Genomic DNA, 1,153,433 nt, shown 5'->3' with positions numbered 1-1,153,433 from the left:
AATTTACCTTCTATATTGTCATCTTTTTTTCTAACTCTTCAACCATATTAACATAGTAATTTTAAAATCTCCCTCAACTAATACCAGTATCTAAATCATCTTTATATCTTTTCCATTTGTGTATTTTTTCTCTTGGTTTTCAGTCATGTTGTCCTTCCTTTAACAAGAATAGTTTTATTTAATTGAGTGACAAACAGTTTGCATAAATAATTGCAGAAGCTTCAGAAAAAAGGATAGCAATTATTGTTTTGAAGGCTACATACTTTGGGTCTCTATCTCACATATATATTTTTTTCTTTTTCTTTTTCTTTATTTTTTGGAACAACATTTTACCAATGAAAAACACTTTCACCTGTGGCCTTATAAAAACTGCCCAAAGCAGATTTGTCTCAGTGACCATAGTTTACCAAGCCCACGATGATTGGCACTAGTTCAATACTGTGAAATATCGGAAGGCTGGACTTTCAGAGATGGAAACCAACTATTATGTAGGTAATAGGATGCTAGTTGTACAGGTATAAACATCTTTCTGAAAACAGAGTTAAAGGGAAGACAGGAAATGAGGCAGCATTAAGTAATAGATTGCTATCAAGATAAGATAAGACTATCTTTTTCAAGAAGATAGTCTAAATCAAGGTCAAAGTTACAGGTAGGGTTGAGCAAAATGGGAATCAGGGTTTTTGTTGTTATTTCTTAGAAAAATATATCTGAAAAAAACTTCTATAGAATATATATTGGGGCAGTAAATCATATTTTTTAAATAAATTTTTAACTGCAGAATATTAATATGTTTGAAGCTTACTACATGTGAATACCCCATGTGACCTCAGAACAGTACTGAGAAAATGGTGCTCTTTTAACATACTTTGGTACAAAATCAGCCAAATAATTGTGTGCATTTTTTGAAATGACTAAGTATACACTTGCATAGAGGACTATTCAAGGTCATTATAGACTACTAAGTAAATAGTAGTAATATTCAAAAGTCCATAACTACACATTCTGTAATAAATAGCTGTTTTCTTTAATAGAACAAATAACGTTACTTTCCCACCATGATCTTCTACCAATATCCATAATACCTTACATAGATTATTTTTTAATCTAATCTTGAATATATACAGAGAGAAAAAGTCTTTATTTTTCTTATATAGAAGTTCTGATTAATATTTAGCAATTGTTTATAAAACATTTTGGCATCGAATACTATTATAAAATATTATTTTATTGCCTTACTCTAAAGATTCTTAACTTCCATTATAGAATCTTCCTTCTGGTTGCCACATAGAATGGTGGTTGATCACCTTAATATAAGCAGGGACCGTGCTGAACTGAAGCTGATTAAAAGCCTGATAATGTTCTGTCTACCTCTGCCATACTATGACCCTTCAGCATTTTTATTAAGAATGTGGGTGTAATCTCCAAATCCCTCCCTCTACTGTGTCATCAGTTCTAACCACCCTCTTGTCAGAATTCTAACATTTCCACTCTGCTTTCTAAAGGCTTTCTGCTCAAATTTTTAATCTCCTACCCTATGCATCTCAATATTTGGAAGATATCCTGAGGGCAAAAATGGCCCTATACTTGAAAATTGCCAAGCCTCTGGTGTCCACCTTGAACCATCCACACCACAGTGGCCTTCCTCCAAGGATTCCCACCAAACTTAAATCTGGATTTTCAATTTTCTGCCCATTCCCAGAATTGGTATATGCCCCTAGGTTAGGGTTCTCTAGTTGGTTCCCTCTTTGTCATCTTAGTCTATTTTTCATTGCTTCTGTAATTTTCCACTTCCTTCCAACAGATGATGTCTTTATTTGAGTTGGTTTTCCTAGCTTTTCTAGGAAGGAGTGCTGTCCTGCCATGAGCTACTATACCTTGTTGGAGGCAAAGAAATTTAAGATGGCTTAATATTTTTTTTTAAGATTTTATTTATTTATTTGACAGAGAGAGATCACAAGTAGGCAGAGAGGCAGGCAGAGAGAGAGAGAGGAGGAAGCAGGCTCCCCACTGAGCAGAGAGCCCGATGCGGGATTTGATCCCAAAACCCTGAGATCATGACCTGAGCCGAAGGCAGCGGCTTAACCCACTGAGCCACCCAGGTGCCCCAAGATGGCTTAATATCTAAGCAAAAAATCATCAGCTTAGCCTTCTACATTCTGACCTCAACCTATATTACAATCATGTGTCTACATATCTACCACATGCCTGAATGTATGTAATGATTCAGTCCTAACTTGCTGAATGTTCCATATACTCTCCAAATATTCTTTTTTTTCAGGTCTGCAAAGAAAATATTCTTTTTTTACTATAATTTTTTATTTTTATTAACATATAATGTATTATTAGCCCCAGGGATACAGGTCTGTGAATCGCCAGGTTTACACACTTCACAACACTCACCATAGCACATACCTTCCCCAATGTCCATATCTCTAAATATTCTTGACTGGAATTCCTTAACCTAACCTCTCTGGGTCTTGGCCTGTAGAAGTCATGTCCACTTAACTCCTTTCCATGGTCACATACTCCTTGAAGTTAGAGATTGGGTCTTGCTTATATTTGGATTCCCTGGTGTCTAACAGCTCAGAGCTTTGCACATAGCAGGAACTCAATAAATATTTGATGATCTTTGTTGAGTATCCTTTATTTAGTGTTTTGACACCCTTTGGCCTTTCTTTCTATGACCTCCTAATCTAGGAAAGTTCAGTTTCAGATAAGTCTTTTATTAGCTATTTGATTTTTTGGTTTTTTCTCCCCTGGTGAAAGCATCACATTTCTAGCTCACTGACCTTCAGGTTAGCCACATAGAACCACATGTACAGAAAATCTGATATCTAAATGAATTTTAGTAACTGAACAGGCTAGTGAAATTGAAATCTTTATCTTCAACATATTCTGAATTTAATGACTGAATATAGTTTGGAGTTTAAATTCAGATACATTGTTCTTTAAAATGTCCATAGGACCCCAGATGGCTATTTCTTATCATTCAATAAAAATAGCCTTTCTTATCATCATTTTTATCTGTTCTTTTCTTTTATGAGTTTTTATTATAGGGGCAACAATATGTCTGCTGGTGGAAAGTCTGCCATTAAGAAAAGACTTTGGTTGGAGCAAACCAGGTTCACAAAAAGTTATTTTATCCATACCATGGTTTTGGCATTTTTCTTTAAAGAACAAGTTCATCTTGATACCCTTTTGTCAAATTGATTCAGAAGGGGGAAAATATATAAAAGAAACAACAATATGCAATAACAATAACTATTGCTTCTTGGAAATTTGCTATATTGACATAACGGCGCTGATCATTTATCCAGAATCTCTCTCATTTAAAATTCACAGCAACATTACGAGGTGAGTATTCTATCACCCTCATTTTGTAACTCAGGCTTGGAAAAATTAACTAGTTTGTCCAAGAGCAAACATCTAGCAAGTGCCAGGATGAGGGATTTACCAAATTTTTTTCTGAATTCCAAATCTTATACATTTAATATATGGGTTATTAGCTCTCTACCATGACATAGAAAGTCGCCAATAATGATTTATTAGGGAAAGAGTCCAATTAAAACAATGCAGTATGAACAAATGTGATTTCAAGTTGACCTAGATTGTGTTAACAGACTATAAATGAATTTTTACTATTAAACCGGTATGAAGGACAACATTTTGTCTACAAAATTTTATGATTTAATAAATTAGAAACAGACTCCTGAAATAATCTCTACCAAAAGGTGTCCATCATTAGGAAATAATATGTCACAAATACAAGAATTCCAAGAGAAGCCTAAGATGTGTACACTGTCGTAGTTCCTACATATCTGAGCGTGCATACCTGAGGAACTAGAGAGGACAGTTGTCAGAAGTCTATTTTATTTAGGACTAAAATATCTTATGGGAGCAAACTTATAAAAGAAGCTTGATCTCATATTAAAACCATACTTTTCTGAAGGGAAAGGGGATTCTAAATATACAGTGGGGTCTGTCACCCAGATTTATCTCCTGGCTCATTTTCTCCCCTATTCTTATCTGCAAAGGGAAAAAAGAAGCTATTAAACTATGTAAGACAGCATATCAAAACATGAGAAATAAGAAAAGCGAGACAGTATTATTAACTTTATGTCTACTGAAAGCCAACAGGCCTTCGAGGAAGGGGTGCTCTTGAGAACGAGGCACATTGTTGGTTCAACCTCTGATAAATGTGGCATATCTTCTGTGAGGAAACAGCATCAGCCATTCACAAGGTTCAGAGGTATACAGGTGGAGAATCAAGAGCCCAGACAGGAAATACATCTGGTCACTATCAACATCATATTTGATGAGAGAGAGTATAATGTGAGGCATTATACTTAAGAAATAATTAACAGGAACTTAGCACTAAATTATTACATATCACACATAGAATAGAGTATTTAAAATAATGGTTATTTAATAGAGCATCACAATGGGGTAATTATTTATTAATATGTAATATGGATATAATATACATATGCAGATAAAATGTACATATAGGCATGTGTATCAGATATGTGTGCATGTTTGTGTGGTATGTAAATACTATATGTATGTACATACATAGATGTAAATATATATATTTACATATGTTTACATTTATGCATACATAACTGTAAGCATGTATGAGTATTTCACCTCTCAGGTGATATTTATATATGTTTTATTTTATGGGCAAATGTACATAGAAAACAGTGATTTCATATGTTTTACATAATACTAGGCAAAAATTTGAACATATTAAATTAGTAAACACGTAATCCTTGACTGGATTGCTCTTTTCACCACTTTCTGCCAAGCAGACTCTACTTTTCCTTTACTTGATAAGGTGGTCTTTGCTTTTCATTCTAGGTTAGATTGCTCTGCTGTAGGATCATCTTGTACCCTGACTACCTTTGTCATAGCACTGATTATACTTCTTTGATATGACAATACCTATGTCCTATTATTCAGCATATATAGACTAATTATGTATTATTCTAATCCTCAACCCAAGTAGAGTGCCAGGCACTCCACAAAAAAGTTCATTTGAACTATATGTTCTCCCAAATAAAAGCTTCCCTCAAATGAGTATTTATCAGGCTTTTACGCTAAACCTGATTTATTATTGGGTCACCTTTACAATCAATATTTACGCTGTAGACATCATAGTTTAAGTAAAAATATTATGTTCAAGTTAGATTTTCCCATCCTACAAGGCAGATGGGAAGCATTTGAGGGTTCAGAAGGGTCTTCCCTAGCCTCCTAAATCCAATCACAGAGAGGGCTACATGCTATGCATAAAGTATATTTACAACATGGCATAGCACAATTTTCTTTTTTTAATAGCATAATTTTAAATATGGATTTTTTAAAGCATTGTACATTTTCCAGTTTAGTCTTATTCGACTGGTTACCAAAAAATAAAGGATTTTTAAAATTTCAAAAACCATGATTCATTCAGTAAGCCATAAATAATGATTTTTTTTAAGATTTTTTATTTACTTGCCAGAGATAGAGAGAGAGAGTACACACAAGCAGGCAGAGAGGCAGGCAGAAGCAGTGAGAGAAGCAGGCTCCCTGCCGAGCAAGGAGCCGGATGCGGGGCTCCATCCCAGGACTCTGGGATCACGACCTGAGCCGAAGGCAGCGGCTCAACCAACTGATCCACCCAGGTATCCCATAAATAATGATTTTAAAGAGGAATTGAAAATCATTACAACAATTCATTTAAACACACATTAAATGATCATTAATTAAATCTCCCAGCTTTGAATTATTATTTCAAAATGGCTTATCTTTTTCTCTGAATCACCTTTCATTATCTGTGAAAGTTGGCCTTTGATCTTTTAGTTTTGTCCAACATTTGCTCTAACAATTAGTAAAGCAGTACTCAAGTGCCTTGAAGAAGATATCCATTTTTTTTTTAATTTATTTATCTGACAGAAATCACAAGTAGGCAGAGACGCAGGCAGAGACAGAGAGAGGGGGAAGCAGGCTCCCCATCGAGCAGAGAGCCTGACGCGGGGCTCGATCCCAGGACCCTGGAATCATGACCCGAGCCGAAGGCAGAGGCTCTAACCCACTGAGCCACCCAGGCGCCCTGAAGATATCCATTTTTTAAAATGTGAATAAATTCCTTTGTAATATAAATATTTATTTTGTCCTTTATTACATAGTGAAAGCATATTAAATAAATTTTTATCTATATATGATCCATGTTCCTGTTTTATAAGAGAATTCTATAGTACGTTATTGGTATTTCCATTAATCTACTGCAGCCAGTCTGTCTGTCTGTCTGTCTTTCTTTCTTTTTTCTTTTTTTCCTTTCTTTCTTATTATTTTTTTGTTATTATTATTATGTTCAATTAGCCAGCATATATTACTGCATCCTTTCAACCAACTTTATAAGATCTGCCACTTAACTTTATTTCAGTCTTGCATTGAGCTTTCATGGCAACCAGATATGAGTGTCATCACGTTCATTATGTAGTGCCTCATTAAGGTTCAATCCTTCTTTTGTAGCAAATGTCTACCTGTCTAAACCTACAGGTAAAATTAGAGGCTTGAGTAAGGAACAAATAGATAAATTAAATTATTTTAAAAAGTTTCCTTAAATGTATCAGTCAAAAACTCTCTGTTCTCATAACTATGGAATATTTTCATGTATATATGACCCTAACTATACTGGGGCCACTTTTCCGTTTATTATTTCTAAAACTAAATTGTGCCCTTTGCGTTAAGCAGGAAAAACATATACAGACTTGAATAGTAAACATTTTAGATTTATAACCTCATCTTTGAATGTCAAATCAAGTTTAGGTTTTTTTTTTTTTTTGTAAGATCTCTTGAATTTATCTGAGTGGGGGGGATCGTGTGTGCACACTATTGGGGGTGGACAGAGGGAGAGGGAGATGCAGACTCCCCTGTGTATAGAGAGCCAGATACAGGACTCCATCCTAGGACCCTGCGATCATGACTTGAGCAGAAGTCAGGCACTTAACCATCTGAGCCACCCTTTAAATTTTTAATAGTATAGTTCAGCTTAGCAGTTTTAAATATTTTTTCATTTGTATATTTGGTTTTCCCTGACAACATGCTTTAGGAGAAAATGAACTGGACCCCACATCAGAAATCCTTGTTTCTAGCACCATGTTTTCACCATTTAATTAGAAAAGTGATCTTAGTAAGCATCTACTTAAAAGAAGCTCAAAATCATCAGATGTAAAATGGGGATTGGATGACTTATCTTAGCATTTACTCCCAGCTTCAATATCTACAATGTGTATGTGTGTGTGTGTTTTCTCAGTATAAATCATGTTAATTATTTTTATCTCCACACACATATAACACTGTCTGGTCCCTACTGGTACTGCATGTTTTTGGTTTTTGTTTTATTATTTTTTTTTCGCTGAGAGGAAGGAGGAAGAAAAAACAGAACAGAGATGAGCAGGAAGGAAGAAAAGAAGGGACCGAGGGAGGAAAGAAGGAGAGAAGGAAGAAAGGAGTGTTTTAAAATGTGGCATAAAAAATAATCATTGCCTATTTAGTAGACTTTTCAACTTGGTCAAACAATATCAAGAAAAGATGTGGAGAGTTACTTGCTTTTTACATTTGAGCCCTTCCCCCACTTCTGGAATGACCGTTAACTCACACTCAGGTGCATCATTTTTAAGTTTCACAGCTGCTCTATCTAGGTCTTGTCATCATTTCCTAATAAGAGACAATTTTATTAGATTATTAAAACTTTGCTTCTGAGTGTCTCTGGGTTTTATTTTCTCTGTCCATTTTTTGGAGACATCATTTCCATTCAGAACCGATATTTTAGAAGAGAGTTAAGAATCCTCTTTGTCTCCTTTAGTAAGATTTGTCTTTCAACAAGGTCTAATGAGTGTGCCCTTTGCCAATCCTGCAAAACAGGCCCTTCTTTATTGTTCTCTTTGAAGGGAAAATGGATTCCTGGAGTATAACCTTCATAATATGCGGAGGATGGTATCATGAGAGTGAGCGACAGATGTGTACTAATTATGATAGAAAATGGTGGCTCACTTCCCTAGCTTCTATTTTTCTGAAATGTAAATGATCTTAAATTATTAGGTATTCAAATGATAGGTGAAAGTTAGGGTAACATTTCCAAAGAAATTTAGAAGCGATTTATATGGCATCCAAGCAATTTCTGCCTTAGAGTATACTCAATCTTTTATTTTAATGCTGACATTTCAAGCTGAAAGTCTTTCAGTTACTGTTGAAGTTAAAATAACACAACAGAGGGAGGTGAGTAAACTGTTATAAAATACATGATGAATGTTCAGAAAACATTGTCTATTATATGCAAGAGGAAGCCCATGGAAGAGGAAAAAATGAACTTGCAAAATGAATCAAGAAATAAAAGATGGGTGATATACAGAAAAATGAATACAGACTGGAGAGGGAAAGAATTTTATTAAAGAAAAACAAGGACAGAAACTTCTTCCTTAATTACAGTTTGTAAGCTCTAGAAATATTCTCCTTGCCTTTTAGCAGTCATTTGTTAGGCTTCAGTCTAGATGAATTTACATGTTCAAGTTGTGAAAATTATTTTTGAAATGGAGGATTCACTGTGTTGATAAGCATTGAACGTACAAATGTATTCATTTGGCAGGGAGGAAATTCTAAGAAAATATTTTTCGAGTTTAAGGGAACAGCTACTGTGATTACTTATTTGGTTTTGCTTTGTTTTTATGAATTATTTTGAGGGAAAGAAAAGCAATTATTTAATGATGGAGAACCTTTGTGACAGTGAATAGAGTAGTTTGGTGAGCTTTGTCAGATTATAGTTAGAAACTGGTGTTACAATCCTTTTATTTTATTTTATTTTATATTTTCTAAAGATTTTATTTATTTATTTGACAGAGAGAGAGATCACAAGTAGGCAGAGAGGCAGAGAGAGAAGGGGACACAGGCTCCCTGCCGAGCAGAGAGCCTGATGCGAGGCTTCATCCCAGGACCCTGAGATCATGACCAGAGTCGAAGGGAGAGGCTTAACCCACTGAGCCACCCAGGCACCCCTACAATCATTTTAATGGAAGAGTATGCTTCTCTGATATTACACTAATTGCCATGCTTTCTTGGTATCTATAATGAGACATTTATTCAAAAAATAATTGTTGAGTGCTATTATGTGGCAGGTGTTAGTTTACACACTGAAGATGGAAGAGTTAAAAGAAAAAAATAAGCAGAATTTTCTCCATTTCACAGCTGATTTTCAGGTGAGAGAACATAAGATAAATGAATACATACACAGTATGCCCTAAGTGCTAGAGAAAAAGAATAATGAATAGTAAGGGCACAGCAATTGCAGAGGTGAGGGGTAGATTAGGATTTTAAATAGTCCAACCAAGTCACTGAAATACATCTAAATAAATATCCAAAAGCCATAAAGAAATAAGCTATATGGAAACCCTGGGGAAACTGGTTCAGCCTCACAGAACAGCAAGCAGTAGGACCCCAAGGCAAGGGCCTGTTGAGAATGTCAAAGGAAAGACCTATAAGCTGCTTTTAAGGGTCTGGCTGTGAAATGGAGAATCTGTGGAAGGTTTTAAGCAGAGAAGCAACACTATCTGTTTCAGGTTTGTACAAGATTATATTGGTTGTCCTTTAAAAATAGTCTGTTGGTGTGTAAGAACAATGAAAACAGTTAAGAGGTATTGCAATAATCCAGGCAAGATACAATAGTGACTTGGACCCAAGGAGTAGCAATAAAAAAAAAAAAAAAATCAAAAAATGATTTGATTTTGGGCGCCTGGGTGGCTCAGTGGGTTAAGCCTCTGCCTACTGTTCAGGTCATGATCTCAGAGTCCTGGGATCGAAGCCCACATTCGGCTCTCTGCTCAGTGGGGAGCCTGCTTCCCCTCCCCCACCCCCTGCCTGCCTCTCTGCCTACTTGTGATCTCTCTCTGTCAAATAAATAAATAAAATATTTTTTTAAAAAATGATTTGATTTTGACTCTGGTACTGTTTGCTGCAATGGTGACCCTGGTTACTTAGATTAAGTCTAAAATAAAGCTGCAGGGAGACAAAAGTAAGAATTCTCGTTTGAGCGCTTCAAGGAACTAACCAGATAGCAAAAAATCTCCGAATAAATCCTTAAACAAAGCCAAATTCCAGAGATAAAATAGGACTCTTAAGAGTCACAGGCCCAGAATATTTGCTGGTACTGCTACAGTAGCTACTGTGATGGATTTTCAAAGGAGGTAGCAGAAATTAATGCCAGGGGGTATCAAAGGGCAAGTATCCAATGTGACACCATATGCACTAATGTGCAATGATGAACGGGAAGAGCCAGAGCAGGGTGAGGAATACCGGAAGTAAAGTCAGTCCCACTCACCCTCTGGGGGATGAAGAGAAGAGCAAAGAGGTAGAAGGAATAGAGGTGGAAACAGCTCCGTCTCACTAGAGAGGTTTGGAAACAAAAATATATTTTTGACTAAATGAATTAACTCATGAGTTAGTTTACTGTATGAACGTTAGTTTGTGCTTTGGAGTTGTGAAATAAGAGCATTTCTGTCTGTAAATAAAGATTCCAAAGGAACCTTCCCTTACATGAAAGAACCATTTCTGGAGAGAAATATAACATTTCCATGATCACAGTTTGTTTTTTTAGCCATGTTTTTATAGAAGTTTCATAAATGTGATGTTTAAGATTGAACTAAGGAAATATTGTATAATTTCCAAAATATTAGATATGAAAAATTTGAAGGTTTTTTTTTTAAGATTTTATTCGTTTATTTGACAGAGAGAGAGCCAGTGAGAGAGAGAAAATAAGCAGAGCGAGTGGGAGAAGAAGTAGGCTTCCCACTGAGCAGGCTTCCCACAATGCAGGGCTGGATTCCAGAACCCCAGGATCATGGCCTAAGCCAAAGGCAATGGCTTAACCAACTGAGCCACCCAGGCACCGCAACTTCGAAGGATTTGAAACAACTTTCTGATCTGTATAACTTCTGTGATAAAATGAGGGATCCTAGGTGGCTCAGTTGGTTAAGTGTCATGGTCTCAGGTCATGATCTCCAGGTCCTGGGATTGAGCCCAGCATCTGGCTCCCTGCTTAGAGGGAAATCGGCTTCTCCATCTCCTTCTGCCCCTCCCCTGCTCTCTCTCATAAATAAATAAAATCTTTTAAAAATAAAAATGAAAGTAAAATGATTTGACCAAGAAATACTGGAAGAATTGTTTTAAGTCTACTTTTAAAATTTATACATATATTTATATTGCTAAATGAAACAACTGCATAGATCACTTCATAGTATTATAGCTTCCAAAGGAGCCAAAGAACCTTCATTCCTCCCATGAGAAGGAATCAACATATATATTACATGGTTACTTTCAATAAGAAATTGTCTTTTATTAAGAAAATAGATGAACTGAAGACTGTTCTTACATAAAGCATTTTCAATTTCTGAAAATCTGTTATCTTTTGTTATTTATCTAAAATGAAGATTTTCCTCTCTTCCTTTTTTTCCTTCAGATTTTATTTAAATTCCAGTTAACATACAGTGTAATATTAGTTTCAGGAGTAAATTTATTGATAAACCTCTGAGTTGGAAGCCAGAAATTATTTAAATATCGATCCCTTAATTTATGACTAGAATGAAGCTATTCAAGACTTAACAAAAACAAGCACACGAAAATGTATAGCTGGCTTTGATGTATGACTTCCTTTTAAATTTTTTACAAATACTGAAGGGATATCAAGTTTGGTGTCTTCTGTGAGAAAGAATATTTAGGACTAGTGGAATCATGCAGTTATATCAATTTAACCATGTATTGTAATCAATTAAATGTATTCACATAAAAGCCTATCAAAATATATAAATCATGTGAGAATATTTCGCTGGGCAGCTATTACGTTTCTGGCAATAGGGATCTTAAACTTTTCCTTTGGAAATAATAGCGGGTTTAGATGGGCAGAATCTAGGATATATAGAACTATCAAACTGTAAAACTGGGCAAAAATTTGAGAAATGTTTATCTGGGACTTATACAACATTTTAGTTATACTCTCTTCCTGCCTCAACCCAAAAACAGGAAGTCTGTCAAAAATTCCTACTATTCTTTATCCCACCCATCTCTTAGGTATCCTTCGGGTATTCACACCTCACGTTCACCCATTCACTGACACGTATCCTAGGTTACATTTCCGTCTTTCAACACCACTACCACTGCACTAGTGAAAGACATGTCATCTCTCTCCTGACTTTTTCCTGAGGTCCTGGATTCATTTTCCACACTATGGCCAGAAGTCTCTCTCTCTCTCTCTCTCTTTTTTTTTTAAGGTTTTTATTTTAATTCTACTTAGTTAACCTATCGAGTAATATTAAATTCTAGTGTGCAATGTAGTAATACAGTACTTCCATACAACATCCAGTGCTCATCACCCGTGCACCCCTTAATCCCCATCACCTATGTAACCCATCCCCCAACCACTTCCTCTCTGGTAACCAAAACTGTGTTATTTAAGTTAAGACTTTTCTTGGTTTGCCTCTGTTTCTTTTTTTTTCTGTTTGCTGATTTATTTCGTTTCTTAAATTTCATATATGAGTTGAAGTCGTAAGTTATTTGTCTTTCTCTGACTAACCTGTTTTGCTTGGAATGATACCCTCTGGCCCATGCAGTCTTCTTCGCAAATAGTAAATTTCATTCTTTTTTATAGCTAGGAAATATTCCATTGCATATTTATACCAAATCATTGTTTCCCCTCACATGTAGCATTAGGGTTTGGTTTAGGGCCAGAATAAGGATTGGGGTTAGAGTTAAGGCTAAGGTGATGGTATGTGCTTAATGTCCTCCATTCCAGAGACCTCTCCAGAGGGATGAGATTAGGGCTTGTGTTATGGTTTGCTTTAGGGTTAGGGGTTAGTTGTTAGGAGTTAGGGCTATTGTTTGGGTTAGGAATAGGTATTCACCTGGAATAATACTCTCTACCTACAGCCATGCCAGTGCAAATTCCAAGATTTCATTCTTCTTTCTCACTAATATTCCATTATTTATATATAACAAATGTTCATTTTTTTCCAGCTCTTGGATTAGGGTTCATTTTAAGGGTTGAATAAGGGTTAGGCGTGGGTTTAAGATAAGGCCAGGGTGAGGGTGTTTGCTTACTATCCTTTAGATCAGAATCCTCTCCTGAGGGATAAGTTTCATGTCAGGGTTATGCTGGGGTTAGGGTTAGGGGCTTATGGTTAGTGTTTTGATGTTAAGGTTAGAATGTGGGTTAGGATGAGGTTTAAAGATAGCGTTAGGGTTGGGGTGAGAGTTTGTTTCTCATATCCTGCAGTTCAGAGACTACTCCAGAGGTTAGGAATAGGGTTAGAGTTAGGGTTAGAGGTAGAGTTAAGTGTCACTAGTTAGCGGTATTGTTAGTTTTAGGGTCAGGGTTAGGGTTAGGGTTATGTTTTATGCTTCCCAACCTGCAGTTTGGAGATCTCTTCATCAAATAAAACCCCTCACTTCTGTTTTGGTGAGAATAAACATGGCACCCATCCATCAGTCTCGGGTAAAGGTGGTTTTGTGCCCTAAACAATCTTTAAATGGATATTCATTTTTTTCTTCTGTTGATTTTCCTTAAGATTTTCTTTAAATTCCAGTGAGTTAACATACTGTGGAGTATTAGTTTCAGGTATACAATTTAGCAATGCAACACTTACATAAAAGACTCTGTGCACATAACAAGTATACTCCTTAATCCCCATCACCTATTTACCCCATCCCCCTACACACAAACCCTCTGTAACCATTATGTTTTGTCTATAGTTAACAGCTCTTTCTTGGTCTTCCTCTTTTTTCCCCTATGATTAATGTTTTGTTTTCTTGACGTCATAAATGAGTGAAATCATATGGTATTTATCTTTCTGTGACTGACTTATTTTGCTTAGTACAATACTCTTTAACTCCATCCACATTGTTAAAAATGGTAAAATTTCATTGTTCTATGGCTGAATAATATTCCATTGTGTATATACACCACATTGTTTTATGTATTTATCAATGAATATTTGGGCTCTTCCATAATTTAACTATTGTTGTTAATGCTAATATAAACATCAAGGTGGGGGCACCTGGGTGGCTCAGTGGCTTAAAGCCTCTGCTTTCGGCTGGAGTCATGATCCCAGGGTCCTGGAATCAAGCCCCGCATCAGGCTCTCTGCTCAGCAGGGAGCCTGCTTCCTCCCCTCTCTCTCTCTGCCTGCCTCTCTGCCTACTTGTGATCTCTGTCTGTCAAATAAAAAAATAAATAAAATAAAATCTTTAAACATCAAGGTACCTGTATCTCTTTGAAATAGTGTTTTTGTGTTCTTTGTGTAAATACCTAGTAATGCAATTACTAGATCATAGAGTAGTTCTATTTTAACAGTTTTGAGGAAACTATATGCTGTTTTTCAGAGTGGCTGCACCAGCTTGCATTCCCACCAACAGTGTAAGAGGGTCCCTCTTTCTCCACATCCTCACCAACACCTGTTGTCTCTTGTGTTGTTGATTTTAGCCATTCTGACAGGTGCGAAGTGATAGCTCATTGTCATTTTGATTTGTATCTCCCTGATGAGTGAAGCTGAGCATCTTTTCTGTGTCTCTTGGCCATCTGGATGTCTTCTGCCCATTTTTTAACTGAATTATTTCTTTGGGGATATTGAGATTCCAAAGTTTTTTCACATGTTTTTGATAATAACCCTTTCTCAAATATGTCATTTGCAAATATCTTTTTTCATTCTATAAATTGCTTTTTAGTTTTGTTGATTTTTTCCTTCACAAGGCAGAGGTTTTTGTTTTTACGTAGTCCCAATAATTTATGTTTGCTTTTGTTTCCCTTTCCTTAGGACACATACCTAGAAAGAAGTTGCTATGGCCAATGTCAAAGAGTGTTCTCCACTAGGATTTTAATAGTTTCCTGTCTCACATTTACATCTTTAACTCATTTTTAGTTTATTTTTGTGTTTGGTGTGAGAAAGTGGTCCAGTTTTGTTCTTTTGCATGTTGATATACAGTTTTCCCAACACCATTTGTTGAAGAGACTGTTCCCCTTGCATATTCTTTCCTGCTGTGTCAAATGTTAATTGGCCATACAGTCATGGATTCAGTCTGCATTTTTCTATCCTGTCCTACTGACCTATGGGCCTGTAACATACTGTCTTGATCCCTACAGCTTTGTTACACAACTGGAAATCCAGAGTTGTGATGCGTCCAACTTTGCTTTTCTTTTTCAAGGCTGTTTTGGCTCTTCTGGTATTCTTATATCAATGCGGTGCATCACATTGATTGATTTGCAGATTGAGCCCCTTTGGCATCGCAGGAATAAATCCCACTTAATCCTTGTGAGTGATTCTTTTCATGTGTTCTTGGATTTGGTTTGTTGGTATTTTTTGAGAATTCTTCATCCATGTTCATCAGGGATATTAGCCTATTGTTCCCTTTTTAAGTGGAATCTTTATCTGGTTTTGGTATTAGGGTAATGCTAGCCTCCCAGAATAAATTTGTAAGTTTTCTTTCCATTTATATCTTTTGGAATAGTTGGGAAGAATAGGTATCAAACTTTAAATGTTTAGTAGAATTCACCTGTGAAGCCATCTGGCCCTGGACTTTGGTGTGTTGGGAGTTTTTGGTTACTGATTGCTGGTTTTCTGTCTTGCTTTTGGTTTTGTTCCTGTTTCAGTTTTTGTAGTTTATATGTTTGTAGGAATTTATCCATTTCTTCTAGGGTGTCCAATTTGTTGGCATATAGTTTTTCATAATATTCTCTTACAATTGTTTGTACTTCTGTGGTGTTGGTTGTGATTTCTCCTCTCTCTTTTTTGTGATTTTATTTACTTTGGGTCTTTTTTCTTGATAAGCCTGGCTAGAGGTTATCACTTTTATTAAGTTTTTTCAAAGAATCAGCTCCTGGTGATCTTTTTTTTTTTTTTCCAGCTCCTACATCATTTATTTCTGCTCTAATCTTTATTAATTTCTTCCTTTGGCTGGCTTTATGTGTCTTTGTTTCTTGTTCTTTTTTCTAGTTCCTTTGGGTGTAATACGGGATTTTTCTTGCTTCTCGGGGTAGGCATGTATTGGTATATGGTTCTCTCTTAGGACTGCTTTTGCTGCATCCTAAAGGTTTGAGACTGTTGTGTTCTCATTTTAATTTCTTTCCATGAATCTTTATATTTCTTTGGTTTCCTAGTTGACTCACTCATTGTTTAGTACCGTGTTCTTCAACTTCCATGTCCTTGTGGTCTTTCCAAATTTTTTCTTGTTTTTGACTTCAAGCTTCACACTGTTGTGATAAAAAAAATATACATGAATAGATTTCAGTCTTTCAGGATGTGTTAAGGCCTGATTTGTGACCTAGTATGTGATATATTCTAGAAAATATCCCTTGTGTACCTAAAAAGAATGTATTTTTTACTGCTTTCAGATGAATGTTCTGAATATATCTATTAAGTCCACCTGGTCCAGTATGTCATTCAAAGCTATTGTTTCCTTCTTGATTTCCTGTTTACATGATCTGTCCATAGATGTAAGTGGAGTGTTTATACACACACACACACACACACACACACACATATGTATATATATATAAAGGTATGTATGTATATATATTTACTCTTGTGTTGGCACATAAATATTTCTAATTGTTAGATCTTCTTGTTGGATTGTCCCCTTTATTATAATATAGTGGCCTTCTTCATCTTTTGTTACATTCTTTAGTTTAGAGTCTAGTTTGTCCTATATAAGTATTCTAGGTTTCTTTTGATGCCCACTAGCATGATAAATGTTTCTCCATCCCCTCACTTTCAATCTGCAAGTGTCTGTAAGTCTGAAATGAGTCTTTTATAGGCAGCATATAGATGGGCCTTGTTTTTTTATCCATTCTGACATTTTATGTCTTTTAATTGGAATACTTAGTACATTTACATTCAGAGTAATTATTCATAGATATGTATTTAGCCATTTTATTACTGATTTTGACATTGTTTCTGGAGATTTTCTCCCTTCCATTCTTGTCTTTGTCACTTTTGATATATCCTCTCCACTCAAAGAATCCCCTTCTACTTGGCTACCATCTTAGCACCCCCCCCCCCATTTTTAAAACATTCAATTGGACCATATTAAGGTCCAACTTTAAGCCATCAGTAAATCTATCTTCTGGGATAAAGTTCAAAATCTCTAATTATGTCCATAATATTACAAGATTTCAGGGTGACCAATCACTTCTTTAGCCACCATGGCTGCCACCCCTTTTCTTTTTGCATATTGACTTCTCTTAACTTCATAGCATGTATTCCCTGCTCTTTCATCATTTAAGTGCATTTGTTTTCTTTCTGGAAACCTTTCCTATCTTTTATCCTAATCAACACTTGCTCTTCATTCAGGTTTAGCTTATAGTTTACATTCTCTCAGAAAAGCCTTCCCTTCACCCAAGACTAGGTCACACTTCACAGCACTCTGAATTCTTTTCATGCATCTAATTATAAGTTCATTCTCTATCTTTTGTATTAGAATTTCTAGGAAGTGGGAGATTCTGCCATTTTCCCTTCGTACCTAGACTATAATTAGCATTCAATAAATGCTTGGTGAATAAATGAATAAACTAATGACCCGATAAAAGTAGAGTAGTAACCCTTATACTATAATCCTATCTCAGGATACTAGCAGTATGTCACTTAGGATGCTATTGGCTTTGTCTTCAGATAAGCCTCTTTCTACCTTACAAAATGGTTATCATAGTTCTGGGCATGACATACAGAGAGGATAACGTCCAGTGGAGGAAGAGCAACTATTTTTTTTTTTAATACAGCAACTATTTTTTACAGGTGTCTTTTTTTTATAGCAAAGCATTTTTCCCCAAAACCTATTATAAGACTTCCCTTCATTTCTCATCGGCTAGACTATCAAATTTCAAAATCTAAATAACTGTAGCTCATCCATTAATTGTTTTTTCAAGTAGCAATGGCATTCCATAAAGAAGCAATTAGTTCATCTCCCAAATGATACAATCACCTAAATACTTTTCCTCCAGACAATCATCCTACTTCAGCATGCAGGCAAAATGCTTTATGCTTGATTCCCATTATGTCACAAAGAATACTAAAAAGATGTGTACTCAAATATCAAGCTTTAATAAAATCAATAATTTCTTCTGCTTCAAGAAGGACATTCTTTAAAAAAAAAAAAAAGATTTTATTTACTTGTTTTGAGAAACAGAGAGTGGGAGAGAGAGAGAGCGAGCATGATTTGGGGGAGAGTCAGAGGGAGAGAGAGAAGCAGACTCCCCACTGGGCAGGGATTCCAATCTGGAACTCAATCCCAAGACCCTGGCACCATGATCTAAGCCAAAAGCAGATGCTTCACCCACTGAGCCACCCAGGTGCTCCAAGAAGGACATTTTTAAGTAGACCTGTGTGTGTGTGTGTGTGTGTGTGTGTGTGTGTTGTTTTTACTGGAAATGTGTCATAGAATAGAGGTCAGCAAACTATAGCCCACAAGTCAAACCTAACCCACAACTACTCTTTTAAAGATAGCATTTTATGGGAATACAGCCATGCCCATTTATTTATATATCATCTGCTGGTGATTTTGCTCTTCAGCTGCAGAGTTTAGCAATTGAGACAGAGACTACTTGGCTTTCCAGTGCCTTCAAAAACTTTTAAATATTGGTCCAGTTTTCAGTCAATTAGTCTACCATCACTGGAAGTAAATTCTGGATTAGGACATCTCTACAAGGGGCGCCTGGGTGACTCAGTCATTAAGTATCTGTTTTGGGCTCAGGTCATGATCCCAGGGTCCTGGGATCAAGCTCCATGCTCAGCAGGAAGCATGCTTCTCCCTCTCCTACTCCCCCTGCCTGTGTTCCCTCTCTCACTGTGTCTCTCTCTGTAAAATAAATAAAATCTTAAAAAAAAGAAAAATAAAAGAGAACATCTCTGTGATTGCCTATTCCTCATATCACTCTTCATTACCTCATTTTTTTATACATTTTTTTCTCTGGAGTAATACATAGGTCATATCCTATAATATTATGATATGTTTAATTTTTAGTATCGTGGATTTCAATAACAATAGCAAAGTTTTCTTAACTTTCCATCTGGAAGTGATATTTTCATGCTTGAAGAAAGACCTTATCATTGCACTTCTATGTCTCAATTATATTCTAATCTTAATCACACAGAATTGCCCAATAATAAAAAAGCAGTTTATAAAAGACATTCCATAAAATAATGTGCTTTTTGAGGAAAAGTATTTTTCTCTTTGTGGCATTACAATTTATTATGATTTGTCCCTGGATTGCATTCTGGATTTAGTTTCTATGTTGAATCTAAAAAACATGCCTAATCAAGCAGTATTTCTTGGACTCCATAATAATTCTTGCCAGTTATCTTCAATAATTTTTTTGCCTTCTTGACTACGTCATGTACAGATTACACAATTAAATATACCAATGCCCTGGACCCATTGTGGTTTATCTAAGGATTGGCTATAAGAAAAAACATAGTTACAGGATGATTATTATGTTGATGATTATTTGTGAGTTGTAGAAAGAGATTTAAGCAAATTACACACCAGATACTGATCTGGAAGGTGAAGAATAGTGAAGAATTTTAGTGAAGAATAGTGAATTTTAATTGAAGTATAAAAAGACTGTAACAGCAAATTAAAAATTAAAAATCTGGTATATATATTCCCTAGAGAAGTAACCAGAACTAAATGCTTTATTAAGCTCTATGATAACATGATTGTAAAATGGAAGCTAAAGAAAAACATATTTGTGCAAATAGATCTAAAAATGAAAATTTATTTCTTATTCTATAGTATTCTAGCTTTAACTTGTACCACAGTTGTTAAACTTAAACACTTGGAAATAATGATGTAATATATATGTATAATTAGTTATATTAATTAGTTTTATAATGTATGATATATAACAATATATTAAATAATACTAAGAAAATATCATTTATATAGCAATATAATATGTAAAATATATTTAATAACTACATATCTAAATAAATGTGTATTGATATGTATATATGAATGCATATTTTTTTTAATTCAATAAAATTCTTGTACAGATTACCTCATTTATGCCTCACCACCAGAGAACTGAGATCAGGAGACTCTTTACAGAAATGATTCAGCCAGTGAATAGTTGAAATGAGATATGAACCCAGGCTTATATGATTCTTCAAACCATGCTTTTTCCACTACATCATAGTGTAAAAGTAGGAGGAAAAAGCTGTAGAGTCAGATATTTGTTTACAAACATATATAATCTATGAAATATTGTGCAAAGAATTCTGGTTATGACTGGGATGGTAAATTGTAAAAACTTCCTTAGGAAATAGTCACTTCTTTGAATTTTTTTCAAATTTCATATTTTGTCAAGGTGCATAAAATCTCTTAAATTCAAGATTTATATGAATGATAAATAACACAATTGTTGCATGAAAATTATTGAACCATATCTGAGATGCTAGCCTGCTTAGATTATTATCCTGAGAACAGGCTCTCCCATTTAGTAGCTCTAAACTATCCCCCAGGGAAACAGACCAGTAAAAACTATAGTACTTTTCCCTTGGCCTGAGAAGAAAGCTACATGTAGTGTTAATATTTTCAGCAGACTCCTTTAGCAATTACGGTCTATAATCACTCACCTGGGACTGAGCATATGTTGTGCCGAATTGTCATTTGTCTTTCTAGATTAAAAGCAAGTAAGTATCTTGCCTGCAATAATCACTCAGGATACTGGTTGATGAGAAATCAAAGAGCTCCCTCTTGTCAGATCTGTGCATGCTACTTTGATCTTCCGACCTCTATCCTTCCCTTACTCCTTCTATCATTAGTAATTCCCTGCTCCCTTGTCCTGGATAGCATCATGTCTTAACACATCTCTTCATTCCTTGCAAGAAAAATAAGTTATGGAGAAAATAAAGCAGAAGTTTATTTCTTACAAGTTCAAATAAAAAAGGATCTTTTTGTGCTACTTTTCTTTTTTGTTTTTACACTTGTTCATCATTCTTTTTTTTTTTTTTCTTTTTAGTCTTTACCTAGAGGCTCACTTGAGGTCACTTCAAGGTCACTTGGAGGCTAAGGAAAAAAAACCTGATTCTTCAAGTTTGTAATTTTGCAAACCTGAGATTTAGTCATTTCTTCCCTGTATTCTAATTCTATAGGTACAACTAAAAACTATTATGCATTTCACATATCAGAATGGTATCTAGTTGCGAAAAACATGAAGAAGGTCTATATGTGATAATATAAATAATTTACATGTTTCATTGTTAACTAAAAAGGACTGTGTGAAGAGTTTAATCTCATTTGAAAAGTATGGCAAAATTATTTGAGTATGTACATAGATACTTTTATATGCATTAACTATGAGTAGACTTACTTGAGAGTAGTTTCTGAGTTCTGTGATAAAAATGGAGACTTACCTTTTACTCTTACACTTTTTTGTACCATTCAAATTTTTTTATGAAATGCTCAAGGTAATTTCAACTCAAAAAAAGTTAATAAAGTGACACAATTCAAGAGCTTTCAAAATATGATTATATAGACTATAACACATCCATCCATCCGTTCAAAAACCACTTATTAAATCTCCATAATGTGCTACCTTTCAAACTTGAGTTGTTTGGGGAGGAGCAGAGTAGGAAGAAGGGGAGTCAATGTGCCTCCAGGACACAAGCAGAGGGGTGGTATCAGCATTTCTGGAAGTTAAAAATGAATGCTTGTCTGGTCAAGGCGAATTTCACAGTCTGTGTCCAGGTTGTCCCAGTGCTCATTAGTTGACTCAGCTGAAGGGTTTAATTGCTCATGTTGGGAAGTAATGGAGAGCTTGTTGAACCTTGGTAGTAACTGTTTGATTGAATTAGCTAGGACCCCAGTTCACAGGGAGCAAACTAGAGATTGTGGAAATAGAGTTGTGAGACATGGAGTGGCATTACAAAGCGTAGCTGCTAGGGGCACCTGGGTGGCTCAGTGGGTTAAAGCCTCAGCCTTCAGCTCAGGTCACAATCTCAGGGTCCTGGGATCAAGCCCTGCATTGGGCTCTCTACTCAGCAGGGAGCCTGCTTCCTCCCTGTCTCTCTGCCTACTTATGATTTCTGTCTGTCAAATAAATAAATAAAATCTTAAAGCAAAAAAACAAAGCATAGATGCTAGATGAAATAATCAGAATCCTACCGCAGAGAAATCCTTTGAGACTGAGATCATCCTTTTTCACTGGCCACCTTTATGTACCTTAACATGGCAATGTGTGAACCACTTTCTGTCAAAAATAACTACAATAGCAGGCATGCTGGTGTGCATATAAACTACTTAACATACAAATAAACATTATAAAGAAGCAATTAGCTTCAAGATAGCTAAGAATTAGAGCTAAAGCTTGAAAACATGCTATGTGTGAAAATTACACTTACTCTATCACTAACCTAGATATATTACTATGAACAATTTCATTGTAAATCTATCATTTAAAATGGTGAAGATACCAATTTTTTTTAGATAGAATAAATTTGTAATATATGCTCTCCTTTAATCTCCATTTAAAAAAAAAAAAAGCCGTCTTCAGAAAAATCAGGAAGACAAAGAGACTACCAACTCAGTTTTCATTACACACCTTCTCTGGTTTGGACTTGATGTACAGTGTCAAATTCCCTCCACCCCCAATTCCTGTCTCTCCACAGGATATAGCAGACTTCGTTTAAGTAGATTTTGTGTTTCAAGTGAATTATTTTTTCCTTTGAGATTGAGGTCTTATTCTTTACCTCCTGAGCCATTTTATTTCAATATATATATTTTTTATAACTGGCCTGTCAGACAAAAGATTAATTCCTATAAATAAAAAGAATAATACCCTTTGGATTTTGCCTACTGCAGTCTACCAGATTAACTTTTTATTATTATTACTTTCAAAGAAAGAATTGTATCTTATTTTGGCACAGTACTTGGAGAATTGGCTTTTTTTTTTTTCTTTTCCAAATTGAAAATCATTAGCTATGCTATCTGAAGAGGATAATGGTCTATCACAGACAAAACTTGTTTTAGCTTTTCTTTTTTTCTTTGCAGTTGCTCTGTGCTATTGGCCTCTTCTGGATTTGCACAGTAAAATCTTTCTATATTTCTTACCCAAACAGGATTTTCCAACAAATCTCGAGATTTAGGAAGTCACTGCTGCTTCCAGGAATTTATGTTGCCCAAAGCCAGCAAACAGACTTAGCCAATATTACAGAATGCTCTGGGCTACAGGAAAGCTGTTATTTGACCAGATGTTATTACAGAGTAGAAAAACAGATTACTCTTTATATTTTGGTTCTACAGAAACCTTTCATAACATAGTTATACCTAAGGAAATACAGAAATTCATTTGTCAGAAAACACTTTAGCTAAATGGTGTCAAACACTAGCTGTGTCCTTGCCTAGCCATATAAAAACTCATGCTTATGACTTCACTTTTAAGAAAAAAAAAATTAAATGCCAAGGCCAAAATGTAGCTAACTTTAAATGTAGCTACCCTTATCACTAGACTCTGTTAAGCTGCTGCATTATTACTAGCACAAATTATTGTTTTTCTCCCCTCATCTGTATTCCCCTTTTGGGCCAGCCTATACTCCTAGTCAAACCTTGAATGCTATAGCTATTGTTAGGGATCCTTTAGAATTTCTCTTATAAAGTGTTCATTTGGGTTTTGCATGAGAACAAAAACTAAGTTACCAGCCCACCAGCTGACATGAAATGATACTCTTCTATGATTAGTTCTTAAAACAAATTGTCATTTATTCTCATAGTTTTTCTCATGAAAGTTTTTAGTATTTTTACTTGTTTTGATAATCATCTTAATTTTTGCTATAGAATTTACCTGAGTATTTTTCATGTATCATTTTTATTTTCCACTTCATTCATTTTAAAATTAGTGAAGAAAAAATGTCCTGGCAAAAAGTTTAAAAAAAATACCGGTGCATATAGAATAAAAATTATAAGTTCCCCTTCACACTTTTACCAACTCTACATAACAATTTTATTCCTTCCCCCAATATAGCCACTATCCTTGCAGAATATTCTCAATTTACATTTATATACTCTTACAGATTCTAATTTTCCACTTCTAACACATCAAATAACCAAGCTATTTGAAATTTTTTTCTGAAGTAAAATTAAATGAATAAAGTAATGACCTGAATCAAATGCTTGTGCTATATTGTTTGAACTTAGTGACATTTCTCGGTTTCTTAGAAATATTTATTTGTTTTTATGTGCCTTTCTGAGTTCTTAATAATTGTAGTTGCCAATTAAGTAACTGCTGGGTAAATACTGTGTTTTTGTGGTTTTATTTTAGTGTTGCTTATTTTATTTCTTCCTACTTGAAATTGAGTTTTTGTTATCAGTAGTGTTAGGCATATGTATGAATCAAGTCAGTTGACCCACAGTCATAGTCATGATGGATTTATAGCAGCACAGCTACCTTCAATTGGCTTTCTTGATCACTCAAAATGCCTCTTTATAATAACATTCAATTGTCCTTATTCTGCATCTACCTTTTAGCTCATTTAAACCTATAGTCCAAATGATGAAATCATCCACTATAACTGTTTACTAACTGTAAAAGTAAGTTCCTCAACTATTTTTTGCTAAATTGATCTATGAAATGTTAATATATTTGAATAGCAAAATCTACTTTTTTAAAAATTAAATTATTTTAATTAGGGAAATATATTTGATGAGCAATACATGATCTATACAAGGTTCATTTCAAATGCATCACTATTGTTTTGTCTTTTTTAATTTAAACTCCCAGTTAATTAACATACAGTGTAATATTAGTTTCACGTGTACAATAGAGTGATTATCATTTCCACACAAAACCCTGTGCTCATCACAGTAAGTGCACTCCTTAATCTTACCACTTATTTTACCAGTCCTCCCACCAACCTCCCCTCTAGTAACCATTTGTTTGTTCTCTATAGTTAAGTTGAAAAGAACACAAATACATGCAGGTTAAATAACACGCTACTAAATGATGAATGAGTCAACTGGGAAATCAAAGAAATTAAAAATACCTAGAAAGAAATGAAATTGAAAACACAACAGTGTCAAACCGTTGGGATGCACCAAAAGCCGTCCTAAAAGGGAAGCATATAGCAATATAGGCCTATCTCAAGAAGCAAAAGAAATCCTAAATAAATTACCTAACCTTACACGCAAAGGAGCTAGAAAAATACTAAGAAACAAAGACACATAAAACCAGCCAAAGCAACTGGGGGGGGAAAAGATCACTAGAACAGGTCAATAACACCAGGAGCTTATTCTTTGAAAAAAATTAATAAAAGGGATAAACCTCTAGCCAGGCTTATCAAAAAGAAAAGAGAAAAGACCCAAAGTAAATAAAATCACAGAAAAAGAGAGAGGAGAAATCAAAACCAACACCACAGAAATACAAACAATTGTAAGAGAATATTATGAAAAACTATATGCCAACAAATTGGACACCCTAGAAGAAATGGATAAATTCCAACAAACATATAAACTACAAAAAGTGAAACAGGAACAAAACCAAAAGCAAGACAGAAAACCAGCAATCAGTTATCAAAAAACTCCCAACACACCAAAGTCCAGGGCCAGATGGCTTCACAGGTGAATTCCACCAAACGTTTAAAGTTTGATACCTATTCTTCCCAACTATTCCAAAAAGTATAAATGGAAAGAAAACTCAAAAATTCATTCTGGGAGGCTAGCATTACCCTGATACCAAAACCAGATAAAGACTCCACTTAAAAAGGAACTATAGGCTAATATCCCTGATGAACGTGGATGCAGAATTTTCAAAAAATACCAGCAAACCAAATCCAACAACACATGAAAAGAATCATTCACAAGGATTAAGTGGGATTTATTCCTGGGATGCCAAAGGGGCTCAATCTGCAAATCAATCAATATGATGCACCGCATTGATACAAGAATACCAGAAGAGCCAAAACAGCCTTGAAAAAGAAAAGCAAAGTTGGAGGCATCACAATTCTGGATTTCCAGTTGTGTAACAAAGCTGTAGTGATCAAGACAGTATGTTACAGGCCCATAGGTCAGTAGGACAGGATAGAAAAATGTAGAAATGAATCCATGACTGTATGGTCAATTGATGTTTGACACAGCAGGAAAGAATATGCAATGGGAAGAAGACAGCCATATATATATATATGTAATATATATATCCCTTAGTGGTTTTATATATATATATATATATATATAAATATATATATATATATATAATATATATATATATATAAATACATATATATATATATATATATATATAAAACCACTAAGGGATATTACTCAACCATGAAAAAGAATGAAATCTTGTCATTTGCAACACCATGGATGGAACTAGAAAGTATTGTGCTACATGAAATAAATCAGTCAGAGAAAGACAAATACCATATGATTTCACTCATATGTGGAATTTAAGAAATAAAACAAATGAACAAAAGGACAAAAAGAGAAGGAGGAGCAAATAGACTCTTAGCAAAATCTACATTTTATTAATAACTAATTACCACAAATGATTTAGTAAATTCATTTTTAATTAGGCTTTATTTTGAGAAAATTATAAATTTATACACATTTGGAAGAAATCCTAGAGAACCTTCTCACCCTTTACCGTGTTTCACCCTAACAGTGAAATCTTGCAAAGACTCTAGTACAATATCACAACCGGGTTATTCACATTGGCAAAAGATACAAATTATCACCTTCACTACATAGATCCTTCCTATTCATAGTCACATCTACTTCTACCTCCTCAGCCCTTGACTAATACTGATCTGTTCTCCATTTCTATAATGTCATTTCAGGAACGTTCTATAAAAGGAATCATGCAGTTTGTAACCTGCAATTGGCTTTTTCATTCAGCATAACTTTCTGGTGATCCATTCAAGTTATTGAATATATGTGTAAATAGTTTGTTTCTTTTTATTGCTGAAAACTGTTCCATGATGTGGATCTACCTGTTTGTTTAACCATTCACAAGTTAAAGGATGTGTGTTGATTGCAGTGTTGGCCTATTACAAATACAGGCACTACAAACATTTCATGTGCAGGTTCTTGTGTGAACATATATTTTAATTTTTCTAGGACCAATGTCCAAAAGTGCAAATGTTAGGTTGTATGGTAGTTTCATATGGGGGGAAAAACAAAACAAAACAAAACAAAACAAAAAAACCACACCTGACAAATATTTTTGAGAATGGTTGCACTATTTTATTCCCACTAACAATGTATAAAGGATCCAGTTTTTTGACATCCTTGCCTGCCCTTTTGCTGTTAATACTATCTTTATTTTGACCCTTCTGATAATGGGTTGTGATAGTTAAGGAGTTTTGGCTTACAGTTCCCTGATGGCTAATGACATTGAACATATTTTCATGTACTTGTTATCATCTGTATATTTTCTGAGGTGAAATAGCTCTTTGTGACTTTCACCCATTTTCTCACTGAATTTTGGGTTTTTTTTTTAATTGCTGTTGGATTTAAAGAGTTCTTTATATATTAGATACCAGTCGCTTGGCATGCGATTTGCAAATGTTTTCTTCCATCTGTTGTTTGTCTTTTTACCCTCCTAACAAGGTCTTTAGTTGAACAAAAGTTTTTAATATTGATATAGTCTAACTTATCAGTGTTTCTTGTGTGGTTCATTATTTTGTGACAAGTCTAAGGACTCTTCAACTAATTCTAGATCCTAAAGAATTTCCCCTATTTTTTTTTCTTTTTTTTAATTAACATATAATGTATTATTAGCCCCAGGGGTGCCCTATATTTTTTCCTAAATGTCTTATAGATTGTACATTTTACATTTAAGTCCATGATTTGTTTTGATTTAATTTTCATGTAAGGTGTGAGGTTTACCTTGGGGTTTTTATTGTTGTTCATTTCTTCGTTTTTGCCTACTGACATCCAGTTGGCTCCAGTAATTGTTGAAAAAGCTAAAAGCTATCCTTCCTCCATTAAATTGCTTTTGGACTTTTGTCAAAAATTATGTGGGCATGTTTGTATGAACCTTTTTCTAGTTGTATACTCTGTTCCATAAATCTGTGTGTCTAACTGTATTGATTACTGTAGCTGTATAATAACTCTTAAAATCAGGTCGATTGCTTGGCCCCATTTTTTTTTTTTAACAAAATTGCTTTAGCTATTCTGATTTCTTTTATTTCCCTACCCAAGAATAATCTTGTCTATAACTACAAAAAATGCTCTATTTTCATAGGAATTTGTTAAACCTGTCCATTATTTTAAGCAGAACTGGCATCTTGGCTAAGTCTTCTAAATTCTGAGCACAATATGTCTTTCCATTTACTTAGCTCTTCTTTTAGCTCTTTCATCAGTGTTTTGTAGTTTTAAGTGTCTAAGTACTGCATGTAGTTTGTTACATTTATACATGAATATTTCATTTTTGAACAATTAGAAATCTACTCTTTTTTTTTACTTTATTGTCCAAGTGTTCATTGCTAGTATAAATAAATTCAATATTTTTGTGCATGTGTATCTCATATACTGTGACGTTGCTGAACTCACTTTCTAATTCTGAGAGATTTTGGGTAGGTAACTGGGGATATATTATGTAGACAACCATGTCATCCGCAAATAAGAACAGTTTTATTTTTCCCTTTCCGATGTGTATGCTTCTATTTCCTTTATTTGCCTTTTGTATTGGCTATAATTTCTAGTATTATCTTGAGTCAGGCCAGTGATAGTAAACATCATTACTGTGTTCACCATTAGTTTCATGTCAGTTCTATGTTTTTCATAGATGCTTTTTATCAAGTTGGGGAAGTTCCCACTTTATATTTACTTCTTAAGATTTTTAATCATGAATTCATGCTTAATTTTGTCAAAAACTTTTCTGCTTTAAATCTTATGATTCTAAGATTTTTCTTCTTCTACCTATTAATATGGTAGGTTTCATAGATTGATTTTAGAATTCCAAATCAACCTTGCATCCCTGTAATAAACTTCACTTCTTTGTGATATAAAATTCTTCTATTTACAATAAATTGTATTTGAAAATATTTCAGGAATTTTGATAAAACATATTTATGAGGATTGTTGGTTTGCAGTTGTTTTGTTTTGTTTTTCTTGTTACTACCTTTGTCTGGTTTTGATGTCACTATAGTAACAGCTTCATAAAATGAATTGAGAAATGTTCCCTTCTCTTTTACTTTCTAAAAGAGATTCTGTATGATTTGTACTAATTCTTGTAGAAACATTTGGTAAAATTCTTCAGTGAAACCATTTTGAATTTACATATTTCTTTGGGAGGATTTTTGAATTACAAATTCAATTTCCTTAATAAGTACAGAGTCATGAAAAACATATATATTTCATGCTGGGTCGATTGGGTATTTAGTGAATTTCAAGGAGTTAGTACCTTTCATTTAAACTGTCATATTATGTAAGGAAAGATGAACATAGAATATTTCTTTCTTATCCGACTGATGTCCACAAGGTTGATAAGGAGTTACAAATACATAGATGGAAATCACAAAGATGAGATTACTTATAGGTTTAGAGAGAAGAGAGCTATGATGGAACAAGAAAGAAATCAGACAGAGTGGCCAGAGAGATAGGAGAAAAATCAAGAGTACAGTGTCAGAAAAGCCCAGGGAAGAAGATAACTTCAAAAGTAAGAAAGACCCCAGAGTGTTAAGAGAGTTAAAGACTGAGACAGGTCCATGGATTTAAACAGCAAGGAGGATACTGATGGGATCGACACCATGGGAAGATCGATACTATGAATCAGTAGAAGCAGAGGCTGAATTGGGGAGGACTGAGGTGCAAATGAGAAGTAATGACAGGGAGGTTGTGGCAGTGGACAGTTCTTTCAAGGGCTTTTACAGAGGAGGAATAAGATAGAGAGATCTTAAAAAAGAACCAGGACACTATGTCAAAAAATAATGATGTATTATATGTTGACTAATTGAACGTAATAAAAAAAATTGTATTTGAGAACCAAAAAAACAAACAAAAACAAAAAAACAAAACAACAACAACAAAAAAAAAAAACAGGAGATGATTGGGTTTTTCTTATTTAAAATTTAACATTAGATAAACATTACCCTGTTGGAATGTTCTCTGGGAAGAATCTAAAAACTGGAGAGAAATTATAAGTATTTAAAATATAATTTTTAAAAAGACAAAATCATAACAAATGAAAACATGAAGTCAAAAATTTTTATATAACTCATTAATTAATAAAGACAGCAGTGAGATATTATGACCTGTTCCTGCGCCATCCAAGAAGCTAAGATATTTAGAAGCAATACAACAAAAATGCGTTAGGATAAGATTACTAGGTTAGATCTAAAACTTGTTTATGTGCAATAGGCCAGAAATCCCTATGGTTATCTGTTCTACCAGCCAGAAATTATTTGCATCTCTATCCAACAAAAATACACATATTAAGATATGTCTCTAAATCTTGGTCTTTGGACTTTTTTTTTTTAAAGATTTTTATTTATTTATTTATCAGAGAGAGAGAGAGAGGAAGAGAGAGCGAGCACAGGCAGACAGAATGGCAGGCAGAGGCAGAGGGAGAAGCAGGCTCCCAGCCCAGCAAAGAGCCCGATGTGGGACTCGATCCCAGGATGCTGGGATCATGACCTGAGCCGAAGGCAGCTGCTTAACCAACTGAGCCACCCAGGCATCCCGGTCTTTGGACTTTTGATGAGTAGTAAAGGCACAAGGTGGATTAAATGCATTCCACACTGATTTTACCTCTTAGATAATTTTTTTGATAAGATACATTAGAAATGCCAGATAACTATAAAGTAAGATGCCCGAGATAACAAGAGGACAGTGTTCTGAACTTGGCTGCACATTGGAATCTCCTAAAAAAGTTTTTTTTTTTTTTGAAGATTTTATTTATTTATTTGTCAGAGAGAGAGAGAGAGAGAGAGCACATGCATGTGGAGCAGCAGGCAGAGAAGGAGAGGCAAGCGGAGGGAGGAGCAGGCTCCCCACTGAGCAAGGAGCCAGATGTAGGACTCGATCCCAGAACCCTGGAATCATGACCTGAGCCGAAGGCAGGTGCCTGACTGACTGAGCTACCCAGGTATCCCTCTCCTAAAAAAAGTTTTAAAAAGTAGTTAAACCCTGATTCCATACTGAGGGATTCTGATTTAATTTGTATAGAATAGAGTCCTACAAAAGCCAAAGATGAACAGTGGCAGAAGGTGTGCTAATAAGAGTGCTTGTGAGAGAAATGACCTTAGAGAAAAGGATGCTATCATCTATAGGAAAGAAACAAGGGTGGACTGTTGATGCAAGTTCATAGATTTGGAGGAAAAAAATCATGGCTGTTTTGTTTCATCTCAGTGCGAAAGCAGATACAATTTCTTTGAAATGGAGCAAAATTTTAATTGGGTCAAATAGAGTCACCTCTCTAATTTCCTATGTGCACGGACAGAAAGAACATTTTAAGGTAAATTTAACGGTCTTCATAGAATATTAGTTGTTAAATTCACCCTGTTTAACTTAGTTTCTTAGGTGTTCTCCATTTACAAATGTGATTTCTTTTCTTTTCTTTTTTTTATTTTGAACAATTTAATTTTTAATTTTTTTTAAATTAAATAAGCTCCATGCCCAACAAAGGGCTTGAACTCATTGCCTGAGATTGAAATTCGCATGATCTGTTGACTGAGCCAGCCAGGCACCCCACAAGTGTGATTTCCTAAATAAGAACCACTTTTGAAAGCAAAAACCCAATGACAAATGACTCTTTCAACTCTTGATGTGAGACTAAGTAGTCTCCATGGCCTCATTTCTAAATGCATATGATAGATGGTAGTCATAACAATGATGCTTTTTCCTAAGTGAAAAACTCATGGTTTTTGGTGGGTTTTTTGGTTTTTTTGTTTTGTTTTGTTTTTTGCTGCAGTGTTTGGACTTGTACCCTTTCTCTGTTGAAACAGAGTGAAGGTGGAGTATACGTTGCCCACTTGCAGAGTTCAACACTTACGACTCACCGTGTCCGCAGACCATTGCCCTGGCCCATTGGTGCTTTTGCCAGGCTGTGAGCTCTTGAAGGACAAGCTCTTGACTGTTCTTTGTAAAATCTCAGTATTTGACAAAGTTCTGGCATTTGTTAGGTGCCCAATAATATTTGCTGAGTGAACAAATGTATTATGGTTATGATGCCCACAATTGTTGCAATGTCTACAGAAATCATTACAATTCAAAGCACACAGGTTCAGAGTTAAGAAGATTGAAAATTTCTTAATATGGCACATGCTAAAGTTCAGCAGTTTATTTATAGGACAATTTTGTTTCTCTTGTCTCCCACATTGCTGTAAATGTTAAACATCAGTCTGTCACCCATGCAAAGTACTGATCTAATTGGCCTATAAGAGCACTGTGTTCTCTTTCAGCATCATAAAGACGTGATATGGATAATCCACTCAGAGCCTCCCATTCTGTGCTACTATATTTAAAATAGCTTGTCGTATTGTTCATGGGGATTTATAAAATGAGTTTCTGGGAAATGAGAAATCATTGAGTGCTAGGGTGCTTTTCACTTTCTACTGAGCCTTTAAAAGGATTTACCTCAGTCGCTGTGGGGCTGATTTCCCTTGACATTTTGTGACCATCTGTAGTCCAGTAATGTGGAAACAGGAACTCTCTCAGGAAAAGCTTTAGAAAAGATGAGGTCCTTTCTGTACTTCTTCAGTGCCACTCCATGAACCCTTTCTCTCAGGGGCCATATCTGGCTTCCTCGAGCTCCACATTGTTATTTCTAGCAGAGAGCACAGTCCCCAAGGAGGGAAGGACTTCAGAAAGCTTTCTCTGCCATCTGTTCCTCCTTGGTGCTGAGTGTTATGTTTCCTAAGAACAGCAAATAACTGTGTTAGAGTGGGCAATACTTTATTTCATGAGTCTCAAAATTTCTATGCCTTGATTCAGTACAATTCTAACTCTGAATGAGAGCACACTGCCTCCAAGGCATGTAAGGCATTTTATAAATGTTGTTTTAAGTAATTATTCTCATTATTACTACAGCAGGTAATGATACTCATTGCCCTCATTTTACAGTAAAGAAAAAGAGTTAAAGGGAGTTTATATTTAAGTTCCCAATTGCTCTTAAGAAATGAAAGAAGATAAAAACCCATCTCTCTTTTTTTTTTTTTGATAATTAGAAGACTCTGTCTTCTATAAAATATGGACAGCCAAAAGTTTCATAAAAGCATGTATATCAGGCTCTTTTCTTACAAAATCTCAACATGGCATAATTAGCCCATGAATATAAATATATATACCTTATAAGGATCACATTTTTCTTGGATATTCAATTTAGTGTCAGAAGAGAGTTCACAGCCAGAAATCAAATAAAATCCTCAAGAAATCTCTTAAGTGTCTCTTTGAATTTAGAAGATTTAGTTTTCTGCTTCGCATTTCACTGGTAATTGTTACAATTTTGTATTGAAATGTTGATGGAGTAGCCATCAAGTATTGAATGCCTACTGTACCAAATGCCATATTTAGTATGGCAAAGTGAGTGATATTATCATAATATTACAGATGAAGAAATAGAAGCTGACAGAAATGAAGTAATTTTCTCAAGTTCACTAAGATGGAAAGTGGTGAACGTGGGATTTAAACCCAGGTCTGACTGACTTCCACACATTTGCCAATATGTCACCCTGACTCAGCACAATTATGTGAATGTTTTACCTGTAATCCTCAGATAAACAGAACTGAGTCAGTGTGAGAATTGTTAGATCACCACCCACACAAATACACATTTTTCACTTTTGCATCTTTAGTATGAGAGCTTGAATGCAGAAATTTGTTTTTAACTCATTCATGCCACTCTAGGGAGTATCACTGGGTTATCTCATTTTCAAAAAGTTAAGGGGAAATGAAATAACAAATGAGTGTAAGAATAGGAAAAGAAAACACTTTGCAAGCTAACACCTAAATCTCAAATGGCACATCAGTTTGAAAATGTGTTAAAGTAGATTAGCTTTAAAAGGTTCAGCCATTAGGGATTTTTTCCATTGCCAGTAATATGGTCAATTGAAACTAGTTAGAATATTTTAATAGAAGTTTTCTTTTCATTAGAATTATTTCAAGCCTGGATATAGTCTCCAACTAATAAAGATAATCATAAAATACTTTAGGGCCCTATTTAAGAAAATGGGAGTGAGTAGGGCAAGTTGCAGATTTTATTCTTGACTGAGGAGGGAAAGAAGGCATTATTTCTGCTTTATATGGAAAATTAACTGTCCAATTGTGATGCCAGCATGAAAATAAGAGCACAGAGCAGTAAAAATCTGCATCTTATGGGGAATTTGTGTTCAGTTCTCCCTGAGCATAAAATGGCACAGGCTTTCTTTGGCACACAGCAAGTCAGAGGAACGTGATCTCTGAAGAAGTGAAAAACAAAAGAGCATAACGATACACTCAGCCACTCAAAGCTCAAATAGCAACGTGATTTATCTTCGTACATGGGAAACCTCAGTGAACTTGAAAACATACCTCTTTCAGTTTTGCAGCATTCTTTCTGTTAGGTCAAGAGCAGATAGCAAAATGATGGTGTACATGCCCAGCTTCTAAATGAGACCAGTTAATCTAAAGAAATTAGGGAATGTGCACATGTGACTTGAATCAGCTTTTCTTCTTTAAGTTTTTCTTCTGAGAATATTAAATAATGTTGCATGCACACATGCAGAAAATCTTCTTTCAAAAAATTAGGACGTATAAATTATAATTTTGGACCCAACTAAAAATGGGTTGTGAGCCTGGACGCTAATTATGACACCTTTGCCTTTAATATCCTCGACCTAGGAAATAGAGATGATGACATCTCACCATAAAGGACACACTACAAGGTTTTGCAGGTGACCATGCGCTGAATGGTTTTAACCCACCTGCACATTCTAAAAGTGAGGAGGAACAGGCTCGTTCTGCAGGGAAATAGGGTAACAGGAGTCTGAAGGGTTGGAGGACTCCCCATAGATAATAGTGACATTGTTTCCAGCCCCAGAAGTGAGGTTTGTGTGATGGTGTTGGCCTGGATGTCTGGGCTCACTGGCCTCCCTGGCTATGGCACTGGCACCAGAGAACATCCTCTGAAAGCCCCTGGTTCTGCCTCTGTGGGGATCAGAGGTCCCTGTGGCTGAGTTCCCCGGAGTCTGCAGCCACATGGCTGCCCAGTAGCTGCATTTGCGAGCAAAAGGCTCTTTTTAAAAAATAATATGTCTATCAAATGCCTTGACAATATCGTAAGGATTGATTGGTGCATCAAACTGGATGATCTGAAGAAACTCAAGAAACTGTCTTATTTTGAGAACACTTTTGAGTGCATGCCTTCTCCATCCCTAACCCCCTTTCCTATGTGGGAAAGGTCCAAGACAGAGGAGATGTAGCCTGGTTCCTGAGGACTATGGCATCCATTCTAAGAGTCCTACAGAAGAAATGATGGGGTGGGGTGGGGGTGTGGATTGTAGTGCACATCTCAGGTTTAGGGATCGTATGCCAGAGTGATAAAATTCAGGATGTCTTTATATCATTCTGGAACCAAAGTCGGGTGAAGAATGACCTTAAGTGGTGAGTCAAGAATTAAATGAGAAGAAATTAAATGTAGCACAAAATAAAACATAGAATGACCTTGATGGTCAATGCTATTTATGCATTCATACTTTTTTTGTTTTCGGTCTTTACGCCAGGAAATTCTATGAGACACTGTGCCTTAATTTGTGCTGGCTTGTCAAGGGCCAGATGGTACTTGTATTCATTTCACCCGAGGACCTAAAAATCTGTCAAAATTTAATAAAGTTGACTAGAATGCAGGCAGAGTTACAGTGAGAATGTGTTTGAAAAATTCAGCATTGTAAGACTGTATCTCACTTTGATCAGGAGGTTATAAAATAGCTAGGCTACCTTTGCCTGTGGCTTTGTCTCAGAATCTACAGCCTGCACACCTTTTAGCACACGTGAGCCTTAAACCCAATGCAGAATAAACATGGTGGGACAAATGTGCATTCATATGAGTGTGCAACCACTTTGATTTTGTTGTTTTGTTATTTTCATCTAGTAATGTGCAGCAGAATCAGTAGCAGTTAGCAAGGAGTTTTTAGTCTTGCTGATGAGATACAATCAGTTAAATATATCTATTGATTTAAAGCTACTGAGGAACTTATAATTTAGTAGATATATTCCGTGCTGGTTTATATAATTAGTCCCTCCAGTCTGAGTGGAGCATATTAGTTTGGTGGGGTTGCCATAACAAAATACCACCAGTGAGTGGGTTTTAAGAAGAGTTTATTTTCTCACGGTTCTGATGTCCACAAGTCCAAGATCAGTGTATCAGCAGCACTGGTTTCCTCTGAGGCCTCTCTCATTGGCCTGAAGATGACCACTGGCTTGCTACCCCTTCGCATGGTCATCCCTCTGTGCATGTGCTCCCCTGGCATCTCTTTGTGGGTCTCAATTTCCTCTTCTTGTAAGGATACCAGTCAGATTGGATTAGGCCTGCTGAAATCGCCTTGTTTTAACTTAATCACTTCTTTAAAGGTCCTATTTCCAAATAAAGTCACGTTCTGAGGTTCCTGGTATTAGAGCTCCAATATACAAATTTAGGGAGAGAAACACCATTCAGTGCATTACAGTAGTAAGTGAAATGAATTAATTAACATGGCTGGATATGCTGAGCACGTGGGAATAGAAACAGGAAACTACTTGGGGAAAGTGCCTCTTGGAGTGACATGTATGGTGTTGATTTTATGGCCACAGAGTAAATAAGGATTGATAAAAGCAATATGAAAATCATAAAAATTGTTGATATATTTTCTTCCCTAGAAAATGGTAGCTTCTATTTTTTATTCAATATTTAAACCCATTCTGGAAGGGGTAATAGAAATATCATGAGAACTAATGAATCAATATTTTTAAAAAAAGGAATTGTTATATAATGCTTTACAAAAAATGCATATTTTTCTCATTTATAGATAACTTTAGTATTCCTATTATTTCTCCTGTATATCATGGATTTTTGTTTGTTTAAACATTTAAAAATTACGGTAGTTATTTTGTATTTCAGGTGCTAAGTTCTATCTGAAGGGACATTTAAAAGTATTGGCAGTAAAGTTTCGGTTCATCATGTGTAAATTTTGTTTTCCTTCTCTACCCAAGGGAGTTAGCCTGTTTCTTTTATGTCTGCCCCTTTCACTCTTTGAGACATGTCTTCCCCATCTTTGGACATTTTTAGATTGTATTTTCTTCTGAATGCTTTATGTGAATATAGAATCCAAGTTACTTGAGTCCATTCAACAAACATTTAGTAAGTATCTGCAGTGTTCAAGGAAAGCAATATGTTAGATTCCATGTGGGCTATAAAGATGAATAAAGCATGTCCTTAATGAGCTGACAGTGTAATGGGAAAAACAAGATGTGTCAAAAATGACTAGAATACAAAGCAGAATGGAAAAAATGCACTAAGGAGCCTGCAAATGCTTGAGGAGTTTTGACATAGGAGGGATTGATTACTCTTAGCTGTGGCATTACAGGCAGGCTTCCTAAAGCAAGTGGCCCTTGAGCCTCATGGGAAAAGACAGTGGTAATTTCTGTAGAAAATCATGGCAAGTGGGGTCATTGGAGAGTGCTCTTTAGACAAGTACACATGAGCACAGGAGGAACAGAAAGTGCAGAGATGATTCAGGAAACACTAGGTGTTGTTTGAGAACAGCCAGAGGGATGGTCCCTCACACCAGTGGGACCTGGCAGAGCCAGGCTAAAAGGTTCTAAATGTCAAGTTATTGAGAAGTTCCTGGGAAATGAGGCAGCCCAGTTAACCCAGCAGCTAAACCCCACATCAAAATTCTTTATCAAGTGTGGTTAAAATGAGGGAGTGGTTTCTCTTGCCCCTTCTTGGGTGACATGCACCTAGAGTGTGATCATATTTGTGACAATCATTATGATCTCCCAATCTAGTTATTGTATTGGCCTATTTCCTTGCTTCTGGTCCTGGATGCTATGCAAATATAAAATGTCATGAGATTTTGAAAATTTAGCTCAATGTTTCTTAAATGCTCATTGTGTATAAGGCATAATGCTGAGAGTTATGAAGAGGAAGAAGACACACTTAAAACAGTTACGGAGCTGATACTTCACCTGCCATCCAATTTTAACCCATATTACTTCAGTTTCCAGGACAAATTACACTAGATAAATCAATAAATTACACTAGCAAGACACACTGATGTGGCAATGAAAAATACTGATTTAGAGCCAGGCCAGCTTTTGAGACCTAGGTTTATCTTTTTCTATTATATGGCCTTTGGCAAGTCACTTAGCTCTCCAACCTTAGTTTCTTCACTATAAAACGGAGGTAACTGCCTCAAGGTACAGTTAGAAGTATTAAATAAAAACAATGTACGTAGAGCAGAGCAATCGCCACAAAGTAACATTAAAGAAATGCCTGCCTTGGGGCACCTGGGTGGCTCAGTCGGTTAAGCGGACAACTTTTGATTTTGGCTCAGGTCAAGATTTCAGAGTCCTGGGATGTAACCCCATGTCTAGCTCTGTGCTTAACAGGGAGTCTGCTCCCTATCCCATTGTCCCTCCCTCGTGTTCTCTCTTTCTCTCAAATAAATATGTAAATATTGAAAGAAAGAAAGAAAGAAAGAAAGAAAGAAAAAGAAAGAAAGAAAGAAAGAGAAAGGAAGGAGGGAGGGAAGGAAGGAAGGAGGGAGGGAAGGAAGGAAGGAAAGAGAAAAGAAAGAAATGCTATCCTTTATGGTTTCTTCAAGGAATATTTTTTCTTCATTTTCTTATGTCCGAGTAAAAAAATGAGGGCCACACAAGCTGAACAATAGGATATGAACTGTGTAAGGATAATATTTTCTGGCTATTTTTTAATTACATAACAGGTCACTCCCAAAATTTGGTGACCTAATACAATTTATTTGTATTTCTCCTGGTTGTGTGGGTTGCCTTGACTCAACTGGACAGTTCTTCCTGGGGATCTTCCCTGCAGTTTCCATCTAATGTGAGCTAGGGCCATAGTTCATAGTTATCTGAAGACTCTACAGGACTGAACAGCCAAAGTGGCTCACACACCCTGAGGTTTTGATGCTCCTTTCACCTGGGAAATCAGTTGGGACTATAGAATGAAGCACCCACAAACGATCTGTCCAAGTGGTTTGAGCTTTTCAAAGCACAGTGGTGTTTCTGAAAGGGAGCATTCCACGAGACTTGGCTGGAAGCTACAAGAATTCTTCACTTGCATATCACATGTGCTGCCAGATTTCTCTCCTCACTTCTCCTCTCCTCCCCTTCTTCAGGGCCTTTACTCCATGGTAGCCAGTTGTAAGCACACCTGCTGTACTCATTAGGGAAAGCCGCCAGAGGGACTACCCTGATTCAAAGAGGTAGAGTACTAGACTACTTCTCCACAGGGGAGTGGAAGGTGACATTGCACGTGAGCATGTGAGTGAGGACTACTGTTGTTGCTTTGCAGCAATTCCTGTAAAAGTCTGTAAACAGGAGTAGACAGTGGTTGTCTTCATTCTTCTGATGAGGAACCGGAGTCTCAAGGATGTTAAGAGTTGGCCAAGGTGAATTTGTTATTAAATGGAGTGGCTTCACCTTGAACTCTGGCCTTCTGAATCCAAACTGGGTCTTATGGGAAAACTACCCTCTACCTTTCCTCACATGACTCATCTTGAGCTTTCCTCAGAAATGAGAAAGACCACTAAGGCTCATAGCACTGATCTCGTTCCCACTCCGTACACATCTCCATATCACCTTCACCTTCTATGCCTTTGTCCATCCCCTTCTGTGAGCCTGAGTGTCATCAACTTTAAAATGGGGTAATAAGACCTTCTTGTAGAGTTGAAATGATGATTACGTGAGTGTAATACATGAAAAGTGCTTAAAACAGTGCCTGATATGTAACGAGTATTCAATATTCTCCTGCTATTATTATTATTATGAAAATTCAAATTCCACTGGATTAGGATTATTTATATCATTGTTTCTGTTCATTATCAGTCCTTTCTAGACGAACTACCTTATCTAGTTTTCCTTCTATGGTTTTTACCTAGGTCACCTCATAATTGCCCAAACCAGGGGATATGGTTGGTTCATTGATTATTTTCCTCTAAACTCCCTGCTGTCTTTAAAATGCTCTACATCCTTGGTGTTCGTGGTGTTTACTCTTCCTTGAAGAGGGTACATATACAGTTGTGCAGATTGTAAACTACCCAAGATCACACATCTGAGGGAAAGAGGTGCGTGTCAAAAATAAGTAGTGGCACTTCTATTAGAGCAATCTCCAGCAGGTGGCAGTAACATGTTCTGATCTAACAAAATCAGTCTATTGTGACAACTTTCTGAAAGACAAGGGTAAATAGTCTTGAGGAAGAGGCATCTTTTTACTAATTCACACAGGGGTACCGTGTGGGCTGGGAGTGGTCCTGTTTCTGACTCTTCCTCCTCATTGCCTCCCCAGATACTCTTCCTCTGCCTGTCCCTTGAATGCCATTGAGCTGCTTTTCTCAGCTCGCTGCACTTATTTTAAATGCTCTAATTGCGTAATTTAATAGACTCTTACTATTATAACTATCACCTTCTTGCTAATGAGTCCCAAATCTTTCACTCTGACACAGACTTCTCTTTTGAGAAATCTAACTGCCTCCTGGGTGACTTCATCTAGATGTCTCATGGAAAACTCATATTCAACGTGTCGAAAACTTCATTTACTGCCAGACCCTCAACAGTGAAACCCAGGCATCATTTTTAAACCAAGAGAATGTGTTGTTCTTTATCAGTGTTTCCAGAAAAAGGTTCAGCTTCACCTTCATGTGTGAAATGTATATTGGGAGGAACAGAGGACTATATGTTTGTGAGACTCCTCCCCCTGTGACTCTCAACCAGAGCAGTACTGTCACAAGACTGATGTCCCAGGGTCCCTGCTAGATCACCTCGTGCATTGTCATAGGTCTAAAAGGGAACCTGAAATTGACTTCACTCACTGAGGCTCTGATTGTTTGAGGGAAGAGATTCATCTTTATATATTAATTTCAAAGAATCACCAAATTAGAACATCTATGAGTTATGTTAGAATTTTTCTACTCCTCCTACAAATTACTAATTTTTGCTCACATATTTTTTAATGTGTTCTCTCTCTCTCTTTCACTCTTATTCTCTCTTCCTTTCCCTACTCAGTATTTGTTGTAGGCTTTTTCTGTTTCTTCATTGGAAATTTTAATAAATTCCTTACTACACTTACCTCTATACGATTTGCCATCTTATCCCATTAGTATATAGTTTTCGTATTGCTGACAAATATATCTATCTAAAGTATAAACATAACCCTGTCACCCCTATTTAATTCATGTTCAAGGTTTCCTGTTACAGGATGGAGTTCAACTCTAGCCCATGATTCAGCTCTGATACAACTTTCCTCAGGAAGTTTTCTCTGACCCAGAAATCCTCCTTCTGTGTGTCCGTGTCTCATTATTGTATGTATGTCCATGTTTCCTTATTATGTGCCTATGTTTCCTTATTATTACACACTCATTTTTGTACTATAAGGTTCCGTCGGTACATCTGTCTCTGCCACTAGACTATGAGCTTCTTGAGGACCCAACGTGCACCTTAATTATCTTTGTATTCATGGTGCCTCAAGCAGTGCTTGAGACATATTAAATGTTAAAAAAATATATTTTGGGGGTGCCTGGGTTGCTCAGTGGGCTAAAGCCTCTGCCTTCGGCTCAGGTCATGATCCCAGGGTCCTGGGATCGAGCCCCACTTCAAGCGAGCTCTCTGTTCCATGGGGAGCCTGCTTCCCCCCCTCCCTGCCTGCCTCTCTGCCTACTTGTGATCTCTGTCTGTCAAATAAGTAAATAAAATCTTTAAATATATATATATATATTTTTTTTTTGAATGAATGAAAGATGATTATAGAATGAAATGATTGGAAGAGCTTCATAGAGGAGGCTACACTGGGTTATGAAAGAAGGGATACTTTGAGTACGAAGAGGGAGGAGGCAAAGTCTTCCAGGAAAGGGACTGGGAAGAAGGAAATATAAAAGTCTTCTTGGGGTGCCTGGATGGCTGTCAGTTCAGCATCTGCCTTGGGCTCGGGTCATGACCCCAGGGTCCTGGGACCGAGCCCTGAATTGGGCTCCCTGCTCAGCATGTCTGCATCTGCTCTCTCTCGCCCACACACTCTATCTCAAATAAGTAAATAAAGTATTAAAGACAACAACAACAATCTTCTTGTCGTTCATGCATTGTTCAAGCCATGATTGGAGTCCTCCTTTTCCCCACAGTGTAACAGAATTCATTATGAAAAGATCTCTTTTCTTGTACCTTGTATTTTGGTAATTTCCCTTTCTTTCTGTCTTTCTTTCTGCCCTTCTCTTTATATCGGCATAAAACTTCCTGCATTTGCCTCGTTCAACATTTTTATTTCTCTAAAGGCAAGAATGCACTGAGTTTGGGAATGTGCATGAACTAGCTCAGCATTTTAAGTATAGACAAGTGCAAAAAGTTTCATTTTATTAGTCTGTGTTCATCTTTCACCTCCTCCCTCCTCAGTGACTTCTTCACTCAAGGATCCAATCTAAGATGAAAAAAATATAAGGTAATAAGGCAAACCGTTTTCTTTTGTAATTCCTGGTAAGATGTTCTGAATATTTTAGATGATCCTACATAGCACCCTGATCTCTTGTGAAGTAAATGGTAGCTCATAATTAAAGGTTGTCATTTTCCATTCTCATTTTACAAAAAAAACACATAATTTATCTTCTAAGATTATAATTATACATTATGTTAAAGAGAGAAATGTACATAAATAACAAAAAAAAAAGGTATCTCATTCTCCTTTCAGCTTAAGTTTTCCATATCTTCCTGGATTCAAGATGTCTTAAAGCTAGAAAAAATTATAGACATTATTGAGAAATTGTATTTATTTAGATATTATTCAAGCCAGAGCTTCTACCAGTGCTTCTGGTATTACTTCTCCATAATCAGCAACTTCTTTTGTACCCTCCAATTCTTTTCTAAGTGCTTCTTCTACCTTCATGCTTAAGAGAAACATGGCTATCCCTAAAAACCTCACTATCCCTGAATCCTCATGTTATTTGAGACCATTGTCCTCTGAGTTTTTAGCTTTTCTCCTATTTAATGACTTTCTCCTCTATCCTCTCTGCTTCCATTTTAGTGGTCACAACCAGATCCTAGCCATTATAACTGTTCTACTACTCAAGTCACCAAAGCAGACATCTTGGTTTCCTCTCTTTCCAATTTGCTTTGCCAAGTATTCACAGTACCAGCAGTCTTTAAATTCACCATGATTTCACCCTGTTGATCCTTTTACTGTCTTCCAATCTACCCTTCCTTTACTTTCTTCCCTTTTAATCCATCTTACATTCCGTGGTGTATCATTCCCAGTCAGTCTCTCAATTGTCTTAACAGGAACCTACATTCTCTTGTGCCTGTCCTCCCATGTGGACCTTAGCCTACCCTGCAGCACACATTTTCTTTTCATTTTTTCCTCACAAAACCTCTACCTGGCTGAAGTCAGCTCCCTACTTCGTCATCCCCTGAAGTAAAACTGTGGAGAATTTTCAGACAAAGTCACTCAACAGGATCTTCGTGTAGCCCTGTAATTTTAATATCATCAACTCCAAATGAGTTCCCAGTGCAGCTTTACCCATGGTCATCTCTGTCTGCTCATCTCACTTCTCCATTCCCCACAGCAATGAAATTAAACTTTCTTTATTCTTTACAAATACTCCTCCCACTTTCATCAGACCTCACACCCTATCAGAGAAAATAAGTAATGTCAGACAGGAGTGTACTTATCTTGAGGCTACTAAGCATACAGATTATATATATACATTAATGTAACTTTCCTTCCCCTCAGTGATAACGAGAATGCCTTATGTTCTCTATCTTTGGGTTATATGTCCATCTGTGCTTTGGGTTCCATCTTCTTGCCCCTCTCAGGAGTTTTACATTATTATTTTTCCATCTTTCTTCTGTATAGCCAGAAGTCTGTTAAAATTTAGTCTCACCAAATCCTTCCAGTTGGTTTTTCAACATATACAGCCTCTCCCTTGAAAATGAAACTATACAAAATATGTCTTTCAAGTTATTGCTCTATTTCTCCTTTCCACTTTAACACTAATTTATTCAAGAGCTTATCTACACTCACTATCTCCCAGTCAATCCTTCACCCACTGCAATCTGCCCTCCAACCTTTTTACTTCCCCCAAATCATTTTGCTCAAAAGTTTATATCCAAATTGTTAAATGCAAAGGACATATTTAAGTCCTTACTGAATTTACACTCTTAATAAGAGTTCAATATTGTTAAAGATATCCTTTCCTTCTGATTTTCTTGTTTCTTCTTGTCTGCTTTTGCTCCTCTACTATAAAATTAAATGTCAGCAGTTTTCAGGGCTTGGTCCTGGTCTTGTTTCTCATCACACTCAAAGCAAGTTCATCCATATCTGGTGTTTCCATTACCACTAAGAGGCAGACAACTCACAAACCGCTTGTTCAGTTAGGACCTTACCTCTAAGCTCCAAGGCTATACATCCAGATGCCATTTGGACCTCTTGATGCCCATTTCATGATCTGTCTTTTATCCCAAACCAGCCTTCTTCCGGTGCTTTGAGTTGTTTAATAATACTAGAATCCCTTTCATTGTATTTGCCAGAAAGAAAAATGAAATTCTTTCCCCTCAGACTTAATCCATTAGCTAACCTTGTCAGTTTTGCATCATAGCTTTCCACTTAGTTCACTCCCCTCTATTTTTATCACTACTCTGTCCAAGATGGGTATCACTTGCCTGGAGCACTGTCAGGCTCCTCACTGATCTTCCCATGTATAATTTGACCTTCCTCCAGTCTATCCTACTCTAGCACTATCCTCAGACAGGAGTGATTTTGCTCCCTGCAGAAGATTTGGTATGACTGTGAGGGGTAATGCTACTGGCATCTACTAGGTAGAACAGGAAATGCTGTTAAATATACTGCAATGCGCAAAATAGGCTCCCATAACAAAGAATTGTTTGTTTCAAAATGTCAATGATGCCAATGTTGAAAAAACCTACTCTAGGAAAAGACTGAACTTTTCACAGTGCAAACTTAATTATTTCATGTGTGCATATGCATGTGTGCATGCATGAACACACACATGTGTGCGTGCACATACTTGTTTAAAATTCTTCAGTAATTCCCCATTTGATTAGGACCACAATAGTTAATTTGGCCCTCCAGATCATACTCTAACCTCTACCCACCACTGCAGGTCATCCCGTGTCTTGGTCTCTTTCAGGCTCCTTGCTTCAGTCTCATCTCTAGCCACTGAGCTTCCTCCCACCCAGGACATTTGCACATTTTGTTCTCTCCACCTGAAAAGTTCTTCACTTAGTTAAGCCCCACTTCTTCAAATATCAGCTGCAGATATTTTCCCCAAGGGAGTTTTACATGACCTTTCTCAATAGGTTAGTTCCCCCAGTATAGACATTTACTGTTTATATACCTCTTTTTTCTGATCTGTACATAATTGCATATTTACATTGATTAATGTGCTATATTACTGTCTCCCTCACTAGAGTAGAAGCTACAAAAGATGAACAATAACCTTTTATTTTGTTTATTTCAGATAAAAATGCACTACAAATGGTTGGTTGATGAATGTTAGATATTTAGTCACTAAATCTCTTTACAAAGCATATGAGACAACTTAGTTCCAGATACATCAAGGAACCCAAACAAGGTCACACAACTTCATAAATATTGAGAGGGCTTGAATCCAAATTTCTCATCATCAAGTGCTGTATATTTTCCCTCTAAACTGGTGTTTTGTGCATTTGTTTAAGCATGTAGATTTTTACTTGAAGTAAGTCTTTATGTGGAAACAGTACGTAAAACAGATTAAAAGAGATTAAAGCAGATTGCTGCTGTAATTAGAGACAACCCAGTTCAACCTTATCTAAGATCCTTTCTGTCCCTGCACAAACCTTACCTCCTACTTGACTTAAGGAATTCACTCTAAGGAACTTGCCACAGAATGACTTGGATCTGAAGGTCAAGGCTTGGAAAAAAGGTCTATCATGTTCATATGTGGACTATAGGGTCTTTTACCACGTTGGTATATGATGTATCGTTGGCATTTGTGAATTTGAAGTTGAGAACACCAATATAGCGTAAGTTAGTGTCATCACTGGCTGAGATATTTTTTTGAACAGTTTCACCAAATCACATTACCATATTTCTATATTAAACAGAGAGGTGATCTTTTTATGTCAAGAACTAAGTCTAGGGACCATATTTAGTATTCCACCCTTTGTCAAAACAAAATTTTCTGAACAGGAATCACTGCTTTTTAGGCATCTTCATTTTCTCTTTATCTTCTTTTATTTTTGCTGGTGCTAGGAGTTGGGTTAAATTGCTGAAACAAAGGCAAATGAATACTGCATCCATTTCGTAGCACTCAATTTACATGACCGGGAGAGAGGATACCAGAATGAACCTAGGTGAGGATTCTGCATGTTCACTAGTTAAAGAGCTCACACTCCCATGCCAGGCATATCTGACATTGTGTCTCAACAGCGTAAACGTCACTACTGTTATGGAACTTTGGGTTTTTTATAGTAGTTGCAAGCACAAATGTTAAGGGCAATGCCCTGAAAAAATGGAAACCCCCTTTCCTCTGTTTTTCTCCTGTAAATGTTTTTAGTTCCAGACCAAGTTCACAGTAATGAAGATAGTACATATCATGTATTTGGAGGGTATTTGAAGATTAGATGATTAAATGCATACCACTATTTTCTAATTATGTATTGATATATACATTTGATATGATGATATATGTAAATGGATGTGAAAATTAGAAAACATAAGCATGCTAAGAAGTTATTTTCCAAAAGCCTTGCCTTTCCCTCCTATCATAGACATAGAAAGTGTATATCTATTCTAAGAGATATTCTGGAGTTTATAGCAGTCTCTTAGACTTAACTCATTCCTTCCAGTATATTTTAGATATAATGAATGGGAAGAGCAATTTGTCACATCATTGTTCGAATTGCTGTTGTTTAGAAAATATAACTTCATATACAAAAATCTAAAATGTATGAGTAGCTATTGAGACAATTTTCACTATATTACTTGATTTTTAAAAATATATATATATACTTTTAATTTTCAAGCTGTCTTAGCTCATTTACAAGCTTTTTACAGTTTTTTTATTTGAAATGATTAATCTGGATTGATGTGGTTTGTTTTATTAGATTCTATTACTTAATCTATAAAATAAAGAATAGTAGATTCCCTTTATTTGAAATATTCTTTATCCTTTTTGGGTGGGGGGACTTTTATCGCTTGGATTTGAAGCCACTATCTTGAAGAAGTAATTTCGCAATCTTTATGAATTGACAGACTTACTTACTTACTATATGGTGGCTGAATGGATTTGTAATTTGGGAGCTCTGTAATTTCTAGGATTATTATTACATGGTAAGCATGACATTAAAAAAAAAAAAAAAAACCTCATTTCCTTCTCTCCTAAGCACTTAATGTCAATATATTGCTATTTTTTTGAAGTCCCTCATGGACATTTCTCATGTCTTGGGAAGTTGCATCTATTAACATATATTACATTGTATTGTGACCCTTATTTCCACTTTCTCTCCTTTATGAGAGTGAAAAAAGGCACATGAAAGAAAAGCTAATTCAGAAGTGGAACTAGTGGCAGAAAAGTAAACTCAGTGTCAGATATGTGTTTGCAATTCTTGGCTAAGTTCTAAAAATTTTACCCAAAGCATATTGGAAAATATCAGTCATGGGACCCCCCCCCCATTCCTGCCTCTAAACCCCTTGAAAACCACATCTGTTTCCCACTGATAGCTTTTAATATGCATCCCTTTAATGTCTTCTAACAGGAAGTGGAAATTGAGAGAAGTTTATGTTCACCAACATTTAAGAGTTACCCTGGGAGCCAGTCCGATGATTCTGTGAATGATTCAGACAAGAAAGGCGAGGAAACATCCTTTGACAAGATGTCACCTGAAAGTGGTCACAGCCACATCTTTGAAGGTTAGCACAATATTTTGATGTGATTTCTTGGGATTGTATATTGTACAACATGAGTGCTTAATAAGAAAATACTTAAGGTTTTGTTTTCAAAATTAAGAAGAAAAAAATGAGGAATATAGCTCAAGAAACAATTTAGGAAAAATAGAGTTAGATTTAAGTACTTCTATCCCTATTATAGTTACGGTAATTTTTAAAGCGAAATAAAATATATTTTAATTGATTCTAAACTAGCACAATAAGCATTTTCAGTATTAGACTTTTTGAACAATCATTTGGCCATCATCTGACTGTTTCTTTTGTGAAAAGAAAGGAAACATATTTGTCTCTCTTTGTGGGATAATAAAAGGATAAAATATAAGCAACTGTCAATGGCAAAATTAAAAAAAAATTAAAAATGCCTTCAGCATCTCTTTTTTCAGACAATTAAACCAAATGTGCCTAATGAATTTGGAATAAAAAGTGACATGAGAGTGTCACAATTTAAGAGAAAACCTCATAAATTTGATTAATCTTTTACAAATGTCGTTAAAAAGTTAATAGCTCATATGTTAGAAATTACACTGTTAATAAAATTTTCAACTATGACAGAAGTGCAAAATACAAATAATTTGTTGGAAATTATATCATTTATTATTTCTGATTCGTCACATTTTGCTTTCTTTTCATTTCAGCCAAGTAATTCATATTAGAGTATTTGTGACATTTGTTAAAGGTCCTAATCAGTACGACTTTTAGGAAGTCAAGTTGCCAATCAGCATGGACAGGCAGTTCACAATTTGGGAAAGCTAATAATGCTCAGCTTTAAACATTTGCTATTCAGAATATCAGCATCACCTGGGGGCATATTAGAAATGCAGAACTCGGGGCCTCAGACCAGTCCTATCAAACCAGAATCTGCATCTTAACAGGATCCTCAGATAATTCATGTGGCACATTCAAGTCTGAGGAACTTTATGCACTTCTGGATAATTTTATATATTATTCAGCCTATTCTGATGCTAATTGATTGAGTATTGTAATTTGGAGTGGGAGGTGGGTGTGGGAAGACTAAAGGGGAGTTTGCCAAAGAAGAACTGGACAGACATGGATTTCTAAATACAGGTGATTTGGGATCTCAATTTCTAGCTTTCATTTTAAGTTCATTTATGTATGCCCATTTGATATCCTCATATGATTAGTATCAGTTTTTAAGGAATTTACTCCACGTATTTTGGGCTTGTGATTCAACTTAATGTGTACTTGGCTGAATGCAATAGAGTTAGATTAGAAGAGGCCAAAAAAGGGAAGCTTTAGGAATGATTTATGTTCAGATGCTGCCCTGTGGAGATCTTAGCATAGGGAGGCAAAGATGAGGTTGGCAAACTGACCAGTGTCTCATGACATAAACACCTTGAGTCAGCCTGCCTTGCTTCTCTCCTCTGTTTTCTTAGATCCCATGCAAAGATTTTTTCAAAAGCCTCTTTATTTTACACACTTAAAAAGGTGTTCTGGAAGGTAACCATTATTGAGTGTCAATATATGACTTAAATTTAAGAGTAACCTCAGGTTTCAATTTCCCAGTATATTGAAAATATCAAGAGCTAAACTGAAAAACACTGGGTGGGAAAATGGCACTAGGGATGAACATGGCAGCTAACTTTTATTTTATCTGCACAATGCACAAGCACTGTAATTTCTACGTGTCACTGCTTGTAAAAGAAAGAAACTTCCTTCATTATAGGATCCTTTTTACTCTTCCAAGGTGCCCAAAATTCCTATCTTTGGTGGGACAAAAATATGGGCCCTTTTAATACTTGTAGCTTTGACAGGCTTTGACAGGCTTGACAAAACCTACACAACTGAAGAGTACACTGATGTTGCTGTTCTGCTGCAAAGAGAATTTGTTCCAAGAAGATAAACATGTGTGTCTGAATAAAAAGTGGGAACAAAGATGTCAGAATGTAGGATCAGATGAGTAATTGTGATAGCTCACATGCTAAACATCTTAAGTAGTCTCAGGGGTTTCATACTTGAAAGCAATATTTATTTATAGCTCTTTCATAAACAGTAGAATCTTAGAAAGAGACTTCAATAGATCATCACAATGTAGCTACCTAATGACCTGCGTTCTTAGAATTAAGTAAAATCAATGCAAATGGCTCAAAGGATGCATCTCAGGACTCAGGAATAGCAATGGCTGTTGGATTAGTTCCTACCGCTTATCCTCAACCACAGGTCCTGGGTAGCTGCACAGAAAGGCACTGGGAACCCTCCAGATTTCTTTCTATGCTTGATAATCCATTGACTCCCAGGTTGTGTTTGATTGCTTCTACTACCTTCTATTGTGTTTGCTCCATTTTCCTTACAGATACACATGTGTCAAAAAAAAATCATAGTGCTTCATGTGAACATTGGTGCATTCCATTCACATTTTCTTTGGGATGTACTCTAATTGTTAGTTGTTCCAGTGATTCTAGGAAGACTCAGCTCACTTGAAATTAAATGTCAAGCATGACAAATCCATAATTTGACAAATCTGAGTGATGTAATAGATACAAGAGAAACAAACAAATTCATATAAATGGTTTGACTAACTGTACCACAGTGATATAAAATCTTATCTGTAAAATTTCTTTTAGATATTTTAAAACCAGTAAGTTGGAGAGTGACTATTGGGAGTCTTAGATAAATAAGTATCTATCTTATTTAAGTATCTATCTTATTTATATGGTTTGATCTACTTCAGTTTGATCTACCTGTATGTAGAGTGAGACATTTTTTTTTTCTGCAGAAAAACTCTGAATCAAAGGGTGCTTCAAAGAGCATAGGTGATTGGGTAATGTCCATCAAGTTTAAATGTTTTAATATGATAATTACCTGCTTTTCACTTTTAGTCCCTAAACCATAATTTTAATATTAATCTTCTAAGTCATCAACATGTAAAATGCTAACAGATAAAATATACAAAGTCCCTCTTTCAAGGCTTTTGTAATAAACCTTAGAAATTACCTGTTGTATTTCTCTTTTTATTCTGCTCCATTAAAGCAGATTCATTCTTTATTCTTAGAATGGCCATTCATCTTCTCTGATAGATTTTACAAATCAAACTGAGGGCTCTGGTTTTTCTTTTTTTAATTTTCTACTGCTCTATAGGTGGTGGGATCCTTTCAGTTATCAGTGTTCTGAAATACTGATATATATGCAATATATGTGTTTATGTCTGTTACTATTTATATATCTTTTCACTTAAAATCATTTAAGGACATTTTAGAGAAATGCTTTTATATTATAGAAGTGCTCCATATGTTTGCTGTCATATATGTGCTAACCACTAGCCACTAGCACACTGTGGCTATTAAGCGCTTGAAAAATCACTAGTGCAACAAAGCAACTTGTTGATTTTATTGAATCCTAATTAATTTAAATGGTCACTGTTTTGGACAGCCTGCTCTTTGCAGATGTCATTTCTCCAAAGAACTTGTCCACCCTTTTCATTGGAAGGGATTCAGATGCTAGTTGTTGATTTTAAGTTACCCTTTCTCTGAGATTTACCTTAATTAAAATGTATGTGGATATGTGTAAAGATAATCCATGTTTGTAAAATAAATCGGTATCAATAATCCACATATTAAAAAGATTGCCTTCAAGAGCTGTGATGGTCTCCTCTCTGTAGTATTTCCTAGTGATAAAATGAAAGAAAAAACCGTTTTACCTGTGTTTCCTTTTTAGCATACTGAAAAAGAAGTTTTTACCATTGGAACAGAAATATCTACTGTGAGGTTATGCATTTTTCTGTAATGTCTTTTCTAGGACTTAATTTTCTTGGGAATATGAATCCTCTCAGGTCAGGAAGCAAACCATGTTCTAAATACCTAAAGTCAACAAAATTAAAGGAAATGCAGTAATGGGATATTTTAAAATTAACAGAAATATTCCTTTACTAAAAAAAGGACTTTGTTTGGAAACATAAATAAATCAGACATTTAGTCATAGAGCAGCTCCACTGAAGGCCATCGGCTCTGACTGATTTGTTCTGACTAATGAGACTCAGACAACAGGCTTTAGACCTAATCTCCATACAAATACCACAGTGGACCCAAGACTCCCAACACAGGCTCCATATCTTCTTTCATGCCCCAGACAATCTCCTATAAAACACCCTTGTCATTTTAACTCACATAGGAGACTTTTCATTAGTAAAAATGTTCTCAGTGAAGCATAATTTAAAATAATCCTGAGGGGGTGCCTGGGTGGCTCAGTTGGTTGAGCATCTGCCTTCAGCTCAAGTTGTGATCTTGGAATCCGGGGATCAAGCCCCATGTTGGGCTCCCTGCTCAGTGGGGAGACTTGTTTCTCCCTTTTGCTCTGCCCCTCCCCCTGCTTGAGCTCTCTCTCAAATAAATAAATAAAATCTTAAATAAAATAAAATAATCCTGAGATAACACCCTTTATAAAATGAAGAATCCTTTTGTCATATCATAAGTATTTGGTATGTTTCATGTGTTTATTTAGATGGTTTCCCCCACCCCCCTCTTTCTTAAAGTGGGTTTTACCTGAAGTTTTTCAATGACTCCCACATGTTCCTTTCAGTTGCTTTTATAGTCTGTGAGTCAAAACAAATTCCAGAGTTAAATCATGGGCTCCACTGGAAGGGGCAGCTGGGAGTTTGCTATTCTGAGGAAATTGTAATGAAAGGTCTATTCATGAGGTCTTTCACATGGAGGCTATAAATCAGCACCTTGGAATGCTGGATAATTTCCATTGATTAATAATCAAAATCCCAGGACCTCATTTTGAGCTTGTGTATGGTCATACTTAATTTTAAAACATGATGCCACCAAAGAAAGAGAACAACAAATATAAATATCCCTCTTAAAACTCATTCATTCATTTTACCTCCTTGCAGCTGGAAAGAACTGTTGTTTTTAAATATTCTGATTATAGAGTCAGAATGTATATCTATTCCTAGAGAACATTTTTGATGTGGTATTTTCATTTGCCCATTTATTCTTTCACTCGGTAAGTATTTTTTGACTGTCTAAATCTCCCAGGTACTAGTCTAAGTGATTGGGGACATCAATGAATAAAACAGACCAAAAAGAAAGAGAGAGAGAAGAAAAGCCCTGCTTTTGTGTGACCTGTATTATAACAGGCAGAGACACACCCTGAACAATAAAATAATGAAGAAGTAAATTACACACCAGAAGATAGTAAGTTCTATAGAAAATACAACTGTGATAAAGGGAACTGGGCATGGTGAAGATTTGCATTTTTTTATTGGAATGGTTATGATCAGCCATAACACAAAGATGACATTTAAGCTAAGACTTGAAAAAAAATATTTTCCCTTTTCTTTCATTCTTAAAAGCATACAAAGTTTTATTTTGATGATAGTCAGGAAGATTTGGAGCAGAATCCTCCCTAGGTGATCTTCTTTCCCATCAATAGAGCAACTATACTGCTAGTTTCTACCTAGTAACTTGAAGCAGAGGAAAGATATACATCAATAAAACCCTTATACTTTATCACTATTGCCAATGCGAAGTGTATGGAACTACTTCTCCCTTTGATCCTCAGTTTAGGTCTTGCATATTTGAGGTATTTTTTGCTCTCTTGTGGTCTCCAGAGGACAGATCCAGATAGGAGGCAAGGAGTACAGGCAGAATCACAGAGCTGGCTTGAAGAGGTGGAGTCCATACATGGGAGCCAAACAGGAATTGGTTATTCTAGGGAAAGGGACTTGAGAATTACCTAATAGTTTGGAATTAGAATATTAGCGCAAAGGTGAAACACAAGAACCCAACATCTTAAATTGAGTTTATGATTCAATGTGTTTATCCAGGTTGGCACAGCTCAAATAACCATCAGTGTTCCAAAATAAAGGCAACGTTAGAGGTTCATGAATGCAGAACGTCCATACTGGACACATTTGGTGACAGGTGTTGGTGATGCAATCCTAGTTGGGTTTAAGGAAGAAAAGCTCTGTCACTAAGGATTAGCACATGACTAAGAGAATGCATTGGTGCAATAGTTTTTAATGAAAGGAAAGAAGGAAAAAAGAAAGGAATCAAGAGTGAGAGGGAGAGAGGAGAGGACAAGGGAGGGAGGAAGAGAAAGAAACAAAGAGAGACAAAACAAGAATGGAGAGAAAAAATTGAGAAGAGAATGGGAAAAAAAAAACAATAAAACAGTTTTATGAATCTTTTGAGAAGTAGCTAGAGTCCAGTTATTAAAGAATTATTTGTCGTTGTTGGGGGTGGTGGTGGTGTCAGAAAGAAAGACAGAAAGGAAGTAGTAGCAATATCCATAAATTCAAGAAACATTTACTGAGAAGGAAAGGTGAAAATTCCAGGTAGATCTAGCAAAATCATGAAGGAGCATTGAAAGTAAGAAATCTGAGATGAAATAGGGATGCTTTTATATATTTGATGCATAGCAATTCAATAAATGTCTTTCTATCCCCATGAGGTAGGGCAAGAGAAAGTTCTAGATTCTAAGCTTATAGTAAAACAATTCAGGTTAATTATACTCAGCTGTCAGATTAACAAGGATATCAGGTTTAAATGAAAAGGGAACACTTAACTTTTGTGCTTTCAGGGTTGATTAAAATGTTCGTTGACATGTTTTAAAAAATGTTACAAAATTAAAGAAGTGCAGTATTTGGCTATTTTTCATTATGATAGAAACATTCTAGGGGCAATCCTAAACTCTAGATATCCCCAGATATGTGAAGAAGGCAAAAAGCCACTAAGAGTATTCACTAACTAATGATTTTTTTAAAAAATCCATTTTTCAAAATATATGAAATTTGTGATGTAATTGTATTTTCAGATTTTGGGCCAAATATATTTATTAAAAATGTGTATCTTCCCTGTAAAATTTGTATGGATATTTAATATTAGAAATACCTTATTTACTTTAACTTAAAATTAATTACCAGTACTTAACTTAAAACTTCTTATTCCTGGTTAATGCAGATTCATATGCCCTTTAAAATATATAGAGTCTATGATGAATTCTAATAATAACAACCTATTAATAATAAATGTGAAACACAAATAATAATAGCACATGAAACTTTCTCTTTGTGAAGAAATACGTGATTCTATATTTGACTCTTTTTCCACATCTATAAATATGGGGATGGAGCTAAAATAATATTCTATGAATAAATTCTGCAGGTCACAGTTAGGATTCTTTATTTGCAATACAAAACTGATGAAATAGTATATGAGGCCTCAATTAGAAGAGTACACAAAGTCCTAGCCAGAGGGTCTTGGAAATTCTTAGAGAATACCATAAACTTTGTATTGCCTAAGATAAAGAACCAGTTGTTCCATTTGTTTAAAAAAACAAAAAATCCTTTCTTGCCAAACTCATTCTGTTTAATAGTTATTTGGTCTAGTATTTCAGCACTTAAAATTCTAGATAGTCCAGACTTATTAGAGGATATATAATCACTCTCTTGTGACTTGGTAGGACCATTGCTTTTCATAAACATCAGGGAAGAATTGATACACCACCTTCAAACTTATTTTATACCAACAAGTCATAATACTTTCAACTCATTGCTTAACTATCTTCATTCTCCATTCCTAAGGCTGACATATTGTACTATGGGAGATGGTATTAGAACAGGTAGTCCATTAGTTTTATATATATTACAGACAGGAAACTATTAAGGAATTTTAATATTAATTTATAATGGATCCAGTTTGGTAAATGACTAATAAAAGCAAAATATAAATCCTCTCTGGAGAAATGTAGCTTCAACTGTGGCCTCAATAAAATCCCAAAGATAAAGTTCCAATGAACATGAGCTCACAATCAAAAGTCACAATATAGATAAGAAACAGGGCTACGTAAGAGTCAAGTAGGGGCTCCTGGGTGGCTTAGTGGATTAAGCCTCTGCCTTCTGCTCAGGACATGATCTCAGGGTCCTAGGATTGAGTCCCGCATCAGGCTCCCTGCTTGCTTCCCCCTCTCTCTCTCCCTGCCTCTGCCTACTTGAGATCTGTCTCTCTGTCATATAAATAAATAAAATCTTTAAAAAAAAAAAAAAGAGCCAACAAGTATAATAAAGTAGAACTATACCTACATAGACATCAGGTATGAATCAGAGATTCCAGAAGGGGAATCCTGTATCCTATGGAATTTAGTTTGTAAAACATTTAGCATTCAAGTTCTTGAAAATGGATAGACTAGCACGAAATAGGACTTGGATAATTGTCTGTCTAAATAAATAAATAAATAAACAAATAAAATCCTGCATTTCATCATACACAAAATCCCTTCTAGATGTTTTAAAGTGCCAAACATAAAACTCAAAACTCTAACATACATTAGAACAATTATAGAAGGTTATATTTATTAAGCCTTCAGAGGGGGAAAAATAATTTGTAAGAAACACTAAAAACAGAAACCAGAAAGAGAAAATATGAGATTGACATCACAAAAATAGTTAAACTTCTGTTCTATGAACAATATATTAATTAATTTTAAAACTAGAAAAAAAGAAAGAAAATAATATAGCACATATAAGCAACAAAACGTTAATGTCCAGGATATATAGGAAGCATATAGAAGACACAAGCAAATTTAAAATTGGAGCAAAGTATGTAAACCAAAGCAAAACTATAAATGGGAAATAAACATGAAAATGTGAAAAGCGTTACAAACAATTGAAAAAATAAAATTAACATAATAAGCATAATATTTTTCATCAAAATGAAAAAAAAAGTTGTGTAACAATTCACATTTGTATCATATATAAGAAATAGACCCTGTCATATGTTGGTGGTGGTAGAACAGAAATGGTATGCGCTCTTGGAGGGACAATTTAATAGTTTTTTTTTTTAATTTAAAGATTTTTATTTATTTATTTGACAGAGAGATCACAAGTAGGCAGAAAGGCAGGCAGAGAGAGAGGAGGAAGCAGGCTCCCCGCTGAGCAGAGAGTCTGATTCAGGGCTTGATCCCAGGACCCTGGGATCATGACTTGAGCTGAAGGCAGAGGCTTAACCCACTGAGCCACCCAGGTGCCCCAATAGTTTTAATTAAAATTCAAAACATCAGCCAAAAACTTCCATGTCAACTTTTATCTATTTATGTAAAAGAAACATTATGCATGAGTACAACCAACAATGATGGAGGGTATTTATTGCAGTATTGATTTTATAAGAAAAAATTGGACAAAACTTGTATAACTATTAATAGGGGAATGAGTAAATTGTGGTTTGTTCATATCACAAAATATTATACAGAATTTTAAAAAAGGGATAGTTCAGTTGGTACTGATATAGAGAACTTTCTAAGATGTATCATTTAGGTTGCGGTACTGTTATAATTCTTAACAGCAAGAAAACATTGTTCATGTATTACTAACAAATTTTAAAATAGAAAAATCTCTAAGAGTGTGACAACTTTCTAAGTAAATGTGTACTCTGATACTAAAAATTTTATAGCCTATATATCCATGAGCTTAAGAACTGTAAAAAGCTATAAAAAATTTTTAAGTTTAAATTTTTTAATAATAACATGAACAAAAACTATCATATTAAAATATGGTCACTGGGGCAGTGAAACTGTCCTTTTGTTGTTCAATTGCACATATTTTTAGATACCAGTGTTTTAATTTCTGTTCAGTTTTGTGAAAGATTATTAGAGAGTCACAATTTTAAAATAGTAGTGAATAAAGTATTTTAGGAGAGTTAATATAAAATCATATAACTTGAAATAAAATTTATTTTTAAGAACATTTCAGTTTATCACATTGCATTATCTGACAAACAAAATCTAGATTCTTTTTCTGGTTTGTAAAAGAGTGAATTCAATTTTTATTCATTTGTTACTAAGCAGTTTGGATGGGTCCCAGTGGCTATAGGACTTTGCCTAAGTTTATGTGTTCAACTGACTCTCAATAAACAATTCAGATATCTTAAGTGACATTGGAAGTTGTTAATGGTGTAAAGAAGGCTCTCATTAAATATAAGTCAATAGGTTGAATTTCTATTGTGGCCAAGCCAAAGCATAAGGCAAGAAATAATAGGAACTGAATTCTGTGGCGGAAAGAGTTTAACAAAAGAAGATATATCATGAAAAAACAGATTGCCTAGGGAGCATAGACATCTACATTTTAAGGGAGGTTGTAAACACCAATTATGTGTCAGACGTAGGCACTGACAGTGCAAGGTTGCATAAAACATCCTTTTTAGACTCCCAACTCATGATCTGGCTCAGAGGTTCTCAAATCATCCTCCTAGCATGATTATTAAAATTCAGATTTCTCTTTGATAAGTCGGGCCAGGGGTTTATCAATTTTATTAATTCTTTCAAAGAACCAGCTCCTAGTTTCGTTGATTTGTTCTATTGTTTTTTTGGTTTCTATTTCATTGATTTCTGCTCTGATCTTTATGATTTCTCTTCTCCTGCTGGGCTTAGGGTTTCTTTCTTGTTCTTTCTCCAGCTCCTTTAGGTATAGGGTTAGGTTGTGTACCTGAGACCTTTCTTGTTTCTTGAGAAAGGCTTGTACCGCTATATATTTTCCTCTCAGGACTGCCTTTGTTGTGTCCCACAGATTTTGAACCGTCGTATTTTCATTATCATTTGTTTCCATGATTTTTTTCAATTCTTCTTTAATTTCCCGGTTGACCCATTCATTCTTTAGAAGGATACTGTTTAGTCTCCATGTATTTGGGTTCTTTCCAAACTTCCTTTTGTGGTTGAGTTCTAGCTTTAGAGCATTGTGGTCTGAAAATATGCAGGGAATGATCCCAATCTTTTGATACCGGTTGAGTCCTGATTTAGGACCGAGGATGTGATCTATTCTGGAGAATGTTCCATGTGCACTAGAGAAGAATGTGTATTCTGTTGCTTTGGGATGAAATATTCTGAATATATCTGTGATGTCCATCTGGTCCAGTGTGTCGTTTAAGGCCTTTATTTCCTTGCTGATCTTTTGCTTGGATGACCTGTCCATTTCAGTCAGGGGAGTGTTAAAGTCCCCTACTATTATTGTATTATTGTTGATGTGTTTCTTTGATTTTGTTATTAATTGGTTTATATAGTTGGCTGCTCCCACATTGGGGGCATAGATATTTAAAATTGTTAAATCTTCTTGTTGGACAGACCCTTTGAGTATGATATAGTGTCCTTCCTCATCTCTTATTATAGTCTTTGGCTTAAAATCTAATTGATCTGATATAAGGATTGCCACTCCTGCTTTCTTCTGATGTCCATTAGCATGGTAAATTCTTTTCCACCCCCTCACTTTAAATCTGGAGGTGTCTTCGGGCTTAAAATGTGTTTCTTGGAGGCAACATATAGATGGGTTTTGTTTTTTTATCCATTCTGATACCCTGTGTCTTTTGACAGGGGCATTTAGCCCATTAACATTCAGGGTAACTATTGAGAGATATGAATTTAGTGCCATTGTATTGCCTGTAAGGTGACTGTTACTGTATATGGTCTCTGTTCCTTTCTGATCTACCACTTGTAGGCTCTCTCTTTGCTTAGAGGACCCCTTTCAATATTTCCTGTAGAGCTGGTTTGGTATTTGCAAATTCTTTCAGTTGTTGTTTGTCCTGGAAGCTTTTAATCTCTCCTTCTATTTTCAATGATAGCCTAGCTGGATATAGTATTCTTGGCTGCATGTTTTTTCTCGTTTAGTGCTCTGAAAATATCATGCCAGCTCTTTCTGGCCTGCCAGGTCTCTGTGGATAAGTCAGCTGCCAATCTAATATTTTTACCATTGTATGTTACAGACTTCTTTTCCCGGGCTGCTTTCAGGATTTTCTCTTTGTCATTGAGACTTGTAAATTTTACTATTAGGTGACGGGGTGTGGGCCTATTCTTATTGATTTTGAGGGGCATTCTCTGAACCTCCTGAATTTTGATGCTCGTTCCCCTTTGCCATATTGGGGAAATTCTCCCCAATAATTCTCTCCAGGATACCTTCTGCTCCCCTCTCACTTTCTTCTTCTTCTGGAATCCCAATTATTCTAATGTTGTTTCGTCTTATGGTGTCACTTATCTCTCGAATTCTCCCCTCGTGGTCCAGTAGCTGTTTGTCCCTCTTTTGCTCAGCTTCTTTATTCTCTGTCATTTGGTCTTCTATATCACTAATTCTTTCTTCTGCCTCATTTATCCTAGCAGTGAGAGCCTCCATTTTTGATTGCACCTCATTAATAGCTTTTTTGATTTCACCTTGGTTAGATTTTAGTTCTTTTATTTCTCCAGAAAGGGCTTTTATATCTCTCGAGAGGGTTTCTCTAATATCTTCCATGCCTTTTTCGAGCCCGGCTAGAACCTTGAGAATTGTCATTCTGAACTCTAGATCTGACATATTACCGATGTCTGTGTGAAAATGTCTATGCTACCTAAAGCAATCTACACATTTAATGCAATTCCTATCAAAGTACCATCCATCTTTTTCAAAGAAATGGAACAAATAATGCTAAAATTTATATGGAACCAGAAAAGACCTCGAATAGCCAAAGGGATATTGAAAAAGAAAGCCAACGTTGGTGGCATCACAATTCCGGACTTCAGGCTCTATTACAAAGCTGTCATCATCAAGACAGCATGGTACTGGCACAAAAACAGACACATAGATCAATGGAACAGAATAGAGAGCCCAGAAATAGACCCTCAAATCTATGGTCAACTAATCTTCGACAAAGCAGGAAAGAATGTCCAATGGAAAAAAGACAGCCTTTTCAATAAATGGTGCTGGGAAAATTGGACAGCCACATGCAGAAAAATGAAATTGGACCATTCCCTTACACCACACACAAAAATAGACTCAAAATGGATGAAGGACCTCAATGTACGAAAGGAATCCATCAAAATCCTTGAGGAGAACACGGGCAGCAACCTCTTCGACCTCTGCCGCAGCAACATCTTCCTAGGAACAACGCCAAAGGCAAGGGAAGCAAGGGAAAAAAATGAACTACTGGGATTTCATCAAGATCAAAAGCTTTTGCACAGCAAAGGAAACAGTTAACAAAATCAAAAGACAACTGACAGAATGGGAGAAGATATTTGCAAACGACATATCAGATAAAGGACTAGTGTCCAGAATCTATAAAGAACTTAGCAAACTCAACACCCAAAGAACAAATAATCCAATCAAGAAATGGGCAGAGGACATGAACAGACATTTCTGCAAAGAAGACATCCAGATGGCGAACAGACACATGAAAAAGTGCTCCACATCTCTCGGCATCAGGGAAATACAAATCAAAACCACAATGAGATATCACCTCACACCAGTCAGAATGGCTAAAATCAACAAGTCAGGAAATGACAGATGCTGGCGAGGATGCGGAGAAAGGGGAACCCTCCTACACTGTTGGTGGGAATGCAAGCTGGTGCAGCCACTCTGGAAAACAGCATGGAGGTTCCTCAAAATGTTGAAAATAGAACTGCCCTCTGACCCAGCAATTGCACTATTGGGTATTTACCCTAAAGATACAAATGTAGTGATCCAAAGGGGCACATGCACCCGAATGTTTATAGCAGCAATGTCCACAATAGCCAAACTATGGAAAGAACCTAGATGTCCATCAACAGATGAATGGATCAAGAAGATGTGGTATATATACACAATGGAATACTATGCAGCCATCAAAAGAAATGAAATCTTGCCATTTGCAACAACGTGGATGGAACTAGAGCGTATCATGCTTAGCGAAATAAGTCAAGCAGAGAAAGACAACTATCATATGATCTCCCTGATATGAGGAAGTGGTGATACAACATGGAGGCTTAAGTGGGTAGAAGAAGAATAAATGAAACAAGATGGGATTGGGAGTGAGACAAACCATAAGTGACTCTTAATCTCACAAAACAAACTGAGGGTTGCTGGGGGGAGGGGGTTTGGGAGAAGGGGGTGGGATTATGGACATTGGGGAGGGTATGTGATTTGGTGAGTGCTGTGAAGTGTGTAAACCTGTTGATTCACAGACCTGTACCCCTGGGGATAAAAATATATGTTTATCAAAAATAAAAAATTTAAAAAAAATTCAGATTTCTCTGTGCAACCTATAGTTTAGAGCAAAATATAGCTTACTCTCAGTGATTTAGACTCTCTGAGTATCAGTGCATTTTTATAAACTTCCACAATGATTTCTTGCACTATAGTCTAGTAAGCTATTATCTTGGATTTTTGTTTGCTAAGGGAAAATACCACTGAATTCTCATTTGTACCAAGATATAGCCTGTGTTTGGAGAGAGGCTGGAGTGGGGCTGGAGTGGGATCAAAATTTCAAGATTTAGGTACAGGTCAGTCACCATGGAAGTGACTAACAATATAAAACACATAAACACAGAAAAGTACTATAAAAATTCAAATTAACAAAAAGTTTCTTTAGATGGAAATAGACAAAACTATTTTCAGTAAGTCCTAGGATCTTCCCTCTCTCTCCATTATAGTCATTTGATGAAGTTTTGTCTTGGAATGATCTGCATCAGTGAAGCAATGTTGCAACATCCGGGGGGAATTAACTCACCAAACCCTAAATGGTTGAGTATCTCTTTCAGAAGACACAAATACAAGTTAAGATTATAATCTGGTTCTTACGGATGTTCTCTTCTTTTGGAGAAGAGGGACATGTATACAAAAATATTGAGTAAATATTAATAGAACTATAAAATCACTCTTCATTTTTTTCAAGCAGCAAATTCATGGAAAGACCCTGTGTATCAGGCACCTGCTAGACCATAGTGAACAAAAACATGTCTCCTGCCCAAATGGGATTTCATTCTGGTGGAGAAGGTAGACAGTAAATACATAATCCTGTACAAAATAGGCAGTTATGAACTGTGAGAGTAAAGGAAGAAAACTAGGTCCCCTGAGTGGCTATGAGATTATTAGGGACAAGGGAACCACTTAAACATAATTTTTAAAATTGAATTTCTAACTGGGTTTCCATAGAGTTAGCTCTTGAATCTGGCAAGATATTTTCTGAATTCTTTATGTGCTAGTAGACTGTCAGATGATTGTAGAAGTGATATCAATCCTCTTTTCCTGTTGGCATATTTGTAAATCAATTTACAGCAGTTCCTGAAGAAGCTCCTGTGCCTGATACTTCTTTCTGTAATAGAATTGTTCCAACTATCTATTTTCATTTCATTCAGCTCAAGCTTACTTTTTTTAGTCCTGCTATTATTGCTTTTTTTATACACTTCATTTATATATTTATAATCGTTTACTTCCTCACAACAATAGATTTGGTATGTCTTCTATGCCCAGCATATCCTGGACTCGAAAAGCAAGACAAGTCAAACTATCATTAATCAGGACTGGAACGACAGTATGGTAGAAACCTCAGCTCTAGATATGTGAGTAGCTGTTTTAATAAGAGACATTAGTCTGTGGAAAATTTTTCACCTCTTTGATGTCCCCCTATGTAATCACTTTGAGAAGTACAGGATTCTACAAAATAGAAAATGCTGAGTGGCTTAAAGGGAAGTTGGTGTCCTGAGCCACTGGCATTAGAGTGACAGATGACGTGATCCCAGGATATCTCCTTCTGATGCTCCCCCAAATGCAGGCCCTCCTTCAAAATAGCACCGTCATCCTCTACATATATCTATATGATGATTCTGGTATGTTCGACACTGTTATGATTTATTGTCTGTGTTATTCACAATTACATTACAGTATGTGCCCTGTGTGTAGTATACATTCAGAATACTTAATAAATACATTACTTAATTTTGAAATATTGGGAATCACTGAACACAGCTATAATTTGTGAACATATGAGAGTATCCTTTTCATATACAGACTCATGTGATAAAATTTTTGAAAATATATTTTGGTGGGGCGCCTGGGTGACTCAGTGGGTTAAAACCTCTGCCTTCGGCTTGGATCATGATTCCAGGGTCCTGGGATTGAGCCCCACATCAGGCTCTCTGCTCAGTGGGGAGCCTGCTTCCTCTTTTCTTTCTGCCTGCCTCTCTGCCTACTTGTGATCTTTCTCTGTCAAATAAATAAGTAAAATCTTTAAAAAAAAAAAAAAGAAAGAAAGAAAAGAAAAGAAAATATACTTTGGTGATAGGCAAGCCCAGGCTAAATCTTGTATTTGGCATGTAAAAATTGTGCAATCTAAGAAAGTTAGTTCAATACTCTTGGCTTTAGTTTTCTACTTTTTAAGATAATAAAGTTATTAGTAGTATCTCTTGGACATACTGTGAATATTACCTGGAATAATTACATGAAAAGTATGCTGCATAGCATTCAAAATGGCAGTAGTTTTAATAGAAATTTAAAACAAGAGTTTTTGTTTGCCAACCAGGGCAAGTGCATTCTGTAAAACCTCTATAAGATAGATTTATAATCAGAGTGAACTATTTTAAAACATCTCTGTAAGATGTTTGTTTCCAGGGGTGCCTGGGTGACTCAGTGGGTTAGGCCTCTGCCTTCAGCGGGTCATGATCTCAGGGTCCTGGGATAGAGCCCTGCATGGAGCTCTCTGCTCAGCAGGGAGCCTGCTTCTCCCTCTCTCTGCCTGCCTCTCTGCCTACTTGTGATCTCTCTCTCTGTCAAATAAATAAATTAAATCTTCAAAAAAAAAAAAAAGTTTGTTTCCAGGTTCTTTGAATCAGTAAACAACCTTAAGATCATCAAGTGCAAGACAAGTTGTACTTGCCTACTCTATGCCTAGCACACAGGCAAGGAATGTTGTTTGTGCGAATCCATGATTTCCCACTTTGAGGCAAGGTGATCAGCTGTGGACTGTACTTCTAATACAACTGAAATGATGAGCTCTGAAGAAATTTTGTGTTAAACAGAGCTGCCAACGCCCACGTTTTTATGACCTGTCAATAGCATATTGTTTTTTTAAATGACTGAGGCTTGAAGAGTAAGAGAAACTGACCTATCAACCTAAAATGATAATTGAAGCAAAACATGACCAGCTGTTTGGCTAGTCAATAAACACAGATGAGAAAACTATGTTTAGTTAAAGCCTCAAAGACTATGACACCAGCTGTTCTGGATTTCCCTCTTCCATGCCCAGTGACTTTTTGTTTAGAGTTTTATTTCTTCTTGCTTATTTTTTCAATTCACTGTCTAAAATGCCTATGCTAAGCCATTCTTACATATTCTCCCAATTCCCAATAGAAACAAACCAAATGTTACTTAGAAATGTTGACTATGCTTTGTTATTTATAATAACAAATGTAATGAAGGATGCAAACATTCTTAATAGACACACAAAGCAGTGACATTCTTGAAAAAAGTGGTCAATTCATGAGAGGGCCCAATGTTCCTAGTTGTGTACTGCTAAATCTGTCCCTCAAAAACTCTCAGCTTCCATTTATTCATCCATTCATTCATTCCCTTATCTATTTATTTATTACATATTTCATAAGACAAATATGTGTTTCAGGTGTGTTTTTGATTTAATTCATTATTCTTGTTCGGGATAGCATGAGATTCTAGAACATTCAGTGGGATGTTGTTAAATCACAAAGTCAGTATCTACTTTATACAGATGTTGTTCTTAATTTATGTAAAGCAAAAGGGAAATGTCTACACATATAGTACACTGTGTAAATATAAGCATATAATGGCTCAGAGGTTTTCCTTTGTCTCCTTTCTTTTTAGAAACATCACAGACACACACACATACACACACACACGAAGTTTCCTAAAAATAAGTAATTTTTTATTACTTTGAGAAAAAGTGTTTGCAATCCAGAATCCTTGCTTTTCTTTTTCTTTATAATCTGTGCAGCTTGTGAAATGTTACTAATTCTATACTCTTAGGGAAAAAACAAAGAACAATGAAAATCCTTGACAAAGCTACTGGAGATCATTAAGAAAAAAATGTTACAATGGAAGGAACAAACAGTGTATATGTACACAAGCCCATGTACTGATGAAAGAGGGAAAAATTATACTATGGCTTCCTCTTGGCCATAGTGACATATTTTAGCTTGATATCTGTCTAAAATTTTTGGTGAAAATATTGTAGGAGAGACTATTGAGAGTGAAAAACAATTTATAAAAGTAATTTCTCTTCTCCCTAAAAATAAAGGGCATCAAATCTGAAGTTATTTATCCACTTAAAAAATACCTTAAACAGTTTTCAAGGTATGCCATAATATAAACAGTTAGCCATCAGAAACTATCATTTTCACTTAAAGATAACAAAAGAAGAATTATAGTCAATTATATGTGTCTTATCAGGTTGCAAAGAGTGAATAACATTACAAAATGCACCCGAAAATAGCTAATTAAATTAAACAGTGCACGAAAGTTTTGGTCTCTGATCACATAGTTTGCTCCATATTTTCTATCTTTGTTTATAACAACATATATGTTTGAGGCAAGATTCCAGAAGACTTTGGGATATAGTTGAATAATATTATGTATATTTTATGATATAATATTTACCTTTTGCAAAGTTGAAAGCAGTTGCTTTATGTGACATTTTTGAAATTCAGTTCAAATAGATCTAACAAAAATGAAACGAAGTAATAGAGATGGGTTTATACACACATCTGTCTAGCAAACCAACATGTAGTGAGTACCCACAGTGTGCCGAGCCCTGTGAGAGACAGTGGGTACCAACGAATGGCAAGATAGAAATAGGCCCACTCTCACAGACGTTACTCTCTCATAATAATAACTTGCATTTCTATTGTGCTTTCACACCATGGAAAGTATTTTTACAAACATTTGTATTATCTACTCCTATCCTTGAAGATAGGTGTTGCTGTTTCTAGCATATAAATAAGATTATTGAAACTTGGACATTTTAAGACTGGGAGGTTCAGAAATAACCACAAATACACATACAGATATTCAACCACGAAAATAGCCATTTGTATTTTATAGAATTTAATGCGTTTTTTTTTCCCAGTAAGAATTCAATGAGGAGACAAGAAACATAGAGTAAATCTAAAGGGGGATGTTTAAAGAATCATTAGCTGTAACAGGAGATAAGAGTAATGCGATTGGGTACAAAGACCTAAATAGAATTTTAAGGAATGTGCAAGAAGCAGATTACAGGGAGTAGCTATGACCTCTAGGGAAACACCAAGTACCCAAGGAAGAACCAAATATGGAAACGGATCCCTAACCTGTAAGTCTGAAAGTCAGACTGCACTGGAGAGGACATTCCTGTGCCCATTGGATGGCGGACATATTCACTGAGGGGCTCCACTGAAAAACTGACCAGGAAATCACCTTCTCGGGTGCTAAGAGAGGTCCTGTGGAGAGGTGCCATGTGCTTCTGGCCACAGAGCACTACAGGAGCCTGCCAGTAGAGAGGATGCGTAGAAACCAAGAACAGTTTCTCCTCCAGGATCCCTCCAGGGTCCTCCACTGATGAAACTTACTGTCTTGCCAGCTAGCAAGGGAGAAATGTTCCATATCCCAAGCAGTGCCCACAGAGGGTAGATCTGCAGCTTAGAGGAATAGAGTGATAAATGGCACACTGGTACAGCAAGAATATTGAGATGAATTATATCACATCATTTATTTGATACGACTACACTATGGGGATGTCTATTTTATTCTCATATCATGGGTGAAGTCATTTAAAAACATTGTATGAATTATTTGTAAATATTATTTCTAAAAGATAAAGAATTTTGATATTAAATGTTTTGCCCATTATTGTAGAGAACAAAACTTACAGCCTCGCAATTCAAAGCACTGAATTTGGCACCAGACTGTTTGGGTCTAATTTCTGACTGTTTGGGTCTAATTGCTGACTGTTCAGGAAAGTACGCTGGGAAAATATTTAACCTCCCTGTATCTCTGTTTCTTCATTCAAAAATAAACAAAACCAATCAAAAATCAAAAAGTGGGCCTTTTTTCATATGTTTCTTATGAATACATTGGAGGATGTTTGAAATGTGTTGGAATTTAATTGACTTATACATACACATACTTACATATACTTATACATATACTTACACATACTTATTTGTAGACTACTGTTGTTATTATCATATATTATATACTTCTTCCATTAAAATATCTGAAATATCTAGGATAGAGAATAAAAATCTACAAGCATCCTGGAAAGAAAAATCAGTCATGTACAAAGCAACAAAAGTTAGCTGCCCAGACTACTTCTCCAACCTATAAAAATGCTAGAAAATAGTAGAATGACATGTGCAGGTTTGGTGGAGAGAAGATTGTTAATAAATAATCCTGTAAACAATCTAGTTGTTTCTTATGTATATAGACAACAGAAAAACAAGACATAAAAGTCTCTTGCCACAAAGTTCATCTACTTATAAATACATATTGTCTGATGGCAAATGATATTCCTACTTAGTGAGAAACAGGTGTTTTTCCTCCTAGTTTTTTGCTCTACATATGGACCTGCATGTGAGCATACAGAAATACTCATTTTTAAAAAATGGTGTGCTGCTAAATGTGTTGTAGTATTCTACATTCTACTAGATGTGTGGTGGTATTTGATTGTGCTTCTACTAATTATAGTAATTTTGGGAGTGTTTAAAATACATAATTTTGTTAATTATGAATAATGATAATTGTACTCCCTTTCTCATGATTATGCCTCTTATTTCTTTTTCTTGTCCTATTATACTGGCAGAACCCTCCAGTACGATGCCAAGATAAGGGAGCAAGAGGAGACATTTTTGTCTTTTTGTCTTCTCCTCCTCCTCTTCCTCCTCCTCCCCCTCCTCCTCCCCCTCCTCCTCCCCCTCCTCCTCCTCTTCCTCCCCCTCCTCCTCCTTCTCCTTTCTTCTTCTTCTTCTTCTTTTTTTTAAATGAGCTCTACACCAGGGGTTTAACCAGGGGTCAAACTCATGACCCTGCCATCAAAAGTCACATGCTGTATGAACTGAGACAGCCAGGTGCTCCCATATCATTCTTATTAAAGATAAAGCATTCAATTTATATCATTAAGGGTGGTATTAGCTGTAGGATTCTCTGCACATGCTGTTTGCGAAGTTTATAGTTTCCTTTATTCTTAGTCAAAAGTTTTTAGTCATGAATAGGTGTTGAATATTCTCCAGTTATTTTTTTTAAAGATTTCATTTATTTACTTGACAGAGAGAAGGAGAGGGAGCACCAACAGGGAGAGCAACAGGCAGAGGGAGAGGGAAAGCAGGCACCCCGCAGAGCAGGCAGCCTGATGCAGATTCTATGCCATGACCTGAGCCCAAGGCAGATGCTTAACCTGCTGAAGCCACCCAGGCTTCACTTATTGAAATGATAAATAACTTAAACATTTTTAAATATTTAATTATGGTGAATGACTTTATTCAGTTTGGTGATAGAAATGGATTTGCATCATTATTCAGTAAAAACTAACACTGGGTATATAATACTCCCATTTGTATAAAAATGAAAAGTATGGTTTTATATATAGACATATATGTATACATATGTTTTATGTACATATAACACATACATGTGCTTTTATATACAGAGAACATTTCAGGATACATAAAAAATTTAACAGCAATCTGTTTTGCATATGAAAAAAGCATTGTATGTCTGGACCAGGAGAAAGTTTTTATTTTATGCATACTCTTATGCTGTGTGAAATGTTGACTATATATAACTTTGAAAAGCCATACTTCTATTTCTTATTGATATTTGTTGCATTTACACTTAAGCATTTTATTAGCTTGGAATATGTTTTGAAGTATAAGATGAGCCTTTGAAATGATTTTTTCCCTTAATTATTTAGTTGAGTTTCCAAACTCTGGGGGAAAAAAAAAAATTTTTTTTACATTTACTAAGCACTAATTGTTTAATTCAGGATGCTTATTTTTATTCCAATAAAAGGAAAGTTGATTTCAATGGTAATTTCACTACATTTGAATTCATGTAGCTTTGTAAATTATAATTTTTGTTAGAGTTAGTATGCCATATTGGTTTATCAAGTCCTTTGCCTCATTCTTTTCATTTCTTTTTTTACTGATGAAATTTAAAATTTGTTCAGCACCTTAAGGTGCTTACCCTGACTACTCAAATTAAAGTGTTCACTTTTCCTTTTTGTACCACTGATTTCTTCTCCTTCATAAACTTATCCCACTTTATATATATTTCTGTGTTTATTTGGGCCCATGAATAAGAAACATTCTCATGGGCCCCGATGTTGTATGTTACCTTATTAAGACTGTATCTAGCACAGACCTTGACATACAGGTGCTCCATAAATATTTGATGACTTATTCACTCAATGAATGAATGTATGAATGTTTAAATCCATCAAACTCCAAAAAAAAAAAAACCCTCGGTTTTATTTCCCTTGCTTTTCTTCACTTTCCACATTTACATAATCTATTTTAATTTGTGATTAGAACCCTGAATTATCAATTATTAAGATAAGATAAATGTCATAAATATCTGTAATATATTCTTTTCCATATACATTTTTAAAGTTTTTTTTGCATTTACATTCAGTTTTGCAACTACATTTATGATATTAGTTTGGTTTTAATTCAAATAATAAGCCTTTTTATAAAATAAATTTCCTATTCTATTCTTAATTTGGAACCATCTTTTGCATTCAGATGCAAAAGGCATAGTATCATAGTTTCCTCCCCAGTGAGGATATATCAATCATTTTTTTATCTAAGAATTTTTTTTCATGTTGAAAAATATGACTCTAATCCCACATACATAAATAATAGAATCTTGTCTATAAAGAGAATTCTTCATTCAAATTTATGTCCATCATGAAAACAAACAAAAGTAAAACACCTTATACAGAATATTCTACTCTATCCCAAATACAATGTCTTGGTGAAGAACTTTGAGATCAGCTTGTCTTTTTTATTATTTGTTATATTTTTATCTTTAAAATTCAAAAATTTATAAGGGCACATCCAGGTATCTTGATGCGCCTTTGGTTTTGTCCTCTCAGATCCTTCTTCAGCTTGAAAACTTTTCTTTTAAGTTTAATTTTATATGTCCTTGCTCTTTTTCCCTTTCTTCCTTTGAAGCAGTTATGTTCCTTTGATCATATCTCTATCCTTCATACCCATCATTATTTAGGTCATCGTTCTCATCTTTTGATTTTGTTCTTGTGTTACAGAAAGATTTCTCAGGTCTTTCCCCCACTCCATTGATGGAATTTATTTTTTTCATAAGTGCCTGTTACTATCTCAAATTCCATTTTAAGTTTCTCTTAACTTTTATATCTTCTTGCAACCTATTTTAGCCTTTTTTCCCCTTTCTTTTATTTTATCTTATTCATTCTTTAATAACACCTATAACTGTTCTGTAGAAGTTTCTTTTCCTGAATCTTTTTGCGCACATCAAGAAATATAACACGTAAATTTTTCAACTATTTCAAAAATGAACTAATTTTAAAAGCTATGTTATCAGTTTGCCTCATCAATTCAGTGCCCCTTACCATCCTCCAGCAGTGCATTTTTATAATATCTTGACTTATTTACTTTACTTGCATTATGTTGAAATTGATTCAAGTGTGGCATTTCTTTTGGATAAGGCAGGCATTCTTTTTTCTTTCTTTCTTTCTTTTTTTTTTTTTATTCTACCATCACTGAACACTTGGCTCTTATAATTTCTCTCAATGTTTTAAGAATTTTTTTTTCAGAACTACATCTAAAGTCTTTAATTTTTGATCTTATCCAAATTTGCTGAGTAGAGCTTGAAACTTCTAACCCATACCTTACAAGATTAACTTAGGTTGTCAGATATAACGTGTAAACTATCTTTTGTATAGTACGAAGCATTAAAAATTATACAGAGTTCCACCATGTATCTCTAAAGGGCTTTGTTAAGAACCCAAGGGCCCACCTCATCTTTTCCCTTCTGTTCTGAGAGGTGTGGTACATGGCTGAATACATACTGAGAGGGGTAGGAGTGGAGATGAGTTAGGACTAGAGCTTGGGTGGGTCCCAATGATATCTCACATGGTACTGAGGGAAGACCTCATAGTTTTGGTCATAGTAACATGAGTCAAAGTCTTTTTCTGTTATTTGGGAAAGCTCTGTGCCCCCTTCTGATTCAGAGGGTGCTCAGTGCAATGTGTCATCCAAAAGAGATTCATGTTTGTTCTCAGTGATAACCACTATTGGAAATTCTGTAAAAATTTCAGCATATTTTCTCCTCCCCCCCCCTTTCTCCTCTTCTTTCCTTCCTCTTCCTCATTTTCTTCTTTGTGTTCATCTCTCTTATACAAACAAAAAACATACAAATTCTCTCTCCCATTATTAGCAATTCATACTATTTTATCCTGCTTTTTCCTATTTATTTTCTTATTTTATTAAAATTTAATAATAAGTCTATCAGGAATATATAGTCCTCTGTCCATTTTTTAAATCAGGTAGTTCCCTAATTATAACTTACTTCTCTTTTTTTTCTGGATCAAATTTCATAGGTTCCCTGGAGTTCGTTAATTCACTCCAGTCTCTGTTAAAAGGGACAGGTTTAATCCAAATTATATTTAAACAATAGGAGTTATCCAAACACTGAAGTACCTTGGAAAGAACTTTTTTTCTTTTTTTCTTTTTTATGCTGGAAGCCAGGTCACTGAAAATCTCCCTATATGTGGACACCAATGGTGAGTCAAGAGAGTCCATGTTTGGCTTATTGTTGGGTGATTCCACATCCCTGTTTTCCCTGGACTGTCCTAGATTGTGCTAGGATGATTATTATTAGTGTTCCTTTCACTCGTACAACCACCTGGTTTGCATGACAAATCATATGATCACCCTACATAAGATTATGAGATATGATTTAAATATGAGTCTACATGCCTGAAGGCTTTATTCATGTATCCTTAACATCATGACACAGTTTTAACAGAATTACACTTGAGCAGGTGAAAATTACAGTTAATTAAATTCAACTACAATTCAGTTACTAGTACCCCAATTCTGTTTTCATGACAACTGAATGGGCTATATCCCTAACTGTCCAAAGCATATTGCTCAACTCTACCTGGGGGGACTTAGATAATAAAGTAGGATTTGAATATTTATATATACAATTTCTTTAATTCTAAAAACTCTAAAATTTTTGTTCTTCAAAGATTGACCCCATTGGTCCAGGGATTACATCTCAGATGACTGAAGTTTAGTTGTCACAACTTTAAAGCCCTCACTCATCCATTCGTCTTGTCTCTAGAGTGTCCACTCATCATTCACTTTGTTACCGTGTAAAAGAAAGACCTTATCAGAGCCTATATACTCTAGATCTACCCTATGCCTAGCCATAGGATTCATTAATATGTAAAAGAGGTGATCCCTTTCAAAGTATATCAATCAGCATACATAATAGTGATTGGATGGAATTTTTTTAGATTAAGGTCATGATATATAATATATCCCAAATAATCCAAACATTTAGAAGCAACAGAATTGAGTCCAATCCCCATTTTTGCTGATGATCAACTTTTGTCTTTGAAAAGTTTAACTTCACTCGTCCTCCATTTCTTTATATGAATTGGGGATAACACCAACTTTTGGGGATTACTGTGACCAAAAGAGAGAGCAAATGTAAATCACCTACTTAAATCCCTGGCAGAACTCTTGTATATATATAATTGTTAAGGGAAAATTAAAAAAAAAAGAATATTCATTAGCTTTTCTTGGAAAGCTTTAATATTAATGAACAAGAAAAGAAAGTAAACCAAATGAATTCTGAGATCATGTCTATACTTTATGTCAAGGAGAATAGGCTTTCAGCCCCAAATGGTAGTACCAGCAAAAGTAGGAAAGGGAACAAATTCAAGATGACTGATGACCTAGTAAAGAAGCACATAGAATTTTGAAATCCCTTAACTAGATATGTCTTAATTCATGTTATCAAGAACACCTACAAATGCAGACACATAAGTAGACCTAAACTCATATATGAGTTTCCCCTCAGAGGGAGGTCTTTAGGAGTAGCCTGACTTTATATATGTTAGAGGCTCTCTTCTGTTCAATATCTTTTTTCACAGACTTAGATAAGACATATATTGCAACCTGGGAAGAGACCAACAATACTGGATGGCAGAAGCAAGCTGTAATAAGGGGGTGGCACTATTACCCTTCACTCAGGCATAAACTAAACAAATATAAGAAACTGTGGATGTGACTTTCAGTAACATATGCAAAAAAGACCTAGATTTTAATGGACTGTAGCTGTATGATCCAACAGTCTTATATTGCTGCAGAAAATCTGGTGAGCACTTTTTGATATTCAGTATAAAATATACAAATCAAATCTTTCTATTCCTTAATCATCTGTTTTCAAGATTTCTAATCTTGTCTTTTCCTGTCTCCAATCTACTGTTAAAATTTCCATTGAGTTCTTAATTCCTGATAATTGTATTTTTTAAATTCCAGATGTCCATTTCAATATCACTTTGGAATTTTAACTTTTAATTATAAAATTATATAATTTTATATAGTTTATTATATTAATATAATATATAATTGATATTATATTAATTATAAAATTATATAATTTAATTATAAAATTGTCCATCTCTTCATATATTTCTTTAAGATTTTATTTATTTATTTGACAGACAGAGATCACAAGTAGGCAGAGAGGCAGGCAGAGACAGAGGGGGAAGCAGGCTCCCTGCTGAGCAGAGAGCCTGATGCGGAACTCCATCCCAGGACTCTGGGATCATGACCTGAGCCAAAGGCAGAGGCTTTAACCCACTGAGCCATTCAGCCACCCCAATACCTTCATATACCTTATATGTTATTTCCTATATTTTCTAAAATGTATCCATCATTATTATTTTGAAGTTTTTATCTGCAAACTCATATATCTACAACATCTGTTTCTTTTCCGTTTTTTTTTTCTTCTCCGTTTCAGTAACAGTGCTCTCTTTGTATGCTTACCCTGCTTTTTTAATTGAAAATCAGACACTGTGTTTCCAAATACAAAAATGAAAAATTTCCAGGTGATATTATTTTCATCAGAGAGGTTCAGCCTTTCCTCTGCTAGGCAGATGGAGTAGAGGGGGGAAGAGGCTGACTACCTTAATTTAGGGTTTCATTGAGAATCTGTCAGATCCTATTTTTGTTCTACTTTTCAGAAGTCTTCAGCTTGGATATTTAGCCTCACACCCTGTGAAACTTCAGAATTTGATAAATGTCTCGAGGGGGAGACTGGTTGTGTTTGAGTGTACTCAAGCCACCAATTTTATCACCCGAAGCCAGATCAAGTTCCAAAATCTTTGCTATTTCATCCCCTCTCTTCCAGTAAAAATCCTCATTCCTCCTCTAGCTAATTCCATACTATTAAGCTCCTGCAGGGACAAAGCAGTTATTGCAGATTTCTTTAGTCATTTCTTTCCTTTGAGGTATTTCAACTGTCTTGTTCTCCTCGTAGATCTTGTTTCCGAAGTAACGTTAACATGTGGGCTATTCCTTCTTTTTTTTTTTTCTTTTCTGTATTTGGGCTTATGATGATATGTGCTATCCCATGAAATGTTGGAATTTAGCAGGTATTTTGGAGAGAAAACCAAATTTGAGGTCCCATTACTCTCTAATTTTGTCATTCCAGTTTGATGGAACTGCCAAAAGTTGTGTTTTCCTGTTCCCCAGCAGCAGTGCTTTTCCTGGCCAAGCATGGATGCTCAGCCTCTAACTGCATCCAGATCAACAAATAACCGCCAGGGGCGCCTCACATTCAAAGTTCTCCTCCGCTCACATTCAAAGTTCTTGCCTTTCTTGAATTGTACTCCCTCTGGTCCTTATTGTTTGGCTGATCCCTGATGATACATACATATGTGTATGTATATGTATGTATATATGTACATATATATGTATGCATGTACTCACAGACATAAACACACACACATATTTGTAATTGATCCAGCTTTTAAAATTAGTCTCAGTGAGGGCATTGGTCTGATCCTAAGAAGCAACAGTCTTATATAGGTTTCAGCTGAGTACCAAAAGGTTGTAACAGATACAGGTATCAGGCACTATGAAGATAATTTAAAGTACTTTTGTGTATTGGACAGGGAGCAAATATTCCACTTCAACTTTCTAAAATTTTTGATACAAGGAAACACCTTATGAATCTTTCTACCTGCCTATTTATCATCTATCTACCTACCTATATATCTATCTTATAATCCACCTACCGAACTATCCATCCACTCATCCACCTATCAGATGAAGAATGAAAATCAGTGTCTGAAACAACTAAAATAATAAATGGTAAGGAAATCTGGGTGCTGATGTTTTCATTGTCTTCATGACTAAAATGAGTAAACCAAATTGTATGATAGCTAATCAGTTCTGTAACTGCAAACTTTTGCTTTATCTTAGGTCAATTAATTTATGCATGCTACTATAGAGCTGACATTTACTGCTCTTAATCCATTACCAGTTATATCATGATGTTCCACCAAGTTTTCTTTTCCTATCTGTTTTTTTTTTCCTTTTAGCAATGTATAATCATTGAATTTTTGGATGATTATGAACACTGGAAAATTTATAATGAGAAAAAATATGAAAATAAAATTTTATTTATGTATATGTATTTAAATCAAATATATTTCCTTCCTGAAAGGGTAAAAACAGGAGGTTTGAAGAAAGGTTATCTTAAGTGAAATTAAAGAACCAGTTGAAGAAATCTAACACACAGTGGAATGAGAAAGCAGGTAGTTTTGAATAAGAAGAGAAAATGAAGGAGCTATCAGTCAAATCTTTGAGTAATTGACAATATGTAGAAAGAATAAAACCACTATAAACATCATTAGCATCTGTATGCAAATATAAGAGTAAAGTTGACTGCATACATATTATAAGATATTATAAGATTGATCTTCATAATTTCAATCAAATTACTGTGATTTTAGATCTAGTGCCATTTTAAATATATAGCAAGATAACATAACAATAATCATTTTAAAATAAACATTTTGCCCTAGATTTAGACTGAATATTTTACATATATTATTTTATTCTATTTACAGTTTTTTTTTTTATTTGAGATAGAGCATGAATGGCAAGGAAGAGCAGAGGGGGAACCAGTCTCTCTACTGAGAAGGGAGCCTGAACCGATGCAGGGCTGGATCCCAGGACCCCCGGATCATGAGCCAAGGCAGATGCTTAGCCGAATGAGCCACCCAGGCGTCCCTATATATTACAGCAACCATTTAAAGTAATTAAACTTAGTTGTGTTTAATCGCAGATGAGTGAAGTGAAGCTTAGAGAACATAGGAAACTTGCCAATCCAAGAGGTTAGTTCGTATCAAAGCTGTGTTGAAATGCTGTGCTCTCAATCAGCATTGTCTCTAGAATCTTCTGAAACGTGCTATATAGGCACTAAGGCATTGCCACTAGCCACAAGTGGCAATAGAGTACTTAAAATGTAGCAAATGCCACAATGAGGAACTGAATTTTTAACTTTACTTAACTGTAATCAATTAAAATTTAAATAGCCACAAGTGGCTACCACACTGGACCTCACAGTCTAAAATAATTAGACTATACTGGCTCCTGGCCCTGAAAGATCTCGTCAAGTGTGCAGGAACACCATTTTTGAAGGTTTTTCTTAGAGTTGATCAGCTGGGATATCACTCCTTGACCTACTTTTAAAAGAATTCAATATTGTATATGGAAAAATGTAATTTTACTGGTCTTTCTTAGTAAGTGATATGGGAGAGAGCTCGCTTGTAAACATTTTGTGCAAAAGAGAGTATAAACATATGTCAAGTCTTTTCTTAAGTCAAAGGGCAATTTTCTTGTTCCCTATTTGGGTTTGCTGTGAGGCCATAAGCATACACACCTAACGCTACATAAAGAAAATAATACAAGAGAGGACAGATAGGGAAAGCTGGTTGTTTTTTATTTACTTAGGATGTATTAGGTCTTGGCATTGTGGAGCTAAATAACAATTCTTAGGGAGGTCTACCTTCTTCTAGGTCAGGTCATGCTGAGTAAGTAGGGTGGCAGCACAGGACATTTAATATTATGACCCCAGGAGCATGTGAGGTGACTTTTTCCCCTGACTGCTCTTCCTCATGCCAAATAATTTTAAGCTAGAATGCCTTCTTAACCCCTTCTTTCCTCGCTTCTTTAACCAGAGCTCGCTCTTTACTTTATAAACACTACAATAATGTTAATCTTTGCATGTGAAGCCTCAAAAAGCAAACATTTCCCATACCTAAGCACATTTTCTAAATAAAAATAATGCTTCCTCTTTCTGAGAATCCAAATTCCACCGGGATACATTAGAACTCTTTCCTACGTGGTTTATCTTCGTATTCTTGACTCTTAAAAGATTGAAGTTTTTCAAAGAGATAGGAGAAATTCAAGGCCTTTAAGCCCTTTTTTTCCTTATCAGTGCTGGTTGTCGTTTAGGCTTCCTTTCGAAGTTGAGCGCTGGCTCGATGGTTAGTTATGGCTTTAGAAGGGGTTTGATTGACTGCACATGTGTTAAGGCCATGCATACATTACTGAGGACACTATGAGGCAGAATGCCCTCAGAGGCACACTTCTGAAAAGAGTGGTTGACTCAGGCCCCACCTATACAGAGCTCAGTTCCTAAAAATAGGTGCCAAGTTGCACCCTTTGGACACAGGGCTAAAATAAATTCAGCCGTCCCATCGACTTGCTTGATAGACCCTTCAGTGGAGCCGGCCTCCACGCCGATTGTTTTCAGGGGACTGGGAAATTTGCTGTACATGAAACCAGGGAGGAAGCTCACCAGTGAAGAACTATAAAGATATATGACATCTTCACTGACTCGGAGTTAGGTCTCACTTTTCCAGAAGGTATGTGTGATGATCGTCATTGAGACATATCTGCTTCCTGGGTGTAACGTGTTCTTACTGATTGCTTGAAATCAGTGAAGACCATAGATCAAATTAAAATTGTTATAAAAGAAAATATCCAATCAGATTTTGTTTTTAAAATCATATTTGGTATTACCTTATATTATGAAATGTAAAGCTTTGTATATTAATCCCTGCGAGATAGTTAGCATGTTTCGTGTTCAGTGTTGAAAAATAATGAACCAGACTCTAAGCTAGAAAGCCGTGAGTGAGAATTATACTTCAGCTTATAGCTAAAAGAGAAAACTGAAAAAATTACTGTATCTTCTCTGACCATAAATTAATACAATATACAATGAATATAGTAAAAAAAAAAAAAATACAAGTTGTGTTACTTGGAATTTGGTAAAGGAAAGGAAGAGTTTAAAATATCTTCAGCTGTCGCAACCTGCTCAGAAAAATGTATTGAAAATGATTCTTTCTCCAGCCTCAGTTTGATTTTGTACTTCTTGCCCCAGCCACAGTCTCATCTCCTTTGGGAGTATTACTGGAGTAAGGATTAAAGAATCAGGTTCTTAGATGTTTTGCAGAATTAAGAAAACCACCGCCAGTTGGATCTGCCAGCCCTAATTATAGTAACTACAAACTTAAAGAGAGAAGACTGAGATTTTACTTTAAAGGTATCATGGCCTATATACTGTTTCAAATGGATTTTTTCTGTCTTCGATTGCCTGTGAACACTTTAATTTGATCCTGTTGTGCCTGAAGTGTTTAGATGTTAGAGGCTGAAGTGATTTGGGACAGGCATTATAACAGAATATCTTAAGACACCAACTAAAGCAAGGACACTTTAAGATTACATAATACAGGGTTTAAATATAGCCAGCTGGTGCTGCACTGAAAGATAGTTATTTTTACCAGAGCTCCATTTGGTCACTGACGAGCTGTAGGTTGTTTAAATTGTTTTAAAATTTCATGTGCAGAGTACCAAAGGACGAGTAAAATATTTACCTCAGCTACATTCAGAGCCATGAATTTTAATATGAAAGAGCACCTGTTTTGAATTTTGAAGATATTACCATTGAGTGGCAAAATATTGGATCAGAAAGGAGGGAGTTTTGAATTCTATGCTTAAATATTTTCTACTGCTCTGCCTAATCTTTGAATATTTTACCTCCTTACTATTAACATGTAAATGCACAACAAGTCCCATTTTTTGGCAGCATTTTGGATGTCTGCAAATATAGCAAAATGCCAGGTGTTTGGGGAAAAACGTAGTCTGGAATAAATGTTTCTGCTTTCATCCGATGTTGGGCATCTTTAAGATACTGCTTCCCTCCATCTCCTGAAAAATAAAAGTAACATTCTTTAATGATCACAGAGGGTTTTACTTCAAAAGATGCTCATGTAAAAATGTCAACGCAGGCCTCAAGTCTTCGGTGAATACAGAGGAAGAGAGGGTTGGTTGCCTTTCCTTTGGTTTATTTTTGGGTAAAAAGCCCACAGAGTCAATAGATCATTTCCAGTTGTCTACCATTGAGAGCTATCGCTAGTAAGCCAGCTCTCTTGTTCTGTCTCTCAAATTTACCACAACTGAACAACTTATGTACATTAGTATTCTTTCTACTCACTTGGTAAAATATTATTTATGTTGAGGTGATTTGGAGTTGGACTTTCCTTATAATCTTGGTCCTGGAAACTATTGCCTTTCCTCTCTGTTTCTCTCTGTCTTTGCCTCACACAGACACACAATTCTGGACCCCAAAGACCATTTTGTAAGACTTGATTCACAGACGGGAGTTATGTCTAGATTCAGTAATTTATGGAGCAGGGCAGACAAAAAATGGTTGGCAGTGTAATTGCAACATGTTTGATTGAACAATCTATGGGGGACAGAGCCTAATTGACATTACATTGTCCTTTTGATTTGTTTCCCACCTCTTATTTTAAAAGCATTCAAGTTACACTTTGAAATTCAATTAAATTGTAATTTGTTTTTTGTTTGTTAGTTTTGCTTCTGATAGAGACACTTGGTCATTCAAATTACAGGCTCATCCCTTGTGGAATGGCAGGGTAACTTCAGCTTTTCTGATTCAGGAATAACTTTTTTAGAGCATTGATTTATTCCACATAAGTGCATGGTTTTTTGTTTTGTTTTGTTTTGAAGATTTTATTTATTTATTTATTTGACAGAGAGAGATCACAAGTAGGCAGAGAGGCAGGCAGAGAAGGAAGCAGGCTCCCTGCTGAGCAGAGAACCCGATGCGGGACTCGATCCCAGGACCCTGAGATCATGACCTGAGACGAAGGCATCGGCTTAACCCACTGAGCCACCCAGGCACCAGACACCCAAGTGCATGGTTTTTATAGGACTGTGGGATATGTTGCATTGTTTTTTCCTGACAACAGATGTGTGGTGTTTTCTGGCACTAACCAATTCTCCAATTCTCTGACACCAGTTGGGTATACAACTTAATTCAATTTTCATACTCATTCCCAGAGTTAGAGCAAACAGCACAGATTGTCCCCATTTCAGCCACGAATTCAAGAAGAGCCAAATAGAAGAGATGCATAGGGCAAAGCGGGTTGAGGAGAGTGGCACAGAGCCCCCCACACTCTCTCTGGGCTCCATACCTATCAATGTGTTCACCAACCTGGAAGCCTCCCAGACCCTGTTGTTTAGGGTTTCCATAGAGATTTCATTACATAGGATGATTGACAAAATCATTGGCTACTGGTCATTAGATTCAATCTGTAGCCCTTCTCTCCCTTTCCAAGGTGGGAAGTGCGGTTGAATGTTCTAACTCTTTAATCACTAGGTTGTTTTTTCTGACAATCAGCCACCATCCTGAAGCCATTTCTACTCCTCCTTAATGCCCACAAGAGACCAGGAGTCGTGTCATTAACATACCATAGACACTACCCAACAAGAGATTCCAAGAGTTGTAGGAGCTGTGTGCCAGGAGCACATATGTCACATATGTCTGCAAAACCTCTTCTCTGAAATGCTACCTAGGAACTCTAGAGTAAAACTTTCATACTATTTATTTTCCTAATCATTAGAATCCTTCTTTCACAAACATAACTAACCTGGGTATTTTTGATTTGTACAGTATAACCAGTAAAAGCACAAAGGACAATAACAATTTGGCGACAAAAAGAGCAGAGATTTTATTTTCTTAAAAATGATGAAAATCGGCAAATTCAATGAATTATTTGTATCAGTTTAGATACAACAGATGATGGTGTGGCTATATTTAATGAGGTTTTTTTAGCATAAATGGTGGCATAAAAATAATCTACCAGTAAGCAGTGCAGTAGGTAATCCAAATTCTTGGTAGAGTGGCTGGACTTCTTAAAATATTGCCAAGAATAAAAGGAATTTATTACACAGATAACCCAGAAAACCTCAGTGACTATTTGGTATAACGCTTTTAAGTTCTAGATAAGAAAACCGAGGCAAAGGAACATTAACTAGTAACTCTTACTAAGCACAGAGAAATAGAAGCCAACTCTCTTGACTTCTATTTCAATGCTATATGTCATTCTACAAAGATTTATGCCATGACATCAACCCAATCCCATTCTACTCCCATGAGTTACAACACCTTTTTAGGTATACCTTAGTAAAGTCCTTTTTTTTTGCCAGTAGTAGGCTTTTGATACTTTTCGTTGTGTATGTCCTGTTCTTTTAAAATTATAAAAAATTGTGTGGGGTATCTGGATGGCTCAGTGGGTTAAAACCTCTGCCTTTGGCTCAGATCATGACCTCAGGGTCCTGGGGCCATGCCCTGAGTTGGGCTCAGCAGGAAGCCTGCTTCCTCCTCTCTCTGCCTGCCTCTCTGCCTCCTAGTGATCTCTGTCTGTCAAATAAATAAATAAAATCTTTAAAAAATAGATGAAAAATAGTGGAAAAGGAGACCTGATCCACGTATTCAGTTAAAATGAAAAATATGATGATTACTTTATTTTTTTTAATTTTACTAAGCATGTAAGTTTGCTCATCTTCTGTGTTAGATGAGCTTTCCCCATCCCCCACTGTCTTCTCATTGGCACATGCTTTTTCAATACCTTTTCTGGCAGACCTTCAAGTAGATTTGTCTTTTCCATTTTTCTACTTGTATGTAGGATATATCCTGCTGCCTGGTGAACTGAACACTTTAGCTATATCTGACTGTTCAAAAGTAAGTAATTGCCAACTTGCTCTAGGCATACACACGATTTAAAATAAATATAATATGCAAATTTATTTTGGGAAATTTCTCTGTTTGTAAAATATCCAATAGCATCTTCCTAAAGAATCTGAATATATCAGCATGTATATTTCTAAATGTATTAACTTGGTAGTTACTACCATTGAAAACCTAAAAAAAAAAAAAAAACCATTAATTTTACAAGCAAAGTCCAGCATTATAAATGGTTTCCAAACACATTCTTCATTTAAAGTTCAATAAATGCGGAATGAATTTAAACTAATGTTTGAATATCATTTACTGGGGTGCCTGGGTGGCTCAGTATTCAGGAGTCTGCCTTTGGCTCAGGTCATGAGCCTAGGGTCCTGGGTTAAAGCCCCACATCAGGCTCTCGGCCCTTCAGGGAGCCTGGTCCTCCCTCTCCCTCTGCCTGCCACTCCTTCTGTTTCTGTTCTTTCTCTCTGTGTCAAATAAATAAATAAATAGAATCTGAATATCATTTACTTTAAAATTTTTTAACTCATAGGAACTTAACTGCATTGAAATAAAATGTGGGTACAATTTACATTATAAAGAGACTGGGTTTTTTAACTATATAAATTTTGATATGTAGAATCACATTTCCCTGTTGAATTGCATTTAACTTCATGGGTGCTTTATCACTATCTCTGTTGCTGATGATAATTTTGTTTGTCTGTACGTAGTCAATACTGTCATAATAATTTAGCTTTACCTTATCTAACCAGTAAGCCTTTCTGTCAAATAATTTGTGGTTCATAGGTAACATAGTAAATGAGTGCTCCAGGGAAACAATGAGAAATCTTTTCATAAAACTAGGGGTCACCTTTTAATGTACCTGTTTTATAAGTTAGAATTTTTGACGTCCACACAAGGGATTTATTGCTAAATTGGAATATTTCTGGGAAAGAGACAAGAATAAAGTGAGTTAGTTCACGTTATTAAAGGTTGTCAACTCCAGCTAACAGTGCCATTTAAAATTCACTGGGCCTTCTTCTGTTGGATCCCAAGCCATTTTCCTGAGTGCTATATAGAGTGGAAGTCGGCTGTTTCACTACCAGGGGTGATGCCCGGCAGCAGTTTTCCTTTGGAACACAGACAGGGGCTAGAGCGGGGGATACCAGTGGAAGAGCAATGGATGGCAAGCAGCAGCTTGCTCAGTTCCTTCTGTCCTCTGGCCCATCCCGGGATGCTCAGAGTGAGAGCAGAACCTTATCACCGCCCTGACTTCTTCAGTAGAAACTATGCTAACTCCCTGAGTCCCAGAAGATGAAAAACCATGTATTCTTAGGAACGTAACTGTATTAGTCCATGTCTGCTTCAGGTCCTGACTCATCCTGGAATGGGAATAATTTCAGGATTCAACACTCATGTGTCATCCAGAGCCTGACAACAGCCCCACCTTTTACACTGTAAAATATCAGAGAAGTGAAATTGAAAAGAAAGGCATATGTTTGTCTTTAAGCTACAGACTCTTCTTTTCCTGAAAAGATCTAGTCTAACTATTACAGTTATTGACTCAAAGCTACTATTTATAGTTTCTAATATTCCATCCTTTAAATAGCAGCTGTAAAATACCACACACTTCAATGCTCACCTCTTTTCACTTACCTCACCACTTCAACCCGCTGGTCCCAGCTTCTTGACTATGTCATTATATTATGTTATTACCATTTCTTCCCATCATGTTCCATTATGCTCATATATCTATGTGTATACATACACATATATATGTATGTGTATATTCTTTTCTGTAAAGAATGGTGTTACTGATGCCTCTGTATTGTTTTCCATTTCTTTTACGTTCTTGAAGTGCATCTGCATGTTCAGTTAAAGAAGAGTAATCTTCAGACCAAAGCCAATAACCACAATATAATCCAGAATGACATTTCTTTTTACTCTTAGCAGAACATTGTGTGGAGAATGTGACACAAAATTTTGTAACCATTTATATTGAGAAAGTGCCAAACGACATTTTTACAATAACAACAACAGCAGCAATAATAATAATAAACATAAACGTTTTCTTTGGGATTATTCTCCCTTGGATAGACTTATTTTAAAATTTCCTGGAGCTGATGTATAAAATTTCACTATCGATATCATCTTTACAGTTTAATCATCTGAATAGTTCTTGAAATCAGATGTAACATGTTCTCCCATCTTGTCTTTCCTCTTCCTTCTTTTTTATCTCATTTCTATTAAAGACCTCTGAAATATATTCCTTAACCTTGAGACTGAAATTATCCTTAATGTATATGCAGTGTCCTCAGTTTATCAGAATCACAAAAACACCATCTGTTAGGGCCAGAAGAGGTTCCAAGTGAATTCCAGATAACACTTTATTGGTTTGGAACCAAACTGCCTGGGTTTGAATTTGACTCCTACACTTACCAACTGAATGACTTCAGGCAAATTATTTAATACCTCTGTGTCTATTTCCTCATCCGATAATGGAGATACTCTTAATATCTATTTCATAATGTTGTTTGGAGGATTAAATAAATTCATAGTTGTAAAATGACTTAAACAATAATCCTGGTACATAGTGTTGTATAAGCTTTTGCTATTATTGCCATTATTATTATTAATATATGAGGCCTTACAACATAATAATCATTATCTCTTTCTCAGAGAACAAGATAAGAAAATAAAGTACCAAGTTTTCCTAGACACTGACCATTCAAAAAAACTACCACACTAAAAACTGTTGAAGAGAGAAAATCGGCTTCCTGATTTAATAAGACTTTCTGTTGTTAAAGGCATCCTTACCTTGCAGAGATGCACTTTTCAGCTCAAATTAAATTTCTGTCCTCTCCAGAGTTGTAGAAAGCTATTAAGTGCTCTCTTTCTATTATAATAATTTCAACACTTGAAACTAATAACCTTCCTGTTATTCTCGATGTCAACATCACATTACTTCAAGGAATCAAACTCTTCAACTACCCTCAAACCTAATGACTCTGTTTTCTTTCTGATGGAGCTGCTCCCAGCCACTTATTGGACCTTGTCATTACTTTGACTTAGTTCTTGGACTCTTGACATATAGACCACAGTTTTCTTTATTTTCTACTAAACCTGATCTTGGCCCTCAGCAACACATTCTGCCCATCAGCTTCTCTGCTTTTATTTGCCTCATTGCTCTGCATCTTGGGTCCCCTTGCAGTGTCTGAGTGAAGATGGAAGAACACTCATTCAGGAGGGAGGCACAGAAAGATGGGGCTGTAGGGAATCTGATCAGCAAAGGGAATCTGATCAGCAAAGGCAAAGAAGAATCCAATAACTGAAAAGAAAGCAAAAAATTGGGACTCCTGGGTGGCTCGGTCGGTTAAGCATCCAACTCTTGATTTCAGCTCAGGTCAGGATCTCAGGGTCGTGCAATGGAGCCCTCACCATCAGGCTCCCCACTCAGCAAGGTTAACCTCTCTCCTTCTGCCCCTTTCACTCGTGCACACACGGACTCTCTCAAATAAATAAACAAATCTTTAAAAAAAAATAAAAGCAAGAGATCATGAGCCAATGAAAGGTGCAATGCATCATATTTGGGGGATACAGATAAACTATAAACAGGAAAATAAATGCCAAGGTCAGAAATAAGGAGGACTAGAAATAAAATAGTATTAGAGCCTGTGATAGACCCAGGTATGCATTTCAAACTAAGACCAAGAACAATTCAGGAGTACTGGAGGCCTGAAGTTAAGGGACCCTGTATCCAGGCTTCAGGGATGGGTATAATAGTTTAAGGGAACCATACTAGACCTAATGCCCACTCAGCCACGACCCCACTGTCAGCTACAACAGTACAACTTCCACTGACACCTCCCCCTGTTTCATTTGTCCCTATGTTCTTGAGCTAAATTTACCTCAACAAAAACCAATTCAACATTTTCCCTTAATGTATGATCTTTGCTTCCATTCAAATATATATATAATACATATATTATATACACATATATTTTATATGTATATATATTATATATGTTATATATGTTTTATATATATTATATACACTCCTTATCACATTCAACATTACTCCTGACAATCCTAGATGTTGTCTATTCTAATTTACAACTGGAAAATTTGAGAATGGAAACAAGTTCGTGGGTAATACTTTAAAAAAAAAAAAAGTCCATGTTGAATTTTGAAATGTTTGGCAGTGTACAATCAGGGCTTAAATAGTCACCAGAGATAGACACTGGGTATAATATAGATGAAGCCGAGAGCTGATAGGGTGTGTGTGATAAGACAAAAACAGAAGACTAGGGATGGAGCCCAAGAGATTATACATGGTTGGGTGTCAGAGAATTTTTCAGGAGACTCGTCATGATACATGAGTGTTATTTGTATCTGGTCTAAGCTACTCACCAACTCCATAATCAGGTTTGAGATTTTTTATAAAGAACAATGCAAAGAGTGCTGCAAAGCGTCAGCATTTTTAATTCCTCCTTCTGAGATACTTTCTGTAATGGCAAGTGTCAGGCTTGGTCAGGTTTAAGACATTTTCCTCAGGCCCTGCACTGCTGGTGAATGAGACCTAGGGCTTTCTGTCACATCTGCTTTCCTTGGCAAGCTTCCAACTCGGAAGTGCACTGGGACACCCTGAAAACTTTCTGAGGCCCTCCTCCTAGCTCTCACAAAACAAATGGGATACTACTTGTGATTAGATGGTCCTCCAAGGAAAAATGCGTGTATGTCAGTGTTTGCATTGTCTGCCTATACTCCTGTGCTTGGCCCACTGGACTCGGGAGGCTAGTATTTTCTTCTGGACCAAACTGTAATGGAGACATGAATGTATCTGGAATTTTTTTAGCTATAATATTTTTCTAATTGCTTTCTGAAGATATGTAATAACAGGAGAATTTCTGGCAGAGATTTAATTTGGCAGAAAGCCCAAAGTTGACTGGTTTCACTTTTCAAGCAAACATTTTTGTGTGGTTCTAATTTTCACTTGCTCATGTGGTATCCTGTGGAGCATTTTTGGTGATGAGCTGGATTTCATTGTGGGAGACTCACAGGTTCACAGGCAAGAAGTTTATTTTTGCTCCCTCCGAGAAGCTCTAATCCCAATTTTCACATCTCCGGGCTGCTTAAACAACTTCTGTTGCAGAATTTGGAATTTGTTTTCTACCCTTTAAAAAGAAGTAGGAGAGAGAAAGTAACAATATCTGTCAACAGGAACCATCAAAAGATGGGTCTTGGATCTTGCACTATTATTTCTAGACAAATTCATTTGATAAATGCTTCATGGTCATCCACTGTGTATCAGCCATGATGTCAAATGTTAAGGAACTATGAAGTTGGCTGTCTGACTCTCAACTGTCCATCTAGAATTTTAGTTTTAGATGACAATAAAAATTTAATAACTGCTCCAGCAAAAATGTTAGGAAAGGCTCTGCCACTCATTGTTGGGGAAAGCACAAGCATATCATTCTTAGACATGCTTTATATTCTTCCTACTCTCAAATGAGAGCGCATGAGGAGCTTTGGGGAGCACTCAGTGATGACCATCCTTCCATATGCACAGTGTATGTGTTGCCATTTTGTAAACTGATGAAGCTAAGAGATTCTTTGACTGAAATCATGGTAGATACGGTTAAGCAAACAAGACTTAAGAGATGGAAACTGATGCTGAGCTCTTGGCTAGTGGCTGATAACCTGCAATTGTCTTTCTGTGTCTAAAATTTTAAAAATAATATCTGAAGACAAAGAGATGCTTAACATTACATCTGAGTTCTTCCCTTTCAGGTGAGTTGTCCTGATACTGTAGCAGGCTACACTAAGTTGAAATGCATTGTCCCTCTGCCCAAGGCTTTTGATACCTAAAATGAAGAGTCTAGGGAAGTGATTCTATTTTAAAGCTTCATATGGAATTTTACAATGAAGCCCAATATCTAATTTTTAAATTGCTTTTTTTACATTTCACTCCCCCCAACTTCACTCTTTTTACCTTCTTTCACACTTGAGTTTAAATACCATTGGTCTAAGAAAACTTTTGTTTGCAAGTTTTAATTGAATTCTTTGTTGTTCACAGTTGTCACTGTCTTAATGTGCATGGAAAGAGCAAGTTTTAATCTGAGTAACATTTAAAGGGTGATTTTTACACTTCACCCTTTAAAAACAGGAGTGAAATAAGCAGCATAAAGTGATGGTGCACTTACAGGATTAGGTTTTGAATCTGAGAAAAGAAACAAATGTCAGTGCCAAATTTGTAAAGATAAATAAGTATAAATAAATTAAAGGATGATGAGACTGACTAACTATGTACTTCATGGGTATCTTCAGCAGGGCAGACTATTAAATTACGTCCACTCTTTGGACCAATCCTAGTACCGACATTTCATTAGGAAACTGACATCATCTTTTTCTTTTGAAGTTACAGTGTGCATTTATATGCAAAGGGCATGGAGGGCACAGTAATGGTGACAGGGAGAATAACCCAGCACCTGACTGAATCTAAGTTTTGATACATTAACATTATTACACTTTAACTTATAAACATACCAGTTCTATACTTAAAAGACTGTTTAAAATGTACAGAGCATTTTCTAGTGCCCCCTACAATAATGGGGACAATAACCAGGAAGTATACGGGAGAGTACAAACATGTGAAAAAGATGCCGATTACCTTTCATTTTAGAGCACATTAGAAAAACCTATAGCTTTGGTAAGAAAAATAGTATTCTACCAGATTCTTAACATTTCTCCTGAACATTAGCACTTTTGTCTTCCTACCTTAAATGATTAAAGAGCACATTGTTTTGAAAGCATTCATTCTCTTAGGTGGAATTTTTCTAAGTACATCACTGCTGTGGAAAGGTGAACTTACTTCCGGAAGAGTCAGGTATTTATTGAGCAATATGTTACATTATTTCAGCATTTTCTCTTTCCCCTCAATTGCTTAGTTTTTCCAAAAAACGTTCAGTAAAGAAAGTATGTAGAATCAGTGTGGTTTCCCTTCTTTGATCAAGCCTATGAGCCATTAAGTTCAAAAGAAAAAAAAAGATATCAAAGGATCTGGGCAGAGAAAGCACTTTAAACAAAGACTTAAGGTCTTTGAAAAGAGTTTGTGTAAATTCAGGGGCTGACTTTCTGTAAGACAAAAGGCCTAAATTAAATATATTTTACTATCCAGAGGAAAAGGGTGATTAGTAGGTGAAAAGCTGCCACAGCTTCAATTGCCTAAATTGGTGAGAGTCAGAATCTGATGGTTTGGGCTTTCTTTTAATATCCTTTGTCACCTGCTAAGGTGAAAAGTTGGACAAAGGGAAAGTATCAGGGAATTCTGAAGGAATACTCAATAAAGAAGAATATCTATATTCAAAACTAAATGAATTTAGCAACAACTTAGTTAACACCTAAATAAAGGTACTTAGTAGAAGTATTTAGCAGTAGTACTTAGCGGTGCATAGGTACTTAACAGAGCAAAGGTGGAATGGATCACAGATGAGGAAATCTAGGACCCTTCTTGCCTGTGGTAGGCAGCCACAGGACAGCAGAGACTAGGGAGGGCCCCCATCCTTCCCATCTGGCTGGTCCAGACCAGGGTTTGCCGTGTTGTGCCCACTGCTCAGAGGCTGCAGAGGGAAATGAAAACTGTTAACTGAGAGATGGTTTCAAGATTTTACCTAAATTATGTAGAACAGGGGAAACCACAAGGAATATTTTTTTAGGGGGGAAGAGAATCAATCTGTCCCTATCACGTGATACACTAGGGTGATTTTCATGAACTTCACATTTTCAGAGTACTACCTTGTTGCTTTCTGGTGAAAAATTCATGATTCATCAGCTAGCGCCAAGACATGCTTTGGATATCATAACATTAAGTTAGTAGTTTCACCTCCTTCATATATTTTCTTTGTCTCTGTGGCCAGATGAGTAGGACTACGCCAACTTCTTTGTCTCAATCTCAACATGTAGTTGTCCATTCCTTCATTATTGTTGTGTTTTCCTTCTCTCGGGAAACATGGTGGATACCTGATTTGTAAAGAGGAATGGACTATCCTTACAGAAAGCTTTAGGTTTAGGTGGATCAGAGTCGAGTCCTGTCCTTTCCACTTATAGCTTTGAGCCTTGGGAAATTTCATAACTTTTATTGTCCCGACTTATATCAGCTCGGATTATCTGGATGATTACACTTGCAGGGGAGAGATGATAACACCTAGAGTGACTGGAAGCTAGTGATCATTTATTATTTACTATGTGCAAGATATTCAGTAAACTCCACTTTTGTAAGATTTCCTTCAGTCCTCACAGTAATCCCTAGGTTCTGTTGTCATTCTTAAGACATAGAGAAGAAGGAAGAGGCTCAGAAAAGTTAAGCAATTTGCCTAAAGTCAAAAGTGAGTGTTGGAAATAGGTTAAATAGTGGGCTTTCTGGGTCCAGAGTAGATAGTTAATCCACATGTGGGTCTGCATCCTGCTGGATAACAGCCCAAGACAGAGGCTGGAGCAGAACAGGTTTACAAAATTAACTTAGCTCTGCCCTGGGCTGGAGGGATGTGCATTTTGGTGGAAGGTGACAGAAGTGGGGATAGGGCGGGGGAGGGGACTCAAAGATACACCACAAAGTAATGTCATACAAATAGAAGTATAATTTTTTTTTTTTTAGAAGTATAATTTTTAAGTGATAGGAGGGCACAGCAGAGGGAGCTACTCTCCGTCTGGGTTAAGTGGGGGAAATCTGAAGGGAAATGGAGCCTCACGGCAGGCTACCTGTAAGGGGCTTTTTAATCCCATCAAATATGATTGGGCTTGATCCAGCTTAATTTATTTCATCACTATATAAATAAATGTGGTTTTGGGGGTGGAGATATGGAGTGTGTGCCACCAGTTTCCTCAAGATACCCTTCTAGGAAGGGCTGCACTTGGTGTGTCTCCAGACAAGCCAACTTCCTTTGCAGGACCAGTCATCTGGGAGCCTGTTTTATTCAGAAGTCAGCATGTTGGGGGGCCTGGGTGGCTCAGTGGGTTGAGCCTCTGCCTTTGGCTCAGGTCATCATCTCAGGGTCCTGGAATCGAGCCCCATATCAGGCTCTCTACTCAGCGGGGAGCCTGCTTCCCCTTCTCTCTCTCTCTGCCTGACTTTTTGCCTGCTTGTGATCTTTGTCTCTGTGTTAAATAAATAAATAAAATTTTAAAAAGAAAAAAGAAGTCAGCATGTTGAAATGATGCAACCTGTTGTATTCCTGTTTTTAGACATAAGACCAGATCAACACTTCTTAGAATACCGTATTTCTTGAGGATTTCTCTGGTGTTTTCCTTTTCTTCTCTCTTCAAGCAGACCAGGGTTCTATATAATTTGCGCCCAGCCTGGAGCACTGTGCTTGGCTTACAGTGAAAGGGCAATAGCTGTTTACTGAATGCATGACTGAAGCCTTAAGAAGAGAGATTATCAGACACCTTAATTGTATATCTGACAAGCAGATTTAACAGGAGGACACTGTGATGGAAGCATGACACCAACTCTTATGCCGTGGAGCACAACAGATCAAGAGAAAATTAGGGCAGTGGTCCTTGCTTTGCATCTCTCTTCCCTTAGAGTGAAGTTCGTCCCTTTCCCTGCTTGGTCAGATGGCTACCTAATCCTGTCTCAAGTTTGAGCTCTGTAGTGACCAAGGAAGTGTAATTGAAAAAGTTGCTTCCATTTCCAGTTCTAAACTCAAGCTTCTGAGGATGAAAAAAGAGCCAATTAGAGTCAGAGATATTCAACTTTATTGGTCTCCCTTTGACTTATCCCTACATGCACTCAAATAAATGTTCAGAAAGGATTTGTGGACAGATGTTTAGGAAGCAGAAAGGAGGATTCTATACAGCCTCAGTTAAAAATGGACTTTCTAATAAAACACTTTATTTTGATTAAAAATATTTGCATAGGGGCGCCTGGGTTAAAGCCTCTGCTTTCGGCTCAGGTCATGATCTCAGGGTCCTGGGATCGAGCCCCGCATCGGGCTCTCTGCTCCGCGAGAAGCCTGCTTCCTCCTCCCTCTGCCTGTCTCTCTGCTTACCTGTGATTTCTCTCTGTCAAATAAAAATATATATATATATTTGCATAGGAGACTCCATAGAGTTGAATAGGTAGTTTGGAAATACCTGAACTCAATTCCAGGCTCAGACACTTACTATATGATTTTATCTTTTGAATGCTACTTTCTTCATTAGCTAAATGGAAATAATACCACCTATCAGATATGGTTCCTATAAAAATTAGATGTAAAGTATACATGTAAAATGCTTAACACATAATCAGTACTCATTAACAGACAGTTATTGTTATAATGAAATATAAATTTGATTATGCTAGGGAAATGTCTAACAAGGGACTTGGCTGTAAAAATATGAACCATCAATAGGCATTTAATAGTTCTAATTTATTTGACCATTCCAAAAATATTTAAGTCAGTGTATTCAATTATTGATTTTTGTAACTGGGCAATTCTTTAACTAAATTAAACAATTAATTTAAAAATATGTAACAGCAATATGATTAAATTTCTGAATATGCCCAAACTGGCAATATTACTTTACTAATAATTATCTAATTTCTGACTAAATTCTATTCATTCATAACTGCTTTAGTATAAGAAGTACTTTTTGTGAGATGACAGGAGCTGCAGGAAACAGGATGAGTCTATCTGCTAGTACATCATTACAATTAGAAATGGCAGTTCTCTTACTCAGAGAGATTAAAATCTAAATAGACATCTAAACTCAGTCTTATCTTTAAGAAGATGGATATTTCTTTAGGGGAGCATGAAGAATAACTTCAAGGATGTTTCTATTGCAAGGTGGTTTGTATATATAAATTGGAGTGATTTGGGGGAGCTGGAACTAATATGATTTAGAGAGGATCTACCGTGTGGTGATCTCTGACTTGGAGATGTGCACGAATGTGTACTGTGGATGTTCGTGTTAGTTTCCTATTGCTTCTCCAGCAAATTACCACAAAAGGAGTCATTTACAATGACACAATTTGTTATAGTATTGTATGGAGGTCTAAAATCCAAAATGGGTTTCCCTGGACCAAATCAAGGCATTGGGTGGGCCAAGCTCATTCCAGAAGCTCTGGAGGCAAATCTTGTTTTCTTGCCTTTTCCAGCCTCTGGAAGCTGCCTGCATTCATTAACTGGTGGGACCTTTCCTCTACTTTCAAAGCCAGTAACATAAAATCTGTACTGTCCCCACCCGCCTCTCTTTCACCCCTACCTCTGCTTCTGTCCCCACCTTTTCTTTCTGTGACTCTCCTGCCTCTCAGTATCATTTATGAGCACCCTTGAGACTATTACATGGAACCCACGTAGATAATCCAGGATAATCTCCCCATCTCAGAGCCCTTAACTTAATCACACCTGCAAAGTCCCTTTGCCATGTGGAATAATACAGTCACAGACTCTGAGAAGGATGTGAACATCTTTGGAGGACCGATATTTTGCTTCCAATGTTGCTGAATCTTGTCCTCTTCCTCTAACAGGCAATTGGAAATACAGCATCTCTTCCAGTATCTGGTGAACTGGGAGAGTACTGGTTAGGGAAGGGTGAGTAAGGAGGCAAGAACTAATTCTTTGTATTATCCTGAGAGAGTATCTGTTTTTGTTAATGTAGAAAGCATGGTGCGCAGATGAAATCAGATGAAAGAATTGATTTGGGGGAAGGTGACAAGCGTACACACAACAACACAGTGCATTGGGAGGGAATGGGACTATAGGGAGGTTAGTTCAAAAAATGGAATCTGATTCACTCTGCTCACATGCTGGATGGATACCAGAGCCAAGTTTATGTGTGGAAGTGTGGCATACACGTCCACTCATTTTACTTTTTGCCCTTCCTCCCCATGTTTTTTTAAGAGCTATAAATGCAAGATTGTACTATATACTAACTCTTTAATTTTAGTCTCCATCTATTTAATTTTATAATATTCAAATGGAGTAAAATATATAAAACTCAAGTTGATTACAAACTTAGGGGTGCCTGGGTGGCTCAGTTGGTCAAATGCCCGACCCTTGATTTCAGTGCAGGTCATTTGATGAAGCTCCGCCATGGGCTCTGCACTCGGCACAGAGTCTGCTTGCAATCCTCTCCCTCTCCCTCTCTCTCTCTCCATTCTTCCCACGGCTCTCTCTCTCTAAAATAAATAAATAAAAATCTTTTTAAAAATTGATTACAAATTTGACTTAGCAATAGTGTTCTAGATGTTTAAGAGAGATGAATTTTATTATCAGCTGAGGAATATGAAAATATTAATTATTCTAGAAATCTTATTCATGCTAATGGCTGTGAGCCAATGCTATGTCCATCAGTATTATATCCTGATTCACAAATTCCAACTGGGTTATAGATCATATATTTCGATTTGATGGAATTTAGTTCATCACTCCCCAATTTAGTTCTAAATCAATTTTTCAAGTACTAAGCAGTTGACTTCTTTATAACCCATCCAAAATACAATCACGAGACTATCGCTGTGTCACCAGAAGTGTGTTTGCCCGTTTGAAGCTGCTCTCTGTGTTCGCCCCAGCCTCGTGGGCTTGGGGGCATGCCAGCGTTCTGTCCGGTTCTTAGTGTGGACTAAATAAAGATTTCTTGGATTGACTTTAGAAAAGTTCAAGGAAAAAAATCATTACATTCTCATTTATTTGCTCAAGAGTTCAAGTTACTATTAAACCTTAGGATTTCTTTTGAGTCATGATTATACACTGCGCTAGCGATCTAGGACTATTTTTTCTGTTTTTATGGTATACGTGATAGGAGTCAGTTGACCCCAGAAAAATGCACCGGTTTGTCGTTTGAAGACTCTGGGAAGGTGATTATTTGGGTTTGGCTTTGGTTTTTGGACACGTGCATTCCTTGAGAAGTAGCGCAGAATTGGAATGTCACAGAACCCGGAGCCAGACTGCGTGGCTTCCCCTCCCAGCTCGGACACTCACCAGCCCCCTGTCCTTGAGCAAGTATTGTAACCTTTCTGTGTCTTTGTTTCCTTATCTGTAAAATGGAGATAAAAAATAAAAATAGTCTCTACCTCATAGGATGGTTGAGAGCACTCAGTGGATTAACGTCTGACACACAGAAAACACTTCATATATATGGGCTCTTACTTTTTTACTTGTGAGTCATTCTTTTGAGTCCTTTATTGTTCAGTAATGTTTGCAGTTTTATTTCTGATATGTCCATGTTCTTTACTAAAAACATAATACTTTCGGCCTATTTATTACAATTGCCCCCTCCACTTTTCCTTTTGTCCTATAATTATTTTTGTTTAAAAGGTTTCTTACTTCACACTATTTTTTAAGCTTAGGAACTCCAACTGAAATCATTTTCTTCTTCTCCGAAGATTTTTCAACATTTTAAAAAGCATTTAGCTCTTTACTCCATCTGATACTCTGTAACGTGCTTCGAGGTGAGGAACTGTTGGATGTTTTACACAAAATCATTACCCAGTTTCCCCAACATGCCTTGTTGATAATGCTGCTGTCTCGTCCTGTTGCTCATCTACATACTCATGTGGCCAGCTCCTTCATGATTCAGTGCAGATGTCCTACTTCTCAGGATACTTTTCCTGACACCTGCTCGTTGACACACCCGAGTGGATTATGTCCTCCCTGGGAGGCTCTCCACTCACCTGGTACAAACCCATTAACTCTTGGGTTATAATTGCCTATCTTTCTTTCCAACTAGTCTGATAGCTGGAAAGCATAGTGAGTGCGTCATATGCTTACCGTAGATAACCCACAGTTGTTTAATGGTAATGAATAAATACATTAAAGGAAGTCATATTAATTATATAGTATGAATCATTTCCTTTTGAATTTCATATAGCAGGGCGCCTGGACAGCTCAGTCAGTTAAGGGTCTGCCTTCATGATCTCAGGTTCCTGGGATGAAGCCCTGCATTGGGCTCTCTGCTCAGTGCAGAGTCTGCTTCTCCCCTGATCTTTCTCTTACTATCTCTATCTCTCTCAAATAAATAAATAAAATATTTTTTAAAAGAAATGTCATATGGCAAAGATGGAGGGAGATACATGAATGTCACTCACAGCATTTAAATTCCCATAGAGTTCTCCTTTTTCGTTTTTTAGAGTTTATTTGACACAGAGAGAGAGAGATCACAAGTAGGCAGAGAGGCAGGCCGAGGGAGAGGGAGAAGCAGGCTCTCTGCTGAGCAGAGAGCCTGATGCGGGGCTCGATCCCAGGACCCTGAGATCATGACCTGAGTTGAAGGGAGAAGCTTAATCCACTGAGCCACCCAGGCACCCTGCAGTTCTCCTTTTTCTTGTTATTGATGGTGTTTACATGTTTCTGTACTATGCTAGTCCGCATGTAGAGGTTTACAGTGTTAAAGCTTCACAGTGGGATTAGTATCTTCCAACTGTCAATGGCCCTGCTATCTCATTTAGGACACTTTGTCTTTAATGTAATTTTGCATGAAAAGAATATAGCCACAGTGACTTTTCTTCATTTTATATTTACCTGTAACATTTTTACCCAATATTTTCTTTTTGAATTTTGTGTCTTGTTTTAGATTGATGTCTTGTGAGCGGCATATGGTTGGATTTATTTGTTTGTCTTTCAGTGTGGAGTTTAACCTGTGTTTATTTTTATGACTATTACAACTGATCTTATTCCTACCTTCTTGTTTACGTTTTTAAAATGTAAAGACCTTTGTTTTCTTTTCGGATGTCTTTTGTTGTATGGACTGCCTTTTAAGTTTGATGTTGACGCCACACCAGTACCAACTTGGATTCATACAGACTGTAGTTCTTTGAGCTACAGTAACCAGTAACCAGTAACCAGTTTAATAATTCCTTTTGGTTTTCAATATTATAAGAAAGGCATCTAAGGATGTCTGAATTTTGTTTCTTCATCACAGAAATGCTTCATAATTTTAAATAATTATAGAATTTTTCTCTTTCCTTGCAAAACTTGCAATGTTTTAAAAGAATTTACTGTTATACTGATGTTTCAAACTTAATTTTATTTCTGGATTATAGTACATATTTTAAAACCATGCCCAAATTTTATTTTCAGTAATTTTTCTTCAAATATATCTTTTTGTTCTGCCTCCCACTCTCCCCATCCCAGCCTCTCATTGAAATGCTATCAATTTACAGTTTGGATTTTGCTCTCTGTTTTCTGTCATTGCCTTTCACATTGCTGTTAATGTTAGTGATTTTCTTTTCCACAACATATATTACACTATTTACTGCCCCCAGTGGGTATTTTAACTCTTCTAAAAACTTTAACACCCCTAGTTCTTTTCTCATCTCTGGCAGCTTTCTTTTCTTCTGACTTTATCTCAGCCAGGTGCCTGCTGTAATTCAGACACAGCTAATACCAGCTTTGCAACACTAGCAAGTGGTCTGTCAATGAAATGTAGAGGTCAAAGTATCTTACTTTATTCTACAGACTTCCGCATAATCCATATGAGGTAGGCAAAAGAGGAAAGAAATAAGGTGACTCACAAAAATTTAAACAGTATTTGTGTAAGCCAGTTTTGAAGCCCTGGGGTTTAATACCTACCTTTCATCCAATTTTGTCCATTATAGTATTGTTATATGGTCCTCTTTTCCATAAAACTTTATCAAGTTCAACTACAGTTTAGAAATGTGCCTCCCATATTTTGAAAGTAAGAAATTACATTTAGAAAATGTGCTGAGGTGGAATCTTGCTTTAGAAATAAGATCATGACAGAGCACCTGGCCTTGTGAACTGTGCCACACTGGGTATTTTCTAAAGAGACATTTTTCTGCCTTTGACCATATTTTTGAGCAAGGCACTGACCCCAGCACTATCATATCAAACATTGACCTTGACTTCCAAATTCTTACTCTATGAAGATCTTAGGATAATATATATAATTTATTACTCCAAATTTCTAGACAATTATTTGTTTAATGGAAAATGAAGAGAGATGTTATTTCTTAATGTTGTAAGAACATATCCTTTTATAGACCACTGAATTCCAAACTTAAATTTTCCTGAACAGCTGGTTAGAAGAATGGTTCATAATAATGAACCTTTTTTTTTATTTGACAGACAGAGATCACAAGTAGGCAGAGAGGAAGGAGGTGGGGGGTGGGGGGGCAGGGAGTGGGAGGGAGCAGGCTCCCCGCTGAGCAGAGAGCCCCCGATGTGGGGCTCGATCCCAGGACCCTGGGATCAGGATCTGAGCCGAAGGCAGAGGCTTAACCCACTGAGCCACCCAGGCGCCCCAATAATGAACCTTTTTGAAATGTCTATTAATACTAATCTGTGCATATTTCTAAGAATTCTTTCACTGATAATAGAAGTTGTGAAATGAGAAGAAAATCCCAGAGTGTATTAATTACATTGACTATTCCTCATTGTTTTCCATATCTGACTTCTTAAAGCTATTATTTTACTCCATAGAAACACAGAAGGATGTCTACGCAGTCCTTCTGTGACTGACTACAGGCAGGTGAATAATTAATTGGTCAGGAAAGGAAGAGCATTCTATCTTCTATTATACTACTTTGCATTTTAAAAAATGTTTAAACATGGACTCTCCATAAAAAGTAAAATTCAGGAAGGTATGAGTTTTGTAACTAGGCAGATTTTATTGGTTAATTTAGTTATCTTGTTTTATAAAACTGCAGAAGAAAAGCACATATTTCAAGCCCAAAAAAATAGATCTGTAGTCATACAATCTCTCATGATTTAAGGAAATAGTACATGTAAGTGTACACTTATGTATGCTTATGTATGTACATGTATGTATATTATAAATATGTATACATATGTACATACATAAGTATACATAAGTGGACATAAGTTGGATGTATGTGTAGTATATTACAAAAAAAATATAAAAATAATAATATAAATCTTTTTCCTAAGAACCTCAGAATTCTTATAAAAGACATTCTTATCCTTGGCATATAATCATTTTCGTAACAGCTTGTATTTTTTAGTGTTTTATTTTCTTTCAAAGTGCTTGCTTTATATGTTCCTTCTGCTTTATAGGATTTATTCTATTCTACATAGAACTATTTTGGGTGGGTTAGCAATTATTTTCTCATCAGCAAACAAAAGAGAACAGTTGACATTTAGGGTGCAATGGATTCTGTGTCCAGCTAAGCCATTAATTCTGGAGATTTGGGAGAATTCACTGAACTTCTTTGGATTTTCGTTTACTCATCTGAACAATGAATTGCCACTAAGCCCCGGAGACAAGTCACTGCTAGTACAATGATTCTGTGTTGTTAATATTTATAATGATTTCTAGCAGAAATGGTCATTTGAAAAGTTTGTTTTCCCTTCCTTTTTCACAGACCACTTTAGCTTTGTCCCATATTCTTTCACAGTCTGATTTCTATACCTATAGGTATGCAAATCTCCCCCTATTTTTCCATAGGTATTTTATGAGCATCTTTACTTGTTCTTCTGTGTCACCCCTCTCTTTAAAGGTTCCCTAAACTCATTTCACGGTGTTCTCCAATCTCAGTTGCATTCAAGCCTTCTGAGATGGCACAGTAAGAGGTGGGGGGACCAATGTCCCTGTCTTCTTCCTCACCTATCCCTAAGAAAGGGGCTGGCTAGGGGTACTTGGGTGACGCAGTCAGTTGGGCATCCAACTCTTGGTTTTGGCTCCAGCCATGATCTCAGGGTTATGAGATTGAGCCCCAAGTAGGGCTCTGTGCTCAGCATGCAGTCTGCTCAAGATTCTCTCTCTCCTTCTCCCTCTGCTTCTACCTACCCCAACTCTTCTCTCTCTCTCTCTCTCTCTCTCAAATAAACAATCTTAAAAATAGGGGGCTGTCTGATCAACCTTAAAAAGTTATATCAGGTGTCATCAACATCAAGATAGGAGCAGATAGATAGAGCGTGTTATAGTACACTGGGCAAGAAAAATCACTTATCAGGTGAGGAAAGGATAAACATTGAGTTAGAAGGTTAAGAAACTATGGACACAGCTTGTTAACTCAAGGTAAGGTTTCTACTCTATGACTATCTGTGTAGGCAAATACTGATGGGAAAGAGAGAGAAATTAAGATGTAGTGTATTTTCTGTGATCAAAATGAAAGCCCACAAGGCAATGGAATCTGAATCTCTTAATAATCAGGCCATTGATTTCCTGACCATTAATCTTGGGCCTTTCCCTGTAGGATGAAAAATGATAAAAGTCAAATATCTAAAAAGTAAATATCATCTGTAAATTTTAACAAAAATAAATCGCTGACTTTCTGTTAAGATAACTAAAAGAATGACATCTTTTATGAATAATATACAAAATGAAATTTATATTTTAATGTGGAAAAACTTTATGGAGTCAAGTTCAGTAAAATCTATATAGTGATCATTCATAACAAAGTCATAGTACAGTTGAATAGAAAGTGAATTCATCTGTGTAGATAGATAATCCACAGGGGAAAATAAAGATATACTTTCTTTACATGTGAAAGACTTTCAGTAGCATGAGAGAAAGTCTTTTTATCAGAATCAACTGGAGGAATGTACTTTTGTATGGATATGAGATTTTGAATGTCAGGTGAATTTCACAAATAACTGACATTTGTTATGAAAAAATCAGTGTTGATCAGCGTTGTACAGTCATGGTGTGCATATATCACAACTTCGTATTCTCGTATATTTTGTACTTATATAAAGTAAAATATATTTACAATTTTAATTAAATATGTGAAAATGTTTATTTGAATAAGAACTCCCTATGGAAAATCAGATACTCAGGGAGCCAAAACAAATAATTATTCATTTTTTCTGGATCACAGAAGTTGTTCTCATCTGTTGTGTACATAAACCTTAAAAGAAACTAAAAATAGAAAAAGCAAACAATTCTATAAGATGGTTCAGTGTGGGAGCTGGGGAAGGAGGTAGGAAGAACAGGAAAGGGAAGAAACAGCTTGGTTATCTTTTACCAGGAATTGTTTGGGTCTTGGTTTACAGTGATTAAATTAAACCTATCCAAATAACAAAGTACACTGAAGAGCCCTGCTCTGTGAGTTCCAGAAATTACCAGTCCAAAGGTGAATGGCAGGGGGTGCATGAACGAGTAGTGAATATTCATGATACAGGCGTGCATGCACACATGTACATGTGTATCTCTATGTAGATAGGGACCATACACCGAATGGTCCCAGAAAAAGCCCTTGCAATGATATTGGAATTAGGGTTTTTGAAACTGAACAGCAAACCATCAAGCAAAGTGATAACAGCGAAGAATACTAGATTAGGAAGAAAATCAAGTTTTGAGTCCAGCTCTGGCACATGTAACTGAAGAACCATGGAGAGTCCTTGTCTTCCTTTCACATAAGGAAACACTTAGACATGTTTCCATATGCCTAAAAGGAGCTGGTTAGAGTAGGTTAGACTGCATGCTCTTGAAGACCTTTCTGTTTCTAACCACTGTTATTCTGTGATCATGCAGTCAATCTTTTGCTGTGTTTCCAGGCATGCAATTCTTGTTACCCTGTATTTTTGTCAGATAGATGGCGTAAATGGGAGAATATCAGACCATCTGAAATGGGTGACTGACAAAGCTTTTTCTAAGAGTACTATTATTTCTTTCTCACGTAACACATGTCTCTGTGAATAAAAGAAATAAATCCACAGTCTATAATTCTCATGGCAATCCTTTATATTAGCTAGATCCATCTCCTCGAGTGTTAAGGGGTGGAGAGAGAGAAGCAAATTTTAGACTTGCTAAAGATTTAGTCCACCCATCAAATTAATTAATTGTGTGATCATGGGAAAGTTTTCTAACCACTGTGACTCTCTACGTTCTTATCTATAAATTTCAGAAAAGAATAGCACCTACCTCATGAGGTTCTTAGAGAAGTAAATGAGATCATGCTCTTCACAGCGTTTAACCTAAATTCAACACACGGTGCCTCAGGAAGGTTCATTATTAACATTATGGAACTCTTAATAACTGTTTTTCATCAAAGTAATCACAAGAGTAAGAGTGGAGACAATATTTTTGTTTGACGTGTGCATGACCATATGCCCCGTATAGGCATTTTGTAGCTTTGCTTGAAAGCTTGAAGAGGGTGACTGTGGGACATTGAAAACACGGTACTGTGAAATGTCGCAGTCTGTTTTATAAGAGCAGATATTTAAAATGCCTTTACTGTTCATAAGGTGCTGCTATTTTCTTTTCAAATCCCGAAACACATATCTGAGTGCGCTACATTTGCTTTCAGTGACTGTTGGCCCTAACAAACCTGCGAGTGGATTTGCGGAAGACGGTGGTGCACAGAGCGAGGGCACGTCAGACCTCCAGGAAGTGGTAACCTTGAAGGAGCGGATGGAGAGGTACCAGGCAGCTGTTTCCAGGGGTGACTACCGCAGCTTCTCTGCCAATGTAAGCTGCTCCCAGTGGTTCTGCACGAGGCAATGGGCTCACTGAGGTCTGCGCTTCACACACCCTCCTGCCTTCGCAGTACAGGATAGGGCAGGGCAGTGGGATATAGTAGAAAAAGCAGACCTAGTTTGAATCAAAGTCAGAAGATAATGAGTTTAAGCTTCAGAGCTGCTACTTCCTCACTGTGAATTTGGGCCACTATCCTAACCCCTCTCTGAGCTTCAGTTTCTTTAACTGCAAAATGGGACTAGCCATCCAGCACAGAGGGTCTTAGAGAGAAGTCAAAGAGATAATTTACGTGTAAGCCATAAGGCAGGGTAGAAATGTGTTATTATTGCCATCATTATCATTTAACCTATAGCTATTCTCCTCAGGAAGGTTGGAAATTAATTTCAGATTTTAATAATGTGGGTCTGCATGCTGCCCTCCTCGGTCTCATGGATAGTTCATTTAAATTCACTGGCAGTATCTTTTTTTTTTTTTTTTTTTTGCTTTTCTCATTTCTCTGTATGCACTAAATCCATTAGGAGTAGCTTAATCAACATAGAAATGAGGGAGATTAGCAATGTAGGCACTCTGATAAACCAATTATGATTATAGGAAACAGCAGGATTCAGTAGGACCACCAATTTTTAGAGCCAAAGCATAATAAAGTCATATTCAAAAGAATTTGTTGGGTTCCATCATCTGTGGCCTTCAATTCACAGGGTTTGATGAGTCATTTTATTAGTAGCAGCTTTATAGCTTAATGGAATGTAAGGATACTCTTTTATAATCATAATCTCCAAATTAGCAAAGTTGTTCATTTAACCAAAAGAGAAAGAGAAAGAATAGCCAAGAAGAGTGGTGTTCTAAAATAGCCACTCTTAACATTCTTCTTTACAAATTATTTAGAGACAAGTCTAACTGTGCCAAACTCATTAACAATATTGTAATTCCAAATGACATTTAAGTTTCTACATAGTCATTAAAATCCATTTCAGATGCAGCATGGATTTTGAATGAATGTACAGAAATCACAGAAGTAGCTTGAGCTCTTCCAAAATAAGCAGAATCACACCAGTGCCTCCTGCCAGTCTTCTTAGATAGCGCCCCCTGCTGGATCGTCAAGAAACTTTACTACAAATTAGTGTTTGAAATTGGAGAAAAGACTTTTGGGGAAACAAACAGATTTTGAAAGTACCCAGTGAGAGAAGGGTTATTCAGTAAACATTTTATGTATATATATTTAGGAAGACTTTTATCTTTACAGGTGCTAGGAAAATACACCGTAAGACAAATTTGTTTTTATACAAAAGAGAATATTTAAATCGGGCACTAAGAAAACTTGATTATCCCACTATTTAATGCAAAAATGAAACGTTAATTATATCGTAAAGGTAGCCTACATGTAAAGAATTTAATAATCCTTTCTTCTCTGCCCATGTATAAGCAAAACAAACTGAGGGGAAGTGATTTATGGGAGATCACGCATTAGAGACAAAGCCAGACTAAACCCCGGTGTGTGGACTCCCGTGCTCTTTTAACTGAATTCAACTGCCTCCTCTCACACAAGAAAGCACCTGTGGCCCAACAAATGCCGTTATTTGGTTCGGCCCTAAGTTAATATTATGCAGATGTTGGGGAGGAAGAGCCCATATATTATCTCAGAGAAATCCTGGTAAATATCTAAAGAAAAACAAAGGAACTGCCTTACTGCCTTATCTGGTCAGACATATCAAATGTCTGTTCAATTACAAAATCAGGGAAACTGCCTTTAACAACATTTCTGTCTATACACATAACTGAAGTGTTTTATGTGTAAAATCTGGAGGTCTCTGATTTGGCCCCAAACTGAATCCATTATGTTTCAGTCACACTGAGATCAGTTTCTCCTGGTCCTTGCCTTAGCCAGATGGCTTTTGGTGGAACCTAAATAAAAGTCATGCCTGTGGAAAGGCAGTGGTCTGCGGAAGAGTCCCAGAAGAGAAAGGGGAGGTGACATTTGTTAAGCGATGAATTAAAATGTCAGATTCTGTGCTGTGAGATTTTATTTCTGTTATCTTTTTTAATGCAAGAAATATGTGGAAAATATATTGTTATTCAGTTTATAAGAAATAAAACTTGAATTCTAGTCTGAGATCATAAGTGTCAGAACTTGGATTTATCCAACCCCCAAATTATGTTATTTCTACTATGCCCAAGGACCCAACAATAGTTCTTTGTAAAGACAATAGATAATTGTGTAATATATTAACCCAAGTAAGTGTCAGGTAGTTAAAGTACCCTATTATTTTTTTTTAAGATTTTATTTATTTATTTGAGAGAGAGCATGAGAGGGTAGAAGGTCAGAGGGAGAAGCAGACTCCCTGTGGAGCTGGGAGCCCAATGTGAGACTCGATCCCAGGACGCCGGGATCGTGACCTGAGCTGAAGGCAGTCGCTTAACCAACTGAGCCACCCAGGCACCCAAAGTACCCTATTATTGAAAGGAGTTAATGTTAAGTAGGTATTTAAATTAACTGGTTAATAAAATGATTTAATTATTATGGGCATACCCATTAGACTCCGAATCTTATTTCCGAGTCCAAGAATAAGAAACATTCCATAAGGATAAGCATAAAAAGGTTTAACACAAAACAACCTGTTAGGTAGTCGCTTAGAATACCGTGGATGAGGTGAACTGTGTAGCATGCGGGGCTAAACAAGGCAAAGTCACAGGCATGTTCTTCTGAGCAAGAAAGCATCACTGCAGCTCGTGCCCACAGACGGCTCCTTGAGCAAGTCCAGCCAGATCACATATATAAATGTTCACTTACAAGTTGAGCTAAAAAAAGAAACCACATCACCACTGCTCAATTATAATTCAAAAGACTTTCTCACTTAGGTGGGTGAGCAGCAGTAACAGTGTAATAGAAGGACTACGGATAAAATTCATTAACTATATGAATTTTTGCACCTGTAATATGGTCTGAATCCAAAGCACAATGTTAAAGAAAAGAATGGATATATTGGATTTTTAATCCATTTGGTAGATGAGAGGCAACATGTTCAGTATAGGAACTGATATTTTTGTGAAAATGCACTTATTAGGAAAGTATTTAGTCATTAGCATGATTACTGAGGCTTAGTAGATTAATTTGCACATGATTTGGACCTTGTTTATAGTTGTTGGAAAGAGTAGATTTTTTTTCTTAACAATAATTGCCTTAATTTTCATAATTTAATACTCATATATTATCTATGTTTGATCAATCACGGAAGGCCACTTATGTACATTAAATGTCAGGGAAGGGTATGAGAAATATTATGACCTTAATTCACCCTTTCCCTTCTTTATCTTAAATTTCAAAATAGATGACACACTTTCTCATGACCTTAACATGTATCAAATGGCAGTAACTGACCAGGATTTCTATTTGAAGTTCGTTGCAGAATTCATCAGAATATGTATCTAAAACACCGAAGGATGCATTCTTTTATTCCTTCTTCCCATGCAGCAAATATACATATTCTTAGAAAGCTTATAAATTTGTTAAAGCATCCATTTGGATTTGCTAGTAATTCTGATAATGCCTATTATTAATTCATTCTCTGATATTTTGGAATATGGGAAACCCCAAGATTACAGTTGTGTTTTTAGTATCTGTTTGAGAAACTGCATATGGGGTCATGATTTCTGGATCCCAGCAGTCCACAGTCCATAGTAGGGGAACTTCAGCTCACAGACATCAAGTTACTTCCAGGTCTCAAGGGTTCAGGGTTATGTCAGGACTGGGCCAGACCTCAGGAAACCTCCTGGGATTTGAAGGGTTGCTGAATCCCTTCCCAGTTTGAAGCAGTCCTGGAAGCTTCTTGGAGGAGGGCTGGTTGGCATGGGGCCTGTTTGCTTGAGAGTTGTCATTCCATCTGGGCTTGAGTGCCTGCTGGGCTGGGGAGTGTGTTGAATCATCAGAACCAAAGCCCTCAAGTTACCGCACTTCCCACAGGGGCATAAGATCTGACAAGGCTCCTCAGTGTTTTTCAAGTTGCTCCAAATGATGTCTGTTGAATAAGGCTTTCTGTTCTGCAAAATGCCTGTAGTAGCCTAGAATCTTTCTAAGCTTAAACCTTCCAAACTAAGTCCTGCAGTATGCCACTCCCAGAGTAGTTTTTCTGCCTGTCCTTTCGTACTCGGGATTAAGACAGACAGCAGTCATTAAGACAGATATGGTTTCAAATTCTAGCTTCTACTCACACTCCAGCAATGAGAACTTAACAAGCTGCCTTACATGCTCAAACCAGATGTCAATTTCCCCATTTTAAAATGAGAATAAATGCCCATGTCTCACAGAATATGGAGAAACATCAAATGACAAGATATATGTAAACACATACAAACCACTCAAACCACTCAGCACTAGTATTTTTTTTTTTTTTTTTGTCACAGAAAGCGTTTATTTACCACAGAGGAAACCAGGAGCTGCCGGAGCCCATGCCCGGCAGCCTGAGCAATGTGAGTAATCAGGGAGAGGGAACAGCAGGCAGGAACCCCAGGAAATCACATCTGGGTAGTCTCCAACCCGCAGGTCTGCTTGGGACAGGAGATTCTCTGGCTGGGCTCTCGTGTTATAGCTCAGGGAAGTCAGCTTTGACAAGCAGGCTTCAGTATTAAGTAGCTGTTACTATGACTGATATTGACATTTTTGCATAAGAGAGGCTTATTTTATTCATCTTTAGTGGTTTGAATACATTTTGGAATGAGTCAAATTTTTTAATATTCTTAATAATGCGTTGTTTATGTAGATGTTTGGGATTTTAATGACAACCTTACTGTGAGTTAAAATTGAATCCATTATTCTAATTTCTTCTAGTCTGTGTATTATTAGAGAAATACATCCTACAATCCTATAGGTCTCATCTCCAGATATCAAAATCTATCTGAGATAAGGAGAATTAACTCAATATTTTGAAGTTCCTTCTGACTTTATATCAAACACTGATAAATGAGAAAACAACATGGAGAGATTATTTTTTATTAAGGTTTTCTGTAAGGTCCTACTGAAATAATTGTGCGTGTTCACGTTTTTTAATATACCACCCATTAATAATTGTCAACTATAAAAAATAATAACTTATAAGTCCCATCTTGAGCAAATACAAAGCTGAATTTTCCTTTTTTCTTAAATTGTCTTAGATGATGGAAGAATCTGGAATGTGCACAGTGCCTGGTGGTTTGGCCAGAGTGAAGAAACAATTTGAGAAGGACAAATTTGCTTCTTCTTGTAATACCTTGTCTCAGTACCAATACCAGCACCACAACAGATCTGAGCAGGTAATGTGACTGCAGGTAAATGGATAGAACACTTGTGTTCTCATTTCTGTGCCAAAGCAGAAAGACTCCTGTTTGCTGGTACATTTATTTTCATTACTCATTAACAAATATTGTAATTTTAAGATGCTTTAGAAAATCATCTTTAAAGCATATCAATGTATTGATTTGCTTTCTTGGAGCATTTTTTCATATTTCTAGGAAACCATGCTGGAATATTTTTCTTCTCCACTTCTCATGTTTCAAACATAAATGAAAATTAAATAGCCTGGGTTAGTCAACAGGTAAATAGAAATGTTGAAGGCCACGTTTATATTGAGCCTCTGCTTCTAGGTTATAATTCATGATAAACTATCCACTGGTTGTTTTTATAGATTAAATATGAAGCATTATTTAGCTGATCGTTGTGGTTAGTTTTCTGTTTTCTTTAAAATCATCAAAAATTGAGTAGTAGAACCCAGATGTTACATAAAACTGCATAATGCAACTACTATATTTTATCTTACATAAAAGATTTTCCCCCATTTCATTCCTCCATTATCATAGATCACCAAATATTGTCATGGGTTATAATGATTTTTGAATGTGAGAATCTCAGTAATAAAACCCATTAGACTGAGCTCGGCACTTTGAAAAATAGTAATTGCACTGTAAACAGCTGTATTTAGGTCCATGTTTTCCATGAGGAAGAGAGTAACTGGGGTATTTCTAAAATTTTGTAGTGGAAGATAAAAGGTGGGTTTTTGTTCATTTGGTTTTTGTTTTAAGAAAAATCTTTAGGATATTTGGAGTTACCTATGTTTTTAAAATTAAGGCAATTGTATCATATAATGTGGGTGGGGGAGGGAGGGGAAGAATATATCAAGCAGAACGATTAAAAATCTGATATGTGAAATAGTATTTGTTCTCTTTTTCTGGCTTTGTCTGAGAAGTAAAAATTGCACAATATAAATAGCTCAATGAATTTAGGGGAAGAATTAACTTTGCCTAAAGGAAACAAAATGTAAATAAGAAATTAAGACTAGATATATTTGTGGTCTAATATATAGCTGTTGCAGCAACACAGGAGTCTATAAGTGAGTCAGTTGTGTGTTTGCTTAAAACGGGTCAACAATACAAAATGTTGTTAGTTATCATTAATAACTTAAGTAACAAATTCCAGATGGAAATCTGTGTATGGACAGATCTTTTGTTTTGTGAGGAAACATTGTGAAAGAGTGTAAGAGCTATGGGATTTGTAGATCTGACTTTAGAGCCCCCCCCTACCCGCCGCACCCCTCCACCCCGCCACCTACCAGCTGAGTGACACTAACACAAGGACACCTTCACCGTCATGGCGCTGGGGAGTCCCTCAGGGCAGCATTCTCAGAGGCGAGCGGCACTTAGCTTAATGCTTTGCTATCATCATCTTGAAATTCTTAATACTTTTAGAAAAAGGGATCTGGGCCTGGCATTCTCATTTTGCTCCAGGTCTGGAAAATTATGTAGTCAGTACCACATAGACCAAATTCATCCCCTCTCAACTCTCTGTTTCTGATTAAGATGGGGGTATCTGAAGAAGGATTTGTCCATGTCATGTGGAGGTCTCATATGACAAAGAGCAGTTTCCATAAAGTATTTCATTATCCATGAAACCTGAAGTCAGTTAGGACTCCTTAATATTGCAAGAGAGAGAAAGCCCAATCAACATTGGCTTAAGCCAAGTGGAACATCATAGATTCACAAACATGCAGTCTTGTGGAAGGGAGATCTGGTATCCACTCCAGTGATATATTGGAGCAGCTGGCTTGTACCAAGCCTGTGGTTATTAAGTGTTTAGGAATGTTGCAAACCAGATAATGTCATGTTAATAGCTTGAAATCCGCCACAGCCAGAGTATTTGAAATAGAGAAATTGGCAAATACAACAAATCAGGAATATTCTTTCTTTCTCTCTTTCTTTCTTCCTTTCCTTCTCTCCTTTTTATCTCTTTTTTTCCTTAAGAACCCATTGTTAAATATGTATTTCCTTACTATTAATGTATGGTCTCAACAATGTCCCTAGCATAGTAGTTAAGAGCATAGAAACCGGAGCCAGATTACTTGCGTCCAAATCCATACTCCTTCATCTATTAGTTGTGTGACATTAGGCAAGTTCCTTAGCTTATCTGTGCCTCAGTTTCCTCAATTATAAAGTCAAGATTGTAATAGTTCCTACCTCATAAGTTTGTTAAGTGGATTAAATGGATTATATTTGTAAAGTGTTTAAGGCTATGCCTGGCCCATTGTAAGCATAACACAGTGTGTATTAAAAAATAGTAAGTATCACCTTCAACATATTTCTTTACTTTTCTTTCTTTCTGTTTTTTTTTTTTTTTTCTTAACCTCACTTCTTCTGGGCTGGTCCCATTCTCACCCAGGTTTCCCCCAGATAGTAGTAAAAAAGATGCAGAGAAAAAGTGAGATCTTTTTCCCAGAAGTTTTGGGACCAAGCCTTACTGCATCTAATTGACTATAAATGGAACACTCCCATTCTTCCTAGAACTAATTGCTACAGCTGGGGGACACTGATTGGCTGAAGCCCCTGTACCTGTTGACCTAAGTGGAAGTTCTTGGCATTCAGTTATCAAGGGAAAATAAATGGATACTGGGTAAAAGCACAACCCACAGCAGCAACATATAAATGTTACACACAGACACACACACACATACACACACACACACACACACACACACACACACACACATACTATAAGCTCCTTGAGAATGGAATCTATTATCATATGCGGTAGTCCCTCCTCTGGAACATGAAATATTAATGCCTATAAGTATAATAAATAAAACCATGCACTAGAAGTCTGAATATCTGCAGGACCCTGGGCAAATAGTGACCTCTCTGAACTTCAGTTTCATTATCTACTTGTAGACATATTAATAATACGCAAAAATTCCATGGGGAACGACTAAGCCTTGGTCATGATGCCATGTAATATAAATAATATATAAAAGAAACATGTTAGAATAAACTAGTAAATATCTTTTATTGAACTGTATGCTGAACTCTGTGGGAAGATGAAAGAAAAAAAGTCATCTGTACTTAAAAAATAAAATGACTAATTTATAATCCTTATTACAAATTTGAGACACACATCAAATTTGATTATAGAGGGGAAAACATAGAAAATCATGTCTTAGCTATTCACTTAAATTTTTACAGCTATCTAATGTATTCTAAAAATTGCTTCTCTTATCAGTGGGGATTGAGGATCTTTACAGGTAAAGGCAGATAGTTAATTCTGTCTTCCCAAAGATGTTGTCCACCCAGATGGTATTTTCAGTCTGCTTGTTGAAAGTACTTGAGATTCACCTCTCTGCTAAGTCTGCCCTGGCAAAAAAAAAAAAAAAAAAAATTGTTAACATATAAAAACTAATACTAATTTGAATATCAAATTTAATTAGACTTAAGAAAGAGCGTTTGTTTTGAATTTCTGACTGTGTTTGATGTCACAATTACTAATAATCTTACAAGGTGTAATAAGTTCAATCTCCCTCTCTCCTTTCTAATATACTAAAGTCAGATGTTTCAGGGTAATTAGCTATTTGGTAGTCGTTTGGGAGATGAACAACAGGGCTAGACAAGTTTTGGAAATTAAGCTATCTCTCAGGTTAAAGATCCCTCTGTCTGCTGATTGATCAGACTATATTACCAGACTGCCTTTTATTCAAAAAGGGATTCTGAAATAGAAAAAAAGAGGGGGGGAGGTATAAAATATAGGAACTTTATTTATGCCATCTGGGATAATGTCCTATTTATATATTCTAGACTTGTCATGCTTCATGGTTCTGCCTGTTTCAGTTTCACCACTGCTAGCCTGTGGAGAATCCTTATGTAAATTAGAAAAAGCGGCCACTCTGGACCATCAGAGCCACTGGGTGAGGGAGGCGTGGGGTGAGGGTTCAGCTTCTTAAAAGAATGTGTTGAGGAAATGTTATTTAATCTTTTCCCGAATTCTTTTTTTTTTTTTTTAAGATTTTATTTATTCGTCAGAGAGAGAGAGAGAGATTGAGCACAGGCAGACCAAGTAGCAGGCAGAGACAGAAGCAGGCTCCCCAGCGAGCAAGGAGCCCGATGTGGGACTCGATCCCAGGATGCTGGGATCATGACCCGAGCTGAAGGCAGCTGCTTAACCAACTGAGCTACCCAGGTGTCCCCTTTTCCCGAATTCTTAAAAGGGTGCCTTGAAATACGCTGCAGAAAGTATTAGAATGCATGTGTTATTGATGTGAAACGACCATCATCTCTTTTCTGAGTTCATTTTCACTTGCCTATACTATGGTTTCCGTGTTTTCAAGACTTTCCTTTCCTTCTTTTTTTCTTTTTTAACAGCCTTATTGAGATAGAAGTGGCGTACCGTAAAAGTCACCCATCTTAAGCATACAATTCGGTGGCTGTGTAGTGTCTTTACAAAGTCATACAGTGTCACTGCTATCCAATTTTATGACATTCCCTGTCACCCCCAAGATAAACCTTGGACTCATTAGCAGTCTCCAACATTCCTTTTTGTGCCATATTTTCACACTCAGGATTTGACCTTCATCTTCTCACTGGAATGTCTTTGTTTTCTTTCCTTCATACTTAAACCATCCTGAGTAGCTCTTTGCTTAATTTTGGAGTCCTGGAAGCCTGTACTCTTCTGAGGTTGCTTGGTTTGGTTTGGTGTTTTCTTTTCTAAGTGGCTTAAGTGGGAAGGAGAAGATGGAGCCCCCCAAATTTTGGAAGTAATCAGTGCAACACAGCACTTAGGCGACTGCTTTTATGTGAAAATGGCTACACCAAATCCATGTCAAGAATGTGAGGTCTTCCTGACCGCTCCTGCGGCTGCCCTTCACGTGGGCCATGAGGAAGCTGCAGGCCAGTACGCATCTTTCTGTATCTATCTGCTGTCTCAAAAACCCAAATGCAAACATTAGCACTCTGTAAAGTTACATGGATTTGAAACAATCCCTAGACAATTTTAGGTTGATAGAAAACATTTTTGACAGCTTGTAACAGATATAAGCTGACATCTGTGTGTTTTAGACTCTTTAAAGGTGACCCATCATTATTTTCTAGCAGACTAAACATTTTTCATCAGGGAAATGTCCACATTGCAAAGCATTTCTCATATAAGTGCTTTAAACCTACCTTTAGCTTTCTGCCGTGTACGTAATTCTTCAAAGTCGTAGATTTCTATTGACAGCCCCAATCTAACCTAAATCTCTATCAACAGATAAGTTTATAATCAAAAGTGTGTCTCATATTGTATTTTAATTGTGTATGCTATTTTTTAATAGTATTTTTTAATGACTCTTACAACTTAAAGTAGCATCATGCAAACAGGAATCCAGAGTGATGGGCAGGCCTGCTGTCTCCAAAGCCAGACAGCCCAGGTTAGAATCCTCTGTGTTAGCCTCCTGATCTCTGTAAAATGAGGATGAAGTAGCGAGTGTGTTTTAAGAATAAAATAAGGTGCTCCATGTAAAGTTGTTAGTAAAATGTCTGTCATATATGAATTGTTCAATAAACACCAGCTATTATCATCAGCAATATTTCCGCTAAAGCTAAGAGAGCATAATCAGGTGCTAATTATTCTCAAAGGAAAATATGATTCATAAACATTTTATGTATATGTAAAAAGACAAAGAAGGATAACATTGCTCTATGCCTCACAACTCACACACTTCAAATTTTTTTTTTCCTAATTCTTTGGCCCTTGGAGACAGAATCATTTCCTAGGAGCTCATTAAGTAATTAAAGATTAGTTTAAAATTAACATCTCTCTGAATGCTTTGGGCATCTGTTGTTCTGAAGTAGTCAGTAACTTTAGTGCATATTTTAAAAATTATAATAACAGGTCTCCTTCTGAGGAAAAAGTGATTATCCCCCACTCTAGGTAATGACAAGATGAGGGCGATCTCTGGGAAAGCCAAAGAAGGGAATATGCATAGGACATACTTTACACAGGTTCACTGCCGCCCTGGGATGCCGTTATGAGTAAAAGCATGTTTTTTCAAGTGGGAGCAAATGAATAACATAGCATTCGCTTTTGAAGACTGCTTTATTCACTGCTTTATTGTGACATGATGTACTGAGAGGAAAATATAATTAATATATGAATTGAATCAGGCAAGAGAGAAAAGAGCCTACCCTGCTTGAATAAATGAGGAAAAGAGAAAGAGTTGAGGCAGTGTTGATTTTTTCCATCTCTGCAAGGGCTATAGTCTCTCAGCTCGTTTTAGTTGATATGTGGAAGGGAGAGGAAAACATTTGTAAGGGGTAGAACCTACCTTGTGACATTTTCTGGTTTGTGCTTCGAAACAATGAAGTTAAAATACATTCCACCAGTTGTCTGAATAAAATATAGTAAGTGCTTTTTTCAACATCAATGCTAATATGTACAAATAATAAGAAATAAGGACCCCTATTTGCCAGAGAGCCATTTCTTTCCTTGACACCAGCCAGGCTATCAGCCTGACCTTTCTCCAGTGAATGCACATAAATTTCCCACTGGCCAAACCATTTAAACCATCTTATACGACTCTTTCTCAGTGCCTATTGTGAGTGAGCTTTGGTACTGAAAAGAACACAATAAGATTAATTTTTGAATGCTGAGTTAGAATCAGAAGACCAAGAGTTTGCTAAATAAAGCAAGCAATAAAACAATGGCCTCGACCAACTGAGGTCTATAACCCACTAACCATCAGGCCTGTACAAGCTGGTTTATGCAGAATTTGGTTCACTCAAGTTATTTATTAATCAATACATCCTAGTTCCTGTTACCATACAGCAAACCAGCTTTGCCCTACACTAACAACTCAGTTTCCTTTTTAATTCAACAAGAAGTAGAAATGGAAACTTTGATCCAGTTGTGGGTTCGGAGATGCACACTTGATAAACTGAATTTTTCACCTCTACCTTTACATTCAAAACTATCTGTGTTACGTTCATGATTGGACATTTCATTATTGCTTTCCGCACCTGTGCCCTGGCTGCGGCTGCCTTGCCATCTTGCCACCTGTGACCTTGCCATTAACTCAATCTCCACCTGTCTCTTCTCTTCCTATCCATGTCTACCTTCCTCTGGTTCTGTAGGTCTTGACAGAAGCCCATACTTTTTTCTAGAGATACCAAATCGAAAAGAATTCTATTCTGTAAAAACAATTCCTTGCTCAAGTTGCAAGGTAAATTAACCACAGTTAGTACTACTCACACCAATCACAATGAAGACAAAGGCAAAAACACAAACTAAACTCTGTAAGAAGTTGTATTTCTCAGGATGTAAGAAAGAAAGGCTTTTCCTATGGGCCCCCCAAACCCTGATTCCATTATGGCCTGCATGAGCCTGGTTCATCTAGAAGTATGCCCCACCCTCCTTATGAAGCCCCTATTCCATGCTTCTACCCGAAGCTTCCTGTTTGGGGGTGCAGCAATGCAGTGGTGGTGGGTCTCCAATGGGTCCTCTGTCCATCAGTTTCTGCATCACCCCCAACCTGAAGCAGGATGGCTTTTCAGAGCCCTTGACTTGTCCCCTACCACCTCTTTCTTCTCTGAGGAGATAAGGATTTAGAATGAAACCATTCTCCCTGTGAGGCTGAGACAGCGACGGAGTCTCTGAGGGAGCTCAGGTCCCCTGAGTCACTTCGGCCCTCAGTAAGGTTAGACCCTTAAGTGTAAATTAATAAAGGAACTCCCCAGGCAGCCCAGGTCATTCTGATTAAGTTGTTCTGGCTTGCGGTCAGGGATGGGGGAATGGTACTGCTCTTCGGGTCTGTGGAGAACAGAGAAAACAAAAGCATAAGGAAATCATGGTGAATAGAATAAATGTCAGTCAGCCAAACAACCAATTTACCTGTACCCAAACCCTGTTAGCTCCTTTGTTAATTTCAGACACTATTGAAATACTGTTATTTGTATATATACAGTTATATTTCAATATTAAAATTAAACTAGATAATGGTATAAATGAACTAAGGAAAGATACATCCAAATTCTTAAGGAAAACCAATTAGAACAAAGATAAACTAAAAAGTGAATGAATTTATTAGTTTAGGCCACACTAATGTACCAATAATTAACTAAAACTGATACTTAACTTCTTATTATTGTAATCTTTTATCAAAAAAGCTTTAATTTTATAGGATTATACAGTCTGTACACCTAATGTCTCTTGAGTTTGTACCTTTGATATTTCTATACAGTTATTATTTTCTGAAAGACACGGGATTTAATTGCAAAGTGATCAACTTTATTAAATAACATAGTAAACTGGCTCATAGTCATTTGGCCCTTCACATAACTAAAGCAATGTGTCCACTTCCCCCAAGACACGAGGTATGCCCAAAAAGTACAATTAAGACTAATGTCTGTGATCTACCGACATCAACAGCATTACTTTCGAGCCACACACTGTAACTCTCAACGGCGGCTGTCCCCAGATGAAGTCGATGGTAATTACTAACTGCCTGCTGAGGTGTGACCATAAAGCCTTCGTCATGGTCCCTTTGCAACTTCCAATTTCAGCTACTTTCTGCAGAATCGGTTGGTATGTGAGTTCTCCCTGCTACTGCAGAGAGGGATTCACTCCTACCTCCCCTGGACAGCACTGCAGGACAATCCAGTGCATCATTAAAAAGGGAAACTCTTAATCTCACAAAACAAACTGAGGGTTGCCGGGGGGAGGGGGTTTGGGAAAAGGGGGTGGGATTATGGACATTGGGGAGGGTATGTGCTTTGGTGAGTGCTGTGAAGTGTGTAAACCTGGTGATTCACAGACCTGTACCCCTGGGGATAAAAATATATGTTTATAAAAAATAAAAAATTAAAAAAAAAAAAAGAAATTTAAGCAATACAAAAAAAAAAAAAAAAAAGGGAAACTCATTCTAACCCCTGGCAAAATGTTTGCCTTGGTCCTTTGTGGAAACTCTGTCCTCTTGATGAAATAACGCAGTCCTTCTGGTGTGTGCAATCAGCCTGGGCTCCTTTCCTATGCCATTAATAATTAAATGAGCTAATCTGCCTGGTGACTTGGAGGGGATGCGAAATATTATCCTACAAAGGGTGCCCTGGCACTATTTCTCAGGCTGTCAGAGCCTGGGGGTTAGTAGAAAAACCCGCTAAGTAAGACTGAGTTGCAAGCACAGACATAAGTGCTTTCAAAAAATCCCGAACTGGTTGCTATTCTTTCTAAGATTCATCTTACTTGTGCTCCAAAATAGAATTTGTAGGAGCAATGTTTACCCCAATTATTGGAGTACCACTACCACAGCTTTTCTTCTTAATGGTATTGTGGGTTTCTGTAAACCTATTTGTTCTTATAGAACCCATTTTCAATTTCATTTGCAGAAGACAAGTGCACTTACAGATACACCCTTCACTCCTTTCAAGGAAAATGAATTGGGATTGCTTTCGGGGAAAAGGAGTGGTATTGTTTGTTCTTATCTCAGGGCCCAGGGATGTTGAGAGAGGGTCACCAGAACCCTTTCCCACAAAACACAAAATCACTGCCCAGAGTTTCCTGTTCCCAGGGATCCCCCAAAGTATCTGATGTTGATGAAGAGGTAAAAGACAGACATTGGGACATGATGGAATTTTAGGTCATCGTGTACTTACAGGAGGTGGGAGCCGCAGAGGGAAAGCTGGAGGAAGGAATGTGTTGATACAGCCTCTCCTTCAGTTTGAAGTCTCATATTAGTTTAAAAGTGGAAATGTGCTCTTTGTATAATTATACTTAATAGAATTCTCAAATATAGAAACAATACATTATACTAATTAAAGGTGCTTTATTTTTGAATTGTTAGAATGGCAAGCTACGGGATTTTAAGTTCACAGACTTTGCTAGTTTTTGAGGAGCTAGGAAAATTATAGCAAAAGAAACCTTAATGTAACAGAATTATTATGCTTATAAAACTTGTAGAAGGGGCAAAATATTTTTTCCACAGTTAGTTTTATGAAAATGGGTGTTTTCTGTAAGCACTTGACATAAGAATATTAGCTCTTTCTGCTTCTTCTGGATCTAGTATTTCTCTAAATAAACCCATCCTCATGGGTCTTTGAATATGATTAGATCGAGATACGTTTGTCTATTCTTTTAATGTTCATTGATTAGTTTGCATAATTACAAACAAATTAGCATACTCCCCTCCCCACCCCCATCCCCACCCCCAATAACCTGGAGAAAAACAAGGCCTGAGAAAAGGAAGCGATGTTAAAACATTCTGTCTTCAGAACCATTCTATTGCAGAGATAACTGTTTGGGATATTGCTTGGGAAATTTATTTTTTGCAGTTTCTATGCAGATCTCAAGATCACGGCACAGGGAATAAGATCACATCTTCTTCCAACAGCCTTGTTCTTTATCCGTCTCTGTCCAGAGTCATCTACCATGGAAAGGAGCAAGTTATTATCTCTGTAGGAACCAGCTGAGGCTACTTCATTTCCTACCCCATCAGGACAAAACACATTGTAGACCAGCCACCAAACTGATACCAACAGGGGGAGCCAAGTGCTCAATCTATCTTCCTTCCCCCTGGGGGAAATACCAAGAGTGCTAAAGACATCATCCTGCATTTGAAATCCATTTCTGTCTTCAGAGTACAAATCACAAAAATTTAATACTAGAATTCATATCACATGGTATTCAGACACATTTTGGGGAGATCTGGGGGAACTTTGATGAAGTCAGCCCTTTAGGTTGGGGTTCAGTTTGTGAGCCTTTTATCATAAATATTTTGTGCCATTATTCTACAAATATCAACAGCTCCCCCCGATTATATTGTTTTATTTTTTTTTCTTTTAGAGGATTAAAAAAAGGAGTTTTCCTTTTTTCCACTCAACTCCTTTTCCTTCATGCTCTTATTTTTCTAGACCTTTTCCATTACAGGAGGAGTTATGATATATCATGACAAAGTGTACCATCAAGTCTGGTTATGGAAAACAGACAAAGAAAAGAAGCAATAATTTGCAGGGAAGAAGGAATGTGAAAAAACTATACATGAGAGAATTACAGACACATACAGATCTACCTTTTCTATATCAGAACCAAATGCAAATATGTTTGTATGTGTGTGTGTATTGTTGTTGTTGTTTTTCAAAATGTGACGTCGCTGTGAACACTTTCTGCCACAAGGCAGTTATCCCTGTGGTAACTTTTCTCTACACCTCCTGCTTAAAACCTAAAAAGTAAGAAGGATCACGAGGCCCCACTTTCATGGTTCGTATTAGTACTGAAAATCAAAATCAAGAGAGCTTTGACCCTTCTGCTCCACGGGAGGTTTCTGTCCTCCCTGAGCTCGCCTTAGGACACCTATGTTACCATTTGACAGGTGTACTGCCCCAGCCAAACGTAAATATGTTGATTTCTTCCTATAAAAACAGTGGTGAGACAGAGAATATCTTTTCACACAAAATGCAAGTTAAATCATTTAATAATCATGGGCTCTGTGTTTGACACTTATGTTCAATATAATCTCTCTTCTTATCATCTTGAGATAGGAGATCAAGTATTTATCTGAATATTTGAAGTAAGTTGTAAAGACCTATCATTCCTTTTTATCAATGCCTGTTTGAATCTCATCTGCTCTGATCCATCCTTAAAAACAAACCTGATCTTCAGTTATGAGCCTCCAGCAGGTGGGTAGGTTTTCTGTCATTTACAGTGCATCGGTATTTATTAGCTTATTTGGGAGGACTTCTATTACAGATCAGAGAGTATGTCCTTAAATGTCACCTGATTTTTTTTATAAGTCTGTAGGAGTTAAATAGCTCAATTTTTTAAATAATTGTTGTTTTTTTAATGTAAAATGAAACTACATAAGCACGTACTTAAAGCAAATAGTCCTTGGTCCTTTTTAGTAAGAACCTCTTTGCGATTTTGAGACCTCTTAAACTTCTGGCATTGATTTTTTGTATTTGTCAAACCTTTGCATTGATGACCAATATTAAATTGATAGAAAAGATGTTTCACTGAATCACCAGCCCTAAAAGAAAGGAAAACAAATGTGTAGTTACCTGGTATAGCAGTGAAAAAGATATTGTAGCGAAAGACCCAGTGATTTTTCAAGAGTTAAGATACAATACAAATTAGTGTACATGATTATTAATTTTGGGTTTCTTTGAAGGACTCTCAGAATTATGCTGTTCTTCAAGGTATTTAACTGGTTGAGGATAATGGCTTTCCTTTTCTCTTGTCTCTACCTTAAACACACTCTAAGCATATAATAAGTGCACATAGAATATGTCATTTACTGCCTTTAGGTGTTAAGAACATTGGTTCAAAATAGCTGGCTGATGGAATTCTTATGAAAACATTATATTCGTGGTGTATGTTTGGTGTTTTTAAAATTGTGTATCATTCTTCCTTCCATCCCTTTTGTGTATAATCAGCATGTAGATTTTAAGAACAGTAGAGTTCTAAGGAAATGAGGTTTTATACAAATGTGAAGTGCCTTGTACATTTCCTGACACGTACAACACTCAATCCATGGTAGCGCCTCATCTCTATCTCCTTCAGTGCTTCCCTACTTTCTGTCGCAGCAAATTACAAATGAGGATTCTAAGTGAGGCTGAAATTAGTTGTAACTTATTTACCTGATTTCTCACTTGAATTGATGACAAACTCCAGCTATAATCTAATATCCCTGTCTGCCACTTCAATCTCTTTTCATTCCCCGTGTTGCTAGTAGATACATTCACCAGTGAAACTGCAATTAGTTAACCTTTTATTTTCCCCCATTTTTCCTTTTTCCTTTTGAAGAAAACCCAAGTGATCAGAATAATTCATTTGTAGCTGTAATTGATAATTACACTCCCTTGTTTGCACAGATAATCTTGAAATGTTTGCATCGGAGCCAAATCCACTTTATTGTGTTTCTTCCCTCTGTTTGGATTTTATATAAAGATTTAAAATGTCATTCCTCCCAGTGAACAAGACTGATGTTCACAGAGACAGAGAGGGACAATAAAAGGAGGAGGAAAGTTTGTATAACAGGAACTCTTTCCAACCTCTTGGCAGGCCAATTGTACTATCTCTAAGTCTTCCTATATGTCCTTGTAGTATCACATGGAACATATATGGCCAAGAAATGGGCCCAAATCAATTCCATTATAAGACATGAATAGTGTTTCCTACTATGTTATCTGTTGTCAAAAATAAACACCTTTACTTAACATTTTTAGCTGGTTTCCGTTTGGTTAAGAAGACCTCAGTGTTCATGAATTACATTATTATAACAAGGGTAATAGCCACTTTTCAATCTTTTTGACATTCGAAACTCCTTCTTTACTTGGGAATGCCTCTTACCAATGAGGCAGAACCAGCCTCCATGAGGAGAAGCTGCAAATACCACACACTTAATCTCCTAGGCTTCCTGGCAACTAGGACTCGGATGTATGAACTAGATTGTACCAATCAGATACCCCCAAATCAGACTTTGCATAAAGAAATGAAGAAATGACATGAGAAGCAGGGACTATGTGGAATTAATCTTAATTATGGCTGGTGGCAAGAGATTAACAGCATCCAATCTCAAGAAGTAACTATTCTAGAAGCAACATCCATTATGTAGTTTTGATAACTTCAGCAATGAATGTGTCTGGTGTTCAGTGACAACAGCGTGGGGTGCGTTCACCAGATGGCTCTGCAGCATTATTCAGCTCTGTTACTGACTACAAAACCTCCAGGTCTTGTTTTCTGAAATCTGGAGATTCCATGAATTCCACTCCCCACCTCTGCCTCTCAGTTTCTCTTTAACAAATTATCTTTCCTGTTTAAATCGCTCAGATTCTGATGTTTGAAACTGGGAGCTGTGGCTGGATAAATATATATATATATATATATATAGCTAATACATAAATCTTAACATTCTTAATTTATTGTCTAAATGATAGTCATACAGTAGGATCTTTAGGAAAGAGCAATTGTGAGAAGAAACACATAATTGTGGATTAAATCACTGTGAACTGACTGTTCACTAGGTATGAGTTCATGAAAGATGGACTGAATAGGTGATCACAAAGCCACAGTCTGGCCATGTCTCTGTAGAGTATTTCCACGTCTTAGCAACGAGAATGATTTGGAAGAGTCCTAATGTGCACAGGCAGCTTTTTGTTTCTTTCTCTTTGAATAAATCCCCCAAATCCACTACATCTCTGGTGGAAAAAAAAAAAAGTATATATTAGAGCTTGTTTCTTCTTTAGTTTCTGGGCTTAGTTCTATAATGAAAAATTCATGGTAAAATTTCAATAGTAAAATTTATAGACAGAGTCATAGACAAAATACTTTCATCCAATTTTTTTTTTTTTTGCCTTTCTTACCTTGTAAATAGCTGACACAAAGTAAGTGTGCAATGGATATCTGTTACGTAAAGATAGCAAACACTAATGTAACACTTATGAGTCAGGTGTTCCCTTACTTCCTCCTCATAACAACCTTCTGACATAGGCACTATTATTTTTCCCTGATTAATCCTTTTTATTGGTGGGGGAGGGTGGAGAGGACGGGAAATGGACATGTTGGAGGGTTAAGTAACTTGCCCAAAGAAAGTGAGCAGAAATGATCCCAACTCAAGAAGGTTGCTTCTGGAGTCTATGCCTTGTATTTTTTTAATTCGACTGATAGTCATTAAGCACCTACCAGATGTCAGGAACAAAAATTCAGTGATGTGTATATTATTTTGCCCGCAAGGGGCTCACTATATCAGAGAAATAGACATATAACAAATAATTAAAGCGCAATTATTCTATGATAGAAAATATAAATGAGAATTGTTGGGACACCAGGAAGTGATAAACCTTACTCTGAATGAAAGAAGGCCAAGGAAGACATCTAAGCGCAGAGAATGCTCCAGCTGAGACCTGAAATAATTTTTCATGAATACAGAATTACATTCTAGGCAAGAGGAGCACCTTATACAATGGGTAAATAGTATATCTGTGAATACAATGAGGCAAAACTGTGGTATGAAGCTGGAGATATAAGCAAAGCCCAGATAATAAAGAAAACTCTGTGTTATGTTAAAGAACTGTTATTTTATTCGAAGGCAATCACTTAAACAAGAGAGTAAGATGAATAGATCTGCACTTACAAAAGATGTTTCTGGCTCCATCGTGTTGAACTAAAGGGGGTCAATTTAGGTGGAAGAAGGAGAGTTAGGAGACGACTGAAATAGATTATACAAGGACTTACATGGGTCAGAAGTTTAGTGTAAAGACTGCATTGACTTGAGAGATAATTAAACATAGAATTAGTAGGGCTTAAAAATCTATTGGATATTGGCAATATAGGGTGGTAATAAAGAGGCAGAATTCTTCTGTTTCTCTATTTCGGTTTGCATTAATTAACATAAGATACATGTAGCCTCTGGTTTTCTTTTTCTTTAAAATATCTTTATTCTTCTTATAAGCTTTTTATCTGTCATTTCAGTGTTCCTTGAGACTCAAAGTTTTATCCTTTTTTATTGTGCTTTTATGTTTATTTATATCCTTGTGGCACTTTGGTTTTAAGATGCTTTATGTCTATGTTGGATTGAAATATTGTATACGTATGTGTATCTTTAACACACATCTACATAAAACTTCCAGAGGGCATCCTTTACTGCAAATTGAATGTTTTTATGTATCCTGCTTTTTTAGTTTGTCAAATAAATATTGTTATTTATATAACTAATATGTTTGATGGCCCAGTTGAGAGTACATCTTTTATATGTTCTTTTTATGGATCTTCAGCATTTTTGGATGCAGGGATATGGCTCTATAAATAATATTTTTTGAAATGAAGAGGACAGTCAGAGTTCTAGCATTAAAGCTGGCATTGTTTATTCAGAAATCTCTCTTTGAAGTCAAATATTTCTACTTTCAAATCAAGTATTTTTTATTAGAAAAGATAAGTTTTGCTCTTAGTAGCTAAACATGACCAAAGCCTAATTATTTTCAGTGAAAAAAAAAGTTGTAATTAATTGAATGATAATACTTCTCCCAGAGATTTATGTAATAAAACTACATAATTCATGTACCTTATTTATTACAAGTCTTGCCTCAAGAGAATTTCAAGCTGAGCTTTTTTATTCCATTAAATATATATGAATACATTTTTCTGTATTGCAGAAATACAGAGATAGATGGATAGAGAGATGACTGATAGGCATTTAAGTAGATTGAAATTTAGTTGTAGAAACTTTTATTAAAACAATTCTGACAATGCCTCACACAATGTGATGGAGATAGTTGTTTGGTACTTAGGAGCTGTTGGTTGAATAAAAGAATAGGTGAAGCTGTATAGCATCACTTATGTTTAGGGATGCAATGGTTTCAAAGGAAAATGTCACCACCTTACGTTTTTAAGCTTCTTTTAATGTTTTGCACCATCAGTCTCTTTGGATCTGACAAGTCAACTAGTACATGCTCATAGATTTACTACTGAGCCAAATGAAACTGGAGGGTTCACTTCTGAGTATATTGAGTTAGACAAAGAATCGGGACTTACAATTGCTTGATTCTTCTTTCCACTTGATATCTTTCCCTATTTGTATAAATTAAAAATTAAGATAAAGTATTGTCTTTCATTGTCATCATAAATATCTCAACTTAATTTATGTCATAGTAATTCTGCTTAATGCATTCTGCTGTTTCTAGATGATGCTTGACAACACTTCAATTTCATCAACTCAATGAATACTAATTCACTAAAAAGAAATACAAACTAGTCTGTTTAATACCATGAAGAGGTTTTTTTTGTGTGTGTGTTTTTTTTTAAGATTTTGTTTATTTATTTGAGAAAGAGAGACAGCAGGAGCAGGGAGGAGGAGCAGAGGGAGAGGGAGAAGCAGACTCCCCGTTGAGCAGGCCTCGATTCCAGGACCTTGGGATCATGACCTGAGCTGAAAGCAGATGCTTATCTGACTGAGCCACCCAGGCACTCCAGAACCATGAAGATATTTTTATAAAAGCCTATTTGAAAATATATTTTTCTATTTTGAAAGGTTCTTTCCCTTTGTGTATGTTTGTTGTCTTTGTGCATGTTTTGGTTTCTTGGTACAGGCTTCTCCTCCCTCTAATGATGCCAGTTACTCCTTATAGCATCACTACACTGCTCATATTCATTCAAAGATGTCCTGATCCCTAGCAATGTCTTCAAGAGGGCTCTTTCTGAGAACTTTGTAAAGTGATGGACATGTTATTGTTATACACATCAGCTTCAGTAATTTCACCAACCAATTATGAAATGTTCAGTATCAAAGACTGTTAGCTAAAATACTAAAAACCGTAGAATTATGCAGGAAAAATTTAGACTCTCAATTTTTAAACTAGATTTAAAATTATAAAATGTTCATACTCTTGGAAAAAAATATGACTATTTGCCCATGCACTTACTCCTTGATATTTAAGGCTGGCGTCAGGGAGGGGGGGCGGCAGTCATCTAGTATCTGCCAGGATGCTAAAACTGAGATTTGAGGATGCATGACTTCAGTTAAATGAGAGATTCATATTGTCAAATAATGACTGTGAAATGTGATAAGTACGTAATAAAGATTTGTACTGACAGAATGGAAATACAACAACAACAAAATAAGCAGGAATAGATGACTTAGAAAAGTCAGGAAAGGTTTTATTTTATTTTTAAGATTTTATTTATTTATTTAACAGACAGAGATCACAAGCAGGCAGAGAGGAAGGCAGAGAGAGAGGAAGGGAAGCAGGCTCCCTGCTGAGCAAAGAGCCCAATGCAGGGCTCCATCCCAGGACCCTGGGACCACGATCCAAGCCAAAGGCAGAGGTTTTAACCCACTGAGCCTCTCAGGCGCCCCTCAGGAAAGGTTTTAAACAGAAAACAGTTTTTGAGCCATGATTTCAAAAATGTATAGTAAATGTAGAAAAGCCTTAACCTGAAGCTCAAACCCTAGGGAAATCAGACTGTGTATTGTAAATTTTTAAAGAAAATTTTTTAAAAATAAAGAAAGTCCATGGCCAAAGAAACAGGTTTTAATTTGAATATATCCAAATCTAGAGAAACACAATACAATAACCAGAAATAGTTATGTTCATCACTTAAAAAAAATGGCTTATTCTTTCAAACCTTGAATCTGCTGACAGTTTTGGTAACGTAAATAGCACATTTTTGGTATTGTTTATGTCTGTTTGACAAAGATGCAAATAGCATTAATACATCATAACTATTCCTAGTTTTATTAAAAATGAGATTAGTGATAGGTAAAATGGCTGAATTATTGGCATTGAGCATGAACTGTTTTTTCCACTCTAGGGAGGCAATTACTCCATACTATTCTACCAGATTTTTATCATATTTTTTTTTTCTATTGGGTATACTTCCAAAAGTCACAATAACAGTGAGTCACCATTTAAAAAAAAAAAAAAGGGTTCTATTCTTTCCTTACTCGTTATGCTACAATGAGTTTGAATTTTTATTGGTAGGAATATACAGTGCCTTTTCCGGTACTGATAATAACAATGACAAGTTGGATAGGCAGAACATGAAGTCTTTTCTGTGCTGGAGAAATCTCCTTAGAAGTATATGTCAAGGACACCTGGATGGCTCAGTCAGTTAAGCATCTGTCTTCAGCTCAGATCATGATCCCAGGGTCCTGGGATTGAGTCCTGGATCAGGCTCCCTCTTCAGCAGGGAACCTGCTTCTCCCTCTGCCTGCTTGCTCTCTCTCTCTGATGAATAAATAGATAAAATTGTTTAAAGAAAAAGAAGTATATATCGAGGATAGATTTTTTGTAAGATACTTGTCTAACATATGAGCCGACATCAGATTGGTAAGAACTATATAAGCATCATATTATTTTGAGATTATGCCACATTCTCTTTGTTAGACTCCATATTAGAGCACATATATCATCTGTTTCTCTTTCTATAAATGGGTGAATGAGATGAAAAAAAAAAAAAGTTTCAATGTGATTTAGTGACTTACCCAAGATTACAACATACCTCGTAGAGGAGCGAGTTAATATAAAATCTTGTTTCTGACTCCTGGTTGATCCAACTTGTAAACAAGACTGCATTTTGTCTCTTGCAGCCTGAGCTATATTTGAATTTAATATTCAAGAACCAATTTTATTAATATTTTTGTGTGAATTTATGTATAGTGTTCTTGCCAGAATTTTTATTACATCTTATTTGTGTAATTTGATTTCTCTTGAGCATTATGATGATCCATCCTTTTACCTAACCCTGTTCTTTTTAGACACCAGCCACTGAGAAGAGTGAAAGTCAGATTTAAAATCCAAGCTCACTCATCATATGGTTTTGCTTATTTGTGGAGCATAAGAAATAACATGGAGGACATGGGGAGATGGAGAGGAGAAGGGAGCTGGGGGGGGCGCCTGGGTGGCTCAGTGGGTTAAGCCGCTGCCTTCGGCTCAGGTCATGATCTCGGGGTCCTGGGATCGAGTCCCGCATCAGGCTCTCTGCTCAGCAGGGAGCCTGCTTCCGTCTCTCTCTCTCTCTGCCTGCCTCTCCGACTACTTGTGATTTCTCTCTGTCAAATAAATAAATAAAATCTTTAAAAAAAAAAAAAAAAAGAAGGGAGCTGGGGGAAATTGGAGGGGGAGATGAACCATGAGAAACTATGGACTCTGAAAAACAATCTGAGGGTTTTGGAGGGAACAGGGGTGGGAGGTTGGGTGAGCCTGGTGATGGATATTGTGGAGGGCACATATTGCATGGAGCACTGGGTATGGTGCATAAACAGTGAATTCTGGAACACTGAAAAGAAATTTAAAAAATAAATAAAAACTTAAAAAAATAAAATAAAAATTTTCACAAGTTCAAAAAAAATATTCAAGCTCAACTAGTTGCAAAATATGAAACACCATAACAATAGAAATAAAATCTTGGCATATTTTAAGAGAGATTTTATATAAATTACAGCAACCTGGGGGCAGTAAAATTGATATGTTGACACTAACATACCAAACTCACATAGCAATTACAGTTCTATTGAGTAATAGCACAAGTAGAAACGCTAGCTAAATTTATGTACCCTGTTACTGTTCATGTTGTGTCATCTCTTACAAGAAAATATATTTAGATAGGATAGGCATGGATTGTTTGTACTGAAGTAGATACACATTCAGTATAAAGTGCCCCAAAAATAACTTTCAAAATATGTCAAAAATACGTTTATTTACTGTTTTTTACTCCCAACGTTTGCATTTGTCTTTCTCAATGTACAGATTCAAATCACTAACTCTAGTCTTTCAGTCTGATAATAAGCAGCAAGTATAAGAAACTAGAATTTCTATAGGTTCCAGGCAGGCTTTTTTTTAATACCAACTTGTGTTACTTAGCAAATGATGGGAATAGTGACCAGCTTAAAAGTACATGTCCCAGGTAAAAAAGTTGGCCATTACTTTGTTCCAGCAAGAAACTGACTCACATGTTGGAATATGAACCCAGGACTGTCAGATCTTTAAAGTTTACAAAAGCAGGCAGAAGTCTTAATTTTTATAAGTAATAACTTATTTAAATTTAACTTATTTAACTTATAATTTAAATTCTAATTTAAAAGCACCAACTGGACCAAATAAGCATGTCTCTGTGCCATAGCTTGTCCCATGGAACTGTAAGTAGAGGCATGATTCTGTAGTAATGATCATGGTGCACTTCATTAAGAACCTTCATACTGGTCAGGTTCCCACTGCCCTTTGTCCTTTCATTGTCTGTTTAATCAGCATCATAAGAAAAGGCCATAGAATATTTCCATCATATCTTTATAGATGGAAAGGCTTCTCACAGTTGTAAACAGTTGTCACGGAAAAAATTATTATTTGTGCTCATGCATTTTCAGTGATTGTTATTGTTCCCTACAGTCTAATGTTACTGATACCCTTAAGTAAAATTTGATTGTGCAAAGCTTCCTATTAAATCAAACTTTGGTTATTTGAACTTAAAGGAAAGGATATGGAGTATTTATTTTCTGTACTCCCTCTTGAGAAAGTAAAGTACACGACTTGCTCATTGTTTCATCTCATTTCTAGGACATTCTCCAACAAATAGAAGATTCAATGAAAATAATTTATTAATAGAAGTTTGCTAATTTAGTAATCCACTAATTAAGTAAATTTTTCCTTGGCACATATGTATGCCAAGCATATTATTAAAAATCATTTTATATATGTGGATTATTAACTCAGGCTAGAAAACCATTCTGCTTCAAGGGGAAAAAAATTACACTGGTATTCAATTTAATGAAATACAGTCTACATTTTTTCAGCCTTATTGAGGTATAGTTAACAACATTATAAGACATTTAAAGTATACATTATGCTGATTTGATATATGTATACATTGTGAAAGGATTTCTAGTTAACTAATACATCCAATGAAATATAATCTACTTTCTAAAGTATAAACATACATTTTGCCTTCAATTCTCTGTAGAACTTTTAGGAAGATGCCAACTGTTTTTCTTAAGTCTCCTTCCTAGAAAAGTATAAGATCAGATCGAACTATGTATCTCTAAGCAGATGTTTTACAGCTGCTTGGTTAACCAGAAATTATACCCTGTATACTGAATACTTTTAGGGGGGGAAGTCACACACTACAAGCCCACTAAAAAAATAAAATAAAAACAAAAAATCAAGGTCTTGTTAATTAATTTTAAATTTATTGTTGGTTTAAAGGACTAGAATTTGACAGCTCAAAACTTTAACTTTGTGTAAAAAAAATTAGTGCTCCTATATGATGAATAATAATGGACATTTTCTCACCTGACTATTCTCTACAAAGGCAAATTTTTAAAAAATCATATCTCAAAAATAGTGTTTGATGGTAAAGCAGATGAAAGTGAATGCCCAACTTCAAACAAGTTCAGTTTCATGGGTTCTTGAAGAGTAATCTCTTCATATCCTTATTTTTTGATGTTAAGATTTTTAACAATATGCCAAGTGACTCATCACATCAATCAATCAATCAGTCACTCATATACTTGTATCAGATCACAGTCTCTAGTAACAGCAGGACTGGATCACCAAAATAAAGAGGAGCTTCAAAGCATCCAAATCAGCCAGGGTCACCTGTACTAACTTGAATAAAATCAAAAGTAGCCCCATGTGTGAAGAGAGGGAAATACACATTAACATAATATGGTCTCTTTATGTTGGTTATAGTCTTCATTTGAACTCTGGATGTGTCATCAAACTAGATGGCCAAGTTGAAGACTGCAGGGTCTTTCTGTAACCTGAAAAGTTGGCTTGTAAATAACAAAATACATTTTTTTCATCAAGGATTTGCATTTTTGAGGTTCATCTTTCTTACATTGCAGCTCACTAAGGGTAGTGAATAATGATTCCTAAAGATATTTATGTCCTAATTCCCAAAAATCTATGAATATGTAAATTACAGGCAAAGGAGCATTAAGATTGCAAATAAAATTACAGCTGCTGATCAGCTGACCTTCTGACAGGGAGAGAATCCTGGATTATTCAGATTGGCCCCATGTAAACACAAGGTTCTTAAAAGTGGAACAAGGAATTGGAAGAGAGAATCAGAGATGGCAATGAGAGAAAGCCTCAGCCTGATAGAGTGGGGTCATCAGCCAAGGAAAACAGGAAGTCTTTCAAACTGCAAAAGACAAGGATTGAATAGATTCTCCTTTAGAGCCTGCAGAAAAACATACAGACCTACTAACACCTGTCAAAACCCCCAGTCAGAGCTTCTGACCTACAAAGCCATAAAATATTATGTTTGTGCAGTTATAAGCCACTAAGTTTATGATAATTTGTTACAGCAGCCAAGCAAACTAATACACTGAGGAGCTTCCATTTTTTAATTAATTTTAATTTTATTAAGTTTTTCCATTAATTAAAAAAGTTAACATTTTCAGACTTTTCTTAAAACATTGTATATTTCTTTATTCATTTATTTTCAGGAGGTAATCCATAGTAGCCAGGTCGACATTTCAAGAAACAGCCAGGAGACGGAAAGAAATGAACAAGAAGTTTCCAAAACACACAAAAGTGATGTTCTTGGAACAGAAATGGTAACTACTTAGAAAGACAATACTTTCCAAACAGATTACAAAGCTGTGTGGAAATTCTTACCTTGTTGTAAGCAATTTCTTTTAATGTCCTTTATGTGTTTATTATCAATATATATCAATGTTTATTTCTGTACTTTGGAGTTGACATTTTTTAAAAAATAAAACGAGCATCCTATAAATATGAGTGCACTTTAGATGTTAATTCATATATATTATTTTACAGCATGTGCCCATGCATAAAAATAAGGAATAGAAGTTTAATTAGCATCTCTCAATGTTCACTGAAGTCTTGAAAGAAAATCACTGTGAAATGAAGAATATATGTATAGTACTAAAATAACTGACTTCTTAGAAACAATTATTGATTTAAAATTATCTTTAAACATAGGCCTCTCATCTTAAAAAGCACACTGAGGAAATAAGCCAAGCTTCTCAGCTCCATCAGTATGTTCAAGAAACAGGTGAGAATCTGTTATTATTGGTCCCCAATATACCTTGCTCCTGCTGATGTGTCTGTGTTTGAATGGAAGCCTTCCAAAGCACAATCCCTCCCACTGAGTACATTTAGTAACTATGACTCATGGTCCCAAAGGGGACAGAGTAGTATTTCTATATATAATTAGGTTCTGTGTGTGGTAATAGATGCAATAAGCTTCTGAAATAGTTCACTGCCCATCAGTCTTATGAATTCATCCTAAAAGCCTAGAAGGTGGTATGCCAGCCACCTCTGAATTGCTTTTTGCCTCAGGGACCTAGAATAAAACTTAATGTTTATCAAGCTCCCTGGGAACAGAAATGTTATCTGGATTGTATTGCTTCTAATAACGGATTTAAACACTTCTAAATTCAGTTTTGAGACCTACAGATATGACATTAAACTACAGACAAATCTGTGCAAGTTTGCATAAGACCCAATTTGTCTTGCCTATAAAAGGGGAATGAAAAGCTTTGTTGCCTTGAAGAGCTACAAAGGATGATTTAAGCCAGTTGTGACGCAATCATTACTTGACTCTATCTATTTTGGCTTTATTTTGGTTTTCCTAAAAGGAAGTAGGTCTTGAAACTTGAAAAATATATACAATTAAAATAAGTAACAGTTTCATCACTTATGACTTCCTATCCAGATATAACCATCACCACTGTTCTTCCTATATTTCTTGACATATATTAACTTGTGTACATATATTAACCATATATACCTTGAACCTTTTTATTTAACATATATTGTGAGAAGCTTCCCATAGTATCATAATTTTCTTCTCAAACGTCATGTTTATTTGTTATGTAACACCCCTGGTATTATTTTCTGTTTGTAGTCATTGATACACCTGAGGACGAAGAGATTCCGAAGGTTTCAACTAAGTTTTTAAAAGAGCACTTTGAAAAGTCTGCCCAGGAAAAGGTCCTTTATTCTGACAAAGAGATGACCCCAGCCAAGCAGAGTAAAGTAAGACAATTTCTCTACATAGAAATATGTTAAGTGTAAAACCAGATGTAGATGCTTAGCACTTTCAAATTATTGAATGTTTGATGCAGTTTTTGAAATAAATCCTGAGCCAGTACTCCTCTGTTCCGAAGGAGGATATTAATCTACATGAGAAAAGCAGTAGAGTTAAAAACTTTCTTCACTAGAGAAAAATGGAAAAATTATATGCACTCTAAAGTTTAATAACTAGCATTAGATAAAATAATAAAGTCAATTTTAAATGTCAGATACTTTGCTTAAAATTCCAAGGAAAACAAAACAACCCTCAAAAGTACTTTAAGGCTTTTATTGTTTCCCTCTAGATTACTCAGCATAGCATATTAAGCAAAGGAGGAAGAATACTCAAGATTATGTGTGATTGTTAAAATACTGAACTGCTAATGTCTCGAATGGGGAATATAACTCTGAAAGCGCAATGCATTATAGGAAAGATAGTAATAAACACAAAATATTGCTGCTAAGTAGGTCTCTCAAAGGAGTCTGCCACTTGTTGTTTCCAATGGAGGTATCATAGCACGTGAACAGGTGAGGGGCAATGCCTAGGAAGTCTTCACCACTACACCCATTTTTATAAGATTTGACTTTCTCTCCCTTAAAGATTGGAAGTGAATATGAAGAGACTTTAAAAGCATCATCAGTTGTGGATACCTCTTCCACTTCCTGCATGTCGACCTGCCAGAGGAAGGAAACATCAACCACAAAACATAATGACCACAGTGCCACTTCTTCAACTCTGGTACAAGTTAATGCCACTGCTATGGGAAAAACAGAAGAATTTCCTCCTCCCCCACCTGATATATTTCAAACTCCAATAGATATGGCAGCATTTTCCCAGTCCCCTGAATTCCCCAACCCTCCTAGAATACCACCAGTACCCAAAGAATTATATTCTAAGCAAAGAAATTTGTACGAATTAAACCGTTTATATAAACACATGCATCCTGAGTTAAGGAAAAACTTAGAAAAAGATTATATCAGTGAGGTTTCTGAAATTGTCTCTAGTCAAGTGAACCCAGGGAGCTCAGTTTCAGCAGATGTGCAACAAGTCCGGTATGTTTTTGAAAATACGAATGACACTTCTCAAAAAGCTCTGAACTCAGAAAGAGAACACTTGGAGTGGGATGAAATTCTGAAGGGGGAGGTACAGTCCATGAGATGGATCTTTGAGAACCAGCCTTTAGATTCCATCAATAACGACTCTCCAGATGAAAATAATATCAACAAGGGCATTGCTGATCAAGAAATCATTGCTGGTGGTGATGTGAAATATACCACATGGATGTTTGAAACCCAACCCATAGATACACTGAGGGATCATTCTTCTGGCACTGAAGAAAATGCTGAGAAAATTCCTGAGCTAGCCAGAGGAGATGTCCGCACAGCCCGGTGGATGTTTGAAACAACGCCATTAGACTCAATGAATAAAATGCATCAGGAAGAATCAGGGGTAACTGCTGTAAAGGACATAACTGGTGGGGATGTCAAGACTGTGAGATATATGTTTGAAACTCAACATCTGGATCAGCTAGGACAGCTTCATTCAGTGGATGAAGTTCACTTATTGCAACTCAGGTCTGAGCTCAAAGAAATTAAGGGAAATGTTAGGAGAAGTATAAAATGTTTTGAAACCCAACCATTATATGTTATTAGAGATGGTTTAGGTCAAATGCTAGAAATTAAAACTGTTCACAGAGAAGATGTTGAAAAGGGAGATGTGAGAACAGCACGCTGGATGTTTGAAACACAGCCCTTGGACACAATTAACAAGGATATCACGGAAATTAAAGTTGTCCGAGGAATATCCATGGAAGAAAATGTCAAAGGTGGGGTGAGTAGGGCAAAGTGGTTATTTGAAACTCAACCTTTGGAGAAAATCAAAGAAGAGTCAGAAGAGGTCATCATTGAAAAGGAGACAATAATAGGTACAGATGTCTCCAGAAAGTGTTGGATGTTTGAAACTCAGCCATTAGACATTCTAAAAGAAGTTCCTGATGCAGGTCCTCTAAGATCTGAAGAGATAATAGGGGGTGATGTACAAACTACTAAGCATCTATTTGAAACACTTCCAATAGAGGCTTTAAAAGACAGCCCTGATGTAGGAAAACTTCAAAAAATTACTGCCTCTGAAGAAGAAAAGGGGGATGTTAGGCACCAAAAATGGATTTTCGAAACCCAACCTCTGGAAGACATTAGAGAAAATAAAAAAGAGTACATACGAACAGTGAAACTTGAAGAAGTTGAAAGAAGAGATGTAAAGAATTACACACATATCTTTGAATCAAACAATTTAATTAAATTTGATGCATCACATAAAATAGAGGTGGAAGGAGTCACCAGAGGTGCTGTAGAGTTAAACAAATCACTCTTTGAAACAACACCACTATATGCCATTCAAGATCACCTTGGGAAATATCATCAAGTCAAGACAGTCCAACAAGAAGAAATCCTAAGAGGTGATGTGAGAAGTTGTAGGTGGCTTTTTGAAACAAGGCCCATTGACCAGTTTGATGAAAGCATTCATAAATTCCAGATAATCAGAGGAATATCTGCTCAAGAAATACAGACCGGAAATGTGAAATCTGCTAAATGGCTATTTGAAACCCAACCTCTTGATTCGATTAAGTATTTTAGTAATGTGGAAGAAGGAGAAAGTAAAACTGAACAAGCGACAGACATCATTAAAGGGGATGTCAAAACTTGCAGGTGGCTTTTTGAAACCCAACCAATGGAGTCTCTTTATGAAAAAGTTTCATTAATGACTGGCAGTGAAGAAATTCATAAGGGAGATGTCAAAGCCTGTACCTGGCTCTTTGAAACTAAGCCACTTGACACCATAAAAGATGACTCTGAAGCAACAGTCAAATTGCAAACTGTAAAACAGGAAGAGATCCAAGGTGGAGATGTTCGTACAGTGTGTTTTCTTTTTGAGACAGAAAATTTGGACAGCATACAAGGAGAAGAAGGAAAAGAAATTAAGGCCGTGGAAATGGATATCCAAGCTGGGGATGTCTCCAGCATGCGGCATAAATTTGAAAATCAATCTTTAGATTCTATAAGTTCCAGTTCAGAGGAAGTTTTGAAAAAGATCAAAGCCCTAAAGACTGAAGATATTCAGAAAGGTAATGTTTTAAATTGCAGGTGGCTTTTTGAAAACCAACCAATTGATATGATAAAAGAGAGCCAAGAAGGTGATGAATTAGTTAAGACAGTGACAGATGTACAAGGTGGGGATGTAAGAAAGGGGTGCTTTATTTTTGAGACCTTTTCTTTAGACGAGATTAAAGAAGAATCTGACTGTCTCCGCACCAAGAAAACAATTGCTGAAGAAGTAATGAAGGGTGATGTAAAAAGCTACAGAATGCTCTTTGAAACCCAGCCACTCTATGCAATTCAAGACCGAGAAGGGTATTACCATGAAGTGACAACAGTTAAAAAGGAAGAAGTAATTCATGGAGATGTACGAGGAACTAGGTGGCTTTTTGAAACAAAACCACTAGACTCAATTAATCAGTCAGAGACTGTGTATGTTATTAAGTCTGTCACACAGGAAGACATTCAGAAGGGAGATGTTAGTTCTGTCAGATACAAATTTGAAACCCAGCCGCTGGATCAGATTTCAGAAGAATCACATGATGCTATGTCCACTGTGGACCACATTCAAGGTGGGGATGTAAAGACAAGTAAACAGTTTTTTGAGTCTGAAAATTGTGGTAAGAATACTTATATAAGAACAGTAAGTGTCAACGAAATACAAAAGGGCAATGTTAAAACATCTACTTGGCTATTTGAAACCCACACCCTAGATGAGCTGAGAGGAGAAGGGTCAGAATTTGAACATATCAAAACGGTCATACAGGAAGATACGCAGAAAGGTGATGTTAAGCAGGCAGTGTGGCTTTTTGAAAATCAAACTTTGGATTCTATTAAGGAAGCAGATGAAAACACCACAAAAATTATCAAGGAGGAAATCCCCCCCTCTGATGTCAAGACAACTACATGGCTCTTTGAAACTACACCCCTTCATGAATTTAATGAAAGTAGGGTAGAGAAGGTAGAAATTATTGGCAAGAGCATTAAGGAAACGTTAGAAGAACTCTACTCTCAAAAAGTTATTGCGGCTCCTGGAATCATCATTGAAGCTGATGAAGTTGGGGATGTTCGAATGGCAAAATACAAGCTAATGAATCAAGCATCTCCCGAGATACAGAAAGAAGACATTATCAGGGTTGATCTTAGAAATATAATGGTGAACCTGCTTTCCAAAAGAGACTGTACAAAAAAGGAAATTTGGGTTAGTGAAGAAGAGAAGGGAAATGTTAATTTGACCAAAACTCAATTATTAAACAGATCAACGGAATTTCATGCTGAAAAAGAAGAAATAGTGAGTGGTGATGTACAACAAGCAATAAAAAACCTGTTCTCCGAAGAAAGATCCATAAAGAAAGGCATTTTAATTCAGGAAGATGAAAGAGGAGATATTAATATGACTATCTATTGTCTTCTTCATGAAAATGCTGGTGACAAAGTTGAGCGTGAAGAAGTAATAGGGGGTGATATAAAAAGTACCATTCATAATTTGCTATCTTCCATATCAAACAATAAAATATCTGAAAGGGCTAAAATCGATGCCTCTGAGAGGGGAAATGTTCAATTTTTCACAACATGCATAGAAATTGGAGCTTTGGATTATCTTAAACAACTCCAGATGGAGTCAAATGAAACACTGACAGCTAGGAAACAAGAAAGAGAGGAAGAAATAATTGGTGGCGATGTGGAGGGTACAAAACTGTTACTAAAGAAAAGGCAGTCTCATGTTGAACGTACTGTTTGTGAAACTGACGTCATCCCAGGAGATGTGCAGAATACAGTTAAGGTTTTTATGACAGAGCCTCAGACAACATGTTGCAAGACCCCCAAAGAAGAAATTATAAAAGGTGATTTGAAATCAACTCTAAATTCCCTCAGCCAGGCCACAAATCAGAAAACAGTGGCAAAAACTGAAGAAATTATAAAAGGCGACATGCTGACCACACTCGAATCACTTAAGGAATCAAACCACCAATGGAAAGAATCTAAACAGCCCAACGCCATCCCTGGTGACATTGAAAAAGCGATTGAATGCCTTGAAAAGACCGCGAACACAAGAACAGAAATCCTGAAAAAGGAGCTTATCCGAGATGACCTTGAAATATCATTAAGGAATCTGAAAGAAGCAGAGAGAGCTTTCAAAGAGGTAGATAAAAGAGCTGTAGTAAAAGAAAATGTGAAAGGTGTGATGGGAGGATCCTCAGAAGATCAGAAAACAAAGATTCATCAGGTGGCTGTCCAGAGGGACACAAGAAGTGTTCTTCAGCCAAGACCAGGACCATTTGAGCCAGCAGCCAGGTGGCAAGGGAGAGCAGACGTTCCTAATCAAACTACAGGCAAATCTTATCATGGGAATTTAATTGAAGAAAGAACTGAAGTTACTCTCCCCAAAGCCCCCAAAGGCACTGTAAAGATTGTCATAGATCGTGAACAGAACAATGATGCTCTTGAGAAAAGCCTTAGAAAACTATCTAATTCACACCACAAAGCTATTAACAATGTGCTGGAATCAGGGGACAAAATAGGCATCTGGACTGATACCACAACAGAGCAGCGTCTTAGTGATGAACATGTGAGCAGACAATTGACTTCAACGGTGTCAGCTAAGGAAAATCTAAAAACTAAGAAGTCAGAGACTGTGACAGAACAGAAGAATGCTGTCTTTAACTCTATCCAATCTGTCGATAAAACAGTGGAAAAGCAACAGACTCAAACTTGCAAACTGAGGAATGACCACCAGAGGACTGAATCTTTCTCTGTAAAGAGTTCTAAAAATACCAAAACCACTAAAATACCAACAGATAAACAAAGCCTTAAGCCCAGCCCAACCCAGGGTCTGGTCAACATGACAGTCGGGGAAACTTGTAAAGCTTCTGAGGACTTGCAGACACAAACTTTGTTAAAGCAAGAACTACAATGTTCTAATAAATATATAAAGAAAAAGAACATGAACCCTCAACCGACTTTGCCTACAGATCAAGACGTATCAGATGTAACACAAGTGAAAGTCTCCCCCAAAAGTCATAGTAAATTTAAGGCAACTGACAAGAAGCAGGCTGATGTTCATCTGAAGAGCCAGGACTTTTTAATGAAGACAAATACTTCCACAGACTTAAAAATGGCAATGGAAATGTCCTTTAATTCAATCAACGGCAACCCTGCAAATAATGGAAAAGAAAGTGAGTGCTCTCTTCCACCTCCATCTCCACCTCCTCCTCCACCTTCCAATGCGTCATCTGAAATTGAATTTCCTCTTCCTCCTCCACCTCCTTTAATGATGTTGTCTGAAAAAAATGCCCCAGAGATGATAAAGGCTGAATTTGAAAGTTTCCCGGGCCTCCCTCTTCCTCCACCACCAGAAGTTGATAAATCTGAAAGAGAATGTCTATCAGCCTTTCTACCACCTCCCCCTCCTCCAACTCCATCTCTTAAACCAGCGCATCTCCTTTCCTCCTCTGTTCAAGAAAAGCACAGGGGAACATTCATACAATATTCTCAAGAAGCCTCGAGTTCTCAGCAAACTCATTCTCAGGCTAAAGTCTTAATGGGAAAATCAGGAGTACTTTTACCACCTCCCACACTCCCTAAACCCAAATTTCCCAAACAGATAGAAGATAAAAAGAATTGCGGTTCCCCAAAAGTTGAGTTGGAAACTTCCCTGCCAGATACGGAATGTAAAATTACTCCCTCAAAGGGTCAGGAAAGAGTAATAATGGCGACTAGCTATGAACAGACAGAGATGAAGAAGAACATGTCTAGAAGAAGTCTAGATGAAAGAAAATTATTTATGGACACTAGGAGGTCTCTCTCACAGACAGTTCCAGAAACTTCACTACCCAAGGAAAAAACAATGGCACCTCTTATAAAATCTCATTCATTCTCAGCAGATTCAGGACAACAAAGTCCAAAACCGTATATGAGAAAATTTAAGACACCTTTAATGATAGCTGAAGAAAAGTACAGACAACAAAGAGAAGAGCTTGAAAAACAGAAACTTGGGAGTTCTTGCTACAACATAGTCAAAAGAGAAAGCCCCAATCAAAATATGCCAGAGCTACAAAAGGAAGTACTGTTACAAAAAACAAATGAGGAGGCTCCCCTACCTGGACTGGATTCAGGGGTTACTTTGGTTCAACCTAACCCAGACTGCCAAAGTCATTCTCAAGCCCGAGGAGTGTGTACGGATAACCAGCTTTCCACAACACAAGCGGGGATGGTCACCACCGAGGGGCTCCAACATGTTCTAGCAGCCTCAGAAGAAAAAGCTACCATGAAAAAGGAAGTTTTACAGAGCTCGTGGGACACGTTACAATCTATATCAGCTTGTGAAATTAAACAGAAGCACCAGGAGTATAGTGCACAAGAAACACAACAGAAATATCTGGAGGACTTGCATTTGCCCCAAAGAAAACCTGTTTCCCCAAGTTTCAAAGTTAAAACTATCAAGCTTCCTACTGCAGATCACAAATCAAATTTAGCAGACCACATCTATGAAAGCCACAGAAAGCAATCTGACGTTGATGTTCAAACCATTAGCAAAGACCAGTACCAGAAAACCGAGAAAACTGAAGCAAGTGCTGACTATAGTAACAAGCAATCTGCAGCTGAAAAGTATTACCAATTACCTAAGAAGGAGAAAAGAGTAACAATAAAACTACCTACGGAACCCACGGAGAAAAGCCATGAAAGTAAACTCAATATAGTTTCTGAGAAGCAAAGAGAATTTAGAAAATCTGAGAGTGGGAAACCTCCAGGAAGTGGCAGAACAAATCAGGAACCATCAACAATTGGTCCAAAGGAAGAGAGACTAATAGTTGAAAGAAAACAAGAACATTTGCATAAATCATCACAGAAGGTAGTCAAGCAAAAGGTTACTGATGTACATCTTGATTCACAGACCCAGAATTTTCAGCAAATGCAAATACAGACTTCTGGAAGTCAAGCTGAACATAAAACATTGCCCCAGCCATCTAATAATCCGCAGGAAGAAAAATGTCTGGGAGTCAAGGGCATACCACAGAAACAAGTCTTTTCTAATACTAAAGATTCAAAGCAGGAGATTACACAGAACAAATCTCTGTTTTCCTCCGTGAAAGAATCCCAGCAGGATGATGGAACGTGTGCTATAAATATAGTGGAATTCTTGAGAAAACGCGAAGAACTACAACAGATTTTGTCTAGGGTAAAACAGTTTGAAGTGGAGCCAGATCACAACGGCTTTAACACATTTCAGACCCTGCTAAATATGATTCCGGGGTGGCTATTAAGTGAAGAAAAAAGACAATATGGTGTGTGCATTGCTATGGAGAACAACACAGAAAAAATCAAAGAAGAAATAACGCATATTAAAACGCAAGCAGAGGAGATGCTTGGGTCCTGTGAGAATATAATTCAGACAGCCATGATGTCCTCCCAAGCAGAAAAGCAGAGAAATAAACCCACGGGCCTTAATGAAACGTCATCTGAACGGTCGAACGTTCGTGAACGGCGAGAAAATACAATCATAGCAAAGACAGAGCCCCGCCGGGGAGCCGCTCAGCACGAAGCGGCCGCTCGCCATCATGTGAAAACCCATCAGGAAATCCGACTAGAGGACTGCAAGGTCCCTCCTCCGTCCTTGAAAACACGTCCACCGTCGCCAACTTTTATCACAATCGAGTCCACTGCCCGGCGGCCAGAAGCCTCTCCTAAGGACGAGCTCTCTCAGTCCCCGAGAAAAGATGGTTTTGTGCCGGCTTCCCCGAGAAGCCCTGCGCCACAAACATCCGGAGCTGGCCCTGCAAAAGCGTCCCCTTCTCCACCCAGGAGCCGCTCCGAGCAGCTCGTCAGACTCAAGGACACCACCGCCAAGCTAGCCAGAGGGGCCGCCCCGTGTCCATCAGGGACCCCGGTTCCCCTAGTGGAGAGAAGATCTGAGAGCATCACGTCTCCTGCAACACTTCGGCGTCAAATTAAGATAGACACTCGTGGTAGGGACTCTCCCCCCACGATCACCATCCCTATTAGTGTAAACCCTGTCGACGGCGGGTCCTTCCGAGGCTCCCGGGAAGCTCAAGAGGAAATCAGGCAAGTCGAGAAGATGGCGACCTACGTTCACCACGACGCCGGGAGCTCGGCGCCGCGCCGCCTGCCGGACGCGGAGAGCTTCGACTCGGTGGAAATCGTCCGCACGGTGCAGGGGCCGCGGCGCGCCGAGCATGCGCAGAGGCTCGACGCCGCCAGCCGCGCGGTCGGCCTGGCGGACAGTTTCCTGAGCGACCGCGAGGAGGAAATAGACAGGTGGTTCCGCGAGTTCGAGGCTGGCCCGGTGTTCGAAGCGAAGTCGACCAGGAGAGTTTATACAAACGGAGAGGCCGACCACAGCATTAAGCAAGAAAGTCGCTCGTTCTGTAAGGAGGAATATGGATCGACGTCTGTAGAAAACTCGAGTTTTACGGGCTTTTCTTGCAATCGTGCTGGAGAGCTGCAAGAAAGCATTCCCGTGAGGCATCCCAGCGTCCGCTCCGAAACGAGGTCCGTCAGTGAATGTTTCTCGGGGGTGGATGCGTTTGAGGATCGCGTCGTGGGGTCGACGATGACCACGGTGTCTTCGTCACATGGCTCAGAGGCTGGCAAATCCGGCTTTGACTTCAAACATGCCCCGCCGACCTACGAAGATGTCATCGCTGGCCATAGTTTAGATATTTCTGATTCACCTAAAGAGCTCAGGAGGAACTTTCAGAAGGCATGGCAGGAGAGTGAAAGCGTGTTTCAAAGTCTGGGGTTTGAAACCTCAGATGCTTCTGCCACTGAGATGAGAACCACCTTCCAAGAGGAATCTGCATTCATAAGCGGTAAACCAGCTGGTGGAGTGTGGAGACTAACCCATTTAAAGGCACCTGGTCCCTAGCTGGGGTGATCTGCTGTTCAAAGGGTGTTGGGAAATAACCGAAAACTAACAGCGTTCCCTGGCTGTTACAGCCTTCTCTTCACAATGCTTGCTCTGACTGCTTGCTTTTTACAAAAGCACCTAATACAGGATTCATCTGCACTGTGTGAGAATAACAAACGCTATTACATAGATTAGTGAGATCTGGATTTGTCAAGTTAAATAAGACATTGGATAAAGCAGCAGATATAATAATTGTTATTGTAATAGCATTAATAATTGTATCTAACTGTATATTTAATAATGGTACACCCATAGCACATTAATATTTTTATTAAAAGTTAATGTTTTATCCACTTAAGACAATATTTAATAACATCTATTGACCTACTATTGACATAATTTAACTACCAGACTTAAGTGGTGTTTGTGTTTGAATTCAATACAGCCTGGTAATAGTCCCACAAACAATTTACACCCTCCATAGGTGCTTTAATGATTTTTATTGATTGCTATCTTTGACAAAAGTATAGGTATGGAATTAGATTTTTTGTATATTTAATTATTGTTTTTAAGTCGTATGGAGTTAGCATTCTCTAAGGCTGCTAGGTTTTTTTTCTATAAATAATTTCATTTCAACTGTCTTAAATTCCAATTGATAGCTCAGTTGGCCTCATTCACAGATGAATATGAACAATACATTAAAAAAATTTTGACTATACATTTAGAAGGAGGGAGATTCAAAACACATGAGCTTAGTATTTTTTGAACATCAGAGAACAGTTTATTTCTTTATATTTCCCCACTTTTTATACTTAATGAGGCTTTACAATAAAAGGATTTGACATAATTAATGTGCACCTTTAGGGTAGTCCATTCTTCTAAACAGATTGAAGGAAGTATCAAGCTCAAAAATAAAAACTGCTGAATCTAATAATCTTGCCTCTATCATATTTGCAACATATGTGTCTAGTTTATCAGATTAATATGATTTCACAATGTGTTTGCTTCTGGCATAATCAAGCAAAGCTGTCTAATTTCAAATGCTCAGTTTATGTTAAGATGGCTAAAAGCATATAGAAAATACAAAACAAAAACAAAAACACCTGGTGTTAAATATAGAAATGTGTGTCCTAATGGAACCAGATAAACAAAGGAGATCACTTAGTAGCTCAAATCAAGCATCAAAGCCCTAAAGGACATTCTTATTTATAAAAAGAACCCTGAGCATATATGCTCTTATATATAACTAATATGAAATCTTGTTCATTAGTTTCATGGAATTGTGGTGAGGATCAAAACAATACTAAAGTAAAAGTTCTGTGTCCGTTTGGAACCACTGTCTAAACTTGATTATAGATAGAACCACTGTGAGTCCCAGGAGCCAGTTTTCACCTGAGCATAGCAGCCTGGGGCCACAGATCAAGGGAAGAAGTAGGAAAAATGTAAAAGGCAAGCATGAGAATCCAAAGCGCCCTAAAATGGAAAGCCATTTAGACTGGGGGGAAATGACCTGGAGCATCTCAGTGTATTCACGAGTCTCATGTATTTAAGTTCAGAAATGATGTCACAGAGCCAACACGAAGTCATCGAGGAAGTATTTAAATAAATACAATATCCTCAGCTTTAAAAGATGTGTAGGTACTATAGAAAAATCTCTCCAGAATGCTTTAAAAAATGAAAACTTTGGTTGTTGATTGTGCTGAAACCCCAAATCTGATAATTGGCCTATGTCCCGAGAAGAGGACAACCGTCTTGAGGTTTGACACTAACTGCATGGCCAGTCGATGTGCTGTGATTTTGTTTTGGTTTTACAATGTGAGTGAAAATAGTATCATGTAAACTTCGGCAAATTTTTATTTTTAGAAGCTGCTACTCCAAGACAAGGAAATATGTATACTCTGTCAAAAGACTGTTTATCCAATGGAGTGCCTAGTAGCAGACAAGCAGAGTTTCCATAAGTCCTGCTTCCGATGCCACCACTGCAAGAGTCAGCTGAGGTAAAATGTGTAGTCTGGGGCACAAATCTTGGAGGAATCTGCAATGTACACATGTATCTAGAAGATACACATGTGTCTAGATCTTGTTGTCATTCATTAAAACAACTATAAAGGGGAATGTGGCCAGGTTCTGTTATGTGTTTTCAGAATAGCCATGACTTTTTCCTATTGAAATTTTGCTTTCCTGATTAAATCCAGAAGGGTCCCTTTTGTCCAAACCTGGAGATCACGTAGATAAGAAAAATCAAGAAATGCTGTGCAGATCAGGATTTTTAAGTTATTAGTTTAGTCTAAAGTTTAGACTAAACTTTAGTTATTTTAAGTAAGCCCAATGTGGGACTTGAACTCAAGACCCTGAGATCAAGAATTAGCATGCTCCACAGATGGAGCCAGCCTGGCACCCCTAAAAACTAGATTTTAAATCAGGAGTCAGCAAGCTTTTTCTATAAAGGGCCAGGCAGTAAATATCTTTTACTGTATAGGCCATACTAGTTCTGTTGCTACACAACTTTCACAGATAACTAAACAAACAAGTGTGGCTGTAAACTAACAGGCCCAACTGTATTCCCATTAAACTGTGTATACACATTCAGGTGGTGTGCTGGAGTTTACCTCGGTCTGAATGTTCCATCTAAGTAAAAACTAATAATAATAATTTAGAGTATTGTCAATGTCAGGTTAAATACCTGACTCTCCCCCAACACTCTCCCCCAACACTCTGGTGCCACAGAAGCACCATATCAACACAGTTACAAATGAATTTTAGTGAATGTGGCATTTGGTGTGGCTAGAACCTGAGATGCTGAAATTGTCATTATTTTGCTAAATCTAATGTGTATCAGGCTATATCTTTCCTGGCTTTAACTGACAATGTCAAACACTCCTTACTGAAACATGTTTTTTCTTGGTTTCCATCACACCAGAGTATAATGGTTTCTTCCTACCTCCTGGGTGTTCCTTCTCAGACTCCTATGTGGGTGACTCTTTCTCTGTCCATTATTAAAATACCATAACAGAGTTTCTTAGAATTCTGTTACGACCATTTATTCTTCTCACTGTCAATATTCTTTATCAAAATATGGGTTATTGCATCCCCTCCCATGACTTTAATCATCATCCATGTGGATTAACTCTGAAATCTGTATGGGTCGCCCAGTACTGTCCTCTATCAGATGCTTATCTCCTAATTACTAATATTTATCTCCAACTACATTTCTCATAAGAATACCAAATTCAACATGCCCCATTATCTTCTCTCTACCAAAATTCCTTCCTTGACCCATGATCTATATGATACTCTCTCAATAAATTAACATTAACTTTAACTCAATGACAGAAATATGAAGTTACCTTTGACTCCTTCCTCTTCTTCATTCCCCATGTCCAAGCAATGACCAAGTACTATAATTGAGGTCCTATAAATGTACTTTTCTCCATCCCCACAGACCAGGTATCCTCCAAATGTCATCTCTCACCTGTACTAATGCAATAGTCTTTCTAACAAGTTAGTCTCCCTGCCTCCACTATCTCTTACCTCCATCACCACAGACAAGAACTTGTCCCAATGCCATGGTCCATGCTGTAGTGAAAATGATTTTTCTAAGATGCAAATCTGAGATCACTGCTGTGTTTAAAACATATTGGTTTTCTCTATCAAAGTCAAATTAGCATCTTAATACGAATTAACAGGCAATAGAGAATCTTGTCCCAGCTCCTTTCCCAACACCCCTTCCTCCCATTGTGTGTTATTTTTCATGAAGACTTCATTTCTTTCAGTTCCTTAAAATCATTATCTTTCTCTCTCATATTTAGCTGGTCCCATGTATCATTTCCACTCCTTGTAGGAATTTTCTTGTTTCTCTCCTCCAGCTCTCCACCAAGCTAATATGTACTCATTCTTCTGACCTCAACTGAGAGTTCATGTCTTTGAAGAAGGCTGCTTTGAGCCCCATATAGGGATCAGGAGTCCCTCCTGTGTGCTCCCAGAGCACCCCCTGGTGTGCCCATTCTTAACACAATCTAATGTAATTGTTATCCAGCTGTAGGAAATGTGTTCATGTTTGCATATCAACACCTAGTAAAGGCTGACTTTCAGTAGGGACTCAAAAGTATTTTATGACTGATATTTTTAAAAAATCATTGTACAAAAAGCCACAAATACAGAAAAACAAAGCAAATCTATGATTTAAGGAATGATTAGAAATTGAACATTTTGTAACCTGTACCAAGTTCAAGAAATAAACATTGCTAGTAGTTTCAGAAGCTCCTTCTATGTGCCCCACGCAAACACCACCTCTCTGTGAGTGAACAGTATTCTTTTTCATCGTTGCTTCCTTACATTTTTATATTTTTTTAATCCAAATATACTCTCATAGATACTATAGTTTTGCTCAGTTTTTTAAACTTTGACATTTCTTTTAAGTCTTTTAAAGGGTTCCTGTCCATTTCTTTCATTCCTTGCAATTTATTTGTGAAGAGCCCAAGATACCTGACCTGTAGAATTTTCTAGTCTGGATTTGCTGGTTGCACACTAGCCATGCCATTCACATACTCCTTTCTCTCTTGCATTTCTGAGAAACTGTCAGCTGAATCTAGATTCTAGTGTAAAGATTCGATAGGTTTTGCAAGAACACAGGGAATGTTGGCAAAAAGAGAGTAAGCACAGTGTCTGCTCGTTTCTCGGTTTGTGATCATAGCAGATATTGAAGCTTAACACATATCCATTAATTGACATTTGCAAAATGTTGACATTCTCACTTTAGTCTTCCTTTTTCATTATTAGTTTGAGTTCTTTTACAGAAGATGCTTCCCCTCATCTACTATTTGGTTACTTAGTGGTATCCTTGGTAGAGGAAAGGCAGAAGAAATACATAACTTCTTCCCTTTATCTGGTTTGCCAATGTATCAGTTATTTATTTAACAATGTAATGATACGGTTCCTTATCATCCTCTAGAGGTAACCAATTTTAAAAATATTTGTAGTATCTTTATAACTTCATAGATTTGCATATGTTTGACTGGCTCCAACTGGATGCAGTTATTACTACTGAAGTTCAGATTATTCTATCCTTGGCCTCTTCGTGTTGTTTCCCAAGTCTTTGATAGTTTCCTCACTACCTGATAGGACCAGATGTTACATGTTCATTTGGCACATTTACTTCCCCAAACCTGGAATCGGTCATTTCCTGAAGCCCCGGTTTCTTCACATGAGAAATAGCATTTGAAGACTATAATCTCCATGCTCTTTTCAACTGGGTGGGTCACCATTTTGAAGCTCTCTTGGTGTTAAGAGCTAGCAAATATTTATATATAACCAAAAAAATACATCATGAATTTGTAGGAATATTTCCAAATTGAATTCAAAACTAAATTGCTTTTGCTTTAGCCTCTTCTCTATTCCACGTCTGTCTCCTTGCTTTCACGTCAGGACTTCTGGTCCTTAAAGACAAAGGAGATGACAGAATTAGAACATCCCATATTTGTTTGAATAAAAATTTTGGAATAGCAAAACTATCAGCATCCCTAATTTGATTATGAAAACTTTAAAAAGTGGCATTTTCTCCCCACTCATCCACACCCCATATTTTTTTAAAAAGTGTGCTCTGTCTTTGGTGTCATATGACATAGCCATCATGTGTCACACCATCTCCCTCATAGTCCTCATCTCATCAGTTTATAGATGACAATATAGACAATGCTTGCCACCGATCTATATGAAGATGTTTCTGCAGCCCATCTGGCTATGCAAGCTTATTTTCTAGTATCTCCCTCAGAAAAGTCTGTCCTGTGATCTTGATAATGGGAAGCCCATTTTGCTGAAAGTAAAATCTTTGACTTATACTTACTTTCACTGAATATCTTAAATGCATTATTCCATTTTGGGGGGCATAAAATGTTGCAAATGACTGATAATCTAATTTTCTTTCCCTTATAAATCATATACTCTCTTTTTTTCTTTTTAGATAAATACAAAGGAACTTTTTTCTTTTATTTAAAGTCCAAAAAAATAAAAAATAAAAAGTCCACTAATTTGACTAGAATAGTTCTTGATGTTGGTCATTGTGGGTCAACAACATTAGTTGCCAAGTGTGCTCTATCAGTATGCAGTTTCAGACCACTTTATATCAGGAAACTTTCCTTAAATTTTAGCTTTTTAATATTAAACCTATTTCATTGTTTTATTTTCTACTTCAGGAACTCCTCTTATCCCTACATGGTTATTTTGTGCCTATCTTTAATATTTACCTTTCTCTCAAATCCTTCTCCTTTTCTCTGATTGTCAATTTTCATCTTTTTATTCCCCCAGTTCTTCTTAAAATACTTTATTTTGTCTTTATTTACTCTTTTATTTCTTTTAGTTTTTATTACTGACTTTCTCTCTTTTACTTCTTTTTTCCCCTTATTTCTAGCACCACATTTATGATGTTTTCTAATTATAATTCATGTTGTTCTTTCAAGTCTCTATCATGTGTTAAGGTCTCTTAGTCCATTTTTTAAAATTTTGATATTGAAAACATGTTTCACTAACATGTTTTCATTGTCTGTGGGGATATTAATGAAAGCTCCTTACTCTGTTTTTTCTTACAATAACATTATATAATATTTGGCCTCAACACTCTCCTGTTACTTATTTTTTTATTGCATTTGTTTTTCCAAATCTTAGAAAGAGGCAAAATTAAGGATGGTTTTCCCAAACTTCATAGAACTACCTCTTCCAGTTTTCATAAACTGTCCAAAAAAATATATGTTTTGATTTCTGGGTTTTCCTGCCTTGATTCCTCTCCCTCTGTTAGTCAGGACCTTGTCTTTCTTTGCTGTCATCATTATCCAATTACATTTTGATTCCACTCCCACATTTTTTTTGGTCAGTGTAAAGTCTTGTCCTGAAAGGAGAATCTTAATTTGTCAGCTTTGAGAGTTTGACTTCTCTATCCTCTTCATATTTTCCTACCACAGGGCCCTTGCACTCACTGGCTAATGGAGAAGGTAAAATCCCTCCTTGTTCAGCTACTATTCTCTGATTGGTGTATGATATTTTCCCGGAAACACTGGCTGGCTATTTTGTGGTCTCATATTTGCTGGTCTTTCATACAACCTCCTTACTCTCTCTGCTATCACTCACACAGATGCCACTATAGCTGTTAGTTTATTCCTTCCTCCTTGTGTCTTGGGGTTGGAAGGGGAACCTTGTCACTTAATTTGTTTATAAATTTTATCCATGGGTTTAAGTTTTACTATCTAATTGGTCTATCTGATTGTATGTGGAGATTCCGAGATATTAAAAATGATGCCTTTGACTAAACTGACTTTAATTTTAACTGGCACTCTATTTGTTAATCTTTCCAAAAGAGGCCAAATAAACAATTGCATGGGCAAGCTTTCCAATTCATTCAAAATCTTGTTAATGAGGAAATTTAAATGGTTGATTTCTGTGTGTGTATTTGCTATTCAGTATTTGTTGAAAATTGCAGCCCCTCACATAAATCACTGGGTTAGTAGAGATTTAGTCCTATTATTTTTTACCATCTATAACCACACATACATTACACTATAATACCTATTATATCAATACTTGACATCTAGCATGAAATTCTAAATACTATAAGACATGCATCATGTGGGGTATTAGCGGTAACTGTTACCTAACAAGGATGTTCAATTAATAAGCACATTCTTATTGCCAGTAAGTTAACTGCACTGAATCTCTGACTCATTCTTGAAATAATTAATTACACAATTCCCTGTGAATTTGCAGTGTATATATGGAATGTTAAACATTTTTTTTTCTTTTTGGCAGTTTGGGAAATTACGCATCACTTCATGGACAAATATATTGTAAACCTCACTTTAACCAACTTTTCAAATCTAAAGGAAATTATGATGAAGGTTTTGGACACAAACAACATAAAGATCGATGGAATTGCAAAAATCAAAGCAGCTCAGTAGACTTTACTCCTAATGAAAAAACAAATACATGTAAAAGTAGTGCAGAAAATGCTGCCATACTTGGAGATCCTCATAAACATTTAGACGATGGTCTTAGTAAAAGGCAAAGAGATGATTTGAGAAAATTCAGGGAGAGGGGAAAATTAAAAATCATTTGGCCCCCTTCCAAGGAGATGCCTAAGAAAACCTGCCCCCTTGAGGAAGAGCTCAAAATGAGTAAACCTAAGTGGCCACCGGAAATGACCGTCGCTACATCTGCTGAATTCAAAAGTCAATCACTAATAGAACACGTTAAAACTCTGGAAAATAAAGGACCAGCTCAAGATAACATTTCTTTCCTGCAACCGTGTCTGCAGTCCATCCATACATGTCAGAAGGAGGATGTTGTAGGAATCAAAGAAACGGAAATGTACGAAGCAAGAAAAGAGGAGAAGAAGGAAGGAAATAAGAATGTGCAAGATAAGCTGAATGAGGCTGAAGATACAAAGTATAAAAGGAAAAGTGAAATGGATCTTAATGACAACAATAATGTGATTGTGCAGAGTACTGAGAAGGAGAAAAATGAGAAAACTAATGAACCTGATGGTGCAGAAGTTTTACAGGTTACTAACACTGATGGTGAAGCGGTACCAGAAAGTCGTAAGGAGAATTTGAATAAGAATAATAACAACAATTATGTGGCCGTCTCATGTCTGAATAATTGCAGGCAGAAGACATCTATTTTAGAATTTCCTAATCTATTACCACTGTCAAGAGAAGCAAACTACACTGCAAATGAATATCAAATTGAAAGTTTAGAAAATGCATCTAGAATCTCAAAATTACTTGGCATATTTGAATCTGAAAAGGCATACTCGAGGAACATACTCGGGATGGCTCTCGGAAAACAGGCTGACAGAGCTACTGTGGGCAGTCCCGTGCAGTCTGCTCCCAAACCGGGCCTCGGTGGCGGGTTAATAGTAAAGGAAGAAAGTTCTGTAACCTCTTCTGATAAAAATATCTTAATCAAAAGAAACCATGCAAATAACAAAAATCTACACTTCTTCTTTTCTAATACCATGAAAATCACTGCTTTTTCCAAAAAGGATGAGAATATTTTCGAGCATGACTTCATAGATTCTGTAGACCACGTGAAAAATATGCCATGTTTGTATCTAAGAGAACTGGGGAAGGATGTCAAACACTGGCATGATGAAGCCATAGGAATAGCCCCCATTAATGGGAATCCAAGTTTTGGTCCACAGAGCAGTGAATGTGCAGCTAAGCCTTCATTTCCCAGAGTGGAGGTCCAGCCTGAACAACTCACTGTGGAAGAGCAAATTAAAAGGAACAGGTGCTACAGTGACACTGAGTAAAACATCTCTAGAGGGCCACTTATAGTCCACACTCAGGCACTGAGAAACCTGGATGTCATGAAATAAGATGAGAGATTTTGATAACATTTTGTTGAACTTGTTGTAAACTTGATGTTCAGAAATTTCATGTCTGTCACAACAGGATTTTCCTTATTAAGCTATACAATGTTTTCATAATCGGTTTGAATCTACTTTTATTCTGAATGGAATGAAAAGATGAAACAGTATGGCTCTGTTTTCCTGTCAAATGACACTTATGGATATCGCTCTGTTTTTCACGATGCTGGATAACAACACAGGCAAGATTCTGTACTGCTGATATTTATCACAATTCTTATACCTTCTCTATAATTTCTGTTGAAATAAAATGAAATTACCTGGGGTGCAACCAAATTACTTCTGTAACTTTTTTCCAAATATATTGACATCTTATTATGTTTTCCATAATTTAGGAACTGTCTTTTCAGGGGCATGTATTTAACACACACACACACACACACACACACACACTTGGAAAAAATAAAATACTAAATCAAAGCCACGGTATTATTAGAAAATATAAAATTTTCCTTTTTTATTATGTTCAGTTAGTCTCTATATAGTACATCCTTAGTTTTTGATGTAGTGTTCAGTGATTCATTAGTTATGTATAACACTTTGCTCTGTATTTTTTTAAAGATTTTATTTATTTATTTATTTGAGAAAGAGGGAGTAAGGGAGAGAGAGCACAAGAGGGAGGTGCACCAGAGGAAGAAGGAGACTGCCCACTGAGCAGATGGAACTACCCTTGGGTTCCATCCCAGGACTCCCAAGATCTTGACCTGGCCAAAGGCAGAAGCTTAACTACCTGATTGTTAACTTACTGAGCCACCCAGGCATCTCATTTGTTCTGTATTTTTAAAGATACGATGATTATTATGTTTTTAAAATAATAACCTATATTAAAGTATCATGGAATATATCTATTAACATTAAATGAAAAATATCAAATTTTCTTCAAAATAATGTAAATTAAATTACTCGGAAATTAAATGACAAAGATTTTGGAAGTTACTTAAATGAAGTAGGCAAATTGCATTTTTACTGCTTACCATATGTAATCAATAAATCTACGAATTATATTACTACTACATTTTTCAGGTTTTTGTTGTGTTTGATGGATATTGAGTTTTTCCATTACAACAATAGTCCAGAAAATTTGTCTTCTGAATTTTCTGTAGTTTGCCTTCTTGCAAATACATTTGATGGTTTTTCAAGGAAAAAATGATGTGAATTTAAATGAGTGGCTTCTCATTCATTTGGAGTGTACATACATGAAAACAGATCTTATTTCCTATTCTCTAATATAAATACAAACCACTGAGTTTCTATTAAGTCTGAAAACACAATATAGTGTTGCAAACTATTTCTCCTTAGAAAGTATAATGAATTCTTGCTAGCAGGTTCTCAACAAATAGATCTAAGACTCATGCTACTACTTTTTAGAGCTGCCATATCAAATGCCTTGAACTGAGTGGATTAAACAAAAGTTTAATAAAGTTGTTTTCTCACAGTACTGGAGGCTAGATGTCCAAGATCAAGTTGGCGAGTCAGTTTCTTCTGAAGCCTATCTACTTCACTTTTTGATGGTCAGCTTCTCTCTGCCCATGCACATTCCTTCTGTATGTGTCTGAGTCCAAAGTTCTTCCTCTTATGAGGACACCGGTCATATTAGATTAGGGCTCACGTTGTGACCTCTTTTTATTTTAGTTACTTCTTTAAAGACTCCAAATATAGTTATGTTCTGAGATGCTAGGGATTCAGATGTCAATATATTAATTTTAGGGCAACACAATTCAACCCATAACATCAAGAAACCACATTTTACCTTTAGGTTTTTTTGTGTGTTTTTTTTTTTTTTACATGTTAATGTTATGAAACAACATCTCAATTATTTTTTACTTGAGATTTAATCACAGGTTAAATCTATATCATATCTATATTTATGCTATAAAAAGTAATATTTCCAGGAAGAGAATTCTCTTTCAAAGGAGTCAAAATGGGTCCATGATAAACCAAATGTTTTACCAGAGGAAGCTGTGTGATGGCAGAGCTTGACATGTAAGGGCCTTTGCATTATTTACTTGAGACTGGGCCTTCCAATGAATCTTGTAAAAATGTTTTATCCCCCAGAAAATTGTGCTGAATTGTCTTTTGCAGCTTCCACACAATCAATCCTTGTGACAGATTTGGGGCTCTGGGAAGCACATTTTTTGGATTAGAACAATGGTTTTCCCACAGTGCAGTAAAACTATGGAATGCAAACCTACCACCCATTCCCTAATGTGCAACCAACATGTGCATCTGGCATATTTTTCCCCAAACTAACAATTTTCTGTAAACATCTCTAGAGTAATTTCTAAAGGCACATCAATTTTTTAAGGAACTGGGAGATAGGAAAAATACTTTCTCTGCTGTGTTTTGATAGTTACTGACTATTGGTTACTATCCAATTGAGGAGTAGAAAATTTTCCCATTGCCAAGGAAATGAACTTAGAGAAAGATAATCACAGATGTTGAAGTGAAAGAGAAGTGCAATACTTCTCTCTCTCTCTCTCTGTCTGAAAAATGTTATTGAGAACCAAGAGTGATTTCCAAATCTAATGTAAAAGTTTTGAAATCTGCAGGTATTAACAGTAATGTGAAATCTAATTTTAGAAAAATCAAATTTGCAGGGGGATCAGAAATAGGTCATGGACATGATACTCAGTTTCAAAATAAGAGCTTTGAGAGCATATGAGAGGTGGTGATCAGTGCAGAGCTTCAATCCCCTGGAAATTAACTCTAATAGAAGATAAAATAAATTTTTAGATAAATATAATCTAAAAGTAGTTTAATCTCAGCTTTGATAGAGGCCTTTGGAAAGACTAATTCAATCTATTTAACATGGTCCATTTACTGTAGCTGTTTTTCCCTTAAATATCATGAAAAATTGTAAAACTTTAGGTATGCAAATGAAGTAGTAGAGGAAAAATAGTAATAGTAGAATATCTACAGTGTATTCATTATCTTTTGATATACTACCTTTTTGTAGAAAGTAGAGTAATGGTTAGAAAGTCGGACAAATAAATACTGTGGTATCTATCATCCTGTCAACAGCAGCTCAACAAAATGGAGTCCTTGGTATTTGCTGGCAGAGTGACTTTTTATTTTTTTAAGGATAACTCATGGCATCTTCTACACAATCTCTCTGACTAGAAAAAGGGACATTAAAAAAAAAAACTAATTGAAGTTGATATTTATGTATGTAGAGGGAATCAACACAGGAAAATATATCGCCACAAAGAGTTCTCTTAAATTAGAAGACTTCAGAATAATAGTAAATAGGTGAAAATTTTTGGTTTAAAAGCTGAACTGTCTTCCATGTGTCATAGTCATAATTTACTTAATGTAATTATGTAGTTGAAGACTCAAGATCCTCCTTCAGGAATAAAGGTATTCACCAGATACTGGAAGTGCTGCCCACAGAAAACCTTCAACTTTCAGCTTTCAGGGTTGCTTTAGCTGGAGAGTCACTTCCTCCACATGGGCTATGCTCAATAAGTGATCGGTGAAGAAAAGCTCCACAGAACTCAGAAGGGTCACTCCAGTGTCAAATACCCTGTAAGGTTGGCCGAGGCCTCCACTGAGCCTCCATCACCATCCCACTTCTCCTTATGTCAACCCTGCTTTGTTGACACAACCCTGCTTTGTTTGTCCCTTCCTTTCCTTTGATATCAAGAGAATATCCTGGTAAACCTCCTCAACATTAATCCCTGTCTCAGAATCTACATCTTTGAGAACCCAACCTGGAAAACCTTATGCTAGGAGTGGCCCAAGAAAGCAGACACTGGGATGATATTTTAAAGCTAAACTATTTGCTGCTGGCTGACAAGGGGCACAAGATGGCCGAGCAGTTGCTAAAATTCTCAGCAGTAGTAAACAAGGATGCCTATAGTGGTTGAAGCAAATGCATAGCTGGTACCATGTATCAAATATCTGAGACATGGCGGAGAAATAGCAGTCACAATGAAAACTGAATTGAGTGCTCATTGCTAACCCCTGTCACTCTAGGAAAAAAATTAACACAAAGCTGGAAGTGTCAATCAACAATTTTAAAAGTAGCTGACACCCCATGAAAGGTTAATTTTTGCCAGGGTCAAGGACTTGTTTGGAAAAGAATGGGATCCAGAGCATGGATGAAAATAACTTTTCAACAAGAATGTTGAAACCCCAGAGTTCTCCAGGCCCTCTGAGGCTATAGAAGTGGGATGTTCCTATATATTAAAGGTTAGTATCCATACTTTTGCTCAGAAATGATGCAGACATCTTTCTTCAGCTCAGTTGGGGGTTCTTGATGGTCTTGGTTGGCCTCACTCAATCATCAGCAAGTATTCTGGGAATTATGTTCTAGACTTGGTTGGGGCACATTAGCTAGAATAGCTCTGTATTAGATTGTTATTGTCCTCTTCCTGTGACCAGTTAGCTGTTTCGAGCATGCCCTTCTCATGGTGAAGACAGAAGTAAAAGAAAAGAAAGGGAGAGTTGGGCTCACCAGTAACTCTGCCTCCTTCTAATGGTCAAAGCAAGTCTTGTATTCAAAGATTGAGAAATATTCCCAGAAGGCTCTAGTGGCATAGTGTTTACTTACAGCAAGAAGAGCCCAGTTCACAAAATCCATCCCCTTGTAATGCATAAGCTCTCCAAGGCCAGTTATCTACTCCATCCAATGTGGACATTGTGGCTATAGGCGCCCCATTTCATGCTGCAGGTGGACCCCAACCCTTACTCCATGGAATCTAGAACACAGAAAACTGGGTGAGTGCCCAAGAGCCATTTATTCATTTTAGCTAAGCAGTTCCAAGAAAAGTTTACATGTGCCAGATACATAGGGAACAGGGATGTACTGGTTTTGCTGTGAGCTCTTTGCATTTTGATTTGTGAGCTTGTCAGCTTGTCCTTTAGCAAGCACAGGTTCTTTTCAGGAACAAAAGGAAGGTGTCCAGCTATACTTGGATCCATCCATCTCATTATCATTTCAACTTAACCTGTTTTTGATGAATGATTATTTAAAAGGTTCAAAGAGAAAGTAATTGGTAATGACCACTACTGTGTCCACCCTCTAATTTACTGCATGTTTCATAAGATGGTGGCAGATGTTTATTTATTAATTATCATGATGTTCCTTTCATCCCATTAAACCATTTCCTTTAGGAGAAGGACAAACTAGTTAAAGGATATTTCTGTTGAACATACCTTTCTACATTATCATTATTTGCCCATATAGGTATTTCCCCAAACAAATTAATTAAAAAGCCAATTTAAAATTAATTTATTATTTCCTGAACTCTTGCTGACCTAAAACATTTATTGTTCAATAAAAGTTTCAGTGATTTTGTAACTGAGATGATATATAAAACACAATTAATGCTGGCAATGTCTAAGAACAAATAATGAAAAAACTTATTAAATGCTCTGCCCTACCTCATTAACTGATCTCTTTTAAGTCTCAATTTCTACATTTCATATGCTAAGTGCATATGTTCGTGTGACTGTTAGCGTGTGAATATGTGTTTAATAGTTAATGTCCAAATTATGAAAACATCAATATCAGCAGTTTTCAATGCTGTTCAGGCTGTTTTTAGCAAGCCAACATGTTCAGTTTTAATGCCATCAAAATCACCAACTCTGAATACATAGTTGTCATAAGTTAATAACATTAGGTAAATAAATATTAATTATCAAATGGATAATATTTATGTTATCAGTTGTAATATTCAGATTATACATCTTACTCCTGAATTTTGTTAGTACCTGCGTCAATTTGTTGTTGTTGACATAGATAACCATTTACAGTTTCTCAAAATGTTTTGCTAATCTCTCTTACTTCCTTGTCTATACTATTCCTAGTGATTTTATACATGCCCAAGGTTTCAATTATCTTCATAACACCAGTGACTCCCAAATGTATATCACCTTCCCTGAACTGTCCTCTGAATGCTAGAATCATATAGATAACTGCCCTGCTTGATAGTTTCTCTTGGATGTTTCAATGGCACCTTAAATCCAACATATCCAAACCCAAGTATCACTCACGTCTCACCTCCAACCTCAACCTTGGTATTCTTCTAGCAGTTCACATCTCAGACACCATTATCTATCCAGTTACTAAAACCAGAAAATGAAGAGTCATATTTTATATCCTTATTTCTTTAACGCATTCGCAATTAAAATCTGTCTCCAAATCCAGTTGATTTTTACTACTTAAATATTGCTCTCATCTTTTCTTCCTAACACATAACCACATTTACAATTGTACACATTTTTGTAAGTTATTGAAGAGTGCCCATGGCACTCTCTCGCGTACTGCTCCCCATACTGACTGGAAGCTTTACAAAGACAGGAACTGGGTCTGATTCTACTCTCCAGATTCTCCAGTTCCCAGCACAAAGTCTGGCATAGTTGGGCATTTGGTAAATTTTGTCTGAAGAGTCAATTACCATACAAATCTAAAACTTGAGCCACTGTACATGGAGTAACCTGTGAAAATTGATAAGGATATATCCTAGAGTGATTTTTGGATTATATGCTAAGTATCAACCACAGACCATGTTTATACCATGTAAAAATAATACTTTCACAAGAGCTGCCATTATGCTCCCAAATTGCATATCTAGATGCCAGAGACACCACTGTTGGATAGAACTTTAGAACAATGGCTTCATGAGTAGATTTCATTATTACAAATAGGGCTAGGCAGATGTTACAGGAAAACATATTATCTTAAAGATTGCCAAAATGAATCCAGTACCTAAAGATAGATAAATTCATTCATATAAACACACACAGATACATGGACATGAAATCTCTACTAGCCTTAAAATGTAAAATATACATTTTCCCATACCTTGAAATTAAAGTTTTATGCACAATAATTTTTATAGAACATTTAGGTTGAATAGTTAAAAGCAAGATTTGTAGATATTGAGTTGTCTGAGATCACATGCTAAAGTATTGTGACACAAAGACATGAAAAAGAAATTTTGTTTTAAGTCCCATACCCTACTCTCTACCCAAGCAGCCTCTATGAAAGTGTTATGATTTTTCTATCGTGAATTTAATTCTTATTCTCTGGTTTAACTTTATGCTTTTGCATTTATCATTGTATATTATTGTACTGTATATATATGCACATATCTTATTTATGCATATTTGTACATTTATGTGTGTGCATATACATGTATATGTTCTAGAACCACATGAAACATCCATTGCTTAATTAAAATCCTACTCATGATTTGGCTGAAAAATATAATTTATTAGATTTTGTACATCAAGCATAATTTCAATACATTTAGAAATTTAACACATTGATCATTTTAGTAAACTCAGATAATCTGTAGAGTCCATTGGTTTGGGAAGATTCTTAACACGAATTGAAAAAAAAAAAAGGTCTGGATTAACCATTCTTTAACCAGAAATTAGAGTTAGGCAGGGAACCAATTATCATTACCTAGAGAATGGCTATTCATGTCTGTACAAAAACAATATAAATTAGTAGCAGGGAACATTCATCTTTTGCTGTATTCTAAGCTCACAGCAAGGGTGAGTACTGTGGTCCTTGATTTTATTTAATATTCACAAATACCCCATGAGCATATTAATAAAACCTTACCTCTTATTAACTCTGGTGAAGAATATGTGGGTTAGGGAGTTAAGTTACTTGACTGAGTTTACCAAGTAACCCAGCTTTTAGGTGTGGAGACAGGGACTGAAATTAGTCCCAACTGACCAGAAATATTAAACATGGTTTTCTACATCCTTCTGGCTTCCCAACACTTCAATGTGTGTCTAAAAATATATACATGAAATGTTCACATGTGTGCATATAAATATGAATCAGTAATTTGCCTGATTATATACATTTTTATATTATAGTGAAATTATATATTTTAAAAGATATTTTATTTATTTATTTGACACAGAGAGAGAAAGAGACAGCAAGAGAGGGAACATAAGAAGGGGAGTGGGAGAGGGGCGCCTGGGTGGCTCAGTCGGTTAAGAAGGGGAGTGGGAGAGAGAGAAGCAGGCTTCCTGCCGAGCAGGGAGTCTGACCCTGGGCTTGATCCCAGGACCCTGGGATCGTGACATAAACCTAAGGCTGATGCTTAAGGACTGACACACTGAGCCACCTTGTGAAATTACATATTTATAATGTTTGTACACATTGTATTTTTCCTGTGTGAGTACATCTCTGTGTATATGTATGTTTGTACAGACACACAGGTGTGCATGTAATAGTGAGTAAAACCAGGTATCTATGCCTGTACATTCCGAAGACATTTATAATGCAAAGTAGAGAACAAAAAAATAAGATTATTTATTGAAAATGTCACCAACCGCAGGGAATGGAAGTGAAGGAAATACATCAATCCTCCCGCCTACCTTAAAGGCAAGCAGAAAGCAGAACTGCTCTTTTTAAAATCGATGAAATTAACAAAAGCAATTGAATGTGGCAGAGAGGAGATGTCCGGTAAGAATAGGCACATGTGGGACCTGAAGATTGTGAATAACTTAGAGGAAGACATCAATGCCTCTGCTGCTAGTGATTACCTCACTCTCTGTGTAGCTGTAAAACATGGCAGCATTTGTCCCTGTGCCAGGAAATGTCAGGATATTAAAGGTTCAGCTCTGGTTACGTGAAACGGGACAGGGACTATTTGCCCTAAATACTAAACCTTTTAATTTTCAAAGTTCTAAAATATTTAAGCTAGAAATACTTCCAACACTGGAAGATGTTTAAATGGCTACTTTATAAAGAATAAAGGAAGAGCATGTGCCTATTTTTTAATTCATAAGAAAAGTATTAAATCACTAGCATTTCAAAGAGCCCACTTTCAATTACCCATGAAGAGATTGCCTACAGAAAATATTAAATTCCAGGCTGGCGTTGCCAACCTACCCAGACCACTGCCTCCCTTCCACCTTCACCTGTGTCCTCAGGGAACAAGGACGAACTTCAATATCAGAAGTAAAACATAATGGCCACATTTACAGAATAATTTCCACTGATATTTTTATTCCAAGGCAGGAGGAAGAGAGTTGTGAACAGAAATGGCATACCCTGAATTTTGGCGGCTCCTGCTTTCAGTGGCAATCCTCTACTAAGATCCAGCTGAAGACTTGCCCCTGGGGCCCTCCCTTTCATCCCCCTCCCGCCTTCTGGGATACACTTACTCCCCCACCAGCTTTTCTAGATTTTTTTTTCATTAGCTATGGCAGCCTGCTTCTGTCTTCCTTAAGGGAGCAAATGATGGGCACTCAATGAATACTTGATAACTGAATGAATGAATGAATGAATGTATAGGTTCCTGTGGGCAAATGATGGCACTTTGCAGAAAACGTGTTCAGTCCTTTGTCCCCAAACATAGCTAAGAATATAGGTTTAGGGGAAAAGGAAGAAGGAAAGAAGAAACTTATACCCCGATGTTCATAGCAGCAATGGCCACAGTTGCCAAACTGGAAAGAACCAAGATGCCCTTCAACGGACGAATGGATAAGGAAGATGTGGTCCATATACACTATGGAGTATTATGCCTCCATCAGAAAGGATGAATACCCAATTTTTGTATCAACATGGATGGGACTGGAGGAGATTATGCTGAGTGAAATAAGTCAAGCAGAGAGAGTCAGTTATCATGTGGTTTTGCTTATTTGTGGAGCATAAGGAATAACACGGAGGACATGGGGAGATGGAGAGGAGAAGGGAGTGGAGGAAATTGGATGGGGAGAGACTGTGGACTCTGAAAAACAATCTGAGGGTTTTGAAGGGGACGGGGGTGAAGGGTTGGGTGAACCTGGTGGTGGGTATTAAGGAGGGCACGTATTGCATGGAGCACTGGGTGTGGTGCATGAACAATGAATTCTGGAACACTGAATTCTGGAGCACTGAAAAGAAATTTAAAAAATAAATAAAAATTTTTAAAAAAGGATGCCTACATTTTGCCAAAGTTCAGGTTTTTTGTTTGTTTGTTTGTTTGTTTTAAATAAAGACCAGTTAATATCCATTTGATACTTATATTAAAATATATGAAATACCTCTTAGTGTCGTGATTTGGTAATCGAGTTAACTGACATTCATCTGGTTTGACAACATAGTTCTGAGATGTTGTCATCTCTAGGTAAAGAACTTATGTTTTGAAGGGCTTTAACTACTTTCCCAAGGTTACCCTTAGGAAACCACTTTCGAAAGTGGCAGATCACAGTAAGTTGTGAGAGACCATGGGGACGCTGGCCAAAAATTAGTGTGCCTAAATTAATCTCAGGGATTTGAGAAGTAGAGTTGTGTGGGAAGGAGTAAGGGAGAAAACTATCCAGAGAAAGAGTTTAAAAGGATATCTTGATTCTTTGTTTGTTTTGTTTTTCATTTAAATGAAGGTGGTAATGAACGGATGCGGGAAAAGTAAAGGTCATAACACCATCACTGGTGCTCCTTCAGTGAGGATCGGTTACCAGATTGGTTCAGATTCTAGCACTGAAAATTTAGAAGCAAAGAAAGTATTTAAATGTAATATATTGGTAACAGTAGCTCCAGGTGTAATTGATACACCCTGAAACTTTAGTGGCTTAAGAAAAGAAAATGTTAATTCTTGGTATATCACAATCCGCAGTGGGTTGGTGAGGACTCTGCTCCAAAAAGTCGTACAAAATTTCAGTCCTTCCTTATGGCAGTTTTGTCATTCTCTGAAGCCCTGGAATACCCTCAGCTGGAGGACAGAGAGGGAGAAGAGAATAAGGCTCCCCAGCAGCAGGTTTCTATGGACTGGGCCTCCCAGTCGGGGGTCTGTGACTTTTGCCTAAACTTCATTTTCCAGAACTCAGGAGCATGGCCACGCCAACCTGTAAGGGACCTGGGAAATGCAGACAATCTCAGACCCAGGAAGAAAATGAAAACATGCATGTTACTGAACCTCTGCCACCATAAGATAAAAGGAAGACTTTGGGTGCCTGGGTGGCTCAGTCGTTAAGCGGCTGACTCTTAGTTTTGCCTCAGGTCATGATCACAGGGTCATGAGATAGAGCCCGAGTCTGGCTCCATGCTCAGTGTGGAGTTGGCTGGATTTTGTCTCTCTCTTGCCTTTGCCCCTCCCCCTGCTCACTTGTTCTCTCTCCAAAATAAATAAATAAATCTTAAAGAAAAGGAAATCCAGACTTTCAGATACCCAAACACATCTGGTTTTCCGTAGCTTATTATTGGAAATGATTCTTTAAAATTTGTACATGTATGGTTTAAGCCTTTAACTTAGAAAGCCTCCCTAGATATTTTTATATGTATTAATGAATCTAAGTTAAAGCACATTTGTAAGCAATATCTGGGGAGTTGAGCAATTAGTTCAAGGATATCCCAAAAGTCCAGCAGCACTCAGACTCAGGAGTTAGCATCAGGCTAACTTGGAGACCAAGCAGGCAGACACTTCACATTCCAGAACTCAAGAATTCAGGTTGGGAGATTTCAATCAAACTTGAAGCCTATGAAACACCTGAGAGTTCAAAGCAGCCCCCCTCCAACCATAGAAGGGTAAGGAGGCTGCCCAGGTGGGAAGCTTGTGGTCAGAGAGAAGCTTCGATATTGATTCAGCTATGAGAACTTAGAACAAGCTGAGAGCCCAAGTGAGAGCCCTGCGGATATGGCTGACTTGGTTACTATTTCCAGAGTCGTTTGCAGGAGGTTTTCAAGATGCCATGCCGGAGACTGCGGAACTTCCGCTAAACCTACAAGAATGTAGAAAGCAGAGAAATGGTGAGAATAGAAATTACCAATGGGTTGGCAAAGATATAGCTCTAGCGCCAGATTCTGAGGGAAAAAGGGACAATTTCCAAAAGTCGATCATTAGCATTTTTAGATAAATGTGCTGGGCACAAAACATTCTAAATCCAAACACAAATGGTTTGGTATTGGCAGTAGCTACTGCTTTGCATTAGCTGTGACCTCTTTCTTTTTGCTAGAGAAGATTATGGGAAATTCCACATTTTGGGAGGCAGGCAATGGTATATGACACACCCATGGATCCCATAACATGGCTCTGCCCCCTCTTCCTGCAAGGATACTTCTGAGTACTTGGCCACCTAAAACTATTTAATTTAGCCCTATAGTTTTCTCTGTATGCTTTGTGTGTTCCCTCATATTTTTCTTGTGTTTATTCAAATTGGGTGCCTATTTGAGCTTATGGATGCAAAAATCTGGGAATACTTTGGCAAGTATGGTCTTTACTTTCAATCCAGGCCTTCTTACATGTCAAAAGATGATTCAGACTCTGTTCTTGATAAGAGGACAAGAAAGTGGTCTCTTAGAGCCCAGATGCATGGAGCAGAATATAGATAATGTTAATATATAAATGGATAAATTATTTTTTTTCAAGTATTGAAATGCAATTATATTTATAGAGAAACCTGGCTTAGATGCCTAATCAGACACAGGTGTCTTCTAAAGCTTATTTGAATTCTAATTGTTGAAATACACTTCAAACATATTAACTAACAAGTTAATTCAATTCTATTGAACATGAAATTACTAGCACCCACTGAGTAATGTGTTGAAAGGATTTAGGTAACACAAAGGAACACATTCTGCCTATGAAAGAGGAGTTGTTTATTTTCCCCCATCAAATAAATAAGTGACTTATGGTGCACTAAATAGGATATATAATTAATAGATTCAGGTGTCACCTTATTATAGAGTTGGCTTTTTCAAAGCTGATTTTAAAAATAAACTGTTGATCTGTCATACTAAATGAACTTAGACTTTTGAAAAGTGTGTGGTGCTGTATCTATAGGTATAAATATGTTGTGCATATACTTCTCTAAATGGTGCAACAAGGCTCTCATACTACACTTTTACATTTTATTTAACTTCATCATTATTATGGACAAAATACAGGAAGCACAAGTTTCTCTTTTTCTATTTTCCCCAATATCAGAAATCTCAGAAGCTAAATTATTGTTGAACTTTCCTCTTCTCTTCTGGATGCTTTGCCTCTTCAGGGATCTTGCTCCATAATTATATTTCCTGTTTCCCAAAACTTCTACCTGCCTGTTTTTCCATGTTCTGATCATTTCTATCTTAAGGGGAAACCAGGCTTTCTAATTATGCATCCTCCATTAGTTACAATGTGTCTTCTCTCTTTCACAATGAAGCTTCCCAAAAGCATAAATAAATATATATATATACATACATATATATATGTATATATATATATTAGTTGCAGTTGATTCTCCCTCATCTTTCATAGGCAGCTCAGTCAACTATAACCTGGAATCACCAAGCTATTCCTAGTGACATCCTCTTAGGGAGCCTAAAGACCACTTTCAATCTGTTTGTCTCTGATCCTTGAAGCTCTAATACTGCTCTGTTTCGAGGTCCTATGAATTCTTTTCTTTGTCCTTGTGGCTCTATAACTGCATTTTCATACTTTTATTGACCTTCCTAGATGTGGTGATGTTTTTTATTCTTCCCTTGGCTTCTGGAACCTTGGAGCCTTTCATGATCTTTGGTTTTACCTCCTCTTTTGTGGTGGAGATCCTTTCCCTCACACAAGGAACCCTGACCTGATCCCCCAACTGTGGACCCTCAAACTCTTCCCAGAGCTGGTCACTTCAAAAGGGCCCCTGAAATAAGAGGGCTGGCCCATTTCCCTTCAATTTTTCACAATATCTGACACTGTTGACTACACCCTTCTTGAAAACAATCTTTGACCTTACCTTTTTGATACACATCTCTCCTAGTTCTCTTCCAACTCTCTAGTGGTTCATTCCCTGCCTTTTCCATGTGCAACTTCACCTCTATCTCTCTGGAATTTACACTTTTCTTTTCATCCCTCTCTCCTTCTGTTTGTTTGTTTGTTTGTTTGTTTGTTTTAAAGATTTTATTTATTTATTTGACAGAGAGAGAGATCACAAGTAGGCAGAGAGGCAGGCAGAGAGAGAAGGAAGTGGGCTCCCTGCTGAGCAGAGTGCCCGATGCGGGACTCGATCCCAGGACCCCGAGATCATGACCTGAGCCGAAGGCAGCGGCTTAACCCACTGAGCCCCAGGCACCCTCTCCCTCTGTTTTTAAACATTCTCCATGTTCACCTTGTATGAACAATCCCACAGCTATGTCCCTAGCTCTAGAGTCCAGAACTTCCTCTTGAGCTCTGGCCGTTTGTTTTTAATTGTTTGCTTTTTCACAAAGACCTTAAATACAGCAAGTTGAAGTTCTCCACAAGCATTGCCGTTCTGTATGTTTGTGTGCCACATACTGTGATCTGTTACTTGAGTGGGATGGTCACAGACTTAATTCAGCAAGCTCGTCATCATCCTTATTTTTTTCTCTATTCTTTGTCTGTCTCATCGCTTTCTTTTTCTCCCCATTTTTCTCTTTCTCTTTAACTTGTGCTGTCTTTTCTTCCAGGAAACCATTTCTCTAGGTTGATTCATACTTCACATGTTTCTCAAGATCAATTCTAGCATCATATCATTTTGAAAAGATCCTTTTCACCACCCTAGACTGACTTAGGTACTGTCCTCTACACTTCATATTACCTTTGTGCATGGAAATACAACAAGTTGTCAAGCACCCTGAGGCTGGGAAAATGTGTCTTTATCATGTCTGTATTCTCAAAAAAAAAAAAAAAAAGGGGGCACTGACTTAGGGTTCATCCACACAAAATAGATATGGATATGGATATAGATATGGATATGGGTGAAATTGCCTAAGCAGAATATATAAGGACTGATGAATTGAAAATATCAAATTGTACATGAGCATGACAGTATGTTTAGTTTTCAAAATAAATGACTGAATTTTTATGCAGTACCTATGAGCCCAGGATAAGACAACATTTGATGCTGCAACCTAATAAACCACCACAACTAAATAAAATAGAAGCATGAATATCAACACTCAACAAGTAACATAAGTCAAAAAGAATAGGAGCAGCCCCAAAGCTTTCAGATACTATAGCTCTAGTTTCACTCTAACAAAATGAGAAGTAATATTTGGGGAAATATTTAGATACCAAGAAGAGGAGAGTTAGATAATATACTGGAGAGGGGAAATAATGCTAAGAATATGATTATGAAAATTGGAATAGGAAATCACATAAAGAACAAGTATGCTGAGGTAAATGTGCCCAAGGCATGTGGGACCAGGATTAAGACAAGAGTAATCTTATTTCCAAGTAATACAGGAAATACGATATTGCTTGTGGTATGCTTCCCTTTCATTTTTAATGTTCAGACTCTGCATATTGTGAAGATGCATTAGTTTTCTCTTGCTTCTCTAACAAATAACCAAAAACTTAATGGCTTAAGACAACACAAATTTATAATCTTATATTTCTGGAGGTCAAACTCCCCAAATGCAGATAACCACAGGAGAGATTTCCTCCTAGTGGTTCTAGGATAAAATCTGCTTCCTTGCCTTTCCAGCTTCTAGAGCCTCGTAGAACCCTTGGCTCACATAAGTCAGCAGAGTAGCAATCCAGGATAATAATGCCATCTTCACATCTCACGTGTGTAAAGTCCCTTTAGCCATGTAACATAATCACAGGAACTGAGGATAATATGTTTATCTTTGGGAGGACATTAATCAGCCTAACTCAGTTGAAAGGCAATAAAAAATGGGCAAATGCCTGAATTTCATTCATTCATTAACATTTGAGAGTCTATTTTTTATTGAAAAATAATCCCTTACATTAAGAGCATCGTGGTTTTTGAGGCATTATCACGCTCATAATCATACCTGAACCTTAAAACAACTATCTGAAAGATAGGGGAGATAATATATCCATTTTATGGATAAGTTTATGCATGTGTTCATAAGATTTCAATGCCTTGTCCAAAGAGACACAGCTAGTGAATACCACATCCTTGTTTTCTATCTATAAATCTAGTGTTCTTTCCATGATTCTGTAATTTTTCCTTGTGAATAAAAAAATAAAGAATAATTCCTGGATTCACCAGACATTTCACATTTCATAGAGGGGAAAAAGTAATTTAGATGCTGACCCATCATTATAATTTTTCCTAAATATATTGCTCATTTTGAATGAAAATGCAAAAGTTGAACACATTTCAATCCCTTTCAAATTTCAGATTTATGACTGAAGCACAGAGTAGTCTAGAAGGCACAGGACATAGAAACTGGTGTAGACTTGGTATACTGCGTGTTTCTCTCCTATAGGTCTGAAAATACACAATAAGGGGTAGCAAACACAAATGCCCATCAAGTCAAGCAGGACTTCTAAATAAGATAAGGGTTGATTTTAGAATGTAAGCTCAGTCATAAGTAGTAACTAATACTCACCTTCCACGACAAGGAAAAGGGAGCAGCAGGACCTGTGGCAACTCGAGTGTGCTTAGCTCACCAGAAGGGGCAGCTTCTTGTCAGTGAGAGACTACTGCCATTTTGGAGAATGTGGGCACAGGTTGGTGGATAGTCCTCTGTAAAAAAACAGATAAGCCAGAAATTTGAATTTTTATGTTAAATCTCCCAAATGTTAGGGTGTTTTAAGACACTGAATGACCAGAGCAAACATGTATGAAAACCAAAGAGAGTCCACAGTGCGTTTCTACTTTGCCTTATCCTAAGACATTAATAGTACTAGCCTTATCTGTCCAAAAGAGTTTGGAAATTAAAGGATGAAAAGTCACTGAGTGCCAGCCAGGGGAGTAAAAAATGGAATATTATATAGATTACCCTTTTTGCATTCCAAAAAAGGCATCTCCTTCATATCTTCTTTTCTAAATGTTATTGATGGAAACCCTCTTGGTAATATTCATGATTATTTCAAAACCAACCAAAAGAAAAAAGGATGTAGATACAAAAATAAGGTAATTTTTTTCTTGATAGTTTTCTAAAAATATACTCATAAATAAATGACAGATTTACCAAAATATGTTTTGGTGTTAAAGATGGGATAAACAATTCTGGAACAACAAATCCTTCAGTACAGTAGGGGTGTATTGTAATATTCCAACCCCAATTTGTATCATTTTTAAGAGATAAGAGCAAAATAAAAGAGAAATCAAGTGAATTCTATATAATGTAAGCTTAGTGTACATTTAGAATTAAGTGAGGATCCTCCCTGCCAAAACTCCTGGGCAGTCTGGGTAGATCAGAGCAGGGAGACGTCCAGCAGCTCAGGTGCCAAGGAAAGCATGGATGACCTTGGCAACAGCTGTTTGCTGCTATGCACCAAAAAGCAAGCTAGGAGTCTAGTAAGAATTCACTTGGTGTAAGTGACAATGGCAATAACCTCAGGTGGTAAGAGTTGGAAAATTGTAAGAAGACCATTTCCTGGTATGTTAACTTTTGGAGATGTAGACAGAAATGAGTGAGGTGTGCAGTGGTTCTAATAGTGGAAACTGACTAGGAATGTGTTGGTCTTAGTAAGGGAAGTGTTCCAAGTTCTATACTTGAGTAATAATGGGGTTGGGAGAAGACTCCATAAGCCTGAATTTTGAGTAGTGGAAGTGTATGAGCCAAGAAATCCCTAAGACAAGATTTAGAATTTATATAATGGTGGCCACCCCCCCCATTTTGATATAATTAAATTTCTTTTAAAAGTCAATGCAATTTCATAATTAAGAGGTAATTGTTATTTCCAGTTATGTATTTATAGAATTTTCATCCTGAGATTCACCAACCCCCTAAATGATTTCTTTCTAGTTTAATATATTAAGGTTTGCTTTTTCTTGTATAAAGGTCTATGAGTTTTTATAGGGGACAAGTTGATGGTTACCAGAGGGGAGGTGGGTGTGGGGATAGATTAAACAGGTGATAGGGATTAAGGAGGGCACTTTTGTGAAGAGCACCAGATAAGTGTTGAATCACTATATTGTACACCTTAAACTAATATTATACTTTATATTAGCTGAAATTAACTGAAATTTAAACTGAACTTTAGGGGCGCCTGGGTAGCTCAATGGTTAAGCCTCTGCCTTTGGCTCAGGTCTCAGGGTCCTGGGATTGAGCCCCACATTGGGCTCTCTGCTCAGCAGGGAGCCCGCTTCCCCCTCTCTCTCTGCCTGCCTCTCTGCCTGCTTGCGATCTTTCTCTCTTTCAAATAAATAAATAAAATCTTTTAAAAAATAAATAAAAACTTTTTAAAAAGTTCTATGAGTTTTGAGAAGCATACTGTCATGTATCCACCATTGTAGGGTCACAGAAAGTAATTTCAGCAACCTAAATTTCTTCACCTATTGAACATCACCCACTTTGAACTGCTGGCAACCACTTATCTGTCTGCTTATTGTCTCCATCATTTTGTCTTTTCTAGAATATCATGTAAATGGAATAATACAATATTTTAACCTTTGCAGACTGAGTTCCTTTACTTGGCATTATGCATTGAAGATTCACCAATGTCTTTGTATATCTTGATAGCTCATTACTTTTACTTTTCCTCTCTGAATAATGTTCCATTACATGGGTTACTGTAGTTTACTCACTCACCTATTGAAGGACATCTTGGTTGCTTCCAATGTTTGTGATTAAAAAATTACTATTAATGTTTGTATGTAGGTATAAACATGTTGTGTGAGCGTAACTTTTCAAATCGGTTGGGTAGATTTCCAGGAGCATAATTGTTGATGGTGTGGTTTATCGATACCATCTAGCAAAGCATAGCAAGGTTTACCTTTCTAAGAAACTTGCCACACTGTTTTCCAAAGTGGTTGAACCATTCCTTATTTCCATGAGTAATAAATGAGAGTTTAAGTTGCACCACATTCTCACCAGCTGTTGGTTTGGGGATTTTGGCCATTGTAATATGTGGGTCTTCACAAAGCCTACAATAAAGTTTTCTTGATTGTTATCAACCTGTGTCCCCTCAGTATCTCCCATAATTCTCATTTCTAAGAAGGTAGTTTTTAAGTGTGCCATTGTTCACTGGGTTTGGGGATAGTAGATAACCAGTCTTTTAGTTTATAGTTTATGAGAAGACCATGCAGTACACATATGTCTTGGTTTTGAGCCAGATGCAGTATCTGGTTGGGAATTGATTTATCTTTATGATCATAGTGAGGATTGAGTAAAACTAAAGAAGGGCAATCTGTGGGAGAAACTGATGAGCCGTTTACTAAAAGCATTTCTTTTTCCTCTGGGTTCATAGTTAGATTGCCATTCCCATACTCCCTTGCAACTGATGGCCATGGTATTGAATTTTGGCAAATAAAATGTCTATAGAAATGGCAGGTGCTACACCTGAATAATCCTTCCTGTCTCATATTCTATCTTTCATCTGTATGTTGATTCCCAAAATTGTATACAGCATTTTAAAACTATGTGTTGAAGAGGAAAGACACTGAATGACTGGGTGGAGCAAATCCCTTTGTTTCTCCTCTTCTCTATACCAACACAATGAGAATGAGTGAGAAATAAATTTCTATTATAGTAAGCCATTGATATATTGAGGGTTTATGTGTTGCAGAATAACTATCCTAACAAATACTTTAAGAAAGACTACTTAAGACTTCCCAGAAGGAAAAAAAAAAAAAAAAAGGAAAGAAACTGATAGGGCTCCTGAAATTCACATGCGATGAAGAAACAGATCTACTTTAGTGGGGAAAGCATGAGCAAAGAGAATGACTGGATTGATCTTTGAAAGAATGGATGGAAATTGAGGTAAGTCAACCACCTCACTTTTATGATAATAATGCTGATTTGATAATAATAAGGATGTTACAAATGTATCATGTTAGGGATCTGATCAATAATGACAGTTATCTGTACAGCTAATATATATTGATCAGTTATCTTCCAGTAGTAAACACTCAGAATCTGTTCTCATTTAAATTTCAAAGTCTCTCTAAGAACTAGATATTACTATTATCCTTATTTTATACAATAGGGAACTAAGGCACAGAGATATGAAGTAACTTGCCTGGGTAACACATTTCATAAGAGGTAGAACTAGAATTTCAACTCATTGTTAGTTGTTATGCTCCTAAAATCTCCATTCTTAATTGCTTCATTTTATTTCTTAGGAAGTAAAACACTTCAGATTTCCCTGCCATTACCCACTTGATATAACTGAAAACGTGCATGGGATGATTGAGATTTTATGGTTAAGTTTTCCAAACTGATCTGAACTGTGCTTTTGTTAAACACATTTTCCTTTGATCACCAAAACTGGCATTTGTCTTGTCATACCACTATTACTTAATGTCCAGAAACCCCCATAAAAATCTATAACTTATTTGTGTTTATATCATTGTATACTAACCACTCACTTCTAGTGAATATTGACATAATGTATTAAAGACTTTATGGTTAATATTCATTAGTTTTTCATTAAAAGTCAAGCAAAGAATGATACTTGCACATTTTTTTTTGTTCTTTCTTTTCTTCTTTTAGCTGATGTAAAATTGTGTTTCATGTAATTATCCTATTACTCTTCAGAAAATCATGATGTTCTTCTCCCAGAGGCTAAAGCCCAACAAAAAGGATCTATGGTCTAGTGCCAATACCAGCTGTTGGAAATTATCTTTCAGCTCAAATTCGATCTGTCGCTTTTAGATTCCAGGGTCTCCTGTTTAATTCTCAGAAATAACAATGTTTTCAAAGACTAAAAAGACACTAATTAGTTACATTAAAGTACTTGATTTAAATGTTCTGTTAAGGGATTTCCAAGTTGCTACAATTGCTGAGACTTTATATAGCATCTAATAGGTTGTCCTGTTACAGTATCTTTTGTATACTTGACCAGAGGATGTAACCCTGGGTGCTGTTAGAAGGGTTTAGGATGGCATGTGGCTTAGCGCTGGATTTATTCAGGGAGATTTATACTATAGACTTAAAAATCATAGGTCAGTGGCTTTATGAGAGTCGACCACCCAGGAGGGTGGGGGAGATAGTTAAATACAAGCAAAATAAAATACATTGTCATCTATCTTTCTTAGACATACTAACACTAAATTTAATATAGGATATTTCTAGAGTACCTAAAAGCTAACAGAGATGTTATAAATGTATCATGTTGGAAATCTGACTTATGTTACCCTGTGCACCCATGTTTGGCAATGTCCTTGTTATAAATATTTATAATTAATATCTCAGTGGAGAAGTGTTTGATACAGAATCAGAATTGCTTCTCTAAGAATGAAGTCCTCAAGTCAAGTACTAGACTGGTCTAACTGGTGAGTTTAATGTAAAAAAAAAAAAAATTGACTACATAGTATATACATAAAATCTAAGTCAAAGCACTAAAGGATACAAACGTGGAAGCCATTATCATTATAAGTTTTTCAAATTAAAAGAGTTATTTATTCAGAGACATTCACATAAACTGTTCACAGTTCACATTTTTGGGGTGAGAAAAGTCATCTGTAGATGAATAGAGCTGTAAGTATTTTAGAAAGGATTGTAGGCCTGGAACATAAAAATTGAGACTACAGAATTTCTAATATATATGTAAGCTAGATTTTAAGAAAATTTTGAAATATGAAACCAGAGTTTTGCTTTATGATTAAATGAATGCCAATAAGGAAATTCGTGTATTTTTTAACACTTAAAAAAATTTACTTCTACTTTTTTTCTCTAATCACATGTAAAAGTACTTTCTGCTGGCAGCTAAGGGCAAATGGTCATGACTGTGTCTACATGCAAAGTTAACTTACATTCTGTAGTGTTAAGCACACAAACACATGCTCCCAACTTTTCAAAGCCTCAACAATTATTGGGATACCTGGGTGGCTCACTCAGTTAAGCGGCTGCCTTTGGCTCATCAGGTGATGATCCAAGGGCCCTCTGCTCAGAGGGTGGTCTTCTTCTTCCTCTCATTCTTCCTCTGGACTCTCCCTCTCTCTCCCTCTCTCAAGTAAATAAATAAAATCTTTAAAAAATAAAAATAAAGCCTCAAATATCTTGACGTAGTGAGGGCATAAAATATTTTCTTGGCTATTTTTATAAGGTCTTTGACACTGAGAGATGCAAGTCTATTTCATTTTTCCCTGTGAATGTAAATGTGTTCCATTGTTCTCACTTGTCTTTTGTAATCAACATGCAATAAAACAGAAATAGGGCTGGTTTGCATGTTTCACTTATCAACTAAACAACATAGCCCACCTATCCTTAGAATCACCAGGTCAACAGTCAGTATAATAGCAGACTGCAAACGAAATACTAAAATATGCTTGTGACTTAGCATTGTAGACAGTCAGAGAAGTGGATTTAAAATATCAATCCTGTTATGAGATATTATCCCACTGTTAAATACACACCAAAGGTTACTGAATATAAAGTATGCATGCAGCCAACCTCCATAGTAATGCAAATCCAAAAAAAAAAAAAAAAAGATTGCTAAAGGAAAACACTTTAGGTTTCTCTTACACTATAGTTACAAAGACTAAGGCAGGCTTTCAGAATAAAGACTAATTTTTTTAAGAAAGGAAAAAAGCTTTACAAACTTAATTTCTAGAAAGTAATTATCAAGCTGCATGGTAGCATAAAGTCCTATTGATCGAAATTTCTCTTTCTGTATGAACTTCACAGACTTGCATGACTTGGCATCAGTAAAAGCTAATGATGATTCATGCTATTAGCTTCAGCAGCCACAGTCCCTAGGAACTCAGCTCTGACCTTTTATTAGCACTTTTTCTCCCAAGCAGATAGGATCCTTCTCCAGGCACACTTCCTAATCACCTTAAAACACCTGGAGAATTAGTTAAAAGCCTGATGGGGAGGGACTGAGATGCTAAGGGAAAATGAAAATTCAGTGTGAGGACACATTCTATTGTGCAATCTGACCAGAAGCCCTGGAAAATCCTGGAAAATAAAATTACATGTTGAAATTTCACTTATGTAAAGTTAAAATAGCCATAATCACAAGGACAATGTTAAATGTTACCAGTTGGTTTCAACTGTTAGCTGCAACCCCACCTTAACCCCTAAAAAATTCCCATGCAACATTTATGCATTCATTTTTCCTTGATTAAACATTTATCGAGCTCCTAGCACTACACTAGGCACCTAAATAGCATTTTGTTGTAGTGATGTAGAAGTCATTAATTTTTTAAAATTAATGTTTTAGTGTCCTCTGCTTTAAGTGGCTTCTGAAAGAAGGATTGATTAATAAAACTGTGGAGAACTGCTCTGCAAATTACTTGTAAACTTTGCTCCTTCTCTCCTTAGTTGTCCTAGTCCCTCCCTCAGCCACCTACCATAGCTCCCCCACACATTCAACACACATGCACTTGTTTCCTTTCCACTTTTCTACTACATGATGGACCAATGTAATAGGCAGCTCCTCTTTAGTGATTAAGGCCAAAGGAGAAAAAGGAAGCTCATTATGATAAGAGGTTGGAAACAAACTGAGAATTGCTGGAGGAAGGTGGATGGGGATGGGGTAACTGAGTGACAGGCAGTAAGGAGGAGGTGTGAGGGGATGAGCACTGGGTGTTATATGCAACTGATGAGTCTCTGAACACATCTGAAACTAATGATGAATTATTCTGTGTTGGCTAAATGAATTTAAGTAAAAAAAGAGGTTGGATTCTCTTGTTCAAGCAAATAACCTACTTCAAAATCACAATAATTGAAGATGGACTCTATAGGGTATTTAAATAAATACCTTTTATTCAATTTTGATGATGGTTTGATTCTATAACATACATCCTCCCGAAAGGGCTGCAAATCTGCAAATGACTTTAATGATAACAATAAAGGCTCAGTAATTTAAGACTTTAGGTCAATCACGCTTCTTTATACAGCCTTCTGCATAAATCAACTCTACTGCTATTTCAAAATACTGAACTTAAAATCACATAATGTAATAGAAATATATTTACTTGAATGACCGTTTCCCCATTCTTTGTGGACCAAATGATTTTATCCTAATCACCCTACCATAACTGTCCTTTCAAAAGAAACCAAAGATCTCAATTAATCCATGATCTCTTGTCGATGTTTACAGTTAAGGTGATATATTCAACTTTCAGTCTTTTAACAAACTTACCTTTTATTGGAGTCCATGATACTAAATTACTTTTTATTGTCTTCCTAAATATCAGATTAAATTTTGCCACCACCCCCTAACCGAAAAAAACCCAAATCCTTATTTTCTTTTAACTATGAATGGTCTCCTAGGCTTGTTGATTTGTCTACATTTTATCCTTGAATATCTTTTTATGTTCTCTTAGTTTTCAATGACAACATCTCTGTTGATAACTCCCAAATCTCAAAAGGAAGGTATGATATGATGGGAAGACTGTTGGGTTAGGAATGTGAACATTTGTTTGGTATGGCGTCCTGTTGCCTATAAAATTTTGATGAGTGACTTTATTCCACTTAATGAGTGTGTGTGTGTGTGCCTGTATGTGTGTATGTCTGTGTGTGTATGAGAGAAAACGCACTGGTTCCGGTATGAAGTATATTTAAAAAAAAAATAGTTATGATGAACTAAATAGAATCTAATTCCATTTGGGTGGTTTTGCATCTTGATTTTGGTTCAATTTTTTAACACAAAAGACTTAAATAGTAATCTTTTAACATAAGTAAGAGCAATATCCATTGTGATAGATGTTCTAGAATTTAAATATGAAAACAGGCTTTATGTGGCAAAGTTGTCTAATTAATTATATTATTTGGGGAAACAGCTTTATCCCAGGCTAAACTGACCTCGAATATTAAATGAAATGGTTTGTCCTTCATTTAAATTAAGGTGACAGACTTGAAACTTGCATATTTCAACCATATTGGAAGTGGCATAGTGAAAGAACCATGGGAAAAACATTTCTGCTGGACAACATCAACAAATAAATGAATGTACCTGATAGTCAATTTATCACAAAATTGATAAAAGAACCTCTTTGGAACTTAATATGTTTCTTTGTAGAAATAGGTATCACATGTCCTCGATGAATAGGTCATCATGAGAATGAAGCTCAGCCCCACTGGAGGGAGGATAATAACATCATGAAAGTCCAGTGCTCTACCTACCAGGAAGGGCTTTTCTGTGGCTTGCTGTTCCAATTATAAATTAATCCTCACATCTGGGAAAAGCAGCTATCGGGTTGATTTTATTGTTAATCTCTATTTTACAGACATGGAATGCTGGGAAACTTGAAGTGACTTGCAATCACTCACCCAGTCATAACCGGAGCTGGAACTAGACTGATTTCTTTCCTTTTCTTCAGTTTTCTGCCTGCTAGATCTAGCTTTTTTCAGAACTGATTCCAGTGAAGTGTTCAGTTTCTATTATTGATAAATATATATTTCAGCACCAATTAATATAATTTTTTTTTTATTTTTCAAGATTACGTAAATGGTTATTGATTTAAGGAGTGCCTAAACAAATTTCTTTCTCCACTAACAAGATGAGTGAGTTCTCTCATTGCATGGGGAGAAAAACACACAAATGTAAGCAAGCAAAAAAAAAAAAAAAAAAGAAACATCATTTATTTAATTCAATATAACTAGCTAATTAAATACTGATATAATTAACACTAGACTCTCTATCCAATACATCCCGTGAGATTTATAGTAATACATAAACTAGCATAGTATGCATATTTTCAGCAACTTTAAAATTTTTAAATTTTAAAGTGACTTTCTTAATTTTTCTTTATTGATTTGAAATATTACATGATTTTCACTGTTAGTAGGTTCTTAATTGTGCAGGTTTGTTTTACTCAGAGCTGCTTATTCATAGCACTAGTGATATGATAGATTACTTTTATATCTGTGTGCATGCTGTTGGTTTTAACTTTTTTTGCTTCTGTAATATGGTCATTTCATTATCTTAATCACTAAGGAATATGGTATGTAGAACTCATATGTTTTCAGGATTAATATTGCAAAATACCAGATAACATAAAAAGATAGTATATCTGAAAAATAATATACTTGTCAGGGCATGGAGAAGCGGTTAGAAAAATTATGTAAATACTGCCTATGCATATCGCAGTTTCTAAGTAGCATACCACATTCTGGAGTTTGATAACATCTTCACATTTAACATTCTTTAGTCAAGATTTTTCTTTTGCTTGAAGTTAATTCTTAATTTCTATTAGAGATCTAAATTGCCATTATGGTATAATTTTCTAATTTTAATACTTATTTAATATTTCTACTTTTTTCAAATATCAACTCTTTTCCCTATGAAGTTTGAATGATAAATCATTTTTTATTTTTTTTTCTACCACACTTAAACTCCATTGCTTTATGGATCACCTCATGTAGATGAGGGTATTCACTGTAAGTTACACAATAACAAAAATAAACTATAAATAATAATTAGAAAAAACTAAATGACAACAAAAATCTTTTTTAAAAGCATATTTTTTAAAGATTTTTAATTTTTTAATTTATTTGACAGAGAAAGAGATCCCAAGTAGGCAGAGAGGCAGGCAGAGGGGTAGAGGAGAGAAGCAGGCTCCCGGCTGAGTGGAGGGCCCAATGTGGGGCTCTATGCCAAGACCCTGAGATGATAACCTGAGCTGAAAGCAGAGGCTTAACCCACTGAGCCACCCAGCCGCCCCTAAAAATCTTCTCTTCATTAAAAATTCAAAGTGAGGGGTGCCTGGGTGGCTCAGTGGGTTAAAGCCTCTGCCTTCGGCTCAGGTCATGGTCCCAGGGTCCTGGGATCGAGCCCCACATCCGGCTCTCTGCTCAGCAGGGAACCTGCTTCCTCCTATCTCTCTCTGCCTACCTGTGATCTGTATCTGTCAGACAAATAAAAGAATCTTAAAAAAAAAATTCAAAGTGATATGTTACATATTTCTGGTTTTAGCCTAAAAAATAAACATCACTACCTCTTTTAGCACAATTGGTTCCTCAAGAAGAAATAGTCTAGCTCCCAAACTAGACTGGTCAAATGGCTGAAGGTGGGGGCAAGAGGCACAAGAACTGTGCTCATATGCATGCATTTTTGGTATACTAAAAGATGGCAATACACAACTCTATTTGCAATTAAATTTTCCATACAGTGCTCATAAAATTTAGGCAGGATTTATTTTAGATATCACAGGATGCAAGGAGTTATCTTAAAAGGGAGGTAAATGAAGAAAGAAGTGATTATTGCCAGAAAAAAAGATCACTTAAAATATAATTAGAAACAGCAGCAACAGCATAGCTAATACATACTGATTCCAATTGTCACCCAATCCTGTAGCTAATTCATGTACTTGGGTTTTGACCTTCAGGACAACCTTGTAAGAGAAGATAGAAAAGATTACTTGGGAAAGATCCACACCTCTTTTAAGTCTTCATGCAGAACTTAGTTTACTTTTTTTTTTTTTTAAATGCAACATGAATTATAGATTTCGAACCCTGGACCATTCTGATGCATTTGCTTCACAAAGAAAGATCATTATAGTTTTGGGGAGAACTGGTGTGGAAAAAGTTTCCCACATTTGTTTTCTTTTCCTTGCCTTGCTAAATCTAAATGACATCACTTATCTGGTGTTTGTGTCACACACACGCGCGCACACACACGCACACACACACACACACACTCCTACTGTATTATTCAGAAGTGATTCGCCAAAGGTGGGGGGCGGGGAGCAAACCAGGTAGACTGACTGCTTAAACTATCTTTCCGCATTGGTTCTTGAGGCGTTTTTGTTTTGTCGAGCGGGGTGAAGGGAGGACAGTTTATTTGGAGGGAGGGTAAGGGAGGTCCACTCTGCCTACAACTTTGAGAACACTTCTCCATGTGCCTCTTTATAGCTCAGACACACTTCTGGGCGGATCACTGAGTGGTCCTGGAGTACCACTCTGCCGCTACCAAAACTGCCAAAGGGAGAAGGACGGGGGCGCTGTCTGGTGACTGCTCGCAGGATTCCTTCAAGGCGGCGACCACCTCCAGGGATCCGTTCTTCCACATCGCGGGTCGTACTTGGGACCCACGACCGCTCCCCAGGGCTGCCAAGACTGAAGCGCCGGGCCGAGGCTCTGGAGACAGAGTCACCGCGGGGCGCCCTTTGCAGCCAAACCGCGGGCTCCTGGCATTCAGAAAGCGCCCCAGGCCCACCTCGGCGGGCCCGGCCGTCTCGCCGCACCTGGGGCTCCCGAGCCGGGAGTCCCCCACCCAGCTCCGCTCCCGCGCCCGCGCCTCCCCCCATCCCAGACCCCAGCAGCGTCGCCGCCGCTCCCGGAAACAAGCCTGCTGAGCAAAGGCGGAGGAAAACCTTGGGCCTTCCGCTCTGATTGGTCTCCCCCCGCCGCGCGGGGCGAGGCAGCGATTGGCTGCCGGGCGTTGTCAGTCGCCGAGGCCGGAGCCTTCGCCGGGGAAGCGCAGGCGGGCTCGGGTGCTCCGGCTGCCGCCGCGGCTGCTCGAGCTGGTGCAGCTGGGCGAGCTCGTGCGGGCGCCGGCGCCGCCGCCGCCGCCGCCTCCGCTGCTGCCCACCCCGCCGCGCCGCGCCGCGCCGCTGGCGCTGCCGGTCTTGCTGGCGGCCGCCGGGGAGGGGCGGCCGAGAGAAGAGCACGAGGAGGCGGAGGCGGCGGAGAAGTGATGCTGGCGCGGGGGATCCGGACAGCGGCAGCGGAGCAGCAGCATCTCCGGGACCCCGGCTGCAGCGTCCCCGTGGCCCGCTGGCCAGCTGAGCGGCGGGAGACCGCGCGCCCCGCGGGTAAGATCCGGCCCGGCGGCGCCCGCGCGCTCCCGGGACCGCCGGTGTTGTCTTTGGGGGTTACGAGGCTTGTTGTGCCCGGGGCATCCTGACAACGGTGTTTGGGACCCGGACAGCGAGTCCGGACGCACGGCGAGGCTGATGCCCGCGCCGGAGCCGCTCCTGTTCGTGCGTTCTCCCGTCGGCGCTGCCCGACTTTGATAGCGCGGAGATGGCATTGTGTGGGTATAAGCGTGTGTGGGCGCGCGGCTTGGGGCACTTCGCAGGGAGCGCGGTGGGTCCCCTCTGACGTGAGCCGGCGTCCTTGAGGGATTCAGGCTGCGCTGGAGTGAATAGGTTTGCCTCTTAGCTCAGCGGGAGCGAGAGCACGCGGAAAGCCCAGGGAAGTCCGCCGTGGCTCGTGAAGAGCCGGGCAAATGGAACTTTACTGCTTTAATGAAAAGAGGGAGCTGTGCATCCAGCGCGCCAGGGGACAGGCGCATTCGCCGAGGCTCCCCAAAGTCCCACTTTGCGCCGGGGACTTCGGAGAGGAGAGGAGGGAAGGGAGGGGAAAGTAACGGTTAGTCCGCCTCGCTGAAGAGAAAGACTAAAGGAAAGGAGGAGTGCAGCTAGGCTTGGGGAGTGGCGGCTTTTTGTCTGACGCGCCTGGTGGGGAGCTCATTCCACTTTTCGGGAGCGCAGATTTGGGGATAGAGAGTCCCGCCTTGAGGGGCTGTCAGAGGCCGCTCCTGGACCGCGCCGGCGTGGGACACGCGTGTCAGCGACCCGACCGAGGGGCCGAAGCGGGGCGGGGCTTGAGCGGGCGTCCAGGTGGAGCCACTGCCTCTCAGGGCAGCGTCGGCCCGGGTATCTTCCGGGGTCGGGACCCGGCCTGCATCCCCGGGGCAGCTGCGGACTGCGGGCGGCTCTGCTCCCCGAGAAAGTTCCTGCCAGCTGGGGTCCGGGCAACCCAACCTAGGGCACGTTGACCACCAAGTGGAACCAGGTTTACGTACCCAGCTTCCTCCAGTGCCGACGCTGCTTTTATTCTGTATGAAATTATTTTCCCTGTAAAGCCTCTGGGAGTTGGACACGCGCTGCAAACCTTTCTGCAGAAGGCGGATTTTATGCGCTGCTGTAAATGGATCGTGCTGCCGGGTTGAGTCCGAATCTCGTAGCTCAGTGGAGTGGTTTCTCCATCCCTCTTCAGGACGCACAAACTTACTCTTGGCGGTTGTTTTTTTTTTTTTATGTGACCTGTGTCTCCTTAGGAGTCTCTGCTAGGGAAAGTTCCTGAAATACCTCGGCACTAACGAACTGTCCCTACTTAGGCGCAGATGGAGAGGGACTGTGGTCTTTTACAGAGACGACGGGGTGGCAGCGGGAAATGGAAGTGGAGAGGGCAGCTCCCAGCTTGCCAGCTAGAATCTTTGGAAACCCATAAATTGGCTCAGTACAGGGAGCCGGAACTGAGAACAGCACTTTCCCTGTTACGTAGCTCCTTAATCTCCTTTCCCTGGAAGAATCTTTCGCCCCCAAACACAACACAACACAACACAACAAAAATAAAACCCAAACCCAAACAGTAGAAACCACTTTGGTCAGGCTCATTTTGGATTTGGTAAAGGCCAAAGAAATGAAAGTGAGACACCTAATAGAAATCCGGGGTGGTGGTGGTGGTGGTGGTGGTGGTGGTGGTGGTTGGGAATCAGAAGGGAGCTGTCCAAAATGTCAGCATTTTTCACGTTTTTGATTGTAAAGGTTCAATTTTCTCCCAATTTTGTAATGTAAATTATTCTGTAGCGATGAATAACTTACTGGTAAACTAGCAGTGATATTAGTTTTTTGTCCGAAGATGGTTGTACGTTTTTCATCACTTAATTCGTGAACTGTAAATGGAATTTTTAATACTCTTTTAATTGAACACTTACACTATGCATTCGGGCTGGCAGAAAATTGGTAGTAAATGTTTTTCCTTTAGTAGTCATCACATGTGTCTTAAAAGTTGAGTTTTCTGATATAATTAAAGAGAGTATAGCTTGTGGTTGTTATGTTTCAATACCTGCTGCCAGGTGATTAATTTAATGTTGCAATATTTTAGTCATTCTAACTTTCAGGACTTTATTAAGATTATTAAACACATTAAGCAGCTGACTTTAGTTTTGTGTTCCATTTGTGCAATGCTATGAGATGGTAAAATAGTTTTCCCCTATGGATTGATATGGGGAATTTAAATTAAAATGTGTTTCAATAATTAATAATTTAAAGATAAGATTAAGTTAAAATCAAGTTATCAGTGTTAAAAGTGGAAATTTTGAGGAATATTTTAACTACTTAGCAAAGAAAGCGGTTTTTCACATGGCTGTAAAGTAACATCTTGTAAATCCACTGCATTATGTATTGGGCTAAGCCACAAGTCTTTAAACAGAAACAGAGCTTTTGTACTCATTTTAAGGAGTGTGTGGGTATTTTTAACCAGGGAAACTTTTACTTGGGGAGTTTTTTTTTTTTTTCAAATAATTAAATACATTTTTAAAACCATATCGGACAGATGTATTTATCAAATGTAATGAAATACATCAAAGAACATAAATATTAGGGTAAAGCAGTAAGATCTATGACTGAAAGCTGATATGAGGCAGGATGTGTGTGTGTGTGTGATGGAGGAGCACAGGCTTAAAGGAGGTAATAGTGCCAGCCATTTAGTTTATATGAGCAATTCAAGTTCTGCCAGTTCTGCAAATTCACTTCAGTTTTGACTTGTTTTGCTTCAGGGCAGCCCAAGAGCTCAGACTGCCATATTTTCTATATGGATTTTAGTAAATGTCAACTTGTTAAGTCTCTAGGCCACTAAATTCACTTTTTGACCTATACCAGATTTTACTTTCAACACTGAATAACTTTTCCAAAGATATCACCTTTACTATAAATAGTACAAAAATATTATGATCTTACCAAGTAAACATTTAATTTGTCAAATAGCCATGATTAGAGTTTCTATATTATTAGGTCAGGTAGCGAGGTTTATTTAATTTTATTAATAGCAGCTTGTTTTCATTTAAGTAATGACCAAATCAGTTTTTAATTGAAAACTAACACACTTAGGGGACTGGAAAACCTCAGCCAGTTTAGTGTATCAGAAATTCATTGTGTTGTCTCTCTGTCTCATGCAAACATACACACATATACTGGAAAGTCTCTCAGGATGAGTGTAAACACCCTCCATTAGAAACAAATTCACCAACCCACCCTGAATGATGAAAGTACTTTATAAGGCAAAAGCTCATCATCTTAAGTAATCTGTTACTAATTAATTATGATACTGGTTTGTTTAAAATTTAACAAATTCTATGTTTCTGTGATGTACAAGACACTCTTCAGGTTGCTTTGACTATATCAGAGAATAAATCACAAAGGCCCTTGCCCTCATGAAGCTTATATTTTATTGGGGATGAAATAGATCATAAACAAGAAACATAATAAGTAAAAAAGTACAGAATATTTATCTCTCTTACTGACCAGTTTTTTCTAAATCTCCATCCCATGGCCCCATCTCTTTGCATCTCATTTCTTTCCAAGTAATATTCACCTATCCACACACCCCCATAAATGTACTCAGTCTAAGAATTGGAAGGTAATCATGGTGATAATCTAATACGTGTTATTCATGAAGCAATATATCTGAACAGTCACAGCACTATCTAAGATGAAGGTTAAAGGTAAGAGAGGGACGCAAAGGTGATTAAGCAATGAAATAACCGAATATCTGCCCTTTAAAATGCTTTAAAATCAAATTATATTTTTCAAAGGAACTGAAATGGGAAACATTATCTTTAACAAATTTGTTTCAAATTAACAGTATTTTAAAAGGCATTTGTAACTATCCAAGTTCAAATCTATATAACGTCATTTAAAGAGGATGAGTGAATTAGAAGTAGAAAGATCCAAAAGCATAATTTTAATGAAAAATTTTCTTCTTCCACATTGAGAGTGACATACTCATGTACCTCTGTGAAAGTTGATCAAAAATTCTAGCATCTGAGGTCAAAGTTTCCCTAAAGTTGATGCATCAGAAAAAAAGACTCGTGATCCAATTCTCTAATAAAAAAATACCAAAGCATTTCAAATATTTCAAAATAACTTTGCTTTTATTTCAAAATCAACTTGGTTATCCAGGTAGTCCAATTACAGATAAAACATTGTGATAATTTCTCAGGTTCTATGATGCATAAAAGAGAGTATAACTATAATTCCAGTTTTACTTTCTGTACTTTCATGTCATTATTTCCTTTAGGGGCTTGAGCTTACAGCTCCAAAGTTCTTTTTTTTTAAACCCTCATATGAAGAAAATCAAGAATCTAGCTTGACTTCCAATAATTGGTTTGTGAACAATATTTTCATATTAGAGGAAAGCTGAAATTGTATGCTTAAGAAGCTGTACTATATAATGAACTAATGCCAACGTATTCACAAGTTCTATTATGACAAAATATTAACACTAACACAATGCTAACATTCATTTCTGAGTGGATTTCCATCATTTAAGAAAAAATCTTCAAGATTGCTGCTTTATAATCCAGTTTTAGGAGATGGAGAAAAGTCTTCTGATAATACTATCACAATATTTTATTTATTTAGATTTAAGAATGTATATACTGTCAGCTTAAGCCTTTAATTTTTTTGCCTGTTTTTGTTTGTTTATTTGTTTTGTTCTGTCCCAAATGCAAAACCTTAGGAAAACAGTGTTGTAATAAAGCAAGTAAACCAACAGTAATCATCATGCCTTGCATACAAAGTCAGCTCTGGCTGATGATGAAAATGTTAGATGAGAGCTATGTAGGGGCCAGATATTTACACCTGGGAAGAATTTCGGTCATTTAGACCAACCTTCCCTATGTGTAAGGGAAGAACTTTACTCTTGGAAGTTGATAATTGCCCGAAGTCCGTTGAAAGTAGAGCCAGATCTAGAAACACTGCTTGTCAACTACTAAATGTGTAAGTTAACTCCATTCCAGTTGCTTATTAAACAGCTCTACATTTTATAAAATAGTAATGATAAGAAATAACTGCATCCACCAATTTGCACATCTAAGTATTTTAATAACTAACATAATACTGCATTGTATTAATATTACGTTGGGATCAAGAAAATGATAAATTGGGATGCATTTAGAAATATCACCTAAGATTTATAGGGCTGGAGGTAAGTTTGTGTGTAAAATACTTATAATTAATTCAGCTGTTAAATATTTATGTCTCTAACATAGGAATTTTTGTTTTTTTTCTTTTAATTTCCAAAGGTCTTTGGACTTCAAAGTAATCAATAGGTGAGCTTCAGGGATTCCAAGAAATACCGAAATTGTTTCCAAACTTTTTGCATTTTTGAATGTTCCATTGTAAGGAAAAATTTTTCAGAAAAGCTTAAGAGCTACTGCTTTAGTTAGCTTAAAACAAAAACAAAAATCAAACACAAAAGCAGGCAGAAAGGGGAACATGTACAGATAGGGAGAGGGCTTTAAAGAACTAGTACTTTTCTGACTCAAGAAGAAAGAAAAAGATAAGGAAACCCTCCTGCTAAATTCCATTAGAAAACAGCTCCTACAGTGGTTGGAAGAGCTGCTTCATTGCCCTAAAATTCAAACTTGCAACTGAAGGAATGGTTTAGTTCTTGTAGTTATAAAACTGCACTTGGTTTTGAGTTATTGTAGTTAGCATTTTGTTTGGTCTTTAACTATGAAATATTTTCATGACATACATAGATGACATCAAGGACTGAATCAGTTCCTCATGGGACAATAAAATTTGTGGGTGATTTCATCAGGGCCCTTAGCACTCAGTCAGAAAACTGCCAGAAATAGAGTTTGGTTGTTAACATTTACTTGTAATTTACTTACTATTAGACAAGAAAAATTACACTAGATGTACACAGTGCACTATGAATAGGCTTTATGAATAGAGCATACGAACTAATAGCTAGATTCCACTCTACATCTGTCTGTGCCAGTCAGAGTGCTGGTGAGTTCCCATCATAGCCCATCACTACTTTAGTTTCTGTATCGGTAAAATGATGATAGCATTACATACATGCATACATGTATATAGGCATTCATATACTTAGACAATCCAAATTTATATCTGAAGAGATTGTTGCAAAATTTAGAGATTCTGAAGTTCCCATGAAATAACCAATAAGCTATAATGGGCAAAAAGTGTTTAAATAAATAAAGCATTGAGACAGAGTTGAGCTATCAACTACTAAAAGATATTAAAAACGTCAATAATTAATACAGTGTATCAACATGCAGACAAAGAAGATACAAAGTCTGAGATATGTGAGAATAAAGTGTAATACGCAATAATCAAAAGTCTGTGAGAAAATAAAAAATGATCAATATATGGTGTTGGGGAAACTGAGTAATTATTTGTCAAAAACATACACTCCCTATCTCATATTGCATTCCAAAATAAATGTCAGATGAAGCAAAGAGTTAATAGAAAGAAACTCTGATTCAAGTTAGAAGAAAATAGAGACCTCATAAACACAAATACAGTGGGACAAATATAAAGATATGACCTTATTAAATTTAACAGTTTTAAGTCAGAAGTGCCAAAAGTAAATAAAGGAAACATTTTCAACACAAATTGCTAATAACAGTTTCATATTCACTGTTACAAAAACCTTTCAGTGTTTTCTTCTATTAGTGGACTTATCTCAAAATATTGTCATTCCCAATTTATATCCATTCCCTTTACTATCTGAGAACTTCTTGAAAAAGAGAGATTTTTTTCATCATTTTCCCCAGTGTCTTGAACATAATTGGGGAGTGAGAGGCCTTGTTATTGGCTACTAGAAAATTATAAGTATACCAATACAAAAAGAGAAAAATAATCTACAAATCCCAGAAATATATAAGGCTAATATGCATCTAAAATTTTAAGTTAATGATGAAGAGTACTACCACAGATTTTTAAATGGTAGTACTTTTTAGTCCATTAAAACAACAAAGATTACAAGTGAAGGTTGATTCATTAAAAAAAAAAAGTTAATGTAGATGTTGAAGATGAAGGTAAACTGCAGATTCTCCCAAATTTCTGGTAAGATTATTCATTGGTTTTTACAGAATTCTTCCCTTGCATGCTCCAGAAATTACCTGTGACTAATGTAAGGAATAAGATCCACACTAAAAGAGGGTATTTTGTAGGTTACAAAATAAAAAGAAAAGAAAAACAAATTAATATCAACAGAATAGCTACAGAGATCATGGGAGAAGGTGATGAAATCTTTGCCAGGTACCATCACTGGGATGAATCAGCCTCAGTCCTTTTCTGCCCACGTGTCAGTTTGCTTCAGGACCAAATTCCTGGAATGAGAGATATGACCTAGCTCAGGTTTCATGCCCACAGTTTAGTCAGTGAATCATTGGGCAGTCTTATCAAGAACACATTCAAAGGAAAATCAAGACACTGTTACCAGGAGAAGGGAAAAAGAATACTTGACAGGTAAAAACAACAGATTTCCACTGTGTGATTCAAAAGCCTTAAAAATGTTCCCTTTGTTTCATTAATACCACTTCTAACTAGAAATACACACAGTGTCATTAAAAATTTGTTTGTAGTAGATTAATAGTAAAAATAATTTATTTGGCCAATAATAGAGGAATGATTAAGTTATGGTGTATAATATTAAATCATAAATTTGAAAGGTTGAATTGGAAAATGTTGATGAAATAATTGTGAAAAATGCAGAATGCAAAATTTATTATGCAAGAAGAACTGACATTTACGTATATAAAAAGTCCTGAATAAGATATTAACGTTTGGGGACGCCTGGGTGGCTCAGTTGGTTAAGCGGCTGCCTTCGGCTCAGGTCATGATCCCAGCGTCCTGGGATCGAGTCCCACGTTGGGCTCCTTGCTTGGCAGGGAGCCTGCTTCTCCCTCTGCCTCTGCCTGCCACTCTGTCTGCCTGTGCTTGCTCTCGCTTCTCTCTCTATGACAAATAAATAAATAAAATCTTTAAAAAAAAAAAAAAGATATTAACGTTTGTTTTGGGGAAAGTACTGGGATTATGGGAATTTTACTTTTATGTGTAGAAAAATATTCTTTGCCAGGAGCAGGCACTGCTTTAATAATCACACAAAAATCTATATTAAAATAAACAAAAGAATAATTAGAGAAATGATAGTGGTTTAGGGCTTCCAGACAAATGTGTTGGAAGCAAAACATTGGACTCCTATACTTAATTTTGAAAGGAAAGGAGCGAATTATACAATATCCTTTTTTTTTTCCATATTATAAGTTACTGTAAGTGAAGTTTGGCTAAGTTTCCTACTTTGAAAGTCAGGAGTCATTTTGGACTTTGCTTTTCAAGTCTTTATCTCAGTATAATAGAATTGGAAATGTGTTTGCATTTTATGGTTCAAATGAAGATTTTTATTGGCATAAGAAGTTAAAAAAAGAATAAAAGTGATTACATGTACTGATATGTGTGTGTTTTTCATTAGTTACTCTGCTAATACTCATTAGCTCATGCTTAAATTGAGGCAATATGAGCTACTATATCTTAAGAAGATAAATTATAGTCTGGTCCAGCTATTTGTTAAGTACAATTAAGTATTCTGTTAAATTTCATTATCCCAAGACGGAAAACCAGGTGTCTTTATATAAACTAGAGAGCAAATATAGTTGAATGGTTGAATTTTTTTTAAAGATTTATTTATTTGTTTATTTGACGGACAGAGATTACAAGTAGGCAGAGAGGCAGGCAGAGAGAGAGAGAGAGAGAGAAGCAGACTCCCCGCTGAGCAAAGAGCCCGACACGGGGCTCGATCCAGGACCCCGAGACCACGACCCGAGCTGAAGGCAGAGAGGCCCAACCCACTGAGCCATCCAGGCGCCCCTAAATGTTTTTTTTTTTTTTTTTGGTTCATACCTACCGCTTAGAAATTACACATACTGAAGAACAAAGGGGTCTCGATATAGCAATGGGTGGAATTTTCCTAAAAGCACAAGTATGCTATTATTATAATACATTTTTCAATAGCAGTTTACTCTGGCATATTGGCTGAGCTCTATACAGAATGATTTTGATGATCTTGTGACTTATACTTGAACAAGTAATGCATTAATTGGAAAAGAACAGAAGAGGAGAAAGAAAATTGGCTGATCATTGGTCCCTCTAAAAGCCACCACTTTCTTGTGACTCATGGAGATGAACAATCTGATAGCTAGTTCCATTCCAGGCTATAGGATAGGGCCAATTTTGTTGTTATTATTCACTTATTAAATTAATGTATACAGTTTCCAAATGGATAATATATACAAAAAATACAGAGTAAAAATTCTCTCTCCTCTATCCTTGTCCTTTACACTCAGTCCTCATGCCCCCCAATAGGTAACCACTCATTTGTTGCTTAGTGTATTTTCAGAGATTGCCAAGCCCATACAAACACTAAACTTTGAAACTTTCTTTTCCATTTCTCAGCTTCTATACAGATGGTAACATTTTTTTACATACTTTTCTTCCTGCTTTTTAACCTCAGCAATCTTGGGCAACAGTCAAAGTAGGTACATTAAGTTTCCTCATTTTTAAGCTCCATGGTATAACATCTGTTGAAACTACCGTAATTTATTTGTTATTAAACAGTCCCCTCCTGATGAACGGTTTCATTTTTTCAAATATTCTGGCTAACACAACCAATGCTGTCATTAATAACTTTCTGTACATTATTTCACATATGCAAGAATCTGTAGGACCTAGACATAGAATCACTGGATTTAGATATATATGTTTGTTTACTTTGAAAACGAATGTGTGTTTGTTTTCTTATTCGATTATCTTGCTTTTCTTGTCTTCAGTTGCATGATTAATAATGCTGAATGAGGGGCGCCTGGGTGGCTCAGTGGGTAAGGACTCTGCCTTCAGCTCAGGTCATGATCTCAGGGTCCTGGGATTGAGCCCCGCATCGGGCTCTCTGCTCAGCGGGGAGCCTGCTTCTCCCTCTCTCTCTCTGTCTTCCTCTCTGTCTACTTGTGATCTCTCTCTAATAAACAAATAAAAAAAAAATAATGCTGAACGAGACTGGACCCAAGACTTCCATTCATCCTATTTCCCTAGAGACTCCTGTCCAGGTTTACACTTCTCTATCAGCATGCTTTGTAGGTATGCAATTTATTGTGAACTAATTTTGTTTGGTGATCTTCCAGCATCTGCTTAACCATCTTGGCCACAAATATAGCTATGAAAATAGGGAAATTTTGTCAGATTGTTTCTTAATTTCAAATCTTCTCTTTTCCTATCCTCTGGCCTACTAGACTAATAAATTATATGAGCATTGTGAGTGCTTGATATTCATCTACTAAATGACAATATTAAAAATAATCATGTCCCATGTTGGCAAGGATGCAGTGAACTGGGTGCATTCAGAAACTGTTTGTTGCAATTAAAATTGGCACAGTCCTTTTGAAAAGCAATTTGGCAGCATATTGGGGAAAAAAACTACAAAATATTCATACTGTCTGATCCATTAATATTCCTTCTGGGAATCTATCCTAAGGAAATTGTATAAAATATGGAAAAGGTCTTGTGTTTGAAGATGTTGATGGATATATTATGTAAAATATAAAATCAGAAGCAACTCAAATGGCCAATAATATATCTAGGCATGTAAAATTGAGGATAACATACAACAATTAAAAGTAGATATGAGAATTATAATAAAATAAAATACATATGCTATAATGTTTCTTGGAGAAAACATGGTACAAAATTACATATTAGTCCTACCATAGCTGTATAAAACCTGCATGTAACAACACTGAAATTACAAATGGCTTGTAAAGTGGTGGGAAAACAGGTAATTCATTCCCTATCTTTTTATCCCGTTTTCTAGAATGTTTTACAACATTTTAAATTAAAAAAAATTACACTTGATTTTTTCCCTTTTGTCTTTGATATTTTGCACTGAATATAAATCATAGTGTTTGGTTATGTTCTTTACCACTACTCAGTGATGTGTGATTTTTTTATCTTTTATATAAAGGTGAGTTTATCCTGGACTGTGCAGTGCAATGCATGTTTTCTTCATAAGTGCTCTCTCACTTCCTTCTATACATCTAAAGACATCTTAATCACTGAACTTCTTTTCAGTTTCATTCCTTGTGATAGATATTTTTTCTCTTTGGAAGAAAAATTCAGATATTTTGAACAGTCCTGAACATGCCTTTTGCCTGCTTCTTAGACTTAATCTCCCAACTTTCTCCCCTCTGCTCACTAAGCTTCTATCATGCTGATCTTTCTCCTTATCAAACACTCTAAGCCAAATCAGACTGTCTCCTAATTCTTAATTAAACTCTACATATTTCATTAAAATATATGCAGGGAAAGTTAATAACCTAGCAAATATATCATGCACATAGGATTAGCCTGTGGAATAGATGGACACTAGATAAGCTTGCCCATGACAGTTGTGTATCTTTAAGAAAAAGCAAATAACTAAAATACAATGAGAAAAATACCCCCCCCCCTTTTTACATATGAGTTAGTTTGTTAAGTTGACATGAAGTAGGAAGGGAAAATGTGAAGTATGTTTTTCCCCCACTAGCTCTTTGGAAAATGAATGTGGTGGCATTATCTCTCTTTACTGAAGTGCATTTTGTATTGTAGACTATCTTGTTATCTTTGCCCAGTTGATTATCACATTATCTTCAAAGTGTAAAGCTCACAGTTAATTTCAAGGAGACTGCAATGAGAAGAGTGTCATCTCATGTTTGAAGCACTGTTTTACAGTTCTGTCTACTTATCTTTCCTGTCAAGTGAGCTGATTTTGAATTTCTTCATAATAAAGATGTTATTTTCTGAGATGGTACACCAGTGATAATGGGATCATTTTGAAGTCACAGTGGAAAGAAATGCTTTCTAGAGGACTTGCTTTGGACAATGCCCCATCTACGGCCGGCCAGGACTATCATCTGAGGCTTGGTCACATTTTAAAGAATACATCATGTTGTGCTTAATTTTTTTAAAGACTTTATTTATTTGAGAGACAGCAAAAGCAAGACAGACCACAGAGGAGGAGAAGGAGAAGCAGACATGCCACTGAGCGGAGAGTACAATGTGGGGCTCAATCCCAGGACCCTGAGATCATGACTGGAGCTGAAGTCTTTTTTTTTGTTGTTTCTTAAAGATTTTATTTATTTATTTGACAGAGATCACAAGTAGGCAGAGAGGCAGGCAGAGAGAGAGAGAGAGAGAGGAGGAAGCAGGCTCCCTGCTGAGCAGAGAGCCCGACGTGGGACTCTATCCCAGGACCCTGGAATCACGACCCGAGCCGAAGGCAGAGGCTTTAACCCACTGGGCCACCCAGGCGCCCTGAAGGCAGGTTCTTAATCTAACTGACTGAGCAGCCCAGGTGCCCCTCTGTTTTGCTATAAGTTCAGAAACCTTCCTCCATTGTACATTTTAGCCATATCACTGCCAAGATCTTCTCTTTCCTTGTCTTTTCCTAGACACACTCAGAGATTTCACTTTCAAATTTCCCACCGACACTGGATAATAGCTTCAACTTGTGAGTATTTTTATTAAAAAAACTTTGAATAGCTTGAAGGCTCTAAAAACACATTTATTTAAAATTAAGTTTATAAAAAATTAAAATAAAATAACATTTATAATTAAATGTTTAGTCCATGATTAGGAGTAGGGGTGACATAACAAAATTGGAAAATAAAGTTAAAATATCATTTTAGTAAATGGGACAATAGTTCCTGCCTCATTGAGCTTTTCACTGAGAGCTTTTCAGAGTAAATAACTTTGGAAGTGTTACTATGTGTTAGTACTAGTGTTACTATATGTTAATCATTTTATTGACATAATATGACTTCAAACTTAGCAAAACCTTAGGAGGTAGGTTTTCCATTTTATAGATGTTGAAACTAAGAACAAGATAAAGGTTAGGTAATATTTCTAAGATTTAAAAGTGTGTTTTGGAGAGAGCCAGGGATCCAACACCAGAGTTTCGAACAAAAAGTGTTCTATTTTTGTTAATTGACTTTTAGCATAAAGTGATTGAATTTTCAACTTTTCCCTCTGCTGAACAAACTGAATAAAGGAAGTGAAATTTATGATATACATACATACACACATGTTCATAAATGTGCTTATGTATATGTATATATGAATATATGTGTATCTAAATCTATTTATATCTATTGCAAGAAATGAGATTTCAAGAAAACAGGCCCAGGTTAGTCTAATAAATGGAAAAACAAGTCCATCTTCCTCTAACTTTGACTATAATTTCTGTCTTATTCATGTTCTTTGTCATATAGTATACTATGCTGTTTTACTATTTCACATTGCAATTTAAAATGGAGAAATGAAGTGAGGGATATTTAAAAATCAAATTTGAAAAATCCTCCAATAAGATTCCCTCCAGATAGTCAGTTTAAAAATAAAATTAAGAGATTTGGCTGCTAACCAAACCTTTGGTTGGTGGGGAGGGAGAATGGGAATGAGGAATTGAGTGCATTACTACTATTAGACTTTTTTTTTAAAGCCTCATTTTAGGGTGATAGTTTATTTCATTTTTTTAGTTGGTGATGGGAAAATGATATCCCCTACTTAATTTTCCCCTATAACTCAGATAGGATTTCAAATCTATATTTTGCCCTCAGTATTTCATATCACTATTTATGATGGCTGATCATTTTCATGTATATAAAATTCTGAAAAATATCCAAAAATATCTAAAGCAAAGATTTTAGTATTCAGAAACTCAGTGATTAACTCCTGTTTGAACTGATGACTTATACCTGAAGCCTTGTTTCCTAGCTCTCTTAAAGTCATATTCATTGTCATATTTATATCTGCAGCTTTACCACTTGCAAAAGTAATTTACCCAGCAGGACCTAGCTTAACATCTGAGGGGCCATGAATCACAATCATGACTTTTTTAAAAAAATTAAACATATTAATGTTGTATTTCAAGAAACTGACTTCTCATAGCTTCTGACTGAAGACTATTAAGTGTAACTTGGTCTATATTTGATACTAGATGCTCCAGAACAGAAAAGGTAGATTCAGCATTAATCATTATTATTGTTTTTCTTTCCTCACATTTGTTTTGCTTTCTTTTCAGTTACTTTTTATACATACAGTGCTAGCTCAAAACTAAATTATTGTATTCTAAGATTTCCCCCCCACAAAATAGCAAGATTTTCAGAGTTCCTCAGAATGAAGAAATAGATAATATGAAAACATAAGAAAGATGGAGACTCAAGAGTTTATGTACTTTAGAATCATATATCCATGTCTTGGGTATTACTTCATATTTATGAACCACTTCTTATGTGTGGCAAAATTAGTGTAGGTTATATGTGTAATTGTATGTTCTAGTGGTCATAGTGACATGGACCTTCCTTTTAAAAATTATTTAGGTTGCTTTCTAATCTTAGTCATCTAATGAATTAGAAAATAATGAATATCCATGTTATCTTCAAGTCACATTATAATTCCAAGAACCCAGTTCATTAACAATGAAGGGTGAAAAGATAATACCTTATAAACCAATTTAACTTTATGATTTTGAAAAATTTAATTTGGAAAATACATATATAGCAAAGTTAGTATTATATTTTCATTTTTCAAATAGGTATACCATAATCAGAAAGAAGTATATAGATTCTTTTCTCTATTTATGTATTTTACTCACATTTTGTTTTTCAGCAAATGCTGTTGTCCAAAACAAGCGTGAACTACAATTCAACTGAATGAATAACTAGTGCATTAATGAATATTTGGATATCATACACAATGCAATAAGTATTAGTCTTAACAGAAATCATGTGCGTACCACAAAAACAATGAACAAGAATATATACAAAATTTTCTGTGTAGACATAAAGAGTGAACTGTTTTCTTTTTAGCAATGTGCAACCTTGTTTATGATTTAATTTTTTTCAGTGGAATGCATTATTTTCACTGAGCAACTCATATTTGTCTAGTGAGCCAATATCTTCATTGCAGAGTATGTATGTATGTATTTATGTATTTATTTATTGGCTAGCTTAAAAAACTAAAAAATATTTAGCCTCAATTATAGTTCTGTATTCAACTCTAGTTTTAGTCCCTTTTATGTGCCAGATTTTGTTCTAAGGGCTGAGAATGCGAAGTCTCTACATTCTCATGGAGTTTACATTTTATTTGGTGAGGAAGGTAATAGACTGGGGGAGGAGGCAGGACAGGGGAAGGAGGAAAGAGGCAACATAGAAGCAATAGAATAGCATATCAGGAAGTGTGAGTGCTATGAATAAATACAAAATCAGGAGCTCCTGGGCTGCTCAGTTGATTAAGTCTCTGACTTTTGATTTAGGCTCAGATCATGATCTCAATCAAGGTCATAGGATGGAGACCCTGCCACACCCCATGTTGGGCTCTGTACACTCAGCCAGAAATCTGCTTGTCTCTCTCCCTCTGCTCTTCTTCCTGCTCACTTCACTCTCTCTCTCTCTCAAATAAATAAGTAAATAGAACCTTAAAAAATAATAAAAACAAAGAAGAAGGGCATAGGCACTAATAGAAGTATGAACTTTAGGTTTTAGGTAAGGTTAAGGTTTTAGGTAAGGTTAAGAAAGGTTTTTCAGAAGATGTGATATTGAGCAGAGACCTGAATTTAAAAAAGGACCATGCCTTGTTCCTACATTACTATTTGGGAACAAATCCTCCAGGTAGAGATGCTGTGGAAGGAATAAGCCTGGTGTGTCAGAAACACTTTAGTCAACCTAGTGCTACTAGAGGGAAGGAGTAAGGAAGAATGGTAGGTGAGATTGGAGAGGTAAGGAAAATAAGCCCTTTGTAGTCTGTAGAAAGGATTATACACTTGGAAGTGTCAACAGATGGAGGGTTTTGACTAGGAAGATGGGTTGATGGGTTTCTGGCTGCCAGGTGTAGAGCTCACAATAGGAAAGAGGAGGCCCAGTAGGAAAAGATTTAGAGCTATTTCAGAGATCCACAGAGAGAGAATGGTGGTCTTGGAAACAGGGAAGAAACACTTCAGCTATGTTCAAGCACTTTGAGTATGAATTATCTTGTTTGCTAATGTCTGGCTTTTGATTCTACGTTCTATATGAGGATAATGGCAGAAACCAAAGTGCTGTGGACTCACTGGGGAACAGTATTGGACACTTATCATGTATGTGCATTTTATATTTCCTAAGGCAACTTATCAATAATAAAAACACCTAAAGATTTGACTATGTGAAAGCTAAATGTGCTATTAGCATTTCCAACTTTTCTTCCATTTAGATTTAATTCCTACTATACAATTTATCATTTTATATGCTTTCTCCTCCTCATTTGGTTATTGCTTACTGACCTGCAACTTCTGAGAGGAGACATACTCTGTAGTTACGCAGAGAATTTTACTGTGGACATAGAATTTAAAATGTTTTAATCAGTCTGAGCTATGAGTTGCCAGAGGCAGAATTCCAATTCAAAATAGGTTAGAAAAATTTATTGGTTTGTATCACTGAGTGACCTAAGGGGTAAATTCAGTTGTGGCAGGATCAAAGTTTTCCGACCAGGGGTGTGGAGGTATTCTGTAGCTCTGTTTCATTGTATATGGCTAGCTTCCCCTTGGTTTCATTGTCAGGCAGTTTCTCTTTCTCCTCCTCACATCTCACATCCCCCCTTTCTCACCCCAAGGTTGGCAATCTCCAAATTAAAGATGTCAAAAATGGAAAAAAAAAAAAGAAAGAAAAGAAAGAAAGAAAGAAAAAGGAAAAAAAAAAAGAAATAGCATGAAGCTCTTGTCCCATAACTCTGGGAAAGGTCACAATTTGGGTGACGTGACTGAATCAATGTGATCAGGAGAAAAGAGTACTGACTCACATGCCTATACATTTCTTCTCTGGAACTACATATAAGGACTGATCATGAGCCTAACAAAAGCTGTTGAGGATACAAAAAGAAATTGCATCCACTTCATTTGACTTGCTACAAATAAACTTCAGCTTTCTGAATTTTTTGGAAGCTGCCATTCCTTATTTCTGGGTTAATTTTTGTGAGAAAAGATGTATAGACTCCAAGGGAACAGAACAAATCTCATTAGCATTTGGGCGAATGCAAAAATTGCCCAATGGCCATTAGATAACAGATCATTTTCTGTTAACCATAACTTCCAGTGATGATGCACATATTAATTTGAACCATATTTTCCACCACCAACAAAAGTTGCATGAAATTGAGAAGAAAATGAAAACCTTAAAAGTAACAAAGGTAATGAAGGATTATAGTGCTGAAATCTGGGAGAGAGCTGCGTCTACCATTGGAGCATATTTTTACCATCCAAAAGAAAAATGAGAGACTGAGTTGTAATCTTGGTGATCTTGTGGGTCTGGGTGGAATCCTCTATAGGGGGATAACTAACTATCCCTCTTTTGGGACTGGACTTTTAAGAAGCTGAGCCTTAAAGTAAGTTTATTGGAAGCCAACTTTTCTTTGCATCAACTTGCAATCCACCTGTATGTTATATAGGTAGCCTGGAAAACCACAAACCTTGAAATCAGATTAAGGTGGTTCAAGCCGGTAGCATCCTGAGTGTGTGGCAGAAGAAAATGAAAATCCTCTCTGAAGGAAGTATCATTTGAGGCTTGAAATGTTTTAGTGAATAATTTTTCATGTGTAATACTCAGTATACATTCAAACCAAATACACATTGACAGGTCATCAAGATGAACATTGTCGATGAAGGGCAGATGGTCATCACATGCCTCTTGATATAATGTTCTGACAGGGAGACAGTATCATTTATATAATAGGATGGTTCAGAATGTATAAATTAATCATTGAGAAACAACAGATGAGCCTTAATGAAAGGTCATTCTATTTAAAAGAGGGAGAGCAAGACTATGTTATTCAAGTATGTCAGTGTTATAAAACAAGACAGAGGTTGTGGAAATGTCCCAAATTAAAGGAGACTAAAGAGTCATCACAACTAAATGCTATACATGATTTTAAATTAGATTCTGTACCACAAAGATAAATATGGTATAAAGTAACATTACTGGGGTGCCTAGATGGCTCAGTTAGGTAAGGGACTGACTTTTGGTTTGGCTCAAGTTGTGATCTCAGGGTCCTGGGATCAAGCCCCACATCGGGCTCTGCATTTGGTGGGGAGTCTGCTTGAGGATTTCTCTCCCACTCCCTTTGCCCCTCTCTCTGCTCTTTCTCTCTCAAATAAATAAATCTTTAAAAAGAAAGTGACATTGGGGCATATGGGTGGCTCAGTAGGTTACCCTCTGCTCTCGGCTCAGGTCATGATCTCAGGGTTCTGGAATCGAGCCCTCCATTGGGCTCTCTGCTCAGCAGGGAGCCTGCTTTCCCCCCTTCTCTTTCTGCCTGCCTCTCTGCCTACTTGTCATCTCTCTCTGTGTGTCTAATAAATAAATAAAATATTTTTTAAAAAAGTGACATTATTGTCTCAATTCATAAAATAGAATCCTGGATGGAGGACTAGATAAGAATATTTGTTTTAGTCAGTTTGGTCTGTTATAACAAAGTACCATAGAAAGGGTAACTTATAAACAACAGAAATTTACTTTCTTGGTTCTGGAGTGTAGAAGTCTGAGATCAGAGTGTCAGCATTGTTGGGTTCTGGGGAGAGACCTCTTCTAGATTGGAGACTGCTGACTTTTCACTGTATCCTCACTCACATGATGGAAAGAGCTAGCAAGCTCTACGAATTCTTTTTATAGGGGCACTAAACCTGTTCATAAGGGTACTATCCTCATGACCCAATTACCTCCCAAAGGACCCACCTTCAGATGCCATCACATTGGGATTGGGATTTCAAGATAGGAATTTTGGAGGGACACAAACATTGAGTCATTGCAGTATTATAATGATGTTAAATTAGCTTATTGGTAGCTGTCTTGTAGTTATATAAGATAATATTCTCATCTTAGAAACTGAACACTAAAGATTTTATGAGTAGAATTTTGTGTATAACTTACTTTAAAATTGTTCAGGGAAGAATTATACATAGCATTTATTTAAAGGGAATTACACATAATATTTATTTAGAGACACTTACATGTATTACATATATTTATAAATAGAACAGTAGAGCAAAGAGTCAAAATGTTAACAGTATTGAATCAAGGAAAGGTTATGTGGATGTTCTATGTATTACTTTTACTCTTAGAAATTTATTGTAGCTTTGAAATTATATGAAAATGAGAAGTTGAAAAGAAATATTAGGCCCACGAGGACCTAAGATATCTAAGTTATCAGATGCAAACTGCAATGCCACTAAATAAAAAAATAAATATATTTTTGGTATTTTCATTGAGGAAAAGTACCCATACTTTAAAATCTATGCAAGGGTGAAATAGCAGAATTGAAAAATAATCATATTGAAATTATGAATTGAAAATACAATAACTGAAACTAAGAATTTACTGAATTAGATACAAAAGAAGAGGTACTTACCAAGTTGGAAGTTGAGGCAGAAGAATCAATTGTGATTGTCAGGTTAAGATAAAGAAAGGAGGACAAGAGAATAGTGGGAGGACTTTCCAGGCATTTAATAGATAATAGAGTTCTAGAAGGAAAGGAAAGAAGGAAGCAGAAGCAATATTTGATAAGATGATGCCTACAGAATTTTCAGAACTGATTAAAAATTTTAATCCAAAGATTTAAGGAGTCCAAACAATCCCAAGTAAATTTTTTTTTAAAGATTTTATTTATTTATTTGAGAGAGAGACAGTGAGAGAGAGCATGAGTGAGGAGAAGGTCAGAGAGAGAAGCAGACTCCCCATGGAGCTGGGAGCCCGATGCGGGACTCGATCCCGGGACTCTGGGATCATGACCTGAGCCGAAGGCAGTCGTCCAACCAACTGAGCCACCCAGGCGTCCCACCAAGTAAATTTTTAAAAAGTAGACCATATTTGGACACATCACAATAAAATTACAGAACCAGTAATACAAGAGGGAAAACACAGCTTTCCTTCAAAAATTAGATAGAACATCTGCAACACCAGGGGAAGATAGAAGACAGTGAAATGTTTTATGCAATGTATTGGATGAAAATAATTGCTTATCTATAAATTTATACTCAATGGAAATAATCATAAAACAACAAAGTATAAAAAATGGGAAAATCAGACAAAGGAAAAGCCAAACAAAATCTTACTTTATCACCAGCAAACCTGCACTAAAAGAGTTAATTTGTGGATAAAAAAAATGATCCCACAGGTATAGGAAACGATAAAGAGCAAAAAGGATGATAAATGTGTACATAAATCAAAATGAAATTTGGCTTTACAAAATAATAATGAAATTTAATAAATTGAGTTGAGAGAATTAAAATACACAAACAAAAAAATTATATGAGTCAAGGGGAAGTTAAATGAACTTAAATTGGCCTTTTTGGTCCTTGAATTATCTGAAGAGGGAGGAACATACGACTTTGATAAATTGAGAATGTGTGCTATAATTTCTAGAGTAAATCTGGGAGAATAGAAAACTGTATAATACTGGACGAAAAAGTGAAATGCTAATTAAAAGCACAGTCAGTCTAAAAGGAAACCAAAAATTAAAACTTAAAAAAAAATTGTGAGTAGAGTTGGAACAAATAGAAAGGATGAGATGGCCAGGTCACAACCAATATTTTGGTAATGACATAAAATGGAAAATGGTCAAATTATCTCAATCTCAAAGACTGTTGGACAGTGTTAAAAAATATAATAATGTAGTGTTTTCAAAGGAACCTGCAAAACATTAGGATGTGGAAAGTTTGAAAGAAAAAGTTACCACTACTGACTGATTCATGTGTGGGTAGTAATGGCTTTTTCAAAGATAGCACATCAATTCAGGCATAACTAATGGTAAGGATTACAAACCTATACGTCTGAGAGAAATATACCAGTATTGATAATTAAAAATTATTTGTGATATAATCATCACAAATAAAGCCGTAATGACATATTACTGCACACCTGTTAGAATGACTGTCATAAAAAAGAGATAACAGCTGTTGGTCAGGAATTTGGAGAAAAAAAGAACCTTTGTGGACTGTTGATGGGAATGTAAATTGGTACAGCCACTATGGAAAATTGTATGGAAATTCTCCCCAAAATTAAAAATTGAACTATCCTATGATCCAGCAATCTGACTTCTGGGGATATATTTGAAGGAAATGAAAACAGGATCTCAAAGAGGTATCTGCACTCCCATGTTCATTGCAGCACTATTTAAAATAACCCAAACATGGGAACAACCTAAATGTTCATAAATGAGTGAATGGATAAAGAAAATGTGGTGTACATAGACACACACACACACACACACAGACACGTGCGCACACACACAGGGCCATCAATCCAGTCATTAAAAATTAAGGAGGAAATGCTGCCATTTGCACCAATATGGATGAAACTTGAGGGCATTACGCTGAGTGAAATAAGGTAGAGAGAGAAAGAGAAATACTGTGTGATCTTCCTTATATGTGGATTCTACGAAAGCTGAACTAAAAAAACAAACAAACAGAAAGTAGAGTTGTGGTAGCCAGGGGCTATGGATGGAAGAAATGGGGAGATGTTGGTCAAATGTACAAACTTCCAGTTGTAAGATGTATAAATTCTGAGGATGTATGTCTGCTATACTTAACAATACTGGATTATATACTTGAAAGATGCCAAGAGACTAGCTCTTCACTCCTCACTACACAGGGTGATTATGTAAGGTGATAAAAGTGTCCACTAATGTTATTTGGTAACCATATTTTGCAGTATGCACATGAGTCAAATCAACATGTACCTTAAATTTACACAATATTACATGTTAATTTTACCTCAATGTACCTCAATAAAGCTGGAAAAATTCTTTATGATACAATTTCAACTTTTAGGTTGTATTTCCCAATCCAAAAGGACTCTAAGAACTCTGGTCCTTTGATAACCCTAGGGTAGGAGGTCAGATAAAGTTCCCCTCCAAAGCAAAGCATCCAATTTTTTTTTTTTTTTTTTTTTTTGCCACAGTTAAGGCAAGGAGAGATAACAGTTCTCTGTTTAGTCCAGCATTTGGATGCTGTCATATAGAATTTATTTGAGACTGTCTCTCTGTGAAAACTGGTCTCCAGTCTTATTTCCCTGAGTCAGTTTTTGCAAAAATAATTGATTTGTTGATACTTATCAGGTGACAGTTGGGATAATTGTGTATTTGATGGACAATACAGCAAGTTAATCTACTTAACAAAAATATTCTCTTTTTTTCAGACATGTCAAAACCCAGGTCACTTGTAGTCACTTAGATTTTCTTTGCTAGCGCTTCCCTTTGATGAATTAAGAGTGTGCTTATATCTTTTGATTGCATATCTTCAGTCCTGAAGTATGTTAAGAGTATCTCTTCTCATGTTGCACCCATTAAGAATAATGTGGCTTTGTCAATAGGTTAAAATCCTCAATAAGATCATATCCTATTATGAGCATTGCTGCTGCCTAGGAGATTGGAGCGTCCCAATCCTTCACAAAAAAAATTGTCAACAATATTAGCCTGATGTGCTTTTGAACTGAGCTTAGCAGTAAACTTTTTAAAATACTTCCACTCAGTATGTAGAAATCCTGCTTGACATTGGTTTTCAGATTTAAAATGTGGAAGAATAAAATTTTTTAAAAAGAGGTTTTGGAAAAATTGGCTTAGATGCTGAAGAATCTAAGAGTCCTTTGGGAGGGGAGAAAAAAATGACCAGATGATGTCTTTGACCTAATAATTTAACCTGGCTTCTTACCAGCACCAGACTCAAGTCTGTCACTGTGATTAGCATATACAATTTTACTTTCACTTGTATGAACATTACGATCTAATTGGTATGTTGCCAGTGTGTCTTTAACAAATGTTCTTCTGGTCACATATGTTTGCTAGCTCTTCTAGTAAAGACACAGTTTGTGTCAGGAGTTGATGAATCATTTGTGGTTTTATCAAATTGTTTGTGTAGAATCAAACTACAGAGTTATTTTGTTTTAAAAATATTCAGAACTATTAATAGTGATTTATTTATCATTCTAAATTATCATTTTTATTTCATTTTTATTGAGGCATAATTGACATACACATTTTTTAAAATTTTATTTATTTATTTGACAGAGATCACAAAGGGGCAGAGAGGCAGGCAGAGAGAGAGGAGGAGGCAGGCTCCCTGCTGAGAAGAGAGCCTGATGTGGGGGGCTCGATTTCAGGACCCTGGGATAGTGACCTGAACCGAAGGCAGAAGCTTTAACCCACTGAGTCACCCAGGTGCCCCATACATTGTTATTTTTATTAAAAATATATTTTTTTTCTTGTTTGCAAATATGATACTTGTTTTTTGGGCACTTCTTTTTTTCTTGAGTGTGATAACACTGTTAACTTAGGCAATTGAAATATTTTGGTACACTTATATCAACTAAAATAATACTTTTGTTTAATATTTTAAAGCCCTTCAAGATTCGGGACTATCCTTTCTTATAAATAAAGGTTATAAGAGATGTTTTGCATAAATTATATGGATGTATAATCTTATATCCTAATAAAACTCTTAAATTTACATAAATGGGTTGTTACATATTGACTATCTATTTCTAATTAGAGAGCTGATTCATGACTCAGTTCAATGTGTCCGTTAGATTGCAAAATAGCTCCAGAGCAGGAATACTTAATAAATTATATCTCTTAAACATTATTAAAACAAATCATGCATATTTAGTAAGAACTCTGTTAAAGTGGTAATAGTGATACATCCATTGAATCTTGAAACTTAATTGAAATATTAGGTAACCTTTTAAAAATGAAGAGCTTGTTCTACATAATAAAATATAAGCTACAGAATAATAAACTATGCTTTTTTGCTGTATGTCAACTCATATTTAAAAGTCCCAGTTTAATATCATAGTGACTAAGTATAAATCCATCTACTGTGAAGAGGCTTCTAGAATGGTTGGTAATCTCCATACAAAATGAAGTGAGGATTTTTTTTTTATAGTCTTGCTATTTTCTGCTTATATGTCGATGAGAAACACTGAACTTTTCCAGTCTTAGAAGGGATTCTTTCAGAGTGCCAGTGGCCTGTGGCATGATATTTGGTTTTCTGCAACAAAGGTAGGAGGCGTCATGGCAGCTACCTTCATCATCCCCTACCTTCTAGCTCCTTGCAAGGCTGGCAGAGAAATCTTCAGTGCTACCAAATTTTCTATTTAGAAAATGGAATGAAGCAGCACTTTACCTCAGAAAAGTTTTATGAGGATGAAATATATGTAACTTGAAAGCTCAGACTAACATAATACTGTATAATTGCTGTGAAATTTCAAAATGTTCCCTCCCCCCCCTTATCCTTCCATTGCCAAACAATCCCATTTTAGCTCAGTGAGTTGAGCAGAATTAACTCCTTGCAGACCTGACTTCACAGCTTTTCTGTTTACTCCCAAGGTTTACGCTGAGACATTTTGAAAATGTAATGATAGTTTAATGTCCATGTGGTAGGGAAATGCTTCACTTGGCTTGATAAGATAGGGTATGTTTTGAAGCATTTCTACGTACTATATCATATTTAACAATACATTTATTATTTTACCTATTCATAAACTGCAAGTTTTTATAGGTTTTCCAATACCTAGTCCATAATTCCTAATAGCTTGAGAATAAATATAAGGCTGTTGAGCAGGATTTTCTTTCACTTTGTACCAGGCCTTGGAAATAAAAAGAAAAAAGTCCTGCTGAAATTCTAGCATCGTTGCGCTTTTATCAAGAATTTGAAAACTGATAGAGATGGATGGGAGGGTGGGAGAACTAAGGTATTTGGTACAAAAGATTCCCTACCAGCCTCTTTAGGACTTTTCTGTTTCTGGGAGGAAATGGTAAGGAATGCTTTATGCACACCTAAGTGTGAAAATCTGTAAGAACAGCAAAAAACTCAATGAGAATGGGCGTTTGATTTGCAAAAAATTTTGTGATAGAACTCTAGCATAGCACAATGCTTTCTAGCCCATCATAGGCAATTGAAAAACTATTGTTGCATAAATAGCAGTCTTGTTAAATCCGTTAAAGTATAACTTGAAATATTTTGACATTACTTGCTATGTAAAAGAGAGTGGTACCCACCCTTTATTTTGTTTCTGCCCATAACCCTCTCAACCTTGGCCATACTAGCACATGTCATTGCTGCAAGTCTTGTCTCTCTCTAGCTGAGGGCTTCTGGACCTCATGCAGGGCAGGTGGGGCGTGCCCAGAGGATACTGTGACCAGGAGCATCCTCAGTGAATAACATATTCAAGTTAGAAGTAAGTTTCCAGCTTCTTGTTTGCCAGGTGGGATAAGTCTGAGGAATATTCTGTATTGTCTCCCAGCATTCCCTAGCATGACAGTTGCTTAAGGCGGTAACCTACTCAGCTACGTACCTATCTTTATCTCACTTCTGTACTCACTTATTGGTGCTTCCTGAGATCAGCTTTCAACTACATACTAGCACTCAACCTCTCCTCACTAATTCTGGGGGATCTAATTCTGGCAGAATCCAAACTAACATAAGTACCTTCCATAAAATTCTGTGAACACTAACAAGGGAAAAATTATAGCACAGGTACTGAAGGGATAGACTGGTCAAGTGTTTTGCTTATTTGGTTGTTTTACCAATTCCTAGTTTATGTCATTCCCCTTAGACTTGGTAACTTAACTACTCCATTTCCCCAGGCTAGTAACGATTGCGTGTGGTGGATATCTTAGAATAAGATGAATAATCAAAGACAACAGCTATAATTATTTTAACTGTGAAACAACATAAGCATTTAGAGGACTACATAAATAATGTGTGTGTGTTAGAGGATAGATTTGAAACATGTGTGCTATTCCAGTATTGATCAAAACATAAATGAACATTGCAACATGTTAGAGTCTGGATAATCAGCTCAGCTACCTGGGATAGCCGTAGGACAGATAAATGAGTGGACAAATCAAGCTTTAAAAGGGAGCATTTGCTAATAAGACTCAGCCTATTTCCAGTTCCTTGAGGGTATGGAGAAGAAAAAGCCAAGGTACTTTAACTCTTCCAACACAGTACAGTCACATTGTTGCTGGGAAAGACTTGAAGACACACTTAATAGTATGTGAACCTCTTGAGCACCCAGACTAATAGGAAACCATACTAAGGAAATCATAATAAGGAAACCTACTCTCTTCTTTGAATTTCCAAAAGAAAGCATTACGTTCTCCTTATGTAGCATCACCATGGTTTGGGGTGGATATAGATTTCATACTTAATAATCCAGCATATTTACAAATTCCTGTTAAAAAAATCAAAAGTCAGATGGGACACCTGGGTAGCTCAGTGGGTTAAAGCCCCTTCCTTTAGCTCAGGTCATGATCCTGGGGTCCTGGGATCAAGCCCTGCATCGCATTGGGGTCTCTGTTCCATGGGGAGCCTGCTTCCTCCTCTCTCTATGCCTCTCTGCCTACTTATGATCTCTGTCTATCAAATAAATAAATAAAATCTTTTAAAAAAGCAAAAGTCAGATAATTAAAGATTGTTTTTGTCATAGCAATTATAATAAAAGAAATCAATACATCTTGTAACTTTAATGCAAATGATTGCTGCTTGTGTATAAGGAAAATGATAGGATTTTTTTCCTAAACAAATTGCAGAATTTGGATTTGAGATTATTTCATTTAAAAATGTAAAAACTTTCAGAATTTCTGGAAGTTGAGTTTTCACCTTGCAAATAGACTCAGTTCCAATATAAAAACCTAAAATTCAATATTACAAACCGAATAAAACGTGATAAAAATTTGCCAATATACTCAAAATTAGTTGGTTAGTTATATTCAATACCAAGATTATTATCATATGTGTTCGATTCTTTTGTAATTTTAATATTCTGAGGTTTACATTTTAAAGAATCCTGCTGAAAAAAAAAATCCTGCTGAGACCCAAATAGTAACTGATATTTACCCAAGTTTCATTTCCTAAAACAAATCTAGGTATAAAATAGGATTTCCTTACTTTAATAGGACAAATTTCTTTGTCAACTTTCAAATCTAGTCATTTCTAAACAGTTTCTACCATTAGTTTCCTCTCTCCAGTAAGGCCCTTATCCTCCTTATCCTATTAAGGAATCTGAAGTTCGGGAAGGCCAAAAAAAAAAAAAAAAAAAATGGCCAGCTTGTGTTACTGCAGTTATTTTCTATAAAGGGTTATGTTATTTTTTTAAATGTTCAGTTAAGATTTTATAATTATTTAATTTAACATTTGTTGATCTTAATTATCCAGTTTGGGTTCAGAATTGCAAGCCAACTGCACTCCTGTCTAAGGAGAGGAAAAATTCCTTCTCCAACCTCCTGGAATCTCTGAGGTACCTGGGCTTTCCGCCAGCCTCTCTGGGAGACATGCTCAGCTGCCGTGGCAGATAGACTCTGGTGTGCATGGAGGCTGAGGAAAGTTTCTCTGACAAGCCAAAAATCAGCCACAGAAAGCAGCGGCAAATGGGACAGTGGGCCCCTGGGCAGCCCGGAGGGTCCAGCCTATTGTAGCCTGAAGGGTGCCATTCGCTGTTAGGAACACCTTTTCTGCCACCTTTGCTCTCAGGGAGCTTGAGCCACTTCTATTTATAGCTGGGAAGAAGGATGATTTCCAGAGGTGCCTTAGATGAGTCAAACTGGTGTTAGAGAATTCAGCATTAGATGCCACCATCTTGCTTTGTGATGGGTTTTAGGACTCTTTGTGAGGAATAATAATAGCTAGAGCAAACTGAAGGTTGACCTGTTTTTGCTCATGATGTCTGTCTTGAGCACATTAGGGGTGAAGCTCCCATTAATTTCCATGCCCTTGATCTCATTTCTACAATTGGCAAGTCTGCACGCAAACACCTCTGAACTTTTGTGAGAGCTTTCTAAATCTTTCATGTTTTCCTCACTGGAGTAGTTTACCTTTAGTAACTTACTTCTCTGAGAATTGAAGTTTCTTTCCAGGAAGCTTAGAATGGGGTCTTCTCACCTAAAGGTATGGAGAGGGTACTCAAGCACAGATGCACCAAAAGCAAAGTGGTTTTCAGTTATCAAATACCTGTGAAAAAAGATTTTTTGAAACAGTGGCCACTGTAATGAGAAGATAGAAAAGCATAAAGAATCTCTATGTCACATACACTGAACTTTCTAAGAATTCTTTTACAAGAATAACACACCACTGGCCTAATTACTTTTTTACACGAGGGACAAAAAAAAAAAAAAAAAAAAAAAGCACATTCTCCTAGTTCAAATAAAGGAACTTATCTTTGTGTCATCTAAAAGGGGGGCATAACAAATCGTAGTATAGATGGTGTTTGCAATTCATCAAGTAGAGTTACTTAATCATACATAAAGAAAAGTCTGTTCATGAGGGATAATTATGCCTAATGCCACCAAATTATTGCCTGTGTGCCAAGGCCCTGTTTTTAGTCCTCTGTTATGGTCACCCATTTGATCCCAACATGCTAGGTACTACCGCCTAGCTCCCCTTTCAGATGAAGGCACTGTGACTCTGTGGTTAAGTGACTTGGTTACTTGTATGCTTTATATTCCATACCTTGGAAGTGATCAAGTTATGATTTGAATCCAGATCTATTAGAATCCTGTATTGGTGTGATGAATCACTGTCCTATACTGTTTGCCCCCTTTTTTAAAGGTGTACAACGTGGTGATTTAATATATGTATACATCATGAAATGTTTACCACCATCAAGTTAATTAATGCATCTATCACCTTATATCCTCATATTGTTATGTGTGTGTGTGTGTGTGTGTGTGTGTGTGCAGTTAGAACACTTAAGCTCTGTTCCCTTAGCAAATTTCAAGTATGCAATAGGTATTATTAACTATAGTCACCATATTGTACATTAGATCCTTATTTATCTTATAACTGAAAGTTTGTACCCTTTTGCTTGCTCTCTTTTTGAAACACAATAAAATTTGCATTTTATAGTGAGGCTGAAGAACGTTCTGGTATTATGAACTGTTTTAGTGTTTTTCCACTTATGAAATTCAACATCCTGAGTTATTTTTTAAGATTTTTTTTAAAAGATTTTATTTATTTATTTGACAGAGATCACAAGCAGGCAGAGAGGCAGGCAGAGAGAGAGGAGGAAGCAGGCCCCCCGCTGAGCAGAGAGCCCGATGCGGGGCTCGATCCCAGGACTCTCAGATCATGACCCGAGCCGAAGGCAGCGGCTTAACCCACTGAGCCACCCAGGCGCCCCTATTTTTTAAGATTTTGCCTCTGTTGCTCTGGATCTAGGCTTTCAGGTTCCTCCTAAAGCTGTACATTGCGATGCCTGTGTTAAAGAGTGAAATCCACTTTCCATTATCATCTCTTTGTATTTCCTCACTTTAGAATGTCCTTACTCCAACACATACAAGCATAAAAACATTTTCAGGGTACTTTAAGTAATGTTTCCTATATAGATTATAAACTGAAATTAAGTAGCTATATTTTTTAGGAAACAACATTTAAAAAAAATCAATTGAAAATATTTAAGTGGATCAGTGGGAATCAAGCAATTCAGAAGAGGGCCCTAGAGCTATATAATGGCTCCTTAAGAAAAATGTTCATCTAACATCTGCTTTTTAGGTTAAAAGGAAGATATCCAAGTTTAAATCCATTAATCATTATAAAACAGAACCCTCCCTCTCAAATATCCTAGGCAATGAAAAATGTTAACTCCAAAGATTTTATTTATTTGAGAGAGAGAGCGAGCACAAAAGTGGGGCGAAGGGCTGAGGAAGAAGCAGGATCCTTGCTGAGTAGGGAGCCCGATGAGGGACTTGATCCCAGGACTCTGGGATTGTGACCTGAGCCGAAGGCAGATACTTAACCCACTGAGCCACCCAGGTACCTGTAAAGTCACATTTTTAAAGGAATTTTGATAATCAGGGCAAAAAGCAAATCATTAAAAATATTGAAGAGAAAACCAAGTTGAAAAGCTAGTATGCATTAAAAATAGAGAAGAAGCTAAAACAGGAGAATAAAATTAAGCCAAGGCATTTATATCACTTTTTTTAAAAGACTATGTTTTTTAGAGCAATTTTAGGCTTATAACAAAATTGAGAGAATGGTAAATACATTTCCCACATATCCCCTGACCCCCCCACCCCCATGCATCACCTTCTCCAAGTTTTTTTTTTTTTTTTAAGACTTTATTTATTTGAAAGAGAGCAAAAGGGATAGGGAGCACAGAGGGAGAGGGAGAAGCAGACTTGTCGCTGAGCAGAGAGCCCAATATGGGGCTCAATTCCAGGATGCTGAGCTTGGAACCTGAGCTGAAGACAGCTGCTTAACATACTGAGCCCTAGCCTTCTCCATTATTAACATCACTCACCTAAATGGTACATTTTTTCAAACCAAGGACAAACCTACACATCATAATCATTCAAATCTTAGTTTACATTATGGTTCACTCTTGGTATTGTACATTCTTTGGGTTTGGATAAATGTATAATGACATATACCCATCATTATTATATTATACAGAATATTTTCCTGTCCCCAAATCCTCTATGCTCTGCCTATTCATCTCTTATGAACCCTTTTCCTGCAACTTCTGATTTTTTTATTATCTCTATAGTTTCCCCCCGTTTCTGGAATGGCATATAGTTGAAATCGTAGTGTATGTAACCTTTATCAGATTGGCTTCTTTCACGTAGTAATGTGCATTTAAGTTTCCTCCATGTCTTTTCATGGCTTGAGAGCTCATTTCTTTTTAGCACTGAATAATATTTCATTGTCTGGTTGTACCACAGTTTATTCATTCACCCACTGAAGGACATCTTGGCTTGCTTCCAAGTTTTGGTGGTCGTGAATAGAGCTGCTGTAAACATCTGTGTACAGGTTTTTGTATGTATATAAGTTTTTAACTCCTTTGGTTAAATACCAAGGAATGTGATTGCTGGATCATATGGTAAGATACATTTAGTTGTGTAACAGCCCACCAAACTGTCTTCCAAAGTGGCATTTTGCATTTCCACCAGCAATGAATGAGTGTTCATATTACTCCACATCTTCATCAACATTTGGTATCAGTGTTCTGGATTTTGGCCATTCTGTTGGTGTACAATGGTATCTCACAGTTTTAATTTGCATTTCCCTGAAGACATATGATGTGAAGGATCTTTTCATATACTTATTTGCAATCTGTATATCTTTTTTGGTGGGATGTCTGTTAAGGTTTCTAGCCCATTTTTTAATTAGATTGTTTGTTTTCTTATTATTGAGTTATAAGAGTTCTTTGTATATTTTGGATAAGTCTTTTATCAGATGTGTTTTTTGCCAACATTTTTTCCCAGTCTGTGATTTGTCTTCTAACTCATTTGATCATTCTCTGATCAAATGGAATTTGAAAGGTAATTGATACATACCATTGTGTAACTTTAAGGTGCACAATGTGTGATTTGATACACTTATGTATTGCAATATGATTACCACGAGAGTGTTAGTTAACCCCTTCACCATGTCACTCTTTTAGCAGCTTTCAAGGATAGAGCACAGTCCTGTTGTCTGTAATCAAATACTGTGCATTAGATTCTCAGGTCTTATTCTCTAACTGGGAGTTCGTGCCCTTTGACCAACATCTCTCTGTTGTCCCCACTCCCCAGCCCCTGGTAACCACCATTCTACTTTCTGTATCTATGAATTTGACTTTTTTTCTAGATTCTACCTATAAGTGATATGAAACATTATTTGTCTTTCTCTGTTTGACTTAATTCACTTAGCACAATGCCACCAAGGACCATCCATATTGTTAGGATTTTCTTCTTTCTCATGGCTGGGTCAGATTCCGGTGTGTGTGTGTGTGTGTGTGTGTCTGTGTACATATACACATCTTCTTTATCCATTCATCCATTGACAGACACTTAGGTTGGTTCCGTATCTTGACTATTACAAATAATGCTTCAGTAAACATGGGGGTGAAGATAACTCTTCATTATCCTAGTTTCATTTCCTTTGGATATATACCTAGAAGTGAGATTACTGGTTCCTATGGTAGTTCTATTTTTAATTTTTTGAGGAACCTCCATACTGTTTTCTATAGCAACTACACCAACTTATAGTCCCACCAGTACACAAGAGTTCCTTCTCTGCCACTTTCTCACAAACACTTTTTCTCTTGTCTTTTTGATGACAGTCATGCTAACAGATATGGGGTGATTATTATAGTTTTGATTTGAATTTTCCTAATAATTACTGATATTTTTTCATGCATCTGTTGACCATCTACCTGTATTTCTTCTCTGGGAAATTTCTGTTCAATTCCTCTGCTTATTTTTATTTTTTTAATTAAATTAAATTAAATTTTATTTTAATTAATTTTCCAGTTTAGGATTTTGGCATCAAGCCCATTTATTATTATTATTATTCCCATCTTTAAATCAGATTGTTGTATGGTTGTTGTTATTGATTTGTATGTGTTCCTAATATATTTTGGATATTAGCCTATTTCCACATATGCAGTTCACAAATATTTTCTCTCATTCCATATGTTGTCTTTTCATTTTGTTGATTGTTTCTTATGCTGTCCAGAAGATTTTTAGTTTGATGTTTTCATTGTTGTCTTTGTTGCTTGCATTTTTGGTATCATATCCAAAAAATCATTGCCAATACCTTTGTCAAAGAACTTTTTTCCTATGTTTTCTCCCAGGAGTTTTATGGTTCAAGTATCTCATTTAAGTCTTTAATTCATTTTGAGTGGTGTAAGATAGAAGTCCAATTTCATTTTTTCTCTATGTGGCTATCCAGTTTTCCCAATGCCATTTATTGAAGAGACTGTGTGTTCTCATTGAATATTGTGGGTTCCCTTGTCAAATAGTTGTGTGTATATGTGGGTTTTATTTTTGGGCTCTCAATTCTATTCCATTTGTCCATATATCTACTTTTATGCCAGTTCTATTCTGCTTTACTCTAGCTTATATTACAGTTTGAAATCAGAAAGTGTGATGACTCTAGCTTTGTTTTTTCTCTGGATTGCTTTAGCTGTCAAGGTCTTTTGAGGTTACACACAAATTTTAGCATTATATCCTTCACTTTCTTCATTAAATTTATTCCTAAGTATTTTTTAGCTTTTGATGCATTATCTTTAAATGTGATATTTTCTGTCATAGTCAACATATGATGGTTTGATACCCATTAATGTATACAATACTTATAAAGTTAAAGAAAAAATGAAGAAAGGATATTCACTGAAGTAAAGTAAATAAATGCTAAAAAGTTAGTACTTACAAACCTATTACAGAAAATAAATCTCAGGAGTGTGTAGGTGGCTCAATGAGTTAAGTGTCCAACTCTTGATTTCAGCTTTGACCTTGATCTCAGTGTCATGAGTTTAAGCCCTCCTGCATTGGGCTCCTTGGTAGGTGGGGAGCCTACTTAAAAAAAAAAAAAAATCCCTGAAAAAAACCTTTGAAAAAAGTGTTCTAGTATACATAAAGTTATTGGTTTTAGTATGCAAACTATTAAAGTACCTATATTAAACACTGAAGCTAAATATTTACTATCTATGATGTCTATTTTTTCTCTTACATCTTCTGCTTATATAGCTTTGAATCCCATCTCCCCACCATTCTCAACCTTTAACATCTCTTGTCAATGCACAGAGAAAATCAAAGGAACAAAGTTAGGAACAGAATCAATACCCTTACATCACATTTACCAAGTCATTGATCATTTAATAAGGTCAGGGTAGAAGAAGTATACTTCTACTTTGCTGTCAAGCTTTTTCCTTTATATTATTAAAAATAGAGCTACCCTATGACTCTGCAATTACATTTACCCCAAAGATACAGATATATTTACCCCAAAATACAAAGATATTTACCCCAAAGATACAGATGTAGTGAAAAGAAGGGCCATCTGTATCCCAGTGTTCATAGCAGTAATGGCCACAGTGGCCAAATTGTGGAAGATGCCCTTCAACAGATGAATGGATAAAGAAGATATAGTCCATTTATACAGTGGAATATTATGCCTCCATCAGAAAGGGTGAATACCCAACTTTTGTATCAACATGAACGGGACTGGAGAAGATTATGCTGAGTGAAGTAAGTCAAGCAGAGAAAGTCAATTATTGTATGGTTTCACTTACTCATGGAGTACAAGGAATAACATGGAGGACATTAGGAGAAGGAAAGTAAAAGTGAATTGGGGGGAATTGGAGGGGGAGACAAATCATGAGAGACTGTGGACTCTGAGAAATAAACTGAGGGTTTTGGAGGGGAGGGGGTTGGGGGGTTAGGTGAGCCTGGTGGTGGGTATTAAGGAGGGCACATATTGCATGGAACACTGAGTGTGGTGCATAAACAATGAATTTTGGAACACTGAAAAAATGAAATAAAATTTAAAAAAAGATGTGTCCTTCATATTTTATTAGAAACCTTACCTCCTGCTTTATTGATGCCTCTCTTTATATGTTTAAAGATTTTCTTTCTATCTTTAAAGCAATAACAGAAACAAAGTGCTGGTGTATCCTTTGTCCCATTTTAACAGCTACCGTTTCTCTCTCCCTCTGCTTATAAACATTTCAACATGGTAATAGTTACCCAATTCCTATGCACTTCTCAACCGATTATAATCCAACTTTTGTAGTTACCACTCACTTGAGATCATTTCACTGAATGTTAATGTTCCATTAACATTCAAGGGGCTAAATATGCAGGGCAATTGGTCCGTTTATTGCTTGAAATCTTGGCATCACCCAATATCTTTGGCCACTCCTTCCTTACTCAGAAACTGTTGCTTGATATTTCAGACACTACAACATGCTGGTGTTCTTACTAGGATTTGGTTGCTCAACCTCAGTTTCTTTTCTACTGTCAATCCTTTAAATGACAGAAGTGATATTTTAATTTGCTTACTCATGCTTTTATTCTGCTGGAATTTAGGTATCTACCTCATAACCTGGCACTCCCATGGCTTGGTTGTCTATAAGTACCTTTAAAATGTTAGGACAATTTCTTCCTTCCTTCCTTCCTTCCTTCCTTCCCTTTTATTTATTTCTCTCTCTCTTCTTTCTTTTCTTTTCTTTTCTTTCTTTCCTTCTTCCTTCCTTCCTTTCCCTCTCTCTCTCCTTCTCCCTTCCTTGCTCCCTGCCTCCTCCCTTCCCTACCTTCTCTTCTCTCTTTCTCATTCTTTTGTTTCCTCCTTCTTTCTTTTCTCCTTCCCTTTCCTTTTCTTTCCCTCTTTCTTTTTCTCTTTCTCTCTTTCTTTCTCTGCCATGTCTTACTTAGAGCCTCTGACTCAAAATCTGACGTTCAAAATAATTAAAATGCATCACTGTGCTGTATTTTTCCTGTAATAGACAATTTCACAGCTTTTCTATTCACATTAATATTGACTAGGTAGCAGAAGGTTGAAAAAATAATGGACGAAAAATGGAGAAACTAAAATCGTGTCCTTGTGTTTTTAAGGGCATGGTCATTTTTTCTCCTTCCCTATTTTTATGGAAGCATTTACATTGTTAGAGGATGATAAAATGCTATTTTATAAGTTAGCATTTTCTGTGAAAGGAATGGCATGCAAAACTATTAGCTATTTTATTATAATAGACTTGAAAATAATAAAAGAAACACACTTTTAGAACAAAATAACAAGGAAATTATTACTTCTATCTTTTTTATTTTTCAAAAATTAAATTGAATGATTTCCATTTAAAGTTTTGTTGTATGGTACTAAAAATTATCTAACCCTAATTAATACCGCTCTCCCTTCCCAAGAGCAGAAGTACACTCTGTATCCTGAGATGTTTGCTCTTAAAAAGAGATGGTTGCATAAAACATTTCAAAACGAACTGGGCATGTCTTTCAAAGGCTCCAGTATAACAAAGACCTGTAATAAATCCCATTAGATTTAGCTATCTAAGGATAACTTAATATATTTAACAAGTTCAAAGATATGGGCCATCTAATATTTATAAGGTTTTTAATAAAAAAGAGAACACTGATATTGAGTGGGAAAAATTACAGGGATATTTCATTTGAGAGATGAACTATTTCTAAGGCAGGGGAGTCTAATTTTTAAAATAATAACTTTTGAATGGCTCTAAGAATTCAGCTGATGTCTTAGTTGTTCTGGTGAGGTACTGAAAGCGAAACTTTCTCTTGTCCATTACCTATATGAAATAAGACGTATATTTGCAGAAAGTTAGAATCTGGTTATTTTGAACATCTAAACATTAATTTAATACTTAAAATATTGCTTAATTTCTACAAGGAGAAATACTCCTATTAAATTATAACTAATTTCTATGAAAAGTTCTTCCCAAACATAATTTAAAGGAATTATCCTGGTTTAAGGTGTCACTTACCTCCAAGTAAATACGTTTCTAAAAAATGTTTTTGGTAGTTGAATACCTGAAAGAAAAACAGTAGACTCTCATAAATGAGGTTCCATTTCCAGAAAGTTAAAAAGAGATAAAATCTATAATTATTATGTAATTACTGAATTTTAATGATGTATGGTTTGTAGCAATTTTAAAAATTAAAAACCAGGTTATATCCTAAATATAGACAAATTTATCTCTAAAAGGAGAGTTTACCTGATCTACTTAAAACACATGAATGTGCAATATTTTTCCTATAACTTAATTAGCTAATTTCACAGCTTCCTTGAATGACATTTAGAAAAACTCAGGTAAGGTACCTGAATAGTGAGAAGTATTTAATGATGATTGTGCAAGGAAAAAGAATAGGAGATTCTGCTGTTCACTTTGATGGCTGCAATATAATGATCTGTAAGAAATATATATATTTGGTCTTCATCCACAGTCCCTGAAGAATGCTTCAGAACAACAACAACAAAAATGACACGGATGTTTTGTTATTAAGGAAGGTAACTTTAGACCCCACCCAAGGTTGGAGGCTGGTTGCCTGGAGGACCAACCATGTGATTAGAGGGTTAGAGCTTTCAGCACCCCACTCTTTGCTACCAGAGGCGTAGGAGGTTGAATCCTCCAGGAGACAATAACTAACTTGGTCAATCATGAGTGTGCAGTGAGGGCTCCATAAGACCCCCAAAGGACTGGATTCAGAGAGCTTCCAGGTTGACCACTGTTTCCCCGTAGCTTATCTTGTGTATCTCTCTGTCTGGTTGTTGATTCATGTCTTTTATCACATCCTTTAGTAAACCATAAATGTGTTTCCTTGAGTTTTGTGAGCTAATTTAGCAGATTAAAGAACCTGAAGAGGATTTCTTGGAAACCTCTGATGTATGTAGCCTTGAGGCTTGTGACTGGCATCTGAAATGGGAGATAGGGGCTGTCTTGCAGGACTGAGCCCTAAACCTGTGGAATCTGGTGCTGTCTCATGGTAGGCAGTGTCAGAAGTGGGTTAAATTCTTGGACATCTGCAAGGTATCTGGGAATTGTTTGGTATTGTGTGTGGGGAGCCGGGGGGGGGGGGGGTTGCGGAGAACCCCCTCCTCCACATTGGAATTGGGTCTGGGAACCCAAAAGGTGTTGTATGGGGGGAATGGCTCATCAACTTCCTTGAAGAGTTTGTCAAAAGAAATGTGAACTCCAAGTTTTCTTCTTGGTAAAGGAGCCTATAATGACTATCGCTGTATTTCTGTAGGACTGTAAAACTCTCTCTGAATCCAAATTACTGGTGAGCTTTTGAACCTTTAGTTTTAAGCTTATCATTTAAAATGCTTATTTATTTTATCTATCACTAAATGGAGGCTTTCAGACAAAATCTTCAGTGATAGCAGTCTGGCAGTTCTTTTTCGTGATTTTGGATTGTGCTATTTTCCTCACAATTGAAAACAGAGCCAATCAGCTTAGGATTCATCACTTTTGTCATGACTAACCATTTTCATCTTGTCTCAATTGTATTATCTCTAAAACAATGCCTTCTTTTTCTATTTTCTGGGTCATTTTTTAATAAAATGAAGGCAAAGTGCAATAAAATATTATTATGATTGTTCAAACAGTCATTGTATAGACAAAGTACATTTTATGTGACGGCACAGCCATGCAAAGCTGGTGATCAGGTAGTCCCACTGTTCAGTAGCTTGACATATTTGTTCATCAGCTGAAGTTAGAAAGGTTATAATTTAGCAAGGGGAAGAAATTTAAGAACGTGAGCAAATAAGGCTTAAAATGGTGTGTGATGTGTATGTTGGATAAGTGAAATTCATTTTAGATGATCAAGTATATCCTAAGTGCAAATTGGTTTCTATTCTGGGGATAATCCCTTGGTCAGGGTCTCTGTATTCTTATTTGTATGGGGCGCTGCATTTTTTTATCACTTTGAATATGTTGGTGCTCAGAAACTGTTTATTTAATGTATGTATGATTAAATGGTTGAATAAATGGCTACTTTGTTGAAATTTCAGATTATTAAGAAAATAACTGAGCAAGATAGCCACATTAAATACAAAGGGGGGTGGGACGCCTGGGTGGCTCAGTTGGTTAAGCAGCTGCCTTCAGCTCAGGTCATGATCCCAGCGTCCTGGGATTGAGTCCCACATCGGGCTCCTTGCTCGGCGGGGAGCCTGCTTCTCCCTCTGCCTCTGCCTGTCATTCTGTCTGCCTGTGCTTGCTCTCTCTCCCTCTCTCTCTGACAAATAAATAAAATCTTTAAAAAAAAATACAAAGGGGGTTTAACTATGAGTATGTAGAGAAAGAGGATGGAAGATTAATAGAGCTGTTTTAGGAGAGCCTGATAGAAAATACATTGTAGTGACGCACACTGATGTTCAGGTTCTGTTTACGACATTTCAAACACTGGAATCTCAGCCCATTACTTAAACTCTATGCTTTCTCACTCATACAACCGAGCCTCAGTTTTCTCATTCATAAAATGGGAGTAATTACATTTTTCTCATCAGGTTCTACATATAAAACTCTTAGATCACGTGCTTCATGTTTGGTAGATGTCCAAAAACTATAGGGCTCTTGCTTTATGTGAGAAATTGTACTCGTCCTTTGTCTATGACACCTCAGACCTAGTGCTCTAAAGTTATACTTTGCATCCAGAATTTAACTTTGGCTCAGTTGCATGATTTCTTTTTGAAATATGGCCAATTATACCGTCTTGATAGGGGGAGCTTGATAGAAGCAACCCAGGCCACCACCAGTCTCCATGGGGGCTTATTGCTTCCATGGCTCATATAAAACTGTGATTGATTAGTGTTTCAGCAAGTACAAGATTTAGCAATGTTATTCTGGTTAGAAATGCACTGGTGGGGAGCCTGGGTGGCTCAGTGGGTTAAGCCTCTGCCTTCAGCTCAGGTCATGATCTCAGGGTCCTGGGATTGAGCCCCACATTGGGCTCTCTGCTAGGTGGGGGGCCTGCTTGCCCCTCTCTCTCTGCCTGCCTCTCTTCCTACTTGTGATCTGCTCTCTCTGTTAAATAAATAAATAAAATCTTAGTGGGGGAAAAAAAAGAAACACACTAGTATCTTCAGAGTGAACACTAACCTTGATTCAAAATGTATTTCAAATGATCACTGTGGGTTTTGAAATTCCTATGGATATGGGCCAGAATTACCACAACTCTGATCCCTTTTCCTTTTTATTAGCTTAACTGCTGAAATTAACAACAGCAGTTCGGTTCAAAATTCTCAGGTATGTTGATGGAAAATCTGTATCTATGGAATTCTCTATATATTCTGACTCCTTAGTTCATGACATTAAACTCACAGTACAAGGTGCATTACTTCATAACAGATGATGGTGTGTGTTAGAGTGTAAATGATGAGTAATCAATTATTTATACCTTATCCACATGGCACGAAAAATGTGCTTAACTTTGCTGCCTGGTGCTGGTTTTTATTTTTTATTTTTTATGTTTTTTTTGTTTCTTAAGCCTCTGTTTGTTTTGAGATTAATTATTGGCATGTTTTGATTTACTCATACCTGAGGCTTTTATTTTATTAGGACCTGAAGCCAATAAAAATTATTTTTACCTAGTAAATATAGCACATTAATTTGTTGTACAGAAATTACTGAAGCAATATTATGAAAATGTAAATTATGAGAATACCTGTTGCACTAACAAGGGCAGTTAAATAATGTTGGATTATTTAAGAAGAGTCACCGGACCCAAAATAAGGATACATACAAACCTACAATTTATTTCAGGAAAAATGATGAAATAGAGGAACAGCATTTAATTAAGGAAAAGCATTACATCCAACAGCTGTTTCACAGTCAGGACTCAAGAAGTGGCAGAGGCCAGCTCCAATTGCCCTCCTTAATAAAGACCATACTGAATGCACTTTCTCTCTCAGATCAGGAACCATGGAGATGTACACAAAATTCCTTAGAAGCAAGAACCCCAAATGGGGTCTCAGCCCAGAGCTGACTCTGCTGGTCCATGTAGACAGATTTATGCTACATAACCAGCCCTAACAGCAGGCCCTATAGGGGTCTCATGGAGACCAAATGCAAATCATCAATGTCACTGTTACCAATAAACAATGCTAACTGTTACAAACCTCATCCAAACTCTTTGGACCTGTGGTTATAAAGCAACACTATTAATCAGTACATTTCATGCCTTAACCTGGTGTCATTGCTGTGCAGGTACATTTCTTATTTTAGTAACATAGCTCAGGCCAATTATAGGTCTGCTGAAATTAGCCCTCACAGCAGACCTTTTCTGAAACAAGTTTAAGAAAATTTAATTCTGAGTAATGATGTCAAATCAGACATGTGCATTTTATTTCACTCTTCTGAAATTCTGTTAAAAGGATAGAGTAACTTTTTTAAAGATATGAACCCATACAGAAAAGAGAAGAGAAGACAAGAGCAGCATAATCTTGGAAACCAAAATGTGGATGGACAGGTGATAGCTAATCTAGTAGTATTAAAAAAGTTAAATCTTAGGGTAATTGCACAGAAAGCCAAGAAAGTACAGAGCTTATATCCTAGATCTCTCAAAGGCTTCATTGGGTGCTAAGAGATACTTTTGGAAGTAAGTGTAAAACAGGGCGAAAGCCAGGAGAATTGGTCAAAATTCTGTTTTAGAATAAGTGAAGTCCTCAGATCTGCAACTGCTTTCTACCTGCCAAAGTTCTGTATAGATGCAGAATTTTACAATCTGAAGATCAGTATTAGATTGGCCTAATGTGCCTTCTTCAAGCTCAAATAGCTAGTGATTGAGAATACAAAAACTGGATTATGAGCTCCTTTCTACCTACACAGAAACTATCTGATAACCCAGAATGATTCTGCAAAGGAATGCTTTGGAGGTGGGTAGATTCTATTGGTAACAGTATATGCAACTCAAGATTTGGACCTGGGCAATGTCATGAGAAATAATTAGTTGGTGGTTTGTAGAATGCACAGATGAGAGTTAGATAGTATAAAGGGAAATAACTTTTTAAATTTTTTATTTTAGTTTTTAAATTTAAATTCATTTAGCCAGCTTATAGTATGTCATTCGTTTCAGATGTAGTGTTCAATAATTTATCAGTTTCATATAACAAGTGCTTGTCACATCATGTACCCTCCTTAATGCCCATCACCCAAGTACTCCATCCCCCACCCCCACTCCAAAAGGAATTGATTTAAGTTTTGCGATATTTCAGAGAACTTAACTAGGTTAGTCCAAACTATGGTAAAGTTACTGGGAATGCACAGGTAAAGACATACTTAAAAGACTTAAAAAACACCCTCTCTTCTCAGAGTTGCATTTGGTGGTGCTGAGAAATCTTACTATCTAGGTTTAAGGAGCTTTTTTTTTCTTTGTAGTGTGAGAGCATTGCACTTTTTTTTTATTTTCTTAGTTTCCAAATAATAGTTTACTAAAACTTTTATTAAGGTACTTATCTTTATTTTATTACCTATGTCAATTAGTACAATTATTATATTATAATTAGATATATGTTTAGCATATGACCCTACTTATATTGGATAATAAGTATGATGCAGTGCAATTCAACAACTGTTTTTACCTACTTACTATGATTAGTCTACTAGTGACCCTCAAAAATGACTCACACACTATGCACAAAAGAACTTAATGGTAGTATGGATCATTTGACATTTGACTGCCTTTAAGATTAGTATGGATGGACAACTAACCATCTGGTGTCTTCTCTTAATCTTCCTCAAAGAGGAGTAATAAGTTGGAAAGTAAAGGGACTCTATTCACTTTTAAATAGTCCCTGCAAGGTGATTTAACCATGGCTTATAATTCATTATGTTAAAGACAGTTGATGAAGCATGAAGCAGTCATTTCTGAAGTTAGTCTTAAAGGAGGTCATGAGCTGATTCATTCTGGTTTGTAATTCCCCCTGAAGCCGGCTTTGAACCAAAGATGTTTGGAGATATATATATATAATATATATATATATATGACATATAATAATAGTACTGAAAAATAATCTCCACTGTTACATAGATACTTATGGAAAGAAGAGGAAAGTGAAATGGCCAATAAAAAGAAACTTGCAGGGCACCTGGGTTGCTCAGTGGGTTAAGCCTTTGCCTTCGGCTCAGGTCATGATCCCAAGGTCCTGGGATGGAGCCCCACATCCAGCTCTCTGCTCAGCAGGAGCCTGCTTCTCCCTCTCTCACTGCTTGCCTCTCTGCCTACTTGTGATCTCTCTCTGTCAAATAAATAAGTGGAATCTTAAAAAAAAAAAAAAGCACAAATATAACTATATCTCAAATTAAAAAAAAAAAAAAACTTGCAATCCTTAAGTGAAAGATGGTAGTGTAATTTCTCTTCCTTCACAGTAGTATTTTAGAGTATCTTTATAAGGAGTTTTAAATTTTATTTACAAAAGCAGATGAAATATGGTGAATAAGGTGAATACGGATATATTTCAACAATTGGGAATACTTTAGGGGCACCAGGGTTGCTCAGTTGGTTACGTGTCCAACTCTTGATTTTGGCTCAGGTCATGATGTCAGGGTCATGAGAGTAAGCCCCTCCTCAGGCTTTGTGCTGAGCTTAGAGCCCACTGAGATTCTCTCTCCCTCTCCTAGCCCCTCCCCTCCACTTGCCCTCACTCTCTTTCTCTCGGGGGTGGGGACAAAAAATAGAAATACTTTAGTGTAACCAAAAGTTTATTTGCACAGACTGATTTTGGAATCATCTCTTTAGAATTATGTTATAGAAAGGGGATTGCTTTTCTTGGTGGCAAAATAATTTTCTTAGGTCTGTTTTCTCTTAAATTGCAGGGGATTATATTCTGTAATTTTCTTTATTTTTAAAGTATTGGTCCTTCCTTCCTGTTCCTTGCTTTATTTCTTGGATTTCCTGCTGAAGCTCTGCTACTATTGCTCTCTTACTAGGATATTCAAGCTTCCTTTCCTCTTTTGTATTTCAGCTTTAGGTGGAACTTCTGTCTTTGTATGCATACCTGAATCTCCAGGTGAAGCTCCATTCTCTTTAAAAGCCTAGGTTACTTCTCTTTAGCTCTTGCTTGGTTCATGGTCTGTTTTTTCCAAAACCTCTCAAAAGAAGAAGAAGAAGAAAAAAGGCAGCACAGCTTATTTTATTCTAAAAAATGAATAAGCTTTTTGTCTTTCTAATAACAACAGGTATATTTTTGGTTGACTATTCATTTAATATAAAAGTCTGATTTGTATAACAATAACCACTTACAGGATACTATCCACCTTCTCCAGCTCAGCACCTTAAAAATAACAGACATTCTTTACTTAGCTTACAGTTATAATTTTGATAGGCATAATGGGAAGCATATAATTCCAGTTTACTTTTAAGAACTATAAGGTTTTAGTGCTGCATTGATTTGTAGAGATCACCTAATAATTTGACACCTTCATTTCAGAGATGAGAAATTGAGGACCTAGGGAAATTTGGGATTTTTACCAGAGTTCCGCAGCTAAATGGTAACTAACTAACTAATTCGTTAGTTTATTGGTGACTATATTGTTGGGAGAATTTAAAATTTTTGTTAAAAAACAAACAACAAACCGAAATATTTTGCATGTGTTATTGCTTGTTTTTCCCTTACCTCAACTTATTTGCTAGTCAGTGAACTGTTTGTTAATAATATATTGGTGGGAACCCCAGAGGAAAACCTGACAAAGTTTACTCTATTTCCACAAATTTATGGCTACAGATTGAAGTCAACTTTTGCATACCAGCCAGGTTCCCACTGTTTCAGGCCATCAAAAACCACTGGTAAAGTAAACATAATGAATGGAGTCCTTAGAAATCATCCACATTTCCTCCACACTTTCAGAGAGCAGGTATTGGGATCATGTTTGGTGAGTATTTTAGGGCTTACCATCCAGAAGCACTTGCTCTAATGGTCATCAACAAAGATGCTGCTCATACTCAGTAATTAGGTGGCATTCAAATTAATCTCTGAAAGGTGTTGCTGCTGTTGGACTGTGGGCACATTGTAAGGTCCACTAGGTCATTCTTACATAAAAGCAGGTTGGATTTGTCTAGCAAGTCTGGTGGTTTTTCTCCATTTCTTCTTTTCTAGGTACTTGGTGCTATATTTGTTCTAGTCCTTTTTACAAGTATAGAAGTTAAGTTAGATGTCTCTATTTCCTAGATCCATTCTTTATCTCCTTTAAAATATACTTATTAGTAATTCTTGTTTTTTTTAAAGTTTTTTTTTTGTTTGTTTGTTTATTTGTTTTTTAAGCAGTCTTCCATGAAGTCTCTAAACTGATGGATACAGGCTATGTAGTGATTTGGTTTTTTCTTAAATCAATAAATGCCCTACAATAATTTTAAAAGTTTTAAACCTTTCCCTCAAGGGTCTGTATCTTGAAATTTGTCCTGAATTTGGCCCAGCTGATTGGAACTTCAGTTGTAGCCATGATTGAGCACAGAATCTACCTGGAAATCCCTTCTTCATCTACTAGGGCTAGGTGGGAATATTGAACCTCCATAACTCTTCTCTAGCTGTCCAAGGTTTACCTCCCTCCTTACTTGCTCCCTTTCAATGGGTAGGATTTAAGATGTAGAAAAGCTAGGGCTGGTTAAGGCAGGATGGGAATGTTGAATAATACAAATATTACAATAGGGCTACTTCAAAACTATAGTTAGAGGCAAACTTGTCCTTTAATTTTCACTGAAAAATATATTCCTCTACAGAAAAGCCAAAGGATATCACTTTGGTGGCTTCTTACAATGCAGGTGCTTACCAGGAGATATAGGTAATATACTGTGAAGTTTGGAGTATATAAAATTATTTCTGGAGAGAGCATGTCTGTCTGTTATCCATTTCTTTACTACACTCCTCAAGGACGCACGCACGTACACACACACACACACTCACTCTCACTCACTCACCACACCTATGCATACATGCACACACACCACAATAAAACTTTTCCCAAAATACATTTGCTTTGTGAAGAAGCATCTGACCAGCTGGGTCTCCTGTATAATTTATTTTCTAGCAATAACTTTAGCATTTGGGGTATATAATTAATTCTTTCAGGCTGCTGAAATAGACTTGAGTATTCATTTGCTAACTGTCATCCTAGCAATTTAAAAAATAACAAAGAATGCACCTCTTTTAGTTTCAAATGTCCTCTCTTTGAGTTATTTATTCCTAGAGACAATTTTGTTAGTACACAGTTGCTGCATGGGATATCTGTATTTAAATTCTGAACTTTGGGTACTTACAGCTGTGTAAAACTAAATATACCTTTCTATTTGATGACTTTTTAGCATTTACTATGTAAAAAGCATGAAAAGTAGTTAAAAGAAGCAATCATTCATATGCATTTATTTTCTCAAGTTACTATTAATAAAGAATAATAAAGGTTATTACCCTCATTGGACCAATTCTCTGGATTCCCAGGAACTGATTAGAGGAAGCATCTCAAGTGCATACTGCCTTCTTTTCACTGCCATATAGAAAAAACTCTGAAATCTAAGCAGACAATGGGTTAACAGCTCTTGTTGCATTTTTCTACATGTGTAAGAAAAACACTGAATGTTATGGACCAAGATGGTGATAAAATTGCATATTTTCAAGATTTTTGGAAGAAATAACCTAAATTTTCATCTTAGGGAAAATGAATAAGGCCAACATGGTTATACACAGTAGGTAAAATCTGTTATTTCTTAGATCACAAGGAATGTATATAGGAGTTATCAAAAGTGCTAAGCTAGAGTAAATAGGATTTTAGTCATCTTAGTTTTTGGTCTTGGCACACAGAGCCAGCCAGATAGTAGATGGACTACCAAAGTTTGTGGAGGGAATGCATCAATGTGCAAAGTTAAGTCATCCTACTCTCACATGTCTCTATAGCACTGTAGCCAGTTCCCCTTCTCTATAAGTGGGAAGTTTTCTAAAAAGAATCTAAATAAATTAGAGGATACATACTGCATTTATAAGCAGAAATATTCAATAATGGAAAGATACCAATTTTGTTTCCTTTAACCCCTCCTTTCCAACATTATATTGGAAGTTCTAGCAAATGCAGTAAGACAAGAAAAGGAAACAAAAAGTGCACAGATTTAAAGGAAGATATAAAACTGTGTTTTTGGATAACAGAACCATCTATTTAAAAACACTAAAGAATTTGCCAAAAAACTCCTGGAACTAGTGAATGTTTACAGCAAGTTTGTAGAATATAGGGTTAATATACAATAGTCAATTGTTTTCCTATATACCAGCAATAAACAAGTGAAATTTGAAATTAAAAACATATTATCATTTATATTGGCATCCCCAAAATGAAATTCTTAGGTATAAATCTAACAAAATATGTGAGGAATAATTCATATATGAGGAAAACTCCAAAATGCTGATGAATGAAATCAAAGAAGAATGAAATAAATGGAGAAATATTCCACATCCATGGATAGAAAGACTCAATATTATAAAGGTTCAGTTCTATCAAAATTGATCTAAAGATTCAATGCAATTCCAGTCAAAATACCAGCAAGATATTTTGTGGATATCAACAACTGATAGTAAAGTTTATATGAAGAGACAAAAAGACCTAGAATAGTCAATATTTGAAGAAGACTAGAGTTGGAGGACTGACACTGCCTGACTTTGAGATTTATTATGAACCTGCAAAAATCAAGACAGTGTGGTGTTAACAAAAGAGTAGACAAATAGGTCAAGTCAAATTAGAAAGCCCACAAATAAACCTACAGAAATATGGTCAACTGATATTTGACCAAAAAACCCCCCATACAAACAAAGGCAACACAATGGAACAAACATAGTCTTTTTAACAAATGGTACTGGAACAACTAGACATCGATAGGCAAAAAAATGAATCCAGACACAGAACTCACACCTGATAGAATACAGAGGATTTTTAGGGCCATGAAAATATTCTGTATGACACAATAATGATTGATATATGTTAATATATTTGTGCAAACCCATAGAATGTATAATACGAAGAGTGAACTATAATGTAAACTATGGATTTTGGATGATTATGATGTGTTATTTTGGGTTCATTAATTGTAGTAAAGGCACTACTCTGATAAGGGATGTTGATAGTCTTAACTACCATGAGGAAAACTATGCATGTGTAGGGGCAGGGAGTAAATGAGTAATCTGTATAGTTTTCCCTCAATTTTGCTGTGTACCTAAAACTGCTCTAAATAATTAAAGTTTTAACTTAAAAAAATTAATTATCTTAAATTTCATCTATGGATGCAATGAAATATAATTAAATTACAGCAGATGTGCATAAATGTTTATGCATATAGCAGAAACTGTGCACCTCTACATTTCCCAGCTTTCCATACAGTTGGTTTAGCCAGGTGATTAACACTAGTCAATGGAACAGGAGAGGAAATCATATGCATCTAGGTGACCTTGAAGCCACTGAGATGGCCAAGAAGTTACAGATGAGGTAGCCTAGATCCCTGTTTCATCATTTGAAGGAGAGTCACTTTTTTAAAAGTCATTATAATTTTGTGATTTTTTTTTTTTTTTTGCTTAAAGAGCAGAATCTTACCTATCTAGATTAACAAAACTATACAAAGAGGAAAAATGCCCAGAATTATACAAAGAGGAAAAATGCCTAGAATAGGCAACTAATTTTAAAAACAAATAAATATATGATGAAAGAATAAATATGAATGTAACTGAATAGACATTCAAAAAATAATACATGCATACCTGAAAAGTTAGCAGCTGATTAAAGTAGCATTGCAAATCAGCGAAGGAATGTTGAATGCATGGGCTATGTATATGAAAGAAATAAAATTGGATAGTTACTTCATACCTTTTTCAGCTATTATAGATGAATTAAAGCCCAAAATATTTAAGATGAGCATTTAAGTGAATACATTGAAGTTTTAAATGTCTGTACATTAAAAGACTCAATAAAGTAAAAAACAAAAAAGCTCATAGATTGAAAAAATGTTTTGTAATACATATAATTAAAAAAACATTAATGTTGAGCATATGTAAAAATTCCTCAATAAATAAGAAAATATAAAATTAAAAAGTAACAAAGTGAGATATTCATGCCACCAGATTGGCAAAACTATAAAGGCCAAATAATGTATTAGTGAGGATGTAGAGAAACAGAACTCCTATAAAATGTGGATGGCATTTAAATTAATATTGTCACCTTAGAGAGCAATTTGTGCAATTTGTAGATGTACATAACATCTGACCAGCAATTGTCCTTTTAGGTATAAGCTCCAGAGAAATTCTTACATATGTGAAAGAAGAAACTGCATAAGGATTTTCATAGCTGTATTGACTGCAATGGCAAAATATCAAAAAAATCGAAATGCTCAGGAAAGCATATAACAAGAATTACCTTTGTCAACACAAATTTCAAAATAAGAATGTTGAATTTTTAAAACAAATTGTACAAAATTATACAAATTATACAAATCAATGTATGATACCAACTATGTAAAGTTTAGAAACTTACAAAAATACTAAGTAAATTATGAATTTGAATGCATATGTGTGGGGGTTTGGGGATTCTGGATGTGGTTGTGGGTGAGTGTAAATAAAAGGCATGAAGATGTGTATAAGAATGATAAATATTAAATTTATGTTAATGAATAATTTTTTTGAAAGGAATTGTATACATGGACCTTACTGTACTTGCAGTAATTTATTAAGTTGGGAAGAGGATAGAGTTGCAAACATTTACTTCTTAAGCTGGGTGGAGGATTTTCTGTGTGTCTTTTACTGGCCTTAAAATTATAAGCAAATGAGGGTTTTATTTGCATAATGGGAATTCTAAACAACAGTAGCCATCCATTTCCAAGAAGGATAAAATAGTTTATAGTAGGCCAAAACTCTAATTAAAACAAACAGAGAAGCCAAATAATTACTATATATATATATATTTATTTATTTAAAGGCATTAGTGAGCAGTGGAAACAATGAGAACTAAAATGAGTAAAATAAGACAGGGAGAACCTTTCAAAAGTGAGTTTTGGATCTGCAGTGGTCACTGGGGACAGTTACTGGATCTATACAGAGGCTGTAAATTGCAAATTTGGGTGAGGCTCAGACAGAAGGTTACTGGTGGAAAGGCAGACTAGTAGAACTTTTTACAACATTATTGGGCTGGATTAACAAAAGTGGAATTTGGGAAGTCTCAAACACATGTACAGTTTCCAACTCTGACATTTCCTAAATTTTTAAGCTATACAGGCTTTGAGCAAAAACTTTGTAAAAGTATGAGTTACTAGTATTTGTATATATTTGGAAAATAAAGATTTATTGATGGTGGAGGCAAGGAGAGGTACATGAGAATACCAGGTGAGAGTTGAAATCTCTTGAGGGAGTGGCAAAGTGGCTTTGATGATCTCCTCAACCTCCTTATCCCAAGGAAGGAAGGAAGGAAGGAAGACCACAGATGTCAGACAGAAACAGAGACACACACAGACACACAGCTTTTGGACAGTGGAGCAGGGCTGATGTTATAAAATCAGGGACTTAAGGAGCCTCAAAACAACATGCAATCTAGTGAAAAGAAGGGCAATCTTTTCTGAAATCTGAAATCTGAAAAGAAGGGGCTATGAACCCCAGTGTTCATAGCAGCAGTGGCCACAGTCACCAAACTGTGGAAAGAACCAAGATGCCCTTCAATGGACAAATGGATAAAAAGATATATGTGGTCCATATATACTATGGAGTATTATGCCTCCATCAGGAAGGATGAATACCCAACTTTTGTATCAACATGGTTGGGACTGGAAGAGATTATGCTGAGTGAAATAAGTCAAGCAGAGAGAGTCAGTTATCATATGGTTTCACTTATTTGTGGAGCATAAGGGATAACATGGAGGACATGGGGAGATGGGGAAGAAAAGGGAGTTGGGGGAAATTGGAGGGGAAGATAAACCATGAAAGACTGTGGTCTGTGAGGAATAAAGTGAGGGTTTTGAAGGGGAGGGGAGTGGGAGATTAGGTGAGCCTGGTGGTGGGTATTATGGAGGGCACTCATTGCATGGAGCACTGGGTGTGGTGCATAAACAATGAATTCTGGAACACTGAAAAGAAATTTAAAAAAATAAAAATTAAAAACAAACAAAACAAAAACATGTAATCTCCCTTAAGACATTTGTCAAATGATGATGACAGCTTTGTAATAGAGCTTGAAGTCTGGAATTGTGATGCCATCAAGTTTGACTTTCTTTTTCAGCATTTCTCTATTTGATGTCTTTTCTTGTTCCAAATAAATTTTAGGATTATTTGTTCCATTTCTTTGAAAAAAATGGATGGTATTTTGATAGGGATTGCATTAAATGTGTAGGTTGCTTTAGGTAGCATAGACATTTTCATAATATTTGTTCTTCCAATCCATGAGCATGGAATATTTTTCGATTTCTTTGTGTCTTCCTCAATTTCTTTCATGAGTACTTTATAGTTTTCTGAGTACAGATTCTTTGCCTCTTTGGTTAGGTTTATTCCTAGGTATCTTATGGTTTTGGGTGCAGTTGTAAATAGGATTGACTCCTTAATTTCTCTTTCTTCTGTCTTGTTGGTATATAGAAATGCAACTGATTTCTGTGCATTGATTTTATATCCTGACACTTTACTGAATTCCTGTTGAAGTTCTAGCAGATTTGGAGTGGAGTCTTTTGGGTTTTCCACATAAAGTATTATATCATCTGCAAAGAGCAATAGTTTAACTTCTTTGCTGATTTGGATGCCTTTAATTTCTTTTTATTGAGACATTTGTCAAATGAAATGAAGCTTTACAAGTCAGGAGCTAAACAGCTAAGTCATAAAGATCTTACAAAAAGGTGAAACGGTCACTGAAGAAACGAAGATTCACAAAGATTTCCAAGCAGAGTCATGAAAGACCATCCTGTAAGAAGGAAGGAAACCAGAGGTAGCCTGGGTCCATCAAAGTAGACACCTCACCTTGACATCATTCTCTCCAAGACTGCATTAAGATTATCAGCTTTCACTCACCCCAACTGTCCAGCAAAAGAAAGAGTAAAACTTCTTTAGTTGAAAGTATCATCATCCATAACCTCTACCATTTTTAAAAAAAATATGCAATGTCTACCGTACAAACAAAAATTACTGACAATGGAAATTAAAAATACAACCATGCTATTGATCACAAGAAGGAACACACAATAGACAAAATAACCAAAAAAATCCAAGTTAAAGTTTTTGAAAACATTCGAAAGATACTGCTTTACTCAATAAAGAATTGTAAGATTACGAGTCACTTACGGTTTGTCTCCCTCCCGAGAGGGTGATGGGGTTATGGACATCGGGGAGGATATATGCTATGGTGAGTGCTGTGAAGTGTGTAAACCTGGCGATTCATAGACCTGTACCCCTGGGGATAAAAATACATTATATGTTTATAAAAAAAAATTAAATTTAATAAAGAATTTTAAGGTTTTTAAAAAAATCTAAGTCTCTGAGGAGAATTAAAAAGAATGATATGAAACAAATATTAGCCAAAAATAAAAAGATACATCTTGAAAATATCTAAGAAGAGAAGAAAAGTCTTGGAATCAATATTTCCTAATATAAGATGGAATTTATTAATAGGAAATAACTTATAAAATACTGCTGGAAATGAGCTTATTGTACATTCTCTGGCTATTTAGTTCTTTTTTTGTTTGTTTTTTTCCTATTGTAATCTTTTTTTTTTGAGTTTATTTCTTTAACGGTAAGTCTACTTCCAGCTGTACCTAGCCTGGTATGTTACTGCACATAAAGGGTTTGACTGGTCATGGGACACCATTTTATGTGTCTGTTGTCATAGTACTTAACACCTGCTTTTACTGCTTTCTTTTTTATTATCTAGAAAATTGTGCTTCTGGGTTAGAATTTTCTCAAAGGAGAAAGAATAACAAAAGAAAATGAGCTCCTAAGGTGGCCCAAACATATGTCACCTCAAGAGGCATTCAGGAGTTATTAATCTTTTCTTTCTTGAAAGAAGTTCTTTGTCCTGCCTACTATATTGAGTGTCTGTGAATATTATAAAATTCAAAAATTCTGTAGTGGTAAGAAATAGCTTTCTATTTTTTTCTATCTTTTCTCTGGTAATGTTTGAATCGTAAAACTTTTAAGTGTGAAGTGGGTTGAGTGAAAAATGAAAAGTGTGAAGCAGTTTGAGTGAAAAATGAAATCCCAGGGAAGGATCAAAAGAGCAAATTTACTTTATGACATTAGACAGGTTTGTATCTAATATATCCATGTTTTTGCAAACATGTGATTGACTTTGTCAGTTGAAACTCAGTTTAGGTGGTTTTTATTCTAAAGCAGTCCAGTGATACAATTGATGATAAATAAACATAATTCAATGGTTTGAATTTTTTTTCTTCCTGAATTTAGCAATCTGAAACACCAAGGGAATGTCTACAGCTACAAACATTAGAAAAACAGTCAACAGTGCCTTAGATAAACATTAATTCATTTTAAGCAGTCTAGGACTGACTTGATGGCTCAATGATATTAGGACGAACCAGGCTCCTTCCATCTTCTGATCAGCCATTTCTATGATGGTGGGCAAGAAAACTGCTTTTTCCCTTCTCCTTCTTAAGATGGTGTTCTGCACTTCATCTATATATACTAATGGTTCATATACCCTAAGAAAGTTTGTTATCACATTCATCAACTAGGAAGCCCAATTTTTATTTAATCCAGTATGTTCTATCAGTGATGAAAGGAGAAAGAAAAAAATGTGTGGCTTATGAGTATATGGTCAACATTATGGCCTTCTTCATTATGGTTGCAAGATGACTTCTGTATCTTCAGGTTTCAGTTGTCTTTTTCAGGTTGGATTAGATAGGGGAAGAGGAAAGAAATTAAATAACAAAGGATTAAAGAGGATATACTTTTAGAAACAACTGCCCAAGAACTCCCCTCGCATATATCCCATTATTTTTAATTACATAGCATTGCCAGAGCTGGATCACATTTCCAAGTCTTGCCTTTAGAGTAGAGGAAGATGATGAGGGAGAAGAGTGGATGGCCTTTTGGTGGTCAGTTTCTAATGTCCCTCAGTTATTTTCATCTCTTTTTTAATTTTTAAAATCATTAGAGAAGTAATACATAAACTACAATTGATGAATATGATTAATAAATTGTGTAACAGGTAAAAATTATGGTCTTTTTTTTTTTAAAGATTTTATTTATTTATTTGACAGACAAATCACAAGGAAGCAGAGAAGCAGGCAGAGAGAGAAGGGGGGGGAAGCAGGCTCCCTGCTGAGCAGAGAGCCCGATGTGGGGCTCGATCTCGGGACCCTGAGATCATACCTGAGCTGAAGGCAGAGGCATTAACCCACTGAGCCACCCAGGCACCCCAAAATTATGGTCTATTAATGTAATTGAAATAAATAAGGATTTAACCTATAAAAATAAAACTCTTGAGCCACAGCTTGTTCCTATCAATAGGAATCATTTTGCAATTTAAAATATACAATATCAATATGCTGTACATATTAAATTCATATAATGTTAGATGTCAATTATGTCTTAATAAAGCTGGAGAAAAAGAAATAACTTGTTTACTCAATGCCCAAAAAACTCATCTTTATTTCCAAAAGTGAAGAGAAAGGACAAGAAAAGCAGTATAATTGAGGAACTATTACATATCATTTAAATTCATTTAACATCTTATTGCACCGGTATTTTATTTTGATCATGTGGTTATAATCAACATCTTTTTTTCTTCCTTCTCATACTAATCAAACATATTCTGAAATTAAATTAAACTTGGGGCTTTGGGTAGGTGAATGCAATGACAATCGACAAACTCTCCTTGGGGATGTTAATCTATCTAGGTGTATAACAACATGCTAATAGAAAAAAAAAAAGAAATGTTTTGATCCTCTGGATAACAAATCTTAAAAAAAAAAAAAGGCTCTGATACTAAGTGAAAGACATTTAGGTCATAGAAAATGCTTCATTCTTTGTGTTTCAACTATTATTTCCTTTTAAGTGGAATCAATTCTTACTACATTAACTATAAGCAATTTTAGTGAAACCTCAGTGGGAGACATAAAAATACGATATCAAAACTGATTAAGACAAATGTATGAGAGGTTAGAAATTTATTAGAATACTTTAGAGGTTACCTCCAAAATCATATTTGAACAATAAATATGGGTGGAAAAGGAATAAAAATCTTGCCATTTTACTTGGAAGGACTTGAAAAGATTAAGAGATAAGATGAAGTTTAAGTTCAGTGAAATATTTACATTGATTTCAATAATAAGGTAGTTGTGAATTTTAATAAGAAATGTGACATAATTTTTAAAATACAAATTTTCCATCATGCCTTAAGGTTTAAACAAAAGACTTTTCCTAAAACATTGACACTATTTAAAATGATACTTTGAGTTCCTAAAATAAAATTCTGAATCTCTCTCTTCTGTTGTTGGAAAATATAAACAAGAGTATTATTATTCAATTTTTGCATAAAAAAAATCTTGTTGAAGGAGGTCTTCAATATTTAAATCACAAACAGGAGTAAACAGTTAAGTCAAAGTCTTTTGGGATCCTCCAGTTGTAATTTAAACAATGTAGCCATCCTGACTGTAGTTTATTCTAATATCTTAGTCCATTGGGGCAGCTATAAATGAAAATAACATAAATTAATTTCTATTTCTAACAATTCTGGAGACTAGGAAATCCAAAATCAAGGTGCTAGAAGATTTAGTGTCTAACGGTTTGTAGACAGCTCTCCTCTTGCTGTGTCTTCACAAGATGGAAAAGGTGGAGGAAGATCTTTGGGGTCTCTTCCTGTAAAGGCGCTAGTCCCATTTATGAGGGATCTACCCTTATAACACAGTCAACTCCCAAAGGTCCCACCTCCAAATACCATCACGAATACACTTAGGAACCCAGAGAGGAAAGGGGTAAGCCTGACTGGGTGAAATTATATGAAGCCTTTTTTACCTTAATGACCATTAGGAATTCCTAAAGCAAATTCAGTTCCGTGAGAAATGTCCTTTGCGGAGGGGGCTTCTCACCAGTGTTACACCTCTGATTATCAGATCATCTTCCCAACTGATTTCTAGGAATTGTATTGGAGGTTCCGCATCAGCAGTTTTTTTTAATATAAGAAAATTAAATTTTATGTGTTCTGTATCATCCTTTAACTTCTGTGTGACTTGGGATTCACAAGAACTGATTATGCTTGAAATTGACTTGACATTTTTAAACATCAGTTTTGGTGCCAATAGAGTTTCTATAAAAGTGTGAATAGAATAAATTCCTGCAGAATCAGTAATTCTGTCTTGTCTTTGCTCCAGTATTCATTGGGCTTGTTGCTTTTCCTTAAAAATATCATTTATTTCTGTGACCAGGTAAAAGAAGAACATAGAAAACAATTCACTTTTTTTTTCTTTAATCCTATAAAAGTTGAGTTAGTATCTGGAAAACCTAAAGGTATTAGTATCTTCAGAGATCAGGTTTACTTTTAGAGATACTAGTTTGGTGTTTAAGATGGCAAAAAGAGGGCGCCTGGGTGGCTCAGTGGGTTAAGCCGCTGCCTTCGGCTCAGGTCATGATCTCAGGGTCCTGGGATCGAGTCCCACATCGGGCTCTCTGCTCAGCAGGGAGCCTGCTTCCTCCTCTCTCTCTCTCTCTGCCTACCTCTCTGCCTACTTGTGATCTCTCTCTGTCAAATAAATAAAAATAAAAAATCTTAAAAAAAAAAAAAAGATGGCAAAAAGAAATGACACCACTAGTGTAGCAGCTTGGCTGACCTAGGAAATCATCCTGTGTTCAAAAGTTATATTACTATGTGATCTTGGGCATTCCTGAATCTTAATTTCATCATCTGTAAAGTAGTGTTAGCAATTCCCAAATTATAAAGCTGCTGTCAAAGATAGTGTATGTAAACCCAACTTTTGTATAACACCTGATATATATATTCAGGAAAGATTAACTCTTATTATTGCTAGAAACAGTAATTGATTTTTTAAGACAAAAATTCCTGTACACTTAATATAAGTTTTAAGTCATACTGGCATTAATACATGTACATTTAGCCAGGTTTTTTAATGATGCTTTTAAAATAATGTTTATATTGTTTCTTCTGTATTATATGAAACATGTTACACTGAGGCAATGTTTTAGTAATAAGTTTATTTCTTTATATTTTTAATGGACACTACTACCTTTAGTTTCATCAATTATCTTCATGAATAGATAGACCTCAGTAAGACAAATGTTACTGATTAAGACCTTAGGGCTGGGGCGCCTGGGTGGCTCAGTGGGTTAAAGCCTCAGCCTTCTGCTCAGGTCATGATCCCAGGGTCCTGGGATTGAGCCCTGAGTCAGGCTCTCTGCTCAGCAGCGAGCCTGCTTCCTCCTCTCTCTCTCTGCCTGCCTCTCTGCCTACTTGTGATCTCTGTCTGCAAATAAGTAAATAAAAGTCTTTTAAAAAAATAGACCTTAAGAAAAAAAAAATAGACCTTAGGGATTATAATTTGCCGAAAACTTAAGCAATTGATAAAACCTGGTATGCTTGACCATATTAATTACCTAAATACAAACTTTTTTGTCCATCAGTCAAAGCCTTCAATGAACTGGCTCCTTCTGTTCTGAACTTACTTTCTATGAAACCACTTTTTAATATATAGGCTGAACTCCACTTTCTGGTTTCACAAATTATTTTTTATTCACCCAGGATATAAAGTATTTCCATCTTACTTAGTATACTCACATTTCATTCAAAGACTTTTCTCAAAGTCTTATTCCAGGAAACCTTCCCAGACTTCCTTACTAAATATATTATTGTCTCTCTAAATTATTGTCCCTCTAAACCCCACTGTTATTTTTCTATGGAAGTTTTATATATCTGTCTTTCTATATCGTAATATAATCATATTACCTATATCTCATCTTTTATAATAGTGAAAACTCCTTGAAAGTGGGATCAAGTGAATAAAGAAGATGTGGTATATATATACAATGGAATATTATTTAGCCATCAAAAATTTGAAATATTATAATTTACAACACTGTGGATGGAACTAGAGGGTATTATGGTAAGGGAAATAAGTCAGTCAGAGAAAGACAATTGTCATAGGATTCACTCATATGTGGAATTTAAGAAACAAAACATAACCATAGGGGAAGGGAGGAAAAAATAAAAGTAGACAAAATCAGAAAGGGGGACAAACCACAAAAGACAAAACTATAGGAAAAAATGAGGGTTGCTGGAGGTGCGGGGGTGGAGAGATGGGGTAATTGAGTGATGGGCATTAAGGAGGGCACGTGATGTAATAAGCACTGGGTGTTACATGCAACTTATGAATCACTAAACTCTATCTCTGAAATTAGTAATATGCTATATGTTAGTTGAATTTAAATTTTAAAAGATTTAATTAAAAAGAAAGTGAGATCAAAGTTTGATTAATCATTGTGTCCCTGTAGTAGGTGAGCAGAGGACTTTACCTCTAGTAGGTATACCATACATATTTGTTGAACTGGCTATAATTAAGTTTTCAGCTCATGATATAGATATTGAAACATCATACTAAATGATAAGTGATGAGATAAATAACTGCATACTTAGCATTCTATAAAGAAGGATCCTGTAACAAATTCTTATATTAATTTTTAAAGGAGCATATCCATATCTCTAGCAGTTTAAAACTCTTTTCATGTCCCTCTATAAATGATACTGAACAACTGAAGTTTACAATTAAACTTAAATTCCAATCAGTATATTCCATAAATTAAATATAAAAATAAAACCCCAATCATAAAATCCTTTTTATAAAAAGATCTGATATCAGTGCAAAGACCTTCAAATATATCTTCATAGTTATAATTGCCAATAAGGACTAATCAGCATTTCCACAGAGATAGCAAAGCATTATCATTTCCAATCTTTTAAACCTTTAGTAAAACATGGTAGTTGAAATAGATATTAAGTGCATACCAAATTAACCAGAATCATTATGTTAAGTAATCCCACCACTCATTTACAGTGGGCTTTTTGGTAGATTCCTAAATCTTTTTAAATTATAGTTTATTCTTCATTTGAAAATGAGGATTATTAAACATGGCCAGCCTATTCTGTGGGTTGTTGAGAAGATCAACTGTGATTATATAAGGACTTCTAATCTCTGAGTTGCTTATAAAATGTAAGTATTATAATTGATTACAATTATTATAGTCTTTTTTTTTTTTCAAAAATGGTTTCTATCGATGTGGGTAGGATCCAAGTTCAGCTGAACACCTCCTCTGTGTTCCCAAGAAGAACTTTGCACTTAATAAAGGACATGCTGGCGAGCTTACAGATCACACTGCATGCAAAGATTTCAGAGCACAGCCAGTACACACATCCCTGTTTCCTCTGTATCTGGCACCGGCAAACTTTTTGGTTTATCTATATATGCTGCTATGGACCTTGGGCATGCCCCCAGTTTTTTTGTATTATAGGACCCACAGAGTGAGGATTGGGGTTCTTCTGCTGAAGCATGATGTGGAGTACATACAGCTGCAATGACCATGTCAGCTGCAGAGAGAAGCCAGCCATGGGGGACCAGCACATTGCAAGGAGCTGGCTCTTGTGTACTCATTTCTCTTGCTGTAAATAAACACTGTACCACTTGAACCTGGTATGCATGTTTTCTGTTCTGAGGGATCACAAAGCATGCACTGGTCTTTTCCCTGGGTGGCACTTACCTGCCTTTTAACCTTGGCTGTACTCATATTCTATCCTGGGGCATAGCTTGACCACTTAGTGAAACAATATTATTTTAACTTTTATTGTCATGGTGGAGATAATTTTATACAGGCTGTTACTTTATGTTTTTATAGATAAAGATGATATTTATGTAGTTTCCTCTGGAGCAACAATGAAATATATCTTGTGACAATAAAACTCAACCTTGGTAATTTTGTATTAATTTTTATTTATGGCATATACAATAGAAAACAATTTTGCCTTGGAAAGTGAACTTGGCTTTGTGAAAAGAGATTTGGTGTGGCAAACCAAATAAACAGTGTGTGTGGAGGAATGGTCAAGATAGAAAGATTGCTTAGTATTCAGGAATATTTTTGTATTTCTGAATTTTGCAAGTGTATTGAGTGACATACTAGGAAAAGAAAGATGGTGATCAAGGGTACTGAAAACTTTGAGGAATATAAAATGATCCACTTGAATTTCTCCCTTACTTTCCATGCCTCCCTCCATTGTTTAAAAGTATTTTTTATGTTCACAAACATGGGTACAAAGACATACACAGCAAACACTCTATTTGATTTTCACCTTTGACATAGCTAATAAACCTATATGGTTATGTAATAGTAGCTATGACTAGAGGTGACAGGTAAAATCTCCCAATACTGTGAAATTAGAAGGCTCTTTCTGAGTTATTTGAAAAGTCCACTGTTACTTGCTTCTCAACAGTATCATTTTTTTTTTAAGATTTTATACATTTATTTGAGAGGGAGTAAGAAAGAGCAAGCAGGCATGAGTAGGAGAGGCAGACTTCCCGCTCAACAGGTAGCCGACATGGGGCTTGATCCCAGAACCCTGGGATCATGACCTGAGCCGAAGGCAGCCACTTAACCTATTGAGCCACCCAGATGCCCCACAACAGTATCATTTTTTAAGAAATGTATGAGTAGTGTTTTTTTTTTTCTCTATTTGGGGCAGACACATCTTTTTTTTTTTTTTTTAAGATTATTTATTTATTTATTTGACAGAGATCACAAGTAGGTAGAGAGGCAGGCAGAGAGAAGAGGAAGCAGGCTCCCTGCGGAACAGAGAGCCCAATGTGGGGCTCTATCCCAGGACCCTGGTACCATGACCTGAGCTGAAGGCAGAGGCTTTAACCCACTGAGCCACCCAGGCACCCCTGGGACAGACACATCTTTAGAGTTTCTCTATGAGGGCACAAACCAGAGCACGAAGAGAAAAGACTAATGGAATGATAAACACCAGTGGTCACACTCAGTAAACTGGCATAGAGAATCCAAAAGAATGTCCAGAAGTGTTGGATTACCCAAAAGCCTCAAAAGGAAAATCACTATTGAGCAGATCTCTCCCATTTTTTGGGAGAGTGAATCCCAGGATAACAACATCATTATAATAATTTGATAATGAGGCATACTGCTATAAATAATAAACCCATTGGGTTTGGGGTATCAAGTGTTTATTGATAATGGAAATTGAAAAAAAAAAAAGTCCTGCAGAGAAAAGCTAAGAGTGAAGAACCAGAAATAACAGAGGTTGTATCTCTGGAGTATGAGTACAGATTTTCATTGGTTTATCAATCTTGATTAAGCTGTGACAATAAATGGGTTTCCTTCAGAGGCTAGGCATTTCACTAAAATGGTAATAATAGTAAGAGTAGTTCCTCCTCCTTTATTTCCTTTCTCACCTGGGGAAGAAAACTGATTGTATATGAGAGAACTAGGAAGCAGTTCTTAGAATTTAATTTGGGGTTGGTGATTTGAGGTCTTGAGGTTGTGTCTTTTAGGTACAAGTTTATTGATAAAGGTTCCAAGCATAGAGACAACAATTTGTTCAGTAGTGTCCACTGAAACTCAAGCCGTTCTGCAAATTGGATGACCTGTGACTTATTGCTTCACAGCTTTATCAAATATGGCTTGAAGTTGAAGCTTAATACTGTTTTTTTTTTTCCCCAGTAATCACTTTTTCAGGTAGACAGATGGCTGTTTTGTGGTGTTCAGCTATTTTTATACCATTGCTCAAATGTTGCCAGACAGGATATTTTCTAAGGTCTTAGGATATCTTCCCCATTCAACTTATTTATACAGCTCAGCTAATAGCAAATACAAACATCATGAAGGATAATATATTTTTTATTACTGCAGCTTATGTCATTGTAAAATCTGAGTACATCAAATAAATAATTTATAGTATGAAGTCTATTTTAAATTCTGAAATCATATTGAAGTATGTCAGTTTAGGAGACTTCCATGGTATTTCAATCCCTTGTTTTTTTATTGTTTTGTTCCTGGCTGAGTCAATTGGAATGCCAAGTACCTGCCGGATAGGTGCTGTCTTTGTTGTTCATCTCACACCTCCTATAGGTTTGGGGAAGAAATTTAGTGTTGTAGTTTTGAGTGATGGAATGTCAACTCTCCTTTTATTTCTTGTGATAATAAAGGATGATTGAATCATAAATATGGTACATCACGAAGCAGTGAAATCTTACAGAGCTAATTCAATTCATGAAAGCATGAAATTTGGATACAAATACAGTTTTCTAGTATTTTCCTTGTTTTGGAGAGATGCTACCATCTTGACATACTGTGTCAGGAGGCAAAAAGTCATGAGGAGGCTCTCCAATCTTTATGTCAGTTGTTTTGCCTGATAGGCACATTCTACACCAGTGCCCTCTCCAAGTGGCCAAATTGAATAGTCTCTCTCAGTTTTGTATACATCTTTTCCTGACTTATCATCAAACCATAGTGCTATTATCTCTTTAAAATAGCTAAAGCCTCTTCAAGCTATTGGCAGGTTTTCTTATTTTCTTCCCTCACATAGTAATAAAAGTATAGTAGTTTTTCCCTTTATTAAATCTTTTGTGTCTCTCCTTTTTGTTCTGCTTCCTTTGCTAAGACCCTTATAACCTACTATTCCCCCTTATTAAGAGCCCATTAACAGGGTTTATACTTCAGTTTATCATATTCCATTCAAGTTATTCCTTGCTTCACAATCCTTCAGTTGTCTTGAATTGCCTGTACTACCTTTACTGTCTGTCTGCCTAGTCTAATTCTAACTTATTTTTCCACCTCTGTCTCTCATAATGACATTATACAACTACTGATTCCCAGCAAATTGGTCGACTAGAACATGCCATACAGAGTCAGAGTCCCCATGCTTTTGCTCATTCAATACCTTTCTCTCTTCCTCTTTCTAAGATGTCTTAATTCCTTGCATTCTCCATGGCTAACTTCAAGTCTTACCTTCTCCATAAAATCTTGCTAAATCTATCAGGGCTGGCCCAATAAAAGCTTCATTTGTCTGGGTTTTAAATAAAAAAAATATATAGGAGAATAGATGAAATTGTTACATAGAATGGGGTCAATAAACATGTTTCTTTGCCTCCTCTCTTTTTACAATGTCTCAAGATGATGATGAATTTCCAGTTTAACCTTCTAGGTGATTATCTCAAGGGCTTAGAAAGGCTATCAGAACCCTATAAGTAATTTGCAAATTATAGTTACTGTAAAAGTAGAAACTGGATTAACATTGCCATTACATGGGTAAGGAAGGGAGGGCTGAGTGGACTCGTGCTCTCTCACGAGACGCTGAGTGGTCATAACTCAGAAGGTTGAATTTGATGAATAATTGTCAAACACATACCTATGCGTTATATTTAACAACTCTAAAGAGTCAATAAATAGATGAGATTGTCTAGAAATATCAGTCTTTTGCTTTCAAGTAATCTGAGCTAAATATGATGTTAAGAAGTGATGCCATTTTATGTACAGTCTTAGATATATTGTTCATTGTTAGCCTAGAATTTGTCATGAAAAATATTGATTAAAACTAGTCTCTGTCCTTGTTTTTTATATTTCTGAAATTCAGAGCACTTCCTCCTTATAATGATGTCTTTTTGGTCTATTGTGTTTTTTAGACCAAGTGATTTTCTCAACCACTGTGGTTTTTTTTTTTTAAATTTTAGATTTTATTTATTTATTTGAAAGTGAGAGAGTGAATGGGAGAACATGAGCAGAGTGAGAGGGAAGAGCAGACTCCCCACTGAGCTGGGAATCCTGTGTGGGGCTCGATTCCAGGACCCTGAGATCATGAGCTGAGCTGAAGGCAGTCGTTTAAGTGACTGAGCCCTTCATGTGTTCCTCAACCACTGAATTTAAAGTGGGTGCAGTGTTTGAACATTTTTACTAGATTCCAGATACCAAAGATGGACATTTTAAATGTAATAAAATGTAGAAAATTAACATTCGCACCTTTCCTTTTTTTCCAAAAGGATAATTCATGGTGAATATACTGAGACAGGTATTTGGGGTGTATAGGTGGGTGGAGTATTTTTGTTTTTATTGTGGAAGAAAGAGATCAGGTCCTAGTACTGAGAATGATTCATAGAGTACAGTGTTTCCAGGGGCGCCACAGGAATGTTTATAGAAACTGAGCGTATCAAGTTTTCCAAGGAAAAATGAGAAACTAAGCAAAACTAGTGGAGTGTGAAGCCCAAGATTTGTGAACTCTCCTCCAGCCATAGCATTATTACCGTTAACTCCTCTCCCTGCTCACTGTAGGAACTATTCTCAATTCAGTGGGAAGGTCGATGCCTCCTTTATAATACTTTATGAACAGTCGTGTCTGAAAGGGAGATATTGTGCTCATACCTCAGTACCCACTGTTACTTTGTTTTTATACCAACTATGCCAACTGGTAAACATGAAATCGACCCTCATTCATATATAGGTCTTTGGGCAAAATTTGGGAGAATGAAAGATGGATGAGGATTTAGACTGGAGTCGGGTATTTCACATTTTTTTTTTTGATGTTTAAAAGTATCGTCTATATTAATACATAAAAATGTATTAATTGTGCTCAATTATCTCTCTCCGTCTGTTATTCTAATTTTAAATTCCTGGGTCTGCTAGATTGTGAATAGAAGGTGGTATAATCAATGGCTGCACAAAATTGGGAGTCTTAGATTTAAAGGAAGCTGGGTTTGAATCTTTTTGATAATCTAAAAAACACAATTTATTTAATATGGTCTAGAATATTAGACTTTTCTAATAGATTTGCTTAAGCCTTGGTTCTAAAGTAATTGCTAAAGGTTGGATTGAATAAAATTTACATAGATGTGTGTATTCATTAAATACATACATTTAGACAGTAACTTACTGCTAGTTTCCAAATAATAACTTATATATGATCAAGCGTTATTAGGGTGGCAGTTCACTTATAATTACACAGCAAATGACTCTAAAATGTATTCATAATTTAAATGTAAGTAAGGAAATCATAAAAATAACAAAAAATAGATACATTGTTAACCTTATGCTTAACATGACTGTTGTAAATAATTTTCCCAGTTTAAGTTGTGTGCATATATACATATGTATGATCATAAATACATACCTGTGAATATACATGTATACAGAATTACTTTTGTAGTGCTTTCTAGAATTTTGCAGACAAGTTATGTGAAAACTGAATAATAAGCCGTATTTATATTTAATACTATTTTAATATTTGTCTTGAGACTTAAACATTCTACACCTATTCAAATAACCTGCATTTCTCTTATGATAAAAAAATGAAGTAGAATAAGTACAGAATGTTTAATTAATTAATGATGCAAATCCAGGAGAAAAATGTGTGGTTTTAAAAAATCCCAAACATTTAGTTAACTTTTAAACATACTTTTCTTTTGGAACTTCACTTTAATATTATTGCTATTACTGTTGCTATTATTATTATTATTATTTAAAATGCCAAGAATAATAGTGCTGGTATTTATCTTAGCTTCACTCTAAAATAGAAATTTGGGGTATTGAATTACATGTGGATACAGTTTGTCACAGCGGTAGTTTGTTAAAGAAGAATTTTCTTCTTTTTTTTAATCTCTGCCACTACAACTTTGTGTCAAAAAGCCAATCAATTCTGTCAGGGGCCAGGATGGTGCTTAAGAAATTGAAAACATTTCTGCTGACAGGTTCACTATTCATTTCTGACACCTGGCTGGTACAATATTGAGCACTTTAATTTATTGAAGTTGCTATTTGGAAAATAAAAGCCATACATTCTCTACATGGAACCTATTTCAACATTTCCTTATATCTGTTTGGACACAGTTCGTGGCTTTTTAATAAAACATTGCACATTCATCTTTTCAAACTACAATATAAATGATAGGTAAAACTATTAACTAATTTGAATCTAGAATAGATTTTTTAACATCTGCAGACCTCATGGGATACCAGACTAAGAGCGTTTTAAATATATGATAAATTTTTGTTTGGTGAAATCTTCAAAATGTGGGTATTTTGAATAGGATTTAAAATGTAGATGCCTGCTTTTTTTTTTTAAGCCCACTTATTTGACATTAAAATTTTTGTGTTTTATTTTTGTTTTTGTTTTGTTTTGTTTTTGCAAAGGGTTGAGCAAAATCTAATGCTGACCACTTGGATGAATGCTGGGAACCAGGGCTAAGATGGTCAGAAATTAAGCCTGAACCATTACTTTAGGAAGAGCCAAGGTCAGGGCAGGGGAACCAAGATAAATCCATAAACCTGAAGTCCTAGAAAAAGATGCCTTCATGAGGAGTAAGTAACATTAAAAAAAATGTGTGAAGGAAGAAGAGTTCTGGTAATTTTAATAACCAGTATTGAAGTTTAGGACTAATTTTTATAGGCTACTCATTAGAGACACAGGGGTAGAATAAGCTGGCACAATGGCAGAACCTCGGGCACATTCTACTTGGTGGCTTTTGTTTTGTTTCTGGAAATATTATATGCAGATTTTTTCATTACAGTTTTCTATTTATAAATAAAGCTAAGAAAATTTTAACCTATTTTGTAGAACAGGTTGGTGAACTTCTCTTCAGTAAGGACTTGAAAATTTTACAAATGCCTCCATTTGAAATTGTCTACCCTTATATTCACTAAATCATACACTAACAATCCTTTATTTTGATGTGGTATCGGAATCATTAACCCTATATACTATTACGTGATGGGATTTTAATAAATTTTACCTATATGGGTTGCTAATTCCTAGTAAATGAGACACTACAGTCCTTATTAAGGTAATGATTTAGCAATGATCCTATAATTCACACTTTACAAACAAAGATCTATTAAGAACATCATCCTTGTAAATGAAATAAAGTAACTCAAAGAGTTTTGTTAACGTTATTAGGGTCCTCTTCAAATGCATCCTGGGTCTGCATAACAGATTTTAGAACATGTGAAGGCAAAAACTCCATCTGTTGAATTTGTATTTAATACCCTCCTCAAACACAGAATACTAGTGTCATACTGCTCCCTTCTGAGTACCTGCAGTAAATCTTCTCTTCCCGTTACTCACAACTTCAGTGATTCTGAAATTTTAGGGTATAGTCTTTCAGGTGCAGTTTTAAAAGTCCCTTCCTGAGGTAGGATACATACACATTGTTTCCATACACCCTGGCTGATTCTGATACAGAAGATCCACAGACTGCATTTGAGACCATCCACAGTACTGGCTAGAGACAACAACTAGGGTGTTGCTTGTGAAGAGTATCTCCTGGTAACTGACAGTGAGAAAAATTTAGCTTGAGTTTGAACTTGTAGGACCTCTTTCTTTTGGCCCATTTGGAAATACCACTTGCACACAATCTGCAAAGAGTTTGGCTAAATCCGTCTCGAGGAGTATATTTGTTGGTTCATCTAACTTTTGTCTTTTGTGTTTTATAATCTTTGCCTTGTTGTTAAACATTACATTCTCCTAATTGCAATGATAAAAAAAGAGAAGCAACACTTACCACAACTGGAAAACATAAGAAGTAGTATTCAAATTTTATTAGGAAAAAATAGAGACTTCTATCTTGAAGTGAGTTATGATGACAATAAGGAAACCCTCAAAATTATCTTTTAAATTTCCATGAAGGTTTATACCTTCTCCATGTATATCTGCTTTTCTTATAAGAAACTGAAAATAAAAGTTAAAAACATTCAGTGATTCTTATCTAATATATAAAAGTTTTTCCCTTTTATTTAAGCCCAAATCAACTGGAGTATTAGAGGGTTGCATAAGAGGAAATGTATTATGAAGTGCAAAATGTTGGGTTTTACATATTTTGATATACAGAATTTATACTTAGGAACAGAATTAGGAACGTTATATACTGCCAGATACAAATAAGTATGTAGAAAGCCACTATTTTGTTATTAATAGAAGCATTTTATGCATTCCTTTCAATTAATGAGTACAGAACATGTTGCTAATCAAAAGACTTTAAGTTCAATTGCTATCATTCTAGATATAGGAGCAGTCCTTTGAGAAAATCTTTTTCAGGAGGAAAGATCAGATCTACATCAGCTGTTCCCCAGATGTGGTCCCTAGACCAGCAGTGCCATCATCACCTTGCAGCTTCTTAGAAACACAAATCCCAGGCCTCACTTCCACCTACTGAATCACAAATTGCAGGTGGGGCTTGGAGATACTGATGCATATTAAAGTTTGAAAACCCACTGATCTGCATAAACGGAGATGTCACTGACAGTGGGGAGTATATGACAAGTTGTACCATGAGAGCAAGAAAATTCTCAATGAATCATCTGTCCTGACTGATGCAGAGAAAAATCATCATTAAGGAAAAAAATCAAGGGATCTAGCAAAAACTAACAATGCACAGTAGTGTGGAAACCCCAAGAGGCAAATGGAACAGAGATAAAAGTCAGGTGTTAAACAGGGTATGCACACATGGCAGGTTGTGATCCACGATCAGCAATCCAAGAGGACGAATGGAAAGAAAAAAAAAAAATTCTCTGCTTTTCCTTTGTCAGAGCCTCTTACTGCTCAGCATTCTCCGTGACTGTTCATCTGTTTCCTTCTTGTCAACAAGCTGACAACCAGCACCAATCAACACTTATCCTGTTTCCTTGTTTTTCTCCCTCCTTTGTTTTTCGTCCTGAAACCTTCTCTGTCCCGCATCAGAGTTTTAGACTCTAAAAAAATTACCTGTCACTGTTGCAGGGATTTAAAAATAAATAAATGCGTATTCCACAGTTTTGAAGCTAAATATTGTAAATCCTCCAAAAAACTGCTTTTCCACTTTTGGCCTTAAAAAGCCTTTAGACACTGAACTATTGAGAAAGATGTAGTCATTTGGAAGAATATGAATAAAATGTAATTAGTGCCACGCAATATATTTATATCTTGGCCTCTTTTTCTGTGCTTTTCTCCCTTTCTTCACATCTGCCTTTTTGCACACATTTACCTCTGGCAACTCCAGGATATCCTCTTTCATTTTCTCTCCAGTATCCTGCATCTTCCAGCTTGCCTGTTTTAAAATGAGCATTTCCCCCAAATCTCCAGTGTAAGAGTCTTTTTCGATTCATCGCCTCATTTGCTCATTCACACATTCATTTTCTCTTTCACCAGGTCCTGCATCCCCGTCCCTGCTCTTTCTTCCTCCTCCTTTAGACTCTGCCATGGCCCAGCCTCCTCATTCTGCCGGGCCTTACGCATCTATCTCTTGATCTTGTCTTTCAGAGCATCCTCTATATCTTAGTATTTTTCTTTTTATTCATTTTCTTCTCCGTTTCCCTCTTTTTAAATAAAATAGTTAATACTCTGAGAAAAAAGCCATACTGTATATGAAGAGCTCTAAATGTATACTCAGACTAGCAAGGTGACTAGGGCAGGGTTCCTGCTCACAAAGAAGGCCACAGTCACAGGCTTCTGGCGCATGTGTCTGCACGTGTCTGAAATGTATCCTGCCCATGGTTGGCTAAGCCCTCCGATTTTACTCGTTCTTAACATTTTCACACTTGTCTTTTCTTCCCTGAAGCCCTGTCCCAGTGTCCTCTACCATTAGAAGATGGCCTTTCCTCCAGATTCACAAAAAAAATTAGATCCAGTTTCTTAGATTTTCAGGTCCCTCCCCTTTTCTCTCCTCAAGCCCCACACTTCACTTGCTAAACCATAATTCCATCTAAAGTTGGGTGTATCCCTACTCCATTTTCTATTATTTTGCTGGAAGTGGCCTACCTTCTTCCCTGGGTTGTATTATTACCTAGCTCATAAGCACTCAATAAATATTTGTGGAACCAAATTAAAGTACATTTTCTCCAGCCGCTTTCTCCGTAACATTTCCTCCCATCCTCTCTGTCCCATGCACCTACTACTGTCAAGTTATGTTTTACTTGATCTTTTTTTTTTTTTTTTCAGTTTTTGGGGGCAGGATTTCCATCTCTCACTCTCAGCATCTTAATATCCAGGACATAGCAGAAGTTCTCACTGATGAAGTTCTAGAACCTAGGTGAGGTTCGGTGGGCTGAGGTCTGGAGCCGATGACCAAGAAAGAATTCTTGAGACATCTTTGGTGCAAAATGATGGTTTATTAAAGCAGGACCCTTGGGCAGGAAGAGCTGCCGCCCTGGGTTGTGAGGGATGGCAGGTTGTGTACCCTGCGGTTGGGGGAAGGTGAGGGGAAGGGAAAACTCAATGGAGTTTTCATATGCTAAAGAGGGCCTACAAGGTGCCTGGAGGTCCCAGACCTACTGGAGGCCTTGCCTTTGTAGCTGGATCAATGTTGTCTTTAGACCAGCCATTACCATTAAGATAGTTGGGAGACTTTTGGTGGGTTGTCACAATCCTGCTATCAATCGTCTTTGTTAGTGAGATTTAGAACATTTGTAAGCCAAGGGAGACTCCTGTCTAGCAGAATTGTGAGCTCTGCAAGTTAACTATTTGCTTATTGTTCATGGCAGTCAGGGCGGCCTGAGGGATGCTATACATATGACTGAGGGAGAGCGGATGGAGAGGGGGGTGCAAGGCGCCAGCTTTTGCTTTGTCTTCATTCAGCCTCCTGCTCCCTCATCATCACCACTGTTTTACGAAAAGAAAGAATAAACATGGAGTGGATTCATCGTTTGCTTGCTCTGAAAACTGAAGGCAGATCTACCCAGCTGCCCTGGTGGCACGTCTGCCATTCTGCCCTTTCCCCCAAGGTGATGTGGAACGAGACTGAGATATAGTTCGCGTGGGCTTAAAGACAACGGCTCATGGCTGGTGCTCTTTTCCTGTTTTTATATGTGTGTACACTTGGACGGCGGTTGTGCCTGGTGTTTAGGATAAGTGTTGATGTAACTCATCTCTTCATATCCTTTCCTTTGTCACTTCCAGCTTATATTCCATGTACACCAATAGATGAGGCAGAATAAACCCGCTGTTATTTCTGGGAGTACTGGGTATTACTTTGATGGACAATTTAGATGGCCTTAAAATTCTTTTTAAAACTGCCTCATCCGTTGGCTCTAAATGCTTGAAATGTGTCAACAACAAGGAAAATAAAACGTGGGCTGTATGAATTAGCTTTTCTTTTCTTTTTTAAAGATTTTATTTATTTATTTATTCGACAGAGAGAGACACAGCAAGAGAGAGAGAATACAAGATGGGGGAGGGGAAGGGGGAAAGCAGGCTTCCCGAGGAGCAGGGAGCTGCATGCGAGGCTCGATCCCAGAACACTGGGATAATAATCTGAGCTGCAGGCAGATGCCTCATGACGGAACCTCCCACGTGTCCCTGAATTAGCTTTTCTGATGAGTGTTGCACTGTGTCTTCTTTTTGATATTAGCCTAACAGCAGGCTCCAGAACAGCTTTGGACTTTCTTGACAACAGGTAGTTTTGGGGGCTTCAGAGAGTGAATGACGGTTCAGGAGTTAGAACCAGAGACCGGCCGGCATCAGGATCTCAGCACACCTCCCTTCATAGATTAGGAGCTGAAGTCTGAGAACAGTCTTGGAGTGGGAAAAGATCAGAAAGAATTATGTTCTTCCTGCCCTTTCAGTTTGAAGCATTTGGTAAAGCTGCCAGGAAATCTGGCTTCAAAAACTCGGCATAAGACTTCACGTTATGTTTCATTTATTCTCACTAAAATATGAAGAGCGTATTCCACTGTGAAGAGATCAGAGACACAGGCTCTTGCATATCTGATCTTACTGTTGTTGCTGCTACTGCTATCATAATGATATTTTTCTTAATCACCCCTAGTTCGCAAGATGCTGAAAATATAAGAAGATCATATCATTTTCTTTAGGTAGCTCATATTCGTAGTATGAGATATACAAACACACATACACACACACACTTGCATAAATAAAATGCTTTCTGCCAAATTCTCAGCGAAAAAAATTCAACTTGTTTTTCTAATTTTTGAATCTCTTGTTTTATTTCTTCAGAGGAAGGATACAAAAAAACAGATTGTGGGCACCTGGGTGGCTCAGTGGGTTAAGCCTCTGCCTTCGGCTCAGGTCATGATCCCAGGGTCTTGGGATTGAGCCCCGCATTGGGCTCTCTGCTCAGCAGGGAGCCTGCTTACCCCTCTCTTTCTGCCTGCCTCTCTGCCTACTTGTGATCTGTCTGTTGAATAAATAATAAATAAAATCTTTAAAACAAAACAAAACAACAGATTGTCCTAAAAATCTCTAAATCATAAAAATGAGGCCTACTACTAATACGGCATACAAAAGAAATCAGGGTGATTTCAGCGATAATAGTGACAGTAATTATTGACTACCATTTATTGAATGCCTTTGAAGTGCCTCTAAGAATAAGTACTTACACAAAACAGCAAGGAAGAAATAGTTATCATTAATTTGTATAAAATGAAATTGAATCTCAGAATGATTAATTGATTGGCTAAAGGCTACCCACATGCAAGATTCCCATGTTCTTTTTGGAAAGCATCAGAAGAAAGAGCAGAATTGTTTGCAGAGAACAATATTGGGAAATATCAAAGACAAATGATAAAGTTCGAGAAACATTTTTGAGATACTAATAATTTTTAAACACCTCATAATTGCTTCTCTAAAATGAAAGTCACCCCACTATGAGTACAAGTATAGCAACGCCTTGGTTGGAAGTTGTATAAAATGTTGGCAACTGTAGCTCACCAATTTGACATCATGTACAAAATCAAGTATATGGATACAAAAAAAAATTGCTACAGCTTTATTTCCAAAACTTTACATTTATGTAGATTACAATACATAAGGTATTAGAGTTGAGACTTAAAAGTTACATGCTAACAGTGAACAGATTCTGTTCTGGAAGCACTATGGTATGTTTATGTCATTCACTTTGTACACAATTGTGTGCGATGGTCAGAATTTATACACGTGGACGTTAAGCATATGAATAGCCAAGCAACAAGACCATAAGAGGAAGACCTAGAATAAGATTCTGGATCTTTTGATAGCTGCTTGTTATGTTCTTCAAAAAAATATGATGACCATGAGCCATTGAGAAAAGATGGACCACAGTGCTTCAATTGTCTGTTATCCGAAAACATAGTGGCTTAGGACAATAGTAATTATTTTTTTGCTCATATGTCTGAAATTTGGGCTTGACGCTAGGAGGTAGCTCATCTCTGCTCTGTGGGATATCAGGTGGCTCAGGTGAGCTGGGGAAGAGCCCCCTATGAGGTGGTTCACTCATGGGTCTGGCAGGTTGTTTTTGGTGACTGGCTGGAAGCTCACCTGGGGCTGTCATCCAGGGTTTTCAGACCTCCTCACTGTGGGCTCTCCTTGAGGCTCAGGGTAATTGGACTTCTTCTAAGGTGTATGGCTTCCTCTAGAGGACAAAAACAGAAGCTGCCAGACCTGCCTGAGTCTTAGGCCTAGAACTGACAATTTCATGTTTGCCACATTCTGTTGTTTAAAACCAGTCAGAGGACTAGTCCCAGACTCAAGGGAAGAGACAACATAGTGCATAAATAATGGGAGGTGTGGTCCATTAGGAGGCACTGATGTAGCTGACTCTTACATTATAGAGAGTTTAGAATATTCTGCTTAAGAAAAACAAGGACACAGTATACATTTTCTGAAAGATTTCCAATTCAGGTATTTACAAAAGTAAGTTTTAGTTAATGAGAATTATCCTTTACCTCCTGCCATGAGCCAGATAAAAGAATCCACTGTTATTTGAAAAGGATCCGAAAGTAATATATCTCACCACTTTTTTTTTCTTTTAGCAGTTTGGTCATCTGCCTTCAACTAGGTGTTTTCAGTGAGAATGTGATGGATTACTCATTGCTTTGTTTTGCATCTTCTTTGGGAGAGTGTCCAACATTTACTGGATATAGAGCCAGGAAGATAACCTCCCATTCATATTACTGTGCTACCTTGGAGAAATCACTTACAGTTTATAGAGGACACATTTTTGAAGAATAAGCTAATAAGATATCTTAGAGATGAGATGTAGGTCTGTTCATTATTGTAACTGGCTCTACTCAGCAAGAGGAACCTGCAGTTTTAATAGGAATTGAAAAATCAACTATTGTCATCAACTTTACATCTGGGAAAGGCAATGAAGTTCTTTCCGGTTAAACGTCTAAACTGGCCATGAAGGAGTCTGATCAGGAATTTGAACATTTATTTGCCAACTGAATAAAAATCCACCCTCCTTTCCCCTGAGTCAGACTAGCCTCCTTCCTGGGATATTTATCAAATGCTATGTCTCCCTTGCTAACATCCCCTTACAGTGGTCTAGTCATTCTTTAAATCATAAATAAGAATCTCTGGAGTGTTTCAAGGCATAGCAAATCAAATATAACAGGACTGCAAAAGCAAGAATTTGGCCATTTATTCTCCCCCCAGTCTTGTGAGCAGGAAAAGGAATTTTCTGTCCGTTAACACCAAGCTGTAGCACTCTGCTGTGAATGTGCCTTCCTTTAGCAGCCAGACTAAAAAAGCAAGAGGACCAAATAGCTATAAGGAACACTTTTTTTTCCCCCTAAGAATGAGAAAGTATGACACCTTCATCTCAAGTAATCTATACCAGAAAATGTGAAGATGCTGGAAGAAGTTAAACGGGAGCCAAGAGGAAACTAATTTCAGGGAAAAATTGTCTTCTGGACTCTGTGACCAGAGTGCTTAAGTTCACACCAGTTTCATCCTTGGGTGTCTTGAAGTTTTGTCCTGACTTTTTTTTTTCCTTATTGCTTTATTTAACACTAAAACACATGCAGTTGAAGCCCCAAAGCTACTAAAATGAAAAATAAAATTCTGTCGAGTCATTATTTGTGTGGAAACATAAATAAATCCCAAGGGTTGTATTTAAATTTTGGAAGCCTAGAATCCCACTGTCCCCACACCATGATTTCCATGTGCCTTATCCCTATTCCCTTTACCTGGTTCCTCAGATGGCAGGATTAGCTAAAACTGCTATGATCCCTTCATGGTTATGCAGAAATTATGTAAGTAAAATAAAATTCCCAGCCGGTCTTTGCTGCACTTGGCTCAGACAGTCCTCGTTTTCCAGTTCTGCAAAGGTCTGACACTTCTGTGGCTCGCTATTTAAGCAGTTTGCCGAGACAAATCACGTTTACCTGAAACATCTGATGAGGAAGCGTTAATTAAGACTTTATGTGATTCACAATTAAGCCTCCAAATTTAACCTTGTGTATGTTCAAATAAATGTTATCCTTACTGTCTGGCCTCACTATTGATAATCCTGCTGTGAATCCATGGACTTTTGAATCTTAGGAATGCAGATATCCCCTGGGCCCCAATGAAAAATGTTGCAGTATTTTAGTATACTCCTTATTTATTGCTTCCCCCAACTGTATTCCCCAATTGTATTCCCCCAAAGAATACATCAGTATTCTTTAAAAAAAAAATAAAAAAGATTTATTATTTGAGAGAGAGAGAGAGAGAGAGAGAGAGACTGTATGTAGGTGCTTGTGTGGGGGAAGAAGCGGAGGGAGGAAAACTTTAAGCAGACTCCCTGCTGAGTGTGGAACCCCACGCAGAGCTCCATCCCATAGCCCTTGAGATCATGACCTGAGCCGAAATCACCAGTTGAAGCCTTAACCAACTGAGCCACCTAGATGGCCTTACCCCATCAATATTCTTAATATAGTAGATGGGATGTAAAGCAGGCAGTTTAAAATGAGGGATTTAGTCAGTAAGGCAATTATTTATGAGGAATTATCTTGACTTTTTATCACAGAATTTACTTTTTTAACCAAAAGTAATATTTTTTATCGGATAGATACGACACATATCTTTTGAGTGTGTATATTTGTCTGTGTGTCTGTGTACGTGTGTGTACTCAAGTATCTTTGAACAGGAGAGAGAGCAGACTGTTTTTGTATGTGCTTAGCTTGCACACAGTGGGACTTTTGTGTGCTGATATTTTGGATGGTGCTGGGGTAATGATGTTTTGGAGGCCTTGCCTTTTACTTTCTCTGTATATAGAACCGTGGGAAAGAGTGAGGAGGAGAATATTCTATGACTTCGAACCACAATGTGGTAAAATCAAATAAAAAATTCCTAAGAGTGATAGTGTTTGCAATATTTGTATTTACCCGTTGTGTGAAAGATGAAGAGGTCTTTTAGGAAAAGGTGGTAGTATCGATGCTTTCTTTTAAATGCTAACAGACAAGATTAAAGTTTGAAGTATTGCATTGAGTAAACTAGGGATTGGAAAATATTTTATATCTGCTCACTACCAAATCAACTGAGCTGTGAAACAATTGAGTAAAAATATATACTTTACAAAGGTAGTGATAGTAGTACTCAATTTTATTTTAGTCACCCAAGCATAGATTAGAGTACATTAAGTGGAGGAAATGAGGCTAGGGTGATTTTGTAGGTCTGGAACAGGATTGCTTTTAGCTTTAATACTGTATATGCTGTAGCTAACAAGGAAAGGAATATGGGATATTAAGTATAATAGGGGTTATAATTAAAAACCAAGTTTTAGAGAGTTTCTTAGCAGGATCACACTGAAGAAAAGTGAAATTTAGCATACTACAGATAGAAATATCTTTCATAGCAGTTTTTAAAATTTATGTATTCATTTTTGGGTGATTCTAAAGATTTTTTTTTAATTGTACAAGTCCAATTAATGAAATAGACCAGAAGACTTAGTTCCATTAATAAGACTTGGTAATCCTCTATGGGTTTTATGTTGTGGGTTTTTTTTTGTTGTTGTTTTTGTTTTCTTTTTTTTTTTTTACATAATGGATGCAGTGAAGTTTGAAATTAACTGTAATTAAATGCAAAGCAGGTTAGTGTTAGGTTTTTTTTTTTTTTTTTAAAAACAAAGTTTCGATTGCTCTACAAATGTTAGTGCATTTCCATTGCTTTCATTATGAGATTTTAATATGCTTTACAGTGATTATGAGAACACCTCATTACTGTATATACATGGAAGTTTAGTTTAGATTTCCATCTCTTAAAAGGCCAAGATTGCATGCATTTAATTGCCGAGTCTGTGCACATGATTGTTCATTTGGTTAAGCATATTTCTTGCAGAGGCATATATTATTTCTAATGGCAACATCTAGAGGGAATGGATGACAGAACGACGAGTTCCTGTAATGCTTTCATTCAGCAAACATTACCTAAACACATACCCAGTGCTAGCCAGGCCCTGTTGGGAGAGCTTGCCCTCCAGTAGCTCATACACACACACAGGCTCTGTTTTGGTGCTTCTAAGACGGGAAGATTCGTCAGCCGGAGGAATTAAAGGATGGCTACTTCTGGTTGAGGGGCTTCAAGGTAGAGTTAGGGAGTGAAAAACGACTGGATAAAATTGGTAATATTCTAATTATTTGAGATGGGCTCTATCTCTGTGGTGTTTATTATTTTTTTGAATCAAATAAAATACCTAATGGATCAATTTCATGAAACAATAATGAAATGGTATCATCGATTGTAAATTACAAAATATAAATTCTGTGTTCCAAATATCCTTATCAGTGAGTTTGCAGTAATGTAATAGAGATTGAAAAAAGAGAAGGCATAGTGATCAATGGAAAGGGCTTTGTAGTATTTCTGCTGTGAATCAATGTCTGAGTTAATTCACTGGTTTTGTTTTTATTTACATTATAAGAATATTTGCTTTATGAGGGTTTTTTGTGTATTTTTGTTCACTGCTATATCTGTGGTGCCTTGTACATAGTATTTGTTCAGGAAATATTTATTGACTGGTAATATAATAAATCGTAAGTTTCTTTAGTCTTTATAAGTCACACATCTTTAATTTTTTTTTCAAAATTAAAAAAAAACATGTTTCTGTACTAAAGAGTGTGTATTTCTAAAAGGGCAACATTTAGATCTTGAAGATATTGTTTGACTTCTAATAGCAATGTGATTAGATAGATAATACTGACTTTGTACTCCCATATATAATGATAAAGTCCAGAATTGCCTACAATGTTCCTGTGAAATACTTTAGAAACTCTTAAAAATAGATTTAATTAAGATTATTGGCAGGCTAAATTTATCTGACCTTTAGGTAAAACATTTAACACCTTATCTGAGGAAGGTAATAGCATAATTTGGAATTAATAGGATATGTAGCTCAGTGAATTCTTAGAGATTGTTTAATCCAATCCTTTCATTTCATAAGTTAGAAAACTGAAAAGGAAGATAGAAGTTATGAACTGCTAAATTACACATTTTTAAGAGGAGAAATAATTTCTTTTCACATATTCTTTTGGCTTAATGCTGAATCTCTAATAGAATAAATAAATAATGTTTTTGTAATATTCTAAAATTTCTAATCAGAGGGGAAAGTTTTAGAAAATTAGAAACTAGAACATTTGCTAACATAAAGTGGAATTGATGATTTAACTTTTAGTTATAAATATATTTACAATAATTTTTTTTTTCAAAATTGGTGGTCTGTAAAAACTGGTTAAAAGATATGATTAAATAAAGTAAAATGTTGAAAAATAAAACAGTATCTATTGAAAATTAATTTATAATGAAAAATATTCCTACTGAGTCTGGATAGATTCATCAGTTAATTCTCTTCCACATTTAAAAAGGAAATAATACCAATTTTACACAGACTCTTTCATTCTTTAATGAGGGCAGCATTAAAACAAAGCATGACCAAGTCATTAAAAGAAAGGAAAAGAAAGAAAAGAAAGGAAAATTATAAGCCAGTATCTCTCATGACTGTAGATGGAAAAAACCCTTAACAAAATCTTAGGAAATTGAATCCAGCATTACACAAAAAGTAAAAGTTTATGACTGAGTGGGATTTATCCTAGAAATGAAAAGCTAATTTAGCATTCAAAAATAGCTTGCTATAGTTAACTGTTTTTATGGAATAAAAGAGAAAAATACATGATCATTTCAATAAGTGAGTAAGAAGCATTCCACTGAATTCTATACCCATTTATGGGTCAAAAACAAAACTGCTAGAAAACAGACTAGGTAGAGGTGTCCTTAATCTTTTAAAGGGAATCTATGAGAAACCCATAAACTAACATCATATAAAATGGTGAAATATCAAGTGGTTTTTCTATGTTTGGGAACAAAGCAAAGAAACTCACTTTTATCACTTCTACATTTTGTGGAAGCACAAGCCAGTAAAATAAGGGAAGAAATAATAATAAGAGGCTTATAGAATGGAAATGAACAAGTAACAAAACCATGAATGTTTAGCTAGAATATCTTAGAGTCTAAAGAATAACTTTTAAAATTAATTAATTCAAGGAGATTATATTAATAAGTAAATGTACAAAAATCAATATTTCTATATATCATATTACTTGAAAGTAAAAATTTTAAATGTCACTAGTATAGAAATGCAAAAACATGGTTAGAAAAGATTTAACAAAAGATGTGAAAGGCCTATAAACTAAAAGCTATGAAATATCACTGAGAGGAATTAAGGAAGTTCTAAGTAAGCAGAAAGATCGAATATATTCATGATTGGAAAGAGTGTTAAGATGTCAGTTCTTTCCAAGTTAGTTTACAGACTCAACACAGTCCCAGGCATTATCTTAGCAGATTTGCTTGTAGAAATTTATGAGTCTAAAATTTATTCGGAAATCCAAATGACCTGACCTAGATTAGCCAAAACAATTTTGTAAAAGAAGAAAGTTATAGAATTCATGCTACCTGATTTCAAGATTGACCTAACGTTACAATAATTAAGACAGAGTGATATTGGCATAAAGATAGACAAATACATCAATGGAATATAATGTGGAACCCAGAAATAGACCTACACGAGTATGACCACCTGATATTTGAACAAGGTTCTGAGGTAATTCCATTGCAAAAAAGAGCATCCATTCCAAGAAATAGTTCTGAAATCATTGGATAACTGGGTGAGAAAAAATAAGCCCAAGTCTGCTACACATCATATGCAAACACGAATTCAAAATGGATGATAGGCCTAAATTTAAAAGCTGACTGAGTTGAAGCTTCTAGAAGAAAATATAGAAGAATGTATTTAAAACGTTTGGGATATTTGGACACAAAGCACAAACCATGCAAGAATATAGTTAATAAATTAGATGACACCTGCTCTTTGAAAGACACCATTAAGAAAAAAATGAAAAAGTAAGCCACAGGCTGGTAGAAAAATATTCTCAATGCATATATCAGGCAGACAACTCAATACATACATCAAAGGGCTGACTGGTATCCCGAATATATAAATAATTCTTATAAATCACCAAGAAAAGCAAACAGGCAAATAAAAAAAAGGGACAAAAGACATGAACAGATACTTTGTAAAAGAAGGAGATTAATGTAATCATGGTGTGAGGAAGAAAAATGATAAATTTAGTATTCAGGTGTTGATTTCTAAATGCTTTTGTTTTGATGTATTTTTTCTTTCAAAAAATACATTATTAGAAATATCCAAACTAACGATTTTCAATGCTGGTTGCATGTTAGAAGCACTTAGGAGCCTTGAACAACACCAGTGCTCAGGTTGCTTCCCTGACTGGACTCACTGGGGTGAGGGTCCAATAGATGTCGGTATTATTAGAAAGTTTTGAGTGACTATAATGTGCTCTCAGAGCGAGAACCAATGTGCCAACACATGATGTGTTATGTCCCTGACTTTAGGTTTGAGAGGAGCTTACATAAACTGTGCTGAATTTGTACCATGAAAATCTGATTTACTACTGTCAACTTTCGGAACATCTATTAGGTGTTATGCAACAGGAGCCCATAGGGAGCAGGTAATACTGTTAGCTGGAGAGGGACTGTTGTTTTAAGGATCATGGAAAAGCCTTTGTGGTGTTGAGGCTGTAAAATTGGCAACCAGCATCTCATTTAATGGTTTATTTACCTAACATTTTGATCAATTTATCTTTCTTACTCTGATGATGTAGACAGCAGGATCCTTTTAAATTTGGACCAAATACTTTAGGCATAGCCTATTACCTCAGTAACTGGTGCTGCCAACTGTGTTTTATTGGAGGTTGATGGTGTGAGCCAAAGGTGGCTTGTTGGAACAGCAGTGGCAGGAGTACGTTATTGGGCTTAAATTGAGGCTGTTCGTTTTAGTTGCAGGATGTCATTTCCTCCTATCTCCATTTACAGACTTATCAAGTCGCCTTTTAAGTCACACTGTCACACTTGTATAATGTCAGTGATTCCACCATTAAAGATCTTTCTTTCACATGGCAAAACTTCATTGCTGTTATTTAGAATTGGTCTAATCCTAATGGTGGCATTAAAACTCTTCATTTCCATTCTGTCCTCTGCGGGAGTCTTTTCTCCCTTCTTTTTCTTACCTAAAAAAATTTAATGATCTCTTTCTTAACCTCTTCACTACTTCTCCATTCTTTTTTTCTCTTATTAAGGATGTTGCTTATGGTTAAAGATTATATCTGAGTTGTATTCCTTCCTCGTTCCCTCTGTCTTTCCCTTCTTTCCTCGCATCCCCTCAAATATTTATCAAAACCTCTCTGATGAGGATCATTCAAGAGTTAAATGGACTTTTTAACCTTAGAATGGAAGTCAGGAGTTTTAAAAGCCATCGCTGTTCAAATACAATAGGCAAAAGAAACTGTAGGAAGCTGTATATCTAGAAATCAATATGGTATATGGTATATGGTATATGGAAACCTAACAGACCTTCTTTTCAGGTGAAGTGAAGGAAAAGCGAGGCCGGCAGGTGGAGAGGGAGAAGCGAGTCATACCTGACTTGGCGTGTGCGCCAAATACGGCTTTTAATAAATCGTCGGGGAGGATGCGTCTATCCCAGTCTTAGACTCTGTACTCTAGATTTTATTTATCAACACCTCCGAAGTTCCTAGGTTCCTGATATAGTACACTAAAAGGATTGAATTCAATTCCCTTTCAGCTCTAGCAATTTGTTATGCTATGTGCAAGGCCTTGTTTAGACCACAATTCATTTGGTAACCTCTTTACCAAGGTTTGCCACCAGAGGACAGGAGAAACTATGGTTTAATTTTGAGTAATTTCTAAATTATAGGTGTAACAGCTCTTCTACAAAGGTATTCTAAAGCAAGTCAGTATGAGGGGTTTAAATCAGAGATCTGTCCAGGAAATAGGACATCTCCAAGGAATGGGGAGTAGGCCTTGACAGATTCCGCTGTTTAATAGTATACTTGCCCTGCTTTTATCCTGTTTGATTCCTATATATCCTTCAGACTCATGTCACTTCCTCTGCAGGCCTGCCTTACTCTAGAGCCTGCCCTAGGAGCCATTCCTCTGAATCTTCCATCATAACATGGAATGCATGGTATTACAATAATAATCTCTTTTGTATTTTTCTGAGTTTTCCACTGGCCTGGGATCAGGGATCATATTTTCAGCTCTGAAACACCAGAGTATAATATAGTATGAAACACATTGTAAATGCACAATAATTTTCTTAAAGCAAATGAATGAGTATCCAGATATTTTGTCTCCATGGTATAATCGTCCATAGTTCTCTGCTGGTGGTGGCTTCAGTACTGGAGAGACAAGCGCTTCATGGCCCTTTGCAGTATAAATCATCAGTCATTGACATTGGCAGAGATTTTCTACACATTTTTCTAATATAACTTCTCTCGGGTTTCAAGTTTTATAACTAAAGTTTTACATTTTATGGCTAAAGTGTTTAATAAGTGTTTTAAAATATGACACCACTGTAACATTTTTAAAAATAGATGTCATACATTTAAAATACAAAGTACTTATATGTACATCCTTACATGTATGTTAAATATGTAGCTATGGTTAGAAACAGTATGGATTAATGTAAAGAGCACCATTTCCTTTGGTAACCAGCTATTGGGACTGAAGCAAACCTTTCCATTTAGTTTTAAAATAGCTGCAACAAAATTCGGTCCCTTTAATGGGTGGAATGTGACAGAGCTTGCCTCCAATAAGGAATCTGGAATAGTTTGAAAATGTCCGTCACACATAGTATTAATAAAACGGCACTCTGGATGATCTTTACTAGACCCTTTACGATTTAGAACAGTACTGGAAAGCATCTTCCTCCCTGGAGAGTACATGCATGAGCTTGATAAACCTTGTTTATTGACACGTTGCAGTTTTCCTTGAATAACATGTGGTAAACATATGTGCTCTCAGGGGATGCTCAGGGGATCCTGTAGGAAGCTGGGGCAGTTTCAAGTCTAGACTCTTATTTTTTTGAAACCCTTTCTTGCCTCCCACCGACTCTTCAAGTGCACACTCACTCCTAGGTGGCCTAACTTACCTATCAGAAACCATTACCCGGTCAGCTGCCCAACCTAGAAACCTCCGATCTGTCTCCCTTCCCTCCCGTGAGCTGCCAGTCACTTGTTCCTTGAAAGCGTCTGTCCTCCTATCTCCCCCCCACCCCGCGCCCCCATGTGTGCTGCTGCTACTCGAAGGCCAGCCCTCCACATCTCTTTCCTGCTCTATTGCCTCAGCGGCTTCTCCTCGGCCATCAACTGTGCTTCACATCCAGCACATGTGTGGAAAACTTCCACCTCACCGGTTTTGGGGAATTGAAAGCCCAATTTTCTTTATTTGGCCCAAAAGGAACTTTTTAGTTTTTCAGCCTTGTCTTCCTCCAAATCGTCAGCATTGATACCGAAAGGCTCCGTATCCTCATCATCGTCATTCCCACCACCAGCACAGGAACGACTTACCACATGCCAAGCCCTGTGCTGAGAACAAGAGTCTTCTCAATTCATCTTCATTGCGGTTAAGTTTGGTGGTGATGAGAAAGAGAAAATTGAGGCATGAGAAAGCTCAGTAATAGGTAGGAAGCAGGAACCCAACTTGGGACCCCTGGGACTTCAGAGCCAGAACGTTAAACCGCTACTTCCTTGACATTCGCCTGAAGAGCAAGCACCTTTACTCCCCTTCTGTTCATCCATGCTCTTTCCTCTTTAATACCTATCAGCCTCCAACTCATCTCTTACGATGCTGCCCAAATCCTACCTTTCTCATGGCAGAGAGGTTGTGGAAGATTCCAAAGGCTACAGCCCTAGGAAATAACATAATTGAAATAAAAAATGAGGCCATACATCCAAAGCTTTTCTTTCATCAAAATAGTTGCTTTGATGGACACCTCTAGCACAGGCTTAGAAATTTATCCAAGACAGCTTACACATTGCACTTTACAGCCTAGGCTCAGATTCCTTAGAAGATGACCTTTAAAAGAGTTCTATCAGCCCATCTCCCAAATTTTCCATCCTGCAAACACAGAAACAATTGCAAGGGGAAGTGTTTATAAGTGTTTATTTGCATTCTTGGGGAACATAGTCCAGGTAAAGCAAAGATGCCCAGTTTCTTAGTTCTCTCTTACAGATGCAGCTGTTAAGTCAAACAGGTTGGTCTCCTACAAGGAGACTAAGCCTTTAGTGGCTTCTGCTAATTGACATAGACTGGAATTGAAATAGATACACAGTGGGAAGTCCAGTTACCTTTTCATCAGCAGAAAACGAACACTGTTTTTCCTTAGAAGATGCTAATAAAGTTCAGCTAGGTTTTGAAAACTCTCTAAACGCGTGGGCAGGCCATTTTGTATATGATCGCACAGCTCTTTATGAAGAAAATTCTTTAGTATTAAATGAATATTCTGCTTCCCAGATATTGTTGATTAAATTACTGCAACTGATGGTATTAATTTTATGGTGGGAAATCAGATAGAATGCTAAGGAGAGAAAACAATAGTGTAGGTAATGGTTCTTAACTGAGGGTGAGCAGCAGAATAACTTGGGAAAAGGTTGCCAAGTACATATGATGACAGATTTCCCATTTCCCTCAGATTCTAACTTAGTACACCTGCGATGTTGCCAGATAGTCATCCCCCCCCCCCAAAAGCTTTTCAAGTAATTCTGATGTACTTAGACTGGATTATAAGTGGGAGTGATGGTTTCAAACCATGTTACTAGTCTTACACAGCCTTAACTTTTCATCCTCTTATATGAAAATACAGTAAAATATCACTGTCTGACATGCAAATTCAAATTTCTAGTCAGAGGCTTAGGACACATGACCTAGGAGCTTAGATCCTATTATAAAGTGTTTTTCCCCTTCTGGAATTAAACATGAACTTTAGCCAATTTTTACTTTAATGGTGTTACAAACTAGTTTTGGAAACTGAAACCCTCTTTCCCCCCCTAACAAAAGTAGTCCAGACTGTAAGAACAGATGAAAGATGAGACTCCTTGGATGAAGTGAGGGCTGCATAACTGCTTTCCACTTCCTCTGGGTTCGTGCGACTTCCTTGATTCCCTTGGGGCTCCATAGTTATAACCACTGGTAGGATAATCACCACATTTCACAGATGAGGAAACTAAGGACCAGTGAAGTGAAGAGCCTTGCCTTGGAAACCGTTGTTAGAATGTGACTCCTCACTGCCAGTTGAATGCACTTTCCATTATTGCATTTATTTACTTTGCTGGGAGACAGTATTAAGAGATATGGGGCGCCTGGGTGGCTCAGTGGGTTAAAGCCTCTCTGTCTTTGGCTCGGGTCATGATTCCAGGGTCCTGGGATCGAGCCCTGCATTGGGCTCTCTGCTTAGCAGGGAGCCTGCTTCCTCCCCTCTCTCTCTCTGCCTGCCTCTCTGCCTACTTGTGATCTCTCTCTGTCAAATAAATAAATAAAATCTTAAAAAAAAAAAAAGATATGGGCTCTTGTTATCCTAATTAACATTTTGAACAACAATGCCATTCCTAATCTTGGACTTATGATTGCTAAAACAAATGGAAAAATATGCGTAAAATTAAATTAGTTTTATTATCCCATTAAAGGAACCATTTGGTTTTGTCTGTTGGGAAAAATCTAATAAAATCAGATGTTATATTAATTAAGTAGAGTAAAATAATGAAACTTCAAAATTATAAAATTGGATCTGGATAGGGCCCTGTAGAGGAGGTGATATATTATCTCATCATATGAAATCTCGTGGGGTTTTCTCTATTATACATACAACGGCAAAATGTAGAAATTAGTTGAGTCTTTTTCCATCTACTCAAGAAAAGATTAAGAGGCATTACAAAAGGAAATTATGGCGGTAGATAAAAAACAAACGATTTAACTCAGTATGATCTTCTTACTTTAGCAACTACTGCGTTTATCTTAAAAACTTCCTAGGAGAGGTGGATTCAATTTGTTACAAAACCTGCATGTTTCATTTTTTTTCACATTGCATTTTTTTTTTTAAAGATTTTATTTAACCCACTGAGCCACCCAGGCGCCCATCACATTGCATTTTTAAATACACCTATTAACTAGTTTAATCATAGAATGTGTTGATTTACATACATTTTATTTAGGTTGAATAACTCTAAGCCATATAATTATGTAGACATTTTATTTGAAAAAGGAAAAAAATCTCCACTGCCAACTCTTCCCCCAAAACTAATAATGCCTTATTTTCTGCAGGTGACAGAATATAGAACATTGCATTTCAAAATTCAATTTTCTTTATTTCGTGATAGCATTAAAGCATATTTGAAAGGAATGTATGTAACTTAATGGGATGCCACCTATTACATCACTAATGGCATTTCCTAAACAGCAAAACTTGAATAAAAATACAAAACAAATAAAAAAATACAAAATAATACAAAACTGAATATTTTTGAATAGCAGGTGACATTGGGCAGAAAGATAGCTTTCCTGTCACCAGCATTGAACATATTTTTTTAAAGGGAATATTTTAGATGGAAGAGAACTTCTGAGACACTAGAATACTAAATCCTGTGTTTATTGGGAGATGCAAATGATGAAATAAATAGATAACACAAAATAAGGGAATGGACTTGGTGCTAAGTTATTCACTGAGGAGGGTAGAATAAGCTTTACTTGGTAGGATTTAAGATTGCCACAGAAGCCTTCTATGAAGTATGAGGTGAGTGTCTTCTCTTAAATCACCAAACAAATTAAAAATAGCAAAAATTTTGGTTAAAAGTTTATTGTACCTAATCCATCCAGAACAGACTTGAAGGTAATACCCAGAATTAGAAAGTGAAAATACCAGGGATCAATATTTTATTGAGGTAACCAGGATTCCAGGGCTCAGGAACAAGGGAAACCAGAGACAAACTGACCCTGTAGCCATGGTTCCCAGGCTGCACAATAAAATTGCCTGGGGAGCTTTGGGAGGGAAAAAAAAAAAAAGAAAAAAGAAAAGAAATCCCACTGCTTAGGCCCCTCCTAGGTCATTTAAATCAAAGCCCTTGAGTAGGTGATTCATAGGCATGACACGGGTTTGTTAAAAACTCTGCAGGTGATTTAATGTGCAGCCAACCTTGACAACTTCTGTTCCGTAATAGGAATACAATAGCAATACTTCCCATAGAAACAGGCAGAGTCATTTCCCTAATAAAACCATAAACTGGTATTTGGCAAATTTGGTGTCTGTAAATCTAAGAGAAAGACTGGAGTGTCTTGTCCCTTAAGGGGGAATGCATCTGTTTCTTTTGTGGACAAAATAATTTCCTAGAGTGTAAATTATCTTTAAAAAAAATTCTGTAAGAGACATTTCCAAGAATATATCAGCTTTTTGGCTGGCAGGAAGAAGTCACAATCTGGTTACAGAGAGAGCCAATATATTATATAAGAACATCTTGTCATAGACTTAATTCTGTGATTCTGGTGTGCCCATGAATATTTTCGATGGTGAAGACAAGTCTTAAATTATTTTTTCCTAGCACAGAAGCATCAAATACGAGGAATTTGAGATTTTGTCTGTTAAGCGTTCTAGTTCTTCTGTTTGTAAGTCAGAGAGCAAATTCAAATGTATAGACCTTAGTAGTTTTATTCAGCAGAAAGCAGAGGGAAAAAATGTCAATGAACAACCACTGAGGGGACCCAAGTGATTTTGTTTTTTTAGTGTCAGTTCGAGTAAGAGTCATGACTGTAGGAAGCGATAAGAAGAACTACCATGAAGAGTGTCTGCTGCAGATGGTGTGAATTAATCAGGTTGCTGATGCTACCTTGAGTGAAGGCCATCAAACACTTTAGGACATAAGAGGGGGCAACATAAATATCTCATGCATGAATAAGACCCAGAAATGGGAAAGTCTAGGTGACTGTACAGTGAACTGGAGTTTCAGGGTAGTTGTAGGAAATTGGCTTATTTACCAAAGAACCCTAGTCAGAGATCAGAGGTGTAAAAAGGAAAGTCCAGCCACCTAGGAAAAGGCAATGACCAGGTGAGATACCAAGAGAACAACCCCAACAGAGGAGATTCTGGAAATAGCTCCATTCTGAGGGGGATACTAGTCATATTGAGGAAGGATCAAGGCAGAAGCCAGATCTATAGACTGAGCTATTGTGGAGGAAATGGATATAATATAGCTAAGGAAGACTGTAGTATTAAGACATTGCTGTACTCCATCCATAGCCTCCAAGCCCCAGTAGGCGGCAAGTATTTGAACAGCCTTGAACAACAAGTATTTGAACAGCCTTCAAATACTGTTCAAATACTTGTTGCTCCAGCTTGGATTTTTCCTTGGGACTGGAGCTAGGCTGGTGTGCAGGTTGGACTAAATGGTTGTTTTCAGTCTTGGGGGCTACAGAGATCTGGAAGAAATGAGGTAATACCTGATCAAAGGTTGCTCCCAGTGAACATGATTCAGATCCTGCCACCTCCAGAAATTGCCAGTAGTGGTACACCAAGAAAATGAACTCATTGTCACCTATCAAAATGATCACTTCTTTCCTCTCCTCTTCTCCTCTTTGCTAATAGAGACAGGACACAGGATGCAATTGGGAGATAAAGGTTCTCTTTAAAGCTCTCAGACTTTGATCTAGACTCCAAGCAAAGGTTTTCAGTTGGAATGTGTCATTTTTGGAGCTTTTTCAAACTAAACATACCACTACCTTCTCTTCATCTCTATATTTTTCTGGAAATTCTGATTATGTTCTCTCCCTCTATCTCTCATCCTCCCTACCCAGGTATGAACAAAATGCAGAAATCTTCCCTATTTAAGGTCCTTGTTCAGTGTCATTCATGACACTTGTAGTTATGTATTTAATGTATTCCCTACGAAGATATGAGCCATGCTCCTGACATCTATGTGGAAGGAATCTGCTTCTGAAGTGGAGAAAGCAGTTAATAAATATCTAAGTAAATGAGTACGAGAAACCACTTGCTCGTCTATTTATGTTTAATTCAACATATTTCATTGATCTTCCCTCCTGCTTTAACAATCATTAACAGTGAGAATGTCCAAGCCTTTTTATTTATTTTTATATCATGTTATTTTTTGATCATTATTCTCATTTTAAAAGACTTTAGATATACGAAGATGAAACAGTTCTATATTTATATATCTATTTATTATATTTATGTATTCTGAAGTATACTACAAAATGTGCTTTTAGACAAAAATTTCTCACCTCTTTTTCTCACCTCTTTCTCACCTCTCAAATTATTAAAGGGAGAGGAATACAGATATAATGTGAAGGAATCTGGTGGATGGCCTTGCAGAGATGGCAGTTATATTCTTTGTCCTATTATTCACCATCACCAGCATGGCTAAGTTTTACTGTATCATAAAGTCATGTCTCCTCAGAACACAGCAATACTATGCAGAGGAGTGAGTGAACTGGATAGCAGTAGATTATGTGGCAATTTTATAGTTCCATGGTTACTGTACTATGATTATTTTTTAACTTTGTGAGCTCTCTGGAACTTGTTTCTTGTTTTTTTTTTTAATTATAGCTCACTTATTATTCAGAAACTTTTACATAATAGTTCCACTGCTTTGATAAGACTTGGAATTACCTTATAATATTGGATTTTAGGCCGAATAAATCAGTTGATGAAGAACACTTGTGTGAATCATGGGAATAACTGATGAAAGAATAATGAATGCTCTTACACCCACTGCTTTTTGCTTTAATGATAGCTTTCATTAGGTGGGTGTAATTTTGCTAAAGCTCAGTCTGGATTAACCTGATCTAACACATTTTTATGGCAAACGTGAGTTTCAAAGTTTCCTTCTAACTACCATTACATTTTTTGGCTCTTTGTCTATGAGAACTTAATCCCTGTTACCCCTTTTAATTCCAGTTTTTAAATTTATTTTCTACCCTACTGTAAATGGACTAGAAAGACATGTTGTCCACTTCTTCTCAACTTTTGATATCTGGCATCTAAAGCAGAACCCAGGGCAGTGAAATCCTGTAATAAATACCTGTTGGATCATGGAACCTTAACTTCCATCCTACTTTGAATAATATGAGGGTAAATCTGATTAGCAAGTGCATACATATTAAAAGTAACTACATATTGACTCTATCCTACGGCCTTATCCAACTTGACTTTTTGGTGTCTGTAGAACGGCCTGTTCTTCATCAGTCTTATGCAAGTGATGCTCCTCTGTGGCCCTGGCACTGTCCAGGCAGTTGTTACTACTGTTGTTACTTTCCTGCGATCTTAACTCTTCTCTTCTCCCCTTTCGTCCTACAAGTAAACTAGACCAGAAATCTCTCTTCTTTTCTGCTCATCAAGCTGTTCTTTCGAATTACTTCTATCAAATTTTTAACAAGTACCTGATTTAGGAAGCTTTTTCTCAAGGATAAAAGGGTTGAGAATATAGAAGAATCTAAAAAAAGGCCAAGCCTCCCTTTGTCCTCCCCAAATCCCCCAAATATGGTGGCCTTTCACTTTAGGGATGTATACTTCTTTTTAACCCGCAGCTTTGCTTCTTTCTGATCTCTTATTTAGAATGTAAACTCACTGGGCACAAGAGTTTAGTCCATTATATTTCAAACCGTTCCAGGCAATTTTGATCTTCAACTCAGGGTGGTTTCGGTTGTCAGGGCTTTAGTATTATCTGTGGTACGAAAGGTCATCATTAGCAGAAACATTATAGATACGACTTTTTAAAACTTATATTGAGATGTATTATTGCTGTTTTAAAGTTGAATCATTTTTAAAATCAACTAGGATACAATTAAAATTACTTGGCCAATAAGTATTTTTAAGTAGCTACTCAGTCTTAAAAAACTTTGTTTTTTTGGGGGGGGGAAAACAGCATAAAATAATCTAAAAGAACATTAAAACTTAAGATAACAGATAGTATTTTAGTATATTTGTTTGACTCAATTTATTATTTTTTATCTTAATTCAACAAAAATCAGCCATGCCAGAAAATATTTCTAAGCCATGTGATATAGATGGAATATACACTGGATATACACTGGATAACACACTCATTTGCCCTTCTGAAAAAGCCGTACATTTCTGAGCTGAAAGTGAACCGTTAATAAATATTTCTGTTATTTGTGTGTGTGTGTGTGTGTGTGTGTGTGTGTTCTGTTTGCTTTATAATCATATATGTGACCTTGTAGAAGCCCTTCTAAGCACCAAGGTTTGTTAAAGAAGATTTGGGCAACACCAAGATGTTCAAAGCCAAGGAGATTATGGGTGCCCAGAGTGGGGATCTGGAGTTGGAGGAGGGCATTACAAGTAGCATGGGTCTGTTGCATGTTTCTCTCCTGACTGAAACACATTATGAAACAAAGACATAGCTGAAAACAACTAAAGGTCAATCTACATAGTCCTTCCTTCTTTTCTTAAAAATAATGCTACTATATAAGACTTTTAAAAAAATACATGATCATGAAAATAATTTAGCTTTCTTCGTTTCTCTTTTTGAAACTGGGGATTATTTTATCTCAGAAGATGCCCTACTTTCAATGAGACACAAATCCGCTGTGTAACAATTTGGAGGTCATCTCAACAAAATCTTTCAATATAATGTATATTTTTCAACTGCAGGCCTACATATGTCGCCTCTTAATTCTCATTATACAGGGCAGGAGTTTAAGGCAATAAATGGACCAGAACACGCCTCATGTTTTAGAGCCCTTATCGCTTGTCTGACGTTGTTCTAATTTATTCTAAATTGGATATAGAGTGAACAATATTGTCCTTTATTATTATATTTCAGTATAATAATTTAATTTTTATACCTTATTGCTCTGCATATGTCATACGGCCAAATTTAACCCTCCATTATTGGAGCTATCTTGTATTAGTGTTAGAGATGGCTCATATTCCAAAGACATCATGGACTTTGTTCTAGTTAGACTTCTTATCTAAAACAAACAAGCTGTTCTTAATATTCAATTTTAGCTTTGAAGTTAATCCAAAGTAAGTAGCAAAATAAAATGTTGCCTTAGTGTGTACCTTTTAATAATGCATCCTCCATCTACCTCTGAATTATAAAGATTTCCAATGAAGTATTTGACAAAAATTTGGGGTCTTGAAAAAAATTAGAACTCACCAGTTCATCTACTGATTTAAAAATTTATAGTTTTAAGTCAAATATACTTTGTTTTCTGTATCTTATGCAGAAGAGGTTTGGCAGTTCTAAATTTTATCTGTTACTACAGAAGCCAGATTATCCCAAAATAATCTCTGCATTTAGTTCAGAAACAGAATTAAAACCTAATGAAATGTTTCATTACACAAGGTGTACTCTGCTGTATTTCTGAAATAGCATAGTTAACTGTAGCAACAGAATTTTTTACATATTACTCCAGATGTGTACCTGATGTTTAGATACTGCAGCTTTAATGAAGCCCTACTGAAGCAAGTGTCTCTCTCTCTCTCTTTTTTATTTTAGGGATACTTTGAAGTAGTCTGTTTGCTAGGAGCAATTTGATGTAGGGACACTTATACAATATACATTTTTAAAAAAAAATCATTATTTTCATCATTTCATTACTAAGTGCTAGGCAAAATAGATATTTAGCATCCAACCTTGAAAGTAAATATTTTCCACCAAATACTCACTACTTATCAACCATGGAAATTAGGAATGAGGTGGTTTAAGTGTGGAATAAGGTTCCAGAGGGCTGAACTATAAACCAGAGAGGATTATTCCCAGGCATTGAAGCCTAACAGAGTTTACCCAGTTGGATTTGACATTACTTAGGACAAGTTATTCCTGTCTTCCTTCCGTTTTCTTCCTTTGGAATGGGAATGTCTACATCTTTTATCCTATGCTGCCTCACTATTTTATTTGGGGAAGCAGATCACTTATTCTCTAATTTAACTAGTCAGCAGATAGAGAGGAATTTTGCCCTGGAATTGCTAATACTCAGAGCCCCATCCATACCTGACTTAGATTAATGAGGTGTTGAGATTTGGGACTTTTGAATTGATGGTATTTAGGTGAAAGTTTTTGCTTTGAGTTGATGTTGTAATTGTTTAGACTCTAGGGGATATTGGGATGAGGTGAATGTGTTTTGCATGTGGGGTAGATGTGAATCTTTGGGGACAAGAGGATGGACCATAGTAGGCTGAATAATGTCAGGTATGTCATGTCCTAGTGCCTGACACTTGTAATGGTTTTTTTATAAAGCAAAAGGAACTTTGGAAGGAATCAAGTTAAGAATTTTTAAATTGGTAGATTATTTTAGATTATCTGGGTGGCCCGATATAATCACAAGAGTCCATATAACAAGGGCACAGGAGGAGTCACAGTTAGAGGAGAAAATGATGTGATGATGGAGGCAGAGATTGGAATAATACATTTTGAAGATGGAGGAAGTGACCACAAGCCAAGGAATACAAGTAGCAATAAGAATCTGGAAAAAGTAATGCAACTAATTCCACCCTAGAGCCTCCAGAAAGAATGCAGTCCTGCTTACAGCTTAAATTCAGCCTCATGAAACTGATTTCAGACATCTGACCTCCAGATTTCACAGATAATAAGTTCATGTTGTTTAGGCCACCCTGTAAAAATTTCTTACGATAGCTTTAAGAATCTAATACTGAGGGTCCATGTGAATCTCTTTTTATAATGATAGATTCTGGTAGAAAACTGATGATACCTTGAGTATTAAATTCATACTTCTTTAAAAAACTCAAACAAATAAAAAAATATAGTTTTGTAATGGGAGTGGGAGTTGGACATGAAGTCAGTCAGGAATGTCTGCTGCACCCATTCATTACTGAGCAATAAAGAAAAGGAATTTTACAGTTTGGCAGGGATATATTAACTAGTGTCCAAAAAACTACATCAAAAAACATTTTTATTTTGGTTTTCCTGGATATTTTCCCTCCTGTCACCCACCCCCGCTTTTCTAGAGCATTTCAAGTTGGACCCGCAGAGACACTTTTGAAGGTTAAATGAAGTTCAAGGGCTTCAATTCTTAGTTTCCCTGCTGAGACAAAAGATACACTAATTAATGGCTTTTATGAAGACTTGGCTTTTACTGGAAATAAAACCAAATAATTCCTCTGAAGAGTTTATAACTAATTGCTATTTAGCATAATTTGATTTGAATTTCTCATGGAAAACAGTTGAATGGAAACAGGGTTGATTATTATGAATCCAAAAGTTTCTTCATCTTAAGATGAGTCACCCTTAAAGCTAATATATCATTATATATTTTATTCTGCAGTACATTTTTTTGTTTTGCTCTACTCTATGTGTTGGATTGAAATGAACCTTTGGAGGAAAAAATAATTTATTTCATTAAGTAGTCTAAAACCTTTACTACCTACAAATTTCAGAAAAACAAGTTGCTCTAGATTGAAACATTTTCTGGATAAAATCTTTCCTTTTAATCAAAAAGCCAATATTGGGATGGAGGGGGTGGATTTTTTATATATATATGTATTAATATATATATATATATATATAAAGATGTGTGAGTGTCTATACATATGTATTAGTGCCATATATACATATTTGCATTTTTAAAATTTTAAGCATCATTGAAAGAGTTATAGAAATCATACTTATTTGTGATTTTTAAAAAATTTTTACTTTTTTAAAAATTTTATTTATTTTTTTGACAGAGATCACAAGTAGTCAGAGGCAGACAGAGAAAGAGAGGGGGAAGCAGGCTCCCTACCAAGCAGAGAGCCCAATGCCGGGCTTGATCCCAGGACCTTGAGATCATGACCTGAGCCGAAGGCAGAGGCTTTAACCCACTGAGCCACCCAGGTGCCCCATTATTTGTGATTTTAATTACATATGTAATATAAATTAACTTTTCCTTAGTATTATTGTGCTTGCAATAAGACCTTATTTCTTTGGGCCGAAGTAAAGAGCAAAGCTTGCTGAGATTTGTAAAACATGAGTGTACATAAGGTCCAAGACATTCCCAAGAAGGGTCACGGGTCTGGCTGTGACCTTTCTAAAAAGTAGTGCAAAAAAAAGTAGTATCGTTACTTACATGATTTAGTATATATGGAGAAAAAGGTAAAATACAACTTGTTACTATGATATAAAGAAATTCCTTCGGAAGATCCTGATAAAAAAGGCATGTTTTAATGCAATGAACAAAGTCATCCACAATATCTTTATGGTTATTACTATAATGATTTTATAGGACCTTTTCAAATAAAGAGCTTTCATATTTGCTAATGATATGAAGCCAAAGTAAAATTTGAATAAAAACAATCTTAATGAGAATCTGCCAAGTCTTCCTGAAAGACTTTGAAACTGTACTCTTTTTAAAAGACAGTATGATGTTTAGAATAAGATTTATATTTATTACAACGGTACCTAAAATCTGGTTGTTGTATCATTAATCATCTTTTAGTTAGTTAGACTGAAGTTTATTCCTTCATTCCTCTCTTTTTATTCCTCCTCTCCCATTTTTTTCTCCCTCTCTTCCTTCTTCCATTCTTTTCCTTCTTTCTTTGCCCTTCTATCCCTTGCTTTCTTCTCTTCTTACCTCTCTTCTATCCTTTTTTTCCTTTCTTCTATTCTTCCTTCCTTTTACTACCTAAGGGCAAAAATCAAAGTTGAATCTAAAATGCTGAGCACATTTTCAGGGGCAAATATGAAAAAACTTTTAAAATAATTCTCAAGTTCTTGAAGAGGTGAGGATAAAATCTTCACCTCTGAATTTAGAAGGCACTGTATTGAGATGTCATTAGTATAGTGGGAAAACCTCTTGAAACATCTTATTCTCACTGGCTCTGTAATTGTTCTGACCAGCTCTCAATGCTAACAGACTCTTGGACACTTAAGAAAGGGGCTGGAAAAGAATTTGGGGGTGGTGGGGCTCCTGCGTGGCTCATGAGTTAGGCCTCTGCCTTTGGCTCAGGTCACGTTGTCAGGGTCCTGGGATCAAGCCCCGCATCCGGCTCTCTGCTCAGCAGGGAGCCTGCTTTTCCCCTCACCTCTCTTTGCCTGCCTCTCTGCCAGCCTGTGACCTCTGTCAAATCAATAAAATCTTCAAAAAAAAAAAAAAAAAAAAAGATTGGGGGGTGGTGGTTATCATCATCTACTCAAATGTTCCATATTGCGTATATAACAAGTGAATTGGGAAACGTTTTATTTTCTTATGTTTTCTTCATATTTTAGCTTTATCACCTAAAGAATGATAAGGTGTTTTCCCCTGCATGCTTTTGTGTTTTCATGTTCTAGATATTGTTGTCCCATAGGTGGAAAGAACTTATACTTATTTCATCAAAGAACATCTTAATTAAAGATAGCAGATCAATGAGCAGTATGTCTTCTCTCCCATTTTCTGGGCAGTATAATTGTAAATTCTGCCACAATCTAAGAAATAAGGAAAGAAGATATTGGACTTAATGATAAACTAGTTGTATGGCTTCAGCCCTAGCTTTGATTTGTTCAAAAGCAAAGTAATATGATATCTCTTGCACCTTGAATGTTGTGGAATAATTAGTCTTTATTGCCATAGAAAATAGTAACGGGTAACATTGTGATATACTTCTGTGTTTGAAATCCAATCCACTGGTTTATAACTTTGGTTTTTATATATTTATTTTTTTAAAACATTTTTTATTTATCTACTTGACAGAGATCACAAGTAGGCCGAGAGGCAAGCAGAGAGAGAGAGGAGGAAGCAGGCTCCCTGTTGAGCAGAGAGCCCAATGTGGGGTTCAATCCCAGGACCCTGAGGTCATGACCTGAGCCAAAGGCAAAGGCTTTAACCCATTGAGCCACCCAGTTGCCCTGTTTTTTCACTTTAAATAAAATCTTTTATTCACCATTTTGAACAAAGTTTGCGTGGTTCAGTCTTTGAGGAGGAAATCAAAGGTGGTTCAAGTTAGTAGTAGTTATGTAGTTGAATGGATTTGGTTCCAGGGAATGACAAAAGTTTTAGATCTTCACACTATTAGTCCAGGCTTAGCAGTTATAAATTCTTAGGCAATGAGAGAAATATTTGATTTGATTTTGCCTTTCTAGTCTCTCTCTTCCCTCTCTCTTCCACCTCTCTCCCTCTGTTACTAGTGCTATATTGCTCTATCTCTAGCTCAATCTTTATTTCTATTTCTCTCTATTGTGCTCTAACTCTTAAAAAAATGATAATATTTAATAGTTAATCTTTATTCAATATTTAATATGCACCACATATAAATCTTACATGTATTTTATATAGATTTGGAAGAATGGCAAAGTATAAATCTTACATGTATTTTATATAGATTTGGAAGAATGGCAAAATGGAGAGCAAAGCAATTGTTACACTTTAAAGTGTTATGAAAAATAAACTTCAGTATGCATTTTAAAGTGCTAACCACTCATGCAAGGAATACCCACTAAGGATATTCATGAGAGAAAAGTTCACTAAGTTTACAGGTTTGACTAAACTAACTGGTCAGAATATTATTTCCTCAATCACTTACTTAATTTATCTCTCCTCCTCCTTGTTCAAGCATATCTTGGGTCCCTACTGTATAGAAATACTAATAATTGTGCCTACAAAACAAAGAAAAGTGGGTTTTCATCCACAATAGTCTGTGCCCTATAATAGGTGTTGAATTTCCATGCTGGAACTCTGTCTTCAGAAATCTCTGTTCTGAAACCAGTACATCTAATGTCAAGGTGACGTCTGCCAACACAGGCCTTCATATACTATGACTTTGCTGACTGTTGTCAGTCAATAGGGTTCATAGCTCCCAGAAGCTTGAACAACTCTAGATGTGGCGAACTGCTATGGCCATGACTGGTAGAAGCATTTGTATAGCCATCACAGGTCAGGCTTTTCATTTAATTGAGAAGCCCTGAATAGCAATGGTACAGATGATTTCATTAGGTACATTACAGAACACAGTCAGCCACAGCTCTGTGAAACTCTGGAAACACATGAGCCAGCAGAAATAGGACATACTAGTAATTGAGTTGAAAGCATCTCAACAGGAATCATCTTTAAAACAAGTACCTGGTGTCCCTTAGAATGAATCAAATGTCTTCTATTTCTTAGAAGTCAGAGTGTTTGCTTATTTATAACATAAGTATAAATGAGTTGGATAAAACAAAGTTCAGACATTTTTTCCCCTCTCTAAGGTATAAATGTAGCAAAGTAAGGTGAATGTAATGGTGCCTATTTCACTAAGTACATATTTCTGGCATCAAGGCCAGGTGATTCATATTCATTCTCTTACTCTTTCTTCATTCTATTATCTTTTACTTCTAATTGTTTTACAATTGTTATATAATTGTTTCATATTTTAGCATCTATTGTTTTGCTTTCAATTTTTCCTGAGATTTTTTATTGCCTTTGTTTTTGCTAGCTCATAGAATCAATATATTCTATTATTTATTCTACAGGTATACTTTTTCAATTATACTATATAAGATTCTCTTTCTTCTCAGTGAGATCCCTCTCATAGCCCTTGATCTTCTGCTCTATAATGAGTTATTTGTTTTCTAGGTAAGCTTCACAGATGTCATTATGAGACTTCTTTTAGGTGTTCTTCTGTGTTAGAGGCACTGTTCTCTTGGATTTTATTCCTTATTCTGTCTATTTGGACATCATTTTGCTAGAATACATATTTAATTTAGCTTCTCAGAAGCAGAAGGTGAAGAGGAAAGAAATAAAAGTTTGCTCTCTCTCTCTCTTTCTTCTCTGTCAAATAGTCAAATAAATATATATTTTTTTCTTTTTTAAAGGAAGTTCCTGGGTGACTCAGTAGGTTAAGCATTTGCCTTCATTTCAGGTCATGATCCCAGGATACTGGGATCATGCCTCACATGGGATCTCCATCAGTGGGCAGCCTGCTTCTCCCTTTCCTTCTGCCTGCCATTCTGCCTACTTGTGCTGTCTCTTTCTCTGTCAAATAAATAAAATCTTAAAAAAAAAGAAGACAAGTAGTTCTTGCCACATCTACTCAATATTAAATAAAATAAAATGAAATTTTGATTATTACATTTCAGAAATTTTCTCTATGTTTTATCCTTCATTAATAACTTCATTGAAAATAAGATTTTCTCTCCAAAATAATTTTCCCCTTGATAATTTTTAATATTTAAAAATAAATAGTTTTCCCCTTAAAATCTGAACATGTCGGTCAATAGTATTTAACATTTATTTGTGTTCATCAGAAGTCAGACACCAAAATGATTCTTATCCTATTACAGGATATCTAATTTTTAGTCTTTGTAAATTTTGGAATTTTCTCTTTTTCCTTGGAGTTGTGAAATTTCATAAATATGTATTAGAACAGAACTTGCCTCATCTATTGTCCTTGCAAATAGGTGAGCTATTTCAACTTGCTTTCGTTAGTGCTGTATAATTTTGGGGTCTTCTACCCCCTCTGTTTCTTCTGCCCAAAATCTTTTTAGTGAAATATCTGATCTTTTATATGAAGTCTGTATTTCTATATTTTGTTCATGTATACTGGCTCCTTTTACATCTTGATAAAAATCCTAACATTATGTTGTATCCATCAGCAACTTATCTATCTAGTTTTAATTTGAGTTATTGGTTGAATCTCTGTTAGCGTTTTTCAAATGGGATTGGGGTTGCTATACCTTGGCAGACCCTGGAGGTACAAAACCTTCAGAAATTTATTATCAACTCATTCACTAAACATCTTCTTTTCAATTCTATTTTCTTCCCTGTTGTTAGATTTATACTCTTTTTAAAGCATCTTCACTGTCAATTCAGTGGGATTTGGAAAGGCCTAGAGGGAAACTTGAGTAGCAGTTTGGCCACCTTGAACCAAACAGGATGCACATTTTCAATATCTTAATTGGATGAAGAGCCTACTAGAAAATCTGGCTTTGTGTAGGAAATTTATCCCCAAAGATTGCCATCACAGTCAGGAAACAGAAAGTGCTACCTGAACTTCCATAGACCTGAATTAAATAGGAAATTCTCCTACTCTATCTAATAGCTAGGATTTCTAGCAGACTTGCCAATGACTAATATAGAATGAGAATTTTATTTTGCTTTAGTCTATTTTTTAGAGTTTTTTTTTTTAATGCATACATATGCAATCAGTTTGAGTAGGCAAGTCTCATAGGATATAGTTAGAAATCACCATTATTTTTGTCTTCTACTCTCCCCTTAAATCTGCTTGGTGGACTTTTCCATCACTGGAAAAGCCCAGGCCAAACCAAAACTCACTTTAAGTTGTCAAGTTTTGATTAAATAATTAAAATTGCTTGGTCCAGATAATACAAGGAATTTCAAGCCTTATTTAAAATTAGTCTTCCATTTTTTCCCCTCTTTTCTCAGCAGGATAACTTATTTTTAGCCCAACTGGAGTTAGAAGAAAGCAAGGGAAGGATGATGCTGTATATTCTGCTTTAGCGGATGTGTAAAGTTGACTTTCTTGGGGACTTTCGTGAATTTTGTGACAAATCCTCTGTTGGATTCTTCTCTCTGCAACTGTCTTGAGATGGGCCTTGCCCCTCCTTTGCCAGACTTCTCCTGAGCTACCAGCTTGGTCCAAGCTCTTACCATTGGGGTATCTTAACCTGGCAGTTTGCCTTCCTTAGCAGGATTCTTTCAACAATGACCCCTTCACTATGCACTGCATTCAAAACTGCAGGACACGCATGTCAAGCTCTTGGAGTGATCCTTAGAATTCTCTGTTGTTTTTGCTTGAGGTTAGAGGATAACACTTTGTTGGCCTTTCTGCCTCATGTGATGGACTACCCGCCCAGTTCTCTTCAAATAAATACTCTCAAATGTCAGCAGTCTTAATGATCACTCAGAATTCTCTTTGCCAGCATCACCTATGGCCTTTACACCTTAACATGGAAAAGTTACATTTTAATAGTGTGCTATGCATGGGTTAATACTTCTTTGGATGAAGTATTGAGAACAAGTTTGAATGACTTTTGGGAAACTCTGTGAACTAAGGAAGATTATTTAGGCTTGAATTTTGTAACTGGAGTAGAATCTCATTAAAAGCAATGAACTAAATGGAAATGAATGAGTTGTTGCAATAAATGGCTTGAGAGAGTCACTCATTTGGTTACAAAAAGTTCTGAGTGGAAGTTAAGAATGTACTGGTTTTTAAGAAATTCTGACAGCATAAATGTGAGTAAGAATTACTTAGGAGGTAAATTAAAGAATAAAAATACTTATAAGCAATTTCATTAGGGGAGCTAAATGGAAGGCATTGTTAAAATGCCTACTAATTAATTTTATCACTGATATGGTAAAATAATTTTAATTTCTAGAAAAAGATCATAAAGAACCATGCTTGATTTTGATATTTATATATAATGGAAAATCACCAACTTAAAATATACAGAAGCGTAACAAAAAATATTTATCTCAGTTGTCTTAAAGTGCTTATATGTCCTACTTAAAAACAAAACAAAACAAAACAAAAGAACCAACAAATCAGATGGAACTTGGAAATACACATTTAAGGAAGGTGATTCATAAGCATAATCATTTCTGAAAAACTACTGTCTGATAGAATACGTTGTTGGGTCACCATTCTGGCCTCAATTCTGACAAATGGGTTGCAAATTAACAGGTTAACACCCGCTATGACTTGCTGTGAACTAGAAGCTTTCCTTAGTAGCTAATATAGTTTATTAAAAGAATCCTCATCAAAAACCCTATGTGTTAGATATTATTATCATTTTCATTGTACAGATAAAGAAATAAGACATTAAGTGTTGAACTCCTCACAACTGAGAAGCATAGAATTTGAATTAAAAATGAGGCCATCTGGTGCCAGATCTCTGTTCTTAGTCATTACGCCACTGGAAGTGACCAGACCTTTGTGAAAACAGAAGTTATTATGAAGTTTAAGTTGGACAATACATAGGGATCAAAAAGTCAGATTTCTGAATTTGCAAATATTGGGTAACCTCTTCAGGTAGAGGTGGGTGGTGTGGGCAGTGGAAGAATTTACCTAAGGCAGAACAAAGGAAATAGAAGTTTACTGAATATGCTGAAGGGGAGCAGTGGGCAGGACAGCAAAGGAGAGACTGTTAGCCAGTGTTACGGGATTTTTGTCCTCTTAGTGCCTGCAGTTCTTGGTCACGCTGCTTTTGAAGAATTAAGTGGTGGACGAGACAAATAGTGGTGGGCAGCAAAGCAAAGTTTACTGTGCGAGAGTATAAAGGTCCTGGAGAAGGAGGGGGGCCAATGAGTTTCTAAGTTTGGGGATATTATGAGCTCTTTTGCAGAACTTTCTTAAGCAATCAGGGTGTGCTGAGTCGTGCCAATCAGGGCTTTAGTCACCTATCTGTTTACCTATTAGCTTAATGTCTGTGCTGACAGTCTTCTTTTGCTGACATCTAGGGACTTATGTCCTGACTCTCTCCCATGTTTGTGATAGTGGCCAATGCTTTGTGGTTAATTCTCTTATTTTAGGACATTTTGCAGAAGTCATTTATGCAAAGGGCTGCAAAGCAGAATGTTCGCGCAGTCCTGGCTAAGCTACAAAACAGGATGTCAATGCTGTTTTATTTTAGTTGTCCTGACTCCATATTTTCTTGTTGGGAACCCTGGCCCTGACTACCAAACTGTGTAACTCCTAACCCCAGGAGGCAGTGGAGGGGGGCTATAGTTAAGGGGGAGGAGAGGAGATATGAGAAAAAGGAATTTTCCTTTTTTGGTGCCTGTGTCTGATTATAAAGTAGGCCATTGGACAGCTAGGATTTATGGATATTTCCAGGTGGATCGTTAAAGGGCCTGTTTGCAATCAGCCCAGTGGTCACTGTGGGCCCTTTTTCGTTACTCAGCTTTCCATTTTTCAAAGCTGTTGCCTAAAAGTGGCCTCTACACAAAAGTTAGTCGCATTTTCATAGCATGGGATTTCAGAAGATAATTTGAAGGTATTGGGAAGCATTTAACAGTGCAATTCTGATATTGCAGTTGAAATGAAAAGTATTCTAACGAGCACAGGATGGAATAACGGGAAGCCCTCCTTCCCACTACATTTAACTCTAAATAATAAACATGAAGGATGTGGCTAAATAATGTTTTTTGGGGAAAAAAAAAGGACTCAGATTGGCTTTGGTTGAGTCTGTATGAGGCCATAGAGTGATGTGATCAGTATTATGATGTGGCCAATGTAATCTGATGATGGCTATGTAAAGAGTAGCTAGAACCAGCATGTAGAAACCCTGCTTAACCTGTCCTGCAATGGCCTTACTGGAATATTGCACACCATTATGGACAAACTGGACATATTCATAAGGGAAACAAGTCAGTGCAAAAAAAGTTAATGAGGAATAGTTGACTGTTATCTTAGGAAGAGGAGAATGTGAGGGGAAGACATAATTTATTTTATAAATATATAAAGGTTAAGGTCTGTTCATGAAAACTGACTATGTTCCCCCTTGACCTCAAGAGGCAAGGATGGGTAGATATAAATGAAAAGTTTCAGAGCAATATAAGTATTTTGTCACAGTATTTTTGTCACAGAATTGACAAAAATAAGACTACTTTGAGAATAGTGATTATTTAAGTATTAAACTACAAAAATTTTAGTTAATTAACAGTTTGTTCTATTTTATTATTTTGTTTCTTCACTATTTAATACATCTGGTATGTCTAGTAGTTTTTGGCTGATATGCCCAACTTGACTAATTATTTTGAAATTGTGAAGATGCATCACAGTCAGTATGAATATGTTCACTATAATGTAAGTCTTCTTTTCATAGTGAAAATTGATGTTAGATGGCACAGTCATTCCTCATTCAGTGTAGTTTGCCCAAAGACATCTCCATTAACAAGAATGTCTTACCTTAGCATAGATTTCAAATGCTTTGGTGATTTGCACTATGCTTAAATAAAGCACATTCTGGCATGAAAATGAATGAATGCCTCTTGGCACTCTGTTCATGTATTCCTCAGAGTTTATGTTAATTAGGATGCTTGTTTAATTGCTGTCCTTTTATTTCCACTGGGTTGTGGCAGCTAAAGAGCAGCTTTCAAACCGTGTGTGTTGCATACACAGGTAATTTATAAACTCATTTTTGCTGTTACGAGCAGAGGGGAAAAAAAACCCTGAATGTCAGTAAGTCAATGTTTCAATCATTTTGCGCCCACTAGTCTTAAAGACACATTTGTTCTGCTCCTTACACAAAAAAGATGACCCTTTGAGTGACTGCATTTCATGACTGTGTCATTTTAGCCTTGATAAAAAAGGATCATATTACTACAATAATTTTGGGGGGTTCATATTTAAAAAATATTTTTTTGCGGAGCTCCTTAACTTTTTAATTTATTAAATCTTATTTTATTTTTTTCAGTATTCCAAGATTCACTGCTTATGCACCACACCCTGTGCTCCCTGCAATACGTGCCCTATTTTTATGGAATAAGAACTCTTGAGATTTCTTACGGATGCAGTTTACAAATTCAGTTACTTAAATATCTGGAAGTATAAAGTTGCTTTCTTTTATATTAGAAGCAAATATTTTATTCTAAGTCAGTGTTACTAAATAATTACTCTCACTTAAAATGACTATAATCTTATAGTTCCAATTTATTACATTAGGAATGCTTAAAAGATACTGAATTTCTGAGGGTGGTTAATTTTAACTATTACAGTGTAATAATTATTTTCTAAATACTATTCTTTTTTTTATTTTATTTTTTTTTAAAGATTTTATTTATTTATTTGACAGAGAGAAATCACAAGTAGATGGAGAGGCAGGCAGAGAGAGAGAGAGAGGGAAGCAGGCTCCCTGCTGAGCAGAGAGCCCGATGCGGGACTCGATCTCAGGACCCCAAGATCATGACCTGAGCCGAAGGCAGCGGCTTAACCTACTGAGCCACCCAGGCGCCCCTCCAAATACTATTCTTATTATAGTAATCATTTTTTAAATTATACTGAGTCTAGTTTCCTGGGGTGGTATTATTGGGGGTCACAAGGGGTCAGAAGCTGGGAAAGTATTATTCCTTATAAGGAAGTTATTTGCAAGTTCATGTTAGAGGCCAGGATGAGATCAAAATCAAGAGAATCTGACTGCATTATCAAAGGATTTTTTTTTCATGTGTATGTATATTTGAAGCTATAGAATTACTTAATCGTTAGATTCTTCATGCCTTCCCTTTTTGTGTGAAAAGTAAGATATTAAATATATTGTGTGGTTTGATTCAGTCTCATTTATTTTGAATCTTACTTTGTTTTGGCTGTGACTTAAATTGAACTTCCCCATAAAGACCATGAAGTAAGCTTCTCTTTACCCAGAGAAGCTCAAGACTGCAATGGTGAATTACGCATTCTAAGGACTCGAATAGTGGATTTATATTAAAAAACTATGATTGAGGGGTGCCTGCATGGCTCAGTGGGTTAAGCCTCTGCCTTCAGCTCAGGTCATGATCCCATGGTCCTGGGATCAAGCCCCACATCAGGCTCTCTGCTCAGCAGGGAACCTGCTACCCCCTCCCTCTCTCTGCCTGCCTTGATGACTACTTGTTATAAAACAAAAACAAAAACAAAACCAAAAACACAAAACAAAGCAAAACAAACAAACTATGATTGAATAAATGAAGTATGTAAACATGTATAGGTAAGTAAGTAGAAAGAAAGAAAAATAAATAAATATTGCAAAATAAAGCAGCTGTTGTGCAAGGATGGGTGGTATTTGGGGAAATACTTTTATTTTGTTAAGTTTTAACATAATTGAAATGTTTTAAAGTAATCATTTAAAATGGGTATCCAAGGGAGCCTGGGTGGCTCAGTGGGCTAAAGCCTCTGCCTTCAGCTCAGGTCATGATCCCAAGGTTCTGGGATCGAGCCCCGCATCGGGCTCCCTGCTCAGCAGGGAGCCTGCTTCCTCCTCTCTCTCTCTCTCTCTCTCTCTTCCTGCCTCTGTGCCTACTTGTGATCTCTATCAAATAAATAAATAAAATCTTAAAAACAAATAAAATGGGTATCCATTACAATATCTTCCTTTAAGCAAACAAGATGGCATAAAAGTATTCAGGAGAGAAAAAGTTAGAATTGGAAGGAAAGATCTTATGTAAGAACCTGGATTAAAATCCACACATGTTGTGGCTGAGAAGAATGATGTCTAGAGACTGATTTCCTTCTATTCTGGCAGCTGTGGTCAATGAAAAATCACCTGATTTCTAGTCTTGTACACTTCAGCATGTCATTGTTTAGAGAATAACATTGAATTCTATGAGAACATTTCTAGATTAAGCTATTTTTTTAAAGTTATTTTACATTGGTGGTACTATGCAGTATTTGCTTCAAAACTGAAGATAATATTTAAAGATATGACCCAACTTCAGAAAAGATAAATTTTTAAAAAAGAGGTGCATTGACTATAATTAAAAAAAAAAAAAATCCAGGTGCATTGTAGAAATAAATGTGAAAGGCAAAACAGTAAGGCTTTCTAAAAAAAAACAAAAACAAAAACAAAATCTTAAGGAAATCTTTTCATGATATGGTGTGTTAACAAAGATTACTAAAATAGCATATAAGTGGCACTAACCATGTAGAAAAAATGAAGAAAAATAAAGTAAACAAAGTAACATTTTAACTACAAATTTCTACTCATTGAATGATATCAAGTAGTGGAAAAACCCAGCCATAGAATTGGAGAATGTATTCACAATACTTTCATCTAGCAAAGGTCTTGAATCCATAATATATAAAGAATTTCTACAAATCAATAATCAAAAGACAGTTAAATGTAGAAGTGAACAAAGGTCTTGAAAAAGCACTTTGTAAGAGAATATCCAAATGATCAATAGAAATATGAAAACAAATTAATTTCATTATAGAAACAAAGATTGAATTTGTAACAAAATACCAAATATCACCAATGGCTACTATAAAAAAGAAAAACCATTCCAAGTGTTGGCAAGGATGCAAAACAATTGAAACCCCTTGTACATTAAGAATGAGTATGTAAATCGATACAAGCACTTTGGAAACTTTTATTTACTAAAGTTTAATATATGTATACCTTATAACTTAATTTAATATATGTATACCTATAACCTACATATAACCAAAAGAAATGTGTACATTTCCTCACAAGAAGATGTGTACAAATTTATTCTGTGGAAGCCCAAGAACTGAAAATATCTTTAAAAACTAAGGTGTCCATTAATACATTGCAATATTTGAATACCTTAAAAGTGTAAGAAGAAAATAAAAGAAAAAATAAAAGCTACTAACTGGATAAAACTCACAGCATAATGTTGAACAAAGGACATCATACAAAAAGTACATATTATATGATTCCACTATTAGAAATCACTTGTAGTGAGGTATCACTTGTAGTGGGATAACATCTAGAAGAGTATAAGAAAGGAGCTTTTTAGATTCTTTGTAATACTGGTCATACTGATTTGTTCACTTTGTTAACATTAACTAAGTGTACAATTATGATTTGTACACTTTTCTATATGTAGATGGTGCCACAATGAAACTTACAGATAGAGTAAAGGAGTGAGGGACAGAGCCTGAGGTGGGGGGAGGGAAGGAAGAAAGAAGGGGTGGAGAGAAAGGTGGAAAAATAAATGAGAACAGAAAAAAATTGCAGAATATCGTTAGCAGGGTGTGGATCCTTTGAAATTTATTAAGAGATTCTTTTGACCTAATAAATGACCAATTTTGTAACTGTTTATACGTACTTAAACAGATTGTACATTCTGATTTGAGAATTTCATATATGTATGATGGCTTAAACCCAGCAATGGTTGTAAAGTTGTTTGTTGTTGTTATTGCTGTTGAGGTTTTCTGCATAATTGCATTTTTTGGTATGATTTACATTTTCTGAAAAGGGTATGACAAAATATTTAATCCAGATTTCTCATATATCACTTCCTTCCTCTTGTTTTGTCAGTTAATCCTTTATATATTTCAAAGATTTATTGTTTGATATACATGTATTTATGATGAATGCATCTTGTCTATCTATTGCTTATTTTTAAAAGTATATAACATTTTTGTACTCTATTTTTTAATATTATTTTAATTAATTAATTTATTTATTTGCCTTAAATTTTGTGCTTTCAAGGGTTAGTATTACTGGAACTTTCCTTGGGCTCATATTTGTCTGATTTATCTTTTTCCATACTATTAATTTCATAGTTCTTTGTCTTTCTATGTTCTGTACATATATTGCAGTTGTTGTTTTATTAGGACTTAGCTTTGTCTTCTTGTCCATATTTTCAATTTTATATATCATTTTGTTTCATTTTGATTGACTTTTCTTAGAATAGCTCAAATAGCTCAAATCTTAGAATAGCTCAAAAAAACTCAAGGAGTTATTTTCCTGATGGTTTGAAAATTATGTATCCTAACTTTATGGTAATAGTTGCCGTAAATTTAAGAACTATATTCATTTTTTTTTTACTTCTGTTGTTGTTTTTAATTTGTCATTATCTTTCTTCTAATAAGACAAGCATTTTTATAGTTGAGGGAAAGTATTGTTTGATGATTTAACATTGATACATATGCATGTTGGATCAAGATATGAGATGTATTTCTTATTGTAGCTGTTGATCAAAATGTTAATAGCCACAAATCTATTCTGTAATCTCTTTTTTAAAAAGGTTGACATAGTTCTTTTGGGTCTTCAGTTTACTTCTCTGCCCTAGTGCATTACCAAGATCATTTTTATTCAGGTATTTATTGCAGCACACTCCCAGCAGGAAATGGTTCTCTGAATGATTGAAGAGCGTTCAGGTATAAAACTTATATTAGGAATGTCTCAACAATCAATCTTTTATATTTCTTTAACCAACCTCTAGATATTCCAAGCATAATAAGTTATTTTAATCTTGAGAAATGGCTTCAAAAGAAACAATGAAAACAAAGAAATGAAGAAAAGAAAATTTATTAAAAATTAAAATGGTTTTACTTTTTATGTTTCTTTTAATAAAAATAAATCTGTATGGATAATCTGAGAGAGTGGAAAAGATACAGCCAACCTCCTCCTAAACAGTTATGATTAATAAAAACCATTCAGATTAGGAAGTAGTTTGCTTCTTTCTTTCTTTCTTTCTTTCTTTCTTTCTTTCTTTCTTTCTTTCTTTTTAATATTTTATTTATTTATTTGACAGAGCACAAGCAGGGGGAGCAGCAGGCAGACAGATAGGAAGAAGCAGGCTCCCCGCTGAGAAGAGAGCCTGATGTGGTGCTGGATCCCAGGATCCTGAGATCCTGTGTAGACACTTAACTGACTGAGCCACCCAGGTGCCTCCAGAGAATAGTTTCAATGAAGGAAAAATGAGAACTACTTACTACTGATACTTAAGCATTATACTTAACATTGATTTCTCATTTTGCAACATCATTTTAAGACCTTATCTTTACATAATAAGTTATTGCATTATATAAAATTCATTGACTTTAGGAATTGGGACCATTATTTAAAAATTCGAACAAGTAAAGTTTTTATTGATAGATAACAAATTTGTTACTCATTCTCTTTTTGTTTTGTATTGCCAGTATCTATTTTGCTTGGTCAGTATTCTTGTTGTACATTATTTAAAATATTTTTATTGGGGTGCTTGGGTGACTCAGTCAGTTAAGTGTCTGCCTTTGGCTCAGGTCATGATCCCAGGTCCTAGGATCAAGCCCAGAGTCATAGGGCTCCCTGCTCAGTGGGGAGCCTGCTTCTCCCACTGCCTGCCGCTCCCCCTGCTTCTGGTCTCTCTCTCTCTCTCTCTTTGTCAAATAAATAAAATCTTTATAAAAATAATAAAATAAAATATTTTATTAATCTGAATTTTGTAAAATTGGCTCTAGAAATTAATTTCATAATACTATATGATATAGGTTAAATATAAAATTTATTTACTAAATAAGGGAACCAAAGAAAAAAGGAGAGATCCAAGTTTACAAAGAAAAGGCTTACTTTTCAAAAGGTAATACAAACAATAAAGACAATTAACTTTTGACCAAACTTAGGTTGATAAGTGTACTAGCAACTTTCATGAAAAGTCTGAATACCACTCATTTCTTCTTACTAATTCTTTAAAGAACACAGTAAATAGAATAAATAGTAATGGAGAAGACTTGAGCTTAAATGTTGACTTGGCAATTGACTGACTGTGTAATTCTGGCCAAGCGACATAACCACTCTGAGATGCAAAAGTATCTTTTTGCTAATTAGCTCTAATTTATAAGGTGCAAGTAACCAATTAGGTTATAAAGTACACTTTACAGAAGTCATTTTTGTTCACTGTGTGGTACATTTCTTCTAAAGTGACACATAATTAACCATGTGTCTTCTTGGTTCAGTGCTTTTTATAAGATCCACAATAAATTAAAGATGCCGAATCTTAGATTTCAATGCAGAAATTTTTTTTTTCCACAAAAGCCATTTCTACGAACTGTGGAATCTTAAAAAGATGAGTTATGTTAAAGATTCATTACATTTGAAATGAATGCATACTCCCTCTTATGAACCTAGGGTAATGGCCATTGTAATCTCTGTTGAAAACCATCATTCAGCAACCTCTTTTAATTACACTAATAAGTTGACAGTGCCACGGATTCATTCAAATATGATTTCACCTTTGATCAGGATCTCACAAATATTTTAGAACCATTTCAACAGCCACAGGTATGTCGATCCTGAGGTATGCTTCCTTAGGTGTATGCAATAGTTCAAACTTCTGTTTGAACCATAGTTTCATTCTTTAACAGACATTATTCAAATATAAATTTAATGCTTTTAAATTTAGGAGGAAATCCATATTTACTGAGTGTTAATTACATGGCTTACATGCATTATTTCATTTAATTTTATAATAACTCAGTGATATATATGTATTTTATTCTCCCTTTTGTAGAGTAGAAACTACATATTAGAGTTATGTCACTCAGCCATATCTACATGGTTGGTCAACTGCTAAGTCAAGATTTATGCTCTCTGAAGTAGTAGTTAAAGGAAACTATGTAGTATTATTAGAGTTTTCCTTGAGTACCTCTAGGACTCATTGGCCCACCATTGAAAGGTGACCTTAGGAATAGCGGTTATTCTGCAAGTGAATAGTCATGATTTTACTTAACAGAGTAGGCCTAGTAAATCACAAACTATCATGGTTGTTGAAAGTATTAATTACTCAAAAAAAAAGCTAATGTTTTCTGTTAAAATTGATGGTTTTCCTATTATAGTGGTTAATGGGTGCTATAATAAACATTTTACAGATGTTGGTCCAATAATTATACAATATAGTTTTATCGCATAGATTGTAGTCAATGTATTACAATAGTAATCGGACATATTCCTGATGTTAAGCACTATGTTGTGTGTTGAAAAAGTTCTATTGTGTTTTACAGTTTATTTAAAAGAGTTTCCTAGCTCTTGAAAATTCCATATTTGGTCATAGTTTAATATTCCTAAGGGAATATTTTGCAAGAGACTTATTTTCATTTTGAACCTCCATTTTGTGGCCTCTTTATGTTGCTTCGATTGAAAGCAGTCTTAGAAGTTTGTATTTATTTCCATTGTGTCCCTGACTCCCATGGTGGAACACAGTTCTCAGTCCCCAGTAAGCACTTCTGGAAAGCTCAGATCTCCAGGTATCTGTGAATTAACTTTCTGACTACTCCCATTTTCTTTTCTTGGGTGTGGGTTAAAAAACAGTGACTTACCTTATGAAAACAGCTTGTTGCAAAAGTCTAATGTACTTCAGTACACTGAAGTGAGCAAAGGTAGGGGTGTAAGACATGAGTATAAGAAAAGGATGATGGGGCGCCTGGGTGCCTCAGTGGGTTAAGCTGCTGCCTTCAGCTCAGGTCATGATCTCAGGGTCCTGGAATCGAGTCCCACGTAGGGCTCTCTGCTCGGCAGGGAGCCTGCTTCCCTCTCTCTCTCTCTGTCTGCCTCTCCGTCTACTTGTGATTTCTCTCTGTCGAATAAATAAATAAAATCTTAAAAAAAAAAAAAAAGAAAAGGATGATGAAAAAGGAAAGGTAATTTTTTTTTCTATGGTGTTGAAAGGAACTTAGTAGAAGAGAATCCAATTGCCTCAGTGCCATAGAGAATTTTCCATTATCTTCCAATACCTTAAATGATACTCCAGAACTTGCTTAGACTCCCGACGACTTTAAAGGCAGTTGTGGAGTAGTTTGTACTTGGTAGTGATTATCCAGCTTTTCCTCATAAACAGGGCTGTTATTTTAACAAAGGTTACAGCTGAAAACATTTTCCCAATGTCTTTCTTTCTTCTACCTTGTCTCTTTTCCACCCATCTGAGCGAACGGATGCAGGATGCTTGACGGAGAGGTGAAGTTGCTGTGGTGGCTCTTATTCCATTGGAGAGTACTGTGTGTTTGCTTTTGATAAATAGCATAGATCCCACCTAACCCCTGGGTGCTGTGTGTCTTCCTCTGTTAGTGTTTCACTGTAGGAATAAGATGGTTCTGTGTGTTAAACAATTTTCTTCCTTTTCCAGGAAAAAAAATAATAATTAAGAAAGAGATTCTGTGCCCTCTGGTTTAGGGATACTACAATGAAATGGGGGAAAAAAACCCAGCCTGATCACAGCTCAGAAAAAATACATCTAAAAGAAAAGGAGAATCATAGTCTTATCAAATAATGAACTAATAAATGAGCCCCAGAACTTAACCTTTTGGGAGCAAGTGTACTTTCATATATGATCACACAAAAAGACAATTGCAAACTTATTTAAAGCACAGAGTACCTTAAGACAAAAACAAAACCAAACAAAACCAAACACAAAGCAGAGTACTTTACCTGAGTATATGAGGTCTTAGTGCTTAATCACTGCAGTAAATTAATTCTAGTTTCTCCTTGCCCCAAATGGTTGGCATTATACTTACTACAAACAAAAAAAACCAAACATTTATTATATGTCTTCTATTCCCATCATCATACTAAGTGCTATGAAAAATTTAGAAAATATTTGAGTCATGTCCTCGTCCATAAGCACAAGGTGGTACTAGAAGAAATTAAATTGCCAAATTAGGTAATAGCAGCAAGTACCATAAGATTCTGGAAAATGTAAAAGACATACAAAATAAAGCAGCTGGGATAGTCTTTAGGGAGAAGTTGGAACAGAATGTTTTTATTCATGTCATGATTCATACTCAAGGAATGAAGAATTTTAAATCATACCTGTATTAAAGTGCTTTAATGTACCAACATGTGTATCTGATAGCTTCTTCAACTCTAAAAGTCTGCATTGATAATTGATTTACTATTTTCTGTGGCTGTTGACTTCATTCACCACCTTTAGTCCAAAATAGTACTATGGACCTGATTATGTCAAAACCAATGAGTCTATCATATGATCTCCCTGATATGAGGAAGTGGAGATGCAACATTGGGGGGTTAAGGGGGTAGGAGAAGAATAAATGAAACAAGATGAGATTGGGAGGGAGACAAACCATAAGTGACTCTTAATCTCACAAAACAAACTGAGGGTTGCTGGGGGAGGAGGGCTGGGAGAGGGGGGTGGGTTATGGACATTGGGAAGGGTATGTGCTATGGTGAGTGCTATGAAGTGTGTACATCTGGCGATTCACAGACCTGTAGCCCTGGGGATAAAAATATATGTTTATAAAAAATTAAAAATTAAAAAAACCCCAATGAGTCTGATAATAATATTATTTCCCAGCAAATTCCAATAATACTATATGAAGTTACTGGAGTGGATTAAAACCACTACAATCAGAATAGTTGGTGTCCAGGAGCAAAACATATTTTTTCCTTTAGAATTTGTTCTGAGGATTTAAAATCTTGATGGGTTATCTCCTCCTATAGGATTATTCCCAGAAAATTGATATCTGGTTTCCCTCCATCCCTTAGAACGTAACTTCAAAGTGAAGTTCTAGAACAAATGGAAGGTTTTTGCAGTAGTCTAAAGGGTTGTTGGAAATTTACAAATGATTCAGAATACACATATGATTTCTATGCATTGGCATCAGTATTGCTTCTGTGCCACCCATTGTTTCAAAGGACAGAATTAGTAACCGACAAAATCTTGGCATGTGCTCGTAGCATATGCACTGAAGCTCAATGTCAATGATATTCTACTTAAACTGGTGAACAGTGGATAGATCCGGGATGTTTCAGCAAACTAACAAGTAGAACCTACACACACACACACACACACACACTCACACACACACACACACATAGAAAAACTGTAAATCTAGATTAAAAGTAACATGGAGGCACCTAGTAAATCTCAGGAATAGCCAGTTGAATGTAGAGTACAGTTACCAAAAGAGGTATGGTTTTGTTTGTATAAAGACATTGTACATTGCAAGAAGCAAGGACAGATCCATAAAACAGGAAAATTCACTGCACGCAGGGAGTTAGCCTGAAATGAGTAGTGAGCACTGCATGACTTAAGTATGTCCTCTATTCCTTTAAAGTGTTATGAAATAGATATAAACTATCTGATTCCCAACGTGGCCACTGCAGTCCATCTTTTCCATGAGGATTGGCCTTGGAAACCATATGAACTATTGTATCCTTGTTCTAGCAGCATTCAGTCTTAGATCTTGTATAGTCATTGTTCTAAAGCTTCTTTGAAGAATAAAGGATGTACACTATGTCAAGTCCTACCTTCCAAAATCACGTTATGCATGAAGTAGAGAAGGGCATAGGCATAGTGGCAGTAACAAAGAGAAAGGGACATCATTTGGTATTGGAATATTATTGCAAGTAAGTGACTTTTTCTAATATCACCAACTAGACATATTTAAGTCCTAATTTTGGCTATGTGAATTAATGAAATAACACTCTTTCAGCATTTACTGAGTAGAAAAACATAATGCCCTATCAGTGACACATCATTCTGGATATTTGCTGTATAAGGCAAAAGAAAAAGAGATCAAAATTTTGGTCATTTGGTACTATACTATCTGATAGGTAAATCCTAAATGTATGTGGCTATTTAAATCTAAAGTTAATTAAGTTTTTAACCTAATTTAGTGTAGTTTAATTTAAATGAAAACTTAAAGTAAATAACATTAGAAATTCACATCTTTGTTGCATTAGCCACGTTACATATACTCTGTAGTCAGAGATAGATATTGGCTACCATATTGGACAGGGCAGAATTTTCCATCATCACAAAAGGTTCTATTGGACAGGTCATTTATTCTAGAGCTAGATGATTTTTATATGTGAAAATACAGGGAACACAAAACAATAAAAATGCAAATAGGAGACAAACAGTATTTAAAAGAAAAGACAAGGCTCTATAAATGAATGAGGTTAGTTTTTTAAGCATTCATGTATTAAAAGGGTGTTCAGACGTTATTCTTCCTTTCTCAGGATGGCTGGGGAATTCACAAAACTGATAAAAATGAGCCTAACTACCCCCACCACAAATAGAGTCCTTAAATTTTACAAGCAGATCTTCAAAAGGGGTGACCAAAGATGGTTTGGAGGAGAATTGGCACATCATCCTCTGTTATGGACTGAATTGTGTTCCCCCAAAATTCATACATTGAAGCCCTAACCTCAGTGTGATGATTTTGGAGATGGAACTTCTGGACAGTAATTAGATTATAAGGGGGGAGCACTCATGTTGGGAATAGAGACCTAAGAGACACAAAGAAGTATGCTCTTTCACTCTCTTTTTCTCTCCACCCCCACCCCCCGTTACTTCATGTGAAGACATAGCAAGGGGACAAGCCATCTGTAAGACAGGAAGAAAGCCCTCACTAAGTACTAAATTTGGGGGCACCTGACTAGCTCAGTCGATAGAACATGTGACTCTTGGATCTCATGGTCTTTAGTTCAAGCCCCACATTGGTTGTGGAACCTACTTTAAAAAAAAAAGAATAACTAAAAGAACCAAATCTTCTGGTACCTTGATATTGTACTTCCCAGCCTCTAGAACTGTGAGAAATGAATGTTTGTTGTTTAAGCCACTTCGTCTGTAGTATTTTGTTATGGTAATTAGAACCAAGACAGTCTCCATTTGGCTTATGTGTTGATGAAGTGTGATAAATGGGATTTCTTCAGAGACAAGCTAGATGGAATAATGTAGCATTTCCCATCTTCGGTGCAGAGGAAAGGGGTTCTTTCTCCTTCACTTCATGCCAAATAAGGGAAAATTCCAAAGTAACCTCGGGCATGCTTCACTTGAGTCTCCTGGAGGATGAGGTTGTATATGGGTATCTGATTCACGCCTATAAAAATATTAAGGTCAGTGGCTGTCAGGGAGGTGGCAGGAGAGCTCAGCTTTGAGAGCAGAATCAGAGCACCATTCCAGGAATGGCCTCTCCTTCTAGAGCTTGTCAGTGCAAAGGTACATTTTCCCCATGAACCTGATGTGGACTCCATAGACGCGTCCCAGGCTTAGGTCTGAAGGAGACACCAGCCAAGAGTCATGGGGATAGATCACCTTTGAGGGTGAGGTGATTTACTTGGAAGTTGTGTGAGGTAAACTACTGCAAAAAAGGATTGAGGAAAGACACAGAATCATTACCCAGAATCCATAGGGCCCCAGGGTTAGGTTATACCTATACCAGTCAAGTCAGACCTGTCTACTTTTTTGCTTCTCCTTTGTCTCCTCTGTCCAACCTGATGAATCAAGAGGCAGCACTGTGAATGGGGGAAAAGCCCAGAAGAGTGAAGTGAGGATTAAAGAAGTTGGCTCTAGCCCCTGCTCATATGGGTGTCTTGAGTCCAGGCTTCAGCTGGTAAAAAGAGAAATTTTCAACTGAATGAGTGATTATGTTAAACTGGACTAGTCTTTGAAATGCCAAAAAACAACTTTAAAAAGAAGAAGAAAGGAAGGAAGATGTTACAGTGATTGTCTGAAGGGGACTCAGTGAGAAAGAATCTCTTGTTTTCTGCTCACAAGTCACTAGGATCAATTGACACAATAAATCTGATACATACAACAAAAGTATTTTTCCCCAGTGCAATTAAAAATTTCAAATCCTTTAGAGAGCCTATTTAAAGTTCGCATCCTATATTGTCAAGCACAAGCTGAGGGTTACCATTCAAATGAACAAACTGAATATTTCCACTCAGGGTTTGTCATCATCGTACTTTGCAGTAATTAGCACCAATCGGGAGAAGTGTTACAAGTAACCTGGAAACCAACATCTTACTCGGGGTTAACCTTTAATTCTTAGAACTTATGTTTCCACAATTGCAGATTGGCAATGATAACCTCTAGAATAATATCCCCCTTCCTTTAAACAGGGAAGTATTGTTTATTTATTTTGCTATCCCTAGTGCCAAGAACAGTGCCCGGCACACAAGAGATATTCAGTAAACATTGAATGAATACCGTTCCTGCCTAGTTTACAAGAATACTGTGAAGATCGGATGAAATGGTAGACATGACATGTTTTAAACACCACACCAAAGCCAAAGGCATATACAGTGACATTATGCAGGATGGAAGTGATTTGAAATGTCCAGATGCCGTATTTCCCAGGCACACTTGGCATCTCCAATCATTCAACTACAGTTTATTAAGTTTCTAATGTTAAGTTTTTTTGTTCTGACATGTCTATTCCAATGTCTTGAGTACTACACATGCCATAGGTTTAAGGGTCTTAAAAGAAGCAAAGGGTTAAAGAAAAGTAATTTTGGAACAAAAATGTTTCCTTAAGAATATAATATAAAGGAATTTGGAATTTGGAATAACTCTCATGCTAGAAAATGAGGGAAGGTGCCAGAAGACCTGGTTTTTATAGGCATCTAAAAATGATGGTGACAGTAATGTAATTCTAGATCAGTGGACTGGCAGACTAGCATAATATACAAGGAAGCACAGATGCCAGAGCTTCATTGATCACTGAAATGCCACCTGCTAAAATGCCAGAAGGAAGACATAATTAAAATTATGTAACCCAAGGAAGAGCCTTTTTTTTTTTAACTTGAAACTTTCAGAAGTGTGCTCTACAGTAATGTGGGCACACATGTGTGTGTGTAGTGATTTCCAAAATGATAAAGCAAAAATAGTTTGCAAGCCATATTTAGATTGAGGCGAGTCTGTAAGTCCTAGGGCTCTCTCATCCCCTGCTCATTTTTCTGTAGCCGACAATGAAAATACACACTTTTGTAACAGCCATTCCCTTTTATAGCCGTGGGGGTTGTTATGAAGGATTGTAGACTTAGAGCAATAATAGAAGACTTACATATACTATACCTGATTTCCAGCAGCAGACACAACAATGAAATTTGAAAGTATCCTGTTTAGATTCTGTGCCTTGGGGTGAGCATAGGAGAAGGAAGAGAATTCTTTTCCCACCATTTTGAAGTCAACATTGCATTTTAACCAAATGCACATACATATGCCTGCACTTCTTTCCCCAGCTGCTCCTTTGGGTTAATTTGTTTATTTCTACAAGCTACATCTTGCCAGTGGTTTTATAAGCCTCTCCTGCTACTATAAATCTACCCTATTACTTAATACGCTGTAGTAAATAATTTGCATTTGTGACTGTAAACAGTACTGGCAACCACTCTGAAGGATGAGCACTTGACAAAGTCTGCACAGTCTTTTATTTGTTGATGACAGAAAGAACCCTGCTGTTTGGGTCCTGTATCGAGCGCAAATCTAAAACTATGAGCTTTACATATTCTGTTGGCAGTTACCATTTACACGAAGGCTACAATTGCTTTGATTGTTGTTTTGTATGTGATTCATGCTTTTTTAATATTTTCTGAAGTTAATGCAGTGACAAGTTGCATAAAATATCAAGACATTCTGCAAGGGTTTAAATGCCCACCAAAGACTACTTAAGTGAATCCCACCAAAAGAAAACAAAAACAAAAACAAAAACAATACCTATTTAAAAGAAACATTTATCTACAAATCATATGACTTTTAAAGGATTAAGAATAGTGTAGAGTAATATAATTGAGAAAAATCCCTTTTTCATACATCTACAGATGACATATAATTCTCCAGTTGCATGCTATGTGGACCACTGCCAGACTTGGGTCACCAGAATTAACTCCTCTGGCAAATTAGTGTGGGAATAAGAGAATTGCTATGCTGCTCAGTCTTTTACTTGATATTCAATGCCAGATTTTCTCAGGTTCTTTTTCTCTTTTCTTTTCTATATTTATGCACACAAATGTACATTTGTATCTGAGTACCAATGCTGTAATGATTCAGTGACTTTGTACATGATTTAAATGCACTGATTTTGTAATTATGAGCACAGTAGATGCATGTGCAAAAACAGAGGCACTCAGAAAATTGTGTCCATTGAATTTAAATGAAATAAGAGTTCCTATTTAAAAACTGAACTGATTGAATATTATTCTGAAATGAAGCACGATATACCATTTGTTGCTGCTTTGAAGCATCTTTTCTTCATTCCACCAGTAATTTGTCAAACTAAGACATGTAACCTATAACCTCCAAAGCAACAATACAGGAAATTATTTCTTGTGACATGAAAGAAAAGTAGTCCTCAAATAAAATGCACATATCAACCCAGTAGAGTAGAAGTGAAGCAACTTGAACTGCTATTAAATATGATCTCTGACTATTACTGGGATGATGCAGGCTCTAGGTTCTTTACCTCTGCAGTAGGATCTTTATTGAAAAATCATGTTCATAGTGGGTTTTTTTTTTAAAGATCATTTATTTATTTGACAGAGTGATTGAGAGAAGAGCATAAGCAGGCAGAGGGAGAGGGAGAAAAAGGCTCCCCACAGAGCAGGAGTCCTGATGCAGGGCTTAATCCCAGGACCCTGGGATCATGACCCCAGCTGAAGGTAGATGCTAAAACAACTGAGCCACCCAGGCACCCCAAGTTCAGAGTTTCCTTGACCCACTGGAGTGCTGGTGGAAATCTGAATCCTGAGGGGCACTTGGGATTTGTTTATCATTATTTCAGTTTGGAATGGACACAGTGAAGTGTGTCTCTTGTATTTATTTTCAAATTCCCAGGGCCTGCCACACCGACTAAGACATAGAAAATCTTGAAAATTATTGAATGAATGATGGATAGATGAGTGAACGAGTATAATAAAGTAACTTGACAAATTTACTCAATCAGATAGTGACAAAACTATCAGGGATGTTCAAGCACTGCTGGTAATTATGTAAATTGGCAAAACCACTTTGCAAAATGGTGTAGCATTATCTAATTAAGTTGAAGATATGCATATCCTGTGACCCTGATTTCCACTCATAGATATATATATATATAATTTCCAAGAGAAAGGCATGGTTATGTGCTGCATAATAAATATATATTATGTTCATAGTGGTATTCTTTAATATATCCCCAAAATGGATTCAAACCCAATGTTCTTTACCAGTGAATGGATTTTAAAAAGTGTGGTATAGTTGTATGATAGAATATTATACAATTGAAATAAAAAATCTGCCATAGTTCAAATTTCTGAACATTATATTGAATAAAACTGGAATTTTTATTCCAGTTTTGGATGGCTCAGTTGGTCTGGCTTTTTATTTCAGCTGAGATCATGAACTCAGGGTCTTGAGATTGAGCCTTGTATTATTGGCTAAGTGTGGAGCCTACTTGAGATTTTCTTTCTCCCTCTGCCCTTCTCCCTGCTCTCTCTCTATCTCATTCACTCTCAAGACTTCTTTTTAATTAAAGAAAAAAAAGCCCTGAAAATCACAAAGGAACACAAAATACAATTCCATTTGTACAAAGCTCAAAGATAGACAAAGATAAATTAAGTAGGGGTAACATGATTAAGATAAGGAAATCAGTGCTATAAAGTCGGGATAGTGGTTACCTCCATGTGAAAGAAAGGGCTGTGGTTCGAAAAATTTAAATGGGTTGGGAAGGGCATCTGGGTGTAATGATGTTCTGTTTCTTGACCTGATTGACTGTTATGCCTCACTTTATAAATATTGATTAAGTTTTTTGTATTCTATAAATATAGTTCACAATAAAAAGGTAAAACAGGTAGAAGTTTCAATCCAACTTATATTTACCATTAAAACTGTTGGACAATATATTGATCATAAACTCCTCGTGCAAGGAGCTGTTGGCAAAAAGTAGCATTTTCCCTCAGTTTTATTGAGATATAATTGATATACAGCATTGTATAAGTTTAAGGTATACAACCTAATGATTTGATATGTGTATATGTTGCAAAATGTTTACCACAATAAGTTTAGTTGAGGCACCCGTCACCTCACATAGTTACCGTTTTTCTGTGTGATGACAACTTTTAAGATCTTGTCTCTTAGCAACTTTTAAATATACTATATGGTATTAGTAACTTTAATATACCACTCACAACAGATTCCTAATACTTTTCTTCTGATAACCAATTCAGTACTTACCAAGTCATCATGATCACCTTTAATTTTGGAATCACAGAATATTAATATCAACAGTCAAGTAGTCCGACTCTTTGCTTTATGTCATTATCCAGATGAAGCCATTGAAACCAAAGGGAATTGGTTAAGTTTAGATAAATCTCAGAAGTGCCAGCCTTGTTTCTTTCTAATACTGCGGCATGTTATCCCTAAATTTCTCTCCAGTCAATAAAGTTAAGGGAAAAATGCTCATTCCTCTGTCCTGGTCTGATTTCAAGTTTCTTCTCTTTCAGGTCATTGGCTATTCATATCATAATACTTCTCAATTTTTCTAGCTTCCTACCCTCTGTAGTCAGCTGCAGTAGAGCGCATAAGATGGGGCCATGGCTTAATAGTATTAACTGACCCTAATATGAGCTAAATTGTGTGCAAAATAAATCATTAGTATTTCATGCAGAGAGGGTCAGATGGAGGTTTTGATTTAAGAGTTTGATGCAGAAGTTCTTGAAAGCCCATTAGACTAAACTCATTAGATAAGGTTGGATTTAATAGATTGAGATTAGACCCTACAAATAATCCTTCTTAACAACTTCTTAAAATTGAAAATTGTATCAAAAAATTTTATGAGGTTACAGATTGACCTTAACCTGAAGAACTTAGCTTTTTCTTTTTTAGTGTGAATTTTTACTTTCTTTTGAATCTCAAAAAATATATGACATTATAAATGTTAACATTTATAAAAGGCACATACCATTGAAACTATAAACAAAAATTCCATTTTTTACTGCAATAGCTCCTTTAGAATGTCTGTGAATAAATAAAAGAGTTGAGGCCTAAAACTTTAAGCTCTTTGGAAGTTTTTATAAAGCCTTTATATAACATTAATTAATCTTTAAATTCAACTATCTAAAGAAAACTAAATTTTAAAAAATGACACTGTAAACTACCTGAGACCCTATTTATTTTAACATTTTTTTACAAACTGGAAATCATTTGGATATTTTGGTAGTACTGTACAAGATAGTAGATCTTGTATTTTTCTTTAAAGAGAATTATGGGCACCAGTAAGTGCATGGTACCATAGAAATTAAAATTTGCAATCTTGAATCCCTACAGGAGCTCAAGGACTAAAGGCAGATTATCCTGATAGAACCACTGGAAAAAGCGGTTTTTATCTGTGAACCTCCATTCAAGGAATATGCTCTTCCTGCTTAATAGAAGTGGTCCAGATTTAAGACATAGCATCCCAGAATTATGCTGGAAGTGGAGCTGGAAAGGCACTAAAAAGGGTCCTAATGAGTTTGTAAGATGTGTTTGTTCTACACATTTAGATGAACAATATTTTCTTGACTACTTTAACGGTAAAATGCACATTAACTGAGAACATGATGTGATTATTATTATTCAGTTCCCCATGTTCTGTAACTACTTTTCAAAATTAAAAGAAAAGAAAAGAAAACAAATGAAGGGAAATAATACCTGAAGATCACATTTTAAGTTCAGAGTACAGGACTGAAAATATATAATTAATAAGAGTAACAACTATTTACCAAGGACTTAGATGAATAAAGTACTTCACATTAAATTATTGGTTATTCCTCACAACTGCATTAAGATGTGTAATGTATTTTGCAGGAAAGAGAAATTTGATAGAACAGATTTTAATTCAGCCTTCAGGATATTCAATAGAAAGATCATTTGAATATCATTTAAAGGTTATACTTCAAATCTTGAACATAGTATCATTCTAACTCTGAATTCTTTCTTTCATTTATATCTCTTTATTTGCATGTTTTCTTCCGGGCTTATGTATTCGTATTTTGTTGGGTTGTTTGGTGAGTTTGGACTGGGCCTGGTTCCAAAAGGAGATGAAGCAACTTACATATATGTGGGCTCACAAACACCGTGAACAAAGCAGGTCAAAATCCCTACTTATTGAGAGTTTGCATTAAACTAGGAGGAGGCAGGCAACAGTCAAAATATTGGAGCAAAATGTATAGTATGGTAAGAGACCATAAGTGCAAGGAAAAAGTAGGAGTGAGGGGAAACTGTGTCAAAGATGAATGTGGATGGTCTCAGTTTTCAGTAAGATTGCTGGTTAGAGTTCTCTCCTAATGGGTCAGTGAGAAAGAATGACTATATGTGAACAAAGGCATGCCAGGCAAAGGGAGCACAATGGCTATTCATAAATGTTTGAGGGATTACAATGGGACTAGTTTGGCTGAAGCAAAGGAATGAGGACAGTGACAGCAGGTGAGGTCCAGTAGCTAATGAGGGGCCAGATTGGGAAGAACCTTGTAAATGCTTTGTTGCTTTCTGCATGTGATGGGGGTTACTGGAGAATTGGAGGAGTGATTTGATCTGACTTAGATTTTAGTGAGGTCATCTGATTCTTCTGGCAGGAGGCTTTTGGGTTTATCCAGGTGAGTAGGAATCATAGCTTATATGATGGTGGCAGTAGAGATGATGAAAACTAATTATCATCTGGGCTTTCTCTTTTTATTTATTTAATTATTTTTTTTTTGAGAGAAGAGGCAACAAAATGTGATGGAGGATTATGTGTGGAATGTCAAAGGAAAAGAGGAGGCAGTGATAGCCCCAAAGTTTTTGATCTGAGCAAATGGAAGCACTGATACCAGCTGGTTAAAGACACAGAGGGGTGCTAGGGGAAGACTGTGGGAGTACCAGTCTCAGCAAGAATAATATTGGCATCAAAATTACCACTGTTATTGTCAGCACTGTTTTCCTTGGAGCAAAATGAGGGCATAACCCCAAAATGTAATACAGAGGAAGCACTTCAGTGAAGATCTGAGAGAACATAGTGTAAGTGTGCAGCTTTTTGATGGTCTAACTAATGCAAGGATAAAATTTGCGATATTAGGAGGAATTAATGAACTGCTTATTCTTTAGGCAACCTTCCAAGTTATTTCTTACAACTGTAATGTTGATAATATTTGGACAGCGGAGAATTCTTGAAATTATGAAACTGCCATGTTCTTGAGAAAACCCATGTGCTTTGATGGCCAATTGTGTGGATAGTATAATTAATTATCTACAATGAAAATGAAAAAAAGAGTTGTAGTTGAAGAGATGATCATCTCACCTTCACAAAAAGGAAGGTGAAGGAGTAAATGGTTGGGGTCAACATTTTCATCAGACAACAACCTAAGCAAATTGGAAAATAAAGACCCTCAAATTCTTTTCTCTGAAACATTGCTCTAATAACTTTGACCTGGCAAAATTTCAAAGCAGTATTACCAATCATCTAACAGAAAATCTTCATTAACAGACCCACGAGAGTTTTAATTTTAAAGTAATTTGAATTCTTGATGAATTCAGCAAGACTAATTAAGGTGCAACAGTGTCTCTCTGAGTAGCTAAGTGAGCTAACCTTCTATGAGATGTTCTGTTTACAAGACAGTTTAGTGTTAGAAGACATCTAACTCAAATGAAGGTTTGTTTGTTTGTTATTTGTGTTTTGCTTTTAGAGTACTAGTCCTTAAGTCATTTTTTTCCTAGCAATAATTGAGCATCATGTTTAGTTTTCTATTGAGGCTGCTCTTTGAGATAATAAAAACTTATCCCTGGCAACTTTCTGTTTATTGTGGTAGAGGTGTTTGCATTGAAATCAATCAAAAGGAGTTTCAAGGATACCTATTAAGAAAAGACAGGTAAAGAACACTGCTTTTTCAGAGCACTTAAAATTATTATCTGAAATGTGGCTATTCTTTCTGGAAAGGATGTTTGCTTGAGGATTGGGGAGGGGAAGTATCCCTTTCTATTATAAGAAAAATATCTAGAAAATATAAAAATAGAGGGAAATCTGCACCGAACTGGAAACTGAGGAATAGCTCCATAAAACTGCCACTAACTTAAAATACTTTATGCTAGAATCAGTGTGGGCAGGGCATGACTAAAGAAGAATCTATTTGTAAATCACTGGATCTAAAGAGGATTCTCTCAGAGAAAATATGCAGTTGATACCCTGGAGGACATAGCCCTTTCAGGATTTGGAGAAGCAGGGTGAGAAACTGAGCAATCAAACCCCATGTAGGGCCATATTGAGTCACGTGGTTGCCTTATCCCGTATGTCATAATGGCACTGGAGCTGGGAACTCAGAAAGGTAAAAGGAACAGAAAAGCTGCAGTAACAATGACTGCAGTGAGTTGGCAGAACACTCCAGACACTTCCAAGATGAAACTGAATTGGGGGTTTCAGGACCTGTTGATCTAGAATAGTGGGATCCTGTTACAGAGTGAGAGGCTCTGTGACTGGAACGTTGGTTTTGTTGACTGGTCCAGAATAATAAGACTGTTGTTGTACCTGGAAGAAGACTGGGTTTCAACAAATCTAGCTACTGAACCAGAGGCTTCTTTAAAAACAGAAAAGAAGAAGCGCCTGAGTGACTCAGTCGTTAAGCATCTGCCTTTGGTTTGGGTCATGATCCCAGGGTCCTGGGATCAAGCCCCGCATCAGGCTCCTTGCTCAGAGGGAAGCCTGCTTCTCTCTCTCTCACTTCCCCCCTGCTTGTGGTCTCTCTGTCAGATAAATAAATATCCTTTAAAAAAAAAAGAAAAACAGAAGAGAAAGCATGCAGAGGTGAAGTTAGCCTGTTGAGGTCATTCATAGCCCTAGTGGGCCTCCCTGCTCTTATACACTATGTTAACACATAAGCAGCATGTCCTCTAGTTTGAGCTTTAAATGAATTTCCTTAAGGAGCACCTGGGTGGCTCTGTTGGTTGAACTCTTGTTTCAGCTCAGGTCATGATCTCAGGGTTGTGAGACTGAGCCTGGGGTCTGGCTCTGTGCACAACATAGACTCTACTTGAGATTCTCTCCCTTTACCCCTCCCCCTACTCATGTGTGGATGCTCTCTCTCTCAAATAAATAAACAAAATCTTGGGAAAAAAGGAATTTCTCTAATAGCATACAAGTAAAAAACAAGGACGCCTAAAAAAATCCCCTTGGCCTGTTTTTGTGAAGAAATGCTAGACATAGATGGTCTTGCCATCTTTGAAAAATAAGGAAATTTGAAGAGAGACCTATGAAAAGACTTCATAATAAAATTGAGCATGAAGTGTTCAAGATGCAAAGAGAAGAAAAATTCATGAAATAGACTTTATTTTTTAGGGCAGTAAAATTGAGCAGAAAGCATAGAAACTTTCCATATACTTCCTGCCTCCACACATGCATAATCTTCCCCATTAACAACACTCCCCACTAGAATAGTACATTTGTGACACTCGGTCAGCCTACAATGACACATTATTATCACTGAAAGACCATAGTTTACAGTATTCTTGGTGTTGTACATTTTGTGGGGCTTGAAGAAATACATAATGAATAACATGTATCCATCATTAAGATACCAGACTATTTCCACTGCCTTAAAAATCCTCTGTGTTCTGCCTATTCATCACTGCCCACACCCCAGCATCTCCTGGCAACCACTGATCTTTTACTGTCTCCTTAGTTTTGCCTTTTCCAGAATGTCATAAAGTTGGAACCATATAGTATGTAGCCTTTTCAGATTGGCTTCTTTCACTTGGTAATATACACTTAAATTTCTCCATGTATTTTCTTGGCTTGATAGCTGATTTATTTTTAGAGCTGGATAATATTTTATAGTCTGGTTGTACCACAGTTTATTTATCCATTCACCTATGGAAGAACACTTTTGGTTGCTTCTAGTTATTGGCAATTATGAGTAAAGCTGTTATAAGCATCTAAAACCATATTCTTGAAAAAGATTTTATATATACAGCAAAATATTTCAGATTCTATTTGCTTTTAACAAAAGAAGAAAAAAAAGACTATGTAAGGTGAGAGATAAAAGGGAAGAGAAGAGAGACTATTAAAATGGAGCCATCTGAGAGGCAAACAGAAGTTTGAAGAAAGATCAGTAATAGAAGGAAGGTTATGAAGTTGCAGAAGAATTTTAAATTGTTTTAAAACCAATTAAGAGCAGAAACTATACAACAGACAACTGAATGAGCATTACAGATCTCAGAATGTGGAAAATAATAATAAAAACAATTTAACAGAGAAGAAAAAAGATGAGTGATGTGGAAAAGAGTGTAGAATTGTTGAAGAAATCAGAACATACAAAAATGATACTAAAACATGAAGAAGAAGATATTTTAGAGCTAAAGATATAATTTGATAGTTAACAAAATTTATAGAATTAGTTTTAAAAGACTAAGAGATGAATATAGTAAAACTATTGAAATTTAAGTGAAAGGAATCCAACAAGCATTCCAGCAAGAAATAGTGAATAAATAACACTTTTCTTGCCAAGGCAACAGTATATCCAGATCTGTCTTCCACACTTATAGAAAAGAGTAAACAATAGCTAGCCTTTTTTTTCCTCCTTCTTGTTCCATTATGGAAACTTTCAAATATATACAAAAGTGGGAAATTCATATACTAAAAGCCCATCCATACCCTTCCTCTAGCTCAGCATTTATCAACTCATGACATCCTGGTTTCTGTATCTCTACACATTCCCTCCTTCCTCAATCTTGGATGCACTTCTAAGACATTGTATCACACTGTCCACAAATACATCATTACCTATCTCTAAAATATAGGTATTCTTTTTTTAAAAACCACAAGTACAAACCATTACCATACCTTAAAAAATATCTTTATGGTGTTATTTAATAGCCAAACAGTGTATAAATCTTCCCCAATTTTATATATTTACTTTTGGTTTGTTCAAATCAGGATCATAAATATTCACAGAATTGTTTGGTTTAATCTTTAAAGTATAATTTAATCTGTAAATGTCTCCTCCCATTCTTTTTTTCCTTATAATTTATTTGTTGAGGAAATAGTTACTTTTGCATTCTATGGAGTTAGAGGAAAAACACTGTGATGTGAAAACTCTAAATTTATCACCCATGTATCTTTCCCAAAATGCAAGCAACCAACAAAATCTATGAAAATAAAGAATTTCAAACTGGAAATGTTGTGCTATAGAACTGGCAATGAGAGAGGATTAAGCCTTAAAATTACAAATGTACCTTACAAAGTAGAATGAAAATGTCATGACTCATTCTTAAAATCAAAGATATGTAATGTCTGAGTCTGTAATCCTAGGTGATTTCAATAAAAAAGAATTAAACTGATTTTTTCTTTTGTAGTAGATAGTCAACATGTTTCTCCTTCATGCTTAAAGTGGATAATTAGAAAAGCAAAGATTAAGAAACTAAGAGCAAATTTAAGAGATAGATACTTTTTAAAAAGTGTTTTTGAAACTTTTTTTTTTAAAGATTTTATTTATTTATTTAACAGACAGAGACCACAAATAGGCAGAGAGGCAGGCAGAGAAAGAGAGGAGGGAGCAGGCTCCCCGCTAAGCAGAGAGCCGGATGCCGGGCTTGATCCCAAGACCCTGGGATCTGACCTGAGCCACCCAGGCGCCCTGTTTTTGAAACTTTTGCCTGATACTATTCATAAATACAAATATACTGAAGATTTATTTAGTTGTTTACTACTTACCAAATGGTGGACTCAACATTTCCAAGAATACCTATCTTAGTCTGCACTTTTTTTCAATAATACATCATTCAGCAGAAGTCTGAGTTTTTACTTTGGTTTGTTCCAGTAGTTTACTTTTGCTTCTGTTTCCCTTGTCTTGAGGAGACATATCCATAAATATACTTACTAAGGCTGATGTCCAGGGGATTACCACTAATGTTTTCTTTCAGGAGTTCATGCCTCACATTTAGGTCTTTAATCCATTTTGAGTTTATTTTTGCCTGTGATGGAAGAAAGTGGTCTGGTTTTATTCTTTCCCATGTAGCTGTCCAATTTTTACAGCACTATTTTTTAAAGAGACCATCTTCTTTGTCATGGATTAATTGACCATATAAACTTGGATTTATTTCTGGGTTTTCTATCCTGAGCTGTTGAGTTATTTGTCTGTTTTTGTGTCAGCACCATACTGTTTTGATTGGTTTGTAGTATAGTTTGAAATCTGGGATTGTGATAACTCTTGTGCTATTGGTATTTTGATAGGGATTGCTTTGGGTAGTATGGACATTTTAACAATTTTAATTATTCTCAACTGTGGGCACAGTCTAGCTTACCATTTGTTTGTGTCATTTTCGATTTCTTCTATCTGTGTTTTTTTGTTTTCAGAGTATAGGTTTTCCACCTCTTTGGTTAAATTTATTCCTAATATTTTATTCTTTTAGGTAAAATTGTAAATGGGATTTTTGGTCTTAATTTGTCTTTCTGCTTCTCTGTTATTAATGTATGAAAACAACAGATTTTGTTTATTAATTTTGTACCCTACAGTTTTACCAAATTCATTCATTTTAATGATTTTTGGTTGAGTCTTTAGGGTTTTCTCTATATAGTATGTTATCTACAAATAGTGAAAGTCTGACTTCTTCCTTACCAATTTAGATACCTTCTATTTCTTGTTTGATGGCTGCAGCTAACATCTCCAGTCCTATGTTGAATGTAAGAGGTGGGAATGGATATTCTTGTCTTATTCCCCATCTGAGAGGAAAAGATCTCCATTGAGTATGATGTTAGCTATGGGTTTATCATCTACAGCCTTCATTGTGTTGAAGTATGTTCCCTCTAACATCACTTTATTATATCATAAACAGATGTTGCATTTTATCAAATGTTTTTTTCTGGAGCCATTTAGATGATCATATGGTTTTTATCTTTCCTCTTCTTAAATGTGATGTTATCACATTGATTTATGAGCATTGAACCATCCTTGTATCCTTGGAATAAATCCCACTTAATTGTGGTAAATGACCATTTTATTGTACTATTGAATTTAGTTTGCCAGTGATTTGTTGAGGATTTTTGCATCTGTTTATCAGGGACATTTGCTTATTTGTTTTCTCTTTTTGTAGAGAAAACTAGTTTTGGTATGAGGGTAATGCTGACCTCATAGAAGGAATTTAGAAATTTTCCTTTCTCTTCTATTTTTTTGAAATAATTTTAAAATAAAGGTTTTAATTCTTTTAAATGCTTGGTAGAATTTACTATGGAGCCATTTGGCCCTGAACTTTTGTTTGTGGGGAGATTTTTGATTAATGGTTCAATTTCATTATAGTAATTTGTTCAAATTTTCTGGTATTTTTTTTTTTTTATTCCATTTTGGAAGATTGTGCTCTAGGAATTTATCAGTTTTTCTGAGTTATCCAATTTGTTGGCATATAATTTCTCATAATATTCTCATACTTCTTTGTATGTCTGTGATGTCATTTATCATTTCTACTTCTTTATTTCTGATTTTATTTCAGTCCTCTCTCTTTTTCAAAAGAACCTGGCTAAAGGTTTATCCATTTCATTTATCTTTTCAAATAATCAATTCATGACTACATTATTTTTTTCTATTTTTTTAGTGTCTATTTAATTTATCTTTAATTTTTTTTTTTAATTTTTTATTTTTTATAAACATATATTTTTATCCCCAGGGGTACATCTTTATCTTTAATTTTTATTATTTTTTTCTTCAAACTCTTGAGTTTTGTTTGTTCTTATTTTTATAGTTCGTTTAGGTATAAGTATAGATTGTTCATATGTGATTTTTCTTGTTTCTTTAGGTGGGCTTTATCTGTAAACTTTCCTCTTAGAACTGCTTTTACTGTCTCTCAAAGATTTTGGACTTTTTTGTTTCCATTTTCACTTCTCTCCATATATTTTCTGATTTCCTCTTTTTTGACCCATTGGTTGTTTAGTAGCGTGTTGTTTAGCCTCCATGTATTTGTGTTTCTTCCAAGTTTTTCTTGTATTTTGATTTCTAGTTTTGTATTCTTATGATTTGAAAAGATGTTTGATATGATTTCAATCTTCTTAAATTTATTACCTGTTTTGTGGTCTAACTTGTGATCTGTCCTGGAGATTGTTCCAGGTTCATTTGAAAAGAATGTACATTCTGTTGTTTTGGGATGGAATGTTCTACATATATCTATTAAGTCCGTGTGGCCTAATATGTCATTCAAAGCCATTTTTTCCCAGTTGATTTTCTGTGTGGACAACCTAGCCATTGATAAAAGTGAGGTGTTTAAGTGCCCCATTATTATTTTATTACTGTCACTTTCTCCTTTATGTTTGTTTATATTTGCTTTATGTATTTAGGTGCTTCTATGTTGGTTATATAAGCATTTAAAATTGTTATATCCTCTTGTTGTATTGATACCTTTATCATATGTATATACCCTTATTTTGTCTCTTGCTACAGTCTTTTTAAATTTAAGGTGTTTTTTTTTTTTTAAAGATTTTATTTATTTATTTTACAGAGAGATCACAAGTAGGCAGAGAGGCAGGCAGAGAGAGAGAGGGGGAAGCAGGCTCCGCACTGAGCAGAGAGCATGATGTGGGGCTCAATCCCAGGACCCTGAGATCATGACCTGAGCTGAAGGCAGAGGCTTAACCCACTGAGCCTCCCAGATGCCCTACTACAGTCTTTTTTTTTTTTTTTATTTTTTATTTTTTATAAACATGTATTTTTATCCCCAGGGGTACAGGTCTGTGAATTGCCAGGTTTACACACTTCACAGCACTCACCAAAGCACATACCCTCCCCGATGTCCATAACCCCAACCCCCCTTCTCCCAACCCCCCTCCCCCCAGCAACCCTCAGTTTGTTTTGTAAGATTAAGAGTCACTTATGGTTTGTCTCCCTCCCAATCCCATCTTGTTTCATTGATTCTTCTTCTACCCACTTAAGCCCCCATGTTGCATCACCACTTCCTCATATCAGGGAGATTATATGATAGTTGTCTTTCTCCGCTTGACTTATTTCGCTAAGCATGATACGCTCTAGTTCCATCCATGTTGTCGCAAATGGCAAGATTTCATTTCTTTCGATGGCTGCATAGTATTCCATTGTGTATATATACCACATCTTCTTGATCCATTCATCTGTTGATGGACATCTAGGTTCTTTCCATAGTTTGGCTATTATGGACATTGCTGCTATAAACATTAGGGTGCACGTGCCCATTTGGATCACTACGTTTGTATCTTTAGGGTAAATACCCAGTAGTGCAATTGCTGGGTCATAGGGCAGTTCTATTTTCAACATTTTGAGGAACCTCCATGCTGTTTTCCAGAGTGGCTGCACCAGCTTGCATTCCCACCAACAGTGTAGGAGGGTTCCCCTTTCTCTGCATCCTCGCCAGCATCTGTCATTTCCTGACTTGTTGATTTTAGCCATTCTGACTGGTGTGAGGTGATATCTCATTGTGGTTTTGATTTGTATTTCCCTGATTTGTATTTCCCTCCATATCACTTGGCAGTGATATGGAGCACTTTTACATGTGTCTGTTGGCTACAGTCTTGTTTTAAAGTCTATTTTGTTTAAATATTAATATCCTGACTTTTTTTTTTTTTGCTTTCATTTGCATGGAATATCTTTTCTTCTTCTATCCCTTCTCTTTTAGTCTCTCTGTGTCTTTAGGTCTGAAGTGAGTCTCTTATAGGGAGCATGTATATGGGTCTCTCTCTCTCTCTCTCTTTTTTTCTTATCCACTCAGTTAACCTGTATCTTTTGTTTGGAGCATGTACCCCATTTACCTTTGAAGTAATTATTGATGAGTACATACTTATTGCCATTGTGTTAATTGTTCTATGGTTATTTTTGTTCTTCTTTCTTCCTTTCTTCTTCTCTTGCTCTCTCCCCTTGGGTTTGATGGCTTTCATTAATATTATACTTGGATTCCTTTTTCTTTATTTTTTCAAGATTTTATTTATTTGTCAGAGACTGAGAGGCCCAAGTAGGGAAAGTATCAGGCAGAGGGAGAAGCAGGCTCCCTGCTGATCAAGGTGCTCGATGTGAGACTCAATCCCACATCTCTGGAATCATGACCTCAGCTGAAGGCAGATGCTTAGCCAACTGAGTCACCCAGGTGTCCCCATTTATCTTTATTTTTTGTGTATCTATTATTTTTTCTATTTGTGACTACCATGGGTAATATATAATTACCTACGTGTATTGCAATCTATATTAAGTTGATGGTCACTTAAGTTCAAATACATTCTAAAAGCACTAAACTTTTAGTCACCCTCCATGTTTTATGTGTATGATGTCTGTTTTTTACATCTTTTTACTTTATATATACCTTGACTAATTTTTATAGATATAATTGATTACAACTTTTGTGTTTAACTTCCATATCACCTTTACAAGTGATTAATCTACTACCATTACTATATGTTTACTTTTAGCAGTAAAGTTTTTCTTTTCATAATTTTCTTACTTCTAGTTCTCTTTTCTTCCCACTTAAAGAGGCCTTTTTAACGTATCTTATAATGATGGTGTCATGGTGATTTCACTTTTGTTTGTGTGTGAAACTCTTTAGCTCTCCTTCAGTTGAATTATAACCTTGTGGGTGAATATTCTTGGTTGCATTTTTTTTTCCTTTAGTACTTTGAATATATCATTCTAATCCCTTCTGGTCTGCACAATTTCTGTTAAAAAATCAGCTGGTAACTTTGTGGTATTTTCTTTGTATATGACTGTTCTCTCTTGATTCTTTTAAGAATATCTCTTTATCATTAATTATTGAAATTTTAAGTATTATTGTTTTGGATCTCCTTGGGTTCATCTTGTTTGGGACTCTCTATGTTTCCTGGACCTGTATGTCTGTTTCATTCCCCAGATGAGGGAAGTTTTCAACTATTAGTTCTTTAAATAAGTCTTGCATCCTTCTTTCTGTCTTCTTCTGGATGACAGTGTTATTATGCAAGTGCAAGTGTTATTATGCTTGATATTGCAGAGGCATTTTAAACTATACTTCTTTTTTATTTTTATTTTTTTGTTTTTGCTGTTCAGCTTGCATTTCACTATGTTGTCTTCTAGATCATCCCTCCATTTTTCTGCATTCTCTAAATTGCTTATACCTTCTAATGTATTTTTCATTTCAGTAATTGTATTCTTCACCTCCAGTTGTTTTTTTGTTGTTGATGTTTTTTGTTTTTATTTTTTGTCTTTTGGTTGAAGTTGTCACTGAATTCATTCACACTTTTCTCAAGTCAAGTATCTTCAAGATCATTACTTTGAATTCTTTATCAGGTATAATGCTTAGCTCCATTTCATTTTGATTCTGTGTGTGTGTGAGAGAGAGAGAGAGAGAGAGAGAGAGAAAGAGAGAGAGATTATGTCTTATTCTTTCATTTGGGACGTAGTCCTCTGTCTTTTCATTTTGTTTAGTTCTCTGTGTTTTTTTCTATGTATTAGATAAGTCAGACATTTCTTCAGGTCTTGAAAGTACTGGCTTTGTATAGAAGAGGTTCTGTTGTCCCTTGTAGTGTAAGGCTCCTGATTACAGAACCAGGCACTCCAGATGTGACCCCTGTGTGGGCTGCATGTGCCCTCTCCTTGTGGCTGAGCCATGATTGCTGTGGGCACACTGGTTGATGGGACTGACCTTTAGCCTAACTGACTGTTAATAACTCACTTTTCCTGCTTAGATACACTGGGCAGGGTTTATTCCCATGATATTGAGAGGCATGGCTGCAGCCACCATTGGTTTGCTTGTGGTTGGGGCCAGCAGTCAGCCTAGCTGTATGCAGTTAGTTTTTGTAACAGCTACACATGCACCCAAGGGCAAGGCTTCGGCTTCCTTCCTGAGCATCCAGCTAAGAGGCCTGGCTGCAGGAAATGACAGTACCTTTTATGTGAGATTACCCCGTCCCTTTCCAGGACAGGAGTCACTTTGGAGGGCCACTGGTCTCTCCAGGGCTGCCCATCGGGTGTGGTTGGATAAGAGCCACTTTGGAGGAGGGATACCTGTCCTGGCAGGTAGATTGAAAGGGGCAGATCTGCTGGGGAATGCTGCAGGACACACCTCACTAACAGGGTAGATGGAGCACATTAGAACTAGCTCCCATAAGCATCTGGCTATCTAGGCTGGGGAAAGGCAGAAAAATAGTGCTCATCAGCACTTTTGTTCCCAGAGAAATTTCCTGCAAATCCCTGCCCCTCCAGTTTACAATCTAAGATCAATCTATAAATCCCCTTAAAGTATACTCCAGGTACTTTTCAGATTGCTGCTTCTGTACTCTGTCTTCAGTGACGTTATTTAGCATGCTCTTTAAGGGTGAGGTTTCAATTTTAGACATTATAGGAACCTGTCTTCCCAGTGCAGGTCCCTAGGGCCAGAGGTGCCCTGTGTGGAGTCTAATCTTCTTTCTCCTCTGTGCTTACAAATGCCCTTCCATTTGTAGTTCTTTATATCTGGGGTTTGGTTCCTGACCACATCTTTGCCCTTCCTCCTCTTTTGATGTGACCTTTTCTGTATGACCAACTGTGGAAGATCTGTTCTGCCAGTTTTCAGGTCGTTTTCAGAATCAGTTGCAATGGATGTAGGTGTTGTCGCAGTGTCCGTGGGATGAGGTGAGCTCAGGATCCTCTGACTCTACCATCTTCCCACTTGGACTCTGAAGAGTTATTTATTATCTTCCCAGTGTAATATTCTGATATGAACTCCAACCATACTTTTTACCCTTTTACTTTAGGAATGTTATAGCCTCAGTGTGAGATTTTTAATGTTTATTAAAGAATGAGTGATCGTTAAAGACACACTTGATTGGTGACATGGAGAGTCTTTTATGAAGTAATAGATTTCCAGTGTTTACTTCACTGAATTGCTTCATGAAATACATGCTGTTTGCCAAGAAGATTCTCTCTCCTGGAAAAAGAACTCACATGGGAGAAAAAAACAAAACAACAACAACAAAAAAAAAACTTTGTAGTCAGTGTGGTGCAGCCTTCCATGGTAATTCATTCTTCAAATGCCATAAGTAAGTTCATACTCACTCATGAATGGAAACCATACAAGTCTCTGTAGGAAAGCCTTTAATGCCTCCTTGTCCATAGACAACATCAGAAAGTTTATAGCAGGGAGAAACCCTATAAATAAAAGTGGAAGAGCCTTCTTCTGGAGTGCTCACCTACATAGACATCAGAGAATTAACACACAAATATAATGAATGCAGGGTAGATGTCAGCTAGAGAGCTAAGCTTCATTCATACCAAAGAACACATGGTAGAACAACTCTATGTCTGAAATCCATTTGGAAGGGACTCCATTCATAATTTTTCCTTTAAAAACCGTGAGCAGATCCACATGGGAGAGCCACCCCCTTTCTGTAATCACTATGGGAGGAACTTCAGTTAAACTCCAGCCTTGGTGTGCACAAGAAAACTCTGAATTATGATAACATATAAGATTGGAATGAATGCAGGAGGGGCTTTACTGAGAGATAGGCCCTTTAAAAATGTACTTACAAAAAAAAATAGATTATGATTTTTAAAACACTGAAAGATAGGGTATGGGGAGAAATCACAAGAATCCCTGGACTCTTGGGGGAAAATTGTAATAAAACATGTATCTTAGAAATGTAAGCCTCCCAGTGTTGCATTCTGACTCTGTGCCTAGGCAAACAAAAAGACTCAACACATTGATCCCAGTTTAATAAAGACTGTCAGGTAATAAGCTAAAAGTTATACGGAGGCTTTAGTATATTTCCGGTGAGTTAGATTTGTTGTCTAGTCTGTCATGGTTAATATTTAGTTTAATTTCATTGTGATTGAAGAATGTTGCCTGTTTTCAGTCTACTTTTTAGGATTGATTGAGTTTGAATTGCTATCTTACTAAATCATTTGTTTTTGTAAATGTCTCATAAGTACTTGAAAAAGAACAGGTAGGCTCTGTTTGAAGGATATGAATTACTTTGTTTTTCCGTTTTGGTTTCTGTCTCTCCCCATCTCTTACACACACACACACACACACACACACACACACTCTCTCACACTCACACACTCACAAACAGGCTCCCTTAGTCCAAGCCACTGTTATGTTTCAACTTGACTCCTGCAATAATACTTAAGCTCCCGGCCCAACATTTGACCCTTTGTATTCTACACGGTCAGAATAATCCTTTTGAAAATGACTCATGTCATGTCACTTCTCTGCTCAAAACCTTCATCTCACTCAAAATAAAATTCAAAGTGCTCAAACAAGGCCTACAATGACTTACACCATCTGGCCCCCGATGACTCTTCTGACTTCTCCTGCTTCTTTTCTCCTTTTGCTCACTGCTCTACTCACACTGGCCTCCTTGCCCTTCCTTCACCCTGCCAAGAATAATCTAACCCCAGGTGTTTGCCTGTACCACTCCCTCTCTTCTACACTGTTCCCCAGACATGTGTAGGACGTGCTTCTTCCTTATAGATCTCTACTAACACGTGTCCTTATTCAGGAGTCCTTCCTTTGCCAACCAAATAAAAACGCCTCCCATCTCTCTACCCTGATTTAATTTTATTCATTGCTCTTAATCACCACCCAGAACACTATATATTTATGTGTTATCTACGTATTAATTTGCCATTTATTTAATATATTTGCTTATTAAATGTCTCCCTCCACTGGAATACAAACTACATCGCTGTATCCCTGAGTCCAAGAGCTGTGCATTTACTCAATGAATACTTGGTTAATGAATGTAACCCACTGTCATCTTTCACTTTGTATACAGGTAAAATCTGCAATACCCTACTGTGAGATACAGTGGGGCTTATAATCATCATCCATTTTGCTTTTATCTTGCAGTATCCTATTCAGGAGCATACGCTCTTCAGTACTATTGGCTAAGTAACCTAACTACCACATTGATAGTTGAAAGTATTATTCCTGAAATTTGTCCTTGAGATTAGCTGAATGCTTGTTCCTGGATATCTAGTCTTTATCACTCACACTATGCAGAAATAAAGACAGCTGAGGTATGTTCTCTAATACGTAAAATGCGGGGAAACAATGGCATGGTTCTAGCATGATTATGGCATAGTTCTCCATGATTATGGAGGAAAACTGTACATGTTCTTTTCTCTTGGGAAATGTATCCCCAGGATATTTAGTAGATTTTCATTTAATCTCTTATTGAGGGTCTCTCTTATTGAGGGTTTGAAGGGTCTGGATTTCTGAACTCCCACTAGGTGGAGCACTTTCCACGCCAAGGGGTTCTGGAAACCCTCCCTTGACTCACTGGCTCCTACAGTTGTAAGTGCGTATTCATTGGTGCCCTCTGATCTTGGGTAGGATAAATTGGGCCTAAAAGATGAAGTGTTCCGCCATTGCAAGTACATTCCCTCGTTAAGCACAAAGGTCTATGAATACTAATTCTGGCACTTCGTGTTTGAATTGTCCTTAAGTTAAGCTGCCTGTGTGGGTAGGGCATTCTGCTAGAAGCAAGAACAAATTTTCCATTTGGATCTGGTAACTTCTGCAGTTGCAGGGAAAAATAACTGTCTAGATTAGTTTTAAAATGTATGTCTCCATTCAAATATCCAAAGTCATCATATGATGTTCTCAAAATCAGGGAGATACTCATGGAGTAAGGCCAATTCAATCCTCTGACCTTGAACTGAGAGAACCACACTTTATTTATGAACAACATTTTAAGGCTTGGAAGTAGGCCTGGACCATCTGTTCAACTAGTTTTTGCCCTGCTTCTTTATCACCTGACGTGATGGAGACAATGTAGATTTTCCTAGTGCCACACATTTCTCAGCCATAGCTAAATCTTCAAATGCTTAGCCATTTCTTCTTCAAGGGTATTGTATGCCACCATTGAATCCCAGATTGCCTTAACTCTCATAGGAAACAATTTCCATGACTTGAGCTAGAGAAATTCACATCTTTATTGCTGATACCTGATTCATAATAGACATTGGAAAATTATAGTCTGAAAAGGTAGATTCGTTGTCCTTAATGCCAACTCACTGTGAAATAGGATGTTTAATGGGATGTTAGCAGTAGTGTCCAATGAGGCCAAAATGGCAGGATAGAAAACAATAGATGACAGTTTCTCCCATGTTCTAAAGTAAATCGTTAGACTACCTGCACATGCCTTGCATAAGGGTTTTTCAACTTCTGGCTGATTGACCACCTGTAGAAGAGGATAGAGAAGATGGAAGGAAATTGGAGAGTGCAAAGAAAATGTCTTTGTAAAAAGTTGCTGAAATGCTGTGGCATATCCCCACATACAGCATGACAGGGGAAGAGAATGAGGAGGGTTTCAAAGAGATCATTCAGATGCCTGAAAAAAACAAAGGACAAGAATGGAAATCACTTGCAGCAGCCCAGTAGAAGGCTATGATTTCAAGAATAACTGCTTTCTCAAAGATTGTTTAAAAATGCATGTTTCCTGAGGATATATTCACAGAGAGAGTTGTGTGGGGTTGTCTTACTGGGATTATTCCTAAGAGTACAACCTGGAGTTATGGTAAAATTACAAAAGTGATCTTTTCAGCTGGCTCAGATCATGAGCCCAGAGTCCTGAGATCGAGCCCTATATCAAGCTTCCTGCTCATGGGGAGTCTACTTCTCCCTCTCTCACTACCCCTCCCTCCTGCTCATGCTCTCTCTCTCTCTCTCAGGCTCTGTCTCTCTCAGATAAATAATAATAAAAAAATATTTTCCTAACATGTTAGTTTGCATTTCCTTATTTTCAAGTTTATGTTATTTTGTTTTAGGTTGTTGGATTTGGACATATACATAATTTCTGCAATCTGAGAATTGATATTTAAAATTACAGATATGTCTTGTTTCTGCCATCATATTCTTATTTATTTCTCTAGTGATAAAAACTACCCTTAGTTGTTTTTATGTTTTTTTTAAATTTTATTTATTTATTTGACAGAGAGGGGTCACAAGCAGGCAGAGAGGCAGGCAGAGAGAGAGGGGGAAGCAGGCTCCCTGCTGAGCAGAGCCTGATGCAGGGCTCAATCCCAGGACCCTGAGATCATGACCTGAGCCAAAGGCAGAGGCTCAACCCACTGAGCCACCAAGTGCCCCTACCCTCAAGTTTTTAATAGACATATTTAGATATATATATATTTGGTTATCAAAGAACACATCTAATCAGTAATCTCTCCTGTGAATGAGCAAAGACATTTAGTAAATTCTTTATTTCTTTTTCCTTTCTATTAGCCTTTCAGATTTTGTAGCAATTGTGCATGATTTTAGTTGCAGTATGTTATACTATATTTTCCCATTATGAATCCTTTTGTAATAAAAGCAGTATATTTCATAGCTACAATATAATTATTTGGAATTAATAGCTTACCTTTCTTTTATCTCTTGGATTTTTGTTTTATTTTGATCAGTATTAACAAGAAAAACTATTAAAGTTTCATGAATCATAATATTTTGAGGTTTTAAATACATTACGAATATGAATATGAATGAATTCAAAGTACTGGACATAAGAGTTGGGATTTGTATTCACATCATTTCTCATACCTTATAGATATTGCACTATGTTTTTTTCTAAAATTTCATGTTTTAGGTTAAAAGTGTAATGTAAGTATGTCTTTTTTTTTCCTTAGGAAAGAACTTTTTTTTTTTCATTTATATATGGTTTTGATGATTTCTTTATTTGGTTCTTAATTTTAGGTGTTTTCTTTTCTTTTCTCTCTTTTTTAAAATATTGACCTTTATGTTTTCTGATTGTTTCTTATCCATTATCTCTGTTATCTCCCTCTGGAATGACCATTTTGTAGTTATTAGGTATCTTAAATCTATTCTCCATATCTCATAGCTTTCCTTTTACAATTTTCTTTTTTTCTTTCCCTTTGCATTGTGTTTTGACAGAACTTCGCATTTCACCTTTTCAGAGCCCTAACTTAATCTTTTTGTTTTGCTTTTTTTCTCTATTTTTTCCCTCCCAACCATAACTATTATTTTATTCAACATTCTTATTGATCCTTTGAAAACAATGATCATGATTAATTTTTGAGAATTCTAATCGAATATGATTTATCATTGATATTATGAAGGATAGAGTCTAGATTGATCTATACTAGTTGCTAGACTGGGTTTATTTATCTCAAATGGCTTAAGGATAGTACACATAGATTAGGATTATAGGATCCCTGGCTGTCATGGTTTGTATTGGGATGTATGTAGTCAAATGGATTCTAGTATGATATGTTCTACATAGTTGAATTTCAAAGCTTATGAAGAGATCCAAAAGTTGCCTGGAGCATGACTCTACTTTTGACTTTGTTCCTAATACTCAGAGTATGAATTTCTGGTGGCAGATTGTTATATTGTTTACACAGAGGGCTGTTCTTTCATTTTTAGCTGGATCAAACTCTGAAGCCAGCAGTTCTGAGAGCAGGGGAATTAAACAGATTTGTACAACATTTTTATTAATGTGTCCACTGATTGCTCCTAGTTCCTACCCCCAGTTCCTGCCGCCTCATCTGATAATATAATAAGTGTCTTTAAAAAATTCACTTTTTGGCAGTTCCATTTTTACAGTATTGTGATTTCTTAAATTCTGCATGGTTTTCCCACCAATCTTATATCACACATATGTTATTTTTCAGAAATTCTCCAAAATTTGATTTGATGACAGTATTCCTTGGTAATCATTTGGATACTGGATTTATTCTTACCTTCTTTTATACTTTAACATTTCAGTGGAGTTTGGAAAGAACAAATATACAGATACCATTCTGGTTTTAGTAACCCAGGTTATTGGATTTGGGTATCTGATTATTAAAAACAGATACATTTTTATATTAATGTAAGGTGTTGTATAATATTTATAGTATAATCATTTGGGACAGTTGTGATTCTGATATCCAGTTCTCTAAACTATTTTACTTGCAAATAGTTCAAGTAAGATGTTTTGTTATTTATGACTTCTCATTCTCACATTTGTTAACTTTTACTGAGGAGACATTGAAAATCTGCCAAGATAACACATTCAGAAGCAGAAATACTCAGGAAGAATATCAGCTGCATTGCCTTTGCTTCCTGAATTCCAGATCAAAATATTCAGTCAGATGCTTTCCTCCTACTCAAACAAAGAAGGTTGCCAGGGTGTATAAGGGGAGAGAATCAATGTGGGTTTTTGGATACTATTAACGAATAATGGCAGTGACTTCTCATATCGGCATCGTATAATTTATTAAAACAAACAAGCATTAAAGATGTGATTTAAGGTGTGTATTCTACTGGGAAATGGGCACAGCACAGCACCCGAAACACAGTTATTCTGTCACCAAGCAATTGTGTTTGGGGCAGTCGTATCGGCAAAGCTTGTTTTCAAGTCATTCTCAAGTGGTGGCTTTTCTTTCTGAGGTACTTTGTGGGTCAGGATCATGGACTCTTATTGATAACCGGGTGTTTTCCACCTTTAACTTTTCCCTTAAGTAATAGAATTATTAAAGAAGAAAGAAAAACAAATGTACACAGGGTAATTTCTATAATATATCATTCTTTTCCTGAGAGAGACTCCCAGCCATGCAACCTTCAGAATGTAAACAGAAATGAATGAATGATTTAGCAGTAATATTGTTTTCAATTTTGATGTGAGTTAAAAAGTGAAAGTTATTCAGAATATTCTTTCATTCAAATTAATCTTCCCTGGATCCTTCATACATTATTCAGAATGCTGTGGTAGAATGACCAATTCCACATGAATGCTGGATGGTTTATTTTCTTCTAAATAGAGCCTCTGCCAGCTGCATGAATAACCATAACTCAGTGACAAATTTTTTAAGTGTAAAATATTTTTTAAAAATATTTTTCCTATTCCTTTTTAGTAACTACTTTTATTGCCATGCTGGTTTCTAAGTGTCTGAGTAACAGCATTGATTTATCAAAGAGAGAATTGCCACTATCCTAGTATTTTTAGACTAGATTAATTTTAGATAGTTCATATTCATGGTTATCTCTGTCTCTGAGAAGTATTTGAAATATTTATTGATGATGAGAGACAAAGAGGTGACAAAGTAGTCAGGGTGGAAAGCTGCCTAGCTGCAAAGTCCAAACCCATTGTATTCAGTCTGGGTGGGACTCAGAAATGTACATTTGTAAGATTATTCAGATATAAAGGTGTAAGAATCGTACTTTGAGAAACGTTAAGGCACAGTGCTTCTCTAACTTAACTGGGAAAAAGAATCAACTAAATTCTGATTCAGTAGGTCTTGGGTCTTCTCTGAGATTCTGAATTTCTGGAAGAACTCCCAGATAATGCCAATGCTGATTCAGAAAACAACTCTTAGAGTAGCAAAAGGTCTAAAAACTGGTCTTTAACTTCACACATCCAAAATCTCACTTTTGCCAATTCATAGAATTTGATCATGAAATCACAACACACAAAAACCACAGAGATGTATATCTCTGCTGTATAAGACAAATTGCCAGTTTAACTATTGCTCTGGTTCCTAACACTGAGTGCTGTGAGGTTCAGGTAGAGAATGCCAATACATGGGGGCACCTGTGTGGTTCAATGAATTAAGTATCTGACTTAATTTTGGCTCAGGTCATGATCTCAAGGGCATGAAATGAGCCCTGCATCAGGCTCCACACTGGACGTGGAGTCCGCTTCAGATTCTCTCTCTCCTTCTGCCACACCCACACCCCCACCCCACTCCCACCTGTGGTCTTTCTCTCTCTAAAAAAAAGAATGTCAGTGCTTGAACCCAGTTCCAGGGAATTCTGATTTTATTGGTCTGGAATGATACTGATATCCATAGTTAAGATTTCCCAGATGATTCTAATATTGAGCCACATTGAGGATCACTGATAGACATTGTGAGTTATAAAGACAAGTAGATCAAATACCAATGTTCGTTGATCAGCACATTCTTTCCTGAAGAATATCTACATAAGGAGCTAATATGAAGCTAGTGGCTCACCTGGGGAATGTAGAAGTCACAAAGGAAGGGGATAAATCACCTGAGCAGCTAACCTCAGCAAGTCTTTGGTATGCTCTCATGAGAGTATACACCTGAGAGAAAGGGAAGGGTGTACAGGGAGACCCTTTGGTGGCCTTCTCCAATCACTATATTCTTGCATTCTGAGCTTCTACTTTCTGTACTAAGGCAGACAATTCCACCTCTGTTATTTTCCTTCATCCTTTTAAAACATATTTTCAATATTATCTCACACAAAGACTTACACTTTATTTACTTTTTTCTGTTTACTTTATCATATCTTTCTAGCTCCCCAAAATTTTTAGTCTTCTTGATTGAAAGTGGACATTCCAACATTACCACCATGTTTCATGAGTTAGGGTGGATTTTCTTTGTATATGACTAGTATGAGAAGTATTTTCTATTTCCTTCTTTTTGGGTTTCTTCTTTTGAGAGTAAACTTTATTTCTAACTTGTTGGACACTGCTGCTCACTTTATATTGCCTAAATGTTTTGTTCAGAATCCATTAGATGAATATATGAAATGCAATGTATATATTCTGCTGATTTTCACCATGTTGATAGAAAATCTATAATATTTGAAAAAAAAGTTGAAATAAATTAAGTAGAATATATTTCGGTTTAGGGTCATTGAACAGTACTACATTATTCTGTCATTTAGGAAAAGTGTTTAACATAAAAGTGAAATGATATGTACAAAGGCCCTTTCTTACCAACCTGTACTTCAACCTGAACACTGGACAAGTGCCAGCGGCGTGTTTGACTTTCTATTTTAAGTTGGAAAATGGTTGACCAAGAATGATTCTTTTGGGGAGGGGGTAAACTTTTACTACCATTAAACTCAATGGAAGTTTTAACAGCCCATCATTTTGAACACATACAAAAGGAAAGAGGTAATAATCAGAATTTCTTTGTGAAGTTCTGTCAGACTAATTGAATTTTCCTCTCTTTCAGAATGATAGGACTGATCTATCAGTTGAAGTAACAGATGTAATTTACCTTGACTTTAAATGAGCTTCAGCTTCTCCTTGTTTGGCATACAAATCACAGATTTTTAAAAAGCAGTCTAGACTAGAATCTTACATGGTTAGAGTTTTGCTTACACTGGATTCTTATCCAAAATTATCTAAGATTTTTGTATCTGTCTCTGTGATATATGTGTATATTCTTGACACACAACTACAGATGAACCTCAGCTATCAGATAGAGTAATAGCAGGAATATTATATGTGTGTGTGTGTATGTGTGTAAATCACAAAGCCAGGAATCTGCAAGTAGAATGTTAGTTTGGCATGGGATATCAGTCCGGACTTTCTGGAGAAGCCATAACATGACTATATAGCCCAGAATGGATAGTGTATTAATCAGGCTTCTCCAGAAAACAGAACCAATATTATACACATATGATGGAGTGATGGCATTGCTATTTCCCCCACATCTTTTTTTTTTTTTTTTTTTTTTTTTTTTTAAGATTTACTTATTTGAGAGTGGGAACGTGCATGAGCAGGGGAAGAAGCAGAAAGAGAATCCTCAGGCAGATTCCCTGTTGAGCACAGAGCCCAATGTGGGGCTCAATCACAGGACCTGAGATCATGTCCTTAGCCGAACTCAACAGTTGGCTGGCTGTTCAACCGGCAGAGCCACCAAGGCACGCTGTTTAGCCCCCCCTCCCCCAAATTGAGGCCCTTCAGAATCAACAAAACTAAAATATATGGCTCATTGGACAGTGGAGGTGAAGTCTGAATGTGGCCTGGAAGGTGGCAGGCATTCTATATATGTTTGTTACATTGGTTGTTTTAGCATAGTAAAGATATAGATAGATAGATAGATATACTTATCTATCTTTGTATCATATGTATATATATATCTTTATACCGTGTGTATGTGTGTGTGTGTGTGTGTATAGGAATTGGCTCATTTGATGATTATGGACACTAAAAAGTCTCTCAATCTACTGTCTATGAGCAGAAGGTTCAGGAAAGTCAGTGAGGGTGGTTCAGTCCATGTCTAAAGATCTGAGAAACAGGAGAGAAGATGCCATAAGTCCCAGTCAGAGGGCAGAAGACTGATGGCATAGCTCAAGCAGTCAGGCTGAGAAAGTGAATTCTCCTTTTCTCTTCCTTTTTTTTCTATTCAAGTTCTCAGTGGATTGAATGATGCCCATCTATGGAGGACAATATGCTTTACTCAGTCCAGTTTCAAATGCTTATCTCATCTGGAAATACTCTCACAGACATATCTAGAAATTTGTTTAGAAAAATATCTGGGCGCCTCATGACCCAGTCAAGTGGACACATAAAATGGGCCATGACAGCCATTTCTACCCCAGCCCTCCCCAGTGTTCTTCCATTACCTGCTAAGCCCTGGAAAACCTAAAATCAACATCATCATTTCAAAAAGAAAAGAAAACAAACAACCAAAAAAAAAAAGAAAAGAAAAGAAAAAGAAAAAGGAATCTAGGGAGCTATATGGAAGGAAAAACACTTTAAAAGTTCAGAAACCAATTTCCCAAATATAATTGATATAGCATAAAGATGTGGTTCAGACTTAGGCCTCATGTAAATATCATCTGCTTATTTAAGTGTCAACCATGTTCTCCTAGAAAACGAAATATGCTAAGACAGGAAAGCAATGTTAGAAATAATAACCTCTTTGAATAGGATTCTATAGTAATAAACAAAAGTCCCATCTGTTAATCTCATTTACTACTCAGAGCATCTCTCTGAAGTGAGATAGCAGTTGGTACTGTAATGCCAAGTTTTCATATGAGAAAATCAAGGTTAATAAATGTTAGTTTTTATTGTGCTATAAACAACCAACTTAACATACATATGCTAAATCCCTGATACTTTATAGTCAGTATTCTGGCCTCACCAACCCCTGAGATCCACAGGGACATACAGGGGCCTGCAGGTTATGCATTCCTATACCTAGAACCAAATTAAAAAACAGCAGTAGACTGGGGAATCTCCACTTGGAGAACATGTTTCAAAATACCAAGCCTTTTTAAAAACTTACTAACTACATTTGCAAGAGTTTTATGTACCTAAGTTTAACATTTGCCAATCAAAACTTATTTTGATCAAAACTCACATGGGGGGGAGCACCTGGGTGGCTCAGTGGGTTAAGCCTCTGCCTTCGGCTCAGGTCATGATCCCAGGGTCCTGGGATCGAGCCCCGCATCGGGCTCTCTTCTCAGCAGGGAGCCTGCTTTCCCCTCTCCCTCTCTGCCTGCCTCTGTGCCTACTTTTGATCTCTGTTTGTCAAATAAATAAATAAAATCTTTAAAAAACCCCCAATAACTCACATGTGTTTCCATGTATGGGACATTCCATAATTTTTTTATGCCCTATGTTTCTCTTAGATTGAGAACATCTAAAAAATATGCTCATACATTGGACCTCTCAGAATGGTGACATTCACTATTAGGGAAAAATTCTAACTGAATCAAAATTAGCTTTCAGTGTTTTCCCAAATTAAAATGCGAGTTTCACTAGATTTAGAAAAATATACATAATATCATTGGAGGATAAGGCAAATTCTTATTTTATTTATACAAAATATATGTATTTGCTGATTTTGGTGGGTTTTAAGATAGGAGAGCAAAATAAAAATGCTGTTTCTCCATCATCTTAAAGCAGAATTTAGTCCTGTATTTTTGATTGTTCACTGTATGCTGTACTCTTTTTTTTTTAAGATTTTATTTATTTATTTGACAGATAGAGAGAGAAAGATCACCAGTAGTCAGAAAAACGGGCAGAGGGGGAGGGGGAAGTAAGCCCCCTGCTGAGCAGAGAGCCCGATGAGGAGCTCAGTCACAGGACAGTGAGACCATGACCTGAGCCGAAGGCAGAGGCTTAACCCACTGAACCACCCAGGTGCCCCTGTATGGTATACTCTTAATAAATACCTGTAGAATCATAGAATGATTCTTAAATCATTCCCTTAAAACCATGATCCAACAACAGATATTTGATCACCTGATTTATGGCAAAGCAACCATACAATAAATTGGAAAAAAACTGATATTTTCAATAAATTGTCAATTAGATATAAGAGAAATGAATTTGACCCCTAACTCACACCATATATATAAATAAACTGCAGATAATTTCGGATCTATATCTGGTAAGTAAAACAACAGAACTTGCAGAAGAAAACATACAAAAGTTTCCCTAACTGTAGACTAGAGAAGTATTTCTTAAATTGGAAACAAAGAGCACTAATAATTAAAGAATAAAAGAAGATAAACAGGACCATATTAAGATGGTTCATCAAAGTACATCGCAAAGAAAGTGAAAAGGTAAGGTCCAGACTGGGAGAAGATTATTTATTTGGGCTGTGGGCTGTAGTGTGCTAATCCCTGGTCTAAAAAATGTAAGTCGATGAAAGAGAAGGCTAAGAGACAGAAGCATTTTGTCAAAGAAAGGTGTTTCCCTACTAAACCATTAGAGGAGTCAGACTACAGAAGGACTGACTCATCAAATACAAGCCCATTAGGTATCTCAATGGAAAACAAAACTCAAAATTTCTGTGGTTGCCAATTTTATATCAGGTCTGTTTATGGTGGGAAAGTATCATTTTCCCCCTCAAATGAATATCATATCTGCAAAGAACAGGACGTATCTTAAGAAAAATCAGCATTGTAAAATTCAGGGTTAAGTTGTTTTGTTAGAGTATAAAATACTTCAGTTTTCATTATTTGAGGGACTTCCGTTATTTGGGTGATTTCATCTGTTTTTTTTGGAATGCAAAATGCAGATTCCTAATTGGAACATGATAGGCACACTTTTCTTAGTGGCAGCAAGACAAAATGTCAGTTTTGCATTCATTTATGAAGGGTCCCCACAGCAATATGTCAGTTCATAGAGATTATTATAAAAGGCATAATGGTTTTAGGTATATTTTTAGGGATTTTTAAAATACTTTTCTTCATCAAGTATATAGGTATATTCATTGAGATGGTTTTCATTATAAAGAAAAGAAAATCCAGCTCAAACCACTTTAAACAATATTGAGAGTTCTAGATGGCGTCACTACTAACAGAATAAATTCAGAGGTGGTTCAGGAAGCCAGTTCATTTCTCTGTTTTTCTGCAGATCTGCCTCTTCTGTGTGTTGGTTTCATCATCCGTCTCTACAAGATGGCTACTATACCCCTTGTTTCACATTTATAAGTAGATCAAAGGCAAAAAGAGTAACTTTCAAAGTTGGGTCCATAATTGAAGCTGCTATCGCAGGAGCCATCATCAAACCTACTCTTACATGTCTTTGGCTGAAATCAATAATTCACCTATTTCTTATTACAAGGGGAATGGCCCTGGTATAAGCTGCCCATCTTGAATGAATCACTGGGCTAGTGGACTGCAGTTACCTGAGTACCTTGGTCCATTGCTTCTCAAAGTGTGATCTCTGAACAAGCAGTGTCAGTAGCACCAGAGAATTTATTAGAAGTATAATTTTCAGGGCATCATTCTAAACCAATTGAATTAGAAGCTCTGAGGAAGTACCCCAGCAATTTATATTTTGTTGATCCCTCCAGGAGAGTCTATGCAAACTAAACTTGAGAACCGCTGTTTTTGACTAATCAGAGTCTATATCTAGAACTGGAGTCAAAGCATCAAACTGCACAGCTACTAATTAATTGGAGAAATGTTAAATGTATTATAGACAGAGCCATAAAGTCAACCATACACAAAACATATAAAGTATATTTATTTGGTATGAAAAATTTTCAAAAGCTATAAATAGTTATTGAAGTTGTAAAATGTCATCTCTTGGAGTGTATATAAATATTTCTATTTAATGTTTATTTGGGGGGGGGTGAGAGACAGAGGAAGAGGGAGAGAGAGAATCTTGCAGCATGGACCCTAATGCGGGCCTCTGTCTCACAACCCTGAGATCAGGTCCTGAGTGGAAATCAAGAGTTGCGTGCTTAACTGACTAAACCACCCAGGTGCCCCTTTAATGTATTAGATTTAATAAAGGGAATAAAATAGTAGAAAATAGAGTATGGCAATTTGAAATTTTGGTTCGAATGTATCTCTGCATGTATAAATATGTATATGCTACTAGGTTGTAATATAAGCTATTTAACAACTGAAGGCAAATTGCTATGGTTTACAGTTTTGCCAGTTTGCATAGTATAAATATTATTATCCCCCCTGCCCATAACAGATGTCAGGCTATCAGTGTGACTCCACTGAAGGTAGATTTGGACAAGATGCACAGTGCACAAGATTATAATGTATTTCAGCCATAAAGGTACATATAAATAACCTCATGAGCATGTAGTAAAATGTAGTATTTAGAAATTAAAACTTAAATTTTAAGTATTGATTCCCTTTATTTTTAATATATATTTGATTTGAAGTTATATAATTTAATAATGGCCATCTTTAACAACATTCCTGAAAAGTTAATAATGAGCTCTCATGAGCTGAGAGGAGCCATCTCAAGTACACAATTAGGCCATGCCGAAAATTTGAAAGCCAGTGGTTTAGGCCATTCCCCATGCTTTCTGCTGACTCAAAATGTTGAGAGAAAATGGCAAATGTAATAAGCTATTTCAAAACTTTTATCCTTTCTCTGGACTACCTAAACTTCTCTATTAAAAGAAGAAAATCTGATTTCCATCCACTCCTCTTTTCCATGATCACATTATTTTCTCCCTAAAAATTGGCAACTGTATCTATCTTCAAACTAATATATCTGAAGAATTGCATTTGGGCACTGAAGGGAAGAGAGGAGTTGAAAAGCATCTCATTTCCAAAGACTGGTGTAATTTTGTGTCATTAATTTCAATGCAGAGACAGGAATAATAATAATTTAAGTTCAGTGGGCTGGATCATGTTTGCCATTCTAAGGATTCCTTCAAAATCAGCTTCTCTCTTAGTAATCTTTAGCTCATGCTGATATGTTATATAAAGAAATAAATACTAATTAAATCCATTCTGCCTCCATATTGTCTCTGGTATTTCATGTAAAGATTATTGAAGGAAGTACCTTATTCAGGAAACAAAATTTCAAATAGAACAACAGAATAATTGCCATATAAGTTTTTTCTGTAGTACTTTTCCTTGGAGTTTTTTTGAGCATGTTAGTAATAAAATGAATGCAAATTTATTTGTGAATGAAATTTAATTTCCACTTAAGCTGCTGGAAAACATCGTAAGACTTTTCCTCAAGGCACAACTTAAGTCCTATCTTCTTTGCAAAATCATTCCTAATGACTTGCCCCAGTTTATCTACTTTTTCTTTGTCTGATATCTGTTATACATATTTTTCTTTCTGGCAAAAATCAGAAAGCTATTGTTCCCTCAATCTTACCTTCATTAAATCTTAAGATCCATGAGAACAGACTCTTTTACTCTATTTTTATCCTGTTGTAACCTCTACCAGCATCAGGAACGTAGTGTAGTATTCAATGCCTTTTAAAGTTTATTAGGAAGAAGGGTAAGGTTCTGCACATGGGTCTACACAGTCAGCTCCCACTAATAATATTAATAATATATTAGCATTATTACTTAGTGTTTAGTAGTACTAACACTATTCCAAGTATTTTACACAGATTATTCATGTAATTCTTATCACAAACTTTAGGTAGTAGAAAGAAAATTAATCTCATGATCATAAAGTGTAAGAACTAGCATCTAGGAAGTTTGGGTCTAAAATCTGCACCCACAGTCATTTATTCTACTGTCTCAGATATAGAAATGATTAGGCAGAAGCAGCATGATTCAGAAATCTGCCAACAAAAATTCCAACACTGATAGACTTCAATGCTTTTAAGATTATATCAAAATGAAATTCAAAGTTTTGGAAGTTCTCTAAGTATAATCCAGTAAATGATATGAGAATGGCAAGTGTGAGATCAAATACATGAGTAGGTATGAGAATAAAATAAGTTTGATCTGAGCTCCTCAGAAAGTAAAAACCAGGAGATTCATGGTCATTCATTGAAACTTTACTATGAAGACAGGAAGCATTTGTAAGATTGCATGTGACATTTTAGAACTACAGTTCATGTCTTTGGCAAGGCCTAACCCCCCAGAGGAACTGAGCTAGAGCTAAGATACGCTGAGCTTTGTGTTGGACAATTATTTTAAGGCTTTTCCTTACTCAGGTCTGAGAAACTTAATTATTCTATCTTTAATCTTTAATATAATTTCTAAGAAAAACTGAAAGAAAGAGGCTTTCTGAAACATAGTTAAATGATTTATATGAGGAATTCAATACTAGAAACCAAGAGTTTTGTGTGATTTTTTGGAAAGGATATCTCTTCATTTAAAATAATGATTTGGGGGGCACCTGGGTGGCTCAGTGGGTTAAAGCCTCTGCCTTCGGCTCGGGTCATGATCCCAGGGTCCTGGGATCGAGTCCCACATCGGGCTCTCTGCTCAGCGGGGAGCCTGCTTCCTCCTCTCTCTCTGCTTGCCTCTCTGCCTACCTGTGATCTCTGTCTGTCAAATAAATAAATAAAATCTTTGGGAAAAAAAAAACAACTTTAAAATAGTGATTTGAAAATCCCATGGGATCAGGGTGATAGTCATATAACACATTATTGTACTGCTTCAGCTAGTTCTTAAAGGAGATAACCTAAAAATAAAGACACTAGAAATACAAATTCTTAACCTCAATGAAGTCATCAGTTTAAGAAATATATTTATTTATCTTTATTTTAGAGACAAAGTGGGGGTGGAGGGGCGCAGGGAGAGGGAGAGAGGGTCTTAAGCAGACTCTGCACTGAACACAGAGCCCATTGTGGGACTTGATCTCATGACCCTGAGTTTACAACCTGAACCAAAACCAGAAGTCAGATGCTTAAACAACTGTGACACCCAGATACCCCATTATTTTTCATATATTATTATATATATTCATATATATTATTATTAATATGTGTTATATACATATTATTTAGAATAATTTAGAATATTTATATAACTTAGAATAATTATTTAGAATTATTTTTTTCTTGTAAGAAGTTAAAATTGTCATTTCCTGCCACAAATTTTATTGGGTCATCTGAAAGTTCTATGACATTCCAAATAAGAAGACAAATATAATCCAACCTCTTTCTGAAAAAAAAAAAAAATTTGTGAATGCTATTAATGTCCAGTCCTTATCTGTTAGGAGAATCAGAACTCATCCATTATAGTGTAAGGCAACACAAGATAGTGCCGGGGAGCAGTGGGAGCTGGAGTCAGGCAAACTTAAATTAGAAACTCAGCCTTTCTGATTTTAGTTGAGTGACCTTCAGCTACCTAATTTTCCTAAGCCCCACTTCCAAATCTCTGACATGGATATGAATGGAAATATTTGTACAGGGGATCATTGCAGGAAATAGGTGCTCTAATAGACACAAGGTGCTAAGTGAAATAAATGGAAGTTACAAGTCAACAAGTCAATGTTCTGCTTTTCATTCATACATAATTCACAGTGTAAGTGATCACAGGAACATATTTCAAATTTGAATTGGCATGGTGGTTATTTTGCTCAATTCTTTATGTGTTGACATCAATAAGATAGTATTTTAAGGTACTCAAATGGTTTTTCAAAGGGACGGTCTTTTAAGCATACATAGATAGACCTTGTATTTTCCAGACTACATATTCCCACAGTTACTTAGGAGGCAACGGCTAACTATTCTATTTTAGTCCTTTGTATAAACCTAAGATTTTCTTTCCATTCTGGAATGTGAAGAGAAAAGAATTTAAGAAACATTTAAGTATTAAGAAGGGGGAAAGTATTTAAGAGAAGAAATAAGTCCATTGAACTTTGTCTTTGTGGGTGTTTTTAATGTGGCATAAAGTGTTTGTTCATAAGAAGATCAAAGATCGGTCTGCTCAAGTATGCTTCAAAAAGAACTCCAAAAAAGCAAATGTACATTATTTTTAATTATCTAAGACATTTCCCAATAATTGAGATTTAAGTGTAAACAGAATGGCAGCCAGGGATTAAACAATAACTTCATGTCACCAAAAGGGACAGTGGACAATTTAATGAAGATGTGACTGGATTTTCCCCCCTCCTTTCACTGAGATTCTTTCTGTCTCTAAAGGCCTTTCCTCACAATGACCTTTGTGAAAAAAAGCTCAGTGACTTTGCCTGCAGAAATCATCTGCTGCTTCTGAAGTCAGTCATAAGTTTTGCTTCAAGGCAAGAAAACACGCTCTCAATCACACCTCAGCGTGTGATCTTCAGAAAGCCTCACCTTCCTATAAATGCAACCCCATCTCTAATAATCAGACGGAAATACAGACAGCCCCCAACTTCATATAGCTTGACTTGCATTTTTTTGACATTATGATAGTGCAAAAATAATATACACAGTCCATAGAAATTGTACTTTGAATTTTGATCTTTTCCCAGGCTAGTGATACGCATTTTGACTTATGATATTTTCACTTTACACAAGGTTTATCAGGATATAATCTCATTGTAAGTCAAGGAAGATTTGTATTTCAATGAATTCCTCAAAGGAAATGTTACTTATGGCTCTAGTTTCATTGATGTATTCAAGGAACTGTGGGGGTTTTGTTGTTTTGTTTTGTTGTTAGAAAAGAAATAGGGGGGCGCCTGGGTGGCTCAGTGGGTTGGGCCACTGCCTTCGGCTCAGGTCATGATCTCAGGGTCCTGGGATCGAGCCCCGCATCGGGCTCTCTGCTTGGCAGGGAGCCTGCTTCCCTTCCTCTCTCTCTGCCTGCCTCTCTCTCTACTTGTGATCTCTCTCTCTGTCAAATAAATAAATAAAATGATGCCAAGATACCAAAAAAGGAAACAATAAATTTCATAATTACATGTAGATATATGCAGCATATATTAAAATATGCATGTTATTTATAAATATCTTAAGTAAGATGATTTTACAAAATCTTAAAAAAACTATTAACTTGGTCCCAGTAAGTTATGTGTCTTATTTGTATAATTATTAACTACTGTCATGTTCCTTTATATTAAAAAAGTGATACCACTTTGTTGTGGCAATAGGTCTTTGAATGGATGCAAATTCATCTACAGTTCCATTTAGTACATCTAATGACCAATAGAGATAGGAAATATTCACATTCCGTAGATGAAAAGGCAGAATTGAAGGGAAGGGAGGGTATGCTTAGCAAGGAAGGGAGTAAAGCCCACTGGCCCACTCAAAGCATCATTAATATTATGTATCTTTATCTGAGCTAATCTACAACTATGCTTTATTCTCCTGGGGGGGAAAAATAAAAAGAAAAGTACAGAAACCCAGGTATTTTCTTGGCTTACTACTTAATGTAGGGCCTCTCCCAGACATTGTGTTTGATAACATATAGTCCTCGGCAACCATGTTGAGCTATATTACCTAGCAGAGCAAATAGTAAAGAACAAAAATGTCTCATTAAGATTCTCGAAAAGATCTTTATTTCTTTGTTATTATTCCTGCATGTTCATAAACCCTATATTATAAGCTGATGGCTGGTGAGTCTTTGTTTTGTCCTGTCATCCAGGGTTTTGACATGATGACATATGACTGGCAGGGTTGTGTTTCTTGTAAAGGATGGGGGCAGAAGGCCATTCCAAGATAAAGATAATGAGGAGATTAATACATTGGCTTTTAACTCAAAATGCCATTTCATGTACATTTGTATTTTGTATTTTGTCAAAATTATTCATTTTACACAACTAGAAAAAAATTAAGCAAATTAATTCAGCACACTGTATTAACTTGATACAATAAGCATATATAGACAATCTAGAGTATATATTATGTATCTGTTATTTCAACAAATATATCTTAAGTGTCTAGTTTGTGTTAGACACTGTTTATGGCATTGGGGTAAAACAAATATCTACTTCATACGTTTTAAAATCCAGTGGAGGAAAATAGACATTTAATAAACATCTAAACAAATATACATATAATAGATTAATTGGTGATAAGTGCTTGGAAGATATATAAAATATTAGTAAGGAGGTAGAGAGGGACAAGTAGTGATGTTATTTCTTGCTCAGTAGAGGATTCAAGGGCTATAGCTTTCTGGAATGATGCCTATCTGGGAAAATTCTGAGACTATGGATTTTCACAAGTTGAAGGACTATAATGTTATAGAAAAAGATTTTAAGGAATTTGGCCTATGATAAACAGTTTTCAATATAAATTGCTTTTGAGTATAGACTATATGATGGCTTTGTAATTAAATCTAATCAAAGTCTGCCAGGGACATGGTAAGATATGATAATTACAAACTACTTTTTCTTATAATGTAAATATAAAAACTCTTACCCAAAATATTAGCAAACCAAATCCCATAATATATAAAAAGGATAACACAAATTATCAAGTTGGATTTATACCAATGATGCAAGATTTGAAAATTAAATCAATATAATATCACATTTACAAAATAAAAGAAATGAAATGTTCATTACAATAAATACAGAAAAGGAATTTGATAAAAATAATTTCTTCATAATTAAAAAATAAAACTGTTAAACTAGTAATGAGATTTCCCTAGAATGACAAAGTAGTTCTGACATTATAATTTAATGATTAGATGCTTAGTATTTACCCCATAATATCAGGAACAAGACAAAGATAGCACTATAAACACTTCTATCCAATATTGTATTACAGAAACTTTCCAGTGAATAAAGTGAAAAGAAATGAATGTGAAGATATTTTTAAAAAGGATAATATATATAAATGGTAATATATGAAAGTAGGACAAAAGATGTTACAGAAAAATTATTAGGTTAGTAAGTGAATTTAGCAAGATCTCTGGACCTAAAGCTAACATTAAAAAAAAAAATGTATTTGTGCATATCAACATTGGTGGATTTAAAAAAAAAAAAAGGTGACCAAATACTTATATTTTGACATGTAAATCAAAAGACATATAACATGTTCAAAAATTTTGTTATGAGTTGAATTATAGCTCATAAAAAATATGTTAAGTCCTAACCTTAGTACCTCAGAATGGGACTTTATTTAGAAATAGGGTCTTTGCACAGATAATCAAGTTAAAGTGAGGTGACTTTAACTTGGGTGGGCCCAATCCAATATGACTGACTGGTGTTCTCATAGAAAGGGGAAATTTAGACACAGAGACAGACATGCACAGGAGGAAGACAATATGAAGAGACACAAGAAGATCTCCATGTGACCTGAGTGACCCATCTACAAGTCGAGGAACAATAAAGATTGCCCGTGAACCACCAGAAGCTAGGAAGAGGCAAGGAAGGATTCCCTTAGAGGTTTCAGAAGGAGCATGGCCCTACTGATTGCCTGCAAAACTGTGTGATAATACATTTCTGTTTTACGCCACCCAATTTTGGGCATTTTGTTACAGCCCTAGGAAACTACTGCAGTTCATATCAATATTATTATCAGTATTATTTGTTATTTCTAAATTGTTTGGAAATGACCCAAATATCCATCAAAAGTAAGATTTTTTTTTTTTAAACTTGGTACATTCACATACTGGAATAGGTGTATTCACGTGTTGAAATAGGAAAAAAAATGAAGAGATAGATAGATAGATGTTAGGTAGACAGATATGATAAATCTGTACTTAGAGTTAAAGAATAGTTAAACTGATCACTGGTATATGAAGTCAGAACAATAATTACATGTTTGGAAGAAAGAAATAAGGGGTGATATGAGGAAATACAGTTCTCTCAGATGTAGAATGGGTTTGGTACTGCTATTCCTGAAATAGTCTGAAACACTCCTACAACTAAGAGAAATGTAGAAGCCAAATCTGAAAGACAAGCTTCTTAGTATCTGAGAAGCAGCATGGTATCATTGTTAAAACTGTGGACTCTGGATCCAGCCTACCAAAGTGTAAAAGCCTAAATCTACCACTTGATAGCCAAGTAATTTTGGGTAACTTACTTTTCTGTGCTTCTGTTTCTCATCTGTGATATAGGGATATTATCTGTCTTAGGAGATTGCTTTGAGGATTATATAAGTTAACGCTTCTAAAATATTTTAATAGTACCTGAATATTTAATATGTATTTATTTAGTATATGTTTATTAAGTATTAATATGTATATTTGTTTGTTTTATATTTATTGCATATTTAGTTTGTATTTATTAAATAAATAATATCTTTGAAAAAGACAAAATTTGAACTATGGAAATCTGAGAATTCATGTTTAGAATTAAAATGGGGGCACTTGGGTGGCTCAGTCCATTAAGTGTCTGCCTTCAGCTCAGGTCATGATCCCAGAGTCCTGGGATTGAACCCCACATCAGGCTCCCTGCCCCGCGGGAAGCTTGCTTCTCCCTCTCCCAGTTCCCTTCCTTGTGTTCCCTCTCTCACTGTGTTTCTGTCAGATAAATAGATAAAATCTTTAAAAAAAAAAGAATTAACATGGTTTTCTCTTTATACTAAGTCTGTATATGCCAGTACATATACATACTTAAGCATTAAGCAATTCATGTGAACAAATGTGTCCACGATAAGAACACATTCTAAATCTTAATAAAATGCATATTTCAGTCACTATAGATACTTTTATATCATGGTAAAATAAAACAGCTAAAAATATTATCTGTAAGAGACTTTGATAACATACTGTCAAACTGCAGTTGTCTTTCTAGAAACATCAAACTAGACTGGAAAGCAATTTCTAATTATCATTCACATTTTTAGATTTCAACACATGATTTTAATTAATATGTCTGATCATTAAAAATACATAACATGTAAGAAAAAATCTATTGTTAGCAGTGACTGGCCTTCTATATATCCAAAACCTATGCAAACGGTCAAGTGTTCTCTATTTCCTTATTAATCGCAAATTATATAAAATTATTTCTGTGAGATTTGCAACAAAAGATTGTCTTCCCAAAGTGTTGATTCTCGAGAATTAAACTGTTATTTTTTTCTGAACACTCAATTTGTCCACTTTCAAAAATAAACTCCCATCACAGTAGCTTTCCTCTGAACTATAATCCTGATGTATATTCATGAGTCCAGAATGAAGGGCTCAGCAGTATATCTTCCAACTTCAAACCCAGTGTCTCTTTATTTGACTCCTGCTCTATCCCAAAGGGAGTTTATTTGATACCATCAGTTTCATAATACTAAGAAGGTCCACCTTGTTCACTGATGTGGTCATTCCTGAGAATGGACCCACTGATCACTTTCTTCTGTCATATCAATCCAAGAAATAAAGAAAATTGGTTTACTCATTTTTCTGGGTCCTAGCATTTAAATATTAAACAGAAATAGATATGTTCTACCTTCCTTTTCTTTTATTGAGTAATACATTTAAGTCTTAGCATCTTCATTTTAAATTGTAAATGATGTAGATCCAATGCAATTTATTGGAATGTTGTAAAGATTTGGATTTTAAATAATACTTATAGAGTATCAAGTTATTAAGTATTCCATTTTCTTTTCTTTTAATGCTGATACCTAGATAGCAGTTGGAAACAGAAGGAGCTGGAGAGGGATTGTAACCCACTTTATGAGTTGAGATTGTCCCCCACCACACAATAGCTTGACCAATTTCATTTAACAACACAGTATCATGTTCCATTCAGCCCTTGTGGAAGACTTTACCATATTGCCCAAGATTGTATTCACCTGTCTTTTGATTTTACTTTGTGAGATACAGAAGTCCAGTTTCTAGGAGCTTATTTCTATTTAAACAACATTGAAAAGCATTGAGGAAATATACAATTAAAACTGAAATATGTACCTATTTTCCCTATAGCTTGACCAATTTCATTTAGCTATTGTAAGGGAGCATTCAGAGCCTCTGTCCTAAGGATTCATTATTCTACATAGAAAATAGGCTTTGTGGCTTTTGGCAGCTTGATATTTTGTTATCCTTTATATAGGTAGAAAAGAGCAGGCTGATTGAAGAGATTCATTATGCTGTAGTTTCAGTTCCTTGATCCTGTCCAATTGGGAAAAGTGAAGAAGAATCTGCTAAAAATAGATAAGCAGAACGTGGGATAAACACAGTGAAGACACCCTTTCTTGTTTAGGTTTCTTTACCGAAAAAGCCTGTGGAAACTGTTATTTCTAAACAGGACCTAATAATTAATTAGCACATATTAAATGACTGTGCATTTTGAAAATAAAAACTGACATTTGGTTCATTTCTGCCACATAAACAGAATTAAGACTTGGTGGGAAGACATATTCCTAGATACAAATTATTCTTTCATAGATGGAATAGTTTTATTCCTTCGAAGTTAGCTGAAAAGGAAAAAAAAATCAATGTATCAAACCTCATCTTCTAAATTACTCCCATTGAAAATGGAAGTTGGGTTTTAGAGTTGAAGATTTAAAAGAGCAGATGTAGAAACTGAGATTTTGGCATCTCTGTCAGAAACTAATGAACTTTGGGGAAATCCAGCTGATACAGTGTTTGGATAGATTACTATCAAAACTATAGGGTGTCTAACACCTACAGTGAGCTGGTTTCAAGGTGGCACATGGAAACTGACCAGAGGTAGTTTTTCCCAATCACTTAAAAATTATTCAGTACTACAAAAGACTTTCCAGTGTAGTATTATTCCATATATTTAGAATTACTGTTGCTATTAATGTATGCATATATATATATATTTTTTTTTTGAAGCAGGAGTAAAAGTTCATAGTACTTTAAACCCTTGGTGGGCATCTTACCTGGTTCATTAGTCACCATAAAGCTATGAATGGTCTTTGTTTCATGGTGGCTGTCTAGGGCAAGCCTGTGGTTAATATCCAGTTTGAGGGGTCCCAGAGAGAGGTCCAGAGTCTTCAGCCAGATGTTAGAAGAGCAGAGGGATAGTATGGACCACCGTAGTAGGAGAAAGTGCAAGCATACCATAAAAGTTCAGGGTTCCTATACTCCTTGGTAGGGAACTGGTTTTTGTAATTGGTTCTCCTAGTGGTTTTGCTGTTGGTTTCCTTGCTATGATTGGCTATGTACTAGCTACCTAATTTCAGAGTGTTTAGTGTTTCAGTGTGTGTTTCGGTATGTTTTCAGTGTATAAATATAATTAGTGCATATTTGACTCTGCTATTCCTGCACATCTGGCTGTAGATTTTATAGGATATACAAATTAGGCAATCTTTATATGTTGATGCTGATAAGATGCTGCCATGGGACTTCTAGTCAGAATTCATACATACGTATTTTTCAGTTACTCAGTCCTGCTAATCAGTGTGTACATTTGGAAGGGTGTGGAGTAAGAGTGGAGGTGGAAGATATTAGCATGAGTGAACAGGAATCTCTGCCAAAGACTATTACCCTCTAGAACTTTCCAACCTATCTGAGCACCCTTCCAACTCATTGGTCTAATCTAGTGTTTCCCATAATAGTTAATCTCACTGTAGCCTCCACTCCTTGGGTCTAGTGGATCCAGCTTGGTGCCTTACACCCTCCTGAACTTTTAATGACTTCTCATTAAACTTTAGAATAAAATTCAAACCTCTTATCATAGTCTGAAAGATCTGATACAGATTTAGCCCTGTCCACCAAACCCTCTCTATATTCTGGGAAGCTGTCAAATATCCTTGCTCTTTTCTGGATTTTCTAAGCACCTCCTATTTCAAAGCCTTTACCTTCTTCCTCCCTCTGCCGCTTGCTATTCCTCACTGTTCATTTTCATAACTGAAGTAGAGCCTCTACCTGGTAACATCAAAGGAATGGAACTGTCAAGTGTTAAGTGAAACATGGTGAAAACTGGCAACTATCTACAGTGATGTTAGTCTTTCCATTTGTTTAGAAATCTGTGTGACAAATTTATATATATATTTATATATATATATAAATACACACACACACACACACACACACACATATATATGTATATGTGAGGGAGGTCTAAATGTCCTTAATTTCTGTGAAAAAAATAAAGGATGGCTAAGTTATTTTCGGTTAATTAATAAATCTATGTCAGGCACTTTCTGGGTTCAGAAATCTGCAATGAGTTCTACTTAGGACCAGAAAGCCTATTTACAGGGGTTAATTATTCACAAACTCAAATCTTGTAATTATTTTTTCAGTCAATTAACATTTATTGAGAAACTACTATATGCCAGTCACTCTATAAGATAGCATACCACATTTCCAGTTATCCTGTTGTAAAGAAACATGGCCCAAGGAATAAACACATTGGGAATAACCTGTAAAGATATTTTACTTTATTATAAACATTACCTGAGAATGTATTATGTCCCTATTACTGTGCTAAGCACTGAGAATATTAGAACCCCTGATTTAAGAAGTTTTTACTCTTTGGCAGAAATAGACTTAAACATAAGTACAATTTGTTAAAGATACAGAGGTTTGGGGGGAAAAAAAGGAAGGAGGACTAATGAATTAGTAGTGGAGAGGGTTGCATCTTGGTACCTCAGTTGGTTGAGCATCTGACTCTTGATTTCGGCTCAGGTTATGATCTCAGGGTTGCGGGATTGAGCCCCGCATGGGACTCCGCACTCAGCGCAGAATCAACTTGAGGTTCTCTCTCTCCCTCTGTCCCTCCTCTGTTTCCTTTTCTCTCTCTCTATCTCTTTTTCAAATAGAAATAAGTAAGTAAGTAAATAAATAAAATCTTTAAGAAAAAAATAGGGGTTAGTGGGTCACTAGGAAGGTTTTCCTGGAGTCTCTGAGAGTATTAGAGTTTTGAAAAAAGAAGGAACACGTATTTTCACTTTCATTCAACCTAGAGTGTTCCCCATCTTCCCTTCTACCTGGGGGTAAAGGTGTTTTTAAATTTCCTTTCCCCACACTGTTCTCCTAGAAAGATTCTGCCTTTGGCTGATCATTTATTTGATTATACAGATCTAGAGAAGGAAGAAAGAAGTCCTGAGTGCACCATAACTGGATGAGATGTTTGAAGATAATTTAGAAAGAATATGAATAGAGGTTGCTGTTGTATGTGAGGGAAATAAATAGGAGAGAAAGGTAGAGACTTTTACAAGTATGCCTCTTCTTTGAATATGTATCACACTTATGGGTTCAAGAGCATAGCTATCCAGGAGTAATAGAGGGTAATGTAAAGAAATGGATGCTCAGCCCATTATTTTAAGGTGTAGGGCTAAACCACATAGACATTTACTGGGAAGACAAGAGAGTGAGGATAACCAGACAGAGGAACTATAGTGGACAGGGTCATAAACACATGCCATAGCTCAGGTTCTTGAGATGATAGTAAAAAGCTTGGTACTGAATACTGTGCAGAGGGAAAGGGAATGTAACAGAATGGAGATGTCATTATATGAAGCTGTGTCTATGGGATCTACCCCTGGAATACGGAAAATTTCTAATCAGTAAGTTGGTTCATACTTCAATACTATTTTGACTTACTACTAGCATTAGACTGCCAAAATGGCCAGCTTATTAATCTGACTTTTCATTGACAAAGTCCTACTCGTTGTCTATACAGTGCAGTTGCTTGTAGAGAAAGACTGACAGGAAATTAGACAAGACTGATCTGTCAAGGACATTTGCAGTATCTTTCAGCATCATTGTCCTTCCCCTGTGTTTCTACTTCTTTTTCGCAGTTATAGGCTAGCAAAATGGTGTTGATATAAGCATCACTTCATCTCTGTGAATCTGATTGTATTGTTTGGGGGTTCTGTTGTCATTGTCTTATCAACAGAGGTGGATTTCAGGTGATGTGAATCAAGACCAAGCTTCAGGGCCAATTACTTACATGGGCTCATTCCATATGAATCTAATTTTTAATTTGTAATCTTGTCTTCTTTTCTTACATAGGGATCCCAAACTTTTGTAAGGTGCAGGCCACATAAAACCTGGATCTCCTCCTGCAGTAATCTCAGCTACAAAATATGAGGCACAGGTTGAAATGGCCATGAAGAGTACTTTAATCAGTTCTTGAAGCTACGTTGAAGGTTCTTGTTATCACTGTTTGGTAGACTCCTAGAATTTGATGTGATTTTGACCCAGATGTTAAAATGTAAATTATTCATTATGAGGCTTACTCTCCAAAGGAGGATATAAATGTGATTCAAAAGTGATTCTAAAAGTTTTGAATTGCCAATTCAGATATAATTACTGGATGATGGAAAATTTTATCTCCTCATAATCACAAATAAATATACATGCTATGTGTTGTGCATATCACATCAGATTTTATACACCTTCTTATTTAAAACTGTATTAATTTGCTAGGGCTGGCATAACAAAGGGAGTCACAAATTGGGTGGCTCAAACAACTGAAATTCATTGTCTCAGTTCTGGAGGCTAGAAAGTCTGAGATCAAGGTGTTGGCAGAGTTGGTTCTTTTAGAAGTTTGTGAAGAAGAATCTGTTCCATGCCTCTCGTATAGCTTCTGGGGTTTTGCTGGCAATCTCTTGCTCCTTGGCTTCTGTTGCCTTGTGCTGACCTCTGCCTTCATCTTCACATGGGGTTCTCCCTGTCTGTGTCTCTGTGTTCAAATTTCCCCATTTATAAGATCACCAGTCATTTTGGATTAAGGGCCTACCCTACCTCAGTGTGATCTCATTCTTTACTAATTACATGAACAACAACCTTACTTCCCAATAAGATTCATTTCTGAAATACTGGGAGTTAGGACTTGAACAGAAGAATTCTGGATGAGCACAATTTACCCCCTAACAATTCATAATAGTAAATAAATCCAAAGAATACTGACATTTATGCCGCTGGCTTCCTTCTACTGGACAGTGCTTAGAATTCAAGTTATCAGCTCTAGGTGTTTATCTTGAGTAAGCACAATATCTTAAGTAAGTATTGAGCATTTTTCTAATGTCAGTGGACAAAGTTATGTGTTGTTTTTATGGTTTAGAGTTCAGAAAATATCATAACTTGCCCATAAGCTGGTGGCCTCAAGTCACATATCAATTCTGGGGCCTGCAGCTTTACAAAAGCCACTGATGTTGAAAGATACACAACATGATCTTTCTTGTCCTATTAAACATTGACAGCTTTTTGGGTTTTTCCTTTAAAGGGGGAATAGTATGGACAGTTTTGAAGTTCTGTGAACTGTTTTAGGGTTGTGGTATCTTAAAAAAAAATTCTATGCAAAAATCTACCCACCCCATTAAAAAAACATAAATATCCCATCCAAAACAAAATTTTGGAATTCCAACTTTTATGTTGGACTTCTTTTATGAAATAATGGCATCCTTAGTTTTTGGAGCAATGTTGAGCAATTTATTTCATCACTAAAATCCACATTTAATTTTAATTGATGAAATGGAATTACGGAAAATGAAGGAAATCTAAGATGAGGCGAAGAAGAAAAAGAAAAAAGATAAAGGGAGATGACGATATGTGAAGAAAAGAAAAAAAGAGAAAGACTTTCTTCTGAATTTTCAGAAAGCCTCTCTTAAGTGACTATTGTAGTTCTGTAAATAATTCTGTCTGCAGAAGATAAAAGGAGCAGATTGGCCAATTACTTTCAAACTGTTTGATCATATCCATGTTTTCATTAATTATTAAAGCTTTAGGACTCATCAAAGAATCCTAATGCATAACTCAAAAGGAGGAGCAAAAGCTAAGACACTGGCAAATGCTTTTTATGTTTAAGATTTCTCCCACTTATGAGCACATGTGCTTTTGAATGCTGGTCTGATTTTAACCTTCTATGTGGTAAGGAGGTTGACAGTTTAGCCCTTTGGAAAAAGGGAAAGAAGGACGTAAATTAAAGGTGCTTAAAAAGTCATCATGTCAGGGAGTAGACCTAGAGGTGAGGATAAAATGATATCCTTGGTGAAACTACTCTCAGGTTGTCCCCATTGTGCCCACATCCTTGGCCTGGCTTCACATTCGTTGCTACAGGCCAAGCAATCGACCATGTATGAAAATGGTACCTGAGTCTTTTTTTTTTTTAAAGATTTTATTTATTTATTTGACAGAGAGAAATCACAAGTAGATGGAGAGGCAGGCAGAGAGAGAGACAGAGGGAGGTACCTGAGTCTTTACCTGAAAAATAGTTGCAAGAACAATTTAAGGATCATAAGAAAAATGAAACGAGAGGATTAGACAGAAGAAAGGAAGGATGATACAGTGAGATCCTATAATAATGTGAGAGTAAGGTCCAGAGAAACATTTTTATGAAGTCTGTAATGTATTACTTTGGCTTTATCCCGATTGTAAGTTATCAGACCATTTTATGGGCACTATAATGTCACTAGAAGTGCATGTCTAACAAAATAATAGAGTGCATTACCAATTCCTCTGTGGTGACCACTGCAGAGAGACTATTAGACTCATTTGTCAATGTACTTTGGTGTCTAATAGGTTTAAAGAATGGGTGGTTGTGAACCCTATTCAACATTTTAAAGATATTGTTTCTCCTCATGCACAGTCCATTGAATCATCAATTTTGAGTACATCTATTTGTCCACCCACACCTTTTCAGTAAGCTGATTGAAAAGTAAACAACAAAAACACATTTTGATTGACAGACTAGAAAACACTAACTGTGTGAATGGCATTTGGTAGGTCTATGTAGTGTTTCAAACAGAATTGATTTTTTTTTTTCATTTTGGGTATTATGCAAGTTGGCCTAGAACATTAAAATAGAATATATACAAAATAGATCTTCAAAATAGGAAAATCTGCTTTGCAATAAAATAGCTTAGAGGTCCAAGATAGTAAAATTTATGCCTTTATAAAGAATTCCTTTACAATGGATGGATTTAGCAAGCTCTTTAAAAGCAGAGCTTTATTTTAACTTTAAAGATTTATTTATTTGTTTATTATTTGAGAGAGAGGGAGAGAGAGGAGTGGCAGGACGGGCAGAGGGAGAGGCTGATTCCCCGCTAAGACCGGATCCTGGATGTGGGGCTGGATCCCTGGACCCTGGGATCATGGCCCGAGCCAAAGGCAGATATTTAACTGACTGAGCCTCTAGGCACCCGAAAAACATAGCTTTAGATATTGTTTATTGTACTGTGTTTATGCAGAGGGGTTTGCTCTACCGATTTTAACTTCAGCCTTCATTGACTGATCTCATGCTCCCAATGCCGTATACTCCTAAATACACTGCTCTTCATCTTTCTAGCTCTTTTAACAATTATTAAAATGGGTGAGAAAAATAAAAAGAAAACATCCAAGGGAAAGGAGTAGAGCAAGAGAGGTTTTTCCCAAAGGAAGAGCTACTGGTTTTCTCTATGTCCTTGAATGAGTCAGTTCCGTCATTTTTTAAGTAGGAGACTGAACCACTAAACTGGGTGATCCGTCAAGTGTCCCTGCTCCAGATCTACAATGCTATGTGTGAGGGCACTAAAACAAAAACTGTAAATAACAAATAAAAGCAAAGGGTAGTGTGGAACCAATTTTCCAAATTGCTTCGAATCATCAAAAACAACTTTTTAAATCAAGATTCAGCATTGCAATATTTTGGATTACATACCTTTAAATACCCAGATCTGCTACTTACTAGCTCTGGGACCTTCGGTGAATTATGTAACTCCCTATAAGCCACAGTTTCCTACTATCTACTTTTTAAAATAAGAATAATGATATGACTATATAGGTGAGGATTCAATAAGGTGGTACAGGCAAAGTTGAGTAGGAACTAAGTGCTCAGTAATGTTAACATTTATTCTTATCCAGATGTGTATTGACAATGATTAACTTATTCTTCAATTACTTATTAAAAAATATCCATGTGTATTTTATGTCAAGAATTATGCCAAATACTGGGCATCTAGTAGTTGCAGAATAATCTCTTCTCCTACCTCTTGATTATTAATGTGGACTGTTGTGCACTTGTACGAAAGCATATTTTTATATGGATTAGCTTTGTCTGAAGAATATATGACTGAGAAGGAAATGTAACAAGTCACAGATTCAAGTACATAAAAAAATAATTGTGATTTGTCTACTACTAAGTATAAGTCAACGCTCTGGTCCTTCTTTGATTGACAGCAGAAAATCTAATCTTGCTAGTGGAAGGTAACTTTGTCCCCTCTTGTCTCAAGCTCATTCACTTTTGGTTCAGTTCAGGATTTTCTATAACCACTTTTTTTCTACCCGTTGCCTTCTTCCCATTGAATTCTTACGTATTGTGCTAGAATCAGGATGTCTGATCAGTGGTTGCCTCTCTGTCATCTGCCGTCTTGGTTGTCATTTGACTTCTGTCCTGTAGACATTGAAAACATGGAAGTTGTTCTGTGGGACTACAGAGTGCTGCCACTGAACACCTAGACTCTGTTGGGCTTTTACCGACTTTGTGGTCCTCTGCGATTTAGAACTCTCCACCCCATCCCTAGATAGAGCTGCCCATCCTGCAGACTTTTGTTTACCTACGGAATCCCCTCCCTTCAAGCTGGAGTAACAGTCGAGGCTCACTGATCCTCAACGTTTTACTCTCGTTTGTTCCTCAGTCATGGTCTTGGGAATTTCTTTTATTTCCTCCAGACCTTATGAGAGCGAAAGAAAGCTTGGGTAGGATAGGTGTTCACCTCAGGCCTTCTCGCTCTCTAAGTATTTTCTTAAAAGATTAATTTTAGAGAAAGAGAGAGAGAAAGAGTGAGAGAGAGAGAGAGAGCATAAACACAGGCAAGAGTGGGGAGGGGCAGAGGAAGAGAATCTTTAGATTCCCTGTTGAGCCCTGAGCACAGACCCCCAACACAGGGTGCAGAAGGGGGACCTGGATCTCAGGACCCATCAGATCATATGACATGAGCCAAAACCAAGAGTCAGAGGCTTAACCCACAGAGCCACCCAGGTGCCCCAGCCTTCTCTTTATTTAGATCTACCCTGCTGACACTTCTACCTACTGCAGCCAACTAGTTCAATGGAGGGTAAATAACAACCACCAGTGTTGTTTTTTTGTCAAGTTCTAGAGTAGATGTGGAGGAGTCACCAGTGCAAGAGCTACTAAATATTTGGGGGAATTTCTGTCACCGAACTCTAGAGTTTCAGTTCCCACATACGTTCAGGGAAGAGGCCCACCTATACGTTTTTTATTCTCCTTTCCCTACCTCTCCTTTTCTAGTCCAAAAAGGATTTTTATCTTCTCTCTGTTTTATAGGAAAATTGCTTCTAGGGCATCACTTATTTTTTCCCCACTCTTCCCCACTTTTTTCCCCCCGAACTCTTGTTCCAAGTCCTCTAGGATTTGGCTCTTGATATTTAAATCCATGCTTTTGGACTTTTTTTTTTCTTCTTGCTGCTGGTATTTGAAATTCAAAGCCTTGGTTTTAAAGACTATTGTCTGCACTGTTGACTTACAAAGGTCAAATTAATTGCTCAAAGGCCAAAAATGTGATTCTTTGTTCTCTCTGAATCAACCATACCCTGAGGCATAGAGAAAGCACTCTTTTCTACTTATATATAGTAGAAAAACAGAACTAAAACAAATTGAAAAAAGTCAACACTTAGTTTAATAGCAAAATACCCTACTACAGAAGGACATCCACTAAGAAATAAAATAGAAAGTGTACTAGTGCATGGTATATTTATCAGTGTTTTCCTAGCTCCATAAGACAAAATAAAAACAAAACAACAAATGTACCATATATATGCATATATATGTATATATGTGTATTTTATATATATATAGTATGAAATATATGCATATTTCATATATAATGTCTTTGAGCTGCATATATTATCACTGACTCTGTTTTTAAAAATCTTTGAACATGAGCATGCTGTCTTGGTTGAATACTTCTAGCTATAAACACCATTAATTCATATACTGAATGCCTACTGTTGCAGAATTTCTTTTCTGCTGCTTCTAAGAATGAAGAGATAGACCAAAGAGTGATGGGCAGCAAAGCAGTTTATTGAGCTAAAGTACAAACCTCCTGAAGAGGGAAGAGTCCCAAGAGGGTTGCCAATTTGGATTTAAATCAAAGGGTTTTTATGGGCTCTTTGGGTGGGCGGTTTTGATTAATCCTTCATGTGCCTGCCACCCAATTAGAATTTTGTCCACTTCCTCATCTACCTATCAGATAGTTGTTCACTTGGGAAAGGGTGAAGGGTTCCTTCCAGGGTCCTGTAGAATCCTTTTAAGGTTGGTTTCCTCTCAGGGCAGGGCTGGAGGCTGTGTGGTTTTCCCTGCCTGCCTTTCTTCTGACTGTTCTTCATTTACTACTGTATGCCAGGAACTAGGGATAAATTAGTCAAAAAGAATGATGTATGTGTCCCTGATCTACTAAATGCTGGGAATTTCTCAGTCACCAAGTGAATATCAAAAGTCTTCAAGCTTACATCCCACACTGTAGAACCTCCGATACACCTGCCAAAGCGTTCAAAGCCACACCCAGAATCTTCCCTTGCTCTGTCTGGTGGTTGAGTTAAGTGTATTTAGCATTTTCTTCACCACTACCAAGAGTACTGTTAGATCCCCAAAAGAGTTAACTCAGGTACACAATTTTAAGGCTGATTTCTAAAAAAAGAAGGCACTTTTAAATGAATAATATGCAGAAAGAAATGTGTTTTTTAAATAATTAAAACTTCCTTCCCACTTAATAACTATAATTTTTCAAGGTGCAGCTGGTTTTTAGAAGACTACGAAATGACTCCCATCAGTTTAAACAACAGAAATTTGGTATATTTCCTTTCGGTTTGGGTTTAAAATTGGATACAGCATAAATTCATCTCTCCTTGCAGTCTTTTGCAAATAATCTTATAGTCTGATTCTAATATTGCTAAACTGAAATTAATAATATATCAGACTCTGAAAAGATGAATGGTATTTTGCAGCTATACATCAGAGCTTTCAAAGCTCCAGGAGGACTGTTTTTTTGTTTTGTTTTGTTTTTTGTTTTTAAACAATGCCGTTTATTTTAAGCCTTTTTATTCTTTTAGTACATCATCTGATGGGAAGTCAGGATGAATTAAAGATGATCATGAAATTTAAATAAATTAACTCATTCAGGACACAGAGCTTTATCTTTTTGATAATACATTTCCACAAATACAAAATTCGAAATACACATTTTCCACAATCTTTTAGGTCAGTTTTTCTCAGACTTGCATAATATATAGTATCTTTTTAAGGGAAAAGCAAAAACAAGGACAAAAATCTTCTCTTTGAGCCCTAGGTTTGAAATCATTTTTATTACATTGTTACTTAAAAATATGCAAACATGATACCAGTATAAATGTCTTATGCTTATACCTCTTACAAAACGTAATTACAAATAAAATACAAACAAATCTACAAATGTGAGAAATTCAATTTCACAATATTGGTTTTTAATGTAGCAGGTAAAGTTTTGTTAAAATGAAATATTTGTTCACTATATGAATATGGCACATACAGATTCTTGTATCCAGTATGACAATATGGTGTATAGTAAAATGACCATTCTCCTAATGTTTTGCTTGTGGAAACTTTCTTGGTTGAGTATCATCATTGGCTTTCTCTCTCTCTCTCTTTTTTAAGATTTTACTTATTTATTTTGAGAGAGAGAGAGAACACAAGTGGAAGGAAGGGGCAGAGGGAGAAGGAGAGGCAGATTCCCCACGGAGCAGGGAGCCTGACATGGACTCAACCCCAGGACTCTGGGATCATGACCTGAGCCGAAGGCAGATGCTTAACTGACTAAGCCACCCAGGTGCCCTCTAAGTCTCTATTTTTAACATTTCCTGGTACCATTCTATTTGCAAACATGAATACTGGGTTCATATGAGAGTATATGACTATAAATATTGGTCTAGAAGATCCAGGAACAACTTAGGTTATTTTTTTTTAATTACTGTGGGAAATAAAAACAAAAACATAAAAAATAATTGTAAAAGGATAATTTTTAGAAGGGTGGACTCAAAATTATTAAGTATGAAAAGAAAAAGAAAATTATTTCACTCAGTTATTTTTTAAATTTAAACTTTATTTTATTTTTTCAGTGTTCCAAGAGTCATTATTCATGCATCACACCCAGTGCTCCATGCAATACGTGCCCTCCTTTATACCCGCCACCAGGTTCACCCAACCCCCCACCCCTCTCCGCTCCAAAACCCTCAGTTTATTTCTCAGGGTCCACAGTCTCTCATGGTTGGTCTCCCCCTCCAATTTCCCCCAACTCACTTCTCTTCTTCTTCTCCCAATGTCCTCCATGTTATTCTTTATGCTCCACAAGTAAGTGAAACAATATGATATTTGACTCTCTCTGTTTCTCTTATTTCACTCAGCATACTCTCCTCCAGTCCCGTCCATGTTGATACAAAAGTTGGGTATTCATCCTTTCTGATGGAGACATACTATTCCATTGTATATATGGACCACATCTTCTTTATCCATTCATCTTTTGAAGGGCATCTTGGCTCTCTCGATAGTTTGGTAACTGTGGTCATTGCTGTTATGAACTTTTGGGTACAGATGGCCCTTCTTTTCACTAAAACTGTATCTTTGGGGTAAATACCCAGTAGTGCAATTGCAGGGTCATAGGGAAGCTCTATTTTTAATTTCTTAAGGAATTTCCACACTGTTTTCCAAAGTGACTACACCAGCTTGCATTCCCACCAACAGTGTAAGAGGGCTCCCCTTTCTCCACATCCTCTCCAACACTTGTTGTTTACTGTCTTGTTAATTTTGGCCATTCTACCTGGTATAAAGTGGTATCTCAATGTGGTTTTGATTTGAATCTCCCAGATGGCTAATGATGATGGACATTTTTCATGTGTCTATTAGCCATTTGTATGTCTTCTTTGGAGAATTGTCTGTTCGTGTATTCTGCCCATTTTTTTACGTGATTATATGGTTTTTGAGTGTTGAGTTTGAGAAGTTCTTTATAGATCTTGGATATCAGCCCTTTGTCTGTGGTGTCATTTGCTAATATCTTCTCCCATTCTGTGGATTGCCTCTTTGTTTTGTTGACTGTTTCCTTTGCTGTGCAAAAGCTTTTGATCTTGATGAATTCCCAAAAGTTCATTTTTGCTTTTGTTTCCTTCCTTTGGAGACATATTGAAAGAAGTTGCTGTGGCCAATGGTGAAGAGGTTACTGCCTATGTTCTCCTTTAGGATTTTGATAGATTCTTGCCTCACGTTGAGATCTTTTATCCATTTCGAGTTTATCTTTGTGTATGGTGTAAGAGAATGGTTGAGTTTCATTCTTCTATTCATAGCTGTTCAATTTTCCCAACACCATTTATTGAAGAGACTGTTTTTATTCCACTCTATATTTTTTCCTGCTTTGTCAAAGATTTTTTGACCATAGAGTTGTGGGTACATATCTGGGCTCTCTATTCTGTTCCACAGGTCTATGTGTCTATTTTTGTGCCAGTACCATGCTCTCTTGGTGATCACAGCTTTGTAGTAAAGCTTGAAATCAGGCAACATGATGCTCCCAGTTTTGTTTCCTCTTTGCAACATTTCCTTAGCAATTCGGCGTCTCTTTTGGTTCCATACTAATTTTAGGATTGTTTGAAAAAATGCCAGTGCAATTTTGATTGGGATGGCATTGAAAGCATAGAATGCTCTAAGCAGTATAGACATTTTAATAATTTAACAATTTAACAACAATGTTTATTCCTCTGATCCATGAGCACGGAATGCTTTTCCATCTTTGTGTCTTCTTCAGTTTCTTTTATGAATGTTCTCTAGTTCCTTGAGTCCAGCTCCTTTACCTCTTTGGTTAGGTTTATTCCTAGGTATTTTTATTTCCAGGTATTTTTAAATAATTTCACTCAGTTATTAATAAAGAAAGGAATAAGATGTTATCAACTGACTCAGAAGGGAAGTCAAAATACCACACATGCACAATTGAGTCAGGAATGTTGAAATGAATCTACAAATAGATGCAAAACTGGCCTTTTTCCTTTATGGGAGATATGGCAAGAGAAATTAGTTTTTCCTCCACTAAAAGGAATTTGTAGGTCTTTGGATAAGTATCATTTTAATTTTTAACAGTAATCTAGAATTTATAGCTTTGTAATGCAGCTCAAATTGCCCTCCAGAAGAATCAGATAGCCAAGAAGTGGGTGCTGGTTAATATCTCCATTCCATTAAAGTTGCTCAGTCTCCTTTTGGTCCATTTCAGTCTTTTATAAAATATCCATCCAATATAATTAAGAGGAATATACAGATCCAGAGAATTTATCCTTGGATCTCTATGGAAACCTTGGATATCTCTTTAACTCAGCCATTTCTTTTGAGAAATGACTTCTAGCTACAGATGAATGCCCCATGTGAGCCCTTAGTCTTAAAGGAATTTTTAGTTCTCCCTTCAAATATAAATACCAAGCAACCTGTTTAGATGAATGGGGTGACTTCTAAAGGATGAAAAACTGTGAATAACTAACCCCAAATCTTTCACATGAAAACTTTGCCCAAAGGCAAAGTTAACAATGATAAGCCAAATCTTCAGTAAGAATGATTGAGCTTTCGGGGTGCCTGGGTGGCTCAGTGGGTTAAGACTCTGCCTTCAGCTCAGCTCATGATCCCAGGGTCCTGGGATCGAGCCTCGCATTCAGCTCTCTGCTCAGTGGGGAGCCTGCTTCTGCCTCTCTCTCTCTGCCTGCCTCTCTGCTTACTTGTGAACTCTGTCTGTCAAATAAATAAATAAAATCTTAAACAAAAAAAAAAAAAAGAAAAAATGATTGAGATTTCTTTTCCTTTTTTCTTCCTCTCTTCTTTCTTTCTTTCTTTCTTTCTGTTAGGGGAGGGCAATACTGTATGCCAGGTACTGCATTAAGTATTTTATATATATTATTTCATTAAATATCACAATAAGCCTATAGGTATGTGTATTTCATGAGTGAGAAAAATCTGCCTGAACTAATCACATGTTAAATACTCAAGAAAATGTTATTAGAAGAAAAACAGGGCAAAATCAAATGTATATTTGATGAGATCTGCAATAATAATTAGGACAATTTCTTAAGAACTTAGGTGACACATGTTGTCCCAAAGTTAGAATCTTAGTCACTATTTATGGGACACACCCTACTCCTTCCCACCTCATCTGGGAAACTGAGTGTCCAACTTACATTTTTTTCCATAGGGCTGTGTATGCATTTGTCACAGCACTTGCCAAATGGCATTAAATTATCTGTTTATGTGTTTATGTCTTCTTACCATCAATGGCTAAGCTATGAGTTACTTTTGAAGACAGACCGTGTTTTATTCAAGTACATATAGAGACTTGCACAGTGAAGGGCATATACTAGGAGCTAAATATACAACTAAGGGATGGAAAGGTAAGCTAATTCCTATAACTGAGCTTCTAGAATAATTCAGTCATAATCACTAATTCCTAAGATTTTATGTCCTCTTTCAAAATGTTTCAGTGTTCTTATATAGATGTTAGTACTTAATAAATCCATTGAGTTTGGAGCTGCTTAAAATTTACCTTAAGAAAAGGTAACACATGAAAAATCTTGTCTATCATTAGATACAAGCTTGCAGACTGAATGTCATGATGTGACATCTCATGATGTCACAAGGAGAGTTAGTGGGGAAGAAAGCTGTGACAATATTAAAAAAAAACATTAAAAATCATCTAGAATTTTACCACAATTATGTATCTAATGGATTGAGATTGAGAAAGTCTTAAGTGCCAGTATTTATAAGGTTCCTCAAATCTTACAAACTCTACACCACCTTTCTTCCTTAGAGTATTTCTTAAAACACCAGGGAATATCAAAGAATGACTAAGACACTGGCAATGCAAGGAGCTGATATTTACATTGGCAGAAAGAAAGGACAGAAACCAAGCTAAAATGAGATTGGTAGAGTGAAAATTAGGGAAGGAAAAATTACAGTAAAATGCTAGGAAAATGTTTCAGTGTGTTAACTATTCTAATCATCAGCTATTGGGTTGGGAATAAAAATAAAACATGAGATTTAAAAAATGTATTATTTGGTCAAAATATATATTTTTCTTAAATATTAAATATGTTAAAACTACATAAACAGGAACTGTAATTCCTAACTAACAATAGATTTCTTTTGAAGTTATCACTGACCAGAGTTAGAAAGTAATAAAAGTGCCATCTGACAGTTTGAACTGCAATCTGATAATATTTTCTGTTGATACATGGAATGGTTCTCACGTTTGAGAGAATTAGATTTCCAATTACTTTAGAGTTTTAGTGGCTATTTTTGGTCCTGCCAGAAGAATGCAACCCAAACCCTAAATTGTCTGGTCAGAGACTAGGAAAGACAGTAGAAGTCACTAATAGACAGTGTTGTAGATGTCTGTTTGATTAAATACAAAGCATTCATTACCCATCATGGTCTTGGTTTAAAGCACACTTCTCATTCCAAGCTAATTTTTTAACTACTCACTATTTCTAACATATTTCCTCTTAGAGCAATCTACAAAATCATGTTGGTTTTCTTCTAGATAGTTTCACAAAATAAACAACAGCATATTCCTCTTATTTAAAAGGCTCAGAAATCCAGTAATTATATGGTTCATGTTTTGTTTGTTTTTAAATTATATTCTTTCACCTTTTTGATTTATAAATGCCTCCTCCATTTTGGAAAGAATTTTCGACAAATAGTTTAGAAAGCCATAAAAAGAAACAAGGTGATTTTTTTTTATATCAGTTAGATAAAGGACAATTTTCATGTGCTTTAGAAATTGGACTGCCCACAGAGGGACTTCATTTAAAAGTGTGTTGGGGTGGCAGTGAGGGAGTTGTTATTTACCTAAAAGTACTTTATATTGGAATGCTGGTCCATTCGTGGTTATGCTTTGTTTGTATATCAAATACTGTACCTGTCACAAGTTTGGATTTATTGTGAATATGCACAATGTTGTTGTTGGGAAAGCCTGCAAATCCCTCGTTGGCAGCAGAGTCACCAGAAGTAGATGCACCTGTCTTCCCAGCTGGGATTTGCTCATGGGAAAGAGGGTCATTTAACACCATGTTGTCCTCATGGACAGCTGTATATATAAGCTGCCGTAGGGTGTGGAAGACCTAAATTCTGTTTTGAAAAAAGACTTCAATGTTCAAATGAAATTTGACATGAATAGTATTTTGATGTTTTTATTCATTTGATTTGGAGAATATTTAGGCTTGGTTTAATAGAAAAATGTTATTTAGTTTTCTTTAGTCTGATCACTCTAACAGCTTTTAATGACTCAGTAAACACCAATATTTTCAGCTCAGTTTAGCCTGGGGTTTAGCATAAAATAGTTCATTCTGTTTTGATGCAAACCCTTAGCTAGAACGTGGGTCTTCTCTCAGTGCTACAGACATAACTCTTTGTTTTTGTCCATTTTAATTGTCTATTTTCCTCCAACAGACTTTGAGCTCCATAACAGAGGCTGTGTTTCTTTTGCTAACCATCATTTTTTTTTTCCTAGCATGCTATCACTGTGTTTATCCTTGATACATTTGTGCTTAATAAGTCTTAAGTGGATACATAAATGAAAGAATGAAGAATTATTTTTCACTGGCCAGGAAGGAGGTAAATGCTCCTTCATAAAGACTAGGTGATTTCTGAAAATCATTCCAAAACTGAAAAGTCTCTTTGAGTCCTTTTTTATTTTTTTTTATTAAGGTATTTACTCACAATTGAATTTACTTACAATAAAATGTACTTTTTTATGGGCATAGTTCCAGAGTTTTTTCAAATGTGTCTACTTATATAATCACTGTCCCAATCAAGATGCAGAATTTTTGAAGCACTGGGTGGCTCAGTCAGTTGAGCGTCTGTCCCACTCTTAGTTTCGCCTCAGGTCATGATCTCAGGGTTGTGAGAACAAGTTCCACTTTGGGCTCTGCACTCAGTGCAGAGTCTGCTTGTCCCTCTCCCTCTGCTCTTGCTCTCTCTCTTTCTCTCTAATAATAAAATCTTTTTAAAAAAAATCTAGAAATTTTCCATTTTCCCAGAAAGTGCTCTCATGCCACTTTCCAGTTAATCGCTCACAACATTGTTCTCATTATTACCATAGCCTCTTTTTCTTTTCACCAATTCTAGAACCTCACAGAAATATAACCATAACCAAATAAAGTATGTAGTTGTTCTGTCTGTAATAATGAAATTAATAGGAAAGGACTATATTTATTTAAAAAACTGCTGTATACCTCTCCTTGAAGGATTTGTTGTCCTGTCTTCCCCATTCTTTAACCATGAGCTCTTTTTTTTTTTTTTTAAGATTTTATTTATTTATTTGACAGAGAGAGATCACAAGTAGGCAGAGAGGCAGGCAGAGAGAGAGGAGGAAGCAAGCTCCCTGGCGAGCAGAGAGCCCGATGTGGGACTCGATCCCAAGACCCTGAGATCATGACCTGAGCCGAAGGCAGCGGCTTAACCCACTGAGCCACCCAGGCGCCCTAACCATGAGCTCTTAAGAATTTCAAAGATGGGGGCGCCTGAGTGGCTTAATTAAGCGTCTGCCTTCGGCTCAGGTCATGATCTCGGGGTCCTGGGATGGAGGCCTGCTTGGGGCTCCCTGCTTCTCCCTCTCCCTCTGCTTGCTGCCCACCCCCCCCCGGCTTGTGCTTGTTCTCTTTCTTAAATAAATAAATAAAATCTTAAAAAAAGGAATTTCAGAGATATATGGAATAAGATTCTTAGAAGTAAAGTTCCGAAATACCATCAAACTTCTATCTTGTACTGTGTGCCTCCATACACAGTCAATGGACAGGTCCAGCCTATCAAGAGCAGCATATTTTAGAGTTGGGAACACAGCCTTGTCTTCCTAGCGTCTCTGAGCTTGACACAGCACTACACCATTGGTTTCACTTATCAGTTCCATGGGTAAACAGACGTTATGTGTAACAAATTGGGGAAGTTAAGAAAGAGCTCCAAAATTAGATATTTCCAATAAAAATCTTCTTTAAAATGTGTTTTCAGTAACATATAACTCTTTGTGATGTAGAGGGTGGTGTTTGGGTAGAATTGCAAAGGAGGTTTGCAAAGAACTGTAGTCAATTTGCAGGCAGTGGAAAAAGGCTTGCCAACTAAAGCCTGTAGAAAATGGATTCATCGAATTAGAGCAGTCCATGATCAACTGCCAGAGCCAGCTTATTTTATTTGCTAGTTCCAAAAAAAAAAAAAAAAAAGAATGCCTGAAACTTTGTGGTGATGGAAGACTATCTTATAGAACATGCTGGCAGAGCACACTTTTTCACTGTCTCAGGTCAGTATTTTTATAGACTTGATGGGGTACTTAGGGCTCTGGTAGAGATTTTTAGGTCAGAAAAAAAAATTAGGCATAGGAGATTAGGAAGCAAATGTGTTAGTTTATTTCATAGAAGAGCAGAGCAATAAAACAGTCTTAGCAAAGCCACAGACAGGACTGGCTAAGCCTAACAATTTTTAACTTCTTTCGCAGAAAAGATTTGCTATTACTAATGAAACCAAAGAATAAAATTGTGATCTAGGGAAAGGAAGTAAAGAATGATGAAAAATAGTTAATATGATGTTGTAACAAGGAAAGACACCATTCATTCAGACGTGGATGAGGGGGAGATTATAAATGATTTAAAGGAAGAAAATTCTTTCTTCAAGTTAAGTGTTCTGTAAATGCTGATTATTTTGTACAAGATGGTTTGATGCAAGATATGTGGTAATTTAATGAAAAGGCAAAAAAGTAATCTGAACAACTTGAAAAAGAATGTTAATGTTAGCTGAAGCATACCAAGGTTATTTATGTATTTTTCTTTCCCCTCAGACCCGGTAAAGACACTTCAAGAACTGCTCAGTTCCGGAGTGGAGGGATTGTGTGAAGACCCTGACGCTTTATCCTGAGACAAGGTGCAGAGGTTTTCCTTATAGGGTAAGAGACAATTCCTACTTTTGGTTTTGTGGTCTTTAAAAATTAACGGAACTGTGAGGTAAAATTAGGTGATATTATGTGAATACCACCAATGCTCTGAATTGTTTATAGCTTTGTAGCAGCCCATGCCTTGTATGTTTCATGTGAAATATGTTCAGAAATAATTCCTTGGCAGATATTATCGTTATGTTTAAAATAGGACGATATGTAGGCACAATGGAAATTGCAAAGCACCAATCAGACCCTTTTGGATTAAACCATCTTTAGTGAAGATTCTCTTGTCGGGTGCTTCTCGGCCTTTTTCTTATCATACCCACATAGAAAAGGACAATCTTCCCGTGATACACTACAGAGGCTGTTTACTACCAGAGACCGCTGGCACTGGTAATCAGATGCAGAGCAGCTCCAGGGCTGAAGGGCTTGAATCCTAGTACATCTCTAAACCGTTATCAGGGGAGCTCTGCTGGAGAGCAATAGAAACTTTCCTTTCTGAAAATGCTAAGTTGTCCCCAGCTTTGTCTGCATCTCAGTGATTGGAGTCTGGGTTTAGAAGAGTTTTTCTTAAAGGAAAAAAAAACAAAAAACAAAAAAAACTTTAGGTCCCAAATGTTCACATGAAGTGAATTTGACTAAAGATTGACCAATATCTGTGATTTTGTATCTAGAAAATTGAACCTAAAATATCTTCTCCATCCTTTCTATGAGTACAATGATAAAGAAACTCTCTCCTAGAGAACCCACGGTTACATTTCAATTCTGGCAAGGGTCCTTGTTGTCCTAGGGCTCTGAGGAAGTTGGCATAAGACAAAATCTGCCCTAAGAGTCACGAGGGCTCCCCATAGTCTGACGTGTGCATAGCTTAGGTCAGACTTCAATATTTGGTCTAGGTTGGGTAAATCCAGTTAGTTGTCTTAGTTATCATTTAAAAAAGCAATTAAGTGTTCAACAGATTTTGGGCCCTGATTCAAACCCATACCGAATATTACAGAATTATAGGTTTCCGGCTAATAGGACCTAGATATTCTCTGGTTATTTCTTCTGTGCCTTATTCCAATATCAGAGGTACCAACATAATTATGACCTTAAGAATAACTGGTAACAAGAGGGATGGGATGCTCATTTCTATGCCATCAACGACTGGCATAAAATACCCTTTGGTCACAATTCTAGAAGTTGTCTTATCTTACCCGGCTTTTTGTCTTGTTTTGGTTTGGCTTGGTATTAGGACCTTGGTTCTTAGGTTTAGTTAACAATTTTTTAAGAGCAGTTTTAGGTCTACAAAAAAACTAGGTGAAAACTATGGAGAATCCCTACATATCCTCCCTCGAAACAAACATAATTGCCCCTATTACTAATATCTTGTATTAAATGTATTAAATGTATAGTACAGTTGTTATAATTAATGAACCAGTATTGGCAGGTGCCTTATTATTCATTAAAGTCCATTACTTATGAATTTATTCTTTATATTGCACATTCTTAGGGTTTTGAAAAATGTATAATGACATATTCCCCTTGTTGCTGTATCATATAGTATAACGTATAGTACTGTACAGTGCATTTTATGGAAAATACAGAATACTTTGACCACCCCCAAAATTTTGTGTGCTTTCCCTATTTGCCCTTCCCTCCGCTCACTGAAACCCCGGCCACTTCGGATCCTTTTGCTACTTCCGGAATTTTGCCTTCTTAAGGATGTCTCATAATTACAATAAATCCAGTTCCTACTGGATTCTTCCACTTAGCAATATTTCACTTAGCTTTTGACTTTCTTCCAAATGTCTTTTTTGTGGCTAGGTAGCTCATTTCTTTTTATTGCTGAATAATACTCCGTCGTATATGTGTACCGTCGTTTGTTTATCAGGTTGTTATTGAAGGACATCCTGGTTTCTTCCAAGTTTGAGAATAATGAAAAAAAGAACTGCTCTGAACATTTTTCTACAGACCTTTGCATGGTCTTAAGTTTCAGCTCATTTGGGTATATGTCCAAGAGTGTGATTACTGGATCATATCGGTATGAGTACCTTTAGTTTTGTAAGAAACCTCCACACTGCCTTTCAAAATGGCTGTGTCATTTAGTATTCTCAATGAATGAGAGTTCCTGTTGCTTTGTAACCTTACCAGAATTTGGTTTTGTCAATGTTTTGAATCTTAGCTATTCTAATAGGTGGGTAGTGTTTTCTCATTGTCTTAGGTTTTTAATACAATTGCAAAAGAGACTGTGACTGCCCAGAATACTCTGGACACTTAGCCACTAGAAATTTCTTTAATATTTACTTGGTAATGAAAATGATTAGGAGTATGGGTTTTCCTATGATAACATCCACTGTGATAATGCATTTTTATGAGATAAGAGTGTGTGTACGCCTAAGTGTGTATTTATGTGTGTCTGTGTATCTGTGTATGTCTACTATTCTCTATTATGCAAAGATAATAGGCAAAGGCTTTTCTAGTAATAACACCATTGAAATGGAATTAGGCAGAATAAATCAAAGATATTTTTGTTTCTAAAACTGAAATATGAGTATTCTATAGATCCTGATATTATAACAGGCTGTGCCTGATGTCGTATAAGTCTAACTTTCTGGCATGAGTAAGCCATTTCAAATCAGGTATTCCTAGTCTTTGTATTCAGTTAAATTCACCCATGTAGATAGAGCTAGAGAAAGGAATTCTTCATTATCATTCCAAGTTACAATTTTTCGATAGGCTTGGTTCATGTTTCTGCTTTAGATTTGATTATATTGCTTTATTTAAATATGTATGATGAGATAAACTTCCATTCTAGAGGGCTACTTTCTCAAGAATAAGGACTACTCTCATAATTCTAACTTTAAAACATACCACAATGCCTGTGTTAAAGAAAAAAAAAATCTCATGATACTTGTAAAGTAAGGAAGACTTTATTCGAGAGGGACTTTTTTTTTTTTTTTTTTTTTTTTTTCAGAACAGAAGAGAGAAAGAGCTCAACTCCTAATACAACAAGGACAAGTAGAGATTTAGAACCAAGGATCAGGGTGTGGGATCAGTGGATGGAAAATTACCGGAGCTAGGGGAATTCTCACTAGACTGATTCAACAGGATTCTTACTAAGGCAGGCCAGGGGGATAAGATATGGAGGGTGGAGAATGAAGAATTTGATTGAATATCAAGGACAACCATATACCTAGGAAAGAGGATTTTCCCTAAACTAACTCAGCAGAATTCTTGCTAAAACTGGACTAAGCAGACCAAAGTCTGAACCCAAGGTCAGAGCTTACTTGAGAAGATTCAGAGGAGCCTGGCATAGATTTGGTCCAGAAGAGAGTCATTGTCACCTGACACAATAGAATTTTAGTCAACACATATTATGTGATTATATAGGTGGATTTCCACCAGATACTATAGAAATCTATTAACATATTCCTAAAGACACAGGCAGGTATTGTGTCTTTAAGGAAAAAGTAAAAGAGGGAAATTACTCTAAATCTTGTAAATAATTTTGTGTAATACTCAAGACTAAGCTATAAGCAGAGCATGGGTCTGGTTAAAAAATTAAACAACTAATGTGTATGAACAGTTTCTAAGTGCAAAACAATCTCAAATGATGACAGAAATGCAGAGATAAAGTAGACATGTTCTTACTTTCTAAAAACAAGTTACTTTAGTGGGAAAGGGTTGGGGGAGAAGGGAAGGGGAATTGTATTAGTGATAGAGATTAAACATATATACAAATTTAATAGGGAAATAGAACAAAATGTATCTTAAATCTAGGATGTACCTTAAATTGGACTAAACTTTAGGTTGCAAATTCATTGTATAGTATCATAGTATAGGGAAGCCTGGTTTTCTAAATATGAGCATGCATAAAAGTTACCTTGAGTCCTTGTTTAAATTTCATGTTCTTGGGCCCTATACCTCAGTATCTGAATAGTTTGAAGGATCAGTGATTTTCCACCTCTTTTCTTTTTCAAGATTTATTTATTTATTTGACAGAGATTACACATAGGCAGAGAGGAAGGCGGGGGGGGGCAGGCTCCCTATTGAGCAGAGAGCCTGATGTGGGGCTCCATGCCAGGACCCCAGATCATGACCTGAGCTGAAGGCAGAGGCTTAACCCACTAGGCCACGCAGGCACCCTGATTTTCCACTTTTAACAGGTAATCCAGGTTGTTCTATTACAGAGATCTGTAGACCATGCTTTAAAGAACCCTGATCTGTACCCTTTATATTTTCCTCCCTGTTGTATGGTAAATATCATAACACATATGCTATGATATGTTAGAAAGTACTCCCTGAGAATAAAGTGATAGGGAGATGAACCCAAATATACGAATCAAAAGAATATGCCAACAAGATTAACTTCATGGCCCCTTACAGTGGTGTATTTGGAGGAGGATTGTCCTACAAGTCTAAAAATGAGAAAGCAAACAAATCAGAGAGACCAGCACAAAAACTGAAGTCAAGCTTAAAACATTTTAAGAAAGAATGAAATGCATATTTTGTAAATAGAGTAAATATTTTCTAAATAGATAAAATATATAGTATAACTATATCAATATTCAATGAATTGTTTATTTTAAAGATATGTGTTATGATATTTATAACCATAGGGGAAGTGATAAATACCCAAGAAGTCCAAAAGTGGGGGAATGACTAAGTTAAATAGTATCACTACCCCAATGTAATATTATTTTCACTGTTTTAAAGGATGATGTTATTTAGAAAGTATCTGATATAATGTGATATAAAAAATGAGAAATGATATGACTGTTTCTGCATAATATATGTAGGTATATATGGTGAAATTTCAGGTGTTTTGAATTCTAAAAATTTTGTCAATATTAATATGGTGTTCACAAAATCAAATACTAGAATCTGAAACCTTGAAGAGATAGATCAATAATATCTGGAATTGGATGCTTTGGTGATGAATTTTTAATAGTTAAGAGTGAATAATTTTTCCTTTTTGCCAGACCCACCATCTTCCAGTAATTTGCCAAAATAACCAACACAGAGGGAAGAGGAGAGACATGCACCATATATTCTCTAGGTCTTTTAGAAAACATGGGGTCATTCCTTTGGCTATATAGATGCCAATCTGCAAGAAAGGCGTTATAGACATAGGAGAAGAGCACTGTTCAAAAAGGAACATCCTACAAATGCTACCATGTGTTACCCAGCATACTGTTGTCAATGTTGTAAACACACAAGGGCAAGATTCTTGTCAAGAGAACTAATGTATGTCCTGAGCATATTAAGCACTCTAACAGTCTAGATAGCTTCCTGAATCATGCGAAGAAGGAAGTCAAAGAGAAATGTTCCTGGGTTCAACTAAAGTGCCAGCCTGCTCCATCCAGAAAAATACACTTCGTAAGAAAAAGAAGACCAAGCTGCTGGAATCCATTCCCTGTGACTCCATGGCTTGATAAGTGACAAAAAAAATTAAAAGGCCCTGGACTATAAAAATGTTACTTTTAGTTGAGAAGAAGTGTGGTATGCCTTCCCCTAAAGAAATATTTAAGACCAAAGAACAGTGACAACAACAACAATTTTTAAGAACACACACACAGAAAAACCTAAATAATTTTTAAGTAAAAAGGTGTTTTGAAATTCTGTTGTTATTATTAAGCTCCAGGTAAACTGTAAAGCAGTGATACCCCATCTGGCAATTCTTAGAATCATTTAAAGGACTTTTTGAAAATATGAATTCCTTAGATAAGTAGTTAAGGTTTTGCAAATCTGAGTTTAGCTTTGGAATCTGAATTATTGAATATTATATTGATGGCTTTATTGATTAGCAAAGTTTGGTGACCACTATTGGGGGAAGACCATTTGTCTTCAGGAATTTCTACAATGATCAATATAGGCCAAGAAAATTCAAGTAAAAAATAATGTCAAATTCTAGAATGTTTAATGTATACGATATAGCAAATAAAGTAGAAGTTCAGGGGAGGGGAAGAATAACAAGAGGATTTTTGGCAGAAAACTTCTTGAACAAGAATCTCATAAGCATTGGAGAGGTAGCCTAAATGCTGGATAAATCGTTATCATCTTAGCAACCTTGATGTTAAGATGAGGAGTGATGACACTGCGGAACACTTAGAGATGGCAGTAATGCATTTTGCCCGTTGAGGATGTCAGCTCTTTTACCAATCCGAAGTATAAGCCCTACAACCTTTTCCTGGGCCTCTAGGAAAAGGCTAGTCAGGATAGTCAGGCTTTCCTCTCAAGCTGGCTCTTGGTTTTGAGGCAAGGGCTGACTCCTGGCTGAAGAAGATTTTCAGCACTTTAGGGTGGGAAGTCACGTGAAGTCTGTAAATCATTGTTTCCTAAGGTGAGGAAAGGCACACCAGAATATTTGTGCAAACACAAAATGTTTATTACTTACGTTTATTAAAAGGAATTGTGGCTTTTAAAAGACAGAGAATCAATCACAGAGTAAGTTGAAGTTGAACTGTTATAAATAGATATGATTTGCTTTCCCAGGGCACAAAAGGTACAAATGAGAGTCATTTCAGTGATGGGGACCTCATACACCTAAGTCTTTCTTTTGTGGACTCAATTTCTTCTTTAAGAACAAATGCTGTTGTTTAAACTTACATTCCTTTAGCTTTATGTTTCCTAAACTGACAGTAAATTCATTTTATTCCACATGGGACCTAAGAGTAGGAGGTCAACAAATATTTTGTAAAAGAAAAAAGTCAATAGCAGCTTGACTAGAGTCGACAGAGGAATGGGCATAGGTGAGGCTGGACGTGACTGATAGTCATACTGAGCAGGACGTCAAGTCCCACTATGAGATATTTTGACTTGGCCTTACAGTGAAGGTTTCCGAGAAGGATAATGAGAAGATAAATGTGAGTTTTGAGGAAGAAAATCAGCCAACAGTAAAGAAGATGGATTAAAGAGAGGAGGAACAGGAAATGCAATTAGCATGTTAATTAGCTAATTACCATGAAAGGAAACCTGGATCAGGCTGTTGGCAGTAAAAAGAAAAAGAAGGTAGATAATAGTGAAGTTTTTCAACTCAATTAGAGTAATATTGATTAATCACCTACTAAGTGCCAATCACTGTTCTAGGCTACTGGGACATCAAGTGAACAAAATAGAGCATATATTCTGTCAGGAAAACGAATATAAGGCGCAATAACAAATAAATATAATAAATAATAAGCTTATATATACATGTATATGTATATATATTTGAAATTTTAAATGCTACAGAAAAATTAAAATTTGAACAGAGTAAGGGGGGCAGGAGTTTGTGATGTTACATTGGATGGTCAGGGAAAGCTTCCCTGAGGAGTGTTAAGTTGGAGGATGGTGAGAGGGTGAGGCTATCCCTGAGGGAAGAGTCTTTCAGGTAGAAGGAAAAAGAAAGGCAAATACCCTAAGGTGGGGATATGTCACTAATAGCCACATTTTGAATTTAAAATCTATCCCAAGGCAAGATGCTCAATTGGACCACTCACCAAGCACTGAAAAGGAAGATTTTGCTGGGGAAAAGTATCTTCATCCTTTGCAGTTCTGCTTCAGGCCAAATTGGATTAAGTTTCAAAAGGAGAAAAGAAATAGAGTGAATTAGGGAGTCAGCCTTGGGCCATGCCCACAGTGAAAGTCAGTGAGAGAAAAAGAAGGTGATAGGAGAAGTCAAGAGAGAAACCAGGATCTTGTCTGTCCTTATGTTGTAGGAAAGAACATTAGGGTTCAAGACTGATAGCTAAGAAAGAACTCTTGAGATGTCTTTGCTGCAAAAAGATGATTCTTTTATTAAAGCACAGGGGACAGGACCCCTAGGCAGAAAGAGTTTCAATGGGGTCATGAGGAGTGGCCCTTTATATACTTTCAAGTTGGGAGGGGTTAGGGATAGCATAGTCTCTAAAGAATTTTGGAAGTGAGGTTTCAGGGACCTTGAGGGGGCTAGCTATTGTTGGGAAAAGTCATTTACTATGGTCTAATAAAACCTTAGTCATGAATCCTTCAGATGTATATTGGTGGGCCATATGCTTGGGAGGCGATTGCTAACATGTATCTTGGGGGTTTAGAAATAAAGGAAATTTCCAGAATAATTTTTACATTAAAGTAAACTTACAATATCCTGGAGGGGTGGGGGAAACAGGCTAGGATTGCCTTTTGTACATAGCAAAGTATGTATGTCACTCTGCCTGTTTCAAGGACTTGTCGATGGGCTAAAGGTAGAAAAGAAATTTAATAATTTTTCTTCTGCCTTTGTTTCTCACATCATTTATAGTTGTATTAAGAGGGATTGGCTAAGAAAAGCAGACCCCCAGGTAATAAATGCTGCAAAAAGATTAAGGAGAATACAGACTACAGAAACAAACAAACAAACAAAAAATAGTGGGGTTCAAAGAAAGGGTATTGGGGTTACTAAGTCCATTGATGACCTTGGAGGGAGAAGTTTCAGTCTTCTTTGTTAGCATGGGGTTATAAAATACCCAACTGATCATGTTTCCTATGCTAAGAACAAGGGAAAATCTGTGTTCTTAAGAATTGGTAGTATCCTAGGTGAGCTGATTTTCAACAATCCATTAAAGATATTTTAATAATGTTCTGAAGTTTATCTTTGATAAAAAGTGTTGACAAGTTTGAAAGAGCAAAATGGAAATGTGTTAGGCTTCAAACTGAGGATGTATGTAACTTCTCCTTCCCCTTTGCTCTTCCAGTCTGCTCTGATTTCATAACAAGGCACAGTATTGACATGTTAAAGAATTGAGGTCTCCGCATGCTTTGCTGGGGAGATGCTGCAATACTTCTCAATTTGCAGAAATTCTCTGGTCTGAAGTATAGCTTTCCTCAGGTCTTCGCCAGAGCTTGTATTTTATTAATGCATCAGGTCTTTTTCTAGGACACAGTGATGTGGTGGTTTTAAAAGTCTAACAGAAATATATGGTTATCCTAGGGTTAAAAGGGGAGTCTGTCAATATTTGGTAGCCTTTTCAGTAGCTTCCTTATTGGAATTTATTTAAAGATTATAAGCATTAAAACTTAGCAATAAATAGTGATTCAATACACTTATGTTAAATGTTAATGAAAATGTATAGATGTCAGGGGTTTATAAAATTGGTACGGTCAGACGTGCTTCCTGGTTCCTGTGCTATGACCTAGAATTCATTCTTTAAGACATCTTTTTATGTTACATAGTGAGCTTATCAGAAAAAGTGCTTTGAAAGCAGTGGGAGATTAGCCATTTAAAGAATGGGAAAAACATCTTAATATAAGAAAAAGGGATGGATTTGTTATTCCAGAAAACAAACAAGAAGTGTGTTAAAGTTGATGTGATAGGTGGTGGAAGTAATTTGGAATATCAGGGTCAATGGTAAGGAATTCTGAACATCAGGTTCATATTTAAAGTCAGTCTCTTTGCCCTTGTTCTCTTATTGCCTCTTCCTTCCAGAGTCCCATCATCCTATGCCTATTAAAACCTGCTCTGGAGAGGCACATGGGTGGTTCCGTTGGTTGAGCAGCTGCCTTTGGCTCAGGTCACGGTCCTGGAGTCCCAGGATCAAGTCCCACATCAGACTCCCTGCTCTCCTGCTGACTTCTCTCCTTTCATGCTCTCTCTTTCGCATTCTCTCTCTTTCTCTCAAATAAATAAATAAAATCTTTTAAAAATTAAAAAAAAATAATAAAACCTGCTCAGGAAAGGGCTCCCTGTCAAGTATTTTATAACGTCATATGAATTTAAATCAGTGTGTTACTTCTTCCAAGTGTATTTACATTTTCAACAGGAAAGGAAGGCTGTGTCTCCATTTTAAATATTTACAAATCAACCTGCTTGGATCTGTATGAAAGACCTGAGAGATTATATGGGTCATTTTTTGACTTGGCAGTTGCATTTTTGTATATATTTTTGTTAGCATTTTATAGCAAAAGAACTGTATGTTTCCCAAAATTGAACATAATGAGATTTTCATTGCTTTTAATTAACCTGCCTTTTCCCCCCTAAACTCCACAATTAATTTGGCTAAATTGGTTAACAAACAAAATTTGTAACTATACTAGTTGCATATTGCTTTTGCTTTGTGCTGTTTGTTGCTTCCATCATTATTTTCACCTTAGAAAAATCTTAAAATCTGCATTTTATATTCTGTGATAAAAATCACCATTTTGTCCTTGAAGGCATTTTCCCAGAAATGATTTTTTAAAAGGTAGGACTATTGGCTTCATTTCTTGGAAGAGAAGAACGTCACTTAGAGTAGTAGTAAGATAGTAATCTAGTATATTTGGTACTATGAGACTCAAGGATTTAGCAATAAAAAGAAATCTTCACTGAAGAAAAAAATTGGCATATTTTGTTAAGAGGAAAAGAGTTGAATTGCTATCTTTGACTGCAAATCTGGCAACACTAAACGTAGTTACTTAGAAATAAAAGTTTTCCTAAAGCTTTTTACTTAAATTAGTTATTGTAATTGCATCAATAACAGAATTCTTAATTTTTTTATGCACAGAAGTATACAGGTTTTTTAAAAAATCATATAATATCCCCAAATACTTAAGACATATGCTTTATAGAAGCAGTGCCAAGAGTTCAGAAACACCAGAAGTAAAACCAATGAATCACCAAAGTAGTAATTAGTACAAGTTTATTGTAACACACCAAAAAGACAGTCTGCAGACTGGGAACCCTCAAACCAAGACATGGAATGAGGCTCAGGGGGATATAAAGCAATTTATATAGTGAGAAAGCACTGACTGTTTATTCATCACTGTGATTAGTTATCATATCAGGGTTTTCTTAAACAATAGGGAATGAAAATGGGTCAATGCTTGCCACATAACATCCTTGAGAAACAGTCTACGTTTTGCTTGTGATTTCCCAAGATATAAGGAAGAAAGGACCCAGGTCAGGTTAGTCTTGTGAAATAAGCTCAATTAAGCTTTACTTATATGACTAACTGGTTTTGTCTGTTCAGGAAATCTTCAAGATTAATCTCTGCCTTTTTGTACTTGAACCATTCCCCCTTTTGGTTATTCCCTGAGCAGGCTGAGAGCATGACCAAGCAGCATAGCATTATTCTCTGTTACTACCTACCCTTGATGTAATCAGATTGAAGAATCACACATCCCTTGTTTGCATTCATCATGCCGGAAGACCTTGTAGTCCCCGGCTTCATCACTCGTGTGGCTTTTGTTGATTTGCTCTATTTCTCTGATCCTGATGGATGCCATTAGGCAAGTGAGGGGCTGCCAACAGGCATTTAAAACCCTCAAGGTGATACAATGCTCTAGAGAGTTCTGTATGGTGAGTATAAGGAGAAAAATAGCAAAAGATTGAAACATTCACCAGAGGACAGCTTCTCACCAGATAAGATTTAACTAATTAAATGTCTCAAATGGGTTATAATGTTTGAAAAAGTGATTTGTATAGGCACAATGTGATGTGTTGGCAAGCCTCCTTATGCTTACTCAGGACAAGATGAACACTAAGGTTTCTTAATTTTAGGAGATATTTTGCAGTGAGCTTCTGCCTAAATTAGGCCTGTATATGAGAGGAGCAATCAGGTATTTTAATGAGAGATGTTTTTTATGGAAACAAAAGAAAAAGCTTTATAGTCTGAGCAATTTATAAATACAGTTTCTGAGTTTGGAGAGCAGCCAGTTGAGATTTCTAGACGTGTGGTCCTAAAGCATCTTCAGATGGGCTGAGAGCAAGCAGGGACGATCAGACAGATTTTCCTGGTTTGCAGTGTGAATGTCTCTGGTGATCTTTCTGAGTGTCTGCATAGCAACAGGCGTGAAGATTGTCCACACCTCAGCTGTTATGGTGATTTCTCAGAAGTTTATATCAAGTTGTCCAGCTTTAGCTTACATGGCTTCAAGAAAAAGACAGTTTTAGTTTCATAGTGATTCCAAGTTGAAAGAGTGGGAGAAAACTGGAAATGTTAGTTTGAAAGATTCTAGCCAAATATTGGAGGAAACTAGAAGTCAGGATCCTGTCCAGTGTGTAGGAGAAAACAAAACCTCAAGAAATATTAACAGCAGTAGAATCTGATATCCATGAAAGTGCATTACTGAAATATAATTTTTCTCTTTATAATCATCCCCATTTCTATCAAAGATAATCATAGTAAGACTAATTTTTTCCCCAAAGATTTTATTTATTTATTTGACAGAGGGAGAGATAGTGAAAGCAGAACACAAGCAGGGGAAGTGGGAGAGGGAGAAGAAGGCTCCCGGCTGACCAGGGCGCCCTATGTGGGGCTCAGTCCCAGGACCCTGGGATCATGATCTGAGCCAAAGGACTGTGCCATCCAGGTGCCCCAAGATTAATTTGTTTGCAAATTAAGACTGATTTCAGTAAACTTGCCCAGGCTACTATTATTAGGGTGCAAGAATAGCGACTGACCATATAGTGCCTTAAAATGTACTTTGCTAGCACTTTTCATAGACTATCTCAGATTGGAATCCCAAATCCTCTCAAGACTAGGAAGCCACCCCAAGGATTTGCCCAATTGTGCCCTGTTACAAGGAGAACAGATTCATATTGAACTTACGTATATGTATCTATTGTGGTAAAAAATAAGAATACTTAATAAGAGTTTCTGAATTCTGGAGGGATCAGGTAAGGAAAAAAGATGTTTTTCAATCTTTGTTACAAAGATACACTTAACCAAATTGCTGTCAGTTATGGGTAAATTAACAGGGAGTAGAAAAGGCCTAATGAAAACCTGATTTGTTTCCAGATCTGGAAACAAAATATTAAAGAACTAGTAATACTTTAAATGTGGCCATCAAATTTTCAATCATTTTCATCAGTTCAGTCAATGTTGTATAATTTTTGTTTTGTTTCATCTTGGCCTGGCAGCTTTATGAATCAATCAGGTTTTCATTAGAATTTTAGAAATTCTTAACCAGTTGAGAATATGACCTTAAAGTTATAAACCTGCGATTTAGAGTTCTTACTGGGGTCTTTTCTAAGAATCTTCTTGATGATGAAGCACTTCTTTTTTTCTATTTAAATTCAATTACCAACATATAGTACATCATTAGTTTCAGATGTAGTGTTCAATAATTCATCAGTTGCATACAACACCCAGTGCTTTTGCCAAATAGTTGATTGTAAATGTATTCAGAGAAGTAAAACAATAACTCATTATGAGTGACAAAGGACTTTTAAAGAGCCATGGTTGAATATCTAGTAAGAGCTATATCTAGTAAAAACTCTCTCTCTCTCTCTTTCACACACACACACACAATGTGTAATTGCACACAATGCAATTTATGAGTAAATTTGTTTTTTGTGTGTGATTTACAGTAGTGTAAGGTAATAGCTGGAATTGTGACTAATGACATCAAATTTTTTAAAGAATTTTATAGAATTTTGAATTACTTATTTTAATGGTATATATGTCCCATATAAATATGATCTAAGAAAGTTAAACATTACTTATTATTTGACAATGTTCCTCATGCAATTTAATATATCAAATAAGCTTAAATAAACTAACTTTTCTTTTTTATTTCATTCAGATTTGATTTGAGGAAGTTTGTTTAAAATGTCAAATGATTTTTTGAAATGTCAAAAGATGTAAAATACTTCTCAAATAGGATCACAGGTCTTTGGGAGACGATACTTCCATTATCCATTCAACCAAAGTGAAATTAAAAGATGTCAAAGGCAAATAAATTTACATAGTTATATAACTAACATGGACAACTATAGAACTTAGCTCTTTTAATCGAGAAGACTTAATGTTGTTCCTTAAGGAATCTAAGAGCCAATAAAGGCAACATGAAGCGTAGGAAATTATTTTCATAAGGCACAGTACCTTTGTTTCCTAGGCAGTTTACATTAGAGGTAAAGAAAAATTTTTGTTTACAGTTTCTTGTTAAGAGCAGACTGATGATCTAAAATAAACTTTGTCATCTTAACAGAGAGAAAAGCAAATTATAATTTTGTATCAGTATATTTTGTTACTAAGACTCCCCTCTTCCTTTTTATCTTTTTAACTTAAATCCATTCCCATCTCAGCTTGACTACATATAAATTCCCTTCTGAAGATCTGTTTTTCTCAAACCTACAACTTTCTGTATCTTTGCAGTTTTTGTCTTATTTTTTTCTTTTCTTATTCTGGAACAACAATATCACTTTAAGGCAAAATTACTTTCTTTTTTCCTTTACAAATAAACAAAAGAAAAACAAAAAAATTCCATGTCTTTCATATCTTCCTTACCCCCCAGTATGCCTTATCCACTTTTCACGTACATTCATTTTCTTTCACCCTTAAGTAAGCAATTGTGGATTGACAAATTTATAATTATATTTCATAATTTCTGAATTTATATTCTACCACCTAGTAAATTCTTCAATGTGGCATAAAACATGTTTATTAATAGACTCGACTATCTTTTAGCTATCTAAAAAATTAAAAAGCCAAAAGTAGAGGTACTTATGTTTATCATTTAATGTTTATCTTACTTGGAAATTATTTAGATATTCAATGAATATTCATTATTTAGTTTAATTTAGTATAAGCTTTTATTTGTATTTATTTAAATTACCTACTTTTAACAGTTTTGCTTGGATTAGATATTGAACAGCTGTTATTTTCAGCAGTTTTTCTTGTTGACCAATTTTGAAGACATAGAGATAGCCTGAGCTTATTTGATTAGAAAAGCTAGGTAGAAAAAGTTGTGTGTTTCTATTGCATTTAATATTTACAACTCTGAACTCATGCCTGTTTATTAAACCCACAAACTTAAACTAGTTTTTATTTATCAGAGATTACCCTAGATCATTTAAACTTGAAAAACATTTGGGCTAGTTTCTATATTTTTGAAAGTTTTAGGAATACTTAATTTATAAAAGTGCTCTCTTTTTCCTTTATGCCAATTAAATGGATCTCTTTACAAATTAGTTCAGCAGTATCATCTGGAGGTAGAAAAATATCATATATTTACAACATACATCAAAAAATATCATATATTTTGGGGCACCTGGATGGCTCAGTGGGTTAAGCCATTGCCTTCGGCTCGGGTCATGATCTCAGGGTCCTGGGATAGAGCCCCGCATCGGGCTCTCTGTTCAGAAGGAAACCTGTTTCCCCCTCTCTCTCTCTGCCTGCCTCTGTCTGCTTGTGATCTCTGTCTGTCAAATAAATAAATAAAATCTTTTAAAAAATCATATATTTACAACATACCTCAGGTAGACTAAGTTATAGTTACCTGCTCAGATGGCCAAAGAGTTTTTACTTAAGATTTTTTATTTACATGCGGCAAGAATCTTTTCAAAGCTATTTTCAAAGTAATTGTTCCGTTAGAAGCGTCTAAATACTAATTAAAGAATGCACTCCATTATCTCAAAGAAGTTTGGAATCCTCTCTTTTGAGGCTGCCCCTTAAGGTAGACTTATCTAAGTTAAAGTTTTTCTAACGTGGCCGCTACAGTTTCAAAAGTTCATTCATTTTCCAAAAAGGCAGAAGATGCTGATCTATAGGCCAGGTCAAACTCACTTTGCCTTTAGATTCCCAAAGAAATCTCACCTATGAGAAGCCATGTTTTCCATCAGTTTTCTCAAAAAACAGAGAGTTACTTACTTTTCCCCCATTTTGAACAGAATAGGACCAAGAATCTTCATTAAATAAGACACAGTTATGCACAAGAAAGTCAGAGAGCCCAAAATGCAAAGAAAACAGAGTATGGATCCAAGAGAGACCTATTCTGAAATTCCAGGGTTGGTAAGAAAGCAGAGGGCTCAGGGAGCTCAGTTAGGTACCAGCACCCGTTTGCTTACAGGCCTTGGAGTCATTGGGCATCTTCTATGGATCCCACTTCTTATGCCATAAAATGTCAAAAGTTCAGAAATAACAGAAGTAAAACCAATGAACCACCAAAGTAGTAGTTAGTACAAGTTTATTGTATATACACCAAAAGGACAATCTGGAAGCCCTCAAACCAAAACACGGAATAAGACTCAGGGGAATATTGTTGTAAAGCAATTTATATAGCGAGAAATCAGTGACTTATTTCTTCACCATGATTGGTTCTAATATTAGAATGTTCTTAAACAATAGGGAATTCTTCAGTGGTAACCTCATACCAACTTTGAGAAACAGTTTAAATTTTGCTTATGACTTCCAGAGGTATTAGGAAGAAATGACCCAGGTCAAAGGGAGTCTTGTAAAATAAGCTAAACTAAGCTTTGCTTATATGACTAACTGGTTTGGTTTGATCAAGGAATTTTCAAGGTTGATCTCCATTTGTTTCTCACTTTAACAGGAGTAAGAAAGAAAACAACGTTTTATTAAAATATTCCAAAACTTGACATTAAAAGATGAAAAAAGCTATGTTTTCCCTTCCCTAGCAAAGAGCAGCGAAGGAACATTTGGGTAGAAGAAATAAGTGAACCAAGTGAGAATGCATGACTGGGTTGGAACTTAGAGATACCCTGATAAAATTCATTTATTTGCCCTACTACTAGAGTAGTTTAAATAAAACTTTGGGGATGCTGGGGTAGGAGTAAGAGGAGGAGAGAAAGAGACAGAGACAGAGACAGAGAGAAAACGTGTGTGTTTATGTGTGTATAAGAGAGACAGTCCAGAAACAGACACAGAAGCAAGCTCAGAGGGAAGAATTTGAGTTCCAAGCAGAAGAAGATATTTGATTATCTTTCAAGTTTATGGTTTGACACTAGAAATGGCTTTTGTTGCTTTGGAAACATCATTTCACCTCTTGCATCTGAATTTTTCTGAGAAAAACATCCACTTAATGTCACAATAGCCTCGCAGGAACAATTTAATAGTTCCTGCTAAAAGCCTGTAAGAACTCTCAGTATAGAAGAGGCAGTTTTGCAAAGGCATTTGCAGCCTCTGTCAATCTTAATTTAACAGATTGAGAATTTGATGGATTTATTACCAAGCCATCAGTTGTACAGAATACAAGGCAAGAACAATTCTTTAGAAATTGTTAAAATGCTAGTTAAATAACGACCAGAAAATTGCAAGTTGACCTTCTTCAGTGGCATTTCTAAAATATGGCTTCAATATGCCCGGTTTTATTCCCCCACTTTAAATGATAGCTAATCAAAAAAAAAAATTCCCATGGGGTGCCCTTGATGGGGTCTTTGGAGAAAATTCCCATCCTCTATATTTTTTTATGAGCTGTAGAATCTTCTCTTGATTTTATCTTATCTCAAAAATCTGGCTGTACCCATTACTAGAGTGACTGTAAGCATTTTGAGAAGTCCTGTGTCACACTAGGACCCCTGAGAAAACTTGATTTAAGAGAGGAAAAATGCCTATATTGTGCTTGGTATGAAAGCAGTATAAAAGTGAGAGTGTCTGTCTACAACTTCATTTTTGTAAGCTTCCGTAATTCTATAATACGATGCTCATACATGGATCTAAAGATGAATATGGCTGACAATCCCTTGGATGATGTTATTGGAACTTTGAATTCATTTGCTGATCCTAATTTATTCCTGGGGTAAGAGTAGAAATATCTTTTGACTAATGATTCAAAGGAAGGCATTGATCTCAATGAGGTAATTATACGATCTTTAATGATAGTTGATTGTTTGAACCACAGTCCTTTTCTGATGGTATAGGTCTGTCATATTATCTGGGATAGTGAAACTGTTTCATGAGTTTGCTGCGAAATTCCCAAAGTAGAATAAAAATAGGACACCCTTTAAAAATTAACATTTAAGGAGTCAATGAGGTAAAAAAACTTTATGATATATTTTAATAAATTAAAGTGCAGTGATTATAAAATTATTGTCCTTCTAAATAACTTTATAAGATATTATGTCATAGATGTAAATGAAAGTGGGCTTTGAATTTATAACACTGGAAAACACCTTAAACTGGATGTTTTGACTTATTTTTTTCTGATAATATATCTATTTATTAGCTCAAAATTTAAAAATATTTATATTAATATTACTTTATAGCTATAGTTAATATTATATTTTAGTAAAATTAATACATAAGGGCCAATAACTGTTTCTAGCTTTTAAATCTCAAGTTCTCCATCTTTTCCATCAAGGTTTTAAATATGTTAAAAAATTTCCTGATTTTCCTTTGAAGTTCATACTTTAAAGCAATAAAAAACACCGATACTTTTTATTTATAAAACAAAACCAATGTTTTAAACATTTGTGAAATAGATTACAGTTTCCTTAGTTGTAATGTAAATATAAAATTAATTAGCTCTTTTCTAAATTTGGAAAACTTTTGCCCCTAAAGACATCTCTCAGAAGTATTAATTCATTCATCCGCAGCAGCAAAAGAATGTCAATGAAGTTGAGCCACTAGCGTGCTACTTTTGCAGTAATTACATGCCTTCGACTTTACCTTGAACTGCTTGCTTATTTGTTGGCATTTAGCCTTCAAAGTAATGTTGAGCTTGAGTTGAGTACATGAATGAATTACATATGACATTTATGGCAAGATTCTAGAGTCTCATTTCCTCTCTAAACTCTTAAAAGTGTTAAATCCTTTGAAGCTTTAAGTGTCCTAATGAGATAAACTTGTCTTATATCATTTGTACATTACATTTTTCTTACTAGTTGCGTAAGATAGGGGCTATAGGTGGTTTTCGTTCATTCATTCAAGGAACATTTACTGACAATCTTTTTTGTTAAGGAGTGAACATGGTGATAAAGGCTTAAAATTTAGTAGTAGAGATATACACTAAACAACACATTTCACCTATCTATCTGTAGATACAGTTATGAGAAACACCACAAAGAGAACAGAATGAAACAAATGCATATAATGGAATAGCTTAATATAGTCAGAGGGGTCATAAATCTCCAGAAGATAGGTAGTTAAAGAGAGGGGGAACATCCCAGGAAAAACAACCTGAACATTCTAGGGATATATGCCTTAGGATATTTCCTGGACAGAACTGGACAAAATTGTAGGGCCATAAATGTAATTAAATAAGATTTTAATATCTACTTTATAACATATAGATTAGTTTATGATAGTTTTAAAGTTAAGATTATTGACATACTGCCCACTAAAACTTCTTTTTTTTTTTTAAGATTTTATTTATTTATTTGACAGACAGAGATCACAAGTAGGCAGAGGAGGCAGGCAGAGAGACGGGGGAGTAGGCTCCCTGCTGAGCAGAGAGCTTGATGTGGGGCTCCATCCCAGGACCCTGGAATCATGACCTGAGCTGAAGGCAGAGGCTTTAACCCACTGAGCCAACCAGGTGCCCCTGCCCACTAAAACTTCTTAAATTTTTCTTCACAATCCTTCATCCTACCCAACCTCACGGATTGACTCTCAGCAATTACAAAAGTATTTACAAGAACTGAATAGATCTGATGTGTGTTCATGGGTGATTATTTGTGAAAAATTCAAAGGTGTGTATACTTCAAGTCATGATCTACAGAGTATCTACTGCCACAAGGTTTCCCTTCACTTGACTGCCACCCAGGCTACTGCTGGTTCCTGAACACCTGCAAAAAGTAAAAAAAGCTTACTGCTTAGTTTTATTATGTTAGACTATTTAAAGCTTCCAATAGCTGATGTATTTTATGTGATAATGTCAAAATATAGTAGCTTAGCTTTAAAAACTCTTTATAGTCAATGTGATCTCCAACCTACATTTCCAGCATGTCCCTACTTCCCGACACAAATTCTATGCTTTGGCCAAAGTAGTTCATTTACTTTTCCCCTTAGGTACCCTAAGTTATCTCACTTCTAAGAAATCCCCTCCATTTAAAGTGTCTCTCCCCCAATTTCTCTTCTGCAAAAGCCTACTCAATCTTCATATTACTAACCACTTCATCCAGAATTATTTTATTTGAATTCCAAGTTTAGAAATTATACACATTCCCTAGTAACATTGCATATTCCTGGATGCCTATCTGTTTGGTAACGCTTACAAAGCTATAATTGTGTTTTTTGTGTTAAAAATTTTTTTTAAAGATTTTATTTATTTATTTGACAGAGAGAGATCACAAGCAGGCAGAGCAGCAGGCAGAGAGAGAGGAGGAAGCAGGCTCCCTGCTGAGCAGAGAGCCTGATGCAGGGCTCGATCCCAGGACCCTGAGATCATGACCCGAGCCAAAGGCCCAACCACTGAGCCACCCAGGCGCCCCCCTTGTGTAAAATTTTAAGTGCATTTTGTTTTCTTTATTTTGTACATAGTTTCCATTTACATAACTGTCCTATATTCTATGATAGTTTATCTTTAAATCGTTGAAGGCAAGGTGCTTTTCCCATATTCAGTATTCAATAAATGCATGTTGCTGTGTTGATGAAAAAGAACAGAGGCTTAGCAATAAATACCAAGTAAAAGAACTACTGTATAATCATCACCAGCACTCTCTGGCTCCCTAGATTAAAATGCAGTAGGTACAATTTCATAACAGATTAATTGCTTCCAATCATGAAGAAGTTAAAATACGATCAGAATTTAGAAGCTATGCTGGAATCATAATGAAGTTTCCTAATTCTGTTCCAAGCCCACACATAGATTGTCTGCCATTGTTTAGCTTCCCTAATTTATTTAGTGGTAATCATTGTCTGAGATGGTGTAGAACATTGAATTGGAAAGGATGTAAGTCTAGCCTAGAATCCATGTCCTAGTATTAGTTATAGGTAGCTCAGCATTAGATATTGTGTGCAATTATATGTCAACCATGAAGATAAGCACCAGCCAGTTTTCAGGACTTCAAATCATCTCAAATTTAAAGGCCTACTTTTTTTTTTCTGTTATTACTGTGATTGGTTTTCATGGGAAGGCAAATTATAGGACTGTTTGCTGCAGACAGATACCTCTTTTCTCTTGAATTATTGATAAAGAAAAAAATAGGGAAAATGGCTTATCAGAAAGGAATAGGTTACTTCAATTTCCATTCAGCTCTAAATACCAGTTCACAGAAAATTTAGGGGATTTAGGAGCAAGTTAAATAACATGTGAAGAAGTGATTAACAGTGTGTAAAAACAGAACATTCAAAAGATAAACGACCTTGGTTTTTTCCATCATATTTAATGGTGAAAACTGAAATCTTGCTGTCACAGCTTTTATTTCAAATTGTTCTTTCTACCACCTTGTACAGAAAAGAGGGAATGAAGGGAGAAGCAGTTAGTTACAAAAGCAGGCATGGGCCGTATTTGAGTTTTGATCTGAACAAATGAACAGCAAGAGACGTTGAAACTTTAACATGAAGTGGATATTAAAGGGCATTAAGAATTTAAGAATTTTTTAGAGCTACTATAGTTTTAAAAAATGATTGTGTCTTAGAGAGACATATTGAGTGATTTCAAGTGAAATTGTGTGATATCTGGGATAAAAAAGCTTCAGAAAAAAGTAAATAAAGTTAAAAAAAAGGAGAAGTTGGATAGATGAACCCAAGTTAACAAACTTGTTGAAACTAGATTATATGTAATGAATAGGCTCATTATAATAAACTTTTTTTTATGATTGTGTATATTGGAAATGTCTATCATCAAGAGTTCAATTTTTTTTTTTGTAAAAAAAGAATTAAAAAGATATCATTAGCTTACAAATGTATAGTTTTTGCTTCAGTCTTAGTTCTACTGCTGCTACAAACTGATATGCTTTCCTACTATGCATGGTTTATTTTAAACTTTGAGAAAATTTTCAAAATTCATGTGTATTTTACTAGCTACTTTTTAAAGATATTTTAACCACATTTTAAAAAGGGTATCAATTATACAATTTTGGAAAAAATGTTTGAAACTGAATGAGTAAAATCATGGCAGTTTAAAAAAATATTTGTTTTTGAACATTAGAGGATTGTCAGCCAGTAACAGTTCCCTGTGGGAAATAGGATGAAGGGCTGTTTTTTTCCTTTTCTTTCTGCCTTCCAATCTCTCTTTAATGTGTCCTATTGAACAAATCTAATTGGAAGCCATGGGGCAAAGGGGAAAGTAAGTTCAGAGTCCCAGCACCAACTTCACAGAGTGGAGTATAAATGAGTAAATTTCAGGCTAAGCTATAATAACAATAATTGGCCAGCAGAGTATCTGTTATTTTATGTGGTAAAGTTTAATCTGTATTATTTTTTTTATTTGTAGTCAAATAATGTAAATGATATAGAATAATGATTAATAATGTAGACTTATAAAAAGCAGCCAAACCCCGGCTCCTCCCTGTGGAAATGTGGGTAAAATTACTGAAACTCTCCAAGCCACCATCTTTTCATCCATAACATGGGAATAATCATCATATCTACTTCTTAAGGTAGTTTCTTCCCCTCTGTGATAAAAAGTTCATGAAATGTAAATGAGTAGCCTGGTTACATAGTACCTGGAAAATAAATGTAGAGTGCTATAATTTTTTAATGATCATCACCTTGCTATTGTTATCATCATTGTGACTTTTGTTTTTCACTTAAAATACACCAAAAGCTATTTTTAAAAGTGAGCATGAATATTTTGATAATTTAGCAACTGATTTGGTATTTTCGATATTGTCATCCACACAGTCATTTTACAAGTTATCACTCTTAATGCTGTTGCATTTACTAATCAAAATAATAACTGAGGATAAAAATTATCAATGTCTTCAGCCTGCGCTAACCTAATATAGATTGGAAAATCTCAAGATGCATTAGAGCTTTTCCTCCAGAGGTAAGAAGATGCATGGATTTTGGCTAAATACCTCTAAACTTAATGTACATATCTACTTCAAAGGTTATTATGTCATTATGCTTAAGGCCAATCAAGCATCCTAAAAGAAACACACTTGAGATGGAGAAGGTGCTCACTTCAGATTGTCCTCATATTTATGTTGGAGTTTACTATAAATTCTTAGTGACATGTCACTGAATAGTGTTAGTTAACACAGTCCTACTGATCAAGCATCATCTGAACAATCATCTGATGATAGTGAAGCACAAATCAAAATACTGAAAAGTGCCTCTGCAAATAGATTAATGTCTCAAAGATGATGTGAAGCTCTTCATTGTTTGGAGGATGTGAAGACACCTCCATTTTTGTTCCTTAGGATGTTGGCTTTATTTTTGATCTTATACCTTCAATTACTTTGTTTTTCCAGGGAAATTAAACCCATCATAATGCAAGTTCACCTAAAAATTTTATTCTAAAATACATGATGTAATTGCCTTAGATTTTTGGATATTCTTTAGGATATATTTATCTAGTGAATGTTTTCAACTTTTCTGGGCAATCAAGGTTTTTTTTAATTATAAAGTAGCTTTTATGTTATATGGTTAAAGAATATTCTAGTCAAACAAGTGACTTTTATTTATTTATTTTAAAGACTTATTTGCATGAGCGAGAGAGCATAAGCAGAGGGAGCAGCAGAGGGAGAAGCAGACATCCCACTGAGCAGGGAGCACATAGAGGGGCTCAATATCAGGACCCAGAGACCCTTACCTGAGCCCAAGACAACCACGTACTCAACTGAACCACCCAGGTGCCCCAAATGACTTTTAAAAATCAACTTTCTTAGGTCAAAAGACGACAACATAAATTTCCCAGACCCACCCATGTATATGTTTAACATAGTCTAGCAATTCCTATTCTGAAGCAAAGGTTCGGCCGAACATGTTTTATCTTCTATTTACCGTTAATCTTAATCATATTTGCCCATTTATAGTTTTTCCCTTTTGCCCTCCTTATGTTATTATATCCACCTTGTGTAACTGCCTATGATACTGTGCAGAACTAGAAGATTCTTTTTACAATGCTGAAAAACCCAGTAAACCCAGTAAAACTTTTTCTGCCATCAGAGAACATTTGTTGTGTCTTCTGCCTTCTCTCGGGCCCTTACTTCTCGTTTGGACTGATGCAAGAACTTTAACGACTGCCCTGGTGGGGTCCTGCTTCCTTCCAAGTCATCCTCAACACTTCTGCCTGAGAAAGTTCTCTAAAACATAACTCTGATTTTTAAACTTTTTTTTTTTGCTTTAAATTGTTCAGTTTAAATTTTGCTTTAAATTATTACCTTCAAAATTAATTTCAAACTTTACTGTGCTGTATAAGGTGATGCTTACCACTTTGATCTTGAATTCCAACCGAAGTGTCAGAGTAAGCTTAAATTCCAGCTTTATAATTGGGTAGCTGGGTCACCTGTGGCAAGACTTTTAATCTCTGTGGGCCTCTGTTTTCTGGTTTGTGCAATGTTGGTAATAATAGTACTGTCAATGAGAAGTTATTGTTGTTGAAGAGATTAAATGAATTAACATATATAAAATGATTAGGACAGTGTCTGGCACAAAGAGAAACTATATAACTTCAGCTATTATTATTTTGTTATTGCTGTAACTTTTTAAAATTATTTTTCCTGGGGCACCTGTTTGGCTCAGTTGGTTAGGCAACTGTCTTCAGCTCAGGTCATGATCCAGGAGTCCTGGGATCGAGTCCCACATCTGGATCCCTGCTCAGTGGGGAGTCTGCTTCTCCTACTGACCTCCCTCCTCTTGTGCTCTCTCTCTCTCAAATAAATAAAAATCTTTAAAAAAAATTATTTTTCCTATCCCAGCCTTAAAGAGCCATGTACAAACAGCGTTAGACTGCAGCCACAATGATTGAGTCCTACTCACTGAACCCTATTTTATCTATAATTTTCTCTTACTCTTCAAGGTTTATTTCATTTTCTTATTTTGTGACCACTCCTCCTATGAGTTACCTGCTTGTCCTAGATGCCATTGATGTATTTATTTGTTTTTTTAAGTTTATTTTTTGAGTAATCACTACGCCTAACGTGGGGCTCAAACTCAAGACCCCGAGATCAAAAGTTGGCGTGCTCTTTTTGACTGAGGCAGTCAGGTGCCCGCATGTATATATATACATATAAAATTCATTCTTCTTGTCTATCTGTACTACAAGATTATAAATACTTTGAAGGCAGAAATTGTTTGTTTTGCATTTTTAAAAAAATCTATGTACTACTAATAGGACAGGGGTCAATATACATTAAGTGCTTGATAAATAATTGAATAATTGTTTTTGTGAAACAGAGACAAAGAAGAAATTTCTCCTTAAATGGATCTTCCTCTCTTTGTTAAAACATGAAGTTACCACTTTCTACATTGAGATGTTATTATTGATGTTTTTTCTGTGCATTTAAAAATAAATAAAATTGGGGCACCTGGGTGGCTCAGTGGGTTAAGCCTCTGCCTTCAGCCCAGGTCATGACCCAGGGTCCTGGGATCGAGCCCCGAGTCAGGCTCCCTGCTCAGTGGGGAGCCTGCTTCCCTTCCTCTCTCTCTGCCTGCCTCTCTGCCTACTTGTGATCTGTCAAATAAATAAATAAAATCTTTTAAAAATAAATAAATAAATAGATAGATAGATAAAATTACACAACATGCAGAAGCTGTTTTTCCCTTCGAAGCTAACATATGAGTAGCAGCAACCCTTGGTCATCTACAGAACAAACTTTTTTGTATTTTCTAAAGGAGATACAAGTTGTTCATAGGAATTACAAGAAAATCTTCTTAAAGCAAAATAGTTTTCAGTCTAGAAGGAGTTAAAAATACTGCAAATTTTATACTGAAATAATTTCCACTGTTAACCAATTCCAGCCAGTTAGTATACTGCCCATATGATCAAGAATGGTTTTTCTGAAGTTTCATATGCACTTTTTATTTTCTTTTTAGAAGTAAGCCTCTTACTTTTTCATTGATTTCCGTTATAGTGAGAAAAGCAGTGGTCCAGAAACAGTCCATGAATTACATTATCTAATTTAATTAAGGTGAACTGGAAATTTCTCTAAAGATTCAATAGTCACCAGGCAACTAAAAATGAAACTTAACTAGCTTTGTAGTAGACACAAGCTTCTGCCATTTACCATCATTATCCACTCTATGTTCCTTGACAGAGATTTATGAATAATTCTACAGACACCAAGAGGCTGGATTTACATAAGCAAGGCAGGCATTTCAAGATGTTAGTCTATTGCTTAGTCCCAAACAATCTTAGGAGAAAATCATTTTCTCTAATTTTATGACCCATACCTCTGATTGTGTGGCACTGAAGTCTATAAAAACTATTCTGTTGTACCAATATAATCTCATTTGATCCAAATATCTGTGAACTCTTTTTGCCATGGGTTTACCAGTCAGAGGATACAATGTGCTACCAATATAATCTCATTTGATCCAAATATCTGTGAACTCTTTTTGCCATGGGTTTACCAGTCAGAGGATACAATGTGCTTCCATCAATAGAACTTTGATCCTAAGTGATTTTGTAGGAAAAGATAAGTTCCTGGGGCAGGGAGAAAGGTTATGTCTGTAAGAAGAGAAAAATCAGGCATTAACTATTTGCTTTTAAGTGCATCATACCATGTTGGCACACCGGGAAATCCTCACAAATGGAAAGTGAGAAATTGATTGACTGCAAATCATGAGATTTTGTTGTGGATTTTCATCTGAATATAACAGACACCCATCTTTCAAATAGAGATAAAACATTGTGAAAACAGTTCTCAAGTTGCTGTTGGTATCAACTCTTGAATGCTGAGCTGTTACTAATCATTTGCTTTCTGTTACTGAGACAGAGCCAATATTCAATACTCAGTACTTGCTTCATCTTTGTCACATTTTACTCTAATTTCCCAAAGATTTTTCTTTGCTTATTCAGTTATTCTTTAAATAAATTTGTGCCTTTAATCCTTGTAAGACTCCAAACTGTATGTGAAAAGGTCTAATAAATTCAGTATCTTTCATTATTATAAGCTTTTTGCTGGAAAGGATAAAATGAGTAATATGAATTTACATTAAGCTTAAGAAAATAATTTTCCATTTGCTGGTTTTTGAAGAAGTAAATAGGAGACAGCTAAATTGGTTAGAATACAGTGCTAATGAGATTAAAATTGCAGGTTTGATTCCCATATAGACAATTAGTCTTCTATGGAAGAAAGTTATTCTAAGATCAGAATTTTGATCCCCAGCAGCATTCTTATGAAAGAAGAACAAGATATGAGTTGTAAAATGTTCATGGTAAAGCAAGTTTGGGTTCCAAAAAAAGGAAAGACTTAGAAAAGCTTAAAATAATTTAGAGCATGTAGCTTGTCAACTGAACAATAGCATCATCATTTTCTATAAGGCTATGTATCATCATTTAAAGGGACACTTCAATGGAGTGTGGCCTCAGCTCATTTCTCCTTTGGCTCTACGCCGCTGGAAATCACTTAGCATCAACGGGAATACTGAGCACGGATCAGAGCTGCAGAATGCAGAGAATAATTGAGAAATGACCCCCTACTAGAATAATTATTGAGAATTATTTGTTAATTACTGAATATGTTCTATCAAACTGAGTAATATCAACCTGAAAAATACTTGTACTTTCATGAGATATAGATACTAAGATAAACACTTATATTGAATGTTATTTTACCCTGTTTGTTTCTGATATGGCAAATCTTAGATAATCAACATGAATATTGGGAGTGTATTTTATATGTGCCATGTGTTTTCTGTGTATTAGCCAGCTTTTGGGGTATTAACAGTAAAATCGAAACACCTAACCTCATTTTAGGCTTGTTATGAATATTTTAAATTAACTTGCAATTATTGGATTTTTAAGTTAAAAATCCTTAGTTTTATTTTAACAGAAATATATGGTCATTTTTAGGGAATTTGGAAAATATATAGAATTTCAAATAAAATGAATATATGAAGTATTCATAATCCTGACCAATAAACACAATTATTATCTTTTATGTTTCTTTTCCTTTTTATACAAAAAAGTATCAATATGAAAAACAGAATTAAATCTACATGCAAAACTGTAGTCTTTTATCAGTTGTTCTACAAAAGCTCCACTTTATTGACTATACAGTCCCTCTTAGTTATATATTATAATTTTACTATTATTCAAACCTTAGGATGTATGGTTGTTTATATTTTTTCATTACTAGAAGTAAACTTTAGTGAATATTTTTGTCTACAAATCCAGCCAATGTAGATGAGATAGTCTACCTTGGTTCTTTAGATAGTCTTAGTACTGAGGTTGTTAATAAATGGTTTGAATATTTTCAAGTCTTTTATCACAGATTGCCAAATTTTTTCTCTCCCCCCTTAAATTGCCGCATTTATCCTGCCACCTGCAGAATACAAGGGCACCCAATTTTTCATAGTCTTACTACATCTACCGTTACAATTTAAAGTCACCAATTATTATAATTTTATGTAATTCCTAGAATCTGCTTTCTGTATCCTCCTTTATTTGTAGGCCAATTTATGTTTTTAAGAGGCATATAATTCAGGTATATTTATTTCATTGCACAGAAATCATACAGGTATCATTTAAAAGATCTAGTTTACCCACAAAGCAATATTGGATTTATGTAAATCGGTGAATATGGATAAATTATCCAGATGAGATATTTGTCTGAGAGTTTTCAAAGGTAAAATTGTTTAATTGTTGACCACGATATATTAAGTATTATTAACATGGCCCTTTACCACAAAAATGACAGATTATAATGTGATTTCTACTATAAGATTTCTAGCAAGGAAATAGCAATCTAACTTTTATGAGATAAACTTTTGGTATTTTTACTAAAGAATAGAGTCATTAAGCATACTCAGCCTCTTGGAGGCTAGGTCTGAAAAATCTATTAAGATTCTTTGAGAGGGCAAACTAAATGTACAAATTATTTTGTAGAGTTAGTCAATCACGTTTCTCAGGTTTGCCTCTTTTACTGCCAGTTTTGCTCTCTTGTGGTGAAAAGTGTACTCCATTAAGTATATGTAATTAGTGGATTCACAAACCTTCCAGATTTCTCTAGAATTTTTCATAGTCACACCTCAAAATGCCCATAAAACTTTCAATGTTGGGATAATCTTTCACCATCCAAAGCCATACTTGATCAAGGAAGAAAGACTACCCAGTTCTCTAGTGTTCCTTGTGTATTAAATTCACAAATTAAAATATATTGCCAATTAGCAATTTTCTAAAGTTTCTTTCAAATGAAACCAAACTTATTTTTATTTATTTTTTTAAAGATTAAAAAAATTTTTTTTTAAAATTTATTTGACAGAGAGACATCACAAGTAGGCAGAGAGGCAGGCAGAGAGAGAGAGAGAGGAGGAAGCAGGCTCCCTGCTGAGCAGAGAGCCCAATGCGGGACTCGATCCCAGGACCCTGAGATCATGACCTGAGCCGAAGGCAGCAGCTTAACCCACTGAGCCACCCAGGTGCCCCCAAACTTATTTTTAGAGTCTAAAATCAGACACACTACCACCACCTTGCATTTGTTCCTGTAGGCACTGTGTTTTGGAGAAATTTTCATATTAGTATGTGTGAAGTCGTATCATTTTTTAGACAGTTGTGTAATACTCCACTGTGTGAATATGTTCTAGTACATATTGATGAATATGTAGGCTATTTGCAAACATTGGATATTACCAGAAATGCTACAGTGACTTTTCATGTGCATACGCCATTTTGCACTTGTACAAATACATACAAAAAATAACTTACAAATACATACAAAGAATAAGTAGACCAGTTGGTGCATTTTCAGTTGGCATATGTTGCCAAGTTGTCCTCCATGACACTCTATGTCAATTGTACTTCCATGTACACACATAACTAGGAGCATGTCTATTTCTCTAGACTCAGAACAACTTAGGAACAGACAGTCTAGAGTCTATTCTCTAGACTCAGAACAACTGAGGAATATCAATATTTGGACTTTTGTCGGTCTTAGAGAAAGGAAATCCTGTTTTTCTATTGTATGTTTGTTTCAGTATATTTTCCTTTTCATTTTCTGTATTGGAATTATATTGTTTATTCGGTTTTTCAGTCTGCTTTTATTTATTTGGCAAAATAATGAGAACATTTCCAATGTATTAAATATTATTTATAAACATTTTAGATAAGTTTATTATTTTGAAATAATTTTAGACTTAACAGAAACATTGCAAAGATAGTACATTTCTCTTTTGTCTCTCATTCATTTATTCAGTGATCTGTTTATATCGATATAGAGTTATGTATATTTCATATTTTGGGATGTAACCCAACAGTACATTATTTGCTTTTTACTCAAATTATTCCAGATTTAGTCATCGGGAGCTTTCTCAGTTTGGCTCCTCTGGCCTTTTGACATAGCCCCAGCCTGATACAAAAGGTACTCTGTGATCACCTTGTATTTTCCTTGCCCCAGCCTCAAAACAGTCATTTCTTCAGGGAGTCTTGGTTCCTTCAGTAGAGAGTACTATCTAAAAACAAAGGTCTGATCATAGGGTGTGTTCCTTGCTACTGGAGTCTCAATACTTCAAGGCCCTCCCAGTGTCCCTTATTAGGTAATATATATATGTCCATATATCTCTAATTATTAACTGTCTCTCTGTACATCTATTAAGGTAAACATGCGTTTGTGTTCATGTCTCCAACTCTATTCCGGCAGTGAAGGGTTCATTCACGTCTTCCTTTCTGGTTTGTCTATAACTCCGCTCTCTGACAGTGTGAATATTCTGGCTCCCACTAGCCACCATCTATTTACTTATTTGTTCAGCCCCGGGATACATGTAAAGCAATTTCAGAATTATTAACTTATATCCATATGAAACAGAAATTTACCAACTAGAATGTTTGCTGTCATCCCAATCTGCATTTTTTTGTGTTATTCACAAGATTGAGTATCTTTTCATATGTTTAAGAAACCTTTGATTTTGCTTTTCTTTTGAGTGCCTGTTATATTCTTTATGCATTTGAAAATTGAGTTATTACAATTCTTAGCCATTTGTAATTACTTTTTACATTAAGGAAATTAGCCTTTGATCCATAGTATGAGTTTCAAATGCTTTTATAGTTTGTTATTGGAATATAATTGTGTATTTTATATATATATATATATATATATATATATAAATCCATGCAAATGCTTTTATTTTATGAAGATGAATATATCAGTCTTTTCTTTAATGCCTTCTGGAAAAACTTTTTCTTAACTTGACTTATTTTTTTTTATTTCCGTTTGGGGGATAAGTTTATACACAATCCTCTGCATGGTTGAGCATATACTATTTCTTCAAACCAAATAATATAAAAGGATATTTTCACCTATTTTGTAGACCCAAATCTTTTATTTTCATGTATGTGTCAAAAAATCTCACTTAAATACTTGGGAATTGGTATTTGCCTGTATTTTGGTTTTTTTATTGACTCTGTTCCTAGCAGAATATATCCTAGTAAGAGTATAAATTACTGCAGAACTATTTTAAAGAAACCTTCCACCAGTATATAACCAACCTAACTTGAGGCATGTAATGATATAGTCTCATTTCTACAGGGAAAACATCTGACATTCTTCATTTGTAAAATTTTCTTCTACTCATAATTACTTAATTCTCAGGGCCAACCACAGTATCTTCTGCAAACTAGTTGCTCCTCAATCACATAATGCAGTTACTGCGCTATAGCACAGGTCCTACACCTGTTATGACACTGCATTTTTGTTGTAACGGGACTAAGCTGTGGTGGAACAAGGGAGATTTCTTGTTTGACAAGTATCTTACTACATATTACAAATATATCTTCTACAGTTTTCATTCCATAGCTATAATAGAATTTTATATAAATGAAGTTTATTCAAAATAATGAAATCCATACTTTTATATATGAAGGATATAAGCTTTTTTACCTTAGACAACAAACAATTTATGGTGATATTTTAGAAAATAAAGAGAATGCCAATTATTAATATTTCTAACACCTACAGATAGCCATTAATTAACATTTTATTGTAATCCTTTCCAAAATTTTTTCTTTGAATATACATTTGGATGCTCTTTATTATATTATAAAATTTCTAATTGATGGTAAATAAAGAATACTTCTCTATTTTCTTCTAATATATTTCCTTAACATTGGATTTTATTATATCTTATGAACTTATCCTATGATGTGATATTTATATTCTTTTTACTTTTCTATTTCTGGTTTCCTGGGGAGAAATTCCTATAGTAAATTGCTATAGTCAATTGTGTGAAAGATTTATGTCCTTTGATAAAGCCTATAAGATTTTATTCCTCCAAAAATTTCAATTTGGAACCATACTAATGGTTTTTAAAGTTGTCCATCTCACAGTACTCCCTTAATGTTATGATCTTGAAGGAATCTAATATACATTTTCTCACTTTTTCCTACTAGGGCTTCAGTGTTTGGTTGATTTTAATCTTTTTTCTTCATATTAAGGATATTAAATCTCCATCCACTATGCTTGATATGTTTCCCCATTTTTTTATTTATACCTTCACTTTATAAGAGTAGAAAAGGCTAATAAATTTATGATTACTTTTCCAAACTAAAACTGAATATCATGTTTTGTCATTTAGTTATAAAAGATTCATTTATTCAGATGAGTTTGACAGGTAAACTAAATTGACTTCCTTTTCACAAAACCATAAATAATGGAACTTTATTTCCAAACTACAGGCATACTCACCCAAACAAAATTGGTTTGACCCCATATTACATAATGCTTTATAACACAATAATTGTAATAGTGTTCATTTGTATATAATTTAAAAACCAGTTTCTATTCAAAACCCATCCTATACCCCTACAACCCTGTTTTGCTTTTCATGACTAATAATTGAAGAAATCGAGGCATTATAAGGTCAAGTGGCTTTCAGGATTAGTTGCCTATGTAGTGGCAATACCAAGTTTAGAACCTGAAGTCTGCCCACTCTAACCAGAAAAATAATATTTTAAAAGATTTCTGTGTGTGTAAGTTATTCCCAGAATTGTTTTTATAAAGAAAGGAGCTCAAGAAATTTTTCCTTTTTGATTTTAAGTTAAGGAGGAAATTGGTTGGGTATGAAAGATAAGATTAAGTCCGTTTAGAAAAAGAAAAAGCTTGTTGTAAAATACTACATCCTGTGGACAGATGGGCCATACATTGTGTTCTCCGCTTTGTAGCAGGCTGCTCAAAGACATAAACATGATCGTTCACCTGTGCTGCCAACAGGGACACACTGCTTGCTGTGGTCCCTGAGGCCAGAGGGGACCCAGCCCTTACCAGTCTCCCTACCCCGATTCCTTCCACTCCTACTGCACCATCACTGCTTTAAGTTCCCTGAGCTGGCTTCACTCTATTCAAAGAAAACATCAACTTTTTCCTGTGTTAGGGCTCTGCATTTGCATTTCTCCTATCTAAAGAGCTCTACCTTCAGGCCCCTATGTATTTAGCTCCTTTTTATCCTTGGATCTGTTTTGTGCCTCCCGAGGCTCTGGCCACCCTATTTAAGGGAGCCTCTCCTCTTGCCTCTTGTTACTCACTATCACATTGCCCTGCTCTTGTCCTTCACAGCACTTCCTGTCATCCGCTGGGGAGGAGCCATGGTCACTCCTTCTCAGAGACAATATTGATTAGTGTCAAGGGTGTGTGTACACTACAGCCTGACAACGTACTTGGAATTCTCTGCTGCTTGGAGTCTTACGCCGTTAGACAAGTCACTTCCTCTCTCTGTGCCTGAGTTTTCTCACACACAAAATGTCCTTGACCAAATACTCTCGCGTAAAATAAAACTACGCACCTTGTGGAGCTCTTTCCATCGTTAACTCTTCTTTCGTTAATGCAGGTCTGTGGAATAATGGCAGAGTACAAAAGAGAAACGTCAGTCTATCAAATAAGGTAGTAATGGTTGGAGTACCTTTTGTTACCGTTTTGTTTTGTTTTCTAAACATAAAGTTCTACAATTCTTCGGAAGTCTCCTGTTTTCCAGCCTTGTGTTCATGACTCAACCTGCTTTTTTCTATTCTCTGACCCCTTTTACAGTGAAACGTTTCCAAAGAGTTGTCTACTGCCCTGTTATCTGCCTTTATGTCTTGATCCCATTTCAATGGGATTTTCTTTCCTACCTTCCATTGAAACTGCTTTAATCAGTGTCTCAGGTGGTCTCTGCCTCCTTGAAACCCATAACATTGCTCAGTTTTCAAGCTACTTGACCTGTCAACAGGATTTGACACATTGATTACTTGATACTTATTAAACTAGTCCTTTCCCAAGTCCCCTGGACACATACCCTGACAGCTTCCCTCCTCTTTCCCAAGCTGTTCCTTTTTCATTTTCGTTACTAGCTTTTCCTCATCTCCCTAACTCTAAATGCTGGCATATCTCAAGGGTAAGCTTCTGGTTCCATCTGTATCTGCACTTACTTGCTAGGTGATTTCCTTGTCACATATCTTAAAATACTATCTACATACTGGCAATCCCCGAATTAATACTTCTAACCCAAACATGCACAGATGCCACATCTCTAACAGTTGCCTCCTTGACATCTAATAGAAGATTTAAACTCAGCTCATGATTCGAACCTTAACTCATGATCTCTCTCCTTCCAAATGAGCATCACCAAGAGGGGCCCCCCATCTCAGTTCGCTAGCAACTCTATCCTGGGAGCTCAAGCCAGATCTTGGAATCAGCCCTGATGTTCTTTTTCTTATCTGGTCTTTTGATAAATTCAGTTGATTATACCTTAAAATATGTCTAGAATCCAAGCACTTCTTCCACTTTGTTGCTACTACTGTGGTATGAGTCACCACTATTTCTCACAGGGATTATTTCAGTAGCCTCCTTTTTTTTTTTTTTTAAAGATTTTATTTATTTATTTGACAGACAAAGATCACAAGCAGGCACAGAAGCAGGCAGAGAGAGAGGAGGAAGCAGGCTTCCCACTGAGCAGAGAGCCCTATGTGGGACTTGATCCCAGGACCCTGGGATCATGACCTGAGCCAAAGGCAGAGGCTTTAACCCACTGAGCCACCCAGGCACCTCTTCAGTAGCCTCTTATACAGACTCCCCGTGTCCACCCAAACTCCCAAGTCCATGCTTCATATAGTGGCCGAAGCATTCTTACATCACAAAACAGATTACGTCACTCTCCTTCTCTCAGCTCTCTAATGGAGTCTGTGATACCCAGAATCTTTACTGTGCCCATGACAGTTTATTTGCTCTAACCCCTCCTTACTTCTGCTACTGGTCTCCCTGTCCATTCTGTCCTTGAACATGAAAGCCCCTCTAGTCTCTGTGACGTTGATTTTGCCGTTTTGTCTGCTTAGAATAGTCTTCCTTCAGTTTTTTGCCTAGCTTGCTCCCTCCCATTTTAGGCGGGTCTCTGTGCAGGTAACCCCTCTCAGATGGGTTGCACAGTGCCAACTACAGTGGTACTCATGTCCCCCTCTGTCTCTTATCGGAGTTTACTCTTGTTTACTATACTTAGCAGTACCTGATATATTATGAATTTTTGTTTCTCTTTTGCTGTTTGCTCCACTAGAGTGTGCATTTCATGAGGACATAGGATTCCTAGGACTTCCCAACTCCTAGATCAGTGCCTGGCACCCAAAGGGGCCTACAAAACACCTTTTAAAGGAAAGAATGGAAGGATGAATGGCCTCTGTGCAAATGTATAAGATACATGCTGCTGTAATAATTCCTCAAGTAAAATTTTAACTTTTTTAGTAGACTGATCCATTTTCTTTGCTCTCTGATGCTGGTTTTAAGTGAGGCTATGAAATAGCTACTAAAATTGTGAGAACACGGGTGGACGAAAACCCAAAAACTCGTGTGAATCAGCTACCACCATCTAGCCTGCACAGCACTCAGGCAACTATCTATCTTTATTGAATGTTTGTCTTATTTTTACTACTTTTTCAGCATTTCACAACCTTGGTAGGAAACTTTTTCCAATATTTAATTATTCTTTCATTGAACATCTATTATTTAAGTCAAATCAGATTTGATCACAAAAGTTTAAGCTCTTTTTTGGGGAGATCTTCTGGGAAAATAGAAAATTAATTTTGCATACAAAATGCTTAAACAGATTAGCCTACTTATTCAGTGTAGGCATACAAGTAGGAAAGGCTAATGCTCGAATGTTGTTGAATTCATCATATGTAAACAAGAAAGAATTTTTTAGCCATTTTAAGTACTTCAGGGTTTTTATCATGGCATCTGTTTTTATTCATTTAATTATTTTTGTAATTCAGCTTTACATTCTGTTTCCTTCTCTTATTAAAAACACAGACACCAGAAGTTCATCTAGCAAATGAACAACATTAACTTTAAAACAACAATCCTAGGGTTTTGCATATCAAAAAGATAGTGGCTCTCAATGTCCTGTTACAGTTTTAAGTAATAGCTCTTCTATTTGGCTGGTGAGGTGCTCACCCTAAATGTTTGGGGTGAATTGGGATGGAGGTGACAGGTAAAATGAAGGGGGTCAGAGCAGAAAGAAAGGTCCTGTCTGGAAATTGATGGTCCCTTTCTATGTTACCTTGAAAAAGATTAACAGAGGGTGGAATCTCTTTATAATTCAGTCATTTTATTTCTACTTCTCCATGATATGTTAAGACTAACCCAAAAAAATGATCAAGCATCAAGATAGAAGATTTAAGCCAACAGTGAGAATAAGGTTGCTCTTTGGGGACTGCATTATTAAAGCCAGTCACAAAGACATATTTTCAGGATGGAAGTCTAATGCAATTATTTTATCTTCAAATTGTGGATAGCTTACTTCCAATAAATTAAAAATGCACTGAAATAAGAATATTATTTGTTGCCATAAAAATTTTTTTAAAAGTTTTAAAAAAAGGTAAAACACCATGATGCTACTATCTAGATAGGACTGTTATGAATATTTTCGTACTTCCTAGCTTTCTTCTATGCATATTTTAATATGCTAATGAGAGTATAATATTAACTATACCCTATAATTATGTAGTATAGTTTTAATTACTATTACAATATATGCCCATTTCTTACAAATGCCTAATTTTCATGATCACATAATAATAGCTTATAACTTACTAAGGTATGTTAATTTACTTAGCCATTTACTTATTGTGAATATGTTGGTTACTTCTAACATTCGATATTATACTTTCTTGCGTAAAACCTTTAAATTACCTTTTTGAGATAAATTCTTGTTTCTAAAGAATGTGGAATAAATGTTCTAAAAACGTGTCTAAATATATAAAAACTTATCTTCTAACCAGTAAGTGAATGTTTTGATCTCATCCATTCTTCATGATTTTATTTTAAATTCCTAATTGCACCTCATTGTTATTTTCATCTTCGTGTGTGTGTGTGTGTGTATGTATATTTTATTTTATTTACATATAGTTTTGCTTACTACTGAACATTTTCTCAAGTTTATTAGCCATTTGTGTTTTTTCTTTGGGATCTTTTTCATATAATATGTCAATTTACTATTTGGGCCTAGTATTTACATTCTTTAGTAAACAGTTTCTGTAGTCAGAACAAGACTAACTAGTCCATGATCCATGTTATTTTTCTGCTTATCACTTTATCTTAACATTACAGAATGGTAAAGAAATGTTCGAGTCCATGTACCAAATTATCACCTAAACAGAGGATAAGAAAATAGCCTCTTTTTGGGCCCTATCCAAACATTTTCTAAATAAAATATCATGAATTGTTTTATTTATGGGCAACACTGATCTATTTAGATTTATCTAAAATTTTTTTTGTCTGCATGGTTCTTTGTCCACAATTTTATATATTTTCTTAATACACTGTGTTCTGATTTATATACACAAACACACACATAAATTTCCCATTCATTTACTTATCGTTTTGTAAAAGGGGAAAAATTAAAATAACATTCATACTTGTGTGTATATTATGCTTATATGTAAAATACATATATGTAGTGTTCTTTTTTAAAATAAGGAGATTATGTTCTGGGGAGAAAAAGAGTAAAAATGAAGATAATGAAATTTTGCAGGATTAGGAGAATAGAAAGGAATTTCTTCAGGATTTGCCTTATTTTTTGAAGATTAAATACATTATTTGGAAATATTTATGTAGGTGTACATTTTTAATAAACAAAAAACCTTTATAAGCTATGGTTAAATTAAAACCATTGTTCTAAATTGAGAAGGTACAAATAGAATGAATATTATAGGGAACAGTTCAAAGAGAGACCCCAGGATAGTAACCGAGCTGAGTCATGAGCTACTCTAAGGACCCTCTCAGTGTCTCTGTCAAGGCTCCTCTGACCACAAACACACAGAGAAAATGGATATGTTTTAGATATTTATATTTGGGGGGGATATAGTTAAATTGGGTGATCTTGGGGGTAATTTGTAAAGTGTTATTAGTGCTTCATTTTCCTACATTTTTAATTATCAAGTCTAAACTGGCAAATGTGAGAAAGCAGGGAATCAGTATTTCCTAAGGATTTATGATAGTCTGTGTTAAGCACCATATACACTTAACACATACAATGGTTCTGAGGAGGTTTTGTTATCCTCATTTTACAGAAAAAGAATCTCAGATCAGCGTAGACACTGTGATTACAGAGTTAACATTTGGCAGAGCCAGATTCAAATCCAGGTCTGACTTCAAGGACCATGACCTTTCACAAAACCATGCTATTTTATCATACATCCTATTGCACACATCATCAAGGAAACACAGGAACAAGGGGGGAAAGATTATCCTATTTTCCCAAAATAAGCAGCTATAGGGTGTGAAGAATCAAAACAGGAAATCATAGAGTTATAGATATTTTTTGTGTTGGAGGAGACTTCCATCTACAGTAAGGATGTATTGCTCTCTGGCCCCAGAGTATGGCTGCACAGATTGAATTCTGTACATCTCTAGAGATGTGATGAAAATGGTGCTTCCTTGATTTCTCTGGTCTCCACCCTATACAGTGCAGTAGCCCGCTGTGGGAAAATTGTGACCATCTGGTCTTCAGAGCTGTGACATGCAACCTGCAATGTAATTCTAGGAAAGCATTAGAAGAGGGGATATGAAAGCTCAGGGAAAACAGGTTTGGCCAGTTGAGTGAATTAATTTAGTGCTAGAACATTTTACAGGCCCAGTCTTAATGAAAGAGGTGGATCTATCTTTTTTTTTTTTTTAAGATTTTATTTATTTATTTGAGAGAGAGAGAGAGATCACAAGTAGGCAGAGAGACAGGTAGAGAGAGAGAGGGGGAAGTAGGCTTCCTGCTGAGCAGAGAGCCCGATGTGGGGCTCGATTCCAGGACCCTGAGATCATGACCTGAGCTGAAGGCAGAGGCTTAACCAACTGAGCCACCCAGGTTCCCGAGGTGGCTTTATGTTTTGAATTTCTGCAGTCTCAGAAGAGCGTAGAAACAGATTAAACAAAAAGCATAAGGCTATGAAGGAGATGCATCCTTGTGGTCCCCGCAAATTTAACTAATGCTATGTTACTTCTCAGGAAAAAATGTTTAGCATAAATTACATTTTCACAGAAATTATATTAGGGAATTTCTCTTCTATATTAAAAAGGGATGTTGCTTATATCACCTCCATAAGACAACTTTTATTATTATATAGAATGGAGTAATAAGAGCCATTATACGTCAAAGTGTATTTGTATTTTGTATTTGTATTTTAAACAGTATACAAGGTCAAAAAGTCTAGTTTCAAAAGTGTCTTACCTGACAAAATTTGCTCAGTGTAACAGTATTACAATTAGATATTGCAACTCATTCCAGATACATAGTTTCTAAAGTATTGGAGGAAAGAAAGGGAAGGAAGCAGGGGAGCAAAAGAGCCCATCTTGCTAAACTTGGGTTCCCAAAAGCCTTTAAAAGTCCCAGATCCCTGATGCAAATAACTGATGGTTGACTTAATGATGAAGAAGATGGGAAAAAAATTATAATATCTATTTATGCAGTGTGTCTCTGAGAGAACTGATGAAGATATAGTAGGAAGAGATCCAATCAAAAAAAGACTTAAAATCTAAAGAGATGGTAGTTAATTATATACATTCCTCCTTCAGTTACCCTTGCCCCCATTTCTGTGAATGGAACAGTGATCCACCCAGTGGTTGAAACCAAAACATCAGTCCTGGAATTCCTCCTTCGCAATCTCAGGTCCCTCCCCTATCCCATTACCAAGCATCAACAAATCTTCTCTGTTCTACCCCAAAACCTTTCTGACTTCTTCTCACCGCCTATCTAAACTGTTTCCCTGGTTCTACTCCTAGTGGAGGTCCAACGAGGTCCAAAAAATCCATGATTTCTAGCAGTTGGAAGCCCCTTCCAAACATTTTTCTTTCAGTCCCTGGATGCTTGTTCTGAAGTCAGCTATGCCCCCAGCTGCTTGTCCTTGTGAATGCTTCCTCCGACCCATGTCGAATTAACTCAGATGTACTAAGATTTCTGCTGTATCTGTATACTAGAGAGCGAGCGAACAAAAGGTTTTAAAAACTGTAAATAAAAAGACTTGGTGCAGCTGAGTAAACCACAGAGATACATGTATGTATATAAATACATACCTATATGTTTTTAAACTGTATATACATGTATACATGTATGTATGTATATACATGTATGTATGTATATACATGTATACATGTATGCATGTATGTACATACATGTATATATGTAAGTTTTGTCTATGAGTGTGTGAACACATATGTTTTAAAGACATGTATCTGTTTTTACAGTCTTGCAAATAGTAGGGTGGTTGAGGACATAAAACCTGCAGTATTGGTGAGAATACATGAAGGGTATCACTTTCATGTTTGTAAATGCTGTCTCTCCTTCTGCTCTTCTGTAACAGAGTTGACTGCTTAAGACTAACACATCAGTGAGCACCTTCCCAGTGAGTCACCCTGGGGGGAGCACTGATCTTATCACACTGTTCACAGAAGGCAGCTTTGATTATTCTCTAAACTGGGTTTGCTATGCTCACCAACATGAAAAATGAGAAAAGAAAATAACTTCAGTTCATCCTTGTATAACCCGAATAGTATTTTAGAACATTATGTAAATCATAGAAACCGCTGAACTAAATGTGAAACTAAAGAGATTTTTAGCAGGGACTTCTTAAAAATACTTAACCGAGTTTTCTTAGCTTTCATGAAAAATCTGTACCTGCTTCTAGAGCACTGATAGAAAATACAAATGATATTAGACTAAAGAAAAGCTAGTTTATTCATCAGACCTATTCGTACCTCAAAATCTACATGATAAATGTGCATTGTACTCCAAATTATTGCCTTACTATTGTTAAGAAGATTCTAAAGGCAACAGATCTAATTATACTTAGTTTATAATTGTTAATGTAAAAATGGTGAAAAGATAAATATACTTTTTAGGTTTGGTTTGTTTGTTGTTGTTTTTTTCTGTTTTTTCTTTTTTTGGTTAATTGTTAAAGACACTGTGCTAAAAATTAATGACAAATGAAAGCAGTCCAATAAACGTAAGGAAAGTAGGTTAATCTCCTTAAGTCCACATAAATTATGGTAGCCTCTATTCTTTCCCCAATAATATAAACATGACTGGAATTCTTGAAAAGAGCTTAAGTAGAACATAGTCATTCCTTTGTCTATTTAAAAAAGATTTAGACTAGACCAAAGTTAGCTTAATCAATGAAAAAATACTTTGTACTGTAATACAAAGTAGAGAAATGAGTCCTCCAAGGACAAAACAACAACAAAAAAATCCAAGTATGCAAATATTTGTGATTTCCCAGAGTAGTGCAGGTATACACTTCAAGCATAGGTTAGACAAAAATTATTCATTATCCCAAATAAACCACAAAAATGCATTACTTTGCAAAGATAGGTTGCCCTCTTGAAGCAAAGTGACGTATTTTGAACCTCAACCTGATATGATTTATGTTACTGCTAAAGTTTGTGAAAAGACAGGATAGGGCTGATTACTCTTTGACATTATAGCATAAACTGGAGGTCATACAAACGTGCAGAAACTGAATGATAGTGAAATCACTGGCAGAACTGTACCCATTCTCTTCTCATAGAACTCTGCTCATAGTTAACAAAAATAACCTTCTGTTTTTTACATAATTATTTTTGAGGTGATCAGAAGGTAAACTGAAACAGATAATATAATTTGGTTTATACAAAATACTAGTTAAAACAGGAAATCATCAGATATAATTTTGGTTTTGTCTTTTTTTAAAGATTTTATTTATTTATTTATTTTAGAGAGTGAGGGGGGGTGGTTGTGGAGGGGCGAGGGAGAAGGAGAGAAAGATCCTAAGCAAATTCCCCAATGAGCAGGGAGCCCAATTGGAGGCTCAGTTCTAAGACCCTGAGATCATTACCTGAGCTGAACCCAAGTCAGATGCTTAAACTGACTGAGGCACCCAGGCACCCCGGATATAATTTTAAATTAAGTCAAAATTAAACAGCTTTTTGGAAATCCTTTAATTTTCTTGTTTTCCAGACCTTGGATCCTACTTAAATTAATAATGAATTTCCTTTCTTCCAACTATTAAAAAACACCTCTTTTCCTTAAAGGAGAAAGGGCATATTGAATATGACTCAGATGTTATTGTGTATTAGGAACAAGTTAAATCCGTTGGAACAAAGCAATCTAAAGCGATCATGAAATGGTCATTTCCCCAGTCTTGTATTTGATAGAACACTAGTCATTTTTTCATTTCCAAGAGAAACCTGCCGATTTTATATTTGTCTAGTGGTGCTCCAGTCACCCTAGGATGATAGCATTAAGGAAGAGAAGGGTTTAGGGCAGAAGCTGCCCAAATTGCCTCAGTCCTGGGTTAACCCTTTCAACTCATGGGCCAAGAAAGGTCCCTGCACCTATTCCTACTACATGCAGCAGTGCCCTGCTATTTCCAAACCAGCAGCATACTTCTCTCTTGGAGGCTTGTTGGAGACACAAAAATTTCAGATCCCACCCCAGACCTATTGAATCAGAATCTATTATTTTGACAAAATCTGTAGATGATTCACATGCATGTTAATGTTTGAGAGGTGATCCTCTAGCCTACTCATTTGGTGCCTGAGTATTCTTTTTGGTAATTATCCTAATGCTCAGTGGTTTTAAGTATTGAAACTAGGTATCATGCCTTTTTAATTTAAATTATGCCAAAAATCAAATGCTAACTTCCGGTTACATTTTAGAGATGGCAGCTAGTGTTAAACTAACCTATCTGGCTTTCCTGGTTGTTTTATTGTCCTTGTGCCTCTGGCTGTCTTTGGTGGACAAGTGGTGTTTCAGCTCACATATCTGTTATTTCTAAAGTACTATTAGATCTATTCAATTTTATCTTGCTCCCTATTACATCTAATTCTGGAAAATTTAATTATTTTCTTTCTCAAACCTTGAGAGAGAGGAGGCAGAGATATTGATAATATGAAGTGATCTCATTCCAACAAGGTTACCAACCAAGTGGCAACAATGGATATTAATATAAAATCATTGAAATCATTACTTTTCAATCTTGGCACATGCAAATCAGTCATTAAAATAACTCCATACAAAAGCATTAGTTATGCTTTGTTTGGGTGAGATGCTGAAATTATTTTAAAACAGAATTATTTTTTTCCTTCCAAATGGAAATATTTTTATAATTAATGGCTTGCTCTTCTTTTTTAAATAGACTCTTCATGCGTATGCCTTTTTACTAACGAGTAAATTCTGAGGCCTTGGTTTTCACATGGCTACTCATTTTGCTGCTCATTTTGCATTCTTACCCTGTACTCCTCCCTTTAAGGTAGAAAAAAATCTGTATTCCCCTTTCTGATTTTACTCTGATTACATGATCAAGAGGATAGACTTCTTAGCTTTTCTGACTTATTTTGATTAAAGATGTCGCTGCTTGCTCAATCCATGTTTCTTCCATTCTATTCTCTTCCTCGTCTTGAAGTACTAATTCATTTTATAGCAACCAAGTTATATGTAAGCAATTATCAGATCAAAATTAAACACAGTTTTTAGGTAACTTGAAGTCATCAACATTTTGTGAGGAGCCTTTTCCTTGTCCCACCTCGTGCTTAGAGGTATTTTAAAATGTCTCACAAAGGGTTTAAACTATTTACATATAGTGAGGTAGATGAAGATTTGAAGGAACTCAAGTGTTTTTAGAGTAATCTGGATATTGTAGTTTTGGTATTTGGAAAGCCTGAACTAATCAGAAATCATCTCAGTTTGCTGCCTCCTTTCTATCCCTACTAACAGATTGTTCTACAATCACTGCAGGAGTCCTGCAGAACATTTATTGAGGTCCTATTAGATTTTTACATGTGATGATTATGTCATCCTCCATGAATGTCTCCCAGCTCACCCAACTTCTAGCTGTGGGTCTATAAGGCATAAATATATAGCTCATTATTCCTAATTAACCTATGCTTTGAATTTCCATAGTGGTTAATCTCTTTAATATGACCTATTACCTTAAAAGACAAATCATCTCCTGGAAATGGAATTGAGTTTAGAGGTCACAACATGAGGCTTTTGGTCCTGAATCTGCTGTGTGTTGACTGATATCCCAGAAGGGGCTACTGAGCTCCATTATTTAATGACAGTATTAATACTGACCCTGAACTTGGAGGAATGTTTTGAAAACACATTAAATCTTTTATTTTAAATCCCAAGTTCTTCTGAACTAATGTTTTAATACATCCAAACTGTTCACTGGGTCGTACTGATTTTATCAGAACTCTTTACCTTTGTCTCTATACCCTTTTAAAACGTGAGACAAATACATTTCACTCATTCTCCTGTATAAATGATGTAAGTAATTTTTCTGCCTGCTCCGATAAAAGAGAAAGTGAAGGATCTGTCCTTTCATAATTTCGCTGTATTCTTTTTGTGTTTTCAACAATTTAACTCAGTTGTATTCAATTTTCTAAGATAAGTTTCAAATTTAAAATAAGCCTTAAGAAGCGATTCTGCTGTGAGGTATCCCACCAAACATATAACTGCGATGGGGAACCCAGATGGTGGTTTTGCTGCATGCTTGTTCTGTTAAGATGTGGGCAAGTCAGGGTCTATCTTTCCACCTGAATGTCTCCATACTTGGAAGAAGGAAAAAGCACTGGCACAGTTTCTTCCTTATGGACTAAACTATATATAGTGATTTAGAAGCCTTTACTTGTTTTTATGCCATAAAATGAGATATAAATTCAGCAGAATGCTTTTTACAAAGGAATAGAAGAGTATTTGAAAGGAGTCCAGTAATCACTGGTCTACTTGTATAAACGTACTTTATTCTCAAAGATGTGACCAGGATGTTGATGGAAAATCGACTCTGCAAAGTGGAATTCTGCTTCTCCTATCTTGTTTTTAAAATGTGTGGGTTATATAGGGTAGGCAGAGTCTTTCAGTACTGTAGTAGTCTGGAGATCTGTATATGATTTGATATTAATGCTTTTTGTTTTGTAAGATGAAAGTCTAAAACGGACAGTGACATTCTTTACATGTATACTGTCTTAATTTTTACTCTCTCCTTTTAGAAAACTAAATAGAGTAGAATATTTTGAAGAGGGAGCTTAAAGTTCTCAGTGTGTGCAGAATGCCTCATGGCTCAGTCAGTTAAGCTTCTACCTTTGGCTCAGGTCATAATCTCAGGGTCCTGAGATCTAGCCTCATTTTGGGCTTCCTGCTCATGGGGGGGCCTGCTTCTCCCTCGGCCCCTTACCCCACTGATGATCTCTCTCTCAAATAAGTAAATAGATAAAATCATTTAAAAAAATAAAATTCTCGGTGTGAAGACATATTTTCTCACTGGAAATAGTCTCGTTGGAGGTTTCCTAATTAAACATTAATATTAAGGATTAGAGAGACTCAGATGTGATTGATTTGTTAGTTGTTATTTAGTTCAGACATTTTGGAAGGAAAACATATACTAATTATGCTCTCAGCTGGGTCAATAGCTGAGATAAGTTTTTATTCATGGGACTCATCCTCTAGAACTGGGGTCCTAGTTTTTGTAAATAAACAACATGGTTGAAGAGGTCTCCTTAGTCATTACTTAGAAAAGCAGTGAATTTAATGTTTAATATTTAAGTCAAGCAAGAGATAAATTTATTTTGAATGAGGACTACATAGATGCTTTTAGTCAGCTGAGATCAGATTAATAAACTTTTTGAAGTTCTTTAAAATTATTAATGCCTTGGTGGATGGGATATAAAGTAGTTTTAATATGAATGCATAAACAATGATTATGTACCACATATGAAATCACTGGGGATGTTGAGATTGGGAGTTGGTAAAAGTCAAGGGAAAAAAGATGTACTAAAAAGATAAGAAAATAAAAATTATGAGAAAAGCAAATTGGTCATCAATTTTTAAGGTCTGATAATGGAACATTGAACTGTATATAACTTTAAATTATGATTCATAAGATAAGGGGCAAAACAGGGAATAAAGGAGTATTGAGGAAGGTGTTTGGGATGGAAGTAAGGGGAATAGGGCATAGCCTAGGTGCACCTATGACTTTGAACATGGTAACTCACCTTCTTCTTTCTATGGGAATCAGTAACTTATAAATGCATTTGGGTACAAACAACAGAGAAGCAGATATATACAGACTGTAAACAAATACAAATGTATTTTCCTTACATAGCAAGAAGTCCTGAAATAAGTAGCTGAAGGTGATTGCAGAAACTCAAAAATACCATTAGTGCTCCAGGCTCAATCCAGCTCTCTTAATCTTGTAGGTTGATATGGCCTAATGACCCACATCCCCCGGCATTATGTCACATGCAAGGGAGACAAACCAGAGACAGGAAAATAAGCTATATGCACCCTCTCATCAGGAAGGCAATGAGAGAGAGGAAGTATTCTCTCCCAGAATACTAGCACCCCCAGCAGAAACCTCTTTAGAGCTCAGTGGTCAGAACTGGGTCACATGGAGAGTCATACATTAAATGGAAAGCAGAAAACAGAATTGTCCTGATTGACTTTGACCAAATTTGATCCAATACCTGGCCCAGACGAATACATTAACTGCCCTTAAAATGAAATCACTGGGATGGGGCACCTGGGTTTCTCAGTGGGTTAATCCTCTGCCTTTGGCTCAGGTCATGATCTCAGGGTCCTGGGATCAAGCCCCACATCGGGCTCTCTGCTCGGCAGGGGGCCTGCTTCCTCCTCTCTGCCTCCTCTCTGCCTGTGTCTCTGCCTACTTCTGATCTCTGTTTGTCAAATAAATAAATAAAATCTTTAAAAAAAAATGAAATCACTGGGGAAATTGAGATTGGGAGTTGGTAAAAGTCAAGGGAAAGAAGATGTACTAAAAAGATAAGAAAATAAAAATTATGAGAAAAGCAAATTGGTCATCAATTTATTGTTTTAAAGGTCTGATAATGGAACATTGATCTGTATATAACTTTAAATAACTTTCTCTAACTAGGTTATTTTATTTACTATATGGAATAGTATTTGGAATATTAAGCTCATTATGATTCATAAGATAAGGGGCAAAACAGGGAATAAAGGAGTTTTTTGTTTTTTGTTTATTTTTTTAGATAGAGAGAGATCACAAGTAGGCTGACAGGCAGGCAGAGAGAGAGGAGGATGCAGGCTCCCCGCTGAGCAGAGAGTCTGATGTGGGGCTCAATCCCAGGACCCTGGGATCCTGACCTGAGGCTTAACCCACTGAGCCACTCAGGTGCCCCAAGAAATAAAGGAGTATTGAGGAAGGTGCTTGGGATGGAAGTAAGGGGAATAGGGCATAGCCTTGGTGCACCTACGAAAAGGAGAAATAGGACAATAGATTTTGAATGGTCAACCAATGCCAATCAGAGGGGTCCAGCAGACCCAAAAGAGAAAGGAGCTTTTAGATGAGGGGTACTCAGACTTCTTCAAACTCGTGGGTAGGGACACAGACCACAGATTGCCAGTTTGACAGAAGACATCAGACAAGAGCTGGAATGAGTTTGGCAAACTCCAAGTCTGAGGACACAGCCCTCCACAAGATTGCTCTCATGTAGGACACCAGCCACAAATTCAGAGATCTTCAGGGACACTACCCTCGCTTTACCCAGAACAGTTCGCTACAAGTTTGGATTCCTTGCCGAATCCCCTGGGTTCAGTAATTCACTAGAACGACTTATAGAACTAAAAAATAATAATAATAATAATAAACCAAACTACAATTTACATTAGTTTTATTATAGTAAAAGGATACAAATTAAAACCACCAAAAGGCAGAGATACTAGCAAAGCCAAGGAGGTGTCAAAATATAGAGCTTCCTCATCTTCACCTGTAGAATAATAGATGGTGTTACCTTCTCTCAGCTAGGATGCATGACTCAATGTTGAGACTCAGTAGCTCGGAGTATTGCCAACCAGGGAAGCTCGCTGCAGCCTTTGGTATCCAGAGTTTTTCCTGGGACTCAATCACATACTGACGACATGGCTGACCTTTAGTTTCAACCCCTCCTGGAAATTAGGGACAATACCCTCGTTTGTAGTTCCTTCAGAGGCCAAAACTGATATAGCAGTTTCTAAGTATCATATATATCATGTTGTTAGACTGGTGACCAAAGTCCCCAGGCAAGCAAAGAAACTCCTATTAGGCAGGACATTCCAGGGGCCTAGAGATTACCCCCAAGTAGCGAAGAACAATGGCCAGACTTCTCTTTGGGTTGAAACAAATCTTCCACATAGGGAATTGAAAAAGCAGCTCTGATTCAGCTCTCCTATAATTCTGTACCACAAATTTACAATGTTAGATTCCTGTTTAATATAGAATACCCCTTTCCACATCACTGCTATAATATTTCTTAACCTTAATTTTTTTCTGCCACCCACATTTTCCCTGTGGTACCAGTGAATATCTTCTCAAACAGCAACCTTCTCAAACAAAGAATACAGGAAGCATTCTTAGCACTAGAAAGCAAATGTCATTGAGCCAAACCTCTTCAAGGTCAAGATGTATCCTCATTCTTCATGTTCCTCCCCCCCACCCCCTGCCATGGCCTCTGGTTTCTCCCCAGCATTCAGCATCACATCCTGGATTCTGCTACTCAGCCTCCATAAGGTGGGCACACAAACTACTGGAAATGATCCTTCACTTGCTCAGAAAGTGGGGCTCTTCAATCCCACCATTACAACACATCCCTTGTCTCAATGCCATAGAGAATTGCTCTGCTTCAGACACCATCCTGCTTTTTCTGGAACCTTTCACTTGGGGAGCAGCCATGTGTTTCACCAGACTATTTGGTGGTCATTTTTTTTTTTTTTCCACATGGCCAGCTTAACTGGCACATTAGTACATTAACATCTTTGTCAAATCTTTGAGTGGGAGGGATCAAGACCTCTGGGTCTCTACCTTATTTTTTTGGAATACCTACAAAAACATTGCATTTAGTAAAACTGAGACCCAAAGATATTATATGATTGGCTGAAAGTCCCAGTGGTAGTGAGTGACCAAGCCAGGACAAGAATTACGGTTCTCTAACTTCTTACCATGCTTTCCTCAGGCTGCCTGCCAAAAAGATTGGATCCAGCAGACTTTGCTGCATGAAATTTTGTGCTTGCTGAGGTTCCTGAAGTATCAAATCTACAACCCTTAAATAAGAATTTCCATTGGTTCTGTGTACCAGGACCAAAATCCCTGTAGAAGGAAACCCCTTCTTTTATGACTCTGAGACTATAAACCTTTTTTCTAGTTCAGCAAACTAATCTGATCTTTTAAGTGTTAACCTCTTGAATGTTTCCCATTTTGTGAAGTCACTGGGTCCAGCTCCATCAGTCTGATTTTACCCATGATAAAATTAGAGAGTTTCAGATCTGTTACAGGACCTCGCTTTTATTTTACAGCTGAGAAAGGAAATAGAGAGAGAGGTACCGCACTTGCCTAGTTAGCGAGAGTGCTGGAAGGGGAGCATAGGTTGACTCCTTGCCCTCTCTTCTTCTAGGGGCAAATGTTAGTTCTCTGACTAAAGGAAGAAAAAGGAAACAGAAATAGAAAGCCTACTAGAGGCTTACTGTCTCTATTTCCCCCTGACTCTGCCACCCATGCCCTTTCTTTTTTCTCTAAAAAATGCTTAGAATCCAGTTTCCAGAAGCCTTGTGTCTCAACATGGCCACAGGACCAAGTTCTGAAAATGGAAAGTGAAAGGAAACATAGTTCATATCTAGAATGTCTTCTTCTTCTTTATCTTTCTCAAAGACTTTATTTGAGAGAAGGAGAGAGAGCACAAGCAGAGGGAGCAGCAGGCACAGGGAGAATCAGCCTTGATGTGGGAAGCCCGATGTGGGACTCGATCCCAGGCCTCTGGGATCATGACCTGAGCTGAAGGCAGATGCTTAACCAACTGAGCCATCTAGGTGCCCACAATGTCTCTTAAAAGAGGGGAGTGAGCCCTCCTTCCCTTCCTGCTGCCTGTAAGGCAGATATATGGCTGCAGTCCTAGTAGCCTCAGGACCATGGGAGTAGATGCATTTAGACAGAAAGAACCTGAAGTCTGACTCAGAAAATGCTGTAGCGGCCTGGGATTGTCTACCCAGATGTGTGGGGAAGGGGTGAGGGAAGTGGGGGAGAGAGAGAAAGAGAGGTAAACTTTTAACTTAAATCAGGAATTAAATCACTCTCATTTTGGTTTTCTGTCACATGCAGCAAAACCTATCCAGCTAAATTTCTAGGATTAAGATAAATCTCAAAGGTGTTAAAATTAGATCTTCTTTCTCTTTTTTTGGTGTGTTTTGCTTCTTAACTAATACTTAATATTCAATAACTATTAACTATAATATTAACTATATACTATAATATTAACTATTAACTATAATATATAACTATTAACTATAATAACTATAATAACTAAAAACTATTTAACAACTAATATTCTCCTATTCAGGAATATATTTAACCCAGTTCAAGGCCTACCTCTCATTTTGTATTATTCATCCCCTAAAAACCACTTTTACTCTTAATAGCGTATGATTTTGTATTAATGCTTATTGCTTCGTCAGTATACCTTGACTCCCCAAATAGTTGTATTCTCCTTGAGACTAAGATCCGATCCCTTCTTAGAATGACTTCTAGTTTCCAACTCAATGCTGAGAACACATAAGCCTCTCAGTAAGTACTTAGAGGACTATATTAAATGAATTAGTGGTGTTTGTTATCAATGTAGTTATTTATAATAATTAAAACCACCAACATGTATGTGTGCATGTGTGTATGTTTATATGCGTAGCTCACAAAGTTGTGAGGCATGTATTAGTGTCACTATCTTCCAAAAAAAGAAGTTTGTAACCTGCATTATAACCTTCCTAGTTCGCTCATCTCAGAAGAGATTGAACTAGAACCAACCCTGGCCTTCAGAACACAGATAGACTTTCCACTGCATCCTGCTGCCTTAAATTCACAAATTACTTTATGCTCTTCAGTGAGTTTTGCATACTTTGATGGTGTTCCTGCCATCCAAGAGCTAACCCTTAGGATTACTAATAGATAGTTCCTTCAAATTAGCAAAGAATTATCTCTTTCCCCTGCTATGCTCTGTTTTCAGCTATATCCCTGGGGATGGTGGCAGAAGTGACTTAACTATACCTAACAAGCAAGCTCCATTCCCCTCGTGTGGGGTGGTCACTGGAGGCTGGAAACAAGTGTCTCTACCTGCCTATGATGCCATCTTGTCATTGGGGTTCCGTTTCTCTGAGGGACCAAATGGTTTCCGGGACCTCACAGTTGACCTACATGTCAATCGGGGAGTGTTTTATATAGTCAGATAATATGAATCTGTATAATATAAAAACCTTACAGAAACTTGCTGTCTTCTCCTAATCTAATTTTAGCCTCAAAAGTATTACTGTTAAAAGCTTATAATTTCATTTTCCCTTTTAGTGTTTATATTAGCTTTTTCTAAAACAGAAGTCATTCCAAGGAGGAAGTACCTCAAAAATACTCTATGTTCTTGAGCTGTGCTCTGATGAACAGCTGTGCCAGACCTATCTTGCAATTTGATGTATTTGCCACAATATTTTTTAAGATTTCTGGTTTTCAGGTCTCAATTTTTTACCCTAGTCTTTGATTATCAATAGTAATATTTCCTTCCATTTTCTTCTTTGTTGTGAACCTACTTATCTTACCACCAAGTTGAAATGAATTATAACAGGTGGTTCTAATCTCGAAAGTAAACATCCTTGTCATCTCTTTGCATTACTATCCACTAAGGGAATAGGAGAAAGCAAATGGAATATGCAAGTTAATCTCAGATAATGAGGTAAATTTGTGTGGTGCATACATTTTTAAAATAATTAATGACCTTTACTATCCTTTAAATGATAGCCTGAGTATTGGAGGGAAATTTATAGAGCTAAAACATACATACTGGATTTTGTGATCTAAATTGCAGCAAGTCTCTGGGAAGTTACTTTTCTTTCAAGAGTGGCCTGTGGTGGTATGACTAAGAACAACCAAATTCTATGTGTTCTTTTTTAATCATAGAGAAGGTGTGTCAAACCCAAAAATCTGAGTCAGGTCTGTAATATCAGCTTGGAAGCTGAGAAATTATTGATGTTCTCACAAGTTTGGGTAAGCTGGAGGCTTACCGTTGTCCTGAAGGTTTGATGTCTTTGAAAGTAGGGTGAGAAGGCATGTTATCATTGAATTTCCTGTGCCACATAAAGGATGGCTACCTCTAGCAATGGTCTGATTCTTCACTAGAGCCTGGCAAATGGAAAGTGGTACATTTTGCTTTGGACTTTGGTGGCCTAGTATAAAAAACAACTGCCAAACTCAGTGACTTAATAAAAAAAAAAATGTATTCATTTCTTTATAGTCCAATGAGGATTGCAATGAATGGTCCATTCTATAGTTACTTAGGGACCAGGTTTCTTTGATATAATGACTCTACTACCTCCGAAGGCCCACACACCTCTACTGCATCTTCTGTCCTTGAGAAATGATAGAGAACATGGACGATTGTATAAGAAGTGTTGTAGGCTAGACCCACTTGCAGCTGATTTGTTTTCATCCACTTGCCCATTTGCCAGATCTTAGTCATAAAGCATACCTGACCTTAAGCAAGCCTGGGATATGTGGTCTATAATTGTGCCCAGGAGGAAAAGGAGAGTTTTGGTGATCAGCTAGCTGGAATAATTATAAACAGGAAAGGAGTCAAGATGTAGAAAAAGGTGAAGATAAATAAGCAAAAAATATGCTGCTTGATTGAGTTAGGAGGAGATGATGGAAGGCATTGGTAGAGAGAGATGTGGCCTTTAAACAAGAGGTAGAAGAACACATCCTCAGACTAGAGAGAATACAGTGTGTTAATAAATACTCAGTGGAGGACTCTACAACCATGACATTTCATTTTAACCTCCGGGGGAATTCATGAGACAGCAGACCCAAAAGCTAGACCACCACATAGAGTTGTGTAGTTTGTATATTGTGCAGAAGTGCCCTCCTCCCAAAAGAAGGAAGAAATGCAGAAGAGCCATTGATTGACTCTCTAAGCAGTGTGCTCTCAGGACTTCTGCATCCTCCTGGAGGAAGGTACATTTTCTTGGCACAGAGTCATCTTGTGCCTGTAGGGCCCAGGCCACCGATATGAGGTAGCTTTTTCTAATTCCATCATCCAGAGGAAGCATTTTTTCCTAAATTCATTCAAAGCACCGTATGAGCTAACAGTGGCCCTACGAAGATCAGGGGTGACTTGGACAGATATGTGAGGTATGTATCATGTCTTGGCTATCTAAGAAGAAGTTCTGTGCCTCCCCTCTGTGCAGGTCTGGAACACACTGGAAGGAACACTGGAGAAGGGTTCTCAGCTCCCCAAGCCACGTTCTTATATTAAAACTTTGCTAGTGTATTTGAAATTACTTTTTTCCCAGTATTTTAAATAGACTATGGAACATTTCTGTCATGTCCTAGGGTTTTAAAAACTTATTGTAAAAGGCTTTTTTTTTCTTCTTAGAACTTTGCCTTTATTGCTAGTTACTGCTAAGTGTGTAGCTACATGGATTTTGCTGATAGTGGAAAGTTTTCAGCGCTGGAAGCAAAGAGAACTGGATCTGACTGGATGAACTTGGAAGTCTTTCACATCTTCGACCCTGCATTATCTCAGTTGTAAAACGCTCTCATTTGTTTGTGCTGATGATTCCTTGAATATATGATTAACAATTTCTCCTTTAGTTCTGACATTTCTAGATTCTAGGGAACATATTAAGCACAACAGTTTAGACAAAGATATTTTCATATAAACATTTAAGAAACCCAGAAATGTACAATGTTACATTTATCAATTGTAGTGAAATTAAACAAAACTACTTAGAATACAAAAGTTAAATATCTTTTTTTAAAACTTGTAAACTACTCAGTGGGACTATTATAAAGCAGATAAACAGTAAAATAAATGTATAACATGAAATTTAATGTGTTTATATATCTATATGAACAGTATTTGTCACATAGTAAACAATGTAAGTATATGTTGTCATTATCATTTTTGTTATTACTGTTATCAACACTCTTCCCTCACTGAGATTAATATTATGAGTAGTCCAATTGTAATAAAAAAAAATTCTTCAAAATCGAAGTTGTGTTTTAGTGAATTTAGGAATGTGTTTCCAGGCCCCCTTATTCTAGTTGGCTTTGGCCTTATTTAAAGACACTAACGAGCCTTTACTGAAATATTTTTGAGGAAAAGCCAGTTAAAATGGCAAAGAATATTAAAATGGCCTGGATTTCCAAGCGAGGTTGTTTCTTTTTCAGTCATATGGTATTTCACATTTTGCTGGTTTTTGAAATGTGCTTCAAGTCCTCGAATTTCTCCATTGATCACCTTTATCTTCACTCCTTATTCTTTAAAAGCAATTTTTAAAAAAGATTTTATTTATTTATTTGACAGACAGATATCACAAGTAGGCAGAGAGGCAGGCAGAGAGAGAGGAGGAAACAGGCTCCCGGCTGAGCAGATATGGGGCTCGATCCCAGGACCCTGGGATCATGACCTGAGCCGAAGGCAGAGGCTTTAACCCACGGAGCCACCCAGGCGCCTCTAAAAGCAATTTTAATCAAAGCTTTAGTACTTGAATGTATTGTTAAACATCTTCAGGGATGTACATTTTATCCCTGATTGTATGACCAAAATATATCATCAAATATTTATTGTATCTTCATTATTAAGATATTTAGTTCCTGTACAGAGACGACTTTTTAAACTACTCTAGTAGATATTTTTTAAAGACTTCAAGGATAACCAAACCCAAAACAAAAATCTTAGCATAAAATCTCTTCATATCAAAGGAGCAAATGAGGGCAGTATTTGCATTGGGAATTAGAATGGTGGTAGACTGACACACGAGTGGATAATGAACCGTAAGAAAACTCAGGATAATAAAAGGTTAGGAACAAACTAAAAAAAAAGAAAAATCACAAAAATAAGAAAACCCTCAGGAAACTGAGACTCAAAAAGCATAAACGACTGCCCACAGAGAGCATAGCCATTTAGTGGCAGAACTTGGATTTGGGGGACCCTCGACTCCAGGTCAACTTTTTTGCTTTTATTTTTGCATCTTCAGAAGAACATGTAAAATCTTATGTCTGTGTTCCACTCCGAGCGCTGCTAATGCTGGGACCTGGGGATAATCAAGGACCCTCTGGACCTTCCATCCTCATCTGTAAAATGATAAGGATGGGCAAAACAAGGGCTTCCATCTTTCTTGGCCCTAAATTGCTCTAATTCCCTTCCATGGTTTATTTTTCTTAGTAATATAAACCAGATCTTTTCCTCAGGCCCAATTTAAACTTATAATTTTGGAACTATAACTATGGATATGAGGCTCTTAATCATCAAAGCCTTTTTTCTGAACACTTAAGCTGATGCAATTTTCTGAAATTCAGAAAACAAATTTTGCAATCACTTTTCCTAGTGATTGAAAAGAAGGTAAAAGGACAGATATGAGAGGCATAATTATATGGTACATTTAGTCAACAACCATGCAGGAAAAATGTCAAAAAGTAAGGGCACCTATCAGGCAAAAGCGGTACCATGACACACCATAGTACAGATTTTCTTCCATGGGATCTATGTCACTGGCCTGGATTCTAATTCTGGTCTCTCTACATGGAAATGATATGACTTTGAGCAAGGTATATCTCTAACTCTTAGTTTTCTCCTATTTGAGATGGGGAAAAGAGTAGTACTTAGGTTGTGATGGTTGAGGGAATATATGGTGATAATGTCTATAAACATTTAGCATCATTCCTAACATGTAGTAAATGCTTAAGAAGCATCCTTTCTGAATAGTTATGTCCTACTTGGTACAAGTTGTTAAATAATTCGTATAGGTCTCCCTGTCTATAATGAGTCTCTAGGAGTGATTGGGAAGAATGACAGTATCCTTAAGCAGGGAAGCACCTGGCCTGGATGGCGTCAGCTCACTGAAGCTGTGCTCAGCGAGTAGTGGCGGGAAGAACCAAGAGTTTGTTGATTGGATGACAGAGCAAGATAACACCAAGGACTGTGTCAAAACCAGAACTCTTAGGAACCGATATAATGCAAATAATCCTCCTACTGTTGGCCTCCTTAGTGTAAACACCCTTAGTTTTGCTCTTTTCCCTCCCTTCCGTTATAAGGCTGGTGTAAAGAAAATGAGTGCATGAAGTGAGAATATGTCATATTTTAGAAAGTTAGATGTCGCACTTGATTCTCATTGCTAATCCATGAAGCTCACAGCAAACCTTTCATGGAAGCCTTTGTTTATTTACTTGAAGATGACTTTAAGTCTTGCCTCTATTTTCTGCTCATCAAAATGCAGAACTATACTGCTAATCGAATTATCTTTTGACTTACTTGCAAGGTACTTAGTACCTTCAGTGCACTGAGCTAATTCCTTGTGTTCTTTCATAATATTTCTTTACGTGTCTTGCCGTTTGGTCAGCAAACAAAGCATCATGCAACTCATCATATGACTCTGGTTAAATAATTACACACATGGTACAGAGCAAGGAAACATAAGGCAAGAAGCTTGGACCTATCTTCTGAGTCTTCTACCTTAACATAGGTGACATGATAATAACGTAACAGGCTGAGTGACAGACAAACTCCTATTTGTATGACAGACTCACATTTTAACTGGCTGCACTATGCCATGACAGTACATAAAGGGCTTATGTGTCAGCTGCGGTTTTCAACTTCACAGTTTATATGTGATCTATCTGAGAAATTTCAGGGAAGCATGAGGGGGTTTAGAAGGTATAAGAACAAGGCAGCTCTTAAATGTGGTAAACTTACATTTTGTGCCATGGTTCTGTGCTTTGGGAATTTTACGTACATCGTCTTACAGAAAGTTCACTGCCGTGTCATGGAGTGAGTGTTCTGATCTCCCTAATTTCAGAACTAACACCCGCCCCCCAGGCCCCCCAACTCACACAATGAGTCATAAGCTGAGATAGAACTGCAAAGTCCCTGTTGTTTCCACTACACTGTGTTTCTAGGATAAAGTCAAATTCAATCTTTTATGGGCACTTTTTTCTTACCAGAGTATAGCTCAACTACTTGTCACTGAATTACCACATCTGGAGCTATTTCATCTTTTTGCTTACATTTTACTTTTATACACTGTTATAAAAAAGCTGCATTTCAGGAAGAAACACAGGCTTTTATTCAGACATAAAAATAGGCTAATAGCAATGACAGGGATGACTATGAAAGGGGAAGAAGCAAGTGCTATTGCCAAATCTATATTAGGAGTTACAGTGTTCATCAGAAAAGAACTTGAGCATGTCATATTGTAAAATAGCATACGATAGAAGATACAATGTGGTGCTGTGACTGATTCCATTTACCATATGGTGTGTTGATACATCCTATTTCCTTGGGGAACGTATGAAGGATGAAAAGAGAGAGGAATCCTTCGAAAGTGTATTGACTAATCATCTGAGTCTGAATGGATTTTGATTATACCACCATGCACAAGGACTCCATGACAATAACCAAATACCAGACTCTGAATGCATGTTGAGCCATTCTCCAGCTATTCACATCAGTCAAATCTGAACAGGTTGGAATTCAACAGGATGGGATCTCCAAGGGTTATTCCATGGATCCCAGGGACAGTGTGGAAGAGACCAAGGCCAAATCCTGATTATTTAAAATTGCCCTTTTTAAAAAGCTTTTATATTTTCATTGGTAATCTGAAGGACAAGTAATGGAAAGAGAAATCTCTCCAGGTGGAAGGATTTGGCAACATTATCTAGAATATATTTTAAATCGTCATTATGGAGCATTCACCTCCTCAGAGGTTAGAGAAAAAGAATACTGGTTTAATCATGAGGCTTAAAATTTAGCACAAATGAGGCATTGGGATAGAAGAGGCTAAACACTCTTATAAGAACTAAACAAAACACTTAAAATTCTTTGATGTGAAAAAGCTCTACTTCTAAATTTATCTATCTATAGTGCACGATAGTGGGGATGTACAGTTTTTTAGAAGCAATTATTGTCAAGCATGCATGTGGAAGTATTAAAAATGTAATATAAGGATGCCATGGGGAGATTACTGTAGCATAAGGAGGTCTTTTTAGAATCTTTCATAAATTCCTATCTTTAAAAACCTTTATTTCAATAAAAATGGTTTTATCATGATCAAAATATTTAAACTGAAAAACCTTGCTGCTTTATTAAAGTTTGGAGGTAAGACAGTGGGGGAATAATAATCAAAGCATTACAGAAATAGACGGTGAGTAGACTGGATATCCTCATCTTCATTAATCCATGATGTTCTCACTTGCGACGTTTTCCTGTGTTGCAGTTTCAATGAGGAATGGCTATTATAGGTATGCTTTCCTTCGGTCTCCTACTTAGGAATAATTGTTTTCTTGTGGCAAAATTGATTTACTCCTTAATACATGCAAGGTTTCTGTAGGTAATATTGTGCCAGTTTTACAGGTGAAGTTTAAAGAGGTAAAAGGCTTGGAGAAATGAAGAAATGCGCTCTTGAGTTAATCTAGGGTTCAGTTCTACCTCTCTGTAATTCCAGAGCTCATCCCTTAAAATGAGCCATCTGGCTATAAAGTGTAGATAACTTTACATTATGGAAAAACACTGTATCTCTACTTCGAAATTACTGGTGATACAGTTAGCTATCTATATGACACATGTAACTTTTTTTTTTCCTTTTTTCTAATTTTATTTTTATACAAAGTAAATTATAAAGTGACTTTGGAGATGGATTATGTGATTAAAGACATTTTAAACACCTTATATTGTATACATTTATGAATTAGAAATATTGACCAAATATCCTTTGTAAACCAAGAATTTCATCTTTTCTAGTAAAAAGTTATGGATATTTTTACCTTCTATCTTAATGCAAAGTAAGAATATATTTGGCTACAGAATATTTGGCTACCCAACTGAAATTTTAGATGTGTTATATTTTATTTAATATCTAAACTGTTTAGTTCTAAAATTTTAGTTAAATGGAGAAACATTGTATCTTGGATATCAAGAACAAACCAATACTTGGCAGGACACAGGGTGGCCCCTGTTTTGTTTGTTTGTTGGGTTTTTTGTTTTGTTGTATTGTGTTTCATTTGGTTTAGAGGGCAGAGTACTGGAGTAGAGAAGCCTGTGTTCTAGCCATAGCCCTGCACTGATTATCAAGGTGATCACGGACAACACTTCATCCCACAGGCAACAGATGCCTGTTGTTTTCCCTTCATAGCTGGTATAGAAGACAAAGGTCGTGTGTTGCTTTAACTCAACCAAACCAAATGAATATTATGTACTTTTCTGTTCCACAAAAACAGAGATCACTGGCTTGACTGGAGACGAAGAAGAGTATGTGTTGAAATTTTCTCTTCAGGAAGAATCAAACCTTTTTGTCACTTTCACAACAGTTTTATATTCAGTCTATATCTACATTCAATTACTTTGCCAGTTTAAGAAAAAGGTGGGGGTGGAGGAATTCTGAATGCTTTCACTTTTTTTTCTTTTTTAAATGTTTGATGCTTCAGCATACAAACCTTTTTGTCTGGCCCAGTGGATTTACCAGGTGGGGTCAAAAGGACTACTAGTGAGCTCCTGATAAAGTCACAGTGCTCTCAAATTTTTTACTTCTTCTTACATCTTATCTCTGAAAGAGAATGGAGACAATGTGTGGTATTTTGATAAAAGACGAGTCAGGTTATTAGGAAAAAAAATTACCCAACTACCCTTAAAGCTCATTTTTAAAAAAACAAAAACAAAACCAGATGAGATCAAATAACATGGAGAGAAAATAAACAAGAAAAATCAAAGTTTACTAATTCACAGGACTTTGAAACTGATTGTGATTTTTGGAATAATGCAATGTAATGTACTATTTGAATGATATGAAGTAAAGTTATGGGATTTACTAATTGAGCCAAGTAATTGGTTAACAACATTGCTGCATCTAGAACCCACATGTCCATGCTGAACAAAGTGTGCTGCTTAAGTATGGATGGAATGAGATTTAAGAGGGTTTATGAAGCAAGGAAGGGTGGGCATTTCTATGCTGAAGCCCTGAGTGACTGTAAGTCCTTTCCCAAGTAGTGCTAGTGGCTTTGCCCTCTTGGACTGGGAAGGAAATTGAGTTTAAGTACAACTAAAGTTTGTCTCTCATGGCAACATGCTCTTCAAAAGCAATTTTTAAAATATAGGACCATAGACCACCGTCTAAATCACTTGGGATTAACTATGGAGATTCCAGGACTCATGCAGTCTTACTGGATCAGACTCTGGGAAATGGCCCATGGAATCTACATTTTTAACAAGCTCTTTGGTGATTTATGAGGACACAGATTTGAAAGGATACTTTTGAATATTTTATTTATTTATTTGTTTGACAGACAGAGATCACAAGTAAGCAGAGAGGCAGGCAGAGAGAGAGGAAGGGAAGCAGGCTCTCTGCTCAGCAGAGAGCCTGATGCAGGGCGATCCCTGGACCCTCCCAGGACCCTGGGATCATGACCTGAGCAGAGGCTTTAACCCACTGAGCCACCCAGGCGCCCTGTTGAAAGGGTACTTTTAAAGAAGCTGAGTTAAAGGGGAATGATGTTCCCTTCCCTGAATAAGATCTGATTTTTTTTTTTTTAACTGAGAAATGTGGCTAATATTAAATCAATAGTAAGACAGTGGCTTTGGTGATTAGGAAACTGTATTTTACAACTTAAAAAAATAAGAAATAGAATTAATCTGCAAGACTGTAGATAATAATACCTGATTATTTTTCAAATAGTGTTCAAATGAATGTAATCCTGTGATTTAAATATAGGAGTTGTCTTTTATTATGCATGGAATTTTTATTTGGTTTTGATAATCCAAGGCCATCTCAAGGATGTATGAAGCTCTCTGTATCCCTTGAACAAAGGGATCAGATGTTGAAGTTTCATATTTTAAATAAAGTGAAATGATAGTGGCAGTGATGAGTAAACTGATTTTTGAAAACCACTGTCACTATGCTTGTTTTTCTCAGTGTTTTCAATAATGCTATAAGTGTTAAAGTTTCATGCATTTATACTTTATTGCTTCCAAGATTGTGTAGTGGATAACGATGAGTGTTATAATTTTTAATGAGATGGGGGAATTATATTAACTAAAGAGTTGTTTTGGATACTCTGATTGACTGGTATATTTAGCTTTGTGCTTCTTAGCAGTTAAGTCAAAAGGAACGCAAAAAAAAAATTTATCCTAGCATTCAAAAACATGTTCTTTAGATTTTTCTTTAGTTCTTTGGTTATGTGAAAAGATTTTTAATAGCCTTCTGAAAACAAGGGTTATATCTTTCAGTGAGCTGGGAACCATGTGGCTGTTAAATCTCCCTCTTAGAAACTCGCAGTACACAGGAGCAAATCAAAGTCTTGAGGACATCCTACAGTTAAAAAGAAACCTCTTCAATTTTTTAATCTTGGTTCAATTGTTAAACAAATTTAGTTTCACAGGCATAGACTTTTTCACTTTTCATACATAATAACATCCTCCACAATAATTTTCTCTTAAAACTATTTTGGAAACTGTTAAGTTACATAATTCTCATTCTGGTGAAAGGAAGCTTTCCATTTCTTCAAGAGAGGCATTTCTCCTAGGTATCAGAGCGTAAAAGAAATTTACCATGGAGGGAAATGAGACTTTTATAGGAGACATTAAACAACATAGCAGATAAGAACTTCAACAGAAAACATGGAAGAATTCTTTTGTGTAGTATTTCTTGTATTTGCTATGTTATTGCTGTACGTTCACATTTAAGTATAATTCTGTATCGGTGATTCTACAGTGGGAGAATCACATGTCACTCAGTTGTGCACTTTTCCAGTCATGGAACTTGATACAAGACTGGAGCTCAGACCAGATAGGGAAAGGATTTCCTTTAACTCTCTTTATTAAATACCACTTTTGGCAGTCAGGCATTTGATAGGTCTGGAGAGAGCAAATAGAATGTTCTACTGTGAATGTTCTGTGTTTCTGACTGAAGGGCAACAGGCAGACAAAGACAGGATTGATACTTAAATGGGAAAGGAGAGAAATCTCACTTGGATCTTACCCAAAGCACCTCATACAGAGGTGTGCTGCAAAGTTTCTTCTAGAAGCATATGGGCTCTGAGCATGTACTCAGACTGGGTTCAATTCAGATACCAAAGCTCCAAGCTATGCAACAGGATTTTTAACCTGAACTTCTCAAGGATCAAGAGCAAATTGCAATTCTAATCAACTGAAAGAATCCCAATACTGTTCCTGTTGCACTTCTGAATTTAAGCAAGTTTTTTTTTTTTTTGTAGGAAATCTGCCAGCATGAGTTAGCCGAAACATACAACTCCAGACAACTGAAAATAATTGACCCACTCCCTGAGTAGTTTGACATTTTATAGACACTTGAAATTTTATAAAGTTACAATTAGGAAAACAACAGGAGAAAAGGAAGAAGAGAAAGAGGAGAATCCAAAATCAGAGTAGAACTTAAATAACTTTTGAAAGAAACGAACAAAAAGATGCCAAAACCTAGCAGCGTCAGGACCATAAATAACAAGGAAGAAAAGGTCATTTTATATTGAGGCAGCTTTCAAACAGCATGGAATCTAAGTCTTGGCCATTGCCTCTTTATATTAATATAGGTCAATAACGAGCATAAAAGCAATTAGTAGAAAGAGAAATTAAGGAAAAAACAGAATAATTAAAATAAGTTCATTCTATTTACATTATTAATAAGTGTAGGTAATTAGTATAATGTTCTTTTCTAAGTGTCTGCTTGCTAGTAAGTTCTTTACTAACATTTCCTGAAACATATATAAATGCTATGCATTTAGAAATATTTCTAAATAAGTAACTTTGCTCTGTCTACTCAAGTTTTTAATTATAGCACATAAATCCTTTTTTATTTTTAAGTTGTTGGCATTTTCAGCTTTATGGAAGACCCTTCCAGAAAACATTTTTCAGATTTGGAGCTTAGAGTGAACAGATGCTTTATTTCTTTTCTTAGTTTATTGAGGATTAACTATCTCAGTACATTAAACTTGCCACAAACTGTAAGCATGTAAAATGAAACAAGACTTTTTCTTTGTAGACATGTCTCACTGAGCAAACAAGAATTGGGATTCATGAATATTGAATTAAGCCTGTGTATCTGCTTGAGTATCTGGTAGACACCTGCCTTTGAGGTCACAACCTCCACTTCACCCCAAGTGCTTAATTTATCTGGGATTGGATCTTTTGTTGTTAATACTGCCCTTGAAGTGATTATCTAGTAGATGACCTTGCTTGGTTTGCAACTAAATACATTACTGTGTTTCAGTCCTAAGGTCACAATGTTGGTGCCAAAAGGAACGTTCCAGTGACTTTGAACAGATCAGGTTGGGGTAGACAATGCTCTATATGGATGCAGTGGGTTAGAGGGAAAGAACATTGCTAAGTTGCCCTGTTAATTAGAAAAAAAATGAGGGAAAGGAAATTAAATCCTGCTGCCTCCTTTCCCCGACTCAAAGAGACATTGATCAATTGAAGCTTCTAAAAGATCGCTCTCAAATTATCTGAAGTCTTTAATGATGCTTACTAAAGTTCCTGCTCCCAAGTTTCTCTACATGTGCAATTTCTACAATGTCCAAAGGTGATCTGTGAGTCAAAAAGATGTGCTGAGATAATGCAGGTGGGTGTGGGGGATGAGAAGATTTTCCTGGTCTGCAAAAAACCACAGACCTATGCTGAAAATAATTTCAGAAGAAAAACAAAAGCTTTTTATACTAAGAAAATGCAATATTCATATTTTACTAGGTACACTTTAGGTACCACTTGATTATTCCAGGAAACTGTTTTTGGTTTCCATTAAGTGAATTGAAACATCAAAGGTATAAACTTTTAAAAACTATTTAGAATAGTACTGAATTTTGTTTGACACCAGAGATGACAGCAAATGTGATTAATTGCCAGTCATAACTGCAGTTTCATTCCAATGGTTATTGCTTGTCAGTATCAATTAATAGCTCAACCAAAACCTCATTCATTCCAGAATATTAAAGAATGATGGCTTGTGGGAATTATGCTAAACTAGCACTTTCAATTAGATTTTGAATTTTATAGGGTACTGAATAATAGTTTATGAGTTTATAATAGTAAGTACCAGTGAGTTATTGTTGAGTTGTAATTACTGTAATTATGTATGTTTATCTGGAGAATTATAATTAGTATTGTCTTCATGATTAAAAATAGACTATTGTACTTGATTTTTTTCACTTAATGTATAGTTTCTGAAGTTCATTATATAAATGAATGGGCTTCAAAAATAACCAGTTCCAATAATCTGCAAGATGTGTACTGAACATGACTATTGGCTTATCAGGGGGGAACAAAGACCGAAGGTAAATAACTTGAGGTACGATTCGAGAGATGAAGCTTCTGTACATCCTGTGAGTAATCTATGTTTGAGTTTTCTTTTCCTATTGTATAAATATTTGTCATTAGTTTCTAAAACCAAAGATATATAGAAGAGTAGCAAAATGGATTGTAGTACAAATTTCTTGTCAAAAAGTTTGAAACTTCAGTTTTATTTTGCTTCCAGATCTTTTTAAATTTACTTCCAAAATTATTTTGTTTACAGGATCCAAGCCTTCATCAATCCTCAGACCATTAGAGAAAGCATAACATTTCAAATTTGATGCCATAAAATATAAATATTTTATAAAAAGTCTACAAGAGCATTTTTAACATTAAAAAAAAATCTTTAAAAAATAGATCACAGAGAATTTAGAAATCTAGCCCTGAATTTAAAATTCAAATTTAAGATCTGATAAAATTGTTAATCTGTAATAATTAGAGTAGATGGAAGCCAACTAAATGTAGATCCAGTTCCCTTTTTCTTAGCATAATTGAACTAGTAGCATTCAACTAAAAAGAAGAAAAAAACAGTGACTATATGATCAAATGAAGTGAATGTTAAAGTCTGGTTAGGGGCACCTGGGTGGCTCAGTGGGTTAAGTCTCTGCCTTCGGCTCAGGTCATGGTGTCAGGGTCCTGGGATCCAGCCCTGCATAAGGCTCTCTGCTCGGCAGGGAGTCTGCTTCGCCCTCTCTCTGCCTGCTTTTCTGCCTCCTTGTGACCTCTCTCTGTGTCAAAGAAAGAAAGAAAGAAAATAAGTAAGTAAGTTAAGTCTGGTTATTTAGGAAACGTGAAGGTCATCCCATTTGATCCAAATGACTATGTGGTACTTGCATGTTAATATGACTGAAAAAGGAGTGAATGGGCTAGTTCACAGGCTTCCGTTTCACTCATCTAGATTGCTATCTTCATCAACTTGATTTATTTACTAATTGCTCAGATTTTCTCAAAATTTTTTTATTGAGCTCAAATTGTGCTATATTTTGTTTTATATTACTGTTTCTTCGTTAATGACTCAAGTACCTTTATCAGTGTCAATATAAATGCAGGAAGTGCGGAGGGCATAAAATTAGATGATGGATGATTTTGAAGCAGGAAGCCACCATATGGAAGAACAAGAATGTTATTTCTCTTGATCTAGATAAATTTCTCCACAAATGCTGCTAGAGATACCATTAACCATTCTGGCAACACGGATGCCTCATGTTGAACTCTGTCACAGAAATCTTTCGCTTATGGACTGTTAAACAGTGTCTCCTCTCACAACCTGTGCTTGTGTAGTTGGCTTTTGAAATCTAAGAGCAGGGGCATCTGGGTGGCTCAGTGGGTTAAAGCCTCTAACCTGTGCTTGTGTAGTTGGCTTTTGAAATCTAAGAGCAGGGGCGTCTGGGTGGCTCAGTGGGTTAAAGCCTCTGCCTTTGGCTTAGGTCATGATCTCAGGGTCCTGGGATCAAGCCCAGCATTGGACTCTCTGCTCAGTGGGGAGCCTGCTTCCTCCTCCCTTTCTGCCTCTCTGCCTACTTGTTATCTCTGCCTGTCAAATAAATAAATAAAATCTAAAAAAAAAAAAAAAGAAAAAGAAAGAAACCTGGGGGCAGCATTTATGATACAGTGCATCTCAGGTTAGATGGCTTGTGCTCTCCATCCTCACTTCCTCTGCAATTACTAGTTCTATGACTTACAGAAAGTAGTTTTACTTCCTTGCTTTCATTTTCTCATCTGTAAAATGGGAATGACAGGAACTATTTCATAGCCTTATTTTAAGGATCAAATGTACAGGTACACACATAGAAGGGCTAAAATAAAAGTTGTCACTATTATTATAGACTGTATTCTTTTCATATTGGGATTAGATGGTCAAATGCTGACTATCCAGTTTTGTCTTCAGTCTAGATATGAACTCCCTCAGGACACCAATCCAGTCCTGTTAGTTTGCTCATTCCAGCCTGTCTGTTTGCTTTATGACCCTTATGCTGTTTTATAGGTTTTAGTTCTGTGAGATCTGCAAATATGACAGGATTTTCTTTACATCTTTATACAAGTCTTCATAATAATGTTCAGCAAGACATGGCTGAGTACAGAACTCTTTGGCACACCAACAGGGGTCTTCTTGCCAGGGTGAAACTGATTCACTAATCTCACAGTCTTTATACAGTAGTTCAACCAGCTTTGCATCTGCTTAACCATATTATCATTCTGCGCACATATCTCTGTTTTGAGTATGAGAATATCATGGGAGGTACTGTGGAAAGTTTTCTGAAATACATTTTTACAAAGCTAACAATGCCTATCTCCAAATCACGTCTTAATTGAAGTTTTATATAGGCAATCTGTGGGCTTACTCAATTATGTCACTCAGTGCAGATTATCTATATCTCCCATGTACAAAGAACAAAGGTGGGTGAACCAATGGAATAATTCATTATCATCATCATAACTTGACTTTAATGGCTTCCCGAATGTTTTAAAAACAGGAGTTCACATTTTTAACTTCTAATTAATTTTGAAATATATCTGTACATCTCTTTGGTTTTTCAGTTACCCCTTCAACCATATATAATTGTCTCTAAATTCCTAGACTTCTAATAAACCCAATAAATAAAAACTCCCTTACTGTCCTTGTATAATGTGTGGTACCTATCCTTAAACTCCAAATCATACAGTTTGTAAGGAGAAATTACTGGTGAGAATGACAACAAAAATCCCAATTTGATTTTCCTATCTACCACTATCCCAGGTCTCCATGAGCACTAGGCTTACTGTACGTAGGGACTTTCTCCATGTCGGTGACTGCTCTCTCCTTTCCTCTCCTCTCCTCATATACTGAGTCCTCTCTTCTTGTACAGGCAGCCACTTGGTCATATAAACAGCATGTGAAACCGATGGCTCTTTTCTGTCAGTGAATATGAAATCTTAATAACCTCAAAAGATAATTATGAAATCTCCTTCTCTTTTTATGATTATAATACTTTCACCACCTTCTGCATCCTCCTCACCCCACCACAATATTTAGTAAATGCCTGGCACATAAAAAGACTTTTATGATGGGAAGACAACTAAATCGAAACCAAGGAACCAGAATTCTAATACTGGTGCCAGCAGGATCTCAGTTACATTGAAAAGGTCCTTGCTTTGTGTCTCAGGATACTCATTTATAAAAGGAAAGATGACACTAGATTAACAATGGTCTATCAATCAATTAAAAACAAACACCTTTATTTTTATTCTGATCATCAGCTTTTGTATAAAGTGACAGAATGATATGCTGAAGTTTAAGACTGGGGAAACAGTAAACTGTTGATTTCAATTAGTCCATATGCATTCATTGATCACTTAATCTATATTTTGTGATGCCTTTAATAATGAATATATTTCTTTTCCTGACTCACCTGTACCTCTTAATTCAATCATATTTCTGATTTGTATATAATGTAGGGATTTTCTTTCATATTAAATATGGCTTCAGGGATTACACACATTGCAATGAATTTCCTACAGGTCCTGAAATGTTTTGAAAGAAATATCAAGCAGCAGTATAAGGTTACTTCACTCAAGAGCATTCTTAATTAGCAAAATTAATTTAGAATCCCCATAGTAATTTACTGAAAAATGTTAAGAGAAGTCAAACAAGATGTTTCCTACTGAACAACAACAACAAAAAAATCTGCCCTATAACCCTATTAGACATTTAACTTTTCAAACTGTCCTTTGAAAATGAGTATATAAAAACCCAGCATAAATGAAGCAGTCAAGTGTTTTCTCTATCTCACATAATTCTAGTCAGGGATTTATTATCTACCATAAACCTTAAGCAACAGAAATGTTAGTGAATTCATTTTGTTATTGTTTTTTTCTGCTTATGAGTGTTCGGCATTATATTGGCATTGAACAGTCTGTCTTGTTTGCTTGTAAATCCCAGCATTGAGTTATGGAAGGGGCCATTCAGAAATTACTTAGCCAACTTTCCTGGCAAGAAGAGGATACCCAGATCATCTCAGTGGAATAAAGGAAAATTTTTCCTATTATAGTTGCAGAAGCTTGGTTAATGAAAAATTCTAAATTTGTCCAAGGACAAATCAAAATGCAATGCTGGTAACCCCACACTGTGGGGTCCCCAGATCTACATTCTCTCTGTTAGTGTTACTTCTCTTAGGAGAAATTGAATTTTAAAGTGCCACCAGAATAATGTCTAAATAAGCATGAGGCCAGGATTTTCCCCATTTGCCTCAATATACTCAAACAAAATTTTCTTTGCAGTGCTTTATGGGAGAAAAAAACTCAGCTTTGAAAATCAAGCATAGATATCTTCTCTAATAAATGTATTTTCTCCACAGAACAGAGAAACTGCAACAGATGTTCTTATAAGAGTTCTCTTAAAATCCAAACAGGTGTCCTGATAGAGGTGAAGAAACAAAAATAGGCTGGGTCAGAATGTAGGTATGCTCCTGCACTTTAGCACAATCTTTTTTTCTTGCTTCCACGTGTTTCAGGGAAATCCCAGAAGTTGAAAATCAGGGATGCTGTGGAAATTAACAAGTATTGAGAGTCATGAGGACATTTGGAGGGCAAATATGCTGCTTTTTTCTTGCAAAATTCTGATATTCAAACCACAGTATGGGATGTGTATAATAGGAAACCTAATAATATAGTGGGAAGCATTTCCTTTCAGCAGAAAGAGAGGAACGTACAAAAGGAACAGATGGTGATAAGTTTGTGGCAGTAGGGCGAAACACTAAATACTCTTTGACAGAGCTTGCCCCCAGATAGAATGGCAGTGGCAAGACTTAAATCATTTTTTACATTGCTCATTGACTTTCTTTGCCTGCTTATAATAAGTCTTCCAGAGAATGAATTTAGTTGCAGCATGACATTGCCTTTCCCTATTAATGTTACATGTCCTTTGCTGAATTTGTTTAACCTCATGACCCCAATTTTGGTTTCAGGACCCTCTCCTCAATCCTTTCCTCCCTTAAAACGAAATTTTATAGGAAGCAACTCTAGCCCTCAATGATTCTCTTTTACAATTTTGCATTAAAAAATCAGGAAAATCTGGAGAAGGATCTGGTTCTGAGCCTTAACTGCACAGCAGAAACAGTTGGCAGATTTTTTTTCTTCTTTAAATGTTGGTTCTTTGTCTCCACCTAAGAACAATTAAAATTTCTAGAAATCTCTAGATTTCTGCCTCTCCTGAGCAGTTTGGACATAGGTACATTTTCAAAACATCCTCAAGAGATGCTGACATTCAAAAGAGTTGATAACCTCTGCGTTCAAGTCCTCAGAAATAGGAAGCTTTTTACACAAGATGTAGTAACTGGCATTTTGATACACTGCTGAGAAAAAGAGGAGGTTAGCTGAGTTGGAAGCCGTTCTTCCCTGATGCTACCATACCTTGGGCTTCTTTTATCATAGTGCTTATCCTATTTTATCATAATTGTTGCTTTCTTTGTCTTTCTCCCACTCATAGAGGGCAACATCTCTGCCTTTCAAGTTTCTAGCCTCTACATAATACATTGTTGAAAACCAACTCCTGAAGGGCAGAGGCTAGGGGATTTTAAAATATATATATATATATTTTCTTTCAAGTGCCTAGCTTTTATATAGGAGATGGAAAAATAGTGAAGTTCAACTTTTTAAAACTAAATTTAGACTGTTGCATGTATCAGATTAGTACTTCATAAACGTTGATCATTTTTTGCAGCATCTTCACAACTTGGGGAAACACAGTATTGAATAAAATTAAGAAAGTTTGATGTAGTTCCTCAGTATCATACTGCATTTTCTTCTGTGGTTGGGCAAGTTCTCTGGTAAGCCACAGACGGGCTCGTGAAAAGATAACTTTTAAAATGGGTTTCTGCCTTTACTTAGATTAAGTATGATACTAAAATGTGTAATGTTTTTAGATGATGAAATTGAAACAGAAATGCTTTTATAAACATATTTTGCATTAATTCCTCAAACAACCCACTTGTTAAAAGTGGCACGTTAATCCAACACTTACTTCTCTTACCCAACTGGGTGTTTACCTGTTCTTCTTCCTTCTCTCAGTCTTCCAGTGAAAGCCAGACTCCACCCTTACCTTTCCTTACCCTGTTCCCCAGCTTTGGGACCCCCAAGGAGAAAGCCACTGGAGCCCCAGTGAGAAATTATATCTGACTTCTCAAAAGAGACAGAAATACAGGCAGCCTCCTACCAACCATCCTGTAGAAACACAAAGTACCCTTTGTTGAACCTGTCTCTACATCACCATATTAATAAGCTTTTGAAAAGTTCCTTGCTTTTCAATTAGGTCAGTTTCACTTCAACTGGTTAAAAAAAAAAAAAAAAAATTTGCTTCCTAACATCCAGGGAGGGAAGTAGGGAGGGACTGGATTTTTCCCTTCAAATCTCTGCAGTGTTGTTTGGAGAGTGCAGTAATGGTCCCAGATGAAGGTAGAAAGAAGACTTCCTTTCCAGGCGTCTTCTAGCTTTGTAATGATGGAGCAAAATGAGGGAGGAGGCTGCAGGGGACTACAGAGGAAGGTCTGTAGACATTGAGTTATGTTCACTACAGTTTCTGTTATAGATCTGATTTTTAAAAGGGGGAGGTGATCAAAATGGTCTCTTAAATCGCTTTTTATAAATTGTACTCTTCTCCGTTAATCCCATTCTAGGCTCCAGCCCAAGAATACTATGTTTTATTTATCCCCAAACTTTTTAAAATTAATAAGCTCTTAAAATTATTCAGTAGTAGAGGCACCATCGTGGCTCAGTCAGTTAAGCATCTGCCTTCAGCTCGGGTCATGATCCCAGGGTTCTGGGATAGAGTCCTACATGGCATCGGGCTCCCTGCTCCATGGGGAGCCTGCTTCTCTCTCTCCCTCTGCCTGCCACTCTGCCTCCTTGAGCTGTCAAGTAAATAAATAAAATCTTTAAAAAGAATTATTCAGTAGTATTCCGACTTGGTTCATCTTCAGTGTTTTCCATTCTGACAAAGTTTCATTTGTTATCATTGAATAGCTTTGAGTGCCAAACAGCATTATAGTAAGACTGTAAAAGCTGTCCCTGTCCAAAACATGCCCACATTTACCTATAGAAACAATTTTGCAATATATAATTTCAATATAATATAGTATTTGCTCTAGTAAAGGTACATACAAAATGTTTTAAAAAATTATGCCTTGGAAATGCTAGGGTAAATTGCTAGTAATCATTAGAATCGTACTTCTTCAACTATTTTTTTATTAATTTAGTCAACAATTTATAATCATTCCTTTATTCATCTTTGAGATTTTTAATCCCCTGGAAAATACACTTGCCTTGAATACAACTGAAACAGACTAAATACCTTTGCTGGATTGTTTGTTGCTTTAAAAGCAGATACATTTAGACACCCTTATATTGCATGGTTCTCGTGACCCAGGTATTTATTATTCCAGTCCTGCCAAGTCTCCTGTGCCATTCATGCAGTTATATGAAGTGAAAATCATGAGTAACAAAGTAATGACAGAGAACTGTATTGCAAGACCAATGTAACATCCATTAAATCAGGACGTTAATTTCAGGAACAGAGGCTTTTGAAAAACCATAAAGGAGTTTGTAAATTGTTTGAGGAGCATTCTCCAAATATTTCCAGAAGGTAGCTTCCCTTCCTATTTATGTATTTGTCTGTTAAGAGTCAGGGGAGTCCTGCAGAAATAATTTCTTAGGTCTGCATTATGGTTGTGTTTGTTAATTACCATTAAACTCAATGTGCTTGCTCCTCTGTGTCTACGTGTCATGGTGATACAGCAGGGCTCCCTCTCTGCCACAGGTTATCAGCAGCTTGCAGAGTGACAGCACTAAGATAGAAGGATAGCTCTTCTCCCGTGAACAGATTTATAATGAAAGGAAAACCAAGCCCAGGTTTTTTGGTCCATCTCCCAGATTATAGGATCTGACTATCTCATTAGTGATTAAAACAGCAGCTGCTAATATCTTAGAGCTGGTTGATCAGTTTAATTATTTTGGAATCCGGCTAGATTTCTCTTCTTTTAGCTAACATGGGGATTTCATTCTCTCCATACTTACCCCAAAGCAAGAAAATTTGAAATGGTTCTGAAAACTGAGTGCCACTGCCTACCACCCGTTTTCAGAGTTGGTATGTTTTAGCAGTAGTAGTAAGTGTTATGCAACTGGCTTTGTGGTTAATACTGCAGTGACATCACAGACGTCCTCACAGTATATTCAGATGTGCCGAAAATATAGTGCCATTATTCTATAAAACAGCTCTTATCTCTTTCCCTATCCTCTGCATACTAAGTAGTAGAAAGTAGAGACAAACTAAAGTTAGTCCAAACATGGCCAAGCCAATAATTTAGTGTCTCTAGATTTACCTGCTTCTTAAAAAAAAAAAAAAAAAAAAAAAAAAAAAGTTTCCTCATTTTCTCTCTTACTTTGACCCTTCCTAAGATAGTGTTTGGGCTATAGAAGGGTTAGGGGTCTAGTACATGGACCAGGAGGGGTTCTCCAGGCACCCTGCTGATCCTTAAGTTTGCATCAGCAGGAAGAAGGCTACAAACAAATCATCCATGTGGGGTCATCTCTGGATATTATATGGGGACCTCTTGCAGAGCTTAGAGTGGTAACCCTCCATCTAACCTCTCTTGTCGTTATCATGGCCCAGAGATGATGGCTAGCTCTGTCTCATATTCATGTTGAACTTTCCTTTTTTTTTTTTTTTTTTTTTTCAAAGTGCCCCACTGGCTCTCAACCAGCTTTCCTGCCTTGTAGGCATGGAAAGAGTCATGAAGCTAGAGCGCTCTCTATGCTCAATGGCCTGGCCATTCCATCCCACCCTATGACTTGATTGTGGCAGCTTCCTGTTGGAAAGAGTTTATTCCACATGACGTTCTTTTCTCAGGGCACCATCAGAGAGAGAAAAAAGAATTCCTCTTCTCTCAGTGTTGCCTTAAACATCTGTAACACACTTGTAGCTTCAGCTAAAGAAGCAAGATTTGGGCTCATGAGTCTGACACTCTACCATTTTTATCTTATTATTGTTTTGTCCATGTTTTTTTGTTGTTGTTTTGTTTTTTTGGGTTTTGGTTTTTTTTTTTTTTTTTGCTATCCCTTAAATGACAAGAAGCAGTCTTTACTTCTATTTCCCTATGTCATTTCTTCCTCCTACAATAAGACTGCAAGCTTCATGGTGTATTTGCAAAAGGAACATCTTCTCTTCATTAAGGAAGAAATTCTATGGTCACTTTCGTGATTAGACATTCTTGTTCATATGGTAAAGAAATTTTAGAAATGTATTCTCTCCTTTCTATCCTCCTTTTCCTCTCTCTCCCTGCTCTCTCTCTTGCTTGTCAAGGTCATTATTTTTGTTAAAAGTATCAAAAAGCTGCCTCTTCTCTGAGACGTTAGAAGGCTAAAAGATGTTTTTTAAAAGGTAAATTGCAGTGCACCAATATATGTTACAAATATTGTATCTGTCACCTTACTCTGTTTTCAATAACCATCTTAATGTATCAATACCTCAAACTACTGTGCATTTTTCCAGATAGTGTGAACATCATCTCAGATTTCTCAATATTTTAAAACTTGCTATCTGTATACTTGAAACACTGTGTTTGATATTGTAGGGGAGGAAAAATTCTCTCTCTACCCTACAAGATTCTCCAACTGAAGCTCTGGAAATTAGACTGATAAAAGCAAGATTAACAAGAGAAAAAGAGAATCTTTTTAACATGTACAGTGGAAGAATTAAGTGATGAGTAACTCAACAGGGTTGTTAGATCTTTATATAACATCTAAACAAAGAATAAATTTTTAGAGAACTGACAAGACAAAGGAAAAGGGGCTTAGGCTCTTAAAAGTGGCAAACTGTGGGAAGATAAATGCAGAGGGAAACTAATGGAAGATAAGGGTTGTTTTAGTAAGGTTTGTCATGGAGATTCCTCTCAGTGCTATCTCTAGGCTGATAAGAGCCTAGAATTGTCTCCCATGATTAAAAATCACCCTTCCCTTTCTGGTAGAGAAGGAGAGGAGAGCAAGAGAGAGAGAGAGAGAGAGAGAGAGAGAGAGATTGAGATTGAGATTCTGTATCTTCTTCTTTTCATTTGCCCTTAACTCAAAATAATTCTTACATCAGAGTGGCATATTTTAGGGTAGGAAACTTAAAACTCTTTCACTCCCCCATTTGAAAATTTAAGAAGCTTTGTATATTAAAAATCATGTTGGTAGCTAGGGAAAGAGATCTGAGTTAGAAAGTTATAAGATAAGAGATCTGTAAAGGAAGAGGAAAACATATATGGGGGAAAAAACACAGAAAAGAACAAATCGAAGTACATTGCACTGTGTGTTCCTGAATCAGTCTCTGGGTCCTGGGAATAGGTCAGTCCAGATCAACAGTTGTGTCTCATTTCTGGAGGCAGTGGTGCAGTAGGAAAGAGGGTGTCCAGCAAATGAGGCCTCTATTTGGTGTGAGCATTCAGACATTTAATGAGGGGCATTTCTGTGAAAACAAAAACAAACAAACAAACAAAACACCAAAGCTTAGTGGTTAGAACACAATATAAACCCAATGTTTTAATCCAGAGGTCAGTGAATCAAGGTTTCTAGATGTTGGGCTTGAAACATCCTTAGATGACAGAGCGAGAACAAGCAGTGGCCATCAGATGAATCCTATTTTGTAGTTTGAGTGTCTCTGCTGATGACATAGACATCAGTGTCACAGTCATGGTTCTTTTTTCAGAGCAGAGCATGGAAGCTTCAGCTTGCAGGCCTTTTTTAGATAAGGATCTGGGCAGCTGAGTTTTAGTTCTCACTGACACCAAGCCAAAAGGGTGAAAGATAAATGAGAAACCTTAATTACTGACAAAATGCACAAAGATGCAAGGTCCAATTTACAAAGAGATGAAAATGGTATAAAGAATGTATATATATTCTGAATATATATATATATAAAGATAGGTTATAATTTTTCACTGAAACAGAACTTTTCCCTATAAGCACCCCCCTATTTCTATCAAAGATAACCAAAGTAAGAGTTTGGTTTTTTTTTTTTTTTTTTTTTTACTATATGAGCCTCCTCTCATTAAACTTGGTCTGGTTATTTCTGAAAGTGCATTAAGGGGATCCTTGGGTGGCTCAGTTGGTTGGATGTCTGCCTTTGGCTCTGGTCATGATCCTAGAGTCCTGGGATTGAGCCCCACATTGGGCTTCCTGCTAAGGGGGGAGTCTGCTTCTCCTTCTGCCTCTCTCCTCTGCTTGTGCTCTGGTGTGTATGCTCTCTCTCTCTCTCTCTCAAATAAAGAAATAAAATATTTAGTTAAAAAAAAAAGTACATGGGGCACCTGGGTGGCTCAGTGGTTTAAGTCTCTGCCTTTGGCTCAGGTCATGATCTCAGGGTCCTGGGATTGAGCCCCGCATCAAGCCCCACATCAGGCTTTCTGCTCAGCGGTGAGCCTGCTTCCCCCTCTCTGTCTGCCTGCCTCTCTGCCTACTTGTGATCTCTCTTTCTATCAGATAAATAAATAAAATCTTAAAAAAAAAGTACAATGAAAATAGTGATTGGCTATAGAGGCTCTTTTTTTAAGTTTGCTTTACTGGGAATTTTTTTTATTAGATTTTTAATTTTTTTCCAAAATAGTTAACATCCAGTGTTATAGTAGTTTCAGCTGTACAAATAGTGATTCAGCAATTCTGTACATTACTCACTGCTCATCATATGTACACTCTTTTTAATCCGGTTACCTATTCTACCCATCTCCCCCACCTACCTCACCTCTGGTAATCATCTGTTTGTTCTCTATAGTAAAGGGTCTGCTTCTAGGTTTGTCTCTACTTTTTTTCCTTTGTTCACTTGTTTTGTTTCTTAAATTCCACACATGAATGAAATCATGTGGCATTTGTCTTTCTCTGACTGACTTATTTCCCTTAGCATTACACTCTCTAGCTCTATCTATGTTGTTGCAAATGGTAAGATTTTATTCTTTTTTATGGTTGAATATTCTTTATCCATTCATCCATCAACGGACACTTGGGCCACTTCTCTAATGTGGTTATTGTAAATAATGCCGCAGTAAACATAGGGTGCACATATCCTTTCAAATTAGTGTTTTTGTCTTCTTTTTGGTAAATACCTAGTAGTGCAAATACTGGATCATAGGGTAATTCTATTTTTAATTTTTCGAGGAACCTCCATATTATTTTCTTTTAATGGCACTTTTAATAGGGAATCTCAGACTAGACTTTTAAAAGCCTCTTGAGACTGGGAACTCAAACTAAGAAGTAGCCATGAGACTTTTCCTTTAATAATTGTAAATTCAGCAAATTTCTCTCTTCCTAAGGTCCACAAAATATTTTAAGATTCCTGGGCCTCCTAGGAAGTGAACATTCTTACCTGTAAATCTGCGAACCCTGTAAGTCAGGCACCAGACCAGTTTTTTTCAAGAGGCCTTATAAATACTGGCTCTATAAAATAAATCTTACTTTATTAAATATGTCTGGTCATATTTGGTTCTATGCACATCATTCTTAAATATGAAATTCCAGTTAAAGCTTTGGTAATATAGACAATGTTTTCAGTGGTGTCCTGTCTCAAGGAGAACAGATTCTAGTTCTGTTCTAGTTCTGTTCCATTAAACTAGTAATGTTTTTTAAACAAAAAGTCACAAGGAGAAGGAATTCGGGGACATATTTGTTTATTATCAGAAATCTAGGGCAACTGTTTTTGAAGTTTTTCTTTCCCCTAAATGTAGACAGTCCAGTGAATTCTTTGTGGTGGGAGATCCAAAATATATTTGCCGAGAGTTTTGTATGAAAAGTTCTGAAGTTGTTGGAGTCTGATTATAGAATAAGAGACAGTTAACATAGGCTTACTGTATGTTCCCAGGACCTTTGCTAAAGCTATTTCCTGGCTATAAGTATTGGCTTGTCTCACTATTGCCTGATTATCTTTTGCAGTGTTCTTTTTGTTTTATTTTGCTCTAAACCTGAATTCCACTTTCTACTAAGGGCAAGGAAATGAACTCTCCCATTTCTTTCCTTTCTTCTTTTCCCTTGTGTTTAATATGATCTTCCCGTAGATACCAATAGGAGATTTATTTAAGACGAGAGCTCTCAGAGCGCCTGGGTTGCTCAGTGGGTTAAGGTCTCTGCCTTTGGCTCAGGTCATGAGCCCAAGGTCCTGGGATCTAGCCCCACATCCAGCTCTCTGCTCAGCAGGGAGCCTGCTTCCTCCTCTCTCTCTCTGTCTGCTTCTCTGCCTACTTGTGATCTCTGTCTGTCAAATAAGTAAATAAAATCTTTAAAAAAAAAAAAAAAGGATAAGAGCTCTCTAAAAATCCTTGTAGATATTTTTCAGATATATTTTTCCAAACTGAAGATCCATTGTCAAGCCTTCAACACATAGGATCACCAAGACTATACCCATTCTAATTGCAACACAAACCAGAAACCCTTTCCATGGAAAGACTCAGAGGTAACTTTCCAGGCTTAGAGCAAATGCTTACATGGATGCAAGAGGCATCCCTGGAGTGGGTGCAGATGATGTAGGCCCTCGTAGTTCAAAAAGATCACTTCCAAAGATAGTAAAAGAAAGCAAAGACTTCACTCTCTCAGACAGTAAGAAAACCTCAGTCTCCCACAAAAATGAGATACCTCAATCACAGAGCCATTAATCTGTGAAATGCAATAGACTATTTAGGCATGGGATCTTCTTAGCACTTGACAAGGCAATGAAGGGAAAAGGTGATAAAAGTATTTATGGGCTGAGACACCCTTATTTGGAAAAATTCCTCTGAGAGCTGGCACAGACCACAGGGACATGTCTCAGGTCCTCATCTTGACAGATGGCTGTCTGCAGATGCAGGCCCAAGAACCCCTATCTCCCAGGAAGCAGAAGAATCAGGGAACACACACTTTCACTGGATTCAAGCCAAGTTCTCAAGACACAAAACAAGACAGAGGGAGAATCTCATCTGGTTTTTTTAATTGGTGACTCACAGCAAAGTTTGTCATCCAAACAGACTCTGGTCTGGTGAGAACTATAAACTGACCGGGCAGCGAAGCTAGCTCAAACAACAGGCTTATAGAATTGTATGCTTGTGTTTTACCCTATGAGTTTGTCTCCCTTATGACAAATGACACAAAAGACAGAGACAAAAGGAAATTGTGGTTACCTGAGAGAGAAATGGCCAAAATGCCACATACCCAAGGAAGTAGTTCACACAAACATTTTTTCCTGTTAAACTTCATTTGGAAAGGAGAAATTTTTACCATCCTTTTTTGCCTGGACCCTACAGACAGAAATTGGAAAGGCTGATTTGGGTAAGAATTATTACCTTTGCTTGCTTGATCAGTTGTCCTAAGATTTACGGTAGTCTCTGGGGTAAATGGGGTGTCCCAGGTGTCCTCATCTGCATTGCCAAAACTACAGAAGGAAAAAAATTCCTGTACTCTCTTAGGTTCAATAGCTGGGGATTCAGAATAAAGTGATGAAAGACAGCTTAACAAGAGAAAAACAAACATAGTCTATTAACACGCGTATCACACATGCATGTGGGGGAACTCAGTGATGAGTATCTCAAAAGCATAGTTAGAACTCGGAGCTTCTATAGTATAGGAATAAAGAACCACACATTTTTTTAGAGAAGTGCCGAGACAAAGGAAAAGTTTTGGCTCTTAGGGATGGTAGACTGTGAGAAAGTAAATATGTGAAGAACTAATGGAAGGTAATAGCTAGTTAGTAAGCTTTGTTAGGCTGATTTTGCTGGAGCCATCTGTAGTGGAGGCTAGAGTTGTCTCTGGTGATGAAGAATCAACCTGTTGCTCCTGGTAGACAGAGGGAGGGGGACAAGTTTTTTGTGTGTTTCCTTCTTTGCAATGCATTCAACTCAAAATAACCCTATGTCAGAGTGGCATATTTTGGGGTGACATACTCTGAACTCCTTCAGTATTATAGGGGAGTAGATTTTGCTACCCCAAAATATGGCTCTTTGGCATACAGATTATTTTGATCTAAATGTTTTTAAAATTCAGCAGATTCAGGAAAAAACACTTCTTCCCCACCGCTCTCCCACCACCCACCTGCCTAGATTTATACTGGGAAGGGGGTCTGTCCTAGGAAGGAAGCTCTTACTAGAGAAATCTCTCTCTCTTTTTTTTTTTTTTAAGATTTTATTTATTTATTTGTCAGGGGTGGGGTGGGGGAGGAGCACAAGCCCAAGCAGGGGAACCAGCAGGGGGAGCAGGCAGAGGGAAAAGCAGGCTCCCTGCTGAGAAAGGAGCCCAAATCAGGACTCAACCCCAGGATCATGGGATCATGACTGGTAACTGTCCCCCCCTCCCCGCCCCCGCCACCAGCTGAAAGCAAAGGTTCAACTGACTGAGCCACCCAGAGAGAAAAATCTCACCCACAAAGAGAAATCTTTGTTTTACCTAAGAAACTTATCTGTATAACAGCACACTTTTGTTTTCTAAACACTGTCCTCTGCCTTCCTGTGAATGGCCTTTCCCTTCCTCCTCTTTGGGTCCCCAGATTCCCACCTCTTTCCTTGGCTCAGGATGTTGTTACATAAGCCTCAATCATCTGGCTGTTTTGGCATCTCATATTTTTATGGGGCTCCCATATATACAACATTTGTTTGCTTTTCTCTTGTTAATCTGTCTTAATCAATTTAATTATTGGACCAACCAAAGAATCAAGAATAAATGAAGGGAAATTTTTCTACCCCTACAGTTTTGGTCATTTATATGTAATCTTTTGGATTTTGATGAATCACTTGAAATATCCACAACAGTGGATTCTTATTTTTTCTACCTCTTGCCAATCCCCAACATTTTTTTAAAATTTTTATTTGTTTATTTATTTGACAGACAGGGATCACAAGTAGGTAGAGAGACAGGCAGAGAGAGAGGAAGGGAAGCAGGCTCCTGGCCAAGCAGAGAGCCCCATGCGGGGCTCTATCCCAGGACCCTGGGATCATGACCTGAGCCGAAGGCAGAAGCTTTAACCCAGTGAGCTACCCAGGCGCCCCTCCCCAACATTTTTAAGTCTCTTTTGGGCTCCTAGAAATTAAAGCAGTGATAGAATTTTTTTTTGTCATATTTTTAAGAATGATAAAAAATCATGCACTCCCCCCTTGCCAAATATTTTTATACACAAAATTCTGCTTAAATTTAAAAAACAAATCTAGGTGAGTTCAACATGTAGAGTCAGCTCCCAGATATGACAAAACAGCTTATATCAAACTAACCATATCTCTAAAAAGAGCTACAATAGCAAAATAATGATTAAAAAAATACTAAGTTGTCTGAGGTAACAACTGTGAGATCCTACAGAGAAGGATAATGCATCGAAGTGAAATTGGAATTTATTCTGCCTTTCAGCCCCAAATATTTGCCATTCCTTAAATGACATGGGTTGAGAGGCCAAGGAGAATGTGGTGACCTGGAGTTTTCAGCAACTTCATAAGGCTAGGGAGGTGAAAATTAGAATTAAGAGTAACAGTGATGCCAGGATTTCCTGGGGAAGGGGGAAGAGAGACATGAGCCCTTGTTCCACTGAGGAATTTGCCGTGAACTAAGCTCAAAAACTGAGCATTGCTCTTAGTAGTGTCTTGGCTGTAAGCAAACTGAAATTGGGGTTCAGGGCCCATAATCAGAATGGACAGAAAATTCATGTCCTAAATATCTTAGTAGGTCCTATAAATCAATTAAACAAAAACAACAGAAAGCTCCTTTAAACATTGGCAACCAATTTGACTAAGCACTTCACAAAAGAGACTATCCAAACACAGAGGTGCACGCTCCTCATATTACTTCCTTGGTCATTGGGTAACTGCAAATTAATTTCAAATTAGATACACTTACACAACTACCAGAATGTGACTAAAATTTAAGAAAATGACAAACGTGAAAAACTGCTACTTACAGGATGCCTGGATGGCTCAGTCGATTGCATGTCTGTCTTCTCAGGTCATGATCCCAGTGTCCTGGGAACAAGTCCCGCATCGGGCTCTCTGCTCAGCAGAGAGCCTACTTCTCCTTCTCCTTCTGCAGTTCCCCCTGCTGTGCTCTCTCTCTCTCTCTTTTTTTCTCTCTGACAACTAAATAAATTAAAAATTTTTTTAAATTGCACACTTACAACTGATGGAAATATAATTTGTATCCACTTTGGAAAACCCATTTTTGCCAAATCTACCAAACTGAATATCCATCAGTATGATCCAATAATTCTACTCCTAGATTTTTACCCAATAGCAATGAATAGTTCCAAAAGACAGATGTAAAAAACTATAACAGCATTCCTTATAATATTTTTAAAAAGTAGAAACAACTCAAATATCCATCAATAACAGAGTATATAAATTTGGGTATATTCATACTGTAGAGGAATATGTTATCATAAAAACAGTATGGGTGCTTGTCTTGAACACATGGTGTTGTTCACCTTGAGGAGGCACAAAAGAATGCATAATATATGTATGCATGAACTCAAAAACAAGCAAAACTGATCTGTGGTGAGAGGTAAAAATTGGGGGAAATAATGCCTAGGACAGCACAAGGGAAGTATCCACGTTCTAGACCGTTTCTTGAAGTGGGTGATAGTTACCCAAACATATTCACTGGGAGTGTTCCTCAATTCAGTGTATATCTTCAATTTGCACATTTTTCTGTATTTACGTTATTATTCAATTTTTTAAAAGTTTTCTTAAAAGAGTGATTCAACTTATGGGAGACTATTTGTTTTGAACAAAATCCTTTAATCCTTCCTTATTCCAGGAAGCAATGAGCAAAGTCCAGAAGGCCCCTTGGGGGCATCGAGCACAATAATAAAAAAAAGTCATATTTTCATAGTTACCTCACCTACACATTTAAAGCTGGTCATGACTAAGAGCCCAGTGCTTGAAGTTATATGCTAATGAATCCATGACATGGAATAAGAATGTCGGAATACTGATATCCAGTTTGAAGCTGAGTTAAGGAAGATGGGATTCTTCTACTTGTGTGTAAGCTTGAAATTTTCCTGAAGTTTTTTTAAAGAAGAAAAATATAGGGTCTGCCTATTCAGTAACAAAAAACAAATTATATTGCATATGTATTCCCACAGAGGAGGACAAAGTAGAGTCAGAAAAAGAAATAATGTACAAAATTGGATAATAAAATTTGGTTTGCTTCAGCTACAAATTTTAGTTAAAACATCTCATACTCCTACCTTTTCTCCAGCAAATTTAATCCTACTTTTATTTCTAGGGCTTATTTTTTTTTAAACATTTTTATTTATTTATTTGACAGACAGAAATCACAAGTAGGCAGAGAGAGATTGGAGGAAGCAGGCTCCCCGCCGAGCAGAGAGCGGGATACAGGGCTCGATCCCAGAACCCTACAGCTTATTTTAACCCCACCTTCCCTAAGCAGCTGTAACTATCACTCTTGCCTTGACCTCTAATTATTCCTTTAATATTTTTTATCACTTGATTGATCTTCATTATATTATATGCTATGCAACCCCAGTTTTTGTGCTTCTATCCATGTTATTTTTCTTAAAAATATTTCACTGCCTGCCTGGGAAACTTGCCATGTCTGGGCAATATTAATTAATAATATAACAATTCAATATGTTTTATTTTATAATTTATAAAACATTGTCATTTTATTGATAGTTTATTTATTGGATACTTATTATTTGTCACAACCTTTTAAAACATGGCTTGTTCGTAGATGCTACTATTAAATAGGATCACTCACTAATTTCCTCTTTGTAGATCCCATATGGGCTTGCTATTATCCTTACTTTATGAGTCAGATAACTAAGGTGCACAAAATATTTATAGGGTATCACACAGTAAATGCAGGAGCTACTGGCCTAAGTTTTAAAGTCTACCTAATACTACCTCCTCATTGTTTATTGGGCCCAGCATAACGCAGTAGAAAAAAGAAAGCTTCCAACGTGCTTCCAGAATCTAAAGCATTTTCTATAAATTATTGACTTCTTCTTAATTAAAACAAAATTTTCTTTACCTCAGAAGCTATGGGACATGAAATCTGTTCTCACTGAATACTGAATTCGTATATTCTTCACAAGACTATTTGAATTATATTATTAAAATTTAGTCCTAAATTTCTGTAACTGATGTTGAACCATTTACCATTAATTAATCTTTTTGCAAACTCTCCAGTCTAGTCCACTGCTATATATTTATGTTATCTTAGAAAAAAGTCTATAACCTTTTGAGTGTAATTGAAGAGGGAATCTTAACTAATTCTTTTACTGTCCTTTGGAAACAAAATTCAGGTCCCTTCGTGGAGTCAGCCAATAGCTGCTGTGTTGTTACACAAAGTCTCATTAGATGGAAGTATAGTGCACTGTTAAATAATTTGAGGATTAGAAATTGACTGGCACTGATGAGAATTTGCTCACTGGTCCTGATGAAGTCATTGCACCTTTAAACACACTTTGCTCTTCTTTGCTTCTGCATAATAAATGTGCTTAGGAACCCCACTGTGCTTCTGAAAATAACCATCTCAGGACGGTACACAGAGATGTACGCTTCTTGTTTCCAAATTGGGACCTCTAGTCAAAACATGGGCACACAAATAGAAAACTAATTTAAATTACCTGTGATCTCAAAAACCCATAATTGCCACTGATAACATTGTGGTATATGTTTCCCATCTACTCTTCCTAACAAATATGAACCTTTATGTAAATAAAACCAAAAGAAAAAAAAGGTACCAATATAGATTCCACATGTATTTGTGTAAGCGACCGGTATTGTATGTATTAAATGGTAAAAGATATCGTAGAGCAAATGCTATTTTAGACTTTTTTATACACACTGTTAAATTGTTTTCTTGAAATTTTGAACCAATTTACACTTCCCACAGTAGCATATAGGAGCACCAGTTTTCAAGATCTATACCTACAATGGTTGTTATTTTTTCGATTTTTATCAGGTTCATTGCCATCTTAATATTTTATTTGCTTTCATTTGATTTCTCTGGTAGTTGAATGTTTCCATGTGTTCACTGACATTTGAATTTCTTTTAGAAAGAATTGTTTCTACATGCCATTTCAACCCTCTTTATGCTATTCAGGTTATTCTTACTAATTTTAAGCTCATTTTCTTTTTCTTTTCTTTTTTTTTTCCCAAAGATTTTATTTATTTATTTGACAGAGAGTGAGCGCAGGCAGAGAGAGTGGCAGGCAGAGGCAGAGGGAGAAGCAGGCTCCCTCCTGAGCAAGGAGCCCGATTCGGGACTGGATCCCAGGAGGCTGTGATCATGACCTAAGCTGAAGGCAGCTGCTCAACCAACTCAGCCACCCAGGCGTCCCTTGAACTCATTTTCAGTTGCAATCTCCCTCTTTCTCCCTCTCTCTCTCTTTCTGTGTATACACACACACATACATCCATTTATATGCATCTGTATACGAATTCATATATATATACATATATCCATTTTCTAAATATTTTCTAAATTCCTAAATTTTTTTCTTTTTACAATGTTTTTGATATATAGAAGTTTTAAATCTGTAAGCAATTAGACTTATCAGTCTTTTATGGTTTTGGTCTTCATTGTTATGCTTAGGAGAGCCTTCCCTACTCCAAGTTTTGACAAAAGGTCATGTTACTTATAATTGTTTTATGACTTTTTTTCAAAACTTAACCTAAAATGTATTTTGTTACAAAGTGTAAGGTAGGGATCAAAAATTTTTGATTTTTAAAATAACAATCTACTTATTCTAGCATTATTTGTTAAATAATCTACACTTTGCCCAGAAATGTAATATTGCAATTTTATCACACAATTCTGATATAATTGGATCTCTTTCTCAACTTTTATTTCATTCCATTAATCTGTCTTCCTATCCTGACACTAGTACCACTCACTAGGATTTTTATTAGATCGCGTTAAAATTATATATTATGTTGGGGGAAAAATCATTGTAACCTACTTTAAATTTTTATTACAGATACAATAAAACACAGGCAGTTTTCTAATAGCACAGTGTAGGGATGTTTTATTTTTATTTCATTAACATTGAAAGTCATAATGATCTGAATAATTAGCGGCTCAGCAACAAAGCTTGGGTCCACCTCCAACAAATCTATGGGCTTTAAGGGAAACATTTTGTACATCAACCCTAAACTTCATCATTCTTCCTATTTTTATTTCCTCTCTGTCTCCATTGCCTATTGTATTTTTAACTTCTAACCACCTAATCTTGAGAAATGACTTTTTTGGAAATGACTTGAAAGTGTAAGTAAAAGCTTTCAATAGATTCTCAAAGAAATATGTGATTAAAAAGATTAAGAACTACTGTTCTAGACCATTTAAAGTGACTTATTAGTGGCTACATTGAATGTAGTTTTATGAATTTCCTGACACCAAGCTATTTGAAAAATCCATGTGACCCAAAAGGCATTCCCATTATTTGAAGAAATACAGGTGAAATGAAAATGTTAATATTTAGAAGGTGGGGGATGCTGAAATAAAGTACCCACCCCTGCACAGAGTCCATGGCAAGGCTTGTGTTTCCTGTCAACTGCTAAAAAACTTTGTTTTCAGAGGTTTTGAGTGTAAATGTCAAAATTTAGATTTTGCTACTTCTCGCATAGGTACCATTAGACTAGTGGAGGCAAAGCACGTCCTTAGTACATGATGCTCAGTAAATTATAGATTATTGGCTTTTACCGAATATATATTGTGTATTTCCATATATTTATTTTTCAATCAGGTTTTTATCATTATAAATAATATTCTGGATTAATGGGTTGACCAAAATGTCATGACTTTATAGTAAAATAATGCACATATTTCCCAATAACATAGCGTAATCAAATTATGATTTGATGTATTCACAAGAACCCGGTTTATTGTCATATCAAGACATTTTTTTTTCAGCGTGGTTTATCAAGTTTAGCCACTTAGTCTGCTCTGCCTTCAGAGCTCTGCCTTACAAATTTGTATGAAAAATTTGGGTAATGGACAAAGTTGTAGGCATCTACTTATTCTGAACTTTAATGGTGGAGCTGGAAGTCAGGCATACAAAAGGATGCAGCAGGTTGGAAGATAGAGGGAGAGAGTAGGAAGATAGGACAGGGTAGCCACATGTGAGGAACAGAGTAAAAGTCATGGTGGAGATGACAATGAAAGATCAACACTATGGAACTAAAACTGGTTGTAAAGCTCCCTAGAGGTCATAGAGTAAAAATGTATACGAGGGGCACCTGGGTGGCTCAGTGGGTTAAAGCCTCTGCCTTCAGCTCAGGTCATGATCTCGGGGTCCTGGGATCAAGCCCCGCGTCGGGCTCTCTGCTCAGCAGGAAGCCTGCCTCCCCCTCTCTCTGCCTGCCTCTCTGCCTACTTGTGATTTCTGTCTGTCAAATAAATAAATATTTTTAAAAAACCTTTAAAAAAAATGTATACGAGTAAGTCACACGTGTAGCTGTCTGTTTTAGACCACCCACCGACATCATCTGTTGTCTCATTAATTTGTTTCACCATTGTATTCTTCTTTAAACACTATTTAAACACTATTAGAGAAAAGATGATCCTGTTAAATCACAGGCAAGTATGACCTGCAGATTGTCTAAGAATATTTTGAAATGTTGTGTCTTCATTCACATGTGTATGTAATTTATTAAAATATTCTGCTTTATATTTTAAAAAATAAGCTGGAAAGTCACTGAGTCTCCCAAACTCAAAACACCATGGATATTCTTTAGCACTGGCCAATGGCTTTCACTGATGACTTCACCTTGAAGGAAAGGGACAGATATTAATCACTTTAGAAATATAATTTCCAACACTAATCCACCAAAATGTAAGGAGCACACAACTTAATACTGATGTGAATTGAAGTGTAAGCTTATGTATTTTGGTAGCATAAAAATGAAAGTCATTTCTTGGTCCTAAAATATCAAAGACCAAGTGAGAGAGATTAAGAGGGCTGTTTTGTCTATTTCTGTGTTGCTATATGCACATAATGCTTATTACTAATTCTAGAGCAATTTAGGCTTTTCAATTCTTCTGACTTTATCTTCTTACATTCTAATACTGTTGTTTTGTAAGAGAAGGAAATGGTGCTAGGAGCCCTCCTAGGAGAAAATTGTGCGGGGCTCCCTGGTCTCCTTCAGCAGTGTAACATACGTCAGTTGGTAATGGTTAATTAGTTTGTGCACTTGCAGTTTGGTCTCTTGAGGAGGGAAATTAAATTTTTCCCTTTTAGCTGAAAAGAGCATAGGTAGCTGGTGAATGTGCTCATTGTATTTAGGCCATGCCTTAAGCATCCATTGAGGGGAATGGAATGAGAACAACCTAAACTCAGAGAATGGCAGGTCATTTGCTGAGAATACCAGTTGTAACAGGAAGTACCTAGGATGTTAAGTGTCTTATTTAACGGTGCCTGTTAGATTTAACACCACCGGGCTGTATATATATTTGCATTTTTACATACTTGTTCGTTTTATTGAAAGACAGAGGTTATTGTGGAAGTGTCTGGGTGGCTCAGTCAGTTGAGCATCCAACTTTTTATTTCTGCTCAAGTCATGATCTTGGGGTCATGGAATCGAACACAGAGTTGGGCTCCTTGCTCAGCTGGGAGTCTGCTTATCCCCCTCTTTCTCTCCCTCTGCCCCTGCCCCCACTTGCATGCATGCACACATGCGTGATCTCTCTCACTCTCTCTCTCTCAAATAAAATAACTAAGTCTTTTAAAAAAGAAAAGAGAGAGAAATGCAGTGTGCTGTAGTGGAGAGAAAAACCATCTTTGGAGTGATTTTTATCTAAGTTCCAAACATGTCTCTACCATTTACTAGTTACACAACTATTTTGATGTACCTACATTCCAAGTCTAATTTATTTTCATCTGCAAAACAGGGATGATATTGTGACACACTTGAAGGATAGTTGAATTAGAAATAATCTGTATGTCACACTTATTATAGTATATACCACATAATAAATGTTCAATAAATGATCAAATTCTTGTTTATTGAGATTCACCTAATTTTTCTGCCCTTTAGTTTTATCCCCTGTAATAGACAATCTAAAAATATAAAACAGGAATATTGTAGAAAACCATGATACACTTAAATAATATGCATTAAAATGACCGCATTAGTGCCCTCAGCAGTTGAATAATATTAAAGGGAACTTGGTTGACACATTTATTACATGTTTTTTGTGGAGCGGCCTCAATGTAATTATTTATAAAATAAGAATGGCATAAATAACCAACATAGTTGTGTGAATTAAATGTCATAAGATTTGTGGAAATATTTTGTGTGTTGTAAAAGATTATGTAAATGTCAAATTGGTTATGGAAGGCATTTGAGAGTCCATCCAGATCTCTTATTTTAAGGATGGTAAGAATTAGAGAATGTATGACTTATCCGGGAGCATGCAAGTAGTGAGTGGCAGAGTGAGACTATAGATTTAGTGACCACTATTCCAGAGTATTATCCACTAATATTGGTAATGTGTGTCTACTGTCAAGTTTTAATGGGTCATCGATACCCTTCTACTTCTCTAGTGTGCCATTGCTATAGCTACCACTCAGGGGCAGAATGTATAAAAGGTATAAAATCGCTATGAAATAGAGGCCCCAATTGACGATGAAGAAGATCTGGTCCAGTAGGATTTCCATATATTGCCACATCACCTGTCTTCGCTGAATTAGCTCTAGTTTGCAAAGCCATTACCAGGCATTGTCTGTTACTTTCTAGAACGAGGTGTTATTGGAGCTAAAACCTTAATGTTCTGTAGTTTCATTCAGTGGAAGAACTTGATTCCAAATCTAGGCATCCATTTTTTAGGTGTATGTTGAGGTCATTTTTCTGCTGCTGGGGGAAAAACATATAAAAATGAAAGTCCAGTAATGCCATCTTTGAATATTAGGAACAATTTTGCCTCTGCCCAAATAGTTAGCATCTTTAAACTATGTTCAGAAACTTAAATCTCATTAGATTTCTTGATATTTATATGAGAGACTAGGTAATGGTAAGACGTTAGCATCTAAGATAGTTCTGTTTTCTGCTGTCAACACAAACTAGGCAATTCTAACAGTTATCATTTGGGTGTATACGGACAGTGAAATAACATTTGTTCCATTATTGAAAAATTTAGGCAAAGCTAAAATAACCAAATAAATTAATGTAGATCAATTAATGTAATTTATCTTTATGTTCTAATGCTCAGTTCTCTTTTGTGCATATCTTCTCTCTATATATATATACATATATATAATACATATACATAGGTATTTATATATGTCTGAATATATGTGTATATATATTATGTATATAGACACTCATATATATGTATTTGAATTTACATACTACATATTGTAGAATATATTCCTTTGCTTTAATATTTCAAGAAATTGTCTAAATAAACTATTAGTTCTTCAAAGTTAGGAGACAGCCAATATGACTGGCAAAAAGATTCAGTGTAAATTGCCTCACATACCAGATGTTATGCAGAATTGAAATTTTACCACAAATAAAGAACAGTACTCATAAAATGGAGAGAAAGTTCTACCCCCAAAAAACTTCATAAGCAGCATTTAGAAAAATGTTATAGCAAGAATCAGATATAGACTCAGGTATAATCTACTTACTCTACCCCAAAGAACTAAAGTAAAATGTTTTTCCCTGACACGTTCTCAGATGGCATGTCCACTATTAGTGTCTTGTAGAATAAGGTTTCCCTTATTAGCTTTAGGTGTTTATTACATGTATAATAGGCATCCTTGTAACGGTATCTGAACTGGATTCAATCATTCCATTTTATTGACTTAAAATCATAATTGCTTAAAACTCTTAGCAGACAGACTTTGCTATAGAGGTGGCTTAATGAAAATGTGATAGAAAAGGATATGCATTCTCTTCTCTGTTAGTCTTTCAGATTGTCCAGTCCCATATCAAACAATCATAAACTGCCAACGCTTAAAAAAATGTTATACAGATAGAGGTCATCTGGTCCCAAAGGCCTTTTCTTTACAAATGGGAAGAATGAGGCTCAAAGAATGATTGCTTGCTCAATGTGAGCCACACAGCAGGTACAATTAGGGTCCTCAGCTCACAATTCTCACCATTATCCCAAGTTCCCTGTAACTGCATTGGCTTTCGAGATAAGTTATTAGATGCAAAATATTCAGTTCTCTCTGATTCAGAAATTATTATAACTAATAATATTTTATGATGAATCGGATTTCATTCTTTTTCATTATGTTTTGTATGACTTTTAGAATCTGGAGTATAACTCATCCATAATAGAAGATAAAATAATCAAAGAAGGGAAAAATAATGAGATTCCATTTTATGAAGATAACAAATCCAAAAAACAGACAGATCGCATTTCTGCTTTTGGTTTTCGATGATATTATCAAAATCCCCATCTGTACAGCACATTTAAGAGCCCATTACAAGCCTTGTTATAAATTAGACTTCACATTACATAGGTGGCAAGAGACAGGCAATTTTTCGAGATGCATGTGTTGAAGAAAGCTGTGATTTTGTGGGTGTTTTTTTTCCCACATGTCATAAGAATATCCCCAAATTAAATATTTTTGTTGTGTATCACCAAACTGTGTGTCAGTTTGTAGTAGAACATTTCATTTTACATCTTACATATTCCTAACTTTAGATAAATGTAGACTGACATCAGATCCTTTATCACAATGTGCACTGCTTTGTGGCTAAAATTGTTATTGCTACAGAATTGAACAATTCTGATACACTACCAACTGCACATGTGTTTTTTCCCATTTCTGACAGGTTATTTCTGTAGAAAAGTTAGTTGTATCTAGGGTATTAAATACTTGGTGGTTGATCATTAATTATAGATATGGAAAAAGACAGCAATAAGCAAAAAAAGAAAATGGGACAATTTTATCTCATTTTTATCTATATGTAGCAGAAATGTGTCTCTGTATGATGCATGCTTTTGCAAGCATTTGATGTTATACATTACCAATCTACTTTTGTGTTACTCGATGCATTATTTATTTCTCCCCTATATTGAGAGAGCCAGCTCAGAATAACAAAAATCCTTAAAGGAGGAAAATTCTAAAAATATCCAGACTGCAATGATCTTCAAAACCAAAGTAGGACAAAAATTTGGCAAAAAATTAAGAAATACCCACAATAGCAACATCCCAAAATCAATTTGGGAGAGCACAGGCCCACGAAGTATTAGGGCATCGTAGCTTTTATAACCTTTCTCAATGTTTAGTCATTATTTTACAACTTTCTTAGAATATAATTCACAAATGATATAATTCACCCATTTAAAGGGTACTCTGTAGTTTATAATATATGCACAGAGTTGTGCAACTATCAGCATAATCAAATTTCAACTATTTTCCTGATCTCAAAAAGATACCTATACCCTTTCAGTATTACCCAAATCCCTCCAGTTCCCTGGCCCTAAGTAGTCACTAATCTACTTGTTATCTCTACTCATTAGCCTATTCTGATCATTTTATATAAATGGAATCATATAATACATGAACTTTTGTGACTGACTTCTTTTACTTAGCATAATACTTTCTAGGTTCATCCAGGTTGATCGACAGCATGTATCAGTATTTCATTCCTGTTCGTAGCTAAATTATATTCTTTTGTGCAGATATACCACATTTTGTTTATCCAACCCGATGTTTATTCATTCTAAAGGTATTGTTTCCACTTTTTGCTATTATAAATAAAGCTGTTATAAACACTCATGTTTAATTTTTTATATCAACTTATGTTTCCATTTTTCTTGAATATTTGTATACCTAGGATTTGAATTGCCGGATTATCTAGCCACTTTGAAGTTTTTAAATAAAATTTATTTTTATATCTAACTAGATTCTCTTAACTGTCAGTTTAAGCTGTTTTGACCTCTATGATGGACAACTAGATTATAGTTGACTCTTAGGTCATAGAAGTTCTTATCATTTTGTTTCAATTCCAGAGTGAATTCCCTACATATTTCAGATTTTTAAAAAAGATGTATTTATTTTAGAGAGACAGAGAGAGAGTGAGTGTGTGGGGGGAGGGGTAAAGGGAGAAAATCTCAAGAAAGCCCCCACTGAGTGCAGAGCCCATTGCCAGCTTGATCCTGGGACCCATGAGATCATGACCTGAGCTGAAACCAAGAGTTGGACACTTAACTGACTGAGCCACTCAGGGGCCCCTACATATTTCAGATTTTTAAAAATCATTTGCTGTGGTCTCATTTACTTTAAGCTGAAACTACTCTAATATCTCCATAATTTTCCTTAATACTTCTTATAAACCATCCTTCCACTGCTAGAATTATAGTATCCATATACTGAGCACTTTCTATGCCAAGTGCTTTACATGCATTTCTCTAATCCTTAAAACAGCCATGTGAGATAAGTATTATCCGAGTGTTGCAGGTGAGGAGACTGAGGCTGAAAGAAATTAAGTGACTTACTCAAGACCTGCAACTAAGCAGATGTAGAAACAGATTCGAAGCCAAAGGCCATCCAGCTCAGAAGTCTGTGTTCTTCTCACATATCAGGCTGTCCCATATTGAGAAGTCTTTGACCAGTGACAAATAAAAGAATTTTTTTCACAACACTTATATAATGGTTTCAATTGTCCAATATAGATGTATCCCACAGTGAACCTGAAAAGCTTAAGAGTAAAATCTCAAATATTTGCCAACAGTTAGATACCTACTTTTATACATTAAACAACAAAGAAGAGTAACTTTCAAAGTTTTTAAAATCATGATCCAAAATAAGAAATATGCCTTATATTAAAACTTACCAGTTACCAGTTATAAACACAAATCTCATTCACAGTTTAAGATTCTATTCCGGTTTCAGGACCTGTAGGTCTCTAACCGCAATTTAAACAACATTGGCATAGAATATCTGCAACTGAGGCAGATTATTTTTCTATCACTGACTGATCTGAAAGTTACTCCACTTTCTTGGAAATAGCCAGGAACGAAGAAAGCCCTTCCCATTGCTGTAGGACCCTGAAGCAGCTGAGTAAAAGACAGGAGGCAGATTGGAGAAACAGCAGTTTACAGAGGCTACAGCTAGCATTTTCAGAGCTAAATGAGCTCCCAGCAAAGAGAGCATACAGAGAGGCAGAGCTGTAGTGCCACACAAATGGAGAGCTCCATAGTAATCAACAACTAATCATGGGCAATTTGTGAAGCATATTTATGGAAAGAAAACCACTTTAGGAATATGGCTAAGACTATTTTCAAATAACTGCAAACTGAGAAACAAAGAATTTCCGGATAATCTGCCATTTGTGATAAAGGCCTTAATATGAGGAAATAGCCTTCTACTCTTGATCAGTCTAAGCTCGTAATAAGCAGAAAGTAGATCAATGTTCAAGGATAAAAGCATAATACGAATACTAGTCTTGATGATAAATATTTCTTTTGAGTACATTTCTTTAAATGTTTCCATAATTTCTAGAGAATATTTTGCTCTAACCATGGACATATTACCTATAGTTTGTTGTAGACTCAAATTATATTTGACACTTTACTACAGTTTGCAGGCATAGTAATCATTTGTTCATCTCAATTTTTCTGTTGCCTTCACAAAATCCTGAGTTTAAAAAAAAAGAAAATGTATTTTATAGCGGTTGCTTGCCTGGGTGGGAAGGTCCCAAATGACAGCTCCAGGAAGTAGGCAGATAAGGTAAACAGCACCTCTACATAATATTCTTAAAGCTAGAATCTTGTTTGGCTCTGCACCACACCCACATGAGTGAGGTCACCACATTAGTGAATAATTAGCATATCAAATAAAATGGTACTTTTTACTGATTTCCTGTTAGAAAGCTTCTTTAGCTTTCCTTATGACAATAAACAGGAATTCCACACAGATATAGTTTCAGTGCATATATCAGAAAGATTTTTAATAAAGAAGTATATACTTAACATACATCCTATTAAGATAACTAATTCCAGTTCTTCCTCAGCATTGGGAAGATGTGATCTTTCATGTGCTTTCTAAACTCATCTATTACTACTCACAACTTTATGTCTCAAAATTTGAGCCATAGAATGATATCGTCAAGGACCCAAGCCCAGCAGTCAGAAGACACAGATAATGACAACTCTGTCTTATTAGCTGTCTTGGATTACCTAATGAAAGTAATAATATTAGGAAAGTCTTCCATCTTTTTGGAATCTCGTTTCCCTTAAGTAAAAAAGGGAAAAACATTACTATCCAGGCCTCCATCACATGTTTGTTGTAAGAACTGAATGAGATAAAGGGTGAAGATCTTCTTTGTAAATTGAACATGACTATACAAATGTAAAAATGAAAGGAACCTCATTAGGCGGCCCCTCCCATCATGCCCATGATCCTTACATGCTAGTCATCTAAATATTTCTATCCATGCCACTAATAAGTTGTTAGATTTGCTTTTTCTACATTCTTGTTCAAGTCCATGTTGGACAGGCAGTGCTTCTAAGTGTGATCCTTACTTCTTTGGCTTTCTCGATCTCAGCATGAATCCCCGCTTCCCTTGCAGTCTGAATTATCCATGCCAGGAGACCTACTCTTGTGAAATATCAATGGTTGTTACCATGTAGATGGAGGTAGATCGAGGCAGCCAAGAAACACATAGCTAAAGGGTAAATATATAAAACATTTCTTCAAAATGAAGTTTTTAGAAGAAATTTTTTTTTTCAAATCCACATAGAATGAAAACTGCTGCAATTTTGAATACTTTCAAATTTCTGTGGTTTAATTGAGTTATCTCAATTATAACAGCACAGTGGGAAAAATTGCCAGAGAAGAAATTATTAAAATAATTACTATGTTTAAGAGGAAATTTCCTGAACAAATTATATTATTCATAGTAAAATCTTAAATCACTCTAATCTACAATAAGCATTTTCTTCACATTGTAAATACATAGTAAATACTCTGTTCTCAAATTGGTTGTGGCCTCTTCTGGTAAAGGAAAGGTGGCTTCCTTAAAACAGGACAGCTTTAATATACTCATGCCAAGCATGTCATAATAATTGCTCAGCTGCCCCCATGTTATTATATTTGATTACAGATCCCACCAAAGATGGCAAAAATTTGCTCCCCTGGAAGTAGAAACTTTCAAGGAATTCAGGAGCTTAGTTATATATTGAAAGCAAAGAATATGACTCGTCACTGAATATGCAGTTTTATATTTTGATACTGTCACCTCTATTAGGAAATTTACCTAGAATCACATAACCATTTTGTTTTGTAGATTACTATAATTTTCATTCATGTGTGCCCTGGGGAAAGAAGACATTGTGCATGTATATACCTGCAATTAAGGTAATACCATGTCTAGTGCCTCACTGGGCATAGCAATAATGATTCAGTGTAGGACAAGAAAGGCCAAGACTGGAAATCTAAAAGTAGTGTCCATTATATGTGATAGCTCTAGGGAGATAACTATTCAAGGTCAAGGGTAGGAGGAGAGAAAGACATAGTAAGCCTAGGGAGAAGCTTAAAAACCTCTATAAAGAAGGTACAGAATGTCTTTAAAGGTAAGAAATGAGGACAGATAAGCAAGTTAGGTGCTAGGTCTATGATGTCCAAAAAGATAGATGGGACAGAGAGCAGGGAGGCAAACAGAAGGTACATCTTGGAAGGTGATGGGCAAAGAACAATGAGTGAGTCTTTTGAGAGCTGCACCCTTTAAACAGGCCGTGATGTCTGATTTCAGGACAAGCATATTCTCTGTCCTATCATTTATAGTCACTGAAGAACTCACACGTGTGTGATAAAATGAGAGGGCTCACACTATAGTCAAGGATAAATGGAGAGAAAATGCTAGTCCTTCTAGAAATATTTTATATAAATGAAATTTTCCTTTTTTTTTTTTTTCTTGGCAAAGCACCTATATTTTATTTCCCCAGTGCTTTGACATTGGGTAGCAGTACGGGATATATTGACCTTCAAGTCTTCAAGTAGAACAATGAAATACTAGCATTTGTTATTTTCCCTCATCATTAGAGAAAAATAATAACTGCTCCCTTTATTGAACATTCTCTTGGCTATCTATTGCTATGTAACAAACTTAAGAATTTAGTGGCTTAATTTAGAATTTTGTGGCTTAGGAAAATAAAACTATGATCTCTTGAGTCTGTGGGTTGACTAGGCATGGCTGGGTGGTTATCTTTTTCTGTGTAGTATTGCCTAGGGCTACTTTTATTTGGAGCTCTGACTGGCCTAGAGCATCCAAGATGGCTCACTCATGTGGTTGGTGCATAGGACTCACTGACCCTCAAGTGCCTTGGGTCTTCTCCATATGGCTTTTGTATGTGGCTTGAGCTTCTCATGGCTTGGTGGCTGTGGTCAAAGAAGGAGCATTCCTAGCATGATAGGGAAAGTTGCATCTCTTAAGGTCCAGCTTTGGAATTTATATGGCAACATTATGGCTGCATTCCTTTGATCAAAGCAAGTCTCAGAAAAGACTCATATTCAAGGTAGGAAGAAACAGAGTCTGTTGGTAGATGGTAGGAGTAGTAAGTGTTTAGCCATCTTTAGTTCACCACAACCACCTACTGTATTCCAGGCACTCTGATGAATGTTTAGTACCCCTTATATCTTATATAAATCTCAGAACCATGGAGCCAGTGAAATATCATTATCCTGTTTTTCAGCTAAGAAACTTGATGATCAGAGATATGAAATTACAGAGTTAAATAAAGGGAGAAGGTAGAATTTTGATCCAAGTCTATCTGTCTCTAAAGCTCCAATAAGCCATAGGGAAGGAGTATGGCAATGACAATTGGTTATGCATTTATTAGGTAAGTTGTATTACTCTAGTAGTGGATCCTAAACTGTTGGTTGGGTTCCCTCCCCCATTCCTATTATCTTAAAGTCATTAAGATTTTTTTAAGCCTATAAAGCTAACTTGATTAAATGGTCTAAAAATTTCCATGGTACAATTTTCTATCCAACTCACTTTTCTTCTCTTGTTTCTTACAAATAAATGAGTGTGTTGGGTTATTACACTTGGATAGTCACAAAGATAGATTAGGACAAATATGCGTCTAAGTTTTTCAATCATGTCCAGTTCTGGCCTGATCAAATATACTTAATAGATAGAAACCTATGGGGAATGTGCCTAGCTGAAATGAAAATAGCTATTATTACAACTAAATTAAGCCTAAACGAATTGTACTGTAAAATATGCATAGACATCTAACACTTTAAACCCATAAAAAATTATTGCCTTAAGCTCATTTATTACAGTTTTCCTTGAGTATTCTGTCCATTTCAGATTCTGTTCTTTTAGGCTATAAAAACTATTTGAAAAAAAGGAACATGCAATCAAAAGTAGTTTTTTCTGTATAAACAGCTGGCTGGATGGATTTCTTCTCTGTATCAGTTTACTTTTCCACCAAACAGATCAATTATGTGACTGTGGGTTATGAAAAAAGATACAGAAGAGTTGGAACTGCTTGAAATTTGGACACTCATTTGTAAGGAAAGATTAAAAGGCCAGTGTGATTTAATTTAGCCCAGAAAAGCAAAGATTGGGGAAAACAAAGTAGAAGAATTATGCTCTATTGAAAGTAAAACAAATACAAATGTGTTAAAACAACAGTTATGGGTGGTTAGACTTGTTACAAGTAAGTTTCACCAAGAATAGTAATATAAATGCCATATAAGCTCTGGAATAATGGTACAGACTATTTTACCATAAGTTCCTTTAAAAATAGTTAAAATTCTCATATAGTATATAGCATTGAGGGGACAGATCCTTCATGAAGGCGGGAAGATGGTAGTCTATTGGAGTTTGACAGCAAAAAGTCCTGTAGATTATAATTTTATAAAATGCTTGAGTATATAGCCTTGAGTTAATGATTGAGAATATGAAGCCCAACTAAGTTAAGTAGCTTAAAGTCATTGACTGAATGAAAATGAAACAAGTATTAGAAGATGATTTTCTCCCTCTTTCTTCAGTAGGTAGATTTTACCCTCTGTAGAAAGGTTTTGAAAGGAAAGAATAAGGGGTGCCTGGGTGGCTCAGTGGGTTAAGTCTCGGCCTTCAGCTCAGGTCATGATCTCAGGGTCCTGGGATCGATCCCTGCATCGGGTTGTCTACTCAGAAGGAAGCCTGCTTCCCCCTCTCTCTGTACCTGCCTCTCTGTCTGTGATCTCTGTGTGTGTGTGTGTGTGTGTGTGTGTGTCAAGTAAATAAATAAAATCTTAAAAAAAAAAAAGGAAAGAAGACATAAAGGAAGAAGAGAGTCATGATAATCTAACAGCATTGCAATCACTCCTATATTCTCTGAAACGTAACAGTATAGTTTGGGGGTTTTGTTTTGTTTTTTCTCACTCATTGGTCAGTATGGATATTCAGCAAGCATCGGGTTTTGGAATCTTGTCCTGGGTCTTTCATTTTATGCAGATAGAATGTAAGAGACTGTACAGAATTGTGGAACAGGTTTTGATGGCTTCTGCCCACTGTCATTAGTCAGAACTCGGTCATATGGCCCTACCTTACTGCAAAGGAGACTAGTACTTAGCGATATAATTTAGCTTTGTGCTCAGAGGGTGTGTGTGTGTGTGTGTGTGTGTGTGCGCGTGTGTAGGCAGGAGAAGAACAGATCCAAACAGATCTTCTTTCATAGGTTATTTAGCATGAACTATGGTACTGGAAATGTAATACTAGACTGCATTACTGCTTCAAGCACAAGACCATTTTTAATCCTTTAAAAAATATACTTTAAGGACAAATGTTGAATTTTTTTTTTTTAGTGTGGTTTCCTATTATAATTTCACTTGAAAATCAAACTTGCTGTGACTTCCACTAGAAATTCTTAGGGCTGAGCAATGAAATAGTGCAATTTTTAGCAAGTGCCAACAATTTCCATGTGAATGGGGCCTTTATTAAACATATTTTAACACTCCTGTGGATTAATAATGTGTTAGCAGAAAAAGACATGTTGAGCCTAGTGCAATTATCCTTCCATCCCAATTATACTGTGACATTAAATCTTGTGACATTTAATAAGAAAGGCCATTTCACCCATGGCTACCTCTAGTGCAGACGATTTATGCAACACTGTTCCCATAGACAAAATTATGAAAAGAAGGCATTCCAACATGCTGATATGTCTAACTGCCCATGTAAATTAAATAAGGTGTAACAAAATATATAAATTGTTAATATTATGATTACCTGCTACCTGAGACAAAAGAAAGAGAAGTTAACAACACTGGCTTTTCATCCATCAAAACTCAACAAATGTAAATGGAGAACTAAGAGAAGAGGAAGTTTTGTTTCATGCAGATAGGATGTAAGAGACTGTACAGAATTGTGGAACAGGTAAATAGGTATTTGGGAAGTTATTTTTCCCCATGGGAGGCATGGGGTTTTGGGTTTTTTCACAATATCTATCTATCTGGCATATTTGGCTTATAATATAGTTTATTATTTGCTGAGACTTAAATTAATTTGGCGTTAGAGTTATAAAATGATTTAATTACTTTAGAGGGTTGAAACTTGTATTTGAGGTTGAACTTCTGCTTTTAAACTAGTGTTTTAATAGCTTAGATATCTAAATTTTATTTTTATGTGAATGAGTGTGTTTAATCTGCCAATGATTGTATAACATATTCCCTTCCAAATTCTTCATATGTCTAACACCAATTTTGAAATTACTGTGAATTTTACCATTAAACTATTCATTTGGCATTAAGGAATAAGGAAGTGAAAGCTGTAAGAGGTGATGATGAACTATTTAAGTAACATATTTACTGTTTATTTCCAATCTTCACACAATTGACATGATAGAAAACATCAAATGTAATAGAAAACAAATAATCAAATTGGATTATTTAGAGACCTACATTAAATCTCAAATGAACAGAATGAAGTTCTTATTTACACACACTTCCCAGTTTTGATTTGAAATATTGAAACTTCAAGTTTTTAAGAGAAACTTCTAGATTTACAAAGAGCCATGGTTTTGGTAAACTGAGAGTTAGAGTGGAGGAAAGATTTATTTCTCTCTGCTCTCTTAGGCTCTATGACTGGGCCTACTATTTAATGACAAAAGACAGATCGGCAGGAGAAAAACATGTAAATTGTATTCGTTAAAATTTTTACATGTACACAGATGCCTTCATGTATAAGAAATGAATACCCAAAGAAGCAGATAGACCTGAGAGTTTATATAGCATTTTAAGAAAGAACAAAAGGTTGTGGAGGTGTGACAATTTCTATTGAAGATTTGGGCTGGGACAGTAAATTGTGGGAAAGTGACTAGGAAATGCATGGGGGAAATAATGGAAAATGACGGTTATTTTAGTAGGTTTGTTTGTACAACTTCCTCTTGGTATCAGCTCCCCGTCTCTGGTGATAAGAATGTTTTCCTCTTGCTGGTGCAGGGAGGGTATATTTTTCATAGGGAATTTGTGCCCTGCCTTTAGGTAGAAAGGGAGAGTTCAGAGAGCCTGTCATGAATCTGCTATTTCTCAATGACAGCTCAAATGAATCAATATGCCAAAGTGGCACGTTTGGGGATGACATGTTCTGATTCTCTGCAGAGTTCTATATTAGTCATGTAGTATCTGTATCTGCATAGTTATACATACATACATATAAAAAGGTAGATAGGAAAGAACAGCTAGTTGAATAAAGGCCCATCTTAATCAAATGGTCTGAAAATTACTACTTTTGAATTTAAAGCCGTTAAGAATTTTAGGCAGTGTTCAGATCCACAGACAAGAAATTGCCTTAATCCCAGAAGACTGGATTTGAAATAGTCCTGATGGCCCCAAGGATGTTAAATATCTATGATAGAACTAAATTTAAAGGACCGTAATTTTGAGATTAAAAACTCCCCCCTAATATCTGTACCATTATTACAGTCTCTTTTGTAAATATAAGTAATCCTCTGTAGTCTATGTGGATTTGATCTCATGTAGCAGGTGAGAGCCCCTGGAGGACTGGCTTTTAAGGATCCTAGAGTAGTTCATTTGAGCAACAGATACATAGTTACTGATGCTGATCTGTTGTGACCCTAGATGTTGCTTCTTGAGTAAAGGACCCATGACTTACTCATCTTTATAACTTCATGGCTACTGCCTACTTTGTTGGTGTCAGCCTAGCCAGGAGCTGACCAATCATCATGATCATACAAATATTTTTGGATATTCAAGCTGTTTAGACATAGATACCAATAATAATCTATTCTCTTCTGTGTTTTGTGTGGCTTAGATTTAAAGGAAAACTATGAAGAAGTAAAACCCTAGCTCCCACTGGAGGGCTATATTTACCAATGTGATAGTTTTTACTGTTAAACTAGTAATATACAGATCAAAGTTTGTTGGTTTGGGTCCTTTGGGTGACAAATAGCAGAAAAGCCAACTCAAGCAGATTTAAACCATGATAAAGCAGAGTGAAGATGGAGTGAGTCCAGGAGCTCAGTAATGGTCTCAGGCCCTAGAATTTTTCTGGACTCTTTGCTCTGCCATCCAGAATATAATACTTATCCTGAGGCTGGTTCCCCTTTGATTAGAATGACTTCTAATCCCTGCTATATAACTCCATGTTAAAGTCAAGATGAAAATTGCTTAGTTTCAACTATTCTCTACTAAGAGGGAGAATGTTCTCAGAGGCCCCCAACACACATCTGTCTGGACTTCATTGTCTGTTATCATGTCACACACAGTTCTCTTTTTTTTTATTTATTTATAAATGTACACCTTATGCTATGCTCATGGCAGCTGTAGCTATCCTTTGTCCCCATTACAATGCTATTACAATCCCGTCGACTATATTCCCTATGCTATGCTTTTCATGCCCAGAACTTACTCATTCTATAACTGGAAGGCCGTACCTCCCACTCCTCTTTTCCTCTTTGTCCATTCCGCTATACCTCTGCCCTCTAGCAATCCTCAATTTGTTCTCAGTATTTATAGGTTGGATTCTACCTTTTGTTTATGTATTCCTTTGTTTTGTTTTTTAGATTCCACATATAACTGAAATCATATGGTGTTTATCTTTCTCTGACTGACTTATTTCACTTAGCATGGTACCCTCTAGATCCATCTGCCTTGTTATAAATGGCAAAGTCTCATCCTTGTTTTGTTTATGGCCTAAGTAATATTCCATTGTATATATCTTCCTTATGCATTCACCTATTGATACACATTTGGGTTTTCCACATCTTTGCTATTATAAATAATGTTGCAGTAGAGGTGTATATACCTTTTTGAACTAATGTTTTCTTTTTCTTTGGGTAAATACTCAATAACATAATTATTGGATTACATAGTATTTCTGTTTTTAATTTTTTGAAGAACCTCAGAAATAATTTTAATTTAACTTTAAAAAATAATTTTACTATTTTCCACAGAAAATATTTTTACTATTTTACTATTTTAAAATTTTATTTATTTAAAATTTACTATTTTAAAATACTATTTTACCAGCCTGCATTCCCATCAACAGCACAGGACAGTTTCTTTTTCTCCATATCCTTGCCAACACTTGTTCTTTCCTATCTTTTTTATTTTAGCCATTGTGACATGCATAAGGTGATATCTCATTATGATTTTGATTTGCATTTCTTTAATGATTAGAATGTTGATCATCTTTTCATGTGTTTGTTGGTCATCTGTGTGTATTCTTTAGAATGTCTATTCAGATTTTCTGTCCATTTATTATTATTATTATTTTTTATTTGTGTTGTTTAAGTTCTTTATATATTTTGGATATTAACCCCTTATCAGAAATATCATTAGCAAAAACCTTCTTCTATTCAGTAGGTTGCTTTTCTCTTTTGTTGATGGTTTTCCTCACTTTGAGAAAGCTTTTAATATTGATGCAGTTCCAATGACTTATTTTTTATTTTGTTTCCCTTGCTTGAGGAGATGTATCTAAAAAGATGTTACAGCTGAAGTCAAAGAAATTACTGCCTGTGACCTCATCTAGGATTTTTATGGTTTCAGGTCTCACATTTAGGTCCTTAATCCATTTTAAGTTTATTTTTGTGTGTGGTATAATAAAGTGGTCTAGTTTTAGTCTTCTGCATGTAGCTGTCGAGGTTTTTCAATACAATTTGTTGAAGAGAATATTTATTTTCCTTTGCATATTCTTGCTTCTTTTTTCAGTGATTAATTGACCATATAGTTGTGGGTTTATTTCTGGGCTTTCTATTCTGTTCCATTGATCTATCTGTCTGTTTTTGTGCCAGTGCCATAGTGGTTTTGGCTAGTGTAGTTTTGCAGTATATCTTGAAATCTGAAATTATGTTAACCTCTAGCTTTGTTCTTCTTTCTCAAGATTGCTTAGAGTATTTTGGGTCTTTTGCCGTTTCATGCAAATTTTAGTGCTATTTGTTCTAGTCTTGTCACATGGTGTTCTTGAACTAATTACTGCCAAAGAGGATGGAATGCCCAAAGGCCAATCACACTAAGGTTCATTCCCCACATTGTACTTTTGCTTCCCCATGGGAAAGGAATGGAAGAAGTGTTGAGTGACAAACCATAATGTTTACTACAATGGGATAAGTGCAAGGGAAATAAGTAGATGTGGGAAGAAGACAGTGGAGGCTGACTGGTACCACCATTCACCATAGAGAAATAGATAATACAAGCCAAGCAAAATAACGAAGTTAATGGGAAGGAGAAATGATAAATTAAAGTAGGTGAGAACTATTTCATAAGAGGGGGGATGCTAAACTTTTGCAAAAATACACATATTTGTTAACAGACAATATTGTATTTTTCTAGAGGAAGAGGAGGCTATAGTTAAAGAGGATAAGAGAAAAATAAGGATGTAGTACTATCTTTTAATGTTAACTCATGATTTAGGATAAGGGTTACATATGAGAAAGACTAACCTATTGATCTTGATTCTATGGTTGTATTTTGTTTATTTGGAAAGATTTAACCACATAAAGGTTGACATATTGCATGCTTTGTTACAAATCGGCAGAGCATAGATAATGAAAATTTCAACTTAAAATCGATAGGCTTGTCTTTGTGATGGGCTGTAATGAGCCTTCGCCTGTGCAGATTGGAAAATGTGTGTTCTTGACAGAAGCCTCTCTCTAGATCCTTTCGAGGATTTCTGTTTCCAGGGAAAGATTTCCCATTTCATATTCAAAATTCTGTGCTGGCACCAGCTCCAAAACATACAGTAGAACTCTCCAAATTTGTCAATATATAGTCCTCTGTGACTGACAAATTCCCCTGCCCAAAGAAGGAATTTCTAAGCCATAGTGAAATATTGGTAACTGTAGGTTTCCTCTAATCATATTTCAGGTGGGAAATAAAAACCACAGCTCGTAGTGGTAATCATTTCAAAATATTTGCCTCTTTAGCAAGTTTAATCCTGAACCAGTCCAGACCTCAGAATCGAGGTGACAGAGTAGATCTCTGTGTTCAGAACAAGTATCTGTGGCTAAGAAAGAGAACGAAGAGGAAACCGCATCAGATTCCCAGACGGAATCTAAGGACCAAAGTCTGTGTCACAAGCCAAGTGAACTGTAAGATAGCGAGGGTCATAGAGCCAACCTTAGGGTGAAGTTTTTTAGGAAGTTCTCTTCCTGGTTCATTTGTACAAAAATAGAAAGCCTGGTACTAAGCCCTTAAGTATCTGATTTTATGTCGATTGGTTGGCACTTAAGAAATTACCTATTGCATTGCCTATATAGAATAATCCTAAGCATATGTACAATGTCTCGAAATATGTTTGTTTCTAAAAACTGGGCTTTTATGATATAACATATCATATTCCTTTTAAGTTATAACAAGCTGTCCTTTCTGGTCCTTCATCATTTTCTTTCATTTTCTCAGAATTCTCCTTCTGGCCAAATCCAGGCTGCATGTTGGAGTTTCACTTCTGAAAGTGTTGAAAAGTCACATGAAAAGTCATTTTTGCATTAAGGCCCTGGCAAGATAGCTAGTTTCTGGAGAAATACACATATGTAAGGGTTATTTATGCTATAAATAGACATTGCCAGGGAAGTTGGAGTTAAGAAATGGGTGGATCTGCAGTGCTCAGTAAGAAGGGTTTCTGTGAGAATTTCAATGTACCAAGCAAATTTGGGGATAGAGGAATGCCCTTGGGTCACACATTCTGTCTTGGTCAAACAATCTAAAGCTCTGTGGAAATGAGTTAACGACAGCATCACAGATGCACAATATACCATGAGGCCCTTTTCTTTACCTAGTAAAGCCTAATCTCTGAATGTTTGAAACTTGGGGTTTCCAAAATGAGCATCTACTATCCATCTCCTGGTTCTCTCTCGTGTTGCATTGCTGCAGTGGGGAATTGGGCTTGTGCTCCCTGTAGCACATCTACTTTAACCTCACGGATGACTTTCCCTGATGAAAGTTCTTTTCCCCTTTGTCAGGTTTAAGCAGAAACATTTCAGACAAGAAGACTCAAAAATCATTTACAGTCTGGGAAATAGAATCCATCATATTTCTTCTCTGATGGAAAAGAATATCTAACAGATTGTTTAATTTGAAAAAAGGGAATGAGTGGACTGTTGATGAATTGCTTTAGTTCCTGACATTACTGGGAGAGGCTGATAAAAATGTCTTTATATATAATCATTAACAGTGGGACTTTCTTAGGGGATTCGTGATAGCCTGTGGATAAACAAAAGAATTAACTTACTTCATTCTAAAGCTGTATGCAAATCCATCTTTCATTGTTAAAGGGCAGTTAAGAAAATTACCAATTTCTTTGAATGATCTTGTTTGTAGCTTTTATCATTGGACAGTTAATTTATGTATAGTGGACCTAAAAAAATTCAATATTTTCTTCCCTGTGGTAATATGTTTGCAATAAAGGAGACATTAACCTTTTAAACTCTTTGCCTGAAACCAGGAGTCAGATAGTTTTAATAGACTACTGGGGTGGTTTTTCGTTGTTTTTTTTTTTTTTTTTTGTAGTGGTGAACTGTGCTTCCTACTATAGCTTGATCACTGTGCTTTTGCATTATGAATCAGCACAGAATTTCACAATGCAATCTAATCAGTTCTCTGATAATCCTCTATATTTTAATTCCCAGTAAAACATTAAATCCACTGGGCTCTATGCTTGCATTTGCATAAGGTAAGTGATCCGGTTTTCTTTAGATATTGAAGTCTGATAGTCAAAATTTAAATATCCTTTTCATTTGCTTTTCAGAAATGTTAAATTTTTTTTGCAATTTTTCAGTTATTTTGTAATACTTTCATGTGAATTTTACAACGGGAAAATTTTAAAAATCCTACTTAAATTAAGGAGTAACAACAGGATTGATAATAATGCCAGCTACTAACAGTGGATCATGGGAAATTTTATGAAGATTTACCAACTCAAACAATCCTGAACCTTCTTTCTGTACTTTCTATCTAACTCTTATTTTTAATCCTATTTAAAAAGCAGGACATAAAATTATAACTCTATTTTAATGTATTTTAAACATTAGAGGAAAGAAAATATGTGAAAAATAAATACCAAATATTGACTAGTAATTATATTCTGTTTATGAACATATGAGCTTTTGATATTCTTTTGTCTTCTTTAAATTTGTAAATTAAAAATAATGAAGACATGTTACTTTGTAGGAAAAAAAATGTTTTACAAAACATTTTTAAACTCTTTTCCTCTGAGGATGTCTGTTCAGATACGTTGGAAGGGAAGCCCAGATTTGATAAAACCAGTAATTGGCCATTAACTAATTTTTGCAGTGTGTTATCTTGTGGGAAACACAATAAAAGTAGGTCAAGATATTGCAAAATATATATATATATATATATTGTTTTTGTTTTTTATAGTATTTACTATATTGAAAAGGTCTTACATGAGTTTGAAAATGTTTACACTTCAACATTTAAGGTTTTTTGTATTTTTCATATTCTTCATGAAGGTTCAACTTCAAAAATTTTTTAACTTTTTTTTTTTACATCATGCATAAGTGTGCTCTTTAATCCCCATCCCCTATTTCAAAGTCAACCCACCTCCCCTCTGGTAACAGTTTGTTCTCTACAGTCAAGGATCTGTTTCTTAGTTTCTCTCTCTCTCTCTCATTTTCTTTGTTCATTTATTTTGTTTCTAAATTCCACATATGGAGATCATATGGTAATTGTCTTTCTCTGACTGACTTGTTTCCCTTAGCATTATACTCTGTAGCTTTATCCATGTTGTTGCAAATATCAAGATTTCATTCTTCTTTATGGCTGAATAATATTCCCGTGTGTGTGTGTTTGCGTGTGTGTGTGTGTGTATGTATGTATGTGTGTGTCTGCATGAGTGTGAATGTGTGCACCTGTGGAGGCCACACCTTCTTTATCATAATTATATAACTAATATGACGATTATAATATATTATCCATTCTGATAGGTGTGAAGTGATATCTCATTATAGTTTTGATGTGCATTTCCCTGATGAGATGAGTACTGTTGATCATCTTTTCATATGTCTTTTGGCCATCTGGACGTCCTCTTTGGAGAAATAACTGTTCATATCTTCTATACATTTTTTTAATTGGATTATTTGCTTTTGGAGAGTTGGGTTCTATCAGTTCTTTATATATTTTGGATACTAATCCTTTATCAGGTATGTCCTTTGCAAATATCTTCTCCCATTGAGAAGGTTGCCTTTTAGTTTTGTTTATTCTTTCCTTCACTCTGCAGAAACTTTTTATTTTGATGTAGTTCCAATAGTTTATTTTTGCTTTTATTTCCCTTGCCTCAGGAGACATATCTAGAAAGCTAATGTCAGAAGAATTACTGCCTGTGCTATCTTAAAAGATATTTATGGTTTTATGTTTCATGTTTAGGTCTAATCCATTTTGATTTTAGTTTTGTGTATGGTTAAAAAATAAAAGTGGCCAGTTTCATTCTTTTACATGTGGCTGTCCAGCTTTTCCAACACCATATGTTGAAGAGACTGTGTTTTTTCCATTGTATAGTCATTCTTCCTTTGTTAGAGATTAATTGACCTTATAATTGTGGGTTTATTTCTGGGTTTCCTGTTCTGTTTTATTGATCTATCTGTCTGTTTTTATGCCAGTACCATACTGCTTTGATTACTACCACTTTGTAATATATCTTGAAACCTATAATTCTAATACTCCAGTTCTGTTTGGCTTTTTCAAAATTGCTTTGGCTATTCAGTATCTTCCACGAAAATTTTAGGATTCTTTTTCTCTACTTATGTGAAAAATACTTTTGGTATTTTGACAGGGATTGCATTAAATCTGTAGATTGCTTTGAGTACTATAGACATTTTAATAATATTTGCTCTTCCAACCCATGGGCACTAATGACTTTCCATTTCTTTGCATCATCTTGAACTTCCTTTATCAGTGTTTTATAGTTTTCAGAGTATAGGTCTTTTACCTCTTCAGTTAAGTTTATTTCTTGGTAACTAATGCAACAGGTTTCTGGTATCAGGGTGATTCTTTCCTTACAGAATGAACTTGGAAGTTTTCTTCCTGCTTGCATTTTTTGGAATAGTTTGAGAAGAATAGGTATTAACTCTTCTTTAAGTATCTTAAAGTGAAGGTGTCTTGTCCTGGACTTTTTTTTTTTTTTTGGCAGTTTTTTGATTATGGCTTCAATGTCACTGCTGTTAATTGGCCCGTTTAAATTTTTTATTTCTTCCTGATTCACTGTTGGTAGATTATGTTTCTATGAATTTGCATCATCAAGGATATTTTAAAATAATTATTAAAACATCCACATTTGTTGCCAATAAATTTCTTAGTAAACTAGAAAGAGAAATATTTTAATCCACCAGAAACTGAGAAACAAGGCAATATTGAAATCATGTTCTTCAAAGGTGAGGAGACCAAGATTCCACTAACACTATTATCATTCATTATTTTTCTGAAACTTTTAACAAATGAAATAGAACAATAATGATAGATAAATGTAAGAGTATTGAAAATAAAGTATTGAAAAATATAGAATTTCCAAAATTATTATTGTTTAGAGATGAAATGAATGTCCACTGAAGAAAACCTAAATATACCAGCAAATAAATGCTTACTAAAATTATTTATAAAGTAAGTTGACTGTACTTGATTACACAAAAATTCAGTGCCTCCCTATGCATGTTATTCACAATATCAGTAGCAAAAAGAATGAAAAAAATAGGGATGCCTGGGTGGCTCAGTTGGTTAAGCAGCTGCCTTCGGCTCGGGTCATGATCCCAGCGTCCTGGGATCGAGTCCCATATCGGGCTCCTTGCTCCGCAGGGAGCCTGCTTCTCCGTCTGACTCTGCCTTCCACTCTGTCTGCCTGTGCTAGCTCTCGCTCGCTCTCTCTGACAAATAAATAAAAAATCTAAAAAAAAAAAAAAAGAATGAAAAAAAAATATATATATCCCATTTAAAATAACCACCAGACCAGGGCATAGGGGAGGGTAAGATGGCAGAATATTCGGAGGACTCTGGGCTTGCCTCCTCCCTCAAACACAACTGGATAAATAACGAATTATTCTGAATACCGAAGAAATCAATCTGAGGACTGACAGAACAAAATGCACAACTAGAAGGAGAAAAGAAGCCACACCGTGGAAGGTGGGAGGTGCAGAGATGTAATTTAGGGGAGAAAGGATTGCTTCAGAGGGGAGGGAGCCCTGGCCAAAGAGAGAGGTGAGTGAGAGAGAGGAGTGCATGGGGATCGGACACGGAAAACACTTCCCCAAAGGAACTGACTGGGAAAACAAGAGGGGCTAACTTTCATGAGTTTTTACAACCAGTGGGGCTCAAAGACCGGAGTTGCAGATGTCTGTGGCACAGTAGATGTGAAGCCCTTGAGTGCACTGCAGAGCTCCTATAGAGAAGAGGGGCAGATAGTTCTGAAGCAGATGGCACTATCTGAGGATACCCTGGGACACATTCGGAGAAATGGTTATCCCTTCTTGGAGCACATCTGGGAGAGATGGCATTGCCTCTCCAGGGAAAACAGGGCCAGGTGGGTGGCAACATTACCATCTTCCGCCCCTCAGCATAGAAATCGAGACACCTGTTGAGGGCAACTAACCTGGACACTGGCTCATTGCTGCACTTTACTCCAAAATCCACCCCCTTACGCTTTGGTGTGACTGACCTTCTGGGACAAATCTGCATTGGTCCCAGGTGCCAAGACCCTTCCCCAGAGGACCAGCATAAGTCTGCACCACACCAGGTCCCTAAAGTTTGGAGTTTTAAAACTCACCTGGCCTGCCTGGGATGGAACACATGTGCACCGCACTGCCTTGGGGGGGGGGGTGGATGGCAGATGACCTGGATGAAGAGTGAAGGCAGAAATCCAAGGGAAGCCTGGGACACACAAAGGGAGATTTTTTGCCCTTCTGGGAGTACTTCCTGGACAATGGTGGGTATAAACTTCCCTCTCCGGAAAGGGGAAAGGGCTGGTGCTATTTCTCTCTGCCACCCCTCAGCATAAGCTGGCTTCACTGAGCAGCACAGTGCCAACAGTGGTGGCCTAAATCACTTCCACCAAGCCCTGCCCTCCCTGTGCTCATCAGGTGCTGCTTTTCTAGAGCAAATGTGCCTGAGAATCTGAGCAAGAGGCCCCTCCCCCAAAAGACCAGCACAATGTCCCCATTGCCCATCACCCCTGTGTACCAGATCTGCTCACCATAGAGTGCTGCCAAGCTTCAGCTCTCCTGGAAGTAGCATCAGACCTCTTTTAAAAGCACAACAGAGACCACCTAGTTAAGACTTGCCATACTTCGGCCAAGGTCCAAACACTCCCTACTGCAGGCATGGAGAAACTCTGCAGAGGACTGACCTGAGGAAAAGAGGAGCCAAAACACAGCAGTAGAGTGCACACAGCATACCCTAGAGACACTTCCTAAGGCACCAGGCCCTGGACAGTATATGACCTCTTCTTTGTAAAGCCATTGCTCTCAAGAACACGAAACACAACAGGCTTTCTTAACACAGAGAAGAAGACAGAGACCTAGATAAAATGTCAAGACAGAGGAATTCATCTCAAAAGAAAGGACAAGAAAAGGTCACAGCCAGGGGTCTAGTTGAAACAGATATAAGTAATATTAAGTAATATTTTTGATCCTGAATTTAAAGCAGCAATTGTCGGGATACTAGGTGGGCTTGAGAAAAGCATAGAAGACACCAAGGAGTCCTTCGCTGTAGAAATAAAACACCTAAAAACTAGTCAAACTGAAATAAAAATGCTATAACTGAGATGCAAATGCACTAGATGTAATGACCACAAGGATGGAATATGCAGATGAATGAATAAGGGATACAAAAGATAAAATTATGGAAAATAATGCAGCTGAAAAGAAGAGAAAAAGAAAATATTGGATCAGGAATGTAGACTTAGAGAACTCAAAGACTCCATTAGCATAATAATATTTGTATCATAGGACTCCCTGAAGAAGAAGAGAGGGAAAAGGGGACAGCAGTTTTATTGGAGGAAAATATAGGTGAAAACTTCCTTACTAGGAAAGGAAACAAGCATCCATATCCAAGAGGCATTAGGCCTGTCAAAATTAACAAAAGCAGGCCAACACCAAGACATATTAAAGTTAAATTTGCAAAATATTGAGATAAAGAAAAAAATCCTAAAAGCAGGAAGAGAATCTCTCCTAGGAAGAGATAAAGATTCTCCCAGAGAACTAAAACAAAGGAGTCTTTGACCACTAAACCCACCGTGCAAGAAATATTAAAGGGAACTCTTAGAATGGGAAAGAAAAGCCAAAAGTGACAAAGACTAGAAAGGCACACAGAAAATCTTCAGAAACAATGACTTAACAAGTAATACAATGGCACTAAATTCATATTTATCACTAATCACTCTGAATATAAGTGGACTAAATGCTGTAATCAAAAGACATAGGATGTCAGAACGGATAAAAAAACAAGGCCCATCAATATGTTGCCCAAAAGAGACTCATATTAGACCTAATGACACCTGCAGTTTGAAAGTGAGGGGATGGAGAACCTGGTATTATGCTAATGGACATCAAAAGAAAGCCAGAGTAGGCATGCTTATAGCAGACAAACTAGATTTTGAACCGAAGACTAACAAGACACAAAGAAGGGCATTATATCATAATAAAGGGGCCTACCCAACAAAATGATATAAAAATTGTAAATATTTATGCCCCCAACTTGGGAGCACCCAGATATATAAACCAATTAATAACAATTATGAAGGAACTCTTTGATAATAATATAATAATAATAGGGTACTTTAACACTCACTTACAGCAATGGACAGATCATCTAAGCAGAAAATCAACCAAGAAAACAATGGCTTTAAATGACACACTGAACTGGATGGACTTAACAGATACATTCAGAACGTTTCATCCTAAAGCAGCAAAATACACATTCTTTTCGAGTACACACAGAACATTCTCCAGAACAGATCACATACAGAGTGACAAATCAGGCCTCAACAAGTACAAAAAAACTGAGATCATACCAAGCATATTTTCTAACCATAATGCTATGAATAAGAGTATCAACGAGGAAATTAAAGAAGAAACAAACAAACAAAAAAAACCATAGAAACAAATGATAATGAAAACACAACAGTTCAAATCCTTGGGGATGTGGCAATAGCAGCCACAGGAGGGAAATAGTAGCAATACAGGCCTACCTCAAGAAACAAGAGAAATCTCAAATACATAACCTAACCTTACACCTAAAAGAGCTAGAAAAAGAACAACAAATGAATCAAAAGCCAGCAAAAGAAGGAATAAAGATTAGAGCAGAAATCAATGATATAGAAACAACAGTAACAACAACAAAACAGTAGAACAGATCAATGAAACCAGGAGCTGGTTCTTTGAAAGAATTAATAGAATTGATAAACCCCTAGCCAGACTTACCATAAGAGAAGAGAAAGGACCCAAATAAATAAAATCATAAACAAGAGAGAAGACATCACGATCAACACTACAGAATTACAAGTAATTATGAGAGACTATTGTGAAAAATTATATGCCAACAAATTGGGGAATCTGGAAGAAATGGATGGATTCGTAGAAACATATAAACTACCAAAACTGAAAAGGAAAAAAAAAAAAAAACTTGAACAGACCAATAACCAGAAAAGAAACTGAGTATGTAATCAAAAATCTCCCAAAAAAGGAAAATCCAGGGCCAGATGGCTTCCTAAAGGAATTCTACCAAATATTAAAGAAGAGTTTAATACTTATTCTTCTGAAAATGTTCCAAAAATTAGAAATGGAAGGAAATCTTCCAAACTCATTTTACAAAGCCAGCATTACCTTGATTCCAAAACCAGACAAAAACCCGAGGAGAAAAGAGAATTACAGGCCAATATCCCTGATGAATATGGATGCAAAAATTCCCAACAAAATACTAGCAAATTTAATTCAACAGTACATGAAAAGAATCACTCACCACCATGAAGTGGGATTTATTCCTGTACTACCAGAGTGGTTCAATATTCAAATCAATCAATGTTATACACCACATTAATAAAAGGATAAAAATCATATTCTCCACTCAACAGATGCAGGAAAAGCAGTTGACAAAGTATAGCATCCATTCTTTATACAAACCCTCAACAAAGTAGGGATAAAGGAAATATATCTCAACATCATAAAGGCCATATACAAAAACCCACAGCTAATATAATCTTCAGTGGGGATAAATTGAGAGCTTTTCCTCTATAGTCAGTAACAAGACAGAGATTTCTACTCTCACCATTGTTGTTTAGTACATTGTTATATGGTACTGGAAATTCTAGCCTCAGCAATGAGACAGCAAAAAGAAATAAAAGACATCCAAATTGTCAAGGAAGAAGTCAAACATTCACTCTTGGTAAATGACATAACCTCTAGGTAGAAAACCTGAAAAGCTCCACTGAAAAATTACTAGAACTGATACACAAATTCAGTTAAGTCACAGGATACAGAATCAATGTACAGAAATCTGTTACATTTCTATACATCAATAATGAAGCAGCAGAAAGAAAAATCAAAGAATTTATCCCATTTACAATTGTACCCAAAATCACAAGATACCTAGGAATAAACCTAACCAAAGAAGTAAAAAATCAATTTTTTAAAAACTATAGAAAACTTATGAAAGACATTGAAGAGACACAGAGAAATGGAAAAACATCCCACGCTCATAGATTGGAACAACAAATATTGCTAAAATGTCTGTATTACCCAAAGCAATCTACACATTTAGTGCAGTCACTATCAAAATACCACCTGCACTTTTCACAGAGCTAGAACAATTCTAAAATTTGTTTGGAGCAATAAAAGATCCTGAATAACTAAAGCAATCATGAAAAAGAAAACCAGAGCTGAAGGCATTATAGTTCTGGACAAAGCTGTAGTGATCTAGACAATATGATGCTGACACAAAAACAAGTATATAAATCCATAGAACAGATTAGAAAGCCCACTATATGGGTGATTATCTAGATGACTATATGGTTAACTGAAATTTTACAAAGCAGGAAAGAATTTCCAATGAGAAAAAGTTTCTTCAACAAGTGGTGCTGGAAAAACTGGACAGCAACATGTAGAAGAATGCCACTGGACCACTTTCTTATACCACACACAAAAATAAATTCAAAAATGGATGAAAGACCTAATGGATGGATGAAAAGACAAAATGGATGAAAGACCTAAATGTGAGATAGGAATCCATCAAAATCCTAGAGGCAAACACAGGCAGCCACCTCTTTGACCTTAGCCATAGCAACTTCTTACTAGACATGTTGTCAGAGGCAAAAGAAACAAAAGCAAACATGAAGTACTGGAACTTCATCAAGATAACAACAACAACAACAAATCTTATGCACAGTGAAGGAAACAATCAAAGTAACTAAAAGGCATGGGTGCTTTGGTGGTTCAGCTGGTTAAGCATCTGCCTTTGGCTTGGGTCACAATCCTAGGTCCAGAGATCAGAGCCCTGCATCAGGCTCCTTACTCAGCAGAAAGTCTGCTTCTCCTTCTGCTCCTTACCCCTCTCATGCTCTCTCTTTCACTCACTTTTTCTCTCTCAAATAAAATTTTAAAAAACAAAACAAAACTACTAAAACTAAAAGGCAGCCTAAAGAATGGGAGAATATATTTGCAAATGACATATCTTATAAAGGATTTCTATCCAAAATCTATAAAGAACTTACAAAATTCAACACTCCAAAACCAAATAATCCAGTTAAGAAAATGGGCAGAAGACACAAAGAGATACTTTTCCAAGGAAGACAAGCATGGGGACAACAGACATATGAAAAGATGCTCAGTATTACATGTCATCAGTAAAGTACAATTCAAACCACAATGAGATACCACCTCACACCTGTCAGAATGGCTAAAATTAACAACAGGATATAACAGATGTTGGTGAGGATGTGGAGAAAGGGGAACTCTGTTACACTGTTGGTGGGAATGTCAACTGGTGTAGTCACTGTGGAAAAGAGTAAGGGATTCCTCAAAAATTTAAAAATAGAACTACGTTATGATCTAGCAATTTCACTACTAGGTATTTACCTGAAGGATACAAAAATACTGACTCGAGGTGGCACATGCACCCTGATGTTTACAGCAACATTATCAACAATAGCCAAATGATAGAAAGAGCTCAAATGTCCATCAACTGATGAATGGATAAAGAAGAAGTGATATATATATATATATATATATATATATATATATACACATACATACATACATATACACACATACATACATATATATACACTGGAGTTAGAGAGTATTATCCTAAGTGAAATAAGTCAGCCAGAGAAAGCTAAATACCATATGATTTCACTCATATGTGGAATTTAAGAAAAGAAACAGATGAACAACTCTTAACTATAGAGAAGAAACAGAGGGTTGTCGGAAGGGGGAGGTGGACAGGGAGATGGGTTAAATAGGTGATGGGTGTTAAGGAAGGCACTTGTGATGAGCCCTGGATGTTGTGTGTAAGTGATTAATCACTAAATTCTACTCCTGAAACTAATATTACACTATATGTCAACTAAGTAGAATTTAAATAAAAGCTTGAAATTAATTAACTACTAGATATATGAAAAGTCAAGGAAGAAAATTAAAAAAAAAAAAAAAAAAGAATAGGGAAGGGGCTCCTGGGTGGCTCAGTGGGTTAAAGCCTCTGCCTTTGGCTCAAGTCGTGATCCCAGGGTCCTGGGATAGAGCCCCGCATTGGGCTTTCTGCTCAGCGGGGAGCCTGCTTCCCCTTCTCTCTCTGGGCCTGCCTCTCTGCCTGCTTGTGATCTCTATCTGTCAAATAAATAAATAAAAATCTTTGAAAAATAAATAAATAAAATAGTAAAAGAAGGAAAGCCTCTTTGAAGGAAATGTCAAAATCTTGAGGACAGACATTAAAAAACAAAACTGGGTGGAAAGTTTAAGTATTTAAGAAGTATCAATTCTTCCTGAATCCACTTTTAAATGTAAAGACATCTTCATGGATATCTGGTAGACTTGTGAAGATATATAGAGTTCTTTAAAATATATCTAAAATTCATCCAGCAAAATAAATATCAAAATAGTTAAAAATTTTTAAAAACACAGTTAATGTAGATGAGCTTGTTAAAATGCATTCTGAAATTCTAATAAAAAAAGATTAAAAAGCCTTGACAACCAAATGCAATGTGTGATCCTGGATTGATTATGAGTAGAAAAAAATTTGTCTTATCTAGAATGATTCCTTAGTCTTTCTTTCCTTTTTGCTTTTGAAGCTTACAGGTCCTTTGTTTCGAAGAATATCCTTCAAATTTAGTTTGCCTGTGTTACTCATGATTAGAATAAAATCAAACATTTTTTATAGAAATACTAGAGAAGTCAAGTTGAATCTTTTCCAGTGCATCAGGAAGCAACTTTTTCCTCTGTGGATGATAACATTGATCATTTAATGAAGGTGTCTTTCCAGGTCTCTCTACTCCAAAGTTACTTTTTTTTTCCTGTCTAATTAACAAATATATGAAGGGGAGAGACTTTAAGACTAGGTAAACACTGTTTTTTGCCTACCACAACCACTACTTTTGCCTAAATCAATTGTTATTACAGTGGTTGTCAAATGATTTTCTAACTGCATTATTCCTAGTGCATTTATTAGTTGGCGTTTTACTTCAATAAACAACTTACCCTTTGCTCCTATTTATTTATTTGTGTGTGTTTGTATATTTATATATATATATGTTTATATATTTATGTATACATATATAGGTATTCAACACTCAAATTATCTCAGGTTTTTTCAAGTGGGAACCCCTTCAGTCTGGATTCTGCATTCTTCCCATGTGTTTTAAGTATTCTCTGAGTTCTTCTTATATTCCCTCCCAACTTCGAAATCAGCTATTGTCAAGGACCCTTATTCCTTTTAGTAGAGAGCAGTATTTAGAAACCAATAGCTATTAAGTAGGTATGTTCATTGTTGCTCAGTAGTTGTTGCTCACAGTACAGTTTCAAAGTATAACATACCAACAGAGAACCAACCAAAGTTCTTATAATTGTATACATGCTTAAATAAAAGTACTCAGGGCAAAAGTCACAATGAATTAAATGAGAAAAGTAATGTGCAAAATTTTATTTGTACACATTTCTATGGCACAACACTTTAGAATTCCACAAATTCCATCGAATAAAATCACAGGATAGAGGATAGAAGGATAAATGGATGGATGGATGGATGGATGGATGGATGGATGGATGGACGGATGAACAGATAAGTTTTATATGCCTTAGTTTGGAAACATTATTACTGATTCAATCCCAAGCACTAAACTTAAGATATTTTCCAGTTCTTCCCCTTTTATTCACCAGCATGAGGATCAAACTGATAAAACTTCTATCTTAATGTCCCTCTTTTGTTTTCGACTTTTCCAGTGCTGGTTTAGAACTGCCTCCCTTTGGGACGCCTGGGTGGCTCAGTTGGTTAAGCAGCTGCCTTCAGCTCAGGTCATGATCCCAGGGTCCTGGGATCGAGTCCCACATCAGGTTCCTTGCTCGGCAGGGAGCCTGCTTCTCCCTCTGCCTCTGCCTGCCTCTCTGTCTGCCTGTGCTTGCTCGTTCTCTCTCCCTCTGTCTCTGACAAATAAATAAATAAAATCTTTAAAAAAAAAAAAAAAAAGAACTGCCTCCCTTTATTACTAAAAATTGGATAAGTAAATTGTTTTTAAAACTTTAATGTTAAAATGCACCAGAGCTTCAGATGAAAAAACTTTTTTTATCCTTTGCATTACAGTAAATGATCTAGCAATGATTTCAAATATAGGAGGCTCTAAATTCCAAACCAATTAAAATATACCTATGTGATAATTAGATATTTATTGTTTAAGATTAGGAAAAATAAAATTTCATGAATAGTTGAGATGGGTAGGGGGAACACCCTACATAGATGTCCTCATTCTAAAGACACTTCTTTTTTTTTTTTTTTAAGATTTTATTTATTTATTTGGCAGAGATCACAAGTAGGCAGAGAGGCAGGCAGAGAGAGAGAGAGAGGGAAGCAGGCTCCCTGCTGAGCAGAGAGCCCAACGCGGGACTTGATCCCAGGACCCTGAGATCATGACCTGAGCCAAAAGCAGCGGCCCAACCCACTCAGCCACCCAGGCGCCCTAAAGACACTTCTACAGTAATATCTTTTAGAACTGATTTAGGAATTCTCAACATTGCAATTTTGTTGAAATCTTTTAACTTAGAGGTACTGAACTGTAACTATAAAAGTGCTTCTTCCATGACACCTTTTAATAAAACCTCAATTTCATAACACTTGATGATGATATGTAGACGGTTATAAGTTAGCACACATGTGCATACACATGCACACACATGCACATACACCAATAGGAAAATGACAGAAAATCTCAATTTTTGGATGATTAATCATTTATTGTGCTTACTGAAGATAGTGGGTTGTGCTATTTGCAGGAGATGGATTCCTGTCCCTGCTGTACATTTCGCTGGCTATGTAACCTGGGGGTAAATTACTTAACTCCTTTAAACTCCAGAGTCTTCATCCAAATTATTAAAATGATTCAATGTGTATGGCACGTAATACTGTCTCAAAATACCAAACTGAAATAGGACTGCCACATGAGATATTGCATGTAAAGAGCTGGCTTTGAACTTGACTCATTGTAGATGTTCAGTCATTTTCATTGTTACTATATACCAAGGATATTTCTATAAAAAAGAGATGGGGATTAATGAAAATTTAGCTAAAGAGAGCAAATCAATTCTTTTTTTCTTCCTCTCCATGTGCTTGTGCACAGAGTTTTAGAACAAAACAGTATTAGAATAATGCAATCCAGTTGCTGGATGTTTAACAACATCTTCCCTTGGGTACGTTGGAGAATTTTTTTTTTCTTTAATTCTGTTCTGTCCTACATATTTATTTATTTATTTATTTATTTTAAAGATTTTATTTATTTATTTGTCAGAGAGAAAGTGAGCGAGAGTGAGCATAGGCAGACAGAGTGGAAGGCAGAGTCAGAGGGAGAAGCAGGCTCCCTGCGGAGGGCAAGGAGCCCGATGTGGGATATCACCTCACACCAGTCAGAATGGCTAAAATCAACAAGTCAGGAAATGACAGATGCTGGCGAAGATGCGGAGAAAGGGGAACCCTCCTACACTGTTGGTGGGAATGCAAGCTGGTGCAGCCACTCTGGAAAACAGCATGGAGGTTCCTCAAAATGTTGAAAATAGAACTGCCCTATGACCCAGCAATTGCACTATTGGGTATTTACCCTAAAGATACAAACGTAGCGATCCAAAGGGGCACATGCACCCGAATGTTTATAGCAGCAATGTCCACAATAGCCAAACTATGGAAAGAACCTAGATGTCCATCAACAGATGAATGGATCAAGAAGATGTGGTATATATACACAATGGAATACTATGCAGCCATCAAAAGAAATGAAATCTTGCCATTTGCGACAACATGGATGGAACTAGAGCGTATCATGCTTAGCGAAATAAGTCAAGCAGAGAAAGACAACTATCATATGATCTCCCTGATATGAGGAAGTGGTAATGCAACATGGGGACTTAAGTGGGTAGGAGAAGAATCAATGAAACAAGATGGGATTGGGAGGGAGACAAACCATAAGTGACTCTTAATCTCACAAAACAAACTGAGGGTTGCTGGGGGGAGGGGGTTTGGGAGAAAGGGGTGGGATTATGGACATTGGGGAGGGTATGTGCTTTGGTGAGTGCTGTGAAGTGTGTAAACCTGGTGATTCACAGACCTGTACCCCTGGGGATAAAAATATATGTTTATAAAAAATAAAAAATTTAAAAAAAATAAAAATAAAATAAAAAATTAAAAGAAAAACAAACAAACAAAAAACAGCAACAACAACAACAATAAACTTGGGTAGTAAATTCCAGGACACTAATCATAGTGACGATTTTTTTTTATGTGACTCCAAAAGCAAAACAACAAAAGCAAAAATAAACATGTGGGACCATATCAAACTAAAAAGCTTTGCACAGCAGAGGAAACCATCAAAAAAATCAAAAGGTGGGACGCCTGGGTGGCTTAGTTGGTTAAGCAGCTGCCTTCGGCTCAGGTCATGATCCCAGTGTCCTACATATTTAAAACATACCTTCTCCCATGGCTTTAACACACACCTGGATTTTGATGATTTTCACAAGTACCACTCCAACTCAGAGATAACTTCGGTATCCCATATTCCCTCACCATTGAACATCCTCTTAGCTGTCTTACTTTAATCTCTAGCACCTACTGTAATTTTCAATTATATATTTAAACATAATCGTAGTATTCCTAAATGCAAGAAGGTTATGATGTGTCTATGGAGAACATACATGAGTTGGGTAAGTTTCATTCTGCATGTGTCATATTGCTGTACCAGAAATTCAGTGTTAATAAGATAGCAAGGTATATTAAACAAGAGGTCTTTAAATAGAAACACACGGGGTGCCTGGGCGGCTCAGTCGGTTAAGCGTCTGCCTTCAGCTCAGGTCATGATCCTGGGTTCCTGGGATCGAGCCCCGCATCCGGCTCCCTGCTCAGCGGGTAGCCCGCTTCTCCCTCTCCTCTTCTCCCTGCTTGTGTCCCCTCTCTTGTTGTGTGTCTCTCTCTGTCAAATAAATAAATAAAATCTTTAAGAAAAAAAAAACAACTTAAAAAAAATAAATAGAAACACACATAAAACAAGGTTACGTGTTGTTCAATTCACAAAAAATTGTGACCAGAGGCTCATAGTAACTGAACACCTTATGTCCTCAAAGAGCAGTTGTTCAGTATTTGCTAATTCAATGTTTCCAGCAATGTCACAGACCTCAGCTACTATGGATATGATGAATTGACTGTATTTGTTGAAAAGATTACACTGACAGCAGTATGGGATATGGAGAATGGACAAGAGTGGAAGTAGGAAGCCCTATTAAGGAATATTTCAGTAGCTAATGTGGAAGATGAAGGTGAGATATACTGGGATTATGGTGGTTATGGATATAGGGAGATAAATTTGAGAGACTGAGGTTGATTTGAGGTAAAGTTCCAGGGTAAGTTTGTATTTTTTGTTTTGTTTTGTTTTAAGCTTGTCAGTTTTTCTTCTTTAGGTGCCCGGAATACTCATGATTCTATCAGCCCTTTCTCTCAAGGAAGTTCTCGTTATTTAATAATAGCTATTATGTTATAAGCTAATTGGATTCATGCCTGTTATTTAACTAAATATTAAATTTTGCATTTAAATATGATTCATTTAAAAATCCTTCAAAGAATGTTACCAGTAATGACCATTTCATAAGACTATGTTTGATATCATTTTTTAATTAGCATGGACTTAATTTATTCTTTTGACATATATTTAATTACTACCAAATCATTCTCTATAAGGGAATGTCATCTTCTTCGACTTGTAGTATTGGTAGTAACCAGCCTATAAAAGCTTTTTTTTTTTTTTTTTACCTTATCATCATCTAGAGTGCCTCAGAAAGGTACCCATCTCCCTTCACCATAGTTGAAGGTGGTTTTCTCTCCATAGTGGAAGGTTTGTCATATTAGGCAAAATAGTGAGTGCTAATTACAATTGTGACATTTATGCAGTGTCCATCTTCTATATATTTATGAGTTATCAAACAATTTATTTTTAAATTTAATCTACTTGATCAGAGGGGTTTCTGAAAGAAAAAAAAAAAAAACTGAACATAAATCACTGAATACCAGCAGTGACTCTTATGTAACAGAAGGTTTTCACTGGAGGTAGGGAAGGAATCTACTAACTCATAACACTTTAGGGATGATAAAACATGCATACAAGTAACTATAACACACAGCAGTGTATCAGTCTTGATATCAAATACTACCTGAACACCAATGAAGTAAACAGGTATATGTACTATGGTATTGAGAAGTATTTATGGAGAAGGATCATTTGAGCTCAGTTCTGAAATATGCATGTAATTTAGATAGGTCAGAATGCAGTGGGACAACAATATTCCAAACAAAGAAACTTGTCTAAGCAAACTCACAGTACCTGCAATGGCTAGAGTGTTTTCCAGGGAGAGTGAGGCCCACCAATAAAATGTTAAAATGGATAGTGTAATGGTAGACAGAGTTTAACAGGTAGGCTGAGGGTAGATGTATATATGTTCATCACCAAGTTCTTTCTCCTAGGTCATTTAGAAAAGCTGACCAATGAAATTCTAATCTTCAGCCCCTGACTGTTCCTACCTTCCTGCTCACAGTTACGTTGGAATTCCTCAAAACAAGATCTGGCCTTCAACTTTCTTTAATATGTTTCCTTATGGCTTTCCCAAGAAACTTAGTACAGTACAGAACCAGAAAGGAATTATGACTAAACATTCATAGTCATTGTAATTAAAATGAAACTCAGAAAAATTCTCCAGCACTGTGCTAAACAGCTTTTGTATTATTCAGTGTTCAAAACAACCTTGTGACGTAGATGTGATCTTCCTTTTGTTTGTGAGAAGACTGAGTTTGAGTACCTTGCTCAAGTTCAAAGAGCTATTAAGAGCCAGAATTGGGCTCCAGGTCCATCTAACACTAAAATTTAAATTTATATTCACTAAAGCCATACGTTTATTTACTTCCAATCTCTTTTCAATCATGGCTTTAATTAGGCAAAATTAGCTCTGTTGTTTGTCATGTTGGAGGAATTTTTTTCTCTTTTAGTTAGGGCTTTAGAGGTTTTTTTCTGTTTCTTTAGTTTATTCATTCTTCCTGCAAAGTCCTGTTTGGTTTCGTCTGCTGTTTGCATTAAACCTTATGAAGAATGTTCATGAGGAACATCTAGTATTTATTAGTAGGAAATAACCTATAATTACCTATTTCATTAAAAAAATTACTGAATAGCTGTCCACAGATTGGTCAACCCCAACTGATCAACCAGCTAGTGATTTTCTATCAGCTTAAAGTATTTACTGTTCCCTTGGACCAAATTTCATTCCATAAGGAATAGAGGGCCAAGCCTAATTGAAGAATAAATCTCAGGCATGAATCATGAGGAATATAGATTTTATTTTATTTTCTACAAATAACTTGTCATGGAGGTGCCTTGCACTTCGGAAAAATTTTGTAGTACTGCACGTTAAAGTGTGAGTGAAATAGAAAAGTATGAAGCCTTCCATCTTTTTTCTTTCAAACAATTCAAAAGCCAAGTCGTGTACTTTGTTTTTTAAATATAGACCAGTCTGCAACTTTAAAGGCCACAAATGCCATAGAAAGAAAAATGGATGGCTAACCTTTGAGACAGTTCCTACCTGGCAACAATCATTCTGACCTTCACCAGTTTATTCCTTTTGTAACAGCTTTGCTATTCCTTTATTTGAAGTGCTTTTAAATATTATACAATAGGCTAAAACTTTTTTTTTAAGCAAACACTGGTATTTAATGGAACATTGTAAAGCAAATATCTTTTATATAACATGCTTATTTGATCAGTAAAATAAAAACCCAAAAAGCCTAAATAGTAGAAGAAGAAATGGGTTATTAAACATTAACCAAACCTACCCACATACTGCTTTGTATTTTCACATTCAGAAGGAAAAATCCACTAATACCTGTCTATTTTCTATGTCAAAGGAAAGTTTTAAAGAAGTGTCATAATTAACTGTATAACATGATTCATTCCAAACTATAGTTTCTCTGCTCTTTGCTTATAATTAATTTTCTTCTTTTTAATCTTTGGAAACTGGTTTGTTTACTTCTCCCTATTTAATTTCTCTGTCTTGTGTAATGGCTGTCTATTGACTTCAAAATTATCTCTGGGTGTGACAAATTAAGGGGAGGCTGTAGAAATCAATGAATATAGAGATATTTGTAATGTTAGCTTTCTGCTTGAAGCCAGGTCATATAAATTGGAAACCACCCAGATGACAGAAAAATCAACATCTAGGCTCTCCTTTATACTTTTTTTTTTAACTTCAGAAATTTCAAAATCCAAGCCATGGCAGTGGTTGCTGAAAACTCCAAAAACAATTTCACTTTGAAGGGAACAATTTTCAGCTCAACTGAAACTACAGCAATGGGGTTAGGAAAAAGAAAAAAGAAGGTGATTTGAAAAGAAACATAAAGCTGGTCATGAGTAGAATAAGAAATATTTTAGTAAATACCATTTTTTGTGTGACAGTGGCCCCTACCCAGCCATAGCAAGAATTTTTTTTATTATAAATTCATAATGATAGCTCTAATTCTAATTTAAAAGATTCTAATGGATCTTTTCTGCCTTCCCTCATGAAGTATTTAAATCTTCTTTAGCTTACAATAAGAACATTTGCATTCAAAAATATCAATATATTAACTCACTTGTTCCATCCCGAAACATACCACTAGGACAAACCGGGTAACTGAAAGTCAGTATTCCTTTATAGTTCTCTGTCAAGTAGTTTGGTGTGAATATTATATTTGGAAGCTGAAAATGTTGCCAAACAGGCAGACTTTGTGAGAAATCGATCTGGAGAAAGCAGATCTTTTTAGTTCCTGATTCATTCTCCTACCCAGATACAGAAAAACAGCAAAATAGTGGGAAAAAATTGTATTTTTTTCCTCGTTGGTGATTTTGGTTTACCTTCCATCTTTCTGTTAGTATCCCTTTAATGAAGAAAGTTAGAATACTTGAAAAAAACGTACTTTGAATATTTATTCCTGTGTCTCTTTCAATAGAACATCCTGTGAGATACTAATAGACAAATTATTCCGCAGACAGATACATTTGGTATAAATTCAACTAAACATACTTCTAGTCACTGCAGAGATTCTTGGGCTTCTTAGTATGTTAATATATTAAGAAGGGAGGAATAGAAAGGATTGCGTATGTTATATAACATCCCCTAGACTTATTTGATTACAGAACACTTTCTTCATACAATTTTTGCTCAAAACATAAAGCAATTATTGCAATGTATGTTTTTACATTCATACAGCTACTTGGTTAATATCTCTCCTCCACTAGATGAGTGCTCCAGGGAGGCAAAGACTGTGTCTGTTTTTTCTCATCATTTTATCTTCGGTGCCCAGAAGATAAAATACAGAGCACGTGTATTTTTAATAACTTCATGATAGAACTTTGCAATACCCACTACCTCCATACCCCTGTTCTCTGCTTTTTCTGTTTCCTCTATCAAACTTGTGACCATCTGACATAGCATATATTTTATCTAGGTGATTGTTTATTTTTGTCTTCTCTAATTGAAAATCTCTTCCAACAAGAGCAGAGGGTTTTGACTGCAGTTTCATTCCTCCAACTAGCATTAAAGCAAAGCCTAGAATGTAGTTTGTCCCAGTAAATATTTGTTTAATTAATAAGACATCCTCAGGTTTCATCCATTTGGCAAGAAAAAGAACCTTAAATATTAGTAACGTTCTGTGAATTCCTTTTTTTAGCATTAAACAATAGCCCTCCCATCGACCAGAAAATAGTAAAATCTCAGGCCAGAAATAACATAAGATGCTGTTGGTCTAGTAATGGTTTGGAGTCAGTAATGTTCAGGCCTAAATAATGCAAATCTATCTATCTGTGATGTGTGTATATATATATTTGTGTGTGTGTGTGTCTGACAAACCGCATTTGTCAGGTTTTTTAATGTATACTTTACATATAATACTCTTCCCTTTTTAATATATAGTTGTATGAATTTTGACAAGATATAGAATATTTTCATCACCCCAAAACGTTCTGTCATATTCTTTTATCATGAATCTCCCCCTCTCCTCCATTGTACTGCCCAAACAACCACTAACTGATTTCTTTCCCTATCACTTTACCTTTTTCCAGAGGATCATTAAGATAGAATTTCAGATAGGATGTGGCCTTTCTGGCTTCTTTTTTCTTGCATAATGCCCCTGAGTCTCCTCCATGTTACTGCCTATACCAGCAGTTTAGCCTTTCTAGTGTGGAGTGAAGGTACCACAATGTGTTTATCTGTTCACTAGATAACAACATGTAAGTCATTTCCAGTTTGAGGCAATTATGAGAAAAGCTACTATTAACGTTTATGTATGGATTTTGTGTGGCTGTGTCTTCATTTCTCTTGGGTTAATACCCAGAAGTGGAATAGCAGGGCCTTATGATAAGTGTATGCTTAATTTAAACTACAAACTGTTTTCTGATGTGGCTCTACCATTTTGTATTCCCACCACTAGCCAGGCATGAAAATACTAGTTGCTCTGCATCCTTGCCGGAAGTTGGTAAGGTCAAAATTTTTAATTGAGACCTAACAGGTGTGGGGTAATACCTTGTGAAGTTCCTCTAATGACTGATAATTTTGAATAACTTCACAAGCTTATTTTCCATCTGCATCTACACTGGGGTGAAGTTTCTGTTTAATTTGTTTGCTCCTCCCTCTTTTTAAAAATTAGGATGGCTATTTTCTTATTACTGAGATTTGATAGTTCTGTATGTATTCTGGTGAGCAGGCTCTTTTGATATAGGTGTTTTACAAATATTTTCTCCCAATTTTGCAGCTTGACTTTTTATTTTCTTAACCATATGCACTGTGCTTTTTGTCCTAAATTATTTTCCCAACATGATACTCTGTTGCGAATTGGAGAGAATAAACCAAAACTCTTTCAGTGAAGGTGGCCCTTGATATGTCAATACACATATTGATCAATTCCACCTTAACTTCACTTAATTCTATGAGAATAAACTTTTGGGGGACAGACTTGAGATAATTGCTTCCTTATATGGAAATTTAGCTTGCTGTAGTATTCACTCAAAACCCCCAAATATATTCCTAACCCCTACCCTGAACATGGGTGGATATGTGGCCAACCTTTGAAGGTGAATGTACCTGACCTTCAGGTTTCATATGGATCCACAGCAGCCAGCAGCGTTTACCTAGAATGGAAAAAATAAGACAAACTCGGTAGTAGACTTAATAACCCTCATTTTTAGGTCCATTGAATGAGTATACATAGTGATGAGAAATCACTCGAAATCCTCTTGTTACTTCTATTCCTGAATTAGGTAAATGTAGCAAAAAAGTGGAGAAAGGAAAGATAGCCAGCAACAAATTATTTAAGCTTTGTGGGACTTTGGTAGCAAATTACCATGTTTCCATATTCACTGTATTTATGATAAGCAGTAAGAGATTGTATTTTACTTATTACATATTTTAATTACTACAAATGTGTTCAGAGTGAGATGCTGATCTTATGTGAGGGATTTTATAGGTTTCAGATTCCTTAGTGTGGGAAATGTTATTTGTTCCTAGAAAATTACTGAGTGCTAAGTGGTGTAGAAGAAAATGCATGGGCAAGGAGACAAGAAGCCAGCAGTCTAGGCCAACACCGCTAACAACAGCTGTTAGTGTTTGGAGCCCACCATGAATTAGACATAAGAGAAGTAGCAATAACCTCTGATTTACTTTATATATCCAACAGAGGATGGATTGGAGCAGAGATAGTTCATAGTTCCTTTAAAAGGCAGAATAAACTTTCAGACATAGCTTTCCAGTAACCCTTTCAAAAATGAACATATCTAAACAACCAGAAGAGAGAACTGGTCATCTTGTAACATCTAGGAGATAGGTAATTTTGGACAGTGAAGCTTCAGTGTAAAGGTCCCATTGACAAAGCTAACACTGTTCTGAAGATGAGTAAACCCAACATATTTGACCTGAAGTTATTAAACCCAAGAATCATTTAAATAGCTTTCCTTCTTTTAGTTTTGAGATCTGCCTACAGGCAGATAATTTACTTGTCACATAGATGAGTGTTTCAATACACACAACTGTTTTATTTCTCATTATGAATTAATACATTTACACTCTGGTCTCATACATGAATTAGGTTAATGTGACCTCACCCTAAAAGACAGCTCCTCTTTGGACTCATTCCCCTCCGTCATTGTGATCTTTTGGCCCTAACTATATGCCCTCTATCCCATTATTTTCCTAATATTTTTCTTTAAATTTACTTAAATTAACACGCCTTTGTTTTTAACTGCGTCTTAGGCTAAAAAATATTTGAGGCTAGTGTACTAGTTACAGTATTTCCCTAAAATGCATAAAAATAAATAACTGCAAATATAAAAATTACTTACGAACGGGCCTAAAATTACCTTACCTATCACACTTTATAAACACTGCTCTGTACCTTGGCAGATTTACAAATGTAATGCCACCCCATGAGAATCCAGCTGACCTTCCTCAGTGACACCAGCCCATTAAAAGCTTTTAACATTTGAAAATTATGTGTTCAATAATTACATGACTAGGAATATCACACAACTGGTCTCTCTGATGCTCTTTTCTTCTATGTAAAATTAAGTCTTTTCAACTCTAGATGGTATAGGTCTAGACAAAACTCTGTGACACACATAAAGAACAGAGAAGAAAACACAAATGATATGTGACCTTAGAGAATTGAGTTAATCTCTCTAACTTCCATTTCCTCATCAGTCAAATAGATGTACTAGTATTATTAATGTCTTGGGGTTGTTTTAAAGATTAAATGAGATTAAATGCACAAAATGCACTTATTGCAGTTCACGAAATGTCAGCATATTGATTAGCTAATGAAGAGAATGAGTGAGTAGGGGAACAAGTAACACCCTAAAGAAACGACCAAACAATTTTGATCAGTCTAACTTTGTTTAACGTGGAGTGGAGCATTGTTTTAGATTATAAGAGATTTAAAAGATTTGACATCCACGTTCAAAGTGTGATCTTTAATTAAATACAAGTTCCTCCAAAAATCCAGTAATGACACTTGGGAAATAATCGGAGATACTTTAGTAGTCACTGGATATTGGATTATATTTGAGAATTATTGCTGATTTTATTAGGAACAACAATAGCCATACAGGATAATGTTCTTGATTTTAAGCGATGAGTCCTGAAGTAGTTGGGAATGAAGTGTTACAATACCTGCAGTTTACTTTGAAATGATTCAGCAAAGAAATAGAGACAGAGATGATTGAAAGATGAAATAAGCAAATTGGGCAAAATGTTAGCAATTTTAATTGATGGGGCTGTACCCATCTTGTACCAAACTATACACTCTTCTGTATAAAATGATTGAAAATTCCCATAATAAAAACTTTTTAAAAGTGATCTAAATAAGAAAAGGGTACAAGGTATACTATGGAACAAATAAAGCCAAATGCTAAAGAGTATACAGGATGACCCCATTCTATATATCTTTCTTATTTCTTCATTCCTCCCATCCTTCCTTCCTTCTTTCCATTTTCTTCTTATTCTGGAAAACTAGATTTAAAAAACTGTACCTCATAACCTATTTTACTGAAGAGAACTAGAATTGGAAATAAAAGAAAGGAGATTTTACTTTTCATTTTTTAGTTGTTTGAATTTTTACCACATTCATATATTGATTTAACTTCATTTCCTAATATTTAAATAAAGTCAGACAAAAATTTTTAAGCAATTATTATTATCTATTTAACCAAAATCATTAGTGATTCTCTGAATTAGAATCATCCCTCAAGTATGTCTGTGTACCATATTCTGAAACCAATGTGGCTGTGCAGTGTACCAGCTGGAGTTAGTGATTTGGCCATAAAGAAAATGAAGGTTTGATCAGGATGCAAAGATCTGAAGAAGAAAACCTGTTAGCCTTACAAACTTGTCATTGATCTGAATAGAAGAAATATCCAAATACTTGCTCTTTATTGTCTCCAAATTGCCTTTAAAAATACAGATTGACACAGCAGTCGCACTACTGGGTATTTACCCTAAAGATACAAATGTAGTGATCTGAAGGGGCACGTGCACCCGAATGTTTACAGCAGCAATGTCCACAATAGCCAAACTATGGAAAGAACCTAGATGTCCATCAACAGATGAATGGATAAAGAAGATGTGGTATATATACACAATGGAATATTATGCAGCCATCAAAAGAAACAGAATCTTGCCATTTACAATAGCGTGGACGGAACCAGAGGGTGTTGTGCTGAGCGCAGTAAGTCAATCATAGAAAGACAAGTATATGATCTCCCTGATATGAGGAAGTTGAGAGGCAACATGCGAAGTTTCAGGGGTAGGGAAGGAAAAAATGAAACAAGATGGGATCGGGAGGGAGACAGACGGTAAGAGATTCTTAATCTCACAAAACAAACTGACGGTTGCCAGGGGGTTGGGGAATATGGGGAGGGTGGTTGGGTTATGGACATTGGGGAGGGTATGTGCTATGGTGAGTGCTGTAAGCCTGATGATTCACAGACCTGTACCCCTGGGGTAAATAATACATCCTATGTTAATTTTAAAAAGAATAAATATATGGTAAATACAATAATCTCAAAAAAACAAAACTAAAAAAACCTCTTCATAAAAAAAAGTACAGATTGTTTGGATTGTCATTTTCACTATTAACATGTAACTTTTAAAATTACTCTCGGGATATATTCTCTTGGCTGTTTAAGTTGAAGATCACTTTGTTTAGAGAATGCGAGCTTACACAGATTCTTAAGCCTTTGTGTCCCTTTCCCTTACCTTCCTCTCCCTTTCCGAAATGAAAGAAGACTAAGCTGTGAAGTAGCAGGCAGACCAAGAGCAGCTTTGTCAGCTGAGAAGATCAAGACTCTCCAGGCAATATTAACTCTCCGTCCTCACTGGTTCTTCTGTCTGCTCTGAGTGTGACGGGGCAGGAGCAGGCCCCTCTGGAGCCATAGATTGGAGAAACTTAGTCCAGCCCACTTGGAACATGGAGAGGACCCTCTTCATACGAAACTGAAGGCATTCTCTGTGGCAAGGGAGTATTCAACACTATGCCACTCTTGACTGCTCTCACCCACCCCGATTGGTTAGTTCTCGGGCTATTGCAGCTTGTTCCATATTTGCCACTCCCCCTCCATGCAGGAATCACATGGGAAACATAACCAGACATGCACTCACATACTGAATCAAGAAGGATTTCCGTTGTTTCTCTTTTCAATAGTTTGTGGTGCACGCAGTGATTAAGTGGCAGAGACAGGCCTAAAATTTCAGGAAACTGAAACATTGTAGGAATTCTTCCGTCACCAGCATCTTGGTGGCTACAGCCACTACCACCACCACACTGAGGCACAAAGCAGTCAAATGCCTCCCCCTGTAATTTGTTTCTGGGTCGCATGCCTACTCTATACGTCTCTCTCTACAATCTCTACCCATGGTCATTGGGCCAATAATCACAGCAAGAATATCCAAGGAGAAGTCGGAATCATGCAAACTACTTCCTTTATCAACCCGTGACGAGTATTTATGATGCACTGGACACTATGAAATATTTCTCTGGATACAGGAATAGAGCAGTGGTTAGTATACCTGTAAATTCCAGACCTGTAGATATGCTGCCAAAGTGGATACATAGATAGAGCTTGGGGTTTTATTTAATCAATTGCAAAGATAAGTTTGGGGATCTTTAATTTCATAAATATTTCAGCACAATGTAAATATAATGTGTTTTGTGCTACTGCAATAAAGAGACATTTTCATATATTCACTGCACAAAGAAAACAGCATTGACATGGCAGTCATACTTCATAAATGAAAACACATTTTAATGAAATGACATTTTATGAACTTAAAGCAAACTGATTTTTAAGTGATCTTATTTACAGCAAGCTGCCATGCTCTTTGGCTTTCCATAGTCAGCAGCTGTCTTGTTTCATGTTTCACTGTACCAAGCAACGAGATTTGTGTTTGAAGCCTCGTAAGTCAAGGAGACAAGAAAAAAAAAAGCAGGAGACACATGCTCCTATGGCTCAAAGGCATGGTGTGGTTGTTACAGGTTAGTGTAGAATAATTTACCCATCTTCCAAAATAATGGTGTTATAAGATCCTAAACACTTGCTTTTTTGATCTATAATTTGAAATTATTACTGGATCCATGAAGTTTTATGATTTTATTTTATATTTTTGTCCCTTCATTAATAAGAATGGTTGGGCTAATGTTCATAGCAAATTTAAAAATTAAATTAGAATCTTATTTGTAGTTCCCAAGTCTTTTTTGAATATCATTTATTTTTTTTAAAAGATTTTATTTATTTATGAGAAAGAAAGAGCATGCACAAGTCAGGAGGAGAGGCAAAAGGGAGAGGAAAAGTCAGCCTCCCCACTGAGCAGGGGGCCAGATGTGGGGCTCAATGTGGGGCTCAATCTCAGGACCCGGAGACCATGACCTGAGTCAAAGGCAGATACTTAACCAACTGAGCCATGGGCACCCCTTGAATATCATTCTTTTAATTATAAAAGAGTCAGTTAATAAAGTAAAGGAATCCAATCTAAGATTCTACTTGCAAATCTCTTATTGATTAGCTATAGAAACTTAAGCAAGTTACTTTTTGGCCTTTGATTTCGTGGCCTGATAACTGTGTTCTAACATTCTATAGTTTTTTAATTCCATTGGCCTGCCTGAGGTGAGAACAAGGAGGTATGCTTGGTTAATATTTTTACAAGCTTAAATTTCTAATTAAGACGTAAGTCTTACATGTGCTTGAAATGATTAGATGCAAGAAGTATCCATAGGAACCCAAATAAAAAGTTTGTATGTATTCTGTCTTCCAGGACAGAATGTTATCTCTGGAAGAGATAATATATAAAGTTACATATTGTGAACATTGACGGGCCATTGTATATAATATTAGACCTAAGAAATGTCATGTTGCAAAGTTTCTTATTTTCACAATATCTTACTAAGTATCTAATACCTCGTATCTATGACACAAGAATTGATCTATATTATAGTAAGTTTTAATTTTTAATTTAAACTTTAGAGGCTTACTGAACTAATTTATTTTTCAATATCAAGTAAGAAACCTATAAAAACTATTCAGTCAAAACAGAAACATATTAAAGAAAGCTTATTCTTTTGGGTAACTTCTTCAAGCATTATTTATTCATAAAAATTATAAGTAAATTGACATTTCATGTTTACTTGCTCACCTACTATTATTGGCTCAATTCAATCTGGGAAATATATATTAAACAATTACTGTAGATTTAGATAGACAGAGGAATAGATAGCATTATGGTTATTCAGCTTTTCGCTAACTTATTCTCATGTACTAATACACCTTAGAAGTCCAGTACTGCTTTTTTTTAAAAAAAAGTTTATGTTACATAATCTTTCTTTGGTCTAACTGTGTATAAAATGATATATCATTCTATGGATTCATACAACAGAGCGCTCTGCTGCCTTGTTGATTAAGAGAAGTAATTTAGTTGACAACCAAATCAGCGAAGAATTAGCTGATCCCTACATGTAACACTTGAGTTCCACACTCTCTCCATATCAAACCCCCAAGACCACATTAGGAGAAATCGTGTGACATGTGAAAAAGAATGAAAGAAAACTCTTGTGAGGTTACCTAGGAGACAGTGTAATATGATTTGCTAAGAAAATCATTTAAGACTAAATGATGGATTAGAATATTATTTGTCACCATTGGACAGGCAATAGTTTTGTACAATATAATGTTCCACATATCTCTGTAGATGCATTCTTTTGATCTAAGCAGTATGCTATGAGATGTGCCAAGAGGTTATAAAATATTTACCTGACTGTAGAAGATATTTTTTCCCTTAGATAAAGTTGACCTTATACCCTCCACTTCTGTGAATGCTGCCTCCGGCTGTCACCAGAACTGGACAAAAGATCCACCATACCGGGATCCTCAGAGCCATCCCTGTGCATCTAGATCTTCCTTGGATCACACAGTCTGGAGGGCAGATCTGCTTTAAATACTAATTATGGCAGGTTGCCAACTCTTTTCTTTTCTACTCTCATTGAAGGCCTTGAAATATTTTTGAAATATTTTTTCTCCTATGGTTTTATTTTTAAACTATCAGCTGTCCTGCTATACAAAATTCTGATACACTATGTCAAAAAGGTCTTTAATTCACATGTTTTACTATAAGTTTGATTGATTTCCCCCCAGAATCAACTCTCTTCATTAGCTGGATTGACATTGAGACTTTTGGTCTCAAAAGTCATAAATTAGTGCCCTTTGGACCAGTTGCATCCCACAGATGTCTCCCCCACCCCCACTTAAGAGTATTATAAAAAAATTGAATTAGATGCCTGCATTACAAAATGGAGATTTCATATAAAAATTCCAGATTTCTGTCTTCTTTCCAATGTGTCCCAATCTTCTTATTCCAAAGTTTACAACTGACTTGGTTTTCTCATTTCCATTGCAACATGGTCTCCATAGGTTTTGAGCTTCGGACCTCTGATCTAGACAGACCTATTATCCCATAAATGAACATTTTGGACAAATTATTAACCTAATATTTCATGAAATTTTATGTAATGAACTCAGCAATAGTCTGAACTTCTTTGGTAATATTATACCTGACCTTTCTATCTATTCAAATTCTACCTATCTATAAAGCGATTTCAAAATGAATTTCCCCCATTAACTTCTTCCTTATCCTAACCCAAATCAACACTAATTGAACACTTCACAAATGAGAGAGATTGGAGTAAGGGCTGAAATACAAAGATAAAAAATACAAGATGTGCCCTCAAAGAGTGCTCATAGTTCAGCAGAAAAGACAGTTATCCGAAGGAATAATTGCAATAAAATATCATCAGTGCTATTTTAATAATAACCATCAACTACGGAATATTCTAAGTGCTAGGCATGCTGCCTGCGTGCGTGTGTGTACGTATCCACTGTCTCTCCTTTGCCACTGCCACTTGATCTTCAACCCAGTCCAGTCAGTCCAGAGTCTACACTACTCTACTGAAACAACTCTGTTTAAGACTATCAGCTGACACCATCTACTTCAATCAATTCCTAATCAGCTTATATGGCCAGGTCATTAACTTGCTGTTTCACAGTCTCCTCATCTGTAAAATTATGATACTATCAGTACCCACCTTTTATGATTGTATGCGATCATTCAAGTGAGGATGGATTGTATGGGATATTGCGAGGCTTCTATGGGTAAATCCAGGCAAACTCTTAAAATAATGTTTGGCAGATAATAAGAGTACAAACACATTAGTTTTTATTATGATGATGATTACTGTTAAATTACAACTCTCCTACAATTGCTAGTCATTTTTGCAGCAGTATTTGATACAAATGGGCGCTCCCTTCTTTTTGAAATATGTCTCCCTTGGTTTGCCTTTCCTCAGGTCACACTCTCCTGGTTTCCCTGTAATGTGATTGGCCTTGGTTTTCTTTGCTGGTTCCTTATCCTTGTGAGACCTGCAAATATTGGAGTGTTCCGGAGCTTGGTTTGGGCCTCCTTCTCTTTTCTATGTATGCTTCTCCATTGTAGTCATATCTAATCCATGGCATTAGAGGCCGTCTATGCTATCATGACTAGAACTTATCACCATCCCTGACTTTGTCCCTAAGTTTACATAATCCAAGTGTCTTCTCAACATATCTAACAGGCATCTCCAACTTGAACTCTTGATTCCCTGCACACATCTGTTTTCCCATTTTGACTCTTTCTCCAGAGTGTCCATTCTCCATAAAGCAGCAAAATGATTTATTTTTTTTAAGTTCAGATCGTTCAGTGCATCTCTGTTGGTTGACTGATTGCTGTGAGCACCGTCTAGTTTGCTGACATCCCTGCTGGCGTGTGACAGCTACTTACTCACCGCGGACTCGGGGAGACGGAATTCAGCAGCAATCACTGCTTCCAGCTACTGCCTGGATTTATCACTTGCTGCCAGAATTCCAGAATAAGAAAAGAGTGATAATCACCAAAGATGATTCACCATCAGAGGCTCTAGGGATTTTATTTTGCCCTGAGGATTAGTGAATCTAAGGCTATATCTTATTTTGTATTCATGTACCATAAAAACAGCTGGTGTAAAGAGTGAGGAATTCAGAAGACAAATTGCTTGTTAGATTGTGTTTATTAGACTAAGTAGTTGATTTAGTATTATTTTCTGATTGCCTTGTTAGATTAGTGTGGTGTGAATGTAGCCCATCAGAAGCTCACCCTTCTTTCGGTGACTCTCAAACTTGTCCTCCTGACACCTTCTTTCCAGTCTCCACTGTCCTTGACCCCTGATCTGAAATGGCACTCACCACGTTGTGCCTGTTCTCCCTGTTTTATTCGTCTTCTTATTTATTGTATATTGATTTGTTGAGCTGTTTGTCACTGCAGTTGTGGTGGTGGTGGTTGTTATCTGTCAGTTTCCTCAAGAATAGAAGCTCCACTGGAAAAGGGGCTTCATATTTTGTACTCCCGTGATATATTAGGCATGCAATAAGTAGATACACAAACACATAAATGAATGAATGCTATTAATGTGTAAAGTGAATAACCAAAGGAGTGATGCCAAAAGAGCTCATCCTGCATTGTTTCTCCACATAAGACTCTAGGGCTGTAGTTATGTGTCAGGATATAAGGAACCTTCCATTATAGACTTGGTTGGAGCTGCAATTTACTTACAGTATATTTTAAACATGTCTTATAAAACATGGAATGGGTTAAGTTATATGAAAGTAATTCCTTAGCTAATAATCTTTGTGTATATACTGTTTCTAAAATTCTCAGTTACAAAGAAAACATAAAACAAATGTACATTAAACCTGTCTTTGAGATGTAAGGAGAAATGATTTATCTACATTAAGCATAAGAAATTCAAACTTATCCTCTACTCCTTCTTGGTGACAAAAATACTATTGGTATATTATTTCTTTATTTTGGCTGCTATTAATTGCATTTATAAGTGGTATGTAATACAATTGGGACTGGATCCAAATCCACGATATCCATGGTTTATAACATTGCCCATCTGTTGGCATTGCTGGTCCGGGGGTACACTGGCATGACTTGCAATGTCATGTCCCCTTCTCTTGTAAAACATTAGAGGCAAGAAAAGAAAAAGTGTAAAATCAAAGTCGCCTATGGAGAAATGGGGTGATCATACTGAGGCCTGAATTTGGAATGCTGACCTAGGCAAGTGTCGACAGAAAAAGAGAAAGAAAGAAAAAACCAACAATGCCCAATTACTCACGTTTTATGCAAACAAGCCATTCTTCATAGTTATTTTGCTACGTGAAAGAGATCCCCACATATACCTAACTCTTCCAAACATACCACATTCTCCCTTTCATTAGGTTCATATGATTGAACTTTATCTGTTTACAGGTATATAAGGTGTGGGTAACTGGCAACATATTTACATAGTTCTGAGAACCTCAGGTGCCATGTGTAGACTAGTCTGTATTATCATAGAAGTTATCTATGGTTCTATATATAGTATCATGTCATCTGCAGATAGGAAAACTTTTACTTCTTCCTTAAGAAGAAGTAAGGAACTTCTAACTTTTTACAGTTCTTGGCGCAAAGTGAACTAGAAGACTGAAGCAGTTGTTTTGAATTGTCTTGTCATTACCTTCATGTCTCTTTCATGTATACACACTGCCAATGACTGTAAATTGAGTGGGCTTATCTGTGCGGGGAGAAAGAGAGGAAAGGAGTAAAATACAACCTAAAACTGAAGTGTAAAATAAAATAAAAGAGCACAATATAACCAGTGGAGTCCAAGGTTCACAGTTCTGAAAGTGGTCTTTAGAACTGTTAGCAGTAGTTTTTATTATTTTGTTCAGTTTTTTTTTAAGTTTCAAAGTTATTTTATTCAGAATTTTGTGTTTGTTTCCTGGGTCAATAAATAGCATACAAAACAATGTAAAAATGGCTACCATTTTCTCTCCCCTGCTGCACCTACCTGGGGACAATCCCCTGGGCCATTTAACCCAGGGGTTCTCCAGATTTGGTTCAGCAAATGAGATGGAGTGACACTATACCCCCTTGAATCAAATAATTATTTTTTATCATATTGATCATTTGTTTTGATACTGACAGGAGGAGGCAGCCATTGGAATGCCAATTTTGGAATGAATCCGTCCAAAGTCAGAAAGTCAGATCTAAAGTAAAAATATATATGAATGAGTTTAACTGAAGTGTTTCACATGAGAGAACAAGTTCTTATTGGTAGAAACCAAACAAACGAAAAGGCCTATTATCTGGTTAAATAAAAGGAGAGGGAGGAATATTTTCTAGAAGACTTGAAAGGAGTACCACCATTGATTTGACTTACATCATTCTCTGAAGACCCTGCCTGTACCCCGAGTAACTAAAAGAAATATCTTTTAGGATCACCTAATGGGCCGATCTTAAAAAAATTTTTTTTTTTACTGGCTTTTATTCTGACTAATATATTCCTAATAGATTTTTCCTTGCACTTCCACACAGGAGCCTTCTTTCTAGAATTTACCATATTGATTTTGTTATCTAAGCCTTAGCACCATTCAGGATCAGAGCCATGTTCACCTAAAGTGCTTAATTGCAACTGAATACTTATAGGAGAAAGTTTGAAACTTCACTTTCAGAATATTTTCCAATATGTTTCTCATTTATTCTGAGTACAGAACTACAGAAAGCCGTAGGCCAACAGTTTTCACTATCTTCTGCTATAATCCACTCTTCTTGTTATGTTAAGCAAACTCCTATTGAAGCAGGTAAGGTTTAAGGGGCTGACTGGAATTGGACTCAGCCAACCATTGCTGTTTAGGAAAGGCAGCCTGCAGAAACGACCACGGAATGCTCCTCACCCTCATTTATTTTTCATGGTTCTTCTGCATCTTTTCTAGCAATATTCAAAAAAAGAAAAAGAAAGAGAAAGGTGAGAGAAAGAAAGGAAGAAAGAAAGAAAGAAAGATTGATTACCATAATGAAACATAATGTTTAAAATTCCTAGCAATGTTTTGCATATGTTCTTCTCTAGAAAGTCACTAACAGCTTTTTGGAGAAGCAGGGTGATGCAGACAAGATATAGTATTTAACTATCAAATTGTGAGCTCAGAAGAGGAAAGCTGTGGACATTATCAGCAACAACAGCCACTGCTACACTGAGAACTAAGCTGTCAACAAGTTTCATAATGCTTCAGTGGTTTTAGAAGTGTTTGTACTCTTCCTACCCTCGGCCACTACCAGTTAAAATTTATAGTTGGGGGCTTGTAGCAGTTGTGAAATATCTGCATGATGTACCCTCCGGAGAATAGCTTCAAAAACTATAAATGAAAATGCAGAAATGTCTTGTGGGTAAATTGCATCTGCCTGGATTCCATTCCTAGCAAAGAATTTTCTGTATTTTCTCTGAAGTCATGAAATGTTAAAGTTGGAAGAAAGCTTAGAGATTATCTCTTTTGACTCCTTCTTATTACAGAAAGGCACCTGAGGCTTGGTGAAAAGAAATGGTTTGATAAAAGAGTGCATTAAATTTCCCACGGATAAATTTTGAGAAGCTACTACAAGCGTCACCACAGGCCCTGTTAGCAGTTCTAAGTGGACCGGGCAGGTGGGGTAAAGAAATAGAAGGTCTCCTTGCTTCAGACTCTTGGGTATCTCATGGGCAGGACCTGAGGTATCCTGCCTGAATCAGTTCTCTTGCTCAGAAGAGGAGCTCTTCTGCCGGGTGGAGGGAACAAGAGGGAAGTATTTTACTATTACTATCCGCCCCCCCAACCCCCATCTTCTCCTAGTCCCTGACCACCGCTCTTTCTTTGTCTAACCCCCAGTATAGTTGCTGACCCAGCTGAACCTACCTTTTTGTGAGTTCCCATTTTCTGAGTTTTTTGCTTTGTTTCCCAATTCAACCTCATCCACCAACACATAATCCAACTGAACCTATCACCACAGCAGTAGAAAATCCGATACTTGTAAAACTGCATTCAGGAAACAAATCTGAATTGACATAGTTCTTGAAGCCATTCCTTCACTGAGGGTCAGTGATCATTTGTTAGCTGAATGTCACACTTTTCCAACAGTGAATTGTGAAAGGTAGTGGATTTTATCAACAGATTTGTATAGCATCATTTTCATCGTTGATAGGAGCTTAATTTCCAAACTTGATTTTTTTGTCTTCTCTTGATTCACTCGATAGGAGCTGTTGTACCACTGGGTGTCATGAAATTTTCTAGAGGTCTCTTCCTTGAAAGCATAACTGCACAGTTCATTTGTCTTAGATTAGTTGGTCTTGTCATGTTGCTTTTGATACTCAGAGTCCTAACCTCATGTGTTATACTGGAAAACTGCCTTTAATGGAATGTATTTTTCTCGAGACCCCTGCCAGATAAACCAGCTTACAACTGGACATGAACCTTCTCAGTTACATTCAACGTGTACCTCTCAGGGAGAAAGTGGTAATGTTCTACTGGAAGGCACCCCACACAGCTTGAATAATGGGGCAAGTAGGGACCACAAACACATCTACCCATAAATTTTCTTGAAAATTCAACTAGACTACATGCATTTAAGTTTATATTTCCTACATGACTCTCATTTCTTACAGCACCAAGCACAGTCTTACACAGAAGACCTCTCGCAAGTCCTCAGAACAAAGCTGAGCATGAACAGGAAGGAAGGGAGGCAGAGGAAGAGAAGCATTCAGGAGAAGAAGCAGCTTACTCACTGGGTCATACTCTGTGGCAGCCCTCCTCAGCATCTCATTGCACATCTCTCTTCATCCTTCTAGTTGGTGTACACAAATACAAGAGGAAAGGCCAGGAGTCCCTCCATTAAATAATGATTTAAAATACTATTTAAGTCATTTCTCTACAGCTCTCTGAAACCCTTTGGGGGAGTACTAGCAGTGGTCAAGAAATGACTTGCAAAATCTGTATCTCCTAACCTGGATTCTCCCTTAACATCCTGTCCTGGATATTTGCCTTACAGGAAATCTCCACCCTGATATGCTCCTGGGACCTCAAACTCTGTACCCAGCTACACTCCTTGTTCATGCCCCAAATTTGATTCTTCTTCCCCAGTCACTCCAATTTTGACAGTTTTTCCACCATCCTTCTTGGAATCATCTAATAATTTTTCAGTTCTAATTCACCTTTCATAGTTACTGGCCACTAAGTTTCATGTCCATATAATCATCTTCTTTCAATCTCAGTGTAACCATCCTATCCCCATGATAATCTTGCCTAAATTACCACCAAAACCTCACAACCAGTCATCACTCTGTTTTGTTCTCTCGTGTTTTCAATTCATTGTGAATACAATTAAACTTATCTTCTAAAAATCTGCTTTTCTAATGTCATAGCCTTACTCACTGTCCTCTAATGAATCTCATCTAGGGTAGTATTCAAACTTTTCACATCAGCATTTAAGACCTTCATTTGTTTGGTCCTAAGCTAGATATCCAGTCTTAATCTCTTTCCCCATATAACATAAACTATTACACCGAACAAAGTCATCACTGTCTCATCTATCCTCTCTGCTCTGTCCAATCTCATTCTGCTCCTTACTTGCAAGTAATGTCAACCCATCTGTGACCAGTGCCTACCCATTACTTAGAATACAACATAAATCCCTTTTACCAGGTAAAATATTCTCACTCATCTTTAAGCCACACTAATTCATACATTCTGCTTATATTCACCAGTGAAGACATCTGACCTTGGCTTTTTCTTTCTTGGGAGGTTTTTGATTACACATTCAATCTCTGTATTTGTTATAGGTCTATTCAGATTTTCTACTTCTCCTTAAGCTAAGTTGGTGGTTTCCCTGTTTCTTGGATCTCTTACTTTCCTTAACCACAATTTATTTTTCCTTCTATCTTCAGAGGTTAAATAAAGCTGAAGGGCAGAGGAAAAATGTTCCCCTTTTGAAAGTAAATCTAAATGGAAATACATTAACTAGAGTGAAGCCAGAATCCTCACCAAAACTAACTAAATGAGACCTCCCATCTAATAAATTACCCTTCATTATATATTCCTATGTTTTGAAACAAAATTCCTAAGGAAAACAGGTGATGGGTTTGACCTCTCAAACCCTTTCCAGATCTGTTCTTTTCTAGAAAGTAAATTGCCCTGAGACAAAGTGAGAAGGATACTCAGCATCTTATCCAGTAAACTTTTGCTAGGAAACTCATAATAAAAGTGGTCCTGTCCTGTTGTCATATCACTTCTCCTGGAGATTGTGTATCAGCTTTCTATGCATTTTCAAACCTATTACTAGAAGAGCAAAAAAGAGATGTGTGGGTGTGTGTGTGTAAGAAGAAAGGGTAAAATAGTCACTTTATTTTTGATTATTAGATATGCTGATAGGAGATCGCATTTAGTCAAGATAGTATTACCCACAGCCCAAAATGGCTTCTGATCTAATCTATATCTTTATTGCTTTTTCTATGTAACTATTACCTCTTATAATCTGATCACCTAAATTATCTTTTAGTCTGGGTAGTCAGCACAGATAATTATGCCCTTCCGGGGAAAGAGGAACACTGCTGAAACACACACCACGTGCACATGTGTGTGTACACCAGCAGCTTCTCCACGTTCATTACTCAATAAGCATTTATTGAACACCTACTATGTGTGATGCATATATTGTTTGGGACTACAAGTACTTAGTTTGAACACAGCAGGCTTGTCTTGTCAAAGATTCAGGTCATGATTCCTTTTGTCAAAGATCCAGTTCATGAGAATCCTACTTTTATCACATGCAGAGTTCAGCAGTGCAGTTGAACAAAACAGTTGGAGGCTCACATCGCAGTAGAAGTTAAATGGTAATTCAGCAATGACCCCAGAGCTTCTGCTGCCCAGGAAACATTTAATGGTATTACCCAGGAAGTATCATGACACTGTACAAAGGGGCATCTGTTTGCAACTCTAACCTCAACAAAGAAGCAATTCTTCTTGCCAAAGGGACTAGAATAAATTCCTTCCCTTTGCCCCAGCATGCCCCACACCACTGATTCAGCAGAGAATGCTGAATGCTCACAATAGACAGAAGCCTGCAAGACCAACCAAACCAACAAGAGCCACACCAGGGGTTAACAAGGAAAGTAGGAAGCCAACACTTTGTTGAGCATATTGGGGGGAAGCAAAACCGTGAAGCCATTGATGCAGTCTTTTCCCAACACAATCTCCACAGCCAAGTGTAAGATAATCTACCAACAGCTCAAAATGCAGAAATGAGGAAGCAGCTGATCTCAGAACAGACACCCTGGGAAAAGAGTGGCCTGGGCTACAGAAAAGAACATCAGTAGAGCCAAGGCTAGACAAGCTTGTTCTTGCTTTAGTGATGTGAAATTGTGGCTAGACCCAGCATTGAATTCCAGCTTTGCTGCTCTCCTGCTGTGACATTGTGTAAGCTTATGAAGCTTACACAACACCCCCTGAAGCTTGGATTTTTTGCCTGTAAAACAAGCTTCCAAGATTGTGAGAATTAGAATGGATATAAAGTGGGCATTCAGTAAATGGTGGCTACTTTTATTTTGAAGTGTGAATTCAATCATCACAAATGAATCCCTCGGTATTCTTCTTAAAGTCCCAACAGGTCTTTTGCTGTTGAGTTTCAGGTCATATATGGATGCCTGTATGGCAGATGCCTTTTTTAAATGGCATAATGTGCCTAAATGTGGTATAGAGGATGATGCCCTTATCACGTATTGGCCATATTTTTCTGTCTCCTTCACATCTTCTATCTCAGTCCCCGCCATACTAGAAGCTCTTTGGAATCAGACCCATATCTCATTCATCTTTGTTCCTAGTGATATAAAACTTCTTACACATAGCAGGTACTTGATACAATTTAATATTATGTATGCCTCTCTTCTATCATTTTGTGCCATATTTTCATACATTTTTCACTTGAAAAGCCAGATTATAAGAAAAGCAAAGTAGTTTATATGTGCATGTGTATATGAACATGTGTATTTATGTACGTGCCTGTGTATGGCTCTGTGTATGGAAAATGGGAAACCGCCTCACCACCTTCATTAATAGCTGGGTGTCTGCAATGCTAAGGATTTGTAGAGAATACTTTTTCTATTTATTGAAGGGAATGCCTACAAATGGAACTTTTTAAAAATATTTATATATATTAAATGGTATAATAGTATAAATGTATATGAAGAAGACTGCTATGCTTCAAAAATAAAATGCAGCTATTTAATCTCTGCAACTATGTATGTATTTATGTCCTGAGAAGTATTTAATACAAGTCGGTCTAAAAAGATTAGGATTCAAAACAGCAGACAGTTACTCAATTGTGGCCAATATGGACATTCACCATTGTGCCTCATTTTCTATTCATTGTTGCTAATTTTAGTCTTCAGGCTCACATATAGCAATTTAAAAACTCTGAAAATTCCATGAGCTCTTTTGTTAAAACCCAGCCTCACTCATGGTGATCTCACTGTTAATTATTTTTTAATAAGTAGCTTTACTGCAGCATCCCAGAACCTGGTTGAGCTGCCAACATTAAAAGATAGAAACTACAGAAAGAACAGCAATATCTCTCTGGAATTACAGAGTTATCAAGCTTCTGAAATACAAAGGCTTTATAAGTCAGCAGCCTCCGCTTCCCTCCCCAGTGTCTCACATGCTTTTCCAGGTGATTCACAGGAGATGTGATCGGCTCAGCCTCCTTTGTCCCCCGTGGCTGACCAACACTTGTATGCAGTATTGAGAGCCCATGCAAGAGTCTCCTTGAAATTACATGAATGAAAGTATTGATACTATTTGAGTAACCAAAATCTGTGTGTGCCACTGCTTCCATTGCCCTTGTGGGATTCATCAGCTGCCTCCCTCTAGTCCCTCCGTGCCCAGTTCATCACTACCCCCAGCTTCCCACTGTCCCCGCCATGCATTCTTGGGGGCTTTTGAGTGATTATCCTGAGCCACTGAAATGAGCGCTATCTATAGACGGTAAATACAACTTAAGACTTAATCATTTGTCTGTGGGGTTGGTGGGCAAGTTCTTGGGTAGCACTCCTGCTGGACAAAAACAGGTGATGCACGGGCTGGTTACTTGGATGCGCAGTAAGTGGTAGTCAAGGATATGGTCTCCAGAGTTAGTTTGGCTGGTGGGCATCCTGGTTTCAGCACTTACTGGTTGTGTGATCTTAGACATTTCACAAGTTGTGCCTTGTTTCCCTTTTCATAAAATGGAATTATTTTTTTTTAAGATTTTATTTCTTTATTTGACAGAGAAAGATCACAAGTAGGCAGAGGGGCAGGCAGAGAGAGAGAGGAGGAAGCAGGCTCCCTGCTGAGCAGAGAGCCCGATGCGGGACTCGATCCCAGGACCCTGAGATCATGACCTGAGCTGAAGGCAGTGGCTTAACCCCCTGAGCCACCCAGGTGCCCCATAAAATGGAATTAATAATAATAGTACTTATTACAGGATTCTTGTGAGGATTAAATGACTTGCTTCTCATAACTCATGTAGACTACATAACCTTTAAGAAATAATAACAATACTAGCTGTATTAACCTCGTCAAATAGAACAGACAAGAACAAACCATATAGCTCCTTATTATCAGCTTCTGCTCTGTTGGCAAGTTGTAATGCTGGCTTTTCCAGCTGAACTCTGAGGTCTGACCCTGGGAAATCTTTACTAGTCTCTCTCTGTCCTACCTCTCCCAGTCCAGGAATGAGCTAGAATTGGGAACTAAAAACTGAGTTAGTGGGAATGGACTCTACAAGTCTGCATCACAATTTCCTCTCTTCTACCTAGACCAACTTTTTCTTCTTTTTTTTCCTTTTTTAACTTAAGACTTTGTTATTTTTTTTACTCTCAGGTCCTGTAATGGCATCTGTCATTTTCCTTCAGCCCCAAGTAACTACCCACTAAATTAATGATTAGTGCCTCTAATTGTCTGGGGAGAATACGAGAAGACTGCCATAGTAGAATGATGAACAAATTCCACGAACAAAGGAAGGCAAAGGAAATTGGTTCCTATCCTTGGAAACAGTGTTCTGTCATATATATCTGGAACTATATTTCTTTATGCTAATATCTTATTCAAACTTACTTAATCCTAAAAAACTTTACCAGACTCAATGAGATACACAAGTCCCATCTGAATGCTACTGAATGATTGATTCTATAGACGTTTTTAACTTAGAGTTTAAAACAAGCAAGAACACTAACAAAGACTACTTAGCTCTGTAATCTAGAAATCTCAACATTCAAACCTAAGGCAGGCTGGTGTGTATTATGATTTCATACTATAACTCAGGAGAGTAGAAATTATAAAATCAATGGAAGAAGGTGAGCCTTCAAAAATTCACAAGAAAACTGAAAGTCGAGAAGTATCCCGTGCATTTGATCTGGCCAAATCACTGTCTTTTGTTTCTCAACCACAAACTACACTGACTAAATCTGATTATTCAATCTTAAAAAAATAATAATTTAGGTCCTAAAAATCAACATAATTGTGACACATGTCTAGAAATTATAGAAGCACATGGAAACAAAATACCACCTTAGCAAGGGAGCTCAGAAAATATATTTTGGGCAGTGAAATTTTATTTTGGGATGAGAACATGAGAATACATTTAAAATTGTTTATTGACAGTTGGTAAATCATTTTTTTCCATTTTTTTCTCTGCGTGGTACAGATGGGAAGCTAACATCTTCCAAAATCATTTCTCAGTTATACATATGTGTAAATTAGCCTGTGCAAATTACAAGTTTTCTTTGTCTGCTTTATTAAATCCTGTCAAAGCTGTTATTAAGACTGATTTTATATTGTCTAGTACTTGTGAAAATCGACAATGTAGGTTTGTGAGTTAGTCATTCCAAAAGACTTCTAAATATCTGATCAAATGTCAGCAAAGTAATGAAAATGCCTGAGTGTATAAATATCCATGCTCACACACCATTAACATTTCCATTCATATAAATACATTACTCATTTTAGAAAGATTCCCTATATTGGGACAGCTACTCTGGAGCTCCTGTCCCCCTGATAACACAGACAGTGAATTTCACTGTAAGTTTAGATACGATAATGACAGTCTAGTGGACTTAGATAACCCTGCTGTCTTCCTCTATTCCCATCCCGCAGATGCTTTCTAGATTTATGTGAGGGAAGAAGGTTGGGTTTTCTAAAACAGTAAAGATCTTCAGACTGAAAATCCACTTACCATAATTTCCCCAACCAAATGGCGTCCTCTCCAGGTTATAGTGGACCCCAGTTTGAATTTGAGAGAGTAATCATGTGAAGGTCTTGCCCATGGTTCAGCTCATAGGTCTAATCACACAGTGGGCCCATGGAGACCTTATGACAAAGAGAAAAATCAAGCCAAGTAACCACAACAAATGTAAGTAGAAGGCTCATTGTCAAATAGAGAAATTTTCATGGTCTGACTTTTCTTTTCTTTTGGAATTGCACTCAGCAGAGTTGAATTTGCTTGTGAAGTATTAACAGCTTTTTCAGTCCTCTTCTATATGCATTTCCCTTAAAATTCTAAGGAACTTAAATTTAAACCTCTATGATATTAAGGAAAAAGAATTGTACTTCAGTGTGTTGTGCTTCAAGCATGTAATTGCCAAGAAAAAGGCATCAAAAATGAGAATAATGACAAGGCATTCAGGCATTGAACTGGCATATTTAAAAGTTGTGACTTATACTGGATTAGCCATCCTGACACTTCTTATTGGTGCAGCAAAGGGAGAACTGATTATGGTGTTTAATCTATACAGAATTTGACCACATTCCCTTAATAAACACTCAATTTTGGCACTTCTCTAATAGATGTACTGTCTGGATTTTAGAGAGGGATGGAAGCCTAAAATCCATAGATCTTTTCTTTAATACCTTAAAGAAAAATGAGCTTTGATAAATGCTTACTGAGAACCTGTATTTGTTAAGTACAGCGCTGGGTGCTGGAGATACCACAGTGAAGACGGTGGAGCTCACCCTCTCATGAAGGAGGTAAGAAAGGGTACTCAGAATAAGTACCATAAAGATCTATGATAGGGGCGAAAATGATTTTCCAGCTGGATGGAGGGTGGTTTCATTCATTGAGATAGCCAAAGTTGGTAGATAGAAGCATGCTTAGGTAGAACGGGAGGAAGATTGTTCAGTTTGGAATAGTCAAATGGAGATGTTGGGTGAACAACTGAGTCTGCAAATTTCACAGCTCAAGAGACACATTTGGGCTGGAGAGTAATCTTGGGGAATTGTCAGTTTTCAATCTTTGAAACATCAGGACTGGCTGAGATCAGGAGGAGAGAGTATGCAGAGAGAAAAAAGGAGAGAGCCCAGGGAAGAAACCTGAAAGGTCACTATTCTGTAAGGGGTGGTCTAGGGTGGGGAAGCCTGCACAGCAGCCCGAGAGGGGCAGCATGGATGCTGAAAGATGCAGGCCATCTTTCAGGGATCATCTTGATGAGTTACATAGTCATCTGCTACCAAAAAGGTTGGAGAAAGACCATCTGCTTAGAATTCATATAAAATTTTTATCAGTTAAATTTTGTCTACAGTGTGAAAATATATATTAAACTTGGACAAATATCTTATGACTCACTTACCAAGAGTTATAACCAAGGAACACTATCAGGGTTTTTAGAACACTTCCTTAACATTAGTGGCCAGGACATTTACCAATAAATAGCAATTTAAAATAGTGTGGTGTACTTTATATGTGTGTATAAGAATAAGTAAGCATATATTTTATTACTTTCAAACTGATATGATGCCTTCAGGTAACTGATTAAAATATTTTGATGATCCATGCATACACAATCACACAAACTTAATAATCAGTACATAGCTGAGATCAGCAGGTAGAATTAGAAGGCTCATCCCCACCAACATGAAGAGGAAAAAAAAATTTTTTTGTAAGATTTTATTTATTTATTTGAGAGAGAGAAAGAGTGAGAGAGAGCATGAACAGGTGAAGAGGGAGATGGAGAAAGAGAGGCAGACTTCCCTGACGAGAAGGGAGCCCGATGAGGGGCTTGATCTGGGATCATGACCTGAGTCGAAGGCAGATGCCTAACCCACTGAGCCAACCAGGTGCCCCATAAAGAGGAAATTTCTTTCTTTCTTTTTTTTTTTTTAAGATTTTATTTATTTATTTGACAGACAGAGATCACAAGTAGGCAGAGAGACAGGCAGAGAGAGAGGGGGAAGCAGGCTCCCTGCCAATCAGAGAGCCGGACGTGGGGCTCGATCCCAGGACCCTGGGATCATGACCTGAGCCGAAGGCAGAGGCATTAACCCGCTGAGCCACCCAGGCACCCCAGAGAGGAAATTTCTAACAATAAGTGCTATCAAAGCCCAAAAGCTATACAGTGAAGTTTCCTGTTGTTTCCATAAATTGCTGTTTTTTGAGTTTGTATAATGTGGCTGAAACTATTTTAGGCCCTGAAGATAAGTTTGTGGGCAAGATTTAGAAAATAAAAAAGAATCCTAAACTTGTAAGGCTCCCATTCCAATTGAGGGAGACAGAATATAAATATAATTAAAAATCTAAACATACAAGGAAAACTACCAAATAGTAAGAAGTCCTACTTAAAGAATTAAAAAAAAAAAAAAAGAGTGTTGTGATCATGCATACCATGTTAGATGATTTTAATAACTTGACTCCAGAAGTGGATAAATTGATGATTTAGGAGAAAGGAGGTTTAGTTGTAAGTGAAGTTTTGAGAGAATAAGATGGAATTGGATTTAGAACTAAAGTTGAGGGGTTGATCTTTGATAGGATAACCTCATCAAAGTTACAAAGGGAACGACTGTTTTGCTTATGAGAATAGATTATGAGCATCTCTTTAGAACTCCACTGTCATAGGACCTGGCATTAGTATTTACACCATGGAGTCAACGTATGATATAAATCAAGGGTTTTATTTTTCATGGACTAATGCTTGTTAAACATTTACCAGCACATCACTTACAAAGTGTAGGAATAGACTAATATATTTCATCTTAAGAGAAGGCATTTGCCTGTGTGAAGGATGAAGCAGATTCCTCCACAGAGAGGTACAGAGATTTGAGGCACTTAAATAAAACCTGAATGGCTGCTGTCATTTCGCTGTCAATGTGAATGAGATGATCCTGAAAGTCCACCCAGCTCTGTAAATCTATTATAATATTATAAAAGTGTTGCTAAGGAGCAATAAATTCTAATTTACTAAAAAAAAAAAAAAATTCATTTATTTATTTATTTGATAGAGAGAGAGGTCACAAGTAGGCAGAGAGGGAGGCAGAGGGAGAGGGAGAAGCAGGCTCTCCGCTGAGCAGAGAGCCTGACGCAGGGCTTGATCCCAGGACCCTGAGACCATGACCTGAGCCGAAGGCAGAGGCTCAACCTACTGAGCCACCAGGTGCTCCTAATTCACTTTTTAAACTAGTTTTCCAAATTTTCTCCTAGAGTTGTAGATATAAGACTCACACCATTTTTTCTTATTTTATTTATTTTTTATCACTAGTATTCAATTGCTTGCTATGTTTCATTTTGAAAAATCTATAATTCTATGATTTAGAACTTGATTGCAATTTAGGAGAACAAAAGAACCAAATCAGAGATGGGGACAAAAGGTATATCTAAATGTATGAAATTGTGAAACTGGTATAAAAGCCTTAATTAGAAAAGGATCCTAGGGCACTTAGGTGGCTCAGTTGGTTGAGTGCCTTCGGCTCAGGTCATGATCCTGGAGTCCTGGGATCTAGTGCCACATCAGGCTCCCTCCTAGGCAGGGAGTCTTCTTCTCCCTCTGACCCTTCCCCTTCTCATACTCTCTCTCTCATTCTCTCTCTCTCAAATACATAAATAAAATCTTTTTTTTTTAATAACGCATCCTAGGCTAATTCCATATGTTTTTTTGTCTATAATTTATTTTTTTAATATTTTAATTTTTGGCCATTGTTAACAGTTGTTCTGTTGTTCTTTGGCTTAAAGGTGCAATGCAAGTACTACAGTGTAGTTCAATATGTATAAGTAGACTTTTGACAAGTGACGAATCAGACGAAAATTTCAATAGTGAAATCATAAGAGATAAAAGTAATGGAATTTTGTCAAAATAAACCACAAGGGAAAATTTAAAAATTGAAACTATGCATATTAGAAATTTTCTTATACCAACTGTAGAATATTTATTTTACTTATTTCTTCAACACTATCTAGAAGACCTTGGTTTCATAGACATTTGCATAATTGTACAGATGCAGGAAAAAAATGTAAAGCAAAATAATGTTTTTGGTGGATTGTAAGGAGTGATGCAGATACTGGAAAGTGCACTTGTGCCGGGTCTGTGTTCTCGCTCTCTTCCCAGCTTATGGTAAAGGCAAAGGACCATTTCTGAAGAGAACATTTTAACTTCTCCAAGTGGAAAATACCTCTGTAGTCTGATGTGCATTGCTTAGGTGAGGGCTCTTCTACGAGGAGACACTAATGAGCTGATAAGCCTACCAGATCACCAATAATTAAGTCTTGGGGCATTTCAGAGGAAGATAATCTCTCTTCTCCCTCAGTGGAGAAAAAAATTCAGTCCTATCCTAGAATCAGAGCGTCAGCTGCTCTTTCTTGTGAATAATGACTAGTAGTGATGGTTCTTCAATTCCAGAAGTGAGTGGTACCCAGTTCTAATTTTTATCAGGAAGTCTGTCTTGCTCTGAGTCTGGTCTTTCTGAAGAAAGTTATTTTTTGGAAAAAGTCCTTGGCACACCACTGCCCTCCATATCATTGGCCCATTTCCAGGTAGAAGGTCCTCCTATTTGTAAGCTAAGTGACATTTCATAAACAGAGCAGTGCTCTTCCACAGGGAAATTTGAAGTTTGGGTAGCATTTTGAGAAATGCATTTTGTCACTTGACCATTTGGACCTTTCTTTTCTCATAGCTCTTCCTAAGTCATAACAAAGATTCCAACGCTGGATGTTATTACAGGACACTGCCTCTAATGTTGTTTTGTTTTCTCTCTTACTTGTGTGGTTCTCTACTATATGGAAGTAACGGTGGGTACTATGGAGTATACCCGGCCTGTGTTTTTAGGGATCACAAACAGTCCAGTAGGTCAGGGAAAAATTTAATACAATTCAGATACATTCAAGTGAGATTCAGTAGAAGGAACAAGCCTGCTGTTCTTTATTTACAGTTCCTGTGGTATCTTGAGAGAACATTTTATTATTGTGATTTGACTTTTCTGGTCTCAGAAGCCCGAGTACTTTCCATATTCTAATTGCTCGCATACTATTTCTAGAATAATTCATGAAAGAAACTGTGTGAATTAATAGCAATGAAAAATCTTTCAAAATACAATTTGTGAGGGTCTGGATCTTCTTTTTACTATTCATGTGAGTTTCTGTGTGGCCAAAAGGTGTTGGCTATGCCTCTGTTAGCAGACTTCTAGGGACCTACCCTTATTTTATTGAAAAAGGAAACACTGGTGGTAACATTATCTTATCAGAAGATTTTTATGTAACTAAAGCATGACCACTACCCGGCTAAATGTGACTGCAGGACGCTTTGCACTTGTAAGGTACACTTTGTTTCAGAAATGTTAAAAAGTGAAAATATGTGCACCTGACAATTGATGAAATAACATAATGAGGGGGAATTTCCTGGATTTCTCCATCACATTTACAGATTTGATAAATAGCCTTTGAAGAATTGTTCCTGATAGTTAGTCGTTGTTAATGCAATTTGTAGTTTTCAGATGTGTTTGATCAACTGGAAGGAAAAGAAAGAAGGAGAGGCTATAATCTCTGGATTTTCCTCATCATGCAATGGAGTTTAGATTATCAATGCAGAATGGACATTTACCATCATCACTCAAGCTACAAAAGAAATTAATTGAATAGGTGGGAAAATATTCCTTTAAATCTGGGAAGCAATGTTGTCACCCTCTTATCCCTCAATTACAATGTGTGAAATCTCACTAGTATTTTATTGCAGATGTTTTTATAGCTCTTTGTGTTTCATTAAACTCCAAAGCAATTCTCTATAATATAAGATGGCACGGGCTGAACTGCTACTTGAATTCCTCTGTGGTAACTCTCTCTAGCCCCAAGAGGACCAATCTGCACAGTTTGATTTCTTCAAACGGATGAAAAGTACTGTCTGCTTGGAATGCGACTCACCCCATTTAGGTGCTTCTAAGCTGTTGTTCTCCAGCAGGATTTCTCAGTCTCTCTGCTGCTGACATTTGGGACCATGCCGACGAGAACTATCCAGTGATCTGTAGGATGTTTGGCAGAACATCTTAGCCACTAGGTGCTAGAAGTAGAACATGTTAGCCACTAGGTGCTAGAAGTACCTTCTCTACAAAAGTAACAGTCAAAAATGTCTCCTGACATTGCCAGAGGTCCCCTGGGACTCAAAATTGAGCTGGTTGAGAACGATTGTTTTAGAGTGCTCTTTTTAAAGCTAGAGATGCTCTGGAAGGAAAATGTCAGATATTTTCAGAATTTGTTCATACCCATATAATTATGATGATCAAATAAAACCAAAGGATGGACTAGCCGGGACTTATATAAAACCAGTAAAACCGATGCTTTCAGCTTGTGAATACAAAATTGCAACATGAAGCTACATTATGAGATAATTTAGTTTCAAGGGTGGGTTTGAAGACAGGCAGGATGATGGCATATATTTTTCTCTCTCACACACAATTTCTGTAAGGGAAAAACTGAAACTTTCAGATATGTGAGGAAACAGACAAAAGTGCACCAAGTCGGTGTCACTCATCATAGACAGTTTTGATCCTATATATATATTTTAAAGAGGCAGTAAAAAATTAAAACTTTTCCATAAAGAGTGAAGACAAAGAAGGAAATCGTATTATTCAAATGAAAATGTTATTAAAATAAGGTTAGTCCTACCCCATTAGTGTTTCACTCCCATCCACATGAAAATATTTGTCACCCAGATGCTTCCCCAGAAATACATCTCTTTGTTATAAATGGCCTTATTCTTTAGTATTCTTTAGTAATTCAGTACCTCGCTATCATACCATGATTGCTCATGGTTTCTTTTTAAAATAACTGTTTTAAAAATATGTCCAAACAAAAACTGCATTCATTTTGCACATAGAGAAAGTAATCTCCAAGACATTGCCTAAGAAAAGTACTGTTCCTAAGCTATAGTATGAAAAGCCAAGTAACTCATCCCCTGCAGTCAATGCTAACAGTCAATGCTAACTAACATGGAATGGAATCCTCTCTCACATGAATTATTACACTAGTGCATTTACTAGTCTCCTTGCTTCCGTCTTGCCCCTGAATGTTCATTCTCTTCATTATAACAGAGCAATCCTGTTAACCATCATGGAGATTATGGAAATCCTCTGTGCAAAGCACTTCAGTGGCTCCCCTCTTACTAAAGGTACCATCTCTCTGGTTTCATCTCTTTCTCTCCACCTTGGTCACTCTACTCCAGCTACATTGGTCTCCTCAGTGTTCTGAAATCACCAGCTCTGTCTCAGGCATTTTATACCTGCTGGCATTTTTGCCTGCAGTCCTTTTCCAAGAACTATATATGCATTTCCTCATTTCCTTCAAATCTGCTTTAATGTCACTGTTCCAGTGGGGTTTCCTCCAATATTTAAACTTGTTATCTCGTGTCCCTCCCCAAGCCACTACCCTTCTCCTTCTCTGTTTTTTATTTGTTTGTTTTTCCCCATAACATGTGTCTTTCTAATATATTAATTTCTTTTTGTTTTGGTTTGTATTCTCCACTCCTCCCAAGAACAAAAATAAAATTCAACGAAGACAAAGATTTTTTAACTATTTGATCTCCTATTATATCACAAAAGCCTAATAAAGGCTGTTGATATATATGAGTCTGATCTATATTATAAAAATAAGTAGTAGGAATGAAAATAAAAATAATTTTCAAAGTATAAATTTGAAGACCAGGAGGTTTCAGAATTTCTTGACAGTCAGTTTTTTTTGAAGGATGGAGTTTCAAATTATATTTGATATGGTCTGTTTTTAAACCTTATTACCCTAAAAAACAGCAATCAATCATGGAGAGGAATAATTTATAATTCAAAGAATTTCTCATTATGAAATATGAAATGTATTCAATGTTTTCTAAATCATCGTATTTCTGAAGTGGATATAAATTTTGTGGAGAAATGCAAATGATTAGATTATTATCACTTGAATCAAGTTGAGAAAAAGGGATGGAGCTAAAATGTATTGCTTTAAATATTTTATTTATTGAAAAACACACTGTGAGAGGATAGCTAATTTATTACTAATATGATCCAAATGCAGGAAAAGATAAGTGTCCCAACTCAAGCCATCTGGCAGAAGGGGTCCCCTCTTACTTGAGAGAGGATTGGTCTTTTTGATTCTATTCAGGCCTTTAGCTGATTGGCTGAGTACCATCCAAAATAGGGAGGCAATCTGCTTTACTAGTCTATAGATTAAATGATGTTCTCATCGAAAATTACCCCCACAAACACGCCAGAATAATGTTTGACCAAATCTCTGGACACACTGTGATCAGCCAAATTAACACAGACTGGACTATCACATTGTGTTCCAAAGTTCTTATTGAAGATTTTTTTTGCTAATAATGACTTTAGGATCAAACTATATATGTCTTCATTGTCCTCAAAGGTAAAAGCAATATGTTTTTTTGTTGTTGTGTGAAAGAAATTGTTAAAAAACTTCTTGAGATAGTATAAAAATATTTTTTAAAATATCTCTAAATCTTTCTCAATGTAAACTCCCCATTTAAAGAAGAATGTACATTCAGAGGAGGTTTGTGACATTTCTGTTTCATTTTTTAAAAATGGTATAAGTCATTTCTGTTTCATTTTAAAAAATGGTATAAGTCCCCTGGGAATAGAAATATATGTTTATAAAAAATAAATTTTTTAATTAAATAAATAAATAAGTAAAATTTTTAAAATGGTATAAGTGTAACATTTCTTTTCAAAGGGGAGCTTCTATATTAAACATTATTTTCGTTTTTAGACAGTGTTGGAAAGGAAATTATACACATCTCAGAATTACCTTCTTGTAAGAATGACCATCAAATATGTAATGGCCCCAAAACAAATACATTGCCCCAACTCTGATTTTCTCAGAACTCCACAAATCTCAACTTCTCTATGAGCATATTTTCTTCAGTGCTCTATTTGTTCAACTGAGAGGTTTTTACTTTTTTTTTTAATCTGTTCTTGACTTTAATCAACTTTTTAAAAAATTCCAGTGTAGTTAACAGACTGTGTGTGTGTGTGTGTGTGTGTGTGTGTGTAGTTTTGGGTATACAATACAGTGACTCAGCAGTTCCATATATTACTCGGTGCTCTTCAAGGTAAGTGTCCTCTTATTCCCCGTTACCTATTCACGCCTTGCTTTACCTACCAGCCCTCTGGTAACCAACCATCTGTTCTCTGTAGTTAAGAGTCCGTTTTTTTGTTGTTGTTGTCTCTCTTTTTTTTTTTTTTCCTGAGAGATTTTTTTCATGCAATCCCTTGGTGTTGGAGTCATTATAATCTGTTTTTATTCATTTAACCCTACAGAGAAAACGGGGTCTTAGTTTCTTTTCTGTATTTTTCTCAACTATCATAGTGGGGAAAGAGACCTGTGACTTGACACTAAAACAAGAGTTGATCTATATGTGGCAGTACGCAAACTGCTCAAGAGCTGGTAAGTCATAGGTTCCAACCAATCAAAACACATGCCATAAATGTCACCACATGGATGCGCCTGAAGTTCTCAGTGGAATTTTGGAAGCTGTTGGCACCAAAAATGTCTACTAATTTAATCATGCCTATATAAATGTCACACTTTCTTTGGTATGTTTGGTTGGTTCTTATAAAAGGTTCTAATAAAGGTACACAATAAAAGAAGCCCAGCCCTCAGGAGCATAACAGTTAACATTTGGGAAATACACATACACAAAGAATTAAAAAACTAGATCAAATATGGTGATTTCTGTAAAGAGACATGGGAGGATGTCTGGAGCATCTAGGGGGAAAGATCCCTTTGTACTGGAAGACCTCAAACAATGCTTCATGGGGGGCGCCTGGTGGCTCAGTGGGTTGAGCCTCTGCCTTCAGCTCAGGTCATGGTCTCCGGGTCCTGGGATCGAGCCCTGCATCGGGCTCTCTGCTCAGCAGGGAGCCTGCTTCCTCCTCTGTCTCTGCCTGCTTCGCTGCCTACTTGTGATCTCTGTCAAATAAATAAATAAATTCTTTTAAAAAAAAATGCTTCATGGACTAAGTGATGACTTAGTATGAAAGGGAAAGAGGGAAATGAATGAAAAAAAAAAAGCAGGCTTTCATAAGTGGTTAAATAAATATGTGTTAATGTGAAGTACAAAGAAAACTGAAAGATAGAAAAAGTGCTATCCCAGGCAGAAAATAATTAGATCTTAAAATAAGAGAAACTGATACTAATTCCTATTGGAGATTAGAGTAAAACTTGCTAGAGTCTGTGATCCTGAGATAGAGGAACTGTTGTTCTCAGATGACGTTCTGTAATCCCTCCCATTTCCTCCCAATAAGCCCAGCACTTAGGGATCTTCTTGAACAAAATTAGCACCTTGCACACTGTCTTTCTCATAGTGAATGAATATTTTCTAAATACACATTTCTAGAACCAAGACAGAAATCCTTGTATTGAGAATCCAGAAAGGGTCTAGCAAATATTTTTTTTCAAGATACCAAATTGTCCAGTTAGAATTCTTAATAGCTACAAGAATAATCCACTTCAGAATTATCTAGTTAGATTTTTAGAATATAATTAGAATGTAATTAGGTATCATGATCTAGTTAGTTATCTAGGAAAGCCTTTTGAGGTGAACCGTTTCTGAGGACCCCCAAATAATCAGAAAATGTGTCCCCCATATGGCACTGCTGAACAAAAGTTAAAAAATAACGACGGATTATTGTAACACTTGCTTTGCATGATTAATCCTAATAGGTAAATTAGAAGTTAGATATTAACTAGTCCTGAATTAAGCTTTGCTATTCTACCTATTCATGGAAATTATTGTTTTAATTAAAGACACAGCTGCAGTAAATAGCAATAAGTGGTCTCAGGATCCACATGAACTACCAATTACCAGGATTTAGTATATATTGATGTAACTAATATTGGTGTTAAAAGAGGAAGGAAATTTACATTCATATTCAGGGCCTCTAGAACTGTGAATCAAATATTTTTACTTGTTGTTGAGATGGTGCCTGCCAACAAGCTGTTCAGAAATACCCATTAGAGTTATAAAGTAAGAATTTATCTTAGTTTATGAATGGAAAGTTAATGAGTAGAAAGCATGGCTTATATCTCTCCCTCGCCCTCCTATCCCATTATAAATACACATCTTTTCTTCATTTTCTTTACAAAAAATTAATAAACATTCCAATTTATTTTATGTCAGCAAAGACTAATACTTAGAAATGTACTTGTAATATAAAATGATCAGTTAGCATGGGGCCACATCTGGACTAAAAAATATTTTGATGGCAGCCTCTAGAGAAGCTTTTCCCAAATAATAACTATAAAGCACATGAAGTAACCAAGTAGTCCATGCTGAGTTCAATTTCTTCAAAGTTATATAGACCCAGGTTGACTCAAAAGAGTCTACGACATTTTGCTTTGGACATATGTAAATGATATGCTGGCAAATGCATTACTGATAAACTGGCACAATTTGATGAAAACATCAGCCCAAAGAGATGAAAGAGCAGAGAAGAAAATCAAGGTTTGTCTGTTTTTTTTTTTTAAGAAATTACATTTTTTTAGAAGACTTAGTGTTTTGACTGTTTGTGATGGCAAATTTGGAATATAATGAGTCATTGCATTTTTGTTATTATATGTACACAGAATATATTACGAAATTATTAAGAATCAACTGCCTCCTATACTAAAAGGCAGAGTTATATCACTTTCTGAAATACTTCTGACTGCATGTCAAAACAAGCAGCTTAGTATGGGAGCTGAGGCTGGAAATGTATTTTCCCAAATTGCGGACATGCAATAACCTCAAGCATCTTGCCCAGGACGGTGGTGTGGACCTGCCCGGTGAACCCCCTGCACCTTGATGACTGGGGCTTTGTGTGGCACGCACACAAGGCTCTTCTTGCTTTTGGAACACTATATCCTCACAGCATGTGAATAAAAATGGCCTCTGCTTGGAACAGTTAAAGTCAAATCAAGAAATGAAATTGATTCCCGATCCAGTATAGTGTAAGAGAAACTGAGTGGTTTGAAAATGCTGTTGTGTTACTCTGACACGTTGACCCTCAACCCTGTCATACTCCAAGCTCCATTTTTATAGCAAATATTTTATGAGACAACTTTATTTGCTTCAAAGAAATTTCAATATAACCTCCCCGCACAGACTATTTCTCAAAGAAACAAATACAATGCCCTAGATATAAAGGGGAAATATATAAATGCCCTGAAGCTCAACTTCAGTGGGTGACATAATGAAGTAATCAAACACCTGCATGTCTCCCAAGGTAGACTCACCATGGGCTCATGGTGAATGTGGCAGCTACAAAGGCTGACGGATACAGGTGAGTGGATTGGAAACTCAAATGCCAAGAGCAGTGTTACTGCCTTGTGATGCTATTTTCCAAAACAGTGAACAACTCCTGGCGAATTAAAAACCTGAACAAAATCATTTTTCCTCCATACACACAGTAGTTCCATTCCTGATAAAATTCAGTGTATATTAAAACGGTGCCAAAAATGCTATGTGTTTTACCTTGTATAAAAGTGTTGGGTTACAGGCTTCTGCAGGTGTTTGATGTTCATGCATAAATGACAGTCTTGTAAGATGGGCAACTGCTCTGTAAATGATAGGGTATCTAGTGTACCTGGCCTCCGCCCACTAAATTCCAGCAGCACCCTGTCTTCATGACAACCCAAAGCATTGGCAGAGGTTCCCTGAACACCCACTAAGGGGTGGTACCGATGCTCTTTGAGGGTTGGGCCTGGCTCTCATCACAGGACGTGATCATTCAGTACTTCTGCCCCCCCCATCCTGGGAATGCCTAAACTATGCCAATACTGACTTCCTGTCCAGCAGAATAATGCTTAACAAGCCCAACATGTGAAGTAGTGAAAAAAAAAAAATTATCCCCAACTCTTTAAAAGTTTGTTCTCGCAACTATGTGAAGAAAATGTAATTTTTAGAGGACGCAAATAGTACTGAGAGTGAAAAGCTTGTTTACAACTTGAACATATGAGGCCTCTCAGTGCTAAAGGTGCTCAGTTGTTGGAGAAATCCCTTGTCTAGCTTTTTCATAGCCTCCTCCCCAACTTCCATGAATTAATATCTATACAATATTTAGAACAGTTTCTATTTATGTTGTAAGTGATGTGTAAGCTTTGTATTCCCAATGTTATTCCAAAAGTCAGATCCGATCATATTTCTTCCTGATCAGAAGCTTCAGTGAATCTTTTTGTTAAAATGCCAATAATTTGGGGGGAGCCTAGGTGGCTTAGCAGGTTAAAGCCTCTGCCTTCGCCTCACGTCCTGATCCCAGGTTCCTGGGATTGAGCCCTGCATCAGGCTCTGCTCAGCATGGAGCCTGCTTCCCTTCCTCTCTTTCTGCCTGCCTCTCTGCCTACCTGTGATCTGTCTGTCCAATAAATAAATAAAAACTTTAAAAAATAAATAAAGTATTTTTTTTAAAATGCCAATAATTTTTAAGGAGCAGATCTTTTTCTTCAAACAAAAATCTTACATGAAAATACAATGAAAGAAAGTGATAAAAGCAGTTCTGCTCTGGTTTGAACTAGGCAAGGGCCAGGCACTGTGCCCAAACCCCCATCTTCTAAGGGCAATCATCTCTCTGAGGTGTTTCCTTCACACAGCAAGATTATCAGCCTCTTCATCCTTGGTGTCCCCATAGCCCTCTGTTCTGCCACCCATCACAGTTTTCATAAAGGCAGCTGACATGGGCTGATGGCTTGCAATGGACCAGGGGCTTTTCTAATCCCTTTCCTGTTGGAACACAAATCTTTCTTATTATAACCTGATGATATAAGTGTTAATAGTGTCCCCATTTTACAGAGGAGGAAACTGAGCCCTACTACCCCCCCAAAAACTAAACAACTTTTCCAAGTCTGTTTCTGGCTAGGAAGTGGAAACACCACAATCCGAATTTAGGAAGTTAGCTTGGTCAGATTACCACACCTTTTTTTATTTTTCTTACATTCTCTGTCTTCTACACCAGCAACTCCCTGAAGCTTCTGTCGATAAACCTCAGAATACGCTGTTGAAAGAATCAAAATGAGTTTTTTCTCCACGTGAGAGAGTTTAACTAAAAAATTCATGTATTGTTTATTGGCCTTCCTAGAACGATTTCTCTTTTCCCCCGCTTTCATTACTTTCTCATAAATGACTAAAACTAACAGTGTTAGACCACAGTACAGCACCATGCAGCTCAAATGGTAGCAGAAATGGAAAATATTTAAAAGTAATTCAATTAGTAGATTTATAATTGTTTCCTGAACCAACTTTATGTTAATATATTCAGCATCTTCATTAAATAAGGAATGTGTTTCATGTGATACATAGTTTTTGTGTTGCTATATTAAGTGATTTTTCCCCCATCCTAAAATATGGAATCGGGGTCCCTGGGGAGCTGTCTGTTAACCATCCAACTTTTGATCTCTGCTCAGGTGTTGATCTTGAGGTTGTGAGTTCAAGCCCTGCATTGGGCTCCATGCTAAGAATTAAAAAAAAAAAAAAAAAAAAAAAAAAAAAAGGTAAAATAAGGAATCAATGCTCTTTGGGGGGCAGGGCTCTCTATATCTTTTTTTATTTCTTTTTTTTTTTAATTGGGATATGACTGGTATATATCATTAGCTTCAGGAGTATAATGTAATGATTCAATATATGTATATATTGTGAAACAATCACAACAGTGAGTCTGGTTAACGTCCATCACCACACTTTGTTACAGTCCTTCCTTTCTTGTGATGAGGACTGTTAAGATCTACTCCCTTAACAATTTTCAAATATACAACACAGCATTATTAACTATAGTCACCATGCTATACATTATATCCCCATAACTTACTATTTCTAAGAAGTTTGTGCCTTTTGAACAGTTTCACTCATAGGAATTCATAAAATATATATTTTTATATATTCTTATGGGGATATATATTCATTAGAATGATTATATTTCTGCTTTTCCAAATACTTATTTTTAAATTTTTTATCTATCGTGTATCATTTCAAACATTTCCAGCCTTTTTCTACTCATTCTTCTACATACCCACTAATGCAATTACTTCCTTCTTCCCAATCTGTCTTCTTAAATGAGGCCTATGTAGAACTTTTTTTTAAGATCTTATTTATTTATTTTACAGAGAAACAGCATGAGCAGGAGGGGCAGAGGGAGACAGAGTGAGAGAATCTTAAGTAGACTCCACGCTGACATGAAGCCCAATGCAGGGCTTGATCCCATGACACTGAGATCATGACGCAAGCCAAAACCAAGACTTGGACACTTAACTGACTGAGCCACACAGGTACCACTCCTCTGTAGAATTCTTCAAGTTTTCCTGAGCTTGAAATGTCAGATCTTCCTGTAGTTATGACCATGGGCCTCAGGCTCCAGCAGCTGTTGATTCTGCCTTTGAATAGCTGGATGACTCTGAACAAAGTTACCCATCATCTCTGAGCACTGCTTTTCTCACCTGTAAAACCGGATAATAATTGTCGCTAACTCAAGATCTTTAAAATGCTTATCCTCAATGAGTGGCTCAGTAAATGTATGTTAAATGCTCAGTAAATGTTAGTTATTTTTAACTTTCATATTTATCTTGGGGGGAGAAGCTGTTTTTTAAAAGTATCTCAGCTTTCTATTAAACTGAGTATCCTTTGTCACTTCCATTGTGGCAAGTAGCATATATTTCTTTTTAGTTTCCTTTTATTGATGGAATATATTTTCTGAGATTGGTCTTGCTAATTCATAAGCATATGAGTTCGTTCTACTTAATAAACCATATAAATGTCCAAATTACCTTTTTTTTCTCCTCTGTTCTTTGGTGAAATCTTGGACCTGGCATTTTCTAAATGCTAATTGCTTTCTTTTCTCACTCTGGTAATTCATTTCAAATACAAACTTTTAATGAAGAATTGGTTTTACATAAATATTTTGTAAATGACAAGTATCATATAGGAAGCTAAGCCTTTTTTGAATGCAGAGAATAGATTTATATATAAGCATCCGTGATTTAGAGTTGCCATATTGTAAAAAACTCAGGAGGAAGGTATTTCTGTTTCTTCAGTTAAGGAGGCTGATGTGTAAAAAGTTATTCACAACAAGTCAATCTGTTCAGATGTTTTGTGTTTCAATTCAGAAATAAATATTTCAAAACACAGAGAGTGAAAATAAAAGGGGGTGAGGGAGGGGTTGCAGGGGGATGGCACTTTGTGTGCTCTCAGAAGCACACAGCACACTCTGATAGTGCTTTGCATGTTGCTTGGGAACAGGCAGGAAGGCAACCTTTCTTCTGTCTTAATAACTAAATAACCAGGTCTCCAAAGCATTTGGGTCACAGGATGAGGATATTTTTAAAGGGGTGGGGGGAGGTGGGGGAATTGAAAGCCTATTCGCTCCATTTTTATCTTACACATTTTTATGTTGTTTATGTATTTTTTCCAATATCCTCCAAATTTATGGATTGTGAAAGAACTAGGTATTTATGATTCATGTGATTTTTATTTTTTTGATGAATGTGATTTTTAGTGAGTGAAATAGGTATCTTGAGAGGTGAAGGGATTTGCCTAAACTGAGGCTGTAGAAAATGTCAGGGGCAGAGCTCAAATGCACACGTGGAGACATTTCTCATATCTTCCCTGATTATTGGTGCATAGTTACTTCTTTCCACAAATTGAAAACGTTAAGAAGTGTTTCTCATTATACCTCTGGTAAAATAAAATATATGAAATAAAATGAAATACAGTGCAAAGTAAATTGTAAATTGTACATATTTGCAGAAATCCGATCTAATATGTAGAAATAAAGTGCTTTGTTGTTTTTTTCTAATTGTTTTCAATCCTATAAAAATTCTAAAGCTAAGTAATTAATTTTAAGATTAATAATCGCAAGGTTGTTACTGTTGTTTAACCTAAAGTCACCAAACATGACACCAAGGGCTATGACATAAACAAGAGAGACCTGAGGAACCAGAAATGAGGTTAGGTAGCGAATGGAATGAAAATGAGGAGAGGAGGTCTAGACACCTGCACTGTGGCAAGCACACAGCTGGGGAGCGGGCCACGTGCCGTGGAAATATGAACCCCAACACAGCATTTGGCTTTCAAGGAGTGAAATTGCAGCCACCAAGTGCAGTGTTTTCCCACTATCCCAAAAATGTTTTTTACATTGGCACTTTCTGCTGGATAAGTTTCTGCTGCAGAGTTTGAGTCAGATGATTTTTCTCTCTGTTTTAATGACCCAAATAGTCTGGGAAACCATCTCTTTTGCAAAACACCTCCCAACCCTCTCACTATTCCATGAATTTTGTTGACCCTCTGGGAGAAGATTCACAAGGCAGCTCATGGGCTTCTCAAGAGTCTCCATGAAGGGCTGTGGTTCCAGACAGGCTCTGCGACTTTTTAGTGGTGCAACTGCAGCAATTTATTTAATACTTCTGAGCATCAGTTTATTACAGTGTATGGTGAGGGTAACCTTACTTACCTCTATGCTTCACCATAAACATTAAATACAAAGATGTGAAAACCTTGGCACAGTAGTATTAACATTTAAACAGTAACCACAGTGCTTTTCACTAACTGAAGATCAGACCCACTGGACCATAGGATTTTCTTTATTTCATTATATACTATGAATGTAATTGATTTACATAGAAATGGACTTGGTATCCATCAAATAACCAATAATGATATTTTCTGGTTTATATTAGGGCTATTCCATTTGACTGAACTTCATTAATCACAAATTCTGGAGAAAATATAGAGAGAGGGGCACCAAAGAAATAGAAGGAATTTAAGAGGACATGGACCATAGTTGTAAGGGGGAGAGTAAAATAAGCACTTAGTCAAAATAAACTTGAAGCAGAATCCTTATACATTCATCAAACTACCACAAAAAAACTGGATTCTAAGCCTGGGTGACATTCATAAAGTCTTTGCCAATGAGCCACAGACTTTATAAATGTCACCCTGCGTGTGTGGGTCTAAGTTTCCTCATTTATAAAGTAGGGACTAGACTAAATCATTTCCCAGCCCCCATTCAGCTCTAACATTCTAAGAATTGCCTTGAATTGGGGAATGTCAAATGTTGAACTGGGTCATTTTCAAGACTAAAGTCTGGAAAGCAAATCTAAAGCTTTAAAAATTCCATTTTTAAAAAATTCTATTAAGCAACTGTAACTGTAATATTTACAAGTAGCAGTACTTTTACTCCTTTATGCAGAATTTTTGTAGAATTTTATTTGAAAGACCAGGGACAAACCCTAGTCACCTCTGCAAAGTCAAAGTGATTGTAGCTGTTAGCCAGGAAAAACATCTGGAAAGCCATCTGCTGAGGTTCACGCAAAAGATCTCAGACTCGGGCTATTCCCTCCTAGGGCATAGAGTCTCCAAACTATCCCTGTGACTGAATGGAACACCTTTCATTTGGATTTTCCAGGCTCGTGAAAACTGCCGGAGGGCAGGGTAGGCTTGTTGCAGAGGAGAGGCACACCCGATGGGTTCAATGGGTTCGATGCCGTTCGCTGGAAGTCCTTCTAAGCCAAAAAGTGTTACTTGCAGTCAGCACTACAATTAATCAGTTCGTGTATTTAAAAACCAAGTAGGAGGACGCCTGGGTGGCTCAGTTGGTTAAACAGCTGCCTTAGGCTCAGGTCATGATCCCAGCATCCTGGGATCGAGTCCTGCATCGGGCTCCTTGCTCCAAAGGGAGCCTGCTTCTTCCTCTGCCACTCTGTCTGGCTGTGCTCACTCTCTCTCTCTCTGACAAATAAATAAATAAAATCTTAAAAAAAAAAAAAATAAAAAAGTAAAAACCAAGTAGGAAGGGTCTCCTGTGTGTGGGTCCCTGTAGCAATAGAAGAGTCTGAGTCCTACTGGTGACGTGCTCCCAGCACAAGAGGCAGACATAAGCACGTCATTGGAGCACCATGTGGTGAGGCCCAAAGCAGAATAGTGAGTCTTAAATCCAGAGATGATGCACACACTCTGTCCTCATGCAGCTATGTTCACAACAGTGAGGGATGATGCCACGCATCCCACCAGAAACCACTTCCATAAAGTGAACTCATTAAAGTAAATTGTATCGACTCAGTTCCATATCCAGTAATTACAAAATAATGATTTTTTTTTTTTTAAAGTCACAGTTATTTGCTTCTCATCTTTTCCATCCGTTTGGAAACCAGATCCTTTCATTTTGCCCTTGTGGTGATATGACTCCCTCCTCCCCATCCTGTTTCTTTTTTTTTTTTTTAAAGATTTATTTATTTGACAGACAGAGATCACAAGTAGGCAGAGAGGCAGGCAGAGAGAGAGAGGAGGAAGCAGGCTCCCTGCCGAGCAGAGAGCCCGATGTGGGGCTCAATCCCAGGACCCTGGGATCATGACCCGAGCCGAAAGCAGAGGCCTTAACCCACTGAGCCACCCAGGCGCCCCCCATCCTGTTTCTCTAGCCAAAGCTTTTGTCTTCTCTATCTCTTGCTTAGCCTAGAGCAGCCTCCCTGTCTCTCTGCTTGCTTAGCTCCAATTCAGTGTCACCTTCCTCACCTGATATTTTAACTAAGGCATTTTGATTAAGTGGAATATGCTTTTGCAAAAAGACAAATGAAATATTAAACTTTCAACTAATTAAGATTATTATATAACATGTGAAACTAATTCTTCATTGAAATCCTAACTTTATATCATCTCTGTGCATGACCCCACACTTCTCTGCCATATCTGGTGTCATATTATCAACATGGTCTAATTTGCATTACAAAAGTAAAATGCCCTGCTTCCCTCCATACAGCTACCGAAGTACCTACTTGTGTGCTTAAAACTCTTCAGTGACCACCCATTGCCAAAGCAAAGGTTCTCAAAATTGAATGTGTGTGGGAATAACCTGAGCAGTTTTATTTTGTTTTGTTCTTAATGCAAATTCTCGAAGCCAAGCCCTCCCAAGATTCTGTTTCAGTAGTTCTGGGCACAGGAGCCCTCTTTTCTAGTGTCCTTACTGGCAGCTCCTCTACCTCTAAGCCTTCCTCCAGTCTCTCCCTCTTGCTAGAAATTCCTTGAAAATAGGAATCTGTGTTCCTAGTACCTAGCAGAGTACTTAGGAAATGGATCACTCTCCATACTTACCTTTAAATGAAGGAAAGAAGCCAATGTATACTCAAAATCATTCTGTCTGATTTGATAAAACTAGAAACATGTAAGATTTGGGCAGATATCTGAAATGAGAGCCTGATTTGGTCAAAGATTAAAAGAAGGCATTCAGCTTTGGTTTTGATTAACATCTATTTCTGATTATCCTTAGAGGAGGAAATTCTGATTTATGACTTTTATAATTATTGTGAAGATGGTTCTAAACATGTAGATTTTTAGGAAAACAATTCACTTGCTTTTAATTCTCAGAGTTGTTGATTTTACAAAGGTATAGATCCTTAAATGCTTCAAGGCAGTTAGCCCAAGAATAAAACTCTCTTGGTCATTTGTGACAGTGTACTGATATCATCAGGCTCAGTGCCACCTTAATGTGTTGATTTTAAATTACACAGTGGTGGTCGACACTGAAGATTTTCCGAGATCGGTGTAAGTGATCTAGACAAAATGTGAACCTGGCCTTCTTCAAAGCTCATAAAGCCCTGGCCCTCGGCGCTTCCGGCCAGTAGGGTGTCACCATAGCCCACTTTGCCAGGGTGTTGAATCTGTTATAAAGTGATTGTCCAGATGAAAGCACATCTGAGGCAATCCAGGTATTGGAGTACTGTGTGTGATTCTTCACAAGGAGATGCGTTTCGAAAGATCCAGAGGAATAAGGATAATCGTGATTTTATTTTTGTGTTTTGGTCATGGTGGATGGGAAGATGCACTAATGCATCCACAGTGATGTGCACACTCCTCTCTACCTGAACATCTTCCCTCTTCACACAAAGAGTTCTTTCTCATCCTTTAGATCTTAGCTTGGAAACTATGTTTCAGGAACTCTTCTCCTCTGCTACCATCTGGATTAGCTGCCACACCTCCGTGTTCCCCAGTGCTTGTGTTCATGATAGCACCTAATGCTGTGGATCAAAATTGCACTTTTCACATGGGCTCATCTTCCTGTTTGACCATGAGCTCTTGAAGAGAGACTTGCCCTCATATTCTCCATTAGGCTCCTTATGTCTAGACTTGACCCTACACTAACATGGGCATGGAATAAACATTTGTCAAGTATATCAATGATATACATGTATTTACTCAGTACACATCCCTGGGTATCATCATACTGATGGAGCCCTGCAAATTACCCAGTGTCTGATTTAATTTCAAAAGGGACATAAATCCTACACACTGCAAGGCCTGGAAGGGCAACAATCATCGTTCAGTCCTAGCTCCACCACTAAGTAGTTCAGTGAGCTTTTACGGATCACTATCCTTTCTGTTCTTTATTTTCCTCACCTTTTTAAAAAAGCTCACTTCTAGTCCAAAGATTCCATGAGTCAAAAAAGAAAATCTTCATATTTCAGGCAAAATACCTTCTCCGGTATAAGTCTTGATTGTTCTCCTGGGGTGTGATAGACGTTTTCATGGTGATTTTTTTTTTTAAACACCAATAAAGATCCAGTGGATTTAAGCAATAGCATTCATTTTCCTTTATTCTAAGCAGAATTAATATGCAAGGAAGAAAAAGTGACTTTGTGCCTATGGTGGTAGCAACAGCTTGGTGGTCAAATCAGGTAGCACTGAAGCCAAATGTGGGTAGACTGGTGAACAGAGTCCACGTGGCTATTTGTGATGCGTGTGTTGCTGTCCCATCCTTTAATGCCAGCCACCTGGGGCTCACAAAAAAATGGAGAAATGACAGTGCAGGACATAATATCAGCGTCAACCACAACACTTAAATCTGGATATGAGTCATAATGTGGCCACTTTCTACTCTAAATTGGAAAGGAGGACAATATCATCTCACCTTAATTCCCTCAGATTGTATAAAGGTCTAAGAATATGGTGAGATATTGTACATGGAAATCTTCACAAGTTGTAAAATGATACTGCAAATGTAAGTTCTTAGACAAAATTAGACTGTCACAGAACCTACCTTTGTAAAACCCAAGGGTCATTTGGTCCATAAATATTATTGGGCACATAATAGGTGTCAGACACAGTTCTAGACATGGTTCTAAAAAAAGCTTGTCCATTATTCTAGTTAGACTAAACAGAAAACAATAGCCTCAACAGAAAACAAACATGTAACTAAATACACAAATGAACTATTAAAATAATTTTTAGGGCATCTGACAAGGCTACCTTCGCAGGGAAGCTCAGGAAAGACCTGAAAGGTAATATTTGATTGAAGAGCTGTGAAGGTCTGAGGAAGAGTATCCTAAGCAGATCCAAAGGCCCTGAGGCATGAATGAGCTTAGTATATCTGAGAAATAGAAACAGGCTGCTGTGGTTAGAAAATAGAAAATGATGCACAAGAGGTGGAATATGAGTCAGACAGAGAGGTGGGGGCCCAGAGAAAGAATTTGGATTTTATTCTGTACGGTGGAACACCACTGGAAAATTCTAAAGCAATGTAGCATGTGCTCAGTACTCCAAACTACTGCTCCTTAAGCTAATTTTTCTCCTTAGAAGAAAAGGCTAAGCAGACAAGGATTGTCTCAGGGAAATTTAAACCAAGTAAGTTCATACACTTTTGTTTGCTTTCTTAAACCTGTTAAATATTTTCCTCTACCTGCTTCACTTAAATGAAAAAGGTCACTTTTCATTTATTTGTTATTGGTTTGCTTTACTGAAATCCAAAATAAGACCAGGGGTCATTTGCAATAAGTAGTAACTGTGAGTTTGTGACCCTGGAATTCAAAGTGAAGGATTATTAGAATTCTTTCCCTGCTTTGACTTGTTAATTATTTTTAGTATTCTGTTTTGAGAGAAACTGGAGGCAGGAAGATTAGACAGTGCATTAGGATTTATGAACAGCTCATTTTAATAAAAAACTTTTAATACTTTATGCAGAATTAGGTTTACTAATAAAAACGTATGCTGAATGTCATCCCTCCCAGTATATTTATCCACAATTATTTACTGGGCATTATAGTTTTACAGTTATTTAGAATTCGATCTTACAGTTTTCACCTAGGCAAAAACCTCATCTTAATAGGTTTTTAGTAGTCAGAGAATAAAACATAATATTAGAAAATTTAGCAATTTTTAGTAATTCCTGTGAATTACTATCTGAGTACCCATTAGAAGAATCTAGATATACTTGTTGCATTTTTATTATTATATATAATAATAACATTATTATATATAATATGTTACATATTATTATATTATAATATATATTATTATTATTTAAAGAAGTATCATTTTAAAGATCAAGTCTAAGAATCAGGATCAACCAATTTTTTTCTTTGTTATACTGTTACTTAAAGATTTTGTTTTTGTTTTCAGTTAGAACAGTATTTCAATAACATCAGAGTCCTCAAAGCTAGTCATGTTTTCAAAAAAATAATAGTATTTAAGCAATCTGGAGCATGCAGAATTATGCAGAATTATGTACTGGTCCTATACCGTGCTTATTCTGACACATGCACACACGCGCAGAATAATTCGTACCTTCATTATCTAACACATAAGGCTTCTGGAAAAGAGATAGCCAAATGTAAATTTTCGGGGACTATTTTTCACTTAGGTCCACTGCTTTCTTTCTCTGCAAAATTCACCCCTGAGTAGCAAGTCCATGTGGGCTCTCGCCAATGTGCAAAAATCACACCTTCACCCAGAGCGGGGCTGAAAGGGGCTCTATCTAGACAAGCATTTCTAAAGCAGCCAGGAAAAGACCTTTGTTGTCCTTTGAAGGTTTTCAAGTATTCTGGTGTGGGGTTGTGGGTATTTTTAAAGAAGTTCTGGTGTCAGTGCAGACATCCTGTAATTTAGGAAAAGCTTTCTCATTTATTTCACAACATTCATAAATTTTGCTCTGTACCTAGGTGGCAAATTCCTAGATAGATCTTGAAAATCTCTCCTACACAAGCATTGTCCTTCTCTTTTTAACTGCCTTTGGAAGAATTATGAAACAGAATAGATGCTCTCCAGCCAGTAACATGCTAGCATTATTCTCACCGATAGAATGAACTTGAGACTTACCGTAAAACCAATGTTTCAAACAAAAATTATAGAGTATCCCAAATTGCTTAAGCTACATCTCTAATTTAACAGTGAACATATTTAAATGAAGATGAGCTCAAGGGTTTGGTAGTCATGGCAACATAGTATGAAAATATACCATGTCACTCAAGTCTATTAGACAAAAATATATTATCATTCCCAAGGTTTTTGTTGCTACTTTAAATATGATAGAGGAGGAAAGGAAAGGATGAGAGAATGGCGGGATCATGGGATATATTCAATTATTTTCACTATTAAAAAGTGCTGGTTTGAAAATAATCTGATTTAAATTTTAAATAACTTAATTCTAAACAAAATTGATATAAAAGACTATGAGAAAAATAAACAGAAAACGAGTTTTCTGCCTTAACAAAAATACGTTAAATCTCCTTCCTGCAAGTAAGAGTCTAAAAGTGAAGAGTAATTTTGTATTTTTTAACATTTAAATAAATTGCTTTTAGTGTACACAATTTGTGACGATTCATATGAGAAATAAAACCTCAAAAAACGCAACTTTAAATTAGTTTAAAAACAAATATGCAAGGTATTCAGGGCTTTATTCAAAATCATAAAATGGACAGGTGATTAAATTGAGATTATTGAAGATAATTTAAAACACAGAAGACAAAAATGGAAATCATCTACATATTATATTCATTAAAAATGCCAGCTAAAATTTTGAAAGCTATTCTTAACCTTTTTCTATGCCAGAAATTCATATCTAGCTGTACATTTTTTTCTTATAAAAATAGAATTTCACTATACATATTTTCCTATAATTTCATTCTATATTTTTCTATAATTTGAGAGCTTAAGAGCCTGGCTTTGATATCAGACACACTTGTACTCTGGTTTCAGCTCCCAGTCCCATTTTGAAAGTTCTCTTTTAGGGCCATCTGAACCTTAATTCCCTTATATGGAAAAAAAAAAAAAGACATAATCAAAGCACCTCTAGCAAAGCACCATTGTTGGACAAGGAGATATCAAACTGAATTTAAAAAGACAATCAATAGATGCCAAATCAGATCTGACAGAATGTTAGAATTTTCTGCCAGAGGTTTTAACACAACCATCACAAAAATGCTTTAATAAGCAATTATGAACATAAAACTAATGGAAAAAAATAGTCTCAGCAAAGAAATAGAAAATATAAAGAAGAACCAGATGGAAAATTGGTTTATTTTAGAACTAAAAAGTAAAATAACTGAACTTTTAAAACCTCAGTAGATGGACTTAGCCACAGAATAGAGGAGGCAGAGAGGGAAAAAAATCAATAAGCCTAAAAAATGGAACAATAGCAATTACTCATTCTGAACATAGAGGAAAAGGACTAAAAAAATTAAAATGAGCAAAGCCTCAGGAACAAGTAGGACCAATACAAAAAATCTCTAATGCCCATATCATCAGAATCTCAGAAGGAGAAAAGAAAGAGGTCAGTACTAAAACAGTATTAGAAGAAACAATGGCCAAAAATTTCCCACTTTTGACAAAAAAACATACAACAACAAAAACACTATAAACATATAAATTTAGGAAACCAAGCAAGTCCCAAATAGGTTAAGCTTAAATAAATCTACACCACAAACCATCATAGTCAAACTGTTCCCTTACTTTCATGGGGAAACAATTCGAATGACAGGGACTTATCAGAACCCGAAGAAGCCAGAAATAAGTGGTACAACATTTTTAAAGTACTGAAAGAAAAGATTAACTCAATATCCTACATCTAGCAAAAATATCCTTCAGGAAGGAAAGGGAAATCGAGGCATCTCAGATGAGGGAAAAGGGAGAAAACTTGTCACCAACAGACCTGCTTAAACAGAATGATTATAGGAAGTTCTCTAAACAGAAAGATAATAATAAAAGGGAGAGTTTGGGAGCATCAGGAAGAAAGAACGTGGTAAACAAAAATATGAGTAAATAAAATAGACTTTCCCATTCCTCTTGAGTCTTCAGCAAAGGGGGGGGTGAATCTCCTGGTAAGGACATCTGGACTCGTAAAGTGATGGAGAGCTTTTGGAAGGTCTGGTGCAGATGAGAAATGTGATTGGATCTGAAATTAAAGATAAAGTTCCTGGGAGCTGTAGGGACAACAGAGTAATACAGAATGAGATGGTGGAGACCTTAGACCAGTGTATCTATGGAGAAGATGATAAGTGCTCTATATCTGAAAATATTCTGACAGTACAGTCAACAGGACTTGCTACTGATGATTGTATAGCAAGAGGGAAGGAACACCTTCATCAAGGACAATACCAGGATGTTTGTTCTCAACAACTGGAAGCATAAGGTTGCTATCAACTGATAGAAATGGCTGATGGTGGAGCAGATGTGGGGAAAGATCATGAGTTTACTAATAAGCCAATGAAAATTAAAATTTCAGAAAACTTTAACTTCTTGGTCATCTTCTACAAACAATCCAAAAGCTGCATTTATCTGTGTGTATATATTTGCACCATCCTTAAATTTGAAGATTTGGAATTATCACATATATGATTTGAGCAACACGTACACAATGATGCAATACAAGAAAAAATGACAAAACTGTGCATTTAAAAGTGTTTAGAATTTAAAACATTGGAAGTATGGGGCACCAGGGTGGCTCAGCCGGTTAAGTGTCTGCCTTCAGCTCAGGTCATGATCCCAGGGTCCTGGGAATGAGCCTGGAGACAGGCTTCCTGCTCAGGTTCTCAGTGGAGAATCTGATTCTTCCTCTCCCTCTCCTCCTTCCCCTGCTCAGGCTCTCTCTCTCAAATAGATAAAAAAGAATCTTTAAAAAAAAAAAAAACCTGTGAAAGTAAATATTTAAAACAGTTAAAATATGAAAATTTATAAATTTTATGAAACATCAAGTAAAAATTAACTGAAATATGAATGATAGCATACATTAACATTCCAGTGAAAATAATTAAAGCAAAAGTAATTACAATAAAGTGCTCAAAAATTACAAACTATTTACAGTATAAAAATGAATTAAATTCAACCAATAATTTTTTAAAAGGAAGTAAAATAGTATTTATTTATTTATTTTTAAGATTTATTTATTTGACAGAGAGCGAGACAGAATGAGAGTGAACACAAGCAGGAAGAGTGAGAGAGGGAGAAGCAGGCTTCTGGCTGAGCAGGGAGCCCGATGCGGGGCTCAGTCCCAGGACCCTGGGATCATGTCCGGAGCTAAAGGCAGACACCTAACGACTGAGCCAGCCAGGTGCCCCTAAAATAGTATTTATGTTTCAAAAAGTGAAATCCTTAAGAAGCAAAGGATATTAAGGATGCCATTGTTGAGGGTTTTTTTTTTTTTAATTTCTATTTACATTCTAGTTAGCTGATAGTGTAATATTTGTTTTAGGAATAGAATTTTGTGAGTATCACTTCCATATAACACCCATATAACTCATCAGAGCAAGTGCCTCCCTTAATATCCATCATCCATTTAGCCCATTCCCTTCCCACTTCCTCTCCATCACCCTCAGTTTGTTCTCTATAGGTAAAAGTTTTTCATGGTTTGCTTCCCTCTCTTTTTCTTCCCCCCTTCCCCTGGGTTCTTCTGTTTCTTAAATTCCACATATGAGTGAAATCATGTGGTATTTGTCTTTTTCTGACCTAGTTTGCTTAGAATAATGTATTCTAGCTTACACCCATGTTATTACAAATGGCAAGATTTCATTCTTTTTGCTGGCTGAGTGACGTTGTGTAGTATACATGTGCCACATTTTCTTTATCCATTTATCAGTCAGTGGACATTTGGGCTCTTTCTGTAATTTGACTATTGTTGATAATGTTGCTATAAATATCAGGGTGTATGTGTCCCTTTAGTTCAGTATTTTTGTTCCTTTGTGTAAATATCCAGTAGTACCATTGCTGGATCGTAGGGTAGTTCTATTGTTAACTTTCTGGGGAACCTCCAGACTGTTTTCCACAGTGACTGCTCCAGTTGGCATTCCCACCAACAGTGTAAGAGGGTTCCCCTTCCTCCACATCCTCGCCAACACCAGTTTTTTTCTTGTGCTGTTAATTTAGCTATTCTGACAGGTGTGAGGTGGTATTTCATCATGGTTTGATTTGTATTTCCCTGATGAAAGTGATGTTGAGCATCTTTTCTTGTGTCTCTTGGCCATTTGGATGTCTTCTTTTGAAAAATATCTGTTACTATCTTCTGCCCATTTCTTATTTATTTTGTGGGTGTTGAGTTGGTAAATTATTTATAGATTTTGTTTACTAACCCTTTATCAGATATGTCATTTGCAAATATTGTCCCATTCCATAGGCTGCCTTTTAGTTTTGTTGATTGTTTCCTTCATTGTGCAGAAAGAAGCTTTTTATCTTGATGAATTCCCAATAGTTTCTTTTGCCTCTGGTAGCATGTCTAGTAAGAAGTTGCTATGGCTGAGGTCACAGAGGTTGCTGCCTATGTTCTCCTCTAGGATTTTGACGGCTCCTGTCTCACATTTAAGTCTTTAATCCATTTTGAATTTATTTTTGTATGCAGTGTAAAAAAGTGGTCCAGTTTCATTCTTCTACATGTTGCTGTACAGTTTTCCCAACACCATTTGTTTTTTTCCCCCCATTGGATATTCTTTCCTGATTTGTTGATGATTAGTTGACCATATAGTTGTGGGTCCACTTCTGGGTTTTCTATTCTGTTCCACTGATCTGTGTCTGTTTTTGTGCCATGACTACAGCTTTGTAATATAGCCTGAAATCCAGAATTGTGATGCCTCCCGCTTTGCTTTTCTTTTTCAGAATTGCTTTGGCTATTCAGGGTCTTTTGTGGTTCCATATAAATTTTGGAATTGTTTGTTCTAGCTCTGTGAAAAATAATGGTGGTATTTTGATAGGGATTGTATTAAATGTGTAGGTTCCTTTAGGTAGTATAGACATTTTAATGATTTATGTTCTTCCAATCCATGAGCATGGAATATTTTTCCATTTCCTTATGTTATCTTATTTTTTTTTAAGTGTTCTATAGTTTTCAAGTATAGATCTTTTGCCTCTTTGATTAGGTGAGTTTTGAGTATACTTTTTGTATACTTTTTGCACACATTTTTTAGCTCTTACCAAAAATAAAAAAGTTTCTCTGAGCCTTGGTTTTGGAAAATATAAGGACTTAATAATTATAAACCAACTCCAAATATTTTCCTTTGACTCTTTCATTTTCAAACAATTCTGTGCCTTATTTGATACTTTTGAAGGCTTTTTTAAACAACATTTGTTATTTGCAAGAGCTGAAATTTTTTATTGAGTGAAAGTTGCAATTTGTGTTTCAAAGAATATATTACCAATTTATCTTCTTTTAGTTTTATCACTTACAGATGGATATTCTACTTTTCAGAAAGTCTTTGAACCAAAGGAAGAATTATTTGTGCAGTAGAAGCTTTGCTGTGTCAATTTTCATTGTTCCCTTCCTTTTGGAAATTATTTGCATATGGAAGAATGTTTTCTAAGCAGGTATACCTTGTTTATGTAAAATTTTATTCATTTTAAAACTGGTTGAATTGTAAGAAAGAAATGATTCAAATTTCAGATTGTTTAGAAAATCTGAAATAACCGTCCCAACAAAAATAGAAGTATTTCAGTTCTTTAAAATGACATAAAATACCAGAATACCTGAATGTAGAAAATTGGTATTTAAACTCCTTAATAAATAGCTTTTTGTTATAGTGTCTTTTAAAGTAATTACAGTTAAGTTTTTTTTTTTAAGATTTTATTTATTTATTTGACAGACAGAGATCACAAGTAGGCAGAGAGGCAGGCAGAGAGAGAGGAAGGGGAGCAGGCTCCCCAATGAGCGGAAAGCCCGATGCAGGGCTTGATGTGGGCTGATGAGAGGCTCAATCCCAGGACTCTGGGATCATGACATGTGTGAGTAGAGGCTTTTTTTAATTTTATTTATTTTTTTTATTTTGATAGACAGAGATCCAAGTAGGCAGAGAGGCAGACAGAGAGAGAGAGGAGGAAGCAGGCTCCCTGCTGAGCAAAGAGCCCGATGTGGAGCTCGATCCCAGGACCCTGGGATCATGACCTGAGCCAAAGGCAGAGGCTTTAACCCACTGAGCCACCCAGGTACCCCTACAGTTAAGTTTTAAAATCTTAAAGTCCTTACAGTGGTTTAAGAATATGTTGCTGTTTCATTTTATTTCTTCTTCAGTGCTAGTCAGAGTTTACCTTTTTATTTGTATCAGTATCACTTTTGTTCTAAAGTGTAGTGAATTTAAACTGGCTTTGAAAGGTCCATTTAATCCTTCCCATGTGGGGTAGGGTTTTTGGTTTTTTGGGTTTTTTTCTAATCACAGTTACATATACATCTGCAAGTGTTGCATTTTCTTATATTGCCTACAGGTCATTTTGAACAGTCACATTTTATTTTAACTGTGCCATCACTTTGTTTTCAAATGTGCTCAAAATGTAATTATAGGCTTACTTGTATGAGTAAGCCTATTTTTCCATATTCAGTAAAAATTAAGACAAACAAAATAAAGATCATTACAAGAAAATTTTTTAGATATATATTGCAGCAGCGCCATGAATAAGAAGTTCTGACCACTCAAAATTCTCAAAATTTATTAGAAGTTTTTGTCTCTTTGTTCTCTGCTTAAAAAAGCAGATTTTTTGGTTTATTTTGTTCTCTGCTATATCACCAGCACTTGAATTTTGCCTAGTACATAGTACCTGTTCAGTACACATTTGCTAAATAAATGTTGTGTAATATATGTTTCCTGTATTTGAGACTATTTAATCTGCTATGGAAGACAAGAAAATGGGATGGACACGTTAAGCATAGATAGTCAGTAACAGTATCTTTTCAGGTAGAGGCAAAATTCATAAACTGTGTTAGGCAAAGAGAATGAGTAAGCAAGTAGCTTATGGAACATGGGCAGAACTTAAAAGAAGCAGACAGACGTGACTGTGGATATGCATATAGACAATAGTTAACTATGAGACAAATTGGTTATGGATAAAGTAAGTAAAGCATGTATGTACTAAGCATCTAATAGGCATCGTACGGTAAATGTACTTGAGGTATATGGGGCACTCAATATTCAGATGCATTAAGTTAGCCACCTTTCAATGACATACATTTTGACAGATAAAGCCTATTACTGTTCATCAGGCTAATTGGTAACCTTTTACTGTGGCCAGGTGTACTTTCTTCTGTTATAAAAGCGTGTATGTGTTGGTACAGACACCTTCCATCTGCCAAGCCCTTTTGCTCAAACATCACCTATTCTCTTCATAACCACAGCAGCAGCAAGAGAAAGATAGTATATAACATTATGTAATTCAGAATTCAGGCAGAAGACTCCTGCTGTAATTTCACATTTCCTATCACATCTTTTGTCTCTTTCTTCTTGTTATGTGTTTAAAATGATTTAATGGTTAGAGCGATTCGAGCATCCTATTTTGGTCTGTGAGCCTTTCTGTTCCATGGTCTTTGGGGTAATTTACTTAATCACATACTTAGAATCTACCTTGCTTCGTATCCATATGGCATAATTTTCAGAATATTAGTATATATCACTATGTATTACTCTATAATAAAAAGAGCATGCATACTCATTTTTTTAAATTTTAGAACTGAGCAAAATTCCCTCTTTTTCTTCCCAGTAAGACAGTTTGAGAACCAAAGTGTGTTTATTATGAATGTAGTTGGCACAAGATTTCTAAGTGCCCTGTAGTTTAAATTTTATGTCTTTCTTTGCACATAAGCAGATATTTTCACTTTAATGGCTTGGGTATATTTCTGATTAGTAAAAATTTAAAAATAATAGAACTTTTCCAGCACTTTAAAATTACCCCAAATCATAAAAATCAAATGCCAAGTGTCATCTGGTTGATAACATAACTATAAATAAATGATACTAAAGAAAATATCTTGGTTTTTTTGTTGTTGGTATTTGGGTGGTTTTTTGTTGTTTTTTAATGATTTGGCTCTGCTATTTTAAATTAGTAAAGACATCATAGCCTTTGGGTAGTCCAAGAGAAAACTGATGAAATGAGCTCTTCTTTCAGGTTTTCTAGATATGCAATTCAGGCCAATTTCCAACAAGTTTGATGAGCCAAGAAAAGGAAGGAAGTCTGCAAGAGCTCAGACTGACAGCATGATAAGTGAAATTATAGCCCTTAAGGAAGCAAGAGCAACATACGGGGTTGCTGAACTTGCGATTGAATTGTCTGGGGCTCTCAGTGGGCACATTGAGATGTTGGTAAGCCAAATGAGAATTCACAGCACAAGAGTGCCCAAGGTCCTGGTGCAAAATCCCGTAGAGAGTATGGGTAAATGCTTATCTAATCTCCGTCATTTCGAGAGGCTTTTTTTTTTTTTTTTAAGAGCCAGACTCACAGTTGAATACTAACTTGAAATCAGCGGGAGATAGAAACAAACAAACAAAAAAGATATCAGTAGATGTTGCACCAGATGCTAATGAGCATGATAGTCTATAAGCAGAGGAAGCAGAAACCTGGTACTTAAAAAGCACAGACCCCTGGGCTTATGCCTTGGTTAAGCCGGTAGTGGAAGACTAGGAGTGCACTTCAGCAACCTTGAATCGACAAGGAAATCCATAGAACCCTAGGCTTCATCCAGCTTTATGAAGAGCGGCAGATAAGGAAAAGGACTTTCTGCTGTAGGATGTTCTAACTATATTCTCTTTTGAAAACAGTATTATAATTTGGGAGAAAAATTCTCACAGCGATGCTTCATTCAGTAGGTGAAAAAAAGAAAAGGCCCCTTTTACAAATGGACTACAGTAATGAGAAGTTCACGTGTGTGACTTTGTTAATTGGCACCACAGATAATGTATATCATTTCTAAATGTGAGATGCTGTCTGGTAGCTTTCCCACAGTCACTCCTTCAGATTGACCCCTACTTGAAATGGTGTTTTTCCTTGGCTTCCATAAGACTATGTGATTCCAATTTATGTTCACCTCTCCTAGATTTTAGTTTCTTCTACTGTAGCAAGTAGCTACCCCCAAACACAGAGACTTAAAACAAGAATTTATTCTTTCTCACAATACTGTCAGTTAGCTGATCTAAGCTGATTGGGTTTTTTTTTTCTTTTTCTTTTTTTTTTTTTTGGTTTTTTGGTTTTTTTGTCCATGTGGTGTTGGTTGGGGTTCCTTATGTGGCTATTTTCACTAGGAACTCTGCTGAGACTGGAACATCCAAGCTGACCTTACTCACATGCTTAGAATCTCATCTGTGATGACTGAAACTGAGTAAGGCCAGCTAAGCCATTCTTTCCATAAGGGTGTCAGGGTGATGGAGTCAGCCTCTAAGATGACAAAAATGGAAGCAGTGAGACCTTCCAAGGTCTAGGTCTGAAAATCCTCCAGTGACATTTTCACCACATTCTGTTAGTAAAAGCAAGGCACTGGATTGAAGGGAAAACAAAGATTCAAGGTAAGGGGCCATGGGCTGTAACTTTTAATGAGAAGAATGGCAAATGTATATACATAAATATATATATATATATATATATATATATAATACAATATATATATTTAATACAGCCATCCATTTATTCCTCACTGTGTTACTAATCAGTAAGTATTCCTATTGCTGAAAAGCTGGACCTTAATTCTCCCTTCTCTTTTTCTAAGTTTCTTTATTTGAGGAATGCCCTATGAAGGCTTTCTAGTACTGCCCAATACTTTCTATATTCTGACCCAACTGAATTACTTTTGTTCTCAGAATGAGCCAAGCTATCTCACATGACCACTCAAAATATTCTTTCCAATTCTTCTCTCCTCATCTGATTGACTCCTAATCACTCTCTTGGTCTCAAATTGAGCATTATTTCTCTTATCCTTGGTTCTCCTACTAATTGAGTTCTTTCAGATACAGGTCCCTGTAGTATGAAAGTATGAGAGGACAGTGACTTAAACAAGCTATTTCTTTAAAAGAAGCTATTTCTTTCTTACATAATGACAAAACATAATGATTCCAGGGCTGATATTGCAACACCGGTGGTGCTGGAAACCTCTCTTTTTCCCACTATTCTCCACATGAAGCTTTCATTTCATGACTCAGGATGGCTTCCCTAGCTCCAGCCATCACATCTGCATTCCAGCCAGGGGAAGGGATGCAGGGGAAGTGAAGGTTGTGTACTTACTCATTTAAGAAATTGCACACATTCAAGAAATTGCACACGTCCTTTAGCTCATGCCCAACTGGCTAAAATACAGGCACATAGCAAAGAAACAAAAGAAACATAAACATAAAATACAGGCACATAGCAAAGAAACAAAGGAAAGTAGAATTTAACTGGTATCCATGTGTTCAACTGCAATTTGAGATTTCTATCCCTACAAGAGAAAATGGATATCAGGAATAAAAAGTTGTCTCTGGGGCACCTGGGTGGCTCAGTGGGTTGAGCCGCTGCCTTTGGCTCAGGTCATGATCTCAGGGTCCTGGGATCGAGTCCCGCATCGGGCTCTCTGCTCAGCAGGGAGCCTGCTTCCCTCTCTCTCTCTCTTTCTCTCTCTCTCTCTCTGCCTGCCTCTCTGCCTACTTGTGATCTCTGTCAAATAAATAAATAAAATTAAAAAAAAAATTTGTCTCTGCCCACACTTTTATTTACATATTTCAAAACCTGCCATATTCCGGAGTAGGACAGAGCAACATTCAAATCCCAGCTCTGCCTCTTGCTAGTCATATGACTTCAGGCAAATGATTTAACCTTTCTTAGTCTCACTGGCAAATGTGAAAAATGGTATATACCTGTCAAAGCTTGTGAGAAGACTGTGCATATAAAATACATATCACCCTTTTGCCTCCTTGCATCCGAGAGAGCAATATGGGTCACCAACAGCTCTACTGAAGCCATCCAAGGAAATCTGGCCAGGGTTCTCATTCTTGCCACATCTGCTCAGATTCACACAGTCTGATCAGGAAATACAGCCTCAGTGTGTGCTGCCAGTGTTTCCATCGATACGGAGAATGTAGGCTGCACTGCATTAAGTGCACCTCCTTGAATGGGGCATCCAAGATACCTCCTTTAACTGCAGTATCCAAGATACTTACCTTAAAGCTAACTCACTGTACATAAAAATACTTCAGTTATGAAAAAAACCTACCTATCACAGTATCTGAAATGTGGTAGGTGTTCAATACATGACAGTTACTATGGTGATTATGTTGTACTACTTCCTTCATTGAAACTTCCTAATGTCTCAGTCCTCAGAGCGTCTCTTGTCCTTACATTAGGTTTCACACGGATAGTGACCATTTTCATGCTATCGAACAGATTTTCCATTGTTTCCTATGTAGTGTTTGTCTTTTCACTAAGAATATTGTCCTTACATACACCATGTAATATTTTTGTTCTTAGATTTTCCCCACATTGCTCAACCCCACATATAATAAAATAATGGGCCAAACTGTTTTATAATCAAGGTCAACATTGAACCACCTATGATCAAGAGAACAAGAATATCCTCTACATTATAGGTTTTCATTTAATACTGAGAAACAGGGGCACCTGGGTGGCTCAGTTGTTTGGGTGTCTGCCTTCAGCTCAGGTCATGATCCCAGTATCCTGGGATCAGGCTCCACATCAGGCTTCCTGCTCAGCAGGGAGTCTGCTTCCCCCTCTGTCCTTCACTCCTCTCTCACTCTCTCTTTCTCAAATAAATAAAAATCTTAAAAAAAAAATACTGAGAAACATATCAACATCATGATGTAAATGGGAACAAAAGTAAAAACAATGTTGTATAATGGGTTTTCAGAGACATTAACACTTTTCAGGAAGGCTTGTCCATCTCTTTTATCAAGAGATGAGAAATCTTGGCAACAACGGTTACCAATATCTCTGCATCTCTGTTTTATAAACTACAAAATCAGGTATACTGATTACTAATGCACTGGGTTATTATCAGGATTAAATGAGATAATGCACATAAATTACTTTGTATGATGTCTTGAACACAGTAAGGGCTTCATAATATGGAGCAAGTATTGCTGTTCGTGGTGGTGTTCCATGCATTGCTCTCATAACAGATACTGTCTTAATTGAGTGATTCAGGGGTGATCGATTCTAAAAACACTGCGAATTGTCCCCACTCAAATCGAATTGAACATATTAAGCGGAAATTAGTATACTATGTAATTAGTTATGACAATTACATGCCCCTTTGCAAAGTTTATGACCATCAAAGTCATGATCAAAGGATTGATGGAGATGAGTAAGCAAGGAGTCAGTCATCTGAGGAAAGCAAACTGTGCTTTGAATGGCCATGCCATTGTGAAGGACCAGCTAACTGTTCCCTCCTAGCAGCAGAGCTCCACACCTGGGCCGGGATGGTTGTTTGCACTGGAGTGTGATAGCTGCTTGGTGATCACATTTGTGGCCCTGTTCAGTGAGGTAACCCACTGTCCCTGGTTTCCTATTTGAGAAATGCATGAAGTCCCCAACACTGACTGATTCTTCCAAATAACATAACAAAGTGCTGTGTGTTACAGTGCATTTCTCACTGAGTCTTAGTTGATCTCCATGTCTGGTTACAAAGGTTCTATTTGTCATTAAAGCTAAGACCTAATTCCTGCCACCAATGAATTTACAGATGTTGTAATAGAGGTAGGTACTTGTTAAGAAAGTAAAAGGAATATCAGAGGCAAGGTGCCCCACATTTTTCCCAGGAGAGCCTGATTCAAGAAGGAGAAAAGTCAAGGCATTGATTAGAATGACACTGAAAAACAAGCATACTCCCCCTCCCTACCCCCAGTCCAAGTGGAAGTTAGCTTGGTGGTCATTAGGAAGATACACTTTGCCACTGAACTTTGCCACGTTGTCAATATATGTTTTGGAAGCACTTATGTTGTTCCATCAGTCTTGCTTTACCTTGTACGGAAAAGCTTTAAAAAAATCTTTTTAGATCAGAGAACATTGAAAATATATTTAGTTGCCTGGAATGGTCATGATTGTACCTCACAACTGAATTTTTTAAAAGATCATGGTTATTCCTGCTTTGAAGTTCCTGGGCTGATCACAGAAAGTTTCACAGCTTTGTAGGGAAAATAAAACCATATGGTTTTGTAAATTAATAGTTGTTATGCAAATAAGGAACGTATTTTGAAACATCTTGATGATTGTGGATATTTTGTTGGTAAGCAACTTAAAATTTTCTGGTTTGAATTTTATTTATGGCTCATTAAGCTATGCTTTCAGGTTCAAAAATGTTCTGAGAAATAAAGTTAGTGAGAAAAAAATAGAAAATGATTTTCAAAGCACTTATTTTAAGGTCATCTGCTTCCTATTCTGCAATCCATTAGTGTATAAATGGATTTAGATTAAAAAAAGATATTCTTAAAAAAATGGGACATTAGAGATTATGTCCCTCTAAGTCCCTCATTTTACAAATTACTTGAGCAATTCAAAGTCAAGGGACCTACCCAATCCAGGCAGAGGCAGGAACTGAACAGATCACTGCCTCCCAGTCTACTGGGTTTTTTTTTTTTCTCCGCACTAAATCATCATTCCTGTTTAAGAAGGAAAGATAAAGTAAAATGACTATTGTTTTAGAGCTTCTGAAAGCTGTATGAAGGACAGGACCTTAACAAGTTCATTCAAGGGTAAACCACTCAAAGAAAATCTTGTCAAAATGTAAATGTTAATGGATGATTATTCACAATAAAATAACTAACAAAGAAAACACTGATAGTCAATAAATCTTTTGGCCTTTGGAGATTTTGCATTTGCAGTTTTGACGCTGTACGCCCATAACATGGTCTAAGGCAGGAATTTGGGCCCATTCAGTATGGTTATATTTTTCTCCACTTATCTTTGAATAAACAATAAATCTTCTGAGGATATTGTTTGGGGAATTACCAATAGCAAAGGGAATCCATCTTCAATTTTCAGAATGAAAATGGAGAGTAAAGAAATCTTTAAAAAATGACTCTTCTTAGCATTAAAATAAATTTTAAATTGTTCTATTGTGCATTTAAAGAATCACCCAAAGCCAAAAGGAATCACTAATATTTTCGGTTATGGGGGAAATAACATACCATAGAGTTAGTGTGAATTTACAAAGATCTAGATTTTTTTTTTCCTTTTAGATAAAAGCATTCACTGTGTTTTTAATGGTATTAAAATAATTTTTTTTTTTAGTTTTCACACAACTAAACAAATGACTGCTTAATAGAGTCATATGTGTATAAAGATTAATCTGTAAGCATCACTTATGTAATATTGCCTTACTGAAATTGTTGCCAGGATGGGCATAATACATTGGTGTTTTGTTGTTGTTGTTTTTGGTTTTATTCCTAATTTTTAAAACTTCTATTATCTAAAACTACACTTAAGCAGAATATGATCCAAGTGCTTTTAGTGGAAGATAAATGACTAAAAAAGATGAATAGGAAACTTTTGCAAAAATTTACTAAATTTCTTAAATATACCATTACAAGAACACATTTAATCTGCTAAAATTTCTACATCTAAATCTTTAAAAGTAAGATAAAATTTTACAAAAAATTTGCTTCTTGTCACTTATAACATCTTGATAATCAATAAAGTATTAGGGAACCTTCAGTCCACTTAAATTAGGCAAGATTATGAGACAATGTATTTTCGACAAATGTTACTGGAATTTAATATAGTTATTACTGTCTAATATTTTATCAAATCTTACATTAATCAGCATAAAAATTAATATGGGAAAGTTAGTTTTTTTGATCATTTAGACTTTTTGTTTTCCTAGTTCCTCATCACCTTAGAAATAACCTAGAAAAAAAATAATAACTCCTCTTCATTTAAAAGGAAAAGTATATCTTTATTGTCACCCAAGTACAAGATATGATCTCTGAAATAACAACTCTGGGAACTGATGTGCTTAGAAAAAAATATGCATTTTTCTAAGATTTAACATCTAATTCTTAATGGATGAGTTACTAGAATTTATTTGGGTCATAAAAATTTATCTATTCAAAGAGAAACATAGGGAATAAATTAATAGAACACTTGTTCACTGTCATAACTCATGTAGGTTCAAAAAGCATGATGAATTCTTAGTAGAGAGTCAAAAGGACCATGATCTACAGGCCAGTCAGGAACAAAGCCTGGTCCAGTTTAGCACTGATATCCCAGGGGTTCACCCAGGGGTAGGGGTAGGAATAAAGAGAGGCTCAGAAGAAAGCATCTCCAAGAAAGTGTGGCATTAGTAGTTACATGGGTTACGTTTATCTGTTTTTCCGTGAAAATGGTCTTTACTGGAAAATAGACAACTAGAACTTTTTTGATGACATATGTCATGCAAAACAATTGACCTCACACACTGTTATTTAACTGCTCATTTTGACATATTATTTTTTGAGATGACTATAAATTTTAGAAGGTACAGTGGCTGAAGTGGCAGAAATGATTCAGGAAAAAAGCTCTAAATGAAGCAAAACACCATGCAGCACTGTGATCCAACTAGAATCAAATCCTAATACCTGTCTTCACAGTAACTTCTTGAATGTTTACCATGTACCATGGCTTGTGCCTTGCACTTAAATAAATTTAATATTCCTGGCAACCTAATGAGACAAACACTATTGTCTTTATTTTTCTATTTTTTTAATTAATTTATTTTCTATTAACATATAATGTATTATTTTCTTCAGGGGTACAGGTCTGTGAATTGTCAGTCTTAACATATACCATAGCACTTACCTTCCCCAATGTCCATAACCCAGCCACCCTATCCACCCCTCTAGCAAATCTCAGTTTCTTTCCTGAGATTAAGAGTCTCATGGTTTGTGTCCCTGAATGAAGCTAGTCCCATCTTGATTCATTTTTTTCCCTCCCTGCCCTCCACAACCCCCCACCCTGCCTCTCAAATTCCTCATACCAGAGAGATCATATGATAATTGTCTTTCTCTGATTAATTTATTTTGCTTAACATAGTACCCTCTAGTTCCATCCATGTCATGCAAATGGCAAAATTTCATTTCTTTTGATGGTTGCATAGTATTCCATTGTATATGTATATATATACCACATATTCTTCATCCATTCCTCTGCTGATGGATATCTAGGTTCTTTCCATAGTTTGGCTATTGTGGACATTGCTGCTATAAACATTCGGGTGCACATGCCCCTTCGGATCCCTACATTTGTATCTTTGGGCAAATACCCAGTGGTGCAATTGCTGGGTCATAGGGTAGCTCTATTTTCAACTTTTGAGGAACCTCCATACTGTTTTCCAGGGTGGCTGCACCAGCTTGCATTCCCACCAACAGTGTAGGAGGGTTCCCCTTTCTCTACATCCTCACCAACATCTGTCGTTTTCTGACTTGTTAATGTTAGCCATTCTGACTGGTATGAGATGGTATCTCATTGAGGTTTTGATTTATAATTTCCTGATGCCAAGTGATGTTGAGCACTTTTTCATGTGTCTTTTGACCATCTGGATGTCTTCTTTGCAGAAACGTCTGTTCATATCTTCTTCCCATTTTTTGATTGGATTATTTGTTCTTTCGGTGTTGAGTTTGATGAGTTCTTTATAGATTTTGGATACTAGATGGCAAACAAACAAACAAACATAAAGGACAGAGAACCACCTTGAAGGAGAGGAGTGAGCAAGTGTCACACTGGTTGGCAAGGTCCCACTAGTGCGATGAATTCTGATAAGACTGGGACTAGGTGGAAATTCAGAAGTGTCTGGGGACCGGGGAGCATGGAGGTAGCAATACTAAAGCACTAAAACCTCACTGTTGCTCGTGGGAGGATGAGAAGCCTGGCTGCCAGAGATGCTTGAATGAGAAAGAGATCTTTTGGTGTGGTTGAGTGACTAACTGAAGGTTTCCAGTGCAGCAGCCTAGGGACAGAGACCAAGCACTGATGCATATAGTAGTCAAAGCCAACAACATCTTCCTTAAGACAATTAGCAGCTTTCTATGAATGGTCATAAAGTTTCCTAAGAGTAATGGATGCTGGGTTTCATGACAATAAAAATAAGTTATGTCATGAACTTCATTTTTTCCCTAAGGGTTGTTAAGCTGAAAAGAGTTTGAAGATCTTAGGACTTCTTTATGTTCCTCTGTATAATTCTATGGGTTCTAATCATTGCAAATAACATGCAGTATGCAAGGCTATCTTTTTCTTTGACTAAAATTCAGATACACTTTTAATTTGGCATAAAGTGTTTCAGCCAGGCATTTGAAGGACAGGTGCTAATCAGCAGGCACCAACACACCATACCAAGCCTCTTTCGGTCCTTTGTGAAAGCATTGGTACTTTACTATTGCATCACATTTGGACCTAACGCCAATGATAATTTCTCATCCATTTCAAATTATGTCCACTAAAATTTGGCATGTCGGCTATCATCCTGAGTTATGACTGAGTTGAAAAGGGGTTGAGACCTTTTAGGATTCTTTGCAGAATAAACATTTACATTCATAACATTCGGGCCTATGGTTCATTGAACTGAACTTCATAGCAGAGGCTTTTAAGAATCTCTCTATAATGCAGTCCTCTTTTTTCCCAGAAGCCCCATCTTGGTGGCTCCCTGAAGAGTTCTTAACCCAGTGACTACCCCAACATGCCAAAAGCCCAAAGCTTGGTCACTTACCAAGCAACGGTGAAAAAGTAACCAGGGCAGAAGAGAAAAGATTTCCCTTGTTAAACCGAAGTCAGTTCCATTCCTTTATCCACCAAATATTGTATATTATCTCTGTATTATATTATTTATTCTGAGAAATAGTCTACTCAATGAAGCAATATTCTTCCATTGTCAGTTTCTGGGAGGGTGTGATTAAACTAATGTGCATATATGTTGAAGGGCAGGAGGAGGTATTGCACAATATAGATGAAATAGTCATCAGTTTGTTTTACATTCTATGCATTTTTAATAAGAAAATTCCCATTTACAGGAATTAAATGTTCCAGATATTGATTTCAGAGGGATAATATATAATATGAAAATAAAATTCGGTAACATTATGTGATGATGTGTAATTCAATATAGCTAGAATCCTGGAAAGTGAAAAATGATGCTATTCCTGTTGAAATATTTAAAAAATCAAATTCCATTCCCTCAAGTACATTATAATGAAATTGAAACAATGTTACAAGATTTATAATCTTCTAATTCCAGTTTCAAAGGGATTTTCATGTTAAAAACAAAGGATTCTTTACCCTTTTTTACTCAGTCACATTTATGTTCTATAATGACATAAGAAAAACCTACAAAAGAAGTATCATAAAGCAGTTGTGACTTTACACAAAAGAGTAATGGAGACAGCCAGATTTCAAACTCGGAAATCAAAGGGTGTCCTCTAACTGCCAGACCACTGTCCTCACCATTAGACACCCAGAAGTAGCAGGAGTGGCGAGACTAACTTCCATGAATGGTCATGAATTGGATTTATGAAATCTTGGCACATGCTCAAGTGACCCAGGAGGAGTCTACTCCTGGAAAATTTGTGTTTTGTAATTTTTTCTGTTGGAGAGTTGGTACTGAAAGACTGAGATTATTTTAAGGTAAAAAAAGAATCAGGTGAACAATGCAAAAAAGAGTTTTTACTGTTAGAATATATCACGTGTTGCCTGGCTACATTTTAAGATGACACAAAATGATGCTACAGAGACCACAGAGCTTTCATAAGAAAGCAGAAGCTCTTGGTCACTTTTCTTTAAGTGACTTCTCTTTAAGAGAAGCTGAGCTCAATCTGGAATGTTTAGAAATGGCTGCAAGGGCAGATCATTTTAGAATAAGAGATATATAGAAAGGGATATATATATATATATATATATATATCTTATGTATAAGAGATATAGAGAAATAGAGTAAGAGATACATAGAAATATATAGATATAGAGTAAGAGATATATAGAAATTTCTTTATGGAAAGAGTAAGATATATATAAGAGAGTAGAGAAATACTGAAGAAAAACTAGAACTAGAGCAATACAAAATACAATCTCCTACTGAACCCTGAAATACTCTTACTAACCCCTTAAAAGCACCCCTCTCTTTCTCTCCTCCTCTGAAAAGGTAACAAAATTAGAAACTTGTAAATAATGGAGATTTGAAGTTAGTTTCTAACCTGCCAGCTGTGACAGCTTGTCAAAATATTTGAAGTACAATGGTATGTTTTTTATTTTTAACAACTTTTTGTCATAAAAATAATACCTGCTTACTGAATAATAATCTAACAGACACTGGTATGTGAAGTAAAAAGTGAAAATGAGACATCACCACCTCTTCCCAGAGGTGACATAGCCTTCCTGATCTCTTCTAAGCACATATAAACACAAATATTTTTATATAAATAATATCACTCTGTCTTTTTTTCTTACCTCCTTTTTAAAATAATAACATTTTAATATTAAAGATTTGGATTCTAAAAATTTCGAATGGTTTAGACCAAGCTGGAGTTATATTAGACAGATGCCATAGAGCTCCAAGTGGGATAGCTCCAGAGAGATTGGGTACTAAATTGTTTGGTTTGCTTTTAACTGAATGAACACCAAAGACTTTAAGAAAAAGAGAAAAGGTAACAAAACTGATGTACTGAGACTAATTCTTCTATCACAACACATATAGAATATCAAATAAGTTATTAAAGGCACAATTAGGAAATTAGTTTCCAGATAATGAAATTTGCTGATATATTTGCCATAAAAAATGTGATTTTAAAAAACTTTCCCAAACAAAGAAGTAAAAAGAAAGGAGGCAAACATTATCTTTCCGGGTATGAAAAAGGCTTTTTAAAAGCATTTTTTTTTATCACTAACAAAAGTGTGTGTGGTGTGTGTGGTGTGTGTGGGTGTGAGTGTGTGTGTGGAGGGTGTGAGTGAAGGGGAGAGAGAATGAGAATGAGAGACTGAGTCTAATGTACATGTGGTAAATTAAATGGTCTTAATTCTTCACTCTCATACAGTAGTATTGTACCCATACCTCTCCATGGCCTCTTAGTGGGATGAGTGTACCTCCAACCTTTTGACTCTTGGCTTGCTTATGTGACTTGTTTTGGCCAATAGAATGTTAGCCTATGTAACCCAATTGAAGACTTGAAATGTGCTCGCAAGGCTGGGCTTTCTCTCTTGAGTTTCTAACATCTCTATGAGAACATGTTCTAAAATACATAAAGCAGACATGCACCTATCCTGTAGCCTGCAGGCAAGCTCAGCTGTGCTTAGCCTATATCAGCAGAACCCAGCCAACCTATCCTTGTTTGTATTGTAAGCCACCTAGTTTTTGTAATAATTTGTTACACAGCATTATGGTTGCAATAATTGATTTATTGGTAATTATAATTGACTCCAAATAAAAACTTGTCTCAGCTTTAAGCCCCCAAAGAACTCTTTTAGACTCTCTGAGCTATTGGAAAAATTGGGAGAAAGATGATGCTGACCTGAGGCAGACTTTGCCAATGTTAGAGCAAGATTTTGGGAGCTTTGTGAGAAGAATCAGGATGCTCTTTCTAGTAAAAGCAGCCGTGATATGCATGACCACAAGATAATTGGCATGACTGTGTCTTTGGTGAATGTAGCTAACCTTATAAAATAAAACTATTGAGGGGTAAAACCAGAATCCAGTTGACTCCTCAGTGTCACAACTAGAGTTATAACCATATGTAAAAACCTTACATGCTCCCAAATCTGACTGGGGCTCTGATTTATTCAGACCTCCTTCCTCAGCTATGAGGACCTTATAGAAACTGAGGACCTAGAAATCACACTAGGATTCCATCATTTAGAGTCATACTAGCCAATATGGTTATTGCTAACCACATGTGGCTATTTACTTTTAAATTAAATAAAACTAAAAGAAATTTCAGTTGCTCAGTCACACTAGTCACATTTCAATGCCTAATAGCCACATGTGGCTGGTGGCTACCATATTGGACAGCTCAAATATAGAGCCCTTTCATCACCACCAAATATCTATTGGGCACCACTAACTGCAAGCAAGAGGACCAATTCACTACTCATCTCTTACAGTCAGGAGGCTGAAATAATTTGGGATTGGGGCAAAAATTTTGTAGGCCCTAAGAAAGGGGTAGCCATAAAGTGTGGGGTCACCATATGAAAGCTACTTTATTTGATATTTTAAAAATCACCTGATTTTTATAATAGACTATAATATAGATAATAAAGATTGTAACAGCAGTCGTTTTACCTATTTTATCTGTAATTCAACCATGTACAGTCTTTCAGATAGGAAAGACAGAACTAAAGATTTTGTAGCAAAGAAGGCAGAAGAGACCCTAATCTTTGTAAGTACCAGTCAGCTGAGATGGTATGGGATCATGTACCTTGAGTAGTTTAGATTTCCAAAGGCTATTCAAATCTTAATGCTACTATTGTGAGTACAAGCCTAACATATATACTTCTGAGTTTAACTAGGTCTTGACTTGCGGCATTCCATTTGCATAAGAGACTGAGAAGCTTCTTCAAAAAATAGTGTCCTATATGGAACACCAAAAACAGAGAGAGCAAAAGTTGACATTCCTCTTCTGCTACAGCCAAACATACACATTTGGCTCCTCGAGAGTGATAGAATAACAAAAAAACAACCATTATCCAGAAGGCATAGCTATGCTGAGAAACAAGGGTTGGAAGCAAGAGAAGGAGAAAAAATCTGGTAGTAAATACAAAGCTTATTTTTAAACATATATGGGAAACGTGCTGTGATTTTCCAGAAATAATTTTGGGAGATAGTGCACAAAGGGCTCAGATTTCACACTAAATGAGCACTGCACATCATGTCTTTCAGAGAGGGCCTCCCTAGTATCTTCTGCCTCACATGTACCACTAGAAACTTGCCCCTCCATGAGAAGAGAGGCGAGTCTATGCCCTTTTCCATGGAGCCTGAGCAGGAAAATAGAGTGTGGCAGAAGATAAATGATGTGACCTCCCAGCCTCAGTCATGAAAATGGCATGCACTTCTGCCTTGTTCTTCTTCCTCGCTCTTTTGGGATGCTTGATCTTGTATCACACTGTGAGGAAGCCCAAACAGCCTGTGTAGATACTCATGTGGGAAGGGAATGAGTTCCCAAGCTCTCGGCCCCAGCTGAGCCCCTAGCGAACTCCCAGCTAACAGCTAATACTTACTCAGCCATGGGAGTGAGCCATCTTGAAAACAGACTCTCCATCCCTCACAAGAAGTACCAAATTGATGGTATATAGAACTGAGACAAACTGCCCTATTCAGGCCTGACCAAATTGCAGATTCACAAGCAAAATAAATGATTATTGTTGTTTAAGTCACTGATTTTCAGGTGGTTTATTATGTGGCAACAGACAACTCATACAGATATGCTTTTGCTACCATAGCAAACTTAATGGCTGAAAACAACAAATTTATCTCACCCCCTCTCTAGGTTAGAAATCCAACATGAGTCTCACTGAGCTAAAATCAGGATCTTAGCACGGCTGAGTTCCTTTCTGGAGGCTCCAGGGAGATAATCCATTTTCCGGCTTTTACCTCCTCTAGAGGCTTGCCATATTCCTTGGCTCATGCCTCCTTTTCCCCATCTTGAAAACCAGAAATGGTATGGATTTCTTCTCTCAGAGCATCACCCCGACCCTTGCCTCTGCTCCCCTCTTCCACATTTAAGGACCCTTGTGATTACATTGGGTCCACCCAGAGAACCCAGCATAATCTCCTTATTTTAAGGCTGGCCGATTAGCAAACCTAATTTCACCTGCAACCTTTAAACTCCTTTGCCCAACACATCTACAGGTGTCACCCAACACATCTACAGGTTTCAGGGATTAGGGTGTGGGCATCTTCAGCGGGGGCATTACTCTGCTACCCCAAGTATGGACAAGAATCGATGAAATCTATTGTATCTATGAAATGATGGATGTTAATTGTGGTAATAATTTCACAATAATGTAAATCAAACCATCCTACTGGACACCTTAAACTTATAGAGTGATGTATGACAATTATTTTTTAATAAAACTGGAAAAAAATAAGAAATTAAAAAAAAAGAATCGATGAAATCCGCCTTATAGTTTTAAAGTAACCATTGCATTGGTTAATGGCCTCTGAAGATAAAAGCTGAGGCACCCCATCCATTGAGATCTAAGTGCAGTTGGTTCAAACATCATGTTTGAACATGATTCACATTCTTTCTAATCATGCCAGGAATTCTGGTGGAAGACAGGATGGCTTACATTGTTCATAGTCACCTCTATTTTTATATTCCCTTGGCTCCTAAATTTGTCAAGTTTATGAATTTTCTCACCATCCCACACATAGTGTCCCTGCTCTGTACTATATCTTACTTAGATACAGCATCCCTCCTTTCCTGGATTGTCACAAAAGAGCAAAGCAAATCAAACCAAATATGATGTTTAAAAAAAAAAGTGAAGCATGCAGAAAGATTTTTACTGAAAGTGTGAGGTGATGGAAGCGGTGCACATCACAAGAGAAATTTCAAGTTACACTTTGCACATTCTCTTCAAATGTCAGTTCTGCCAACTCAGGTCAGCCTCCCCACATGGCACAGCTCTCTCTTCCAGAGCAAAATGAAAGAAGATCTAATCATCTTATTGCTTCAAGCAGAACGAGGCAACTCCCTCCAGCCTCTGACCCCAAGCTCTGCTCCAGGCTTCCTATTATATACACGAAGTTCATTGATGTGCCCCATTTCTCAATTCTCCTTCCCTCATCAATCTCTGTGAGAGGAAAAGAAAGAGAGAAGTCTCTTTCCAGAGTAGGGTAACAGTACAGGTTTTCCCAGTCATCCAAAAGTAAAGTGTTCCTATGAAACCTTCACTATAAGCTGAAACAGGGCAAAAAAGCATTTACCAATAATTGATAGGGAAAAATATATGAGCATTCCCAGACCCAACAAATCAGCTTTCTCCCATCCAAGTACTAACCAGGCCCGACCCTGCTTAGCTTCCGAGATCAGACGAGATTGGGCGCGTTCAGGGTGGTATGGCCGTAGACACAAATCAGCTTTCTTAGGCTTTTCTGATGTCTTAGGACACATCATGCTAACAGATGCACAAAATAGAGATCAAGCACAGGTGCTCACAGACACAATTCAAAGCTGTGGTGGCTTGATGCTGAGAGGCTGAGTGTGGTTCCCTGGAAGGAGCTTGGGGGGACCACTCACCACTCAACGACTCTAACCACTCCCTGCAAATAAACGTTGACAGCTATTGTCACTTTTCACCTTTTTACAAAAAGAAAAAAGAAAAAAAAGGACAAAAATCCTCTTTGGATTTCTTTCAGCTAACAAAAACAGGTCCTAATGTAGGTCTTTCATAAAAGCAAAATGGTATGAGCAGACTTGCAAACAGCAGGAGATGCCTGCACTAGTCTTTCTCTCTACCCTCTTAGAAGACTGCAAAGCTTATTGTCTCTTTTACTTTAAAATATATTTCCTCCTAACCTTTAGTTATGTGAACATGAAAGAAATATTTATGTAACACTGATATTTAGGAAAGCTCGTGAATTTAGGGATCTGGGGAATCTCAAGATAAATTTATTTTCCTGGGTTTTGTTGTTGTTTGTTTGTTTGTTTGTTGTGGGTTTTTTTGTTTGTTTGTTTTTTGGTTTTGGTTTTGGCTTTTTTGGATCCTCACCACCTCGTGCCCTGCTGTGACCCAGAGACCAAATTGCAAAGCAAGCCAAGCAAGGAGGCTGCTAATCAACAGGGCAAAGTACTTGGTAATGTGTGCTTGAAAAACAAAGGGGGGAGTTCTTGCCAGGAGCTGGCCTCAGCCCAGAGCAGTGTGATGCCAAAGGCAGGAAAGGATGACAAGCCTAGATGTAAGCCAGAGTCTGCAGAACACTTCAGACTTTCCAAGGAAAATTAAAAACTAATAACCAGATAATACATTCTGAGCTCTGTGCCCTGTGGACTTCTGCTGAATTTTGGATAAGGTGAGAAAGAGAGAGAAGGACAGGTGGCTAGGGAAAGAAACAAACCTTGTGCAAAGGCCACAGGTGGAGCGTAAACCGTCTTCTAAAGGGCGCCAGAGGGCTCAAGAAGTCACTGGCGTTGCGCGTATGCTAAAATTGTGTTAATATTTGTTTGAGGAGAGGTAGTCCGCTTTGATAGAAAATTTTAGTGGGGCAGAGTTTTGAATAATTTGAAGAACTTAGAAAGACGGAAGCCTCAAATAGCATAAAAGGCACAGTGAGGGCTGCACGGTAGGATGCAACTGGAAACAGCTGGGGAAACCCGCTTTAGAGGGATGAGCCGGGGCCAAGGAGTCTGGCAGAACTGGCCTGAAATCCTCCTTCTACCACATGCCAAGGTTCAATTAACTCATTTGTGAAAGGGGATAAATCTACAGACCCCTTCTTGTTGTGAGGATTAAATAAGATCATACATGAAAAATCACTTAGCACGATGCCCTGTGTGACCCAGAGCCCATGCTCAGTAATAGCAAATGTATGTTACATGTATATGTGTGTAATTATAGATAATAAGTATTTTCCATTCACGGGAGTTGATCCTACAAGGGAAAGAAATTGTTTACTAGGATAAAGGGAAACATTCCAACTAGGTTTGCTCTATCTCGGTAGAGTTTTATCCCAAATACAAAGGCTAGACTTAATATTCAAGCAAAAGGAACTAGACTTGCTCTCAGTTCAGAAGGACTATAAATACTAAACCAAAACAATTTTTTCCCCAGAATTAAGTGTAGGAATGAAACAATAAATAACAGCTCAAGTATCTTTATTACTCTAATTTACTTATTGTGTATGGCTTATACATTCAAAATCCCTGGAATAGACCCAGCAGGGCTTTAACACAGAAATTTTATTTTATTTTTTTTTATTTATTTATTTTTAATTTATTTAGTCAGAGAGAGAGAGCGAGAGCGAGCACAGGCAGACAGAGTGGCAGGCAGAGTCAGAGGGAGAAGCAGGCTCCCCGTGGAGCAAGGAGCCCGATGTGGGACTCGATCCCAGGACGCCGGGATCATGACCTGAGCCGAAGGCAGCCGCTTAACCAACTGAGCCACCCAAGCGTCCCAACACAGAAATTTTAAATTGGAAGCAACCTAACTCCTGGCTATCCACCAAAGCTACCCATGAGGTGGTGAAACTTCTGGGAGTTTCCATTAGGAGCTTGCCCGGCTGCCTTTTCGAACTGGCTGCACTGCTCCAAGTGTTATCTGCAGGCCCCTCAGCAGACAGCAGACCAGGCTCCGGGGCCTTTAATGTCTAAAATGAAACGCATATTACCTAATATGATCCAGATACCTCTTCGCTAGAATTTCCTCAAGTGCAGCTCCCTATTTCTCATTAGTTTTGGAAAGTCCAGGATATTTTTGCTGATTTTCTTTGAGGTTTACTTAGCATGATCATCCTTGAACCTCTTCCTTTTGCCTCTCATCCCATCGAATCAACGAGCAGGCCCCACTGAATCTGTCTTTAAAACAGATGACAGGGGGTGCCTGGGTGGCTCAGTGGGTTAAGCCGCTGCCTTCGGCTCAGGTCATGATCTCAGGGTCCTGGGATCAAGTCCCGCATCGGGCTCTCTGCTTGGCGGGGAGCCTGCTTCCTCCTCTCTCTGCCTGCCTCTCTGCCTACTTGTGATCTCTGTCTGTCAAATAAATAAATAAATAAAATCTGAAAAAAAAAAAAAAAACAGGGACGCTAGGGTGGCTCAGTCAGTTAAGCATCTGCCTTTGGCTCAGGTCATGATCTCAGGATCCTGGAATGGAGCCCCACATCTAGCTCCTTGTTTTGCAGGGAGCCTGCTTCTCCCTCTGCCGGCCACGGCCCCTGCTTGTGCACTCACTCTCTCTCATTCTCTCTGACAAATTAAATAACCGAGCTGTTTAAATCATACATACATACATACATACAAACACAGGGCAAATCCATCCACTCTTCTCCCAAGTCCTCAGAGATCAGCCACCCAAATCAAAAACATCATCATTTGTCATCTGGGCTAAGGCAATAGGCTCCCAGCTGTTCTCTTTACTTCCATGTCGTCTCCAAAATGGCAACAGTCTTCTCAGTGTAGAGGTGTAGATCAGGGTCTGGTGGCGTTGTGTGAAGCCCTCCAAGGTTTCCCTCTGCATTTACAATAAATATGCAAATACCCCACACTGCCTGTACTGCCTACTCCCTATGTAATCTGGCCCCTATCTCCCTCATCAGACTCACCTCGCATCCGTCTTGCAGTCAGTCCTATGTTCCAGTCATTCTTGCCATTACTCTCTTCCTCAAATATCCCCAGCTTATTCCCACCTTATGGCTCTTGTACTAGGTGCTTCTATTTGGAATGCTGTTCTCCCAAAGTCTCCCTTCTCTAATTACTTGTTTCCAATCACGTCTTCCTTTACATGTCCTCTCCTCAAAGATGCCTTCTCCTAAACAAGACCCTAGTCCACTCTGCCCCATGTTTCTTGTCATTTTAGAATTTGATATCTGTAGGTTTTATTTATCTGTTTTGCTTATCAATGTAGTCCCAGCACTATCTGACAGTATCAGATGTTCAGTCAATGTTCAGTCAATAGCAAGAGAATGAATGAATGAATGAATGGCAGTACAGGGTTTTCCAGGGAGCCTGCTTCCTCCTCTCAGGATATTTTTAGGTGGTACGTGAAAGTCCTCTTAGTCACTAAGGGAGCTTACAGACAGACAAGAGTGTGTGAGAAAAAGACTTGGAGCACTAAACTGTATTCTGATTTATCAACTAAAATGAATTCACTCCATATTCTTTCCTAAGCAGTTTAACCTACTCACAAAATTTCCAAGTGGCAAGAAATTTTATCACCACCAGGTCTAGATAAGTAGCCTAAATCTTGTTAATAAAAATAATAATTTTTAAAGTTTTAACATTTAGTTGGAAATATAATGTAAATCCTATTAGCTCTTCCGTTCAGAACTTTTCCCCCAATGTTCAGCTTATATTTTCAGTTTTGGCTTTTATCTCTCCCTTCCTTTAAACCTTTCAGAAACATTCCTTTCTGGTTATTGATGGCTCTTGATTGTGGGTCAATTCTCAACTTTCAATCCAAACTTTTCATAATGGGGTAGTGGGAAAACAGAGAGAGACCAGGAACTAGGATCCCAAACATGGATTTGTCTCCTTGGTTTAACCTATGTGTATTTTATTTTATATATTTTTTTAAAGATTTTGTTTATTTATTTGACAGACAGAGATCACAAGTAGGCAGAGAGGCAGGCAGAAAGAGAGAGGAGGCGGAGGCAGGCTCCCTGCTGAGCAGAGAGCCCGATGTGGGGCTCAATTCCAGGACCCTGGGATCATGACCTGAGCCGAAGGCAGAGGCTTTAACCCACTGAGCCACCCAGGTGCCCCTAACGTATGTGTATTTTAAAGAAGGCCTCCCAATATGCTACATAAGTAAATAACCATGATACCTACCGAATGTTTCCAAAGTACAAACCAACACATGCAATTAAGAAATGAGATGAAGAAATGGGCATAAAAATGATGAGGAATCCGATGAGTCCATCTACCTGCAAGTAGTACCCCCACATTCAGAATTTCACAACAACCAGTCCTACCACAGAGTGCAGGCACAACACAGGTTTTTTGCTAGCAATTCCTCTGAGAAGCATGAAGCCTGGCTTGGCTCATGCTTAAAACAATGCTTCTTTAGTCTTCAGTTTTACAAGTTTCCTTTTTCTTTTGCTTTTTTTAAAGAATCGACTTAATGTTTTTTAAGAAATCTTTTAAGTTCAAAACAAAATTATGGGGAAGGCACAGAGATTTGTCATATACTCCCCACCCCTATACATGCATAGATCTGCTCCATTATCAATATCCCCAACCACAGTGGTATCTTTTTTTTTTTTTAAACAATTGATGAACCTATGTTGACATATCATAATCATTCAAAGTCCATAGTTTACATTATGGTTCACTCTTGGTTTTGTATATTCTATAGGTGTGGACAAATATTTAATGACATGTGTCCATTATTATGGAAGCATAGAGTAGTTTCACTGCCCTGAAAATGCTCTGTGCTCCATCTGTTCATCTGTTCACCCGAACTCCTGGCAGCTAGCTACTAATCTTTTTATCATGTCTATAGTTTAGCCTTTGCAGATATGATATAGTTGGAATCATACACCATGCAGTTTTTCCAGATTAGCTTCTTTCAACTTAGTAATAAGCATTTGAGATTCCTCTGTGTCCTGGGGCGCCTGGGTGGCTCAGTGGGTTAAAGCCTCTGCCTTCAGATCATGATTCCAGGGTCCTGGGATCGAGCCACATATCATATCAGGCTCTCTGCTCAGCAGGGAGCCTGCTTCCTCCTCTCTCTCTGCCTACTTGTGATCTCTGTCTGTCAAATAAATAAATAAAATCTTAAGATTCCTCTGTGTCCTTTCTTTGCTTGACAGCTCATTTCTTTTGAGTGCTGAGTAATATTCCATTGTCTGAGTGTACCATAATTTATTGATCTATTCACATGCTGAAAAATACCTTGCTTGCTTCCCAGTTTGAGCAGTCATGAATAAACCTGCTGTAAACATACATACATATGTGGGGTTTTGTGTGGACATAACTTTTTAAACAACTGTGGATAAATACCAAGGAGTACAATCCCTAACTCGTATGCTAAGAGTATATTTAGTTTTCTAATAAACTGCTTGTCTTCCAAAGTGGCGGTACCATTTTGCATTTCCATCAGCAACTAATGAGAGTTCCTATTGCTCCACATCCTCACCAGTATTTGGTATTATCGGTGTTCTGGATTTGAGCCATTTTAATAAGTATAGAGTAATATCTCACTATTGTTTCAATTTGCTTTTTCCTGATGACATGATGAGAGCAACTTTTTATATGCTTATTTGCCATCTGTGTATCTTCTTTGGTGAGGTATCTGTTAAGGTCTTTGGTCCATTTTTTAAAAAATCAGGATGTTTGTTCTTATTACTAAGTTTTAGGAATTCTTTGTATCTTTTGGAGAACAGTTCTTTAACAGATGTGTCTTTTGCAAATAATTTCTCACGATCTATGGTGTGTCTTCCCAGTCTCCTAACAGTGTCTTTTGCAGAGTAGAAGTTTTTAATTTTCTTGATCTGCAGCTTATCAATTACTTCTTTCACGGATCATGCCTTTGATGTTGTACTGAAAAGTTCATCATCATCCCCACGGTTGACTAGATTGTCTCCTATGTTATCTTCTAGAAGTTTTATAGTTTTGAATTTTATATTTAGGTCTGATTCTTTGTGAGTTCATTTTTGTGAAGGGTGTAAGGTTTGTGTCTCAAAACATTTTTTTTTTCACATGAATTTCTAGTTCTTCAAGCACCATTTATTGAAGAGACTATCTTTGCTCCAATATATTGCCTTTGCTCATTGTCAAAGATAAGGTGGCTATATTTGTATGGGTCTATTTCTGGGCTCTCTATTCTGTTGCATGATCTATTTGTTTGTTGTCTGCTAATATCACTCTGCCTTGATCACTGTAGCTTTATAGTAAATCTTGAAGTTGGGTTGTGTCAGGCCTCCAATTTTGTCATTCCCTCAATATTGCATTGTCTCTTCTGGGTCTTTTGCCTCTCTCTATAAACTTAAGATTTATTTTGTTGATACCCACAGAATAACTTGCTAGGACTTTGATTGGGATTCTACTGAATGTATAGATCAAGTTGGGAAGAACTGATATCTTGGCAATATTGTTTTCCTATCCATGAACATGGAATTTCTCCTCATTTATTTTGTTCTTAGGTTTTGTTTATTCAGAGTATTATAGTTTCCTCATATCCTGTACATATTTTATGTTTGTACCTTAAGTATTTCGTTTTTATGGTGCTAATGTAAATAGTATAGTGTTTTTAATTTCAAATTCCATTCATTCAATGTTGGTATTTAATAATTGATTTTTGTATAGTAACCTTACATCCTGCAACTTTGATATAATCACTTATTAGTTCTAGGGGTTTTTTGTCAGTTCTTTCAGTTTTCCATGTATAGATGATGTCATCTGCAAAAAAGGACAATTTTATCTCTTCCTTTCAAATATATATACCTTTTTTTTTCCTTCTCTTATTGTATTAGCTAGAACTTCCAGTATAATGTTAAAAATGAGTGGTGAGGGGAGGATCTTTGTCTTGTACCTGATCTTAGTGAAAAAACCTTCAAATTTCTCACCATTAAGTATGATGTTAGCTGTAGTTGTTTTGTAGTTATTCTTTATCAAGCTGAAGAAGTTTCTCTCTATTACTAGTTTCCTGTTTTTTATTAATGGTGTTGGATTTTATCCAATAGATAAGATCTATTGATATGATCATGTGATTTTTCATTTTTAGGCAGATGATGTAGATTACATTAATTGATATTTCAAATGTTGAATCAGCCTTACATGCCTGAGATAAATTGCACATAGACATTGCATAGTATCCTTTTTATGCTAAAGGTGACTGAATACAAATTCACTAGCCATGTTAGACTAAATCTCCAGGAAATTGGATAACTCTGTGCTTACTTGGGAAAATCTGGACTTGAAACAAAGCCCTTTTCCTTTTGTTTTCCAGATCCTATTTATCCAGATTATATTGCATATGCCTTTCTTTGAACCAGGAAGATTGAATAGGTTGAGCGGTAGGGTTGTCTCCATTTCAAACTCTAGGAAAAAGTGTTGCTTCCTGTTGGGAGTGACCCCATATCTAGTAGCAGAGATTTAGGAAAATACTGTGTTCAAAGTTAGATTTGTTTAAATAACTGCAGTGAATAATTTCTCTGCTATTGATAGAAAAAAAAAAACATATCGAGAGGTGAAATTCATAATCATTTTGAATAGAGCATCTCCATATGAAAATATTAAATAATACTTAGTCATTGAAGAAGGAGGCCTCACAAATTTTGCAGGTGTACACACAGCAATTAATACCTCTTTTGACCAGAATATAAAAATGCATATATACATCCCCAAATTTTCATCACAATTCATACAAATAATGATACCCAATATCCATTTACAAACTCTAGGACCAAATTGACATACAGCTTATTAACTTATTACAAGTCAATTGATATTATAATGCAAGAATACAGATAAATTCCAAAAATAAGATGTAAATTAGGTGCTATGAAAGTTTTCTTGGAAGGGGTCTATTTGAACTTGGGGATTAAAAATGAATTCTAGTTATTGTTATCATAAAATTACATGAGACTATTATAGAGTGTTTTAAAAATATATTCGAAAACACATAATTCCATCATCCTTACAAACCTATTATCTACATTATGTCTTTCAAGCATGTTTTTACATGTGCAGATTTTTATATATTGATATTTATATTATATATATACTTCTCAAAAACTTTTAAACTTACTTACTGAAAGTCTTTTTCTTTGTTGCCATAATTGTCCTCATAATTTTCACTTTTGGATTGCAACATAATATTCTATAAGGTAGCTTTACCCACAATTTAATTAATATTTCCACTATTATTTGACATTCAATTTCTTTTCAAGATCAAAAATGATATTGGAATGGGGCACCTGGGTGGCTCAGTTGGTTAAGCATCTGCCTTTGGCCCAGGATCCCAGGATCCTGGGTTTGAGCCTTACATCAGGCTCCCTGCTCAATGGGGAGTCTGCTCATGCTCTTTCTCTCTCTTGCTTTGTCTCTCTCTCAAATAAATAAAGTCTTTAAGAAGTAATACTGGAAGTAGATATCTATACAGGTAAGATTTTTTTTTTTCTCATCTTCTGGTTTCCTTCCTTAAGATAAATTTATAGAAGTGGGATTTTCAGATCTCTGCTTCCAAAATTTTTTTACAACTCTTAATATACTATCAAGTTATTTGGCAAAAGCCAAAAAATCCTTTTCCAGCCATGTAAGAATGTTCCAGATTCCCCTCAACATCACCAGCAAAGAGATAACTATCAATTTGTCTCTCTGAAATTTAATAGGTAAAAATTATATTTTATTCATGCTTTCATCTCCATTCTTTGATTACTAGTAAGATCATTTTAACATGTTAAGTAATAATTATGTCTTCCCCCTTTCATATGATCTATTACAGTTTTTAAATGAGTTTTCCCATTTATAGGTAGATTTTTTTTCAACAGAAAACCAGACTGGTGAAGGCACAAGCACATAATAAACACAGAGTACATGGATTTGTTTGGATTATAGAGTGCACAAGGGGGCAGGGCAGAAAACAAGACATATATCAAGCAGGGACCGAATCATAGAGGTCAGGGAAAGGAACACAATTTCCTCAACAAGACTTAAGTATCCTTTTCTTGGTAGATTTGTGTGAGATGTGAATTAACAGTTCTTAAATGGGGTTTATCCATAGTGGTTCATCAATTACGACAAAAAAGTAATAAATCCCCAGTTTCCTCATGACTCATAAAACAATTAATTATGTTCTTTAGTCTTCAGGACAAAGGTGTGATAAAAACATGTTCATGTCTTTCTGCATATGGTAAATGTATTCTTACCAAATATTGTTTTAGAATGCCCGTGTTAGTTTCTGCAATCATTAAAATTTAAATGTAGGATAAGTAGACAAGAATTCTAGCTTCCAGTTGACAGTATAAACTGAATTATATAGCATTTGTAATACAATGTCATCCTTGTAGTTGATTAATTATCAATACACAAAGTAACTTTAAAAATAGTACCACTGGTTACAGCTATCAAGGTCAAATAAAACAGTGTCATTTCAATATAACTACCAAAGCCCTCCTACTCAGAGAGAGTTTGAAATTATCCCAGGCTATCTGTCTATTCTTTAACTTGATTTTAGTCATTCTCTCTGTTTTCTCATTCTCTGTGTGTCTGTGTGTGTTAGTTTTGAGATGTTTTTAAATAACATATAAATAAGCTTTGCTACTTTGGTTATTAATTTTATCACATAATACTTTTGATGTACAGGCAGATTCAGTGAATTTGCTCTTAATGTGCTATAACAGTAAGGATAAACATTAAATGATTACAAGTACTTTTTTGTACTCAAGTTTATATAATATAATTTACCATAAGCTTATCAAATCTATAGAAAATAGGATTCATTTCTGTGATTACCATCTGTTACAGCAGAATCCTAGGCAGTACCTCTTACCCACAGAGGGAAGACTTGTTATTCACTTAACACTGCTTTGTTTGAGAGGCTTGGTTCTTTATAAGAGCGCAGTGGATGTTAAAGGTGATAAGAAAGTGTAAGAACTCTGGCTTAGTGACAATTTCCTAAGTGATTGAGAAGAAGCAGCCATTGCTCTTGAGGAAAATGAGTTGTACTTTTGCTCTTGGTTTTTGCCCAGTAATACAACTATCAATACAACTGTATTATTGAAAGTCATGCATCAAAAACAATACTATTATCCCATGTCTAAAATTCTAACTCCTTATTTCCTTTGTCCATCTTATAGTTAAAATGTAATTTTTTTTTCAAATAGGTTTTTCTTGGTAATGTACCTCCAGAGATATAGCAGGATAGATCATTTTGATAAAAATAGTATTTGGGGGCGCCTGGGTGGCTCAGTGGGTTAAGCCACTGCCTTCGGCTCAGGTCATGATCTCAGGGTCCTGGGATCGAGCCCCATATCGGGCTCTCTGCTCAGCAGGGAGCCTGCTTCTCTCTCTCTCTGCCTGCCTCTCTGTCTACTTGTGATCTCTCTGTCAAATAAATAAATAAATCTTTTTTAAAAAATAGTATTTGTTTTGTCTCAACATTTGCTATTTAGGAATTGGTTTTTGTAGTAAAATTCAGGTTTTTTGTTTGTTTGTTTGTTCTTGTCTATTTTTGTGGTTTTTATATTGGCTATTTTATTAATTTGCTCATTTATTTGATCTTTGCTGGTAGAAGGTATGTGTGTGATGCACATACCAACTTAAACATCTGAACAGAAGGTAAAGGTTCAATTATCTGAATGGCCCACCTACATCATGCCACGTATCTGGACACTGGAAATTGTTCTCGATTTCTCTTCAGATGATTATAAATGCTCCCAAACTCAATCATTGTCAATAGACACCACTTGCATTATAGTATTAGGGTCATTCAACTCATAAGTCATCCATGAAGTGGATCCCTTTTGGGGAGTTCAGCATAAAAAAAAAAAAAGGGAAAAAAAAGCTGCTAAACAGTTATAGAATCACTAAGGAAGAATTACAGGGACAGGACATGGAATTCTATGAATTCTTGGCTCTCTCATCCCATTCACTCACTCATTTGCTTACTTGCTCACTTATCCAGTAAATATATGCAGTGCTATTGAAATCAGACATTGGTTTTGGAAATGCAGTAGAGTGTCATCATTTAAATATTCTCTTAGAGAAAGTTCTGCTGCTGCACGTTTACCCTCCTTATTACCATTTTTGAACTTTTGGGTTGATTAACTGTTGACTGAATATATTATGTAGGGCTTTCTGACTGGCAGGTTCCTGCACTTTATGCACTGAGAATAAGTACATCATTCTAAAAGTTATCTAGAGAACAGGAGCAAAGGGTGTATCATGCACTTGGAGGGTGTATTGAGGACTTCATGTAAGCCATCCTATCCTGCAGGATTAACTTTGTATTTTGCTGTTTTTATTTTTGGGCATCCTCTCTCTCTTTCCCTCTCCCCCTCACCTCCTCTCTCTCATTTCAACCAGAAAATGCATGCAGGTGTTATTCATCATTGAAAATACACTATGTTACAGACAATTTAGTTTATGGGCTAGAGCAAATACACAGTTACAGACGATTTATTTAATGCAACCAGGAAGTTTTGGTATCTGATCCTAGCTCCTAGTTGGAGCAAGAGGAGCTAAGGACAACAGGAAAAAAAAAAATAGCAGGACTTCATGCAGTTAAAGCAGAAGATAGGCAAACAATTTGTGAGCAGCTAAAGCAATACAGGAAAAGAAGAGTTTTTCTGTCTCATGGTCTATATGTAGTGCCTTTGATCATCCTCCATTGTAGAATTCCTCTTTTAGACAGATAAAGACAGAAGCAGAAGATAGCACCAAAGGAAGTAGAAGTTTTCCCCCTGTCAGAGAACAACAGATATATTTTAAAAGAAGTAGAACAGTGTGTGTTTTCTGGATGAGCAACCTATGGGAAAAAGAACCCAGGTAGCAGCTGGGAGTTGGTAGGACAAGAATCAGACCTTAAAATGGAGAAGGGAGGAGAAAAGGCCATAGTTTTGCAGAGTTTCAGAGCTCAAGCCAAGGTTGCAAAAGAGGAAAGATCCTACTGAGGACAGAAGAGGAAATCTAATTACAATCTCAGGGATTCACATGAGGCTGACACATCTCAGGACTCTCAGCTGCCCAAGGCTCCACACTCACACACATTGGCCATCAGCTATCAATGGCTCTAAATCTGGACCGGACTGGTGGTGTAGAGAGATGAAGTCCAGTCCAGCAGTGAAGAGTAGGCTGGGACTAACATTTGCTATATTAGTGCTATTATTTTCTTTTCAATTTCTTTTTTATTGTTGTTATTTTTTGGTTTTGGCTTTTGGGTTTTTTTAATTAACATATAATGTGTTATTTGTTTCAGGGGTACAGGTCGGTGAATTGTCAGTCTTACACAATTCACAGCACTCCATAGCACATACCCTCCCCAATGTCCATCACCCAGCCACCCTATCATCCCCTGCCCCACCTCCAGCAACCCTCCGTTTGTTTCCTGAGTTTTTCTCCCTCCCCAGTCCCATCTTGTTCTCTTTGGGAGTAGGCATATGTACCACTGATCTTTCTCTAATGATAAATCCTATCTTTTTCATTCATTTTGATTGTCTTCTTCATGAATGTTACCCTTGGCTGTGGTATTCTTTCTCTGTTGCTTTTGATAAAAAAGAAATCCATTCGATGTAAAGAGGATAAAGGAGGCAAGTAATTACTCTTCTCAAATGTTCGTTGTAGTTCCAGTACTCGTTTACTTGGAATCTTCGTATAGTAATCATAGGCTTTGACGTAGGCTACCATATTAATGTAGTACATTAGTTAATACTAGTACAGTATTAATACATACTAGTAATAACAATAATATGTATTAGTAATAATGTAATAATACTATATAAATACGTAGTCTAGTATTAATGTACTGTAATGTAAATATAAATTCTACTTGTATTAGAGAATTCCTTGCACAGATACTCTGAAGTTAATGAATCTGTGCTATACCTTATAGACTGAGTATTTCTTCTTCTTTTCGATATGAGTGGATTGTGTAACATAAATAATTGATCCCTCTTCTGAAAGTCAAGAGCCTGAAATTACTCCAAGAGAAAGACTTTAGTGTCTTTTACCTGACATTGACCACGGTTTCCAACTTTCTAGATGTATTGGATAAGTAGAGAATATCAGATATTCAAAAATCCTCATTCCTTTTAATTAGCCTTTAATTAGCTTTCTATGTTCTTTAATGAACATTCAAGTTTTTATAATCATACAGAGTTCATGACTTCTGCATATTCTTAAAGCCACTGAAGTCAGAATTTTACATAATAATTGGTTACTTAAAATGCAATAGCATGGTAGATAAGCTAGAAGCTGATGACTTTGAATTAGTGTGGTCTTTGATAAGAGTTTTATTCCACTGCCTTGAGAATCATAAACTTAAAAAAAAAAAAAAAACGTTGTTTAGAATTGAATAAAATGCATAAGTAGTAAAAACTGAAATTCCTAAATCAAGTGACACAAATTTCAATGAACCAAAGAAATAATCACTGAACTGGCCCAAGGATTATTCTTTGCCTTCACCTCTATCTCTACCCCATTCCCACCATCAGCAAGACATGTAAAGGAAAGATATACTCAATGATCAAGTGAATCCAAAATTATCTTACTGAAATTCTTTAAGGGTAAAAATTCCACTCTTTTTTTTTAATTTTTTATTTTTTTAATAAACATATATTTTTATCCCCAGGTGTACAGGTCTGTGAACCACAGGTTTACACACTTCACAGCACTCACCATAGCACATACCCTCCCCAATGTCCATAACCCCACCCCACTTCTTCCAACTCCCCTCCCCCCAGCAACCCTCAGTTTGTTTTGTGAGATTAAGAGTCACTTATGGTTTGTCTCCCTCCCGATCCCATCTTGTTTCATTTATTCTTCTCCTACCCCCTTAACCCCCCATGTTGCATCTCCACTTCCTCATATCAGGGAGATCATATGATAGTTGTCTTTCTCCGATTGACTTATTTCACTAAGCATGATACCCTCTAGTTCCATCCACGTCATCGTAAATAGCAAGATTTCATTTCTTTTGATGGCTGCATAGTATTCCATTGTGTATATATACCACATCTTCTTGATGGACATCTAGGTTCTTTCCATAGATTGGCTATTGTGGACATTGCTGCTATAAACATTCGGGTGCACGTGCCCCTTCAGATCACTACGTTTGTATCTTTAGGGTAAATACCCAGTAGTGCTATTGCTGGGTAGTTCTATTTTCAACATTTTGAGGAACCTCCATGTTGTTTTCCAGAGTGGTTGCACCAGCTTGCATTCCCACCAACAGTGTAGGAGGGTTCCCCTTTCTCCGCATCCTCGCCAGCATCTGTCATTTCCTGACTTGTTGATTTTAGCCTTTCTGACTGGTGTGAGGTGATATCTCATTGTGGTTTTGATTTGTATTTCCCTGATGCAAGTGATATGGAGCACTTTTTCATGTGTCTGTTGGGCATCTGGATGTCTTCTTTGCAGCACTGTCTGTTCATGTCTTCTGCCCATTTCTTGATTGGATTATTTGTTCTTTGGGTGTTGAGTTTGCTAAGTTCTTTATAGATTCTGGACACTAACCCTTTATCTGATATGTCGTTTGCAAATATCTTCTCCCATTCTGTCAGTTGTCTTTTGGTTTTGTTAACTGTTTCCTTTGCTGTTCAGAAGCTTTTGATCTTGATAAAATCCCAATAATTCATTTTTGCCCTTGCTTCCCTTGCCTTTGGCGATGTTCCTAGGAAGATGTTGCTGCAGTTGAGGTCGAAGACGTTGCTGCCTGTGTTCTCCTCAAGGATTTTGTTGGATTCCTTTCTCATATTGAGGTCCTTCATCCATTTTGAGTCTATTTTCTTGTATGGTGTAAGGAAATGGTCCAATTTCATTTTTCTGCATGTGGCTGTCCAATTTTCCCAACACCATTTATTGAAGAGGCCCTCTTTTTTCCATTGGACATTCTTTTCTGCTTTGTTGAAGATTAGTTGACCATAGAGTTGAGGGTCTATTTCTGGGCTCTCTATTCTGTTCCATTGATCTATGTGTCTGTTTTTGTGCCAGTACCATGCTGTCTTGATGATGGCAGCTTTGTAATAGAGCTTGAAGTCTGGAATTGTGATGCCACCAACTTTGGCTTTCTTTTTCAATATTCCTTTGGCTATTCGAGGTCTTTTATGGTTCCATTTAAATTTTAGGATTATTTGTTCCATTTCTTTGAAAAAGATGGATGGTATTTTGATAGGAATTGCATTAAATGTGTAGATTGCTTTAGGTAGCATAGACATTTTCACAATATTTATTCTTCCACTCTTATATGAAATACTATAATTTTCTATGAAGATGGTCTTGAGGTCTACAAAGTGTCACTAAATAGTGTCACCATTTACTATTTTGTGATCATTGATCTAAGGTTGTGATGAACTTTGCTTTTGAACTTTATAGTAAAAATAGTGTATAGGGTAAACAGAAAAAATATAAAACAGCAGATGACATGTTTTACTACCTGAAAGAACAAAATATGCTTCAGAAACCTACTTGGTTTATGGCCTACATATGGATGAATGTTAGAGCTAGTGATTATTGATACACTCTCCATATTTAGTAGATGTGAAAAAAATTAGAGAATAAATAATTGGCTCAAAAACACAAAGGAATAGTTTTGCTTTCTTCAACATAAACTCAATAATATATGTATTTTTTAAAACTTCACTGTGTATTAGGTGGGAATATGACATATATTCCAAAACATTAAAATTTTATCTTTTAGTGTTTTATTTGAAATTATTTCCATTCTAAATTTATTTTCACATATTTTGTTTGGACTTCATTTTAATGAGCCTAGTTTACTGAGGTTTGCCCATAGTCATAAATCTTTTTGCTCTAAAGGTAAAGCTTAGCAGTATAGTTTATTGTTTTCTGTAAGCCACACTCCAGTGAAAAATTGAGAGACAATTTTGCATCTGATATTGTCTCAGTGATGAAACGTCAACCAGCTACCTAGAGATAATATTTTCAAGTGGAATTATTTCTCCCCAACATCAAGAGCTTTTCCTTATATTTATGCTTCGTTTCTCTTCAATCAGTTCAATTATGTCTGGTTGCAGGACACTTTCTTTCATCACTGGGTTATTCTAGAGGATGAAATATAAGTGAATAATGTGATACCTATTAATATTATCTGCTAAGCTCAAAGCCAGTCCAAGGTGGAGAGACTCAAAGCCATGAAGGGGTGACCTCTCATGGGTTAAGCCACGTAAGCCCAGGTCAATAATCTAAATGTCCTGAGGGGAGCCTCTCTATTTCCGAGACATTGGAACATCTCATAAAAACTCAGAAATCAAGTTTTTGCTTAGTATTACTCTGTTATTAAAAGACTATTCAGAAAAACTTGAATCCTGATGCTTCTGCAACAATAGTTGTCAAATATTTTTATCTCTTTACACTCTTAAGAATTACTGAAGATGCCCAAAGAATTTTTTATTATATGGATCATTTATATTACTATTTACCATATTAGAGATTAAAGCTAAGAAATTTACATTTTTGTTTAATTTTAAGATGCAATGAAGTCTTTATATATTAAAAATAAGTAACATCTTTTTTAAAGACAATAACTACATTTTCCAAAACAAATTATTGAGAACAGTGGCACTGTTTGTTATTTTTGCAAATCTCATTTCTGTCTGGCCCAAGAGAAAACAACTGGGTTCTCATAATTGCTTTTGCAGTCAATACACTGTGATCCATTATTTTGGTTGAAATATAAGAAGAAAATCAGGCCTCATGGGGATACGTAAGTTGGAAAGGGGAGGATATGAGGCCTCCAAAAATGGTAGCAGAGACACACAGGGGTCCAAAAGCTATGCTTTTGAGAATCACAGTTCCAGAAAATACAAGGCTTTATTCCATCTAGTACTTAGAGAACACAACAACTTAGGAGCCCCAGTTTCATTATTCAAAAATGACAATGAGACTTCTTTTTTTCCAAGAAAACATGAAAGCCCATCCACAAAGCACTGCTTTATTAGAAGAGCTCCTATAATTCAAATCCTGTATGTCTCAAAAGAGTCATTTTAGCCCACAGCTCCCTCCTGTATTCTGAGCCACTCCTCTTCAGACATTTTGGACATTAATAAAACCTTGCATTCTGTTATCTGGAGGCCTTGAAACTTGGAGGAAAACTGTCCACAAAGCTATAATGTAAAGCTTTATTTCTACCAATTCTTGGTATAGAAGATTTGAGCGGCTACTCTACCCTCGTTCCAGTTTTAAGACACCATATTATTTTGCAGCCAAGCACTATGGTTCCTTTATCCCCTTCATTTTTTTGTGGCCACAGAGGGCTTGGCTGAGTCTCAATTCTACATACCTTTATAGCTATTTTGGATATATTTTGCATCTCTGTAGTCTCTGAGCTAATAATTTTAAACCAAATACTGAAAATTATTTTGTCTTTTATAATGGAACCTCTTATCTTCACCAACGATGTTATAGTTCAGTTTCTTTATCTTTCAGATAAGAAAACTGACACCAAGAAGGGCCAAATGGTTTTCCTAAGGGTACACAGAAAGTAGAGCAGAATTTATATCCACCCCTTTATGGACTCTAACAGCAGTGTGGTTAGACTATCTAATGGACTAGAATTAATACGGACCTAGAGCAATACTCCTGGGAACCCTTTCCCACACTTATGACCTCACATAGTTGAAACATTCTACAGTTGACCCACCACTAACCCTAAACTTCAACATGGCTTTAGTGTTCAGGGAGGCAAGGACCTTCCTGATAGAACCATCACCAAGAATGAAGAGCAACCTTAAGACAAACCAATTAAGCTCACATCAGATCTCCTTTTCTCTACAGGGAGAACCAGTTTTGAACAGTTCTGTCCAGATATTATGCTATTGCTGACCGATATTTAGAAATATTGAATGGAGAAAGATTTCCTCTGGTGTGGGGGATCCAATATGCCTTAATAGATCTTGGTTCTTTAAGGCAGAAGAGATGTTGGCTTCTTCATAAAAATGGTTTAAATAATGACCTCCTTTTCAGGGAAGAAGAAATGGCTTCCCTTGGAGCTATCCATAGTGCTCATCGCAGAGCATCACTTTTTAGCCTGCTTTGCCAGCTCAGATCTGCCCGACTTCCAGGTATTTCTGGAACACCAAGCTCCTTTGTGAGACCCACTATGATTATTTATTGACACAGTGCTGTTATTTCTTATACCCAGAGACTTTACACTGCAAGTTAATATTGCCAGACCTATGCCCTACATGTTCATCTCCCTCTTTTGGAAAGCTTTATATTTTCAGGAATCTGCTCACCTGCCTCTGCTCCTGGCTTGGACTCCATTGGTCCAGGTACATCGCCCTTCCTCAGACAGAGCAGTAGCCAAGACTCACCTTAAGAGTAACCAGTAAGAATGATTTAAGGATAATGAGAACAGCTGCCTTGCCCCAAATCATCTCTCCTCTATAGACTTGCAGTGTGACAAAGCTCACATTGGTGATGTAGCATCAAAAAACAATAGTAACTGGTTTTACATAAGGCACTGGATTAAATACCTTAGATACTTTATCGTGGTAACATTCATGACATCCCCTTGAGATAGGTATCCCCCAACTTACAGTTAAGAGATCAAAGACACAAAGAAGTTAATACCATATCCAGTTTAGTACAAATAGTATGTAGCAGAGGTAGTTTCAGGCTTAAGTCTGTATGACTCTGCACTCAGTGCATTCTGCCTTGCAGAATTGAATCTAAAAGGACCTCAGGCATCCTAAAATTCATTTTATTTATATATAAGCAACATTTAGCTTCTGGCCTTTAATATCTCTTGGATTTAAACATTTTATCATTTCTATGTCACATGGTCATTCACCCCTGACGAAGGGTAGGGAAAATTTATGTTCTTTACAAACCAACTGATTGAGTGAAGGTACAAAACTATGTCATCATAAACATCTAATCCCTTCCTCTGTACTAGGTAACAGGCAATTAAATCAGAGTGATTTGTTCCAGGCCAGAAGCTCATTGACCAGCACAAGACAGCTGTACTTTTCTTGAGCTTAGAGATACCATTAACACCACAGAGCCCCATGAAGGAAGGTTTTGCAAGTGATGGATTTAAGCTTCGTCCTTTGGGAGCTAGATGTGATTATCTCCATCAGCTTTTGTTCCCACTTTTAGAGTTCATTTTTTTAGCTTCACATAATCGTCGGCTTCTTCTAATTCCACAGTCCCAAGCCTCAGAGAACTAACTCCAGGCCAAGCACTCACTTGATGAGTCAGGTAGTATTTTAACCCATGAGAGACACCACTGAAGAGTTTTCCTCCTCCTTCTGTTAAAATTCAACAAATGGTTTTTGGTAGATATATATAGAAACTTCTTTTACTTCATTTTAGAGGGCTTCTATTTTCTTTTTTGTACTGTTTTTCTTTTCTTTTTTTTTTTTAAAGATTTTATTTATTTATTTGAGAGAGAGACAGGGAGAGAGAGCATGAGTAAGGAGAAGGGCAGAGAGAGAAGCAGACTCCCCATGGAGCTGGGAGCCCGATGCGGGACTCCATCCCGCGACTCCGAGATCATGACCTGAGCCGAAGGCAGTTGTCTATCCAACTGAGCCACCCAGGCGTCCCTGTACTGTTTTTCTTAAAGTATTGCACATTTACTATAAAAAAGTGTGAAAAGAAGCATCCTCTATCCCAGGTTGAGAACCTCATTTTAAGTGCCAAGTATAGCAGTGAGAAGTTGTCTTCCCCATCCCAGGACTCAGAGAGCCTCTTTGCTCTTGAAGTACGTGAGGTGGTTGCTGGAGGGTAGGAGGAAGAGGGACATTTGGTGCCTGTTGAGCATGGCTCCCACTCTTACAGTAAAGTACCCCCACCAAAGATCTTATAGTCTGGTGTCTGGACCTGACCTAAAATGCCCCAAGCACCGTAAAACAGTGACTATCATCATACCACTTACTGGGCTCCTTCTCCCTTTACCTTTCTTCCTTAGCCTTCCTCTCTGTTCATATTTCCATCCCTTCAATCCTTCCTATCAAAGTCCTGTTCTCTTACCACTGTTGATTCCTGGGCTACCTGGAAATATTTAAAAAGCTATCAGAAAAAAAAAATACTTCCTTTTCTTTAGGGCGATGAAGTCTTTCTTTTTTATTCACGCGAAGTAAGAGAATTGCCCATGTTCTTTGCCGGAGCATGTCATCTTTCCCACTCTAAATGGGCCACTTGATCAGCTCAAGAGAAAGAGTTCTTTTCATAACAACAATGGCTTAAAGATTTGTATCCCCTTAAATACATATAGCAGAATATGATAAAATATCACCTAAACTCTCTCTCAGTTACTCTGTTACCAGAAATACCATGTTACAGATGGTGTTATAGACTGACTGTGTCCCCCCAAAATTGATATGTTGCAGCTCTAACTCCAAATGTGATATTCTTAGGAAGCGGGGCCTTTTGGAGGTAATTAGGATTGGTTGATGTCATGATAGTAAGGTGTCCCTAATGGGATGAATACCTTCTTAAGAAGAGGAAGAAAGGTCAGACTCTTTCTCTCTTCACCATGTGAAGACACAGTAAGAAAGCTGCAAGCCAGGGAGATAGCTCTCACCACACCCCAATCATGCTGGCATTTTCAGTCTTCAGAACTGTGAGAGGAAAAAAAAAATCTGTTGCTTAAGCTCCCCATTCTATAGTATTTTATGATGGCAGCCCAAGAAGATTAAGACATATTATCTTCCAGATATATCTCTTTATTTTTTATTCATGTATTATGATTTGACGCTAAAATAGCATTATGCTGCAGTGTATTTTTAAACTTTTGTAGTTTATCAGTCCCAGTAATGCCATACTATACTATTACAGGCCTCTGTCTTCTGCATACGTTTTGGGGGGCTGCTGAAACAAATTACAACAAACTTGATAGTTTAAAACAACAGAAATTTATTTCCTCTCAGTTCCAGAGGCCTGAGGTCTAAAATCAGGATTTTGGCAAGACCGCACTTTCTCCCGAGGTTGTAGGCTGAAACTGCCCCTTGCCTCCTCCCGCTCGTGGAGGCTACAGGTGCTCCTTCATTTGCGGCTTCATTACTTCAGCGTCTGTGTCCATCTTCATCTCGCCTTCACCACTGTTACAGCCTGTGTCTACCTCCAAACACCCTCTACCTCTTTCTTACAAACATACTTATAATTAGACTTAGGGCCCACTCAGATAACCCAGACTAAATGTGGACACGCAAGATCCTCAATTTAATCACACCATTTGCCCTACAAGATAATATTTACATGTTATGAGGATTTGAAAGAAAATAAACTTTGGGGAGGAGTGGCATTTTTTTTTTCAAAGATTTTGTTTATTTGACAGAGAGAGAGAGAGAGATCACATGTAGGCAGAGAGGGCGGGGGTGAAGCAGAGCAGAGAGCCCAATGCGGGGCTCGATCCCAGGATCCTGAGATCATGACCTGGGCCCAAAGCAGAGGCTTAACCCACTGAGCCACCCAGGCTCCCCAAGCAGTGGCATTCTTTTATCCCACCAAATCCATCTTAGGTTTCCTAAAGATTCCCATCCACCCCATGTGCATAGTATCTCCCATCCAAGCATCCTTCCAAATCTCAACCCCTTAGACTATCAGCTGAAGCCAAAAATCTCATGTCGATATTACTAGGTTGGAAGTCCTAAATCCCATCATGTAAATCAAGTATGTGTCAGACTGGGTGTGTTCCATCATGGGACAGATTTTTTTTTAGCATCTATAGATTTGTGAAACTAGGAAAAAAAAAACAGCTATCTATTTCCAAAATAATAAAGTAGTAGGACAGGTATTCCCATTCCAAAAGAAAAAAAATGAAACTGCAGTCTCTACCACTTGTAATCATAAGCTTTTGCTTGCCATGCTGGCCACCAACAGTTGCACATTGCTTCCTAGGGACGTGTCACTTCTCATAACACAGGATCTCTATTTTGACATCTTCCCACCTTTGGGGTTGTTTTTTTAAATCTCGAAGCAAATCAAAGGGCCAGAATAGCCTCAGAGGTTTTGGAGGGGGCAGAGGCAGTAGTGCTAGATTCAGTTTGGGGTTTTTGGCTTAATTATATTAAAAATGGATGAAAGTTAAACAGCTTCTCTTGAAAGGCAGCCAGAAGCTTTTGATATGTTGGTGTCTGGGTGAGAGTCTTTCATGATGTATGAATCAGTCACACTAGCTTCTCCTGGCTTTGAAAATCCTGTAATCTATTCCTAGAGATTTGGCTATTTCTAGTGTGTTAATTGCATTGTCTGGCATATGACAGACACAATCTTTTGCATACACAATATTTTTCATGTCAAAGCTGTATCAAAATGTATTTTAAGACAATTAAAGTGACAATTAAAATGACATAGAAGTAGAAACAAGTTAAATGCAACGTATATGTTCCTACCATTACAAATAACTCAGCTGAGGTAACATATAGATAAACCAAATCCTTTCTCTTTATGTATAACTACATTTGCACATGAAGGCAATATCTTAAGTCACAACTCACTCATCTGTTTAGTAATTGTTTAACTGTTTCAAGATTGCTTGTGAGAGACCTCCCAATTTCAAAAATATTAAAAAGCAAGCCATGATATCTTAGACTTAAGGTGATGTGTTATTTCCTGATAATTATTCTTTTACAATATCAGTTTCAATGGCTTCATATTATTTTATTATATGAATGTATACAATCTGTCCTTCCTATTAATAACCACTTAGTTTGTTTCTGGTATTTCTCTAATTGAGGTTTACAATAAATATTCAGGTACTGAAATGGAGTTCAGATATTCAACATTTTTTCCAAAAGGTATCTTAGTGGGAATTAAGGAGGTATCCTTGATAAGGATTCGTGTGCAAATGAAAATACCATTCTTTTCTCAATTCCTTGTTTGTTCTCTTCTTCACCCTTATTTTAACTTTCCAGTGAATTCCTTGTTTGAATCAATTGATTAGGGAGCTCTTTAAGTCATTATCAATCATTAATACTTATCTACCCACCTATCCATCTGTCTATGTATGTATTCCATTGGTTTTAACGTACTAGAAAGACCCAAGGAAAGGGATCGGCAGTGGTGACAGTGAGAGGGGAGAGATTAAAAGGGAAGGCCTGCACCATGAGTGAGTGTCAGTGGAAGTCAGCCTTGCCCACTCAGAGGGCCACCTGAGAATCTCTAGGGGATAACCTTCTTAAATGGGCAGGTGGTGACAGGTGCCAGCAAGAACAATGGAGAATGGGGGAAGGCAAATATTGCCTACTTCTTAATATACACTAGGGATTCAACTGAACAGGGTGCAAGCTTTAACATACGTAACCACTACCATTTCTCTTGTTGTAAAATGGTAGGTGGAAATAGTGAACATAAGAATGACGTTAGGGTGGGGCGCCTGGGTGGCTCAGTGGGTTAAAGCCTCTGCCTTCAGCTCAGGTCATGATCCCAGGATCCTGGGATCGAGCCCCACATCGGGCTCTCTGCTCAACGGGGAGTCTGCTTCCTCCTCTCTCTCTGCCTGCCTCTCTGACTACTTGTGATCTTTGTCTGTCAAATGAATAAATAAAATCTTAAAAAAAAAAAAAAGAATGATGTTAGGGGATTACGGAGGAGCTTTGGAAAAATGGAACGCACTGGCTCAGTCATTGCATTCCTAAATACGGGAGGAAAGCGACAGCCTAGAATTATGCACAGGGACACACCTCACCAGGGCCCACCATGGAAACTTCTACTAAGAGGAAATATTGTCAGATCCATATATTTTCTCCCTCTCCCTATTAGGTAAAGCTTTAAAAAAAAATCTTTAATAAATGAAGTCTGGGTTTTTTCTTCAGCATGTTGACGTACCAAATGTTATGATTTATTTTTATCGATCACCCCATCCCTCTACCCTTTCTGATGTAGTTTGTGTTCCTTCCTACCTGCTTCCTATACGCTTATACTCAGATCAGATTCAAACAGATCCAAAGGAATCATATGCCAAGGTGAAGTGGACAAGATCCCTGTGGAAAAAACATGAAAAGAGCTAAAGGGCATTCCACTGATCCACAGAACTGTAGGTGGGGGTGAGGCCCTTCCAGGTCTTCCTCCTCCAAGTAGATCCACTTTTCCTTCATAGACAGAATCCCAAGAGAGGCGGGGGCGGGGAGTGGTGGTGGTGGTGGTGGTGGTGGTGTGTGTGTGTGTGTGTGTGTGTGTGTGTGTTGTGGATGAGGCATCCTGGCCTGACAGCTGACCTGCAGTGCCCAGAAGGGTGCTCGGCCAGCCCTGTACAGGCTCCAAAAGGAAGAAAGGAGCCCATTGTCTCTTGATAAAAGCCTGAAATAGAACTTCCCTTTTAAATCCTGACTGACACTGTAAAAGCTCAAATCTGTTTTCTGACTTCCTACAACCACTGGGTGGCTGGGCCACAGTGCTGCTCTCTTAAGTTTCTCTGAAATCCGTTTCAGAGTCTTTTCTTCACGCATACCAAGTTATATTTTTTTCAAGGTTGGATTGCATTTCACTTTTTTGGTTGTTTTAAACTAAATGTAATATATTGTGTCTCCATTCTTAATGTTATCTGCAGCAATTCCTAAATTAGACAGTTCTTCAAACTTCACCGGTAATGCGTTGTTTTCTTGCTTTTTTTCAAAGCTTCACACTGTGCTAACATAATAATTAATATTTGTACAGTGCTTTACAGTTTACAAAATACTTTCCAATTCATAATCTCGTGAGAGGGAGGTATTATTTGGAAGTCTTGCCAATGCAGAGACTAAGGCTTAAAGCTATAACCGGTTTGTCAAAGGCTACACACCTACTAACAGAGTTGTAATTGAAGTCAGTCTTCTGGCTCCAAACATCATGACCTTTCTGTTCTTCAGTGCTGCCTCCCCAGTGCCTGCCTGTGTGTTTTCACACAAGAAATTATGACTAGCAAATATAAATATTATTATTTAGCAGGTAGAATAAATCTCAGGGTCTAGAAAGATGTTCCTACTGTAGGTTTCGATTAAAATGTGTCATTTTGTGCCTGTTAACATGAAAACAATACAAAAGCAGTAGCTGGTGCTTTTAAAAGATTTTACAAAACTTCACCAGTAATGCAGTAGCTGGGGCTTTTAAAGCAGTAGCTGGTGCTTTTAAAGATTTTAATAGCTCACGCTTACCACGCACCATACCCTATATTCAGGGCTTTCCAAATACTCTGTCAGTTAATTCTCATAACAAAGAAAGTGCTAGTGTCTTAGCTCAGAATGCTGTAACAGAGTAGTATAGACTGGGAGCCTGAAACAAGGTACTTCTCACAGTTCTGGAGGCTGGAAGTCGGAGATGAAAGGGCAAGTACGTGGGTTCTTGCTGAGGGCGGTCTTCCTAATTCACAGATGACTGTCTTCTAGCACTCTTCTCACCTGGCGGAGACAGGTCCCTTCCTCTTCTTGTAAGGACACATCCTATCACGGTGCTCTACCCTGATGACTTTATCTAAACCTAATTACCTAACAGAGGTCCCACCTCCAAATACCATCATATCAAGGATTATATATATGGAAAATCAGCTGTGTGTGCCAGACTCTTATTTCTCTGCAGTTTTTAGAATCTCTGTTTCTCCTGTACCCGCAAGATCACCAATGTCCAAGGCTAACCAGGCCCTTTCCCTCTGTGCTGCATTGGGAAAATTCAGGCTGAGCCCGGTATTGTTTCAAGTGTTTCAGCTGAGCCTGTAACACCAGCATCTTCTGTTTCGCTCCGGTACTACCATTCAGTCTCCTCCTATTATCTCCTTCTTCAAATTGCCAGCATGTGTCTGACTCTTTTCTAGGGCTGTTTGAGGACACCCTCTCTGGTGCATGAAGGAAACCAGTGTGTTTCGCAACAGACATCTCCCATTTCCACAGCATGATTTTAAAATCAAAAGCTTCCATCTCGATGGCCCATCTTTTGCTCCACTTTGTTTTCTGCTTATAGACTGGATCATGGGCTGATGCACAGAGTCAGAAAAGCAGAGCCTGATGTTCTCTACACGTAAGTGAATTTGTTTCTGGGCATCTTTGCCCTGACTATCAAGTGTCTTTTCCCAAGATACTGTTTTCCCCGTTCATCCGCCCACAGAAGATACTTGGCAGACTTTCACTCAGAAGAGCAATGTTTTATACACAGTATTGCAACTTATATAATGGTTTCCTATATGAATTTGTCCAGAAACAAAAACTCTAAGCTCAATGTCAAATCTGATGCCGTTGTGCTAAAACAAATGCAAAATGCCTTTAATTGGAAGAGACATTTTATGATCTGACTATTTCTGTAACCTCAGTCTGCACAACCAATGTAACAAAAAGCAGAATCCATTAAGATGCATAAAATTGTAAATTGGACATGTGGAAAGCTTTATTGATATTATAAAATATCATGGTAAACTTTCTGTCAAATCTTCTCATTCGGGGGCATCGCATTAAAAAAAAACAATAAAAGTTGTGAGCAGCACTGACGTAATTAGAAGTTGAACCTATTTGGATTCACAGCACTCACTAGATACAATTACAGTTTTAAACTTTTAGCAGGTGGCCAGAATTAAGTCCTGGTGAGCCTTTTCCACAGCACTGAAGCCGACATACAGTAAGATCTACTACTGGCAAGGATTTAACTTCACCTGGAAATAAGCTAGTGGGGTAGAAACTGCTGAATCTGTTAGTGATGTGGCTATAATTTCAGCAGGACGGTGGCTTCCATTGAAAGTCCTAGTGTCCCTGTGTAAGACTGAACCAATGGTCAGTTTGGAGAGACACCCATAACTGAACAGAGTAGGGAAAGTGATAGAGAAGGAAGAGGAATGAATCTGTTAAATTAGTTACTTTGTGTGAACGCATCAGAATGTTCTTTAATGGAAGAGATTGCTCTTAAACATGTACTGTTCGTGCTCTGTGGACCTAACCATGATCCACCACAGCCAAACATTGAAGATAATGAAAGGAAAGGGAAAAGAGGGAACAGAGAATATTCACTGGGAGTTTATGCTGTGTCAGCAGCCAATATTTTTTTTTAATTATTTATTTATTTTTTATTTGAGAGAGCGAGAAAAAAACACATGAGCGTGGGGGGGAGAAGAGGAAGAGAGTGAAGTAGACTCTCTACTGAGTGGAGAGCATAAAATGGGGCTCGATAACACAGGGCTTGGTCCCAAGACCCTAGGACCATGACCTAAGCTGAAGGCAGAGCTCAACCGACTGACCTACCCAGGAACCCCGCAGCCAACACTTTTTAAGTGTTTATTGTGTTTTGGAGATTGTGTAGGCTCCTTAGAAATACTATGTTTTTAAATCTTTATAACACCTTAGGAAGTAGATATTGCTTTTTAATACTTCTCTTTTCAAAATAGGAGTTTTAAAATAAAAATAGTTTTAGATTCACAATAAGGAGTGAGCAGAACGTTCAGAGATCCCCCCTATCTCCTCTGTCCCCCCACCAGCACAGCCTTCCCCACTAACATTCCCCACCAGAGTGGTACATTTGTTGCAATTAATGAACCTACATTGGCACACAAGTTAAAAATCCAAAATCCAGGCTTCATTTTTCATGTTGTGCATTCTGTGGGTTTGGATGAATGTATAACAGCTTATACTTAAATTCTGGAAACTATTTGTATTTCCATTTTACACCTGAAGAGAGTAAAGCAAAGGGAGGTCACATAGCTGGTATGTGGTAGACCTAGACTGAAAAAAAGTCTGCTAGATCTTGCCATAAGGAGGCTTATCTGTGAGCCCATGAGGACCGTTTTAGGAGAGTTGTTGGTGGGGTAGGAGGAGAACCTGATTTTCTTATTAGCAAGAGAGAGGCACATGAGGGGTGTCTATTATTTCTGGAGAGAGGCACATGAGGGGAGTCTATGGGCACCTACAAATTCAGTTAGATGGGTGATATCATGGATGTTTCTCATCCACGAGGTTTGGCTCCAGTATGCTCTTAACCATCATAGTGACCTACCTCTTGGTGCCTCATTTATTTAAATAATTCCTAACTTTCTAAAACCATTTCAATCAACTACAAGTTGACTGACATGACATTTCAGTAAGACATAATATTCCCATTTTACAGACTAGCAGCAGAGCCCAAGGATTTCAACTGACTTGCCAAGAATGCAAAGCTGGTTGCTGATAAATTCAGTATGAGAACTCAGGAGCATTCTACTATTAAACTTAATAGTCTTCAGAGCCATTAATCTTTGGCTTAGGTTTCCACAAGTGTGGCTGATGGGGATGTTTCGTCATGTTTCTGATGGTCTTGTGGAGAATTTCTTTGGTGATTGACAGAATCCATGAGACCTTGTCATCCCCTCTGCTCCCTCCTATCCCATGTGCTAGGCAAAGGTCATGGACATGGTGATGTTATTGGACTAAATTCACTTGAAAGTGCCAGGAACTTTGCCATTTCTTGGTTTAACCTGATTAATATTACCAGAAAAATAAGAAGCAGGCAGCATAAGTTAGAGTGAGTCAGACAGAAGAGCCAGACTGCTCAAGTCCTTAAGCAACATGTCACTGCCCCTTTTGTGCACAGGCAGAACATTTCACACATCGGTTTACTGACATATGAGAGCCATATTTTATGGGTCTATAAAAATTATTTTACTACAAAGATTCAGAAACATGTGTCCAGGGAATGATCTGCAGAATAAACTCCCCAATGATATTTTCTAGAGCCAATCCCAATCACTAAGAAAGTAAACATATGTTGATCCAATCATTAGTTACCACCCAACCAGGATATAAAGAAAAGGAAAAAAAGAAAAGGTAGCAGTGGTCTTTGATCTCATTTCCTACCAGTTTACAAGCTTCTTTGCTTGTGGCTGCTACTGTAACACCAAGTTAAAGCAATTTCCAGGCTATTATTGCTCTAAGGCAATAGCAGTTTTCCAGATGCTGTCAACATGGCCTGAATGTGTTGAAAAATTTAGAGATTATTCAGACATCATCACAAAGTGAATTATATGAATGAGAGTCCCATGCACCATGTGAGTCCTTGGCCAAGAAGCCAGCAGCATGATCCATTTTTTCCTGAAGGCACTCAAGTTTTATAGGCAATCCCAACAGCCACACTGGTCACTCTTAATGTAATCAACCTTGGGTCTTTGAGAACTGAGAATGAATTATGAAAGACTTTCTTTAAAATTTTCTTCTCTTGGGGCACCTGGGTGGCACAGTGGGTTAAAATTTTCTTCTTTTTAACAATCCAGTTCCTGGAATCCTTTCTATTAAATCAAGCAGATAACATAAAGAAGAGACCGAAAGATGTACACAGTCAGTTGACTTTTTTCAGCATGTTGTTTTTGCATCTTCGATTCTTCCAGTTTTTTCTTCATTCACATGTGTTTTTTCATCCATCTTTCTTTGTTTGATTTTCAACTGTTTGCAAATACCTCATTAATGATTGCCACTTTTCTGCCCCTTCTCATTTTTAATATGTTCAGTATTTTATTTCTCTTCCCTTGTTGCTTCTGCCACCATCATCTTCTCATTCTCTCTTCAAGTAACTGAGTTTGCACATGGTTTTTATATTTTTAAACAATCACCCCAATAAAAGGATGTGGCAAAGGTGAAAAATGATAGTATAAAAAGCCCCTGGTTATATCAAATTTTGCTTTTTATTACCTTGGACTTGCCAATAAATTCTGGGAGCCATATATTTTTTGGTCTCTGCTAACTCCAGCATTTGGCAGATGAAATTCCAATAGACTGTCTAGAGACCTCTTGCCCCAGTGGCAGCTGAACATCTCAGTGGGTCATCCACAGAGCAAAAGCAATGAGAGTGTAAATTCCAGTCTATTTCTACTCTTGCCATCTTAGCAGAGACTGCTTATATTTGGTAATATGTAGCATAATATTTGAGAAACATGTTTCCTGGCTCAAAGCAAGTTATGCAAAGGCAGGAAAACAAATAGATCTCTCCTAAATATATTACTACAAATATAAATAAATGCAGATATAGATATATATATTCATGAAGAATAAAGAGAGTTGGAAACAGAAAGAGAAAGAAGTAATGCATGATGATTCTTTGAACCTCTACTCTATCCCAAGTGCTTTAGATATACTACTTCATTTAATCTTACAACAATCCTATGAAGTACTTAGAACTATACGTTTTTTAAAAGTTAAGAAAATGGAGACATTAAAGAGTAGAGTAACTTGCCAGTGGTCACCTAGCAAATGGTAATGTGATCCTTGAATCCAGATTATGATGACGATAAAGAGGAAGAAGAACAAGATGGAACGTTTATTGAGCCAGACCCTGTGCTGTAGAAGCATTTCATATACATTATTTCATTTACAGCAACTCTCTGAAGTAGATAATATTACTGCTTCCATTTTATTGATATGATCTGAAAGGGTAACATAGGTAAAATAATTTGTTCAAGTCACAGAGCTAGAGGGTAAAAGCTCTAGGATTTGAACCATAGCCAACTGACTTTAGATCCCTCACCACCAACTCCAAATTCATATTTTTCACTGTATAACCATGTCTTTTAAGACATTTTAAATGGAAATTCAACTTCAAAAATATTTTAGTGCCATATATTAAAAAAATTAAGACTGTTTTAGATAAAACGTGAATAGCAAGCTAATATAGCCCAAGTACTGAAAGGGTTATGTCAAAAGATAATTCAGGATGTCTGTAAAGTGTTCATCAACATCTTGTCATCACTGCAATGCAGGTAGGACCCTTTCTTCAGAATCCATTGGGAGTTCAAGGTAGTATTGGTGGTAGGAGAAAGTGGTCTAAAAATTATATGGTCAGCACATCCAGTTAATTCTATTGCTCATACAAAATTAGCAGGTTGCTGATGAACTGGATTAATAAATTCAAAGGGTTGCATGCACTCAGCTAGAATAAATTCCAGATGTTATGGCTCCAAACTGAATGAAACCAATTAACTCATTGTAATAAATCCCTTTTACAGGGTTAAAGCAATTTATGAAGCTTACCCTTTCCTTTGATAACTATCCTAAGTAATGCAGATTTTAAAAAATATTATTCTAGTAATCATTTTCCCCCTTAACTCTTTAGATCTCATTGTCTCTCACACTGTTAACTGTGAATAGGTGGGAAAGTATAGATTTATAGATTTATAGGAACTGACACTGGTCGAGTATTTACTATGTGCCAAGCCACTATGCATTCTGTTATTTGAGTTGGTACTATGTAATCTCTATTAAATGGATGAGGAAACAATGGCTTAATTAGATTAATTTTCCTGTGTCACATAACTAGAAAAAGCTCAGCTTCAAACACAGGTCTTTCTGGCTACAGAGTCTGAGCTCTTAATCAGTATTCAGTCGATTCATAGGTGGTCAGGTGATCATGCTTAAAAGTGTAGATTAATAGATCATTGTCAGCATAGAAGAGCTGTGTATTGTTCAGTTCTGGGTCTTACCGTTTAAAAGAAATACAGATCAATTGATATGTGCTCAGAAAAAAGCAACTTGAAGGGCAGAGGGTCCACAAGCCCTTCAGTTAAAAAGGGATCTTAGGAGCCAGCAATGTTTAGCCAGGAGAATGGAAGACTTAGTATGGTCATGTGTTCAGATATTTGAGGACTTGCCCTGAAGGAAGTGAAATGAGCCTATGAATGGAGGGGCCCAGAAGAGATGTTTGCAAGGTTTCTTGACATTCTGTGATTCTATGATATGTTAGTCATGAATCCAAGGAATATGTCTTAGTCATTTCAAGCAGCTATAACAAGATATCATAGACTATACAGGTAAGAACAAACATTTATTTCCCATGGATCAAGGCAACAGCAGAATTGGTATTTGGTGATGGCACTCTTCTTGGTTTGCTATAGTCCATCTTCTTGTATCCTCACATGGCAGGGAACAAAGGAATAGTTCTCTTCTTCTTATATAGACACTAGTTTTTTGGTTTTTGTTTTTTTATAATTTTTTATTTTTTATAAACATGTATTTTTATCCCCAGGGGTACAGGTCTGTGAATCAGCACTCACCAAAGCACATACCCTCCCCAATGTCCATAATCCCACCCCCCCTTCTCCCAAACCCCCTCCCCCCAGCAACCCTTAGTTTGTTTTGTGAGATTAAGAGTCACTTATGGTTTGTCTCCCTCCCAATCCCATCTTGTTTCATTTATTCTTCTCCTACCCACTTAAGCCCCCATGTTGCATCACCACTTCCTCATATCAGGGAGATCATATGATAGTTGTCTTTCTCTGCTTGACTTATTTCACTAAGCATGATACGCTCTAGTTCCATCCATGTTGTTGCAAATGGCAAGATTTCATTTCTTTTGATGGCTGCATAGTATTCCATTGTGTATATATGCCACATCTTCTTGATCCATTCATTTGTTGATGGACATCTAGGTTCTTTCCATAGTTTGGCTATTGTGGACATTGCTGCTATAAACATTCGGGTGCACGTGCCCCTTTGGATCGCTACGTTTGTATCTTTAGGGTAAATACCCAGTAGTGCAATTGCTGGGTAATAGGGCAGTTCTATTTTCAACATTTTGAGGAACCTCCATGCTGTTTTCCAGAGTGGCTGCACCAGCTTGCATTCCCACCAACAGTGTAGGAGGGTTCCCCTTTCTCCGCATCTTCGCCAGCATCTGTCATTTCCTGACTTGTTGATTTTAGCCATTCTGACTGGTGTGAGGTGATATCTCATTGTGGTTTTGATTTGTATTTCCCTGATGCTGAGTGATATGGAGCACTTTTTCATGTGTCTGTTGGCCATCTGGATGTCTTCTTTGCAGAAATATATAGACACTAGTTTTATCATGGATCTTTATCCTCAAAACCTAATTACCTCCCAGTAACTCCACTTTTCAATACCATTTCATTACTGTTTCAACATAGAAATTTTGCAAGGGGCACAGACATTCTCACTCCATAGTAGAGTAGAGCTGGTGGAAATTTCATGTTCGTGTAGGCTGAGGAAGAATTTTCTACTAGGGCAATCTAATGGCAGTAGCAGTACCTTAGACTTAGCCTATCACTGTGATTTCTAGCATAGAAAAACACTTGACAGGACTTTTGGAAAGGAAATTTAAATATAGGGTGATTGGTTAAACTAGAGGTCTTTTCTAGACTGGAGAATCCGTGACTGACACATAAAGTTTCATGATTACAAACCCCCAAACAATGTGCTAAGTTTCCTGAGCCTGAGATCTCATGTTTTCCCTGCTCATCTCAAGTAGCCTCCAGTAGAAAGAGAAGACTAGAGAAATTTTATAATGACAGTAGCCTCAGATCTCAAGTTTTGTATCTGAGTTCTAAAAAAACATAGACAGCGTTGTAAGAAAATCCATGCAATTATTCACAATAACGAAGAGGCAAAAGCAACCTAAATGTTCACTGACAGATGAATGGATAAATAAAACATGGTACATATACAATGCAATATTATTGTTTTTTTTTAAAAAATGAAATCTTGTCATATGCCACAGCATGGATGAAACTTGAGAACATTATGCTAAGTGAAATAAGCCAGTCACTAAAAGACAAATATTTCATAATTCCATTTGTATGCATCATCTCCAGTAGTCAAAATCTTAGAAACAGAAAGTAGAATGGTGTTTACCAGAGGCTAAAGGTAGCTCTTGAGAAGAGGGGGAATTATTAGTCAATGGTTAGCATTTCAGTTTTGCAAGATGAAAAAGTCTAGAGATATGTTACACAACAATATGAATATACTTGACACTACTCTACCACTTACTTAAAAATGGAAAAAATGGTAAATTTTATGTTATTTGCTTTATTTTACCACAATAAAAAAATCAAAGAAAATCCAGGTAAAACGTAAAATAATGAGATAAGTCATAAAACATGCTTTGAAAAAAACAAAATTCCATTTGAGTTTTAGGGACTATAAATAATATCGACAAGTTAGAGAGCAAAATTCCTAATTGATAGGGAATCTTTCCTGGTTACATGCAACTATATATGAATGTGGGTTAATGAGTGAAAAGTTCAAAATAATTGATAAGATCAAATTCACTTTTCAAATTCAGTAAAATCAGTGTTGGGGTGCCTGGTTGGCTCAGTCATTGGAGCATGCAATCTTGATCTCAGGGTCATGAGTTCAAACCCCACATTTGATGTAGAGATAACTTGAAAAAAAAAAAAAGCCCTCCCTCAAAAATTAATCTAAATGATGAATATAATGAGAATGACAGAACCCATTCAGCAAATATCCTCAAACTGGGGTCAATTTCATCTTAAGCTTTTCCCAAATGATATTTTCCTGAAGAAGTCACTGTAGTGGTGTTCTTTCTATATTTTTTCTTCTTCCAATCTCAAATACCCTTAATATCTTCTAAGTGAAACACATGCATGGATACACAAACACAGAAAATAGTGTAGAATCCCTCTCCAGACAAGGTTACAATTCAAACCTTTGAAAAGAAAGATTTCAGATAATACCTTGAGATTTCTTAGCCTTTCAAAATAGCTAGAAGTTTCAGAGAAAAGTCAAAATCACCCTTCTGATTGACTTGTTGTTTGTATACTTTCCAATGTGAGACAAACTCTTGTCTATATTTGAAATCAAGAAACAATTGTCTTGAACTCCATGTATCCTTGATATCTTCCATTTTTTGATATTCACTATCTTTCCAGGTTTCCCTTGAGATGTATTGAAATGTATAATTCTTTTTTTTTTTAAAGATTTTATTTATTTATTTGACAGAGATCACAAGTAGGCAGAGAGGCAGGCAGAGAGAGAGAGAGAGAGAGAGAGAGAGAGAGAGAGGGAAGCAGGCTTCCTGCGGAGCAGGGAGCCCGATGCGGGGCTCGATCCCAGGACCCTGAGATCATGACCCGAGCCGAAGGCAGCAGCCCAAACCACTGAGCCACCCAGGCACCCCGAAATGTATAATTCTTAAGACAGTATTAAAAGCAGTCATTTATTTATGGTTATAGGTGAAATATTCTTTTTCCTTAAGCTCAACCTGCCCTAATTTTAAGCTTCATGATGGCTAATTCCAGTCCAGAGTCCATTTCTCCTGCCGTTCTTGCTCTTGCTTGGATTGATTTCTTCTCTGCTGCCTAAGCTGTAGCAACTGAGGAAGTGTGTTGAAGGATAAAAGCTATCATTCTAAATTTTACTTTACCAAATGGAGTTTTTTTAATTAAGTTGTTTTAACTTTTTTCCTAAGCAACTGTAATTTCTAAATTTATGTCTCACATTAGGTCTGTTATAACTTATAAGAAAGCTTGTAGTGATGGAAAATTTAAGTAATACTTTAAAATTTTAAAAAAATCAGAAAGCTGTCCATAAGATGTACTAGCTTTCTTGGTCCAAAGAAGGAAAGCATGAGGGAAGACAGGGGATGGACTAAGGACTATTCCTAAATGCTGCAGTTGGAGATTGTGGTCAAATGGGTTTATGTCTCATGTCTAGAAAAGTATGGGGAAATTATTTGTCTTCTCTTCAATCGCATATTTTGTAAGTATTTAGCATTTTCTCCCTTAACAGTATATATTTACATGTTTTTTATCAACTTCCATAGCAATAGACTATAAACTCCCCATCATTCCAAAGATTAGCCCAAAGTAAGAGTTCATTAAATATATGTGATGGCCTTTTTTTATAATTTTTTTAAATTTTAGCCTATTTATTCTTTTTATTACAATCTTTACTACATTAAAAGCAATTCTATTGGAAAAACGTAAAATATGTGTTCGGTACTTGTCAGATTAGGGTAAATAGAACACATTTAATAGCTTCTCTGAGAGGTCCACTTTTTGCACCAAGGAAAGATGGATGGTACGTACAGCTCTCTTATTGCATGCCAAAAAGTGAAGCATATATTTTAATGTATAAGTACAAAATGTTCAGGGTTCTTTGGTCCATTTCTTTCTAGGAATGTTAGTACATGTTGCTTCGAACACCAGCAAAAACACCATATGGCAAGATGTCTTTGGCCTGTCATTCTTGACTTGGATGCAAAATAATACTCAATAAAATTTTTGTGAACTTATTTTTAATCTGGCAAGTAAAACAATATTATTATAGCATATTAATGAATAACCTTATTGTGTTTTTAGATACTTTTCAAGAACATTACAGTAATAGCCCACATAGTAAGTTAGAATAAAAAGTGTCCAGAGTAGAACTATCCTTCCTGGTTACTTCTCTGAAGGATAATACCACAGTACAGATAAGATCATCCTTATGCAAATACTCTGAAAAGTAAAACATTAGCAATGCAAATAACCAAACATATAAATAATAGAAACTTTCCTAGAAATGGTTCATATACATTTGATCATTTTTTAGGTTGTACCCAATATCATGAATCCTTTTCCAAGTCAAAACCTTCTTCCAGACCCCACTGTGCAACCAATTATACTTTATTCTTTCAGCAGGCACTGTGATGGCCTCACAATTTCCATTTCCCTCTTTACCTGGACAGTATTCTAGTTTTCCTTTGCATCTCTGGAAGAAGCTCTCTTCTCAAACCCTGGCTCTAGAAGTCATTGCTCCAGAGCTAAGAATATGACCCAGGCCAGGGGAATGAGAATGGAGAGCAATACTGAGAATAGAAGCTTCCTTGTTTTTGTGAGAATGCTTCTGGGTTGCTCTTCTTATTTCTCTTGGTCATGGACAGGGACTTCTGTGGCCTCTTCAATCATATCTGTATCAGTGATCTGACACTCCAGAAGGTAGACTGGAGAAGCAAAAAGAAAGTGGGTGTTTGACCCAACGTTGTTGAGTCACCAAACCAAGTTTTTCTCATGAGTCACTGTATCTGCTTCATTGTTAGTATCAGTGTAAATTGGGTATTTGTCACCAAGCACATCCTAACAAATGAAATTCCTTTCTTTGACAAACATCTGCTAAGAATCAACTAAATGTTGGGGTTTTGCCATCCAAGGGCAATTAAGATCTCTTTCACACCTACAAAGAAGTTACAATTGCCAAGGGCAATTAAGATCACTTTCATACCTTCAAAGAAGTTACAACCTTCAAAGAAGCTGGTAACATGGTAAGAGTGGTTCATCACAGATGCAGACAAGTAAGGGGGTGCGACGTTTAAAGGGAACTTTAAAAATAATACAATTGACTAAGCATTAGTCTTTTTGTGATCACCCTGCACTATCAATTCTAAATAATGTCAGTGCAGTGATCAAATTCTCCTCTCTGCCAGGAAGACCACTCCTCCCACTGTCCTCAGGTCCCCAAACCTTGTATGCCATAGTTGAATGACTACTGATGAATCACTAACTAAATCAACCTTGTAGCTTGAAGTTCACCCTTTACAGAATGCTGCTCTTGAATTGATGGGAACCAAAATGACAATAACAGAGAAAAGCTATCTGACTATAACAGTGTTGGCAACAGGGAGTGTTCAATTCACTACTGTATGAAGGCAATTTAGGAACTTACTGAAACTATATGAAGGTATATAATGGGATAAAGAAAATTATATCCCACAATATATTAATGCTACTGAGTGGAGAGCTGATATATACTTCCAGTTTGTCCCTACTGAGAAACTGACGACATCTCTCAGCCAGGTGTGGTTACGAAAAAGACTATCATGACTCTGAAAGACTCTAGAAGTTCCTACTAAGGTAGTTTAATCTACTAATATTCTGTGCATCTCCCATTCTGACTATAATCTGTCAATCTGTTCTTGTCCTAGTACTCTATCAGTGCTTTGTACTCTCACTTTCTGATGAATGCTTGCTCCAAGACTGCTTTAAATGAAGTCTTTTTCCATTATAGTATGACAGTTGCTTCACCATCACAGTTTGACTATTTCCTACCTAATGGATGCAGATTACACTATAATGTTGGTACAAGTAATCCAGAGTGGGAGAAATGACACTGGTTAAATCAGTTCTCACTGAGGAGATGAGGAAGAGCTAGATGCTGACAGATGAGAAAGATTTGTATAATCAGGGGAGAAACATTGAAAGCTGAGGGAAGAGTTTAAGAAAAGATATGAGAGTATGAAGTGTATTGTACCTCCATCAAAGGACAAGTAAAGCAGCAGCATATGTGGCAGTATATGTGAGGGAAGGAAATCTGTGCTAACATTGCTGGAAGATGACCTAACATAGCAAAGAGAAGTTGCATCTAGAACATCATGATAATTGTGTGATACTTTGATAAACATTAAGGAGGCATAAAAGAAGTGTGACCACAGAGACGATATAATTCTGTGTTTTGATTTTTAGCTCATACTATTTGAACATTCAAAAAAATTTTGAAATATATATGTAAGTTATAAATAACAATATAACTAATATCTATGAAACTATCAACCAACTTAAATAATTAAAATAATCCTAATACCATTGCATATGTACTTTGCCTTTTACTTTTACTGCCTGCTCAGAATTCTCTACTGTAATGAATTTCGTTTTATCACTTTTTGCCATTTAAAAAGGAAGAAATATTTAGCATGTTATATCCCTAAATAACACGTTGCTTGTTTCCTTGGTTTTGAGTTTTATAGAAATTGTATACTATAAATAGTCTTTATTGCTTGCTTTTTCTGTGAATATTATTTTTAAACGTACCAGTGTATAGTTGTTATTACAACTGTAGTTCACTCATTTTCATCATTTTCTAATATGCCAATGTGAATATATCATATTTTTATCCATATTTCTGCTAATGAACATTCCTAATTTTCTGATATTATGAGCAATGCCTTCTGATGCACTAAGCAAGATTTTCTTTGGTCTACCTAGGAAAGGAATAGCTGAAATTATGTTTCTGAGGTTTGATTTTACAAAATAGTGCCAGTATTTTTTTTTCTTTTTTTTTTTTAAGATTTTATTTATTCATTTGACAGAGAGAGAGATCACAAGTAGGCAGAGCAGCAGGCAGAGACACAGAGGAAGCAGGCTCCCTGCTGAGCAGAGAGTCCGATGCGGGGCTCGATCCCAGGACCCTGAGATCATGACCTGAGCCGAAGGCAGAGGCTTTAACCCACTGAGCCACCCAGGTGCCCCCAGTATTTTTTTTCTAAAGCAGTTATAACAGTTTAAACACTGGTCACTACCAAACGACATCAGCAGCAGTAGCACTTAGTAGAGTCAAACTTCTTTCTGAGAAATGAGGAAATAACAAAATGTTTGACATTTAGTATTAATCTGTATTTCCCTGGTTACCAATGAAATTGAGCATGCTTAATATATTTATATAGGGTTATGTCTCTTTTAAGGCTTTTCTGTTCTTTTGCCTGTTTTTCAAATGAAATGTTTTCATAACTATAAAACATTTTGGTTTTCTATATTTTATTTATTTTTTATTAAAGTATAGTTGACATACAATGTTGTATACATTCGTTTCAGACGTACGACACAGTGACTTGACCGTCTATATGTTAAGCTATGCTCACTACAAGTGTAGCTACCATCTGTCACCATACAGCACTATTTCATCACCACTGGCTATATTCCCTGTACTGTGCCTTTTATTTCGGTGACTTATTCATTCTATAACTGGAAGTCTGTATCTCCCACACTCCTTCACCCATTTTGTCAATCCTCCCACTCTATACACCTCTGGCAATCATCAGTTTATTCTCTGTATTTATGGGTCTGCTTCTGGTTTTTGTTTGTTTTGTTTTGTTTAAATTCCACATATAACTGAAATCATATGGTATTTGTCTTTCTCTAATTTATTGCACTTAGCATAATATCCTCTAGGTCCATTCATGTTGTTACAAATGACAAGATCCCATCCTTTTTCATAGCTAGATAATTTGTGTGTGTGTGTGTGTGTGTGTGTGTGTGTGTGTGTGTGTGTAATACATCTTTTTTATCCATTCATCTGTCAGTGGATCCTTGGGTTGCTTTCATAATTTGGCTATTGTAAATAATGCTGTACTAAACACAGGGATTCATATATCTTTCTGAATAACTGTTTTTGTTTTCTTTTAAGTATATACCCAGTTGTAGGATTACTGGATTATCTTGTTTAGTGTTAAATTTTTTAATATTTTTAATTTTTTAAGGAACCTCCACTGTTTTCCGCAGTGGCTATACAACAAGGAGCGAGAGTTCTTTTTTCTCCGTATCTTTGCCAGCACCTCTGATCTCTTGTCTTGATTCTAGCCACTCTACAGGAGGGAAGTAAGATTTCATTGTGTTTTTGCTTTGTATTTCCCAAATGACTATGTTGAGCATATTTTCATGTGTCTGTTTGCCATCAGTATGACTTCTTTTGAAAAATGTCTATTTAAGTTCTCTGCCCACTTTTAATGGGATTATTTGGGGTTTTTGGTGTTGAGTTATATACATTTTTATATATTTTGGACATTACCTCAGTGCTCATCATGATAAGCACAATCCTTAATTCCCTTCACCCACTTCACCCATCCCCCCACCATTTCCCTATAGTAACCATTGGTTTGTTCTCTATAGTTATGAGTCTGTTTCTTGGTTTGTGTGTGTATATGTACGTATATATCCACATCTACTTTATCCATTCACTTATCAACAGACACTTAGGCTGCTTCCATTGTTTGGCTATTATAAAAAATACTGCAATAAGCATAAGGGCACCTAAATCTTCTCAAATTAGTGTTTTTGTATTCTGTGGGTAAATACTCAGTAGTATGATCACTAGATTGTAGAGTAGTTCTTTTTATTTTCTTCTTTTTAAAAAGTTTTTATTTTAACCCCATTAGTTAACATGCAGTGTTATATTAATTTCAGATGTATAATATAGTGATTCAACAATTCCAAACAAAACCCAGTGCACATCATGACAAGTGTTATCATTAATCTCCATCACTTACCCCCCACCAGCCTCCCCTCTAATAACCATCAGTTTGTTCCCTCTAGGTAATAGTCTGTTCCTTGGTCTCTCTCCCTCTCTTTTTTAATTTCTCTTTTCTTATTTGTTTTGTTTTTTAAATTCCACATATGAGTGAAATCATGTGGTATTTGTCTTTCTGACTGATTTATTTCTTTAGCAATATAAGATATAATTGTATGCTCTAGCTCCATCCATGTCACTGCAAATGGCAAGATTTCATTCTTTTTGATGCCTGCATAATATTCCATTGTATAAATATACCACGCCTTCTTTATCCATTCCTCTATCAATGGACACTTGGGCTGCTTCCACTGTTCAGTTATTGTAAATAATGTTGCAGTAAAAGTGCAGGTTTATGTATCCCTTTTAGACTTTTTGTATTTTGGGGGTAAATACCCAGTAGTGCAATTGCTGGATCATAGGATAATTCTATTTTTAACTTTTTGAGAATTTCCAAACCATTTTCCACAGTGATTGCACCAGTTTGCATCCCCACCAACAGTGCATGAGGTTCCCTCTTTCTCCACATCCTTATTTCTTGTGTTTTTTATTTTAGCCATTCCAACAGGTGTGGGGTGATCTCATTGAAGTTTTAATTTACATTTCCATGATAGTAAGTGATGACAAGACTCTTTTAATGTGTCTGTTGGCTATCTATATGTCTTCTTTGAAGAAAAGTCTGTTCATGTCTTCTGCCCATTTTATTTGGTTTTTGGGTGTTGAGTTGTATAAGTCTTTTATATATTTTGGAAACCAGTCCTTTATAAGATACATCATTTGCAAATATCTTCTCCCATTCAGTAAGTTGTCTTTTAATTTTGTTGGCTGTTTCTTTTGCTATGCTTTTGTTTTAGTGTAGTCCAAATAGTTTATTTTTGCTTTTGTTTCCCTTGCCTCAGAAGATATATCAAGAAAAAAGTTGTTATGGCTAATGTCTAAGAGGTTACCACCTGTGCTCTCTTCTAAGATTTTTAATGGTTTCAGGTCTCATTTTTAGGTCCTCAATCCATTTTGAATTTATTTTGTGCTTGGTATAAGAAAGTCATCCAGTTTCATTCTTTTGCATGCACCTTGTCTAGTTTTCCTAGTACCATTTTTGAAGAGACTATCTTTTTCCCATTGTCTATTCTTGCCTCTTTTGTCAAAGATTAATTGACCATACCGTTGTGGGTTTATATCTGGATTTTCCGTTCTGCTCCATTAATCTATGTGTCCATTTCTGTGCCAGTATTGTACTGTTTTTATTATTTGAGCTTTGTAATATAACTTGAAGTCTGGAATTGTGATACCTCTGTTTTGTTTTTCTTTTTCAAGACTTCTTTGGCAATTTTATATGTTTTAAATCAGTTTTATATATTTCCTGTCAATTTTGTCTAAATTTCCAACTTATTGCCATAATTTCTCTGAATATCTTTGCATTATTTTTTAAGTCTCCAATATATCTGTAGTTATGTCCTCATTTATATTCTAAATATTTTTATTTGCATCTTCTCTCTTTTTCACTTAATCAAGGTGGCCACCATTTTATCTCATTTAATGGTTTTTCAGAGGAATAACTTTGACTTTCTTGACCGTCTATTTTAACCTGGTTCTTATTTTGCTTATTTAAAAAAAAAAAAAAATCTTTGTTATCTCTATTCTTCTGTTACCTTGGAACTTATTCTGTTTTCCTAACTTCTTAATTTGATGGCTTAGCCACAGCATATAAGGATGCAGTTTTACTGAGTACCATTTCACTATAACATTATCATTCCTTCTAAATATTTTGATTTACATTAGAAGTCTTGATTTTTGAGTTACCCACAAGTGTGTATGTGTTTAATTTTCAGCTACATGGAGACTTTCATTAATTTTTTGATTAGCCTCTAATTTATTTACATTGTAGTTAGAAAAAATGGCCTATGTGTACTGACTTGCCAACACTGAGACTCACCTAATGGCTTAGTGTGTGAATTGTTTTTAAATGTCCCATGTTTCTTCAGGCGCCTGGGTGGCTCAGTCTGTTAAGGCCCGACTCTTGATTTTGGCTCAGGTCATGATTTCAGGATTGTGAGATCAAGCCATCTGTTGGGCTCCACACAAGCATGGAACATCCTTAAGATCCTCTCTCTCCCTTTCCCTCTACACCTCCCTGCCCTGCTCACATATTCTCATTCTCTCTCTCTCTCTCTTAAAATAAATAAATAAATACCCCATGTTTCTTCATCAAAATGAAATATCACTAAGTGTATACAGGGCTAAATTTTTAATCAAGATTGTCACTGGGTGTTGAATAGAAGTGTTGAATCACTATATTGTGCATCTGGAACTAATATTACACTGTATATTAACTAACTGGAATTTAATAAAAACTTTTTAAAAATTTTAAATAATTATAAAAAATTAAAAAGCTTGTAAACTGTATTGATCGTCTTTTTAATATATTCATTATTCTGATCTGCTTTTCTATTAATAATTTAAAGAATTGCATTGAAATCATTTGTTACAGGGTACCTGGGTAGCTCAGTTGGGTAAGCATCTGCCTTTGGCTCCGTTCATGATCCCAGGGTCCTGGGATTGAGGCCCACATTGGGCTCTCAGCTCAGCAGGGAGCCTCCTTCTCCCTCTCCCTTTGCCTACTTGTGTTCTCTCTCTGTTAAATAAATAAGTAAAATCTTAAAATTAAAAAAAAAAAAAGAAAGAAAGAAAGAAATCTTTTGCTATAAAGATAGATTTCTCTTTGTAGTTCTAAGACTGTAGCACTAACTAGAACTGTAGTTCTAGTCTTCACACACAAGTTTACAACTATTATGATAGCTCTGTGGTGCATTGGCCCTTTTTGTCATTATATGGTAACCCTTCCTATTTCCAATGGCTTTTAATCTTTAGGAATATTTTATATTCTCCAGCCTTTTCTTGGTTATTTACCTGGTCTGCCTTCTCCATCCTTTCATTTTTAATTTTTCTGTTTTCTTATGGGCATGTCCCTTATACACCGAAGGTGGCTAGTTTTGTTTTCATATTTAATCTAATAATCTCTATTTTTAGTTTAAAATCTTAGATCATTTACATCTATTATAGTTACTACTATGTTTGAACTTTTTTTTTAATCATTTTACTTTACACTTTTCCTATGCCTCTTTATTCTCCTGCCTTTCCAGTCTTTATGTTTTGGATTAACAGAGTATTTTTTTCTTATTCCATTGTTTTCCATCTACTGGTTTAGTAGTTATTTTATTTATATTGTTTTAGTGGCGGTCCAAAATATTTTACCATTCATACTTAATAAAATCTAATGTTAATCAGTATGTTAAACCATAATGATGCTTATGGTTATTTATATAAAGTGTTTATTTAGATTTATCTGCTTATTAAATAGTCTGTTCTCACCATTGCTCCTTGCATTTCTGTCTCTTTGAAATCATTTGCCATCTTCTAAGAAGTATAAAACTTCAATATTCCCCTCATCATCACCTATTATTAGAAACTTTGTTTTGTTGTTTGTTTTTTAATGTAAATGTAACTATTTTATCCTCATTCTTAAAAGGTAGTTTTCATGCTTATATTGAAAATTATTTTTCTCAGCATTTTGAAGATTTTATTCTGTTGACCTATGGGTTCCATTATTGTTGGGAATCTTACTGTTAACATTTATTCTTTATAGCTGTTCTGTCTTTTCCTTCTTAAAGACCTTTTCTTTATCTTTGATATTCTGCAGTGTCACTGGATCAGTCTAAGTGTATATTTATTAAATTTATTCTGTTGGCATATTCCATGTTTCCTTTATATGTACAGTCGTGTTTTTCATCAGTTCTGAAAATTTTTCAAGCAAATATTGAATTTAATTATTGTATCATATTCATTATCTCTAGTCTAACTGAACTACAATTGTATATGTATATGATTAATATTCTAATATTATTCTCTATGTCTTTAATTCTCTCTAATAATTTAATTATTTAATTTAATTCTCTTTAATTTAATTTAATTCTCTCTAATAATTTCCATCTTCTTGTGTATATACATATATGTATATATATATCAGATCTAAGTCTTCATCTGCATTTCATCTGCTGAGTCTCATAAACTGTTTACAGATGGAAATGGAGAAGCAAAGGATAATTCAAGAAGTGTAGAGTCATTTCAAAGATACAGGAGACAGATTAGTTTTTTCCTGAATAACTTAACAATCATTATTATTATTCTGTTTGCTTTAGAATTTCTATAAAACTCATGCTGTACAATTACCTGAATTTTTCACTTGAGAGGAAATTCTCTTATCTTTCCAATTGCTTCATTAATTTTTCTTTTTAAAAGATAAATAAAATGACATCTTTATAAAGCTTCAAAATTTAGTTAAGAAATGTAAAGTAATACTCAGCCATAAAAAAGAATGAAATCTTGCCATTTGCAGTGATGTAGATATGAATGGAGCTAGAGTCTATTATGCTAAGTGAAACAAGTCAGTCAGAGAAAGGCAAATACCATATGATTTCACTCATATGTGGAATTTAAGAAACAAAACAGATGAACATAGGAGAAGGGAAGGAAAAATAAAATAAGATGATTAAAAATAAATAAAACAGAGGGAGGCAAATCATAAGAGACTCAACTATAGGAGACAAACTGAGGATTGCTGGGGGCAGTGGGAGGAAGGGGTAATTGGGTGATAGGCATTAAGGAGGGCTGATAGAATGAGCACTGGGCATTGCATACAACTGAAGAATACTAAATTCTACCTCTCAAACTAATAATACAATATATGTTAATTAAATTAAATTTAAATTAAAAATTTTTTTTAAGGAAACCTAGGAGTCAGCACAGTAACACACTCGAAAACCCATTGCATTGATTTCTTTTATGTAGGTTCATCTCTCAAGCCCTCTCCTGACTTTTACCCACATCTGTAAGAGGGTGTGCATGAGCTAACACAAGGCCAACACCATGTTCTACAAGTGTATGACTTACTATTTTCCAAAAAGATCATAAAGTCATGTGTTCAACAAATACAGCTGAATTCTCTTGCTATCGAGCAAATTCACTTCTTACTGATTTTCTTCACAAATATAAGACTGCAGAACTCCTTTTCCACCATTCTTACCAATGACAAATTGACCACTCACTTCAGTTAATAACTATTGGGTAAATAGCCCTGACACACCTGTTTGTCAAAATTAGTATTCCTTCTTACAAACTAGCTTAAGATACAAAGCTACAATTATGAAAATCATTTTAAAATTTTAACACATTACATTTAATGGCCCTTAAATCTGTTGTGTCTTTTAAGTCCCTCTTCTCCACCGATGGTAAATCAATCTCTTTTTATTTCACAGAAAATTGGATTAATACATACAATTTAATTTCGGAAGTGTATTAAAAATACATGCATTCTAGTAATATAGTATAGTTAACATTCATATTAAAGAGATACTTCTTTCATTCCCTGTTAACAGTACTTCTCCTCTCCTGCCTTTCTCTCTCCCTGCTTTCCTTTCTTCCCCCTCCTCCTCCTACCAAATCCAAAACTTATTTGGACCCACTGTGTTGACATTTTTCCCTTTTTAATGAGTTCAGCATTTGCCAATGTCAGCATTTGGGACTTACATAGAATTTAATTTCTTGATTTTTCATGGTGATAAAGGGGACTGCATTGTGGGAGTGGAAGTCCTCTGCACTGTTAGAGCTGGCAGCCAATATGATAGGGCTGGAAGGTTTTCTGACCCCTTGATGCTGTCTCTGAAGACTTAAGTTCTACCATTAGCAATTTCATCCTTTGGGTTAGGGCATTACCCCTTATCAAAATGCAAATCCCTCTGGACCAGAAAAATGCCTTAAGCTGCTATCATTCATTAACATCATATGACTAATTCATATATTGGAAACTTTCCAGCAGAACGAGACTAAGCACATATTTTGTAAGGAGAGTCTAGAGAGATTCAGTTTGAGATTTGGGACTAAAAGAGGTCATAGAACATCCAAAGAGCAGTAGAAGGCCATTGCAAGCAGAGAAAGAATACCTAAAGGTTGAAGAAGCTTAAGAGAAATTCAACTAATTCCCACTTTGCCCAACCTTATTACCAAGTATAATTTTTTTTTAAATAAAGAAAAAAACATCCACATGAACACCCTATGAGCCTAGACTAGGAACCTATAATTTCATCTGGGATCACATTAGGGAAGTATAATGGAAGTGGGAAGCACCAACAGAAATTGACCTGTAGATAATCAAAAGTGTGAAAGAGTGTGGGTGGAAGGAGGGGTGGTGGATATTATTTGTTGCCTCTACAGGATTTTAGAACACATATATAATTCTGATAATGACTATTAAAACTAGGCACAAAAACTAATCAAAATCTCATTTCAATCTAATAGTTAAATATTCATTTCACCAAACTAGAACTGGATATGTTTGCATATGCTTTCATTTTCTCATCTTACATTTAGTAGGCATTTCTAGTGTCCTTATTTATACAAGTTTCATTGTTTATGTTCTGGGAAATACAGTGAGTAAGAAAAACAAATGAGCTATCCTCAGTTAGCTACCAAAGTACTGCAAGAAAGAAATAAAACAATAAATATAACATAAGGTAAGCAGTGATATGAGCTCTTTGGAAAGTACAGATGAAGCACAATGTGGTATATGAAGAGTTAAATAACGCTAAACACTTTAGTGATAAATAACCTGTTCACCTATTGCTATAAAGGTTGGCAGTTGGAAGTGACATTTTTCATGCAGATCACCTAGGAAAAGCCATCGGTTATCCATAAGATGGGAGTTAACTAGAAAATTCTGGGTTTTTATCATTGAAAAAATAATTTTTGCGCTTGCCTTTGCTAAAAATTTTCAAAGGTCAGCAAAGCTTTAAGGAAGAAAACAGAAATTAAAATATCTGTTGAAGTTTTTCCTGAGATTATTCCTTTCAGGCCAGGTTCCCTCCTTGTTGTGGTTGACCAGGATGGTGGGGGTCAGGGGGTGTCAAAATGTTAGATGTTAGAGCAGGGACTTTTGAGCTTAGAAGGTACCAAGGCTAAGGGAAGGTTCAAAGTGAACCACTGTGTGGAAGTGTATGATCCAGAATTTCCAAAGAAGAAACCTAATGGACAACAAATTAAAAGGAGCCAGAGGCAGTATTGAAGTCAGTATGAAGCCTGAATTCTGTAATAGGCTAGTCACATTGAACCCTACAGTAAATAGCAGTGTTTGTGACTTACTTTTATGGAGCATATGGGAGAAAGTTTTGAGGTCAAACTTATTGGGCCAGAGGTTGAGAGGATATTGGCAACCAAAGCCTGTCTTCCTTAGACAGGTCACTCTCTACCTTTGTGTTTTCACACTGCTTAACAGTAAGTGCTGAGAATTATTCTTGCAGTCATGTAGGCCACATGCATTTATTAAGTAGAAACTGTGTTCCAGACTCCATGCTGAGTGTACATGGAGAGTCAAGTGGAAGTAGGTGGTGCTCCAGAGCCTGAAGTCCAAAGAACATGAATAAAACACTGGTGAGCCAGACAGAGCAAAACTGTAAGGCTGGCCAGGGCCTGGCCTTGGAAGACCAGCTTCAACTTCTAAATAGTCATGATTAAGCTTCCCACAGAACTCATAAAAGTCCTTAGGTTCACAACTGTTTTCATAAACGGATGTATTGCAAGAAGTGAATTTTGGAACACATGCCTTTAAAGAAGTCATGAGCAGAAAACAAATGGGCTCTTTTCAGGTAATGCTCAGGATACTTGTGGATTGTCATATCTGTTCTCTTGCACCTACATATGCCATCCACCTGCCCATCTGTTCCTTTCATTCAAGGTCTGGGAATCCTACACCATGGGCAGGATTTTCACTTCTCAATATAGAACCATGTACCTTACCTCATGGTCCAACTGACTTCCTGAGAATAAATCATGGTCCTTGTATTTTGTAAAAGACAACATTGACTTTGTTGTAAACATGTGTGAGCCTGCGTTCGTTCAACAAACTATATGTTTTCATTGCAAATAAGTGTCCTAAGATTATAGATTATAATGCCCTGAAAGACCAACTTTTAATAAATTATTGATCACAGCTTGAGCTGCCCTGTGTCCAGACTAAATGCAGCGTGACTTATCCTATGGTAAGTAACTCCTCTTCATTCGCAGTCTTGAAGTTGTTTTAAATGCCTTAAACCAAGTTTCTCCAACAGCAGTGTCAGGATTGTGACATTTTATGCTAGTTTTACAGCAAAAAGGGTTTTTAGCAATGTGTTGAAAGGCAACGTGAGTTCACTTTGAGTCTTTGATTATGTTTAATAGCTTTGCTGTCAGACGGTGAGTTATGATCTTTCTCTTTTACCTTACAGTTTGTATTTACACCTCTTTGCATTTGATAAAAGCAATGTAACGGGCTTTGCCCATTGACATGACGACTTCTTTATTTTAATCAATGCAGAGGAAAAAAAAAAAACTTAGCACAATAGAGTGTAAAACCCTTCCTTTCTTTCAGCCATTTTAAATTTTAGTAGTCATATGTATAACCTTGTAGAAAGACTACTTTGTGAAACAAAATGTCAGCATATCTAGTCATTTGATTTACATTTGCTTTCTTTCTATCAGATTCAATTTAGCAGATGAGCTTAAGGGAGAAGAAATGTTTATCTTGTCTATTTGTAAGCCTTGGTGATGTAATCATTTATAAGCATGCCTTTGTAATATTTTATTTAATGGTAGAAAATCAATGCTAATTCTCTCTCTAAAACAGTAAGGCTGAATTTGTCTAGCAGCGGGGTGTGGTCAGAGGAAATGTACTGCAAAAAGAGCAGCAGCTAAGGAATGGGACTAGTATTTTCTGAATTCCTAATGGACTGCAATAACTGTTAATAATTTATCTCAAGTTTGCCTCTCTCTAGGCAACATTTTTTCAAAGTAATTTCTTCTAGAAGTGTTTGAGCTAAGACTTATGGGTTTGGTTTGGTTTGGTTTTGTTTCCTCTACATATACTAATGCCTTTAGCCAGATGTCACTAATTTGAAAATAGGTTACATCCCTTTTGTTGAAAATAATTTGTAGTTCAACCAAGTTGGTACCTGAGAAACAGTACTTGCCCCTCAGGTAGGATTCTATTTAGGATTCAAGCAGAGAGATGAGGTAATTGATGAACATAAGGTGGAAGTTGGCAAACTTTTTTTAATAAAGGGTCAGATAGTAAATTTTTTTGGCTTTTTGAGCCATTCGGTCTCTGTCATATCTACTCAGCTCTGTTGCAGTAGCAGGAAAACAGGTAGAAATATCATGTAATAAGCAACGATCATGGTTGTGTTCAAATAAAAGTTTATTTACAAAAACAAAGAATGGGGACATTCCAGAGTTGGTTAAGTTCCAAAGTTGGTTAAGTGTCTGACTCTTGGTTTCAGCTTAGGTTGTAATCTCAGTGTCCTGAGATCAAGCCTCATGCTGGGCTTGGCACTCAGCTTGGAGTTAGCTTGGGATTTTGTGTCCCTCTCCCTCAGCCCCTCCTGCTTGTGCTCTCTCTGTCTCTTTGGCTCTAAAATAAATAAATAAATCTTAAAATAAAATAAAATAAAATAACAAGGAGAAGGACAGATTTGGTCTATGTGCCATAATTTGTTAATGCTTGGTATAAGGTACCAGCCCCCTGCGGATCGTGTTTTGGGGCACCTGACTTCAGAGTGACCACTGACCACAAAAATCTGCACTGCTTGTCCATCCAGAGAAAGTGTTTGGAATTCCTTTGGATACTAATGAGTCATTTCAAATGTGTCTTTACACTGGCAAGCCCTTAGTCAAACTTGTGGGGCTCTAGGTAGAGTGCTTGAATAAAGGGCAAGAGAGGACCATCTGAGACCTGAGTGGAGGTACCTGACAGTCAAACCCACCCAGTATGTTTTCCCAGGTATTAATAATGCGGGGAAGGGTGTGCTGAAGTGGGAGTAGAGGAGAGAAGCTGGCCAGGGGAAAAGTTCAGACTAAAAACCGTTCTTAACCATGTGTCCATTCCAAATAAAAATCCTTCCAAGAGCTTAAAAAGCAGGAGTCCTCAATATAATGGTGCTCCTACCTAGTAGACCACAGTAGTCAGTTCAGAGAGAAGAGCCAATCCCAGTAGGGATATTGGACTGTTTGGTAGGCACCACTTTGGACTGATAAAAGATACCTGTATTGTGGGAGTGGAGCTGTTGGGGTAGGCGATGGAGGTGAAAGCAAGGGAAGAAGCAAGAAATGTTTGATGAGATATTCAGAAAAGTAGAAACTTGTGTGATTGAGCAGCTCATTTAGTCACCCAGGTTTTCCCCAGCAACTTAATTCCTGGAGTATTTTGCAAGATTTAATTAAGACACCATGGGAATGTGAGACCAAGTTTCTGATCTACAGATCAGGTAGATGTCTACAAACAGCACAGCAGAGGCCAGAGAAGGCGATTGTCAAGACCCAGGAACTAGACAGCTGCTGACTGGATTAGGGCCATAGGCATTATGCTTACATTGGACAAAAGCTACAGAGTCCAAAAATGGATGCTTTCTTTATGAAGTCTGTTTTCTACCTCCGCAGGAAAATCAGACACTGTACCTAACATTGTATTGTTCCATGAGAGTCTTAGTTACTGAAAGTCATATTGTCTACCTTTTTTTTTTTTTTAATATATAAAGAACTTTTACATTGTAAAAAGATTTTAAAAGATGCAGTGAGGATTTTACTTAAAAATGGAAGCATTTTCAAGATGAACAGTGGAAACAAAGAATAGCATAATAGGTATTATGTTCGGTAGACCTTTCAAGTTAAGATGGGTTATTATATTGTAGAAATTTTTTTAAAATAAAGGGAGCAATACTTTTAACCTTTATGTGTATATTTAAACACTCATAAAACATTTCTACTTTTTATGACAAGAATTTCAATGTACTTACAGATGAAAGCGAAGAAGAATGCTTGATATTAATCGTGTAAAGGCAATGTAAATGTAAAGCATATTGCTTTTATAGTCGTGAGGAGACCCATGTGATTTTGTATACCTTTTGTGTAGCTTTATTTCCAGAAAAAGATTGTCTGTTTGTTCTTTAATAAACTGTAGGCTTTGTCATTGACGGAGAATAATAGCTACCTTTTAGTTTCTCAGTTAGTGTCTTCTTCTCTAGATCAGGTTTGCCTGAGAGGGAAGTACATTTCAGTTCTAAGAAATTAACATCTCATGCTGTGAAGTGTGTAAGCCTGACGATTCACAGACCTGTACGCCTGGGGCAAATAATACATGATATGTTAATAAAAATAATTTTAAAAAAGAAAGAAATTAACATCTCTTGAACAAAACTCTAAAAACAAAACAAAACAAACCATCAAACAAAAAACAACTCTAGTTGAGAACCTCACGATAATCGGAAACAATAAGACTGACACCTTAGTCACATGGCTTTTCAGCAACCGCATCTGGGAAGCCACTGTTTGACAGTAGAGTTGCTGAATTTTAGATGAACAGACCTGAGATGTTTTCTCAGTGACCCAGAAGAGATGAGACAGCTAAATGCAAGCAGCACCAACTGTATTTAGCACTCTCCACTCCTAGGATTAATCCACATGTGAAGAGTGGGGTCTGGAGCCGTGTTAGAGTATCTACCTTCCTAGGCACCCAAGCTGATTCTGGAAAAGAACCATGGTGGCCTACCAGCATTGATGAAGATCCTACTGCAGACGGAGCCTTGGAGAGAGGGGGGCCATTTCATGGAAACTGAGAGCCAAAAATCTAACTAGAGACCTGAGTTTGAAACTAGAGTGTGAACTAGCACTCATTTGTATAAAGAAAAAAAAAAAAAATAGGAAAGCTAAGGTAATAGCAAAGGCCATTCACACATGTCCAGACTAGAGGAATACCCAGAGTCACAGCCCTCTACAGAAACTGCTAGCGAGTCCCGAGTCCCTCATGGGGACTATTGGTCTAAAACCATGCATGGTTAGGGGAATCGCTGACCAGCAGGTGGAACCCTACCATGTGACCTGCTGAGAAGTAAAATCTGTGCCTAGCTTCAAGGTTCCTGGTCCCAAAGGCACTTGTTTAACCTTCCATTTTCTATGCAGAGTGGAGTTCAGACACTGAAAAAGCCTTCGTGAAGCCTTTTTTTTTTTTTTAAATCATTTATTTGACAGACAGATCACAAGTAGGCAGAGAGGCAGGCAGACAGAGAGGAGGAAGCAGGCTCCCCGCTGATCAGAGAGCCCGATGCGGGGCTCGATCCCAGGGTGCTGAGATCATGACCTGAGCTGATGGCAGAGGCTTTAACCCACTGAGCCACCCAGGCGCCCCCATGAAGCCTTTATTCATTTCGAGGAGTGCCTGTGTCTCCACTGAGCTAGCTTTCAGAGAAGTTCTGAAATGCACTCTGTCCCCAGTCTCCACATTTCTCCTCCCCCTCCCGCCTTTGCCAGGAAAATATAGGAGAAATTCATTTATCAGGTGGTTAATCCTGATGCCAAACAACTCACTTGGTAATTGGTTTAATAGCAATAAATTAGCTTATCAATGATTTTGGAAGAGTTATAGCTTTATAGTCTAGACATTCTTCACTCAAACTGCTTCCCCACAGACCAATTTGGGGGCTCTTAGAGAAGATGAACTCTTCTGGTTGTTAATCGGAGGGGGTACCCATCTGATTGCATTTTATTTAGCCTCTCTGTTCAGCTTCTGCTGTGATAAACTGGGTTTAGGCTAGTTTTGTGCCTGCTCTACACAATAGGGATAATGGAACTAAAATGAATACTTCAGAACAAAAGCAATAAAGTATCATTATGGCTAAAGAAGGAATGATTTGTTTTGAATGCCAATTGCTTAGAGGCAAAGATTTTGTAAAAATCAAATAATAAATGGTTACCGTATTAGCAGTGTAAATATTCCCCTATTGATCTTCTATGGAAATCAGATTTCAGACAGAAAAATGCCCAATATACCTAAGAATAGATTCTAGAGCAAGTATCTATATGAAATGTTATCAAGTTCCTAACTTGCTTACATTACATTTTCAGAAGCACCCGGATACTTAGATTTATAACTTTTCCACCATCACTTAGATTCCTACATTCTATAGACGAATAAAATTGAAGAGCTAAAGTTTCGTGAGCCATCGTAATGAGAACAAGGTTGTAATGCAGCAGCTCTCCTAAGTCTGCACTGGACTCACCTAGAGAATATATTTAAAAGACCGACTCCCGGTACATAGTCTCCAGAAACTTTTGAGGTGGAAGAGCTAAGAAGGCCTATGAACCAGGATTTACACTAAATATCCAACGTATTCCTATGCTTGTGGCCCTGACTGTATTGGGGGGAAAACTGTAATAGAGTACATCCTGCTTTTGAATTAGATTTCACAGGACACATATAAGAAGGAGGACAGAAAGTGAAGAGGCTTAAAATAGCTGAAATCAGAGCTGAGATCAAGCCTCCGATCCAGAGTAGAGTGCCAAAAGGGAGGGAAAGGATAAAAAGGAATATATATAGCCGGGCCACTCACCTTGCTCCCCTTTACCTGACCCACACCAAGTCCACATCTTACAAGACTACCCAGAGCTAGTCCCCCCCAGTCTTTAATGCACCCACTGAGTTCAACACCCCCAGCATCTCAGGAATAAAGGCACGATTTAGCAAGCAACACTTCAGTTACAAAGACTAGGGCTACTCATCACAAAAAAAAAAGAAAACAAGTAAAAGGTAAAAACGTCAATCACACAAATGTACTGTCTGCCCTGCTAATGATTTTAAAACATCTGGATAGCCTCCTTAGTCTACAGCTCATCCAGATGTTTCGGCTTTGTGAACAGAGCCATGCACTGCATTCAAGCCTTCTGCTTTGATGTGCATTTCCATGCGTGAGCAGTCAATGTCCGATGAGTGTGTTTAGTGTGCCGTGGGGTGGAGGCAGGCACAGACAGTCCCCACTTTCAAGTAGATTTTGTTCCAAAGGCTGGTTTGTAACTTAGGTGTTCAACATTTGAGGCAGAATTTTCTCTAGAAACCATGGTACATGCATTGGTTAACTGCTTAAGCCAGTCCACAGAAGGCTTTTTAATCCATGGCATAGTGAAAAGCAGGGTCTGGATTAAATCACCTAACTGAATTGCCAAGAGAGGATGCCCACCCCACCCACCCCTCTGAAGCTCTCTAGAAGAGGAGGAAGAGAGGATGGATTTCCCTCTTTCCTACATTCAGGAATGACCCAGTGCTACAAAGTTTATACCTCCCCCCCCTCAGCTAAAACTCACATTCCTCAACTCAATTTTTCTGAACTAAATGAAAAGAAATTTGGACAAATTTGATTAAGTAGATACATGACCTATAACCCCCTAGCTTTCCAGGAGATAGTTGCCTTTTAAAAGACGCTGTTTAATTTTTTTTTTTAAATAAAGCACTAATTGGTAGAAATGGCAATCAGTGTAGCATAGTATTAGAACTACATGAACATAAGAGAAATATTCAGATTCTTTCAGGGAAAGGAAACTCTAGGCAGGCTGGACTTGCCTAGGAATTTTCTTTTAGTCTGTCTCCCAGAAGGGTTCCCACATTTATATCAACAATTTTCACTTCTCCACCACCGAATATTCAGATTTTCTAAAGGTTACACATTATGTTTTGAAGCAGCCAAGTAGAGGCAATTAGGCCATCAGTGGGTGTGGTGGGCAGGGGTTGGGGAGAGGCAAAAGGGATAAGCCTTTGAACATATGGGTCATTTCCCGAGGTGAGTTTTGCCACTATGGAAAAATGTATTCGTCTATGTGGACAAATACCCATGCTGATTGTATTTAAATATACTGAGTGCTGAGGCAAATCACGTTAATTAACACAGACCAACACTTCTCAGCGATATGTTACGATCAGTGCCGTTCTATTATGATATTCATCTCTAATTAATTTGGCTCGGCAGGCTCAAACTGCAGACTGTGTCTACTCGGGATGGAATTTGAAATATGCTTTGCTTTGCTCGTGGACTGAACTAGTACCGGGCTAAGCTCTGGGAGGCAAAAGAAGTCATTTCACATCACTGCTCTCTGTCAATGAGTTTCAACCAGAAAACCTCAGCAGAGGTTGGGGTGGGGTGGGGGGGCCAAAAACAAAAAACCATAATCACTGCAGGAGAATTCCAGAGGTGGAAAGAGAAAGAAATGATGTAGCTATCCAAGAGAATCTTGGGTCCTGAGTAGAAATCAGCCAGAAGAACCAGCCTGTTTACTGGGGCTTACTTCAGGAGGCAGACAAGGGTTTCACTCCATTCTCTCTGGAAGGGAGTGAAATACTCTTTTGAATGCCAGAAAGCAGTGTACTGAAGCCATAAATAGAGCAACGGCTCAAGTCCAAATGAGTAGGTTCAAATCCCATCAATCCCTCCCTTATCAACCGTGTTGTTTGGGACAAGTAACTTATTTTCTTAAGTAACCCTCTTCTCAACTGTAATATGGGACTAATAATAGTTATTATCACCCACTACCTCAGAAGAAGTGGTAAAGAAGAAGACATACCTTCAAGGGGCCTGGCTCTCCATGAGCATTCACAAAGTGTAAACTGTTATTAGGCTGAAGGACATAATTTGCTTTTGTGGCCGTTTAGTTCAGGGTAATAATGGGCTGTGTGTAACAGCATCTAGTCTACCTATCCAGACAGAATCATTGCACTATAGGCCAGCTCTGCAAGCCTATGACCCTAGAAGTCTAGAGGGGCAAGATAGACTGCTGCTCAAAGCTGGCTTTTGTTGCCCTGCATTGTATAGGTAGCTTGATCGTGGGCTGGAAATGAATGACCAGTTAAGTTTCTGGAAGGATGTGGCCTTCTCCATCATAGTTTTGGGACTGGACTCACCACAGTCTGAAAAAGAGGGAAGGACCCCTTCTTATCCAGGTCTTGTATACAAAGGGCAGCCTGTGGTTGATTTGACTTGATGTCCTGTTTTCTTTGTAATGAAGGACCAGGTCTAGCGCTGGGACGTCGCACATGCACATTAGAAAGCCAGCTCGTAATTCAGATGAAGGAGAGGAGTGAATTCCCCAGCTCAGGACTGAGCGTGTCGGCACAGCGCCCCTCGTCATTATGTGGTGCTGTAACTCATTTGCTAGTTGTCCCGCACTCTAATGAGCACCCGACTCACTCAAAATATACTAAGAGAGAGTTTTTATTAAACATGATATTAAGAAAAAGCTTAGGTTCTCTTTTAGCACTGCAGGCAATTACTGAAATATGTGAATTCAAGTGGGAACGGAATTATCATAGGTTTCTGCTTTTTCAGTCTTCCCAGTTTCCACCCTTTCTCTTCCTCTCCTTTCCCTCCATCCCCAGCCTGGTCAGTTAGGCCTGTAGTGAGAACATGCGACAGTGTCCCAGGAGCCCCTTTTAGAAAGCGCTTTGATATAGTGTTCAGCCCCTCCAAGCATATTTAGTCTTGGATTATAATCACCTATGAACACCAGCATCTGCCTCATTAGATCATAGTTCCTTAGAGATTGAGATCTTGGGTTTTCACCATTTTTTTACCCCCCATGCCCACCCTTCCCTGCCTCAGCAGTGGCCTCTTGGACAGCGATGGGGATACAATGGAAGGAAGGAAACCCAGGAGGCGGACTCGGCAGTCTGCAGGCTGGTGCTTCCTGGGTCTTCACTGGGGACACTCCAGCCACCTTGGTGGTCCACTCAGTGACCCCACCCTCCTCACTTACTTGGCTGCTTCTACTCCTGGCTCTCCCCTCTGCCCAGACTTCAGCTCCCTCCCGTGTTCTGTTGTCTTCGGCCCTGCTTCTGGTGCATTTTTCTATTGTATGACTCTTGGTAGGAGTGCCTTCTCTGTGTCACATTCAGATTTCTCAGGGAGAGGATGTGATTCATATAACTATTATACAGGCCTCTCACATTGATTTATCACTTAGGCCACAGTCCAGCTGATGGCCAGGCTTAGTCAGCAGTGGGCCAGGATAAGTGTGTTTCCTGCCCCAAAACATGTCCACCTGAGCATAGTATACTTGTGGACAGACAGTCTGGAGATAGAGAGCTTTAGGTGTGAAAGGACCTCAGCCTTGCAGCACCTTTTCCCTAAGAAGAAGAAGAAGCCCTCCAGAAATGTTTTCTAAATGGCCAGCTGGCTCTGGGGGCTGGGCTTTTGCATTTAGCAAATAGTAGGTCCTTTAAAAAGATGAGCATATGCGTATAGTGTAACTGCTAAAATCCAACATTGTGCAAAACTCAAGAGAGAGAATGATTGACTAAAACCCTGTGCCCCATCTCAAGGTGTCCACAGACCAGTAGCAAAAGACAGAATGTAGGCTGCCAAGAGCAGCAGCATATGACGATGGCTGAGAGTATGGGCTTGAGATACCAGTGTAAATTATAGTTTGGTTTGGTTTGGTTTGATTTACTAGCTTAGTAAATTAACTTCCCTAGGTGTCAGCTTCCTTGTTTATAAAGTACCGCTTTGTGCTGAGAAGACAGAGGGAAGGAAAGACGTCCTGGAAATGGGCTCAACAGCTACACAGCCTGGTGCTCTGTTGAGAACTGGGGCGGGGGCATAGTAATTCTTTACTTGCGGGATGTTATGACACATAAATCACACAGCATAGTGCCTGGCACACGGAGAGACCTGATTGAAGAGGAGCCATCTATTTTCTAATGCAACCTAAATATTAAAAGGAAAGTATCCCTAATGTACCATGGAAAGCAAAAAGGTGAGAAAGTGGAGGTCAGAGAAGCCCCTGGCGAGAGCTCATTGTTCTACACAAGTTGGAGGGTGATGGCTGCAACCCAGGAGCACAGGGGCGGCTTCTACCTGCTTCAGGGCCCGAGCTGCTGCGGCTTTGCTCTCTGTCCCCACAGGGAGCTGGAGGCAACCCCACGGGGGGAGACTGAGGCATGCCAGTGCACGAAGGGGCATCTGCAGCCCAGTCTGTCATAGGCTGCTCTGTTATCTTGCAAAATACGTATCCTTTTATTATGGGAGAGTGCCGAATTTCTATAGATTTGCATTGATTTTGTGTTCATCGAGACCTATGAGGATGTTATTGTCGCAGAGACACCCTTTTGAGGGTTTGTTTACTTAAGTTTAACTGCTCCTGGGGAAAGCCTAGTATGAAAAATACATGACTACGCTCTTGGATTTATTTAGCTCAAGTTTTTCTATCATCGCTGGAGTCCAACCCCAGGTACTAGTTTGAAAGTCTAATTAACAGCCAGGAAGGTCATTAAAGAAGGACTGGAGAGTTCATTTAAGGATACAGCCATACTCAGTTTACTTCACATGAAAAATTAAACACAAAAGTAATAACCACAAAGATTTGTTTCCGCTACATGATTGTTTTAGACCAGAGGGGGAAAATTTATACTTGTTTAAGTTTCTGATTAAAGTAAGGGATCCCATTTCATACTAAATGAAGAGAACTAATTTTTGACTAGAGGCCGTAATTTGTAATATTAGCATGCCTGGAATGACAATGACGGGGGCGCTTCTGTGAATCACCGAGAGTAGAAGGGCCCCGGGTACGGGTACGGGTACGGGAAAGTGAATCATTGCTCTGATGAATGGAGAGAGCTGACTGTCACAGCAACCACTGTCCTCAGTAATAATCAGGCCAACCTACTACCTGCAACATGCTGAACAAGGAGGGAATTAAGAACAGTGCCATGCATTAAAATGACAAGAAGGACCAGCTGAACATCGGGCCGCAGCATCCCAGTCACCCTTCTCGTTCTGACAGAAAATGAAATGCTGAACTTTTTTTCAGTTCTTGTGCTCTTCCTTGCAGACATAAGGAAAATTATCTTTTATTACCAGATTAATTTTACCTTATGAATTTATTAAGACGTAGGCTGATCTAAAGAACAGCCGTTGACACTTGCATGCCTCTGGCTTCTCCAGTAGCTTCTTAAGCGACCTCATAAGTAGAACTTATTTCTTACCATCAGTGCATTAAGATGCCTAAGAAATATGTGATAATAATTGGACATCCTATAAAGAGAAGAAAAAGGGGATAAAGAATGTCACGCCTCTGACACTCATGTTACAGGGTTTATAATATTCTCACTGTTTATACCACTGTGTGCACTGGGGACAGGGTTTGGGATGCAGTGCACTTGAACCTAGAGTGCAGCAGAGGGCTTTAAAATTCAATGTTATGTGTGCCTATTTGACCTTCAGCTCCCTGCGGGCAGCCTCTTATCAGCAAGGCATTTCTCGGCCGTATTGTTCCAAGACTCTAGATAACGTCTCCAAATGAAAAAGTGTACAAAAGAGTGTGAAATGGTGAAATAGTGGTCCCCTAGTGACTGGTTAACCTCTTTTCAGCACCCTTTTTGTAATAATCAAAACAAATTCAAGTTTGAATTTTAGTAGCAGTTTTTTTCTTCTGCCGAAGAAGATGGATTTTCAGAAGATGATGCTGGATTAATACAAAGCACCATTTCCCTCCAAATGCTGTCATTATCAGACCCCTGTCCCCCACCCCTATGCTCCATCCTTGGGGAAAGGGCACACATGAAAAAAAGAGTCCATTTATAAAAAGTTACAAATACAATTATGAGTTAGACAGGTATTCCCAGAAAGAAGAATCTCAAGTCCATGGATTCAAAGCATGTCATTTTCTTTATGTATGTGCTTATTTATATTGTAGTCATTCTTGAGCTATTGTTTGGTGACTCTAAATCAGGCTCTTTTTTTTTTTCATTTATACATTGCATGTTTAAGGGGACGCAGAAGTGTGAGAAGAGCAGAGATTGTTTAAAAGACCTCTTAAAAGGGTGTGTCTGAACGGCTCACTCAGTGGAGCATGGGACTCTTGGTTTTGGCTGGGGTTGTGACCTCAGGGTGGTGGGATAGAGCCCCGCACAGGTGTCCACTCAGTGGGGAGTCTGCTTGAGCTTCTCTCTCTCTCTCCCTCTGCCCCTCCCTTCTGCTCCCTCTCTCTCAAATAAATAATCTTTTTTTTTTTTTTTTTTTTTTAAGAGAGAACCCTGATATGTTAACCTAGGGCCGTAGATCAGGACCTCACAGATTTGTAACTGGCCAGGGTGCGTGGAACTCCTGTACTATCCTAAGCCTCCTTACGGTTTTCTCTTCAGAGGTTCAGTCTTTCCAAAGCAATGAAGTCCAGCATCTGGAAATAGAGATAAGAAATTGAATCTTTCTCACCCCTAACATCTCCATAGGTTAAAAAAATCTGACTCCTACAAATACATTCAACCAAGACATTTAATCTACACATTGTTAAGAACAAAGTCAAATATTATAGACTCTCACGTCTGTTCAATAGCCACATTCTGAGCAATCTGCCTCTTTTCAGCAATGACCCCTCTCCCCCAAGATGCCTGGGATATATAGTAGGCACACTCAATGTTAGTTGGATCAGTTTGGAACTTTGAGGAGTGAAGAAGCCCACATTCGAAAAGGAAATGATCAGATTCTGACTTCTCTTTTCCCCTTTTCTAGTTAAAAAAAAAAAAAAAAAAAAAAAAAGTACATTGAGAAAGGTACATAAAATACATACGTACTGTTTAACAAGTAACTTTAAAAAGTGAAACCCTCATAACCACCACCTAGTAGTTTTTAACCTCTTTGTTTTGGATTCAAAATGGGTTACTTTTATTCCCTATAGTCCGTAGCACAATGACATGTCACTTGATAATTAATTGAGATGAAAATAAACCTTAAAACTATTTTCATGTAAATCTGTGAAAACAATACTAATACTTATCAGTGCATAAAATTCAGATGACTTGATCAAGACTATGGCATTTCAAGAGAACTGCTTTTTCCTCTACTCTGATTCCTTTGCAGTTTCAATTCCCTTTTAAGAGAAACCGTGCCCATCCCCATAACAAAGCTGAGAAGGTAACTTCAGAAATTTCAAAAGGAAAGAAAGAAAGAAGGAAAAAGAAAAAAAAAGGAAGGAAAGAAGAAAGAAAGAAAATGCGTCTCCTTCCTCTGGAGCAGACCGCTACTCCTGCCAGTTAGGGAAACCAAATGCCCCAGGAGGTCTTAAGAAATTTTTAAAAAAGAAAGTGTTTTGTGAATACAAAGGAAATCTGGACCAAAAAAAAAAAAAAAAAAGAAGCTTAATGAAGTGAAAAGGCAAAATTTAAGAAGACAGCTGTTTCTTGTTAATGACTTATTTACATGCTGATAGAGCTGACACCCCTTCACACTTAGAGTTTGGGATGTGTCCAGGCTCCTTTGTGAATAAAGAATGCCACGAAATTTTCCCTGAGAGGCCAGAGAAGAATTAAGGTTGAACATTTTATGTGATGGATTTCAAAAGTGGCTCAATTTAGCTAAGTTAAGGTTGAAATAGTGAGAAAACCAATACTATCCCAAAGGCAAAATTCTTTCTTCTGTAAAAACTAATCTTTTGCCAAAAATGCTTGCTTTAGAGCACAAAAAGAATTCTGTTGGAGTTGTGATTTTAAAACAATTGCTATCACTCTTGCCCAGAGGGTGAATTAACCTGAAACTCATCAGCCATGCAGTAGAATTACATCTGTTAGTAAAATGCATTTTTTTTCTTCATAGTAGTACTGACATATATTCTGTAAGCGACCTCTAGGTTTCATAATAATTAAGCTGTGTTTATGGTGAAAACAATGAACACTTATCAAGTACCTAGGTTGTATGTAGAAAGATAGTAAGTATTCTGAAAATGTATTAAGTGGATAACTGTGCAGACTCTGCCTTGAAATATAAAATAAATGCTGAAAATCTTCATGAGAGTAAAAATTGTGGAAACTAATGTTTTCTTTCAATATTTAGTTGGCTTTTTTTTTTTTAAGTAACGATTAGAAGGGCATAAAGGAACAACTTTGATTTAGTGAGGTCATCAATAAAAAAGTAAATAAAGATTTTGGAATGTGTATAAAAGCTGCATATTTTAAATCAAGCATAGACTGGACAGCATCTGTGGAGACAAATTATGGTCAGTTTTTCCTTCTCAGTAGCCCGCTCCATGTCCAATAGAGTCATTTTAAGAACTCTAGTAAACTATTCAGGTGTGAAAATAGAAGCTGGTGTATTTGTGCTAAAAAATGAAAGACTTTTGAGCACTGGAATCATCTCTAGCCCTTAAAGAAAAGTACTCAATAGTCTTAAAAGGAACAAAGAAAAGCATGAGCTGCAAACATATCCTTGAAGACAAAGAACCCTAGAGCTGCTGAGTTCTCATTCAGGACCAATATTTTGGGATAAAACTCAGCCAAGAGTAATTTACATGGAAGTATAAGAGATGTTTTGGGAAGTGAAATCATTCTGTGCTTAAAAGATATGGAATGAAAGAGCTCCATTCTTAAGTGCCATGGAAGAGATACCTTGCATTTATGTACACAATTACCTCAGATTTCAACAGCAAGATTTGTGACAATGGAAAATTCTCTTTTTTTTAGGTTTAAGAGCTCCAAATAGTACTGTAGCCTACATTAAACTTAAGTGCCCCTTACAATACAGTCTATTCAAGTCGTTGAATTCCAAATAACCTCACTGGGGTGCCAGCATTAACCTCCATCATCACATTCATAAATTAACCCTAAATAGATAACAGTCCTTCAAAGTTGGCTTCTCCCTTTCAATTATGTGGTGTAGTGTGTACCTTTCACTAAACAGAGTGATGAATAATAGAAGCATGTAAGGTAGTTGTCTACATAGCCGAGGAAGTCACGCACACTCGGGTATAGGCACTGCTGGTGCATTCTGAAGCCCAAAGACATGACTGGGTTCATCCTCCAAATAGTCTTATTTTGTTATTGTTTTATAAATATCTAATTTATCTTGGCATAAATACAGAAAAAAAACATTCATTTTTATTTATGCATCTTGAATACACTTTTATAAATATGTAAAATGAACACAGTTTGAGAGTTTAATGAGTTTTATAATTCTATTCCTAGATAAACATACTTTTTGATTAAAAAAAAAGAAAAATAATTATTTCCTGATTTATTCCAAATTACCTAAAGGGCCCAAAACATAACAGAGCAAATAATGAATGCAAATCAGGAGAGACTCCTCATACTGCTCTCCTTCAGCTCCAGATTTATTAGAACATGAGTACATGGAAATAGGTAAAATAAGTAATGGTTTTCTGCCCTGGGTCTTGGTCTGTGCAAGTAGACTGACTGCTCAGGGATGAGTCAGGGGAAACTTTGGTAGTGCATGGTTTGCAAAGGCCAGAGAAAGCAAGTGGGGGATGTATTTGTGTGGGCTCTGCCTTTGGGTAATGCTGGTGCTCCCTGCTTTGAGTGAATCATCACCAGATAATATGGTGGCGAGGACCTTGACCCACTTCAGAAAACACCTCCCACTGGCATTTTGAAAGGAATAGGGATCCCATCCAGTTCTGAGGTCATCAGATTTGGTTTTATATCACCCTCTGATCACTGTGACCGTGTGAAGTGGCTTACCTGAAAACGCAGCGTGGAAGACCCTGTGTGACCGTGTGAGCACAGTTCCTGTCTGCAGTTAGATTGTCTCATGATTCACAATTCATTACGGAATTAAAATGTGGCTGAGTGTCATCCCTGTTGTTTGTGTGTGTGTGTGTGTGTGTGTGTGTGTGTGTAAGATGAACAGTTACACAGAGGGGAAACAGAAGCCCAGGTAGAAAGTTTAATGAGAACGTTCTCTTCTCTTGTTCTGCTTGGAGCTATGGCAAATCTGTGAGTTCAAAAGGATGTGGGAGCCCTTAGGTGTAAGCTCTGTCAAGGCTGGTTGGAATATAAGACATGTTCCTAGAGGGAAAATAGAAATGATCAACGAATATCTTGTTCTTGGTCCAAGGTAATTCAGAATAGCTGTTATTTCTAAACAATTGGATTGATAACTAGAATTTGCCCATTAGCCAAATGAATGTTATTCTTTTCTTATTTGGCTTGCCTCTGTTGTAACAAATGAAAAAAATAAAATAAAATACCGGCTGTGTAAGGAGCAAATACATTTTCATGACAATGTACCAGAATACCAAATCTGACTACAGTACATGCACTTCAAAGTGCTTTAAACCTTAAATTTGAACTCAGATAATATATCTTAGAAAATGCCTTTTCTTCTCTGAATGAAGACTGAACCGATGAATCGAGGACATTGACACTCTAGTCTAAAATGTATAGTTTACTGAAACCTTGTAGCACTAATAAATTTATATTATCCCTCCTTGATACCTTCCTCACAATCTGGCTAAGGATCTTCTAGGAGCACCCAAATTCTGTTGCTGTTTACTAACATAATACATGAGAAATGGATAATACCCCGTGACCAAGTCAAAGCAAACTTCCTTGACCTAACGGCCAGGTCGCTCACTTGCGCCCTTGACCCAGTAACAGGCAGTGGGGCAAGGGATTATTGAGTAGGATTCTCCTCAACATTCTAAGGTATTTTAAATAACTACCGCCCCCCCACACACACACACATGCACACTCACACAAGCTAGATGTAAAGTGGCTTGACCCCCTTGGGTGACTAATGCTCTAAAGATATAACAACTTGATTTATATCCAGAGAAGGAAGGTACACATGAGTAGGTCTGACAAACCTATCAATGGAAAATCAGAGTTGGAACCAGTGTCAAAGAAGGGATTTGCAATTGACATAGGGAACATTTAAAATTCAGTGATGTGAATACACCAACAGTACATGAGTCTCCTACTATTACTTCTGTTCATTGCTCCTAGGAAATGAGATAAAACTTAGAAATAAAACTTTCTCTAGAAACCTCAGTCATGCAGCGAAATCACACATATTTGTTGACTTGCAAAGCTGAGGGGAAAAGCGAGCCATGTAGTTAGACTTACATGTAATTAAATAAGTTTCATTATAAACTATCTTCTCAAAAGGAGAATTGTATGACAAAGTTTATAAATCTTTACAGCTTGAACTCAAAAGGCATTTGTTAAATATGTGAAGAAACCTCTGGACACTGTAGTCATATATACCCGTTAGGTTTCCCAACGACCAAAATCTTTCTCTACTCTGGAACAGTAGGACTGAGTTTATTTGCATCTAGCTGGAGTTCTTTTTTTCTTTTCTCTTCTCTTTTTTTCTTGAAGAAAATAAAAGTCATCATGGTCTGAGAAATGGTGGGCAAAAAGACCTCCTGCTTAGTATTTGTGACGTTCCCTTCTAATGAAAGCCTTCTCAGTCGTGCAGCAGATGCATTCCAGATTATACAGTAGGAAACAATGATGCAGTTACAAATTCCACTCCGAGTAGATGTGGTTATTTTGGTGACAGGAACACATTTATTCTCAAAGATACCAGAACATAAATTAAAATATTAGAGATTCATACTGACAGTTAGAAAAACAAAGGTTATTCCCTGTGTGTCAAGTCGATATTTGCCTCTGACAAGTTCATAAAATGCATCTTTTCTTGGTGTTGTCACCAGCAACTGAACGAGACACCTAAAGTTTCCCCATTTTAAAATGTACTTGACATTGCCTGAAGTACATGAGAGACACTTGGAAATTGCAAAGTTTTAAATTAGAATCTTGTTACCCTTGTTATTTCATTTAGGAAGTTATTGCTTAACAAGATGCTGGTCATCTTAAAAAGGTAATATATTTCCAGAATTGCCTTATTTTCTCACTTTTACAGGATTAACTAAAATAATAATTTTTTCCATTGACTCTAGCTCTAAAGAAGTAGGTGACAGTAGAAAGAAAAATGTGTTTGAAACTGCACCAAATTAGTTGGATTCCCCTGGGGGTATCTGGTGTCCATGGACAGGCAGTTCAGCCACCCTGGAGATTGTGGGCCAGACCCAGTATTGGCAGAAAAGCCTCTGAGCTCTGAGACCTTGTAGCTGTAACTCTAGCCTGCAAAAATCCTAGCACGTGCAAGATGTGGCTTGCTGCAAAAAATGACTGCAGCCAAATCCCAAGCCCTCCAGGTGCTTCCACTCTCATGCAAGGCTAGGTAGATAAGAATCTAATCTTTTGCTGGATTTCCTAAATCCCAGTGCCTTCTTTTTTTGCTATTCTGAATTTTCATTTTCATATTTTAAAAATTTATGTATGATAAGATTCATTTTCTGGTTTATGTTTTTAGGAGTTTGGGCAAATATAAAGTCATATAACCACCACCACAATTAAGACATGAAGTAGTTCCATCATCTTACTCACCAAAAAAATCCATTATGCAATCTCTTTTTAGTTAAACTGCCCCCCCCATCCTTAACAGAGAACTGAACTACTCTGTCTCTATGACTTTCTCGTTTCAGGATTACTTTATGAATGGAATCATACAGTATACAGTATTTTGAGTCTGTCTTCTTTTGTTTACCCAAATGCATTTGAGATTCATCCAAATGCTTTATGGATGATATGTATTGATATACGTTCTTACATTGTCAATTATTTATTCTTTTTTATTGCTGAGTAGTATTTCATTTTGTGAATGTGCCACAGTCTGTTTATCTGTTCCTTAGCTGAGGGACATTGGGTTGTCCCCAGTTTTGACCAAATGTGAATAATACATGCAGGGATTGGGGATTTGTTGTTGCTGTTGTTTGTTTGTTTGTTTTACAAAGATGGGTTTTTATTTCAGTGAAATATCTAGAAGTGGAATTGTGGAATTTCTGGATCATGTGCTAAGCATACATTTAACTTTGTAAGAAACAGCCAAACTGTTTTCCAGAGGGACTGTACCATTTGGCATCCCCACCAGTGATGTATGAAAGTTCCAGTGGGTCTGTATTCTTCCCTGCACTTGTTATTGTCAGCTGTTTTGTTTGCCTGTTTGTTTTATTTAGTGTTTATTTTAGCCATTCTAATAGTCATATAGTGATAGCTCATTGTGGGTTTAATTTTCATTTTTTTTAAGATTTTATTTATTTATTTGACAGACAAGAGATCACAAGTAGGCAGAGAGGCAGGCGGGGGGGGGGGGTGGAGGGCCGGGAAGCAGGATCCCCGCTGAGCAGAGAGCCCCCGATACGGGGCTTGATCCCAGGACCCTGAGATCATGACCTGAGCTGAAGGCAGAGACTTTAACCCACTGAGCCACCCAGGCACCTCTCATTTTCATTTTCTTAAAGACTAATGAGATTGAGGATTCTTTCGTGACTTAGCTGCCATTTGTATATCCTTTTTGGCAAGGTATCCATTCAAATCTTTTTTTTTTTTTTTTTATTGGGTTGTTTGCATTTTGAGAGTTCTTTAGACATTCTTGATACAAGTCAAGAAACAGATAGTTTTCTATCAGAATATGACTGGCCTTTTCATTCTTTCAGCAATGTCTTTCTCAGAGCAAAATGTATATATATTGATAAAGTCCACAATTTATCACCTTTTCTTCTTTCAAAGATCACGCTATCGGTACTAAACCTAAGAAATTTTTGCCTAACCCAAGGTCACGAAGATTTTCTTTTATGTTTTCTTCTAAAAGGTTTATGGTTTTTGTTTTTGTTTTTTATTGGCACACCCTTTTAATGAGGCCAGTACATATCCTGTGAATTCTGGGTATTGTAAATGGATATAGAAAATTTAAGATACCAGAGAAATTGTTAGACCCGTGAAGTCAAACTCTACATCTCACGGTGACATCACTGTGCCTTGCCCTAGCCGCACCCTTGCCAGCAGCTAGGTGTTCAATAACCCTTATTAAGAACTGATCAATCTTCCTAGAAAAGTGAAGTGATTACTTGCTTCACTGTAGTGTCATACAAGAAGGATAGGCTTTGGGGTCAGCTCTGCTTTTACCTGACAGCTCCACATGGCCTGGCGTAGGCATTTTCCTTATGCTCTTTGGGCAGGATTTCCTGACTTAAAAATATGAACTAATAATGCCTTTTGCGGTTCTTTGTGAGGATTAAGTGTGGTGCCACATGAAGTGTCTTCACAGTGCCTGACATACATTAAGAATTCTGTGAGGAGGATTTTCTCTCTTTCTTCCCTTCCCATCCTGTCCTAAATATGCATGTGTTTAACAGCCAGGTGGTCCAGGGCTGACTAACTGAAAGCTCTACATGCTGTGAATCAGTGTCTTCCATATCTGCTGTCTGAACACACTCTTTGAACGTGTGCCTGACTTGTCAGCAAAAATGACTAAAATGGTTTCATGTGAACATTTTCAACAGGTTCTCTCCTTAGAACTTCTCTTCTCCTGCATGCAGTGGAGGGAATGAAAGAGGCTAGATTGGACTGGGGAGTATGCCCAGAGATAATTCTAGAAGGCAGTATTCATGCGGGAGTCCCCTCACACATGTATTGGAATTCGGCAAGGCAGTCTTAATCAGAGTCTGGCAATCGATATGCTAACAAATAATTAAATACAAACTGGAGAAAAATGGTTCTGCTCGTGTTTTGCTTATCAGATCATTATCAATAACTTGCCAAATGCAAGTTATGCTACATTTTATTAATATCTTGCATTTTTATTGAAGTAAAAGGATACCTTTTTTGAACTAGCTCATTAATGGGAACCAAAAAGAGTGTCGAGTCCCAGTCATTAGCTGGTAAACTGCATAATCATGTTGCTTCATTGATAAGCTACAGAGTAAACATCCATATTACTTACTTGGTTCAGAAGCACAGGCTAGTGAAATATATTGACATGCTCTTAAGTTGGTCTTAAATTTTGGGAAGTGACCTGAAAAGAAAATCATGACGATTTTTTTTCTAATATTGCTATTAATTAATCACTTGCTCAATTCCACTGTCCTTAAGGCTTTCTGTACATTAGCTAATTTAATTCTAATAACAACCCTGGGAAGGTGATGTGTTATTTTTCTCCTTATTTTATGAACAAGGAAATAGCGAGTTTCGGTTAGATCCACTGCCAGATCACACTACTAATAAATGACTGCCTCAGAATTTAAACTCAAGTCTGTGTAACTGGAGAGCCTTGTTTTTTAACTGTTATACATTATCACCTTATCCTAGATAGTTTCTAACTTGTAGAAATGCTCCTTGAAATATGCAGTCTAGGAACGCCTGGCTGGCTCAGTAGGTTAAGCCACTGCCCTTGGCTTGGGTCATGATCCCAGGGTCCTAGGATCAAGTCCCGCATCGAACTCCTTGCTTGGCGGGGGCCTGCTTCTCTCTCTGCCTCTGCCTCCCATTCTGTCTGGTTGTGCGCTCGTTCTCTTTCTCTCTCTCTCTGACAAATAAGTAAACAAATAAAATCTTAAAAAAATATATATGCTTCCTGTAGAGCTGGTTTGGTGTTTGCAAATTCTTTCAGTTGGTGCTGGGAAAATTGGACAGCCACATGCAGAAAAATGAAATTGGACCATTTCCTTACACCACACACAAAAATAGACTCAAAATGGATGAAGGACCTCAATGTGAGAAAGGAATCCATCAAAATCCTTGAGGAGAACACAGGCAGCAACCTCTTCGACCTCAGCCGCAGCAACATCTTCCTAGGAACATCGCCAAAGGCAAGGGAAGCAAGGGCAAAAATGAACTATTGGGACTTCATCAAGATCAAAAGCTTTTGCACAGCAAAGGAAACGGTTAACAAAATCAAAGGCAACTGACAGAATGGGAGAAGATATTTGCAAACGACATATCAGATAAAGGGTTAGTGTCCAGAATCTATAAAGAACTTAGCAAACTCAACACCCAAAGAACAAATAATCCAATCAAGAAATGGGCAGAGGACATGAACAGACATTTCTGCAAAGAAGACATCCAGATGGCCAACAGACACATGAAAAAGTGCTCCATATCACTCAGCATCAGGGAAATACAAATCAAAACCACAATGAGATATCACCTCACACCAGTCAGAATGGCTAAAATCAACAAGTCAGGAAATGACAGATGCTGGCGAAGATGTGGAGAAAGGGGAACCCTCCTACACTGTTGGTGTGAATGCAAGCTGGTGCAGCCACTCTGGAAAACAGCATGGAGGTTCCTCAAAATGTTGAAAATAGAATTGCCCTATGACCCAGCAATTGCACTATTGGGTATTTACCCTAAAGATACAAACGTAGTGATCCAAAGGGGCACATGCACCCGAATGTTTATAGCAGCAATGTCCACAATAGCCAAACTATGGAAAGAACCTAGATGTCCATCAACAGATGAATGGATCAAGAAGATGTGGTATATATACACAATGGAATACTATGCAGCCATCAAAAGAAATGAAATCTTGCCATTTGCAACAACATGGATGGAATTAGAGCGTATCATGCTTAGTGAAATAAGTCAAGCAGAGAAAGACAACTATCATATGATCTCCCTGATATGAGGAAGTGGTGATGCAACATGGGGACTTAAGTGGGTAGGAGAAGAATCAATGAAACAAGATGGGATTGGGAGGGAGACAAACCATAAGTGACTCTTAATCTCACAAAACAAACTGAGGGTTGCTGGGGGGAGGGGGTTTGGGGAGAAGGGGGTGGGATTATGGACATTGGGGAGGGTATGTGCTTTGGTGAGTGCTGTGAAGTGTGTAAACCTGGTGATTCACAGACCTGTACCCCTGGGGATAAAAATATATGTTTATAAAAAATAAAAAATTAAAAAAAAAAATATGCAGTCTAGTGCTGTGACATGTGTAAGCCTGATGATTCACAGACCTGTGCCCCTGGGGCAAATAACACATTCTATGTTAATAAAAATAATTTAAAAAAAACATGCAGTCTATATTTTGAAGACCCAGTGAATGAGTAATGTTCCTGACTTTTAGATATGCAGTACAGGGCCCTTTGATTAGGTGCCTTGTATTTCAGTTCCCAATTACAAGATTAAAGGTCACTTTAGTTTTATATTTCCTTATTAATCTTCTGAACATTTTAGCACTTTCAAATGCATAACATACCAAGTATGTTACTCTTCCCAAGCTCTTCTAAACATATGCAGCGATACTGATTAAACGTTATGGATACCTGTCAAGAGGTAATTATCATTTAATAGAGCTGTCCAAATGTTTCCTAATTTCCTAAATGCAGAATTTCCCCAGCCAAAAGAAAACATTCCCTGAGCCCCTTAGGCAGGGAAGATCAGGAGCCTCTAAATAACTGTCATTAAAAATTTCTGTGTGCTTCTTAAGGAAGAGGAAAATATCTTGTTCACTATGGTACAATGCATTACTTTGAGGAGAGAATCAGTAAATGTTTATTGTGTTGATGAATGAATGAATGGGTCTATCAGCAAATATTAACTCAAATGTTTTTAGGATTGGTTAATTAATTAATCAATCTGTTAGCTCTTAGAGCAATAGTTTTGTATACTTAGCATGAATTCTGGAACTGGATAACTTAGAACAATTCTTGATATTGTACATATTATATTCTAAGGTATAAACACAAATATACTATTATATATATGTGTGTGTGTGTGTGTGTGTTTGCGTATACATATTTTTCATGGTGGAGGACTGCAGAGTCAGGAAGTACCCCTGACCCCCTTTTTTTTAAAGATTTTATTTATTTGACAGACAGAGATCACAAGTAGGCAGAGAGGCAGGCTGAGAGAGGGGGAAGCAGGCTCCCTGCAGAGCAGAGAGCCCGATGCGGGGCTCGATACCAGGACCCTGAGACCATGATCTGAGCCGAAGGCAGAGGCCAAACCCACTGAGCCACCCAGGCACCCCTGTGTATACATATTTTCAAAGGAAATATTAATACCAAGTTTCCTTTGCTCTAATTTCCTATGCGTTTTTACAATATTAAAATTATAGCTCATGGATATGATTCATGACTGGCACTTTTATTTATTTATTTATTTATTAAGATTTTATTTATTTACTTGAAAGAGACCAAGAGAGGGAGAGAGAACCCAGAGAAAGAGGGAGAGGGAGAAGCAGGCTCCCTGCTGAGCATTGAGTCCGAATGACTGGCACTTTTAAATGGTTTTCTATAAACTAGATCACCTCTACAAAAAAAACTCATAAAAGATGCAAAAATAACAGAAGACACAAGCAGAAGACTCGTTGGGTTTGGGGCCTAATGATAAGTAAAAAATAGAAGGAGAAAGAAATTAACTGTAGCCAAGCAAGACATTGCCTATATAGTAGTAGTCATACCATAAATTCTACCTTACCTTCCCCAGGCTAATGTTACAGAAGTCAGTGAGCACATAATTCTAGGCTCTTTTGGCAGATTTCTTACTCCACATAGGCTACTCAAGTGCTATACTTGTGTTTCTGGAAAAGAATTTCAAAGGCAGAGAAGCCACATTCAATCACATGTATTTTGATCTCTCATCTCTATTTTGCATGTTACCTGGTTCCTAAGTAAAACAATGTGGGAACAACCATAACCAAGTCTAAGGGGTCATTCATTCCTACTTATCTACTAATCTGGGGGATACTTATTTTCTTGAATCTAAATGAGGCCCAGCCCCAAGCCCCGATGTATTGCTAATGAGTTAATTGAAAGGTTAAACTGATAGCTGGCTATTCTGAGTGCTCAGTTTAAAGATCCAAGCTTTGGATATTCTAATTGAAATGGTGTCCCACTTTTTCAAAGCATTTGAAAGATCACTCTTTTTTTTAAAATTATTTTTATTAACATATAATGTATTATTTGCCCCAGGAGTACAGGTCTGTGAATCATCGGGCTTACACATTTCACAGCACTCACCATAACACATACCCTCCCCATGTCCATAACCCAGCCACCCTCTCCCTAACCCCCCCATGCCTCAGCAACCCTCTGTGTCATGAGATTAAGAGCCTCTTACGGTTTGTCTCCCTCCCGATCCCATCTTGTTTCATTTTTTTCCCTTGCTACTCCCATGACCCTCCTGCCCTACCTCTCAAATTCCTCTTCTCAGAGAGATCATATGATAATTGTCTTTCTCTGATTGACTTATTTCACTCAGCATAATACCCTCTAGTTCTATCCACATCATTGCAAATGGCAAGATTTCGATTCTTTTGATGGCTGCATAGTATTCCATGGTATATATTTACCACATCTTCTTTATGAAAGATCACTCTTCATGTCCAAACTTATAGGACCTCTTTTATCCTACTGTTCACTTGTTTACCTGTTGAAAAATCATACAGCTATTAAACAGGTGATGATGTAGTCACTGAGAAGATAATTTCTGTTTGGTTCAAGAATGCTATTTTACAATAAACCCACTATGTGACCCAGGATGTTCCAGTTCTATAGTAATCATCATTTGAGTATTTATTGTTAGTCAGCATCAGAATAAATATGGATTAAGGGGTCAAAGCCCCCTACCTTTGTTATTGCTTTACCTGGTATAGTACCCAGGGCCCATATCAAAATGAGAATATTACTGACAATATGTAAGATTGAAGAGCCATTTTCCCTTTCTGTTGTCATTGTAAGGGCTTAATCTTTTTTTTTTTTTCTTAAGATTTTATTTATTGAGAGAGAGAGCAAGCACAACCAGGGGAAGGGGCAGAGGCAGAGGGAGAGAAAGAATCTCAAGCAGATTCCCATTGATCCCAAAGCCCTATGCAGGTCTCAATCCCATGACTCTGAGTTTATGATCTGAGCCAAAATCAAGAGTCAGACACTTAACCAACTGAACCACCCAGGAGCCCAGAGTTTTATCTTTCTATACGAAACTGGAGAAACCACTAACCTTTGGATATTGGCTTCTGTAGCTTCGCTATGTTTATTCTTAAAACTTAAACTAATGAACTGGGTTTTCTTAATTATATTAATAAACTTATTAAAATCAAACTCACTAACAATCAAAGGAATGCAAATTAAAGTAGCAATAGGATTTTATTATTTGCCTTTCAGAGCAGGACTAATTTTTAAATGATAATGTTTAATGCTGATGAGTTTACTTTAGATAATCATTCCTATGCACAATTTGTAGTAATTTAACCTTCTTTAAAAAGGCTTTCTGCCTTTTTAACCAATACTCTGTGTTCTAGAATGTATACAAGGAAGATAAATATAGATGCAAACATTTATGAATAAGGAAATTATTTATTCTGTTCTTTGAAACAAAAATTTAAGCTAGTTAAATGTTCACATTATGAAATTAAATTTTAATGCATATAAATGACAGCATATTTTTATACAATAAAAGGTATGTTTACAAAAAATTATGAAATGCTCATGATATATTATATAAAAACAGAAACTGTAAAGAGTGTAATTATAAATATTTCTGAAAGTATATAGACACACACATACACAGACACATATACACACAGACTGAGAAACAGGGAAAGAAACAAAAATTGTATGTGCTTATGCTTACGGGAATCAGACTCTAGGGCAAACCACTCAAGATAGTCATAGTGGTTATCCCTGAACTATATAGATGATACACTTGTCTTTCCTACACTTCTATATAATTTTGGATTATATATTTTCTACAGTAAAGTTGCAACAAACGAATCAGAAAATAATTATTTTTAATTAGCTTATGTAACCCCAGCTTTATATAAATGAGTGGCATGGAATATAAGATTATCAAAATACAAAGATAGAAAGATAATCAAATTCAAAGGAAGACTGTAAGATACACTATTGAGCAGAATTATATCATAGTTTTTAGGAAGGTCTCCTCTCCAGTGTATGATTTCTAACTCTAGTAAAGCAATGTTATAACAAAAAGAATTTTTAAGTAGCGTATTTTGAAGATCTCCCAAGTTTCTCGCTACCTATCCTGAATTTAAGATTGTGCGACCTTGGGATTTTTTAATTAAATGGTATACATGGGGCTCTTGTGGAATTTAAACAGGTGCCCCCATATCCAAATATATGAAGAATTAATATTGCATGTATTACCAGTTTCTACACAACTGATTATTTTGCATGACCAGCAATGTCTTTATGTAAATCAGGCAATAAGAGGAAATCTGCTCTTGCCACATACAGAGTAAGATAAGTAGTCTAGTGTAGTCTAGTCTTTTTTGATCTTTCAAAAGACCCAAGAAAGACCATTAACAGAGCCTTTACCCATCAGGGGTCTGTAATCAAATGAAAGAAACCAGAGTACAAAAAGAGCATCAGAAAATGTATCAAGTAACTAGAGAAATAGATAATTATGTACGTATACACACACACACACACACACACACACACATAATTACAAGTATCTAAGATGTTCTCTGGCCTTCAAAGAGACTCTTCTGACCTCTGTGCTCACTCTTGGCACCTCCAGACCTGGATGTTCTGTCTCCCATCTTTGAGCATTTATGTCCATCACATGACATGAATATAGCTATGAACACAGATTCTGCGTTATAAACTATGTGAGGGAGTGTTCTGTGCGAAACACTCCGCACCACTTTCCCCCAGCCGTCCCTCCATGGATATTAACCTGAAGGCAAGAAAGACCCCTGACCTTAGAATTAGAAGACCCCTGTCCATACTCCAGATCTGACATTCACTTTTCTGGATTTTCAGGCTATAGTAAGCATTGCAAGGGTTTTACAAGTCTGAAATGTTTTTCCATTCATTCACTTTTTTCATATATTCACATCAGTCATAAACGAAGTATTTGGATACCATTCCTGGGTCATGTTCTTTCTCTCCTTCTCGCTCTCTCTCTTCTTCCTCTCTCTGTCTCTTTTTCCCTCTCTCTCCCTCTCCTTCACTCACCTTCTCTCTGTCTATCTCTCTGTCTCCCTCTCTTTCCCTCCCCCCTCTCCTCCATCTACACTTTTTTTTTTCAGGCTTTTAATACAAGCCACATGCAGAGGCATTTGGAGCATTCAGAATTGCTTGCCATGTGCAAATAATCTGAATTTAATGATCTTCATGATGAGAAGGGAAAGGCAGACTCTTATCAGGAAGGTAGTGGAAATGTTTCAGGCTGGTAAATATTTTAAAATCAACAGATTTCTTTAAGATACCCACTATGATAGGTGCCATTTTCTTCCTATTGTAGAAAGTCTCTGCCTTGCATAAAATACATCCACAGTCATTTCCTGTTTTTCTGACGCAGTTAGCCCTGATCAATAAGCACATTTTTTTCTTTCCCACTGTTTGGTATTTATTGATCAAAGCTACTACACTGAGAATGACTTGAGATATAAACTTCTTGGTTTGCATGTTCTGAGGGGCTATTAGTGCCTCTCCTTAATTTGTGGGCACTGGTCATTTCCGCCATTCAGGGGCTCTGTGGTTCAGTGCTTAGCAGGCAGGGGCAATTCTAAATGTCTGTTTATGAAAACAATGATCAAAAGAACAGTAAGAACTGGAGCATCACATATTGTATTGTTCTCAGAGTGCCACTCAAACCCATGACTGTTATTAATTTCACAGTAATCACGGGATGATAGAGTCCTATCCATCTGTTCAGAGAACTGTGGGAAACTATTAAAAGATTTACCACATAATGTAGTCCCTTCCATTTAATATCACAGATCCTAAAAACATTCCACATTTTAAAATCTCTATTAAAATACAACGTGAATGTTAGGGAAATTATTCAATTGCTAACTACCAAGGTCTGTCTCGCCGCACAGATCAAGAATCTCAGGCGAGTTTCAGAGGAATTCAAGAGTTTTTTTTTTCTTCACTGTGTTACCTCTGCCATATTCAAGACGGTGCCCCGAGACAGTGAATTGAGATTTCAAAGCCGTTTTTGCAAACACAGATTTTCTGTGACTAACAGAATCTTGAATGACAAATACTTATGGACCACATTGCCTTACCCACAATGTTTTAGATGAGAGTCTTCAAGATGGTGTGCTGAGATATTGAATTCAGAGCCATACGGGTGGCTCTTGGGGCTCAGCATGTCCAGAATCTCTGGTCCGGTCATCTCCACACGGATCAGCTTTGACCATGACCCCACTGTGCTGCTCTAACATTACTTCCTGCGTGTATCTCGGCACAGAAAATGTTAAGAGTGCTGCTTTCAATAATCAACCATAGTAATCATTCTCTAAGAAAAGTATTTTGTATTCTGCAAGGTCCACTAAAATTTAAGAACTCACTAACAAAGAGAAGGCAGTTATTATGATGACATGTATACACAGCTGTCCATTGCCAAGCACTTCCAAATAGGCATTCAGTTCCAACAACAGTTCTGTGCTCATAAAGCTTCTAGGGACTTTCTTACATCTTTTTGTTAGTCCATTTTGACATACTCTCACAGATGCACACGTCATTGAGAAAGCCCTACTTACTGACTAGATTGCTATATTTTGGAAGCACAGTTGTCCCCTGGCATTGTTTCCTGACACTACCAAAATGCCACTTTTTTGAAACCGGAGAACTGATCCATGCTGAAGTTTTGGTGAAGAACTCCAAGTTGATTTCAGCTGTGCAGGTGTTACTATACCAGACAGGCAGCTCCAGGGACTGTAGGAGGTGTTACTGTACGGTCATGAACAGGATATACCAAAAGGGAACAAAGTTACCCACAAAAGCCTGCTGTATTCTTTTATGTAAATCACCAAGCTAAAGACCGTGAAAGAAAGTTCTTTCAAACAAAAGAAGTTCAAAATCAAAGATCACCAACAGGCTGTAGGCTCTTCATTTCTTTCAGTAACACCAGGAATGTCCCAGCAAATGGGGATGCCAGATGCCACGTGTTGGGGAGAAGCATCCCACCACTCTTGGGTAAAACTATGTATTGCACAGTACTTCGGTTTTCTGGAAGTTGAATATGAAATAGGACCCCTTGGGTTGTTACGTTTGCATTTATTTTTCAAGTTGTGCCTGGAAAGAATTTGGGTCATATGCTATTAAAAACACGTGTGGAAATGAGGTAGTGACACGTGCTACAATGTGGGTGAGCCTCAAAAACATTGTGCTGAGTGGAAGAAGCCAGATGCAGATGGTCACATATTGTGTGATCCGAATTATAAGTAATATCTAGAATATGTAATTCCATAGACACAGAAAGCCAGTTGGTGGTTTCCGGGGCTGGAGGGAGGTGAGATGTAGCATGTGGCTGTCTAATGGGTCCCAGGTTTCCTCTTGGAGTGGTGAAAATATTTTGGAAGTCAATAGGGTTGGTGGTGCCCAGCACTTAAATGTTGTAAGTGCCACTGAATTGTTCACTTAAAAATGGTTTATTTTATGTTGTGTGGATTTCACCTCAATTAAAAAAATAAAAATTAAACACACACACATTTGGAATCAGAGGAATGCAATATTAGAATGAGCTCAGAGCCTACCTGGTCAAGCACATAATCAATGAAGAAAACCTCTCAGAATAATCAAAGTTATACACACAAAGGTTTTAAGAGCCCCTGATAAGTGAGCATCAGAAAGTTTATCAGTCATCTGTAATAAATGAATGACTGTTAACAAGCGCTACTAAGGATTTGTTAGTATTTTTGGTACCCAGGGTTCTATACTGTGATTAAATTTAGGGGTGAAGAAATAGTATGATCATGTGACCGTCTGAAGGATCAAGCAAAGAATAAGATTTTTCAAAATATTTTAGAAAATGACGCCTCCTAGAAGATATGGTAGCATCCTCTCTCCTCTCACAAAATCTACTGGGTTTCTTTGCAGGCTCTTTCCCAAAGCCAGGGATTTGTCTCCCATCTCTATTTGAAGTTAAAGTCTGTACAGATGAGTACAACCCTCCATTTAATAAGGCACACTGTTATTCCCATGAATGTTATGCCTGTGTACAAAGCTTCAGGAACCAACAAGGAAGATGAAGATACAAAGCACCTGAAAAATCAAAAAGATTTCAGCTCAAACCCCAGTGTTAATTTATTTCTACATGATACAGGGCCTGGACAGAGAATATGAACACAGATTCCAGGCTTGAGTAAGAAGGTGGCACAATGAGAGAGCAACAGCAGAGCAAGCAAGGGAAGGTGGCCAGGGGAAGTTCTGAAGAGGAAGGCGATGCCCTTAGTGAGTTATTTAACATCCCTGCATGTGTCTGGGTCGGTGTGCAAGGCTCAATTGAAAGAGCCCAGGAGGATAGACCTGAGGAACTCTGAGGTCCAGCAAAAAGGCCAGGAGGCAAGTCATGGTATCTTCTAAGTATACATCAAGAAATGTCAGCATCTGTCTGATAGATGGGGCACAACTCTGTATATTCTAGCCAAATAGTTCATGTGTTTTCATAATATGCATCCTACCTTACAAACATCCTTTCTAAACATCCCTTTCTAATCCTTTCTAAACATGATCAACTCTAGGGGCACCTGGCTGGCTCAGTCGGTAGGGCATGAAACTCTTGAACTCAGGGTCTTGAGTTCAGGCCCCACGTGGGCAAGGAGCCTACTTAAAATAAAAAATAAATAAACATGATCAACTCTAGACTTTTAAATACAACAACACAATGAAGTGATCTGCTGATCCAAAAGAATGTGGTATGTTATCTCACGTACTCCATAAATAAAATAGATAATTCTATACCCTTCTCAACTTCTAGAGGGTAGATTATTTTTAACAGAGCTTATACTTTTAGATTCTCAGTAGAAAAGTATGCAGGTCTTTTTTTCTAAATATCATTTTTTAAATTCTGGAATTGCAAAACCTTCTAAAAACTGAATGAGTAAAATTATATTATCAACCAAAGTCTCTTTGAAAGCTATGTTAATATTGCCATAAAGTTATCTTAATAGTAAGAATAAAGAGAGAGTAATAAGAATATATTATAGAAATTAACACTTTAGGTTAAATACTATGCATACCTTCTGACTGTGTGACTCATTTGATCATTGGAGAATTCTCCCAAATGTATGGTCATGGAGACTGGAGGTCATTTAGTTTATGGTGGATTGGCAGAGAACAAGAAAGCAGGCTATCTGCTGCAGGTCTGCCCTCATGGGGGGAATAAGGTAGATAATGTTAAACCTACCACTTCTTCCTTCTGTTACGCCCTCAATCTCACACCAAACAAGCAAAGTTTGAAAGAAAAGGAAAAGTGTTTAGAAAAAATAAAGAGGGTACCAAAAATGTAATACCCCTCTCAATGAGGTTTAATTATCAAACTCAGCAGGAGCCTATGGAGGGAAAAAAGTCAGATGTCTGTGGCCCGTCAGGGAGCACTTTCCTGTTTATCTCTGTGTCAGCTACAGCTGATGATGGTGAGGGAGAAGATGGGAAAACCGAGAGTCCATGCAATTATTATTTCCATGAGCCAGGCCAGGTGCAAGGTCCATTATATTCCCTTCTCACCTCTACCTAACACTTGACTCTGAGTCACTCTGTGATGCTGCTACCAGCAGAGTAGGAGTTATTTTCTGGAATCTAGAAGAAAAAATATATATATAGTCATTTTCCACACATTTTCTTACCATGACGCTCATTGGGATTTTTTTTTTTTTCTTACCCAACAGGGCGGATGCCTTTAAGAGCAAATAATAAGGAAGAACAAGGTGACTGCTTAGTATGGGGTGGGTGAGGAGGGAAAGAAAGTATGATCCCGGGGCGCCTGGGTGACTCTGGGTTAAAGCCTCTGCCTTCGGCTCAGGTCATGATCCCAGGGTCCTGGGATCGAGCCCCACATCGGGCTCTCTGCTCCGCAGGGTGCCTGCTTCCTCCCCTCTCTCTGCCTGCCTCTCTGCCTACTTGTGATCTCTGTCTGTCAAATAGATAAATAAAAATCTTTAAAAAAAAAAAAAAAAGTGTGGTCCCGTCTCTGCGGCTCCGCAGAGACTCTGGAGAGGGAAGGAATAGAGGTCAAAGAGGCCATGTGCCCTCCTAGCTAATCTTGGTTTCAAATGCAGGGCCCTGTAATCAGGTGAAGTGGAATTCAGCAAAGTTGCTGTGGTCATTAACTTCCTTTGTCTTAAGGACAACACCCATATCATTAGATGCAAAAGCAGTTTTTCTTGGCCGGTAACCTCTGGCAGAAGCCAGGGCTTGTGACTGCATAAAGCAGAGAGGAGCATGACCGTTTTCGACGGCCACAGTGCGAAGGCGGATCTGGGGAGGAAGGAGCAGTGGCCGTTGCAAATGCGTCTGACCTAGAGGGCAGTAGGGATTTGAAGCTGGGCGTATGGGGGGAATTCCAAGACATCTTATCGAGCCTGTTTCCTTCACAAACTCCAAGCCATTGCTCCCTGCTTCTGTGCCCAAGCTGTCCACAGAGTCCTGAATTCCAGCACATCGGGTAGGATTCACCAAGGGCCTGTGGTCGAGCAGTCAGCAGATTGGTGGCCAACCACAAGGAGACGTATGTGCCTCTCAGGGGTCCTCTGGGCGCACTTGGCTGCAGAAAATGTTGTTCAAGGCCTCTTTTTGTAGAGATCGGAGGCCAGGTCAGCTTTTTCATGACGGTATAAACACTCATAGAGATTAAAAAAGGATAGAGGTGCCCTCTTACGTGGACAGTGGCACTGTTAATTAATAAGCTGTTTTTAAAGCACATTCTGGCACTGCAAGAGCTAAATAAAATGATTGTCCCCTTTGAGCTGGAGTCCTCATCTTGGAGAATTATCTAAAGAAAATAGCTTTTAAGCCTACTTGTGCAAAGACATTGCAGGTACCTTATTTGTTATAACACATAACTGGAAACAATCCAAATGCTCAACAATTATGGAGTGATTAAACAAGCTTTGGAACTTTAATATGGCGATAAGTTCTATGGCAATAAAAATGATGAATATCTGGGCTATATAAATATTTAGGAAGCCCGTGTAAAACCGTGTTATATTAAAAAGGAGAGTACACTCTATTCCAAGCACAATACAACAAAATGTATCATGACATGACAACCACATCTGAACAATGATGAGAGGAGAAGAGACCACCCTTTTAGATGTAATTAGTTCTCATAGTGAATGAGGACTTTGTATTTATGGTATTTTAAAGTTGGCTCTTTCTAACATAAAGCAGTAAACATATTTTAGAATACAATATTTAAAGACAATATTTATTACTCTAGTTTAAGAAGCATTGAAAATGCCCATTCATCGATGTGTACTTGTTTGTGACTTGTGCCACAAGGTCAACATAAATTGGTGGTTGTAGAAAAGCCAATGCATTTCAACAATATGTAATTGGCCTCACCTAAAAGTGGTAACTGGGCTTTTGTAATGGTCATCATTTGAATCAAGATATAGAGCAAGGTCAAAGAATTCCATAACTGGGGGCGCCTGGGTGGCTCAGTGGATTAAGCCTCTGCCTTAAGCTCAGGTCATGATCTCAGGGTCCTGGGATCGAGCCCCACATCGGGCTCTCTGTTCAGCAGGGAGCCTGCTTCTCCCTTTCTCTCTGCCTGCCTCTCTATTTGTGATCTCTCTCTGTATCAAGTAAACAAATAAAATCTTAAAAAAAAAAAAAAAAGAATTCCATAACTGAAGGGGATTCAGAGTCAGAGGACCAGGTATGAGCTAGAAGCCCCTGTGAGGAATCTGTGCGAAGATGGTGGGGATCACAGGAGTACAGACCAGGGAGAGAACAGCCAGATGCACAGACTGATAGAAAGAATCCACTGAGAAGCCGATCATAAAAAGGGATTTATGTACCAGGTTATCACTCCAGCAACAGTCTTTATTCTTCTTAGTCCTTGTTTTCAGATTTCAGGTGACAGTGACACAGCAACCCCATGGACAAGGCCCTTTTTAGGTTTTCCAGAAAGAGGTCACCTACCATTCTACTCGAGTTGCGTTGCAGTTAAGAAGGCATGCGAATTCTAAACTCCAAGTAAACAGTGTAATTTTTAGTGATGGACTCCATAATGCATTGGCCTAAGTCATATTGTTAGAAATATCTTATTTTCTATTGCTGGGATAAATCAAGTACCTAATTGGAATAAAACGCATAAAATCCTTGAATGTCATGCTTTGTGGAGCGTTTCATAGGAGTGCTCAGATCTAGAATTATTCATGTAAGGATTTCCTTATGAATTGAGTGACCAAACCCCAAATTCTTGCTGGGGTGTTCTGCTTTAGCAAACAGTATTCTTTTTCACTCAGCTCACTCTTCATGAAGTCAAATGAGAAGTCAAAAGCCCTCTGTAAACGTTGACAAAGCTCTGTTCACCCTTAGGGCTTTTCTACAACTGCTTTTCCGATTTCATATCAGTAAACTTTTTCAACTGTTCAAATCAGCAAGAACCATTGATTCATGGGTGCTACACTGAAAGCAATTTCCACTGCTCATTTCCAATCATTCTCACTAGTCAGCTTTTCTGAATCACTATAGCTATTAAATCAGCACAGATGCAAATGGCAGGTCTGCCTCTCACTCTGTGAACTTGGATCAGCTTTGACATCACGGAAGAGTGGTCGAATCCTGATTTTTCGGGTTAGTGTGAGGTAGTAGAACAAGGACAGTTTGCAGCCAGGAAACCTGGGTTTTCGTTTCCCTTTGGGTAAGTTGTTCATACACAGAATCTCGGGACCCTCACCTGTTACACAAGAGTCATAGCATCCCCTCTGCCTGGGAATGTTAGGAGGGTCAGATGAGATGGTGACAAACGGGGAAATGGTAATTAAGCTTCACAGTGTTATTCAACTCTCTTTAAAGAAATGGTGTTTTGGTAGTTAACGTGCTCATTTTCTATGTCGGCTGCCTTATTATTAACTTTGTTCAGGGCTTATGTAATAATATGACCTCACATTGTCACCAGAAAAATCTTCCTTCTGTTTTTAGTCTTCTCTCTAGGTTATAAGTATTTCAGTAAATTAAATGGTAACTTGGACTAAACTAAGTGGCAAGCACTAATGAATACAAGAATTGTATTTCATTCCCTTATTGCATATATTAGCATAGAGTGGCATTTAGGAACATGGAATATTTGTAACTGGAATCTCAAGGATGCACTGTTTTGTAACTTCCCTGTTGATTAGATAGAAGTATTTACTAGTATTTCTTTCTCAAACCTCCCGTCTACTTTCTTAGAGATCATGATTCTCACCTATAACCCAGACATATACTTTTCTATTTGTATAAATGAGTGATTCTCAGCCCTGGCTACAAATAGAAACACCTGGAAAGCTTGGGCACAATACACATATAAGCTCATTTCTGGCCCCAAAGATTCTGATTTCTTTGATGGGGATTAGTCTCGGCATATCTTTCCCTCCTTTTTCTTGTTTTTTCTTTCTTTTTTCCTTTTTTTTTTTTTTTGTTTTAGCTCCCACGTGATTCAGATGCATAAGTGAGGCTGAGAATCAGGTTTTACATTTTGATGAATTAGAATTAAGAAATCTTTGGGCCAGGGGGCACCTGGGTGGCTCAATGGGTTAAGTCTCTGCCTTCAGCTCCGGTCATGATCCCAGAGTCCTGGGATGGAGCCCCACATCGGGCTCTCTGTTCAGCAGGGAGCCTGCTTCCTCCTCTCTCTCTGCCTGCCTCTCTGCCTACTTGTGTCTGTCAAATAAATAAATAAAAATCTTAAAAAAAAAAAAAAAGAAAAAAGAAAAGTAAAGAAAAAGAAATCCTTGGGCCATAATTATGGCCTGGCCAGTCCATATTTTGGCCAGTTGGAAGACCATTGTCACCATGTTACCTAAATTCAGCTGTGGATAGGCAATGAAAAATACTGAGAAAAGCACAGACTTTGGAACGAGCATGGAGACAAATCTGGATTTGCCCCATTCAACCTGTTACCATCAGTGAGTATTCTGACCCCCATGTCCTCATCTGCCACATGAATATAAGAGCACCTATCATACAGGGATGCTGTGAGGTTTATATCAAGAAATGAACAAAGAGCAGGTACTAAAAATGATAGCTCTATTGATAATTAATGCAACAAACAAGGCTCCGATTTTCTCAGTGAGCAAACTGAATACAGAAGGTGAGAAAACTTAATGCTAAAACTGGGGAGTAGGCTCTGCCAGCTAAATCAAATGAAAACTTTCTGGTTCTCTGGTATTTAGTAATGTTTCTCTTGAAATAACAAGAAATTAAATAGGATTTGTCTTATTGTCTTGAGTCTGCTGACGCTTCAAAGCCCGCCATTAGGAATCATGATGTAGCATCACATTTCAAAGAGTAGTGCTTCCACATCAACTGGAGACATGCCAAGGGATAGCAAACTTGATCCTGATACCCCTTACCCCATCCCTAGTCCAGAACAGGGCATGTTGCTAATTACTGCTGGGCTAGAGTCATCTTTAAAAGGATCTTTCCCAAGAGTTTTCCTTGAGGGCAGGGCACCCTTAGGCCAAAGATCAAGAGCAGAGAGGAAGTGAGGAAGTCAGCTGGCGAGTGAGTCACCTGTATCAGTAATGAGTGCTATGCTAGGGGGTCCTGGTGTTGAGGAATGAAGCGATAGGCAGAGACTTGAAGAAATCATGAACTTGCCCACTGAGCCAGACAGTCAGCATTTGGGCATCTGCCACTGCAAAGAATACTGATGCCGTATTACAGTAGCCCCACTTGGGTGAGACCTTGCTGTCTTCCTCTCATCTGTCCCCCTGTGGAGCCAAGGGCAGCACAGTGAGTGGGGCGCCAAGGAGAGGAGAGTTGAAGAGGAAGGTGGGCTTTACGTACCACGTAATCATCCAAGGCAACCTTTATTCTCCGTAGTCCTTGTTTTCAGATTTCAGGTGACATTGACCCAGAAACCCCGTGGAGAAGACCCACCTTAGGTTTTAGGAAGAGGTCACATACCATTCCACTCAGCTGTGTTGCAGTTTAAGAAGGCGTGCGGATTCTAAATTCCAAATAAACAGTGTAATTCTTAGTGATGGACATCGTAATGCACTGGCCTAAGTGATATTATTAGAAATATTATTTCTGTTTAGCAGCTGTATATTCTATATACCAGCAGTATTTAGCAACATACTGTGTTCTGAAGCGAAAGGCCACATCACCACGCCTGCCATCTCTGACCTGCCGAAGCCTGAGCTGGGCTAAGTTTCTTTAGGTTGGATGAGAGTTTGGAGTTTTGATTTAGATGGCACTCAATCTTTAAATAACTTGAAAATGAAGCTCTTATAGTGCCTCACAGTGATCTGGAAGTCTATAGGATGAACCCAAGACAATGATCAAGAGAGAGAAAGGGAGAACCAATAGAACAGATTTGGGAAAATGATGTGACAGCTTATTAATATTTCATGACTACATCCTCCCCAAGCCAACGCATATCATATTATCATGTATATTTCCTCCTGGACAGAGGGTCCAAAGCTCCCTTGCCAGTGCTGGAGTCTAACTGCACAGATGACTTGAAATGACATTGAGGTTCTTCTGATAGACTTCTGATAGACCATTTCAGTCCTATAAAAGCTCGATTTCATTCAAACCCAAGAGTGTGCTGACAATTTTTAAGTTGGTACCAGCCATTAGTTCACATGTCATATGACTTAGGATGCATCAGGAGACAGGTCATTGAATCACTTCTCCTCCAAGCAGCCTTGGCAGGAAGATCTCACCATGACTTTGTAGTTTTGTCTTATAACACATTTCTCCTAGTAGGCCTGATGTTCTGAGGTGGAGAAGTTGGGAGCACAGTCTTGTCAGGGGTGGGGTGGGGGGGTGCAGTTAGACTGATCTAGCTCTGTCACTGACTATGAGATGCTAGTATGTTTCTTAACCTCTCTGGCCTTGATTTCCATCAACAAAATGGACATAATGTCTGTTTTATAGGATTATTTAAAAAATTAAATGAAAGAATGTAAATAAAGCCTTTGGCACAATGCCTGGTGCATAAGAGCTCAATAATGACAGATTCTAATATAATAATGATGATGATGATGATGAGTACAATAATAACCATTATTATTTTTAATTCAAGTATAGTTAATATACAGTGTTATGTCAGTTTCAGGTGTACAAAGTAGTGATTCGACAATTCTGTGCATCACTCATTACAGTGCTCATCATAAGTGTACTCTTTTTTTTTTTTTTTTTAAGATTTTATTTATTTGAGGGAGAGAGAGCACAAGCAGAGGGAGCGGCAAGCAGAAGGAGAGGGAGAAGCAGGCTCTCCACTGAGCAGGAAGTCAGACACAGAGCTTGATCCCAGGACCCCAGGATCATGACCTGAGCCGAATGCAGACACTTAACCACTGAGCTGCCCAGGCGCCTCCATCACAAGTACACTTTTAATCCCCTTCCCTATCTCATCCATGCCTCCCACTCACCTCCCCTCTGGCAACTACCAATTTATTCTTTATATTAGGAGTCTGGGGTTTTTTTTTTTTTTAATCTCTTTTTTCTTTGTTCTTAAATTCCACTTATGAGGGAAATCATATGGTATTTCTCTTTCTCTGACTTATTTCACTTATCATTATACCTTCTAGATCCATCCATGTCATTGCAAATGGGAAGATTTTATTCTTTTTATGGCTGGCTAATATTCCTCTGTGTGTGTGTGTGTGTGTGTGTGTGTGTGTGTGTAATCAATAGTGAAATTACTGGATCATATGTTAATTCTATTTTTACATTTTTTGAGGAACATCCATACTGTTTTCCCCAGTGCTACACCAGTGTGCATTCCCACCAACAGCACACAAGGGTTCCTTTTTCTCCACATCTTCACCAACACTTGCTATTTCATGTGTTTCAGCCATCCTGACAGGTGTGAGGTCATATCTCGCTGTGGTTTTCCATTTGCATTTCCATAATGATGAGTGATGTTGACGATCTTTCCATATGTCTGTTGGCCATCTGTAAGTCTTCTGTGGAAAAACGTCTATTTGTGTCTTCTGTCCATTTTTAATTAGATTATTTGTTTTTGGTGTTGAGTTAATAATAATCATTATTATTGAAAAAGTATTGTGAAAGCAAACTGCCATATTTATTATTGGGTAATAACAGATATTATTATCTCAACACCAAAAGTCACTTTCCTCTAGTCTGTGTTGGGGAAGAGGACTGTCGTAGATCTCTCCAGCGTTTTCCTTCCGTCTCCATTGGTTCTCTACATCCCCTGCACCTCCCATAGTCCCCAGCTCTACCATAGACAGGAAATGCTCCGTGCATGGTGGTTACAGTGTGGAAACTATAGACTCAGGCACCTTGAAGTGATGTTATCAAATCTACACAATTGCAAGCAGAAGGGTAAATGTGGGTCAAGCCCACTTCCCCTTTGCCTTATTCCTTTCTTTCCTACACAACACAATCACAACCATGCAAGAATGAAAAAGTAGTTCAGACTTCCCTGTGACTTAGCAACAACTAAAGAGAATTACAAAAGAGACAGAGATTTTTTTAAACTATACTTCATCAAACTATCCTCTATTACAATAAAAGCTCCAGAAGAAATCGGTCCTTTCTCTACTGTCCCCTTAAAGACATAGTCAAATTCCCAGTCTTGCTTTGCAGAACTCAGCGTTGCCCATTATTTTTGCGTATCTGCTAAGAACATTTGAACCCACCTTTTGGGAAATATAAATCTACCTACTTGAGGTTTTAGTGCCTTTTTCTGAAGGAATATTTCCCCAAGGCTGAGTTGTTCAGTCTAGACTAACACTCCACTGGGGCTAAATGAGGACAATAAGAGTAGACTTGGGTATTCTGTGTCCACTGGCCTACTAGGTCACTATAAGTACTTGAACTGGCCTCCTTTCAAGATCTCTCCACCTGGGTAAACTGTAACCATGCCTTCCTGTTCTTCTGAGTCTTTGACAGAAAGCTGTGGGACCACTCATCCTCACCACTATCCCCAGCACAGTGCCAGATCCATACAACTGCATACTTCCCAACCACAAACTCAGAAACAGGGCTTTGAAATTGATACAGAGGAAGTAAAGCATTTCTCTGGCTGACCGTCTCCATCTCTTCCACCACTCCCCAGAATGGGGTCTGTGTCTGTGTTGTGCAAAACGTGGTTAGCTCTTTCCATCAACTCCCTGCTCCTCTTTTTCCTTTCTATTCATGCCAATCCTTGTTCTATGAAGAATTATTTAAAATAGTGATTTTTTTTTTTTTTACCTTTTAATGGCTGTTCCCTTAACTACAAAAACTCCCAGCTGAAGCTTTGAAATTACTGTTCGTATTTGACCTAATTAAGTTCTTAAACAAGGTGCCTCCCTTTTCTCCTGTTACATTATTGCATTATTTTCTTCTACTTGCCCTTTTATGTAGACGTGGCATAAATGCAAAGATCTCCACTTTAGGTTTTTATTTGCCGGAACTGTGTCAGGAGATGAATACAAATTACTGTTTATCTACCAAACACTTACTTAGCACTTCTTAGGTGCCAGACAGTGTTCTAAGTGTTTTATAAACATTAGCACATTTAATCCTCATGACAACCCTATAGGTAGGCATTATTATCATCCCCACTTACACATGGGAAAATGAAAGCACAGAGAGGGTAAGGAATTCAATGAAAGGCGCACAGCTAGTGCGTAGCAGGATTCGTATCCAGCAGCCTTGCTCTGGGGACCATGTTTTAACCAATAGTTCATCCTGTCTGGTTGTGTCTAATAAGCCTTTTCCTCATTTTTTCTTACCGAAAGAAATTCCTGATGTAGGTGATTTTTATCATCATTTTTAGATACAGAAAGAAACAGGACTCTAAAAACCAAGTGGCTTTTCCAAGTCATAATTAGGCAGGTCTTAAATTCAAAGCAGTCTTGTAAATCCAAAATCTGGGTTCAGTATACTGCCTTCTGCTTTCCTGTGTTTACTCAGTCTCTGAAGGATGAACACGAAAGAATTTTGGCTATAGAATTGTATTTCCCCACCTGACTTTGGAGTCAATACAATCATTTGATCAGGCCTCTAATGCAAAGCACATGTGCCCAGAGTGTCCTATAAGGGGGTCCATTTTGTAAATTACAGAGAAAGGCATAAAATATCTCCACATAAAGTAAGCAGGGATCAAGGTTTCCATATTTTTATGAACATAGTGATACACCCTTAACTGAAATCATATTTTCTCCCTGTAAATGAGGATAAAAATTACATTTTTGACCTTTGAATCATTGGATCTTGTATTTATTTTATATATTTCCCAAAAGAATTCACAAAGATTGACAGTCATGTGAGCTGCTCCTAGAATGAAATAATATTTTTTTAAAAAATTGGCATGTAATAGATAAGCAGTAACTGCTTCTTTATGGGCTGGACTATTGAACAATTCATACTTTGATCATTATTTCACAATTTATGACTTCTGAGAGGCCATTTATCACTACCTCCTAAATGATTTTCCAAAACAAATGCAAATAAAAGAAAAGGGAAAAAAATGACAAGAATAATTTACTCCAATCTTTTTGATGGGATCCTGATTGTCATATTGATCTCCCCCATATCATAATAGTCATGATTAGCCTAAGGTAAAGACAGCAGAGATGCTATATACATTTCCTATACTGAAACTTGAGCTCTTCTGAGTTCAAGTTTCCCACCTTTGCACCACAGACCTCCTTCTAGAATCAATCACAATATATTTATTAAATACCTAATATGCCCAAAGCACTGTATTGAGCATTAGAGATTCAGAAAAATAAGACATGGCCCCTGGCTTTAAGAAGTGTGTGGTTTGTTGAAGAAGACAGACTTACAAACAAATGCAAAGAATACTGTGAGACAAGTATTGGTAAAATTATCTCTAAGAGACTGAGGCAGCACGAAGGGGGACTGATCAATGGACCAGAACTGTCAGCGGTAGCTCAGAGGGGGATTTCTCACTTTTTAGCCAGGCCTTGAAGCAGGAGTAGGAGAGAGTTGAACACTACCTAAAAATTAGTATTTCGGTGTAGAAGATTTGTCAAGGACCAGAATATAGAACAATAGAACACCTTGTAAATATGAAAATAGTTTGGACTTAGAGTCACCATTCCTAACAGTGGGACACTATTAAAGAATTTAAGTGGAAGAATAATATGATTGAGTTTCCCTTTTGGAAAAAGCAGGATGATTACAGCCATCCATTACAGATGGATAACAGAGGATGTATCCAGAGACCAAGGCCACAGACAACGAGGTCCATTAGAGATTATTCTAAGAGCCTACAAGGAAGACATTCACGAATAAAACCAAGATGGAGGACAGAATTTAGATAATACATAAACAGATATAGAATTGGTAGATGAGGAAGAGAAAGAAATGAAGCTGACTACTCACTAGTGTAGCTGCTGCAAATACATCAAAGTGTTTTCAGGGGATTTATTATCTCAAATAAGCCCAAGTGTATACATCAGGTGAGCCCACGATTGGTCAAGTAACCAAGTCCCTCAAAATCCAGGTTCCTTTTCTTCCATCTTTCCACTGTCCCTACTGCTCACAGTCACCCTGGAGTGCTGGCTCATAGGTGCAAGCATTGCATGTGGACACACCACTATGCCACAGCATGAAAAGGGAGCATGTACACGAGTGCCTCTCTCTCAGAGTGAAGAGAGCCTTTCCCAGAAGCCCTCAGATCTCCCAGCAAGTCTCATGACCAGACCTGAGGCAAATGCCCTTGCCTAACCCAATCACTGATAGAGGAAACGAGGCCACCACGGAGCAGCTTGGGTCAGTATGACTCAGCTGGGACTGGTGTCTGCCCTTCCTGGAACGCTGGAAGGGTACAGACCAGAGTGAAATCCTGTGTCTCTAAGGAAGAGTCAGAAAAGAATGAGGACCAGGTAGGAATGAACCTTGTCTGCTACGGGGAAGATGATTAGTTTGGCAGCTTTTCTTCTGGTCTAGTTGTGGAGGCTAGGCATGCGGGGGACGGACAAACTGTAAAAGTAAGGTGGAAAGTAGAATTTCCCAATACAGAAAACTCAAGGGATCCATGTTTTTGCTGACTCAGAGGATAAAACAGACATATTGCATCATTTTAAATTTTAGAAATGAAAAATTCAGCCCCCAGCCCAGTGTTTGACCTGCATGGTTCCTAGCCCTAGATGCTCATCAAATATCTGAATAATGGAAAGTCATTCACCTTTTTTTTTTTTTAATACCAGGCTATCACAGGCTATATAGACTGTTTCTTTATATAAATCCCCTGAACTCCATTCCTTTTATATACACTCCTTTCACTCCCTTCCTGACCTGAAACTGTACCTGTCAAATGATTCAGTTTTTACTTCAAAACCAGCCCACTTTCAAATGGGATTTTCCAAAAAGTAGAAATTGTGAAGCTTCTCTACCACTAGATATTTTAGTAGAATGGAGATTCCGAGGGCATATTATATACTTTTTGCAGCTTCAAACCCCGGTCTTCTGAGTCGTTCTAACATCCTGGGGACTTCTCTCTAACTGCGTAGAAATATTGCTAATGTTGCTTGAAACAAAAATGTGTTCTCCTGTGATTAACACTAGTCCAACTCAATTGTTCGTCAGCTTTATTATCACTGAATAAACTAAAACCTTACGGTGAGCCTAATGAATATATGTCTTATTCAAATAAGTCTGGTTGAATTTGATGTTCTTTATACAGAATCACACTCGCTGGAACACGTTGCCTTAGTTCATAATGTAGAAGAATAAAATTCTTTCTGTTGGTTTGCCATTGCGTGAAGAACCATAGTAAGAGTGCCGACTCTTTTGTTGTACTCTGCATAACATTAACCAGAGCATTCAATAAACAAACTATATGGGGGAAATTCCCTCATTTAGCAGGCATCCAATTTAATTGATAGTTTAGGGTTTTGACTCTTCTCTAGATGAGTCAACAGACAAAAAAAAAAAAAGCCCAGAAAGCTTTGCTGTGTATTGGTGATTTTCCTCAACCTTGAAACTTATCCATGAAACACTTGGTAAAGCCCCTTTGTTGTAACATAAAGGTCAGCTTCATTGTCACTGTTTTTCTAACGTGCTATTTATTGAACAAATCCTTTTTATTTCCCCCCTCTTAAAAAGTTCAAGTTGGAATGCGCTAATGTGATAAACTGTTGACTTTCATCTTGGTCACCCAATTCCGCAAAGTCAAGTGATCAAAGACTAAGCTATTTCTCACCTCGCTTTAATCTTACTGCCTCCATGGAAGACAGAAGATACATAGTCACACAGATCTTCAATTACCAATATCAAGATAAAAAAGAAATGGCTCTCCTTTTCCACCTTTGAAATTATATATGGATTGATGTAAAATAAATTTCAGAGCCTCAAGTACTTGCTTGCTTTCTGATCACAAACAATGGGTTCTGAACAAGAATAAGTGGGTTAAGGAGCAGAGGTAACCTGGTTACCAGGCAGTGTCAGTGAGCTACCAGGATAGCCCAGACAGGTTTCTACTATTAAACTCAGCTTCCGGGTGTCTAGGTGGCTGAGTCATGAAGTGTCTGCTCAGGTCATATTCCTAGGGTCCGGGGATTGAGTCCCTCATCAGGCTCCCTGCTCAGCAGAGTCTGCTTTTCCCTCTACCCTCCCCACTGCTTATGAGCCCTGTCTCTCAAATAAATAAGATAAACTCAGCTTTCATTTTGCTTTTGGATTAGATTAAAAATGTATTGACAAACTATGATTTGTATTTTCCCAAGAACCTAAATAGCAGATATATATAGGTAAGAAAATTAAAAGATTATTAAAAATTACAACTGTATGTAGTCCTTATCTCAAAATAAAAAGTTTAATTTAAAAAATTATTTAAAGAAATCTAAAATTGTAAAGAGGTAGAAACAATCTAATATATTGCTCTAGAACAGAAACCTATGGAAAGAAAATTCTAAGACCATTGTGACCAATGTCCCCTTTGAAATTTTAATTAGGAAAAAAGGAAAAGCCTCTGAACAACTCTCCTTTGCACATGGGCTGCTTTCTCTTCAACCTGGTTAGAGTCATCATTGCTCTTTGGGGAAAATTGCCCTTTTACTTGCCTGAATTAACAAAAATAATTGCTTATTTTGTATCTGTCTTAAAAATAACTCCTTCAGAAAACCCTTTCTTCTCTGTTCCATGGCAATATTTGGGATATTTATTCAAGACTTAGAATCAATCCAAAGCTGTATCTGAGGAGAATCCTGATTCCTTTCATTCATTTCTGTGCTAGGATACAGTGTTCCCTGCATTCTGGACAAGCAGAGATCCGTGCTGCCTTGTTTTCACATCTCTAACAGTAAAACTGACTTTCCCACCCACAATTGATTTAAATTCCAAAGCTTGGAGACCATCCATTCACCATCAGTCAGCATATTAGAAAACCATCTTTCTGGGGCACCTGGGGGGCTCAGTCAGTTAAGCATCCGACTCTGCTTAGATCATGATCTCAGGGTCCTGTAGTTGAACCTCTGTGGAGCCCCGATTTGAGTTTGCTACCCCATCTTCCCCTTCCCCCATTCATGCTTGTTCTCTTGCTCTCTCAAATAAATAAATAAAATCTTAGAAAAGAAAAAGAAAATCAGCTTCCCATGGTTTTGTGGTGTGGATTTTTGGTTTTGGTTTTGGTTTTTTGGTTTTTCTAGAGAGTTACCCCTTGAATTGTCAATTATGCAGATATTTCTACTGCCAGTTGAGAGAGTGATTTGAGGGAAAATATTGAGTAACTTATCTATCCATGTATTTATATCCTAGGTCATGGGTTCATATCATAATGATCTACTTCCTTCTCGAGCTGCCTTCATTAAATTGTATTACTTGTCCTTTCCTTTTATTGGACTTGGTTTTAACTGGTCGTATGTAATAGGTTTCAACATGTGGGTGGTGACTATAATACATTTAATCTCCCCTCTCCATGTAAAAGAGTTTAATGTCAAAAAAACCTTTATCTCCCATGATAAACTGTAATGTTTATTACTTTCATATTTTAAAAAAAGGTATGTAACCAACTAGACATATTTCTCATTTTTGCACTGGCTGCCAGGAAGCCAAATATAAATCAACAAAAGACCTCCAGCTCTTAGTAACAATAACTCTTATGGTTACTTATCTCATTGTTATAACTTGGGTCTCTTTTTCCATTTCTTTTTTTTATTTGCCTTGCGATTATATTTTCTGCTTTATGCCCCCAAAATCTTCATTGGAAAGAGACAGTGTATAATTAATTCAACAATTTAAGTATTCTTATTGGGTATAGTAATTATTTTAATTTTAAAATATATGAAAGGTTTCATTAAGGAAATACTAATTAGACATCTGAAAACAGGGTAAAACAGAAAAGAACATGGTGGATTGCAGTAGACATTAAGCAATCATTAGTAAAAATAAAGGTTTTTCTCTAGCAACGAGGCTGATGAGAAATATTGCAGGAACATTTTTGAGAGGCCATGAAATAGAGAACAGTTTTGGCAACTTTTTCTCATTATTTTGACAATGCCATCTTCTTAACACTGAGTTCTATTTAGATTGTCTGCATTTCTGACTTTGCTGTTAGCTGTTGGCTTCTTGAGAATATATCCCATGATTTAGTCCTTCTAAATATGACCATGATTTAGTCCTTAGTATAATATCTGATCCATAGTAGGGCTTCGAAAAATATTTTTGGATGCCAAGTGAGTTTTCATCTCTTCAGTGGCATTACTGTGTGAAGACACTTTTCAAGGTGCTTTCTAATCCTATGATTTCAATGAACGCGCTTTAATTCATGTTGCTATAGATACCATTTCCTAAATATGATGCTTGAGACAGTGTCTTGACTCCAGTCATTTTGTCTGTGAATGGGTCATTAAAAGAAGCCTACATCCAAGCATTTGTCTCAATGTTGATGAAATGTATCAAAATCAACTCTCAAAAACAAACCATCATTTTTAGAAACCAAGAAAAATTAATGTAATATATTTAGGTGTTTTTTTTTTTTTTTTTTACTTCACCAGCTTTTGCTAAAAATGACTGTCCGTCAAATGTAAAGAGAATTTGAAAAATTGTTTCAAACCAAATCATTATACTGGATTTTAGTTTTGAGAAGTCATACTTTCTAGAACAGTCTAAATCCTTCTTTGTGGTTTTATATTCCTTAAGTCAGGTGCTTGCTCTTGTCAAGCTGTGAGGAGATTGTAATCTCATTAAGAAATGAGGGGAAAGGTTTAAAGCAGTGTTAAAGGGCAATCTAATTACTTTATGAAATATGAGATGTGTACAAGACCCACAGACAAAGGTTCTTAGTTTTAATAAAATTTCTGTCTGGTTTCAATAAATGAATAAATGAATTCTATTGATGAATTTCATATTTATACACACACACACACACAAACACACACAAGGTATATATACATATAGATTTTCCCCCCTAGAACAGAAGTTTCCCCAGTGGAGGAATTTTTATGTTTTGTGCACTGATGTATTTCCAGGTACCTAGAATACATGCCTGACATATATCTATTCTCATTAGACATTTGTTGAATGAATATAAAATATCATGCTGAGGGAATGATAGCATTTCATTATTAGCTCTATCTCAGTCCAACTAATTTTTTCCCATTATTTGATATCATCTACATAAAATCATTGAGACAAGGATCCCAGGAGTAAAAATATGGAACATACAAGCACCTCCCAGGACAGTCAGCAGTGAACATTCTTGTGTGGTGCCTTCTTTTTTTTTTTTTTTTTTTTTTTTTTTTTAGATTTTATTTATTTATTTGAGAGAGATAACATGCACATGAGCGAGAGGTATGAAGACAGAGGGAGAAGCAGACTCCCTGTTGAGCAGAGAGCCCAATGAGGGACTCGAGGCCAGAACCCTGAGATCATGACCTGAACTGAGGTCATGGCATATGCCTCTCCCATATGGCAGAGGCATAACCAACTGGGACACCCAGGCGCCCCCTGTGTGGTGCCTTCTGAAGTTTGGAATCCCATGATTAAACAACCTCTGGAGCGTCTGGGTTTTTTAACCAGTAAATCAAATGTTTAGAAAGGGAAAACTGCCACCGGTACCATCCTCCCCCTACAACCGACTGTCACCCCATCCTCATTCAAACCTTCCCCCTAAACTTTCTCAAGGGAGCAAAACAAAACAAAACATAAAAATATATAAATGCAAGTCCCAAACTGAAATGAGAGTGGTGAATACACTAAAAGTATTATCTGCAATTCCGCATCCCTACCTGACCATAAATTTTGAAACTTTAGAATTATTCTTAATATTAAAAAACTCCGGAAACAATTTGGCCTCACACTCTATTTAAACTTATCTTTTCACCTTCACAGAAGAGAGGCTTCTGTTGAGAAGTCAAAGAAATCTGTTGAACCTTGTCTTTGTGCGTGAGTCTGGGCAATTGTGTGAATGAGACCCGTCCCTGATGAGTCCTCACGGACAAGGAAGAATTTAGGTACACAGTTTTTATGTCCTAATCTAGGGGTCCTCACTTCACTGAGCTTTGAGTGTTGGAGTCTAGAGAAAGCATCTGCAGGAAGGAGACATCCTCTGGACCTGAATTTAGAAACTATACATGAAGAGCTGATTCAAAAGAGCCATCTACTGAATATAGTTGTTGCAAGTTATTTCTATATGACAGAATTTCAAAGGATGAAACGGTGAAACAGCCAAACACATGAATAATAAGTTAGCGTACTGGCTCTTGGGACGGCATGCTCTTGGTTAGATTATATAATCATACATATATCATGATATATATAAAAATCATATTATGTGATATGATAGAATAGAAAGAATAGAAAATAAAGACTTTATATAATATAGTTTCAATAAAATTTCTGTTAGCTCTCATATATATATGATTCTTTGGATACACATATATGTATATATGAGCATAAAATACAGTTTTCAATGCACTTACTGCAAAGATCAGGGCCTGAGGCTCTGATTATGTCCTGAAGGACAATAGTGGGGGAAAAGCCAGTTGGTTCATATTGGTCCTAAATCAAAAAAAGCTATCAATTAGGAAAATCACCCCATCATGTTTATCCTCCCTTTGAATGAATAAGGAAAATCATTGTAGACATGGGTGACAGAAGAGGAAATGTGAACCTTAGATTTAAATAATTCACTTCCCCCAGGCTATAGTTAAAATTTAAAGATCTATCTAGCTTACGCATTAAAAAAAAAAAAACCCTGGAATCTTATATTGTGATGTTTTATCCACTTCACATATGCATTACTAAAATTGGACTATAGTTCTTAGAAAAAAGTAACAGTGCATCTGCTTTCCATGAAATCTCCCTGAAGGAAATAAATGTTTTTATTTGCTACAATGAGCTACCTGAATGCCATTCCATGCCATAATACAACACGACAACACTTAACCTGGGGTAATTCAGCATGACAGCATTTTTTGGGCATAATTTAAATTATTTTAGATTAATTTGCCATATTAGCGAAGGTTGCATGGAATTTGCTACAGCTTTTTGAGTCTGCGTGCATTCAATATCCCATGATCCTTGGGCATCCCTTACACCCAATACGAGCTCTAACAAAGTTCTTGTGAGAAGACACCAGGGAGCAGCCAACTGGAGTCTCCTCCTGGTAGAGGACAGAGTGGGATTTCATAAATGCTCCCTGGGGGTCTCAACACATTTGGTGGCAGGAGTCAAGAATCATTTTTCTCTCTGCACCCAGAGGCAGTTGTAGCACAAGACACAGTTGTATGGGAATTGGCTGTAAGTCCCGTAGCGCCAAACACATGGACGTGTTGACATACAAGTGTGCAGCCCAGTGCCCAGCATAGGGCTTTAATGTGTGATGCACATCACTGTCAAGTTGGGAGAAGCCTCCAGAGTTATAAAGAAAGAGAAATAATTCTCAGCCTTCTAATGCAAGCTTAATGGAAAAGAGTGGCTGTGCGGGAGGCACCCAGGAGCCAGCACCTCCCTGGACTTCAAAAAGACTGCTAATCTCATTATATGCGGATGTTTGTATTTTAACCATGTTTTAAAATATAAAGTAGGAGTTGGATTCATATCTGTTGTCAACCATGGAAGCAATTTAGAGGTAGAAAGACTAGAGTAAATGCCTTTGCGCTGGCTGCTCCCACCATTCACTTCTATCCCTAGGGATAATGACTAGTCATTGTTTCTTGCTTTATTTTGGGGTTAGGCCTAAACATTTAAACTTAATATAACCAAATGGTTTAATGATTCTTCTAATAGGACTCATTCATGGTTGAAAATTCAATTATATCCATCATATCCCCATTATTTTACAGATCTCTAGCACGTCCCTCTTGTAACTATTTTATCAGCAACTCTTGAGATACATTACTGCAGTGCATCTGACCCAGGAATAAGAACTCCTTCTTAACATTTGAAATGTTGTGATTGCCTGTAGGTAATTGCTCTGTCTTTATAATCCATGGATTGAAAAATAGGAAAAACAAAAATCTACAGGGAAGCCCACAACACTTTAAAATGAATTCACATTTTTCTTATCACCAGGGCATAGGTACACATTTGAAAAATATAATAGTACCTACATGTACCAGACATGATTTATTTAGGCTGCAAATAATGATTGGTGTACAGATGGATTTTTGGATCAGATCCCATGATGAAAATTAATTCATCAATGCTGACTACATCCACTCACTCCCTCCACACCCTCAGAGACACAGACACACAGACACACACCCCAAGTTGGGAACTAACAGCATCAGACTATAGAAACTTTCCATCAGGCAAGGCAGTTCATTTAAAGTAAACCCTTAAAAGATTGCAGTGAAGCAACACTGTTCTAAATGGGTCATCATTTAATTTTTAGATATTTACGTGTTTTGAAGAGCAAATAGGCTTTCTATTCCAAAATAGCTCAATTATGTTTTGATTGCAACATCAGATTTTCCAAGGATCTTGGATCTCAAATACTGTAATCATTTATACATAAGTTGATAATTGCCTTACAAAAATAAAAACTGTTGCTGCGGTGGTATAGTGTGGGCATATGTGGTATTTTATCATCCTCGAGATCTCACAAATGCAGTTGGCTCTATTGATTTCAGAACACACATTATTTGATTCTGCATGATTTCAGGTACTGCATCTCCCAGGTAAGGAAGAGAAGAAAATGGGCTGATGCCTGTGCCCCTGGCAGGACCTTGGGGGGCGTGGGAGGAATGGGCTTGCCGTAGCTCACCCATCTCTGAGATTTAGCAGGTGGTTTTGCTCAGCATAGTGAGCTCCATTCGCTTCCTGCACAAAGCCTTCAGAAATGAAAGAACATGCAGTACATCTACCCAAAAATCCCCAAGGAATGCCTTTAAAAAAAAAAAAAGTACACTCTGAGTGACCTATTTACGCCCTCATTCCATCATACATGTCATGATCCCATGGAGTAGTGGGCCGGTCTATGTATGCGTTTAGCCTGGGCAAGAGCTGTATTTTACTTTAATGGAGGCGTATTTCACAGGTCCTTTTGTACTTATTACCATTTTTTTCCAGGGGAAATGTATTACAAGGAGCACACACACAGTTGCCCTGATTTGTGACTTTTCTCAAATTTTTCTTTTTATTTTTCATTGAAAGAGAAAAATGAGTGGATTGGTTTTTAGGTTTTTAAGAAATCAGACCAAGAAGGTTTTAATGGAAGGAACAGATGGACTGCATCTTTGGGGCTACTGTTTCACTAAGTTTAATGCATATAAGGACCAGGTAAATTGTTAATGTAACTTTCAACTGTAAAATTGATCATTCTAGCTATCTGTGCACTACAGAGCACATCTGTGTTTACTGCCTACCGTTTAAGTAACATCCAGCTAAGCTTGCTAAGCTTAGTAGGTCCCACTTCTTGCCCCACACAAAGAAAACACCACATAGATCCAAAGGAAGTTTATCAGACAATTTTTAAAATAGAAGTTCGGAGAGCTCTGCACATATTGCCCAAGGTCGTTGATTGTTATCTTCGGAGAAAAATAGTTTTTCTCCTAGATCTGTCCAGTTAAAGCATATAGCTTCCTCCTGCAAAGAAATCAGGCGATAACACAAGAAGAAAACGTGAGGGTGTAGTTCACCCACCCTGTTCTCAGCAACAGAGTGGGCGGCTTAAATATTAGACAAGTTCAAGACAAGAGAGCAGTAAGCAGCCCAGATGACTTTACTGTCAAAGGTGTGAGGAGTGGGTGACTTCCAGGACCTTTAGGGAGAGGGCATTCTGGATAGCAAACCTTGAAAAAAAAAAATAGCATTAATCAAAGCACTAAAATAGCAGGTATAAAACAGCGTTCATGTCACAGAACTGTAGTGAAACTTGTAAGCTTTCTTCTAGGAACCTATTTCTTAAGTGTCTGAAATTCAAATTTAATCCTTCTGTGAGATCATTAGTCTATAGGCTTCACCTATTTTTATTTTCCAATTTAAAGAACTTGTGTTTTTTCACATGAGTGAAAAGAAATGATTTCTTTTATAAATTTGCCAAGGCATGAAAACACTTTAAGAGGGGCAGGTTTAACTTCTCATTCCTTTGGAAGGTCTACTGAGGAATATGTGTCCAGTTTGGAAGTAACAGATGTGCATTTTTTTTTTTTTTTGCACATCTAAGTACCCATCAAACCTAGGGTAAGAGAAGAGTTTTATGTTTCAGAAGAAAATATGCACTGTTCCCACATGGACCTATTGCTTGCCATACCGCAACTTCAGCAAGTCTCACTGATCTTGAAATACAGCCATCTCCATTCAGAATGATCCATTACAAACAAAGGTGACCTCTCTGTGAGTTCCCCCCCCCACCTCCCCGACTTCTCTCCCTCTGTAGAAGCTGCTACGGGTTCTCTGTCATGCCTCTTCTCTGGTCAATATGGTTGCTGGCATCTGCATTAAATGTGCCTGGGTATGGTAGGGAACCTCTTAAATCAGAAGGAGGAACGCTTTCTACCTACATGTCAAGTCAGGATGCTACCCTTTGAATTAAAAGGTGCTGTGGCTGCTTTGATTGTCTATAGGGCATGCACTTTAGACTGTTGGTTTTGTTTGCTATTTTTTTTAAATGGTGGTGATATATTTGTACCGACACTGGCCTATTCTCTCACCCATTATCTCTAGTGACAGATGCCATACCCATTCCTAAGAAGACCGATCTAGAATAAAATGCCTAGAAAAAGAAAGAAAGAAAAAAAAGCAAAGCAAAGCAACTGCCCACAGATAGGTCACACTGAATTTTCACTGGAACTAACTGGGAGCAGACAGTCATGTTCAAATCAGTCATGTTCAAAATCAGCAGTCATGTTCAAATTCCATGAGCTTACATGGCATGATTTACTATAACGGTATTTGCAAGATATGTGGAGCATGACCTGAAAAATCCAGCAAGGCAATAGTTGACTCAGTTAATATGCAGGCTTTGCAGAATTTCTTTGCATGCATACTTTAGAATGGTCTTAATTTTCAGAACCCACTTTGGCATCTAATAAGGCAGAGATAAAACTATAGCTAAAAAGTTTGACAGCCAAACATAAACAAGGATCTATTCATTGTTCTGTGTTTGCTTGTTAAAAAGGTAATGTTGTACCAAAATCATTTGTGAAGCAACTCATTTACACAGGCTAAACTTTTATAAGTAAACAATCCTTAGGACATTTGTATTCCTGGAAATTATCGCAAAGTTATATCAAACTTGTAAAAAGCTCATAGTGTACTAGATATTTGGAATTTCTTAATAAGACTGAAAACAGCTTGGATTTTCTTCATGCTTCTTTAAATCCCCAAGACCTAGTATGTGAATTGCTCTTAAAAGGAACATAAAAATATTGTTGAACTGTTAAAAGACTAGCTCCCATGTATTCCCTAAAATCAGGAAAAACAGGCCATGTGATTTGGGGCTCTATGCTAAATTTCTTTATCCTCACAGTATCCCCTATTTCACTAACAGAAACATTAACTGTGTTCATATTTTTTCAGTCAGAACAAGTAGAGCAACTGCTCCTAATTTTCAGTGTTCTGAACACCTCATTCAAGAGAAAAATGCATTTGACCACACACCAAGGAAGGCCTACACATGCATACATGCACGCCCACACACACACACACACACACACACACACTGCTCAGGATCTCTCTTTTGTATTTCAGTATCTTCATTACTGTACTTTGTTGTCGGACTTTTATCTCTCTCAAGAAGGATATGAGTTCTTTTGTATTTCCAACTCCTAGTAGAATACCATAAAAATAGAAAATAGTTTTGTTGACTAAAACAGTGGCTATTACAGGAGAGAAATTAAGAAGCTGATTCTAGAATCCACAGTGTGGCTGTAGCCATATTATATCAGTTCATCTAAGATCAAGATATTAAGAGAGACTGAGCTCCTACCAGGTACAAGGCTCCATGCTTACATTATGATGTATAAGACAGAGTTTATGCCCAGTGATTTATGTCATGAAAGAACAGTATTCGGAAATCCTCACTTCCTGTCTGCTTTGATTCTTGTTACAGAAACATGGCAGATGATGGAATGGAGATAGTCAATACAGAGTCACTGAATTTTAGAATCATCCACATTTTTCTTACTGTGTTTCAAGATTCTAGCCTCATGCACTAAAATCATGGCACGTTCTCCTCTGTTGAAGTCTACTATTTTTTTTCTGAAATCAGATGCCTAAGTGATGTTTTGCAAAATCTCCGGTGCCAAGATTTCAAGTAGGATATAAAGGGCAAAGCTGAGAGGAGTTTCCGTATAATTTCTCTGTGTTTGTCAAATCTTGGGTCTTCCTGTTGTCTTCTTCTTTGAAGTAAAGGACTCAGAAGAAAAACTCCAGTAGACATGCAGCCTTGTATAGAATGGTCCCCCAGAAGGTTTCTACCCCAGCCAATGGTGAAGTCTCTCACACTAGCTCCTTTCCTAACGATGTTGGTATTTGTAAGGAGGAATTGGCTTCATTCATCTTTCCTAGGAATTAACTTTAAAAAAAAAAAAAAAAAGCTGGAATGATGTTAATTGAAATTCTTTGTGTGGCTGGGTTAATACACTTAAAATCTTCTCTCACCTTACAGTATACAACTTGAACTGCCTCCAGAAATATTTAGTGACTTCATGAAACAAAGACATGTGCTGTTTTTATCATTCTACTTTATTAGTATGAATGACCATGTTTACACCTAAAGAAATGGACATACTTAAACAAAATAACTTCCATTGGCTTTTTTCCTAAGTATTTTATCCCAGATGTTGCTGGAGCATCGTCATTACCTGTTCCTTTGATCACCTTGTCACTGAGGCCCTGATGGTCAAATCGTTGAGTCGTATCTCGTAGGGCTCCTTCTGTTTCCAAGGAACTCTATTGCTTCTTTCACAAAGGCAACAATAAAGACCACTGACAAAGCAGCAAGGCTGGAAATCCTGGGATTAGAATAATACTCTGTGTAGAATAGGGAAGACCCAGTTCAGCAGAAGTTACAGCAGTCCAAGCATGGACTCGGGCCTCCCTGTGACTACATCACAGCTCCACCTCTCCCTTGCTTTCTCCCTTCCCCTCCCACCATGGCATGGGTGTCACTCCCCCGAGTACATGCCCCAGTAAACTTCCTGTGTGGATATCTCAGAGGCTCAAGGTCTCTTGCCTAGCAATCCAGCCTGTGACAGGAGAAATGGAAAATTAAGTCTGTGATCATTGAAACTTAGAGATGAAAACCCTGTTCTGTCTGCTCAATTCTTTAACTAAATAGATCAGCTACTACCTCCATCTGGTTTCCTAATAACTCACAGAACTTACCTTGGTAAGTTAATAAATAGCTCACACAGCAGCTCTTTCTGTTTTGTTCTTTTTTTTTTTTTTTTAAGATTTTATTCATTTATTTGAGAGAGACAGAGCATGAGCAGGGAGGAGGAGACAGAGGAAAAGAGAGAAGAAGATTCACCACCAAGCAGGGAGCCCAATGTGGGGCCCGATCCCAGGACCCCGAGACCACAACACAAGCCAAAGGCAGAAGCTACCCAGGCGCCCCATTTTCTCTTTTGTTCTGTCAGTCTTTATTCAAGTCCTTGGTTGCAGATAGACCACATACAAACCAGGATCGCATGTGGCCAGATTTTGACACTAGAGGATCACGGTGTAAATCCCTCCGTTGCCACAAAGTGGGCTGCAGCAAAACTGGGGAGACAAAATCTCATGTCTAAATATTATCACTACCTTCCTTCCCCTATTCTGTCACTAAAATACTTCATAACTCACTCTCATGTAGAGACACACAAAACAAATGTGATTCCTTCGACAAAAGTGGCATGGGCAGAATTCTTTTTGTTTTTTTGAGTAGGCTCCACACCCAATGTGGGTTTGAACTCACAACTTGTCTATAGGATAAGAAATCGAAAGTTGCATGTTCTACCAACTGAGCCACCCCCAGAATTCTTTTTTACCATATGAAGCTAAAAAGAAGGGAAGATAGTAATGAGATATAATAGAATAATGCACTAGAGTAGCTATTATTTTTAGGCCTAGTAAAACTGTAACTTAGATTAAGAGGTGGGTGACCAATTTTTAGTCTAGGCTATTTCCCCAGAAAAACACAACAATTTATATAGTCAATTTTCAATTATCTGCCCAAGGAGAAATAGCAATAATGGCAATTATCCAAAAGAGTAGATAATGAGCAAATTCATTTCTGTTTGACTTTGAAATATTGTTTTGTATTCCAAAACCAACTTTTGGATGTGGATGCGCTTTAAATTCTGTAAAGTTGCTATGCCTCAAACTTAAATATTAAAATTATACTTTAGAAATCAAATGGAAGAAAGTGTTTTATATTCTTCATCTTGTCTTGTACCATATATTCCTGCTTTCTATATTATTGCTGAAAGCAGATATTATTTCTTAGGGCAATGTTCATCCTAAAGTAGAGAAATTCTGCATCTATATGATTCCTGGTTTGTATTCTCCTAGCACCGATGATAATTTAATATTTTGGTTGAAAGGATACTCCCCCCTTCGGTTGCTTGGCTTAAGTTAATTATATTTATCTTTTTTGTATGTGTCAAAAACAACTAAACAGAATGGGCCATCAAGATAAGGAGTTAGGTCCAAGTAAGATATGAAATGTATAAATGCAAATATCTACCCATGAGAAATTGAGTTGGCCATACACAGACTTTCTACACCTATTTTGGCCCTGTTTTGTTATTTTTCATTCGGTGAATTCTAAACTGTATACAAAGTTACCTGACATAGGATCTGGCTCAGGTTAGCACTCAGTAAATGCTCATTCCCTTTATCCCTTGCATCCTTTTCTTCATTCATTAATGTTTTACATAAGATGCTTCATATTCATGCTTCACACACTTTAGTAAATGTTTATGTTTTAGTCCATTCTTTCTCTGTGTAGAAGATAATCATTTTGTAAAAATGAGGAATTTTTTTAAGATGCTAAAGTAAATCTTCCAGATGTCATTTTCCCAATGTCCATATCCAAGTTGTGTTTCAATTCCTAAAAGCTACCTCCACGGAATTTGAATTCTCACTATTTTTTTTAGATTTGTTTTTATTTTTATCTATTTTTATATAATCTCTACCCCGAGGGTGGGGCTCAAACTCACGACCCCGAGATCAAAAGAAATGTGCTCTACTCAATGAGCCGGCCAGGCGCCCCTGATTTATGACTATTAATCTATTAAGAGCCATAGCGTTTTATTTTTTATTTTTATTTTTTTTAGATTTTTTATTTTTTATAAACTTATATTTTTATCCCCAGGGGTACAGGTCTGTGAATCGCCAGGTTTACACACTTCACAGCACTCACCAAAGCACATACCCTCCCCAACGTCCATAACCCCACCCCCCTTCTCCCAACCCCCCTCCCCCCAGGAACCCTCAGTTTGTTTTGTGAGATTAAGAGTCACTTATGGTTTGTCTCCCTCCCAATTCCATCTTGTTCATTGATTCTTCTCCTACCCACTTAAGCCACCATGTTGCATCACCACTTCCTCATATCAGGGAGATCATATGATAGTTGTCTTTCTCTGCTTGACTTATTTCGCTAAGCATGATATGCTCTAGTTCCATCCACGTTGTCGCAAATGGCAAGATTTCATTTCTTTTGATGACTGCATAGTATTCCATTGTGTATATATACCACATCTTCTTGATCCACTCATCTGTTGATGGACATCTAGGTTCTTTCCATAGTTTGGAAGAGCCATAGCGTTTTAAAGGGTAAGCGTGAGGGTTACTAAAACTTGACCACAGCCTCTCCTGCCTTACTCTCAGTCACGTGGCACTCTCCCTTTCTAGAACAGTACATTTTCACGTAAGTCAGAAGAGTTTATCAAGCATTGCGGTGCTTCTGATTGCTTGTTTTTAGGACTCCCTTTCTTTGGTGTTTGACTTGATAAGTATTTGTTGTTTGACCAAAGTTGGCTTTTTCTCCCCTCAAAGATCTGAAGAACATCTTCAGTTGATCACTAACAAGACACTGGACAGGTGGGTTAAACAAATGGTTAAGCTAGGTAGACCTCGTTTCAAACACTGGCTCTGCTACCCACCAGGGTGAAATTAGACAAGACAGCATCTGTCAAGGTCATGGTTTTTCTCATTATTAATCTTAACACAATAATATAAAGCAAAAAGGATTGTGGTGATGCTCACAGATAATAAATATAGGCATTAGTATACATTAGGCATTCAATAAATGTTGGTGTATGTTACAAATACTAACATTTACTGAGCCCCTACCTGGTGCAAATACCTTTCTAGGCATTTTCTCTGTATTGATTCATTTACATCTCAGTACAACTCTATGATTCAGGTCGTGTTATCACAGTTTTATACATGAGACCTAGAGCGCTTAAGGCACAGTAAACAGCTGAGTCAGTATTTAGCCGACACACTTAGCCGACACACAACACTGCATCTCATATAAAGAGCAGCCTTTTAGTGGAAACCGGAGCCAGCAGGTAGTTTCAGGAGGACCCCCTCATGCCTCTGCCCATACCCGTAGCATTGCCATTCTTCACATCTGGCCACATGGCTTAAACACCACTCCAAACACAGACCTGCAGTCAGAGTGTTATTTCCTATGAGGGACCATCCTATTTTAAGTCACCCAGCTTTACCCAGCACTCATATAACTTAATTGGTGAGAACAGAAAATTATGCCTCTTGGTATGAAGTTTTATACAAATGCAACTTGAGACCCAAGGCTCGGATCAACTGAAGCCTGCTGCTAGTTGGCCTCCAGTCTGTCATGTCCACAGATCTGCTCAGATGCAGCCAGTCTCAGGGTAGCCCCAAGAAAGTGAGAAGTTGTGGGTAAAAGGGAAGGTACTCGTGCTCAGAAGCCCCAGCTCTGCCACTAACTAGCTGAGTCCTTGCCCCGCCAGCAGCCGTTTGCGTCAGCCCCTGGAACACCACCTCATTACTTGGAAATTGAAGATGTTGCATTAGATCTTAGGTACCAGACCGCCACCCATGAGCTAACCCTGACCTTCCAGGAGCCTTTGGCTTCAGCCTTGTTTGACTGGCACAAAGTTTTGCTTAATTTAATTCTACAGTACAAAACGAGAGATTTTGTACATGAAAATCCTCATTTCTGTCTTCTTTTTGAAAATCTCCAGTTGTAGCATCATCGGTTCTGTTTTTCTTTATGGCATCAGTGGAAACCCTCAGCTGGATGGGAGAGCTGGCTTCCCTCTAAGCTGAGACATGGAACTACCAGGTCGCCAGAGCCCTCCCCTCTTCCCCTGTGGTCTCACACCCAGCCTGCTCCTCATCCTCATCAATGCCCCTCGCCTGGTCTTGGAGGCACATGGGTTCGCAGTCCTGGTACCAGCTCCAACCTCCCTTTGTTCATGTGTTCATTATTTTTCTCAGTTGATCAACTTGCATTCAGTGCTTACTTAAATGCCATTTTGTGTCTTGTACTCAAAGCCTGAATTACAAGTCTTTTGTTTCTTAAGGGGCAGAATTCAGAGGCTGATTAACCTCCATTGCTTCTAAAGTTTTCTCCCTTCTGGCTATCTACACAGGATCCTGCGGTTTGCTAAACAGCAGCTTCTCCTGGCACAAGCCGCTGCAAATCAGACAAACTGAGACCATGCATTGCACCCGGCAGCTGTGGTAAGGAGTCGTCCACGGCAAGCTTGGCCCAACAGGTAAGAGAAGGCACTGCTCAGTTACGCAGTCCGTTACTGGGGAAAAATAATGGCAATGCTATAAAAGCAGAAATCAATATCTAAGGACTAATGAGGAGAGAAAATTTTAGTTTGTTTCTTTCATTACTATTTACATGCTATAACATGTAAGTAACCCTTGCCTTGAGCCATGAAACAACCCTAGTTCCTGAATGATCCAGGAGGAAAAAAATGCAAGCAAAAATAAGGATGGCCTTTTTAAAAATTCGTATTTACAACTGCCTACAAAACCTTTGACTGATTTTAGTGGTGGCCTCTTTTAAGATGAAACATCGGGGAACTAAATATATGCCTTAGGTGACCTGAGACAATGTCTATTTAAAAATCCATTTCTCCAAGGCTATAGCTAATTGATTCTTAAAACTTCTTTGCTGAAATAACCTTGTCCCACAGGCAATTGTGCTTCAATTATTTCTTATTTCACTTGGAAATAATAGTCTTTTTATATAGAAAATAATGGAATAGTTATAAAAAGTGTCCAAAATAACAAGTAATCGTTAAAATATTTTTACTTAAAGGGATAAAAACTCAAGACAAATATTCAGAATATTCCTTCATACGCTAACTTTTAGCCCTAAATAGAGTGTTAATAAGTTTATAGAAATGATTGCAGCCTTCCTGGAGTGTGACTCAGGAAAGGAAACCCATGCTGGCTCCAGGGGACTTGAATCATACTTTTATCTCTTTTACCATCCTCTCTGTGACCTGGGCCAGTAACTACAGTTGCCTTGCCCATGAAATGAGCAGGTATTTCAGGTTGCCTTCTAAACACCAGGCTCTGTTGGATGATGAGGTTCTGTGAGTCGGGGTAGGAGGGCAGCTTTGAGCTAATTCCCTACAAATTCATTTGCCTAAAACAACTTCAACAAAATGACAGTTCACCGAACTTCTTTCTTCTTTTCATTATTTGCTAGGTTCACAGCAATTCGCACTGGGTATGTTGGGTTTTACCACCTTTGGAGATTCCGATGAGGTTTTCATTGCTAGTTTTCCAGTTTGCTTCGTAACAGCATTTGAAGGAAGGCCCATTTTGTCTTTGCCTTTGCCCTGGCTGTTACGTAGGGAGGGGATCCTCTGATAAGGAGTCATTGAGAGGCATCAGCGCACAACCAAAAAGGACATCGACTAAGAGACAGGACCCTAACACCATAAGGGTTGTCCAAACTCAAGACAAATATATTCAGTATTTAAATATATTAGGCAAAGTGACCACTTGGGGAAACTGTTTCATGGAGTTTGCCTCTGATGGAGTCCTCCTTCCTCCTGGGGATATTAGAGTTCAGTGAAAGAAAATGATTAGAACGACAGCAGGAAATAAATAATACAATTACATATTGTGATAAGCACTATGGAAGATACAAGGGGTGCTTAGACAGCGAAGAGCTGGAACTGGCTTCATAAAGGTAGTCAGGGCAGGTGTGAGAGGCAAAAGAGCTATTCCCAGTCCCTCCCCTTTCCAGGCATGTGACGGGATTCTGCTGCCTTATTCACACTGAGATTCCATGAGGCCATGGGAGTTGGTCTGGCCAATCAATTGTGTGTAGAGATGATATGTGTCTCTTCCATGCTGGGGCATCTAATTGACATCACTCCAGCTCCCTGTCCCTATGGCATTCTGACACAAGATATGGTTGCTTCCTTCACCTGGGACAGACAGGTGTGACCTCAAAGAACAAAGCCCCCTCAACCAACCCACACTGGATATACACAGCATATAGCATGAGCAAACAACAAATTTTTATTGTCTTCAGCCACTGAGATATGGAAGCTTTTTATTAATGCAGCTTAACAGAGACAATCCTGACTATTATAAGAGGCATTTCTGAAGAGGCCAGAAGACTTATTTACAACGGCTTTAAGAGACCTTGAGCTTGGCTGGTTCACAGAACTGAAAGAAGGTCAATATGGCTGGATTACAGTAAATCAGGAAAAAGTAGCAAATAATCTTTAGCATTCCTCCTACTCTCTCAACTCTTTGCCTGTGCTGGCTCTGAGGCTGTTCTGATATTTATATTCCTGGCAATGCTTGGAGATAGATTAAGTAGCTGACTTTAAATGCTTTTGATTTGTTTACACAAATCAAACTCTCATATTTTATCTCTTGCCTCTGGATTATGATCATTTTTTATCAAGAACTTTTGCATGTGGGCTATTGATATGATAATGCAATCCTAATGCCTTCTCAGGAGCTGAGGGCCTCTATCCTTTCAGTCAATACGAAGATGCACTTGAGTATATAGGCCATTCACAGCAGAGCTGAGGCTCAGGTTGGGAAGCCCAAAGCATTTTGCGATTGAATAACATGTAATATGGTGCGATTTTTAAGCTCTCAGCTTTTCCTATCAATTTCTAATATTCTGGCAACTTAATCGAGGGAAAAGCCCCAACTTTTGTGGGACTCACCAGAGCTCCTTTAATGCGTATGTATGAGAGATTGTCTTTTGCACTGAAGATCTTGTTTGAAAACAAAACAAAAACCCCCTAGCAAAAAGCAAATTGCATGAGATGCAGTTTATCTTCTTTGGAAGAAAAGAAGAGCTGAGTCAGTCTTCCTGGGATTTGACAACTAAGGTATTTCTTTATCCTTGACACTGCTCAGATAGAGCCACAGATATTATAACTGCCTTTATTGAAGTTTGGTAGATTTAGAGGAAGTACCTCTAAATGACTGTAATATCAGTCATTCTTGTACAGTTCTTAAAGTCTTAAGGATTTTTTATTGAGGTGAATGAAATCCTGCTTAAGAAAAAGAAAAGTAGGAGAAAGGAAGGGAAATGGATCTAAAATAAAAACAGGGTCCTTAATATAGTCCAGGGTCGGTGTTTTCCTATGTGACATGGTCCTCATACAGGAGGAAGTAACCCAGAGAGGTTATGATCACCGAGCCAGTGAGTGGCAAAACAAGGAAGGGATGGAGATCTTCCCCATCTAACGACCCTTCTCTTTCCTCTCTACCACTTAGACTAGAGTGTGTGCTACTACTCTCCAAAGTAGTCTAGCCTTCATTTCTATGATCTCCAGAGCCGTCCTATAAAAGATAAATACTAGATCATCCTTCACTTATTGTATAGCAAGGTTCAGAAGAGCCTCTAAACAGAGCTGCTTGTAATAAGTTGTGCTCTGATAATTGTACATCTTCCCTTTGTTTAGCCTCATCCTGTATAATTAGCACAGTCTTGAAAATAGAAGTTTTCCATGACATTAGAGTTCTTACATAGCACACCCTCTAATTATTTTATATTTTCACATTAGGGATAAGATACTCATGGTGGAAGAGGGTAATTCTGTTTGTGATTTAATTACTTATAGAAGGAGTGGAGGAAAATCAGAAGAAAGAGGTTATTAAAATAATTTCTGAGATATATACACAAAGACCAAGACATAGGCATTTATTTTTCTCTTACCCACATTGTCTCCTGGCTTATGACATCATCAGTTATAATTGTTAAGATCTCTTTCTATCAACGACTTACTTTTCCTTCAAGACCAACTCAAAATCCTCTCCTCTACTGATATCTTTAAGATATTCACCATTAAAATTAAAATTAAAATTAAGCTCTATCTTCTCATCTGCCAGAGCACTTTGTACTAATCTTACAGCATGTCTCTGCTTTGTATTACAGGGATGGGAGGTAGGGCAAAGACAACCGGTTGACTCACTCAAATGTGTTTTCTCTCTTTTCTTCCTGGACATGAAACAAGACAGCATTTCCTTTTCTTCCTTATAATTGGGTATGCCCACATGATGACTTTCTCACAACAGAATATGAGTGGAAGTGACGTGCTTCATCTGGGAGCTAGGATTTTTAGGACGTAGGTGTGCCTTCTCCATGCTCACTCTCCCCTGATGCTGTATGGGGCCCCCAGGGATGGAGGAAGCCGGGCTCCTAGATGACCAGGTAGAAGGCTGTCTGGCCAAGTGGGAACACCCTTAATAGATTGTTACACAAATAACTATCAACAAAGCTTGGAAATTTAGGGTTTATTCATTATAGCAGCTCTGTGGGCTTACCTAACACTGCGTACAGATGTTTGTAAGCATGAGTCTATGTGTGTGACTCCCTCTGTTTCATAAGCCCTAGAAGGACTGGCACCCCCCCCCCAAAAAAAAATCCTTCACTGTGTGCAAAATTAAACCAAATAGCTGCCTCATTTGGAAAAGGAGCAGTTGGTCAACAAAATGAAGAGTACAGGGTACTCTAAAACATCTAAATGGCACTGGGGATGCCATTTCCTCTTTTGTAAGCAACTGTCAAGAATTTTCTAAATAACTTCATAGTGACCAGAGTGGAGAATGAAAGGGATACCCCATTCTCATATTAAAATGTGTCCTAGTTCATTACTCATTCAAATATTCAACACTGTTTCAATCAACAAGTAGGTATTAAACATATTCTATAGGCCAGGCAGTCTTGTAACAGTGCTGATCAATAACAGACCGGGCCTCATCTCGCTCCAAGTCCACGGCTCAGTGGGACAGCCAAACACCTACTTCACACTACTGCATATGCACTCAGCTCCCCGCCCAGGTTCTCAGGTTCCTCATCTGTAAAAATAGAAGAAGAAGATTACATACTTCTCAGATTTTGTTGTATTTTTTAATTATATAATATTTAATGATTGTAAAAGAGCATCATGCTGGACACCTGAGCTTGATAATCACTCAAGAAATCTTAGCTATTTTTATTTGTATTAGTTTAGGTAAATAATGGACCAAAAATATAGGACCAAAAAAAAATAATAATAATCTGTGTGAACTGAGGGAGGGTCTGTGGAACACAATTTCTCCTTTGCAGTGACTCTTGATACGAGAACTGAGGGGCTGAGAATAATGTTCCACATTTTTAAAAACAAAAACAGAGTGTGCAAAAGACCAGTGGTGTGAGGAAGCATTTTTAAAGATTTGGAAAAGAGTAAGAGTCGCTGGAGTATAGAGAACAAGGAGGAAACCCTGCAGAATGAGATCACGCAGAGCCTTGGGGACCAACTTGCAGTCATGCTAAGAACTGACCCTCTTCCTAAGTGCAATAGAAAGTCACTGAATGGTTTCGCACGGGTCGTAGTACAGAATGACATGATCAGCTTTGTCTTTTAGAGAGATCGTTGTGGCTGTGAAGAAAAAAGATCAGAGGGAAACAAAGAATGTGCATGTGGACCACTTGGAAAGACTGGAGGAGCCACTCGGAGAAAACCCACAGAGAGGTCAGGCAGCGGCCGTGGGGATGGAGAGAAGGAAACGTAGGAGAAGTTTCTGAAGTGAAACCAGCCAGACTAGGAGATGGATTAAGTGTGAGAGAAGGGAGAGAGCGCTGGTCAGGATGGCTCCTGCTCTTTCACAGGGTTTCACAATGTGGGCACATTGCCCGGAGACAGGGAACCCTGAAAAAGGATCGGGATTAAAGATCATGAACTTACCTTTGTGCGTGCTACATTCTCATGCTCCTCAGAAATCCAGGAACAGGGCGCCTGGGTGGCTCAGCTGGTCAAGCCTCTGCCTTCAGCTCAGGTTATGATCCCAGGGTCCTGAGATCGAGCCCCGTATCCGGCTCTCTCCTCAGCAGGGAGCCTGCTTCCTCCTCTCTCTCTGCCTCCCTGCCTACTTGTGATCTCTGTCTGTCAAATAAATAAATAAAATCTTTTAAAAAAAGAAGAAGAAGAAATCCAAGAACACATGCCAAGTACATGGTTGGATATCTGGGTCTGGAACTTCATAAAGACATCTGAGCTAGAGTATAATTTTAAGAGTTATTGACATATGGTTATCACTCAAGGCCATGGACAGGAAAATTTTGCTTAGAAAATAGGCAAGAGGTGCCTGAGTGTCCCCGTGGTTAAGCATCTGACTCTTGATTTCTGATCAGGTCATGATCTCAGGGTCGTGAGTTCGAACACCACATCGGGTTCTGCACTAGGTATGGAACCTGCTCTCTCTGCCCTCCCCCTGCCACTTTCTCTGGAAGGGAGGGAGGGAGGGAGGAAGAAAGGAAAGAAGGAAGGCAAAACTTAGACTGAGAGGAAAAGAGGGGTGTATATACAAAAGGAGTTTTATTTTAAGGAGTCTTAGTGGAATAGTAGTGAGCCCAAAATTTGAGCGGGGAGGCCAGCAGGATGGAATACTCAGGAAAGAATTACAGTTGGAGTTCAAAGGCGTTCTGCTGGGAAAGCAGAAATAGCAGGCATTGCTATTCATCTGAAAAGCAGTCGGCTGGAGAACTCCCCCTTGCTCAGGGAAGATCTACTTTTTGTTCTATTCAGGCTTTCATCTAGTTGGAGGAGTCCTACCCCGCCCTACCCCCACCACATTATGGATAGAGATCTGCTTTACTCAAGGTCCACTGGGTTAAATGTAAATCTCATCTCAAACACCCTCACAGAAACATCCAGCATAATGTTTGACCACATATCTGGGCACCATGGCCCAGCCAAGTTGACCTGTAAAATTAACCATCGTAGAGACATAAAAAGAAAAAGGAAAACCAGAAAGAGGGCCTAGAAAGAGAGCCTATTTCCTAGGGCCTGTACTAGGTGCTGGGAATACAGCTTCTACTGTGGCGTACAGTGCGAACCCGGGGGGTCAGCCTGGATTTGAGTGCTAACTTTGTTGTTTACTTGCCTTGTGACCTTAGAAAGCTATAGGGACTAGGACAGCCTAGACTGGACCTGGCTGAGACAGAATGAGCAGGATGGAGCCAAGCAGATCCAGCTGTGTGCTGTGGAGGGCTGAGGCGAGCTCTCTGCAAATGACACTCACCCCTGCCCTCTCTCTGGCCACAGACATGGCAGTTAACCTTCATTGCATGGCTGCTGCCCGAGTTTGCTTTTCTGACGCTGTGTTTGTTCCTGGCCTTGGATGTGCTCTAACCAAAGACCTTCCCAAGCTGGGCCTCGGCCACTAAACAGACTAGAATGGAAACCAGAACGGTATACAATTCCTAGGTTGAAAAGAGAAAAGAGGGGTCCGCAGGGCCAGGAGTTGGGGTTCAGGTTGGCCACACCCCAGTGCTCTATCCTGGGCTTTTGTGGCAGGTTTTCTAAGTAAAGTTTACTGAGCCCTGAAGAGACAGCACAGAGAGATCTTTAAGCAAAGTAAAGACGTCTCCAGGCAGCAAACGTGTGGCAACCCAGAGCAGTGCTCCCTCCTCTTTCCTCCTAGGCTGGCTTGTTCTTAGCTCTGTAACAGCAAATACGATTAAGTAAGGATGTATTTTCCAGTTGCCTTAGCAAATATTTATTCAGCTGTGTGCAAGGCACCATGCTTTCTCACCAGGCTGTGACATGTCTAACGCATCTCGGGCTCCCTGACACCGAGGCCAGAGTGGGAAAGTAGCAAATGCTCTGTAGATGTTGGTCAAATGAATTAGCATAAATCATTTAGGAATAAGGCATTTGGAAAATGCCTGATAATATATGATCAACAAATTCTTCTTCGCTAATAAAATCTACTTGAGATCCCACAAATGGTTTCTCATACCTTTCCTAAAAACACAAAATATAACTTATACTCTAGTGAAATAAGTCTAGCATATGATAAAGTGCCTTATACATTACCTAATACAACCCTGTGGAATAATGGCTTACGGGCATTTGAAATGGCCAGAGTTATAACAGGCAGAGATCATATAGTTGATAATAAACCCACTTTGGTGGGTTCTGGTATTTTTGTTCTGATATTCTGCAGCGTAGTGGCTCCTAATATTCTTCCTGTCACAGTTCTCATAAGAAAGAAATTCCTCATGGGTCACACACTCCAGGTGGGTTATAAGCTACACCCCTTTCTGCCTCCCAGGAAAGTTAATCAGAGGGCAAGAGAGTAAAATCAGTGTCTTTACAAGGATGGACTTAAATCTGTCTAATTTTTAAAACTGAAACCCTATTTTAATGGGTTAAATTATGGACAGCCTTTACTGAGTGTTGACTGTGTGCCAAGCACTGGGTCATGAGCTTTGCACATCTGATCCCATTTGCGCTAAGAACACCGTGAGCAGTTGGTTCCGTAGCACCTTCATTTTACAGGTGAGGAAACAATGAGCTATTAGAGATTACAGAACGTCTCAAGACTTGTACATGTCCAGGAGTGGAATCTAGGTCTTTACATTTACACTCTCTGGTCTCCAAAATCATATGCAAACTTCGGCACTTGGCGACTATTATTATACATCTTCTGTGACATCCCTCACAACTGACTGCCTCAATCTAGCTATTATAAAGTACAGAACCTTTTACGAAGGGTACAGTGCCACGTTTTGCCCCTGGTTTGAAACCAAGTCATTTATTTGAGCCATTTTAGGTCTTTAAAAAACAATAATGTAATAACCATCTTTTCTTGAGTGTCTATTATATTTCACTCACTATGTCTGACACTTTGCAGAAATTATTTCCCATATTGATTAATTACAATATTTCTAATGTATTAATTTATATTATATTAATACTAGATTTCTAATGTAACCGATACACAAAGTATTACTTATGAAGTTGGAGCAGAACAGAAGAGCCAAGTCTTGCCCCACTTATTAGTTTCATTTTCAGGCTACAGGGCACTCTGACCTCCCTTTCTCCATCCCCATTCTCCGCAAGACTCATTTGCTGCCTTTCCTCCTCCTCTGTTCCCTTCTCCACTGGCCTCACGGCCACCACTCCCCCAGCTGAGACTCGGCCTTTGGCTTACTGATGGGCCCTGCAGAATGGGTCTAGGAGGACCATCCTCAGACCTGAGGGAGGAAGGTGAGAGGAGAGGACAGGAAACAGTAGAAAGAGAAAGCCCTAGGAGGGTAAGTATTTGAAAGGCGGGTTCAGATCCCAAGCAGGAGAAAGGTGAAGGTGAGGACGTGAGAGGTGAGCCAGGAGAGAACACAGTGGGGCAGCCAGCTCCTTCCGGTGAGAAAATGAGAAAGGCAGCAGAAAGGCCTAAAGGCTAGCTACTGCAGAGTCTTTGAGGAGGAGAGGAAAGGAGAGAGAAATCTCTAGAGAGCGCTGACGATTTTTTATGAGGAGGGAGAAGCACGAAGAAAGAAAAAGCAGATTTTTCCAGCCAAGCTTTCTATTTGTGTGGGAGTCCTGTTGACAGACAACCAGATCATTTCTCTCTGTTGTTCTCACCAACCACCCTCTGGAAGTCCTGCCCCAGGGAAATGCCCTCAGGACTAAGCCAAAGGAAATTCTCTGGAGCCCTTGCCACTTGAGCAGCCTCTTGAATGACAAGCCTCACAAAGGCTGGGCATTTTTTACAGAGCAAGGAGCAGGGGTCAGTACTAGGCAGGCTGTGGGCCAAACGGACCCCTGTCCAGTTTTAGATGAGGCCAAACACGAAGCTGGAAATGGGGTAGCATAGGGATCAGGTTATGTTAAAAATAAATAAATAAACACGTTGGTAGAAAGGAAAATTAAAAATATATGCACTTAACTCCTTGCTATCAAGATTTCAATTGAGGCGTTTGTACATTCTTTGATTTCAAACTTGCCTGTACTTTTAAACCATCCATGTCAATATGGGCACATTGTTCTACACATTTGGAGAGGATGCTGCCAATGGTGATTACCCTGGGTGGGTCTGGATTTAGTTGAAAAGGCTGGTGCATGTCTGGCAGTCTCCTTGGTTGCACAAAAAGTTGATTTCGAGCTGTACCTCTTTGGAAATCTAGACCACCAAAACTGAGAGTTTGAAGGAAAAGTAAACAAGTGCTTCTTAACCTGTATTTTCACAAACAAGCAATTCAGTTACTTTGATTTTAAATTAACGAGTCAAGACGTCAGTCAATTTGATTAAAAACACATGCAGCATCTAATTGATTTGTTGACTGCACTGACTCTTGGCTTGAAAAGGCAGCACAGTGTAATGAAAAGGGAAGGGACTTGGGAGCCCGGCAGCCCCAGCGCCCTTTTGAACTCCATCACACACACCCCCACAAGATTCTGGGGAACCTCTGAGCTTCAGAACACTCATACCTATGTCCTGAATGCCAGTGATAATCAAATGAGAGAACAGGGGTAGAAAGAAGTTTGCACACTAGAAAGTTATGTACAAAATTCAGTTATTAATATCCATAATTGTCCCACAACCCCAAAGCCAAGTATCCATCAGTCCTTTGAAAGACTGACACTATATTTGATACACTTGCTCATGGGAACCCTCCCACGTGTGACAACTTCTGTCCCTCTCCTGAGTCATATGCCCTACTAGGGTTCAGTAGTGCCCTCTCTTACCACTTTAATTCAGCACCACTAACAATAATAAGCCCAACTACTGCTGCAGTTAATAGAAATTCTCCTTTAAGTGAAGTGCATCTGCTGTGACATCTGCTTAAAACCCAGGGAGAGGAGTCAGTGTTCACAAGCAAATTGAGTAATTACTATGTAATTACACTATAAATTGTGGAGTCATTGATTTGCTCTCAAAATTCATATCTTTTGGATATACTCAATATGAAAACCACCTGGGTTCTTCCAAAATATGCAGCTCTGTTCTTAAAATGGTCAGTGTAGGGATGTAAGCAAAACAGCTGTGGCCAAAAATTTGAAGTATTATCTCTAGAAGAGAGAAAGTGTTGCACGGAAAGGAATTAAAGTGTGGAAGGAGATGGTAACAGAGTGGAAAAGAAAGGGGCGGGATATTTTGAAGGCAAATTACCTAAGTGCTTTCTCAGTCATTTCTTAAGGGCTGTGAAATTGCTAAGCCTCGCTGGCAGGAGAAAACACAGGCAGAAGAGGCCAGAGATGCAGGATTTCACCGGTTCTGAGAAGAGCCCATCACTCTTTGGACACTGTTTGGATGTTGGGATGTTGGTACCGTATGTAGAGAGTAGAGGAATTAACGACACAAGAGATAGGATCTAATAGTCCTTTATAACCACCCAGATCTGCAGCAGAAAAACTGAGATCTAATACTTTACAAACTGGTTACAAAACATAGCTCCGTGGTACTTCCTCTAAATCCATTTTTTAAAAAGCCAAAGAACAGATATTAACCACATATATTGAGTACGTAATGCATACAAGGCTATATTCTTGTAGCAACACAGAATATAAGTAAATAAGGCAGTGCCACAGTATAGTGGAGGGAAGGCTGAGTTTGACCATGGCTGACGGGAGTTTGAATCCTGGCACTCCCGAATAGCTCTTGGATTGAGCCATATGCAGCTACATATTTGAACTACTTTGAAGCTACCTAGTGGCAATTTCATATGGTTCAACCAAAAAGAATGGCAAAAAGTCTCTTAAATACCCTGGGTCTTAGCTTTTTAATGGCTAAAAAGGATGATTATTTGAGAATCAGAGAAAATGTGTTATATTTATAACAAATATTCATATAAATGTTTGGAAAAAGTTTATAGTGGGACATCTGGGTGGCTCAGTTGGTTAGGCGTCCAACTCTTGCTTACCGCTCAGGTCATGAGCTCAGGATCCTGGGAATGGGCCCCAACTTCAGGCTCCGCACTCAGCGCGGGGCTGCTTCAACATCTTTCCCTCTGCCCCTCCCCCCACCCAGGTGTGCTCTCTCTCTCTCTCTGCAAAGGCAAATTACCTTTGCAGGCGTGCTCTCTCTCTGCAAAATAAATAAATAAATCTTTTTTTAAAGAAGAAAACTTTATAATAGAGGGGATGTTCTACCCTCCTGCCTACCCTCCAAGAATGTACTAAGCAAAGGCATTTCTATAGAATGGGAATAGCAACAAAGTGAAGACAAAAGTCAAAGTTGTGGGAGTCTCCCTTCTGATCTCTGGGTTTTCAAAATAAAAATTACACTAATTATTTAATGTTAGGAACTTTATTAAATTGAGAGGATCCATTTGTTAGAACAAAGGCATTTGATGATTTTCATAAACATGCAGTTATACGTCCAATCTCTAAAACCAAAAGTCTATGCCAAAGAGCCATCCTCAACCAACAACCTATTAAAATCAGGTTATTTTGCAATTACATTAACAACCAGTGGTTCCATTTTAATAGCACACTACTTTCCAAACTATATGTTCCTCCACAGTCTTCAAAGGGTAAGTCCTATGGAGGGATGGGATGCAGCTTTACAAAAAGGAAGTTTAAAAAAAAAAAATGCAGCCCAAAGCAACCAGTCACATTTACATCAGTTTCTTTCCTTGGCAGGGGGTGGGGGGAGCAGCTGCATTTAGCAGCATCAGAGGCAGCGGCAGGGGAAGAGCCAGTGCCATCAGTCAATTTGCTAAGTGGAGACAAGAAGCAAGTTCAGTGGAGCAGAAAGGTCCCTGCCTCTGTGGAGTTGATGGAGAGAAGGAATGTGATTGGTTTCTTAAGGGGCAGGAAGAGGGGCGATGTGTAATTTCGCCTCCCCGCGCTAACATGCCTGTCTATCAGAGAGGAATCAACACCTTAGATTACACATTATGCAAATGACAGTAGCAGCTTGGCACCTGCTGCAGTCTCCCACCAGAGTTTAGATTTACTCCCATTGTTGGCCGTGAAAACTGAAAATAAGCATGCCCCCCTTCCCCTCCTTAGCTTCCTTGTCCTTGAAATAGAGCTTCCTCTAAGCCCCACAGCTCAAAGGCTAAGCTACACGGCAGATGGCCATGTCTCCTTGCAGAGGTTGTGAGCTCAGAACTCCCAGACTAGGAAATTAATTTAACAAAAACAAAAATAGAGGCACCAATGACTCTTGCAGATCAGACAGCACGGATCTCAGGGAAATTCAGTTCTTTAAACAAAATTCGGAAAGATCCTCACGATGTTTCCGCACCAATGAGTCAGGTGAAAACCATTCCCAAAGGTAGCTATTTCCTGATTTGCTCATTGGAAAGTGACACTGGAACAACGGAATGACTATGAGGGGTATAATTTTTTGGTGCCACCACTGAAGTGGACAGGTCTTAATCTGGGGAAGGGAAAGCTGAAAGTTCTGATCTGTCTTCACATAAGTACTATAAAAGAGAATTGACTGAACCATCTCCCACCAAGTCCTAGGGTAAAACTGGAAGATACGTGCTGAAATTACAGGAATAACGAGTCTATACATGAAAAATGACATCTTTACATGAACTTGATCAGATCCTAGCACAAATTCCCAGGGAAATTCTAAAAAGTCTCTTCCTATATCTCCTAAGAAATGTGTATATCTAAAATGCTGTCATTTATCCCTGGAGTAGATGATTATCTTAAATCATCTCTTAAGACTACATCCAACATCAAAATTTAAGCTGTGGGGATGAAATCAGAGTTTTTAACAAGAGCAAGTGCAATGTTGGACTTCTGTATCAGTGAAGGGTTGAATTCTGCTGTAGATTATTACCTAAAAAGAGAACTTGACTGGACAAAATCTGGTGTGTTGATCTGCATTTCAAAAGCACTCTTCTAACACAGGTCAGAATTCAAGAGTAAAAAAGAATCAGGTCAGAGCAATGGCATTCTGGGGGGTCAGAGGATCTTTAAATCCACTGAGACTAAAAGGAGCCTCCATTTTGTATCTTTGCAGGAAGGCTCAGTGCATGGACCTGTCTTTTGTGTAAACATTCGTGCCCCGGCTAGAAAACTAAACTTGAAGTAAAAAAAATAGGGGGCTCACAAGCAAAGTCTAGATTTTTCTTTATAAAAAAAGTCATCCCTGTCAGAATAATGGTCTTCCCAGTGTCTCCCTCTCATGGGAAGATGGAGAAAGACCAGCTTACCTTGTCTGTCCTTGAAAGGCACACTGTGGTTTATTTTCCAGAAGATAACAAGTCTCTTAATAGAATCAGAGACCCGAGTTCTAGCTTTAGATTCTACTGGTTCTTTTACTTTGGTTACAAATGGTTAATCGCTCTACAGACATTCTCCCTCTAAGATGTTGTGTTGACGTCTCTAAAGCAATCATATTTATAAACATGTTGAAATCCTCTTCAGGCAAGTAAAGCAATGGCTGCTGCCTTTCATGCTGTCCTGCATTTCACTGAGAATGACAACTTGATATACGTACCTGTGTAATACTTAGAACCTCCTCCAATAGTTTTTTTTTTAAGCATTGTTTTGTTTGTTTATTTTGTTTTTTTTAAAGCTGTTCCACAATTTACATTAGTTTCAGGTGTGCAATGCAGTGATCCAACAAATTTATACATTTGGCTGCATTCACGGCAAGTATAGCTACTCTCTGTCCTGATACATTGCTATTTCTTAACTTAAAAAATATATATATTTTTTAAAAAATTGTAAGAAGCTACTCCAGAGCCATCTCCTCTATCCAGTGTTGTAGCACAATATGGACAGGCTCAAGGTCTTCACCAAACAAAAAAAAAATTTGGGTTTCATGGTTCGTTCACATCTGGTATTTGATCATTGTGAACCACGTTTGTGTCTGAAGGGAAACCAAAAATTTGAGATAGCACCTTTCTGTGCCTTTAGGATAGGAAAAACAATGGGATTAAGCCTCCGATTTGGCAAATTCCCCCAAAGATATTGAGGCGATATGGGTTCTGTTTCACATTCCCCAGTTAGTGAACCTGGCCACAGTGGCATTGCCACTGCTGGTCTGAACAGTTTCTGTGGAATGTGCAAGTAAAATGTATCAGCCATCTAATGAGGATCAAAGGCCTGTTCCAGCCTTCCCCCTTTTCCTAACAGGGGGTGAGAAGCAATAATGGGCTGTTTTTTTGCCCGTAGCCACTGAAGCCATGTTCCTAATTAAGAAAGTAAAATATCCCAGACAAAAATTCAAAAAATCGGGCACCTGGGTGGCTCAGTGGGTTAAGCCGCTGCCTTCGGCTCAGGTCATGATCTCAGGGTCCTGGGATCGAGTCCCGCATCGGGCTCTCTGCTCAGCAGGGAGCCTGCTTCCTTCTCTCTCTCTCTCTGCCTGCCTCTCAGTGTACTTGTGATTTCTCTCTGTCAAATAAACAAATAAAATCTTAAAAAAAATAAATAAATAAATTTTAAAAATTCAAAAAATCCAACTCATCACAGTAAGTCGATTTTGAGATTTTCTATTTGCTGCCAAGAGAATATCTCTAGGAGAAGGGAAAATATGGTAGACCACAGGAAATAAGGATGGACGGCTAATAAATTTGTCATTTTAATGACGATGATGATATGTGTTCGTATTATACCATAATATGTTTCCTTTAAAATACAAGTGCCTGTTTTTTTTTCCTTTTGTTTTTGTTTTGTTTTGTTTTGTTGCTTATTTTTGCTTAAACACCAGAAATTGTTGATTTGATCCAGGTTTTTGGACCTTTGAATAGAATGTAATTTGGCATAAATATTAAAGAAGCTGGAAAAACAACCCAAATGAATGAAAATTTATTCTTTGAGCAAAGCTATAAAAAGATACATAGTATTACAAAAGTTACTCTATATACAGAATAGTAGGGACTTGTTTTATCACATCTCAGTGAAATGCAGGATAGCATGTAGGGCAATAAAAAACAGTGGCCGACCCAAAAACCCTTGAGTTCTCTCCAGTTCTTTAGATTATAGGCTGCGTTGAAAGACCTGGAGGAAAGCAGTAACCCCCTTTCAGTGGCCCGTTCTGATGCCCAGCAAGTAAAACGCCATTGTCTGTGCCTTATGGCTCCAGCAAATCTTCCCCGCATCCATCTACACTGAGCAGGGCACCTTCACAACATCTCGTACGTGCTTTTTCGTCACTTATTTCATAACTTTCAACACTATGTTAACTCCAGTTGATGATGTACTTGACTTCAACTCTTTTTTTTTTTTTTCAGATTTTATTTATTTATTTGACAGACAGAGGTCATAAGTAGACAGAGAAGCAGGCTGAGAGAGAGAGGAGGAAGCAGGCTCCCTGCTGAGTAGAGAGCCCAATGCAGGGCTCCATCCCAGGACCTGGGATCATGACCTGAGCCGAAGGCAGAGGCTTAAACCCACTGAGCCACCCAAGCGCCGCTTGACTTCAACTCTTTAGAGGACGCTATGTTATTGAACCCCTGAGAGCTAACACAGTGTCTGCTCATGAGAGAAAATTAACCATAGAATCCTAATTCATCATAAAATGTATGAAAATATTTAAATATATGTGTGATTTTTCTTCAAATATTAAAATTAGCAATAGCGTTTATGAAGCACTAATATGTGCCCAGACTGATAGTGCTTTCCCGATATTTATTCCATTTCATTTTCATGAATCTGAAGTAGGCACGCTTTTCCTATTTTCTCACCGAGGAGATGATTGCAGAGAGGTGATACAGCTAGGAAATAGCAGAATATGAACTTGAGTTGTCTGACTACACGATCTGTAGTTTTAATACTTCATAATACTGCCTGCTGGTACAAGTCTCATAACCAAATGCCTTTTCAAAATACTGATGAAATCAGAACTCTCGGCAATTAAAAAACTAACATTCATAGCTGCAAATTTTCACAATTGACACATAGATATAGCCAAGGTTTTTCTAGTCCAAATTGACTTCCTTTATGTGATATATTACTTCAAGGTTGTACGCAGTAAGGGCAGCTAGGATGAAAGATAGCCAAGACCTCATCCTCACAACATGGCATGGAGTGTCACTTAGACCAGGGAGATCCAGCCCACCAGGCTCCCTCGTATCATCACCTGGTGCCCAGAAGAATTCTGATGGAGAATCTCCAGATAGCTATCCTCAATAGTTGAAAGTCAGCTCAAATCATGATTGGAATTTCTCATCAAACAGACTACCTGAGCGCGCCTGGGTGGCTCAGTGGGTTAAAGCCTCTCTGCCTTTGGCTCAGGTCATGATCCCAGGGTCCTGGGATCGAACCCCACATCGGGCTCTTTGCTCAGCAGGGAGCCTGCTTCCTCCTCTCTCTCTCAGCCTGCTTCTCTGCCTACTTATGACCTCTGTCTGTCAAATAAATAAATAAAATCTGAAAAAAAAAAGACTACCTGGTTGTGCTAATTTCAACCTCTTATTAACTGCCCCTAGCCGTGCTGATGAAACTATATATTATGTAAGTGATATGGGCATTCATTATAAAATGATAATAATAATATGATATCATATTATGTTAATATTATCATAATAATATGATATATAGTAATAAGCTTTGGGATAAATAATCTGGAAGACTTCAAACAAAACATGGAACTGTTTCATGCTGCCATCATATAGGCCCCCAGATACAATACTATTCTTCTCCCAAGAGCCAGAAGTGTTGACTTAGTACTCTTCTGTGGATTTGACCCATAAATTGCAGGTTTCGATTGCTTGTATTGTTCCTCTGAAATATTAGTGGTCCGGGAATAAGTTGTAGTTGCAGATTAATGAGCCGGGTTGGGAAGTTATGACTGTCAGCAGCACTGTGGGTATGATTTCGGGGACTCTGGGCAGCAGATCATTGTTGTGCCTCTGTTCTCTGACACCACAATTGAGACATGTGAAGTTTCTAGGACAAGGCTTACAGAACCAAGAACAGTGTCATCTGTTCTAATATTCACACCACTGGAGTCTCCAAGAATGCTAACAGAATAAACCTAGGAAATGCAGGAAGTCTGTTAGACTAAATATCCGACAGTGGAGGGATGATTACATAAATAAAATACAATAGTCATTGAAAATAACATGAGAGTGGGTAATAGCATGCGAAGGTGTGGATGACGCTGAAAAAATGTCCTTACAACATGATCCTCTCTTTATTACTAAAAAAGTACAAGATGCAAATAAAGAAAAGATCTACATCTATTGTCAATGGTCCTTGTATCTGCTTGGTAGGATTATGGGTGGTTTTTATTTTCTTCTTTTTGCTTATTTTGATCCTCTAAAATTCTGTCTTGAGTATGTACCTTTTGGGGGAGTCTGGAGTATGTATCATTTTGTACTATTAAAATAAAAGCTTTCTCAAAAGGAATATAGCCTTAAAATACACTGTTAGGAAAGTTAGGAAAATCAAGAGTTACAAGATGCTAGGCTTACAAGAACTTTTTAAAAATAGATATTCTAATAGGGTTATGCTTACTCCATAAAGTACCCAAAAGTCTGTGACCAGTCTGCCTTTCTTTAGACCCTTTTTTAAGAAACAAAAAATACAGTGACAATAATGTGATGACAGTCATTTACAATTTCAAAAGGGAAGTCACAGAGTGTCTTAACTGTCCAATAGGACACAGCATCTCAAACTGTGTTTCTAGGAAGCATCTAGCAAAAACAAAATTCAGTGTGTCATTTTATGTCTGTCTTGAGATTCTCAAAGGAATAGATCATTTCAAAGGTTCTGAGCAGTTCTGCAATAAATTAATGAAAACTTCATTTAATGCAGGTTTTCTGCCCATTAGCATCTCACAACCCGAAGTAATAAGTATATTGGAACACAGTCTGCTGACAAGACAGAACTTTGAAAAACTTCTTCTTTCATAGCCCATGAATATATTTCCTATTGAGCATTTACTTTTCTGCTTAGCTTTCTGATCCACGTGGAAGATAAATAATAATCCAAATTCTGACAGTTGCCCCAGGAGCAGTGCCCTAGAGCTCCCCAGGCACCAGAAGCATTGGCACTTCTCTATTAGTCTTCTGGGACTGACATATACCCAGGAACCAAAGAGCTCATTATTACTACTGCACTTCATGCCTTGAATAGTTTTCAGTTATTGGAGGTTATTCTTTGCCCCATTCCTATTACCCCAAAATGTATTATTTCCTTCTTGGATCTGGCAACATATGGTCACTATAAAGAAATTCCAAGCATGCTAAAACCAACCTAATAATAGCTCTGCAAATAATTTCCTGGAAGGGCATTTTTAGAAGTGAAGTTATGCTGGTTCAAAACTTTTCAATGTTTATACTCTTATCAGTAGCTTGGAAGTGACATGAGGTGAAGCATCTTGTTAGGTGATTTCATAGAAGAACAGAGTACAGTAGCTATTGCAAATAATGACTGTGGCTATGGTAACCCAAGGTGAAAAGCACTATTTGCATCACTTTATCACCCCTTAGAGATCCAATTTACACATGTTACTGCTATAACTGGACAAGATGGATGTAATCACAAATGACCCACCACGATAGCAAGTCAGATAATTTATAAAAAATTGGTTCAGAAAGACATTCAGGAAAGAATAATTCAAGGATTTGACAGTTGACAACTTGTGAAAAATTTTTTAAAATATTCACTCCAGAAAAAGTTCAGATTCTATATTATGTTTTCTGAATTTCTTTTTTAATTAATGCCAGGCTAATCATGTGTGTGTGTGTGTGTGTGTGTGTTTATTGTCATTCACAGAAATTGTATCTTTTTCCAGAAATTTTATTTTTAATCTAGAGTCATTACAACAAAGTCATGAATTCAGGAATTCAATCAGAGGCAGAAATTTGCCTTGAATGACACAGTGAAAAGGGCCAGACATGGAAGAAGATATCCTACACTCAGAGTACACAACACCTTTTGGTCTTTCTAGCACATCACATAAATGCTTGCTCTGGAATACATTCCACTTATCGATGATATCTGAGCTCTCAAGAGCCCTCAATAAGGGCTCTTGTTGATGTCATCTCATTGGATAACTGTTGATGGCTATCTATCTGGAAGCCATTCACTCAACAATTGTTCATTTGCCCCATTCCTATTACTACAGTACAACTACAGTATTTCCTGCACCATGCTATTATACTTATCATAGTGATAAAGCTAGAAATAATAATAAGAGTAATAAAAATAATGATAAAGTCAGAGAGAATCTTTGTCCTTAAAGAGGTTACAGTTTATCAAGTAGACACAGTTAAAAGCAATGAGAAAACCAGCCTAGTGATTGAAGCTTCTTTCCATAAGACATAAAGAAACAATCAACCCAAAATACAATCAGTGGTAAAGTTATGGAAGTTTATTTAAAATGAAGAAATTATGAAGGTATGGTAGAGAAAAAATAAATTCATGAGCAGTGACTCCCTCTGCATACTTAATCTCAACTACATTTCTGTCAAGGATCCAACACTCTGTCTTACCTGATGGCTCCCTCTTCTCCAAGTAAATCAATTTACAGTCAATCCAATCCTTTGTTTCTTTGCAAATGCTTTTTCTCTTACCATTGAATGTCTCTTCTGCACAATCAACTTTTCTCCCCAGTGAGATTTCTCTATTCACTTTAAAATTTGAGATCCGGGTGAAACTTGTGTCTTCCATGAATGTAACCCAATCATCCATATCAAGAATTAACTATTTCAGTTATAATACCATAGCTCGAATTGTTCCTTATTTCTTCACACACCAATTATAGTTAATACAACTATAAGCTCCTTAAAGGAAGGTAATTTGCATTTTAGTTTGCGTATTTATTATAACATGTAAAAATTTTGATCATGGGATTATCAAATATAATGAATGAGGAAATGCAAACAAAAGCATAGGGGTTCTTTTCAGTAATCCTCCCTCCCAGGGCTTCTGGGTGGCTCAGTCATTTAAACATCTGACTCTTGGTTTTAGCTCATGTTAGTATCTCAGGCTCATGAGATCAAGCCCTGAGGTGGGATCCATGCTCAGAGGGGAGTCTGCTAGAGATTCTCCCTCTCTCTCCCTCTGCTCCTCCCTACCTTATGTGCATGCACACGCTCTCCCTCTCTCTGAAATAAATAAAGAAATCTTTAAAAAAGGGTGGGGGGCAACTGGGTGGCTCAGTGGGTTAAAGCCTCTGCCTTTGGCTCAGGTCATGATCCCAGGGTCCTGGGATCGAGCCCACATTGAGCTCTCTGCTCGGCAGGGAGCCGGCTTCCTCTTCTGTCTCTGCCTGCCTCTCTGCCTGCTTGTGATCTCAGTCTGTCAAATAAATGAATAAATACAACTTAAAAAAAAAAAAAAGAAAGAAAGAAAAGAAAGCCTCCCTCCCAAAGGGAAAAAAAAAAGAATGGAGAATAATGAATTGTCAACATGTCTTCAGACTATGCACATGTATGATATACAGGCAGAATTAACACATCACAAAAAAGAACCAAAGGCATTTTCAGAAATTTTTAAGAATGTGTTTTTGGTGGCCTATTTTAAAATGAAGGCTGCACAGTTTTCTGCAAATTCTTCTAGAAGAAAGGTGTGCAAGGGTTTCCTGAAAGAGATAATCAATTGTCATCCAGGGCATCTTGCCCTAAACAAGATCACAACAAGAGGTCCATGTGACATCCAGCTAAAAGGCACATGCCATACATTTTAGACAGCATTGAGAGAGAACATATAGTTTCAAATATGATCCTCAATTCAAAAGGCTGCTTCATGGCCCAACCTGAGTATAGCAGGGATGCATTCATTTTATGGTGGTAGGTAGTTCGCCTAAGCAGTCCTTAAATATCCTTAAATGTCCAGCAATTTATAATAACAAGTTTATATGCCACTTATAATGTACCTCACAACCAGCCTGAAAATGAGATATCATCATTTAATTTTATACCTCAAGAAGTAGAAAGAATGGTGTGGTTTGGGGTTCTTAGTTACAAAAAAAAACCAGAAGCCACTTTACCAGGTAAAAAAGAAAGGAATTTATGGGAAGGCATTAGGTAGTTCCTGGAATCTCTGGGAGTCAAGACCCATATGTGGTTACTAACCAGCCAGAGCAGCTTGGCCATGAACCACACAGCCTGAATGGTACTTGACAATTTTTTAGAGCTGTTTTAGGGGGCGCTGCATTGCTTCCACTGCCTCTACTCAAAACGATTATGTCCCACTTGGAGAATGGAAATTCTCTCACAGCCATTCAAGAAGCACCAGAGACTTTTGTCACTCCATGTGCTTTCCAGTCAATCCAAATCACTGGAAAGCAGCTGCCATCTTTTGTTGCTCAGGCTGGAGGCATCTGATTGGTGGAAATAGGTCCTATGCCTTTATCCAAGTTGTAAAGGGATCTGGGAAATTTAGTTTGGGTTCAGCTCTTCTTTTCAAACTGGTTCATTTCCTGGAAGAAAGGCTAAGGGAGAATTGGACAAGAAATAGATTGGAATAGCTAAACTACCAAATCTGCCCTAAAAGGAGAATTGACTATAATCATCTAGGAAGGAAGTGGCAGAGCCTCAGATGCCAAGTCTTACACTCTTCCCAAGATAAAATGACTGCTTCATTATGGTAGAGACGAGTAGTTCATCTGACCTTCAAAGTTTAATTAAAATATCCCTTAAGACCAACAGTTTCCTTTTGACTTAGAGCTATATGAGCTTCAAGCAACATTATTGGGATGGTTTTCTAGATACCTTAATATTGTATTGTAAAAGAAGTAGCCTTGTGAATGGAGTTGAATCCTTCATCCTTTCTCAAGTTCTCATTAAAAACAATAACTATGCATTTACATTATGGCACTAAGGATCTCAGGGCCAAAAACAACCCTTGAGTCATGGTGAGATGCACAGCAGCCATGAGTTCACTTCCCCTACCTTCACGTTATTTCACAGAAGTAGGAAAAACAAAAATTTATAAAGGAAATGTAGGATATGGCATACAGACACACACATTACAGTTTAACAGATTCGTGTTCATATCCAGGTTTGTTTGGGTTTTTTTAAAGATTTATTTGATTTAAAAAGAGAGCATGCGTGGGAGTGGAACGGCAGTGGGGTGGATGGAGACATGGAGAGGGGAGAGACAGAGGGAGAGAGCAAAGTAGACTCCCCAATGAGAGACCCCATTCCCCACTCCCAGGACCCTAAGACCAGGGCCTGAGCCAAAATCAAGAGTCCAAGGCTAAACCAACTAAGGCACCCAGGCACCCCCACTTCCAGATTTAATCACTCACTAGCTGTGTGATACTGGGGCGAGTTGCTTACTCTTTGGGACTATTTCCTCTTTTGTAAAATGGGAACAAGGATACCTATTTCTTAAAATTGTTAGTAAGGTTATGTAAATTATAGAGAACATTATAAGTGTGAGGAGAAGCATAGAAGCAATGATGTATTCTCTAAAAATATAAATTATATGTACAAATAGTTATTTGTAAGGCATTTTATATAGTCCTAGCAAATAGTATTGATTAAATAGAAATTATTGCTTAAAATATTACTTCAAAATAATTAATACTACAATCTTGATTTAACAAATTTGAAAAATGAAATGCTATACTAATCTACCCAGTCATAAAAATGGTTACACTTTTTTTTTAGGCAACCCAGAATATTAATTTTTTTCCTCTCCTCTCCTCACAGCCCCATGTCCTAGAAGTCCATCTTTTTCCCCGAGAGCCTCCTGGAGGCCCTTTTCATGTCCTTGTTTCATAGGCTGTAGGCAAGGGGGTTCATTATGGGGATGGTTACACTTTCGACTGAACAGATACGATAGAGAATAATGGCAAGTGAGATTTTTCTCCCTCTAATTTCTGATGGTTTTATATTTGTATGGCTCACGTGTTTAAAAAAAAAAAAGTCTATTTCCTTTTACAACTGACCTGTTTCTGATTATACTTAAATACCTTTTCCTAAATTCTACTTTTATAGAACTCAAACTATCTGATGGGAAAGGAAAGCAAATATCTCTCTGCTTTGGTATAAACTTACATCTATACCCTTTTTGAGAGAGAGAACTGTACCCAAAATGGGAAGGGATGTGAAGTTCATCAGTCTCTGACCCACCTTTCTGGTGAACACTGCTGGAAAGCTGACAGCAGAAGCCTTTCTCTAGAGAGCGAGTTCCCCCATGCTAACGAGTTTGGAGGGAGGGCTGAGTCCTGGTGTGGAAAATGGGAAGAGCAGACAGAGGACAGGTGAAGAGGAAAAAGCACAAAGACCACTAGAAATATGAGCAGGGAAACATGAGGAATCCTAGGCAAGAGATGGAAGAAGAGAGAGACTAGTGTTTCAGCGAAGGTCTCGTGGCTTTCCTCAAAATGGCGTCACTTGCCATATGGATAGATTGCAAGAGGTAAATAGGTGAGGAAAAGGAGAAAAGCATGGGAGAGAGCACTTATTTAGGGGCTCTGGATATGAAATGGAAGAGAAAAATATGACAATAATTGAAAGCGATCCCAGGGTCAAGAGGTTTTTTATTGTTATTCTCATCATTTTTTCTAAGCCCTTCCAGAGACAAAAGAGCCAGTGGAAATGGAAAGACTGAAAATGCCAAATTCTACAGAGAAGAGCCCTTCGTCAAGTGGGTTGAAAAATCATGGACTGGTGCAGAATTTCTGATCAGTGAAAGTTAATGTGATTTTGAAACTAAGAGAAATTTTTAAGGAGGAAAATGTTTCCAGAGACTTCATGAGAGAACTACAGCTTGGCTCTTTTTCTGTTGACTGTCTATCCTGTGCTTTGTCCAGGAGACCAAATTGTCTAAGTCTCTTTGACAATGAGACCTTACCCATAAAATTTAAAGGCTCAGGAGTAAGAATAAAGATGGCAGATGACTGTGGAAAGCTGGTGCAGTGGGGAAGGGAGAGTGGTGAAATGACACAGGAATTGAGAATTGGGAATTGAGCCTCAGAGACGTTGGGGGAAATAAATGTCTTGAGCCCTGCCCATGGAATCCAAGTGAGAGGAGTCCAGTGCAGCCTCACAGATTCAAGAGCTTTGTACAGTGGGGTTGTGGTGAAGAGTTGAAGGTGCCATTAGGATCAACAGTGGCAGGCTTGGTCTCTAACCATTGGGCAAATAAGAATCTTAAGCAAAAAGGAAGTTGTAAAAAAGAAGGGAGTGTATAGAGAGGGAAATCTCTAACCAAATAGTATCCGATGGGGTGAAGCTGAGCACGAGTTTGGCCAATACCTTGTGGGGAGAAATGCTGGGAATTGAAAGAGGTAAGCACTGTGAAGACCCAAATGGATGACTGAGGATGAGAATGGCCATCAAGGGCAGTATTTTTCACCTGACTGGCCAGTAGGTACTAATTTAAGAAAATAATGCACACAATCACAGATTCCCAAAAAAAGGGTGTGGTTAAAAAGCTGCTCTGCCAAACAGAACTCCTTGTCAGCCAGGCTTTCCTTTGGGTGCATTTCTAGAGCAATTCACAAAGCCGTTCTAATGCTGAAAACTGCAAAGCCCCTTAGCTAAGTAATGAAGTGACCATATACCTTGTAATAGTAATTGTGGATAGGTTCGATTAGATAAGATAAGATAAATCTTTTTTTTTTTTTTTTAAAGATTTTATTTATTTATTTGACAGAGAGAGATTACAGGTAGGTAGAGAGGCTGGCAGAGAGAGAGAGAGAGAGAGAGAAGCAGGCTCCCCGCCGAGCAGAGAGCCCGATGTGGGACTCGATCCCAGGACCCCGAGATCATGACCTGAGCCGAAGGCAGCGGCTTAAACCACTGAGCCACCCAGGCGCCCCAAGATAAGATAAATCTTGAATTGGCTTTGTCTTAAATATCTTTAAAATAGTCATGGGATAGCCATTTCAGACTATACTTTAATGTACATAGAATGTTAATGACGACTGTGTAAACACTATGCAGAGCGCTATTTAAATCTGGTAGATTTTAGATATTCTAAAGTTACATTTGAAAAAAATCTAATTCTTCATCACATTAGTGCTACTAAGAATCATAACGTTTCCTCTAGCTTCCCCTTTCCACAGAAGTACAAGACCTCTTAATACACACATTATAAAATGAAATTGAATCTTATGGAAACAGTCAACTGCCAAGCTTTTTTTCCCTTTTGTGAGTATCAGCCAGGTAAGGAAACTGCTTTTGCCCCGGTTAGTCAAGATGCATTGGACTGATAGTTGCTCATGAGACATTTTATAGGTGATCCTCTCTGGATTTGTCTCTTATTTATCATGTTTCTATTAATAACGATAAGACTCTCCATTCATGTAGCAGTATTTAGCTTCTGGAGTATTTTCAAACAGCATCTTATTTGATCCCTACGGTGATCCAGCAAAGTATGTCCAGATGTTACCATTTTCATTTTATAGACAGGGAGACAAAGGTAGAAAGATGCTCAGATCCCAGAGCAGACGACCAGACATCTGAGAGTAGAATCCAGCTCTCACAGTGCCAAAGGACTGACTGCCTACAAGATAATTTCCATTGGCAGCAGCCACACAAAATTATTTTTGGCTACTATGTATTCTGAGAAACTGATATTGTTTAAAGGGGCATTTGAGTTAGAAAAGGAAACACAAGGAAAATAAGAATTTCAGGTTCTTTTGCATATGATGTTATCAGTTCCTTCATGTTACTAATATCATTCTTTGAAATATGACCTAAAATATTACCTCGGTGGAATGGGCTAAGAAATATCTCCTTAGACATTGTAAATTTTAGATAGCAAGACCCTAACATCATCCTGGTTTCCAGTAATATCCATTTATATCGGCTTCCCCTCCCCAAAATAATGGGCCAAATGAATACTTATTTTTGGTATTGCAGAGTTCATCACTTTTAAAATCTCCCAGCTGCCGTTTATATGAGTAAGATGTCTTACCTCTCATCCTCTTCCACATCTGTAATAAAACATCCTGGCGTCTCTTTCCCAGCAGCGAAGCCCAACCGAAGGCCCTACCACACTGCCAGGCTCCCAGGCTCCTGTGATTAAATAAGTGATGGCTCTGCCCATCTTTAAAAATGTGTCTCATCTAAGGCCATCAAGGCACCATATCCATCACTGCAAAGGAAGCCAAGCATTTATTTAAAATAATGAGACATCCTCATTTTCATTTTTCCCTGAGAGGACTGCAGCAATGTTTAAAAATTCTCTGAATTCTAGAACTAGGGCAACACATTGATTTGAAGAAAGCTATAATCTTCTCCTCTCATTTGAAGTGTACTCTTTCGGCCATGAAAAAGAGTGTAGCTTTCAGAATAGCAAGAGCCGTAAGCCCACACAAAGACATCCTCATCCTGACCACTCCTCTTTCAAGTTGGCACCGTCCTTTTGAGTGCAGGAACTTATAAAGACCTTTACAATAAATTTCAAGGTATATTGAACTGAAAGGAGAAAGGTTCAAATAATCTCTTCCAGATTGGAGAGGGAAATGCTTTCACAACTGGCAAAAGATGATGAATATTACCTTTTGCTTTCTGCCGTTTCCTTGTTGCAAATGATCTGTTGGGCAAGTTCAATTATGGGGAATCTGAAAGGAATCACAGTTAAATTTTTTTAAAGGAACAAATTTGCTCTTTGTCTTTCTGAGGCAGAGGAGTGAGAACGCTTACTCCGATGAGCTTTCAGGGATTTCCACTTCTGTGGGCACAGTGCCTTCCACAGCCAAGGAGACTGACTTCAAAGAAAGGGTAGGAGAGAAAACCAGCCCTCCGTGATTTGGAGAGATAATAAGTTAGCAAGCTGTATAACATAATGGTTTATGAAATTCTTCCTTCAAGGACCATTATCTAATGTTAATAGTGCTTTATTTCTTCCTCTCCTGTGCTTATTTAGAGCATAATTACGAGAGTGAGAGGAAGGGAGGGAGTTGGGGATTAAGATAACCATTTGCCAAATTAATGCAGCCAAGTAGAATCTCTGGCCTTTGGGGCTCGTTTATCAATTAGTTCTGTTGCAGTCTGAGTTCTTGTATTTCCCCACAGAATGAAGATTCTTTGATTTCCCTCATACGCCAGCTCTGAGGAAAGTCGTTTGAGATCAAAACATTTTTCAGACAGGATCTCTTTTCCCCTCCCCAGTATCGTCATGTGCTATACAGCCAGCTTCTCATCCATTTCAAGAGCTTTTCATAAACATGAGTAGTTATCCCTTTCTCTCCCTGCCTTCTCATTTCTTTCTTTTTTATTTTTTTTAATTTCTGTCTTCCTTTTATTCCTCTCTTTTAACTGGTTAAAACTGGGTTGATTTTTTCCAACGGGATCCTCTTTTGGACCATGTTTTAAAGTTACTACATGGATTTTAATGTTCAAACCACTTTTGTAGTACCATATGGTCTCTGCATATTCAAAATTGTTACTGAATAATAGGAATGCCGGTAGTTTGAGGTGACGCTGGAGAATCATTCTTATTCTCCAGAAACCAGGTCAGTTTCTTGGGAATTGTTGACCCCAACCTTTTGGGAAAGAAGCTAGCGTCCTCGCTTCACTTTCCAACTAATTATGGGATGATTTTTTTCGTGTGTGGAGGGGGTACCTTAAAGGAAAGAGAAAGCAGCAGAAGCACAGGACTCTTGAAAACTATGCCATGTTCTTTATTTGGTCTTATTAAAAAAAAAAAACAAAAACTAACTTTTTCTTTAACCTAAAAATAAGCCAAATTTTGAGTCTCTTTACACATTCATGTTTCATTCTTCTTTGAATACTAATTACAAATTGTTCATCCTGTAAAAGTTAGTTTATCAAAACCCAAAACTTTACCTGCTCAAATCAAGAACATAAAATGTGAAGAAATGAAGTCGTGTGGAGCCAAATATTTCATTTTGTTGGTATCCAGGAAAGCAGATGTTATGGATGAATCTGTGTCCTCCTGCCAAAAAGACACATTGAAGTCCTAACCCCCAATACTTCAGAATGTGACCTTCTCTGGAAATAGGGTCTTTACAGAAGTAATCAGATTAAAATGAGACCATTAGGGTAGGCCCTGATCTAATGTGATGGTGTCCTTATAAAAAGGGAAAACTGGGACACACAGACACCCACTGGGAAAGGAAAATGCTGTGTAAAGATGGAGGCATAGATCTCGTTAGTGCATCTATGAGCCAAGAGTGCCAGAGATTGGCAGCAAATCACGAGAAGTTAGGAGAGAAATATGGAACAGATTCTTGCTCATAGCTCTCAGAAGGAACCACCCCACCAACATCTTCTCAGACTTCTAGCATTCAGAATTGTGAAACAATACAAGGAACAACAGGTGTTGGTAAGAATGTAGAGAAAGGGGAATCCTCTTGCACTGTTGATAGGAATGCAAACTGATGCAGCCACTCTGGAAAACAGGAAGTTCTTCAAAAAGTTAAAAATAGAACTACCCTATGACCCAGTAATTACACTACTAAGTATTTACCCAAAGAATACAAAAATACAGATTTAAAGGGATACATGCACCCTGAGGCTTATAACAGCATTGTCAACACTAGCCAAACTGTGGAGAGAGCCTAAATGTCCATCAACTGATGAGTGGATAAAGAAGATGTTATTCATATATATATAATATATATATATATATATAATATATATAAAAATACACACACATAATGGAATATTACTTAGCCATGAAAAAGAATGAAACCTTGTCATTTGCAATGACATGGATGCAGCTAGAGTATATTATGCTAAGTGAAATAAGTCAGACAGAGAAAGACAAATACCATATGATGTCACTCATGTGTGGAATTTAAGAAAGAAAACAGATGGACATATGGGAAAGGGGAAAGAATAAAAAGGGAAGAAGGAAACAAGCCATAAGAGACTCTTAACAATAGTAAACAAACTGAGGCTTGATGAAGGGAGGTGAGTAGAGAATGGGCGAGATGGGTGAGGGGGATTAAAGAGGGCACTTGTTCGGATGAGAACTGGGTGTTGTGTGTAAGTGAGCAATCACTGAATCCTATTCTAGAAACCAATATTGCACTATCTGTTCACTGCCTAAAATTAATTTTAAAAAAAGAATTATGAAACAATAAATCTACCCAACTTATGGGACTTCCTTGTAGCCACCTTAGCAAACTAATACATATAACCTACTAATACCAATAAACTACATCTCTAGAGGCTGAAGGTATTTGCAAGAGTGGGCAAAAAGGCCACCACTGGGAAAGATGAAGCCAAGAAGATCCAAAAGACAAGAAAGGAGCAGAGATCAAAAACCAAAAGGATCCTCCTAATGAAGGACTAATCCCAAAGAGCCAAGCAGAGAGCCAAAAAGTTAGTTAAAGATTCAATGACTAGACTGGAGATCATAAAGCTTTTTGTTCTCAGCTCAGATATCACCGTCTCAGAGAGTGACCAGTTCATCTAAAGTTACTCCCCTCCCTCTACTCAGTCTACCTCTACTCAGTCTTTATTCCATTGCCCAACGTATTTGCGTCACTTAGGGCTACCTGAACCTATTTTTGTATTCATTTACCATGCGTTTGTTTTCTGCCTACATTTCCTAGAAAGTAAGCCACCATCTGTCTTTCCAGATTGTAGAACAAGGCCTGGCGTTTCTAACAGGTGTTCAGTACGTCTCTGGCGAACAAATGAAGTAGATTTGGAAATCCAAGGGAAATCAGAACTTAGGGTTATTCTTACACTCCTTGTGGCACCAGGGAACAGAAGCAGCACAAGCAGCCTTACCCTTGGGTGCCAGGAAGCTGCAATGACAGCCACACCAACTCAGTGGCAACCGGGGCATAGGAAATCAGTACTGATTGTACTTGCCTAAACCTTGACAGAGAAAGACATGAACTTGACACCCCAAACTATGCACAGTTCACCCAAGAGATCTACCCACTTCCTCTGCACTAACTTCTGGCCATGCAAGAGAAGAATTTGGGCACATTTAGGGGCTTTTTAAAAAATAAATTACTCAAAATAACAGCTTACCCAATGTGATTTCTAGGGGAAACATGTGCTCCTTAAATCGAAAATTCTGCCCCATTAACTTCCTGAAAGGTGAAGGTGGCTAGCTACTAACGGGTTCTATGAACGAGGTAGTCTGTGATACAGCAAGGCCTCCAGGGAGGAAATCTTTCAAGTGTTAGAGAGGAATGTTTCCATTTGGAGGTATTTGTATTTAACGGATGACAAGTTAATGTGTCATCAGCGTCTGTGGTTGTAGTAGGGCTGCTAAAAGGAATGACAAATACACCATGTGCGACGTTGTATTTTAATACATTAGTGTGTCTGTTAAACGGGACTTTTTTAAGTTTCGTGAAACTGAAAGAACCCTCCAGAGGATTCTGCTTTGTGACATTCAAGTTCCCTAGAACTTGTCAGCTGATGTTTTCTTTGCTTTTTGGTGGGCTTTTGCCTTTGTTTTTTTCCAAGAAGAAAACAGAATTCTCTAGTAGGCAATCTGTACAGTATATTTGCTAGACCAAAAAGCTGACCACAATCCTATGGATTTAGAAGAATCAATTGACATAGGTGCCCTGGACCCCAAATCATGAACTAATCAGCTGACATAATCCCATCATCGCCATTAGAAGCCATTCTTTATATCATAGTACCAATTGACTAGCAACAAATCTCCCAGAAGCTCATCTTCAGTATAAAATAAGGGCAGGATCAGTGATAATTGCTAATAGCTATAATGCTGTTGGCGGTAATATAGATGTTATTTTTGCTCTTGTTTTATACTTAAGGCTACAGAGGCATAGAAAGCCACGTGGCAAGTTCAGATTGCTCAAGGAGTAAAGCATGGACATCTTGCCCAACACTAACTTCTTCAACCAATGTACAAAAAATGATGCTTTAGAATTAAATGCAGCCTGCTGCTACCCTCTCTTCTCTTTGCTTACATTGCCATTTCTGTTCCAGAGGCATGTATTTGTTCTTCTCTGGCCACCTGAGAAATCTATTTCATTGTAAGCAAACAGGATGCTCTCTAGCACCCCTTCCCGTAGGTACACATTATCTTTGTCCGCTCTTCAGATTCTAGGCTGGTTCCTTTCCCCATTGCAGATCCTCTGTTATTATTGGTGATTGCTTGCATTTATTGGGGGCTAGGATGTAATAATAATACTGTGCTTATTTTGGTCCTCCTGTCTGAAAAAAGTAGGTAGAAAGAGTGATTCCTTCAGTGTGTGAGTGTGATTACATGCGTGTGTTTCGGGGCTTCCGAGAAAGGGAATTGCAATGTGTTTCTGAAGCCCTTCGACAGCTGCAGCTCCCCCCACCCCTGCCCCCCCCCGCACCCAGCTTTCATGTGCTCTTGACAAGTCATCATTTTTTGATGATCAAGGATCCCCATAGGACTGGTGTCATGCAGTGTGTCATGGACCAGAATGAACTAGGCAATATGTAGGTGGCTGGGAGAGAAGCAGCGTGCATTGCGCCCTGCCACCCTGGGCTCACCCGTGCAAGAATTTGCCCATCGTCCTAACGGGCCTTAGGAAGCTCGAGATGACTACGCACTTAGTCGCTTGCTAGCTGTGTGATCTTGAGCAAGCTACTTAATATCTCTGAGTTTCCATTTTCTCAACCGTAAATGGAGACAGTACCTCTCTTATAACACCGGATGGGGTGTCCTCTATAAAATACACGGCATGGCGTGCACAGCGCATAGCTCAGTATCTGGCGTACTACAGGCTTTTTAAAATGAAACCTACAAAAAATAAATAAATAAAATAATAAAATAAAATAAGACCTGAAATAACAATGGAAGAAGTGCCATGCTCATTAGCTGACTGAGAAAGAATGCTCATTCTTCTATGAAAAGTGTTCCTAAATACATAAACCTTATGCCTGCTCTCCCCTAGTTCTCTTACATTTCTCCCTTTTTTAGGTCTTTCTAAATCGCCCAAGTACCTGTTATTTATGGAGTCCCTTCCCCCAGAAAATCACACAGAAGCGTGTCAAAGAAAACAAATTGTCACTTATTCCTCTGGGGCATAGAACTGTGGGAAAAAGAAATCCTTAATAAGGAAAAATAAATTGCTGTTGAAACCAGTGGACATGTTTTACTCCTCGGTGATGGTAAACATCCTCCCTTACACGCCTTAGATTGCAAAGATGGCGGATCAGCTCAGAACAGTTTCTGAGCACCACTCAGCACTCAGCACTCACCATATACCCCCTGCTCATCGCGAGAGCCTGAAAGCTCACCATCACCACCCTCCTCCCCGGCACCCTGTCCTCTTCCCTTCCTCCATAACTGGCAGCCTAGGCACACCCCGTGCTTCTCACTTCATGTCTTTGTATAGGTAGTTCCCTCGGCCTCAGATGTCGGGCCTTCGTCCAGATAGTTTGTACTTGTCCTTGAAGACTCAGCTTAGATAACTTTTGTATGGCGTCTTCCCCAAGGCACCTCGTCGTCTCAGTCCCGGATGGGGTGAAGGAGTACGATTCACAGCTCAGTCTATGGGAATGGCACCCCGTGGAGATGTGGTGCGCAGTCTGCATGACAGGATCTGGTCCGCCCACACCCTGCCCACCAGCCCACCTCTCCTGTGTCCTCCCGAAGCCTCGTGAGGAAATTTTCTATCTCTCTGTCTTAATCATTTACAGGAAATCTTTCCTCCTGGACCATGTGTTCCTCAAGGAGGAGTATGGGCTCTGCTTCCATGTTTCCATTACCTCACAGGCCCCCATGTGAGTAGGGGCTCAAGAAGAGAGCTTGAGGGATGCCCCTTCCAGTGTGTACTTTAGGTATAGCAGCTTAGGAATAGATGACTCACAGTTTAGTAGGAAAGTTTGAAAAGTGACAAGGGCTCTAGGATGATAACGGCAGGCTTACAAGAAACAGAAACTAGCCTGGAACAATGACAGAGAAAGTCTGGCTTCTAGTGCTACCTTGAGACTCACTCACACACCTTTGGCATTCAGATCAAGCTGCTGTCTATATATTCCAAGTTGAGAAGCCCTTTTCTAAACTCTACTGCGGGCTTTTCCCTTCGTTTCGCTTGCTATTTAAAGTTTCAAAGCTTGCCACACATCACGTCGTTTTTATCAGCTATGGCGCACCTTAGAGCGGACATTTCCTTCCGGAGCCAAGGATACTGGAGCTTCTATTTAGAGAGTACTTATTATGGGTCGGATGAAGGCCTGCCTATGCCTAGAGTCATGCTGCTTGAAGCCATTCTAATATTCATTTAGTTAGAACCGTAACCACACTGAGTTATTGCTGGTCTCGTATGGATCATATATTCACAGGCAGCTCTTGGCTTCAGTGAGAGGATGTGTGTTATCTCTGCTATTGCCCATCATGTCTTTTCATTTCATTATGAATATTGTGCTTGGAAGCCTTATTTTCAATCTGCAATCCCAATTAAATTCATTCAACACAGTCTGTCCATTTAAGTGCATAGTTTTCTCTGAAGTGGACTTTGTTGAAGTTGATATCCATGATCTACCATCTTTGTCTTCTAGGGCTACTGCGTTTTGCTCTAACTGGGAAGGAAGAGACAATTTTTAACATGAATGGACTTTGTAGCCTGGCATATATTTTTTTACTGGCTATAAGAGCAGCTCAAGTTCTAGAAAGAATTAGCGTTCCAAAAGATAACTTTTTAATGTGAACCAATTAAAGCATTCTTTCCATCTTCATTGGATCTGTGGCCCCAAGCTCAGTTGTGTCTCTTATTATACTCCTGCTGTGGTTACTGACAAGTGTAACTGTATAAAAAGGATTGAAAGGGGCCAGCATAATTTCACCAAAGGAAAATCAGGGTGAATTGCTGAAAACCACTAAACGTGATACCATTTAGATCAACTACAAAATGAATGCTGCCAGCTCTCTGAAAGACCCCTTGGGTGATGGTGTCCATGCCCCAGGGTAAATGTCTTCTTCATATGAAGCCTCCTAGGAAACTGAGAATTAGGGACTAACATTCATGGGAATCAAAGTTAGGAAAAAGTGATGAAAAGTAAGGAATTATTGTAAGTCAGAGCCCAGAGAGACCGTTTGAGCAGAGATTTTCCAGATGTCATGCACACATTTTCAAATATAGAGCTAGAGAAACAAGAGGGATGTTGAGAACGGACTACATCATCAGAGTTGAGCAAGCAAACACTTAGACTTAGAAGCATGGAAAAGAGATAGGAGGCCCTGTGTGAGCCTCTCCTGCTTGAAAGAAGACTTCAGTGTCAGAAGATATTTAACAGCAAAAAGGTCCTTTTGTGAAGAAGGGAAAGTCTTTTTTAATTAGTGATGTTCAGTGTACTTCATGTTCCTCTGGAGTCTGTAATCTAATACTCATTAATTGGGTATGAATAAACATAAATAACCTCTATCCCGTGAAGGAAAGGGAGAATGGTCATGTCAGGAAGGTTTCAGTAGTGGTGGAAATGAATGATTACGTTTACGATTTGAGTTATCATGGGTAATTCTAACACTCTTACTATGTTTATTTGAGGATGTAAAGTGACTAAATAAATCTGAATGACAACTGTACTTTATTGATTTTGCAGAGTTAAGAGGAAGATTTATGCATCATGGAACCTTCTATCAGATTTGGAAAAAAGTAAAGGGAGCGCGGAGATGCCAGACCACCACTAAGACCCATGGACAATCCCGCACTCACACTTCTCTATCGAACTTTAGGATTTATTAGTAATATGCTGCCTTTGCAAGAAGAAAACAAACTAATGCCAAGAAGGCATATTCTTCCATATTTGGAATAGACGTGCTCTCAAGACAATGGCTTCAAAGGTTTCCTGTCTCTACGTTTTGACAGTTGTGTGCTGGGCCAGCGCCCTTTGGTATCTGAGTATAACTCGTCCCACTTCTTCCTACACTGGCTCCAAGCCTTTCAGCCACCTAACAGTTGCCAGGAAAAACTTTACCTTTGGCAACATAAGAACTCGACCTATAAACCCACATTCTTTTGAATTTCTTATAAATGAGCCCAACAAATGTGAGAAAAACATTCCTTTCCTTGTTATCCTCATCAGCACCACCCACAAAGAATTTGACGCCCGCCAGGCAATCCGAGAGACGTGGGGGGATGAGAACAACTTCAAAGGGATCAAGATAGCCACTCTCTTCCTCCTGGGTAAGAACGCCGATCCGGTTCTGAATCAGATGGTGGAGCAAGAGAGCCAAATCTTCCACGACATCATTGTGGAAGACTTCATTGACTCCTACCATAACCTTACCCTCAAAACATTAATGGGAATGAGATGGGTGGCGACTTTTTGTTCAAAAGCCAAGTATGTCATGAAAACAGACAGTGACATTTTTGTAAACATGGACAACCTTATTTACAAACTCTTAAAACCCTCCACCAAGCCAAGAAGAAGGTATTTTACTGGCTATGTCATCAATGGTGGGCCAATCCGGGACGTCCGCAGTAAGTGGTACATGCCCAGGGATTTGTACCCTGACAGTAACTACCCACCGTTCTGTTCGGGGACTGGCTATATCTTTTCAGCTGATGTGGCTGAACTCATTTATAAGACCTCACTCCATACAAGGCTGCTTCACCTTGAAGATGTCTATGTGGGGCTGTGTCTTCGAAAACTGGGCATACATCCTTTCCAGAACAGTGGCTTCAATCACTGGAAAATGGCCTACAGTTTGTGTAGATATCGCCGCGTCATCACCGTGCATCAGATCTCTCCAGAAGAAATGCACAGAATCTGGAATGACATGTCAAGCAAGAAACATCTCAGATGTTAGGACTTTTACTGATGTAAATACAGTTCTTTTCTTTTTTAAGAAATGGGGCCTAGGTGTTGGTGTTTTACTGGTGTCACCAGGGGAAATGAACCGGTGTAGGGGTTTTGTAAAAAGCTTTTTGCTTTCCTCTCCTAATTTCTTTCGTGGATTGCCCATTTACAAATGTTGGGCTCTGGTCATAGAAACAATCCATGAGTTAAAAGGGCCAGATTTCAGTCTCAGGTCCTGAGGCATTGCATTTGTCTCAAAAAGCAACATCCTAACGATGGCTAGAATTTACATACCATGCATCTGAGATAAAAATGTAGTTCTGGGAAACCAAGACTTGTGGTAACGTCTTCATATCACCTCTGCAAAAATAAAAGTAAGTAACACCTTTTCAGAAATAATACAGTCAGGAAGACACGCCCGGTGTCATTATTAATACTGTGTGTGCTGTTACATTGAATTTTTACATCTCTTGCCATGTAATGTCTGCAGTATTTGCCGTTCCACCAAGAAATGAACTTAGACCTGGCAGGGAGGTTGCAGCTAAATAAATGGAAATTTAAACTTGAAAATCAAATATTCAAACAACTCTGCTTACTCATCCGAGGATTAAACCTGGTCATCGGGTGGAATGTATATAAAATGCTACTTAAAAAAATAAACAAGATTTTTTTTTTTTTTTTTTTGGTCTTTTGAAACAAACATTATCTGGTGCCTCCAAGGAGATTTTGCCAAATGTAATCTCACCTGCTTCCCTCCAAACAGTGTTGCTAAGTGCATTTTACAGATTCTGGCTCGGGAAGGCAACATATGTAGAAGTACATTGGTAGGAGGGCAGAAAAACGATAAATTATGAGGAGACAATACAAATTTACGTATGCATTATAATTAACATAAGCAAGCTTAGCAATAGTATAAGATGCCTCTCCCACACATTTGCAAAGCCTGTGAGATAATCTTTCAATGGGTCCCAATGTTGTTGAATGCTTTAGCCCTACAGTTGATAGATGTAATATTCTAACATCAGCAACATCCAGGTAACTCTAGCAGCAATGCTGTTAGGGCCAGGAGGGGCTCTGGAAGCCCTGTGACTGAAGCTCATAGGAAACAAAGGTAGAGAAGCTTGGGATCAGTTTCTCTCGATACCATCATACGTGTTGGGTCATGTGAGCAGACATCTTAACCTTGCTGTGCTTTAATATGCTCATTTATAAAATGGATGGAAAAAACACCTACCTCACAGGTGCTGTGAGAGCAAATTGCATTTGCTAAGTATTTTGAGATCCTTAGTTTAAAAGGTGCTAATGCAATGTGTCATGCATTATGCCAAATGCTCAAATAATTAGTTACAACGTTGGTCATCAGTAGTAGTAACATCATCTTAAATATAAATTCTGCCAGCATAAAGATCAAACCTGAACTATTACTGCATCTGACTCTTCTAAAACTTTGACTTTTCCCTGGATATCTTAGGTGTTTGGAGAAGCTTCGATTTCTCTATCATTTCCTCTGGTTTCGATGAGTAAGTTTTTACTTAGGTGCAATGCCTTGATTTCCCAGGGTGCTGAAAGTGAAGGCAGCTGCCTTTCTTTGGAGAGGAGCCTCTGGCTGGAAGCATATTACAATAATTGAATCACATGCTTTGCAAAATGTATTATATCCCATCGACTTAGATCTCAGGAAACACTGATCTGAATTCTCAGTAAGATCTTTGAGGGCCGGTAGAGCTAGTCCCTCTCTATCAGAAGGAGAACAGGCACCCTGCAAACCCACACATCGCACATCTTCTATTCATCAGGAAACTTCTGTTTGTTTTCATTCAAAGACAGCTCTGCAACTGAAAGAATATAACTTTTCTTTTAACCTGACCTTTCGAAGCTCCCCCTAGAAGTTGATAGCAAACAAGTAAGCAAAATGAACGCATGGAAGTCATGGCCTCTTTCTTGACAACACTGGATCTCTTATCCCCAGCCCAAAAGAATGCAATATGAGACAGGTCTTCCTGTCCTTCAATACATCCTCATCAAATAGTCAGCCGGACTGCCGAGTTTGATTGGAAAACAGCATTAGGTAGCCTGGGGAGAGATAGATCAACACAAGGTGAGCCCCTCTCTAACCCCCAACCCTCAACTGCTGTAAGTTCCAGTCATTGGAAAAATCTCATGACTTTGTACTTGGTTCACATGTCAGGCACCTAGCCGAATCGAGCTTGTGTCTTCTACTACCATCTTGCATTTACCTTATGCTCAGCCAAGCCACCTTCGTGTCAAGGAATTGCACATTATAAACATCATATATGTACATCTATGAATTGTTTTCTATGTATGTGTGTGTGTACATTATAAATAGAGCCCTAATCTTTAAAGGGAGCAAAAATCGGAGAATCATATGTCTTAAAGAACTATTTCCTAACTTTTTTATGCTAGGTAGTGCCCATGTGACAAACGTGTAAATAGTCATCAAAGACCATATGTATATATTTTAAAGGCATTTTTTTTCTCCCCTGTATGTATAGCTAGAATCTGCTTGCTATGTACACTTTCTTCTGCATGGAGCTTGATAAGGCAAGGCCATTTGTCCAGTGTTTCAATAGCCAAAAGCATGTTTGCCCTTCATTTTTTGAATGTTCAAAAAAAAAATGTTTAAGTCAAGTGATCAGGAGAAAAGCTCTAATTTTCTACTTTTCTTAATTTTCTGGCACTGGCCAAATTATGGTTTCAATTATTTAAGCCATTTTTAAATGTATTTTAATTTCTCTTACATAAAATGTTTCAGACAGTATTATACCAGGAGTCATTCAGACAATTTTTATAAAAACCTTCTGACTGTCCCCCTACCTGTTTTGTTCATTATGCATTAGATAACAAAAGGTATCAATATTTAGTATCTGTATTCTTACAATTTCTTTTTTAAATTTATTTTTGGAAAAAAATGTTTTATCTTTGCTGGCTAGTTTGCGTGGCTTTGAGTCTTCTTATATTGGACCAAATGCCAGTCTCAACAAATAATATCGTATTTTTAAATAAAGAAAATCAAAACTTGAAGATCATTTTTTGATTTGGATGAAATTCAGAAAACCCCTTTGTGTGATGATATCGGGGAAACAAACTCTTAATGGAGAAGCTAAGGAAGAAGTTTTTCAATCGAATCTCTTCTGTCAAAACACAATGGAACATTTACATAAAGCTTCTGGGATTCTTTTTCTACCTTTCCTAATACGTGGGTTTAGTCTTCTGTAAAGGTGAGGATAGTTTTTATAAGCAACCAAGTAACTTGTGAATGAAAGAAGTAATTTACTAGAAACGCTTGTTGATGATAATTGACATTTAGGTATATCGTTATATATGAATGATTGTTTATTTATGTATTTATTTGTGAGAATTGTACATACTATTTCGCCAAACGTAATCGTCTGTAAAAGTGCACTCTCCAGGTTTGTAGTACTATTTAGGGTTACATGGGTTGCCAATCAAGCTGCTAATCAGAATACTATTTTTTGTATCCATGTTATAAAACTGAAAAAATGACGAATAGATGCTGAAGATGTCTTTACATTCAGTTTCTTCACCTTCCTCTTGAAATGTAAACTGTTGATTGAAAGCACGATGCCTATGTTTAAGCCCATCTGTCATGAGGAAGATCATGGTTCCATAAAGCTGATTTTTTTTAAACCATTGGGACAAATAAACAGAAGGAGAACATGTTTTCCTCTTGGCTTCTTTTTTGAAGGAATCCCTTTGGTGGGTTGTGACCATTAAGATGAGCCCACGCCCTGTTGTTTATCACTAACCTTCTCTTCGACCTCCACGTAGGTCAGAGCTCGCATCGTCCAGACCTCATCCCAAGAGCCCGTTGCAGCTAAACACTCAACTAAGAGAGTGTTCGGTCCATAGATCACGGGCTGCTCAGGATTTAGAAAACTGGTGTCTCCCTCACCCCTTGGTGGCCTCAGGAAATTCTCTGTTTTAAATTCTATGGATTGAACATGTCAACAGATTCCAATTCAGAGAGCATTATACTGACAACGTGCTTGGTGAATTAGGACATATTAAATTCAAGGTGAAACTGTCTTTCTTAACACGTCACCCACATAGATCGCTTGGAATATTGCGTACTATAGTAAAAGTTTGCTCAGACTGGGGAAATGCTCTCCAGGCATTCTTTACAGCAGACAAATAGGTGTTCCTTGCTGAAGCCTGACTTTGTAAGCAAGAGACTAATAGCTATTGAAGAGACAAAAGCTCCTGGGGCGCCTGGGTGGCTCAGTCCTTAAGCATTAGCCTTTGGCTCAGGTCATGATCCCAGGGATCTAGCTCCAAGCTCAGCGGGAAGCCTGCTTCTCCTTCTCCCTCTCCCTCTCCCACTCCCCCTGCTTTTGTTCCCTCTCTTGCTGTGTCTCTGTCTGTCAAAATAAATATATAAATAAATAACACCTTTAAAAGAGAGAGAGACAAAACTTCCTGTTCTTATCAACCCTGAATTAGCCTAAATAGGTCTTCACTTGGGAAATTTAACTGGATTTACTACCGCTATACCTCAGAGGTCAAGCAATTAAGTCCATCAGGTGAGCTGACATACGCGAGTTAACAAAACATATCATACATGGATTTGTATTCAGTGTGATTCTTCTAAACGACCAATATCAGAGCAACGGTGTCAATGCATGGTCTTAGACCAGGAGCATTCGTGCCAAGTGAGAACTGGTTCAAAATGCAAATTCCTGGAACCTACCAGAAACTTAGGGGTGTGGCTCTGCAATCTATTTTAACAAGCCGGACAGGTGATTCTCCAGCACGCTCAAGTTGAAAATGCTGCTCACAGGCTGGCAAGCTACCCTCTGTAAACCACTTCTAGGACTGCTACCCCCAGGCTGAGCATGGTTTCAGGATGAACATTTGCAAAGACTCAAGAAGGGGAGACACAAACATTGAACCCTAATTAAGCAACATGGTTTCCCAACGGTAAGGATTCTGCTCTTCTCGGGGCACCTGGGTGGCTCAGTTGGTTAAGCATCTGCCTTGGACTCAGGTCATTATCCCAGAGTTCTGGATCTAGCCCTGCATTGGGCTTCCGACTCAGGGAGAGTCTGCTTCTCCTTCTCCCTGTGCTCCTCTGCCTTGCTCGTGCTCTCTCTCGCTCTATCTAAATGAAATCTTAAAAAAAAATTTCTCTTCTCAGTAGATGTGTATTGCCAAAAAAGTACTTAATTATTATTTTACTATATTTTAATTTCATTAATACAGAAACTGTGGAGATCTGTTTCTTGTTATTCAGCAAGTTTATGTATCTTCAGTTTTGCCTGTTAGCCTATAAGCTTGAAGTATTTATTATCTGGTCCTTTACAGGAAAAGTTTGCCTACCTCTGGCTTACAGAAAGAGGGAGACATCTGACAAAGGTGTTACATACAAATTTCCTCCAATTGTAAATGAGAAATCACATCACTAAAGCATACTGGAATTGTTTCTACACAGACAGGGAAATGACAATGTAGTCGTGATAATGAATTGCATTAAAAACCGACAGCTGCATATATTTAAAAAATATTTCCTTTTTCTCTCTGGGTGATTTTTAAAAATTATAAAAACTTTATTCTAATTGTAACAATTATCCAGAGCTTAATTAATATATTGCTTAAAGATGTGTGGGTATTAGACCTAAGAGGGTGGGTTTCATATAGCTTGATTATCATAATTACAAGCATTCTATTTTCTCATTTACTTAATTGATTGTCAAAGCTTTCCAGATAAATTCACACTGCTGGAAGAGAATTGAATACATTTCTGAGAGGGAAAAAAAAAAAATGGGGCTATTTAGAAGAACGATGTGTCCCAGAAAATAATCCATGTGAGCATGAAAAATTGCCCTTGATCATATCTCCTTACCTCTTTGCTGGTTAAAATAGGCATTTTTGTGAAATGAAAAAGAAATGAATGAAAAAGTATTATTGATTCAACTACATCTATAATAATACCGGCTTCCCTGTCTGTTCGGCCAGAGATGCCTAGCACTCAAGAAAAATTTTCCATTTAGTTTTCCTTATAGAATCTATTAGTTTGGTACATTATGTCGACTATTTGTTATGCCTCTTGCAATGACCTCAGTTCTCACCTGGGGGGGAGCATGGCGTGAAAGGTGATTTATTCTCTCTCTGAGGTTTATTCCAGAGCGTTTACTCAGCAGTGGCTTCCTGCGACGGCGGGCTGGGCAGCCTTACGTGTGGGGGGTTTGTGATGAAGACAATTTTTCAGCAGAGACAGGGATGACCTCACCCAGAGTGAGGTGAGGCAGAAGAACGCATCAGAGACTTTCTCCCCTTGCAAAGCCTTAAATTTTCAGGGCCCATTCCTCTGGTCTGTTGTTAAATCCTAACAGTAGCTCCATGAGGTGATGTCACTGTTATCTCAATAGACAGATTAGGAAACTGAGGCAACTGAGAATTCTGTAACTTACAGAGTGAGCCCGGGCCCTCTAGCTTTAAGGCTGTGTCCAGAACCAGGGCAGCATGCTGCCTCTGAAGGTAAGAACGGACACCCCAACTCCCACCACCCCCACCCCCTTCCCCGTTCCAGTGGAAGTCTGTGTAATTATTTCAATTTGCTTTCAGATTGGAAAAAAGCCCTCTCACTCTCTTTGAGTTATATTTACATACTTTAACCTTCACCCCTAAGTTTTTAAGTGTGTGAATTTTGACAAATGATACGTTCGCCATAATCCAGACACAGGGCAATCCCATCACCTCAAATTCTCTTGCCCCTCTCTGATCAGCCTCCTTCGCCAGCCCCTGGCAGTCACTGATCTCTTTCCAAACTTCTGTTTTTACATGAGATTTGCATTTTATTCCGTGGTCATCATATATAATGCTGAATATTTAGAAAAAGTTTCTTCCAATAATGCATGATGGCAATTTAGTACAAAGAAAAGGAAAAACCCACAAAGGAAGAAAATCGAAGACCAAAAAAAAAAGAATTTTCTTTTAATAGTTAAATAACATGAAAGTACAGATTAAAATTCCAGAATTTTAAAGTAAACCAAGTATTGATTAGATAGTATCCAAATCTAATGAATATTAATAAGAAAGTACAAGTCAAAAATCTATAACCCCCTTCACTCCAAGTCTAGCCCAGCTCAGGAAGAACTTTACAACAGACCTCCTATCCTTCAGAACTCACACACACATTTCTGTAAAGTAGAAAGAACAATCTATAAGTTCAATTATACTTTTTTCCCTCTTGGAAGCAAAGGATCCTCCAGAGAGGCATCCATCACTTGCTAGCTCATGAAGAAGCCAAGCCCTCTCCACACTGGGGGGTGTCTCCACACTGATCTCAAGCCACAATCTATTTCTCTATTTCTGCGTCTGCCCAGGATTTCTTTCTGTGGGTCTCTTCAGTGTGTGCTAGTCCTCATCTCCTTTAGGAGAAGAGAAATTCACAACCACAGGTTTCTCTTCAAACTTTATAGACCGAAATATTGTGTTAATGCGAAAAGCGTGCCATTTGTAACAATATCCTCCTCAGTCCTGCGGGCAATTCAAGCTAGAAGCAGCACGGCTGTGGGGGCAAACAGGAGCCAGGGGAGGACCCACAGAATGAGGGACACACACACTCTAGGGCAATGCTTCCCGGGTTATAATATGCCTAGTAATTACAGGGGAAAATTGTTAACATGCAAATTAGTAGTTCAGGGTACAACCAAGGTTCTTGATTTTTTTTTTAATTTTTATTTATTTATTTGACAGACAGATCACAAGTAGGCAGAGAGGCAGGCAGAGAGAGAGAGGAGGAAATGGGCTCCCTAGTGAGCAGAGAGTCCAACATGGGGCTCGATCCCAGGACCCCAGGATCATGACCTGAGCTGAAGGCAGAGGCTTCAACCCACTGAGCCACCCAGGCGCCCCAAGGTTCTGGTTTTCTGATAAGCTCTCAGACAATGCTGATACTCTTTCATCAAGACCCTAGCATTCAAGGGAAGATTCTTGATAAAGATACTTGCATGCATGAAGCACCTATTATCGACCATACCAAAGGCTTGCACTTATTGCCTCTAAATCTTCACAAAAACTTGTTAAAAGGTACTAAGAATTAAGGTGAGGTTTTAGTCTCTAGTGCAGTCTTAGGTTAAAAATTCATTCTTTTGATTTCCTGTCTATATTTTTCTCTGAGACCTTATGGGAAAAGATTAAAGTCCTAGAAGAAGAAATACACCCAAGAAAAAAAGTGCAATGAGAGGCAAAACAATCTACTTAAGATATCATGCTATTATTTTTTTTGTCTAAACTGTTTTTTTAAATTATGTTCAGTTAGCCACTGTATAGTTGTATCACGTGATTATTTTGTGATACAGTGTCTAATAGCCCAATAAAAGATTCTATCTTGAAAACAAGTTGGCATTCAGGGCACCTGGGTGGCTCAGATAGTTAAGCATCTGCTTTTGGCTCAGGTCATGATCCCAGGGTCCTGGGCTGGAGCCCCATGTTGGCATCTTTGTTCGGTGGGGAGCCTGCTTCTCCCTCTCCATCTGCCTTCTACCATCCCCATTCATGCTCTCTCTCTCTCTCTCTCTCTGTCTCTTTCTCTGTCTGTCTCTCACTCTCTCTTTCTCTGTGGTCTACTCCCTCTCAAATAAATTAAAAATGAAACAAAACAAAACGTTGGCACTCATAGCTTAGATCCAGGTCAAAGATAGCTTCATCTTTCCACCAATCACATACTCTTACCAAGCTTAAGGTAGGAAGACTTCATAATACATAGAGAAGAGAAGGGAAGGCTATATGGACAGGCTACAGAAGTCCTGGTACTAGATCATGGATGTAACAGGAACAGAAGGAAAGCAGCCGAGAGAGAAACACCTGTATCGACTCTCTACAAATAGTGACCCCTGCACAGGCATAAATGTGACTAATCATTGTCATAGAATATGACCATACAGATTAGTAATCTGACCTCTTGAGAAGGAACAATGAACAGGGTAAGAGAAAAGAAGCTTTTTGGCATGATATCAGAAGCTAAGTGGTCCCTCCCCAAAATAAAACCCAGTATTTATTATTGGCACCATTTTGAGGTTGAAGAATCTAAAAGCCAGAGAAATTGTCAAAAATTCATGACTGGAAGGATGGTATTCAAACCCTAGGTCTTTTTACTGGAGTTCAAGTGCTTTTTTCCATTACATCCTACTGCTCTTGATACGATTCACAGTGTTGAAAACAAAAGAGAAAACTCTGGTTTTAAAGTATACATACATTTAAAGGCTTATATTACAGGGCACCTGGGTGGCTCAGTGGGTTAAAGCCTCTGCCTTCGGCTCAAGTCATGATCCCAGGGTCCTGGGATACAGCCCTACATCAGGCTCTCTGCTCAGCAGGGAGCCTGCTTCCTCCTCTCTCTCTGCCTGCCTCTCTGCCTACTTGTGATCTCTGTCAAATAAATAAATAAAATCTTTAAATAAAATAAAATAAAAAATAAAGATTTATATTAGCAATATACCTAAGGCCAAATAGGCAGTCAGTGATTGAAGTAATAAATGAGTGTAGAAGATTAGGACAAAATGAAAGAGGGGCACCTGGGTGGCTCAGTTGATTAGGCTTCTGCCTTCAGCTCAGGTCATGATCCCAGGGTCCTCGGTTCAAGCCCTGGAGCAGGCTTGCTGCTTGGTGGAGAGTCTGCTTCTCCCTCTGTTCTCACTTGCTCTCTCATTCTCTCCCTTAAATAAATAAAATCTTTAAAAAAAAAAAAAAAGATGCAGAATCCAGATTTGCAGTTAAAAGACCGTGCAAATACCCGGGACAACAGTCTCAAAATCTAGGCATAGGTTAAAAAAAAAAATAGGTTTAGAACAACCATCAGGATTACTTAATATTAAATGGCAAAACACAAGAACTGGATTTCTTTTAGGCAGAAACTCTCATCCAAGAATGCTTTTAACTGCCATAAGCAAGGTTGCCTACAGGATCCTCAGAGGGAGGGTTGTACCTCTACTTTGAATCTAGAAGTAACCTACATCAGATGTAGCCATAAATAAATGTTTTTCAACAAAAACACAAAGCACACTTGGCAAAGGCTTTGCACATGCTTTCCTATTTTTAAGGCAAACGGAGGAGGAAATGACTCCAGTAACAAAGGAAGAATCAGCCATAGAGACAGTGAGAACCTTTGAAAGAGACGGTGAACAAAGAGCAGGAAGGGAACAGAACAGTTATTCAGGGTGAGGAGAAGATGAAGAGAAATCCACCTGTTTTCAGATTATGTGGACCAAAGTTACTTGGTTTTTGCTATTATGAAAAGTACCAAGCTACTTTCCATCAAATTTTCTTCTAAGTAGAGAAGTTTAAAACAGGGAGGAGTCCCCCAGAGGGAGTTGTCAAACTGTGCTTTTTCGAAAATGCTGTTTGTCCATTCACATTTTCTTGTATATCAGCTTGATTTTTCACTTGTTTTCTGTGACTTACTTCTGCTTTATAATTATACTCAGTTGGTTCTGATGTCCATACCAGAAAGGCTACATTCTTTTGCATTAAATTTTGCAGGTGTGCTATAACTGTCCAGAGACTGGACTTGCTTGGATTTCCACAGTCCTACATTAAGTAATAAGTGAAATCCCTAACATTTTCAGTGGAGAAAGAGATTGTTGGATACTGTTCTCTCCACATTAGAAGGAGGTACAAATTGAGGTAACCTAGGTTTAAAGTCCAGCTTTAAAATCAAAATCAAAATAAAAAGATTTACATTAGCTTTCTAATAAACTGTAAAATCAATTTCAGTTGAGAAAACTATCATTTTGCTTTATTACTCTTGGGTAGATGGCAGAATATTGATGAAAGCCCATGAAGACATATTCATTCATTCAACCATTAACTCAGTATATATTTCTTGAAGGCTAACCAGGAATCAGTCACAATGTTTATTACACAATGTTATTACCAAGTGTTTATACACTTTAGGAGTGGATTGTTGAATATTCTTAAAAGCTCAAGCTTCCTTGTTATTCAAAATCATAATATATTTCTTAGAATTCCTAATTCCTGAAGGTTTTAGTGGAAGCTAGTTCACTATAGAAGAACTTGTGATCCCATGATCATCAAGCCAGCATTATTTATAGCTTCGTCCATGGAATCAGCATTTTTGTTCTTTCATGAATAAACCTAATGAATTAGAAGAGCATTGGTTAGTGTCTGTTAACTAGAAAAGAAACCTAGTAATGCATATGTAGTCCTTATGTTTAAGTCTCTCAAATACTAAATCCATTCTCGTTGCAATGTAAATTGTGTCTAAGCTCCAACCTGATGTAAGAACCAGCAAATTTCACTTACATTACATGCTGATACTTCTGTTCTTCAAAACAAATGGAAGATTATACAAAACTCTGAATAGTTTTAATAATTTAAAATATATTTCTATGAAAGTAAGAGTAGATTGAATGGGGAGCCTGGGTGGCTCAGTGGGTTAAAGCCTCTGCCTTCGGCTCAGGTCATGATCTCAGGGTCCTGGGATCGAGTCCCGTATCAGGCTCTCTGCTCAGCAGGGAGCCTGCTTCCCTCTCTCTCTCTCTGCCTGCCTCTCCATCTACTTGTGATTTCTCTCTGTCAAATAAATAAATAGAATCTTTAAAAAAAAAAAAAAGAGTAGATTGAATGATGGGCTATAGAATTTCCTGAAAAGCTTTGAGCAAGCGAACCTGTCCCAGCCCCCTATCCTGAGTCAGCAGCCATGTCCAATCTGTATTTACAGCTATGTATGGGCAACTGGATATGGTTTGAAATCTCCAGACCATTCAGCAATTGCCCAGCTAGGGTGAAGGCACCTCTCATTTAACTTTATTAAACTTCACAGAAATGTTCAACAAGGGCTTGTTTAAAGTCTTCTCTCCTGGGGATGCCAGGGTGGCTCAGTGGATTAAGCCTCTGCCTTCAGCTCAGGTCATGATCTCAGGGTCCTGGGATCGAGCCCCACATCGAGCCCCGCATCGGGCTCTCTGCTTGGCAGGGAGCCTGCTCCGCCCCCCTCCCCCTGCCTGCCTATCTGTCTATTTGTGATCTCTGTCTGTCAAATAAATAAATAAAATCTAAAGAAAAAAAAAAGTCTTCTCTCCTGTATCAAGGTAGCTACTCTGGGGTGATCAATCTCCCTACATCACACCTCCATCTTACTCAACCTTCAAGACTCAAGTCAGCATTTGCTAATCAATATTTTTTATGGCCTTTCCATAACTCAAAAGAAGCATGCAGGTATGGGTAGACATAGTATGAGAGTTGTAGGGTTTCTCAAAATACAAAATCCTTCTCTAATGCATTTGATTATATCATATTGTCTCTCTAAATAGGAAGTTCACCAAATATAATTCTTAAGTCACAAATAGTTCCTAATGTCAGTCCCTTGTTATAAGAAGAGAATTTTCTGGGTCATTGTCCTTCATGTTTAAAGAGTAGATGAGCTCCTTTAGAATGGATCAGAATAATGATTACCAACCTTAGACTTTGCAGACATTATTTATCTTCTCTCAAAATCTGCTCCTGGTCCAATTTTGCTATCTCAATAATTGGGCCCATTAGCCCTAGTTCAATTTAGAAATCTGGGAACCAGCCTCATTTGATTCTAGTCTATGTCCTGCTCCAGACCATAGTTCCTATGAAGCCAGGCATCGTGTCTGCTTTGTCCATGTTGTATGTTCAGCACCAAAAACAGAGTCAGACAAGGAGCTCAGCAAGCACTTCCTAAATAACTAAATTAAATAAAGTTTCTGTTATCTCAAAGAAAATTCTAAGGTCTCAAACAGTTCTCAAAACAAAGTTAATTTTCCTCTTATTCTAATTTTTCTTTTCATTTATTTCATTCTTTAATAGCGATAAGAGAAAGGTCATAAATCATAAAAATCTAAGTAGCCAAAAGACCCTTTTGTGTTCTAATTCAACAAATTTCAGTTCAGATGAATGCTCATCCACCTTTGCTTTACTTAACTCCAGATACAGGGAGCTCATTCATTCCTAAGGCTACCCACCCCCATCCTGGACGGGTCACTGGACTTCCTTTAGCTATTAGAAAATAATTATGCTTTTGTCCCTTCATCCTTTCTTTCTCCCATGAATTTCTTCCTATGACATGAAATCTTTTTTTTTTCAAGATTTTATTTATTTATTTGACAGAGAGAAAGCACAAATAGGCAGAGTGGTAGGCAGAGGATGAGGGAGAAGCAGGCTCCCCGCTGAGAAGAGAGCCTAACGTGGGGCTCAAACCCAGGACCCTGGAATCATGGCCTGAGCCGAAGGCAGATGCTTAACTGACTGAGCCACCCAGGTGCCTGGATAAGTAATCATTCTAACACAAATCTGATCATATTATTTCATCCCAACCCAAAGGTTCCCCAAGGCTGCAGAATGAAAGCTAAAATGCCTTTAAAAATAAGTTTATCAGATCCTGTTTTCCTCTCAAGCATTATGTCTCACTTCTTTGTGGTCTGGCCATACTCAGTACAATCTCTCTCTTGTCTGGGCTTTCCACGTTATCCTCTCTGCTTGAACCTCTCTTCCTCCTGCCATTTTTCCACCTGTCATCTGGATAATTGCTCCTAATCTCTCATCCTTAGCTCAGAAGACCATCATGCTAGAACCCTTCCCTGACACTCCTCTCCACCAACTCTGAGCTATATTCTATTTGCTTTTAAAACACTCTTTTAAAATCTAATGATCATACTTCATGGTAATTATCCACTGACTTATCTCTATCTTCCACCCAAACAGAGTTCCATGAAGGCAAGGGTTGCATCCACCTTTATTCATTTATCCAATCAGTTTTGCATTTATTTAACAAATGTGGATTGGGCACTTATTATGTACCATGCATGATTCCGACCCCTGGGAAAGTAGTAATAAACAAAACGTATAAAAAAATCCTCATCATTATACTTTTTGATTTTCCATTGTTTGTAATTCTAGAGCCAACTCCTGCAACAGTGCTGATAGTATGTGTTCCTTAACTCATTTATTAATTCAACAAATATACACTGAGCACTGCCCTAGGAGTAGGGAATATACTACTGAACAAAATAAACTCAATCTTTATTCTAATAGGGCTTCTGTTACATTAAAGGAGACAAATTTCAAACTAATAATATACAAATATATATTTAAAACTGAGATTTTAGCTACTTCTCAGAGGATTATTTATTCCATACCCTGTTTTTGAAGTATCAGATCTTTATTCACTAGAGCAGGGTCAACAAAATATGAGACACCATATTTTTTTATTAATTATTTTTATTAACATATATTATTTGCCCCAGGGGTACAGGTCTGTGAATTGCCAGGTTTACACACTTCACAGCACACACCATAGCACATACTTACCCCAGTATCCATAACCCCACCACTCTCTCCCTACCCTCCCTCCCCCCAGCATCCCTCAGTTTATTTTGTGAGATAAAGAGTCTCTTATGGTTTGTCTTCCACCTGATCCTATCTTGTTTCATTTTCTTCCTTCCCTACCCCCCCAAACCCACGGCCCTGTCTCTCAAATTCCTTATATCAGGGACATCATATGATAATTGTCTTTCTCTGATTATCTTATTTCGCTCAGCATAATAACCTCTAGTTCCATCCACATCATTGCAAATGGCAAGATTTCATTTCTTTTGATGGCTGCATAATATTCCATCATACATATGACCAACCACATTTTTATAAATAAAGTTTCATTAGAACACAGCCATTCCCATTTGCTTATAAATTGTCTATGAACCATACAAGGAAATGAAAGCTATTTGATGTGGATAAAGCATGGTGAGCTGGAGATGGAATTAGAGTGAACACTGGAATGGGAGGGAGAACTAAGTCATACAAATCCCTGTAAGCCAAATTAGTTTAGACCAAAATCAAACTGAGCGGTTCTTAAATTTTACCATGTGTAAGAACTGAGAGTTTTGAAAAATAAAGATTCTAATGAAGACATTAAAAGCATTTATCAATCTGCATTTTTAGCAAGAAATCTGTTCAGGAATCTATAATACTAGTAAGAATCCCAAGAATGCCACAGACCACAGTGGGAGAGCCTTCAAAGGGCTTTAAGGAGGGCAATAACATGGCTTGGCTGAAGTTTTAACCATAGTTTGTGCAGAAAACAAACTCAGGAGAAGCAAATTTAAAACTCTTGGGGTCTTTTTTAGGGGGTGGGGTCATTTTCTCCAGTTTTCTGTTATAATCACAGACACTTTTTCTTTATTAACAAGTAATTCATATACAATAAAGTTGTTTCTTTTAAAATATACAATTTAGGGCCTTTGGTATACTCACATAGTTGTATGTTGACCAATACTAATTTCAGAACATTTCATCACCCCCAAAAAGTGACCTATCAGCAGTCACTTTACATTCTCCTCCCTTCAGCCATTGGAAACTACTACTGTGTTTTCTATTTCTGTGGATTTACTTATTCTGGACATTTTACATAAATATAGTTATGAAGTATGTAACCTTTGGCGTTGGCAGCTTTTGCTTAGCATAATGTTTTCAAGGTTCATCTACGTTGTAGCACATATAAGAACTTCACTCTTGAGGCGCCTAGGTGGCTCAGTGGGTTAAGCCGCTGCCTTCGGCTCAGGTCATGATCTCAGGGTCCTGGGATCGAGTCCCGCATCGGGCTCTCTGCTCGGAAGGGAGCCTGCTTCCCCCTCTCTCTCTCTCTCTCTACCTGCCTCTCCATCTACTTGTGATTTCTCTCTGTCAAATAAATAAATAAAATCTTTAAAAAAAAAAAAAAAGAACTTCACTCTTGTGTTTGGATAAACACTCGATATTGTATGGATGTGCTACTTTTGCCTGAATTTTTCATATTCTTCCCTCCAATCCTTTTTAATTCCTGCCGTCTTGGTAGTGGTGTCCCTTCTTTTATTTTTGATTTTGGTAATTTGTGTCTTCTCCCTTTCTTTTTCAACCTAGATAAAGGTTCATCAATTTTATTGATCTTTACAAAGAACCAAGTTTGGCTTCATTGATTTTTCCCTATTGCTTTTATTTCCCTATTTTACTGATTTCCACCTTAGTCTGTTTCACTTCCATACGTCTGCTCATTGTTCAGTTTTGTTTGTTTCATCTCATCTTTTTTTTTTTTTTTTAAGGTTTTTTGGTTGGTTTGGTTTGGTTTTTTGGTGAGGGTTGGACTATTTATTTTAGATCCTCCTTTTCTAATATAGGCTTTTTTGTATTCTATATTTCTCTTAAATCACTACATTAGGTGTATCACATAAATTTTGATATATTTTGGTTTTGTTTGTATTTAGTTCAAAATATTTTTAATGTCCCTTTTGATTTTTCTTTGACTCCTATATCATTTAAAAGAGCATTATTTTATTTTCAAACATTTGAAGATTTTCAATATCTTTCTATTGTTGGTTTTTAATCAAACTGCATTCCTTGACAAATAGAATTTGAAAGATTTCATTTATTTTAAATCTATATAAATTCTTGTTTTATAGCCAAGTATATTGTCTATCCTGGAAAATGCTTCATGTACTCTTGAAAATAATTTCTATTTATTTATTAGTCATAATTTCTCTATTAATACTCTCTATGTGGTGTAGTTTTTTAATGTATTTATTAGAGCTAGTTTAAAGTCTTTATCTAATAAGTTCAACATGGCTTCCTTGAAGACAGTTTCTATTGACTGTTTTGTTCCTCTAAATGGGAAATACTTTCCTGTTTCTTTGCATATTCTTTTTATGTTGAAAATTGGACATTTTAAATAATACAATTTGCCAATTCTGAATATTCAATTTCTGTCCCCTCCCTAGGTCTATTATTATTGCTGTTTGTTGTGGTAGTTGTTAACTATTTTTTTGTTTACTGACTTTTCTGGAGTAACTTTGTAAAGTCTATATTCTTTATCATGTGTGGCCATGGAAGTCTCAGTGATGTTAGTGGTCAGCTAGTGATTGGATGGAGATGTCTTTAAATGCCTTGAACCAATGTGTTTTCCAGTCTTTGCAGAGGTACCGTGAAGCAAGGAGGCAGGAGCATGAGTGCACCTTTACTTCCTGTTTGCACAGAGCTTCCAAGTTAGCCAGAATTATGACCATCAGAACTTCTTAGGTCATTCCTGGGTATTGTGCACAGTCTGGTATGTGTGTGACCTTTTAGAATTTGAGGAAAATGCCAGAACTTTTCAAAACCTCCTATGGACATCTCAATCTCCAGGTTTTCATTTTAAGAATTTGGCCAATTTCGTATTATTCCCAACTGGTAACACTGCCTCAGGCAGCTGTAATGTTAAATAGTTGCCGCTGATTGTATTTGACGAATGCTATATGGATAGGGCTGTTTTCACAGTGAGATCTGTATCAAGTTCAATAAAGGCAAGCCCTGAAAATAGAGCCCCTCAGTGAGTTGTCTGGTCAAATAGTGACAATTCCTTGGAGCTATTCTCCTAAAGAATTGGTATTTGGGGGTACTCTGAATCCATTACATCTCTTCCATTGGCTTGTAGGCTGCTGGTTTCCATAGCTACCATAGTTGTGGGGATGCTATTTTTTTTTTTAAAGATTTTATTTATTTATTTGACAGAGAGAAATCACAAGCAGTCGGAGGCAGGCAGAGAGAGAGAGAGGGAAGCAGGCTCCCTGCTGAGCAGAGAGCCCGATGAGGGACCCAATCGCAGGACCCTGAGATCATGACCTGAGCCGAAGGCAGCGGCTTAACCCACTGAGCCACCCAGGCACCCTGGGGATGTTATTTTTAAAGACTACTGCAGAGCTAGGGAGAGGTGGATGGGATTGGCAAATTAAAATCCCAGACTTGTAAAGGCCCAGTTATATTTCTTAAAGAAACCCTCAGATTATTGCAAGCCTTTAGTTCATTTATAGAGTTCGAGAAAGTTTATTATGACAGTTTTTTCCAGTGTTTTCACTGATTTCATGGAGGAGCAGATTTGCAGAGGTTCCTATTCTACTATTCTGGAAAAGAATTGTTGACAGTTCATTAATTCATTCACTCATTCATATAATAACTGATGAATGGTTTATTTTTTTCACTCAAGAAATATTTATTGTTATTCAATGTCAAAAATTATTAAATAGGAGTATACCAAGATTAATAAGGTAGGGTCACTCTCTCAGACAAGTTGAGTGTGCAGGTACAGAGGAAATAAACATTGGAAGTATATCCTGTTATTAAATAGTGTGATTACTAATGTAACAGTGGTATGAAAAGGATACATTGAAAGGGTAGTTGAGAAAGTACATCACTTTGTGGAGTTTTTACCACTCTGTGATAAATGCTGTAGAATAGGTGACAACTAAGCTGAATAAAGTAAGAGGAGTAAAAGCTGATCAAAGAAGAGGGCAGGCACACTATGTAGACAGAATGGTGTGAGCAAAGAACAGAAGAGAAAAAAATGCCTTGAAAGTTCATTTGGCTGAAGGATGGTATTAGAAAGTGTTTGCTGTAGAAAATAGAGAGTAACCAAAAGGTTCTAAGGTTCTAAAGCAGAGTAAGTAATGGTAATGGGGTATTCAAGGCAGCGGCAGTGGAGATTGGGATAGGTATAGATGACCACTTAAGTACAAGATTGAGAGAACAGATGGAGCAATGTTTTCAGCATTCGTTTGTCAGCTTCCTCCTTGTCAATATCATTGGTCAATATCCTTTGTAATATAGATGCTCTCATACTTAGTACAATAGCATAGATGTGCTTAGTGTCCCTTACCCCTAAATCATCAAAACTTGGGACAGCCAGACCCATATTAAGTTTGTGATCAGCTCAACCCCCTAACTCTTTTCCCCATATATGAGCACTTGTTCCCTCCCTTTGTGACTTTTGGTTGAAGAATGTGTCTGGAAATGGAGCTTAGGAGAGAAGAGGTGCTCAGACCATTTAGATGAGCTTCATTGAATTAACATTCCTTTTTTTTTTTTTTTTTAAGATTTTATTTATTTATTTATTTATTTATTTGAGAGAGAAAGTGAGAGGGTGAGTGAGCAAGTGGTTGGAGGAACAGAGAGGGAGGGAGAGGAAAGAGGAAAGAATTTCAGGCAGACTCTGCAATGAGCAAAGAGTCCAATGCATGCCTTGATCAGACACCCAACTGACAGAGACACCCAGGCACCCCAGCATTCATTTTTAATTAACCACCGTAATATTTAAATTTTTAAAAACTACCTTATAGAAAGTATGGAAAAGGAAAAGATCCTACCACGGTAATGCAGTTTTTATTTACTCTATACATTCCTTTCAAATAATTTTCCTGTTTCTTTTTCCATATTAACAATATTTTCCATATTATCTTGAATCTGATCTTTATTACTGAAAGCTATAAACATTTTATATGCAGTCTTCTCTTTATGATATTTTTAGTGGATAGATTACATTTCTGCTAGAGCACATATTATAATTTAATCAAAATGACTACCACTATCAGACATTTCTGTCAAACAAAGTGGTTCATTGTTCCAAGAAGACAAGATCACTAAGCAGAGAATTGTATATTAAAATTATTTATAATTTTCTGCTTTCAAAATAGAATTGTTACCTTTTAGAAGAAGCACCAAGTTCACTAGGATCCATGGATAGGAAAATATAGCCTGGGGTTCTACTTGGAGAACAGAACACATCTCTGGTACTTTGGGAGCATTTTACCACACACATAGGTTTGCCTGGTGAAAGTCTAATTCAGCAAATACTGGATTTTGGCATGTAAGGGAAACATTCTCTTCTAGCAACATCCACAGCACTAGCATTTTAGACCATCACATTGATTTCAGCTTTCCTCTTAGGGACCTAGGTGGGTCTTTATTTCTCACAGACTAAAAGGAATCAAATGCCTCTGTTTGAGCAAAAAACATTTACTATACTAGGCAGTTATCTGCCACACTTTTCTCAAAGTTTATTTTATTTTATTCCCAGGAACACAGACTGTGGAATATGTCAAGCAGAGACCTGTGCACAGTGCTCAATACACCCTCATTACATGTAAAGCCTTATTCAATTTATTTTAAAATAAACTCATGCTGGGAAGGTCTATTTTCCTAAAGGGTGAGACATGACAATGATAGTAGCAGACAGTCACTTGTAGGTTCAGAAAGGAAAAAGTGATCAAATTACCCTGCCAGCTTTATTTATTAGATAATTAGCAGTTCTCTACCTCTATCAATTACCAGTCAGCCAAACAAGATGTAAGTTTCCTTTATCCAGTTCCCACAAACAAGGTTCTGTGGGACTCCACAAAAACAAGTCAGAACCTATCGTGTACTGCCTGAATAAACTACATCTTCAAAGACTTACCCTCCCTACAGAGGTTTGGGATGACCCAAGTACACAGTCCAGAGAATTGCACTTTTGTTGAGGGGAATGGAAGAGGTAAGTTTTCAAACTGAAAGCAACTTTGAGATCACCTAGTCCAGGGATTCTCAAATGCCATCCATTTGCCAGCCTAGGTAACTAGAAGAAAGAAAAGAAAGGAAGGAAGGAAGAGAAAGAAAGAAAGAAAAAGAAAAGAGAGAGAACGGAAGAAAGGAAGGGGAAAAGGAAGAGGAAAAGGGAAAAAGAAAAAGCCCTTATCACTGGAGCTTTTAAAAGTACGGGAAGTTCTAACATTGGGACAGTCTTAATGAGTGATTCTTCTGCTTAGCCATATTTGCAAATCAAAAAAATATAGTCCAATTTTCTCACTTTAAATGAGGAAATGGAGGCCTAAAGAGAATAACACTCAACCAATTATTGACAAAGGCAAATCAAAATTCCAAGTCCTGATTTTCCCATGCTATTACATTTTCTTCCTCAAACTATGATTACCAGCTAAGTGTCTTCTAAAACAAGGTTAGGGTTCACCAGAATAAGCTAAATAATCACTCATTTTGAGGGCAGAGCAGTGCTTTCCTAAATAAAGAAGACCCCAGTGACTAATTATTTAGGTACAGAATTCTCGTTAAAATGCCTTCTACATTTCCTGGAACTTTCACTATTAACTTAGGACAATCTCACCTACATGAGATGAAGAACATTCGGAGAAATTTGCTCATTTACTTAGCAAATATTTAAAAATAAGTTTAAGTACCTTGTAATATATCAGACTGTGCTAGGTCCTAGGAATATAGCTGATGAACAAAGGAGACAAAGTCCCTACCAAAATGGACCTTACAGTTTGGTGAGGATTAAGGATCATTAATGAGGCAATTTTCTATTTAGTATGGTGTTATGGTGAGTGGATTATAGAGTGTAACCAAACTTTAAAAGCTTTTATACAATTACAACAGAATGATTTTGACTAACAATCATTTCATATTGATTCAAAAATGGTCAAAGAAAATAAAAGATAGGAATATATGTGTAAGTGGATATTATTATTGCAATTCAAATCACCCAACTAGTGCCTGAAGAGGTTGGCAAATCCTTTTCCCAAAATTGCAACTAGAAAACTGGTTCAAATTTTCATAAATATCCATTTCTGGGTCCTGGAAATGGACTAAAGGCAAACAACACATCGAGGAATGTTTATTCATTAAAAAGCTGCTCGACCTCTATTTAAGAACATAGGGTGGTTCCCATTCATTCCTCTTCTCCCCCAGCTCAGTCAGGGAGGTAATTTTGCCAGGGGGAGGCTACCCTTGAAAAGGAAGAGCTTCGCTGCTGGAGGGAGTTGACTTAATTTGGAGCAGAACATGAAAATTCCTGTTTGCTTAGGCTATCAGTAAAAGTAGCAGTACTGGCCATCAGCAGCTCTGCCAAGGCAGTCAATAGCTCTGATTGCCTGAAGCTGCAGTTCTAGTGGGGGAGGATAGTGTGACCAGAGATAATCCTGAACTTCAGCAGGGAGTTCTTGGAACAATGGTGTTATTAGTGACTGATTTCTCAGCTGAAACCACGGAGCCCAGAAGTGAGTACAATGACTTTCAAAATTCTTTAAAAAAAAAAAAAAATCAGTAAATAAATCTATATCCAGAAAAACTATTCTTCAAAAATGGAGCAAAACAGTATGCCTGGGTGGCTCAGTCCTTAAACAGCTGCCTTCAGCTCAGGTTATGATCCCAGGGTCTTGGGATCAAGGCCCGCATCAGGCTCCCTGCTCAGTGGGGAGCCTGCTTCTACCTCCTGCCCTCCCTGCTTTTGTTCCCTCTCTCTGTGTGTGTCTCTCTCTGCCAAATAAATAAATAAAATCTTTTTAAAAAATGGAGCAAAATATGCCTAGATAAACAAAGACTGAGATATGTGGCTAGCAGTCCAGCCTTGTAAAAACATTGAAGTTGTTCTTTAGAACTTTAGAACCAGAAGAACTGGTGTCCTCTGGAAATGACACCAGATGTTAAGGAGATTCTACAGAAAGAAATGAAAACCATTAGCAACCCATACAAATATTTTCTTCTTCTCTTAATAAGTTTGGATGATAACAAGGTTGGAACAATTCAAAAATGGAATTTGGAAAACCATTTGTTTACAGTGGTTTTCAGAAAGAATGGAATAATTAGGAATAAATTTAACAAAAGAAGGGCAAGTTCTAGATCTGGAGAATTACAATGAATTACTGAGATAAATATAGATGATCTAAATAAGTGGACTGAAACATAATAAAAAAAATTTCTTACCATAAAAAATAAATAAATGGAAAGTCACTCCATGTACGTGGATTAGAAAATTCAATATTCCAAATCCTAGCAGACTTTTTTTTTTTTTTAAACTGACAACCTGATTCTAAGAGTTACATGGATATACAAAGACCTCAGGGTAGCCAAGACAATTTTGAAGAAAAAATCCCAAGACCTTATATCACTCAATTCCAAAACCTACTATAAATCAAGATGGTGTGATACTAGTGTAAGAGTAGAAATATATATCAATGGAATTGAGGGTTCAAAAATCCTTACATTTATGATCCATGGATGGTCAACAATTGTGCCAAGTCAATAGGGGAAAAAAGTCTTTTTTTTTTTTTTTTTACAAATGATCTGCAACAGTAGGATACCTTTATGCAACAAATGATTTTAGACTGGCACTTCACACTGTACACAGAAATTTACTCAAAATTGTTTATGGGCCTAAATATAAAAACCAAAAGTGTGGTCTAAAAATATGAATCTAAAAATTATCAAATTGGGATGAATAATATATTGCCACTAGAAAATCCAGGAACACTCAAATCCTGCCTCATTCACAGTATCTGGGGAAGATAAAAACACATGGAACAACAGACAACATATAACATCATTTATGATGAAGTGGGAATGGGCCCCAAATCTGAATGACAAAAACTCTGGTAAACTAAAGGGGAGAGCCTGGAACTGAACCCTCTCTCTTTTATTGGCATTTTTTCATTTTAAGTGACAGACAACCTCATTCAAATGGGCTTAAGAAGAGATAATTTATTAGGTTGACATGAAAGTTCAAGGAGAGACCTGGCTTCAGGGGTGCTTTCCTGTGGCTCACCCTCTCTATTTCTGTCCATCCATGGCTTAACATATCCCTGTGTGTGGGCCCCGTTCTCAGGCAGGCTATCCTCCTACATTGAAGATGGCTCCAGAAATTCCCACATCACATTCCCCTGTCTCAAGGCCAGTGGAAAAGAACATTTCTTAACAGTCCTAGAAAAAGTATTATTAGTATCTGGTCCCCAAATCAAGCATTGTGAGTGGGACAAAACAATGCTCTGATTGCCCAGAACTGAGCCATATGCCTCAGGGGTTAGGAGTGCCACCCAAAGAACATGAATGGAGGATTGGAAAGGGTAGCTTCCCAGCCATAGACAAGGTAATTATTTCCAGGAGGAGAGTGGATGGGTCCTAGGAAGTAAAAATGCAAGAGGTTCATCGCAACCTTATTCTAAGCTAATAAATTTCTACTTGCTTCATGCGAAAATAAAGCTAAAAAACATCCATCAGATCTAGAGGGAGAGACAAAGAGATGGCAATAAAAAGTGTATTTGACAGTCAAACGAAAGAAAGAAAAGAAACAAAAGAACATTTTTTTAAGGATTTTTGTTTATTTGAGAGAGTGAGAGGGATAGAGGCAGAGGGAGAAGTAGACTCTCTGTTAAGCAGAGAGCTACGACCTCGACCCCAGGACCCTGATATCACGACCTGAGCTGAAGGCAGATGCTTAACCGACTGAGCCACCCAGACGCACCACAAAGAGCAATCTTTTAAAGATTTTATTTATTTGACAGACAGACATCACAAGTAGGCAGAGAGGCAGGCAGAGAGAGAGAGGAGGAAGCAGGCTTTCCATGGAGCAGAGAGCCCAATGCGGGGCTCGATTACCAGGACTCGGGGATCATGACCTGAGCCAAAGGCAGAGGCTTTAACCCACTGAGCCACCCAAGCACCCCAAGAGCAATCTTTTAAAAGGACATTTGTTCCCAAGTCCCTCTGCTTAAGCAAACAAGGCCCAACTACAGCAGTCGCCATAACCCAGCAGCTATGTGGGAGAAAGAGAGTAGGTTGAGGGAGAGGCAGAGAGACAAAGAGTAAAAGGCTGAGTCTCTACCCCAAGTAGAGCGGGCCTGGGACCCTGCTCATCCCAACCACCATGAAGGGAAAGAAGAAAGTGCAGGCAAAATCACCATAACAGCAGATGGTGGTCAGGTCTACTTGGAAGCAGCAGGCCCTGGAGCAGCCAACCAGGGCAGCTGCGGAGAGAGAAGAGACAGAGCAAGGGGCCAGACCTCCTCTCTTGAGTGATGGAGACTCGGTGTCCAGTATTCAAGCCAGGAGAAAGAAGAAACAAGTAAAAAGAGGCACAGCACCATGAGCTGATCTTTTGATATGCAGTCTTCAAAGGAGTCTTCTGTGCTTTGGAGAGGGATAAAGAGAGAATGGAGGCCACCCCCTCCCAGACGTCGACCAGCATGGGGTGTGTACAGTGAGGGGAAGAGAGGAAAGAGAAGTAGCAGCAGATAGAAATGGGCGTAGGGGGCACCTGGGTGGGTTAAGCCTCTGCCTTCAGCTCAGGTCATGATCTCAAGGATGAAGCCCTGCATCGGGCCTCTCTGCTCAGCGGGGAGCCTGCTTCCCCTTCTCTCTCTGCCTGCTGCTCTGCCTACTTCTGATCTCTCTCTGTCAAATAAATAAGATCTTTAAAAAAAAAAAAAGAAAAGAAAAAGAAAGAAATGGGCCTAGGATAGATCTGGAGGAGCTCCCATTTTTAAAGAAAGGGTAGGCTCTCTTTACCTTCACAGGTTGATTGTTTATTTGTTTCTTAATATTTTATTTATTTATTTGAGAGACACAGAGATTATCAAGAGAGCACAAGCAGGAAGGAGGGGGAGAAGCAGATTCGCCACAGAGCAGGAAGCCTGATGCGGGGCTCGATCCTAGGACCCTGGGATCATGACCTGAGCAGAAGGCAGATGCTTAACCCAGGTATTCCTCCTTCACAGGTTTTGTTAGCTTTGGTTTTCAGAGTCTCTCTTATAAGGTTAGTGGCAGGCTGGACACAGGCTTGTCTCTTAATTACTCATGAGTGAACCGCCAGAATCTGGAGCTTGCCCTGGGTGCTCATGGAGGAGGTTTGATAAGGGCTAAGACTGGAGATGGACTAGCCTTTACAGCTAATATAGACCACTAGCTACACTTTCTGTGTTTGAGAGGAAGTATTTTCCTTTTTGACATCTGGTTTAGCCATTATAGACTTCTTAGTAATGTAAAACTTTGAGAAAGTTACCAATTCTTGCCAGAATCTTTGACCCAGGTTTTTCAGGTTAGCAGGTACTATGAGGTGCTAGAGGAAGAGCGGGGGTGGGAAGAGAGAGGCACCCACCCTCACAAGCATCTGAGTCTAAGGAGTTAGCCTGAGCAGGGAGAGGAAGCCTACCAGAGGTGAGGCATCTGGACTGACTGCTCTTCCTGAGGGGACTAGAAAGGCCCAGGGCAGGCTGCCCCAAGATGGGCCCTTTTGACATGAAGATTATTTTGAGCCCAAGGAATCAAGATCCTCTGAGCTCAGGGCACCTGCGTGGCTCAGTCTGCCTTCAGGTCAAGTCATGATCCCTGACTCTGACTCCGGGAATCAAGCCTGTATGGGGCTCCTTGCTCAGCAGGAAGTCTGTTTCTGCCCCCTGCTCCTTTCCCCAGTCATGTACGTGCTCTCTCTCTCTCAAATAAATATATAAAATCTTAAAAACAAAACAAAAACAAAAATCCTATGTGCTCAAGAGAAACCTTTGCCTCTCCCTTAACCTCTTAGAAGAATCAAATTGGAGGACCTTCTCGAAATAAGGTTTATTAGCAGAGATAAATGTTATCTGAGTGACATCTATATATCAGGACAAATATCCGATGACCAAACATGGGCTCTCCCTTCACCCTGTGAAGTGCGTTCCTTTCCTCTAAAGTCCCAGATCCTACCCTCTTCCCCTTAGTTCAGGATGGCATATAGACCTCATTTTGCCTCTCTTTAGAAATTCCATGTCGGCGTGGATCCCCTGTACATAAGCTATTAAATTTTATTTTCCCCTGTTAATCTGTCTCGTGTCAATTTGATTCTTAGTCCAACGACAAGGACCTTTGAGGGGACAGGAATTCTTCCTCCCTGACAGGACACAGTGTCTGACCTAGGGAGACCAGACTAGGGATGAAAACTGATTGTTTTTAGAATCCAGAGTCAATTACATGTAAAACAGATCATACTGGCCTTCGAGAGGGAAATCTTGTATTGAAATCCTGGAGCAAATTATTTTAAGGATAGGAAGGCATGGTGAAAAGAAATCACTGGGTAGGAAATCGTTTCATAAAACCCCAAATTGCTCAAACCTTTTGCCAGGCATTGTTATGGCCTATCCATGTATATAATCGAACATAGATTATCTCACTTAGTTCCTGTTAAAATCCTACAAAGGGGCTATTGATAATATTCCTACTTCACAGGAAGTCAAAACACAGAGAAATTACGTAGTTAACCAAAGGTCCCAGAGCTAGTTAGAGATGAGCTAGGATTAAAACTGAGAAGTCCTGGTTTCAGAGTCAAAAACCTAAAACCACTGTGTAAACCAAAGCTGAGGCTGGCTCAGGCGCTTACACTACACATCCCATCACAGTGGCTGTGGACTCTCCTCTCCCAGCAGCTCTCTCCTGGCTGGATACAGAGTTTGAGTACCTCGGAGTAGCTCACCTGATCATGATCAACTTTTAGAGAAGCCCCGCGGCCTGTGGTGGGGAAAGAAAGAGATGATCCCAGCTTTCAAGAATAGGATGCATTTCATGTGCGACACCAGGAAATCAGACCTACCTCTTCCTTTCAAGATCTGTTTTCCCCTCACTGAGCACACTTAAAGAGGAGAAAATGAATTCTGCCCATTGAAAAAGGGCAGACTGTAATGAAAAACTGCTTTAAAAACACTTCAGCCCATAAAGTCTCTGAGCTACATCACTGACGATGGTTTACAAGTTTATTTTCAATTTGCACTTATGCTGAGCAGACATTTCGGGAAGCGCAGCTGTAACTCAGGACGCCGGCCCTGGCATCCTCTGCTGAGTGCCCATCTGTACTCGAGCCGATTGTCACAGACCATCAGGTGCAGATTTACCCGGACACATCATCCACTGAACAGCCAGCCAGGAGAGTTTTCCAAATTATCTTCCTCCCCGTTTTTGCTAAGCATACAATTCTAAGAAAGCAAATTTCTCGGCAAGGACTTACCCCCTGAAGAAAAAAAGGCTACTTTGAGCGGAGCAAAGAAAGCACAGGTTTCAAGTCCAAATCTGAATCCTAGCCCTGGCACTTGCCAATCAGCAGCCTTGAGCAAGTTATGCAAACCCGTTGAACTTCCTAATTTATAACAAGGAGCAAAGATTTCATTTATAACATGAGGGGGAGATAGGGGAGGTTTAAGAGAGATAACAGTCGTTGTCTTCTTACACTCTATAAAAACGGGATTTTTTGGCTCACTATTGTGTCCCCAGCACTTAGCATAGCAATGGCACCTGATAGGTGCTCAAGAAATAGGTGTTGAGTGAATGGATGTGTCAATAACACTAGCCTTTGAAACTGACATTTATGGACAAATGAGCTAAATTCTTTATTTCTCCCAAAGGATAAAGTGAGCTGGCCCTCTCAGCCTGTGTTCCTTTCTAAGGGGATTACTTCTCATGACTATTTGCATGTCTGTTATCCTAGGAATTTCTTCAAATTTGGGGGTGGTGGTGGGCGGGGCTGTTTTGTTTCCCGCCTCCGTGTCTTTTGCTGCATTGGCTTATTCCCTTGTTTTTGTAATAAATCATTTTCACTTAGCCTCCTAGAAAGGACAAATAGAAGCTAAGCTTTTTAGTTCTCTCATTTTTAACATGTTGTTATTCTAGCATGCTATTGTTAATAACATTATTACAGAACTCAAGTCTGAAAATTTTTTAAGGCAATGTTCTCCAGTGTTTCCTATAATCTGGTATTGCTTAATAAAGAAAATCTGGGAAATGTGGGCAAGTGTAAGAAAGACTGAAAGCAATGGTAATCCTACTACCCAGAGATAACCCTATCACATTGTGATGGATACCTTCCCAGGACACACACACACACACAGCACACATATATACACATACACAAAGGCCATGTTGTATATATAGTTTCATATCTTGATTTTGTTTAGTTTTATGTCGTGCTATCCTCATGTCATCATATATAATTGAGTTACTTTTAAGGCCCTTTTCAACCCTAAGGATCAATGATTCTCTGACTTGTTAAGAAGAGACTGTGACATATGGATGGTTTCAGTAAAAGTAGCAGACAGTTTAGAAGTTGGTTTCATTGATACAAGCATGAAATAGAACTGTGGCAAAGGAAGATAAGGTTAACTGCCTGCCAAGTGCTTTTCATTTAGGGACACAGAAGGTTTTCGGTGAGTATAAGGGAATCAAAGACATATTACAGATGAGGCTCAATAAATCATGTGAGTATAACCTACAGTCAGGAAAAGCATGGTAAATGGATAAAAGGGCTGAGTAGGGCCTCCTGGGCAGAACATCATTTGCAGCCTTTAGGACGAAAGGGAACCATATATAAGCAAAGTGCTCAAGGCCCCAAATGGGAGACAGGCAACCAGCACCAGTTTCAAAGGCTTGCAATTAGAGACGACAAGCAATGATAGAACATGTTTGCCTAACTGAACAAGTGAAGTATCTGGCACCGTAAGAGCATATCACCTAGGTGAGGCTCAAAAAGAAATGAAGAGAAGTAAAGAAAAAGATGGCAAAGGAAAATCGAGCGAGTAGCTAGGGATGGAAACGTGGTATGCAGAGATGAGGGCTCCAGCAGAGGACAGAAAAAAGAAGCATCGTGCAGCAACGAGACCTTTGTCATGTGGACTTCTGGGTTGTGATGGTGGCACCAATGCACCCATCTCGTATTTCCCACTGCAGTAGCAATAAAGGGTTACATTGAGTTGTGGCAGCACTGGAAATCAGAAATAAATATCGACAATCTGATGGTCTGAAAGGAATTTCTACTAGACAATGCCTAGATGAAGTCATGTTGTTGAAGTTACAGTGGCAAGCAAAGGCTTCACCATGGAAGACAGAGCAGCTTGTCTGTACAGAGTCCTCCCCAGCCCTCTTGCCCTGTGTGGATCCTGACCACAAAGACCTTAAGTCCTAAGATGGTGAGTAAAGAGAGCACGCATGCACACACGTTTGTAGGAAGCTCAGGGATACCTATTTGCCCACACATTCAGAGATAGCATATTGTGCCCTGAGAACATGGTAAAAGGTGACAGGTGGTAGATGACGTTGTCACATGTGATCAGGCTTCAAGCAAATATATAAACAGAAAGCTTCGTAGAGTAGTGTACTCTGGGGATTGTATTTGTCATGTTTCTGCTTGAACTGTCAGAGAAAATTCAAGAGTAAATGTTCAGACAACCTCTAATATGAAAGGACAAATTGCTTTCTACAAATCAGAAGAGGAGGACAGAGTAGACAACCCTTCCTTAGCTTAAGAGAGCTGTGATAGATCACATTTGTCAGAGTTGGCACTGGATAGTTCTTGCAAGTCAACATCTGCTGGGAATCTCCCTACGGAAGGTGAGGGACCCATGTGCTCCCTGCCTGCTGTACTGATAGAGCTACCTTCTGTGGAATGCACAACTGAAAAGAAGTAAAAAGGTTCCGTGGATTTGAAGAAGGGAAGGGAAATCTTTCATAGAAAACAAAAGAAAAAATTAGAAAATACCTTCCTTTATTGTGCTTTGGTTCACAAATTGAGGGTTTGTGGCAACTCTGTATTGATCAAGTCAATGCTATGGGCACCACTTTTCCAACAGCATTTGCTCACTTCTTGTCTCCGTGTCATTTTGGTAATTCTCACAACTTTTCAAACTTTTTCATTATTATTATCTTTGTTATGGTGATCAGTGATGTTACTACTGCATTGGGTTGGGAGCACCGCAAACCACACCCTGATAAGACAGTGAATCTTTTCTTTTTTCACTTTTTAAAATTGTGTTATGTTAGTCGCCGTACAATACATCGTTAGTTTTTGATGTAGTGTTCAAAGATTCATCGTTTACATATAACATCCAGTGCTCCCTGCAATCTGTGCCCTCCTTAATACTCACCACCACCCCACCACCCCTCTCCCTCCTAAAACCCTCAGTTTGTTTCTCAGAGTGCACAGTCTCTCATGGTTCTTAAGACAGTGAATCTAATAGATGAATGTTTTGTGTGATCTGACTGCCCCACCCACTGGACATTCCCCTGTCTCTCTCCCTGTCCTCAGGCTTCCCTATTCCCTGAAACATAACAATATGGAAATTAGGCCAGCTAATAACCCTACAATGGCTTCTAAGTGTTCACATGAAAGGAATAGTTGCGTGTCTCTCACTTTAATCGAAAACTAGAAATGATAAGCTTAGTAAGGAAGGCATGTTGAAAGCAGTCATAGGCCCAAAGCTTTGCCTCTTATACCAAACTCTGAATGCAAAGGAAAAGTTCTTGAAGGAAATTAAAGGAGCTACTCCAGTGAACACATGAATGATAAGAAAACGAAACAGCATTATTGATGATCTGGAGAAAGTTTTAGTGGTCTGGATAGAGCAAACCAACCACCATAGTCCCTTAAGCCAAAGCCTAATCCAGAGCAAGACCCAACTCTCTTCAATTCTCTGAAGGCTGAGAGAGGTAAGCAAGTTGCAGAAGAAAAGCTGGAAGCTAGCAGAGTTGGTTCACTAGGTTTAAGGAAAGAAGCCAGCTCTGTAACATATTAAGAGCAAGGTGAAGCAGCTAGTACTGGTTTAGAAGCTACAGCTAGCGATCCAGAGGTTCTAGTGTTATGCCCCAATAATGGGTCCATGATTAAAGGAGTGAGACTGATACAAAGCAAAGGTCAAGCAAAGCTTCATTTCATGCCAAGCATCAAGAATCTAACCAAACGTTCGGGGCCGCACCTCTTACAAGAGAGGGCGACCCCTCTCTGTTTCACAGACTAGCTTTTAAGGGCAAAGGCCATGCCCTCGGGCCTGGCCACTCACAGGTGGCCAATGAGATTGTATCACACACAGGAAACTCCACAGTGATGCTAGGTGACCAATTGAGTTACAATTTAGCCTAGTAGACATTTGAACCAGCCTATTACACCTTGATTGGGATTGGCGCCAAAAAGGTTCCCAAAGGGTGGGGCTCATATTCTATGGTAACCAGGGAGACAGTATGCATCCCCCTGCCCCCCCACTGATTGATGTCTCCACCTGGCCTGAGCCACCTTTGTATCTGGGCTTTGTAACCTGAAGCTGGTTTCCGGGACTTGTCTCCAAGTAAATCCCCTGGGGGAAGGGGAGTAGGGACAGTTTCTAAATAGGTCCTTATGCTAGCTAAGATAATTAAAGAAGGCGGCTACACTAAACAACACATTTTCAATGTAGACAAACAGCCTTCTGTTAGAAGATGCCATCTAGGACTTTCATAGCTAGAGAGGAATAGTCATGGCCTCGCTTCAAAGCTTCAAAGGACAGGATGACTCTTGTTAGCAGCTGGTGACTTGAAATTAAAGCCAATGCTCACTTACTTACCAGTTGGAAAATCCTAGGGCTCTGAAGAATTATGCTCAGTTTTCTCTGATTGTGCTCTATAAATGGAACAACAAAGCCTACATGACAGCACATCTTTTATAACATGGTTTACTGAATATTTTAAGCCTACTATTGAGAACTACTGTTTAGAAAAGTAGACATCTTTCAAAATATTACTCATTGACAAAATATTCTTCCTTGACAATGTACTTGGTCACCCGAGAGCTCTGATGGAGATGAGACAATGAGATTCATGTGGTTTTCATGCCTAACACAGCATCCATTCTACAGCCCAAGAATCAAGGAGTTAATTCAACTTCAAAGTTTTATTATTTAAGAAATACATTTCATAAGGCTACAGCTTCCATATATAGTGATTCCTCTGATGGATCTGGGCAAAGTAAATTGAAAGCCTTCTGGAAAGCTTCACCATTCTAGATGCCATTAAAAATATAAATTATTCAGGGTGCCTTGGTGGCTCAGTCAGTTAAGTGTCTGCCTTCAGCTCAGGTCATGATCCCAGGGTCCTGGGATTGAGCACTGCATTGGGTTCCCTGCTCTTGGGGAGTCTGCATCCCCTTCTCCATCTACCTCTCTCCCTCAGCCCATGCGCTCTCTCTCTCTCTCAAATAAATAAATAAGATTTTTTAAAAAATATGAATGATTCAAGGGAAGCAATCAAAATATCAACATTAACAAGAGGTTGGAAGAAGCTGATTCCAACCCCCATGGATGACTTTGAGAGGTTCAAGATTTCACTGAAAGAAGTAGCTGCAGATGTGGTAGAACTAGCAAGAGCACTAGAAGTATAGCCTGAGAGTGGACAGAATTACTGCAAAGTCAAGATAACTTGAAATGATGAGGAGTTGCTTCTCGTGGATGAGCCAAGAAAGTGATTTCTTGAGATGGAACCTACTCCTGGTGAGGATGCTGTAACGATTGTGGAAATGACAACAGAGGACTTAGAATATTACATAAATTTCTTTGATAAAGCAGTGTTGAGGTTTCAGAGGATTGATTCTAATTTGAAAGAAGTTCTACTGTGGGTAAAATGTTATCAAACAGCACCACATGCTACAGAGAAATCATGAAAGGAAGATATAGCCTACAGGACAGTGTAAACAGAACCAAAAAGTTTATTTGACTCCCTTTATTGCAATATTCATTTTATTGCAGTGGTCTGGAACTAAATCTGCAGTATCTCCTAAGTGGGCCTATACTTCGTGTTTTTCTGTGTATTTCTATGAATCAAGAGATGATAGAGAAAATAAGCTCAAATATAGAATTAATTGACATGACCAGCCATTTAAAAAAAAAGGTCATATTAAGCACCCGTGCATGGGCACACACACACACCAGGACACTAGAAGTATAAGAGTATATTAAAATCTGCAATGAAAGTAGTAAAGAGCAAATGTGGTATTAGAAAATTAGGAATCAATGATTTCAAAGAAAGAATGTGAGGGAAGAAGATACTGTGAAGTCTTTGGATAAGAAACAGGGAGAGGCCAAGGACTATATAGAAGCAACATATGAAGGACAGTTCTCCTGAAAAATAGCCAGGAGGAACTGAGGCAGAGCATGAAAGCAGGGAACCTTGGTGGCTAAGAACATGGGCCCTTGCATCAACAGACATAGAGTCAAACTGATTATCTTGAAAAAATTCAATTATTTTAATCTTGTCATTATCATCTGTGAAATGGAAACAGCATTCATTCCTACCTGATATGTGGTTTGGGGAGTTAAAGCTTTGTGCCAGACACCAAGGAAGAATTCTAAAATAGCTAAAGTTGTGGAGAAAAAAATATCCCTACCTAGGCATGTCTTGATTTGTGTTTAATTTCAAGAGGGACTTTTGTTCTTGTATTTTCTGATTTGTAATGGTAGTTTGGGGTTGTTGTGGTTTTGTTTTTTATTTGTTTGTTTGTTTCATTTCCTGGATGAAGGAAAAAAGGAATCCCATAATTAGGAAAATAGAAAAATATGTTCCTTTCAAGTAAGAGCCTCTCTGATTTCTGTCCTTTCCCATAGTAAAGAAGAGATGATGATGTGCCAATATCCATGTGGATTTCCTTTTTCCTTTTTCATTTTTATCCAAATTTAATCAGAAAATGAATAAATACTTAAATTTTTAGAGAAACTATTCAAGTTTGATTATTTTGACCCCAGTTATCTCCTCAGCCCACTCCATAACTATTCTATCCCACTAGTGCTATAACAAATGACCACAAACCTAGCAGGGTAAAGCAATAAAAATTATTACCTTACAGTTCTACAGGTCAGATGTTCTACCCAGGTCTCATTGGGCTAAAATCAAGGTTTTGGAAAGTCTGCATATCTTCTGCAAATTCTAAAGCATTTGTCTCCTTGCTCTTACAGCTTCTAGAGGCCCCCTGCATCCTTGGAATATGGCCTCCTACCTCCTTCTTCAAAACCAGCAATAGTCTTTCTGACCTCACATCACTCTAATTTCCTCCCCTGCCTCTCTCTTCCCCTTTTAAGAGCCCTTGTGATGATACCGAAACCACTAAGTAATCCAGAATAACCTCCCTATCTTAAAGTCAGCTGATTAGTAGCCTTAATTCCCCCTTGCCACCTAAAGTAACATATTCACAGGCTCCAGATATCAAGATGAAGACATCTTGGGTGTGTGGGTGGGGGGGATTATTCTGCCTACCACAGCCAGTGAACAGGTTTTATTCAGTAAAAAGAAACATTTTGAATACAAAGGATGGAGCCTCCAAAAGCGGCCTTCCTCCCCCATTAGATACATAGCCTCCTCTACTAAGAAGTAAGAGACTAATTTGGGGGCCATAAATGTAAAAATCATTTACTCACTGTTTTGTTTTGTTTTGTTTTTAATGAATTAGTAATACATTCTCATAGTTGGAAAAGAGATTTTTAAAAGTATCTAGTGAAAAATATCCCTCCTAATGCTGATTCCCACATCTGTCTGTTTCAAACTTCTACCCACTTACGACTCCATTGACGCATTCCTGTGTATCCTATCTTGTTTGTGCATATTCAAGTAATTACAAATACATCTAAATTTTTGACCCATTTTTTTAACCTCAAAGTTTCTGTACTCTGTACCATATCTTCTTTATTGTGGATAAACATATGACATAACATTTACCATTTTAGTCAATTTCTAAGTAGTGTTCGGTACAGTCAATCTATTGTGCAACCAATGTCCAGAACTTTTTATTTTGCAAAACTGAGGCTCTATACCTATTAAACAACAACTACCCATTTCCTTTTCCTCTAGTCCCAGGCAACTACCTCTATTTTCTGTTTCTATGAATTTGACCACTCTAAGTATCTCATTTAAATAGAATCGGTATTTGTTTCTTTGTGACTGGCTTATTTCATTTAGTATACTGCCCTCAAGGCTCATTCATGCTATAGTATGTGTCAGAATTTTTTTTCCTTTTAAGGCTGAATAATATTCTATTTTATGTATATACCACCTTTTGTTTATCTATCTATCCGTAGGGGGATACTTGGGATTCCTTCCACCTGTTTGCTATTGTGAATAGTGTTATTATGAACATGGATGTACAATATACCAAGATGTTTTCATCTTATCAATGTTATAACTTGGAGATTTTTTTCATATTATGTATGAAGAGCCTTTCATTTCTTTATTTTTTGTTATGTTGATGGACCACTATAGAGTTAATACATTGAAGAACATCTGTACCCTTTCCACTTAGCAGAGTTTTCAAGGTGAAAAATTTTATCCTCAAAAATCTATTCATATTCAAGTTGTCTTTCATAGAAACCATCAACAATAAGAGATTCCTAGGTATTTTTAATTTCTCTGATAAAGTTAAAGATAAATTTGAGTTGATCTGGAGGTGAATAAAAATATTGAACTCAGGACTGGAAAAATCTGGAGAGTTAGCATTGAAAGTGTTTAAACAAAGGCTTAAGTAAGATAATTTTTATAACATGGCTATATAACTAAACACATGTCTTAAGAATAAAAATTAAGACACAGTACTAGGTTAATAATGATTTAAAAATAATCTGAATGAAAGTCTAGATATTATAACTCTAGGATTCATTTTCATAAAAAGATGAGGGGAAATAAAAATTTGCTAAATTCCTTAACCTATATAGACAAGTATCAAAGATCTTTATGTTTTTTATGTTTTAGAAAATTCAGGAAATATGAACTAAAACATGTTTAACATAAAGATTACCAGTAATAGAATTTTTTTAAAAAAAGATTTTATTTATTTATTTGACAGAGAGAGATCACAAGTAGGCAGAGAGTCAGGCAGAGAGAGAAGGGGAAGCAAGCTCCCTGCTGAGCAGAGAGCCCAATGCGGGGCTCAATCCCAGGACACTGAGTTCATGACCTGAGCGGAAGGCAGCAGCTTAATCCACTGAGCCACCCAGGCACCCCAAGATTACCAGTAATAGAATTTAAAATTAGATGAATGCATTACAAGTTATCAGAGAATAATGACACTTTCCACTTAAAATCCTTGGGCAGAGGAGAATAAAAGGCAAGAGCATAGAGAAAAAAATACCAAAGAAAATGAAAATAATAAGGCAGACTATAAAAGAAATTCAAATAGAGAAGAAGGGAATAACAGTTCCCTCAGAAGGTGAGGTTGGAACCCAAGGAATCAAAAGAAATGAGTGAGGTCAAAGGAAATCTTAACTAAATAAATAAAAATAACTAAACTGGGAAAATAATACAAACAAGATAAGGAAGTTCAAAAATGCCAGTGCTATCTGACCATAAAATAAAGAAAGTGGCAAATGTTATATTTGACAACAGAGACAGAAAAGTTTATAGGATACAAGGAAACTAGAGACAGATTTGCATCTACTCCAAATGGTATGTAAGGAAAAGAAGAGTCTAGAAGGTGTATTTCTGGATAAAGTTTTGGATTATCAGTCAGATACTGGAAGATCCAAGAGATCTGTATTGGAAAGAGAATGCACAGGTATGAACTGGGAAGGTCACAGACGGGATCTGCAAAATGCATGCACATACCCAAAAGGTATATAAGAAGAAAATTATCTGAAGCTCTGCACATGCTTTTTGCATACAAGAAAGATAGCATAAGGATTTCACCACCTTGAGAAAAATAGGAACACAAGTCACCTCCAAAGTTAAATATTTAAAATCAGGGGCACCTTGGTGGTTCAGTGGGTTAAGCCACTGCCTTCGGCTCAGGTCACGATCTCAGGGTCCTGGGATCGAGTCCTGCATTGGCTCTCCACTCAGCGGGGAGCCTGCTTCCCTCTCTCTCTCTCTCTGCCTACTTATGATCTTTCTCTGTCAAATAAATAAATAAAATCTTTAAAAATATATATTTAAAATCAGTGTGTAAGACATTTAGGAAAGGACATATTTTCAGGTATCTACTTTAAGAGTCCAAAATAAAATCACATAAAAAGAAGTTGGCTAGTAGCACTGATGCAATTAATTTGCAAAGTAGGAGAAAAGTCACAAAATGTAAGTGAAAGGCATATCCTTTTTTTTATGATGCTATGAAAATAAGCAAAGTTAATTTATTAAAAGCTGGAAATTCAATTAAAATTTATATGGAAGAAGAGCAAATTCCTTATAATCGTAATATTTCAGAACTAAAGGCAGCCTCAAAGAACATTCTATTCTACTGCTATATTAGAAAACGAAAGTGTAAGATAATCCATGAGGAATAATGAAGAGGCAGACAGCAAATTGGCCTTAAAAAAGACAACAGTGGCTGCCAACATCAAAAACTTCCAGTTTCTCAAAGGAAAAAACTGAAAACAAGGGGTTGGAGAGCTGAGTCAGATATTCTTATTTGCATATGAATTTTATGTGTATAAATATAAAAAATAGATGAAGAAATATAGAAGAAACAATTCTTTAAATAGAAGGCATTCTTGTTTATAGATTTTGGTGGAAAGTGAAAAGGAAAGACAGAAAGAAGGCAAACAAAAACAAATGCTTCTACATTTGGACATCTGAGAATAAAGAGAAAGAGTTATAAGCCAAAGAAATAAAAACAAATGCTTTTAGATGGCACAGAAGGACAATCCACAGATGATGATGGGAGTCACCAGACACAGGTGAGGGGGCGGGGATGAGACCCAGAGGGATGAGAGACAACGGTGTCATGGACAGCTTATGCAAGGAGCAATAAAAGGACCCATGGGCCAAGGCAGAGGCACAGGTGAACCGAGCCTGCTATTTGAGGATCTGATCTTCCAGTTGGTATCTTTTTAAAAATGTGTTTCCTAGCAATGCTCAAAGGCCCAGAAACCGGAGGAGAGAGAAATTGGAATGAGTTGCCAACATGCCACTGGGATTTCCCCCAGAACAGGATTTCAAAATAACTTTTGCCATTGCTCCTTTATGCAGCCCGCTTCATTAGAACTGATGCGTGAGATTGCCAGGACTGACGGCTCCCTCTCTCCTGGCTCCAGACTCTGCAATTTGGGAAACAATCAGCCTCAGAAGTCATCAGAACAGGCACCTGGCTCCTTGGAATGACGACTGGGAAGTATCCCAACCTGAAATAGTTCCCGTGGTCTCTGAAAACCCCATCAGAGGCTTATCATTTAGATCTGAGAGGCGGCTTTGCCTGGTTTTACACATGCTCTTCCTATGACCTAGAAAGCTCCCCTATCCTCTCTAATCTGTCTGACCACGTCCTATTTATCCTCTATAAATAGGCTTCACGTCATTCCTTAAGGAGACCATTCCGAATACTCTTCATAGCACTGTCACATCTGTCATTATACCTTGAATAAAATTTTAAAATTTTGCCTGATTATCAAAATGAGAACCATAGATACTTGATCATTAATGAATCTTCCATATAAAGCAAAGTACTGTGTTAAAAAATATATATATACTGAATACACAAATGAATGAGTGAATGAGTGAATGAATGAATGAAGATAGAGATACCGCCTCAGAGAAGTAATGCTTTAAAGCAGTGGTTCTCAAAGTGTGGTCCCTGGAAGAGCAGTTATCTGCATCATCTAAGAATTTATTGAAATGCAAATTCTCAGACCCTTCCTCAGACCTGCAAAATGGGGGTTGAGCCCAGCCCTCAGTGTTTTTACAAACCCTTCAGATGATTTTGATATATGCTCAAGTTTACAAACCACAACATAATTAAAGTCTTCATTCGTTTTTTGCTTTGTGGAAGGGAACATGGACCCAAATGCCTACAGAAATCATGAAAGTTGCGTAAATGACTGACATAAAGGGAACAGGTATAAAACAGTAAGGAGAAGTGAAAACTGTAGCAAAACAGAGAGCTAGAGCACATGCCCCGCCTAAAGAGGTGAGCTCCAAGACACATCACCAACATGGCAAAGTAGGAGATCCCACCCAGTTCCTCCAACAAAGAACAACAATTAGGTATCCATGAATAAAAATAGCTCTGGGAGAATTCAGGGGTCCCCTTAAGAAACTTCAAGAACACAGTTGGGCAGAACCAACAAACAAAACAAAAAAGGAGAATTACTACATGAAACAGGTAAAAATTATTTCATTTTGCCTGCATCTGACCATCCTCTAGGCTAACACAGTTGCCACCAAGAGGAAACTCCTCTCACTAGGAAAAGTAAGTGGGGTGAGCAACCCTTCCCCAACATTTGAAGCACTATAAGGAAGGACCCACTTCAGTCTCATCCCATTTAGAGACTGGCATAGCTGAGATGCCGAGAAATGGCTAGGAACAAAGAAGAAGGGCAGGGGCTACTGATGTCAACCACTTGGTGGGAGCGACCATAGTTCCCAGTGGCCCGCTTTGCAGAGGTTTCTAGCAGCCTCCACTGTGAGACTCTCAACAGCACTCATGGATGTTGTGAACTCCCACAGCTTATGTCACTGAGGATCCTGTCAGAGAGCCCAGCAGACTGCTCTGCAGCGAATCCCAACTTCTGTTGCTGAGACCAACAGCCAACACAGCTGCTGCAGACCCCTGGTGGCGCCCATTGCTGATGGCCCCATAGCTTTTTATGTTTGCAGACTCCAGATGCCTGAGTTCCTCCTTGTTCTCCACCCTACCCAGAGCAACCCCAGTCAACACCACTCTGGACAGCCTGAGTCTGGGATCCAGCAAGCCACCCCACCCACAGCTAGCCACAGCTTTTGCAAGTGTGTGTGTACACAAGGCCAGCTCAGGACCACGCACCTGTTCTGTACCTGGAGCCAGCCCAGACTCCTGTCACAGACTTGTACTATAACAGGTGCCTACAGCTAAACTCTGAAGCCCCTTACCAGCACGCCACCAGCCCCAACTCCCATCACTGGCCCTCACTGCCATGCATGAACCTGTGGTTAGTACTTGCAGGCACCTGAGTACACAGTGAGAGCCTAGGGCATTGCTGCATTCATACTTGGCTTCAGCGCCTGCCACTGGCTGCTATCCTTGCCACTGTGCATGTGCCTGCTGCTACCCTGCCCCCATACAAGCACCTGAAGCCAGCTCCCACAGTTATTATATTTATTCCCAGCTCTGGCCTCCAACACCACCTGCCCTGGTTCCATGGCATGAAATTTGAAGGTCCTGCTGAGAACCCCAACAGTTCTTTTATCCCCCTTTTAACAGTTCTTAACCCCCTCTAGCTCTTGCCAACAAAGGTATCTGCTGTTGATGACCTAGATCCAGCTGCTTGAGCCAACAATTCACCATTTCTCCCTAGACCCAGGCTCCCACACTTGGTGCCCCACACCAGTAGACCTGAGGCCACAGCATACTCCAGTATGCCCATACACACAATTGAAGATCTTTCCTTACTAAAGTCAATTATAATGTCTAGGAGTGATGACTGCTTCTTCAAATGTGCAAACTCCTATGTAAGGCACAAAGATCATAAAGAATCAGAATAATGTGGCACCACATCAAGGAAAACAAAAAACAAAAAACTTACAGGAACCACAAAAAATGGAGATCTATGAAATGCTCAACAAAGAATTCAAAATAACTATTCTGAAGAAGCTTGAAGAACCACAAGAGAACATGGATAAACAATTTAACAAAATCAGGAGGATAATACAGGAACGAATGAGAAGTTCAATAAATAAGAAATAGAAAAGGGAACCAAACAGAAATTTTGGAGCTGAAGAACACAATGAGTGAACCCCCCAAACTGAGAGATTAAGTAGGAAACCCAGTCAAGCAGAAGAAAGAATCAGTGAGCTGTTTTAGAAACAGTTCATTTTATATTACCCAGTCAGGGGAGAAATAAAGAAAAAGAATGCAAAGGAATAAAGCAAGCCTATATATGACATATAGGACACAATCAAACAAAACGAAAGTCACATTATGGAAGTCCCATAAGGAGAAGAGAGAGAGAATGGGACGGATAACTTATTTAAAAAAAAAATAACAGCTGAGAACTTCCCAAATCTGAGGAAAGATGTCAACAACCAAGTACATGAAGCTCAAATGTCTCCAATGAGGTTACACTAAAAAAGACTTCACCACGATACATTATAAGTAGCACTGTCAAAAATCAAAGAATTTGAAAGCAGCAAGAGAAAAGAAGCTCATGGTATAAAAGAGAGTCCTTCGTAAGACTATTAGCAGATTTCCCAGCACATATTTTGCAGACCAGCAGAAGAACATGTTTTTCTCAAGTGCACACAGAACATTCTCCAGGATAGATCATATGTTAGGCCACAAAACAAGTCTTATAAATTTAAGAAGCTTGATTGAAATCATATCACATATCTTTTCTTACCACAATGCTATGAAACTAGAAATCAATAACAGGAAGAAATATGGAGAAGTCACAAATATGTTGAGATTGAATAACACATTTGTGAACAACCAATGGGTCAAAAAAGATAGGAGGGGGTATTTAAAGACATCTTAAGACAAACAAAAATGGAAATACAACATACCAAAACTTCTGAGATGCAGCAAAAGCAGTTCTATGAGGGAAGTCTATAGTGATAAATGCTTACATTAAGAAAAAAGAGGGGCGTCTGGGTGGCTCAGTGGGTTAAAGCCTCTGCCTTTGGCTCAGGTCATGATCTCAGGGTCCTGGGATCAAGCCCCACATCGGGCTCTCTGCTGAGCAGGGAGCCTGCTTCCTCCCCTCTCTCTCTGCCTGCCTCTCTGCCTACTTGTAATCTGTCAAATAAATAAATAAAATTTAAAAAAAAAAGAAAAGAAAAAGAAAAAAGAAAGATCTCAAACAGCCTAACATTATACCTTAAGGAGAAAAAATAAGACCACTCTAAGTCCAAAGTTGGTAAAAGGAAGGAAATTTAAAAATTTGAAATAAATGAAATAGAGGTTAGAAAGACAATAGAAAAATGTCAATAAAACTAAGAGTTGGGTTTTGAAAATAAAAATAGAAATGATAAATCTTTAGCTAGATTAACTATAAAAAAGATAGAAGACACTAATAAATAAAATCAGAAATAAAACAGGAGACATTACAACTGATACCATGGAAATACTACTACTACTAAGTCACTACTTTGAACAGTTAAACACCAAGATATTGGTTAACCTAAAAAAAATGGATATATTCCTAGAAACATACAACCTACCAGGACTGAATCATGACGAAATACAAATTTGTACTGTAAACTAATAACAAGTAAAAAGATTGAATCAGTAATCAAAATCTCCCAACAAAAAAAAGTCCAGGCCAGATTGCTTCATGGGAAAATCTATTAAACATTTAAAGAAGGATTAATACTAATCCTTTTCAATCTCTTCCAAAAAATTTATGAGGAGGGAATAGTTCCAAACTCATTTTATAAGTTACTAAAGCCAGACGGGGACACTATGAGGAAAAAAGAAATTATAGGCTAATATCCCTAATGAACATAAAGGCAAAAATCCACAGCAAAATACCAGCAAACTGAATTCAACAGTATAGTAAAAGGACCATATACCATGATTGAGTGGGATTTATCCTTAAGATGCAAAGATAGTTCAATGTATGCAAATCAGTGAATATGATATACCACCTTAATAGAATAAAAGTCAAAACTCATATGATTATTTCAATAGATGCAGTAAAAGCGTTTAACTAAGTTCAGCATCCTTTCATGATAAAAAAAAAAAACTCTCAACAAAATGGGCAATAGAACAGACCTCAGATAATAATGATCATATATGACAAGCCAACAACTGACACCATGCTCAATGGTAAAATGCTAGAAGATTTTCTTTCAAGATCAGAAACAAGACAAGATCACCCACTCCTATTGTACTAGAAGTCCTAGTTAGGGCAATTAGACAAGATAAAGAAATAGAAGTTATCTTTTTCAAGTAAAACTGTCTTTTCACAAATGCTGTGACCTTGTATATACCATTCTCTAAAGACTTTAGCAAAAAAAAAAAAAAAACCTGTTAACACATGTTAATAAATGTAAAATTTATTACTCATAAATAATAAAGCTATTAATAAATAAATTACATATATTTGAAAAATACAAAATCAACATGCAAAAACCAGTTACAGTTCTATACATTCACAGTGAAATATCAAAAAAATAAAAAATAAAGAAAAAAGTCCCATTTACCATAGCATCAAAAAGAATAAAATACTTGGGAATAAATCTAACCTAGGAGATGAAAGATCTGTACTTTGAAAACTATAAAACACTGATGAAAGAAACTGAAGATGATACAAATAAAAATGATGATGATGATCATCATTAACAAATGATGATGATGATAAAAATGGAAAGATAGCCCATGTTCATGGATTAGAAGAACTAACATCATTGAAATGTCCATTCCACCCAAAGATATCTAAATATTCAGTGTGATCCCTATCAAAATTCCAATGACTGTTTTCACAGAAAGAGAATAAGCAGGGGCTCCCGGGTGGCTCAACTAGTTGAGCATCCAACTCTTCGTTTCAGCTCAGGTCATGATCTCACAGTCCAGGGATGGAGCCCCACGTTAAGCCCCATGCTGGGCTCCATCTCAAGGTAGAATCTGCTTGAGATTCTTTCCTCTCTCCCTCTGTACCCACTTTCCCTCCTCCCACTTGCACACACACACACACACACACACTCTCTCTCTCTCTTTTTCTAAAATAAAAAAAAACTTAAAAAGAAAGAAAAGAAACAGAAACAGAACAAACAATCCTAAAAATCATATGGAACCACAAAACACACCAAATACCTAAAGCAATCTTGAGAAAGAAACACAGCTAGAGTCATTATACTTCCTGATTTCAAACTATATTATAAAACTATAATAATTAAAACAATACAGTACTGACATAAAAACAGACACACAGATCAGAGGAACAAAATAAAGAACCTAGAAGTAAATCCAAAAATATATGTTCAACAATTCTCAACAAACACACAAAAGGAGTGTGTCTTCAATAAATGGCATTGGGAAAACTGGACAGTCACATGTGAAAGAATGAAATTGGACCCCTATCTTACACATATGCAAAGTCAAGTCAAAATGGATTAAAAACTTAAACATAACACCTGAAACCATAAAATTCCTAAAAGAAAACATAAGGGGAAAACTCCTTGACAATAGCCTTGCAATGATTTTTTAGATTGTCACCAAAAGCAAAGGCCACAAAAGCAAAAATAAGTTAGTGGGACTCCATCAAACTAAAAGCTTTTGACCATCAAAGGAAATAACAAGTGGGAGAAAAGAGTTGCAAGTCATATATCTGGTAAGGAGTTAATGTCCAAAATTACATAACTAACTTATACATACCAATAGCACAAAAACAAATAATCAAAATTTTAAAAATAGGCAAAGGACTTGAATACACGTTTTTCCAGTGAAGACTTACAAATGGTCAACCAATTTGTAAAAAGTCATTCAACATCAGTGATCATCAGGGAACTACATATAAAAACCACAATAAGGTTTTATATCACACCTGTTAGGAAAGCTATTATCAGAAAGTTGAAAGAGTTGAAAGGGGCACCTGGGTGGTTCAGTTGGTTACACTTCTGCCTTTGGCTCAGGTCATGATCCCAGAGTCCAGGGATCCAGCCCTGCATGAGGCTCCCTGCTCCGTGGTGAACCCGCTTCTCCCTTTCCCACTCCCTGTGCTTGTGTTCCCTCTCTCTCTTTGTCTCTCTCTGTCAAATAAAATCTTAAAAAAAAAAAAATGTAGAGGAAAGGGAGCACTTGTGCACTCTTCATAGAAATGTAAATTTGCATAGCATTTATAGAAAACATTATTGAGGTTCCTCAAAACATTTAAAATTGAGTTACTATATGATCTAGCAAACTTACCTTTGTGTATATATCTGAGGGAAATGAAATTACTATCTTGAAGAGATATCTGCACTCCCATATTTATTGCAGCATTATTCCCAGAAAGATATTCCCATTCCAAGATATGGAAAAAACCTAAGAGTCCCTCAATAGATGAATAAAGAAATATACAATAGAATAGACTGTTACTCAGTCTAAAAAAAGAAGGAAATTCTGCCATTTGCAACAATGTAGATGAACATGGAAGACCGGCTCTATGTGAAATAAGCCAGACACAGAAAGGCAAACACAACATGGTCTCATTTATATATGGAATCTGAAAAAATAAAAAAATTGAACTCCTAGTAATAGAGGTAGAATGGGAAAAGTAGTGATATTGATCAAAGATTACAAAATTTCAGTTATAAGATGAATATGTTCTGGAGACCTAATTATGCAGCAGTGTCTATAGTTAATAATGAGTTGTATGCTTGAAATTTGCTAAAAGAGTGGATTTCAAGTGTTCTCACCCCACACAAAAGGCAACTATGGGAGATGATGGATAGTTTAATTTGTTTCATGTAGTAAACTTTGCACAATGTATACATGAATCAAAACATCACATTGTGTACACTAAGTATCTATAATTTTTGTCAAAAATAAAAATTAAAGAAAATAAAGAGTAGAGGTGACCTGCTCTTCTGCAGGACTCTTAAGTTTTGTAGGCCAAAACTTTCAATTTTCCAAGAGATTCTACCACTCGAATTTTGATGTGACATTTATGAATTATTAACTACATTGAGGGCTCACAAAATATACCTGCCTGACAAAATGCAACCTGTCGGCAGTGTTTCCTTTAGGGGTCTTCCAAAGCAACATGATGCTTGAGATTTATTGCTGGGGACCCCAAGCAGAAGCAAAATAAGAGACAAGATAATAACAGTCTGTCTACTTGATGTTTTTTTCTAGGATTGACCCTGGTTCTCAGACAAAAAGAAGGAAGTATCTGGTTTTATCAACGAGGTCAGTTTTATCTCAGTCTAGTAGTGGACTTTATATAAAAACCTAATCAATACAACCCTTGCTTTAAGAACTAGCCTGGGGAATTGGATAGAGAAACTTAACAGGAGGAGAGAGTATAATACACTTAGAACAAAATTATAGGTTTTTACTCTGAATATCACCTCAACCCCGCATTACACCAAGAGAAGTTGAAATTAATGGTTTGAGGGATTGTATTTTGTTTTGTCTAGTTTCTTTTTTAGACAGTTCTTTTCCCTTAGTGGTTATGCAATTGCCCAAACCTTTATGGAAATAGCTGCATCTGTAGAAACAACAATTAAAATAACACAAAACAGGGGCCCCTGGGTGGCTCAATGGGTTAAGCCTCTGCCTTTGGCTCAGGTCATGATCTCAGGGTCCTGGGATCGAGCCCCACATGGGGCTCTCTGCTCAGCGGGGAGCCTGCTTCCCCCACCTCTCTGCCTGCCTCTCTGCCTACTTGTGATATACTTCTCCCTCTGTCAAATAAATAAATAAAATCTTAAAACACACACACACACACACAAAACAGAACCAAAAATCAAACCAAAAACTGAAAAGAAAGAAAAAGCACGCACTGCAAGCACTCTCACGCCACTCCTCCCCAAATCAGAAACTAACCAAAGCGCTAGCAAACTTCATTTCAGCCTCCGAAGCTGACAAATGAAGCATTTAATCAAAGAGAAGTCCTGCCTGAGATGTAAAACACAAATCCTGGGAGTTCTTTATGGAGATCGCTTCAGAGAAATGGTTTTAATTTCTTAAGAGGCTTTATAATGATAGCTTGTGTCTCCACATTAACTGATAAAAGGACAACAAAAACTCAAAGGAATTCTCTTAAAATCCAGGCATAAAAAAACTAATGGGACATTAAAATTACCCATTGAAGGAGCCGAAAAGCGTAATTGACAGGTTATTTTAGCCAAAAAGATGTTCCTGTCCCTCAAGTAAACAAAGACAAGTGAGGGAATAAAAGGGCGAAAAAGAACATCCTGTTCTCTTGGGAACTGTTCTATGAGGAATTCTTGGGAATGAGGGGCTGCAGAACCCTCTAGGTAAAATGAGGCTATAAACATTGGGCCTGATGGAAAACCGGGACACTAGAAGGGGAATAAGCCACCCCTCTGTGTTCCAGGCAATGAGGCAGAAGCCTCCAGAAGAGAGTGAGGACAGTGACAGAGTTCCTTCAGGTACCAGAGTCTCAGGGACTCTCCTCAAGGAGAATTCTGTACTTTGAACTCTGCCGAATACTGGGTGAGTATGACAGGTAATCAGAAGGCCTGTTGTTAACTGCTGCTAGGATTTTGGTGCCAAACAATTAGTTTTTTTTTTCACCTATTTCATTTTTAGGTAAAAATTCACAATTTTTAGGGGCACCTGGGTAGCTCAGTGGGTTAAGCCTCTGCCTTCGGCTCAGATCATGATGTCAGGGTCCTGGGATCAAGCCCCACATAAGGCTTTCTGCTCAGCAGGAAGCCTGCTTCCCCCTCTCTCTCTCTGCCAAATAAATAAATAAAATCTTTTTTTAAAAATTCTCAGTTTTTAGAGATTTTAAATATACTATGTGTAAATCTTTAAACTTAGGAAAATATAGAAAAGCACAAAAAAGAAAGTTAAAAGCAGTGACAATAACTGTTCATATTTTGTGCATATCTTCCAGTATTTAAATAGCTTTATATATGGATACATAGGTATAAAGATATGGGAAAGTATGGAGATCTGGGAATCAGATTACACAATTTATTTGGCTTTGTCAGAATATATTTTATATAATATCTAAAATATCTTTGTATTTTAAACATTTTATTAAGCCATTAAATATTTTTATTCAATCTGATTGTTATGTTTTTATATTATTACATATTTGGGGGATGAATAATTTATATATTTGAGGGATGAATAATTAATTTATTACTTTTAAAAAGACACAGGAAGAATATAAAGGAAGTTCACAGGAGAAAACCCAAATTAAGCATATGAAGAGATGCTCAACCTCACTTTTTTTTTTTTTTTTAAGAGGGAACAAGAGTGTGGTAGTAGGGGAAGGACAAAGGGAAAGAGAGAGGGAGAGACAATCTTGATCAGGCTCCATGCCCAGTGCCCAGCCTGGGGCTCGATCTCATGACCCTGAGATCATAACTTGAGCCACAATCAAGAGTTGGACAATTAACTTACTAAGCCACCCAGAGCCGCTCAACCTCACTCATAATAAAAGAACTGGAGAGCTAAAATGTCTACTACGGTTTCTAATTCTTGTTCCACCTCTGACTAATCCTATGACCATGAGCAACTTACTTAACTTCAATGTGCCTCAGTTTTCATATCAACAAATTGGGAACAGTAGTAGAACCTACCTCTTAGGGAAGTTATGAGGATTAAATATGTTGGTATTTGTAAAATGCTTATAACAATATCTGGCACATACTAAGAGCCATATAAATGTTATAGAAATTAAATAAATTCAAACATGATGATATGCCATTGTTTTGCCTATCAGATATGCAAAGGTTAAAGAATTTGAAAATGCATTGTGTTGATGAGGGTATGAGGAAATAGGCATTCTCACACATTACCAAACTCCATGGAAGGCAATTTGGCCAGATACATCAAAATTGCAGGGTATACAAATCTTGTGAACAAATCTTACCTCTCAGGATTTGTTGTACATATATATTCACCTGTGAATGAAGTGAGACAAATACAAGGTTATTCATTATATCAGTGTTTATAATAACAAGAGATTGGAAACACCCTACGTATTTACCAGTAGGGAACGTGTTTAAGAAATCATTATGTACCCACATGAAATGCTGCCTTAAAAAAAAAAAAAAATGAAGGGGCGCCTGGGTGTCAGTGGGTTAAAGCCTCTGCCTTTGGCTCAGGTCATGATCCCAGAGTCCTGGGATCAAGCCCCACATCGGGTTCTCTGCTCAGCAGGGAGCCTGCTTTCTCCTCTCTCTCTGCCTGCCTCTCTGCCTACTTGTGATTTCTGTCTGTCAAATAAATAAATACAATCTTAAAAAAAAAAAAATGAAGATGCTTCCTTTAAAAACTGGCATGAGGGGTGCGTGGGTGGCTCAATGGGTTAAAGCCTCTGCCTTCAGCTCAGGTCATGATCCCAGGGTCCTGGGATCAACCCCCCCATAGGTTTCTTTGCTCAGCAGGGAGCCTGCATCCCACCCCCCATCTCTGCCCGCCTCTCTGCCTACTTGTGATTTCTGTCAAATAAATAAATAAAATCTTTAAAAAAAAAAAAAAACTGGCATGACTGAAAACCGATGTATTTTAAGTGGAAAGAGCAAGAGCAGAACAATCTGTATAGTATGCTACCATTTGTTTTTGTAAAAAGAAGGAAAATAATACCTATTCGTGTTTGCTTAAATATTATGAAACATCTCTGGAAAGATTCAAAAGGAAGTGATTAACATTGGTTACCTCTGTAGGAGATAAATTAATGTCCAGGGAACATGGGTATATATTTATACATATTCTTATATATTTGTAGTGGATGCTATGAGGTGCCACCAGATTCCTCTTCATAGGAGAGGCTCTCCTGTCCCCATCTGCTGGAAAGGGTCTGGTTTTGAGTTGAGTCCCATTCTGGAAATTGCCTCAGCTGCTCAGGACAGCCTGCTTTAATGAAACTGATGGGGAGAGAAAGTTAGAAACACTGGCCCCTTACCTCAAGGCAGGGCAAATCTGAAGCAAGATCTCAGCTCCAAGACTCCTCGTGGGTCACGGGATTGTGTTTTCAGCTGAGCTGATATGCTGTTCAGCTGATTACACTGTTATCTGCATCCCCGTTCAGCTTTTCCCTCTGCCCAACTTGGTTTCCTTCATTCTCCCGCTGATGTAGACAACCAGGGCTCTCCCCAATAGACTTGCTCTCGTAAACCTCTGTCTAAAAGTCTGTTTCTCAGAATCCAACCCAGACAGTGCTCTTTTAACATTTAAATCTTTTTTTTTTTGGCCATTTATATAAAAGAATTAATATGTACCTAAATAAATGTCAAATTTAAAAAATTTGGGGGAGCGCCTGAGTGGTTAAGTATCTGATTCTTGATCTCAGCTCAGGTCTTGATCTCAGGATAGTGAGTTCAAGTCCCACATTGAAATTAATTAATTAATTAATTAATTAATTAAATTTTGTGTTTCCCCCTATATTCCTGACAGTAACTTTTACTCTTCGCAGCATGACGATAAAATTTTTATTTTATAATTTGCCTTCAAATTTTATTCATGCCTTGTTATGTTACAAAATTGTTATTTTTTGGCAGCACATCTTTCAAACCATAACATTTTGAACACTATGTTCAAGAGCTGAGCTGGGTACCAGCGGGGTAGACTGGGAGATATAAAATTGGATCGTTGCCTTCAAGGCAGTTGAAAGGACATGGTGTGGTACAACAGAAAAAGAATAGGCCCTAGAGTCACGTTCCCTGGGTAATATCTCTGTTTGGATTCATGCTTTCAGCATCCTTAGCCAATTAACCTTTCAGAGACTCAAATGTCTTATCTATAAAATACAGATAAAACACCTACTTCTCAAGATTGTTGTTAAAATATGGCGACTTTAGAACACTTAAGATAGTGCCTAGACTCTAACAGCTGCTCAGTGTGTTTAAATATATACATAGTTGTGGAGGAAATACATATCAAATGAAAATATAGGCAGGAAATGCTAAGTGCTAAATTGATGGCATAGATGATCATTATTATAGAGCTCAGAGGAAGGAAATCATTTCTGGGGGATGCGGTCATCACATATTGATTGGAAAAAAGAGAACTGAAGCTAGATCCTGAAAAGTCTGTGGAGAAGAATGGGGGGGTGTCATCCCAGGCAAGAAGAGCAATGGTGTGGACACAAGAGTGACTGAGAATGTTTGGATATGGGCAAGAGCCCACCTGGAACAGAGGACAGAGAGCTGGAAAGATAAATTGTGGTCAGAGAGCATTAAGCGCCAGGCTACAGAGTTTGGGTTTGGCTCATAGGAAGCTCCTTCAGATTTATGAGCAGGGTAATATGGTGATGGAAGCAATGTGTCAGACTGATGACATTCGGGCAGCCTGCCATACAGTTTGGGGTCAGCAAGAGAGGCAAGAAGGTCAGAGACTGACTTCAACGATGGGCTGAGCATTAGCTAATGAGGCCATTTACCAGGGTGCCGGTGGTGGACAGAGAATGGAATAGGGAAGAAAGTTGTGAGAATCATGTAAGGAAAGAATCTCATTTTGACTAGAAAATGCCAAATAGGGACCATGAGGGAGTCTTCAGGATTGACATCCACCGTTTAAGCTCAGTTACTGGACAAGTACCATTGAACTAGAGTGGAGATGGAGGGCAGAGGAGAACAATGCTCTAGCAATCTGGGGAAAAGATGAGTCATATGACTCATACTGAATTTGAAGTGAAGGTGAGGTAATCTAGTGGAAGAGCCCACCATGCAGCTAGAAATCTAAGCCCGGAGCCAGGATAGCCAGAGGGGCTGGAACTAGAGCAGTAAGCTCCCTGGTGGATGATACACCACTGAAGGCATGAGGTGAGACACTGTATATCGAGAGAGGCAATGTGTCAGTGACTGAAACTTGGGCCATGCTCATATGTATTAAGAGAAGAAAATGCAGCTGGCCACGAAGACAGAAAGAATGGCGAGAGAGAATAGATAAGAGCCCCAATAGTATGGTGGTATGAGGGCCAAAGGAGAGGTACTGGTGAGAAGGAAGGGGGCTACCAAACATCAACCCTATCAGATCCTTCGGGAAGCTCGATGAATATGAAGAATTGATAATGCCAGTGGACTCAGCTCTTCTGAGGTCATGCACTTCCTGCATAGGAGTCCAGAATGCTTGAAGACTGATGGCAGAACAAGAGAGAAAAGCAGTACGAGGGACGGTGGTGTCAACGGTGGGCTCTGGAACCAGGCACCCTGGATTTCAGTCCTATCTCTGCTACAAGTTTACTGTGTGATCTTCTGAGAGCTGCTTAACCCCTTTCTGCCTCCGTTTCCCCATCCATAGAAAGGAGATAATCATGGTGATAATAGCCACCTCATAGGGTTGGTGGGAGGCTTAAAGGCAGCGCATATAAATCGCTCAACACAGTGTAGGCCCAGAGTAGGCACTCAAATGTTATTTATCATTTCTTGTTATTAGTGTTACTATTACTGGAAGTAGATGCTTGGTGGCATTTGGCCAAGAGTCTTGGTGGGGAGAAGCAAAAGTAAATGAGCAGCGTAGCTCAGGAAATCTTCCCAGGCGCAGGTGTGTGCGTATCTGCAGGCAACGGAGAAAGGGAGCCAAGGCAGAAATGGAAATTGAAGGAGCTGGGGGAAGAGGAACTATAAAAGAGCAAAGTCACCGAGGAGAAGAGGAGGAGAGTACGGGTTTATGAATTCAGGTGGGCTAATTAGCCTGCGAAAGCACACACCATCTGAGACTAAAAAAAAAAAAAAAAAGGAGAAGAGGCCTCATACAGAGATGGAGTTTTGAAGAAACCGAGAGGAAAACCAGAAAACAGACACCTGAGGACTTACAGTCACGCCCAGTAAAGGACGTGATTAGGTCACTGGCCAAAAGTGAGAAGAGCTGAGTGGGACAGGGGTCTCCGCAGGCAGTGGCAAGGTTTCGCAACAAATTCTGTTCTCTTCAAATTTACACCCCCTTCACACTCTATTTTACCCCTGTGTGGCTCCGAGTAGAAAGTAAAGAACAAAGGAGCATTACGAGCAGTCAGGAAATCTTACTAGAGAATTAACCTGTTCCACCCAACAGTACTGATAGTGGAGACCAGCACCCAAGCTGGACGTCATCTTGCCTCCTGTTGGGAGACAAACCAAGGCACACCAACTACAGCAGAGGCCACAGAACAAAGAGCTAAGTGAACCCCACAAACACCTCTCATCTGATGGCTTGAACAATAAGCCAATAGCCTGGAAAGCCTGACCTCTCAAGACCTCTTCAAGGTCCTTTCAGACCTGTGGTTTTATTTTATTTAAAGATTTTATTTATTTATTTGACAGCGAGAAATCACAAGTAGATGGAGAGGCAGGCAGAGAGAGAGGGAAGCAGGCTCCCTGCTGAGCAGAGAGCCCGATGCGGGACTCGATCCCAGGACCCTGAGATCATGACCTGAGCCGAAGGCAGCGGCTCAACCCACTGAGCCACCCAGGCGCCCCGGACCTGTGGTTTTAGAAAGCTCTCGCTTCTCAGCTAGAATAACATTTGATACTGGGTGGTCGTCCAGGTTTAAGGTCTCTACGGAACCACAAATCATCGAAAGCAAGCTGCTCTCTCAGTTAAAAATTCATTTGCACCAAAGTTTGTATGATGTGTAAACAGGCCGACTAAATCTGTTGGCTGGTCCTTTGTTTCCCGAATGGTTTTTGGCCAATTGGGAGGATATGGTCATTCTCAGAAATGGTGCTGGTAGATCCAAAATGCCACCCGTATGTGCCTTCAGCTGCCTGCTGAGTTCTCTGTGCACCAGTTTCTCGTGGTGCAACAGCTTCAACTGTTAACCCAAAAAGTGTAGAGGGGAGAGTGTGTCCTGCAGGGTTCGTAAGCCTCTCTGATCCCAAGGCAATATGGGCATTTCCGATGCTTTAAACAAGCAGAGGGAAAAATCTGATGAAGATAAAGTGCTACGTGCCATAGCTCGTTATTCTGAGCTGCTTTGAGGCTGCCAGGCCATTAGACTTGCTTCTGTTTTTTCCATCAATATCGCTCTGGAGATGGCTTATTTGTAAAAGGAGCAGGATCTAGGATATGCATTCATTTGTAAAAGATGCCACCACACACATTCTGCAGCTAATAACGTGTTCATGAACTTTACCTGTGACTAAATACATTTCATTTCTTACAGCTGAGCTTCAGTAATTGGTTTTTGCAGCCACAAACACATCCAGCAAGGAAAATATGAGAAGCCCAGCTCTCTCCCTGCTTTTTGAAATGGCTTTTGCTGCAGATGGGAAAAGCCATCCCAGCTCTGCGTTGGCAGTTCCCAAGGTCAAATCTTAGAGAGCTGGCACCTGGGAACTCACAGGCAAGGAGGAGCAGGTGGCTTTGGAAGAGTAAATGACCCTGAAGGTAGGCAGCAGGGGGCGGGGGAGAAGCAAATGACTGTGGAAGGGAGCTGGTGGTTAGGAGCGGGAAGACTCGGGTCCCTGCGGAAACCAGCCTCACATCCACAGTTCACAGCGGCTCAGTGTGCTTTGTTTTCCTGGGTCTAATGCAGTCATGGAGGTCTCTTAAAATGCTTAATAAGCCACCAAATCATATAGCACAACCCATTCCAGACTAAATTACCATTGGGGGCTGGAAAATCATTATCACGTTACCTGGGATTTGGCTGTGAAAAGGAAATGTGGGGTCATCCAGTGGATTGATTAGTTTATTCAGAAAAAAAAAAAAACACTAAATATGCAGCATTTGCTTTGGCCTTGAAAGCACTGAATTATATACTTCAACAGTTTGGCTCATTGAGTCTCACATTGCCAAGAGAAATTAGACTAGTTGGTATAACTGTGATATCTACACATAAACTTAATACTGAAATAAACACCAGGATTCCAAAACACATCAAGGGGATATGCAGGATAATCATATTTTCCCCTTCTGGGCTACTAGTTCTAGAGACAATTATGATGTAAGGATGTTTTCCTGTCCTCCACCCCCTTCCTTTACCCTTCCCTCCTTTACCAGCTGAGACACTCAGTGTCCCTGGCTTTTTCCATTCTTCCTAGAATGACCCATTGTGGGTACCATCACATCCTGATCTTCCCCAGATTCTTGTGCCCCTGAAACTCATCTTTTTTTTTCCCCCAAGATTTTTATTTATCTGTTTGAGAGAGAGAGAGAGAGAGAGAGAGAGAGAGAGAACCCATTGGGGGAGGGGCAGAGGGAGAAACAGACCAGGGAGCCTGACTCGGGACCTGATCCCAGGATGCTGGGATCATGACCCGAGCCAAAGGCAGATGCTTAACCCTCAGAGCCAGCCAGGTGCCCTGAAACTCAACCTTTTTAAAAATCATCCCACCCCATACTAATAGCTATGGACTGAAGAATTAATTATTTTCCCAATGCTATTTGCATTTTTATAACTCCCTGATGATGGTGGAATGTCACATACAGAAGCAGGGCCAGGAAGGAGATCTGGGGGGATAAGAGCACTATTCTCAGGACATCTTGAATTGTATTATAAAGGTGCTAACACCGTTATCTGCCTCTCATTCTCAATTTCCATCTTTTTGTTTTTCCTTCATCAACCATAGGCTACTCTACTCAACGCAGAGGCCCAAAGATGAATGAGGCACGGTCCTTGTCTAGGCTCATAATCTGATGGAAAAATGAGTATATAAACAATCAATTACACTGCAATTTTGTAAGTAAAGCTATGGTCAAGTTGCTAGGAAAACCCCAGAAAGGAGACTCTATTGCTGGAGAAAAAGGTATCACACATAGTCGGTAAGATTAGAGTTGGTATTTTCAAAATAAGTAAAAAAAAAAAAAAAAAAAAAATATTGGCCTGGTTGCAAAGGGCATAAACTTGGGTGCAGAACAGGAATTGATAATCATTCTGGAAGGAAAACACATGGATGGCCCTTGACCAGCTGTGCCAAATTATCCCCATCTCCTGATAAAACCTGGAGACGCTAGTTCCCTGGCCATCAGTCAGTTCCCCAAAGAAGAGAGAGTAGAGGACTTTGCTGGCTTCTTCAAAATCCACAGATAAGGGGCGCCTGGGTGGCTCAGTGGGTTAAGGCCTCTGCCTTCAGCTCAGGTCATGATCCCAGGGTCCTGGGATCGAGCCCCACATCGGGCTCCCTGCTCAGCGGGGAGCCCGCTTCCTCCTCTCTCTCTACCCGGCCTCTCTGCCTACTTGTGATCTCTGTCAAATAAATAAATAAAATTTAAAAAAAAAAATCCACAGGTAAGACTGAAAGCACCAAGATGTGGGCCCTCGTGACAAATTTTTCTTTCTTATGTAATTAGAAGGGCAGTAGTAACCTAGAATCAGGGACGCTTGTCCCTGCTCTTCAGTAGATTATAAAGGAAAGCTCCCGACTGGATTGAAACCGAGAGACCGGCATTCTGGGCTCATCGCTTTAGGCTTGATTTTTATTCCAGTCTTTCCTTGGCACGAGGGGAGCATGATGAATTCAGGCATGTGGTGTAAAGGCGCAGAAAGAACCAAATGGATTTTTTTTTTAAAGATTTTATTTATTTATTTGACAGACAGAGATCACAAGTAGGCAGAGAGAGAGGAGGAAGCAGACTCCCCGAGAAGTGGAAAGCCCGAAGCGGGGCTCGATTCCAAGACTCTGGGATCATGACCTGAGCCGAAGGCAGAGGCCTTAACCCACTGAGCCACCCAGGCGCCCCCCCAAATGGATTTTTTTCTCCAGTTCTGTTTGCTTGGATATCAGGTGCCACCAATATCAAGCCCTCCTTGCCTTCTCTTTTGCTCATATTCTTTAAAAAGCAATCCTTGCTATGGTGTTAGAGAAGGTCATTAAAAAGACATGACCGCCAGTTTACATATGAGCTAAAGGAGCTTCATGCCTTCCCCTGTCCTTGGAATGTGCGTTCTGCTTGCCTTTCCTGTTCCCAGAGGCTGTTTCTGAACATGCCTTAGAGATAGTGATGTGCTGTTAAAAACACCTGCAGGGTATACTTGCCTGAGTCTAGTTAATCCCTCTCTATAAACTTCTAATATTCAACAGGTGGGTGTGGAGATCCATTTATCTCATGGTTGCCCAAGATAAGCCTCCTATGTAAGTTCCCTTCGAGTATTAGAACTGCTACCTACCAACCTGGAGTGGTCTTTTTTTTTTTTTTTTTTTTTTCAGTTGCTCCCTGAGCTCTGCATATGGGGGCTGTTCCAGATTATACCCAGGAAGCTCCTGAAAGGGCTGCCAGTTGCCAAGCCATGTATAGTTAAGGCTACAGACTTTTGGAGACAGATGACCTTGTTTAAAGACCATCTTCTTGAGTTATTAGACCTATGACCTTGGCAAGTTATTTAACATTCTGTGCCTCGGTTTCTTCATCGGTAACCTGGGGATGATATTAGTACTGGTCTTACATTGTTATAAGAATTAAACAACTTAATGTATCTAAAAAACATGTGTACCTGGCACATTTATAAACCCTCTATGTATGTTAGCTATTGTTATTTTTCCTGTTAGCACATCATCTTTTTCCCATTTCATTTCAGCTTTCAGGAAAGAGGTAGCTAGGATAAGTTCCAAAAACCATCCTGAATACAGGTAAGAACCATCACCCAGGGTAGTGACCCCCTTGTTCCCTTCCCAGGACTGGGAGGCAGAACTTTTCCAGGGAGCAACTCTTTTTCTTCTGCCACCTGCTGATGGGTGTAATGTGGCCAAATGTACCCTCTCTTTCAGATTTCCTCAACATGGGGGAATGGGTTGGGGTTGGGGGTCATTGGGTTCAGGGGAAAGAAATCCAGGGTCTAGCTTTGGACATTCTTGGAAGAGCCCTAGAGGGACCTTTCATGTTCCTGCAGGATGCGGACCAGCAGGCAGTGTTCTGAAAACAACCCACGATAAAGAATAGTCTACGTGCAGAGTTGGGCTAGGCTCTATTTCATGGCTCTCTGTAACACTTCCAGAGTAGGTGAGAGAGGTTCAGATGTTAAAACTTTAATGCACTCTGCTTCTCCAACGCTCCTTTGACCTAACCCAGATTGTTTATTAATTCTCCTGGAAATCTTACAGTAGTGTTCCCTAGGCTGCCTCCTCTCCTATCACTAGCCTCTCTCCTTTCCCATCCACTTTGCCCAGGACTTTCAGATTGAGATTCCTGAAGCATTGCTCTGATCACTTTCCTACCACAGAATTTCCACTGGTTCTCTCCTGACTCCTTTACCTGCAGATGCCAGCAAGTGTCCTAACTGAACAAAGTGAGTTGAACAAAGTCAAAGAGACGTGTTTTGGTTCTGAAAGCCTGGAAATCTTTGTAAGTTCCATAAGGAGATGCACTTTCCCCCATTTATCCTAAAAGCAGAGGCCTTCTAAATCTACAATTTGTTTCCCACATTTAGTTTACACTTGGTCCAAGAAATCCCACTTCACTCTTAACTCTGAAGGAAAACAGCCCTGCCAGTCAAAGGATCATCTTAGTTAGCATGTTGTCTTGATTGCTTAGAGATCGAAGCACATTGGCTTAAGATAGAAGATTTATTTATCAGTTATACAAAGGTGTACGTTGGTAGGTGGTCTAGGGTGTGAGGGGTGACAGGGTTCAGTTCCGTGTGGTCACATTGGGAACCCAGTCTTCCATTTGTCCTCAGCAGTGCTTCTCAGTGTCTGGTCCAGGGTCTCCTAAGCAGTCTCTGAGGCCCATTCAAGAGCTGACAAGATCAAAATTATTTTTTATGAGACTGTTAAAGCACTTATGCCTTTTTTCATTTTCTCATGAGGATATAGCGAAGTATTCCACGGGTTATATGATATGTAATAGCACAACAAACTAAATGCAAAAGCAAACATGAGAATCTAGCTGTCTTGTGTTGTCAAACTTTGAAGAGATTTACAAAAAAAAAAAAAAAAGTGAAACAATGCAGTGCTTTTTATGGAATTTTTTTAACATTTCATTAAGAATATGCTATTTAGAGTAATATACACTGGGTTCATTGTTTTCAAATTATTTTTAAATGTTTTCACTTTTCCCTTCAAATATGATAAAATACTAATAGATATAACCCACATAAATAAAAGCTCTTAGGAGTCCCCCATAAATTTGAAGACTGTAAAGGAGTCCAGAAAGAATAAAGGTTGAGAATCCTGCCCAAAGGTATTGCCCTCCTCTTTGGGTTAAAGCTGGCTCATACCATGTCCATGTTCCAGCCAGAGGGCAGGGGCGGTGCACAGGAAGTAGAAGGAAAGGAGCTTTCACAGGGATGTCACCCAGAACCTGCCCTCATTGTTGATGCTCACATGTCATCAATCAGATTATCCCTCCATGGCTCTGAACTACAAAGAAGAAGAGTGGAGCATTGCAGCAGCAGCCAAGGAATGGCAACCATTGTCAGCAAGCACCAGTGGCAGGGAGAGCCAAACAGCCTCTGCCTGACAGCCCTTGGAAGGAACCAGTCCTGATGACCCCTTAGTCTAGGATTTCCATCCTTCAGACCTATAAGGACATAGATTTCCATTGTTTTAAGCTATCAGATTGTGGTCTATGGCAAGCTACCAAGCTAATAAAGAAGGTAAAACAGCTTAAGAAACTCACCCACACTGGAATACTATGTAGCCATCAAAAATCAAACAAGAAAAAACCAGAGAGGGAGACCAACTACAAGACTCTTCATCTTAGGGAACTGAGGGTTGCTGGGGTGTCAGGGGTAGAGGGATGGGGTGACTAGGTGATGGACATTGGAGAGGGCATGTGATGTAATGAACACTAGGTATTATATAAGACTGATGAATCATAGGCCTATACCCCTGAAACAAATAATACATTATATGTTAATTAACTGAATATAAATTTAAAAGAAAAAGAAAGAAACCTACCCACTCAACTAATAAAAAGGACTGTAGGTGGCAGAAATACATTGGAGGAAAGAGCTACTGTCTATGTTGAAAAGAAAAGAAAAGAAAAAGTTGTGTGTAATATCCACATGTGTTCAGCTGGCTTCGTTGATACCAAAAAGGCAGCTGAGCATCCCTCCGTTACCAGTCATGCATATTGATACTTAGGTGCATTGCTTTGCTTTTTCTCTGGGTCCCAGTCTAAGTATAAATGCAGGAATTAGAAGCTTCCTTAAGGTCCCAATTATATGCGCTCCATTCTCTTTCAGAGATATAATGGCTGGGGCACCTGGGTGGCTAAGATGAGTAAGCATCTGCCTTTGGCTCAGGTCATGATCCCAGGGTTCTAGGATCCAGCCCAACGTCGGGCTCCCCGCTCAGCGTGGAGCTTGCTCCTCCCTCTCCCTTTACTATTCCTTCCACTTGTGCTCTCACTCTTTCTGTCAAATAAATAAATAAAATCTTTTTTAAAAAGAGAAATATAATGGCTGACACATGCTAATATATTAACTGCCACGTCCCTATAAGCATAGTATGGTGAATAGGCATAATGAGCTTCCAAAGTTGGGGGGGGGGGATCAACTTTCTCCATATGAAAATGTGCCTACTTAATTGTTTCTTTTGCTACTTTAGCACTGTCGTTTTGAGATCAGTAATATTCCTCAACAAAGTATTTCCTTTGAGGTTGAACCTTATGAAATTATAAGCCACCATAAAAATTTACTGCATTGATTATTTCATAATGTATACATATATCGAAACATGAAGTTGCACACTTTAACACAATTTTTATTTGCCAACTATATCTCAGTAAAACTGGAGAAGAAGGAAAACCTTTACTGTGTAATCAGCTACAAAAAAGCAGGTCAAATGTAAACAGATGAGGTTCTGGTGTTCAAATTGGTCCATTCACTGGCCTGTCCGACAGTCAAGATTCTGGAAGAACCACTACTCACAGGATGTATGTTACACATTGTATCACTGAGGTATTCCCTTTATTAATACCTCAGATGATTTAGCATTTATGGAAAGTCAGCAAGTCATTGCAATAGTATGGGGGGAATAATGTAGTTATTGACTACCATTGCTACTATAAAAATTATGTGTATAATAATGTAGTTATTGACTACCACTACTGCTATAAGAATGCCACACTGGCCACAGTAAATAGCAGGGAGCATGGCACAGGGGAAGAGCATGAGCCTGGGGGTAAAATTAGTTGAGTTCTAGGCTCAGGTCTGTCCCTACAAAGTTGTGTGGGATGGGGGCAGTGAGCTCATCTTGCTAGATCCAGCCCTCTTCATATGTGACTGGAACATAGAATTTCTCAAATTGATTACTTCAGTCAGAATGTTCTCCTGAGTCTAAGCTTTCAGGTATTATGATATGTCCATTAGCTTCAAGAATTAGAAATGAGAAAAAGACCGAATTTTACAGAGCTTAATTTGACGATCATTGTGTTTGTCAATTTCCTTCTCTTATTCACAAATCTTTGTTAGGTGCCAACTTGTTTCCTTTAGCCCATCGTTTACTCAGGAAAACTGGATTGCTGACTATGCACAGAATCTATATCCTAGGGCGCAGGTCATGATGTCAGGGTCCTGGAATGCAGTGCTGCATTGGCTCCCTGCTTAATGGGAGGCCTGCTTCTCCCCCTCCCACTCCCCCTGCTCCTGTTCCTTCTCTCACTCCCTCTCTCTCTATCAAATAAGTAAAATCTTTAAAAAAGAAAAAATTCTATACCCTATCCAACGTTGGCTCCAGTGCTGTGTGGGTAATTGAGATTGTGGAGAATGCAGATGTCTAGCTTCAGATCATGTGGGATTCCAGCTGGACACCTTAAACAGATAAGCAGGTCAATGGTGAAGTATGTCCAATTTAGAATTTTCTCTTTTCCTTCTCTTTTAAGCAGAACATGGAATCCTGAACTATTATGTTCTTCTTAGTTAAGTGGAAAGCATGGCTGGCTAGGTGTTCCATATTTCCTAGTGTCCCACAGAGCAGTTTCTTTTTAAGCATCGAGAATTCCTGGCCCTCAGTTTGGGTGCTATTATAAAAATACTGGCTATCCACTTTGTCATGTAAGCATAAAATATATATTGATAAGGATATACATAGACCTAGTTCCAAGCTACAATTGCAGGAAAGAGAAAAATGGATGAAGTTCCCCATTTAGGATTGTCAGAGACAAAGGGCTTAATGTCCTCACTAAAGAACAACATTTCACTATCCGTTTAGTGTGATCATTTGATGGAGTTTAGAAATGGGCCATTTATGTATTCACTTTTCAGAAAAATTAATATACTTGGAAATATATATGATCCATTTCTGAGTTGTGAGCTTTTGCGGTTTTCATCATAGATTGTCTTTTCATGAATTTTGAGTAGTAAAAAAGCATCGCATAGCAGCTATCCCCATGTAAGTAGTGCCAAGAGAAGCATATAGAAAAGTTCTTCAGGAAAGTCTGATGGATCTAGGGCATTTTATGAGTCAAAAAAAAATCTAAGAGAAAACTATTTTTTCTCTTGCTCATGTGTTGTTTTATAGGCTTTCTAATTCAACTTTCCTTCTGTGATACCCAATGTCATAAGTACTTATAAAGTTTACCGTAACAGCTGAGCATATACTTAATTTTTAAAGACCTGGCTCTTCTCCAGAAGCCCTTCCAAATTATAGCACATTAGGGCTCTCCCATCCTGTCCCTGTTCAATCAAAGGGAAGCATTTATCTTAGATATTTTCCCAGTTTTTACCCAGATTATTCATTTTCACATCCCCAAAGGCATTTGGCAACAGAGAAATGCAATGTTCATTCACATTAACCCATTTTGAAAACACTTGAGACTATGTGAAGTTGCCTAATCCCCAAATCAGTGCTACCAACTAATGACAACTCATTGGGCTCTTGCTTCAGAAGAGAAAACATTTGGTTCATTTTTGGAAGGAAACAAACTGAGACCTTGCCTCATCTGCTTTGCCTTTTATTCCTTAGAGCTCGCAGAGATGAATGGTTAGGTGCTTTGCTAAAGAGGAATAGAAAGGCAGCTATAGAAATGCACAAAAGAATTTCATTTCTAGATGGGGAGGCTGGACAAACCATCCTGATCATGAAGAGTCTATCTTGGATGAAGAGTAAACATTTTTTATTTAAAAAAATAAAAACAAAAACAAAACACCTCTTCTTACTCTTCCTAGGTTCGTGGAATGTACACTCCTGTGAATTCAGTATTTTTTTATATGAACCGCTTTGTCCCCTGCCGAAGAACACCACTTTTTTTTTTTATCCACTCAAGTTTTTTCCAGTTTTACTGAAAAATAATTGACCTACAACACTGCCTAAGGTTCAAGTTGTACAGCATGATGATTTACATATATCATGCAATGATTACAGCACTGGTTTTATTATCATCTCCTATAGATCAATAAGAGGAAAAGCATAGAAGATTTCTCTTTGTGAGGAGAACACTTAGGATCTATTCTTACCTTTCCTGGATATTGCACAGCAACGTTAGCTATAGTCCTCATGTTGTATACTACATCCCTAGTGCTTATTTATCTTATAACCAGAAGTTTATAGCTTTTGTTCAGCTTCCTCCAGTTCCCCTTCCCCCTCACACTTTGCCTCTGTAATAACCAATCTAATCTTTTTCTATGACTTTGGTTTTTTGTTTTTTGTTTTCTCTTGGTTTTTTAGATTCCACACATAAATGAGATTATACAGTATTTGTCTTTCTCTGACTTCTTTTACTTCATGTGATGCCTTCAGGTTCCATCCATGCTGTTGCCAATGGTAGCATTTCCTCATTTATTATGGCTGACTAATATTCCATTATACACACACACACATGCACACATGCACACACACACACACGACAACTTCTTTATTCATCCACTGACGGATACTTGGGTTCTTTCCCTCGGCTGTTATAAATAATGCCGCTATGAAAATGGGGTTGTAGATACTTTCTCAAGTGAATGCTTTCATTTCCTTTGGATATATTCCTAAAAATAGAATTGCTAGATCATATGGTAGTTTTAATTTTTTGAGGAACCTCCATACTGTTTTCCATAAGGGCTACACCAATTTATATTTCTACCCACAGTGGACCAAAATGCCCTTTTTCACAAGTGCACACCAGCATTTGTTATCTCTTGCCTTTTGAGGATGACCATTCTAACAAGTGTGAAGTGACCATTCATTGTGGTCTTGATTTGCATTTTCCTGATGACTAGTGATGTTGAACAACTTTCCATGCACCTTGGCCATTATATATCTTCTTTGGGAAAATGTCTTTTCAGGTCCTTTACCCTCTTTAAAAAAAACTATTTTACTACTTGTTTATTTACATTAATATTTTTTTAAGTTTTAAATTCCAGTTAACATATGATATTTATTTCAGGTGTAGAACTCAATGATTCACTACTGAAACATACAATACCTGGTGCTCATCACAAGTGCCCTCCTTAAACCCCATCCCCCCACCCACCTCCCCTCTGATAACCATCAGTGTGTTCTCTATAGTTAGGAGTCTGTTTCTTGGTTTTCCTTTCTCCTCACCTCACCCCCCAATATTTGTTTGGTTTCTTAAATTCCATGTGAGTGAAATAAAATGGTATTTTTCTTTGACTGACTGATTTTGCTTAGCATAATAACTGAAGTATAGTTAACATATAATTTTAGTTTTAGGTGTAAAACATAGTGAATTGTTATTTATATATTATGAAATGATTACCAAGATAAGTCTAGTTACCATCTGTCACCATACAAGGTTATTACAATAGCATTGAATACATTCCTCATGTAACTATCCCTATTTACATCCTCGTAACTTTTTTTTAAAGATTTTATTTATTTATTTGACAGACAGAGATCACAAGTAGGCAGAGAGGCAGGGAGAGAGAGAGGGGAGGAAGCAGGCTCCCCGCGGAGCAGAGAGCCCGATGTGAGGCTCGATCCCAGGACCCTGGGATCATGACCTGAGCCAAAGGCAGAGGCTTTAACCCACTGCCTCTTCCAGGTCCCAGGTCCCTACCCCCCCCCATAACTTATTTATTTTAAAACTGGAAGTTTGTTCGTCTTAATCCTCTTCACCTATTTTGTACATCCCATCCCCCACCCTCCCACCTGGCAACTACCATATTTTTCTCTGTAATTATGAGTCTGTACCTGTTTTGTTTGTTCATTTGTTTTTCAGATTTCATAGGTAAGTTAAATCATAGGATATTTGTCTTTCCTAGTCTGGCTTTTTTTACTTAGTATAATACTCTCTAGGTCCATCCATGTTGTTGGAAAGGGCAAGATTTTATTCTTTTTTGTGGCTGAGTCCTATTTCATCACATAGATTCACACCACATTGTCTTTATTTATTTATCTATTGATGGACAGTTGTTTTCATATCTTGGCTATTATAAATAATGCTACAGTTAATATAACATTGCATATATCTTTACAAAGTAGTGTTTTTTTTTTCCAGATAAATAACTGCAAGTGAAATTGATGGATTATAGGATATTCCTATTTTTAATTTTTCGAGGAAACTCTGTACTGTTTTCCACAGTGGCTGCACCAATTTATATTTCATCAACATTGTAACAGGGTTCCCTTTCTCCACATCTTTACCAATACTTATTTTTTTTTGTCTTTTTGATACTAGCCATTCAAACAGGTGTGAGGTAATATCTCATTGTGGATTTGATTTGCATTTCCCTAGTGATTAGTGGTAATGAGCTTCTTTTCATCTGTTCATTGGCAATCAGTATGTTTTCTTTGGAAAAATGTTTATTCATTCATATTCTTGACCCATTTTTAATCAGATTATTTGGGTGGATTTCTTCCCCCCTTCTTTTTTTGGTGTTAAGTTGTATGCATTCTTTATATAGTTTGGATATTAACCCTTTACCAGATGTATCATTTGTAAATGTCTTCTCCCGTTCTGTAGGTCACCTCTTTGTTTTGTGAATGGCTTTCTTTGCTGTGAAAAGTTTTTTGGTTTAATGTAGTCCCAGGTGTTTATTTTTGCTTTTGTTAACCTTTGCCTGAGGAGATAAATCCAAAAAATATTCTCAGATTAATGTTCAAGAATATTATTGTCTATGTTTTCCTCTAGGAGTCCTATGGTTTCAGGTTTCACATTTAGGTCTTGAATTTATTTTGAGTTTATTTTTGTGTATGGTATAAGAAAGTGATCTAATATAATTCTTTTGCATGTAGATGTCTGGTTTTCCTAAAACCATTTATTAAAAAGACTATCATTTCCCCATTTATATCTGGGCTCCTTACGTCCTAGATTAATTAATCATATAAGCATGGGTTTATTTCTGGGCTCTCTATTCTGTTCCATTGATCTATGTGTCTGTTTTCACAGCAGTACCATACTGTATTGATTATTATATTTTTGTACTATAGTTTGAAATATAGAATTCTGATAATCCAGCTTTTTTCTTCTTTCTCAGGGTTGCTTTGGCTATTCAGTCTTTTGTAACTCCATATAAATATTAGGATTATTTGTTGTATTTCTGCAAAAAATGTCATTGATATTTTGATAAGGATTACACTGAATCTGTAGATTGCTTTGGGTAGGATGGACATTTTAACGATGTTAATTCTTCCAATTCATGAGCATAATATATCTTTCCACTTATTTGTGTTGTCTTCAGTTTCTGTTATCACTCTCTCGTACTTTTCAAAGTACAGGTCTTTCACCTTTTAGTTAAATTTATTCCTAGGTATTTTATTCTTTTTGATGCAGTTGTAAATAGGATAATTTTTTCTTAATTTCTCTCTCTGCTAGTGTGTTATTAGTGTATAGAAATGCAACATGTTAAAAAAAATAAATGCAGCAGGTTTCTGTATATTAATTTTGCATCCTGCAACTTTACTGAATTCATTTATTAGTTGTAAAAGTTCTTTTGGTGGGAGTTTTAAGATTTCCTTTGTAGTGTCATGTCATCTGCAAACAGTGATAGTTTTACTTCTTTTTCATCAAATGAATTTTTGAATGATTTTTATTCTTTTTTTGTGTCTAATTGCTATGGCTAGGACTTCCCATATTATGTTGAATAAAAGACTGGCCATCCTTATTTTATTCCAGGTCTTAGAAGAAAAGATTATAGATTTTCATCATGGAGTATGTTTTTCTTAAAGATTTTATTTATTTATTTGAAAGATCAAAAGTAGGCAGAGAGGAAGACAGAGAAAGAGGGAGGGAAGCAGGCTCCCTACCGAGCAGAGAACCCGACATGGGGCTTGATCCCAGGACCCCAAGATCATAACCCGAACAGAAGGCAGATACTTAACCCACTGAGCCACCTAGGTGCCCCATTGAGTATGATTTTATCTGTGGGTTTTGTCATATGTGGTTTTTATTATGTTAAGGTATATTGCCTTTACACCCATTTTATTGAGGGTTTTTATCATAAGTGGGTGTTGAACTCTGTCAAATGCTTTTCATGCCTTGACTGAGATGTTTATATGATTTTTATCCTTTATTTTGTTAATTGGTGTATCATTTTGGTTGATTTGTGGATATTTAACCATCCTGATATCTCTAGAATAAGTTCCACTTGATCATGGGGTATGATTTTTTTAATGTTTTGTCGAAACGGGTTTGCTGATATTTTATTGAAGATTTTTGTTTCTATGTTTGCCAGGGGTATTAGCCTTTAACTTTCCCCTTTTTTATAGTATCTTTGACTGGTTTTGCTATCAAAATAATGCTGACCTCATAGAATTTGGAAACATTGTTTCCTTTTCAATTTTTTAGAATAGTTTATGAAAGATAGATATTAACTCTTCTTTAATTGTTTGGTAGAATTCACCTCTGATGTCATCTAGCATTGGAATTTGTTGAGAAATTTTTGATCATTAACTCAATTCCATTACTAGTAATATCTGCTCAAATTTTCTATTTGTTCATTATTCAGTCTTGGAAAATGGTATGTTCTTGGGAACTAATATATTCTTTATAAATCTTGAATACCAGCTCTTTATCTGATATGTCATTTGTGAATATCTTCTCCAGTTCCATTAGGTTGACTATTTCCTTTGCCGTGCAGATTATCCTGATGAGGTCCTAATAGTTCATTTTTGCTTTTGTTTCCCTTGCCTTTAGAGATCGGTCTTGCAAAAAGTTGCTGTAGCCAAGATCAAAGAGGTTGCTGCCTGTTTTCTCCTCCAGGATTTTGATGGATTCCTGTCTCACATTTAGGCCTTTCATCCATTTTGAGTTTATCTCCAAATGGTATAAGAGAAAGGTTCAGTTTCATTCTTGTCCATGTGGCTGTCCAATTTTCCCAACACAATTTATTGAAGGACTATCTTTTTTCCATCAGATATTCTTTCCTGCTTTGTCAAAGATTATTTGACCTTAGAGTTGAGGGTCCATTTTGGGGTTCTCCATTCTGTTCCATTGTTCTATGTGTCTATTTTTGTGCCAGTACCATGCTGTCTTGATAAACACAGCTTCGTAACATGGCTTGAAGCCAAGCATTGTGATGCCCCCAGCTTTGGTTTTCTTTTTCAATACTCCCTTGGCTATTCAGGATCTTTTCTTGTTCCATACAAATTTTAAGATTGTAGGCTCCAGCTCTGTGAAAAATGCCAATGGATTCTGATAGGGATCACATTCAATGTGTAGATTGCTCTGGGTAGCATAGACATTTCAACAATATTTATTCTTCCAATTCATGAGCATGGAATATTTTTCCATCTCTTTGCATCTTCCTCAATTTCTATCATAAGTGTTCTGTAGCTTTTAGAGTACAGATCTTTTTTCTTCTTTGATTAGGTTTATTTCTAGGTATCTTAATGGGTTTTGGTGCAATTATAAATGGGATCAATTCCTTAATTTCTCTTTCTTCAATCACATTGTTACTGCATAGAAATGCAACTAATTTCTGTGTATTAATTTTTGTATTCTCCCATGTTGCTGAATTGCTGTATGAGTTCTGGCTATTTTTGGATGGAGTTTTTTGTGTATTCCACATAAAGTATCATGTCATTGGCGAAGAGGGAGAGTTTGACTTCTTCTTTACCAATTTGGATGCCTTTTATTTCTTTTTGTTGTCTAATTGCTGAGGTTAAGACTTTTAGTTCTATGTTGAACAACAGTGGTGAGAGTGGGCATCCCTGTTGTGGTCCTGACCTTAGGAACAGTTTTTGGCCATTGAGAATAATATTTTCTGTGAGCTTTTCATAGATGGCTTTTATGATATTGAGATATATTCCCTCTATCTCTACACTTTGGAGAGTTTTAATCAAGAAAGGATGTTATATTTTGACAAATGCTTTTTCTGCATCAGTTGAAAGGATCATATGGTTTTTGTCTTTTCTTTTATTAATGTGATCTATCACGTTGATTGATTTGCAAATGTTGAACCACCCTTGCATCCTACTTGGTGGTGGTTAATAATCCTTTTAATGTACTGTTGGATCCTATTGGCTAGTATCTTGGTGAGTGGTGATATTTTAATAATATTCTTCTGATCTGTAAACACATGATACCTTTCCACTTATTTGTATCATCTTTAATTTCTTTCATCAATATCTTATGGTTTTCAAAGTAGAGATCTTTCACCTCCTTGGTTAAAATTATTCTTAAGTATTTTACTGTTTTTATGCTATTGTGAATGGAATTGATTTTTTTTAATTTCTCCTTTAGAAAATTTTTTGTTATAAAAACACTCCTGATTTTTGTATATTAATTTTGTATCCTGCAACATTACTGAATTTATTGATTAGTTCTAACAGTTTTTGGATTGAATCTTTAGGATTTCCTGCGTATGAAATCATGTCATCTGCAAATAAAAACTGTTTTGCTGATTCCTTTTCTATTTTGAAAAGAATGCTTTTTTTTCTTTCCCTATTTCTCAAGCTAGGACTTAGAAAACAATGTTGACTAAGAGTGGTGAAAGAGGTTACTCTTGTCTTATTCCTGATCTAAGAGGAAATGTTTTCAAACTATCACCAGTGAGTGTGAAGTTAGCTATGGGCTTGTCATATGTGGTCATTATGTAGAGATATGTTTCTTTTATGTCTAATTTGTTAAGTAATTTATCATGAATGGATGTTGACGTTTGTCAAATGTTTTTTCTGCATCTATTAAGATGATCATATGATTCTTTCATTCTATTAATATGATGAATCACATTGATTGATTTGCATACATTGAACCATTCTTTCATCTCAGGGATAAATTCCATTTAATCATGGCAAATGATCCTTTGAATATGCTGCCAAACTCAGTTTGCTAATATTTTGTTGGGAATTTTTGCATTTATAGTCATCAAGCATATTAGCCTCTAGTTTTCTTTTCTAGGAGTATCTGTATTTGGATTTGGTATCAAGATAATGCTGATTTTGTTAAGTGAATTGAGGACTACATTCCTTTCTCTCAGATTTTTTGAAAGAGCTTGAGAAGGATTGGATAAATTTTTCATTAAGTGTTTTGGAAAATTCATCAGTGAAGCCATCCAGTCTGGGCTTTTTTTGTTGGGAGGTTTTGTTGTTGTTATTGTTTGTTTTTTGTTTTTTAGTAGGCTCCATGCCCAGCATGAGGGGGCATAAACTCATGACCCTGAGGTCAATACCTGAGCTGAGATCAAGAGTCAGACACTTAACCAACTGGGCCCTTGTTGGGAGATTTTTTGATTATTGATTCAACTGCTTACTGGTACCTGGGGTCTTCAAACTATCTGTTTTTTTCCTGTTTTAATCTTGATAGGTTATATGTTTCTAAGAATTCTTCTATTTCTACTAGGTTGTCCAGTTTGTTGGCATAAAGTTAGTCATAGTAATCTCTTACTTCTGTGGTATATGTTGTTTCATTCATTTTTCATTTATTATTTTATTGATTCAGTTCATCTTTTTTCTATGGTTAGTATGTTTGTCAATTTTATTTTTTTTTCCAAAGAACCAGCTGTTAGTTTGGTTAGTTTTTAAAATTATATTTATGTTCTTTATTTCATTTATTTCTACTCTAATTTTTATTTTTTCCTTTCTTCTGCTAACTTAGGGCTTCATTCTTTGTCTGGTTACTTAAGGTGGAAAGGGGTGTTGTTTATTTGAGATCATTCTTTTTTCTATTCCAACTAATATGGGTTTTTATTTAAATTCAGTTAGCCAAAATATAGCATACCATTAGTTTTCAGATGTAGTGTTCAGTGATTCATCAGTTGTGTAGAACATCCAGTGTTCATCACATCATGTGCCCTCCTTAATGCTCATCACTGAGTTATCCCATTCCCACACCCAGCTCCTCTTCCAAAACCCTCAGTTTGCTTTCCAGAGAAATAGCTTAGAAGATCATAGGGGAAGGGAGGGAAAATTTAATGGGATCATTCTTCTTAATGAAGGCCTTCATTGCTATGAATTTCTTTCTTAGGACCGCTTCTGCAGCATCCTATAAGATTTTATGTTGTGTTCTCATTTTTTTTTTTTTGTCTCAATCTTTCTTGAAACTTTTATTTTCTCAGGAAAGTCTTTCCCCATATTTTATTTCTGAAGAACAGCTTCACCAAGTATAGAATTTTGAATTGAGAGATTTATCTTTCAGTACTTTAAATGTGCCATCCCATTTTCTTCTGGCCTAAAAAGTTTCTGTTGAGAAATCTGCTCATAGTAGTAGGGGAGTTCCCCTGGATTCTCTGGCTTACTAGATGGTCAGGACCAGGTTCTATGGTTAATAATATATGGGGTCATGAATTAGCTTCCCTGCCCTGGATGGGACCCAGGGCATGTATGCCTTATTGAATTCTCTGGTCAAGTGAGACTGCCAGTTTTGATCTGCAGTTGGGGGAAGTCACAAGCTGTGCCTTTTGCTCAAGTGCCACTGTAATCAGGGCTGTCGGATGGGCTCCACAGCTTCCCAAATGCTCTGGTTATATTCACGAGTCAGGCAGGCTGAAGGCTATATTCAGCAATGAAGGGAGGTATGTCTTAGTTTTTCTGTCAGAGAATAATAGGAGAAACAGCTCTAAAGCAGGTAAAGCTCTTTGCCCATTGTTCTAACTTAAACTGACTGTGGGTCAAGTTCTTTGACCAAAAAGGGCCACAAGCTTTGATCTACAGGTTATCAGCTATGGCTGCCTCTCTCTCTGCTTAAGTGTTATGGGCTTACACAGATTCCAGGTATTATTGCCAGCCCACCTGGTCACATGGTGCCAGGAGACATTCCACAGCAGGTGAAGTTATGGTACAATTCCTTTTTCTGTGCAGGATGAGGAGAAACCACATCAGGGCTATCCCACTTTTTCCCAGACAGGATTTCTGGTCAGGAGAGCCTCAGCCGAGGCTAGGAATTTATTCCCCTGCCTAGGTGTAGCAGGGGAACTCTCCATGCCTATTACTGGCTTTACTCTAGGAGGGTTCAGCTCTGCCTGCTCACCTCTCGATTCAAGCAGTGCTGGCCAGATGGAGTCTGGAGAACTTCTGCAATCCCCATAAGACAAGACCAGAGTAGGGGCTCCTACATAGTAACCCACAGTGCTATGGGGGTGGGGAACACTGATTGTCCCCCTGGGTACTGGTTGTCTCTTTCCCACTGGAGGAACCAGCAGCTCAGAGGAGACATCTCTCAATGGGCAATGCAATCACTGTGCAACCACTTCTCTAACTCTTTCTAATTCAGTCTGTATTTGTCTCTGTATAGGGGTGTGCTTCAGCCTCACCTCCCATATTTTAGGACTTTTTGGGTCGTATCTTAATCATGAATCATTGTTTGTTCCTCTTATTGAGAGGGAGCAATGTCGAGAATTCCTACATCATATCTTGGTGATGTTGCTCGCTAGATCTGATCCACAGGCTTCACCATATGTAGCTGAGGGCAGAGAATGTATGCTTTCTGTGGGCAGCTGGCAGCCAGGTGGGAGGAAGAAGCTGAGTCCATACCACCCTTAGTCAGAGGGATTGGTGAGAAGACAAGGATGAAGGGACTTTTTATTCTAAAATATAATGCTGAGCTCAAATAGTAATTTCTGATGTAAAATAAATCTCTTAAAATAATCACTCAACAGACAGAACCAAGAGACCTGTATACTCCTTCATCATCCCTGTGTAGAGACAATGTAGAGAAGAATATGGGTATTAACCACTGGTTTGGGCCCTGATTCTGCCCCTTTCTCAGTTTCGCCACCTGAGCAAATATGCAATGAGCTGAACCTTACTTTTTTCATATGTATGACAAGGATAACATCTCTAGGAGCTATTATGAGGATTAAGTGCAATTTTGTATATGTAGTGCTTGGCAAGGAGTGAGCATTCCGTAAATAGTAGTTGCTCTTATTCTTGTTGTAGAAGACTATCAATTCAGAAAGAGTTTTTAGAGGAATTTTCAGTTTTTCTATAAAGACATCCCTCCATTTGGCTCACAGGAATGCAATGCCTATGAGTCCATAGGTTTCTCATCTTGTTTTCTCAAACACCTCAAATGATGCTACAAATAGTTATCTGGTTTTTAGAAAGGATGGGAGGAACATGATCTCATTAAGCTTCTGCTCCCACATAGATTATGAATAATTTTAATGGCCACAAACTTTTAAGCCTGAGTTCTTCAACGCACCACTGCTCATGCCAGCCCTGTAAGCATCTCATCATTATCCCAAAGTTGTTTTGTTCAGGTCTTTAAATGGATCTGAAATCTCTGGACATCAAGGGATGATGGGTTGACTCTGAAAACAGCTTGACCATCAACAATCTAACAGTCATAAAACAGCCATAAAGTAATGTTTGTGTGTTATTCATGGCAGCCGATTAAATTATGGAAGTGTCACAGTGTTGCGTGGTGAAATCTGGATAGTTCTTCAGATGGACTGGCCTGTAGAGACCTGAAAGAGAAACAGAACCATTCCTTCTAGATGAAGTAAATCTGATAAGCATTTTCAGTTTCCTGGCAAAAGTCGCACTGAGAGATCTAGGAAACCCAAAGCCCATTCCTGTTTCCATTTACTCCTTTAAACAAGTTCTTGTTGATCACATTTTGGGAATTAAGTTATACTTGGCCAACAGATATAATCAATTTAATGGAGGCACTTACTGATCTAAACAAGCCTTTTTGGAAAGGATTTTGAAAAGATCATCATAGAACTAACCATTAGTATGTAAATGTGGCTTTACCATTTCCATCTCCCAGGCGGAGCCATATGACAGTGCCCTAAGCCACCCCACTCTGGCTCTAACCCAGGATTTCCACACTCCCTAGTGTGGTCTATGTTCCAAAATGTCCTAACTTTTCTCTACCCTTTCTGTTCTCATCAGGAAGCTGTTCTCCATTAGAGACTGGGAGGGACTAATGAACTCAAATCAATTCAAATAATGCATTAGTAACTGAGTTCTTAGCACCACTGCTATAGTATTGGCATTTTTAAAAAAGAAATCACTGAAGTGTAATTCATAATTGGTAAAATTTCAGGCTGAGTAAAAAGGAAAAAATAAAGTTTCAGAAAGGAGCTCCGATCAGATTTTTCTGAACTATTGCTTTTGTTTCACAGCTTTTTTTTACATGTTTTTCTTTAAGAATTTGTTTAATTCTTCAGCTGGTATTTACTGAGGCACTAAAATATTGTGATCACTGTTCTGGGAGTTTAAATCCATCAGTAAACAAAACAAAGATCTCTAACTTTGGGGAACAGAATGAGAGACTACATACCAGACATAAATATATTTTATAGAATGTTAGAAAGTGATAGCTGCTTTGATAAAAGAAAAAAGAAGAGCAGGATTAGGGGAATAAAGAGTGCTGGGTAGTTGGGTTGATTTGCTAATTTATTTTTTAAATTAAAGTATAATTGACACAAATCTCATTAGTTTCAGGTATATATCATAGTAATTAAATATTTTTATACATTATAAAATAAGTCCCTCCAAAATAATAATAATTCCCACAATAAGTCTAGTTATTGTCATCATACAAAGCTACAATGTTATTGGGTATATTCACTATGCTGTATATTACAATCTCTTGACTTACTTTATAACTGGAAGTTTGTACCTCTTAATCACCTTTATCTATCTTGTCTACCCCCCAACCTCCATAAGGGTTTCCATACTGACTAACTCATTTATATTCCTACCAACAAGGTATATGCATTCCCTTTCTCCTACAACTGTGCCATTCTCATAGGAATGAGGAGATATTTCATTGAGGTTTTGATTTGCATTTTCCTGATTAGTGATATCCAGCATTCTTTCATGTGCCTGTTGGCCTTCTAAATGTCTTTTTTGGAAAAATGTCTAGTTAAGTCTTCTGCCCATTTCTGGGTTTTTGTTTATTAGCTATTGAGTTGTAGAAGTTCTTTGTGTATTTGGATATTTCTCCTTACTGGGTGTATGATGTGCAAATATCTTCTCTCATTCAATAGGTTGCATTTTGTTTTGTTGATGGTTTCCTTTTTTTTGCTTATTTTAACTTTTATTACCCTTGCCTGAGAGGACTGGTTAAAAAAAATATTGCTAAGACTAATGTCAAACAGCTTACAGCCTATGTTAACATCTAGGAGTTTAATAGTTTCAGTCGCACATTCAGTCTTCAATCTATTTGAATTTATTTTTGTATATGGTATAACATAATGGTCCAGTTTTATTCTTTTGCATGTAACTGTCCAGTTTTCCCAGCATCATTTGTTGAAAAGACTGTGTTTTCATTATTGTATAATGTTTTCATTATTGTATAATTCCTCCTTTGTTACAAATTAACTGACCATATAAAGTGTGAGTTTATTTCCAGTTTCTCTAATCCATGCCGTCAATCTATGTGGCTATTTTTGTACCAGTACCATACAGTTTTGATTACTACAGATTTCTAATATAGTTTTGAAATCAGAGAGCTTGATATACCAGCCCTTTTCCTCTTTATCAAGATTTCTATGGGTATTCAAAGTCTTGTGGCTCCATACAAATTTGAGGATTATTTGTTCTAGTTTTGTGTAAAAAAAAAAAAATAGCATTTTGATAGAGATAGCTTTGAATGTGTAGATTGCTTTGGGTATGGACATTTTGACAATATTAATTCAGCCAACCCATGAGGATATATCTTTCCATTTATTTGTTTTGTCTTCAATTCCTTCATCATCTTATAGATTTCAGAGTACAAATCTTTTACTTCCTTGATTAAATTTATTCTTACATATGTTATTCTTTTTGACATAATTAGAAAAGGGATGGTTTTCTTAATTTCTTTCTAATAGTTTGTTATTACAGATGTGCAACTGATTTCTGTATGTTAATTTTGTATCTTGCAACTGTACAGAATTTATTTGTTCTAATAGTTTTTTTTGGTGGAGTCTCTAGGGTTTTCTGTGTATGGTATCATGTCACCTCCAAACAGTAAGAGTTTTAGTTTTTCCTTTCCAATTTGGATGTCTTTTATTTCCTTTTCTTATTTAATTGCTTTGGCTGGGACTTCTCATACTCTTTTGAACAACAGTCACAAAACTGGGCATCGGTATTTTGTTTCTGATCTTAGAGGAAAAGCTTGAAGCTTTTCACCACTGAGTGTGATGTTAGCTCTAAGTTTGTAAAAAACGGACTTTATTATGTCAATAATTCCCTTTGCACCCACTTTGATGAGAGTTTTCGTCATAAAAGGATGTTGAATTTTTTTCATACACTTTTTCTGCATCTATTGAGATGATTATGCGTTTTTAACCTTCGTTTTGTTAATATGATGAATCTTGTTGATTGATTTGCTGATGTCGAACTATCCTTGCATCCATGGGATAAATCCCAGTTGATCATGATCCTTTTAATGTGCTTTTGAATTCAGTTTGCTGGTATTTGATTAAAGATTTTTGCAATTATGTTCATTAGAGATATTGGCCTGCAGTTCTCTTTTTTGTCGTGTGCCCTTGTCTGGGTTTGCTATCTGTATAATACATATTCAACTTGTAAAAATGAATTCAGAAGCATTCCTTCCTCTTCAGTTTTTGGGAATATAGTTGATCCTTGAACAACATGGGTTTAACCTGCATAGATCTACTTATATGTGGATTTTTGTTTTTAATACATTGTGATTGAAAGAAGTTGCCAAATAACTAGATATTGAAAGGAAGAGTGGAAGAAAGAAGGTTGAAACAGCAGGGTTCTTACCTGCTGTTGGCATTCCTCACCCCACTACCTGTGCAAACCTTGATTAATTGAGATCTTGTACTGAGAAATGCAAAGACACTGGCTCTGAGGATGGATTCTTGCCAAAGCATTAGGGCCAGTTACTGGCTGAAGTTAGTCAGGGACCACAGAATGATAAACTACTTGCCCCCCAGGTGGGGGTGCAGGAGAACACTGCGGTCAAGATAGCATCAGGCAGGAGCTTGAGCCACAGAGCTGATGGGGGAAGGATGTTGTCAATGGTGGTAAAAGTTTTCCGAAGCAGGAAGCTAATACTGCTGGAGAACTGGCAGCTCTCCACTTGCCAGCCCTTCCATAAGCACAAACAGTGTTAGAACCACACAAGGAGGTCAGTTAGAACAGGAGATCTAGAGAGGTGGGCAAAGGTACTCTGCTTTCCCCTGATCTTTGCCCTTCTCCCAGACTTTGCTTGCAAGCAAATTTCCGTCATTCCTGGATAGAGAAGTAAGGAGTGGGTGTCACACCAGGATCCAGATTTCCTAACCAGGTGGAGATAATGGTGTGTGAGGTGCTTCCTTTTTACTGTACTGCAAGGTACAGAGATGTATTTTCTCTTCCTTAAGATTTTAATATTCTTTTTTTCTAGCATTGTAAGAATATAGTATATAATACATATAACATACAAAATACATGTTGACTTTGTTATCAGTAAGTCTTCTAGTCAACGAAAGACTACTAATAGTTAAGTTTTTAGAGGGTCAAAAAATACATACAGATTCTTTACTGGACAGGGGCTTGGTGCCCCTCACCTCCACGTTATTCATGAGTCCATTGTAATTTGAGGGTAAGTACTAACTCTTCTTTAAATGTTTGATAGAATTCACCTTTGAAGCCTTCCATTTCTACTTGGTTACGCATTTTGTTGGCATACTATAGTTCTTAGTAATCTTTAATGATTCTCAGTATTTCTGTAGTATCAGTTGCAACTTCTCCTTTATTTCTGGTTTTATTTGAGCCTCTTGCTCTTTTTTTATGAGCCCACCTAAGGGTTTTTCAGTTTCATTTTTCTAAGAACCAGCTCTTAGATTCATTGGTCTTTTCTATTATTGTTTTAGTTTCTATTGTATTAATTTCCAATCTGATCTTTATTATTTTCTTCTTTCTACTCACTTCGGGCTTTATTTGTTCTCTTCTTCTGTTCCTTTAAGTGTAAAGTTAGATTGTTTGGGATTTTTCATGATTCTTTAGTTAGTCCTGTATCACTATAAACTTCCCACTTAGAGTTGCTTTTCCTATATCCCATAGATTTGGGAAATTGTAGGGTTTTTTAAATCACAAATATATGTTTATTTGGAGCCCCAGTAAACTTATTAAATGCAAATATATTTCTTTTTTCATAAATTACATGTATGTGTTAAACTGTGTGTAGATATTATCTCATTTAATTCTCAAAAATTTCCTTTGAAATTGTGCTTGCAGAACTCCTCATCATTTCATCAACTCCATAAATATTTCTCTCAGGAACTTGAAATATATCTTTAATTAATTAAAATTTGACTTCACATTTCTTTTGTCGAAATGTTTAAATTGATTATAAGTAATGCAAGTGCTAGTTTTCTCCCTTTTTTTTAATTTTGTTATTTTATTTCAGCATGATAAGTGTACTCTTTAATCCCCATCCCATTTTACCTATCCCCTGACTACCTCCCTGCACCCCGGGAACCCTCTGTTTGTTCTCTGTAGCTATGAGTCTGTTTCTTGGTTTGTCTTTTCTTTTCCCCCTTTGCTCATTTTTTTCCCCTTAAATTCCACATATGAATAAAATCCTATAGTATTTCTCTTTCTCTGACTGACTTATTTCCCCTAGCATTTGATGGATTCCTGTCTCACATTTAGGTCCTTCATCCATTTTGAATTTATCTCTGTGTATGGCATAAGAGAATGTTTCAGTTTCATTCTTGTACATGTGGCTATCCAATTTTCCCAACACCATTTATTGAAGAGACTGTCCTTTTTCCATTAAATATTCTTTCTTGCTTTGTCAAAGATTAGTTGACCATAGAGTTGTGGGTCCACTTCTAGGTTCTCTATTCTGTTTCATTGATCTGTGTCTGTTTTTGTGCCAGAATGATACTGTCTTGATGATTACTGCTTTGTAATGCAGCTTGAAGTCCAAAATTGTGACATCTTTAGCTTCAGTTTTCTTTTTTAACACAGAATACATATTCTTTTCAGCTGTACCTGGAATATTCTCCAGCATAGATCATGTGTTATACTACAAAACAAGTCTTTATATATTTAAGAAGACTGAAACCCACACCAATTGTCTTTTCCAATCAAACAATATAAAACTAGTAATCAATTTTTTTTAAAACTGGAGGAAAGGTGAACATGTAGAAACTACAAACATATTACTAAACAACCAATGAGACAATGAAGAAATTAAAGAGAAAATTTTAAAAATACCTTGAGACAAATGAAAATGAAAACATAAAGAAGATGTGATATACAATGAAACAGTATTCAGCCATAAAAAAGAATGAAATCTTGCCATTTGCAACATGGATAGAGTTAGACAACATAATGCTAAGGGAAGGGTGCCCCGCTCAAGTGCTGCCTCTCACTCTGCTCTTCTCTCAAATAAATACACAATCTTTAAAAAAAAAAATGCTAAGGGAAATAAGTCAGTCAGAGAAACAGAAAAACTATATGATTTTACTCGTATGTTACATGAACAGGGGTAGGGGGAGCTGGAGAAGCAGACCCCCCACTGAGCCTGATGTGGGGCACCCTGGGATTATGACCTGAGGTGAACATAGACACTTAACCAATTTTGCCATCCAGACACCCTTCCCTTAGCATGATGTTCTCTAACTATTCATGTTGCAAATGGCAAAATTTCGTTCTTTTTATGGCTGAATACGGGGAAAAGATATTCTGAAATGACATATCAAATAAAGGGTTGGTATCCAAGTCTATAAAGAACTTAACAAAGTAAACACCCCAAAAGCAAAAATCTAGTCAGGAAATGGGCAGAAGACATGAACAGACATTTCTCTAAAGAAGACACACAAATGGCCAACAGACACATGAAAAAGTGCTCCACATCACTTGGCATCAGGAAAATACAAACCAAACCCACAATGAGATACCAGCTCACACCAGTCAGAATGGCTAAAATTAACAACTCAGGAAATAAGAGATGTTGGTGAGGATGCAGATAAAGGGGAATCCTCTTATGCTTGGTGGCAATGAAAACTGGTGCAGTAGCTCTGGAAAACAGTATGGAATATCTTCAGAAAGTTAAAAACAGAGTTACCCTATGACCCAACAATTGCACCACTAGGAATTCATCCAATGGATACAAACATGGTGATTTGAAGGTACACATACACCCCAGTGTTTATAGAAGAAATGTCCACAATAGCCAAATGTGGAAAGAGCTCAGATGTCCATCAACAGTTGAATGGATAGACATTGGTATGTATATGTGTGTATATATATGTATATACATACATATATACATATGTATATTAAATTTTACACACACACACACACATGAATATTACTCAACAATCAAAAAGAAAAATCTTGCCATTTGCAACAACATAGATGGAACTAGAAGGTATTTTTCTAAGTGAAATAAGTCAGAGAAAGACAAATACCATATGATTTCTCTCATATGTGGAATTTAAATACAAAACAGTGAAACTTAAAATACAAAACAGATGAACATAGGAGCAAGGAAGGGAAAAATAAGATAAAATAGTGAAGGAGGCAAACTATAGGAGACTCTTAACTATAGAAAAAAAATAAGGGTTTCTGGAGGGGAGGTGGGTGGGGCAATGGGTAAATTGGGTGATGGGCATTTAGGAGTGCACTTGATGTAATGAGCACTGGGTGTTATATGCAACTGATGAATCCCTAAATTCTACACCTGAAACTAATAATACACTATATGTTAACTGAATTGAATTTAAATAAAATTTTAAAAAGTATTTGCAGGTTTTGATGAAATATTACATACAGATCTATTACATTTATGTAATCTAATGTGTTAAAGTCAATGTTACCTTAACTTCTGTCTGGATGATCTATCCATTGATGTAAGTAGTGTGTTAAGATCCCCTATTATTACTGTATTACTGTGTCTTCCTCCCTTTATGTCTATCAATATTTGCTTTACATATTTAAGTGTTCTTATGTTGGGTGCCTAAATATTATAATTTTCATATCCTCTTGGGTTGATCTCTTTATTATTATGTGATGTCCTTCTTTATCTCTTGTTACCATCTTTGTTTAAAATCTATTTTATCTCATATGAGTATTGCTTTTTGTCTCTACATGTATGAAATTGTTTTCTCTCTTCAATTTCAGGTGTATGTGTCTTTAGATCTGGAGTGAATCTCTCATTGGCAATATATACATGTCTTATATCCATTTAGCCACCCTATGGTTCTTGGAACATTTAGACCATTTACATTTAAGATAATAATTTATAGGCATGTACTTATTGCCATTTTGTTAATGCTTTTCTGATTGTTTGTGGTTGTGCTCTGTTCCTTTCTTGTTTTCTTGATCTCTCCCCTTGTGACTTGACCATTTTCTTTCATGTTACGTTTAGGTTCTTTCTCTGTATTTTTGCACATTTCTGGTAAGTGTTTGTTCTGTTTTTTTGTTTTGTTTTGTTTTGTTTTGTTTTTTCTATAAGGTTCATACATATTGACCTATAGAAAGATGCCTATTTTAAGCTGATAGTCTTATAAGTTTGATTTTTTTTCTAAAAGTACTACATTTTCACTATGCTGCTCCACTTTTTGTTTTTGGCATCATATTTAATATTTTTTAAATTTTAGATTTCCCTTAACAACTTACTGCAGTGACAGTTGGTTCTATTATTGTTTACTAGCTTTTTAAGTGGTTGATTCTGCCTTTATTATATGTTTTCTAGTTACACTCTTTTCTTTTCCAGTTAAAGAAGACCCTTTAACATTTCTTTTAAGACCATTTAGTGGTAATGAACAGCTTTAGCTTTTCCTTGTCTAAGAAACCATCTCTCCTTCAATTCTGAATGAAAACTTAGCTGGGTAGAGTATTCTTGAATGAAATTTTTTCTGTACATCTCTTTAAATATGTCCTTCAACTTGTTTCTGGCTTACAAAGTGTCAAATAAATCAGTTGATAGTCTTATGAGGATTCCTTTGCACATCACTCTGTCTCTTGATGCCTTTTTAAGATTCTTTAAGTATTGCCATTCCTATTAAATTATGTCTTGGTATGGATATTTTTGCATTCCTCTTGTGTGGGACTCTGTATTTCCTGGACCTGGATGTCTGTTTTCTTGCCCAGGTCAAGGATGTTTTCAGGAATTATTTCTCCAAGTAAGGTTTGTTTTTCTGTTTTTTGGTTTTTTGGTTTTTTCACCATTCTCTCTGTCTCTCCCTCTTATTTCTCCTTCTTGGACCTCTGTAATATGAACGTTTATATACTTGATGTTTTCCCAGAAGTCTCTTTAAACTATCTTCATTTAAAACTTCTTTTTTCATTTTGTTTCTGTGCTTGGGTGATTTCCACTATTTTGTCTTCCAGATCATTCATTCATCTGTTCTTCTGTATCATCAAACCTATTTACACGTTGTAGTATATTTTTCATTTTAGTTATCATATTCTATAGCTATGATTGGTTCTTTTTTATTGAAGTATAATTGGCACACAATGTTACATTAGTTTTAGGTGTACAAAATAGTTATTCAGCAAATCTATAGTTTATGCTCACCACAAGTCTAGCTACTATCTGTCACCATGTAACACTATTACAATACGATTAACTATATTCCCTATGCTGTACCTTTCACCCTCATGGCTTATTCATTCCATAAATAGAAGCCTATACCTCCCACTCCTTTCATCCATGTTGCCCAACTTCCCACACCTTTCCCTTCTGATAAACATAAGTTTGTTCTCTGGATTTATGAGTTTGTTTCTGCTTTTCATTAGTGTTTTTTTTTTAAGATCCTACAGATAAGTGAAATCATATTTGTCATTTTCTGTCTGACTTATTTGACTTAGCATAATACCCTCTAGACCCATCCATATTGTTTCAAATGGCAAGATCTTATCCTTTCTTATATCTGTATAATAGTTCATTGTGTATATACGTACCACATCTTCTTTACTCATTCATCTATCAATGAACACGTTGGTTGCTTCTATTTCTTGGCTATTGCAAATAGTGCTGCAATAAACATAGGAATGCATATATCTTTTTGAATTAGTGTTTCCTTCTGTTTAGGATAAATACCCAGTCATAGGATGACTCGGTCCTGTGGTACTTATATTTTTAATTTTTTGTGAAACTTCCATATTGTTTTCCACAGTGGCTGCATCGACTTACATCCTTTCATTGATTCTTTCTTATATTTCCTAAGTCCTTGTTGATGTTCTCACTGTGCTCCTCTGTTCTTCTCCCGAGTTTAATAAGCATTTTTATGATTCTTACTTTGAATTCTTTATTAGGTAAATTGCTTATCTCCATTAGGGTTCCCCCCTTCCCTTCGTGGTTTTATCTCATTCTTTCTCTTGAAATATAGTCCTCCATCTATTCCTTTTGTTTGACTTTTTATGTTTTTTTTTTTTTTTCCTAAAAATAGGCAGAACAGGTATCTGTCCCAATCCTGAAGGAGTGGCTTTGTGTAGTAGTAGTGTTCCCTGTGTACATGGCATATGACTGATAGCTTTGTCAGCAGTATAGGTCATTGAGTTCCCAGGCCTTGTTGTATCACAGCCAGCTTGCCAGGACAGCTGCAGGTAGAGCATGTATGGGCCAGGCTGGTCTGGGGCAATGCACACCAGAACCACCTTGATGGGACAACTTGGGGTAGAGTACATGGGATGAGTTGTCCCTGCATGTGTTGTTCCAGGACCTCATTGATGGGATGGCTGTAGCATGAGTGGACACAGGCTGGGATCCCAGGGTCCACTTCATCAGGACCACATTGACAAGGTGGTTGGAGCATGTGCAGAGGTCCCAGTGTGGCATACCTTGGCCACCATGACTGGAAAGTTGGGTGAGGTTAAGAACAGGGGTTCTTGGCCATGTGTCATCTCAGAGTTGTCTTGGCAGGACAGCTGGGGCTGGAGCAGGCATAGGCAGGAGTTGACCCAGGTTCATTGCCCTGGGGACACCCTGGCAGGACAACTGGAGTTGGATAGCTGTGGGCTAGGGGTTATTAGGGCATGCCATGCTTGCCAGGATGGCTGGGTTGAGTGCAGCCCAGGGGAGCCCCAGGAAGTACAATGCTGGGCCAGCCTTGGTGGAATAGAGGGAGCTGCTGTAGGCAAGGGACCTGCGACTGGCTGGAGTGGCCCTAAAGTGCCAGCTGAAATGCTTGGACTCTGCTCCCATCTGTACTATCAAGATGCAAGGAGAATGTTAAAAAAAAAAAAAAAGGGCACTGACCTGCACCTCTGACCCTAGAGAAAGCTCTGGAAGTTCCCCAACCATTTGGTGGAGGTTCTAGGGTTAGATGGATTCTCTTCACTTATAGTCCAGTTGCCAAAAGGTTTTATTTTTAATGTATTTTTAAAAGTAATATTGTTCCAACATGCCTAGTAACCTAAACATTATATTTTAGCTGTGCCTATTTAAAGAAAAACTTTGAAATTTCTTTTAAGTGCCTCCTAGTTTATAGAGTCCTCTCCCTTTCATTTGCTGATAACTTATCTGTTGAAGAATTCAGGATATGTGACATATAAATTTTCATGTGGTCTAGATTTTTCTGATTTCAAATTCTTGGTGTGGCTCTGCACTTTTGTGTCCTTGATATTTCCTGAAATTGACAGCTAGACTCAAAGGCTTGATCAAACTTGTATTTGATCTCTTTGGCAAGACTTTAGGCAGCTTTATATTTTCCCACCAGGAAACATACTATGTGTTGTCTCTCTTTTTAAGATACCAGCAGCCACTGATTCAGATGGCCTAGATCCATTAATTCATTATAAGTTGCAATCTGGGCAGCTTGGTGGCTCAGTCAGTTAAACATCTGCCTTCAGCTCAGGTCATGATCCCAGAGTCCTGAGATCCAGTCACATGTCAGGCTCCCTGCTCAGCAGAGACTCTGCTCCTCCCTCTACCCCTACCCCCTGCTTGTGATCTCTCTCAAATAAATCAATCTGAAAAAAGAAAAGAAGTTCCAATTTTTTAATTTACTGGGATAAGTTTATAAAGACACACTTTCTTCCTCTACTATGGGCTAACCTTAGTACAGTTCATGTAAGATATGCATGATAAATGCTTGATTCTGTCCCTTCATTTCCTGGTTTTGAGAACAAATAGCTGATTCCCTGTTACTCTTTGAAACTGATCACTTAATCTTTTTTAAAAAAAATCATAGTGAACTTTTGGATTTAAAAGTGTTACAAGTTTTTTTCTTCAAATAGACTGGCTTATTTTACTTAATTGAAATAAAGCTGACATACAATATTAGATGGTTTCAGGTGTACAACACAGTGTTTCAACAATTCTACACACTACACAATGCTCACCTACATAAGTATAGTTGCTATCTCTTCATCATAAAAAGTTATTAAAATATTATTTATTACATTGTATTATACTTTTCATCTCTGTGACTTATTTATTTTATAACCGGAACTTCTTATCTCCTTCACCTGTTTCACCTATCCTCCCACCACCCTTCCATGTGCAACCACCAATTTCTTCTTGCATTTCTGAGATTGTTTCTGGTTTGGTTTGTTTTTCAGATTCCACATATAACAAATCATATGGCATTTGTCTCTCTTAGTGTGTGACTTATTTCACTTAGCATGATACTCTCTAGGTCCATCCATGTTGCTGCTAATGTTAAGATTTTATTTTTATGAGTGTGTATCACATCTTCTTTACCCATTCATCTATTGATGAAAAACACTAGGTTGATGTGAAGTCTTGGCTATTGTAAATAATGCTGCAATAAACATGGGCTACATATATCTTTTTGAATTAGTGTTTTTGTTTCCTTCAGGTAAATACCAAGATGTGGAAATACTTAGTCCTTTGGTATTTCAATTTTTAGTTTGTTCAAGAACCTCCATACTGTTTTTTATATAAACTACACCAATTTACCTTGCCACCAACAGTGTACAAGGGTTCCCTCTTATTCAAATCAATGCTAATACTTGTTATTTTTTTTTTCCTTTTTGACACTAACCATTCCAACTGCCATGAAGTAGTATCTCACTGTGGTTCTGATTTGCATTTCAATGATGATTAATCATGTTGAGCACATTTTCATAGATCTGTTGGAGACATTTGTGTCGTCTGTTTATCTGTGTGTCTGTCCATGTTTTAATCTAAGTCCATGCTTTATCTAATCAGTGTTGAGTTGTAGTTTTTTGGTTTTTTGGTTTGTTTTTTTTTAAGATTTTATTTCTTTGAAAGAGAGAGTGTGGGGGAGAACACAGAGGGAGAGTGAGAGAGCAGACTAAACCCGCTGAGCAGAGAGCCTGCTGTAGGACCCTATTCTCGGACCCTGGGATCATGACCTGAGCCAAAGCCAGATGCTTAACTGACAGAACCACCCAGGCACCTGAGTTCTGGGAGTTTTTAATATATTTTGGATATTAACCATTTGTTTTGGATATATCATTTGCCAATATTTTCTTCCATTCAGTAAGTTGCCTCTGGGTTTATTGATGGTTTCCGTCACTATTCAAAAAAACTTTGTGGTTTCATGTAGTTCTGGTAGTTATTTGTGTTTTGTTTTTTCTACCCTTGCCTGAGGAGGTAGATCCAGAAAACTTTTGCTAGGGAAAAGTCCAAGAGTTTACTGGCTATGTTTTGTTTTGTTTTTTAAAAGGATTTTGATGGTCTTGGATCTTACATTTAGTTCTTTAATCCATTTAGAGTTAATTTTTGTGTATGGTGTAAGAAAGTGGTCTAGTTTCTTTCTTCTGCATGTAGATACCCAGTTTTTCCAACACAATTTTGTTGAAGAGAATGTCTATTAACTACTGTATACTCCTGCTTCTTTTCTTATAAACTGATTGACCCTATAAGTGTGGGTTTATTTGGGGGTTCTCTGTCCCGTTCCATTAATCCACATGTCTATTGTTGTGCCATTACTATTTTTTAGTGTAGTTTGAAATTTGGGATTGTGATATCTCCTGCTTTGTTCTCCTTAAGAGAGCTTCAGCTATTTGGGGTCTTTGTGGGTCTTTAAAATGTTATAATTTGTTCTAGTTTTGTGAAAAATGCCATTGACATTTTGATAGAGATTGCATTGGATCTGTAGATTGCTTTGGGTAGTATGGATATTAACAATATTGTTTCATACCATGGGCATAGTATATCTATTTATTTGTGTCATCTTCAGTTTCTTTCATCAATGTCATAGTTTTCAGAATACAGTACTTTCACCTTCTTGGTTAAATTTAGTCCTAGATATTATTTTTTATGCACTTATAAGTGGGATTTTATTAATTTCTCTGTCTTCTAGTTTGTTATTAGTATATAGAAATATAAGTTTGAATATTAATTTTGTATCCAAAACTCCTGTATCCTGCAATTTACCCTCAGTATAGTTATTAGTTCTAGTAAGGTTTCATTGGAGTCCTTAGGCTTTTCTATATATAGTATCATGTCATCTGGAGATAGTAAAGTTTTACTTCTTCCTTACTAATTAAATGGTTTTTTCTCTCTTTTACCTGTCAATTTCCATGGCTAGGATTTCCAGTACTATGTTGAATGAAAGTGGCAAGAGTGGACATCCTTGTTTATTCTAGTTTTTAGAGAAAAAGCTTTCAGCTTTTGATCATTGGGAATGATGTTAGTTGTGTGTTTGTCATATATGGCCTTTCTTATGTTTTGATATATGCCCTCTAAACCCATTTTGTGACAGTTACTTTCATAAGTGGATATTGTATTTCATCTAATGGTTTTCCTGCATCTCTTGAGATGTCCATGTGATATTTATCTTTCATTTCATTAGCATTGTGTATTATGTTGATTGATTGAAATTCATCAACACCTAACTCTCTGGAATAAATTTCACTTGACTGTGGTAGATGATCCTTTTAAGGTATTTTTGGATTTCATTTGCTAATATTTTATTGAAGATTTTTTAATTTTTTATTAACATATAATGTATTATTTGCTTCAGAGGTACAGGTCTGTGAATCATCGGTCTTAAACAACTCACAGCACTGGACATAGCACACACTCTCCCCAATGTCCATAGCCCAGCCACCCTATCCCCTCCTCCACCCCCAGCAACCCTCAGTTTATTTTTTGAGATTAAGAGTTTCTTATGGTTTGTCTCCCTCCTGATCCCATCTCATTTCATTTTTCTCCCTCTCTACCACCCACGACCCCCTGCCCTGCCTCTTAAGTTCTTCATATCAAAGAGATCATATGATAATTGTCTTTCTCTCATTGACTTATTTCACTTAGCATAATACCCACTAGTTCCATCCATGTCATCGCAAATGCAAGATTTCATTTCTTTTGATGGCTGCATAGTATTCCATTGTGTATATATATACACACACAACATCTTCTTTATCCATTCATCTGTTGATGGACATCTAGGTTCTTTTCATAGTTTGGCTATTGCAGACATTGCTGCTATAAACATTCAGGTACACATGCCCCTTTGGATCACTACATTTGTATCTTTAGGGTAAATACCCAGTAGTGCAATTGCTGGGTCATAGGGTAGCTCTATTTTCAACTTTTTAAGAAACCTCCGTTCTGTTTTTTAGAGTGGCTGCACCAGTTTGCATTCCCATCAACAGTGTAGGAGGGTTCCCCTTTCTCCACATCCTCACTAACATCTATCATTTCTTGACATTAATTTTAGCCATTCTGACTAGTGTGAGGTGGTATCTCACTGTAGTTTTGATTTGTATTTCTCTAATACAGAGTAATGTAGAGCACTTTTTCATGTGTCTTTTGGCCTCTTGGATGTCTTTGAAGAAATGTTTGTTCATGTCTTCTGCCTATTTCTTGACTGGATTATTTGTTCTTTGGGTGTTAGTTTGATAAGTTCTTTATAGATTTTGGGTACTAGCTCTTTATCTGATATGTCATTTGTGAATATCTTCTCCCATTCTGTCAGTTGTCTTTTGGTTTTGTTGACTGTTTCCTTTGCTGTGCAAAAGCTTTTAATCTTGATGAAGACCCAATAGTTCATTTTTGTCCTTGCTTCCCTTGCTTTTGGCAATGTTTCTAGGAAGAAGTTGCTACGACTGAGGCCAAAGAGGTTCCTGCCTGTGTTCTATTCAAGGATTTTGATGGATTTCTGTCTCACATTGAGGTCTTTGATCCATTTTGAGTCTATTTTTGTGTATTGTGTAAGGAAATTGTCCAGTTTCATTTTTCTGCATGTGGCTGTCCAATTTTCCCAACACTATTTTTTTTAAGAGATTTTTTTTTCCCATTGGACATTCTTTCATGCTTTGTTGAAGATTAGTTGACCATGGAGTTGAGGGTCCATTTCTGGTCTCTCTATTCTGTTCCACTGATCTGTGTGTCTATTTTTGTGCCAGTACCATACTGTCTTGATGATGACAGCCTTGTAATAGAGCTTGAAGTCTGGAATTATGATGACACCAACTTTGCTTTTCTTTTTCAACATTCTTCTGGCTATTTGGGGTCTTTTCTGCTTCTATGTAAATTTTAGGATTATTTGTTCCATTTCTTTGAAAAAATTATATTTTGATAGAGATTGCATTAAATGTGTAGATTGCCTTAAGTAGCATTGACATTTTCACAATAAGTGTTCTTCCAATCCAGGAGCATGGAATGTTTTTCCATTTCTTTGTGTCTTCCTCAATTTCTTACACGAGTACTTTATAGTTTTCTGAATAAAGACTCTTTGCCTCTTTGGTGAGGTTTATTCCTAGATATCTTATGGTTTTGGGTGCAGTTATAAATGGGATCAACTCCTTAATTTCTCTTTCTTCTGTCTTGCTATTGGTGTGTAGAAATGCAACCAATTTCTGCGCATTGATTTTATACCCTGCCTCTTTACTGAATTCCTGTATGAGTTCTAGCAGTTTTGGTGTGGAGTCTTTTGGGTTTTCCACATAAAGTATCATATCATCTGCAAAGAGTGAGAGTTTGACTTCTTTACTAATTTGGATGCCTTTATTTCTTTTTGTTGTCTGATTGCTGAGGCTAGGACTTCTGTTACTATGCTGAATAGCAGTGGTGATAGTGGACACCCCTGTTGTGTTCCTGACCTTAGTGGAAAAGCTCTCAGTTTTCCCCCATTGAGAATGATATTTGCTGAGGGTTTTTCATAGATGGCTTTGATGGTATTGAGGTACGTACCCTCTATACCTACATTATGAAGACTTTTGATCAAAAAAGGCTGCTGTACTTTGTCAAATGCTTTTTCAGCATCTATTGAGAGTATCATATGGTTCTTGTTCTTTCTTATATTAATGTATTGTATCACATTGATTAATCCGTGGATGTTGAACCAACCTTGCAGGCTAGGAATAAATCCCACTTGGTTGTGTTGAATAATCCTTTTAATATACTGTTGGATCCTATTGGCTTGTATTTTGGTGAGAGTTTTTGCATTTGTGTTCATCAAGGATATTGATCTGTAAGTCTCCTTCTTGACTGGGTCTTCGTCTGGTTTGGGATCGAGGTAATGCTGGCCTCATAAAATGAGTTTGGAAGTTTTCCTTCCATTTCCATTTTTTGGAACAGTTTCCAGAAAATAAGTATTAATTTTTCTTTAAATGTTTGGCAGAATTCCCCTGGGAAGTCGTCTGGCCCTGGGCTTTTCTTTTTTGGGCGATCTTTTGATGACTGCTTCAGTCTCCTTACTGGTTATGGGTCTGTTCAGGTTTTCTAATTCTTCCTGGTTCAGTTTCGGTAGTTTATATGTCTCTAGGAATACATCATTTCTTCCAGATTGTCAAATTTATTGATGTATAGCTGCTCATAATATGTTCTTGTAATTGTTTTGTATTTATTTGGTGGTGTTGTGAGCTTTCCTCTTTCATTCATGATTTTATTTATTTGGGTCCTTTCTCTTCTCTTTTTGATAAGTCTGGCTAGGGGTTTATGAATCTTATTAATTCTTTCAAAGAATGAGCTCCTAGTTTTGTTGATTTGTTCTACTGTTTTTTTGGTTTCTGTTTCATTGATTTCTGCCCTGATCTTTATTATTGCTCTTATCCTGCTGCATTTAGGCCTTCTTTGCTGTACTTTCTCCAGCTCCTTTAGGTGGAGCTGATGGAATGTTCTGAATATATCTGTGATGTCCATGTGGTCCAGTGTGTCATTTAAAGCCTTTATTTCCTTATTGATCTTTTGCTTAGATTATCTGTCCATTTCAATGAGGGAGTGTTAAAGTCCCCTACGATTATCGTATTATTGTCGATGTGTTTCTTTGATTTTATTATGAATTGGTTTATGTAATTGGCTGCTCCCATGTTAGAGGCATAGGTATTTAAATGTTAGATCCTCTTGCTGGACAGATACTTTAAGTATGATATAGTGTCCTTGCTCAACTCTTATCATAGTCTTTGGCTTAAAATCTAATTTATTTGATATAAAGATTGCCACCCCAGCTTTCTTTTGATGTCCATTAGCATGGTAAATTGTTTTCCACCCCCTCACTTTACATCTGGATGTATCTTTGGGTCTAAGGTAAGTTTATTGCAGACATCATATCAATGGGTCTTGTTTTTTTTTTTTTTTAATCCATTCTGATACCCTGTGTCTGTTGATTGGGGCATTTAGCAATTTACATTCAGGGTAACTACTGAAAGACATGAATTTAGTGCCACTGTATTGCCTGTAAGGTGACTGTTATTGTATATTGTCCCTGTTCCTCCTTGGTCTGTAACTATTAGACTCTCTCTTTGCTTAGAAGACCCCTTTCAATATTTTCTGTAGTGTTGGTTTTGGTATTTGAAAATTCCTTTAGTTTTTGTTTGTCCTGGAAGCTTTTAATCTCTCCTTCTATTTTCAATGATAGCCTAGCTGGATATAGTATTCTTGGCTGCATATTTTTCTCGTTTAGTGCTCTGTTTATATCATGCCAGTCCTTTCTGGCCTTCCAGATCTCAGTGGATAGGTCTGCTACCAATCTAATATTTCTACTATTATATGTTACAGACCTCTTGTCCTGAGCTGCTTTCAGGATTTTTCTCTTTGTTACTGAGACTTGTAAGTTTTACTATTAGATGACAGGGTGTGGACCTATTTTTATTGATTTTTGAGGGTTGTTCTCCATGCCTCTTGGATTTTGATGCTTGTTCCCTTAGCCAAATTAGAGACATTCTGTGCTCTAATGTGCTCCCTAGCCATCGGTACTGCCTCTTGTTCCTTTTTTTTTTCCCAGATAAGAATAAATGAATGAGAGAACAAAATACTGAAAGTGTAGCAATGATCCCAGAAAGATATACACTAACCAAATCAGAAGAGACCCAAAACTGGGGGGAGAAGAAAGGAGGGGAAAAAAGAAATATATATATTAGACTGGTGAAAAGAATAGAGACACACACTTGATTTTGGGTGTATTTTGGTCTTTTAGAAGAAACTATCTCCCAAAATTTTAAAGAAAGAAAAGCTTATATATATATATACAAAAATAAGGGTAAACACGATGAAAGGATAGAATATGACCATAAAGATGAAAATTTAAAAAGATTCTAAAAAGGGAATTGATAAGATAAGAAGTTGTTTGAAAAAAAAAGGGGGGGGGGAGAATGTGATCAGGCTGGAGACTAGAACAAAGCCATGAGCTAGATTTAGGGTATATTTTGATATATTAGAAGAAACTGTATCCCAAAATTTTAAAGAGAGAAAAATCTATATGTATACAAAAAATAAGTTTAGAAACAATGAAGGGATAGAATATGACTATAACAATGAAAACTTTAAAAGATTTTTAAAAAGATATTGATAAGATAAAATAGTTTTAAAAACATTAGAATAGGAAAGACAAAAATATTTAAAAATAGAATAAGAAAAAAATTTTAAAAATTTGACTTTTAAAGTCTAAAGAATCATGGGGAAAAAGGCATGAATTCTATGTGTTACTTTCCCTTAGCTCTGGAGTTCTACAGTTCTCATTGATCAATGAACTTGGTCTTGGCTGAATCTTCTTGATAATCTTCTGGGTGAGGAGCCTCCTTGCAGTGATTCTCAAATGTCTTTGCCCGAGGCAGAATTGTATCACCCTTGCCCAGGGGCCAGGCTAAGCAATCTGCTCAGTTTTGCCCTTGGTACCTTTTGTTCTCTGAATGCTTTCCGTACAGCTTTGGGGGATGCAAATGAAAATGGTGGCCTCCCAATCTCCAGCCCCATAGGAGCCTAGAGCTCAGGGCCCCACTCCTCAGTGCGCCCTCAGAGAAAAGCAGTCAGTCACTCCTATCTCCCTAGTCTCCAGCCGCACTCTGTGCTCACCGAGCCTGTGACCAAGCATTTCTGTTTCTGGTGCACAGCCTGTTTGGGGTCTCCAAACCCAGCAGATTCCTGCAGCGTGCTGTTGTGCTGCTCCTCCCAGAGGAGGAAGGGGGGGGGTCTCCCTGGATCTGCCACCTGTGGGGTCCCCGCTTGAAGAGAAGTGGTCTGATTGTGCCTCAGATCACACTTTGAGGTAATCCTGAGCTAGGAGCTCACTCCTCAGCTCTGTCTCTGTAGTTGGCTTCCCCGCTCTGGTACCTGGGAGCTCTGCCACACTCAGATACCCCTGGTTCTTTTGTGGCCCCGCGGGCCCTGAGACCACACAGTCCCCATGAGGGCTCCACCCCTGGCTTTGCCTCTGGAGTGACATCCCTTGGTGGAAGCAGTCTTCTAAAATTTCTGAATTTCTGCTGCTCTATCGCTTGCCAGGAGCTGGCCCCTGCACCCCACTGTCTATCTTCCCATCCTTCAAGAGAGTGGTCAATTTTCTGTTCCTAGAATTGCTGCTCTTCTTCAATCACCTGTTGAGTTTGTAGGTGTTCAGAATGGTTTGATAACTATCTAGCTGAACTCCCAGGACCCAATGATATTTAGGTCTCCTACTCCTCTGCCATCTTGCTCCTCTCCCTTTATTATTTTATAGTGTTCAGGATATTAACACATAATTTTCTTCCATTGTGATGTCCTTGTGTGACTTTAGTATCAGTGTAATTTGTCATCATAGGATTAATTTGGAAGATTTCCTTCCTCTTCTATGTTTTACAATAGTTGAGTAGTATAGTGTTAATTCTTCTTTATGTATTTGGTTGAATGCACCTGTGAAGCCATCTGGTCCTGGACTTTGTCTGCTGGGACTTTTTGATTAATGACCCAGTGATGTTGCTAATAATGAGTCTATTTGGATTCTCTAATCCTGATTTAGTTTGTAAGCTTGTATGTTTTTAGGAATATATCCTTTTCTGATAAGTTATATAACATATAATTCTTCTTAGTATTCTCTTATAATCCTTTGCATTCTTGCGGTGTTAGAGGTAACTTCTTCTGATTTTATTTATTTGAGTCCTTTCTCTTTTTTTTCTTGATGAGTCTGGCTAAAGATTTTTCAATTTTGTTTATTTTCACACAACAAGATATTAGTTTCATTGATCTTTTCTATTGTTTTATAGTTTCTATTTTATTTCTATTCTAATCTTTATTATGTATTTCTCTTATTAACTATGGTTTTTCTTCATTCTATTTTCCTAATTCCTTTAGGTGTAAGGTTAGGTTGGTTTTCTTTTTTTTGGTTTTTTGTTTTTGTTTTTGTTTTTTAGTTTTCTTGTTTCTTGAGGTCCGTCTATATTGCAATAAACTTCTCTATAGAACTATTTTTGCTGCATTGCACGATTTTGAGCTGGGTTTTTTTTTTTTTTTCCATGTTTATTTGTCCTGAGGTTGTTTGTTTGTTTGCTTGTTTTTTAATTTCCTCCTTGATTTCTTTGTTGATCCATTGGTATTTGGTAGCAAGTTTTTTTTAACCTCTCTATGTGTTTGTTTTTTCCAGTTTCCTTCTTGTAACTGATATCTTGTTTTATACCAGTGTGATCAGAAAAGATGAGTGAAATGATTTCAATCTTCTTAAATTTACTGAGACTCATTTTGTGACTTAATGTGATCTGTCTGGAGAATGTTTCATGTACACTTGAAAAGAATGTGTTATTCTATTTTGTTAAGTCCATGTGGCCTAATGTGTCATTTAAAGCTACTCTTTCCTCATTGATTTTCTGTCTGGATGATGTATCCATTGATGTAAATGGTGTGTTGCAATTCCTTACCATTATTGTATTACTTTCAATTCCGCCCTGTTTATATTTTCTTTCTATAATTAAGTGTTTCCACTTTGTGTGCATAAATATTACAATTGTTATGTTCTCTTGTTGGATTGGTCCCTTTATCATTATGGAATGTCTTCCTTTATCTCTTGTTATAGTCTTTGTTTTAAAGTCTATCTTGATTGATATCAATATTATTATCCCAGATTTTTTTTTCTCCATTTCCACAGAATGTACTTTGTTTTCTATGCTTTTAGTTTGAGTCTATATGTGTCTTTAGGTCTGACGTGAATCTCTTGTAAATAGCATGAAAATCATTTTGGGTTTTTAAAAAAATTATTATTCATTTGGTCATGCTGTCTTTCAATTGAAGCATTTAGACTATTTACATTTAAAGTAATTATTGACAGGTATGTACCTATTGCCGTTTTGTTACTTGTTTTCTGATTTTTTTTTAAGTTCTCTGTTCCTTTATGCTTCTCTTGCCTTCCACCCTTGTGATTACTGACTTTCTTTAGTGTCCTACTTGGATGTTTTCTCTTTTTTTCTGTATCTGGTATAGTTTTATTTTGTGGTTACCATGAGTTTCCTAGGGAAAATTCTATGTATATAGCAGTCTATATTAGGTTGATGGTTACTTACATTCAAATGCATTCTAAAAGCATTACATTTTTATTCCTCCCTCTCCATATTTAATGTTTATGATGTCCTATTTTACATATTTTCATTTGATGTATCCCTTAGCTAAATTTTTAGATATAATTGATTTTACTACTTTTGTCTATTAATGTTCATCCCAGCTTTGTAAGTGTTCGACCTACTACATTTACCATATGTTTTGCTTTTATAACTGAAATACTTTTCTTTCATAATTTTTTACTTCTAGTTGTGGCCTTTCATTTTCTGCTTAAACAAGTCACTTTAAAATTTTTATGAGGCTGGTTTAATGGTGATGAACTTTTTAAACCTTTGTTTGTCTGAGCAATGCTTTATCTCTTTCAATTCTGAATGATGATCTTGCCAAGTAGAGTATTCTTTGTTGTAGGTTTTTCCTTTCAGCACTTGGATTATATCATGCCATTCTCTTCTGGCCTGCAAAGTTTCTACTCAAAAATCAGCTGATGGGATTTATAGGTTATCCTTTGTATGTAGCTATTTGCTCTTCAAGATTCTCTCCTTATCTTTAATTTTTGACACTTTATTATGTGTCTTGGTGTGGATCTCCTTGGGGTTTTCTTGTTTGGGGCTCTCTTTGATTCTTTGTCCTGAACATCTTGGTTTTTTGTCCAGGTGTGGGAAGTTTCCAGGCATTAATTCCAGTCAAATAAATTTTCTGCTCCTTTCTCTTTTCTCCTTCTGGGACCCTAATAATGAGAATATTAGTACACTTGTCCTAGTGATCCCTTAATCTATCCTTATTTTTTAAATCCTTTCTTCTTTTTGTTGTTCAGTTTGGTTGCTTTCCACTACCCTCTTTTTCAGATCACTGAATCTTTTCTTCTGTATCATCTAATAGGCTATTTATTCTCTCTAGTGTATTTTTCATTTCACTTACTGTAGTCTTCGGCTTTGATTTGTTCTTTTTTATATTTTCTCTCTCTCCTCCTTTTTTTTTTTAAGATTTTATTTATTTATTTTATAGACAGAGATCACAAGTAGGCAGAGAGGCAGGCAGAGAGAGAGGAGGAAGCAGGCCCTCCACTGAGCAGAGAGCCAGATGTGGGGCTCCATCCCAGGACCGTGGAATCTTGACCTAAGCCGAAGGCAGAGGCTTTAACCCACTGAGCCATCCAGGCACCCCTCTCTCCTCTTTTTTAAATTCTCACTTAGTTCATCCATTTTTCTCTCAAGTCTGGTGAGAATCTTGACCATTACTTTGAACATTTTTAGGGTGATTGCTTATCTCTGTTTCAATTAGTTTTTTTTTTTTTCTGAGATTTTTATTTTATTGTTTGACTTGGTTCTGTATTTTCATTTTGTCACACTCTGTGTCTATTTTTTATGTATTAGGTAGGTAAGCTACTTTTCCTAGTCTTGAAAACAGTGGTCTTATGAAGAAGGTGTCCTGTGGGACTCAGTAGCATAATCCCTCCTGATCATCAGATTCAGGTGATCTAAGGGTGCCTCCTGCATGGGCTTCATGGGCCTTTTTGTTATGACTGGGACCAGTACCCTGGTGGATGGGGCTGTCTGTATGACCAGCCATGATTCATGAAAGACGTACTAGTGAGTGGAGCTTGGACCCCAATGTAGCCAACTGGGAGACAAAGCTGTAGCTGTTGGGCATATGCTGGTGGGTGGGGATGGTCTTCAGCTCTGCTGCCTGCAATAACTGGCCATAGCTTCCTTGGGTGTAGTGCTTGGTAGTGCTGGTCTCTGGAGGAGTTGACTGAGAGGACTTACTGTAGCTCCTTTGGGTTTGCTAGTGGGTCAGAGAAGTTAGCTCCCAGTGCATCTGTCTCATCTATGGCTGAGAGGTCTTTCTGTAGCTACTGCAGGTGTGCTGCTGGGTGAGGTGAGCTCCCTTTCTCCCAAGGGCTGGGAGTCATTGTGGAAGCTTGCCAAGTCAGCTGGGACTGCCTGACAGATATGGCAGGTGATTTTTGCTTTGGGGTGATGCCACTCCCATCTGAGACTGCCCACCAGGGGTGGCAGTGCAGGAGCTGCTTTGGAGGAGGTCTATAGGGCAGGTTGAGTGGTGCTAGTTAGGCTAAAGGAGAGCAGGGAAAATGGCACCTACCAGCACTTCCATTTCCAAAGAAAACTCCTAATTTATGCTCTTCTACCACATGCCCTAATAGTCACTATATCTCCCTCATGTGTAACCTACGTGATTTTCACACTGCTTCCTTTGTGTTTGGTCACTCTTTGAGTGATGTAGTGCACTGGCACTTTAAGAGTAGAGTCTTGGTTTCCTGTAGCTCTCTGATTCTCCCAGAGTTAAGCCACGCTGATTTTCAAAGCTGGATATTATGGAGTCCCATCTGCCCAGTGCAGGTCCCCGTGGCTGAGGATGCCTGATGTGGGACTTGATCCTCTTGCACTTCAGGGAGGACCTATGTGTTTACAATGTCCCTCTAGCTTGTGGGTTGCTCAGCCAGGGTTTGGTTCCCAACCACCCCCTGTGCTTCTCTGACCCTTCTGATGTGGCTTCTTTATGTCTTCAGTGGTAGAAAGCTTTTTCTCCTAATCTTCAGGTTGTTTTCACTGTGAGTTGCAGTATATGTAGCTGTTGTCTCAGTATGTCCATAGGAGCAGGTGAGCTAAGGAGCCTCCTATTCCACAATCATCCCTGGTCTCCCAACCACTGTTTTTGTTTGTTTATATTTTGTTTTGTTTTTGTTTTTTGCTATGCTCCAGGGCAGGTGACTTGGCACAAGAACCCTTCAGTAATATCCCTCCTTATTGTAGGCTGCCCATCAGGGATGAGTTTCCTGTTTTTACCATGTCTCCATCTCTCTTACCCTTCTGTCTGCTCTATCATGTGTGTGCGTGTGTGTGTGTGTGTGTGTGTGTGTGTGTGTGTGTGAGTTTTCCTATACATCACACAGTGCTCACCACAATCAGTATACTCTTCACATGTTTCACTCATCCTTCCACCCACCTCCTCTCTGGTACCCATATGTTTGTTCTCTATTTTGAATCTATTCTTTGTCTTTTTTCCCTTTTTTCCCTTGTTAACTTCTTTTGTTTCTTAAATCCCACAAATGAGTGAAATCACCTGGTGTATTTCTCTGACTGACTTATTACGTTTAACATTATATTCTAGACACATCCATGTTGTTGGAAATAATATTTCATTCTTTTTTATGAGTAATATTTTCTAAATATTTCATTGTATCTATACCACATTTTCTTTATCCATTCGTCTGTCAATGGATATTTGGGCTGCTTCCATATCTTGGCTATTGTAAATAATGCTGTAATAAACAGAGAGGTGCACATATCTTTTTGAACTAGTGTTTTCAGATTTCTTGGGTAAATATCCGGTAGCAGAATTATTGGATCATAGGTAATTATATTAATTTTTTGAGAAACCTCTAGACTGTTTTTCCACAATGGCTGCACCAGTTTGCATTTCCACCAATAGTGTCTGAGGATTCCTTTTTCTCCACATCCTTGCCAACGCTGTGGTTTCTTGGGTTTTTTATTTTAGCCATTCTGATACGTCTGAGGTGATATCTCATTGTTGTGCTTTGCATTTATCTGATGATGAGTGATGTTGAACATTTTTTCATATGTTGGTTGGCCATCTATAGTTTCCTTTGGAAAAAAGTCTGTTCATGTCTTCTTATTTTTTAATTGAATTATTTAAAGGTTTTTTGGTGTTGAGTTGTGCAAATTCTTTAAATATTTTGGATACTAACCCCTTATTGGAGATGTCTGTTGCAAATATCTTCTCCTATCCTGTGAGCTGTCTTTTTGTTTTGTGGATTGTTTTCTTTTCTGTATAGAAACTATTAATTTTGATGTTGTCCCAATAGTTTCATTTTTGTTTTTGCTTCCCTTGACTCAGGAGACATATCTAGAAAAATGTTGCAATTGCTGATGTCAGAAATTACTGTCTATACTCTCCTCTAGGATTTTTATGGTTTCAGTTCTCACATTTAGGTATTTAATCCATTTTGAGTTCATTTTTGTGTATGGTGTAAGAAAGTGGTCCAATTTTCCCAACACTTTTTATTGAAGAGAATTTTTCCCTTTGCATATCCTTGCTTCCTTTGTAGAAGATTACTTGACCATGTAATCATGGATTTATTTATGGGCTCTCTGTTCGGCTCCTTTGAGCTACAGGTCTATTTTTCTGCTATTACCATACTGTTTTGATTACTACAGCTTTGTAATAAAACTTGAAGTCTGGAATTGTGATACCTCCAGCTTTTTTCTTTTTTTCTAAGATTTCTTTGGCTATTTGGGGTCTTTTGTTGTTATATAAATTTTAGGATTTTTTGTTCTAGTTCTTATGTAAAATGCTGCTGGTATTTTGATACTGATTGCATTAAATTTGTAGATCATTTTGGGTAATATGGACATTTTAATAGTATTTGTTCTCCTAATCCATGACCATGGAAAATCTTTACATTTATTTTTGTCACCTTCAATTTATTTCATCAATATTTTATCGTTTTCTTTCACCCCTTGTGTTAAGTTTATTCTTAGGTATCTTATTATTTTGGATGCAATTGTAAATGAGATTGTCGTCATAATTTATTTTTTCCGCTACTTCATTATTAGTATATAGAAATGCAATTGATTTCTGTATTTTGATTTTGTATCCTATGACCTTACTGAATTCACTTATCAGTTCTAATATTTTGGTAGAGTTTTTAGGGTTTTCTAAATATAGTTTCAAAGCATCTGCAAATATTTAAAGCTTAACTTCTTCCTTACCAATTTGGATGTCTTTATTTCTTTTTGTTGTCTGAATGCTGTGACTAGGAGTTATAGTACTTTGTTTAATAGAAGTGGTTAAGAGTGAATATCTTTGTCACATTCCTGATCTTAGGGGGAAATCTTTCAGTCTTTCATTATTGAACATGATGTTAGCTGTTGGTTTTCCACATATAACCTCTATTATGTTGAGGTATTTTCCCTCTAAACCTACCTTATTGAGAGCTTTTACTGTGAACAGGCTTTGTACTTAATCAAAAGCTTTTTCTACATCTATCAAAATGATTATACGATATATTCCTTCTCTTACTGATATGATGTACCACATTGATTAATTTGCAAAGCAAATTCACTATTGCATCCCAGAAATAAATTCAAGTTGATCATGGTGGATGATTTTTTTTTTAAGGTATTGTGGATTTGGTTTGCTAATATTTTGTTGAGGATTTTTGCATCTATGTTCATCAGAGATAGCGGCCTGTAGTTCTTTCTTTTTGTAGTGTCATTACCTGTTTTTGATGTCAGGGTGATTCTGCCCTCAGAGAATGAATTTGGAAGCTTTCCTTCTTCTTCTATTGTTTAGAACAGCTTGAGAAAAATAGGTATTAACTCTTTGTTAAATGTTTGGAAGAATTCACCTGTGAGGCCATCTTGTCCTGGACTTTTGTTGGAAGTTTTTTGGTATTGTTTTGTTTTTTATTCATAATTCAATTTCATTGTTGGTAATTGGCCCAAATTTTCTATTTCTTCCTGCTTCGGTTCTGATAGGTTATATGTTTCTAGGAATGTAACTACTTCGAGGCTATCCAATTTGTCGGCATGTAATTTTTTATAATGTTCTTCTATAATTCTTCATATTTCTGTGCTGTCAGTTATTATTCTCCTCTTTTCTGATTTTGAGTCCTCTCTCTGTCTGTTATCTGTCTGTCTCTCTCTCTTTTTATGAGTCCAGCTAAAGGTTTATTAATTTTGTTGGTAGTTTCAAAAAACTAATTCCTGGTTTTATTGATATTTTTTGTTGTTTCTTTAACATTTATTTCTGCCCTAATCTTTATTATGTCCTTCCTTCTGCTTTTGGGTTCTATTTCTCTCTCTCTCTCTCTTTTTTCCCCCCTTAGCTCCTTTAGGTGTAAGTTCAGGTTGTTTATTTGGGTTTTGTTTGTTTGTTTTGTTGTTTTTACTTCTTGAGGTAGGACTGTATTGCTATAAACATCCCTCTTAGAATCACTTTTGTTACAGCTTAAAGATTTTGGAACGCTGTGTTTTCATTTTTATTTGTCTCCATGTGTTTTTGGATTTCCTCTTTGATTTCTTGGTTGACCCATTAATTGTTGGGTAGCATATTTAAGCTCCATGTCTTTGTGTTCTTTCCAGACTTTTTCTTGTGGGTAATTTCTAGTTTCATAGAGTTGTGGTCAAAAGATGCATGGTATGACTAGTCTTTTTTAATTTGTTGAAGCTTGTTTTGTGGCCTAACATGTGATCTATTCTAGAGAATGTTTCATGTGCCCTTGAAAAGAATGTGTACTCTGTTTTAGGATGGAATGTTCTGAATACATCTATTGGACCTATCTGGTCTAATGCCACTATTTCCTTGATTTTTGTTTGAATGATCTATCCATTGATGGAAATGTGGTATCCAGTCTTCTATTATTCTTGTATTACGATTGATTATTCTTCTTATGTTTATTATTAGCAGCTTTATGCATTTGGGTGATCCCATTTTGGGTGCATAAATATTTACAATTGCTATATCTTCTTGTTGGATTGTTCCCTTTATGATTATATAGTGTCCTTCTTTGTCTTTTGCTACAGTCCTCGTTTTAAAGTCTGTTTTGTCTGATATAAGTATTGCTACCCCAGCTTTCTTTTCACTTTCATTTGCATAATAAATGCATTTCTATCCCTTCACTTTTAATTTGCATGTATGTTGATGTTTGAAGTGAGTCTCTTATAAACAGCATGTAGCAATTTTCTTTTAATCCATTCTGTCACCCTATGTCTTTTGATTGGAGTGTTTGGTTCATTTACATCCAAAGTAATTATTGAGAGGTTTGCATTTTATTGCCATATTGTTACTCATTTATGGTTGTTTTCCAGTTCTTGTTTGTTCTTTTTATTTATTTTTGCTCTCTTCTCTCAGTTTGATGGCTTTCTTTTGTGATATACTTGGATTCATTTCTTTTTATTTTTTGCAAACCTAATACTGTTTTTTTTTTTAATTTGTGGATACCATTAGGTTTATATATAACATAGTATGCATATAGTGGTTTATATTAAGTTGATGGTTGCCCAAGTTTGAACTCATTCTAAAAGCACTACAGTTTTACTCATCAACCCCCACCCCACCCAACACCATGTTTGAGGTACATGGTGTCATAGTTTACATCCTTTTATTTTGTGAATCCTTGACTGATTTTTTATATAGATATCTTTACTATTTTCATGCTTCTTACTTTCCTTCCTCCTGCTTATGGTCTTTCCTTTCCACTCACAGAGTACCCTTTAATATTTCTTGTAAGCCTGGTTTTAGTGGTGATGAATTCCTTTGTTTCTTTGGGAAACTTCAACTCACCTTCTATTCTGAATGATAGCCTTACTACATAAAGTATCCTTGGTTGCAGATATTTTTCTTTTAGCATATCATGCTACTATATCATGCCACTGTCTTCTGGCCTGCAAAGTTTCTGTTAAAAAATCAGCTGATAGACTTATGGGAATTCCCTTGTATGTAACTGTTTTCTATTATTGCTTTTATAATTCTCTTTTATACTACCTTTTGCCATTTTAGTTACTTTGTGTGTTTGTGTAGACTTCCTTGGGCTGATTTTGTTGGGGGCTCTCTGCCTCCTGGTTCTGGATTTCTGTTTCCTTCCCAAAATTCAGAAACTTTTTTGCCATTATTTTTTCAAATATTTCAAAATTTTCTGCCCCCTTTTCTTTGTGTTCTCCTTCTGGGATCCCTACACTGCAAATGTTATTACACTTCATGCTGTTGCCCATTTCCCCTAATCTATTCTTTTTTTTTTTTTTTTTCCTTTCTTTCTTTTTTCTTTCTCCTCTTCAGCTTAATTGCTTCCATTATTTTGTCCTCCAGGTCACTGATCCATTCTTCTGCTTCTTTTAGTCTAGTATTTATTCCCTCTAGAGTAATGTTAATTTCAGTTATTGAGTTCTTCATCTCTGCTTTGTTTGTTATATTTTCTATTTGTTTAGAGTCTCACTGATGTCCTCTACTCAAATCCCAGTGTTATTTCTTCTCTCCATTTTGCTTACTTTTTTTGCTGGGACGTTGTCTTGTTCTTTCATTTGGGACATATTCCTTTATCTCCTCACTTTGCCTAACTCTTTGTCTTTTTCTGTGTTAGAAAAGTCAGCTACAGCTCCTGCTCTTGAAAGTAGTGGCCTTAAGAAGAAGAGGTCCTGGGGCACCTGGGTGGCTCAGTGAGTTAAAGCCTCTGCCTTTGGTTCAGGTCATGATCTCAGGGTCCTGGGATAGAGCCCCACATCAGGCTCTCTGCTCAGCAGGGAGCCTGCTTTCTCCTCTCTCTCTCTCTGCCTGCCTCTCTGCCTACTTGTGATCTCTGTCTGTCAAATAAATAAAATCTTAAAAAGAAAAAGAAGAAGAAGAGTCCTGTGGTGCCCTGCAGTGCAGTGTTTCTGGTTCACTGGAACCTGGTACTTCAGGGGTATCTCCTATATGTGTTCCATCTACCCTACTGTTGTGGCTCAGCCACATTTGCCTTCAGTGTAGTTGTCTGCAGTGGCTCTCTTTGGCTCATGTGGGTAAGGTTTGGCCCCTGTGTTGTTCCTGACCAACTTTGGGCTGCTTTGGGCTTGAGTTAGGTCAGAGCAGGTGTTTGCCAGGGCTGCAGTAGCAACAAATGTAGGATGTTCTCCCTGTGTTGTTCCCTGAGAAGCTTTTGTTGGTGGATGGGGCATGCAGCCAAAGCAAATATCTGCAACCAGCCCACTGCTGGAGCTGCAGCTGAACCAGTATGTATGGGTTTTTTGTCCTCTTCCTGGGGCAGGAGTCACTTTGGGGGTGGTGCTGACCCCTTTTGGGGATGCTTGCCCCCTGCCATGCTTGTGGTGCTGCTTTGGAGGGACTCTTAATGAGGGCATGTGGTGGGGGGTGGGGATGGTCTACAGGAAAACGTGTTGGGACATGGTGATAGCAAGGTTTGCACTAGTCCTCTGTGGGAGGGGGCTGGGACAGCTCCTGTCACCATGACCAGATTGGAGAGTGAGGGCCACAGGAGAACCTATCATTTGTTTTTCATGCTCTCAGTTCTTCAGGGGAAACTGCTCTATGTATAGGTGTAGATTCAGTGTGTTTGTGAAAGGGTCTTCTTGTGCTGTCATCTTGGACCATCTCTTGAAGGTTTCAATTTTAAATACAAAGCTCATGGAGGCCTCATTGAGAAAGTAACACTATGCAAAGACTTGAAGGAGAGGGAATTAGCTAAGAACTAAGAACTTGGAGAGGCCTGTCTCCAAAGGAATAACTAAAGCAGTGCCTAGTGTGTTAAAAGGGCAACAGGGAAGTTGGGTGTGTCTGAAGTTGAGAGAGCAGAAGAAAGTAGGAGAGGAGATCATGGAGATGCTGGGGAACCAGACAACTTAGAGACCCTTAGCTCCGTATCTCTACTCCCAGGACAGCAAGGGGATCTTTATAGAAGAGAAACACTGGGAGAGGAGACAGGATTCAATCTGTACAGAAGAATTTTTTTTTTTTTTTTTTTTTTTTTTTTTGTAGACCAGGGACTGACTGTATTTTCTTAAGACCAATACAAGGTATTGCAAGGCTCCACATTCACATAAGAACCTATAAAAATTGACAACTATGTGCCTATTCTCCTGTGTTTTGGGGTAGGTGGAGAAAATGCTGCTCTTTTAAGAATGTGTTTGAAGAAAACTCCTCATAGTTGAGGGCCTGGCTCTCCTTCCTCATTTTGAATGGGCTTTGGTCAGAGAGCTCTTTCGAGCTTGACTTTCCAAAAATGACCACCTCGGAGAAATCAATTGCAAACTCAAGGACAAAGAAGAAATATGGAGCCTTAGCTGTCTTCAGCAGAGAACACAGGAGTGGATAAGCTTCTCTGGCTCAGTCATTGTTGAAAAATTAATCGTTTTTACTGCAGCTAAGCGTTTCAAGGTGATTTGATGAAACTTTATTTATGTGTCAAATATTTCCTGTGTACTTAATGTGGTTATTTCTGAGCTGGTGTCTCTATGGATGGTATTTTTGGGATCACCTACATTTAATATTCTTTCTAATATTAAAATCTTCAGAAGCACAAAGATTGGTCTCACTCAAAAAACTGGTCTCCTATTTCTATGGTGTATTTCTCTTTTTAATAGTAAGGGAATTTCTTTCTATGCAGAGCACAAAAAAACTGGGAGTCAGAAAGCCTGGGTCCTAAGAAAGATTGCCAGATTAGAACAGTTGACTTCAGAAATCCTGTCATTTTTAAAAAATATATTCAGTAAGTCTAAATTTGAGGGAATTGTATAATTATAATAGCATTCATTCATTCTTTCTTTCAATTATTGCACAATTTATCTAAGTTAAGTCCTACATATATACATATAGAGTAGTCACAGGGTTCTAATTTCCATAGTTTAGCTCCCTTCCTAAGTGTCTGTCTAGACTCTCACGCTGTAAAATACTCTGAAGCTCAATGACCAAATGCAATAGCTCCCTGCACACATGGATCACAGATATTGATGATACTTTTTAAGAGGCAACACCAAACTACTTCCTGAAATTTATAGGGTTTATCACATGGAGCCCAGCATTATATCAGTGTTGTTTTTTTTTTTTTAAGATTTTATTTATTAATTTGACAGAGAGAAATCACAAGTAGACAGAGAGGCAGCCAGAGAGAGAGAGAGAGAGAAGCAGGCTCCCTGCTGAGCAGAGAGCCCGATGCGGGACTCGATCCCAGGACCCTGAGATCATGACCTGAGCCGAAGGCAGCGGCTTAACCCACTGAGCCACCCAGGTGCCCCTATATCAGTGTTTTAATACAAGTCTCCTATCTTCCTGATGGAGGGCAAAGAGCTATGTAACATGAAAACCAGAACGGATTTAGACTCAAAAAGTGAATTTTTTTTAAAGATTTTATTTATTTATTTGACAGACAGAGATCACAAGTAGGCAGAGAGGCAGGCTGAGAGAGGGGGAAGCAGGCTCCCTGCAGAGCAGAGAGCCCGATGTCGGGCTCGATCCCAGGACCCTGAGATCATGACCTGAGCCAAAGTCAGAGGCTTAACTCACTGAGCCACCCAGGCGCCCCAAAAAGTGAATTTTATGGTAGTGAGCATTGTCCAGGTGGCACTTCAATGAGAAGCTGAACCTTATTCTAGAACATGCTGATCCTGAGAGGTTGAAGAAATCCTTGGCTGATCCCCAAGGTGACTCTAGTGACGGACATGTCAACCCTTTCTCTTTTAACCCACACTGAAGCATCATTCTGTTTCACAGTTCTGAGCTGATCTTTTCAGCAATTTGCTACTTCAAGTCTACTTATCTGTCAGTCACTCTTAAATTCATTTTACACAGCTGACTGTGGTGTTATCACAGCCTTCCTTATACTAATGCATTTAGTAGTTGTGTGGATTTGAAAGGCTGCCAACACAGAGGAACAGCTGAAAATGCTACTCCCCAGCCAGACTGTCCTTTTCTTGATCATCTTGTAACTGCCATTTGCAATTTTTTATACCTGGATTCTTTGCTGGTCTGATTGAAGTCATTGGTTTTCAATAATATATGTCTCCTAATGGATTTTTTTTTCTTCCAGTAATGTTGTATTTTCCAACACATATTAAGTAAGGGTCTGTACCTTTGCAACTACTCCTGTAAACAGCTTATACTCTATTGGTTGGTTAGAAGGCAATGAAGAAAAAAACATAATAAAAATAGGGAAAATGCAGATTTAACTGGGAGGCAATTGGCATAGTAAGAAGATACATGTGAATTCAAATTCCCGTCCTGCCGTGTACTAACTGTTGATCTTGGATAAGTTACTGAATTTCTCTGAACTTCATTTCCTTTATCTGTAATTTGGACACAAGACATACCTGCTTTGCATAGTTATAAGATTAAGAAATCATACATAGGAGAAGCTCTTGGAATAAGGTAGTTACTGTGTTTAGTATTTTTAGTAATGTTAACTATTTTTTTTTTTTAAGATTTGATTTATTCATCTGAGAGAGAGACAGCACAAGAAGGGAGAGAAGCAAAAAGAGAGGGAGAAGCAGACTCCCCACTGAGCTGCAAGCCTGATGCAGATCTCCACCCCAGGACCCTGGGATCATGACCCAAGCTGAAGGCAGACATTTAACCGTCCGAGCTGCCCAAATGCCCCTGATGTTAACTATTTTTAATAATTTTAATAATTTTAATTTAACCTCTCAGGATCATTTCTATTTATAAGACAGAAATGCTAGAAATAATAGGAATTTGCAATTTCTAAGATTTTGGTTTGATTTCTAAGACTTAGCTCTTTGGAGTCAACAGGGATGCCGTGGCTACTTTTACCTGCGAGGGCCAGTGAGTGGGTAGGATGGCTGGTCCGGTGTCTCCCTCCTTGCCTCTGCTTTCCCCAACACACTTCTTGCCTCTCCTCTTGCAACATGAGCTCTGTGGGGAAAAAGAGCTCGGTGGGATGGTTCCTGTTGAAGTACTGTGTGCTGAGGGTACACCCCAGAAATAAAAATATTTTAAATATTTTAAGATTATGTCTACAGGTATAATTGAGAAATTAAAAAATATATATTTAAGGTGTACAACTTGAGGTTTCAATATACATATAAATTGTAAAATAATCACCACAGCCAAGCTAATTAACATACCCACTCTTTTTAACTTCAAGTAGGTTGATCCTGATTCTCCCTGTACAACTATTTGCTATAACAAAGGATCCTAATTAACTGATTAGAATTTCTAAAACCCAATTCACCAACAGTTCAACTGTTAGAGGGGAATGGATGGACCAGTACATTCAAGCAGCAACGGGTTTATTCATTACTCAGCTCAATTAGGCCCCTAGAATGTTCATGTTGGAAAGGAAGTTAATGATCAGCTAATTAATCCCTCTCAATCTAAAAATGAGTACACTGAGCCTTCGAGAAGTGAAATGGAACCTGGGTGAGGTCACACTGACAGTCGGCAACAAAGCCTGAGCAGAAGCTATTCTGGTCTTATATTTTATTACTAAAGAATGTAGTTGTTTTATTTATTTATTTTTTGTTTAGAGTCCCTTTTGTTGTTGTTGTTGTTGTTTTTTAAGGCACTTAATCAGACAGAAACCATCCCTTCTCAAACAACTATCTCTCATTCTTTGATCTTGGAAAAATTACTTACCTCCCTGGATTTGGAAACCACATCACAAAAGACTCTGAGGAGCACAGAAGCTATAATACAATCATGAAATGAAAAGCAGTTGCAACGTCTGTGACTCAGTGGCAGGGTTACCAGGAATAGGGGCCGGGGGCCCCTTGCAAGACTCAGTACATAATTTGTCACGAATAACTTTATACCCAAACTCAGAGAGTACCCTACCCCAAACAGTATTAATTTCAGGCCCCATGAAATCTGGGTTTGCAGCTCTCTATGGTATGGCGGAAATGCCTTGGAGCCCACCGGACTTGGGTTCAGTCCCTCTCTGTTACCTACTAGCTGGCCGAACTTGGAGAAGTTACTCCAGACCTTCGTATAGCTATTTCCTCATCAATAATCTGCATAACAAAGCCAATTTCCCTGAGTTGTTGAGAGGCTTCAGGAAGGTGAACTGGAGGTCTTTGGTTTAGTGCCTGGTACAAAGAAAGTCTGCAGTAATGTGTGTCTTGTATCACACAGGGAGGCTGTCTGATATGGCTCTAGGTGTTGGCTTTAGAACCAGACTTACCTTTCTTCAAGTTCCTGCCACATGTTTGACACTGACTGTGTGGCCTTGGGCTGCTTTGGCCTTCCAAGGCTTAGTTCTCTCATGTCTAACATGGGGTAATAAGAAACCCCAATCAACAACTGTTTAAGATTAAATGAGATGATGTAAAGTGCTTAGCAATGTGAGGGCTCTTTCTGTCAAGATTAAAAAAAAAAAAATTTAAAAGAGTTTAAAGCCCGATTTTCACACTTACTGTCTACAACCCAGAATAAAAATTGGATCTTACCTTGTTCCTTGGTGTACACATAAACATCATCACAGGACTACTGCGTGAATCACACCGGATCATGCATATGGCCAGCTTCATACAGTGTTCTAGAGCATTGGAAAATCGTGCTGGATCTGAATTCAGGTTTCCCAATCACACGCCTGACCAGTGCTGGCATTTTGGTAGGCCTCTTCCTCAAACCACCGCCCCACCACACACACTTTGATTCTCATTTCCTTTTTCAGAATCCCACAGAGTTTGGAGAGAGGAGAAAAAAAAAAGACTGAGGTATGTGAAAAATCTGAGTGTATGCACCCTTCCTCTGATCACTAGTCCTTTTGCCCTTGGTTACCTAACACACGTTAAGTGCTGCCGGAATTGTTCAGTACCAAACTGTTCATCTGGGTGAAGGTTAGACCAGAGGACTGCCTATACCATGTTGTAACGAAGCAGATTATGTGCCTGCTATTTTACCGAATATTCTGTCTAGACAATAGGCAGCTTCCTCTGTGATAAATTACAAGTCTTGGTTTCTCAAGCTGGTTTTCTACATGAGGGGTAAATACACTGTTGGAATGATTATTCCGTGGCTGCCCTTTCATCATTCTGTAGCAAATTCAAATAACAATAGCATAAGATTGTAACTTTTAATAACGTTCCCTGCCCTTCGATGAGTTATGGGCTAAATTATATGGGCTCAATAAACTTCAGCTAATGATGTTTTGTACGCTTATAACTCATGTAGGGGGAAGTTTTATGTATCTCTCTTAGCTTTTTCACCTGGGGATGCTCGATTAAAAACTGCATTCATTGGTTTGGCACAAGATCCACAGTGGCTGATAACCTAATGGGGTGAGTTTTTCTTCACTCTTCTTAGACTCCCAAACTCCTTGGCTGGGCTTGGTGAGCAAGGGCCAGGGAGGCAGATAAAAGGATTGTTGTTATTGGACCGTGCATTTTCCCCGTGGCAAAATATCATTTCGGCAACCACTGGGACATTTTGCAAATGTGTTTTTGACCATTTTTTATGCCTTGTCTTTTTCAGTGGAGAGCAGCCCCCCGCCCCTTTTTGTGGTGGTTTAGGTGTCAATTGATATACTGATGAAGTCAGTCATTCCATCCTAGTTATAATGCATTAAAATGTGTTTTATTATTCCCAAGAATACACATACCAAGCCCCAAACTCCAGGCAAATTGCTTCGGCTTGAAGATAACACTCAACTTGTAATCAAACTCCTTACACTCCAATTTTTAGCTCATGCAGATACACAATGGAAATTATCACTTGAAAGCCATTTGTTTACATCGGTTAGGCCAAGTCACAGCTGTCTTGAAACTCAGCACCCCAGAAAGCATTCCATGGTTCTAGGCCGGGACATTCCGGCCCTGAGGGGGAATGTTCTAGTACCACCCACTGTGGCAAATGATACACACTCAACCTGCCCCTTAATATCCTGGTGAGAGTCAGAGGAGTTGCTAGCTAGGATTGCTTAATGGCTTTGACAATAAATGTGTGCCTCAAAACTGAGGTACATCTGAGTTCCCTGTAAGCGAATCTCCACTATACAGGGCCCCATATGGGTGAGCCAGAAGCATGTTCTCACTTATAAAGAATGGATAACCCTTTTATCTTAAATTGATCGTATGATCTTCCTATCACAACCTAAATGGACCTCACTAGGCAACATCTTCTGTTATCAAATAGGCTTCCAGGAAAAAAGACCTAAGATCACTTACTAAGAAGACGAAGATCACTTACTGTCCGTGCAAATCCTCATTTTTGACAGAAGTCTTCCAGTGTGAATTGGCTCACACTCACCATCTCTGTAATTTAACTCGGAAGATTCACCCAGGAGGTATATTGCTTAAAACTAAATAGACCATCGGTGCATGGGTGATTGAAAATAGGAATATGAAATTTTTACATGTTAAAATCATTGTATATAGGACTTTTTTTTTTTTGAGGGAATCCTTGGGTCTTCCCCTAAAAATTGCTACTTTACCCTATTCAGACATGAAGAGGAGGTGGGCTTCTACCATGTTTACTTTGCCAGCACATAAATATGGAACACATAGGGAACTTTACCAGAGTACTTTTTTGTTTTTGTTAGAAAAATTTTCATCACACATGATTTACAGGTGTCTCTGAAAGTTTTTATTTCTTTTTCTTAGGTAGGCTCCAAACCCAGCATGGAGTCCAGCCTGGGGCTTGAACTCATGACCCTGAGATCAAGACCAGAGGTGAGATCAAGAGTTGGATGCTTAACCAATGGAGCCCCACAGGCACCCCTCTAAAAGTTGTTTTAGATACAGAAAACCATTTTGTTCACATAAGGACAATACATGGGAATTATAATGAGGTAAAAGGGAATTTGCTTCTATTTTTTACAACTTTAAAAACTATCCATGATAGAAGTGCCTGGGATGCAGAACAGGTTTTGTATGTATTTAGACAGAGAGAGGTTATTTAAATGGAGAGGTTGTGAACCCATCTGTTTGTTAAGGCATAGGAATCTGTCCAAATAATACCGAAAATGTGTTCAGTGATGTTTAGGTCCTCGCCAGTGAATCACAACACTGCATTGTTGTGTGTCCTCATTAATCTAAAGCTTGGTTAAGAGAAATGGTCACGTAGGATTGCCTAAAGAATAGGTTGTACACTCACACCTTTACGTTTTTTGATTACCGAACTGCTTGGACTACGCTCTCAACTTCTTAAGGATGGTACTTCCTATCACAGGACCTACCTCTGGGCATCTGCTAAATGTACTAGAGAAGGTAAGTGTGTTCAAAACTTACTATGTGTGTATTGTAGGACTGATTGGATAGTTTTGAAGGTTCTGAATACTAAGTTTCATTTCCTAGAGAAATTTCATTCCAGGCTTTAGTACTAGGGAAAAATGTATTTCTCCTAATTTTAAAAAGAAAAATGTTTGAGAGAAGGCTGTGTCTGCTCAGACAGCTCTTTGCGATGAGCCCTAGCTTTGCAATTCTGCAGGACCTCAAGGCTAACTTCTGTGTACAGATTTGACCCTGGTGTTCATATTGTTAGCCAGTTCTTACAGTCCCTTCATTTTAAGACAATCTTTGTCTTAGTATTTAAGGAAGTTTATATACATTCCTATGCAATCAGTAAAGATACAGGACTAGGAACATACATTATTCTATGATACTTATTACTATGTTGCAATACAAGGCTTCTCCAGTTGTTCATGTATGTTTTACTTTCCCAGTAGATGATGAGGGCCTTTTCTCATCTTGGTTTTGTCCACAAGGTATACAGTGTTAAGAAGATGCTCAGGCTATTAGAACCCAGACCTTGGGAGTCCGGCTCTGGCAAAGTCACCAGCACTCCAAGCCTCTGGGCTAAAAAGAAGCCACGGTAAGGAATTATTTTTCTCTTGTTCCCTATAGCCCTATTGTCTGAGTTCAAACACAGTCTACACGAAGTGTGAATATTTGTCAAACCTGATCCTCTGACTGAATGGTCGCCTTGTTCCCTTGAGGGCACTTTTCACTGTTAGTTCTTAGGAGGAGTGGAAGTGCCAACCAGCCCCACCGCCATGCTGGTAATACCTGAAGGAGGAAGGAAACAAGGGGACACAATCGCTTTGTGCAATACACTTTTATTTTCCTTTTACCTTTGCAGTCATCTTTGAGTAATCATTGTGTAAACAATAGAATGGAATGAAATTACATTAAATTGTATGCAAATGGCTCTAGAACACCTTTACAATTATGACAAGGCAATTATAAATAACTTTTTCTTTCCTTAGTAATATATATTTGCTTTTTAAAGTACATTAAAGAGCTGCCGTATCTAGGGTTAGCTAGGAAAGAGCAATGGTACCGTCCTGGGAGCCCACCTCCCTGAAAGTTTAGACTCCAATTTTGAAAATCCTAAGGTTTACTATTCCGTAATACACAGTCAAGCAGAGGGCTACTTGGGTTGAAAAGGATTTATTCTTGAAACTTAACAGCATTTTACCTTTTTAGTCATTGCACAAAACCCTTTCTATTTTTTACTCCACCTGGGTATTCTGCAGAATTTCAAGTAAAACTCAGATTCTGGTAGCTTCAAGTTTATCACCTTTGGAACAACAAATCCTATCATTTAAGGAGAAGTCAAATCAGAGATGGGTACATAATGAGCAGTCTAATAGAATGGCAACATTTTATATAGCATTCTATACGTTCCAATGAAGCAAAACTTACATATGCCACTTGATGTAGAGGAAATTTTAGATCTGAGACTATTCCAAAGTAAAGCAGCCTCAGGCACATTCTTAATATGAAAGTTTGCAAGGCACCCTCTCCCAAGAGACAATCAGATTGTGGATTGGTTTTTCTGCAAACAAACCAAAAGAATAAGCATCCTAGTTCCTAATTCAGTCATTTCAAAAATCAAAAGTTATAAATACTCCAAAGATAGACCTGAAATTTTCTGTTTAAATAACAAGAGATTAACTGCAAGAAGCATATAATCAAAAACTTTTCTTCTTATAGCTAAGGTGTGTAATGCATAAATATATGAAAAATAAAATTCACAGTCAGTTTTAAAACTAGAATTCAAGTTTGGCTAATAAATCTTAATTTTATAAGTATATTAATTTCTAAATACAACATAAAAGAGGCAGTATTGTCAGATGTACAATTAAAGTAGAACAGAAAGAACAATGAGAGAAGAAATAGGCTTCTGAGAGAAAAAATTCCTTTTGTTGCCAATAAATAGGACCACCTGAGTGTATTTCAGATTCTTTTCACTTAAGGGATATCCAAATTGATTGCTAAGAATATTAAATAGCTTTTGGAAAAATTAGCAACTGTCGTGCAGCTGTGGCATTTGCTTGTTCTCATACTGTGGATTGCTAGAGAATAAAGCAGAACTCGGAGTGTTGTAAGTTTAAAAAAATTCTTTTTTATCCCATTTCATTGAAGCCAGACTCTTCACAATCTTCTGATTTTGTGGGGACTGGGAGTGAGGGGGTGGGAGACAGGGTGGGGGAGAGGAGATTGAGGGGAGTGTTGTGAGGTGAGGGGCATGACAGATCAGGGAGATGTCAAGGGACATACATCAGCTGACACTCAGCTGAGCAAACCCGATCAGCTTCACTTCATCAGGAATCTCCGACCCATCGCAGCCTGAAGCCTGAAAAGGGAAAAAGCCAAGTTTCAGTGCCGGTTGATCCAAGCAAAGGCACAGTCTCTATGGGGCCAGTGTCCCATGTCTTCCAGGATAGAGAATCATCCTCTTGAAGGACTACTGTAACAAATCTGGTCACTATGTATCAAGTACAGAAAATGGGGGGTGGGAGGATTTGTTCCCGTTAAAACACCAGAGTCTCCAGACTCGGAGCTTTGAAACTGTCAGTGACTGCCAAGAAAGTGATTTTAAATATACTTTCAAATTAGAGCTCCTTAATCATTTTAAAGGATTATGATAAAATCCTTGGAATAAATTTAGCCAAAAAAGTGAAAGACTCATACTCTGAAAATAAGACACTAATGAAAGGAGCTGAAGACACAAATGGAAAGACAGACCATGCTCAGCTCATGGGCTGGAAGAATTATTAAGATATCCATATTACCCAGTGCAATCCTTATCAAAATATCAATAGTATTTTTCACAGAACTAGAACAAATAATCAGAGTTTGTATGGAACCATATAAGACTCTAAATAGCCAAAGCAATCTTGAGAAAGAAGAACAAAGCAGGGAGATATCACAATCCCAGATTTCAAGTTATACTACAAAGCTCCAGTAACCAAAATAGTACGGTACTGGCACAAAAACACAGATCAATGGAACATGAAAGAGAGCCCAGAAACACACCCGTACCTATATGGTCAACTAATCTACAAAAAAGGAGGCAAGATATACAATGAGGAAAAGACAATCTCTTCAATAAATGGTGCTGGGAAAACTGGACAGCTACATGCAAAGAATGAAACTAGACCACTTTCTTATAACATACACAAAAAATAAACTCCAGGTGAATTGAAGACCTAAACCCACCAAAATCCTACAAAAAACAAAACACAACAAACAAACAAAAAACCATCGGCATTAATCTCTTATACCTCAGCCTTAGCAACAATTTTCTGGACCTGTCTCCTCAGGTAAGGGAGACAAGCTAACAAACTACTGGAACTACACCAAAATAAAAAACTTCTGCACAGCAAAAGCAACCATCAACAAAATGAAAAAGGCAACCTACTAAATGGGAGAAGATATTTGCAAATTCTATATCTAATAAGGGGTCAGTAATCCAAAATATTCCTACAACTCAGTAACAAAACCTCCACAAAACCCAATAAAAAAATGGGCAGAGGACCCGGACAGACATTTTTCCAAAGAAGACAGACAGCCAACATACACATGTAAAGATGTTCAACATCACTAATCATCAGGGAACTGTAACTCAAAACCAAATAAGATATCACCTCACACCTGTCAGAAGGGCTAGTATCAGGAGACAAGAAACATGAAGAGGTATCTTTTGTGCACTGTTGGCTGGGAGTGCGAGTTGGTACAACCACTGTGGAAAAGAGTATGGTAGGTTCTGCAAAAAGCTAAAAATAGAAATACTGTATGATCCAGTAGTTCTACTATTAGGTATTTACCCAAGGAAAATGAAAACACTACTTTGAAAGGATATATGCACCCCTGTGTTGATTGCAGTAGCATTTACAGTAGCCAGAATATCCAATCTAAGGGTTCATCTACAGATAAATGGATAAAGATGTAGAATATACATATATACAATTCAATATTACTCATCCATAAAAAGGAGTAAGATCTTGCCATTTCCAACAAGGATGGACCTAAACAATATACGCTAAGTGAGATAAGTTAGCCAGAGAAGGACAAATATTGTACTTCAGTTACATATGGAATCTAAAACACAAAACAAATGAACAACAATGAAACCAGATTCTAAATACAGAGAACAAACAGGTGGTTGCCAGAAAGGAGTGGTGGCGCGGGGGTGGGGAGTGGGGGAAAAAGGGTGAAATATGTGAAGCGAATTAAGATGTACAGATTTTCAGTTGTTAAAATACGAAAATGAGCAAAAGCGATTTAACTGGTCACCGAGGGTAATACGGTTTTTACCAAAAGGCGTCCTCTATAAAACTGGTCAGAAAAAAAGTGTTTACCAAGTAGTAGCAGGGCTCATAACAAACAACTTATTTTTCCAGAACAATTTTGTTTATAATATTTTAGGACATTTATTGCCTAGAATTGTCCCAACTTATATTGTGTCAAATACTTTGATTTTTTTTTTCTTCAAAATTAAAAGGAACTGGAAACAAGTCATTGCTCATCAAACCTTCACTTGTCCTCATTCAAAATTTTTTATTTTTTTTCAACTCCCCTTCTCTCTCTCTCTCTCTCTCTCATACACACACACGCACACACAGTATGCATATCACCATTCCAGGCCACCTCTTCAGAGTGCATAAACCAGAATCTGACATTATGTAAGTACAAGTGGGGAGAAAAAGTTTTGATAAATGACTGGGAATAGGCAATTAATCACCAAAGGACCATACAAACCTTTTCTTGGCCTAATTCCTGCTAAATTATTGTCAAAACAATTAGTTTCCCATGTTAAAAAAAAACAAAACAAAACAAAAAAAAAAACAACCTTCCAATCATCACAATGAACCTGCTTTGCACTGCTCCAAAAACCAGTGCATAAACTCAGTCCTTTGTCACCCCCAACAATTTCCCTTACAATAAACTGCTAATTAGAATACAGAACTTGAGTATTTTTAAGTAATTATCTTTAAAATAATGGTGTCAGTACTTAAGCTTATATAAGAAAATCAATAGCCTAAAGGGTAGAAATATAAGTGGGCATTTAAAAAGTTTCCTTTGTGCCTGCCCATTGATTTCTTTAGTTAAAGTTGACAAGATATTCAGTAAAGGGCAATTTTCACTGTTTGTGTTGTCAGGGGTAGTAAGATCAGAATCACCACCCAGCCCCTCACCCCCAATTATTTTCTTGTTCCACACCAGTTTGTATATCTCCTTAAACCTTCCTTTCTTCTTCACGCCTGCTAACATCATTTACTCAATGCAGTGAATGGGGGCAGACACAATGTGTGTAATTAATAGGCAAATGACAAACACCACAGGAGCAAGGATAGCTGCTGACAGTGACAAGCAGGGACTAGCCACTGGGAAGTACATCAGTGCATGTCAAAGATACACCAGAAATTTGGCAATGGGAATTAGCAGGATGTTGAAATGAGAGGAAATAAAGTATCCAATAGTGGTTAAAAGAAAAATCTTAAATCCTTTTTGCAAAGAGTAATAGAAGTTGAGAATTTACAATGCAAGTGGGTGATCAAACCAGTGATTATTGTGGGTACATCACACAGGGAGTCCATCTCTCACCCTCTGTTCCAGAGCCTCCTGTGGCTACACTGGAACACTCAGTTTCCTGGCAGAGTCACAGGCCAGGTTGTCTGGCTTTTATTCAGGTACTCAGCTCTTCTTCCCCACTACCCTGCTAACTCTCTCTTAACCAAGGCTGAGTTCTTGTCTTGCTCACTGTGGCCAAAACACTGAGGGCAATATGAAAATGATCCTGGGTTCTAGAGCAAAGAGATTAGACACCCTTAAAGCAGTAGTTCTCAAACTTCTCAGTCTCAAGTACCCTTTATATTCTTAAAAATTATCAAGGACTTCAAAAGCTTATGCTTTTTTAAAAAATCACTTCCCATGATCAAGTGGGATTTATTTCTGGGATGCAAGGGTGGTTCAATGTTCCTAAATCAATCAGTGTGATCGATCACATCAATAAGAGAAAAGAACCATATGGTCATGTCAACAGACACAGAAAGAGCATTTGACAAAGTACAACATCCATTTATGATGAAAGACCTCAACAAAGGGAACATACCTCAACATAATAAAGGCCATCTGTGAAAAATCAACAGCTTAACATCCTTAATGGGGAAAAAATAGAGGTTTTTCCCCTAAGGTCAGGAACAAGACAAGGATGTCCAGTCTCACCATTTTTATTCAACATAATACTACAAGTCCTACCCAGAGCTGTCAGACAACAAAAAAAGGTATAAAAGGCATCCAAATCGATAGAGAAGGAAAACTTTCATTATTTGCAGATGACTTGCTACTTTATATAGAAAACCCAAGGATTCCACCAAAAAAACTGCTAGAACTGATAAATTCAGTCACAGGAGACAAAAGGTTCAGAAATCTGTGGCATTTCTATACACCAATAATGAATCCTTAGAAAGAGAAATTGACATAACAGTTCCATTTTGACTGCATCAAAAATAATAAGATAACCTAGGAATTAAATACTGATGAAAGAAACTGGAGACAACACAAAGAAAGGAAAAGACATGCCATGCTTATGGAATTACAGATAAATTAAAATGTCTGTACACTTAATGTAATCTATACATTTAATGCAAACCCTATCAAAATGCCACCAGCGCTTTACACAGAACTAGAACAAAAAACCCCTAAAATTTGTGTGGAACCACAGAAGATACTGAATAACCAAAGCAATCTTGAAAAAGCAAAGCTAGAAGCATCGCAGTTGTGGGCTTTAAATTACAAAGCTGTGACAATCAAAACAGTATGGTACTGGCTTAAAAAAACAGATATGGAGGGTTGCCTAAGTAGCTTGGTCAGTTAAACATCTCTTGGTTTTCGCTTAGGTCAAGATCTTACAGTTGTGGAATTGAGCCCCGAGCCAGGCTCTGCCCTCAGTGTGGAGTCTGCTTGAGATTCTCTCTCCCTCTCAAATAAAATCTTTAAAAAGAAAAAAAAAAAATAGACCTGTGGATCAATGGAATAGAATAGAAAACCCAGAAATAAACCCACAAGTATGTGGTCAATTCATCTTCGACAAAGCAGGAAAAAATATTCAATGGGAAAAAGTCTCTTCAATAAATGGTGTTGAGAAAACTGGACAGCCACTTGTAAAAGAAAGAAAATGAACCACTTTCTTACACCATATAGAAAAATTTGAAATGGATTAAATACCTAAATGTGAGACCTGAAACCATAAAGATCCTAGAAGAGAACACAGGCAGTAACCTTTTTGACATCTCATCTGTCTCCTGAGAAATAAAAGCAAAAACAATCAACAAAACTAAAAAGGCAACTTACTGAATGGGGATATTTGCAAATGATACATTCAATAAAGGGTTGGTATAAATATATAAAAAAAAAACTTATGAAACAACATGCAAAAAAATAATCCAATTAAAAAATGGGCAGAAGACATGAACAGCCATTTCTCCAAAGAAGACCTAAAGATGGCCACAAGACACGTGAAAAGGTCTTCGTCACTTACCATCAGGGAAATGCAAATCAAAACTACAATGAGATTTCACCTCATACCTGTCAGAATGGCTAAAATCAACAACACAAGAAATAACATGTGTCGGTGAGGATGTAGAGAAAGGAGAGTACTTGTGCGCTGTTGGTGGGAATGCAAACTGGTGCAGCCACAGTGGAAAACAGTACAGGGTTCTTCAAAAAGTTAGAACCACCCCCACGATTCAGCAATTACACAGTGGGTATTTCCCAAAAAAATACAAAAACACGAAATCAAAAGGTTACATGCACCCCTATGTTTATAGCACCATTATTCATAATAGCCAAGATATGGAAGCAGTCCAAGTATCCTCTGATAGATGAATGCATAAAGAAGATGTGGTATGTGTGTGTGTGTGTATGTGTGTGTGTGTGTATATATATATATATACTATTATTCATATATATATGAATAATACTCCATTATATTATATATATATTATATTATATATATAATGGAGTATTATTCAGCCATAAAAAGAATGAAATCTTGCCATTTGCAAGGACATAGATGGAGCTAGAGAGTATTCTGCTGAGTAAAATGAGTCAGACAAGAAACAAAACCCAGGGGGAAAAAAGAGACAAATCAAGAAACAGACCCCTAATTTTGGAGAACAAAGTGATTACCAGAGAGGAAGTGGGTTGGGAGGATAGGTGACACAGGTGATGGGGATTAAGGAGGGCAGTTGCTGCGATGGGCATCGGGTGATGTATTTAACTACTGAGTCACTGAACTGCACACCTGAAACTAATATAACACTGTGTTAAATATACTGGAACTAAAACTTAAAAAGCTTAGGTTTTTGTAGGTTATATTTATTGTATTGACTATTTCAAAGATTAAAACTGAAAATTTTTAAACATTTTAAACATGATTTTAATATCAAAGTATTAAAGTAAAAACAAACATGCTTATGTAGATTGCATTTATTATACTGACGATCTCAGAAATTAAAACTGAAATTATTCACTTACTAATTTACTAAATTATTCACTTACTAATTTATTAAATCTAATAATAAACCTATTACATGCTAACAAATAAAATCTTAATGGAAAATGACCACAGTTTACCAAAACAAAAATTTGAGAATGGCACTGCTTCACATTCTGCAAATCTCTTTAATGTCTTGCTTAACAGAAGATGGCTAGATTTTCATATTTGCTTCCACATTCCATCTATTGTTTTATGTTGCTCCCTTGACATATGTAAAGAAAATCCAGGGCACCTGAGTGGGTCAGTGGGTTAAGCCTCTGCCTTTGGCTCAGGTCATGGTCTCAGGGTCCTGGGATAGAGTCCCACATCAGGCTCCCTGCTCAGCAAGGAGCCTGCTTCCCCATCCCCTCCCCACTGCCGACGTCTCTGCCTGCCTCTCTGCCTACCTGTGGTATCTCTCTCTCTGTCAAATAAATAAATAAAATCTTAAAAAAAAAAAAAGGAAAAAAAATCCACCCTCCTATAAATAGGTCACTGAAAGGGAATAAATAGTATTTCAAAAGTCTTTCTGATCATTGTGACTGTTGTTTGTCACCATACCAAGATATGCCAAGTGGATTTTCTTAAAATTTAGTTGCATTGTAGAATCTGAAACCCCATACTCTATTACATTGAAACCAGTGGCCTATCTCTCAGTTGGAAGTGATCTTTTCCCCTCAGCATCACTGAATTATGCAGATCATCCACTGCTGACACAGTCTGTTATAGAATCTCAGTGTTTCAATATGCAATGTCCACCAATCATATTCATTAATATCACACATGACTAATCTCATCAGAAAAAGTAAGTACTGGGCTGTTGTCACACTTACAGTGGCAGATGCAAGTTTCCCAAAATCCTTTCTCTGCTCTAGAACAGAAAGGTATTATTGATGACAAATATTTTCAGTTGTTTTCCTTGAAGTGTCAGGCTCACTTGGTTCATTTTGAAAAAATACTGCCAAATTCTTAGTATGAATAACCACAGTTTGTCAGTTATTCTTCTGAGTAAGAATGGTGTTCCACAGGGATTTAAAAAAAAAAAAAAAAAAAAAAAAGGCTAGTTCAGCCTACAACTTAATCTCACAAGAGCTTTTCCTGGAGACAACCACAGTACTTCATGATAGAAGCCTACCTTGCTTTATTGCATTTCACTTTCTTGCCTTTTCCGGATAGCACATTTTTTTTTTCTTTTTATAAATTGAAGATTTGTGGCAATCCTGTACCACGTAAGTCTGGTGGGGTCATTTTCCCACAGCACTGGCTCGATTCTTGTCTGTAATATTTTGGTAATTCTCACACTTTTTAAAAGACTTTCATTATATTTGTTATAGTAATAGGACATCAGTGATTTCTGATGTTAATTTTGCAATTGTTCTGGGGCCCATGGGCCATGCCTATATAAGATGGTGAGCTTAATCCATAAATGCTGTGTGTGTTCTAACTGTTTCACTCACTGGCTATTCCCCTGTCTCTCTGCCTTGCCTCAGGCCTCCTAAGTCCCAGAGATCCAACAATATTGAAATCAGACCAACTCGACCCTACAATGGTCTTTAAGTGTTCAAGTGAAAGGAAGAGCTGCATGTCTCTCACTTTAAATCAAAAACTAGAAATGAGGGGCGCCTGGGTGGCTCAGTGGGCTAATCCACTGCCTTCGGCTCAGGTCATGATCTCAGGGTCCTGGGATTGAGTCCCGCATCGGGCTCTCTGCTCAGCAGGGAGCCTGCTTCCATCTCTCTCTCTCTCTCTGCCTGCCTCTCCACCTACTTGTGATCTCTCGCTATCAAATAAATAAATAAAATCTTTAAAAAAAAAATAAAAAATAAAAACACTAAAAATGATTAAACTTAGTGAGGAGGGCAGATCAAAAGCCAAGACAGGTCAAAAGCTAGGCCTTTCGCACCCTTTAAGGCCAAGCTGTGATTATAAAAGAAAAGTTCTTGAAGGAAACTGGAAGTGCTACTCCAGTGAACACATGAATGATAAGAAAGCCAACAGCCTTATTGCTGATATAGAGAAGGTTTTAGTGGTCAGATAGAAGACCAAACTGGTCACCACATTCCCTTAAGCCAAGCCTAATCCAGAGCAAGGCCCTAATTTGCTCTTCAATTCTTTGAAGGCTGAGAGAGGTAAGGATGTTGTAGAAGACAAGGTGGAAGCTACCAGAGGTTGGATCCTGAAGTTTAAGGAGAGGAGCTGTCTCCGTAACATGTAAGTGCAAGGTGAAGCATGTCAGTCATCCAGAAGACAGAGCTAAGACAATTAAAGAAGGCAGCTACAGTAAACAACAGAATTTCAATGTAGACAGCACAGCCTTCTATTGGAAGAAGATACCATCTAGGGCTGTCATAGCTAGAGAGGAGAAGTCAATGCCTGGCTTCAAACTTCAGGACAGGCTGGTTCTTGTTAGGGGCTAATGCCGATGGGGACTCTAAGTTGAAGCCAATCTTCACTTACCTTTCCAGAAGTCCTAGGGCCCTTAAGAATTATGCTAGATTGGTTTATACTCTACAGCCTATAAACGGAACAAGAGACAGCACCTTTGCTGATAAAATGGTTTACTGAATATTTGAAGCCCCCTCTTGAGAACTGCAGCTTAGAAGAGAACAGTCCTTTCAAAATATTACTGCTCATTGATGATGTACTTGTCACCCAAGAGCTCTAATGGAAATGGCACAATGAGATGCATGTGGTTTTCATGCCTGCTAACACAGTATCCATTCTACAGCTCATGGGTCAAGAAGCAATTTCAACTTTCAAGTCCTATTATTTAAGAAATACATTTCATGAGGCTATAGCTGCCACAGACAGTGATTTCTCTGATGGATCTGGGCAAAGAAATTTGAAAACCTTTTGGAAAAATTCACCTTTCTAGATGCCATTAAGGACATGAGTGATTCGTGGAAAGAGGTCAAAATGTCTCCATTAACAGGAGTTTGGAAGAAATTGTTTCCAGACCTCACAGATGACTCTGAGTGGCTCAAAACTTTAGCAGAGGAAGTAACTGCAGAGATGGTGGAAACCGCGAGAAAACTAGAATTAGAAGGGGAACCTGAAGAAGGGACTGAATTCCTGCAAGGTCAGGAAAAAAACCTGAGCAGATGAGAAGTTGGTTTTTTATGGATGAGCAAAGTGGTCTCTTGAGATAGAATCTACTTCTGGTGAAGATGCTATGAAGACTGTTGAAATGACAACCTGGGTGGGCTTTGGAGCCACTGGAAATTTTAAAATATACAGAGGTTGTGATGGGATCGGTCTGGGGTGGGGGCTGGTGCCTGGGATTTTTGAGCTCCCTAGGTGATTCAAAGGTTAGAGTTTGAGAACCACTGTTCTACGCAAGTGCTTCCCAATATGTGAAACACCAAATAAGCTCCCAAGTTTCCCATCAAGCAGTGGTTCTCAAACTTTAGCATGCACCAGAATCACCTGGAGAACTTGTTAAAACACTTGCACCCTACGTCCCAGAAATTCTGAATCCTTAGGCCTGGGATGTAGACATAGAATTTATGTTTTTATCAGATAGCTTCCAGATGAAGCTGACACTGCCAGTTTGGGGACCCCGCTTGGAGAACCACTGTCTTGGACTGGAGCTGGAGACCCAGAGCTGCTACCCGGATCTTCCTGAACTGATAGGCTGCCTTGAGATTTTTGTCTTATCCTTCTCTTCTTTCAGTAAGGGCTGGGGGTCGGGGGGGAGAAGTTGAGTTGTTTTCATCTCATTTCAGTCTTCCCTTTACCTGTACTTCAGGAAATGTTGCCTAGTGACACAGCCTCCAACTATGGTTATGCTAAACGCCTCTAAAAATAAGGCCTGTTAGTCGTGAATTGCCAAAGTGCTTATGAAATTGCTATACGTAATGCATGTTACTTAACTTCAGGAACTAAAATCTGTAATGCTTACGTAAATGTGGACCAACTGAATGTTACTTACACGTACTTACAGCTTCTATTCTGTCTTTAAGGGAGAATTATCTTATTTCATATTTTTACTAATGCAGTTTCAAAAACTTCACCCTGAAAGCAGCAAGACTCAATTGCTTTATAAAACTGCAAGGCAGCAGATTAAAAAATGCCGTAAACATTTAGACTTGTCTCAAGGCAAGGCTCACAACAATCAACAGTGAAACAGTACTGAGATGTTGCACTCAAAGCATGTTCCACTTGAGCTGAAATGCCCTTTTTGCTTAAACCACTTCATTAAAAGTGCTATATATATGGGGGAAAAAAATGTTCTCCCTGCCTCTGGTCATGCCAACAATGGAAATCATACTTCACTTATTATATGTCAAACGAGACTAAAGATCTCATTGGGCAGGGAGTAAATGCATTTCTTGGTAGAACCAACATCCTTGCTCCCTAGGCCACTGTTTTTCTTACATAAGCAGATACATAAGAACTGCCCACCTTTTCAAACTTGAGCCCAGTATTTCTAACAGTGGTGGGAGAGTGGAGCGGAAGGAGATTAGACACTGAGCAATCTACAAACAGCGTGTTTCTCAACTGGGGTTAACCCGTGGAGTCACCAGGGGACACCTTCAAGACGCCCAAAGCCCAGGCTGTCCCAAGAGCAATTACATTAGGGTATCTGGTATAGGACCCTGATAAGAGTAATTTTGTGAAGTGCCCCAACTATCTCCTGAGTAAAGCACTGTTCTCTGAGGTAAGGAACCACATCACCAAGATACAACTTTGTTCTTTAGACGATGTTCAGGCCCCCAACATTCTCCTTTAGAAAGCAAAGAAAGCTCTGAGATAAAAATGATAAACAGCTGAGAGAGAAAAGGGCCACCACCAGCAGCAGTTTGTGAGGAAAAATCCTTCTGAAATACTTTCTTTTATTCTTCAAGAAAATAGCCAAACGGACAAATGAAGGCAAGTGCATCTGAGCCTCTGTGGTTTTACCAGGATGTCAGTGTTCTACAGACGATTAGCCCCAGAAGCAATTCAAATGAGCTCTGTCGGGTGGATCTCAAACTGGCCGGCAACAGGTAACAACAAAGAAACCCCCTCAGGTTTAACGAGGGCTGGACAGAGAATGAAGTGACCAAAACCGAAGGTTGCTCTTGAGTCTGGCTTTACTTAATGTCTTTAGCTATCTTTTGGGGAAAAGCCATTAATTTCCATCTTCTGGGAACAGCACATTACTACATTCTCAAGCTATCAGGGGAAGGGAAGACTTGCCTGGGTTCTCCTGCAGGACTCCGGGACCAGACAGGCCCATACTATTCAATCTGCTTATCCAAGCCCGTCATCCAAAAGGAAGAATCCACAGAGACAGTAAACCGTAAAACCACACAGCTGCAGGGCCCTGATTCTCAGAATGAACGGTGACTGAGGGGATGGGCTGGGAGCTAGACCAGAGGGGACTCTGCAGTGTCTACACTGTAACCACGGGCAAGTTAGCCCCGCAGAGTCTCAGAGTCCCAGGACAGAAAATGAACCTAAGGATTTCACGATCTAGCCAACACGGGATGCCGAAGAAAGTGTTTCTCGTTCTTCCTGCAGGCAAGGCCCAGGGATTTTAAGGGACTCTAAAAAGAGGGCATGAAGCAGAAATCACCATCTTAATTGTTTTACAGGAATTAAAATAAATGCTAAGGGAAAAATGATGGCTGAAGTTTCTCTGACTTGAGGTGTGTATTACACTAATATATTTAATTATCAAGCCCCCCGCGCTGTGCCAGCTACCATGCTAGGCAGTAGCCTCTGGCCCCTGGAGGCTCTAGACTTGAATTCGTGGGGGAGAATAGCAGAGGAGCACCTGAGCCAGGACTGGATGTCGCAGAAGGCTTCCTGGAGAAAGTGAAATTTAAGCAAGAAGCTGGAACATGCCTGCATATAGGGTAGCCGAAGTAGCAGCCCAGAGAAGCTGGATGGATATTTTAGTGCGAGAGAGAAGCACATACAAAGGGCCAGCGGACAAAAGTAGAAGGAGAGAGGAGAGAATGAAGGGAGATACAGCAAGGTAATAAAGCAGGAGCCCGAAAGGGAGATCTGGTCCGGGGTTTGAGTTTTAGGAGCATTTTGCAATGCAGAAGCAGCACCCTGGCCGCAGCCACAGGGTGGTGAACGGAGCCTGCGACAGGCAGTCTGTAGGCAGGAAGGTGTGTTTCAGGAGATGAGAGGATCCCGCTAACGTGCCAGAAATGGGGACGGAGGGAAGAGGACGGAGTTAAGCGAGAGAATCCACAGAAGTCATAAAGAGGCTTGAGTAGGAGATGAAGGCAGTTTGACCTTCTTCTTACTGTTCAGGAAAGACACACTAGGGGTTTCTCTAAGACCTTCGGGAACAGGAAAGGGGCAGGGTTGCTATTCCTGTTTCATAGGTGAGCAAGTTTAGGGAGTGTGGGGATAAGCCAGCATGGGACACATGAGTGGCTCAGTGGGTTAAGCCGCTGCCTTCAGCTCCAGTCATGATCCCAGGGTCCTGGGATCCAGCCCGGAATTGGGCTCTCTGCTCAGTGGGGAGCCTGCTTTCCCGCTCTCTGTCTCTCTGCCTGCTGCTCTACTTATGATCTCTGTCAATTAAATAAATAATTAAAAAAAAAAAAAGCCAGCATGAAAGCTTTCATCTCTTATCTCTGTTTACATACTCAAATTTAGGCACCTCTTCTGGAGGTGTTATGTGAGAACTTCTTTCTTATGCTATAAAAAATGAATAAAGAAACATTAACGGGCTTGAAATCCTGACACAGGCTACCATTTTCTCATCAATATTGTCTCATATGAACGAAATATGTTTACAAAGATGTAGGTGAATTAGAAACATAATAAACGTGACAGATGAGTCCCAAAGCAGAAGACATTATTTTCAATTTCTTAATTTATCATTCTATGTCTCAGTAAAATGTTCTTTTGTTATTGAAAACAAAACAAATGTCTTCAGATAAATTCTTTCTTTGAGAATCTTTGTGTTTTTTTGTTCGTCACACAGCCTAGCCATCTGAAATTAGATGTGAGGCAAGATCCAGAAAGTTAATTAGAGCAGAGCTAACATTTACTGTAACTAATCATTTCGCATCTTTGGCCGCGCGCATTTTCCATTAAATTCTCACAAGAAATAAAAAAGACAGATCATCAATACACATTGTGCACAGCAAAGTGCTAGTCATTTATATCTTAAATTGCTTGCAACATTCTGACTGGCTCTTGCTAAGATTTACAATTTTAAAATGAGTCACTTAGTGTACTGTTTGTTAAAACTTTCCGGAAAATCGTCGCTTTTGACTATTTGGACTGCTCCCTGTTTCTGCCTGTGGTCACCCTATCTCTCGCTTTCAGAACGATGCCAGGATGCTCAGGATCTCAATCTCTGTGGCCGCTCTAGTTCTTAAATTCAAAGTCTACTAGCACAGAAAACCTGCTGCAATACCTCTTCTCCACGAGAATCTATTGCCGTGATTTGAAATGTGGAGTTAAAATGTTATGTCTTTGTTCACTAGCCTTCAGTGAGTAGTTCCACAATTGCTTCCAATTACCTAAAGCATTTCTACAACAATCAGCCTCAATTTTTAAAGTTAGAACCTCCTGGCTTTCACTTTGGGAAAGCTTTATTAAGAGTGTTGGTTGGAATGAGGTTTAATTTTGTCTATACGGTCAAGGTGCCATGCAAACTGAAGGCAAAAATGGCATGGGCTCCAAGATTTCTCAAATGGCTATTCTTTTTTTTTTAAGATTTTATTTATTTGACAGACAGAAATCACAAGTAGGCAGAGAGGCAGGCAGATAGAGAGTGAGAGAGGGAAGCAGGCTCCCTGCTGAGCAGAGAGCCCGATGTGGGACTCGATCCCAGGACCCTGAGATCATGACCTGAGCTGAAGGCAGTGGCTTAACCCACGGAGCCACCCAGGCGCCCTCAAATGGCTATTCTTAAAGATGCGCTGAAAACAAGGTACGCTCATAGAAGAGGAAATTCCCAGTCGTGGCCAGAAAACATTCCCAAAGGTTAAATCGGCAAAGGACAAATGCAAAAATGGATCCCAAAAGAAAGCAACAGCAGCAACAGAATTACAGAGCAGGCTATAAAACTGTGTGATTAGTCCTTGCTGGCAGAGCATGGCAAAATATTTACCTTCTTTCCAGAACTTTCAACTTACCAACTTAAACGTCAAGGTTTTTAAAGCTTTGGGATCATCTACAATCTTCTGTAAATTAGCAGCCACTGAAAAATACAAACGTAGAGAAAAAGTGTCCAAATCATTTACAGTAGCACAGGATTTTCACATCAATGGTTTGGAAAATCTGACTAATCATGCAATAAGCTGCAAAATTATTTCTTTCACAGGCATTGCAAAGTCCATATAAACAACCAAATTAGTCTCACACATTTTCTACAATTTATATCTTCAGTGCATCTGAATTCATCACTATACATTGAGCCCTCATTTCGTACAGCAAACTGGGAAATTACTTTCCAGTGGAAAGTAGAAGTTGTTAGCAGCCCCCAGGTTCTCTATCTCTCGGTTTTTCATAACACTCGACACTACGAAATTTATTAGCCAGCAGAGGGCAGCACAAAATAGAGGCGAGGTATTGCAAAGAAGGGTTTTTCTGAAAAGAATTAAGGTCAGTGCCTTTGAATCCCCCGCCTATAAAGTCATTCAATTCTCTGCACCCATTTTTATCAAGGCAACAAAATACAGTGGATAACCTCTACGACTTGGGCATCTGTGTTCACGCTTTCAGAGCACAATAATCTGTCAAAGCCTCGAAGAGGCACCTTGAACAACAGCCAAGTTGGCTGAAGAGAGGCAAGCCCTAGAGGCTGTTGGTTGGAGTTCAATAGTGAATATATGTTTCTTCACTATTGAAGGATTCATCAGAGACCCATCCCATCTTCCACGGGATCATGATATATTTGATACTGTGGCAGAGATGTCCATTTTTCCAGCTTCCTCCCCTGGCTTAGGGTACAGAATTCTCAGAATGTAATGATGACAGAAATTTAAAACCTCACACTTTCCATATCCAAATCTAAAGTCTCAAGGACTGAAAATCAAGTAAGTGCTGCTGGTGAGGGAAAAAGAATGGACTCCTGAAGAAAGAGAGAAAGTTCTGTGTGTCATTTTTATTTTTCATGTGGAAAGTTATCTGCTGCTTCAGTAATTAGGTATCTGAAATGTTATGTGACTATTTTAAGATAAAAAAAATTAAGATAACATAAATATTTTGAGAAAAGGGTTTAAAATAGAAAATCTAAGTAAAGAGGAGAAAAATCTGCACATTTCATGTTTCTCTAAGGTTGACTAAAAACAACCTAGAGACATGGATTTTCTGCAGATCAGTTTATTTCATTTAATCTATCAGCTGCGGAGGAGAAAAAAAATGAAAATTATATACTCAATATGGCCTATTTCTCTTTATAAACCATAATTACAAGCATCATTTTATCTTCATTTGTTGCTCTTAATACTTCCACTCTGAGCAATCTGTAAAGTTTCGTTTATGGTAACCGCCTCCCCTTCCCCGGCCCCGCCCGCCCCATCTTTTTCTCCTCTTCCTTTTGCCCACACAAGCCAACCATACACATGTCAGGTAAAACCTGGGCCACAGGGGTGCCTGGGTGGCTCAGTGGGTTAAAAGCCTCTGCCTTCGGCTCAGGTCATGATCCCGGGGTCCTGGGATCAAGCCCAGAATCCTTAGGCTTTCTGCTCAGCAGGGAGCCTGCTTCCCTGACTCTCTCTGCCTGCCTCTCTGCCTATTTGTGATCTCTGTCTGTCAAATAAATAAATAAAACTCTTAAAAAAAAAAAATGAACCGGGGCCACCGCCACCAGCCTCAACAGAGTTATCATCACCAAGTGTCTATTGGCCTCCTCAGCCGTTTCCTGAGCATATGTCAGATGATAGAATCATCTAGTAATCCATACAGGAAACACTGGCTCGTGGAGTGAAAAGCTCAGCTGTGCAATGCTGTTCACCAAAGCCAGTATTTATGATGTCAGAACATTCTGACTGGTCGCAAACTGCAGCAAGTGCACAGAATCACTGTGTCCTTAAAAACGAAAAGTTCCTCTGGTTTGGGTTGATTTCACGAGTCACTGCAATGTCTTCCTGTGAATTTCAGTCCTTCATTAGAGACTCTTAGTTAATGTGGATGGTGTACTGCCCCGTTCTGGGTCATCTATTTCCAGTCTGCTCTGTAACGTTCCGCCAAAAGCCACGCTCTGTCCTGCATGAATTCACAGCCCTCTGTCTGGTGTGCAAGCCTGTGGGTTAGCGCCATTCTCCAAGGAACATGGCTACTCGAGTTGTAGACTTGAAGGGCAAAGCTGAAATGCTACCATCTTCAACAATCGTCCCGGAAACCACATTCCCCAATGGTGAGCCCTGTACCTTGGGGACATTAGAAATTCAAATTCTGTCTTTGACTCAAAGCAAAAATAGCAAAACTGGCCACTTACCTGATTACTCATCCCAGATGCTAGGCTTATTTTCAATTTAGTTGATTCTAATTTGTTGTAAAGTGCTATAAAATACCTTCATTTAACTGACATCACATAAAATTCAAGGTGATGCTAATTTCTCTTCCACTAGCAATGCTCATTAAAAAGATGGGTGTCACTGTTTTCTCCCTTCTCCTGACTGTGCACCTGGATTTCAAAAATAAAAATGTGCCTTACCTGGAAGATGAGTGGAAAAGGAAGGGCTGGATAGGGCTGGTCAGCTTTAAGAGCTTCTCAGGTACATGCTGAAGCACCACTGAACTTCATGCTTTAAGGCACTTTGGGATTCCCCAAAGTATGGGGCTTCTGACCTTTGCCTGCTCAGTGGCCATCCTCTTATTTCTAATCCTTCCTGGCTTTCCCAAATAGAACTTTCTGATGAGACTCTGCCTTCCTGGAGCTTGTCCCTCCCCACCCTCTTCAGTCACAAGTGCTCTGATTCTTGGCACAAAGGGCACAGAAAACACTCACCAAGGTACCAGGAATTGTGGTCCCCTTGCCCTAGCACTGCGGCTACAGGCTACCTTTGTGTGAACCATCACGACTTCTTGGCTGTTTGCGGGGGTCTCTGTGGTGCATTCAGGCTTGAATCTCTATCAGTGTTCGGTGCTCTTTTGGAATAACATTTGACCTAAGGTATGGTCGGTATCGTGCTTCGTGAAACTGTAACAATATCATTAACGACCACGTGAGAAAGACGCCAATGCTCAGTGGCTCCCTGATTGGATGCAAACGAAGATGGAAATAACATTGTCCTGGGGGTCATCGATCAGAGGCAAGGCAGCAGAACTGACGTGTCTCTCGCAAACCAAGTCTGGCACTCTCCAGACCCTGGTTTCTCTATAAACTTGTACTACTCAGATTCTCCACATGAGGACAGTTAGAAAAGTAACAGTTACATAATGACTATTTACAGTCTGTGTTTGCATTACAAGTGATTAGTAGAAAGATACACTTTTCTCCCCAGATACCAGTGTATTTCACAACAACTCATATAGTATTGACGTTCTGGGGGCCGGGAGTGAATTTCTCTAATCTGAGCTATTCCCAAACAAAAGCTGTGAAGAAAAGCACCCCAGTGAACGCCAAGTCCAATGCATTCCCCCTAGAGGAAATTCTGAGAGAAGACAAAAAAGCACAGACTTGGGTTACCTGACAAGGTGATGTCACAATATTGTTTGATCCAAGGACATGACCCAAACATCTGCTGTGTACCCTGTGCTGCTGCGGAAAGGCAGCAGAGGATTGCAAAGCAAGAAAGAGACACAGGTACTAAACGGGAATCCAAGCTTCTAAGGAAGGAAGAAAGGAAATGATGGGACAGTGGGTCTCTAATGGATGCCGCTGTAACACTAATTCAAAATCACAGGTAATTGTTATGTTTGGGACAAAATACAAGAGATTTGTCCTGTTATTTTCCCCAGATCTCCAGGCTTTTATCTTCAGATGCGTGTAGCACGATGTGTAAGTGTGTGAATCCCCCAGTCAGAGTGCCTGGGTTAAAATCCTGCCTTTTGCTTAGAGCCATGTGACCCCATGAACTTGGGCAAGTGTACGTAAGTGTCTTTGTGCTCGAGTCCACATATCTGCAAAATGTGGATATGAATAGTGCCAACGTGACAGAGTTCTTCTGGGGACGGAGTTTATACACATACAGTGTTTAGACTAGTGCTTGATGTACTGCAAGTACATAAAAAGGTCAGCTTACTCTCTCTAGCCTGGACAACTGCCTACCTTCACTGACTTCCCTGCCTTCAGTCTTAACTCATGAGCCCTCTTACACTCACCAGAGAGACTTGGAGAATCTAAGTCATGAACTGGGATGTTTTTGCCTTCTCATATAATACTATTTAACTGTTCATATCTGCTTCAGGATTAAGTCCAAGTTTTTAATGTGGCCTATGAGATCCTCCATGGTCTGGCCCAGCCTACTTCTCTAGTTCATTTCTGCCACATCCCACTCTAGATTTTCCTGGGAAGGGCTCCATAACCACTCCCCTCCTCTAAGTATCTACCCCAACTCTGTATCATCAGATGCTGAAACAACCCATTACAGAGCTTGTTTCCCCACTTGATTCAAACCCTTGACAACCCAGACAAAATCTTATTCACCTCTGCAAAAGGTTGATCTTTGAAATATACCCATATCTTCAGAGACTGAGGACTTCTTCCCACTTCTACTGCTACTACCCAAGTGCAGATGCCACTGTCTCTCGTCTGGCTTCACATAACAGCCTCCTGTCTCCCTGCTTTCAACCTCCCTCAATGGCTCAGCCTCTACCCAGCAGTCAGAAGACACTTCTCTGACAGTTTTGTCTTTATTTCTCTTCATCTCTACCTCCTCCATCCCATCTCATCTATTAGGAACCAGCAAGATTGGCTACTTTTCATTGTTTTTCAAGAGATGAGGGACTAAGGCACTCTTCAGATAAACCACCCAGGCTAGCATAGGTGGTAGTCCCAAGAAAGGGAATCTGCAATGTAAGTCCAGGATGGACATGATGAGCGTCAGTATGGCCTCAAGACTACCTACAGCAATGAAGACTAAGTCATACCACTAACCTTCCCTCTTACAACTTTCCCCAGAAAAAGAAATCAGTCATTGCTAGAGGAACTTTTCCCAGGTAGATCCAAACAATACAAGGGATGGACTATTGTGGATACTTGGGTGTGCAGCCCTGATCTTCTCCTTAGGAATGAAGCAAATGTTCTCCCATCTGCTGGGATTATTGTTGGCTGATGACTCTTAGCTTTGTCCCTCTTTGGAAATTGTCCTTGGAAACCTTAAGACTAAATCTACAGACAAACAATGGTACAATAATCTTAGAAGGCATTTCTTTTAGCAAATTTATGAAACAGTGCAAATGAAAGAGAAGCACGAAATAAAAGAATATAAAATATGATACCAAATATCTGAAATGTAGAGGGGAGAGGATTAAAGAATAAGTTCAAAAAAAATTAAGTGACCATCAGCTTAATGTAGACTGCTATATGCAGAAGATGCTATACATAAATTGAATGGTAACCACAAATCAAAAAAAGTTACAGATATGCAAAAAATAAAGAGAAAGGAACCTAACTATATCACTAAAGAAAACCAAACCATGAAAGAGAGAAAAAGAAAAAAGGATCAGAGAAAAACTAACAAGCAACCACAAAACAAGCAACAAATGGCAATAAAAACATATCTATCAATAATTACTTTGAATGTAAATGCTTTAAATGCTCCAATCGAATGACACAGGGTGACAGAGTGGATAAATAAACAAGACCCATCGACACTGCTACCTACAAGAGACTCATTTCAAACCTAACGATGTTTGCATATTGAAAGTGAGGGAATGAAGAAATATTTATTACGCAAATGGATGTCAATGAAAGCCAGAGTTGCAATTCCTATATTGGACAAAATAGACTTTAAAACAAAGTCTATAAGAAGAGACAAAGGAGGACACTAAATAATAATAATAAGGGAGATAATCCAACAAGAATTTATAACTAAATGAATTCAGAGAGGTTGCTGGATACAAAAATCAATGTACAGTAATTTGTTGCTTTTCTATACAAAAATAATGAAGCAGCAAAAAGAGAAATTAAGAAAATTCCATTTATAGGTAACATGTAAGATGCCTAGAAATAAACCTAACCAAAGTGAAAGATTGTACTCCAAAAACTATAAAACACGAAAGATATTGAAGATGACCAAAAGAAATGGAAAGACATTCCATGCTAACAGACTGGAAGTACAAATATTGTTAAAATGTCTATACTATCCAAAGCAATGTACAGATTTAATGAAATCCATATCAAAATACCAACATCATTTTTCATAGAACTAGGACAAAAAATTCTAAAATTTATATGGAACCAGAAAAGACCCTGAATTGCAAACCAATTTTGAAAAAGAAAAACAAAGTTGGAGGTATCACAATTCCAAACTTCAAATTGTTACAAAATTGTAATAATCAAATGGTATGGTACTGTCATAAAAAACGGGCATCTAGATTTCTGAAACAGAAAAGAAAACTAGAAACGAACTCACAATTATATTGTCAATTAGTCTTTAACAAAGCAGGAAAGAATATCCAACAGGGAAAAAGACAGTCTCTTCAACAAATGGTGCTGGGAAAACTGGTCAGCTATATGCTGGACCACTTTCTGATCCTGTACATGAAAATCAACTCAATGGATTAAAGATCTAAATGTGAGGGCGCCTGGGTGGCTCAGTGGGTTAAGCTGCTGCCTTCGGCTCAGGTCATGATCTCAGGGTCCTGGGATCGAGTCACACATCGGGCTCTCTGCTCAGCAGGGAGCCTGATTCCTCCTCTCTCTCTGCCTGCCTCTCTGCCTACTTGTGTTCTCTGTCAAATAAATAAATAAAATCTTTAAAAAAAAAAAAAAAAGATCTAAATGTGAGATCTGAAACCATAATAATCCTAGAAGACAACACAGGCAGTAATGTCTCTGACATCAGCTGTAACTTTTTTTTTTAAAGATTTTATTTATTTACTTGACAGAGAGATAGAACACAAATAGGCAGAGCAGCAGGGAGAGGGAGAAGCAGGCTCCCTGCTGAGCTGAGAGCCCGATGCGGGGCTTGATCCCAGGACCCTGGGGTCATGACCTGAGCTGAAGGCAGACGGTTAACCCACTGAACCACCCAGGTGCCCCAGCTATAACATTTTTCTACATATATCTCCCGAGGCAAGGGAAATTAAAGCAAAAATAAACTACTGGGACTATGTCAAAATAGAAAATGTTTTGCAAAGTGAAGGTAACAATCAACAAAACTAAAAGGTAACCTATTGAAAGGGAAAAGATATTTACAAATGACATATCCAATAGAGGGTTAGTATTCGAAATATGTAAAGAACTTACACTACTCAAAATACTATACTACACCCAAAATACCCCCAAATAATCCAACTGAAAAATAGGCAAAAGACATTTTGAATAGACAAATGAATGGACGTCTCTCCAAAGAAGACATCGAGGTGGTCAGCAGACAAGTGAAAATGTGCTCGACATTGCTCATCATCAGGGAAAAGCAAATCAAAACCAAGGTGAGATATCACCTCACACCTGTCAGAATCGCTAAAATCAAAAACACAAGAAACAACAGGTGTCGGCAAGGATGTGGAGAAAGGGGAACACTCACGTGCTGTTGGCGGGAATGCAAACTGATGCAGCTAGTGTGGAAAACTATATGGAGGTTCTTCAAAAAGTTAAATATAGAACGACCCAACAATCCTAATCATCCTACTGGGTGTTTTCTCAAAGAATACAAGAACACGAATTCAAAAGAATACATACTCCATGAAGTTTATGGCAGCATCATCTACAGTGTCCATCACTTGATGAGCGGGTACAGAGGCACCTGGCTGACTCAGTCAGTTAAGTATCTGACTCTTGTTTTCAGCTCAGGTCCTGATCTCAGGGTTGTGGGGCTGAGCCCCGTATTGGGCTCAGTGCTCAGTGTGGAGTCTGCTGGAGATTATCTCCCTCTTTTTTCCCTCTGCTCCTCCCCCTACCTGCTCACGTGTGCGTGATCTCTCTCTCTGAAATAAGTAAAATCTTTAACAAAAGAAGAAGATGTGCAATGGATAAAAGAAGATATATGCAATGGAATATTACTCAGCCATAAAAAAAACAGTGAAATATTGCCATTTGCCATGATATGGATGGAGCTAGAGAAGATCCTAAGAGAAATTAGAAAGACAAATACCTTATGATTTCACTCATACGTGGAATTTAAGAAGCAAAACAAAGGGAGAGAGAGAGAGAGAAAGAGAGAGAAAGAGAAACCAAGAAACAAGTCTCTGAATATAGGGACCTGTTGGTTACCAGAGGGGAGGTGGGTGCGGAGAGGGTGATATGTGGAAGTGCTGATGATGGCGGTGGGGATTAAGGCCTGCACTCGCTGTGATGAGCCCCGGGTGATGTGTGGAAGTGTTGACTCACTATATTGTACACCTGAAACTGATACACTATGTTAACTGTACTAGAATTAAAATAATAAAACACTGGCCATTTTGACATGTTTTTAAAAAGTACAAACGATAAATAAAATATTAGAGGAAAAGGGGAGGGGCTGTACTATTTGCCTTTTCTCCACACTAGATTTGTAGATGGTGGGAAAAAGCAATAATCAGAGGAAACTTTAGGAATGTTATAGGTACCCTAAGTAATCAGGCTTTGAGACAAAAAGATGAAAAAGACTTGAGTATTAACACTATTTACTTTGGAAAAAGATTATAGGAACTAAAAAAAAAATACCCTTTGCCATTCTCCTTAAGGTTTGGCTAAATTCCAGTTTTTTTTTTAGTATTATCTTGGCATAATGGGAAAGCCGTAAGCAGTCTGGAAGAGTTAAAGTGGCAGGTATTGAATCTGGCCTTTAAAATGTAATCATAAAATTACTTTGTTGGTCCTGAATTTCCCTTATTTTGTTTAAGGTAGAGTTTTATGAACTGGACCAGAGTGAAGTAATATAAGTGCCCAATGATCATTATGTTATTATTGCTCTTTCTGAAAGCAATGAAATGGTATAATCAATGAAACTGTAGCTTCATTTAGCTGGTGGAGAGGACACACCAGTATGTTTATGGCTTAATTCCTCTTTAGAATGAGGACGAAGAAAGTAAAAAACTAAAAATGCTGTATGAAGAATGACTAAACTTTAAAGTCACACTTGCCAAGCATATCCAGAACTCGCCTGAGATGAAGCTAAGAATGTATTTGCTTTGGAAAAACAGAGGATGACTGCACTGGGAGACAGCTGTTAAAATGGGCTTGGGTTCTTCAAAAAATAGGTGCCTTCACCTGGGGCGTTTAATTTTGAAACCCTCTAAATTGTAGGTAAAAGTTTGTGTGCACATTTCTCAGGATAAGGGGTTTATCTTTTACTAGATACTCACTAGGGTTGTGCCCTGGATAACCTTAAGTTCCAGTCCCAAATGCTTACTAACATCTTCCCACACTGACGTAAGCAACCTAGGCGTGGGGCCTTTTGTTTATTTTTAGAACAGCCTCACAGAAGTACAACAGGTGTATAATAAATGGTGTATAATTTGGTTAAGTTCTGATACACATATACAGCAATGAAACCACCACAAATAAGATAATGAACATATCCAAAATATGCCGAGATTTCACCAAATCCTTTGTAATTCCCTTCTCTGCCGCTCCTTCTAGTCTACCCAGGAAACCACTGATCTCTTTCCTGTCACTGTAATTTGCATTTCTAAAATTGTATACACATGGAGACATGTAGTATATACTTGTCTTTTCTGGCTTCTTTTCCATACACTATCATTATGTTGAAATTCATCCATGTTGTACCATGTATCAATAAATCATTTCTTTTCAAGCAGTATTCCATTGTATGGATATACCATACTTTGTTCACATCTTCGTCTCTTGATGGACATGTGGGTTGTTTCCAGGTTTTGCCATTACATGCTGTAATGAGTACCGCGTGTTATACATAAATAATGAATCATTGAACACGACACTGAAAACTAATTATGTACCACACAGTGGCTAACTGAACAGAATTTAAAAAAAAATAAAGCTGTTATCCATGTTCATGTAGAAGTCTGGATAGACACACATTGTCCTTTCACCTGGGTACAAACCTAGGAGTAGAGAGCAGCTGGCTCATACAGACGTATGTGTGACTTTGTAAAAAATTACTGAAATGTTTTCTAGGGGAATCATACCACTTTTACATTCCTTCCAGCAGCGTGAGGGAGTTCCAGTTTCTTACACACTTGCCAACACCTGATGGTAACTGTAACTTGCATTTCCCTGATAGAGCATCTTTCCATGTGCCTGTTTCATATAGTTGTTTTGTTGTTGTTGTTGTTTTCTTTTTATTCTTGTTTTATTATTGTGTAGTCTTTTTAAGGTCACTTTCTAACAATTAAGAGTTTCTATAAATGCAGGTGTAGTTTTTCTTGGTTAAGGAGAAGGCTTTTTAAATATCATCCTCAATGGGAAAAAGCTTGCAGCCTTCCCGTGGAGATCAGGAACACGACAAGGATGCCCACTCTCACTACTCTTGTTCAACACAGTATTAGAAGTCCTAGCAACAACAATCAGACAACAAAGAGAAATAAAAGGTATCCAAATTGGCAATGAAGAAGTCCAACTCTCTCTCTTTGCAGATGACATGATTCTTTATATGGAAAACCCAAAAGACTCCACCCCCAAACTACCAGAACTCATACAGCAATTCAGTAACGTGGCAGGATAAAAAGTCAATGTACAGAAATCAGTGGCTTTCTTATACACTAACAATGAAAATACGGAAAGGGAAATTAGAGAATCGATTCCGTTTACTATAGCACCAAGAACCATAAGATACCTGGGAATAAACCTAACCAAAGAGGTAAAGGATCTGCTCTTGAGGAACTATAGTACACTCACGAAAGAAACTGAAGAAGACACAAAAGGATGGAAGACCATTCCATGCTCTTGGATCAGAAGAATAAACATTGTTAAAATGTCTATACTGTCTAGAGCAATCTGTACTTTTAATGCCATTTCGATCAAAATTCCACCGGTATTTTTCAAAGAGCTGGAGCAAATAATCCTAAAATTTGTATGGAATAAGAAGAGACCCTGAATTGCTAAGGAAATGTTGAAAAACAAAAATAAAACTGGAGGCATCATGTTACCTGATTTCAAGCTTTACTACAAAGCTGTGATCACCAAGACAGCATGGTACTGGCATAAAAACAGACACATAGACCAGTGGAACAGAGTAGAGAGCCCAGATATGGACCCTCAACTCTATGGTCAAATAATCTTCGACAAAGCAGGAAAAAATATACAGTGGAAAAAAGACAGTCTCTTACACCGTACACAAAGATAAACTCGAAATGGATAAAAGACCTCAACGTGAGACAGGAATCCATCAGAATCCTAGAGGAGAACATAGGCTGTAACTCTTTGATATCAGCCACAGCTACTTCTTTCAAGCTATGTCTCCAAAGGCAAAGGAAACAGAAGCGAAAATGAACTTTTGGGACTTCATCAAGATGAAAAGTTTCTGCACAGCAAAGGAAACATTCAAAAAAACAAAGAGGCAACCCATGGAATGGGAGAAGATATTTGCAAATGACAGTACAGACAAAAGGTTGATATCCAGGATCTTTAATAAACTTCTCAAACTCAACACACACAAAACAGATAATCATATCAAAAAATGGGCAGAAGATATGAATAGACACTTCTCCAATGAAGACATAAAAATGGCCATCAGACACATGAAAAAATATTCATCATCACTACCCATCAGGGAGATTCAAATTAAAACCACATTGAGATAACAAGTTACACCAGTTAGAATGGCCAAAATTAGCAAAACAGGAAACAACGTGTGTTGGAGAGGATGTGGAGAAAGGGGAACCCTCTTACACTGTTGGTGGGAATACAAGTTGGTGCAGCCACTTTGGAAAACAGTGTGGAGATTCCTTAAGAAATAAAAATAGAGCTTCCCTATGACCCTGCAATTGCACTACTGGTATTTACCCCAAAGATACAGATGTAGTGAAAAGAAGGGCCATCTGTACCCCAATGTTCATAGCAGCAATGGCCACGGTCGCCAAACTGTGGAAAGAACCAAGATGCCCTTCAATGGACGAATGGATAAGGAAGCTGTGGTCCATATACCCTATGAAATATTATGCCTCCATCAGAAAGGATGAATACCCAACTTTGTAGCAACATGGACGGGACTGAGTGAAATAAGTCAGGCAGAGAGAGTCTATTATCATATGGTTTCACTTATTTGTGGAGCATAACAAATAACATGGAGGACATGGGGAAATGGAGAGGAGAAGGGAGTTGAGGGAAATTGGAAGGGGAGGTGAACTATGAGAGACTATGGACTCTGAAAAACAATCTGAGGGTTTTGAAGGGGCGGGGGGTGGGAGGTAGGGGGAGCCAGGTGGCGGGTATTAAGGAGGGCACGTTTTGCATGGAGCACTGGGTGTGGTGCAAAAACAATGAATACTGTTACACTGAAAAGAAATTAAAAAAAAAAAAAAAAGGAGAAGGCTTTTTCTGAAAAGAATCATAAGTTTTTGTTAAGCAACTATAGGTGTTTCTTCATCCAAGAGATAAGCTTTTCAGATCTTCTAGCTCATCTAGTAAATGATAAAAACACAAACATAAAGGTCTTGTCTCAAACAGCATCAGTCTACATCTTGAACAATCTCCAAGAGCTCCCTTATAGAATTAAGAAACCTCAACCTTACTATGGATTTTCTAATGTGTAGATCACAAGTTCAAGTAGAGTTAAAGAAGAGAAGGAAATGGTCATATCATGGAAGGCAGAAGAGATAAGACACAGGAAATCCACCCAGTTTTGATTTATTGCTAGAGGTAAAAAGAAAAACCTGTCTCGGTCTTCCCTGTGTACAGCAATAGATCTTATTTAATTATACTAGATGTCTAGATTCCAAGAGAAGAGTCTCACACCAAGAGTACATTCTGGAAATATTAACAAGACTATATGTATATAGGGCATGAAGGTAAGACGTACTCCGAGATGTTAATGACAACCCCCCAAACACTGCTGAAAGATGACTTATATGTAGCAAATACTACAGAGTAAGATGATAGGCCAGCTGCTCTCCACTGTACTCTATGTATAAGACTACAAAATTTATGCCTCTTCAGTGCCTAGAGTCACTTGGTTGAAAACAAAAACACTTACAGAAATAAGCTTTAAGCTGTATTTATGACCTTGTCAAATCATATGAATTCTAGGAAAGTTCTAATCAGTCACAGAAAATACACCAAAGGGAAATGAAACGTTTAATTCATAGGATCAACTTTTCTTGTCACTCTTGCTTTACCTTGATTTGTTTTCTAGCAAGGTTTTTCAATAATCACACACTAATAGGACATATACAGCTTGGGATTTAACCTACCAGCTTCTGGACTGGGAAAAGCTTTGGAAAAGTTAAAATTAATGAGATAGTAAGCACGCCGGTAAGAGGAATGCTATTTAAATTATGGGCCAATGCAGTCAACTGAGGCAGAGCCATCTGGTGTAAGCGCACAGCTTGGAGAAACCTGAAGGACTCCTAGCCCAGCCTGTGGCGGCTGCCTTCCAAACACAAATGTTTCTCACCCATGTATGTGGCCATCTTACAGGGAGGAGGAGAGCTGGGCTTCTTTTTATATTATGTGGCACTGCCCAGAGGGGGACACCTATTTTATCTTCATTTCTTGAGTTACTTTCTTCTTTGTGGTATATTCTAAAACATTTGAAGGGTTTTAGTAGCCAGTACAAGATACAGACCAAGGCAGAACAAGCCACTGATTTTTTTTTTTTTTAGAGATTTATTCCTTTGAGAGAGAGAGAATGAGAACACAAGCGGAGAGGAGGGGGAGAGGGAGAAGCAGACTCCCCACTGTGCAGGGAGCCTGTCACAGGGCTCAATCCTAGGATCCAGAATCAAGCCCCGAGCCAAAGGCAGATGCTTAACCAACAGAGCCACCCAGGCACCCCAATTCACCTCTTTTATAACAAGGAATCAAACTGAAGCAAAGGTTGACTGGGAGTTCACTCTAGATTAGGATATAGCCTAAAGAGTAAAGGACCTGAAATCTAATGCATTTCTAATATACAACATAAATTTTGCAAAATCACCTTCCGTGTGCCTTAGACCAGTGAAACTCCAGGTATCCAGAGGCCCAGATATTTATAGATCCACATGAAGTATGGAATGTGTGCCAGATGGAAATCAGTCATTGCTCCCTTCATTGAGAAAGTCTTGCTACCTCCTCTCCCCCACCCCCAAAAGTTAGTTGAACTTCACAACGCTATTGTGGCACAAGCTAGTACACGGATCACACTGAAGAGGCCTCCTCTGCTGTTCCCCAAATAATATTCACCTGCCCCCATCCTTCCCCCTCCTTGATAGATTGGCTTGAACAACAGGGAAGATACTTAAACGGAACTTTTTGGGGGAACTTCACAATCAACAGTAGAATAAAAGATGGAGAGAGAACAGGAATGTGGGAAAAGCTGAGGAAATAAAATTCTTCATAAAGAAGCTTCTTGTCATAGTGTCATATTCAATTTAACATTTGTTCTATATTTTTTAATTTTTAACGAATCATTGTTAATTGTTGCACGAAAATATCGAGTAAATGTGAGACATTAATTGCAGTGAACACAGATCTCACTCTTACACATGATTAAATCTGAAAGACCATCTCCATAATCTTCTCCCTGACCCCCTGACCAATTCCCCTTTCCCTGTTGAAGGTAATCTCACCTCTCTTTGAATGACGGCGTGCAGAGCTTGCTGATAACATAAAGGGAGTGGCCAGGGACCGCTAACTGCTCTGATTAGGGTGGGAGTAGGAGTTACAGTCTGTGCTGACGCCCCTGCTAGAAATCTGAGGCAGCATCTAGTTGGGCTAAGGGCGGGTGGGCAGTCTGCACAACAGAGAAAGCACAGTTGGGCAGTCATTGCAAAATCAGAGGTTAGGGACCATAAAATATACACAGAAATTCAAGGCTGACATACAGCAGAGAGAGAGTACTTTGGACATGCCTATGGTACTGGTTCTGAGATTTGTTATATGGGATCCAATCTACAATGATTTTTCTTTTTTAGTAATCTTAAAAATTTTGTATTAAACTCTTTTGACACTAAAATGAGCTTCAAAAAAGTACATGTTTAATAAGTTAAGTCCTGTTCTTCTTCTTCTTTTTTTTAAAAGATTTTATTTATTTGACAGAGAGAGGTCACAAGTAGGCAGAGAGGCAGGCAGAGACAGAGGAGGAAGCAGGCTCCCTGCTGAGCAGAGAGCCCGATGCGGGGCTCGATTCCAGGACTCTGAGACCATGACCTGAGTTGAAGGCAGAGGTTTAACCCACTGAGCCACCCAGGCGTCCCTCCCTGCTCTTCTTTTTGCATAAAGCCAAGAAACCCATGCACAATATCTGTCCAAGTTTACCACCCATCCTGGGGCTGTCGTTATGTCACTGACTCCCAAGGAGACAGAGGAGACACGAGTTGCCTGACAAAGCATCAGAACCTCTGTCAAGCAGCAGCAGTTCCTATTCAAAGGCTGTTCCCAGAAGAAAATGACTTGACAGCCACAAAAGCAGGATGTATGTTTACATATCACCCCTGTGAGAGATCCTTTTCGTCTTGCACTCAAAACTGTCCCAGTTTACATGATAAATCGGTACGGTCATCCTACTTACAAGGGATCTAGACTGAGGTTCCTTGAAAGTAGAAACCACCTGTTCCCTCCAGAGTCCCAGCCGGTCCCCAACACTGAACCTGGCACCCAGTAGGTACTAAATGAATTAACGAAGGAAAGATCTACAATCCTAACAGGATTAGGATATAGTTTCTCAGAAGCCCATAAAGACAGGAAGAACCAGAGTTGATTAGAGTGGCATAAGGCTGGGCTTTTCAGACCTCCAGCTTCTACCCCATACCACAGAAGGAACCTCCTCTATCTTGTTAATGCTTGAAAAACTTTTCCCCTTCTCCAGCTAGCCAACGGTAGCACAAAGACAGAACAAAGTCTATTTAGCTCACTGTTGTACACGTAATAACCAGCACAGGGTCTGGCTCACAGAAGGTGCACATAAATAATTATGGGTTGAATGAATGAAAATAAACTAGCAGCACATTTTGTCAAGGATTATGTTAACTCTTGCAGGAATCTGCAATGAATTTGAGCCTTGATCTCTCATTATGGATAGAAGGATAGATTTCATGGCAAACCGATTTTAGGTGATTAGGAAGTAGTAGAGATGGAATTATTCACCTTTATGGTGGAAGGAAGGGGTGTAGCCTCTCTTTGTTCCTAAAAGTCAATGAAACCTACAAGGAATTCAGGCATTCAAGTGTATTGTCTGATTACAGTACACTGAACTTGAGACCTACTCATCCCACCCTTCTGCACTAAGTCTCCCAGATGGGAGCTGGGAGCTGGGTCTATAGTGGTCACTCTTGTCAGATGATCCCTTCGACCCTGACACAACATGCCCTGGGTCTTTTCTCCCTCTGTTACCATTGGGATTTAGACTATGTACTCCTACTTCCCTGTGCCTGCATTCATCCTGAATTGAAAGGTCAAAGCCTTCTGGACTCTAACTTCAACTGTTTCCAACACTCCAGAGTCTCAAAGGGGGTTGGGAAGTAGTACGTACTCAAAGGTCCTTCGTGTGTAGATTTTATCATGAGAAAGTCCCTCATGAGGAGACCACAGAGATCCGTGTTGTGGTCCAGTGGCTAGGAATACAGGGGAGGAGGGAACAGTGTGTCGAGAAGTTGTATACAATAAAAGTTGTGGCCTATTAAGACCTGTAACTTTAAAGCAGATGTGTGTTCCCATCGTGCGTGGTGTTCAGGTATTAAACAAATTCTTACTCAAGTGTGTACCATCCCACTGGTGTTCCCACTAGATGTTGGGGTCCCACAAACATAAGTGATGTGCACCTTGCCTTGCCTAGTGTGTGTGGCAAGGTCCCAAAAGTGTTGTTGGTGGGGTAGGAATAAGGGGTAAGTGTGGCAAAGGCCAACTGCCTAGAGCATAGTTTTGGGTAGGACTCCGGGAAGAGTGATACTTCATCTCCACCTAGAAATAAGCGTAGGGGTTTGCCAGCTGCGTGGGAACATTCTGGGTGGAGGAAGAGCGTGTCAGAGATGGGATCAGAGCAAGTCTGAGGGCACCGCTGAGGGTCCAGCGTGCTGGAGCGAGCCTGAAACAGAAGGACCGCGGGAGACACAGGTGACAAAACTGGCAAAGGCTGACGGCCTGGGCCTCGTCCACCAAGGAGGATGGGTGTCATCTTCTAAGAAAAGAGTTTCCAGGATGATACCAGTTAGCGATGCGGACATTACACACAGAAAAATATTATCACTGTTGTTGAACGTTTGGACGAAGAAATCTAAAATGCTGGTTTGGCTTTGGCAAAGTGAAAAGCTTTTAAGGGTCATAAGACATGTTGACTAGAATGGAACCTATTATTAAATAGGACCACTTTTGTACACATTTTAAAATGAAAAGCTTTATACACGTATGGTCAGTCTTTACACTTACTGCCCATGTAAATGATGTTCTCACGTAGGCTGTGAAAAAAATTAATGCAGTACCTTGCCTGGATTCAGATAAATTAAAGGAAGAATTAAAACACCCAACTTATGGGGCACCTGGGTGGCTCAGTGGGTTAAGCTTCTGCCTTCAGGTCAAGTCATGATCCCAGCGTCCTGGGATCGAGCCCTGCATCGGGCTCTCTGCTCAGCGGAGAGCTTGCTTCCTCCTCTCTCTCTCTGCCTGCCTCTCTGCCTACTTGTGATCTCTGTCAAATAAATAAATAAAAATCTTAAAAAACAAAAAAACAAACAAAAAACACCGGACCTGAGCATTCTCATGCGGGCAGGATCAGTCACTCTAAGCTGCTGCTGCGTGGGGGGTGCGGGTTTAATGCAACTAACCTTACAGAGAGGAGCTCTTTTCCCCAGACGATTCGTTAATGCAGCAATCACTGTATCTTACTATATTAGTTATCCTAATTGAACAGATAAGAAACCCTCTATCAGCAAATTCATTTTTCTCTCCTGACACTGTTCTCTTACCACCAGGGTAATGGAGAAGGAAGAGCCATTACTGCAAAGAAGATAAAAACGACATTGGGATAAAAACCAACTTCAGTACGAGAAATCTCGAATTGATTTTTTTGTTTGTACATTTGTTTTTGCCAAAGCGGTATGAATAAAGTTAGCGGTGGAAAAGCAGCTTATCATGTGTCTTGAGGTTGGGAGCGACATGCCAGGGCTTCTGATGTCCTTCTTCAGGCACAATGGTCTGTACCTCATTTAAGACCCGGGGAGGTTATTTACCTTACATTTGAGAATGTCTACAGAAGCAGTTCCCACCTCCTTGTGACCCATTTCCACAGGACACACTGTTACCTGCTAGTATACCTTAATGAAACCACCAGCCTCTCTGAACTCTTGGTGGATATACAACATTATTTTAGGAGGAAAAGCAGGAACCTAAATAGTAAAACGTAAACTCAAAGACCCCCTGTGTGCATTACTATTAATAATAAATACTAATTTACATGCTTTAGGGTATCCAGATTGTCATTCAGCACCCACTACAAGTCATAAGAAGGTATGTTCAAGAGATGAATATCCTAGAAATTTAATAGCTTTCAAACAACCTTACCTTTCAACTCTTAGCAGCCCAAGATTCACTGTTGTAATGGACCTGCACTTCTCTATTATTCTTAAATAAAATGCAGTATCTCGGGATGGAAGGAAACACCGAGTATCCCAAATACTTAGGTCATAGTGTCCACAGTGACAGCTTTTCCAAGTCTTCATCTCCCTACACTTTCTCTAGATTGGAATTCACCAAACACGTGTGCTTGGCCAGCACCATCTTCTTGCCCAATAAACTGTGTTATTAGAAATTCCAGTCTTTTTTGGGATGGGGAAAACAGAGAAGATCTTAAATGTGTACTTTAAGAACATTGCCCTTAATGCCAGACACGGTCCAGATAATTATCAGAAAGTCGTGTTGTTGTTATTGCCATCATCAGAAAGTATTAGAAGGACGGCAGGGGGAAGAAGGCGACAGACAGCTGGGACTCTGAGGACTGGTGGGGGGCCAAATCATTCTTACGCCTAAAAATAGCAATCAGGGCAACTCAATTTTTGCTCTGGTCGGCAACTCAATTTTTGCTCTGGTCCTTGCAATGATACTGGAATTTCTGAATGAGAAGATTACCAAACTTTCAGGAATGGCCTGTACTTATGAAGGGGTCAGATATCACAAGTTCCTCACAAGTACAAGAGACACAATAAAACTATTTGAATTTCAGACTTTCATCCCCTCCCTAATAAACTGAGAAGGTATCAATTTGCTGTCTTTCAGCCTTAGGGACCCGAGAGCAACAAACGGAATTTAGACTTTTTACGACAGGTAGATTTAAAAAAAAAAAAACGGGGCGGGGGTTGGGGGAAGAGGTCACATTGATTTGAGGAATAAAGAGCAGAAGGAGACAAACACAACATTCTGGCAAGGGAAGAGACAAGAAAGCAACACCCTGAGGTCATTAGGAGGCACAGGTAGTTTGCTATCCATGGTGCCATCCATGTAAACAAAGTGGCTGATTATCTTGGGGAAGGGAGGCTTTCTTGGGAGGATGCGGAGAAGGGGCTCATGGAGTGCACAGTAATGAGATCGAGGACTAAGAGGAGTCACAGGCAACCAAAATACAGAAGAGGAGCCGGGAAACAGACGTGACTTGGGGATGATCATCAATAATGCACTGAGGAATAAAAATCAGAAGAATGTTTGACACCAGTGAAAAGGGCAAATAAGACTGTGGGCTGTATGTGTAGCCTCAGAGAGAACAAGGCAGGACTGCGTATTCTGAAGCTATTTAAGGCAGCAAGATCTCATTAACTCTGGGAAGATCGGGCTTTTCCTACCCTATAGAAGAAATCAAGTGAAAAGCCTTGAGTTGCAACTGAAGTCGATTCCTGATTCAAAAGACGGGGTACAAGCAAGGACAGTGCGGTTCCTGCCTCAACTCCAGCCTTACTACAGAACAAACAGCCTCCCTCCCCCCGGTCCCCCATTCCTTCCTCCTTCTTCCCCTTCCCCAGGCTTCTCATAATCCTATACTTTAAGGATGTTAAGAAGAGGATGAGGAGGCTTAGATTAGCAAGAATGGAAGCGTTGTGATAGCATCACTCCTCTTCACAGAAATGTCTATGGTAGCAGAGCTACCTACAGAAGGTTGTAGAGCAGTTATGAGACATATGAAGATTTGCTAATCCTGAGACAAAGGATAAATGACGTTTCCCTTTTATTGATGTACTGTGTTCATGGCTGTCTAATCATTTAATAAAACAGACCATTAAGGAGATGATCCCTGGAATTCTAATCAGATCCTAGGACGGCATGGTAATTGGCAACCCTCGTTGGGGGAGGTCCTGATGTTTTCACAAAGACCAGTTTGCACAAAGTCACCCAGAGAACACTGAAACTGTCAAATAATCCCCAAATAATATCTTTCTCCGTTCCTTTTGGTAAGATTTTAATTTCATTGACTGTTAATGACCACCGGTTAAACAAGCCCTTGGGTTGACAGTTCCTCATTTTGACTTTGAGAAATTCTGCAAATGAGAACAGTGATATTGTCACTTTTGGATAAATAAAACTGTTGTTAATAATTAATGATAACAGGGATCTTAGGTGGCTCAGTCAGCTAAGTGTCCGACTCTTGATTTTGGCTCAGGTCATGATCTCAGGATAGTGGGATCAAGCCCCACGTCAGGCTCCATGCTCAGTAGGGAGTCTGCTTAAGACTCTCCCTCTGCTCCTCCCCTCCCCCCCAAATTGTGCTAGCTCTCTCTCTCTCTCTCTCTCTAATAAAATCTTTAAAAAATGTGTCTATATGTATCATGCTCTATATTTAAAATCCTTACAGCTACCCTCTGAGGTTGAAACTATCATCTGCCCCATTTAACAGAGGAAACTGAGGCACAGAGAGAAGAAAAACCTTGCTCGAGGTCACACAGCTCAGGAGGGGCTGAGACAGTATCTGAAGGTAGGCAGTGTGGCTCACCAGAGCTTGTATCACCTCAGCGCATGCTGCCTCCCAGATATCTTCCATCTCAAAACAGACTTATTGTCCTAAGGCAGGTACTTAAAAATCAGGACTCAAGAGGCACCTTGAGCAGTAGTAGAGCACCCGAATAGTGAACCGAGAGAGGAAGCAGAACACTATCCAAACGCCCTCCATGTTCTCCAGCAGGACCATTGTAGAAGGAACGAGGGCTGATACTTCCCAACACACAATACCATCCTCTTTCTGATCTTTGTGCCTTTCCACTAAGATTTTTTCAAACACCTCAACTCCTCAAAACCTTGACGGTGAGTCCCAGTGAAGCTGTGGAGAGGTAAACCTGCTTTGAGGATTATTTTGTGGTTGATGCTTCTACATCTTATTTCCCGCTTTAAGTAAACAACAACAACAACAACAACAACACCTTCTTCCTTGGATGAAGGCTTCACCTTGTTTGAGAAAAAAAACCTCATTGCTGGGATAGAACACAGTGACAGAGCTGATTTCGTTGACATTAAACAACAACTTTAGAAATTTACATGAGAAATTCTTGAGACAGAAGGATCATATTTAAAACCACCTAAAAAACGACGGTATTCGGGTACACTCGGACAACTGCTTCTAGCAGGCGCAGGTGTGAGAAGACGGGCAGCTTAACTGCTTGCAGATGCTTTATGCTCTGTGTGAAGGGCAGCTATAATGCTAAATAGGGAACAAGCGACCACCTATGGCTTTAACCAAGAGCAGCGCTGGAGACACTCACCATCCTCTGCCCAGAGTGCTCAGCCCCCACAGGCCAAGGGGAGCAGCATTCCCAGCTGTTCCCTTTTTCCCCAATGGAGACATCTGTTTGCTGGTCAGGCTGAGACCAGGCTGGGGAGGGCTGAAGAGTGTGATCCATGTCCCATCACTTGTCAGCTGCTTCCAGGCTTTAAACCCATCATAAGGAACCACCACCAGGATCAGGCTCTAAGCAATAAAGCTAGTCAGTCCCCAAAACAAGGAATAAAATACATTGTGATGAATATGGGACCACCCATGAGGTTTAAAAAGTAACATCATCGGGGAACTGATCCTTACGGGTGAATCATCACGTAAATTGTCCTATGGAGCTATTTTCAGGTGGAATTCCCTCTGCTTCCCGATACACTCCTATCCATTGTCCCCCTCCAAGAACCAACAGCACCAGGGAATTCACTTGATTTTTATGCAAGAACAAGAAAAAATAAAATCCAGTGCTACATATTCCACTAATGCTTGAAGAGTGGTCGTAAATTTGACACCTCAGAGGTCCTGGTGAGGACGGCCAGACAGCAGCGGGTGATGGAGTTAATGAGAAGGAGAGGATGATCTGGACTTTAAGGGTAGAACAATTATTCAAGAAATCTAGAAAGGATGTTGATATTGATATTGATATTTATAAACTTTCAACCCCATTTGCTTACCCGGAAATAGATATTTTTCTAGAAGAGCACAAGTGAAACCTTCACTTAGTCCAGTTAAGTGCTATTTCCATCATACATATTACAGACAGGGAATTTTTTTAAAATTGCAGTAAATTCTGAGCTTGAAAAAGCAAACACATCCATCATCCATCAGAAGCATAGCGAAATACACAGTGTTAAGCAACAAGAAAATCATGATTAAAGTTGTCCACCCAGAGGCACAAGAGGACCTTGTCTTTAAACATGGTGATGGTAGATGAAAATTTCCAGTTGCTGTTAGAGTAGGACTTGCTGTAAGATGTGATAGCAGGGCTAACTGAAAGGCAGCAATAGGCTGAAAGCTTACAGAGAAATCAGAAACGTAGACACCAAATAAATGGTTTTTAGAAACTAAATTTAAAAAAAAAAAAAGAATCCTCATCCTATAGGTAGTTTAATGAAATAAAAATGGAGCTAATGACAAAAAGTAAAAGATGACAATTATATTTCATCACAAATCTACCCTGTCAAAGATAACAGCTGCCTGGGAGAATGGAAAAGCATCAGCCAAGACCGCAGTGGCCTGACATTTGAGGTGCAGGATCTCATAGGACAAATGAGGAGGCTGTTCACAACTAAATGACATTTTGGCAAGATGACGCAGAAGATTTATTTCTAACTGGCTGGAGGTCAGTTAAGTGTATATATATTTCCATTTCCAAAGAGTTAATCTGCCACAGGCCCACAGTGTGCTGTTCAAACACACATCCCATTCTTAGTTTAGCAGAAGGTGAAATTTGGCACTGTTCTGGACAAGATATTGGCATTAGCCTTTTAATGAGAAATGGTGAGATAAAAATGATGAATTCATTCTTGCCTCGGTAATGTAGTAAGAAACGACCACATTCCAGCTTCTGGTTTCCAAGACATAATTCTGGAAGACAGAAACCTCTGGAATGCCCATCCTGCTTAGTCTATAAATCTGAATGGTACACATGCAGGCCCCCAATTTTTGCTGCTAACACATGCCAGTGATGTGGTGAAGACCAATGAAACCCAATAGCACAAAGAACCCCATCTATTTTTATGCAGAATGGGAAGTGTTAAGTTAACTCGATTATGTATTCATTCAGCAAATACTTATCAGGCATCTACTAGACACTCAGTATTATTCTATTCATCAACTGTTTAGGGATATATCAGTTGACAAAATAGACCAAAAATCCCTGTGTGTTTGGAGTGTAGTCCAGTCATTAGTGAACACACTCAACAAAGTCCCTGAATGACCAGCATTTCCCAGAAATTACATTTTACCAAGCGTTACTACCCACAGTGCTCAAATAGAGTCCAAATTGGCAATGACCTATTAGGAACTCGGATTTCAAAGGGCTGCCGTGGTGAATTGGTGCAGAGTAGTTTCAATTTTAAGGACAATCCAGATTACCTAGTTGGGTCAAGTAACAAACACTTACTATAGGGAAATGCATGGTAGTTATAAGCGTTCTTCAAAACTTGCTAGTCTGCAAAATCCTATTAATCCTAAACATATTATAATGGCCAACTAAGTCACTGCTAAGAGAGCATGAGCATTTCTTCCACACTTCCCCAGTGATACGACTTGCCAGGATAACCACCTAAATCGGACCAGAAACCCTAAGCCAAGAACAGAACATTAAGTTGTGTACCTGGTCTGAGACTGTCTTTAGAGCTGGAATATTCTGCCCTGGGCATCACTCTGATGTGTGGGACAGCGGAGGGGGGTGGGAGTGGAAGGGGGCAGGGAGGGGATGAGTCTGCCTGGAAAAACGTAAAGGGACGTGTGCTGGAGTTTTAAAATGAGTTTGTCGGACGGGAGTGGAAGAGGTCCTGGAGTTGGGTCAAAATTACAACCTCAAGAGCAGTAAGGGTTGTTAGGACAATCCTGTGCTCGTCTTTGAGCAAGAACACCACATACTGCTGCTGCTCTATTATCTGCTCCTGTGACTATGGCTTGCACGTTCATGCTGCAGTTCTACAGGGGAGGTGGGGACTGCATTTGGCATCAATGAGCTTGATCAATAAAGTGTTAATAAATGACCAGGAAATCTGCAAGGAGACAGAGTATCAGCAGGATGGACGCTCACAGCAAGGGTTCTGAAAAGGGGTGCTCCTGCAGACACCCAGACCACAGTGGACTAAGGGCCTGGCTCTCTGAGGATTCTGTATCTCCTCAGCTACCAGGGTCAGTCCTCATGGGTGCATGCGACTCCTTCTCCTCCCTCAAAGGAAACAGTGCAGGACTTTACATTCTGCTGGTCTTTTCTAAGACTGGACTGTTAAGCGCACATTGAATTCTTCTGGTCCAAGATCATGTCTAAGGATGTTAATGATCTCCAATAAGTCATAAGGAATATGGGGGTCTGAAAAAGCTGTAGAGCCTTAGATCAATAACTTCATCAAAGAGGGAACAATCAGGCTTGGGTCTGCAGAGATGGCATGCTGTATTTGAAGGAAGAAAACAGGATGGCACCAGTTGGCACTAATGGACTCTACTAGGGTTGGGAACTCAAATGTCTTCAGGGGCCAGGGACCACGTATAAATCAGTCAGAGAGGAGGGGGCAGAATTTTGCTTTTGAGGATTTCATGTCTGGTTGTTTTCAGATCTGGGTTTCCTAAGAGAGCCAAAACTGGATTCTTAGGTCAAGTTTTTCATTTTTTTTTTTTTTAATGTTGGCAACTAATTCCAAAATTTAAAACCATTGCCCAAGCCAAACAAAATACATTTGTAGGGAAGATCCAAGGCTTGGGTCAGTAGGATCCACCCCTGCACGACAGCAAAATGGTCGGGAATTGGGAGTCAGAGCAGAAAAAAAAAAAGGATGTGGGATGAGTTATTGACTGAAACGTGGTTCAGAGGCTTTGCGGTAAAAACTTAAAGCTCAACAGATTTCAATTTTGGTATGCCAACAGAGGAAAGGAATTCCACAGGCACAGAGACATTCAATTAAGACTGCCTAGGTTCATTTCCTCAAGAACTGTGATTAAATTAAGACTGGAAATCGAAAATGTGGACTAAAGTAATTTTAAAAATCAGTTTTTCACAGTTTGGGATTTATTTTTTAACATATTCAAACAAAGGGAGTCATGGCTTCAAGTCAGGGGAAAGTCTATAACACATAATTAAGGTTGGAATTTGCATACCAAATGTAGTTAAGAAAATGGAACAAAACAACACAATCAGCAATGAAGCTCTAAGAGTACATGAACTTTAAGAGAGGATTTGTCTATTAAAAACAAACCCATAGAGCATGCGACATTTTTAAGAAGTTCATAAGCAAACTAGATTTTGCTCTTCTGTCAAGTAGGAGATGCTCACCAATTAAATACGAGCACAAATAAAGGCACGTTTTGGTTTTTCCTCCTCTTAATAGTCCTCACTTTTGAAACTGGGCTGCAAATTGCACATCTAAATAGCACTTTTGAAAGGATGTTAGACTACCATGGCCTCACCTCAAAACAACAAATATTCTGAAGACCCTTCTCTACCTAGAAGGCAGAAAATTTAAAAAGAAGATGTAATGCTATTCAACAAGATTATTGTGGGGTCAGCAGTGGTTATTGTGGCCAATGCCCCACCATGAGTTCATGGGGATCTCAGCCCCCACACCCACTGGTCTGTTTAGGGATGGGTGGCGGGCTCATGGGGCTCAGTGACAGAGGGGGAAAAGCTTGTTGGGGGCACCTAGGAGAGAAGCTTTCTTGCTCCTTAGTAAGGACCAGGAAAGGCCAAATGTGAATTAGGGAACCTGTAGCATTGTTTGTCAGTGGAAGCCTCTTAGGACAATGAAGGGATGAGCCGTGGTACAAAGTCAAAGCTGTGGGGACTGGACTAAGAGAGGGAAGACCCCAGGCCTGACCGATGCTGCTGGGATATGCTGAACAACCCCAAAACCCTTCTCTCCCTCTGGATTTCCAGGTCTGTGAGCTAAAGTCCTTCTTGTAACCATTTTAACCATTTTGTTACCTTCAGCTTAAATGGCTCCAGTTGAAAATGCACTTTCTCCTGGAGAATCGTGCACTTTAAAACATTAAAAGTCAACTTTTACCCAGTGTGGTTTTCTGAGAGGCATTGGTTGTAGCCATACAAAAACATACAGAACTACAAAAAAAAAATTCCCTCTCTCTTTTCAGTTTCTTAAAATACCACAATCTGCTAGAAATGTTATATGTTATTTGGAAATGAATATTAGTAGGCTAAATACAAATGAAGCCATATTTAGGACTCTGTCTAAAAGACATTCCCTTTTGGAGTCTCCCCAGAAGAAACCTTTCTGGGTTTGACCCAACCACTTTCATTTGCCAGTCGGGAATACAGTCTTACACCAACCTATGAACTGCTTAAGTGAACGGCAAGAGAGAACATTCTGGTACCTAAGATGTTACGAAAAAGTTACAGAACTTTCCATCTGCTAGGAGGACAATGAAACCACTGTCTCAGATATTACAGGAACTTAATTTTCTCTGAAAACACTATGTATCTGCAAGAATTGCTACACTGTCTGTAACCATCTTCCTGCCTACCAAGAAACGGTAGTATTCAGACTGGGTATGTAATAAACAATACTCATATAGTTACTAGTAAAGAAATATCAACATTACTGATTTCCATATTTACGTACAATGCTGGATTCCAAATATCTAAATATCATTTCATAGAGTAGGTTGTTTTCTTTTTCTTTTTCTTTTTTTTTTTTTTGAGATGAAAGTCACATAACACAAAAGTAACTCTTTTAAAATGAACAATTCCAGGGTGCCTGGGTGGCTCAGTGGGTTAAAGCCTCTGCCTTCGGCTCAGGTCATGATCCCAGAGTCCTGGGATCGAGCCCCGCATCGGGCTCTCTGCTCAGCAGGGAGCCTGCTTCCTCGTCTCTCTCTGCCTGCCTCTCTGCTGACTTGTGCTGTCTGTCTGTCAAATAAATAAATAAAATCTAAAAAAAAAAAAGTAAAATAAAATGAACAATTCCATGATTCAGTACATAGGAAATGTGTAACCACCCCTTCTATCTCGTTCTAAGACATTCTTCTCATCACTCCTAAAGGAAACCCCATACCCTTAAACAGTCACTTCCCTACCCTGCCTCCCCCCCACCCCAGCGCCTAGCAGCCACTGATCCATTTCCTGTCTCTATGGATTTATCTATTCTGGAGATTTCATATAAATGGAATCATATAATATGTGACCTTTTGTGTCTAGCTGCTTTCACTTAGCATAATGCTTTCAAGGTTCATTTCATAGAGTTTTAATAAACTTAGAAATTATACCAGAAAGAATGTTGACTTTAGAACTCCCTGGAGGGAGGTCTCCAGTATAGCTAGAGACAGTCTGTTTGGGCCCAAGCAAAGAAAAGTAATATTAGAGTTAAGGCCTTCAGGTCATAAAACTCAACTATACTAATACAGAGTGAGTATGTTGGGTAAGTAGCAGCCAGTTGGGAAAAAAAGACTAACTGGGGATGCAGACCTCAGTGAGAAATATGCTAAGTCAAGTAGTCTTTTACAAACATTTTTTTGCAAATTTCAATTATTTCATAATAAAACATTTAACAATTTTTTTTTAACAAAGTAGCTTTCTTTGCTATCAAATTCAGCATAAGAATTGGTATTTATATTATCTAAAATTTTAAGAAAACATTTGATGCTATTAGTGGAAACGTAGTATTCCTTTCCTGTCTAAGTTCTGAAATGCCGTAGCACATTAGGAATCGGGCATCTGTGTAGTATAAGGATGAGCACTGCCCTTCAGAAGGATACAGAAAAACTAGAGAGGGAGCACCTGGGTCGCTCAGTGGGTTAAGCGTCTGCCTTCGGCTCAGGTCATGATCCCAGAGTCCGGGGATCGAGCCTGCACTAGGCTCTCTGCTCAGTGAAGAGCCTGTTTCTCCCTCTCCCCCTGCCTGCCATTCTGCCTACTTGCACTCTATGTCTCTGTCAAATAAATAAATAAAACCTTAAAAAAGAAAAAAAGAAAAACTAGAGAGGGTAGCAAGAGAGAGGAAATGGGAGGAGGTTTAAAGAAACCATACAGGCACTGAAGAAAGTTCACTGAGAAGAAGAAACAGAGGTGGGCTCCGGATCAATATTTGGAGAGGGGACTAGAGATGTTCTCCATTGGGCAGAGATTAAAGCTGAATGGATTTGGCTCAGTATAAAGAGCTCCCAACCAGAAATTCAGCAACGGCAGCTGCCTCCCACAAGCAGGAGCTCCTTGGCACTGGAAACCAAGAGACACCCTCAAGCACCACTGCTTCTTCCCAGCCCCTTGGTCAGGGACCTCAGTCTTTGCGGACACACAGGGCCCCAGGCACAGAGAGGCTCTGTGCCGACATAACCCTCTGTTGGGACCATTTTGAACTTCTCATTAATTTGAGAACAAGGGACCCCACGTGTTCATTTTGCCCTGAGAACTGCATTGCCAGCCCTGTGTGTAGGTAGAGAAGACATCTTATCTGATAATGTTGGCAGCTAGACAGCCTCACTGGGTAACAACAGGACAGTCTGAGCAGGGAGACGTAAAACTGTGATACAAATAGATTTCAAATTCAATGCTTTGGGGCGCCTGGGTGGCTTAGTTGGTTAAGCAGCTGCCTTCGGCTCAGGTCATGATTCCAGGGTCCTGGGATCGAGCCTTGCATCAGTCTCCCTGCTCAGCAGAGAGCCTGCTTCTCTCTCTCTCCCTCTGCCTACTGCTCTGCTTACTTGTCTCTCTCTCTGTCAAATAAACAAATAAAATCTTAAAAAAAATTCAATGCTTTAACTTAAATCATATCAATGTACACGCATTTACCAATCTTGTGACATAGGGCAAGGCTACTTAAAAAAACAAAAAATCCTAGATTTCAAAAAACCTTTTTAGTTCTATGTTCCAGCTTTAACAACAGTTTAACAGTTTGCCTTAATCAGATTTCCCAAAGCATCCCATTTGTTTTTTAAAGAAACAACTCACTTTTTGAACTCCTATCTTAGCAGGGATGTAAGTAATATAATTTTAATAAGAAGAAAACCTATGAAAACAAGTGTAAGACTCTTGTGAAGACAGAGTTTACCTGGCGGGAGCAGACATGGAGCTAGGGAAGGGGAATCCTAGAGTATTATCTCTATCTCCTTGTGGCAAGCAGAGGATGCCTAGGGTGCCACCAGTGCATTTAAGAGAGGGACCTGAGAGCGTTACTGAATTCAGGAGGTCGAGTTCACAGAATCGGCCATCCCTTTGTAGAAATATTAGGCTTATTGCAATGTTTTCTGTTTGAGTTGTTCCATCAAGACCAAGGAGCATGGCTCTACTCCCTCGGGAAAAGAAGCATGCGCTCCCCTGGGATAAGGATATAAACTCCCCCTGACTGATGGGCATTCCTGTTGCCAAGTATCAGAAAAAGAGGTGGAACTTGGGGAAGGAGCTGGAGCTCAAAAGCAGAGAGAGAAAGCACTCAATCATAGGCTATGGAAGCAGAGCTCAAAACGCAGGCCTCCTAGGGCAGGGGATTCACCTTTCTCTCCTGATCCCTCTTCCTGGGCCAAGCAGTACACATGTGTGTGATGTCCTCCCCTGCAGGAGGACAGGGCAACTTCAGTCACAGGGAAACAGGCAGAAAACTAAGAGTCACCTCCAGGCTAACTGCAAGTAAACTGTTCGGTAGGGCCCACTATCCAGTTGCCTCTTCCTGAGTGTCCATTTTCATGGTGTGGCTCCCACACTCTGCCTTGCACTGTTTGGGCCAGAGCGGAAACTCCCGTGGCTGGCTCCAAGGCAGGAGAGGTATGTCTGGGCGACCTCATGGACTCCAGGAGACTGCAGTGCTGCAACCATTCTTGCCCTCGTGGGGTTTCCACCTCCACTCCCGGCCAACTGGTACAGTTTCACTTTACCGGCGGAACACACAGGGCTGCCTTAAAGCCTCTAGCTGGTATCTCACTAAAGACGTCTTATAGCTGATGGGCAGGGGCAGATAAATGGAACTCAAACCAGAAAGAGTAAAGGACCACCATTTTCTGCCTGCTAGCACGCAAACCTTTCCATGGGATCGAATGAAGACTCCTGACAGTTCTACGGATTAAGTGAGTCCCTCTGTGGGTAAGAAGACATTGAGGCTAGGGAGATGAAGTTAACTTCCCTAAGTCCCATCTGGAGCTGAGATCTGAACCTGCCTCTAATTTGAAAGCCGGGGCTCTGCCTACATCACATTGTCTCTGCGTGTCTCCGATAGTGAGAGTCTATGAAACAAGATGGGGATGTTTGCTCCATTAAACCATAAATATCAGTAAACAATGTGGAAAGCCACGAGGCCTCCCTAGAAACAATAACCAATCAATCTGCAATCAGTTATTTAAATAATTACCAGAGATGTCAGTTAATGGAGCCTGTGTGATAATGGAGCCTAGACAGGGCTCTGTATAGTAATTTCTATGCCATTCAGTGTTTTTATTGTCTCTACTCCCCTACTCCAGAAATTTGGAAAGCTTTATTTCCTAGAAAATACTGCATAGAGAATAAAGCCCATAAAGAGAGGCTAAAAACAGGAATGACTAGCATGATCAGATAGCTTTGCTGGTTTATAATCACTCTAGAAATCACACTGGGAGAAAACACGGTCTCAGCTCCACATCCAGTTCACGGAGACAAAGGCTAGCTAAACAAGAGCTTATTCTACTATGCCTGCACTCGGAACATAAGGCTAACTGGAATGCCTACTTTAATTTAGGTAATTAGAGTATCAGTCCCTGAAAGAAAATTTGCTAAATTCAACTGCAATTAATGGACTTAAAATGGCAAGTTCGCTTTAACCCAAAGAACATGAATATTTTATGTCTTCTGTACTCTACTATAATGATAATAGTTCTACTGTATATATAATGCTACCTTAGCCCACACCATAATTTGTGTGAGATTAAGACACTACTACAAAATGGAAAATATACTTCATTCTCCATGGGAATATACGTGAAGGCAAATATCTGCAATCAATGCCCAAGTTTCTTCCTTTTCTAGAACTCCTGACTTCCCTTTGGTAGAATAATTGGATTCGGAATTACTTGAAGGCATCTCTGGAGTTCTCCTGATCCCCAAACAGTAAGTTACAAGTCGCTTTTCAAAACCCTCAAACTTAAATGGACACAGAATGTTGAAACATCGTTTCAGCTTTTATTTCTCAAGTCCTCCAGGGCTACTGTCCTTTCTTCCTGGGGTTCCCACACACCTGGGTCAAATGGGAATCAAGTCCAGGCAGCAGAGAGATCCGAGGCCATGTAAACTATGGCTAATAGACTCCCTGCAGAATGAATGAGGCTAGAGGAAAGCATCCCTTTGTCCTCTTTGATAGGAAAAGGGCAGGCAAGGTGCCAAGTTTTAGACTTTACCTCCCTCGTGACTCAATTCATGAGGAATCGCTAGGATTTGGTTTTAACAAGGCATTTTGGTGAAGGGCTATTTACAAGACCCTGCAGTGTCTGGCCTCTGCCTCTTGCTTGGCCTTATGTCAGGACACCCTCTCCTCATTGGCCTGATCTGGTCACACTGGTCACCTTTCACGGAGTTTGCTGTCTCCGCACAAGCTGTGCCTCCCTGCCCTGCGCAGAGGGGCTGAATCGGACATGTCACTCACGTTTCTTCCTCAGAGGGGCTTACTCTGCTCCTGTGTCTAAATGAGGACCCCTGTGTATGACTTTCTGTGGAGCCCAAAAGAGCACTTTTTTCTTCAGGGCACTTCTCACAATTTGTGATTTTCCTTACACCTGGGTCTTCCTCTCCTCTTAAGACTGGGAGCTTCAAGGAGACAAGAACTCTGTTTCATTGACCTGGCAGGCCTGGCACAGAGTAGAGTAGATGCTCTGCTTATTGAACAAACATTGTAGGGCAGCTTCCAGACCTGGATGACAAAGGATGACAGCAGGAGGCCCCAGTCCCCACTTTTGCATGGAAGCAGGTGCCACTCTGGCCCAATAATAGGAAGTACCCCAGGACCTTGAGAAAGCAGCACCACTGTTGCGGGCACCGGGTGGCTCACACTGGCTGGTGACACCAGTGAGGATTCTTCAGTCTCTTGGGCAGGGAACTAGGGGACACCAGTGAGCTGCCACACGGTTACCAGCATTGAGAAAGTGATTTAAGGACCCCTGGGACACAGCCCTTTGGGGACTCCCAGTAAGTAATTTCTGCTCTTGCTGGTTAACAACTATTTAGTCTGAAGACATCTGAAGTGCATGGATATTTCAGATTATGCCAAGAAGCCTGACCTCTTCTATTTAATTATTGCTAATTAACTATAGAAAGCACTGCTCAGGGGCACCTGGGTGGCTCAGTGGGTTAAGCCGCTGCCTTCGGCTCAGGTCATGATCTCAGGGTCCTGGGATCGAGTCCTGCATCGCGCTCTCTGCTCAGCAGGGAGCCTGCTTCTCCCTCTCTCTCTGCCTGCCTCTCTGCCTACTTGTGATCTCTCTCTCTCTCTCTGTCAAAATAAATAAATAAAATCTTTAAAAAAAAAAAAAAAAAGAAAGCACTGCTCAGATTTAAATTATAAAGTTCTGTGTTTTGGACATTTTAAAAAATCCATCTTAAAAAAATATTGAAAATGTCTCTTACTCATTCCTTACCTCATAACAATTTTCATGAGCACTAAGTAAAAAAGCCATTTTTTTTTTTAAAGAGATCCTTGGAGCTCCATGTCAGGGGCTGAGAAGCCCATTCATGTTTCCCGAATATAGTGCTGTCCAAATCATGTCCTCCAATCTGTATTCTACTTTTCTATTAGCTGTTAAATTTCCAGTGCATGCCATTCTCAACTCACCACTCAGTCCCACGGACAACTCAAAATGAGTTGCAACTCAAAATGAGTTCTCAACTCAAAAATGAGAAGCAAAAGAGTAAGAGAAATATGCAAGGAATTAGTAGCTCCTACGGAAGGAAAGCAAGGTTAGCACCTAAGCCATTTGGAAGGCTTCTCCTGTCCTTCTGACCTTGCATTTCGCAGGCAGATGAAAAAGTGAAGAGAACTGGCAGAATTCTGACCCCAGATGCATTAATCCAGCGAAGAGGGTCATGAACATATTGAGTTTCTAAAGACCCAGCTAACAATCACCAACGGACAAGAAGTCTCAAAATCTGTTACAAATTAGACCTCCTGGGGGTCTATTACTGAAAAGATACTTTGAATGGGATGTTCTCATCTCAAGTAACAAACCTCTTAAGGCTGACCAAGTTCCCAATGGGTGAAGATGAAGGCACTTTGCTATTAAAAAGTGAGGCCAAAAAAAGAACCTTACTCCCAGTCTCACGGGCAGCTCCTTCTTCGTGGTCTGCCACAGTGTGCCTGGGCAGTACGGGGATGGAGCCAGGCTGGGAAGTTTTCCCCCGAACCACAGATTCTTCCTGGATGGTTCTATGTCTCACCAGACATGAAATCCTCCAGGAACACCTGCATTTATGGAATGCTTGCCACAGCTTACACAGTACAGTGGCTACTTCTGATGAACATGAGCTCCAGAACAGAATCGGGCACAAATGTTAATGGGAAAAGTGTGAATGTGGCAAGTCAAAGTCTCTCCTGATCTTGAAATGAATCTGGGGTGAAAACATTCTTATATACCTTTTGGATACTCAGTTTAAGGAGTGCAAGAAGAAAAACTATGTTTTTTGGGGTTTGGCAAGACAGTCTGCTTTGTTTTAAAAAAAATGGTAAGCACATGCAAGCTACAGGATCAAATTTAAGATTATAATTAGACAGGAAGCTGAAAATAGTGATGACAAACCCACATTGCGTCAAAAACGTTGACCTAATTTTCTTTCTTGGCTTTAAAATTTTTTTTTGATTGGGTGAACGAGGAGTTCTATTTTCTGTAAGAAATTAGGAGGCGGTACTTCCCCTTCATCTCAATGAGTAGAGTGAAAAGAATAGCAAGGATTTGATTTGGGATTAGGAGATTTGCCTGTCAATCTATTAACAAGCACAGTTGAACACGTACATGTATCTACAATACTATACTATTGATGGTATGGTTAAAATTCACATGGGCCCAGAGATTTCTGAAGTGGGCACACACACACACACAGTCACTCACTCACTACACCTAAAGACAGATCAATCTACTATCTACTAATAGGGAAGAATGTTAGGAAAAGAACTATTTAATTTAAATCCAACACACCTGGTAGTCACACACGCACACAAAAAAATGGTAATATTAGAAAGCCTCAGTTTCCTGCCCAAGAATAAACCTACTTTACTTTCACCAGAAAGATATTCTCACTCTAAGTAGGGACTGGTTATTTGGGAGTTTAATGTAATTCTACAGTTAGAAAGTTTGGCTAGATTGAATGTAAACCTCAGGCATATCAGATTCTAGAGTTAAAACACAGATTAAGATGAATTAAAGCAGGACAGCTTAAAGGAATTGAAAAAAGCCAGACTGCTAATTTAGTGAATATCTAAGACTAATCCACTTGCAAGCTCTTGTTTCATCTAAGTGAAATTAAGTACAGATCTTAACTGGAGTCTACCTGTATCAGTGGTTTTAAAAAGGAACCACAATTCCTAACCAAATAAAAAGTGACAAAGTTAATTAGAAAATTAGGGCTTACTGTGTGGTTTACTGCTGCACTAATTCATAATCATGTAACACAGAAACTGAGAAAACCTTTGAGGAAATTACAGGTGTTATTCTATGCTTTTCTAGAAGTCCTGGAAATAACATCTGCCTGTATTTTGAAAGGGTTATTTTTGTTTTTAAGATTTTTATTTATTTCAGAGAGGAGAGAGACAGAGAATGCAAGCATGGTGGGGTTACAGAGGGAGAAGCAGACTCCCCGCTGAGCAGAGAGCCAGATGTAGGGCTCAATCCCAGGATCATGACTTCAGGGAGCCCAAGGCAGGCGCTCACCCCACTGAGCCACCCAGGTGCCCTTGAAAGCTCATTTTAAATTGCCTCCTCGATCCTAAATCAGAATGTCTTTATAAGCAGTTAAGTCAGCCAATCACTTTCCTTATCTATCTCTGGCTGGCCAATGACTTTCCATTAGAATTTGTAGATCAGTAAACAGAGGGGGTGGGTGGGGCTGACACCAAATCTCCTCATAAGTGTGGGCAGCTTATTTTAGTTTCTTTTGTTTAATTCCCTGATTTGGGGGGGGGGGTGCAGGAGGAGTATGGTCATCAGACTATAAAAATTATGCTGTTAAAGTAAGAATTATATCTTACTTCAGTCTGTCTTTCTATTGCAAATACTTAAAAATATATTAACTTAGGTCTGTGACTAAAGTAATGTCAAAAGTGTGTGTGTATGCGTTCTACAAATTTATACAGACCTGTTTCCAGCCCTTTCCAAAGAACTCGATTTCTGAGTATTTTAATTCAGCTAGAACTGGTTGTCATTCATCTGAATGCATCATACTTTTCTATGAGATAGTCCAGTTTAACACTCGTAAGTATTTTTAAATAATTTCTGTATACTAATTTTTCATGTTAAAAGAACTGATCCTGTGTTGGGAATGGTACCCTCAATGAAGACTTTTTAAAAGAAAAAAGAGATACTTGGGAAACCAGGAGCAATGAGCTACAATCAAATTTGTAATGTGGCATATTCCTGAAAATGGTAACGCTGTGCCGTATTAAACAGCTCATCTATTTCTGGAAAATACATATAAGGAAAGCAATCAGCATAGTTCTCCCAAGCCCCTTCCAGTCCTTAATTCCCTAGACTATTAAACTTAACATACAGACAACTTTTAATCAGGAATCACTCAACTGTATTTATTGACATCATTCAACTAACCCCAAGCCTGTCTAAAACCCAGAAAGGGCATAAGGAGTTTTCTTCCTTTTTTTTATTATCTGTCACCACTTGAAAATCATAGGCCAGTTGTATAATAGAGACAGTATTTTTTTTTATTTTTTTTTAAAGATTTTATTTATTTATTTGACAGAGAGAGATCACAAGTAGGCAGAGAGGTAGACAGAGAGAGAGAGGAGGAAGCAGGCTCCCTGCAGAGCAGAGAGCCCGATGCGGGACTTGATCCCAGGACCCCGAGATCATGACCTGAGCCGAAGGCAGTGGCTCAACCCACTGAGCCACCCAGGCGCCCCGAGACAGTATTTTTTAATGGAAGTTTTTCTTTACTGAATTTCAACATCAGTAAACATCACAGCATAGCCACTGAACTGAATATAAGAGAATATGTTCACGCTTTCCCAGGACTTTCATTGTAAAAGCATACTGCTGCTCAAGAAATCCCAGCTCACTCACAACAGCCTGTACTGTCCCTGGCCATAGCTGGGGGAACGAAGCACTTCATACATCAACTGCATGCTCGCGACCGAGCAAAGTTTCTGTTGCTTGCACACTTTGGAGCCGGAAGATACCTTGCTGTTATCCAGAGGCACAAAAGCTGAAGGCCACCATGAGGTCTATCGCTTCCTGACCTTCAGTCATTTTAATAAAAACTGTACTGACTCATGGTGGTAAAGATTTATACCAGCGAAGTATCGCCACACATCTATACCATTTATACACACTCAGTTTTAAAAAGTTAACTGGCACAGTTTTAAAACAGATTCTTAAAAAGGAGAAAAGATTCAAATAAGGCAAAAAAGCAACAGAGGTCAGTGAAATTGGAAAAGATACAGACGATGCAATAAGCCAGAACAGTCTCCAAAGGTTACTGCAGGCAGAAACCAAAGAGGTGGCCAGGAGAGTCTACTGGGTATAGGAATTACCTGGGATGCATGTTAGAAATGCAAATTTCTACACTCATAAGCCCAAGATTCCAGATTCCGTGGCTCTAGACTGGAACCCAGAAATGTGCATTTTTAACAAGCACCTAAGATAAATGCGTTAGGGACATCTCAGGGTGCAGGCTTTGAGACAAACACTGAGGCTTCAACAAGTACAAGAAGAAAAAAGGCCTTCTAGGCCAACCATATTTCTTTCCCAAGACTCAAAAGTCACGGGAGAAGTCAATTCTTAGGAAAAGGAAAAAGGTGAAGGGAGCAGAGAGACAGGAAAGCATTAATTATGGTGAATCGCTCTTCGGTTTTGAGAAGGTACAACAATATTTGTATTGTTCCAATTAGCCATCCAGGGGCTATGCCAGCATGAAGTTTGCCAAATGGAATTAACTGTATTCATTGATCCATAGGCATCTTTACTTAGTGCCTACATGTGCCAAGAAGGGCAGAGCTTCGATAAAATAGAAGACTCACCCTGCCCTAAAGGCACTCTCAACCTCTAGACAAAGAGAAGGCAGGCACTGGAAAGAAGACGGTGAAGGCCACGGGTCCCTAAACGTGGTACAGTACAGGTCTCTGGTGTTTGCCACACAGAAAAGCTGTCTTCCCGGATCTGTTAAGAAGAGGCAAGCAGCAGAGCCTTCATGGAGATGACATTTATGGTACCTCTTGAAGGGCAGACAGGTTGTGAACAGGATTCTCATCTGCAGGAAAAGAGCACTCCAGGGCCATCAACAGTCTGCCCAACAGTCCGCTGAGAGAGCTCTGAGAATCTATATAGCTAATATCAGCTTCCAGTGCGGTAATAATGAGTCAGGCTGGTCAAACTCCACCACAGGAAATTGTATAAATGATTGCAGAAACACAGCTCCCTTCTCAGGAAAAAGAAATTCCAACAGCTGGTTCTAAACCTCCACTTAAAGGGAAAAAAATATATATATATAAAAATTAAAAATTAAAAAAATATAAAATATATATATGTGTATGTATATATATGTGTAGTATACACACACATAGATAGATAGATAGATATAGATATAGATATAGATATAGATATAGATATAGATATATATCCTAAAAACCAGGAAATGGTGGTATCAAAACCCAGCAAAAACAGTCAGCAGGCATTTTTCCAGAAGGCAGCTGCCCAGCATTCACGCACTGTGGAACCTGAGCCCCCAAAGGGGGCCTTTGCAGGAGCTGCTGAGCATGATGGACAATTGGCTAGCTTCAGACACCCACTGATGTTCCTTCTACTGCTGAGGTTATAATGCTCGTTCAAAGGAGACTCAAAAATATGTCTCGGGTTTCCTGGGTGACTCAGTCGGTTAAGTGTCTGCCTTCAGCTCAGGTGATGATCCCGGGGTCTTGGGATCAAGCCCCACATCAGGCTCCCTGCCCAACAGGGAGTGTTTTTCTCCCTCTCCCTCTGTGCCTGCTTGTGCTCTCTCTTTCTCATTTACTCTCTCTTAAATAAATCTTTTAAAAAAAAAAGATCTTGTATCACAAGTCCTGAACAAAATTCAGAATTTTTATTGTCTTTTGTACAGGAGTTGGAGTTTTGTTTGTCACTTTTTCCCCTGTGCTGCTATTGCAGAGGAAACTTCTGATCGGCTGTTTTTTAACTAGAAGGAAACAAGTTGCTCTGCTTGCCTCACGGTAACGGTGATCCTTGGGATCCCTCCTTGAAACAGGTGAAATGAGGACTCAGATCTGGTCGATCTTCATTTAGCAGCCATCCCAGGCAAGCAACACACCCAAATTTATAAACGCAGATCACCAACCTCTGCATCTTACCAAGTTAACTTGTTTTTTAAACCAACACCCCCCCCCCCCCAGGAAGCCCTGCCAGTCCTATTTGTTTCCACTGACTCAAGGCCTAAAAATGTCTTCTGCTTCTTGCCTGAAGGTAGAGCTGTATTTAAGCTCAACTGAAGTGCGTTTATGATTTCAGCCTACACACAGTGCATTTAATCTCTGCACCGCTGTGCTTTTGCACAAAAGCAATCCCTCCATGTCACTGCACCGTTCCTTCTGCAATCCAAACCATGGTTTGTAAAGGTTCCCACACTAAAGGCAGATCGCCCTGAAGCGAGGGGCTAAGGATTTGTTGTTAACTTATGTTCGCTACATTACAGTAAAATCCTAACATTTACTGCTCGGTAACATATACTATTGCTTCTTTCAGATTTTTTTTTTAATGTTGCTATAAACATTTACTCTAATTCAAGAGAAAATTCTAAAGGGGGAGAAAAGATTTTTAATCTCTTTAAATGTTAACCCCTTTTTATTACAGAAGATGGAAAAACACATGAAGAAAGCATTCAGATCTCTGGAGGCCGACACTCTAAGCTGAACCAGACTGGTTTTCTTTTTTTTTTTTTGGGGGGGTGCAGTTGTCAAGTTGAACATATTTCATATTTATAAAATGCTACCTGAATTCTGTACTCCCCAAAATAAGATCCTTAAGATACTAGGAACCTATGCTCATAAAACCCTTTGTTCCTGAAGTAAATGTTATGAGATACCTGTGTGTTTAAGAATGACATTTGTTGATCTCTAACAAGTGTTTCTAGAGCACCAGCTGCGTGAAGTACAAAGTTTGGGAGGGTGGGAGCAGAGCACTTAACAAAACAGATAAAAATCCTGCCCTTTAAGAAACTTGGGCTCCAGGGGAAAATCCTATGTAGTTAACTAAATAAATGAAACAGACAGCCTATTACACCCAGAGAGACTTGGTAAAATGATTAAATGAGGAAGGGGGGTGGAGGGGGGTGGATGGGTTGCAATTTTAAGTAGGTTGGTCAGGGAAGGCCCCTTTGAGAGGCAGTATTTAAGCCTTAGGAGGTAGGCAGGTGTACTTAGGGAAGGAGAGATCTGGAAGAAGGAAAAGCAAGGACAAATGCCACTATGGCTGGGGTGGAATGAGCAACAGGAGAGCAGAAGTGAGGGATGAAATCCAAGAAGTGACAAGGGACAGATCATGCAGGAGACTGTAAGCCCCTGAGATGCGGGATGGAAAAGCCATTTGAGAGCTTTTATTTAAAGTATTAATGTGATCTGGCTTCTTAAAGAGTTGAGATATAAGTCACATATCATAAAATCCACCCTTCTAAAGCGCACAATTCAGTGATTTATAGTATAGTCACAAGGTTGTGCAACCATTATCACTTCTAATTCCAGAGCAACTTCATCACCCAGTAAAGAAACCGCATACCCATTGGCGGTCACTCCCCTTCAGCCCCTGGTGATCACTCATCTACTTTTGGACTCTATAGCTTTGCATATTCCAGACATTTCATTTAAATGGAATCACATTACATGGGCCTTTTGTATCCGGTTTACTTTGTACCCGTACAGGCTGAATGGAGGCAAAGACAGAAGTAGGAAGACCAGCAGGGAGATGAATGCAGTAATTCACGTAAGAGGTTCATAAGAGAGGCTTGAAATGGGATGGGAAGCAGGCTGGGAATAATGGCCAGATCTTGGGAACATTTGGGTAGACTGACCATCAGGTAGGAGAGAAAGAAGAATCAAGGACAAGGCAGGTTTTTGGCTGGAGCACTCAAATAGAGTTGGCATCAATCCAGGGAGCAGGGCCAGGGGGAGCAGGAGGAAACATGAGGGGCTGGATTCTGATGTTAAGTAAACCTGGGACGCTACCGGCCTTCCATGGGGAGATGCCACGGAGGGAGCTGGACAGGAGTCTGGAATTCAAAGGAGAGGTATGAGCTGGAGATACACATTTGGGAATTAGAAAACGAAAATATTAATACCATGAAACGAGAGGAGATCACCAAAGGAGTGAGGGATTACTACAGAAAAGAGAGACACGCAACCTGAGTCCTTGGGTTAATATTAGTTAACATGAGTCTCATGTTAATATGTACAGGTCAGTGGGATGGGGAGCAACCAGTGAAAAAGCCTGAGAAGGAAACAACCAATAAGGTAGGAGAACCAAGAATGGAATCCTAAAAACCAAACAGAAAAAGTTCTCATGGAGGAAGGCATAGTCAACTCTGCCCAGCACTGTGGATGTGCCTTGTAGCGGGAGGAACAATGGAGTCACTGGGGGGTTGAGGTACTGGACGGTGGCCTGCCCTCACTCACAGATGAGGGATCTTCCCTCTACTCCTCAGGCTCACTCTGCTCCAGCTGCGCCCACCTCTGCTCCAACTCAGGGCTCATCCCCTGCTGGGTGGGCGCCTTCCCCAGGCAGGGCTTTGCAAAGGCACAGGGTGAGAGGAGGGGGCAGGTCAAAGACCTGACTGCAGTGGGTTCAGGAGACAGAGGGAGGAAAGGGATTACAGTCAGGGGCAATTCTTGAAGAGTTTAGCTGTAAGGGGGTGGAGACAGAGCTGTCTCGGGGGTGGGGCAAAGAGAGAACTTCCTGTAAGAAATAAAAATGTAAAGAGGGAAGCAGCCTGGTGGTGGGTGTTAAGGAGGGCAGTATTGCATGGAGCACTGGGCTTGGTGCATAAACAATGAATTTTGGAACACTGAAAAAAAAAAATAAATAAAATGTAAAAAAAAAAAAAAAAAGAGGGAAGCAGAGGATAAAGGAGAAGGCAGAGAACTGCTGGATAGGTTTGAGGGAGACAGAATTACACACTTTACCTAACAGTCTGCAATTAAAATATAAACCACCTACTGATAAATGAAAAACAAGTAAGGATATGCTATCCCCCCTCAACAACCCCCACCAGGAAACCAAAAAACCATCAATTAAAAGGATCTGGGTCTACTTTTCCAGGCTGAAGATACCGAATTGATTGTACAGGGAGGGTTGGGGTTAGGCTCTGGGCTTGGGAGTCATAAAAGCCAAGTTCAAAGATCATGACAAGCTACAACATCCCAGAAACTTCTTTTGACTTCCCCTTTACACCCATTAAATATGGATTAAAAACAACCTGTCCTTTTACCTTATGGAATTGATGCAATAATCTAGTGAAATTCGCAAAGACTTTAACTCTTAGGTGTCCTATCGCTGTAGGGCCTTTTTAGTGCTATCAGAGGAGGAGGAATTGTATCCTTGGGCTAATTCTCACACCCTAGGTGGGGAACTCCAAGGTGGGGAACAAAGGCAAAATCAAAACTTTTTGGCAGAATAAGTATGACAAAGCAGAAGCTTTCCGATACTGTATTTAAAGCACAGTAAGTTGTACAGGAATTATGCCCTAATTTCCACCTTTAAAAAAACTCAACCTCCAAAAAATCCTTCAGTTTAAATTCAGCTGCGCCGGGGTGTGTGTGTGTGTGTGTGTGTGTGTGTGTGTGTGTGCGGTGGGTAACACTGATTTGACTGAAGGCATGAAGCAAGCCCATGCTTACAAAAACTTGTGACCCAGTATCTTTCCATGAATCTCTCTTACTCTTCATGTTCCCTACCACCTGCCAGGATCAACTCAGTTCAAAAGACTATTTCATCCTTAACTTCTTGCCCAATAATGGACATTAATTAGCAGGTGTTTATAAGAAAGTTCTTATCTTTATTTATTTTTAATTCAGGCAGCTTCATGTATGGATGATAGTTCTTGTCAGGGAAAACACACCTTATAAGGGATCTTGATCAAACCACTAACTTTCCTCCTGATTTTGTCAGGTCAAGTACAACATGAAGGTAGAGGCTCACTTTATCTAATGAGAAAAGTATCTACATATATCAAGGAACTGTTCACAGAAAGAATTCTAAGATGGAATTTACTGTAGACACCAAAGCTGAGCTGCCCTCATTGTTCAGGCTCCCCCTCATGTTCAAACTAAACATTTTGGTAGCCATTCAGCTGCCCATGAGATCTCGCAAGATTCTAAAGGAACGTGTGAGAGATGGAATACACAAGGAAATAAACACGCACCTGTATATATGTGTATGTCACATTTCTTTCAAAATATGTCTCTATCTCTTTATATATGCACCACTTGGCAGAGGAGTTAGAGCTTCCCTGGGGAATCAATATGTATACCATATACAATTAAAAGGAAAAGAGCTCAATTATTTCTAATTATAAAGGTATCTTCACATTTATGACATATCGTTTGTCAATAACACAAGATAACACGTATGTATCAATAACACAAGAGATACAGATTCTTTCTCAGAATCCTGATCTCCCACTAAAACCTCAGTTACTCCCTCAAGTAATTCACTTTATAATGACCTATATTATAGAATTTATAGGAACAGATTACTCTGACTCTGATGGGTCAGCATATCCACCTCAAGCTTCCTCAGTCACAGTCTTCAGCATTATTGGGGAAAAGACTTATTTTGAGCAAGTGATTTTCTTTTTAAGTTAAAACATGTCATTTAAGGGGCCCAAGTCATTTTTAAATTATTAGTTATTTTTATTAACATATAATGTATTATTTACCCCAGAGATACAGGTCTGTGAACCACCAGGCTTACACACTTGACAGCACTCACCATAGCACATACTCTCCCCAATGTCCATAACCCAACCACCCTCTCCCTACCCCACTCTCCCCGGCAACCCTCAGTTTGTTTTGTGAGATTAAGAGTCTCTTATGCTTTGTCTCCCTCCCAATCCCATCTTGTTTCATTTTTTCCTTCCCTATATCCCAAACCCCCCAACCTGCCTCTCAAATTCCTCATGTCAGGGAAATCATATGATAATTGTCTTTTTCTGATTGACTTATGTCGCTCAGCATTAATACCCTCTAGTTCTATCCACATTGTTGCAAATGGTAAGATTTCATTTTTTTTTAAGTGAGTTTTTTTTTTTTTAGATTTTATTTATTTATTTGACAGAGATCACAAGTAGGCAGAGAAGCAGGCAGAGAGAGGAAGGGAAGCAGGCTCCCTGCTGAGCAGAGAGCCCGATGCGGGGCTCGATCCCAGGACCCTGGGATCATGACCTGAGCCGAAGGCAGAGGCTTTAAACCACTGTGCCACCCAGGCGCCCCAAGATTTCATTTTTTGATGGCTGCGTAGTATTCCATTGTGTGTGTGTGTGTGTGTGTGTGTGTGTATAGATATAGATATAGATATAGATATAGATATAGATATCTATCCACATCTTCTTTATCCATTCATCTGTTGATGTTGATGGACCTCTAGGTTATTTCCATAGTTTGGTTACTGTGGACATTGCTGCTATAAACACTTGGGTGCACGTGGGGCCCAAGTCATTTTAAGCATCAGTTTTAATTTGATTATTTTTAAAGGACATTTTATCGTCATATATACTATCCTAATTACCTTGATAATTGCAAATAATATAATTAGTTAATGTCACAGTTAACATTAATAACATATTAACTAATTTTAATTACTTAGGGCCATCAATGTGAATACCCAGTGATGGGCTCCGTTATAAAATCTTCACAAATTTAGGATTATCTGAGGAGCATGGACCGTCTCATGCTCATGCTAGGTGGAACCAGGCTACACTTTTTCTTAGATGACAGCATCTGCCTCTTACAGCTTCTCTGCTTCCTGTGCCCTTTGGGGAGTCCATCGGTCATGTCCTGCTCCTGACAGTGAGTCCTGTGTGTTCTCAAAGCAGTAGAACTGGAGCCCGTGCCCAAAGTAAAGCTCCACTGCCCCAACCCAGTGGCATGGCCCCGGACAACACACAGAATCCCTTTAGGAATCTGTGTCCCTGTCCGTACAGTGAAAGAACTGGCCTGAATGATCTTTAAGTCCCATCCAATCTTAAGACTTTTGTGATGAATCTTGTTAATGGTTGGGAAAATTGATACCTATGTCCATTGGAACTATGCCCAACAAAATTCTGACATAGAACCTTAGACGTTCCTGCACTTAGAGGTTCCGTGCACTTGGTGCATGGAAATTTACAGTCTCATATTTTTGCTATATGTGGGCTTTTGGGTCTTCTATTCTCTTTGTTATATTTCTAATGAGTGAGGTTCATATGAAATGGGACAGAATTACATTAAGAGCTTTTTAAAAAAGAAGATTAAATATGACTCATACATGCTTCCCCCACATAAAAGAATTCAAGAAGTTTTCAAAAAACGGAGTAAATTATTCCTTTATGAATACTTCCATTTCTAAATGCATTTCCATTTGATAGATCAACAAAATGACACTGTATACTAAAAAATGACTTACCTATAACTACATCATGACCATCAACCAAGCCAGCGGAGAAGAGCTCCTGAGATACGCCATCTGCCGTATCTGTTCAAATGTGAAATGAATATGTATTAGTAACCATAAAATAAAAATCAACAACCCAGGACAATGTAAAAGATATTTTTCATTTATGAAAATCACCCATGTGTGTTTTAATTCAATAATTCAGATTCTATCAGAAGGGAAAATCAGAAGCAATATAAAATATATTTGGCCATATACAATTTGCATCCTGGTATTTATTCAACAGCGATTAAATGAAATTATGATTTCATTTTCAGAGAAACATTTGCCCTTTGGCTACCACCTGACTTAATCCTCAAACGTACCTCTGTAAGTTAGCTCATAATGGCCCCCAATGACACTGCTTTTCTTTCTTGCCAAGGTTAATTCCAGCCATCATCAATCCTTCGCGATCATTAGTAGCTACTGAGTCAGAATTTATGGCAAAGGTTGAACAGGCAGCACTTGACACAACCTTATATTTGGTACAAACAGCCTTTGAGCTTGTTGGACTATTAAGATGAGCTATTTGAATTTATGCTATTAAGAAACTCCTTTAACATGACATTGATCATTTGATAGCAACAGATTCATTCTCTTAGAAAATGTGGTTGTATAAAAGAATGTAGTTTCTCAATGATAAGTGACAGGAGTTAGAAATCTCATAAAGATGGGACTGAACAGACTGTAGCAAGTGAATATAACCAAAATCACTTAATTGAAAGGTTATGAATGAACATGGTAATATGAGAGAAGTCTGTTCGAAGACTTTGTAAAGAGAAACTGGTAAATGGCAGTGTGCTCAAAAGAGCCATTACGAACCCCTGTGTTTTCACAAGGGAGAGGACATGGTCCCCATGGCCTTCTGACGTTATCACAAATGTCCAGAACTGTAGCTGGGTAAGAAAAGACTGGCTCAGCAGCTGCTAATAACCTAAAAGAAGGTTTGACCTTGAGTGTGTCCCAAAGTCAGGGAGCACCTCCATGTATCGCTGTTGAACGAAACAAGCATCTAAACGGAGTGGCAGTTTGCTCTGCCTAAGGCTGCCCTCGGAAAGTGTGTGTGCACGTGCATAAGCGCTCACGTGAGCATGTCACGGATGGTAAAGTTATCTTTCACATTGGTGGGTTCTCACGTGTTTAGCCCAGTGTCTGACACAATAATTACTCCATTAGTGGCAGCCATGATGATGACCCTCAGCCAAAGACCATCTGAAATGTACCTTCTGCTCTAACGCGCTCTCTTTCTCCCTTTCGTACACGGCCCAGTCTCCAGGATCTCCAGTAAAACACTTTCAGAGCCACTGTCTACTCGATGCATGTCTAAAGACATTGTGGCAGTCCATCATTTTACTCGTTCCCTTTTGTCATGAGTGACATGGAATAACATGAAGGAAATGGAAAAGAAAAAAGGAATCTTCCTCAAGTATGAGATTCCATAGAAGGTGGGCTTATGTCGGGGTTCTTCTTACTATTAGAAATACAGAAAAACAACTTATAAAATTCTCTCAGGGATAAAATGGTTCCGTAGTGTGGTATTTAGGGTGAGAGGCTCTATTCTGCATGTGATGTAGCTTCACAACGTCGACTGGAACATGCTGGGCTCATAATCTCATCCTCCTGGATGCTGCCAGAAACTCCTCCATAAAAAGCATGCTAAATTAAGGTGCCTACCTAGTAGGAGCAGGGCACACAGTAGGCAGTGATGGCATTTCTCTGGACTGATCATCTATCAAAACCTCTGGATTTGTTATTACCACCACTAAAGTATAAGTAAGATCCTACATCTGAGTAAGGAGCTATGCTCACGGAATGTAGTTGAAAATGGAATAATCAAGCAAATCCACATTGTGGGCTATCACTAAAACAGTACCAAGGCAAAGGACACTCCCAGCAATTAAAGTTTGTAGCATCTCCTCTTGTTCTCAGGACCCCGGAATCCCAGATGAGTTGCTTTCGAATAGCACAAGGGTCAAGGGTCATGCTGGCCATTTTTGACCCCAAAGGGAAAGTCCACGTTTGTGGGCCATTAACCAAGTAATTTGTATGCATGTACGTAATATATCAGTAATAGTTCATAACAGAGACTGGGAGGGAATCGGTAACATTTTTCTTTAAGCTGCTTAACGTTCCTAATGTGTAAACAGGATTAAATCAACATAAATAATCCTATAGGTTCTGGTCTACAGAATATACAGCAACATAATAAATGCAGACGGCTCGCTCTCAAGTGAAGACAGAGAATATTTGCTCTGTCTGTGTTATTATACACCCTATGACGTATGACACATTTATGGGTGCGTACAGCACAGACACAATATGCAGGCATGAACAGTGCAGACTGCATCTGAAATGCAGACAGCATCGGCAGTCCCAGAGGGACAGTGATATATCCATGCTGTTTTTGTTACTAATGGCCTGTGCCCACCGCCCAGGGAAGGCCAGCTATCATCAGGAAGCCAGCGTTACAGTGCTTTCTGGGAAACAAAAGCAGACTCAACCCACAATGTCAAACGAGGTTGCCAAAGCCAGCACAAAGGGCCAGATGATGCTGAGAGGGCCGTCTTCTCCCCCCAAATCCTCAACTTGGAAATTCATTTCTTTGTGACCTCTTGAAATTCAAATTCATTTTTACTGCCACTGTCAAATTTAGATAATTAGATGGGGGGGGGGCCCTTGAGAAAAGCATCTGTTCTTTTACGCACCCTATTTGAAACAGTTATTATGTAATTACTAGATTTTTATCACACTATTGGCTGGTCAATATTCTCATATCATGACAAAATACAGAGCTTTTGGAATAATAGCAGTTGGTGCTGTATGATTTCATAGACTGACTTTAAACTGCCCAGGATGGATGTTCCCAGAAAGGAAGATCAATTAGCAAATTTATCGGGGCCTTATTTGCGTATATTTTGTAACAAGTATTTCATATGTTACTTTAATTCAAATAAACTGGGAATCATTAAATCTTCATGCTGACAGGGGACTAGACAACAGGGCCCGCAAGTCTCCGCCTACATTTGGCCCAGGAACTTGTTCTGTCTGGCTAGCAGTGTTGTTGTTGTTGTTTTTAAACTGAACGTGAACAGACAGGCCTGTCTGGTTTCCTGAAATCCCCACCGTTTGCTGTGACTCCTGTACATGTCTGAGTTTACGTCCTCTTGCATTTCTAACAACGTAATGTGAGATTTTCAAAACTTTAGCAAATACGACTTATTTAATCGAACCAAAACTTACATGGAGCTCAAATACACAAATAATTTTGGAGTGTTATTAGCTTAATGCATATTAATATATTCAAACATATGAGCCTCATGCATTGTGTTTTAAAAGATTTTCAATATAGACAGCGAGGCTGCTTTCATGTCCTTAAAAATCTGAAGCGAGAGGTCCGGGAGAACAGTAAGTCTCAGCATTATAGCATCTGATTTTCACCTCTTTGGGTTATTCTGGTTATAAAGCAAAGAGTGGAAACAGCAATTTTTGCTTAACTAAGAATCTCATGGTCTCCAAAGGCTGTTCATATGTGTTACTTATCCATTAATTAACCAAAATGACTTGAGTTTCTCTTGCATAGCAGGCACTTAGTCAAGCGTAAAGATACAAGAAACGAGACAAGGTCTGCGAGCCCCCGGCATCCAGGAGCTGAGAGGGCAAGCAGCCTGCCCTGGAAGGTGCTCGAATGGCAACGTTCCTACCGAGCTCTGTGGATGAGAGGAGAGGGGAGAAGTAGCGCACTTTTTGTGTGACATCTGACTTGCGGCTCACTTCTCACTAGGACTGCTCTGTGCTGCTCGGTATTCACAGGGTCCTCGAGGCCCTACGTCACCGTGCCGGTATTCTTCACGATTGAGCTCACGTATTCCATCTGTACGTGCATGTAAAGCATGCAGCATGTCCCAGGAATTCATGCAGTCAGCAGCGGTCGGTCCAGTTTGGATTCTCCCCCATTACTGCAGACCCTCCCGCGCTCCCTCCCGTCTTCGTTTTTAGAGAGAGCGGTTTTGAATAGCAAATGATCGTCGCACGCTTGTAATCAATTTCTTCGATGCTCTTTGCAGCAATAAAATTATAATTTCAATTAAAACTTACCTCTTCCTGGAGTAAACTCAAACCGTATGTCATTAAGTTCCTTTCTGGAGTTTCTGAAACACATAACACATAGCACATTAAAATCCAGTGAAGGACAGTTTAATCAAACTAAATGTATTCCAATTTTTACAAGATGCTACTAACATGTAGACAGCATTTACAGTTTTGGGTTACCTCCGAGTACTTCCTCAAAAACAAGAGATAGTTATGACAATAATAAAGGGGAGATATTTAACTGATTGAATTTACCTTATATAAACATGTTTACTTCACAAAATTCCAAAAATAAAATGTTCTTTCATAAAATCTACACTTAATCAGTAACCTTAAATATAATTCCATAGTTAAAAATTTCAGATTTCAGTCTAGGATGAACATTATTTGAGACATTTTTCATATCTTTCCTGAAAATAGTATTTCAGCAGCTATTTTTCAAAGTGAAACAAATAGGAAAGATAGTCTCAGTGGTAAAGCTTATGACAACACTGTGCATTAAATCATGCATCAAAATGCCCACAAGAGGATATGTATTTTGTTATTAAAAATTTTGATTCCAGAGTCCTGGGGATCGAGTCCCGCTTCCGGCTCTCTGCTCGGCAGGGAGCCTGCTTCCTCCTCTCTCTCTGCCTACTTGTGATCTCTGTCTGTCAAATAAATAAATAAAATCTTTTAAAAAAAGGCAGTGGGCACCTGGGGGGCTCAGTGGGCTAAAGCCTCTGCCTTCGGCTCAGGTCATGATCCCAGGGTCCTGGGATGGAGCCCTGCACTGAGCTCCTTGCTCAGTGGGAGCCTGCTTCTCCCTCACCCTCTGCCTGCTGCTCCCCCTGCTTGTGTTCTGTCAAAAAAATAAATAAATAAAATCTTTAAAAATTTTTTTATCTACATAGAGGGGAACCCCTGAATGTTGTGAAATTATCCAATGAATAAACTTTTTAAAAGTAATATAAAATGCTTACATAAAGCCCTGTACTATATACATACATATGTATATTCAATCCAAAAACTGACACTAGGGAAATATGGCCCAAGTAAATACCTAAGATATAAGTTTTATTTCAAGAAATGATATAGGGCAGTGAGCTATAATTAGAATGGTTTTAAATTCCCATAAGAACACTAAAATATTATGAGTAACTCTCAACAGATGTTACAATTAAAGGTAATAAAAGTACCGTAAGAAATTTCAGTAGGAAACAGGAAATACTAATTTCTACGAACACTCAACTATTTGGTCAGCTGCCAAAGATCCAAGAGAGACAGAGATGGCCTGAATGCCCATCACAAACAGCCTCCTTCTGGTGCCAGGAGAGTATGATCAAATCCTGTTTAGTTCTCCAGTTTGGGACTCTAGAACTCTGGGTAGTATCTCCAGGTCTCTATGTACAGCGCCCACATCATGATGCCACCAGTCTCTGGGCCTTTCTTGGTCTCCAGCCCGAGTTTGGTTCTTCAGGTCTTATGACATCCTACCACACTAAATGCAGGAGGCCCAGAAAAATGACAAAAGCAAGGTACTGACTTAGAGAAAGCCCTTCTCCCATGCCTAGAGAAGCTGGCCAAAGTCTGCACTTTTCCACAACAGATAAGTAAGGGTTAGGAATCCAAGGGATGCCCAAGTTCAGGCCATAGTCATATAAGAGCCTTAAACCACTGTGCATCTTTTCCCAGGTGACCTGACCTTGACTGTAACTATTCTTCTCAGAGTTAGAATAGGATGGAGGAGGGGGGTGATAATAGCAGCTGAAGCTGGCTTCTTTTAACATCTTCTTTTCAGGACCAAGGACCGAAAATTATGGACTCTTAGGCTAAAAAAGTAGACACAGGACCATCATATGAAATTGCAGACAACACAAGACGGTTCAGAGATCATCTTGGACACCAGACCAAGTGACCCCGCCTGGGAGATGGGGCAGGCCATGAACAATCAGTGCCTACCATTGTAGGGCTGTTTGCCTGTGGCCCTGTTTATCTACCAAAGTCACCACACATTCACATAGTGCTTTCATATACATCAGCAGTTCTCAAACTTTTTTTTTTTCTTTTTGTAAACCTCTACAACGTCTGGCTTAAGATAGATGGGTTCTTATTCTTGCTTCTATATTCAGTCTGCTGCAATAACACATATTATGTTGCCAGTCGCTGGAAAATTCCACTCTAACTGTTGAAATAATGAGAGTAAAAAAGGCACACAATTTCTTAATGTTATTATAAAATTAGTTTGACCTCATGGGCTCCCTGGAAACAACTCAAGGACCCCCCCACCCCAGGATCATAGGACCACACCTTGAGAAACACTGATACCAAATCTCATGAATCAAATCTCATTTGATTCCAGCAATCAATCTTTGAGATATGCAAAGTAGGTACTATTTGTTTTCCATTTTTTTAGATGAGCGCATTCAATGGTCTTTCCAAGTTGACAGATCGAGTGGCAGACTGAGGACCAACAATTCTACACTGGAAATACCTAATGCAAATACAAAAAAGCGCAATTCTTTTCACTTTTGAGAAAAACAATATTCCTCAAGATTTTTCACATTACCATAAAAAGATCAGCAAGTGTTCTTTTATTTAATAGTCTTGGTTTTATGTGCTATATATCAACAAAGGTTGAATTAGAACTAAAACAGTCCAGTGAGAGAAAAAAAAAGATCATTAAGAAAGCAACTATTTATAGTGTATTTAATAATGAAATGACAGGAGGAGGAAAAAATGAAAAAGAATTTGATTTGATGCTAATTTAAGTCATTGTTCCTTCCCCCTCTCTCTCTTTTGGTCAGTCTTGTCTAAGTAAGTTTGTCCTACTAAGGCTATCAGAAGAGAGGTATAAGAACTGTATCCAGAATATCATCACACACATCCTGATTTTTCCCAAAATTAATACCACAGAAGCAATATCCAAGACCCATAATCTCTACATCAACTATGGCTCGAGTTATGGAGGTTGCCTAATTGAGTCATTCTTTTATGACTCTGAACCTAAAATACTTGCCTTTGAAAAGATCACAGTGATTGATTGTGAGTAGTAGACTTGTCTCATCAGGTTGAAATATAGTTGGAAAAATGCCTAATTGGATCTAACTACTGAAGGTCATCCTTTTATAAAGAATTAATCTTTTCAGACTCATACTTAACACCTTTAATTGAAAGTACATTTACTTTAATTGATATGGCACAGGATATTCTTGATTTCAAAGAAGCTGAAAATAGGTATGATTTAAGGCCAGAAAATGTCTGTGCAACTTTATAGAGGAAATGTTTAACACTCGAGAGTAACAGCTTTAAGACCCAGGCTACCTTTGATAACTCTTATCAAAAACCTTGTTAATCTTGGGGTGTCTGGGGGGCTCAGCTGGTTGAATGTCTGGCTCTTGATTTCGGCTCAGGTCACGATCTCAGGGTCCTGGGACCAAGCCCCAACTTGGGCTCTGTATCCAGTGCGGCGTCTGCTTGGTGTTCTCTCTCTCTCTCTCCCTCCACACCATCTGCCCTCTCGCTCCCACTTACACTCTCTTTCTAAAACAAAGAAATAAAATCCTTAAAAAAAAAACAAACACCCCTTTAACCTCAAAATAACAATAAAAAACCACTCCGACAAAAACCATATTCCTAAATTTGGTAAGCACAAACCCTTATTTCTCATTGTAGATATATATTACCTCACAATGGCAAATGTCTACAGGGCTGAGGCAGAACATTTATTTTTAAAAATAGGTAATACCATCACGTGGTTTAAAACCCAAAAGATACATTAGGGTAGTCTATAAAACTAAGCCTCCTACTCTTGTTATTCAACTACCTGGTCCCCCCTCAATGACATAGGTTTTTTGTATATCCTTCCCAAAATGTTTCACGCATATGTCAGCAAATATACACACACAAGTCCTTCTAGCCTGTTTAATACCTAACATACTATATCCATTGTTCTGGATCTTGTCTTTTCTTTTAATAATATACCTTGGAATTTCTCCCTATTGGTTCATAGAGAGCTCCTCATTCTTATATCATAGCTACATAGTATTCCGTTGTCTGTGATATCCTTTTCTGAACCAGTTCCCATTCTATGAATAGACTGCTTCTGGTCTTTCACTATTACAAACACCGCTCAATGAATAACTTTGTTCTTATGTCAATTTGCAAATACAAGAGTACAAAACTAAATTTCTAGAAGCAAGTTGCTTGGTCAAAGGATAAATGCATTTGCAATTTTATAGATACTGTCAAATTCCCCTTCATTTAAGTTGTACCAATTTATATTCTCACAAGCAATTTGTAGGCACCACTGCAGGAACTTTCAATGAATAAAGCAGGAAGTACAGTAAAAAAACAAGGAGGTGTGTTCTGCCGGCTAGAGAGCTTCTTTCCCATTTAAAGAGGGCAAACACTGCTCAGCGCCAGCTGGTTAAGCCAGGCAGGAATCTGGGCTCAATCATGTTTAAAAAATATATACATACATATGTATGTATGTATATATGCGAGATATATATAAATGTATAGGTTATATGTAAAATACATACACTAGATATTATTTAAAAATGTAAATATGTATGTATTTACTATGTCCATTCAACGTGACAAATCCAGAGATGCAGAATGTCACGTTTAAAGTTTTCCTCCGTGCTCATTCAATCCATATGCAAGGGACACAGTGAACCCTCCAGGGAGGCGGCTGGCTCGCAGGGTAGGGATGACAGCCACATGCGCGAGCGGGTAATGCCAGCTCAGGACTACCTGCATTCCTTAGTTTCACGCTCCTGTCTTTTAGCCCATGCCAAAAAAAACTTATGGGGGCACACCCCCCTCCTAAGAACCAGATGTGATCAACATGCTCACGAGCCCAGAGACCACCGGTTGTTAGAGGGCATTGGCAACTCTAAGCCCCATTGGCACTGCGCACCCTCCACCCTAGGGATGCTCTACAGTGAGGCTGGATGCCAACCATTTCCCAGTCTGAGGCTAAAGGCTGCAGTGCCAGTAACACCCACAGGTACCGTGTTTTCTAGCCTCCAGACGCAACCCCTCACTCCTAAGCAGCAGACAGCCCCTGTTTTCCCTTATTTGAACCTAAGACTTCAGGTCAGGATGAAGCTGCTGGTATCCAAGGAAGTCCAGAGGGACTCCCACTCCTATCCTCCTGGAACGTTTCCCCTTCTTGGGAGCAGGATGGAGACTTTCAAACAGCCTGGGCTAAGAATCAGGGCGTCATTTTTAGTTTCACTTGCTTCCTTCCTGCTCTTGGCACTGAAATGAAGTCTCTTCCCACAGGCTCAGGAGAGAAAGGGACTGTGGCTCCCACTAAGCCTGCTGGGCATCTCTCTCCACACCAGCAAAGAGCCTGGCACAGACCAAGGAGGTAACGGAGCTGTGGGGGCAGAGGTCTGTGTTCAAATCCACTTGCTACTTGTTTGGCATCTGTCCTGTTTCCTCCACTGTGAGGTGGGGAAAGTAGTAAGCGATGGCATTTGCTGTGCCCGTGTGTGCTCGGTGCCTCACTATGTCCTCTCGTGCCATCCTCCTAACTCTCCACGAGGGGATGGCTCTTATCCTCTGTTGTTCTATGAACAAGGAAAAACAGGCTGAGAAAGGACCAAGGACAGCTCCAAAATCATAGGTCTGATGAGCAGATCTGAACTAAATCTAGAACTGATGCATGTTACCCACTGTCTTCTCCAGCGTACAGCCCTTACCTGAGCCGCACTCGAGCTCATGATCCGCATAGGAGCCAGGCAGCTTGTTGTCTGGAAATCTGATCCTGCCACTCCCTGGCTGAAAGACTCCGTTTTCTTTCCTGTATTCTTCTTTTTTTGATTTTTTTTTTTAATTTTTTTTCCCCGTATTCTTCTTTCCTTCCTCTCTTTCTTTCTTCCTTCCGTCCTTTAAGTAAGCTCCTCACCCAGCATGGAGCTCCACACGGGGCTTGAACTCACGACCCTGAGATTAAGACCTGAGCTGAGATCAACAGGAGGATGCTTAACCGACTGAGCCACCTTGGCACCTTCCCCCATATTCTTAAAACAAAATTTAAAATCCTTAGCATGACCCCTCCCTCCCTGCAAGAGTGCTTCGACCCGGCCTCCCACCTTCAACTGTCCCACACCGTCTGTCCCCTGCTCCCCTTGTTGCTGCCTCCGGCCTGCCCTCCGTCCCCAGATACAGCTTTGCAAAGGCACAGGCTGAGCGGAGGGGGGAGGTCAAAGACCTGACTGCAGGGGGTTCAGGAGACAGAGGGAGGAAAGGGATGACAGTCAGGGGTAGTTCTTTTGAGGAGTTTAACTGTGGGGGTTGGAGAGAGAGAGCTGTCATGGGAGGTAGGGTGAAGAGAAGGCTTTTTAAGATGAGAGAAAAGCAACACTGGTATACTGGCGGGACAGGCCTACACAGAGGGAAACAGATAGGGAGGGAACAGAGAAGCGCTCGGGGGGCCTGAAGCTTGTTGGGGGGCCCAGCATCCCTCACTGCTGGGAAATCTCCACTCTCACTCTCCCTCCACTTGACGGACTCCAACTGAGCTCTTTTGGGGGAGACCAGGAAAGAAGGATGGAGGCCACCGGGTGAGGGTAGGCCCCTTTCTAGCGTGCGCTCCTTGCCCCTAGTCCTGTGCTCAGTACTTCACATTCTGTACAAAGTAATGTCATTACCTCAGTGTCCCCCTCATCTCCTAGACACTAAGTTCCCAAAAAGCAAAGACCTCCAGCTTCCCTTGTTCACAGCTCTTCCCCTCAGCACCCAGCCCAGTGCCTTGGGAAGGTACCGACAGTATCTGTCACATGAATGAATGAATCAATCGGTCAATGAAAATTTTACAAGTCTGGCTTTTGTCAAGTGCCTCTGCTTGGCCTCTGAGACACCATTACCCCAATTCCCTGACAGCCTTTTCTCTGTCGCCCAAACACTGCCGTCTGCCTGTCCTTTTAGTGTGAATGTTCTGCCTCCACCCTCTTCCCTTCTTCTTTTTCTGGATAAGTAATTCCGATGCATAACTTAAACCCAGGTGCTTCCCCAGAGCTTTAAACCCATTATCAACTGTCTACACAGCACTTCTCCATGCAATGTCTAGACAGCGAAAAGCCCAGCATGTACAAAATGGAATGCATCACTTCTCCTCTCAAATTCACTTCCCTCTCTCTGCTCCCTTTGGCAGCAAATGGTGGTGACAGCCAACTACCAGGACCTGTGTGTTATACCTCCTTAAGATGTCTCAGATCGCCCATTCCTCTAACACTATGAGACTCCTGACCAAAGGCAGGTCACCATTATCTGCCGCAAGAGGAGAATAAATGATCTAATGAACAAAGGGTGTTTTATCCACACTCACACACACTACACACAGATACACAGGGAATGCCCTCGCTAGAGCCACAGATAAACAGCAACAGCAAAAGGCCATAAAAGGTTGAGGGAGCTATTACTCGGGGTGTAATCCTTGGCAGATGAATGTGTCACAGCCCAGGAAGAAAATCGCTATACTTAATGAGATGTGGAAAACGATGCCAAAGCAACGATAAGTTGAAGGGCATCTCCAAGTAAGGCCAGGAAACAAAAGAGTCAGGAAGAGGAAAAAGAAGCCTCCTGAGTCCAGGCCTATGGCTGCCCGGATGCATCTCTGTTGCCTGCGCATCTCTGTCTGGGCTTTCCTAGAATGGAATCTTTAAGTCAGCCAACCACCCTGCCTACGGGACTAGAGAGGGTTCATCTGAACTCTGCAGCTCAAGCACATGCCGGCAACGACCATCAGTTAGGCTTCACCTCTCCAACCTCTACTTCAGGTTCTTCTGCAGAAAGACAGGAAACAACGCCTCCTTCCCGGTTGAAGGCAGCCGTGGGCAGACACCCTGTGGGTCCCTCACGAGCTGTCGGGCATTCTGATGCCCCATAAACCAAGGCACAGAGCAAAAGAAGGGAAAATCATGGTTCCAGACCTTAAAGAGTGGACAACGTTTCCAGAGAAGGACAGCTGATGGGAGGCAAAAGTACCAGGGAAAGCCCAACGTAAAGAAGTGCTTAAAAAGTAGTCGCAGAAAAAGCAATATTAGTCTAATGCAGAGAAAGGAGCGTTTCCCCTTTCTTGGTTCTCACTCTCCCCATCCTTCATACTCCTGTCAAATTCATCTTCTCTGAGGTAAAGGTTCAATCACAGAATCATATAATTTTACAACCGACAGGGGCCCTGGAGGTCGCCTAATCCATTTTCCTCATTCCTGAGGTGAAGAAACTGAAGCCGAAGAAATTAAGTGGCTTGCTTAAGATTACACAGCTGGCTAATTCACTCAACACTCCATAAATACTTATTGATCATCTACTAGGTGTCAGGTCTGTCCTAGAAGCCATTTGTGGCAGAAATGACACCCAAACCTGGGACTGCCTTTTATCCTCAACGGGTGGTTCTCCAACTGCAGGGTGAGCTGAGACACGCTCTCTAAAGGAAGAATTTCTTCCTTCAGCGATGTTCCCACCCCTAGCAGGTAAGAAGTGCGGCAGCAGTGAGAGATGGGTTATTACAGATAGAAATGGGTTCTGTAGGACTGAGGTGATGATGGCAGAAATAAAGGTTGAGAGACACTGCTGTAGCCATCAGCACTGTGCCCCAGAGCCCTGCTTGAAAGGGAAGCTCTTTTCAAAGTACGGATGTCCATATACCCTGACCATGCTCTGGGAGAGTGAGCCACATGCCTTCCCCATCGGCCCCACACCCTGGCCTTGCCTTACTTAACTTAACTTACCTAACTTACTTAACTTGCCTTAAAAGAGCCTTTTGGATCAGGGAATCTCCTAAAATATGCAAGTGAAAATTCCTTTCAGGACTATATCTTCGGACACCCAAAACCATGCCTATGGCCTAGCAAAGCATAAGTTGATAGCAACCATAATTTTCATCTATATCAAGCCATGCAGCATCACACAGCTTTTGATCAACATCAAACAAATAGATCAGGCGTCATACAGCTCCCTTTAACAAGAAAACATGACCAGTGACAATACACACACACACACACACACACACACACACACACACAGAGTTTCTTGAAATAAGGTATCTTGACCTTCACACTGGTTGTTGACAGGTTTTTCCGCAGCTAAAACCACCGGCTAAGGACTCTGAAGCATCCCCCTGGTTACTGAGCAGCCTGAAGGGCCTTTCAGATTTACGGTCCACACGGAACAAGCAGTTTGGCTGTACAGGATTTCACAGAGCTGACACCTAAATTAGAGGTGTGTACAGAGCCTGGCAAAGAAATTTCTCATGCTCTGTACAATGCTTACACCCATGAATGAATCATATGCAAAAATATTATCATTAATAACTGCCTTTATGGCCTACAAAAATAATTTTCATCTGGAAATAATCCTAACTCATTTCAACAGAAACTTCTTGAAAATCTACATGCCGGCCAGGTAGAAGTTGTGGCTGTTTCTCCTCTCACCCACCCTGCCTAACTTGTTTTTTATTTTTTTCCTCTAGTATGCTCTTTGGAAAATCATGAAAAACACTTCAATATATAGGAAAGTTCAAAGAGTAATAAAGCAAATATACATGTAACCCTCCATCCAGAACTTTTAAAATGGTAACATTTTGTCATATTTACTTCAGCTTAATACATAAAATTTTAATAATGTTTTGCCTACACAGTACAAAAATCGATCGTTATGTCCCAACTGTGGTAAATCAAGAGTGAACAGATTATTGTGTAAGGGCTCTGCTGCCTGTCAAGTTTATGGAACTGTATTTTCATGGGTGGCAGTCCTTTTCAGCATTTAGAATGCCCAGTGAATATATTTACTGAATTGATTTTTACTGATAGTCCAAGAGGGAAATGGAGTGACTACATAAAAACTAGAGTCAGGGGGCGCCTGGGTGGCTCAAGTCAGTCAAGTGTCTGCCTTTGGCTCAGGTCATGATCCCAGGGTCCTGGGATCAAGCCCCACATCGGGCTTCCCGCTCAGCGTGAAGGCTGCTTCTCCATCTGCCCCTCTCCCTACTTGTGCACTCTCTCACTCTCAAATAAATAAATAAAGTCTTAAAAAAACAAAAAACAAAAACAACACTAGTGTCAGGTGTACAGCAGGTAGTAGAAACACTGCAGTCTAGTCAAAGTTCCCATTTCTCCACAGCAGGAAGAACTATTAAGCACCCTTACTAGTTAGGGGTTTTGTGTGTATCTCTCTCTTTTTTTTTTTTTTTTTTAAGATTTTATTTATTTATTTGACAGACAGAGATCACAAGTAGGCAGAGAGGCAGGCAGAGACAGACGAGGAAGCAGGCTCCCCGCTGAGCAGAGAGCCCGATGCGGGACTCAATCCCAGGACCCTGGGATCATGACCTGAGCTGAAGGCAGAGGCTTTAACCCACTGAGCCACCCAGGCATCCCTGTGTGTATCTCTTGATTGAAATCCACTGATAGAAATGTAGGAGCTGTCTTCGTTAACATCACTTGTTTGGAAATTCTGATGTGGGTTAAGGTTTACTGCAGAAAACCCGGACTCAATGTTTCTAGGACAGAAAAACTCTCTTCAATGCATCAGGCTCCCAAGTCAACATGCCAAGTAAGTTATACTAAATATGCTAAGGGCACCTCTGAGATGTCAGTTCAGTAAATGTCCAGTTGGGCTCTTGAATTCACATCCTGCTAGGTGTGTTCGTGCAGATCAGTGGACAGTATGCGGAGAAGTCAGGGGTGCTGCCCGTATCTGCAGCATTCCTGGATGAACTCAAGTTTCAAGATGACCGAAGTTTAAGGCCCAAGCTATTATAATCTCTATTATGGACAACGGTCATCCTCCTTGTCATTTGTTTTGCTTCTTGCAAAAAAGATGGTAAGTAGTTCAAAGTTAAACCAAATATATGACCAAACATTTGACTATCAAAAATAACAGAAATTGAAGGGAACAGAGAAAGAGACACTACACATACTTGGGACATCAGTAACTCCCACTGAGCACTGAATTTAGTTTTGTTCGCTTACAGCTCAGGCAAGGAAAGAGGAAAGTACTGCATGATACAGTTCTTTATCAAAAAAGAAACATGCAAAGTAGATGTTTTTCCCTTGGCATTAATATCAAAAAGTAACTCTGTACGGAAGCCCCTTTACAAGGTGCACTGAGTAATGTCTTCAACCGTATGTTGTAAAGGACAGAAACTTTCTTTCATAAAAATACCTTCCAACTATGTGGTACAAAAGATGAAAATTTTTTCTCCCATGTGCTGAAGGCACCATATTAAATCTTACCTAAGTGATGGCATTTCTGCTGGGAGCTGAAATAATATAGCCGAGGTACATTGTTTCCTGATGATTTACCTCAATAGAGGGAGCCGGAAGAACCTGGAGAAATGGATGGCCTATACAGACAGCTTCCTGATGCCCTAAAAGTGTCTTTGTCAAGCGTTACAATGGGTGATTCTGTGACTGAACTTCAACCAGCATTGGAAGGCGTCTGATAGTTCTTGTAGATGTGCTGATTAAACATAGATCTTCCACTTCAGCGAAAACTTGAGTGCAGTAGTAACACTCTGCCGTGAACATATGGGAGACGGACTTAGGTTATGTCCTCCCCGGAGAGACAGCTAAGTGCTAAGATGGCGGGCTGCAGGGCGTCTCTGTTTCAAGAGGAAGCTCCAAGTCTGGCCAAGAAACTGAACTTGGGTGCAGCTCAACACACCCAACTACACTGCTTCAGAAAGGAGAAAGGAGCATTGCTGGCTGCAGAGTTTTAAAGAATGCCTGTTACTCATCAAGAGAGTTAGCCATGGGGGCGCCTGGGTGGCTCAGTGGGTTAAGCCGCTGCCTTCGGCTCAGGTCATGATCTCAGGGTCCTGGGATTGAGTCCCGCATCGGGCTTTCTGCTCAGGGGGAAGCCTGATTCCCTCTCTCTCTCTCTCTCTCTGCCTACCTCTCCATCTACTTGTGATTTCTCTCTGTCAAATAAATACATAAAATCTTTGAAAAGGAAAAAAAAAAAAGAGAGAGTTAGCCATGGTTAGTGTAGCTGCAATACTAGAAAATAAGCAGATAATAAAACTCTTTAAACTTTGGCGAGGTGATCACAAAAGCAGCAAGAACTATGCTTTAACTTTCCTATCAATTTATATATAGAGTTGTGTCCAGGGAAAGCTACACTAAAAATTAGCAAATTTAAAGGGAAAATGATCACTTTTAACTCAGTTTAAAATACCCATCCAATAAAGGAGAAAACGGTGAAGGAGTAATGAATAATAAGTATTATCCCCAGTGTCCTCCAGGTTAGAAATGAAAGCAGAATCTTCCCTGGCTTTGCCACACATAGCACCTTAAGACGATTAAATTTAATGATAAATGAGATTGAGCAAGTATTTTCTCTTTTGCTCCATTTCAGAGAAATGGCCTATAAGTAAATGTATTTACAGTCTTAGTGTGGGTGACCCTTTGTCTTTGGCAAAGACATCATAAATCCTCAAATTGGACTTTCCTGAAATTACTTGAGCAAATGGCTATTTATAAAATATACAGCTGCACAGAAAATAAACCTTGTTACTAGGCATTTGATAGGTTGTTGGTGGGCATCAGAAAGATATACATTTATTAGAGCATGTCATGCAGCACTTATCAGGACACTGGATTAGGGACAGACAGGGCTTTTATTCAGAATGATGTAAAACTAAAAATAAAAAAAATTCAAAAACTCAAGCCCCCCCGCCCACGCATCCACTTTGTTTTGAGGCTTGGAGATGCATGATTCTCCAAGTCCTGACACTAACAGAGCGGTGCCTGGGTAGCTGGATGGTTAAGTGACCGCCTCTTGGTTTCAGTTCAGGTCATGATCTCCACAACACGAGACTGAGCTCTGAGTGCAGCTCTACACTCAGTTGGGGGAGGGGGGAGCGTCTGCTTAAAAGTCCTCCCTCTGTGCCCACCCCCACTTGTGTGTGCTCACTCTCTCTCTCTAAAATAATTAAGTAAACCTTAAAAGAAGAAGAAGAAGAAAGAAAGAAAGAAAGAAAGAGCATGAAGAATAGGGCAGGCCCCTGAGAGCAAGTGTGAGAAGCTTCCTTTGGATTAACAGATCCCCAAAAGGCAAGGGGTTGTAAAAGTGTTCATTATTTGCATGATAGGATTTAAAATGAGGAGTAATCACCTAAACATCTTTCTAAGCATTTCCACAAAACTGGCCTTTTTTAATCTGAAGATGAGGGGGGATATCTGAAGTTCAATGTCATTTGTTTCCTATAGATGCCTTTTCCAAAGACCCACAGCTGGTCCAAATGTACCCGTCTTCCTCTTACTGTAAAGTAGGCCTCAAAACGCACCTGCCACATGATGCCTTCTTCCTCCCTCTTTGATCCTGGCAGATTTTTAAAAGTTAACATTTCTACCTTCAGCAACCACTGCATTCCTTCTCTGGGTCTAGAGCACTAATTTATGCCTCTCATTATCATATTGTTCAAAGAAACCATCCCTTCAACAGGCCCAATAAAGTAAATAAAATGGCATTTACCACCTGGCATAGAAGTCAAACCATCCTAATTGAAAAATCCCAAGTATCTATATAGCTCACCAAAATAAGAAAGACCCTTGACTTAGCCACGAAGCTTGCTCTGCAATGGTGCGAGGCTACTTCCACCATGAATGGCGTTAACTGTGGACAAAACTCAAAAGCAGACTAGTGGAAGATGGAATTTTATTCCAAATGCTCAAAACAATTTTTTTGCCTGTGCTCAAACACATGCTGTATGACCGTCAAATAACAAAACTGATTTTCATGCGTGAGTCATGGAATCCATATTTTAGAGCCATGTTCACCAGTTTGTTGATATAGAAAAACATGTGGAGAACGTTCCATAAGCAAACCCCATGTGTGAAACTGCACCATACACCACGGGAGTTACCAAGATTGTGGGAAGTACACATTTTTCCAAGATTCACTAATAAAAAAGATATACCCAATAATTTCCCTCGTGATGGTTTTTTTCAGTGACTGACCTTTATACTCAGTCTGCTGATCTCTCACAAGTTTTTAAGATTAACTTAGCTTTTTAAGATCTCTAGACCTCGGTGAAAATTTAATAAAGGAGGTCAGGCTGGATAAACAGGAATTCTCACTCTACAGAAGTATTCATACAGCACGTCCTACGGACTACTTGCTCTTTGCTTCTTTACTGTAAATTGATAAATGTGCTTTTCATAAGGAAGTACAAAAAACAGTGCCACAGGGAAGGATTCAGAAGGAAAAGTCAGGGGTTGGGGGGGAGGGGGGGGATCCCAAAATGATTATCATAACAGGAGAGCCTGTCTCCACTGGTCTGCTGCAAAATAAAATAAATACCGATTATTTGTCAAGTTTAAGAGAATTAGTTGATTTTTTAAAAGCAAGCAAGTCAGTAAATGTCCTTAACAGAGATAAGGGATGGTAAAGGTGAACAAGTGTGAACATTTAAGTAACTACACAGAATTCAAAAGATGGGCAACAGAAGCTGTGCTGCTATGCCATGTCTCTCCCCAGAGTGCCTGGTACAGGGTCTGGCACATAAGTAAGCTCTCAAGAAATATCCCAGACATCTAATTGCATCAAGCAGGACACTATTCCTCCTTACCTGCTGCATGGCATTAAGTCACATGTAATCACAGCAGACAAAACTGCATATGGAGGTAGCCAATCCCACATAAATACCCAAATAACAAGAAGGAGAAGGAGAAGGAGAAGGAGAAGAAGGAGAAGAAGGAGAAGAAGGAGAAGAAGGAGAAGAAGGAGAAGAAGGAGAAGAAGGAGAAGAAGGAGAAGAAGGAGAAGAAGGAGAAGAAGGAGAAGAAGAAGAAGAAGAAGAAGAAGAAGAAGAAAGAAGAAGAAGAAGAAGAAGAAGAAGAAGAAGAAGAAGAAGAAGAAGAAGAAGAAGAAGAAGAAGAAGAAGAAGAAAGAGGAAGAAGAAGAAGAAGAAGAAGAAGAAGAAAGAAAAAAATGGCTTTTGGGCTGAAGGCACTTTAGTTGCAATGGAGGCCAGAGCCGTGATCAGAAGAAAAGATGTCACACTGGGGACAGATTGGGGAGAAATATTATGATACTGAGGAGATTTATGGCCAAAAAGCTCTTCCTCACCTAAAGAACGGTGAGTTGGCAGTCAGCGTCCAGAGTGGGTGATCGACCTGGCTGAGATTCACACGGAAGAGAAGCTGTGGACAAGTCTACCCGACACCAGGGCTCTGGGTGGCCGGACAAGCTTTGCTTCTAGGATTGGGAAGTGCTGCTGCTTTGCGGCCTGTGCCCTGAGCTCCAGGCTGCTCTCATGTCCACGGCATACTTATTTTTATGTAAGCATAGAAGCAAGAGAGCACATCTCCTCGTCCCAGTTACACCAGACTCCTCCGCCTCCTCTCCTCTTTCGCCCTCCACTCCGCAGATTTGATTTGGTTTTATGGGGAGTCCGAGAGTACAAAATGCTTTTTTTGCTAGGTTCACTTGGCCTGTCATAGCTGGGTTTCTGAAGACAACATTTTTTTTTTTTTTAAAGATTTTATTTGTTTATTTATTTGACAGAGAGAGACAGGGAGGTCACAAGTAGGCAGGGAGGCAGGCAGAGAGAGAGAGGGAGAAGCAGGCTCCCCGCCAAGGAGAGAGCCCGATGTGGGGCTCGATCCCAGGACCCTGGGATCATGACCTGGGCCGAAGGCAGAGGCTTAACCCACTGAGCCACCCAGGCGCCCCTGAAGACAACATTCTTGAGTTTAAATACCTTTTGTAGCATTGACTTGTAACGCTGACTAACCAGGAGAACTTCTGGCAATGAACTCTCCAAGCCTTAGGATCTCCAGCTCAAATAAAGTAGTAACAGTAACTACTTGATAGAGAGCTCAGGGAGAATGCAGGTAGGGATGGTGCCTAGCACATGGCAAGCATTGAGTGCACACGGCAGGCAGTGAGTCATTATTATTAAATAACAACAACAGTAATAATAACCACGGAGTTCTCCGTGTCAGCTACTGGCCCCTGCCTGGAGATGGGTTCTTTCTCATTCCATCACCTAACCTAAGCAGGAGTGTAGGCATCGGATCCTCCACTGAATTCCATAACAGCTTCCAACTGTAAACCCCAACAGATATAATAAGATTTCACTAGGGTACAAGTCTCTCTTTCCTTAAGAATCCCAGTAACAATTGAATAAATGGGAGCTGATCACTGGGAGCTGGAGAAGAGCCATCTCCAACCCAGAGTTTGAAGGAAACACACAGACTAGTATTGGGGCTCTTTTAGAGTTCTTGATAATCCCCAGAGAGTGAAACAAACCCATGAGGATCTGAGAAGTCTCCTGATAATCCTTCCCATGCCTCTTTCCCTTATGAATAATTTAAATTCTCTGCTTTCTGGTCAAATCAAAGATCTTCGTTTATGTGAAGGTGGAAATGTACAACCGAAGACTGAAACACGCCTAAGGTATGTAATCCTATCTGCCAGACCAGGGAAATTCCCTAAAAGAGACAAGGAAAACACCTGGGTCGTCAGGGGTTCGGCCAGCATTTCTGGCAATTTTCTTCTTTTGCACTAGAAGACAGCACACACGTCATTCAAATTATGTACTTGCCGCCATCCAAGGCCTCTCTGGATTTAGGAAGACCTGAAGGAACGGTGTTCTGGGCTCAGAGTGCTATTTAATTGTGACTCTCATCATCACTGTTATTACAGATCTGTCATTCAGAAATGCTCTCGGCTATCAGGGACAGCATGGAGTGTTATGAAGATGACATTTCCATGTTTTGTATTCTGAACATTAAAAACCAGTTTGGCTTACCCAATGAGCAGCGGGTGCCATGCCAATTATGTAACTTTGTAGAGCACAGAAAGGATCTCCCACTGAGCCAACTGGGAGGAAAAAACCACAATACTCATTTTTATCCGCGCCTCAGCATACTGACCTCCTTCAGCCTGTTGATGTGGCCATTAATAAAACATTTTAAAATGATCTGAAAATGCTTTTTTTACTAACTAGAGCCTGAATCTGGCTGCCAAGCAGCTGTGTATTTGAAAGACTTGGAGCTGGTATCAAAGTTGACCGCTGAGGATTCAAGCTTATTCTGGGAACCTCCTGTATCCGGAATGTTGTTCAGGCTTTTGACTGGTTACAAATGAAAAACAGATTTTCACTCCTGAGGAGTTTTAAAGGCTAGAAATAAGGATGCTTGTGATGATGGTCTTACTTTTGCTTGGGACACATGACTTTATTTTAATTTCACTTCAGTATCTGACATGGGATTGCCAACGTATGTTCTTATAAATTAAGAATAATAATTTAAAATAAAAATATTACTACTACTTGCAATTCTAATATAGCCTAATGGTTAGTTCTTGAAGCTTGGAGAAGAGTTTGTTCTTTTCTTCCTTTGTCTTCTCTTTCTTCTGACAAAAATTATCAACTAAAAATATGCATTAAATATAACTTTTGAACCTCAAGCAAAGTAACTAACAGGCTATTTGAGTATATGTGATTATATCTATCGGGGAACTAAGACTTAGATTACCCTGATGGGTGAGTAGAAAATGAGGTGGGCAGAGAGACTCACTCACTGAGCTCAGCTACACGGGTAGCAATGTGTGAGGCATGGGAAGAGAATACGTAGAGATGAAATAATGTACAGACTGGGCTCAATGAGCTTATGACCTATCAGGATTCAGAGATGAAGACAAACTCCACTGGGGAGCAAGCTGGGGTGCATCAAAGGTGCTTGGTGCACTGTGCTGAGGAGAGTTCTCCTCTCAGACACTGGGATCACGAATGCCTTCCTCTTTACTTTCGAAATGTCTACCCCAACACACCCTGCTGCTCCCCCCCCCCCGCCCCCGCCATCCCCATCATCCTCCCCTTAAACACACTCATTTAAAAAGCAAGGGAACTGCTAATACTGTGAAGGACACAGTAACAGAACTGAGGCCATTCCCAGACTTCACATTTCCTAAGATGAAATGGCAAAAAAGTGCTTAGCACAGGGAAAATTCAAATCTATGAAGCTGGGGAGGGCGGGGGGAATGAGGAATTTCAATGTCACTTGGCAGGTTTCTCACATTAAGACAGATGAGGACAGGTTTATCAAGGAACACTGAATAACTCAGACTATTTTTCTGTGTGATTAGCCCAAATCCTGTGGCTACTCTGCCAACACCCAAACCACAGCACTGTGAGGCTGTATGAGAAAAGGACTGGCTGCTTTGGTCGAAAGAGGATAAAGCTGGTGAAGAAGTCTCACAGAGCGAGCTCTCCATCATCACTCACTGTAGTGATTTTTAATCAGCAGGAGATTATACTGCAGGACTCCATCAGACCCAGAAACACATCGCTATTTGCCTTTGGGGCAAAACAGGTGCCATATTATTGAGTTCCTCCTCTCAAGCCAAATGATCTGGCCCAGAGTTGATAAAACAGGACTGGCCGAAGAAGAGCTCTCCTAAGCTCTAAAAGTTGGGCGTACTGTTCTTGAGTGAGGCAAGAATGTTTACCCGTATCATTAAACACCAGGTTTAGGAGCAGAGGTTTTAAGAGGAGAAGGTGATCTATTTCCAGACTTATCTGGGTCCCTCTAGCTGGTTAAGCTCTAAGATCAGTACCCATTTGATATCACAAGTCAAGGACTTCCCCCAGATGCCCTGCACCTGCACCTGCTATCTGCTAGCCATGTAGGAAACCCAGCAACAAGATTCCTATTGTTCATGATGGAGTAAGGGCGAGGGCTAGAGCATGCACACAGTCTTTTTAGAGAAAGGTGAGGGAAGGAAAAAAAAACACACACAAATAGACTGATACAAAGAGGCTGCTCCTCAGCATCTGTATTGAAGGCATCATTTGAGAGCACACTCAAAGGAGGAAATAATCATCACTGGACTTTAGGTAATCACAAAGAACAAATAAGTCCAGAATAACCTCATTTCTTTCTTTGCTATTATAATGAACTTTTCAATTTCAAAGGAAAGCCTTAGGCCTGCTTTGTTAAGACTAAGCACATGCAGGGACATGGTGTGAATTCTTTTAGAATAGCAACAGAAATATCCATTTCTTCCCATATAGGGATAAGTCCTTTTATGAGGCTTGGAGACCCAATAACAATTAAAGGGTCTTTTCGAGCCCTTTCTGGCTTTGTCCATCTGGGGGTTTTGCGACTTGGCTCAGTGGAATGCAAACTACAAAATCCAATCACTACTTTTTAATCTGCCAAATAAAATGAGCAAAGGTTAGTAAATGATAATATGAAACATGGAACATGAGCAAGGATGCAATCCTTCAGACCTTCCTTCATTGCTTCTGGGATGTATGAATTAATACTACCTAGAATTTTAGAAGAATTATTATATACCCCTTGATCGATCAATTCTACAGCTCTAAATATGACATATAAAATTAGTTAGAAATCTGAGTTTTCTGTTTCATACCAGTCTTTAGAGAACTTCTTTTGTAGCAAAAAATCTGGAAACAAATTAAGTATCCAATGATAGGCAGATAGCTAAATAAATTGCAGTGGAATAACCACAGGATGCAATATTATGTAGCTATTAAGTTGTTGTGTATAAAGGATTTGTAATGACATGAGGAAAGAGTTATATCGTAATACCAAGTGTAAAAAAACAGGCCACAAAACTGCATGTGTAGTGTAATTGAGACAATAAAAAATAGATGCAGAGTAAAAAAAATAATAATAAAATAAAATAAAGATGGAAATACACCAAAATGTTAATTGTGCTTATCCCTGAGTGATGGTTCGATGGGTAATCATTTTCTTTAGAACTTTCTGTGTTTTTCATATTTCCTCTAATGAACATGTATTACTTTTATAATGCAGGAAGAAAACTCTTTAAAAAGATCCACTAGGATTTGAAAACTTATTTGTGCTATAATGACTCATCATCATTTGGGGTTGGGGGAGAACCCTTAAAAGGAAAGGCAGAGAACTGAGCTAAAACTTAAAACCTAAAACCAACACCAGGTAATTGCTTTTGGTCACCACTGAGGGGGGAAACATAGGGGAAAACAGGGGATCCTTGGGCAAGGTTTTGATGATAATCTGAAACAGAGAACTTACCTGAAGTTAGTTAAGTTAGGTTATAAAGCCCTATCTATGGCATAATTACACATACACCCCCAACATACACACACGCACACACACATGAACATGGAGAACGTTTCCATGGAGTGAGTCACCAAAATGTTAACAGGTATATTGCTCAAGTGGGAGACCATCTCTGAACTTATTTTTCTGAACTCTCCAACCCCAGGCCCCCCAAAAACAACTCCACATTATTTTATCATGACAAACTTATCACAAATGTTCAGCTCATTGAACAAATGAGGCTGAAACAATGGAGTATCTTATAAGGGGGAAAAAAAAAAAGAACATTGACCGTGACTTTGCGGCTTACACAAAAATTAACTTAAAATATGCACAGACATAAAAGTAAAGGCTAAAATAATAAAAATCTATAGAAGAAAAGACAGGGAAAAAATAAGAGAAAAATCTTTGCAACCTAGAGGTAGGTAAATATTTCTCAAATAGCATGCAAAAAGTACAACAACATGAGGTTAATAAACTCTAAATCAAGATTTAAAATTTGTTTCTCAAAGGATGCCACTAAGAAACCACAATGCAAACCATGGTATGGTATATATATGCATTACATGTACATCTGACAGAGGACTTATATTCAGAATATATGAAGAATTATTACAACTCAGTGATAAAAGTAACAATAAAATATCAACACAAGATTTAAAAAGAAGATATACAAATGGTTGTTAAACACATCACAAAATGCTCAATGTGACTCATCAGAGAATGAAAATCAAAACCACAAGGGGATACCACTACACACCTATTAGAATGGCTAAACCAGAAAAGATGGACCACACCAAGTATAGGCAGGAATGGGATGGAGCTAGAACTTTCATGCCTTGTTGATGGGAGTATAAAATGGAAAATGCAGTTTCGAAAACTGCTTGGCAGTTTCTTAAGAAGTTTAGCACACACCTATCGTCTGACTCAGCTGTTCCACAACTAGATATTCTCCCAAGAGAAATAAAAACATAGTCCACATAAAGACTTGCACACGAATGCTCGAAGTATCATTCATAGTAGCTAAAAAAATGGGTGGGGGAGCAAATGTCCGTCAACAGGTGAATAAACAAAAAGTGATAAATCCCTATAATGAAACACTACTCAGCATTAAAAAGGGATGAATTGTTCATACATGCAACAATACGGATGAATTTCAAAATAATTAAGCTGAATGAAAAGAGTTCTCTCAGTTCATGAAAACTCAACTATGCACAGGGCCCATGCACACTTGCCCTTCTAAATGTGATGCATTACAGGAACAGAAGGCTATTCATTGCCTAATATATCCTAATATACCAGTTGCTCTTTCAAAGGGTTTTCCCCCAATTTCTCTTTCACTGGTACATCTAAATAATGTCTTGGCATTATGTCTATTTAACATAACATATACGAAGATAAGAATAGGCTTCATTTTTCTTTTTTTAGAAATGTTTAGTAGGTTCTTCTGTGGCAGGAACTGTGGAAGGCACAGAGGATACAGAGGTGAATAAAACACACCTATAGCCATGTTAGCTATAGTTAACAATACTGCATTATATATTTGGAAGATGTTAAGAGAGTAAATCTTAAAAGTCCTCATCACAAGAAAAAAAAAATTTGTACCTCTATTGGTGATGTTTATTAAGTGGACTTGTGATCATTTCACAATATATACAAATAAAAAATCAGTGTTGCACACCTGTAACTAATATATCACATGTCACTTATATCTCAATAAAAAGAAATTAAATAAATGTTCATCATATACACAGGAGAATAAAGAAAAAGTTAAACATTTGATTTAGTAAACCTCCCCCTTCAAAAACCAGACCTGGTCCTTGCCTACCAGGAGCTTACCACCCAATGGGAAGAAGGTAAAACTCTTGCTAGACTTCTCCGGAGCTGCTATCTTTGTGACTTTGCTTTTAACAATATTAGCGTGCTAAAGCCAACATTATTGTTTGTGATAAATGTTTGTTAGCACTGAAATGAAAAAATATGCAATTCTTCTAGCTCTTAAGGCAAAACTTTTGGAGATGTGGTTAAAAATGCAGCATTTAACATAATCAAAGTTCTAAAGAATATACCTTAGGCTTAGGGAAGAGAAAGCCATTGATCACATCTACTTGAAAAGTGATTTGCTCAAGCTAAAAGCAATTCTCCTGCATTGTGTGGTTCAAAATTATAAGGTGTAAATGGAATAGCTGGGTAAAAGTATTAGAGGCTCCTTACAAAAATTACAGCATCTATCCAAACAGTTCCTTCTCTGCATTTGCAAAAAAGGGCTCCATCTGGGTGACACAAAAATCCGTGTTTGAATATTCCTATGAGTAGGGCAACACTGCTACTTGCTCATCTAATATCTACACCTAAGAATTTCCTTTGATCAACACAATGCAAAGGGTCACTTTGGCTGTCATTATTACTATTAATATTATTATTTTTTTAATTTGAGAGAGAGAGAGAGCAAGCATGCACAGAATAGGGAGAGGAAGTAGGAGAGAGAGTCTTCACCAGGCTCCGTGCTGAGCGCAGAGCCTGACTTGGGACTCGATCCCACGACCCTGAGACCACCACCTGAACCAAAACCAAGAGGCCATTGCTCAACTGACTTCACCACCCAGGCGCCCCTGGCTGTCAGATTCTTAACTCAGACTAACTCTCCAGGTCAGAAGTGCTTCCTTCGTTTCTCTAAATTCAGGGTTGTTCTTTCAGCGTTGATCACAAGAAAACAGATCTGAACCTGGTTTAGCCCCTGAAGAAATAACTTCATGCTGTACTTCAATAAGGACAAGCCCCTGACTTCTAAGGACAGTCAACCTAAGAAAACAATTCGAGAATATTTTTGTAAAACTTTTTGCAAAAATGTTGTAGGTCAAGTGTTTTTTGGCTATGTTATCTAAGGTTCATTGTAGGAAGAACCACAAGATAAATTTCTCTTGAATTTAGTTCCAAGCAAAATCTTACCTCCCTGTATCTTTTAATCATATAGGTTTACTTTTATCATGAAAAGAGAACTCTATAGACAACTGTAATTTCCTGGTTGCTAAGAAGCTGAGAGCTACATTTACTTCTCAGTGACTGTAATCATACCGCTTTGGGTTCCTGATTCAATCCTCTTTCCACTCTCAAAATAGTTTTAAAATCGCACTTTAGCTTCCTTTTTATTTGTTCTGCTTTATGTTTTCATATGTAGATTACCTCAAATCTTCTCTGGAAAAGGGCAAGGTAGAAATAAATAACATCGTTCATGTACAAGACATGCTTAAATCAATGCTTACTTAACTTCTGGCAGATCTAAATTGTCCTATGGCATGTCACGTCAACCCCCTTTTTCCGAGTCAGTATTCAATATGCTGTTTCCCTTGAACATCACAAAACTCCTCTAGTTAAGGAACTCTTGCTTAGTGTGAAACAACGTAATTTTTTTAAAAACGTTTTCTCATAATGTTTACACTCCCATTTTCAACAGGTGGCATATGCCCAAAACATACTGTGAGAAGCATATGGACCCAGACACAATTTTACACGAGTTATGTGTCCAAGTCCACCTGCACCCCTTCACAGAGAGCCTGGGGACTAGTCCCCGGGGGAGGTTTCTGGTCTCTGACAAAGGAGCACACAGACCCAAATTCAGAGAGGTAAGTAGAGCTGAGAATTATGTAGGAACCCAAAGAAACTCAGGAAGAAAATCCAAGGGGGTCGCCAAACCAGATCAGTCAAAAATACAATAAGATGTTAGATTATGAACTATGATGCTGGTGATGGGGTTAGGGAAGGATGAAGGAGGGGAAGATCCAATGGGTCTGGATGGTCTCCAGATCCAATGGTCTCCAATGGAGACCACTGATCAAAGCTCATGGGGCTTCAGTGGGTGCCTGGATTCTTGTGTTTAAATTCATGGGTTTTCTTGGAGGTTTTTTTCTCTCTTGGTGTCTCTTGGCTTTAATCAGTACTTACTTCCTACCCCTCTATTTTTCACAAATATCTAATTGTTTTAATAAGAAATAAGAAGCTAAGGGCACCTGGGTGGTTCCGTTGGTTAAGCAACTGCCTTCAGCTCAGGTCATGATCCTGGAGTCCCAGGATCGAGTCCCACATGGGGCTCTATTCTTAGCGGGGAGTATGCTTCTCTCTCTGACCTCTCCCTCTCATGCTCTCTCTCTCTCTCCCTCTCAAATAAATAAATAAAATCTTTAATAAGAAATATGAAGAGGTTAAAACTGCCAAGGGGTGGAATACGTAGAAATTATTTTCTAAACATTTATGAGTTTCCATTCTTCTCATTGGCCAGCACACGAACCTCCCCCTCCCCTCTACCCATCCACCTGTCTGAGAAAGAGTTCTCCTTTAGAAATTATCTCTGCATGCAGCCTACACTCCACTCATAGAAGCGAGCAATCTCCCTTTTACAAATAAGTCAGGATGCTATTCATACTTAGAGGCAGACCAGCACAGTTCAAAAACAGAGGTGATGATGGTGTCTGGGCATTCAGGGGAAAACAGCAACGGGTGATAAGAATTTTAGGTCTAGCTCCCTTCCCTCTAACCTAGGAGCTCTGTGGCATCTGTGGATGATTTCTGAAGGTCAGTGGGTCCACTGAAACTGCATGCAAAATGCTATGTAAATGCGACACACTTGCTTGGGGGGACTTGGGGAAAGGGATGGGCAGGCCATAGCTTTAATCTGAGTTTTTAAAGTCTATAAGCAACCACAACAATGGTTAAGAACAATTACTTTTTCCACCCATCTGTTCCCAGTGCCTGACTCCACATAGCCTCCAACTACCAAAATCTTGACCACAAATATAAAACACAGTCGCAAGGTCACCTTTCACCCAGAAACCAGAATCCATTTCCCTTTATCTTTTAACTTGTCATACTCATTGTCGTGCCCCAAGCACAATGCTTGACATATGGTAGGCACTAAAAAAAAAGTTGTTGAATAAACAGAATTAATTAATCTGAGGAGTTCTATTTATCAGCCACTGATAGCAAAAAAACCACTCACCAATAACTAATGGTGACAAGTCTAATCTGGAGGCTGATGATTCCTAAATTTTTAATTGAAAATAAATATAAATAGCAGTAGTAGGAGCAATTAAGTGTGTATGTACAGAGAACAGGCAAACAAACAGCCCCCCAAATATAGCTGAACAGTATTTCCCTGCTTGATTAAATCACACAGTTGCTTCTAAACCTTAAAACACAGAAGCAATGCAAATGTGAATTTTCTCTGCAAATTCTCCTTGCAGGAGTGATACAGCAAGAAGTGTCCATTAGCGGACGACAGGCACAAGTTCTGACCCATGACCCCCTCTGTGGCCGCCACCAACACCACCAATCTGGTTTCAACCCTTTCCTTGGTTTCTCTTCTGGGCGTGGCCAAAAGCATCTGAGTTCGTCAAGAATTTTATCTTCCCATAATTTCTGACTTTGTACTTTCAACGGCATTATTATATATACTTGAAAGCTAGAGAATTCTGACTGCCACTTTGTATTTGAGCACAGGAGGCTGCAGATAATCCAGCACAGAAATCCTCAGAACTTGTGCCTGTCGTCCGCTAATGGACACTTCTTGCTGTATCACTCCTGCAAGGAGAATTTGCAGAGAAAATTCACATTTGCATTGCTTCCCTTTGTAGAAAATGATGTCCACACTCCCAGTTCTTTATCAAAACAGTAACGGACTCAGGCATTATTTACTGAGGATTTCGTTAGTGGAAGGCAGGCTCCCAAATTAGGGAGAGGACAGCATTTTATTAAAATAAGTATTCTTTTCTTTGTAGAGGTTTTTTTTAAAGCCCTTGTTCATAGCTGTGGCATGTTAAAAAGTATCATTTTTTTTCCTTTGCCGCAGTTTTTACATTTTTTACTAAATCTACATAAACAGAAGACAAAAACAGTTCACCCATTTCTCCCACCGCACACCCTGCCAGCTCTTGCAACCACCAATCTGTTCTTTGTATCTACGAACTTGTCTTTGTCGTCTTGTTGTTGTTGTCCTTTTAGAGTCCACATACTAGAGAGATCATCAGGTATTTGTTATTCTCTGTCTGACTTATTTCATTTAGTGTCATGTCCTCAGGTCCATCCATGTCCTTGCAAATGGCAAGTCTTCATTCTTTTACATGGTTGAATGATATTCCGCTGGATGAATATCCATTCATCCATCCCTGGACACTTTGGTTATTCCATATCTTGGCTATTGTAAATGATGCTTCAGTGAACATACAGGTGCAGATATCTTTCCAAATTAGTGTTTCTGTTTTCTCCAGATGGATACCTAAAAAGTGGAATTGCTGGATCATACAGTTTTGTTGTTAATTTTTTTGCAGAACTTCCATACTCTTTTCAGTCGTGGCTGCTCTAATTTACATTTCCACCAACAGTGCACATAGTTTCCCTTTTCTCTACATCCTTACCAACACTACTTATTTCTTATCTTTTTGACAATAGCCATTTTGACTAATGTGAAGTGATACCTTATCGTGGTTTTGATTTGCATATCCTGAATGAATAATAATGTTTTCATGTACCTGTAGACCATCAGTAGGTCTTCTTCGGGAAAATGTCTACTCAGATCTCCTGCCCATTTTTTAATCAGATTGGTTTTTAAGCTACTGAGTTGCAAGAGTTCTTTGTAGATTTTGGATATATATGACTTGCAAATATTTTTTCCCACTGCATAGGCTGAGCCTTTTCATCTTGTTGATCATTTCCTTCTCTTGCAGATGCTTTGTAGTTTCATGTATTGCCACTTGTTTATTTTTGCTTTTGTTACTTTAGCTTTTGGTGTCAGATTTTTAAAAATCACTGCCAAGACTTATGTCAAGAGCTTAATCACCTATGTTGCCTTTTAAGAGTTTAATGGTTTCAGGTCTTACATCTAGGTCTTTAATCCATTTTCAGTTAATTTTTGTGTATGGTGCAAGACAGTGGTCTGCTTTCATTCTTCTGCACATGGTTGTCCAATTTTTAAAGTACCATTTATTAAAGACACTGTCCAATGTTTTTATTGACTCTTTTGTTGTAAACTGAGCATATACTGTTCTGATTCTGTCCTGTTTTATATTTTTATGCCAATATCAGGCTGTTTTAACTACTACAGTTTTGTGATATAGTTTGAAATCAGGAAGTAGGATACCACAGGCTCTGTTCTTCTTTGTCAAGATTGGTTTGGCCATTTGGGGTCTTTCAAAATTCAAACAAATGTTACAACTGTTTATAGTATTTCTGTGAAAAATACCACTGAAATTTTTATAAAGACTACATTGAACCTATACTTTGGGAAGTATGGATATTTTAACAATATTAGTTTTTCTAGTCCCGGAGCTTGGAATTGTTTTCCATTTATTTCTGTTTTCAATTCCTTTCTTTAATGTCTTATAGTTTTCAATATCCAGGTCTTTAACCTCCTTGGTGTTTTGTTCTTTTTCATTCAATTATGAATGAGATTGTTTTCTTAATTTCTCCTTGATAGCTCATTAGTGTGAAATAATACAACAGATCCTTGGGTACTGATTTTGTATCCCACTTTACTGAATTTGTTTATTCTAACAGTTTTTGATGGCCTCTAGGATTTTCTACATATCATATCATCTCATCTGCCCATAGTGACAGTTTTAATTCTTCTCTTCCAAATTGGATATATTTTATTTCTTTTTCTCATCCAACTGCTCTAGCTAGGACTTCCACTATTATGTTGACTAAAAGTGGCAAGAATGGACATTTCTGTCTTATATCTGACTTTGAAGAAAAGCTTTCAGGTTTTTGTTGTTGAATATATTGTATGTGGGCTTTCATAAATAGCCTTTATCATGTACGTTCTCTTTATTAGGTATATTCTCTCTACTTTATTGAGACTTTCTATCATAAATGGATGCTGAATTTTGTCAGTGCACTTTCTCCATCTACTGAGATATTCATGATTTTTTTATACTTTGTGAATGTGGCATATCACATTAACCGATTTTCAGAGATAGATGTATATATGACAAATATATGTGACACATATATATATATATTTATGAATATATGACACTTATACCTGTGGCATCCTATTTTAAGATATAAGTTTTCTCATAATATAAAGCTCAACATTTTTACTCTCCCGCTCCCCCATGTTTTGTTTTGGAGGTCACCTTTTATATCTTTTTATCTTGGGTATCCTTTAACTATTTATTATAATCATAGTTCCTTTTACTACTTTTATCTTTAAGCCTTCATACTACCATTCCTATATATTTTCTTTGCCTTTGAGATTGATTCTTTCATAAGTGTCTTGTTACTGTTTTATATTATTTCTTTTCAGCCTGTAGAAATCCCTTTAACATTTTTTGTAAAGTCAGTTTTGTAAAACTGATAAAAACATTTTATATCTCCTTCAGTTCTAAATAATAACTTTGATGGGTAGAGTATTCTTGGTTAGAAGGTTTTTCCTTACCAGGATCCTAGAATCATGACCTGAGCCAAAGGCAGACACTTAACTGACTGAGCCACCCAGTTGCCCCTTATTCATTTTTTCTTACTCCTCCTCTGATTGGGTGAGTTGCATGGCTTTGTCTTAAAGTTGACCAATTTTTTTCTTGTCCTTCATCTAGTCTACTGTTCAACACACCCAGCGTATTTTTCGGTTACTGTATTCTTCAGCTCTGTGACTTCTATTTGCTATTTCTTTTACTTCCCATCTCTTTGCTGAAGTTCTATGTTCATCTATTTTTTACCTCAGTTCAGAGAACATCTTTACGACCATTACTTTGAACTCTTTCTAAGGTAAATTATTTATTTCCATTTCATTAAGGCTTTTTTCCCCCCTGAGATTCTATTTTCTATTTGGAACACATCACTCTTTTCTTCATATTGCTGGACTCCGTTGATTTCTATATGGTAGATGAAACACCCACACTCTTGCAGGAGTGACGTTGGATAGGAGATGAAACTTTTTGTTCAGCCCTGCCCCAGCTGTTGATCATCTCTCAAATTTCTGTGCTTGTCCAAGCAAACTATTATATTTTTAATAGTTCCCAATAGTTGAGGATGTGTCAAGACCTGCCAGGGTCCCAGACCTGAAGCTCTTAGCATGTAGATTCAGGCTGACTAGAAACCAGACACTCCAAGAGCAGCATTTATTTATTTACTAATATTTTATTTATTTGACAGAAAGAGAGAGAAACAGCGAGAAAGGGAACACAAGCAAGGAGAAAGGGAAAGGAACACAAGCAGGGAGAGAGGGAAAACAGGTTTCCTGCTGACTGGAGCAGGAGCCCTATAAGGGGCTTAATCCCAGGATCCTGGGATCATGACCTGAGCCAAAGGCTGACGATTAATGACTGAGCCACCCAGGTGTCCCAACAGCAGCATTTAAAAGCATGCAAATACATACAGTCCTACGGGGCTGCAAATTTAAATCCTGCTGGCCAGCAGACCCAGGCAATCTAGAAGTTCCCCTGGATGGCAACCACAAAAGTCAGGGCTCCTTTCTGGGAGACATTGGTCAGCTAGAGCAAGGCAGAAGGAAAGCACCAAGATGGTGTCCATGAGAGCAGATCTGTGGGTCATGAAATGTATCTGCAGGCCATTTAAAATGTTTCATTTCTATGTGGCTCCTTTTTGCTGAGTGATTCAAGGGCATAAGTAAATAATAACAACTGACTTTTGAGGGACAAAGGAAAGGTCCCGAAAATACTGTTGTGTATATCAAAGGTCCTGTCAGTTTAATGGCAGAGATAGCCTCCCATTAAGGTAACCTTAGACTTAATGGACCTTTTCACTCTCAACACTAATAATAAAATAGACAACAAAATAGAAAAAAATATGTCTTTTCCTCACCATTCAATATGCAACTTGAAGTCCAAGGCCACTATGATAAATCTGGAGCTCTTAAACATGATGATTTAATGAATATCATAAAGTGATTTCTAGCCTTAGAGAGATTACTGAACATCAGCTGGTTTGTCTTTAAAGGCATCTTGATAAAATGCTGGAATAGGACCCAAAGGCTGTTTATACAGAACATGAAAACACTCAATAGTGTAGCCTCTGTAATTCTCGAAGAAACAAAGTATAGAAAGACCAGAAGTTTACAAACAAAGAAGAAAGCAGAAGATTCCAAGGTACACATCACCAGATCTACCAACACCCAAATCCACACACTGTCTCTGCAGTACCGTGGAGGGACAGACCCAGGGAAACAGGTGACGGCTTCTGGGGAAAGTAAGTGAACCCAGTTCCAAGTGAAAGGGGAGGTGATAAGCCATGGGTGGTAGAAGATAAAGACGACAGAGAACGCAGCACATCTCAGACCAGCCGAAAACCCACCAACCAACTGTAAGTAAAAACCAGAGGAACAATTCTAACAGCACCACTGCCAAAGAGGGTGGTTATTTTAAATTCTCCTTTCAAGGGAACAGAGGAAAAAGTGAGTCCACTGAAGAGGAATCAACCTCATAACAGAGACAAGAAAAGCAGTTAGTAAACATCAAGCTCTTAACAACTTGTATTTTACACTTAAAAAGTAAAGGCACAATTCTCAAATATACATTGCTCACTTATACCTTAGAAACTATGATAGCCTGCACCCCACCCCCAAAAGGGTATAAAGCAAGAATATCATGATATTTCAAAATTCAGTGCGGTGTTAAAAAAAAAAAAAAATCAAGTTAGTCCTAAAACTGCCCTGCTACCTTTTCACATTTCTTCCTCCATTTCCCCAATTCCTTATCAGTCGAGTCCAGCTGGGAGCTGCATGGCACAGCTGGAAGAAACTGAGCTCAATGGCCTCCTGACCCACCCACTCCCAAAGCCTTCAGAACACCTGCCTCAGAGAGGCAGGCTTGGTGGGCTACTCTGGGAACACTTACCTGTGAAAAATGACACCACTTCTTCTCTATTATATTTGAGCAATTCATCACATGCAGCCTGATAGTGATTTAAGATTTCCCACATTTATATCTTTAGTTCCTTAAACTAAAATGTAATATGATCCTTCAGGCAAAGGTTAGGTGTCATGATATTCCCCACAGTAATGAATGACTATCTGGAACTACTGAGGGAATCTTTTCCTGTTGCTCCAGAATTGGTTCCCAGGATGCTCAGCTAAGAATAAACAGGCACGGGGTACCCCATATTCTAGATCAGCCATTCTAACACTTAATAATAACCTCATAACAGAGACATGGCTATGTTAGCCTCAACCATGACCTATGACCCCTCAACCTGAATCTATGTAAATAAAATCTGGGGGTTGGGTGGGCAAAACGACAAAGGATCATCAGTCATGAGTTATCCGTCCAGGGAGTGTGCTGGGACTCCCACTACCAAGTCTACTCCAGGAGTCTCCTAGAGAGTCCCATGATACATCAGAGGTGCCTGTGAGGAGGGAAGATTGGCAACTCATTCCCCAAGTTGGTATCTGCTTAGGGAACAAATTTATCAATTAGCCCTACTCCTGCCTACCTGAGTGAGAAGAGAACTGGAAAAAAGCAGAATGGAGAGAAGGAGCAGCTGTAGAGTCTGCACACAAACTTGTGGCTTGGCGTGTCAAAGGAGCCAAATAGAAGGTGGCCCAAATCAAGCCATCTTGTCATTAACCCACCCTGGAAGACTGCCCGCCACTTCCCTGGGTGAAGTAGCTCAGAACTCTTCAGAGGATCCCACCAGGGATCCTACCTTTGCATGCTTGCCTAAGAGGCCACTGGCAGCCAGTTGGTATGTGAGGAGGGAGTAGTACAGAACGGGAGGATGGGAAAGGATGAAAGAGCTGATTGGGCCCCCTCCTCAGCCAGAGGGGACAAGTCAGGGGGGAGAAGGGGATAAAGGCTAAATTGAACTGAAGATTGAAGTTTAGACTAGACTCGACTTTTTAATATCCTAACTGACTGGAAAATTATGGCCTAATGCCCTGGATACCATTAAAAGGTGAGAAAGAAAGACTCAACAAAGCTCTTTAAATATGGTGACCAAAGAAAAATAAAACTTTCATTTTTTTAGCCTAGAAAGTATAGATTATTCAATAAACTGATTACAAAAGAATGAATGAAGTATTATTAAATATCTTCTAGCCCTGACTTTTTCAGTTTCTCATTTTCTTTTAGATCTTCTGGGACAGAGGAGCTAAAGGAGATGGAATATTTTGAGAAACAAAAAAGATTCATCTTAGCTACTTGGATTTTGCTAAAAATACTCTAAGCAAACACTACGCTTCCTACAACAGAACAGTTAGTCTAATGCAGTCCAAAGGCCGACCTGACAAGGATCCTTGGTGTGATTTACAATGTGAGAGTTTAAAATGGTATAGCCCATGCTGTGGTAATAAACATTCTTTTTAAGCCAGTTAAAGGACTAATACTTCATCTGAACATTCTTAGAGAAAGCTCTCTCCTTCAGGGGAGCATAATGGTGCCATCAAGCTATAAAAAGAGAATGGATCAAAGTACAAAAACCACAACAACTTTTTTACTGACCTGACCTCCACTGCAAGAAAATCTAGAACCAACTCCAGACAACTGTGTGGGGTTTGATTTTGTTAAATCCCCAGGGCTTCTCCAGGAAGACAACAAAAGCAAATGGCTGGGAACACTGGCAAATTTTCCACCTACGGAATTGAGAATCATCCTAAGATACCTACCCACAACGTGCTCTAGGTGTGAGAGAACAACACCCAGGGCCTTCCTGTGTCAGAGAAAGTCGTTTGCTTTTTAACTCAGGGCAGAAGCAAATAAAACTGAGCCAAAAGATTTGGAAGGAGACTTAACATAACTATTTCAGGCCAGATATGCTTTATAGCTTCTCCACTATCTGAGTTCATTAAAAACTCCACCAAAACTCGTGTTTCTCTTGGAGATTATGGTTACATAACCACTTACCTCACTGGGGAGACTCACGGAGACAAGCAGATTACCAGAGGAGAATGTAGGGTTTTATTTTCTGAAAAATTTCAAAAAAGAGTAGTTTTCCTATTTGTGTGATAGTCTGATTTCCATATGGACCAGAGGCTGGGAGCTCAGAAGATAATCTCTAGTTAATTGCATTCAACCAATTTATCATTCCTTATCAAATGATGGGTTTTATTTTGCCATGGTTCCCTAAAATAGAGTGGGTATATTCTATTTCTTGCTCAGCTTCTGCTATTTAAGTTCAGGTAAGGTAATGTTTTTCTCATCAACTTTCATAAGCATTGGGCCAGGCTCAGCCCCTTGTAAGAGGTCATCTCCAGGCCCCAGGCACAGAGCTCCCTTTACCCATGCAACACCCTCAACAGCAGCCCCCAGACTGACTGCTGTCAATTCTAGCAAATGACCTAATGCATCAAGCAATGGAGAAGCTGGTTTTCATCCCCCTTTGCAAAATGAAAGACAAGTGGCAGTCCTGGTAACAGGTGGTCACCGAGTGTCTAACAAACCATCAGGTCCTTGCCAGACACTCTCTGAACTGTCAGCTGATGCACATAGAGGAATGGTGCGAAACCAGCACTACAGAAGACTCAGAAGTGATGACAGTGACCTGGAGAAGGTGAGGATTCCCTCCAGGCACCACTTAACATGTAGAAAACACAGCTACTGTTGGATCGTGATGTGAATGAAGGCAGAAAGAAAAACCAAGTCTGAGTGAGCAAGAGTCCTGATAATTTTCTTCCTGTGTTTCCTCCTGTCACCCCAATGTTTTTGTTACTTTCCACTTCCCACAGAATACAATATAATTATGTACCATGAAATCCATAACCTCATCTCTCCCAGTGTATGTTTGCAGACTTTTCTTTCATTGCAAGCTACACAGAGCAGTGTTTCAGTGAGTGCCCACACTCCCGCTCAGTACCTAAGGAAGAATTCCAACTTCTGCCAGATCTAATAACAGAAGTTGGAATTCTTCCCTAGGTACTGAGCTGGAGTGTGACTGTAGGCCAGTAAATGACCTTCTGAGCCTTGGATTTTTTTAACCTGTGAATGAGAATAATATTTGTATCTATTTCACAGTGTTGTTAGAAGCAAAGGAAATAAGGCAGTGGACATTTTACACATTGCTTTGCATATGGTTAACAGGCAGTAAATGCTATCTATAATGTAATTATCTCATCAGCCACAGAGGGAAAACTTGCAATTCCATGACTATGTCCTCTACTATTCTGAGTTATGTCTGTGCTCATACTCTTCCATGAGAAATAATCAGGTATGTGTAGGGTGATACTGTTTACGATAGTGAAGAGTTAGAAAAACTCTACACATATGCCCTAGAGAACAGGGAGTTAGATCCTAAAGGAAGGACCTATTTGGGAACTGTGGATTCAAACCTTAACCTCAAGGATACTGTAGGAAGATTTACCTTCACAAATTACCTCGTATGATCAAACAATCCCTCCTGACAGCTAAAGGGATGAGACAGGTAACTGCATATTTCCATATAACTGTCTCTGATATTTAAAAAGATAAAAAAAAGTAAGTTTTGTATACATGTACATCCTCTTTGTAACATGTGTTATATACTAGGGACCAAACAAGTGTCCCATAATAATCATCCAAGGTCATGAGAATTTCACTGCCCAACTTCTGGGGATCCTAAATGTTAGTAATGTGGCAGGCACTGCATCAAGCCCTATGATACTAAGAAGCATGGGACCAGAAAGAAAGCACAACAGAAGAAAAGAAATTATACACCACGAGCTCAAGGAAGGCACTTAAAATCTTCCTCTACTATCACCACCATTCAAGAATGCAGTAGAAAGAATAATCACCACCCAAAGACGCAAAGCCCTCGTCTCAGGAAGCCATGAACATGTTAGTTTACATGACCAATGTAAGAGTATTCTGGATTATTCAAATGGGCCCATTCTCAATCACATGGGTACTTAAAAGTAGAGAACCTTCCTCATTGTGGTCAGAGAAAGACATGAAATGACAGAGACAAGGTCAGAGGGTTATAAAGTTGCTAGTTCTACACACAGGCTATGGGGGCCAAAAGTGAAGCAATGTGGCCAGGCTCTAGAAGCTGGAAAAGGCAAGAAGTATTTTCAGTTTCTAGTTCCACAATGCAATGAGCTTAGAAGTCACCACTTCATCATAACAAGTAAAAAGCCAAACAGGCTGAAAACTCAGCACTTCTTGGATCTGTAAGATAGCACAAGACCCAGGGCAAACACTGCCGCCAACATTGAAGAAGATAACTACAGAGAATCATGAGTAGAAACCATGGGTGAGAACCAATGCTGGGGCAGGAAAATCTTAAGTGAAATGGACAAATCACAAGAGACTCCATGTAGACAAGTATGAGAATTAAAAACACTAAGGAAGGGGTGCCTGGGTGGCTCAGTCAGTGAAGTGACTGCCTTCCGCTTGGGCCATGATCCCAGGGTCCTGGGATCAAGTCCCGCATTAGGCTCCCTGTTCAGCAGGAGAGTCTGCCTCTCCCCTTCCCTCTGTTCATGCTCTCTCTCTTGCTCACTCTCTCTTTCAAATAAACAAATAAAAATCTTAAAAACAAAAACAAACACACACACGGGGAACACAATCTAAAGAGGGCCCACAATATTGTAGGATTAGGGAGCTCCAGGAGCTTTAATCAGTTTCCTACAATAAATAACAGAGAAACCCCCTCAGCCTTCAGCAGGGAGAGGCGAAAAGGAGTCATTTTGAAATGCACCTGAGCATTCTGCTCTTTTCAACAAAGCCTGCGCTTAGGGGAAACTAGTTAACCAGAGCTTAACCTGCTGGGGTTATCAGAGCCTCACTAACCTGGGAAAAGGGGAATAGCCAAGGCCATGCTCTAGCCATCCTGTCTCACCTAAGAAGAAAAAATTCCCAAGCTCTTGTTAAATTCACAGTCCAGAGGCAGACTCACTAAAAGACTGAGACCTAATCACAGAAAAGGAGACATTCCGCTCCCCGCCACCTAAAAACACATTACTAAATGTGTATTTAGAGCAGTTCCTTTTACCCAGTACATCATGTCTGCATTCAAGAACAAAATTTTAAGGCATACCAAAATGCAAAAACAAAACAAAACAAAACAAAAACCATAATTCGAAGAGAAAGAGAGTAGATGTCAGAACCAGACATGAAATTTAAAACAGGAAATCAATAGAGAAAATCAACAAAACCAAACCCAGGTTGTTTGAAAAGATCAAAATTAATAATCTTCTGGTCAGGCTAACTGAGGGAAAAAAAAAACGAGGACATAAATTACTGATATCAGAAATGAAAAAAGGGATATCACTATAGAGCCCACAGACATTAAAAGGATAACCTAAGAATAACATGGAAACTCAATGCCTATGAATTTAATAACCTAGATGAGATGGACCAATTCCCTGAAAGATGAAATCTGCCAAAACTTACACAAGAAAAAACAGCAATCTGAATAGGCTTATATATTTTAAAGAAGTTGAATAAGTAATTAATTACCTTCCCTAACAGAAAGTACCAGTCCTGGAGATCACTGATAAATTCTACCAAACATTCAAGGAAGAAATTATATCAATTCTCTACAACCTCTTTTAGTGGATAGAAGCTAATGGATCACCTCCTAACTCATTTTATAAGACCAGCATTATCGTAAGACCAAAATCAAAGACATTACCAGGAAATCACCTACCAATATCTCTTATTTACAACAAAGAAGCAAAAATTCTCAACAAAATATTCGCAAAGTAAACCCAACAATTTACAAAAATAATTATGAGATATGAGCAAGTGGGATTTATCTTGGGTATGCAAGGTTAGTTCAAATATTTGAAAATCAATTAATATAATTCATCAAATCAAGAAGCTAAAAAGAAAAATCACATGATCCAATCAATAGATGTAGAAAAATCACTTGACAAAATCCAGCACCCATTCATGATAAAAACTCTCAATAAACTAGGAATAGAGAGGAACTTTCTGAACTTGATCAAGAATACTATGAAGACTCTAAAGCTAAATCATACCTAATGGTGAGAACCTCAAAGCTTTCTCACTAAGATCAGGTATAAGGCAAGGATGTCCCTTCTCACCACTTCCTTTCAACAGTATACTGGGAGTGCTAGTAAATTTAATGAGAAAAGGAAATAAAAGATACACAGGTTGAAGAGGAATGAAACTTTGTCTTAAAAAAAACCTTTTTCTTCACAGATGACATGATCACCTATATAGAAAATCCAAAAGAATACACAATGAATAATTATAGCAAAGTTATGAGATACAAGGTCAATATACAAAAGTCAATTGCTTTTCCATATACCAGCAATAAGATAGAACTGGACATTAAAAACAATACCATTTACATTAGCACCTCCAGAATACTCAGGTATAAATCTAACAAAATGTGTGCAAGATCCATGTGAGGAAAACTACAAAACTTTGATAGCAAAAATCAAAAAGGAACTAAATAAATGAAAGATATCCAATGTTCATGGATATGACAACTCAGTATTTTCAATATGTCAGTTCTGCCCATTTTGATCTATAATCCTAATCGAATCCCCAACAAGTTATTTTGTAGATATCTGCAAACAGATTCTAAAATTTATATGGAAAAGACCCAGAATAGCCAATACAAAATTGAGGGACACACAGTGAACCAACACAAAAAAAAAATGTTGAGGGCCTGACACTACCCAGCTTCAAGATTTCCTATAAAACCACAGTAATCAAGGGATGCCTGGTTGGCACAGTTGGTTAAGCATGGTTTGGGCAGGGTTGTGAGACTGAGCCCAGCATTGGGCTCCCTGATCAGCATGGAGTCTGCTTAACACTCTCTTTCCTTCTGCCCTCACCCCCACTCTCTCAAATTAAAAACCAACCAACCAACCATAGTAATCGAGACATTGTGGTAGTCATGCAAGAATAGAAAAGACTAGACTAATGGAACATAAGAGAGATTGCAGAAATATACTCTATAAATATGGTCAATTAACATTTGACAAAGGAACAAAGCCAACAGAATAGAGCAAAGATCTTTTCAACAAATGGTGCTGGGACAAATAGATATCCATACGCAAAAAAACAAAAAACAGAAACAACAAAAAAAACAGTGAATCTAGACCTAGACCTTAAATCCATCCCAAAAATTAATTCAAAATGGGTCACAAATCTAAATGCAAAATGCAAAACTATAAAATTCCTAAAAGAAAAAAACAGATATCTTGGGTACAATGATGCCCTTTTAGATATAACAGCAAAAGCACAATTCATGAAACGAACGATTGATAAGCTAGACTTTATTCAAAAACTTCTGCTCTGTGAAAGACAGAGTCAAGAGAATGAAACATTTGCAAAAGACATAACTGATAAAGGATCTTTGTCCAAAATATAGAAAGAATTCTTGAAACTCAACAATAAGAAAAAAGAAAAAGAAAAATGGGCCAAAGACTGTAACAGAAACCTCACCAAAGAAGATATACTGATAGCAAATAGCATATGAAAAGATGACCCACAAAATGCCATGAGGGCAATGAAAACTAAAACAAGACACCACCATCAACCTATTAGGATGGCCAAAATGCTGGTGAGGATGTGGGGCAAGAGGAACTCTCATTCACTGTTGGTGGGAATGCATGATGGTACAGCCACTTTGGAAAGCAGTTTGGCTTTTTTTTTTCAGTGTTCTAAGATTCATTGTTCATGCACCACACTCATGTATTGCTCCATGCAATACATGCCCTCCTTAAAAAAATTAAAAATAGGGCATTTAAAAAAATAAAACTAAACCTACTTTTACCATGTAATCCAGTAATTACACTTCTTGGTATCATCCAAAAGAACTGAAAACTTAGGTCTATACAAAGCCCACGCATGGACATTTACAACAGCATTATTCATAATTGCAAACTTGAAAGCGACCAAGTAGTCCTTCAGTAGGTGAATGGGGAAACAAACAATGTGTGTGGAACACAGAGCAATAAGCAATGTGTATTATCCATAGCTAAAATAAATCCAATCTGAACAGGCTAGGTCTTGCATGATTCCAAACACAGGACATTCCGGGAAGAGCAAAACTAGGGAGACAGTAAAGAGATCAGGTGCTGACAGAGGTGTAGGAGAGGAGACAGGCAGAGCCCAGAAGATTTTAGGGTAGGGAAAATACTCTGTGCTGAGTGCAAAGCCAGACCTGGGGGTTTGATCTCACAACACTAAGATCACAACCAGAGCCAAAACCAAGAGTCATAATGGTTTCCTGTCATTATAAATCTGTTCATCCCCATGGAATGTAGAGCCCCCAAAGTGAAGCATGATATAAACTATGGATTTGGGGTGATAAGGACGTGTCGACGCAAGCTCGCAGATGGTCACAAATGTGACGCTCTGTTGGAGGATGTTGAAAATGGAGGAGGTGATGTGTACACGGGGTCAGGAGGTAAAGGGAACTTCTGTATCTTCCTCCTAATCTTCCTGAGAACCTAAAATTGTCCTTAAAGAAAATAAATTCTTAAAAAAGCCAAAGAAACAGACTCTCCTCTCGAGCCACCAAAAAGACACACGGCCCTGAAGATACCTTGATTTTAAGCTGAGACCTGTGTTAGACCACTCACTTCCCGAACTATAAAATCATAAATGGGTGCTCATTTCGACCACGAAGTTTGTGGTACTTTGTTACAGCAGCAGTAGATAACGGACACAAAGACCAGCCAGTGACATCCACTGGGCAGCACAGATTTCCCACTAGACCACCGGTTAGCAACTGTATGAATTTAACCAAGGAGAACAAAGTTTTCCTCCACTCTGGGAACTGCAAAATAAAGTTGACAGTATATTCTCGGAGTCTAGTTTTGATGGGGAAAGAAAAGTTAATATGAAGAAAGCTCCCAAACCGAAATATGCTTGTTACTTTTCCAAGACCCAACATTTCCAGGAAGAAATCTTACCACTCATTATATCTCCAGGGATATGGAACCGGGACCTGAAATAACTTTGCAAACAGCCCTCAGAATTATTCAGCTCTGATCAAGAGGACAAGTCCTAAGAGACAACCTTCCCTGAGAACACTGGAGAGGAGAATTTTTAGAATGCGAAGAGCAGCAGGTTACCTCATCAGCGGCTAGGAAAGGTGGAATATAAAAAGGGATAAGGGAGACAGCCTCTGCATAGTGACAGAAAGGATAACTTAAAATACTAAGGCATTTGTTAAAATTTCAGCCAGGGTATCAGGTAATTAACGTTGACTTAAATGCCACCAAAGCTTTTTAAGGTACCCGATACATTTGAGACATTTTCTCTCTTTGCCTATCTGTTCAATGACATTAAAAAGCTCAGGAGAAAGAAGCAAGAGTTCAGGGAAGATGTGAAAGTTCCCGAAATGTGACCAAGGAATTGGCCCAGCAAGGGGGGTGGACTGCTGGTCAGAGCACTGAGGAACTTATGAGGAGAGAGAGGAGAAGAAGGAAGTACCTCCCCATCCACCCCCCCGCCCCGGCCCCGCCCTGCAGGTTGCAAGTGGGGTCCTACTCCTGGCGCAGACAGCAATGGGACATGGCACAATTTACTGCAGTTCTCTGAGGTTAGAGGAGAGCTTCCCTGAAAACACCCCACCCCAGAGGTATAGTTGTGGGTAAGTTCCACAGATTCATGCAGCTTCTACCTGTAGGCTGTCTGGAGGGGCCAGGAAGACTTTTCTGTTTTGGTTTTTTGTTCTTTTTTTTTTTTTAACCACGGGAATGTTCTACTAGAGATGGGTCTGGAAGAAGCAGCATTTCACATAGATACTTCAAAACTCACACAGTGAGCCTTGGCAGGGACAGCCCACCAATGCCGGGGGCAATGCCTGAAGTAATCCAAACTGGGGGTACAGGAAGGGCAGCGCTCACTCCTATCAGGGTCCTCGCCCAGCAGGGCTTCTTCTGCCACAGACACTGCCCACATATATTTTTGAAAACAAAATATGGAGATCATATTCAAAGTATCACCTTGCTTGGGAACTCTTATAGAGAAAACCCAGTAAAGAAGTATTTTTTTGTACCCATTTCCACTATACCATCAAAAATACAGAGTTGAAAAATAAAGACTTATGAAACATCTTGATATTAAAAGTTTGTGAGATCCATCTTTATTTTATTTTTTTTTTTAAGATTTTGTCTCAGAGAGACAGATAGAGCAAGAGTGGGAAGAGAGAGAAGTAGACTCCCCTCTGTAGGGTGCCATATGTGGGGCTCGATCCCAGGACTCTGGGATCATAACCCAAGCCAAAGGCAGATGCTTACCCTGCTGAATCACCCAGGCTCACCTGAGACCCCGCAACCCACTTTAGTTAAGAATTACTCAGCTGGTACTCGTGTGACACACATTCATTAAGGGCCTATCACTTGCTGGACATTGTGTAAGGCTCTGAAAGCATAAGGGCAATCTTTCATCTCCTCCAGCTGTTATGTCCCACAGATGTCACTCTCTCTAACCCTAAGGTGCTCACAGCCAACAGTCAAGAGAGCATTTCTTAAAGAATATCCACTAGGAGAAAGAACCCAAAAGAACAACTGCAAAATGGGAGCCAATAGCTGTGTTTGGTGAGCACGTTATACTCAGGAATCATTCATCTGTGTGGCTTTCTCGGTACAATAACTTAGTTAAAACCCTACCCTAAGAACTCAGCCCTTACAGAGTGAGAGAGCAGTGTTGGCAGTTACATAGACAGTGACATCCTCTGCTGAACCCAGAGCTACAACCAGCCCCTCCGATCCCCATGGGCTTGGATACCAGGCTTACTTGGTTATGTATCTCCAGGTTTCTCCATGTCTGAGGGTATACAATGCCAAAGTCAAAATTCAATGCTGGAAGAGACCTTTTCTACTGGGCAGTTTTCAAACATCATTTTTGCACATAGAAGTTTTTATATGCTGCCATACCGAAAAACTGGGAATTCTATAAATATCCAATAATACATTTTAAGTAATAGGTTTTGGCACAATCATTCAAAATATAAGGCAGTCACTTAAAATGATTCTGTAGATCTATCTTCATTGACACAATAAAGATAACAAAGACATTACCAAATAAAGCAGATTATAAAACACTGTTATGAGAAATTAAATTTTGAAGATGTTATTGTAGAACTATTTTAAATCTACATTAATGTAAGTGGAGGAAAAAAGACCAGAATCTTCATAGAGAAGTTAATAATGATGTATCCCTGAGTAGTAAGACTGTGAATATCTCACCATGATTGGTTTTTAATTCTTCTATTTTGATTTCATTACTAAGTTTTTCTTCATGTAAATCTTCCTTCCTTGAGTATGTTTACCAGTAGAAGGATGTTGTATGTACAAAAGGCTTATATTCTACATCACACCACATCCCCTTACACCAACTCCCTATCAGTACCACTGGAGGAACACCAGAAGACCCAGTCTCCAGCCTGTCCTGGCTCTGGGACCACAGAAAAGTTACTTAATATCTCCCATCTCTCTTTTTCATCAGTGGGCAGCAAACACCAGACAAAAGGAAAAATGAAATCAGGCATATAATGTGACAGTCCTTTTAAAACTACAAAATTGAGGGGTGCCCGGGTAGCTCAGCGGGTTAAGCCTTTGCCTTTGGCTCATGATCTCAGGGTCCTGGGATCGAGCCCCACATCAGGCTTTCTGCTCAGCAGGGAGCCTGCTTCCCCCACTCTCTCTGCCTCCCTCTCAGCCTACTTGTGATCTCTCTCTCTGTCAAATAAATAAATAAGATCTTTACAAAAAAACAAAATAAAATAAAATTACAAAATTGCTATTTGCGTCATCTCTAAAATATCTTCAGGTATGCCTGTCACAATATTAATTGATGAGCTTATTAGGAAGCATTGTTAAAAAAAAATATTTCCATGAGGGGCCCTTGGGTGGTGCAGTCAATTAAGTATCTGACTCTTGGTTTCAATTCAGGTCATGATCTCAGGGTTAGGAGATCAAGTTCTGCCTTGGGCTCTGAGCTCAGCAAGGAGTTTGCTTAAGCTTCTTTCTCTCTCACTTTACCCCTCTCCACGCTGGCTTACTTGCTATCTCTGAAACAAATCTTTAAAGAAAAATATTTACATGACGTCTTAGTAAGAAGACAGGTGAATGCAACCATCCTAAGTGCACTCAAAATGGAACTGAATAGAGCCTGGCCATGGCGTCAAGTGGGGAAGAGCACAGACTGTGTTGAAAAGTCCTAAGTTTTCAAGGCCCAGTCTACTGCTTCTGCACTGTGTAGTATTAGACAAATCACCCCCATGACTCTGCACCTTAATCTTTTCGTCTGTGAAAGGTCAGTCACAACAGGATTGATGTCATGGAGGTTTTATGACGATAAAGAAGACAAAGCACAAACAGCACTTATCCCAGTGCCCGGCACATAGTAGGATCTTCATCTTTCTGAACGATCTCACTGACAATAAAGCCAAGATGTGTGACAATGACTCCAATTTTCAGAGGAAAGGAATTTACCAAAAGAGAACATTCCAAAAAAGTAAGTAATGTCAAAATATTTTTACTATTAAAGAGCAAATAACTTGGTGCCCACGAATTAATTCATACCACTCTGCTAAACCACCAACGTGGTCTTGGCAGAAATAACTTAAGTCTGATAAGGCCCTTTCGGAAGACCACAGCCTGACATTACCCCTGGATTCAACCTAACTCTTACTCTTCTCAAAATATGGATGCTAAAAAACAAACACTGGTAACCACGGGAACAAGTAAAACAAAGATAACACTCAGACAAAAGTGGTCTTGCCTTCCTTTAACTACCCATAGCTCATCTTCTCATCTGTCTTATTGCCTTTATCACTTTCTACCTTGTGTTAGAGTCATTTGAGTGGGGTCTGATCTCTCTGTCCACACGGTAAGCTCTGTGAGTGCAGAAACCCTGTCTTATTCATCTTTGGATTTTCAACAAAGCCTTGAGCAAAGAAGGCCATAAATAGGCAGTTTGTTGGGGGGAGGAGGGAGTGTACCTGAAAGCACTGCCACACTGAATACCATACCCACATTGTCTAACCTTCTGGGGAAAAATTAATCAAGCCTCCCAACCACTTGACTAGTAAAACCTATGCAATTAACCTGATTTTACAGGCTAAAGAACCATTTAAGAATTCTAATTTCTCTAGAATGATGATAACATGGAATTAGAATTCAGACATATAGGTGCTGAAACAGTGATCAACACTGTTTTTATCAGCTTCAGCTTTCTTTATGAAATTATGGTTTACTAAGTCTATAGCAATAGCTCAAGTTCATCTTTTAATAGAGAAACGAAAATAGTAAGTCACATTAGGCAATATTGTCATGCTAAAGGATTTTTACTGAAATAAAAATCATTTTCTAGAGATCACCTTTTCCTACAAGCAGGAAAGTAGTTTTGTTGGGGTCTTAATTAGCCCATCAAGGTGTAATGACATTTCTACCTAATAACAAGGTAAAATCATTATGGGTGCATTGGTGGACTATTACAAAAGCAAAACTTTAACTGTAATCCATAGGGCTGAGCTGTCAAAGTATGAACAGCATCTACACCAAGGAATTAACAATTTAACTGATAAGTTTATCATTTTTCCAAATCGCTGAGCCTGGTTCTTGGAAACATATGTTTTATGTCAAACACATGACTATTCCGTTTTATGAAAAATCTACAAAAGGCAAAATATTTGTACAATGTTCAACTGAAATTAGAAATGATAGTACCATCTATTGACAGTATATGAATTATGAGATGGCCCACTTAACATCTTTCTCCGAGACGTCTTTAAGAGGATTTCCTTATGCTGTACCTTGATACTCAAGTTTTTTTTTGTAACACAGATGACATTACCATATATACAATTGGCAAGAAAACCTTTGCATAAAAGTACTCAAAAGGAAAAAGAAAAATCTACTTTTTTAACTATCTCCAGCATTTAACATTGAGACCTAAGGTTTCACCCTTTTTCTCCAGCCCTTGTATTTAGCAGGTCAGTTTTAAGAACAAGGTCAACAGTGTATTTTTTCAAGGAACAAATAAGCCTTTGCCTCTTCAGTCTTTTGTCTACAACCACCAGAAATGAACGGAGAAACAAATACATGATTGTAACCACCTGTATTTGTCTTTTCTTATAGAATGTGACATCTTGAGAAGTAAAATATCTCCCAGTTTCCTACTTACAGGATGAAGGGGAGGCTTAGCTGGCCTTTTGGGGCTGGAGGTGGGAAGAGGGAGAAGGAAGCCAGAGTCTTAGCAGGTAGGTCTATAAAATGCTATGTCAAAAAGAAAGTCAGGATGACCTTTTCCAAGAGGTAAGCGGGCGGCTACCCGTACAGCATTAGTAAAGGACTGAGGAGACACCTGCTTAAACTCAAGTCTCTCCCCACTAGCCAGTGGGGCACAAGACACGTAAACCTCATGCCCAGATGGCCACAGTGAGTAAGGATAAGCACACTATTTGCTAACACAGTAGCCACGCACTGGCTAGATCAGTGGCTCCCAAAGACAGAGTGAGGGTCTGTTTGTGTGTTTGTGTGTTCATTTACATATGTAGGTACACGCATATATCAGAGTCTTGGTGTGGAAGGAATGAGAAGGGTACAAGAGAGGAAGGCAAGGATTCTCTCACCTGATAAACACTGGCCAAAACAACCTTCCAGCTTCCTCTCACACAGGCTGGTTTAAGAGGTAGTTTATCTGGGCCCAGAGAGGGAACAAATGATCTCGAGTAAATTTCAAACAGGGAATGGGGAATGAAGAAATCGTATGGCGGGGACCAGCCCTGGATGTCCAGGCTGATACTTGAGGAACGTGGAACTTTGGAGGTTTCTAAGAGAAGGAAGCTGGACCTGCGAGGGAGGACTGTGGTGAAATAGGAGGGTAGGTGACGGCCCCTTGTACACAGGAGATCACAGAGGACAAGTCCATGGGCCACATTTGTTTATGATTTAAACAGTAATTCACAGACTCCTCTTATAGGTGTGTTCATAGACTCCTCTAAGAATGTTTTTAAGCATTGTGTTTCTGTGCCAATTACAATCACACACATGCACACAGATTTATATGCTGGGACATCAAGATAAGTCCATTTCAGGGATCAAGCTACCAGCTCCACTTTATAGCCACAATCACTAGCCTCAGGGGATCACTGGGACAACTTGCTCATCTCACCACATTTCCCTGGTAAATTTACTCTCCAGCTTCCCTACACAATTTCCTCCACCTCTCAAACCTCAAATATCTTTCCCTTTCTCACATTCAACGGATCACAGTCCTTATTTTATGAGGAAATATAAACACCAAAAGAGGACTTCTGCCTTCCCATATCCAAACCCATCAATGTCCTTGCACGTCAGCCTGCCCGCCCTTCCATCATGGTGGCTGCCCTGTCCAATGGGGGACCCTTCTGAGTAAGGCTGGCACCTGCATGTATGCCTGGGTGTCATCCCGTCCGACCCACCTGAGGACAGCAGTCTTACCATATCCCCTCCCTCATTCCAGGTTTCCTTCCCATTAACTTACACACAACGCCTTTTTAAAAAGGATTCCCTTCGCCCTGTATTTTCACTGGGCTATCTCCCCGTCCCTCTGCCACCCTGGAGAGTGACTTTCTGTTACGTTATCCGTACTAACAAGTAATCTGTTCTTGCTGTCTCGCGTTCGCTCTTGCCACTCTGTCCCGAACCCAGTTCAGTCAGGATTCTGTCCCCAGCACTCCACCAAAACAACTCTTGCCATGGTCAAGAATGTGCTGAATTTTGCTAAATACAGTGTGAGTTCTTAGTTCCCACTGTCTTGATTAACAGCAACGGCTGCAGCTTTTTACTCCTCCTTTCCTGAGACACTTCCTCTGTTTGGTTTACCGGACCGCCATTCTCTCCTCTACCTCACCAGCCTCTCCTCACCGGCCTCTCCTCACCGGCCTCTCCTCACCGATCCGTTGATCACTCTGCATCCATGTACCACCTGAGAGTGCGCCAGATGACTTGTCTTCATTCACTCCTAGGTAATTTCATTTAATTTCACAGCTTTAAATACCATATGCGCCAACAGTTCTCAAATTAATACCTCTAGCCCAGAACTGGATCTCTTGTGAAATCTACACAGGTGCAACCGAAAGCCTGCTGGACATTACACACACGTCCACGAGATAACCAAAGCTCACCACTTCTGGCACTGAATTCTCGATTCCACCCAAACCTGGACCTCCCAATTCATCCACATTTTCAGGCCCAGATCTTAAGTAATCTTTGAGTTCTCTTCTCTGTCCAGAATTCAATAATGATTTACTTTTTTAAAAAGATTTTATTTATTTATTTATTTATTCGGCAGATTGAGAGAGAAAGAGAGTGCACAAGCAGGCAGAGGTAGAGAGAGAAGCAGGCTCCCTGCCAAGCAAGGAGCCTGATGCGGGACCCTATCCCAGGACACTGGGATCGCGACCTGAGCAGAAGGCAGTGCCTTAACCGACTGAGCCACCCAGGCATCCCCAGAATTCAGTAATTACATGTCACCTCCATTATTCCCTGGCCTGGTCCATCACATCATAGCTCTCTGCCTGGCTGCAACTGCCTGGCAAAGGGCTCTGAGCTTCCACCTTAAATGGTTCCTGGATGGTGTATGCTCCCTAAGTCAATCACAGTGTTTTGAAAATGTAACTCAGCTATGCTCACAAATTTCCAATGGTTTTCCACCTACTAACACTGAAGCCCAAAGTCCTCACCACAGGCTACACGGCCCTAAAGGATTCAGCCCCTGCTAACTCTCTGACCTGGTCTCCTACCCCTTTGGTCACACTGTTTCCCTGGCTGTTTTTAAAATTGCTTCGAACATGCTTCCATCTCAGAATCTTTGCAATCATTGTTTGCTCTGCCTGGAACTCTCTTGCTGCAAACAATCTCATGGCTTGATTCTTCACATCTGTCAGGTGTCTGCTCAAATACTACTTTATTTAGAGATCCCCTTTGTGGCAGGCAGAATTCTAGGATGCCTCCAATACCGCTGTCCTCTGGTATACAAGCTCTGCATGATCCTCTTCCCCGGGTGTGAGCGAGACCTTTAAAGATGATGGGTTGTCACTCCCGAGATTAGGTTACTTGATACAGCAAAGGTAAAGGGATTTTGTGGGTATAATTAAAGTTCCAAAGCAGTTGACTTTGACTTAATAAAAAGAGAGATTAATGTAGATGGAACTGGCTTAATCCAGTGAGAAACCTTTCCCTACCCTTGAAAAAAAGGCAAAGCCCTATTTGAACTGCGTGTGTGGCCAGTGGCCTGTAGGCACCAAAAACCTCAGTCCACATCTGCCAGGCACTGACTTCTGCCAACACTCAAATTAGCTGGAAGAAGACCACAAGCTCCAGATGAGCAGGCCTTAATTGCACTGGTGTGAGACACAGCAGAGAGCCAATCTAAGCCGGGCCCAGACTGCTGACCTACAGAAACAGAGCGAATAAATGGCTTTTGTTATGAGCCCTGAAATCTGCACTAACTTATTACACAACAGTAGAAATCTATGATGCCTTCTTTAATACAGAATAGCACCCCTGTACTTCCTATGCTCCTGATACAGATTTTCCTTTAGAGAACTTGATTTTTCATGTAAGTCATATGAATATCTGAGTATTTCCTCTCCTGGCCTCTAGAAAGCCTTCCTAGAAGGTAAGAAATTTAAATTCGTCCTTTGTTTTTTTCCATTGTTGCCTCACAGCAGCCAGAATGGCACCATGCATGTAGCAAGTGCTCAATAAATATTTCCAGAGAGAATGAATACACATGCTGCTTACATTTATGTAAGCACAGGTTATGTCAGACCCCAAAAATGTAACAGCATTTAACGTTTAGTTTTAAATTTTAAAAGGATAATTCTCAAAGTACAAGTATTGCCATTAGAGGAAACCAACTATGTATTTGGAGAGATTCCTGAGTTCTCAAATATGAAAAAAACTGGTTTAAATGAGTACCTTGAAAACATTTAAGGACATAAGATATTTTCACAATTAGGCATGAACATATATTCACCAAAAGTAATATTAAAATTAATTTCTATTTTTTGGAAGTGCTTCTAGGCGGTTAGAGTCAGGGGAAAAAAAAATCATTGATTTGTCCATTTCAGTAACATTTTTAATGGGTCCTTTTATGATACCCCTCTGAGTAGTTAGCTAAATGTCCATCAAAAAGCAGTAAAGTCAATAGGATTTGTTTCTGGTTGAGCCACCATACCAAAAAATACTGATTATTAAAATCCATGCAGAAAGTGATTGGTTTTGAACAGAGGCCAGAAGTCTCTGTTCTATTTGAACTGCTGAACACGTTAAATCAGTGTTGTAGATAAAGACGTAAAAGACAGGCTCATCAGATGGACAACTGACATATGTCCAAACATGATAACTAATATGCTGCACTGACAATCATGAGTGAAATACGGACTGGTGCGGGGGAGGAGGCAAGCAATGGGTCAAAACCAACAGGTTCACTCTTACAGTGACAAATGTTAAGACGTACGGAATGAGTTTTACAACACAAGCTGCAGTTCAAATTAGGCTTGATAGCCCTTCAAGTGGAAATAATGAAGTCAGAGGCCTTGTTTGCCTGTTAGGTCATGCTAGATCGGTCACCAAGGTGCATGGCTATTTCAAAAGGCAGTGGAAATTTAGGCTGACTTAGGGGAAATACAGAGTGTAAACAGAAAAGGAAAAAGAAAAATCACAGAATCTCACTATTGTATTCCAGCCTGCCAAGGCCACATCTGGAGGCCTGCATTTAAATATGGGGGCTACAACATAAAACTGGAAAACGGTTCCATGAAGAGAGTGCTGAGGCCACGTGGGTTTTTAGAGTAAACCAACGTATGCTCCTTCCCTGCAGAACATCTTAAACTCTTTAATATATTCATATTCCTTGTGATTTTCAAAATACAGAGCATGTTCGTGTATGCATGTGTGTACAGATAGATGGGACACTACACATGGTTTCTGAGCTTTTCTGAAGGTAGGAGATATGTAGGACCAAAGATCTGTGCCGCAAACCCAGGGAACCACCCAGGCCCATGAGGAACAAGGTAACAAAGGTAAGTGCCTACTAGCTGTCAATAAAGGTGAACAGCTAAGATTACAAGGATACAGAACCAGAGGACGAGAAGCAAGGCTACTTGTGCTGTTTTTCCTAGGAAGAAGGAACCCATAAAAATACAAATGGCTCTGGGGCGCCTGGGTGGCTCAGTGGGTTAAGCCGCTGCCTTCAGCTCAGGTCATGATCTCAGAGTCCTGGGATCGAGTCCCGCATCGGGCTCTCTGCTTGGCAGAGAGCCTGCTTCCCTCTCTCTCTCTCTGGCTGCCTCTCTGTCTACTTGTGATTTCTCTCTGTCAAATTAATAAATAAAATCTTTAAAAAAAAAAAATACAAATGGCTCTCAGAAAGACAAGAGGATGTACTTCTGTATCGTTCTAGGACCTACAGCAAAACAGTCTCTGGAGGTAAGGCTCAGGAATATGTACATGTTTTAAAACACTCTCCGAAGAGTGTAATCCAGACAACCTGGTATCTGCTCTACGGGTCAGAACTGGAACCCAGAACAGGAAGATCAGTTGGATCTCAAGGAAGAAGGCGAACCAAAAAACAGCGTTTTGTTATCACAGGAGCGATTCACTCCAGTACGCACAGAGGTGAGGTAGATATCCAGCACACCACAAAAGAAAAAAATTACTGGATATATCAAGTAGGAGACTGGATGATGGGACGCTCAAGGTCATGCCCAACACTGCGCACTCAAGTGGGCTGGACACTATCCACCACGGTCTCACTCATGACTGTATCTCAGGAGCAAACTCAGAGACCGGCCCAGTGGTTTTATCACAAATATTGGTGGAAAGAATATATGAACAAGTGAAAAATAAACAAAAGTAGTATCTGGTTCCAAAGTCAAACGAGAAAGGAAGGGGCTATTTCATTCTTCAGAGATCACTAAATATGCATAATTATGAACCATGATCAAGGCTACTTTCAAATACAAGGAAAATGGTCTCTGTAATCATTCCACTTCTTAACCGGGAACCATCTCTGAATTAAATCACACCAAAGCTTGCCGTGCCATTCCCCCAGTGAGCATGTGAAAACACACCGCAGATTGCAAATGACTGTCCGAAGTGAGGGGTGATTATGCCAACGACTATCTACCCTGACAGACTACACTAACTCAGATGGCTGGAAACTAACCTTGAAAATGAATCCGCTTTTTATAGCCACGGCTCAGAAAAAGGTCCATCAGCCATGTGTTTTATCTGTTTAATTGTCAAAGGAGAACATATGTGTAACTTATTTTAAAAGCACCTTCAGAAACGTGACAGTATCCTGATTGACCTGGTGACTGAAGCTGTTTATAATTACGTGGAAGCGAGTATGTCTTCAGACACCATCTTCTTAACAAAGAATACTCAGGAAGATGGGCCTTACGGTTTAGAAATCCATGAAACAGAAAGAACCTTCACTCACTAGACACAAAGTTGACACTGTCAGGCCCCACATTTGTATCCATTTCCTAGACGACTGAGGCTTCTTTCAAAATACATCTGTCATTTCTCCACAGTAGCTGATCAAACCTGCCACTGAAAAATGTTCTGAACAGGCAACTTGTAGAACAAGCATGGTTTATTTCTGTCAGACTGACTGCCGAAGTGTGAAAGAAACTCATTAAAAATCTCTTACTGTGATCTTACATTGTAAAGTTTTTTTTGTTTTATTTTTTTTTTCAAAAAGGGAAAAATGCCCAAGAAAGGAAAGGCAAAAGGGAAAAAAAAAAAACTTAATGAAGGGTATACTGAGCCTGCAGACACACTCATCTGGTGCTTTCTTATTCTTTGTAGTAAGCAATTAGAAAAAGAGCAATTAGTCCGGGCATACAGCATACACACTAGCTGTTTGGTGAAATAAAATAACTTAACAATCTTATTTTATGCTAATATTATGAAAACTTAATGAAGGAGGGAAGAATACTGTACTATAGGAAAAGCAATATAAACTAAACGGTAGTATTTACCTTAATCTTAAAACGAGGTTCACAGCACAAGAAGCTTCTCTATAGTCTTCGCTGGCATTGGGTAGGCCCTTGGAAAACAAAACCGCAAAAAACAAATAAATAAAATCATAATATCCCTTGACTCACATGACCCTTTCTTTCTGAAAATTTGCAGACTAGGTCTTTACACGCGGCAGGTCCTGTTTGGCCACATAACGAGCTCTATGTGAAGGTTGGAATGATGCCTAATTCCCATCCCCGCCAAATTGTTTTCACTAGAAAACCTTGGCTGTAGGGTGGGTCCTATGAACAAGGATGGTATGAGTAAGTCCAAAGAAGAAGGGTCAGCCATCTTAAAGCAGCATCCCGCAAGCTCAGCCATTGTCTGGACCCACTGGGATTTGGTGATGCACAAAGGCCAGCACCTTAAACATCAGGAGGCAGAGGAAAGTGGGATCTGGCAGAGATCTTCCCTGCCTTTCTCACCTATAACCTAGTTCTTTAAATATACAGCATCAACCACAAATGCCTCTCCTCCACCTCCCCTCCCTACCCCTACAGAACCCTGGACATGAGTAGACCTTCCTGCTATAGTCGAAAAAGAGATTTCGGGTCAAGACTTGGCTTTGCCACTGACCAGATGTGCAACCTGAGCAAACCTATTTCCCACTTCCAAAATGGGGATAATACCAGTGTCCAAAGTTTGCTGGAAGAACAAATAATATATATGAAAATGACTTAGACAACTACAATGTGTTATATAACACTCGTTATCCTAATCCCCTTTCCTGGTTCCCTTATTCTATTCACCTTTGGACAAATTATTACTCCTGACTTGCCTTTTGTCATTGAACCAGTCCTCATGATTTATCTCAAGTTGTTTACTAAGTTGCCTGATGCAGAGAAAAGGACCTAAACTGAATCTCAGCTCTTCCTCTAACCAGTTCTATAATCTTGCGTGAGCCACTTAACCTCTGCAAGTCTGTGCTTCCTCAGCTATAAAATAAGGGTCAAGGACTAGATGTCTGACCTCAAACAGGCTTCCTGCAACCATAAAATCCTATCACTCTCTCCTCGGTTTACAGCCGCTTTCAGAAAACATATATCAGGAAGAAAAGAATGAAAATGAATTTATCGGTGAATATGGAGATCTGGGGGGGATAAATTTTGATACCAAGGCTGGTGGTGCTTGATAGTATGACAATTTTGAGAGCAAAAAGGCTTGCCTATTAATTATATAGCAAAACCAGAATGGGGGCCTGCACCCTTTTCCTATGACCATGTCCCTCCCCTGTGTTGCTCAGCACCCAACCTGACTCATGGCTCATATTTTCCATCATGTAACTTTCAATATAGATGCATTCCACAGTCCCTGGACTTTTATTTTTACAAGGCAACTTGTAGAGATAAATTGGCCCATAAACTTCCATGATAAAAGAATTATGAAAACAGGTTGTAGAAATCCAACTGAGAACCAAAAAGGAAAAACTATCAATTAACTCTACGGTTTTGTGGCGAGCATCTAACAGAATGGGGAGTCATTTTCTTTCCTTTTCTTATTTCACACAGTACCCACAATTTCAGAAGCAGTGTGGTAATCAATCCTTGCTCTTGAACCTATCATTTAAAGGTTGGAAGTCCTGAAAATCATGGTCAAGAGTAACAGTACTCTTTTCTCCATACCTATTTAAAAAAAGAGAGTTTACAAGCCCCCGATTTTGATAGACTGCCCTGAAACTGTCTATCTCCCGAAAATGTTGTGTGTGTGTGTTTTTTTTTTCTAAAACTAGGTCTACAAATCATCTCAAATGTAAATGACTGGTGGAGAAACATACCTGAGAGTCCTGCACTGAGAGGGACTGTATCTGCTCGGGTATACTGCTGGCATTCACCGCCATCTGTTAAGAGAGGCACCATTACAGCACTTAAGGAAACCAAAATGAGACAGTAAGGTCAGCATGCTTACACCAAGTCCCGATTATCAGAGACAATTTTGCATACGTAATTTTAAGCTGTTTTTTTGCATCAAAATGTGATCTTTGACAACCTTCATTGGAATCACCTAGGACACATGGTAAAGATTTCTGGGCCCTGCCTAGCCTAGGATTCAGAATTTCACAGAGACGAGAGAGAATGTATATCTTCAACAAGCACCCTGGGTGATCATTATGCTTTCAGAGAATCACCGAGCTAAAGTGAAAATGCAGGGACTATTTGATAGTTTAAATCTGATAGCAGAGAGATGCTCTAGGACCATCTCTTCTTGTCACAGAATTTCGCCTCAAGTTAAAAGTCCCCACTGAAAGGATGTTAGGATAAGTAACATTTAACCATGACTTGAACTTTAATCATTACTTGAAACAATTTTTTTTTCACTGGATTTAAAAAACACATAAAGATAGTTGGACTTTTAAGACACGCTTCCCCAAAAGAAAAGCCAAAGCAATAGGTTATTATTTTCCCTCGAGATGGAAATCCAATCCTAATGTGATACCAAAAGTGTTTTTCCCTCAAGCCTTACTTCTGTGAACTCTGCCCTCAAACAAAACTAGAAAGACCAAAAACAAAACAAAACAAAAAACTAGAAGAGGAACAGCAATGAAATGATGAATATATATTATTTTTTAAAACTACTATCAATTCTAAAATAATGAGAAGTCATCAGAAATTTTTTGCAGCAAGTTTTCTAAAGTTTAAGAAATAAAATTCTTCTTCTCTGGGCTTCCTCAAAATAACTAGGTTAGTAATGAAGTAATAGGAGGAAGTCTACTACTGTCTGTAATTTACTTTGAAATGCATCAAAAATGAAGATGGACTGATGGACTGACAAAGTATAGTAATGGTAGGATCTACTATGTGTATGTGGATGTTCACTGTAAAGTACTTTTAGTGTTGCTATATATTTGAAAATTTTCATAGTAAAATGTTGGGGGGAAATGTGTAAGAAGAACAAACAACCTGTATTCTTTAACCAGCCAGAGAACCTGGGCTTATACCAAATGATCTCTTGGAAAGAGTCCTTCAGGCTGACTGAACCCAGATCTGAAGTAAGGTTTGAGATGCAACCAAAACCCACGTTAGCACTTAGAGAATATTCTACCTCTAGTCAAAAGACTACTTTAAACTGAAAAACCTTAATGGCAGTTACTAGAGATGAAAACTTCTCTTTCTCCTAGGGAGGTCCCCTCTCCTGCCCTGCTTCCTTATTCCTGGGCTATCATCAGAATGGAGAGCTAGTTAATGGGGGGCTGGATCCCCAAGGACCCTGTGCAACCTCACTCCACAGGTACATTACCCTGTAGGTAGTGAAGGGACCAGCCTCTAGCTCTCACCAGTACACAAGCTATACAGGGAATTGCTCAGGAAAACATGCAGAGATGCACAGGAGTGATGGGGAGCGAAGTTTCCCGTGCAAAACATCTTCCTTGGCAGCCAATTCCAGTCACCCAAATTTCACCAATATGAGCATACATTTTTAAATACAAAAACTTACAAGAAAACTAACATATTAGGCAAGTGTGATCACGGTGTAATATAAATTTGCTTATTGGAATTTTTTTGTTTGGTTGGTTGCTTTTAAAAGTTTGTTTTAAGAAGCACATTTGAGAAAATGGGGGTTTTCATAGGAGGGGAAGAGAAGAACAGATACTGGGTGAAAGAGAGAGAAAGATCCCAGAATAGAGAAAAGAAAGGGACAGTGTCTGCTAATTTCCCACAGAGTTCTAATCTTCTTTTCTATTTTTAAAATTACTGTGGCTAACTAAAAGCAGCGTGTTATCCTGGATTGGAGCCTGGGAACGAAATAAAGGTTATTAGTGGACAGACTAGTGAAATATGAACACAGTCTGAGGTTCAGCTGACGGTAAGATAGCACTTCCGCTTCTGTTGTGACAGCTGTACCAGGCTCACACAGAAGGGCACAGCAGGTGAAGGGTGGATGGAGCTTCGCATTATCTTTGCCACTTTCTTCGAAATATGAAATTATTGCAAAATAGGTTTATGTTCAGAAATACAGAAGATTTCTGATGACAAATCTAACATTTACGACAAAAAGTCAGAAAGCCAGTCACTGGAAATACGAACATCTTTTAGAAAATGGTGGTAGGGAAGTATGGAGTCAAAGCCGTCTGTGGTGACAAAACCAAGCATAATAAATTTGGAGAAATCGTATCTTTGCCTCCATCTACAAATGGATATAAGACAAATATGTATAAGAGCGGACAGGCATTTGGAAACCACGAGGTCCTCAGAAGTACACTAAAAAAGCTAACGGCAGTTCTAACAATCAGGCAATCACAATGAGTAAGCGCAAGCAATAAATTTAGCTTTTGCATTGTGACTAATCTCCAGTAAAATTAACTCAGCCAAAATCCACACCCAATTTATTTTCTCCTCAGAACAAAATACCGGAGTCGGGAAACAGAACATTTTCACAATTAACCTCCTCTAGATTCTGTAATGAAATCCCTCAGTCTAGCTCTCATGACCTTGGTCAACAAGCCTTCCCCTGGCTCCAGGACCTTGATTAAATCAGGACAATTTCTCTAAGAAGTTTCTGAAACCTCTTTCATGGTTTTTCTTCTTCTCTCCCTCTCTTTTTGCTTTCTTGAGATTTCTGACATTTAAAACAAATTTTCAGAAATTTTGAGCACACAACTTTCCTGGATTCAGTGTAGACTTCTGGATTCAGAGCAAGTGATGTGGTTTTCCCAGCCAGTGGTTCCTGATCCTAGCCACGTATCAGAACCACATGGGCAGTTTCCTTCAAATCCGGGTTGCCTGGACATCATCCCCAACTCCCAAATCATGATGTGAGGGCTAGTTCCAGGCATCTGCATTTTTAAAGCTTTCGGTTTTTCTGATGTGGAGCCAAGGCTGCAAACCATTTGTTTTCATGCTCAACAGAGGGGCTTCTGTAAAAAGAAGCTTCTTTAGTAGAAGCCTTAGCAAATATCTCCCTCGTTTAAAGGAAACCCAAAGAAGGTAGGAATGTAAAGATAAAGGCAATTTTACTTTCATACAGAAAATTAAGATGTAAAGCAAAATGGATTTAAAAATTATAAGACATGTATTGATTATTTTCAGAATCTGACAAAAACAGATTCCCAAATCACTGGTCAAAAAGATCAATAATGAGGTAATAGTTGAAAGGTTTTTTTTTTCAGTATGTTTTTTTTTTTTAATTTATTTTCAGCATAACAGTATTCATTGTTTTTGCACTACACCCAGTACTCCATGCAATCCATGCCCTCTCTAATACCCACCTCCTGGTTCCCCCAACCTCCCACCCCCCCACCACTTCAAACCCCTCAGATTATTTTTCAGAGTCCATAGTCTCTCACTTCCCCTTCCAATTTCCCCCAACTCCCTTCTCCTAACTTCCCATGTCCTCCATGCTATTTGTTATGCTCCACAAATAAGTGAAACCATGATAACTGACTCTCTCTGCTTGACTTATTTCACTCAGCATAATCTCTTCCAGTCCCGTCCATGTTGCTACAAAAGTTGGGTATTCATCCTTTCTGATGGAGGCATAATACTCCATAGTGTATATGGACCACATCTTCCTTATCCATTCATCCGTTGAAGGGCTTCTTGGTTCTTTCCACAGTTTGGCGACCGTAGACATTGCTGCTATCAACATTGGGGTACAGATGGCCCTTCTTTTCACTACATCTGTATCTTTGGGGTAAATACCCAGGAGTGCAATTGCAGGGCTATAACACAGGATGGCATACATGCTAGGAAACCCCACCTAAGGAAACCAGTCTTGCAAATATCTTTCCTAACCCCAATCTCCAAAGAGATAAGCTTCCAGAAAGCAGGCTCTCTGCCTTGCTTTTGTATAATTCTCACAATGCCACAGTACCTAATACTCCTTCATGTAAAAAATCAGGCACAGATGAAATATTTGCTCAATTAACTTCATTATTAATACTACAGTTACACTAACAATATAGTCAGCTTTAAGTTACCACCGACTTCTACCATCCAAGTGGAATATTATAATAAATCAATGAAATGAGCATGAATTACCTATTTACTACAAACTATGAATTACTAGTAGGTTGTAGTTAATACTTTGCAAGGCTATTTCTAAAAACATCAGGTTAGGAACATAGAAGGACCAATTTTACTATGGGTTTGGCTATGAAATCTCAAGACAAGTGGTATAACTCGGGCACTTTACAGGTTTCACTGGAAATTCTCTTGGATTTAAGAGGATTTCCAAACATGGCTGAGTACCAGGCACATCTTACCACGGCCACTCTACCAAACATCCCACCCTGACCTCCTTCTCCAGCGAATGCTGTAATACCTGAACATTCTGCCTTATATGTCCCAGGGGAGCCAAACAGCCCTTTACAAATAAGCATCTAAAACGCTCCCCCCTTTATTGGAGCCTCTTACTCTGTCTGAAGGTGGAACTACCAAGTAGGACTCCTGTCTCTGAACTTCAGCTCAATTACATAACATCTTCTGATTACTTTACCCTCACCTCTGACCCACCCACAAATACGATACACCTTTTTAGGCACTTGTTTAATGTCCATTTCAGTGTATGGGTATTCATGTCACCAAGGAACGTGTACAGAGGTTCTACTAGAAGCAACGGGAGCACAAATATGAATAAAATACCAGCCCCATCTTCTAGTGGCTTCTAGTCAAGTAAATAAACTGCAATTTAAATGACAAGCATTCTTGAAAAGCTTATTAAAATGTAAACACAGGCATTTAAATGTACCATTTGGCACAGATAAGCATTTTCATCCTAAAAGATGTTTAACAGTATAAGGTACACTGTCAGAGGCTCTGTAAATTGCCACTGCTTTTTTATTCTCAGCTTTATTTAGATACAACTGACAAACAGAAATATGAGATATTTAAGGGGTTTAGCTTCAGGTAGCAGCTATTAAAAATTCAAAATCAGATTTTGTCAAATGAAGTAATCACAGTTCTTTTAATTCCTTACTTCAGTTGCACATGTGCCCCTTGACATGTGCAACTGTCAAGTTGCACAAAATGTGAGTGGAATGCAGTTTATCATCCTAACCTCAATGCTCACCAAGAAGTTAATGGTTAAATAAACCATTTCAATCCACCCAGAGGAATAAAACCGGGCAGTTAAAAACCAGAGGCAGATCTACACAATAACTAATATGGGAAGATTTCCAAGATAGAATACAAGTTGCAAAAACCAAAAAAAACATTTTGGTGGGGTCACTATGTTGTCCACCTGAAACGAATGTAACATCATGTCAACTATACTTGAATAAAAAATAAGCTTAAAAAAAATAATAAGTTTATGGTGTTTATAATCCCATTCACATTGTCAATAGGATATAGATTTCCTTATTTACATATTTGTATATAAATGAGCAGAAAAAAAATTCTGGAAGAAAATACTGCAGGCTTCTGTCAGACACGGGATGAGAGGGGTAACAAAATAAAAGCAGTTCTTTGAGTTTTTCTACTTAAGTCTTCCGTACGAAGAATTTTATTAAGACTTTGTGTCCCTTTCAATAACACCTACTCTGATCAGCCAGGTTGTATAATTTAATAAATTTAATTTAATAAATAATTTATTAAATAACCTGGTTATTTATTAAATAGTGGGTGGGAAGTACAGGGATGTGGTAGGGGGTTTTATAATTTTAAATTATAAAACCCCCTACCACATCCCTGTACTTCCCACCCACTATTTTTTTTTCCCCATTGCTCCTATTCCATTGTAACAAACCACAAATTGATTTATAAAGGCTGTTGCTTATTGTCTATTGGCTCCCGTCAAAATATAAGCACCACAGGAACGGGGATTTCATGGTTTTTTTCCTCACTGATGTATCCCTAAAACCTACTAAAACAGTGTGCATTGTGTGTGTGTGTGTGTTGCCTACTTACACATTCAACAATTCTAATTCCTCTTGTAATAGATAAATACTTTTGCTTCACTTGCAAAAAGTGAATTCAGGCAAGTGGCAAGTCAGGGAGCTACTTTAATTAAAAGTTCAAAGGCTAGGGGCGCCTGCGTGGCTCAGTGGGTTAAGCCTCTGCCTTCGGCTCAGGTCATGATCCCAGGGTCCTGGGATCGAGCCCCACACTGGGCTCTCTGCTCAGCAGGGAGCCTGCTTCCTCCTCTCTGCCTGCCTCTCTGCCTACTTGTGAGCTCTGTCTGTCAAATAAATAAAATCTTTAAAAAAAAAAAAAGTTCAAAGGCTAGAAGAACCACCATTGTAGCTGCACTTAACACAGCTCAAGATACTGCGATGCCAACCTTGAAAAACAAAACAAAACAACTGGCCTGAAAAGCTATGCAAAATAGTAGGTGGGGCTGATTATTCCTAAAATGTGGCACAAGTGTTTACATTCAAAGACATGAACCCTCAAAAATAAGGCTATCTATGTGTTCCTTAATTATAAACCAGCATGGGAACAGACATATGCCTCTGGGAAATCAAAGGAGTGGAAACACAGAGAAATGCCAAAGACTTTCAAATCCCACCCAAGAAGGTCGATAGCAACCGATGATTAACTGACAGCATGCTATCTGTTACTCTCCCCTATCTATGCAGAATGATATTCTTGCCAAAAAGATACTATTAATAGCCAAATATCAGCACAGTTACCAGAGCAAGTTCCTCTAGCACAGAGAAGGACAGTGTCCCAATAAACTTAAATCCTCAAGAGGAAAGACCCACACCCATTAGTCTGCACTAGGAAAGGCAGGGTTTGATGGATACGTTGCAATAAAGACATCCCATAGTGAACCAATACAAATGCTTTCTGCGTCATGCTGCTACTTGAATCACATTATTTTGTTCTATTTCTAAGCAGGATGGACATAGTTAGAGACACTCTAGGAAACAGATGAAAAACCTTGACTCTGCACTTCACTGTGGATAAAACAGGAAAGTAGGCAGGGAGAGAGCAGAGTGCATGACACCCAGTTACGATCATTCTAAAAACCAGCACACATGTGAAGCCAGTGGGTAGCCAGTGAGTGATGGGAGCTCATCACCGTGGCTTGAAACAGAGAGGGATAAATAACTTCTTTGATGAAGCTTATTATTTTATGTACAAAATGAAAAGATTAATCCCTACGATAAACATAGGAAGAAACAGGAACTGAAGGACAGGTAACAGTGGGAGGCAGGCAGTCTCAAAAATCCCTAGGGAAGGCGTACTGGAGTGGCAGAAAGAAAGAAGAAACCAGAGGGAGGAGAGAATGCTGGGAAGCCATGGCTTGCCCCTCCCATGGGCACTTCTCAGAAGGGTCGGCTGGCTACTGCCCCTTGTGGTGGAATGGAAGATTTACCTCCCTACATCAAAATGAAATGTCTAATTAAAAAAAAAAAAAAAAAGTTGGGGTGGATATCATTTGTAACCTAAAGTCTTCTGTTTTCTTAATGAGAATTTATCAAGGCACATATTAATTACTAGGTCTGTAAAATATTTGGAGCTATTTTAATATGCTCAAATTTTCTCTAGAAGTAGCCAAGTCTTTTGAACTCTAGTCATCATTAAGGCATTAGGATAATTAACCAGATGGAGGAAGTAAAGTTAATCAAAAGATGACCAGTTCTCAAAGGGAAGCTGAGGAGTGTTCCTTGCCTACTAAGCAACCCAGGAGATTGCAAAGCCAAGACCAACAGATTCAATGTCAAGTTTCCAACTATTTTATATCTGCTTTATTGTAAACTAAAAAAATCTAAGAAGAGAGTCTGCCAGTGTGCCTACTGTGTTTTCTAAAGGACGGTAATATGAAGAGTTGAGATCAACAGAATCCTAAGTTGAGCACCCAGTTAGCATTTATGTGCATGATTTCCTCAAACCTCAGAGCAATTTAAAAGTAGGATGATCATGACCATCTGACAGAGAAGGAAACTGAGGCTCAAAGAGTAAAATCACCTGCCCCAATTTACAAAGCCCAGAAGTAACTCAGACAGAATCGGGACGTGCCTTTTCTTTTCTGCTACTCCACAAGAACAAAATTTTGAAGTCTTTTCCCCCAAATGGGTCACACTTTGACCCGCAAGAGGCAGTGGAGGCGGGAAGGGGGAGCAAGGGTGAGTGGGCAAAAAAAGTTTTAAATAAATAACCACCACTCACCTCTGAGTTTTCTTCTTTTACTCTTCGTGACTGTAAAGCAATTGCAGATCCATTAATACACGCACGCACAAAATGCCACAAAAATAAAACGTGCACAGGTTAGCTCGCCACCATCCATGTCCCTTACCTTTTCTTGAGAAAAAGCTGCCTTCCCCTCTTCACTTTTCTCGTCCATCTCGTCGTCACTCCACTCCCAGTCACCGTCCTCGGTTTTATGAAGGTGACCGCTTGACCCAGGAACTCTTCTCACCTGAGGCAAAACACACCGGCCCGATTCTCACTGGTGGAACATGAACAGAGCTCACTGGGACTGCAGCTTGGGTCACGCAGCGCACCCCTACCCCGAGCACACCCTAACTGGCTATGAATTCAGGGATGGCGATCAGTACTCAGAAAGACCACACAGTCTCCAAACTCCCATACTTGTCCTCTTTCTGAAGCTATTGTGTTCCTGAAATACATCACTACACACATGAAGAACAAAATATTTTGGACGAACACCACGCACATCAGCCATCGGGATCAAACCCATCGTTCACTTTTGCTTCAGTTAACACGTCATTAACTACTACACATTAAAGGCCATGTGGCCGGCTTCAAGATTGCCTAAGGAAATGCAAGCGAGCAACAGACTGCTGACAGAGGGGAAGCAGGGGAGTCAGGCAACTTAATGAAGCAAAGGAATCCAGGGGTGTATCAGCGATCTAAAACTTATACCCCAAAAAAAGCAAATACGCTTCTATTGCTATCTTGCTCTTTTTCAAAACCTGATATTACACTTGTTTTCCCAGGATTCTGCTCAGCCTACCTGAGCAAAACAAAACAGCATCAGACTATTCTTAACACACCTTGTAACACTTTTGAGACTTGGGGGATTGCTAGAAACAGAGCAAGATAATCAGCAACCATGCCAGATCATCTAAACAGTTTATACCAGTCTTCTGCAAGAATTTCAAAAATTTTTTGAACTAGGGTAGAGATGTGATTCAGGAGTATGCTTTCCCAATGCCTGGTGTGGGTGAAAAAGCAAAACTTTTTAAAAGGACAGGGTGACTGAGAATGATGAGTCTCTGACCAAAGTAATTTGTCTTAAAAAAAAAAAAAAATGGACTCAGACATAATTAAACAAAGCAATGTAGCAGATGAACATGTGAACATAAGAGCCAGGATCCACTGATTTGGAGAAACTTCAAGGGGAAAGGGACCTTGGAGACGGTCTAGTTCTCACCCCCTCATTTTACAGATGAGGAAATGAAGGTCCAGAACATGACTGACGATCACCGGGTCATAAGGACAAAGTTAAAGGAAGAAAAAGAGCCTTCAGATTCCCATTCAAATGTGAGACTCAGGGGACGCCTGGGTGGCTCAGTGGGTTAAAGCCTCTGCCTTCGGCTCAGGTCATGATCTCAGTGTCCTGGGATGGAGTCCCACATCGGGCTCTCTGCTCAGCGGGGAGCCTGCTTCCTCCTCTCTATCTCTCTATCTCTCTGTCGTCTGCTACTCTGCCTACTTGTGATCTCTCTCTGTCAAATAAATAAATAAAAATCTTTAAAAAAAAATAAATGTGAGACTCAGGGGCGCCTCAATGGCTCAGTCATTGAGCATCTGCCTTTGGCTCAGGTCATGATCCTAGGGTACCGGGATCGAGCTCGCATTGGAGAAGCCTGCTTCTCCCTCTCCCAGCCTGTGCTTCCTTTCTCGCTGAGTCTCTCTCTGTCAAGTAAATAAATAAAATCTTTAAAAAAAAAAATAAAAGTGGGACTTACACCATCGAATGATGACTGTGAAACTGAAGTCATCTAAAAACATCCTTTGAAGACTCTGAAAGACTATAATGGGAAGAAAACACAATTTTCCATAATAGAAACTAGCTAGTTATATTGTGGGAGCTTCATTAATCCTAGGGAAATACCACAGTCCTTAAATGTAAAGTTAAGTATTTACATACATGTTCAGTTAATGTCAATTCAAAATTAACACAGAGTCGGGGTTGGGTATGACTTAAAGACATTATTGCATGGAACCTGTAAAAACAAGCCTGAGCATTTGGTCTAGAAGATCTGAACCCCAACACGGAAAGTTAAAAAATAAGAAACTCTTATTCATCACTACAAACAATTATACTCAATTAAAAAAAAAAATCTTCTCTCCATTCCAAAATGGAGAGAAGATTTTTTTTTCCGTTTACATTTTTTGAATCATTGGAAAAGACCTAATGGTAGTGATTTTAATGTGCTAATAGATGCTGGCAAAGTAGTGTAGGGAAAAAATGCTGAAATGCCTTCGAGACATTCAGAACAGACTGCTCTTTAAAACTATAAAGAAATGGACAGAGGGGCACCTGGGTGGCTCAGTGGGTTAAGCCTCTGCCTTCGGCTCAGGTCATGATCTCAGGGTCCTCAGATGGAGCCCAGCATGGGGCTCTCTGCTCAGGAGGGACCCTGCTTCCCCCCTCTCTCTCTGCCTGCCTCTCTGCCTACTTGTGATCTCTCTGTCAAATGAATAAATAAATCTTTAAAAAAAAGAAATGGATAGAGGAAGGAAAAATAATTCCTTTTCTTTTTCTTTCTTTTCTTTCTTTTTTTTTTTTAAAGATTTATTTCAGAGAGAGAGTGCATGCAGACAAGGGGCAGAGGGAGGGGAGAGAGAATCCCAAGCAGACTCCACGCTGAGCACAAAGCCTTATGTGGGGCTCGATCCCAAGACCCCAAGATCATGTCTCTAGTGGAAACCCAGAGTCTGATCCTCAACCAACTGGGCCACCCAGGTGCCTGAAGAGAAATAATTTTCTGTTGACATATACAATAAAATTATTTTCTTAGCAATACTAATCCTGATGATAGCAAAGGAAAATCTGTGTTAATGACTATAATGACTATATCAAAAGAGAAAACACCGTTTAATGACTACATTAAAAGAATGTCTATTACAAAGCATACTATTAACTAGGAAGTGAGAAAACAAGGAGAACTGTATCAGAAACAGAACTCTACTTTTTTTTTTTTTTTTTTAAGATTTTATTCATTTAGTTGACAGAGATTCAAGTAGGTGGACAGGCAGGAAGAGAGAGAGGGGGAAGCAGGCTCCCTATGGAGCAGAGAGCCTGATGCGGGGCTCGATCCCAGGACCCTGAGATCATGACCTGAGCCGAAGGCAGAGGCTTTAAACCACTGAGCCAGCCGGGCCCCCCAGAACAATACCTTTACCAAAACTGCAAAAAAAACAAGCATGGCTGGTGAATTAGTATTCTTCAAGTACTAAAACTTAAGAGAGTACACCAAGGAAATCTCTGACACTAGAGATAGTGCATCTTCACATCCTAAAATTTCCTTTATGCTCCTTTTCCTCTGCTTACAAGATCGGCGGGTTTTGTCTCTACAGGCAGGATCCAACCACAGACAGTAAAATGGCCACCTTCTATTTTATTTTAGAACCGTGGCTGTCTCCCTCCTAGTTTTACTCGCTGGGAGAGAGAAAGATAAAGCAACATGTCTAAGATTATAGCCTCAGGCACTGAAAGAAATGGTGGCGTGGGCCTTTAAGTAATAAATACTGAACAAATAAATGTAGAAATTAAGACAAAAACATTATAAAACCTAGGTGGCAGAAAATATTGGTAGAGGAGTCACGAGAATAAGAATACAGATCTGTTAAGGACATCCTTGTCGTTTACAGGAAGGAAAAGAACATGCAGTATAATTTGAAACCCGGGTTTCACCGTGTATTTATGGGACACTGACCTCCACTGAAAAGACCACAAAGCAATTCCGCAAAGTGACATCCCTGAAGGGGGTTTGCAGGGACTCTGGGAAACAACTTCCACCTTCCAAAGTTCAAGCAAGTAAGTTTCACATAGTTTAACAAACAGGGTTCTTATTTAGGAACTGGTGAATACGCTACAAAATAAAAAAAACTTCAAAACAAAGATGCGTAAAGGCTTCCGTCCTTCCCCATCGCCTACCACGACAAAGATGGGGGTGATTGTTGCATCGCTCTCATTCAGCTAAACAAATTCACCACTGAGTAAAGCCAAGAAGTGGTAGCTGGGGATTTAGAAAAAGAATCGAATGCTTCTCAGAGAAAGGAGCTCAGTCATGAGTCCACAAATTCCTCAGGTCCAACAGAGAGGTTAGACAAAGTTCTGCATGCAGTAACATTTATTCCCAAGACTGGGCATAAAATACGGTTGAGCAGTTCCATTGATTTGTTATTTTCCTTCCTTTCTTGAAACCCCATCTTTATGAAAATCCATTTTAAAAAATGAACCAAAGTTTGGATTCCCACCAGGAAACAAGTCAGGTACAGACAGACAGAGAAACAATGTGCCTCCTGAGCTACTGCTGATGTCGAGCCAGGATGAAGCAGGCAGGAACAGGGAATGGCAGAACACGGGGAAGTCCCCGGAGTGGTCTAGTGTTTTCAGTGGTGACCCTCTCAACACGAGCTTTCGAGAAATATCCACGACCCAAGGTCTCTGCACAACATGTCACGTTGACTCCCGGCCCCTGATACCAGAACAGGAAAAAAGGTATGAAGGATAGATAGAAGAAGACAGTCAGCAGATGAGCCATCTAGACAGGGTGTTGAAGATGTTAGAAGTTCAAGTGCCTTTCTATAACAAAGAACAAATGTGACCCAAAGGAGTACTGGCCAAAATTTAGCGGCATTTGTCCAATCCTGCATGGCCCCTCTTTCCAAGGCACCTGCCAGCGGCTCCCACGACTACATTAACATCTCCCTAGAGGCAGGATTTCAAAGTCTCCTCGGAATGATTTCTCCATCGATAGAAATCCTGTGTTCCACTTCTCCACCTGTTTACAGCCTGACCACAGCCTGAACCTGAGTGACCCGGACATGGTAGAAAGCAAAATACCCAGTAACATTTCCCTTATCAGGCATTCTACTGACCAGAAGAATTAAAAATGTTTCTAATTAATTGTGGTTTATAACACCTTTGAGGTGCTGCCAAGGAAACAAAAAGCCTTCCAAATTACCAAAAATAAAAAACAAAATTAGGGGCACCTGGGTGGCTCAGTCTGTTAAACACCTGCCTTTGGCTTGGGTCATGATCCCGGGGTTCTGGGATTGAGGCTCTGAGCAGGGAGCCTCCTTCTCCTTCTCCCTCTAACACTCTGATTACTTTCTCTCTCTCTGTCAAATAAATAAACACAGTCTTTAAAACTAAATAAATAAAATTAGACTACGTTTTCAGCAGGAAATATTTTACTGTCCTTCTGTCTTCTACTCTGACATTACATCCTACGACCTGACAGTTCCGTCCCAAGCCTACTTCCCGGCCTCACCATGCTCTCTGGCCCTCGGCCCTGCCTCGCCTCTTCCCTTAGCCCTCCTGGCTTCACCCCCATCTTAGAAGGTCTGGAGCCCACAGCTGACTCTGCTTGTGCTGCACTTACCATACCCCTCGCCCCTGCCCCCTCCCTGGACAAATCACACCTGGGTGGAAATCCGAGGGGCTCGGTCCAAATACCCAGCCTTCAGTCCTGAGCAAATGGGAGACTAGCCATGTGCCCAGTGCCAAGAGAGATGGTGGCTGGCCACTCCTAGGCGGGGTGTCAGGACGGCCACAGCCCTGCCCCTCAAGGTGTGGCTCCTGCACTTGCAGCAGCAGCACCACCGGGAGCTTTATTAGAAAGGCTGAATCGGGCCCCACTCCAAACCATTAAATCAGAATTCCCTTTAGCAGGAGCTTCAGGGGATTCATATGCTCATTCAGGCTGGAGAAGCACGGTGCTGATCGATCACTCCTGGGCTATTCCCTCTCCCCAGCCCATAAATACCGGCTGTTGTTTCTGTAAGTTAGTTTTTAGTGCTTAGTGCTCTCAGAACTTTAAATACCTTAATGAGTTTAATCTTCAGGGTAGCCTCAGGCGCTGAGAATCACTGTGCTCCCCCATTTTTCTGAGGGAAGAATGAGGTGCAGGGAGGAGAAACGCCTGGCCCAGCCCATAGGGCGGGCAGAACCGGGGCCAGGACAGGAGAGCAGGAGTCTGACCCCAGCCTTCCAGGGCTAGGCTCCGCTGCTGCGGCTCACATGGGAGCCCTATCCTGCCCAGCGCCAGTCATCTCCAACAGCTCCACCTGCCACCCTCGGGGCACCCAGTCCATCCGGCCTCCGCCCACCCCTCTGAGAGGATTCTAATCAGCTCCTTCACACCCTCCACCCACCTTCGCCTCTTTCCCTCTTGTGTGAAGGAAAAACGGATCCCCTTTCCTCTGAAAGCCAACACCTCCTGCGTGCTCATTTATGTACACACTTACTCATTCCTTCAAGAAATTTCCAGCCAGGCCCTGCTCCTCTACCTCCACCAGAAACACATTCAGTCTCTCCTAGACTTTCACCCCAAAGCGGGGCAGGCCCCGATTTTGTTTCTTCTACAAGCAGTCACTCCATCCCTCTCCCCTCTCGCACTTAACATTCTTCTGACAGGATTTTTCTGAAGATCGTCTCTGCTCGCTGCCTTGGCTTGCTTGGCCCATCCGCACTCCTTAATCTCAGTACAAAAGATCACCTGTCCCGAGCAGGCCACCCAGACTGCCTCTCCCCCACAGGACTTCCTCACTTCACCCTTGTGTACTGGGTCCCTCAGCTTGTCGACACAACTGAATCCCATTCTTTTCCTTCATGCTCTCTCCAAACCTGCACAGCTTCTCCCTCCACTGTTCTCTGTCCTTCCATGTCCTGCTGTTCTTTGTTCCGTCTTGACAGCACACATGGCTGCCAGACACGGTCTCCTCAAGAGAGCACACGCTCTCCGTGGCCTCCCCCCTCTCATCTAAGCTGATGACCTTGGAAACGTCGTCTCCCAGTCTTGTTTCCGAAATGCTCTGTGGGATACGCATGTCCGATCAATTTCTAGCGAGCCGTCTCCAACCCGTTCATTAACGCTCGACCCCCAGCCTCACTGGGACACTTCTCTAGGGCTGTCGACCTTCGCGAAGATCTCCACGCTGCAGCCGGCTCGCAGCGGCTGAGGAGAGTCCACTGTTAAAATCTCACAACGTTTGCAAGGCGGTTGACCTCACACTGGTCGCGTAAAATTGGCCCCAGTAGGAGTATTTATACACTGGAAATTGGAAAGTTGTACAAGTTAGGCTTTGCACTCCTCCCTCACTGCCAAACTCCCTCAGCGTTTACCAGCACACCACGGGTGGGGAGACTCACCCTACGGGAATGTTATAAATTCTGACCAAGACATTTCACTTGAGCTTGGTAGTTATTCCTGGGAATAGCTAGTTTACAATGGCAACTACCTCAATTCTATTGTGCAAGCCTCTCAAATATCACCTTTAAAAATAGCATACCTTTAAAATACATGCAGACTGATTTTTACCAATCAAACATATATCAGTCCAGGTACAATTGAGGGAGGCAATTATCTTCATGTTATTTAAACCGACACGTACGGTTTGGGATAACATTTATTATGAAAAGCATCAGAGGAAACATGGTGTTCTATTTCTCTTTAATGCAAATGGAAGTGAGAAGAGTGACCCCTGAAAAACTGTGGTAGATGATGCAAAAATTGGATCTGTGATGACTGGTGCCAAGTCTGCAAGTCAAGAGACTAAATAATATCGCTTAATACAAAGTCAGAAAGGAAAACAAACGATGTATTCTCAAATAAAATTGTTTTTTATAATGTGTTATTTAACATAGTTGCATATAAGTTTTTTATCAGTAGGTATTTTACTTCTTCTAAGTCCCTAAATGTTCAATGTGTTCCAACTCAGCAGAACACTCCCCCCCCCCCCAATCTTTAGATTTGGAAAATAAAGATTCCCTTATTTCCAATTTACCTTTATAATTAGGGATGTACGATAAATTCTGCAGACAAGATCAAGAATTTTACACCTGATAGGTATTCTGTAAAATGGAATATACATCTCTGCCAGTTAAGGCATGGAATTAAGTTCTCAAACTTCTTGTAAATACTAATATGACAGTAGATCAATAATAAACATAAATGTCACTGAAAACTTATGCATTTTGTTTATAACAATTTGGAATCTTGATTATTTGATAGAATATGAGAAAAGTAAAGTGTGGAAGATAGAAAAGTACTAGTCTAGTTTACCTCTGTTTGCACATTCTCACCCAGAATACAGAAATACATAGATATATTACTTCTACTAAGCATCTCACTATAAAAATTGTCTACAGAAACTGTCTGCATGCAGCTTTCACTGGGCAGTGGTTTAATAAGGACCATACTTCTTTTAAGTTGTTTCAAATACAAAGTATTTTAAAATAAAATTCCACTTCAGGTTAAAATGAAACAGCGCTTCTGAAATACCATACCCCCTCCGCCACCCCTTGTCATCTTGGCCAGGGGGCACAGTCGTCTAAAGTTCTTAATGTTCTTAACATGATGTCTGGCACATAACAAACACTCAAGATGTGACAGGTGCTGTTATCACTAATAGATTTCCTCTTTCTCACAACCCAAATCTATCAAACGTTATATCCTGCAAATTCTACTTCCTCCACTGCTGTTGTGTGAGATAAGGTCCAACTTCGACACTGGTTTTTTTCGCCTCTCCTGTTAAAATAAACTGCTTATCAACCTCCTGGCCACTCATCTCCTGCCTATTTTATCCTTCATAGTGCCCTACTGACACATGAACACTCTTGCTAAAAAAATGACAAGAGTTCACGATTGCCTGTAGAAAGAGTCCCAATTCCTTAATATCCAAGTCCCTCCACACCTTAGCTCCAAAAGACCTTTTCAAGACATTGTTCCCACCATACCCCTTAAGACACCCCGCAATCCAGTTATGTACAAACGCCCATCTTCTCAGATATGTATTATGTACTTGCCCTGACCTGATCTGCCCTTTGACATTCTCTACTTCTCTCCTTTCTTCTACGCAAGGAGCTTTGGCCAGTTCCCCCCAGTGGCATTTGTGCCTTCAACTTTATGCTGCCTTACTCTGTACTGCATTTAATGGATGACACACTGAACCAGCCTGAGCCTTTCTATAAAAAATATCACTCATGTATTCACTCAGTCAGCAAGGTTTTATTCAACAGCTATTCTGACGGCAAGTTCGAGACACAAGTTGAAAAAATAGCCCACACCACGGAGTATACTGTTCACCATCCAGAGAAGTGGAGAGACATATAAGCTAAGGACGTCACTAAAATGGGCATGCCCCAGCAAAGACGGGAGGCTGCGGGACTGCAGAGGAGAGGACAGCCATCTGCTGAGGGGCTGCCCCGGAGGCTGGTCGGTGAAGGACAGTAACAACTCCCCAAACACAAAAAAGAGACGCTCTTCTACCTGGAGAGAAGGTTAAGAACTTTAAGAACTTACGGATTTCCGCCCACTCAGGTGATGGGGCTGGGTCACAAAGTACTGGGGTCTAGGGGCTGGGCGTAAGGAAACAGCTAAGATTAAAGCAGGAAAGGTTGTGTGAAGAGACTGTACGATAAGAATGGCACATACAAAGGCCTAGAGAAGCCAGAAGGGAAATGGGGAGCAGACCCCGTGACGACTGGGTGGTCTGGGAAGGGCTTGTCCCACCCGAAGGGAGCGCCAGGCATTAGCTGACCGTGGCCACAGAAAGGCAGCCCCCTTTCTGTGGCCAGATCCTCGGATTCTTCCACAGAAGTAGATAATTTGGATTTTTATGTGAAGGCTCTTGATTTTTTATATGTTGGCAAGTATGTCAAGTAAAAACAACAAACCTCTGAGCAGCTAAAAACAATGTGTCTGTGGGATAAATGTGGCCTGTGTGTTTGCACCCTCTGTCATACAGCAAGTCAGAGTGCTTAGAATTCAGACGACGGAAAGACACAGAAGGCTTTCAAGTGGGCATGAGGAGGGAGAATGATCAAACTTGGATTCCTGAGAGCAGAGCAGGAGAGGAACCGGGGCTGGAGGGTGACAAAGGCCAGGGAAAAAAAAAACGTATTATTAATTGTTCCAGCTCCTACTGACAGGCAACAAATCCCCCTAAAAGAGAGTGACTTCAAGCCCAGTGGCTGCCGCCTGGCCTCCTTGACCAAGCCCAGACACAAGTGCTTCGGCGCCACTCTGACAGCCACGGCGTGAGGACCCGGAGTCCCAACGAGCCCCTCCCCTGTTCCTGGCGCCCAAAAATGAATGGTCTGCTGTTTGAGGAAGGCTGTCCGTAAGGCCTTAAAAAAAAAAGTGAGGACAGTGTTACTGGAAGCTGGAAGACAAGAGGATCCCGCTCACCAGTGACGGTTTGGTCATGCTGCTGTCTGCGGGAACGTGGGGAATGGAATTGTCCTTAATGAACTCAGCGACCCAGCTAAGGAGACGTTCAGGCAGCCTCCTTAAAGTGACACGTGGCTTCTGCTCACAGCCCGGGATAAATTGTGAGCAGAGAGAGAGAAGCCAATGAACACACTGTTACATATAAAACCGTTCCTCATTCCCAGCCTCCCCTGTTGTCAAGCAATTCTCAAATTAAGAAATGGCTTCCCAGCAAGGATCAAATCTAGGGCGTGACTGTGTGGCAGTCTCTTGAGATTTCAGAAAGATCTAAGGCAGTGCCTCCTAGACACTTACAAACAGACTTAAGGCCTTCTAAGCATCTTCTGAAAGCATACTGTATGGAAACTCTGCATTAAGTGACAAGGCTTCTGAGAAACTGACAGGGGCCGTCCCTCAGCAGTTGCGGACGAAGCCCAAGACAGACAATGTGTCCTGGGGTCTTCTTGGCTCCTGCTGTGAACGTAACAAGATTCACAGAAAACCCACAAAGTTTTTTGGATAATTGTACTATGGAATTATTGCCAAGTTAGACTAAAAAGAGAATACACAATGAAAAGGGTCTTCGGATCCCAAAAATTTATGGGCAGGAAGCAGTCTGAGAAGGACTCAGCTGCAAATGCTGGCTCTTCTTATGGAAAAAAAAAAAAGGTTGACTTTAGCAGAACCAAGAGCCCAGAGAGTGGAACCAAGAGCCCCAAAGAACAGCAGAACAGGAAATGGTAATGGACCTAGCCAAGAAATTCCAGTATCACTATGGGACCTCTATGTCTCTCATGCTTCCTCTTTGGGGCAGGCCTTTAAAATTCCCATTCTCCTGTTTTGTTTTGGGTGTGTGATGAGCAGATAACTGAGAACAGGACTCAAGCCCTATACCCAAGGAAACTGGTCCTGAGGAGCCTCCTTTGTTTACCCAGACCCAATTTAGACGGCCAGGTCCTTGACTTTGAGCCTGAGCCTGAGGCCATAATGGGAAGAGACTGACAGAGGGTCTTGGAAGTCCAAGAGTGTATTTTGCATGTGGGAGAGATGTGCATTACTGCCTCCAGGGGGCAGACCACAGCACAATGCTTTTTCCCAAAGATGCCCATAACAATACCTCCCATCCCACGTGTGTTCTTCCAGAATCTTCTCATTCCGCTATCAAGAGATGGGAGTCCAGTGCTCTCTAATTAAATCTGAGTGGGTTTGTTCCTCCTCTGTAGCCAGCAGAACTAAGAGATGTGACTTCCAGGGCCAAGTCAGGAAAAGTGAGGTAACCTCCCTCTTGCTCACTGGGGTACTTGCTGTTGATGCCTTTGGCCATTGTGTAAGCAGCCCGAGTGCCATAGGCCTCCATGCTGTCAGGACGCCCAGCCCAGACCCGTGAAGGGAACACCTGGCTACCTGATTGCAGCTATAGGAGACCAGAACCCAGCCTGCTAAGGCTCTCCCGAAGCCCTGGCCCACAGAAACTTGATAAAATGGCTGTTGTTTTAGGGTGATGTGTTACACAGCAGTAGATTATCAGAATAAGGATGGTAATAAGGTGATTTGTTCAATTTTCATTTTTGTAGACTTTATCATTTTTGAAAATTAGCAGGACATATTTGAAACCCCTTACCAAGACAGATAACAGGCTCTGCTGTACTTTGCTTCTTGATCCGTGTTTTCTGACTCTGGACATTCTGAGTTTCTGCACACCCAGATTTAAATTTATACTTAAAAATTTTTTCCATCAGACCATGTTATTACTCGTTAAAACACCAAAAAGAAAAAAGTCCTTTTCCGTTAATCTTAGATAATGGCTTCAGCTAAATCTTGAACCTTTTTGCCAGTAACTCACATTAACATTTTTTTTTGACCTCTTGGATTTCAATGCTTATCTAGTTCTGCTAAAATTTGGCATTCCCTTTTTCTAGAACATAAAAGGACAGAATAAAGGAATGAGGATATTAAAATGTTCTGTAGGCAATTAGAAGAAGTTCTAGAGAAACAAAGACTTTAATAATTCAATAATAACAAATTCAAAACACTGGGCTAGTTCAGGGAAGGACACTCTTGTAGCAACTTTCTTACAATGCTTTAACATTTTCTAATGTGAAAGGAATCAAATTTGATAAATGTTGCTCTTCAGATAATGATAATGGAATTTAGTAACTTTGGACATCCAACATGAAAGGGCAATGTCTTGAAAGAGAATGTTCTGGAAGCTGGTAGGGAGCTATTCTGAGGAAGCAGCACAAAACAGAGAGAAGCAATTAGATTTCTTATTCTGCTTTCATCCTATCAAACCTCCAATATGGCATTTCCCCAAGTGAGGGTGACAAAGAACAATGACAACAGCTAGGAGCCAGGAAAGTAGCATCCAATTTTGCAGCCATTGTCTTTGAGAATTAAAGCTCCTGCTAGAATGGGTGCCAAGCTGATCTGTAACTTTAGCTAATAAAGAAAACAATGGGAACATTCTGTCCTGGTAAGACAAATAACACAGATGAGAAAATACACTTCATGTAAAACCACAGGGGGGTAAAAAGGAGAAAATAAATGTCTGGCACTGGAGGAGAGGCGAGGCTGCCCTGGAGATGGCAGGAGGTCACAAAACTAACTTCATTGCAGGACCGGTGGGAAGGAGAAAGGAGCCCTTGTAGCTCCAGGCAGTCCACGCTGAACTGACTACTAGGAGCAGAAGAATTCAAACAAGCAACAGAGAATCCCTGGCACAGCCGGCTGTAAGTGTCTGCTTGGCTAGACTACAGTCCACAGCTACTCAATCAAATGCTAACCTGGACACTGCTGTGAAGGCATTTAGCACATATGATTAAAATCCATAATTGACTTTAAACAAGGGAAATTCTCTTTAATAATCGAGGTGGGCTGGATGTAATACAGAAAAAGACCTTTACAGCTGAGCTGAGGCGTCTCTGAGGAAGAAATTCCACCTGTCCAGAACAGCTTCTGCCAAGCCAGAGACCCGGGGGTTGCCCTTCCCGATGGCCTGCCCCACGGACATCTGGCGTGCCTCACCTGCCCCCAATCAGAAAAAGCAAGGTCCTCAAACAAAATCTTTTTATTTATCTCCTACTGGTTCTGTTTTTCTGATTGAAACCTAACTCCCACACCCACTAAATGCAGCAGCCTACTGGTACTGAGAAACAAAAGACTAGTTAGCTGCAGGACTGCCAAACCAGTAACAGCATCCAGTGGTTTTTGGTAAGGGGATATGTCAACGTCTCCAGATGAAATAGAAGGAGTTAAACAAAAAGGACAGTAAAATTGGAAATTACTAGGATGATACAAGCTACCAATAACTTAACACAGACTGGATTCGTACCTTGTAAAAAAAACACCTAACATAAAGATTAGGGTATAGTTACTGGTTAAACAACCTTCGTGTTAACTCAGAGTAACAGAATCAACACCACCATCTTGGAAATGTCCTGGCAATGACTACATCTGCACAGGGCATAACCACCCACGGAAGATACCCCAAACGGATGGAGTTTTATAGACTCAGTAACTCTTACCCAGAATGTGATACAGAGAATGTCACATTATAAGTTCACTAAGATATCTGGTTTTTAAAATATGCACACTCATACAAACATTTTAGAAGAGCTCAGATGTCAGTATCAAAGAGTTCCTTCATAAAAATTATTACTAACTGCCTTAAAGATATGTTTAGCTATTACTCAGCTTATAATTCCCAGTTAAATGACAGCAACAGGTTCTGTGAAAAACCAGGTCTCTACACGGAAGATCTGCAGTATGCCCTCCATTACTGAAAACCAAGTCTCATCACCTTGAGATACATAATAAGGCTCTTCCGTATGAAAATGAAAGCATGACAAACAGCCGCCATCCTTGTTGGCCAGCAGCGGAGCCTTAGAGTTTCAGTTTCATCATGGCATGAAGCTCAAACAGAACCATGTTTATTCTTCTTGGTTGTAAAATCAATACAACATCCATTTTATGGAATAGTATGCAGCTAATAATAAGTATCAAATAGATCATCAAAATATGCGAAGTGGAAAAAGCTAGAAGGGAACCAAAACTGTTCATCATAAAATTAAGGAAGGTACAGGGGTGCCTTCAGTAGGTGAAGTGTCCAACTCTTGGTTTCGGCTCAGGTCATGATCTCAGAGTTATGGAATCGAGCCCCACACTGCACCCGTGCTCAGTAGGGAGTCTGCTTCTCCCTCTCTCCCTCTGCTCATGCTTTTTCTCTCTCATTCTCTCTAAAGTAAATAAATAAATAAAATCTTTTCAAAAAAGATTTAGAAAAAAAAAGTAAGGTAGGTACACATACACATTTTCAGGTACATTGTATACACATAAAGCATTTCTGAAAGAATTTATAGGGCTTAGCGACAGCTTCTAGGTTGAGAGGGTGAACTTCTTTCTCACTAAGTTGTTCACTGTAAGGAACCCCAAACCCCTCTCCCCCTCTCTGGTTCTGAACTAATTTAGAAATAAGACCAGAAAGTACACAGAGGTCAAAACACTGCCCTTATTCCTTATAAAGGGGATACTGAAAATGTGGCTTCAACTTTGAGCCAGTCCCCTTCCTTGCCACACTGACTCTGCATTCAGACAAGATTTACCTTACCCAGTCCTCAGCAAGGCTGACCGGCACGCTCCCTCACACAGCAGGGCCGCAGTGACCTGACTAAGCACCTCCCTCTGTGAGCAGACCGGTGCCAGGAGAAAGGGAGGGGCAGGGGTGGGCCATACAACAGATTTCTCCGTCCAAACTCACCAATCAGGTAAGTCACTGGGCAGAGAGAGGCCAAGAACACTTTGCTAAAGGAATATCAGCAGTGAGGAAGACACAGTCCCTCCCTCCTTGTCACCCGGTATGCCCTTTTACACCATTCGAATTTTTTTCCTTATTATGTGAGATGCTGTCATTCAAAAAACAAGTATTTAGAAATGAAAGTTGTGTAAAGAACTTCAAACAACATTGAAGTATATAATACAGAAAGTAAAAGGAACTACTTTCTACTTTTAAGCAATGTTCAAAGATAGCGACTTTTCCAGGATGGGAGGGAACGATAAAAAGACAAGCTCTTAACAGATTTTTTAAAAAAGGAGAAGGAGAAAAAAACCCTTCTGAAACTTTGACATGACATGTCAGAAGAACATCAACTTACATTCCCCTGCATTTATTACAATAAAAACGTAAGATTTCCAACATTTTTAATATTTGATTTCTATGTAACAAATTCTGGAATGAAGAGTTGCCATTACAAGAAACTATTGGTTTGGTTAGTGAACCAATTATCACATTTTTTTAACACGTAGGATATGTAATGATAGGAGCTTGTGCTTATTAATGCCCTGTCTTTGCATTTGTCTCTACCAGGTAAGTGATTTCTGTTCTTCCATAATATGTCTACAGAATAATGGATCCCATTGTTTCTTTTTTCTTCTGGTCTTTGCTACAAAATTCCAAAGATACTAAGAAAGTGTTCCAGCACATAAGGAAATTTGGAGCTGGGAAAGCATGTGCCCTGGGGGGTAACATGCAGTTAAGTCTGTTGTGAGACTATTTCTAGTTAGAGTACCTTGTACATAGTAGGTAGCAAAAATATATATGCTGAATGGATAAATAACATTTCTCTTCTGAAAAGAAGAGCTTTGCCAAAGCAAACCTTGTAACCGGGAGAGAACTTGTGCCCATCCTTCTCCAACCATTCCCCGTGGAGAGGGAGGGCAGGGGTTGGAGACCTAGCATCATAGCGATGCAGAAGGGATATGAGGGGGAAGGCAAGTCAAGAACCTATGACCTCCTGAAGCCCTTTTCACACCTCCCGTCTAGGGAATCCCCAGATCCAGAACACAACTGGAGTTTGCAGCTTTGAACAAAAAACGTTGCTCTGTGAATCAGCACCCAGTGCAGACTACTAGTGCATCACAGACATTTAAGCAATGTTAGTTGGATCCCATAAATAATCCTAGGCTGGAACGTAAAGACACAGGGAAGTTCTGAGCCAAGACACTTCAACCAGCTATTCCAACATTTTCTTCATGTCCTCAGACAACTTCTACCCTTTGCCATCACGGCTCCTGTCGCTGCGGTGACGTGGTTAACAGCGCACAGGGAGGTGAACGGGCCTACTTTATGCTACCCCCTTAAGCAAAGCAACAGCTGGTGTCAAGAAAACTCTGGGCCATCCTCTAAGCATCTGAAAATCTTGAGAGGGAAGGCATAGTTCCAAATGCCAAATAACACCAAAGCTGATGATCAAAATGGACGGGCCCATCTGCCTCTGAGACGACCCGTTACTATCCTACCACGCTGGGAGGAATTCAAAGAAGCAAACAAGACCATGCTGGTTCGCTGAAAGCACGTTTCCTTTGTAGCCAACTCATTTTGTAATCCCACTGTCTGCAAAGGGCAGAGACTTCAGATGGAGTTTAGCTGGGAAAACACACACACAAAAGTTACGCTTGGGTTTGAAGGAGTAAAGTGTCTGGTTCCAGCACAAGTTTGAACTGATAAGAAGAGTCAATGACTGCATTATAAGGTCTCAACGCAGAAACATGCTTCATATTTAAATTTCTCTCACCCGTTCCATCTCTTTTTATTTTTTCTTTATTTTTTAAAAGATTTTACTTATATTTATTTGAGATAAATTCAATTCAATTCAAATTCCATTCAATACTGAAAAGGGCCATAGATTCTATTTTCGTTAGTTCATTTAGTGCTAAAAAGGGATTGCCAGAGCAGTGAAAGGGAGGAGAAGGAGAAGCAGACCCCCTGCTGAGCAAGAAGCCCAACACGGGGTTTCATCCCAGGACTCTGAGATCGTGACCTGAGCCAAAAGCAGACGCTTAACCGACTAAGCCACCCAGGAAGCCCCCCATCTCTTTTTATAGATCACTCTACCCAAGCTGTCATCCCAAGTCTCGTCTATTCAAAAGTTTCAACAATGTGTGGGCACAAGGACTCCCCTGCATGGTCATTTCCATGGGAGGCTCAAGCCCCTGAGGAGAATGAGACAGGACCTGCCCAGACCACTGCCCACATCCCGGGTGCCACAGCGTTACCGCCACAGAGACGCGATCTAGCTGTGGTGCTGTATTCCTTGATTTGTGGGCCGCAAAGGCAAGAAGATTATCATCCTACATGCAGAAAGAGTGGCATGCGTGCCGCAGAAGGATCAGAAACAGGTGAGAAACAGACCTTCGACCCCCTGCTGTTCTAGGCTACTACATTTTACTGTATTTCCATTTGCTAAGCTTCACTTTAATGGAACTCTTCATCCATGTACGTAAGGTGAGAATGCTAAAATGAATCTTATTTACCCACCTTCGACGATTATCAGCGTTCTGCCTTGTGATCTTACCTTCATACCCCAGTCTTCTTGCTTCAGTGTTTTTCAGGCAACTCTGAGCCACCCTGTCATTTTACCTGTCACTGCTGCGGGTCACTATCTCATATGTAAGGGCATTTTAAAGCATGATCACGGTATCATTTCCACAAACAAAATCATCAATAATTCCTTAGTAGAATTCAGTATCAGCCTACGTTCAATCTTGTCCCACTGTCACGCCATAAACAAAACAAAACAAAACAAAAACAAAACAAAAAAACAAAGCAACAAAAAAACCAGCCTTTTGCAGCTTGTTTGTCCAAAAGAGGATCTACATGAGATCCGCAAAGAGCCCACACTCTTCAGTCTTCGGTCTTGGACAGTTCTTATTAGGGTCTGGTGAAGCTGGCCACCCTACCCACTGCTGCAGGTTCTGCTCTAGATGTTGCCTTTTCAATGAAAAAGACAGCCTAAGAGCTCCATTATTTTCCCATTCCTCACAGGAAACAACATCTTCACAGGGATAACACTCATGTCCTTTACATCACTGGGAAAATTAATTCTCAGTAATAAATAAAAGCTATGATGGGCCCCAGTATAAAAATGCTCCAGACAGGAGTTTTATTTCTGGGGAAATGTCTCAACTGTGCTTCCATTCAATACTGAAAAGGGCCATAAATTCTATTTTCGTTAGTTCATTTAGTACTAAAAAGAGATTGCCAGAGCAGTGAAATAAGTAACATAGATTTTCCTGTAAAAGATTCTGAAAAATTATATATTCTAATCATGTAGTTTCCAAACAAGTATCAACCACTGATTTTAAAAAGAAACCAAGAAATAAACCAGTTGTATATTCTCATGGTGTTTTTTTGGTTTTTTGGTTGTTTTTTTTTTTTTAATTCAAAGCTTCCGAGTCCTTGGTAAGGGCTGGGGGAAAGCAAGTGTAGATACATAAATGAGTTTCACATGGAATTCAAGTCTCCCTGCAGAATCTGATCCTCCTCTTCTGAGGTACTAATCCTCTCATCACATCTTTTAATCAGTAGAAAACTCAGTATTTTGGAGTACCATCATACCCCCCCCATTTTCTGCCTCATCCCCAAAAGAACACAATGGCTCACCTGTAGATAGAACTAAATGGCAAAAGGCACCCAGAAAATTTGGAAAATGAAACATAAGTTCTTGAGTCAAGAGGCTATGTATGTGTAGCCTACATGCTCCTAGATCTTGAGCACACACTGGTCTCAGTTGTGCTGAGGACGTCCATGTTTCTCCCTCAGGGCTACACCCTCTTGTGATTTGCAGACAAGTACACTGGTCTACTCTACATCTCCATTTGAGGTTAGGGGTCCCACAAGTGCTTCAAAATCAACACATTCAGAACATTCATTATCTGCCCCAGTGAATGTTTCTTCCTACCTTCCAAATAGTCTCTACCTCAGAAAACAGGTCAACCTCAGCTTTTCCCAAAATCTTCCTATCCCTCACTAACCCCTCAACCTCCCATCCCCAAGGAAACCTTTCAAACACTGAGTCATGTCAACTCTGCTTCCTAAATATCTCTTCTACTTGTCCTCTGGTTGCTACCTAAAATCCCTACCCGTCCTCACCTGGAGTGAACACCAGCCTACCCACCTGGCTGCTGCTTCTGGTCTTGTCCTTCTAAACCATACTTTTGCCAAGGGGACCATTCTAAAAGCAAACTAGATCACTGCTCATCTCTCCTTAAATTCTTATCACAGTTCCCCAGAGCTTTCAGGGGGAAAAAAAGAAAAGTAAAAAAAATTTAAAAAGCTAAACTCCTCATCAGGCCACATAAGACATTTTTTGTTCTGGGTCCTCCTTACCCCTTTGGTCTCACCTCTGAATATCTTCCCTCTACTTCAGTCATACAGACAATTGTTCTTCCAATGCATTCCCATGCATTTGCCCATGCTGGTCCCCCACTGGGGATAAGCACCCTTGCTTTCTGGAGAAGGAGGAAGATTGCCACATACCCCATGCAGGATACATATAACCCCATGTCCTCAATGAATGAAGCCATTGTCCACCTCACCCTCTGCCCTCTTCTACCTGCTCCAGTGCTCTGTGTACCATTTTATCACAGTATTTACTCTGCTTGATCATTGTCTCTTGACCAAGTCCTCTCCTTATCTATGAGGCCTCCAACCCCAAGTCATCCAGACTTTAATCCATCCTGTCAACTTTCATTCATCTCCTGGATTACTCACAGAAAAAGATGGAGTCTTCTCTCTGTAGCTCTACCACAGTCCCGGAACTTGATACATGGAAAGTATGGGTCCACCAATGAGTAACTATCTTGGTGAATCGCTGCCCCCTAGAATCTCCTGTGACCCACCTACCTCACTCCTCGTTTTCTTCCACACTAAGCTTCTGAATATACACAAGTCTCTACTGGCCTTGAAAATCTTCTCACATGCTGAGCTATGAAAGTCTCTTCCTGTCCTTTACCATCAAACTTTGAAAAATCACCCATTTGTACTTCTTCATCATCTCTTTACTCATTAAATCTGACTGTCCAGCATCTCCTCTTACTATTAAAACTGAGCTAAATCCAATATCCTTTTATAAGACCTCATTGTCCTTACTCTCTTTGAAATTCAGAACTGCTGACCACCTCCACCGTCTTGTTTCCTGGGACAGCACTTTCTCTTTCTCATCTAACAGCTCTTTCCATCCTCTGCCTGGCCCATCACTATTCCCCCGGGACCTCTCTATCCTCTCTGTAATGTCCTCCTTGGCAATCGCATCCAGTCACATGATGTCCACAATCACCCCCATGGAGAAAACTGCTAAGTAGAGCTCTCTTCAGTCAGTCTCTCCTGAGATACACACTTACACAGATCCTTTGGTGAATAGGACACATTCAAACGGTGGTCCCAGTGGAACTTCAAACTCAAATAGCTGCCAACAGTCTTGGTATCTATCTTCCACCATGACAGGGCCCCCACAACCATCCTCCTGTCCCTACAGCTTTAAAACATTTCTGCTGCCCCCCTTCTGTGCCTTTCCCTTCCGCACCCAGTCACTTACCAGGTTCTTTCAAGTCTGGCCCTTCAACAGTACTCACTCGTGTTTTTTCCTCCCCACACTGCTGCTACTGTTCTAGTTCATACTCTCATGACCCCATGCCTATATGTCTTTAACAGCTCTGCCACCCCATATCTCCTCCTTTGGACTGCCCCCTACTCTCCACCACTTCCAACTCAACTTTTCTAGTGGCTTCCCTGCTTACACAGTGCCTACCATTGGCTCCCCATAGCTTACAGCACCACGTCCCAGTGATCTAAGGCTCTTTACATCCTGGATTCAACCCAGCTTTAAGATCTCCTTCCCTACTAGTTCTCTTCATGCAGGCTTTACTCTAGCCCAGAAAGATGCCGGATCATAAACCTTACCTAGGTCATTTGTTAAATTTCCAGGCCCTGCTCAAAACCCATAGAGGCAAAACTTCTAATGGCTCTCTGGGAAAAGCTCAATGCCAAAAAGAAAGGAGCTTTCAGGAATAGGTGTTGGGGTGGGGGGCATGGGGTGAAGAGGGAGAAAACTAAAGAAACAGCTTAATAGTAACTTATTTAATTACCCAAATCGTCTTCTACAGTACTGATCCCTACTTCTAAAACCAAATTGTGGTTGAAGAGAAAGAAAAGGGGGGAAAAGTTCAAATCCCCACTAGCATCACACACATTTCCTAAGTTTACCAGTCACTCAGAGTAGCTCTTTTCCATTTGTCACTTCCTCAAAATCACCTTTCTGTAAACATGAATGCCTACAAAGATGAAGGGTGTGCTTTCCTCACCCCTGTCAAAAGACAATTCACTGATCATGTTCACAGTGAAACAAAATCAATTTAGAATCTGGGGCTAAAGATCTTATGTCAATAAGTGTTACATTCTCAGGAAAAATAACTGAAGCAGAAACATTAATATTTACATGGCCATTGCATTTTAAACATTAATTATTAATATCTATTTTTAATAGATATTAAAAATTTTAAACATCAATTATTAATATCTATTTAATTGCTAAATATGGGGTTTTATAGTTCAGGGTCAGGTAGTTGTCTAATTTTCACACCACACCCAAAAAGATATTTTTACCTTTTTTTTTTTTTTAAAGATTTTACTCATTTATTTAACAGACAGAGATCACAAGCAGGCAGAGAGGCAGGCAGAGAGAGAGGAAGGGAAGCAGGCTCCCTGCTGAGCAGAGAGCCCGATGCAGGGCTCAAACCCAGGACCCTGGGATCACGACCTCAGCCAAAGGCAGAGGCTTTAACCCACTGAGCCACCCAGGCACCCCTACCTTTTTTAATCTAATGGTATTACAACACATCTTTGAAACTGTATTGGTTGAGATTTTTTGGAATACAAAATCAATTCACATTTATTACTGAAAATTTAGGAAATTAAGAAAAGAACAAGGATGTGGCGAGACTCTTTGGGTGACCCTACAACATGACAGTCACCAAAGAAAGGGCTTTTGCATAAGACAGAGGTGGCCCAAGTTCCAACCTGATCGTTCACTGGATGTTATTACCTTGGTCTCATCACCTGTCACCCTAATACCTACCCAGTTAGGTTATTCTAAGGACAAATGACACAATGTGAGTAGAAGTTTTAGTCCACTGCCCAAAAGCTAGTATGTGCTCAAAGATGTTGATTTGTACTGAATTCTACTCTAGAAAAACCATTAAGTGGGTATGTTCTCAATTTCAGTTCTCAGAGAATGAACTACTGTGGATCCCATCCAAATATGTGAAGTTTAAAACCTCCTGTAGACTTACCTATCTCCTTAGAACTATATGGTCTAATATAACTATTTTTGGATATCTGAGATCACCATCATGAACACAGATAATAAATGGGTGAAGATGGCATTGGGCCTTAATTTTTCTCTAAGGTCTCTATACAGGAAGAAAGATGTGGCACTCAGGTTACAATGTTATAATGAGATTTAAAGTATTAATGATATAATGTCTGAGATAAAGATAAACTTCCTCATGAGACCTTTTCCATATTTATATTCTGAGTTATACTCTTATAAATATATATGTCAAATCAGTGAGCACAGGAAAAAGATCTTGCGAGAGATAGAATTGTACCCAAAATACCACAGGGCAGAGAGAAGAACAAGACTACTAACTATTCTAGAACCCTTTCTTACCACATGGTACTGTGTGTCCTTGTCCCGCTAAACTACAGCTCCCAGCACCAGCCTGGGTCAGAGTTCACAAGGACCACCACGCAGACCTCTTCCACTGGCACTCAGAAACTCTTCAGGCAACATACTGCACTCAGACAGGACCGTTTTGAAAATGACAGTTCTAACCGCATCACTGCTGATGGCTTTTTAGCTACCCGAAACCCTTTCCAAGCCACATCTATCTGAAATAGAAGTTTCCCTCCTGAAAATGGGCACAATCTCCTTGCTCATGTACCCATTTCACCTCTTCAGTAAGTCTTAATACATTTTCAGATCTTTTTCACAAAGGAACCCTCCTCAGGTAAGTTCCACAGGACAGAGACTGACCAGCTTGTTCCTCACTGTATCCCAGAGCCTGGCACATTCCAATTGTTCAGCCAGGATTAGCAGAATGAATGAATGCACCCAATCACTAAATACATGACTGTATACCAGTATGTCATGTGATTTTTTAAGAACATCTGACTCAGGGTGCCCGCATGGCTCCATCGGTTAAGCATCTTTCAGTTCAGGTCATGATCTGGGTCCTGGGATGGAGCCCAGCATCAGGCTCTCTGCTCAGCAGGGAGTCAGCTTCCCCCTCTCCTTCCTGCTCCTGCTCTCTCTATCTGTCTCTCTCAAATAAATATATTTTTAAAAAGGAACATCTGACTAAATCACATTCTATAATGGTACTAAAATTTAGCTTTTATTAAGTGCTGCCTTGCATGATTTTCATTTACAAACATGTCTCCAATACCAACAAGAGCCAGGCAAACATGTATTACAGAGTCTGAAAAATGGAGTCTCGTGGAAGCCAAATGATTTTCCAGAGGCCTCAGAGCAAGCTAACACTAACCCTTTCTCAGAATACATGTACGGTAAATGAAACAATTGTTTAAAACAGTGCTAAGTGAGGCATCTGGGTGGCACGATTGGTTAAGCTTCTGACTCTTGGTTTTGGATCAGGTCATGATCTCAAGGTCATGAGCATGGCTCTACACTCAGCATGGAGACTGCTAGAGATCCTCCCACTTCCTCTGGCACCCCCCATCACACTCTCTCTCAAAAATAATTAAATAAGTCTTAAAAAAAAATACAAAGTGATTACTAGATTTACTCTTTTTTATTCTTCTTTAGTCAAATACCCCAACCTAGAATGTGCCTAGTACACTGTAAGCACCCAATATTTGATTTTTTTAATCAAGCGCACATATTTTGTTAAATTTTAATATTTTATTTTAACCAAGCACATATTTTTTTATTTAGGTTTTTTTTTTTTTTTTTTTTGAGAGACAGAGAGAGAACATGCATATGAGCAGGGGGTAAGGGGAAGTTGGGGAGAGGCAGAGGGAGAGAGAGAGACCCTTAAGCAGCTCCAGGCCCAGCATGGAGCTCCATCTCACCACTCTGGGATCACAGCCTGAGTCAAAATCAAGAGTTGGGTATGCAACCAACTGAGCCATCCAGGCACCCCAAGTCCACATACTTTCATAACCAAAATAAATATTTGTTGCCACGGAAGGAGGGGTGGAAAAGAACAATGTAAGTGTCCATTCTCACTCAAGATCTGCACTCTCATTTTATACTAGTATCTTTGATTTCATCTTATAGGAAAACTAGAGGTCCCTGTCGATCACCAGGTGATTTTGATACTACACCTCTTACACTTGACCATAATCTATCCTGGTCAGCTTACTGGGGCACCTAGGGAGTGGCTTTGCTGTCTCCCACCTGTTGAACACGAATGGCCTTGTACTCCCGCCCCAGACACGGTGAAGGACGCACCCTCAGACGTAGCTCCTTTGGTTGTGGGCTCAGCTAAGTGTCAGGGATGCCCAACTCATCAGAAACTCTGTCCTGCCTCCCCTGCATCTCCATCTGACCCGATGTATCCTACCTTTATCTCCTGCTCTCATTTTGGCTGTCAATGCTCACTGTTCCACACTCTAACCCACCCTTGGGGTTCTCTTCCTTACTTCTTTTCGTCTCTTTCTCCTTCTTTTTGTCTCCTTTTCCTATTACTGTCTTTTATTGAAAATGTGACAGCACAGACAGTGTTTTCCAACAGGATCACCAGATTTCCCATCATACACCATGCTTTTTTCTTTTTTTTACAATGTATCATTGATATTCATTCCCCTGACGGGTAGAGCCTATTTTGCCACCCCCTGAATCTGAGTAAGCCTATAACCACAGAAAAATTGATGGTACATGGCTTCCAAAGCTAGGTCACAAAAGGCCAAAGGATTTCTGCCTGGTCTACATGGAAAGTTTACTCTTAGAAGCCAGTCACTATGCTGGAGAAAAGGAAGACCACATGGAGAGCCATGTGGAGATATTTAGCCCACTGAGGTCCTGGATAGCAGCCACCTTCAACTGCCTCCAGGCCCGTGAGTGGGCCAGCCTCAAAGAGCCACCGGTCACTTATGGCTGCAACTACACGATGGAACCCAAGCAAGATCTGCCTAACTAAGCCCAGTCATGCCCCAGAACCATAAGACACAACGATAAATTGACAGTTGCTGAGTTAAGCCACTAAATTTTGGGGTGATTCATTATGCAGCAATTGATAACCAACTGATAATAATCAATAGTAAGCTAACACATCAGCATGTGCCTTAATATCTAATGGAGCGAACTTACCAATCCAAACCGAGGTGGGGCTGTTAACATGAAGAGTTCATCTTCATTAACTTTATATTGATGTTTATTATTTGGTGGCTACTTTTATGCTCCAAAGAGGGGTCCTTATCACGTTATTCCCCAAACACTTCTGAAGAAAGAGCTGTTCTGGAAAACTGAGTGTTCCCGAAAACTAGTTTTCAGAAAGCTTCCATTTTACTTTCATTTGTCAAACCCCCAGCTTTATCTTTTAAGACACTAAACTTTATACAAGGTTAAATACACATACTGTTCAGATTGTTGATAATGTAAGTTTTTTTTTTAATATCAATCTACACCAATCATATAATTTAAATTATCTAAACCATGTCAATTTCACTGACTTGAGAATACTAGGTTGACACTGACCTTCATAATTTCTTCACATCACATAGTGTGGCAATACCCAGTTGCAGCAGCCAAAGAAAGGCTTTGTTTTTAATACCATAAGATAAACATACAAAAAAAATTACAATAAAAAAGCTAAATATCACGTCACACCAACACAACAAATTCTAGTCATACCAAATTTGTTTTGAGAAAATTTCAGAGACAGAAGTCCCCATTGCTTTTGATTGTCCAGCCTATTTCAGGTAGAAAAGTTTGGAAAGTGGAATGGCCAAAGACTGGCCACCCGGAGAAAAAGGGAAAAAAGCAAAGCACCTAAGTAATTCTTGGATGGGTTAATCAGTTTCTGAAAAGTCAATACTAGGCAGGACCATGAATCAATTTTTCCAACAGTTTATCACGGTTAATTGAAAACCTTGCTGACTATTTCAAGGTTTATATTGCATCCACATTTGGGAGACTTAAAAATCTTTACAGTGGAAAGGTTCAAGACCAAATGAAAGTCAACTGAAGTAAAAAAAAAAAAAAAAATCAAGAACTACGTAAGAGGCACATGGGTGGCTTAGTCAGTTAAGTGTCTGACCCTTGATTTCAGTTTAGGTCATGATCTCAGGGTCCTGGGATCAAAAAGAAAAAGCCTACAATTTATCGAGTGTTTGCATATTATACTGCTTACTATACTCTACTAAGAACTTTGCCCAATGTTATCTTTTTTACACATATAACTCCACTGAAATACAATTAACGTACCATACAATTTACCTATTCAAAGTGTGCAAGTTAAGCATTTTTAGTACATTCAGAGAATGGTGCAACCATCACTGCAATCAATTTTAGAAAAAATTTTATGACCCCAAAAGAAACCCCATGCCCATTAGCAATTAGTCCACATTTCATCCTAGCCTCAGCCTATGGCTAATACTAACCAAACTTCTGTCTCAACAGATTTGCCTGTTCTGGATATTTCATAGAAGTAAAATCATGCAGCATCACGCCCTTTCTTCCATTCCTTAGCTGGCGATATTTGGATTGGTTCTAGTCTGGCTCTTATTAATAATGCTGCTGTAAACACTTGTGTTTACTCTGGTGCTCTCTCTTCGGCACGTACCTAAGAGTGGAACTTCTAGGTCATACGCTAACCTTCTGAGGAACCGCCAGGCTTCTCTACACACCAGCTGCACCAACTTACACTCCCACTAGCAACGCAATGTTCCACTTCCTCCACACCCTCGCTGGCACTGGTCTGTTTTTCTGCTGCTGGCTCACCTAGCAGGGGTGAAGTGGTAGCTCTCTGTGGTTTTGATTTGTGCTCTACTCCCCTGCATTGTCTTATCTAACCCTCAGGACAACCTTAGGAGGTAAGGACCAACCGGTGTCCCTATCTGGTACTCCAGAAACTAGACTGGAGACGTTAAGCACCTGACTCAAGGCCAAAGTCATACAAAGACACTGCACCCCCTTGGACCCTAAGAATGTTGAACAGCAAGCCTCTCGAGGTCCTTGCAGGTGTGATTATCTGGGATCTGGGCTCAGACACACATACTGTTTAAAAAAACCTCTTCTCTAGGTGAATTTTCTTTGGCCTTAGTATCAGGAATATTTGGATTTCTGAGTAGGAGGTTTGTGTTCTAATCATAATAAGGATAAAGTTACAATCCCATCACACTGGCTCGGGGCCAGATCTGAGGTCCCCTTTCAAGCAAGGGCACAGGACTTACCATTGTGGTGGAAACATACAAAATTGCCCCCATATCCAAACACAGCAAATTCATGTTTCATGTGCATTATGTGAACTAACCTTACTCCTGGCTTCCTATTTCCTTCCCTCCATATTTTCCCCTACCCCGTTTTCCCCAACTAGCAAATAAATTTTATCTAGCCCTTTGTTTCCATCTCTGTAAACCATCTCAAATCTTTCCCAAAATGAAGTAGAGCAGCAAAGAAATAAACACACCAAAATGTTTTCAAGTAGATTTTAAAATAGCCTACAGCTGTAGGTCCTTTCATTAGATTGTGTACTTTTCTAAGCAAACTATTCTCCAAGAAACAGATAACATTGCCTTTCTCTGTATCTTGGCAGGAATGAAAACGCTTTTATAATATTCTAAATTAGACAAGCTTTCCAAATAGTTTGGGGAACCGAAAGACAGGCAGTCACTGCCCAGCAGGATAAAAGGAAGAAAGCAGTAACTCATTTGTACATTCATAAATACACGCAAAGGTTATTTCTCCTAGAGAATCTGAGATTTTTTCCCCTTTTATTTATGTATAAAATTTCTTGATACTTTTTGATGACTGAATGCTGCTACTGAAGGCTACCACTATCTAATAGAATTTGACAGAGGCCTAGGAAAACATACTCAACATGCCAGTAAACCTTCTTCTCTTTTTAAAGTGCTTGTGTAGATCCTCCAGCAGGCACCCATGCTTTAACGCAGCTCATTCTTTTCTAAGATTCTACCCTACCTACGCAGATAATTGCACTAGTAGGGGCAGAAACACTGACTCAAAAAAACTACCAACCACAAAAGTCAGTCTGTTCAGTACTAGTAAACCATGGTGTATGTATAGATACAACTACTATGTAGCCATTCAAAATCATATAGAACCACACCAGTTGCCATAGGGGAAAGGTCTCAATCTTGCACTGAGGAAAAGCAAGGTATCCAAAAGTTGAAACAGTGTGAGGCCATGTGTAAAACAATACCTGTCTATCTGTATACATGTATGTATATTGACAGCAAGAGAGTCAACACAAGCAGGGGGCGTGGAAGAAGGAGAAGCAGGCTCCCCGCTGAGCACAGAGCCTCTTATGGGACTGGATCCCAAGATCCTGAGAACAGGACCTGAGCCGAAGGCAGACACTTAAGCGACTGAGCCACCCACGCGTCCCCACGTCCGTATATTCATAAAGAGATAACTGGAAGGATGTTGTCTCTGGATTAGGGTATTTTGGGAAGTCTCTACCTATCTGGCACTTTCCTAAATCATTTTATTCCTCATAACAAGCATGTATTAATTTTATCAAATAAATCTATTTTCCTCAGAAGATTAAAAGAGAATCCCACAACTTGCAAAGCAATGTCCTAGACATTAAGAAGGAATACAAAATGAGACAGAGAAAACTAAGAGCTCTCAAACAGCTGATAATCCTACGAGGAAGGCCAAACACTGGGAAAGAAATGATTGAGTTGCAAGTAGTATAAAATGGAAGTTTGGAAATGAGTTCAGCGCCTGCACGACCATAAACATTCACGAAAGAAAAACCACATGAGGGGCGCCTGGGTGGCTCAGTGGGTTAAGCCGCTGCCATCCGCTCAGGTCATGATCCCAGGGTCCTGGGATGGAGTCACGCATCGGGCTCTCTGCTCAGCAGGGAGCCTGCTTCCTCCTCTCTCTCTCTGCCTGCCTCTCCATCTACTTGTGATTTCTCTCTGTCAAATAAATAAATAAAATCTTAAAAAAAAAAAAGAAAGAAAAGCCACATGAACCATGAAGGTGTGAGCCCGAAAGAGACTGGTTTCCTGTGCGTCTGGGTGGGACAGGTGAAGGTAAGGCATGCAAGGGAAGGAAGTCATGTTTCCAGAAATTCAGGAAACAAGCACAGTGGTGGAAATCTGTATCCTATTTTTCAGGGTCGCGAATTAGAGCTCCAGATTTCTTTGGCTGAAGCTCAGCACTCTGACCTAACAGGAGAAGGAGATGAGGGTCCGAAGAACCATGATATGTTACAGGACAACTTGGTCAAATTTCAGACACAGCCACCCTTCGAGACCGTATTTCTACCTGGGAGTATTTTTCCTACAGAAAAACTACAACACATGTAAAACAATATGTATACAAGAATGATTAATGAAGCAGTGTTTGTGATTGCAAAAGTCTGGAGACACCCAGATGTCTAACAACAGTAAATTGATTAAAGACATTATGCCTTCCAATAGCAGATTAAGTAGCAATAAAAAAATGAGGAAGTCACATACAGATGTAGAAATGTACTCAGTGAAATAAGGTAAGGCAAGGAACTGTCTAATATGTTACCTTTTGGGGCCATTGTCGGTAAAAACTAAGACTGTATATTCACAAATTTGGCAGATAAATATGTCAGAAGCAATTTCAAAAAGGCAATCCTTGAAATGGTAGGCAGGCTGGATTTTCAGAAGTGCTTCTTCATTATAACCTCTAGTTACTGGACAGAAAATTTGTTATCTTGAGAAGGGAAGAGAACTTTGTTCGCCCTACTCATTCCAACAAATTTCACAGCTCCCCCAAGCTCTCCTCCAACCTAGTATACACTGGGAACAAAACAAGGCCTGTGTTCCATTAGGGACAATGTATCTCAACGATTCAGCAAACTGCAAACCAGTTCTAGCCCTTACACAAGTACCTTGAAGTCATTTCATAAAACAATAAAGCTGGCAGATGAAGTCTCCAAAAGGTAGACTGCCCTCTTGGTTCAGCAGGTATACTTCAGAAAATCCCCACTATGGGATATTATCTAACTGTCATAAAATTAACGGGTCTTAGGCAAAGGGAGTCTGGGCTTGTAGGTCAATTTCAAATGCAAGCTTGGGCTGACAAGGTGTAGCCAGGAACCCGGAAAATGACAAGGAAAGTTTTAAATAGGCAGATACCTTTCCTAGAGGAGCGTCTATGGACAGGAAATACCGGTGGTGTCTTTGGAAGGGCTGCATACAGCTCAACACATTTAATTGAGATTCTTAAGGCCAAGGTGTGCAGGATTCATAATCGAAAGGGCAAGACTTTGTGTGAGTGATGACTCCAATTCTGGGAGAAATTAATTTGGCTGTGTTCTACAGAAGGGCTATATTTATTCCAGAACCTCACTTGAGCACCAAAATCCAAGATAAGAATTCTATTTTCCTTTAAAGAAAATAAGGGTTTCCACTGAAGGCAGGCTTGTCTTCCAGTCCTCAGGTACAGGGCTCGAGAAGAGTAATATAACAAAACTCTAACATATTTTTAAAGTAACGATATCCAGCGTAGAGTTCGGATTGCATAAGACTTTAAAACATTAGCTTAGAGTCTGACCACCTCCAAACAAACCCTAGCACTTACCACCTGGAAGACTCTGGAGAAATGACTTAACCTTCTAGGCACCTGTTTCCTTGTCTGCGATACGAAGATCTAATGGCACCTGCCTCACGAGGAGTATATAATAATTCAGTAAGAAAATGTCACCTGGGCACTTAGCACAGTATTTGGTCCAGTTCAAGGTCAATAAACATCAGCTATTATCACTATTATTCTTGTTAGTGTTACTGTTGTTAACACTTCCTCTCCTATTAACTATACATACATGTGTTGACACTCAATGTAAAAGAACAGATTACACCCCAGATCAAGTTGCACCTGGGTTAAAATTTAAACAACAATCCAGAATCCTGGACTCAAAGTGGAATTCATGACGGTGTAAGAACTCACTCAAAAGGTGGGGAAGAGGGTGTGAGGCAGCTCCGTGTTTGAGGACTGCGATGTTGACCACAGAGGAGTCACCCAGAGGATAGCAGTTGTTTTGAATGACACAGCTTTAAATTTTAAAGATTATCTCAGTTGGTTATTTTGCCAGAACTATCCATTTAGCATTAGTGACTCTGCTTACAAATACCTTTTAAATAATCGTTAGTTAACTTCATGGCTATCAAGCTGAAAATCAGGGGGTAACTGTGGTTTTACCCTCAGGCCTTAAGTCTCAAATACTCTAAACTTCACTTTTTTTTTCTTTTTTCTTTTTTCTTTCTGATTCTAATTCCCGGATGAGTAACCTCATAATATGATGAATTGGTCTTTTAAAAACTCATAGGTCTTGAACTTGGGGGCAGTTCATCTGAAATACAGTTTGCTACAGAGAAACCTTTGTGAAAGGTTTTGTGAATCTGGAGCTTTCCAGAACCATGTGTCACTTCAGTTACCATACACCTACTTGAAAGAAGAAAGCATCTGTCCTAAAGGACATTAGGATCATTACACTGGGTGTATGGCTGGCACCACCTCTGTTTGTCAGCCATAAACCACTTAAGTATGGAAGTAGCTTGAACATTTCTTAACAGGGAGTTGCCACAAGATAAAGGAAATCTGGATTCACCAATTTATGACTCGACCTTAAAACAAATCATTTCACATCTATGTACCTATGTTGGAGTTTGTGACACACAGATGGCTCTGTGAAAGATGGGTTCTGTTCTCTGCCTCACAGTTATGTTGACTATTACCCACAATGGGAATTATTGGAAATTTTATTCATTTTCACATTCCTTATTAATTATTGGGACATTATTGGAAATTTTATTCATTTTCACATTCCTTATTAATCCACCAAGTGGTAAGAGCTACCGTAACACTGTTCACAGAGACTATGTCCTGTGACCACACATAACAAAAACTGTCCTGCTTTTCTAAACTGCGGGCAAAGGGTCCAAGCATCATTTCCTTTACAGCTAACTCACGCCCAGGCACCAATAAGGCCACTATTACAAATCCAGCTTAGTGTTTCCCAATGTACACAGCCAACACATGTTCATTTTCAAATTAAACCAGTTTTCAACTTTCTCTTCCTCATTCCAACACAATGGTTTCAACAACACTGGAATAATCTCACTTCCTACAGAATGTACACGCCACTTCAAACTACTCATGGGAATCACACTTTCTAAGATGTCTTGTGGCATTACTGAGCCCCATTCGTAACTGCTGGAGTTACATGTCACTGCCTCTAAGTCAAGAGCACAAACAGTTTGGGGACATTGTGGCCCCATCGTGCAGCACTCTGTGACCCGCTTTTGGAGAATGGCCTGTCTCAAGTGATCTTTCCCTCTAGTCAAAAAATGATGGGACACTTCCACTCTAATATTCCAGAATTTCAAAGACTTAAGAGGGCGTAAAGTTTGCTTCTCCTTCCAGAATTCCTCTTCTTTAGTGAGAGGCTGGGAATTTGAAGAAATCAATATGTATAACTTTCACATATTTATTTTTTTTAAGATTATATTTACTTATTTCACAGAGAAAGAAAGATCACAAGTAGGCAGAGAAGCAAGCAGAGAGAGAGAGGGGGACGCAGGCTCTCCGCTGAGCAAAGAGCCCAGTGAGATCATGACCTGAGCCAAAGGCAGAAGCTTAACCCACTGAGCCACCCAGGAGCCCACTTACACATATTTAAATGCATACTGTAAACATCCCATTCCACCATACTATCAGACCAGAAGTGCACTCTGTGTGGGAACAAGTTCAGACCAGAACTGAACTCTGTGTGAAGTACACAGCAGCACACACCATGTTTTCAGAAAGATATAATAAAATAACAGAGCTAAATATATTGCACACTTCTTCTGTACCAGGTGACCAACTTCAGTCTTACAGAGGGTCCCATTTAATGACCACAACTCCTCCATGATGTAGATAACTGTGGCTATCATCCCATTTTTCAGATAAGGAAACCGAGCTCTAAAGCAGTAAAGGTAATCTGCCCATGACTGAACCTTTAGTGAACAGAGCAGGCATAATGGGAACACAGGCAGTCTGGCTCTTTATGCTGTTGGTACAGGATTCTGGACTCCTACAAATGAACGTACATACCGTAGGTCTAGGCAATGAAGCATAACAACAATATTATATAACTTAAAATGCTGCTGCATTGACCCATGTGCCCTCCCCTGCCCCATTCCTGCTCACTACCATAAATCTGTGTGCAGTTTACCTCTTTTTTGGAAAAATATCATCTCAAAGATATATTCCTAAATATTAGATCACTTAATTTTGCTCAGTTTTCAGTTTTATAAAAATGGTATCAATCTCACTAGAGTCTTGTGTAGCTTGTTTTCACTCCATATTACGCTTCTGAGATTCATCTGTGCTGTCCACTTTTACTGCTGTATGATATTCTAACTAATATTCCAACTATTCTAATAAATATAGGTATACTACATTTAATCATTCCCCTGTGTAAGGATATCTGGGTTATTTTCTTCTGCTTAGAACTGTAACTGTTATTCTGAACGTTCCTCTTAATGTCTCATAGCACAGTGGCAGAAGTTTCCCTGGACATAGAATTCTCTAAGTGTACAGTTGCTGGACTAAAGGACATAAAAATGTCTTTCATAAGAAGGTGCCATCTTCAATTCCAAACTGATTGTGGTGCTTTTCCCTCCCACAAGCTATATGTAAGAGGTGCAGTAGGTCTACTAATGATGGGGAGCCAACTTTTGGAATGTTTCCAGGCCATTCATATTTTTTCATCTAGGAAATGCCTGTTTGTGTATTTATATCCATTTTTCTATTGATCTGAAGAAGTTCTTTGCATATTTTGACACCAATCACTTGTCTGTTCTATGTCTTAAAAAGACCTTTTCCCAGTTTGAGGTTTACATTCATAACAGATAGACAACTGCCTTTAAAAGTCTTTTCTTTCAGAGATAGACTTTTTGGGTCTTATTTAAGAAGACCTTCCCTGCTTCAAAGTAATGTGGGGTTTTTTTCCCTGAAAAGTTTTAGTTTGCCTTTACATTAAATGTTTTAATTGGTTAGGAATGAAATTATTTTTATGGTATAGAGTAAGAATTTTTTCCCATATGGCTGTGTTTCTTGTCCCAGAACTATTTACTTCATACAATAGTCACTCTTTCTACCCAAATCTGCAATACATCTGTCATATACCAAGGGTATGTTTGAGAGTTCTTTGCCTTATACCATTGGTCTTTTGTCTATCCCCAATATCACACGGTCTTGAGCTACACTGTATATTCTTAAGATTTTGCTCTTCAAATAAATTTTGCAATTAACTGTCAAGTTTCTCAAAAATTTTTGTAGGAGTCTGATTTGGAACAGCATTGAGTCTACCACCAATTTGAGGATAACTGACTTCTTTATTATACTGAATCTTATTGATGAACATGTATTTACTTATTTTGTCCTCTTCAATATTTTCCCATAAGTTTTACATTTTTCCACCTAAAATTCCTATACACATTTTGCTAGATTTATTTAATAAGGTAACAGAAATAATAAATAGTATCTTGTTCTGCCTGTTAACCTATAGGACTATTCAGTCTTTTTCTTTTTTTTCCTTGACTCCGTTTTGGTAAGTTATATTTTTCTCAGAATTTATCCATCTCCTCTAGATATATGGCATATAGGAATTCACTGCACTATTACAGTCCCTTTTTAATCTCTGCTGAAATCATAGTTTAATTATTTGTGATATTTTTGTTTTTCTAAATTTCACTTATTTTTTTGTGTATGTTCCAATAAAACTTTATTTATTAAAACATGTGCTGGGCCAGATTTGGCCAGATTTGCTGACCCTTGCTTTAGACTAAACTCCTCTTTTTTTTCCTCTTGGTGTTCCAAGATTCATTGTTTATGCACCACACCCAGCGCTCCATGCAATATGTGCCCTCCTTAATATCCACCACCAGGCTCACCCAATCCCCCACCCCCTCCCCTTTGAAACTCTGTTTCTTAGAATCCACAGTCTCTCATGGTTCGTCTCCCCTCCAATTTCCCCCAACTCCCTTCTCTCCTTCTCCCAATGTCCTCCATGCTAAGATCTTTATCAACTCCAATTTCTTCCTTCTATTTTCTTCAGATTAATATTGTTGTTTTCTAATTAAAGTTAAATGCCAAGTTTGTTAATTTTCACTTTCCTTCTTCCTGAAGGTGTTTTTTTTTTTTTTTTTAATTTTTAAAGATCTATCTATTTATCCCAGAGAGAGGGGGAGAGAAAGAGAGAGTAAGCAGAGGAAGGGAAGAGGGAGAGGGAGAGAATCTCAAGCAGATTCCCTGCTGGGCGCCAAGCCCAATGAGGGGCTTGATTTCCCGACACCAAGATCATAACCCATGTCGAAACCAGGAGTCAGACAGCTAACTGACTGAGCCACCCAGGCACCTCTGAAGGTTCCTTTGATGTAAGTACATTACAGTATAAATTTCCTTAGTTTTTGCTAATCTTAAAATATATTTATTTCAGGGGTACCTGGGTGGCTTAGTTAAACGTCTGCCTTCAGCTCAGGTCATAATCCCAGGTTCCTGGATCAAGCCCCAAATCAGGCTCCCTGCTCAGCAGGGAGTCTTCTTCTCCCTTACCCTCTGCTGCTTCCCCTGCTTATTCTCTCTCTTTCTCCAAAATAAATTAATAAGATATTTTTTTAAAAATGTTAAAAACAACTCCATTTCATTCTAGTCTTGAAATTCTTAATTTTCTCTAAATATTTTGAATATATTAAGTTATTCCTATCTTCAGACTATGATTGTTGTTAAAAAGACATCTGAGCTCAGCCTACTTATTACTCTCTTACAGGTGATCTATTCTTCTTCTCTGGTGGACTTGAAGATCTTCCTTTTATCTTTGGGGTTCTGCAGTTTTACTTCAAAATACCAAAGTGCAGATTTCTTTTCATTTATCTTGGTTGTTCACAATATTTTTCCCGTTGCTGTGAATGGCTATATTTCATGAATTCTGGAAAATTATTCAAATATTACCTCTTCTGTATTTTCTCTACTATGTTCTCGAGGACTATGATTAGATTTATGTCATAATTTCTCACTCTCTTCTCTAAATCTATTAACCTCTCTCTCTCAAAATTTTCATCTTCCTATCTCTCTATGCTGCAACCTTGGTAATTTCTTCAACTGGCCATTTTTCTTTTCTTCTGTATCTAACCTGTCAAACCACCAAATATTTTTTCCATATATCTAAGTCCTTCCAGGGAGAGAATTTGTTTATTTGTTTTAACTCTTATTATTTTAACAGTTATAAGATTCATTCCTAAAAGCTATTTCTTTTTCAAATCTGCATGGCCATTTTTGATATTTTGTTTTTAACTCATTTCTATCATTCTATCCTTTTTTTCTTCATATATTTCATATATTACATAAAATGCCTAACACAGATAATTTCAGTTTCTGAATTTCTTGAGATAATACCTAAATTAGTTATTTATTTCTGATGTTTTATTTATATCTGGAAGAAAGTATTCCTTCAAAGAATATTTGTGTTTCTTTCTCTCAGAAACCAAGAGACATACACAATTCTCTTGAGGACATTTTAGCCATCTTTCAAGTCTCAGTATTATCAGCTTAATTCAAGAATCTCAGACTCAACATTCATTGTCAAATGTAAAAAAAATTAAGTAAAATATCAATACATGAATTCAATACCAGATTAGACACAACTCCTTCCCCTTTGCTGCCACAGAGCTTTCATGCACGTTTGCTTTCACATGTAACACACCAAGCCTACTTCAGCCTCTAGCTTCTTTTTCTTTTACTTTAGATCCTTACATACTGCCTCCACTTTCTGTGAACTCAGAAATGCAATATGATCTATGTTTAAGGCAGGATCTAGTTATTGGGCAACTCAAATTATTTTATCTATCACATGTATACAGTGAAAGGAAAAAAATACCCTAAACTAAACAAAATCCATACCTGAAAGCAAGCTATTTTCTCCTTATAAATTCAAAGACAAGTTTTTGTTTGTTTGTTTTTAAAGATTTTATTTATCCATTTGAGAAAGAATGAGAGAGAGCATGAGAGGGAAGAAGGTCAGAGGGAGAAGCAGACTCCAGGTGGAGAAAGGAGCCTGATGCGGGACTTGATCCTAGAACTCCGGGATCATGACCTGAGCCGAAGGCCAACTGAGCCACCCAGGTGCCCTAAAGACAAGTTTTTAATACCTAGTTGAAGTCCACTTTCAAATTCCTCTAAGGCTCTTGGAAGTTTAAATATGACATAGAATGTAAAATCTTTCACTATCCTCAATTCCAACAGAAATAAATTCCTTTCAAGAGAAGAATCTCACTGACTCTTTATTGGAGAAGGGTTGAAAGACATCTGACCCAAATTCCATAGAGACAAAAATAAACCCCACCATGTTCGTTCATTTGGCCAACACCTACTAGACACCTATCTTGTCAGAGAACATAGTTAGCCCTGAAGTTAACCACGTAGGATGGTCCCTGCTCTTCAAAGAACACACAATCCATTAATTCTTCTTTCTGTCACCGACCTTCAGCTTCAGCAACATAAAAAGTTAGCACTGGAGCAGGAGCCAAAAGCAGTGACCGAGGTCTTGGTCGCTGACTAAAAATCCATTTACTCTCCACAGAACTCAGTTTCAGCTCCCTATACCAGGAGGATACCTTCAGACGGGTGACCTTCCAACTGAATTCTTTGAACTCCTAAGCTTTCTCAAAATCTCTTGTATCCAAATTCTTGGATTTCCAAATAAGATCTTTTCTACGGTCTGCCAAATTTTAATACTGGGGGGTTTGGGTGATTAATTTCACAAACTTACAGGCCTCATGACACATGTAGAAAATGATAATTATAGAGCACACTGGGGTAATCTACTGAAGCAATTCAGAGCAACTGGCCCCAGAACTCCAGCCACCTCAAGCCCAGCTCAGCTGCCCAGAGGAATGAGATCAATATTGTGGCTCAACCTGTAACCCGCTCACTGTCTACCTGTGTGTCCTGACCACCAGTTGGGAAGCTCTGGTTGAGGTGACAGCTAGAGTCTCTTCCAGTACATTAGGCCCCTCATGATTTTTTTTTAATATTTTATTTATTTATTTGACAGGCAGAGATCACAAGTAGGCAGAGAGGCAGATAGAGAGGAGCAAGCAGGCTCCCTGCTAAGCAGAGACCCTGGGATCATGACATGAGCTGAAGGCAGAGGCTTTAACCCACTGAGCCACCCAGGTGCCCCTAGGTCCCTCATGATTTTAATTCCAGTCTATTTAATCTTTAGATAGTATCCATTATTAGAAGATCTCCTCCTCATTGTCCAAATTTAAAGCCTGCACATCACCTTTCTCTCTCGCCCTGCACTAGGATATGAAAAAGGTTCATTCATCCAGCTTGCCTCCCTTGAATGTTAGTCTACCACATACCTTCCTATATCACGCATCAAAGAATGTAGTGTTAAAAATGAAGAATGAAGGTCCAGAATGAAGTCACTTCTGCTAAACTAACTGCAGTTGTCAGCTTTCCTAGGAGTAGAATTTTAAACCACACAGTCTGGAATTTGCTGATCAGCACCTGCAAGAGAGGTAATCTGCATGACAAGACCCCCTGCCTTTCCTAAGAGAAGGTGAAATAATCCACTCTTTTTTTTTTTTAACTTAGCCATATCTTTATGGCTACAATAAAGATATCTAATATCTTTATTATAGCAAGATTACTGATAATATTGAAAAAGTCCATCTAAATTTTCCAAATACTGTTGGCTATTAGGAACTTGAATTTCTATAATTTAAATTGGTGAAAATAATTAATTCCAGATACTTGACTATATCATAAAGTTCAGTCATTAGGAAATTGGTACATGTGCCAAAGCTGACTGCACTCCAAGACACAGGTGCTTCCAGTGCATCCAAGGTGACACCCACTTTCTTCTGAGTCATTCTTCCAGCAGTTAAGAGTAGAATACAGTGATCTTTACTAAGGCCCTGGTTTTTTTTCCTTTCTCTTCAAATTTTTGTTTAAATTCTAGTTAGTTAACATATGGTGCAACACTGGTTTCAGTAGAACTCAGTAGTTTATCATTTACATGCAACATCCAGTGCTCATCCCAACCAGTGCCCCCCTCCATCACCCACCTAGCCTATCTCCCGCCCACCTTCCTCTATCATCCCGCAGTCTGCTCTCTATCATTAAGAGTCTCTTATGGTTTGTTTCCCTCTCTTTTTTTCCCTCCCGTGTGTTCATCTGTTTTGTTTCTTAAATTCCACATACGAGTGAAATCATACGGTTTTCATCTTTCTCGCACTGACTTATTTCATTTGGCATAATACACTCTAGCTCCAACCACATCGTTGCAAATGCTAAGATTTGATTCTTTTGATGGCTGAGTAATATTCCATTTTTATACCTGTGTGTCTATCTATCTATATGTATATATACATAAATAGATGTGTGTTTATATGTATACACACACGCGCACACACACACATACTCACCACATCTTTATCCATTCATCAACCGGTAGACATTTGGGCTCTTTCCATTGCTTGGCTATTGTTAATAATCTGCCATAAACATCAGGGTGCGTGTACATCTCTGAATTTTATTTTTGTATGCTTTGGGTAAATACCTAGTAGCAAAATTGCTGGATGGTAGGGTAGCTCTACTTTTAACTTTTTGAGGGGCTTCCATCCTATTCTCCAGAGTGGCTGCACCAGCTTGCATTCCCACCAACAGCGCAAGAAGGTTCCCCTTTCTCCACAACCTCGCCAACACCTATCGTTCCTTGTGTTATTAATTTAGCTTAGCCTCCTCGTCCCACTCTCCTGCCAACAAAAACCCTCCATTCTGTATAATTCCTCTGAGCTCCTTTTGACTCGCTGGAGGGGATATTGCCTGATGCATGAATCACTGACTAAAGCCAATTGGATCTTCAAGTTTACTCAGTTAAACTTTGTTGTTTAATGCTAGCGTTATGAAGATGGTAGAAATGAGCACCTGTATTAACAATGCTAGTAAAGTCAGAGCACTCTGAAGACAGATACCCACCTGGGTACACACCTAAGACCTAGTAAGTAGTACCAGAAGCAGTCGTGGTTTAAGAAGATACTGCAGCTCTGCCTCAAACGGTCTGCCCAGCAAGCAAGCAGCATAACGCAGACCAACCAGGGAGGCGGGGGCGGGGGGGGGCACTGCGTCAGTGGAGTTCAGAGTGTAAATGGCCAAGAGGTGGGAACAGCATTGCCCAAAGTTCCATTGGAAAAAAAGAGAAAAGCAGCAGATGAAATATAAGCATTTTCATTGTGTCTATGTAATTATAAAGGACTATGAAATAATTTTTTTGTCAAGTGAGCTTAGCAATACGGTTTTCCTTCCAAACCTGGAGCCCAGCCAGGTCCGTCTCATTGCGGTACCACTACCAACTGAGCGGTTTATTGTAAATGTGGAGTCCTGGGTCACGGCCCCAGATCTACTGAATATGGATGTTTGGTGAAGAGGCCTGGGGATCTGCGCAGTTAAGTGTCAGAACCGCCAGGCATTAAGCTTCTATAAGGAAAGGGGACAGGAGAATAGCTCTCAAGGTGGTAAAAGGAGAAAAGCAGAAGGGATCCCACAGAAATAACATCATATCACAGAAGATGTCAGCAGGGAAGTAGCTGATGTGGAGGTCATTCATTTCTGAAAACTTTTTTCTTTGTTCTGTTGAAAAGAAAACCACACGCCCAAAATGGAGTCACTCCAGCCAAGTCACCAAACCTGGGCTTACAGCCTCACCTAAATGCAGTTCCAGCCTCCCTCAAAAATGTAGTCTTACTCAGCCAGTCAGGAATTTTCTGATCAGCACCAGTGAGGTCATCTGTCACATGAGTCCTCTCCATCTCCCAAATGAAGATGAGATAATCCACCTAATAAGACCCCCTGCCCCTCCCCTCCAAGGAAAGGTGACCTTGTCTGAAACAATCCTTTCTTTTCTTCTGCCAGTAACTACTTGCTCCACCCTCCTTCCCATAAAAATCTTCCATTTTGCACAATTCCTGAGCGTCTCTGTACTTGCTAGATGGGAAGCTGCCCGACTCAGGCATTGCTTTAATAAAGCCAATTAGGTCTTCAAATGTCCTCGACTGAGTTTTGTTTTCTAACAGATAAATTAATGATATCTGTTAAAAAATACATTAAATGGGGAACCTCTCTAATTATAACTTTAAAATCCATCAATAAATGAAGAAGCCAGAAATCTTACAATTAAAATAGAGAAGTGAATAACCCAGTTCTAAATAAACTGCAGTAAATTGAAGTCCTGACGGAAACTAGAAGTCTGGCAGAAGAGCAAGAACAAACAGTTTTATGTGAAGAACCAGGGTTCGCTTCTGAGGTTCTGCAGAGCCAAAGAAGAAGCAAAGCAGCAGGTGAAAATCCCCAACCTTAGACGTTCACTTCTTTAAGAAAATAAAAGATAATCCTTACATGACATTTAAATACTTCCTGAGGCTCACTTGTATAACACACAACTCCTTCCTTATCAAACGTTTCCTGATGCACAATGAGGGAAAGGAAAAGGCAAAGGCACTGATGCAATCGCTGTGGTATTACAGACGTGTAAGCATTTCCTATCAACTGTCACATTTAAACATGGGAGGTTGAGGAGCACCTGGGTGGCTCAGTGGGTTAAGCATCTGCCTTCGGCTCAGGTCAGGATCCCAGAGTCCTGGGATCGAGTCCCGCATTGGGCTCCCTGCTCGGTGGGAAGCCTGCTTCTCCCTCTGCCTCTGCCTGCTACTCTCCCTGCTTGGGCTCTTTCTCTCTCTGCCAAATAAATAAATAAAATCTTAATAAATAAAATAAAACAAAACAAAACATCAGCAGTTGGGAAGGTGAGGAAATCGAGTCTCAGGGAAGGTTAGTGACTCACCCAAGGCTCAAAGGCAGCCAAGGGACAGTAAAGATGTAAGCTCAAGGTTATACTTGTTAAAAAACGTCCTACGCAATGATGCAGGGAAAAAAGTATGGGGTTTCAAACTCTAAAAGCTGCCATTGGCTAAAATCATAAAGGATCTGAACCAGGATACCAGTATATAACAAAATGAAATAAGGAGGAATAAAACATAAAAATGTAAAAATAAAATAAAAATAAAAGAGAGGGAAAAAAGGAAAAGCTCAGCATCCAAAGTGCCAGTGCTGTCTTTGACCATGGAAGTGGACCATTACCAACACTGCTCCCAGCACACACAGCTGACCCCAGCCCTCCATAAACCAAGGGATGATGAACTCGGCTGGACCATTTCTCAGGCTGGCAGCTAGTTTATCATTTGTTTGTTCTGGACACAGAGACTGCAGTAACAGGATAATGGGCAAAAATACCTCGTCAGGCTGCACACTAAGCCCAGCCCCCACACTAAAAAGAATTCCTTACCTAAGAACCGGCTGCAGAACGGTAGGGCTCCCCACACTCTCCACCACCAGTAGCTCTCTCCTCACGACTTTTAATGACCCTATGAGTTCAGGACCCCAAGCTGGGACCTCCATAATAGGCTTTCTATCGATCAGCTTTTAGTGCACAATCATTCTAACCTCTCCTAAAGTTCCTGCAAGTCTCAAGGTTGCAAAACTACCAGGAGACCTGGGTTGCTCTCTGTGAAAGAGTTAATGGAAGAGCCAGCAAAAAGGGAAATAAATGTACATGGATAACATTTCAATACCAAATATAAAGCATAATATTAAATACTGTATGCTGGGCACTGAGCTAAGAATATACGTGTGTTTGTGTGTGCGTGCGTGTGGCTAACGTATTATTGTACAGGTGACAGAATTGAGACTCAGGTTGGGATGTAAAATATAATGACTACCATTGTAAACATCAATAAGCCAGTTTACATCAAGAATTGTAAGGCACATATATTCTTCCAGCAAGCAATTCCATTCCTGGCAACACATCCGAACAAAACCAGCAACATCGTATCCAAGAGTGCAGGCACATGGTGTTCACCCCAGTATGGCTAACCGCAAAAAGTTGGGGACCATCTGAATTCCATCAAGAAGGAACTGATTATCAATTATAGTCACTCTTAGAGTAGAACATTACACAGCCATTAGACGTGACTTGGTAAGTTTTTGTTTCTTGACACAGAGAGATGCCCAGAGGAATCTTCAATGAAAATGCAGGTAAATCACAGAACAATGAATACAGCAGGATTCCAATTTTGCTCTCTAGAGAAGGGCCTCTTGGACCTGAAAGTGGGGTCTGCTGAGGAAGGAGCAGGCTGACACTTCTCCGCAGAGGGGAGGGGCGCCTGTGTGGGAGACCTGGGCAAAGGGACACATGGAGAAGGACCGGGTGGAGAACACAGCCAGAACGGATGAGGAAGGGAGTAGACCTTGGCAAACACTGGAGGCCCAACTCAGGATTCGTTTTTCCTCCTTGAGGATCAAGGAGAAGCACTGAATGGTGAGCACTTCACAGGTGAGGCAGGGCGGGGGGGCGGGGCGCGGGGGGAGATGCGGTTAGCCGATGCTCAGAGTTACCCTGTGCAAGGGGTAGAGCCAGCATCTGGCTGGGGGCCTGTCTGCAAGTGTCCAAGTGTGGATCTACCTTCTAGCCCAGACCTTGGTGGATCCCAGCTTCTTGACCTAGAGCTCCTCTTTTGGGGCCTTTTCCACCTCTTTCTAGGCTCAGTTTCTCACTTTCCTCTTCCTCCTTCCTACTACTTTCCACAAAGTCACATAGAAAGTCCACCTCTTTATACTCTATCCTTATCATCTAAGGGAGCCCTTCCAGCCTTGATGAGATAGGACCTTCCCAGCTCCGCCCCAACAGAATTACATCAACCCATAAAGTGGTTGCAAAACAGCCAAAACAATTTCAAGTCACCTTCAAATAGCCTTTTACATTTGGATTGAAGGCTGTTACTTGAATTTCTCAGCTGTTACTGCTTTGTATGTTATACAAGGACTCCTTCTCCCCTCCTGTATGTGAGGGGAGAGAAAATTAAAGTTATTATATGTGCTCCTAAATGAATATTTGAATTTGAGAGAATTTAAGGGGAAGCCTAGAAAAGCCTGTATCAAAATACAACTTTAACTGAGCCTCTTGAATTTTAATTTGTTTTAAAACTACTTAATTTCAAAGTAAAAAGAAATTGCAAAATACATATATTCTGGCCTTTTTTTTAAAGCACAATAAAACAGTGCATCAGATTGTTATATCAATCCAATTTGATTAACCCAGAGCCAGTACAGCCCCCCAACGCCACTCTTGGTTTTTTAAGCATGCATACCCTGCCCTCTGCTGGCCTCACCACTCTTCCTAAATGGGCAGGGAGGAAGGGAGGAAGAAGAGTAAAACATCTGGATCCCTTTCACCAGAATGGACGGTTTCCTTTCCCAGTTGTGCACACAAGTTCCATCACTTTCTATCTCCATCACCTCCCCTTCTCCAAAATGTCATACTCCTTTTAAAGATTTAGAGGGTCATGACCTAAAAGAGTTAAGCTTAAATTGTTTCCCTTAAATGGGGGGATAGGTAACAGGCAATCCAAAATTAGAGAGTAGTGAAAACTAACTGAACTCTAGTTTCAAAATATCTTCCTAATTAGATGTGGCTTCTGGTGATGGGAACACTTATGTACATCCTGTCTGGGAAAAGAAAATGACAGCATAGAATATGCTGAGTGCCAGGGACTAAACTTCGCTGTCAGGTAACCCAATGTGCGTAAGGCATCAGTGGTAGGTCATGGAAGCTAATCACTCTGCTTTGTGACAAGGTGGCAAAGGTGGGTCGAGCTGATTGGCTCATCCAAGACTCTCAGCCAGGGGAAGACGACAAAGGATGTGAAACTAAAAGCAGATAACCTCTGAGTCCCATACCTGAAATACAAGAAGACAGCACCAACTGGAAATCTTCTCAACTCTTCCCATTTCATACGACAAGATTCACTTTGCCTCTCCTCATGCTCTCACATCAGCTCCCATGAAAGCCATCATCATGACTTTGCAAGCTCATTTCCTGAAGTTCAGTTCCAGATGGACCAAATTACTGTCCTGGGTACTGGGAACATGGGAATACTATGACACAATCCCCTCACCTAGGGAACTCAGTCTGGTCCAGAAAGCAAAAGTGTGAGGGAAGTAACTGCAAACGACAGGAAGCGCAACAAGGGACCCATGCCCAGGTGCAGAAGCGGTACAGACAGAAGACTGAAGAACCATCTGGATGCAGGGGGGATGCGAGGAGAGAGTTCCAGAGAGGAGGTGCCAGATGCAGCAAGATACAAGTTCAGGGAGAAGCCTTTTAAGCAGGGGGGCCAGAATACACAACCCCATGGAAAACCCAGGTGGGACTTCAGGAGTGCATTAGTAGAAAAGCAGAATCAATAGTTCTGTAAGGATGTGGCAAGGGTGAGGTGGTGAGTGGCCGAAGCAAAGGCTGGAGAGAGCTGACCCAAACACAGAGCACGGGAGCCGTGCCTGGTCCTCATCTTATCAGTGGCAGGAACTTGGAACTTACCTGCAATTTACAAGAAGCCACTGAATGGTTTTAAACCAGAAAGAAGGTACAGTCAGTCACATCAGAGATTTGACAAGATCAAGAAAGCATCGGTTCACTTTTTATATGCGTGTTGTTACAAGTGTAGACAAATTCCAAATTCCTTCCCATTCTTCGCCGTATATCTAATTTTAAAAGGTATGGTGTGCTAGAGGGCACTGTGAAGGTGAATAAAGGCAAACTACTTTAGGGGCACCTGGGTGGCTCGGTGGGTTAAGCCTCTGCCTTTGGCTTAGGTCATGAGCCCAGCATGGGGCTCTCTGTTCAGCAGGGAGCCTGCTTCCCCCCTCTCTCTGCTTGCTTCTCTGCCTACTTGTGATTTCTGTCAAATAAATAAATAAATAAATGAAATCTTTAAAAAAAAAAAAAAACCGCTTTAATGGGAGTCAGTATCTGGTACTTTGTCAGTGATGCTCAGTGAGCCCTAGATGAGAAGGCAGACAGGGACTTCCCTCAGCACACGTACACCAATTAAGTTGCAAAGTTACCTGATGCACACAAACTTTGGAAAAAGCAAATTTCCCAAAGGTAAAAAGGAAACACAAAATGCATACGAACATGCAAATCTCAAAAATCTAACTGGATGTGAAATAAGGCCACTGATTCCACCTATGCCTTTCCAGCAAAAGGAAACAATCAATTCTCTACACACTAAAGTTGTGCAAACACTATCTTTCACAATATTTTCAGAATGCATGTCACTATTTTTAAATTTCCAAAACTGGGTGTCTGAGATCTGCAAAAGTTGTAAACTCTCGTAAGCAACTGGTACCTTTAAAAAGACACCCCAGGGAACGCCTGGTGGCTCAGTGGATTAAAGGCCTCTGCCTTCGGCTCAGGTCATGGTCCCAGGCTTCTGGGATGGAGTCCTGCATCGAGCTCTCTCCTAGGCGGGGAGCCTGCTTCCTCCTCTCTCTCTCTCTCTCTGCCTGACTCTCTGCCTGCTTGTGATCTCTGTCTGTCAAATAAATAAATAAAATCTCTTAAAAATAATAATAAAAAAATAAAAAGACACCTCAGTCTCAAAATATGGGCGTTTCCCCGTAATGGGGCTGCCGGGATTTACAAATGACAATTTCCACCATGGATCCTTTCTCCTCTAAGTCAATGTCACCAGAAAAAGGCCACTTACCTAAATTATATACGGTTGTTATTGTTTTTTTAAGATTTTATTTATTTGAAAGAGAGAACATGCAGAAGGAGCAGAGGGAGAGGAATAAGCAGTCTCCGTGCTGAGCTTGGAGCCTCATGCAGGGCTTAATCCCAGGGCACTGAGCTTAACTGACTGAGCCATCCAGGCACCCCAAAATGTATAGTTTTTAACTCAACTCACAATTTAACTGAAAGTAAATTATGATGCTTTTTCCCTTGTTCTTTCCTCCACCCTCACCTCTGCCTTATTTTCCCCCAGCACAAACCAGAGTCAAGTTCTTTATAGCAGGCACAGTGCAAAAGGAAGAAATTTGTGACTGCAATGGCTTCTACAGACCAGTGAGTAATTCCTGGCCCCAGGTTCCTACGTGAACTGTTCCCATAGCACCCCCTAGTGACCAAAAAGCATTTTTCTGAACCCATGAACTCTACATTCTCAACTGCCTAAAAAGCAAAGCATTTAAGATGTAAAAATAATGCAAACAATAATGAGTTTACCCTCTGGGAACATCTGCCCCAGTTAAGACAATAATTTTAACCTCTGTGGACAACGTTTCTCACCACTAACATAGAAAAAATAACATCCTCAACAATCAAAGTCCTTCTCCCTTTGAGCGTGGGAGCTACCCAGTAAGATAGATTACCAATACCTGTGGCTGTTTTTAAATAAGAGGAAAGGAAAACGAGACACAAAGTAACAAGAGAATATGCACCCTTAGGCCTACCTGAATCATGAGGAGTATCCTAAGTTAAATCCAAAATATACAGGCCTGTTCACTTCTCCTTCTTTGCTATCATACGCTTTGACTCCCTCTTTCCTCTGTTTACCTGGTTTTAAGGAGACTGCAGGAACCAAGGAGTTTTCTAGAAATAGCCTTCAACTACCCAGAACCATATTCATTTATGCTATAAAATACCAGAAGATTTTTTAATCCCGTTTTCAAAATTGAGATTTTTGTTTTTGACATGCATTCTGGAAAATACAAATGTTAGATTACTTTGATTGGTTAACAGAGAGTGCAATTTGAAATGAACACGGTAATAATGAGAAGTGCTTACACCTTCACCCTTCAACTTCCTGCCCAGCAAATAAACACTCTGACTGACTACGGTGCCTGGTACTCATGGCTCAGTAGGCACCTCACATCCTTTTGATTCTTCTTCTCCAAGTCTGGGACCTTCAACAAAGCCAAAAACTTTTGCTCAGTTTGCAAGCCACAGCCTCTCAGAAATAAAGCCCTTCGCTGCCCTCTACTGGAGAGACTCGGAACAAAACTAAAATCCATCCTTCCAGCATTTGAAATCACCTTATCTATTCTTTTTCTTTTCTTTTCTTTTTTCTTTTCTTTTCTTTTCTTTCCTTTCCTTTTCTTCCTTCCTTCCTTTATTTTTTTAAGATTTTACTTATCTATTTGACAGAGAGAGAGATCACAAGTACGTTGAGACACAGGCAGAGAGGGGGAAACAGGCTCCCTACTGAGCAGAGAGCCCAATGTGGGCCTCCATCCCAGGACCCTTAGATCATGACCTGAGCCAAAGGCAGAGATTTGACCCACTGAGCCACACAGGTGCCCGTATGCTCTGGTTTCTTGATAATATATAACCTTCAATATCTCATAAATAAATCATAAGATCCCAAGAGGGGTTAAAAATGCAACTGTGTAGAAATTCAAAGTCATTTTCCCTCTTTATTGACTAAATGAGGAGTCTACATGGCAGCAAACTGGGAAGCGAGCGGGCTTTGCAAAGCCACTATATGATAAAGTGGTCAAGGTCCAACCTGTGTCTGCAAACTGAATCATCACAAACCGGGAGATATTTATCCTCTTTCTGCTCATACTTCAAAATATGTATACTTTTTTTTAAAAAGATTTTTAATTTATTTACTTGAGAAAGAGAGAGAGAGAGCACAAGCACAGGGAGTGGCAGACAGAGGGAGAGAGAGAAGCAGGCTTCCTGCTGAGCAAGGAGACCGATGTGGGGCTTGATCCCAGGATCCTGGGATCATGGCCTGAGCTGAAGGCAGATGTTTAACTGACTGCGCCACCCAGGCACCCCTCTGTATCCTTTTTTAAAAATCAGCCTTAAGAATCCATCTGTCCTGTTACTCAGGACTTCATTAGTTATCATAAAGCTACAGTTAAAGGCCATAAATGTAAACCAAGTGTCTAGCATGGTGCGTGAAGCTACACAAGAAGTATGAATTCTTCTCTCTTTTCTTCCCAGGTCCCCCCTTCAAGCCGCTCCAAGACCTTTTCCCTTCTGTAGTATATATTCCCCACCCACATCTTCAGGCACATATTCTCTGTTGCTCTTTCAGTATGTCTTGTGCTGCTTGTGCTGTGTTCTCCACTGGAAAGGAGAGTCTCACTGCCTGGCTGGTCCTTGGTCTACAAGTGCCCATTCCTGGGAGCCATGGGGGTAATGGCAACAGCCATTACAGCGGCTGTAGCAGCCGGAGCGGCAGCAGGGGTGCCTGCAGCCCAGCAATGAAAGATGCTACAAAAACAATGATGACATTATAATAATAAAACCATAATAATAACGCAACATAAGCGATGATAATAATAAAACTCACTAGGATTATGATAATAACTAGTGCCATGTATTTTTTGTGCCAACCAACCACTGGGTTATACACTGCCCATGCTTCACCTAATTCAGTCCTCAAAAACCACAGGAAGGTATCGTAATGACTTTCCCCATTTCACAAAGGAGAAGCTGAGTTTCTGGAAGGTTTCAACAACTGTCGATGCTATTCGACCCCCACTGGCTACCTGTCTTCCCTTCAGAATCTCCAAAGCCCTTTATTCACCTTAGTACCCCCACACCTGCTAGAATCCAGGCACACCTCCAGGGCTACAGTGATGGTCACAGCATCTCCGAGTGCCTGGGTACAGCATGTGCTAAGGGACAGACTACCCATTGAGAATGATAAATGTACCCCCCCTTCTCCTACTGAGACCATGTCCCATCGCCTAGCGTCTCCATCTAGATTTCCTTCCTATCCTCTCCTCTCTTCTTCCTCCTTCTGATGTACGATTTGGTGGAAAGAGAACAGAACCGGAAATAAGGACGGCCTCTCATTAGTCGTGTGACTTCAAACAAGTCAGTTCATTTCTCCCACTTTCGTCTGTCAAGTGTAATGATAGCGCCTGCCCGACCTGTCTTCAGGCACAGCTGTTTAGAATGAATAAGGAAGCAAATGTGAAAGTGAGCTAAAAGCTGTAAATGAGTATCAGCTGCGTGCATATTTGATTCTTACTATTCTCTGGTCTTGGCAAACACAAAACACTGTGCTGCTTTCCCACAGGAGACAGGACCCGCTGCAGGGAAGGTGCTGGCTCACGCCCTCTGCCAGCACCATGATGGGGCAGGAAGAAAACCCAAAGACATGTGAATCAGCAACAGCAATGAAATAATATTGTCATCCTTCTCCCTCTTTCTATAGGTTTCCACAGGCTTCTCCCTCTCGTCCAAAGCAACAGCAAAAGAGAAACAACCTTCCTCACCCACCCCACCTTCCTGGCCACTCTTTCCTCACTCCTTATCTCACTGGGTACTTCTAAAATGTCCACCTCTGTAGCCATAATGGTCATTCCTTTATTTGCACCGTAGTCACGGCAGCCTGTGTTGCACTGAGCATTCACAACGCGTCAGACACAGTGGAGACATCCTGCCTGGATCATCTCTCATCATCACAGTGATATACTTTCGGGGTCCTGGGCTCCATTGGGCTAGACTGGACTCACAGAGATCAGCCAGCTCGCCCAGGGAAGGACAAAGATCCAGCTGCTGTTGCTTTCTGACCAATCCTATTTCCTATCTAAATCTAAGCATTACATACCAGCCAAGGGTTCCTTGGCTGAAAGATCGCTTAGAAACCATAAGGAAATCCTATCATTAATAGCCTATGAATGTATAACCACAGTGACGTAAAGCATAAATATTTCCTTGAGTAAAGACTAATGACCCTATAGAAAAAGTACATTCACGCCACCTTTTAATGTTTAATATAATGAGAGAATGTAATATTAATGAACTCTTCCTATTAAGAAGTAATTGTGTTTATTACAAAGAAGAGCTGGCAGGCACCACCGTGAACAGGTGATCAAATTAGCATCATGAGCAAAGGAATGAATCAACACCAAGGTGAGGAGAACACGGCATCATTCCAAGGTATTCCTGACAAAAAATGCGTAAATTAAGTCTAGTCACAAAGAAATATCAGACAAACCCAAGCTGAGCCCCACTCTGCAAAATAAGTGGCCTTAGAGTTTTCAAAAGGGTGACTGTCCATAAGAGAAAAATAAAGACTATTCCAGAGCAAAGGAGACTAATGCCGACCACCACTAAATGATCCTGGGTGGGCTCCTGGACCAGACAGATGACCACTACCAAAACCGGCAGAACTTGTGTAAGATCTGAAAATTAAATAATACTGTGTCAGTGTTAACTTCCTGATTTGGGTGAGTAAATTGTTAGGTAAAAGAATGCCCTTATTTTGGGCACCTGGGTGGCTAAGTGGGTTAAGCCGCTGCCTTCGGCTCAGGTCATGATCTCAGGGTCCTGGGATCGAGTCCCGTATCGGGCTCTCTGCTCAGCAGGAAGTCTGCTTCCCTCTCTCTCTCTCTCTGCCTGCCTCTCCATCTACTTGTGATTTCTCTCTGTCAAGTAAATAAATAAAATCTTAAAAAAAAAAAAGAATGCCCTTATTTTTAGGAAACATGCACCGAAGTATATTTAAAGATAAAGGACATCAGGTCTATAACTTTGAAATGCTCCCAAAGCCAGAGAGAGAGAAAATAGAGAGAGAATTTTTTGGTGCTATTTTTGTACATTTTTATAAGCCTGGAGTTATTTCAAAATAAAACATAAAAATAGAATGGACAAATTATGAACACATGTGAACTATTAAATAAATATGAACTGTCATAATCCTATATCCCTACCCATTTACTCCTAAGCACACAGGAGGACCAAACCGGGGTGCTTAATATGAAGTCAATCTTACAAGCCTGATATAAGAAATTCTGGTGCCCACCAATGCCACCTTACTTTTTCCAATTCACAATGGTTCCATTCAAATGCAGCAGTGATACAATATCTCTTCCCTTCCTTCCTTCCTTCCTTCTTTCAAGTAGGCTCCACACCCAACATGGAGCCCAATGTGGGGTTTGAATTCATGACCCTGAAATCAAGACCCACACCAAGATCAAGAGTCGGACTTAACCAAATAAATCATCCAGGTGCCCATCTCTGTCTTTCTGATAGTGAATAATGACTTCTGACTTCTCAATTTCAAAATTAAGAAAATTCAAAAAAATCTTCCAGTGATTCCTTTCCCTGTGAAAACACAGGCAACCTCAATAAGGCGTATTGCATTCCTCCCTCTTCATCCCTTCCCTGGCCAATATGCTTTTTGGTTAAGCAGTTGGCATTGAGATATCTGTACAGCAACTAACCCTTTGCTTTCTCCTGCCATCAGTGTGTTTTAGCTCCAGAAAGTGTATGGACAGGAGTGTGAATGAGGTGACTCAAGGTTCGCATCACTAATAGAGAGCAGAGACCCCAGCCAACTCCAGCACCTAGATGCTCCTACAGAAAATGCACACAGCCGTACGCATCTGCATTCAATCTTAGCAGAGTGATTTCCGCTCTTCCCCACCCAGGGAATCTAGTAGGATAAACAGCAGAACACCACATGCTCAAGGTTTAAAACCTCTAAAGATGGCTGGACACAGGCCCCTAAAATGTCACTTGAGAAGGAGTAATGGCGATGAAGCCATTTCTTCTCGTGCTCAAAGAGAAGTGAAAAGCTGAAAAGAAATTATAGCTGTACTTAACCTTGTTCTTTCTCATGGGTCATTATTAGCATGTTCTCATTTAGAATTCACAGGATGTCTTCTGGTACAGGAACATCAAATCTCTTGTTACCCTTCACCACATGCCTGAGGTCAGACAGAATTTCCATTTCACAGACAGAAAAATTAGGGCAAAAGAAAATCAAGATGATCCCCAAGCAACACTGTCTGTCGGGGGCGGAGGGGGCCCAAATGGACCAAATATTCTGCCTCCAGGAAGAAAACAAATATCCCTAATTTCCACAATAACCACACACACACACACACACACACACACACACACACACACAATCATTTTATGTCAGTAATTACTAGGAAAGCCACACTGGTCTATTTTTATTTCTTCTTCCTGATTTAGAGGAATCATTCTGGATGAAGACAAGATCACCTAAGCACATAAAATTCCATGGCTCCCAACTAATGCTTCACATTCTGGGCAAACATGAATATGACAGCCTCTACTTCTCTTGTGCCAAAGGACAGCACAAGAGGGCTCAAGGGACTTCCTGAGAACAGCTGGCCCTTCTTTCTTTTAAATATGAGAATTATTCATGTTAAAAAAAAAACACATTAAAAAATATCTCTTAATTTTTTGTTTTCATAAGGGAGGAGAAGCAGAAACTATTGTTTTTTTTTTTTAAGTTTTTTTTTTTTTTGAAAGATAGAATGAGAGAGAGAGAGAGAGAGAGAACATGAGAGCGGGGTGAGGGGCAGAGGGAAAAGCAGATTCAGGGATCCCGATGCAGGCTTCGATCCTGGGACTCCTGGATCATGACCTGAGCCAAAGGCAGACGCCCAACTGAATGAGCCACCCAGGCGCCCCAGAAACTGTTGTTTCTGACACAGTTTGCCTAACTGTGCAGAGCTTGCTCAACGGGCCCAGTCCTCTAAGCACTGGTATATTGATGGACTGCTTCTATTTTTTTTTTTTAAGATTTTATTTATTTACTTGACAGAGAGAGACAGCAAGAGAGGGAACACCAGCAGGGGAAGTGGGAGAGAGAGAAGCAGGCTTCCCTCTGAGCAGGGAGCCCAATGCCAGGCTCAATCCCAGGACCCTGGGATCATGACCTGAGCCAAAGGCAGACACTTAACAACTGAGACACCCAGGCGCCCCCTATCTGTTTCTATTTTTAAAACAACAAACCGGGAGACAGAAATCAAAGGACCCGCAGACACAAGGAGCATCTGAAGAACCAATGTACACTGGGAAACCAGAGGATGATCACCCAGGAGACACCGCTACGACCAGGAAAGTGAGAAGCCGAGAAGAAGTCAATAAAGACAAGTCCACAAGTGGACAACACAAGTAACACTGAAGACTCCCCTACACAACTTTTAAACTGAATTTGCTTAAACACGGTAAGCACCGAAGACAAGCAAAGACATCCTACAACAAAGGTCTTCAATGCTCCTGGTGATTAAAATAATATTTACTTCCATGGGACCAAGCCCACAGGAGAAGTTTCAAGCAAGGAACAGCACAGTTGCTCCCCAGCATCCCACGCCCCACAAACAGAAGGCAGTCGGCCTGCTGCTAAGAGGAATCCCCAGGAACGACTGAATGCCAAGCATTTGGGGTGCATAAGAAAGAGAGCTTCAGATGGCCTTTCCAGGGTACACACAAGCTTAGGTGTTCACGGAGTTAGCAAACACTTGTGAGCACTTGACATGAGTGAGACATGAGCTGTGATCGATATTCTGGTCAGCATACTTGCCAGGGAGCCTACAGGCAAGGAGCGGGGCATAGCTGATAACCCACGGGCACTAGAAAACGAGAATTCTCACAGGAAAACAGCAGACTGAATGAAGCTCGAGGGTAAGAACCACATTGCAATGGGCTACTCTTGTTCCTGTAAGATGTTTAAACAATGAATTAATATTCTCCCTTCAGTCTTTCTCTGTGACATTAAGACGTGTGGTTGTTCTTCATTTGAAGGGATGGGTGATGAAACAAGCCCTGAGGTTCAAGTCTAAAGTCCAGGAGCAAGTACGTGGCAGAAGACATGCTTGAAAAATCACATCTCCCCAAACTCTTAGCTGCTTAAGGTTTGCTTAAGAGACATGCAAAACAGGGTTTGGAATGCACAACACACTCATATGTAATGAAGAATTTAAATATTTTTTAAAAGAAGGAAAACAAAGCTAGGACCTGAAAAGCTTCTTCATTTTCTCAAAATGATAGCCTTTCAAAAAAAAATACAGGTTCATGAGGGACAGACAAGCAGTGAGAGCAGTGGTTCACCAGAGCTGGAGTTCACAATGTAAGCTGGAAGCTGAAATGGTGCCATGAATTCAAGTGAAGGTGGTGGGCCTTTCTTTGACAGACAGGTGAGCCTTTCTTTATTTTTTCATTTATGGGTTCTTAGGGTTGTTTTTATTTAGTTTGGGGAACCACTTTGAAGCCATCCAGTGACACGATCAGAAAGTTATTCCTGGGGCAGTGTCTAAGAAAGAACAGAAAGGAGGAACAGAAGGGAGGGAGTGCAACTGTCCCATCAGAACCAGGAGAACCTTCTAAGTACTGTGGCAGAGGCCCAGAGAGCGAGCAGATGAGGAGCAAGGGGGAAAAGAGACCTTAAATACAAAAATAGCCCCAGCATTCTGAGGTTGGGCGACTCAGACAGAAATACCGAACATGGCAAGTTTAGGTCTGGGAGAGGAGGGAAGCCACTGGGAAACTGCCCCTTGGAAGCCTCCAGGCCACCTGACAGGAGTTGGGGGTGCAAAGCTAAAGCTCTGCTCAGAACACAGGCCTGTCAAACCCTCTCCAGGGGCAACCGCTAGGATGAGACTAGGCAAAACTAGCAAAACAAGTTGAGACCCACAAAAATGTTCTTTGGGGATGACACAAACAGAACAAGCCAATGGCTCCCTTAACAGCATTTTCCAACTTGGGCTAACGCTTCAGATGTCTGACCAAAATCACTGCGCTCGGTTTCGCACATGCCAGGGCGTCTCTCCTGGATCCTCCTTCTGTCTGGAGCCCTCAGATAGCGGCTGGGCCCTTGCTGCCTCAAACTGAATCTTTAGCATTCCTGTCACCCCTTGATATGCACCACTCTGAGGGACCATCTGCCAAACTTTCACTTTTCCCTCAGAGACAGCCCTCAGACCAGCCCTGGTTCAGGTCTGTGCGGCCAATGCGGCAATCCCCCTGCCTCACCCCACCCCTGCCCAGGCCCACCGCCCCAAGAACTCTCCTAGTCACCTAGTCACACACCTGGACACAGAGGGTCGTATCTTAACTTCTACACTTAAATATGCTTAAAACAATGTTAAGGCCTCGGCAAAATGTACCTCATACACAATGTTTCCGGAAAGGCAATGACTAGAAACTAACAGTCAGTTACTGTACCCGGGCACTATGAGATGTAATCTCTGAGGCATATTTCTCTGCCAGTTTTACTTCAGAGCATACAACTCGGATTCGGATCAGCTTTCCCCGTGACTATTAACCATAAAAAGTGGGGGAAAGAGAAACTTCCTTTCTAAATCTGTGACTACCTACATATTTTTAATTATAAATATCTAATATAATTTTAAAATCAAACTAAACCAAACCGGAAGTTAAATTTTGTTAGGCTTCACGCCATAACACAATCAGTAATTACAAATAAATTAAACTCTGGATAAATAAACAAATAAACACACTCACACATATACATCATTTTTTTAAAAAAATCTAAAAGCAAGAATGGAAAATTTTTCAGGTAATCATTACTATAATTTAGTTAAATTACAAGAGGGGCCAAGGCCTTTTATAAGGAAAAGACCGACATTCCACAGATACTCAAGATAACCATTAAATTTGTCAATAAAATCAGATTTTTCGAAGATAACCACCAAGAACAAATTTGGGGTTTTCTTTTGTCATTTCAAAACAGCTTAAAAATGACTGCTCCTCTTGGGTGAAATTTCCAAAGGAAAGATACTCCAGGCTATTTCAGGTCTCCAGGATCCAAGCCCCATCATGATCCTCTCCCTACTCTGACCTTCCGTAAGCAAAGCTGATAAATGGAAAAATGAAATCATTCAAGTTTCACACTGTTTTCCACAAACACGTAACAGCAAGCCAGAGATACCCGAAAGGCAAAAATGCAGCCATCCAAGGAATCACTGATCGGATAACCTCTGAATAACACATGATGAGGATGTGGCAATCTTTCTCCTGTTTCTGTGGGTCTCATTTCCCTGGGTGGGGAGCAGCCCTTGCTGGATCACAAAGGCTAGTGGTGCTTACCTTTTTGGCTCTTTGGGCTATGTCTGGGGTCCTTGTAAGCAGCTTCTCAATCAGGTATTCTCTGTTCTGCAAAACAAACGTTCCCAACAGTTTTAACACCAAGTAGCATACGCAGAAATTCACAGTGATTTCAAAATAGCAGATTTACGTGGGTTTTTAAGCATGTTACCTTGGCTTTCTGGAAGAATTTGCATTTTAAAAGCTCGGCGGCTGTAGGCCTGAAAGATCAATAACAAATTAGAGTTGAAACAATGACCACTTGATAAATACACTGCCTTGACGAAACAGGCAAGTCCCAGAGTGTTTCTGGAAAACCAGTTTCGGGAATAGCAAAACCAGAAACTATATTAATCACAAGTGGACCCCCAACTAAAACCATGCCTATTTCCCAGTTCCTTCCAAATACCCCTGCTGCAAAATGCATACATTCCTGTAAGTTAAATTCTGGGGCATGATCAGTTTTCCGCCCTTCGTCCTTACACCTCGCTGAGTGAGTTCAGTCTGTCTGAAAGGTGTCAGACTGACGCGTCTGCGAGCTCAATCCCTGGATTTATTAAGAAGCCGTGCCAGCTGCCGTATGACCCCGTCAAAGAAATTACAGTCTTCAGTGATCTCTGATTCCCCAAGAGCAGCAGGTATGGCCTGGGGTCCCCATCCTGTGGACAGGCTCTGTCTGCCCAGTGAGCGACCCTGTCTCAAGTGTATATGGCCCACCTGTTGTCAGGGGAAGGTACATGCCAGGGTGATTAGTAAAATGCAAACTCCTTTAAAAGCATTCCTGGGCTGGTCTGATGGGCTCCTGATGGTCTTGTTTCTCTATTCTGTGTTTCCTATACACTGAACAGTAGGTCTAAAAACTTGGCGAGGTTGCATGGAGCATGTCAGGGGAAGAATATTCCATAGATGATGCTGTGCACTTCTCCCCACGGCCCATCAGGGGCCCAGGATGTCAGGTTATCTGCCTGGGAGTGATGCCAAGTTTAGCCAATGATCCCCAGGCCTGAGATCTCACCCCTGTAAAGGTATGTTTTCCCCAATGCATTTGGCAGGTATTTTGTTGGGTAACACTATGGCATTGGATGAGTATTCTATTCCTTAGCAGTTTTAGCATCTTTGTCTTAACAAATTATTTCATAGCAGGTGACAGAATGCTGATTTCCTACTTCTATCATTGCTTCTATGTTTATTAAATAGCATTCTTCCATAAAGAATAGCTTCCTTCCTCAAATAGTTCCTTCTGAAACAAGTAGCCAAGCAGATGGAATCAGATACATCTAGAGCAGTAGATAATCAGCAAAACAACTGTCCTGATCTCTTCAAAAACTCAGCATCATAGGTATTAGGTCGGTGGCTCCAGGAATGCAGGAGGAAAAATAAAAATGGCCACCAGGCTGTCATCTTCCAGGCCGCCCTCTTCCTTAACCCATGACTCTCCCACCGGAAGGACGTATGCCAAGGACACGTCACCAAAGTAAACCGATACCTATGCAGGAAACAGGAACATCAGGACTCCCCCCTACTCTCCAATCACCAAATACCTTACCTTATATGGCTGTGAATCTATGCCCTGTCTTAACCCAGATAAAAGACCCCTTGACCCCTCCCATGCGCGACTTCCCGGACTCCCCTCTCCGGAGTCCCCGAACCTCGCCCAAGGGCGCCTTTAATAAATCTTGCCTTGCGCCTATCTCGCCTGGTGTTGTGTTTATCTCGCCTGTAAAACCTTACAATGGGAGACCCCAGGGTGGCTCAGGCAGTTAAGCATCTGCTCAGGTCATGATCCCGGGGTCCTGGGATGGAGCCCCCCTTCAATCTTCCTGCTCGGTGGGGGTCTGCTTCTCCCTCTCCCTCTGCCCCTCCTCCTTACTTGTGCTTGCTCTCTGTCAAATAAATGAATAAAATCTTAAAAACAAAAAAATAGAGTCCTAGAGCAAAAGGAGAAAAAAGAACTATTCCAGATTAAAAAGGACTTAAAGAAACAAAATCAAACGCCAGAAGTGACCCTTGCTAAATCCTGTCTTTGAAGAAAGGGGAGAAGCTACAAAAGACATTTGGAAATCATTACACATACGTGAATATGCCACATATTAAGGCAATTTCAGGCAATTACTATTTACTTTCTTAGGTGTGGAAAAGTATTGTGGTTATATAGGAACACGTTTTTGTTTGCAGAGAACGCAAACTGAAGTATTAAGTCTGTCACACACTTTCAGATTGTTCAGCAAATAAGAGGTAGATAAACAGACACAGCAGATATGGAAAATGTTCGTAACTATTGCGTCTAGGTGACGCTATAGAAGTAAAGGCAGTATTATTTTTTCCATGCGTTCATGTATTTAAAATTTTTCATAAAAAAAAAAATTGGGGAGGCGAAAGGGAAACATTACTGACTATCAGGAAGTGTTCTCTCCGGGGATATTCACCAGAGGTGCAGACAGTATTTTGTTGAGAGGAGTGCAAGTTTAAAAGGAGTCCTCAGACTTGGAAAGATTGGAAAGCCCTGCTTGGGAATCAGGAAGGTCCATTAAAACGTGTCCAGAGATGGGGCGCCTGGGTGGCTCAGCAGGTTAAGCCTCTACCTTCAGCTTAGGTCATGATCTCAGGGTCCTGGGATCGAGCCCTGCACTGGGCTCTCTGCTCAGTGGAGACCCTACGTCCCCCCCCCTCTCTGCCTGCCTCTCTGCCTACTTGTGATCTCTGTCTGTCAAATAAATAAATAAAATCTTTTTTTTAAAAAATGTCCAGGGACTGAAGCCAAGCATACAGAAGAATTAGGAAACATCTTTAAGAGGCATGGCCGTCAAAACTGCGTAAGTCTACAGGGTTCATAAACTGTATTTCTATGCAAAGAACTTTTCTATTTAAATTGTTACTGCTCTTTCCCTCAGCTTCAAGTGGAACACTGCTTAGAGGTACCGGACAACCCGGAGTCACCTCATCCGTTGCAATAAACAGCTGTTAATTGTTAATTGCCTTGAGTAAATAAAGGTCTAAACAACAGGTGGGCCATGAGTCAGTTACATTTTGTGTGCCATCATCTCCTCTCACTGAGCTTGTTCGAATTCAAGAATTCGTACCTCGTTAAACAGGCACACGAAAACTAAAAAATGCTGCTGCTACTTCACATGATTTAACTTTGGTTGTTATTTTAATGTATACTCGTACTGATCATCGGCAAGGACTCTAGCCTCCAGCTACTCCAAATTCATCCTTCACTCCCTCTGTAAATATTTAGTAAGCATCCAGTCTTTGCCAGGCACGATGCTAGGTGCTAGCATACCGCAGTGAATACGGCAGACACTGACACTACCTCCAGCAACTTGGAATCCAGCATATACAAGTTAGCATGTGTGGTTAGGCTGTAAGAGGCACCTGGGAACGTTTCAACACTGGAATGGAGCTCCAGGCAAAGGGGATGGCCACAGAGAAAACACGCAGGACAACCATTCCACACTGTACTGAGCGAGACTTGGCGTTATAACATGTTTGGCACCTCGTAACATGAAACAAAATTTTAAAAACCAAGAGGCACACAAAATAACGTAGATCTAACTTTTTTAAGTGAAAGGGAACCTTAGAAAATCAAGATGATTGAGGGACTCAATCATGGTAACTGATTCAGTCGAAACCCTCACAGCCTTTGGTCAATACAGTTACAACAGCATGGCCCCAGTCAGTCTCTCTGTTATGTCTCTCTTCTTCCTTCTAACCCACCACCCACCTTGCTCCAGAGCTGGCTTCTGTACAAACCCAATTCTTATCCATCCTAACAGATTTCAGTAGCCAGAGAGATGCTGGCTCGCTCCCCCCTCCTCATTTTTCATCGTGCCTCTCGTGAACTCTATCCTCCAGCTACACAGGTTCGCTCGTCCTTCTTGTGCTCCTTCATGACAAAGCACGCGCTGCTTTTCTTCAAAGATTTTTGTAACTGACTAGCACAGCCTTTGCTCATCAGTCAAGAACCAATTTAAATGTCATCATCTTCAGAGATACTTTGCTCAGCTTCTATAAGGAGAATTCATTGTTCCCTACTCAGTGCTCACACAACCAATCTACCCACAATCCTATTCTGTAATTATCTGTTCCTATGTCTTTCCACCTTGAACCCAGTAGGTTATAAACCCTTTCAAGACAGAGACCACACAGGATTCGTTTTTATGTCCCCATTGCCCAACACAGACCAGAAAACGGCTATAGCTCAATTTCCATACCATAATCAATGGGGTAGAACTGATGCTACCAGACACTCGGGACACAGGACCACAACTCCTAGAGCCAAATCTAGTCAACACCAAATTCTAAGCATCTGTTCAAGGTAGTAACAAACAGGAGAATGATATAATAAAAATTAGATTCATACTAATGAGAAAAAAGGTGGGGGGGGGGTTAAGTCGTGCACAGTGGAGGTCCTAAAGTAAAGAGCGCCATGCTTCCCTCACTCCTCTGTACCCTGCCTCCTCCTTCCACACACTAAGGGTCAGGTGTAGGACCAACCCAGAGAGGAGGCTGGGAAATGCCAGACATACCTCAAGATACAGGGCTGAGAAAATACCTTCCCTTGCCCAGCAAGGTCATTTCTATGGTGACCAAAACTGTAAAGAAAAGCATGCTGCAGAGAATAAAAAGAAACTCTCCATTCTTAGCCTTCATCAATAAAGACAAACATTCAACTTCACATAAGAAATGAGAAATGGTTTAAAGGAGACACATTCCTTCTTGTATAGGCTCAACATTTATGTTAATAGGCCATACAGTTCATACAAAATAACAGGTCTACTCTATACAGAGAAGAACTTAACAGCAGATCCTCTGTGCACTCAAATGACCTCAAGTGTCTGCAGCTTTGGAGGCAGAATCATACAAGCACCGAGCAATCTCCCTAAGAAAGCATGGGAAAGCGGAACTGGAAAGAATGGGGAAAACGAGGGAGGAAGAAAATGACAGAAGGCATGAGAGAAGGTGAGGTGCGTGCAGCCCAATGGACTTTAGGGTTTTTGTGTTTGGTCGTTTGCTTGTTTGTTTTAGCTTTATGCTATAGCAACTACCAGTATGCGGTTAATACGGAACCATCAGTGCTGCCGGCCTCTTAACTGAGTACCACATAAGACAAAGAATCCTGCAAGCATAGCTACATCTGACATGGCTGCTAACAATTTTCAAATAATGCCACATAACCTAAATACAGACACTGCTGTACAAGGAAAGCTAAAATGCTATGTGCCAACAACCCAAATAATGTACAGGCTATGAATGATGATTCCATTTTAAATCCTTGAAAACAATGCAGGAGTCTGCCAGTACCAACGTTCTCAGAAGAAAATCTCTTAAAGGATCCAGTTAATACATATGGATGAACCAAAGTCCTCTGAGACTTAAAATAATTTTCAAAGGATTCAGGATGAACATGATACAGTTTAAGTAGTTTTAACAATTTGCATTATAATTTCTAAAAATCTCACTGACCTCAGACAGAGCTGTATCTCTCACCCTCCTCTCCCCCCAAAAGTAATATCAAGTTTTATTCACTGCTAATGAATTTATCTACATGATATGCACCTTCCTGTTGCTTGAAGAAAATGCTGGTTCCTTTTACAGTTGCCATCCACATGAAGTACAAAATCTATAGGATTAAGGCTCATTTCTTAAGAAATAGCAAAATGTTCTGCTATCCAAATATAAGCACCTCTTAGTCTATTTCAAAGCAGAGCACAGATTTGGATGAGCCAAACAGCGCCAACATCCCAGCTCTCTTTTCTTAGGAAAGTGCCATGAGCTCTCAGGTTGATTGAAAACAGAGCTCCTTCTCAGGCAGTCTGAGGGCTCCAGCAGGGGACTGAATCTGTCCTGGTCACTGTTCACCTATGTTTCTATTTGTTGCTAAAAAGGTCCTCGGCTAGACCAGGGTTTGGGTACCTGTCAACTGCTTTCAGATTGCAAGTAGATGATCAACATGCAAAATAAAAAAAAAAAAAATATATCAAAAATCTTGCATTTGCTCCTCAACCCAGTCAAATTGTTTGTTTCTGAAACATTCTTCAATGAGTCTAAGTCATCGCCAAATTGCAAGCTCCCCACTGTCTCCAGCTGCTCAAGAAATATCAACTATGTAATACAGACTGTGGATAGAAAGACATAAAGATGAAAGACACAGGTTCTCCTTCTAGAAAAGTTACAAACTTATGAGGAAATTAGATGTGTAAGTCCATAAATGCACATAATGTGGTAAGTGCTTTAAGAGATATATCCTCAACATACTATAGGAAAACTAAAGGTTGTAATAATGCCACTCAGCCAGGAAGAAAAAGGCAAATAGTGAATGACAACCCCAATTTCCTGAATAATCAGGAACCCCCTAGGGACCGTGCTATCCTCTTTTTTTTAAAGATTTGTTTATTTATTTTTAGGGAGAGAGGAAGAGAGAGAGAAGGCACATGCAATGAAGGGTGGGGGCAATAGGAGAGGGAGAAAGAGTATTTCAAGCAGACACCCCGCTGAGCACAGAACCCTACATGGGGCTCAATCCCACCACACTGAGATCATGATCTAAGCCAAAACCAAAAGCCAGACACTCAACTGACCGAGTCACCCAGGCGCAGCAGTGCTATCTCTTTAAGTGTGTGATTGTATTCTATCCTCATGACAATCCTATGAAGCAGGTGTTATTAGGCCCATTTTACAGATAAGGAAACTAAGTCATGTAGACAATGATATAGTAGAGCTAGGAATCTCACTCTGATTTATCTAACCCTAAGAAGATGGGACCTTTCAAGTACGGATTAAAAGAGGGTGGAAGGGGGACAGAGGCAGAGAAAGAACGTTTGGACAACAGAAGCAAAGACAGAGAAGACAGGAAATATTCACGGTTTCTTTCAGATTTGTGTAGCAATTAAATGTTCACTTATTTAGTAATGAATACATATTTTGAAACTGCATGCTATATTAAAAAATTCAATAGTTTTTTTTTTCATTCTCATATTTCATGAATTTTTTTTTGCCTCAAAAGAAGACATACAAGTGGCCAACAGACACATGAAAAGATGCTCAACATCACTCATCATCATAGAAACGCAAATCAAAACCACAATGAAAGGGATGCCTGGCTGGCTCAATCAGTAGAACATGTGACCCTTGTTCTCAGGATTGTGAGTTCAAGCCCCACGCTGGGGGACAGTTTACTTAAAAATATAAATTTAATTTAATTGAAAAAAAAACACACAAAGAAGTATCACCTTACACCTGTCAGAATGGCTAGCCACAAATATAAGAAACAAATGTGGAAAAGGATGTGGAGAGAAAGGAATCCTCGTGCTCTGTTAATGGGAATCCAAATTGGTGCAGCCACAGTGGAAAACAATGTGGAAGATCCTCAAAATTGAAAAATAGAATTACCATATGATCCAGTAATTCCACTACCAGGTATGTACCTAAAGAAAATACTAATCCAAAAAGACAGATGAACACCCCTATTTTTATTGTAGCATTATTTACAATAGCCAAGATGGGGAAGCAACTCAAGTGTCCACTGACAGATGAATGGAGAAAGAAGATGCGGGACGTATATACAATGGAATATACTCAGTCATAAAAAGGAATGCGATTATGCCATTTGCAACAATGTGGATGGACCTAGAGGATATAATGCTAAGTGAAAAAAGCCAGACAGAGAATGACAAATACCATATGATTTCACTCGTAAGTGGAATTTAAGAAACAAAACAAACAAACAAAACACACTCTTAAATATAGAGAATAAACTGGTGGTTACCAGAGGGGAGGTTCATCGGGGTGGGTGAAATAGCTGTAGGTTGTACACCTGAAACTAATAGAACACTGTAGGGTAATTACACTTCAATTTTTTAAAAAATAGTCCCAAGAATTTGCACCACTAATACTCTGTTTGTTATAGAAGACAATTGTGCAATAGTGAGATTAGATTATGTTATAATGAAAATATCTGAAAGAAGTCCTTAAACTAGTAATACTTTGTAAATCAACAAGTTACTAAGAGAGCACTCTGAGGGGAAGAATTTTTAAGAATTCAAATATATGGTGCACGACTCTTTTCAAGAATTTTTTTGGAGGGGTGGAGTGGTAGGAACCTGACATTCAAGCGCATATAATAAATAACTCCTGGAAAGACTTTCAAAATTATTAAGAAATAAGGACAATTTATTAAATACAATGTATGATAATCTAGTTTATTCTGACTGATTTACAAATTCCTAAAGAGATCTATTGTCCTATCATTAGTACACCAGCAATTTGCCCCACAGTTTTTCCAGAAGGGCTAGAAATGAGTGACATTATACATCATCACCACTACGTGGGATCTCAACTAGTTTGAAAATCCCAGAGACCATCAGACACAACCCAGAGCTAACTGGGAAGACAGGTACCTCTCTCAACGGGCTCTGGAGGATGGAACTATTTCCTTGGTGATGCCAAAAATTTATGTTTGGAGACAACACCAGCTACAAAGGTAAGACAAGCAAGTGTTGCAGGACAAAATGAGAACCCAAGAGCATCTTCACCCAATAGAGGTGTGAAGAAGTAACCTCAATGAAAGCTCAGTATAACTTCAGAAGAAAAACAAGCCCTAAAAATCCAATAAGATGTTTAAGCAGAAACAGCCTGATGGTGTGACAAAACGATGATCCCTTTTACAATAAACAATAAATAAATAAATAAAGATGCTTGACAGCAGTCTTTCAACCTAGCCCCACAAGGAAGGTTGACTGATTTAGAGAAGATTCAAGGCAAACTCAGTAAACTGTAAGGGGATGAAGCGAGCAGCTACAATGAATGGGTTAAAATAATGAAAACTCTGTTTAATCTAGAGAAGGGCCACCCACTGAAACAGCAGATTACGGTGTAAAAAGAAAAGACTTAAGTTTCATAAAGCATTTAAGAAGACCAGAATCCCTCCAAAATCAGGTCCTTCCCTGAAAAGGAAAGCTTCAGGAAAGAAGTCAGTGTTTTGTGTCTTCAAATACAAGTATCAAATCAAACCCTTGGGTGGGTAAGGTGGCCAGTGACTCCCCAGGTCTGTGGTCTACGCTGATGGTACACTAGGGCTTCACCACGCAACCAACTCCACAAAGGGACTCTACCCAGGCAAAGCCTGTGTGGCTCACGTCGTTAACATTGTTCTTTAAGCGATACAAGACACGGGGCTACATTATCACTAGCTGGGGTATTTCAAAGTCACAGATATTAAGAAAAAAGAAACACGCTCCAAAAACAGACACGCACGCTACAAAGCAGGGCAATAACCCAAGAATAAAGAGGAAACAGGCACGTTAATTTCAAACCATTTGCTTCTGTTTATATGATTAATGTTTCTAATGCAAAATTCTTAATCTTCTTTACTGATAATCTTTCAAACAGCACAACTTGTTCTGCAACGAAGAGGAAGCTCATGCAAAATTCAATAGCTCTGCCTGGTTTAGACTGGAGCTAGCAGGATATTCAAGCCCTGAGAGGTCAGCTCAACCTACACAGTGCAGAACATTAGCTCAGCTTCTGAGTGCACTGCTGCCAATGTCTTCTGATTTCTGTTTTACTTCATTTCCTTTGATGACAGAGCCCACACCTAACAAACACAGTGAATCTCATTAGCACTCAAAATTTTCCTCTGCCTCTCCCTCCTCCTCACTCCTCTCCTACTCCACCCCACCCCGTCCTCCACGAACAGGTTGGAAGCCAGGGGCCAGAGCAGGATTTTCCCTGGACTAGAAGTACCTTTCGGGTGTCCTCACACAGCCTTTTCCCGGCCACAATCAAAGCTTTGTTGTGTTTCAAACCAGATCATTAACTCATCCGCCAGGTTTGACGTACCTTTTCGAAGGGTCTTTCTGAAGACACAGTGAAAGTAATTTCCTAAAGGACTTGCCGTATTTTTTCATCATTTCCTTATCCTCTACTCCTGTTTCTAAAGTGGGTGGGTCATTTTGCAAAGTCAGCATTAACACCTGCAGCAGAAACAAACACAAAGAATGTCAGTACAGCCGCTGCTACAGTCGTGTCTTCACATTTCACCAACACATAAGACGCCATCTTGGATGAGGAGCTGGTTCTAACCTTCCAGAAAGTGTGTACTGAAAGTCCTCATTTCCTTTCGCAAATCTGTTCATGGGCCCTTTCACCTTTTTTGTTATTCCATTGACAGAACTTACAAAATCTGTTCTGTGGGTGAAGAAAAATGTCCCCAGAGTGGCCGGGACAGAACTTTTGGGAACTGGCTTTCAGACAGCCTCGAGGAGCACGTAGCTCCAGCACAGGCTTCGTGAAGGCTGGGGCTCAGGCTGGGAAAGTGGGGTAGAGGGAGGCCCAGAGCAGCCATGAACGGTCATGAGTACAGGTCATTCATAAGTAAGGAACCGCCCGTACTCAAGGCTTCTGCTGACATGCTGCCAACCCTAAAAATAAAGCCACAGCATCCCAGAAGGTAACACATGATTTCCTTTTTTCAATGAGCAAACCTACAGAATATTGCTTAAAGGCTGCTGAAAGCTAGCCAGAATACGAGTTACTAAAAACCATAACCAGAGCCAAATGGCCACGCTACTTCTTCCAGAAGGGGACAAAATGACATAAAAATATAGCTTCAAATCAAAAAAGGGTAAAAATTCCATTCATTCACATCAAAATTACTTGTTTAAGAAAAAAGAGTAGAACTTGTAGTAAACTATTGACCTATAAAAGAAATAAACCTCATTAATGCATAAAATGGCCTTAATTGATGCAAATGTGATACATGCCAGGACTCCTTTCAAACACTTTCAGATGTGTGAAGAGATGAAGGACTAAAGTGACAGTTCATGGTTTGTGGAGGATAACAGCAAACAGAAGAAAGTGGGCGAGCTGTGAAGTCCCAGTGGAGCCCCACAGGACGTCAGGCTGGGGTTAGCACTGGGACTTTGGATTCGGGTGGGAAACAAGCAGGGGTCGGGAAAGGAAGAAATCAAGAAATAAGAAAAAATAATGCAGAAAAACTGGATGGAAGCAATAATCTTCCAAGTTGTTTGTGTTTTTTCTCTGCAAGGGCAGTTCAACTGTTTACACCTCAACTTTGAATTCTCTGCTAATAAAAGGAGGTATATATACACACACACACCCCCTAATCTTAAGAATGTTAAAAATATGTACATAAATACAGAGAGAAAAGAGCAATGTACTAAACTCTGCTAAGATCTTAACAGGGATTGTCTGTGGTTAATGAGATTATGAATGATTTATTTTCTTCTTGATTCTTATTTGGACTTCCAAATTTTCTCATAAGAACATATTAACTTTTTAATCAGTGAAATTATTGAACTTTGTTTATCCTTGGGTTTTTCTTAACCCTCCTAAATTTTTCCAGTATTTTCCTAGGAAAATGGTGAAACAAACAAAGACTGTATTCTCTAAAATACCTCCATCATTTCTAGCCACTATTTCAGCCCCCAAACAAAATCTAATTGGGTCCATCAGCCCTGCTACCCCCATCTCAGAATAAGTGAAATAATAACATAGGGCAGTTCAAAGAATTACAAAGATCAGAAAACACCACCCAAATATAGGTTATTGCCTGAAAACACTGGGCTCCCTTATTTCAGATTAGTCACCAACATGACACAGTGAACACGGGGGTGAAATGTTACAGATCATTTAAAAAAAAAAAATGGGAGAATCCATCTGCAAAGGCAACATCAATATAATCCAATTTTAGATCTTCCTTGGGGGTCAGGGGTCTTTAGCTATCAAAAGAGTAGTGACCAGCATTTGTCCCAGTTCTCAACCTCCACCGCCCAAAGTGATCGCAGTCCTCAGACAGATCTCTGCTAAGAACGTATAGCGAGCTTCTAAGCTGGGAGCTCTACCACTTTTGTCCTATTCTGTCCACATCAGACAACATTTAAACTTGGCTGTGTTCCTCCATTAATTCTCCTCAGGTCTAAGAGAAAAATGACTATGTTTAAGAGAATTACAGAACAGATTCCGTTAAATCCTATTTCAAGCCCGACATATGATTCCCAATAGTAATTACTTTCATAGGAGGGTATTTGTGATAAGGTGCTGCTCCTGTTGCTAATTCAATGGCAGTTATTCCAAAACTCCACATGTCAGCCTTGAAGTCATAGCCTCTCACCTAAGAACAGAAAGAGGAAAAAACATAATTATACAGTAGGCCTGTCATTCCCCCCCAGGAAGTCCATATTATGCTGGAGATCTACGGCAGGGATGCACAACTTTGATATTATTTTGATAAGGGCCAGCAGTTGAGAGCTAAATCTTAGTTGAAAGGGGCATTCTAGTAAAATGACTGACTTGAGTGAAATGTTAATATATTTAATGATACAAGGCTTCCTTTTTTTTTTTTTTTTTTTACCTGTTCCATGACTTCAGGGGCCATCCAACATGGAGTACCAACAAATGTTTTTCTTACTTTATTCCGGGTAACATCACCTCCTGTTGCTAGGAATGCACTTACCCCAAAATCTAAAAGAAAAAAAAAAGTCACCCTTATTTGATATAAGACATTATTGCTTACACATTCTGACTTTATACACCTCTCTTTTCCTGTCCAGTGATGATGAATTGTTCCAAACACCATGGAGCCCTCTCTGGGTCACACCAAGGCAGTTCCGCCACCAGCCATCCTACACTTTAGAGAACGCCATCACGGGTGATGGGTCAGCAAGCTCACCAGTCCAGAAACTTATCGTATCAAATTATATTTTGGACCAAAAAGGTATCAAAGTCCTAACTAACCACAAGGGATTATAACAATAAAATAAAAATGTGTTCTCAGAGCCCTAAATAGAAAGGATCATAGCTTTTAGAGTCATTTCAACAAATCATTTCTAAGAATAGCACTGGAAGCAGTAAAACCAGTATGTGATGCGGTTTCTTTTTAATGTGTTTCTTTTATTATCATTTTTCCAGCATCTTTAATTTAATCATCAATGTTTGGGGAATGGATTTTTTTTTTTAAAGGTGGCTTGGGGAAGGGTGAAATAGAAGGGATTAAGACTACATTTATGGTGATGAGCACTCAGTAATGTAGAGAATTGCCAAATCATTATATTGTACACCTGAAACTAACACAACACTGTATGTTAATTATAATTCAATAAAAAGATTTCAATAAAGGATAAATAACATTCATTTTCCACATTCCCATGGCATTGCTTAAAGGGTGCTGACAACTTAGGCAAAATCGTAACAGTAAATCCATGAACCCAAGTACATCAAGCCAACGTGTCCAGGTTTGTACATATGTAGCAATCAACACAAAGGAAAAGCTCAGTCAGCAAAGACTGGTTTTTGTTTTTGGTTTTTTTCTCAATATTTGCTTTCTGGATAATTTTCATAGGTATAGGTACAATGGTTTGTAGAATGAAATAATACTCTTCTTGACATCCATTACATATGAGAAACTCTTTTGGCAGGAAGACGAATTAGGCATACCGTATACACAGGCCCATGTGTATTTAGGCAAAAATGATGTTCTTTTGTGACCACAGAGAAGAAATACCCAGTGATTATTAATGCACGTGTTTCTGTGTAGATTTTTATTAAAAGTTAAAATCAGTTAATAAGTTAAGGTACCAACCACTTAGGGCTAGAACAGACCTCCCAGCAAGAGCCAACTCAAGGACAGCTCAATAGTAATTGGGTAAATGGTAATTAAAAAAGGTTGTCAATGCCTCTAATTGCTGCAGCAGACTAGCCTGAGCCCCTTCAAATTGCTCTCCTATATTCCTCCCTTGCTGGTTCCCTTTGATGACTTGCCAGGATGACAGCAATTACCAAAGAACAACATCAAGCACAAACCAAGGTCAAAATGTATTAGCATTTGCTTTAGGTCTTCAATATTAAGTTATGTGGTAACACTGTAACCAGTTCCCTGAGTTGAAATATGTTGACTGTTTCGTTTTATTTACATTTAAATTTACTCAACTCCCAGCAGGATTTCAACTACAAGTAAAAGGAATAAAAATTGACAAATGGAGTCTTTGTTCCAACTGCTCCTCTCATGATGATACTGAGCTAAAGCATATTTTGAAAGTGCTATATAATTTAATTTGCACATATGTGCCAAATTCTAAAACTCTGAATTCTTATATTTCGGTCAGAAAAATGAAGGCTTGTGAAAAGAAATCTCTAGAACCAGTAAACCAATCTCCTGTGGGTAGGAGCAAATAAAATTCATGTTCTTACAAAAGAGCTACGTGAATTAAATTTTTTGTAAGCATCTACTATATTTGGCTAGAGGAAAAGACAGTACAATCGGCTTTGAAAAATGTTAATTTCAACTTAATTTGTATTTCTGAAAATGTCAACAATGAAGTCAACATTCCATTTCTAGTAAAATAATTTTGTAACGAGGGTCCATGGGTGGCTCAGTCAGTGAAGTCTGCTTTTAGGCTCTCTGATCACAATCCTGGGGTTCAGGGATCGAGCCCCACATAGGGCTCTCTGCTCAGTGGAGAACCCGCTTCTCTTCCTCTGCCCCTTGCTCAGGCACATGCATGCCTGTGCTTCCTCTTCTCTTTCTCAAATAAATAAAATCTTTAAAAAAAATTTTTTTTGTAACAAGATAATACTAAGTACATAACATCTGTAAATAGTTAAGAATATGGGTAGAAGTTGCTTTTTTATAAAAGCAGTTAAAATTCTATACCCCAATCTCTCCTAAAAGATATAACCCAGATAAAAATCCATAGTTAACATCAAATACTTTAATTCCTTAAAAATACCATAGGATTACATTAGACCCTTTTTAAAGCTGCAAAAACAGCTGAAAAAAAAAAAAAAGATGTAGAGTTGCCATTTATTATGGACAATACCCCTTCAATATATCCTGTAAGATTCACATATTTATTCCTAGCCTCCACTTAGAACACTCACTTTAAAGTCATAAACAGATGGTTAAATGTCTTTAAAGCTCAGAATAAAAATTCCAGAAGCAGAAAACGCCAATCCTAACATGTACTCACCCTTATGAATCCAGAGTAAATACACAGTTGGCTCTTATGGATTGCCAATGTGTATCCAGAAAGATTTATATGTACTGAGACAACACTTTGACCAAAGTACATAGGGTACCTGTGTAAAAAGGAAAACTGCCCTATTCTGTCAAGACAGCATGCGTAAGTGAGAATGGGGAGAGGGTATGGGGACATAGCCACTGAAAAGAGTCCTTGTTTCCTAAGAGGGACGTCTATACGGCGAAGGGAGTGCAACCAGATACACTTGGGTCAGAAACCATGAATGTTTCTCTGGCCACACGGAATCAAAGGCTCCACACAGAGTTAGCCGGCCATCTTCCTGCGTCCGGGAATAACTGCATCTCAAACCAGAAAGAACCCTGTCAGCCTAAGAGCTGAAAGGCTCCCTCACATCTTTGAATCCAGCCACTTTGCAGCAGCCTCCAAAACCCCCACCCTCCTCTGGCTTTCTCCAGGACCATGCCCTGGCCACCAGGCCTTCCTCGGTCACACACCTGACCTCCCCCTCAAACGGCCTTCAAGGCCTCCTCCTCCCCAGGATAGAGTCAAAAATCCCTCAGGACAACCCGTAAACCTGACTTCCCTTTTTTCCTCTCCCTCCTCAGCGGTCCCTACTCTCAAATCTAGACCTGGAGCCTCCCCCTGCTGAAGGACTCACGGTTTCTTCCCCAGCTCCATCACCAGGCCTGCCCTCCTTACCCCAGCACTCTCCCCACCCCCGCCACCGCCACCGTCCCTCACAGTCTGCCTGTGCCCCTGAGGCTCTGTGGTGGCCCAGGGACGCTGTTCCCTCCACGGAGAGCGATGCGGGCTGCAGAGGACATTAGCACACCCCTATGAAGAACAGAAGCACCTCTGGCATTCCGAGTCTGGGCACTGTGGGGCTTTTTCACAGTCACCTTTGTGTTGAGGTACAGTTAGACTGATGTGCACCCAACACCACTGCCTCATTTGTGGTGTGTGATTAAGTCACCTTGAGAATGGTCTTACTTGTAGGCACATGAATGCCAGGCCCCAGGACAGATCTGGAGGTTTGCAGTACAGCCACCTGTATGGACAGTCTCACATGCTGCACCCAGTGTCCCCATGGATCAGGCTGAGGCCATGACGCTCCCCAGCCATGTGAGGCTACCAAACCTTCAACCGGGTCTTCTTGGCCTCTGTTTCCTGACCAGCTTTCTCAGGTTCTGCTTATCTTCATATGATGTTCATATTGATAACACCTTCCTGCTTCTTTCCACCATGTGTAAATCTGCTTTCCGATAAATGTGAGGTAGATCCATAAGCTCCTAGTCTCTGCCTCTGAACTGGAGTGAGAGGATAACCATAAACATTTTTACAAATTATGAGAAAGATAGGTTTCCTGACCTTTAAGTGTTGACCAGCAAGGAGACGGAGGCCAGGAAACAACGAACAGAGCAACATTGTGCTGTGTAGACAGAGGAGCAAGGGCAGTAACAGTCATGACAGGTTCCACCCCCCACTGGGGCCTCAGACCTGGCCTTGGAGAAGAGGTTAAGACCTGGAGAGGCAAGCCTCAAAGGACACAGCATTCCAGACAGAGAAACAGCCTCAGCAAAGCACAAGTGTGGAGCCAAGAAGAAAAAGGGTATGACAGCTGCTGGGGTCAAACCCTCAAATACCTCCAGAGGCCAGGCAGCAATAAAGGAGGGACAGTCTTGAAAAGAATCAGCACAGTCTGAACCATTAAAGGGCTCTTGAGGCTTAATATCGGCACAGGGGGCGCTAGGCCCTCCCTCCTCAGGAGCCCCTTCTCAGTGCAGGTCCCTGCTATTCCACTGGAAAAGAAAGTCACCGTAGAGGAATAGGGTCTGGCACGGCCTAGGTCCCCACTTTCCCAGAGCAAGCAAGCAAATATCAAGATCTTTACGTAAAACCTCTCCTTTCTATTGTTGTTGGCAACAAATTCGCTTACAAAAAAAAAGGAAAGGCAAAATAAAGCAATGACGCCTCTCCGGTTTAGCCTGCAAACCAATCTCCCAAGCTGCTATCAGGCCTAAAAGTCACCTATACTGTAACACACACCATATGCAATATTATATTTGTGAGACCTAAGTGCTCAACTGGCATTCTGACCCAGAGCACCCAGCGCCAGAACGTTCTGGTCGCATTTGATATGCCGGATGCAGCTGCTCATGCTCACAGTATTTCTATTATCTCTAAGTATAAATAAGTATGAGTCAGGTGAAGGCCCTAAAGGGGCTATTATTGGAGGATAATAATGCCGGTCACCTGTTGGCAGGCGTGAGGCATGTGAGAAACAGGCCCTTCTCAGAAAAAAGTAGTCAGTGCACAGAGAACAGCTAAAATATTTACCTGAACTCGCCGCTCTTGTGCAAATAGAAAGAATCCAGCCAAACCCAGAAGTAAGCTAAATCCCTCCCCAGTCCTAGGTCTAGTTCGATTCTAGAAGCCAAGTGCACATGTACCAGAAAATTGCATCTGGAATTTTGGCAAGTCTGCTTTAAGTGACTTTTCCACTCATCTAGATGGGCAGAGCAGAAACTTCCTTGAGCCTACAGAACAAAGCATGAGAACTCTTTAGGGGTTTGCTTGCTAACGAAGGGCAAAACCTGGTCTGGAACTTGACTTCCGTAAAACCTGGGAGTGGCACTGCAGGTAAAGAACCAGCCCTAACCTTAACCTGCCCCCAAATCCACAGCAGCTCCTCACACCTAGGAGGAGGGACCCAAGTTGCAGATGAGAAACCAGCTCAGGTTAATTCAACACTTGACTAGAGAATAATGGAATCAACATGTGATGGCTCGGAGCTTCCTAAAACCTATTCAAAACAGGCTACAACAGATCAGATCCCTTCGGACCTGCCAACATCTGGCTGGGGGTCCTGGGGAGCAGGGACCCTCTGGCAGGTCCTTGCTTGAACCCATCTCTTTTCCCCAGTGGCCACGGTCTAGAAAAGCAGGGAAGCAGCAAGACTGTGGAGGAGCCCAGCCACAGAATCTAAGAACCAGGGAAAGGAAGCTGAGCCTGACCCCCTCGGCCGCCCAACTACCATGGCACTCGTTCTAGCCAAAGAGGAAATTTTGGAAAAGGACTCACACAGTGATGTTCAGGAGCTAAATCAACAGAGCCTGTATCTTTAGAGAGACTCTGGAAATGGAAAGGATTAGACAAGCTCTTAGGAAAATACGATGATTTAGTGGCTATTGGAGTTGAAGAAGAGGAAGGAATTAAAAAGATTAAATGTCTTGCCAAAGACCACATAGCAAGTTATCAAGGGTCTGGAGAAAACCCACAGCCCTTCACAGAGGAGTCAGCCAGTTAGCCCTGGTGTCCATTTTGAGAAAATTCAGTGTATTTTTCCGTACTGAAAAGGACACGCAAGATGAATAATGGGGTTAAGACTCCACAACTCCTGAGCTCTTCCCTCAGTCAGGCTCAAGTTGTGATTACCCAACACAGAGAAGCTTGTTGGAGGTTCCCTGGTTAAACCGAAATGTCATATTTACATCATCAAAACAATCCCTTCACAATTTGGGTGGACTACCAGGGTTTGTTTTGTTTTGTTTTTTCATTTATTTATTTTCTCACAAGAGGCTCTTAAGACTTTACAGACAAAATTGAAGTGTGCTTCCAAACACCCAGGAACATTTTCAGGGCTGCCAGCTGGACATCCAGACTTCCTGAGTCCCACAGGTTTCCTTAAAACGCCATGCCACCAATGTTGGATGAATAAAGAAGCATGTAAAGAAGTGCTATGATTTCAATAATGCCAACTATATAACTGTGGGTATAAAACAGAAGCAAGTATTTTCTTAACAGAGTAGACTACAGAAAGTTGTTTTGTTTTAAACACTGTACTGAGTTCTTACTATGTTGCTTTTATAAAAGGAGTGCCAGCGGTAGAGCACCCTACTTACAGTTTCAGAAGCTCAGGATGTTCCCCTAGTAACCCCTAGCCCGGGGTGCCTGGTTGGCTCCGTCTTTAAGTGTCTGCCTTTGGCTCAGGTCATGATCCCAGGGTCCTGGGATGGAGCCCCGCATCGGGCTCCCTGCTCCCCAGGAAGCCTGCTTCTCCCTCTCCTTCTCCGACTCCCACTCCCCGTTTGTGTTCCCTCTCTCATTGTCTCTCTCTGTCAAACAAATAAATAAGACCTAAAAAAATAAAGTACAGAACATATTAAAAAAAAAAAACCAAAAACAAAAAGAAAACTTTAACCCTGTGGGTTTAGACACCAGGGGGCTTCTAGAACTTTGATTTAGACACAACCCTGGCCTTCTGGTGAGAGCTAAGGTGGGAACATGGGATATTGATTTAAATGACAACATTACATGGCTTCAACAGCAAGAATGGAAGAAAGACATTAATGTGTCCAGCCTCCGGTCCTCAGAACCAAAGGCGTGGTCCTCAGCTTGCTGGCAACTCCTAGACAGACTTTCCCCGCTGGCTTTCTTGGTCAAGGGAAGGAAACTATACTGACCAGGTCAGGAAAGGCTTTAGCAGCTACAGAATCAAAAGCACCCCTCTTCCAACTGCAATCCTGCGTATTCCATCCAGATTCATCTTCCTTGAGTCCAGGTCTGACCGCAGCCCTCTCGGGTCACAATCTCTCCTGGACAAGGCAACTGGAGAATGCCACCGCAGTCCATCCGGTCTGCCCACGTGGTCACATCCAACTGTGATGCCTCTCCAGTGGTCACGTGCTCTGGCAGAATGTTTTTAGCCTAACTGACCAAATCGCTGTTTCTCAATTTCAATTTTTTAATGTACGTTTACATGCCTTTCCACCAGCTTTTCTGTTTGTTGCATTTTTGTTTATAAATCAAATAGGAATGACTTTTCCCTCTCCAGGAGCCCTGCCATCTTCAGAGTGCCATCAGCTCTCCGGGCACTGAGAGCCAGAACTGAGTGGAACTGGGGAGGGTGGTCCCCTCGGGGCTGCTGAGAACCCTTGCAAACTCAGGCAGCGCTGACTTGGGGGTGGCTGAGGGGATGCCTCCAGTCCAACGCCCCTCTGGGTACCTGTGCCATGCTCAGCAGAACACAGCTAACCCAGAGCAAGAAGCAGGGCCCGGATCCCAGGGGGCCAGGTGAAGATGGGGCAAGACCCCGGACGGTAGCTGCCAACACTCCCTGGGCTTGTCCCCTTCCTGAAATAACACCACCTTGCTCACAGGAGTAGTTGTCTCGCTATTCTGATAGTGGTGTTTCAGAGCACCATGAATGGAACCAAATTCTTTAGAGGCCAAATGGTGACACACTTGGCGTGGGATACAAGGCCCCTACTCAGAGGCGTCCTCTGAGGTCCTGACCATTTCCAGCAAGTCTCCCACCAACAATCCCTGAAACTAAGAGGAAGAGAAGTAGCATCAAAGAAGGACACAGTGAGTACCAAGGAGCACCATTTCCACCCCAAGGAGGCACTCTGGAATCAAACAGGCCTGTTGGTGATCCCAACTACACTCCCTCCTCATTTACTTAACTGCTCCCAGCAACGGTTTCACAAGCTATAAAATGGGGATCTCAAAACGTATATAGTAGATTCTCAATAACAGTCCTTGTTGGCTATCTACCCAACATCCACAACCATCCATTCTTCTCTGCCAGAATCCTGATTTTTGTTTGCCAGGACTCAGGGGATTAATTGTGCTCTAAGCCCATCGTGGTATTTGGTTCCTCTTACCCATGAAGGATCTGAGGGTCTGCCCTAATCCTGGCCCATAAGATCCAAGGTGCGTACAGTGCAAGCTCTTGCATGGAAATCCTTTGCCTATATAGGAGAACCACCGTACAAGGCTCTCGTACTGCCCGTGCCCCAGCCTGTTGAGGGCACTGTCACTGAGGATGAGATGCTGGGAGTGAGCAGCCCAAGGGGACAGGCTCTGGCCAACATACTGAGATGCAGAACAGAAAGCAGGATTGAGCCACATGACCTCTGGGATATCGCTGGGCTTCTGCACCAACCCTGGAACCAAATGCCCCAGACTTCTGCTATGTGAGATAATTAAATGTCCTTATTGCTTAATCTCCTGCCCATCAAGCACTCTGACATTTATACCCAAAGGCTTCTTAACTCTGCAGTCACCGGCCTTTCCCCAGGCCCACCTTGTTTATTCATGATTCCTGACCACTAAGGGTTAACCATTGCATCAGAGGCTAAAGGCACTGTAATCCCCCAAAGGACTCGGTAAAATCAGCAAGAAAACAATTTAGCACACAGTGCAATTCTAGAGTTTTAAACAGCTCTAGTATTAAGCATGACTTTTAATGCCAGGGGCACAAATCAAAACAAATAAATGTACAGGCATCTGGCGGGGAGTGAGGGGGAGGCCACCACAAGAAGAGTTTAATTCACTTTTTTTGCCAATAGTTTCTGTTTCGAGCTACACTTACATAAACCTTCCAGAAACAGAACAATACATTTCTAAGAAAATGAGAGAAAGAAGTATCTTTGACTTTTGCTATTCAGAAGTGGGGTCCACAGACCAGGATCGTCAGTATCACTGAGTCAGCATCTGCCATGTAGCCAAAACCCTAGCTGATGGGACACACAAGGAAGTTGGAGAAGAACTGCTCAAGGGTATGGCCTTCCTCACAGCTGCTGTGGCCTGATTTGGTGTGACTGCATGATCTCAAAGTGTGGCCAACGCCATGGCTTCCCTCTCTCACCTCTTAGATGCAGAGAACTCCAGTAGTGGAGAGAGAGCAGCAGGAAAAATGTATTTATGCGTGCGCGCTCATGTATTTTATGACCCAGTAAGCACAAGAGCAATACTAGAAGCCTAAATCATGTCCCACCAAAAAAAAAAAAAAAAAAAAAAAATGACCCCGTGATGCTCAAGGGTATGTCAAGCCGGACAAATTCACACATGTGGCACACTCCCATTCATACAAAATCTTTTCTTTTCTTTTTTTTTTATATTTTTATTTATTTATTTGACAGAGAGAGATCACAAGCAGGCAGAGCAGCAGGCAGAGAGAGAGGAGGAAGCAGGCACCCTGCTGAGCAGAGAGCCCCATGCAGGGCTCGATCCCAGGACCCTGGGATCATGACCTGAGCCAAAGACAGAGGCTTTAACCCACTGAGCCACCCAGGCGCCCCCAAAATCGTTTCTTTAAAATACATGAAGATAATTTATGATCACCGTCCATACTAACAGTCCCATCAGTAATGGCTGCTCCAGAGAGCACCAGGACACTAAGAAGACAGGCTTTGGGTAGGTATCCTTCTCAACACGAATGTTGGTAACACTATTCCTTTCTCAACCTCTGATATGCAATTGTGTGTGGGTGAGAGATGATTAAAGCAATAACCTTAAATCTGCTCATCTTTTCAGCAAACGATAAATATGTAGGCACCTTACCTACTCTTCATAATCACTAGTTCATTATGGATTGGGACATACCACCTGTCCTGCTCAGGAGGAAGGCTGGCACGCCAGGAGGGACCAGACAGAACCAAAAAGGGTTCTCTGAAACCTTCACTCTCCACCCAGTTTCCTTTCCTCTAAACAGACTCCTGGTTTTCAACTCTATTTATTCCTTCTTGTAGGCAAATGGTGTTCAGCGGTCTTCTCTGGCTCTCTAGGCTGCAGCACCCAAACCCAACAGGGGGTCCCAGGCCTCCACTCAGAAAACCCAGTCTACTGTATTTCCTGTGGCTGTGCCCCAGAGTCACTTCTCGGCTGCTCTGAAAAACCGACGGTTCCCAACTATGAATGAGGGAGGGAGAGGCAGTCCTGACCTTCTCTGAAACATCAGAAAATGACAATTCCACAGCCTTTTCTGATAACAAAAGAAAAAATCGGAAGATATCATATCTGTATTCCCTTAAGACTTTCACCTTTCAAAACAAAAGAAACACAAAGAGGCAAACCTTCCCACGACTGGCCTCTCCCGTGGGTAGACTCTCAAAACTGCCATCAACAAGTTTCCTTTGAGGGTGCTGTTTTAACCCATATAGAAGAAGTTCTTAACCATTTGTTTATACTTTGTACATGGCATCAACATCTCATTCATGACCCCATAAACAAATAACAAAAAAATTTCAACATTGGGGGAATTATTGGTTAAAGAGCCGAGGCTACACAAGCTTCCACTCACTCCCTAATTCCTCATTCTCCCCCTTCTCACACTCAGGACAACACAGGATTAAAAGGGCCAAAAGGTAGAAGGTTAAGTGTTGGCTGATGTCAATTTACATCTGGTTCACAGTTCAGTTGACTAATGCAATCTATTAGCCAAAGCGGAGAAGAGTCGCTTAAGATGACAGCAAACCACAGATAATCTGCCCATCTATGTCAGAGCCACAGCCCTTCACCAAAGCAGGTGAATTTCCAGTGACAGGTGGAGCCAGAGGCCATACCTGGTGGGGCACCAGCAGAGGCAGGGGTCCAGGAAGGCTGGAGTGGTAATCCCAGGCCAGCTGTGCTAAAGGAGCCAGGGAAGAGCCTGCTTTCTCACGTCCAAAGACAGGCATGACCATGAACTCACTAGCAGACTCACTCACTAGCAGTCAGCTTTCTATCAAATGTGGTAATTACGGTGAACAAAGGAAAACCACAGAAGATCCCCAAATCGCAAATCCATTCTTCCCTAGCTCCCCCGTGAGGGCAGGATATCTGTAAAGATGCTCTGGTAAAGGCAGTCACAGGATAGATAGTTGCCTTACTCTCCCCTCCATGCCCAAGACCATCCTGATTTGAATGCTCTCAAACCGGATAGAGAATTTCTTTAGTGACTGAGGCTCATGAAGGGCCACACAGACACTTTGTTGTAAGGCAGGTCCTAGATAAAGTCTTGTCAACCTTCCTTATTCTGCAGCTGAAAAAAACTGAGCCCTAGGGGCTCGAACTGTGGAAGGCACAGCGTGAAGAGCAAGGGTAGCGGTGGGGGAGGGGAGCCCAGTAGTAAGGAAGTGAGCCAAGGGCTGAGAGAGAAGCCAGGAGATCTGAGAATGATTGGCTTTTACGACCTTCAAAATGACCCTAAAGCCATCCACAATCACTCAGCAGTCCTCAGTGACCCCCATCTCTAAGACCTACTCTGCCGAACTAGGAGAGCTGCGGTAGATCACTAGGTAAGCGTATTTGACAGGTATCATTTCCCAAGCCCAGCACATGCTCTGAAGTCAAAGGAGGGCTCCAGGCTGACCATATTTGCAAAGACGGGCACAAGCAACTTAAATCAAATATTAATAAGTCTAAATTTCCAATGCAATATTCATACACCCGCAGGTGGTCTTTTTCATACAAATCTCCACTTAGCTAGCTCTAGTATCAGAAGCTTTCAATAAACCAGGATGACCCATCTGTACTCTCTACAAGCGATGGTCCCTATGGGAGGTGATTAAAATAGCACAACTCCAGTAGCCACAAGTATTTAAAGCAACAATTTACATCATTTCCACAAAGTATGGAGAAGGATTAGTTGGTGCTAACACAATCTTCAAAGAATCTGCAGATTTTTAAATCCGCGATAAAGAAAACCTCACATTTCAGACTCTTGATGCTGACAAGTCATTGAAGTATGAGGATCACCTTGTTGAACTCTGTGGCTCAGAGTTCTTTTAGTCCACATGTACTAAACAGTCATATTTTCATTAATTAATTCGACAACTATTTACTGAGCTCTTACCAAGTGACATTTCCAGTTTGAAACACTGGGACTATAGAAAACCCATCCTTCGTGAAGCTGACCTTTAAGCTGGGGCAGCAGCGGGAAGGAGAGGTAAATACGGTCAGGAAGCAAAATTCCTAAGTGCAACACACAGCAGCCCTGCCCAGACTTCAGCAAGCATTGCAATCACCTGAGGGCTTCTTTACATACGCCCTGCTGGGCTCCACTCCTCCCCAAGTTTCAGATTCAGCAGCTCCAGGGATGGAAAAGCACAGAAGGTGTGTTTTTATCAGGTTCCCAAGGTGATGGTGATACTGCTAGCCTAGGACCCCACCTCGACAGCATGAACGCGGTATACACTGATGCATGCAGTAAGAGAGATCAGGAGAGAGGGAGTCCAGGGTAGAGGAGTCTGCAATTTACCAAAGAATGGCCATGGAAGCCTCACAGATGTGGCATGTAAGCTAAGATCTGAAGGAGGTATCAGAAAGACTATTTGGATGGGGCAGCTGGTGCAAAGGCCCTGAGGCAGACACACGCATGGCAAGGAGGCCAGTTTGATTGGAATGGAGTGAGGGAGGAAATGAAGGAAGAGATGAGGTCAACGAGACCATGTTAGGGGCCAGATCTTGCAAGGCCAGGTGGACCACAAGAGTTGTGACTTCAACCTGAGATGGGGAGGCAGTGGAGGGCTTTGTGTAAGGGCGTGACACAAGCCAACTTCTTTTAATGGCATCAGTCTGGCTGCCATATAGAGAAGAGAGGGGCAACGACAGAAGGGGACCTCTTAGGAGACCACCTCAATAACCCAGGCAGGAGCTGATGGTGACCAAGACCAGGATGACAGGGGAGGTGATGAGACATGGTCAGCAAGAGGATCCGCTGACAAACTGGACAGGACAGGTATGAGGGGAAGAGAAGGATCAGGGAACACCAATTCCTGGCCTACGCCATGGAAGGACAGAGTGGCCATTAAAAGAAGCGAGGAGGGGCGCCTGGGTGGCTCAGTGGGTTAAGCCTCTGCCTTTGGCTCAGGTCATGGTCTCAGGGTCCTAGGATCGAGTCCCGCATCGGACTCTCTGCTCAGCGGGGAGCCTGCTTCCCCCCTCTCTCTGCCTGTCCCTCTGCCTACTTGTGATCTCTCTCTCTCTCTCTCTCTCTGTGTCAAATAAATAATAAATAAAATCTTTAAAAAAAAAAAAGAAGCTGGAACACTGTGTGAAGGGAATTCTGTTAGGGAGCATGGGGGTAATAGAGCATTTCAGTATTAAAATTATACAAGCTTTAAGAGTTAAAAGGAAGCTCGAGAGGCCAAGAACCTCATTTTATAGGTGATAGAAACCATGGCCAGCAAAGGACTTGGCTGAGGATTAAGTTAGGCTAAGTTAGTGACTCAGAAAGCTAGAGAGTCCTTGGCTACTGTGCCTTCAAGTGTATCCTGCGTACTCAGGTGTTAAATTTACATTCCAGAGAGTGTAAGTACATGTTAACTTTCTTCAGATTTCCTACCATCTCTAACCTATGGTATGATATATGTAGTAACTTCCAATGTTACCGATCAAGAACACCTTTCCCCAAATCAGTCCTATTTACATGCACATTTAAGAGTTATTCCCCTGACAATCTATTACACTAGACTACATGCATTTGTTATAACCTAGGTTCCCCAGGCATATGCATTTCTCTCCACTGACAAATTTTTTTAAATTAAATTCCATAGTTAGCTGTTTAATAGTTTTTACCTGAACTGTAAACTTAGGCCACTAGATACAGTGTCCCTGTTGCTGACCACTGTATCCACCCAGGGGGTTAGGCCTGTTTACTGAGCAGAAGCTCAGTAAAGATCTGCCAACCAGGGCACCTGGGTGGTTCAGTTGGTTAAGCGTCTGCCTTCAGCTCAGGTCATGATCTCGGGGTCCTGGGATCAAGTTTAGCATTGGGGCTCCCTGCTCAGTGGGGAGTCTGCTTGTTCCTCCCTCTGCCCCTCCTCCTGCTTGTGTGCTCTCTCTCCCTCTCAAATAAATAAATAGAACCTAAAAAAAAGATCTGCCAATCAACCTCTTCAGGCGCATTAAACCCAAACAACTGGTGTTCACCTTTTCACCAGGGAAGGGCCGTTTTTTGCTATAACAAATGCAGGTCCTGGGAAGCAGCCAAATAAATGAAGACAGGATCATGCAAAGAACTGAGTTGGACTGCTCTGCTCTTCATCTAACAACTCCTGTTTTTCCCAGACCCCAGCAGCTTGTGGGAACACATAAAATGAAATTTAATTATGACACTGCAGGCCCTTAAAGGCAGGAAGGAAGAAAGGAAGAGAAAGAGGAAGGAAAGAAGGGGAGGGAGGGAGGGAGGGAAGAAGGAAGACCAAGCCCCATCGGACCCATGTCCTCCTAGACTCTCCTCCTTAAAGCTCAACCATGTGCCCCACGCAGTTAAATGTGCGCAGCTGGGGAAATACACCAGCGGACAGGCAAAGGGATCCCCCCATCGTGTCCACCCAGTAAGACTTCCTTAAGTTGTTGCTTAAACAACTGCTAGCAGTTGTTAAAGGATGGGAAGCTGCTTAAAGTATGTCTTGCTGATGATATACACATGGAGTTGAAAACTGGGTTTCTGGAGTTGAATGCATTCTTGCTTTGCGCTGGGGATGGCACCAAATGTTACCATGTGATCTGTCAAGATCTCAAATTTCCAGGAGCTCCATTAATCTGCTGTCCCTATTTACTTAAACAAGTATATATCAAATAAAAAGTATATATCAAAATTCTGGCATAATTCATTAAACCATAACTCACATAATTATAAACTTCCTGAAAGTCAAAACATACGCTTTGGTTCACTAAAAAGCTCTTTATGCCCTCCCAAGATCTTCATTTGCTCTTGTACTCAATGTTCGGAGTACGCCACTGTTCTTAACTCATGTGCACTGCTTTGCTCTTCCTGGACTGTGTTCATCATTTCATGTGTAGCTGCCTAACACAGAGCTTGTCTTACAGCAGGAAGCCGAAAAGCACGGGTGGACGGAACTGGAAAAATAGGCTGGGCCTTCATATGCCATATGAAGGGCCTTATTCCACCAGCAACAGTTGTAAAGTTTATGCAAGGGAATTATATGGCCAGATCTGCATTGCATGTTTTTCACCCTGGGGATATGGGGGTAATCAATGCGGTACAGAAAAAGGGAGAGAGAGGGCCTACACCCTCGCCTCCCTAGGTTATTCCCCATGATCTTCAACTTCCTAATAATTAAAGGACCCCCCATTTCAATACAAAAGCAATGTGAGCTACCTAATTCTAAAATGGAAAGTGTGTTAATTCCTTTAACCCTCCAGTGTTTTTCCACAGTTTGGATATGGAAACTGAGGCACAGAGTGCTAAAATAACTTGGTCACAGGGCTAGAAGGAGTGAAACCACAGCTGTCCGATGTCAGAGGCCTGCTCTAGGCCAAAGCACCCACAAATACAATGACATTGCCATTTCCTGATTCAGATGCCCCAGGGGCCTTCAGACCTTTCTGATACAGATCAGAGGCTGCTGTACACAGGGAGCCCATCTTACCTTGCCTGAAGCAGCAGCCTCTCCTAGCAAAATACTCGTTCCACCCCATTCCCCCAACCCCCACTGAAATGCATTTCACCAGAGCCAGAGCACAGAAGGAAAACAAAAGAACCTAGCAGCTATAGGAATAAAAACTCTACCCAAGGGGCACCTGGGTAGCTCAGTGGGTTAAAGCCTCTGCCTTCGGCTCAGGTCATGATCCCAGGGTCCTGGGATGGAGCCCCAAATCGGGCTCTCTGCTCGTGGGGAGCCTGCTTCTCCCTCTCTTTCTGTCTGCCTCTATGCCTACTTGTGATCTCTCTCTCTGTGTCAAATAAATAAATAAAATCTTTAAAAAAAAAACTCTACCCCCCCTCAAAAAAAAAAAAAAAAGGACAGCTCCACCACACGCACCTTCCTCTGGCTCCTTGAGAATAACACCAGAGTACTGGAAGCAAGTTAAATCTAGTTACATGTGTTCCTGGCAGAAGTTTTAGTCATAATTGTCCAGGAGGCAGACTGAAGTTCAAGATGTACTCAAAGGCTGACTAAGGATATAATCTCCCTCCCAAAAAACAGAGACACTACCCGAAGTTATATCAATATGCCTTAGACACTAAAAAACCTAAGGGATACATAAGCTTCATTTGGATGGTCTCAGATACATTGAGATAGATGTAATGATAACTTTCTAGACTTCTAAAGTATTAAACTGACTTAGCTCAGTACCAAATTTTTTATGAAAAACTAGGAATGGAAATTCACATTCACACACACACACACACACACACACACGCTCACAGTTAAAAGCCAAAAGTAAGAAAATGACCATAAAATCGACCTGACATAATGCAGTGGTATGCTTCTAAAAAGTTCTTCAGAAAGCAAATGTTCTGAAATCAACATTTTAGTAGTATATTAAAAGCGGTCACTATTTAAAAGAACCCTAGGATAAACATATTTGCAGTGACCACCCCAAAGTGACCTGTTATATATGAATTTCTGCTTAGAATAGTGCCTCTCATTAATTCCAGACAAACAGGCTTAGTCACTTGCCAGACAAAGATCTAAGCTCTTCCTGACAATATGACAGAACATCAGATTGGAAAATAAAACGCTAGGCCGTGGGAAGAGCATGACTTTTAAATAGCCACTCCTTCTATCACGTTCCGTAGCAAACACCCTTACATTAACCAAGGCAACCTGTCCAAGTTCATTACCAGGAAGTCACACATCCAGGTTCTCTGAGCACAGAAAATATAAGAAGTAAAGCATTTTCTTTTAAACTCTAAGTAGGCAGGCCTCAAGTTTTAATTGATTACATGAAACCTGAATTTTTCCAGTGTGGTGTCACTGCTCTGCTTAATTTGATACCAAATGACACCCAAGATGATAGCTTCTTCAATGCCCTAGAACCTCACCAGAGTCTTATGTCCCAAATTGAAGGAGCAGAGAAGGAAAATGTGCAGAATATGTTCCCTGGCTTCCAAATGGAATGCAGAGGTGTGGAAGAGCTAGTGACTGCTACTCATCTTCCATCCAAAACTGGGATCACTTATACACAGATTTAGGGCTGTCTTCCTAGAAATTCCAGACATGGGGTCACAGGCTCTGCAGCCAGGTCCTGGAATCTGAAGCCTACTTGTGGCCTGGGCGACTTACTTCCCCTCTCCATACTTTAGTTTCTCCTCTGCAAAATGGGCACATTTACAGGGCTGCGGTGAATGAATCACAATGTGCTCAGCACACAGAAGAGGGCCTGAAACACAGGAAGCACTCGATACAAACAGTTACTGATTTTATAGCCCCAGCCAATGGAAATGTATATAATTCCCATGGAATCTGTACTTTTAGAAACAGAACCAAGCATATTTGCCTTACTCACCACACTGGTCAGCTCTATAAGATGAGAGTTTCTCATGGTCTGAATCTTAATTTCCTCTTTTCTTTTCTTTTTTTTTTTTTTTTAAGATTTTATTTCTTTGACAGAGAGAGAGCGTGTGCACGCACGCGCACGAACAGGCAGAGCCACAGGCAGAGGGAGAGGAAGAAACAGGATCCCCGCTGAGCAGAGAACATGACAAGGGGCTCGATCCCAGGCCCCTGAGCTGAAAGCAGATGCTTAACTGACTGAGCCACCCAGACACCCCTTTAATTTTGCCCTTTTCTAACAAAAAGTTCTGAGAAAGGAAATATATAAATGGTTGAGTGATTTAAATAAAAATTATCGTGTTTTCTATTAAAGCAGCACAAATACTCTTTTGAAAAACAATGCTCATAATATTCCCAAGATAAACAAATATTACAAAGAAATAAATGCAAACTTATCCCCTGCTTAAATTTTTTCAAAAAATAGGGCCTAAAGTACATGAAGATATAAAGAGAAAGGGCACAAATAGCCTGAACAAAAGCAATGTATCATCTACCCAAATTTAATACGTAGCTTTCAGCTCTCCCACACACCTCCCCTACTTCACCCAGCAGACTAAGACGGCAGCAAAAGACCCAAAGACTCGTGGTCCCCGTTTTTGTTCAGGCAGTAACCAACTGTCTGGCCAAGAGAGTCAAACTCCTAGAAAACAGGGACAGCAGCATCATCTGTCTGTTCCAAGGAAGCATTACATATGTTTTCTTAAAGCAATAACCTTATTTTATAGTTAAAACCAAGAATAATAATAATAACAATAATTTTAAGTAACGTAAGAATTCAATGTCATGCTCAGGTCAGAGAATATGGAAAAATTAAATATGAATTCTAGAAAGCCAGAGCCCCAGAGATGTAGAAACTATACAATTTAAATATTTATTAAATTAGGGGGGGCCTGGGTTTCTCAGTCTGTTCAGTGACCAACCTTTGATTTCAGCTCAGTTCCTGATCTCAGGGTCATGAGATTCAGCCCCATGTCGGGCTCCGTGCTGGATGCGGAGTCTGCTTGAGATTCTCTCTCTCTCTCTCTCTCTCTCTCTCTCGGTCCCTCCCCCACCATTTGCAATTGCTTACTCTCTCTCTCGGTCTCAAAAATAAATAAATAAATGAATAAATAAATAAATGCCTGTTAGCCCATCATTACATATCTGGGAAGCAGTCATTTCAGTTCATGGCATGGCCCACGCAGGAAGTCACACACACAGAAGGGGTGCCAGGGAGAGTCCAGAATGGCGGCACACAAGGTCTCCACTAGGCACCAGGCACCAGCACTTCACACACAGACTCATCTAAACCTCACCACAGCCCAGGGCTGGATTTCCCACACTTCCCCTTCTGAACCCAGCAGCCCCTGCGGTGCAAGCGCCTACAGCTGCCACTCAGCACCACACCGTCGGTGAGAAGGAACCCAAGGCCCGCAACAGGGAGCAACAGTCAGGAAATCCTTTTTCAGGGGATGCCAGCGGAGAAAAAGAAAAGGCCAGTGTGCTACAGAAGGCCCAGAGAAAGAGCTCAGGTCCTTAATCTGACACGAGTAATAGATGAAGTCACTGGCAAAGCCCCAAGTGGCAGAATAAGGCAACAGTTGACCTGCCTTTCCATTTCAAAGGCAGTTCACTGCTATTCTGACCCTCTTGGTGAGCAATGATCATTTCATCAACAGAGAGAGAAAATTACTCGTACTTCCTTATCAGCTGAGAGCAAGATTAATGACAAGTTAACTTCCAGGTTCCATAATTAATAAGCATTAGCTTTTTATAACTCATAAAAGCCCCTCAGAGCTGAACCCTTTGCAAGACTAAATTGAGGTACTTATGATCTGCTGGCGGTGCAGGGTAGGGTCAGTCTCAGAGAAAGCAGTCACGGCAGGGATAGTAAGGAGGGTAACACAAGTACCACAGCAGCTGCTGTGGGCCTACCATGTGCCGTCTCCCCCCACGCCCCGCCAACTGTTACCACCTTGGATGGGAAGAGCCATGTTCAACTTCACAAAAAGAGATGACGGGAATGATATCTGTATCCCTCTTTAAGGAAACGGAGTCTTAGAGAAGCTGAGTAGCCTGGGGCACCTGGGTGGCTCAGTGGGTTAAAGCCTCTGTCTTTGGCTCAGATCATGGTCCCAGGGTCCTAGGATCAAGCCCCACATCGGGCTCTCTGCTCAGCAAGGAGCCTGCTTCCTCCTCTCTCTCTGCCTGCCTCTCTGCCTCCTTGTGATCTCTGTCAAATAATAAATAAAAATCTTAAAAAAAAAATTAAAAAAAAAAAAAAAAGAAAGAAGAAGCTGAGTAGACTGACCAAGGTCACAGAGCTTGAGTGATGCCCTGGGAATTTCCACCGTGCCAGTTCATCCGAGACCTCGCACCCTGAACTTGAGCACTTGGAGGTAGGAGAGCTTAAAGCTTCTGTCTGCAAATGTTTTCAGTTGTCACTTGTTTAGCTGAAGCATTTTTTTTTTCTTCTAAATGCTCCTAGCCTGTGGGGTAAGGTTGAATCCTTAGAGTAAGAAAAAGATATGTTGGGGCGCCTGGGTGGCTCAGTCACTTAAGCATCTGCCTTCAGCTCAGGTCATGGTCCTGGAATCAAGTCCTGCATCAGGCTCGCTGCTTGGCAGGGAGTCTGCTTCTCCTTCTGCCTGCTGTTCCCCTTCTCATGCTCTCTCTCTCTCTCTCTCTCTCTCTGTCAAACAAATGAAATCTTTAAAAAAAAAAAAAACAAAAAAACAAAGAAAAGAAAAGGTGTATGTATATATAAGTCACTAACTTAAATGACTGAAGAACACAATTTAGTGTTAGTAATAAAAGCCACCAGAGTAGAGAGGGGGAAGATACACGAATCAGTGATTATTACTGATGTCAGGCGATGGCTGTACTGTACATGAGTTCTTCCTACTCTGTCATTCTTTAGGCTACATGTGAAAAATTTTACATTAAAAGATTGAAAAATGACTTCGACTAATTGGCAGTTCATGAAATTTATTTAGTCATTTCCTGTCATTTTTTTCCCCCCAGGTCATACTTTTACACAATTCAAAATTCAAAACTGCTGTAAAGGGCACACACTACACAGTCCCCCTCCCTGTTATCCTTCTAATGTTTCTTTGTATAAATATAGAGAGATATTCTTATTTCTCCCCATTTCTTTCACAAGAGGTGACATGCTATATGCATTCTATATCACCTTGTTGTATTCACTTAAGCATGTAGCCTGGACATTTTTTTCTTCACTTCAGTGTATACCGGGTTTTTCATTCTCCATTATAGCAGGTGGCTCTCCCATCACACAAAGAGGCCATCTACCATGTTTAACTGAGACACCTACCACCTACATTGTCTCTAAGCTATTGCATTCACAAACAGAGCTCCCATAAATAAGTTTATAACATATATCTCTGCCTCTTGCACATTTTTGGATGTACCAAACATCTCTCACATTTATTTACTTACTGTAACAACCATATCAGCAGTTGTTTCATAGGACATGAAGCTTACGCAATTTGGAAAACCCTCCATAAAATAGACAATACACAATTTAAAATACAGAGTTAAGTATATATATGTCTATTTCTTTAAAATTAAAAATTCACACCAATTCTCTAGAGTCCTGAAGATCAGTAAGTTCCTTTCTTCTGAAGGAGCCTTAGATAATTTAACAAAATGCCTACATAGAAATACCTCCTGATGGCAAGTTGGCTTCTCTCCTCCATCTAGAACACTCTGCAACTCCCAGGAACACACAGCACTTACAGAACCCTGAATCTTAAGTTTCAATGCAAAGGATATGTGTGTCTTTTCGAATGACAGGCATTATCGTCGCCATCTCACAGATGGGGAAACTGAGGCTTACAGACACAACCACCTCCCACACCGCTCAGTGGTTCTGAAACCAGGCCTGCTTGATTCCAAGGCCTTGTGTTTAACTGATACATAGTGTCTCCATAGTGGTCTCAAGCCAATGACTGCATTTGTCTCAATGTATCTTTTCAAAGAGAGGAAAAATAAAGGATAACACTTTCATTATTAGTTTTCCAGGGAAAAAAACATTTGATTTGAAACAAACCCTCCCGTTTTCCTTTTATGTCTTTAAAATATTTTTCTCTCCTTTAAAGGGAAGTCAATAAAAGTCCCCTTGAATGTAGCCAACTCAATACAGAGCCCAAGGTCAGCACTCTGCCTGTCATACGGGCGAGGCATCACCTGACAGGTTCTCTGGCATCTAGAGAGGGACAAACAATGAATCAAAGAGATGACTCAAGGCTTATCCTTTGTGCTGGGGGTGTGTTTGTTTTCTGCTGAGCTCTCGCATTTCTAATAATACCCCAGATCCTTGCATTTGTCTAGAAATAAGACTAGACCCAAGGTCTGTGATCAACTCTGCTCTAAGAACTTGATGGGCAAAGGCCCTAAACCCTAAATCCTGGAAGAGAGACTCTTCCAGCTCCAACTCAGAGAGCAGCAGACCAGGCTGATGAAAGCCTGGGGCGAGCTTCGTGCTCTTCAACAACACAGGCCACGTGAGGGAGTCATGCCAAGGACGCTGCTAGGACGTGTTGCTAGGAACATTCAGCGCCTGGAAGCCAGAGGGCTCAACGCCTTGCAATGACGGGCACAGTGCAGGCCAAGGAAGGACTGTGCCGTCGAAAATGCAAAAAGCAGAGATGGCTGAGAGGATGGTGGAGGCAAGCCCACCTGGACATGGAGGGAAACAAAAGAGTGGATACAGATACGGCTACAGGTTATCCCAGGCCTTTGCAGTTACTCTCGGCACAACAACACAATGAGAAGGTCTGCACACAGAGGCTACCTGTCTAGTGCGTTCACTCTACAGCCACACACCGCACCTGCACGCTGACTGCCGAGGACAGCCATGCACGTGCAGGTGCAGGACCAGAATGACCCATAAGCTTTAAGGGCTCACAATGCTTCCAGGCACCTCTTCAGAAATCGGAGGGCTTAAACTAATAGAAGGTGCAGTGTTTTAACTTTCGAACTTGTCAGAAAAACTCTCCAAAGTGCTTTTCTTGCAATCATATAAATATCACCTTTATTTAACATGAAAGGTAGAAAAAATACAACTGAGAGTAAAATTGTGTTTATCAAAAGGCCATGTTCTAAAATAGCTGTTTATTGGATGATCTAGCCAAAATTTATCAAAATAATAGGGAGAAAAAGGAGGGGTGCCTGGGTGGCTCAGTTGGTAAAGTGTCCAATTCTTGGTTTTAGCTCAAGTCATAATCTCCGCATCATGAGATTGAGTCCCACATAGTGGGCTCTACACTCAGTGGGGAGTCCTCTTGAGTTTCTCTCTCCTTTCCCTCTGCCCCTCCCCCACTCTCTCTCTCTCTAAAATAAATCAATAACTCTTAAAAAATAATAATAATTGGAAAAAATGTTCTGCCCCAGACCCAAACATTCTTGAACAGGGCAGCCCAGATACATTCTTTTTTTTTTTTTAATGATTTTATTTATTTATTTGACAGAGATCACAAGTAGGCAGAGAGGCAGGCAGAGAGAGAGAGGGGAAGCAGGCTCCCTGCTGAGCAAAGAGCCCAATGCGGGGCTCGATCCCAGGACCCTGAGATCATGACCTGAGCTGAAGGCAGAGGATTTAACCCACTGAGTCACCCAGGCGCCCCCAGATGCATTCTTAAAATAGATTACAGGAATTTATTCATTCATTCATTTATTCATTCACTCATTATTTATTTGGAATGATAATGAATGATATTCTTTGAAATGATAATAATGATATTCCTTGAAACCGTAATATTTCTGTCAGAAGAATTTTTATTTATATCCACTTTACCTGCTATTTGTACCGAGCCATCCTCACCCAGAAGAATATTACCAGCTTTCAAATCCCTGTTAGAAGAAAAAAAAAATGGAGAATGAATTATGGAACACAGACATTATATTGCATTAATTCATTCAGAGATAGTTAAAAACATATCATATAATGTAGCTGTTTTACATAATTAACATTTTATAAATATTAAAATTATATCACAGATTTTTGGAGTAACAGGGATAAATCGTGATTTTATACTTTGCTCCTGGGAGATGGTAAGGATTTTAGTAGCAAATATTTTATAGGAATCATTATCCAAATTGAATTAAATCACTAGTGAGTACATTCTTTATGTTACAGAGTTAGAGATTGCCCATTAGCTCACCATGCTATCATTTTATAGAGAATAAAAGCTGATAATTCCAGGTAAAGCTGTTCTACTTCCACTCAAATATGTCTGTGGTGCAATTCCAAATTAATCCCACTAGCTTCTTAAGCAATGGATTGGATCAGTCTCTCCTTTGGGGAGATACTCATTATAAATTGCTAATTACAATATTCTATATTTCTTTACCATACAAAAGTCTTAACACTTCAAAAGAAAAATGACAATTGACAAGTTTGATATCTAAGGTGATTTTTTTTTTCTAACTACTGAAACACATGGCGGATATCCTTAAACATATAAGCCACATAGTGCTCAAGGCAGAAGAACTACAATGTCAGTGTTACCAATAAATGGTTATTTACTTGCAGCTATTCCTAAGGGCCCAAGTAACAGGAACCCTTTTGAAACATCAAACACTCACATTCTTGGCTGTTTGGCTATTGAAAAAAATTAGCATTTCATGGCACAAAAGAAGATGAAATTAGTTCTCCCTCCTTTCTTCACACCACCATGCCAAAAGTAATGAACATATTACAATGTCTGGAACAGTTCTGCCTACATTAGAAAGGCAGAGATGCTATCCTGTTCAATTGATCCTACTTCAAGAAGAGCATGTTAACTGATTTTTTTTAATGAGTTCACTCGGTACTTTTTATGTTCTGCTTCTATTTCAGTGAGAGCAGATAAGCCAATCCTGAGGATACTAATATATTTTATCAAAATGTATTCACCGGCTTCTTTCTTCAGTACTTTTTCCACATCTATTCGGCATAACTTGGAAATAATGTTGATACCTACCTGTAATACATATTTCCTTAATATCCTTTACAAGCTAGAGCGAAAGATATAAATGGCTGAATTTAAATATCTTTGCAGAAATCCTACCTGTGAATCTGACCATTTCTGTGTAGATAGTCTAAGCCTTCCAAAACCTCTTTAAGAATTGTTGCTATTATTGCCTCTTCCAGAACTCCATTCTTATGCTCCCCTCTGTTGACGATGTATTTTATGATATCCAACATGGAGCCTAGACAGAAGAAGTGAAAACTTTGTGTAAGCATCTTCGTTAGCTTTCTCAACTGGGCTCCACTATTCAGAAAATTAAGTGGAAGTGTCACAATGTTTAATTTCACACAATTCCCCCCAAAGCATACAGCTGCATGATGGCCCCAGACCAGAAACCCTATATCCAAGTCTGTGAGAACATTTCCAACGTGAGAAGAATTCTGGGTTAGGAGCCACAAGACTATTCAGGGTCATCTCAGGGTAATTCCTTTCTCCTACACATACACACAACTGGTGACAGGCTCAAAATAGGGTTCGAAATGTTTGAAGTGAAAAACAAAGGAGGAAAAGGCCGAGGGAGCAAACAGCCATGAACTAACAAGAGGGAGAAGTTCCAATCTTCCTGGACATCTAGAACATAGGTGGGAGGGGGGAAAAGTATGTTGCCGCTGGACCCCGTCTTATAACCAGGAGTTTCCCTTCCGTGACTCTAGGCAATCTTCATTTTCATTTACTTGATGGCTAATGGGCTGACTTTCCTCATGAAATAAATACACAGTACTTTCTTACCATAAACAAATTAGTATCCTTGGCACTGTGAGCTCATGTTTCAACACATATGAATTAATATTCCAAACCTCCTGGTCATTTTAAAAGCCATCATTACCTGGGGGTTCAACATTTCTGAAGAGTTAACAAATGGCTTACCTCAGGACCTGAATCTGGCTGCAGGCTCCCTATGATTAACTGAGAGAATTGAGTTTCCCCATCGGGTATTACTACACTAGACTAGCTGCCTGCTCCTCATGAAGAGATTTAATGTGATAAAATATTGTAAAAGAAAACAAATGCATATTCCCCCTCAGAGAAGCATCTACTTATTCATTGATCTTAAAATGTGTTAATAATCTAGAAAACAAGACTTCCAAAAAATGTTTCATTTTTATCTCGTGAGGATATACCCTACCAGGTGTATATATGCTCCTGGCCTGCTGAAAGTAAAATGAGCAAGAGTCCAAATTTGCCCAGGTCTCTGGGACCTGTGGGAACCCGTTTAAAACCTGTTCTTACCTACAGCCCGGGGAGACTGACTGAATTGGATTCTTTTAAAAAGACAATGACATTTTCTTTCAAGTCCTCAGTCAAGGGGTTAGGGGATATCTTCAAGCTTATAAAAGGTTAATTGGGATCAAAACAAACACAGGAAGTAAAATCCTCAGCTTGGGGATGCCCACAGTCCCTGGTCATCAGAACTTTTCGGTCTCCACCGAGTGGGGGTGGGGGGCTGTTACCCCGCAAGAAGAGGCTCAGTGAAAGTCATCTTCCTACCAAAACGGGCCTCACAGACCCCAGGGGCAGTCCGGACACTCAAGACACCGCAGTCTGGCTCCAACTGGCAGACTTTTTCTTTTTTCCCCTCATTTCTTTCTTTTCATGTTTAATTAAAAACCAAAGTAGACACTCAAGGAAACAATGACTAATGGGATTGACGAGACTGGGAACAGACCCGGAAGCCACTCTCCCAGGTTCCCTGTGGAGACCTGCACTAGCAGACCCAAGGCAATTACAGCATTTTTGTCTGCTTGGTTCTGGGCCTCTGCTGGATCCAAGAGTTTTTTTTTTTTTTTAAATTAAAAAAATAATAATAATAAGATGCCCCCTCCCCACCCCAGTCAGCCTTCCCTGGAACTAGGTCTGCAGATTAAAATGGGCTCTACAATATTAAGTCTGCAGTACCAGTCTGGGCTTCATCCAGGCACTGCAGAACATTCTCCTCTGCTCCTAAACCATACTTCATGTCTGGGAAAGATGCAGAAGAAGTGAGAGGTGGGGGTTTGCTGGGTGTTACAAAGAAAACCACTTGGGCTCTCTAAACTTCCATTTCCGTGTTTGTAAAATGAAGGTGATAATTCTTGCAGCATCGCATAGCTTTTAAGTCAACAGGACCCAGCACCACTTCTTTCCAGTGCTAACAACTCCTATGTAGGTGACCTTGGGCGAGCTGCCTAACTCTCCTCAGCTTTGGGGAACTTTCCGAAAGGCTGGGATGGTGACATCTGCCATTCAAGGATGCTGTCCAGATTCAATGAAACAAGGTAGGTAAATGGCCTTGAGTTGGATCTAGCCAGAGAGGAAGTGTTCAAGAAAGTTGATGGTTCTCATTACCATTCTCTATCAACTAGTGAGGTTAAAAGATTAAAAGAAAAAATATGGGACTGTTGAAGTGCCTTGTAAGGTAAATTGTCAGTGGCTTTCATAACTTCAGTGACCTAAGGTCAGAAGGAAAGTTCCTCTGCCTTTTCAAAGGCAGATATAGGATGGAAATGGTGCCACTTCGGAAGAACACCACCAGTCAGTAAGTTAGCATGCGGAAAGTTCTTCTCCATTTCAACTGAAGCAGTATTTATGAGCCCCCACTGGGTGCCGGGTTCAGGAACTGAGAAGCACAGGAGAACTCGCGCTCCCCCCGCCAGTCCTACATCAGCACCGTCCAACACCGCAGCCACGGGTCATCTGCAGTTATTTAAATGGAAGCTGATTAAAACGGAATAGAAAATCGGTGCCTCAGGAACACCAGCCCCACATCAAGGATTCGAGGACCCCACGTGCCTGGTAGAAACTGGAGAGCCCAGCTCTAGAACGGTTCCCTCATCACAGACTCGGAATGAACAGCACCAGAATAATTCATTACACTGCGATGTGGTAAGGACTTGAATGATATTAAAAAAAGAATTTAAAGAGGAAGAACGGGTTAACATTTCTGAAGAGAGTGGGGAGGCTGCAGAGAGCACGTGACCCCTTCAGACTTCAGCCCCTGGGGAAGGAAGGACAGACATCTAGGTCCGCGGAGCCGTGCCCCTGAGGTGGGGAAACGGTGGCCGCAGAATGTGCGTAGGGAGCCCCCCCACCCCACACCACGGAGTCCAGGTGTAAAAAGGCACAGATAGTTGAGGCAGTGAAATCTGGGCTTTATTCTCTAGGTAAATGATAAACAAGCAAATCTTTTTAAATACAAAAGGGAGGGGACCAAATTTAAGGTCTTATTCAATAGGCTGGCTCGCACAAAAGGAAAAAAAGAACAAGAACAAGCAAATAACAAAACCTACTTACCTCCACTTAGTAATTTCATGACCAGCCAAAGTTCATCTTTTACCACAAAAGAGGTGTAATAGGTCACTACATTGGGATGGCTGCACTGACTCATGGCTTGAATTTCTTTCTATAAAAAAAAAAAACAAAAAAAACAAAAAAGCAAAAAACATGACATAGTACCATGGGGTAAAAATCAGGAAACGAAAGAGAAGGGAAACCACACCTGAGAACCTGGGCACCTTTTCTACTTAAAAGCATACCTGGGGAGCTACCTAACCCTTTAGCTCAACAAAGTTACATGAGAACTAACGAATTCACCCTCATCATCAATGTGCTGGAATTGAGACAGGCTTCCATAGGAGATCATAGAACCCTGTGGACTGAGAAACCAGAGAGCCACTGTGGACCTGCAGAACAGGACAAAAAAAGTTCCAAAGGGCCTATCACCCAGATCACCCCCAACTATGCGGCAGAGAGCCCTGCCACATAGGACTGAGTACCTTCTACCTGCACTGAAGGCCTCGATGGAGAGAGACAAGACCCAGTGAGTCCTTAGGGACTGGGTCCCACAGCCAGCCTCAACTCCTGTGGGCCTTAGCTCCTCCCTCATCCAAAACTATTTCTATCTCTCAGGACTTCTGTGATGTTGCAAATGAGCAAATACATATGAAAATCTAGAGCATAATGGTCTAAAGTGCATTTCATGGTTGATAGTCCATCAAGAAAAAACAAAAACAAAAAAGGGAAGGAGACCTGCAAAGTGAGAAGCTTGGGAAATGTCAAGTCCTACATCCCCCTCTAAAACTGTCACAGGGAATATTGGTACTGTCAAAGGCTCTGAGAAGTCCTGTAGTCGATAAATTGTCATAGTTGAATCCATATTAGCAATGCAGTTAAACAATGCTTTGTGTGTCACAGTGCAGGAAACACTACTACTAAAGAGAAATAAACTTTCATACAGAGACATGAAACAATAAAGTTCTGAAATCACACAAATAGGCTACTTCAATAAACCACATTTTCCTGAGATACTCAAGTTCCCCTTGGTTTTGATGTGTCATTTTAAGTTATTGCCAGATTTCTCCTATAAAGCTTCAGTCAAATGCTAACCCTTGATCAAAGGCACCAGACCAGCATAACTGGCTTTCAAGGTGCTGTCCAAAAGCCACAAAAAATGACATGTCATCAAAGAAATCTTATTTATGCTATTATGTATTTATGATGAAAGAAAAGTATTTATGCATCTTACAGATATTTTCAATAATGAGCATCTAGTTAACTTTGAATTCACATCTAATTTCCTGGCCAGAATATTCCAACTGGAGCTGCGATCTTTGCATATCCAGTCCTACCTGATACTCAAATAGCCAAGACCCTAGATGTCAGATAACTTGGCCAAAATACCATGACGTATATAAACATATGTACTAAGGTTTGTATATGTGTTACAAGTGTCTTTTACCAAGGACAAATAGAGAAGAGAATCACTAAGTTTTCCATCTTCATTATATAGCAACACTTTCCCTTCATCATTTCCCTAATTTAACTAATTACAGGTTTTCTCAGTCTGACACACTTCAACTCAGCTACTCCTATCCTTTGAACAAGAGCTGAAACCTAAGGGCCAGTTTCCATCTGTTTCTGGTGTTAGGTTTTGATACCACAAGACGCCTCTGAAGGAGAAATGGAACAATGCTCAGACCAGTCCTAGCTGAAGTCATGACCAGCTGCTCACTGTGGGGACGGACGGTTCACTTGGGAGGCCTGAAGCATTAGTTAGGGGCCTCTCTATACAGATGCCCCCCTCACTCACAGAAAAGACAATGTTTCCTGAAAGTATGCGTGCTCTGCCTTCCTGCCATTTTATGTCCGATGCAAATGAATGCTTGTCTAGCTTTCTAACTCCAAACTGTTAAATCATTAATCAAAGTGAACAATAAGTAACCAATGAATAATCAATGCCTATATGAAAGGAAATTCTTCTGCACGGAAGCAAAACTGGGGCAGAGTCTGGAAAAACAGGTTTTCATGTGCTTTCCATATAGATGGCCGGTATCACTTTCTACCCAGTGTATCTACTCTACCCAGAGTATCAGGTCTCCAACATTGCAGTGAGCAAACTGTGTGTGTGTGTGTGTGTGTGTGTGGTGGTGGGGAGGGTACACACATGTATGTGTGGGAGCACTGGTGTGCAGGGTCGGGGGAGAGAGGGAAAAGGAAGAACAGGGGGAGACGGATAGAGGATAGAGGCAGGGAGAGAAAAAAAACTATTTTAATTAACCTAGGAAGAAACTCTTTAAGCAACCTGTGGATACAACTTATCAAATTCTAATACTTTGAAATTTGGAGTCAAAGAGGTACTGGACATTTACAGGTCCTGAGGATTTAAATGAAAAAAGGGGAGAGGGATACAGGGGCACCTGGGAGGCTCAGTCAGTTAAGTGTCTGCCTTCAGCTCAGGTCATGATCTCAGGACTCTGGGACTGAGCCCCGAGTCAGGTTCCCTGCTCAGTGGGGAGTACGCCTCTCCCTCTGCCCCTCCCCCTGCTCAGACTCACACACACACACACTCTCTCTCTCTCTCTTTCAAATAAATAAATAAAATCTTTTTTAAAAAGGAGGTGGGGGGCATAGATGCTGCCCCTTCTAATATAGCCCAAGGAGCAACATAAGAGCAGATGGAAAAAGAGGTGGGAAACCTCAGGCCAGACTTGCATAGGTCTGACCACCCTTAACCCACATTCTCCTTCCATGCACCCTCACTGTCCCTCTTCACTGCCTGGGCAGGGGGTCCATGTCCCTAGTTCTACACGATCTAATTTCCTGCACAAGCCTCTCCATGCAGTAGAGCCTCTAATGCTTAAAGCCAAGATGGAACCTACCTTAGGGAGAGAGCCCAGCCACTCTGCCTCAGCGTATGACCTGTGCAATCACTGATCCCCCATGATAAATAGCATTTTCACAAACAGTGTAGAAATACACTTAGAGAAGAAAGAATGAGGTGTTCTACCTGCCTATCTAACCTTTACTTTAGTTTATATATAAGCCTTTTGTTTAGCAGTCTTAAGAGAGAATGCAAATTTTTACTGTATATATTTATATCTCCACTGTGGTCTGAATGTTCGTGCCCCCTGCAAATTCTGTAAGCTGATGGTATGAGGAAATGGGGCCTTTGAGAGGTGACTGGGTCTTAATGATGGAGCCCTCATGAATGAGATTTGTGCCATTATAAAGGAGATCCCAAGGAATGAGCTTGCTCTTTCTGCCACATGAAGAAGCACAGAGAAGTCTATGCCGGAAGAAGACCCCCACCAGACCATGCCAGCATCCTGATTTTGGACTTCCGGCCTCCAGAACTGTAAGAAATACATTTCTGCTGTTTATAAGCCACCGGATCTATGGAATTTTTCTTTTTCTTTTATTTTTTTGAAGATTTTATTTATTTGATAGAGATCACAAGTAGGCAGAGAGGCAGGCAAACAAAGAGGAGGAAGCAGGCTCCCCACGGAGCAGAGAGACCAATGTGGGGCTCAATCCCAAGACCCTGAGATCACGACCCAAGCCGAAGGCAGAGGTTTTAACCCACTGAGCCACCCAGGTGCCCCGGAATTTTTCTTATAGCAGCCTGAGTTGATTAACTGCATATGCATATTATTTTTTATATTTTATATTTTGAAAATAGAAATATTTATTGAACTAAATGTTCTTTCCACAGAACGTTTTCCATTTCTTTTCAAAATAATAATGATACCTGCTATTTGAATCCTTCCTTGGTAACAGTCTCTTATCAGTGAAATTATCCAAGCTTTTTCCAATGCCTTAACTTTACTCACAACATAGGCAAAGCCATTTATTTCCAAACATATTCATTTCTCCCTATCCCTAAAAACGACAAAAGTATTGCCCAAAGATGAATAAATGGGCATGATTTAAAAAAAAAAAAAGATTTATCCAGTTCTTTCCACAGAACAAATGGGTTCTGTTATTCTATTTCTTTAACTAGGACATAATCCACAGATGCAAGATTTGAAGCAATGCTTCTCAAACTTAACACTGATCACCTGGGCTGTGTGAAAATGCAGATTCTGACCCAGTCAGTCTGGGGTGGGGCCTGAGATTCTGCATTTCTATCAGCGAACAGTACTGAACCTTTAGGTCCAAAAACCAGACTCTGAGTGGCAAAGTACTGTAGAACGCTGACCAAAAAAACAAGTTTCTCCTGTAAATGTAAATTCCCCACTTTGTTGGAGGATGCACGAAAGGAAGGATCTCCATTGGTGGCTGAGAAGGTGATGGGGTCCCCGCCAGAGTCGGGGAGCTGAGCCCAGAGACACCACCTAGCTGTGTGTGACCAAAGAATGGGGTAGGAAGCAAAGACAGAAAGAAGAGAGACTCTTATTAAAGCAGTTTGAATTTCACAACTACTGGAAAGGGTAAAAATTCAAAGGGAGGGAAAGATGGGAAGTCAAAGTCAGAAGAACTTCAAAGAACTCTGCAGTTCAGGCAACACACTTGCCAAAACTACAGTCAAGGACTAGAACACAGTCACTCCCCCTCAGAAGTCTCGTGAAGTGACACAGACACGTCATCAAGAGCCCAACCGAGCTAGACTCAGGATTTAATCTCCCCTGTGAGAAGCTGGATCTGCTCAGGCAGCTTCTTTTGAAACACATCACAAATGAAATTTCACAGGAGTGGGAAAACGGGCCTAAAACGGGAGAGCAAGAGAAAGTCCTTCCCATCTGCCAGAACTCAAGCGGCAGCCACAGCAGCATCCCTCCACTGGGAGGCAAGTGGGCGGAAGACAGATCCACCAGGGACACCCACACACCGCTGCTGGGCCAGCCGGGCCAAATTTGGCCGACCTGGGCATGCCACAGGCCTCTTGTGTGGGATACCCCAGGATTGGGAGGCTGGGGGCGGGGCGCAGAGACACAAACAACGCAGAGTTTCCTACCACAGAATATCCTGGAAATCGGATTGCTTGGGAGGGGAAAAAAAAAAAAAAAACCTACCAAAAAAACGAAAAACCGAAAAAATTAAAATAAAGGGCGCTTACATATGTTGGTAGGTATTTTCTAATACTTCTATACAGCCTCTGTTCCCCCTACCACCACCAAAAAAAAAAACCTTTTTAAAAAGTTTCTCCTACAGGGGCGGCTCAGTGGATTAAGCCTCTGCCTTCGGCTCAGGTCATGATCTTGGGGTCCTGGGATCGAGTCCCGCATCGGGCTCTCTGCTCAGCAGGGAGCCTGCTTCCCTCTCTCTCTCTCTCTCTGGCTGCCTCTCTGCCTGCTTGTGATTTCTCTCTGTCAAATAAATAAATCTTTAAAAAAAAAAAAAGTTTCTCCTACAAATAGTAGCAGACAAGCAAGAACTGGGATTAACAGGGGTGGGACCCAGCAGAAGCCACTTAAAGAAGGGCTACACTCAAAGACCAGGAAGGCTGGCTGGGAAGTGTGGCTGAGCCACTGGCCAGCCCCATTACCCGCACAGGTTATCTCGTAGCCGCAGCCTCCTTTAGTAAAAGGAGATTACTAATGACATTTGCATGGGATTTTTGTGAAAGAAGTGAAATAAGAGCTATGCAAAATGCCTAGCACATAACACAAATGCTAGAAGCCAGGCTCTCCTTGTCTCAGTCCCTTCTTCGAGGGTGACAGGATCATTTCTCTCTCTCAAGTGTCCTCAGTTACTGACTAAGTGGCAGAGACAAAGTGGCAGAGACAGCCAAGGGCAGTAGCGCTCACCTTTTCCTACGGAAACATCACAGAAGGCACCTGTGCATCCTGCTGGCTCTAAGAGCTTCTGCAACGTGTGTACCTGTCACTGGGCCATGAACTTGTGGCTTTATTTCTGACTCTACGTTGTCTCCACCTGGGGTTCTCCTAAGTATTTCACCCTGTATTAAATTTATCCCACCCTGTCATATTTCAGGTGCGATGATGATACACTGTCTCAAACCCTTCTGGGATAAGGAGTCTAACCATACCCTTATGCAAAGGGTTCAAAACACAAGGCACAGGGCTGCCTGGATGGTTAGGTAGGAAGAGCCTGCAACTCTTGATCTCAGAGTCCTAAGTTCCAGCCCCACACCGGGGGTGTAGCGATTACTTAACAAATAAAATCTTTAAAAAATAAAAATAAAAAAATCACAAAGCATAGAAAAAAGTCTGGAGATCGATGAATGAGGAAAAGTTCAAGCCTAGTTTCTTTTGTCCCTAAAACGAGGAGAGATTCACAAAGCACTGACAGGAAAGAAATTTCATTAGGGAAAGGAAACAGTTTCAATAGCTTCTGAATTCAAAATATTCGACTATACTTAACCAAATTAGCATATTTTCACAGCTTATGTAAATCCTAAGTAGATTCTTTTTTATCTAATATCAGTGGTAAAATACCCTCCTGGGCTTTAGTTAGGAATTAAACCTCTCAACCTTCAACATCACTTGTGGTTAAATCTGAGGAGATGCCATTTGTAACTTTATTCTCTAGCAGTGGTTTTCAACCTTGCTTGCGCATTGAAGTCACCTGGGGAGCTTTAAAAAAACAAACAAACAAACAAACAAACAAAAACCACAGTGGATCCTAGCCCCAGAGATGCTGGTATAAATTGATTTAGGAGAACAGGCTGGGAGTCAAATCTTTCAAAAGCTCCCAGGTGAGTCTAATGTTTGGCCAAAGTTGAGAACCACTGTTTTCGAGCTCAGGGCTGAGAGATGCGTCATTCCTTCAATGAAACACTGAGAGAAAGGCACACAGCCACGCTGAAACTTAATCTAAAAAGGAAAAAATATGTGATTTATAAATACTACTGTATTTATCAAGAGTTGCAATTTCCAAATGCAAGAGATAACCAGATACATCTTTAAAGTGTATGCAAACATCCTGCTGGCATTTAAAGAATTCTTTAAATGATGAGGATAACCGTGTCAAATAAAAACATTTTCAGTGGGGCGCCTGGGTGGCTCAGTGGGTTAAGCCTCTGCCTTCAGCTCAGGTCATGATCCCAGGGTCCGCTCAGCAGGGAGCCTGCTTCCTCCTCTCTCTCTGCCTTCCTCTGTGCCTATTTGTGATCTCTGTCAAATAAATAAATAAAACCTTAAAAAAAAAAAAAAAAACACTTTTAGAAAGTTATTCTCAGCTTGCAATTCCATAACATCAGCATCATAATGAAGGGTAACCTAATCCCTATTCATAAATAGCCCAATACTGTAAGTGGCAGAATTAAAACAAAAATCAAAACCATAAGCCTCAATGATACCAAATGTCAGCCACCAAAATGGAAGACTGACAAAGTTCTTATAAGAGAGATGGATTTCTTTGGACTGTCATTTTCAATCCTGAAAATGTCATTAGGAGGCATTTTAATTATAAATAAATTATACATCTTATGTGCAGCAAACTCTTGCCTCTTTTGGAATAAGATTATCAAGAGGGAGAAACCTCCTCAAGACAGAAGAAGTCAAATATTTCGACTTATACACCTTACCAACGAATCAACCAATGTTCCTTGTCATTTAGTTTTGCAGTTGCTTTCCTATGACTTGTTTTATCCAAGTACAGTCCATTGAAGGCAGGATTAGAAATGGGAAGTCTAGGGGCGCCTGGGTGGCTCAGTGGGTTAAGCCTCTGCCTTCAGCTCAGGTCATGATCCCAGCGTCCTGGGATCGAGCCCTGCATTGGGCTCTCTGCTCAGCGGGGAGCCTGCTTCCTCCTCTCTCTGTCCCTGCCTGCCTCTCTGTCGACTTGTGATCTGTCTGTCAAATAAATAAATAAAATCTTTAAAAAAAAAGAAAAGAAAAGAAATGGGAAGTCTAGATATTTAGAAGATGGGGAAATATCGTTAAAAAATAGGAGAAAGGGAGCCTAAATTTGTGAGAGCCTTAATCAGCATACATAGAGAAGTATTTAAAACTAGAGAGAGCGGTTGTAAAAGGTAGAGTGTCATGGGAGTTGGAGGGCAGGAAAATGTCTCGAAATCAGCAGGATAATCACAATGGTAAGTGTCAGTTTGCTGGCGGAATAGAGCGTACATCCCTGGGCCTACGGCTTGGTGATGATGTCACAAAGATGGGCATTCCCCAAAAACTGTCCAAAGGAAATGGAAGAATCTTGCTGGGAAGTGTAAGAAGCCACTGATCCATTTCTTTTCTTCAAAAGAACAAGGAGGGGAAAATAACTCAGAGAATAAAATTGCTGATGCTGAAATTCTATAAGAAAAACCCAAATAGGGAGGAGCCAATTTCTTCCAGAGTTGGCTGCAAAGTTCTTCAGCAAACAGGAATAAGGATGCCCTATGGGCTCTAGAAGATTTCCCATTGGCCCTCCTGGGATCCGAATCAGATTCAGCTATCAATAACTGCTATTTGGTCTTTTGATTGACTACAATTGGGAGCACTGGAAAAAGTAAAGTTGAAGACTTCATTAAAAACAGAAGGAGGAAGAAATTTTCTCATCAGCCAACGGATGTTGCTGGAAACCTCCAGGCCAAGTCTCAGCACAGCTGCTCTATTTGGCTTCATCACCCAACGATGAGAATGTGAGGTCAAACACGTCTTTTTATTTTCTGTGGTGTCCCCTGTCCCACACCGGGGGCGGGGAGCTGGGAGGAGGAACACGACTACTGTCATCAGCCTGGGTCTCTGCCAGGGAACAGCCCTCCTGCAGGGGCAGGGGGAGCCCTGCCGGACACTCTCCGACCTTCTCCCCCAGGATTCCACAGTCCTTCTGTTTCCACAGCAGCTAATTAATTGTGGAAATAACCAAGCCAAAATAAAGAAGATAACAGAGGAAAGAACAAAATCATCTGTCTCAGCCCAGGCCAACAACATTTTCCAGAAGTCCATGTGCACGGCAAAAGTGAGGTGTAAAAAAGTAAACAATATGTAACTGAAGTTGTATTCGATATCAGCATGTTTTTCCCCATTTTCTCCTACTCTGAAAATGAGTATGTGCTGGGTCTCTTTGTTACTGAACATGTAGGCCAGAAACGTGTGTCCCTGCAATATTCATTTCTGTTTACTCTTTGGGAAAAAAGTGAGGTGTTAACTATTTTAGCAAGCCATTTCTAACAAATGTATAAAAACACTGAAAAGTAAATTCAATTAGTGCCATTTATTATCCGAATCCACTATGACTTTTAAGTTTGAGGTTCCAAAATGAAAAATGTTTTCTGTGATCAAATCATACATATTTCCAGCTAATGTAATTTTAGAGCTATAAAAATAGTTTTGCATACATAATAGCCTTTCTCTAATTTCTTAAAAATGTATGTCTTTAAAATGTCTAAAAATTTCCCATTCCTAATTCTGCCTTCAGTTGGACTATACTTTGTTAAACACAAACACCAAATTCTACAAAAATAATTTGTGGCTCTCTGTCAAATAAATAAATAGTGGCAAGGGACAAACACAGCAGTATGAAATTTAATGTTGGTGACCTGAAATGCTCAAAATAATATCACAGTCAGTGAAGTTGGCTTGTTTTAAATGCTATACCCTTGGTATAAAAGATCCTATGAGAAACAGCCAAATGCTATTTGTTACCATATATGATAAATGAGCTGGGATATGAATAATTAACTTACTGATTAGAAATTTCTTTTGTTCAAAAAGCATGGAAAAATATTTTCATTTCTATAATAAAGAGAGCACACATTATAGCTTCAAGCTTTTTAAGTTGACATCTTCAACCTGGTATAATTGTTTTTCTACAATAAACAAGGCTTACAAAAGTATCAACACAATTACAGAGATTAGGAAAAACAATACAAAAAATGTTTTTTGAATTTTTAAAAACTCAATTAAAAGGGGGGAACCCTGCTAGTGAAAATAAGTCCTCAGAGGCCTTACATTATATTATATTATAGTTTCATTTTAAAAGTATAAGAGAAGCCTATGTCAGATAATGAAACTATTAGGAGATAATTAAACTATTCTCCCAAACGACCATTAGGTAAAATAAATACCTAGAGCTTTATTCTCCAAAATAACCTACAAATCACAGCTAATTTGGTTCCTCTAAACACAAGGAAGGAAAGTAGGAAGAAAGGGAGAGATGACTAGAGAGGGAACAGCAGGTCAAGAGAAATAAGAAATAATAAAATAACACTGTAGCAAAAAGCAAAGGCAGTGGCTTTGTTCTGAGGGAAGTAAACTCTTGAGTTATCTACAAACACAGTGAAACACAGCAAAATATCCTCATAAAGATGATATAGGAAGAGAAGGGCAGATGTCAGATTTTTTCCAGCTGGATACAGAAACTCTTTCGTTATGTACCTGGGGTAGGCAGATGACACACTGAGTACCTAAACGTATGCATTTACACTGGATTGTTATTGCTACACTCTAATAGTGGAGTGACTTGATCCTCTCCTGAATTATGATGCATAATTTGCTACCAATCAATGTTTTTGCTCAAAGGATTATTAAAAGGAATTTCTTTAAAGAATTAATTTTTTTTTAAAGATTTTATTTATTTATTTGACAGAGAACACAAGTAGACAGAGGCAGGCAGATAGAGAGGAAGGGAAGCAGCCCCCTGCTGAGCAGAAAGCCCGATATGGGACTCGATCCCAGGACCCTGAGATCATGACCTGAGCCGAAGGCAGCGGCTTAACCCACTGAGCCACCCAGGTGCCCTAAAGAATTAATTTTTAAATACTCAGAACCATAGAACTTTGGGACTGAAAATAACTTTTGCCCTCAAGCAGAATTCTTTATTGAACAAATGAGGATACAAAGGGCCAAAGGTGAAACCAACTGCTCTCAAGACCATGATCCATGTGAAGAACACAGGCCCTCTGACTCAGGAAGCCATTTTCCCTCTATCACAAGTTTCAGCAACCATGTGTAGCCATTGTTTGTTGAAATGATTTTGCTCACATTTGTAACCTGTTATATATTAAAACATTGTAATGATCATTATATATTGTTTTACACTGAAATCACTTAACTGGTCTTATTTATTTATTTATTTGTTTATTTTGCCTTTTTTTTTTTTTTCTTTCTTGAAGAAACAAGTGCTTCGTGTGGCCCCAAGGCCAAGGTTTCTCCTACACACACAGCACTCCTGCCCCTGGGAATTAAAGTTTTAGCCACGCTGATGTTTATGAAGGAATGAGAAAATGCTACAGAGTTTTCTGTGACTGGTGCCAAACACAGACTAAAAATATGAGAACCTGAGTCTAGAGAAAAAAACATTGAGAAGGCTATGGCTAAAGTCTAAGAACCATAAAGTCAAGTAAGGTGATGAACCAAAATGTCCGTCAATCCCTTGGTAAAAATTTTAAGAAGAGTTCTTGAAGGTTGGAAAAAGTGGGTCTTAGGATAAATAAAGGGAAGGACGACTATGTCACATTTATGGAAATCACTGTCACCTGGAGATAGAGACTGAAAGATGACTTCAAAAAAGTGGATGATTTCTTTCCCCGTGAAATGGAATTTTAAGGGAAGTGAGAGGGCCCTCGAGCAGCACATCCCTAACCTCTGAGGCTGACCACAAACCAGAGAATTAAGCTCTTTCAAGAAACCTCAAGGCCATCTTCACATATAATATACTCGCCAGCATGACAGTGGTTAGGACCTGTTTAAGCAAGTCTGGAATTCCTATTGAAAAGCAAGAACTACCTCAACGGAATGCATGTTAGAGAATCTGTTAAACCATTTCTAAATAAATAGAGAGAAAAAGTGCAGAAAGAATCCATAGCTCAAAATGCTCACCAACGCAACATAAGAATGAAGAAACTCATTGACCAGTCCCCGGGCTCCCCAAAAAAGAACAATTAACTTTGTTTTCCCATCGTCTAGTTCAGTGGCTAGCATTTTGTAGGGTTTAATAGCCATGCAGTTAACAAGCTCTGCTTTGAAGCTATAAATGTCTCCTAGAGAGGGTTAAGCCTGTTATAGTCATCTACACCACTGTGGGATTAAAAAATGTGGGATTAACATATCTCAGAAATTATCAAAGCATCTAGGTAGGAATGGTCAGGAATATAGAACATGCCAGGAACATCCCTTGACTCTTGGAAAACTAACCACCAAATCGTCATACCTAGAGAGTTTGGGATGTAGTTAAAAGCCAATTTCTAATACATCTATGAAAATTTTTTTAAATGCCTAGAAAAAGAATTAAGTTAACTAAATGATCTTCATGTAATGCCAAGAAAAACATTTGTTCTAGGGTTTTCTAATTGCTATTAAGATGAATTTTTAGCAAGCCTATTGCTTTGTCCTCTGATATATACTCCCAGAACAGACCCTTCTTACAGGCCTGAGCACAGCAGTGTAGAAACTCATTAAATATTTACCAGATATATTACTAAATGTGTATTAGATCTGGAACCAAATTGTCACTGAGGAATATCACAGTACCCCTTTCAATGGTTTAAAAAAAAAAAAAAATTTTTTTTTATTTAAATTACCACTTATTTAGCACCAGTGATTTCACTGAATGTTTCTTTTTCTCCCTTCATTCTCAGAGACACCAAGCCTGTAATTATCACTTTGCTTCAGAAATCATGACCACGGGGCACCTGGTTGGCTCAGAGGGTTAAACCTCTGCCTTCGGCTCAGGTCATGATCCCAGGGTCCTGGGATCAAGCCCCGCATCAGACTCTCTCTCTCTCTCTCTCTCTCTCTCTGCCTGCCTTTCTGCCTACTTGGGATCTCTGTCTGTCAAATGAATAAAAAATATTTTAAAAAGAAAGAAAGGAAGGAAGGAAGAAAGAAAAAAATAAATCATGAGCACCTGAATGCTTCTTCAGCCAACATGAAGTAAACCCCCTGTGACCACAGACACTGACAGGATTTGCACTATGGAGCAGCAAAGTCCAGGGACAGCTGTCCAGAACTGCTCCGGGCCATCACAAGAGGCCTGTGCGTGTCAATCCTACCTTACTGGGGGGCGGGAGCAAGGGGGTAGGGACATGGCAGAGAGAAGGAAGTGGGAGGTAGGTAACACAAGTTTAGCAGCGGAGGCCAATGTCCCACCAGCAAGCAAACCGTCGACAACTGTGACTTCTATGACATAACGCTGCACGAGATAAGGACTCCAGTGGCCGCTGTTTCTTACAGGAACAATGGCTTCCAGTTAACCCGTGGCACAGACTGTGAAACGACGCGAGCACTGACCTGTACGTAACGCACGCATGCGCGCACGCACAGACACGGAATTAAAGGATTATTAGGATACCGGATGTCCAAACACTGCCAAAATGTGAACCCAGAGAGATAATAAAAGTGCGAGAAGCAGCAGTATTTGAAATCGAAAGGATTATAGCAACTTTGCTCCACACAACCTCATGTGCCAAGAGCGGGGCCACAGAAGCCTGGCAACATTAGGCAGCCCGTCCTGTAAACTCCACTTCTCTCTGTTTGCCAAGGACAAACATCCCAGAGAACCCTAACCACTCACCCCCATCTTCTGAAATATCAAAGACATCAAAAGGTCAAAGGTGCAAGGTTAAGGTACGATCAAAGCAAGGAATCAATATACCTTTAAAATGAAAAATAGGTAACTATACATATAGACTATGTCCTGTTAACACAATGTGGGCATTAAGGGGGGAGGGGAGAATGAGAGAAATAAACTAACTGCTAATAAGCAAACTCATAAATCCAAAAACCTCAGAAAAATGAGCCAAGCCCAAAATCATAAAACCAGGTCCTTACATGTGCAGCTCTGCCTAAATTATGAGTATATCCAAATGACACTGTTATGGTCCCTGGTCCCAGGGACACAGAGGAAATGGTTCCCCCAAGCCCCTTTCTCCCTACCCCTGCTGCCTCCACCAGGACTGTCATTAGCTCCCATCACTGGCAGCCAGCCGCTAACGAACAGCCAGCGGAGGGAGAACATGGAGGCGTGGGGCAACTTAGGCCTTGTCGAGACCAGGGACCACAGCGTCAGCCCAGGAGGCTGGTTCCAGAATTGCTACAAACAAAGGCACACACACAGCCTCACAGAGACCCTGTATAAATATTCTGCAGCTGGCAACAGGACAGCCAAGGGACCTCCAATGGAGTACCACGATCAAGTACAACCATCACGGGCAAACAGAGCATATGGTTAAATGGGCACTCCAATTAAAAAAAAATATATAGTGTATACTCGGTACAGCCACAGAATTTGAGGACTCCTAAAGGGATCTGAGACAGTTCCTAATCCAACTCTTTCTAAATAGTGCTGTGCTGTTAGGTGACTCGACCAAAGGTAGAAAACAAGTCAGCGGCAGGAGGAGGACCCAACTCTCCCCACAGTTTGTTTAGTGCTTTTTCCACTTGGGGAAAGTGACCTTCAAAACGGGTCAAATGACAAAGGCACAATTTTGTTGGTCACTCTGATCATAAGCAACCACGCAGCAATCATTTCAGCAAGAGTAAAGCACAGCTGAAATTTTGAAGAAGGTAAAAGCCTTAAATGTATACAAATTTTGTGGGGTTTGGGTTTTTGCTTTTTGTTTTTTGGTTTTTTTAGTTAACACTAAATTGTGGAAGCTCTTGCTTTAATCTGAGTTTTAATGGGCAATCTGTTGCTTCAATCCCAGAGAAATCTATGCCTCCTGGAGCCTAATTTAAAATGGAAGGCCAAACAGATCTGGAAAAGTACAGCTTTACCCTTCTACTTAATTTATACTATAGTGTGCTGTAATTAAGCCTGAAATAAAAGCTATATTCTGAGTAGAGACAAAAAGCTCTTGTTAATGACATTCCATTCTCAATGTAGAAAACAACAAAAGGCTTCTTCATTTGGAGCCAAATGTCATTATACTTTGTAGCTTGTGTGGAGCGATTGGACTAATATTTGTACTGGGATTAGGGTTGGGATAACCAATCAGTTAACTCCTCCATGCAGTTTCCTATTATCCTCAAATAAGTGGCCAAAAGGCAAAAAAAAAAAAAAAAAAAGGAGAGAGAGAGAGAGAAAATTGGCAGGCAGAACGTCAACTATATTTATGAGATTAAACTCTCAAACCCTTCACAGTTTGCTGGGCAACTAATAACCATTTGCCAAGCTGTTCATTTAATAATGAGTCAGTTAAGCCAAAAGCAAATGTTGCTGCAACCAACCAAAGCAACTAGAGTCTATCCACAGTCAAAGTTCCAATTATTTATGTAATGTACATACTTCATTTAGAATAAGAAGTCCAAGCTGCCGTGTACAAAAAAAAAAAAAAAACCCAAACTCCCCTTATTAGCCAAATGCAAGCTACCCTACGGTTCTTGAATAACCATAATGTGTACGTCATCTGGCAATTTCTTTTTTTTTTTTTTTTTAAGATTTTATTTATTTATTTGACAGACAGAGATCAGAAGTAGGCAGAGAGGCAGGCAGAGAGAGAGGAGGAAGCAGGCTCCCTGCGGAGCCCGATGCGGGACTCGATCCCAGGACCCTGAGATCATGACCTGAGCCGAAGGCAGTGGCTTAACCCACTGAGCCACCCAGGCGCCCTCATCTGGCAATTTCTGAGAGGCAAAATGACCGACAGTGGGCTTGGGGAGTAATTCCTATTTATGTCGTGACTCTGGACGCAGGGCCTGCAGCTCTCCAGCCCAGCTCAGCACCCAGCATCATGTGACCTAAGAGGTCATCGAACTGGGTCTGTTTCCTGGTTTTCCAAAAGAGAGTGTCTGTGCTGAGACCAGCCCCACCCTGAACAAAATCCCGCTTGTCAGAGCGACGGAAGTTGTACGGTATACAACACAACTGCGAGGGACCGTGTCATTAATCAGGGGACTGGAAGAGCGGTGTGGGCTGCTTTCCAAGAAATGCGTGTGTTGGAAGAGGAGAGAACACCCAGCTGCCTTTGCTCTCTCTTCCCCCCTGCTTCTCCGGCCCGTCTCTGCACACCCATCGGTGGAGAAAAGCAACACGCGGGCATCCTCCACTTTTACTTACTAATAGTTCATCCATACTGGTCTGGCATTTTTCCAGGTTGATCCGTTTTATAGCCACGCGCTCTTGCCTGGGCTTGCAGAGAGCAGCCTGAACCACGGCCGTAGCTCCACTGCCTGAAACAGAAGGAAAACAGCATCAGCTCTCAGGTGGCGCACGGTCTGGTTACGTCGTGACCCCCTTCCTAAACAAATACCTGGGTTTTTTTTTTAAGTCTTCTACTCGACGTATTCAAAACATTGCCTTTTAACACATTCTCAGAGAGCTTCTGAGTCTGAAAATAATTCTCTGCGGAAGAAGCAGCAAAGAGTGGACTGTTCGATGGGATATAAAAACAGTGTCCGCCCCCCAAAAGCCACGATCCACATCAGAAGAGCCCACCGTGATCCAGCACGTTTACTGCTGCCCAGAGCAGGGGTTGATGAAGTGACAAGGCTGAGGTCACGGGGCCGGGGGCCATGAGCCTCTAAGCACAGCACTGCCTGGAGGCCTTTGAGCATCCCGAGCTCCCAGGATTCTCTAACTTCGGTGCCCTTAAAAAATCTCAAGCTCTTCTTCCACTTCAGCCCAACCCAAACCACTCCAGCCTGAACTACTTCAGGGTCTCCACAAGACGCCGTGACAGCTTATCTGCTCTGAGTGCTCTTTGAGCTTATTCCTTCTGAGCGTGCTCTCCCATTAGAAGAAGAGGGATCAACTGAGGATTCTCGTGTTGGAAGCACGACTTTCAAAGATGCCACGCAAGTGATGCAAATGTGTAATTACAAAAGCTCTCAGTATTCACATGAATTTCCTATTTCTAAGGTTTCATGATCTTTAGCTAATGCACTCAAACTCCTAGGAGACAGAGTCATGTCATTATCCATATTTTATAAGAGCAAAATGTAGACGTGTAATGATTTGTGGCAGAGCACAAAGAGCTCCTAATCCGATTTCTATTCCATGGGGGCAGAGAGACCTCCAGGTTAAGGTATCCCACTTCTGCAACGAATATCAAAAACTTTCCACTGCAAGACAGCCAAGCAGAGAAATAGCCTGTACTCAGGATTGTGCAAAAAGGGACCCAGACGCGACCATGTACCTTTCTCCTTAAAGCTTTTCTTCAAGAATGACTTCTCAATTAAGTCATCTAATAGCATCAGAGGGGGGAGGGGGCAGCTTTGGGCAATACAGAAGGGAGATCAGTGTTAGCTTTCCTTACAGATGTGATAGACAGGCATGACATTTCTAGGGCAAATCAATCCTTTCCCACATCAAGGAGGTGCCCCAGTAGGTGTCTTTGAAGCTGAAGGTCTGCCTTTCTTCTGTCCTGTAGTCTCAACATCCACTCTGGCCCCCGGATCTGGGATCTGGTGTCCCAAACAGATCACCCTATACTCCAAAACCAGGTCTCCAACTTCAAGACTCCCATTCCAGAAAGTCCAACCTGTGTTCACCGAGGGAGGAGAAAATCCACCTATACAAACAACCCCCTGTACAGTAGGCACTTCCTCATGCAATTCTCATTATAAGCTTACACATTTTTGTTGTTCCTAGCCTCATTTTATACGTGAGAACACTGGGACTTGGAAAATTCGCCCACGCAGCTAAGCGCCTAGGCTGGGGTCTGAGTCAGGCCGGCCAGTCTCCAGGCTCCATGCCTTTCCCTGCTTCCCAGAGGCCAGGGCCCACGCTTCCTTTCCCCGCTTGTCCTGGCCTTAAAGGACAGAAAAAAATGTCCTACATGCTTGAACAAAAGAGAAACCACCTAGAGGGAAAAATTCAAGTGAGCCTTGCTCTCTAGTTCAAGGAAAGAGTGCTATTGTCAACAGGTTTTGAAAGGACCTCCCCATCCTTAATCTCACTGCCTTTCCATCAGCGACTATTCCACGTCCCACCATATCGGTCTTGGTCCTACAGATCAGAGCACGCTGGGTTCACTCCAGAATGCTCTAGATACGAGAGCCAAATACTACAAAGAGGCCTGCTGATAGTAAAGTGTACTTTCCAGTCAAGGTCTCCAGAACAAGAGGCCATCCCTGACTGAGCTGCAGAGAAAGTGGTAAGTGGCTGGTTAGCCCTGGGCCCAGTGTCCAGCAGAGAAATCAACACGCGGAGAAATCAACACACATCTTTAACGAGCTGCTGATGGGAAGCCGTTCTCAGCTCTACCTGTTGTAAGTCTCCCCCCAATTCTTACCACACCCCCCCCAATCCTTAATCCACATCCCACAATGTTTTCAAAGCAGGGGAACTGAAAAACAAGGAAGATGAAAACAAACCCCCAGAAAGGATCACACGAGTGCCTGTAAGAGGGAGCTGCCTCCCATGGTCTGGGAGATCCTTGACTATAAAAGTCTGCTGATTTCCACAGACACATGTAAGAACGCAGACAAAAATAAGAATTCTGGACAGAAAGAGGTAGCAGGAGGGAAAGTCTTTTATTAGAGCTTCACAACTAGAGAATTGTTATTATTTAAGGACTAGAACTGACTAAAGAACAACGGGCAGCTTCTCGTCTCGAGAGAGAATCATCCTGGGGTTACTGTCATAGGGTGAATGCACGTAACCACGCACTGGACCATGTAGGAGACACCGCTTTGACCCCAAAGATTTGCCTCAACTGCCAGGGAGATCAAGAACAATGACAGAGGGGCAGGAAGCCCTTTACGGATGAGGAAGGGAAGGGAAGAGCACTCCTACCAGAAACCACCTTGATCTGGACCGACTTCCAGCCTCCGCAACTGGGAGAAGTAAATGCCTGTTGTTAGGCACACCCACCGCTGAGTGTTTTGTTATAGCAGCCAGAGCTGACTAATATAAAGGCCTTTCATTGTGTGTTCTAAGTCCCCACCCCGCTATCACCTGTGGTAAATAATGCCGTACAAATTACAAGTTCTCAACTGCCTGATTAAGTCAACAGCAAGATTAGGTAATGCTCAGTGGAAGGGCCTCTGGTTGGCCAGTGTAGCTCTCAAATCTTGGGTTAGTAAGAACCCAGAAAAGGAGGTTCAACAAACATTCTACCCTATCTTTTCAATCCTGGTACCAATTTCCTCTGTGGCATTGGGCCTAATTTTTCTCTAAATCTCAGTTTCCTTGATGGGCATAATACAAGCTACCCGTGAGGCCTAATAACATCCCTGGAAACATCAACTCAGTAAATGTTAGGCTCTCTCTCTAGAATGTATTTTCTGCACTTGCACAATTAAGGAGGTAGACTATCTAGAGTTTGCACAACCCCCCCCACCACCACCCAGGGTAAAAAAAGGGAAGGCCAAGTACGTCCAGGTCAATACTAAGTACCATTCTATTTACAGGAAGATGCAGTTGGTTTAAAGAGGAGGAAAAGGAGGGCTAGGTTTGAAAACTGGAAGACTAAATGATTTCTAAGGTCAGAGACAGCATAATGAGTCTAAGAGTCTGAAATACAAGAAAAGCATCCAGAGAATTCTGGAATACCTATAAATTAAGATTCTATAACTAAACTTCTTATTGAAAAGGTACTCTGACATCTAACCTAAACTAGAAATTACTTTAAAAAGTCTCTGTCTACCCAGATTGCATGAGTTTGTAATCTAGCCTTGCCACACATACTAAATGCCTCTTCTTCGACCACTGACGCTTCAGTTTCTTCATTTGTATGATGGCGATAATACCACAGAGCTCCCAGGGGGGCTGTGAGGATCAAATGGGTTAATATGTGGAAAGCCCGTGGAATGGTGCCTTGTATATAGGAAGCACTAATTAAATCTTATGTTGGGCGTGTGGGTGGCTCCGTGGGTTAAAGCCTCTGCCTTCAGCTCAGGTCATAATCCCAGGGTCCTGGGATTGAGCCCCACATCGGGCTCTCTGCTTGGTGGGGAGTCTGCCTCCTCCTCTCTCTCTCTCTCTCTCTGCCTACCTCTCTACCTACTTGTGATCTCTGTCTGTCAAATGAATAAATAAAATCTTTAAAAAAATTCTTTAAAAATAAAATCTTATGTTAGTATTACTTCTCAGTAATACTAACTAAGAAGTTAGTATTCTTCTCTAGTATTACTTCTCGTTATTTCTCAGGGAAATCCCTCCAAGTCAACCGGTGTCTGGCCAATTTGTTGTTTCAAGGCTACAGATTTCATGAAGTTGACAAACCATAATTTATTCAGTCCTTCCTCTATTGGTCAGTCTTCTCTCTATGTCCAGCTTTCCCTCCAATATGAATAATGTAGCCATAAACAGCTGATCCTTTAAAATATACGTATGAGTCCACAAGAACTTTTCTTTACGTTCAAGTTAGGACATGGTCAACTGTCCAGTAGCCTCTCCTCATAAACATTAGGAATTAAAAAACAAACCAACCAAATATATATTATATCAGCCTATAACATGAGTAGTGGCCAGTGGAAGGAAGCTGTCATTATAGCCTCCTTAAATGAGGAGCGCCGAGCCAAAACTTCTCTTAAGAGTTTGCCTAGCTTGCAGCACATGAAAGGACTCCTTCATTATGCCTACCTGTCCTTTCTCAGCACATAGTGTCCAGAGCTGCTCAGGCTTTCTTTTTGGATGTGCTCGTTGGTGGTAGATAATTAACAAAACAAATGGCTCTGGACCAGCTGATGACTTCCTCCAATTCTCTCTTTATCCAACTTACTACACGTGTTCTATTTATATCATGGGTCCAACCTCAAAGCCCACAAGGCCAGTGAAGGTCATATGAGAGCTGGAAGCTGGCCAGCGCGTAAATGGACACACACGTGAACTCTGGAGGGACACAGCTGTCACTCTGCCTCCACTAATGTCGCCATGTAAGATTGCTGACTTAGCACGGCCAGATTCGGATTTTTGCAGGAAAGCTGAAAACTCAGAATTTTGTTTGAAATCTTCTAATATGATAAAGTGAGCAATTAAAAAATTTTTTAAATATAAAAGCATTGTGAGTCACATGAAAGCTTGCCACAGCTGTATTTTGCCTCTCTGTGTAACTACTATTGGCTTCAAAGGTGCACCCTTCCATACCCGATGGCCCAATTTTTAAATTATCTATTAGCTTACACACACAAAGTTGCCATTCTTCTGGATCAAAAGTGATCACATTTCCAATGATGACACATAATGTATGTACGTACTCAGGACATGGGCCCAAACTGATTGACTACATGTGGCCGTGGTGCCATCCACCTTATCCCACTATATCCCACCTTCATTTGGCGCGTTCTGTGTGAAAGGAACAGCACAGTAAACACTCGAGTCAAACATGAAGGAGACAAGCAGTGAGACAGGTGTCATATGGAATTCGCTATATGGATTCCTTAACAAAACGGAACCGCCTGCCAGCCTGTCTGATAAATGGTACACAGACTGTGTGTATACACACTGGGCAAGGCCCAGCAAGGCCACGTTTCTCAAGGAAACTACAAACAGGGAGCCACTCCCCCTACCCCCACCCCCGCACCAAGTGACCTTGTTTGTGTTACAACCATGCTGGCTGAGTTACATCCTTCCGCTACCGTCAAAAGAACCAGTCCGTGGACCTACCTTCTGGAATTGCTGGAGCAGAGTTAGAGCTCACACAAAGTAAAATAAAGGTGAGGCCAGTGAGCAAATGTGCCCACATTTCACCACTGACCTGCCAACTCCCTTACCTGGAAGAGCCTGCTTGTTGAAACCTTTAGAGGTCACAGACCTCCCCAAAGGAGAGCAGTGCTTGTATGTAACTTGGCAAGAACCATCTGATAATGCCGCAGAAAAACAAAAAGTAGCCTGGGGATCTGATCCTAAGAGAGATAGAGGGGAACTGGGATGTGGAACCAAATTGAAATGAATGTCAGCAAATTCACCTTGGACCTCAAGCCACATCAAAAGCAATTAAACAATTAAAACAAACAAATGCATTAAAAAAAAAAAAACCCTACCTGACACTTATTAAATTCAGAAGTTACGTGGATTGGCATTACTGATATAAATAAAATCAATAATGAATATGGCGGGGGTACAAGTAAATTCTAGGTACCTGGTTAAAGAGTGGTAAGTACATGATAAGGAATTATTAAATAACTGACTCTAATTGCCATCAAATTCAATGTGGTTAATATTGGGATTTACTCCCAGACGTTTTTTGTTTTCTTCATGATATACACGAGATGATGAATAGGGCTTAGATCCCTCAAAGCTGAAACTGTATTCTAGGAGTCTAGTCCTGATGCTGAAATTAAACTAACACGAAACTTGGAGTAAACCTCTCTGTCTGCGAATGTGCATTTATTTGCTAAAAAAAGAACATCCAATTTTGCTGGGGTGGGGGTCTTTGACCAGCTAGCCCCAGGGCTTGGCCAGGAATCACCTGAGATGCTGTGTCCTCTAGCATCTAGGCGGATAGTCATTTCCTCTCTGCTCCCAAGGACCCAGTACAGCCTCATCCCAGCACTTAACGGGATCCCGAGCAGTCTTCCCCAGACTTACAACTTCTAGAATCAGCCCTTCCGCCAATGCCCCAGCGTAGAACACAGGAAGCCCTAGGTAAGGGTTTGCTAAGTGAATAAAACCCACATCAACCCGTCACTGGGGAAGACACTTAGACACAAGGGAGATGAAGCTGTGTTCTGCACGGGGAGTGCTAGGGCCCTCGCTGACTCTGCAGTCCAGAGGCAAGGAGGAAGAGCAATGTTATCCCTGACCTGCTCGTTGTGTGTGTTTTAAGCCAGTAGTTGGGGATGTAGAAATTAACATCAAGAACAGGCCTAGGGAGGCTACCTGCCTGAAGGCATTTCTGATCTGCAGAACATCTGTTTTAATTTTAGAATCAATGTCATAGGAAAGCTCATACTGAAGAGCAATGTTCCTCCAGAATTGGTAGGGAAACTCAGTTTTCATAAATTAAATCCTCTGGCCACCGCCCACGCGAAATGAGCCGAGGTAAGATAGTAGGGCCTTTAATGACTGCCCTTGAGTATAAAGCAGTGACATCAAACAGCTAACAATGTGAAGAGGTGACAGAAGCCAGCAGCAGCCCTCCCAATCCATCCTAGGAGCCATCACATCAGGCCCTGGACGGCAGGAGGGACACATTCCTGCAGGGCAAATTTGATTTTTAAGTTCATTTAAAGGTCGAATTCAAGTCCTTGCCCCTTGCACACTCCAAGCCCCATGATCTGGCAGGACTGAAAAACTTCCTGTTCTGCTCCAAGGGGGCAGTTCAACCCCTCCCTGCAAAGCCCACTCGTTCTACTGATTAAATCAACCGAACAGAAGCCAACATTCCACAGAGGAATGTCCATTGCTATTCATACAGATAAACAGATACACCCACTGGTGAAGGCCAAAAGACACAAGTATCCTAGTTGCAGCGGGGTGTTCCAACATGGCGTCTCTCCTTCCTCACGGCTCCAACCTTGAGACACCTGGAAATGGGAAAGGCTACAAATACAAAAAGAAGAGCCAGTCTCTACTCGAAGGTCAGTCCCATTCATCCCGTCTCAGCTACATGTATGTTGCCTTTGTGTGAATAAAAGAAAGGTCTCTCTCTGACTGGACATGCACCTGGACGTGCAAGGCCTGGTTCTTGTGGAGACACATTGGTTGAAGCACAATGACGGGGGAAGGAAGCACCTTTCTCCCAGTTAAGTGCATCATAGCTCACTGGGCTGAACGAGGGCTGGTGTTCAGCCTCCATGGGCAATGCACAACCTCGGCGGCCTTGGAACAAAGATTAGCATAGCCAAAACACCCATCCTATAAAAAGGAAAATAAGTAAAGTTTGTTTCTAAGCCCCAGAACAACAACCCCAGACTTAAGAAACAGCCCCATGAGAAAGCCCTGGATTGGGATGGATTTTCTCAAAAGCCTCTGAGACAGAGTAAGAATATCAGAAACACCTACAACGTCTGTTTCAAAAGCAGATTCTTGAGCCCATATTCAACCTACTGAATCGGGATTAGTAAAACTAGTGGCCTGATATGTGCTTTTTAATTTTTATTTTATTTATTTATTTTTTTTTTAAGAGAGAGCTCAAGCAGGAGCGGAGGGGAGGGGCAGACAGAAAGAATCTTAAGCAGGCTCCATGCATGGAGCCCAACTTGGGGCTCATTCTCAGAACACTGAGGATCGTGACCTGAGCCAAAATCAAGAATCGGGGGCACCTGGGTGGCTTAGTTGGTTAAGTAACTGCCTTAGGCTCAGGTCACGATCTTGGGAGTCCCACATCAGGCTCCCTGCTTGACAGGGAGTCTGCTTCTCCCACCGACCTCTCTCCGCCCACGCTCTCTGTCTCAAATAATAGATAAAATCTTAAAAAAAAAAAAAAAAAAATCAACAGTCGGAAGCTCAACCCACCAAACCACCCAGGCGCCCCACTGGTATGTGTATTTTTAATAAGCCTCTCTAGTGATGCCCTAATACTCTCAAGTTTGAAAACCACGGTTTCTGGGTCTCAGTTTGCCTCTCCCTTCCCCTGCCAGGACACAGGAAAATTTATCAGTTAGGAACCAGTTAGGAAAATAGAAACAACACTAGGTACTACAACAGACATCACTCGATCTAAAGAAGAGGTTCAGCAAGTGTCCGCTGAAAACACTGAGCAATAGAGTGAAACTGGGGGATGCAGCTCCCGTCCCCGGGACGGAGGACGGGAAATCAAAGGCAGGAGTGGGGTTATGGGAATCTGCCAGTTGAGAGGAGGAGACCCACAGAGCTGGGAGCAGACCTCTTGAGGAGCAGGTGCTGGCACCTCGGGACCCCCCATGAGTCCACATGGGACTGGGACTCAAACTTGTGAGGACAGCCTAGTGATGGATTCTCTGAGGGATGCCAGGAGGCTGGTTCCAGGACATAGCAAGGAGATGGAGATAGGAACCAGTGGCTGCTAGCAGAGTGAAGGACCCTTCTGGAATGAGGCGCACAAGCACAAGCAAATGGAATGAATCACGTCCCTTCTGCCTCCTCCAGGCTCCCAGAAGCGCTCTGGCAGCCCCTAGTAGCGGAGCTTAACAGAGAAAGAGGAGGCAGAGGAGGAACGTGGTTTGCCGAGTAACAGCCAGTCTAGAAAGATCTGTCTGGTGCCCAGAGACAACCACTTCATAAGGAGCCAAAGGAATAGGATTTCCATCAGCTTCAGCCAGAGGCTGGGGCCAATTCCAAGCTGCACCTAGCACGGGCCGACCTTGTTCTCTTCATTCTCCCTCACTCTGTTTTCAAACACAACTCCTAAAATGGCCCCTTTTAATATCTAACATCCCCCAAATGTTCATTCTGTCCCCACAACCCCAGACCAGCCTCACTCTACTTCCTTTTGGTCAGGCAATAGTTTGAGTAGGGGTCTAGGGCCGGATAGCCCTACCAGCGATGTGACCTTGGGCAAGTTGCTTTGTACATGTATGCCTCAGTTTCCTTAATTATAAAAAAGGGAATGACACTCATAGCCACCTCATGAGACGGCTAGAAATATTACATGAGATAATACACACAAATATAGCAGCTTAAACAAACATGTCTGCCACATAAGTGGCCAACTATGTTTTGACTGCACTATTATCAACAGTGTGATTATCCCAGACACCTGTATCTGGGTCTACTATAAGTTTCTTAAAAAAAAAAGAAAAGCTTTTTAATCCCCTCCCTTGGGATCACCTCTGCTCCCACAGAACCCCACTTCTGTTTCCTGTGAAGTTAAGTCCACCTCTTCCAACACTATTGCTGGTAGCCAGCATTGACAACTAACCCTTATAGGACAATGATTGGGTGTACAGAAAATTGGGCAGGGAAATGATAATTCAAGATCCACTTCCCTGGTCATTACCCTTGGCTACCACACATCCATGAAGCAGCGAGTAACTACAACAATTCTCCTAGCTCAAGAACATTGGAAAAAAGTCCACTCGTGTTAATGCCACCCACCCCTCCCTACCTCTCCATCCGATCGACTTTACTCATCATCTCACTCCTGCTTATCTGGTCTCCTCGGGAACCTGAAGGTTTTCCCCCAAGTAACACCACACACCAGGAAGTAAGGGACAACCCTAAAGGGTAGAGGTCTTCCTGCCCCGCTCTCTACACACTCTTCATCCAGAAGCAGGATGATGTCACAGTCCGAAATGCTAGCAGAAAAGAAGAGGGACACGGGAGTGCTACTTTCAGGAACACAAAGGTCCAGTGTGGTGGGAAGCAGTGCGTTGGCAAGCTGAGCGGGGCCCAGAGCGCAGTGGAGTGAGAAAGAAGGCGAAGAAGCACCCCACAAAGGGCACTTTGCACCACTCGGGCTCTGAGGGAAGCAGCAGCATGCTGTCAGTCCCGGCCTCCACCTGCCCCACCCCCCAGGTCCCCGCTCTGAAGCACCTGCAAGATCTCACACGGTGACATAGGGGGAGCCTGGCAGGATGTCAGGAGAACCCTCCCTCCTGTGGTCTTGACACCAGGGGCCAAAATGTTAGAGGACTATGTAGGAATCGGAAAATGTGCGGACAGTGCAAGGGGTCACCTGGATATCCCAGGAATATGCAGATGCTGACTCAGCAGGTCTGGGGCAGGGGCTCCCACTCCCAGGTGATACGATGTAGCTGGTCCGTGGACCACACTCAGAATCGCTAGAGCACAGGGGAGGTAGCTGACCCAAATCACCCACAAAGCTTCCAGGTGCCCACCTCCTAACAAAGGAGTAAAGGCTCAGAAACCTCCTGATCCAGCCCGCCACAACCCCAAAGGCTGACAGGGGAGGGCGGCATGAGCTGTGGGGAAGCAGATGTCTGCGGAGTCTGGGAGAAGACGCATGACCAGCTTCAGAAAGGGGTTCCCGGGCCTGCAGGAGTCCAGAGGGAGCAAATCCCTATACGGGGAACCACACTTGGTAATTTTGTATGTATTTAACTCTTCAAAAATGAAGATTCAACAACCTTCCCCTTAATGTCTTTACTTGATTTTTTGGTACGCTTACAGAAACTGGCTGCAAAGGGAAGATGAGGCCGGCCCTACTTCCCTGCCTCGGAAGACGGAGAGTAATTTAACTTGAAAATTACTTTCAGTAACTGTGGCTTAAATTAACTTGGGCTCTGGTTATCTGGTAATTTATTCCATAAATCCAGAAAACAGGATTCCTCAAATATTATGGGTAACGAAGGGTCCACAGTAAACCAAAGTGAATAGTCAGGTCACCGTAAATGCTTTTATTCAACACACATTAAACAATTAAACTTTATAACAGGAATACGATGTCTAAATTCAACCTACACAGAGGACCTCGTGTGGCATTTCAAGAAGAATTATTACAGATCGTAATCGTGTTAACTGAAACTTCTTTCTTGTAGCGTGAGGCCTAGGCCCCCAGGTCTGTGACCCCCATCTCTAAGTGGCAGCAGACGTGTACTACAGATGGCTGCAAGGAGGGGCAAATACGACGTAAAGTCACTCACTCATCTCCTCCTGTTTTAATAGCGAGGCTGATTTGATTGGGAAGTACTGGTTAATTTTTTTTTTTTAAGATTTTTAAAATTTATTTATTTGACAGAGATCGCAGGTAGGCAGGGAGAGGAGGAAGCAGGCTCCCCGGGGAGCAGAAAGCCTGATGCGGGGCTCGATCCCAGGACCCTGGGATCATGACCTGAGCCGAAGGCAGAGGCCTTAACCCACTGAGCCACCCAGGTGCCCCGAGAAGTACTGGTTAAACCGATCTTTTCAGAGAGAAACTCCTTTGTCTCTTTCTGTTTCATTTACTCATCAAACGATAGAAGTATTCAGTTTTATGTTTGCTGTCAAGTTTCTGTTGGCCAGGCCCTCGGGTCTAGGCTCCAAGCCGTTGGCCCAGTAGCTATGTATAGACCGAAATCCTGAAAAGGTCTGGTTTTAGATTCAATCTTCTCATGTGTCAATTAGTTCCACTTTGTTACTTCAGCTAATTCAGTCCCAGTCGGGAGACCAAGATGGATAGATAAGTGTAACAACCCATCACCAGTGATGGGAATGGAGTGGGAAGGAACAACCAAAAGCCCATCGTCTACTATGTACAATAACTGTAATGATGCCTTCAACACACACAGAATAATAGCATCTCAAAGTTGAAAACAAACTTCAATTTACAGTTCGTACAATCATATGACAAAGACTATGTGTTTTTTTATTTATTCAAAGACTTTATTGAGCTTCTAAGAACATGTCAGGCACTATTTAAGGTACTGGGAAGGAGGCAGAGAGGAAAAGGGGCATGCCCTCCAAGAGTTTACAACTTAATTGGAATGACAGACATAGATTTCTTTAAAAATCATGAGTAAGAATTTGATTTTGTGATAAGTGCTATGACAAAACAGATATTATATCAATTTGTGGGAAGATCTCTTAAGCTATGATGGCCAGGGTGGTCTCTCTGAGGTGGTAACATCTGGACTGAATTGAAGGAGTCACACAGATCTGTGGGTGGAATATTCCAAGAAGAGAGGCTGCACGTGCAAAGGGCCTGAGGCAGAAATGAGTTTGGAGAGCTTGAGGGACAGAGACAAGGATAGTGTGGCTGGAGCTTGTTGATAGAGAGGGTAAGGGTGAAAAGAGATGGTCAGACAGGCAGAGGAATGAATACCCAGAAAGAGCCCTGTCAGCCAAAATAAGCACTTTGGAAATTTTTGATGAGAGACTCACATTTTATACTGCTCACTCCAGCTGCTGTGTGGACACCAGGTTACAACGTGAAGCAAGAGCAGATGCAGCGTGATTGGTTAGGAAGTTGCCAGAGAGGGACAGGCACAAATTCATGATGGCTAAAGACTGAAGAGGGAGGGAGACAAGTGGCTGGATTAGGGATCTATTTGGAGGTACAGCCACAGGATTTGCTGAATGACTGGATATTAACTGGGGGGGGGGGTGGGATTTAGGTAATAAAACTAAATGCATGATCGCCTCCACTATAACCATCACTGCATTTTACAACAAACAATCTTGATTCTCTCTTCACCTTTGTTCTTTCCAAAACTCTGCCACCAGAGCTGTCCCTCCATCAGAACATGCACCACTTGCTCCCGATGACAACTTAAACAGTGTGAGCCACCACACATTTGTTCAACCAACCTTCCCAGTCAAGAACAGGAAGGTTGAGGATGGGGGGTCGGAGGCATCGAAACCAGGCTGCTTGCCCACTGCTTGCCCACTCCCCTTATGGAGGAGAGCAGAGGCCGTGCTCTCATCTCATCAACAGATGTTCTCAGGGAAGAAAGAAGTGTTCGGTCATTTCCTTCAAACGAATATCTGTCTGTACTGCCTCCTATGAAGAACAGGTTTTAAAACCAAACATAAAGATATTTAATATTTGGTATGGGGAGGCATTCCTTTTTGTCCATCCCACTCTTCTTCTTGTGGAGGCTCAGAAGAAATAATTAACTAGTCCAACGAAAGTTTATTTCCTCCCATCCTTAAAATTAAATCATGCCAAGCAGCAACAACAAAGAGTATTTTGAATAAATTTTTTTAAATCCCGTTACCCAAGCACAGCTATTTTCAGGCTTGCATATTACATTCTAATCCTTATTCATACCCACACATGCACACTCACAAAATATAGTCACAGTAATTATGGCTCCCGGTTGTGCTGTTTACATTTTGAGTTAGAGTATAAACATTTTTCACGTTTCTAAAACATGTTTATAATTACATTAGTTGCAACACAACACCCCAACATGTTATTGAACCATAAACTCGAGCCTTAACCCTAGGATTAGACACTTGAATCCTTTCTCGGAGTTTTGTATAGTAATTCCAAAGGGATAACCCACCTTTGGTGCAAAATAAAAGCTGAAACAATGCCAAATGCAGAAGCTTCAAGACCTGTATTAAAAAAGTCGCTGTAGGGGCGCCTGGGGGGCTCAGTGAATTGAGTCTCTGCCTTTGGCTCAGCCATGATCTCAGGGTCCTGAGATCGAGCCCCACATGGGGCTCTCTGCTTGGCGGGGAGCCTGCTTCCCCCTCTCTCTCTGCCTGCCTCTCTGTGTGTCAAATAAATAAATAAATATTTAAAAAATCTTTTTAAAAAGTCCTTTTTTAAAAAGTCGCTGTATTTGGTAGCTCATTAAATTTCTTATAGAATCAATTATATGTCAATGATTTGCCAAACCAAGTGAGTAAAAAAAAAATACATCAATTTCACTTGGGATTATTTACCTAGGACACTAGAATAATTCACAAAGCACAACAGGAAATCGGCTGCACCTGCCCTGAAGAGTGTGCACACATTTTTTTTTTTTTTTTTTAGTGAGAGAACACAATACAGACTTAGAGGATCATCACCTTCTCTGCATGGTGATTTGGACAAAGTCTTAGCCTTCATTGGGTAAGAGTCCACAGACGAGACACAGCAAGAGACAACTCTGGATGCCTGAAGTATAGTTCCACGCTGAAATAGCTCCCTGTATTTAAACATGTATGGGCGATGTAGGACTGGATAAATACAGAACACGAAGAAATGTCAGAGAAAGATGGAATACCAGCCTGTATTCTAAAGGTGCCTTTTCTTTAAGGCTTTCTAAGCCCTCGAGCATGGCTAAAAGGTGTCGGAATACGCTATTCCAATGCCACTTTCCCAGCTGTCCTACAGATTCTTCATCACAGCACTGGGTTTTAGGCGATGCTAAAAGTAGCAGAGGGGCTGGGGAAGTGTCAGGGACTTTAGCTTCCAAAAGTATTTTGTGCATCCCTTGAGACCCTGACACCTCAATGGTTATGCCAGGCAGCAGACATGAGGCTGACACGGCTACAGTTCATTCTCGGCTTTAAATGGAAGCCAGCAGCAGCCTCTCTGGGAAGATTCGCAAATACCTTGGACACCAGAATGTCACCTTTCCCATGTAGTTTACTCACTGTCCTTAACTTGTGCGTCTAGCCATTTCAGGAGAATGTCTGCAGGAGAACAAGACATGGCTATCTACAGGTAAGATCCTATCATGCAACCACTGAACTCCATCCTGGAAAACAAAGGAAGCTGTTCAGTTTCTCAAAGTGCGTCGTATTTCGAAGTGACTGGTGAAAAGGCACCATTTTAAGGAATTCCATGATTCCCTATATTTGAACATTCTTTCTTTTTTTTTTTTTAAGATTTTATTTATTTATTTGACAGAGCGAAATCACAAGCAGGCAGAGAGGCAGGCAGAGAGAGCGAGAGAAGCAGGTTCCCCATCAAGCAAATAGCACAATGCGGGGCTCAATCCCAGGACCCCGAGATCATGACCCGAGCCGAAGGCAGCAGCTTAACCCACTGACCCACCCAGGCGCCCCTGAACATTATTTCAAAGTAGACTCTCACATCTTCTGCCAGGACTTACACTGAACAAAAACTCCAAAAGGACATCCAAATTCTTTGGACAACTGGTATTTAGCCATATCCAATTACTTGAAATAACTAAGCTGTCAGCAGGGTCTTAGAAATGTTTGGGCTACGAGAGTGTCTGGATGTCATATTATGTTTCACGATAGTATCTGACCTGTGTTACATTTCCTCATATTCTCCAGCAAGAAGCAAAATGACCAAACAGGCCCAATGAAATAAGGTTCTGTTTTCCACTCACCTTAGTTTCATTCTCAATCTTTAACATTTTCCTGGGTTTTTTAAACTCATGTCTCAAAAACTCTATGTCAAAATATTTAAGAAGTGGGAAAGACTACGACTGGTTAAAGAGAGAGAGAGAGAAAAAAAAAAGCAATCCATGGAAATATTAAATGCTATGCCACTAACTCGAGCTCAGCACACTTGAAATCTACAGGACAAAAGCATCCCCAACAACCATTATATCCTCAACTCTGAAACAAATGTATTTAAAGGACACCACAAGTTAAAATTAGAATTTATAAAAACCAATTCTTGGAGCTCCTGGGTGTCTCAGTCAGTTACATGTCTACCTTTGCCTCAAGTCATGATCCCAGAGTCCCTGGAGAGAATCCACATTGGGTTCCCCTCTTAGCAGAGCGTCTGCTTCTCCCTCTGATGTTCCCCCATTTCGTGCTCGCTCTCTCTCTCTCTCTCTCTCTCTCGCAAATAAGTCACCTTCTACTACCCTTGGTAAACATTCACCTTGTATTTTTGTACCCGTTTATAAATAACCGTATTTTCTCTACTTGATTTTATGATGATGAAATCCACAGAAATGTCTACCTGCCGTGGGCTCAGGGACCCAACGTTATCAGAGAGAACAATCACCTCCTGTAGCTCAGGGAGACCAAGACGTGTTAACAAACATCTTCTACGTGGGACGGGTACCAGCGCAGAACAACCTGACTTTTTGGTCTATATACTTTTGATGTAAGATTCACAGTCACGGTCTCCAACTCAATAAATTCCTCTGACAGGACTTTAAGGAGTTGGTGGGGCAGGGGGGCAGGGACGCATAATACCAACCAGGAGTTAAAACTTTTTAAAGGCAAGTCTCACATGGTTTGCATTTTCCACTGACCCTCCCCAGTTGCCTTTTAATTTCTATCTCATGCTTTCATTTGTTAAATAAATGACAGAGATTCCTTCCAAGATTTTCTTTTTAAAATTTTTTGGATTTGGGGGCGCCTGGGTGGCTCAGCGGATTGAGCCTCTGCCTTTGGCTCAGGTCATGGTCTCAGGGTCCTGGGATCGAGCCCCGCATCGGGCTCTCTGCTCATCGGGGAGCCTGCTTCTCCCTCTCTCTCTGCCTGACTCTCTGCCTGCTTGTGATCTCTCTGTCAAATAAATAAATAAATAAATAAAATTTTTTTTGGATTTGCCCACACCACAGAGGCCAAAGCTTAAGCTAGCAGTGAGACTCTGTGCCTCACGAAAAGTATGGGTAAAACATACCCCACAGAAAAAGATTTCTCAAGGACACACGCAGACCCAGAACTGCAGCACAGGAGAAGCACTGAAATATATTTCTGGGCAAAGCGGGGATGTTTATTTTGTCCTTATGTCAAAAAATGACAGACATTCACTTCAGGAGTTAGCAAGCTCTGGTCATCACAGGTCCATCCGGCGAACCAGCCTCCCACCCTCCAGCCTGTGAAAGAGTTGGAAAAAGAAACTCTTTAAAATACTAGTGAAGTCAATATTCTAGATCACCAAGCCCAATTTAATGGAAAAAGAGAGAAACCAGACACAAATAATTTCCAAGTGGATGAAATCTAGTTGTTTTTACCCCATTCCTAAAGGAATGCAATCTGAAACTGAGAGACATCCCATCCACATTTCACTTTTTTTCCCCCAAAGCCTCCTAAAAACCCCCATTGAGAATAAACACCACCTCCCCCCAATGGGTCCTTTCCTACCCCAAATCACAATTCCATCAGTCAATGAACAAGGAGATTTTCCCAGTCTGGGTTCCTCAATTGATTCCCAAAAGACTTAGGACTCTGAATCAAAATAATGTTTAAGGAGACCATCCAATAAAAAGATATCTCTAGTTGCCGTTAAAGCAAGAACAAAGAACAGTTTTGTCCTGCTTCAAATAGCTCAGATTATTCTCTGTCAATGGCCCCAAAGAAACAGAAAACAACTGGAGAGGAGGCATCCTGAGGAGAATGAGGCCCCTCCTTCATGCTGGCCCAGTAGCCACACAGCCAGGATTTCTGCAAGTGTCTTTGGTTTGGGGGGCTCTTTTTTTTTTTTAATTTTTAGTTTTCTTTCTTTCTTTTTTTTTTTTTTAAAGATTTTATTTGTCAGAGAGAGAGAGCACAAGCAGGGGGAGTAGCAGAGGGAGAGGGAAAAGCAGGCTCCCCAGTGAGCAGGGAGTCAAATGCAGGACTCAATCCAGGGACCTTGGGATCATGACCTGAGCCAAAGGCAGACGTTTAATCGACTGAGCCACCCAGGCACCTCTAATATTTAATGTTCTTAAATTCATATTCAATTGCTTAACATATAATGCATTATTGGTGTCAGAGGTAGAGGTCAGCAATTCATTGGTCTTATGTAAAACCCACTGCTCATTACATCCAGTGTCCTCCTTAATGCCCAACATCCAGTTACCCCACCCCTACTCCCTACCTTCCAGCAACCCTCAGTTTGCTTCCTATGATTAAGAGTTTCTGGTGCACCTGGGTGGCTCAGTGGGTTAAAGCCTCTGCCTTCGGCTCAAGTCATGATCCCAGGGTCCTGGGATGGAGCCCCATATTGGGCTCTCTGCTCAGCAGGGAGCCTGCTTCCCCACTTCTCTCTCTCTGTCTGCCTCTCTGCCTACTTGTGATCTCTGTCAAGCAAATAAATAAAATATTTTTAAAAAAGAGTTTCTTATGGTTTATCTCCCTCTCTTGTTTCAACTTGGTTTTCTTTTTCTTCTCTTCCCCTATGATCCTCTTTCCACATATCAATGAGATCATATAATTGTCTTTCTCTGATTGACTTATTTCACTTAGCATAATACCCTCTAATTCCATCCATTTCATTGCAAATAGCAAGTTTTTTTCATAACTAAGTAGTATTCCATTACATGTGTGCATACCTGTGCGTGTGTGTATATATATATGTGTGTGTGTGTGTGTGTATATACATATATACACATATACATATGTATGTGTATATATATATATATGATCTTTTCTGACGTGGAAAAGTCTTCTTCCACACAACTCCCTCTGATATGCAGGGAAAGTGACTGTTCTCTTGTTCTCCCACTGGTCATTTACACAGTTAGTCATAATGTCCTCCCCCCACCCCAAAATCCCACCCCGAAGACATGCTCCTTCATATGCAGCAGTGTCCAAATTGCCAGCATGCTCTCTCTGGACTGGGTTACTACAATGTAACAGACAGAATACATAAAAATTTTGGAAAATATCTGGAGAGATTAAAAAGAGAGAAACAGGGCTATAAGACAATTTTAACAGTTAACGGAGATTAGGCTAAGGGAAGACGATCATATGTAGGAGATGATGAGTGAGCCCACACTTTCATCTCCACTTTCAGAGCAACTAACGGAAGCATAAGGGGACGCAGGTTAGATGAGCAGATGAACTTTCTGATGGGAACAGTATAATAAGGGCATGGAAGTTATAAAATGCTATGGATGGAAAGATTTACATATATATGTATATAAATATGTGTATATATTTATGTGTGTGTATATATATGTATATGTATATATACATATATAGGGCAGGGTTTCTCAAACTTTAGACATTGACCGATGTCCCAGAGGGTACGGGAAGAGGTCAAAACCTTCCTCACCAGAGAACCCACAGCTCTAAGAGTCGGGGGGTGGGGGGGAGGGGTTCTGCCTAAAAGAGAAAAGAGAGAGAAGTGAGGTGGGGAAGAAACCAGACATCCTTTCCAAGTATCAAGGTCGTGGCCAGACCAGTCACCGAGAACTGAAACTCCCTGAGGGAAAAATCGAGAAACCTGGATTACCTGGATTACCCAGAAACCAGATGACTGGTTGCCCTCAAGAAAACAACGAAAAGGAAGAAAGGGAGACAAAAGAGGGGAAGAGAAATCACTTTGTCTTCGGGGACCCAGTTATGTGAAACCATGGTTTCACAGACCTGAGTTCCTAGGAAGGCGTTCTAGCCGAGGCTGAGTTTATGAGAAAGGACATGTCAGAGTTGTCACCAATGTCAAACTGGAGGCTTCTTATCATGTTAAATGGTGTTGACGTGACGCTGAGACTGAACACTCTGGAATGTGAAACATGGGAAAAGAAAGAATGGAGAGAAACAAAGTCTTCTCTCTCTTCAGGGCCTGCAGCCACTTGAAAACAAAGGAAAGGTTATACAATTTGGAGAACCAATGTGTGTTCTTGAAATGCTTGTCAAAGGCACTGCGTGCTTGCCCAGGAGAACATCTAGAAGAATTCCGGGACACCTAACAACAGGCAAGCCCTGCTTAAATGCACAAGGTGCTGTGACAGGGACTGGACACAAAGCAAGGTCACCACACCTGGCTGTGCACCTTGGGGCATACAGTTTAAGGCAGTTTTAAAAGTGGGCACTGAAGAGGTACAAACAAGAGGTGTTTTCTGGGCCTGCCAAGCTTGTCCCGCACTGGCCCCTCAGCATTTCGCCACCATCGCTGGAACAAAAGAAAGAACCTGTCACTGAGAGAGCAAGGCCAGGTAGGCTGGCAGGAAATCCATCCAGAGCAAAAACAAGAGGGCTCCAATCTCCTGCCCAGGCACCTGAGGTAGAAGAGGCAGGAAGAGCAGGACCCTGGGTCCAGAGGGCAGCTGGGAGTCAGACACCACCCCCCCAGGAGCTGGCAGAAACCACACTTGCGGTGCTTTGCCCACCCGCAAGTCACTCGGCTATCCAGTTTCCAAGCATCATAGGGCACAGATCAACGCACAAGAGAGTTGGCCCTTCTAAAGATTTTCCTTGCCAGATACTGAAATCTGAATTAGGCATAAAAGAAGACAGAGCTCCTTCTTCCTGGTTCTTTATCTGCCACTTCGGATGCTAATGATGCATACTTTGCTCCAAGGCAAATTTTAAATCCCTGGATGTCCTTTCTCACTAGGCCCAACAAAATTCTCTTGGCAAGTTGTCTGGGCTTTCCTTTGTGTGTGCTCAAGGAATACCAAGTCTTTGGATAAAGGTGTCCACCAAACATAATTAAGTACTATTTGGCACGGAAGTTTCCTTTGAAATGCATGGAAAAGAGCACTAAGGTGGACTGATGCGTGGTTAGAGGAGGTGGACAGATGGACACCTGATAAAGCAACTATGTAAAACATTATTGGCAGATGATAGGTGATGGATATATGGGTATTCCCTATAAACTTTTCTAACCTGGCTGCATTTTTTTTAAAGATTTAAAGATTTATTTCTAAGAGAGAGAAAGCGCGCACACATGCGGCGGGGGGGGGGGTGTCACAGAGGAATAGAGTCTTAAGCAGACTCCTGTGTGGAGCTTGGAGATGGCCCCACTTACAGCTCAATCCCATGACCCTGAGATCACGACCTGAACTGAAACCAAGAGTCAGACACCCAACCAGCTGGGCCAGCCAGGGAACCCTCAAAAGCAAGTTTTCAATACCCCTGCAGTATTTATCTTGGAATAATATGTAATGGCAAGGGGGAAATTAATAATATATTTAATAGAAATAACAGGTTATGAAACACCATGTACAATATAATACTGGTTTTGTGAACACTCAGTAAACACCAAAATACTATTTTTCTTTTGGAGATGGAATTATGGGTGACAATTTGTTTTCTTCTTTGTGCTTTTCCTACATTTTCTAATTTTTCTTTAAGGAGCATGTGTTGTCACAATTTAAAAAATGAGTCGATAATATTAAACTTAAAAAAAAAAAACCCACAAAATCTCTAAAGCCAAATTTAAATTACTTACTCTTGAGAATTATATGGATAAGAAATTTTGTTACAGTGGGTTTTTCATATATACAGGTTCAACACCTTTAGCAGATTCTTGAAAAAGCAACTCAGTAGAAGACAACTAAGTCAAGACCATAAGGAAATGTGTTTTAGCACTTTATAAGCAGATTTTCAAGTCAAAGCTCTCAATTCATGTAGATTCTACCTGCCCCATAACATCCATCTGGTTTACCACTGATGCAAAGCCTCCTCCCTGACAGCAGTGTCCTCGTGAGGGCCTCCTTCAGGCTCCAGAAAAGTCAACAGCTGGCATATCTACCCATGTTTCTTTGTCCAGGGCACACAGCACAACACCTACTTCCCAGTGCAAGCATAAAGATACACCTGATGTGTAAGGGTTATAGCAGAAATGAGATTGAGCCTCTTCCTTCTGTGGCCGACTTTGAACAAACCACATGACCCCGAACTCTACGTGGAGAGCACTTGTGTCAGCATACCAAAGTCTCTCTGCATTCTTTAACATTTTACAGGGTTACAGCTCTATGAAACAGACGCCCCCACATTCCAATTACTTCTAGAAGAGAATAAAGGAGTCAAAAAATGGGAGTTTTCTCAAGGATATATCTGAGGATCCAATTTCAGAGACAGTGATCAATCCCAGATAGGTAAGGAGGGAGGAGAGAACTCACACAGGTCTCCAAAACCCTCGTGATGCCCTTCCAAGGGGATGAAAACCAACCTCATTAACATGAGTCGGGATCCATACTATGAGCACGGCGCAACTCAAGGTAAATCCACTCACATCATCAGATTCCAGCTTCCAGAGGGTAAAAAACTCCCCTCTTTTACCTTACCAGGCGCAACTTCCCCTGTGCAAAACCAGTTAGAAAGTTGCCAGCCTTGCAAGCAGCTGGAACAGGGAAGTAAAAGCCTCCTACTCAGCTCTATAAATGACCCAAGTTGGATTAAGCTGTCCTCTGAGAACTCAGGAGCTGTTACTGATTATCTTTAATCCCATTTGCATTGCTTTCATTATTTCTTTTTTTTAAAAAAAAACAAAGGAAAATTATTCTTAATTTTTTGTAGCATTAAAGTTTCAGTGACATGAACAGTGAAAATGAACTATATTTTCTAACTGGGGAAGGAACTGAGTGCTATTTCAAGAGTATTTACATCTTCCAACGTAGGAGAATTCATCCAAATAGGTGGACTATTTTATAAACATATAGAGCCCTTCCCCTTCCATCTCTTTTTGACTTAATTTAACCCTTAATTAAGCCTTTATTACTTGCACCACACAAAGAAGGCAAGGCAGCCAAGGCAGCAATGAGTGGAGGATACCTATTGCCCTGTGGGATGGTAAGTCTCAGCACACGAGTACATGAATCCAAAAAACAATACAAGCACCAGCAGAGATCACAAGTGCTTTGGCAGCTCAACAGAGTGTCAACAGTCCCCAACTTCTGATGGTTCCACTTCACTGTTTTTTCGACTTTACAATGCTGCAAACGCAGTATGTATTCACGAGAATCTGTACTTTGAATTTTGAATTTGGATCTCTTCTTGGGCTGCTGATACACAGTAGGACAGTCTCTCGTGATGCTGGACAGTATCTCGTGATACTTCCTTTCAAGATGTGCCTTGAAAGGTAGGAAATGATAAAAATACTAAGTATAGCTTAACATTTATTGAGCAATTAAAATGTAGTGGGTACAGCAGTATTTTGCACACGTTACTGAACACTGAGAATCTCATGAGGCAGCACTTTAGCCCCAAGTTACAGATAAGATCACTGAGTCTTGGAGAGTGATTTGCATGATGTCAAACCACTGGTCCAGGGGAGAAGCTCCAAATCCAGGTCTACCTACTCCCAAAATCCAGGAAGGGAGAAATACAGAGAAAGAACTGTTGAGAAGGAAAAGTAGGGGTGGGAAAGGCAAGATCAGAGATGAATGGGGGCATAAACATTCCCCAAAACAGGCAGGTCCCTTCTTGGTGGATGTCCTGGGTGGAGTAGCAAAAGTATGGTCACACATTCTAATGTCAACGCCAAGTCATGAACACTTTTGGAAAAAAAGATCACAGAAAAGCGAGGGTCCTCCTAATGTTTACCATGCATGAGTACATATAAAGTGTTTTCTAATCCTATGCAGATAAAAAAAATAGTAATAATAAGCAATTTTTACACCTCCCCACCTCAGCTCTGGCTAAGACAACCTGTTGTCATGGAGATGTAAGGACAAGCTAACCTACGAGATCGCAACATCCTGAAATGATCAGTCGACCCAGTGCCGGCACACTTTCGGAAGCAGACAATGACAACATAGCGTGAAAATTAATAGCAGCACCAACAGAACCTTTCTGACTTTCCTGACAGGGGCAACAGCTAGTGGCAACAGCTATCTGTATACTTTCCCAGGGCAGCAAGCAGCCTGGATTGTGAAGAAAGCTACGTGCGGAAAAGCCGTCATGGAAAACTGAAGCCTCTTTAAGTGTATACTTCCCCTGAGAAACTTACTCCACTCTTTCTTTTACTACAAAGACCTCTCAAACCTTCATCTCTGGCCCCCATCTCTTCTCCGAGATCCCAGTCTACGATCACACCGTGCAACAGGCACATCACCATCTCCTTCCTCACACAGAAGCACCACATTGCCTTGCAACAGGCAGGGGTTGTGGCTGGCTGGGCCGATGACATGGGAGCAGTGCCGAGGCGGAGGAAAGCTCTGACAGCTCGTCCCCTCCTGCAGCAATCAGACCATGACCTCCCACAAGCCCGGAGCTGCTGCAGGAGAGCTGACTCTCCCAGGTGCACAGCTGTGTTAAGCTCCTGTGATTCGGGCTTGTATGTTACTGTATGTTTACACCACAGCCCAGCCTCACCTGAGAAAACAAGCTCACTGGACCTCCAAGGGGAACCCAAATCCCCCTTATGTCAAATTCTCTGCCTTGTTCCACCTACATCTGGAGAAGCCTACCTACCTTCGATTTTGGTTAACCTCCAGAAATCTTAGGTTCTGCTCCACTCCTCTGCATCCCCAGGCCTGAGTGAAGAAATTGTACAGAAGCAGTTTGATACATTTTTATTGACGGTGATGAAAATCTTAAGCAAAACCAATGAATTTTAACAAGTTAGACTTTGCAAAAAGAATGAAGGGAATTCTAGAGAGATCACCAGGAAAACATTTATTTTGGAAAAAAAAAAAATAAGGCTCAATCATGAAGCTCAGGGTCTACTTAAATACATAACTTATCTCTCACTATACCGTACTAACATAATTGAAAACAATCTCAATTCCCACCCAGGCTGCAAGGGCAGTGACTCTAAAGAGAGCAGAGCGGATAAAAGACGCATGTAAATATGCTGATATTTTTGCAAGGATTTGACTGCCACTGCCCAGAACCTACTAGAAGCTGATACTCTTCACAAATACCACCCACAATTGTAAAAATTAAAAGCTTAAACCCACAGAATTGTAATGCAAATATCAAAAGTTCACTTCAAAGGTCACTTCCCACCATTTTTTCCCACCCCTTCTTGAAAAGGGCCCACACAGGCCGGCTAAGAGAACAACTGTGAAAGGAAAATATATGTGTGGTTTCATACAAATTTGTAGCTTAGAGGTATTGTATATTTCATCACCAGCTCCCAGATCATACAGGCTACGCAGGAACACAGCAAGACACACACACAATCCCCGTTGGTCTATCTACTAGTTAAGCAAACTGTCACACTTTGAACAACGAATCTAAAATCTACACTCAAAAATCTTTAATCTCCTTTTCGCTTTCTGTGAGAAAAGCAGGGAAGGTTTTCTTTTTGTCTGAAGGGCAATCTACACAAAATGATAACACTATTTGATTATTATTCCATTTGCCTTTCTCTGAAATAAGGCAAAAACACACTCAACAAAATTTCAGTCAAGAGTCGGCATTGTATCGTTGAAAAAGGAAAGGTGACTCATTAGCCCATCTTCCCCGTGGCCATCCAATCCCACCACGGAAACTGAAACTTCAGTTCCTCTCAACTGAACTTAAAGATCTTACATGATCAGTAAGCTAGGACAAAAAGTACCAGTAACCACCAGCCAAGACAATAAAAAAAAAACTAAAAAACAAAAAAACAACCAACAAAAAAAACCCTACCCAAAAGGCAAAGCAAGACTGTCCTCTCTCCCATCCCACCGATTTCAATTTAGAGTAGTACTGAAAATGGCAGGATTGCTCCACATCCCTGCTCAGCAGAAGTAGATATTGCAACGAGACCAACTATCCTTCATTTCAAATACATGAGTCAAGAGGAAGTAGTATTAATTATTCAGTGGTTAGCACACATCCACCAAGTACTGTCCACACATGTGCACCTGTTCAGAATGGTCATTTCTGTTCTAGAGTTTCCAGAGTTTACCAACCCTGGGAACAAGAGAGAACCCAGAAGCTCTGCCTTCTCAACCATGCTTTTGTGCCTATCACCTCTAAACCACTGAGCTGCAGGTAATATTTGCTGGTAGGAAAATTCCTGTCTTAACGTTATGACCGGAGGCCTTCATTTGCTTTCCAATGAACTCTTTTTTTTTTTTTTTCAATTTTAAGTAGTAAACAAATGCCTACTTCATAAAGCCTCAACAACACCCTGTATTCTGCCTCTTAAGTAGCTCATCAGAGGAAATCTGTATTAGGAAACCTTTCACCATACCTGTGAGCAAACACCTCTTTCATTGCGGGGCATGCGTGTAAATATTCTTATTACTGGTCCCGAAAGTAAAATTCAGACACAGACTCGCTGATTCTGTTGTAAACCGAACTGTACACCATTTTCAGAGTGGGTGGAGGTGACGGGGCCTGAGCTGGGAGGGCTCCTCGCAGATAACAGCCCCCACTCTGTCGCAATTACCTAAAAAGTGACCTCTTGATACTTAACTCATTTGGGCTCGTGAAAAGAATGAGGCATCTCAGTTGGAACTAATATCCAAGAGGAACAAGAATGGCACCTTTGAAAAGTTAAGAATTATCTCTTCAGTCATCCAGAACCTTTGCTGCTCTCACATCAGAAGAGGTGAAAAGAAGGAAGCTTGAGGCCTGACTTAAAGACCACACACCTTCCTTTTACAGAAAGAAATAGCTTGTAAGGCAAAGATGAACTTAATACCTTGTGCTCAGTAAACACAGCAAACTCACGCATTCATTCAGTTAAGTGTTTATACAAGGAAGTTACTGAAACTCACCATTCCTGAGAATGTCTCCTCCCTACCACCTCACCTGCAGGAAACCAGCTCCCACCTTCCTCCCAACCTTGATGTCCAGTCAATAAGCGCTTCAGAAAGAAGACTTCTACACTGGCCTACAGCTCCAGAACCAGTCCTCTACATGAAACCTGGCCAGCTCTCCTGACCCTGCACCCCTGGGAAGATCATAGACCATCCCTGAGCCACCTGAGGCGTGGTGGACCTGCATTAAATGAAGAAGGTTTGCAGATCTTACCAGGAAAACTGCTTAGAACACGCTTCAAAAAGCACCAAGTTGCAAAAGAACTCATTTCGTGTGCCATGACTAATCTTAACCCACACACTGACAATTCCAAAAGTGTTCACAGCATAAAATAGTAAACTTTAGCTAAAGGTCATGTTTTCAGAGCATATTTTTAAACAAGCAATTATAATGACAAGACGCACATGAAGATAGTCTCCTTGTATCAAATCACTGGGGCGCCTGGCTGGCTCAGTCCGTAGCGCGTGCTACTTTTCATCTCAGGGTTGTGAGTTCAAGCCCCACGCTGGGTGTAAAGATTACTAAAAATTAATAACTAAATAAATCTTAAAAAAATATATCAAACATATCACATGGTAAGGCTCGTCTCCCCCTGATCCCCTTGTATATGTTCCTAGTGTTGCTGGTTTGGTATATATCCTTCTGGTCCTTTTTCTAGGCATTTATACACATATTTTTGAAACCACCAGAAATATATAGTGAAGTTGTGTAAAACTATAACATAACTATTCAGGAAAAGAATCTGCTTCTGTCAGTACTTAGTCATACATATATATATATATGTATGACATATATTATATTATATGACTTATAATATTCCCATATATATATGGGAATATTCCCATATTCCTTACATCCCATTCCTGGATATACATTTTCATCCTTCAACATAGGCCTACGATAGCACGTATAAGGATGTTCCCTGCACTGCTCTGTGTGGGAACCGAGAGATGGAGGAAAAAATAAGAAAACCCACAGGGAAACAAATGTCTAGGTAAACATAGCAGGCTAAATAGATTAATCATTAAGAACATAGTTCTAGGACGCCTGGGTGGCTCAGTTGGTTAAGCAGCTGCCTTCGGCTCAGGTCATGATCCCAGCGTCCTGGGATCGAGTCCCACATCAGGCTCCTTGCTCAGCAGGGAGCCTGCTTCTCCCTCTTCCTCTGCCTGCCATTCTGTGTGCCTGTGCTCACTCTCTCCCCCTCTCTCTCTCTGATAAATAAATAAAATCTTTAAAAAAAAAAAAAGAACATAGTTCTAAATTTTAAAAAATAGTATGAGCTGAGCACAAAACCACTCATGTAAGTTTAAAACAGACATAAATATCGTCATTTGCTCTAATAGCTGCACACCTCACATGATTCCTATGAAATGGAATAAAACACTTAAAATAGTCCCTGTCACTTTTTAAGCACTTTGCAAATTTCACTTTATTAATTAGATAAAAAGATGTTCACAGTATATCATAAATTTTCTATGACAAAACCTCATTCACAGTATCATTCCTTCTCCTAAAGGGTTTTCTTTCCCCCTATTAAAAAAACACATAAAAGAGATTGGAAAGCGCTGTTCAAAATGCTTGCAGTGGTTAACTCTGAAGGGAAATACATGTGTTTCTTGGCTTAGTCTCCTTTTCGGGCCATATTTCTAAAACAAACATACATTACTTTATAATTTTCTTTGATCCTTAATCTTTCTTTCAATATGATTTATGAAAAAAATAAGAAAAGAAAAGAAACAATCTAAAAATCCATCAGTGAGGAAATAATTCAATTTTGGTACATACAAATATCGCTTAGCCACTTTTTGTCAACATGGGAAACAGCACACTGTTGTTTAGGGAAAAGCAGGCTCTGACACCATACACAGATCTGGGAGGCCATGGACAACAGTGGCCAGCATGGATTCGAGTGGCGTCTGGAGCCAGTCCACCCACATTCACATCCCACCTGCCACTCAGAAGCCGTGTAACCTGCAGCAAAACGGCCTCCCTGAGTCTCAGGCCCCATCTGCAAAACGAGGGTGACGAACGGGCCCTCCCCATACAGTTGCAGTAAATAAATGAAAAAGATGCAAAAAAACAAACACAAACAAGAAAAAAACATGCATCAGGTCCATTAACAGTGTACGTTTTGCTGATGTAAATTAAACCTCAAGAGAGTTGACTGAAAAATACATACACGCACACAAAAGGTCACATACCATCCACGTCCCTTTCTATGAAATATCCAGAATAGGGAGATCCTGAGAAACTGAAAGCCAGATAGATGGGGGTTACCAGGGGCTGAAAGGGAGAATGGAGAGTGACTGCTGAATAGCTTTCATGAATAGGTTCATGAACGAGGTTTCATTCTGGAGTGACCGAAGTTTTGGAAATAGATAGAAGTGAGGGTCACCTAACATCGTCAATATGCAACTGAATTGTTCGCTTTAAAAGGATTATTTTTGTGCCACATGAATTTCACCTGGGGCGGGGGGAATGCACACAAAACAAGATGTTTTACGAGAACATACACAAGTGGAAGGATAACGGACACACATACAAAATGGGCAAAAGAAGGCAAGGACAGAGTCAGGCGGAGGGTGTGAACGAAGGCCCAAGCTACCATGACACAGCATCCCTCAGCTGGGAGCCCTGCCCACCTGCTCATGAGAGTGGGCCGGGGGTTCCGAAGCAGGCTGGCTTACACCCTCCACATCTGGGCACCAACACACTGTCCTGGTTTGCTGCCTTACTTCCTCTCCCAAGGAAACAGCATTCAGCTTTCTTCCTCACTTCTTCCCCTCCGGTATCTGTCTTGGAGCTCTCTTTGCATTAGCACACACCAGCCTTTATCACTGTTCGGAAGCTCTAGGAACGCACCCTGATTCACCCTTTCGGCTTGCTTTCCCCGGGAGTTTGTACTTGGTCATACCCAATTAGTGAAGACCAATTAGTGAAGATTTCACCATTTAGAATCAGCATTATATGCAACTGCCTACACCAAAATAACACCCTATTCTGAAAGAAATTTCATTTCTAGAGCTACTTTATATCCATCATTCCTTGCCAAAGCCCTCTCGCACACCATTATTGCTACCACCGAACAGACAGAAGAGTACGGTGACACCCCCCCACCACCACCGCTGCCATTTCAACACCCTCCAAATTGAGGGGGATTTCATTTGATTTTACAGGAAAAAGAAATGTGTTTGTTGGATAGGAGCCCATGGCACGATGCTATGCTCCAAGATGACCCTTCCTAAGCCCGGTGACCGCCTGGCCCGGCTGTCTGCTATTAAGTTTAAAGACCTGGAATTAGTTCAGAGAAGACACACAGTGTTGTAGTAAGTCCATGAAGTTCACCTTGGAGCTTCTGGCTCCTTCAGTTGCCATGCCAAAAACTCTATGCTTTCTGGATATGGACCAAACCCCAAACATCAACATGTCACCTGCTCAATTACACTGTATCTAACAGACTTCTCTGGGATTTTGTTTTCATCAAAAGAAACTAAAAGTCTGCCCTTTTTAATAATTAGTCACGAATGTCAGTTGCCTCAAGGTGACCCAGGAGACAAACATGACATTTGTGAAGAACGCCAGCTAGAAAGAACCATACATGGAAAACACACACACACACACACGAACAAGAACACGGACACATGGACACATCCCCTTCTGGGCTAAGGAAACACAAGCATGTTTGAAAAAATGAAATAAGTCTTTTATCACAGCTGGGGTAAAGGTCATCCCTGTGGGACTAGAGTGTAGGACAGAGCCACCTCTCAGACCACCACACCCTGCTCTCATAGGACCTGCTTGAGAGGAGGGTCCGTTCCAGTCCCAAGTGTGATCTGGCATCTCCAAGGGCTGAGCAGTTATGCAATACAATTTTTTTTTTTTTTTGCATAGCACCCCTCCCACAGGGCATTCCAATAAGCTGGACAAAGGAAGTCATTCATAGACTTGATAAAAGCAAAGTAAGGAGAAACTTTGTAACATGAAGGAAAGACAGGAAATAAACAATGGAGATGCAGAAAGAACCCCCAGCACTTCCCTCCTAGGCTTTCCTCTGCCCACCCAGTCCACAGGGCAGAGGCAGAAAAGAGCAAGGTGACCAAAGAAAGATGGATGGGGAAGAATGAACGAAATCAGAGGGTGATAGAGGAAAGTCTTCTCATCTCCCCGAGAAGGTACATCCTTACTGTTGGCAAACAGTAAAATGATGCTCTGTCAACCCAGCTGGGACAGATTTGGATTTTTGTTTTTGTTTTTTTTAAGGCCAGCTATTGATTCGACTTGTTAAATAAGAAACACAAGGCACAAAATATTTTCCTAATTTTATGACTTAAAGGGCTAATTTATGTTGACAGAAACAGAAGTGTACCTACACACCAAAGTAAAAGTTGTGCTTGGCTGTTTAAAGATCTCCTTGGAATTCCTGCAAGACATTCCTGGGTTGGGGGTAGTTCAGGAGAAAGGGCTAAATGTCTTTCTTCAGGGAGATGAGTCATCTAATGAAGTGGCAAGACGCCATGTTTACCTTGAACAAACTTTACAGAAATACAAGTCTTAGGCAGAGAAACCCTGTTATAAGCCACCTTCAAAAGAAGACGTTATCCATAAGCTTTCAGCCTTCTAAAAACAAAGCTGATTCCACCATGGTGCCTCTTAGCCATGGATGATCTCACGAACAGGAGACGGTTTTGATCCACCAAGGTGGTCTCAACATTGCGGCACCGGGCACTCCCCAGCTTGGTGAATACCTGCAGAGCTCACCCCTTCTCAGTTCCAGGACGGTTTTCCCAACAATGTCTGGGGTGAGCTGGCTGGGCTAAGGTCAGCTCGGGGCCCTGGGATCCTAGCAGCAGCAGGTGTGCTGTATCAGGTAAAACAGACTTCTCTCAGGCCTTCGAGGGCTGTATTGCCACAGGGCATTTCCTTATGAATCTGAGCAAACTCCCCAAACCCAAATAGGTGATAATGTGTTTCAGTGAAGCTCGACCAGTATCTTCAAATGCATCCTACTTGGGACACCTGGGTGGCTTAGTCCCTTAAGCCTCTGCCTTCTGCTCAGGTCATGATCCCAGAGTCCTGGGCTCCCTGCTCAGAGGGAAGTCTGCGTCTCCCTCACTCTCTGCCTCCCCACCCCGCTTGCGCTCGCTTGCTCTCTCTCAAATAAATAAACTCTTTTAAAAATCAATAAATAAAGCACCCTACTCTCCCAAGAACGTCCACAGGGATGCCTGGAATTCCTTATGTCGCCCAAGGAATAATTCCATTATAGATCTACCTTATCCAATTTCCTATCAATTTTCATTACCACAGAAGAAGAATCATGTATACGTACAGATTTAAATTGGTGATAGATAAATCTCTCAAAGCCAGCCCTGAAAATCAAAGTGTTCTTAAAAGAAAAAAAAAATGCATAATGATTAATTTCAAAGCCAAGTCCATGGGTGAGAGTCATGATTTAGACAGATACAGCATACTAGCAGCAAATCACTTAAATCTACTTTGAAAATACCAGAATATATACGGATCACATTAACAAACAACTTCTGATACAATGTCATTATTAAGGGGGCAACAAGTGGAAACTACTGGTATGACTCTTGCTGATGGAAATCCTAACAAAAAGATTTATACAGCACCAAACCATGGAAGTTGGAAGGTGTCACGGAACAGCCCTGTGCTCTGCCCTACAAAGCTTTTCTCTTGGGGACATGAACATTGTTGCTGTCACTCACAGAAGTTCCCAGGAGATATCTGTTTCATCATATAGAGTGTTCAACAGCCTGCCTTGGATGTCCAAAGTAGGTAAGTAGCCTTTAGAGAACCACGAAAAGCTGAGAAAACCCCCACAAGTATGCCTGGGGAAAGTTCCCTTTCACAGCGTCTACATGTATCGCCTTCTCCAGGAAGCTGACTGACCAAAAACAGTGACTGTGGGGTACAGACACACCACTGTACCCAGATAATGCCAGAGATGGGAGATCCTCTACTCTCCCGGGCTCAGGTCATGATCCTGGGGTTCTGGGATCAAGCCCCACATGGGGCTCCCTGCTCAGATGGGGGGGTCTGCTTGTCCCTCTCCTTCTGCCCTGCTCCTGCTCTCTTTCTCTGAAATAAATAAATAAATCTTTAAAAAAAAAAAAGGTAAGAAAAAGCAGACTTGGACCAGATCACAGAGGAGCTTAAATAATATTAAAAAAAAAAAAGTAAAGAAGTGAAGAGCAGAGACCTACCTGGGCAGCAGAATCACTTGCTATGATCACCAACTGCCTTATCATCAGAAAGAACTCAAACATAGAAGTATATTACCATCTGGTAATATTTGTTTAGATGAGAACACGTAACCAGTCTAACAGACAAGCAACTCCTAGGCACCCTGGAAGGTAACACACCAGTCCTTGTGGGATACCATTGTTCCCTTGGCTGGGCAAAATCTTAATTCTCTCACTGGTCCTATGTGGTACCTAACGCACCTTGGTAAGCCAAACATGTATCTTTATGTAAAGTAAGTTTGAAAAAAAAAATTTTGTTTTCAGATACTTAGGGTGTTCAGAGACTTTCCATATATACTTACCTCTGATTTTGTTGCCTTGCAGAGTACAGATAAGTCATGACTCAGGGGACTTCTTCCCACCCCATGCTAAGATCTCCTACCCCTCCCGTCCCCTTCCCCAGGGAGAAGGTTTTTCCTTTGGCTCCTGTCACTTTCCTGCTACTAGACCACAGAAGGTTGTTTGTAGGTCTCCTCTCTCCCTCCACTGTCCAAACCCAATGCCAGTCAGACAGATGGCTTCCACAAAAGAAAGCTTCTAACCCATCCCTAATTTTCTCTCCAAGTGGTCTGTAGCAAGCTAGCACTCCTCTCTCAACATAGATAGATAGATGATAGGTCGATAGATGGATAGATGGATGGATGCACCTTTGGTTTCTCAATTGCTTTTCTAGCAATCTGTGTTGGCTAAGGATTCAGGCTTAGGAGCAAAAAACCACTTCTTGGAATCAACCTGAAAAAAAAGATGAGACTGTGCTCAGTCTCACAGATACCATCCAGGCTCTCACTTACCTTGATGTTAGCATGGAGGACAAGTTCAATTTCTTTAACCTCTTTTTTCTTGCTTTCATCTAGATACACACACACACACACACACACACACACACAGATATGGAAAAGTAACTTTGATTCCCAAACCTCTGTTAAACTTCACCATGTAAGCATTACTCACTCCTCTTGGTGTGGAGGGCACCTGGAAACATAAAGGCATGCAAGGGAACATTCGCAGAGAAGAGATGAAGAGTTGACATTCATTTCCTTGTGTACTTGAATAATCATGGAAATCAAGATTGCTCTTTGTTAACAACCTTCAATGTGAGAAAAAGTAATGGAACAAAACTAAACGGCTCAATGAGCAACAGTGATCAATGCCAAATAAAGCCTTCTGACAGGAATGCAGGGAACATGCTGTTGGCTTCCCTGGATGGGGGGGTCCCCTGGAACAGAGAGCAAACCACTCTAAGCTGTGGACCAGCCACGGTTAAGAGAACGGACTTAAATGAGAGGGAAACTGAATCTGACCCTGGCCATTTTTTTTTTTTTTTAAATCTTTGGGTTCTGGTTTCCCAATTGGCTTGATAGGAGTATTAAATGAGGCAGAGGAGGTATTAATAAAACACTGATGAGTATAAGAGACAACTAATACGGCACAGAGCTTTTCTCTCAAAGACATGACGTGGACAGGCAATGCCAAAGGACAAGTCAAAATCTCTTTCAACTGATCAAGAAAAACAGTCTGTAAAATCAAAGCCAGCATTTCCAGGGCAAGCTCTGGTTCTAAACAGTTCTCCACTAAATGTTTTAGTTTCTTTTGGATGAAAAAAAAACAAAAACAAAAAACAAAGCTAAATTGTCAAAGATGGTACCGTTGCACATGCGTGCATTTGAGAAGACCGTAAGATTCTACATCTTGACTCACTGCTAATCCAACAAACGGCTCCTCCAACTTTCAATCTAGGCTGCATGGAAGGGGTATGACTTTAAAGTGGGCCTTCACAGAAAATAACCTTACATAGGAAAATATTTTTTCAGTAAAAGGCAAAAGTCTTTGACTTTGAGTGCTGACCTATAAGATAGAGTCAGAAATAATAGTTCCTTTTGTTTTCCAGAGTCCATTTCTTTTGTATTAAAATCATTATCTGTGGGCGTGGTTAAGTCATAGTGAACTCTTGTTGATTGGGGGGGGGGGCAAGTGAACATGTGAACAGGATGATGAGAAGTAAAAAATTCCACTAGAACCAGAATACCTTTGTTCAAAGGCTCAGCTGGATTAAATTCACATCCTGTGGTCATTTGCTGATTTCTCAGAACAATGGTAAATTTAGTTGCTGGGAAAACAAAAAAACCATTGTTCCTTTTCATTATTCCTCTTCCTTATTGAGAGTTTAAACTGATTATCTCAGAGTCCAAAGTTTACATGCAAGGTAAAAAGCATGATATCCACACACGCAAAAGCCAGACGTGCATATACATTCAACCAATGCTGGCATTTAACATGTGTTTGTAGAGACAGCGCTGAACTTCAGAAACGGTTCTTATGATGAGGATTATCGAGCTTTTATCAAAACATTAGTCCTGTGGATCTTCCCCTACAATGCTGTCTTGGAACAAACTTTATAACACATAGTGGGTGGTGGGAATTTAACAAACTGGATTTGAAATCCCTTCCTTTACAATCCTGACAAGGACTCTATATGACATGCTGCTGAGAAACACAGGACTTTGGGGATGGAGCGATTAGCTCTAAATTTTGGTTCCACACCTCCACCAGAGAATCACTTCGACCAGATACGATCAGTTCCCTGTTTTCCCCTGTAGATGGAGTTCCTCAAGGTCAGACCCCAAAGAGGGATTCTTCTCTATCACCAAGATGCAGCATCGCCTGGCACACTCTAGAGCTCGCAAACACCAAAAACACGGAGAATCGTCAGCCTGCCCTGCAATCAGATCAAAGCAGAGAGGTATATGGTCTCGCCTTTGGCCAGCTCACAGTTGCTCGTCTCTTTCTGAAGAACAGACTCATCACTCCCCCACCCCCCACTCTGTGTTTCATGTTCTGAGAACCATGGTTCCACCTTCTCCAACATGTGGAGAAGAACTTTCTTAACCGACACAAAGCCTTGTACTACCTGACAAGAGATTGCAGGGTATTAAAGGATCGTTCAGACAGGGGTGCATTTGCGTGGGGTTTTTTGTTTTGTTTTGTTTTTTTCTTTTAAAAGTCTGCTGTTTTGACTGAATTTTTTGGTCTGGTTTCAATGTCGGGAAGTACATGAGCAAAACCCTACCGCATTCTCTTTTATAATGAAGCATATTTAAGTCCACTGCCAGAATTGTGTTCTTTACAGATGTCAATGTTTTCACATTAATGTTAATAACGTTTTCAAACCTCCCAGCATCCCCAGCATTGATTTACATAGATGACAGGCCATGAGGATCGCTGCTTTATGCAATTTCTTTATTGACTGAATTTTTTATGTACTTTGTATGATAGAGAATAAAGGATGAGAGGGCGAATAAAGGGCATCTTTAAAAGATTCTTGGTCCTCTCACATAATCTCCAGAGTCCTTTCCACCAACATAGTAGCATTAATTAATTTGGAGGACACATAAAAATTGGCTTAGAGTATAGGCATTTCTGTCTGTGCTTCTCCTATTTGTGATTGTTTAAATTAGTGCTTCAGTTATCATAAAATTAATCTTTTAACCACACAGACTTGAAGTATTAGTTATATATGTAAAAAGTTATCATTAAAATAAAACACTTGACGAGAAGCACTTTAACTTAATGACCATATAATAGGTGTTCAAATTTAATGAATGACAGTGAATTCTCTAAGTCAGTGAATCCTCAAATATCCATACCAATGGAAAGGTACAGTGGTATAAAAAATTAAAATAATGTAAAAATACTTCACAGGTGAGGGTGGGTGGTTCAGTCAGTTAAGACTCCAACATTTGGTTTTGGCTCAGGTCAAGCATGGAGCTCCGCGGAGAGTCTGCTTTTCCTCTGTTCTTCTCCCTCCTCACCTGTGCACACAGGAGCGCTCCCTCTCTCTCTGGCATAAAAATAAAATCTTTAAAAAAAGTAAAAAGACTTCACATACTGAGGAATTTATACACAAAACGGGAATAACTGAAACTTCCTCCTTGGTATTACCCAAACTACAGAAAGCTTTTAGCCCAGAGGTTGATACATAATAATAGCTCCTCTGCACTACCTGTGTAATTACAATCACCATCATTGTTATTTCTTATACAGTCTACTGTCCAGCAGGGCTGATATGAGGGTCCTGATTCTAAACATGAAACACCGTGAAGGATGATGCCAAGGAAGTGGCGCACAGTCACAAAGCTGGTAAACGATGCTAATGCAATCTAAGCCGGGGAAAGCCTCCTAGGCAAGTTTTAGCTCAACTAAAAGTTAAAGCAGAATCACTAAAGCACCATCACACCATGGGATGTTGCTTTAAAAATAGGGACCTTCCTTCTAGAAATGCACTCTGTCCCGATAGCTTGAGAATCCTAAAGGCAGATTAAACAGCAAAGGCAGAGGAGACAAGGGACCCTGGAAAGGACAGGTGCTTTGCAACCAGAGCTCGCAGGGTTCACATCCAGCTGTGTGACATTCAACAGTTTATGTGATAGCCCAAGTCTCTGCTTGCTAATCTGTAAAATGGGGATAATCAAATCAATCCTGGCAAGAGTGAGGTAAGAGTGACACAAAAGGATGTAAAATACTCAGTCCAGGAGACACACAGCGTACACTCCAGGAGTGTGGATCAGAATCATCCCGTTGGCTCGAATCACCTTTATGTGTCCTCAAGTCTTGCAGGTAGAGAGGAGAAAACCCTCCCAAAATTTTAATTGCCAACACTTTTCTTTACTATAGATTACTATATTACTATAGGTTACTATATTACTATAGATTACTACTAGATTACTATATTACTATAGATTATATATTATTATATCTCAATAATAAAATTCTCCCCAAGAGCCAAGTAACTTTATTACCCATTATTTTTCTTCGGTCATATATATTTTATACACATATATTTTTTTGCCTCTGTACCCATAAAGAAAAAAAATGATGTAATAGTCACATATTCTATAAATAAACATATCAACACATACTTTGACACTTCCAAATGGAGAAAGAACATAATGAAAATTAAGCCAAAATTGAAAAGAATGGGAAGTGCTTAAAAAATACAAAAAAATCCACTTTCCTATTATGCTAAAAAATAACTGAAAAAGGCAGCTACCCATACACCAGTACACCAGCATTAGGAAAAGGATAAAGGGACATGCACTCAAAAGGAAAAATGGTTAAACTCTTTATTTCAGTCTGGCAATCAGGGGTGTCTCGGAGGGCGCAGTTGGTTGAGCGCTGACTCAGGGTCCTGGGATTGGGTCGGGCTCCGTTACCAGTGCAGAGTCAGCTTGAGAGTCGTTCCCCCTCCCTCTCTCTCCCCTTCTGCTCCTCCCCCTGCTTATGCACATGCTCACTCGCTCGCTCTCTCTTTATTTATAAACAAATAAAAACTTCAGGAAAAAGAAATAAATCTGATAATCAGATAAACAGTCAAATCTGTAATAAAGGAACGTGTAGGAAAATTCACTTCATTATTTCACAAACTGAAAACAAAAGAAAACAAACACATTTATAATGCACTCTAAGCCAGGCACAAAGGTGATTTTCAACTGCCCACCAAAGCAATCAAACAGAGATTAACATGCCTATCAGCTAAAACCAAGCTGCCAAAATGAAAGCTTTAAATTACACATGGCCTTACCTAAAAGTATTTAAAAGATTTTTCTCTTAAAAAATAAAGAGCATTGCACAGACTTTAATAATGTTTAATTTTCCTGATGTGCAAAGAAGCATTTCTGAAGCAGAGTAAAATGCTGAATTCAAGACCACCAGAAGAAGCTTTCCAAAATGAAATAAGACCATCTGGTTGTCTTTTCCAAAGGCTCATCTTTCTTTTACCCAGCAAAAATTCCTACAAAATGATAATCAAAACCTTTTGGTAAACAGAGGCTTAAAAGCTGCCTCTCAAATCAGATTACATTTCAAATGATCTGAAACCAAAGCAAGACATCATTTCATGAGCATGGTTCTCATTTTAAAAACTAACAGAGCCACTGCCCTTTGAGATGCTGAGAGACATACTCTGCCCCCAAAGTTAAGGGCTCAGGAATTTAAGAGTCACTGAAACATTCAGCCCACTAGCCATCACTTGGAAGGAGAAGCAGATGCGGTTGAGAAGGGAGAACAGCAAAGCCAAGGGTGTGGGGGAAATCTGACTGTGACCCTCAGGAAGCAAACAAAGCAGCTTAGAGAAATACAGATGACCCTTCATCTCCGAAACACTGGAGTACCCAACACCTAATAAAATTAGGGAGGACCGAATACTCTTCCTAAAATACATGGGAGAAGGTACGGCTGGGGTGAAACTACACACATAGGAAAGTAAGTTGTTCAGGCAGTCCTGGGAGCCAGGTCTGTTTCTCAGAACTGCACCGTCTTGTCCTGAACAGAATGAACTCTCTCATGCCACTTTCAGGTCCGGCAGAAAAGACAAGAGCATATCTCATGATGCAGGCAGCAGTATTTCAGAACTGAGATGGGACCCAAGTTTTCCCAATTTACTCCATGGGGAAAGGGGGAGGCTGCGTCCCAGGAACTATTTACTAACTTAAAAAAATAAACTGCTTTTTAAGCTCATCATAAGTATATATATATTTGTAAAACAGAGTGTGTCTGTGTGTGTGTGTGTGTGTGTGTGTGTGTATAAAACAAAAAAGGACATTAATCAAGATCACGTTCTGGATAGGTCACCTACCTAAGAGCAATGATCTATTAATACTGACTCATGGTGCCCCCCCACCACCACTAAGATCCCTTCTGAGGTGGGAGCTTCCCATGGCCAGCCCTTACCCCAAGAGGGCACCTGAGCTTTGGGCAGCAGTTCATAGGCTGGTGTCTTATGCAGGGACTCTGGTAAAAACTAGCTTCTCAATCTTGGGCATTAACATTGGTAAATAGAGAATCTAGCCATCAGCAGCCACAGCTATGACTAAAAGGGAAAGAGGAAGAGTGAAGCCGTAAGGCCCAGGACAGCTCTAAGTGAGCTCAAATTCTGAGCCAGCAGAAACCACAAGAGAGAGGAGAGATCAGGTGGACAAGGGCAAAAGCAGATTCACCCTGATTGGCTAAATGACACCAACGTTAGAGGATTCTGGTGTAAAGACCCCCAAATTCCTGCTGCTGCCATCGTGTCCACTTACTGGGCTCATGAGAAGCCACAAATCCCCCACAGCCAAGTGCTCAGCATCTCCTGGGCTGCTGCAGAGCCCTGGAATTAGGGATGGCATTCCTGTCCCCCTATTCCCACATCTGTGTTCATAGACAATGTCCTGTTACTCGGGGGTAACTTCATTGATTCCTTGATCCTCATATCCTAAAGAGTAAATCAATTTTGTTACATTCTATAATCAAGACTTATTACCAATTCAGAAAGATCTTTCCACAGGTTTGTTCACAGTAATACATGCCATGACCTTTCCTTTCCTGAATTTAAAAAGTGCACTTGGATGATAATTTTTCTCTTTTTCCGATCCATAACCATCACACGCCCCCCCATCCACCATTTTATCCCCCTGGTCTTAGATATTTCAGGTATGGGTCAAGTAGGAGACAAAGCAAGATGCCTTTCCAGTCTAACTCCTTTCTATCTTTAAGGCCAGAAAAGGGGAGCAACTGAGAGGGCAATTCATTAGTGAACAGTTGGAGGAAATTTCCAGTCTCTATCAAAAGTACAAATGCAATACCATTTGTCCCTGCAATCCTACTTTTGGATATCCATTTCACAGAAATACAGAAGCCTGGAGACAAACAATAAGTTAATCAATTAAAGACTGGTTAAAAGAACTATAGCCCCAAAGAACAGAAATGGAGCTGGAAGAGATACACGAATATTTAAATATAAATAATAAAATAATATTTTTTAAAGATTTTATTTATTTATTTGACAGAGAGAGATCACAAGTAGACGGAGAGGCAGGCAGAGAGAGAGAGAGGGAAGCAGGCTCCCTGTTGAGCAGAGAGCCCGATGTGGGGCTCGATCCCAGGACCCTGAGATCATGACCTGAGCCAAAGGCAGCGGCTTAACCCACTGAGCCACCCAGGTGCCCCTAAAATAATATTTTAAATGAGATGATCTATGAGAAATGACCTAGAGTATAGCTCTGAATATTTGTGATGTGTATATTTTACTACAAATTAGTAGAAAATACAAATTAGTAAAATATACATATAACATATATTACTACTTCATAGAAATAAAATCATTAAGTGTAGAATAATGTCCACAGTTACCATGTTACATGTACAATAATTAAATTTTGAGGACACCTGGTTGGCTCAGTTGGTTAAGCATTTGCCTTTGGCTCAGGTCATAACCTCAGGGACCTGGGATCAAGCCACAGGTAGGGCTCTCACTAAGCAGGTAGTCTGCTTCTCCCCCTAGCTCTGCTCCTCCCTCCTGCTGGTGTTCTCAAGTGTGTGCTCTTTCTCTAAAATAAATAAAATCTTTAAAAAAATTAAATTTTGGGAAAAATATCTATGTACATATATATATACAAAGAAAAACATCCTGACAGATATATACCACACTGATCACAGAGAGTAACTCTGGAAATGAAAACTGAGGGTTGTTATTTTTACCTACATGAAACTAAAGTATTTCTTTATATCTTTGTAATTTAAAAAATTTTTAAAATAAAATCAAGACTAGTCATGCCAATAGTCATGCCAATATTTCAATATTTTGTTGAAAATGCTATAAAATCTGGGGCACGTGGGTGGCTCACATTAAGCATCTGCCTTCCACTCAGGTCATGGTCCTGGGGTTCAGGGACGAGCCCCACATCAGGCTCCCTATTCAACGGAAAGCCTGCTTCTCCCTCCCCCACTCCCCCTGCTTGTATTCCCTCTCATGCTGTCTCTCTGTGTCAAATAAATAAACAAAATCTTAAAAAAAAAAAAATTACTAGGAATCCCCTTTAAAAAAAAAAAAAAGTGCTATAAAATCCCTGAAACTTAAAAAAAATTTTTTTTAACTTTTTTTTTTTAAGATTTTATTTATTTATTTGACAGAGATCACAAGCAAGCAGAGAGGCAGGCAGAGAGAGAGGGGAAAGCAGGCTCCCCACTGAGCAGAGAACCCCATGCAGTGCTCTGATCCCAGGACTCTGAGAACAAGACCTGAGCCAAAGGCAGAGGCTTTAACCCACTGAGCCACCCAGGTGCCCCCCCAAAATTTAACATTCTGATCACCAAATTAAATTCCTAAAGATTCATTTCTCCTGCCTGCCAATGAAACCAAACAGCAGGTTCTACAAAAAGAAAGACAGCGTATATTCAGCCAATCTAAAAAATTCTCATAGTGTCAGCTCTAGGTTTGATATGAAAGGTCAAGGTGAAACTTAAAGTCATTACTATGTTCAAACACACCCACAAATAATAAGAAAGTTACTTACTTTTCAGTTCCCTCCATCTCAGAACTTTCTGTAAAATGTTTTCACTTCCAATCAGGAAAGTACCAAATACCAAATAAGGTGAATCCACAGAACACAAAAGGCAAATAACAGACACTTCTAGGAAATACTAAATTGCATTGTAGACATTAAGATTAGGTTGTAAATGTATTCTGAAAACACGTAAGTGTGAGAAAGATACATATATATATATAATCTGGTAATCAAAAAGTATGCTTTGCTTTCAGTTTATATCAAATTTTTGAGAAACAAATCACTTTTGCCAAGAAGTATTAATCTACCACTGGTTATTTTTCTCTCCCGAAACAAATGAAATGTGAAAGCACTGACAATGCTAAAATGTATCAATCCCCCAAAATAACCACTTCTACTTTTTTTTTTTTTTTTTAAGTCCTATCCCATCTCAACTTAAACTCCTACACCAAAATTCAAACACTACCTAGCCCTGGACAATGAGGTAACTGGTAATATTTCCCCTTTTACTCATCTGTATTATCCAAATTTTCTATATAAGGCTTGTATAGTATTTGGAAAGTTTAAGATAAACAAGCTTGGAGATTTTACAATCCAAAGGTCTAGGTGACATCCTTTTCTCAATCCTCCTTCCCTTTGTGAAACAGCGGTGTGGGCCAACCACAGGAAAGACATTCCGCATATCTAATCCACGTACACATCTGTCTCCCCTTTAGGAAAAAAGGGCAGTCATATTTAAATCCATTAATATGGGGTGCCTGGGTGGCTCAGTGGGTTTAAGCCTCTGCCTTCGGCTCAAGTCATGGTCTCAGGGTCCTGGGATCAAGCCCCGAGTTGGGCTCTCTGCTCAGCGGGGAGCCTGCTTCCCTCTCTCTCTCTCTGCCTGCCTCTCTGCCTACTTGTAATCTCTCTGTCAAATAAATAAAATCTTTGAAAAACAAATAAATCCACAAGTATATAACGATAACACTCAGCCCTCTTCCTACATCTAAAAACATACAATATTTCATAAGTGCTTTTACCAAAAAGGCTGCAATTTAATAAATGGTGCCCTCGCACATCTCCCATCCATCTGTTATTTCTGCCATTCCTATATGATAAACTAAAGAAAATAAGAAGTGGGCAAATTCTGCCAATAACTATTACTAGGTTTCTCATCTTTTTATCCAAATAGGATGGCAATTCTTTTTCGAAAACTGATTATAAAACTGGCTGTCAAGTATTGCTGGATTGACTTCAAAGTGAAGAAACTTCCGTTAATTATGTAAGCAACAATCTATACTTGAACTGAGTGATGCAGAGACAACATGTTATTTTGGGGGCTACGATAGATCTGGTTCACTGTCTTCTAGACGGCAGGAGAAATAAGTTCATATGCCTGCAAACAATCTATATTTTTAACGTGGTGTTGAGTTTTAAGAAGGTCAGTCTGGAATAAAACACCTCAAAGCTAAAAGAATCAGCATTACAAACACACACGCGCACGCGCGTGCGCGCGTCACCCTTCATCCTTCAAATGTCACATTGGAATCAACATCGTTAGATAATTTAGCAAGTTATGTATTTCTAAAGCCACTTTTAAGGCAAAACTCACTCTGACGGATAGTTCACACAGCACATTAGTTTATAAAAACCTATAACCAACCACACACACAGTAACAACCAAGATGAAGGCAGTCGGGCAATTAGCTCCCCTACAAGTCAGAGAGGAAAGTTAAATGAATATCGAACACTCACTCGTGAGCTAAATACAGCTCCTGCGGTAGAGACCTTGCAACGATGGCAGTATGAATTCCTCCCATCTCTGTATTCCTGTCCTTTTGCCGCGGGATTTTTACCACTCCACCCAACAAGCAGAGAAATGGATTTCCCTTCCCTTTGAACCCGAGCTGGCCTTGTGATGCGAGTGAGGCAGAGTGACACTGGGTAAGTACCAAGCCTCAGCCTAAAGAGCCCTTGCAGCCCCAGGCCTGCTAATCCGAAACACGGGAGAGAGTTCACAGCCAAGGGAGAGAGTCCAGGCAGCCTCCTTGAGAATAGGAAATCCGAGGAGAGAGGACCCGCCAATAGCCAGCACCAACCACCACACACAGGACTGAGATCATCTTGACAGAGGTAGCCCCAGCCCAGCCGGCTGTGGACGGGCCCTAGGCAAGAACTGCAGACCAGTCCAGCCCAGCCCACAAATCACCAACCCACAGCATCATAAGTAAAATGGTCATTGGTTTAAGCCACTAAGTTCTGGGGTGGTTTGTCACACAACTATACGTAGCTGAGAGAAAGATGGTCGGAATCCACACTGAGCCTTTCAGCTTGTCAGAGGAACCCCTGAAGGCAAAGCTTTAAAGGAGGTACCCAACTCAACCAGATGTTGCTGCTGAAACTTTCCAGGAAAAACTATATTGTCCCTACTTGCCTTGACCCCTTGCCGAACACCCCTGCAAATTTTAAGCTTGGCTATGCCCCTGAGTTCTTTCTCTCTCTCTCTGTCTCTTACTCCTGCTCAGGTATGAGGTCTTTGGCTGCCTTGTGCCCATCGCTGGCTTTGCAGATCTGATCTTGGGATCCTTCCCCCACGTGACGGCGCTTCCTCTCAGCCTACCATCAGCTTTTGCTTGTGCTAGCCTTACCTCTAGACAAACAACTCATTGTAATCTCAAACCACAGTCCTGGATCATCTCAGTCCTTCTACGAAGTGCTGGTGCAGAATCTATTAAAAACAGTGACTTTAAACAACCAACAGCACTGTTCAGGCTAGAGTCACTCCACATGGTTAACTTATTATTCCAATAAAGCTACAACTGCTTAAAACAGTTTCTGGAAATAGCTTAAGAGCAAGTTAATGAATGTCACATTAGAAATCAGTGTCATTTCTTCATAGGAGTGCTGATATAAACAGGTAAATTTTTTCATTTAAAATAAAATGTAGGGGCACCCGGGTGGCTCAGTTGGTAAAGCCTCTGCCTTCGGCGCAGGTCATGATCCCAGGGTCCTGGGATTGAGTCTCACATCCGCCTCCTTGCTTAGCAGGGAGCCTGCTTCTCCCTGTGCCTGCTGCTCCCCTTGCTTGTGTGCTCTCTCTTGCTCTCTCTCTGACAATAAATAAAATCTTTTAAAAAATAAATAAATAAAATAAAATGAAATGTAATTATAAAGTCTAAGTGGACACCACCTCCTACCTCCTTATTAAAGGAAACAGTACTTTTGTGCAGATAAATTCTGATGTGATCAATTTTAAAGTCAATCACATCCCACGAAGATCACCTTTCATATATTTGACACTCCCTTTCTTCCAAGTAGCTTCAAGAGACAAGGGAATATCTAATTTCAACTCTACACAGCTCTACACAGCTAAATGACCATTCGCTCTTCGTATGGGAGACTCAAGTAGAACATAAGCTATAAGGAAGCACAAGCCACACTAACTGTACCCGAACTTTGACCCACCCTAGTAACCACGTGTCACCTACCTGCCTTTAATGCTATCTCAGCAAATATATAAGCTTCAAAGATGCCTCTATGGTCTACTTCAAATAGGCTTTAAAGAACAGGACATGAAATTACGGCCCTTGGAAAGTCTTCTGCTTCTATGGAAACAATCGGGAAGATGGCTATAAATGAACTCAGAGGCTCATTACCTCTTAGCCCTAGAGATGGTCACGTTTTAAACAACTGACGGTTATTAGATAAACAATCTAACCCCTGATCTTCAAAAATATTCCTCTTTTTAAGTGAGTCCTAATGATCACAACTTGAAACTACACAGAGACATTGCTCCTAGCTCTATTTTAGCCTCCCAAGTGCCCAGGAAAGGTGCCATGTTAAGACTGTTTCCACAACAGCCCTTGCTGAAGGCCAGGCACTGGATGGAAGACTCCAGAAACTTGAAAGGGCATATACAGGAAAAAGTTTAAAGGATTACATAGTAAAATATTCTGTTACGGCCCCAGTCACCCAAGGGACACCAAACATGAGAAAGTACAGACTGTTCCTGAATTGCCCAAAATTAAACCCAGTAATCTCCCTACACAGACTTTTTTTTTCACCCCTCACCCATTAATTCTCTCTCAGAACAAAGCAGTATCCTGCCCAAATAGTGGTTACCAAGTGTGCATTTCTGTTAAGTAGTAACTGAAATACTAGATGTTTTCTTAGTTTTGTGATATATTACTTAGGTTAAGCCATTAATCTTTTAATGACTGAGATACCAAATTATCTTAAATTCAAGAGAAAAGAAGGGCCCATGATTCAAAGTCACCATTGAAGTGACTGAAATTGACACAGGTATTATTTTTTTCTACGTAGAGTTAATTTCACAACTCCTTTGTAATTTCATTTAAAAAAACAACAACAACCCTAGTCAGTTCTTTCTTCATAAATAAAAGAAAATAAACTAAAGTGATACCGTCTGCCACATCCAAACCCAAGACTCTGAAGTAATTTCTTAAGGAAATGTAACATTTTGGTACTTCTGAAAATAGTGGATTTCATTTGGGAGGATTCTCCCAGTTTACACTAATCACAAGAACATCCCAGAATGAGTTAAGTGGGTAAGATAAGAACTCACACTTCAAAACTATCTCCCTACGTCAACTTGGGTATCTGTTTCACCACACACACAAAAAGACTAACTGTTCTTCCGAAAATACGAATCCATTAGCTTTCAAATAGAGCACAGAGTGAAAACAAAAGATTTTATTTTTTACACAAAGTTAGCACTGCCTCTCTCCTTTCTGTACTCCTAAGTCAGTGGCAACGCCTTAGCATGTTATCAGGAGGTCACAATATTTAGTCATTTTCTGAACATTCCGGAGAAGTTATCAACCAGTGCTGGCCGATAAAACGTTTTGCGGTGATGGAAGTAGTCTATATCTGAGCTATCCAAGAGGCTTATTGGCTAGTGCAGATTATAGACGTGAAGTTAAAGAAACAAAATCCAAGTTCTACAGCCGTACTAGCCACAGTTAGGTACTGAGCACTTGAAATGTGCCTAGTGAAACTAAGGAACTGTATTTCATTTAATTATTTTAAAAGATCTATTCTTTGGAGCAGTTTTAGGTTTACAGCAAGACTGAGAGCAATGTAGAGCTTTCCCACATACCCTCTCCCACACACCACCCTCCCCACACACATAGCCTCACCCATTATCAACAACCTCTTGTTACAACGGATGGACCCACACAGGCAGGTCATTATCGTCTGAAGTGCACAGCTGACACCAGGGTTCCCTCCGGATGCTGTACATTCAGAGTTTGAGGAATGGGTCCGGGGAGAAGGATGATGTCATGTAGCCACCATTATGCTATCCCACAGAACGGTTCTAAGTCTAGACATTCTCCTTTCACACACACACCCCAAATTATTTAATTTTCATTAATTTAAATTTAAATAGCCACATGTGGCTAGCGGCTACCAAAGGGGGCTTAGAACCAGACACCCAGTAAAGAATGCTGTCGCTGCTCTGACCGTGACAACGCATCAGCCTGGCAGAAGGGACCTGACTCCAGTGCAGAAACTGCTCCAGCTCCTGATCAGCTGTGAAGGTCATCTACTTCTTATGCTTCCTTCACCCATCACGGTGCTGGTCCTCAGCCTTTTACTTTCCAACACACCCATACAAGCCCCCTACTCCACCTCGCTGGTAAGGTTATAGCCTGGTCTATGTTAACAGAGCAGGCAAAGGACCATGAGAGAAATGAAACGACTTTATGTCCACACACCACCACACTTACATGTTAGATAAAACACCCTGATGAGGAAAGAAATATATATAAAGATCATTTTAACACCTCTAAAGAAATAAACGAGACTTTTACTGTGATAGTTACATGGTAAATACATTCTCAGATAGATAGTTACTGTGCTAAAGTGGTTGTTGTAAAATTCATTCAGCCAATAATTTTTCTAACTTCTTCCTTCTCACTATAATGAGGAACCAAAGTGATGTAAGCAGAAAAAAAAAAAAAAATACTAAACCAGGCAGGAATCATAAGCCTGAGAGTCTAAGGACTTCTGGACCAACAGCTTAAAAAAATAAATAAATAAAGTTGATGAACTTAAGCCACTGGAGTCTTCATCTGTAAAACAAAGGAGCAGGAATGGATTTTGTGTTCCGTCTGTTCCAAAATTAAATTTCCCAATTCTTTATTCTTAATGTCATTCCTCACTTAGGAATCAACTTATAAATAAAACCCAAATTCCTTCCCCTGAGCACTCTCTCTCCCTGCTTTCTTGATCACCCCATAATTAACCAAAGTGTGTGGTGTCACTGCCAATTAGGAAGGAAGGAAGGAAGATAGGAAGGAAGGAAGGAAGCATCAATAGAGTGATTATGAGAAGTCTCAGAACTTCCACAGGTCACTGGCTCCAAAAGACTCCCCAAATGAAGGTGCCTGGCTGGCTCAATTGGTAGAGCACATGACTCTTGATCGCAGGGTCCTGAGCTCAAGGCCCATGGTGGGAGTAGAGTTTACTTTAAAAAAAAAAATCAATAAAATTAAACTTTAAAAAAATAGTCCCCAAATAAAGATCTATCATTCATATGGCAGAAAGTCATCCATCTTCACTCCCATACTAGTTCTTCCAGTAAATAGCTCTAGTGACCTAACCCCCAAAAATGTCACCAAAACATGTATGTTCACCTACTGGAAGAACCAAATGAGTACCCCCACCACTTGATCTTTGGGAATTATACTAAATGTCATTTACTGAAAGAAGTTCGAGGGGTGCCTGGGTGGCTCAGTGGGTTGAGACCTCTGCCTTCAGCTCGGGTTGTGATCCCAGGGTCCTGGGATTGAGCCCCCATTGGGCTCTCTGCTCAGTGGGGAGCCTGCTTCCCTTCCTCTCTCTGCCTGCCTCTCTGCCTACTCGTGATCTCTGTCAAAGAAAGAAAGAAAGAAAGAAAGAAAGAAAGAAAGAAGTTCATTCGAAAATAAAAGTCTGTCTTAAAATGATGTCTTCCTATATATTTAAATAAAAAATCAGTTTTAAAGGTCAATTCATCTAATTCCTCAATGTCCAAGAAGCTTCTTAAAACTAAACCACAGCTTATTCTCAAACAACTGGCAGGTGGAAAGAACCAGGAACTACATCAGCATTTACTCACACCAGTTCCAAAAGGTGTATCTAAATCAATTCTAGAACTAAAACACTGCCAACCCATTCTCTTAAGACTATTATTTCTCTTCTGCTTCCCAGTTAAATCAAGCTTAAAATGCCTCTTTAACTAACATATTCAGTTCTTCTCTAGTATCAAAAACTTGACCAATGAATGGCAGATTTGCAAAAAGTAATACCTGAAACACTTGAATCACTCCAACCATCTTGGAATTATTTTGGAATAATTTAAAAAACCTATCCTGGAGAAATATGCAAAACTTCATAGCATTACAAAAATTCTATATAAAGAGGAAAAAAAAATTTTTTTTCCCAGTGACTACACTGTAGGAGGAATTGTAACACCTATTAGATTGGTTTTGACTTAAAAAGACGGATGGTCTAGGGTCTTAGCCGTATCCTATCCTATCTACACCAATCCTATTACCTTTGGTCCCCGATTATTTATAAAAATTCAATCCCTGCTATCATAACAACCTTTGAAAGCCACCTGTCCTGATATTCAGTTCCTGTGTTTCACATATATCCTTGATCTTTTCCCAACAGTTCTGATTTCTACCCAGCAAGAGGCCCCACAGAACTTCAAGGTTGGGTTATATATAAATACGTAAACAGGAAGAGAGAGGTCATGGGTATGCCCAAGAAAGGAAAGCTCTAAAGAAGAGACCAGTGCCAGGCCCTCCCTGTCCTACTCTAGAGTGTCTCAATAAAAGGATGCCACAGCTGTGACAGGGAGCTCTGGTCCTTCATCTGGAGAGACCATTTCACAGTCCCCATAACCCCAGGAGAGCAGGGCCTCTGCCCGCTGCCTCCCTGCACACTACAGGCAAGAGCAAACGCTCAAGTGCTTACTCTTCATCTGGGAGGATTAATGAGCTAATTTCTACAGAGCCCTTTAAGCTGATTGGCCCAGACACAACTAAATAAGCATCATCATCAACCATCGGCAAGACTGACTCTTCAGCATCCGGGGAGGCAAATTTTTAGAAGTCAGGCAATGTTCTCCTTGCACAAGAAGGGAAAGAATGTCTGTCCCCAGAGTTCAGACTTTAATCCAGAAAACATTGATCAAATACTTAATACAAGATGTGGGTTGGGGCGCCTGGGTGGCTCAGTGGTTGAGCCGCTGCCTTCGGCTCAGGTCATGATCTCAGGGTCCTGGGATCGAGTCCCGCATCGGGCTCTCTGCTCAGCAGGGAGCCTGCTTCCTCCTCTCTCTCTCTCTCTGCCTGCCTCTCTGCCTACTTGTGATTTCTCTCTGTCAAATAAATAAATAAAATCTTTAAAAAAAAAAAAAAAAAAGATGTGGGGTATAGAGGCCAGAGACACTGTCCTCAAGGAGTTAACATCTAGCACCGGCATGGGCAAGGAAGCAAACCATTTGCACGCGGCGTGAGGACTGTTAAGAGGATGAAATACCCAACAGAGCAAGGGGCAGAGGGAAAGGAGGCTCGGGCGCAGAGACTGTTGCTGCGAAGAGAAAGCATTTATTGCAGGTCTTAACAGGGAGGCCCGATCTGGGTGTGTTCAGTTTATGAACGTGCATCAAGCTATATGTTTATGATCTGTACAGTTTACCATGTGCACGCTACACTTCAATGAAGGTAAAACTTAAAAGGAGAGATAGTGTTTTCAGTTAAATAAACGAAGACGGTAGGGAAGGGTGTGGAATGCTGTTCCAAGCAGAGCAAAAACCTGCCTCACAAGCGAAGGATGGGGGGAAGAATAGCACGAACGAACTATTCCCACAACCATGACAGGTTCCCATCGGCTGGGAGCCTGAGAATGGAAATCACAACGGATGTCTGTCTGCAAAGAGAGGCAAGAGACAATTTCCAAAAGGCCTTCAACACCATGCTTAGAGCTATCCTTAAGGATGACAGAAAAGCCACAAAAAGTTTTTTAAGTCTGGGGAAACTGATAAAAAAACGTTAGTATAGGTCTCTCATTGTGCGGACGATGTGTACCGTAGCTGGAAGCAAGAAGAGAAGAGGAAGGAACCTTCCCAGGAACTTATTACAATTACCCAAATCAGAACCGATCAGGGCCCACACCAAACAGGAGATGGCCAAGAGGAGGAGTGAAAGACAAAGCAAAGAAGATAACAAGTGCACAGGAAATCGAGGACTCATGACCAATTTGATGTGGGAGGTGGAAGAAGACAGGGAAGTGGGGGATCCCCGGCGTTTTTCTGTTTTGCGTTCGAGGGTTTTAAGAAGAGTGTTGACGAAGCTCATCAGGATGGAAGCAAAGGCGGCGAGACCATTAGTTTCATCGTGAGGAGGAAGGTCTGTGGAACATCTACGCAAAGACCTGGAAAGGGCGGAGGCTGGTCCAAAGAAGCCAGAGCACGTCTGCACTCCAGGTGACAGGTGCAGCCGCAGGCACATTGGGAAGGGGATCCTGGAGCAGGGGCCGCCAGCAAGGGAGGAGGAGAGCAGATGGTGCCACCACCTGCAGAGAGGAAAAGAGAGGACCGCCGTGTCCCTGGGCTGCGGTCACGCAAGGGTCACAGTCATCGGAGACCGACAACTGGTTTCTCAGCGAGAGGGCGCAAGCCAGACTGCGGCGGGCTGAGAAGTGAACGAGAGGTTCTTTCAAAAGGCGTAGCTGTGAAAGGAAGGAAGGAGATAAGGTGGTGGCGAGGGGAGGAAGGAGTAGCGAGAGTTTTGTTTTGTTCTCTCTTGTTGTTGAAGATAAGAAAGACCTGAGAGTATTTTTTAAGCCTGGAGAGAAGCAGAGAGGGAAGGAAGGAGGTCTGGGAGCTGTCGTGATGGCTCCATCCGAAAACAAACGCTCCGGTCCTCTCGCACTCTGGGACACAGTGATGTTTCTTTTAGTCAGCAGCATTTCCTGCCAGCATGGCAGCCTCCACGGGGCGAACGAACTCGGGAGGTGGAAGAAAAGTGCAGTCTTAGCAGGTTGTTCTTAAAGCCCTGTCATAATGGGCTGTTCCTCCCAGTAGCCTTCCCGCAGGATGCTCTCACCACTTGTCAGAGGGCCATTTGGCACCTAAACACCTGAGCTCTCCAAATCGCCAGGAGCTCCACAGGTCTCTCCACTTCCTCCTGCAGAGGAGGGAAGATGCAAGGGCGGAGGGGCGGGGAGGGCTATCCAGCAAGCTACCTTCTAGCCAGGGCACACCAGAAGGAGGATACTAGCCGGTGGACTCTCACCGGCTCCCTCCCTGCTAGAAACCAAGTGGAGACACCCTTCAAGGCACTCCAGTATCTTGCCAGAGTCAGAGCTGTGTCCCTCCTGATAACCTGAATCTGATTAGCAGCCATGGTCTTCCCAGTTAGAAGACTAACGGGGAGCACGCCCTGTGCAGGCACCCTTCTAAGGGCTTTCCACTCTCTCAATCCACACAACCTTATCTTAATCATCTCCATGTTACTGATGCGGAAACTGAGTGCAGACACATCTAAGTGATTTGCTCAAGGTCACAAGGCCAGGGACTGCTATTGCCAGGATATGAAATAGTCCCGGCCATCTGACTCCAGAGCCCACTCATTCTCAGACATCATCAAAAATGTAATGCATGCATCAAAAAAACCCCCGAAATCTTGCCATTTGCAACAACGGGATGGAATTAGAGGTATCATGCTGAGCATCGTAAGTCAATCAGAGAAAAACAATTATCATATGATCTCTCTGATATGAGGAGTTTGAGAGGCAGGGTGGCGGTGGGGGAGGTGGATTGTGGGGGATGGGGAGGGAGGAAATGAAACAAGATGGGACGGGGAGGGAGACAAACCACAAGAGACTCAATCTCAGGAAACAAACTGAGGGTTGCTAAGGGGGTGGGGGGTAGGGAGAGGGTGGTTGGGTTATGGACATTGGGGAGGGTATGTGCTATGGTGAGAGCTGTGAAGTGTGTAAGCCTGACGATTCACAGACCTGTATCCGTGGGGCAAATAATATATCACATGTTAATAAAAAAAAAAAAAATGTAGTGCATGACAGACTGTCAGAGACAGGGAGAAATAAAGTTATTGCTCACAAATCAAAAAGCATAAATTCAGCATTGTAATAGTACTACCAAAAGTTTCTTTGCACCTAGAGACATTTTCCCCCATGACACTTTAAACAGTACATTCAAAAGAGCATCTCTGTGCTCTAAAACGAACTATTATCCTTATTGACCTCTGTAGATATAGTAAAAAAACAAAAACCCACGCTGAACTGTACCCTATATAGGGATGAACTAACTGTATGGTAGGTGAAATATACCACATTAAAGCTGTGACTTAAGTGGGAGGGAACGATGAAGAAAGGCAAACCAATAAATTTGATAACTTAAAGGCAAAAATTTCATGAAAGAACATAAATGACCGAAATTAAGACAACAAAATCCAAATAATAAATATAAACTTGAGGTGTGGATGGCTCCACAGGGGAATTCTATTAAATAAATAAAAAGGCATTTCTATTACAAATATAACTACTACCAGTTATACACTTAAAAAACAGTTGAAATCATAAATCTCATGTGATAGATATGTGTATATTTTACCGCAATAATAAAAAAAGTACAAAAAGAATATTCCTATATACATTTTTCTCTTTATTACAAAAAAAAGTGAAAGGATATGAAAGCCAAAGCCCTCTTACACCATACATCTGACACCTGTTTAACTTTAAAGAAAAAAAGAAAGAAAGAAAAGAAAAGAAAAGCCAAGGGCACCTGGATGGCTCAGCTGATTGAGCCTCTGACTCTAGACTTCAGCTCAGGTCATGATCTCAGGGTCGTGGGACGGAGCCCACACCAGCTTCCATAGTCAGCACAGAGTCTATTTGTCCCTCTCCCTCTGTTCCCACCCACCCACACTCACTCACGCTCTGTCTCTCTCTCAAATAAATCAATAAAACCTTATTTAAAAAAAAAAATGCCCAAACTAGTAAACCAAAAGCAAGAGCAAAGCTGCCCAATTGAAAGTTCTGGGAGATACACACTCAGTGCCCTAGCCCTCTGAGATCCTATAAAAACAACTGTGAGCCAGTGTAGCTCCCAATGTCCTCCAGATCCTTCTAGAACATCCATAAATCCCGTTCTAATTTCTAAACCATAGAACCCTGCACAAACTCAGAGCACAGAGCAAAACAGTAGTGCACTAGGCTGCTTACAGTCTCATTTTAGGAAAAGCTGTTGCTCCTTGAAAACCTGGCCATATGTGCTATTATCTGGGTTTGGGGAGAATGCATATGAATGGTTAAAAAAAAAAAAAAAAAAAAAGACATCACTGGAAAGAAATAAAGTATCCAAAGGAGCTCTTAGTCAAACTATGGCTAAGATGCTAAGAACCAAATTCTTGCGTTGACAAGGACCAAAATTCAAATGTATTACTTCTTTAACAGACTTTATTTTTCAGTTACCTCCACACCCAATGTGGGGCTTGAATTCACAGCCCAAAGAGCAAAAGTCACATACTCCACCAGCTAAGCCAGCCAGGCACCCTTAAATTTATTACTTTTAGATCATTCTAAATGACCACTCAGGACAAAATGAATCAGCACAGAGAAATCAAGTACAAAACTAAAGAAAGGCTTATCCTGCAAAAAAAACCTAAGAAAAGCAAACATCCTCTGAGGTACAAGTCTATTTAGGGCTTCTCTGAGGAAAACCAACAAAGATCACAGCCCCTGCTGCAATGATGGGACTCAGATAAGGGAAACTCGTATGGCAGTGACTTTGGCGCTGTGACGGGAAAGTTCCTTAAGGTGGTTCAATCCTACTACAGATGCCAAAGACAGCATTTATGTGACTCGCTGTTCACTCTGTTCAACAATGAAGGTAACACTATCAATATTACTAACAAACTAATTTTTCAAATGGCCTCTCTTTGGGTACCCCTCACCCTTCTAAAAAAGGAACTGGAGTGTGGGATGGAGGGGAGAGAGAACAAAGCTTCACGGGGCTGAAGAGTATAGAGTATAAAACTTCCTAGGAACAGCTACTTGTTTAGGAGACAGAATTATCTGAAGTCTACCAAGACAATAATATAGATGGCTAAAAGGAGTTTAATAATTTCACAACACAGGGCGCCTGGGTGGCTCAGTGGGTTAAAGCCTCTGCCTTCAGCTCAAGTCGTGATCCCGGGGACCTGGGATCAAGCCCCTCATCGGGCTCTCTGCTCAGTGGGGAGCCTGCTTCCCTCTACCACTCTGCCTGCCTCTCTGCCTACCTGTGATCTCTGTCAAATAAATAAATAAAATTTTTAAAAAATAATAATAATTTCACAACACTTTCATCCCCTCTCAAAGTATAAAGCTCCTTCAGATAGACTTTACATCATTTCCAGGTCATGCATAAACTTCTGAACCAGATTAGCCCTAAGAGCATTACAAATTCTCCACTGATCTTTCAGGACACAAGAACAGCGATACAACAAAAGGGAAAACTTTATTTTTAGACTTGCAAAATCCTATGTTTACTTTTCTAAAACAGAAGTCAAACAACTGAACCTGCTTTGTTTGAACTTTAGTAAACCGATTCTCTCATAATCCTGAGGCCCCAATCTCTGCCCAGGAGGAAAGGATGAAAAAGTGCTCTGTGCCACGCTGTAAAGTTAAAAACGCGGTGCCTGCCTCCGTCTTCTGCGGAGACACATCCGAGCCTCCTGCTGGTCGCAGTTCACACTGCCAGAGCCCTATCATATGACACCTGCCGTGTGGAGGGGGAAGGCAGAAGCTCTCCACCCGCATTCATGTCGAAACTAGTTCAGTGTCAACTACTAACTTCTGCATGTAACGTTTAAGCTAAAGTGCTTCACCACAAGTTCACCTGTAATCGCTCAACTAGCATTAAACGCTAATTGGAAATGGGTTTATAATTCCCTTTAAACATTAAGCCCTTGCAAAACCCTATTCCAGCAATCTGATTTGTCAATAACATGGCCTCCACACAGACCATTGTTTTGTTGGAAAAATACAAGATAAATTTAAAATGTAGAAAAGCCCTTCCCACCGTGTGAATGTGCAAAAATAGGGGTAGAAGTAATAAGCAGGTGTTTCTGTTCTCAAATTCCTTAAGTAAACTGACCAACCATAATTAACAGTGCCGTTATTGCACACAGAAACAAACCCTGCAATTAATCCCATCACTTAAAAGAATTTTATTCATTAGCTCACAAAACCAGTCAACTCAAAATACTATGCTTTCAAAAGGCAAAGCTTGCATCATAACCCTGATAAATGACAAAATAAGCATATAAACTGATTATAACCAAATTCTGGTTCCCGTGATCCCCAGGCCCCCTCCTCCTTTGTGCTCACTCATCAAGTCTTAGAGAACTGATTACAAAAAGTCGTGGAGTCCTTGAGGGTAGGAACCATTTTTATGAACTTGTATACTGCTAACACCTAGGACAATTCTTGGGACATAGTAGGGCCATAAATTTTGTGGCACAAATTAAAAATAGGGGATCACATGCTATAAAGTATGTAAAAAGAGATGCAGAGGAAGCCAATGTACTTTGCCTCAAAAAAAGCAAAAGCCTTCTCAAGGAAAATTTCCTCTGGCCTTGGGTGCTGAGTGAGATTGCCTACAAACATGGGCACTTGGATGAGAACAGCCTGTGCCCAGAAAACAAGGAATGGGAGACCAGATGTGTCATAGGACAGCAGAATATTCAAGGTACAATCAAACAAGCAAACTCTAGAAAGGGGCAAAACCCAAAAAACAAAACAAAAAACCCAACAACTGAAGGGGCTTATATGCCAGGTTAAAGCAGTTTTCTCTGGATAGGCTTTGAGAAGCCCAGAAAGTGATTTAATCCAGGCATTGACACAAAGACACATCCCTTAGAGAATCCCTGGCCCAAAGTTGTGAAAAGTCTGGGTTTTCAAAGAATTTTATGGAGAAATATCTATTTTAGATTATTTGAAGTTTTCATATTCTAGGTGACTGTTCTGCCCATCGTTTTCTCATATATATGAAATATATGTGTATTTCAGTCTATGCTGTTTCATTTACATAGAAGCAGGTGATAAAGGCTCATTTAAACGCCTAATGAAATTCTCTTGTTTTTACATTTTTAAAGGGGTCTGGAGGATTTTTTTTAAAAGAAAAGCAAATATATATATATTATATTTAACATAAATATCCTAAATTCCTTTTCCATATCCAGCTATGGGAAAGCTGCGTCCCACCGCAGCCCCACTCATGCTGGAAGCGGAAGGTGCACTTCGCCTGGACGCTTTCCTAACTAGGTTTAACAAGACTCTGACAAAGGACGACCCACTAGGAAAGGTTCGAAGTGAAGGTTCCACACAAATCTCCGGGCCTTTCACGTGCTTGGCCCAGCGAAAAGTAATGCCGGCTTCTTGCCGTTGACTTTGCCAGGTTTTTAAAAATGTACGATAAGGTGATATTTGTGAGCCGACTAGATGGCACCGAAGGGCAGGAAGCACATCACGGAAAGTCTCGGGTTTCGCTCTTGCAGCTCGGCCCTGAACCGGAGGAAAGCACCGGCCCGGTGCAGGGGAGGCGGCCAGGGTGCCTGCCTTTCCCCGGGCGGCCGGGCTGGGCGGCAGGCGGCGCGCCAGGGCTCCGAGAGGCGGGTACCCGGGCGCGCCGGGCTGCAGGACGGGCGTGGAGCAGCGGCTGTCAGGAAGGGAGACCAGCATCCTCCCCGGCATCGGTTAAGAACCTGGGCCTCCGCGATCCCTACGTGGTCCCGTTACCCACGGCGAAAGGCTGCTGACAGGAGGCGGAGGCGCGGAGCTTGGCGAGCAGAAGCGCGGCTGCGCCCGCTGAGTCCCCCAGGACGCGGCCCCCCGGGCGCAGCGCGGGGGCGCTGGAAGCCCAGGGCGGCGCCCCCGCAACCCCACCCCACCCCACCCCACCGCACCCGCAGCTGCCTGCCCGCGTGGCCACTGGCCACGGGCTGCGGCCCCAACGCGCTGGTGGAGGGCGATGCGGCGGCGTTGCCGGGTCTCGGGCTCCGCCGCCCCGGCGATCCCGGAGATAAAAGTTTGCAGCATGCGGCTCGTCTGCAGTGCGAGTCACATCCGCCGCGCCGCCTCCTGCAGCACCAGCGCTCAGAGAACGAACAAATAAATTTAAAAAAAAAAAAAAAAAGAACTGTTGAAGCCTGTAGGCCCCGAAGCCGGCCGCTCTGCCTCCCGGGCGTGCATGCAGGCGAGCCCAGCATCCCGCGCCCCCTCCCGCCCCCGGCCGCGCCTCCCTCCCGGCCTCGGCGCCCGGCCTGGGCCGGCCCCGCCGCGCCCGCCGCACTGACCGATAACCTCCTGCAGTTCGTACGCGTCCCTGCAGATGGGCCAGCCGACGGCCTGCGCCGCCGGGGCCGGGGCCGGAGCCGGGGCCGCGGGCGTTGCCGGGGCCGCCGCTGCTGTCGCGGCCGCGGGGGCCGCCGCCGCTGTCACCGGGGCTGTCTGCTGGGGCTGCTGGACGTGCACGGGCGAGCCGCTCGGCTCCGCCATGATGCTGCCGGAGGAGAGCGGGAGGACGCGCCGGCCGGCGGACGACCTTCCACTTGAAACTTCGCTTCCCTCACCGCCGACACCTCTCGCCCGGCGCACGCCCTCCCCGCCGCGCCGCCGCCGCCGCCGCCGCCGGAGCCAGCCACGAGGGGAGGGAGCGAGGGAGGCCGAGCCGGGCGGAGGGAGGAGGCAGCGCCGGCAGAGGCGGGGTGGGGAGGAGGCGGCGGCCGCCGCGCTCGCCGCGCGCCCCGAGCCTCGTGCGCGCAGTTCTCTGCCTCCGCGAGGGGAACCGCCGCCCCGCCGCCCCCTCCCTCTCTGCTCGAGGCCGGGGAAGTTTCCACCCAAGGGGAGCAGGGCGGGTTTGTGTTTGCTTTTGGGGCCCGCGTCCCAGACAGTCAGGCTCTCCAGAAGATGCCCCCTGGGGACCCCGAGGGCGGGGTCGTTGAACCGCCGCCAGGTTCTCGGATTCTGAAGTCGCCCCAGCTAAGGAGAACCTGAAGTTCATTTACAAGTTAGCGACAGAGACACCTACACGCGGGCCGTTTGTAGGACGCCAGTTAAAAAATAACCCAAGTTGTAACTTTCCTGCGCATTACCTGCCAATATCCCTTTCCCACCTTGTCTAATCTAATCTCAGCCCTTCTACTTTTTTTCCCCGAGTGAAACATGATTCCTTAGGTCCCTGGCTGTTCACAGACTTTTCTTCATTTGTTCCCAGGCGCCTGGACCCCAGGGAAGTGATACAAGGCCCAATAAAGTTAGCGTTTAAAAAATGGAAGGTGTTTGGACACTTTATTTTAAAGTCTGTGTTCTTCATAACATGCCACATTAACTCCTTATGACAACAGACAGCAGGCATTTCTTTTGCAGAGCATACTGGCTCATAAATAAACTGCTGAAAACTTTTGATTAATTGCTGCCTTTTTTTTAACACTCCCAAAATTACCTCATCTTTAAAACTGCTATGGTATAACCATAGGTCTTCCTAATTATAGGTGTCATATTTCACACTGAATGTTCCCTGTGTTCCCTTGGTAGTAATGACCAAGATTACACCATTCTTGTCTTAGATTTTATTTATTTATTTGACAGACAGAGATCACAAGTAGGCAGAGAAGCAGGCAGAGAGAGAGGAGGAAGCAGGCTCCCCGCTAAGCAGAGAGCCGGATGCGGGGCTCGATCCCGGATGCGGGGCTCGATCCCAGGACCCTGGGATCATGACCTGAGCCGAAGGCAGAGGCTTTAACCCACTGAGCCACCCAGGCACCCCAACACCATTCTTGTCTTAAGCAGAAACAGTGCAGTGAACCAATGGTCCTAGTGGTCATTTTGCCAAAATTACCTTGTGTAGTTTTCATGACAGCCACTACTGAATAAATGCATTAGAATAATGAGCATTATTTAAAAAAAAAAAAAAAAAAACTCTAAGAAAGATTGTTATACTTTTGTCTTCTGAGCTCATACCCAAAAATCTCAATTTTTTTTAAGACAATTAGGAAACTCGGAAAGTTATTAGAAGAAATGTTTTATGTCTAATCAAACGTTGATGTAAACTAAAATGAGTGTGCGCTTAATCTCTTACAGCATCATAGAACAGATGGGGTAAAGCAACTATGGTGCTCTGGTCTATAAGCAGAAATTTATGCTGAACTAAGAAAGTGTACATCTTTTATGCATGGGCGTCCAAAAACTGCGTATTGATTTTAATGTCTGTCAAGAAACAGACAACTTCATGAACAAATAAATTCTAGGCCTCTGATATTTTCAGAGGCAAGTAATAGGGAATAGGGGACTTCTCCTTTTCAAGGGCTGCTCTCCACCTCCAAGGAACTTTTAAGGACTGTTTTTAAGAGAAAAGAAAAATGATTGTATTGAATATGACCTCCATTTTGTCATATGAATTTATATTTTGAATTTCAAATCATGAAGTGAGACCGTGAAGGCCAGGAAAGTTCTTGGAACTTAATTGGAATACATGATGCTGTCAGGACCAATAGCACAGATTCGAGTCAAACACAGATCACTTAGCTTCCTACAAAGAACAACTGTTCCATAGTCACATACCAGATATCTGTACCCAGCCCACCACTTTCCAAATGGCTACCAGAATGACAACTTGCAAAAGCTGGATGCCTCAGTGCCCACCCGTCCCTACTACCAGTAAGTCAGTTTAAAAGAAGAATGTTTACTATCGGTGGCCTTTGGAATCATTTTTATATCTAAAGAACAGAACCTGAATTCTATTTTTAAATTACAAAATTATAAAAGAGTTCATTAGACTTTCAGTGGTATTATAAGCAATTGAGTAAAGTGGTACTTAAAACTTAGAAATATGTGTATTTTAAAAGTATTCAGCTGATGGGCAATTTTCCCTGAAAGCCCATGACTAAATTTAACCTGAAAGATGGCAGGGGAGGAAGCCTTTAAAATACAAACAAGCTTTACTTCAATACATAAAGAATACATTCAGTCAGAGAAATTAAAACAGAGGAAAAAATAAGAGTCTACATTTTGTTAAGCTTTTACAGCTGCCTCATTATAGGTCAGGGTTTCTCAAGCTCAGTACTTCCAATATTTTGTGGCAGATAATTTTCTGTGGTGTAGAGGTCTATTCTCCTGACCACTACTCATTAGATGTTAGTAGTACCCCAACTCTTAGTCCTGACTATCAAAAATATCTCCAGACATTGTCTCTGCAGAGCAAACTGCTGTCTTAGATAAACTATTTATACAAAATTGTCATCTTATAAACAGAGTAGTGCAGTGGCTATTTGCTTTACAAAGAGCTTCTATAGTGTTCAGTTAGTTATTCATAAATTCTCAAGGGGATCAGAATCTGTGACCCCAAAATATGCCACTTTGGCATAAGAACTATTCTGAGCTGAAGGCAATTGAGAAACAACAGACCCAGGAAGAGCTCTCTGCTATCCCCTATCTGCCTAAAAGCAGGGCATAAATTTCCCATTTGTAAATGGAATTTCCATTCATAAAGGAAATTTCCATTTGTAAAGGTGCCCCCTCTTCCATACCAGAAAGAGGAGAATGACTCTTATCAGGAAATGGCCCTGAAATGCATCCGCGTGAACAATCTGTCTCTATCCTTCGTTTACCTTACATATTTCCCAGTCACCATCCCATGATTTACCCCTGCTAGGAGCCAAACCCCTATTTTCTTTGTCTAACCACTGCCCCACAATTTATCACACTTCGTTAAAATGGTCTATAAGCCCCCAATTTTACCCACCTCTTTGAGTTATTCATCGCTGAGTACTCTTACATTTATGATCATTGCACATCTGCAAACAAACGGTTTTTTCCTTTGCTACTCTGTCTTTTGTCAGTTCAATTTTCAGGCCTCCAGTCACTAAATCCAAGAAGTGAGAGCCATTTTGTTTGTTTGTTTGTTTGTTTGTTTGTCCTCTACAGCCCCTTGAACATCTAAGGAAGATGTGGCCACAGCTTTGAAGAAAGTAAGTGCCAGAATCAAATCTTGTCCCCACCATTTTTTCATCTCTAACTTTGAACTTATTAAATTATGTCTCAATTTCCTCATTCACACAATCAGCATCATAATAACTTCCTTGTGGGCTGTTACAACATAATTTGTATATAAGAAGCTCAGCATAATGTCTGACACATAGTAAATGCTCAGTGAAAACCCTTACCAATGTCATCATCATCATTATCCTTATCTGCCAAGATTTGTAACAAAATACGTAGGAGAAAGAGACATAATGATGGTAATCATAAGCTGTACAGAATATAAACTCCCTGAGGGCAAGAATGTTTGTTCCTCTGGTTCACTGCTGTTTCCTAGGGCCTGGAATAAAATCTAGCATGGAATATACTCAGTAAATATTTGTTGAATGAATATAACACTTTTCAAATGCATAAAAACATGCTTTTAGACATCAGAATGAGTCAGCTATGTCAAGGATGGATTACATGGGAGGAAACCGGAGGCGGAGAGACCTATTTGAAAGCCACTGCCATAGTCAAGTTAGAGAAATGTGCATGTGAAAAAAGCTCATGATATTGAAGACAATGATGAGGGGGTAGATTGAAGAATTATTTAAGGAGCAGAGAGATAGAACTTGATGATAGACGAGATTCCTTTAAAAATCAAATTGCCTCAATGCATTAAAAAAAAAAGCAGATGTACATAAGTACAATTCATAAAGTGTTTTAAAAATACACCTACAGTAGGAATGGGAGGCTCTTGATTGACAGATGGTCTTTCTCCCATGGCTAACCTGTAATCTACTGCAAAGTCACTGCCATTGCATGGTGGGAAAAGGCCAGATGTTCTTGGGTGGGGAGAAAAACTATCACCATATCTTCCGTCTCCTACTCTTTCATACTTACTCTTTTATTAACTGTGTTTGAGGGTAAAATTGTGAAAGAGCTGCATTTTAATTCGAGTGATTGCTTCCAAAGACAAGGATCCAATGTTTTTGAGTTAGGGTGATGGCAAGACATAATAAAAAAGGGGGGGATTGATTTAAGTCAGTAATAGGTGGATTGAAATACTTGCTCTGCACTTACCAGCTGCCAGCTCTAACTCTCTGAGCTTGTTTTCTTAGTTAGGACAATCACCCCAGGATGACTGGGCAGCTGGAAGGATGAAATGAGCTGGTATGTGCAACACAAGTGACCTACCACACACAGCAGTGGCTCTGGAATTCTAGACTGGGAGGGACTCGGGGTGGGGGCTCATCTCAGGGGAAGGGAGGGATTGTAAATTGTATTGTGTCTCCTAAAAAGATATGCTGAAGTCCTAGATCCCAATACTTGTGAATATGACCTCATTTGCAAATAGGGTCTTGACAAAAGTAAGCAAGTAACGATTAGGTCATACTGGATTAGGTTGGTACCCTTCTAAGAAAGAGGAAATTTAGACCCAGAGACACAGACACACACACACAGAGCATGTCATGAGACCAGGGAGGCAACGACTGGAGTGATGGGTCTATAAACCAAGGAATGCCAAAGATGTGCCACATTAGCCACAGAAGCTAAGAGAGGGGCATGGGACAGATTCTCCCTTAGAACCTCCAATTGGACCCAACCCTGCCAAGACCTTGATTTTGGACTCCTTGACTTCAGACTGTGAGCGAATACATTTCTGTTATTTTAAGCCACTCGGTTTGTGGTACATTGTTACAGCAGCCCCGGGGAAATAATAGAGCAGGATTATGGGATTTGTTCTTCAGCCAACTGCATTTTATTTGGACCGACTTTAGCAAAGAGCACTAATGGAAACTAGCCACTTCTTTGGAGCCACCACACTATCAAAACGTGGACTTTACAACTTGCTTTTAATATTATTATTTTTTAAACCTGCAGAATAAATATCTGAATGAATGAATTCTTGGCTGAGATGTCAAATGTCCATCTGAAAAATGTATTCAAGAATATATGAACCTTTCCAACTTTGAAGACCTTTCCTACTTAGCATACTGATAGAGATGTCATGTGCTTTCCACTGGCACAGTTTATGCTATCTATCATCTAAAGTCCAGAACTGGTGTGATTCTATTTTATTAGGTTTAACACAATTTAGTGTTAAGGTGTCATTAGTGCTTATTTCCCAGCCATAAATGGAAAAAGAGGCTTAAATCTATTTTAAGTTGAATTATTGCAAAGACACTGCTTCTTAAATTCATCACATGTGATTAAGGAATTAAACTTAAATGACTTAGAACTTGTAGACATGTGTTTTCATTTATTTCCTGACCAGCTCTTGAAATTGGCTTTCTATTGCATTTTATATTACAGACAAAATTGCTCTGGTGATGGTTAATGTCTCTTCATTAATCTCAGAGGTTTCTGACCATGATTGAAAGGTTTCTGGTCCTGATAGAAAGAGGTCTTACTGGAAGCCCTAATCTCTCTACGAATAGGGAAGACGTCCATATTTAGCAGGGTTTGCCCTTTTCTAAAACATCCAAAGGCATTGTGGTAAATCTGTGCGGCATACATACTCTTTCATGATGTAATCTGTCTAAAACCTGATAGTCCTGTCCCAGGCAGAATGACATTCAAATGTAATTAAAAGCAATTTGATTCTTTAGTGCTGACTCCATTGAAGAATCTCAAATAGGAATCCTATTCATTGCACAAAAGAGCACTTTCTGAAAATATTTGGTTCAGGCCTCTCACCTTCAGATTCTTCCAAATACCAAAGATATCTCAATGCCTCTCTCTTCCTATTAAACAATCCTCTCCCCAGAACTATCCACAAAACGCTAAACACCCTACCATCTCTGACTCTCTGGCCTTCCTACCAAACTCAGATCTTTATCAGGAGCAGTATCTTGGGTTACATGCATTCTGAGACAAAGAAGGACCAGGGGCTGCTCTGGCTTGTAAGGAGGAGTATGTAACAAAACACTTGTAATTGAACTTATTAATATTCTTTCATTCAGGAAATACATTTTTAGGGACTATAATTTGCATGGCACTTTGCCAAATGCTGTAGGAAAATAAAAGACAAAACTACCTCCACCCTTAAGAACTGTATATCCCATAGAAACCTACTTGCTCCATTGTCCAATCTCTCAGGGCCCCAACCACCCCCTAAAGTTACCAAAACATGTGAACAGCTAGAGGTCACAGAGATGTCATATGATATAGGTCAGTCTGACGATCAAGTAAATCACTTCTTTTGTTATTGACTGGCAAAGCCTAAGCAACAACAACAAAGAGAAACTATACCCTCTAGTGTGAAAGCCAAGGATCCTAAGAGAAATAGCAGGAAATGGCAAGAAAATGACAATGGATTTCAGACAAAAGAACGCAGGACAGGCGGATGTTACAGGAAGGTAGAGATACTTGGAGAGGTCGATGCCTTTGAAATCCAGCAGTTTAGAAGAGGACCGCAGAAATGGCCTTGAAGAAAGAAAAGAATTCAGGTGGAAGGAAGTTCAGTGTCAGGGGCTAGACCTGCATCAAAGGAGACACAGTCCAGGTGCAAGCACATATGTCTACCCAGTGGGAGCCGTGGGACCGTGTCACGCTGAACAGTGCTGGCCCAGCACGGCACGCTGTCCTGCCAGAAAGCTAGCCCAGTGTTGCCAGCTCTTCCGGTTGTTTCAAGAGAAGCCAACAGATCTGATTTCATGTGAAATTTTTCAGTTTTTAACTATTGGCCCAATCTTATCCAATGCTGCACGGACTCTGGTACCATGTACATAATGTGTAAAAACAAGAAAACACTAAGCAGAGTCTTTGACCAAGTACCCACTTAGTGAAACATGGATCAGAATGATAAACTCCAAATTCAGGGTCGTCATTACGTGGAAAGGATAGGCAGGGGAAAGGCACACAAAGGACTTGTATGGCATCTGTAATGTTTTATTGCTTTAATAAAAATCTGTAATAAATACAGCAAAATGATAAGATTTGTTAGACTGGATGGCGGGTCTGTGAGTCTTTATTACCTTTGTATCCCTATTGTGCTGTATGTTTGAAATATTTCAAAATTATGAAACAATAATATGAAGCAGGCCAAACATTTTTAGCCCACATCAGACCAGTGGAGCACCACTTTGTGGCTTTTCATAGCATGTCTCAAGACACACACACACACACAACCACCAACAACAAAAAAACAGAGAGCCCATGCTCGGGTTAGGCCAGGGTAGAAAGCACAGGTGATCCCGGTGTCTTTCAGTCTGGCTGGGTATCACAGGAGCGTGCATCTTGTCAAAACTCTTCAGGCCCCGGTGTCACCTATATTCCACTAAACAATAGCCTGCTGGTAGAAACTGGGCATCTAGATGATTCTATTGGGCAGTCCAAGTTGCAAATAACTGTAAGGACCAGAGAACATCCCTGTGACACAGGAAAGCCACAACAACTAGAAAAGCACCAGAGTCAGGGGGTTCCCTGCAAGGTGACAACTTTAAAAGATTTGATGGTCACTGAATAACAGGCTCAGGTCATGGTCTCAGCGTCTTAGGACTGAGCTCCCTTCTCAGTGGGGAGTCTTCTTTTTCCTCCCCCTCTGCTTCTCCCTCCTACTCATACACTCACTCTCTCTCAAATAAAATCTTCAAAAAAAAAAAAAAAAGGACAGAGTCTTTTTGAAATAAGAACTGTTGAAATATCGGGGCGCCTGGGTGGCTCAGTGGATTAAGCTGCTGCCTTCGGCTCAGGTCATGATCTCAGGGTCCTGGGATCGAGCCCCACATTGGGCTCTCTGCTCAATGGGATGCCTGCTTCCCCTTCTCTCTCTGCCTAACTCTCTGCCTACTTGTGATCTCTCTCTCTGTCAAATAAATAAATAAATAAAATCTTAAAAAAAAAAAAAGAACTGTTGAAATACTATTTTTAAAAATATTTTCATTGAAATGGTTAGAATAAAATAATATTCAGTGCATTATTTCAAAGAAACAAACTATGTACCTATGTATTATGTGTGAGCTTTGGGCATAGGACTGTGGAACAATGGAAAGATGAATGAGACACGTCCCTGTGCTCAAAGCTTAACATCTAAGAGTACAGAGAGACAGATAAACGCATAATACAACTCTTGAGGACAGGGAGATTGGTCACGTGTACAAGACTGTAGTTTTGTCTCAAAAACTATAGCGAGACATTTAAGTTATTGGGCTGTAGGGTCCTATTTTAACCATTTTCTGGTGGCCCAGGTTTGATGGAGAGACCCCTGAAGCTGGGAGAGAAGAGCAGAAAGAAGAAGATCCATTCAAAACAATTTTGACTTCAAACGATATTAATATATGAAGGGGTCAAAAATGATAAGTCTTGAAAGAATGTTCTTGTCATAAATTAATCAGATTTACCCACAAATATTAAGCTTTTACCTGATTTATTTATTTATTAGAAGATATTTATTTATTTGAGAGAGAGAGAGAGCACAAAAGGAAAGGAGGGACTCATGGAGAGGGAGAAGCAGACTCCTTGCTGAGCAGGAAGCCGCACAGTAGGGCTCAGTCCCAGGACCCCAAAATCATGACTTGAGCCAAAGGCGTACACTGAACCACTGAGCCACCCAGATCGCCCTTTTATGCTGATTTAAAGAGAGGGTTTTTTTCTTTGATAAAAAGAAGACTTCAGTGTTACTTTGTTTCAGAATCCCACACATGAATCAATCACTGAGTGAACAGATGAAATTTTAAACCTCATATCAAGGGTAACTTCGGATCATCGTATATTGCATTACGGTAATTTTCAATAATGTCTCTAATTCCTTTCACACTGATAACAATGACTACAGTTTATAGAGACATTGTACCAAGCATTTTAGTTACATTCTATCAATTGATCTTCACCTACAGCTTGATGATATAGGTAACATTTTGTGCATATTTATAGATGGAGAGGGAAGGTCATAATGGTTCAGTAACTTAAACTGAACCCTAATCTATTTTATCTGTAGCAGAGCCAAGATTCAAATCTGCTCTGTCCAACTCCAAAGTCACAAAGTTAAACTTTGCATTATAGTTTATTACTTGACAAGGCATATTTTTTATTATTTCATTAAAATTTTCAAACAAAATTTTATTAACTAAATTAAATTACAATTTAATTTAAAAATGACTATTGATGTGTGATGCAATTTAATGACAATAAAGATAAGGTTGCAGATAGCCAAGAATGGAATATTCTTTCTTAAAACAGTGATTTTTGGCAATTTTGAGTTTGGAGACAAATATTCCATATGTGCTTCTATACTTCCATTCAAATATTATAAATATTACTTCTAAAACTACCTTTGTGATCTTCTAATAATACTTGTGAACAATGTTTATCGCTAATCTGGGCTTTTAAAACGGTAAATGTTAGTTTAAATAATTAATATAAATAATTTGTTAGTTTGGTCTTCAAATCAAGTAAAAGCTATATGACAGTACTTTGTGGTCCATTAACTAAATGGGACCAGTTAATTCAATCAAGTAGTGAATAATTTTCAAATTAATTGTTCTTCAAATACAAAGGATAGTGGTGTATATAAACAAGTCAAGACACTAGAAAAGGCCAAGTAATCTTATAAAACTTTGAAACATCTTTGAATAGATAACCCAATATTTTTTCATTTTTATTAATTTAAATCTTTAAAAATTTTATTAAAACATAAAAGAAAAAAATTTTTTAAAGATTTTATTTATTTATTTGATAGAGAGAGATCACAAATAGGCAGAAAGGCAGGCAGAGAGAGAGGAGGAAGCAGGCTCCCCACTGAGCAGACAGCCCTATGCGGGGCTTGATTCCAGGACCTGGGATCATGACCCAAGCCGAAGACAGAGGCCTAACCCACTGAGCCATCCAGGCACCCAACATAAAAGAAATTTTTGAAAAAAATCACAATTTCCTGTGTTACTAATCCACACGTTTTTTGAATATCAAGAGTCATAGCAAGCTTACCATTTTGTCTTCCTGTGACTGGAAGTTAACATCCTGTGATGGAGTTGATATTATGTCAATGAAATAAGATTTTATTGGCACAAACGTTTTCTCAAAAATTAGCAAGAATATTTATTGTGAAATGAAAAGCAGTAATCCAGTAACCCGAAGGCTAATATATCTGTTGACAGAATTAGAGCACTTGCTTTATGCAATAAGCAATTAAAATTGGGAATAAGGGCTGATGACAAAATTGTAAAAGAGCTTCGTTAAAAAAATTATTTTCCTTTTGAATATACATTCCATGTATACGTTGCACAAATTTAGAGATAGAAAGGAGGTAGAGTGAACACTACATCTTCTTCCTGCCCTTATCTTCCACCCATGTGGCTGTCTTTTTTAGAGGCAACTACTAATACCTTGCATCTTTCAAGAGATACTCCGTGCATATGCAACTATCTTAATATATTACTTTCTCTACTAATGGTAATACATACTGATCCACAGCCCCACTTTTTTCCTACTTAATAAATATCTCGGAAAAGGTGTCATGGAGTCATTTTTTATTATTATTATTTAGACCTAACTCTATGCCATCCGTCTTTTCTCTTTTTACTGAGGTATAATTTGCATTCACTAAGAGGCAAGATTCAGTCTGAGACATTTTGAGAATTGAATACAGGAGGATAACCACTTCCCAAAGCAAGATATAGAAATTTCATAATTTTTCTTCTTAAAAGCTAATTAATATTCCATTGAATGGATGTGTTATGATTAATTTAACCAGACCTCTATCGATGGACTCTCTAGCCGTCACAAACACAACTTCAGTGAACAATATGCACACCTATGATATTGCATGGGTCCAGATGCACCTATAGAAAAATTCCTAGAAGTAGGATGGCTGTATCAGAGGGTATATGCATTTTTCATTTCAATAGATACTAACAAGTTACTTACCATAGGTGTGGTACTGAATTACGCTCCTGCTAACAATGTATGCAATTCCCTTTGCAGTATACTGTGGGTACAGAGATACCTGATCTTGGCCCATCTGGTAGGTGAAAAAAAACTGTGATTGTAGCTTTAATTTTGTTTCTCTCATTTGGAGGGACAATGAGCATCTTTTCCTGTGTTTAAGAGCCAGGAAACAGCTTCATTCCACAAGAGAAATTGAGTAAAAGCAAAGACATTGCAAAGACTAAGCCATGCATTTGAGGTGATGAACAGTAACAGGGAAGACCTGACATTTATTCTGACCTTTCAAGAGAAGCTGGACAAAGTAATGTTTTTTGGAGGACAATAGAAACTGGATAAAACTTGATATTTTCAGTATGACCTGTAAAGAAGATGTCAAAACCGTAAATGGAAAACTCCAAGAAAGCAAACATCTAAGAAAGTATGTGTATGCCTGCCTGGCCAATTCACAAATGAAGACAATGCTAATTTGTTTCTTCAACATAAATGGTATTGTCCCTGCTGAATTAATCTTCAAGGTCAAACAGTCAGGCGGGCTTATTATGCAGAAAATCTAAAACATTTGTGGGATTTTGTGCTGCACAAATCATTGCTTGATCATCCATTTTATTCACTGCACTTTGAACAACTTTTGGCCAGCTTTTAAAATCAGAGCAACTCTAAAAGGCAAAAAGCCATCGCAAAAAAATAAAAAAAAAAGCAAAAATTGTCATTGAGGATATTCAGAAGAGTGTGACTCCAGTTCTAATGGCAATCCCAACAGAAAAGACTCAAAATACTTGGGGCAGTACTTGAAATAACTACATGGGCTCTCAATGTGATTTATTCAAAGGGAACAATACTCCCTTAGATTTAGAAGTTCTTCTTTCAAATTGGTACTCTTGCTGGATAATTACATCATTTTTGCCATCTTCATCTATCACTCAGAGACCTAAAATCCTTCAACTGCCCTCTCTCCCTCCAGTGAAGTGCCTCATGGAACAACAGAACAACAGGAAGAACACTATTTTTGGATTTATTAGACTCCCTTATTAGTTGCAAAACATTGTCGTTTCTTTTTTTTCCGGGCCTCAGCTTTCTTTTCTGTTAAGTTCAGATAACAAATTTACTTGCCCAATTAACTAGCAAAGTTCTCTTCCCCCTCCTCCAAATCTAATTATTGTTAGGCCCAGAAACAGCAATTAAAAACAAAACTCTTGAGGTTTCAAAAACTGGTTATGAAAAATTCACGTTTCAGATTAGGAAGTATTTTCTTTTACCAACACCATGATCAAAAAGCAAAAGCAAAAGTCCTTGAACGCTTAAGGAAAAATACGTATAAAGATATATTTTCAGAGTTCATTTGCAGTGATCAGAATACATTCTAGCTAATTAAAAAGTAAGGTATTTATTCCAGGATATTAAAAGACATTCAGATCTTAGGGAATGAAAAAAAAGATTGAATCTGGGTTGAACCTTCAGAAAAGATTCCCATAGTTACACTGCAGTACTGGGGCACTACCCTGGGTTGAATAGTATCCCCGCAATTCATGTCTACCTGAAGCCTGGAAATGCAGCCTTATTTGGAAATAGACCTTGCAGACACATGCAAGTAAAGATGAAGTAGTTCTGGATTAGGGTGGGCCTTAATGGAATGGTTGGTGTCCTTCAAAGAGAAAACAGAAGAGACACAGACAAATGAAAGAAGGACATGTGAAACTAGAGGTAGAGACGGCCATGATGGATCTGTAAGCCAAGGAATGCCAAGAATTGCCAGCAACACCCAGAAACTAGAAGACACAAGGAAAAGGTGCCCCTCGAGCTTTCAGAGAGAGTATGCATGGCCCTACTGACACCTTTAACTTCAGACTCCTAGCCTCCAGAACTGTACAGGAATAAAGTTTTGTTGTTTTAAGTCCCCCCAGTTTTGTGGTACTTTGTTACAGCAGCCCTAGCAAAATAATATAGGCAGCAAGGAAGCTCCTGAATCTTCTACAGTCGGGGATCCTCTAGTTCCAGAACCACTCTTCCACCTCTGTAGCTAATAAGCCTTCACTGAACAAACCAACAGGACTGGAACCTGCCACATTCAGGAAGATGTCATCACTGCTGCCGGCTCCAGAATTGTGCCTCACTAGCTAAGCACAGTCTATACCTTTATTAAGACACCATGGTGGGGCACCTGGGTGGTTCAGTCTATTAGGTGTCTAATTCTTGATTTCCTTTCAGGTCATGATCTCAGGGTGGTGGAATCGAGCCCTGTGTGAGGTTTTGCACTCGTAATGGAGTCTGCTTAAGATTCTCTCTCCCTCTGCCCTTCCCCTACTTTCAAAATAAATAAATAAAATCTTAAAAAAAAAAAAAAGACATCATGGAATGGTCTTTGAACAGTAGAACCTAAGTTAAACACCCCCTCCCAAAAGCAAATGCCTCGATCATTGCTTTTAGCAATGATAGAAGGAAAAAAAATGTAGCAGAAGCACAGCCTACGCTTCGCAGTGGCAAATGTATCTGATTGTTGATTTTAAACCACATCCAGAACCTAGCTGCAAAAGAGTCTGGAAGTATAGTTGTTAGTTTTTCAGTCTCCACAGTACAGGAAAATAGGAGAGATGTTAAGCATCAATCCATCATATCCACTAGAAAGTTCATTAAATTTCTTCATTGAATTCAGAAATCACCAGCCCTTAGAATTATCATATGACTTAATTTGCTGGACTCAGTTATTCCATCTGTATAAAACTAAGATTGGAGGTAATCTTCAAGGTATACTCCAGGTTTTAAAATTCTGAATTTTTAAACCACATATAAATCTGTACACACACACATACTTTTCTACATGTATAAATTCACATAGTTTTCTAGACATTCTGGAGAAAGTAGAACTCTACAACATTTCTGTGCTACATTATGTAAACATTCAATTGACTGGAGCTCGAAGGGGTGTCTAGAATAGATTTAATTTTGGAGGAGAAGAATTTGTATAAGGATGTACGTGTACATAGATGTACATAGATGTGTGAATGCCCTGTTCACGTAAACTTAAGTCAACTAAATTTTCTCATGAGTAAAATTTCCTGTGACGAGGAAAAAACAAACTGGCAGAAATTCAATAAAATAATTGAAATAGACAATAAATTGGACCCTACTTGATATTTTTGTCTGGTTTTGAATTCTTTTTTTTTTTTTAAGATTTTATTTATTTGTTTGAGAGAGAGATCGAGTAAGAGAGAGCTTGAGAGGGTAGAAGGTCAGAGGGAGAAGCAGACTCCCTGTGAATCTGGGAGCCCGATGCGGGACTCAATGCCGGGATTCCAGGATCATGACCTGAGCTGAAGGCCGTTGCTTAAGCCACTGAGCCACCCAGGCACCCTGGTTTTGAATTCTTAGATTTGCTTCGTATTTTCCTTTTTTCTAAAATGAATCAAGACCATGAAACTTGGCATGACTAAAGCTTTCTAGATCTTAAAAAAGAAATAGCAAATTGTGAATACACCTTATCATGTTGAATAACTATCATAAAAGTAAAATTTTTATTAACTTTATAGTTAATAAATACTATAAGTTGTGTGATTGCTTATAATTTTATCACTAATTTATTTTTATAGTAGATGGAGATCTTTACATACTATTCTTACCCTAACATTTAGTATATTATAGATTTGCAGAAATGACAACAAATCATTCTACTCCCTGTATCCGAACCCCTTCATGGTGTGACTTTTCAACTCCTTCTATTAATAGATGGAGTCTCTTTCCTACCTCCAGAATCTGGGTTGGTTTTGTGACTTTCTTTGGCTAATGGACTGCTATGGAAGCAATATGTGACAGTTGCACCAGAACCTCATGAGTCCTTCTACACTTCCACTACTTCTGTTAGAAACGTAACAAGTAACTATGTGAATAAGCCTGGGCTAATCTGCTGGGGGCTAAGAAATAACATGGAAGAGTGCCAAGACACTCCCGCCAACCCCCAGGCACCCCAACCAACCTGTAGCTGGTCACAGTCAGATGGGTTAGCCCAGCTGAGATCGGACAAGCCATCTTAGCTAAGCCCAGGCTACACTGCTGACCCACAGAATCATTTATTAAATAAACAGCTATTGTTTTAAAGACTTTTTTTTTTTAAGATTTTTATTTATTTATTTGTCAGAGAGAGAGAGCACACACAAGCAGGGGCAGAGGCAGACAGAGGAAGAAGCAGGCTCCTCACTGAGCAAGGAGCCCAGTGTGGGACTAATTCCAGGACCCTGGGGTCACGACCAAGGCCGAAGGCAGCCGGTTAGCCAACTGAGCCACCTAGGTGCCCCTTAAAGACTTTTGGGGAGATTTGTTATGCAGCCAAAGCTAATTATTTTCTTAGTTAACCTTATCTAAATTTCCCAGCTTGGAATTTCCTTCCAAGAATAACTCTTACTTTTTTCTTTCTATTCAAATTTAATATATGTTATTTGTAGAAAACTAAAAAATGCTGAAATGTCAATCTAAAATTTCAGTTCTAATGAATTGGATTTATAAATAATAAAATGATAAACATTATTTACACATTAACATTCCTTTCAGTTGGGTATAAAAGAGTCTATCTCACTGAATCTTGGTCAATGCTGTATATTTACATTGAAAACAAACAAATTTTGCTGCCTCGATAGGTAAAAATATATTTACTATTTATTATATTTAATATTTACTATATGTTAACTGCATGTATATAATTAACTAGAGTTCAATATTTATCTAAGATTATTTTTTAAAGATTTTATGTATTTATTTGAAAGACAGAGTGAGCGAGAGAGAGAGCACATGAGCAGGGGCAGAGGGAGAAGGAAAGGGAGAGAGAGAAGTAGGCTCCCCTTCTGAGCAGGGAGCCCCATGTGAACCTTGATCCCAGGACCGTGGGATCATGACCTGAGCCAAAGGCAGACACTTAACCAACTGAGCCACTCAGGTGCCCCTATTTAAAATTATTTTTAAAGTAAAATTTACATACATAAAATATCTAAATTTTTAGTGTACCATTCTTTGCTTTGACCTGTGTAACCCAAACTACCAAGGCATGTTACTTGGGACACCTGAATGGCTCAGACAGTTAAGCGTCGCACTTGATTTCAGCTCAGGCCATGACCTCAGGGTTGTGAGATTGAGCCTTTTGTAGGTTCCACGCTCATCGGAGAGTCTGAGATTCTCTCCCTCTCCCTCCACCCCTCCCTTTCACCCTTCCTGCTCATTTGTGTACGCACACATTCTCTGTCATATAAATAAATAAACCTTTAAAAAAAAAAAGATACAGGATGTTACCATCAACACTAGAAAGTTCCTTCATTTGCTTCTCAGTAAATACCCTTACCCTTCAGAGGCAACCACTATTCTAATTTTCCACCATAGATTTCATGCCTGTTCTATAACTTTATATAAGTGGGATGATATCATATATAGCCTTTGTTCGAAACTTATTTCACTCAGCATGATGCTTTTAAAATTTATCTCTACTGTTATATCTCTGAGTGGTATCTTGGTGCATTCATGCTGCTATAACAAAAATACCATTGACTGAGTGGTTATAAACCACAGAAACTTATTTTTCATGGTTCTGGAGACTGGGGAATCCAAGATTAAGGCATTGGCATATTTGGGGCCTTGTGAAAGCTTGCTTCATGGTTCCTGTGTGTCGGTCTTCTGATTGTATCCTCAAGTGGTAAAAAGGGAGAGGAAGCCCTCTGAATTCTTATTCATAAAAGCATTAATCTCATTCATGAGGACTCTGCTTCATGATCTAATTGTTGCCTAAAGGCCCCAATTCTGAATACCATCACACTGGGGGACAGGTTTCAACATATGCATTTTGAGAGAACACAAACATTCAGTCATAGCACATCATTTCTTCCATTTTCTTGCTGACTAATATCCACCATATGCCTATATCACAGTAGGTTTAGTCATTGTTGTTGATGAACATCTGGGCTGTTTCTGGGTTTTGGCTGTTAAGGATAAAGATGTTATGAACATTCTCATACAATTGTATTTTTTAGTGGACATAGGCTTCATTTCTTTTAGGTAAATTCCTAGGAATAAAATTATTAGGCTACTTATATAAGAAATTTCGAGAACTTTTTCCAAAGTGGTTTACCATCTTACATCCAACCAACAGTGTATAAGAATTATGGCTATTCCATATCTCTGTCATTTGGTTTGTCAGTCTTTTTTTTTGGTCTGTCAGTCTTTAAATTTAGCCATTGTGGTGATGTATTAAAAGTCTGTCTGTTAACTATTTAATTTGGGGAATAATTAACATAGTCTTCTAATTCAAAATTCAAAAGATGCTAAAGACCACACTAGAAAAGATAAGTCTCTGTCCTAGTCTTTACCCGACCTACGTAGTTTCTGTATATTCTTCCAGAGATAGTCTATGCAATATTACAGTGCATTTGAACATGACTTCTTTTTAAAGATATTTTCACACAAAATAGCATCTTGGTTTTTTTTACTTAACAACATTTCAAATATTTCATCTCAATAAATATATTTAACCAGTCCTCTTTTTCTGTACATTTAAGTTGTTCTTAGTCTTTTGCTATCATTAAAAAAGCTACAATGGTTTTCTGGTGTCTATGAAATTTTACATGTGCAAGTATATGTATTTTTTAAAAATTTCATTTTTAAGTAATCTCTACACCCAGAGTGGGGCTCACACTCACAACCCTGAGATCGAGCATCACATATTCGATATATATGCGAGCCAGTCCGGTGCCCCTATGCAAGTATATTTTTAAAGTAAACTTTTTGTAGTGAAATTGGTGATGGCAATGGTTAGTTTTATGTATTACCTGGCTGAGCTACAGCACCCAGTCAGCTTTGTAGATGAGTTAACTTTAAGTAACTTTAAGTTAACTACTACCTTCAGTAATATGGATGGGCCTCAAAGGAAAAAACTGAAGTTTTCAGAAAAGGAAGAATTTTTCCTCGAGACAGCAGCTTTATCTCTTGCCTGAGGTTCTAGCCCGCTAGCCTGCCCTACATATTTTGACTTGTCTAGCCCCCACAATCACTGCACTAATTCTTTTTTTTTTTTTAAAGATTTTATTTATTTACTTGAGAGAGAGACAGTGAGAGAGAGCATGAACGAGGAGAAGGTCAGAGAGAGAAGCAGACTCCCCATGGAGCTGGGAGTCCGATGCGGGACTCGATCCCGGGACTCCAGGATCATGACCCGAGCTGAAGGCAGTCGTCCTACCAACTGAGCCACCCAGGCGTCCCCACTGCACTAATTCTTAAAATAAATCTCTTTACATACATCCTTCTGGCTGTTTCTCTGGAGAACACGCACTGATACAGGGAGTCAAAGAGGATATTTGTAATTTTCATGGACATTGTCAAATAGTCCTCTAAGGGTTTTTACCAATTTATATGCCCACAAACAATATCGAAGAATACTTCTTAACCCTACCTACACCTTCACCAACATAGTGTGATTTCAAACTTTCTATCTGGTAAGTATAAGAAAGTGTCTCATTTTAATTTGTATTTATATTTCTATGCATTTAGTATTTTCATGTTTTAATCTTTCCAGAATATACTATTTGTTGGACAGTAATTAGGAACATAATTTTTGCATATAATGCTATCCTGGTGCCATGAATTCAATAAACTATACCTTTTCTCACTATCAATTGCCACTGTTGTCATGTATTAAAAGCACATTTATAAATATTTGGGATACCCATTCATAAATATAACTTGGAGTCAGAAGCATATGAATAGTTTCAAGGGTATGAACCTCATTTATTGACTAAGCCCTTCATTCCTTACTAGCATAAAATGTTCTTTTTTTATCATATATTAAGTTATTTAACATTTATGTATCTGATTTTCTACCTTTCATTTAATCCCACTGTTTTGCGTTCCTATTCTGGTGTGGCTACTGCAATACTTAAATTTCTTGCTCTTCTTTGTGCACAAAAGGAAAACAAAGACACTTTATTTTTTCCCAGAATTTTCATAGCTATTTTTGCTCATAGATTAAGATAGCTTTATTTTATTTTTCCTAAAAATTGCCTTGAGATTTTACTTTAATATCATCAATTAACTATATTAGACTGTGGAAAACAGACTATTTATAATGCTAGGTTTTTACATAATTCTTTCAAGCAAACTTATTTCTCTAAAAAGCCAATTGTATGTATAAATAATGATAAATTTATACCATCCTTTCCAGTATTTATCAGCTTATTTTTATTTGGGGATTAATTTCATTGATTAACTCTGAAAAAACAATAATAAAGAATAGTAACAACCGATTCTATTGAAAGTCTCTAATTCTTCCACATCAAGCATAACACTGATAAATAGTAATATATATATGTATATATATGTATGCCTATATATATATATATATATACACACACGCATACACACACACACTATATATACCCTATATATAGGGTATATATAGGGTCTGGGAGAATTTATTATTTTTATAAATATATAAATATATCATATTATTTTACTAAATTTACTAAATAAATAAATCCATATCCAATTCCAGCTAATATTTTATGCAAGGTTAGTGACAAGATCAGGGAAGAAACTGGATTAAAAAAATAGTTGGTTTAGATACATTGTTCAAGTCCCTCCACTAATACAATGCTCCTTTTAGTACTTAAAAGTCATCTGGAGGACTTATTAAAACACTGATTCCTGTATATCCCACCCCCCTCCAGAAATTCTGATTCATCAGGTTTGGAGTGAGGTCCCAAGATTTGCATTTCTGCCAACTTTCAGGTGATGCTGCTGCTATTGGTCTACAGACCACACTGCAAATAGCACTGCATTAATTAAAACAATTTACTGATTTAATGCAATCCCTTTCAAAATACCAATAGCATTTTTCACAGAACTAGAACAAATAATCCTAAAATTTATATGGAACCACAAAACACCCTGAACAGCCAAAGCAATCTTGAAAAAAGAAAAGCAAAGCTGTGGGCCTCACAATTCTAACCAAGTTATATTACAAAGTTGTAGTAGTCAAAACAGCATGGTATTGGGCACCTGGGTGGCTCAGTTGGTTAAGCATCTGTCTTTGGCTCAGGTCATGATCCCAGGGTCCTGGGATTAAATCCCACCTGAGCTCCCTGCTCAGCAGGGAGTCCACTTCTCCCTCCACCCCGCTTGTGATCTCTCTCTCACTCTCTTTTTCTCAAATAAATGAATAAAATCTTTAAAAAAAAAAAAACCAGTATGGTACTGGCACAAAAACAGATGTGTAGATTAATGGAACCAAATAGAAAACTCAGAAATAAACCCACAATTATAGGGCCAATAATCTTTGACAAAGTAGGAAAGAATATCCAATGGCAAAAAGATGATCTCTTCAACAAATGGTGTTGGGAAAACTAGTCAGCTACATGCAAAAGAAAGAAACTAGACACTTCCTTACACCATACACAAAATAAATTCAAAATGAATTAAAGACCTAAATGTGGGACCTGAAACTGTACAAATTTTTGAAGAGAGCACAGGCAGTAAAGACTCTGACATTGGCTGTAACCACTTCTTTCTAGATATGTCTTCTGAGGTAAGGGAAATAAAAGCAAAAATAAGCTAACTATTGGGACTACATCAAAATAAAAATCTTCTGGACAGTGAGGGAAATAATCAACAAAACTAAAAGGCAAGCTACTGAATGGGAGAAGATATTTTCAAATGACCTATCTAATAAAAGGTTAGTGTCCAAAACATATAAAGAACTTATACAACTCAACACCCACAACCAAATAACCCAATTAAAAAATGGGCAGAAGCCATGAACAGACATTTCTTCAAAGAAGACATCCAGATGGCCACTAGACACATGAATAGTCTCATCATCACTTATCGTTAGGGAAATGCAAATCTAAACTACAATGACAGGGCACCTGGGTGTCTTCCACTCAGCTCATAATCCCAGGGTCCTGGGATCGAGCCCCGAGTCGGGGCTATCTGCTCTGCGGGAAGCCTGCTTCTCCCTCTCCCACTTCCCCTGCTTGTGCTCCCTCTCTTGCTGTGTCTCCCTCTGTCAAATAAATAAATAAATAAAATCTTAAAAAAAAAAAAACTACAATGGAATATCAGCTCACATTTGCCAGAATTGCTAAAATTAAAAAAAAAAAAAAAAACAAGAAACAATAGGTGTTGATGAGAATGTGGAGAAAAAGGAACTCTTTTACACTGTTGTTGGAAATGCCAACTAATGCTGCCACTATGGAAAACGGTATGAAAATTCCTCGAAAAGTTAAAAATAGAACTACGCTTCAGTCCAGCAATCACTCTGCTTGGTATTTACTCAAAGAATACAAAAACACTAATTCAAGGAATACGCACCCTGATGTTTACAGCAGCATTATTTACAATAGCCAAGATATGGAAGCAACTCAAGTGTCCACTGACGGACTAGCAGATTAAGAAAATGTGGTATATACACACAATGGAAAATTACTCAGCCATAAAAGGGAATGAAATCTTGCCATTTGCCATGACATGGATGGAACTAGAGAAAATAATGCCAAGCAAAATAAGTCAGTCAGAGAAAGACAACTACCATATGATTTCACTCATATATGGAATTTCAGAAACAAAACAGACAAGCAAAAAGGGAAAAAGAGAGAGAGAGAAACCAAGAAACAGACTCTTAGCTCTAGAACAACTGATGTTGAACTGTAGCTAGAGAACAAACTGATGGTAACCAGAGGAGAGGTAGGTGGGGAGATGGCTTAAACAGGTGATGGGGATTAAGGAGGGCACTTGTTATGATGAACACTGGGTGATGTATGGAATTGTCAATTCACTATACCGTACACCTGAAACTAATGTAACACTGTATGTTAACTAACCAGAATTAAAATAAAAAATAAAAATAAGTCAGGTAACTTGTCCAGGATGTCTTGATCAAGCTGGCCCAGAATGTTCCCTGGCCTCTCCCCTCACCTGCTCCCATATTTCAGCGTTTTTTCATTTTAAAATATAGCATGGAGGACATTAGGAGAAGGGAAAAATGAAGGGGGAGAAATCAGAGTGGAGATGAACCATGAGAAACTATGGACTCTGGTAAACAAACGGACTATTTTAGAAGGGAGGGGGTAGGGGGATGGGTGAGCCTGGTGATGGGTATTAAGGAGGGCACAGATTGCATGGAGCACTGGGTGTTATACGTAAACAATGAATCATGGAATATTGCATCAAAGACTAATGAAGTACTGTATGGTGACTAACACAACACAATAAAAATAAGTAAATAAATAAATAAAACAACAAAAATAAAAATAAAAATCGATAAAATGTAACATGGAAGAAAGTTCCTTAATCTGCTCTAATAGAATGTTCTCGGTGGTTTCAAAGGCAGCATTCATTGGTACCCCAGATGTCCCTCAGTATGCCTTCTCCTCTTCCACAATAATAAACTATTTGGTTAGTCAGTGGCAGTAAGGAACAAAGAGAACAATTCTAAGCCTCCCTTTCTGCCAAATTTAGTCATGTGGACAATGAGATTTAGAAGGAAATATAGTATGGAAGCTTCCAGGAACCTTCCTTATGAGACAGCTCCTAAACACCCTTTGTCTCTCTTTCATCCCTTCCTCCATTTGGTGGGGTGGAGCAAGTTACTACCACTTAGAACCATAAAGTTAAGGCCACACACAGAGGAATGAATAAGTAGGAGGAACCCAGGTCTCTGTCATAAAAGAATGGTATGAAAAAAAAAAAAAAAAAGAATGTCTTGCCCTGGACCACCTGTCCAGACTCTATAAGAAAGACATATTCATTTCAGTCTTATATAAGTGACTATTAGTTTGGGTTTTCAGTAGGACCTAATCTTAACTAAATCGTTGGGGCAGTTAGAAATGGTGTCTAAATAGTTCAGTCTTAGCTGTACCCTTTGTTTCAATGTGACGGAATGCCAACTGTGGTTGCACGATTGTAAGCAAGCAGTTTGTTCCTCCTTGTCCTGCCAGTGTCTTCATACATCTAATTGACCAAGACATGTTCTCATAAGTCCACTAATTTACTACATTCTGTTTCAATTGCCATGTAGTACATAATATGCCTAAGCATACATAATTACATAATTATATGCTTATAAACCCTCTCAGCAAATTCATTTATGTACTTACCATTAGCCTAAAACATTTTTATTCTGACCAATATATTTTCTTAATATTTTATTTATTTATTTGACAGAGAGAGAGAGGGAACACAAGCAGGCAGAGTGGCAGAGGGAGAAGGAGAAGCAGGCTCCCCGCTGAACAAAGAGCCTGACGTGGGTTTCCATTCCAGGACCCTGGGATCATGACCCCAGCCAAAGGCAGATGCTAACCAAATGAGCCACCCAGGTGCCCCTCTTCTGACCAGTATTACCCATCATTTTCCAATCTAAAGTCTAAATTTTTTCTCTTCCCACAAAAGAAGTCTGCTTCTGTCTCTCTCCTCTTCTCTTGGATCAGTATTCCCCCACCACAAAACTAATGAGCAATAGTTATACATTTATAGTACATATCTCTATATCTTTTTTTTTTTAAAGATTTTATTTATTTATTTATTTGACAGGCAGAGATCACAAGCAGGCTCCCCGCTGAGCAGAGAGCCCGATGCGGGGCTCGATCCCAGGACCCTGAGACCATGACCTGAGCTGAAGGCAGAGGCTTAACCCACTGAGCCACCCAGGCGCCCCATTTTTTTTTTAAAGATTTTATTTATTTATTTATTTGACAGGCAGAGATCACAAGCAGACAGAGAGGCAGGCAGAGAGAGAGAGGCATATCTCTATATCTTAAGTTCAACATCATCATGTCCTCTTTAAATTTTTTTTCACCATTCACGATTGTTAAACTGCATATTGACCAACAAAGACTATTCAAAGGAAATGTATACTCAGTAGGGGATAAACCTTCACATGTGTATGTGTGTATAAATTTTTAAAAAAGACCAAGTTTTATCTGATAAGAATTTTATCTGATGAGAAGCTTTGTGAAGAGAATAATCTGTAGCTGTAAGTACTCAAGTACTAGGTTGAAATTATTCTTTTTGCATTAATTTATATTCTGGTGGCCACAAAGATACAATAAACAGGAACATCATTGGAAATTAGCCAGGAGGAGCAGTAAGCTTACATCTAAATATGCTCTGTTCCCATTAGCATTATTATCAGTTTTTGGTTTTATATTTGATGGTAGGAGCAAGTGGACTTTTGTAATACTCGGCTGTTTATCTTTAAAGTTTTAGTTATGTCTCTCTAGAACGCACTGTTTATCCATAAGGCCCGAGTGACCAGAAAGCTTGTTAACCTCGTTCATTAAACAAATGAGTTTGTAATCTAAAGTAATGAAATGTATTGGTCATATGCTGGAGCCAACTCATACTTGCTGAGGGAGTCGATGGTGTAAGTCTTCCTAACTCTGCCTTTAGTGACTTCACATTGTTAGCTTAAATTAGCCATGATCGGGAGTATTTACACCACAGAAATGGGCAAATACTACAAAAAAGAGTAATTTTCTCCCCTTGGAGAGCTGGTGGTGAAACATTTACCAGCATACCACTGAAGGTATGTGTTGCAAGACACTGAATTTGCTCACTTAGGTGTACATGAATTCACCAAAATTGTGTTAATTAATCCACTCTTCTATCTGCTGTTTTGGTATTAGACATAGAGCATTTTGGTTCACTCTTATACATGCAAATAAATCAAAGTGACCTCTGGCAAAGTCGACTCAAAAAATTTTTCTTTGTATCTTTGTAATTATACTTGCTTTTTCAATTTCTCCATTTCCTTGATTATTTGTTGTCTAATTGATCTATAAAAAGAGATGGAGCTATTTAAAGTATTCTCACTAGTGGTTTTAGTTCTATCTATCCATTGTTTATATATTTTAAAGGTAGGTCATTTGGCATATAGATATTATTAAACATTGCGGTTTTTTTTTTAAGATTTTATTTATTTATTTGACAGAGAAAGATCACGAATAGGCAGAGAGGCAGGCAGAGAGAGAGGAGGAAGCAGGCTCCCTGCTGAGCAGAAAGCCCGACGCGGGGCTCGATCCCAGGACCCTGAGATCACGAAGGCAGAGGCTTCAACCCCTGAGCCACCCAGGCGCCCCAACATTGCATTTTTGTTGTGGACCTTACTTTTAATCAATATAAAATGGTTCTTCTGGCTTACAAAGGTATTTGGGGGGCGCCTAGGTGGCTCAGTGGGTTGAGCCTCTGCCTTCGGCTGAGGTCATGGTCTCAGGGTTCTGGGATCGAGCCCCACATCAGACTCTCTGCTCAGAGGGGAGCCTGCTTCCCCCTCTCTCTCTCTGCCTGCCTCTCTGCCTACTTGTGATCTCTCTCTCTCTCTCTCTCTCTGTGTCAAATAAATAAATAAATAAAATCTTTAAGGAAAACTGGTTCTTTGGTCCAATTAATTAAAATTTTTTTAAGTCAACTCTCCCCCCAGCATGGGCTCATACTTATGACGCTGAGATCGAGAGTCACATGCTCTGTCGACTGAGTCAGCCAGTTGATCTGTCTATTGAATTATTTTCAATTTGAGCTTTCCTTTGATATGAATTTTGCCACTTTTTCTTCCTTTATCTTTTGCCCATACTTTATTTTTTGCTTTTTTTTAGTATTTTAATTGGGTCTTTCATTATTAGCTTATACTTGGAGGTGGTTTTTTTATTCTATTTAAGGATCTTTTTCATTTTATAGTAGAACTCAACCTTTTTGCATGCATGTAAAAATGGATGTATTTGGTTTTCCTTAACTTTTCATTTATTTTATAGTTTTTGATTTTTTAAAAATCATTTATTATGTTGGATTAGTATCCTTGCTTTTTTTTTTCTGCATTTGGTGATTAGAAATGTTCATTTTGTTAATGGTGATTGTGATAGGCAAAATAATGCCCCACCCCCACCCCCACCGGAAAAATGTCAGCCCTTAATCAAATGTTACCCCATAAAGAAAAGGGGTATTTGCAAGTATAACGTAAAGGATCTAGAGATGGAGAGATTATCCTGTATTATCTGAGTTAGCCCTAAACACAATTGGATATCTCTTTCCAAGACAAAGACAGTGAAAGATTTTACAAGAGAAAGAGGAGTGGGGGAGCGTGCACAAAGACAGTGTAACCACTGAGGCAGCAAGTGGGATGATGTGGCCACAGTTCAAGGAATCTTGGCTGCCAGCAGGAGCTGGAAGATGGAAGAAACAGATCCTCCCCGAGCGCCTCTGGAGGGCATGCTGCCCAGTCGATGCCATGATTCCTGCCTAGTGAAAAGGGCCCTCAGAACTGTGATAGACTAAATGCACAGTTTCTTTAAACCATCACATTTGTTCTAATTTATTACAACAGTCATAGGAAACCATTAGTTACATTTAAATTTCCATAAAATAAATTTGAACATATATTTTGCTACCAATATCAATACATCCATACAAGTTTGATGATGTAGATATTTCATTCTTTCTTCCCATTTCCATTGCCTCATTTTGGTGGGATTATTCGGGCCTTAAGTTCCAAGTGTTAATTTATTTTTTATGTGTGTATTCTTTTCTTTTTTCAAAAAATTTCCAAAGTAAGCTCTATGCTCAACATGGGGCTCGAATTCACAACTCTGAGATCAAGAGTCTTGTGTTCCACCCACTGAGCCAGCCAGGCACCTTGTGTGTATTCTTAAATACACACACTTGTGTAAATACACAAGTGTAAATACACAAGTGTGTATTCTTAAATAATTATGTTGAAAATGTATACTAACTTTTATAACCATACTTTCATGTCAACAATTATTTGAATAACAACTACAGGTTTTATTAATTATTACTAATTATTTAAACTAATTATTTATACTTTAGGCCAATATTTGACTTCCTGGAATATTTATAAGAAGTATACGTAATAAACTAGAAACAATATTTGCAGCTTATGCTACAAAGTATGCTTATCTCCCCAATATTTAAAAGTTTTCAGCAGTTAAGAAGCAAAAAAGACAGCAAATGGGCATAGGATAAGAACAGACAGTTCACAGAGAAAGAATTACATATGCAAAGATGCTTTACTTTTCTTATAATAAGAGAAATGCAAATTAAAACTAAATTGAGATGTAGTTTATTACCTGTCAGATTTGCAAAATTGCAAATATTTTACAATTTTTTTAAAGATTTTATTTGTTTATTTGACAGAGATTACAAGTAGGTAGAGAGGCGGGGGCAGGGGCAGGTAAGCAGACTCCCCGCTGAGCAGAGAGCCCTATGTGGGGCTTGATCCCAGGACCCTGGGATCATGAACTGAGCTGAAGGCAGAGGCTTTAACCCACTGAGCCACCCAGACACCCCAATATTTTATAATTCTTTATTGAAAATCATTTTTCATTGAAATATCAAGATAGTCTTCTTGCATTTAACATTTTACAAATATCTGATATAAGTTTTACTTTTGTTTTTTAATTAATAATCTTCCTCTAACCTGGCTCAGTGTACTTTCAGGGTTTTCGATCTCTAATTTTTTTTTAAATTTATTTGACGGAGATCACCAGTAGGCAGAGAGGCAGGCAGAGGGAAAGAGAGGAAGGGGGGCAGGCTCCCTGCTGAGCAGAGAGCCCGATGTGGGGCTCGATCCCAGGACCTGAGATCATGACCTGAGCTGAAGGCAGAGGCTTTAACCCACTGAGCCACCCAGGCGCTCCTGTTCTTTAATTTTTTAAAAATAATTTCTATACCCAATGTGGGACTCAAACTCACACTGAGCCAGCCAGTTACTCCTCCCTTCAATCTCTACATTTAAGTTTCTTTATGATTTCTAAGCATCTGTGGCCTTTAATTAATTTGTGAATGGTACTTGCTGAATTCTACTTCCGGACTTACACACTTTTTTTTTCCAGGTTACAAACATTTCCGCCTATTTTTTCTTTGCTGTTTTTCTTCTACCTACTCTTTTCTTTCTAGCATGCCTATTAAGCAGATATTAAATCTTCGAATTTTATATCTAACCCTTTCTTTCAACATTTTGAATTTGTTTATCTTTTTCCTTTTAAGTTCCAGGAACTTGAACATGTTTCCTAATTTCCTGAATCAATACTCTGTCATGTTTCAAGTTGCTTTTCATCGCCTCTTACTGTTTATAATTCAGCAATTATGATTGCATTTCCAAGAGCACTTTCCCACTCTCAGTTTTCTTTTTCATGATTACCTGTTATACTTTTCCCAATGTATTGCCTCTATGAAACTTGTTGCAAGAATACATTACAATTTTTCAAATGCTCTTCTTTCCTCAGGAACAGCTGTATGTGATGATTCAGATCGGCTCCAACTTTTGAAAATGTTACATTGTTTTCTACAGTTGATGATATTCTCTATTTGATCATTCTGCTAATAATCATACTGCTAATAATAATAGTTAAGATTTAGTATACACTTATTATGAGGCAGGATTTGCACTAAATCATTTACACATACCATTTTATTCAATCTTCACAACAACTGGGAGCAAAATATTATCACATTCATAACCCATAGCCACTGCAAATTCTCTGTCTCTCCACATGAGCAAGGCTGCTTCGCACAGAACTCTGCCCACATGTCCCTCTAGCCCCTTGCAAGGAATGAATACTTAAGTACAGAAAGAATGGGTTTCCTTCGCCCGTGTAGGGGAGTGCCTCCAGCCACTGCCTCTGAACTGAAAGTTTCCTGTCATCCACAGCTGCACGCCAGTTTATTTTAGGCTCTCAGGTGATGAGCTGAGCCGTTGTGCTTTGAACTTCAGCCAATCCCAGTCACAGCAGGAAAGCTTCTTCACATGTCCTTCAGACTCTTCAGTACAGTGACAATACGACGTGTTTACCAAGCTCGCAGGAGTTTATAAACAATTCATATCACTGAGGCACTGGAACCAATTCTGGCTCACCAACCTGTATAGGTTCCTGTTGCGAGGTCTCAGATCTAGCACAAGTCATATTATGGTACTTTGTTTCCCATTCGGCTCAAGAGTCCTGCGTTCCGTGGGAACACGGAGTGATACAGGGGAAACCGCAGCACGATGTTTGCCCACCATGTCTCCTGTAGCCGCGTGAAGACACGAGGGGGTGTGATCCCAGTTTGTTGCCTCATGCAAGTACCCTCAGCCTCAGCAAGCGGTGTTCTGATCCTTGCTCTTTTTCTGACACTGCCGTGCTTACCGTATGAAGACAAAATCCAAACCAGATTAATGAAGTGAATCTGCCAATTTCCAGGGGAGCCATATTGGTCAGCTTCTGCTGCATAACGAACAACCTAAGAATTTAGTAGCTACATGTGATAATTATTTTCACGTATGTGTCTGCAGGCTGGTTGGGGATTGGCTTCTCTATGCTAGGTTGGTTTAATGATTCCAGTACTTTTGGCTGTGTTTGCTCTTAAGTCTGTGGGTCAACTGCCCATGTATCACTGGCCATAACAAATCATACAGTGAATTCAAAGTTATGGGCAGGAAAGACAGTCCATTCACAATGAGGTCATGGCACGGGTATAGTTGCAGAGAGGGGCAAAGAATTGGTATCAATAACGGAATCTAGGTCAGGGGCCAAGTCATCTGTAAATACACTGATCTGGAGGAAAAGCATATATCAAGACCTCTTTTTAGGGAGAGTATTATATGTGTTTATAAGGAATACTTTGCTAAGAAACTGTAAGGCAGGAAAAAAAATCTCTTTCTTATACCCATCTTGCATTCTCTGGCTGGGATCCCACCAATTAGACTAACAAAAGACAGATTAATAAAAGAAAAAAAAGCAAACAGGAGTTTATTAACAGGTACTACATGCACACACATGGTAGCATTTAGTGACGAAAACCTCTGGAAGGTTAAAACGTGTGCTTACATAGCATCTTAACAAAGGAACAGTAACCTTTTAGAGAAGTGATGGAACAAGGGAAAAGGACTTTGACTTTCTAGAGCTGTAAATTGTGGGAAGACAAATAAATGGGAGAACTAATGGAAGATGTGAGCTAGTTAGTCATGTTTGCTCTATAGATGCTTCTGATGCCATCATCTCTGGGCTGATAAGGGTCTCGAATGACCTCTGGTGATTAACTTCTGTCCTTCCTGGTAGAGCGGGAAGGAGATACTTTTACAAATTTGTATCCTGATTTTAAGTAAACAGAGAGAGGGAAGAGAGGGTTTTTTGGGGGGGAAGGGTATCTAATTCTTCTCAGTTGTCTTCAGCTCAAAAGAATCTTTGTACATAAGTGACATATTTTGGAGTGGCAGATTCTGCTACCCTTCAGAATATAAGGTTTGAGGTGAAACCCCCCAAAGGACTTGTAGACATGTAACTAGTTGATTACTAACCTACCTTCCAAAGAAGGATGGCAGGTTAACTATAGGTATTTTGTTTTACAGAGTGGGATATGTGAGTCCCAGCCAGAACCAAATGCTTGGGAGGAGAGAAAGACTCAGTACGGCTACCATTCTCTTTTATTCATGGGATGTTTTTTTCCCACAATAAAAATTCAGTTTGATGGAGCAAAATATGTCAGGACAGCTGTGCGCCCCTGCATACCCTCTTTCAGCCGGAATAGAGAAAGCCTTACCATAGAATCCTGGTCTCCCGGTGCCTTATGTATTTCCCAGAAATTCTCCTGGGTTCAGCCTCCCCACAGCCCTGAAGCACCTGCAGTCCATGGTGTGGAATTTCCTCAAAGTCCATAAACAGCATTTTTTGTCTGGGTATGTCATCCACATGGTGTTTCAGAATATTCAGAATATATTCAGAATATAAATCTGAATATTTAGACGGAGAGACTCTAGTGCAAAGAATTGGTTATCCACAGAAGTAAAAAAGCTGGGAAGCCAGAATGGGGACCTTAGAGCAACCTAGAGATTAGCAACAGAAGGAAGTCTCTACCATTTGCAGGCTGGAACGAAAGAGGGAGGAGGTAGAGTTACAAGGGCAGAGTACAAGGTCACCTATGGGAAACCAGGATCCTGCTGGGTCTCACTTCTTGGAATCCGCCTACGCTCTGTGCAGCTGCTGGAAGAAAGCTGAACAAGGCCAGGGGCGAAAGGGAGAGAGAGTCCGGCCTCTCCTGCTCTTGGTTCTCTAAGACCCTCCAGCACCTGCCATCTGCTTGAGCTCAGCTAATGGTCCCAGCCACAGAAGCCTGGGAACTGAGTTCTCAGCCAGTCTCCCTCTGCACACAGAGAGCAAGGGCAGGGCAGGGAAGGATCGGCGGACAATGTGCCCAGGGCTGGACAATGTGCCCAGGGCTAGCAGACCCCCTTTCCTCCTTTCATGCACTCTAAGGGTGTCTATGCATTCCCAGGAGACTGTATGGCTCTGAACTCCTCTTCCACTGAATTTGTAGGTTTAGGGATCATCTCGGTCTTCTAAATGTGCCGTTCTTGTGGACCCAGATAAAAATTCTCTTAACTTCCATGGAACAAAATAAAATGAAAAAGAAAACGTGCAAGGCGTTTGTGAGTGTGTCCGATTCCCTGAAGATTTATGAGAACAAAGAAATGTACCTAAGACTAATACCATTTTAAAGTGAGTATTAGAGAAGTCCTGTGTTAAAAAAAAAAAAAATCCCATTGTCACTTCTGCAGATATTGGGCTCCTATCTCCTTCCGTTTTCTTCAAACTTCACCTTTCTATTCTTTTTCTGTCCATCTTTACTTTGTCCCATTCCTCACAGGATGAAAAAATAAAATAAAAATCTACCATCTTACCCCTGCCACCTCTCACCTGTGAGTGCACACACTTGTGTGTGTGTGTGTGTGTGTGTGTGTGTTTTAGCCTCTTCAGTTTCTCCTCCCTGCCAGGTCTTGGGCCAACTTTAGCATATCCAAAGCCTGGGGTTGAGTTTTGAAAATGATACTGGAAGACTGTCATAAAGGTAGAACAGTAGAGACATCCTCTCTCCTCATTTGCCCTGGAAAGCCACTTTCTGAGCAGCTCAACATTTATCTCTGGTTTTTTGCTTTTGATGAAGCATTCTTATAAAGCTTCAGGACAATAAACCAAAAACAGGGTGGTAGAGCATGCCCATGCACATCCAGCTTCTATATGTGGGACACATGTACAGCGAGACAACTTCTCAGTTTGTCATGTGGTAGAGATAACCTTCTAGATTCTTCCCTGAGGCCATGTAACGACCATCCTCTTTAAACAGCATGCTGTGCCTTTGCTGAAATGAGGCTTACCTGGACACAGGTAGCGAGAACAGGCTAATTGCTCCTTGTCTCTAGTAGGGAAGAGAGAACTACCCCAAGAACAGCCTCTGTTGGCTGATCACCTGGCATTCCAGCCAGTCCTGCTGGGTCTGTAGCTTGACAGGTGCTTAAAGCCAGCAAGGGATCAGGAGGAAATGTGAGAAATTATATGTGGGAAATTGGGACTGAGCATTCTACTGTTGAGCATGGCAGGGAATCTGAACAGCTTTTCTCTAGTATTAATCTGCAGCTAATTTTGTTATATTGCTTCATAACCCTTCTTATTTTTCAATAAAATCTTTCAACAGCAATGCCATTTTAAAAATGGATGTGCATTGTTTAAATAATTTTACTTAACATTCCTCTCCCTTTCCCCCCCCAAAAATCATGTTCCAAAATAATTCTCAATTAAAGAAAAAAGTCTGGTCTCATTATGTTTTGACCTTGTTATTTACCAAGGGGCAGCAAGGGTGTTAATGAACCAAAAAGCCTCCCCCCTTGAGTTTGCTTGGCAAATCTAGAGCCATACAGTCTTAAGCAACTCCTGAAGTCAGGGAATTTCTGCCAGAAATTTTTATAAGAAATTGTAGATTTATAAAGACCTCTCTTACTTGCTTTTCTAATCCAACGCTATAAAATCAAACCCATGGAACTTTCTCCAGCTATGCTACCTAAAGTCTGGGTGAATTCCTCTTAGCTCAAGGCCCCCCAAATTTGCCAACATTCCTGGCCTGCTAAGAAGTGACTCAGCTTATTAGCACAGTGAGGCTGGGATCCTGATAACTGACCGTCATGGGGTAAGACCAAGCCAGTCTTCCTTGGCTTAAGGTCAATCAGACTTAAGGTCATTGATTGCAACAACCCTTGTTCCTTTATGGGAACCAGTTACACCTGACTGCCTGAGAACGAGGCTTACGTATGACATCCCATTTATAGCCTTAGTGCCACAAATGATTTGTCCAATTTAATCTGGTAAAAGGAAGAGAGATTCTTATTGAACTTATGTAAATAACTGTTATCACCATGGAAAATATGAATACACAGTGCTTGATTCTTTAATATATACTTTCTGATTCAGCTAAACTGAGGGTTAGAGATAAACCAAGAAGAAAAAGTATTCATATACAAAAGATAGAAAAAAAATAATACCAATAATATATTTTTTTTAAACCACAGTACATTAAATGCCCTCATCTGTTCATTTTGTTCCATGTAATTAATTCTTATACCACTGGATTTTGGATCACCAGTCTGTTTTCACAAAGACATCTGCTTCTGGGAAAAAAAAAAAAGTCTTAGAAATCTCAGCTCAGTCCTCAGTCCTCAGGCACAGTCTGAAAGTTGTCTTGTGTTGTCCACTCAAGAAGCCAGTCCCTGGAGGTTTATCTTCAGATCACATGGTCCTTCTCATGAGGCTCTGAGACTATGCTTTGTTGAAGACTGAATTTTCACCTTATAACTTATAGCAGAACCTTCATGCAAGCATGACAAGAAAGATAAGTACCTTGTAATGATACAACTAATTGGCTGTGGTTAAAATTACAAAAACTAATAAAATCAGAATGGAGGATTAATACCCTTTGTCGGGGTATAATATGTTACTGTTTGTGAAAAGGGGATCAATCTTTCTCCTGAGGATGAAAACATATTGTGGACAGTGGAGGTTCTTGTACATCTTCAAGGCTTTCTTTTTCATTCTGGAAAAGTGTGTACTCTCCGAAACATTTAAACACGTTTTACCGAACAAAGTATTCTTTGATTTGACAACTCTTCCCCTGCAATACTTACACTGAGTTATTTAAGAAATATGGACCACAAAACAAGCTTAAGTATTTATAATATTCCTCTTCTTATAAGATGAAAGAACAAATCTTCGTTATTTTCCAGTGGCCCTGGTAATCTCAAAGATAGTTTTAAGTGAAAAAAGACATTTAAAAAAGATTTCTGTTTTGGGACGCCTGGGTGGCTCAGTTGGTTAAGCAGCTGCCTTCGGCTCAGGTCATGAACCCAGGGTTCTGGGATTGAGTCCCGCATCGGGCAACTTGCTCGGCAGGGAGCCTGCTTCTTCCTCTGGCTCTGCCTGCCTCTCTGTCTGTCTGTGCTCACTCGCTCTCTCTCCCTCTGTCTCTGACAAATAAATAAATTTAAAAAAAATATAAAAAAAAAAAAAGATTTCTGTTTCAGGACCCCTGAGTGGCTCAATCTATTAAGCATCTGACTCTTGATTAAGGCTCAGGTCATGATCTCAGGGTCGTGAGATTGAGCCCCATGTCGGGCTCTAAGCAGAGCGTGGAGCCTGCTTAAGATTCTCTCTCTCCCTCTCCCTCTGCCCTCTCCCAGCTTGTGCTCTCGCTCTCTCTTTCTCAAAAACAAAAAAAGTTTCTGTTTCCAATTTCTGAGCGTAGGATATGACCTTGGAAAGGCAAAATCAGAGCCAGATAGCCTTGTCCCTAAGCTAAGATCAGGGGTGCCTAAGAACAATAGCCTGAGCCTGCAGTCCACCCCAACATCTCCTTGCAGTAGTTTTAAACATGAAAGTAGACTATCCATCACTAACCCACAAAATGCAGCTTCTTTATTCATCAATACTCTTGGAAACATTTGGGAGCCCACAAGTCACACTCTTTCTCCCAGGTGGAGGAGGTCATCTCTTGGTGTCAGAGAATAAAGTTAAAGCTCAATGGGAAGCAGGGATCGAAGTGTGTTGGTGAGTAGAAGGCCTAGTCTCTCATTCCTGATGCCCTGCTACATCAGTGTCCCATGGTCATGTTGGCTCAGCCCTCTCTTACATGCCACCAGCCAGTAATTTCCTCTTTGAGCTTAAACAGGGTGTCCATGACTTGAGAGAGTCTCCAAAGCAAACTGTCCATTTACTTAGGGATCACCTTGTTTAGGAAGGAATGCGTTCTGAGTTTCAATTATTATTATGTCTCAGTCCTATGTAAGACATTCATGTTTCTGAAAGTCCTATCTTTACATTAAAATGCTATTTCTGTTAAACCAATAGCTACACTGCTCATGAAAAGAGCTAAAAAAAAAATCCACTGGAAATTTAAAAACCAAATTGGGGAGTGGCTTAAGACATTCCAGTTTCCTTCCCTAACAGATTCAGAGAATGTGCAGGAACATACTTTTACTGTGAAAAATGGGTAAATGGTTTATGAAACAGTGTTGCCAACACTTCTCGTCAGGCTTTCATGTCAGAATGTCTTATCTATGAAGAATAAATAGTAACCACAGAGGACATCTATGATGAGACCAATTCCTACTTGTTTGCTTGTTTTTGTTTTTATTTTTTTTTTGACATGATGAGATTTGAGGTGAGAAAATGTGAATTTGTGAAGAATATCTCCTAGCAGGATATTACTTTGGTTTATAGGGAAGTATATACAAAGTTTTGAGTGGGGTTGTCTGTGAAAAATAACACGTTAGTATTTGTTTATAGAGTTTAGGGATACATATCCTTTGTATAAAACAAAACTGGATTTCTATGTACTAACTTCTAGTCTCAGGTACTAGAAAGCTAATTCATTATGAGTGAGGAATGGAATTCCCTTTCTACGTGTCTTCTTAATTGCAGTGACCAGAGAGTACTTCTAAATGAGGGGGTAGCACAAAAAGGACAATTCATCAGGATGGTTCTGGATCAACTCCAGCTAAGAAAAAGGAAGATTCTTAGGGATTTTGTCATGGCCCTGGGCCAGCTGGCTTTTGTTAGGACATCTCTAAAGATGTTGGTAAGACCCAAATTTTTGATGCTGAGTAAAGAATAAACTTAATAAAGATATGTTAAACTAATTAAATTTATTTAAATAAGAATAATTGCTAAGGAAGCATTTCTCTTTTTTTTCACTTTTATTTTTTTAATTTTTAAATTTTTTAATAGTCATATAATGTATTTTTATCCCCAGGGATACAGTCTGTGAATCACCAGGTTTACACACTTCATAGCACTCATCATAGCACACACCCTCCCCAATGTCCATATCTCCACCACCCTCTCCCAGCCCTCTTCCCCAGCAACCCTCAGTCTGTATTTTGAGATTGAGTTTTTTATGGTTTGTCTCCCTCCCGATTCCATCTTCTTCCATTTTTTCTTTTCCTACCCCTTAAACCCCCCACGTTGCATCTCCACTTCCTCATATCAGGGAGATCATATGATAGTTGTCTTTTTCCAATTGACTTATTTCAGGAAGCATTTCTATTAGAGACTAATGTTAAATCAGAATTGGAGAAAATCCTGTTGACAGGCAAAATAAAATTTAAAAATTAAGAAATTTTGGTCATGTCCATCTTGAATAGATTCAGTCTAAACATAAAATGGGATAATTAATAGTTTTCTTAACTTTTTAAGAAAGGTTTTGTTTTTAAGTAATCTCTATACCTAATACGGGGCTTGAACTCACAAGATCAACAGTTGCATGCTCTACCAACTGAGCCAGCCAGGCACTCCTTAACTACTTTCAATCAGTAACATTTCCTATTGTTTTGGAGGTGAGAAATATAGTAGTGGAATATTGGTATCTCTTTCTCTTTTTTTTTTCTTCTTTTAGAGAGAGAGAGAGGGAAAGCAGAGGGAGAGAGAATCCTCAGCAGGCTCCATGCCCAACTCCAGGCTCTATCTCACGACCCTGAGATCAGGACTTGAGCCAAAAACAAAAGTTGGGCACCTAACTGACTCAGCCACTCAGGCTCCCCTCTTTTGGTCTCTTTTAAATCAAGATATTACTGCATGCAACTACTATTTTTAATCATCTTAATGCTACAATTATTCGTAGCATTTCTTCTACGTGGAAGGCAGTTTGTTTTACAGTAGAACTGCTTTGATCCACAGTGTTATACTTAACCAAAACATAAGTGAGTTCTGTGTGTTCTGTTGTTTTCAATTTTCTGATTAACAAAAAATGCAAGTAATATCTTATGGTTTTTTTCTTCTATCTGTTCCTGTGTTTAGTTAACTTGTTATGCTCTCATTGTAGGACCTTAGAGAGTTCCACATGTATGCTTATGAAAGTATTGCATTTCACATTAAGAAGCCAAGTTCAACAAATAAAAATTAGGTTTCAGTGGATTTGACGTAATATTTGAATTAAAAAATAAACAAACTGATAGTCTGTGAGAAATGAGTAACTAAAGTTCAAAATATTAGGAAAAATATGTTTTATGTTGAGAGTTTTGGAGATGATTCTGATTATCTTTATTGGTTCCCTTTTGCCTTCCAGAATCTTACGGATCTTCAAGGACATAAACATTTTTTGCTAACATGCAGTACTTAGAAGGTGGAAGATATGGATAGAACTTCGAGTTTTTGTTGTTTCTCCAGTTATTCATAAATTAGTTTCTGGTATCTCTCACCAAAAATGAGGATTCTAAAAACCTGTGTCACAGTGATAAGGCCTGACATTGCTTGATTTTTTTCAATAAAATGATAATATCAGCTTGTTTACTTATTTCTTGTTTCTTTTTCATAAAAAGGAAAAGAAACAAGATACAGAAAACTCACTATCTGCTGTTTGAGCATTTTGATTAGTTGAATTTTGGATACATATAAGTTTCATTTAATTGTGTGTTATACTAAGAAATTCTACTGCATTTCTCTTATTTCCTTTATGAATTATTCTTCTTATGAATTACTCTTCTTATTGACTAAAGGTGTCCCATAGGGCCTCAAACTTCCTGAGAACAAAGAAAGAACACCCAATATTAGTTCATTGCTTTAATATGTTGTTGAACCAGGTGTCCTTAATCATTATTAAGAAATATCTATTATGTTCTCATTTTTAAAAAAAAATTAATTAATGGCACCTGGCTGGCTTGGTTGGAAGAGCATGCATGTCAGTGTCATGAGTTTGAGCCCCATGTTGGATGTAGGGACTACTAAAAAAAAAAAAAAGATATAATGAAGTATATCACTTTATTCTAAAACAGCTTCCTCTTTGTTCTTTGTGTGTGTGTGATTTAAAATAAAAACTGTAGGGGCGCCTGGGTGGCTCAGTGGGTTAAGCCTCTGCCTTCAGCTCAGGTCATGGTCTCAAGGTCCTGGAATCAAGTGCTGCATCGGGCTCTCTGCTTACCAGGGAGTCTGCTTCCCCCCATTTCTCTGCCTGCCTCTCTGCCCCCACTACTGATCTCTCTCTCTCTCTGTCAAATAAATAAATAAATAAATTAAAAAAAAAAAACAAAAGCTGAATAGGGATGCCTGGCTGGCTCAGTTGGTTAAGCATTTGCCTTTGGCTCAGGTCATCATCCCAGGGTCCTGGAATCGAGTCCCACATCAGGCTCCTTGCTGGGTGGGGAGCCTGTATCTCCCCCTGCCCCTTCCCTTGTTTGTGCTATCTCTCTGACAAATAAATTTTAAAAATATTTAAAACAAAAGCAAAAACTGTATAATATATAATAAGATCCTTAGTTGGATCAAAAAACCCGTTTAATATCATCATTTTGTGGATCACGAATTGGGCAGGACTTGGCTGAATGATTCTTCTGTTCTGCATGGTGTCTGTGGAGGTCACACAGTGATCTGGAGGACCCAAGATGGCTTCACCTCTGTAACTAATGCCTTGGAGGGGACAGCTGGAGGGCTGGGCACAGCTGGGACAATGAACCGGAATACCTACAGTTGGCCTTGCCAACGTGATAGTCTCATTGTAGTCAGTCTTCCTTCATGGCTGCTCTGAGAGCTGGTGCTCCAGTGATCAAGGCAGAAGCTCTAAGGCTTTTATGACTTGGTCTTGAAAGTTACTCAGCTTCACATCTGCTACCTCCTTGTGTTTGAAGCAGTTCCAAGCTCACTCAAATTCAAGTAGACGGAATATAGACTCTGTAACCCCACATCACTATGCAAGGAGGTTCAAGAAGTTGATTTCAGGTTTTGAATCTACCAAACCTTATTTTAGGAGGCTTTCCTCTCTCCCTTCTTCAAACATCTACCATATTTTTACTCTTTCCTTATTCCAGAAATGGTTCAGTTCTATGAAATCATTTGGCTTTAAATTCCCTGATGGTGGAGTTTACAATTCTATGATCTATATTTTCAATCTAGTATTTCTTGCCTGAAATAAGGGTGCTGATACCTGTGTTTACTACATGTAAAGCTGACATTACTAAGAGCTCTCTTTAGGGGAAAGCTACTCGTTTTGTGATGGACTTTAAATTTCCATGATAAAATACAGGTTTTCTTTAAAAGCCCCAAATGTAATATCCTTTGCGTTTCCTTAAAAATGTAAAAGGAGAATATTCTCGAAG

At 38.4% G+C, this 1,153,433-nt stretch overlaps 3 protein-coding genes across 6 annotated transcripts; 2 read left to right on the top strand and 1 right to left on the bottom strand.

The window, feature by feature from the left end:
- The first annotated feature begins 78,599 nt into the window (after positions 1–78,599).
- Positions 78,600–152,924, top strand: XIRP2 (xin actin binding repeat containing 2). 3 transcript variants are annotated; one of them, XR_001178105.2, is made up of 10 exons: positions 78,600–78,785; positions 103,167–103,327; positions 108,482–108,619; positions 131,521–131,631; positions 132,020–132,092; positions 132,948–133,078; positions 133,716–143,037; positions 144,939–145,072; positions 150,029–150,058; positions 150,870–150,940. XR_001178105.2 is itself a non-coding variant. In XM_004744005.2 (9 exons), the coding sequence occupies exons 2-8, from the start codon at positions 103,271–103,273 to the stop codon at positions 145,031–145,033; spliced, it is 9,927 nt and encodes a 3,308-aa protein (XP_004744062.1). In that variant the 5' UTR covers positions 78,601–78,785; positions 103,167–103,270; the 3' UTR covers positions 145,034–145,072; positions 150,870–150,957. The 3 variants fall into 3 exon arrangements, 2 of the variants coding, with proteins under 2 accessions (XP_004744062.1, XP_012907490.1); XM_004744005.2 differs by lacking the exon at positions 150,029–150,058 and having other exon boundaries at positions 78,601–78,785; positions 150,870–150,957; XM_013052036.2 differs by lacking the exons at positions 78,600–78,785; positions 133,716–143,037; positions 150,029–150,058 and having other exon boundaries at positions 150,870–152,924.
- A 27,758-nt stretch (positions 152,925–180,682) lies between these two features.
- B3GALT1 (beta-1,3-galactosyltransferase 1) lies at positions 180,683–705,615 on the top strand. The gene is made up of 4 exons (XM_045066791.1): positions 180,683–181,002; positions 359,876–359,980; positions 665,146–665,271; positions 700,137–705,615. Exon 4 carries the CDS (start codon positions 700,366–700,368, stop codon positions 701,344–701,346), a length of 981 nt encoding a protein of 326 aa, XP_044922726.1. The 5' UTR covers positions 180,683–181,002; positions 359,876–359,980; positions 665,146–665,271; positions 700,137–700,365; the 3' UTR covers positions 701,347–705,615.
- A 110,200-nt stretch (positions 705,616–815,815) lies between these two features.
- STK39 (serine/threonine kinase 39) lies at positions 815,816–1,113,794 on the bottom strand. Of its 2 annotated transcripts, XM_045066931.1 has the most exons (18): positions 1,113,469–1,113,794; positions 1,055,050–1,055,162; positions 1,039,168–1,039,276; positions 1,035,937–1,036,078; positions 1,034,682–1,034,737; positions 1,011,185–1,011,294; positions 1,010,843–1,010,944; positions 1,008,652–1,008,785; positions 998,984–999,032; positions 998,815–998,880; positions 941,889–942,011; positions 941,762–941,791; positions 933,487–933,549; positions 931,673–931,740; positions 879,729–879,781; positions 875,607–875,675; positions 830,352–830,416; positions 815,816–816,066 (listed from the first exon to the last, which is right to left on the bottom strand). In XM_045066931.1, the coding sequence occupies exons 1-18, from the start codon at positions 1,113,668–1,113,670 to the stop codon at positions 815,992–815,994; spliced, it is 1,629 nt and encodes a 542-aa protein (XP_044922866.1). In that variant the 5' UTR covers positions 1,113,671–1,113,794; the 3' UTR covers positions 815,816–815,991. The 2 variants fall into 2 exon arrangements, with proteins under 2 accessions (XP_044922866.1, XP_044922867.1); XM_045066932.1 differs by lacking the exon at positions 941,762–941,791.
- Positions 1,113,795–1,153,433: the final 39,639 nt, after the last annotated feature.

The sequence above is a fragment of the Mustela putorius genome, unplaced genomic scaffold (genome assembly GCF_011764305.1).
Source record: "Mustela putorius furo isolate JIRA1106 unplaced genomic scaffold, ASM1176430v1.1 tig00003869_pilon_pilon_pilon, whole genome shotgun sequence".
NCBI lineage: Eukaryota > Metazoa > Chordata > Mammalia > Carnivora > Mustelidae > Mustela > Mustela putorius.
Note: the sequence above shows the minus strand (reverse complement) of the source record. Positions and strands in the feature narration are given on the sequence as shown.

What these genes read in the sequence shown, in the direction of transcription:
- STK39 (XM_045066931.1), bottom strand. Translation starts at nt 1,113,670, where the DNA reads ATGGCGGAGCCGAGCGGCTCGCCCGTGCACGTCCAGCAGCCCCAGCAG. An exon ending in TGGCTCGGTACAAATAGCAG is followed by an intron (nt 1,011,295 to 1,034,681) that starts GTAAAGTGGATA and finishes TTTTTCTTTTAG; the next exon opens with ATTTTGGGGTAAGTGCATTC. An exon ending in TAAAAGAAGAAAACTCAGAG is followed by an intron (nt 933,550 to 941,761) that starts GTGAGTGGTGGT and finishes CTCTCTTAACAG; the next exon opens with ATGGCGGTGAATGCCAGCAG.
- B3GALT1 (XM_045066791.1), top strand. Translation starts at nt 700,366, where the DNA reads ATGGCTTCAAAGGTTTCCTGTCTCTACGTTTTGACAGTTGTGTGCTGG.
- XIRP2 (XM_004744005.2), top strand. Translation starts at nt 103,271, where the DNA reads ATGGAGAGGTACCAGGCAGCTGTTTCCAGGGGTGACTACCGCAGCTTC. An exon ending in TCAGTATGTTCAAGAAACAG is followed by an intron (nt 132,093 to 132,947) that starts GTGAGAATCTGT and finishes TTCTGTTTGTAG; the next exon opens with TCATTGATACACCTGAGGAC. An exon ending in CCCCAGCCAAGCAGAGTAAA is followed by an intron (nt 133,079 to 133,715) that starts GTAAGACAATTT and finishes TCTCCCTTAAAG; the next exon opens with ATTGGAAGTGAATATGAAGA.